Below are 1,044,724 nucleotides of genomic sequence, written 5' to 3' on the forward strand. Positions count from 1 at the left end.
TGACCACATCTTCACGCAGTATTCAAGACGTGGACATACCAATGGGTTTATATAGAGGCGATATGGTATTTTCTGTCTTATTATTTATCCTTTTCTTAATGATTCCCAACATTCTGTTAGCTTTTTGATTGCCCCTGCACATTAAGTGGATGTTTTCAAAGAACCATCAACAATGACTGCAAGATCTGTCTCGAGTGGTAACAGCTAAATTAGACCCAATCATTTCATATGTATAGTTGGGAATATGTTTTCAAATGTGCATTACTTTGCATTTATCAACACTGAATTTCATCTAACATTTTGTTGCCCAGTCACCCAGTATTGTGAGATCCCTTTGTAGTTCTTTGCAGTCTGCCTAGGACTTAAATATCTTAGTAGTTTTGTATTATCAGCAAATTTTGCAACCTCACTGTTTACTCTTTTTTCAGATCATTTATGAATATGTTGAATAGGACTGGTCCCAATACAGACCCCTGAGGAACACTACTATTTACCTCTCTCCATTCTGAAAACTGACCATTTATTCCTACCGTTTGTTTCCTATCTTTTAACCAATCCATGAGAGGACCTTCCCTCTTATCCCATGACAGCTTTAGCTCTTTGCTAAAGAGCCTTTGGTGAGGGACCTTGTGAAAGGCTTTCTGAAAATCTGAGTACACTATATCCACTGGATCCCCTTGGTCCACATGCTTGTTGACCCCCTCAATGAATTCTAGTAGATTTTTAATTATTTTTAGTGTTTTATAAATTTTTCTCCAAACAAAGCACATAACTCATAATAGCCCCTAATAGGCTAATAATTTCCTTAGCAACAGCCAATAACAATTCATTATTTTCCTTATCATCAAAGCATTTCTAGTCATAACAACAATAAAACTTGCCTGTCAGAGGCACCTAAAACCAAGGCTGTCCAAACATTTCTTCTATTTTCATGGAACCTTAACACCCTGTCCCAACCTCTCCTATTCTGATAGCAAAACTGCAAACATGCAGGTGCATGACCTTACCTCTCTATTTCTAGCTATATGATGTTTTGGTTTCAGCTGGCAGTGGTTGAACATGCAAAATGGCTGACTGTCAAATTCTGGGGTAAATGCAGGAATATTAAATTTTGGGGGGGCTACAACATAAGTCACATAGAAGTCTACTATCTTAATGAGCCCTCTTGGCAAAAGGGACAATGGATAATCCGTTGGTATTTGGGGGTGTTTTTGGAAGCAATGTTCTGTCATCCTTACTTTGCATTAGAACTGTAAGGGAACTAGAATTTCTATTTTGCAGGAAATTTTTCAATTTCAAATGTATTTTCATTCTGAATCAGAACAAAAAAATATAACATAATATAAAAAATTCTGGGGAAAAAGGTCATTTAAGGTCAATCAAATGGTTTAATTTTGATTTTGTTTTTGATAATATAAAATAAATTTCAGACTGAAAACTTTCAAATTATACTGTTCTAAAAATGTCAAAAAAAAGTTTTGACCTTATCAAAATGAATTGTCAGTGCTTTTATTTGTGAAAATATTCAAGCATTAATTTTCCTAGCATGCAACTACCTCTAACAGAAAGCAGGCAATAAACTTTCCAGGCCCACACACAGAACCTACCAACCCAGTACATAGCAACCTGTGTGATTAACTCCATTTATTTTCCTTGGAGTTAATTTTATTCTCCATTGTTGTCGATTAGACACCAGCCATGAATGTGAAATACACTTAAAAATTAGTTTCAGTTTTATTCTCCAGCTGCACATAGAACATCTTCTGTTGTTGTGAAAGTGTTAAGGGAATAAGTGTGTTCTTCAAAATAAGTGCATTTCACTGCACTTTCAGATTTCTACATTTTTCACTTGCTTTCCTTCATTCATGCAAAGTAATTACAAGTTTTCTGATGTCACCTAAATAATATGGCCAGTGTGAAAGCAAACAATGATAATTTTCTTATCTGATAATTACTGGCTCTCACATATCCTGCTGTGTACTCTTCTTAAATTGAACACCATTGACATCAGCACTAACCATTACAACGTCATCTCATTTGCACACTAAACTAAACAGAGTTTGTAAGAAAATGTTCCCAATAACTAACAGTCTATTCACTGTCAATTAACCACATACTTTCTGTCACTTAATGGGTATCTTAGCAACATCATTTACTTTAAATGTACTTCCTTCAGATTCCCTTAGGGATACATTGTCTGTAGTCAGACAAGCTGCAAGTGCACACAGTTATTGATCACTACTGTGTTGATTTTTTAACTACAAAGTATAAGAAAAACTATATTAAAATGACATCTGGAGCCTGACTTAAACTGTCTAAAACAAGATGTTTCTGATAAGGAGGATTCTGTCCTTCACTTACCTCAATGGGACTCAATACTACAGAGCCCAAACTGTATATGACTTAATAAAGATTTCAATCACTGAATGCTACAAGGTGAGTTAAGGATGGAACTGGATTCTCCACTCATGTGAAAATCTGGTGTAACTCTAATGACCAGTGGAGTGCAGAATCAAGACCCAAGCATTCACCCAATTCAGCAGAGCACATAGATTGCTTTACAGGGATGTGTTTAAAGTTAAGAACTTAAGCACATTTGAGTTCCATTGATGTCCACTGCTGTTTTGAATCAGGGCCTTAACTGTGACATTTCCTCTTTTGGTTGGGTACATCAAAGTCATAGTATATTAAAAAAAAACAACTTAGTTTCTTGTTAGTTGTAATATTAAAGCAGGAAAATACATATTTTCTGTTTTACGAAGGCACTGATATATGAGGTACACTGATATGTATCAGTGGATTCTTGAAACACAACGTGTGTACTTTCCTGCTTTAATATTACAACTAACAAGAAACTAATTTTTTTTTAAATATACTATAACTTGATGTAACCAACCAAAAGAGGAAATGTGTATATAGATATATCTATATATATTGCATGTAGATAAACACAGGACCCAAATTTAAGGGCAAATTCTGCCCTCTGAATATGTACTGCCATGGCTACTGATGGCAATGGTATTTGTGCATACATATGAAAGCAGAGTTTGACACAAACTTAAAACTTCAGGAACACTCACTTTATGAGTGATTCAAAAGCTGGGTCTCTACATTCTGAAGTAATAATTAACATATGAGTTTCACACACAGGCCTGGATCATGCAAGCAACTCCGTGTGGGAAAGCCTGATGTCCACACTGATTTCAACTGATTTCAATGGGACTCTGTCTCTGTGAGACAACTTGCAGCATCAGAGCCCAATGTGGTAGCCCAAACTGTTAAGAGCTTCACAGGAACAGGACAAGATAGAACATGAAATATCTGTAGAACCAATTATTTTACATAGTTATTTAGTACTGATACCTCTCAGCATTAAACAGTCTGTCAAGGTTAATACCGTATGCTGTTCAGTTAATTTTATTAGATGTATTGTGATAATTCTCAAAACCATGTTATTCACTTAAGGCACCCCACTGACCCAAGTTTGCCTGCTGGATCTGCTAGGAATTCCAGATTTATTGGTGCTGAAATTGAGGAGCCTCCTCATTAATCTTTTTAAATATTGCTGTAACCAACAATCAGTCAGCTAGTTGTAACCAGTCAGCCTGTGGAACTACTTGCCAGAGGATGTTGTGAAGGCCAAGACTATAACAGGGTTCAAAAAAGAACTAGATAAATTCATGGAGGATAGGTCCATCAATGGCTATTAGCCAAGATGGGCAGGGATGGTGTCCCTAGCTTCTGTTTGCCACAGGGGGGGAATGGGTGACAGGGGTTGGATAACTAGATGATTACCTGTTCTGTTCACTCCCTCTGAAGCACCTGGGCTAGATGGACTTTTGGTCTGACCCAGTATGGCCATTCTGGTGTTCTAGTTGCTTTGACACTACTTTGTTAAATATTATTTTTCCCATTAACTCCAAAAGGGGCCACTAGACAACAACAGTAGGGCAATTGAAAGATATATGGCTCAGATAACTGGCAATACTAATAATAATGTACAGGCATCTTGAGCACCAGGATGTGCCCATTTTTGAAAAATGAAAAAGTATTTCTTGAGAAATCTCTTTTATAATTACATTTATTACCTACGGGTCTGATCCTGCTTAAGAGTTTTACCATGGACTTAAGCATTAGTTCAAGCTAAAGTTAGAAAAGAAATATGAAGCAGCCTCCTGTCAGTGCCCTCCTTGCCTTTCTCATCCCCCAGGTTCTCTGTAAATAGACTAGGTCTTTGTGAAGCAACATTGGTATCACCTGGTAGGTAGTTGGCGTTAGGCTTGGGAATTGTTCTGACTACTTGATTTTCTTCTCCTAATAGTGAAAGACATCCACATGTCTATGCTGATTTTTATCAAAGGCTGCTGACAGATTTAATATCCTTAAACAGAAGGTTTCGTTGTCTAGACACAACTGCCATTGAGCTATTTCACACTCACCTTTCCAGAAGTTCCCAAAGTAGTATAAGTCACTGTTTACCTCTTCTAAGAGCCTATATTTTGTGTGAGTGGGGGGTTAAGAGATTCAAGGTTTGTGATTTTACCATAGATCCCTGGGCTTCAAATCCTAGATGGTGTTGGACCTAGTAGCTCCCTTTTACTTCTGCAGGAGGTCAGATACCAGTAGGAACCTAGTATCTTTTCCTCTGGATTGGGAACTCCCTACAGTAATCCATGCCTTTGTGATTTCTAGCTTTATTTCTGCTTAAGGCTACCCTTGAAGGACATTCAGAACATGCAGCTGGCACAGTATACAGCTCTTGAGGAGACTCTCACGAATACAAATTTCTCCAGGGGATTTTCTGTTGGAAGCAGGGCTTCCCCCTGACCTTTTTTTCTGATTCTGTCTACTTGATGGGCCTTCTGGCTAATTGCTTCAGTCAGCTCATATTTGGGCTCCTTAGCTCAGATTCTTGGGACCAAGCTTATGGTTTCTCAATTTCTTTGAGCCTACTTGCCTCTCTTTCCCCCAAGCCCTGTTTGCTCTGATGATTTATATCATTGGATGGGTTTCAATTTCTCAGTGCCTTTGGTCTGCCATTGCTGCTAGTTTACCAATTTAACCTCTTGAATTATTCTACATGTGCATGCACACTGTCTCTTCCCTTGCTCTATCTTGTCCAGGTAAACTAAGTTGGCTCAGGTAAGTCCCCAGCCCCAGCTGGTCCTTCTTATATCCCTCTGTGCAGTTCCATCAGCTTTCTTTTTATGTCAGTTAGTTCCCTTCATGCTAAAAAGAAACAGAGAAAGGATAGAATTTTGAAGTGACATCTGGAAAGGTTTTCTTGTAAAACAAAAACAAGGAGAATTATTTGGTGGGGAAGGAAGAGGAGGCGATTTTTAGAGCCAAGCTCACTTCTCTCATCTCCTGTTACACTCACTTGATATATTAGTAAGCCTGTAGTTTATGCAAACTTTTAGCATAAAATGGTATTAAATGTCTTCAGGGGAAAAAAATGACAGGCCCCAGTTGAAAGCTGCAGTGGGTTCAATTGTGATTTATTGAGCCAATGCACAATTATTTTATTTTCTATGACAACTGCTGTATTTTAGTCATGGCACCTTGATGAAGGGCTGTGATAGCATCTCAAAATCTGCTGCGCAGTAATGGACCAATTTGTATCGCAAGTGACAGTAGGAGAATCAACAAGATGTTTTGTGTAGTATTTGATAATGTTTCAGGCTTATTAATGTAAATGTTTGCCCATTTAGTCTTCATTTCAGTCATTTGTCTTCTGGTTGTTAGGAGCACAGTTAAACTTCATCCATATAAAACCAGCTGGCAAGAGAGCTTTCAAAATACGTTCTCAGGGGATAAAAATAACAAAACATTCTAAAGTTTTATGTGCTTATTTTTCTTTTTCAGTCACACAAGGAATTTTGAGGTAATTAAAATGGCTGCTCTTATGTTCTTAATGTTTGTAAGGCCCTTCACAGATGAAACATGCTATGAAAGTGCTAAGTGTTATTTTTGTGTTTCCAGTTTCTCCAGAACTAGGGTTCTTTTCAAGATTGGGGTAGCCATTTTGGAGAAAGAAAAAGGATTTTAATGTAACCCTGTACTGGAAATGATTATCTGCATTTCTGTCTAGATGTGATCAACCATTTTAATTAACCTTTTTACTGATGTGATCACTCAGGTTCCTCATGGCCTAAATACAAATAGATCTGGATAACTGAAGATTTGATTGGCTCTTTTTCTGTACAAAGGCTTTAAATTTACTTTTTTTTATTAGAAATTGTTCAGCAAACACTGGTTGCAAATATATTTCAGTCTGTAGGTTTTTTACCAGCCACTCAATCAATCTCCATCCATCTTCAAGGCCCTTTACAAATCCACTCCTGAACACTCCCACTTGTCTGACTCCTATAGTAGAGAAGCTGATGACTCTGGTTATGTTTTTATATTTCTGGCTATTTGATTCTTAGCACTTTGATGTACCCAACCATGTAACTTATGCTAAGACCTGGTAAATCAGCAGCAGTTTGACATTCTTTGTGTCCTATCTCATAGTATTATCACAGCACTTATAGTGCGTGAAATGTTCTACAGCACTTAGAAAAGAAAGGGCACTAGTCCCAGAGGGCTTGGCTTTTTTGTTTATTTCCTTTTTTTTACCTTCTCATAATGTGTTCCCTAATTCTACTATTCTTTTGCTCTTCATCCCATATTTTGTTCCACTTCTTCTCCCTCTTGCAGTGACAACTTGATGTTCCATTCTTCTATATGCTCTCATTTTTCTCTTCCTCATCTCTAGTTCTTGCCCCGCTCTCCAGTTTATTCTTCTCCTCCCAGCTCCAGTTCTCCCTCCCTCCAAATTCCTTCTCCATCCTCAGTTCTCCCCCCTTTTTTTGAGTTTGGCAGGACCTTTCCACTCTCTGCTAGGTCATGCCTCTCCCAGCGTCTTCGATTCCACCACAAGCTATCATGACATCATGCTTCACTCTCCAGGCTAATCCGTACAATAGTGACTGCATGCAGTAACAGGAGGGGAAGTGTCAGGTACTACTCCTGGGAAGGCTGAGCACACATGCAGCTGCACCACGTGGTCACTGTGGTACTTCTGAGGTTTGCCCGCACCCTCTGGATATGGCCTACAGGTTGGGAATCCCTGAAATAAGATTTAGGTTATGTTTATGATTTTTACTTTTCTGTGCACAGGAGAAGTGTCAGATTCCTCCCCCGCCCGTGTTACTCTTACAAGTTCTGTTCCTCCCATCATAGACATTAATGCTATTAATGGAAATGCCACCTGTGAAACAGGGAGCAGCCATGGAGCAGAACCAGAAAACATTTTAGTTGGAAAAAGTTAATACATAAAAAAAAAATAGAAAAACTGACTACCTCACTAAGTTGGACCTAGTTAGCTGAAATCTGAATAAAGAGGAGTGATACAAAAGTGCTTTGTCTTGTATATATTAATAGGTGGTTCTCAAGAATATGCAGAATTGTTCCTACAAAATTTGCAACCAATAATATGTCGTGCAGTTGATTACTGCAAATGGCTTCCTTCAAGAATCGGTACAAAGTCAGCTCTTAACAAGGAAGGAAAGTACAGTATGAACAGCCTACATCTTATGGAGAGATGGAAGCTGCTCCATATTTACATAGCCATATATAGGACTATTTTAGACCTTCCTATGAGTTTGTCTAGTTTTCTTCAAACATTCACTTCTCCCTTCAGTGTAACTCCTATTATTTTTAAACCAAACTCTTTTTGAGTTACAAGTCATTTAAAAATTACTCATTTGGAAATTTTGACTTCCATCCTTTGTCTTGTACTATCTCAACAATAGGTCTATACAATCAATTAATTCAGTAATCTGGAAACTCCTCTACCATAGTGATAAGGTATTTTAAAAACCTTGGGATAGATCCCTAACTGATATAAGTCTGGGTGGGTCCAGTGAAGTCAAAGTTATGATTTGTACCAGCTGAGAATCTAGCCATTTATCTTCATTTACCTATGCAAGAGAAATATTAATTTCAAAAGCTAAAAAATAAATTAAAAAAATTAAAAATTAAGGTAATTAGAAATATCCTTTCCTGTCACATGCTTGGGGATTTGTGAAAGTAAGGAAATAAGTACTGGAGCACATTGGAAATCTACACTACTTGCAATATCCCTCCCTAAAGACATAAACATTGACTTGTTATTTTGGAGCTCAATTTATGGATGCCCAATTTGAAACTTCTGAAAGAGGCCCAATTTTCAAAAATAAAAACAAAATAAAAACAAAAAAAAACCAACCCAATCATCTGGACAGCTGATGACCCATCCTCAAAGTCAGCCCTCTTTAGGGTGTTTTAAGGGCTCACAAGAAGTTCTAGAATCAATAGTTGCCATTGAAAATCTTGAAAAAAGAAAAGGAGTACTTGTGGCACCTTAGAGACTAACAAATTTATTAGAGCATAAGCTTTCGTGAGCTACAGCTCACTTCATCGGATGCATTTGGTGGGAAAAAAAAAAAAAAAAAAATTTGTTAGTCTCTAAGGTGCCACAAGTACTCCTTTTCTTTTTGCGAATACAGACTAACACGGCTGCTACTCTGAAACCTGTGATTATGCAAGGCATTGAAAATCTTGATGATTCTGCTTTGTTTTCTGATGCATTTGTTTCTCCTCTAAGGATTGTGTTGGTACTGCCCCTTTTTTGTCAGTTCCAGTTGTTTCTTTGGGGCTGAGAATTACATGCTACTTGGGGCAACCTCTGTCTATCTATACTTGGCCATTATACTCATTTTTATGACTCTGGCCTATCCCTTTTGAAGTATCTTTGGGTCTTTTGTCTAGGTATTTCTCAAGAAGAGAATGCCTTTCCAGCTAAGCGAGGAAGTCAAGTTGCATGGCTTTCTTGCTGTATGCACAGAAGTGGCTTTGTGCAATGTGCAAGTGAGGGCACAAGACAGCCTAAAGAGAACCATGAATTGTGGCCCAAAAGAGCACTTTTAAATAATTTTACCTCCTAAAAAGGGACTTGAAGATGGTGAAGGAAGGAGAAAGGAGGTAATGTGACGGATTAGAGCATTTTATGCTTTTAACAAGCAGTCGAGGGACAGTATATATTGGGCCACAAAACAATACTTTCATACTGTTTTGGAAACCTGGGGTGATGACCCATAGGTGGAGTTTGACTTCTATACTTGGGGGTGTGGGGAGGAGGGCAGCTCCAGTCAGGCCAACAGGGCTGCACGGTGGTGGTGGGTGGCACCATTTCAGATTTGGAGGTCTGGGTACAAATTTAACTGTGATTCCAGGGGCTACTTAGACAAATGAAAACACTAGTGTTTTTGCAGATAACAACATAGAAATATCTGACAGGAGCATTGTATCTAATTCCTATATCAAGAAAGAAAATTAAATAAATATTAGACCCACTCAGCTGTAATACTAACATGTTCTGACATCTTGTGACAAGTCACTTATGGGAGACTAGTTAGGTTTAAAATTGTAGTGTATTTTCTTACTCAGATATCTTACTAAGGTTAGAAGGGACCATTGTGATGATCTAGTCTGACCTCCTGCACATTGCAGGCCACAGAACCTCACCCACTCACTCCTGTAATAGATCCCTAACCTCTTGCTGAGTTACTGAAGTTCTCAAATCATGTGGTTTAAATACTTCAAGTTATTGAGAATTCCATTTACACGAGTTTAAACCTGCAAGTGCTCCCATGCTGCAGAAAAAGGTGAAAACCCCCCACAGTCTCTGCTAATCTGACCCAGGAGGAAATTCCTTCCTGACCCCAAATATGATGATAGGTTAGACTCTGAGCATGTGGGCAAGACCCACCAGGCAAATACCTGGGAAAAAATTCTCTGTCATAACTCAGAGCCCTTCCCATCTCCAGACGTTGGGGAGTTTTGCTACAGGCAGTCGCCAATGGGTCACACGCCATGGTAGGCAGTCCCATTATACCATCTCCTGCATATATGTATCAAGCTCAGACTTGAAGCCAGTTTTTTGCCCCCACTGCTCCCCTTGGGAAGCTGCTCCAGAACTTCACTCCTTCGCCTAATTCCATGCCTAAACTTGTCGATGGCCAGTTTATATGTATTTGTTCTCAGCTCCACATTGATGCTTAATTTAAATAATTCCTCTTCCTCCCTGTTATTTATCCCTCTGTTGTATTTATAGGGAGAAATCCTATTTCCCCTTAGCCTTCTATTGGTTAGACTATTCCACCACCCTTTTGCAGTTCCCTTGGGAAGCTCCCATTCCCTGTACTGTATATCCTGCTCTAGGAACCAGATCATTAATGGCTCCTGCCTTTGGAAAAAAATGTCTCTCCTGCTGCTAGACTGTCCCTCCTAGTGAATACACCATTCGCACCTGTGAAACTCTGTATCTCAAAATAGCACCCTGGAACCAACATATTCACCACTGTCATATTATTATGTACAATGCATGCTTTGTGAAATATCATTTTAAACATCTTCATCTATTGAACCTTAATATCCTGTTAAATTGTCTGTACTATCTCTGTATGAGAAGTTATGAAATATTGCTATATATATTGCTGAAATATGTTGTGAAGTGGGGAATGCTCACACCCAGCCTTTCAGTAGGGATAAAGGAGCAACTATCACAGGCCAGACAGGCATTAATGGCCCATCAAAAAGAATCCACTACCCCAGAAGCTTCTGGCACATACGCAATGAAGGCTAACTAAACCTGACATCGCTGCAAGGATCTTTCTAGCAGCTGGAAGAAAGTATAAAAGAGGGGCAGTAACATCAGCACTGAGCCTCTCTCAACAGCTAAAGACCATCTGCAAGACAAAGACTTTGAACTGGGGAGATTTGTCCCAGGCTGGAAGGAAATCCAGCTTGTGCATTGAGAACTGTGAGCTGCCTGTAACATCTATCAGGATGATTCAAATCTTGTTTAGTCTGTAGAATTAGACTGGAAGTTTATTCTTCTTTCTTATGTAACCAATTCTGATTTCTATGCCTGCTACTTATAATCACTTACAATCTCTCCTTCTGTAGTTAATAAATCTCTTATTTTTTACCTAAAACAGTGTGGTTCTGGTTGAAGTACCTGGGGAATCTCAACTCAGCTTAACAAGGGCTGTTACATGTCCACTACTCTTTTGTCAGAGTGGTGAACTAATTATCACTGTTCAAGGGATTCTTGAGCAGTGTAAGATGGAATACATCTGGGGTGCAAGGTTGGGGGCTAAGGTGACTTGCTGGTGCTTCTCTCTATATGATTTGTTAGTGGCTCAGGGAGCATTCATGCAATTTAGTTGAGTGTGGAGCTCCGCATGCTGATGGCTGAGTGAGGCTTGGAGGGGTTTTGCTGCTTGTCACTGCCATAGCATTGTGTGAAACAGCGCAGGCTGGAGAGTTAAGGGCACACTACGGTCTCACAGTTCCAGGTTGTACCCTGGGCATCCCATCACAGTGCCTCTCCCCCCCCACTCCCGAAACACTCCCTCAAAGTCAAACTGCTCCATCAACCCCAAAGAGCAGATCCTCCAGTGTCCTTCTCCATTTCCCCGTACTGTCCCTGGGCTGCTGCTCCTGGGCCCCGGGCAGAATGAATTTACTCTCCTCAGCTGAAGGTCCTACCAATTCAATTCTAAGAGCAGCATTATATATTTTTTCTTACCTTTGACAGCAGGTAAGAAATCCCCTCCCCCCCACATAACTGTGTGGAAGGCTACTATATTGATATTTTCCCAGCATTTCAGGACCGTGATCATTTCAGTATCCTTGGTTCTCAGACAACTCTTGCAGCTGCCGAGAAAGGAGCAGCTGCTGGAAATGGACCTTTTATTTCAGGGGCAAAGTTAACAGTTCTCGTTTTCTTCTTTTAAGGCTGGCCATCATTTAGAGATCATAACAGTTCTGAAAGAACCACACTAGGAGAGGGAGGCAGCTTTCCAGTCCTGTGGTGAGGAATTCAGCAGTCTATGCTAGAGAGATATTGTGCTACTTGTTACCCCTCTACATAATTGCCAAGCAGAAGGGTTTGGGGAGGTTTGAAAAAGGACCAATCACATTTGTGCTCCTGTTAAACCTTAAGAACCAGCTGGAGTTTCTGCTGCACCAGAACTTCGGTGACACATGCTTACAGGACTAGAAGGCAACCTGAATGGAAATAGAATATAGCCTAAGACAGCAGATGGAGCCTGAATGGAGCAGGGAGAAGAGAATGCCCAGTTGTGCTAAAACCAGCCCCTGCAGCACCAGGAAATCTGCCCCCTTCATCCAGCCAAGAATGGAGAAAGGAACAGGAAAAAAAATGACATTGCAACTATCCCGTGCTTCATGAACTTTCCAATTAAGACCACAAGCCATGCACTTCCCCACTGCAAAGAGACAACACATTATGTTTGTGCAGCTGCTGGAGCGGATCCCTCACCCACTCCTGGCAGCATGGCTCGGAGCAGGGAGTCACCAGACACTAGGGCATGGGAATGCTTGAACACACTTGTACTGTGACCAAGGAATGTTCCAACACCCCTCTGAGAAGCCAGGTTCCCCTTCTTCTTACCGTGCATAACTGACCATGATACTAACTGACCCCTGCCCCAGCATGGCTCCTGTTTGTAAAGTAGGGTGATACTCCAGATCCTGGAGGCATGCCAGGGGGAGCCTGTCACAATGGCATAGTCGAACAGTTCCTGACCTGTGGTTTTCCATATCCTCAGACTACTTATTATTCTGCAAGTGTTTTTTTGGATGGTGTATCAGATTAAGCATTCTAGATGGATAGCATCCATTAAGCACATTAATACTGAGATACTTTCTTAAAATGTGCTCTTCCCAGTATAAGATACGGTCAGAAGCCATCAATTGAATTTTGTTATGACTCACAAGGTTGGTGCAATTGGCTTCTCCTGCCCTGATCCTTTTTGAAATCATATTTGTAAGACTAATAAATACTGCAGTAGGAACATAGTGTCTTTAGGATACACTAATATAGAGCTCTTCGTATGTTAAAGATAATAGCTGAATCAGTCCAAGAATAGCCTGACTTTGCTACAGTCACATTACTACTATGCATTCGAACACCTCCCTAATTTGCTCCCCACTATCAGCACCCGGAATGCCCCAAACCCTAGCACCATTTTGTAAAGTTCCTGAAATGCCATTGAATTAAATGGCACAGCATGCATTTGGATGAAGGTAGAATTTGACCTTGCATTTCCAGTTACCAACTCTAGTCTGACAACTGGTGTAGGTGGCCAAGTGCCCAGTTTTTGAAGGGAAAGTCAAAAGGGGACCTGTGCAGTGTCCGGTTAGCACTGCTGACTGGACAGTAAAAGTCCAGTTACTGCAGTAACTGTGATTGGCATCTGTCACCAGGAGGGCGGGAAGAGCAGCTGCTGCTGGAGGAAGGGGATCCTGACAGTGCACTGCGCTTGAGGAGTGGGGCCAGAAGCTAGGCTCGCTGCCTGTGATGGCCCATCTAGTTTACTCAGTCTCCTGGGGCTCTGGCTCTCTCCAGCCCCTCACTCCTGGGACAGACAGCCCTCCCACCTCAATTGGGCAGGCAGGCTCCGCATCAGCTCCTCCAACCCCAGCTCTACAGGTGGCAGGTGAGTCCCGATGGGGGTGGGGGGATTAAGCAACAGGGGGTTTCAAAAAATGGAAAGTTGGCAACCCTAGACCAGAGACAAGAGGTGATGGAGACTAGGGATTAACTCCTGTGTGTAGTTGTCCAAAGGAGAAGAAAGTTGAACGAAATTAGTGCTGGGACAAGATCTGAACAGCTATTAGCTCTGTTAAACTCTTCTTTGACTGACATGGAACTGCTGCTGCATATGTACAATGGTTCAGCTACGATACTGAGCAGGTTGCACACACATTAATGAGAGTGGACTTTGCTAAGTGGTTATGTTCTCTCTACTGTGATGGCTATACAACACCAATTTCATTTGAGATACACGTGACGGTCACTTCAATTACATTTGTCAAATGTACAAAGCTCCAGTATGCCTATAGTATGCCATTGGGATGCAATTACTTTTCTGCAACCAAGTCATTAAAAAGATAAACAATAAACGGAGTGAGTATTTGGAAAAGACTAGAGATTTTGTTATTGCCTGTGGTAAGCACAGAAGTTAAATACAAGCAGAAATGGGGGGGGAGGGGAAACCACCCTAAAGGGATTATTTTCAGCAGGCAGATGGATGCACCGGCCAACAGGCACAGAATTTTTGATAGAAGATATCAAAAACTGGCATGGCAGTGAGCTCATCCTTGTTTCAATTCTCAGTCACACGGTTAAATTGGGGGCTTTTCAGCAGTTCAGGAAGCACATCTTGAAATTTGAAGGAGTGCTTTATGAGCTGATTTTTTTAAAAGATATCATTAAAAACATGAGGCGTTGGTCTTGCTGATTAGCCAAGCCCAAAGTAGCTGCTGTTCTCTTAAAATGAATGTTTTTATATGTTTAATTTAAGGCCATTTCTATGCTGGGCAGAACTCAATTTTTATATTTACAATTTTGATGGATAGTATCAGTTTAATAAAAATTGAAAACAGTTTAAAATCATTGAAATGCTGTGGGAAACTATGGGTGGGGGGATCAGACAGTTAGGTAATGACAGCAGACACAGATTCAAAAAGTTAGAGCTTGATAGCCATTAACACACCAAGTGTCAACATCGCATCAGAATATACAAAGGAAATAACCTTCAGTCAAACTGTAAGAAGTTCTCAAGCAGCATTTTTCTTTCTTTGCCTATCTAGACATTTTGATTATCTAGGGAAATATGTTTTCACCACTTTATCTGTGTGCCATGAAATTTATGAACATTTACCAATAAAATTCTAGTCCTTCCAAGTCTAATCATTTCAGTAGGGGGGAAAAAAATCAGTCCTAGCTGAAATAGCCAAGTAGGTACCAAAAGAACATTGTGTTTAGCTCAGGATTTGTTTACTTACTTGGTAAAGGTTCAATCCTACCCCCAGGAAATCAAAGACAAAATTCTTGTTAACTTAATTGGGAGCAGCATCAGGCTGCAAGTGATTCAGGATTAGAAATTAAAAGCTAACAAGCTGAGTGTTTTTCTTTGCCAAAGTGAAGAAAAAACGTTCTGCAACTGGCAAAAGTGTATGTTACTGTGACAAACGCAGTGTAGTCTGTTTTACCAGGGAAATACCAATTTTGCTACTTTTGTACTTCAGTGAATAAGTAGAGTGGTAGCCTAATATATTTTATTGGTTACCTGACCAGAACATCTAATGTATCATAAGAGTAGCATCTTGATAAAAACATCCATCATTGCTAGCAGGTGAAATAAAGCCTGTGCCACTTAGGAAATAGCAGATGAGAATCTAAGTTTACAAGATTTAATTAATGATATGGAGCTACTATGGAATCTTCAATGTTCTGGAAGCAATAGCGAGCACATTTTCACTCTGGAATTTGAGATGGAGCAATCATAGATAAACACATGGATTTTTATTCTAAAAGGTGTGTTGTCTTAGATTTCCATCAGAATTATCCCTTACCTAAATTTACAACCCAGCAGAAGTTAGCCCCCTAATTTAGTGTACTCTCTGCGCTCATGATCAGGGTTTAATACAGCTATATGTACACCTATTTGAGACATGTTATGATCTTCAAGAGAAGATATTTTTGCACCATATATGACTGAATTAGACACTCTCCCAAAGATATATTCCCTAATAACTATGCCATAGTGTTTGAAAAGCAGTTATTTTCAGACAGCATGTATATAATGTTTGTTATTAAAAGGATATTCTTTAATTCTATCGAGTAGATGTTCAAAACTAATTTATTCTCTCCTAAGAGAAGCTTTTAACGGCATCTCTTTTAAGTTTCTCTCCATTTAAAAATACCTTGTATTTACAGAGACCCTTAAGCATAAGTAGTCCAGTTTGATTTTGAATCATCAAATTGGATTGCTCATATGCTTAAAGTTAAACAGATGCTGAGAGGCCTTCTTTAATTGGGGCCAAAAAGACTCTAAAAAAGTGTGTGCGTACACACAGTGAGAAGGGACACAAGTCTTAGCAGCATGAAAAGGATTTGGTGGCATTATTTTAAAAAGCCAGGTAGGTACAATTTAGCAGGTTATTCTGCATAAATACAGGTAAAGCCTTTAACTACACCATATACCATCCTTCATTGTGTATAAGCTGCATATGCTAAGGAGCCACTGCTTTAGAGAGATTTTTAAAGTACCTGTATTAAGAATTTCCTTTATCTGGTCACTTGAAAAGCCTGTTACAAAGCTCCGATTACCAGCCCTGCAGTCATGGGCTAGAGGCCCTGTTTTCCCAGTCCAGGAAGGATTTTACATATCATATCCAGATCTCTTTCAAGCCCTTTCCTCAAGGTACAATTTATTAATTCAAACAAACAAATGTTGCAAAGTAACACAAAACAAAGCAATTTCCATAGTCAGTACAGGCTGCAGGGGCCTAGAGACCTTTCACTCTTTACCTTGCTCTGCTCCAAAACCATCACAAAAACTAGCCTCCCTTTTAGATCTCTCTTTCCAGCTGAGCTCTCAGCCCTTTATAGGCACCTCCTGATCCTCTGCTTCCCCCCTCCCCTCTGATAATTAAACAGAGATAGCTGGCCCCTTACCTTAAAGGGGTAGACCAGCCTGTTACAGGTCCTAAACAAATCACTGCTGGTCTAGGACTGAATTTTGTCTACCTTGGGCCTTTGACTATTGTGAACTTTCTGGAGGAAATTCTACATTAAAGAGTAAGGAGATGTTCCTCCAGTAGGCTGATGTATAAAATGAACAGTGTCAGTTTAAATGTGTTCTGGGATACAGAATCCTTGAAGTAGCCCTGGTAGAAATGGATTCCTGCCAAGTGTAAGACAATTCAATTTGCATGATAAATGTAATGTATCACATCGTTCTGTCCACTGATCGTATGAATGTATATACACCATGTAGGGATATCATAAAAATTACTACACTTCTGCAGTCTTTAGTTAAGACTAAATGGGACCCAGATCCAGCATAACCAAAGGACTGCACCCAGAAAATCACAATAGGCTCCACATATGTCAACCCCCCCCAAAAAAAACTGTATCTGATTTTAGTTCATAAACTTCATTAGAAAAGAACAGTCTTGTCAGTGCAAAAGTAGATGAAACAGGCAACCCTTCCTACAGAGTTTTTCACTAATCCATGCTTACTAGTCTGTACAATCTGAGCCTGGTTCACCTCTGCATTACTCCAGTTTTACCCTGACATCAGTGAAGCTACACTGAGGGAGGAGTGTTGTGATGAATTAGGCTCAGTCTCTCCTCACTTCTCAGCAAAATTTGCTAAGTCAGTGCACTAGTGCAGTCTAATTAGTAAGAATGTATCCATACAAAATACTCTACAGTACATTTAGTAATAAATTTCCAAATTCTATCAAGTAATGAACACTTAAGATTGTCAACAGACAAAATGAATAAAACAATGTTCATTTTGTGATACACTATCCTTGGTGAGGGGTTTTGTTTGTTTGTTTTTAAATTGAGTGTTCATTTGCTTTAATTCACAAACTTCAGAAATATGCAGAAGGCCTCCCAACTGTTAGTCTGACCTTTCTTTACATCATATCAGAATTTAGTATTAAATACTTAAAATAGGCATCTTCAAAAAACAGCCCTGGGAGTGCAAAACAGCACCAAATGGCTTCAGATGGTCACTGTAACTTTAAGGCAATGACTGAAAAGTGTTTGATTTATTGCATATCACTACAGGAAAGTACATCCAAACACCTAGGGGGAAAAACAACCATTAACATCCAAATGAGGAACCCATTTACCATAAAATTTTATTTGAATCAAAATATGGGCATGATAAATGGAGCATTTGAACTGCTAGGTTTCAGGAAAAAAAGAAAGAAAGTCAGAGAAACAAATACAGACATAGAAGAGGGATCAGTTATATACAATGCCTCTGTTCTCTCAATCCAGTAGGTATTGCTAGTTTGATGTGCCAAGAGACGACACCTGAACCAACATCAATTATTCCACACTGATCGCTCCATAGCTATTATGGTCGATATATTAACAGCCTTAGGTCAAAGGGTCTCAGGGATATTTCATGAAAAGGATACCAGAGAGATAAGAGGGCTCTCTCATTTAGCAGCCTTGATATCAAGGGGTGCAGAGTTGAACAGGTACAAGCTGATCAGAGGAAGATGTTCTGAGAAACTGACATTAGCCTAAAAAGGTGAGTATTTCTCTTTTCCATAACTGTAAGAATACTGGACCCTCATCTTGGCTGGGACCTCTACACACCACCACAATACAAGTTATTAGGTTAAGCAGCTATTAATTGTATAATTAGATATGGTTTATACCATTTTCCTTTGATTTTAATATAGGTGTCTCTCACTTTCTGATAAACTTTGCCTTCTTTTAAGATATCTTAGTCTGGTTTGAGGGACTTCATAACAGATCATTGTTTGGGACAAGAAACACTATGCTTCTAATCTCTGGTGAGAGACTGAAGGGCAAAGGACTGGCCGTCTTTAGAAGGTGTTGCCAAAATGTTCACATGGTCAGTAAGATTCACAGGTAAAGACTGGAGACCAATAAGAGTGATGGAATAGAAGATAAAAGGTAACAAAAATCAATAGGCTTACTTTGCTAATTCAACTGTTATACGATATCCTCCAGCTATTAGACCACACGAAAAGGCTTCCAGTCACTCTAAGAAAATAATGTGACATGCATCATGCTGGCCTAGGAAGATAGCAGTGACCAGGGTAACAAAGATGTGTTTGACTCACAAATTAGCCTTCTGGTGGGACACAAAATGAGCTCCTATGGAAATAATAAAAGTGACTGATTTCCTGCTTTATGAAGCCATAAATATGTTGCTTTATTTACTGCCAGTTCTCCTGCAGTCTCTGAATTGTTAGGACTCATTTATTTTCATGTAAAGTTTCAAATTTAAACTGACAGTAAAGTAAATGAAACAAAAAGAAAGCTAGTGTGGTAGAGCTTCACATAAACTGTGTAGCACTTTGTACAAAAATGAAAGTTATTAGTTAGAATAAAATTGATATGTAATTGTAGACTCATAGAAGATCAGTGTTGGAAGGGACCTCAGGAGGTCATCTAGTCCAACCCCCTGCTCAAAGCAGGCCCAATCCCCAACAATAGTAATAGTCCCCTGGTTCTGAATTGATGGGCCAGGCCAGGCCAGCTATCATGTATGAAGCCATACCCATTGATGTCTTCATACCCAAGACTTTCCTTAGAAAAAGGATACAGAAAATGCCTCCGCCTACCTCTGTGCTTTCCCACACAGTTATTCATTTATCATGGCAATAATTTTCTCAAAGTATCCCAGGTTATAAATATGTCCAAACCACGAAATTCATAAGATATCCTCTTAGGATAAGCTGAATATTTTCAAACTCTCTGTGCTGTAGCAATTCTAACATTGGTCAAAAGGTGTGCTTGAGGTAGTCCTGGATACCGTACAGTATATCAGCAATATTTCAGGTAGATCCAAATATGAAGCTTCTCCTCTTTTTTTTTTTTTTTTCTGACTAGGGTTGGTATAACCACTCTGAAAGTACCAGAAAAAAAGGCTGGGGGGAGACTTTGTGTATGCTCTTCTCACTTTCCCACATCACCAACCTGTTATTGTAAAATTAACTAATGAGTTCTAATTCCTTTGACTCCTTATTGTAAGGACAAGGCACCATCAGTGACAACTCCATGGGTGCTCCGGGGCTGGAGCACCCACCGGCAGCCCCCCAATCAGCTCCTCCCCCTCCTCCTTCCCCTCCTCCCAGTGCCTCCCACCCACCAGCGGCCCTACTGATCAGCTCCTCCCCCTCCCTGGAGAGTCTCTCACCCGCCAGTGACCTGCCAATCAGCACCTCCCCCTCCCTCCCGCTGAGATTAGCTGTTCCACAGCATGCAGGAGGCACGGGGGAGGTGGGGGTGGAACAGGGTGGGAAGAAGCAGGGCAGGGGTGGGGCATTGGAGGAAGAGATAGAGTGGAGATGGGGCCCGGGGCAGAGCTGTGGGTTGAGCATCCCCCAGAACACTAGAAAGTTGGCACCTATGCAAGGCATACAATTTATCTAGGCATTCATAGATTTTAAGGCCAGAACAGTGGCGGTAGTGGCAGTAAACTATTGTGATGTCTGACTAACCCTGATGTCTGTTAGCTAAATGTTAACCATCCAAAGCTTATATGTTGCTGTCTTTCCTTCCTCTGCTGTCTTCCTCACAGTCAGTAGGGGCAGCTGCAGAAGCAGCCAAAGTAGGGACTGTCACACTGGGGTGAAGAGAAAAGGGGTAAAATGGGGCCCAAACAGGGCCACCCTTCTCCCCATCACCCCCTGACCTAGAACTGTAGAGGGGAGACCCCTACACACACACTCTGGGGAAACTAAGACCCAGATGGTGCATCTCCATCACCCCATGGCCGTGGGGAAAATGCCAAATTCCAATAGAAGCAGAAGCAGCCAAAGCAGGGACCCTTGGACATTCAGAGACATTTCTGCAGTCTTGACTGGGCTTTCTCTGCCCTGTGCTGATGGGCTGCTTGCTCCTTCCCTCCCACCTAGTCTTTTCATCTCAGTTTCAGTCACACCTACCCCTTTTACCCTCTCCTCCCTGCCCTGTCCCCTTCCCTTTTTTCCCCTTCATTCCATTTAGCTTATCTCCTTCTAAGTAACATCACCCAAATAAATGAATAAGTCATGGAACTAACATGCTCTTTGCTGCCATCACATTGCTCACTCAGCTTGCCTGGTCTACCCCTTCCTCCACCTTGTATCTGCCCTGTCTATTTAGATTGTAAGATCTTCAAGGCAGGGATGGTCTCTATTGTGGTTACTGTACATGGCTCTTTTTGTACAGTGCCTAGCACAATGGGGACCCACTCTTGGTTAGCCCTTTGGAACTACCGTAATTAACATGATTACTACTACTAATAATAATAAAATGTGCTTTTAGTTAATTATGTTCCTTTGTCTGCCCATATGGTGCCAGCACACTTTCCTCCCCTTAAAAGTCTCTTCCAATAGTTTCATACAGAAGTTGATACAATGGAAGAAGATTGAGCCCTTCTGCACCTCCTTTCTTGATATCTATTTTCCACAAGAATGCTTTGTCCCTATCTAATTCTCTTACTTTCCTCCTTCCTGGCTACTGGGTGTCCCGTTAGAGTGAAACCTGGCCCCATTGAAGTCAACGACAGAACACCCAATGAATTCAACAGAGCTAGGATTTCATCTTTCATCTAGACTCTTACACTCGCTGTCTGACTAGCGCAGTGTTTCTTTCCGTTTTCAACTTTCCTTGGCAGTTGAGTTTAAACAACTCAATGTTTCAAGTATTTCAAAAACCATTATGGGGACAGGTGGATCCAGTTTGGTCATCAACCCCAATTTAGAGGCAGCAGCAATGCCCTCACTTGTAACTCATTTTGACATGCAGTAAACTCTTGGTATACATCTGTTGGACCTGGGAGATGTCCAGATATTTATAAGCACTTGGGATAGCAAAAGTTCAAGAAGGTATTTCTGCTTCATAATTACCCACACTAAAATGGTGAGCATAACAAATGGGTGATTTTTAAAATTGTTAAACAATCTTAAGTGGAGTTTATTGGCAAATGTCCCAGTGTTGTCTCACTGCAACATATCACATCAGCATGTATCAGTCACTCTGCCTCAGATCCTTTAATATGGACTAGAATAGCTATCACCAGGAACATTGCAAGTTAGGTATGCTGTAGGTTTGTAAGAGGGTTTGATATTGTGTGTATCAGCTGTTTTTGGTTTGTTTGTTTTGTTTTTGTGGTGTTAGAACCTGAAATTACCCATGAAAATTGGGGATATTTTCCATTGTTACATTCAAAACATGCAGAATTCACCTGGTTATGAGTTCCCATTAGAATGAATGGGTTTTGTCACAACTTTCTGAGCTCTGAAGCATTTGACTAACAGAGAAGGTAATAGAAATTAATAGTGAGGAGAAGCAGAACACCATATTAGACATTGAGGAAAGATTAAATCTTTGTCTCTTGTCAGCTGCTGGCTTTTTGTTCATAGTCTTGCTTCTGCTGAACTGAGGGAGAGAATGACCAGCATGGCAGCCATGTTAAAAATTGCAGGAAGGAGGAACATGACAGCTCACTGCCCTAGACAATATCGCTAGAGGAGCAGACTAGGAGGTCATCATGCCTGCTACTTTCCAGACAGATCAACGAGTGTGATTGGCCACACTGGCTCATGGTTGGAAGTAAAAAAACAAACAAACAAACCATGAAACTGCTGGAGAAAGGTGAAGAGTGGCAGTTTCCAACCAACCCTAAAACTCAAAGGAAAATTTGGCTGCATCTGGAGCATCAATCAAAATTTTGGGCCAGGGAGTAAGATGGTGTGTGTGGGGGAAGAACACGAACCTATGCAGATCAAAGCCAAAAGGAAATGAATATATTTGCATGGACCTCTGCAGAGCAAAATGGCTGCCATGCTCTAGAAGTCACACCTAAGCCTGTACCTGTTCCTCCCAATCTTGTACACCTTGTTCCTCCCAATCTAGGAGTCAGTGGTCACATGTGCTCAGAAGAGAGGCACCACAACAAGCTCTCTTTCACAGTGCAAGCTTCTCACTGAGTTTTCTATTAACAGTCTAAATTCTGAAGTGGTGTCTTAGCTCGTCCTAGGCAATTTCTTCACAGATAGCCATATCAGCAGCTAGATAAAGACAGGCAGAACATCAAGAACTGTTGTCAAAAACAAATTTCATTTTTCTGTTTGACCTGTTTTACATTGGAAATTTATGAAAATGGTAATGGCACGTATTAGCAGGTAACAAGCCTACTTCCACAGCTATTCTGACCCTGAGGAACCATAACTGGTATGCCATTAGGTTGATTACTAGTGTTTCAAAGCAGCAGACTAGATCAAAACATACTACAGAAATTTTAGTGAGTAGTACTCAGGTCCACATAAAACTTAGTGCATAGCAGGCTAGTGAAGGGTAGATTTATACCCCAGTTTGCTGAAACTGTGTTAATATAGACAAGCCCTAGAAATCATGCCTGGGATCTCTTCTAGGAAACAACAATCTGTGCACAAAAGGCTTCATCTCTCTTAAGGAGAGACAGAGGCTGGCTTCTACTGAGTTTCCTAAACTGTGCCTATCACCATAGTATCATAGTACCTTGATTCCTGATGGCCTTGTCCAATACCATCAAGGTACTTATCTTCTCTTGGTGCCACACTGGCATATGTCTGTTTTCTCCCAGCACCTTTTAGGGAAGTATTTGGGCAAAACCAGTCAACCATTATTAGTGGTAAAAGAAGAGTAATATAAAAAATCAAGAAAAAAGAAAAGGAGTACTTATTGCACCTTAGCAACTAACAAATTTATTTGAGCATAAGCTTTCGTGAGCTACAGCTCACTTCATTGGACGCATTGAGTGGAAAATACAGTGGGAAGATTTATATAGATAGAGAACGTGAAACAATGGGTGTTACCATACACACTGTAACGAGAGTGATCGCTTAAGGTGAGCTATTACCAGCAGGAGGAGGGGGGAGGGGAGAAACATTTTGTAGTGATAATCAAGGTGGGCCATTTCCAGCAGTTGACAAGAACATCTGAGGAACAGTGGGGGGTGTGGGGAGGAATAAACATGGGGAAATAGTTTTACTTTGTGTAATGACCCATCCACTCCCAGTCTCTATTCAAGCCTAAGTTAATTTGTATCCAGTTTGCAAATTAATTCCAATTCAGCAGTCTCTCCTTGTAGTCTGTTTTTGAAGTTTTTTGTTGAAGAATTGCAACTTTTAGGTCTGTAATCGAGTGACCAAAAAGATTGAAGTGTTCTCTGACTGTTTTTTTTAATGTTATAATTCTTGACATCTGATTTGTGTCCATTTATTCTTTTACGTAGAGACTGTCCAGTTTGGCCAATGTACATGGCAGAGGGGCATTGCTGGCACATGATGGCATATACCACATTGGTAGATGTGCAGGTGAACGAGCCTCCGATAGTGTGGCTGATGTGATTAGGCCCTATGATGGTGTCCCCTGAATAGATATGTGGACACAGTTGGCAACAGGCTTTGTTGCAAGGATTGGTTCTTGGGTTAGTGGTTCTGTTGTGTGGTGTGTGGTTGCTGGTGAGTATTTGCTTCAGGTTGGGGGACTGTCTGAAATGTTATACTCATTTGCATTCCATGTCAGGAATTAGATTCTAAAAACCCACAATGGCAGCTGGGATAAGTACTATTGCCCTGTAAGAAAGTGATGTGCCTACTTTCATACTATATAACATAGCTTGCAACTTCTGCCATTTTAAGGTTTGATTTGCCCATGATACTGTAAAACTAGGGCTTCTAAAGGAATCCAAACATTGTCAATCTGTAATAATAAAGTGCTCTCTGCAGTGTAGCTGACCTCATATACAACGTCTTTTCAAGGTCCATTATAAGCACCTGTGTATTGGCAGTGGACCCCGAAAAGCCAGCAGTAACAAATAAACGTACTGCATATAGAACTAATGAATAGTTCACTTGAACTGACTGCAGACCTGGCTCCTAACTGAGCAAGGTGCAGTCATAATGCAAACCTCGTGACTCAGCTCTGCCAAAGAACTTCATACTGACCTGCTGTGCCAGCGCTGGATTTCACCGAAGCAAATGGTACAATAGTATAGGGTACAGAGTGGCTTGTAGGCTTCCCTAAAGCCAAGGGGAGCTGAAGGCACTCGCTACCTCTCAGGGCTTGGTAAGTGGACTATATGGATAAGACTGACACTCATAAAACTCATTTTGCTCATTGCAAGACTGGTGTTCAGTTCTAAAATATTTCTGTGTTATGCAACCACCCAACTTAGCTTGGCCTGTTGCTTTATATTAATTGTGTAAACACTAAGGCTGCCCAGAAATTGAGTACAGCAAACCCCTACGGTGCCAGTAGCATTCCACATGTACTGCGACTTGGAGGGAAGTACTGTAGGTGCTACTGCAGCTAAGCACTCTCCTTAGTGGGCTCTAATAACTACTCAGGCACATGGCTAAGGGAAAGGGTATTTTACTGCATCAGGCAGGGAACATCTGCAAGGTAGAGACGATTAAACAGTGACCATTCAAAGTGAGTCATAGCAGTTTTGTTTGAGCCCTTAGGGCAGTCCAGCTGGGACTCTTCAGGACTAGCGTCTGGGGTGCCTCTCCAGTTCAGTCTCTATTCAAAGCAAATAGGCATTTGCATGTTTCCTAGCTAGGGTCAGTTAGTGTCTCTCATTGGGATTCCTTCTCACTGGCTTCCTGCCCAGGTGCTGCTCCTCCCCTGTAAGTCCTACACAGACGTTGCATCAGAAGAAGACAGGCAGATAGCATGGGGACAGAAATGATGGAGGAATGGAAGAAGAACGAAAATGAGTGAGGGGATCAGAAAAGAGATTGGAGGAGGGATGAAGAAAAGACTGACAATGGGGAGGAGGAGAGTATGTCAGAGTCAATGTTCAGGAACAGAAAAATAAAAGGAAGAGATGAGAACAAATAGAGAGGAAGAGGCTAAATGAAGAAGAGGTAGAAAAATGGCCAAGAAAAACAAGAAAAAATCAAGCCCACCAGAAAGGAAGCATCTACTCTGTCACTGACAAAAAGAAAAGGAGTACTTGTGGCACCTTAGAGACTAACAAATTTATTAGAGCATAAGCTTTCGTGAGCTACAGCTCACTTCATCGGATGCATTTGGTGGAAAAAAACAGAGGAGAGATTTATATACACACACACAGAGAACATGAAACAATGGGTTTATCATACACACTGTAAGGAGAGTGATCACTTAAGATAAGCCATCACCAACAGCAAGGGGGGGAAAGGAGGAAAACCTTCCATGGTGACAAGCAGGTAGGCTAATTCCAGCAGTTAACAAGAATATCAGAGGAACAGTGGGGGGTGGGGTGGGAGGGAGAAATACCATGGGGAAATAGTTTTACTTTGTGTAATGACTCATCCATTCCCAGGCTCTATTCAAGCCTAAGTTAATTGTATCCAGTTTGCAAATTAATTCCAATTCAGCAGTCTCTTGTTGGAGTCTGTTTTTGAAGCTTTTTTGTTGAAGGATAGCCACTCTTAAGTCTGTGATCGAGTGACCAAAGAGATTGAAGTGTTCTCGAACTGATTTCTGAATGTTATAATTCTTGACGTCTGATTTGTGTCCATTCATTCTTTTACGTAGAGACTGTCCAGTTTGGCCAATGTACATGTCAGAGGGGCATTGCTGGCACATGATGGCATATATCACATTGGTAGATGCGCAGGTGAACGAGCCTCTGATAGTGTGGCTGATGTGATTAGGCCCTATGATGGTATCCCCTGAATAGATATGTGGACAGAGTTGGCAACGGGCTTTGTTGCAAGGATAGGTTCCTGGGTTAGTGGTTCTGTTGTGTGGTGTGTGGTTGCTGGTGAGTATTTGCTTCAGATTGGGGGGCTGTCTGTAAGCAAGGACTGGTCTATCTCCCAAGATCTGAGAGAGCGATGACAAAGGAGGTGCTGTCGTCATCATGAATAGGTCGGAGTATGAACAAGAGGCTACTAGGCAGCTCTCCAACACCACTTTCTACAAGCCATTACCCTCTGATCCCACTGAGAGTTACCAAAAGAAACTACAGCATTTGCTCAAGAAACTCCCTGAAAAAGCACAAGAACAAATCCGCACAGACACACCCCTGGAGCCCCGACCTGGGGTATTCTATCTGATACCCAAGATCCATAAACCTGGAAATCCTGGACGCCCCATCATCTCAGGCATTGGCACCCTGACAGCAGGATTGTCTGGCTATGTAGACTCCCTCCTCAGGCCCTTCGTTACCAGCACTCCCAGCTATCTTCGAGACACCACCGATTTCCTGAGGAAACTACAGTCCATTGGTGATCTTCCTAAAAACACCATCCTAGCCACTATGGATGTAGAAGACCTCTACACCAACATTCCACACAAAGATGGACTACAAGCCGTCAGGAACAGTATCCCCGATACTGTCACGGCTAACCTGGTGGCAGAACTTTGTGACTTTGTCCTGACCCATAACTATTTCACATTTGGGGACATGTATACCTTCAAATCAGCGGCACTGCGATGGGTACCCGCATGGCCCCACAGTATGCCAACATTTTTATGGCTGACTTAGAACAACGCTTCCTCAGCTCTCGTCCCCTAATGCCCCTACTCTACTTGCGCTACATTGATGACATCTTCATCATCTGGACCCATGGAAAAGAAGCTCTTGAGGAATTCCACCATGATTTCAACAATTTCCATCCCACCATCAACCTCAGCCTGGACCAGTCCACACAAGAGATCCACTTCCTGGACACTACGGTGCTAATAAGCGATGGTCACATAAACACCACCCTATATCGGAAACCTACTGACCGCTATTCCTACCTACATGCCTCTAGCTTTCATCCAGATCATACCACTCGATCCATTGTCTACAGCCAAGCGCTACGATATAACCGCATTTGCTCCAACCCCTCAGACAGAGACAAACACCTACAAGATCTCTATCATGCATTCCTACAACTACAATACCCACCTGCTGAAGTGAAGAAAGAGATTGACAGAGCCAGAAGAGTACCCAGAAGTCACCTACTACAGGACAGGCCCAACAAAGAAAACAACAGAATGCCACTAGCCATCACCTTCAGCCCCCAACTAAAACCTCTCCAATGCATCATCAAGGATCTACAACCTATCCTGAAGGATGAGCCATCGCTCTCTCAGATCTTGGGAGATAGACCAGTCCTTGCTTACAGACAGCCCCCCAATCTGAAGCAAATACTCACCAGCAACCACACACCACACAACAGAACCACTAACCCAGGAACCTATCCTTGCAACAAAGCCCGTTGCCAACTCTGTCCACATATCTATTCAGGGGATACCATCATAGGGCCTAATCACATCAACCACACTATCAGAGGCTCGTTCACCTGCGCATCTACCAATGTGATATATGCCATCATGTGCCAGCAATGCCCCTCTGCCATGTACATTGGCCAAACTGGACAGTCTCTACGTAAAAGAATGAATGGACACAAATCAGACGTCAAGAATTATAACATTCAAAAACCAGTCAGAGAACACTTCAATCTCTCTGGTCACTCGATCACAGACCTAAGAGTGGCTATACTTCAACTAAAAAGCTTCAAAAACAGACTCCAACAAGAGACTACTGAATTGGAATTAATTTGCAAACTGGATACAATTAACTTAGGCTTGAATAGAGACTGGGAATGGATGAGTCATTACACAAAGTAAAACTATTTCCCCATGGTATTTCTCCCCCCCCACGCCACCCCCCACTGTTCCTCTGATATTCTTGTTAACTGCTGGAATTAGCCTACCTGCTTGTCACCATGGAAGGTTTTCCTCCTTTCCCCCCCCTGCTGTTGGTGATGGCTTATCTTAAGTGATCACTCTCCTTACAGTGTGTATGATAAACCCATTGTTTCATGTTCTCTGTGTGTGTGTATATAAATCTCTCCTCTGTTTTTTCCACCAAATGCATCCGATGAAGTGAGCTGTAGCTCACGAAAGCTTATGCTCTAATAAATTTGTTAGTCTCTAAGGTGCCACAAGTACTCCTTTTCTTTTTGCGAATACAGACTAACACGGCTGCTACTCTGAAATCTGTCACTGACAGGCACTGCTAATTTGGGAAAGCTGACTGAGGTGCTGGGAAAGGGCAGGATCAATAGAAGAGGCTCAGTTTTACTAATTCCAATGAAATCAGTGCTTGCGAAATATGGCAGATTAAGATTCTTTGAGTGTGAGGACCACAGCCCTCTTCTGGATAGACCACCACAAGAAAGTAGCTTTGTCTCCACATGTGTTCAGGCTGTGATCTTGCTGATGGGAATGCCAATGAAGGAGCCAGTTAGCCCAAGTGGTTGTGGTGGCTTTTGTGCTGTGGACAGCTATCCACCAGGAATTGGATCATTTAGTGGTTGTTTTTCTTATTGTAGCTAAGGGTATTAAAAAGTCTTTTCAAGAAATGCAATTGACAATCAGCTAGAGTTGCATGCTAAGTAGGTCACTTAATTTTAAACAGAAATTCTGCCAAAAATTATATACTTTTTATATGATCACAATATGCTTGCTAAATTTGCTGTACCATGATGCTTGGCAACACAGGAAGGCCTTCATCCTTTCCACCTGATGCGATTTCCTATCCCTCATTTACAATCACTTTAATTTTTCTTTCCACTTTCAGAGCAATGTAATTGGGCCTGAGTGTAAATGAGAATAGAGTCCTGAGTGTCTCCTTTTTATACACCGTAAAGCAATGCACATTTTTGGCCAAAACTCACTCACTTTTCTCAAGAGTCATCTCATTGTCACTGGATAAAGTATAAAAATAGCATAGTCAATCCAATCAGCCCCTAGAAGAAGGTAAGCATTTTTTTCATTCCCAAATGAGTTAAATAACAATAAGGCTGATCTCTCATAGCAAATGTTGAATTCCCAGGTATTTTGATGAACTGGACCCTTCAAAATTAATTCTTCTAAATGACATCTAGTGTGGAGATCTTCTCTGAGCAGCCCACCTGCCATAAAAAGCACAGGTGTAAATCCCACCTGTGCTTTCTTTTCTGTCCACCCTGGCATTGAAATTTAGGAGGCCAGGCCTTGTCTGTGTAGCTCCTGTAGGGCACAGAGCTAAGCTCAATAGAAGCTCCTAGGGACCTAGTAGACAAAAGAGGGATGGGGCTGTTGTAGCAGTGCTGGGTCAGAAGGTCTGCTAGTGTTTTTTATTTATCCTCTTGCCATCACCCCAACCCTCAGCAGAGGGAGCCTGAGGGGCCAGATATTCAGAGATGCTCAGCACTTGCAGCTACCATTGACTGTAGTTGGATTTGCTCAGCATCTCTGAAAATCAGGTCATAGGACTGCAGCAGTTGTATGGCTTGGGCAGGGAGGATTCCTTTTCCATTGCTGTACTTCTCTGGTTCAGGGGGAAGAATTTGGTCCCTGTTGATGGCTGAACAATGAAGTGTGTGATGTTGGTGGTTCTAAATGATAATCAGCCTTTAATTAGGTGGGCATAGCAGCAGGCCTCATCAAAATTTAACAGGTCATCAGTCTCCTATCAAGAATCGTGTGTGGATGAAAGTGTAGCAACAATTCCAAGTTCTTGCCATGATGAGCTTGTGCCTATAAATGCATATTGGCAGAGCATAGCCAGACACATGCCAGAACCATATGTTTCCATATGAGGTAGCTTGGGTATGTCCTCACTGCCCAGTTAGTCTGAGCTATAGCTGGACATTGTCCCTAATCACCCCTTTTATCCCCACAGAAAAACCTTAAACCCAAGGTTGGAAGCATGGTGGAGGGTGTAGGTTTAAATTCAGATTTTGCTTCAATCTGTGCTGGCAACTTGCCTAATTTGCAATGATGATGCAGGCTAATCAAGCCCAGTGCTGTTAATCTTCCATTGCTATCCCACAATGGTAATCACTTGGGCTGTATTTTCTTATCTACCACCTCCTTTCTTCTTCACTATAAGTCACCTACAAAGTTAATTCTCATACTGTTTGGACAGTGTACCGGCCAAAGAATGCACTATGTGCCTCCATGATGTTTTGTCCTCAACCAGGTATTATGAAGTAGAATGCCTGTAAGGGACAGGTATCTGTTGACACCGTCCAACCACTGTGCTTTAGGTCTTCAGGGGGCGGGGGAGGGAGTCTTTTCTATCCTGCTTTCACTGGATTGAAGTCAAAGCCAACTCTCACAGGGAAGTTGGAGGCATTCAGAGCAAAAGACCATACTGCCTTAGGGAACATTGGTGGATAACATGGGCTGCATTGAGCAAGAACTTGAAGTCCACACCCCAATAGGGCCATCAGCAATGGGGCGCTTCATCAAGAGCATCTTCCACACAAACACCTTGGTAACTAGAGAGATGAAAGTTTAGTGGTCGTATCTTGACCTATGGGACTGAAATGTGATCCCTCACTGTCAAAACTGAAAAGGAGGTGAGTGCCATTCTGATAAAGGACTTCCACATGATCATCAAATGGTTCTCATTCAAGTTGCATGAAGAAATCTGTCTAACTAAACAGGTCCTGCTGTCTCAAACAGTTGGCCACCAACACAGCCTCAGCATTTTAACTCCACATCTGCCTGCTCCATTTCTGCTATGTTCCCACAGCATTTGAATACAGATGTCATTCAAGAAAGTGTGCTATGAATCACTTTGTGGTTCGGAAACTGAATTCCTTAATCGCATTCTCATTAGAAATTCATGCTGCCAAATGCTGTCTGCTTTAATGAATTACTCCACTTGGAAGTTATTTACATAAACTATTGTTCTCATGCCACTGCCACAGACATGTTAGGGCAGAGAGGGAACCTGCAAATGAATTCATAGAGCACCGCTTAGAACCATGGAATATCCCACCTGGAATCCATCCCAGAACATGGACTAGTACAGCATCATTGTATGCCATTACATGAGTCTGGCATGGGTAGTTGAAGTGGGGATGCACCATCCATTCTAGGCTAGCCACACTAATGTTGCTACCCTGACAGCTCTCCTCCAGGCATAGAAGCCACCATTAACACACAAGATAAAGGCAGTCACTTTGATATCAAAAGAACTAGCATAACAGCTGCTTGAATATCCTTGCTCTGCAGGAACAAGAGAGGAAATGTATGTTATGTGGCCAGTGTGATTGCTGCCTAGCCAGTTGTTCCCCATTCAGTGCTTGCATATTTAATTAATCCCAAATCGTATGCATTTCTTTCCCTCATGCCTAGTAGAATTTCTGATTTTAAACATCTGCTCTGTATTGACCTGATGTTGTGCACACCTGTGCTGAATCTGTGACTCAGATAAACTATTTTAAGAGCTCTTTAAGTCACTAACCTTATGCAAAAGATTGAGAACTATGTTGTTAATTAAGGAAATTGAGATCACACCTAGGTGACATTAACTCTAAGTCTTAATCAAAACCCTTTGAAATCAATGGGACTCTTGCTATTGGCTTTAATGAGCTATGGATCCTGTCTTTTATAGAAATCATTTTGGTTCTATCCTCTAGCTGGTTAAAGTAATGATTAGTAGACATTTATTCACACTCTACTCAATAGATGACATTTTTGACAAGCCACAATGTGTGAGGAGTGCATACAAAATATGACTTTATGACAGCTGATTTTAGAACATGGATTTGTAAATTGCAGAAATAAAAGCAAAGAATATTGACAAATTCTCTGCTCTCAGAGGTGAAGTTCATGGTGTTTTATGTAACTATCCTAATAATAAAATGTCATTTACCATGGAAAACTGTGAAAAGATAGCAGCTCTTTATGTAGCATGAGTCATTCTTAGCTATATTCTATCAGAGGAAAATTACAGATTTTTGGGTACCTCAGTTTCAATTTCTAAATCCTGGGGATCTGATTCTCATTTACATTAAGACCCTTAATACAAAAAGAAAAGGAGTACTTGTGGCACCTTAGAGACTAACAAATTTATTTGAGCATAAGCTTTCGTGAGCTACAGCTCACTTCATCGGATGCTCATGAAAGCTTATGCTCAAATAAATGTGTTAGTCTCTAAGGTGCCACAAGTACTCCTTTTCTTTTTGCGAATACAGACTAACATGGCTGCTACTCTGAAACCCTTAATACAGTGTAAGAATGTTGCAAAGGTACCTTTAGTGTGTAAAGGAAAATAAGGCCCTTGATATTCAAAATAATTAAATATTTTTAAAATCACTTTCCCATTCAACAAATGCCTCTAATATTGAAACAGATGAACTATCAAAATTTGTTCTACTTGACCTTTCATTATAATTAGGCATCTGGCTTTTCAGATTGATTAATCAACATGGTAATTAAAACTACATCTTTGTGAATGTTAACTGTCATCTGCATTTGGAATTTTACATATTTGCAAGAAACAGTGATAAAGAGACATTCACCCTCACTGAGGTCATTAGGACATTATACCAATCTTTGCTCAATTAAAATGTATATTGTGGAGGCAAATGAGATGCACGGAAGTGTATTGTGTGAAGTAATATATATAAAATCCAAACAATATTATTACAAATCAAGAACACTCTGCAGGTGTAACCAGTTACATAGTATTTTGAAATTTATGCCCCGTAGAGTAAAAGGTTGCTGTTGGTGTGGTTGTTTCACTAACTATGCAATGTACACTTTGATATCTGAGCTGCATATGGGCTATTGTGGTTTTTTTTTTATTGCTAGAAAATAAGTATATATTTCTGTTTGAAGGTGGTGACGAGGAAAATTATGAAATGTTGCAATAACTTAAATGTTATAAAACTATTGTATAATAATTAATATCAGGTAAAGTCAAAAGTGCCAATTTTATGGGGATATGGGAAAATGTTTCTCAAAATTGCACTTTTTTTTGTTAACTGTTCCCAGTGGTTGCTCCTTATTTTTATAGGGTGCATATTGTATAGGGGTAATGGTCTTTCAGAAATGCCCTCTTTTTTTCTTTGATTTTATAATTAATCTTGTATTGTGAAAATGACATGGACATAAACTCATATCAAGGCCTTCCAATCTCAAAACATAATACAAGGTGATTTTTATAGCAGCCAACACGACAATGAACACCAAGCCAGTGCTGTACGCATGTATTCTACTGTCATTGAGCTGTAATCAACTTATCTTGCTTTACCATCCCAGATGCTGCAAAGGGAAGGAAAGGTGAGCCGAACAAAGCTGTGGCACACATCATATTGTATCTTCTACATGCTGTGTTTTTATTGGCATTGGATCTGCTGACTGTAAACAAAATGCTGCGCATCAAACCAGCATCAGTCTGTCCATCTCTAGGCAACAAGGGTGTTGAACAATGTGTATAGTGGGGGTGCTGAGAGCCACTGAACCAAATTGTAAACCCTGTATATGATGGAAACCACTTCAAGACATGGGGTACAGCAGCACCCCTAGTTCCAGCACCTATGCAAAGCAGACAGTTATTTCTATTTTTGTGGGGTAAATCCAATCGCCTGTAGTGGGCATGGAGTATTGTTGCTACAGCAGAACCAATTCTGGGGATCCCCCAGGTGGAGTGATCTGGCTGCCTTTCAGACCATTGGGAGGAAATCTTTCCTTATTTATCATCACACTCCCAGTCACTATAAACATTAGCAGCTGCAGCTTTGGAAACAGTGTGCCTTGAAGAAGCACTAGATATTGTTAAAGTTCTTTCTATTACACCGCCTCAAAGCTTCTTTGGAAGCTATTTTTGCAGCAAATTAAGGATTAAAGCCAAAGTTCTTTTTGTTTTGGATTCCAAAATTTGATATTCAAACTGAGCTGATTTCTCACTTGGGCCCCGATTCGGTCAACCATGTAAGCATGTGGTTAACTTTAAGTATGTGAATAATCCCATTGACCTGAGTTGGACTACTCACATGCTTAAAATTAAGCACCTGCTTATGTGCTTGGCTGAATCAGGGCTTTAGAAGGGGTATCTGATTTAGAACAATGGACACTACTATAAAAACACTTTCAGGAATCAATACAAAGCTTAGCATTATTTTACATAGAAAGATAAAAACATTTTCAAAACAAACCATTCAGAAAAGAATTGTCGATTCAAATCAATATTTTATTTAAAAATGTTTCAAATCAGAATTTGGAAATGATGTTCAAAATGTTTTCATCAAGCTGCATTTTTTTTTCTCATTTGTTTCAGTGAGGGGAAAAATCAGTTTCAGATTGGAACAAACTTTTTTTTTTTTTAGATTTTTCAATTCAGCTGCTGAACTAAACAAAAATAAATTATTTGCTTGGCCCTAGTAATCACTTTACTCAGTAGCAAGTATTTGTAGGCTTGAGCCCACAGATAAGTTAGGCATCTGTTTACAAAACTGGTTCAGTGGTGCAAAAACACACACCTGCAATGTGGATGTAAAATACAGAAAATGTCCAGAAGTGGCCTGGGAATTGGGCAGTAAACACCATTTGATGCTAGAGACTTGTCTTTATGGTGGAGTAACATGCTCTACGGGGTGTGATTTCTAAAGAACACTAACAGGTTGTGCATTAATTGGTCCACATAGACTCTGCTGGTGTATTTTAATGTAATGCTGCTTGAAGCAGTAGGGAACCTTTAGTGAACTTCAGCAGGGTCTGCATGGACCCACTGGTGTGCAACATTGCTTTAGAAATGCTTTAGAAGGTATGCTTTAGAAATCACTCTCCCCCCACATATAGATTGCATTACCCCACTATGTAGACAAGCCCTAGGATTCCCCTGAAATCAGTATGTACATATAAAATGCAGTGCCAGCAATGAGAGGAGCACCAGTCCTATTATCACCAAATGGTTAATTTATAAAAGAAAATACAGTAACCCTGAAACTAACATGGATAACCCGAAAATTGTTATGATATCATGGACAGACAAGTACAGTCAGTGTTTGCCTTTAGTACAGTGACTGCTTCACCCCTCACATTTTATTTTTGCTTGGATAGGTACTATCTGAAATGCTAGTGTGTGGAGTTAAATCTGAGCAATCAAGCTTTGTCTGTTGTGATGCCAAGGGAGAGGATGTACTGCAATGTAAGTTATTCTGCAATGTCAGGACAAAGCCATGCTATAAAAGAACATTACAAATGTTAGATTAGTCATCCAAATACATTCCCCTTTAATATTTTCTTTGCAGTGGAGTAAGTAATTCCTGGAATTTCACATTTTTAGTTTAACCATGAATAGTTCAAACTTGCAGTTCATTTTAGTGATTTGTTTCGCAATAGATTCTCTACATATCACTTTGTCTTCAGCACACCCTAACCTACATTTTCAAAAGTAAGTAGAGATATTTTGGGCCCAGTTTGAGAAGCTTGGTGCTCAGTTTTTTCTAAAAATATGGTGTCTTAAGGAAAGAACTTAAAAATTGAGGCAGCCAAAACCACTAGTCATTTTGACAGTTTAAGCCCTATACTATTGGAGAGAGTTTGAAGGCAACTGTAAGCATTGCTGTCTTTGTCCCATAAAATAAACAAGTGTAAGGGCTCTTTTTATTCTTAGACTTACTTTTCAGCTGCTTTATTTTTTCTATTAGTTTATTTTCTATGGAGATAGTTAGACACAAAACTTGTTTTTCATTTGTGGCAGGCAAGCTAATGACCCCAAAATGCTGTGCCAGTGAATGGCCTTATTAATTTTAGGCAAAACACCCATTCACTTGCAATGGGAGTTCAATTCTCTTAACAATTATTAGATGTGGCAGTAAGGGTTTAATAGATATCTACCATATATATCTAGCTGTACAGTATGTTCAAAATGAATACACTTGAAGACACATTTAACCATAAATCCTCACACTCAAAATGCTAAAATGTGCATTTCAGCAATTCTTTACAATATCCTAAATATGTGTGAAATCAGCATGATCTATACTTGAGTAGGGCCTGTCTACTCAAAAAAAAAATTTCTGGAAGAAGATTGGAGGTGGATTTAAACCAGTCTAATTATTCCTCAGTAACTCCATGTCTGAACGTACTTACTCTGGAGTAAGAGTTCCTTATTCTAAATTAGCTTAATTCAATGAATTAAACTAATTTAGAATAAGGTTTGCTCATTCTGGATTAAAAGCATCTGTACATAGAGGAATAGCTATTCTGGAAAAACTCCCTGTATGTCAAACTGATTCACAGCCTTTTGAAATCAATAGGAATCTTTTCATTGAGTTTTGGATAAGGCCCACAGAGTCTAATACTTTTAATTACAGTTTAGGTTGTGACACAAACCATTAGTTGCTCCCAGACTCAAATCGGAGGAAGATTGTCTGTTTTGAACACATACTGTTAGCTTTTCCCAGAGATCCAGGACTTGAGGACCTTGAGCCAGTCTTCATTCTGAATATCCTTCTTTTCTTTGGTTTTTATCTTCCCTGTAACTGTTATGTAGATTACTTCTATTTAAATCTACTGGAGTCCTTCAGTACTCTGTCTTCTAAACCAACTTTTACATTAATAATAAATAGTACTCCTGGAACAATCACTACATTTAAATGTTTGATTTTTTTAAAAATAACCTCTGACTTGATTAATGGAGACAGTGTACAGAATGCTGCTGTCAAGAACGGGTGTTGTCTCAGTCAGATCTCACATTCTCTTTTGCTTCCTGGGCTGGTAAAGCTACACATGAAGTGGAGGAAGATCATGCAGTCTTCAATAGGACGTGAAGATGGCTTGCACCAGACTATGACTTTGCCTTTTCTTCCCAAGCCTGGCTATGCCACAAAGTATTTCTTGAAGTTAAAGCGATGTAACTTTACACTCCTCTCATTATGCTGTAGAAAACACTTGAGGGTATGGTGGATTCTGAGTGAAGAAGCATTTATTTTGACTTTCATCTCAACTGGGGAAATCATTTTCAGCTCAACTTTTATTTTAAAAATATCTGATTAAACATCAGGGACACGTAAAATCAGAATAAACATAAATTCACCAAATAGACTTTATTTCCCACCAAGTAAAAGAGAAGTGATTAATCTTTAAGTCCTTTTTAATGATTGAGTATTCATTCATCAACATGTTCATATAGCATCTCATCATCATTCAGTTTTCACTGTTCTAGTTTTTTCCATGACTGAAATGTACCAAAAACACATAAATGTGCCCTAAGCACAAAAGACAGGGTTTTAGTTTACCTTGACAATGGGATGAAATCAACTTAAAATTAACCACCATAATAATTCTACTTCTTATTGAACCTTTGGGCTACGACACAGGATAATCCTAGTTTCCTCTATGCCTTTATTGAATGAAAGATGAGGAAATGACTGTTTAGTTACACTGTGAATTAGAAAAGGGTTAACTGGTTACGAAATACATTATGCTGGTATAACTGGGTTAGAATAATTAGTGTTAGTTTAAAATCACCTATAGTTAAATAACATTCTGGAAGACATTCACACAAGCCAGAAAATTTAAAGTTAAGACAAACACTGTTCTTAACATGTGGTGTGTGTGTGTGTGTGTGCGTGCCCATGAGGGATGAGGCTGGAGATGAGGGAAGATGAACAAAGGCACAATGGTGTCAGGATGGAGTGTTAGCCTTAATTTAGAGTTTCCTGGCTTCTATTAGATTGGCCTAAGGTTTCAAGATTTGAAATGTGTGTCCCCCGTGGAATTCAGCTAGCCTCATGCAGACAAAATCTTGTGGCACACTTAAAATGTTCATTTATATTTTAAATAGATGGAGGAATAAACTGCTCCATGGAAAAAGGGTGCACAACTTACTCTCCCCACAACCGAGTAAGGAGGAATCAGGGGAGTAAGTGAATTGTGATTCTCTGAGACCCAAATTGTTCTCTAGTCTGTTCCTGGGTTAGTATAGAAATGCACTGCCTCTGAATCACAGCAGACTGTCGGGTTATACTCTAGCTCCAAGAGCTTGATCTGACCAGCACTGATGTCAGTTAAAAGCCCATCATTGACTTCAATGGATTTCTATTGGGTCCTAAATGACTAGAAGGGTTGTTGTTAACCAATGGAAGGCCCTGCTTGCTTGCATGGAAGCAAGAGGATGTTAAAATGAGGGTCTGACCATTAACTTCAATGAGAGTTGAGGAGCTTACACCTTCCAGAGATGCCAGTTGCACATGTTCAAAAATTGTGAGTCAGGCCACCCTCAAAAGGCTTACAAATTGGCCTACACATCATGAGATTTTAAACAATACATTTGGGGTTCTTTTTATTTGCCTTCTGTATTTTGAGCCTTTAGGGGTCAAATTTTAAAGTATTTTTCCACAATCATGAGAGCTACAAACTTAGTATTGGGGTTGTTTGGTTTTTGTTTTTGTTTTTTTTAAATGAAAGTTGAGTCTTGCATGATCACATGACTCCAGGACCTGGGGGTTTTAAGAAAAAGTACAGTGACTCATGATAAACTCATGAGATTTGGCAGTACTGTGTTCAACACCTTGCATATCTGGGCCCAGAGAAGAAGGAATTTAACCCAATTATTCAGCACAGTTGCGCAGAGCACTACTTGCAAGGTTTGCTCAAAGATAGGTTTAGAGATAATTTTTCTAAAAAAAAATTATGGAAAGTTATAAATTGTTTTTTATTAATCAGAATGTTTGCATAAATATGATGTTAGGGTTTAAAATCCCTTTTTAAATGTGCACTTTTAGTTCTGAAATTGTTTAAACATTTGTAATGATGCCAGTGTTGCAAATATTCTTTTTAATTGTCAGTTTGCAAATGTATGAGTTATTAGAAAGTTCAAAATATGTCATGCTCTAGAATGCAAATTTGTATTGGGGAATTTTTAAAAACTGGATTTTTTAGCCCAGCTATAAGGGCCCTCTTTGAAGCTCTTCGACTTATGATGTTGACAAAGCTTATCTGTGTTTGAATACGACAGTAACAGGCACTCTGTCTAACCCACTGTAACCAAATATGTATGAGTACTAAGGCCCCAATTCCAGGATCTCATGTGCATGTGTCTAACTTTACTCATGTGAGTAACAACTGAGGGTTAAATTGCAGCTTTGCCACAAGCTACTTGTGTTCTCCCATACATTATTGCAAACCGATCAGCCCAAGAATCAGACTGTGACTCAGATCTTGCAGCCTGAGTTTGTATGTTGAGTTTCAGCTCAGAACAAAGTTTTACAGAAGAATTACGTACCTTGGAACAGATTAAAATGGGAATAGAGAATTTATATGGCAGCAGCATAAATATCACTTACTTGTACTTACAAACCAACTCAGATATTTTGAAAATATGGGATATTTTAGATCAAAGGCAAACTTTTTAGATTCATCTTATCTTGCTTAGTTGGCAGTTGCATATCCACATGTTTACCCTCCACTAATGCCCATCAGTAGCACTCCAAACTGGAAACAACACCTGCCAAGTTCCTATTGACATCAATAGGAATTCTGTAGGCAGAGAGCTGGCAAGACCCAGCTCTTAATGGTTTTTTCGATCTATGTCTACTACTGTATTTGGTTCTATTTATGAATGTATGTGATTAAAAAAAGTGTTTACAAAAAATATATCATTTTTTTTCTTTAGAAAGATCTAGTTCTGTTAATAGTAAATTAAGTTTACAGTTCTGAAACTGGTATATCTTTACTACTAGAACCTATTAGAGTGAAAAAGTCTGGATACTGATGAGGGAATGAAGTGGAATGAAAACAAAAGTGGCCACATCATGTTTAATGCTGAAACAAGACCTACTGTTTGCTATCATTTTATGATATGATCTGTGACTGGAACATACTAGCTGTATGAGTTTGTGTATATGCTATATGTATAAAATAAAATATGAAAATGCTATTGTTGAAATATTAGAAATGCTCTATTTGCTTAAGTCTAGATAATAAAAAGTTGTAACATCACAGAAACAAAAATATGACATAGCATGCAGTCACAATATCAAGCACAAAAAGAAAAAGTTGATAAAATATACATATATATGCATATTATGCAAATATATTTTACATTAACATACAATGTTATAAGAATGTTTGATCATGTGAATGCATGTTTAATAAAGAATATAGCTTGATGGTTTCATGTTGAATTAGCAAATAACCTGAGATGTCTTTATGCTTTCACTAGAATAATTACCTTTAAAATCTATAGCAGATGCAGAACACTGGCAGTGGTTGAATTTTTAGCTAAATTACACTAAAAAGGTGCTTGTTTTTCAGAATGACATATTAGCTGGAACCAGTCCAAGTGAAAAAAATTGCACTGTACATTTTGGTACTTACAAAAAATTCCTTTCATTGCTGATGAATATTTAAGACGGATGTTTGGAAATATTTATGAATTTCTTCAAAACATTAAAGCAACACTCGTCCTATGATTAGACTTACTGCAGAAGAGAAAGCAAGCGATCACTGAAAATTGACAGGAAAAAAATCTATTACAACATATAAAAACTAGAATTATTAGCAAGGAAAATTAATTTGGCTTGATGAAAGTAACATTGCTATGTAATAAAAATGACATTTTAAACTCACCAATGGAAAGGTGTCAGTTTATGTTCAATGTCTGTCAGCTTTTACAAGCAATGTTTATGAATACTGACTTGATATATGATTATAACTGTTTGAAAATTTCTATGACAGTCAAAGTGAGATTATACAATACTCAATTTTCTCAAGGCTTACTGTTTTGAGGACACCTGTCTTTCAATTTAAAAAAAGTTCTTTTGATGTGCATTCTATATTGAATTGTCCATAACCTCAGAATGTGTGTGTGCACATGTGTGTATATATAGAGAGTACACTTCTGTGCATGTGTCTATATATACACACACTTTCACTATATGTATACACACATACATGTGTATTTTATATATAATAAAAGTTCATATTATACATAAACTTGACAGGCAGAGCAATATCTCATGTATTATTATTGAAGTCTTTTAGAAAAGTACAGTCACTCAGTTAACATAATATAACCAATAAATTAAGTTGAAAAGAGAAAACGTGAAGGGAAACACCACCCGCGACCATCTGTCTATGGCATTCACATCTGTTAGATCAGGGATTTTTATTTTTAGCTGTGAAGACCTCCTCCGTAAATGGCTCTTCTTGCTGTGGGGCACTGTTCTGTCCATTGTACGCCTTCCAAAGCTTTCCCGATTCGTGCTTTGTTTTCTGTACTGGATTCCTGAGTTGTCAAAGGATATTGTTGAATTCCTAGCATCAGTAATGCTGGTTGTAACCTCATGGCTTGCCACTTCATTGTGAATTTCAAGAGATGTTAGCAAAATGTTTCCATGGGCATCCACCTTGTTTGTGAAAGGAAATTCACAGCGTTAGGATTCCAAACTTGTTTTCATATATCAACAAAATTGGAGAGCATGTTTTCTGGCATTAACACATGGGTAACCCTATTAAAATCACACTGAATGGTACTCTTAATATACTTAAAATTAGGCACATGCTTAAGTGTTTTGCTGGATCAGGGTCATAATAAAAAGTAGCTTATGATAGACAATTGCACACTGACCACAGCCCAACGCTTCCCCCCCACTTAGAAAAGCTCCATTTTAGAGGGTTAGGTGTAGGTCAGTAACTTATCTGCATTGCTGGGTGGGGGTGGAGAATCATGCTGACAGCTCTTGCACCATAGGGAAGTAAATAGATCTAGAATAGGCTATAGCTTTTCCACACTAGATTTACAACTATCTCTATGAGACAAAGTGCACACATAGAGTCAGATGAAAGGAACAGCTCTGCTTTGATTATTGAAGTATTTCTAAGGAAATCTTGAACGCTTTACATTTTGGAATAACAGTGGACTTCTTTACAACTTTTCTATTTACACTTTCCATTCCAAAGTCAGTTACACAGGTTTTTAATCAGGGCAATGCATAAACTCAAGGCCTTTCCAGTTGGATGAGAGACCATAAAGCAACAGTAAAAGGATGTAGGAAGGGAAACCAGTGACTGGAGTCAGAAGATGGCAGTCTTTCCTTTGAGCCTGTACTGAGCCAACGATGAGCGTGGTTTTGGTGGACAGGGTGTTGTTTGGAAGGGACTGTCTTTTTGAATGATCATGAAATAAAGTTCTGATCCTTTAAGGTCATTCAAGATCCTGGGCGATTCACTGTTCCACTTCAACGCAGTGGACACAGGGGAGCATCAAGGAGCCAACTGTGGTTCCCTATTCCCATGCCTCCCAGCTGCAGTGGAAGTTACAGTTGCTGAGAAATAGTTCTAAGTAATGCCATTGGCTTTGGGTTCCTCAGTTACCTTACATCAGTGGAGAATTGAGTACAATTTATGCCACTTTGCCACATCCCTCCATGTGTCCAATCTGTCCTTTCCCTCTTGGAATGCTGGGGAAGGGGAGCAAGGCTGGAGCAGGAGTCAGCTCCAATCCTCCATCAACTTTTTGCCAGTGGAATGCTCCTTTGTACATAATGTTCTGTGGACCATTTAAATCCATTTTGCATGGCCCTCCACATCAGTTTGTGTAAGAATATTTTATTATCCTTGGTGTCCAGGCTAATTTCCAGTTCTAGTTATTAAATTTACCCAGCTAAAATTCATCCTGCAATTTCAACTGCATACAATATTTTTTTTTACTCTCAACCCTAAACTATTGTGTGCTTCTTCTTTGTACAGCTAAACATCTCCCCTCCAGAGGTTGCTGTACTTCAGAGATGGATGAAGTGATTCCTTCACCATATTGGTGTTCTGAAGCTTGAACAGTCATCTGATAAGTAATTTGGAAGCCTTGTAATACATAATCTAAGTGTAGGTATACAAGTGTCTTAGTATAGGCATATTTAGTTTATTTCATTCTTGTTAAAAAGTCTTGTATGATAGGTTGTTGCATCTGTAACTCAAAGAATAATCCATCTTTTCCACTGAAAACAATTACGACATGGTTGCACTAATTCTTCGTGAAGTTGTATGCAAACAGGATAAGAATAAATCGGAGTGGGGGAAGAGCAAAGTGCTTTCGACACCAAATTATAGTCATGGATACCTAGAAATAAAAATAAACAAACTAAACTGAAGCAGTGGGGTTAAAAAGCCTCACTGGGGGTGAAGAAGTCCCATTTTTTCACCACAGTAACAATCTGGATCTGTTGTTTGTATGAGTATATGGAGCTGAGGTTTGCAAAAACGACGGCAAGGTAGCTAAGTCTAAGCATAGTCCATAGAATGAGGCAGTCAGCAGGAGAAGTGAAAGACACTCAGAAGAGTTGTAAAGTACAATTAACTTTTTTGCATACAATTGTCACTTATAGTTGTCTCTAAAAATAATTGATCCAAATTGATTTTTTTCAAATTGTAGAGAGGATTTGAAATGCCATTTTTGCAGAATATCTATAGGATCTGTCTTTTCTTTACCAGCCATAAAGTCAAATCTCTCATCCAGGCCCTCAACATCTTTCATGTTGATGGGTGCAAATGCCTCCTCCCTAGCCTTCACAATGAAATCTTGTCCTATTTAAAATGGTGCAGCAAAGATTATTTTCCTTGCTCACTGCTTTGATGATGTCATCCCTTTCTTTGCGTCTCTCCACTGGCTCCCACTTCTCCACCACATCAAACAAAAACTACTCATCTTTTAAGGTGGCTATCCCCACCCTAACTATGAACTCTCATAAACTAACAGGATACAATTCCTGCCTCTGCTCTGCCTTAATCATCCACTTATTAAAATGTCAAACAAGGACCTTCATGCTCTCTCCCATGCTGCTCCATAAGCACTGGAGGAGCTCCCTATAGACATCCACATACCACTTCCTTGTCTCCTGTCAAATTCCTCTATAAAACTTTCCTTTGCCATGATTCCCTCAAAAACCCTTGACACTGGACATGATAGCTGGTGGGCCGTGAACATATTGACCAGCATCTTGTGCTCCTCACGTTTCAGTTTGGTGTATCCAGCTGTGGTCTCTTGTCTTATACTTAGGTTTAAGCTCCTCAAGGTAGGACATGTCTTTTTGTGGTGTGTTTGTACAGTGTCTAGAACAATGAACTCCAAACCTAAGATTATGTCCCTAGGCTCTACCACAATACAAAATTATTATATTTTATTATTATTGTTTAATAATAATAAATAATAATACAATTAGGACTTACTGCTTATATCTCCAACCTAAAAATCAGGAAAACTAAATTGTTCACATGAAAAACAATCACTTTCTTTATTTGAAAATATAATTTGGTTACATAAAGTTGTGCCATAATATATATCTATCTGAAATGCCAGATGAAACTAATTAGAAGGTGCAAGTTTGAAAATTTATCTGAAAGCTAGTAGACTGAGGAACTCATATGACAATAGGCAAAAGAAACAAAAATGCACAAAGAGAGAAGCAGTGTGGTCTGGAAGAACTGAGTTTGGGGCTAGTAGACAGAAATTCCTGAATTCTAATCCTAGCTTTTCTATTGATTTCCTTCTGGGGCTTTGGGCAAATCACTTAAACTCTCTGCAAAACAAGAACGATACAGTAATACTTTTTGACTAAGCTGATAGGGATGGTCTGAAGAATGAATAGCTAATGGATGGAAAGTGTTGCATTTCATGTGTAAATAAGGCACCAAATAAGTTTTAAAAGACTTAAAAACTTTGGCAAATGCCCACTCGCTGCATCATCTATTCTCAAAGAATTTGAAAAACTGTATTGCTAATGCCAGGGTACTATATACTGAATGATTCATTAAGGTGTGTAATTGTACTATTTGGGCAAGATCCTCTACAGGTGCAAATCCATGTAACTCCATTGCGCTCAATGGAGCTATGCAGAGTTACACCAGCTGAGGATTTGGTCTAACTTGTTTAAAAATATATAATTGATTCATCATTTTTGATTTCTTGAGGTTATCAATACTGTGATCCCCACTTTAACCCTGACATTTCCTTTCCTGGTCTTCTCTGCTTCTCCTGGCCTCTCTGCCCTTGCTTCCCTATGCCTCCGTGCTTCCCTATACCTTTCTGCTTTCTTGCCTGTGGACCCCTTTGGTTACTGTCATTCGCCCCTCTCCTCCTCCCCTCTTTAGTCTCCTCTCTTTTTATCCCATCCTCATTTCCTTTCAGCCTCAGCACCCCTCTCTGACCCCAGTGCCGCTCCATGCAGGACCAGTTGTTTTGGGGAAGAGTCTCTTCACTCGAAACACTGCAGCACTGCAGTCGCTTCAGGGTACAGTCTCACTACAGCAGCTGGAGTGGTTCTCTCATGGTTAATCCACCTTCCTGAGGGAGGTAACTAGGTCAATGGAAGAATTCTTCCATCAGTCTAGCACTGTCTACACTGGGGGTTAGGTGGGCTTAACTATGTCGCACAGGGGGTGTGGAGTGATGTAGACCTAACCTTTGAGTGTACACCATCTGGCTTAAGAAGAAGCATCAAGTGCCCTTTCAGGTAGACAGAAGCAGCCAAGTACCAAATCATTAATTACTTCTTTGCTGAATCAGTGATGACTAAATGTGCAAATTGTTCATATCTTATTTCAGAATCAATTTTACTCAACCCCACATCTTGCCCATCTCTGAGGGATGAGAGTTCTCTGCATGCGTGTGAAGTGATGGGTTCTTACATTATTCTACTTAGAGCCTGAGATGGTTGAAAAATCAAGAAGCACCATATTTTCAAAAACAATGAGGAGTCCGGTGGCACCCTAGGGACTAACAGATTTATTTGGGCATAAGCTTTTGTGGGTAAAAAACCCACTCCATGAATCTGAAGAAGTGGGTTTTTTACCCATGAAAGCTTATGCTCAAATAAATCTGTTAGTCTTTAGGGTGCATATCTACTCAATGCAATATGCAATGTTTAAAGAATAAGTGCACATTGCCGATCTAAAACCCTGATGTAAGATGTTTACATCTGCTAAAAACCAAGATCTTTTGTTTAACACTAGACAACAAATATACGTGAAGCATATCACTGTGGAGCTCTAAGTTTTAAGGACTGTATTTTTAGAGAAGAATTGAAAGGAAAGAGTGGTCTTTAAATACCCTGCAGAAATCAAGATTCTCAGACAGTGTTTTTGTTTTGTTTTTTAAATCAGATCAGTTCAGCCTTAATGCCAGTTTGAAACACTTCATTATGGTAAGAAACTGCTATGAGGCTTGATTTATTGGTAGGTAATTTGTGCTGTCTGAATTTTATTTCAGATCCATTTAATTCTGTTTACTATGCCCCCAGTTTTGAGGGGTTCTTTAAAATTATAACTTTTCCTTACAAGTCAGTCACTGTACTCCACCAGAGGAAAAGGAGAAAATATTTTGCCTGCTCATTCATTCCGTGGTTATGTTTAATAGTTCATCAATCCCTATTTTTTAAATACAATACAGACATTTTTGTTCATTCTGAATAATATATGTGTAAACAGAAGCTTTAAGAACAGCACAAAAAGATGTCTCTTATGTTGTCATCTTGCTCTGTTTTACATTAAAGTGACTCTACTCATGTAGTTTATCACCCACATTTGACATGCACTAAATTTATTAGAAGATGGTAGAAACTGGATTCATGATTATCCCCTGCCTTGCTCCTTGTGTAGTTATTTATACCTGTGCAAAGTATAAATTAGAAAGGTATAATTTTACAGCCACTTTGCTCTTGTGTAAATAACTATCCAATATGCAAAACAGTGGACAATCTGACCATAGACATCTAGCTTGCTTTAAAAAAAGATCATTCACTATTTTGCCTTTGGGAACTTTAAGAACATTTTATAATTGTGGGTACAACAGAAGTGACACTGTCGAAGTCTCATCACTAGTCTGAAAGTTAACTTTTCTGTCAGTGCTGCTCTGACACAATTGTTCATGCTGGTGAACACACAAGAGAGTAAAAGAGAAAATCATGTTAATTTCAGTTTGATTGTCAATAAAGGAAGAACTCAGTGTTTGCAAATATAATGGAAACATGTCAAGGATTTTAAAATATTACAAACTATGGAGAGGGGAAAAGCCTATGAAACGATAATACATTGTTTTCCTTGTCCACCAAATAAAAATGAAGTTTGTTAAAATAATGATGACTATTTTGCACTGATGTTGAAAAGAAAATGAAGACTAGGAGTCACCCATTGCCCTGTACTTTTGTGTAGTCATTTTTGCCGGTGGAAAATGATACCAGATCAAAATAGTAGCATTTAACACACACATTGTACTCAGTTTACACTGATGTAAATGACTACACAAGGCGCAGGGCATTGGAGAATCAGGACCTAAGAGTTCATTTGTCCAAAGTACTGTAATATTGCATGAGTCTCCAAACACACATTGAACATCCATATCCTGTGTGCTATGACATTAGTGTTTCCTCCAACATCTTGACACGTTTTGAAAACTTGGTACACAGTCCTCATGCTTTCACTGTGTTTTTTAAAAACAATACTAAAAAGGAATCCAGGAAAAATGAATAATCTCTGTAAAATAAAACCAACCCTGTTGTTCTCAAATTTCTGAATACAAACCTGAATATTATGCTGTCACTTCTGTGTTTAGTAGCAAGATAATTTCATTTTCAGTGCAAAAATTCAGTATATGGGAATGAATGGTAAAATTGACACTCTATTTAAATATTACAGAGGCATACGTAGTACTGGCGGGGCTATCCCGGATAAGACCCAGTGTGACAGCTGTTGTCTTGGCCAACATACCAGGAACTGACCTGGGGACCTCCAGAGCTAAACGTATCACTGTCTATAGCTTGAGCTAAAGCTCTATAGCTAGGGGCTATAACAACTCATACCCTTTGAAAATCAGCACAGAGGGAGACCTGTACCCCATATTCATCCATAGGTTACAGCAGCATCCTCTCCCCCAAAAGGTGAAGCATTAGCAGAGTAGTAGTTGTAGATCACTCAAATTCCAGACTCCTAGTGCAGAAAAGCCTTATTCAAAAGAAACAAACTGCATAGCAAAACTAAAACTGAATAGAGGGGTAAAAGTTAAAGCAGGACATAGGTATCTCTCCATCATGATCAGGTGACCCCTCCCCCGCATCAAGCCACCCCAACTACATGACCCTAAGAATAGGTATAATTGTGTAATCTTGGCAATCAATTTCTAAGGGAATGTATTTTTACCATAACCAGATTGAGGTTACTTATCCTTTTGTGCATGCTTTTCTATAAATACAGGAATGCAACTTTTGTATTTGTGCCACAAATACCTCAGGCAGAGTAAATATATTATTGAAAGATACAATTTTTGTAGTTCTGTGATTACTTTATTACTTTTTGGAGCTGTCCTCAGATATGAACCAGTCTACAAAGATAAGTTTCTTTTAATCCCTAAATTAGTAGTACTGCAAAAACTAGACTATAGGGGGAAGAACTACAATGTTGTTCTCCAGTAACCGCAACTGGGTGGTGTGGCATTAACAGGTTTGAGAGACATGAGCTTATAACTAGGGTTGGCAGACTTCTATTTTATTTTATTTTTCTAATTTTGATGAATATAGATTGCTATTTAACATATTTATTCAATTTTTATCAGTTTTTTATTTTTACAGTCACTGGAAATTAAGTGTGTGGGGGGTAGGGTTGGGGTTAGGGAAGTGCTGATGTTGGGGCTACACAAGGTTCTCAGCACTGACAGTGAGGTGGCAGGGAACTCCCTGCATGGCTAAGGGGCCCAACTTACTGGGGAGCATGAGGTGCAGGGGAGGCTGCGGTCTTTTCCTGGCAGAACAGAGATCCTCCTGGCAATCCTGGCTGCAGGTAACAAGCCCCCAGTCATGAGGGAGGCCACCCAGTGCTGAACAGTTCCTGCCGGGGGATGGCTTCCATACTCCTGGCCGGTGGGTGAGTGAGTGGGGCCATGACAGTGGAGCTGCAGAGATCTCCCTTCTCAGTCACAGGGCCAGTGACACCCGATGCCTGCAGGTGCAAGGTGCACGGAAGGCTGTGGTCCTGGCACAGCAGAGCAGAGACCCCTGGCTGCAGGGGATTCTACCCTGCTGCTCAATGACTCCATCCCTGGGCAGGAGCCATTCAGCAGTGGGGTGGCCTCTCCTGTGGCTGAGGACTTGTCATCCTCCTGGTGGCCCTGGCTGGGAGGTCTCTGCCCTGCCCCGCCAGGACCACAGTCTTCCCCACATCTTGCGCCTGCAGACATCAGGTGTCACTGGTGCATGTCACTGCAGGGAACCCTGTGGAGCCGCGCTGTCATGGGAGTGAGGGAGCGGGGCCATGACAGTGGAACTGTAGAGGGCTCCCTGTGCTGCCACAAGGCCGGTGGCACCTGATCCTTGCAGGTGCAAGGAAGGGGACTGCATTTGCGTTGACTGTTACCGATTAATATTTTTCCACCTATTTCAGGGTGGCAGCCGAAATTGACATTGACCGACATGTATGGAGTTAACTAGAATCCCACTAAGTCTACTTAACAGATTCTTCTGCAAGAGATCTCATGAGGTAGGAAACTTTAAAGCTAGCGGTAAAGCAAAATAAATGACACCATTTACAAATAAGATGCAGAAGTGCTCAGCTAGCTCAATAAAACAAGTGACCAGGTGCAATGGCTTCTTTTCTACCATCTTTTAATCCATAAATAATTTGATGCTAAGAATCTCTCTGATTTCACACTTGACCTGCTCTGTATTTCTTGTCCACCCATTCCCACATAGCAACTCTTTATTGGTATGAAAATTACTCATACATGGCACACAATATAGGATATTTTTCTTTAATGGTTGATCTTATATTTTTAAATGTTGAATGTAATTTCATATAAATGTGATGCAGCATGAATTTCCTTCTCTTTAGGCTATGAAATTAATAAACTTACTTATCTTATTAAAGGAAGGCATGAAGAAGGTGTGAATAATATCAGAATGATAGTTTTTCCTTAGTGATTCTCTTATAAATATTTACTCTCTTAGGGTTTCATAGTGGCACTGATCATCGTATTATCAGCAAGCCTATGATTTCGAAGAGATAATAGACCTCATCTCCATAATTAAAACTTCTACATGGCAGGTAATTACAACAATCATAATTTGTGTGTTCACAAGATCACTTTTTGAGGTCAATATTACATTCTTTTAATAGATAAATGGACTGCAGATTTTAGGGATCTCAGAGTTGGGGACCACCTTTTACAACCGAAAGTTTAGGGTGAACTGGAAGTACAAGGAATCTAAGACTATGGCAAAGTCTTTTTTAAATTCAGCAGTACAATACAGAAATGTTGGGGAACCCTTTTGACATGTGGCAATACACCAAATGGTAAAGGAAAACAGATAACAACCACCACTTTGGCACTCCAGGCTAAGACCTTGTTTTATAGAAAACTGAAAATTCTCATTAATTTGACATCAGTGGTGTAGATACATCGGTCTGGTCTGGTCTGGTATGAATAAGATGTTTATAGCTGGTCTTGTGTACCGGAAAGACAAGGAGGAGCAGAAGGTGCGGCTGTCAGGCGGCCCCATGCCGGCAGCAACTCCAGTGAAGCTGTACCGCCCGCAACCCCACCCCCAGCCCTTTCACGCAGCTGCATCTCCTGTCTGGCGTCTGTATAGCAGCCCCACTGGAGAAAAGGGCTCTCCCGGGAACCAGCAGTTTCTCCGGTGTCGCTGTACCCCCCCCCGTCCTCTGGCGGGACAGTTGTACAGACCCCAAGCAGGAGATGCAGCTGCATGGAAGGGCAGTGGGCGGTACAGATGCACCAGAGGAGCTGCTGGCATGGAGCCTCCTGGCAGCCCCACATTCAGCTCCTTTCGCAGCTGCAATTCTGGAAAGCCCTGCAGTTCAGCAGTCTCCGGTGCAGTGGGAGAAGGACAAAGCCCCTCCCAGGTAATGTGGGACGGATCAAGAAGAAAGGACGGGGAGAGCGCGGAGGCCCCAGGCTGGGGGCGGGAAGGAGTCACGTGGGGGGTCATGTCAGGAGGTCGAGTGCCCCCTCTTTGTGTCCCTCCCATGAGTGCAGCAAACTGGTGAGAAATGAATTCTACTTGCACCACTGCATGCTATTTAATGGAGGTATCTGTGCTGTATTGAGCACTGTGTTGAATCTGTAAGCTATCACTTTAAGAGTGTGTATGAGGGGGTAGTTTTTGGGTGTTGCTTGCAGGGGTCTGCAATGAAGTGTGGATTTGGGAGCAGTCAGTCTGGAAAGAGACAGCTTAAATCACAGTGCAGTGAAGTTGTACTTTGCTGTCTTGGGGACAGACTCTCCCTCTCTGTTTTGGGGTTCCTGTGTGTAATCGTTCTGAATTCTAAGAAATAAAGTAGCATTACACTGCAACCTCAAGAGTTAGTATGTTTTTAATCTAACTTCTGTATGTGTGTGCACTGAACATAGGAGTATCATACTATTACCTAATTTATAGCTGGTCAGATCTAGGCAGATCAAAACAGGGAAATTGGTTCTTAGCCAAAAATGTGCTATATATTAATTGTTTCAACAACTGGCTTACAAATGTAAAATTATCAGAAGAAGTCTAGTTACAATCCTGGAAAACCAAAACTTCCATGGTAATTTGCCAGGCACAACAATTACAACAACATTTTTCAGGTATTGCATTTTTCTCCTTACAGTTGCAGAATGGCATGATTTCCATGATAATGTGGTCCTGACAGAATGTCAGCAGAACCATTACATTTCCTGTACTGTGCTGGATACCTTGTGAGGTATCGTGCAAGGATCTTCATGCCAAATAGGGCAAAGAGAACAAAGATGATATTTTAATTGAATATGTGCCACAACTGTGATTGGCAGGGATGCTTGAGCTGGAGATGGCTAGCACGATGGATTCCAGGATACTGGAACATGCACCCCCCCCCCCCAACTTTGATCTGAAATAGCCTGGAGTAGGTGAGCTTCTGAGTAGTCTGCAAAAGACAGCTGTTTGACAGGATTTTTGGAGAGGGATAAGGGTTTGCTTCCCACAATGACGGAGTGGAAAAGAGCTTTCTTGTAGGTGATAGGCTCGCAGAGTTCCTTACAAATGATTATTTTAATGTTTTTGTCGTAGTACTAGTTATACCGCTGTTTGGGAATTTTCCAATGAAAAATCTGTCAACAAAAATATAATTCCTACAAAACTGAAATTTTCTGCAGGAAAATTAAAATTTTCCATTTTTTAAAAAAATATTTTCAATTAGGAAAATTTAAAAGAAATATTTGGTTTCAGATTAACCTGACTTGACTCAAAAGCATTTTTGTTTATGCATCTGGATTGAAATATTTTGTTTCAGGTCAGTTTGACATTAATCTTTTTCTTCCTGAGCTGCTGTGATGCATCATAGGGGCTGTAGTTCCGGTATTTCTAGTCTTCTCTATGGGCTCCCTGCCTGAACTACAACACCCATGATACACTGTGGTCTCTCTTTCAGTTTGAACTGCTGTGGTAAATTATGGGAATCCCATGATCTCGAATCATCATGAAAGATGTAGTCCAGCTGAGGAACCCAGTGCATAGATAAGAGTGAGGTCATGAGGCACCTCAACTACAAATCCCATGAGGCACAATGGCAGCTGATATGGACACAATTCAATGCTGAACTGATCTGAAGGCAAAATATTTTGGCATTTCTGGATGAAAATTTTTTGGGTCTTTCCATTTGATATTTAGACTTTTTGTCCCAATTCTAGATGAAAACAAATGTTGAAATATCAGAATTTCTTGAAAGATGGAAATTCCAATTTTCAGCCAGTTCTAATTATGTTTTAGGTTGCCTAGAGCCTTGTATAGGTATTTTTTTATTATTATTATTATTATTTAAATATACATAAATAAATGTTAAGAGCAGTTTGACACATTTCCATTTGGGAAAGGAAAACCAATGCCAATTTCCATTTTACTGTGTCTGTGAATCATTCGTTCCTGTCACCATGTAACTTTCAGTGTTGATATGTGGGGCAAAGTAAGATAGAGTATGGAATATTCTCTTCTCCCCCATTGTTTCTCCTTGCTGCCCTTTGTTCTCTGTACCAGGAGGGAGCACTGTTCATGCTGGTCCCTGGGAACACTTTATCTGTTGATCGGAGCTATTGCTCTTCCTCTCTCTCTGCCCATCACACATTGGCAGAGTGGGAAGTGAAGCAACAACTGCTTGGAGTGGAACAGACAGGCCGTGTGGTAGCAGCATGTATAGCACTCCCAAATGCGGCATGACTTGGTGACAGCTTATCAGGAACAAGTCAGAGAAACTACCTAAAAACATGGCATTTGAGAGGCATGTCTGTGGCAGTGTGACCAACATCGAGGTAACTATGACACACAGTTTCAGCTTTTCAAATGCAAGACCTTCTGACATAGTGTCAACAAAGCCATTATGAAACATAGTTACTGAGCCTGAACTATAGCCACTTTTCAAACTTAATCATCTAGTAAAAAAAACCTCCCAAACCAATGGATTTTAATACACATAACTTTTCTATTATTGAAAATATTCATGGTTGCAGGGGTCAAATAAGACCATGAAACCATACAAAACTCTTTTGCAACATATCTAAAAGGAATATTTGCAATCAAGCCTGGCAGCTTGTATGTCAGATTTTAGTCCTATGAAATGTAAAAGCTGCTACTACTTTCAATGGCTGGAAAGCTTGCTAGTGACAGTAATGTGACATTCCTCTTCCTCCTCCTGTTCCCTTTGTCCAAGAGATAAGTACACTGCCTCAATAGCATGGCCAGCCTCTGTTACTTTAAGATCAAGGGATCAAACTCAGATCCTGACCAGGAAGTTGCTCTGCCTCTAGCCTGCAAGTTATAGCTCTCTATTTAAAAACAAATAAGATGTGCAACTGACATTAATTATTTATTATTATTATATTTTCCTTTTCCAATTGCTTGAAAATATGTAGCCTTGATTTTGAGGTCTGGTTGAGCTGTGCTCAATGCAGGTTGAGGTTGTAGGGGCCCAGGCAGCATTATGCCACCTTTATTGCCCTCATTCTGGGGCAGGCCAACTGTCGGCCTCAAGTTGTTCTGATGACCAGGGAGGAGTAGGTGCACAATGCCCATGCCCTTGTCCCCCAGACATACTCCCCCCTGTGGCAGGAGCCAAGGCATGCAGGTGACATAGGAATTACTACAGCATCAATATACCCTCTGAGGATTCTCCCAGACAGAGGAGATCCCCATGGAACAACGTCTGATGACTCTGCACAGCCATAACAGGTTCTATGTCTTTACTTTCTGTACCAATAAACAGCACTGAACGTATGCATTGCATGAGTTGTAATTTTCTTTCTTCCATTTAACGTGTCTTCTAAGCTTTCCTTCAATAATTATCTCTCTACTTCCCCCATCCAAAAGGGCCCTGATAGAAACAAACTTCCCTCTCTAGCACAGGAATGCTGGACACAGCTCCCTCAATAGCCAGTCAGTGGCAGTTTCTTGGGTTAGCTAGAGGGACTACTAGTGAAATTAACACAAGGTTCTAATTTCCAGGTAGATATACTATCTCCCACAGGTTTCAGAGTAGCAGCCGTGTTAGTCTGTATTCGCAAAAAGAAAAGGAGTACTTGCGGCACCTTAGAGACTAACAAATTTATTTGAGCATAAGCTTTCGTGAGCTACAGCTCACTTCATCAGTATTTGCTGACCCTCTTGTCTGCAGCACTGAATCAAGCTGAGGTCTTGAATTCTGACATTCACAAAACTGTTATGTCGTTCTCTCATTAGCCTTTATTCCTTTCTAGTTTGACTATAAATGGAAAATAGATTTTTTTTAAAAGGTTTCATGTAAACTAGGGCTAGATTATTAAAAAAAACCCACACAAATACAGTAGATCATTAAAACATTTAGAAAAAGCTAAAAATCTTCTTGAATTCTCAACTTGAAATATATTAATATCTATGATGGTGTAAATTAAAATGTGAATTAGACAATTCCAATACAATTTCTGTGACAATATATAATTTGATGGTCATCTAATGGCCACAGTTTTCAGCTGATGTAAACAGGTGTTGCTGCAGTGAAATCATTGGCTTTGTTGATTTCAATGAAACTATAACAACCTACACCAGCTGAGGACTGGGGACAAAATATTTAGCACATAGAATGGGAACATGCCCCATTCTTTACCCTAAGTATTTCTGAATACCAAAAAGAACATATTCAACATGCTTACATGCTGTTTCTCCAACACTACTCAGACTTCTCTTCACAAGAGGATCCCTAAGAGGGCTATGCTGAACAGTATTCTTTCTCCTCTGGAGACCTGAATTCATATCCTGACATCAGGTCACAAGTCAAAATTAGGTTTTTTGGGTCCCCATTTGTGCACATTATTTAATGACCACAAAGTTCAGAACAATTCACAATCTATGTGAAGAGGGGCAGGGGCAAAACTGTAATAGCAAGGGTAGTGTAGGTCAGGAGTGCCCTAAATTGGTGAGCTGTATGTGGGGGGGGGGGAGTTTGTACAGTGTCTATCCACACGACACCTATCTTAAATTAGCACTATTACCACCTCACTTTCATTAGTACTAGATTTCAGAGTAGCACTAGAGATTATCACACTTCTCCTAACAATACAAAGATAGACTCATTGATCTCATGGCAAAAGAACAGTGAGCCATGGGAAGGCAAATATTGGTCTCATTAAAAAAAAACTTACACTTGAAGTGACTTGAATGACTTAAATGGATTACATTTGACAGACAGTTCAGATTGGAAGAATTACCAGCTTCTAGCTAAACCTCAACTACTGCCTTCATTGTGACACTCTTCTTTTCCATTTCTGTCTTTTGAGAAGAGAAAATCCATTCTCCATGCTAGCTTAGTTCTAAACAATACTTGCCAGCTGTGATAAAGTCTTGGTTGCATAGAATGGTCAGACTACAATGAGTTTATTAATTTGAAGAATTTTACTAGGAATAAGATCATGATAATCGGGCACAAGTCTCTGACACATTTAGAATGATGTATAGTCCTGGAGTCAAAGTGTACGTTGCAATTATTTTACATTATACAGCTACTTGAGAAACAGCTAGTTAATTTGTCAGTGTGATCATTTGTAATGATACAGGGGGTAGAATATACAGTAGTACTCAGTAGACTTGGTCAGAAACGTTTAAGCATAACCATTTTTCATGGAAAATGCAGTTCCATAAAATCAAAATGATTCACAAAATTGTATCGATCTCATTGACATTCCGTTTTACAGAAAAACTGAAACACAAGTTCTGACAGTGTTGAAACTGGAAATTATGACATTTTTGGAAATAATTATTTCTATTTTTAATATAATATGAAATCAAAATGAAACTTTTTTTGTTGATGTGAAACACTTTGACTAACCAGAAATGATTTTTTCCCAAAAAACTTGAAATCCTTTTTCCAAATGGAATTTCCATCTTCCACACTGGCCTCAAACTCAGCTGACTCTGGACAATACACTATATTCACCAATAAGATCCTTTTCCTATAGACTCCTGGTATCTCTTGTCATCATGACACTCTGGCATTTAACATTGGGATGTTGTTTGTAACAACATTAACATAAAGCAAGCTTGCCTCTACTCTTTTCAGGCTAGACTGTGATCTTAGGCACAGCCCTCAGCAAAGGGTGATGTGTAAATTGCACTGCTCGAGGAGGCATTGTGCCTGAGACACCCCTCTGAGGCACAGTTCCTTTGGTGCTCCCTCTTGAACTTGAGAAACAGGAGTAATCTGCTTTACAGGGTGCAACATACTCTTCCCCTCCCCTCCCACCTGTCCCTTGGCAGGTGCATGTTCTGTCATTCATTCACAGACAAACCTTCCTCCAAAATCTTCTTTCCTTATAAGATAACCATGAGGATGATCTGCTTAGGAACACTATTACTGAATAGTAGGCTGTGCCTTTATGCACCACCCACCAACAGCCCCAGGATGCCTTGGGCTTCAGACACCCATTTGAGGTACAATTCCCTTGCTACATACCCACTTCCTCCAGGGGTGAAGAATAAAAATTTGCTGCTGACCTACAGCAGCAATAAATAATACCACCACACACACTGGCTCAGCTGTGCTGACCAATGAATTAGTGGATAGGATCAACGCTTCAGCTATTTCCTGCCACTCCCTCCCCACCTGCTCCAGGAGAAGGTAGTAAGCGGGCATGCCCAGACTAATAGTGGGAAAGGGGTTCTTACTTCTCCTTATTCCCTTGTGCAGGCACACAGCCCAAGTCACAATCATACCTTTTCAATTTATGGCCTTGGTTTTCAGGCCAATCCTAAACTTACCTCCATTTTTGAACCCATGTTTATTTGTGGGAACAATGTATGTCATTTAGATATCTAAATACCTCTTTATGGATGCAGACGTGCACTCAGATGGAAAAGGAAAAATGGTGCCCACAAACTGCTTGCATGAAAAGGGAGAGAGGGTTTTTCTTTGTGTTTCTTCATTGTTTGTTCGTTTGTAATAGAACAAGTCACTGTATTATATTTAGGAGATAAAAGAATCCTACCCGGTTGCCTTCAAATTTTGAGCGATCGGTGTTTGTCTTTGCCATCTTTTCTGCAAGTTTCTTCTGTCTTTGAGGGCCTTTTCCAAAGAAGATGTAATTGACAAAGGCGTATTCAAGTAAGGCCAAGAAAACAAATACAAAGCAGCCCATAAGATACATGTCAATGGCTTTAACATAGGGAATTTTAGGCAAAGTCTCCCGAAGATGAGTGTTGATTGTTGTCATAGTCAGCACAGTTGTAATTCCTAAACAAAGAAATAGAATAGTGGGCATCTTACAAGTTTTAGCAGATCATGTTTTAGTTTTTGCTTCCATTTTGGGAAATTTCCTTCACCAGCTTGCAATAGCTTAAAAATACCCTGGGGAAGTTAATGGCATCACACAGGTGAAAATAAGGGCAGAATTTGATTCAACGCATTAACATTGGGAATCCAAATCAGGGTGAGATCAAACTGATCCCTGTGTCAGGCATTGGCATTTATAAATTTGTTCAACATAACCTGGAACATATTAAACTGTTTACCAGCCGTCCCTCAGGATATGTCCACACTGCAATTAAACAACCACAGCTGGCCCATATCTGCTGATTTGGACATGCATGGCTCGATTTACAGGCTGCAACATTGTGATGCAGATGTTCATGCTCAGGTTGGAGCCTGAGCTCTGGGCCCTCATGATAGGGAGGATCCCAGAGCCTGGGCTCCAGCCCCAGCCCAAACATCTATACCACAGTTTTACAGCCCTGCAGCCCATGCCCTACGAACCCGAGTCAGTTAATACAGGCCAGCCGTGGGTATTTAATTGCAGTGTAGACATGCCCTTGGAGGCTTAACCAGAGGATCTTAACCTCTAGGAGAACACAGACCTCTTGCAGAAGTCAAAAAGCAAAGTTTTTTCCTAGTCAACAAGGATCTATGAGTGAATCCCTTCCCTAGCAAGCATCTAAGCTATAGGGCCTGATACTCCATAGTACTTAGTCATTTACACCAGTGCAGAGTGAGTGTGAAACACTATCACTCTGATTTGAGAGCATTTTACACCCACTTTGCACTAGTGTAAATGACTACACAAGGTACAGGGTAATAGAGGATCAGGCTCATAGTCTTGTATATTATGGAGCACAAGAGGACAGGTTACAGGTACTGGGTGGCATACTTCATAATAACTCATGCATACTGATGGTTGGCTGCTTTCTCAAAAGAACCTACCAGATTGATCTCTGGCCTCTGAAGGGCAGTCTCTCTCTCCCACTGATTGAGACTAACGGGGCTCTTGTGACTCCTTTGGGTGTAGCTGACATTGTTATTATTAGAATTTATTATCTGCATTACCGTAGCACCTAGGAGCCCCAGATGTGGACTAGGACCCCACTGTGATAGGTGCTCTGCAAACACAGGACAAAATGTTAGTTCCTGCCTCTACATTGGGGTAGAACTCATGAAAGCGGGACAATCTTTTGATACATGACTAGCCAAAACAAACAAGAAAACAATAAAACAGGCCAGCAGCCTTACTCAAGTCTCTCTCTTTCCAGGTGCCCTGAGAAGAGAATTGCATGGGCTAGTAGCAAGAGTGTGATATGGCTTGGTGACTTCTGTCTAGCTATTCCTGTTTATTCAATACCACAGTTATGATGAGAACTTAAAACAGAGATATTGGTTGGACCACTGGGAATATTCCTCCTCTCCGCTGACCTTTAAGAGGAGGTGGTGGCTGGAGCATCCTACATTCTGCAAGTTCTGAGTAGCAGAATGGTTTTTGTGGACTCTTCCTGCCATGTAAGTTAGAAGAGCCCTAAAACATGAGCCAAAGGATAGCTTGGTCCCTGGCCAGCCCCAAGATCTGGGGTATATGGAAAGGTAGCTTGGAGCCACTTTACTCTGATGAGAGGAAGATTGGGCTCTATATGAGGAACTCACTTTAGAGATTTTATGATGGTTACATTCTGCATTCGGTGGGAGAACAAAGCACTATTGACTCAATACAGAGTGACATGATTTTGGCATAAGTGAGCTTGGAATATCAATATACTGACATGTAGCAGTCTTTAACAACTTCTGAAGTTTGAATTTAGTTTGACATTTTAATGTCCCGCTCATCCATATCACATACCAAGGGCAACTCTTGCTGCTGATGCATCATAATTGATCCAGAATGACACCCACGATAAAATGGTAATCAGTATAGAGGGCATGTAGGTCTGAAGAATAAAGTATCCAATATTTCTCTTTAACTTAAAACTCAGTGAGAGTCTTGGATATGCACCTAAGAAAAAGGGGGGAAATAACACTTTTATTTATACTGAAAAAAAGATCCTGGTACACAAAATACTTTTCTTTAGTTTCCATAGAAACTAAATCATGCACCTTTGATGGGATATTATGACATTTATAGAACAGTAGGGAAAATGCCTTTAGTGTACTACTTTAGCTAAATGCATGCTATTCAAAAGGAATCTTGGATTTTTTGCAGAGAATACACTAGTTTGAATTTTACCGAGAAAAGAGATAATAACGTTAATTTTTAATTATAAAACAATGGGCTGAGCACTGGATTTTTTTTAAAAAAAGTGATGCTTAAATCTCTATGTAAAATGTTTATCTAAATGAATAATTTTCATATATCACTTTATTGAAAGGATTAGTATAATTAACAGTCAAAATGAATATAATTAAATTAATTAATTTTAATACATTATAATTAAAATGGATTTCACATAATGTATTATTTGCATAGAATAGCTGTTCCTGAACTGACACTTCTCAAATAGATGCAAACTAGGTGACATATGCTACTCAAGTATCAGAAATAAATTCTCTTGAATAACAGTAAGAAAAAGAACAGAAGAACATACCAACAGCCATACTGGGTCAGACCAATGGTCCATCTAGCCCAGTATCCTGTCTTCTGACAGTGGCCAATGCCAGGTGCCCCAGCAGGAATAAACAGAACAGGCAATCATCAAGTGTACCAACCCTTGACACCCATTCCAAGCTTCCAGCAAACAGAGGGTAGGGATACTTCAGAGCACGGGTTTGCATCCCTGCCCATCCTGGCTAATAGTCATTGATGGATCTATCCTCCATGAACCTATCTAGTCTTTTTTGAACTCTGTTATAGTCTTGGCCTTCACAACATCCTCTGGCAAAAAGTTCCACAGGTTGACAGCGCATTGTGAGAAGAAATACTTCCTCTTGTTTGTTTTAAACCTGCTGGCTATTAATTTCATTTGGTGACCCCTAGGTCTTGTGTTATGAGAAGGACTAAACAACACTTCCTTATTTACTTTCTCCACACCAGTCATGATTTTATAGACCTCTGTCATGTCACCATTTAGTCATCTCTTTTCCAAATTGAAAAGTCCCAGTGTTATTAATCTCTCTTCATATGGAAGCTGTTCCATACCCCTAATCATTTTGTTGCCCTTTTCTGAATCTTTTTCCAATTCCAATATATATATATTGAGATGGGGTGACCACATCTGCACACAGTATTCAAAATGTGGATGTACCATGGATTTATATAAAGGCAATTTGATATCTTTTGTCCTATTACCTATCCCTTTCTTAATGATTCCCAACATTCTGTTAGCTTTTTTGACTGCTACTGCACATTGAGTGGATGTTTTCAGAAAACTATCCACATTGACTCCAAGATCTCTTTCTTGAATGGTAACAGCTAATTTAGACCCCATCATTTTATATGTATCGTTGGGATGTTTTCCAATGAGCATTACTTTGCATTTTTCAACATTGAATTTCAACTGCCATTTTGTTACCCAGTCACCCAGTTTTGTGAGATCCATTTTGTAACTCTCCTCAGTCTGCTTTGGGCTTAACTATCTTGAGTAGTTTTACATGTGCACATGAAAAACTGCACATGCACCCACATGCAACAATTCCTTTAAAAAGTTTGTTTGATCAAATACAGTTGGTTAAATCTTCACTTAAAAAATATACCTTGCTACTGTGCAGAGTCTATATTTTTTGGTGAACAATCCCTGAAGCGTTAGTTTGCTTTATCACATTCATTTTCTAATGAACAATGTCTCACTTCCAAACATAAACTCTTTCTCTCCTTGAAACTAGGCCTACTTTTCTGCTAACAAAGTTGAATTCTCTCATCTGATTTTCTAATAAAATAGCCTGGAGGGCCTCCTGGGTAGCCTGTGTAAACCAAAGCACACACCCCATCTTGTAAAATAAGTTTTAAAAATAAATCAGGGACTGAACCACTCACTGCAGTGGGAAAACCAGGCAGTAGGGGGTGACAGTGGAGCAAAACTCTGCCAGGTTCCTCTCAGGTAGTTTCTCCCAAATTATTTTGCCCATGGAAGCGGTGGGGTTTGCACCTCACAGATCATTTCCATCCAGAGGCCACAGCTGGCTTTGTATCCCTGGAAACCATCCTTACTGCTCCCAGACAGCAATGGTGCCATGCTATCAGGACTGCCCTAGATGGTGCCTGACCCTGGAACTACCAGTGTCTGTATTATCCTAAGCTATAATATGTTTACACCTTTGTAGAGTTGGAGGAAGGATGGTGCATGATCAATTGGCCCAATCTCCATCCTGCTGACTCCTACTCCCTCTCATTTACTCCCACACTGCCCCAGTATGCAGACCACAGAACTCTGTGAGGGATGACAGGGAGAGAATTTTGCTATGAAGGCAGCTGACTCTGCACTTTCTGTGTGGAAGGTCTGTGCACAGGGGCCTCACTCACATGTGATCAAGGGATTATGATCAAATCCTTATATATTTAGGCAGAAATCAAATACTTTGTGCAATCATTATTTCCTAATTTGCTCAACTATTATTACTGTAACTGGCCTGATTTTGGAGGGATAATTAAGGCTCAATACATTTATCAACTAGTTACCTGGAGGTTCTAGCTCTTATATATTACATCAAAAATATATTTTAATCTTGAGATGTGTTAATGTTTAGGGGCCAGATTCTGATACCTTCCTTCACATTCAACATTAGGAGTTCCACTGATTTCAGAGGGATAATTTGAAGAGTACAGTATTGACTCACTGCAAGTAAGAGTGGCAGAATCTGGCCTTAAATATTTAGGCAGATATGACTGAGAATGCAGAGAGGAAAATACATGGTTAATCAATAATCTGAGTACAAATAACCCTAACTTCTCATTTATTCAAATGCTTGGTAAAAAGCAATTACCTGTGTCTGTTTCGATTTCATTAAAAGACAGGGAGCTGAGCTGAAATACCTAGCTCCAAGGCTAAATTAGTCTCTTGCTGTTTTATCCAAGTAAAAAACTAAGATATCAGAGATGGCCAGTTACAGAATTCATATTCAAATCTGTTCTTTGTTTGTTTCTCTTCTTTCCTACCGGGAGGAAGCACAGGCAGGAATGTCTGAGAGGGGAGGGCTCCTGCCTCATACTGGGAATGAGGGGCGATCAACAGGTTATCTCAAGTGCTTATATACAAATGCACAAAGCCTTGGAAACAAGCAGGGAGAACTGGAGGTCCTGGTGATGTCAAGGAATTATGACGTGATTGGAATAACAGAGACTTGGTGGGATAACTCACATGACTGGAGTACAGTCATGGATGGTTATAAACTGTTCAGGAAGGACAGGCAGGGCAGAAAAGGTGGGGGAGTAGCACTGTATGTAAGGGAGCAGTATGACTGCTCAGAGCTCCGGTATGAAACTGTGGAAAAACCTGAGTGTCTCTGGATTAAGTTTAGAAGTGTGTGCAACAAGAGTGATGTCATGGTGGGAGTCTGCTATAGACCACCGGACCAGGGGGATGAGGTGGATGAGGCTTTCTTCCGGCAACTCACGGAAGCTACTAGATCGCATGCCCTGATTCTCATGGGTGACTTTAATTTTCCTGATATCTGCTGGGAGAGCAATACAGCGGTGCATAGACAATCCAGGAAGTTTTTGGAAAGCGTAGGGGACAATTTCCTGGTGCAAGTGCTAGGGGAGCCAACTAGGGGGAGCGCTTTTCTTGACCTGCTGCTCACAAACCGGGTAGAATTAGTGGGGGAAGCAAAAGTGGATGGGAATCTGGGAGGCAGTGACCATGAGTTGGTTGAGTTCAGGATCCTGACGCAGGGAAGAAAGGTAAGCAGCAGGATACGGACCCTGGACTTCAGGAAAGCAGACTTTGACTCCCTCAGGGAACAGATGGCCAGGATCCCCTGGGGGACTAACATGAAAGGGAAGGGAGTCCAGGAGAGCTGGCTGTATTTCAAGGAATCCCTGTTGAGGTTACAGGGACAAACCATCCCGATGAGTCGAAAGAATAGTAAATATGGCAGGCGACCAGCTTGGCTTAATGGTGAAATCCTAGCGGATCTTAAACATAAAAAAGAAGCTTACAAGAAGTGGAAGGTTGGACATATGACCAGGGAAGAGTATAAAAATATTGCTCGGGCATGTAGGAAAGATATCAGGAGGGCCAAATCGCACCTGGAGCTGCAGCTAGCAAGAGATGTCAAGAGTAACAAGAAGGGTTTCTTCAGGTATGTTGGCAACAAGAAGAAAGCCAAGGAAAGTGTGGGCCCCTTACTGAATGAGGGAGGCAAGCTAGTGACAGAGGATGTGGAAAAAGCTAATGTACTCAATGCTTTTTTTGCCTCTGTTTTCACTAACAAGGTCAGCTCCCAGACTGCTGTGCTGGGCAACACAAAATGGGGAAGAGATGGCCAGCCCTCTGTAGAGATAGAGGTGGTTAGGGACTATTTAGAAAAGCTGGACGTGCACAAGTCCATGGGGCCGGACGAATTGCATCCGAGAGTGCTGAAGGAATTGGCGGCTGTGATTGCAGAGCCCTTGGCCATTATCTTTGAAAACTCGTGGCGAACGGGGGAAGTCCCGGATGACTGGAAAAAGGCTAATGTAGTGCCCATCTTTAAAAAAGGGAAGAAGGAGGATCCTGGGAACTACAGGCCGGTCAGCCTCACCTCAGTCCCTGGAAAAATCATGGAGCAGGTCCTCAAAGAATCAATCCTGAAGCACTTAGAGGAGAGGAAAGTGATCAGGAACAGTCAGCATGGATTCACCAAGGGAAGGTCATGCCTGACTAATCTAATCGCCTTTTATGATGAGATTACTGGTTCTGTGGATGAAGGGAAAGCAGTGGATGTATTGTTTCTTGACTTTAGCAAAGCTTTTGACACGGTCTCCCACTGCATTCTTGTCAGCAAGTTAAGGAAGTATGGGCTGGATGAATGCACTATAAGGTGGGTAGAAAGCTGGCTAGATTGTCGGGCTCAACGGGTAGTGATCAATGGCTCCATGTCTAGTTGGCAGCCGGTGTCAAGTGGAGTGCCCCAGGGGTCGGTCCTGGGGCCCGTTTTGTTCAATATCTTCATAAATGATCTGGAAGATGGTGTGGATTGCACTCTCAGCAAATTTGCGGATGATACTAAACTGGGAGGAGTGGTAGATACGCTGGAGGGGAGGGATAGGATACAGAAGGACCTAGACAAATTGGAGGATTGGGCCAAAAGAAATCTAATGAGGTTCAATAAGGATAAGTGCAGGGTCCTGCACTTAGGATGGAAGAATCCAATGCACCGCTACAGACTAGGGACCGAATGGCTCGGCAGCAGTTCTGCGGAAAAGGACCTAGGGGTGACAGTGGACGAGAAGCTGGATATGAGTCAGCAGTGTGCCCTTGTTGCCAAGAAGGCCAATGGCATTTTGGGATGTATAAGTAGGGGCATAGCGAGCAGATCGAGGGACGTGATCGTTCCCCTCTATTCGACACTGGTGAGGCCTCATCTGGAGTACTGTGTCCAGTTTTGGGCCCCACACTACAGGAAGGATGTGGATAAATTGGAAAGAGTACAACGAAGGGCAACGAAAATGATTAGGGGTCTAGAGCACATGACTTATGAGGAGAGGCTGAGGGAGCTGGGATTGTTTAGTCTGCAGAAGAGAAGAATGAGGGGGGATTTGATAGCTGCTTTCAACTACCTGAAAGGGGGTTTCAAAGAGGATGGCTCTAGACTGTTCTCAATGGTAGCAGATGACAGAACGAGGAGTAATGGTCTCAAGTTGCAATGGGGGAGGTTTAGATTGGATATTAGGAAAAACTTTTTCACTAAGAGGGTGGTGAAACACTGGAATGCGTTACCTAGGGAGGTGGTAGAATCTCCTTCCTTAGAGGTTTTTAAGGTCAGGCTTGACAAAGCCCTGGCTGGGATGATTTAACTGGGACTTGGTCCTGCTTTGAGCAGGGGGTTGGACTAGATGACCTTCTGGGGTCCCTTCCAACCCTGATATTCTATGATTCTATGATTCTATGATTCTTCCAGGATATTTCTTTTGCTAATTAGAAATGTATTTTAAAGATTGATCTTTCAGAACATGCCAAATAATTATTTGTCAAAGCCTATTAAAAGTACCTTCCTCTTTCAAAAAAGTAGCTAATTTGGCTAGAGACTATGATGGGTCTTGAAGTTTCCAGGAAAAGTGGGTTATATCTTCCCTTTTCAGGTCAGTCTCTTAGCCCTGGTCCTCGGGTATGCAGGATCGATCTAAATTATGCAACATACTTAAATCGACTTACCGTGGTGTCTTCACCGTGGTGAGTCAACTGCTGCCACTCCCCCGTAGACTCTGCCTACACCTCTCGTGGCACTGGAGTACAAGAGTCAACGGGAGAGCGCTCGGGGGTCGATTTATCATGTCTAGTTTAGACGCGATAAATCGTTCCCCGCTGGATCGATCGCTGTCCGCCAATCCAGCCGGAAGTGAAAACCTACCCTTATTTCAGTTTATCTGGACCATTTTTTCTTTTTCCTAATGCTTGTCAGATCAGCCACTGCAGGAGCCACTTCGGTGCATGGTTGGCCTTCTTAGTGTCTTGCAGTAGGGCTTTGGCTGCAGTATGGAACCTTTCCAGAAAATCATTGCTATTCTCAGTTGAAGATTGACTATTTCAATTTTTAAAATAGTTTTCATAGTTCTGATTTAAACTTTCTTTTCTATAATTTTTAAATTGGATGTTTTAAAAGTACATTCAAACAAATTATCTTAATCTAAATTGTGGGCAACCACGTTACCAAATAAGCAACAGTTTATGCATAGTTTGAAATAGGAATAGTAGGAAAGTTGAAGAGTTCAGAAGCTGGGAATTTGCTAAAATCAATGGCTCAAATTTTCAAAGCTGCCTACATTATGTGAATGCCTAATTCCCATTCATTTTAATGGGCATGCAGCTCTAGACAGCTTTGAAAGTCTTAGCCAATATGTGTGTTTTTTTCATTGCTCCTTAGTAGGGGCAGTAGTATGGACAGTGTTTCCATTCTCATTATATTTTGTACAAGAATATACAGTAATGCTATTTCGGGGCGTACAGGAGGAATAACTCATTTTATCTGAAACAATGCTTATATCAAGGCTCTTTAATACACCTGATGCATTCTGATTTTTGGCATAACCAATAGAATGATTACTACACTGAAATCTTATCTATAGCTCAATGAACCATCTAATATCTGCCTTTGAGCACCCGATAGCCTCAGAGACAAAAGGGACAGCATCAGCCTTCCTTTCCACAGAGACAGAGAAACTCAGCAGCAGCAGCCAAGTCAGTAGTTATTTTCCCCTGAGTCTTTAGAGAGAGGTAAAGGGTCTTGAGGAGTCCACCAGCCCCTCCAGATAGCATCCCTAGTTTTATTATTATGAATTATTATTAATAATAATAATTTGTGTTATGATCACAGTGTGCTGGGTGTTGGCCAGACATTCAAGAAGATGGATAAAACATACAATCAAAAAATATACGCTAATAATAATTAATATAAACTGCATTCTCTATCAAGCACTAATTAGCTGGCTAATTTATTGTGGTGTATGGCAGAGGTGGGTTTTGAGGAATGATTTGAAAGGGAAGGACTTGGCCATGTGGATCAGTTCAGGGAGGTTATTCCATGCATGGGGGCTGTTGTGGTAGAAACGTAAAGATGGTTTGGTGAAAGATTTATTCCCTTGCATAAAAACAGTGTTACCATACTAGATCAGGTCTGTGGTCCATCTAGCCCAGTATCCTGTCCCCATCACTGGCAATCATCAGATGCTTCAGAGGAAGGTACAAGAAACCTTATATAGGCATGTGGGATAATCTACCTCCCACAAAAATCTCATCCTAATCCCTAATAGTTAGGCTGTTTTAAACTCTGAAGCATGGAGTTTTAAATGTTTGTTAGCAGTAACTATTATAATGCTGAATATTCTTTTTTATCCATATAAATGTCCAATCCTGTTTATTATTGCCTCTTCAATCTCTTTTATATGGCTGTCACACAGTTCTTTAGATTTCTATTTCATCTGTGTTTAACAGGACTCTGTAAATTATTCCAGATTTCATCATAAAAAACATTTCACACTTTCTTGAACTAAAACTTAACTTATCCTGCACTAAAATCTTTTCTCAACTTCCTGTAACCAGTGCAAAAATGAGGTTCTCCATCAGTGCCATGCAACCAATATTTTAAAAAGCAGTTCTCACAAAAACTCCCACCTTCAGTGTGTGATTGTTGTCATGAGATGAGTGCATGAGATTGCAGAGAGGAGTGGTAAGGGATTAACACATCTGTTTCCTTTTCCATTTAAACAAAACCCTCTTTTCCTAACTATGACCAAAGAAATATGACAGCATTTGGCAAACAAACTCATATCAATTGCTCTTCTGCCAATGCTTATATTTTGTAATGAAATACAAGTAGTGCTGCTGTGCACTTTGAACCAGATGCTATGATCAAGGAATCGGTGAAGAGAGTCCCATAAATGTACATATGCTTAGTTTGTTAAATGCTTGGGATGAAGAGTTCAATAGGCAGCATGGTTTCATGATCTGAACAGAGGGTCGAGCGTTTGAAACTCCTGAGCAGAAATCCCAGCTCTGCCAAGGAGTCAGTGTGTGGCCACAGGCAAGTCATCCGTGCCAACATTTTCAAAGATATTAAGCACTTAAATCCATGCTGTCTTCAGTCACCTCAGTAAGTGGTCTAGTTTCAGAGACGCTGTGAGATTCTATCAATTTAAACTACGTTTCTGGCGGGGGGTGAGGCGGGGATAGAGGTGGGTCAGAAGAGGACCTCTGACCCCAGATTTAGCACTCCAAAACTGACTATAGGAGACCTTGGATGTGTAGAAACTAGGTATCTTCAATTGCCTACTACATGCAGACACATACCTTAATGCAACACAAGATATAAAATACACTGCATACACTGTTTTGAAACACAATCCAAACACACACTCGAGTTGTAGATCAATGATCATAAAGCTGTTATTTTTAACCTGGCATTCCCATACTTCTGTAAGGTCACTATGGGCTAGGGTTAACTGATAGCCCAAAGTGAAAGGCTTCATACCCAATTACAAAGATGTTTAGCCTTTCTGTTAAGTATGACACAACATAGGCTCGAATGGACTACTCATCTGTAAAAAAAAAATGGAGAAGTATTCCTGCTTCATGGATTACTGCATAATGGCTTTACCAGCAAATTGTTTATCACAAATGTGGTATCCAGCACTATCATTACGTAAAATAATAACTGACATATGTAAGGAAGTGAACAAACTGAACATACAAACAAAAGAAACACTTGCCTGTGGCGAAGACAACATTCTTTGACACCAGTCTGTATTCCACAATGGAGAACTGTGGAAGCTCGATCCTCTCTACGCCTGTGACTGCATTATCTCCACCTCTCCAGTAAAACTCTATGTCATCTGTTGTATAACCATCTTCAAACAAAGCACAAATGTAATGTTGGAAAAAACCTCTACTATATTCTACCATGAAAAATCTAGTACATAGTATCATTTCAGAAAATTACAGAGTGGATTAGGGTTTTGCAGCTATAATTGTTCACTACTTTATTCCATATGGGTGGTTTTCAAATATATTACCATTCTAATTTGCTCTCTTAAAGGGCTGTCTCCATTAAATAAAAGAGTTCACAAGTAGTTGAGGCAAGTTTTTTGTTTTGTTTTTTAGTTCTGATGAAATTCAGGCCAAAAATGAAGGCAACCAGATAGAGTACAGTCAAGACATAGATACAACCAGGAAGTGGCTCCTAATACTGACTAGGGGAGTCTGTTTACAGATTGGTGCAATTTCAGATATCAGATGCACTTAGTATTAATTAACAGGAAAAGAGAGAATGTTCTACCAATGCAAACAAAGATATTAGAGAGAGGGGCCTTCTCCCACAGAAATCAATGGTTAAACTCCCAGTAATGCCAATGGGACTGGTATTAAGTCAAGTGTAATTTAAACAAATAATTCATTAGTGTGTTCTTCACGGCAAGGCCATTCATGCATAATAAAGCACGCTGAAAGAAAATTGTATCTCAGTGTTTGCGCTCTTCAAAGTCAATCTTATTAAAACATGAACCTTTGTTCTCACGTTGTAAATAAATATCCAGTCACTACCTCTATCTAATCAGTCTGGAGTGCTGAACTGTATCATTCTTTCTATCTCCTAGCACCGATTTTTATCAACACAACATGCAAGCCTGACATTAATAATCCCTTATATTCTAAATGATGCATAAAATCAAATGAACAGTCCAAAGGGTCATTGTGTTAAAGAATTCACATGTTCGTTAGGCATCAGGATGACTGTTCTATGGCTGTATTGGGGAAAACTGCCCACACAACTGAACTGGACTTTATTTGTATCTATATATATACATACAGCTCTCTATTTCCAGAGTACAGTTTTGTTCATCTAATGGGTATCTTCTCAGATCCATCATACAAGCTGCAGTAGTTGTGATTCTGAAATACAAACAAAAAGAATTACAGTAGGCCAATCATTCATTATTTCTTTAAAAGTGAGGAATGTTTAAAGAAAGGCATTGACTACAGACCAGATTCTGCAGCTCTTACACTGAGCAGAACTTTCTCAAATGAGTAGTTCCGTTGACTTCAGTAAGATTACTCACTCTAAATGGCACTTAATTAATCCCATTGGGGCTCAGTGTGTAAGTACTATTCAAACATTTGTCACGATTAAAAAAAGTGTCTTTATATCGGAAAGTGTTTAACCATAAAAGTTTGCTACACATGTCATGATGATGCTTTTTACTATGCTACATTTGTATTCTGTCTACATTCTGTCTTTTCTTCTTTAACTTCTTTTTTAACTACCATACAAAATGGTTTTACTGTGTTTATGTTTTATCAAAGAAATAAAATCCACAGCAGCCAAAGGAAGGATAGATTCAAAATAGTTATGCTTATTTAAATGTGATAGTACAACTTGTACATTCAATCCAAATTTAGCATAATTTTACAATCAATGTACAACAAATATCGAAATGATCAATATATTCAAATGTTTTTATAAATCTCAATTTAAACGAAAAAAATGTATGTATGCATTCAAAGCAATTATATTAAGCTACATGTTGACTCAGAATTGGATCTTAATTTTAAAAATAATGTATTAATACTGACATGTAGGCCCTGATTCAGCAATGAACTTGAACATGTGTTTAAGTTTAAGCACATGCTTAAGTGTTTTGTTGAACTGAGGTCTTAGCCTTTAGCATATGCTAAGGGTACACCATCTATCTAATATTGCTTTCATGTGAAGTTCATCTTTAAACTCCTTCTATGTTTAATTAGGTCAACATTTTAAATCCAAATTAATCCATTTTCTCATGTTAATAGACACAAACTTGAAAAATGGTTCATTCCTAAACAAAAATCTGAATCTGAATCCTTCCTTCACTGTCAAAGGTCATTTAACGCATGAACAAAGCTCTGCCATCACTGTCTACCTTGGGCCACTCTTTTCCCTCTCTAAGTACTGTTCAATGGAGGGATTCTTTCAGATGGCCCCTTTTACATGTTCCTTCAGCTGCCCAATAGCATGCCTGCCCTGACAGATGTTCTGGCTTAACACGTCCCAGTGGGCTGGAATAGTTTACAAAGAGCAGCTTCCACAGTTGCTCTGTGGCTTAGGAGACGGATTTATCTCAATTGAACATCTGCCCAGTGCCCCGCTGGTTCCTCAGGCAAGGTGCTAGATTCAGGATTATTAATTATGGAAATTAGTGTCTCTGCAGTATGACTGTTAGCAACTCTGACTTACCACATAAAATTAGCACCAAATAATGCACTCAGGGGAAAAAAATTACTTAACATTTTATCTGGGATCACCGAAGAACATTCTAAATTACACAATCATAACAATTATGAACTTTACAAAGTCACACTTATTATGAAATCAAATTATTTTGCATATAATACAATATTGGTAGTTCAAAACAATAACAAAAATCAGTGATATGTAATTGTGATTATTTTGCTGTTATCTCATTCTATTTTAAATGGGAAATATTTACTACATTGAACAATAAGTCACACGGTTCCAGATCCTGCCATGGCATCTACATGAGTTAAATTCATGCAGAGGCAGTTGCTGTATCAGGGTCCCTCAAATATTAGTGTCTTTAACTATTGGCAAATGCTAAGGAGACAGAAAATGGATATTTATAAAAGATAAATTTGGAATTTTTACTAGAAATGATGGGGCTTGCAAATTTATATTTGTCTTTAACATATTAGGTTGCTTTATGACTTTTTAGATAATGTACTCTGTCCTAAGCCCCACCAATCTCTATATATTGCAAGGTTATATTGTCAGGAAGAATATGTTCCATCAAAGTTATATAGGTTATTTATGTACTATAAATACTATCAAGACACAGATGTGTAAGTCCAAAACATCAAACTACAGATTTAAAAAAAAACAGATAGGTAAATACCACATTTACTCAAATGTACAAAATCATTTGCTGCAGTAATGCTCAATTCCATTAGTGCACAATTTCTGTGAACTTTCAGGCAACCTCATTTTTCTTGCACACATGCTCACGGAAGGAAAGTTTTGTTCACTCAGGCTAGCTTATGTGCGCAAGAAGAAGAACTATTTTTTTTTATGGAAGAGATGCTGTCTGGCACAGCAGGATGACAGGATTCCCAGAACCCCTCAGCAGTGTACTGGTAGAGAAGCAATTATATGAGCCAGACAAAGATCGGATTTCACACAAACACACACACACTTTGTATGCACTCAATACAGAAAGGAAAGGTTGACAATTTTCCAAAATTTCCTAAATTAGTTTATCTCCTGACACCTCTCCCTGAACTGCAACCTTATTAATTATTATTATTATTACTACTATTATTTGTATTTATATTGCTGTGTTGCCTAAAGGCCCTGAATCTGTTGCGCTAGGCACTGTACAGAAACATAAAAAATTAGACCTTCCCCAAAGAGTTTACAGTCTAAGTAAAGTTAAGTACACTAAGAACTTCTCTCTGAGAGGTTCACAGTCCCAGTCGCTAATTCAGATATCCTTCCCTCCTGCTTATAAGAATTACATTCTTTCAATTAAAGAACAGAAGCAATGTCACTTTCTTTATCTGACCAACCATAACTAACCAATATAGCTTCAATGTTCAAATACTGAGTATTGAATACTAAAAATAACCAATTCACAGATTCAAAAGAATTGCAAAACAATTCTCTCTCTCATTTTAGGTATTTATAACATGCTCCATCACCATAGTGTCTGAGGGCAAAAAGATTTGCGTCCGGTAAGCATACAACAGGCAAGGATACTTTATTTTCTATCCCCTCTTTGTAAATGCCATTACCTTTTTTTTGTTTAAATTATTATTGAGGAAAAACCGCTGCATAGAAATGTGCATTTTACATTTTGTGCTGCAAACAGTGACATCTGTAGACAATTGGAAGGGAGTTGCATAGCCATAGATCAGGTTCTGAGAAAGTCCAACCTTGGAACTATTAATTCCATTGTTCTTCATGGATAGTGATTGTGAAGAGAACCTTGGCAGAGAAGAAACCAGAGATAACCAAGGCTCAATCCCTTGAAGACTTTGAAGATCAGGGTTCTGAATTTTCCAGTACTTAACGTGGAGCCAGTGTGGCATATAGGTCACTTTCGTCAGGCATTTTCAGGGATCTGTGTTGCTCAGAAGTTGGACCACCACCTGGAGCTTTCTCATGATATTTTCTATCATCCAGTGCATTGTAGTAACTGAGCGTTGGGAGTGTCAAATATGAAAATTGAAAAGGCCAGGTGCTCACTAAAGAGGAGGCCTCATGACCAGATGAAGATGGCAGAAGGTATTTTTGGCTACTGATGCCATTTGACTGTTCAGAAGCAGCAGAGCCTAGATGGAGCACAAGTCTGCAAACCACCTTTGCAACTAAATACTAGGTTAAGGTTTTGACCAGTCTTTTAAAACTTTTTTCCCTTTCTTTTTGCTAGGATTTAATGTCAGGAGTTTCTTGTCTCTTGTAGGCTCAGCAAAAGCTGGGCAAGAGTGATGTGTGTATGAAAGAAGTTGTGAGTTGGGTATCATATATGTGCCATTGGCACTGAAGTCCATGTCTCTTTGTCTCTTCTCATTGAGTAAATTCAAACAACAAATACATTCAAGGAAAGTGTAATCTGCTCATAGGCATTCGCTGTTTGCAGAAGAGCAGACTAAATTTATCAAATAAATGATTTTCTACCGATTAATACTGAGCTTTAATTTTATAACTAATCATCAAATTGATTTGGGAATGTGCTGTGAAAACTTTGTGACAAAGTCAGACCTGACAGTTCTGGGAGAATGGTTGAAGGCAGGTGTATCTATCTTAAAATTGTTAAAGCCCTTTTTCCTATGAACGGAAAAAAGTTACCTCAGGTTGATTAAGGACACGCTGATTCTAATTAAGGGCAGCCTGTGACCTATGAAAACCTCTTCCAGTGAGTGAGACGAGGGAAGGGAAGAAGCTGCAGAAGAGTTGTATGCAGCAAGGGGAAAAGGCTTCTCTTAGGTAAAGAGATGGGTTTTCCCTATAAGGGCAAATCTTGTGTTTATTTCTGTCTGGGGAAGGGGCCTTGGTTCCCAGCATAATTGGGCCCGGAGTGGGCTAGAGAGGCAGCTGGCAATTGGTGGCCAGCATGAGAAGCTGTACTGCAGGAAGTGAGGAAATGTAATATTTTAGTTTGTTTTGTTTAAAGGCGCCCTTAGGCCAACCCTCAGGCCTACCCTGTAAACATTGTAAATGAACCAACGTGAAGTATTAAATCTCCAAAGTGGGACTGTTTTGCCCCAAGTCCCCTCAATGCCAGAGAGAGAAATGCTGAGCCCTGATGGCATGAAAGAGGTGCATTGCCACAACATTTATACACAAAGTTGCAATGAAGTATTTGTAATTCAAAGCAATAACTATACTTTGCTAATATTCATATATTTTTATGTTGTCTGTGAGGCAGATTCTTGAAGAAGAATAAAAGAAAAGATTCAGTTCTATGTTGTTTGTTTATTTAAATTCAAAAAGGGAAGATTTCAAAAGTAAGATTTCAGATTGCTGCTGCTGCAAAACATCTCAGCATTTGCAACATGGGTACATAGCGTGCAAAAGCAAAAGCCTTCTTTCACTAAACATAGTTTATGGTGCAGCGATCACTTGCTGAACATGCATGTACCCAACTTTGTTGAACTTCCATAAAGGTGTGGGGCTGTTTTTATTTTATATAAACAGGCTCACACCTCCTACGTTAATACAGAATGAAAGCTTGGGAAATGATGAGTCAATGCCAAAGTCAAATAAAACTTCAATGCCTGATAAAAACAGAAGCTCTGGTAAATACTAAAATGGTTGTGGTGGGAATATTCTACATCCTCATTCCTTCCCAATTTGTAGAGAGTTGCACCTTTTCTATAATTTCAATTAACCTTTCCAGGCCTGATTCGCATTTCACTAAGTCCCCTTTTTACTGCTCTGGCAATGTACAGGGACTTCATATGGATATAAAGCAGCGTCCTTTAAACTCCTTTACACTTCCAGAGTAAATATAAAATCCATAAGGTATACACAATCATGTTTTAATGTTGTAGACTTCACTTTTCCAGAGTTTATTTTTTCCACTACCAAGTAGTGTTACACCAAGAGAGGAACTCAGCACTCAAATTAAACCTCACTCCCCATATTTTTTGAATGAAATATTTAGGTTTGCACTTCATGGTTTCCTTTCAGAAACCATGTAGCTCCAGAGCTTTCCCGTTATGGTGATGCTGTATAAACTGATAAAAGCTGACTGAATACACTGGTGGCAAAATTAAGAAACATTGAGGTTTATTTTTATGTTATTTATTTAGTTTATGTTATTTATTTTCTACCGACATCTTTCAGGGTTTCTGTGAAGGTTACATAATATGCTACATAGAGCGTGTAATAACCTTGTACCAGGAAACAAATATCAACAGTACGAAACAATGGCTATGAAATCTTCATCATAAAGTACAGACCTGAGACCATACAGCACTGTTCCATCTGGATGAAGGCGAATCATTCGATTTTTCACTGTAACTCCATGCACAAATGACTTCTTGTCATTTAAAAAGTAAGTGTCGGGCACCCAGAGTTGATCTGCCACTCGATTATCAAGCGTAAGGTTGAGAGGTATCCCAGCATAGGCTAGTCTCTTATCTCTCCAGTATTGTTGAAAATACATTGTTAAGGTATAATCCTGGTGGCGAAAAGGAGAAGAAAAAAACCCTGCAGTAAGTGCTTGATTAGCGAGTCAATAATTCATTACTGAGGAAACAAACTACATATTTGGTGACACCTTGTATAAAAAATAAATTCTTACTAACACTAGTTTAACATCCTCATTGTTCCCTGTTTTCAATTTTAGATACATTTTGAGTTACATTTACCTTGCAAAAAACGATTTAGACCATGAAAGCTTTAAATAATTTTAAATAATTCAGGAATGGTTTCAATTAAGTTTAAATGTGTATTTCAAAACATCTAGCAAATTAAACTTCTTTTGATATCTTTCCTTTCTCTCTCTCTTTTTTTTCCCTTCCACAAATTACCATTATAAATTGTGTGATAGCTTCATAATAAGAGAGAGATGCAGGGTGTTTCGTGGGGTGGGTAACTAAATAATAGGTAAATATTGTTACAATTCCCATTTTACAGATTGTGAAACAGACACAGATAGGACCAAATTTCCAGTCTCTGGCACCCCATGCAAAATATTTTGAACAGCAGTCAAAATTGTAACAGAAAGCAAAACTGGAAAGATACAGTGTACCTATATGTGCCTATAGAATGATAATATATGCTGGCATAGAGTAAAGATTTTACCACCATGAGTTAGGCTAGCTACAATATACATAAGCAGTAGGTAAACCCTAGCTAACATTGTTCTAGTCTGATTATACTAGTTTCTATATTTGATTTTCATGGCTTTGTGCGTAGAGTCAATTGAAGGTGCTGGGTACTTGGCATTTTTGAAAATCAGATCTCTTATTTAGGAGCCTAAACATGGATATAGAAGCCTAACTTTATTCAATCATTTTAATAAATCTTTTGCTATTTTAAGATGTTGCAAATTTTACTTGATCATGCCAATAATAAAACCACACTTAACATGCTGGGAAGAGGTTCCCAGCCTCTGTGATAAACCATAATCTATGTGGTTCATGCACTGAATGTAGGACAGTGGTTTTCAATCTCGGGTCTGCAGGCTATGTCTAAGGGATCTGCAAAAGGTTGTCATTACCATCGAACAATGGTTTTCAACCAGTGGTCCACAGACCCCCTAGGGGGTCTGCACCGCCATGTGAAATTTTTTAGGTGTCTGCAAATGAAAAAAGGTTGAAAACCAATGATGTAGGATATTATACAAAAACATAAAAATGCTGTGGATATTTTATAACACTAGGAAAATAAGTTAGTCAAAATGAATTTCATACTAAGATTTTCTGTTCAGACAAAAGGAAAACAAATCTTCAAAATATCTTCTTTTCCATCTATTTTAAAATTTGATGGTGCATTTTCTTTTTAGGATCCTTTATTTTCATAATTCTTTGTATGAAAACCAAATTGATTATTCAAGACAAAACAGAAAATTTGTATTCAGATCTTATAATATTGTTACTATATTTACAATAAAAACACAAACATTGCCTATTAAAATACTGATGTTCAATAATATACAAATGCTTTAAATAGCAAAAATATTCACCTAGCCTGAGAAGTTAATGTAATTTCCAAACAGATATTTAAACAATGAACTAGAGGTTTGCAAGTCACAAGATATCTCCATTTGCATGTGGTTTAGCAAACTGGTGGTACAAAAACCCTCAGGCTTGCTTCTCTCAGGTTGGGTGGGAATTATCATCAATGAATGTAAGTAAAACTTTTAGGGCTGGTGGCAGCCTGTATGTCCATTTTTGGGAAAGTATTTCATGCTGAGAAATCCTAGTTTCAGGCATCAATCCTACGCAGTGCTTCAATCAGACCCAAACATTCCTCCTCAGAATCAAACAAAACTACTAATTCCCTTCAACATTCAGAGTTCTTGGGATTTTTATCGAGTGAATCATTCTCTTTAATGAGGTAAGATATCTTGCTTTAAGAAACTGTTTTTAATTGCTTGGCAAATACAGTATTCTAGTCATTGGGTAAGTTGTTCCCTTTTTAGAAGCTAAGAACATTTAAAACAAAGGAACCAAATGGTAGGAGAAAAGAGGTCCTTGTGGAACTGAGTGCAGTTCATGCTTTAAAGGCCAAATCTGACACGCCTGTTGAGAATAACCTGATCCAATATTTTGTTTGAAAATCTTTTCTTAGTGGGACTAATCTTCATCACTCATCAAAGGAAAAGGTTTATGCTGCTCTCAGTGCATTTGCATAGCTCCTATTAGTGCACCAGGAAGACCATATACCTCCTGCCATTCTGATGTTGATGAATAAGAACAAATACATTCTCTACCAGTTGTGGCTTGATTAACGTTTGTTTCTATTAATTATAAAGATAGCACAATACTTTATTTTGCTTCAAATGTCCAACATCAGGAGACTGTGAATTAGTGAAATATTGGATACATACAGAGTATTGTAAAATGTATAATATATAATAAAATGTGTTTTGCATAACCTAGAAGGAGCAGAAAAAAAAGCACAAAACCACTAGGGTGATCTGTTACTGCACTGAAAGAGTAACCAGCTGTCACTCAAATGTAATTGAAACAGAGCATCTGAACAATAGGAAAGGGAATTTCAAGAAGAACCCTTTTGCATGATATAAGATGCATGCTAACAGCTACCTGATTGCCCGAATTAGCTGATGAGATAGATGAGGTGGCATGAAACCAGGTACTTTTCCAGGTATTTTTCCATCAGAAATTCATTGCAATCAAAACAATTCTACATGAAACTTGGCAAATTCTGATGGAAAAAATGTTTCCACTCAAGGTAAAAGTATGAAGTTATAGATGTAATAAAACTGCTGAAATTACTCTGATAGAAAAAGAGTAAGAAAAGGGTGAGCATTAGCGGTCACATCCTCAAGTTCTGCAAAACAGCGTAGCTACATTCACTTCAATGAAGTTACCCTGATTTGTACCAGATTAGGATCAATACCTAATGGCTAGTAGGAGGAGTGGAAAGATATCATGAACTCATGAGCCAACAATATGCAAATAACATGCTGCTCTCAAGTAACACCATTGTCTCTTTGCTGGCCTAGTGAGCGGATGAGATTAGCTCAGGGATGAAGAACAACTGTTTGAAGCTCAACCGAACTAGACAGAGGTTATGCTGGTTAGCAGAGGAAAGTATTTTGAGGGGTTTTTAGACAAAATGCAGTTTTCAGTGGCTGAAAATGCACAAGCAACTGGTCAATTCAACTTGCAGTTTAGGAGTGCTCCTGAATGCTTTGCTGATGCATGATGCGTTTCATGTAGCAACATCTGCAAGTAACATGTTCTATCATCTATGGCTGGCTAGAAGACTGCATCTCATGCTGATGAATGATAACCTAGCCTCAGTTTTTGTTACCTCTTGGTTGGACTATTTCTATAGTCCATGAATCTATTAGCCTCACAAAATTCCAGCTGGTACAAAATACAGTAGCCTGTCTCCTCACTAGCACTGACTTCCACAAGCACATCAAACCATGATGTTGGCTTCCCAAATTCAAAGGATTCAGCCATTCAAGGCACTCAATGGTTTGGGCCCAGCCTATCTAAAAGACTGCCCAAAGCTTCAAGATGAGGACTGCAGCTGGTAGCTCCTATCCTCAGGTACAGTAGAATTGTCCATTGCAAGGACAAAGCTTGTCTGTGCAGGAGACAGCACAAGACAAGTCCAAGACTGTGGGAATTCGTTCCACAGGAATTAAATACCACAACAAATCTCACTACCTTTTGTTTCCAGTGCAAGGTGCACTTCTTTGACCTTGATTTTGCGAATATAAACACATAGTACAGGTATACATTATACATTTTTTTCATTACAATTTTTTGTTGAGGAGAAGGGAGAATGAAAGAACCAAACATGGCAGATAATATTCCCATTACTTCTAGAAGTTATTCAGCTACGATGGTGATGAGGGCCATGTAAGAACCTGAATAGAATAGAATAGAATAGAATGTGCCTATGCTCTTTGAAAGTATTATCCATTAACTCCAACACGTGAATAAGTGAGCATAATACAGTCTTACAAAATATATCCTTATGTATGCTGCAGGCATTTATGGTAATTAAATAAAAATTTCCCAAATGACAGGTTTCAGAGTAGCAGCCGTGTTAGTCTGTATTCACAAAAAGAAAAGGAGTACTTGTGGCACCTTAGAGACTAAGGAGAGACTGCTGAATTGGAATTAATTTGCAAACTGGATACAATTAACTTAGGCTTGAATAGAGACTGGGAATGGATGAGTCATTACACAAAGTAAAACTATTTCCCCATGGTATTTCTCCCTCCCACCCCACCCCCCACTGTTCCTCTGATATTCTTGTTAACTGCTGGAATTAGCCTACCTTGCTTGTCACCATGAAAGGTTTTCCTCCTTTCCCCCCCCCCCTGCTGCTGGTGATGGCTTATCTTAAGTGATCACTCTCCTTACAGTGTGTATGATAAACCCATTGTTTCATGTTCTCTGTGTGTGTGTATATAAATCTCTCCTCTGTTTTTTCCACCAAATGCATCCGATGAAGTGAGCTGTAGCTCACGAAAGCTTATGCTCTAATAAATTTGTTAGTCTCTAAGGTGCCACAAGTATTCCCCAAATGGTAACTCTCTTTATAGACTGAACACATCTGTAGAAAGTACACTGTATTATTTATTCTTACATAGCTTTTCAGTCAGTCAAAACCTACTATAGTTACCGATCTACTATATAATGTACTATAATATATTAAGTATAAACAGAAAAGAACTGATTTCCTATTACAAAGTAGTTATTTTTGGCTTTGCCTTCAATGCTCCATAAAATGAAAACAAATATAAATAAATATATAATGATTTGCATGTCAAAAGTAACATTAACAATATGTACCACAGCAGTAACACCATAAAATTTGCAATTACACTTTATACTCCATTTTAGGGTACTACACATGGAGGATGTTAACAAACTGGCCATTAATTGTAGAAAATGGTGTATTTTTCCAAATTATTTTTAATAGAGTATTATAGTTAATAATCACTATAGCTTATAATATTAATATAACTATTAATGATTTTAAATGATTTGTTAAAAATATTTATTATGGTGTTCCTGAGGATTGATTTATACCTTCTTGAAATGCAAAAACTTTTCTTAGATTTATTCTTTAACATAAATACACATCAAATGCTTTCTTGATGTACAGGGAAATGGAATTATCCCCAACTGTTTTAAACAATTTATTTTTGATGGAACCATACAGCTCATTCATTCAAAGGATAAAATAAACCAGGAAAATCCATCTAGTAGTCTCCCCATAACTTAGATATGGATTCTGTAGAGTAAGGGGCATATTTTTAAAGCATCAATCAGGGACTGAACTACATGATTCCCATTAAAGCTAATGGGAGCTAAATTCCTGCATTCTGTACTTTGAAAACATGCTTCTGACTTTTCACACCCTACGAGGCACACCAGCATACACAGGAGGGATTCAAGAAGTTTACAAGTGCTTTTCAGAACTTTTTGTAATAAAGTTTCAGTTAAATAGATATATAATAAAAACACACACACTGGTCAGCACTGAAAAAGTCAGCATTCACCAACAGTTGCCTTGCACAGTGCTACATGAGATTACCTCAGTTTTTTTCCATAGGAGATATCTGTAATGACAATTCACATATTTATTTTTGTTAGTTAACAGTAAGAAGAGAGAAAAAGGGAGGGAGGCTTCTCTGCTCCTTGAAGTATTTGAACCATGATTTAAGGACTTCAATAGCTCAGACATGGGTGAGGTTTTTCATAGGAGTGGGTGGGTGAGATTCTGTGGCCTGCGCTGTGCAGGAGGTCGGACTAGATGATCAGAATGGTCCCTTCTGACCTTAGTATCTATGAATCTATGAATCTATGAAAAGGAAAATAGGACTATCAAGTGATTAAAAAAAGTAATCGTGATTAATCATGCAATTAATTGCACTGTTAATAATAGAATACCATTTATTTAAATATTTTTTCATGTTTTATACATTTCAAATATATTTCAGTTACAACACAGAATACAAAGTGTACAGTGCTTACTTTATATTTATTTTTATTACAAATTTTTCACTGTAAAAAAGAAACAAAAGAAACAGTATTTTTCAAGATACAAGAACTGTGGTGCAATCTCTTTATCATGAAAGTTGAACTTACAAATGTAGAATTATTTTTAAAAAACCTGCATTCCAGGCGACATGCGTCCATACTGATGACGGGTTCTGCTCGATAACAATCCAAAGCAGTTTTCAGAGTAGCAGCCGTGTTAGTCTGTATTCGCAAAAAGAAAAGGAGTACTTGTGGCACCTTAGAGACTAACAAATTTATTAGAGCATAAGCTTTCGTGAGCTACAGCTCACTTCATCAGATGCATTTGGTGGAAAAAACAGAGGAGAGATTTATATACACACACACAGAGAACATGAAACAATGGGTTTATCATACACACTGTAAGGAGAGTGATCACTTAAGATAAGCCATCACCAGCAGCGGGGGGGGAAAGGAGGAAAATGTTACATTGATGACATCTTCATCATCTGGACCCATGGAAAAGAAGCTCTTGAGGAATTCCACCATGATTTCAACAATTTCCATCCCACCATCAACCTCAGCCTGGACCAGTCCACACAAGAGATCCACTTCCTGGACACTACGGTGCTAATAAGCGATGGTCACATAAACACCACCCTATATCGGAAACCTACAGACCGCTATTCCTACCTACATGCCTCTAGCTTTCATCCAGATTATACCACTCGATCCATTGTCTACAGCCAAGTGCTACGATATAACCGCATTTGCTCCAACCCCTCAGACAGAGACAAACACCTACAAGATCTCTATCATGCATTCCTACAACTACAATACCCACCTGCTGAAGTGAAGAAACAGATTGACAGAGCCAGAAGAGTACCCAGAAGTCACCTACTACAGGACAGGCCCAACAAAGAATACAACAGAACGCCATTAGCCATCACCTTCAGCCCCCAACTAAAACCTCTCCAACGCATCATCAAGGATCTACAACCTATCCTGAAGGACGACCCATCACTCTCACAGATCTTGGGAGACAGACCAGTCCTTGCTTACAGACAGCCCCCCAATCTGAAGCAAATACTCACCAGCAACCACACACCACACAACAGAACCACTAACCCAGGAACCTATCCTTGCAACAAAGCCCGTTGCCAACTCTGTCCGCATATCTATTCAGGGGATACCATCATAGGGCCTAATCACATCAGCCACACTATCAGAGGCTCGTTCACCTGCGCATCTACCAATGTGATATATGCCATCATGTGCCAGCAATGCCCCTCTGCCATGTACATTGGCCAAACTGGACAGTCTCTACGTAAAAGAATGAATGGACACAAATCAGACGTCAAGAATTATAACATTCAAAAACCAGTTGGAGAACACTTCAATCTCTCTGGTCACTCGATCACAGACCTAAGAGTGGCTATACTTCAACAAAAAAGCTTCAAAAACAGACTCCAACGAGAGACTGCTGAATTGGAATTAATTTGCAAACTGGATACAATTAACTTAGGCTTGAATAGAGACTGGGAATGGATGAGTCATTACACAAAGTAAAACTATTTCCCCATGGTATTTCTCCCTCCCACCCCACCCCCCACTGTTCCTCTGATATTCTTGTTAACTGCTGGAATTAGCCTACCTTGCTTGTCACCATGAAAGGTTTTCCTCCTTCCCCCCCCCCCCGCTGCTGGTGATGGCTTATCTTAAGTGATCACTCTCCTTACAGTGTGTATGATAAACCCATTGTTTCATGTTCTCTGTGTGTGTGTATATAAATCTCTCCTCTGTTTTTTCCACCAAATGCATCCGATGAAGTGAGCTGTAGCTCACGAAAGCTTATGCTCTAATAAATTTGTTAGTCTCTAAGGTGCCACAAGTAATCCAAAGCAGTGCGGACCGACACATGTTCATTTTCATTATCTGAGTTAGATGCCACTAGCAGAAGGTTGCCTTTCTTTTTTGGTGGTGTGAATTCTGTAGTTTCCGCATTGGAGTGTTGCTCTTTTAAGACTTCTGAAAGCATGCTCCACACCTCATCCCTTTCGGATTTTTAAAGGCACTTCAGATTCTTAAACCTTGGGTCAAGTGTTGTAACTATCTTTAGAAATCTCATATTGGTACTGACAAAAATATAAAGGGAAGGGTAAACACCTTTAAAATCCCTCCTGCCCAGAGGAAAAACCCTTTCACCTGTAAAGGGTTAAGAAGCTAGGATAACCTTGCTGACACCTGACCAAAATGACCAATGAGGATACAAGATACTTTCAAAGCTGGAGGGGGGGGTGGGAACAAAGGGTCTGTCTGATGCTTTTGCCAGGGACAGAACAGGAATGGAGTCTTAGAACTTAGTAAGTAATCGAGCTAGATATGCATTAGATTCTGTTTTCTTTAAATGGCTGAGAAAATAAGCTGTGCTGAATGGAATGTAGATTCCTGTTTTTGTGTCTTTTTGTAACTTAAGGTTTTACCAAGAGGGATTCTCTATGTTTGAATCTAATTACCCTGTAAGGTATTTACCATCCTGATTTTACAGAGGTGATTCTTTTTACTTTTTCTTTTATTAAAATTCTTCTTTTAAGAAAATGATTGCTTTTTCATTGTTCTTAAGATCCAAGGGTTTGGGTCTGTGTTCACCTATGCAAATTGGTGAGGATTTTTATCAAGCCTTCCCCAGGAAAGGGGGTGTAAGGTTTGGGAGGATTTTGGGGGGAAAGACGTTTCCAAAGGGCCTCTTTCCCAGTTATATATCTATTAGACGTTTGGTGGTAGCAGCGATAAAGTACAAGGGCAAAAGGTAAAATAGTTTTTACCTTGGGGAAGTTTTAACCTAAGCTGGTAAAAGTAAGCTTAGGAGGTTTTCATGCAGGTCCCCACATCTGTACCCTAGAGTTCAGAATGGGGAAGGAACCTTGACGGGTACCTTCTTTGCATTTTGTCAAATCTGTAGTGAAAGTGTTCTTAAAATGAACAACATGCATTGGGTTATCATCCAAGACTGCTATAACATGAAATATATGGCAGAATGTGGGTAAAACAGAGCAGTGGACATACAATCCTCCCCAAAGGAGTTCAGTCACAAATTTAATTAACGCATTATTTTTTTAATGAGTGTCATCAGCATGGTAGCATGTCCTCTGGAATGGTGGCCAAAGCATGAAGGAGTATATGAATGTTTATTATATCTGGCATGTAAATACCTTGCAATACCAGCTACAAAAGTGCCATGCAAATGCCTGTTCTCACTTTCTGTTGGCACTGGAAATAAGAAGCCGGCAGCTTTATCTCCTGCAAATGTAAATAAACTTGTTTGTCTAAGCGATTGGCTGAACAAGAAGTAGGACTAGTGAATTTGTAGGCTCTGAAATTTTACATTGTTTTGAGTGCAGTTATGTAACAAAAAAAAATCTACATTTGTAAGTTGCACTTTACAACAAAGAGATTGCACTACAGTACTTGTATGAGATTAACTGAAAAATACTATTTCTTTTATTTATCATTTTTACAGTGCAAATATATGTAATCAAAAATAATATACAATTTGATTTCAATTACAATACAGAATACAATATATATTAAAATGTAGAAAAATCCAAAATATTTAATACATTTCAATTGGTAGTCTATTGTTTAACAGTGTGATTAAAACTGCGATTAATCACGATAAATTTTTAAAATCATGATTTTTTTTTTAGTTAATTGTGTGAGTTAACTGCGATTAATCAACAGCCCTAGTCTCAACATGAAGAAATTTATAGCTTAAACAGGCAAAGACAGTACAATATTCCAGGACACACACAGCATTCTGCTAACTTTTTAATGTATTCTGGCTTTGGTCTCATGACAGTGTAAGCTCCTTGAAAAAGGTACCTTATCTATTCTATTTTCTGTACAATATTGAAAAATCATTAGTTCTCAAATATTATGTGTAATTATTTATTAATATATGAATTGTGAGAATGAAAGTTAAAATTTCACACCTTTTAGTACTATGATCATGAACTAGCCCTTGGAGGTTATGCCATGGTATGGAGCCTTCCCCTAAAGGCAGAATGCCTTCCAGGGAACAGATGGCATGAACACTTTGTGAGCGGGGTGTTCATTCATGCCTTCTTTTCTGAGAATACATACACTCTGCCAATAGTCCAAATGTACTCTGGGGTTTGGCTTTAGGGTAATTCTAACAATAATAATGCTACTTAAACCTCACACTTAGCTTTCTCCCCAAGCTTTTCTGTTCATGATGGTTCCCAGCTGAGACCTCTCTCTTATAGACCCTGGTTTCCTCTGCCTTCTCATGAGTCTCTGTCCATCCCATTCCACAATATCCTGGTGGAGTTAAAAAGCCACATCTACCTCAATGAGTCAACAAAAGTTATCTAGCAGTGTTAGGGTTGTTCACCCATGTCCTTACAAGGAAAGTACTTATTTAATGTATACTGAAACTGTAGGATTACTAACAGAGAAATAATGATGGGATGGAAGCATGTCATACATTTCCCCAACAAGAGAATTATCCTTCCTGGTTAAAATATTGCTCTATTACCAAAAGAAATTCAATGCTAAAGCATCTTGATTAATATCAAAGAGTAGAATTTTCAAAGTACCTAAGTCCCATTGAAAGCTAATGAGACTTAGGTTCTCAAGTCACTTAGGCACTTTTGAAAATTTAGTCTTAAATTGCTGTCTCAGTAAGGTGTGGAAAGTTCTTTCTACACAGACTTGCCCTCCTATGCATTTCTTGCATCTCGATACTTTGGTATGGAGCAAGCTTTGCATGTTGATCTCTGGCATTGTGAAAGGCACTGGCCTTAAACACTGGTAATGGAATCATTATCCTCTGTCAATCACATCTCAGATAAACTGAAATGCTCGAGGCCTGTAAACATCAAGTTCTGACACGGAACACTGAAGCAGTGTGTGATCATGCAGTGAGACACCCTCTTCCCTGACTGCAAGACAGTGTCTGTTGTTTGGCACTCCTTGTAGCATTTGGGACTGGACACTGCTTACCCACCAGCCACGCAGAGCTCATAATACCAGACAGGAGTACTGGGGGCCTCTTAATGAAGCATGATTGGCCCCCTGTGGAGTTATTGGGCACCTGTGTGATGAAGCTGAAAGTATCAGTAGAACATATGCATGGATTTTATGGATCCCCCTGAGGTCTGGCTGCACTGAGGCTTTTGGGACACAGGTACACCAAATACCTTGAAAAAAAAAGGCTGATTCTATGGCTCTCAAGAAAGCAGCTTATTTTTGATACCTTGTTACAAGATTTACATGATTTTCTTTTTATCTTCTTTTGATTAGAGCTGTGTGAATAACTGATATTTTGGTTCACTGGCCATACCAAAACACTGAAGAAAAATAATTCAAATAAACCTGAAATATTGTGTTTGTGTGTGTGTGTATTATATATAAACTTTTTCAATAAACCAAAAAATTGGAGAAAAAAATTGTTTGAGGCCAAACAAAACATTTCATTTCATTTTTCAAGGTATTGCCTTTTTATTTTATTTTTTAAATAATACAAGTGAAGCACATTTCAAAATGAAAAGTTTCTCCACACCAAAATATAAAAAATAATTCATTTTGAAAATACCAAAACAAAACATTTGGATTTTTTCAGGGTGTTTTCACTCCACCCTCCAATCCCCTCCCCCTGCCAAACCAATTTGGTGAATTTGACATGAATTCATAAAATATTTCAGTTGACCTGAATCTGCATTTTTCACTGCAAAAAGTGTCAGTTATAAAAAAAAATTCCGCGAACTCTACTGCTGCACACAGAGGGCGGAGTATAAATATGCAGTCTCTGAGAAGCAACTTGATGCTAGAGACAGAGAAAGTTTCCAGAACATTTCATGTTCAGGAAGACTCTTTTCCATATGCAGTTGAATGTCTGGGAAGAGAGGCTTGCCATGCCCATCATATGTTTAAGGCACCCACTTGTAATGTTGGTTATCATCTTGTACATTATGGTTTCTTACGTTCATCAGTGTTCTGTGGTAACAGTCAGAGCTGGTCGTTATCCTTGATGTTTTTAAACAGTCAGGTGTGGGAGTCGGAGGCAGTAGGTTTATCTTGGCTCCCTTACCTCAAGATTTGCTCACAGCTCATGTTGAATGTCTGCACTTTTCCTCAGTGTACGGTTGTGTGAACGTGCTCTGCCCCAAGCTGCTGCCCTGTGGTATGCCAACAAGCTAAGCAACCAAAAATGCCTTCTCCAAAGTGTTTGTCACATACTCAGCATGTATAAATGTTCTGAGGGAGGCTGCTATATCAACCGCTGTTAGGCATTCCGCATGCAGAGGGAGGATGGTTGACATAGCAACCAGGCAAAGATGCCTACCATTCAGCATGTGAAAGAAAGAAGGTGGCTATAGCTGTTATGTAACGCCTCCGCTCAACTGCAATTGTAAGATCTGTAACTTGTATCATTAAGTTCTGCAACTTTTTTGAAGACTTTGTAACTTCAGTTATTGTTAGCATAGCCATTTAAGTTTTGTAACCTTTGCAAGCTTTGTAACCTTTTCAGTTACCACTTGTATGAACCTCCAAGCTTTGCAATATTCAGAGAGTGTGTGAACAAGGGAGTGTGTGTGTGTGGGGGGGGAGATAAGGGAGTGTGAACAAGGGCGTGAATGTGGCACTGGACAGAGAGGAACTGAAAGTAGAAAAGAGTCTGGAAACAGGAGCCAGGTGTATCTGATGTAATCTGCCTTAAGAAGGCAATCATGGGGTGCTGTAAAGAAAAGAAGAATCTGGTATGCATGAAAGGAACTGGTCTGGGATTGCCTCTCGGTGACGGACACAGAAGGAAAACTCCGTGTACGTGACAGGAGCCACTCAGTTCCAGCATGACAACATGCACACAAACCCTCTGCTTCTTCTTGACCTGCTCACTGGCCCGGATCCGTGACCAGAGGTGGACACACCAGATCTACCATGCTTCAGCTTCTTGGCTTCCCATGCTATCTCCAGTAACTCTCCATCTGTGTAAATGTGTGGGTGCAGGAGGGTATGAATGCAGTGAATGTGTGCATGTATAAATAAGCTCCATCCCTTTTCTGTCTGACCTAACAGCGGCATCATAATAAAACTCATACAAGTGTGACCCTGAGTTGTTTTTTAGGGGAACAGATGTAAGAATAGCAACAGAAGAGAAGCTTTCTCTGAACAGCAAGAGAGGAAATGCCTGGGCACCCAACATTAGTCCTTCACTTTGTTATGCTGGTGTCTTGAGAGAGGGTGGTTACACAAGGGTGTTAGCTCTCCTGAGGCTGGATGTTGTCTTTTCTTCCTATGTTCACAGTAATGTCATGGCAGTGTCTTCCCAGCCTCGGTGTTTCCTACCCAAAATTGGAGGATTGTCTGGCAAGAGAGCTGGTGCTTGGAGAGTATTTTGGCATATAATCACAGAGAAAGAGCCTTTGCAAATGTTTCAGCAGAGTGTCAATCAAGCCTGCAACAGAGTCACTCTAGGTTATTGTAGCCATGTCAGTCCCAGGATATTAGAGAGACAAGGTTGGTGAAGTGATATCTTTTACTGGACCAACTTCTGTTGGTGAGAGAGAGAAGGTTTCCAGCCACACAGAGCTCTTCTTCATGTCTGGGAAAGATACTAAGAATGTCACAGCTAAATACAAGATCAAACAGATAGTTTAGCATAAGCAGTTAGCACATATTCTAAGCAACCACTCAAGGTGAAGTGGCCTATCAATACTGCTGTAGTCATAGGGGAAAAAAGGGAGTTAGTGGGTTGCAGGTTGTTGCGATAAATGATAAATCCATGTCTTTACTAAAACCATGATTTTTAGTGTCTAGCAAAGTTATGAATTGTATGTTAATGGGCCACTTCACCTTAAGAATATGTGCTATTTATGCTAAACTATCTGTTTGATCTTGTATTTAGCTGTGACAGTTTTAGGCTATGTCTACACTAGATAGCTTACAGAGGCACAGCTGTACCGATGCAGCTGCGCCACTGTAACATCTTCCATGTATCCACTTTATGCCAACAGGAGAAGCTTTCCTGCTTCCTGCTGACATAGTGCTGTGCACACTACCACTTATGCCAACATAACTTATTTTGCTCAGGGCGTGTTTATTCACACCCTTGAGCAACACAAGTTTTGTCAACATAAGTGGTAGTGTATACATGGCTTTAGTACATTTCCCAGACCTGAAGAAGAGCTCTGTGTAACTCAAAAGCTTATCTCTCTCACCAACAGAAGTTGGCCCGATAAAAGATATTACCTCACCCACCTTGTCTCACTCTGGGTTATTAAATCATCTACAGCTGGGACAGGGAAATGATTTCTTTAAGATTTCCTCCCTGATCCAGAGTATCATCTGTCCCACAAGGCCTGCTGAGATCTCAGCATCCTGGAATTTCCAGTCACCATGGATAGATAAAAAACAGACTAACACGGCTGTTACTCTGAAACATGGATAGATAGCAGAACATATCCCACATCCCCTGCCCCGCACCGCTTCCCGCAGCTCCCATTGGCCTAGAGCAGCAAACCGTGGCCAGTGGGAGCTGCGATCGGCCAAACCTGTGGATGCGGCAGGTAAACAAACGGGCCCAGCCCGCCTGGGGGTTTACCCTGCTGGGCCATGTGCCAAAAGTTGCTCATCCCTGCCTTATACTTTAGAAGCGTAATACCCTCATTGATCTGGTGGCAGAGAGGTAACCCAGTGTCAGAAATATGCCAGTTTGATATACCCCTGGGAGCCCATCTACAAACTTGGTGGTAAGATGCAAATAAAATCCACTTGATGTATGGACAGCTAAGATATAAAAGTTCAAATGATGGAATCCTCCTGAAAAAAACAACAGAGGAGAAAAGAAATAGGAATATCAGCTGCCTAGATACAATAACATAGAGCACTATAGAAAACCCTACTAGAGATATAGTTAGGAACACAAATATCCTAGAAAACTACAGATCAGTTAGAAAAATAACCTTAAGCAGAGCAAGGCACTGAAGTTGCTTTGTGCAGCACAAATACACTTTGCTTTTTTTAAAAAAAGTTGACAGAATCTCAAGGAAATAGTTACATTTAATTTCATTAATTTAAATACTGATTAGAACCTAAGGAAAAATGCAGTTTTATTAGTCTTCAGCTGTTCAAGTGACTGACGCAGCAACAGTCAATGGGAGCTTCTTATCTGACTTCAGTGAAAAAAGAATAATGGTTAAATGTGCTATAACTCCTAGACAAGAGAGGAATGTGCCACTCGCAATTTGTGGAAGTTAGCTGCTACCCTATTATTCTAGAGGTATGGGAGTTCTTGCCACTTATGAGCTGGGAGCCGAAGAATTAGGATATGTACCTTTGGGAAAAGAAGGAATTTTCATGCTTCTAGTTCTTAGAATACCTCTTTGGTATTACCTGAAATACCAATATATACCAAATATACCAAATACCAAATATATTGTAAATTTGGGGGGCGGGACAGATACAACTAAATGAGTTGATGCAACTTGACTTGTTTATTCAATACTTTCCTACCTCCAAAGAAGTGTTGTATAGATAAATTTGTTAATGTTTGCAAACTACTCAGTACTACACTGACAGGGATCATATAAGAACCTTTATAGATAGCTCCACAAACTCAATTATATTTTAAATATCTTAATCATATATGCATAGTGTTGGACCTATCATTTGATAACATAAAACATCAAAACTGACCTGCACAATTTTCAATAAAAACAGTACTTAATGTTTATAAGAGCTGTGCAAACAATCCAGCCTGCTCTCACTGTGTAATTCAAAATACATATTTATAGAGGGCATTTCAGAACTCATGCAATTTTCTCTTACTCAAGATTTTACAAATAAAACAGAAGTATATTTGAATACATTGAACTAAGACAAACACGCCCTTAAGGTCAAACTGAAATATGTGTCTCTTCACCTTTACACATTCTGTTATAAAAGGAACATTTATGCACCTTTGGAAAGTAATTTTTGAGATTTAGGGCTAAAACTGGTGAGGTCTGAGCATCTCTTGCAAGTATTGAGAGCTAGGCCATGCCTACGCTACAGAGTTAAGTTGACTTAAGTTACGTTGATGATCATAAATTGCTGTAATTACATCACTTGTGCATGTTCACACAACACTCCTTGTGTAGGCCGTGCGTGTCCCCAGTTGGTGCTCTAGCACTGACAGAGAGCAGTGCACCATGAGTAGCTATTCCACTGTGCAAATTGCCACCTTCTGCCACTAAGAGTTCTCGGACTGGATCACAGTGCATCATGGGGGTGGAATCACTGTCCCAGTATTCAGTTTTCTCCATCCCATCATTCCAAGGAATTCCGACTGCGTTTTGCACCGTTTTTTGACTGCCCCTGTAAACTGTACACCTGGCATGAAAGAATGGATTCTACACTGCAGTCTTGTGTTGAGTGTTATGAACACAATGTTGCTGATTCTGCAGTATTTCATGAGCTGCAACTCTGACAAAAAGATAAGGAGTACTTGTGGCACCATAGAGACTAACAAATTTATTTGAACATAAGCTTTCATGAGCTACAGCTCACTTCATCGGATGCATCACGAAAGCTTATACTCAAATAAATGTTAGTCTCTAAGGTGCCACAAGTACTCCTTATCTTTTTGCGAATACAGACTAACATGGCTGCTACTCTGAACTCTGACAAAGAATCTGTGGTGACTGCCCTGCTGTGTGCCATGGAAAGAAACAATTCAGGATTGATGGTGGCATTCATGGAGCAGCTGCACACAGTGGATTGTAGCTGTTGGGCTTGGGAAACAAGCACTGAGTGGTGGGATTGCATTATTATACAGGTATGGGATGATGAGCAGTGGCTACAGAACTTTTGGATGTGCAAAGCCACCTTCCTGGAACTCTGTGCAGAGCTCACCCCTGCACTGCAGCACAAGGACTCCAAAATGAGAGCTGACATTACAATGGAAAAGTGCGTGGCAATCAACCACTGTGTGGAAGCTGGCAACCCCAGACTGCTACCAGTCAGTCACGAATCAGTCTTGAGTTGGGAAGTCCACTGTGGGGGTTGCAGTGATGCAAGTGTGCATGGAATAAATTGCCCTCTGCGACTATGACTCTGGGCAATGTGTGGGAAATAGTGGATGGCTTTGCGGCAATAGGACTTCCTAATTGTGGCCAGGTGACAGATGGCATGCATATCCCCATTTTGGCCCAGACCACCTTGTGATGGAGTACATAAACAAAAAGGGCTACTTCTCTATGGTATTGCAGGCACTGATGGATCAACGGGGTCGTTTCCCTGACATCAACGCGGGGTAGTCAGGGAAGGTGCATGACACATGCATCTTAAGGAACACTGGTCTGTATAGAAAGTTGCAAACAGGGACTTTCTTTCCAGACTAGAAGATACCAACAGGGGATGTGGAAATGCCCATAGTGATGCTGGGAGAACCAACCTACTCCTTACTCCCGTGGCTGATGAAGCCTTACACCAGAAACCTTGACAGCAGTAAGGAGCAATTCAACAGGCTCAGCAACTGCAGAATGACCACTTAATGTGCATTTGGCAGATTAAAGGGTTGCTGATGCTGCCTTTTTGGTAGGTTAGACCTCAATGAGAAAAATATTCCCGTGGTCATAGCAGCCTGCTGTGCACTGCATAACATTTGTGAAGCTAAGAGGGGGAAGTTTCTCCAGGAGTGGAGCATTGAGGGGGCTCACCTGGCAGCTGATTTTGAGTAGCCAAATACCAGAGCTATTAGAGGGGCTCAATGCAGGGGCTATTCGAATCAGCAGCATTTGAAGCAGCATTTTGACAGTGAGCCCCAGTAATGTATCTTTCCATAATGCATTCAGCCAGGCATTGTTTACTTGCCACCTTGAAGACCCTTGTGATGATTGCTGCCTGAATTTAGTTGTAGCTGCAAATGTGCTGATTGCCACTGTATATTAATTTATGCAGCAACCACCACGTGTAGGACACAAATAAAGAATCACTGGATTTCTAAGACTAAATTTTAAACAAACAGCAATACACAGATTTCCATTTCTTACCAGAGCAGTCATGATGGGCATTGTGGGACACCTCCTGGAGGTCATTTAGGGTGACATAAGCAAGCACAGTGTCTACACTGACACTGCATCACTCTAACTTTCCTTGCAAAAAGCTCTATGCCTCTCATCAAGGTGGCTTTATTATGTCGGCATTGCAGGAGAGTTAAATCAGTGGGAGGAACATTGCAGTGTGCAGACCTCCACTGTTTTGTCGATGAAAGCTGACTTTTGTCAACAAAACTGTGTTGTATGGACAAGGCCCTAGACTAGAGCTAAAAAAGGGACTTAGGCACCAAACTGGCACTATATTTATTTATTTATTTATATCAGGTGGAACAGTTTCAACAAGAAAAATAGACAGAGACCCGCCCTGTTATTGAGTGGTGGCTAGGGCACCCTTCTGGGAGGTTGGAGACGTGGGTTCAAGTCCCTACTCCAAATCAGGCAGAGCAGCAATTTGAAAATATCTCACATCCCATAAAAATACTCTAACCACTGGACTATAGATTATAGCAGGGTTACTCTTCCTCTCTGTCTTTGTATCAGAAAGGACTGACCTGGCATAGGTGCCTAACTCCAGAAGGGGGTTCTTGGATGAGAATCCCAAACAGAAGGAGGCATCTCCCTCCAGCCCCAACCTAGGATTTTAAGTCCCATTGTGGGGTGGGGCAAGAGTCTCCCTACTCAGCTTACTGGCTTCCAAGGATCCCATTATTAGGCACCTTTCTCTCCCCTGGGTGCTTAGCTCAGGGCTATGAAATCCAGTGGGTGGCAGGGCACCTAAAAGTTAGTTGTTACAAGACTCAATACTGAGCATTGCAACTATCAGGAACTGGGGCCTGCAGCAGAGCTAGTCTGGAAGCAGGGCCTTCACAGCCAGTCTCTGGGCACCCTAACAAATACACCTGGCCTGTATTAGGTTGTCTTATTGGCTACGCTGCCTGACTGGTTGGAAGATTCAGCAGACCGGCTCTTAAGCCCAGCAGCAGCAGCAGCAGCAGCAGCAGCAGCAGATCAGTGACCGCTCAACCCATTTGCCCATGGCTGTGATAGCTTCTTATCTGCTTGTTCCAGCCTTAGCCCCAGCCTTAACTGGCTCCAAGTAACCTGGTCCTGACCCTTGGCTCCAATTCCTGACTCTGATCCTTGGCTCTGACATCTGGCCTCTGATTCTAGCTCTGATCCCTTGGTGCTGATTTCTGACTTTTGTTACAGCACCTGGCCTCTGACCCTTGGCTCTGATTCCTGACTACTGACTCTGGCTCTAACCACTAGGTCTGATTTATGCTCCAATAGCTGGCACGACCACTCATGTCCCAATCACTGACAGCAACACCTAAATCGTTTTTGGATCTAGCCCTGAGTGCCTTCAAATCCCAGCAGCTTCCGTACCTCACAGGATCAGGCCCAATGCTTCTACTAGTTGCCTATGACTATTTAAACAATCAAAATATTAAACTAAACTCTGGTCAAGAAAGACAACAAGAAAATTTCAGGTGAAAGATATCATTTTTAAAATTCACAACTTTAAAAAAGATATATTTGAGTATATGTCACTGTTATAGCAAAGAGTTTACAGCTTTACAGCAAACATAAATAATGGATACATAACTATATTGAATGAAATTCTGGCTGCATTGAATTTAAGGTGAACTTTGCCATTGACTTCAATGGGGCCAGGATTTCACTCATTCATTTTTTTTCCCCAAGACGAATTACCTTATTTCCTTTTCTATTTTCCGTTATAATCTAAAAACAAAAAATTAGTTTCAACACAAGAGCTACTTTAATTACCAGGCCTTATGACTGTACATCATTCTTCCTTCTGTATTTAACTGAAATATTAAAACAAGTTGTATAGCCTGCTGTATCAAATGCACTACTCATGCTAACTTGAAAATGAGTCTGAATAGATGCTTTAAAAACTTCTTATTGCTGCAGGTTGGATATATTGGTCACATGACAGCTATACTTGAAAAGCTTGGCATCAAATCAAAATAATAAATAAATGAAGCCAAGCACGGTATTCAAGGGAAAATATTATATATACACACACCTAAATATACATGTTACTTGTTTCAGAGTAGCAGCTGTGTTAGTCTTTATCTGCAAAAACAACAGAGTACTTGTGGCACCTTAGAGACTAACAAATTTATTTGAGCATAAACTTTTGTGGGCTACAGCCCAATTCATCAGATGCATAGAATGGAACATATAGTAAGAAGATATATATACATACAGAGAACATGAAAAGATGGAAGTTGCCAACCAACTCTAAGAGGCTAATTAATTAAGATGAGCTATTATCAGCAGAGAAAAAAAACTTTTGTAGTGATAATCAAGTTGGCCCATTTCAGACAGTTGACAAGAAGGTGTGAGGATACTTAACATAGGGAAATAGATTCAATTTGTGTAATGACCCAGACACACCCAGTCTCTATTCAAATCCAAGCTAATGGTATCTAGTTTGCAAATTAATTCCAGTTCAGCAGTTTCTCATTGGAGTCTGTTTTTGAAGCTTTTCTGTTGCAAAATTGCCACCTTTAAATGACCAGAGAGGTTGAAGTGTTCTCCTACTGGTTTCTGAATGTTATGATTCCTGATGTCAGATTTGTGTCCATTTATTCATTTGCATAGAGACTGTCCAGTTTGGCCAATGTACATGGCAGAGGGGCATTGCTGGCACATGATGGCATATATTACATTGGATGTGTGAACGAGAGTTTTGTTGCAAAAAGCTGCAAAGAAGAACCCTCCCACACACATACCCATCTTTGCTATACTGGGCCTGAAGCATGTTTACAGGTAAAATAGATTGCTAAGGGAATGCCTTTTGTAATGTATGTAGAATTGAAAATGCTATAAAAATCTCCTTGTGGCTTTTCTTTTTAGGTTATTGATAATTACATAAATAGAATAGCTTCAACTTTGAAATGTTATCCAAGATCTGAAATGGTAATTGCTACAATGTAAATGTTTAATGTACATATGAATATAATTGAAAAAGATTATAGTATCCAGAGCACTCCTTTTAAAATGGAGTTCTCTGGTGATGGCGTACAGTCATATATTCCTTTATCTATTTTGATTATGTAAAAAAAGAATGTGTAATGGACTATAAATAGGTTGCTTTATTCCTTTTTTTAATCTACCCATAATAAAAGTACACAAATTGCCTTTATAAGTAATTTTACATTATTATGTGTATGCAATATAGAAATAAAGAAAATGCTTAATAGGGTAAGCTCTTGTGAATATATTTTACATAAAATGTTTACCTTACATATCTGAAGGTGAAATGACTAATTTTGTGTGATATGAGATTCCTCCAAAATTATTACTAATTGAAAAGACCAGGTCAAAATATTTGTATTTCATCACTATTGATAATAATAATTAATAATAATAATTGATACAAACACATTGAAAGCATGAAAGTAATTTTCCTTATCAAAATTGTTTTTCCTTCATTGCATCTACACTCTTATTGTAGAATGGGTGAACAGGGATGTTTTCACAATAAAGTTCTGATAGTGTTTGCTGGATATGTTGGTTTCATTGTGACTGACTATTCAAGTGCAAAAAGAAAAGGAGTACCCGTGGCACCTTAGAGACTAACAAATTTATTAGAGCTTATGCTCTAATAAATTTGTTAGTCTCTAAGGTGCCACGGGTACTCCTTTTCTTTTTGCGAATACAGACTAACACGGCTGCTACTCTGAAACCTATTCAAGTGCATAAATAGTTAAGCATGTGCCTTATATATGTACAGGACTGAAGCCTTAGTTAGCCCAGATTTTAGTTAGCACAGATATAGTTCACAGTTCTTGAGAAACCAGCTACATAATTTATCTATTACTGTCAAACAGCCCAAACTCTGCAAATGACACATTTTTGGTGTACCTTTTGTTTCCCATATTCTACACAGGAGGAAAAAAACCATTCTTTCTATTCCCTCCCAGGACTTCAGATGAACAATAAACAGTTGAATAAAAGTATATTCTAACATTTACACACTCTAATGTTGTTTTTATCTGTCTTTCACACAGATTAGCACTCGAAAGAGAAAATCAAATGTGACGACCAGATGGCTTCTTCATATACAAAATTCCCATCATTGATCATCCATCTCAGCAAAGTTAGCAGTGTTTTTTGGTACTAACTATGGGACTTCAGAGTGTGATTAAGTTGTTTAGAATACTGCTGAGTTGTTCATGAATTGATTTGGTTGTCCTGAGGCGTTAATAAGCATTATTATCAACTGGACAACACAAGCTACCAATTTTAGATATCATGGTTGACAAACAATTTATGTTTCTAGTGGAAAGAAAGTAGAAATTGATGTCCTTATGCAATACTTATGCAATTCAGTTTTGATTCAATTGGTTATGAAGATAATTTTGTACATGAAATTTTTGCAAATAGCATAAAAATATCAATGTAGAATATTTAACTGCCTGTTAGTGTTCAGGATCCTTATAGATTCCATTCCTTAATGATACTGAGTGATAGTTGTGTTCATTTTAATTCAACCAACATCTGCTCCTGGCAAATGTAAGCAGATGTCCCTAATTATTACCTTTCAATGCTTGTATATGCATAACATGAAAAAACAAAGTTTGCATGAAGTGATGGTAATATGCCTAGGATACAAACAAATACTGGAATGAATTGGACTATTAAATATTTATATTATACTTTGGAAATTAGTAAATAACTACTTGATTCAAAAGTGGAAATATTGTTTTAATAAGGCAGTTCTATTTGTTTAACTGGGAATTTAAATTAATTTTCTTTTAAACTTAAACACTGTGATATCAATGTATACACGCATTCTTGTCAATCCATGTTCATTTATTGATGTAATGCCCTTTAACGTTAAGTTCCCATTGCAACACAGTAGTCAGCAGAGTCTTGCTTCTGCAAGGCATTAGAGGATATATATCTTACAACTAAGGTGGAGGTAATTTTTGTTTGTGTACGGTTTACATTTTATTAAAATGTACATGGACAAAAACAAAGTGCTTTTTTATGTTAGAGTTTAAAATTGGACTAATCTCAACTAATAACCAAATACAACTTGTAGGCTAAAAAGGATAAATTCTGAAATGATCTATGAGAAGGGACACTGGAATCCTCTTAGAGCATCACTGACTGTAGTGGCGCTCTGCTCATGCAAATGCAACAGCAGGATCAGGGCTCTTCGGTCTGAATTCCAAAAATTGGTCACCAGCAAGAACTGATGACAGCCAATAAAAACAAAGCAGGGAGCTGCATTATTCACCTCAAATTAAGTGTAAGTAATGTTATCAACTCTCATAGATGAAACACAGACCTGGCAACTAAAGAAGAGATTTTCAAATATTTCATTTCTCTAAATAAATATATTTTAAGTCTATACATGTTTTCTGCTAGGGATTGTAGATCTTAAGAACTTTTTGTATTTTAAACACTTGTTTTACCTTTAAATAACCGGCAGGTTCTTGTTCGTGTGAATACTAAAGTATATTGTTCTTAATGAAGTTTAGTATTAAAATTTGTGATACCCATAGAGTAATTAAGACTGGATTCAAATATTAGTAGTGGATGAAGATATCAGAAGCCAGATCAAATTCCAGTGTAAATCAATGGGTAACAAATAATTATTGGTCCAGCCTGTCCAGTTAGACTGATTTTTGATTCTGTCTCTGTTTATGCAACCAGACAGAGATGAATGTAACCCATGATGCTAATTAATTTGCTTCCATGCTGATTAGAAATACAGTTTGTACTTTTGCTAATTAGAATTACAATTATGAGCTACCAACAGAAATAGAATTACCATTTCATTTGATTTATATAAAATGAAAAAGAGAACCATATTTAAAATTGTGAAATTAAATGTGTGTGGAATTTCTGGTGCTTGGTGTGAACTAGTCATACATCAGATCTTTTCCTTTTATCCGGTTTTATCTGACAAGCACTTCATTTTCATATGGCCAGACTTTAAAAGTTGCCCAGAACACAGCAGTTCCCATTCAGAAAGTAGAAGCTGCTGAGTACTAAGCACTTTAAAAGACTGGTTGCTTATTTAGGTGCTGTACTGGTAGCAGAACTCTTCTGAAAATCTGGTCCCATTTGGGGGTGTGATGCACATTTGAAAATCTGGCCAATTCTGGCCTTCTTTTATTACTTACTGTGATGAATGTGTTGTATACCCTCATAACATGGTAATATACCAGACCGTCTCCTTTTGGAATCAGCACCACTGAATTTTTACTTGCTAAACCTAAATTTTGTTATAATTTCTATAACCATCTGCCCAAAGGGAGTAATTTATTCTTTGTTTAGGAAAATTCTTTACTAGAATTATGGATTTATCTGTTACAAACAACTATAGAAATAGCATCACATGATGTAAATATATTCAAAATTCATTGACAATAATGTGCCAAGTTTTCAGATGCATACCCAAATATATATTTACAAGGTTTACTGCATGTGTGCGCGTGCACACACACACACACAATCTATGCTAGTTGCGTGCCTGTATATATGAGGGCAAGGTACATCCAATGGCCAAACCCTATATCAGCTTCCGCGGCCAAGAACTTGGCTATGTTAGTTATGCATTGTAAAACCTCACACTCATTACACTGTCAACATTTTTATTTTGAAAATGTAACTTGCAGATAATTTGTAAGCCATCTGCTATATTTCAATTTTGAAACATCATTGTTTGTAACTATTATAAAATGGTTTTTTTTAGTGCCAAAAATTTACAGAGTGAACATTGGTCACAAACCTAACACACATATGGAATGCTTCTTCATTGTCACCTGGAGATAATGTAATAATTTATTTACACCAATTACAACAATATTGTCCTTTTTGGATTACTAACATTTTATTTCACATCTGAAGTCTGCTCTGTGTTTTCCAAATTGGTTGATTCCAACTTGCAGGATATTTCTTCATGTAGCTATGAAATTTAGTGCCAGTTATGTAGGCTTCCAATCACAATAAATTCAGGGTGAAATCTTTTCCCTTTTGAAGTCAATAAGAGTTTAGCCACTGATATATTCAGGTAGAATACCAGTTTAGCTATTTTGCCTACATATCTTTGCACTCAAATTTAATGAAGAAATACCTTAAGATTGCTAGTGGTGGTTCTGAAGACAATCAATTCAACCATATCATTTTCCCTTTTAATGTTAACTTTCATTGGTTAGTAGCAATATGAATTCTCATTTATATCAAAGCAGGTACGAACAGAGCTGAGGGAATAATTGATTTTTTCGGTCCAGTGATTGAACAGAAATATCTGAAAAAAATTGGGTTGTTTCAAATAGAAACTGATTTTTTTTCATTTTTTTCTCACCAAAATGAAAAACCAAGATAAATTTTGTTCAGCTTGATCAATTTTGAATATTGATTGAAATTGACACTTTGGAATAAAATGTCTATTTGAATCTATATTTTGAAAATGAAATTCAAAATGGAAAATTTAAAAAATGTTGAGATGAAACATTTTAACATATCCAGAAAAAAAAATCAGATGTGTGGGGGTGGGGGGGTGTCGGTGTGGTGCAGAAATTATTTTCTAACTTTGATCCAAATTCACAAATAGTTTGCACTCCCAAAAAGCATATTTTAGGTAAATCTACTATTTGCTGAAAAAAAATCACTCTGCCCGAGGCAAGAGGTAACATATTTACAGGTCCCTAGATTCCTTGTAGGAATGGAGGTGCCTCCTTCACTTAGGTACTTTTTGAAAATTTAACCCAAGGTCTCATTTAATAACTTTAATTACAATTAGTCAAAAGAAAATAATTGGAATTCAGCAATTAAATTGTGTGAATTAAAATTAGGGGTATGCAAACTAATAGGTTAATTAAATTTCAACCAGGTAATGGGTTATTATTGCGGACTATAACTATACAAATGCTCAAGGTGTCCATGTTTGATGCCTGAATTTTAAGAAAAAGGATAGTGGGCCCAGTCCTGCAAAGTGACCTGAAGGCACTTGACACCTCCCAGAAACTAATTGGTGCCTCATGATATCAGGCCCCTCACTTCCCAAGGGTAATGTTTCATAAACACTCAGCTGGAAGGCTGATGAGAAGTCAGAGAACATTTTATTATCTGCTCAAGATGTCATCTCTGACAATCTAATTGACACTGGGCCTCCTTAGAAGCATAACATAGGTATAAGCAGTTGCCACTTTCCTACTAATATTGCATCATATTAGCTTTGTCACACCCTTACTTGGAATACAATGTCTCTCCTTACATTAAGTGCACACCAAATTTCGTGTTTAAAGAAAAACAAATTTTTGACAGAGAGGAAGCATCAAAGAAGGTCAGAGCTTTATGAAAATCCTAAAAAATAATAATAGTGTACAGTTCATCAGTGTTATGGAACCACAGTTACAAGTGTACTCTGACAATGTGATAGAGTATTTCAAATTCTATTATTATACTCCTAACAGTAACCTGTAAAACTTTCATGGTCTTCACTGCGGTGCAGCCACAAGACAGTGGTAGGACTGCACTCTTCAGCAGGTCTGACACTTCATCTGATAGACATTGTAGACAAGTGGATCATTTTATTGTGTTATATAGATTATTTCTGCAGTGATACCCTATGGTAGGAGAAGATGGAATTAAGTCTTAGCAGATTCATTTCACACACACACACACACAAGTGAAGGGGTATTACATTGTAACAACTATACACTATACACTGTTGTTAAGGCTAAGATTTTGTCATGGTTATTTTTAGTAAAAATCAGGGACATGTCACCGGCAATGAACACAAATTCACAGAAGCCGTGACATGTCCGTGTCTTTTGCTGCTACAGCTCCATGGTTTCCCCTGCCATGGTGGTGGCTGGGAGCTGTGAGGTTCCCCCTCTGCCCATGGCAGCTGGAAGCTGCAGGGGGCCCCCCTCCCCTCATGGCGGCTGGGAGCTGCAGGGTGACCATATTTCCTCAAGAGAAAACAGGACACCACCAGCCGCTCACCTGAGGCATCTCCTCTTCTCCCTCACCCTGCATGAGGCTTTCGCCCATCGCTGGAACCTTGCAGGAAGTCGCCTGTTGCTGTTGTTGCCTGTTGCTGGAACTCTGCCAGGGCCCCGCTGGCTGCCAGCTCCAGAGTCCCGCAGCCCCTGGGGCTGAAGCAGAGAATGTCATGGAGGTCTCTGGAAGTTTATATTATGCACTGCAGATGCAAGACTTTTGTATTGTAGAAATTGTCTAATAGTGGGGGCATTATACAAGGAACTTTCAAAAGAGTTACAGTTAATGTCTAAGCTGTTTCTGAAACAGGTAGTGCAACTGGCATGGCAGGGTAACCTAGTACAAATTCAAATTGTTAAAGCATGGTGCAAGATGTATCAAAGATCAGCAAATTGTGCCCATAGCTAGTTTGTGAAACCACATGTCCTGATCCATTATACCCTTACCCATTTTCTTGTACTCTGTTTATTATACCCATCTAATTTTAATTTAGGTTTTGAGCATACCAACAGTAATGTATTTCCCCAGGTTTATTTTCCCACCCTAGTGTTCCTTACACATTCTTGTCAACTGCTGGAAATGGCCCACCTTGATTATCACTACAAAAGGTTTTTTTTCCCTCTCCTGCTGGTAATAGCTCAACTTACCTTATCACTCTCATTACAATGTGTATGGTAACACCCATTGTTTCATGTTCTCTATGTATATAAATCTCCCCACTGTATTTTCCACTGAATGCATCCGATGAAGTGAGCTGTACCTCACGAAAGCTTATGCTCAAATAAATTTGTTAGTCTCTAAGGTGCCACAAGTATTCCTTTTCTTTTTGCGGATACAGACTAACACGGCTGCTACTCTGAAATTAGTGTAATTGGTAACTGAAAACTTATTGCATCTCTCAAACATAGATTTTGTACAGTTATTTGAATTTGATGTAGAGAAATTATTCAAACATCCTACTGATGAGATAAAGTATGGCGAAGTGGTAGAGATAGGTAAGGTTGCATATAAATTTTTGTATAAAGCTGAATTTTGCCCTCGTTCTAAAATCTATACAGAAAAGTTAGATAAGCCTGAAAATTGGACATGAGGGGCTGAGGTACAATTCTACATGACTATGAAGACAAACTACAGTAGGGCCTAGTTGTACCCATGCCATGTGCTTTTTTCAGGGAGCATATTTTTGTAGTTTAAATTGAAGGCTTCAAGCAACCTGAAGACTAAATGAGACGTCAGTGATCATAGTCCATTCATAAATACTCCCAAGAAACAAACACACACACACACAAACCTGGAGGCAGAAGCTCTTATTTTTGTATGCACAAACCAAGCAAAATGCTGTCATTAATATTTGTGGTCACGTACCCACCAGGAACATAAAATATAATTAATACAACTAAACAGCAAATATAACAATCTTAGTAAGAGTTCAAAATGCATCTGATCAGAAATTGAGCTGTGTCCAGATGTGATTAGAAAACCAGCCATGTAAGTAAAAGTCTTGTTCATTTAAATCATTTAAGTTAACAAGGGCTAAATTAAAGCTTGCTCATACCTCTCTCTCTCTCTCGCGCACAGAACATTAAAAATGGAATACAACGGGTATAAAGTTCAAATAATACGTTCCAAGTTCCCAGAAAAGAATATGATCCTCAGTGGCCTTTTCTCCAGTTTCATAGAAGATCCTCTATCCCAGGCCCATGGAAATGGGGTTGTGTAGTTAAGGAGGGGAAACGGCTGAAGAAATAGTTCCTCTTTGGTATCCTCCCCTTTAAACATGGGGGTGATAGATATATATCTTTACAAGTGGCTTAGTCCTACTGTAAACTGCATTAATTCCTGTTCTACATCTGCCTCCCCATGTAGGTGAGAAGGGGAAGTCAATGGCAGCCTAACAGCTGTGCTCCCAGGGGAAAGAGATGGCAACCCACAAAAAGCCTGGGTCACCGCAGGGCTCTTGAATCATTTCCCTACATTATCCACAAGGTGTGAAGGCCGTTCCTCTGCCTACCTCCATGGAACCCAAACCCTCTTATTTCCAACAGAAACACTGAAAGGTGTTAAATCTGAAACTGAAATAGACTCTCCTACAAAGAAAACACACCAGCTGCATGTCAGCAACAGAAATGCTACTTGACTGTGTTCTTTTCCAACATTGCACACAGGCTTAAGAATCATGTCTGCTGCCATCACATCAGCAGGTAAGGTAAGGTAGATTGTCAAAATGGAAATTTCATTCCATACAAAGTCACAACAAATACCAAAGATGAACCTTGCAAAAATTCCTGAGCTTACTCTCCTGCATTAGTGAGTTTTACCATAGCAGATAGAGCACAACCCTAAAAATTCAGGAGTATTCTACAATATCAAGGGATAAAATGTCATCCTACATATACAATACCATAATTTACGTTTCATAGAACAAGTGAGTACAGTTTGTTGATTTGTTTAAAATCATCTGCCATACCCTAACTTTCTCTGTAATACCATCACCAGCAAAACCAAATCATGAAGAAAATGAGACATCTGAACTGTTGTGTTGAACACTATCTTTGGCTGAAATCTGTGGGTGGAAGGTCATTTGAACCCTCTCTGCATGTTATGTAAAATTGTTGTTGAAAGAAAGCACCCAATGGAATCAAAGAAATGGTGTGAGCTGAGTTTCCATGGACTAAATTAGTTGTTTATGATGTTATTCTGAGGAGGTTACAAAGTAGTTATAGCAACAGACCAGAATATTCTTGAGATAAGAGAAGGTGTCCAACTAACATATGGACCATTGGGAATTTGTTTTCATTAAACACTTGATGGGAAACAGTTTCTGCCCCAACTGAATATTTCTGTTTTCTGTATAGCTTGGCAATTTATTCAGTTTTGGGCATCCACTGGGCCCCACACCAGTGAGCTTTCTTCTTCCTGAATCAGAAAAAAATATCTGAACCAGACCAAATAAGGAAAGAGAAATAGATGGCATCACCATCTCCAGGGTTGTGCCCTGAGCAACTGAAATGTGAGCCTACAATTTCTAGGATCCTATCCCCCCTCTTTGTTTATACCTCTTTTGTAACTCTCTCTTTGCTTTAAATGGTTTATTGTCCAGCTTAACCGGCCACATTAAATATAAAGCTGCAAAGATTTTCTTGTGACCAGTTTAGCAAGGAAAAGTCGAATCCCAGACAGCCAGAGTTTGCAAAAAGACAAGTACACAACAAACCCAACCTTTCTCTCATACAATCCAATCAAACATTTGTCAGAGTCAGGGGGGTAAGTCCAGGTCCAAGAGAGGGTAAACTGTGTCTTGCACAATGTGCAGTGCCTGGGTCTTTCAGCAATTGAACTGGAAGCACTAACACTAAAAGCTCCATTGCCCTATCATCTGCTATTCTTTCCTTACCCCTTCTTAGTGCACATTGATCTTGTTTCATTTTTACCAAGGCACAGAATCAACAATTAACAAAAATAATGAGGAGTCCGGTGGTACCTTAAAGACTAACAGATTTATTTGGGCATAAGGTTTCGTGGGTAAAAAACCCACTTCTTCAGATGCATGCAGTGAAAATTATAGATACAGGCATAGATATACTGGCAAATGAAGAGGAGGGAGTTACCAAGTTCTCCAAGTGGAGAACCAGTAATAACAAGACCAATTCAGTCAGGGTGGATGTGGTCCACTCCCAATAACTGATGATACGGTGTCAATACCAAGAGAGGGAAAATTGCTTTTGTAGTGAGCCAGCCAATCCCAGTCCCTATTCAGGCCCAAATTAATGGTGTTAAGTTTGCAAATGAATTGTAGCTCTCATCAATTATTGGGAGTGGACCACAAAGGGAGTTTGTTAAAATACTTTCTTGGCTTTTAAGTTTTAAATGAGCTGGGTTTATATTCTTAATTCTTTATGTTTATTTAATAAACAAATAAAAGAATTTCCTGATTAGTGGTGTACAATAAAACCAAAAAAAAAAAAAACCCAAAAACCCAAGTACCAGAAACAAAATCCTGAACCCAAATTGATCTTCATGTTGTGACAGTAGAAAAGGTAACAAAAGGCTAATTTTAAGAGATTAGAGAGAAATGGTAGGTGAGGTAATATCTTTTATTGGATCAACTTCTGTTGGTGAGAGAGACAAGCTTTCAAGCTTTACACAGAGCTCTGTGTCTCTTTCACCAACAGAAGGTGATTCAATAAAAGATATTACCTAACCCACTTTGTCTCACTCATACCCTGGGACCAACATGACTACAACAACACTGCATATAATATTAAAAATATGTTCATCCTAAAATCCTATACCGTTCTCACTACACAGCTGGCATGGGGTCAATTATACTTTATCATAATTTGAAACCCCACTACAGGGGCCTAATATCAGGATGTGTTATCAAAATTTGTTTTATAAAGAAGAACCAAAGCAGTTTGGATAAATGTTAATGTCTCAGTGTGTGGCACACAGCATATGGCAATCCATGATTTATATTATCAGGACTATATACAAAGATACAGAAAGGGTAACATTAACTTATGACAACTACAATATTCCAATACTGCAAATCTAAGTTTCTAAAGCCTTAAGGGTTCTACAGTATATCAAAACTTGGTTACATTCTCATGCTTATTGGCCCTTAAATGTGTATTCTGATATTGTAAATACCTACATTTTACATAAAACTCTGACATTAACTCTTCAATGAAATGGGGTGCAACTCTTGTGTACACATATGGAGAGCATAAAATGGGGTCCAGAATGTTGGCTAAGGGGCTCAGATGGGAGTGGAAAGCTTGGTATGCCTGGAGCAGAGAGATGAAATTCCAGTAATGCTTCTCATGTCTCTTTCCACCCACTTACCCAGTTCAAATGGGGCATGAACTTAATTTACATTGCCACAGATGCTAGAGTTTATTTTTGAAAATCCATCCAGCTCAGAACAAAAATAAATTAAAGACAATACATTCCGTCAACTACATGTAAATATACTCATGATGAATAGCCATTTGGAGCCTCAAAAAAGAAAAGGAGGACTTGTGGCACCTTAGAGACTAACAAATTTATCTGAGCATAAGCTTTCATGAGCTACAGCTCACTTTATCGGATGCATTCCTGTGAATCCTGCTCTCAGCAGTCATGGTTGATAAACACACAGTACATGGGATTTTGACTGCCTGCATTTATTTGGAAGGCAGTTACTATTGGTCATTATATTAGGTATCAGTGCTTCCTCTTAATGAGTGAAGGCCTGCCACAGTTTTAATCAGTCTGTATCTGAAAATCCTACACGCAGGTCAATGGCTATGTTCTTGAGAAACATAGGCAGCAGAATATGCATAAGATAATTTGTATGGGCTACAGTTGTGACTTCTTGCTCCACTCTACTGTGGGGCTTTTGCTAGAGTCCTTAGTCCCAGATCTTTTCGGAGAAGTCTGTCTCGTGAATCCAGACTGTAGAAGCACAGACCTCTGAGGCTTGATTACATGAACCATGAAACATGGGCTGTTTAAACAAAGTGACTATGCATAAATACTACTGAGAATTGTTGGAAGATCCACAGTTCAATAACATTTCTCCGTAATATTGTTTCTGCTGTCTCTTATTAATCAATATAAATTATTGATAAGATGAGAACTATGAATGAAAGTTTCTATATAAGAGCTAGGTACTATTGCTGTTATTATTAGCAGTCTCTTTTCAAAGCCTTTTTCAAACATTATCTAACATTAACCACAGAATACCCATTAGTTAGGCAAATATTCTCATTTTCCAGATGGGGAAATTGAGGCAGAACAGCTGGATAACTTCTCTTGTACCACTGAGGGAGCCTGTTTCTCCCAGTCCTGTGATCGGACCACACTTTTCTCATTACATATTACATTTTTAAAGCAACCTTTATATAGTCATAAGGTAAAATTAGCACTGAAGCACATAAAATTCTTAAAAGCAACACTCCACAATGCTAAACAGAGCAAATAACTTTCCATGTGAATTTGGATGTTAAAGTCCCAACAGTCTGAGTGTTCCAAACTTAAAATGGCAATGTGAAAAAGCCAGGGAAGCAAAGAAGCATAAAGCAATAACACAGCTGACTTCAAATAATACTTCAAATCAATTCATAAACATCCCTTTTTGTTTTTTCATACTTATATTACAATAGTGCCCAAAGATCCTAGTTATGATCAGGGCCCCATTGTGCTAGAAAGACATGAAGACAGTATCTGCCCCTAACAGTCTAAGAAGGAAAGTGACATACAAAAGGTGGTAGGAGAAGAATATATATAATTTAAATACATTTGCATTTTCTGTTATTAGAAATAATAAAGACTGAGTCAATAACCCCATCTCCCTCTGAACCTAGAGATCATTAATTTGCCTATTTCTTATAGGCCTCACAGCAGAGGTGGGTCATGAGAACAGATCTGAATGAGGAGAATGAAGACACCTCATGGACCAATTCAGTGCTAAGAGGCAGCATGGAAGAAGGTGTTTTTGTGAGAAGGTGACAGACAGATTAAGGTAGCACCCTTTGTGGAGCAAAGGAGAGTGATGTGATAAGAAGCAAGAGTGGGCAAGCAGCAAAAAATACAAATATGTCAAGGTCCCTAGAGATGAAGTCAAGGAGTTTGAACTTGATGTGGTGAAATGGGGGCCCAATGGAGAGATTCAAAGAGGGGGGTGATGTCTTCAGAGTTATTGGCAAAACGCATGGTGTGAACAGCTACATTTTGGAAAGACTGATATGAATGTCAGGAAGGCCAGAAAGGAAGGGGTTACAACAATTGAGATTTGAGCTAAGGGCCTGGAAGATAATTTTGTCTGTGTGGACAGGAAGAGGATGACAGATCTTAGAAGTGTATCTTAGAGATGCATTCTGAGTTTAAAGATGAAAGGAAGAATAAATAATGGAATAAAGCATAGCCATAAATATATGAGACATACAATGTAATAAAGGGCAGGGCCAGAGGTTGACCAAAGTCATGAGAGCAAATATATTGTTTAACAATGGAGATGGGCCTGAATCAAACCTCTGGATTCAAGTAACTACAAAAAAGGTCAAATCCAGAAGTAGGAGAAGTGGATGAAATATAGTTCTGTTCAGGACCAGGCAAGATGGCTGAAATATCACAAGAACAGCTTGGCCATCCCACCCACAATGGTGAAGGGAATTATTTGGTTCTAAGTGTGGAGATAAAGCAATTCAAACATACTAGATCCAGATTTCAATACTGAACACCTATACACAGAAGGATATTAAGTTCCATCACTTAGGTTGTGTAAACACAGATTTTGAGGATAAAACATAATTCTTTGTTTCGTTGTCCAGTTTTAGATATTATTTATTAACCAATCTATAATGATTTGCCTTTCACAGAACTCTATGGGCCAAATGTCATAGGAAAAAAGGCATGCAGACTGGTGCAACTTGGTCCCTGCTTTTCTCTGCCTATGGCACATAACAGTCTAGTCTCCTGTGGGCTGTAACACTTTAGTCTAATTTCAGTCATTGGGTTTAGTGTGTAGGTGCTAGGTGATGCCGGTGGCCTGTGATATACAGGAGGTCAGACTAGGTCAGGGTTGGCAACCTGCGGCTCTGGAGCCACATGCGGCTCTTTGACTGCCCCCTTGTGGCTGCCTGCCTGCCGTGGCCCCACACTGCTCCCGGAAGCAGCTGGCTGTTGGTGTGTCTCTGTGTGTCTCCGGCTGTGAGGAGGCAGCTCCATGCACTGCCCCTGCTCCTAGCACCGTCCTCACAGCTCCCATTGGCTGGTTCCCAGCCAATGGGAGCTGCGGAGGTGGTGCTTGCGGGCATGGACAGTGCACAGAGACCTGCTGCTCCCTAAAGGGGCATGCAGAGACATGCCAGCAACCAGCCACTTCCAGGAGTGGTGTGAGGTCATGGCAGGCAGGCAGGCAGCCTGAGCCCTGCTGTGCCACTGGCTGGGAGCTGCCTGTGATAAGCGCCTCTCGGCCAGAACCTGCACCTCGCACCCCCTCCTGCATCCCAACCCCCTGCCCAAACTCTCTCCCAGACCCCGCACCCCCTCCGGCACCCAAACTCCCTCCTGGACCGTGCACTCCCTCCTACACCCCAATCCCTTGCCCCAGCCCAGAGCCCCCTCCTGCACCAAACTCCATCCTAGAGGCCAGTTTATTCCATCACCTATTTTGTTTATTTAAGTCAGAATTTGTTTGTCATCTGCTGTATACCTGCTATCTTTGTGTATGTGTACAAATAGCTTTGCGTGTGATGCAGTTCTCAAAATGTTTTGGTCAAAGACAAAAAATGGCTCTTCTTCTTTGAAAGGTTGCCAACCCCTGGACTAGATGATCTAGTGGTCCCTTCTGTGCTTAGACTCTTTGACTGTTTGCAAATAATATGCACACAAAATTAGCTGCATTCTAATATTTGTGTAGGCTTCTATTTTGTACATTTTTTAAAAAATCAAAACAAAATAATCTTTACTGTGTATGCACAGAAGGGAGGTTTCAAGAGAATCAAGAAAGCATTCCCAAATATCAAACTATGAAAAAGACCAAAATGTTATGGTTATGTGATTAACATTTATAATAGAAATTAATTTAAACTTTGCAAGTTGGCTTAATATGCGGTGGAAAGAACATATATTTCCCAAACAAAATGCATTCTTATAAAAAGTGCAGGGGTATGCCTATATGTATAATTTGTATAATTGCATAATAGCATCAGAACAAAACATTGTAGGAATACTCTGAAAAAACACTGAGCAACCAGAACATTCCTATCAACATAACATCTTCAACACGTGAGCATCACCGTTTTGGAGATTCTAAAATGTTTTTGAAATAGTCCTCAACGATTGAATGGCTCAGAGCCTTGCCCTTGTTGGTCATTTCTACATTAGTGGCAGAAAATGTCTACCATTTCAAATGTGTTCAATGGTCTGTGCCAAATATTTGGTGGTACTAGTCAATTTCCCAAGTACATAAGGGGACACATCATAAGTAGCATTAAGATCCCAAGCAAAGTGCTTAAGCACATATTTAATATTATGCACTGACTAAAATCAATTCATATTCATCAAAGCACTTTAGCACATACTTAACTTTAAGCCTATGCAATGATCACATCAAAGTCAACTGAACCACTCACATGCTTAAACTTAAGCACATGCTTAAAGGCTTTGTTCAATCGAGGCTTAAATGACAACCTGTGTTAGGAAACTGAGCAGGGAGGACAAAAGCTTAGAGAATAAATTACCACTTTACCCATAGAGAGAACCTCTTCCAGGAATGAATAGAGTTTTACTAGCAGGGTTGTGTGGAGACGGTTGCACTCTAATAGCGCCAGTCCTAGTGGTTTGGACATTCCGTGAAGACAGATTCTATGGCAACCTCTTCCTATAGTCCCACTGGCACTGCAGGGGTCCTGGGAACTCTGCAAACAACTAGAGCCATCAGCCTGTAGTAAATATACTATTTCCTAGCGCGTGAAAACTACCCTTAGACATATCCATAAAAATGAAACTGAAAATCTAAGAATACTGTGCTGAACATGGTATTTGTATACAGTGTTTGGAGAGCAGTTTGCAGAAATTGGAGAAATGTGGGGAAAGAAAACCTGCTTCGGGTGGTGAAAGAGTATCATCTCTGTGTAAAAATTTTAGAAAACACATGCCATTCAATAACATATCTTTGGCGCAAGGGCTGGGGAGGAGAGGGCTGCTATTGAGTTGCAGGAACACAGCTAGCACTGTATGCCACCTTGTACTGCCAGATATTATGGGACAGTGGGCTTGATTTTCAGAGGGAGCATTTTGCTGGTCTTTGAAATCTAGCACCCCAAGCAGTTGCCTGCCTTGCTTATTCTTAATACTGTCACTGATTGCTGATACCCATTATTGTACCTGGTGGTTAGAGTAACAGCAGACTTCATCCCTTGGGACTATCAGTCTGGTAGTGCACCTTGCACAAGCACTAATTTTTTTAAAAAGATATATTTGTTTTTAAAGAAGTAGACTTTTTATACTCCTACACATTTGCAGAAGTAAGTAGCCAATAGGGTAACTAAGTGATATTTACATTGATTCCAGAAAATGTCATCTTTTGCTGTCTAAGATGACAATATTCATATTTTTATTATCGCTGAACACCAGCTGCAGGTACAAAGCTACCCTGAGGAGTTTTGAATTATTTTCTGCATATTGTACTACCATGGCTATACTGCATCAAAAGACAAAAGTCATTGTTTTCCTGGCATACCACAGCATGTAAGAAAAGATCAGGCATACTGTCTCAACAAGAAATTTTTTAAAATAAGTACAGTTGCTTGACAATGTGACAGACAAGGCATCTTCCCACAATATCTGTCAAACATGATCTTGCATTGAGTGTATGAATGTTTTTTGTATCATTGTGGACCAGGGATTGTATGCACTCAAGGAGGGGAGAGTTACCACAGTTCCTCCAGGAAGTGAGAACAGTAGCAGATGATTAAGGCAAATTGTTCAGGTTATAACACTTCCAGAGAGGTACCACCACCTCCTGGGAAGACTTGCATATTCTGGTTTAAACTGGATTCTCTAGCGACCAATGAACAATGAAAGGACATCAGGATAAATAGCCCAAGCTTAAATGGACTTGGGGCCTTCATTCTGATTACTCATCTAACGATTGATATGAACTCGTAACCACAGGAAAAAGCAGTTGTGGGGTTTGAAGGACTGACACTACCAGAGCCCCATGTTGAAGTTAGGGGTTATCTATGGTAAGCTTTTTCGCATGTGTTAAGGGTCTTGTTGTTTTTCTGATGTTTTCTCTGTAATGCTTGTCCCTTAAGAAAAAAATGTGCTCGCTTATAAAGAACTGTGTGGTAACGTGTAACTATTGGCAATACACTGGTTAAAGCCCTTGGAGAAAGCAAAATGCAAGTGTTAACTTTTTAGGAAGACTGGCTTGCTGGAGATATTTCAGTGTACATCAGGGAGTTGTACATCCTTAAAACCACTAATCAGAAGGGAATGAGATGCAGGTCTCCACCCAAGAGAGATAATAATGGGGATTTTGAAACCTTTAAGTGGGTGCTCTTGGGGGACCATGGAGAGGAAATTCAGGTGGGATTACCCTGAAACTATGACATAAATGTTGTTAGCATGTGTGGGATATATGACAGTTTGAATTGACATAAGTGCCAACAGCACTGAAAGCAAGTACTATAGAAGGCAAAAGCTCAGAGAAAAGTCTCCGTCATTTCGGGAAATGACTAGTGAAAAGAGAGGGGGGAAATGAGTTATGAACAGCTGAAAAAAGTCATCTATTTGAGTTATGCAGAGAAAAGCAGCTCAGCACCAAGGAGTGGATGGAGGCACAGTAAGTCAGCTTGACAAGCGTGGGAAGGGGTGAACTGACAAGGTATCTCTTCCTACCTAGCTATATGCATAGGAATGGAAATAGGGCACTGCTTTTTTTAATCTGTCTCTGCTCTTTGTAGGGGCTGAGTTGTCCTCTATTCAGTAGAGAGAGATGCGTTGAAAATGGTAAATAAGTAGTCATCTAATTTTACCTGTCTATGAATTTAACTTGAATGAGGTCCACACCACACCTTTCTGAACAGGAGAAAATGTCATCTGTCAATAGCAGTTAGTTAAAAATAAAGGGGAAAAGGGGGTGAGGAAGAAGAGGCAGAGAGAAAAAAAACCCAACATTGTTCTGACAAGTCAGAACCTTCCAAATGTGAACTCCTATGTTCCTTTGAATGCTGAGTAACCTGTTAACTTTCTACAGATGTTATATCTGCATCAGAAAGGAATGGTTCTATTTTTAGTCATGAACATTTTCCAGTTAAAGAAAGGCAAAGTAAAGCCATTGCAATTAAATGTAATAATTTTGCACAGCAATACTGTCATGTTGCCTCCCATTAGTGAATGGAAAATGCAGTGGTACTAAGAATTCTATTGCTGAAGGCAATTACACAACTGAACTGCTTTACCAGCTTGGTATTTTTAATCTGCTTTTTTAGGGGAAACATGCTATCTATTTGGGTTAATTTTCCTTGTACCATTAGAGACACAACATTTCAGTGTAATATTTTTGACATAATATGGTAGCTGAGATTTGTTATTATGAACTTGTATCATAAGCCTTTCAGAAACCATGAATACAATTAATTTAAATGATCTTTTAAACATACTGCTAGAACACAAAAGGAATAGGGGGGAGAGGGGGAGAGAGAGAGAGAGAAAGAGAGAGAGACACACACACACACACAGAGTAACCTCTTCACAGTTGCCTTTGATGTTTGCATTCCATTATAAAACTAATTTTGCCACCCACTCGACCCTTCTACCCACCTATATTGCATACATTCTTTGTCAGTGGACAATATTTTTGTCCAAACTTAAGGTGAATTAGTAAGCTAGCTTTGAGATACAAGACTCAGAAATAAATAGGTCTTAATTTCTGAAGATTCATCTAACACTTTTCCCATATTGTATCTCAAAAATTGCTTGTCCTAGAAATTTCAAATTAGGTTTATTTGAAAGATATTAGTGAGTTATAGCTCACACAACCATTAGGAGATGGAGAAAGGCATTTTTGGGACATTATTCACTGGCAATTAGGACAGTCAGAAGAGTCTGATGGGCTCTGGAAGATTTTTAAAGGATGTGAAATTTTTTACATTTTTTAATTAACTTTTTATTTTTAAGTAACTTTTATTAATGACTGATTCATTACTTGGTTACACTGATTAAGATGTGAGTATAAATCTACAGAAGACAATGGAGTTATACCCATGATACAGTGGAGTATCAGTCTGTCTTCATTTTGGAGATTAGCTTACATTATGAAGTCTACTGTCAAGGAGGGTTGCCACGTCCTCAGGCTCTGAAGGTGGTGCCCCACCAGTAGCAGTGCAGAAATAAGAGTGGCAATACCATACCATGCCTCCCTTATTTCTGTGCTGCTGCCTTCAGAGCTGGACTGCCAGAGAGTGGCGGCTGCTGACCAAGGGCCCAGATCGGAAGGCAGCAGCACAGAAGTTAGGGTGGCAATACCATACCATGTCATCATTACTTATGCACTGATGCTGGCAGCAGTTCTGCCTTCAGAGCTGTGCTGCTGGCCAGCCACCCTATGGCCGCCACCACCAGCAGCAGCACAGAAGTAAGGGTAGCAGTACTGCAAGCCCCCTACAATAACCTTGCGACCCCGCCACACAACTCCCTTCTTGGGTAGGACTTCTACAATTACAACACTGTGAACATTCAGATTTATATAACTATGACCATAAAATTGATCATGAATTTGGTAGGGCCCTACTTATGATTCTTCCACTTTTATTAGACCAGGCCCAGGGCACACTACCCTGTATGTACCAACTGCTTAACATCTGCAGGTCCAGCTTGGTTTTGGGTACCTGTATTTCTTCCCTTCATGAAACTGTAACAACTAAAACAGTAAAAACAAAGTATTTTATTTTGGACCAAAGCCCTAAAGTATTTTTATATAACAAATATCCTACTTGCCATTTTAATTTCCCCTAATATTATGCTGAAGTACAAGTTAAATTTCCTCTAACATTGCAGGAATAGAGGAGCACCAACTTACATTCTACTAATAAGACCAGATCCACCTGTGAGTCTGTATGACTTTCAGGCCTTATCTACACTACTGACAATACTGACAGTACTCCAGCTCTGGCGTGCCTGAAGCAGGAGAGGGGAGTTCTGGTAAGTACTCATTTTGCTTTGATACTGCGCAGTTACATGAGGTAGAGCTCTCCTTTATTTCATTACATGGTACAGGTGGGATAAGGGATAATAATTAACAACTCTAGGACTGTTTACATCTGCTTCTTATTCCCATGTGCAGCTATGCAGTGCGGGCCCTGTGGAAAAGTGTGTTAATGCACACTGGGATGTCCCAAGAATCCTCTATAGCGATCTCTAGCAATGTTTCTTGGAGGTACTCTGCAATCTTCTCCTAAAGATTCCTCGGCAGAGCTGCTTTGTTTCTTCCCCTCCCCCCCATAGGAAACTGTGACATGTCAATCAGCAATTACTTCTGCAGGAACCAAAGCAGGACACAGGTGAGTAGCATACAGACCCTGTATGAAGCTGCATGCATGTAGGAGATGCACCCTTGCATCCTCGATTATCTTCATGAGCCCTGGAAGTAAGGGGTTGACTGTGTCTGCCAGGATCACTATTTGCATTTCCACATACCCTGTTGGAATCTTCTGGTCTGGAAAGAAAGTCCTTGCTTGTAGCTTTCTATACAGGCCAGTGTTCCTGAAGATGCGGGCATCATGCACCTATCCACCCCACCCTGCTGTCATTGAAAAGACCTCGATGATCCACCAGCGCCTGCAATACCATAGAAAAGTAGGCTTTTCTGTTGATTTACTCCATCACATGGTGGTCTGGGGCCAAATAAGGATATGTGTGACGTCTATCACCCCACCACAGTTAGAGAATCCCATTGCTGCAAAGCCAACCACTATTTTCTGCATGTTGCCCAGAGTCGTAGTCCTTCGTAGCAGGAGGCGATTAATGGCCCTGCACACTTACATCACTGCAACCCCTACGGTGATTTCCCAACTCCAAACTGATTTGCGATTTACTGGTAGCAGTCTGGAGTTGCCAGCTTTCCTACAAAGATCACCACACACTTTTCCAGCATTAGGGCAGCTCTCATTTTGGAGTCCTTGTGCTGTAGTACAAGAGTGAGCTCTGCACACAGTTCCAGGAAAGTGGCTTTGCGCATCCAAAAGTTCTGTAGCTGCTGCTCTTCATCCCATACCTGTATAATGATGCAATCCCACCACTCAGTGCTTGTTTCCCGAGCCCAACAGCTACAGTCCACTGTGTGCAGCTGCTCTGTGAATGCCAACTTCAATCTTAAATTGCTTCTTTCCGTGGCACACAGATGCATTGTCAGAATTATAGCTCATGAAATACTGCAGGATCAGCCATGTTGTGTTCATAATGCTCACCACAATACTGGAGAGCAGTGTAGGATCCATACTTTCAGACAGAGATGGCAGATGCACAATTTACTGGGTCAATTGAAAAAAAAGGCACGAAACATAGTCGGAAGCCCATGGAATGATGAGATGGAGAAAATTGCATCAGAGGATGGTGAGCCCGCCCCCATGATGCACTGTTTTCCATTCCCAGAACTCCTCGTGGCAGAAGGTGACAAATTGCACAGTGGGATACCTACCCACAGTGCACTGCTCTCTCTGTCAGGGCTAGAGCACCAACTATGGATGCGCTCGGCTGAAACAAGGAGCATTGTGTGAACATGCAGAAGCAATGTAATTATGATCATCAACATATCTGAAGTCGACTTAACTCTGCAATGTAAACCTAGCCTCAGTCAGGGTCTCCCAGTCTGAACCACCCTGTTCAAACTGGTTTGGGTACTCCCTGTGAGGGCTGTAACTACTCAGGGTACATGTTCTATCATTATCTTTTAACAATTCTTAAGTATAAGCTATTAGGCATCCATTGGGGCTTGTCTATATGAACACTTAGTTCATGGCAAGGTGAGGTGTAAATCTACCTTGCACTAGCTTGCCAGATACTGTGTGGACCCTGCTGCCACACACCAAAAGTTCTCTAGTGCTTTTTGATCTACCCTGATTTGAAACAGGGAAATAAGACAATGTGCACTAGTAAACATTTAATGCATTGCCGCGGGGTTCACACAGACAGTTGATGGGTGGCAAGCTAGTATGAGGTAAAATTATCTCCATCTTGATGCAAACTAAGTGTTTGTATAGACAAGCTCTTAGAAAGGACTTCCTTTCTCTTTCCCTAGGTGCTTCGCAGTCAGACCTCTAGGGTGAAATATGTACCCCTATTTATGGGACGCCACAATAGTGACAGATCCAGCCCTATATTAACAATCACTAAAAAGCATCCCCACGTGTCACACCTGTATACTTTTGAAGGGCCTCAGGGAGGGAGAGCAGAAATCAATGTATGGAGACTGAGAGAGCATGAGGAAGCTGCAGAATTGGATAAAGCAGCCCACAGGTGCTGACTTCCTCTTTACCGGGGGGGGAGAAGCTCGATACCTCCCCCCCGCCTCAGGCCCACCCCAACTCCATCCCTTCCTCCAAGCCCCCAACCCTGCCCTGCCTCTTCCCACCCCTGCTTTGCCCCTGTCCCCATCCCCATTCCACCCCTTCCCAAAGGCCCCACCCCTGCTCCACCACTTCCTGCCCCCACTCCACTCCCACCCTACCTCTTCCTTGTCTCTTCCCACCCCCTCCTGAGCACACCCCATACCCACTCCTTTCCCTTCCTCCCAGCGCCTCCTGAACACTGCTGAACAGCCGTTCTGCGGTGTGCAGGAGGCACTCGGAGGGAGGGAGAGGAGTTGATTGGTGGGGCTGCCGGTGGGAAGGAGGCACTGGGGAGCGGGGGAGGGACAGCTTGGCTGCCGATGAGTGCTGAGCACCTACTAAATTTTTTCCATGCGTGCTCCAGCTCTGGAGCACCCACAGAGTCAGCACCTTTGAAGCACTTCAGGAAGTGGGTAGGGAGGCATGAGAGCATGAGCAATTCCCAGGGAAGGGGAGAAAAACTTTATTAAGCTGGAGTCAAAGTTGGGAACACAAATCAGTAACTTAAAGGTAATGATCCTGACAAAGATTGCAGTTATGAAAGAAAAACAGTCATTAGATGGAATGGAATTTCAGAGTTAATGTTAAACTTAAGAGAAACCCAAACATTTGAAAGTACTGAAATGCACAGTTATCCAAACAACTTTAACTCCACCCTACAGTTATGACCTTAGAACAGTGCACAAACTTTTCCTGTCATACCCTCCTTACCAGTAATGGAGTCTGTCCATGCTCCCCCACCACCCCCTCGTCCATTACTGCACAGTCATGGCTTCCTCAGCAGAGGAGCTTGGGCCAACAGCAGAGCTGGGGGCAGAACTGGGGATGGGGGAGGAGCTGGGGCTAGAAGTGGAGCTGGGTTGGGGGTAGAGAGGGAATGAAGGCTAAAGAGGGGGATAGAATGGATCTGTGGCTGGGACTGGAGCAGAGCTGGGGGCTGAGCAGAGCTGCATGGTGCTCCCTCCCCACCCCCTTTTTCAGGGCCATATACAGGCCATACAAAAGGATGCACTTTATAAATGTCATTTCAACTATACGCTTCGGGCATGTCTACACAGCACAGGCAAAGTGCACTAGAAGGGTGTGGTTTGTAAAACGCTCTTATGTTTTGTGCTCTAACTGCCATGTGTAGGCTGTTCTGGCACACTCTAGAAGGTACACAGAGTTAATGAGAACTCAGTACCTTTTACAGTATGCCAGCAGGATCTACACGGGACAGCTAGGGCACAGTGCATTAGTCCGCTTTACAAATCACAGTCCTCTGACTCATTATGGCACACTGTATAGACAAACCCTAAGAATCCCCTTTGCCTCCCTTCCATAATGCGGTATGAGCACAGTACAGTATATATTACATAGACATGTAGGTTAGGTGATAATGCATCCGATGAAGTGAACTGTAGCTCATGAAAGCTTATGCTCAAATAAATTTGTTAGTCTCTAAGATGCTACAAGTACTGGACTTCTACATAGAGTGCTTCCGCCAACATGCACAGGCTGAAATTGTTGAAAAGCAGCATCACTTGCCCCATAACCTAAGCCGTGCAGAACACAATGCCATCCACAGCTTCAGAAACAACTCGACATCATAATCAAAAAGGCTGACAAAGGAAGTGCTGTCGTCATCATGAATAGGTCGGAATATGAACAAGAGGCTGCTAGGCAGCTCTCCAGCACCACTTTCTACAAGCCATTACCCTCTGAGCCCACTGAGGGTTACCAAAAGAAACTACACTATTTGCTCAAGAAACTCCCTGTAAAAGCACAAGAACAAATCCGCACAGACACACCCCTGGAACCCCGACCTGGGGTAATCTATCTGCTACCCAAGATCCATAAACCTGGAAATCCTGGACGCCCCATCATCTCAGGCATTGGCACCCTGACAGCAGGATTGTCTGGCTATGTAGACTCCCTCCTCAGATCCCTACGTTACCAGCACTCTCAGCTATCTTTGCAAAACCACTGACTTCCTGAGAAAACTACAATCCATTGGTGATCTTCCTAACAACACCATCCTAGCCACTATGGATGTAGAAGCCCTCTACACCAACATTCCACACAAAGATGGACTACAAGCCGTCAGGAACACTATCCCAGATAATGTCACGGCTAACCTGGTGGCTGAACTTTGTGACTTTGTCCTCACCCATAACTATTTCACATTTGGGGACAATGTATACCTTCAAATCAGCGGCACTGCGATGGGTACCCGCATGGCCCCACAGTATGCCAACATTTTTATGGCTGACTAGAACAACGCTTCCTCAGCCCTCGTCCCCTAATGCCCCTACTCTACTTGCGCTACATTGATGACATCGTCATCATCTGGATCCATGGAAAAGAAGTCCTTGAGGAATTCCACCATGATTTCAACAATTTCCATCCCACCATCAACCTCAGCCTGGACCAGTCCACACAAGAGATCTACTTCCTGGACAGTACAGTGCTAATAAGCGATGGTCACATAAACTCCACCCTATACCAGAAACCTACTGACCGCTATACTTACCTACATGCCTCCAGCTTTCATCCAGACCACACAACACAATCCATTTTCTACAGCCAAGCTCTACGATACAACCGCATTTGCTCCAACCCCTCAGACAGAGACAAACACCTACAAGATCTCTATCAAACATTCTTACAACTACAATACCCACCTGCTGAAGTGAAGAAACAGATTGACAGAGCCAGAAGAGTACCCAGAAGTCACCTACTACAGGACAGGCCCAACAAAGAAAATAACAGAACACCACTAGCCATCACCTTCAGCCCCCAACTAAAACCTCTCCAACGCATCATCAAGGATCTACAACCTATCTTGAAGGACGACCCATCCCTCTCACAGATCTTGGGAGACAGGCCAGTCCTTGCTTACAGACAGCCTCCCAACCTGAAGCAAATACTCACCAGCAACCACACACCACACAACAGAACCACTAACCCAGGAACCGAACCTTGCAACAAAGCCCATTATCAACTGTGTCCACATATCTATTCAGGGGACACCATCATAGGGCCTAATCACATCAGCCACACTATCAGAGGCTCGTTCACCTGCACATCTACCAATGTGATATATGCCATCATGTGCCAGCAATGCCCCTCTGCCATGTACATTGTTCAAACTGGACCGTCTCTACATAAAAGAATAAATGGACACAAATCAGACGTCAAGAATTATAACATTCAAAAACCAGTCGGAGAACACTTCAATCTCTCCGGTCACTAGATTACAGACCTGAGAGTGGCTATCCTTCAACAAAAAAACTTCAAAAACAGACTCCAAGGAGAGACTGCTGAATTGGAATTAATTTGCAAACTGGATAAAATTAACTTAGGCTTGAATAAAGACTGGGAGTGAATGGGTCATTACACAAAGTAAAACTATTTCCCCATGTTATTTCCCCCCCACCCCCCATTGTTCCTCAGACATTCTTGTCAACTGCTGGAAATGGCCCATCTTGATTATCACTACAAAAAGGTTTTTTCCCCTGCCTGCTCTCCTGCTGGTAATAGCTCATCTTAAGTGATCACTCTCCTTACAGTGTGTATGGTAACACCCATTGTTTCATGTTCTCTATGTATATAAATCTCCCCACTGTATTTTCCACTGAATGCATCCGATGAAGTGAACTGTAGCTCACGAAAGCTTATGCTCAAATAAATTTTTTAGTCTCTAAGGTGCCACAAGTACTACTTTTCTTTTTGCGAATACAGACTAACATGGCTGCTACTTTGAAACCTGTCCTTTTCTTTTTGCGAATACAGACTTACATGGATGCTATTCTGAAACCTGTATCTTCACAGTAATCAAAGCTGAAACATCCTGTTCTTAAACTGTTAATTTAACAAAAACACAATTGTGCCCTTCAGCCTGAAGCCAGTGTCTGACAGAAAGTACGCTTACATAAGTACAATAGAGAAAAATGGTTTCTTTGAAACACAGCTACATAATCTATTTGAATAAGAAGCTATTTTTAGTTTTCAAGAAACAATGAATTGTTCAGATGAAAGCATCACTCTTCCACTATATTCAAGTATCATCAGACAATTTTTAAGTACAACAGGCATGGCCTATTTAGAATCTGTACATAGGTTTGATGTTGATACTTTATCTCATAATATTTCAAAGATATGCATATTATTAAAAATATATTCCCTCACTTAAGATATAATATTTTATTCCTATGTTGCTAATTTATCTAAATTAATAAATTGAGGGTTTTTTTAAAAAAATTATACTGCTATACTGGGTGAACACAAATCAATGATATTTTAACATTAAAACTAATTTTAAATGTACATGGCTGTAAATTCATTTGAACCGTAATCTTTCACAAGAACTAAAATCCCGATACAACATTATAATAAATTTACGTAAACTGTTCTAGTCTTCCTCCTCTTTTAGCCCCTTTCCTCCCCCACAATATAAAATCATTGCAATATGTTGAGAACTGCACGGCATTGATTTATCACCGCAGTATTCATAACACATTATTAATTTTCATTTTATTGATTTGTATTAAGGTAGCACCTAGGGACTGACTGATTATAGGCCCTACTGTGCTAGGTATATAGAGTAGCAGACAATTCCTGCCCCGAAGAGCTTACAATTTAAATAGAACACACAAGCAGGGTGAATAACATGATAGCAGCAAATGTCACATTAGTGTCATAATTTATTCATATATATTTTGGGGGGCAGGATTGTAGGAGAGGGCTGGCTAAACACAGTGTTGCCAACTCTTGTGATTTTATTGTGGGTCTCCTTGTGTATTCCTTAAAGCCCAGCTCCTGGAATTTTAATTAAAATGAAAGCATGTTTCTAGTCCTCATGGCTGCAGAGAAAAGCTTGAAAATGTGACATGAGTGCATCCCCAAGACTCAGAAACCAGAAGGCAAAAAAAAGAGAAAACAATATTTGCATGCAGGGTGGGGCAAGTATCACAGGCCAGGGGAGGCTGAGCCTCCCCAAATAGCCAGGCATGGCCCCAACCACACTCCTCCCTGAGGCTCCCTCCTGCTTCCTGCAGCTTCCACCTGTGGTTCCAGCAGAGACAGGCTGCTCCTTTTCCCTGAAGTAGGCTGGGGCTAGGGCTAGGACTAGGGCTAGGGCTAGGTGGGCAGGCCTGTGGCCCAGGACTCAGGGTGGCTGGGACCGATGCTGGGGCCATCCAGTGCTCTGGAGCTGGAGACCCTGGTGCTCAGGGTTCTGGGGCTCAGGCACCTTGTGCTCTGGGGCTAGGGCACACTGATTGAGGTGGCCTGGGGCTGGGGCATGGGGGAGTTGGTGGCTGCGGTGGGGTGCTCAGGGCTCCAGCGGGGAAGAGGAGGTGGAAGGAGCAGAGGAGGGATGGGACTTCAGGAAGAAGGGGTGGGATTGGGGGCTAGCCTCCCCAAACAGGCAGCTCCAGACAGCATCTGTGAAAAATCGGGACAGGGGGTGGGGGGGGGGTAATAGGCTTCTGTATAAGAAACAGTCTAAAATATATCAGGATTGTCCCCATAAAATCGGGACATCTGGTCACCCTAGGTGGCTCACATGCCATCCATGTATATTTGTTTGTTTGTAAAAAACCACTTGATTTCTAGGCCACTGTCATGATTTCTGAATGTTTGAGATTGGCAATATTGCTAAACAGAACGACAAAGGAAAGGAAATGGGATCAGTGGAGGGAGGTGCAGGGGAACAGAGTAGAGGAGGGGAGGGCAGGAGGGAACGAAAGTAGGTAAGAATAGGTGATAAGTAGAGTGAGGTTTAGGTGATTAGACTGTGAGAGACAAAGCGGGGAGGGTGGTTGGGGCAAAGAGCCAATCACAGACGGGAGAAAACATTGAACATGAAACTGTGGAAAGAAGTCTGTTCACAGCAGCAGTGTCAGAAACTGCTGAGGGTGCTTCTGGCTCTGCTCCGACTGGCTTCAGTTTCTTTTGGCTCATGGGGCTGGTACCTCCCTGTAATTTTTTCTTCCCTGAAGCCCACATGGGTTGGTAATGTAGGTGGTGATGCATGGGTCCTAATGCCTGGAGAGAGGGCACCCATGCACAGTTCTAGGACGCATGTACTGAATATTCTTATAGCCGCCTTTATTGAACAGTGTAAGTAAAGCTAGAATGAGACATGCCATCTAGCATGGATTGTATTATGATTCTTCAAATTTCAATACTTTGTTTTGCAGAATTCTTTTTTTTTTTGTCAGAATCAAGGGATGTTTCACATTAACACTGATATTCAACCGAAGGGATAAACTATTTTTCTCAGAACGTTGTCCATAACAGGATCTCATATGCCCGCATTCAGACAAGTGCCCTGGCTCAGGAAAGCAGCTAAGCATGGGTCTTTCTCAAATTTCAGCTCATTGTTTGGAACAGGGAGACTTGCTTTCTGGTTTCTCTACTCCCAGTCAGTTTTTCAAATATCAGTAAACTAATCCATAAGATTCCCCACTACTACAGTCTAAAGCAGGGGTCTCAAACACATGGCCCGTGGGAGTTATTTGCTGCGGCCCACCAAGCTCCCCGTGGCTCCTCCGTGCCCCCGCCGTAGTTCATTCCTGTGGCTGCCAAGCTCCCCTCACCTGCTGCCCCCCCGACACCTCCAGTGCACCACGTCTCCGCTCCTCTGCCTTCCTCCAGGCGCTTAGGGCTTTCCTCGAGGGAGGGGGAGGAGCGGGGAGCCACATGCTCAGGAGAGGAGGCAGGGCAGGGGTGGGTATTTGGGGAAGGGGTTGGAATGGGGTGGGGAAGGGGTGGAGTGGGGGTGGGGCCAGGAGCAGCAGGGTGGTGGTGGGGGGTGTCAGTGATGCAGCCCTCGGGCCAATGTATTAGTTCTCATGTGGCCCTCCTGGTGATTTGAGTTTGAGATCCCTGGTCTAAAGGCTTGTCTACACTGAAAAGTTTCTCAGCATAGTAGAGTATTTACTCTGGTATAGCTATAACGATACTAGTATAGCATAGATATTTAGTCTCTATGTAGACACTCTATTCTGGAATAAAAATAACTTTATTCTGGTTTAATTACTCTGCCTTCAATTTTGCCCCCTAAAAATATGGGAAAGTTGTCAACTCGAACAAGGGGGTAATCAAATAAAACTGTAATTAAACCTTGCTCTTAGAGGGTATGTGCCGTGACCATGACAAATATGCCACGTGTACACATACTAAAAAGTTTCTGTCCAATACTTGTGCACATTATAAAATAAAGGGGAATATTACCCCAGTCACCAAGTGTAATTAAAAATATATAGCTCTCATATTCCAGTACATGACAGTAGCTCCAACTATCATTGGGGTAAGTCATTTTGCAGCAGCTATCGCTAACTGAGGCCTGGTCTACACTACGAGTTTGTGTTGGATTTAGCAGCGTTACATCAAATTAATCCTGCACCCGTCCACACATCGAAGCCATTTTTTTTGACATAAAAGGCTCTTAAAACTGATTTCTGTACTCCTCCCCAATGAGAGGATTAGCGCTGAAATCCACATAGCCATTTCGAATTAGGGTTAGTGTGGATGCAATTCAAAGGTATTGGCCTCCAGGAGCTATCCCACAGTGCACCATTGTGACCGCTTTGGACAGCACTCTGAACTCAGATGCACTGGCCAGATGTAAAGGAAAAGCCCTGGGAACTTTTGAACCTCATTTCCTGTTTGGTCAGGCGAGCTCATCAGTACAGGTGACCATGCAGTCCCAGAATCGCAAAAAAACTCCAGCATGGACCGAATGGGAGGTACTGGATCTGATCACTGTATGGGGAGAGGAATCTGTGCTATCAGAACTCCGTTCCAAAAGACAAAATGCCAAAACATTTCAAAAAAATCTCTGAGGCCATGAGGGTCAGAGGCTACAACAGGGATGCAACAAGTGCCGCATGAAACTTAAGGAGCTCAGACAAGCGTACCAGAAAACCAAAGAATCAAACGGACGCTCTGGGACAGAGCCCCAGACATGCCGTTTCTACGCTGAGCTGCATGCAATTTTGTGGGGCGGGGCACCACCACTACCCCACCTCTATCCGTGGAGTCCGATGATGGGGTACTCTCCATCATGGCTGAGGATTTTGTGGATGGGGAAGATGAGGAGTAGGAGGATGAGCTTGAGGAGAGCACACAGCACACCGTTCTCCCCCACAGCCACGATCTTTTTCTCACCCTGACTGAAATACCCTCCCAACCCAATGAAGCCGGGGAAGGGACCTCTGGTGAGTGTACCTTTTTAAATATACTACACATTATAAAAGCAAGCATTCTTTAATGATTAAGTAGCCCTAAGGTCTTGGGATGCATTCGTGGCCAGTACAGCTACTGGAAAAGTCTGTTAACGTGTCTGGGGATGGAGCAGAAATCCTCCAGGAACATCTCCATGAAGCTCTCCTAGAGGTACTCTAAAAGCCTTTGCAGAAGGTTTCTGAGGAGAGCAGCCTTATTCCGTCCTCCATGGTAGGACACTTTACCACGCCATGCTAGTAGCAAGTAATCTGGTATCATTGCATGACAAAGCCTGGCATGTGTATGGTCCTGGTGTTTGCTGGCATTCAAGCAACATCCGTTCTTTATCTCTGTGTTATCCTCAGGAGAGTGATATAGTTCATGGTAACCTGGTTGAAATAGGGGAATTTAATTAAGGAGACATTCAGAGGTGCCCGTTCCTACTGGGCTGTTTGCCTATGGCTGAAAAGAAACCCTTCCTGCAGTTAGCCAGGCCGGGGGCAGGGTGGGGGGGAAATTGGCACTGAGCTGTTTGCGTTTGGCTAGCAGGGATCTTCTGTGATAACAGCCACGCGGTGGGGGAAGGGGTAAAGCAATCATCCCAGAGAATTGGAGGGGAGGGGGTTAGTTTGGTTTCTGCTGCTGCACGTTAACAGGAAAACCGCAGCACTAAATGGCCAACTCAACGTGCTTTGCTTGGTATGGGAGAGCGGGGCGCTGCTGTTATGAAGGTTGCAGAAGCTGAAAGACTATGGCTTACCATGGCCGCCTGCAAGCCGACTTCTGTTGCCCTGCCCTGCATGTGTGATCTCTAACACCAAACTGCAGGCACTCAATATTGGATGCAAATGTGACCTTGTACCAAAATCACATGTGCTATGGAATGTGAATAAAGAGTATAGCCATTGTTCTGTAAAATGTATCTTTTAAAATACTTCACTCCCTTTTTTCCTCCAGCAGCTGCAAATGTTTCACGCTTCCCTCCTCCATCCCAAAGGCTATCTCAGATAAGGTGGCAAAAAAAAACCTCACGCGCGATGAAATGTTCTCTGAGTTCATGCAGTCGTCTGGAACTGACAGAGCTCAGTAGAATGTGTGGAGGGACCAGAAGTGAAAGTAAATCGGTATGCCCCGGTACGGCGTACCAGCAAGAGCTGGTGCACCGCACTGGGGCAGCCCGGCTTCCCCAGGGGACAATTTAAAGGGCCTGGGGCTCCCATCAGTGGCTGGAGCCCAAGACCCTTTAAATTGCCTCCAGAGCCCCACTGCTGGAGCCCTGGGGTAACGGCTGCAGAGCTCCAGCAGCTATTTAAATGGCCTGGGGCTCCCCTGCTTCTACCACCCAGGCCCTTTAAATAGCCACTGGAGCCCCACTGCCGCTACTCCAAGGCTCCAGTAGCTATTTAAAGGACTGGGGCGGTAGAAGCAGGGGAGCCACAGACCCTTTAAATAGCCCCTGGAGCCCTGGGCTTCTGCTGCTACCCCGGTTGGGGGGGGGCACTTACCTTACAGGGTGGGCTGGGGCTGGCTCCAACCCCCCTGAACCCCGCCCCTTCCGCCCTAGGACTTGCCCCTTCTGGGGGCCAGAGCTGGCTCCAGAGTACCGATAAGTCACTCGTCTTACTTTCACCCCTGGGAGGGACACAATAGCAGAGTACAGGAAAGCGGCCGATGACCGTGAGGAGAGGTGGCAGCAGGAAGATCAAAGGAGGCATTAGACAACACTGGGGCTACTGCGGGATCAAACGGACATGCTCCGGCATCTCATGGAGGTTCATAAACGGCAGCAGGATCACAGACTGCCGCTGCAGTTCCTGTTCAACCACCCTCCCTCCTCCCCAAGTTCCATAGTCTCCTACCCAGATGCCCAAGGACGTGGGGGGTGGGGGGAGGCTCCGGGCACCCAACCACTCCACTCCAGTGGACAGCCCAAGCAACAGAAGGCTGTCGTTCAAGAAGTTTTAAAGTGGCCTCTTCCTTCCTTCTTAACCTCCTCCCACATCCCACCTGGGCTACCTTGTGAGTTATCTCCATATTTTTATCATCAATTAATAAAGAATACATGTTTTTTAAACTATAGTGACATTATTTCCTTTGCAAGCAAGCTGTGATCAAAGGGGGGAGGGCGGGTGGCTTACAGGGAATTTAGAGACAACCAAGGGGGCGGGTTTTCATCAAGGAGAAACAAACAGAAGTGTCACACAGTACCCTGGCCAGTCATGAAACTGGTTTTCAAAGCTTCTCTAATGTGCAGTGCTTCCTGCTGTGCTCTTCTAACCACCCTGGTGTCTGGCTGTGTGTATTCAGTGGCCAGGCGATTTGCATCAACCTCCCACCCCACCATAAACGTCTCCCCCATAGTCTCTGTGAGAGTAAGGAGCACACAGCCAGCAGCAATAACAATGGGAATATTGGTTTTGCTGAGGTCTGAGTGAGTCAGTAAACTGCACCAGTGACACCTTAAACATCCAAATGCACACTCTAGCACCATTCTACACTTGCTAAGCCTATAGTTGAACAGCTCCTTACTACTGTCCAGGGTGCCTATGTACGGCTTCATGAGCCAGGGCATTAAGGGGTAGGCTGGGTCCCCAAGGATACCTATAGGCATTTCAACATCCCCAACAGTTATTTTCTGGTCTGGGAAGTAAGTCCCTTCCTGCAGCCATTTAAACAGATCAGAGTTCCTGAAGACGCGAGCGTCATGAACCTTTCCCGGCCATCCCACGTAGATGTTGGTGAAATGTCCCTTGTGATCCACCAGTGCTTGCACCACCATTGAAAAGTACCCCTTGCGGTACTAAGAGAGTTTTCAAAATAATAAATGTAGGGTTATTTTCATTTACTTTCTGGTTTCAAAACCTTTAGAGTATTCTTATCTCACACCTTCAAGCTTTTCTCCACAAACAAGAGGGCTAAAAAATTACTTAACAAAACAAAACCTAGATTTTTCATTTACCCGCATAGGGTTTTAAGAAAAGCCCCATACATCACAAGAGTGACTAAATTCTGAGAGTTGGCAACACTGCCAAGTCCTGTTTAAACCCTCAGAGCAGTGCTTAAATGGGATTAAGTTGTACATAGGTAATGTGCTCGGGGTGAATTTCATTTATAGTTCATTATCTTCTACTTCAGCGACACATCACAAAATATTTGGAATTAGCATACCCTAATCTAACACTAGTGCTAGTTTAAGGTACAAACAGTCCAGAAATTCTGAAATCTCTGATGCATGTGAACTGTGGGTTGTAGATTCAGATACTGTGAAACAAAAGGCTCAGTAAAAGACTCAGGAGCATTAAGAATGCAGGGGGAAAATATATTACTTTTAATTGTAGGTCCTGAAGAAACTGAATAACTTAAGTAACAAAAATTTCCATAGCAACTTCCTAACAATATAACTGCCAACTAAAGAAAAATCCGCAAGAGATAGAACAGACCTTTGTGCAGGCTAAAGAAAATCTTTTCAGGTTGGTGCAGCCTGTGGCGTTCAGTGATCACTCAGGGCTTGTGCTGCTTGCAAGAGCTCTGCTTTATGCAGCATCCAATTACACATGGCTGTGCATAATATTAACACCAACAACAGCTTCACTGTGCTCTGCCCAGACTCTCTCTCTCTGAGGAAGCTCAGTTCTTAAAGGCACAGCCCCTAATACTACACAGCCCTCTGCCAGGCTTTCACGCTAACCTAAGTTTATCTAAACTAGAATAGGCCTCTGCCTAAGCCAGTTTTCCTGGCTGTCTTTAAAGGCTAGGGCAGACCTCTGTCTAAGAAGTGTTATTCTTTATATTGCTCTTTATGAAAAAAGATCTTGCATAACATTCAGCAAAGCTCTTAACCATGTGCTCAAGTCATATTGACTTCAATGGGACTTAAGAATATGTTTAAAAGCTTTGCTCAGTAGGGGCCCTATTTTGTTTCCACTGAAGTCAATAGTAACTTCCACTGACGTCAAAGGGATGAGGTTTGCCAACATTGTGCTGGGGAGTGAGCCTACCAGCCCGGGTCCACAGACTTGTGATAGTAGGACTCATGGTAGCTGTGTGGATGTTGCAGCTTAGGCTGGAGCTTGGGCTCTCAAACCTTGGATGAAAGTGGGAAGGACCCGAAATTCTGAGCTCCAGCCCAAGCCACAACATCGAAACAATGTCTACACAGTTACTTTTAGAGCACTAGTGCAAGTCCCAGTAGCATAAGTCTGTGGACCTTGCCTTGCTTGCTCCCAGATGCAGTGTTGACATTAGGGTGTCCAGGTGTCCAGTTTTTGATCAGAAAGTCCAGTCAAAAAGGAGACCTGACAGTGCACTGACTGGACATCAGAAGTCTGATTAGATAAATAACTATCCATAGTCAGCTTCCCCTCCGCTGCTGGGAAGGTGGGAAGAGTAGCTGCTGCTGGAGCTGAAGGAACATTCAGGAACTGGCCAGCTTCAGTGGACAGAGGTACCGTGAACTGCACCCAGAGGGAGGGATCCTGAAGCATGCAGTGTTTGAGGAGTGGGGCCAATGGCCTGGCTCACTTCCTGGGACCCCTTCTCAGATTCCTTTGTGCCCCATCTGCCCCCAGAGTGCTGCCCACCATCCTTCCCCAATCATCCCCTCTCCCCCCAACCTTCGGAATGCGGTTCTCCCTCCCCTGTCCTGCCCCAGTCAACCTTCACCTCTCGAGCCCTGCTCACCTGATGGGCAGACAGAGGTGGAGAGAGCAGTGAGTGGCGGGGGGGGGGAGAGGGAAGAGGAGCCAGGGACAGGGCCTAGAGCAGTGGTGGGGAACCTTTTTTCTATCGGACCATTGATCCACAGGAAAAAAAAAATCAGGCTTGGTGCTTGCCCTAGGCCACAGGGTCGGTCGCGCCAGAAAATCGGAGTTCAGGATGTGGGAGGGGGCTCTGGGCTGGGGCAGCTGTTGGGGTGCAGGATGAGGTGAGGGCTCTGGCTGGGGATGTGGGCTGTGGGTTGGGGCTGGGGATGAGGGGTTTGGGGTGCAGAAGCGGGCTATGGGTGAGGGCCAAGGGGTTTGGAGTGCGGGAGTGGGTTCAGGGCTGGTTGGGGTGCCGAAGGAGGTTTGGGGTGCAGGATCTAGGAGGGAATTTGGGTGTGGGAGGAGTTCTGACCTGGGGCAGATGGTTCAGGGTGCGGGCCCCGGGCAGGGGTGCTTACCTCAGGCAGTTCCCGGTCTGCAGCGCAGTGTAGCTAAAGCAGGCTCCCTGCCTGCCCTGGCTCTGCACTGTTCCCAGAAGCAGCCAGCATATCCGGCCCCTAGGCGGAAAGGTCAGGGGGCCCTGCATGGTGCAGGCTGCCTGCGCCCACAGGCACAGCACCCGCAGCTCCCATTGACCGCAGTTCCCGGTCAATGGGAGCTGTGGAGCCAGCACTAGGGGTGGGGGTAGTGCATGGAGCTTCCCTTATTGTCCCTGCATCTAGGGGCTGCAGGGACATGCTGGTCACTTCTGGGAGCTAGACCCAATCCTAGCTTCCCCCCGCAGCATGGTGAGCCGGCACTTGTGGCTCCAGCCCCAGAGGGCGGTGCCAAGACTTGGGGCTTCTGCCCACAGCGTGGAGACTTGCCGCGGGCCAGATTAAATTAAGCAGTGGGCCAGATCCAGCCTGCAGGCTGTAGGTTCCCCACCCCTGGCCTAGAGGGAAGAGGTAGATCAGGGGGCGGGGGAGGATCTGGCACTCAGTGTCCGGTTTTCACAAATTAGAAAGTTGGCCCTCCTAGTTGACATGCCCTGAGTCTCTGAAGATGCTACTCCAGTGCTTAACTGAAATAGGGTGTAGGTATTTTGTCCTTAATTCTTGAGAGTGTGTGTGTGTATGTATGTATGTTTTGTGCCAAATCTGTCTTACTTTACTAATACAGTCCTAGTGGCTTCAAAGGGGTTGCTTGTGTAAAGTGAGCAAGGTTTGGCTTCTACTGTAGCATTACTAAAGAAGGTTAAAAGCCACACCTATCTTAGCATATTAGGAGACATAGTTTGTAGGGTTTTCAGTCTCTTTTTGGGCAGGGGGAGTGCATGTGTGTTTTATTTTCCTTTTCAAGTTTTTATTATAAAAGAATCCTCCTTTATCAAAGATTACTAATGTACTGAAGCATTGCAAAACTGATTGTATGATATTTGAACATATTACTATAAACATATGACATTCTTTTAAAAAAAACTGTAAGAAAAACACTTAGGTCTTGTCTTACACTACCACTTCAGTTGATGTTACTTACATTGCTCCGGGGCAAGAAAAAAACCACACACACCCCAGGCGACATAAGTTACATCAACTTAAAGTAGTGTCTACACCACACTATGTTGGCGGGAGATGCTCTCCCCCTGACATAGCTTCCACCTCTCATTGAGATGGAGTAATTACATTGACAGGAGTGCATGTTTCCGTTGATGTAACACAGTAGTGAATACAAGCCCTTAGAAACAAAAGTGGAGGAAAGAGAACATTGTGCATAAAACAATACAGAAGAATAAAGCCTTTTTTAAAAATAAAAAGTAGTATTCAGAGGAATATGTAGGATACAGATAAAACGTGTAGAAAATGTGCATTGGCTCATCTGAGAGGTACTGACTCTAGGACCTCATTTTCAGTTACGAGGCCAGCACTGAAAGTCTTTGACATGGTAATGATCCCCTCTTAAAAGGATTTTTTTTTGCCAGCTCCCAATTAGTTCAAATATTTTTCAAAATGAAAAAAAAAACGCTTCAAAGCACATACACAAAATTAAATTGAGGAATGTTTCATTACTTTATGTATAAGATCTTTACATTGCTGAAGACATAGAAGTACTTTTGTTTTTAATTCTCCCACACCTAACCAAAACATACTATTTGGCAATTCAGTATTTGGCTGGGTCACATATGTGCATGGAAGCTTTCAGTAACACTGGTTCAGTAGTCAAACATGGTATTGGATCTAAAGGGTTTAGACTGAGACAACTTAGTCCTTTAATTTAATTAAATATTCTGTATTCCTCTTTCCTTTCTATTAAGTATAAATTAAACAGGGTGTATAACTTTAGCTAGATTAGTGCAGTGGTAAGGTGGCAAAGGGATTTAAAAATCTTATCAGAGGTAATTTTACAAAGTCTTATATGCTCTAGCATTAGCGAAACAATTAACTTGGGGACAGTTTTATGTTTAATAGTTTATGGAAATGTAGTGTACAGATAAGGAATTGTAAAAGTTTTTAAATATAACATGTCAATGCTGTTACTTTATATTATACCCTCTTCAACTGGCATATTCCCTAGAAAATTGCTGAAGTAGCACAATAGCTGAAACCATTATACCACTAATATATTTATGGTACTGGATTACGCAAGCTGTTTTCCATTAATAGCTTTTTGCCTTTTGGCTTCAAATAGTAACTTGCTAAGTAATTTAGTGCTGTAGAAACTTTGGGCCAAATTAATCCTTGGTGTAATTCCAGTGACGCTATCAGGGAAGATTTTGGCTCAAGCCATTTAATTAAACAATATCTGCTATATTATATTTCTTCACTAAAGTGAAAATTTCTTTTATTAATAGAAGTTTTATTTAAGAGAAATGTTGAGGCAGCACCAAATAAGCAAAAAATGCTTGCATAATAAAAAAGGGCAAGTACATGTGGTGCTTTCTGAAGTCACACATCAATTTTCTTTAACTGTGCTATGGAGATTACCATAGAATCCTAGAGTTTTCTGATATTTTTGCTCCGATTAAAACAAAAGCACTCTGATGAATATGAGCGTAAGAGTGTTTTAAAGAATCATATGTTCTGCACCATTAGCATTCTTGCTTGCCTCTACTCTGCTGCTGAACTTGTAAAATTCCCCACTTAGCTCTCAGACTAGCTCATTCTTAGTGTTTTGTCTTTGGTTCTCAAACTTTTTTACTGGTGACCCCTTTCACATAGTAAGTCTCCCCCCTTATAATTAAAAACACTTTTTAATATATTTAACACCATTATAAATGCTGAAGGCAAAGCAGGGTTTAGGGTGGAGGCTGACAGCTCACGACCCCCCCCATGTAATAACCTCATGACCCCGAGGGGTCCTGACCCCCAGTTTGAGAACCCCTGGGCTAGACTGTGCCTTTACACACAGCACTGAGAAAGGGATGGTGCATAAACTCCACCACACCAGAAACCACAGCGGATACTGTGCCTCTAAGACACTCTTCTGAGGCATAGTTCTCTTCCTGCTTCCTCTTTGGGATGGTAGCATTTTGCTGCTGGCATAACCCAACAACAAAGTACAACACCCTTTGCGCTGGCTCAGTCAGAGTTGCCAAAACTATGCACATTTCCTGCCTCTCCGCTTCAGGAGCTCAGGATGAAATAAGCAGGTAGTACACCCAGGAGTGCAAGGGGGGTCTTACTCCCCCTTATTTCTCTAGGGCCAGGCATATAGCCCAAATCACAATGTAGCCCTTTTTGTTTAAAACATATGTACTTATACTTCGCTATTAAAAATTCATTCTCCAACTTTCATAGTCAGTGGAAATGATAAATGCCATTGAACCTTTCTTAATAGATCTAATATATAATGTGCTGCACACTAAATAACCTTGAGGAAATCCAAAGGAGACACAAATTAGGACATGATATATATTAAACTGCATTAAAACATACCATGTAAATTCTGATTCTGAAAGGAAAAAAACCATAACAGTAAAAACTAATCTCCCACTATTTCCCATGCCCAGCAAAATTCTTAAGAAAGAAACAGAACTTTGATGCTATCAACTTATTTAGGATGAGGGAAATTTTTACTAAAGTGAATAGAAAAGTAATTAAACGCACTATTGTGTGTCAAAAGTTCTCTATTTTTCATTCCTTTGATTAAACGATGGCAGAAATTATTTTACATGTCCTGCCTTTTTAATAGTGATCTGTGTCTACTGCCCTGCAGGAAGTCTGAGTCTATTTAATTACATCCACTGACTAAGAATTTTAATAAATACTTCAATGAATGGGATTTTTTTGGCTCATTAGAGACTGAATACAAAAGAAAGCAATATTGTAGTGTTTAGTTACCTAGAATAAACACAGAAAAGAAACAGCTTTTTTTCCAGCAGGATTGCAGCTATGTATATCGGGAAAATTATCCCATTCAGAAAGTATTAATAAAGAATATTAATAAAGGGAGTCATGAAATTCTTGTAGCCAAAATGCAAGACAGCGAAAAGCAGGAAAGAAACCGTGCACCTTTTCATGCACCTTATCTGTTATGCAAAAGATAATCATGAAGAAGCATGAAGGTCATATAGCAAAAGCATATCAAGGCCTAGATTCTGATATTCTTACTCTGGTTTATTAGAACTTTACTTCAGAAGTCATCCAATTAACTTCAACAAGCCCACACATGGAGAAGACATGGAGCAGCATGAGTAAGGGTATCAGAATCAAGCTCTTAAAATCTCATTTTCAAAAATTCTAACATAATGCTGGTTTAGGCTAAAAAAATAGATCTGACTGGAAGAAATTCTGAATATTTAAGGCAAACAGAAAAATTCCTTTTGAAATGCACTCACACCTGCTACTTGTCATTATTTAAGTGTAAATTAATAGCATTTTGCTTTCCTTTTGTATGCAGTTTTATTATGCCATGTTCAATTGCAGTTCACAGAAGATTTGATATAGTAATATAGAAAAACATCTAGAACTATATACTTTTTAAACAAAAATTTTTTATATTAATATGACTATATAGGTAAATTAGCAGGGATGAAAACAGTACTGATTTGATTTTTCCTGACCCCTTGAACTTTACTATGTGGTTGAGGAGAGAACAATGATGATAGAAATAACACACAATAAGCACAATGTGGGACAGGAAAATAAGAGAAGGATGAGAGAGAAATTTTCTAACTAAGACAACAAGGAGTTGGAACGGTCAAAAACTGATCACACACTTGGCTACTTAAAAACAAATTGGTTCATGCGTGGGAACCGTCACCTCCACAATGTAATAAAAAGTGAGGATAAGCAAAAGAATGCTACAGTAGTTTTGCTACCTTCTGTACAAATTACTGTACGAGGTCAATGAAGAACCTGAACCATAATACATATTAAAAATCACAAACAAGCCATGTGCTGAAGTAACAAATTAAAAGCAAAAAATAGATTGCAGTGATCTTTCAGTGCCATAATAATATGCAATGCAGCTGTCACAAGTTCCAGGGTTTAGGATGGAATGAATTCATGTCAACATTCTAACATTTAAAGCTAATTTAAAAACCTATTTTTTATCTTGTACAACTGCTGTGCTCATACGATACTTGATCACTGGTTCTAAAGTTCAGTGAATAAATCACAGAGAATAATTTATTTAACAAATTTCATCTCTTCTTCTGTTTCCAGAACAGCCGTAAGCACATCACAATTTGCTCACATGTACTTGTTATTCAAAATTTACATAATATTTGCAATTTTTTGTATTGTGTGGCTTGAGTGGAAACAGTTTGTTATGAGTATTCGTTTTCCAAGCATTTGAAATCTGAGCAGCATTGGCTAATTGCAATTGGACAAAGCTGTAAGGCATGGATTCTGTTCTCTGAATGGATACGCATAATTCTTATAGTCAGAAGAATGTTTTGAACAAACCAATAGGGTATCTTGAATCTTGAATTGAAAATAGGAGTTTTAAGAAGATATAGCACATATTTTCAAAAATTTTAGACCTAAATGTGAATATGTGCAGTCCTAGCTGTGAAGGATCAAGTCAGGTTGTTGTCAAGCTCATCATGGGCCAGATTCTCCCACCTTCACTCATATCATATAGTATAGCGTTTCTCAAACTGGGATCTGTGGACCAGGGGGGTCCCCGAGGGTACTCCAGGGGGTCTTCAGGCCCTGCTGATCAACTCCTCCCCCTCCCTCTATCTCCCGGAGGCTACTGAAGCCAAACTAGGAGATTTTAGGAGCTAAAAGTCCAGCAGTGCAGTGGGGCTAAGGCAGGCTCCCTGCCTGCCCTGGCTCTGCACGGCTCCCAGAAGCAGCCGGCACATCCCTGTGGCCCCTGGGGGGGACAGGGGGTCTCTATGTGCTGCCCCAACCCGAGCGCTGACTCTGCAGCTCCCATTGACCTGGAACTGCGGCCAATGGGAGCTGCGGGTGGGCAGGAGTGGTGCGCAGAGACCGTCTCCCACTCCCCTAGGAGCTGCTGCCAGAGAGATGTGCTGGTCACTTTCGGGAGCTGCCTGAGGTAAGTGCTGCTCAGCTGGAGCCCACACCCCTCACCCCTCCTGCACCCGAACCCCCTACCTTAGCTTAGAGCCCACACCCAAACTCCCTCCCAGAGCCTGCACCCCCTCCCACACCCAAACTCCCTCCCAGAACCTGCACCCCTCACCCCCTTCTGCACCCCAACCTCCTCACCCAGCCTGGTGAAAGTGAGTGAGAGTGGGAGAGAGCGTGTGATGGAGGAAGGGGGGGATGGAGTGAGCTGGGGGCAGGGAGAGGTGGGATGAGGCCTTGGGGGAAGGGGTGGAGTGGGGTCAGGGCCTGGGGCTGAGCAGGGGTGCTTGGGGGGTCCCCAACAAAATTTAAATTAAAATGAGGGTCCTCGGGTTGCTAAAGTTTGAGAACTGCTGATATAGTACTTTACTCTGCAAATGAGTCAGAGCAAAACCCTGGCCCCATTTAAGTCAAAGGGAGTTTTACCATCAGCTTCAATGGGGCCAAGATTTTACGCACACAGATTAACAAGTGATTAAGGGTAGCAGAATTTAAGGCCTGTGAGCAAGAGAGTTTTGGGAACTCTGTGTTAATAAACAGTGCCCCATCATTATATAAAAGGCACCACTTGCAGTGTGTATATATTTCAGCTTGCAAGCTTAAACTTTTTTCAGAGCATTCCAGTGAGCAATACTCAAATTGTTGTAATATTTGTGGAAAGTATACATAACAGTGGCATTAGCTCAGTCAAGGCCAACTGTGTGACTATTCGCAGAAAATCTGTCACAGGATGCTTCCATCTCTAATAAGTTAGCTGAGATCTCCAGTTTTGATTTTCTCACCCTGGACATGGCAGTCTCGGCTGTTAGGAATATGTTGGAATCCAATTAAAATGGATCTGGTATGTCCAGACAATCTGGTCAAACACCAATTTCAGTTTAAGAAGACTGATCAGCTTCAAAAGTGATCTCAGAGTCACTTCACTTCTGTGCCCAGTATGCTTGTTTTCATCCTCTAGTCGCATCATGATGCGCCATCCATCTAAAGCTGACAGAACAAAATTGACAAATCAAGTATTGCTCAATTAGACCATTTTGGTGGCTTATATTTAAAGACTTTATTCCTGTCTCATGTAATCAGATCCTCATTCAACAGTAAACTAATGTCATTGCAAAAGGATTAGTACTTTGTTTAAACATGGCAGATTTTCTGTGGGGTTGTCTACAAGGTATACTAGTCTATACTAGAGGGGTGTAAATTCTAGTGCACACAAGCATGTCACACACTAACTGGCCCATGTGGATCCTGCTGACACATACTACAAGTTCCCTAGTAAACATTAATGTAGTCTCATATCAAACAATTCTACATTAATGTTCACTAGGGAACTTTTAGTGTGACCCAACAGGGCCCACATGGGACAGTTAGTGTGCAACATGCTAGTGCGCACTGGAATTTATACCCTTCTAGTACAGATTAACACACTGTTTAGACAAGCCCTAAGTGTAAGATTAGAAATGGAGGTGACAAATAAGTGGAGCAAGAGTACATGACTGGTGAGAATAGAAAGTAAAGAAATACCACCAGACAAATCCAAAAGGTCCTAAAGTGACATGGGATCTGTGATGAGATATACAAGAGCCCAGAGACAGTGATGAAGACCCTGGTAGGGGCATACCATGTATTGAACCTTTGTTACCTCAGAAGGAGTTCATTCATCAATTCTGACAGTGTAACTTAGCCAGAGGGCTGAGTCACTGAAGACCTGACCTGCTAAGGCAACAACCTCCAGGGGGCACCAGAACCAAGATAGAACGCAGCACCACATGTAGCTGACAGGAGGAATTCAAGAGGTGAATGTCCCCCTTCACAGGACCCAAATAATTTTATATTATCTAAGGGACCCAATTTTGGCACCCATACTCATTGAGTAGTACCTTACTCTTCCAACAGTGTATTTAACTTCAAGCTATTGCAGGTTCTGATCCTACAAATATTTAAGTGTGCATGCAACTTCACAATTGTAGCCCTTTAACTCCAATGGGACTACAGGTGTTCTTAAAGTTAAGCCTGGGCATAAATGTTACCAGAATCAGGGACTAGAACTGTATTTTTCTTAAAAACTTTTCTCTGAGTGGCAAAAAACTGTTGTCACTTCAAAACAAAATTACATCATTGTTACCAGTGAAAAGTTGTTTCAACATCCAGTACATTAACAAAGTTATTGTGAGTATGTTTTATATACACAGGACAAACTTTTCAAAAAGAGGAGCCTAAAAGTTAAACTATTAAGACCATATTTAGGTGGGATTTTCAAAAGCACCAAGAGTGACATAGGGACACAAATCCCATTGATTTCAAACTACAAGCCCTGATAAAGGAATATGATCTGGTCAAAGCATTTAATCTTTCTTGACTTGTGGAAGTTCAATATATCGGAAGGTAGTGTTGGTTGTAATTACAGCACAGGCTACTTATCAATTTTGTGTTTGAGTTTGTGTTGCTTTCATAGTAAGGTTATAAACATGGCCCTGCACTTGTCTTTTTCAGATTGATGAGTATTTTAAGTGTGAAAATTCTTAGTAGAAAAAAATCCAGTTTAAGAATCAGTATAGAATAGAATACAAATTGCCATATTTCAGTTGTGAGTGAAGAATTCCCATAAATATTTTATAACTACATGTAGTCTTTAAAGTGCTGCGGGATAAAAGTGCTAAAGGCATCATTATGTAGTAGGTGAACATAGATCTGAGAGCCAAGAACTCTTGAGTTTTAGCCCCAGCTCTGCCAATGATTCACTGGGTAACCTTGGGCAAGGCATTTAAGCCAAAATTTTCTAAACATAGGTACCTAAAGTTAGGCACTTAAATACATATGTAGGCACCTAAATAAGTGGTCCGATTTTCAGAGGTGCTTATCATTAGAATTGGTGGGGAGGGCAGAAGGAGGAGAGAACCAGATTTTCCATTTTATGGGAAACTCCACCATTTCAAATATTTTTTCTGTTCTAATTAAATAATTAAAACAAAACGTTTCAAAATTTTCTGCAAAATGAAATTCCAAAGTAAACAATAAAAATTCTGTTTTTGGTAGATCAAAACATTTTGTTCCAATTCCAACCTTTAAAAAAGTGTATATTAAAACCCAATTAATTTCATTCCAAATCAAAAAGCTCCATTGTGTTTTCTTAAGATGAAATTTTCAAAATAGATGCGTTTTCTAAACACTTTGATTTTGATAGAAATGGCATTTTTTTGTTGAAAAACTGTTCTGATGAAAAATATGGCCAACTCTACTTATCACCCACAACATACTGATGTCAGCAAAAACTGTAGGTATGATCTAAACTCTAATGAGCCAAAATAAAATGAAGACCTAATACAATAGTAAAAATCTTCTTTGAAGGAAAGGATAGATAGCACAAAATATTCAGAAGTGACACATTACAAGAATGCTGTGAATAGCACTTTCAAGTTACGTTCATCTGTGAGAATTCCAAACACAGGGTAGTTCAAGCTGAACATTTAAGAATGCGATCACTCCAAACCTAATTATATTTTATGAGGATACAAGTGACAAGACCATTAATAGAAAGATTACCAGAATGCTTATCTATTGAATCATCAATAGGTAGTAGGTAGTGATTGGGCAACAAAATGGCAAATGAAATTTAATGTGGATAACTGTAAAGTAATGCACATTGGAAAAAATAACCCCAATTATACATACAATATGATGGGGGCTAATTTAGCTACAACTAATCAGGAGAAAGATCTTGGAGTCATCGTGGATAGTTCTCTGAAGACGTCCACTGAGTGTGCCACAGCAGTCAAAAAAGCAGACGGGATGTCAGAAATCATTAAAAAAGGGTAGAAAATAAGACAGAGAATATCTTATTGCCCCTATATAAATCCATGGTACGCCTACATCTTGACTACTGCGTACAGATGTGGTCCTCTCATCTCAAAAAAGAAATACTGGCATTAGAAAAGGTTCAGAAAAGGGCAACTAAAATGATTCGGGGTTTGGAACAGGTCTCATATGAGGAGAGATTACAGAGGCTAGGACTTTTCAGCTTGGAAAAGAGAGGACTAAGGCGGGATATGATAGAGGTATATAAAATCATGAGTGGTGTGGAGAAAGTGAATATGGAAAAGTTATTTACTTGTTCCCATAATATAAGAACTAGGGGCCACCAAATGAAATTAATGGGTAGAAGGTTTAACACAATAAAACGAAGTTCTTCTTCACTCAGCACACAGTCAACCTGTGGAACTCCTTGCCCGAGAAGGTTGTGAAGGCTAGGACTGTAACAGGGTTTAAAAGAGAACTGGATAAATTCATGGAGGTTAAGTCCATTAATGGCTATTAGCCAGGATGGGTAAGGAATGGTGTCCCTAGCCTCTGTTTGTCAGAGGGTGGAGATGGATGGCAGGAGAGAGATCACTTGATCATTACCTGTTAGGCTCACTCCCTCTGGGGCACCTGGCATTGGCCATTGTCAGTAGACAGGATACTGGGCTGGATGGACCTTTGGTCTGACCCAGTATGGCCATTCTTATGTTCCATTCCATTCAAAAACATTCAATTCCTGTTAACGGTGCTCTCACGTGAAGACAAGGGGCCAATGGTAGGTATTTTCATCTTTACAAATCGGGATGTAATCCATTTGAGCCAAATTTAGTCCAGGCATAAGCAGGTGCATCCCTTATACCAGGGCTGAATTTGACTTCTCCTTTAGTTTCAATAATAAAAGCTCATTATGGTCCTAACAAGGGCTGAGGAAGAGAGGAGAAGGTGCACTAGCTGAGCAGTTGCGCATGGAGGTATTTGGTGAAATCTTGACCCCACTGAAGTCCATTCCATTATACCTGCAGAAGCAAGGAGCAGGAATGCAAGATACATGCAAGAAGTAAGCTCACCAGCAGTAGTTACTACACCTATGAGCACCTCTACATGCAGCCACTTGCCAATATGTGGACTATGGCCTACATCATTCAGACCCATCCTTTCTGGGGTCACTGTGAGTACCCTTGCACTCTCAGCATAGACAGACACCTCTGAACCTGATTCTTATCACACCAGTTACTGGAGTAATTTCACTGAAGTTCAGTGGAGTTACACTTGTGTCAAACTGGTGTAGAGGGAATGATCAAGCAACCCATTAATGACTGCATTCTGCATGCACATTATTCCTACCTCTCCCAGAACACCTGTTCTTGGGCAGTGATAATATGGCCACAAATTGGATGAGCTATTTTTTTTCTGAATATTTTTATCAGGGATGGGGGGAGAAAACACAAGGAGATACCATTATACACCCAGCAACATTTTAAATCATTTAAAGCTGTTCAGTTGCAACAATATACATTTTTTGTTGCCCTATTAATGTTATCTTGTTGCTACACCATGCTCCACTCACACAAATGCCAGACTAAAACATAGGTCCAGGTTCTGGTCTCTGCTATGGGAGCTTTACGCTGCTCCAGTGACATACTAGAGCTGTAAAGGTGGGGGGGAGCAGCCCTTTGCTGTCCCTACCTACGCCCCCTGTCACCCCCGCATAATCCCTGGATCAGGGGCATACCAGGGCAGGAGAGTGGCCGGACTGCTCTGCACTCTGGTAATTCTGGGTGGTACAACAATCTATTGGCAGTTGTAGCAAACCTCTGTAGAGGCTGAAGGAAAAAAACAGAAGTCAGTAACAGGGTCAACATCATATTTGTTATAAAACCACACACAAAGAAGCTCGTGGTAAAGTTCAAGAATGGGATATCCAGAAAAGTTTCCAAACTTTACAGGCATAATTGAAGTCTCCCCAGCTCTGTTTTTCTTAAAATCACAGATATGTGGTACATGCCACGATCAAAGAGACTTGAGTCCAAAATAAAGAGGCTAATATTTTTATCACTATTAACTGTTCTTGAGCAGTTTAGCATTAGGATGCTTTCTTGTTCTTTTTAAAATCTTTAAAACATTTACTGTAGCCAATACTCTCTATTTACAGTATATTCTTTTTCTAGTATTTCCCCTTCAAGATGCTGGAGTTATAGATCTGTTAGTCTTTAGTGATCTTGCATACCAGCAATTCATTTTGATATCACGTTAAATGGATTTTACTCATTTCAGCATGTGAAAATCTGAAATGGGATTTCTGACCCATTACCTGTAGTGTAGGGTGACACTAACAGGAGCAGTAAATGCAGAGAGGGTTTCTTCAGTCAGAAGTATCAGTAACAATTGTATCAGCATTAGAAGATTGTGGTCAGGCATTCCTGCCATAAACTACCAAAACAATCTGGGTTCTGGGTTCTGTCCATTGAGATAAAACAGCATTTGTAGATGTACTCAGTCTATTGCACAGTGCTTGATTTGGTTAAAAATTAACCCCTAATATTTCTGGTAATCTACATCTCCAGGAAGTTATCCAATATACAATTAAATAACCTTAATGATATCCCACACTCTCTCAGTTGTGAGTTTGAAATCTGAATTGTTAACACTGCATATAATTTCAGACACTCACAAACACGTAGGTCAAGATTTTCCAGTTAGTGATTCTGGATGCCTCAATTTTGGAGTGCCCAATTTGAGTTACCTTGAAAGGGCCTAATTTTTAGAAAGTGCTGATATCACCCATCCTCTGAAAATTAGGCCCATTCACGATGCCTTACATTGGGCACTCAGAAATTGAGGCACCCAAAATCACTAGCCATTTCTGGATTTTTAGGCCTGCATGCCTAACTAAGATGCTTAAATCCATAATTAGACCCCCTAAATACAAAGTATCCTGAATTTCTGAGGTGCTGCTCATCTCCAGCTTCCTGTGAGTTCAGTGAGGAACTGGGGGTTTCAGCACCTCCAACAAGCAAACCAGTTAGGCATCTAACTTTTGGCACTCAGTTTTGAGCATTTTCGACATATTTATCTGCTGAGTTAAGTCATTACTAGGTTTTAAATAGTTTTGGGGGCCAGTGATTGGCATATCAATGTCATTTACAGACTGGAAGAAAATTTATTGTAAACTTCACACATGGATCAGAAGCTGTCATTCTACCCTTTATTTCATAAAGCAATGTGGACAGCCTGTTAAGATGTTTGAAACAATTCTGTCAGAATCAGACTAATGGTGGAAGAGGCACATGGCACAGAACACATTTGTTCATTATTGCATCACCCACTTTCAGGAAGAAAGTTATTCCCAAACACACTTCTTACCCCAGATTTTAGTTATTAAACATGCCTTAACTATTATCCAAATAAATGAACAAGTACTCAGGAACATTAGAAGACAAACAGATGTATGTATTGTGACAAAACTCTGTCCTTGTCTCCATGGGTCCCGCATTTCCTGGCAGATTTCACTAGCCTCAGAGGCTCACTATGACCCTCCACATAACCCTTCTCTCTCTAGAGACAAGGGTCACAGTCTACTTAGCCATTTTTATCATAAGCCAGCAAGGGAGGTGAGGAGAAGCTATCCTCCCTTGCACAGTCTCTGTTGTCTCCCAGTCTCAGTGATTAAATAGTCAGGGGAGGGCAAAGGGGGGAGCCCAGGCCCACCCTCTACTCTGGGCTCCAGCCCAGGGACCCTAATAGTATCAGCTATGGTAGCTGACCTTTTAGAAACATGACACGTACAATTCCCTGGGCTACTTCTCCAGAGCAGCCCTCACTTCCTCAGACTCCACTTCACACTTACCTCAGGGCCTCCTTCCTTGTGCCTGATATGGTGTGTACTACTCAGCCTCTCCAACAGCACAACTTCCTCCCGCAGCTCCTAACATCCACATCCACCTGACCAACTGGGAGGCTTTTAACTAGTTTCAGCCAGTCCCTGATTGGTTTCAGGTGGCCCAATCAACCTAGCCTTCTCCCTGCCTTCTGGAAAGTTCTTAATTGGCCCCAGGTGTCTTAATTGACCTGGAGCAGCTGTTATTTCACTCATCCTGGTACCAGAGATTTGTTTAGCCTGGAGCTAATATATCTATCTCCCACTACTTTTCTATAGCCATATGGCCTTGCCCCGTCACAGTATCAATACAATTATTTTACAAAACTGGAAAGATTCTTCTCAGCTACCTATCATTTCTGGATTAATTCAAATTTGTAGATCACAAAGATGGAGAGGATTTTAACTTCCTAACATAACTTCATTGAGTATTTTCTCATCTCAAGACTTTTGAATACTTTTCAGTTAAAATGAGTAAGAACTCACAGAATATTTCAAATGCTTCAAACAGATTAATTGCACACAACATACACATATAGAATTGTTTTTTCTCCTCTGCTCTTCAAAAGTAGCTTCGTTTGTATATACAATTTTTTCTCTTGTTTCAATTTCACAAAATAATAAAATAAAGCCTTTTAACCTTAAAATATTCCACATTTAAAATTTGTATTCAGGCTGGTCTGCAGTCAATTAAAAGAAAGGTTACTTAATTCACAGTAACTGGAGTTCTTTGAGAATACCCTATGGGTATTCACTGTGGGTGTGCATGCTCTCCATGTTCCAAAGACTGGAAGATTCATCAGTAGTAGTGTCTGTTAGTCCTAGAGTTGCCAACTCTGAAGTACAAAAATCTGGGACATCCGGGATGATCATGAGACCTTAAAACTGGACAGCTGGCAGTGTGAACTGAGCACCCTTACAGATTTCCCAGGACAGCTACCTCAAAAAAGGAAGGCTCCTGGAAAAAACACGGCATATGGCGACTGTAATTAGTCTGCACTCTGTGTCTCCTTGTGCTCTGAAATGAACGTTTAAGGGACAGCATGGGCCCACCGCCTCTTTTACTCTGCCATGAATCCTCTAGGAATGATCTGAAACAGAGGGGAAGGAGGAGCAGGTAGTGGAGTGCCTATAGGTGTGAGGCAAACCCACAGCTGGACCAAGGCTTGTCACTCAGCCAGTATTTTACCAGGACCTCCTCAGGACCTGGAAGCTAGTCTCGATGACAAAGTCTGTGGCAACCTCCTCACGGAGCCCCTCACAACTCCCATCTAAGTGTGCAGGTGGCAAAGTCCCCCTTGGTGCACCGGAGGTTGGTCCTGAGTGGTACTACCAGGATCAGAGACCTCCTGGACTATGACTAGAGAGATGAGTTGGATCCCCTAGTGCTCAGCTGGTGCATTGGACGATCCACCCCTTGAGTCCTCCGGCATATACTCCAGGAGTCGAGGGCAGCCTTACCGCCTTCCTCTATCACTTTCCTTGAGCAGACCCTGTGCTTCCCTCCCACCCCTCACTCCTAGCCCTTCAGACCTCACCAGACTATTCATGGGCAAAGCCCAGTTCAGAAACCCCCAGTCACATGTATTTCACTCTTGCTGCCAGAGCCACAAGTTAGTCTGTCCAACAGTACCACTCGGCTAGGAACCCTCCTACTGCCTTGCAGTATTAGACTCCATACACTTTCAGCCTCCCTCAATCCTGTTCCTGTCCCAGCCTTGCCTGAATCTTGTTCCAGCCCTGTTAAGCCTTGTCTGTACCCTATTCCAAACTTGCTTCAGCCTTGTACCTGCCTTCTGACACCAGGCCAGACTCTTGGACTGACTCCAACTCAGCTTCAACCTTGGCTGGCATTGGGTCAGACTCCAACTCTGATCCTGACCCTGGATCTGACACACGGCCTGTCCCCAGACTCCAATTTCAGTGCTGCTCTAGGCCTGGTCCGACTCTATGTCCTGGCTCCAACTCTTGTTACTGTGCTTGACCATTGCTCCAACCACCAGGCCTGACCACCTGGAACCCAGAGTCTGACAACAGGAACCACACATCTCAAAGAACTCAGGGTACTTACCTTACAGTCACTGTCTTTTCTTCTCCAATGATGGTTCGATGGGTATTCACTGTGGGTGACTCACAAGCAGAACTCAGAAAGGAGGAGAGTGTGAGGATCTATGCTGCACCACAAACCACAGGCTACTTAACTAACTACACACTAAAACTAGCTAACTATAAGAAGAAGATAAATTATTTACAACGGAAACCTGATCAGGAAGACAGGAATGCTAGCAAAGCTGCTGACACTGAGAAGTTCCATCTCAGATCACGAGTGGAGAGATAGTTGGTACTCACTGCCGCTTATGTCCTCAGTTCAGAGCATGAGGTGGTGCAGTGCACAGGCATTCATTGACGTATATGGCTGTTAAAGAATCTTTTAGTCTGGGGTGCATGGAGCACATGCACACACTCACGGTGAATACTGAAAGAGATCATCACTGGAAGAGTTATAACTAATGTTATACTAAACCACTAATATTGTATTTTTGGTGAATAATACACCAGGAAAAAAACTCAAAAAAATCCCTCGCTACATATAAGGTAAACAGGGGTAGAAAGTTTCAGAGTAGCAGCCGTGTTAGTCTGTAGTCACAAAAAGAAAAGGATTACTTGTGGTACCTTAGAGACTAACACATTTATTTGAGCATAAGCTTTTATGAGGGGTAGAAGGCTAACTGGTTTATTTCACCAGTGTGGGAGCAGAGATTACAATTTTCTCCCCCTTTGCATATATAAGGACTCACTCCTGGGGGAGAGCAGACAGCTGTACTGCTACCACTTTCCGGCAAGTGAGAGTAGCTTTAAACTCTGAGAAGGTTCCAGAAGTGCCTAGCCAGTGAAGCCTCACTGGGAGGTGCACTGAATCACCACATCTCCCAGGTGCCTTGGGCCCAGCCTCTCCCAGGCCACCCTATCCACTTGGAGGGTTGTGAAAATTTGCCCCAGACTCCCTGTCAGATTTGTGAGTTTATTATTTATGTATTCAAATTTCAAAGAGCTAGATATTATTGAAATGCAACTATAGGTGCTTTATCTGATCAATTAAAAATTACAAAGCAAAGGACTGCCCATATATAGATCCATCTCAGTCTATCTCCTTCTCAACAACCTTAGAAAAGAAAAAAGGTGGGTGTTGAAGAGTGTCCAGAAGGTTAATAATGGGCTAGAGAGAGACTTTGCTGCCATTTATTTCACAGAATCTTCATTACTTGCTCGCTTTGGGCACTTTTCACTAAGACATTCATGCCAGTAAAGGCTTTTCAAATGACCTCACTAAGAGGACAACTGCTGGGTTATGCCCCATTGGTTAAGAATGCAAAGAAAAAAATCCATCAATATTCAGTGGTCATTAAGACCCCATGAGAGTGCCCGAAGGGGAGGTAAGGAGCAACTTGCTCTCTCACCTATTCTTCAGCTGCTCCAACCCCATTCCAGCTATTACAGCTCACACCCTAACCAAGCCCAATGCAACTCTCACTCCTCACCCCCTACCTACCGATACAGAAATCTACTTCAGGAGTAGAGAAGTATCATTCCAAGAGGACCAAAGGCAGTGGCTTGGAGAGGAGCCCTGTGCAAGACGAAACCAGCGTTGCCAATTCTGTAGTGAGTCTTGCAAAATTTGTTCTTTTTCTTAAAAAGCTTCAGCTCCTGGATTTAGATTCTTATACGAGAACTTAGACTTTATTTTAAAAAAAAGAAGTTTCTGGACCTCATGGTTAAAAATAAAAGTTAAAAAAATTAAATCGTAAATGCTCAAAAGCCGGAAGGCAAATAAAGACCCATAATTTCAGATTTTTTTAAAAAAAGGTGAGAAGCATTCCCAGCAGGAACCCTCACCTATGAATGAACTTCCAGCAGCCAGCATTAGACTCTCCACCCTGCCTAAAGCCTACATCATGCACCAGTTCCCCAATCGAGCACCATCCCTGTAGCCAGAACAATCCCTACCAGTCATACACCCAACCCCCAGCACCTACATTATATTATATTGACTTAAGTGTTTATACAGTGAACCAAAATCTGTGCTATGATCTTGAAGCATGCCTTTAGTGAGGATAAAAATCTGAACTTTAAAATTCAACCAATATCACATCTCATAAGTTTTGCAATTTTATGGCTTACAGGGATGATAACAAAATTAAATATTGAAGGCAAAAATAAAATTTATATATTTTAAATCTTTAAAGAAATACATTCCTTCCTCATGCCCAAAAAATCTTACTGGTGTTAGAAGAAATTGCTTATATCCTTTAGAGACAAGCATGCTCAAAACTACTAAATGAAGTATTTCCCTCAGAGATGCCATTGACCCAAGGTTTCTGGTCCTGACATTTGAAGAACTGCTCAGTATTGATCAGCTTATAGATCCGGATCTCTTCAGATGTTGCTTTACTTCCCAGATACCTATCATTTTTCACTTAATTGAGTTCTGTGTTTTAATTCACAAGTGAAATTTACTAATATCTCAGCCTCAACAGAAAAGTCTGCCTATAGCTGTATATTCTATAAGTCTTATTTGCATGTTTACAAGATGTATTTTTTCTCAATCTAACTGTGGCCCTGATTTTTCCATCCCTACTCAGAAAATCACTTAAACATGCTTAATTTTAGGAATTTGCTCAAATCTCATTGACATCAATAGGACTTACATACATGGCTGAGGGTATTGTTGAATCAGAGCTGATTGTTGAAGTCTGATGGCTTGATTTGTATATTTTATAATTAATGCTCTGTTCTGTTCAAGAATATGGGGGACATAAAGTTGGTATAAAGGCTATATTACATTTCCATGCCCTGCTGCAGTGGGGAATTCCCATTTAAGGAGGGGCCCATGGGAAACACTGTCAGGAAAAAGGGCAAGGTGTTTGTGACAGGGTGCTGGGCAGGGACTGCTGAGCTAGCCCTCGGTCACTCCAGCTCCAATTAAGGGGGGTAAATTGGAACTAGCTAGAGAAACCTGTGCCTGATTGGAAAACGGGAAATAGCTGCCAGCATGATTAGCCTTGGGCTGCATAAAAGCCTCAGAGGAAGGAAGTGAGGGAGGCAGACAGAAAGTGGGAAGCTAGAAAGTGGGAGTACCTCCTCTCTCTCCTGGTTGCAGAGGCTAGAAAGTTCTTCTTGAAACCCCCATACTTTATAGGGTGAGAAGATGGTGGAATTGTGTGCTGTAAATAAACTCCACTGGTGATTGCTGAGCTAGGAGGTCTGAGTGGTTTTTTTGGAGCAGAGATAGGACCAAGGGAGGCCCTGCTATGCCCTGTTACAGCGCTAAAGACCCAAAGACAGTGCAGGGTCATGGAGCCTCCATCCAGCTGGCCTTTGACTCCTCTAGGGGATCCACAGGGTCTGTTGGTTTGGCAGCCAGACCCACAGCTTAATGGGTATGTCTATGTGTCCGTTAACCTGACAACTGATGAAACGATTGCAGAGAAAGCTCTGTGAGGGGAACCTTAGGGAGACTTCCTCCCACTTAGGCCCAGTGTCCTGTAGGAGAAGGCATTCAGGTCCACTGCATTTATTAAAATGTTAAGTGGAGAGATCTGAACTAATCTTGTCTTAATTAAAATGGGTGACTTTAGGTGGAGTAAATATTTCAAGCATGTTAGCACACTAAGCTATCTCATCTCCAGCTCCATCAATAGTGGAGCTCTCTACCAAAAATTACTCTGTAAAACATTCTCCTATCCTGAGGTCCATCCTTTCATTTTCTTACACATCTTGAGAATTTCTCCTTTCCTAGGCTCTGTGGAAGGCAGTAGACCTAGCATAAAAGAAAGGATTTTGTTTTCTCCCCAGTGCAGACTTCTGGGCTTTTCCAAGCTGCAGGGAACAGAAAACAATAAACTGCAACATAAAAAACTTAACTTTTAAAAGAACTCCTGTTTCCAAATGGGCTACCCTGGGTTTGTTCAAACTATCCCAAATCAACAAAATCCACTTGAGGTAGAGCCTAAACGTGGAGAATTTTATCCTGAAATTTCCGGAAGTTCTAAGTGATGAGGATGGAAATACTTATACACTACAGAAATTATTTGACATAAATGGAACAGAAAATCTACATGGATCCTCATAGGGTCTTTGGATCTTCCCCCCCCCCCCCCCACAGCTCTGCTGCATTATAATTTGCATTGCATAAAACTATAATGTGCAGAAATGCTAACAGAGTTTTATTAGTATTATTACTATACATATCCAACAGGGCTTTAAATGTTAAATCCTAGTACAATGGGAGGAGCTTATTACTTACTTTTATCAGATGTCACTATAAAATGTTCCATTCTTTTATCTGTAATATATTAATATTCTCTAAATTAGGCAGGCTTCTCTAACTGGTTTTGAAATCTTTACGTAAGAGTGGAACTGTACTAAAGAAAAAAATGTATCTGTTTCAACACTGCTCTCCATTTTGCTTACCTTTATCTTATTTATTAGGGAAAATGAATTTTCAGCAACTGTGGGAGGAGAGGGAAAGAAGGAAAACTATATCAAAATAAGACAATTATTCACCCTAGAATAATATGGGAGAGGACTAATGGAAAAAAATTCACAACAGAAGAGTAATCTATAGCTAGATTCACTAACACTAAAGGTCTGATACAAGAAATCTCACTTAAAATCATTACATTTTAAATGTATGTAAACAAAAATAATAGTGCTGTGTGGAACAATAATGTAAAGTTGTACTTTTGCTACTTTTGTCTTATTCATTCCAATTTAGAAATACAGAACTTATCCATGGTTTATCTTTCCAAAATGTTAATTGGATCTGCAGAAGATTTAGTGCAATACAGGACTGTACCCTAGAGGCAAAAAGTCTATCACATAAGTCGAAGCAGTTCAGACATTACAAAAATGCCTATGAACTCTTCACGCAGAAACATAGTTTGAACAAAAGGCAAGATGTCATTTTGAGGAATTCACTGACAATGGTATTTACAAGAGGCCAGGAAACATTTACTTTAAACTTTCAAAGTATTTTTTTTAAACCAACAGTTTATAAAAAAACAATCAATCAAACAGGCAACAAAACCTTTCAGATGTATAGTGCTCTTTTACCCAATCAATAAGTTACATATAATTGACCTAATGTTGTGAGCTGCTGAGCACCATTATGTCCATAATTATTTAATAATTAATTTTAGGCAAATATATATACTATACTAGTATTGTAGTATAACCGAAGACTCAGTTATAAAAAATAATTTTCATTCCCTTCATCACTGTGTTTTCATTAAAAGAAAAGGAGTACTTGTGGCATCTTAGAGACTAACAAATTTATTTGAGCATAAGCTTTCGTGAGCTACAGCTCATTTCATTAGTCATTACAGAAAAATTCCTATGGGTGAGATCTTTGCCCGTAGAACTCAGTGGAACTTTTTATTGTATTCCTATGTGAATTAATCACATGATTAACTTGTTTATGTATCACTGATTCTGAGAGGTGCTAATCATCTTTAATTTTAGTCAACTTAAATAGGTTCTGGGCTACAAGTACACTACCAGTACTGCCTGAAAATTTCAGAGATTCATGCACAAAGGAAGATACAGCATCTGTCAAACAAAGCAGCCAGACCAGAAATCTTGGCTCAGTAGAGGTCAATGGCTGATGCTCTAACTCACTATACAACCAAATGCCCTATTTTTAATAATTAAGTACTTTGGCCTAAATTTTGTTTTGTTACACAGGTGTGAATCTGGAATGACAGATTTCTACCAATGTAGCATACCAGAATGTAGTCCAGTATTTTCAAAACTCTCATGTAAAGAAACAGTATACTGCTTCCTCAATGTGAAGTTCTCCAAGGAAACAGTTTCTAATACATAGCATAGGGAAATTGGGATATGAGGGCCAGATTCTGAGCTGATATAAAGCATCAGAGTATCACTGACTTCAAAGCAGAAATGCTGATTTATACCATCTGAGGATATGTCTCTGCGTGTTCTCCAGAAGATGTGGAGATGCACATTCAGGGGTTATGGGAGGATTTCACGGACCTGTGAAGTTAAAGGGCTCCAATTGTATGAAAAAGAGGGGTGTAAACTTGGAGGGATGTCCCATGAAAACCTTTTCCAGCAAAAGGGAACTTGGAAGCTGGAATGTAAAGAGGCTTGAGGTGCTCTTGCAGGAAGGTTAGAGTCTCATTATGGGGCTATTGCTTCATTTGTTAGGAATGGCGGGAGAAAATCAGCATTTGGAGGGTCAGGGTGCTTGTCTGGGTTGGGGGCTTGCAGGTGCAATTAGGATATATAGACAAGTATTTTCATCCTCACTACAATTTACTTAGTTCACGTAAAATTAATTATCTGCAGTATTTTAAGTGTAAAAAAGTGTTTAAGGAACTTTTATGACAAAAGTAATTTAACAATATAATTTAAACAGATGCTTCACTCTATATTTTAGTATAATTATTGAATCCTGCTTGCTTCTATAGTAGCAGCCGTTCTAATAAGATGCTAGCATTTTTTTTTAATTTTTCCATACATGGATATGCCTGGTACAATTTAGTACAATTGGTACTAATAGAGTTAAACCAATATATAGGTGTTTGTATTGGTTTAGCTTTTTTAGCCCCAACTTTATGGGAGTATGCTGAAATGTAAGCTGTTGTTTCTACGTATCTTCAGAGAACAATCATTATAGACAATTAATGTTTCATTCTCTAAAGTTTGCTGGTACTATAGTCCCACAGACAGATTAAAATGTTCTAGGGAAGGTCCTTGAAAACATTGGTGACAGAAATATACATGTAATAAACTGATTTCAAACAGGAATCTGCCAAAGCATTCCTACAAGGACAAAGTACTATAGGCCAGATCATGGCTAGTCCTACGTGAGCATGCAAGGGGTAAAAGAGGCCACAAGACGCCTTCCCCTGCCTTATGATCTGGCTTGGGAATAGAGTCATTGCACCCTGTTGGTAGTTTGGTGATGCGAACCTCTCCAAAAGGGGCAATGGCATGTAGGATAAAGGCAAGGCTACAGCCTTACCACCTATTAGCAGAACTGGCTGGAGCTAGCACCACCCCTTCAGAGTCTTGGTGCTGCCACTGACACATACTCTTTGATGCACGAGTCATTCATAAATTCCTCTTGTGGCACCCACTGCAACACAGCCATCCTGCTGTGTCTTGAAGGTACCAGTTTGACTTGCATGTAAATTGATAACAAGAAAAACAATTGAGGTCCAAAATGTCTGAACCAAAACAAGGGACTCACCCAAAAATAGAATGTGGATGGAGAAATTGGGCTGCTTCTACTGCAAAATGTGTCACCTGTATTTGTGAGACAAAGCTGAATGCAACCAGTCGTCCTGGTTACAAACTGAGAGAGAGCCACATGGATGCCGGTAAAGCTCCTGAGTGGGAATGGATCTGAGGCCAGCACCTACTGCACACCTGTTTCTGACTGAATGTGTTTCAGAGTAACCTCAGAGTTTTAGGTCTGCTCAGGACTATTCAGAGGCAATCAGACAGCCATTTATACATGGTCTCTGACATAGATTTACTTATCTATCTAAAGAATTTATAGGACACAAATCATTAATATCTAGATTCCAAAAATAACTGTACTAATCAAAACCAACAAGGAGTCTGGTGGCACCTTAAAGACTAACAGATTTATTTGGGCATAAGCTTTCGTGGGTAAAACACCACTTCTTCAGATGCATGTGACTTCATGCATCTGAAGAAGTGGTGTTTTACCCACGAAAGCTTATGCCCAAATACATCTGTTAGTCTTTAAGGTGCCACCAGAGCCCTTGTTGTTTTTGTGGACACAGACTAACACAGCTACCCCCTGTACTAATCAATTATACCGGACATATATAGATATGTTATCTCTATTTCTATCTGGACATATATATTACAAATCATATATTCTGTTTAAAAAAACCTAGTTAATAGATGGTTAAAGATTCACTGCTAAGCGCTTCAGTATCAGGAAATGATTATCTACCAGACTCAGCAAGGCTGTTAAGCAGGTGAGTAATTCCATTCTGATTCAGCAGAGCACTTAAATATGTACTTAAAATAAAGCACCTACTTAAATGCTTACCTGAATCAAGGCTAAAAAAATAGTCCATTACTTTATAGTAACTGTGGTTCTTTGAGATGTGTTCTCCATATGGATTCCACTGTTGATATAAGTGCAACCCATGCTCATGACATTGTATTATTTTGCCCAGCTTTGTCCTTTGGGGCTGCATCTGCACCCTAGATGTACTAGTCTCCTCACCCCATCTGAGGGTATAAAGGGTAGAGTGGGCCTACCCATCCTTCAGTTTACACAACCTGACTGGGGAAAAGAGAACCTCAGAAGGAGGAGGACTTGGTAATAGTGGGAAAGGATAACAGGCCACAGAATCCATGTGGACAACACATACAGAAAAAACACAGTAAGTAGGTAAGTAATTGCTCTTCCTGCTTCGAATGATGATCGACATCGATTCCACTCTTAGTGACTGATGAGCAGTTATCAGTTTGCTTAGTTAGCATGGGGACCACATACCCTGAGTTGAAGGTGATCTACATGGATTTTCCACTCTGAATGGAGGTAACTGTCACTGGAATATTGATAGGTAGATGTGCAGAGAAGGGGACACTGCTGAGAGCCGAGAACCAGTCTTGAGGATCTAATTGTAAGGATGGCTGGGATTAGAATCTGGGTCTGCAAAGCCTGGGATGGCTGACATTCCCACATCACCATAGGGAGGGCATGCAGAGCCACATCCAAAGAGCACTGTGGTGAAATTAAGTGTCATAGCAAGTACTGGCCAAAGGGTCTAGACTGACAGCACTTTGCAGCCTTCTGATTGGCCAAGCACACTTTTTAACCCTGGAGGGCAACCACATAGAATTCTGGCCTACTGTGACTCCAGACCGCACCTTGCTTCTGATCTCCAGTCTCCGACCCTAGCCTGACTCTGACCCTGACTCTTGCCTCCTGATCCCAGCCTGGTTCTACCTCTTATCTCCAGTCTCTGAACTCAGCCTGCCTCTGACTCTTGCTTATTTATCATGACACTAGTGATTACTCTGATCCTTGCTGCCTCCGTGTCCATGCTTGACTTGTGGACACCAATCCAGCTGTGACTGTTCGGCCAGACTGCCTACACCGTGGTCTCTTACACTAATGAGGGAATTAGGGAGGCCAGAGTGACCACTCTGAACTTGAAATGATAGATGAATTTGAGACATCAGAGGTCCAGAATGAGACATCAACCCCCTTTCTTCTTTGGGATGACAGAGCAGTGGAAATAACCCTATCCCTAACCCCCATACTGTAAGTGCATCTCCTGCAATGCTCCCAGTTGTGGAAGGGAGTCCTCTTCTTGCTTGACCAGTATCTTGTGGAAAGGATCTCTGAAATGGGAGGGGGGAAGGAGAGTGTAGGGTACAAAGGGACTGAAATTGGACAGGAGGACTGTCAGGAGACCTTCTTGTGCATGGTGATCTGAGTCCAGACTTTCCAAAAGTAAGAAGAGGTGGTTGCCAAGTGGAGGAAAGAGTCCTTGAGAGAAGACATGAGACTCTGAGGTTGACATCTGAGGCTGATAGTAAGACTAGCAGAGTCGTGCTGCCTGAAGGAGGTCTGGGGACTTGCTTGCTTTTTCTTGTGGCTGGGTAGCCCGGATGCTTTTTAATGAATTAAGGGCCTCATCATTCTTTGAATTACAAAGTTCACTGTCCTTGAAGGCAGGTCCTTGACTGTGACTTGGAACCCCCTTGGAATCCCTGATACTTGGAGCCAGGAGGCTCTCCTCATTGCCACAGAACTGTGTACCATTGTATCCACTGCATCTAGTAATGCTTATAGGGAAGTACAGGGTATCTGCTGCTCCTCATTCCTTATAGTTTTTAATTTCTCCCTATGGTAAGGAGGAATTCTGCCCACAAATTCACACAGCTTGTCCAATCAGGGACATGGGAACCTATGTAGAAGCGGGGGGCCCATCGGCCTTGCTCCTTCTCTTCCCCCCAGAGGCACCACCCCCTTATTCTTCCCTTCCCCTCAAGGGCTCACACTCTGGCCAGGCCAGAAACCAGAGATAGGCCATGGTAAGAGTTGTCCACAGCCTGGGCCACTGTAGGGAGCCCGGGAACCTCCACGTGTTCTGTTCAGGGGGCCCGAGAGCACCCACCATCTTGTGTTTCTGTTCCTCTGTATGCACCACTCATAGCAAGTGGCGGGTCCAGGGCTCCCCGCAGTGACCCAGGCTCCCTGGGTGGTCTTACTGTGGACTGGCTCTGGCTTCTGGCCTGGCCAGTGGGTGGGGCCTTGGGGGGGAAGAGAAGGAGCAGGGGATGGAACCTCATAGTGCGGGGACGTCTAATGCCTACCTCACCCCCCAACACCAGGAAGAGGTTGGCACCACTAGCGGGGCTTATCACCTTATCAGCTCCCCAGCCATGAAGCACAGCCCCTGCCACTCCACACCTGCTTGAGGTTACTACACCCATGTTAAAAAGTGGGTGTGGATGGCCCTCTCACTTTTAATAGTGGGGGGGGCATGACTCCTCTGGCCCCCCTGATTAGGGCACCCTTGTGTCCCAGTATAAATAACTATATTTTATGAAACATACTTGTTAATTAGTAAAGCTGACAGAATTTTCAAAGGGAACATTTTGTTTTCTTTCTGCAGGAGCATATTAATTTCAATGAAATTTCATTTAGAAAAAAATCAACACCGTGTTTCAATAACATTGAAGTGTTCCATTTTGGCATTTTTGGAATGAAATGTTTCAATTTTTTTTTTCAGGACTTTGCCCTAACAGTGCAGACTCAGGATGTTTTCAGAAAAGGAAAAAATACTCCAAGAGAAGTTGTTTGCAGTGTTGTAGCCAGGATGGTCCCCAAGATATTAGAGAGACAAGTTGGATGAGAGAATATATTTTATTGGACCAACTTCATTATAGATAATAAAAGGTATCCCCTCACCCACTTGGTCTCTCTAGTATCCTGGGACCAACACAACTACAACAATACGGCAAACAACAATGAAAGGTATTTAATTTTGCCATCTGAAATGGAAACTCCAGATATGTTGATCAGCTCTGCAGAAGGACTTCAGAAAAAAAGAAGAACTGTCTCCTGCACCTCTCATACTCTGGAAGGCACTACCTCAAACAAGAAATCATCACATATTCCCACACACCAGAAGGACAAAAAAAATCAGGAATTCTACCTGGAGATCATGTGAGAAACCCAAAATGATTATCAAAGAAGTTGGCCCAATAAAAGATATTACTTCACCCATCTTGTCTCTCCCAGAGAAGCTGACATTTAAATTCTGAGGCCACAACAGTTTGGACAGAAAGCCTTTGGGGCATTTTAATGACATCTAATCTCACACAACTAATTGGGCTGAGTTAGTGGGGACGTTGAGTACAAATGAATGTTATATCAAACTTTTGCATTAAAAAGGCTAATATTTGACTTACTAGTCTAAAACTTTGACGTATCCATGCCAGAAAAAACAGATTTTTCAAATGACCATTTTCACTTCTGCACATGTACGTGTGCACGCTGTATCAGTTGAGAATGCAGGTGACACTACACAGAAAGTATGCACACAAAAGTGGAAGCCTCATTAAAAGTCAGTTTCTATGGATGTTGTCCCACAGCCACACACACACACACACACACACACACACACACACACACACACTCCCCTCCTGGCAGTAACTTCTTTGAACTGTAACGTGTTTAATAATTTCTTTGGGATATACACTAACACTGAATGACACTAAAACCCTAGAGATTAGTAAATAATAAATAAAACAATTTTTTTTTCTCCCTTTGTCAGTGACTCATGTCCTAGTTTATTTATTCCTGTGATATGAAGCCAAGAAAAAATTGTGTTGGCCCTGTTGGTACAACAGAAATTGAACTAACCAATATATTTGTTAGAGTCTACGTTTCTTTTAATAATATAAAGTTTTGAAAATTTATTCACTGGATCAATCCTCAAGTGCACAGAATTTATGCTCAGCACAGCTGAGGGGGACAATGGCTCTAAGCTAATTATCAGCTCCTTTGATCCTGGGCTGACCAGGGATTGAAATGACTCTAGGAATAACTTGGAGCAGCCTATGGGCTGCCCACGAGTGGGACGCTGTGACAGGTGAGAATCAGGCAGATCACCATGCATTCTGCCTCTGTCCCAACATAGGCCTGACACATTCCTCCTTACATAGGGTATGTCTATATTTCAGATAGGAGTGAGCCTTCCAGCCCAAGTAGACAGGCTCATGCTAGAGGGGCTCAAGCTATCCCTCTATAAATAGCACTGTGGATGTTGCAGTGATGGCTAAAAGAAAAGGAGTACTCTTGGCACCTTATTGACTAACAATTTTATTTGAGCATAAGCTTTTGTGAGCTACAGCTTACTTCATCGGAAGCAGTGATGGCTGAAGCTTAGCTATCAAGCACGCCCGATCACCTACACTTTAGAGCCCGAGCTCCAGCCCAAGGCATATGGCTATTTTAGTGGCTATTTTTAGTGTTAGCTCAAGCCTATTTTAGAATTTTGCTGATGTCAGAAACCATAAGAATGGAGTCTATCAGTAGTCTTCAAATGGATAGTTTTAGTTCATTTCAGCTCAGGAAATATCTGAAAAAAACAAGAGGCTTTTTTAAAAATAAATGAGTCTCTAAAATATGTTTTCAATATTTAATCTTGTAATTAAATAATCTTGTAATAGCACTTGGGATGCTGCACAATAAATATATATATATATTGGATTGTGAGCCAAATTCTGTTCTCATAGCTTCAATGTAAGTGATAGCATGAATTTGCATACAGAGTTAATTTGCATACAGAGTTAATTTCTCTTCAGATTTTTCCCCTCCAAAAGGAAGGAAAAAATATTCCTCAAATGTAGTTTCCTTCAGTTTTTTTCAGTAAAGCATGCAAATAGTTTTTTGTGAAGGGATTTTTATTGAACACTCTTGATCTGATAGGGGCAATGGTCCCTTCTGAATAATTGCCTTCCGAACACTATGTTTTTGAAGAAGGGAGAACATGTCCAGTTAAGCAATCTTAACCAAACAAAAACCTCCACACAACTGAATCACTTTACACTGCTGTAAAAATTGCAAATCAGAAAAACTGCTTTATTTTGTAATTCAATATTAGAAAATATTCAACATTTATTGGTGCCAACCAAAAAAGAAGCTCATGGAAATATAAACTATATACAGATATCTATATATCTATATATCTATATCTATATCTATATCTATATATATAGATATAGATATAGATATAGATATAGATATTGTGCAGCACCCCAAGTGTTATAAATGTAACGTGGCTCTGGGTGGTAAAGCCTATTTGTCATAGAATCGTAGAATATCAGGGTTGGAAGGGACCTCAGGAGGTCATCTAGTCCAACCCCCTGCTCAAAGCAGGACCAATCCCCAACAATATTTATTCTTGATTGTAATTTTTAATATTTGTACAAGTGCCTGGGATTTAACCACCAAGGTGCTTTTTTACAAGTCTCAATAAATAAATCGAAAAGATGCAGCTTGACACGATTATTAAAAAATAAGTACTTTTTGCTTTATGAAAAATTAGCAAGTTAGTCATGACAGCCATGAGACATTGATATGAAAAGGAGACATAGACAATTAATAGAAGCCAAAGGCTGAGCACTGAGCCATGGAAGCCAACCATAGGGAAGTACATCTTGAAGATGATGAAAAAAAGACCAAGTGGCAATGGGTTGGTCATGTTGCAAGAAGTGATGAAAAGCAAAGTTCTCTTCAGATGAAAAGGAGAGTAGTGAACAATAGACAGAAAGGGACGCCAGAGTAAATCTTAGCAGAAGCTAGGACCAATGTTCCCTCAAATTTTTGACAGGCTGTGTGCGCAAAAGATTCTTCTGTGCAAATTTTTGACAGACTGTGTGCACAAAAAATTTCTTCTGTGCAAATTGTTGTGTTTCTGTGCAAATTTTTGTGCATGCAGTGTTTCGCTGTGTGTGCGGGGTTTAGGATCTCTGTACGCGCACACAGCTTAGAGGGAACAGTGGCTAGGACAAAATATTGTAATGATAGCTGCAATACAATGTCAGACTGAAAGTAACCCAGACACATTTCTCCTTTGATTGACTTCATCAGCATCACATCTCATCCATTGTTCACACCTATTATTTCATTATGTATAAAGATTTCACTCATCTTTGAAAGATAAACAATTTCATTTTATGTTTTCTAGAAGCAATTAGCTATATCCATCTTCTAAATTTTCAACACTGTTACTGTATTATTGCTATGTTTTAATTAATTCCCCAGATGTGATTGTCCGTTAACTATATTATTTACCATATCATTTTATTTCAGGTCTTCTTTGGTTATATTATTGCAAAGGAGGTCACAGTAACCCAACAGTGCTTGTTCAGACATATGGAATTCAGTGACACATAATACAATAGAGAAGATGCTTTTTAAATTCTCTTTGTGATCAACTAGTAGTTTCCATTAATACAGTCTTGCAAAAAAAAATTAGGACTTTCCTATTAACACTTTATGCATGAAAAAGTTGTAGATCTCAGAACAACAAGCTAATTTGGTATCCATAAACAGAAGCCTGCATTTCTGCTTAGTTTAAGTCATCAATGCTTTTTTCTGTCTTCTCCACAACTACCATCAGAAGAGTAAATTTAATTAATTTATTTCTTTTACATGGCCCTGTCACAGGGCACACTCCCTCATCCTGGACTTCTCTTTTCAAGCAGTCCTCACCCACTCTTACATGGTTCACAACAGTGTATTTTATTTATACCATATTTTGCAGTTTCATGTCCCAGCTCCATAGCTTTTCCCAAACTTCATCTTGCAACTTAGGCACAGGGGAAGGTGAGATGTTTTATCTCTCTGAGATCCTGAGTTTCTTTTACCCTTCCTTCCAACCCACTTCTTTCTTTCTTTTCTTTCATTTTGTTTTTTAGTGGTGAAGCAGATTTGAGTGAAAAGTCTATAGCTGCCACCAACTATAACTCCTAAATACTTAAGAGTTTATATTGTCTCGCTCTGCCCTGTTTCATATAATCAAACATTTCTAATAACACCTGATTTCCCTGATATTTTTACTAAGTAACAATGAAACTGTTGTTACCCTAAGACATTTGAATTCCTCAGAAAGCTTTTCCATTTCTTTATAAAAGTCCTTACATACCAATAAAAGATAATCAATTGTTTCTTACACTTTACAGAGTGCACAGTCCACCTTTGTGTCTATTTATTCTAAAAAAGATTTTTGTTTAAACCATAGTGGCCAGTTAGTACTCTAAACAAAATCACTTCCTTTATTTCCTTTTTTACGCCCTGAAGTATGTTGCTATCCCTCAACTCTAGGGCATAATTTTTTAAACAAATATTTTCCTCTTTTTTTCATTAATCCAAAGTTTTTGCCTTTCCTCTTTTAGCTTTCTGTACTAGGCTTTTAAATTCCTGTTTACTCAAGGGCGAATTTATGTGTCAATCCTTTCTTTTCTTAAAGTATTTTTAACTGCTTTGTTTACCATTTCATTCCATTATCCCAATATGTACTGAGATCCAAGCTAATGCGACATGTATCTCCATCTGTACTAATTATTAGAAATATAATTGCATTGATTAAATCACTTCCACATACTGAGATACCCTTTTTCATTGCCATAAAAGGTGAGACTGAGTCCAAAAAAACAAAATGACCTCCACTGTTGAACATACAACCAAGATCCCATTTAATGCTAGCATTATGCTACTAGTTTTGCTGTCATGACAGCTACAAAATCACATTATGTTGGATGTACTAATTCTAAGTTTTGGTATATAATATGCTGCCCCTGTTCTTCCTGATTATTTTTTTCACTCAACTGTATATATTTGACAAAACTGTCTCAATTTTTCATCTATATACTTAATTTTTAATACCAACTGTCTCTTTTTACACTTCAGTTTATAAGATAAATCTAAATCCACAGTTGGACACTGCAAACTGGACAAATTGCAGCAAGAAAGGTTTAGGTTGAAAATTAGGAAAAACTTCCTAACTGTTAGAGTGGTTAAGCACTGGAATAAACTGCCTAGGGAGGTGGAGGAATCTCCATCACTGGGGATTTTTAAGAGCAGGTTGGACAAACACCTGTCAGGGATGGTCTCAATAATACTTAGTCCTGCCTTCAGTGCAGGCAACTGGACTAGATGATCTCTCGAGGTCCCTTCCAGTTCTATGATTCTATGAGACTTTCCATCCATCACTAAATTTCCACAGCAAAGTTTTGGCTTTGTTTAGCTCTTCCTAATCTTTCAACTTCTGCATCCACACTTTAACTCAAATGGGATGTGGAGTGCTAACATCATGTGCTATATAGTTTGCTTATCAAATTCCCAAGAGTCCTCATATATTCGTCTGGTACTTTCATCATTCCAATTCCCATTACCTTAGGCCCATAAAGTTAGGTCCAATTGTTTAATTCATAATGTAACTGGCATTTCACTAAAAGTTCGCTGTAGTGCATGTAGGTGTTGTAATATATATCACACACACACACTTCATAGTGCCTGGGCTTGTATGAAATCTAATGTTTTATGATGCTGTCACAAAAGCTTGCAGCCATAGCCAGTAACTAATCTGATTAAGGTTTTGTATACCATCTGCAATGTTTTCTTATCTCCCACCCCCCGCCAGCAGTCCCAGCAAGATTTTTGTGCAGGTTAACCCTTCCCGTACATTATCTTTGCCATAGTCTATATGATCTTTCCAAAGTAATGTAACATCAAATATTTTATTCTGAAAACTGCACCTTGAGTTTCACCATAACTCATCAATCAGAAAGTTTCTACTAAAACTTCTGTTCTGTTATTATCAGACCTTCTAACTATTTTGTCAGTCCCTTTTAGACCTTGGATGTGATTACTCTTGGTCTGAATTCCAGTCATTCTTCTAATTTGCCTGTATATTTCAGATGTCTTTGTATCTTTGTTTATCCACTCACAGTTCTTCCTCCAACTCTTTGATTTTTTTAAACATTCTTTGTATTATTGCCTTATTTCTTTTGTACTTCATTAGATCTTCATTATTTATTGTATTTTTTGCTTTTGTACAGACTTTGTTCCTTTCTTTAACTGCCATTTTGCACTCCTCATTCCACCATTAAAATGTGTTTTCAGTTTTGAGATACTTCAATATCTTAGATATGGCTATAGTGGCTGATACAATTAATCCCTTTATTACATTGTCATTGGAATTATCTATGTCATCACTCACACAAGGATCATTCACAAATTCAATACATTTATTTGTAGCAGTACATATCCCAGTTAGTTTTCTTAAAATTCCATGTGGGTAATTTTCATAAGATGGCCATATTTGGTCAGACTAGAGGTCCATCTAGCTCAGTATCCTGTCTTCTGACAGTGGCCAATGCCAGGTGCCAATGAACAGAACAGGTAATCATCAATCATTTCAACTTTATTTTTCAGGGCAATGTAATAAGTATAGGAAAATGATCACTCCCCATTCCTTCTTCTTTATATATTTCCCATCTGTATCTACATACAATGTCTCCCATTATAATTCCCAGGACCACGCTAGAGAAACTACCATTTGCTGCATTAAATCTAGTTGGGATTCCATCATTTAAAACTACTAGATTTTTTTTGAATGAACTTTTCTAAGCATGCACCATTTTTATCAGTTGTCTTACTTCCCCACAATTTATTATGACTAATTAAGTCACCACATATAATATATGGTCTTTTAGCATTCTTCATTATTTCTTGTAATTCTGAGTTTTCTAATTTCCCACAGCTTATAGATATTATAAATCCTTAAAGGAATATTTCTCTTCTACACTGGGATCTCAGAAGTGTTATACTCCTGACTTACTTCTTCATTCTCTACTGCTATTTAGTTTATTTTTTCCCTAATGAAAGTACAAATGTCTCCTCCTCTTGCTAGTTTTTGGTCTTGATTAGAGGCAGTATACCCTGGGATTTTAAAATCAAGCTTTATAACCAGCCATGTTTCCTGGATACATATGATATCTGGTTTAGTTTTCATTTCCAGGATATTTTCTTTTAGCTCTTGACCATGTGCTATTAAACTGTGCACATTCCAACAAAAGATTGTGATCCCCATACTAGTTATGTTTCACTATTAGCCTCTTTCAAAAATCACATGAATGCAGTCCATTGACAGATTGATAACACACAAGTATTTTTCTGCTGCCCTTCCTATAACTTTCATTTTTTCCGATTTTTCCCTGTTTGTTATCTGTAATTTATCACTTCTATCAGAAATGCAATAAACCCTTCTTTTTTCACTACCAGTATATGATTTTCTATTCAGTCTCTGGTGTTTATCATATTCTTTCCTGTGTTCTGCAGTTCTCTTTTCCTGTGCTGATTTTCTCTTCCTTCTCTGCCTGATATTTTGAGAGTCTTCTTACAGCTATTGCATAGGATAACTTAACAATTTTGTCTTTTGTATCTCTTTAGCTTGTCTTGCCGCAATACACCCTCAATATGTTGGATTGTGATATCCACCACAGTTACTACACTTGATCACCACCCTTTCTATATAATTTTCTTAGGCATGCTCTTCCCCACATTTACTGCATCTCATTTTCCCTTTACAAACATTTGCTGCATGTGTGTACCATTGGCACTTTTAACACCTTAGGGAGGGACAGCTCTCCTTTCCCTCCCTGTCTCCCATTTAACAGAGCTCAGCTGAGGAGCTGAATCTCTTGTTAACTGGTTAATCATCCAGCCTTAATCAATTATCTCCCAATTTGGCCCATGCAGGAACACTTACAAAGTGCACAGAGTGGTGAGCCAGCCCTAGGCTACTCCGATTCTGTCACAGGCCCACTTGAGGAAAATGACTAGAGGAATAAATACAATGAGAAATTCGGTCTCCTACTTCAAAGGCCAGTAAAGGTAGATAGGAGAAAGGGAACAGAGGGTAAAATTACAACTGTCCATTTTGTTGAACACAAGAGATTCAATCCCTTTCTTGAACTATTAAAAAAAATCCATTCAGGAACTTTTGGAGAGAGACAGTTATAAATGGTTAATCATTTAGACAACTACTTTCTATCTTAAAAGAGTTCTGCTCAGCTAGCATCAATGGTCAAATTAAAAGGAACGGTTCCCTGAGTGGAGCAACAATTTTTCAGTGAAAACATTTTGAAGACAAAGCAGACTGTATGAAGCACATTACTAAAATGACATACTTTTTTTTATCTTAAATTGAAGTTAGAAGAAAACAAGGCAGGATTATAAATGAGCCTTTTAGATATGACTAATGGAAGGAAAGGGACATCATCATCAGGGTTTTGGCTAGGTTATTGATGTAGGAAGACTAAATGCAAGAGATCTCATTAGAGGTTGGAAGTGATTTTTTTTTAACGTAAAGATAAGGAAAACATCTTGCTAATGGATAAGGAGATTGCATCAAATAATCTCTTGATTTCCAATTTCAGCATGCAAATCAAAAGCAAATACTAATACCACACAAATGGGTATGCCAGGAAAAATGTTAAAGTGTTTGTTTTATAGCCAGCTCCACTGCTTGTTCTCCAGCAACTTTAACTTTTGACGCAAAGCTTTATTGTCAGGTTAATAATACATGAGGTTCCACTGTAAAGGTCAGTTGATCATCTCTCAACTGCATTTTCTAATTTATTGACCATCCCTTTATTATGATGATTTTTTCCTGTTCTTCATTTTAAATGAGCTCATAAAAATCTTGAAGATAATACTCAGCATTTTTAAGTAGCTATCCTGTATCAGGCTGGTCCAACCAGTTTTTTGACAAAGTACAAGGAATGCCATTTCTATGGTAAAGAGGATAGAACAAGTAACTGAAATATTTCCTTACAATTCATTTCCTGACCCTAACATATGTCCTTTATTTACCGATATACTTCCACAAATGCCCACCCCCACCATCTCTCCCCCCCACACACACACTTCTCTGGCATGTCCATGCATGACCTCTGAAATCCCATGCATACATCCAGCCCCTAGTGCCCAAGGACAGACACCTTCTGCTTCCATTCAGATTCAGCTACTACTCCTCCCCTCTGCAACTCATTGCTCTCTTCTGATTTCTCCAGCTCCTGGTTTTTGATTCATCTCTACTTATACTGAATTCCAAGCTACCAGTACTCTGAAAGAAGAGAAGAATGAAAGATTGCAGGTTTGGAGCATGGGAGTTATGAAGAGGAGAAAGTTAGCTCTATGGTATGATTCCCCTTCCCTCCACCATTTAGAAGGCCTCCATAAGTGAGAAAGAAGCAGGGGAAAACTATGGGTCTGAATCTCCCTCTCCACCAAGGAACAAGGTAATCTAAGTAGTGTGCAGTAAATTGCGTAGTATCCCTGTAATACTGTGAAATTCTGTATCCTGCCATCTCCATGCTGTCAAGGGGCAATATGAAAGCCAGGTGGCAGGGTAGAAGTAAGTGAGAACCAATATGGATATCCTTTGAGTCCAGAAGATGCCTCAAGACCAGCGTGGAAAAAGAATGATCCACAGATTTTGGTGCCTGAACACTCAGGCTTTTCCAACAGCAGAATGAGGCCCAATATCTATTTTGTAAGTCCTGCATACACTTTTCCCATACGAGTAGCTTATAGTCAATGGAACTACTCACACCAGCAAAGCCACTCATGTTCGTAAGTTTCTACAAGATAACATCTACCTATACAGAGCCCTAAGATAAACATCACAGTTATATTATTTATGTACTCTATATTTGTGGGGTATAAAGGAATATATATGTGGCTTTCTAGGGAATGGTGAATCCATTGCACAATGGTAGCCTAAAAAATAAATAAGATTCCTCAGCTAAGAGTTACTACATTGCTGTGGAGGAGGTGGGGGAGAAAAACAGGGGAGTTGAAAGTGCATGCCCAATTCCCATGCAACATAATTCCCTAGCCTGAGTCTAATTCTCTACTCTCATTGAGGCCTTTCCCAGGGTTCCTACAATTTCAGGGCTGAAGTATCTCCCTTGTACAAAATAAGGTGAATTATTAGGAACATCTAATCTACACCTGGAGAGAAGGTGGTGGGAGTTGGATGGGACTTTTGCTTCCCAAAGTGCATCTACAATGGTCATCCAGCACTTTTCCCATTGTTGTTCTGAACAGGACTAGACAACACAGTGGTAAAAATCTCCTATGCCTGACCCACAAGAGTGTTTCCACTACTGGAGCTAGAATTGAAAAGGCCAGAAGTGAACCTGAGCTAGCTGTATCCCAAATGTGTTACATGTAACTTGTTTAAATTCATAATGATATATGCAAAAAGTCCCATATCCCAGGCCTTACGTTCTTTTGCATCTTCAATTTATTTTCTTACAAAGTAAATGAATTAAGTAATAATGCAATAAAAAAGACAATTTAGTATTCCACTAAAGACTTTTCACATATACTAATGAAAATTCAACATTCAGATGAATATAAAGAAAAAAAAAGTCATTAACTGCTAAGGAACTGTCAATTACCCAACATAAATGCAGAGCCCCCAGCACAGCTGTTTCAGTTTTCTTCTCCCCTTCACACAATAATAAATTTGTATTGCAGGTTACATTAACAAAGCAACCTGTAACTGTTTCCTAACTGCTGAGAGAACAAATTATTTTTGCTAAAATTATTGGTTCAATCACATTTATAATAATGAGCTATACATGCTTACACTTACATTTTTTCCCTGCAATCCATGTAAGTATACAGAAGTGTGAAATTCATTTACAAATATTAAATGAACTCTCCTTTTGAATTGATTCCTCTCCTAGCTATATTTTTTTTGGACTAGCTGTCATATTTGGATAAAAAAAGGTTTGTTCTGGATAGACTAAAACACCTTCTGTTTATCAAATATTACTAAATCCTTCTCCCCCCAACACTCCAAAACACCCTTCTATTATACTAATATAAACACTAAGGGATTACATGTGTCACAGCTGAAATTTAATTTTTTTAGATAATCAAATCCTGATTCAAAATAATATTTGTTGGGAAAAGAAGTAGTCTTACTAACTGATCCCATCCTTTTGTGCTACTATTTTCCAAAATTCCTTGGACTCAGCTGTGCTATTCCTCTCAAACTACTGAGTTCTTGTATAATTAGAAACATATACTTCACTGGAACTACTTATTCAAATAAGTTCTCACCATCATGAGTAAGGATCTACATAGTACAAATATCATTCATTCCTGGATATCCCTACTCCTAACATCTAAGGATTAGGAAAAACTGCAAAGTGTAAAGAGTTTGCAACTCTTTATGAATCTTCATCATTTATAGCATTTTATGGACAATGTATCTGTCAGAGTGCTAGCACTTTCAAAGATTGTCAGCTGAAGGAGAGAAAAGTTTAGGGTCCAGCACACAGAAGTACTGCCTTCCCATATCCTAAGGGGCCAAAGTCCAATACCCACTGAAGTCAATGCAGAGACTCCCACTGACTTCAATGGGAGTTGAATCAGATCTAAGGAATGTTTCTGAACATAACTGGGCTCACATTGGCAATACTTACACACATATTGTTCCATTGAAACCAATCAATTCCTGTGAGTTTTGAACAACATGAGCAAGGGTTCCATACCTGGGTCCCTACAATTCAGATAATTGACATAATAATGGAAAACTATATTTTAACTCTTTTTGTCCTTATAGATGCAACATACAAATTTTCAGTTGCCACTTGGCTGACAGCAATGGCTCTGAGTCTACCTTGGAAAAGTCATAGCCAAATCACTTGAAAACATAGCTAGGAATACAGCCAGTCCACATGAGAAATATGGACAGCATTCTACGATCACTGCTAGGAAGCACAATATTTTTGTTGCTTAATCTACTAACCTTTCAAATTAGTGAGAAAGTTGTGAATTCCAATCATATAGATTTTCTCTCTAGCTAAAATACCTTTATTTTTGTTTATATTAAATAATATTTATCCAATTGTATCATTTACTCTAGCCAACCCAATTTTTCCAACTTAATGTGCATCTTATTACAAGATGCACATTAAGCTAGTAATAATTTAATGGTAGATATAAATTTTAAATTGTAAAGAAAGACAATATTTACAAGGAAGCTGCTTATTATGACACATAGCATGAGGAAACAGTAGTAGTACATTTAAAAATATTGTTTATTCACCACCCCGATGCAATGTAGACAATACTTCTCCTTAGAAAATAATAAAGTTAGACGAGCTTACAATAGTAACTAACTGTAGTTTATCAGGAGAATTTAAAACTGCTATGAAAGTCAGTAGGAATTCAGTGAAGTCTGTTTGCTGACTTTCAGTTTCACAATAATGATTACAGCATTAACATAGAAGAGACATCCTTTTTGGAAACAACGAAGTTTTATGGTCTGATTTTATGTAAGACTAATTTCAAGAGTACAGTAGTCTCATAAGCAGCAGAATGACTGTATAGCTAACTATGCCTACTGGATTATGTTGATTTTGGTTTAATTTTATTGAAATGAGAGCTTGTAAATAGTATCAGATCAACAGCCCAGAAGACTAAAGTCTCCTGTATCTATTCACAGGAAGGATAGAGTACAGGCAGTACTAATGCAAGGTTCCTTACACAACATCACACAATCACCACAAGCTTACTCTACAAAGACTGTTTTAAGGGGAAAAGGTTAGTTCATCTAATTCTTAGCATTTCAGCTAAGACAGACAACTTGATTCCAGATTCTGATGGTGGTTTGGTTATGTGGTCCCCTATTTATTAAGAACAAGACAGTGACTAGAATTTTATCTCACACAATTCAACAGCCATCAGATAGCAACAACTTTCATTCACCCCAGCTGGTTATACCATAACCTATTCCCTGAACCACATCTTAAAACTATACTAAAGTGAAAGTGAAGTGTCTTAATCCTCCAAATATTTTGTCTTTTTAAATTGTGTTTTGCTAATAAAAAACCCCCTGGCAAACAGTGTATTCAATATGTTAAAAATAAATAGGGTGTGCTTGAAAATTATATGTCTGGATTGAAGTTATTTTATTCAGAGGTCATTCACAGTGCAAGAACCAAGATGTAAGGTTTCACAGGTTGTTGATATTGTCAGGCCAGGATGGAGTCTGATAAAAAATGTAAGAGTTGATTAATTTTCTATGCTAGCCACACCCAAGCAAAAAAAATCACACAAATGGCAAAAAAGTAGAGTCCAGGATGCAGCAAAGCAAAATAGTGTAAAAAGAGAGATAAAAAGTTGAGCTATTCAAATCAGAGGGAAAGTATCTTTAAATCTTCTGTTCCTAAAAGGAAGAAGTCTATGTATTATCTCCAATATTGTTGGACAAAGTTTCAGTGGGCAAAGGCTCACGGGTGCACTTTTACCCATTTTTATTTGAATGTTCATTCATGGTAATTGCAAATACAACTACCACAAGCATGCACACAAATGGCTAGATATCTAAATATCCATTTGTAGGCATAACTGTGAGAAGCTGTGCACATAGTAATGGAAAAGCACGCACAAATGCAAGTGAACACAGACAAGAAAATATGAATGGAGTTCTGCACAGATTGTGAGCCTTCTTTGAAAATCTTCCCTCATCTATGCAGATTAATTGCACAAATTGCAATTACTGTACATGCATACACAAAGTATTATATTAAAAACTTGTTATGGATTATAATTTATATACCAGATACTTATTTATCAACAGGATGTGAACAGTACACCATAACTGCCCATATCATTTCTATAATACTAAATACAAAATACATTATTATTATTAATATGTTTTACTTAGAAGCTCCACTCATGGGCCAGGACATCTTTGTGCTAGATGCTGTACAAACACGGTCCCTGCCCCAAACAGTTTATAATCCAAGTATAAAACAAGACACAACTGATGGATAAAGACAGATGGGGGAATAAACAATGAGACAAATATTAATCAGTATGATAGGCAGTGGTCTCTGTACAGTAGCAGCCTAACCACAGGCAAGCTTTCTATAGGAATCATGGCAAAAAGCAGACTCTGAAGTGGTATTAGAAAGTGGATAATGAGTCAGGTTACTGGATGTTTACAAGGAACCCTCCCAAGCATTCAGGGCTGCATGGGAGAAAGAAGGAAGGTGTTTGTTTGAAAATTTAACAAGTGGGCAGTGGAAGCTAGCCTTATGGGGAAATCAAAGGGGAGCACAGATGGCTTGGTTATAAATGACAGATGATAAGTAAGGAGGGGACTGACCATGAAGAGCCTTGAAGTGAATACAAGCAGCTTATATTTGATACAACAGAGAAGGAAAAGCTGGTGAAGGAATTCAGAGAAAGGGTGTGAAATCATCAAAGCGACATGCTAGGAAAATGATCTTTGTAGCTGCATTCCAAACATATATGAGTAGGGCAAGACTGTATTTGTCAAGGCCAGAGAGAAGGGTGTTTCAGAAACTGAGACATAAAATGATGAGAGCGCTAAATGACAATTTTAGCTGCATGGATGGATCGGAAAGGCCATATTTTAGAGATGTTATGCAGAAAGGATCAGCAAGATTTAGACATAGACCTCTCTCTAAGTCCTCACATCCAGGCTAAGACAAAGATGACGATCTGATTACAGGCTTGAGTGACAGGCAAAATGGTGATGTTGGTCAGAAGGAGAACTTAACAACAGAGTGATCAGAGACCAAGTTAAGTGAATGGCCTTTTGGTGAGTGGGAGAATTAAAGTAGGGATCCAGGTCACATGAAGAGGTGAGGATGGGGAAGAATGCAGCTAAGGGGTCTGATGTATCATCTACATGCAAGCTGAAGTCACAGAGGTTGAGTATGGGAGACTGTGAGGAGAGAAAGAGCCATAAGTCAAAATCAGAGAGGAAGGCTGATGGGGAGGACTTGAGTGGATGGTAGACAACTGCTATATGGAGGGGGAGAGGAGAGAAGAGTCAGATGCAGAGCTGTTCAAAAGATCAGAAACAGTGGGAAGGGAAAGGAGGGAGGGGTTGGAAGCGGTCAGAGTGGGAGAGGTCTGAACCAGGGTGGTAGGTGTGTCAGATGGAGCAGCCTCAGGAAGAGAGAGAATAGCTGCAGAGGCAATTTCAGACAAAGAGATCCAGGTCTCTGTGAGAGCAAAGAGCTGGAGGGAATGAGATAAGAGGAGGTCATGGACTACTGAGACCTTCTTAGATAAAATAGGTGTTCCAGACGCAGCAAGAGAAGGGGAAGGAGGGGAGGAGTGGGATAGATAGATTTCAAATGGTGACATCAGAGGGACAGAGGTGGTGGTAAGGATGGGGATGCAGAGGCAGGGAGTGGAGGGAGACCAGGATTAGGGCAAATCTCACATTAAAATAGAATTAAATATAAACTGCTGTTTATTTAAATCTTTCATCAGGAAAATGTTTTGGTCCTATGGAAGCCTAAAGTCATTTTAAATGTCAGCCCCCCATATCTGTCTTTGTACATCAGCATCAAAAACAGGATGAATGTTTACCTTTTTCCATTATTAAGAAAAATGCAGATCAATTTTCAATAGTTCCATAAGTAGCTATAGCTTAAAGGTCAGCTCAAGCCAACCTTATTCATGATTAATGTCACCTTGCTCTTCAAATATTCCCATCAGTTTCAACTTCTTATTCCACTAGTAATCCCACAGAATTCAGTCTCCTGCAGAGAGCACTTATCTTCAGTTCAGGAAGAAGAGATAGAAATAATGGGGGTCCAATGCCATTTCCCTCCATTTTCTATGTTAAAAAACCAGGCAGTTAAGTCACACAGGACTAAAGGATTTTTAAGAGTTCTCAGCAGAATTGCCCTTGAAAGACGTTCCAAACCCCAATATGTTACAAAGTTGATTAAAACTTATATTTGTAATTTACAGTAACTAAAGATTTATAAAAAGAAAAGGAGTACTTGTGGCACCTTAGAGACTAACAAATTTATTTGAGCATAAGCTTTTGTGAGCTACAGCTCACTTCATCGGATGCACTGTATGAAGTGAGCTGTAGCTCACGAAAGCTTATGCTCAAATAAATTTGTTAGTCTCTAAGGTGCTACAAGTACTCCTTTTCTTTTTGAGGATACAGACTAACATGGCTGCTACTCTGAAACCTAAAGATTTACATGGGATGATTTTTATGTTGGAATCTGCAGTTTGCTGAAGATTCAGGAAAGAAAACAATACAAACTATTATTTTAGTTTCAAAGAGTTCCCATCATATCACCAAAAGCCCCATTAGTTGTTGCCTACAAGGCAGTATAATAATATCATTATAGTAATTTTTTATTTATAAGCAAAAAATCCTCTGGTTATTTTATCTTTAATGTACAGATGAATTTGAACAGGCTAACTATATAAAAGGTGATAGCAAAAGTTTAAATTAAAGAAATTCTTGTCAATGTTATCACATTTTATAAAGAGTAATGCCTGCAAGATTTTTTTAATAGTTAATGAGGTTAAATGTTAAAACTAGTAGTAGCTGTCTGGAATTAAATGAAACAGTATTTGTCAAAGATTAAAATTTGATAGCCAGCATGAAAGCTCAACAGATTGGCTCAGTTCTTCAAACTAAATGTGTCCTATATTTTTGCAAATTACTATCTCAAAGATTATAATTTAGTGAGCAAAATAACCTCTCTTTTCTGTTTCTACCCTCTCAATATAGCTAAGGGTTTATTCTAAAGTCCAGAGTCACCTGAAACAGGTAAAGAAAAAATACCTACCTCCACTGTTTGAACCTAGCTGTAAATGAAGACTCTGGTTGTCTTTTTTCCTTCAAAAATTCAAGTTGCAATAAATTATCCACCAACTAGATCTAGAAGAGTTTTCTGCCCATTTTTTCAAAAAGAAATGAATACTGTGCATGTAGCAAAATATTATATTTAGAATCACTATGTATTGCTGTTATGAGAATCTTAGCCTGTTAGTATTTTATTATGAAGTTCTGAATAAATAACACCAGTTAACCATGGATGAGTATCTAATAAGTGCTAGCTTGGAGCTTTGTCACATGCCCTATGAACAAAACAGTATTGAAATCAATTCTTTACCTGTTTCCTCTGACCTCTGGAGACTGGGGGAGAGTGGGTAGTAACTTTCTGACCATCAGAAAATTACAATATTTATCATCCCAGCTCACCTGTGTAGGCTACTTTTTCAGAAGGGGTGAGCACTCTGACCTTCAACAACCTGTCTTGAGGATTAAGGGTAGAAGTAGGTAGCTTTACCTCAACCCAAGGTCTGATTAGCCTGTGCAGTGGCATAAGGTGAGGGTGATTGGTTATTATTGTCCCTTCCAACACTGTGCAGGTGGGTAGGCTAAGTCAGAATTTAGGACCAAGCATCTTTCATGCCTAAAGAAATACATGTTGCATTCTTTATCTCTCTATGATACTTATATTTTATGTAGCATTTTACATATACAAAATGCTGTACAAATATTAATTTAATCCATAATGCAGAGTTTCCAAATCATGGAGTGCAGCCAACAGACTAGCCAGAGAGGTGCAGATAGATCTCTCAATTATTCTCACAAGATTCATCTTCCATTTTATTTAAAAAAAAACATACCAAGCCTCTAGCTGTTCTTATTGTGGAGAAAACCTTGAAAATACGGCATGTAACTGATGCAGAGCCATCTACCAGAGTTTGTAGAAAGTCTATAATAATAGCTATGTGGTATGAACTGCCCCACTCATCTCAATGGGTGCAAACTCAGATGCCAAATTACACTATAAATGTGAACATTATTAACTACTCTGAAACGTGTCATTATTAACTATAACATTGTTCATGTAAGAAGCACGAAAGAAAGGAGAGGAAGTATACTAAGAAGATCCACACTGGCTTTTCTCAAAGTGCAAGGGGATAGGGAAAGGCACACAGGATTACCCATAAAGGTGTGAAAATGTACAAATCAAGATGTGTAAACCTTTAACACCACATGGTTGGGTTTCTGAGGGTGAGTGATTGATTTCAGTTTCCTGAAAAGGGGAAGGGAAAGAGGTTCAGCTTTTAAAAGTTTGGGGAACTAAAAATGCCATAAATGTAATGAAAAGACCTGTGGAATCAGTTAATATTGCTATCCTGATTTTGTAGATGGGAGAAACTGAGATATTGGGAGGATGATTGACATGCTCAAGACTGTATTGTAAGTATCAGATTTGGAATTAGGACTCAAAGATTCCTGCCCTCTAGTCCCATGATCATCTATTAGACCATGCTGCCTTTTTAAAGGAACCATTAAATACTTTGCACATTCTTTTGCTTTAATGAATCAGATAGACTTCCCCCCTCCCCCAAAAAAATAGTTTGAGAGGCTGAAATACTGTACTTATAGTATAGTGCTGTTTTAGATATTTAAGAATAACTTATGTCATGGCACAGTTTAGCTCTTCATTCACCAAGCACAGAGTTGATTCTTCTAGAAAGAACAGAAGTTGGGGAGAGGTTTGAAAGCTTTCCCGAAAACCAAACACCAAACCAAACAAAAATGTGAGTACTCATTACTTTCTCTAATCCTGGTTTACCACCTGAGATCTGGTTAAAAACTATTATTTTTTCCTCCTGTTCAACAAAACTAAAGGTTTAAAAAGGTAAAGCATATAACAAACTCAATTATTATTTCTTCCAACTGTAAAATAGTTTTTATATGTTACTTGATCAACTGTTCCTTTAATTTCTCTATTTTTTACTACTTGTTTTGCCTGGATGTCAGATGGATTGCTCCTGAATCGCAACTGAGCAGCCTAAACCTGTGTGTTTAATAGTGGCAGGGAACATTTTTATGAGGAAAAAGGTTAATGTTATGTTAACTAGTAAAATTACTATTGGTATTTAACATTTATGAGACAGATTTAAATTTAAATAATGTTTTGTATCTTCCAAATGCTTGAATATATGTTGTCACTTCATTTGAAATATTTTAAAAGTTGCCCTTTGATAAATGTAGCATTTTTGACATATAATCAAAATATTTCAACACTATCTTTACTATAGCTAGAATTGATAACCCTGATAAACATGGGTTTTACATTTATATTTTCATCTGCAATTCCGTGTCTAATCTGCATTTTCCTTTGTTTCCAGCAGCCTCTAAAGCTTTCACATTAAGTAAAAAAAATAAAAATAAAATAAAATGCATCTTTTAAAGCAAGAGACTGATGTAGGCCCCATTAACAAAAAAAGTTTATCATGATGTTAACTGACAGATTTAAATGAAATTACAGGAAGTAAAATGCAGTTGGTTGACCAGCTATGGACTGACATTTTCAGCAAACAAATGCTATTTTTGTTCCATACTGTTTTCAGTCCATCTGAACAATTCAGAAACACTCTGCACTAGGGACAGACAACACCAGATGTATACTTTCACCTGCGCATGATTTGGCCAGCTTAAAAATCCTGTTTCAGGTACCATTTTTAGCACAGTCAGCAACAGAAGACTGTGGGAACAGAGGGTCACTTACAGCACCTAGGACAGCTCCTTAGCGTGGAGCTGTATTCATTTCAAGGAGGTTCAGTACGCAACTGTAGCTGCTACCACGAACCAAAACCAACCCCTTATATCAGAGAATGACTTGCGCTTTGGCACATTTGAGGCCAACGTGTTATAGCTTCCCAGATCAACAAGAAGCACGTTCCAGCGGCAAAGATAACTTCTTCCAGGGACATCAAGTTTCCAGCTCGATCCTGCTGTACCTAACGTTCACCTGTGACACATCACCGCCTACAAAAATGCCCCCGACAGCATCCAGCTCTTAAATGAGTCCTAGAAGCGCTAGCGAACGCCTCCGCCAGGTGGCTTGATTTAAGTGCAGCGGCTGATTACAAGTGCTCAGCTACTCATTGAGCCTTGGTCCACTGGATTGATCCCTCCAACAGGCAGAGCTAGGAGCTCCTACCACAGCACCAACGAATACACTTCGGTCCCTTCTCTCTGGGGACCAACCACACCCTACACAGCTGCAAAACCAGGAAAAACAAACACAACACAACCACCAGCCCCAAGCCGTTTGCATATAGAAGACACCAGCTGGGGACTCACCATGTTGACTTCGGAAACCATGTCGATACTGGCAATGTCTATGTTCATCCCCACGCACACAGGAGGCCCTGAGGAGGAGGAGAAGCCATTAGCCCCTACCCATCACTTCTCACCCACAGAGTTGCTGGCAACACGTTTTGCCCTAACAGGAAACACTTTCCCGTCCACACAGAAATTAGCTGAACACAGACTCACACACAGAGACACGGGAAAGAGCCAGAGACCGCAGCTCCGTCTGAACAGGGCAACTCACCTCCAAAATCCGGCCGGAGGCGAATGTCGTAGCCCTTCAACAATTTATCCACAGTTTCTTTCACGAAGGACATGTTCCCCGGATCGTTCACGCTGTGGGACAGATGGGCAGCGGGGGCGGGAGGCGAACGATGGGGGTAAAGAAGATAAAGAGAAAAAGAAGGGGGGGATAGGACAGGGGAGAGAGAGTGGGAGATTGGAGAGGGGAGATGGGGAGAGGAGGAATAGGGGGTTAGGAGAGGGGAGAGCAGAGGAGGGATGGGGGATCGGAGAGGGGAGAGCAGAGGAGGGATCAGAAAGGGGAAGAGCAGAGGATGGATGGGGGGATAGGAGAGGAGAGGGGAGAGCAGAGGAGGGATGGGGGATAGGAGAGGGGAGAGCAGAGGAGGGATGGGGATAGGATCGGAGAGGGGAGATAGGGAGAGCAGAGGAGGGATCGGAAAGGGGAAGAGCAGAGGATGGATGGGGGGTATGAGAGGAGAGGGGAGAGCAGAGGATGGATGGGGGGATAGGAGAGGAGAGGAGAGGGGAGAGCAGAGCAGGGATCGGAAAGGGGAAGAGCAGAGGATGGATGGGGGGGATAGGAGAGGAGAGGGGAGAGCAGAGGATGGATGGGGGGATAGGAGAGGAGAGGAGAGGGGAGAGCAGAGCAGGGATCGGAAAGGGGAAGAGCAGAGGATGGATGGGGGGATAGGAGAGGAGAGGGGAGAGCAGAGGATGGATGGGGGGATAGGAGAGGAGAGGAGAGGAGAGGAGAGGGGAGAGCAGAGCAGGGATCGGAAAGGGGAAGAGCAGAGGATGGATGGGGGGATAGGAGAGGAGAGGGGAGAGCAGAGGAGGGATGGGGGATAGGATCGGAGAGGGGAGATAGGGAGAGCAGAGGAGGGATCGGAAAGGGGAAGAGCAGAGGATGGATGGGGGGATAGGAGAGGAGAGGAGAGGGGAGAGCAGAGCAGGGATCGGAAAGGGGAAGAGCAGAGGAGGGATGGGGGGATAGGAGAGGAGAGGGGAGAGCAGAGGAGGGATGGGGGGATAGGAGAGGAGAGGGGAGAGCAGAGGAGCGATGGGGGATAGGATCGGAGAGGGGAGATAGGGAGAGCAGAGGAGGGGGAGCGCAGAGAGGCGAGCAGGGGGGAAGCCGAGGGGAGAGGGGCAGAAAAGAGGGGATCAGCTTTTTTCCTTCCGAAACGCAGCCCTTTACCCAGCCGCGGCCGCCGGGCGCGCTGGCTCGGAGCAGCCCCTACCTCTGGGCGCAGCAGACCACGGCCACCAGGACGGGAGCGGAGAAGAGCCCGAAGATCCTGCCTCCCCCAAAGCCCCACATCCCTCCGCTCCGGGCTCCCTCCCCGCAGCAGCCGCCGCCGCCGCCGCGACCCGAGAGCCGCCCGCTGAGGAAGAGGCGGAGGCGGAGGCGACAGTCCCCCACCCCCACCCCCACCCCGGCCACGGCAGCCGCCCGCACGCCGGGCTGCAGAGACCCCGGCGCCGGGCTGTGGCGAGCCCCGGAGGAACCCCCAACCCCCTCCCCCCTCCGCCGGAGCCCGGCTGCCTGGCCCCCTCCCCTTCCCTCCCCGCCTCCCGCCCGCCCCTTCTCCCTCCGCCCGGGGGAGGGGAGGGCTCCTCGGTCTGGGCGGGCGGGGGGAGCGGCGGCTGCCCCGGCGAGGGAGGGAAGCTCCGCGGGGCTGGCTGCGCTGCCCCGTGGGGAGCCCGCGAGCCGGCGCCCGGCTGGGACACCCCCGGCGGCCGCCGCCCCGGCCCCGCGCTCCCGGGAACCAGCCGGGGCCGCCGCCTCAGCCCGGCCGGGCCGCGGGGCAGGCGCCACAGGCGCCCGGGCGCTGCTGCCGCCGCTGCCCCGGGGGGGGCCCCGCCGGCCAGCGCGCGCTCGGGCCCCCAAGGCCGGCGGGCTGAGCCGGGGGGCGGGGGCGGGGCGAAATGCACCCGGGCCAGGCTGAGCCCGGGGCAGCCCGCGCGCCCAGCGCCCTTCGCCCGCGCAGCCGCTTCCGCGGGGGCAGCGATGCACCCACGAGCGGGGGCTGAGAAGCGAGCGCAGCTGCCCCCGCGCAGCGCCCTCCTCCGCTAGCGCACCCCGGGGCCGGGCCCCGTGAGGGCGGCTCCCGGTCACGATGCCCTGTGCCCTCCGCTAGCGCACCGCCCGGGACCCAGCTCAGCCCGTGCCTCAACTCCGCTAGTCCACCCCTGAGCCGGGCCAAGCGGGTGCTGCACTTCCCTGGGTGCCAACACACAGGCACCCACCAACGGGGCATGCAACCCCGGAGCAGGACTGGGTGTGGAATGCAGCTCCCGCCCCAGTCCCACTCCACCAGTGCCTCTGTGGGCTGGTGTGCGCAGGGACTGGCAGAGGGGGGATGAGGCAGGTAACCCAACCAAGGGGGTTAGGCGAGGTTTAGGAGTTCAGTACAAGCGCCTGAGAATGGCGCTCCCTGAGTGGGCAGAGAACTTCCACTTTGTGGAAGTGGCTACAGAACCAGTTTTCAAGAGGGTGCAGTAAATTTGAATACCCAATTTGAGGTACCTTGGGCCTCTTTTTCACAGCTTCTGAGCAACTTTAGCTCCCGCTGACTTCAGTTAAAGTTGTGAGTGCTCAGCTCCTGGGGGATGCCCTGTCTCAACAAGTCTCTAGCTGTCTCAACCCTTAAGCATATCCCCTGGGCTCAAAAAACAAAACACAGATAGAAGGATCCTCATGTTTAGCAGATGACAGAACGAGGATAGCAGATGACAGAACGAGGAGTAATGGTCTCAAGTTGCAATGGGGGAGGTTTAGATTGGATATTAGGAAAAACTTTTTCACTAAGAGGGTGGTGAAACACTGGAATGCGTTACCTAGGGAGGTGGTAGAATCTCCTTCCTTAGAGGTTTTTAAGGTCAGGCTTGACAAAGCCCTGGCTAGGATGATTTAACTGGGACTTGGTCCTGCTTTGAGCAGGGGGTTGGACTAGATGACCTTCTGGGGTCCCTTCCAACCCTGATATTCTATGATTCTATGTGTTTAAGGCCTGATGTGATTTTAGAATGCTTGGGCTTGGCCACAGTGAACCTGTGTCTGCAATGGGAACCTGCAAGTTGGGGAGAGTTACCAAGAAACCTAAAAGAAGAAAGAAAAGATTAGAGAATGCTGAAAGAATACACCTTGTGTACAATAGAATATTGCATAATACATTTAAAACATTGAGAACTTTTCTTAAATAGATTGTCTATTTTATAATTGAAATAATATTCTTTAGAGGATTCAGTACATCTGATTAATGCCCTGTTCAGGTGCATTTGAAATGCATCTGAGGTGTGACTGAATCAACACTCCTGTAGAGTCTGTCATGTTTTATTACTTAAATTAAAATACTCTTCCTCTTATCTGACCTCTCAGATTAACCATGCCCATTTATTTGTTGATAGATTAAAAGATAGTCCAACTGGGAGTCCCTAGGCCAGGGAATTGGAAATGGGATATGAAGCATTTGCCCTCCTGGACCTTGCTTTCAATCTAAGTAATAACTGAAAGTCTGTCTGGGCAAAAATCACATTGGGGAAGAAAGCTACTAGAGCCTGCTCTGGGATTGTGCTTGGGGTGTGCTACAGACTGCCAGTATCCAATCTGGATATGGATAGAGACCTCTTTAATGTTTTTAAAGAAGTAAATACTAATGGGAATTGTGTGATCATGGGAGACTTTAACTTCTGAGATATAGATTGGAGGACAAGTGCTAGTAATAATAATAGGGCTCAGATTTTCCTGGATGCAATAGCTGATGGATTCCTTCACCGAGTAGTTGCTGAACCAACAAGAGAGGATGCCGTTTTAAATTTGGTGAACAGTGAGGACCTCATAGAAGAAATGATTGTAGGGGACAACCTTGGTTCGTGTAATCATGAGCTAATTCAGTTCAAACTAAATGTAAGGATAAACAAAAATAGATCTGTGACTAGGGTTTTTGATTTCAAAAAGGCTAACTTTAAAAATTAAGGAAATTAGTTAGGGAAGTGGATTGGACTGAAAAACTTGTGGATCTAAAGGTGGAGGAGGCCTGGAATTACTTCAAGTCAAAGTTGCAGAAACTATCAGAAGCCTGCTTCCCAAGAAAGGGAAAAAAATTCATAGGCAGGAGTTGTAGACCAAGCTGGATGAGCAAGCATCTTAGAGAGGTGATTAAGAAAAAGCAGAAAGCATACAAGGAGTGGAAGATGGGAGGGATCAGCAAGAAACGCTACCTTACTGAGGTCAGAACATGTAGGGATAAAGTGAGAAAGGCCAAAAGCCATGTAGAGTTGGACCTTGCAAAGGGAATTAAAAGCAATAGTAAAAGGTTCTATAGCCATATAAATAAGAAGAAAAGAAAGAAAGAAGAAGTGGGACTGCTTAACACTGACGATGGAGTGGAGGTTAAGCATAATCTAGGCATGGCCCAATATCTAAACAAATACTTTGCCTCAGTCTTTAACAAGGCTAATGAGAAGCTTAGGGATAATGGTAGGACGACAAATGGGAATGAGGATATGGAGGTAGATATTACCACATCCGAGGTAGAAGCCAAACTCGAACAATTTAATGGGACTAAATCGGGGGGCCTGGATAATTTTCATCCAAGAATATTAAAGGAACTGGTACATGAAATTGCAAGCCTGTTAGCAAGAGTTTTTAATCAATCTGTAAACTCAGGGGTTGTACCGTATGACTGGAGAATTGCTAACATAGTTCCTATTTTTAAGAAAGGTAAAAAAAGTGATCCAGGTAACTACAGGCCTATTAGTTTGACATCTGTAGTATGCAAGGTCTTGGAAAAAATTTTGAAGGAGAAAGTAGTTAAGTACATTGAGGTCAATGGTAATTGGGACAAAAGACAACATGGCTTTACAAAAGGTAGATCATGTCAAACAAACCTGATCTCCTTCTTTGAGAAGATAACAGATTTTTTTAGACAAATGCGGTGGATCTAATTTACCTTGATTTCAGTAAGGCATTTGATATGGTTCCACATGGAGAATTATTAGCTAAATTGGAAAAGATGGGGTTCAATATGAAAATTGAAAGGTGGATAAGGAACTGGTTAAAGGGGAGACTACAGCTGGTCACAATGAAAGGTGAACTGTCAGACTGGAAGGAGGTTACTAGTGGAGTTCCCCTGGGATCCGTTTTGGACCAATCTTATTTAATCTTTTTATTACTGACTTGGTAGAAAAAGCGGGAATGTGCTAATAAAGTCTGCGGATGACACAAAGCTGGGAAGTATTGCCAATACAGAGAAGATCCGGGATATCAAAAAGGAAGATCTGGATGACCTTGTAAACTGGAGTAATAGTAATAGGATGAAATTTAATTGTGAAAAGTGCAAGGTCATGCATTTAGGGATTAATAACAAGAATTTCTGTTATAATCTGGGGACGCATTACTTGGAAGTAACCGAGGAGGAGAAGGACCTTGGAGTACTGGTTGATCACAGGATGACTATGAGCTGCCAAAGTGATATGGCTGTGAAAAAAAGCTAATGCGGTTTTGGGATGCATCAGATGAGGTATTTCCAGTAGAGATAAGGAGGTGTTACTTCCGTTATACAAGGCACTGCTGAGACCTCATTTGGAATATTGTGTGCAGTTCTGGTCTCCTGTGTTTAAGAAGGATGAATTCAAACTGGAACAGGTACAGAGAAAGGCTACTAGGATGATCCGAGGAATGGAAAACCCGTCTTATGAAAGGAGACTCAATGAACTTGGCTTGTTTAGCCTAACTAAAAGAAGGCTGAGAGGAGATATGATTGCTATCTATAAATATGTATAGAGGGATAAATACCATGGAGGGAGAAGAATTATTTAAGCTCAGTACCAATGTGGACACAAGAACATATGGATATAAACTAACCATCAGGAAGTTTAGACTTTAAATTAGATGAAGGTTTCTAACCATCAGAGGAGTGAAGTTCTGGAACAGCCTTCCAAGGGAAGCAGTTGGGGCAAAAGACATATCTGGCTTAAAGACAAAGCTTGATAAGTTTATGGAGGAGATGATATGATCGGATAGCCTAATTTTGGCAATTAATTGATCTTTGACTACTAGTGGTAGATATGCCCAATGGCATGTGATGGGATGTTAGATGGGGTGGGATATGAGTTACTACAGAGAATTCTTTCCTGCGTGTCTGGCTGATGAGTCTTGCCCACATGCTCAGGATTTAGCTGATTGCCATATTTGGGGTCGGGACGGAATTTTCCCCCAGGACAGATTGGCAGAGGAGGCCCTGGGGGTTTTTCGCCTTCCTCTGCAGCGTCAGGCATGGGTCACTTGCTGAAGGATTCTCTGCACCTTGAAGTCTTTAAACCACGATTTGAGGACTTCAATAGCTCAGACATAAGTTAGGGGTTTGTTACAGGAGATAGTGGGTGAGATTCCATAGCCTGCGTTGTGCAGGAGGTCAAACTAGATGATCATAATGGTCCCTTCTGACCTTAAAGTCTATGCTTCTATGATTATGACATGAAAGATGTTCAATGGAAAAGAGAAAGTGGTCTCCTGTTCTTAGTGGATGGTTGTCCACAATACAAAGAGGCACTATGACAACAGTCAGTAATTGGCAGACTTAGCAGAAGAACCAGAATGGAATATGTTTAGAACTGTGGTTCTCAACCAGGGGGATCGCAAGGGCAGGGCCCATGTTAAGGGGTGGCAAGTATGGCAATTGCCCCTGGCCACATGCCACGAGGGCCCTGCAAACCTAAGTTACATGCTTCAGCCCTGGGCAGTGGAACTCAAGCTTCAGACTCCTGAAAGGGTTCTAATAGTCTGGAAAGGTTGAGAACAACTGGTGTAGAGAATGAACTCCATTCTCATCCCTACCAGCAGTCCCTCATGCTCAGGATCAAGTTATATAAGTGGAACCATTTATAATGAAAATTTGTAGTGCAGCTGCTGGTTCTGATGAAACACTTTAGCTTCCTGGACTCTTGGGTCACTCTCTGTGCAGCTGATCTGCTTCTGATTAAAAAATTGTCCAGGACCAGAAAAGCTTGTATTCCTCTCTCCCAGAGGTCTGCCACAATTATTCCTAGGGAAATGGATAGGCCAAATGTGAGCAGTTGGACCTCTTATATGGAAGATATGATATGAAAAGTTAAGGTGGTATCTGTGCAGCTGATGATTAGGTGTATAGTGCCTACCAAGCCTATAGACATGAAGTAGTCCTTTGGAAGTAGTCCTCTGATACTATGGTGGAAACCATTGTCTGAAGAGAGGAGTGGGGCTTCAGATGCTAAGAATCTTTTTTGGGTGGTGGGACTTGTTGAAATAAGTGGAAGTGGGATGATGAGGCATCCAACATCTTGAGGAGAATTCCAGCTTTATTCCCTGTAGCCAAGAACATCCACCTTAACACTTCTGGAGAGACAGAAGAGGAGGCACCGACAGGAAGATCACTGTTCTAGGAGCCAAACAATGCATTAAGGGAGGTCTGCTTGCAAGCAACTCATGCATTCTCACCAAGGCTGCAGCAGAAATGCTGGCTTGAAAATCAAGGAAGAGGGACTCAACTACTCCTTGTAAGACAGCACTGGACTCTTGGGCAGACAAGTTGGATCTGGCAAAATGGATATGTCTCAGTCTCCGTATTGGGCTCAGAGCTACCTGACAGAGCATCTTGTCTTAATTTTCCCCTTCTTTGGCTTCTTGTGGCTGACATTGGTGAAGATACAATGTTCCTAAGGAGAAGAATGTAAACTCAAAGGGTTTAGAAACCCAAATTAAAGGCAGACAAGATCCAAAGGCGGAAAGGGAAAATCACTGCTAGAACTGAAGATATTAATTGTACTAAAATGGGAAATATGCTACTGCCTGTTTGCTCTGCCTTGAAGCATTTTTAATATCCTGCTGGTTTAACGTGCTGAGAAGATGTAATTAATACAGCTCATTGGAAAACTTTTTTTCCCCTCATGGAAAATCTTGACTTTGTCCAAAAGCTGAAAAAAATTGTCCAAAAAGATTTTGATTAAAATCATGAAATTGCATGCAGAAAAAAGACACTGTTCACTTCCCCCCCCCCCTTCTAAAATCCCCTAGTGTTGGCAGAGCTTTAGAGTGAAGGCAAAAGTGTGTAGAATGTGCAGCTGGAGTCAGGGCATAAGGAATGCTCTGAACTTAGTCTGACAACTATGCACACTGCCTTCACATCTATTCAAATGATGAATCATGATTGCTGGACATACTATTTTAGGAGAATAATCTCATGTGTACCTAATGTGCATATTTAGGAGCACATTGTGCCATTCTTGCACATGTTGAGTGATACCTCCCCTGCATATAGTGCTACAGATTTCAAAATAGCAAGTAGTGAATGGTGGTGCATGAATCCATTTGTTTTAGTTGCATAACTTGTTTTTTTTCTAATTTTACTAAAACAGTTATGTTGAAGGTTTTGACATACTATGGATTTTGTCATTTTAGTGGGGCTACATGCAGGTGAGGTTTTAATCAATGTGAGTAAAGGGGACATACTCTGGTCCTTAACTTGATGTTTGACCCAAACTGTTCTGAATTATTGTTTATTGTTCAGTTACAAAAACTAAGACGATTATTTCCAAAGCTTCAAGAAAACTTGACTGAAATTTGCTTTACTTGAATAGACTTAAAATAGTATTCTTGCAGCTTGACCACAATTTCTTATATGGCAAAAGTTCTGAATTATGCAGAATATGAGTCAGATCCATCAAAATAAAAATATATTGACAATTTGGCATAGGTAAAAATGGTCAGGGCTCTTTATAACCCTGATTTTTCATAATAAAGATTAATATTTATGCACTCAAGGAACATTTATACATTAGAGAAGCCTGGAGTGCCTTAGAAATAGTATTCTTAATGACTCTCTTGGGGAAAGCACAATTTAGGTCTGGAACAAACAAACAAAGTGGATTTTCTGAGTTGGCAGTTGATGAAAGATCTGCTTAACATGGAGACTGTCAAGAGTTCCCATCTAAATTCCTTCACTAATAACCCTAATATCTTTAACAAAAGATTATAAAAAATAAATTTAAACGTTAGTAGTTACATTCTGTTCCAGAATATATATCAGAACAAAGTATAAGGGTACATCAGATGTATCTGTATTTTCATATTTATCAAATAGTATTATGAATACTATTTATTCATATGATTTGTAAGTTAGTTAATCTTTATGTTATTATTTATACTGTAACAATCAGAGGTCCTGGTCAAGGCTGCAGCTCCATTGTGCTATAATACATTGTGCTATACATCTGCACAAGCCAGAGTAAAAGAGAAAAGGGCTTGTTATTTGATTGTTGATATTTAACGTTACATATACCTGAAGAAAAGGTCAAGTCGATTACCAGTAACTCTAACTTTAATACAGTAGTAGCTTCTGAATAAGGACTAGCTGAGACAAACAAACAGAGACATAAGCTTGTGCTGATTTTTTTGCCAAATGTCCTTTTCAGTTTTGTCCTGAGCAATGACAAAACAATAAGACTCAACACAAAACAAAACAACCAAAACCCTGCAATGACTTGCTAAGACTAAGAAGAGTTCTGAAGGTGGTAATGCACAATAACAGAAAAATAAAATGACAGATGGCTTTAAGCCTTTTTGCTCTCCTGTACACAGTTTCTTTCTTACGCAAAAGTATGGCTTTAACAGACAGTGGAACACGAGGAACTAGGTGGTAAGCAATACCTTCAGTGTCTGAAGAATGTAGAAAGATGTCTATGAGGAGATTGTGTCCACACTCTCACCCTGCCCAGACGCACTCACTGTTGGTGCCTGTCAAAGTGCTATTGAGCCCTTCTCTTGAGCTTCAGGAATAAAGACACACCCTCACCCCCACTCTCACCTGACCAAGATATATCCCTCTGGCAGTGCTGGACAGCTCTTCCCTTTCATACTAAGAATGCTGACAGTGTTTTTGGTGCACTCTGTGCAAGAGTGACAGGAGAAAGAACCTGGCTGCCAAATATCAGGATAGTGTGCCAAATTCTTTGTTGATGTAACAATTGAAATTAGGATATGTACACCTAGGATATATACATCCACTACATCAAGAAATATACGTAGGATGAGTTTGGCCACATAAATATATAATTATATTTTAAAAGTGAAATTATTGTTAGGTGTGTATGTGTGTATATATGAGGATCTGAAATATTTGTTACTTTAATTTAAAGATCATTATGTGGCTCAGAGTAAGTGGCTTTCTAAGTACGTGTTCATAAAGATTATTAACATTTTAAAAGGGTCAATGTTCCATTTAAAGAACATAATGTCAATTAGAAGTTATTGTTCATTACTTACCTTGTGTCATAAATTGCATACAATTTTTTGTGCTCTTCAACTGCATTCCTAGAGAAAGAGAAAGTAAATGTGATTTATTTATATATTATATATTCATAATCTAAATAAAACAGAGTTTTAGGCCTACAGGATCTTCACACCTTCATTATAGAATCTAGATATGGAAAAAAAATATATCTGTTAGTTGTCTTGTCCAATCTTTGCCATGACAAGATTGTTACAATCTGCAGGAAATAGTCTAAACATGTTTTAAATTATGTATCTATAACTCTGTTGCCAAGAAATGTAAAACAAAACAATAGTCATTGATCTTGTGGCACATTCAAAAGAAAGCCATATTCTCTAGGGTTCTTTCTGCTTGCATGACAGAAGGAACTAGCCAAGAACCAAACCTTGAAGTCAGTTACAAACTTCCATTGATTTCAAAGGGAGGAAGAGCAGGCCCAGACAGCGTTTCCAGAGCATTGTTGACATTGCTGATATTACTAGTATAAAACAGAAGTTTATGCAAGATAGTTTTTGAGAATGGTGTGATAAATGTTGGAGGTGCTCTGCAATAGTTATTGATTTGTATCCCAAAATGTGATTTATGTGCTATGTGTTTAAGTCTAACAGAAGGGATCACACAGTTTTCATACCCACAGGTAATCACGGGTGATTACATGCCATTAAGGCTTAATTGGGTCTTACTACCCAAACAATGCAGGAACTACTAGCATTCTCATAGATGGCTTGGCTGGACGCTCTGTCCCAGTGGTTCTCAACCCTGGGGGCATGCAGAGGTCTTCCAAGGGGTAGATCAACTCATTTAGATATTTGCTTAGTTTTACAACAGGCTACATAAAAAAACACTAACAAAGTCAGTACAAACTAAAATTTCATACAGACAATGACTTGTTTATACTGCTCTATATACTATACACTGAAATGTAAATACAATATTTTTATTCCAATTGATTTATTTTATAATTATAAGGTAAAAACCAGAACTTACACAATTTTTCAGTAATAGTGTGATGGGATACTTTTGTATTTTTATGTCTGATTTTGTAAGTAAGTAGTATTTTTTTAAGTGAGGTGAAACTTGGGGGTACGCAAGACAAATCAGACTCCTGAAAGGGGTACAGTGATCTGGAAAGGTTGAGAGCCACTGCTCTGGCCAACCTGGAAGAAACAGATGGGGTAGAAGAAAGATGTCACATCTGGGGGCCCAGACAAGCACAGGGAGGGTGGCAGCTCAAAAACAAAAACAAACAGTTTTCTTAGGGAAACAGGAGACAGACTCTCAGGTTACACAGGTACATGGACTGGAGCTGGAGATGTAATTTCCAGCTCAGGTAAAATACCCATGAGATCTCTGATCAAGCTAGCATGCTACCACAACCCTAGGTGAGTAAGCTTCCCAGATTTAAAAGCATCTTCAAACCCTGTTCAGAGGGTTTTATGTGTGGATTGGGAGTGGTGGCGGGCAAGTAGGGGAGGACAGTGGTAGGAGCCTAGTTTAACCGTGCAGTGCAGATATACCCTCAGAGACCAGCTGAGACCAGGCTGGGTCCCAAGAGATACCTGACTGTCTGAAAGCATGTTTGTTGGTACACAGCTTAACCTGTAACTCAAAAGGAAAGACCATCAAACTTAGCTAGTAGTGAAGCATATTTTTTGATGAGACTAAATATGCATTTGTTGTTTTAAAATCATGTTTGCTAATGCTTTGTTCCAACTGCTAAATAAAATACTTTATGAAGACTGTTAGTCAATTTCACGGGTCACAGGTTGTCAGAGGGAGGAAATGCAGGTACCTAAAATCCAGTCAAACCTGCAGTGTGATAAAAGTTGGTAACACAGGACAGTATACCCTAGTCCTGGTCTAAGAGTAGAAAAATCACAACAGTCCACCCCAATACAATTTAGGGCAAGAGGCCCAAGAACTGAGGGGGTGAACTCAGAGAGACCAGAAAGGGGACAGGTAACTGTGACAAATGGCATTTACACTTGATGGCTAATAAGTCTTGTAACTAACTATGTTTAGGACACGTAACTGACAAATAAAGGTATAGTAGTCCTAATAAATATAGCTTATGTGCCAAATTAACTACTGGTAGAAGAGGGAACAAGTGTGTTTGCTTCAAAGTGAGTATTCAAACTATAAATGGCCAAAATGTCTATTTGAAATCTACCCAATTAAATATAAAGATACTCCTCAGGCATAAATGACTTGGATATACTAATGACAGTGTCCTGTAATATCTCTACAATTAAAATTCATAAGAGAATGCAAAACAGTAAACCACATGACCACATTTCCTTTTAGCATACGTCAGCACAAAGAACTGGCTCAGGCTTTTTCTTGAGAAGAAAGGTAATAACATCAAAGGTGTATCAGAAGAACAATTTAAGCAAATGATGTCACTACGATTGCCACTGAAAAATTGAAGGAATTAAATGCAGTCTTTTAAATGTTACATTTCAGAATGGGGCTTTTATTCAGAGTAATAATACACCTTTTCTTTTTCTTTTACAAAAATGTAGATACCCCTCGATGTTGAAACTCTCCTATTCGGCACCGGAGTAAACTTGCAAAACCCTATTAGTGGCTGCAAAAAAGGATGCATCAGTGTGAATGATGAGTAAATTAACCTCATCTCCTATTGATGATTTCTACTGAGTACCAATGGAAGGTATACTTCTGAAAGGATCACATGATTTTCCCCTCACACAACATCACAGGAAAGAACTACTTACATTAAAAGCACTCTGTGGTATAGGAATATCATTATATATAAGGTATCCTTATCACAAGATTTAATAAAGGAACAAAAATGGTTTGAATACTAAGCATGCACTTGCCTACAGCCATTATTAAGCAAAGAAACACTGTATGCAGCCAAGCAGTCATTGATGGTAAATCAAATGGAGGGCATATGGTATTGCTGGTGGTGGTGGTGGTTTTGTTGCTAGAAAAGGCTAAGATTTTGCAATTTTGTGCTTATTAAACTACTGAAAATATTAACTCAACTGTTTTTCCCCATAAATCACACTTGATGGGACACAGAAAAATACACCGTGAACAACCTGTACTGGATTGCTAGCTAGGACTTGCTGTGTGAACTGCTAAATGTTAAAGTCATCATCTTCTCCAAGATGGAGAATTTCTGGGACAATATCATAAGAGACATTCAGGATATCTTTCAGAAAACAAACAGTGGCTTGGTGAGGACCAAGGCCAGGTCTGCTTGTACTTGACCTTTGTACTATGAGTTTGAACATTGGATCTGCTCTCTAAGTAAAGGACAATACCTTGCAGTATACATACAGCTTTTTTGATTATTTGTAGAAGGTGATTGTATCTGAGAGAGGGGAAGAAATATATAGTATTTTTAAGTGACTGACAGTGTTGTACACTGAAGTACTTAAATCACAGAAGTAGTACAGAATACATATGCAGAGAGCTTTTAGGATTCCAGAAAGAGGATCATCAGCATTTGCTTAGCAGGATTGTGTTCCCTGAATGTTGTCTCTGTTAAAGGGGAGTGGGCTGCAAAGGAATACAAATGTTGTCATGCTTTATGTTAGCTCCATACTCAAAGAATGCACCTACTGTGTGTTCGTGTTCTATGACCTAACATGACATAACTTACATATCTTAAATTTACATAGCTCACATAACTTGTATGACATTACAAGCTATGTTTAGCACCTTTCAATAGTGCAAGATAGTTTAAGACAAGGAATAAAGAAAAACACCATATTCACTTGGTATTTCAGGAATATTTAGGGAGGTGGAATGTAAGTACCTTTGCTGGAATATAGCCAGGACACAAAACATCACAAATGTGTCATGAGAAGACTACTAATACTATATATACATGTAATGGTGTAACTCAGCAGAAAAATACAGTTGCAAGGGATAATGTTTATAACTCAAGAGAGAATGCTTATAATAAGAAAACAAAATAAATTAACAGAAAACTCTCTGTCTTGGAGTTCAAAACAGTCATGTGACCCTAGACATGGAGCCCTATCACCCATAGTAATGATTTCCACTTTGCCTCTAAAGAAAGCAAATTTGTAGTCCTCACCCAAGTACCTGTGCAGAAGGAGAAAACTGAGATGAGGTTCTTCTCTTTTTCTGTGGGGACCAGGTAGTTCTCCTGCATCCTGATACATTATATTTAACCCCTTTAAAGGCTAGTGTGAGCAGGCGTTTTCCCCAACTTCCGAAGCACACACTCTGGGTAGAGGCCAAATTCACCCCCTTATTGGAATTTGGCTTAATTATCACTGAAATTAGCAATAAGTTAGAAAAATTCTGCTCAAAACATGTCTCCAGGCATAGCTGTTGCTAGGGTTTCTACTTCAAGACTAGTCAGTCTACACCTTAGATACTCCCATCTCTCTTACATCCAGTAGGGGGAATGAGGCACCTGGACCTGTGAAACCACTTAAGCTTTTCCTAGAAGGTTCAACACCTGATAACAGGGGAGGGTGTCTCAGGAAAACACTGCTCATTTTGTGTGTCCAGTTCTGGTGTCCACAATTCAAGATGGATGTTGATAAATAGGAGAAGTTAAGAGAAGAGTCAAAAGAATGATTAAAGGATTGAGGAGTGCAAGCAGCTCAATCTATTTAGCTTAACAATGAGAAGGTTATGAATTTGATCACAATATATAAATATCTACATGGAGAACAAAAATTGGCTAATGGGCTCTGCTGTCTAGGAGACAAAGGTAAAACAAGATCCAGTGCCTGGAAGTTGTTGACAGACAAATTCAGACTGAAAATAAGGCACAAATGTTTTACAGTGAACGTAATTAACCACCGCAACAATTTACTCAGGGCTATGGTGGATTCTCAATCTCTGGCAATTTTCAAATCAAGAATGGATTTTTTTTTCTAAAAGTTATGCTCTTGTTCAATTAAGAATTAATTCATGGAAGTCCTATGGCCTGTGTTATACAGAAGACCAAACTAGATGATCACAATGGTTCCTTCTGGCCTTATAATATATGAATTTTGAGTTGGTAATGATAGATGCTGATAAATTATTTTAAATTAATAGAAACCTATCAAGAAAAATAAGAATGCACACTCTAAATATCAAATGCAAAAACTGCAAATTGGGTGTAGGAATTCCTTGATAGTAAAGACACAATTATTGAATTAACACTGTAGTCTGTTGAAATCACAGTAGGCAGCAGACTGGAGGATTCTGCTATATATATAAAATTCACTTATCTATCCCTTGTTTTTAATGCATAAATAAAGCATGCATGAGCCAAGTTTTCATCAATAATTGCCAAAAAATGTTTATGTATGAGAAGCTTACAGTATGCGGTTCTAGCTGAAATAAATATTCCAGTGAGCATGATGATTTATTCAAATGTTATGTTAAGTAAGCATTCAATATGCTTTTATGTAATTCTGATGCCTAAGTTACATGTGACTATGATAGTTTTATTACTTCCTTGATGTTTCATTGCATCCTTGGATATTCCCTTTTTCTATCATCAAGTCCCATAAACAGTGCAGAAAGCATAGTTTCCTACAGTACAAAAATTGTCAGTACAACACATTTGAGGTCCAATTCTATGAGGTGCCAAACATACTCAATTTCCCTTGAAGTCAACAGGACCTGTGGATGTTTAGCATCACTCAGGATCATGCTCATGAATCAGAAATCTCTATATTCCTTTACATTTCAGGATCAGGTACAAAGGATATTAATGACAAAGTATAAAAGTGAGACTGTGTCAAGATATTGATTCCTACTTACTCTCAGTTTAAGCCACTAGTGGTCTCAATATATATAGGATCAAATAATGTCTGGTGTGACTTCAACAGACTTTACACTATGAACTTGACCCACAGAGTTCATTTAATGCACTTTATTTTATGTTATTATACTTTCAAAAACATATGCCCCTGAATTTACTGTGAACATGCCACTAAAGCAGTTATCAACCCTTCAGAGATCCTATAGATTTCATCAGCATGTGCTGTATATATATATATATATATAGATAGATTCTGATTCGCTTTTCTTAAGTCAGTGGGTATATCTACACTTAAAACAATACAGCGGCACAGCTGCAGCTGCACCACTGTAGCACTTCAGTGTAGACACGACCTATACCAATGGGAGGAGTCCTCCCATCAATGGAGGTACTTCAGCACCCCAAGAGGCAGTAGCTAGGTTCATGGAAGAATTCTTCTATCCACCTAACCCTGTCTATACTGGAGGTTAGATCAGCACAGCTACATCTATCAGGAGTGTATATTTTTCACACCCCTGAGAGATGTAGCTATGCAGATATAAATTCCCAGTGTAGACCAGTCCTGTGGTACTTCACCTGAGAAAGTATTCTTTTTAAATTTCTACTCCTATTCCCTGTGGCACTATCTGCACTGCTAGGCTGATCAAAAGTTTGATAATGTGTCTTTCTTAACTTTTGTGAGTTACAAAATTATTTTGCAAAGTATGTTTATTTTTAGAAATGGAGACTTTCAAATGCATTTCGGCCAAGATTTTCAAAAGCAACTAGTGATATTGGCTGTCAGTGTTTGGATGCTGAATCTGATACTTCACAGGAGCCTGTTTTTCAGAAGGCAGTGCCTAGCACTTTCTGAAAATCAGGCCCATTTAAGGTGTCTCGGGGAATCAAAACTGAGCAACCCAAAATAATTAATGACTCTTGAAAATCTTGGCCTTAGTGCTTGTGTAAACCCTAGAGAGTTTCCCATAGGATAGGAAAAATGGTGTGTATATTATTATGTGGGCCAGCAGCGAACATGATCTCCAGCTGTCTGAGGCCCTGATCCGGTACCACTGAAGTAATGGGAATTTTAACATTGAGCTGGATTGGATACTGAACTTACATTCTCAGCAGTCCAAAACCAGCACCAGGCCCTTAATGCCCTCATTTGGCAAGTAAATACACATACAAAATCCTAAACTACTTCTTAAGCCTCCTTTTAGTCTCACAAATAGTTTCCTCCACCTTAAGGAGGAAGATGAGTAATGCAGGTAAAATAAAAATACCTTTTTGATAATATCTTGTCTATCACTATAATATCTAAAGGCTTGTCTACAAAGTGGCACTCATAAAAGTTAAGGTGACTCAACTAAAAGTGTGAAATCAATGCACATAAATTAAATCATATTTAATTTAGGAGTAAAGTGATCTTAGTTTGCTGTAACATAATCCTGAGGATTAAGACAAGCCCTAAATGCTAACAGGAGCTGGTTGAGTTATTTGTTATGAACAATTTGTCAGATATAGCCCCCTTTTTTTGTTCACAAACATGATTTTTCTGAGTATGTTCACTGTTGGTAATTGTTCTTTGAGCCAACTGGGTTCTTGCAAACTGTAGTGTGTATTCATTATAATCTTCAGAATTTATTATTCAAGCTGTTTGATTGGCCACTTAAATTCACACCGAATATTTTCTGTTTCCTGGCTTTATGGCAGGGGTGGCCAACCTGTGGCTCTGGAGCCACATGTGGCTTTTCAGAAGTTAATATGTGGCTCCTTGTATAGGCATCGACTCCAAGGCTGGAGCTACAGGCACCAACTTTCCAATGTGCCGGGAGGTGCTCACTGCTCAACCCCTGGCTCTGCCACAGGCCCTGCCCCCACTCCACCCTTTCCCTCCCCCTCCCCTGAGTCTGCCGTGTCCTCGTTCCTCCCCCCGCTCCCCCCCAGAGCCTCCTGCACGTCACAAAACAGCTGATCAGGAGATGCAGGGAGAGAGGGAGAAGAGCTGATTGGCGAGGCTGCTGGTGGGTGGGAGGTGCTGGTAGCGGGGGGCGAGGAGCTGATGTGGGGCTGCTGATGTATTACTGTGGCTCTTTGGCAATGCACACTGGTAAATTCTGGCTCCTTATCAGGCTCAGATTGGCCTTCCCTGCTGTCTAGCATAACATATATATACAGGAGCTGTACTAGACAAAACATCACGGGGATGTTGAATCTCTCACAGAGTTAGAGTTGGAACACTTTAGAAAGCAGGAAATAAAAAGAGGCCTAGGATATTTAAAATCTTTTCCTGTCCTTTTTTCACAATAAAGCATTTATAATTGCCTATGTACGTGCATTTTAGATTTTAAAATATCTGTGTGAAAACAAGAAACATATAAGCTACATTTATTGGCCATCTAGAAAATTTCATATTTGGTTACAGTATCTCCTGGCAGATCCCCACCAAGTTACCAAAAACTCTTTCTTAGGTCAATGCAACCCAGCAGTATGGATCCCAGGATCCATGACATCCAAAGGTTCTGAAGTCCCCATACCAATTTGATTTTCAAGATAAGATCCTTAAATTTTAAACTCTTTAGGACAGGGATTTCTCTTTCTATGGTTGTATAATGCCTAGCACAAAGGGGCCCACAATCATGGCTGAGGCCTTTGTGTGCTATCATAGTATAAATTAAATTATAATATATAGAGGAAACAGGCAGTCATTTTAATCATGAATAATAGAGCCAGTAGACCTTTTTTTCCCAATTAAACAATTTTTTGCTTGAAATGGGTTTTCATCAAAAACAAAATTTGTCATGATTTTTTTTAAAGTGAAAATATTCAGGTTTTTTATCAACAAAACTGAAAAATGATGGACAATTGAAAAGCAAAAATGTTTTAAAGATTTAGATTATCGGTTTAAAACAAAAAAAATAGTTTTTGCTTGCCAAAAACTGAAGATTTTTTGGCTTTTCAGGAAAAAAATAAAATTTTTCACAGAAATTTTTTAACAATTTTTTTAAAAAATGTTCATTTTCATCAACATTTTCAAGGAGAAAAAATCATTTCCTGACCAGCTTTAATGAACTTGTTCATTTATACATGCATGTATTCATTTTTGCACAAATATCTATATTTTCATGAATGTAAGCTCCCACCCCACAAACATTTTCACAAACAAAATCCTGTTCCCAAAATGCATATGGAAAAGCTAATAAAAAAGTGTGCAAATATACATGACCAGATTGAATCATGAGCTGAATTAAGCAAATACATTCAAGAAAGCATTTTTTCCTGTACTTGATAATTTTAGATTCAACCAATATTATCAACCTGATAAACAACTTACACTGTTCCATTTTGTAAGCAAAGATCAAAGCAACCATTTTAAATAGTATTTAATTTTATAATTTTTGTTAAAGGTGGAGTCCTCATAAAATCAAATGAAATTGGCCCAGAATGTGTTAGGAAACTTGAATGTAAAATCACAACTCTCATCTTTACATTATTCTTCAGAATTGGGTCAAATACTTAAGAATGTGTTTCTTTTGGCACGTCTAAGAGCATTATATCATCGCCTCAAAAGGTGTTTTCTTATCTCCACAACCCTCCCTTACACATCAGAAAGTTCTCATGCGAAGGATCATTCATTCAAATTTGTGTCAATAACAAAGAGTATGTATCGTCTCATTCCCTCTACTTAACATCAAGTGGTAAAGCAAAAGAACGGTAGAGTGAAGCTAAGTGGTTCTGGCACTCTATGGAAGAGCAAGGAGACACTCTTTGTCTGGAAAAGTAACTCAGAAGAACTAACACCATTTATATTTTACAGGTTTTTATAAAACATGAATATGTCTAAATTATTTAGTAAAAAGCATTTAAATTGTTCTGAATCTAATGGGACACCCCACCCTACTCCCTACCCTACTCATTACATGAGCCTTATTTTCTAATTTAGAGTGGTTTTAATATTTGGTCAAGATCTCACTGTGTTCATTCATCCACTAGAATCAATATGCTGCATGGTTTTGTTTATAATTAACTTTAGAAAGCTGTATTATCTCTTGGAAGCACCAAAAAGGTATCATATACAGTAAGGATGTTTGCTGATTGGCCTAGAGGCTATAATAATACTAATAGAAAAATGCTGAACACTAACTATATATAGCACCTTTCATCCAAAGGCATCAAGGGCTATATAAACATTCATCAATGAAGTCTTCTAACCCTCTGTTTACACCCCATTTAAATGATGGGGAAACTAAACACAGATAGATTAAATGATTTACCAAGTTCTAAAGTGAACCAGTAGCAGAGATGGGAATAGAATCCAGATGTTTTGACAACCTGCTAGCTTTATCTTAAATCTTAAATAATCTTAAAAGTGCCTCTAGTTTCATTTTGATAATGCAGCTCTCATGTGTTTTCTAGAACATCTCCAAAGATGTTAGGGAGAAAAAAATCCCTGTTTACTCAAATAGCTGTTCTGTAGGACTCCTAAGATTCGAATACCCTTGTAGCTACATATATATCTCTTATTATAGACTGCTTAGTTTGCTAATGGGGTGTCATTTAAAAAGAGACTTGTATTATTATTAGTAGTAGATATCTTAAATCTTAATGAAGCATTTCAGTAGATATATCCACGGTGGGAATAAAATTTACTTAGCTGAACCTGATCTAGTTTACTTTTTGCCTGAGATTTAAGCTTTTAATAGAGAATTTCCCAGGCAAAGTTCTGTCTTATCATTCAGTTTCTGAGACACCATTCTTTTTTGAAGACTTAAATGCACAGTCTTTAAACCAATAGCAAGCTAAGAAAACACCCCAAACTTATTGTTTTCATCAACATTTAACTGTACTCTTCTTCTTGATAGGAGCCCTTCATTACTAAATGACATTGCTACAAGTCCACTGTAATTAATCCTGCAGAGAAGGAACCAGAGTTGACAGTTTGCATATTCCATTGTGACATATGCTGGTGCCTTTTCCAGTTTCCCTTCTAAACCATTGGCTTCCGTAACAAATCTTTTTAAAACTTACTTTTTTATCTATGCTTTTATCAATATCTTTCAAAGACCCCTGTACATATGATTCAGTTAGAACAATGCTTTAAATGATAATCTTTGAAAACATTACTGTGCTGACAAGCTATATTTTGGAGTTAGATAACATGTGGATACTACAGGCCAGACTGTGCCTGGCAGACACAAGCTTGCCTTGGAGGCTATGCAAAGCTGCACTGTCCATTGGGAATCCCAGGAAGCATTTTGCCTCCTAGAGCTGCATGGTGCAAAGAGGGCAGGCACCTGATGCAACACGTTTTCAAGGCAGCATGTGCTCCCCTCTGTGGCTGGCTACCTCTGAAGGTCAGCATGGAGAGAGGGCAAGGTCATGGTGTTAGCGGGGAGCAGGCCCAGCACTCAGCAAAGCGCAGACACTACACCTCTGGTTAGACTGTCCACTGGAAGATTGTGTGTGTGTGTGTGTGTGTGTGTGTAGGAGCATTTCTTGCACAATCTGGTCTTATTCTGGTATACATCATACTGATATATTATCCTAAAGAGAGACTGTTAGGGTGAGGAAGAAGAAGAGTCCTTGAGATTTCCTTTAACTTTGTAATGTGCTAATACAGTAACAGTGATTAGTCCTGACATCCACATTAGTATGGAGCTGTTTGTTACGTTGATGGTGATTTAATACATTGAAAGCCAAGAGGTGCCCCAGTTAAAACTGAAAAGCATTCTTAAGTTAGTCCAATTTCTCATCCAAAAAGCCCCGAAGAACATGTAAATGTGAGTGATTTCATGCTATTTAAACTGAGGGCACACTGGGCCAGATGGTCGTCTCTTATTTTGTTCTTTTAATTCCATGTTTTCCTTTTAATGAATGCTAAACACTAAGGGGCAGAGTCTCTGTAGTATCCAGCTTCTGAATTGTCAGGGAGCCCTAATTCTCTGCCCTGGCCAAATAGCAGCTTGAAGGCTGCTCAATCAAAAGCGGCTTGGAGACTGCTCTAAACTGCACTAGTTGGAGCTCTTGGCGCTCTGGCTACTCCTGCACTGGGGTGCAGTGGGGAGGAAGGTGTAGAGCTCATGACATCCCCAGCAGGGAATTTAGGGCATATTTCGGCTTTCTTTGTGCCATCTGATCAGTTCAAATTGACTAGAACAATCCAGAGAATCTGTCCCACAGGGGTTCAGGAAAGACAGGGATATGGAAGGGAGTGTTACTGGTTGGTATCTGATACAAGAGCTATTTTGCCAACACACACATCCCTCAGGTGGGCAGCTGCAATGCACTGATAAGCATACTCTGCTCCTCCTTTGAAAAGTATCACCAGGCACATGCTTCTGGATAGTGCTTATTGTTGACCATCATTGCTGACAAATTAGTCAACTGGGAATGTGGGAAACCTGGCAGAATACACCTCTTGAGATGCACCAGCTGGTGCGGTAGCCGGGCCTAGAGGCTCTCTTTAACCCTAGATAACAGGCCATCCCTGCTGCTTGTGCTGGAGGTATCACTATGCTCTTCCCCTCACCAGCATACTCACTTAGCAGAAGTCAAGATGAGCTTTTGGTTAAGGCATTCACCAGGAAGCTGGATTCTACTCCAGCCCTACCAAACTTCCTATGCAACTGTGATCATTTTCCCATGTTCAGTTTCACTATCTGTAAAATGATGAAGTATTTATCTCCAACTCACAGGGCCTTGTACAGATAAACCCAGTCATGTCTGTGACATGCTGAGGTACTACAGTGATGTGGGAGCATATATTAACCTATATATTTGTAGTTCTTTTCCAAAGTACATTACACTCCAACTTGTACCATTGTACTCATTTCATTAGCACTCACATTTTAAACAAAGCTTTACATTAAGACACATTATAGCTTACATTTTCATGAGAAATGGCTTGAATGAAAGTAGGGTAATTTCCATCAACAAGAGGAAACAACAGCCAGCAACCACTAGTCTGCTCTTCTTTGCCCTCTTGGATCAGAATGTAACCTTTTAACCAATGAGAAAATTGGTTCAGGGGGAGGATAAGGAGAAAGAAAACTTAAACAGAATTGTATACATAAAGATCTGCTCAAACTAAAGAAAAAACAAGACTAGTTATTGATGTTAGGAAGGCTTTTCAAGCAACAGAGGTAACTGATCTGTTGGTATTCCCTATCTAAGCAGCTATCTAAATGTTTAAGGGTAATCCAGTAACAGCATTGCTTTTCTTTTGTTTTTTTTACAAAGATAAATACTCTGAAGTGGTCAGATCCATTTAATCATCTAGCATATAGCTCAGGAATCCTATGCCCCCATCAGAGCATGACTTCCCAGTAGCTCTCACCCCACAATAGAGTGCTACATATAGAAACAGAGATAACACAGCTAATGTAATTCAGATCCCTGCCACTAAAAGACTTTAACTAATTTCTCATATTTAAAGGTTAAACCCTTTTAGAGTCATAACTGATTGAATCTAAAAAAGTAGCAATTGTATAGTTGCTCTTAGCCATCACAGATTGTGTTGTGTTGGGCCCACAGATCTATCTTCAGATGGTATTGGAGGTGTAGTACTTAGTAATGTAAAGTTTCTTCTAGCTGTCTAACCATCTGGGTACTATAGAGTCCACATCCTCACAGTAATTAGAGCACCCCCCACAATTTAAAAGATGACAATTCTCTCTCTTTGTATTCCCAACCACCAAGACACAGACTTAGGAGTTTCAATTTTTTTTCCAGTGACTGAGACTGAGGATGCTGCTATATGAAAGCCTGGATGAAGAGGTGAGTTTTGCACTTAGCTCCAAGTGCAGTGAAGTTTGTGCCCATTCTTATTTATTCTGGCACTGAGTTTCTGTGACAATTATGTTTCCTGGTTATGAGCCTTTCTCTATTGGCCAACAGTAGTATTGTTCCACTGGAACACAGCTCTTGTGGGAGGTCATGGTCATGGCAAGAGACTTAGAATATTAGATAGCCAACACCAATGCCATCCAGAGTTTTGAAAATAAATATGTGAATTGAACTGGACTCCTTGTTCAACAGGGACACAACTCAGAAAGCAGCATAACAGGGTGGTGTGTGCCTGGCAAACTGTTTTTTTGAGCAGCTGGGGTGCTGCGTTCAGAACAAGGTGAAGATTTCTTTACTGAAATCTCACTGATGATGATCCTTTTCATACTTTCTTTCCTGCAGAACATAGTGGACATGTACAAGCTACTTCAAAATGTTTTTTTTCAGTGTAAGGTGACAGAGGTTTAATTCACAAATTAGTATTGGTCACAGCCCCATCCATGAAAACAGTTGTGTGCCTACTGTTTGTACCCTGGACTTGATGTACACAGTCTAGAACATCAATGATTTATATTCAAAAGTGATAGATAGGGACTTGAAGACTAAGGAGACAATCTTACAAATACTTAGTAACTTTGTCATGGGAATAATTTTACACACGTGATGTCAGGCAACCAGTATGAGGGTGGTCTAGCCTAGCGGTCAGAGCAGGTATCAGGCACCAAGTGTCAGAGCCAGGGTCAGTAGCCAGAAACTGGAGCCATGGCTCAAGCCAGAAGGCAGGAAACTGGATACCAGAGCCAAGTGTTAAGCTGCAGGCAGCAGTCAGAAGCCAGAGCCACAGGTCAAGCTGAGGTCAGGAACTGGGCAAGCACGGTAGCAGGCAAGGAGGGGTTCAAGGCAGGTGCAGAACCAGGAGAGAAACAAGGTTGGGTACAAGGCAGCAGCAGTCATAGTGGTGGGCATGAGCACTGAGCTGCCAGCCAGCCAGCTGGCTGCTGCTGCTGGCTTAAGAGCCAGCCTGCTAGACCCTCCAGCCAATCAAGTGAGATAGCCAATTAGGCAGCCTGGCTCTGCTACAAGCCCTGAAACATGAGCAGTTGGACTGAACTCACATGAGTGGAGTTACTCATGGACATAATTGGTTGCAAGATTATCTCACAATAAAATAACATTTGCAGAAGTGATCCATCGTGATGGATATTACTTTGATGTTTCTAATTAAAACTAGAGAGCACAAATGCTTTGAAATAGTATGCATTAAATTCCACTTTCCATATTCCTTTTGGGCCATATTCTGCCTTGATTTACACTACTGCAACCTTATTGTCTTTAAGAACATAAGAATGGCCATACTGATTCCGAGCAAAGGTCTATCTAGCTCAATATCCTGTCTTCCGACAATGGTGAATGCCAGGTGCCCCAGAGGGAATGAACAGAACAGGCAATCATCAAGTGATCCATCCCTTGTCACCCATTCCGAGCTTCCAGCAAACAGAGGCTAGGGACATCATCCCTGCCCATCCTGGCTAATAGCCATTGATGGACCTATTCTCATGAACTTATCTAGTTCTTTTTTGAACCCTGTTATAGTCTCCACCTTCACAACATCCTCTGGCAAGGAGTTCCACAGGTTGACTGTGTGTTGTGTGAAGAAATACTTCCTTTTGTTTGTTTTAAACCTGCTGCCTTTTAGTTTAATTTGTGTTATGAGAAGGAGTAAATAACACTTCCTTATTGCATCCGATGAAGTGAGCTGTAGCTCACGAAAGCTTATGCTCAAATAAATTTGTTAGTCTCTAAGGTGCCACAAGTACTCCTTTTCTTTTTGCGAATACAGACTAACATGGCTGCTACTCTGAAACTTCCTTATTTACTTTCTCGACATCAGTCATGATTTTATAGACCTCTATTATATTCCCCCTTAGTCATCTTTTTTCCAAGCTGAAAAGTCCCAGTCTTATTAATCACTCCTCATATGGAAGCCATTATGTACTCCCAATCATTTTTGTTGCCCTTTTCTGAACATTTTCCAATTCCATTATATCTTTTTTGAGATGGGGCAACCACATCTGCATGCAGTATTCAAGATGTGGGCATATCATGAGTTTATATAGAGGTGATATCATATTTTCTGTCTTATTATCTATCCCTTTCTTAATGATTCCCAACATTCTGTTCACTTTTTTGACTGCCACTGCACATTGAGTGGATGTTTTCAGAGAACTATCCACAATGACTCCAAGATCTCTTTCCTGAGTGGTAACAGCTAATTTAGACCCCATCATTTTATATGGATAGTTGGAATTATGTTTTTCAGCATGCATTACTTTGCATTTATCAACGTTGAATTTTATCTGCCATTTTGTTGCCCAGTCACCCAATTTTGTGAGATCCTGTGGTAGTTCTTCACAGTCTGCTTGGGACTTAACTAGCTTGAGTAGGGTTCAGATACCACAGAGATGATTGTGATATGAATGCCTAGAAAGTTGTAGACATAGATAGGATAAAATGTGTTCCTTTATGAGACAACTATACCCATTCCCCCATTTTATGTGCCCATTCACATGCACTGTGCAGTGGATGATTCCTTGTTATGTCAAGAGTCCTCAGAATATCATGATCCTGATTTGGTACATAATGATTTCACATCCACTATGCACCTGGCTGTGGGAGAAACCAACAACAGATTTGCACAACTTGCATCTTGGGTAGGGCATTCATCTTCTTATACAAAGGAAAGGAACTGTGGCTTTGATTATCTTCATTCACATTCCATTATCACTGCATTGACACATCCTATATACAAATACAAAATGAGAATGACAATAAAGATCTCTAAATGGTGTAATTACAAAGAGATATTTAACAGCTTGCTTTGGGTATTGCACACACTTTTCACAGTTGTGACAGAAATGGTCTAATGAAGAATAGAACCAGAGATTAAATATGTTCAAATTATTGTAATAGAGCCTGACTAGAGTGTTAGTCTACCACTATGTAGAGTGGGCTTCCCCGTGTTACTTGCTATTTTCAGTAATTCAGGCCGCTTATGTCACTTTGACAGTTGTACTGATCTATTAATTTAGCTTTGAAATGAAGCTCATTTTTGTGAAAGTTAATTTGTGCAAAAGGAAGCATTTTGGGAGCAGGGGAGCTATTTGTACTCAGTGACAAGACTGCTATGTGATGAGAGCAAATAGGTCCTCTGCCCTGGGAGTAATCCGAGAGTTCAGAAGAGCGCAACATGAGACCAGGGAAATGATGGTGTCAACAGAATAAAGAGGGAACACCACATTTTTCCCCTCCTATTTTTAAGATAGAAATTACAGATGAGGTATAGGGCACATGCACCCTCTCAAAATGTGAATCTGGGGAGCTGAGGATTTATGGCAAGATCCCAGTTATAGACCTAATTCTATACAAACAGAGACCAAATAAAGTTATTTAGCTTTCAAAGTCAAACACTCAAAAGTTAGGAAATGCCAGAATTCAGATGGTTTGTGCAACTTTAATTTGGCTCCCTTATGTATATGCATTATGCTAGTCTAATTATGTGATCATCTACATTTTTTCCCTGCAGGACCCCATGTCAGAATCCTAACAAGGGCAGTCAGGACTAAGGGTCAGAGTGGAGTCAAATCTGAGGCTGGGAGTAGCGAAGGCATTCATAGTCAGATTCCAAGCCAGGGTCAATACCAAAGGTCAGAGTCCAAGTCAGGTTTCAGGCTCTAGATCAGGAGGTGAAGTCCAAGTCAAACCAATGTCAAAGCCACGAGTTCAGGAGCAGGAATGATCATGAGAGCTACAGAAGAGCCACACTAATGCCTGGATGCTTCCTGGACCACTCCTTGGTTCCCCATCCTACATAAACCCAATCCGGAGCCAGGAAGCTGCTGTCCCCTTGAGGTGGGACTTCTCACAGTCTGTGTCCACAGTGGGTTGTGGATAGTGGAGCATAAACGAGTTGTAGCTGCTGCTGGAGGCAGCATGGAGCTGGCTTCTGCCAGACAGCTCTACAGGCCTGAATTCTGGACCCGCTGGGCCATATTCCCTGCCTCACTCAATGCACAAGGTGGATGCTGCTCACTAATGAGCAGCTGTTCCATAACTGTATCCTCATTGTTCAGTTAATAGCCCCTGCCTTATTTACTACACACCATCCAAAGCCTGCAATGAATAAAAAATTACTAATTTCTTCATGGTCTTTTCTAAACACTCCTCACTGTAATATATGTCAGGAGTAAGGCCCTCAGCTGCATCTACTTGTTACTTCTGACATCTAGTCCAGCCAGATTGCCTGACAGACCGCCCTGCCTGATTGGCTGAGGAAGCCAGCAGACTGGTTCTTAAACCTAGCAGCAGCAGTAGCTCAATTTCCTGCTCAATACATATGCCCATGGATTCTGCCTCCCTGTGGTTGTCTCTCCAAGCCCTGTTCCTGCTCTTCTCCTCCACAGCTCCAGCCCAGACCTTGTCCTGCACCCAGCCTTGTTCCCATCCTGTTCCAGCCTCACTTCTCTCTCAGAACCAGCCCTACTCCTGACTTCCCTGGGTGCTGGTAATCCAGCTCTGACTCTGCCTGAAACTTTGGCTCTGGCATTTGGGTTCTGACTTCTGACTTGAGCCTCCACTCCGATTCTTGACTTTGACTCTGTCTCAATACTTGGCTCTGGTGTTTGGACTCTGACCTTTAGGCCTTACTCATACTCTGATCATTTGGCCTGACAGCCTATGACCCAGTCCACTGACAGTATCCCAATGATTCATGAATATTAATGAATATATCTCTACTGCAAGATCATGGAACATTATTATCCTTATTTTACAGATGAGAAAACTGAGACAGAGTCTTGCCTAAGGGCACACAGTGAATCAGTGGCAGAGTCTGCATTGTAATTCCAGAGTTCTAACACTCTATTCACTCCCGTAGACCATACTTCCTTACTTTCAGCGCTGCTGAGCATCCACAGTTCCCATTGATTTCAGTTGCTGTTCTGAGTGCTCAGCACTTCTGCAAATCACACCCTAGGTGCCTCAGGTTGGGTATCCATGAAATAAGAAACACATACTCAGTAGCCACCTGTCAGAATTTTGGCTTCAGGGACACACTCAGCATCACATGGAGAGTCTATGGCAGAGGCAGGGACACAACTGAATTTGCCTATGTGCCTGCCTTAAGTGCAAAGCCATCATTTCTCTTTCCTGCAGTCCTCTCCCTTGTTCTGGTCACATCTTCTAACTCTAACTTGACAAAGCCCTGGCTGGGATGATTTAGTTGGGGATTGGTCCTTCTTTGAGCAGGGGGTTGGACTAGATGACCTCCTGAGGTCACTTCCAACCCTGATATTCTATTATTCTATGAGTCTATGATTCCTGGAGTTGTCTTTCTGTTCTACAAACAACAGTCTCATTCACTGCAGAACCCCGATATATTCATGAAAAACCCCTGCACTTCCAGCCCTATATTACCTAGTGCACATTCCAGTTGATTCTACATGACCATCAGGAAGACATTAACATATTTTTTGCAAATAATTCACAGAAGTGTATGACAAACCTCACCAGAGAAGATTATATTTCAACAGCAAATTAAATTGTAGATGTACTCTGGAATATGTAATGATTATATCTAACTAAAACCAAGACAAATAATACTGTTGACTAAGAATGCTTCCATCAACGTAGCTACTGTCATTTGGGGAGGTGGTGAGGAAGAATGCTTCTGTTGGTATATGTTGCATCAACACTATGGGGTTACGGAGACCTAGCTATGCCAGTGTATTCTTTGTAGTGCAGACATGCCCTGAGAAAGAGCTGGTTCTTCTAGCTGTGCATGTCCTCTTTATTTTGCTTACATATGAACTGCTTGAACTGTTAATAACTTGTCCAATCATTCATCTGAACTGCCTACCATGGAATCCTGCATGTACTGAATCCCATTTATATCAATAGCCATGGGCCCTGGGTCCCACACTAGCAGGTTCTAATGTGGGTGTAGAGTCTACAATTTTTTGTTTTGTTTTGTTGCTGAACTTCTGCCAGTTTACAATAGCTTTAAGAAAATGTATCTATTAAAGGGTCTTCTCTGGGATGCATAAAGTCCAGATTTACCATGAAATATATTCCTGGAAGCACAGAGGACTACACTGACCCAACATTAAGGTGTACTTGTTTATACCTTCAGCAAGACTTCAAGTAGCACTGGGTTCTAACGCTGGGATCTCTTTCTTCTCTTACCCTATTTGATATTTGTTCCTAATTTAGTCTCTCCTGCTTTTCAAAACAAAACAGGTTTCCATTTAGGTTTCCATTCCTTACTTGTATTTAACAGTTTAAAATCGACCCATATTCAGTAAGTCACCCTTCCTTCTTTTCAGTAAAAATGGAAATCACCATTGGGTTCAAATAGAATAAAACTAACAATCATCCTAGGTTATTATTTAAAAGTAACTTTAAGTATCTGAGGCCAACTTTTCCAAATATGGCCTGATTTATGCATGTGCAACTTTGTTTTCACAGATTCTTGTGCCCAGGAGCTCTACCACATGCACATGGACAACAAAATTAGGGCTGTACCAGGGCGGGGCAAGGAACAGCCACACAGCGTGCAAAGCCAGTGGGGCAAAAAAATGGCAAAAAAACCCAACTCCTGGCAGAGGCATCCCACAGGACTGAAGGCCCAAGACCCCTCTCCCTGCTGGGCAGAAGCCAGAGGTGACATATTGGAGGAGGCACCTGGGGTCATGTGTTGCCCCAGATTTTTGTCAGAGTTTTCTGGCCCAGCTCAGTCACATGGTGCTGCTAGATCCTCTCCCTGCTGGAGTAGGCAAGCTGGGAGCTGCCACTGTTTGGAATGCCACTGCTTTTGCTGTTGCCTCTCCCCGCAGAGCTAAAGCAGCAGCCCCTCCCTGCAGCTCCCAGCTGTTTGCTGCTGCCTCTTCATGTGGAGCTAACATCTGAAAGCTGCTGAGGGCAAGGGGATGGGCATGGGGGGTATAACTCAAGCTGTTGGGGGGGAGCCTTTAAATTGTGTCTTTCCATTCTCAGCAGGCACCAGTCATCTCTGGAAGAAGCCTCTACCCCCACCATAGGGCAGAACACCCAGTGTGGTAGGCAGAGAATGGGGGACCGTGGGGGGCTCTGCAAGCCGCACTTTATCTGTAAAGGAGCCACATGATATAGAAGAGGGATCTGCTCAGAGCAGGTGGTAGAGGCCAGCAGCTTAGAAGAAGGACATTCAACTCGATACCGTATAAAAGGCAGTAATGAATATGGAGCTTAGTTGGATTAGAATAAAAATATATATTTATGACTGAGTAGTGGTGAGAAAAGCATTTCAACCTTTTCTGATGTTTTGTACTTGATAGTATTTTTAGGTCAGATCATGTATTTCTGACTCAAGCAAAATTCCCACTGTCTTCCGTGACAGTTTTATCTGAATATGACTGCTGGATCTAGCTCATTGAGCCACAGCCTCAGCTAGTGTAAATCAGCGTAAGTCCATTGGCTTCCATTTATGCCTATTTATACCAGCTGAGGCTTTGGCCCATGGATTGTAGCATATACATACACATGTTCACATGGTATTGACAAAACTATTCTGACATGTGTCTGTGGGATCTCATTCCCCTCATTAGTATGGATGTTGTATAAATGTTGGATATTATTCAGTTCTTATTTTTATTTTGTGGTATAATATGTATATCACTGTCTGTCATGATTTAAATCCCCATCAATTTCTATTTCAAAATAACTGTTATAAAAGTGTCCTACTTGGTACTTTGATTAACCTTCAGTCAAAAAAAAAACCACTTTCTAATTTGAATGCATGTAATTCTAGGCTGATCAGTTAAAAAAACTCTTTTTCCTTGAAATTACATTAATTATAGCACTTGAATCTGTAGAGCAGGCATCAGCTTCAATGGGATTAGGAACTGCAGAGTACCTTTATTTCCACATAAAGAAAAGGAGTACTTGTGGCACCTTAGAGACTAACAAATTTATTTGAGCATAAGCTTTCGTGAGCTACAGCTCACTTCATCGGATGCATTTGGTGGAAAATACAGTGGGGAGACAGATTTCCACTCTATACGGCTAAATTCAATGCCTTGCATAATGACAGGTTTCAGAAACCTACTCTGAAACCTGTTATTTCCACATAACACTTGTGACACTAAGCACCCCTGTATTCACTCCCTACATACTATTGTAATACTTGTTGCACAAAATATGCCTCATGAAACATCATTTGAAAATGAATAACTCATTGATCATTGTGAGCTATAGCTCATGAAAGGTTATGCTCAAATAAATTTGTTAGTCTCTAAGGTGCCACAAGTACTCCTTTTCTTTTTGCGAATACAGACTAAAACGGCTGCTACTCTGAAACCTCTCATTGATCATTAATATTCTTGGGTGATATATGTGTATAATGTGTATTAAGAGTTATGACATATGCTGGAATGGTTACTAAAGTGTGTTTAAACCAGGCATTCCAGGGAATTGGTAAACAGGTCTGCCCCAGAGAAAGGAATGTGTTTTCCCCACCTGCTGGGAGTTACCTCTAAAGTACTTTGAAAGATGATGAGAATGTATTTACATATTGTGTAAACAGACGGATTAAGCTAACAAGGAGTGGTGGTGGAGGCAAACCTCACACTAACAAGTTGGGAGAAGACAGCATGGCATCTACACCCAGTAGAAGAGAGAAGCTTGGTCTGGGTTTTACTTTTCAGAAGAATCCATTTCAAAGATTTATTCGTCTATAAAGACAGGGGGCTAAACCTCAAGTGATAAGTAACTGAATCAACTGATTGTATACAATATTACTGTCTTATAAAAGTGTATAGAGTGATGTCTTTTCTGAAACGTAGTGACAGACTGGTGATGATAGGTTTCAGAGTAGCAGCCGTGTTAGTCTGTATTTGCAGAAAGAAAAGGAGTACTTGTGACACCTTAGAGACTAACAAATTTATTTGAGCATAAGCTTTCGTGAGCTACAGCTCACTTCATCAAATGCATTTGTTAGTCTCTAAGGTGCCACAAGTACTCCTTTTCTTACTGGTGATGATATCATTGTGAAATGTTTGTATTAATGCCATATAAGGAATTAGGGGTACTCATCGATATTAGGTTTTACAGCTTGCCCAGGCAGGAGGAAATGACACAGATATTTATCTGTCTTCTATGTAAATTAAGCAGGGTGGAATCAGAAGTTCCATTTACACTGCAATCATATAGGGGGATGCAAAGCCCACAGGAAGGAAAGAACAGCATGAGGTCATCCTGCTCCTTGAAACAAAGTCATTGCACTTTGGAAGATATAAGCAAGGACAAAAGCCATCTTTGGCATCCATCACTAGACAGACACAAGGGAACAGAACTCTTACAAGCTGAGAAAGATGGGTCCTTCAATCAATGGGGGGAGGGGGGCTTGAAGTCTCTGGAAATTGAATGTAAGTGACAAACCATCTTGAAAAAAGCCTGTATCTTGCTAAATTAAGTTTAAGACTTTCGTTCACTTGTATTGGCTTATAACTCTTTTAACTGTATTCCTTTTATGTGGCATCACTTAACCTATCTGCTTTTGTTAATAAACTTGTTTTATTATTAATATAAACCATCTCTGCTGTGTTTAAACAGAAGGGTGTGTTTCCCCCAGTTACGTTAATAAGTTGTGATGTGTTTTTGTGTCTTTAGAACAAAGGAACCTTATTGTTTCTCTGAACTGTCCAAGAGAGGGCTGGATATTATGGAGCACACAGTTTTGGGAAAACTCAGGACCAGGAATGTGTTGGGGTCACCTTGCTGGTTGTAACTAAGGCTGGGGGAAGTCAGTGTGGGGCTGTAGACAGGCTGCTGGGCTCAGAGCGGCTGAACCAGGGCTCACTAGCACACAGACACTTCAGGGTGTGACCTGCATGCTAGGAGAGTTGTGAGCAGCCCAGGCTGGGAATGATAGTAGCAAGGCATTGTGAGGCATCCAGGGTTACAGGGCAAGTGGTGACACAGCCCCTCACTGGTCTGATTGTACCCCCAAACCCCATCACAATGCCAATTAAATCAGACTAAAAAGCAGTATATTGGAGACCCTAAAATAAATGTCTGTTGTGTCTGCTGTTATCCAAATGGTATTTGTTAATATATTTTTGTACTTGTTACCGTGAATCATTACAGGGTAAGTTTATGTAAAATTTTATAATGGTGTGAACTAATATTTGCTGACCTTTTTAATACTTATCTGTGTTTATCAGAAGCAGAAATAACATATTATTTGAATGTATCCATCACACATATAAAAACACAATAAACATAATAGAAACTACAACAGCAAGAAAAAAATAGAGTTAATCAAAGTCCTTTTACTGTAAAAAATAATGATCTAACTGTATATTAGCATCTGAACTGCATATGATTTACAGTTGCAGAGTTCTAATGCTGTCTTGTTTAATACCACTACCATATATTAGGTAAAGAAATTTTTCCTTCAACTTCAATGGACATTTCAACTTATGTCTATCAAACAATTTATTAGCATCAGTCCTTTTAGTCTGCTTCTGTACATTTCTATTATATTCCTTTTAAGGTTTGTTCCCCCATCCCATCCTGGTGCACAGGGAATTACATGTGCAAGTAGCATTAAGAGTTATGTAGATAAATCTCTGCATGCTGAGAAGAACCTCTACCTTTGAGCTTAAGTCTGGCTAATCTTTCTTTATGAATCATATTCATAAAACTCTGAATCATTTTGGTTGCTCTCCATGGGGCCCTTTCTATCTCAGTATCCTTTGTTGAGTAAGATGGCTGGAATTGCATGATTTTAAACATGAGCTTCCAAGTCCCTGAAAGTACCTGAAAAAATCTATAGAAGTATATTCCATGGTGCTCACTCTCTTGAATATATACGTATGTGTAATAAATGTGTGAGAGACAGCCCCATGGAATATACTTCAGTAGATTTTTTCACATATGAACACACACATATATGCACACAGACACTGTGTGAGAGTGTATATATGTGTGAGATACATCAATGCACTCCAAGCTCTTGTTTGCCTTTTTTCACAACACTCTAGACTCTGTCATTCTTACACTAAGTAGTACCTCATTTCTGAAACCAGTGGGACTACCCAGAAATAATAATGTCAGGGTGGCAGAATCTGAACCTGAGCAAATACTCTTGGTTTTAGCATAGTTTGAGCCATCATCTCCCACCAAGCTTTTCCTGATCTATAATCACATTATAATCTCTTGTGTAGTCTTTGTCTATCATTCTTTAAATTCTTCTCTGTTTCATTATCCAGGATGTACACTGGCTCGCTGTACATTATATCCTTTTCACAAGTAGTTTTATGCAAAGTAGCATGGTCAGCATTCACTATCCTAAGAGCAGTCCTTGTTTAGGACTATGGTGGCTTGATTGTGCAAGAACTGATTAGAATTGGGCTCCGGCTCCACTACTCTCTTCTAGAAGGTAGGCTATGAGGGTGACTAAGAGGTATTTTATAGAAGTTATGTCAGGTACAAAACTGAAGTAAGATGCGTTGCACATAGGGGTATAGTGTTGTTGAGACGCCATGCTAGAACCTGATGGCCACTTCAAGGACAATTTCAACCAATCAGTAGTGTTTGGTATCCAGCTGCTGTACAGAAATAGCACAAATATGGTACAGAAAAGTGTTCTCCAGTTACAGTCTCCATTCCTGCACTAAACCTGCATAAAATAGAGCAAATTTGATTTGCAAATAAAACTTGTCCCGTCACTTTCCAGGTATTTACAGCTCCTTTTTATTTATTTATTTACATCTCTAAACTGAGTTAAGCAATTTGTATATTTGCCTTCTAAGACATTCCAGAATATGGAGTAGACCTATTTTTTACCCCACCGCATAGCTATCAATGTGCACAGTGGAGATACTCTGTCCTTACGGCAAGAGTGCCACATTGGATCCAGATAATAAAAATCAACTGCTTGTTGCGAATCAGTGGATCACCAGATAGAAAGATTTAGTTCTTAGAAAATACAACAGAAATAATATACTGTGCTACCATAATGGATCATTATTATTTCAAGTATACATAGGACTGCACCTCCAGCTACCCAAAAATCCTGATTAACAAATTTAGCCATTTTTAAAATAAATTGGGTAACATTGCTTGATATATGATAGATCAGACAATTTAATTTCAGAAGGACTTCTAGGCTGAAGCCTGAGAGTGTGCTATTTTTTTTAAAAAAAGTTCTGAGCCTATGGATAACATTCTTAGCAATAAGTACATAGTATCATGATTTAATACAGTTTAATTTACCTGAATACATCAGTGACAAGGATTAGGGGTGGCTAGAGGTGCAGTCCTATCCATACTCTGTAACTGTAATTTGTTAACAGTATGATTTCTATTGTTACTGTCTGAAAGCAAAATTCTAAGGATCTGGGAGATTCACATGTAAATTTGCAATAGTCTGGGAATTATGCATTAGAGACAGTGTAATGTTGCATAAGAAATCAGATTAAGAAAAGAGAGAAGCACATGGCTTTTGTTAACTGTACAATTCTACTTTTTGGATGCATCTAGTTTACGCTGGATTTGTTCAGAGGCTTAAACACATCCCTTTGCATAGTTGCTCCTATGCTACCTATATGATAGGTACCTATGATATCTATACTTACAGATATGGCAATGGATATTAACCCATATCAGAGTAGAGAACAAGATGTAAAGTTCATATCTGTATCCAGAATTTCCAAAACTCCAATGGTATATGAATCTAGTACCTTAGTTTAAGTCATTACAGAGTCAGAGACAAGAGGTGTCATTTAGATTTGGATGCAGACGAGGACTTCTTCATATTTCAGAGATGCTCAGGTCTTAAGTTTTGACTGTGTCCCATCATATTTCAAATCCTCCTCTACTTGTAATGCCAGTCTCACTGGTCTGCAATCTCCTCTTACATATGTTGTGTCAGTAAAGAATGATACATAGAGCAGCTCCAAGGTTAGTTGACAGCACAAACATGTTTACTGAGACACAGAGGAGGTGATTTGCTGCATAGTTCATGGCTTCCCAGAAAGAACTGCCTGCATTCTCACAAAACAAGAGGGAGGAAAACAAGAAAGTCACAATTTATACCGCTATTGGGGACTCAGGACTCGTTAGGTGAAATTCCATGGCCTGTGTTATACAGGAGGTCAGACTAGATGGCCCCTTCTGGCCTCAAAATCTAAGAAATCTATTAACTACATGTTGTGCAACTGCCTTTGACTTCAGTGGAATGCATCTAAGGGCAGAATTTAGTCTTCTCTATGGGAAAAGGAAAGATTTTCCTGATCTGCTGTATTCAAACACATGATCAGTGTTCAGTCAATAGCTAATCTAATATCTGGAGATGGATTTAAGTGTGTGCTACTGGCATAGTACAGAAAGCCTATACTGGCAAACAGAAAATGCATGCTGTCATTTTTTTTCTAACCTGAATAAACACAGAATATCACCCTATCTGGGATGAACTTTATCAGTTGCTTATGGATTTTGGTAACAGATGACTTGGGTCACAACAGATGAGCAAAATCATTTCTTTTGTTTTCGAAAAAAGTCACATATCAAAACCAGCCCAAATATTACATAACTCCATTAAGTAATGTTTACAAACACCAACATGATAAGTCACACAAAGTAGTTCAGTTCATAGCATGCATGTCAGACAAGTGAAAAGCATGTTACACACTTGTTTTTCTGACTGTCCATGGCATTGGGTAGCAGGCATGCACAAGCTAAAAGATGGTATGTAACTAACCTTTCATTTTGCTGAGAAGCATGCCTGTGACCTAGTAACCACCTAATGCCAACTGGCACAGGGAATAGGGAGCACATACAGTTTTACAGGGATCCCCTGGGTCAAGCACATGCATAATAATTTAGCAAAGGATGGGATGTGAGGTCTCTACTGGTCGTCATAACCATTGTAAAATGTAAGTAAGGATAATAGTTAAGGAGTTCTCTACCTCTACTGGAAAATATCATCAAAATGCCTTACATGGTGACAGATTTCAGAGTGGTAGCCTTAGTCTGTATAAGCAAAAACAACGAGGAGTCCTTCTGGCACCTTAGAGACTAACAAATTTATTTGGGCCTCAGCTTTTGTGGGCTAAAACCCACTTCATCAGATGCATGGAGTGAAAAATACAGTAAGCAGTATAAATATTACAGCACATGAAAAGATGGGAGTTGCCTTACCAAGTGGGAAGTCAGTGCTAACGAGGCCAATTCAAATAAGGTTGAAGTGGCCTATTCTCAACAGTTGACAAGAAGGGGTGAATATCAAAAGAGGGAAGAATACTTTTGTAGTGCTAACGAGGCCAACACAATCAAGGTGGGCAACTGTCCCCAGGCAGGAAATATGCAGCAATGGGGTGACCTCCCCAAGGGTCAGGGGCTTGTCCGCCTCCTTGCAGCCCTGACCAGGACCCTCTGCTCCACCAGGCTAAGACCACAGCCTCTCCCACACCTTGAACATGGGTGACTTGGGTCCCTTGGAAATACTTGGAGTCCCCTGCAGCACCACTGTTAGTGCTGGACACCCTCCGCAGCCCTGCCATCAGCGTTGTCCTAACCTGAACCCGAACCTCAACCCTACCCTCCCGTAATTGCCCACAACTGTAAAAATTAAAATGGTTAAATCTTGAGAAAAATATTACAATTAAAATGTATATAAATTATCAAAAATTGCAAACAAAAAAAATTGAATTATGCCAAGACTATTGTGTATTTCACAATGGATACCTATTTGCATACTAAACCCCCAGCTAATCAAGATTAAGAAATTAACAAGATTGCAAAATGTTTATGAGGAAGGGTGTCTAGTTTATGAATAAAGATCAAAGGATTGTTTTGACATATCTAGGGTTGCAAAGAGACACCCTGGTATCTTTCATGTGGGAAGTAACCAGACAGTGGGTTTGCTTCATGAACAGAGGATCACAGCCAAATGTGGCTGTAATACACTGGATGGATTTTGGGTAAGCTTTTGCTATTGTCCTAATTACTAATACTAATGCTCTATTAGTTAAGTTTAGGCTCTAGAAGGTGTGTTATGACTTTATATCCTCCACTGTGATTTTTATCAGTGTGGCAGATAATCTAGCCCAGGGATGGGCAAACTTTTTGCCAGAGGGCCACATCTGGATGGGGAAATTGCATGCAGGGCCATAAATGTAGGACTGGGGCAAGCGGTTGGGGTATGGGAAGAACTGTGGAGTGTGGAAGGGGGTTCTGTGTGAAAGAAGGGGTTCAGGGCAGAGGATTGGGGTGCAGAAGGGTGTGTGGAGTGTGGGATGGGGCTCAGGGCAGGGGTGCAGGGAGGGGAGCGGAGTGTGGGAGCGGGCTCAAGGCAGGGGGTTGGGGGCTCAGAGAAGAGGGTTGAGGTGCAGGAAGGGTGCGGCAGGGGGCTCAGGGCAGGGGGTTGGGGTGCAGGAGTGGTGTGGCAGGGAACTCAGGGCAGGGGAGTGCAGGAGGGGTTCGGCAGGGGGCTCAGGGAAGGGGGTTGGGGTGTGGGCTCCACCCAGGCGCCGCGTATCTTGAGCGGCTCTGAGGTGGCAGCAGTATGCAGAGGGGCTAAGGCAGGCTCCCTGCCTGCCCTGGCCCTGCACTGCTCCCAGAAGCAGCCAGCTCCACGTCCCTGTAGCTCCTGTGGGAGGGGAGGCAGAGGGCTCCGTGCACTGCCCTCACCTGCGGGTGCCTCCCCCAAAGTTCCTATTGGCTGCGGTTCCCTGTTCCTGGTCAATGGGAGCTGCAGGGGGTGGTTCCTGCAGGTGAGGGCAGCACACAGAGCCCTCTGCCCCCTTCCCTAGGGGCCACAGGGACATGGTGCCAGCTGCTTCCGGGAGCGGAGCGGGGCCCACAGTGCCATGGGGATGGCAATCCTGTAGGCTGGATTCGAAGCCCTGATGGGCTGGATTCAGCTCACGTGCCGTAGTTTCCCCACCCCTGATCTAGCCCAATATATTTATCTTTGCAAATGATCCATGTTACATCTCAAAATGCAGAAAAATGGAGGTGGACAGTGTATTACTATCTCTCAAACTAATTAAAAAACCAAAACCACATGATGAAGTGGTTATTGTCATGCTGGGTTGTACATTGGCATGGAATGTGGGTTGTTAACAAAAGGAATACCTTCTTGATCATTGTAAAGATCAGTTAATTTTTTCACTTACTGAAGAGTGTCCTTTTAAATTGAACAGGAAGGCTGAGTATACAGACAGAGTGAGCATAAACCACAAAGCAACTATTTAAAAAAATCATACTGAAACTCACATACGATATATTTTTCTTTGAAGACAAAGCAAACCCCATTATCAGTAGGAATTTTAAGGTTACAATTCTCATTGGGTGAAATTCTCCCCTGTGCAGAGGCCCAACATAAAGACCTATTCACCACCTAATGTCTAACTGAATCTCTCAAAATAGGACTTTGACAAGGGTGAATGTCATTCATTATGAATAAAATATTTTGAATATACTGTGTCATGATGGATAAATTAATTGGCATAAGAGTCAATTCTATTTTACAATAGTACTGTATAGAAAATGGTATAGGGAAAATCGGCAATGCTGCTTAGAACCAAGGGACCAAATTCATCCCTGATATAATTCCACAAGTCCCTCATTTGCTCCATTATATTTTATATGTTTTCTACCAAGCCAATTTATTTTTTCTCTATCATATCTATGGTATTGCACAGAAATTGATTGATATCCAATTAAATGTACTTTGCACGCTCTCTTTGATTAATTATTTTTTGTGTTTTACTTGCAATTGCCAAAATTATGTATACATGCACATGCATACACAGGTCCTGGACTCTGCAGAGTAGACAGGGAATGTTACAGTGTAAGTGCTCCACCATCTTTTTACCATCAGACCAAGTATTCTAACCTCACATGCAGACCTCATTCTCTGAGCATGGCTCTTTTCAGGAGATATCAGTTCTGTTTAGCACTATGGTTATATGGAACTCTGATACCCTCTAATGGTCCAGTAACAAACTACACATATTTACTGAGAATACTCCACTAAATAACAAAAAATGCTGACAGAACAGATGGGATTTAGCATTGTGTGCTTATAAATTGACATTTTTCATGGAAAGCACAATTTCCTAAAAATTGATATTTATCAAATGTTCTGTTTTAAAGAGAAATGCACTTTTCCATTTTTCTTCAAGAAGTTAGGGGTGGGCTAACATTTTACCACCATCCAATTTCCAGAGGGGTTTTTTTTTTCATGATTTCTCTCTTTGATTTAGTTAAATAAATATTCATCCAAAGCATACGGCTCTGAGGAAAAGATCTAACAAGTTAAAGAAAGTAATGTTAGACTACATTAACATGAAAAGTGGAACAAGGAGCTAAAAAATGTGCAACTCTTACTAGTTAAAATGAAGAATCTAGGCCAGCACCTTTAATCATGATTTTTATTTAATTATGAGAAATTTTGCTTTATCACCTTTACATATAATTAATTCAGATTAAAAAAAATCAATCTCAAAACAAAATTAAGGGTCTGATTGAAGGCCACAAAAGCAAGGAAACTGTCTATACTTAACCCATCTTATTTTGTGTAGGTATTTTAGAACACATAGAAGAGTAGTCTGTTGTTAATATTCATTCATAACTTCACGCCAATTTAAATTATTAATGTACAACAAGGAAAATATAAGGCATTGGCTCTGCATTTAAGACCACTATGGGTGCAATGTTTAACAATCTGTAAAATGCATAAGCTGATGAGTAAAAAATAAAGTTACACCCATAAAGCCCAATCTTCAACATGAGTTTTGTTTAAGTGAGGACTACAGAATTTGGCAGTGAACTCTAAATTTGCTTGTTTTGGGGGCTTTCAGTCAGACACTAGCTATATTCATATATGCACCAACATGATCTTGATCTACAAAACCAATGAGTTTTTTGCCATTGACTCCAATGGAGGCAGGATAAATCCTATATTTTCCTCATTTAATTTCCTTGATCTTTATGGATATTTTTTTAAAAAATGTTCCATTGCTCCATTATGCTGTCTGAAGGCCACACATCTTATCACTAGAACTATAATGATGTGCTATTAGAGTCTTGGTGTATTTTTTGTAAGGTTCACTCACACTATTATATCATCACAATTCTTTTGAACTCTTAGAGATTTATTGTATGATTTTAATGCATAGTGAAGAGTACACCAAATATTCTGCCTGACAGAGGTTTATTCAGTTTTCAATGTTATCCTTAGTATGCATTCATGATAAAATATTGAAGTTATCACAGTGTCTTCTGAAATGTGTAATACAAGTAATGTATTACCAAGGAACCTTATTACAACTATTAACTATACAATGGTATTAACTATATTAACTGTACAAACTGCCACTTAACTATTTAAAAGTTTACAGCAGTACAGACCATGGATCAATCACCTACACATTTCATTTTAAAGAGGCGTGAATATAACAGAAATCTTAACAGGTCTTTAAATATAGTTATGCTACATAGTACAAGTACATCAGCACAAACTTTATCTTTACATTTCTGAACAAAGAAAAATGGCAACTGAATTAAATATCTGTAAGAAAATGTAGGCCAAAAAATAAAGCACAACTACTCTCAGTGAAGTGATTTGTACGACCTGCCTCCTGCAGTTAGCACAGGAGGTATGTTCATCATCAGTCAGTTGCCCTTAGAGAGAATGGAGAGCTTGTTGCATGCAGGACAGACCTTTTTATGTTTTTCTGTCTTAGGGGACATCATTATGGAGAGGTGTGTGTCTGTCTGTTTGAGGGGAGCTGGAAAAAGATGCCTCCCTTCTTTATTTCAGCTTACCACGAAGTGTCTAGATATATCACATACCTATTCAATACTAAATGAATATGTCATTAAAAATATACTAGAGTTTGTTGCAGGAAGGACCTGCAGGAGCAGCTCTATATATTTTATGAAGTGTTTTATAAAGTTTCAAGCCTATTGTCAACACTCAGCAAACAATAAACCACAATAGGGAAATGTATGCAGTATAGTTGTAGTGTTATGGGTCCCAGGATAAGGCATACATAGCAATAAATGGCTTCTCCTTTTCATAGAATCATAGAATCACAGGGTTAGAAGGAACAACAAGGGTCATCTAGTCTAACCTCCTGCCAAGATGCAGGATTTGTTGTGTCTAAAACATCCAAGTATGGACCCTGACTTTGGGTATTAAAATTAACAAATCTATTTGAGCATAAGCTTTCGTGAGCTACAGCTCACTTCATCGGATGCATTCAGTGGAAAATACAGTGGGGAGATTTATTGAATGCATCCGATGAAGTGAGCTGTAGCTCACGAAAGCTTATGCTCAAATAAATTTGTTAGTCTCTAAGGTGCCACAAGTACTCCTTTTCTTTTTGCGAATACAGACTAACAGGGCTGCTACTCTGAAACCTGGTATTAAAATTGTTCTTGAGCACAGCATGCAAGCCCCAAACTTTGGAAAGGCTCAAACATTTCAAACAGCAAGCAAATCCACTGCCCAGTGTGAATTCTTCTGCAACCTCCCCATGCCCGGGCTCACGCTCCCAAGACACGCACATCCCAGTCCCATCCTGCTGATTGCCTTGGGAAGAGACATGATGGTGACTACTGGCCTGCCGGCCTATTTCTGCCATGTGCCATGTGTGTGGCTGTCTCTGCTGGTGCCCAGCTGCCTCCTGAGCAGCCCACCTTTCTGCTTGGAGGACCTGTGGCCGTGCTTTGCCATTTTTCTGTGGAATAGGGCAATTTTAAAATGCCAGTTGCAGGGGTTTTTGTTTGGTTGGTTGGTCTTTTTATGAGGAGTCATGGGTTGCTATATTTTGGGCTAGTTTGCTGATAGTCTGCTACATTTTGGGCTGGGGGGTGGAAGGGGGAGGGAGCAGTGCCTGTGCTGTGTGTTTCTCTGGGGGAGGGGGCAGCACCTGTATCCTGTGTGGGGGGGGGAACTCAAGGAGGGGGCAGTAGTGCTAGTGCAGGGTGGGGGGCAGTGCCTATTCTGGGGGTCCGTCCGGGGGGTAGGTGGGCAGTTCCTGTGCTGTGTGTTTCTCTGGGGGAGGGGGCAGCACCTGTATCCTGCGTGGGGGGGGGGACTCAAGGAGGGGGCAGTAGTGCTAGTGCAGGGTGGGGGGCAGTGCCTATTCTGGGGGTCCGTCCGGGGGGTAGGTGGGCAGTTCCTGTGCTGTGTGTTTCTCTGGGGGAGGGGGCAGCACCTGTATCCTGCGTGGGGGGGGGACTCAAGGAGGGGGCAGTAGTGCTAGTGCAGGGGTGGGGGGCAGTGCCTATTCTGGGGGTCTGTCCGGGGGGTAGGTGGGCAGTGCCTGTGCTGTGTGTTTCTCTGGGGGAGGGGGCAGCACCTGTATCCTGCGTGGGGGGGGGACTCAAGGAGGGGGCAGTAGTGCTAGTGCAGGGGTGGGGGGCAGTGCCTATTCTGGGGGTCTGTCCGGGGGGGGGCAGTGCCTGTGCTGTGTGTATGTGTGTGCTGGGGGGAGAGGAGGGGACAGCACCTGTGGGGCGTGGGTGGGTGGGTGTCTCCTGGGGGGGGGACGAGGGGGGGCAGCGCCTGTGCTGTGGGTGTCCCCGGGGGAGGGGGGGGCTGTGGCCAGCTGGAAGTGGCGGGCGCCACAGGCCATTCACCTGCGCTGCCCCTGCCCCGCCATGGAGCCTCCCGTCCTGCGGCGCAGGTGGGAGCCGGGCGAGAGCTGAGGTCCGCGTGTCCCCCCGCCCCCGCCGAGCCGCCTGGGCCCGGGGGCAGGTTGGGATCGAGACAAGGCTCCGGGGCTGCTCAGGCGCGGGCGGGGGCTGCTCTCCCCGGCACTTCCCGGGTGCACTTTGCAGCAGCGCGGGGACGATGCTGCCCCCCCCCCCCGCAGCTCAGGTGAGCGGGGCAGGGCTGGCCCCCCCCCGACCCTGGCTCTGCCTCCGCAGCCTCCCCGCTCACACGGCGGCAGCGCCTGCTGCGGAGCCCGGGCTGAAGCGCTGGAGCCCGGCAGCCCCCTGCAGCCTCCGGGGCTGGGCGAGGAGGAGACCTCCGGCCTGAGAGGGAGCAGCTGCACCTAAGGCAGGGGGCAGGGGGCGGCTGCACAGGGAGGGGGCTCTGGACGGAAGGGTGTTCGTTGGGGGTGACAGGGTGATGATAGGGGGGCAGGGGGCTCTGGACCGCTGGGTGTCTGTTGGGGTGACAGGGTGATGATAGGGGGGCAGTGATTCTGGATGGCAGGGTGTCTGTTGGGGTGACAGGGTGATGATAGGGGGGCAGTGATTCTGGATGGCAGGGTGTCTGTTGGGGTGACGGGTTGGTTACTGGAGGGCAGGGGGCTCTGGACCTCTGGATGTTGTTGGGGTGACAGGGTGATTAACGAAAGGCGGGGGACCCTGGATGGCAGAGTGTAGATGAGGGTGATGGGGTTACAGGGTCATTACTCAGGGAGAGGGGGCTCTGGAGGGCAGGGTGTTTATTGGAGTGACAGGCTGATTACTGGGGGGCAGTGGGCTCTGGATGGAAGGATGTTTATTGAGGTGACAGGGGAGTCAGGGGGCTCTGGGTTGCAGGATGTTTATTTGGGAGGAGAGGGAGGGAAAGTCTGGGTGACAGCTTATATTCGGGCTCTGGGTTTTTCTAGGGTGTAGGGGATTTTGGGGGGAAGGATTTTTAGTTGGGGTCATTAGGCTGTCAGGGTTTTGGGGGGCTCTCATCCGGGCTGGGTGGGTGAATGTCTGTCTGTAAAGGGGACTTTAATATGGTTGAGGTAGGGGGCAGCTAGTGGAGTGACCTCCTGGCAAAATTCCCCTTGGGGTTTGGATTTTGAATTTGATTGTCATCTCATAGCTTTGTTGCTATTGTGCTATTGTTGCTGGGACTTGTAGCTTTTTTAAAATGTATTTAATCAAATCTGTACTAGGTATCTACCAAAATCTTTCATGTGTTGTTTATGTATAGAACAGTGTGTTAATTAAAACAAACATCAATTTGGTTTCAATAAATAGATTGGGCTACTTAGTTTGGGGCTAGTTTTTAAGTGACTTTGGGTTATTAATGCAGTAGAAATCTGGCAATCCTGGTGGGGCAGGTGAGAAATCAGGAAACCGAGTTCTGCAGGCAAGGAAAGCAAACGCAGCCCATCAGGAGGGAGCTGTCTGGGTGTCTCACCCAGCCCCAGCACCGTCCCTGGGTGCCTCTGGGAAACTTTCAGCATCTGGGGATCACCTGGCCTTGGGCTGCAGGAGCCCCAAGCGGAAAGATGACCCAAGCAGCCCCTTCCTGATCCAGAGCAGCTGGTAAGGAGGGCAGGGGGAGTAGAAAGAGGGATTATTCCTGCTTTTCAAAGCAATGACGGATACCTGAATCCTGGGGATGAAGGGGGCTGAGGTCCCACAGGGAGGGAAGGGGAGGGTCCCCATGGGGCACTTTTGCAGCCAGCACACCTGATGTTCTGTGAGTGACTGGGCCCTGTAGTGCCCTGTATGTGCCCGTGCAAACTTTACCTGGCACGATGGGTGCTCATGGTGGGACCGGGACTGGACATGCAAACTGTGGTCTTGCTGCTCGTGGTAGTGTCATGGGGCTCTTTTGGAGGCCAGGCACGCTGCCTTTGGCCTTTCCTGTGAAGTTGGCAGAGTTGGGCAGCTCGGGGGCAGCCGGGCATAGTGCCCCAAAGAGCACCAGGGGCTGTAGTGGGCAGAGGTAGAGGCTCTGGGACTGTGTTCCACTGTGGGCTGGTACTGTGCTTCTGGGGAGACTCCATGGAGCATCAAGACATGGGTGAACAAGTAACTGAGGGAGAGGCTACAGTGATTGCAGGGTTGGTGACAGGGCTGAGGCTGTGTCTGCAAGGCAGTGAGTTGGAGGGGATGATGGCTTTGTGGGTCTCTGCAATGCCCTTGCTGCAAGGGGAGAGAAAGAGAGGGAACCAGCCCACTGACCGATTCCTGCTCCAGCCAAGAGCTGGGCCACTGGGGAAGGCTTGAGAGAAGCTATTACCTGTCAGTAAGACACCAGGAGAAATGTGTCCCTGTCTCTTTATAGACAAGTTTAACCCACATTTCCCACTGATCAAAGGAGAGCTCCGTAGCCTCACTGAATGGTCTCTAGTTTTGTCAATTGAATATTTCTAGGAGTTGTGTGGGGAGGTCGGGGTCGTAGATTGTAACGGTTAAACCATTTTGGGGTTTTTGGACTGTGAAAGAGAAAGTGAGTAGGCTCTGTTCATTTACCTGAGCAGATCCAAAATCAAGAAAGAGCAAGAAGTGTGTGTGTGTGTGTGTGTGTAACACTTTAATTAGAATGCAGAGTTGAGCAATGAGAGACAGCTCTCCCAAATACTGTAATTATTAGGTAACTTAATCATTGAGGCAGGCATGCAAAAAGTGACAATCAATCCCCCGTGCAGGTATTATATTATTGTAAATCATTTCCCTAGCATGAGGTTTATGTGCATTTAAAATAAAGATAATGTTTTGTCTTCTTTTAATGCACAATGTGTTAGCAACCTGAATTCCAAGTAGGAGAGGGTTTCTAACAGGAGATTTGGGAAAGATAAATTTGTAATTGTATTGGGAAGAAGAAAAGAACATAACTAAGAAAAGCACATACAAACAACTCTTGATCATGCAGCATATAGCTGTTATTTAAAGTAGGTAAGAGTTAAAACCAGTATGTGGAAACTAGTAAACATCTCTATAATTCTACATTATTTGCTTAATGAGCAAATCAACAAGAAAATTCTTTTGTTTTGTAATTTGCTATTAGCACAAGATAAAGAGGGCCTGAATAAATTCATTTTTATAATGTACAATATGAGCTATTTATAGGTAAATATAGGTAAATAGTTTAAAACAGACACTTTTTTAGTGTCTGAATGTTGTTATCCTATCATCTCTGTATCTGTTTTTTATTTATATATTTATTTTTGTCTCTTACAGCTTAAGAACAAACGAGGGAAAGGAATACCTTTCCCAAATCAACTGCTTATATTATTAAACTCATTTGGAATGGACAATGGAATGTTCCCTACTTTTATCATGATCAAAAACTTCTTCCTTCTCTGCATTTCCATAAGTTTAGCCAATCACTTTGGGTAAGTTGTCACGTGTTTGACTTTTTTTAACTGAAGACAGCATGTTCACAGATATGACTTGAAGAACATCTAAAGCTCTGTTTCCTCTCACTGTGTGGCAGGAAGAAAAATAGACTTGCAGTTGATCCACTACTAATGTCAGGGGGAAAGAGAGCAATTATTTTTTCCCAATGAAATGTTCTGTTCCTCACCAATTTATGAACCAGTCCTATATCCCTTGTACTGCTGCTGACTGTGGTGAATACTGAAATCAAAGGGAGTTTTGTATGTACAAGAAATTCAGGATCACAACCATTGAGGTCAAGCCTGCCAGGTGCTGAATGTGCTGACCCCAGTAGCAAGGCACTAAATTATATTTTAAACTTCAAGTAGATGAAGTTCCCATGACTTCAGTGGGAAAAAGTGCTTAACTTTAAATGCTTAAAGTTAAGTGCATGCTTTAGTGTTTTGCTTAAACAAGGCCAGAATGCTCAACACATTGCAGGGATTGAGCCCCTAGTGAGTTTTGAAATAAGAATTGCTGACACCTTTCTTCTTCTGGATCATAGTACACAGGATACAGTTGGTGAAGCAAGCCATTGCAGATTGTAATAGGGCAGAGAGAATTCAGTATGAGTTCCCAGTTATTAAAATTAATTATTTAAAAGTGAGCTTGCTCCAACTCAAAATCAAAATACAGGTTTGAAAGTTGAGAAAATATTTCTACAGAATATGTTACAAACAATTCTATTTAATTAAACTTTTTTAGGTACCTATCTGAATCATTGTTTTCTGAATGTTAACTATAGCAAATATCACTGCTATATTTCACCTCTCAAAAAAACCCAAACATAGCTGTTTTCACTAACGTACCAGAAACAGCCTATGAAAGTGATTTTAAACAAAGCATTTAGCAAGGTTTATAGACATCTAAAGTGACTATATTTTGGTAAAATGTTATATATACAATTTTGTTGAAAAATAAATTTTCCTAATTGAATCCCATCCTGGGACATACATTAACAGCTCCCCACTTTGAAAAATACATAATAAAGAGATTCAAATAAACTCCCCATCTCAGCAAGATTACATTTTTGAAGAGTTTGGAACTAGCACAGGAGCCAAACTTTGTGACTGGTGACTCTTTACAATGCACAAAACTAACACCCTGGGTGTGAACTCCCACAAACCTTTGGATCTGAACTTGATGGCTCAGACCCATCTCCAATATAAGCCTATTAAGAAACTCAGAACTCTGTTTCCAGTCATTTGAGAAAAAGCAGACAGTTCTAAAAGTGCATACTACAAGGAAGCCAAACAGCTGAAAAATTCAAACACTAGTCTATGGTATACCAGCTCCTGCTATCATGCAGCCTATGGCAAAACTCCCATTGGATCTTACTGGGAGCAGAATCAGGCTCTTAGGTCTAGATTCACAAAAATACCTAGGCATAGTGATGCTCAGAGCCACCATGCCTAACTCTTAGGCCTGAGTTTGGTGTGTGGACCCCCTATGCAATGAATGGGAAGAGAGAGGTGCCTTAGAATGAGCGATTCACAAAACCCAGCACCCTAGCTTGCTCCTCCTCTAAGCTAGCCAGTGGGAGATGCTACGTTGATGGGAGTGTCCTAATCACTGCCCATCTCTCAGAGATAGACGCCTAAATCCAGACTGCCTGGGGGCACCTACCTCTACTTGGGATTCTCCGCTGCTAACCCTCTCCTGGTGTTAGGCAGAAGGAGAATGACTACCTTGTATTTTACCAAAGATGGGAAGGAGGACAAGGACAACAACCTCTCTCATAAAGAAAAGGAGTACTTGTGGCACCTTAGAGACTAACAAATTTTTTTGAGCATAAGCTTTCATGAGCTACAGCTCACTTCATCGGATGCATTCCGATGAAGTGAGCTGTAGCTCACGAAAGCTTATGCTCAAAAAAATTTGTTAGTCTCTAAGGTGCCACAGGTACTCCTTTTCTTTTTGCGAATACAGACTAACACGGCTGCTACTCTGAAACCTCTCTCATAACTTTTAGTCCACTCCTCCTGCTCCAACTGAGGGAGCTTCACATCAGAATGTACTGTAAATCAGGGGTGAGAGCACTCACCTAAAAAATGACAGAGTTCCTGTCCAAATCCCTGCTCCTCCTCAGACAAAAGGGGAAGAACTGTGGTCACCCATATCGCAAGTGACTTTCCTACCCACTGGGCTAAACGTTAGGAGGGAGGTTCCCCCTGGAGAGGTTGTGTACACTTCTTTTCTCCCTTTATCCCCAGCATTCTGTGTAAGCTTCTCTATAGGGCCTGATCCAGTAGGCAAGGTCTGAGCCTGCTAACTGGATCAGGCCCTGCAAGTGAGCAATGCCTAGCTTCCCCTGGTTTCTGCATTGATCTGAGCCTTAGGTGTCTGGATATCTAGCATAAGGGTACAGTGCACGTGCTCAGCAGCAGAAACACTGGTGCCAAGGAAACTTTTACTGCAAAAATTGAGGTGCTGAATGAGCTAGGCACCTATGGGGTTCAGAGATAGCTGAGCAGAGTGTTTGCGAATCTCAGAGGGGCCTTGTTCTGGGATTTAGGTGCCTAAAGTAATAGTTTGGTGCCTACGTCCTTTTGTGAATACATACCTTAGTTTATTACAGAAATGAAAAGGAATTAGACAGTGATAGTTTGGATCTACAAAGATGGTAGTAATTTGTTAAAATTTTACCATTTTGAGAAACGTGCTAGGATTGCAACCTTGAGGTCTCTGCCCTTTTACTTCACTGGTATAGTAAGCAGGAAAGCATGCAATAAGTTAGCATTAGCCATGTTTTCTTGGATAATATTCAGTCCTTTAACTTCTGTATGTTATTCCCTTTAACAAAGAAGTGTGGATTTGTTGGTCTTTGAAGACAGGGTCTAAGTGCAGTGGCTAAAAATAGGAAAAAAACAAATGGATAGAAATAAGCCTCAGGCAGGATTCATTGCAAAGTTTTACAAGTGCACTTCAATTGTGACCTGCAACTCACCTGAGTTGTAAGGCCTGTACCATATAAACAGAGAGAGACAGTCCTGCCAAATTGGGCCATTTGATTCCATGAGTTAATCAAATAGCTATTAATACCATTTTTTCCATTTGTGATCCAATAATTTACCCTAGGCCTGTAGAGGTAAACAGCTCTAATCCACTCTACTGTTGGTCCTACAGAATTCAAGAGCTGCCCTAAGGTCAAATTGTCACTCTGCTCATGCAGCAGCCTCGGGGCAAAAGGTGGTCCAGTGTATCTAAGTAGTTCTGCCTTAGAAGCAGCAGCAATGTCAGTGTATAATTTAAGTGCTTTGGGATGCTTCAGGATAAAAATGTACTATATTCAGATAAAATATTTGGGTGATATAGAAACCGTAGTAGCCCTTTCATTGCCACAGTTAACACTTATTATTGCCAATAGACTGTACTGTAATGATTTAGGATCATTTAGGTTTGGTATGCAGTGCTACATTTTAGTGTGTTTTATTATAAAACATTAAGGAAAAGTTGCTGTCATTTTAAACCAATGGACAAAGATTAAAAACCAAAACACAAAAAGAAGTTGTAGATGAAGGCTGTGATTTTCGAATCTTCCTAGGAGACTAAGACATATAATACCCAATGAAAGAAATGGGAATTGTGTATCTAAATCCCACAGATGGTTTTTAAAATCTCAGCAAAAGCAAAATCTCAGCTGTAATTCTGGGATATCATAAATATGGAATGACTGCTGAGAATTATATACAACATTAAGCAATGGGGGGAAAGAGAGGTGTAGAACTGTAAACATAGTTACATGGTGTTATTAAAAAAAGTCACAAAATTAAAATTCAGAGGTATAGATCAAAGAAGACCAGAATACAAAAAAACCCAACGGAGCATCGTTCATATAATAGCAATTTATGAGCCTTGTTCTGCATAAACAGTCTAAAATAAGTCAAGCAGACTTCAAGCTTGCTAGAATTAGACCTTAAGTTTTATAATACCTTACTCTACTGAGGTATTTTAAGATGCTTTACAATTTTGCTGAAACTAAAAATTAATCTGTCCCATGATGTTAGTGAATAGTAAAAAATCAATTACAGTAAAAGCAAATAGCTACAGATTAGACAAAGGATTTTTCATTCCTTGTGCACCCAAAACTTCCACTGAACTCAATAAATGTTTTGAGCATGCAAGAAATACAGGATCCATTTGTCACAGAACTAACAAAAGGTGGAATGTTTCTGGTGTCATTGGGGGGTCGAAGACAGCAGACAGATTCTCCAGAGAATCAGTGGACCATAGCTGGCATCCCATAGAACAAGGAGTCACTTATTCAGTGTCTTACCCTGTGAAGTATGTGTTGCTTCTTGGGTGCAGTTGAGCATCTTGCAGTATCACGCCCTCAAAAGATTAATTTAGCTGTTATTTGGTAAAGGCTCACTTTATGAGTAACCAAAAATATCTTTTCACTAATGAGAAACCTGACTGGGAACCAGTACTATTGGTGCAAGAGGAGAAGTGAGATGGATCTTAATCGCAGTCAGTCCAGCTTGCTGTTGACTCTTTCTGCGTTTAGAAAACTAAACTGTTAATTGGAGCTGGTCGAACATTTTCATCAAAAAGTCAACATTGTTTTTTGCATTTTTTGAACCAGTTCTCCTATTATTCAAGCAATTTGGAATGCCAGTAAGTAAGGCCCTGCTTTTCCAATAAATTTAGGCAGTAGAGAGTGATGGATGCATTGCAGTTCCCTGATCCTCAGCCGGCGTAAAAGTTAGAGCCAGCAGAGGGCCTATTCTAACCTTGTGTCAGTAGAGGATAAGTCATAGTATGATGCCCCTTCCTGATCACACTCCTCCAGATACACTCCTTCTCTTCCCTTGCTCTGGGATACAGCAGAGGATGTAGCAGAGTTGCTGCAGCCAGCTTTTCACCAGTGAAGGCCGTTTCCCTACATAAAAGGGGTAATTCTCCACCAGCTATCTCCAGCCCTAAAACTTGACAGTGATTTATCCCAGAGGCAGAAAGGCACAGTCTCTACCTCAGAAGAGAAAAGAGAAGAATTCTGAAAATCTCTCAAGTAGTAGAAGGCCGACTTCATCACTGAAGAAACTTGCCCTTCACACATAAGGCCTCAAGTCAATCAGAATGCCCCTCCACTTGAGCAAAGGGGATACCTTTGGTTTTCTGAAATGCAGCTGAGAGGAAATCTTATGAGGATGCATGTTTAAGTTGGTGTTCCTCACTATCAACTAACAGTTTTAATCAGAGTAAGTGAGAACTATATGAGCCCTACTAACTCTAGCCCCCGAGCAATGCAAGAATTTTTTCTCTACAATATATTTTTTTGGGTGTTTTGTCTGGTCTATTTTTACATATCTTAGTCAAAGGGGCTTCCTTTGTTCTCCATGAGATACTACTCCACAAACTAGTAGCTCTCATCATTCAGATGATTTTCATGAAATTCAGTCTTATTTTACCTCCCCTTCACATTATTCCTGGTTATGCTCTACAACCCTAAACAAAATCCTGGTTATGCTCTACAACCCTAAACAAAATTTCTTCCCTGGGGTCATCACGCTTCTAGCACTTATAGACAGTTCTCCCTCATGTTCTCGTAGGGCCTGATCCAAAGGCCATTGAAGAGACTCCCATGGGCTTCCATGGCCACATAGCTCTTTTTCATTCTTCCTCTGAATCAGGCATTTCATTGTTTTGGTTTCTCTTTTCCTAATTCCTTCCAGTTTGTCTCTATATAATAGCATGGTACACAGATGTCTATTCAGTCACAAGGAATGCTAATTCATTGGGGAAAAGGACCCTAATTTCCACCTGTGTCCACTCACAGCCTATTCTTTCCTTCCTTTTTTACCCCTTTACCTTTAAAGACCATCTGAAAAAAAATTGCAAAGCTTACATACCCATAGAACTACCAGTAAAAATGTTGTGCTGTGGAATGAATGCAATAGGAATTGGGGGCTTGGGCAAAAGTCTTTTGGTGAAAGAGAAGAAGCTTAACTCATCTTCATAAAAATCCGTGGTTCTTCTGTGCAGCAAGAATCTAATCCACGTTTTTGGGATCACTTCATCCAAAGGAGGCATAGAAGACTGAATTACAGGAAGATTGTCGTAATATGCATTTGATATTGATCAACATTTGCCACTGAGGTATACTGTCGCAGTTTCAGTGTTGGCTGCACCTTTATTTCTCCCCCTTAGTCCCTTAAGGGTATCCACTTAAGGTTTCACGCTCTGAGTCATTACCTCTCTTTTGTGGGGAGACCCACGTTTCCCCACCCCCGACCAAAGGTTTTAAGGCTACACATTCCCTTGGCATATACTGTACTGTGATATCCCCAGCAAACCAGTGCCTGTGCTTAGCTTGCTCTACGGGGATATGACCGGTGTGTGCCAGCAGTTACAAGTTACCACACAACTTTCTCTGCAAAGTACATTTATTCTTTGGATAAAAGCATCACAGAGAAAATATCTAAAAAAGTCCTCACATACTTACTAATGTACCAGAAAACTACCCATCTTCCTCATGGGGAGTCCGATAGGCCAGCATCCCTTCTACCCCTTCAGAAAGGGCTGAGGTCCCCTTTGGACCAAAGGTCCTGTCCATTTGCTGAAGCAAAAGGAAGATCCTGAATCTGTTTAAACTCAGTCTTTATATATCTCAAGTTCTTTCTTTGTCTCTTGGTCTCTGGAAAACGCAGTTGGAACCAGTGTATGCAAGCTATCTCATAGTGGTGGTACCTCACTGGAGCTGTTTATGGTCTGAGCGACTTGCCTTAACCAAACCCCACTGTTTTTAGTTCTTGGTGGAGCTGTGCTGGCCCCTACCCCCATCTCTATAGAGTTGGGACACTCGTACATAAAACATTCTTAAATGTAATACAATGCTCTCCAAAGATACTATATGGGGATGTACTATCTGCCACATATACAGGTAGAGAGACAAGGTGGGTGAGGTTGTATCTTTTATTGGGCCATCTTCTGTTGGTGAAAAGACAAATAAAAGATTACCCCACCCCCTTCTCTGTGAAACCCTGGGACCAACGTAGCTACAAAAACACTGCAAACATAGACATGCAAACAATTTTATATTTTGTAGAAGGGTCTAGCGTGCAGTTTAGATTTTGAGATTGAAAAAGTCATTCACTTTGGGTCAGAGTTAAGATTGTAAATTTACAATGAAATATGCATTTCTTTATATTTGATGAGAATGTGTTTCTTTATGGGTACTGTAAAAACTGCTATGTTATTAAGTACTATCTTCAGCCTTCATTTCCATACTTTTAAATGCTCAAGTTTTATAAATGATGTAATAGATAAGCATGTTATTGTCACTAAGCAACTTTAATTGTTGGTAAAGAAAGATTTTTGTTTTTTGAATGACAGTGGACCCAGGAAAGACCCCTAAGAGACAGTAAAAGAATTAAAGCAAAATAGACAAACTGCTTAAAATCAAATAAATATGAGCAAAACCAAGCAAGTATACTTCTTGTCAAACCAATTTAATATTGCAATCAGTTCAGCATAATCGAGTCCATCAAAACCAGCAGAAATGTCCAGCAATGCAAAACTTTATAACTCCCTAAAGATGCTCAGTCATCCACATTGAAAGGTAAATCATTCACAGTTTTAAGCATCACTGTCTCTGTTGCAATTTGGTCCAACGCCTGACAGTTAACACTGACAGATTGTTTGTGATAAGGCGATGATATACTGGTAGTTACTTGACAACAATCCTTTCAAGAACTTTCACAAGAAAGGGCAAATTAGACACTGAAAAATATTTTAGATTTCAAAGCTGCTTTTCTTTCTTGTGTTCTTTTTTAAGAATAGAGTTTCCAGTAGGATTGGAATTACACCAGAATGCAGAGACAAATTAATAGTTTGTGTAATAAATAGAGGGGCGTTTATTGGCACTCTGATGACCAGACAGCAAATGTGAAAAATAGGGACAAGGGATGGGGAGTAATAGGAGCCTATATAAGAAAAAGACCCCAAAATCGGGACTGTCCCTAAAAATTGGTCATCCTAATTGGCACTCTCCTGGAGAAATTCAGTTGGCCAGGTACCAAAAGAAAATTTACTTTTCTGAACTAGCATCTTGACTTCCCTTTTTTGAGATAGCTTTACAATCTAACAATTCTGATAATATATTAAACTGTTTAATTTGTAATCTAATTCCTTCACCTGAGACCAGGGTAAGGGCTGTGGATACTAGTGAGTAGGAAAATAATGAACTCTTAATGATCTTAGGACCTCCTTTTTAAAAAGGGCAATTTCATCTTTCCATCAATCAGGAGAAATAATTGAATATGTCCTTTTGCTGTTGTTGGGAAAAAGAAGCTGATTAAATGTTTTAAACAGGCTTCTGGGATTTTCCTTCTGTGTCTGCAATGCCAGCTGAATAGTTAGTACCTCTGTCACTTCTGTTACCTGCCTCCATTCACTAGGATGTTGTTTTCAACTAAACTGATGGTGCAGCTGCCATATTATTTTAGTTGATCATTTGCACTGCACTATCCACCTCAGTGAGGCACTGGCCAATGGAGCAGATGTAGTCGTAAGAGACAGAACTGGGAGTTAAATTAACCTGGAGAGCATAGAGTGGTTGGATGGTCTTGTGGCTTGGGCAAGGGGTGATATTCAGTGCAGTGCCTCAAAGAACCTAGGGGGAAGGGTGTAAAGGGGGCTTCAAGGCTTTGTACTCTCCTGATCCTGGGCTGCTCAAGGGGCTGCAGAGGCCTCTAGCATAACTTAGCCCTCAGGACCCAAGTTACAGCAGCCTCCCAGGGGTGCCCTGTGAGCTCTAGCATTTCTGGGAATCTCCATAGCACTGCCTGCTATGGTCCCCACACTGAAGTGCCCTCCCCCCCCCCTCAAATGCTCCCCTATATTATGGCTTGCAAGAAGGTTTGGCAAGTGCCTGTACTGGGGAATCATCTGACAGAGCCCTTTTTACCCAACTAGACCATTAATAAGAATATCTTTTCAGTTTTCAAAAAGAGTCTTGGGTAAAAATTCTTACTGAAAAATTTTTGAGTTCTGTTTTTTTGATTAAAGAACACAAATATTTGACCAGAAATTAAAATTTTTAGGCAAAACACTTTGGTGAACAATATTTTTTTTCAAAAAGGTGTTTCAGTGAAAATATTCCAGCCATTTCTCCTCATGACCCCATAGTTTCATTGTCTTTAGTAACGTATTCTTCATTCTATAAATACTGGAAAGAAGTTAACATAGGTTCCTTCCTTATGCCCCAGACACAAGGTTAGGTTTGCTTTGTCTGTAAACTCACATAGAGCACCCTGGGCCTGATCCCACAGTACTTGAGCAGACAGTTAAAGAAAGGGGGGAATAGGGTATTTTGCTTGCTTAAAGGGCCACCAGGCCTGACTGACACATTTAGACATGTCTACTGAAGTCTATGAGACTTTATAGTGAACAAGAAATGCATGATTTGACCTAATGGCTGTAGAATCAGGTCCACAATGTATAACTGTTGTTCGCTCAATGCAAGGGAAGACCAACTGATGAAAACAAGGAGGGGAGTAGAAGAATTGTTTATTCTGTGCTGTGCTTTTGAGAAACCAAGAAGATTTGGGGTGAAATCCTGGCTCCATTGAAGTAAATGGGAGTTTTGCCATCAGCCACTTGTTCATCTTTGATGTTCTGAGATTTCTCAAACAGAAAGATATGTCACTACCTCTCCCAGCAGCAAAGCAAAAAGCAGAAGCAGAGGAGGGGCATAAGGAATAGAGGAAAACCATGCAGTTCACATTGCAGAATTTCATCTGAATACTTCAGACTATGGGAGAGGGTGGAAAATTGGAGGGAAGCGGGATATGAGATCTAATCCCCATGGATCCCTCTGAGACTGGCACAGCTTTTAATCTGTTCCCTTTATTTATTTATTTTAAACAGCTTCTCACTAATGCCGACAGCTTCAGGGAAAGATGACACCAACGATAATATTACCATATTCACCAGGATCTTGGATGGGCTACTGGATGGCTATGATAATAGATTGCGCCCAGGACTGGGAGGTACAGTAGAATTTCTATTGCACCATTTAGTATCACTCTTGTGTAATTACTACAGTGAAGCCTACATAAAATGAATATATGTCAGTGGAACAAACCTGTTAAATGTACTTGCTCTGTCTACCTAACGAAATGGAAACAGAACAAAGCCTTTGTAAACAAATGGCTGATTGTGATAGAGAATAAGATACCATCCAGAAGTTGATGAAAGGACTCTCCTTGCTAGAAGGACGCCGGCTGCTTGCCTTGACTGTAGGGATTCACAGCGTCGCAGACTGAGCAAACTGTGGGCAATTAATTAATCCCCACTTAACAGTCTATATAAGAGGGATGTGCTCTCAGCCAAAGAGGGATGGATGGAGGGGTCAGTCAATTTCTAGAAGGCTACATTTGGGAAGAGAAACGGGGTCCTTTTCCTCTGGAACATTGCTGAAGTGAGCTATTGGGACTTCATACCTTTGTGTTGGCCTTAGCTGAAGCAAGCCACAAAGACTGTGCTTTATATCAGGCTTTGAGTGAGGGCAGCCTTGCTCAGTTATTTGCTGTCATAAATATAAAGGGAAGGGTAACCACCTTTCTGTATACAGTGCTATAAAATCTATTCTGGCCAGAGGCAAAACCCTTTCACCTGTAAAGGATTAAGAAGCTAAAGTAACCCTGCTAGCACCTGACCTAAAATGGCCAATGAGGGGACAAGATTCTTTCAAATCTGGATGGGGGGGGGGCAAAGGTTTTGGTCTGTCTGTATGATGCTTTTGCCAGAAACAGATCAGGAATGCAGCCTGTACAGTTAGTAAGTAATCTATAAGTAATCTAGCTAGAAAATGCATTAGATTTTATTTTGTTTTTTGGCTTGTAAAATTCGCTGTGCTGGAAGGAATGTGTGTTCCTTTTTTTGTGTCTTTTTGTAGCTTAAGATTTTGCCTAGAGGGATTCTCTATGTTTTGAATCTGATTACCTGTAAGGTATTTATCATCCTGATTTTACAGAGGTGATACTTTTACCTTTTCTTTAATTAAAATTCTTCTTTTAAGAACCTGATTGATTTTTCGTTGTTCTTAAGATCCAAGGGTTTGGGTCTGTGTTCACCTGCACAAACTGGTGAGGATTCTTATCAAGCCTTCCCCAGGAAAGGGGGTGTAGGGCTTGGGAGGATATTTTGGGGGAAGATGTCTCCAAGTGGGCTCTTTCCCTGTTCTTTGTTTAAAACGCTTGGTGGTGGCAGCATACTGTTCAAGGACAAGGCAAAGTTTGTATCTTGGGGAAGTTTTTAACCTAAGCTGGTAAGAATAAGCTTGGGGGGTCTTTCATGCAGGTCCCCACATTTGTACCCTAGAGTTCAGAGTGGGGAAGGAACCTTGACATTTGCATTTGGCTCTTAAAGCGGTATGGTATACTTTACGTGTATTGTTATACATTACAATAAAGCAAACCACAGAGGTGTTTCACATAAGTATTGGGGAGCAGAATCCTCTGTTGCTTGGAGTGGTCTGCCACACTGATAACATTTCCAGTGCAGTAAAATGGTTATTTGTCTCTGGTAGACTCATTGAAAAAATATGTCAAGTGAATATATACTATGTATACTGTACAAAATTATATCTATCACACAGCACAGCCTCCTTACACAATAGATTATTTTAATACTAATTTAAAATAACTCTGTTGAAAGAATTATATTTTGCAGCAATAAGGCAGTTCATTGCCGATTGTATCGGTATTTAGAAACCTTCAGCTGGGACCCAATCTTGACATAATGGGACTGATCCTCACTCAGGCAAATCTCTCTTTCAAGTCCATGAGAGTCTTACCTGAATAAGGGCTGCATGGGCAGCTCCACTGTGAGACTAGCACATTACTTCTAGTAAAATGGGAAAACCCCATGCACCAGTAACACTGTGGATCTTATCTGATGCCCTAGTCCTTAAAAAAACAAATAAATTATATTTAGTTAGCTGTGTGTGGCCTAAGACAATCCAGTCTCCTTGAACAGAGGGCCTCTCTAAAACCCATTGAAGTCTTTCCAGTCATTCTCATTGGATGCAAATCGGGTTTGGATCAGGCTGGCCCATGACACATATTCTTCTAATCACCACTAAGGGTTTCTGCAGTTGAATAGGTTTTTGTTTTTCCTTTCGATAATATTTTCTTCTAATGTGATGCCTGACTTCACCTTCCCAAATATTTTAAGTTCCACAATTGGGAAACAACATGTACAAGTCATGCAGAATAAATCAAACATATTTTATAGTGTGAGTGACAAAAATCTCTAGAAAAGGTAAAAATAAAAAATATCCTTTTCTATGATCAGCTAGATGTGTTGAAATTGTATTTGTACATCTGCTGTGTAGCACCTATATCTGCTATTTTAAAATGCCAGTATTTAAAATTACATCCATCATCCCTGCTACTCCGACCTTGTCCAGGCCCTCTATACATTTCTCCTCTGGCTTCTCCTCACCTTCTGCACAGGTTTAATCTCCCTGTTCTGCTTTCCAAGACCTTTTACAGCCTGGCTTCCACTCACTTCTCTGCTCTTCTAGCCTTTTGCTCCCAGTTACTCTGATCAAGGTGTTCTACTAGCTGCTTTCCTCTTGCTCTCACAGACATTCATCCACACAGCTCCTGTTCCTGGAATCCTCTCTCCTGGACTTGGTCCACCAACAGTCCAAGTCCCTTCTTAAAAAGCAATACTTCCAAAATGTCTTTGAACCATAATCCTCTCTGCAGAGAAGTATTAATAATCCCATGTCTGAACGTGATAAACACAAAACAAGTTAAAAAAGATAAATCCAAATGAAACTCATGGAACTAACAGACTGCGTCATGTATTTCACCATTCTTACATACCCCTTAATGTTTCCACTGTCTCTTCCCTTGTTTGTGCAGTGAGTTGTCTATGTAGATTTTACACTCTTTGGGATAAGTACTTAGGGCCTGATTCCTGGTTTAGTCAGTTACGTCAGTGTGATGAAAATATGATGTGTATATACAATGCTACCATTCTGATTTTGCATTGGTGTAATTGACTTCCAAAGGGGTATAGCAATGCCTTTCAGGAACCAGGTCTTTCATACATGTCTGTAGGGCAGAGTTACGGTCAATTAATATTTATTGATCATGTATTTTAGAAGACTTTCTAAGCCTACTCTCACTACTATGACACCATTGAAAAAAATGGGACTTGGGCTCCGAGCTCACTTAAAATCTTCTGAAAATCCCATGCTTAAAAAAATATTAAGGCTGGGATTATCAAAGGAGCCAAAGAGTTAGCCCCCCCAAAGCCCATTGAATTTCAGTGTTTTTGGCTTCTTAGAAAATCCTGGCCTAAGATAGCAAATGTAGTTATTAATAGAAAAAGGAATACATCCAGAGTGAATATTTGTTTGTTATAGCAATTACTGATTCAGGGTCTGCGTCTCTTTGTTACAGAGAGAATAACTCGGGTGAAAACAGACATCTACGTTACCAGTTTTGGTCCAGTGTCAGACACAGAAATGGTAGGTTATAGCATATGAATCCTAAATCAGTATTATTTCTGTTGTTAAAATACCTGTAAAATTATTATTTCTTTTGAGACACATTATTAACATGACTGGTTCTTTATGTCAGGAATACACCATTGATGTTTTTTTCCGACAAAGCTGGAAAGATGAAAGACTTCGATTCAAAGGACCGATGCAACGCCTCCCTCTTAACAATCTGCTTGCCAGCAAGATCTGGACCCCAGACACTTTCTTCCATAATGGTAAAAAATCTATAGCTCACAACATGACAACACCGAACAAACTTCTACGCCTTGAAGATGATGGCACCCTACTCTATACCATGAGGTAAGGATTTTTCTGATTTCTTTTTATTCTTACTCCCTAGTAGCTCTACAATTACTTGTTTGGAATGACAGATTTTTCTCAGAATAGAATCAATAAAGTAGGCTTTTTGCACATTTTTATGAGAATATCAAGAGAAAATGGAAAGCATAATTGCTGCTTATAATTACTAATTAATTTGCAGCTTCTGAACAATGCTAATGCTGAAATATTTTCTTTGGTGAAATGGAATGCATATTCTCTGTGGAGCAGATGATTTAGTCCTACTGTTATATGTAGGTCTGTACTTTCCTATTATTTTTGATTTCAACTGCTCTGCTGATGTGATGCGAGAGAGCTGTCTTAACCACCAGAAAGTTAAATCTGTCTCTGATATAGTACATCTTGAACTTTTAAAGCTTCTGTTTGTTTCTAGTTCTAATTTAGCTAAAGGACAAGCCATCACTGGAATAAAGCCTTGCAGGCAGTAGATAGGGCATTACAAAGCTATTTAACAAGTGCAATTTTAAGACAAAGCTGGTACATTTTTTAGTCTTTGAGAATCAGATCTGTGTCTGAACTTTTCAAGGCCCTGCTTCTTATCTGATCTGATGATATTATGAAGCCTCATCAATTCTTAACCTAGATATTATATCAATGATGTTAAAGCATGACCTACTTTGTTTCAAATTCTCCGAGAATAACTCCTACATTACTGGAGCCTGCTTTGTTCGTTATAAGTAATTCATCTGCGGTAATTAAGACTGCTTTGTATCTGTAGCAGGGCTTTCATTGAGAGAGTCATCAGATGGACAGCACTTAAAAAGAGATTTTAAAAAATAAAGAAAAAAGTGTTTACCCTAAGCTTATCATATATGAGTATCTGCCAAATCTAAGCAAGGCCTAAATCCCTGCCTCATAACTCTTCTTTGAAAAGAACAGAAAGATCTAGAAATGACTAGGAATTTAAAAAGGAAAAGAAAAAAGACTTTGTACTGAAATAAAGGGATTTTAAACAAAAGAGCACAACTAATAACCAATCCCATAGAGCAGTGATTCCCAAACTTGTTCCACCGCGTGTGCAGGGAAAGCCCCTGCCGGGCTGGGCTGGTTTGTTTACCTTCCGCTTCCAGCAGCTCCCATTGGCCTGGAGCAGTGAACTGCAGCCACTGGGAGCTGCGATCAGCCGAACCTGCGGACGCAGCTGGTAAACAAACCAGCCCAGCCCGGCAGGGGCTTTCCCTGCACAAGCGGCGGAACAAGTTTGGGAACCACTGCCATAGAGAGACTGTGGTTCGGTAACTCCCTTGACTTTCTCTGTTCCTCATTACTTTTCTTTTTCACATGGATTGTCATTATAATGATCTCAGTGGGAAGTCCTGAAACAAACTGGGGAGACATTAAAAACAACAAACAGCGTGTGTATGTGTGTTTACAATAGTTGGAAAAGAAACCCAAGTTCCCAAACTGTATTAAAGGGGCAGTCTGTAATTCTGATCTCACTGACACTGGGGTTACCCTGGTGGAGCTCAACTGACTGCCGTGCACTTGCTCCCAGTAGACATTGGTGTATATAAAGTCAGAGTCAAACCTACAGTCTACATGGAGCCAAGCCAGGTACCTTCTGTTGCGTGGCAGAAAATCACAAGTTTACAGCTAGCATGTGGTACTTGAGAGAGCATTTGTTTTACAACATTTAGGACATTGAGTTAACTCTTTCTGATGGCTTCAGTTCAGACAGCAAGTTAAGGCTATCTGGATTGTCAGTCATATGGTCTTCTTCCAGACTACAGAAAAGCCCATGTAGCTCAACAATGTAAAATAATTTCTGATGTTACGGGGGAAGAGGAAAGGAAGGAGCAGAAATAATTTTATCATATATATCATAATAGGGAATGAAATCCATCTCTTTTTAAACAGCCTACTTTCAACTTTATGACAATTTTAAAATTTTCAAATAAAACAGTTGTGACATCCTGTTGTACCTGTCATCCTACTGAATCCTAGGCCGGGAGAGTGTCCGTGTAATACATAATCAGATCAAGATGTCTCTAAGACGCTGTGCAACATCTTTCACAATTGGCCATTTCTGAGGTAGATTTCAGTGGTAGAAATAATATGTAGTAGCTAATCCCTAAAGAAATGACTAATAGCTGTAAAATGTCAAAGTTCAAAAGTGTGACAAGGAGAAAGCACAAGGTATGTCAATAGGTAAAGTTACACCCATCCCAGAGCTCTTAACTCATTGTGGGCATTGGCAGAGAACTCTGCCTGCAAGTGGAGTAGAAAAACTTCCATTTTTAAACAACAAAGGGTCTGAACTTCTCATGGGAAATTTGCCCATTATTGACAAAATGCTAAAGATGCAACTGTTTCCATGATATCATGGAAAGGGCCACCCAAATACCTTGGGAGAACCTGCTTCAGTACAGGAGGGGAAAAAAAACCCACTGACTGCACACTCCTAGTTGTCACTTACTACCCTACACTGGAACCCATATGAGGTAACATCAAACCATTAAAACCCACATTTGATGGGGATCACATGCTGAAAGAAATCTTTCCTGAACTCCCTCTTCTGGCCTTCAAACAACCCCCCTAGTATCACCAAGCTCATTATCAAAAGCAAGCTCTCTACAGACCAAGACACACCAACTCAAAGCACCACCAGACCCTGCCAGAACGACAGATGCAAACTCTGCAGACATATCTCCACTGCAGCAATGATCAGTACCTCCACAACATACCTTTCAAGATTTATGGGTCATACACATGCGTATCATAACAGATGGTGTACCTCATCTAGTGCATTAAATACACAATAAAAACTATGTGGGCGAAACAAGACAATCACTTCAGTCTTGAATGAACTCACACAGAAAAATGATAAATGACAAAAACACCCTATCAAATGTGGGTGAACACTTTTCACAAAGTCATCACTCTATAGCTGACCTCTCAGTCCTCATCCTCAAAGGACACCTGTAGAACATCTACAAAAGGTGACCTTATGAACTTAAATTCATAACTCTGCTAGACACCAAAAACTATGGACTCAACAGGGACACTGATTTTATGGTTCATTATAACAGTTTGTAACACACCATACTGCCTGCTACTCCTAATTACCTATTTCAAACACCTTATGCATAACAATCTAATCCTCAATTGCCCACTTTCTTTCAAGTGACCACCTACCACATGTGTTACTCCATGGCATATGCTTAACAACCTGTCCCTAGCTGAGACACTCTGATTTCCTTCCCCAGACCTGAAGAAGAGTTTTCTGTAGCTCAAAAGCTTGGATCTTCCACCAACAGAAGTTGGTCCAATAAAAAATATTACCTCACCCACCTTATCTTTATGGCTAGGTCAACACAGCAGCTAGACACCTGCAGCTGACCTCTGCCAGCTGACTCAAGCTCATGGGGCTCAGGCTGCGGAATTGTTTCATTGCTATGTAGACCTGTGGATTCGAGCTGGAGCTCGGGCTCTGGGACCCTCCCACATAACAGAGTCCCAGAGCCCGTGCTCCAGCCTGAGCCAAGATGTCTACACAGCAATGAAAGAAGCTGCACAGCCCAAGCCCCACAAGCCGGAGTCAACTGACATGGGCCAGCCACGGGTTTTTCTTTGCTGTGGCGACACAGCTATAGTCAGTTAAAACAAACTGAGGACAAATCGCACCCCAGTGTAGCTCCACCACCATTACATCAGGGCTAGATTTAGCCTATAAAGTTCAGAACCAAAGTGTAACCTGGAAAACTTCTTACCGGGGTTGGCTCCAGGCACCAGCTTTCCAAGCAGGTGCTTGGGGTGGCATTCAGAATGTGGCGGCAGTCCGTGTCCCATGGCGGCAATTCGCTGGCAGCTCCGTTGCTCTTCCTGTCATGGCGGCTTTTGGGCGGCAGCTCCGCTGCTCTTCCGGGCACGGCGGCAATTGGGCGGGAGCTCTGCCACTGTTGCAGCGGCAATTCAGCAGTGACTGCTTGGGGTAGCAAAATTGGTAGAGCTGCCCTGCTTCTTAGTGGCATAACCACATGAAAGACCTGGAGTCCATTCTAAAGGGATCAGCAAAAAGAAACCTGAAGCCAGATGCACCCTTCTGCTTCTATAGTGGAGGGAACCTGAATCTGTGGATCCAGGCTAAGCAGTGAGTTCTTGCTCTGTGGCTTCTCTTCAGGGTCCTGGGTCTGGGAATCCAGAAAGAAGGGAGGGATGCAAGGCTGAAGTGATGGCTACATCCCCCACCAAAACCTCAGGTGGGAAAGTAAAATAGAGTCAGGGTAGTGGAGGGGAAGGACACAGCTCCTTTCTCACTACTAAAAGCAGAGGGAAGCTCCTCCTCCCTACCCTGGCTTGGCTAAGCATACATCCCTTGCCTCCAGCTGGCTTGGTGAGGACTCCCCTTCCTGTTTTATAGTCTGCTGTAACCACTGCAGAACCTTTTGTGAATACCAGCACAAGATAAAAGTGAGTCAGTGTTAACTAGCATAGCTTTCCTCCTAGAAACTGTGTAAATCCCTCTCCCTACTACTCTTATGGTCTAGGGGTGTCACAGTGGCCAATCAGGGGTCCATCAGCAGTGTGGAGGCACAGGGCCTCAGCACGAGAATAGGCCTTGCTTCTTGTGGCCTCCACCAGATCTTCTTGTTTCTTGGTGGTCTGTAAATTTTTGGGCCAACCCCCTGCTAACTTGGGGGGCTTTTCCCATCCATCTCTGAGGAAGAATTGGGAAGAAATGTATGGGGTTTCCCAGCCTGCATGCAGCAATAATCTATATATGGAGAGAATCGGGACCTGTGTCATGGCTGGAGATATCTGAACTATTTTCATAGCCTTCAACTTGAGCTGTCTGAATGATTACCCAAGAGGAGGAGGAAGAGAGCAGTGTGAGTGGTGCCCCACAATCTCTTTTGAATTTCAAATGTACAGTATTTAATCAGGTTAGCAAGAGACTATGGAAAAGTCTTATTGGCTAGGATTTTCATAAAATAGTTATTTGAAAGATGGAACAAAGTAACTGATAAAGACCTACCTGTTGAGAAAAAGAGACCCACACATATTATGGACTAGCTTGTAAAAAAATCCTAATCAGAACACAACAAGGAATATCATAAATGTGAGTGAAACAGGTAAACACTGAAAGTGTGAGAACTTTAGAATGTGAATCAAAATACGAGGAGAAAAAACTCTACTAGATTATAACCTGAAGTTGTGCCACTGTACAAACAGATATGATGCTTTATTTTAATAGTCTATACACAGTAATAGGATAATATGCAAAATGGTACTCACCCAGTCACTTCCATTTAAATGGAAAGTAGTTTTATGATAATTTTAGTTTCAAACTTCCTGCTTTAGAATATTTGAAGAAATATATTTTCATTATGATGAAAATACATTTTTTGAATTTTGCATTTTATATTGCATTTTATAATGTCTAGGTCAGAAATAAAGGAACTATTTTAAGTCTTTTTGCCAGTGAAGTATTAAAAATATGCTTCTATGTATGCATGTTATCAAAATCACTCTAGAACACAATAAAACCAAAATATACCACATAGATTGATGTCACAGAACAATTACTATAGCAGTGTTCTATGCAGTAAAAACCAGAAAGTTGATTTTCATTTGGTTAGTCTTATTTGGTTTTTTTTGCTAATAAGGTTTATACTGTACAAACCCTGGTCATGTAATTAATGTTGCAAATTCTATTTCTACCCGTAGAGGGGAGTATTGTCTTTATCTGCATTTCTGAAGCATCTATTCTCTGAAATCTATTTTTAATACAAGCAGCAACGGACTTACATATGCTAACAAAGGAATCGCTTCTTCTGTTGGTCTACATAGTGATTTTGTAACTTTGTGAAGGCAGGAAAAAAGTTCACTTTTTTTTACTGGGAGTTTTAAAAAAATCTAGTACATCTCATTACACCAGACATAAAAGCACAAGGCAGTTATGTGAAAATACATTTGTGAAGCTCCCTTGTTACATAAAGCTTTTAAAAAATGAGGATAGCAGATAAGAAATCTTTGTTCCTGCTAAAGAGAATCAAAACAGCTAAGTGAACTGTTTTGTTTGTTTGTTTTGATTTTTTGCAATGGGAATGGAGTATAAAGGAAGAGGAGATTTGGTAAACTTTCAGTGTTAAACCTCTATAGTGAAATTGTGGGAGCATGAGTCTGCATTTTTAGATAAAATGTGTGTAAAAGTAGCGTGTGTGCCAAAACTGTATTTTTAACCACAATATAATTTCTGACTAGCTGTTTTTTTTGGAAATTATAATAATTTCAAAAACTGCATATCTACCCTTGTACAAATATGAAAATATACAAATATCGGTATTTTTCATGGAGGCCACATACCATTCAGTAATGTGGAACATGTATAACTTAAATATCCACTTGATGGCAGCATAACCACATTTTTTGTTACCTTTACAGAATGGATACAGTTATCAATGCTCAAAACATTTTATGTAACATTAAGATCAAATATATTGGTTGCATTTGTATAATGCCCAGGTGCATTTTAGTTTATAATCTACCCTTTCATGAAATATTTTAATCCAAAGAAAGTATTTGTATATTGTTTAGATATTAGCTATTACAATTAATTAATGGGGAGTTATGCGGTTCTTTTCAAAACTCCCTGAGTAAAGGCCAACCTTCTCTTTTGAAAAAAAAAAAAAAAAAAAAAGAGCTCTTTCAGTCAAAAATCTTGGTTATTTGCTCAAATAAATGTGTTAGTCTCTAAGGTGCCACAAGTACTCCTTTTCTTTACATAGTCATCACAGCAGGACCTATGCCAGATATTGTCAATTCACAACTGTGGATTTCAATTATATGGATCTGACTGTGGGAGTAATTAGCAGACCTGTACTTCAGAAAGACTGGGCCAGTGTTCAGTCAATAGCTGGCTAGATTGAATCCCTTTTGTTCAATCAGTTTAGTTTGTTCTCATTTCAATACAAGAGACTATATTTACATATGTGTTTATATTTATAAGAATGCCTGACCAGTGCTTTGAAAGCTTTACAGATATTAAAACAAATAAATAAGCAAACAAAACAAACTGAAAAAATTTCAGTAAGTCTCAAAATAATTTAATCACACGAATTTCCCCTCTCCCTCTCACCCCCATTGCTTCCCTTTCATTCACTCTCAAGATTCAGTCAACTGCTTCCTGACCGCAGGACAAAACTGATTTTCTCAGGGACCCAATCCTGCAGAGGGCTGAAAAACTCCTGAGATGCTAAGCACTCTCAGCTTCCACTGATCCAATTCAAGGTCTGGCAGACCAAAGGGGAACCAGAGTCAAGAGCCCTCTGTCACTAGAGTCCTCCTGTTTAAACTAGGGTGCTATCAGCTCAAGCACCTCAGTTGCTCGCTCTCCTCATGTGACACCATCACAGTCCTGGAAGAAGGTAGTGAACAAGGATCCATTAGTCAAAAATAAACAGCTTGGCTTACATTCGGAAGGAAAATCAGAGCGAAGTGTGGTATATAAAGTTTTTACTACAAGACATATCACCTAATAATCAGGCCATTGCATTCTGTATGAGCTGCAAGTGGTTTTTAGATGTAGCTCAAAATAGAGTACAGTCTATCCTGTAGATAGTAAAAGCGTGGAAGACTGTGTGGAGATTTGCATCATAAAGAAAAGGTCGTTCACAGCAACCTTCTGGCCAAGGAAAGTGATAAAAAAGCATTTCCTGGACATTCAGGAAAGCCAACAATAGCCTCAGGTTGCCAGTCTATGTAGAAAATAGCAAGCATATACCTTCAGGAAGGGCGACAGATTATATGAATCATTCCATCTGGTTGTTTCCCCCATCCTGTAAGTCTTATCTGGATTCAGTGTCTATCAGTTAGCATTCATCCATCAAATCATAGAATTGTAGGGTTGAAGGGACCTCGAGAGGTCTTCTAGTCAAGTCTCCTGCACTCAAGCAGGTCTAAGTATTACCTAGACCAGTGGTTCCCAAACTTGTTGGGAGTGGCCACTCCCAGTGGCCGCGGTTCGCTGCTCCAGGCCAATGGGAGCTGCTGGAAGTGGCGGCCAGTACATCCCTCTGCCCATGCCTCTTCCAGCAGCTCCCATTGGCCTGGAGCAGTGAAATATGGCCACTGGGAGCCCTGATTGGCCGAACCTGCGGAAGCAGCAGGAAAACAAACCGGCCCGGCCCGCCAGGAGCTTCCTCTGCACAAGCGGTGGAACAAGTTTGGGAACCACTGATCTAGACCATCTCTAACAGGTGTTTGTCTAACCTATTCCTAAAAATACCAATGACAGAGATTCCACAACCTCCGTAGGCTATTTATTCCAATGCTTAACCTTTCCTAATGTCAAACCTAAATTGCCCTTGCTTCAATTTAAGCCCATTGCTTCTTGTCCTATCCTCAAAGGTTAAAGAGAACAATTTACCTCCGTCCTTCTTGTAATAACCTTTTATGTACCTGAAAACTGTTATCATGTCCCCCATCAGTCTTCTCTTCTCGAGACTAAACAAACCCAATCTTTTCAATTGTTCCTCATAGGTCATGTTTTTTAGACCTTTAATCATTTTTGTTTCTCTTCTCTGCACTTTCTCCAATTTGTCCACATCTTTCCTGAAATGTGGTGCCCAGAACTGGACATAATACTGTACTTGAGGCCTAATCAGCACAGAGTAGAGCAGAAGAATTACTTTTCATGTCTTGCTTACAACACTCCCACAGGGGTTCTCAAACTGGAGGTCATGACCCCTCAGGGGGTCATGAGGTTATTACATGGGGGGGGGGGGTCGCGAGCTGACAGCCTCCATCCCAGACCCCGCTTCACCTCCAGCATTTGTAATAGTGTTAAATATTTTTAAAAAGTGTTTTTAATTTATAAGGGGGGTTGCACTAAGAGGCTTGCTGTGTGAAAAGCGTTGCGAATACAAAAGTTTGAGAACCACAGTGCTAATACATCCCAGAATGGTTTGCTTTTTTGCAAGTATTACATTGTTGACTCATATTTAGCTTGTGAGCCCTTTCTGCAGTACTCCTTCCTAGGTAGTCATTTCCCATTTTGTACATGTGCAACTGATTATTCCTTCCTAAGTGGAGTACTTTGCATTTGTCCTTATTGAATTTCATCCTATTTACTTCAGACCATTTCTCCAGTTTGTCCAGATCATTTTGAATTTTAATCCTATCTTTCAAAGCACTTGCAACCCCTCCCAGCATGGTATCGTCCGCAAACTTTATAAATGTACTCTCTATGCCAGGGACAGGCAAACTTTTTGGACTGAGGGCCACATTGGGTTTCCAAAATTGTATGGAAGGCTGGTTAGGGGAGGCTGTGTCTACCTGGAGCACTGGTGACAGGTGGTGCTACAGCCACGCCGCCCAGAGCACCGGGTTAGGTTGCGGCTCTGCAACTGCACTACCCAGCCACCCAGAACATTGCGTCGGTGGCGCAGCACGCTGAGGCTGTAGGGGAGGGGGAACAGCAGGGGAGGGGTTGGGGACTAGCCTCCCAGGCCAGGAGCTCAGGGGCTGAGCAGGATGGATGTGGCCTTCAGGCCGTAGCTTGCCCACCTCTGCTCTATGCCATTATCTGAATCATTGATGGAGATATTGAACAGAACTGAACCCAGAACTGATCCCTGCAGAACCCCACTTGATATGCCCTTCCAGCTTGACTGTGAATTACTGATAACTACTTTCTAGATTGTATTTCCCTAGTTTGTTTATGAGAAGGTCATGCGAGACACTATCAAAAGCCTTAGTAAAGTCAAGATATATCACACATTCTGCTTCTCCCCATCCCCAAGGCGTGTTATCCTGTCAAAGAAAGCTATTAGGTTGGTTTGGTGTGATTTGTTCTTGACTATTACTTATCACCTTATTATAGTCTATATGTTTGCAAATTAATTGCTTAATTATTTGCTCCATTATCTTTCTGGGTACAAAAGTTAAGCTGACTGGTCTGTAATTTCCTGGGTTGTCCTTATTTCCCTTGGTCTAAAAATGTGCTTGGTCTAAAAATGAGCATGTACAATTTAATCTACTAATAACTCCAACAATTGGAATTGTTTGTGATATAGAAACAGCCACTCCATAGTGATGAGTAAAGCTAGATTCCCATTCCCCAGATGTTCCCCAAAAGAGACCACTCCCTCTGAAACGTTGCATGCCACATCTAATATAGCTTTTATAGCTTGGCATTATATTTGCTCTTTTCCAGTCTTCTAGAATCTCTCCCGTCTTCCATGACTTTTCAAAGATAATCACTAATGGCTCAGATATCTCCTCAGTCATCTCCTTGAGTATTCTAGGATGTATTTCATCAAGCCCTGGTGACTTGAAGACATCTAACTTCTCTAAGTAATTTTTAATTTGTTCTTTCCCTATATTTGCCTCTGGTTCATTCTCACTGGCATTTATTAAGTTAGATGTCCAATTGCTACTAAATATTTTGGTGACAAATGCAACTATACCCAATCCATTAGACATTGGGCAAGCCAGACTGGACAAGTCAGGTGAGAAGGAGATAAAAAGGAGTGATGTGATGTGGCTAATAAAGACATCACAACCTAATTTCCCATATACAGATTGAAGAGATGGGATGGTAGAACAAAAACCCATGGGAAACAGCCCTCAGGTAGATGAGCAGTTGCCCAGTACTACCTTCTGCAATCTGAAAGAAAGAAATAGAACTATTGTAGGGGATTATATCATCCTGCCAGGGTTCACAGGCAAGGAAACAGCTTCTCGTGGGCAAGGGTACTAGAGGCAACTGACAGATCTAAAAGAATCTGCATGGCTACTTGGTTTTCTCCATTGCTGGGAGGAGACCAATCATGACAAAGGGCTCCCTAGTCATTTCGTTACCTGAAATTATAATCATGTTCCTAACTGGCAGTAACATTATCTGAAGCACATTTATTTTTGTGTTGAAAGATCAGTGAATTATCTGAAAGGTTGTTTTATGGTGGATTATCCAAAACAGTATATGCTACAAAGCTCTCATATTTATCTAGTCCAACAACATATAATGGGAAATCTGCCTTAAACTCTGGGAAATTGGGGGCAGCATCTTATTTTGGAGATGTATTCTGTGAAAGACTTGCACAGATTTTTCCCATACAGCACCGCAATGTCCTTTAAATTCTTCTAATGACAGATTATCAGAATACTTTAAAGCAGTGACATAAATATAGACCAAGAATATAGGATATCTGATCAAGCTATGTTACAGCACTAAGCCATAATGTTTAGAGAATTTTGAAGCATATTACACGTCTGAAATGAGGCACGTTACACACTTGTCTTCTTGCATCCAGCACCATGTCCTTGCAGCCCCGGGGTGGAGGTAGGGGGGGCAGAGGGCTCTGCGTGCTGCCCTCACCTGCAGTACCTACCCCTCTCCGTTCCTGGCCAATGGGAGCTGCGGGGGGCAATGCCTGCAGGCGAGGGCAGCACGTGGAGCCCTCTGTCCCCTCCTCCCCCAGGCGTCGCAGGGACGTGGTGCTGGCCACTTCTGGGAGCGGCGAGGGGCTGGCAATCCCACGGGCCGATCCAAAGCCCTGAGGGGCCGGATACAGCCCACAGGCCGTAGTTTGCCCACCCCTGGCCTTTAGATGCTGGTATGACATATAGACTGTATTGGCATGTTACAGATGAAAGGCGGGTAAGCAACATGCCTTGCACTTCACTGACATGCCCCAAAATGTTGCATTCCAATGTCAAATTGCACAAGCAGTTTCATTCCGTTCGCACATGATACTCTACAAAATTTAGCTGAAAATTGTATCCATTTTGCTTATCCTGGAAATCTCAAATTTCAAAGATGATGCTAAACTAATTCCGATATCTCAGTTAATTCATACCTAAGTGATTACCTTTTAAAATTTCAAGAGTGCTTAGGTGAAGATTTGCTTTCTAGTATGATGGGGGAAACTAGTTTCTGGAACCGAAGGGAGCGATTATCTGTAGGTGAGGAGTTCAAGATCTCAAACTGATGGGGAAGGATGCTTTTTGTACAAGGTATGAAGTCTTTAAAAATAAAGCTACTCTCCATGGGGAAAGCTTTGTTGGTTCACAGGGGAGTCCTTGTTGCCTTACGGCCGTTCTTTTTGGGAAAGAGTAGTCCCCCCAGTATCTTTCCCTCCCTGACAGTTCTTCTGATTTTGACCATGTGTGAGGAGTGCTGGTTTCCATCACCCTTCTGCATGGCTGCCTAATCTTTGTCTTTTGACAGGGGAGTTCAATCGCTAGAATGGGCTCCCTAGTCTTTTCATTACCTGAAATTATAACCATCTTCCTAACTGCCAATAACTTTATCCAAAGGACATTTATGTTTGTGCTGAAAACCAGACTCCCAGTGAATTATCTAAGAAGTTGCTATAGCAGTGTCTCTTGCTAGCACCCAATATAATAATTAGAGACGGAAAAGTCCACATGAATTGTCTAATTCATAGCCTTTTCCTGTGACCAGCTCTTTCCTTCAGTCTGTTTTCTAGTAACTTGTCTGCTCTACTCTAGCAAGGTTTCAAGTGATGGGTCTCAAAACATTTTCCTTGGAGATCTCACTTTAAGGATTTTTTTTCTTAATATTCAGCCCAACTTTCCTTTTCTTAATTTCATCCCATTACTTAAAAATTATACTCCCAACAACCAAGCAAAATAATTCACATCTCTCTTAGATGTTTATACTTCAAAAATGTCTAGTATCCCTGCTTATTCTGTGCTTCTTAAATAATAGTACTAAGGTTTGTTAGACAGAGATACAACTATGAGTTCTATTGCATTGCACTCATTAAACTCTCACATAGTCACGAGGCTCAATGTAAAACCGAGGGGGAATTTCCTGGGGGTGCTCTCTTCCTTGGTTATTCAGGTCAGGAATCTGGAGTGAATGCCCCTGGGAATATAAGAACATATGTATGGCCATACTGAGTGAGACCAGTGGTCTACCAACTCCAGTATCCTGTCTTCCAACAGTGGCCGATGTCAGATGCTTCAGAGAGAATGAACAGAACGTGGCAATTAAGGAGCAATCCATCCCCTGTTGTCCAGTCCCAGCTTCGGGTAGTCAGAGATTTAGGAACACCCAGAGCATAGGCTTTTCATCTTTGACCATCTTAAGTAATAGCCATTGATGGACCTATCCTCCATGAACTTATCTAATTCTTTTTTTGAAGCCAGTTATACTTTTGGCCTTCACAAAATCCACTGACAATGAGTTCCACAGGTGAAATGTGCATTGTGTGAAGAAGTAGTTCCTTATGTTTGTTTTAAACCTGTTGCCTATTAATTTTATCAGGTGACCCTTGGTTCTTGTGCTATGTGAAGGGGTAAATAGACTCCCTATTCACTTTCTTCATGCCATTCATGACTTTACAGGCCTCTATTGTCTTTTTAATCTCTCTTTATATGGAAGCAGTTCCAAACCCATAATAATTTTTGTTGCCCTTCTCTGTACCTTTTCCAATTCTAATATATATTTTTTGAGATCGGGTGACCAGAACAGTACAGATATTCTAGGTGTGGGCTTATCATGGATTTATATAGTGACATTATGATATTTTTCTGTCTTATTACCCATCCCTTTCCTAATGGTTCCTAACATACCATTAGCCTTTTTGACTGCCACTGCACATGGAGCAGATGTTTTCAGAGAAATACCTACCATGACTCCGAGATCTCTTCTTGTGTGGTAACTGATAATTTAGACCCCATCATTTTGTATGTAGAGTTGGGATTATTTTTTCCAATGTGTATTCCAATTTGCACTTATTAACAATGAATTTCATGTGCCATTTTCTTGTTAAGTCAACCACTTTAGTGGGACCCCTTTGTAACTCTTTGCATTCTGCTTTGGACTTAACTTGAGTAATTTTGTATCATCTGCAAATTTTGCCATCTCACTGTTCACCCTGTTTTCCAGATCATGTATTAATGTGTTGAACTGTACAGGCCCCAGTACAGATCCTTGGGGAATCCTGTTATTTATCCCTCCATTGTGAAAACTCACCATTTATTCCTACCCTTTGTTTCCTATATTTTAATCAGTTATTTGTCCATGAGAGGACTTCCCTCTTATTCCATGACTGCTTAGTTTGTTTGAGCATGGTTTAGGAATAAATGGTTTAGGAAGTCTAAAGGGAGTATGCATCCATAACTTCAGCATAAACTGGGTTAAGGATTTGGCTCAGTTATGATAAAAATCTCCTTTAATCTATACTACAGGTCTGAATTGCCTCCCCCACTCCTTTACCCCACCTCCACGGGGGGGGGGGGGGACACAACAAGGCTCAGGACAGAGGGGAGCTTGCTGGCAGCAGCTGCTGTCGCAAATTCCTGATCTACTTAAAAAGGCAGTGTACTTAGAGTGGGGTCAGCATACTTAAAGGAGCAATGCGCATCTCTCTCTCTCTCTCTCGCACAAACACAGTGTGTGTCTCTGTCTCTCTCTGCCATGCTATCTCCTCCCCATCCATTCCTGCTGCCTTGTAGAATATGAGGCTACATTAACAACGTGTTAACCCTTGAGGACTCAGCCGAATGCTAGTTCATCATTTAGCAGTAAGGCATTCCCTGGGAAATATCCCACCCTCTTCCACCCTCCGACTTCACCACCTCACCCAAGCTTCACAATCATCATTGTTGTGTACAGTATTAAATTGTTTGTTTAAAACGTACACTCTGTGTGTGTGTGTGTGTGTGTGTGTGTGTGTAGTCTTTTGTTTATTATTGTACCCCTAGAGGGATTTTCCTCCCTGTGGTTGTGAGGAAACAATTTTCCCAGCTGTCCCTTAAAAACAAAATGAAACCCAGTCCACATGCTACAGAGTCCAAACTCACAACTTTCCCAGGGTTTGGCTTCACTGGTTGGGGGGAGACAAGGAAATCAGTTCTAAGGTTAATTTAAAAAGTTTAGTTCAAACCTTTTTCCCGACTTTCCTCCTAAAGTTCATTTCGCAGACTGTTCTACTGATACCTAAAACCTGTCCCCTCAGAGAGCCTCACCCATGACTTTTTAACCTATGTGGTGTAATGAGTGAGCCAGCAAAGTCCATTTGACCTTTTCCAAGCAGGATCAATAGCTGCAAAAATGAGGTGAGATGAGTTTCAAGCAAACACCACCAGCCTAGTTTAACAAAGAATAGCAACTGGCTTTACAGAGTGGGGAGGCAGTTTTGAAACCTTGTGCCTGACACTCTCCAGTTTGGAGGCTGCTGGCTGGTATAAGAGGTTCCTGCCACCATCTACACCACCTTGGTGCAGGTGGCTGCCTTCCCATACTTGCATCTCTCATGGCTGGCAGCGGCAGGTGCCATTCTGGAAGGTGTTTTTGGAAGGGCAAGGCAGCAGGCACATACTTTCCAAGGAACCTTCAATTGCTTTTCCAACTCCTTAGCAGCAGCATTAGCTCACTGCAGAGAGGGTAGCTATTTGACAGCGTTCCTCAACTTCTGGTTGTGTTCTTTCCTCAGGAGCATACCCTGTAGCTCCTCCTCTCCCTGCTCAGTCAACCAGAGATAGGAAGTTGGGAATCTCTTGTACCCTGACTGATCCCTATGGCAGTGATGGCTCTCTCAGGACTTCCTGGGTCCCAAGCACCTCTGGGACTGCTAGGGTGGGATTCATCCCTTCTGGAGCCCACGCTGATTGTAGAATGTGAATCTATAGATCCCAAAGATCTGCCCTTAATCGCTCACTGCATCTGTGACTTGAAAATAGTTTGCTCTCAGTCCAGTGAAAACTGTACTGCTACACAAAAGATTCTGGCAAATTTTAACAAAGGACTAATGCTTAATTCTCAATGCTCGAAATGTGGATTTTTCTCTCAAGACTTTTCCTGACTTTGTGAAGTTTTGCAGTTTGAATTGCCATGTATGTATTTGTGTTGCTGTAGATTATGTTTTGCTGGAATTTAACATCAATAGCAACATTATTAAAATTTTAATGAAGTACATAATACAGTTTGGCAAAACTGTCAGATACTATTTATAGATTTCTTAATAATAAATGGTTAATAAATATTACTCCCCCCATAAACTAAGATGGGTTACACCTTCTCTTTAGTTACTTAACATTTGTGCAGCACTTTGAACAGGTAAAACACTATAAAACCACTAAGGATTACAGGCGGTAACACAACAGCAGCTATTGCTGAAGTTTCTTACACACACTGGGTGAAATCTTTCTTCCATTGATGTCATCCTTCCATTCTAAAGGGTTTGGGGTTTTTTCAGTTGCTTTCAATGTTGTCAAACTTTCACTTGTTGGACAGAAATATTCCATGTCCTGTCAATGACCAAGAGTTATTTTTATTTATTGAAAGTTTGACTAAAAATAATTCAGTGGGCTTTTGAGTACAAAGGCAGTGAAACAAAACAACCCCCCCTCCAACTCCACAGGCTTGCTCTCATAATATTTTTAGAACTTTATTTTTAATCATTCCTGTGCCTCAGCACAACCAGGGGGACGTTTGAGAGGGGGATAGTCCCTAGGTCAGACGTGTTTTGTTGGACCCATTAAAATCCAATTGAATGGACTTTGTTCTAAAGGTTGAACAAAACCCTGTTCCATTCATGCTCACAAAAGGCCTATTTTTCCTCTCCCTTACACCACTGTAAACCAGGAGTCACTCCGTTGTAGTGAACTGTGTAAAACTGGTGTGCGTAAAAGGATATTCAAGCCCTAACTTTTTAGGCTACTAGCACTGTGCATGCATGCAATGTGTATGTGAGCTGAGTGGAATTTTTGCTTACTGTAGGTGTGTGTCTGGAAGGAGACAGGACTTCAGATGCGTCCTGCTTTTTCCAGGTGATGTCTGAAGGTGAAGACAATGTATAAATTTGTCTGCCACACCTGGGTGTGGAACATTGGTGCATTCTGCACATTCCTGTCATCTTCTGTCTCTGCCCTATTTGCAACGCGTTTCCAGAAGAGTGAGTGTGAGTGTGAGTGTGTATCCCCATCAACTTCTCTACAGAATTGACAAAGATGGCTGCCATTCTGCTTTCTGTAGAAATGCATTGTTTTGAGTTACAAGTGCATTTTGTGAGCCCATCTTTTTTGGACCCTCATACTTCAGTGAAGAGTTAATATTTGAGGGCACCAGAACAATGCAAAACAATGTGGTGAAAATATGTGATATTTCAAAGCCATTGCTCATCCATATTGCCCAGCCCTATTATGCACCAATGCACATATGTTGTAATGAATGGTATAAAGTACCCAGTAAAGGATAAGGATTTTGTAACAGGTTATTATGACATCATCCAGTAAGAATTTTAAAATTTAAAATATACCAGCTATGCAATGTTATGAATAACACACCTGAGAATAAATTATTGGGATATTTCAGTTTATTGTTTAGGCACAGAACTTTTATACAAATGCACAGGAGAAGGTGCACAGCACCTAACACTGCATGTGAGGGTCAGAGATGGTTACAGACCCTGTGTACAGGAGCTTCTTCCTTCCTTGAACCCTTAGAGGTCCACATAGCCCCCAAGAGAGGAGATGAGACAATGGTGCCTTCCACCACTCAAACATTAGGGATAGCAGACTGCACCATGCACTACCCTAAAAGACAGAGCAGTTTGTGCACTGCCTGCTAGGATAAGGAAGCTTGGTGAGGGATTATGACCTCCTGAGGTCCTTCCAACCCTGATATTCTATGATTATGCCTGGCCCTGGGGCAGTGCAGCTCCACATAGCCCCAATGTAAACCAGTGCCCTAGTGACACAATCATACCCTTCGAAATTAAATTACATATAAATGTCAACTTTTCATTTAAAGAGACTTCGAAGATTTTAATTCCAGTCAACTTCATTGAGTGACTGGTGTTTTCCTCTGAAACTGAAGGAAAGTACTCATCAAGCAGCACTGATCTGACACAGAAACCATTAGCAGGAGGAACTTGAGAAGATCTATGCATCGGGCATTCAGGGCTCTACCCTGCAAGCTGCTGAGCGCTGTGGCCCTAATAGTGCTTTGCGGGCTCAGGGAGAGCGAGCTCAGCACCTTATAAGATCCAGGCCTCAAGCGGTTATTTTAAGGCCAGCACAAGAAGTCAGTTTCTAATATGAAATTCTCTTGCAGTTTCACTAAGTGGTGCCCAATACCATACATGGATCAGAATCCAATATGTCTTTCCTTAAAAATATAGACATGTAGGGGTCTTGTCTCTTTTTTTAATTGTATGTAAATGTTACTTTAGAGGAGAGGTAGCATGTGCCACTGGATATGGCATTGTGCTTGAAGTGCAGGGAGCTGAGGTCCAGTCCCAGCTCTGCCCCTGATCCCTGTTGTTTGATAATCGATGAGTCATTGGCACCCTGTGCCTCAGTTTCCCTATCTGTAGACTTGGCAGAATTTGATTTTTTTAAATAAGTTTGATGGAGATCAGTTTATTTTGAAGCATTTATTTTCCAATTTTTAATTGATTTAAAATTTCACAGTTGTGAGAAATTATGGGTGGGGTGTCACAAAACGTGTGGGAAGGTGGAAGGAAGAAAATAATGATGGTAGCTGTTGCGATTCAAAAAGTTAAAGTTTGATAACTGTTAAAAACAGAAATTGTCAACATCATATCAAAATGTACAAAGTAAATATCCTTAAATCAACCTCTAATAAGTTCTCAAGCAATATTTTTCTTACTATCTGTAAATTTCAATGGGAATATTTGTCAGTTTGTGTGTGTACAAGGAATTAACATCTACTGATAAAAATCTAATCCTTCCAAGCCTACCTAGTTCTAAAATGGAAATAATGATACCTATCATCCTTTGAGCTCTATAGATGAAAAGTGTTCTAAATAAAAAGACAGATGGGGAACTGAAATAAGTAGATCAGGTACATTACAACATTTCGAGTAAGGTGCTGTCCTGTGAACACAAAGAAATTTCATTTGTGGAAGTATTTACTTGACATAGAGAATAAAACATGTGGAAGCATGGCCACTTTGATTGTTATCCCTCCCTGTTATTTTGAATGACTTTTAAAAAGGAAGTGAGAGAGAGACGTACTGGACTGGAGCCTGGATACAGCTATTGCCAAGACTGATGTCCTAGCAGCCAACCTCGGCATACATTAATTTCTCCTTTAGAATAGCTATTTCTAGCTAATGGCTAGATCCGCTCCTTGGTGCGGCAGATTGAAGTGGTAACCCAGGAGGATTTGCCCTTGGAGAAAGGCGGGCAGTGTTTGCATCTCTCTCCCTCTCTGAGGTAGCCACTGGGCTCGGGAGAGATCTAGTTCTAGGCTGCGTGGAAGGAGAGGCAAGACAAAGGTTAAGTGAGTCAGCAAGTCTGGACTGTGCCAGACAGCTCTGGGTCCCTTTTACGTTGGGAGTATGGCAGGCAACTTTCCCACTACAGCTCCTTCCGCCTCGTAGACTTTAGGTCACTGGGACAAACACGTTTGGTTAAACGTAGGGAATTTGCCAAAACACAGGACTGACTACAGTTCACTCTCTGTAGATATTACAGTTATAATTACAGACCCAGACAGAGAGGTTTATTAGAAACAGAGTGAATATATGGCTCTGACCAATTATCAGGAGAACACATTTTATTGCCTATTGGAATGTGATATGTTCTGTTGCTGTGGGTGCATGATTCTCCTTCGAGATAATAATGGTTCTATGTGCGATGGTTATAGAATTACAATTGCAGAACAGGTGGGGAGGAAATGCTTTTGTTGAAACTCACTCAGTACAACATCTAGCTTGACCCAGAGCCTGCAGAGCTTTTAGGGCTTCTGGAGTCTGGCATAGAAGCTATCTGGGATCTAATTGTGAAGAGATGAAAGAGAAAGAGGAAGGAGAGTTACCAAGAGAAAAAAATCAATTTGTTGGAGGTTTGAGTCCAAAACTTGTGAGTATGGGAAAGCTGGGGTCCTTCTTATACAGGCCCCACTTCCACAAAGTACATACATGCTTAATGTTCAAAATGTGCTTAAACATTTTGCTGGATTGGGTTGATAGTTGTAGACATACTTTTGAAGCCATGTTTACCTTCCCCTCTATTTTATTTTCTGGGTTTTGAGGGATTTTTTAAACTTCCTTGTCTCAGGACAGGTGACTCGAACCTCACCTATTGCTCTTACTACATCTTAGAAATGGCATTTCCTGTCTGTGATTGGGAAATGGTGTATCATTTCTATCAAGCTGGATATTCTCTCTTGCTTTACTGCTGTTGTTACCTTTCCATTTATATTCTGTGTAGGGCCCTACCAAATTTATGGTCAATTTTGGTCAATTTCATGGTCATAGGATTTTAAAAATCATAAATTTCATGATTTCCGCTATTTAAATCTGAAATTTCACAGTGTTGTAATTGTAGGGGTCCTGAGCCAAAAAGGAGTTGTGGGGGGTTCACAAGGTCATTGTAGGGGGGGTTGTGGTACTGCTACCCTTGCTTCTGTGGTGATTCTGGTGGTGGCGCTGCCTTCAGAGCAGCTGGAGAGTGGTGACTGCTGACCGGGAGCCCACTTCTGAAGGCAGCGCCACTGCCAGCAGCAGTGCAGAAGTAAGGATGGCATGGTAGGGTATTGCCACTCTGACTTCTGTGCTGCTGCTGGCAGGGTGCTGCCATCAGAGCTGGGTGCCCTGCTAACAGCTGGTGCTCTCCAGCTGCCCTGATCTGAAGGCAGCACAGGAGTAAGGGTGGCAATGCCACAACTTCCCTAAAATAACCTTGTGAGCCATTGCAACTTCCATTTGGGTCAGGATCCCCAATATGAGAAACTCTAGTCTCCCCCGTGAAATCTGTATAGTATAGGGTAAAAGCACACAAAAGACCAGATTTCACGGAGGGAGACCAGATTTCATGGTCTGTGACATGTTTTTCATGACCATGAATTTGGTAGGGCCCTAATTATGAGTCCCCTCTGTTTTCCATCTTCTTTTCTTCCCCTTGCACACCTGTTCCTCTTCTCCCACACATTGCCATTCTCCTCATCCTACACTGTCTCAGTCCTCTCAGTACCAATGCAATGGATGGGTCAGAGAGTGTTAAACTTCTTTTACCCTAACCCCCTTGACCTCTCCACCTGCAAAAAGCTGTTGCAGGAACTACATCTCTAGAACTTCTAGGCAGTGGTACATGGGCTGATAATGTGATTGTTTCCCCAAAAACTACTGTCAGACAATCACATATATGGACCACCCTGGTAATGCACTAGTGTATTGTATTGAAGGGGGCTGGCTGAACAAAAGGCCATGTGTATGACTGACAGGGGATGTTGTGAAGGCTAAAACTATAACAGGGTTAAAAAAAGAACTAGATAAATTCATGGAAGATTGGCCCATCAATGGAAGTCCCCATGTAGAGTATGTTATGTCAGCACTCAGATACCACAGTGAAGGGCCTGCATAGTGCTGAGTAAAATGAAGATTTTGTTTCTTTTTTCTTCTCACAGATTGACCATTTCTGCTGAATGCCCCATGCAGCTCGAAGACTTCCCCATGGACGCACATGCTTGCCCGCTAAAATTTGGAAGCTGTAAGTTCTCGTCACAATTAAGAACTATGAATATAGTTTTGATTTGGCTTGTCATTTTCAGCCAGGACAGTTTGTGTGCATCTTTCACTAAATGTGACTGATCTGATCCTACCTATCTGCCCCCCAAGCTCTAAATCTCCAATAGATGGCAAACTCTGTGTAGCACTGCTACTTTCCAGAACATGTATCCCTCTTGGTAATCTGTGTGTCACAAGGATGACAGGTAGTGGGGATATTTTAACAGTACTTATTCAATACTAGATGCAACCAAGTAACTTTTTTAGTAATTGAGGTTTTTACATGTATGGAAGAGTGGAACTTTCCCTAGTGTCAACTGTGCTCTTACAGGGTTTACATATGTACTATTTTGTCATGTTCTACTGACTACAAATATATAGTACAGATATCTAGAGGTTAGCAAAACAGGAAAATCTGCCCATCTTGTCTTTGATAAATCTAGTCCTATATCTTGTTGCATTAAACTGCATACATACACAGACACACATTGTATATACACACACGCTACTGTTTGTATATATACACACACACACGCATTATCCTCTAAATTGTATGTTGAAGTGCTGATTTTTCTTGATACCCTGAATCTGTAATCCACCATAATGCTGTCCTGCCAGCAGCTTACTTTAAAAATAACCTTAGGGGATTGTATGGCTATATTTAAAAACAAAGCCCTTAATTAAAGTACAGACTAGGCTACTAGAGTAGACATCTTTTATTTCAGGAATCGAAACGTAGATTCCAGGTGCAATGAAAATCTCCCAAGGCTTTTGAAGTTACCAGTCAAGATTTTTAACAAATCCCTGGAACAAGTTAATGCCCCCACACAAAATTTTCCTCCTTTATTTTTTTTTTAAAACATCCTATCAATATAGATTCTCTAATCCTACCAAGATTAATCTTTGCTTTTATCTGCTGTATGTGTGCTGGTTTAATATTGGTTATGCATTGTCCTCTTGTGATCATGTTGATAACAGTAAAAGCACTATATACAGTAATGATTACCAAACTCAGTCACTTGATTTCCCTTCCCTTGAAGTGCAAAAAAGACTCAGTTTCATCTGTGTAGACCCAAATGTTTCTTACAGGGTCACTATAGGTTCAAATACATCAGTTGAGTGCAATGATGTTAACCTATGACAATATAATTTGAAGTTCTGTCACTCACTTGAATTACAAGATTCTAACTTAAAAGTTTAAGAACAGATTATAGATTTCACTCCAAACTCATAAAATGTGATACGTGCATTCACATGAAAATATGATTTGTGTGAGAGAAGCTGATTACATGCTGCAATATAAATTTAGAAAAAATTCCACCCTCTATATTATCCCCAATATCATGGTATCTGAGCACCCCATAATCTTTCATGTATTTATCCTCACAATGTCCCTGTGAGGTAGGGAAGTGTTATTATCCCCATTGTACAGATGGGGAACTGAGGCATAGAATGTTAAAGTGACTTACCCAAGATAACGGAGGAAGTTTGTGATGAAGCAGGGAATTGAACCTACACTTTTCAACTCTTAAACTAGTACCCTAAACACTGGACCATTCTTCCTCTTCCAGTGAAGGTTTCAGATGTTTGCTAATGTTCTTTGATATAGTGATAGCTATGGCTTTTAAAGTGAAACCTGGTTAGCTATTAGTTCATAATGTAGAAGTATGCCATTGGGTAGATTTAAGGGCCTTACTGAATTTAAAGTAAAGAATCCCTATGTGCACGTTGCAGAGTGAGAGAAGTACCTTTATTTAGTTTAGCAGAGGCTCCAATTCAGCAAAGCATTTAAGCATATACTTAAAGATAAGCATGTGCTTAAATGCTTTGCCAAAGCAGGTCCAATATGATTCAGTTTATTTCCCCTCTCCCCGGCCGCGACAGAGGTTCAAAAATGTCAAGAAACCCATAAGAAGGAAGGACAAAAAGTTATGCCAGTGATTTGAGTAAAGCCCACAAAACATTTAGAAATAAGTTTTAAAAAATGCACTTGGAGGTTGCACTTATCTAAATGTGAAGTTATATGTCGGATCTGCCAAGCAGTGCAGAGAGGAGAGGGCTTTTGGCACATAAATAATTTTAAGCTTGCAAAGAAAAATAAAGGTGGCATTATATATTACTTTTGTGCCAAAGCCCCTCTAATTCTTACCACTTGACACATTTAGTACATAACCCTTTAATTTGTTCTCTGCAAGTAATCTTCAACATGTCCCACTGTGTCTAGGCATTGAACCATTTGGTGTATGCCACAGCTCACTGTTTGGACACCCCTGCAATTCCTAGATATATAGGGGCAAATTATGGGAAGTCTTTTAGCATTCTGAATATCTTTATTGTAGATGAAACACCACCCAGGAGCTTGTGAAAGCTGTATTGTAAATTAATATGCAAGTGCTTGGAGAAGGTGCAGCCAACAGATCAGGCTTTACTGGGTTAGTCTAGTGTTTTCAAGAAACAAAATATTGTTACCAGTGACAATAAGACAGGCTTGTATTAAGTTACCCTCTTCAAGAATGCTTTACCCTTCCACAGGGTCCACAATGATTTCTTCTTGAGCCTGCTATAAGCAATATACACCCAGTCTGCTTTCTTCTCCATCTTTCCCCTAAAGACATTTTTAATGGCCCTCTAGGAGAAGAACCGTTGGAAATATAATGGAAGTAAATTTTAAACACCTGAACAGCAAAGTAGGTTGAGGAGCTGGGGAAAGGAAGAATGCTTACTAGTCAGTGGGCAGACAGAGTAGCAGGAAAGCAAAATGAAAGAGTGAGCATGTGGACAGATGAGCAGGAGAGTCGATTGTGAGAAGCAATCCATAGGTAATCAGGGTGAGCAGGAGGTTATTGCTTTTCCGGTTGCATGTATGTACATTGTACTGTTGAAATTCTGCAAGGAAAAGTATGAAATGTGGCATGACATTTCCTTCAATATTTAAAAACCCTCTGTTACTGACAAAAGAGAAATCTTGCTGTTTTATTTTCCATGTGGCTGGTTTATAGTTAGGTTTGAATCACAGAATGATAGAACCATAGGGTTAGAAGGGACCACAAGGTCCATCTAGTCTAAACCCCTGACATGCAGGATTTGTTTAGCTAAGACAGATGGCTAAAGTTAGATTCTACAAGACCCTAGGATCAGAAGCTAAAAAGAGGAAGGATAGTGCAGTAGTTAGTCTGTCACCTCGGGTCAAGACCCTGCTCTGCTACAGACTTCCTGTGGGACCGTGGGCAAGTCACTTAGCCTTTCTCTGCCTGAGTCCCCATCTGCAGAACAGGGATGAATGTACTTTGCTACCTGAGAGGTGTGTTGTGAGGACAACTATAGATGGTTAGGCTCTCAGAGGCTACAGTTATGGAGCTATATAAGTACCCTAAGTAGATGGAAGTTCGCTCTGTAGCAACAAGATATTTTGCAAGAGTAATTCAAAGTAAGGGATGGCTCTAGAGTATGGGGGAAAAGGTGTATAATGTTACATCATGAACACCGCAAGTGTTAGGAACCTAGTATCTTTGTGGATAAGTCCCATTTTTAGGCACTTCTGCAACCCAAAAAATTCCTGCTCAGCTGCCACCAATCCCTGTGTCTGTATCCGCAAAAAGAATAGGAGGACTTGTGGCACCTGAGAGACTAACAAATGTATTTGAGCATAAACTTTTGTGAGCTACAGCTCACTTCATCGGATGTATAGAATGCATAGAATTCTATGCATCCGATGAAGTGAGCTGTAGCTCACGAAAGCTTATGCTCAAATACATTTGTTAGTCTCTAAGGTGCCACAAGTCCTCCTGTTCTTTTTACCAATCCCTGTAGGCACCTAAACTCATTCGGCATCTAAGTTTTTGCCTCTGGGCATGTATACTGCAGCCTCACTGTAGGTGCCCAGATTGTGTGTGTGTGTGTATACTTGTAGGGCCTGACTCAGTAGGCATTTTCAGTCTGGCTACTGGACCAAACTCCTCAGGTGAGTTCACACAAAATGGCCTGGGAAGGAGACCCTCCTTGTAGCTTTAGCCCAGTGGTTAGAGCATTCACCTGGGCTGTGGGAAACTCCCACTTCAATTCCCCACCTGCCTGAGGGGGAGAAGAGATTTCAACAGGGATCAGCCACCTCTCAGATGAGTGCCCTAACCAGTGGCTGCAGAGTCACTCCCATTACCCCACTTTATATTTAATACCAAAGTTGTTCCACTTTAATTATTTGGGCCAGTGAAAGAGTTAGAATGATTCTATAGCCTAGTGGTTAGGATACTCACCTAGGAGGGGCTGATCATTGTTCCCCTCTCAGGCAGAGAAGGGATTTGAACCAAGGATCTCCCACATCTTGAGCAAGTACCCTCTCCACTAGGTTATAAGGAAGGCCCTGCTTCTCTTCCTCCCAGGTTTTATTTCAGCCCCCCCACAACTTAGACCACAGAACCACTATCTTCCCCTAGTTTGCAAATGGCATGCAGAGATAGCCACCTAACCCCAAGCTGCAGGGATGTGCCTATCTCTTTGAGAGGGGCCGGGCTTAGCATATTCCCCATCTCATTGGCCTCTCTCATTGCTTGCTTAGTTTGCTATCCAACTAGCATGCTGGCTTTTGTAGATCACCTTCTAAGGCACCTATCTATCCCCATTCGTTGTACAGGGAGTCAGAGTACCTAAATCAGGCTCTCTGGACCAGGACATTGTTCCTGTAATTTTCTAGGTGCTTTTAAATTGGGTGCTGCAATGCTCAGCATCACAGTGCTTAAGCCCCTTCATGGATGAGGGCTCACCAACTTAGTTAACTGCAAGAGAGTGAAAAATACCAATGTGAATACTCGTAGCCTCCTTGGGCCACATCTCCATATTAAAAGTAAGGATTTATGAACCACATGGTAGCAATCTCTCTTTTTTTTTTAAAAGGAGGCTGAGGATAAACCTGGAAATGCAGACTCTAGAGGCCAAGTCCTGTGCTGATGTAAACAGACTCAGCTCCATTTAAATCAGTGGAACCACACCAGTTGATACTAGCAAGGAATTTGGCCCTAACTGTTATATTATGGGAAAGAGCTAATCTCTTCCATGGGTGAGTTCAAAGTACGCCCTCTATTATATGCCTGGTACTGACCCCTCACTCCCTAAATTTGCCAAAGCAAAATTGATCCACACTGAAGTTTCACAGGCCTGATCTTAACCCAGAGTGGAAAAAAAAATGTAATGTAGGTAAATCAAGCAAGGCCCCAAAGCTGGAAACTGTATTTACACCTTGTTCACTGATTGGTCTTGGTAGTACTTTGCAAGAAGAGTTCAGTTAGGGCTCCCAACACCCATATGGAGACAGTAAATACCTAGGATAGCTGAGGCAGAGAGAAGTTAATTGACTTTCTACAAGGTCACACAGCAAAACGAGTGTCAGAATGCAGATTAGAACCCACTGCTTTGGTCAGACAGACAGATGTCTAATCCACAGACCACAGGACCCCCTGCCCGGCCAACTGACTTAACTCCTACAATCTTATTTTAATCATGGTGTTAATTATATCCTTTTAATTTTGGTCACAGGATTGCCCTGAAGATGAAGTAGTTAATGTTTGTGAGTTAACATTGGCCAGTGATTTGACAGTATGAAATGCTGCATTTGGGAGTCTAGTTAATGTTGTCTGATTATCTGGTTAAACCAGTTTTCTGTTTGTACTATCTCCATAGTTGTGCATGCAATTGCATTCCCATACCAATTAACTTCCCCCACCAAGCTACACGAGGCAACCTGAACATTTGCCTGGTGAGATTGGTCTACACACTTATGTCCAAAAACATGAGATTGTCCCTGCTCCAATAATTTTCTACACAGACAGTGGGTGGGAGAGGATAACGGAGGCAAAGAGACTTCCTAAGGGTCACATGGCATGTTAGTAGCAGAGACAGGATTAGAAACCAGATTTCTTGCCTCCTGGGCTATACTTCCTCTGCAGACTAACTTGAAACACCAACTAGCACTCAAAATAGGAAGGCAATCAAACTAGTGGACATTGCTGAACAGTAAGGCCTGAGTGACTTGTGCAAAGTCAATGAGTGAATTGTTTTCCTAGTTCTATCAGATATCCTGCCTCCCACTCCCATGCTTTAACCTTAAAACTCTGCTTGCTCTATACTTTAGTTTAACTGTGAGAATCTTCCCAAATGTGGAGTCACTGTCACTAAGGCATGATGCTGTTACATCTGATCACATCATGCAGGATGTGACAAGATGTTGCCATGTAGTGAATCATGACTGGAAAACAGCCAGGCCACTGAAACAGAATAACAAACATTTTATAAACCAGTGTTCTACCCTGTGGGTCTCCAAGTGGTAGATGTGGCAAAGCAGAGCAATAGTGTCCGGATTTCACCCTATTGTATCATAAGTGGCTGAACAACATGTTTGCAGAAGAACCCCACACAACCAGGATAAACTTATTTGCTGTAATTTCCTAATAACTTGTTAATACTCACTTAGGGCCAGATTCTGCCAGCCTTGCTGACATTCAGTGGTAATTTACTACATGAGTAGGTCTATTGAAATCAATGACTACTCGTAAAGTAAGATACTATTCACTGTGAATAAAGACAGCAGAATCAGGCCCTGAGGAAATAAGTGCTCAGTATTTGTATTTTAGAAGATTTTTACCTATTTTATAGAAAATAAATGAAACGTGACATTTTCTGCATGTATATACTGTACTCAGCTAGCACTAACAATGCAGTTAACATAGCAGCCCAATACGGTGATATCAAATTCACAGCTTGACTACAACACTCACAGCAGCCTTTGAGTCAGCAGCTCACTGAAATTACTGTGCATCTTGCTTTCACAGATACTAATCTACCTGGAAACTCCCAAGATATTTTACATTTTTAAAATGTCATCTCAAAATAGCCCTACTGTCCAGTATTTTTACCAACAACGCTTATATCGGCATTAACATGACAGGTATAGATGAACCACAGAAGCTGAAGTAATAGATTCTGGCCCCTTCCCCAGGAGAGACAATTGAAAAAAATGGTCACCATCAAGCATGGTGTAATATCAATTCTCAAATTCATTCCACATCAAATCAGCCAACACTACACCCAAAAATAAAAGTTATGCTATAAATACTAACTGTAGTGAGCAAAAAAGAGGAGACACAGAAAAGAAGAGGTGAAGGGAGGAAGGTGTTAAGATGTCGATGCTCAGGGTATCACACATTACACAGCATCAGCATGTCTGAAGGCTTTGGGAGTGATTCTCCCCTTATACACCATTGTAGTGACATACAGGAGCCATGAATGACCTGCAATTCCCTGGGGCAGAATTCCCCCAGCATAGGCATTATGTTGGGCTGCCATAAGCAATACTGTGCTGCCCCCTGCCGGAAGAGTTGGCCAAGGCTTAGAAGGAACCATGTCAGGTTAGCACTGAGCGGTAACGAGATTATGTGCAGCAGCCCAGCAGCAGCCCTTGGAGGGACCACACTGGCTCCAGAACAGCACATAATCAGAAGAGCACAAGGTGGCTTAAAGCCACCTTTGCACCGTCTGTGCTGCATTTCCTGGAGGCGCAGCAGAGATGCTCAGACTTCACATAGTCCAAGAAAGACTTCCAGGGGCCATGATATTGATCCATTTCATCTTGTGTCCTGATGACACTCACTCCTACATGGCTGCTTCTGTAAAAACTGAAAGGCTTTCCCTTCATACAGGAGGGAGTGATATTCCCTGGACCAGAGAATAATGTGATTGGCTAGCAAGAAGTTTCTTTTTCCCATTTTATTTCTCCCTTTAACTGTAGTTTGAACAGACAGATCCCGCAATACACAACTCAACAATATGCTCGGTATGCCACTTGTTTTTCTTAGCACATTGTTCCTGATGGTGTAGGTTTCACTAAAGGTCAAGACCATGACTGAGACTCAGGTTAGCCCTTATATCGGGGAGCTGAGGGTGGGGAACAAGGAGCCCCCTTCCCTTGTACGTTTCCACAAGGGCCAGACAGCATAGCGGCCCCTATGCTAGAGAGGGACTACTGTCTAATTACTCCCCCATGGACTCAGTACTGCAAGAGAGGCAGAGAGTAGGTGGAATCATTATGGTTCCACATTCCCTCCCCCTCATTACTTAGAGCTAGCCAGTAGAGGTGACTAGTTGTATGGTGGTTAGTATGCTGCACCTCAGAAGGGTGTCTCCATGTCCACACTACCTTGCTGTAGACAAACTCATTAGTGGCAGCCCCCCTCATGGCTGGGCATGACATAGCAGGGTCTTCTCATCTAATGCCCCCTGCTGAGAGACACTGCACTGCTCTGCTTCTTCTTGTAACTCAGCCCTCCAGCCAGGTCACTTGGGGGATGTCTACACAGAAACTAGACACCTGTGGTTGGCCCACGCCAGCAAACTCAGGCACATGGGGCTATTTCATTGCTCTGTAGACATCTGGGGTTGGGCTGGAGCCCAGGCTCTAGGATCCTGTGAGGTGGGAGGGTCCCAGAGCTCAGGCCCAGCCTGAGCCCAGAAGTCTACATAGCAATGAAACAATCCTGCAGCCCAAGCCCCATGAGCCTGAGTCAGCTGGCATGGGCCAGCTGCGGATTTTTCTTTGCTGTGCAGATGTACCCTTGTAGTTCCACCCTACGCCCCAGACCAACAGAGTCCAACAAACAACATCAAGACCTTGCATCAGGTCTCTGGCCCCTGACTCTGGGACCAGTGGTCCTTACCCCCTAGCTTCAGGGTACCACAGCCACTCAGGATTCACCCTTCTTTCAGGGCAGGGGCTCCCGGGGCTCCCACAGAGTCCTCCAACAAATCCCAAATTAAAAATATAAGCTTAAATCACTTCAGCCATGCACAGGCTCAAACTTTTATCCCTCTGATCTGTTCCTCACTAGAATGACTCCCTGGAGCTCTGGGTCCTGCCCTTTTGTCAAGGCTCATTGCCAGGGCTTGTTGCACCCCAGTAGCTTCCCAATCTTTCTCCTGCTCTTTTTGCCAGAGTTCTTTATTCAGGAGACAATCCCAGGGAAAATTCTGCCCTTTAGCTTCCTCTTCAACCCTGCCCATCTCGCTATTACCAAGAGAAGGACTGCAGACTTCTCTTCCTATACCCTCTTCTACTTTGAGCTTCCTCTCTTTATAGAAACCATCCAGCTCCTTCGCCATCTGGAACTCATTTTTTAATTGGGCCCCATCTAACTTTCCATATGCAACCAGGTGCCTTGGTTGAGCTCTCCCTCTGTTCCCAAACCACTGTACAGTATATACTCCATCACACTTACATACTGGTGTCCTTCAGGAGGCATGCAACCTGGTTTTGCACAGCTTTCAATGCAGAGCTGTACCTAAATGGCCCAGTCCCTTTCTGGGACAGCAGATGTTCCTGAGTACACATGTACATTAGTATCTCTACATTAGCAGTACCAATTGGCACTTGTATATTTTAGTTTACATACTAGCTCCAATTCCAATACAGTTAATTGATTGTTTTTAAGTAGTCAATGGTATAGTCAACTAAGCATTCAAAAAGCATGTTAGGCCTCAAAAATCATGAGATTTTAAAAAATAAAAAGCACCCAATATATATTATTTGCCTTCTGGTTTCTGAGCCCTTAGGATACACTCAGATCACATTTTCAAGCTTTTCTCTATGACCATGAGAGCTAGATTCCTTTTTTTTTAAACGAAAACTGAGATTCTCTCCTAACCATTTCCCTCCAGAAGCTGAAGAAGCTTCAAGAAAAACACCAAATATAGCAAGACTCACCAAAAAATCATGTGTTGGCAACACAGAATCAATGTCAAGCTCGCATATCTAAATATTTTATAATCTGAGTGCAGTAAATAGCTCCATTTCTTTTCAGAGTAAGAAAAAATTACTTCATATTCCCATTCCAACCTTGACTATGATGGCTTGCACATCACAATCTGATATATAGCCATTTCTAGCTGTCTATTTTTAGGTTTTTTTATAGTTCCAATCACTGTAGTATCTTACTGTTGCTTAGTAATGAAGCCTCATGAGGTCTGTCTGACACATTTTAAAATGTTCTGTTCAGTCTCCTGTGGAAAGGGAAGGCTAGAATCTAAGAAAATTCTTTTTAGCTGGAAAATATTGCCTTTAGTATAGAGCCATATTTTTCTTTTAATTTTGGGAAGGACAAAAATTATGATCCTTTTAGTAGGCTTGAAATTAGAAAATGCCCATTTTGTAACCATGTGTTGCCCCCATTCTTGTTTCTCATGGACAAACATGGCTAAGAATTTGCTCACAAGAGTAGTTTCAGCATCCTATACAGCTTACATCACACCATCTAGAAAAGTCTCACAATGGGCTTTTTCTACTTTTTAGTCCCTAGCCTCTCCCTTGCATGTCACTTAGCTATTCAAATCCCATGATCAATTTAAATTATTTATCCAAACCCTATATTAGTTTAAAGGTCAAATGATCAATCTGAATTTAAATAATTTCAAACCCCTTGTGAATCCATAATTCCCACTAGAGTCAATGTGAAGATCCTGTTTTGTAAATCAGCATACTGTTTAAAAATATTCATTTTAGGCTATCATTCCATAGCTATGTGGATATAATTTTTTTTCACACTAGTTAAATTACAGTTCTATTTTGAAAACTGACTGTATGAAACAATGCAGCTTCTCCACAACAGACCTGCTCTGTCTGTATTCAGTACCACATCTGCTTAGTTTTTATACAAAACTGCATTGCTACTACTTTTCTTTCTCCTTTTAGCATTTAGTGAAGTGTGAGCTGGATTGTATTCTGGTTCACATATGATCAACAAAAATTTTAAGTAAAAGTTCCAATTGCAGAGCTAAATTTTGTCCTCAGTTGCACAGGCACTACCATGTACAGATTCCTTATTTATAACCAGTGTTGATGCACAAACCAGAAACAACACAGTTTGATTCCTGGACCGTAGGCTGAGTTTTCATCAGTTAGTAACAGCATCTTTTTAGATGCAAACAAATATATCTGGTACAGAAGTTTTCAAAAGACAATAAACCTGGAGCTCAGCAATTCTATGTTAACAATCTCTTTTACATAAGTTAGGAGACATACATAAGCCACACAAAAAACAGATCAATTAACTGGAGTGTCATTACCCTTTTTAAAGCACAAATTGACAAAAAAGAGTAAGGTTCAGACACTCTGTTAAGTCTATCTCTTGGCCCTCTGATTAATAGAACCTAGATTGGCTTTAACAAAATTCCTTAACACCATGTTTAATTTATGTTTAAGTGAAATTTATTTTTGGTCTGCACAGTTCAAATTCCATATTTTAAAAACAAATGAAGCCCAATTCCATAAGGCAAATATTTCAACCTTTAAAATTATATCTCAAAATCTTACCAAAAATACATCAAAATTCAAATATTTTGGATTGCATGACTGATAAAATCCTTTATAATTAAAATAATCCCATCTGTGTAATCTGATAATTTATGCTCATCTTTACTAATTAATGGGCCTGGGATCGCTACAGAAGGGATAGGCATTAGCAGCAGTTCCAAGATTAAGAACTCTAATGGTACCATGGTGTAATCTATATACCATAGTGATAAACACAGTAAGAGAATGGTTTCAGAGTAGCAGCCGTGTTAGTCTGTATTCGCAAAAAGAAAAGGAGTACTTGTGGCACCTTAGAGACTAACAAATTTATTAGAGCATAAGCTTTCGTGAAATGCATCCGATGAAGTGAGCTGTAGCTCACGAAAGCTTATGCTCTAATAAATTCGTTAGTCTCTAAGGTGCCACAAGTACTCCTTTTCTTTTTACAGTAAGAGAATGTAGCTAGACAGACAAAACAAACAAAATAGAAGAGTGAAGGTAGCTTTCTTTGGAACATCTTTCTTTATTTCTTCAACCAGTTATTAGTGGTTTGAGAGTAATTTTTTTACTAAATTTAAGGCCAAATTTAGTCCAGATTTGTGGGATATTTTACACCACACTTTAGAATTTGGTAGCATCTAGCAATGCAGCAGCTACTGGATCCAATAGATCTTTAGCTTTCCATAAATTATGCGATATTCTTCTTAAATTATTTTATATCTTATCACCTGGGTATAAAACATAACTATCATGGGTGAGCCATACAGATAATTATTATTTTTAATTGGGTGTTGATTTAAGGTCAGATCCTGAAATCCATATACACAAAACTCCCACTGACTTGCCGGTTTGGCCTAAATCATCCTCATCTGGGTATTTTATGTGCAGGGGCCATGAAACTCTAAAAGTTTGGACTTGAGTCTGTATTTTCCAAAAAGAACAAGGAGTACTTGTGGCATGTTAGAGACTAACATTTGTTTGAGCATAAGCTTTTGTGGATTAAAACCCACTTCATCGGATGCATGCAGTAGAAAATACAGTAGGAAGATATATATATATATATAGATATATAGATATATATATAGATATATAGATACACACAGAGAATGTGAAAAAATGGGTGTTGCCATACAAACTATAACAAGAGTGATCAATTAAGGGGAGTTATTATCAGCAGGAGAAAAAAACCTTTTGTAGTGATAATCAGGATGGCCCATTTCCAACAGTTGACAAGGTGTGAGTATATGTATCTTCCTACTGTATTTTCCACTGCATGCATCCAATGAAGTCTGTTTTAGCCCACGAAAGCTGATGCTCAAATAAATGTGTTAGTCTCCAAGGTGCCACAAGTACTCCTCGTTCTTTTTGCTGATAAAGACTAACACGGCTACCACTCTGAAACCTGTATTTTCCAAGTGACTGTACTGTTGAGAATACCTAGCCATAGCCAACACACATGGGTGATTCAGCCCATTGATCTTAGGAGAGCCACTGTAGCCAAGGGATACCCTGCATCTCTGCACTGCTTCCTGTTTTCCCTTTCCCACCTTCTATAACACCATGGCTCTAGCAGGAGTCATGCTCTCATGGACTTCCTTTCCAGCAATTTCCCATCTCTCAGATGAGGTTCGAAGTAGGTGGTAGGGAGAAGTGGGTAGATAACGCTGACTAGATTAGAATATCACTCACTCATTAACAGCTGAGTCAGAGGGACAATACTGTGGCAAGTAGACAACCCCACCAGCAGATCCCAATCTTCAGAGCACATAGAGAGTGGCTCCAGGGAACATGCTGAGGAGCTGGCTTTGTAAACTGGTGGGTTGTTTCACCAGTGTGGGAGGGGAAGCAAATGCCACACCCATGTCCTTTTAAGGCCTGGCCTCAGGTCACAATGTATTTGTTTGACCATGAAAAACATAAATAAAATAAAGCATCTCCACTAACTAATACTGGCTACTGTGCCAAAGGCTTTTCCTTTGCCTGTACCAGCCAGGAAAACCAGGAAATACTCGAGCTTTAGGGCTGAGCTTCCATTTCCTTATATACATATTCCTTACCTGATAGGCAGGGATCCTTTTAGCCTTTTCAGGCTAGTGCTTTACCTTGTTACAGACACTTTCTCATACTTTCTTATAGCATTGTTCATAACCCCCCAAGGTTCAAATATCATGAGTCAGACCCCCAAAATAATGAGATTCCCCCCCGCCCCCAATCATAAGACTTTTAAAAAATATTATAGTGGGGTTTGGGGTCTGTTTGATTTTTGAACCTGCCCCTGCCCCTCCCCAGTATGTGTGTTTGTGACCATGAGTGTTGCTATCACACCCAAATGCACTAGGAAAGATGATTTTGGTCCACACTGAAGGTGCTTCCATCTCCTCATTTGTCCACCCCTTGCCCAGCAAATAATTCTCTCTCCCCCACACCTCCAAATCAATCCTGTCCCCCTAGCCCCTGCATCAGTTCTGCCCCCACATCAGTTCTTCCCATCATCCCACACCTACATCTGCCCAGCCCCTCATCAGTTCTGCCCCAGTCTCACCTCTGCTCCTCCTGTGCTCTTCAAAACCCCCCCGCACCCCCAGGATGGGGGGAGTGCTCCAGGAGGGTCCCCTCTCCCTCTTTGAGGCTGGAGGGGGGGCAGCTCTCAGTGCTCTTCACTCCTACTCCCATGCCCCAGCCCAGGCCAAGTGTTGCAGGGGAGGAGTAGAGTCACCCTAAACTGCTGGGCTTTTTAGCTCCCTCCTCCTCCATCACCTCCTGTGAAAATGGTGTGGGGCTCCTGAGGGGATGGGGAGAGAGCTCTGCCTGATTCCTGCAGCAGCCCTGATTGGCTGCTCTATCTCAGGAAGCAGGCAAGTGGGGCAGGCAGCCCATCAAAGGGTGGGGGAGGGAGGTGCTGAAATTCACAAGAGGGCTAGAGCTTCTTGTGTAATTGCTAGATGGGCTCCAGCCCCAGCCAACATCCTGTTGCACACACAAAAACTCACGAGAGTTAGAAACACTGTCCTCCCTTCACAAGGTTGTGGATGCTCCCCTCTACTCATGGAAATGAATGAGTGTGTTTGGCTTTTTATAAGACTCTTGCCATCCACATTAAGAGACAAAAAAAGAGAGAGAAGAACTCCATTGTTTTTGAATTTCTTGGAGTGTTTATTAGTTTTGAAAAACTAAGGCATGGCTCATTGGCCAGGAGTTACCAGCAGAAATTATTTCACTTCATTGTTTGGTAGATGATAAGACAGAATATTCTCGAGCCTTTTATAAAATACTCATTGGAAGCATCCATCAGTTAGCACTCACTCATTTTTTAAGCTTTTAATAGTTTCAAACACTTCTCTATTTTTATATTATTGTCCCAAACTCTACCTTCTTTCTTTTTTATTGGTAGTGTGTGCTTAGATGAGGAGCAGGGAGGATTCAAACAGGGTTTCCTCCTTTATGAAATCAGAAATATTCTGCTAAAGAATAGCAAATTAATCATCTGAGTTCTGAGAGAAAGAAAATTTCCTAAATCGAGATAAATGTTGCATATTCTCAAGTGGTTTATTGGCCTTGTATTTTGGAACATCATATGTGCCACATTTTGTCTGCAGATACACACGTACCTCCCTCAAGTTTCCTAGCCTCTCTTTCACTTCACTTCACCATCAGTGATATCCTGACAGTGTGTTAACAAAAATTGTCCACCTTACTCTACTCTGCCCCATTTTCCTGGGGGCGGAGGAGGAAGCATGGAAGAGGCTGGACCAAGATCAATCATTTATCTCTCGAATAGAAAGGCTTTCTCATAACCACACAAGATGGGTTTAAGTTCTGTGGCACTCTGGCAGAGCAGATTGGAAACCTTATGGAACCTTATTTTAAATAGAAAAACAGATTGTTGTGGAATTCATTATGATAATCAGTATGTTATCACCTGCCTTATCTTGATATTCCATTGATTTTATTCTAGGCTATCCCCACACCACCACTTTTCAATCTGACACTGCATAATTGCATTGCATACATTGTCAAGGAGGTGGTCAGAGGTTATGCCAGTTGGGTGGGGGGTAATTGGAGTTTCTGGCACCTACGCAAGAGTGGGAGGCAATCTGTGATTGTGGGACAAGCACATATTAACTGGATGTGTCTGCTAAAATGACCAGAAGTGATATCATTTCACACCTCTCAGAGCTATGTCTTATAGACTGCTCACAGATTCAAGCAGTCACTGCATCTACAAAGAACAAAAGAACAGCATACTGGGTCAGACCAAAGATTCTGGCAAACAAAGGCTAGTTTGTCCTAGCTAATAGCCATTGATGGACCGATGCTCCATGAATTTATCTAATTCTTTTTTGAACTGTGTGATAGTCTTGGCCTTCACAATATTCTCTGGCAAAGAGCTTCACAGGTTGACTGTGCATTGTGTAAAGAAACAGTTCCTTTTCTTTGTTTTAAACCTGCTGCCTATTAATTTCATTTGATGACACCTAGTTCTTGTGTTATGAGGAGTAGATAACACTTCTTTATTTACTTTCTCCACACCAGTCATGATTTTATAGACCTCGATCATATCCCCCCTTAGTCATCTCTTTTCCAAGATGAAAAATCCCAATTTTATTAATCTCTTCTCATAAGGAAGCTGTTCCGTACGCCTAATAATTTTTGTTGCCCTTTTCTATACCTTTTCCAATTCCAATATATCTTTTTTGAGATGGAGCAACCACATTTGCATACCGTATTCAAGATGTGGGGAACCATAGATTTATGTAGAAGCAATATGATATTTTCTGTCATATTATCTATCCCTTTCTTATTGATTCCCAACATTGTGTTTACTTTTTTGATGGGCACTGCACATTGAGTGGATGTTTTCAGAGAACTATCCACAATGAATCCAAGATCTCTCTTGAGTGGTAACAGCTAATTTAGACCCCATCATTTTATATGGATAGTTGGGATTATGTTTTCTATTGTCCATTACTTTGCATTTATCAACATTGAATTTCATCTGCCATTTTGTTGCCCAGTCACCCAGTTTTGTGAGATCCCTCTGTAGCTCTTCATAGTCTCCTTTTGGTTTTAACTATCTTGAGTGGTTTTGTATCATCTGCAAATATTACCACCTCACCATTTACCCCTTATTCCAGATTGTTAATGAATATGTTGAATAGTACTGGTCCCGGTACAGACCCCTGGGGGACACCACTATTTACCTCTCTCCATTCTGAAAACTGACCATTTATTCCTACCCTTTGTTTCCTAACTATTAACTAGTTACCGATCCAGGAGAGGACCTTCCCGTGACAACTTACTTTGCTTAAGAGCCTTTGGTGAGGAACCTTGTCAAAGGCCTTCTGAAAATCTAAGTACACTATATCCACTGGATCACCCTTGTCCACAGGCTTGTTGACCTCTCAAAAAATTCTAGTAGATTTGTGAGTCATGATTTCCCTTTACAAAAACCATGTTGACTCTTCCACAACAAATTATACTAATATATATGCCTGACAATTCTGTTCTTTATTATAGTTTCAACCAGTTTGCCCAGTACTGAAGTCAGGCTTATCGGCCTGTAATTGCTGGGATCACCACTATCTCTTCTTAAAACTTGGCATCCCATTAGCTATACTCCAGTCATTTGGTACAAAAGCTGATTTAAATGATAGGTTACAAACAAGTCAGTAGTTCTGCAATTTCACATTTGAGTTCCTTCAGAACTCTTGGGAGAATACCATCTGGTCCTGGTGACTTATTATTGTTTAATTTATCAATTTGTTCCAAAACCTCCTCTAATGATACTTTAATCTGAGACAGTTCCTCAGATTTGTTACCTAAAAAGAATGGCTCAGGTTTGGGAATCTCCCTCACATCCTCAGCTGTGAAGACCAATCCAAAGAATTCATTTAGTTTCTCTGCAATAGCCTTATTGTCCTTGATTGCTCCTTTAGCATCTCACTTGTCCAGTGGCTCCACTGGTTGTTTACAAGGCTTCCTACTTCTGATGTACAAAAAAAATTTTTGCTGTTACTTTTTGAGTCTTCGGCTAGCTGTTCTTCAAATTCTTTTTTGGCCTTCCTAAATATATTAAACTTATATTATATTACACTTCCTTGCCAGAGCTTATGCTCCTTTCTATTTTCCTCACTAAGATTTAACTTCCACTTTTTGTCTCTCACTGCTTCTTTTACTTTGTTGTTTAGCCATGGTGGCACTTTTTTGGTTCTCTCTGTTTTTTTAAATTAAGGCTATCCATTTACGTTGAGCCTCTTTTATGGCGTCTTTGGTGTCCATGTGGCTTGCAGGGATTTCACTTTTGGTTTGTATTTTGTTTTTCCTGAAAACTGATATTGATTGTGTTGATAGCATAGAACACAGTGGGTAAACTGAAGTGGAGGAAGGGAATAAAAATCTTGTAGAGAGGAGGTAGTGAGATAAATTACCCTAGGCCTTTTTACTAAAAAAAAAAGCAAGCCATGACACTTTGAGTAGTTTGGGACATTGCAAAGGTAAAAAAAGAAAAGGAAAGATTGATCTTCATATATTTTTTGTAAGCTTCCAGGTGAAATCATCCATAATACGGATGATTTAGCAGTATTTATAGAGGGAGTGATTTCTCTGGAGGTCAGGAAAACACCCAAATCTTTATTGGTGGCAATATCTTAACAAAGCTGTTAAGAGCCTGGAAAACTTCCAGCACATTGCAGCTTCCTCTTTGCTGCTTTGCACCGAAGAGCAGCCATCTGTATTTAAGAACACAAGACTTTTGCATACAATTTCTGCTGATCTGCTATCATAGTTCCCTGACTAACAGCACCTCTGGGCTCATCAAGTGGACCCTGTATTCCTGGAGGTTTCATCACATGACACAATCTTTAATTAAAAAGCAATGTTTATTTCCTGGAGACTCCAGGTCAATCCTGGAGGGTTGGCAACCTTGCCCCTGCCCCACTCAGGTCCCAGGCCTGGAGACATCACCTCTGTCAGGATGGAGACATATGATTCCTCCACTCTCAGAGCTGGCCCAAGCTGCAGTCTGATGTACATCCATTGTCTTTACCTCAGCAGGCCTGACAATTCTGTTCCTTCCAGGAGCAATGACAGTGGTAACCAGTGACCAGACAGCCATCTTAAAGCAAAGTATTATTTATTGAAACAAAAAGCATTTAAGAGAAAATAGATTTTAAAATAATACTAAAAGAGTCTGTAGGCCTGCCTTTCCCCAAGAGATGCCAGCTCCTTCAAACTCCTTCCATGGAGGCTCTATCTGAGTTAGGGTTGCCAACGTTCTAATCTCACAAAACCGAACACCATAGCCCTGCCCCTACCCTGAGGCCACTCCCCCGCCCCACCCCTTCCCCAAGGCCCTACCCCCCTGCTCACTACATTCTCCTTTCCTCGGTGGCTTGCTCTCCCCCACCCTCACTATCTTTCACTGGACTGGGGCAGGGGATGGGGTGTGGGAAGGGGTTCTAAATGGAGGTGTGGGCTCTGGAGTGGGGCTAGAAATGAGGGGTTCAGGGTGTGGGAAGGGGCTTTGGGCTGGGGCATGGGTGTGGGCTCCAGCTGGGCGTGCGGGCTTTGGGTGGGGCTGGGGATGAGGAGTTCAGGGTGTGGGAGGGGGCTGCAGATTGAGGCAGGGGGCTGGGGTGCAGGGGGGATGAGGGCTCATTCTGGGTGTCCAGGCTCTGAGGTCGGGCCAGGAATAAGGAGTTGGGGGGCAGATCGGGGCTCCAGGATGGGGAGTGGGGCAGAGTGGTTCAGGGCATTGGAGGGTGTGCAGATTGAGACAGGGGGTTGGGGTGCAGGGGGGGTGAGGGCTCCATCTGGAGGTGCAGGCTCTGGGGGTGGGTTTAGGGTGTAGGAGGGGGCTCTGGGTTTGTGGGGACTTAGGGCTGGGGCAGGGGGTTGGGGCTTAAGGTTTGGGCACAGACTTACCTCTGGCAACTCCCAGTCAGCAGCGCAGCAGGAGGACTAAGGCAGGCTTCCTGCCTGTCCTGGCACCGTGGTCCTCGCTGTGGCCTGGAAGTGGCCAGCAGCTGGTCCAACTCCTAGGCGGAGGTACGACAGACAGCTCTGCATGTGTCTCTACTCTTGCCTGCAGGCATCACCCTCACTGCTCTTATTGGCCGTGGTTCCCGACCAAGGAGTTGGACCTGATGGCCACTTCCAGGGCACAGCACAGAGCCAGGACAGGTAGGCATTAGCTTGTCTTAGCCCTGAAGCACTGCCAACTGGACTTTTAATAGCCCAGTCGGCGGCGCTGACTGGAGCTGCCAGGGTCTCTTTTCGACTGAGTGTTCTGATTGAAAATTGGACACCTGGTCACCCTAACCTGAGTCAGTTGAGAAGCTTTTAACAACTGACCCCCTTTCTTCTCTTGAGAATGGTTTTTTAACTCTTCAGAGTCCTTTTTGATTTCATAGTTTCATAGAGTTTAAGGCCACCACTAGATCACTTAGTATGACTTGTTTTATATCACAAGCCATTCCATTTCACTCAGATACTCTATATTAAGTTCAGAATTTAGTTAGACTAAACTGTTGTGTGCCAGATACAGAGAACAGGATGTAACCAATGTCCAAGGCCCCAGCAATGGCAGGGAATTGATTAGGTGAGATATGTCTAGATCAGTGGTTCCCAAACTTGTTCCACCGCTTGTGCAAAAGCCCCTAGCGTGCCGGGCCAGTTTGTTTACCTGCCGCGTCGACAGGTTCAGCCAATTGTGGCTCCCAGTCGCCGCGGTTCGCTGCTCCAGGCCAATGGAAGCTGCTTGAAGTGGCGCGGGCTGAGGGACATACGCCGCTTCCAGCAGCTCCCATTGGCCTGGAGCAGCGAACCACGGCCACTGGGAACCGCAATCAGCCAAACCTGCAGACTCAGCAGGTAAACAAACCGGCCCAGCCCACCAGGGGCTTTCCATGCACAAGTGGTGGAACAAATTTGGGAACCACTTGTCTAGATTATCGCAGCAGGTGAACCATGGCCCATGCTGCAGAGGAAGGCAAAACACCCCAAGGTCTTTGCCAATCTGACCTGTGAAAAAATTTCTTTCTGACCCAAATCTGATGAGTTTGATCCTGAGCATGTGAGCAAGTCGGGTGAGCCAGGCATCTAAGAAGGAGGATTATCTGTACCACCTCAGAGCACTCATCTGCCCTGTCTGGTTTCCCATCTCCAGCTGTGGCCAATCTCTGATACTTCAGAGGAAGGTGGAAAATAAAACCCAAACAAACCCAGAACTCATCTGGCCAATTGTGCACTGGGGGAAAATAATCCTTCCTGACCCTTGAAACCCTGAAACATGAGATTTGGTTATATTCATTGTCTTAGTGCAAAGCTGAAAGTGTTCTGAGCATGTTGAGGAAAATAGAGGCACTCCTATTCTCCCCATGTTCCATGAAGGAAGGGGGAATTCATAGAACCACAGCTTCCAAGGCCACCGGGGACCACCATGACACCCCAGCCTGATCTTCCCACTGCCTCCCACTGACAGAGGCTGCAGAATTTCACCCAGAAGCCAGATGAAAGTATGTGTTACGAAATATGTCATGTCTTAAAGACTCCAAGTGATGGTGAGTCCAGCCCCTCCCCTGGTAAGCTGTTTCAATATTTAATTACCCTCACCACTAGGAAATCATGTGTTATTTCAAGGTTGAATTTGTCTAACTTTAACTTCCAGACATAATCTTGTTAGGCCCTTCTCAGCAAAGTTGAAAATCCCCCACTCTCAGATCATTGTCCATGTGTGAGTACCAGTGCACAGTGATCAAAACACTTTTCAACCTTCTCTTCAATAAGTTTAGCTCCTTAAGCCTCACATTAGAAGCCTTGTTTTCTAGGCCCTTGACCATTCTTATAGCCCTTCTTTGAACTCTTTTTAGTATTTCCACAACCATAATAATAATAATAACAATAAAAATAAAACCACCTAGCTCTTATATAGCACTTTTTCCATCACTAGATCTCCAGGCACTTCACAAAGGAGGTCACTATCTTTATCCCCATTTTGCTGATGGGGAAACTGAGTGAAGTGACTTGCATAAGGTCATGCCACAGGCCAGTGACAGATCTGGAAATAGAACCCAGATCTCCTCAGTCCCAGTCCAGTGCTCTGTCTATTAGGCTACACTGCCTCCCTCTAAACAAGAGTAGGGTGCACCGTTCCTGGAGGCACTGCCATACCAGGCTGATGTGTGGAGTGGATGGAGCAAGCTGCTAGCCCGTATTCTTGAAGTGTGGACCCCAGAACGGGATATAGTATTCCAGTAGCAGTCTCATCGATGCTGTGTATGAGTCAAGATCCCTTCCCTACTTCTATTTGATATTCCCCTTTTTGCCACACTATTGCACTGAGAGCTCATGCTCAGGTGATTGTGAACAATGATCCCTAAGTCCTTCTCTGAGTCCCTGCTTTCCAAGACAGGCTACCAGCTTTAGAAAAACAAGGCTTGTGACTTGTTGAAGATGGGATACAGGATCTTGAAGCTAACACCACCCGTTTTCCCCATTATCTTTCAACTGTGTGCTTGGATGTTCTTAAATCTGAGAAGCTATTGTGCTGCAACCCTGCACAGACCCTATTCTTACATTATTACAAAGCATTTCCATGTCTGTCACACCTGCATTTTGCGCTTTCTTTGCAAGGAAATTGATGTCCTGGTCATTAGTTTTTCCAGAGGATTTGGTAAAACAGTCTCTGGGTCCTTGCAACCCCATTGCCACCGCTAAACATTCAAAAATTGTAAGACAGGCACCCCCAAAATAAAGAGATCTTCTTAAAAAACCATAGCTTTTTTAAAAAAAATTGCCGCCTGCTTTTTAAGACTATAGGGCTGTTGTTTTCAAGCCTTCCTTTACAATCACAGGGGCTTGAAACTTTTTTCTAAATGTGAAAGCTGAGGTTCTCATATAGTAACATGATCCAGGCACTGGGGCTTGAAGAAAAATAGTAAATATTGTAAAAAGAAAAGGAGTACTTGTGGCACCTTACAGACTAACAAATTTATTAGAGCATAAGCTTTTGTGAGCTACAGCTCTCGTGAGCTACAGCTCACTTCATCGGATGCATTTGGTGGAAAAATTTCCACCAAATGCATCCGATGAAGTGAGCTGTAGCTCATGAAAGCTTATGCTCTAATAAATTTGTTAGTCTGTAAGGTGCCACAAGTACTCCTTTTCTTTTAGCGAATACAGACTAACACGGCTGCTACTCTGAAACCAGTAAATATTGTGAGATTCACAATAATTTCATGTGAGTTGACAACTCTGCCACTGCCTTTGATTCCTAGGGCCTCCAGCTAAAAAATAGTAGGCAGCGAGAACTCACATCAAACACACACTTGCACACACACAATTCAACCCTCTCCACACATGCAGGCACATCAGCCTCCCCCTCCCACATGTGCACACGTTCTCACCAACCCCAGCCAGGCATATACACCAGCCAGCACACCCCCACACCACTCCATGCACATTTCACTCTTCCAGTCAAAATCTCCCAAAAATTAAATGGGCCAAAAGGATTATATTTGTAACTCCAATGTTCCAGCCTTTTACAAACCATCCCACACATCTGTTATGTCAGAAGGCTTCAACCTAATACTTTGTGAGACGGACATATGGAAACATAGTTATATTATCTCTATTTGTTTCTCTTAACCTCTGTCACTCCTCTCTTCTTCCCCTTTCCCTTCCCAACGTTATATAATTTAAGGTTTCAAAGTAGCAGCCATGTTTGTCTGTATTTGCAAAAAGAACAGGAGTACTTGTGGCGCCTTAGAGACTAACACATTTATTTGCGTATAAGCTTTCATGAGCTACAGCTCACTTCATCTTTCCACTGAATGCATCCGATGAAGTGAGCTGTAGCTCACGAAAACTTATGCGCAAATAAATTTGTTAGTCTCTAAGGTGCCACAAGTCCTCCTTTTCTTTATATAATTTAAGAGTCCACTAGGAAATTAATCTCTGTTTTAACCTGTCATCTTTATTTCCATTAACAGATGCTTACCCCAATTCTGAAGTGGTCTACGTCTGGACTAATAGCACCGCTACATCTGTAGTGGTTGCAGAAGATGGTTCACGACTTAACCAGTATCATCTGATGGGACAGACTGTAGGAACTGAAAACATCAGTACCAGTACAGGTGTGGTAGAATGCATCTTTCCACCACACAGTTGCTAACAGGAAAAAGAGGTGCAGTGGGGGGAGATGCATACAGGCTCTTGGCTCTTTGGTGCGGGCACTAGGGAGATGCATATCAAGTCTTGGCAACTGTACAGTAGCACCTCAGAGTTACAAACACCAGAGCTACAAACTGATCAGTCAGCCACACACCTCATTTGAAACCAGAAGTACACCATTAAGCAATAGAAGAGGCCAAAACCAACCAACCAACCAAACAAACAAACAAACAAAACAAATTCAGTACAGTGCTGTGTTAAACATAAACTACTAAAAATATAAAGCAAAGCAACATTTTTCTTCTGCATAGTAAAGTTTCAAAGTTGTATTAAGTCAGTGTTTAGCTGCAAACTTTTGTAAACTTTTGAAAGAACAACTATAATATTTAGTTCAGAGTTACAAACAGCACATATTTCAGAGCTATGAACAACCTCCGTTCCCGAGGTGATCGTCACTCCGAGGTCCTGCTGTATTTGCTGAAATTGCAGCACTATTTCTGGCTTATTTCCCTGCTGGAGGAACAGCGCCAGGAGGCAAACACTGCCCACCCATTAGATCTGTACCAATTCTAGGTTTATAGTGATTTGCTTGATGAAACCGGTTGGGGGAGGGGGAAGAGGGAAGGTGGCAGCTGTTGCTGAGCTTTGCAGCATGTCCTGGGTACCTCATGGCCAGAGAGGAGGTGCTAACCCCAAGAATTCCCATTTCCTCTATAACTGGAAGTGGAGGCACCAGATGTGGCAGCATTAGAGAGGCAAAGAAGCTTTAATCCCAGCCCAGCCACCCACGTGAGGCCCCCCTTCCCTCCCTCGCCTCCTGCTTAAGGCTTTCATGTCAGGGCAGCCCTGTGCTCTGATGGGGGTGGGGGTGGGGCTACCTGGGAGGGTGAAGCCAGACCAGCCCTGACAGTTACATGGGTTCCACAGCACAGAGGCTTTAACAGGTTATATAATATACTTGTCTTGAGAGAATTAATGGAGTAGAGTCTAAGGGCTCCTATGATTGGAACCAAAAATATCCTGTCTTTAAACAAAGCCATCCCCTCCCCCAGTGGCTTCATTCACAGGGGACTTTTAGAATGCAGATTTGAACAATGCTCTGGCAGAAATTAACACTAGTAAAGCACTGAGACATATTTATTGTGAGGACCTGGCACCTCCTATCACTGGCTATAAATGACAGGCTCTGAGGTCTAATTTGAGACCTGAGGAGAAGGTGTAAACCAGATTGGTAACCTGTGCTATCCTTGGAAGGGATATTTAGGGCACTTTAGCATGTGCACAACCCCTCTGCCCCCAACCTCTCTCACCCACACAATCACAAAGGATGGTAGCATTAAGGAATGAAGGTGCTTAAAGCTCTCTATTCAAAATTAAACAAACAAACAAACAAACAGACCTGTGGAAGGTCGGACCCACTCTGAGCCCAACTGGGCTTGCTGTTTACTCTCCAAACATTCCTAAAGCAAGGCAACCTTGCATAGTACAAGGCAACCACAAAGGAAAGTTATGCTCCGCTTTCCTCCAAAATTATGCTCCCATCATTCCCAACCCCTCCAATATCCATAAAACAGTTGCTAAATAAGCCAAGAGAATCAGCAGCCAGGATGTGCATGTAGAATCACAGTAGTTCCCCTAATAGCAAAGAGCCTGCTGGGGAAAGCAAGCTGCCTCCCATTAAAGAACAAAGACCTATTTCCTTACCAGTTCACCATCATAGCTGCATTGTTTTCTGCAATGAATGGCAGCTCCCCTCTTGCCTTCAAAACTACCAAGAAAAAGATCCAGAGGATGTATGGGGGCATCTCCTAGAAACTCGCCCTGATCCCAGGAAAAAGAAAACAATCCAAAGCAGGCAGTGGACACTCCAGGGTATCAGCTCTTGGCCACTTTCACGTCTCTGCTTTACCGTGAAAGCCACCTTGCACTCCTCAACCTAAGGAAACAGCAGAATCCTCGGAGGCATCAAAAAGTTTGTGCCCAGAAATCCTCTCCCCTCCCTAAGATTTAGGCTAATAAATTACGGTTTTCCAATGTCAAGAATTTTTTTAATGTCCCAGGTTGCATCTGGGCAGGCTGGATTCTGATTGCAGGGTGGATCGCAAAAAGCAGGACACAGATTGTAACCAGGGATTAGCAAAATACAAAAATCCGATTTTACACAGGGAAAGCATCAGTCAGTGATGGCTTTTCTGTACTTCATCAAGCTCGCAGTAGGCTGGTAATCAGAGTTACTTGTGATCAGATATTTAAGACGTTTCTCCTTTGAACAGAACTGTTGAATGTGGGGGGGAGGATTGTGGGGAGGGAGTGGAAGACGGAAGAATATTGCACAAATCCAACAGTTTGGATCCTTTGGATATATTTTGGACCACATGTCAAACTGCACAACCCCTCCAATTGCATGGGGGAAAATGTTTGGGTATATAAAAATTTTACACACCCTTTATGCTATCGCTTCAAGCGGATGCCTTTTAGAAAGAGGTAAAATTTGGATCTCCACCAGTCTTACTGGAGCCTACTGATTTTTGCACTCAGCTCCCCATGTTCTCCCTGAAGAAAAAGATACTCTGCTAGTTAGATTGCACCAAAAAAATTTTGGAATCTGGCACATTTTAGTACTGGCATGCTGCAAAAACCCTGATCCTCCTAATCTTGGCACTCAAGCCCCCAAATTCTACTGGCTACATAGAGAACAAGGCTGCCACAAAAAAATTCCCCATGTAACAGTATTGCAAAAAACCAGAACAAAGCCCCAGTACTTCCACTTCCTACATAAAGAACACATCCAGCCACTTGTATGTATCGAAATATTCCTGCACTGCCTACACAGAGAAGATATTCAGAACTAATAAAGAGAGAACAAGTCCAGCTACTTCTGTTGCACCAAAGATCTTGGATATTTGCACATTGCAGCACCACAGCACTACAAAAACCCAGACCCAAAACATAGATTGTGCTGGATTTTGCCAATTTTTGCACTCCTGCCCAAAATTCCAATATCTAAATACAGAACACAGCCAGCTGCTCCACCTGTACCAAAAAATTACAGACCCTGGTGTATCCTGAGGCAAGTGTGGTCTGGTGCAACAACGACATAATAACACAGATCTGACATACCTGGATTCTGCCAGAACCTGCCATTTTCTTTTCACCCCAGGCCTCAGCCTACAAGTGTAGCCACCATTCTACCACTGGTAAAATGACCCTTGATGTATCCAGACTAATAGCATATGAAAAACATGTATCTGGTGCCTGGATCACTGTTCCCTCTAAGTTGTGCGCGTGTGCATGCGCACTAAGATCCTAAAGCCCACGCACACGGCGAAACACCGTGAGCACAAACATTTGCACAGAAGAAATTTTTTATGTACACGGCCTGTCAAAAATTAGAGGGAACATTGGTCTAGATCCCACTGGAGCCTGCCAATTTTTAGCCATATTCTTTCTCCAAAATTCTATTATCTAAATGATTTTTTAAAAAATGTAGCAACTTCTAATCCATCAAAAAATCTAAGCCAATTTTTCCTAAAGGATGGGCTGCATCATGGGAAGGATGTAAATGGGTCATGGGATTGGTGTGGAGGAGAGGCCCAGGGCAGGGGAGTTGGAAAGTTAGGCTGCCCAGCACTTACACTGCACAAGTAGCTTCTGTCTCATGGGACTGGGCCCAGCAACCCATCTTTGGGTGTTGTGACCTGGTACACAGGGTCATAGTGCCACTCAAGTTTGATCTGGCTGCTCCTCTCCCATGACAGAGGAGTGGTCAGGCCATACCTGAGTGGTACTGCAAGGGATGGCATAGGTCAAACCTGAGTGGCACTGACACCAAATGGGCAGGTCGCAATGCCACTCACTCAAATATGTCCCAGCCACTCCTCCATCATGACAGAGTGATGCTGTGATCTTGTGTGCCAGGTTGCAACTCCCAGAGCAGGGAGTTAGGCCCAGCCCTGCAAAAAAGGAATCATCACTGTGGGATACTGCAGAGCAAACTCTTTAAATACCAGCCCCCACACCTTGGAGCATTCGCTCTGCACCTCTCCAGCAGTAGGGTTGTGGTGCCAGGGTAGAGGATGCTGCTGCGGATGTTCAGAAGCCCCTTAGCAGGGTGAGGAGGTGATGGTGGAGGAGGACACTGACCTATGATTTTGCCCTCCCCCATTAAATTTGGATCCTGGATGGGTCGTAAAAAAATACAAAATGCAGTTGTTTGGTTGCCTTATTAAAATGTTTGGGAACCACTAATGTAGACCATCTACAACTTGGCACAGTTGCAGCACAAAATCACATAGCCAGCACTTGGATCCAGCTATATCAGCTCAGTTTTCACTCTAAGACCAAAAATTCTACCAGCTAAGTACAGAAAAAATGCAGCAGCTCCATTTATTCTTTATTATTAATTATTTCTTATGATTACTCATGTTGAGAATGGCATCCCACTGTTATAGATGTTGAGAATGGCATCCCACTGTTATTGTACAACCATGTAACAAAAAATAATTCCTGTCCCAAAGAGCTAAGTCTTAGAGGGAAATCCTGTCCCTACTGAAGTCAACGGGAGTTTTGCCGTTGACTTCAGTGTGGCCAGAATTTCTCTCTAAGTATAATGCTAGAGCCAACAGGTGGATACAATAAATGACTGGGATGAGCACAAGGTAACAATGAGACAATACCAGTCAGCATAATAAGTAGTGGTCACAGAGCATCATCTTCTCCCCACACCCAGTTGAGTTTTTTGCAGGCATTGTGGCTGTTGAGAAAATGCAAATTTCATGGGAAGCTTCCTCCATGTGTAAGAGCAGTGTGAAAGAGTGCACTGTCCCTTTAAGGGACAGGCTGGAGCCAACAGCTGCCCCCCGCCCCAATCCCCTCAAACTGGGAAAGGGAACCTACTGCTACCCCTGTCTGGGGAAATGAAGGTGATGCATACTTGCAGTGCCACACTGGACCACAAGGGGGAATGTGGGGATAACCCACACCTTTACAGGCAGCATGGGAGAAAGTGCAGAGGTACTTATTGGAAAACTGAACAATGGGCAAAACTGGCATCTTTGGTGGAGTGGACATGGGGGGACCAATGTCTCAATACTATGTAAGAAATGACAGGTAGGGTGTGAATCAGCCATGACTGGTTTTACAAATGAAAACAAGTACTTTGGGTTTTGTAATTTGTAATTAAAAAAAATGCAGCCAGGTGTAGAGCACCAAAAAATCCTGCATACCAGGTGTGGGATTATCACAAATCAATATGTATAGGAAATTATCCAGTTATAGGGATATGCTACCTCGTTTTACAGCAGACCTTCTCCTAGCCCCTCTCCCCAGCACTCTTCCAGGATCCTTTTCACAAGAAAGCGAGAAGCCAGAAGAGAGCTCTTCCCTGGGCACAAGGATTGAGATACTCTTTCAGGTAGATGGGTCCTGAGCTTTTTATAGGTCAAAGTCAAGAGCTTAAATTTCTCTGGAAAGCCATAAGCAGCCAGTGCAGATCAGGGAGCACTTATTGTATGTGCTCAAAGAGAGCTACTCTGCTTACCAGGCAAGTCACCACATTCAGCATCAATTTCAATCACTGGGTGGTTTTAAAGGGTTGCCACGTGTAGAGTACATCACAGTAGTCTTAGAGAGAGTTTATAGGAGCAGAAAACAGCACTAGATAGGCAGCTGCAGGAAGAGGAGCCAGACAGGCTTCTTAAATTGCATCACTCTTCTCCTGCCCCAACAAGGTGAAGAGTCTTTCTACACTGGGGGCAGCAGTGTGGCAGTTTCCCCACTGCTCTTCCTCCAGACTCTGCTGGCCTCTCCCAACTACTATAACCACTTCCGCATGGTGCCCATTAGAGACAGAGGCAGCCTTTACACCTCGGAATACTATCAGCAGTCACAGGTAGCCGGAACTATTGTACCCCCACAGCCTCATACCCCACTGAGAGCTTACACAAATTGGGGTTAGATCCCAGATCTCTGATATGGCAGGTCCACGTCTCAGGCTTGGTCTACACAACACAGTTTTGCCGCATAGTTCTGTTGGTCAGGTGTGTGAAAAGGTGTGAGCCCTGAATGACATAGCTGTGCTGCAGAAGTCCCTTTGGTAGATACAGTTGCACCAGCAAAACTGTCCTTTTGCTGGTACAGCTTATTTTGCACAGAGGGGCTGGAATAATTTACACTGGTGCAAAGCACAGTTTTGCTGATATAAACTGTACCCACAGTAAGAGCATTTTGGCAGCATAACATACCAGAATAGCTCTATTAGCAAAACCATAGACAATTAACCACACTGTCTCTCACAAATAATCTACCTAATCTAACTACTCAGCTGTGCTGTCTGTAAAATATGGCCATACATGCACATGTAAGCTAGCTTCACTGTGTTATGCATCCTCCTTTAGAGCTGGTCTGCAGAGGATAACAATCATTGCTTGCTACCAAATATTATATTTGTAGTTAGTCCTTTAGCTCAAGTGGCAAAGGTCTATGCTGCACTTGTCTCTGAAGAAAATACATTTTGGGGGCATGGCCAAAAATGCCAGGATCTGGCAGAATTCAGCAGTTTTATCACATGATTAAACCAATCTATATTAGAATAAGAGTGGCTCTACTTGTTCTCTATTTGGAGGGAAAAATTGTAAGTGTGGAGCAAATATTAGCTGGATCGAATTGTAGGATGTGGTTGTTGAAATTGCGCACCAGAGTGTGTCAGGATCTTGGTTTTTCTGATGGAATAGGAGGTCAACAATAGTCTATATTTGGGTAGAGGTATTTGTACTTTGGGAGGCCAAAAAGTGCCTGGATCCAGGTGCCATATACAGGTTTTTGCAGCAGTCTTTTGCCAGGACTGGTCAGGTTCTAGATTTGTCTGGCATATTAGGAGAGGAGCTATGGACTGTCTGTTTTGGCAGTGCATTGTGGGGTCTTGAGTCCAAATATCAGCAGGATCTGGTAGGTCCCAGGGATGGCACAGGGATGGATGCAAAGAGATCTAGAATGTATTGGTGCAGTCAGAGCAGCTGTATGTGTTCTCTGTGTAGATGGTGGAATTTGGAGTCTTGTGTGCCAAAATGAGAAGGATCCAGCTTGATCTATGTCAGGATTTTCACACAGAGGCAAAATAGGCACCAGTAACAACTTAAAAATAAAATAAAAAATAATTAATTAATTTTAAAAAAAGGCTGGCTCCAACATTTAGTAGACATGCAGCTATAGTCTTCACACAGTGCCACCTAGTGACTAAACATTGTAATACAGGTTTCAGAGTAGCAGCCGTGTTAGTCTGTATTCGCAAAAAGAAAAGGAGTACTTGTGGCACCTTAGAGACTAACAAATTTATCTGAGCATAAGCTTTTGTGAGCTACAGCTCAGATTATGCTTATGCTCAAATAAATTTGTTAATCTCTAAGGTGCCAAAGTACTCCTTTTCTTATTATAATACAGTTTACACTTTCCATCATCTCTCCCTCTTTATTTTTTCTTTTCTGCATTTTAACAATTTCTAAAACTTTTTTTTTCAAACTTACTTTTCATACATCTGTCTGTTACTCATCTCCAAATCATACTTTTTTTTTCAACTATATGACCAGAATGGGTAACACTTGGTGACTAGGCTGACTTCTATTTACAAGGGTTGTCTCTGGCAAGTTTGGAATAGGGGAATCTTTTTCTCCTAATTCCGCACCTGCACTTTGTAGAGTTTACTCAGTGGCTTGTTCAGTCTCTGGAACAAACTGAGGATGTTGACGGTTTGTGTTGAACTCTCCATGTTCTGTCTCAATAGTGTATAATCGGGGCGAGGTATTCTTTTCCTTTACAACAGCTGGAGTTCTCCATCCTTCTGCTCTATCCACTTTGACACAAACAGGCAATTCTCTGAGTGCATCCTATGAAGTGATCTGTAGCTCACGAAAGCTTATGCTCAAATAAATTTGTTAGTCTCTAAGGTGCCACAAGTCCTCCTTTTCTTTTTGCAGATACTGACTAACACAGCTGCTACTCTGAAACCTGTCATCAGTTACAAAAGTGTTCATAAGCTTTTTCTGCTTGTTGATCTGATTTGGCTACTTTTTTCAGGTCTGGCCACTCTGGGGCTAGATTGTTTTCCAGGGTTGGAACAGTCCTGAGTTGCCTTCCCATCAGGAGCTGGGTAGGGCTATAGCCAGTCGCTACTAACAGTAGTGACTTGTTGCTCAGTAGAGCAAGGAATGGATCTTCCTACTTCAGTATTTTCTTGGATGTCTGTACAGCCCTCTCAGACTCTCCATTTACTTGTGGGTAATGTGGGCTGCTAGCGATCTGTTCAAAACCACATTTGGTTTGGATTGACTGAAGTTCAGTTGTGGTGAATTGTGGTGTGTTGTCTGTCACTAGTTGTTCTGATATACCAAAACTGGCGAATGTGCTTGTTATTTCTTGATAACACGACAATTTATTGTATCTTTCAAATATATTATTTCAATATATCTAGAAAAATAATCCACTACAACTAATGGTGTCCTCTAAATTCGCACATATCTGGTGTTAGCCTTTTCCAGGGTCTGTCTGGTATAGGTGTTGTTATTCGAGTCTCTTCGCACACATGTATCTGTAAAAAGTTCTCACATGCACATTCACATTCTTCTCTAAGTGTATGAGGGCAGAATGCAATTGGCTTCCATTCAGATCTACCCATGTAGATGCGATAATGCGCCACCGGGGCCATAGCTACTGATATCTGCACTGACCATTGTAGAATTTAACTACCTCAGTTCTAAAGATAATTTCTTTGCCCTTTTGAAGGCAGTCTCCTGATTTGGGCCCCAGAGTCAGGAAGTATTGGACCTTAGTTGTTCATTCAGTGGTTTTGTCACTGTAGAAAAGTCTTGCAGCTATCAACCATGATAGTTTACCACCTCCAGTATGTGTCTCAGTTCTGGTACATTTGTTGGTGCATTCAGTTCTCTAATTACTTTTACTTTCTCGGGGATAGGACTAATTCCATCTTTGTTTATTAACTGGCCCAAAAATTAACTTTGGAAAACACACTTTTCTTTATGTAGCTTGAATCAGGATTCAGTGGTTTAGGTCAGGACTTCACTGAAGATTTTGTTATGTTCTTCCACTGATGTGTTGTCTCTAAAAAGGATGACCCCATTTATGTTCTCTAATAGCTTTACCATCTTTCTTGGGAAATTTTCAGGAACACTAGTAATCCTGAAATGGAATCTTTGAAAGCAAAATGTCTCAAATGGTGTAATAAATGGAGTCAGTTTAGTTCTTTCTCTCTGGCTAAATGAAATTGCCAATTTTTGTGCATTTACAGCATTTGCCTCCTTTATTTAAACAATCACCTCTTGTATTGTGATCTTTCCCACATTTTGTGCAGCTAATCTGAAAAGTTTTTTATATTTTGCCTAGGGCTCACCTCACATTGCCTTTGAGGATTGATTACAATTGCTTTTTGCAGTCGTGCTCTATCTCCTATTGTGATTCTGTTTGTAAGTTACTTCCTCTAGGTTTCTTTCTGGTAGCCACTGGCCTTTATTTGGATTTTTAATAGTCTCCAATTATCTTGCTATTTCTACTGCTGTGTGAAGGGTTAAATCTTCCCTCATTTGTAGTTTCTCTGTCAGTCCCTTGTCTAAAATGCCAGTCAGTACTCTGTCTCTCATGTGCTCTTCCATTTTGTCTTCAATATCAGTTTTCTACCATATCATACAAGCCTCTTATAAACAATTCCACAGACTCCCCAGGTTTTTGGACATGCTGGTAGAAAGGGGCTCACTCATCAGCCACATTACATGGAGGTCATCAAGCACAGCCAGTACTACAGTGTGGCTCTCCTCTTCACTGGTGAAGGATTTAAAGATGGGTTCCACTTCCCTGCCCATAGCATAGACTAAGGAACACAACTGTACCAGGCCCTTCTCCTTCTGGAGTTTAGTTGCAATGCAAAACCTGTAAATCGATCCTTCCAGTCAGGTCAGTCTGCTCCACCAAAGCTGAAGTTCTCTGGAGCATTAAACTTAGGCACTTTGACAAAATTCTGCTCTTTCTATTGTTTTTGTTCAGAAACCAGGTCTGATTAGTCAGCTTTATTGTAAAAAAGAATGTAGACTGTCTCCAGTGCTAGCTAAAGATAGGCTGCAGTAGTCTTCATACACTGCTGCCTACTGACAAAACAGCTCAAACTTTACACCACAATCCATGTTTGAGATCTAGGATTTTGCAGTGCTCTGGTGCTAGAGCATGCCATATTGTGTGGTGCTCTAGGAGTGGTGGGAAGTATTCTGTGATAGTGGGGTGGAATGTCAGTGGGATCCATATTCTAGATCCAGGTGTTTGCAGTGCTGCATCACTGGAACATGCCATAGTTTACACATGTTCAATGTAGTAGGAGTGTCTGGTCATGTTTCCTTAGTAGAAATCTGGAGGTTTGGCTGCAAAAATTGTCAGGATCAGGTTGGATCCTAGTACCAGATCTTGTTTTTTGCAGCATTGTACTACTGGAATGTGTTGGTTCTGGACCTATTTGATGCACTAAGACTAATTGGATTTACTCTTTATTTTGGTGGTGGAATTTGGGGCCCAGGACTCAAAAATTGGCTAGATCTAACAGAATTCATGTCACCTATCCAAATTTCTGCAGCCTTGTGGCATTGGAACATGCCAGATTCTGGATCTTTTTAATACAGTAGGAGCAGTTCATTGTGTTGTATAATTATGCAGTGTCATTCTGGAGGCATGTGTACAAACATCAGCAGGATGTATGTTTTGGATCCTGGTTTTTCCAGCATTGCAGAGCTAGGCTGCATGGAAGACCAGACATTTTTGGTGCAGTGGAAATGGCTGTGTGTTCTCTCATTCGGTGACAGAATTTGAGGACTTGGGCACAGAAATCAGCAGGATCCATCAGTTTCAGGTATGGTCTGACTTTTTCCCACCACTGCATTTTTCTCCTTCTAGGTGAATACACTATTATGACTGCACATTTTCACCTGAAAAGAAAGATTGGTTATTTTGTCATCCAAACGTACCTTCCATGCATTATGACTGTGATCTTATCACAAGTGTCCTTTTGGCTAAACAGAGAGTCTGTTCCTGCTAGAACTGTCTTTGGTGAGTATTTCACTTCTTTGTGGTGGTTATGAAAGGACTGTCTTACTCAAAGGGGTGACTGTGTAAGGAAATAATAGTTTATTATGATTTATTTCTATTCCTGGTGATTTCAGGTCCCCCTACTTCTGAACCAATTTAAACCATAGGCTCTCTTCCTACCATGTTTCCAAGTCCTTTGGTTCAGTACTGATGAAAATTACACAAGAATTAAATGTGGCTTCGTGAGGGAAGAGGGAAGAAGAAATAAAATCTGTGTGTTTTTATTTTAATGGGGGAGGGGTTAATACTTCTCTAGACACAGCAATGAAAACACTGATTTCTCTTCAAAAGTTTTAGTGTTTCTGTGTTTCAAGGTGCTGATTTAGATGAATCATAAAATTAGTGCCAATTAATTTGTACTGATGATAATAGGGGTATTATTATCATCAATACAAATTAATATAATTACTCATTTACAAACTGTATCCATATTACAGAATGTATAATAGGTAAAATCCTTTTGGGATCGCTAAACAACTTGAATTATCACAGGAAGATTGCTTGTAAGCAGGAAGTAAACACCCAAGACTGATGCAATACAAAAACACAGTGGCTGGGAAAGGGAGGAATGCAAAAATCAGTTTTGTACAAAAGACAGTTTTCCCACTAGTAACTGGGAGCCAAATCTTGGTATGGATTTTTATACAGAATTCTCCACTGACATCAGTCAGGCATTCTGCTTTAAAATCAGTCGTATGAGGTGGGTCAGGACAACACAGAAACTAACTTCCATGATGCCAAAGGATTGGGGACCTAATTCCATTCTGTTACACCTTTTAAAATCCAGTGATATCAGTGGAAATTTTGGATTTACAGAGGTGTAACTGACAGTAGAATTTACTCCTTTGAGTACAAACTGGAAGGCGAAGTCTTTTCTGAGTGGAATCAGTAACAAATTTTGTTATTAATATCAGTGGCAGCAGGATCAGACACCTACAATAGCTGGAAATTAATTATTGAAAATAATGTATGTTGTTTTTTTATCTCCAAATATTGAAATCTTACCTTATTACTGCAGTTACTGCTAATTAGTTTAGTTATTACAATCCTAGTAAAGTGACTTCCAAGTTTCTTTTTATTACCTGTGATAATTGTTAGGTTGTTCTACAAAGTTCATGCTCTATATTGGCTGAAATCCAGAAGGAAAAAGATTATAGGATTTACATGGATCTTTCCACAAACATATCCATGCAAGTATTAGAAAGTCCGAAGATTACATTAATTCCTCAGTACACAGATAGCAGATTTTGTAATGTACTTCTTTATAAATGAGGGCTGCTATAAACGTACCACATATCAATATGAATGAATAAAATAAGTAAGATTCTGGTTAACACCACTATCTTTATGTATACAATTTTTGAAATGTTCTTTCAATATGTAGAAATTGAAGATGAGCTGGGTGCACCAGAAGTCTCAAATAAGATCCTCAGGGCAGGGACCTTGTTTTTCTATTGGTCACCAAAGTACCATGCACTTCTAAAATGTTATACAAACAGTTATTTCCTTACGACTGCTTAGGCATCAGGGCCTAAGTCACAAAACATTCCAAGTCTCGTGCAGAACCCTAAACTTAACTTTTTTTTCTTTTTAAAGGAGTAACTACAGTCCTTACCATGACCACCTTAAGTATCAGTGCTCGCAACTCCTTGCCAAAAGTGGCCTATGCGACTGCAATGGACTGGTTTATAGCTGTGTGTTATGCCTTTGTATTTTCTGCGCTGATTGAATTTGCAACAGTCAACTATTTTACAAAGAGAAGCTGGGCGTGGGATGGCAAAAAAGCTTTGGAAGCTGCAAAAATCAAGGTTCTTAATTTATACTTTTTGAATCACTAGAGTAAGGATCAGTTACCTTGCACAGCACAAATAACTGAATGTACAATTTGCAACTGCTCCATAAAAATGTATTTAATTCACTCATCTCACACTGTCACTGATCTTCAGATGATAACTTGCAGGGCATGCTGATTTTTTTTAATGCATATGCTGTCGGATAGCATAGGAAACTTTCATCTCTACCATGCATATGAACTGATCTGTGTTTGGAAGTATGACTCCGAGGGAGTTAAATGTAAGTTACAACTAGAGCTGGGTAAAACTTTTGGGACAAATATTTTATTCACTGAAAATGTCATTTCAAGTTGACGAAAACTGTTCACAAATTCATTCTGAATTCGGCAAATAGTTTCAGCTGAAAAAAAATCAAAACACTTTGTTTCAGTGTCTTCAAAACAAGCATGTTTTCATTTCAAAATAATGCTCCCTTTCAAAATATGCTTAATTTTTTTAAACAAAGTTAAAAAGAACCCCAAACTTTTTTCATTTAACTCATAGCATCTAATTTTTTTTTTGCATCAACCTGAAACCATTTTTTTCCTACAGTCCCAACGCCAAAACAAAAAATCAATTATAGCTTTAATAGCTCTAATTACCATGGATTTTGTTCAGTGAAATTAAGAATTTAAACAAATGTAGCATACAATTAATATAGACAGTCCATTCCTGCTGTTATTGAATCAGTGGGAAAACTCGCATTGAGTTCAGTGAATCAGGATCCCACAACAATCACCATAAATGCAATACAAACAAAAAAACATTATGAAACCATGAACATTTCAACTGCAATATATCCAGAGTTATTATAAATGTAGGCCCTGTGTGCAAATACTGAGACTATTTAATGCTTACAAGCATAACTTTATTCACAGGAGTAATCCTGTCAATTTCATTGAGACTACTCCCATGTGAAAGTTACATGTATAAGTATTTTCAGCATCAGGACTTTACTGGGAACTTTGGTGACTATTGTCAGGAATAAGGGCTATTCTAATGAGTTTTTTCAAATGATCCCATAAAGAAAAATCATATTTGCAGGCAATATACCTTACATCAATCTCCTGTGAAATAAGTAAATACCAAGACAAAAGCTACAAAGGACCCCAGGCCTCTCCACATGTTGTTTCCTTTTGTCAGTGATGTGATGTTAGTGACTTGGCAGCCATCCTGGAACCCTGGGACATCACCAGTAGCTAAATTTTTCTTTTTCACGGTTTTTAAATTCACTTGTGCAAACCCAGAGTAGTGTTTAATTTGTAATGAAAGAAGTACCTGGGTTCAAGCAATTGCATGCCAGGCTCAACCAATTTTTTTTCCACTTTCATACCTAATGCAGCAAGCACAGAGGTGCTGGGGCTCAGCCCTGGCAAGCGTGGCATATTTTAAGCACTGACCCAGGGCGAGGATCATATTGATAAAGGAAAGGAGTACTTGCGGCACCTTAGAGACTAACAAATGTATTTGAGCATAAGCTTTCATGAGCTACAGCTCGCTCATGAAAGCTTATGCTCAAATAAATGTATTAGTCTCTAAGGTGCCACAAGTACTCCTTTTCTTTTTGCAAATACAGACTAACACGGCTGCTACTCTGAAACCTGTCTTTGATAAAGGATTCTGCTAATTGACATGCTAATCTGAGACCCAGTCCTGCAGGCCTTGTTCAGAGTTCACTGATGTCAGTGGAAGTTTTGTCTGAGTAAGGCTGCAAGATCAGAACATAAATAGTTTGTTGGGATTTGAAATGAGAACAACTAGAGAACAGTTTATGTGACTGACGACTAAACTGACATTTTTGTTTAATCCTTGAGAACATGTTTTCACCTGCCTTCTACACTAAATGGTATTTCCTTATTTATATTACAGAGAAAAGAGCGTCAATTACTAGGAAACAAATCAATTAATGTTTATAGTGCTGGAAGGACAGCCCCCATACCAAACGTACCAAAGGACTCAGCCCCATCAGTCATCTCAAGCGCTGCAACTGTTGCAGTGAAATCTACAGAAGAAAAGCCTGCTGAAAGCAAAAAGACTTATAACAGCATCAGTAAGATTGACAAAATGTCCCGAATAGTTTTTCCAGTATTGTTTGGAACTTTTAATTTAGTCTATTGGGCCACGTACTTGAATAGGGAACCCGTTATTAAAGATGCTATTTCTCCAAAATAAACTGAAGGTTTCCAAAACCACATGTGAGCCATATTAATAAAGCAAACGCTACCACAGAGAATATGAACTCCAGAAATCTTTCTATACTTGAGCAATATTCTTCAGGAAGTTTTTGCATGTTTAATAATATGTACAAATAATATTGCCCTGATTGTTTCTACATGTAACATCAGATGTTTCAGAGACAGTAACATTAATAATTACAGCCACAGATCTTTTTAGAAGAACAGAAGTGAAGAGATAGAACATGGCTTCTATGCTGCACAGTATCTTACATTGATAGTTTATAAATAAAATAAGTTATATTTTTAACTGTTCAAGTGTATTACATATCTGAAGTTTTTATATGTCCAATGTACATCATACATACTTAGGCGTAACCTATATTTTACAGAAATGCTCCATTATTGTCATCTGATAGGGTACCATGAATAATGCAGGTTGTAAATGTAATAATTCTCATGTAGAGTCACATTCCACCACCCAGGCTTTCTCCAAATAGCACCTTATTCCACAAATAATCCCATCAATCCAGATTCTCAGCCAGTAGAAATTGACATAGTACCTAGTGCTGAATGGAACTATGCTAATTTACACCACCTGAGAATCTGGGTCATAGATTTTTGTGGGACTGCTTGAGGAGCAAGATGCTACTCAATGTAAATAAAGGTGGTAGAATCTTATGCTTGGGGCGGGGGGGAGTCAGTTTTTTCACACTCCAACTACATTTTTCTCTGGTAATTCTCATTGTTTATTGCAAAAATTAGACATGCATTGCACAAAAGTATCTTTAAAAATAGACTAAGAACATACTGTGCAGATAAAACATTAATGTCCTTAATATATACTTTCATTAGGGTAACATAACCAGAGTTTGGCCAACATCTTTCATTGAAGAAGATGATATTGTATGAACAAAGATGCCTCTGAAATAATGATTATTTCTTATTCCCAATAACAAGAAAACAATCACCCAACACAAAAAAGGTTGTCAGAGAAAGAAAACAACTCTTCATGACAGCCAGATCTTTCAGAGACAATATGGGCATTTTGGTCTTTGCCTGAAACTTTTCAATAACCTCTATGCTGCTGCCCATGTGTTTTGCTTCAACCATGAATAAGAAAGTGTAGTTTGAGTTTTCAGCTTTTTTTTAGAAGTCTGGCATGACTGCTCCATTGCTCCAGTAGCTTTTGTAATTTAATCTTAATGTTTAAATAAAAAAAATGCATTCAATACTTGGTTGCAAAATGTCCTCCATTTCTGGCTTATTGTTTTGGAAAAACTTTGTCATATTGAATTTTTAGCTTTAAGTCAGCTAAGAACCTAATTAAGCAAACACAGAAATAATGTTGTGGATATGAGTCCTCTCACTGATGCCAGTAGAGCTACTGAATATGTAAATACAGTTATTCATGATGTGGCAATGTTTGCAGAATCAGGTCCTGAGTCCATTCTGAATGTATGTGTTGGGGATGCTCTGCCCAACCCGTACTGCAGGCTTCTCCTTTCCTTACCAATTTTTGGCAAATCCTTTTTAAGGATTCTACTCCATAGAGAGGTAATGGACAGGCCGGGGTTGGAGAACTGTCTGGAGTTCTCTGGCTTCTTCCTCATCTCTCCCTCATTTCACCACCCTAAAACTCCTGAAGGTAAACAACAGATTATAAACAAAAGGGATAGTAATTTTGGCTGCTCTACCTTCCATGTTGTAGGATCACATCTTTAAGGAGGTTCCAGGAGGAACTACAGGAACTGTGTTCTCTCAGAACCAGCAAGAGCCAACAGAGCCAAAGAGCAGAGTGGAAGCTATCAGAAAAACAGTGGAGAGGAAGATGGTCCAGTGTTAGGGTGGTAGCCTGAAACGCAGGTGACCAGGATTCAATACCCTGCTCTGCTGTGTACTCTGCAGTGTTTTATCTGGAAAGATAGGGTGATTTTAGTGGCTGGCCCTTGGCTCCTGCAAATGTCATGCATTTAAGGGGTCCTTGACATAAGGAGTACCCTGTTTCTTTCAGCATATAGCTGCAACCACTGGGGAAGAGGAAGGTGGAATGAAAGGGACATGTGCCCTCAATTCTTACTCTTCTGTGTTCCCTACAGTGTGGTCTTGTGCATCCTCTCTCCTGGCGCCCAATATTTTGAGCACCAGGTTGCTTGACTACATCTGGGATCAAAGGGAATGGAAGAATGAGTAGGATATTCAGTGAGTGGCAACTCCAATGTTCCCTCTATCTTATGTGGGTTATTCCTGTGCAGGAGTGAGTGGGGTCCAAAGAGGTTTTTTGTTTTGGTGTGTTAATTCATATGTTATAAAAAGAGGCCCCATTTGATAGTTTGGTGAAAGATGTTTATTTTTAAATTATCCTTTCTTGGGCTCCTCACAATTACACTGAATGATCACTTACACTTTTTGGTTTTCATGCCTAAACTCAGTGCAAATACCTACCTCTCTGAGTACATTTCCTCAGATGAATAGTCGCCTTTACTTAGATGGAACTGGTCACATGCTTAAAGTTGCTCAAGTGATCAAGTGTTTGCAGGACTGAGCCCTTTGTCTGGTTTCTTTTTAGTATAAAGTTTCTAGGAATTTGGTTGATGTTTAAAATATATGGATGGATGGGTGTGAACTGTATTCTCCTACCCCCTCTATGCTTTAGAGAGGATTTACCTCTAGAGAAAGGTCAGATGTGTTTAATATTAGAATACTGGTGGGAGTGAGGGAGGAAATATCTTGGGATCTGAGAACAAAGTCTTGTGCATTAAAAAGAGAATATGTACAAGGACAAAAACAATTAATAACCACACCATAGGGGAGAGAGAAATTAACAGGGACTGCCTACAGTGGTGTTTAATCTATCAGTGACTGAAAGAAAATTAGGAAAGTTTATGGATGGTGCTTATTCACTGAGCGTTTGAAGAATTGCAAGAACCTCCAAATGGACAGATGAAATTTATACTTGGGAAACTTTAAAATAATACACCTTGGAAAAAATAGCTCAAACTTTTCATATAGGCTGATGGGCTGTGGTGTAAGGTTAGAACACTAGCCTGGGGCTCAGGAGAGCAAGGTTCTGTTACTTCATCTTCCCCAGACTTCCTCTGTGACAGAGATCCTCAAAATGAGGGGTGCACGCCCCTAAGGGAGATGTTAGGAATGTTTGGGGGGTCATGGCAGGGGTGGAGAGGGAGGACCACCCAGCCTCGCTCCTCCACCAGCTCTGCTTTGGCCCCACTCCAGTTATGGCCCCTGACCACAGCCCAACTGCAGCTCCACCTCCAGCCTGGCCCTGATCCCAGTCCTAGCCCCACCCCAAGTCCAGCCCCACCCCTTTGCTGTGGCTCCATTCCCAGATTTGTCCCCAGACTCATCCCCAGCCCAGCCTCAGCCCCTGGTCTTGGCTCCATTCCCAGCCCTGGCTCCAGACCTGCCCCCAGCTGCAGCCCCAGCCTCTTCCCCTTACCCCTGTCCACTTCCACCCCTGGGAGCCCCAGCCCTGGCTCCAGCGGGGGAACGGGTAAGGAGGGAAGTGACCCTGAAAAGTTTGGGGATCACTGCTCTATGATCTCTGGACAAGTCTCTGTGAATCTCAGGTTCCCACCTATGAAATGGGGATAATACCATGTCATTCCCTTGCAGGGGTGCTCTGAGACTAAAGACATTAAAAGACATCTGTGAGGTGCTGACATGTTACGGCAACAGGCTTTTGGGGAGGGAATGTATCAGAGTTAGACTTGGCCTCATTAGCTGGAATAAAAGATTTGGCATCTCTCTGGTAGCTCAGTAAAAGATGTCTGCGCTGTGTGAAACAGCAGTTAAAGATAAATTACAAAATAGATATAATTTATTGTATAGAACTGTCAAGATTATTCCCCACTCTGGCACTTTGAGTGCAGAAGGTGGGGGCCCACAAGGATTCTAAAAATTAATACTGCCACTCCAGGCTTGTATTACACTCCCAAGGTTACAGCTTTTCTCTGACCTTGGATGGGTAGATGCTGCCACCACCCAAGTGCAGAACCCCTTTGAGAGCCCAGGAACGTGCACTTGGGAATGCCTTCCTGTGGTGTACCTTCAAGCCCTTTCATCCCCGCCCCCTCCGGGGAAGAGCTGAGAAAGAAAAAAAAAGAAAATCAACTGTTGCCACCAAGTAATTAAACAACATGTGCACAAACCTCTTAAGACACAAATCCAATTCTGTTCTTAAAAAAGGTAAATTTTATTAATAAAAAAAAGAAAGAAAATACAATTGGGAACTCAGGCTATTGCTAGATTTTAAAAGAGTAACTACAAGAATTAAGCATCAGGAATAACTTTCTTGAGGACCAGCTTAAAGGTTACAAGCAAAACAAAAGCATCTGGGGTTAGCACAGAGGAATCCACAAGCCATAACAAAATAAAAGGAATAAACCTAATTGCATCATCCTCGACATTTCCTGATCTACTTACATATTTGCGGTTTTAAATTAGTAGTTTCTAGATATGATACTGATGGTTTTTTCATAACTGGCCCAAGCTCTTACAGAATAGCTGCTGTCCTCTTCGCCTTTCCCCAGGAGAACAACAACAGACAGACAAAAGGGGAGTCTTTTTTCAATTTTAAAAACTTCTAGCCTTCCCACTGGCTCTTTTGGCCAGGTGCACACTCACTTCCTTTTACCTATGTATCACAGTGAGACTTTTTAAATCTTTGCAGGTAGAGCAATTAGAGAACAGCTACTAAGAGGAATTTTATAGCTACTGGCTGTCTGGGTGTCCATAAAAGGAAGCTACCCTCCCTCTTCATTTATCACAAGAACATATAAATACTATGTCATTAAATAAAACAATAGTATGTCCTTTTGTTGGGGTATTGTTTTTAATAACGGTCACTTCACTTTAAGATAGCAAATCTAGAATAGGTCCAGGGAAGGCAAATGGTGTAGTTAAATGCACGAGGAAGAGGAAATCAGTACGGAAGAACAAAAGTGAGCATGAACTAAACTGAGATAGTTAATGTTATAAATGGTGGAGTAAAATGCTCATTTCCTTCTTTTGGTCCTGATCCAAAATCCACTGACAGCAATAGAGAGACTCCCTTAAACTTTGGTTGGTGTTGGTATGACAGGTTCACCCCCAGGGGTGCCACCTGGAACTGAGGTATCACTGAGCCCCCCTGGCCCACTAGCTTGGGCTCGCTTTTACACTGTCCTGCTGTGACAAGCTCAAAGCCCTTTCTAGCCTACACTTTCATCAGCATATATACTGGTAGGGACACATCCAGCTGCAGTTACATGCAGGCACTTTGACCAGCCGCTGCATGGAAGGTGACAGCTAGGGCAACAACCAGAGGCATCCGATGAAGTGAGCTGTAGCTCATGAAATCTTATGCTCAAATAAATTTGTTAGTCTCTAAGGTGTCACAAGTACTTCTGTTCTTTTTGCGGATACAGACTAACAGGGCTGCTACTCTGAAACCAGATGATGTCACTCTCCACCTTATATAGCTTTTGCATATGGCCAGGGTGGCGCGTTGTATGGGCCTGTGGTGCCTGTTCTCCACCAATATGAGAGCACAGGGGCCCGGCTGCTCCACCAAAGTTTGGGGCTGGGTCTCTCCCCCGGCCCCACCTGCCGCCCCTGCACACATCCCCCGGCGTGTCCCCCCAGGCCTCGCCTGCCACCCCCGGGCAATTTGAAAGGGCCTGGGGCCCCCGCTGCCACCACCGGTAGCGCAATGGGGCTAAGGCAGCTTCCTGCCCACCCTCTTCACTTCCAAAAGGGGCCATCACATTCCTTCAGCCCCGTGTGTGTGTGTCTCCACATGCCGCCCCCACACCGACATCGACTCTGCCAACTGCAGCCAATGGGAGCTGCAGGGGCAATGCCTGAGGGCAGCAATGTGAGGAGACCCCTCTGGCGCCCCAACTAGGAGCTGCACCAGAGGGAGGTGAGGTCATTTTCAGGAGCTGTCCAAGGTAAGCACAGCACCCCAACCCCCTGCCCCACCCCAGACCCCCACACCCCATACCCAAACTCCCTCCCAGAGCCTGCCCCCTGCACTCCCTCCCACAACCCAGCCTCCTGTCCCAGCCCAGAGCTCGCACCCAAACTCCTTCCCAGAGCCCAACCCCTCACCCCTCCGACACCCAAACTCCCTCCCAGAGCCTTAGGCAGATGTGTGTATGTGTGTTGGGGGGGGACTTGGACCTGTTCTGGGCACCACCAAAAATTATACAGACCTGCCACCCCTGCATATGGTGGGAACCCTTTGTTTCACAGCTTGGTCCCCAGACTGGGTCTGTGAAAAAACACTGACATCCCAAAATGGAGTCTAGAGAAATGCGGTCACATCATGTCTTTGTAGAATCATAGTAGTCATTACTCAGAGGCTGTCTGTAGCATTCTCAGGAAGGTTCCCCAGGTGGGAGATAAGCTTCTCCTAAGGCCTATTGCTTTCTTAAAGGGCCCGTTTCCCAACCACTGTCTAGAATAAAAGCATCTTGTCTAGTGGGTGTTCCCCTGGTGTAACTACATTGGAAATGCAGAGACAGTCAATATTCATAAGTTCAGACACAAAAATGATACATGCCTACAAATAGGATAATCATATTCAGCAAATCATAACTTTTCCAAGGACATTTCACATGATGTATCTTGCATAAAATACATCATAATTATGTCATAATCACATCATACTAATATCACTGAGAAGAATATGGGGTGCAGGATCACAGTGGGATCAGGTCTATTTTTTCTCGATTACAGAAAGAAGGGGACTCTTGCTTACAATAAATGTAGAATGAAGGATGGGTAATACAGGATTATGAAGTTATAGTTGAGTTCTGGAGTTCATTACCACAGGAGGCCATTCAGTTAAACACCACAAGAGGAGTTTTGTAAGGGCTGGCTGATTTGATGATAATTTATAACAATTGTAGCACTATATGCTCGCCTAACAACAGCAATCAGTTATCTTTCTTCAGGGTGCAAGGTAATCATTTGTGAATACCAGGAAGGGATTTTTTTTCAATATAGACCCCCACTGTACATTTGGACAGGTGTGCTAGAAGGGTTTCTGCTTTCTTTGACAGCATCTATTGAGGCTGCTGCAATGGAAGAGTAAATGATCCACATGCATGTGTATTTCAGTGCAACAGAAGAAATGTGCTAGGATTCACAGCACTGTTATTATTTGTATTACAGTAACAATGCCTAGAGGCTGCAGTCAGGACCTGGGTTCCATTGTGCTGTATGGTGAAGGCCTTGTCTGCACTAGAAGGGCTTTGCCGGTATATACCAGTAAAACACTCCTAGAGTAGACATTATACTAGCATAAAAGTGTGTTTGCCCATATAGCTTATTCTAGTTCAGGGAACAAAACAAGTTACACAGGCAAAAGTGCCTTTATGCTTTTACAGTAGGGCTTTGGCTGGCATAGCTATGTTGATAAAAATCACACCCATAACCACCATAGCTATGTCCAGAAAACTTTTAAGGGTACTTATGGCTGAAGACAGGGTCTCTGCATCAAAGAGTTTAGAATCTCATTTGGGACGACATGAGAAGTGGATAGAAGAGACAATAGGATGGGACTGGGGAGGGTGGACAAGGCCAGCTGGCTTGTACTGTGTAAAGGGTAAGGGGGGAGTAAGGGACTGATTCAACACTGCTTAACTCGTTTTAGATGACAGTACATGGTTTGATTTTGATGCAGTTACAGGAGTGAAGCAAGGCAGTAGTGAATCAGGCCCTGAATTAGTTACAGGAACAAGCTTCACCCAGAAACAGACACTGGAGCCTTTTCGATAGGTGGTATATTACACCAAAGGTGCTTCTGTTTAAGATTAAAGTTGCTGCCTCTGCTATACTGGAGAGAAAACAGAGGAGCTGGTTTCACCATTGTTTGGTGGTGATGCCCAGCTATTTAAATCCGCTTGGGATATTAGAGAGACAAGGTGCATGAGGTAATATCTTCTATTGGACCAACTTCTGCTGGTGAAAGAGAGAAGCTTCCCAGCTACAAGGAGCTCTTCTCCAGGTCTGGGAAAGGGTCACAGTGAAATACAAAGTGGAACAAATAGAAGATGTGCTAAGGACTTCCACTCAAGGTGAAGTGGGCCATTGACATACTTGTGCATTATGAACCAAGCAACCACTTTTTGTTTGATTACAGGTTTTTCTAGAGGGGACCCCGTGAGGACTAGATGATCCGTACCTCAGCTTTAAGAGCTAAGCCTCTTTCAGTCTGTGGTGGGTGGCAGGGCGGGATTCCTTACCGAACTGCCCATCAACCGCTCATTTTAAAAACCATCTCCACACACTTTTTTTCCCGGTGGGCGCTTGCCTCCTGCTATTAAACCGCAGCCTTCCAGACGGCTGCTGGAGAATCCGGCGTTACCCTGGGATCGCTTGCAAAGTGCTTCACGTGGCTTGCCCCTAGCAGAAGCTACCGGTGAGCTCAGCTGGAAAAGGAAAACAAAGCCCCTCTCCAGAAGTATTTCTCAGAGCAGCCGCAAGAGGCTCCTGCAGCCACGAAGAATCGTGCAAGTAGCAGCTCTTCCTTGTCGCCAGAAGAAGGAGAAGCCTCGGGATCTTACACTCCTGCCTGTGAACCCGAGAGAGCCATTCAGCTCTAGGACACATTTCCCTCGCACCTGGGGCAGAGGGAAATCGATCGGGGTTTCCGTACCTGCTGCTCCCAAAGACAAACTCTTCAGCACGCGTTGGAAGTGGGACCCTGGAGCTCCGTGTGACTCGCACGTAGCGATCGTCTCCTATTGCTCCGGGCATTTTTGCAGCTCTACAGTCAACCATCCGCCCTCGCGGACCGGGACAACCCTACCCGAAGGCCGCCCAGGAAAGGCCGCGCCCGCCAGCCGGCGGCGGCCCCCCGGGAGCTGTCCACGCCTCCGGTGCTGAATCTGAGGGGAGGCGCTGGGACTCGACAACCGCGAGCAGCGGCTGCTCATGCGCGTACGAAAAAACACACTTGCGAAACGCCCCAACACAAGTGGAAATCCCCGGAGAGACAGCCCCATATGATATAACACCCGCCGGTCCTAGTCCAGCTGGGACACCAGTTGAGCAAGGTCTCGCGCCAGCTTTTCCCCATTTCACCGCTGTGAACAATTGCACACAATGTTGTGTACAGCTCCGGTGCAGGCTTTTCTGAGCAGTGTGTCCGCTTGAGCAGGCGTCCTCGGACAGTCTGCCACCACGCAATTTCCTTACGCCCTTCAAGCTGGCGAAAGCGTGGCGGGTATTTGTAAAACTGTTGTTTATGTAACGCTTGCCTCTCTTCCCAAATCGCCAGGAACATTAAGATGCAGGAGTGGGTGGGTGAGATTCTGTGGCCGGCGTTGTGCAGGAGGTCGGACTGGATGATCGGAATGGTCCCTTCTCACCTTGGTATCTATGAATCTAGGTGGGAGTTTAAGATGAACTTTAACTTTAGATAATATACTTCCCAATAGGGAAGACAAATACAATGTATATTATATACTACATTGTTGAAGGAAAAGCCAACTTTCACTGAGACCTAAGATATCAATAGTTCCGTTTAGGAACAATGAGTTTGCAAAGGTACTAAATACATTCCTTCAGTAACATGCCCCTATAAATCTATCTTAGTCCGTTTTAGAGACCTGAAATATGGTCATTTATCCTAAAAATTGTTAATAATTGCAGATAACCTTTCAAATGAACATATCAAAGCATCGCAAAAGAGGACTCTTAATTTAAATAAGCATTTCAAAGCCCTACACTATGACATAAGCAGCATGGGGAATTTTAGAGCACTGAATATGAAAATGAAGCTTCCCTTTGAACTTCTGATCCGTCTTGTTTCAAAGAAGAGGAGGTTCCATCGTTAGCCTGGATTCCCCTGCTGGCGATATGAGGGAGATACAGATTTGATAACAGGTGATTAAAAATAATTTGCATTCAATGTAATTAGATAAAGTCAACACATAAGAACTAATGTATAATAGGACAAATGAAACTATAGGTTCCAGAAATGTGCACCATTAAAAGTTAAGTGCCCAGATCATGGTGAATTTCCTTTAAGCTGTTTCATTCCAATAATAAATAACTTCGGGAACAGAAATCCTTCTAGTTATCTCTTCAACTGTTTTTAGACTTCATATTACAAGTTATTCTGAGCACAAGGTAACAATTTAATATATAACTCTTTTTTTTCCATTTAACGTCGTTTATGATCACTTAGAAGCCCTCGACGGGGGGAAAGGAAGAAATTATGCCTCATTTACTTTCACAACAAAATGAATATATAATGTATTTTTATCAGGATTTCTTGTTTCTATATTTGTGTAATGTAAATCAAATCTTTTGACTACTTTTCTTTTGTTTTCAAGGTAAGGTGGGTATTATTCGTCTGATACCTGAGAGGTGCACAGACCTGAAGTAGTAAATTAAAAAATCATGTCCACGATATTTTTTAATCGCAGTGTGTTCAGGTCCAAGTTTCAGGTTCACATGCTGTTCAGGTCCAAGCTATTATGTGTGTTGGCTTGAAAACACTTTGAGTCAAACTTGCTTCCGCTTCAAACTTATTCCCTATGGTGGAGAATACATTATTTAGACGTACCCATGGCAAACATATCAGAGACTTGGGGTGTTTATTGTACGTCTGTTGTAATATGCGCCACCACCACCACCTAAATCAAGGATCTCAGTTCACAGTTCTAAATAGTAACCCAGCCCATCCCGGGCCACAGTTACCAGGTGCGGGTTGGACTGGGGTTGGGTACGCGTGTCTGCACTACTAAGCAAAGCAAAGGGTTCCTATTTTGGCCCGTTCCCCGGAATTGTCTCCCAGAGAAGGGCAGATTCAGGTTGCACCGCGCACAGACACCCGCCCCCCCTCCACGTCAAGTTGTGCCCGGGGGGGGGGGGAAGGATCTGAACCTCCCCGCCCCACGCTCCTTTCCATCCTTATAATTATCGCAACTGTCAGAGACCTCCCCGCGTGTGCAAGGAAACCCACAGCAACGGCTCGCCAGGCTGGGCTTGGATCCCTCCTCGACCGCTGTCAAAACTCGCCGCCTCCTGGCCCGGAGCGAAGCGCGTAGCATGGGCTCCGCTCGGCGGGGACGCGGCCAGCCCAGCACCAGCAGCCGCGCCGGGGCTCTGGGGCAGAGCCCAAGCCTGCGGCTGCCGGTCATTTAACTGCCCCCGGGAGGGAGTTCCCTCTATCGGTGCGGGAGCCGGGGGTGGGGGAAGGGCTCCCCTGCAGACTCTGCTGCTTTCGGGCCACGCCGGGGGTACCTGGGGGTCCGGGCCAGGGACCCGGGGCTCGGTGCTGAGCCACCTCCCGCTGCGCCCGGGCTGGAGCGCGCCTGGCTGCGGGGCAGGGCTCGGGCTGAGGGGGGTTTCCACTGGGGGGCTGGTGCGCTACTGCCCCCGCCCGCTGTCCTGGTGGTGCCTGGTCTCGCTCGCTGCTCCCCACCGCAGGTGCCTGGCTAATACACCCCTGAAAAGCAGGAGGGGCCGCTACCTTATTCCAGCCCAGGGACTGCCAGCGAGGGGAAGTGCTGGAGCTCCCCAGCACCTGCCCGCCCGTGGAGCCGGCTTTACAGTGGGAGCTGGGAGAGTCTCCTTGGGTGTTTGGCTTTGGGTTTTTGGAGCAGTGCAAAAGGGATATTCACCCCCCCACACACACACACGCGCGCACACGCACACACACACACACACTCCCTCCCCCGGGCTAGAGCTGGGAATACAACAGGAGAGCAAGAGGATCCGAGCGGTATCCCATCGCCCCCTTATTTTGCGTGTGAACGTCCGGCAACCTTTATTCCGTCCTGCTGCACCTGGTACCTGCTCGGATCATGTCAGCTAAGCTTCTGGTGCTTTTCTTCCTCCTGGCAGTGTTTCAAGCCTGGTAAGTCTGCGCTGTGCAGCCCCCTTCCCGTGTTTCCTCCCAGATGCTTCCATGTAATGTTTGTTGCTCATGCCGAAATATCATACACACAGTTGGGAAAATACTTAGTCCGAGAGACACCGGAGGTTGTTCCCCCCCTTTCTTTTGCCCCCGTTTTCCTCTGCACTATTTGTATTCTGCCTGCTATGTAGCGGAGCTAAACTAGCGAGTTGCTATCAGTCCCCACCATCCCTCCATTCGCTGTCATTAGCCGTTATCTAGGACGGGCTTTTGTATTCAGGATTGTAATTTAAGGCTCGAGAAACGGAGATCCTTAGGCTTCTGCCAGGGAGTTGGATAAAATCTCTCCGCTTCACCTGGGTCTGCGAAAAGTTTCCCCATTGCTTCGCTTGTTACGGAATTAGCCGAGCCCCGAGGGTTGCCAACTGGATTCTCTCTGCAGCTGTACCCACTTAATAGACGTGGCGCGGTTCTTTTATGTGCTATGCAGCGTGTGGCTAGGTCAGGAGTATCATTCAATTGGGGGTTTAGCCTTCAAAGTACCTGCCTCAAGGATTCAAGAAAGCCACGGAAAGCAGGAGAGGGGAGGACGGGATGCTCTGGCTGGAGGCAGGTGAGGTCTGCCTAGGAAAAGGTAACTCAGACAAGCCCACGACCAAGTCACCAAAAGGCTAGTGCAAGCTTCGCTAGTTCTGTCACTGCAACGGATGCAAACAGGTCCTCTGAATTTCTTGCGATGGTGAGTTCTTCGGCAAGATCAAAGCGGTTTTTATTGCCTAAATTTCTCCTCTGAGGTTATCCACGGGGAGGTTTTCCGTTGATAATAGTATGAAGGGGTTATGACAATACCTTAATAATCGCACAACCATCCACTGTGGAAATGTCATCCTGGCCATCTGGAGATTGTGCACTTTGTAAGTCTGCCCCTCCTTAGTCTGTTGGGAGCTGATCTCCAGCAGACCCTGCCTCATAGGAACCCCCCTTCTTCCCCTGAGTTACATTCAAATGAATTGGAGAACTGCAGGAGTAAGAGTTACGCAGGTGAGCAAGTGTTGCAGAATCGGCTCTTCAAGGAAAGTTCAGGGCACTTAGCCACTCCCAGGATCAAGCCCTTAGTGACAGAAACTCCCTCCTGATAGATTATTATTAATCTATAGTATTTAGTGCAACACTTGAAAACCTAGGTGATTGGCCAGTTCTTACAAACAGAGACCAAAGGTTGAGACCTAAGAGGAGAAAAACGGACATGATGAACTCTTCAGAAAACTCTGAAGAGGAGAGCTGGGGTCAATACCCTGTCGTTGACACGGCAGGGCTGGTGTGCAATACTCTCAGTTTAAACTCCAAAGTCCAGCCCAGCATTTATCGCTGGCTAACTTTCTGTCGGACCCTTATGTCTCCTATGAAACGGTTGCTGGGAATGCTGCCCGCATCTCCCCTGAAGACAGCACACTGAAGTGAAAAGGCGCAGACACCCTGAGAGTTAACTTGCTCGCTTTCTCTCCCACGCACACACACAATCTAGTTCACAGTCATTTTCAAACTGAAATGCTGAATTCCTAATTAGGTGGACATTCAGACTTTTTCTCTGTCAACCAAACCCTGGGGAGAGAGGGCTTCTCAAACCCCTTTTCAGCTCACCTCACTCATTCCCCGCAGACACAATTTTTCCTCCAGCCTCCCCCACCTCAGCCCATGATTACCTCATTGTTTATTACTGTCAGCTCTTCAGAGCAGATGGCAAGATCTAGAAACTGAGGCTCCAGACAACTTTTATCCGTTAAAGAAAACGCCTTCCTATAGCATTTCAAGCTTCCTTCTCTGTTGTGTTTTTCTGGGAGTGCACCACGGTTTGGTTTGGTTTGGTTTGGTTTGTTCCTCTCACAGTAAAACAAACAAACAAAAAAAGCTAGTGTTGCATAATAAGAACTAGGAGGGGCGACAGCTCTACTTTCCATTTCACAACATAGGAAGAAAACAGCCCCTCTTTTTCTGTGGCTGTTGGAAAGTCTTGGAATATGGTTGTCTCTCTTGGGAGTGGGGACTAAGCAGTTTAGCTATGACAATGCATCCTAAATGCTTAGTAGGAGCCTATTGGTTTAGGAGCACATACATAAAGGTAATAAAAGTGCCTCTAAAGATATACATAATGCACATCATTGTAGTTAGCATGAATTACTCTGAAAATTTAGGTACCTCTCCCAACCCCCAGTTGCAATCAAGCATTGAGATGAAAACACAAACCTCTAGGATGTAGCTTTCTGGGAAACAATTTATTGGAGGGAAAAGATTTAAAATATCTGGCAAGTGTTAGATTATTGTTGATTATGAGTTTTAAAGAAGCTAATATCTAAAATGTGAACCACTATACAAAATCAATGTGCTAGAATGAACATGGCCCTCATTTACACCCATGCAACCTAATTCCTTGAATGGAATTGCAAGGGTACAGCTCAGGACAGAATTAGCCCCAAAAGGCCTGGTTTTCATTCATAATTCACCCAACAATGCAGATAATTAATTGCTGGACACAAGAAATGTGTATCTAAAAATAGTGCATGTTTGAGAATCATTCTGAAAATGTTGCATTACAAACATTTGGCTTATCAGGAGTCTCAAAGGAAAAAAAATCTTAGACTGAGTGACCGCAATGAGCAAGAGGAACTGAAAGTTATAGCTCGTGCCCCAGGAAATAAAGTTTCATTATTTAAAATGCTTCCCTCCCCTACATTTAGTTCTATATCTTTCAGGCTTCATCCTACAAGTCTTCCACACATAAAGCTCCCAGTAGCTTCATTTAGAAATAATTCTATATTGGCTTCACGTGAACAGGGAAAAAACTGCTCCTCTCCCGGCCCAAAAAACCCCCCTTTACATATGATGTATTCTTTGAAGGATTCAGAGAATGGTACCCTGAATAAAATCTTTATTCACTATGGTAATTGTGGATGTTTTTCTATTTATACATGGTGCCCATCACAGACAATCTAGACATTTAAAAGCATTATAAAAATAATAATCCACACCCCTTCCAAAGTACGCCTGAACCCACCAAAGAAGAAATATAAATAAATTCTAGACCTAATTCAACTCATCCTTTCATAAAAAGCCTGAGCAAAGAGTTTAGACTTGCAATGTGCCCCAGAAGATCAAGAAATTGGTACTGAAGGAATGGGAGAAAGCAAGTTTAAGAGTCTATAGCCTTGTCTATATTTGGGGCTTGCACTGCTGCAGCTTTACAGATAGCTCTAATCTGGGCAAATCTCTAGTGTACATATGGCCTATGCATCTGATTCTCCACTGCTTTGTACCTTGCATAGTCCTTCACACTTTGCAAAATGGGGGTAAAATTACACCAAATCAGAATGGCGTATGCAATGTAGAAGGCTATGGAGAATCAGGCCCAAAGTTTCACCACTGAGATCATCCTTCTTCCACCTGCATATATGAAGATCTCATGACAGTCTGTGTCCCAGATGTTCTCAAATGTGATGGATAAAGTAGATGCGGTCTCTAAGATATTGAAACCCAAACCATAAAAGACTTTAGAGATTCAAGTCAACATTTTGCATTGCACTAAGAAAGCAACTGGTAGGACAGATGAAAATGGATTCCCATGTATGAAAACAGTACTGCATGTTCAGCCACATTCTGTGCTAGCCATGGGTGCTGGAATAATTTTTATAGTGGGGGTTCTGAGAGCCATTAAACCAAACTGTAAACTCTGTATATAATGGAAATCACGTCAAGCCAGGGGGTGCAGTTGCACCTCCCGCACTCTTAGTTCCAGCACCACTGGCACTAGCTACAGTTTCTGGACAATTATTAGTTGTCAATTTATTTTAATCCTTTATTCACATAACAAAGATAATCTACCTCTTGTAGAAAGAAGAATCTTAGCTCCTGAAATGTCCAAAGTACAGAACTATAAAAACAGAATGGCTTAGACTCTGAGATTCAAAGAGACTTATGCAACATATTTATGTACTTGTGATAATTCATCTTACATTCAAGAAGTATGTTCTTAATTCTAACCCTTGTAATGCATTAAGTTCTCAAATTCAAAAAAACATTGATAGCATAATAATTTATTAATAGAATGAAATGATCAGGATATATTAAAAGAGCTGAATTTTTAATATTCTTATTAGCCTGCTGTGCAAGAGATGAATCAGTTGTGTTGAAGGAGTCAGTATAATACTGCAGGATGTTTACCCACCTTAGAATTCTGTTACCAGTTACCCAGTCACCAGTGAGTTACCAGTTACCTATCAGTTAATCTGCTGATTTTTCAAAAAAAGTGATCTAGTTTGCATTAATCTACAGATTGAAGTTCCTGTGAGAAATCAGTGGTGTGAGATGGATTATATAATTATTTTCAGTTCATGCCCCTTACACAAACTCTTTCACTTCTGGCAATAAATACCTCCTTTAACAAAATAGTTCTAAAACTAGATAGCTGCAACAGAATAAAGAACCCAAACTTCTTGAGTGCCTGTTGAGATTTAGTCAATGTAAATTCAGATTTCATTTATGTTATGTAACATTTTATTTTTGTATTGCAGTTCCAGAAAGGTTGAAGAGGATGAATATGAAGATGTAACAGGCAGTCAGAAATGGGTATTAGCTCCAAAAACTCAAGACACAGATGCGACTCTCATATTAAACAAGTTGCTGAGGGAATATGACAAAAAGCTACGGCCAGACATTGGAAGTGAGTCCTCTGTTTCTTTCTGTAGAAAAGATACACCAATATCTAGATAGAAATATTTTGTGTTTCTATTAATGATGGGCTTGATTTGCAAAGTTAAGATCTGGATCCAAACTTTGACGAAGTTCAGGAATGTTCAGGTCCAGGCTTTTGGTTCAGGCTTGGTTCTAATGTAGGTATACAATCCTAGCATTTTATAGCAATTTACAAATACTAATTCTCACAGCACCCTTAGGAGGAAGCTTAACATGATTAGAGCTGTTTTACAGAGGGGAAGTTTGGTGGACAGAAATATTAAATGGCTTGTCCAGGATTATATGACTGGTCATTGGCAGAGTCAGAAATATATTTATTTCCATTTGAGTACACAAGACAAAAAAGCTCTCTGTGTATCCTGACAAATGATTAAAACAGCAGTCCGCAAAACCAACAAAAAACAGAAACAGAAGCCCAGCGGACTTATATCCAGCCCCCTTCCAACAGTGCTGTATAACTACATAAGTTCCCTTGCCAATCTTCCTGCAGCTCAGAAGAAGGGGGTTGGATTTGCCTCTGAGAAGATGAAGGGCAACTTGTGGGGGGTTTCCTAAATCTTCCAATTGGAAACCAGGGGAAATGTCTCCTGGGTGATCAGATGGAATGTGGGAGTCTAGTGGCAATATGGATATGTGATAGGAATTGGATTAGATAAGAACCAACAGATATCTTTCTATAATCAATTCTTTTGACTCATTTGCCTGTATACAAATTTTTCTTCCATAACAAAATAAATATATAGTTCTAGCTCCCATTTTACCATCCCTTGCGGTTATGCACACTTTGGTCATAACCTTTGAGAGAGAGAGAAAGAGTCAATTTATCTTTTTAATTTCCCTCCCCTCATGTATAGGTGAGGAACAAAAAACGGCGAGGGAATTAACCTAAAATGCTCAACTGTGCATGCTCCATTATTGATAGATTTTTACAGAGAAATCAGGGAGATAATCCCTACCCCTTAGTATGAACAGAAATGCGGTGACAGCAAGTGTATTTAATGTACCCTCTAGAAGTTCTCTGTTTTGGTCAGTTTAGAGATGAGTAGGAGCTCCCTGTGCTCAGTCCTTATTGTAATAACAAGTGTCAGCTAGCTAGGCACTAGTACAATTCTAATAAAATCTATCCTATAATACTAGAACATCTCTACATAGGGTTCTTTAACTAGTAATTACAGTGATATTTCCATCATGTTGGAAAAGAGCATAACTGATAGAAGTTTGTGCTTTTACTGTACAGCAACAGTTAATCTTTCCATCTCCCTAATTTGCTAGACTGGTTTCAGCAAATCTTTAATACCCGATGGAATCATGTTCTTCCGAGCTGCAGCCGGAACAAGTTTCCCAGCCATCAGTAACATCAAGAAATGTTGGGACTGATATTTCAGTTTGCTCTCTACAACCTGTCCTCAGATCACTAACTCTGGAGATAAATCATCTCTCCGACACAGACCCGAATGAACAGGATAAATGATGGTATGATTCTGGGGGGGGTGAGATAATAATTCAGAATCGGGGAGTGAGCCTCCATAAGATTAGTAGTGGTCATATATTTTCTCCAACATTGAAAAAGTCATGTATTGCCTAAATAATTCCCATTTTCTCTCCCCGTAAACAGTCACAAATCTTGTTTTCGATAAAGTAGTTGCATTCCACAGCACGGGATTAAACATTTACAGTTCTGGATTCTGTCAATTGAGTTTATGTATTGGGTTCTCATAATTTCAGTCCTGCAACGAAGCACTTCCCGACCATTAATTAACTTACCCTCCCAACAGCCCTGTGATGAAGGGAAGTAATATTGCTATTTTACAGATGAGGCACTTGCCCAAGGTCAAACAAGAAGCCTGAGGGAGGATCAGATATTGAACCCAAGCCTCTGCATCCCAGGCAAAATACTGCGATATCACCCCTTCCTCTCCCACAGAGCACAGGCATGGGTGGCTTTACTAAGCCAGAGCATACAAAGCTCCTAATGTCAAAGTCTGTGAACTAAGGAAAAGAGCTAAGCTAAATTTTCTCTTAAGAGCTTCCAAAGATAAACATTTTGCTTGAGATAGATAAATGTAGCATATTAATCCTCCTGCCTTAACTGTGGTATCTGTCTCATAAAGGCAGCAGGGGGTAAAATGCATGAGACATCATGGGGCATAAAAGAGAAATCACACAGTTTGGAATATTAAGAAGAAATTGGAGTTACATAAGATACTGAATATACCACTGGGTCAAATACAATGTTCAGTATCCAAACGGAAGTTAAACTGATGATAGACACAGAGTTAAATCTGTACTGGGGTACAACAGACTACTCATCAGGGGCTTTTCATTTGTTCAACATTTCCTATGTTTTATGGAGCAGTGGCTACTCACCATTTTATTCAACTTTGCTCTCTACTTGGTTATTCCAGTTCTTTACACTGAGGCCAAGATTTTTGATAATAGAGCCCTAAAATTAGGCTCTTAAATAGGTGGCCTGATTGTCAAAAGTGCTAAGCACCCAGTAGCTCCCAGGGAAGTTAATGGAAGCTGCTGGTTGTCTGGCACTTTTGACATTCAGACAATGTCTTCAGGGACCTATTTAGGTGGACTTTGGCACCTAAACTTGGGCACCCATATTTGAAATTCTCATTCCAAAAGCAGAGGGAGAAGAGGATTGTGAGTGGAAGAAGGGGTATGTGTGTGTGATTGGCACAGCATAAAGCTTATGCAGTGAAATGATCTATGGTCTTATACTCTGCCCATGGGCTCTGAGTGCCCACATGACATATTTCAAGTGTTTTAATACTCAAACAGTCACATTGCATCCCAGCCAGGAATAACGCCCTTATTAAGTGACCTGCAGGGGATCTAAATGCACAGGAGGCTAACACTGCTGGAAAATATGGCAAAGTCACTATCTTTCCAAACCCACTCTCAAGCTGGGAGACAGGACAATATGTCTGCAGGCACTGGAGCTGGGTGAGGGGAAGTGTCTGACCCAGGCATTAGGCAGAGGTGCTACAGGGCATCACATCTCTGATGCTTTTACAGGAGGTATCTAAATCAAAGGTACCTCTTGGGATTTTATAATAAAAGCAATACTGTACTAGTGGTACATCTGACCCTAGTCTCCTATGGCTGCACACTTGGGAGAGGTTTTCCCTCCCCTAAGCATCACAGCTTCCAAAGGTTTGGGTTTTAACTGTTGTATTTGGCAATTTTCCCATTATGTCAGAGCAATAATTATTTTCTGAATAGAAAAAAAGAACACATCCTAAATTAACAGTTTATAGCAGAGGACTGATAAAAATGTCTAGCATCTGGGCCACACACTCCTAGCCATAGTCATGGGACTAACAATACCTGCTCTGAGGCAAGTTATTGGTGCAAACAGTACCAAGCTTAAGGAGCAGGATGCCTTGGCTCTTACCCGGAAAGCGCCTCCACCATGCTCTGAAGCCTCTCCCACAGCTGGATACTCAAGGGCCTGCTCCAAATCCCACTGAAATCAAAGGAAAACCTCCCATTTACTGCAGTGGGCTTTGCATCAAGCCCTAATGGCTAGAATCACAAAGGGACTTAGGCACTACAATGCTTCACCCGTCAGTGTCCTGCTGCCTAGTGGAATTCCCAGTCCCAAGCTGGGTAGCCAGGTTCCCCAGGCATTTTGTGGGGAGAGCTGGGCCTCTAAAAATGGAATTCACTGAAGCCAGCAAGCTGATTTCTGCCATTAGGCACACACAAACTAAATCCTGAGGCTGCTGAGTTGCTTGACACCCCAGTTCATACCTAAACCCTGGTAGGATTGTCAAACTAGGCATTTCCCCATCTACCTTGCTTGCAGGACTTGAGTCAGTAGGCAGACTCCGAGCATACCTAATCCACACAAAGGATGATAGGGGCTGAGAAGTTTGGGGGCTGGCTGGCATGTGTCCCCCACCATTATACCCAATAGTCAGGGCACTTACCTGGGATGTGGGAGATCAAATTCAAAGCCCTAAACTTCCTCATGTGGACCCTCCATCTCCCAGGCAGGTGCCCTAACCACCAGGCTATGATATAGTTTGGGGGGCTCCCAGTCCCTCCTCTTGAAGCTGTTCCACTCTCACTGTTCATTAATGCAGGGACTTGACACTGACTCACCCCCATCCCAGTGCCCTCACCTCAGCACTATTGGTTATAATGGGTGGTGGCTCTCTTCACAAGAAAGAGCTGATTTGGCTAAGGTGCCTAACTCCAGGAGAGGGTTCACATCTGTGAATCCTGATCAGAGACAGGTACCTCCTTCTGACCTGTTGGTTAGTTCCCTAAATCCTTTGGGGAATCTGGGCCGTAAGCCCCACCCCTTCCTTAGCATTTCATTCCTGGCCAGCTTAGGTGGCTCTCTGCTCAGCTTTCTGACATCCTTTTCTTAGCATCTAACTCTCCCCAGACAATGCATAGGGAGCCTAAATGTCTAACTCAGGGCTGTCAATTCCATGCGTAGGAGTTAGGCATTGCCGGACTGAGCACTGCAACACTTAAATCCCCTTTGAGAGTCTAGCCCAAGTGCATATCTGGTTATTGAGTAAGGTCAGACCTTTCCAGAGGAACAGGATTTTCCCCAACACACAGGATTAAGCTCTGACATTTAGTTTGAGTATAAATATTGGCCCTAATATGAGCTAACTTCATATTTGTTTATCTAATGACAAGTGAAATAACTGACAAAGCAATAGGCCACTGAGTGAGATTTACAATAATGCAGCCTGAAATCCAGACAGCCTAAACCTCACTTATTCCCCATTAATTGGTCACATTTTGTCATTCCCATAGAGGTTTTTAATCAAACAATACTAACTTGCCTACTAATATAGCTAATATTTTTAAACACCAAAGAAACTCAGTAGCACATGACAAAATATATGCCCTTTGAAATTAGTTTATTTTAATGTCACTTTATTTCCCAACCATCTTATGTCCAGTTTAGTCCATGACTGGCTTTCAATTTTTAGAAGTGCCTGGAAAAATGAAGCTAGTTTTATTATATTGTTTAGATCTCATTTTTACATATAACATAGTTCATCTTGGACACACATACAGAGATCAGAGAAGACTTCATTGCTTCAGAAGTACAATTTGTGACACCTTACAGGGAGAGTCATTGTGTTCTCTGAAGTAATTTTATATCTAGAAGATAACATGCTGTCTGTTTCTTTTATGGTTGGTGAAAGTCATACAAGGGAGAAACTTCACATGTATAATAGGAGTAGCTCAGTATGCAGTGGGGCACGTAGTGCTCCTCCCCCACCACAGGAAGTCTGTGTGGGCAGGAGGAGAGAATGAGGGGCAAAGGAAGGATGAGAATAAGAGATAAGAGGGGGCATCAAAGAGAGGAAAGGGATGTGAGATGACAAAAGAGAGAGGGTAAGGACAAAAAAAAAGAGAAACTGTGGATGTTGCAAGAAAGTCAGGAGACTGAGAATGGTGTGAGGGGAACAGGGGCAGGCAGAAGAGAAGATAGCAGAGAGAGCACCTCAAAGTGAGAAAGGAGGGTAGGGGGAGGAGCATCTCATCACCTCTCCAAATTTACAACAATAAGTAAAACAAAGAGGCGTTTCATAACATTTGACAGTAACATTCCCTCAAACTGTGTATGTTTTTAACATTGGCCCACAGAAAGGTCCCCGATGCACCCAGACTTGTGGCTTAAAAAAGCAAATTGAGCCTCTTGCTATGAGATTTCTTTCCTCTCTCCAGAGCCCTTAGCCTCCCATCCATTTCTAACACTGCAGTAATGACTAGGAGTGCTACCTGCCAGGGCTATGTAGCTGGACCCTCATGAAGGCCTATGCACCTTCTATTCTTCACCCTCACCTGAGGCCACTGTACATTTATAAGAGTTGTATGTGATTCTTTTCATGTCTACTACTTCACCACTGCTGATGAGACCACAGGTTTCTCATGATTACTTTGATGTCATCTGGAGTAACGTAGTGTTTCTATAGACTGAAAATAATATTACCTCTCTTGACTCGAGCAATTAACCAATATATGGGGTCCTACAGGTTGTTTCTCTTAGGAGAAGTTGATGCTGGAGTCAGGTATTTCTTTGATACAACCCTGTTTATTTACAAAGAATGTACATTGAACAAAGCAGGAATCAAACATCAGAAGACAGTCTCTTTGCTCATAATTCCAAGCCTCTTTCAGAGCAGCACTCTACCCCAAAAGGTCTCCCTTGCAAGGGTTTTTTCTCAGGCCTACACTCCCAGTGGTTGTCCTGATGTCACCTTGGCTTTCTGCTGCTTCTCTGTCAGCTTCTCTGGTGCATCTCTTCTCACACAAAGCTCCACCAAAAACAAAACGCATTATACCCACAGTGAAACCCCTCTCCCCACATAGCTCAGATTTGGCCTGTAGTTTGGGTGGTAGTTCTTCTTGTTTCAGTTCTCTCATTCCATAAATGAGTTTAATGGTTTTGTATATTTTGCATGGATGAAGGGTTGCTGTTACATCCACCAGCTTTAAGGAGATTTCACTCAAATCCCAGGATAGCAATAACTTCGGTGGCAGTGTTAAGTGTGCTGCTACTGTGTGCAGCAAAAATCTTTGAATTCATAGATGGAACAGAAACCACGGAGGACTGATGATATCACACCCACAAATTATGAGAATGTTCAAATTTTTTGTGGTCTGAATCTTCTTTGGGGCAGAGGGGAACCCTGTCTGGGAAACAGCTTGAAGAGAGATGGGGAGAATGGTCAGTAGGAATGGAGGGAGAGGAGATCTATGATAAAAAAAACCCCAAGCATTTACACCTGTGAAAAGCAAATCTATGACACCATTCTGGGTTTCTATGACACCACACAAGTTCCCTGAACTCTTGTTTCACCATTTGTCTCAGGTCAGAAAAAAATCTTCAACAGCATTATTGGTTCTTTAATGCTCATACACTCAATTTATTCTACATATGGGCCAATGATTTCTGTCAACAAAGCTTCTTACAAATTTAAGAAGTTTATATAACTATTAGCATACAACCCTATAACTATTAACATACAACTTTCATAAAACCCTCTCTGAGTTCAGCACCTAAGTCCAGGCTGCAAAGAGGCACCTATTTCTGCTAGCAAGTCATGAATTGGGGGGAACATAAGTATTTGGTTTATTTTATTAATATTTGCGGCCCAAAACAATACAGCTGGGAGAAGATTCCCCCGTATAACCTGTTGCCTAGTGCAGGAGTTCGCAAACGTCATTGCATCATGACCCCCTTGTGACAACAAAAATTACTACACGACCCCAAGAGGGGGGACTGAAGCCTGAGCCGGTCTGAGCTGCACAGTCCCAGGTGGATGGGAGGGAAAAGCGAAAGCCCAAGGGCTTCAGCTGCAGACCTGGGCTTTGACTTCAGCCTTGGGTGGTGGGGCTCAGGCTTCGGCGCAGGAGGTGAGGCTCAGACTTTGGCCCCAGGCCCCAGCAAGTCTATCGCCAGCCCTGGCAACTCCATTAAAACGGCATTGCGACCCACTTTGAGGTCCCAATGTACAATTTGAGAACCCCTGGCCTAGTGCATAGGAAACTCACCTAAGATGTAGGAGATGTCTAGCTCAATTCCCCCCTCCTCCTGTGGGGGAGAAGGGATTTGAACAGCAATGAATCAACCAACTCTGGACTACAGAGTCATTCTAATTTCTGCCCACTAAATATTTAAATGAACAATTATTTGATTAAAAATGGAACACCTTCAACAAGAAAAATGGAGGGAGACCCATATCAGAATATTCTGTAGTCTAGTGGTAATTCCCCCTAGGCATGCCTACCAGATCAGACTCCAGCATGCAATCTTCCCCCAGTTTGTGAATAGTTCTGTGGCTTAGGCAGGAGACAGGCATCTGAGTGCCTAGAGTGAGGCCGCGGTGTGCATGCTCAGGTGGGAGATAGGCACCTGTGAACATGTCGAAAAGCAAAAACTTAGGTGCTGACTGACTTTAGGTGCCTATAGGGTTAGGCGGCAGCCAAGCAGGAGTTTTGTGAATCTCAGTGATGTCTAAAAATGGGACTTAAGTTCCTTTGTGGATTGCTCCTAAAACTGCTAGTTAGAGATTCCCATGGCTCACAGCCACCATGCATGGGGGTGGGGGTTTCATGTTTTCTAGCACTTGGCCAAGGATTTAAAAAGGATCAATTCTTGCCACGTGCAAAGGTGGCCTTGTGTATGAGATAGTTTATCACCTTGTTTTATTATCGTTTTCCTTCACAAGAGCTGGTTTTGTAAGTTGTCTGCCATTGTAATTAAAAAATGACAAGTGGGCAATTGACTTCAAGGAAATTCATTCATGAATCCATTTTAGCTGAGAAAAAACAAGAATGGATTATACTGATTTTATATAGTTCATGAGGGCTGTCTCAAACATGGGGACCATGCTTTCTTTAACTAGCAAATTTGAGTCTTGCCCCACTTATGCTAGCATTGGTATTGGTGGAGCTAGGTAGACAGTACTACAAGGGCAGGCTCTCGAGTGTTCAAGGCCTTATGTTTGTGGTGGTTTTTTTTTTTTAAAGACTCACTACCTCATTCCACCAATGTCTGGGTTCCCATCTCCTTTGCACAGGCACTAGCACCCTGGCTGCCTCCTCCATTCCCTTTGTATATTTGAGCCTTCACAGTTTCTGGTAACCATCCCTCGGGTATCCATGAGTCCAAACCAATGCTCTCCATTTAAAAGTAAAAACGTTGGCCCCACAAACTCAACCTGGATTAGTAGTCCAGTTGGGTTCTTTCCTCCCCCCTTGCCTTTTCATGACTAGTAGGAAAGGTTCTGCTGGCAGAAATAGCCCCTTAGCCAGCTGTGCAACTCCCATTTGCCTTTAGTAGGTTTGCACAAGTGTAGCTAATGGAAATTGGTAAGTTATTCTGTTGATGATGTGCAAGGAGGAATCAGATCCATCTCTGTCACTATTTGCTGTGCTGGCTTCACGAGGATTTACAGGGAAAATAGCATTTCAATACGCCTGATTGTAACTAAAGTAAGCAGTTTCTGAAGACACAAAGAGACCAGATCTGTTAACGGAGAAGACAGCACTTTTACTAAGTCACTCTTTAGACTAGAAATGCATTTTAAGCACTATACAAATTATAATCTTTACTGCTCAAACTATATTGGAGTCTTTCCTCAGCCCATTCAGCCTTCCTGGAGTGCCAAACAAAAATGTACCCTGAAGTGCACTACAGGCTACTGCTTCTGTATGGTTTGCCTCGATTTCTGTCAGCTGCTGATTGCCAGACCTGATTCTTTAAATCAGCTCCAGCTCTGCCATTATACCAGACATAATGGTAGGGAGCTGCTGACTGCATCACAGATCAAAATATTTTCTAGATCATATTGGAGAGACAGCTTTGTCATGTCTCTGTCAGAGCAGATAAAATTATTACTAATCAGTTCTAGGATTCTTGGCCCTCCTATGACAAAGACAGATGGCATTGAAGCATCCCCTACCAGGAAGCAAGGAGACGTGAGTTGTCAATCCAGGATCACATATACACCCCCGTTCTCCCAATTCCTCTGTTCTCCCAATTCCATCCATTCATCCAATGAAGTGAGCTGTAGCTCACAAAAGCTTATGCTCAAATAAATTTGTTAGTCTCTAAGGTGCCACAAGTCCTCCTGTTCTTTTTGAAATTCCTTCTAGTTACACTTCTAGAGCAAGCAAGTGTGTAAATACTAGAGATGCTATTGTCACGCTATCTGGACTGACTCAGGAGTAAGAGTGCCAACCCCAGGGCAGACTCTTAAGAAGCAGGGCAACAACCTTAAACCAGTGGTATGTTCTATAATTAGAGTTCCCCAACCCAGTCATAAGTGTGAGCTTCCAAAGCACTATAACAGTCTTACCATGGAGCCACAGACAGTCTCCTTGGGCATTCCTGTCTATCTTGCCACACGGGCAAACTTGTCTATGTAATATGGTCCCTTACACCAAAAATCACAACAATATTCAGGTTACTCCCAGTCCCAAAGGACCAGTCACTTACCCCTGGTCGATTGTATCTGAGATCTCAAACCAAAGACAACACCTGTAGCTAGTCCTATAATAAATTAAAGATTTTATTAACTAAGAAAAGAAATGTTATTTACAAGATTAAAGAAGGTAACACACACACACAAATAAGTATCACTCCTAACTTTCAACAGATAATAGAAACTTCTATCATAAATAGACTCTATATGTCCTTTGGGGCTAACCCAGACAAAACAGCCGAGGGGTCTTTTGCTTATGCTTGGAGATTTTTGCCCCTTTACAATCCAAGCAGCAAAGAGAACCGAGTTTCTCATTGTCAGGGATTTTTATTCCCTTCACCTCAGAGCCCAAACTGATGGAATGAGTTCATATGCAGATCTCCCCTTCTTAGAGTGAGTGAGGAATGCAATCAACAAGGTCTCTGTCCTTTGATGCTACACAATGGCTCCTTTGTTTTCAATGGGCCTTTTTTTGTGCAGGATGAGTACTTTAGTTTAATTAATGCTTTTTTCCTGTTTGGTGAGTTACACAATTAGAGGTTTACAATGCAAATGTTTGCTATCCCTCTATAACATGGTATACAGATAAGTGAGACTAATGCATGAAGCATCCTGCAAGCCATTCATAAGGTCTAAACAGTAAACACATTCTTATCAACTTCACATCTATTTTAACACAGGTGAGCCAGACTGGTTTCCAGCTATGCATCTGTCAGTGTTCAGTGAGGCCTGGGGCCTTGGCATGAGCTGGCACCTGGTCTGCCAGCATCACAGATATCAAGAGGAATCTTCATGTGGGAAGAAGAGAGGGATTTAAGATGCATTTTTTAATATAACTATTACAGTAGCACTTAGGACCCCTAGCCCCCATTGTGTTAGGCACTGCACAAACACAGAGCAAGATGCTTTCTTTCCCAAAGAGCTCGCAGTCTATGCAAAGTAGTGGAGAAAGAGAGGACTATGCCTAAAACAGGCATAATTACCTCTTGACAGACTAATCCTTTGAACAGGGTGGGGGAAGGAAAAGGAATAAAAACTGTCTTCTCTCCTGCAATGAGTTGGAAACATAGCATGTGGCAGCCATTTAGGGTGCAGGAGTGAGTGAATGGAAAGAACACAAATGCCATTTGTGCTCCATGGATAATTCACATTCACAGGCACTCCTGGAAAGGTTGCTAGAGCGTGGGATAGAACCAGATTTAAAGAGGAACAACCTGAGAATCTTGGAGGGAAGAACAATGGATTTCCCTGCCATCCCTTGCAAAAGCTTTGCTGCCTGGGATCTCTAACCAACAATGGTAAAAACACCCCCAACATGCATAACAGCAGCAGCAGCTATATTTTGAAAGGGCTGAACTGGGAAATAAACAATTACCTGGGCAAAGCACTCGCGTGTTCCTCATGTTTGAAGTAGCACGCAAATTATGTTGGTAAAATCAGTATAATCTATTCTTGATTTGTCTCAGCTACAATGGATTCATGAATATGTTGCTTCAAAACCAATTTGATATAAGAAAGTCTAATTTTGTAAATCTAAAGACAATACATTGAGCCCAATAAACTGAGCATTGCATAAATAACTGCCGATGGTACTGGTATTGTTTAGAGAAGTTATTGAAACATGGAAAAGGTTCCTGTGAATCAGGAAAATGTGCTGACATCATCATTTTGTATAAATGTGTTTGACCTGACAAAACTAGATTAACACAAAACACATTGTGTAAAATCTTAATCTGCTGTAAATCAATGTAGCTTCATTAGAGTCCACAAAATAAACAAACAGCTTTAGTCCTTTAGTAGAAATGAAGGGTATGTGAAAGGTAAAACTCATGCAGTTGATGGAGCTATGCCCATTTACACCAGAGGAGGACCTGGTTCTCAATGGTACAGCATATTACAGCATGTGCCAGCCCTTCCCTTTTAAGAGTGTGCCTGAGGCATCGTGTGTTACCAGTTAGGACAAAATGCTAGAATGCAGCTGTTTGGTGAAGGAATGATATGTTTCCAGGCATGAAGTGCTTGCTGTACAAAAGAATGAATAAGAATGTTGGGTTCATATGTAATTCACCTGGTTGATGCGGTTTTATTAGTTTGTAAGGTACGGAGGAGCTTGGTGACCTGTGCTCCTAATCAGAGGTGATTCCTACTACCAGAGCTTCTTAAAACAAAAACAAACAAAAGAAAAATCAGAGAAAGTCTTGCTATGTGAACATGAATGTAAATAATACTTACTCCTACATCAGATTGGGTTACTCGGTGCTCTCTGCTAGGTGATGACTATCTTGGGAAAAGTGCTGTATAAGTTCAAAGTTTAAATATTCATTATCCTTATTTTCTTAAGTACCATTCTGGCTATGGAAGTATGGCAGGCACTTAACATCAGCCAAACTCATAGACTCAGTAGTTGTAGCTATTCTGTGGTTAAGGCTGAACATAATAGCTTCCCATTATATACCTGATTTTTACTGCCCTTCCATTGCTTCCTGAAAAGAAATCAACCCCCTAAAAGCTTACATGCTACATCTTCATCTCAGTGTAGAGTGTTTCATGGGAAGTTTGGTTAATATCAGACAATGTGTGATATGGTGGTGGCATGCACCACACAGAAGTAAGCTTTTTCCCCAAAAGCATTTTCCTTTGTGACTGCCTGGTCCCTGCTAATTCTTCCTAGTGCAAAGATGAAGCCCTACACTAGCAATTTGGCCTGAGAAAGGTGGGATACTTTATATTAATTTTAAACAGTGAGAATTACCTAGATATAATATTTTAAAAGCTTGAAAATGTTTCTATTGGTTGGCTTCCTTTCCCCCACTTTCATTCCTGCCCACTGTATGTTGTCCTCATATTCCACCAGGTATAACTCCTCCCACACCACATGACCTCCTGTGGACTTGCTAAAGTCCACAGGAGGGAATCCCCATCTTGTTGGACCTCATATGAATTCAGAGCCATTCTTATGGATATATATTCCCCAATACAGGTAAATCTCAGGCCCACCCACAAATAATTCATTAAAAATATTGTTAAGGCTGAAAGTGGATTTCAATGGATTCCTGTTTTTTTCCTGAAAAACAAAACCAAACACTTTCTGTACAAAAATTCTTCAACTCTAAAAATCTCAAAGGTTAGGAAGTCTAGAAGAAACTCAACCCACCTAGTTCTTCATTCCCATTTAATCATTCACCATTATCTCACTTGATTTACATTGCACAGCCCATTTTGCACCCTACTATCAAAAAAATGCAAGTAATGGTCAAAGTAACAAATTACTTTTTTGGGCCAAGCATCCTTTGGCAGTGTTACAAAACTGCACACATAGGGTACTCACTACAAGAACCGGTTTCAGAGTAGCAGCCGTGTTAGTCTGTATTCGCAAAAAGAAAAGGAGTACTTGTGGCATGCTACTGCAGCACTTAATGATTCAATAACCCCCATTTATCTAGCTATGTTTGCTAGGCTAGGATAATAATGACCACCTAAAGTATATAATATCTATGTCCCTCATCCACAAAGGTACTTAGGTGCCTAAACCCAGATTTAGGCACCTAAATCCCAGTTTAGACTTCATTGTAATCCATGAAACTCCTGCAGATTCTGGCAGACATCTATACTCACTTGGTGCCTACAGTGGTGAATTAGCCACTGGACCAATGGGGCCTGTGCCAAAGGGCCCTGACCAATTGGGGGCCCCTGGAAAAATGGTCACCCTGACCTTGCTCCCTGGCAGGAGCACCGGGCAGGTGGAGGAAGCCCCCACACCCCAACTCCACTCCCCAGTAGGAGTGCCAGGTGGGGATTGCAGGCAGAAAGTGTGGGGAGGGGCCCCCACTTGCTCTGGCCCAGGGCCCCACAAACCCATAATCCACCTATGGGTGCCTACATTTTTAGGGTAAAAGTTCCCTCACTACCTAAGGTCTTGTCTACATGGTGCAGCAATGTGGACTAGAAGGATGTAAATTATAACGTGCACCAATGTGAAAAGCCCTATCAAGCCTGAGTAGACCCTGCTGGTGTACACTAAAAGTTCCCTAAATTGTGTTAACATCAACACATTGGTGTGCATTAGAATTCACACCCCTCTCATACACCATGTAGATAAGTCCCAAGTTTCTGCTCCTGTGCCTGACCATCCCCAGGAACTCAATAAATTAATGCTGTGGTGTTTGGATGCCTATATCCTTCCAAAATCCCCAGAGCAATCAGCGAACCGGGGAATGAATGCATTTGAGGCCCAATCTGTTAGGCTTGCTCAGAGGCTGCTGATCAGATCAGGTCCCATTCAAAATATAGCTGGAGGGGGAGCTGCTGCTACTGCCCATCTTATAACTTTTAGCTCAGTGATTAAAGCATTTACCTGGGATGTGGGAGACACAGGTTGAATCCCCCCCATCTTTACAAGAGTGGGAGAAAGGATTTGAGCAGAGAATCTCTATGAGAGGGTGTTCACCCCACACCAATCCTGAAAGGATTAATGAAGTGCAGAGAGGACCAATTAGTGTGATAGGTCCCACATGAGAGGATTAGGCAGGAAGAGCAACCCCTGACTGGAGGATGAAGCTTACCTGAGCAGGTATGGGCTGGGCTAGTATAAAGCCAGGAAGCTGCTACAAGAAAGACCTATAGTGAGCATGTATATAGCCCTTTTCTCTGTGCATTGAGAGGGAAGGTAGGAACACAGGAAAAGATTATGACCCTCAGAGCCTGGCCCTGAGGGAGTGGTGTACCTTGAAGCAAGAAGGCTGGAGAAGAGAGCCTGTGAGAGGTGAGTAGGCAGCAGGCTGGGGAATGAACACAGAGAGAGAATGTAGGTGTATGCTTTAACATTGGGTTAAAAGTTATAAGGTGGGTGGTACTACCTCCTCCACTGAGCATTTTGTGTGAAGTGACCTGGGCACCTAACTCTTTCCTGCAAGAAACTACCTAGGTGCCTAAGATGCTTGATTCTAGGAGACAAGTTCCCACTTGTTGCTTGCTAAGTAGAGATAGGTACCTCCCTGCAGCTGGGACTTAAATGCTGACCTCTGAGGGAGAGGTGGGGAGGGGTGAGCACACATTCCCCCTTCCCCCCCACTGGGGTTGAGTATCTCCTATGAGCTAGTTTAGGCAGCTCAACTAAGATGCCTATTTCTCCTTATCCATTGCATAGGGACCCAAGGTGCCTAAGTCAGCCTGTGTGGATTGCAGTGTTATGTCTGTGACACTTCTAGGTTCCCAAAGGTTAGTCTCTGATACCCTGTTGCAATGCCTTAGTCTTTTTTGTGGGTGTGGGCTACAGCTGTAATGTTAATGACCATTCCCCCCCCAAAAAAGTCCTCTCATCAAAAAGACTGCAACACTTCAATTACTGAGTGGAAAAAGTAAATTACTTTCATGTTGATAATAGGGAAAAATCATAAGCACCATGAGACAAGGATTGTCTCTCCAGATCATGGGAGCTGGGCTGTAAGGCATCATTCAGTCGGCATGATGACTTTGCAAGAAATATTAGCACCTGAGTTTGCTATTAAATGCACTCATGCAGAATGATCTGCACTCAGCTAGTTCTCATCCAAATGACAACCCTGGCTAATTTTTCTCTGCCAATCTGAACCCATTCTTCTATTTCTCTTTATTTTTCATTACTGCTCCCTTTTCTCATGGGCATTAACTGTTCCACTCAGAACCCACCAGGTCTCCCTGCATCATTGCTGTAGATTTTACTGTGATAAAAACTGCAGCAACATATCTCCAGCAAGCAGTAATTTAGGAGTGACCAAGAAGGGGGCTACCACTAAACAACAATGTTTCAGAGTCCTTCGGATTGAGGTCTTCAATCCATGAAGACAGAGGCTCCATCCTTGAGCTTTAGGTAATGAAAGGCTATGTCCCCTGTTCCTTGTCTGAAAACACTAACTCCTCCTACGAAAGAAAAGCAAGTCAAGAATTCTGAGTTAAAATCAGTTTTTCTCACTAGCATTCCCCACTGATATCGTCAAGCTGTCTAGAATGGCTCACAGCTATAAGTGCCAATTTCAGGTGAGACTGTTAAAAATCGGGACACAGACTCCAAACTGGCTGTGAGTTCTGTACTTAATTTTTCAATCAAGTAACAAGTGTGATCTCCTCAGGCACTACTACAGCCTTAACATGGAGTCACAGACAGTCCAGTGTATCTTGCCACCAAGATGGTTCCTTGCATCAAAAATCATAAGCATTGTCAGGTTACTCCCAGTCCCAAAGGACCAGGCAATTGCATCCTAGATATCTCCCCAAAGACAGTACTTGTAGTTAATCCTGTAATAAACTAACTATAGATTTATTTCAGAGTAGCAGCCGTGTTAGTCTGTATTCGCAAAAAGAAAAGGAGTACTTGTTAGTCTCTAAGGTGCCACAAGTACTCCTTTTCTTTTTATAGATTTATTAACTCAGGAAAGAAATGTTATTTGCAAGGTTAAGGCAGGTGAGCATATACACACAACGAGTCAGTCTTAGGTTTCAAAGATGATAGAAGCTGCTGTAATATGCAAGCTTAATGTATTCTGTAGGGCTAACCCAAGCTACAAAGCTGGAGATCTCTTGCTTACGCTTAAAGTCTGACCCTCTCCCTGACATCCAAGGAATATAGGCCTAATTTTTTCTTGTCAAGGATTTTTATTCCTTTCACCCAGAGTTCAAGCTGTGATGCAACAAGTGTTGATTACTTTTTTTTTTCTTCTTTGGGAAGGTGCGGGGGAAGCAATCAGCCAAGTCTTTTGTCCACTGATGTTTTACAACAGTTAGTCTGGTGTTTATGGGCTTCTTTTTGTTGGGCAGGAGATGACCCCTCTTGTGGTAAGCTAGTATTTCACACTTGGTGTAATGCTTCTTGCCTGACTCTGAGGGTTTAGAGTTTGATCAAATATTTTTATAGTTACAGAACAAACACTTAGAACAGTGGTTCTCAAACTAGGGCCGCTGCTTGTTCAGGGAAAGCCCCTGGAGGGCAGGGCCGGTTTTACCTGCCATGTCCACAAGTTTGGCCAATTGCGGCTCCCACTGGCCGCAGTCTGCTGCTTCAGGCCAATGGGGGCTGCAGGAAGGGCGGCCAGCACATCCCTCAGCCCGCCCTGCTTCCTGCAGCCTCCATTGCCATGGAGCGGCAAACTGCGGTTCCCACCGGCCATGATCGGCCGAACTTGCAGACGCGGCAAGTAAACAAATTGGCCTGGCCAGCCAGGAGCTTTCCCTGAACAAGCGACAACCCTAGTTTGAGAACCACTGCCTTAGAACATGTGACACGGATATTGTAAGTAAGATTAATGCATGCAGCAATTTAGAAGCATTTCATAAAATCTAAATACTAAACACACTTTTATAAGCCTAATACCTATTTTAACAATACTAACGCTCAGGCAAGCCAAACTGGTTTCCAAAACTGGTTTCCAGCTTTGCATTTGTCCAGTGAGGCCTAGAGACCTTGGCATGAGCTGGCACCAGGTCTGCCAGCATCACAGATGTGTTTGCTGGAATGGGATAAGTTAGTGCAAAAATATAGAGGTGAAGTCTTGAACTGTATGAGTGAATAGGTATCCCACATTGCCCAACACCATTTAAAAATTAGTTATACTTACTAGACATTCTTATAAAGACATTTTAGTAGGGGTAGCAACTTATTTTAAAGGAACAAACATGTAACTATATGAGAATACAGTACTACTAGAACCAGACAACATTTTTCAGATTAATAATTTATTTGCCAAAACCTGAAGTTTTGGATTGACTGAAACAATCCACTGATTTGACTCAAATCTGCTGAATTGGGGGGGGGGGGTTGGAATATTTTCAGGCTAGAGTCACAAAAGGACTTGCACACCATTCACAAACCTTGAGGATGGGGTAGGTGAATTGCCAAAAATAAAAAATGAAAACAGGTTGAATTGTTTTGAGAATTGCCAGTGAACCAAAAGTCAGTCTTCCAGCTCTAATCATTACTCAGTCATAGGGTAATTAAACTGCAACCTTACCACAGTCTAAAAGTGGCAATGTATGTGGTAATTAGTTACTCTTTGAATGATCAGATAATTTGGCATATTATTACAGAATAATTTCCAAGGGCTTTTAATTATGTGGGTCTAATCCTGCTAGCATTTTGTATGCGGAACTCCTGTGGAAGTTTGACACCTTGGAATCCAGATTGTGTTGGGGTTTTTTTGTTTTTTTTGGAACTGGGATCATGTTTATACATTGGTTACATGACTATATGCACTTTTAGGAATAAAAACATAGCATTTTATTTTAAAATAAAATGATTTAATTACTGATCCATAATATTTGCATCAATGTTCTGAAGAAAGTATAGGATAATTTAAGATTTAGACTGTTTGACTAATAGCAAAAAATAAAAGGTGGAAATTTAATAACATTAAAATTCCCATGAAAAATAAAGCTTTTAAAATTTTGAAATATTTCACCTAGTTCTATTCATGTTAAACTTCCAGTGAGGGAGATTTTTACATATTCATGAGCTCTGTGCAGCAGCATACATTTTGTCTCCATAGGTTTCAAATATTGAGATTTTTTTGATCTTTCTGCAGCTTTCTGTAGAAAATACCCAACTATGGTCTCATGTTCATGGAATTGCTGACATGGGCACAATGGCTGTGTGGCAGCTACAAAAGAGTCTTGAGCAACATCCTTTAAAATACTAACTTAGAAAAATAAGTGATCGGAATCTTGTACTCCTCAGTTTTCCTGTGAAGTGTGAAGATACTTGTAGAAAAGAACCAGCTGTTAAATAGAAATTTAAATTTGCCATCTAATTAGCCATCATGACATAGGGCATCTGTCAACAGTACAACATAAGCCCAGGTTAGTGGAATTTGAGTTAGCAGACCCTGGGTTTGTGCACCTACAAACTTGTTACCCGAGATTAGGAATTGTTGAACCCTGGGTCCCAGCCTAGGGCTCCAGCATCTACCCTCCATTACGTGGGCCCCAGTCCAACCTCCCATATCCCAGACTTCATGTTCATGTTGCAGTGTAGGAAAACTTGACTGTCCACTAAACTTTACTGTCCGGAGAACAAAACATTGGTCCATGGGATTGGGGGAATACTTCTAGGCAGATTTCCAGAGCACAAGTCCAATGCATCTGCATCTGCATCTACATCTACACTGCAAAGGACTATGGCTTAAATCCTGGGTCCTGGCTTGGGTCCTCCACCCCTGTGGGGTCCTGAGACCCTATGTCCTAACCCTGGGTTAGCATGATTTGTGTGTAAAGAGAAGGTGGGGTTAGTCTTGAGTCTGAGTTCAAACCCTGGTCTTTCACTGCAGTGTAGACATACCCAGGGACTGATCCAGAGCCCAGTGAAGTGAGTAGGAAGCCTTTCCATTGACTTCAATGGGCAATCAGGTCCACACAGTATAGATGTGTCAAATCCTGCTGGGTTTATACCAGTGTAATTCTGAAGTACAACTTCACAGAAACCAGTGGATATATGACTCTTACACTGGTGTGAATGAGAGCACAATTTCTCTGCAGTGATATTTGAAGGGAATTGTATGATATACATTTGGTGCATTCCTGACATAACCTTAATTTTGCATATATTTTGAGCAGCTTTATAAATTCCCTTTAATGCCAAGATTTTAGAAAAGTAAAAATATATACGGTAAGCCATTAAATAACCCTAAATACTATAGTATGGCAGTACTTTGTCAGTATTACACTGCTGTAATTTGGACTCATTTGTGTTGTCTTAGCAAAAAATAACTGCTAGAATAAACAATGTGTCAAACTTCATTTGAGAATGCTGATGTATCTCTTGACCACTTTTAATCACACGTCTGCATATGATATACTTGTGGTTCTGTGGGGAATTTCCCTAGATTTTTTTTTGAAAGCTCTTTAGAACTATTCCGGTCTGATTCCTCTGACAAAACTGTTCTAAAGAAGTGGGGTATCCATCTGTAATCTTACTGTCTGTTTTTAGTGTGGTATGAAAATTTTGGTTGCTTGCTCAAGGTCTGTGAAGTCTGATTATTTTTTAATATAAGAAAGAAGGCTCCATCAGCAGCTCAACAGCTCTAGACAAGGCAAAATCAATCCATTAAGATGTGCATTTGTGAACATTTGGTCCAGCCAGAATGGAATAGGTTTACTGAAATAATTGCTAATGTAACTATTTCCTTTCCATTAAACTCAGTTTAGTTTTGAAAATGAGCCTTGGGAGAATTTAAGTATGCATTGTGTATTGAAACAGTTGAGACCCAGCTGGCTTTTTCCTAACACAAACTTTTTTCAGTGCAATAATCCTAGAACCTTCAATTTCAGAAGGCATTGGGTATCCCTGAGTTAAACTCCTACCATAACAAATCTAAAAATCTGCACCTGTGAGGTTTTTTAATGAACATTTCTAACCATGAGGCATCCAGGCTCTACAGAAGCTATGCTTTTTAACAGAAGAACCAATTACATTTCTCAACATTTATAGAAACATGTGGCACTTTTATCTTCTACCACTACCAAGCAAAACAATCTTCCAGGGAGCATCTTATCTTTTCCTAAACTAGGAGATGTAATTTAGCAGGCTCCTCCTAATTTGGAATTAGGGGGTTTTATGGGGAAATCTGAGTCTGGACCCTGACTGTCACTGATATGACATCAGCAGTTTTCTTAATTCTCTTCTGTTCATAAACCCTCTGGAGCATTCATGAAACATAGAAGGCCACATTCTCCACTGGTTTAAATGGGCCTTTTATACGAGCAGATTATTTGACTCAATTTATTCAGTAAATTATAGCATATTTATATAAATACAGTTTAACTAAAAAGTGGATTCAAAACAATGCATGATCATTTAGTCCCCAATCCTACAGAGACTTGCATGCACTTTGGCTGGTTCCATTGACTTCAGTGGAACTACTCAGTGTGTAATGTTGAGTGTGTACATTCGTCTTTGCAGTGTCAGGGTCTTGTTGCCCACATGTAATATCTAAATAAAACTGCTTGTGCTTCCCTGCTACTTCCAATCCTTACCTAAATTATGTCAATTGTAGCTCTCTACAGTTCTACCTATTGCAATTTGAAACCAGCTAGGATCAGTTAGACTCCTATTTTGTTATCAGCTAGGTACAATTAGAGTTGCATTAATTGGTTTGTGTTCAACCGAGTTCAGATTTCCTTCTGATTGCTCTAGGCAGGATTTAAGTTTTGCCTAAAGAATTGACCTATGGTGATAAAATTCATGACCTTAAATTACCCAAACTGCCTCATACCACACTTTTCTAACAGTATAGAACCACTTTATGGATTTTAGACAGGGATTATTGTCTTTTGGGTTTCTATTTCTGATCATTTTAATGTTACTTTTGTATTTTCATAGAAACTTCTGTTTTTTACAAGTTTATTGTAATGGTGATTGACCGAACAGGAATTGGCTGTTTAAGTACTGAAATAAGCACAACTTAAAAAAATAGCTAAGCACTTTTAAAGCCTCATTTATTCTTTGCATTCTACATGCAAGATAATACTACATATTATCTACATTCTAGACAATACTTAGTCCTGCCTTGAGTGCAGGGGACTGGACTAGATGACTTCTCAAGGTCCCTTCCAGTCCTACGCTTTTTTTATTTTATGCCTACAATGGGCTAAATTCAGAAATGTGGTCTAAGGTAGGATCCCTAAGACAGTAATTATCCTACAACTGGTGTCTGAATTGGTGTAACTTGCATGCTGAGGAGAAAGAAGGTGTAAGTTAAAGTAGGATGGGAACAACCCACTTAAAGTAGCCCTTCCTTAAAGTTTGGCTTCTAGCCATGTAACCTATATCAGCACTGATGCTCTTAGTCATCAGTAGAGCGAGGTAAGTAGTAGCTTTACGGTGGCCTGTTAATGAACCAAATCACATCTCAGTTAGGCTCCCTTAGACTCTGGGGGCTAAAGTCCTTGTTTACATGAGAGTGGCACCAGCCTACCTAAATGTGATTTTTAAACCAATGTAAAAGGCTATTTGGACAATCTTATTTGGGTTTAAATCAGGCTTATTTTGAGTCAATTATGAATCAGTCAAATCTAAACAAAAGGGGCAGGATTGCTCTGGCTGAACAAAATCAGTTTAAATTGATTTTTTTAAGTTAAACTAGTGCAACTTTCTTGTGTAGAAAATACGCAAGTCTAGAAGGAGTTTCTTGGGGTAGCCAAGCACATGGGGGAAGATGGTATAGTTTATATGAGGAGGGGACTAGAAGAAATTGTAAGTTGAATCAGTTTGGATGGCTTGTAGCCTAGTTTCTGAATCTGGGCCACTGTGTAACCACAGTCTGTTTTCCATGCTGGTACTGAGATAAACGGAGATCATAAAGAGAGAGTGATCGAGGCTATAATTTACAGCAAGGAGTACATATGCACCAAGCATAATGGAAAGGAATCTTGCCAGCTCTTCAAAATGTATGAGCTGTTTGTTTTTTGGTTTTAACCAAAGACTGGTATCTGTAATTATGAAAAAGTTTAACATGATGAGCTGTGTCCTCCACAGGGTAGTATTAAATGCTGCCTTTTGTTTTCTTCCACAGTAAAACCAACAGTTATTGATGTTGACATTTATGTTAACAGCATTGGCCCAGTGTCATCAATAAATATGGTAAGTGTCTTGTTAACAATGATTTTATCTAGACTGCTTGTCTTGGCATCAATACTTGGTTTTGAAGGAGCAGAGGGAAAGAAATGTCACTAGGTTAAGATGTGTTGATTGAGAGCAGTGAGAAATGTATCAGCAAATATAGTGCTATTTTTCAGACAATTTTTTTCTCATTCCTGGGAGAAATAAACCAACTTGGCAATATCATGCTGAGTGCTGCCTGTCATAAAATGCTGTTATATATTGAATGATAAAATTATGATCAGAAAGACACATATGGAACAAGACATTTTCAGGAAAATGTTGCAAGTGGTGCTTAAATAATATTTAGAAATACAGCAAATTAAAATCAAATTGATTTTGACATAGAAAAATGTCTATGCTCATCTTAAAAATAAGCCAGGTATTGACAATATATGTCCCTGTATAGAAATATATATATGTAAGATTTGGCTTTATAAGTGTTGGATTAACTCTGGATCAAAATCAATATTTACTATATCAGTGCATTTACATTAATTTATCAGATCTCCAGTGTTGTACTATAAATCAATGAGAGAATAGTGTCCTTAGCTTTTCCCCTTGAGCTTTAGGGGGAAAAGGTCATCTTTAGTTGTACCGTGTGCATGAGCCAAGGGACACAGAACTGTCAGAAGGCATGTGAGACACTGATCTGTCACCACTGGTTTATGCTGGACCTAATCATAGAAGTAAAACTCTCTTCTAGCTCACTGTTAACAAGTGGTTTAACATACAGGAAAGGGCTCAGTTTTTTGCAGTGACAAATACATGTTATAAATTGTTTCTTTATCTTGATGTTGACATAGTTATGTAGGCTTGGATTGCTTTTGTGTGCACAACTTTCGGCTTTAATTCATGGGTTCCAAACACTCTCCTTTGTGTGGCAGGATGAATTTTGTCCTAATGTGGTTCAGAAATGGGGGGCAGGTTTTGGAGGGGAAGGGGATTTGCTAATATTTTGATCTGCTCAAATTAATCTACTTCAGGGCAGACAATTGGAATGCCATCATGTATGTTCAAAACCTAGCCAATGACCCACATTTGATTGCACTCTGGGGGGTGCAACTGTAATAAACATTAAACAATAAGTGTAATTGTTCTAACTTACTGGGGGAGAAGGGGACTGAGTTTTGAAACCATTGTTCTGAGTTTGAATGCCAATGCCTTTTTTTCAATGACTTGTTAATGTATATTTTAAAAATCCAAACACGGAACACTCGGTGCAAATGGGAGATCTGGCAAGTGAAGATGGAACAAATCAGTACTGGGAACATCTCAGTGTCACATTTTGTGAGTGTGAAACATTTAGTTATATTTCTTCAGTTGAAGCACAGAAGGTGAAACAATAGAGGCATCTGTGTTCTTAAATGGGTAATTATCTTTCCTCTGAACTGTAGTTGGAGGGTATGTATCTACAGGAGATCTCTTCTGCATGCATTCCTCTGGCTCGCATTACTACAGTATGCACCGTGTGTGCGTGCGCATGTGCCCTGCACAAGAAGAATGAGAAGTGAACTACAGACCTATTAGGTTAGGAAGGCTTATCTAGTTCCTATTGTTCCTTGAACTGGCTTGTAAATCCTGATCTGAGCTGCTGAAGATGCAGATGGATTAACTATATTTTATAAGAACTGTCCAAGCTAAAGGGATGAAAAAACCCTCTTCAAGTGAGCCAGCAGTACTTTTAAGTCAATTTATGCTATGGTATAACCACACCTGGCTTACTTATGCTTTAAACTAGAGTTCAGGATACCTCATGAAATTCTGGTGAGGAAATGTATTAAGTCAGTTTAAAAACATCACCAAACATGGCTGTGTAATATTTGAAGGGTGGCTAGCATGTTATTTGTAAAATGGGTTGTTTTCATGGCACTATAGTGTTAGACAACATAGCCTTGCTACATGTGGTAAGTATTCCATCTACAGAAAATACAGTAGAGCAATAAGTAAAAACACTGAAAGCTATGTTCAGTAGAGCAATAGTAGTCGTGGGATAAGTAGATAAGGTTTGAAGAGGGATTTCAAAAAGGGAGGATGTAAAGAAATGTATAGGATTGATCCTAAAACTTTTAAATTTTTAAAAAGTATGCATCTAAATAAAGATGGCCTCATAGAATAAACATTATTGTTTAGATACTTATTATATGAGGCTACATGTCTGTTAAATGTGGAAGGAAAAATATTTCCTAAAATATCATCAGTAATAAGCAAAGTGGCAGAAGATCTAGAGCAAAGTGGTAACTAAAGTTTTTCATCTCAAAGCAAAGGTATTGAAATATTCAGAAGGGATATTTCTCAGTTATCAATAGAAAATTTTACTGTGGTCAGTGAGTGAGATGAAAGCCAAAAATATAAAACTTGGGTGCCTAAAGTTAGTGTTCTAAAGCCATAGGTAGGCACTTAGCCATTTTTATGTTTTTATATTCTATACTGGGTCACATCAATGGTCCATCTAGCCCAGTATCCTAGATTCTGTCTGCTTCAGAATCTCAAGCATGAGCTCTCCAACAGATGGTGGAAAGGAGTTAACTGGCTTTTTTTTCTTCCAACCATAGATCTTAGTTGCTTTTTATTTAACCTGCACCACTATGAGGTTAAATTGTATATTGCTCTCTTAGAGCTCAACCACCACTCATGTATATTAAGGTTCAGCTGTGATTTAATCCTGTAGATAAAATCTAGGGGGTAAAACCCTCTTCCTTGAATTAGAAAGCAATCTGAGCAATGAGTGTTCAATTGAGAATTTGAGCAAATTCTGTAGATCAAGTTGTTAGAAGTACATACCTTTCTCCTGGTTATGATCAAACATTAATATAAATGCTAATTCCTTTTTCCTTCTCATGGAGAAATGAGGAAACCACTGATAAAATATGACAACTACAGACAGTATGAAATGAATCTAACGTGGATACCTGCATCCATGATAGGAAAGTGAATCTACTGAACTCAGGGCTGGAGTCCTATTAAATATTTGAAAAGGAGGAAATCTCACCAGGGATCCCCTTAAGGAATCTTTCCTGGGGGCAGAGTTTGGCCTCTATCTCTGGAAGATACCCAGAGACACCTGGATGTGTCAGGGGGTCAGGGCAATCTGCATGGAGGCTTTGTGCCCCCAGCAGCCCAACCCTTCATTCACTGCACTATCAATGCTTCCCCAGCTGGCCCCAGGATCTCCATTAAAGTATCTGAGGATACCCACAATGGAAGGGGCCATGGTGAAAAGGTAAGACAGCTCCAGGCTGTGCTCCTTTATTAAATCTTCATGAGGGGTGATCATCCCTCTGGCTCTACCATTAAAATGAGGCTGGTCCTCCTCTGCCCAGAGAGCATGGATTAGAGTTTGGGAACTAAACAAAAGCATTCTATCTAAATTTCCTGCCCATAACAGGAACTAATAAAGTTGAAGCTTTAGAACATTTCTAACTGCAATCCTGCATTTTTGTCACTACTTTCTCAGTGCAAGCATGAAAAACCAACCAGCAAGATCCATTTGTATATTACCCCTTTGTGAGTTATAAACCATCTAGGTAGGCTTGGAATGGGTAGGGGTTAACTATGTAATTAGTGGTCTGATGGATGCCCCCAAACTCCTGGGTAGCAGGTTACTCAAGTTCCATTAGAGAGACACTCTCTCAATCCTATCCAGTCCTAAAAATGTCCAAGGACTTTCTTCTGCAGGAAGTCTAACTAGAGTGACCAGATGTGTCAATTTTATAGGGACAGTCCCAATTATGGGGGCTTTTTCTTATATAGGCACCTATTACCCCCCCCCCCCCCGATTTTCCACACTTGCCCTCTGGTCACCCTAAGTCTAACTAGTATGGTATGAAACTGGGTTAGTAGCTAACCTTCCATTTTGGGCTGCAGTTTGAGTAGCCTACTGTATTTATTGCATCTGCATGCAAGACAGCCAAAAAGCAACTCCCATGATAGTCATTTAAATAGTCAGCAAGACTGATGCATTTTGGTTGAAAACAGGCATAGTTAGGAGCCAGATAGCGATTAGCCCTGTCTGAGAGTGCAGTGTTGGGAAGGTAGCCTTCCCTTTCTTTGTAAGGTTGCTCCAGACTAGTGCCAAGAGCAGCAGTAGCCTCTCAAGTTTTTGTGGGTCAGCTATAGGCCAAGTCCTTCTGTTTGTCTACTAATCCCCAGCTATTCTCCCATGGGTCTGTCAACATGGCTTCTATTTTATAGATGTCTGTGTAATATATAAAATATGGACCAATGACAAGTGCCTCTGTCGGCACCTGGTCTTGGACCTCTGTCTCCTGCTCTTAAAACTACAAAGGAAGAGGTTCCACTCAGGGGTTACTACAATGTCAAGCTGTAGTGAGTGGAGCCCTCATTTGTGAGGGGATCATGACCACCTTTCCACTTGCAGATCATTGGCCCTACAGAGGGTCCTATCAGATCCAGGTCAGTGCCATAGAGGTGTTTTTCCCCCATTCTATGAAGGCAGTGGGATCTGTGTCCAGGGGCCCTCAGCAAGAGGGATCCTTGAGATGCAATCTGGACAGAGCTAATATTAAATAGCAGAGGAATTACTGAGCACAGTCAAAACAGAAAGGAGTTGAGGATAGATGGAAAAGCAGTCTAATGGAGTGATGCAGGAAGTTTGTCCAGGTGGCTTTAAAAGAGAATTTTTCCAGCAGTAGAATGGTTATGTAAAGTGACAGTGCTACACAAAAGCACTTTGAAATATAGAATCTCCACACCCATCTAAAATCTTTAGGGCAGTATTTTTTTTAAAAAGTCAACTTTATAAATAAGTCATACTGGGGAAAAAATGGAACATGAACTGTGATCATTTAAAATAAGTATCAGCTGGCTGCCTAAGGAACTGCCACAAGGCATTTAATGTAAAATCACATTAGAACTTTCCAAGTGATTATTATATCCCTTTAACTTTATCCTGTCTTTTTATACAGATAAGTTACAGAAACCTATCACTGGCCACTTCACAATGAAATGTCATTAGAGATTCTGACTTGTGAGATGTGGTATTGATGTCTCACAGGAACTTATTCAACTCTTACTGTTTAAGAGCATTGCTATGTCTTAATAAAAATGAGTTTAGAAGACCCCCTCCTAGTGAAGCAAGCTAACTTTCATTAACGTTCAAGAGTTGGACCATTCCTGTTTTTTAATTTTTTTCTTTTTTTTGATGTTTCAAAGTATAGTTTTCAAATTCCACATCACTGTTTTAATACCTTAAAATACTTGATCCATTTTAGTGCTACATTTTCAAAATGATGCTCAGGAAATCAGTGCATCTGCATAAAGTCCCATTCTTTTCAGTAACAGCATAGGGCAGGTATAGTCAATAGGCAGATCATAGGGCAAAATCCAGACTGCCAGATGCTTCTGAATGGACCCTGAAATCTCTTTATTTACATATCATTTTATAGTCTTTGGAGTCTGGACCTTGACTGTAGCTTGAGCAAGAAATTTGGACCATGACACAATAGCCTACCCCTAGTATAGGGTCATAAGCTGCTTTATACATGTTAAAGCTTAACATGGCACCATACAGTGTAGTTTCTTCAGATATGGCCTAGACTTGTGCCTGAATTAGAAATGGAGAAAGTTGAAGTTGAGACATAATTCAGGAAACATACTTGAATGTATTAGTTGTTCCCCATCTTCCTTGTCAAGAAGCTCAGTAAGGCAGAAAGAAACACAATACTATCCTATAGGCAATTCAGTCCCTATAAAACCAAATCAGGTCTGTATACATAGAGTGGACATGCCTAATTTTGGTTAGCATCTGAGACTGGATGAGCCCGACATGAGAAAAGGCTGTAGCTCTACCTCTGTGGTCATAGTATCCAAAATCTTATTTCAGTGCAGCTGCATGTAAAAAAGGGTGTTTGTGAATATGAGGAACCTATACTCATCTATTCATAGTTATCACATATCCATTGGATAAATGCTTACACATTTGTTCTCATACAATTTGAAAATGTGTGTAGTGTTCTTTTGGACTTTTTATCACCACCTTTTGTCCACTGTCTAGTCTGCTTCCTCACATGTTTATGTATACTCATTTCCTCTTTGTTCACAGTTCAGTGTTATAGAATAAAGCCAATCCTTTACACACAAATGCCCTTTAATGTATTGATAGACTTTTTTTTTGAACTGCAATTTCAAAGTCCCTACATGCTCACTTTTCTCCAGACACCCTAGGTATTTTTTAAAGATGTCTGAAAATACACCTGCCTCTCAAATACTATCTGTGGCTTGTAATGAAGTCTGAACTTCTAATTGCATGTTTAGTCTCTACACCTGTTTACTCAAAGTAAATATACCATTGAAGCATTTGCAACTATGGAAACATCATCTGCCCAACATAATGTACTAAGGCAAACCTCTTTTCAAATAAAATTGCAATTACAGCTGTATTCCACCTCAAACCTCTGCTGAGGCTTTTTAAATATATAACAATTTCTTTATCATCTATCATAGTCCAGAGCAACTGCACCTGTATTTTCCCCTCAGTGGTCCAGCCAGGGCAACTGTTCTTAGGCTTCCAGCTGCTGCCTTTCTGGATGGAGACCTGTCTCTCCCCTTTCAGACTGGTGTAATTACAGACTTCACAGTTCCCTGCCTTCACTGTTATTCCCAGCACAAACAGGTTACCCATGGACACCTGCTTGCTTTCTCTTCAGAAATGATTAACAGGTCTAAATCAGAGAACGCATTAAAAGAACCTAAATCTATATACCTTACAATATGTACCATTCTATGCATCCAATGAAGTGAGCTGTAGCTCATGAAAGCTTATGCTCTAATAAATTTTAGTCTCTAAGGTGCCACAAGTACTCCTGTTCTTTTTGCAGATACAGACTAACACAGCTGCTACTCTGAAACTTAAACATGTTAATAAGTTTAACGGAATTCACCTCGACCCTAACATGGATTCTGGCAGGCCCAGTTTTTTCCAAAACTGCTCTAAGAAATGGGGCCTTCCAGGGATTACAGGTACTGTCCATTTGCTGGATCAGGAAGAAGGTACTGGTCCAGTTTAAAACCAGGCTATTTATCCAAAAATCCTTTGTCTCTTGGTCTCTGGAGAATCCTCTTGGAAATAGTACCTGCAAACCTCACTAGGGGGATGACTTCAAAGTACATAAGCATTCCCCTCCTCCTCGAGAGTTCATGCAGTGACACAAGCATAATGTTTTTAATGCAATGTACCCCAAAGGTATTAATCTTAATTCACTAATTCATCTTAATTGCATAAGGTTGGTTCAGAATGTTACAGGAATCTGTCTATCGCGGCTTCTTTTAGATACAACTTCTACCTCAGAACTGCACTGTCAGTCATTGTCCTGTAGCTTGGAGTATCATTTCCTCTGCAGATGTTTCCCTCCATTTCCTCCCTGCACAATAACGGGGTTGGGGGGGGGATCAACTGGTGGTTGGTTCATTTTACATAATGAATTCAGAACATGAAAAATGCTGGAGGGCTTGTTCTTAAACTTGATGGATAGTTCATCAAATTTTCAAGCTTCTGTTCTGGACCTCAGTCCAGCAAAACATTGTAAGTCTGTGTTTAATTTTAAATGAGTAGTCCCACTGAGTTTAATGGGATGAAGATGCTTGGTATATCCCAAAGCATTTTGCTGGATCATGGTCTAGTCCACATGTTCTAGGGTTTGATCCTGAGCTCATGGACTGAACCCACCTTCTATCTGTCAAACCTTCTTTATCTTTTGTTAAATGCAGAAAGTCAAATATCTATCTGTGGTATTTAGATGTTGCTTGTAATTATTAGAATTGGGAGCACTGGCTGTTGGGAGTCTGACAGGACAGGAAACAGGAATGGGGGGGAGGAGTTGAAGAGGCTGAGGGAGAGCTACTGAGGGTGCAACAGCAGCTTGGAAAAGAAGTGTCCACTTTAAAAAATTCAGTTGAAGTTTGTTAGTACCTAGCCTGGCTACTACAACACTATCAAGCATTCTTAAAACTAACAACCCACCTGCTGAAGTGAAAAAACAAATTGACAGAGCCAGAAGAGTACCCAGAAGTTGCCTACTACAGGACAGGCCCAACAAAGAAAATAACACCACTAGCTGTCACCTTTAGCCCCCAATTAAAACTTCTCCAATGCATCATCAGATTTCCAACCTATCTTGAAAAATGATCCCTCACTCTCAGATCTTGGGAGACAGACCAGTCCTCACTTACAGACAGCTCCCCAGCTTGAAGCAAATACTCAGCAGCAACCACACCAAACAAAAAACTAAACACTAACCCAGGAACCTATCCTTGCAGCAAAGCCTGATGCCAACTCTGTTCACATATTTACTCAAGTGCCACCATGATGGGACCTACTCACATTAGCCATGCCATCAGAGGCTTGTTCATCTGCACATCTACTAATGTGATATATGCCATCCTGTCCTAATAATGCCCCTCTGCCATGTACATTGGCCAAACCAGACAATCTCTATGCAAAAGAATAAATAGACACAAATCTGACATCAGGAATCATAACATTCAAAAACTAGTAGGAGAACACTTCAACCTCTCTGGTTCCTCAGTAACAGACTTAAAGGTGGCAATTTTGCAACAGAAAAGCTTCAAAAAACAGACTCCAACGAGAAACTGCTGAGCTTGAATTAATATGCAAACCTAGATACCATTATCTTGGGTTTGAATAGAGACTGGGAGTGGCTGGATCATTACACATATTGAATCTATTTCCCCTGTTAGGTATCCTCACACCTTCTTGTCAACTGTCTAAATGGGCCATCTTGATTATCACTACAAACCGTTTTTTTTCCACCTGCTAATAGCTCAATTTTTAATTAGCCTCTTACAGTTTGTATGGCAACTTCCACTTTCTCTCTGTGTGGATGTGTATATAATCTTTTATGTTCCATTCTAGCCATTCGATGATGTGAGCTGTAGCTCACAAAAGCTTATGCTCTAATAAATTTGTTGGACTTTAAGGTACCACAAGTACTCCTGTTTTGGGGGAAAAAAGTCAAATGTGTATTCAATTTCTTAGTTTTGTATAACTTTTAATGACACAATTAAAAAACCCCAGACTGCACAAGCTCAACAGACATGCACTACAGAAATAGCTGAGGTAGAATCGGGATGAAATGTTAGTTTCTTCATACTTCAGCAATGCCTGTGTAAGAACAATGTTTTTTCCATTGGGTAAATTGAGTCTCCTTGCCTAGATCACTTTGATTCCTGGCGGTCCACAAACTCCTCAAAATTGTTTTACATCTTGCATCAAGCTTTCCCAGTATGTTCAAAAAAAAAAAAAAAAGAACCTTGATTATTGGATGCACTGCACATTTTAGGTGTTCCTATTCAAGCTTTTTGAGTATAAGACCATTCAGTAGTGGACTTCCATTCCATTATAATGGAGGCTAGTAGTTTGGTAACAATCCTCCTTAACAATATTTGGCTATTAAACTATTAACAACATTGTCTAGTGTTGGTCATGCCAACTTACTTTAGATTTAACTCTAATGGAGTCAGAGTCCCTCTGGCTTTACAACAGTGCAATTGATAGAGCACTTGATTAGAATATGGTCCCAAACAGTCATGAATAACAGAATATTCTGTTTTTTATAGTATGTTCTGTTGCTAGGGGAGTCAGTTCCATTTACCAGCTACTCAAAAAAATCAAAACAATACTCTTCATATTTCTTATCGACCTCAAATGAAATCAAACCCAGAGGATCTGGGTGCCCTTTGTACTTTCTGTATGACAGAATGTCACCCACCTAATCAGGTAACTTTTCATTTAGTCTCTCATAGCTCCATATCAAAACTGGAGGAACTATATTTCATTCACATTTCAAACTTTTAGTTAAGTGTCCCTTGAGTCACAAGTGCTCAGTCAGTGTTACTCTGGTACAAATCAACTAATTCTCCTGGGTGATTCTATTGAATTAAGGAATATAATGAATGCTTTGTCCCTGCAAGCTTAAAAATCTACAGAATATCAGGGATTTCTATTTCTGCAAAGGCATTGACATACATAGACTCCACCATGCTTTTGCTAAAAGTCAGACGTGTATCATTACAAATGAGCATTCCAGTTATTTATTACTTCCTCAGATTTGGAGAGGAGCCTCCCAGACTATGAAAGTTGCTGAACCTGGAAATTGTATGCTTTCAAAGGGCAATTTTCCTCTTGCTGCTGCCAATTCTGGAGCAGCTAGACCTGCCTATCCCCATCTATTTGAGTGGCTTCTTTCTTCTGACTAGAGTTTGAAAGCAGAAGCAGTTCTGCTGCATATAATACTAGTATATCCTGGATCTACTGGCCTCCCCACGAAACCTAGGTCTCTGCTGGATCCCTCTTTCTCCTTTCCTTTGATATAACCTTTCAAACCCTTTCTATTTGACTTGAGACTAGAGGGTAGCTGGTTAGGGTAGACCTTTGTGGAGTTTCCATTAGATTTCCATGGTATTTCTGTGGGAATGGGCAATTTCCCCCAGGAGGCTTGGCATGAATCTAAATGATTTTGGATAAACCACCCTCGCATTATAATGGAGCCAGAATTTAGAGGCTTCCTCCAATAAAATAAAATCTCTTGCAAACTATAAGCATTTATGGTGAAATGTTCACATCTCTGAAAAAGCAAAATCTAACATGTAAAGAAAGGACTCCTGATATGAACTGTTTGATGGACAACCTGCTGGAAATCTTAGTGACCTGCCCTTCCTCTGATGGAGAGGAGACTACCCCCATGGCAGCCTGAAAAAGTAGCCTTGACGGATATTTTTTTTCCCCCTGCTCCCTGTGACCAAGGCACAGCATGCTTCTAATAGGCTAAGCTAAAAGTACAGTCATTCTAAGATACTTCAGTTCAGCTGCTTCCCAACATTGAAACTATTTACCTTTGACTCTTGATCTGAAAAGGGGGAAGACTTCACTCAATTGTTGCTAAGTATTGAGCCTATTAACTTTTCTCCGCCTATACAACTGCTACATGCCTTTGAGCTACACCTCCTCGTCCCTTCCCTTATCATGAAATGCTCTTAAAATTCAACTGGGGTGGCTGTTTAGTTTTCAGAGCTTTACTTCTTCTCTCTTTAGAGAAGAGCAGGGATCTTTGTAACCTTATAATCCCATTTTTATAAGTTAAAATCATTAGATACTTATAATGATGCAAAGTCATACTGCTGTTAATCATTCTCACATTTCTATTTGGACAGTCACATAGCTGACATGCTGGGCTGGGCAAGGTCTATATGAAGTATTAAACTGCTGTCTCTACCTTCAATCTCTGTCAGTAACTGTGATCTAGTGAATCTTAGGTGTGATCACCACTTCCGATCTACCTGGGCTATTTCACAGACACTCAGGGTTTACCTTTCCCATTGTGTAGCTGTTAAACGTTTGCTACTGGATGTTGGTCTCCAAATAGTGGCCATACCCTCACTCATGTAATCAACTAGTGGCAGGATTCACATTATGCCTCTGAGACCTTCCTCGTTTTCATGTTCTTAAACTCAGACCTCAGACTAAGGCCCTCATTGTCTGAAAGAAGCCCGTTTAGTCAGGCAAGTCTCCCTCAGGCGAATGCCGTGAGGTTGCATCTTCTGAATCACTCTGCATATTTTGCAAAGAGGGTGGGATTTTTCACTAGTGTTGAAAGGACTAGGCAGCCAACTCCCTTAAAGTAGCTCTTTTTTTTATCTAGAAAACCTTATGTCTCCAACTGTGGTTTGCAGTGTAGCTCTTTTACAGATGGATTGAGGCACAAGACGACTAAGTGACTTTTCCCCCTTTAGTTAGGTAGTAAGTAACTGGGATTACAAACAAAGGAGGAACTTCCAGGGTTCCAGACTTCACTGGCTCTGATGGTTACATCAGAAATTCACTCTTAAATTTAATCCATCATTCCAGTAACAGTAGCTATTAGTCAATGGATACTGACCTCTGTCATGTAATAGTGTTAATATTTTGCAATCCCAGTCTATGGAGGGTGACTGAGGCCAATAAATTTTCTAGCTTGCTTCTTATCCAGCAAACTCCAAAGAGTAATCAAACATATCTAACAATAAGAAAAGGAGTACTTGTGGCACCTTAGAGATTAACAAATTTATTAGAGCATAAGCTTTTGTGAGCTATAGCTCACTTCATCGGATGCATTTGGTGGAAAAAACAGAGGGGAGATTGATTGATATATATACATACACACACACACACAGAGAACATGAAACAATGGGTTTATCATACACACTGTAAGGAGAGTGATCACTTAAGATAAGCCATCACCAGCAGCGGGGGGGGGGGGGGGGGGGGAAGGAGGAAAACCTTTCATGGTGACAAGCAAGGTAGGCTATTTCCAGCAGTTAACAAGAATATCTGAGGAACAGTGGGGGGGTGGGGGGGAGAAACAACATGGGGAAATGGAATTAATTTGCAAACTGGATACAATTAAACTTAGGCTTGAATAGAGACTGGGAATGGATGAGTCATTACACAAAGTAAAACTATTTCCCCATGGTATTTCTCCCCCCCCCCACCTCCCACTGTTCCTCAGATATTCTTGTTAACTGCTGGAAGTAGCCTACCTTGCTTGGCACCATGAAAGGTTTTCCTCCTTCCCCCCCCCCCCCGCTGCTGGTGATGGCTTATCTTAAGTGATCACTCTCCTTACAGTGTGTATGATAAACCCATTGTTTCATGTTGTGTGTGTGTGTGTGTGTGTGTGTGTGTGTGTGTGATATATACAATCTCCCCTCTGTTTTTTCCACCAAATGCATCCAATGAAGTGAGCTGTAGCTCACGAAAGCTTATGCTCAAATAAATTTGTTAGTCTCTAAGGTGCCACAAGTACTCCTTTTCTTTTTGCGAATACAGACTAACACGGCTACTACTCTGAAACCTGTCTAACAATGTCAGTCATTTAATTTTATTGCTTTGGAAGCCTTGAACAGAGAGCACTGAGCTATCAGCAGGTCTTCTGAACTGCAAATGGAAATGAAAGTTTTCCTCCTGCATTACTAATTGGCTTCAGTCTTGGTCTTCATTTCTCTGGATGAAATTGTCATTTGATCACATGCTTGCTAAACATCTGGCCATCTTTAAGGCAAAGTAGTTTCAATTTTCCTAAATTGGGCTTCATGCATTATGCAAACACTAGTTCATTAGAAACTGAGATAAGCCATCAAGCTATATTGTTTGGTCAGAATACTGTAGCTTATGTCTTTCCTTCAGTGTTAGTTTGAAATCAGGCCCAACAATGTAGAATAAATTCAGTCCACTCAATCATTTTTTATTTGTGACTCAGCTAGGGTGCAGTACCAAAGTAGGGTACAGTAGGTGCTTTTGGCTTTGCTCAGAACTTATGCATATACCTAATGCAATGTTTAAAACAGAGTATTATCCATAAAAGGCCACATGAATTTCCAAGGAAGTTAATAGAATTATGCCATGGATACATTTGAGACATTTTCCTAAAACATTCCATACTGAAAGATAATCAATTAAAAACAAAAACTAAAAATCAGTCATTTAGGGTGACCAAATGTGAAATTGGAATAGGGGGTAATAGGAGCTTTATAAGAGCGACCCAAAAATACTCCTTTTCTTTTTTCCAAAAATCAAGGCTGTCCCTATAAAATCGGGACATCTGGTCACTCTAGTCATATTCCCCATTGTCTTCACCTTGTGTGTTCATTTATACCACTGCCAGGAGAGGGGAGGAGATATAAATTGCTACTAAACTGGAAAGGAATGATCAGCATTCATGCTAGTGTAAATGACTGTATGAGGTGCAGGGCAACAATGAGTCTGACCACTGTGTGAGATACTTACAGTATCGACTGTACTCGTATTACTGTTCATTCCACTGTGAAGGTAAACTTTGGACCCAGATGTTTAGCAGGTAAAAATTGACATCAATGGAACCATGCTGATTTACACCAGCTGAGAATCTGGCTCTTTCCTAAAGAGTTGTCGTAATTGTTCCTAAATTGAAGTGTCATCACTTGTCTTCTCTTTCATACCATGTTAATGACTTTTTTGGTCGACCTCTATACATAGTAAAGGAATGGATAAGAACTTTCTGGTTGAGCAAACCTGAAAGTTGCTAAGTCTATCTTCATTATTTTCTTTGCAATATGTTCCCTAATCCTCTGGTGTATGACACTGTATTTATGTAAATATGGCTAATTTCTTTGCCATCAGGACATTTTTCTTAGAATGATAAGAAGAGAGGGAATGCCAAAACCAAATGTAGAAACTCTGAGGTCTCGTTAAAGAAACTAGACATATGTTTGGGTAACCAAAACAAAAGTTAAACAATAAACATTTGACGCCTGTAGCAAGACTAAACTGGTGAGATAATGAAACATTTCAGGAAAATAATCTTCAGAATTTTCACTCCTCACATGATCTGTTTTGTTTTTTTCTTAGACTTTTTAGAAATCAATCTATTTTGTGATTAAACAGGACTATCATGCACTGGATAAATAGTCAAATTAAGGAGACGGTTCTTCAATTTAGGCCAGGTCTACATTACTTAGGCAGTGCTTGGTGTTTTGTTTTTGCAAAAGCCCTAATACAGAGGCAGCTATAGTGGGAAAACTCTACTTTCTGCAGGTTTAGCTTATTTTGCTCAGGGCCCCTGAATAAGCTACACCACTCAAAAGTTCAGTTTTGCTGGAATAAACTGAGTCCATGCTAGGAGCACCGTGCCAGTATAAATATAACATCAAAACTTTACAAGTGTAGACCTGGCCTCAAGGAAACTATATTGGCGATATAGTAGGAAGAGAGCCTGAGACTTAAGCCCTTCTATTAGCAGCCTGGTATGAAGCCTGAGGTCTGGGCTAAAGTAATAGTTAAAGCTTTACAGATGTAAAGCAAAGACAAGCTGTGAGGACTCGCTTATAGAATCTGGCAAGAACAGGGCTAATATTGCAGAAATATGCATTCCTAAGAAGGGCTAGGCACAGAGTACTCATGCAAACACATCCCGATATCGAGCAGTACCAAAACATTTTGATATTAAGGATGGTACAAAAACATTCCCCAAGGATAGCAGGAACACACTGACCCCTCCTAAAAGATAAGGTCAGGATGACAGTAAATAATAAAGATGTTTTCATTGAATCAACATGTACAAGGTGATGGGTAATAATGAGCTACTTCAGGGGGCAGTAACTAACTATGTCAGAGAGTCAGTACGTAACTTGTTTGTATTGGGGTATAAAGATGTATTTTAGAGCGAGTGTCTTTCCATAGCCTAGGAAGGAATGGAAAGTCCTGCCATTCACTGAGCTGGTCCGTTGTTAGGGGCATACATGTATTTGTGGTCCAGTAAAGTCTGCAGGATCCTAGTACTGTGCTTTGTTGATAATAAACCTTATTAGAATTTATGGGTGCACCATGTTTCCATTTATTTTTAGCTTATTGGACACTTTGGATAATTTTTAATTTTAAGAGACTTGGTTTTTTGTATTTGCCCTCCAGCTTGAGGGTGGTAGGGGATGTGTAACAGTAGGGGAATCCCAGCCCAGTACCCATACTTTGGTACACTTGTTCAGCGAAAGCTGGCTTATTAGAATTAATGCTGTGTGGTAAACCCCATTTAGGAAAGGGCTTATGCCTCAGGCTCTCTTCCTACTACAAGCAATGCTGCAAAATAGCTCTTTTGCTCTTAAGTTGCGTCCACACCAGAAGTGTGTTGTCAGTAAAGCTGTATCTACAAACCTAGTATAGATCTGGCATTAGTGTTGTTGAAAAATACTCCTATCTTACTTGTTAGATAATATGAGCACCTGTGTGGTTAACAGTGGGAGAACAAATATTTAAAGAAAGAAAAGGAGTACTTTTGGCACCTTAGAAACTAACATTTAGGTGCCACAAGTACTCCTTTTCTTTTTGTGAATACAAACTAACATGGCTGCTACTCTGAAATATTTTAAAGATCACTGACAATACAACTTTGGGACAAGGATGAACTTTTTGTTCTGTTTGTACAGTGCCTAACACAATAGGGTCCATGACTCAGGCACTGACACACCATGATAATACAAATACAATTATTTTTAATATGTAGCTCTACACATGTATATTGAAGAATATTTTAGCACCTCTTACTGAGACTCCATAGTGCTAGAACTTTAGCAATCCATTTGGAATCCTACATTACACAGCTCTTCTTTATTTCTCCCCACTCCCTCCTCCCCAAAAAAACAAACAAACAAAATGCTCATTCAGGTCTTTTATTCAACATAATAAGCAATATTTCAAAATCTGGTAACACCAATGTAAAAAGTGGCCTGATGCTGTATGTTCAAAATCAGAATGCTGCCATGGGCTTCATTGTGATCTGACAGTGCTCATTTCCTCTGAAAACCTGGTTCCTTTTATTGGCGTATTCTAAAATAAGAATTCAGGACCTAATAGTAGGTGTTGCCAATTTTGTTCACTGCTTCTGTCCTTGAAGCTGCAGTCTTTATACAAGGTAAACTCCAAGTTGTATGAATAGGAAATTTTTCAGTAGTCAGACTGAAGGATTTGCATTTTATATAGAAAGCTCGGCATACAAAGCATAGGTACTAATGGCATTACCTAATAAACATTTGATTTAATGGAAATGTTCCTGGATTATAAATTCCTAGAGAAGGACGTAAAACAATATTTATACAGTAGCTTTTCTTTTGCCAGACGAGCATACTACGCCTTTTTAATCCATTAGCCATGATACATCATGGCTATTAATAAAACATCATTTTTTTTTTGTAAGGTTCATCTATACATATCTAGATCTTAACAAAATTTAAGAGCAAAGCACTAAAGGAAACAATGAGTCTTCTGGATAAGAAGCAAGCTAGGGAGTTAATGCAGTGAATCCACATCAGACTACTGCATGGCCTTTAGCAAGGCACTTAACTTCTCTGGGCATCAGCTACCTCGTCTGTAAAGGGAGAGTAATGCTTAGTTAACCACATTTGTAAGGTGGACTAAGAGCCACAAATAAAAATGTACTATCTAATAAATAGAGTGCTGAGCATACTCCCTATGTAACAGATGAGTAATAATAGTAAAGGGTTAAACAATGGGTTCTAGTCTATTCCTTTTCAAATGTCACTTGTTCTGGTATTCTGACATATGAGGTCTGAAAGAAGACAGTGGAGTTATGCTCATTTTACACTAGCTGAGGATCTGGCTCTGCACTACTAACATCATGATCTCCATTCTACTAATGGACCTGATGCTGAAACCCACGCTCACCCAAGACATCTCAATGAAGTCTATTAGAGAGGTCTTTGGTGAACTGACAGATCTTGGCTGTGGTGAAGGGGACTGCGTTTCTGCACCATTTCAAACCCTAAGAAAGAGTTAGTTTGGCTTTAGTAGGTGTTCCGACCATCCGCATTTAATGGTGCTCTCACTACTCAAATGTAGCCCAACTTCTTTCCAGCACTTCTCATTCATGAGATCACATGAAACGTCTACAGAATCTATCCATTGCATAACATTTTTTTACTGTATTGGAAAAAATGCAATAATACTACTTGTCTCAAAATACACAGATCCCTTCATACCCAAACTAGCAAGATACGAATTTAAAAAAAAACAAACTATATTTGTCTCACTGCTGATATTCAAAAATTCACTGGGGAATTCCCTCCCATCAGTTTTGACTATTACAATGCATCCTGATTAGAATACTATACTTTATATGTCCTTTTGTGGAAAAGCTATAAACCTTCTCTCTTTATACCTGTGGCCCTAAAAACCCCTCAGTGCCAACTGGCAAAGGGTTCAATGTTCTATAACAGCAACTCCTCTGAGGACTGACAAACTCACCACATCTAGCACACTGCTTTCATATTCTTTATCTACAGAGTATCATATGATATCTTAAATGAAAGCCAGACCATTAATAGCATTGTGAAATGTATGTAATAACACTATGTAAGGAGTTTATTTATATATTGGGAAATAGGTTTTAAAGTCCTGAATCAAAGCAGGGCTGACAGATGGTTTCTGCCAGACAAAGAATGTATATTCCCCTGTCTGCCTCAGTTCACATATAAACGTAAGTTAGCATAAAGGAAGCTTTAATTGTAGGAAAAGTTAATATAAGCTTGTGAAGGCAACATGGAGTCAGCACACAGGGAATATCCTGACTCTGGAGACAAAGTGGATTTTGGCAGTGTGGGTTGTGATAAGGTGTACTTTGACTTTGTGGCTTCCTGCAGGAGGCTCTGCAGTCCTACTACACTGTGCCCCCAGGAACCAGTGAAGTGACAGGAGAGAAGCAGTGAAGGTGGGAGTGGTTTCTTCCATGAGGCCTGTCAAAGCCCAGCAGGCTCTGATAAAAGGAGCAGTAGAGGCTTGGCTTAGATCGGTTCGTGGTTGGAACCAGAGGGGAAAGGCAGGGAGCTCCTCTCTGGCCACAGGTGGTTGAGGCACAGCCAGAGTTTGGTCCTGGCTGCATTTGGTTATGCTGGCGGGGGGTGGGGGGGAAGAGAGCCTAAGAAACTCCACCCTGAGGTGAGGTAAGGGTGGAACTAAAAGGGCTCCATTAGGAAGGGGTGCAGGGAAGCAGCAGCAATGAACTGAAATTGAGCAGTGTGTAGCTGCTGTTTATAGGATCTCTGGGTCGGATCAGAGTAGTGGGTGGCCAGGTTCCCCCACCAGCCACTGTGGCAAAACCCCAAGAAGGAGACAGCTTATTTGAAAGCCTGAACAAAGGGCTGAATTTAAGGGCCTAGAGGTGGTGCTGAAGACCCTAGCAAGAGCAACGGGTTGTTGCTCTGTTAATTTAGAGTTTGACTTGGCCAGAGGACCAAGTCATGGAAGACCCACCAGGGTCATTTCTGTTTCCATCATTGTCCTTACTCACATCTCTTAAAACTTACTTTTGATAAGAACCTTGTGCTTGGTTTCATTCTAACTGTATCTTAGTGGTGTGGTATGGTATGGTATTCAGGACCTGAACATGAGCTGTAGCATTCAAGCTGTGCATAGTGGTCCCTTGGCCAGCAAACCTGGTAATTTCAGTGTGCAGTGGTTAAGAGCTGGGCACTTCAGGGAGCACTTTGAAGACTTGAGGGATGGTGTGTGCCTATCACTAATGTGCACAGAGAAAGCGAGGTCCATGGAGGCTTGACGAGCTTGTGATGCTGGAGGCAGTTGATTTCAGGGAGCTGAGCTACAATAGACACAGACAAGACTGCTTCACACTAAGGGCAGGTGGCGGTGAGTTGCTTCACAACCCTGGGTACCCCGGGGGGGGGGCATCACAGTAGCCTCCTCCCAAAAAACCCACATTGGACATCATGTCAGCTCTTTCTACTGCTTAGAATCCTCAGAGGGATATTTTTTTCTTGACAACTACAAAACAATTTGGACTATTGTTTTCATGCAGAAAATCTTGGTTACTTTAAAGGTGTTGGCATTTACAGTGTGGAGGGAGTTCCCCTGTCAGGGGAAAATTCTGTATATCTAAAGGAAAACTGAAAAAATCACTTTCACCTAATTTCCTAGCCCTGTAAAAATGTAGTTTAGTGTGATTAGATTTTCATGAAACTGCCTGTCACAGGCAAACAAATAGCTGGATGATTCTGTTGGTCTACTTGGCATACTCCTTTTGCATGGTTTGAAAAATAATTGGTTGGAAAAGCCCTTTAGTTTATATTCATGACATTCTGGGCTTTTCCTCATTTTCCTTTTTACTGTATCTTTATGTGCACATCTTCTTACAAGCAAATTGGCATTAGTGAGCAACTCTCATTGTGCTCTCCAGGGATAGAAAATAGAGGCTTCCAGTTGGCACAGCATACGCTTGCAAACCCATACAGCTGAAGACTGTCTGTCCTCATTTCAGCACCTTCCACCTCCCACAGCTGAAAAGACTAAGCTCGTCCTCCATGAAGCTCAATTTAGATAAGGGTTAGAATCCTGTCTTTGCTGAGATGAAATCCTCTGCTTTCAATAATGCAATTATTCATCCCCAGGCTGGCCAATGAAGTGTTGCTTTACATTAATATCTTTCAAAGAAAAAAAAATGACATTTTAGTGCACATTGTTACTGTGATGGTGGGAGTCACCAGGTGGCACTGTGAGACATAACCTTACAGGCTCTTTCTTCATGTGTAAGCAGTGTTCAGTCTTTCAGAAATGCTTGTGCTCATCTTAGTTTTGTGATGTTTCTTCTTTGGGGAGTCTATGGCTGATTCTCACTAGCGGTGTTCTCTAGTGGTTAGAGAGACCTAGTAGGTCTCTACTCACCCAAACGTCTCTCACTGGCCATTGGCAGAGCACCACAGGATGTGACTTTTTGTGGGTGTCAACCTGACCCTCTGGTCATGTCGATTAGCCATATTCCTCTCTGGGGTAAGAGTCCCAAAGGGGGGCTGGGGGGGGGGAAGGACCATCAGTGTGTTTGACTCCTGTGGGCGTTCAGTGCCAGCTGTGGAGCTTGTAGGTTCTTTACAAGGTTTCCCCACAGGGTAGTCTGGAGGAGGGCTTTTGTGCTCACCATAAGAGGGTGGTTGGTAGGGGAGGCTGGGCCCAAGACCCCACCGTAAGATCGAATGTCTACAATTTTAGCCCAGCAGCCCAAGTCCACAAGCCTGAGTCAGATCTCTTATTGCAATTTACACCTCCAAATAAAATCTCAGTATCCATCTCCACCAGCAGGAGATCTAGGGCCCTAAACTAGGTCACACTTGGTTACTGGAGAGTTAGTGGATCTCTAACAAGTCGTTTTTTCTGGTTTGTTGGCAGATCATGGAGAACAGAACACTTTCTTGATTTGGTGGCTATAAGTGTACAAATTCAGTTTATTCTAAAAGCAGGAAATAGTCTTCAGAGATGGCAAACTTTGAATTAATTTCACAGAAAACAATAACAAGAGCCAAGCTCTTACTGCTTCTGGGCAAAGATATTTGCTGACACTAAAATATCAACCTGCACCCTTACCGGCTCAAACCTGCTCATTTTATATTCTATAATTTTCATGTCACTTCTGTGACTAATCAAAATCTGTCAATCTCAAGAGGCAGTTTAATGTATCTTATTCCAATGGCAGCTATCCTGCAGTGGTTGATTGCTTACTAAAACACAAAAGCTACAAGTTTAAAAACCAAAACCCTCTGTGACGTTGCACCCCTAATACTTTATAGAAATATGCTTATTAATGTAACTATGACATATGTTTTATGCTAGATATGCCATGTTACATATATCTTTGCAAAGGTTATGTTGTATCATTTTTATATCAAGTTATGAGTCTTGGCTCTATACTTGTATTTAAAGTGTTTGATGTAGAAAGCACCTAAGGCAAACTTAATTAACATAATGTGAGGGGGTTATTCAAGTAAATGAAAGTACTTGGCAAACAATGGACCTTGATAGACACCAATCCACATCTGAACATTCCTGTATAGAACTAAGTCCATGCATGGACATGTGACTTGCCCATGTGACTCCAAAACCCCATCTTGTAGAGGGGGAGTCTTCTACACAGGGGAGGGAGGGTGTTTTAGACCCACAAGGAGAAACTGTATAAAGCCTTGGGAGACCCCTCCATTTTGTCTTTAGCTGGCTCAAGAGAGAGCCTCTCCACTCGCAAAGGATACCTGAAAGAAACTGGAACAAAGGACAGTAACCACAGGGGTGTGAGTGATTTCTGGTCCCAGACTAGAAGGAGACTAGTCTGTAAAAGAAGCTTACTGGAACATCTGTAATCTTTTTACTGTATTAGGTTTAGACTTGCATGTTTTATTTTGCTTGGTAATTCACTTTGTTCTGTCTGTTATCACTTGGAACCACTTACATTCTATTTTTTTTTTAAATTTATATTTAATATCACTTTTTACTTAACCCAGAGTATATATTAATACCTGGGGGGGGGGCAAACAGCTGTGCATATCTGTGTTATAGAGGGTGAACAATTTACAAGTTCATCCTGTATAAGCTTTATACAGGGTAAAACTGATTTATTTGGGAGTTGGACCCCACTGGGAGCTGGGCATCTGAGTGTTAGAGACAGGAACGCTTCTTAAGCTGTCTTTAGTTAAGCCTGACGCTATTGGGAGACATTGTTCAAACCTGGGTCTGTTTGTAGCAGGCTAGTGTGTCTGGCACAACCAGGCAGGGTTCTGAAGTCCCAAGCTGCCAAGGAAAACTGACTCGGAGGTAGTCTCTGCACATCAGGTGGCATTTCCGAAGGGGGTTTCTGTGATCCAACCTGTCACAGCCTTCATCTGCCAGAGGCTGCTTTAGCTGAAGGCTTTGCATGGGTTAACCATAAATGACAGGCCTCCTTCAGCTTGGAGGTAGGGTGCATCTTGTTTGTAGTTGTGTGACAAAGGGCTGATGGCTCAGGCTGAATTCCAGCAGGTGTGTTCTATTTTTTTTTTTCCCCCCTACCTAATATTTGTTTCCTCTCCAAAAGAAGTTGTGCTTTTAGGTCATCTTTGATTTTGTTTGAAAGGTTGTGTTGGTATTTCTGAGGGCAAGTTTGCGGTGGCAGTGCAATCTTTGGTTAATGGGTGTTTTGGTTTCATAGTGAGTTTATAAGAACATAGTCTGACCCACAATGGTCATTTTTATCAAGTGGTCCAGCTAGTCCAGTATCCCATCTTCCAACAATGGCCAATGCCAGCTGCTTCAGAGGGAATGAACAGAACAGGGCAATTGAGTGATCCATCCTGTTATCCATTTGCAGCAATTGGCAGTCTGAGGCTTAAGGACATCCAGATCATGGGGTTACATCCCTGATCATCTTGGCTAATAATCATTGATGGACCTATCCTCCATGAACTTACCCAGTTCATTCTTGAACCTGTTATACTTTTGGCCTTTCCAATATCTCCTGGAAACAAGTTCCACAGGCTGACTTCCCTTTGTTTGTTTTTAAACCTGCTGCCTACTAATTTCATTGGGTGACCCCTGGTTCTTGTTTATATGAAAGTGTAAATAATACTTCCCTATTCACTTTTTCCACCCCATTCATGATTTTATAGATCTATCATCACCCCTTAGTCCTCTTTTCCCATCTGAACAGTCCCAGTCTTTTTAATCTCTCCTCATACAGAAGTGGTTCCATTCCCTAATAACTTGTTACCCTTCTCTGTACATTTCCCAGTTCTAATATCTTTTTTGAATGGGGGTGACCAAAACTGCACAGAGTATTCAAGTGTGGGCATACTATGGATTCATATCATGGCACTGTTATATTTACTGCTTTGTTTGTTTATCCCTTTCCTAATGGTTCCTAGCATTGTTAGCTTTTTTTCTTTTCGACTGCTGCTGCATATTTAGCAGATATTTTCAGAGAACTATTCACTACGACTCCAAGATCTTTCTTGAGTCGTAACAGCTAATTTAAATCCCATCGTGTGTGTGGATGGACGGATGGGTTTGTTTTCCAATGTGCATTACTTTGCATTTCTTCTCAGTCATGTGTTAGTACAGGAAAAGTGATTTTCTGAGTGTGGGCATTGGTGAGCATTTCCCTCTTCCTCTCTGGGTTACGCTTTTGAGTGCGTGCAATTGGTTACACATGAATGCAGACATATGTTTCCACTGACAGCTTTTGTTACTTGTTGTTGTTGTTGGTTTGGAAGAAAAATGGCTTCAAATGAGGAACTTGTGGAACAGATGAATTATTAGGATGAGAGCACTGAACTCTCACAAAATTTCCCAAACTTATCAATAATGACTACTTTACCTAAAAACCTCTAACTGAACTATCTTCTGAAATTTTGGTAGATACCAGGTATATAAAAAAAGGTAGGTTTGTTTTATATACATATATGTAGAGAAAAAGTCAACTGTACTACATTTTAACTATACTTACAATTTAATATGATGAATCCATCTTGCTGTCCAGGGATGGAGTTTGAAACAAGGAGGAAAACTTGAAAGTTTTCTCTTTATACTAGGAGGAACCAGTTTCCATGTTGAAAACATTCATATTCTATCCTTGAGAGAAGAGTTCAGCTCCTTCAGGTGTCCAAAGTTCTCTGCATGGTAGGTTAAACATGCCACTCAAGACTAATTATTGAAAGCAGTAGCAAGGGAAGGCTGCTGATCTTTCAGGAAAACCTGCAGTTTTGCTCTTTCTTCAGAATTGAGACAGTTTCTGGTGTTCACAAGCCACCTTAATCCCCTTCAGTGTATTTTCTGGCCTGGGTAGATTGCATTTGTGTCAGTGAGTTTGTTTGTAATGGATTAAAGGTAACAGAACCATGCTAAATCTGTTAATCTAACAGCCTCTAATATTGTTTTTGTTGACTTGCCTGTAGATCCTAACAAGGATTATCTAGGTCACTTCTGAGTGACTTAAGTTTTTCCCTTTCTGTATCCAAGGACATTCTTGAGTAGCTGATTATGAAGGGATAATATGTCATCTAGTTTGTTAGTAAATATTAACGTTTGACTTTTGTATGTTAAACTCTCAATTCTATTATATGCCTTTTTATTTTGTGTATATATTTAAGCTAAAAAGTTCTTTGATCTTCTGTTGAACCTAATGGGTAAAGGGAAAATGAACTCAGTAATGAAATGTATGTAGTCTCTTAACCCTGATTCTCACTCTGACTTTACTAATATAGTCCAGGTGTTCAGGGATGAGATCCCCCTCCCCTTTCAAATTAAGCGTCTCCAGAAGTATAAACAAAACTGGATGATTCCCACGTTCTGGGGTGCGATGCAGACAGTGAGGGGCTGTCACCACCTGCCCTGAAAACTTGGGTGCCTCACAATGCTTTGCTGATGTAGCTTCCAACCTGACCCACTCACAAACAGTCAAACTACATGCAGATCACACCCTGAGTGTCTGTGTTTAGCTGCAGCCCTCGTCCAGCAACTCTGACCCCAGCAGCCGGTCAGCAACACACCAAGCAGGCTCTGGCTTCCAGCAGCCTCAGTTACTACTTGAAGGGAGACCCCAACACACCCCCAGTCCCAAATTTGCCCCAAAGTGTGTTCTGCACCTTCCAGCCCTCTCCTGGACAGTTCAGCTATTCAAGATCTGTTGCCCCTGTAAGCAGTCAATATCTAACAGTTTGCTTTTTCATTGGAGTTACCAAACCATTCAGTTTAAACCCAGCACTGGATTACTTTTAATTAAAGAAAACAAGTTTATTTAACTACAGATAAAGTAAGTGAGTAAAAGTATAAGGCATTAAAGTTAATCTTTAAGAGAAATAAAGATAAAATGCTTTCTAGTAGTGAAAACTGATTCAAGGACTTACCACATGTTCCCAGCAACGGGGCTGATCAAATTCTCAGATCAGAACCTCCCACAAAGTCCAAAGGCTGGTTCCTTTCTCTTAGGTGAAAGAGAGGGAGAGAAAGATCCTGGGTTTTTGCCTCTCCCTCTTATAGTCAGTCACCCTTTGGAATGCATTTTACTGAAGATTACCCCTAGATAAAGTAACTTCCTGCTATGAGGATGGAGTCTCATGGTGAAAGAGGGTCCATGTTTGCTAAAATGCAGATTGATCAGTTCCTGCCCCGCCCCCCTTCATTGCCAAAGCATAACAGGTGATTGACACCTGGCTAGAGGTATCAGCCTATCTTCTTGTCTTTGAGAAAACTCCCAAGACTTGTCTGGTAAACACATTTCAGTCACAATTTCAGCTTATGTTCATAACTTTACATATAATATTGTTACACATGTTTTGCCATATTACTGACCACTGAACTATTAGTTTTTAAAACGTATCTCAAGACGTACTTTCTCTAAAGATTGAGTAGTGTGTAAGGGGTGCATTCAGTCATAGTGATAACAATGCTTGTTATGGCTGATGTTTTCTGTAATAGACTATGTGGTCAATAAGGGAACATTGTAGTATAGATGGGTTCTGTAAGGGATGAAACACTAACAGTGACTGATTAGAATTCTCTTTAGCTTATTGATCATGTAACTTAAAGATGCCATAAAAGAAACTCCATAAATGAATAGAGAAAATGTCAAAAGAGGACACAGTGAAATTAATTGTGGGAAAGAGTTTTTCCTTCCAAAAAGGGGATTCTTTGTCTCCAATTTTTTTTTAAATAGAGTAGAAGTTTGAGGAATTAGGTGGGCAATGCAAACTGCTGGCATCCCACCAGTTAGACCAGCTCAATACCTTACCCCAAGAATGGTAATGTGTCTAGCCTTTCTGTGTTCTTCATAGTGCTGTACTAATCTTGGATTAAATAATTCCATCTGAGCCTACTATTTCACAATCTTGAATCGTTATTGAATTAAAACAGAACCGGTTCCACAAGATTTTGTCAGCCCGCCTGCATAACATGGAAACGAGAATACAGTGAGGCAGCTTGGGCTGCACTGCTAACAGGCATTTTGATATTGTTTTATGGGACACAGTAATACCAGGGTACAAAACCTATCGGAAGGACAGAACAGGTCGTGCTGGTGAGGGAGTGGCACTATATGTGAACGAAAGTGTAGAATCAAAAGTAGAAAAAATCTTAAATGAACCAAACTGTGTACAGTAGAATCTCTATGGATAGTAATTCCATGCTCTAAGAAGAATAATATAGCAGTAGGGATATACTACTGATCACCTGACCAGGATGGTGATAGTGACTGTGAAATGCTCAGGGAGATTAGACAGGCTACAAAAATAAAAATCTCAATACTAAAGGGGCATTTTAACTATCCTCAAATTGACTGGGTACATGCCATCTCAGGACAGGATGCAGATAAAATTTCGTGACACCTTAAATGACTGCTTCTTAGAGCAGCTAGTCCTGGAATGCACAAGAGGAGAGACACTTCTTGATTTGATCCTAAGTGGAACATAGGATCTAGTCCAAGAGGTGACTATAGCTGGACCACTTGCTAATAGTGACCGTAATTAAAATTAACATCCCTGTGGCAGGGAAAACACCACAGCAGCCCAACACTAGCATTTAATTTCAGAAAGGGGAACAAAAACAAAACTGAGGAAGTTAATTAAACCGAAATTTAAAAGGTACAGCGCCAAAAGTGAAATCCCTGCAAGCTGCATGGAAACTTTTTAAAGGCACCATAATAGAGGCTCAACTTGCTACGTTTTTTTAATTTGGGTTATACATTTAAGAGAACCAAAAAAGTGCCACCATGGCTAAACAACAAAGTAGAAGCAGTGAGAGACAAAGGCATCCTTTAAAAAGTGGAAGTTAAATCCTAGTGAGGAAATGGAAAGGAGCATATACTTCATGTGTTAGAGTTGAAAAATATAATCAGGAAGGCCAAAAAAGTATTTGAAGAACAGCTAGCCAAAGATTCAAAGTAATAGCAAAAAAAAAAATTAATTACATCAGAAGCAGGAAGCCTGCTAAACAGCCAGTGGGGCCACTGGATGATCAAGGTACTAAAGGAACACTCAAGGATGATAAGGCTATTGCAGAGAAACTAAATGAATTCTTTGCATGAGTCTTCACGGCTGAGGATGTGAGGGAGATTTCCAAACCTGAGCCATTCTTTTTAGGTGACACATCTCAATCTGGGACAGTTCCTCAGGTGTCATTAGAGGTGGCTTTGGAACAAATTGATAAATTAAACAGTAATAAGTCATGAGCACCAGATCATGCTCACCAAAGAGTTTTGAAGGAACTAAAATGTGAAATTTCAGAACTGCTAACTGTAGTTTGTAACCTATCATTTAAATCAGCTTCTGTACCAAAGGACTGGAGGATAGCTAATGTGATGGCATTTTTTTAAAATGGGCTCCAGAGGCAATTACAGGCTGGTAAGCCTGATTTCAGTACTGGACAAACTGGTTGAAACTATAGTAAAGAACAAAATTGTCAGATGCACAGATGAACATACTTTGTTGTGGAAGAGCCAACATGGTTTTTTGTAAAGGGAAATCATACCTCATGAACCTACTAGAATTCTTTGAGGGGGGTCAACAAGCATATGGACAAGGGGATCCAGTGGATATAGTGTACTTAGATTTTTCAGAAAGCCTTTGACAAGGTATCTCACCAAAGGCTCTTAAGCAAAGTAAGCTGTCATAGGATAAGAGGGAAGGTCTCTCATGGATTGGTAACAAAGGGTAGGAATACATGGTCAGTTTGTGCAGCAGCAGTCAAAGCGAGCAGAATGTTGGGAATCATTTTAAAAAAGGGATAGATAATAAGATGGACAATATCATATTGCCTCTCTATAAATCCATGGTATGCCCACAACTTGAATACCACATGCAGATGTGGTTACCCCATCTCAAAAAAGATATATTGGAAAAGTTTCAGAAAAGAGCAACAAAAATAATTAGGAGTATGGAACGGCTTCCGTACGAGGAGAGATTAGTAAGACTGGGACTTTTCAGCTTGGAAAGAGACAACTAAGGGGGGAGAGAGGGATATGATAGAGGTCTATAAAATCATGATTGGTGCAGAGAAAGTAAATAAGGATGTGCTATTTACTCCTTCTCATAATATAAGAACTAGGGGTCACCAAATGAAATTAATAGGCAGCAGGTTAAAACCAACAAAAGGAAGTGTTTTCTCACAATGCAGTCAACCTGTGGAACTCCTTGCCAGAAGATTTGTGAAGGCCAAAACTCTATCAGGGCTCAAAAAAGAGTTAGATAAGCTCAGGGAGGATAGGTCCATCAATGGTTATTAGCTAGGATGGGCAGGGATGGTGTCACTAGCCTGTTTGCCAGAAGCTGGGAATGGGCAACAAGGGATGGATCACTTGATTGCCTTTTCTGTTCATTCCCTCTGGGGCACCTGGTATTGGCCACTGTTGGAAGACGGGATACTGGGCTAGATAGACTTTTGGTCTGACCCAGTATGGCTGCTATTATGTTCATGTCCTTGTATATCTGATCCAGATGGGGACATGTCCTTGATTCTTGGTGCCTGGTTGAGCTAGAACTTGGGTGCTGAACTGTCTGATGCCTAATACAGGTAAAGTGGAGGTAATTCTTGTTTGAGGGAATAAGTTCCACAGGGTAGCAAGGATAGTTTGTCCCCATTATGTTGGAGTGTTTAATGGGATTTGCCATTCAGGGTACTTCTGGTCATCAGTCGCCTGAGACTTAAAGAGCATTTAAGGGTCTAGAAGTCAATTTTTCATCTGTGCTTGGTGTAAGGATTACAAACTTTTCTCTCAAATTCACATTTTGCTATATTTGTCCATAACTTTGATCTCCAGATTGCATTATTGTCATACACCACAGAAACCTGATAGCTTTTTTTCATGGCCCCATTGACTTGTTACATTGTGACAGGGTAAACAGGCCCTACATCTTCAATAGCAAAGACATTGCTTTCCTGTTTGGATCCGATGCATCTGTTGCCTGAAAGGAACACTTCTAAGGGAAGACGCCTATCTCCTTGTCCGGCCATTTCTGTATTGTATGCCTCATGCGGTAGGCTTACAATTTGCATACTGAGCCAGGCACAAAATGAGAGATGAGGAAACTTATAGGGTGAAACAGAGTGCTGCCCTGTTTAGGGATAAAGACAAAGGGTTGTTCTGGGATATTGTGAAGTGCAGAGACACGCACTGATCTGAGGCAAACTGACACATGAAAGAAGGATCACTGCCAGCCTGGCCATAAACAAGACATTTTCCCATCTAATAAAGTCTTAATTCATGTTATGATTTTATTTTGTGTGTAACTGTTTCCAATACTTGTATCTGTGCTTTTAAATCAGCTTGATTTCACAGTAAACCATTTAAGTCCTGTGAGTTAAGTGGAGCAGTGATCTGAGGTGTAACTATTAAGATGGGATGTACCATTTCTTTGAAAGCAGCAAATCCGTAAACACTGAGTGTCTAGTGGACCGCTCCAGAGAGATGCTCTGAAGGCATGGGGCAGAGTGACAACAGAGCCTGGGAGGCCTTGAGGAGAGTAGTTCTGTTGCCTGGGGCTGCTGGAGTTCAGGAGCTGACCCATGTAGGTACAGACAAGGCTTCCTCACACTAAGGGTAGATGGTAGTGAGGTGCCTCGGAACTCTGCATACCCCCAGGAAGTGTCCCAGGAAAGCACTTGATTCCAGGTAAAAGTCAACATCTTAAGTTACATATTTAAAGCCTTATGTAGATTAGGTCCTAGCTAACAAAGTCCACCTCTTCACTCATGCCTAGCTATAGCAGGTCAGATTAATTGAATGCTCTTGTTTTCAGTCCCTAGATCTGTATCTTTGGGTCTAGAGACAGGTTTCAGAGTAGCAGCTGTGTTAGTCTGTATTCGCAAAAAGAAAAGGAGTACTTGTGGCACCTTAGAGACTAACAAATTTATTAGAGCATAAGCTTTCGTGAGCTACTGCTCACTTCATCGGATGCATTTGGTGGAAAATACAGAGGGGAGATTTATATATACACACACAGAGAACATGAAAAAATGGGTTTATCGTACACACTGTAAGGAGAGTGATCACTTAAGGTAAGCCATCACCAGCAGCAGGGGGGGAAAGGAGGAAAACCTTTCATGGTGACAAGCAAGGTAGGCTAATTCCAGCAGTTAACAAGAATATCAGAGGAACAGTAGGGGGTGGGGTGGGAGGGAGAAATACCATGGGGAAATAGTTTTGCTTTGTGTAATGACTCCTCCATTCCCAGTCTCTATTCAAGCCTAAGTTAATTGTATCCAGTTTGCAAATTAATTCCAATTCAGCAGTCTCTCGTTGGAGTCTGTTTTTGAAGCTTTTTTGTTGAAGGATAGCCACTCTTATGTCTGTGATCGAGTGACCAGAGAGATTGAAGTGTTCTCCGACTGGTTTTTGAATGTTATAATGCTTGACGTCTGATTTGTGTCCATTCATTCTTTTACGTAGAGACTGTCCAGTTTGGCCAATGTACATGGCAGAGGGGCATTGCTGGCACATGATGGCATATATCACATTGGTAGATGCGCAGGTGAACGAGCCTCTGATAGTGTGGCTGATGTGATTAGGCCCTATGATGGTATCCCCCTTTGTTGCAAGAATAGGTTCCTGGGTTGGTGGTTCTGTTGTGTGGTGTGTGGTTGCTGGTGAGTATTTGCTTCAGATTGGGGGGCTGTCTGTAAGCAAGGACTGGTCTGTCTCCCAAGATCTGTGAGAGTGATGGGTCGTCGTTCAGGATAGGTTGTAGATCCTTGATGATGCGTTGGAGAAATCAGACGTCAAGAACTATAACATTCAAAAACCAGTTGGAGAACACTTCAATCTCTCTGGTCACTCGATCACAGACCTAAGAGTGGCTATCCTTCAACAAAAAAGCTTCAAAAACAGACTCCAACGAGAGACTGCTGAATTGGAATTAATTTGCAAACTGGATACAATTAATTTAGGCTTGAATAGAGACTGGGAATGGATGAGTCATTACACAAAGTAAAACTATTTCCCTATGGTATTTCTCCCTCCCACCCCACCCCCCACTGTTCCTCTGATATTCTTGTTAACTGCTGGAATTAGCTACCTTGCTTGTCACCATGAAAGGTTTTCCTCCTTCCCCTCCTCCCCCCTCCCGCTGCTGGTGATGGCTTATCTTAAGTGATCACTCTCCTTACAGTGTATGATAAACCCATTGTTTCATGTTCTCTGTGTGTGCGTATATAAATCTCTCCTCTGTTTTTTCCACCAAATGCATCCGATGAAGTGAGCTGTAGCTCACGAAAGCTTATGCTCTAATAAATTTGTTAGTCTCTAAGGTGCCACAAGTACTCCTTTTCTTTTTGGGTCTAGAGGCAGACTTTTCTGGGTGAAGCGGTCTCAAATTAGAACTCACTTCTCCTGTAGGTCCAACGAAGTCTAATTTTAATGGTCAGGCTAAGGAGCAAAACCTAATTGATCATTGAGGCTCTTGTCTGAAGCAAATTAGCTATAACTGGTTTTGGTTTTTAGGATTGCTCAGATAATTGGTTGTTAATTACCCAAATCTTTATTACAATAGGGGGATAGTTGAAAATTCAGCACTATTCTTCTTGCAGCCAGCTGTTGGCAGCAAGGTGTTAAATTTTATTTAACTTGTATACGTCATGTACTGAGGCTAGGCAGAAGGGGGCCGTATTTATAAATCCCAGTTCTAACGAAAACGAAACGGGGAAAAAAAGACTCTCTCTGGTTTGAAACAAATCACCAGTAGTTGCAACATTTTTGACAGGCAATCTCTTGCTTTCTGTAATGGTGGAAGAAGCAGGTGAGGCAGGAAATTGATAGATTTTAATAACGCAATCGATTTCAGTAACAAGTGCAGCTGCTGTCATCAATGATTAGGTCTCCCTTTAGAGTCAAAGGCTCCATCATAATTTTTCAAACTAACAAATGCAATAGTAATTGACATTCATCCTTCAGTTACAAAGAGGCTTATAGTCATGGTAATATAATTCACTAATCTAGTCAGAAAAACTGAGATATACAAGTGACTGAACTAGTACATACTCCACAGGGAAACTCCTAAGGTGTCTTAAGATGATATAGTTTTAATTAAATGTATCAAGTTGCATGTTCTGTCTGTTTGATTCAAGTGGTTGATAAGGATACATTTTGATAAGTCATCTAACATAAGCTTTGTGATCCAGTAAATCCCTTGCTCTCAATGGAAAGAGTCTCCTGCCAGAAAGTCTGAGTTATATGAAATAGTTTTATTTTATTTAGTAATGTTTAATGGAGTAACTTCATGATATTAATTGATTTGGTATCCACCCTCGTTGTACTTGCTTACCTTGCTAAGATTAGTCAAGAGGAGCATTCAGTGTGTGTGTGTGTGTGTGTGTGTGTAATGCCAAATTTAATAGCTTAAGGACCTGATGCATTAAGACAGTTAGGCATTTGTGTAAGACCATCCTTATTCAGCAAAACACTTAAGCATATGCTTCTGTTTTGCTGATCTGTGTCCCAGGTTCACAACAGCATGCAACTGCTAGAGAAGAAAGATGGCTAACTGGTAAGGGCACAAGCTTGTTGCTCAAATACTACAGTGTTGGGGAGCATATAATTATGAAATGGTGTGAAATACTTGTTTTATCTTCAATTTGCTGTTAGTCTCTTCTAAAAGAAGACATCTAAACATTTTTGCTCAATATGTAACCTGTTTGAAAGTAAAAATAAGTCAGTGATACTCTTATAAATGTTAGCTCATAAAGGCCTAACATTTAAGGTGGGAAATGACCGTATATACATAAAGTTTTTTTTGTTCGCATGGGAGAAACTCCTTTATAAATACTGATGGATAAATCTTAGTTTAAATAAATCAAGTTGTTAGGTTATGGATCCAAAAATGCAGATGCTTACACAAAGCTTTTCTAAACTAACACTTTTCTCTGCACAAGTAGACTGGAAATCTAGTAGGGTCATGCTAAAGCAAAACAGACAGAAGCATTCAAAGCTAATTTAAAAAACAAAACAAAAGTCCAACAAAATTTTGCCCTCTAAGCATTGGTTTGGGTATGTGGTTGAAGGTTCTGCTCAGGCTTACTTTATCTGAACTAGTTTCTCCACCCCTAATTGTCACAATTTTACTAGCAAAAAAGACTCCCAAGTCCTATTTATGAAGCAGCCTTTCACTGCTTGTGAAAAAGCCACGTGAATGGAAAGGAGGATGATTTGAGCTAATAACTTTGTAAGTTACTCAATTTCCTTGCTAAAATAGATGCCTTTAGACTGTGATTACAACAGCAGTGAGGGTTCCTTTCACTTTGTATTTTTAATTATTTAGTCCTCAGGATATTTTAAAGGGACAATTCCAGTCTAAAGACCATATTTAAAATCAATGTCTTTATCTCAGTTACTAATAATAGTTTAGATCTTAATACTGACATAATTCTAATTTAAGACCTTCTTACTGCAATTAGATCCATGTAGGTAGTCTGGCACATGTGGCACCCCATATGAATCCACAGGGCTCCTCAACACAGGAGCATGTGGTAAATCTGCCATGTGGTATTCAAGTTGTGGGCATACCATGGATTTATAGAGAGGCAATATGATATTGTCCATCTTATTATCTATCCCTTTTTTAAATGATTCCCAACATTCTGTTCGCTTTGACTGCTGCTGCACAAACTGACCATGTATTCCTACCCTTTGTTACCAATCCATGAGAGACCTTCCCTCTTATCCTATGACAGCTTACTTTGCTTAAGAGCCTTTGGTGAGATACCTTGTCAAAGGCTTTCTGAAAAATCTAAGTACACTATATCCACTGGATCCCCTTGTCCACATGCTTGTTGACCCCCCTCAAAGAATTCTAGTAGGTTCATGAGGTATGATTTCCCTCATGTTGGTCCAGCTTTAGGATCAAGGCCTTATTTACTCTTGGTTATCGTTTGTTTGTTTGTTCACTCTGCCTGGACAATGCAAACTAACTGATCAGTTTTGTTAGTCTCTTTACATTCAAGTATGAGAATCAGACAGTCATGTGTTAAGCTTTCCCTTCCTGCATTCCAGGGAATCCTACTAAAAGCAGAATTCACTTGTGAAAGTTCAGTGACGTGTTTTTTTTTTTAAAACCCTCAACCTTAGCATGCACAAAACAGCTGTTTGATGGAAAGAATGTAATTCTACTGTATGTTCAAATGAGACTCTATGTTGAAACTTTGGAAAATGCAAACTTTAAAACAAAATGGATTAAATGCATATTGTAGAAGTGAGAGCATGTCCATAATGGCCTGATCCTGACTTCAGTGGAAACTGTGGATGCTCGGTATCTTTCAGGATCAGACCGGCCTTTAATAAATTCCACAGCATAGAATGAGATTAGCAACTTGTCACTAACCCTAAGTGTACTACTTACGCAGGCTCACTCTGGGACATGTGGAGGTATCTTTACCACTATGCAATTTGTTGGCATCAATGGCTGGTTGCAGGTGTATGGGGGGAATGAAAGTGCATCACTATCTCAATCTATAGCCCCAGTGGCAGCTGTTGAGGCATTGCACTACAGGACTGACTATTGACCCAGCAGTGATCATTCAACTATTTATTTTTGTAAAGGGTGCATGATGGATTTTCATGTTGTGGTTTTAGAAAGCTTCACTGTTAGAACAGTGATGTGACATCACTTGCCTGTTAGAGAAATACCGTAGCTTCTCACAGATGCAAGCTTGCCTCATTCTGATTGATTCAATTTGTCAGCAGCCCAGAGCTATGAAGGAGCTCCTACCCAGCTCTCATATTTAGATTTACCTTCATTTTAGCTAATTTGGAAGATGCTGCCTCAAATCCGGCATGCAGCCTTTGCTCTATTTTTAAATGTCTGGGTCACTGTGTCCTACCAACCATCTGAAGCTGAGGATATCCTAAGTCTCTCAGAACCCATGCATGTGGGAGCCCAACTGCAACATATTATCTCTGGGGGTCTGCCAATTTATCCCCAGAAATGTATAGCAATATGGATATCCTCAATTTGTCCCAGTGGGACTAAAGCTGGCAACAGCTGCTGGATGTTTTAATAGCACTGCATAACATTTAAACATAAAGGGAGAGCTGTTCTTTCACGTCCTTTTCACATTTCCTTTAGAACAGATTTTTCCCCCCTCCCCACGAGCTGAGTTTTTCTTGCTGTATGATTATACATATTAATCATGCAGTTGTTGAAGCTTTCACAAGGCCACATCTTTGTCTTTATAATTGAGGAAACTAATAACATGTATGCATGTTTTCCCTAATGAGGCAATTCAATTTTTCATTCCTGATGCCATCTGCAGTTGGACAAACATCAAGATGAGTTGTCAGCCTAGCATCCCAAAGGCTGATTTCATATAATAAGCTAAGGCACTCCGCAGTATGGGAATTCCGGGGCAAACTCGTTAAAAACGTATTGTCTGTGGCTGCCTTAATAGGAGATGTAAAATCTCACATCGCTAAGTGATGAGCCAATAGACCGCAGGCAAAAAGGTAGGCTGGTCTGAATACTGCCTCACAAGAAATCAGTTGTGCAAATGTGGGAAAAGAGCGGTGACAAGATATTTTGCACTTTATCAAAGTTTCAAAGCTACTGATGAATTAAGGCTCACAATACCCCTGCCAGGTACCAATTACTTTCATTTTACAGCTGTGTAAATGGAAGCATAGAGAAATTAAAAAATATATTGTTTGCGATAATGCAAGTTATCAGGACCATTCCCATGTTGAACAAATGCAAATTGTAAGTCAAGGGGAAAGTCTCCAGCAATCCTTGCCATATTCACATTGCATTTAAGGCAGCTGATAACATGCTAAAATGCTTTCACATCTATTCCCTACACGTACCAGAAAAAATATCTACCCTGACTTCATTTAAGTCATTCTATTGCATAAAACCTTGAGGTCACAGTCCTGTATCAACAGATTGACACATCTGACTGTCACATGGTCCATTTATCTGGAAAATTATTCTGCTTTAACATTGCTGAGGTCCCACTGTTAGTGGGTTTCACACACTCACCTTGGCCAGGGATCCTTCTCCCAAGCAGAAATGGTAGTTACAAGTTGACTATGGGTGGCTACTTATAACAATGCCCCTTATTGGGCTGTCTGCACTGATGGAAGCCAGGGCATCTGTACCTAAAAACATAAACCTCTCCTACTTGAACTAAAGGGGCAGTTTCCTAGCTCAAAAAAGCAGTAGCAGACTCTAAAACACATTTCAAATGGGATGGCCATTATAATGTAACAGACACACTGTTTTAGCATGGGTTGCATGCTTCCTTCTGCTGAGGATGCTTAGCCCAATTTTCATACAACCGTAGGAGTTCTAATTCCCCCCACTTCTGTGGGGATTGAATTTGGGTCCTCTGGATCTAAAAGCGGAAGCCTTTAGTGCCAGTTCAAAAGCAGGAGCAGACTCCAACCATTATTTGTGGGCCAGCCACTACACCAAGTCAGAGCCCCTTAGTTCTAGAGTGGGTTACAGCTCTTCTGAAGTCCTATCTTGTAATCGTAATCTGTCAGTCGGATACAATGACTGAAGGATTAGGGTGATGCATTGAATACAAGATATAATGATAGCATTGGGTGACATAGATTCATAAACTTTAAGCTCATTACATCATCTAGTCTGACATCATGTAATCATGGCTCGCTATATTTCACCCACTTACCCTTTACTGAGCCCAATAACTTGTTTGGACACCTCTCAGGAAGATATGCTTTAGCCAATCTCAATCTGAAGCCATCAAGAGATAAAGAATCTATAGCCTCCCTTGGTAATTTGATCCTATGGCTGATCTCCCTCACTGTTAAATTTGTGCCTGGTTTCTAATTTGAATTTGCCTGGCTTACAGCCATTGGTTCCTGTTATGCCATTCTCTGCTAGATACAGGAGACCTTTAGTGCTTGTTATATCCTTTCCATGAAGGAATTGATATGCTGTAATCAACTTCTCTATCTTTTTTTATAAGAGACTGAGTTCCTAAGCCTCCGTGATGGGTTGGATCACAGAAACCACCTTGGGGCAGCCAACAGATGTGCCAAGACTACTTCTGCCCCTGCTTTCCTGCCTTGGCAGCTTGGGACTTCTGTGCCCTGCCTGGTTTGAGCCAGACCTGCTAGCCTGCTGCAAACCCAGATCCAGGTCTGAACCAGGTCCCCTAACAGCTGTAAGCTTAATTGAAAGCAGCTTAAGAAGTATTCCTGTCTTTAATACTCAGATGCTCAACTTCCAATGGGGTTTGACCCCCAAATAAATCTGTTTTACCCTGCATAAAGCTTATACAGGGTAAACTCATAAATTTGCTCTCTATAACACTGATAGAGAGGTATGCACAGCTGTTTGCCCCCCCTCCCGGTATTAATACATACTCTGGGTTAATTAATAAGTAAAAAGTGGTTTTATTAAATATAGAAAGAAGGATTTAAGTGGTTCCAAGTAGTAACAGAGAGAACAAAGTGAATTACCAAGTTAATAAATAAAACCCACAAGTCTATGCCTAATGCAGTAAGAAAACTGAATACAGAAAAAATCTAACTCTCAGAGGTGTTCCAATAAGCTTCCTCTTAAAGAGTAGTCTCTTTCTAGTCTGGGTCCAGCATTCACTCACACCCCCCATGGTTACTGTCCTTTGTTCCAGTTTCTTTCAGGTATCCTTTGGGGGTGGAGAGGCTATCTCTTGAGCCACCAAAGACAAAATGGAGGGGTCTTCCAGGGGCTTAAATAGACTTTCTCTTGTGGGTGGAGACGACCACCTCTCTCCTATGCAAAGTCCAGCTCCAAGATGGAGTTTTGGATCAGATGGGCAAGTCACATGTTCATGCATGACTCAGTTTTTACCAGCAGCAGCCATTGCCCACATGGTATCTTGAATGTGTCTAGGAAGACTTCTTATGTGGATTGGAGTCTTCCAACATCCATTGTTCATTAAATGTTTCTTGATTGGGCACTTAATTTGCACATTCCTTTCTCAAGAAGCTGACCAAATGCTTTACTAAGGCCACTTAAAAATCAAGCAAGTACGCAGCCAATATTCGTAACTTTTGAATACAAAAATGATACATGCATACAAATACCATAAATAGATTCAGTAGATCATAACCTTTACAGAGATGTTACATGGCATATATACATAAACATATTTCCATAAAGACTTTGGGGTGCACCGTCAGTCTCACTGTCGAACATTTTTCCAGCCCCCAGATCATGTGTGCAGAAATGAGCCACAAACGCCCCCATTTTTCAACCTCCTTTTCAAAAAGTGGGCAATTAACTGCATGCAATATTCCTGTATCAGTCTCACCAGGCCCCCACAGATGGGTAAAATCACCTCCTACTACTCACAACTTCCCTATTTATGGATCCAAGGGTTGCACTGGCACTTTTCTATAGCATCCCACTGGGAGCTCACATGGAGTTGCTTGTCCACTAACACTGTCAAATATAATTAAGACTCACCCAGGGTCACACAGCAACACAGTAGCTCTTCTACTTCTATTCTTCTAGGCTTTGTGTTTACTATTTCTCAGTCAGTTGATTTTTACCATTTTAAAACTCCAGTCCCAATGATATTCTGGGTCCCAAGGAAACTTAGAACACTCAATTGTCCCCCAATTTCTGTTTACTTGGTGATTTTTTTGTGTTTATAAGTAGCTGTTCTTTTCTCATCACATTAGTTTACTCTCAGACACGCGTGATAATTACATTGCATTAAGAATACCTGTCTGGAAGGCTGAAAAATAGTCTTCAAGCTATACCGGATCCATAGTGCAAAGCTCACTTCTTGGTATTTGCTCAATGTTACCAATGTTTTTATTCATACGGTTTTATTTGTATGGACTAATGCTGTTGAATATGTATTGTAAATAATGCACCATGAAAGATTCTCTCCCAGTAGGATTTTTTTTCCTATTCATAGAGCAGTGCAAATTAATTTAGTGGGTAGGACATTATACTAAATTTAAACATTGAAAATGGCTTTAAAAAAGCTGTTTCCTCTGAGATCTCTGAATCGGATCCTCAAGTAGTATAAATGGGCATATTTAAGTCAATGGACATGTACCTACTTACATCAGCTAAGGATCTGACTCATATGCTTTAAGATCAGAAGGGACCACTGTGATCATCTGGTCTGCCCTCTTGCACATTGCAGACCACAGAACCTCACTCACCCACTCCTGTAATAGCCCCCTAACCTCTAGCTGAGTTACTGAAGTCCTTAAATCCTAGTTTAAGACTTCAAGTTGCAGAGAATCTACCTTTTTCACTAGTTTAAACTTGCAAGTGATCTATGCCCCATGCTACAGAGGAAGGTGAAACCCCCACAGGGTCTCTGTCAATCTCACCTGGGGGGAAAAATCCTTCCTGACATCACATATGACAGTCAGACTCTGAGCATGTGGGCAAGACCCACCAGGCAGATACCTGGGAAAGAATTCTCTGTAGTAACTCCGTCCTCCCCATCTAGTGTCCAGTTTCCAGCCACAGGGATTTTAGCTACTGGCAGTCACCAATGGGCCACATGACATCATAGGCAGTCCATCAAACCATCCTCTCCATAAACTTATCAAGCTCAGTCTCGAAGTCAGTTAGTGGGGTGTTTTTTGCCTTCCCGTGGATGGCAGTTCCAGAACTTCACTCCATTGATGGTTAGAAACCTTTGTCTAATTTCGAGTCTAAACTTGTTGATAAACAGTTTATATCCATTTGTTCATGAGTCCACATTGGCACTTAACTTAAATAACTCATCTCCCTCCCGGTATTTATCTCATGTATTTGTAGAGAGCAATCTTATCTCCTCTCAGCCTTCTTTAACTTGTTTAGCCTAACCAAAGCTCTTTGAGTCTCCTCTCATAAGATAGGTTTTTCCATTCCTCAGATCATCCTAGTAGTCCTTCTCTGCACCTGTTCCAGTTTGAATTAATCTTTCTTAAACATGGAAGATCAGAATTGCACACAGTATTCCAGATGAGATCTCACCAGTGCCTTGTATAATGGTACTTTCCTGACTCTACTGGAAATATCTTGCCTGATGCATCCTAGACTGCATTAGCCTTTTTCATGGCTGCATCACATTGAAGGCTCAGTCATCCCGTTATCAGCCAGGTCTTTCTCCTCCTCTTTCTTCCAACTCATAAATCCCCAGTTTATGGGATTAAAATTTTTTTGTTAGTCTCTACATGCATGACCTTGCACTTTGCACTATTAAATTTCATCCCATTTCTATTTCTCCAGTTTATAAGGTCACCCAATCATCGTGTATAATATTCTGGTCCTCCTCCATATTGGCAATACCTCCCATCTTTGTGTCATCTTCATATTTTATTAGTGCACTCCCACTTTTTGTGCCAAGGTCGGTTGTAAAAATGTTAAATAAGATTGGTCCCAAATCCAATCCCTGAGGGACTTTACTAGTAACCTCCTCACAGTTCACATCTCAGTATCATCCATTGTAGTCTCCCCTTTAACCAGTTCTTCAACCACCTTTCAATTCTCATCTTAATCCCTATCTTTTCCAATTTAAGTAAATTTCCATGTGGAACTTGTATCAAATGCCTTACTGAAATCCAGGTAGATTAGATCTCCTGAATTTCTTTTAACTGATCTTTTTTTTTTTTTTTTTTTTTTTTTTTAAAGACATCTTCTCAAAGGAGATCAGGTTAGTCTGGCACAGGCTACCTTTTATAAAACCATGTTGTATTTTATCCCAATTACCATTTACCTTATGTCCTTAATTACTTTCTCTTTCAAAATTTGTTAAAAGACCTTGCACACGATTGAGGTCAAACTAACAGGCCTGTAGTTTCCCGGATCACTTTTCCCCTTCCTTTAAAAAGAGGAACTATATTTGTAATTTTCCATTCTTATGGTATGACCCCCGAGTTGACAGATTCATAAAAATCCTTGCTATTGGGCTTACAATTGCAAGTGCCAATTCCTTTAATATTTTTGGATGGAGATTATCCAGGCCTCCTGATTGTCCCATTAAACTGTTTGAGTTTGACTTTCACCTCAGATGTGGTAATTTCTACCTCCATATCTTAATTATCATTAGCCACCCTGCCACTAACCCCAAGCTTTTCGTTAGCTTCATTTAAAAAATGAGGCAAAGTATTTATTTGTTTAGGTGTTGGGCCATGCCTAGATAATTCTTAATCTCCACTCCCTTCTCAGTGCTTAGCAGTCCCACTTCTTTGTGCCTTGTTTTCTTATTGATATGGCTATAGAACCTTTTACTATTGGTTTTAATTCCCTTTTCAAGGTCCAACTCTGGCTTTTGGCAGTTCTCAATTTATCCCTACACTTTCTGACCTCCAACAGGTAGCTTTCCTTGCTGATCCCTCCAATCTTCCATTCATTGTAGACTTTCTGCTTTCTCGTAATCACCTGTTTGATGTTTGCTCATCCAGCTTGATCTTCAGCCCTTCCCTATAAATTCTTCCCACCCCACCCCCTGCCCCCTTGCTTGGGATGCAGGCTTCAGGTAGCTTCTGCAACTTTGATTTAAAATAATTATTCTTTGGTCTAGTCCACTTCCCTAAATAATTCTCTTAATTTCTTAGCTCTTTTGAAATCAAGAACCCTTTTGCAGATCTATTTTTGTTTATCCTTCCATTTAATTTTAAAATGAATTAGCTCATGATCACTGAAACCAAGGTTGTCCTCTGCAATCAGCTCTTTTATGAGGTCGTCACTACTCATCAATACCAAATCTAAAATGGCATCACCTCTTGTTGGTTTAGTAGCTATTTGGTGATTAAATCTGTCATATCACATCCAGGAAAATCTGGGTCCTACTATTATTAGCACTTGTCCTCTAATTTGTATCTGGGAAGTGAGTCTCCCATTATCACACAATTACCAGTAGTATTTATTTCATTAAAAATATTAAAGATATCTCTATCCATATCCAGATCAGATACTGGCAGTCTAACGCATCCCAAGCACTATATCAGGAGAACCTTTAGTAGATTTCTTCCCCAAAGTGATTTTTGGCCCAAACAGACTCTTATCCATTCAATCACTTCTAATTTCTTTACAGTCTACTTCATTATTAATAATACACTGCTAGTCCACCAACTGTGCCTTTTTTATTTCTTTCCTGAACAGCACATACCCTTCAATACCTGTACTCCAGTCATGACTACAATTTCACCATGTTTGTTATCCCTATAACATCTGATTACATTTCCTGTATCAGTAGTAGTTCTAGTTCCTTCATTTTGCTACTCTGGCTCCTTGCATTGGTGTACAAACATCTTAACTGTTGCTGCTTGGCTTTGCTCACATTCCTTACCCAATCTGGACAGTCATTCTACTGCTAGTATCGCCTGTCTGACTGGTATCAGCACTATCCTTCCTCCTAATGGCCATTCTCCTACTCTTCTTGTGGAAACAGCCAAAAATCCATCTGCAGAGATAGACTTACCTTAGTAAATAATGAAAAACACTACAGTATAGGAAAAATACTGCAATATATTTTGTGTATATATTAGTATATTTTGAATTCTTGATGTACTCCTAAGAGTATATTGAGCTTGATGCTCCTCTGCCCTGCATCATATATGGTCACTTACACCTGTACAAAACTTGTGGGGAAACTCAAGTATTCTGTTTGGTACTCTGGCTACACTCATTTGGTGCATTTCCTTTGTACAACTGTACATAGGCTACAAGATAACACAAGCTAAGATTTTTCAGAAATGCATGCCTAAAACGTTGGCTCCCAAATAAATGGTCAGAATTTCAAAATTGCTGATTAGGCAGCAGTCTTGCAAATCTAGTCCAATGGATTTAGGAGCTCTGTTTGGGGTAGTGTAGGGGATAGCGCACCTGACTTTCAGCCCTTTGCTTCCCTGACAGAGGTGCCTGGTTTCTCACCTTAGGCTGGGTACCCTCTGACCTCCACTTGCATCTGGACCTCAACCTTTAAAAGGTGTGGTAGGGTACCCTGGCTCCCTTTCTTTCACCATGTCCAAAGCCAGGGCCCTATGTGAAGCAATGCCAGCCGGGTCCTAGCAAAGAGTTTAAGTCCACTGCCCTGTGAGACTTCCTACCTCTGTCTCTTCAGATTGGGTCTTGGTCCCCTATAGTGCAAACAGTTCATAGTGGCTCATCTGGAGTAGCTCCCCTTTGTGGACTTTTTGCAGTGTCCTGCCACAGCCTCAGTCCCTTTGGTCAGGGTGGATGTAAGATTGGAGGGGCTTAGCTACTCGTGTCTTTATAATCAAATTAGTACCAATCACTCACTGCTGGGTGCTTCCCAGTCTCCTCACTGTCTGTCTCAGTCACGGATGCAGCGCTTCTCCCACAGTAGCTGTCCCAGCTGTCAGGCCTGTACCCATTCTCCCCTCATTTAGAGAGGCAATGCTACCTCATGCATTTTCACCAGTTGGCCCTGAACTGAGCCAGGTTCTTTTTCTTCCCCCTCCAGGACTGGCATTCACGGCAGGTACAGTGGGACAAGTTATCTGGGTCCATAGGCTCTCTTTTTAACCCTTTTTATATTGGTGTGTGTTTGCTGCTTCAACAAAGCATTCTTAACCAATTGAAAGAAAAATCTTGGCCTACCCCTTTAAGGATCTTAATATTCACATTATCATTCATCTCTTACAACTACCATGAATTACCTAATTGCATGTAGTCTTGGCTAGTTGATATCCTCCTTGTCTGTGTGATCTGCAGGTTTTTCTGTTGCTTTCCCAAAGAACTGGCAGTAATTTTGCCAAAACAGAATGATTAGAGGAGAAGTTTCAAGCATGTTCATGTTTCTCAGTCAAATTTTTCATGGGAACTCTGTTGCTGAATTTCAGGTGGTATTGCCTTTCCCACAAGTTGGGGAGAAAATACCTCATTTTGAGTACTTGATGACAGACTCCAGAGGACGTATCCAGCCCTCCATGACTGGAAAGGCAAGTTGGCCTGACATGGGGCCTAAGGAGAGTGTAAGGTTGGCAAATTCTACCTTTTCCACCTCCCCACCCTTCCCCCAAATACCTTAGCTATTACCTCTTTGGAAAGCTCTGTAGCATTTAAGCACTAACAATGTGACTCGCACAATACTATCCCTGCCTAGAGAGAAGATTGCAGGCTACAATGGTGTTTTTTGCCTTGTGTGTCTGACAGATCCAGAGGAGTTATTGATTTAGAAAGTGGAATATTAGAACTCATTGCTGCATGCTACTGTAATAGACCTAGTCACTTTTAATACTATATGAACAATATAATTTGGCAGCTAGAGGGATTAATCGACTTCTGAACCAGCAATCTAAAGGAGAAAGGCTTTGATCAGTCAGTATTTACAGTATCTAAATGTCCAGTTGTCTACGTGAAATAAGTTGGGATGTCAGTCCAGTCCCTACTGGACTGACAGTAATCCACATCAAAATTGGCATTACTTGGCACTCACGTTGGTAAGTTTCACTGCACAAAGGAGTCCTATACCCTTTCACCACTAGAGGTAGTCTCTCCAGAACATAACCTGAGGCATATTGGCAGAAGACAATTTGGGGACATTTGCCCAATGCTACTTCCATTCTCAGAACCCCAGATATGACCCTGCTTCTCTCCCAATCCTCACAGCTTTATACCTCTATTACGGATAAGATTTTGTCATAGTAAAATTAAGCAAAATTCACAAAACAGTCATGGTCAAACTTTATAAAATCAAGGTATGGTCATGCAGGGGAAATGTACAAAATCAGGGACTGAAGCCATAGTCCAAGGGGGAGTGGGGGCTGATGGCTGGAGTCAAAAGTCACAGAGATCTACTAAAGTCACAGAATTTAACCTCCATGACCAAATCTTATCCTTAACCATGATCTCTCTCTCTCTCTCTCTCCAGAACCTATCCATGTCACTCCTGCATCAGCCAGAAGGTTGTACTGCAGAGTGGCAGAACTCTACTTGCTCTCCAATACAAAAGAATACCACCTTTGAAATGTATTCAGCTCCCATCAGTCAGAGGAATGGGGGGAGCTAGGTAGAGTCCTTCATTAAGCAACCTACTAGACTACTGAACTGGCCTTCAGGAGGGCTCTTAAAAAAAGGCTCTTGCATATGATGCCAGAATACAGACTGATTATTTTTAATCATAGAAATGTAAAATAAGTGTGTGTGTGTGTGTGTGGGGGGGGGGGGGGGTTCTGCAATGCTTGCAGTAATTGATTGAAACCCTGTTCTGTGCTCCAAACCTTTCCTATGCAGCTCCATAGACTTTCAGATTTACACCACAATAGTCATGTTGCGAAGGATGCAAAAATACCTTTTGACTTCCACTTCAGTTAGTTGCTGGATCAGATATGTGACATTTATTCATAGACACTGAGCCTGCTTTAATTAGTTTACTGAAGTGGACCTGCATTCATCCGCCCATTGAAGTGATGTCACTATAATCTGTTTCCAGGAAAACCTAATCCTTATTAGATACTTGACAAATCCATTATAATAGTACCCATAGACTTTCAATAAAAGGCTTTAACTTCATGTACCCATATATTCCTTTATATCCAAGGCTACTCCTTTAATACTTAATTCTGGGTTTTGACCAGATCATGATTTCAATTTTATGTTATAGGGATTTTAAAATGAATATATTACAATTTAGTGTCAAAATAAAATGCAAGCATATGTAAATCCAGGTTTTAGTTTCAAACTTGACAGATTTTTTCAGTGCTCAGCAGCAAGGGTAGCTCCTTTTGACCTCAAATGACAGTTACTCAGTGAGCAGAATTTTGAATTTCTTTTTTAGTTTTAAATATCTTGTATTACTAATGAGAACTAATACATGCATACAGATATACTAAGCTGGGGCACATCCACTACTTTTAGGGTCTTGTTGCAGTGGGGCAGGATGTATCACGTGCAAAGGAGTTACTGGTTATATAGAGTCAATACAGGGGGTTTCCATACCTCCTGTTTGTCATGGAGCATTGTTTAGCAGCACCGCATGTCATACAGTTTGGGTCTGGGTACATGAATCTTGTCTGGGGCTAAGCTATCTATACGCCCAAAATATCAATACAGGAGGGAGTACATAGAAATTCACCAAGTGCTAAACCAAGTGCATCAACTAAAAGACTACTACTAAATCTACTACTATGACAACCACAGTTACTCCAAGGTTGAACTTCAGACCAATGGATTTTCATAAATGTTCCTAGAATTTTAAGGCCAGAAGGGACCCTTGTGATTATTTAGTGACGACCTGCATAATACAGGGCAGACAGCCTCACCCAGTAACTTCTGCATCGAGTCAAAAACATCTGTTTGCGCTATCTCATATCTTCTAGAAAGATTTCCAATCTTGATTTAAAGAGTTCAAGTGATAAAGAATATATCACATCCCAAGGCAAGTGGTTTTTTTGTAATGGCTAATTACCCTCACTGTTAAAATTGTGTGCTCAGTTTCTTATTTGCACTTACTACATACTGGCCCAACGTTAGCTTTATTTCTAGTCATCTGCATTTTCCGTGGAGTTTCTAGAATTATTAAAAATCAATATTAATGGTTCACAGAGTTCCTCGGCCATTTCCTGTAACACTCTTTGGTGCACATTTAGTCCTGAACTAAAAATGTGTAACTTTAATAGTTACGGTTTAACATCCCCCTGCCTCTAGTTATGGATGGAATAGAAAGGATTCCCCTTTTCACTATAAAATGAATAAATCATCCTGCAAATATTTGAATATTTATTGAATACTTCTTCTTTTTCTGTAACGCAATCAACAATTTTACCCTCCTGCTCTAGTATCATTAAGATTTCATTTATTCATTTTACATTTTGGCTTATGAAATCTTCTCCAATAAGAAAAGGCCAAGCTATCTGCTATAATACAAACATGAGCAACTTTGCTACAAAGATGTGCTCTTGTCTATCTTTTTTTAAATAGCTTTTAGAACTTGAGTTATTTAGTCCTTAATGAGGCAAAAGTAATGAATGGCCTCAAAGTCTGGTAATTCTTTCTGTTCTCTTCTGAATGATGAAATGACTTCCTGTGGAAACTCAATGTTAAAAACATCAGGCCATGATGAGCTAAGACTGTAATCATTACAGTGTTCTCTTTACAATATTTCATATTTTGGGCATTGTACCCTCACCCTGCATCAATTAAAAAAGGAGTATTGTGTCCAACTGTAGGTTTGAACCACACAACATCACTATTGTCTTTAAAGCCTCTAATATTGCAGTAGTGGTAGTGCTAGTTTGCATCTATTGTGGTAATGGGTTATCTGCATTTTGTTGCACTTTGACCTTTTGAGAAGACTACATAAAACACAATGAATTATGATGGTGCTGGATTATCCATCTCATTGAATTCCTCAAGGGGGAAAAAAGTGCAACATGTAGTAGCGCTACAATGATATTCTTGAAGTCCACTTGAAGTGGAAAGTTTACTAGGCACAATGAAAGAGGATTTGTATATACAGATACAACCTGACTGTTTTTAGTTGGGATTATTCAAAAGTACTCGGTATTGGCTCTTTCTGCTCCCGCTGAAGTCCATCACATGACAGAAGCTGGCTGAATATCATGGAAAATGTCCTGATGCTCCACTGTTTTACACCTTCTGCGATCATTTACAACTGTGCAAAATGGTGTAAAATGCTACCAACTCAGAATGGTAGTACTGTACACTTTTTGCACAGATGTAAATGATTTTACAGGGAGCAAGGCAATAGACAATTGGGCACAGAGAATCTAAAGCAAAAAGGTCAAGTGATTAGACCAAAGCCTAAGGAGGAATCACTGTTTCAGTCCCTGACACGAGAGTCCCTTGTTCTCTGTTCAGTACTTCCTAGATTCCTTAGCCAGAAGGGCCCACTGTGATCATTGGTCTGACCTCCTGTATGACACAGACCATATAACTGAACTGATGTTTTTTCTTAAACCACTGGCCCTTGCTGTCCTATATTGTCGTATTCATGAGCTGCCTCTTTGTGGCCAAGGATTGTATTAACTGTTCAGAAAAGAAACTGGTTTAGCTGCAGGAGCCTGCTGCGAGGGAATTTCAACCAGTAAAAGCTTGAGTGGCACTACCCTCCCAGTTGTGAAGTGATAGATAGAAGCCTGTGGCCATAAGTTACACAGACCCCAAAGGCTGGCCTGGAATCACTGTAGAAGAGGTGAGACCATAAATAACCCACAACACTTAAGGGTTTTCTAGTCTACAGCTAGAAAACTGAGGTCAGCCCTGATATTCCCAACCCCCAAATTAAGGGCCTCTAGCCAAGAGCCAGTTCTAAGAGTCCGAACTTAGAAAATCCCATATTACATTCTGTAGGTGACAAATCTGAGTCACCACTCGAAGACCAAACAGAGGAAATTGCATTCCATTTTAATCTCTTTAGAAAGGAAAGAGTAGAACAACTTAACTTATCATGCATCACCCAGTGCTTAAGATTGACAATTATGTTTTTAAGTTTCATGCCACTCTGTTCCACTTGTAGCATTATATGGTCTTAGTAGAACAGTTAGGAATTACTCTAATTATACAAGTTTCAGAGTAGTAGCCATATTAGTCTGTATTCGCAAAAAGAAAAGGAGTACTTGTGGCACTTTAGAGACTAACAAATTTGAGCATAAGCTTACGATGAAGTGAGCTGTAGCTCACGAAAGCTTATGCTCAAATTCGTTAGTCTCTAAGGTGCCACAAGTACTCTAATTATACAACTGTCTTCAGGAGGCATTATGGATTTCATAACGTCTTTTTAGAGCCCAAATTAGAGCCTCTGGTTAGCCAGCAGATCTAGCTCAAAACCAGCTGGGAGGAAACAAGTTACAAGTACACTCCCAGTTTATTCAGATTTTAATGAGTAGGAGTCTTTGACCTTTGCTAATACAAGTAAGATTGGAAGAGAATACTGTTTTGCTAGGGATATATTCTTTTCTCCATGCTGAAATTTGCAGGCTACACATAAGAATGATGTATTACAGATAAAGTCCTATCCTGTCACACTCTTATGTAGTATTCTGTTTAAAGTTACAATATGACAATAATAATAATAGTATTCATAGACATGGGAAATCCCCATTGTTTACAATATTACCACTGACAGAGCAGAACATTAATATTTAAAAAAAATCAATGAAAAGTAGTAACCTCCCTGCTCAATAGCTTTTTTTCAGACATAAACATCTAATCTGTTTCTAAATCTTTCTCCCCAAATACCCAAAGGGATAGCTTTTAAAATAAGCTAACTTCCTACAGTGTGGGGGCCTGCAAAATATCATTTAAAGTCTTTTTCTGATGACAAAAGCATCAAAAGCTACTTAAAAGCATTTACTTTGTTATATAAATAGAAGTAGTCTGAGCAAGTAATACTTTTTTTTTAAACATGCATCTGAATGGCAGCCTACATAATATGCAATTCAGCCTGACTGTTGAAAATAATATCAAAATATTGAATTAGAAAAATAAGGGTTGGAATAGAAATATGCTTGTTTTAATGACGGGGATTTTTTTCCACACAGCTCTAGGTCTCGGGCTATATTCAGAAAGGAGCTTGGGATAAGAACTGGAGTCCAGTTTTCACACTATTGGATGAACTGGAGCTCTTTGGTCTATGCTTATTCAGAGTACCTTTTTTGAGTAAGTCATTTCACGCAGGAGGCAGTGTGGCTTATTTATAGAGCAGTGGACTGACACTGATGACATGGGTTCCATTTCTGGCTTTGCTTTGTGAGACACTTCCCCTTTCTGTGCCTCAGTTTGCCCATCTGTGAAATGGGATAATGATGCTGACCTTGGTTGGAAAGCTCTTTGAGATCTACTGATTGAAAAGTGCTAAATAAAAGCTATGTGGTGGTGGTGGTGTTATTATTATTATTTACTACTACTACTACCTAGCAGTGTTTCTTCTTGTGCCATGACTCTGCCGAGCTTTTCATCAGAAAGTATTTTAAGGCCATCCCAAATTACATGTGTGGTCTCAAGCTATCTTCTATTTTAATTCTTAAACTTGCTCATCTCCCTGAAAGTGCAGGTATGAATAAGGCATGTGTCACAGGGAGAGTGGCCTGTGAGATGAGTGCAATTTGTGGGAGACATGGTGACCCAGGTCAGATCATGGTGGATATGCAAGGTGAAGTGGGTGTATGTGCTATGGATAATGAGAGGTCAGAAGCAACTGGAAGGTAGGTTGGATTGGGTAGATATCTTTCTTTCTAGGTTCTTGTATAGACACCCATGACCACAGTATATAAGTGCCTCCCACACGTTTTTAAAAAAAAAATTCAGCAAAGATATTTCTTCCATGCCAGCATGAAGCTTAGATTTTTTTTTAAATCTGTATAAAGTGTGATAGTTTTACAATATCTACCTAAGCGTACTACTGTGGAAAGGCTGCAGCACCTGGGAAATGGGTTGATTTATCTGGCATGGGAGGGCATAATGGGACCAATATCCCAATTCAGGCTGGATAGGGGGAACATTGAATCACAGTTTGTAGGACTCAAGGAATAGAAGGGGTTTCAACCTCGGAACATGGCCAATGGGACATTTTCTTAGTTGTATATGAGTACAGCAGCAGGGTAGGAGACCTCCTACTCAATTAAAGCTAATGGTGATAGGCTTAGTTCTGCCACTGGAGTTAAATTTTAGGTTAGATTCTATTTCTTGTGATTCTGTAAGTTTAACTGAAGCCATTGCAGAAAATCCAATGTTGGCTTTATTTATTTTTTCCATTGAAGACAAATAGCATGCTGTACTGAGGTCACAGGAAAGGAAACCTCCATTTCCATTTGTAACTGTGTAGAGAATAAACAAGACCTAATGAAATGTAATGGCTAGGGGAAAGCTAAGCAATAAGATGATTCTCATATCAAGGCTTCCTCGGAGCCACCTCTAGTGATTTACTCCATCTCAGCACATTGGCTCCAGTAACTTCATTTCTTTCTTTATTTTGCATCTTTGCTATGGAATTCATTGAATCAAATGTTTCATCAAGCTAGTTTCTATATTCAGTCAAAATTGTAATCAAAACTGGACCCTGTATGGAATCAAATTTTGTCATCAAAACTGGGACAGGGCTGCTGTGAGGAGGGGCTCCTCTGAATCAGGAAGAATGGGTGAATGCTACAAAGAAGGGTTTGAGTTGGTGCAATGTCATGTTTGGCTCAAGTAGCAGAGCACGTTCTCCTGTAGACTTAGAGGTCAAGTTCCAATCTGGACTTTTTGTTCTAAATAATATTACGGCCAAGATTTCAAAAGTGATTAGTGATTTTTTTTTGGGGGGGAAGGGGTGCCTCAGTTTCGATGCCCAACCTGACACCCTTTTAAAAGGGCTGGGTTTTTCAGATGGTGGGTATTCAGCACTCTGAAAACCAATGCCATTTCAGGTGTCTCACATTAGTACCTACAATAATTAATTGCTTTGGAAAACCATGGCCTACATTCCCAAGGCTTCCATTTGTTCAACAGTCCAAGATTTGGTTGTAAGAAAGGCTATTGGAGACATCTTATCCCAACAGATTGATGTTAAAGATCTGAATGGCTGAGAATAAAATGTCTTAGATTAAAAGGTTTTTCTTTTGGTGGTTAATATCTTCTTGGTCTCTTTCTTTATTTCTTTGTGGGGGAAAAAAACCTGTTTTTTCTCTCATTCCCTTTTGTACATATTGACAAAGTGGATCCAAGGTGTATATCAACTGGAGAATAATTTCTCATTATTGTTCACCACTGGGTTGTTGCCTGTGCCACTGAGTTGACATCAAGTAAGTTACCCTTTTTATTCAAGAATTTGAATTTTCTGCCTTTCCTTCATCACCTCCTCTTCTGAAAGAGATTTATCTAAACCAAACACTTCTAAATTCTTTTGTCTGAACACCTGGTGGCATACCGAGGTCACTGCCCACAGATGCTAGCTGATTTTACAGATCACTCCAGGAAAGGGGGTCATTTTACAAGCCATGGAATCCAGATTGTTTGGCCAATTTGCAGAAACATAGAAGTTTGGAAGTTATTTTCTATTACGGTAACTAGGATCCTGCTAGTTATGCTAAAGGGTGCAGAATTCAGATACATGCCTGCTGCCTCAGACACCATGACTCAGCATGTCAACCGGCTCTTGTGGGTTAGGAAGAAAACTTCCACTCTGGCAAGATATTTGATAATTGTCCAGTTTGGGGTAACGTACCTTTCTCTGGAGCATCTTGTACTGGCAATTGTAGGAGATACTGGCCACACCATTCCACTGGCTTGGTCCAGTATGACATTTATCTTCCTAACAAATATGAGGGACTGACCTGGGAACCTGTCTAAGAATATAGGTTGTATTTAGCTAGTAGGGTAAGTTTTGGATGCCTGCTTATTCTGTCTTTCCCCCACTGTCATTAATATTGTCAAGATCACCATGAGATTTTAGCAATACAGTAAGTTTGGTGTAACTTTATATTGGATAAAAGGTCTGCTAAAACCTGATAAACTGGATATTTCTTTTCAATGATCCCTGTAATTTACTGCTCTCATTTTCTGTCTTCTAGCACGTTATATACACTGAAATACTTTAAAATACACTACAATTTGAGTTCTTATCTACAGAATCACAGTCAGTTTGAATTCTATTCCAGGAGCTCCCAGTCTGATCTCAAGTTTCCTCCATCCATCACCTGTCTTTGGGCAAGCCCTGTTCCATTCCCTTCTGACTGAGGCTTTTAAGGATGCACAGCTCCATGCCTTATGCTGTGATATTCCCAGTAAGCCAGTCTGCCAAAGTACTATCACCTCTCTGAGGGCTGTGAACAGTGTGTTGCCAGAAGGTATAAGATACCACACAGCTCTTTCTAAGCAAGCACATTTATTCTTAAGGTAAAAGCATTACAGAGAACATATAAAAACATAAAACAGATTTACACAGACACTAAACATACTAGAAATCACCATAGAAGTGGGCAGAAACTTGGGCAGAAGTGACCATGAGATGGTGAAGGACAGGATCCTGAAGAAAGGAGAGCAGCAGAATAAGGACCCTGGACTTCAGAAAAGCAGACTTTGACTCATCAGGGAACTGATGGGCAGGAGCCCTTGGGAGGCTAACTTGAGGGGGAAAGGAGTCCAGGAGAGCTGGCTATGTTTTAGAGAAGCCTTATTGAGGGTGCAGGAACAAACCATCCTGATGTGCAGAAAGAATAGCCTATATGGCCACCGACCAGCTTGGCTTAAGAGAGAAATCTTTGAGCTTAAACACAAAAAGAAAGCTTACAGGAAGTGGAAACTTGTACAGATGACTAGGGAGGAGTATAAAAAGTTGCTTGAGCATACAGAGATATAATCAGGAAAGCAAAAGCGCAATTGGAGTTGCAGCTAGCAAGCGATGTGGAGGGTAACGAAGGGATTCTACAGGTACGTTAGCAACAAGTAGAAGGTCAGGGAAAGTGTGGGACCCTTACTGAATGGGGGAAGCAACCTAGTGACAGTTGTGGAAAAAGTTGAAGTACTCGATGCCTTTTTTTGCCTTGGTCTTCACAGACAAGGTCAGCTCCCACACTGTTGCACTGGACAGCACAGTATGGGGAGGAGGTAAGCAGCCCTCAGTGGTAAAAATAGGTTAAGGACTATTTAGAAAAGCTGGACATGCACAAGTCCATGGGGCCAGAAGCAATGCATCTGAGGGTGCAGAGGGAGTTGGCTGCTGTGATTGCAGAGCCATTGGCCATTATCTTTGAAAACTTGTGGCCATCTGGGGAGGTCCCGGACAATTGGAAAAAGGCACATACAGTGCCCATCCTTTTTTTAAAAAAAGGAAGGAGAATCTGGGGAACCACAGACTGGTCAACCTCACATCACTCCCCAGCAAAATCATGGAGCAGGTCCTCAAGGAATCTGTTTTGAAGCACTTGGGAGAGAGGAAGGTGATCAGGAACAGTCAACATGGATTCACCAAGAGCAAGGATGGAGCTTGGCTGTTCTCAGTGGTAACGGATGACAGAACAAGGAGCGATGGTCTCAAGTTGCAGTGTGGGTGGTCTAGGTTGGACATTAGGAAAACTGTTTCACTTGGAGGGTGGTGAAGTTCTGGAATGGGTTACCTATGGAGGTTGTGGAATCTCCATCCTTAGAAGTTTTTAAGGCCTGGCTTGACAAAGCCCTGGCTGGGATGAGCAGGGGGTTGGACTAGATGACCTCCTGTGGTCTCTTCCAGCCCTAATCTTTTATGAATCTATGATCAGTCTTAGGGGGCCCTAGTAGGCCAAAGTCTTTCCAGACTTTCGACAAGGACTGGGGCCCCCCTCATTGAAAAGAAGTTCCCGTCTATTTGTTGGATTAGAAAGAAGGAATTGTGTCAGTTCAAGCCCTTTGTCTCCTAGCCCCTGGAAAACCCAGCTTGAATTGATATATTCAAACCACTCAAGGGTTTAGTCTCTAGAGTTGTTTAGTCTCAGAGTCTCTCCTTAATCACCCTACCAGTGTTTTTAGTTCTTGTAGGAGCTGTGGTAAACTGTTCTCTACTCCATGAGCAAAATCATAGATAAACCATTCATAGATTTAATACAGTATGGTCCCTAAAGATACTGCAAGTGCTTACAACATCTGTCACTCAAAATTTTTACAATAAACCTCACTGTCCATAAGGATCATATGTTACTGATGCCTGCCAAATCCCACAGAATTGCTATGTCGTCGGAAAACTTTTGATTAACTCAGTAAAAAGTCCCATTGAGCTAAATGAGTGGCTTCCCTTAACTGACTAGAGATATCCAGATTTGGATAATAAGAGAGGATGGCCACAAAATAGTCTGAGAGTTTCCAAATACAGAGTCATAAATGACATAATTGAAGGAATAATGAAATAAAACTATTTTAGCTTTTTGACTAAAATCAATCTTTGGTCACCAGGGAGCAATGCTTTGGGAGGGGGAAAAAGATGTTGTAGGCATGTATCTGCCACACGTGGACAAACTCTGTGTGTGTGTGTGTGTGTTTATATATAATTTTTAAAAATGACATTTGGAATGCAGCTTTCTTTCATAAAGACACGTAGATTGGGTTGACATGAGCACTTCAAATACCTTCTGTGTTTTCAAAGGTTAGTAATTTTGTGGGATTCAGTTAGTCAATGGGGCGTCGGGACAAACTGTACTTGGTATGCTTATCATTGCAGTAGATGCATCATATCTACAAGTAGGGAGGCACTGCTGCCCAATGGATAGAGCACAGTGCTCTGTTCCCAGCACTGGAGCTGACCTGCTTTGTCATCTTGGAGTGAGTCACTTAATGTCTGTATGCTCCTTCCTCCCTATCTATTAACTAGGAAGCCTGGTACTAATACTCCTTTGCAAAGTGCTTTGAGATCCAGGATGGAGGTAGTTATGATTTAGTGGCCTCTGGAATGCTCAGCGACAGTTAAGTAGTCGGTAACATCTTTGTCTGGCTCTAAGGACCACTCAGGTCCTTTTAAGTGAATAATGAATGGAAGCATGAGATGGCAATAGGGTGACCAGATGTCCCAAATTTTGGGGTCTTTTTCTTATATAGGCTCCTATTACCTCCTACCCCCATCCCGATTTTTCACATTTGCTGTCTGGTTACCCTAGATGGCAAAGGGAGGGAGTAAATCTGTATTGGTTCCAAGTCAGCTGTAATCACTTGTGGGTTCACTGCTAACCAAATTTATTTTAAAAGCAACTGGTACCATGCATCTGATTTGCTGGTGATGTGAAGCAGTGCAAAATAGCCAAGCATCAATCTTTAATATTCTCTGCTTCCTCTTTTTTCCTCCCATAATTATTTTCTTGACTAAATCTACCCTTTCCAGAGACATTAGCCTTTAGTTTGGCCTTCTTTTTTTTCTAAATAAGCTATCGCCCATCTCACTGGTCCCTTAGCTACAGAGCCATCTGTATACTGTAGTTTATCCTAGTGAATTTCACTTGAGTTGCTGAAGAATTCCTTATCTGGCTGTGTATGTAATTACTATCTGAAGGAGCAGTAGATCACTCTAGAGCTCGACCTAAAGCCCTTCCTCTCTTACTACTGACAGATTCCTATCTACTGTGTCTGTGCGGTGGGAGTGGCAATGCTGTTCTAACAGACCATTTAAAAACCCCACACAGCCAAAGCCCCTTTCCTTCCCTGACCTTCTTCTTATCACAGTAATAGCATCAATATACCAAAGGCTACTGCTCTGGAGATGTACATCCAACAGTAGAAAGTCTGTTGCATCAGCCTATGCTGCAGATCAAATATGCTTCCAGGAATAATTTTAAGACACCTGGGGTTAAGATAACAACTTAGCCTTGTACCCACCAACTTGAAGGAGTAATGAGTCTAAAAGACTGAGTGCAACTCCTCGATGGTTGGCACTGCTACTGCTCCTGGTTGGGCATCTCTCTAATGCAGGATTTTAACAGCTAGCACTTCGCAAGCTTCTTGGACCAACAGCTGTATCAGACTGATCTATGGGATAATAAGGCTAGTAAGGTTTAGAAGGTAAGGTGTGCAGTACATACAGGGCCAGCTAATTCCAAGATAAAGGTAACGGGTTAGGCATCCATGTGCCATTATTAATTAACATCTATTCTGCCACATGAGATGGGAGAGAACAGGCTAATTTCCTCACAATGTTGTGCAAAAACAGTTTGTTCAGTGTTTTGGACATCAAGGACTCAACTGAAGACAAGCTAAAAGTTGTCACTTCTGCGTGCTATGTGTATTCTTAATTATTTCAGTGCCATGGGCTGCAAGGTACTTTACTTGCAAACAAGAGAGACAAGTCTCTTCCTGCCCCAATTTACTAGAATATTACGGTGGGATGACAATGAGAGAGTAGGACAGCTCGAAAATCTGGGAGATAAACTTGTGATTTATAAAAGCCTCCTTTTACTTTTTTTAAGCAACTTTAAAGAAATAGAATCTTATTATAGTCAAATTTTGAGACAGTGTTGGGATGCCAGGACAGTTGCTTCCTGCTCTTTGACTGTAGCTCAGGATGGTTGTTCAGTGGAAATGCAATTAATTCTAAGATGACTGTTAGTTCATGTTCAGGTCCATCTGAATCAGTTTCCTTGAAATATTCACCTCCTGTGATCTTTAGCACTGGAAATAGCCCTCCACTGCATACTCCCATTACTGCAAACCTGAGTGTTTATAGGGGCTACTAGAGTAAGGAGTGCTCATGTAGATGAGTGTTGTTGCACCAAGCTGCCACCTACCACCTTACATGTATAAAGCACCTCTTTGATCCTGAAGAGATTTCCCAAGTGCTTTAAAGTGTAAAACATTAACTGCTTTGGTATCTCTTTGAGCTGAAAGATGCTTTATAGTTGCTTGATATTAAATAAATGTCCACCTCTAAAAACCCTTGGCTGCTGAATATTTTAAAAAAGCTTTAACTCATGTAGATTTGCTGGTATGGCTTAGAAGCAATTGTGCTAGAATTTGAATTGAGCAATAATGTAGTGAAGTTAGAATTAAAGGGTAATTATGGGACAATAAAATTGTTTAGTTTGGATCACAACCATTCTGAGGTACAATGAAAAGGAGTATCAAGAAACAATTCACAAAGCTACTTTCTGCCTATCTCAGAGGAATCTAAAATAGCCACCAACAGAGGCATAATACAGGAAAACTACAAATGTTAAAGGGGGTTACGCATAGCAAGAAATGTCCCTAAAATTGAAGGATAACTACATCACAGTTCAAAAGACAAATGTCAGTTACACACATAGTATCTTTCTCTTTAAAACATCATGGAATTCCTGACTTTGCAAAGATCACCATCTTGCATCATGGAAAGCCAGAGCAATAATACTACTTTTCATAAAATATCCTAGGAATAAACGCTTAATATGATGCTTTCAAATTAAGAAATGCTTGTGGCTTCGCAACCAGGTGTATAATTTCTTTTATGACCTTTAGAAAGGCTACCATGAGTTTGAGAGGTGTGTATTTCCAGCCTGTGTTGCCACAGAGTTTCTTTTCGCTGTGATGCTCCTGATGTATTTTCTGCACTTCTTACCTGGGAACCCAGACAACAAACATTATGAATAATAAATAAAGCTTTGCAGACTAGTGTCTGCATTGTTTTCTTTCAAATAAGCATACAAGTATGCGTTGTAATACAGCAGACTCCTATTGAAACCTATATTTAAGGACTTAATTTTGTAAAACTATGTAATATTTATATTCAGATGAATGTAAATATGGACTTGTGTATAAATACACAGCTGTCTGGGTCTCTCCGTGTATATCTACCCTGTGATGAAAAACCCATGGTGCTGTTAATCTTTCATCACTGTGTAGACGTACCCAATGGTAAAGTTACCGTAATGGATTGATGGGTATTAAGAACCCCCAGTTTAAGTGTCCAGTTTTCCCTCTCCACAGGTAAAAACTAAGGGTCCCATTTCCATCTACTCTGATCTCCCACAATATGGTACTTGAATTTATGGGACTCAGCTCTAATAGGCTCCGACATACTTCCAGTGCTGCCCATCACTTTAAGGGGATGTTGTATATAATACTGTTTCTCAAATGTCAACTAAACTGTCAAGTACTTTTTTTCACATTGGTCTTTTCCATTGTTTTTATCAGGATACTTGTGTATATCTAATTTCTCCTTTAGAGGTACCACTCATTTCCTTCAGGGGTACCACAAGCCAAAATTACATTAAGTTAAAAAAAACCCACTTTTGTTACTAGTCCTTGGGTCCATGTTACTGTGTTACCATCCAATGTGTGCCCCGGGCCTCAGCTGAACCCCAGAATTCTATGTTAAGACTCCTTCCACACAGTTCAAAGCTCCAGATAGGTAGTGTACCCCATCACAGGGTATTTTGTTAAATAAGGACTGAAAGTTTGATCATCAGCAATTCTATGAAATACGTGATGTGGGCATAGATCTTGCTGGGCATGAGCAAACTTGTGTATAGCCTGATTTGAATGCCAGGTTAAACTCTCAAGGGTGTGACAGGCTGTGTGCTGGAGATGGGTCCTTGAGCTGGTTAAGAAGTGGGAACATCCTGAACTGATGAACTTGAAATGTAGATAAGGTGAGGACGTGAAGTTTTGGTCCTTACACACTTTGCAAAATGATTGGCTCTTATGTGATCCTTACATGTCCAGACCAATTAGATTCAAGAAATATAGGTGTTAGCAGCTAGGAATAATGTATATAAACCATGTAGTGTGCAAAATCATTTGGTATTGTTTCATCCTGCACCTGGGCCTGGCCAGTGTGGGCACAGCGCTGTTACATGCCTAGCAAAGTAACTTGAGTGACGAGCTGAAGTCTAACTGAATTTTTGGATCCCTGAGAACTGAATGCAATGTTCTCTCAAAACTGGACAAGGTATTCTGGATAAGCCAAGTAGAAAACGTCTCAGAGGAATCCCAACACGAGACACTTAATTCCATTTTTAAAAGTGCATGTTTGTGTTAGGGCAGGAGGGAGGCTGTTTAAAAGGTACATACAGTAGGGGCCCAATACACTTTTCCTTTGTCCCCTATGTAGTCACAGACACTTGTGCAAGGAGGGTACAGAACATTACCAGATCAGAAAGATAGCCTTTGGTATACACTTTGCCCCGGTGTATGTGCCTTCATAAGCTGCTGGGAAATGAGGAACTGGGATCTAGATGTGATCATTTGTTCCAGGCTCAGCAAGGGGGCACATGGAGCAATCTAGCTGGCACCTTTGAGGCTTTTTTAAATGAAACAACATAGGACCAGCCAGTTGGAGGTAATCAGTGGAATAAAGCTGTAGGAAGGTTGAGCATGCAAGCTGGAGGACATTATGGCAGCTATGGCTTGTTTTTAACAAAAAAAAAAAAACCTGTTGCAGCTTTTATACTCCCAGTAGATGAGCTTGTGAGAACTGTATCCTATATGAGGACAAGCCCTAGGCCCTGCATTTCTTCAGCCTCAGTCAAAACTAAGTGATGATAATCTCTGGCCTAGATTATCCCTCCCCTCCCACCATGTGTTCCACTCAACAAGTGGATCTGCTGCTTTCCTTATGGAAGGGGGCTCAGCAGCTTCCAAACACAATCACTCTACCCTGGACCTGGCAGAGCCTACTCTGAGCATCCAGAGTCTGTGTAGCATCAGGGCAAAAACCTGGGTAGACCAGATGGGAAAGATTATGGAGGAAGAGGATAGTCAAGGGGACATGCATGGTCTCCAACTTGAGACCCTGCAGAACATGCTGTGAAAATGCAATAGATCTCCAGGCTGTTACTTTTTTCCATGTCATTCACTGACGGTCCTGCCAGGAAACTTTGGGAGAGGCCTTACTAAGGGCCAGAGCCAGTGTGGGAACACAGGTCCTCTCCTGGATGCCTCTGGTCTTCCACAAAAGTTCTCCATGATACAGAAGGTTTGGAGATCTCCTTCCCTTCCCTAATTCCAGACAAAGCTGGCATTCCCCAGTAATAGAATGTGTGGTAATTCTCTGCAATGGATTCCTTGCATAGATTTCATCCCCAGCAGCCCCTACTTATAACATGAGAGAGGATGATCAGACCCATTTTCTGGTATCAGTACATCAGTTTAATTAAAAAAATCAGTTGGATGTCTGTACATAAACCTAGACACCCAATAAAGGGAATGGGAACCAAGTGATTTGGGGGGCGAAAGGGAAGAGGAGGCGTGTTTGGGGTTTGGAACTGAGTCTATAATTATAGAAAAATAAAAGCATAAGAATCGCCATACTTCTGTCATACCTCCAATCATGACGGTGCTATCATGGAAGGAGTGGTGGCTGGGGTGGGGACAGAATTTTTTCCAGATCCTAGATGAGGATCAGATTATGCTATGAACCAGGAAAACTGAACACCCTCAATTTTTTTCCTATTTTACTACAACTACAGGTACTATTCTAATAAAAATCATCAATAACAGAATAATAGAAATCAATGGTTTTTAAAATTTAAAATGTTATCCTTTTTAAAAGCTACTAAGTAACATCTGGAAGATTGATCTGGAATTCATTGATTCATTATGCAGATTCCTTTAGGGGGTGGTGGTAATGAATTTGATATTGAACTTGAAAATGGTGGTTGTGCTATGTGTGGAAATCATGTCTAAGAGTTTTGTAACAGAATGAGTTTCATTGAAAATGCCCACTTAGTGCTATTAATTCTGCTGAATTGCACTCTTACTGCGCTTTTTTGGACCAATGCTTTTTCAGTTGAATCATGTGATAAAGTGCTGATTATTAGCTTAGGAGGAAGATTTTTGCAGCATGACTTCTGAAATCATTTTGTTTCTCCCATACATGCTTTATTCTAGAACCCCTCTGCTGCTTTGGCAGAGCAAAAATGGTAGAATTAATGCATTTAAACATCAAAAGATGGCATCATATAAATGTTTCTAATACAAGCCCTCATTCCTTTGGTTTTATAATTTAACATATTAATGAATCACCAAAACCCAAGGTTCAAAGCCAGCTGCAGATAAATAAATGCTGCTATATTATGGCCACTTGAAACTACTGGAATTTAGACCCATCCAGTATAACAATATAGGTACAAATGAGAAGCAATAATATTATATTGCACTGTATCATCAAAACGTTGTGAGAATTAAGGTTGTACATAGGGTTGCCAACTTTCTAATTGCACAAAACCCAATACCCCTGCCCCATCTCTGAAGGCCCATCTCCACTCACTCCAGTCCTCTCCCTTCATCACTCGCTCTCCCCCACCCTCACTCACTTTCACTGGGCCGGGACTGGGGGTTGGGATGCAGGATGGGATGAGGGCTCTAAATGGGGGTGCAGGCTCTGGGGTGGGCCAGAAATGAGGGGTTCAGGGTCCAGGAGGGGGCCCCTCCAGGCCAGGGGAGGGGGTTGGGGTGTGGAATCTGGGATGGTGTGTGGTTGCAGGAGGGGGTTCCGACCTGGGGCACGGGGTTGGGGTGCGAATGCAGGGTCTGGAAGGGAGTTAGGGTGTGGGAGGTGGTTTCCACTTAGGTCTGGGGCTTTAGGGTGCAGGCTCCAGCTGGGTGGCACTCACCACAGGCAGCTCCTGGTCAGCAGTGTAGCAGGGCTAAGGCATGCTCCCTGCCTGCCCTGGCTCCACGCTGCTCCTGGATGTGACTGCCATGTCTGGCCCATAGGTGGAGGTGTGGCCTGGTGGCTCTGAAGAGCATGCTGGCGACCATGGCCCATGGGTGCTGTGGAGCCGGCGTTTGGGGCGGGGAGTTTCCCTGATTGCACCTGCACCTAGTGGCTGCAGGGACATATTGGCCACTTCCGGGAGCTGCGTGGAACCTGCCTTAGCCCCGCTGCGCCACTGACCAGACTTTTTTAATGGCCTGGTCAGTTGTGTTGACTGGAGCCACCAGGGTCCCTTTCCGACCGGGCATTCTGGTCAAAAACCAGACACCTGGCTACCCTATTTGTATATCACCCCAGTGAGGCATTAGCTAGTATTCTAATAATTAAACAGATGGGGAAGCTGAAAGACTAATTAAATCGCTTAGTAGGCCACAAAATGAGTGAGAGAGAGAGTCCAAGAGCTCATGAGTTCCTTGGCTTCCAGCCTTGGGCCATTGCAATGGTTGAGATTTGATATACATGGCTGCCAACTTCCACAGTAGTAACTGTGGGACTGCCCTTTCACCAGCAGTGCAGAAGTAAGGCTGTCATGGTATGATATTGCCACCTTTATTTCTGTGTTGTTGCCTGCAGAGCTGGGCCCTCAGTCAGCAGCCACCATGCTCCGGCTGCCCAGCTCTGAAGGCAGTGCAGAAGTAAGGGTGGCAATATCAAAACCCCCTTAAAATAACCTTGCAACCCATTGCAACTCCTTTTTGGCTCCAGACTCACAATTTGAGAAACACTCGTCTCCCCAATGAAATCTGTATAGTATAAGGTAAAAGCACACACAAAACCAGATTTCATGGTCCATGACAAGTTTTTCATGGCTGTGAATTTGGTAGGGCCCTAGTAATGAACAGTTAAAGCTGATAGCAGGTCTTCTGTCCTCTCAGTGCATGGGGAGTTTTAGACCATATGTTCTGAAGTGAGAGAGGGAATGCATGTTTGCATGCCTTGTTTGGGATGTGCAATATATGATGTGAGCAGGTCAGAGATGAATGTGTACATACACAATATGTATGCACTTTCCAAACTGCGGGCTCTGTTAATATCCTCATACCATCAATAGTAATAATCTCCAACAGAACAGATATAGGGGCTAATCCAAAATCCTTTGGAAATAATTCCACTGACTTCACTAGGCTTGGAATTGGGTCCATACTGAATGCTGAACAAGTAACAACAATGCAATTTATTTACATAGTATATCAAGTCAATGTTACATGCCTTCTCTCTAGGCACTGTAATAAGAAATGTCAATTACAGTGAAAATCAATTAAGCCTAGTTTAGATTTGATATCAAGAATATGTTGCTTTCTTTTGTTCTTTAATTACCTGAGCTACCACACTTTCACAGTGTTCACATTAAATCGCATCCTTAGTTTTCCTTCCAGACAGGATAAATCTTGTTAAACACAGGGCCATTAGGACTGAAGACCCTATTTATTTGATGCTCTTCTTTCACTGATAACACTCTATCCAGAAAATCATTTAAAATTACAACCCAAAGGTTTTTCTATTGATTTCCAGGGTAAATTAGATTGTTCTGCTCTTGTTTTGACAAGTGTTTTTTCATTTTTCATTCTTTTCTATTTAATCTTCATTCTTCCCACTTTCTGTTTTCTCCAGCTTTAAATCTTCATTAATGAAGCACTCCTGAAGTTTTACTTTCACCTGTTGGACACTCATGTTGTCTTAAATTATATAATTTCGTTTCCTTAAACTCCCAGAAACATAGGTAGGTGTCCGTCATTCTTATCATTATCTGGTTACTTATCATTCCAAGTAGTCATTCCACCTCTTCCTAATCTGCTGGGACAATGAGGCCTTGGAGAAAATGGCAGTAGAAAAAGTGGTTGGCACAAGTGTTTTTGGAATACTGATAGGCTCCTTGTGCTGCATAGTAAACACTTTGTCAATTGTCTGCACGATTTAAATTCATTTTATGCACAGGTGGCCTAATTCTGTTAGCTGCTGGACCCCTCAACTTTGGCAGAAGTTGGTGAGAATGGAGGATACTCAACACCTTGGAAGATCAGGGAAGGAATTACTGTTTGACCTATACACTTTTCCTAGCAAGATGTAATATAAATGTAAATATTCTGTCTCCCAATTAAAAAAAAAAATTCATAGGATGTCATCAATGAGTTCATTAATTGCTTTCACTTAAACTTAGGTATTAGACAGCATTCATGATTATACTTTAACTTCAGAAGGGTTCTCTTGCTGAAAAACACTAGAAATTCAGTGTGGCTGTGCAGCCTATAGTATATAGGCTCAAGATCAAAGAATTTTAACTCTACTGGTAGAGCCTGAGGAGTTTAGAAGCGCTCTAAGGCTAGTAGCTCTTGATTTCTTTCCTTTCAGTGCCTCCTCCTTGCCACTGATTTATTGTCAATAAACGAATATTCATACACTGTTTATATTTAACTACCTAGCGGTCTAAATGAGGATATTCCAAAAGGTTGCACCAGAAATATTAAATTGGATGTATTGCATATGTATAATGTATTTTCTTGTTAAATGTAATATCTAGAGCTGACTGAGAATTTTCAAAATGTTAACTTTTTTTTCCATGAAAAAAGGTGGTTGTGATTAAAATTTATGGCAATTCCTAAATTTGATTGTTTATCAATGATTTTTTTCACCCTTTTGGACAGGCTCTAGAAGGGTTATTTAAAACGCGCTATTCCAGCAAATGTAAAAGATTTGTAATGTAGCTAAATGAATGTCATGGGAACAAGTTCGATTTTTTTGGAATTCCATTAGCTTTGTGCTTGATATTTCAACATAAGCTCTGCATTAACTCCAGCCTTTCATGCTGAATTATCAAGGGCCATCTTCACCTAAGATTAGGCACCCACATAAGGAAGTAAGAGTGAGAACCCAACCTTATGTCCCTACATTATCTACCTGGCTCCTCCAAGCTGCATGCCTATCAGCAGCCAGAGCAGAAATAAAACTATCAAAAGCAGAAAAAATACTACAGTTAGACAATAGAAGTGTGACCTAGGTGGCATATTCATACAGTCTTGTAAACAATGTTCATTCAACCTTGTGTGTGTGTGTGACACACACACACACACACACACACACACACACACACACACACACACACACACACAGGTGGGTTTTTTCTAGTTCTTTCTGTTTTTATGCCTTGAAAACTATATGTAGGCATCTGTGATGCACTTCTTTCTGGAAGCCAAGTATATCAGCACCACAAAAAAAAGAGTACTTGTGGCACCTTAGACTAACAAATTTATTTGAGCATAAGCTTTCATGAGCTACAGCTCACTTCATCGGATGCGTTCAGTGGAAAGTACAGTGGGGAGATTTATATACACAGAGAACATGAAACAATGGGTGTTACCATACACACAGTAAGGAGAGTGATCACTTAAGATAAGCCATCACCAGCAGCGGGAGGGGGGAGGGGAACGAGCCTCTGATAGTGTGGCTGATGTGATTAGGCCCTATGGTAGTGTCCCCTGAATAGATGTGTGGACAGAGTTGGCAACGGGCTTTGTTGCCAGGATAGGTTCCTGGGTGAGTGGTTCTGGTGTGTGGTTGCTGGTGAATATTTGCTTCAGGTTGGGGGCTGTCTGTAAGCAAGGACTGGACTGTCTCCCAAGATCTGTGAGAGTGATGGGTTGTCCTTCAGGATAGATTGTAAATCCTTGATGATGCGTTGGAGAGGTTTTAGTTGGGGGCTGAAGGTGATGGCTAGTGGCCTTTGTTTTCTTTGTCCTCACCCATAACTATTTCACATTTGGGGACAATGTATACCTTAAATCAGCGGCACTGCTGAATTGGAATTAATTTGCAAAGTGGATACAATTAACTTGGGCTTGAATAGAGACTGGGAGTGGATGGGTCATTGCACAAAGTAAAACTATTTAACCCCGCACCGTTCCTCAGACATTCTTGTCAACTGCTGGAAATGGCCCACTTTGATTATCACTGCTAATGGTTTTCTTCCTCCCCCCACCCTCTTCCTGCTGGTAATAGCTTATCTTAGGTGATCACTCTCCTTACAGTGTGTATGGTAACACCCATTGTTTCATGTTCTGTGTATAAAAATCTCCCCACTGTACTTTCCACTGAATGCATCCGATGAAGTGAGCTGTAGCTCACGAAAGCTTATGCTCAAATAAACTTGTTAATCTCTACGGTGCCACAAGTACTCCCTTTTTCTTTTTGCGAATACAGACAAACACGGTTGTTACTCTGAAACCAGCACCAAAAAAGCTACTGTACATGAGTGTGTCTCCCTGACTGTTTTATTTCTTTGGGGGTAGCTGCTGCCTACAGTTTATCTATATTAGCAAACAAACAAAACTACATAGTGTAAAAATATAACAAGGGGGGGAAATGCAGACTCAGATATGGAGTGAAATTAGGAACAAGGAAATATTGCTGAAAAACTCATTTTACAATTTGCCCTTGGGAATCTAGGAATGTTTGATTTGCTTTTCCCCCCTCTAAAGCTGATCTTGGTGTCACAATACTGTCCATCAGAAAAAAACACGTTTAAAAGTGAACCCAATTTGGGCAAATGTCTATATTCATTAGAAATAACTATATAAAATGTGTATTTTTCATAGTGGAAAAACCACCAAAGAATGAACAGTTTCTCATAGGTACCAGGATACAGTTAAAGCAGTGGTTCTCAAACTATAGTACTGGTGACCCCTTTCACACAGCAAGCCTCTGAGTGCCACCACCCTAATTAAAAACACTTTTTTTATATATTTAACAGCATTATAAATGCTGGAGGCAAAGCGGAGTTTGAGGTGGGAGGCTGACAGCTCATGACCCCCCCCAAGTAATAACCTCCTGACCCCTAGTTTGAGAACCCCTGAGTTAAAGGCTTGCTATAAAAGATTAAAGGCTAGCTATAAAAAAAATTGTTTTAGAGGGGGTTAATTCAGACTTAAAAATTGATTATCCTCCTCTTTTCTATGGACCCAATACTGCCTAGGATGGTTTATGGCCACATGTATTGGCTGGTAAATAGCAAATACATAAATAGCATGGGAGGACAAACAGTCTGTCACCAGGTAATATCCTTTGTAGAAGCCTTACAAAGGAAATTATTATCCTGTTTGCACAAAGTAACTAGGGTTGGGGCAGGGCATGAAATAGATTTGGGGAGGGCAGATTTTATTCCTAGTCTGCAGGCTGCTTGTGGGATGTCTGTGCAGCCGCACTGTAGCTGTCACACCAGCTCCTATCCCAGATAAATCCTGAGCTCTGCTTTACGCTCATGATGGGGGTGTGAAGGTCACTGGATCCAATAGCCCCAGCATGAGTTTTTGGGTGACTCTCCATTTTGCTACCTTGCCCTTCCAAGTCGTCCTATGTATTTTGCCCATCTGATACACCCTGCCTGACACCTAGATTGTAAAATCCCTGTGTCAGGGATTGCCTCCTCTTCTCTGTATAGTGCCTAACACAATGGGCTCCTGATCCTTGAATGACATTTTTAGACATTGCCATAATAGAGAGAATACTAATAAACATCCACTAGCACTGACTTGTTTGACTCTAGCCTGCCCCCTTCCAGGAGGCACAGGGCATGTATAGTGTCTCCTCTCTTTTTAACCCCCACACATTTGGCTTGTCTCTGTCATGCCTGGCACACTCCCCTGGCATTGACTTTGTTAGTAAATATTCACCACTTTTTTTTTTTGTTCTCTTCTCCTTGTATGTTAAATTCATTTGCAGATTAACTGTTTTCCCAGCATCTTTGTGATATTAGCAAAGAGTGTGTTTGAGTTTTAAGGCCTAAAGTGTTTGATTCTTGACCTGTATTCAAGAACTTCATGTGATCAACTATTGAGCTATACATCATTATTGCTGGTGACTCCATGTTTGTGGCAATATAGATGTCTAGGGAAAACTAATATTAAAAAAAAGTGTCTACAGAAATATGGTATAAATAAGAGTGGGTGATAAGAGGTGCCTCTGATCTAATTATGTTCTGTGATTGATATGAGGAATTTGTTATTGCAGATGTTATCTGTAATGGATGAAATAAGGATCCATTGAAAAAATGACTTAACTAATTAAGAACTGCCAGTTTCACATCTGTCCATGATAATGACTGGATTAGAATTCCCTTTACCTTATTGACCAGGTAATCTAAAGATACCATAAAAGAAATTCCATATTAATTAGGTAAAATGAAAATGTCAAAAATAGAACACAGTAAAATTAATCATGGGAAAGCAATTTTCCCTTAAAGAGTTGTTTTTTTTCTCACACTCTAGGAAAGACAGAGGGCTAGACAGTTTGGGGACAGGATTTCCAACTTTCTAATCACACAAAATCAAACATCTATGCTTCTCCCCCTACCCCGCCTCTTCCCTGAGGCCCTGCCCCTTCCCTGCTCCTTCTCCAAGGCCCTGCCCCTCCTCGCTCCATTCCCCTTTCCCTCCATCACTCACTTTTACCGGGCTGGGGTGCAGAAGGGGGAATGAGGGCTCCAGATGGGGGTGTGGGCTCTGGAGTGGGGCCGGAGATGAAGGGTTTGGCGTGCGGGAGACTGCTTTGGTCTGGGGAAGGAGATTGGGGTGCAGGGTAGGGGTATGGGCTCTGGGCTGGGGATATGTTCTGGGTGGGGCTACAAATGAGGTGTTTGGGGTGCAGGAGGGGCTCAGGGCAGGGTGTTAGGGAGGTGTGGGCTCCAGGATGGAGTTTGGGTGCAGGAGGGGACTCCTGACTGGGGTAGGGTGTTGGTGTGTGGGAGGGAGCGCAGGGTCCAGCCGGTGCTTACCATGGTCACCATGTCCCTGCAGCCCTAGGTGCATAGGTGGCCAGGGAGGCTCTGTGTGCTACCCTTGCATCCACAGGCATGCCCCCACCCTGCCTCCGCAGTTCCCATTGGTCATGCTCCCTAGCCAATGGGAGCTGCAGAGCTGGCACTCAGGGCAGAGGCAGCACACAGAGCCTCCCTGGCTGCCCATGTGCCTAGGAGCCATAAAGACCTGGAGGCCACTTCTAGGAGCTGCACGGAGCCTGCCTTAGCCCCAGGCCCCGCTGCGCTGCCAACTAGACTTTTAATGGCCTGGTTGAAAACTGGACGCCTGGCAACACTAGTTGGGGAGTGCAGACTGACAGAATCCCACTAGTTACAGAGGAGAGAGAGAGAGAGGCCAGCTCTATTCCTTACTGCAGGGGTGGTAATGTATCTGTTCTTTCTGTATTCTGTATAGTGTTGTGTTTAAACTCTGATCATCTCTGATTAAATAATTCCATTTGAACATGTTGTTTGACAATCTTGAATTGTTATTAAATTCAGACATGCAACAATTTACCCATCTTGCCTGTCTTCCCTGTGGCATATGTGCAAAGGCAGGGTGGGTGGGGGGAGAATTTGTGGGTTAGCAGATGGTGTGGGGGACACTGTTCATTCTCGGGCAAAGTCTGACTTCCATCTCCCAAGAAGGCCACTCATGGGTACCAGAGCAGAAATGGCGGCAGTCATGTTTGATTACTGATACACATTGGTTCACCAAGTCCCTTCAGTTCACTCAGACTTTGAGAAGTGTATATATCAGCATTAAGGCTTTGTAAAAGCCTTGGAAAGCATTGCTTCAATAATTAAATAGTTTGACAAGCATCATCTATGGGAAAGGTTGGCACTCTGTTGCCTATGCCACTCTAGTTCTATATTTTGCAATAGAGTGTGTTGGTCTAATCAAATACATCCTATTTATGTTAATGGGAATTGCATGATGAAAACTCCAAAGTGCTGCTTCAGAAATCCCTCAGTTCATGAGCCTTACTCCTTCCCCGCCCCCCACCCAACCCCAACCCACTATCCTTTGTACTTGGACACTTGTTATGGTTAAACTTCTAGGCATATTTTAAAGTCTATCCTCATCCTCTCATAATGTCTAGAGTACAAAGTGACATTTTTGCATATCTGTATCTGCCCAATGCAATAAAAGTACTTGAATAATGTCCCAGCAGGCTCAATGTATTTGTAATCTCCTAAAATTTCTGTGTACAATCTAGTAGGCTGTTCTCCAGAAACATTTCTGGTTTTGTTTTGTTTTTTTAACACCAGTTTGAGAATGAATTGCTATTTCGTGCCTGATAATTTGTACAGCTGCATGATGGTAATCAAGCATTAGGCTAAGACTTTCAAATCCAAAGCTTGAGCTTGTGAAGAGGTTGCTATAAAATTTCACCTTCTGATGCTGTGAGTAAGAGAGGAAAGGAGAAAGGAAATGCTAGGGAATAAATTAATGTTACCATAGTAATAACTGAATTCTGGAGCCTTCCTGAAGAAAACTAAAGGCACTTTCTGGCATCTCTCTTTTATCATTTCATCCTGCAATAATTATGGGTCATTGAGATGAATAACCTCTAGAGTAAGTTAGGAGTAACAGAATAATATCCCACTTAGGAAACCATCCAGCAATGTTAAAGATGACCTGCAAAATCAAAAATAAATATGGGGCCAGTGTCTTTTTATTTTTTCTTCTTTATGATTTATAAAGAAGGCCTGGTGTGGGGTGGCTTTGTTTTTCACATTAGAAATTCAGGTTTTATCTGCTCTGAAAGACTCTATGGTAACTGAAAAACTAATGGAAAAATTGCATCAAAAGAACCAGGAGTTTGAAAGTTTAAGTAAATGGGTGAGGAGGGGATTTCTAGTCAACTATTCAAAATTCTCTGGATCAGATCTTCAGCTGGTTTAAACTGGCATATATCCGTGAAAGATGGTGAGTGATGCTACATTGATTTATACCTGCTGAGGAGCTGGGCCATTGTTTTTGTTTTGTTCTGTTCACACTTACTTAATGTTAATAGCTAGCTAACATTATGGGTGAAGGACATTTTTGCTAAAGATTCAAGCAGCCGTGCTTCTTCAGTTAAGGTTTTGTAGTAAATGTGCATGGAAGCCCTCACGTTTTTTCCACCAAACTTAGGGAAACCAAGCTTAACATTACTGATAAAGGTAACAGAGGAAGCAAGTAGAATTTAATTAAAAAGAAAACAACAAACCTTAATTATACCTCAGAGAGAAACAAAAACAAACAAGCCCATTTAAAAAAAGAAATCCCTTGCTGATCACCCAGTCTAATTAATATATAAATATAAATTGGCCTCTGCAATTGGGGAGAAGGGAGAAACTGGAGAAAAGTCAGGCTTGTGCAACAGTCCTGCAAACAATCATGCACATATTTGACTTTAAGCAAATGAGTGGGCCTAATGGCTTCATGCATTTATAAGCATTTGCAGGACTGAGGCCTTAGCAATACAGATATTCTGTTAGTTTGGTTTAAGGCCCATGTGACTGACATTTTGTATTCCTTGTTTCTGTCATGTGGTATTGCTGAATGTTACCAATAATTTGGGCAGGGAGGTTGGGTATATTGCTAAATATTAGTCAAGCATGACCCCAAAAAAATAAATAAATCTGAAACAAGGCTGTAGTTACAGATGAAAAGGTTTGTTTACATTGGAAAATGTAATCCGTGTTTTGGTTTTTTTTCAATGGATAGCATGTCCCAGTGCATTGGAAAACAAGATTTATTCAGGTTTCAGAGTAGCAGCCATGTTGGTCTGTATTCGCAAAAAGAAAAGGAGGACTTGTGGCATCTTAGACTAACAAATTTATTTGAGCATAAGCTTTTGTGAGCTACAGCTCACTTCATCGGATGCACTGAGCTGTAGCTCAAAAGCTTATGTTCAAATGTTGTTAGTCTCTAAGGTGCCACAAGATTTATTCAGGTAATGCTAAACTGAAGGCTGTTAAGACGTGTGTACAGTAATACTGCCAACTATTCAAGTTGAACTATACAGACCTGGGAAACCTCTTAATCCTGTGGATCTTAAAGTTACTTCTGGTTTAAAATATTTATGAACCTATCTCAGGGTTGACAGTTTTTAAATTAACAATAATAAAATATTTTGCCCTTCTTTAGTATTTTCTACCTGAGAATCTCCATGCTTTTCAAACTTTAATAGTTAGCCCTGTCTCACCAGGAGCCATAGCAAATACTGTTATCCATGTCATTATACAGATAGGGAAACAGATTCTGCTAAATGACTAGAAATGATCAAAAATTTCTGTCAACATGCTTTTTCAATGGGAAATGGCTATTTGCTTAAATGATTTTTTTTTTTTTGGATTTTTTTTTATCAACTGAAAAGCGGAACCTGAAAACTTTGTTTCTTGCCAGCATTTTGCTCAGCCTACTAGAGATTTAAACCTCAAACACTTACATTTCAGTTGCCAAATCCCAAATAAAATTCTAAGGAAAACTTTGAAAATTATATACACAAATTTCCATCCAGCTCCATAAATTACTTTACTCAGGATAACACAGAAAATCTATGGCTGCACCCTAATCGCCAAATCAACATGCCCCTCTGTTTACAAATACTATTGTCCACTTATCTATCTAACAATAGAATTTCACTCTAATTTTTAACAGATAAAAACAGATTTTAAAATGTTGTTAAAGCTGCATAGGTTGGGAAAAGTATCTGTACATCTGGGTATAGTGCTTAGATTATCTACAAATATAAAATTAGTTTTTAAAAATTATGACAAAGTACATAATCAACAATAATCCAAATTTAGGTGAATAGATTTAACAATACAGTTTAGATATTCGAATCCGAATACTCGGGTACATCACTCATGAAAAGTTTATAAGGAGATTTGGTTGTGGAAAGCAAAATATATCCATGAGTGGAGATTGTCCCTCAGTAATTGAGAATTAGGTTTGTTGTCCATTTAGAAAATACAATTCATGAGGAAAGTATTTGTTACTTTCCTGACTGCGCTTCTCATTGGCACTCTAGCTCATCCCTCCAGGTATTGCCGATGTCCAATGATGTGTTCTGTGGAGATGTCCCTCAACCACCTGAATGGCGTCCGACACCATGAGTTGCCACATCAGCCAAGCATAGCGTTGATCGATTCCGCATTCTCTCAGCACTCGCTCTTTGCTGGGGTCCCATGTGCATAAGGCTCAGACAATCAGTGCGTGTGTCTGGACCTGGTAACTCTTAGCTGTCAAGGTTTCAACCAGAGAGGCATATTTCTCTACCTTTCGAGCTCGGGCATCGTGGAAGGCCAGGGTCCTGTTCTGAAACAGCACTGTGACATCCACCGTGATGATCTTTTTCTGGTCCTCATTGGTGATGACTGTCTGGTCACAGTTGGCTGTCTGTTCCGGGGATGGCGGAGTTTACAGCAACCTTCCCCCTGGGTGGCGGATGGCTCTGGCCAAGGTGATCTTGGATGGCGTTGTGTTGCAGCTGCCAAGGTCTCGAATGGGGCTTGCAGCTACAGAGGACGTGGGGGAGTGTCTCATTGACATAGCCACGCTTCCTGCATCACTTGTCCTGATTCCTGTGGTGGACAGCTCTGTTCAGTGGGATGCAGTTGAGCCAGGCCCTGTGGATGAACATCCAGTCAGCAAATTGGGTGAAGCTGTCCCCAGGGAGGAAGTGGTTGCTGGCGTCCCACTTGCACGTCACCTCGAACACCTTGCCCTGGTCCGGCTTCCGTTTCAGGTTTTCCATGTATTGGCAGCAGATGGCATCCTTCAGGGTCCTCTCCAGCATGGTTCTAACACTTTAGAGTGATGATAGTGTGATCTGTATTCTTCACCTGTGGCACCAGGACTCCCAGCTCCTGGTGTACCTCGCATCACATGCAGGGGCAGCCGATACCCTTTTCCAGTCATTGCATAGCATTGCAGGCACAAGTCCAGAGCGAAGCAGTCTCCTGTCTCTTCCAAATTCACCTTCCAGTGAGCCGCTCGGGTACGTGGCGACATCTTGGTGATTTGCTTCTTGCCTGCATCCTGCGGAGCACTCTCTCTGTGATGTTCCTTACTGTGGCATCTGGGCATGTCAAAGCTGTGAGTTATCACGGCAACGTCGCACAGATCGCCCATTCGAGGGATGTTTGCGCTGCCCTGCCTGTGCAAGACATACACCACTTCATTACTGGCCCTCTGGGGAAGAAGCATCCACTTCTTCACCAGCTATTGGATGGTGGTGTCTGCCTTGTTCAGAGGTACCTTTGCCACAGCAGATCCCCTCAGGAAGAATGAGGTATGGGGAATCGGGAAGGTGTTCTTCTCCATAGGATCTCTGTCATTTCCTTTCTAGCTGAGGAATCTGCCTAGGATTTCTGGTAAATGTGCCTAACTAAAACAAAAGTAAAGTTCTTTGCCTTTGTTTATCTCCAGACCATATTTTCATGAGCGCCAGGTTTGTATAATTTTTGGTGGTGCCCAGAACAGGTCCAGGAAGAGCCATCCCAGACCAGGGCAACTGCCCCAGGCCACGCGCTTTGGTGGGCCCAGCGTTTCAGGGGGATGCAGGGTCCAGGGCAGTCTGGGAGGTTAGCAGGGGGTCTGGCACCAGCAGCAGTGAGTGACCCAGACCCAGCCCACCCCACTCAGCTCCATCCCACCCCCACTGACTCCTGGCATCACTTGGGGGAGGGGCAGAAGCTGGAAAGAGGCAGGGTGGAGACTTGGGGGAAGGGGTAGAATGGGGGCAGGGATGGAGCAGAGGTGGGGAGGGATTTAAGTGAGGGGATGGAGTGGGGGCAGGGCAGAGCAGGGATGGGAGGAGATGGGGGGCTTGGGGGAAGAGGTGAAGTGGGCTTGGGCCAGGTTGCTCGCTGCTACTAGTGCCAGGCCCCCTGCTAACCACCCAGGCCACCCTGGACCCAAGGTCCCCACTGAAGTGTGTGGTCCCCCAAAGCTCAGAGCCTGGGGAGGTTGCCCCAGTCCCTCCTATGGATGGGATGGCTCTGAAAATGTAAGCCCAAACGTTGGTGGAGCTGGTCCCACCTTCCTGAATACTGGTGAAGCATGGGCCCCACGGGCCCATATAACTCGCCACCTGTGCATATTTTCATCATGCACTCCAGAAAAAGGGATTTGAAAGAAAGTGAGTGTTTCTGTTTTTCACCTACAGTAAAGGGCTGCAGCCAGACTCCTGCTTTCTCCCCCCCCCCTTCTAGGAAATATATCTCATATAAATCTTTAAAGGTCAGTCTTCCATTGCTACTTCAAAGCTGCCTGCACTGCCTCCAGTAGTTTCAAGTCCTGTTGCTTTATCAAAAGATTAAGCTAAAGCTCTCTGTGACAAATGCCAGGAGCAGCAACAACCGCACTGCCAGATATGAACTTATAACAAGCAGGAAGATATGAGATTTGAGAACTAGAGATGGGTCTGTGGCACAAAATTCAGATGTAGAATTCAAACACATCAAAGTATGAGGGCTTTCAGATTTGCAGTTTTTGCTCAGCTTATTATAGAGAAAAGCCAACTCCAGTAGTCAGCTCTGGATCCCAGTTCAGTTTTGGAACACGTCTCCCCACTACATTTTGTTATGTTTGTATCAGGATTTCGGTTAAGGTCCGTTTCTAATTCCATGTTTAGAAAAGATTGCTGATTGCCCCCCCAAATGTGCATGTCTAGTAAGGTGGGGTTAGGGCAGTTCACAATAGGTGGGAAACTCTTCCCCTGTCCTGTCTTGTGATCCTTGCTGGGGAGTATAGCAGTAGTGAGGGACCAGAGTATAATCCATTTCTCATTTAGGAGACAAAAGGGGACTTGGGAGGTTTTTATAGGCTGTAGTTGAAGCTAGCAGTCAAGGCAGGTGGGCAAATTACCTTTTGGGTGGAGATTAGATCTGAAATGGTTCAGCCCAAAAGGAATTTTTCGGAAAGCTATGAACTTGTGAAAACAAGGTGTTTCAAAATTATTTAGTGTTTGCTATTGGCATATATGAATTATATAGGAGTATACTGATCAGCTGAACCCTGGTTATCTGAAATTTGGAAATTTCTTCTGAAATGAGAATTCCATGTCCTTTACTTTTGGGTGTGTCCTCTGGGGTTTACTGTATATATGTGTGCGCATAAGAATAACTCCTCCATTTTCAGGGTAGGCCTCACATTTTCCATCCATCCTTTACCCATATGTTTCTCCTCTTTCATCCCATCTCTTAGCTCCTCCTTCGTCTCCCTGCCCCCCTTCTCGGATCAGTGGCTAAGTAGTTGCTACTTTTCTTCCTCCCCTTACCAGAAGGTACAAGACTTCAGGAACAGGAGGTTGCACATGTGGCTGTGTCACCAAGTGGATGTATTTGCACATGTGGATGTGGGTGCTCAAATGCCTGAGGAATGGAAGGGGTGGGGGGAGAGAGCGAAAGGAGTGGTTGGGTCTCATTCAGTTGTTTTGGTTCTGTCATTGGAGTGGCTAAACACTACAACAGTTTACCAAATCCAAGGCGTGGCTGGTGCAGCCCATCTCTGATATGTGTGTGTGTGTGTGTGTGTGTATATATAGATATAATTATATAATCTGAAGATATGCAAGGCTCAATTCTAATGGACAAAGCACTGGCAAAAGTATGTGCTATCTATTTGTGTCTGCATACTTCAGTGCAGTCATGAGATTTTAACTTTCAAGTAATTCAGTGTTGCCAACCCCACTGTCTCATAAATCAAAAGATGAAACTCTAAAAAATCAAGAGATTTGGTATATAAATCATGAGTTGCTATTTTTTTCAACTATAAACCAATCTAGATATATTGACGGTTGGTTTATAAACTTCATTAGTGGTGTATTTAATTTCTAACAGGCCAGAGCTCTTTATAAAAATATTACTACATCTGAAAATGCTTTACAAAAACTTTTTAAAAACCCTACCTCTTCTCACCACATAGCTATCTCATTTTAAGCTTACAATGACAGATTTTCTTTTATCAATGGTGCTACATTTTAATTTGTCAGAGCCCAAGCTCTGGTTGGCATGGGGCACCTTAACTAAAGGCAATATAGTGAAATTTTGTGTAAGCAAACCTTCGTTTCATAGTGTGTGTGCGGGAGGAATAGGCTGGAGGAGAGGGGGTTAGGCCCTGGGGTACGAAGTGGGGTTAGGCCCCTAAATGTGTGTGTGGAGGGGTAGGCCTTGCCCTGGGGAGGTTAGCCCCCAACATGGGGTGGGTAGGATCGAGGTGGAGGAGGTAAGCCCTGGGGAGGGGGACATAGGAGGCAGGCCTGATCTGGATTGGGGGGGTAGGAGCTAGGGCTCAGGATGGGGTGGGTGGGGCCAGGCCCAGTCTGGGGTGTGGTCAGAGGAAGGCCCAGCATGCACAGGGGTCAGGGGGACATGGCCAAGCTGACTAAGCACAGCAGAGCCTCCTGCCCAGCAGGGGCAGTGGTGGTGGTGGGGCCTGGAGTCTGCTCCGTAGGCCGGACCAAGGGAGGAGGCACAGACCCACCCACAGCCAAGTGGCTGTGGTGGGCAGGATGCTGGTGCTGTTCACCAAGCTGCTGTACTGGTTCCCAGTGCTGCTGTTGAAGGAGGAGATTAAGCACACCCTGACAGGACTGCAGTACTTGGGCAAAATGAGAAGCTTCATGAGAATCATGCCAATAGAAAAAAAATCCTGTGATTTGAGAGTTCTATCACGAGATCATGAGTGAGGCTTAATTTCACTTAAAAATGGCATCTCTCATGATAAATTTGTGAGAGTTGTGAGTAATTAGACCTGTATGCAGTGCACCTGCAGAAGTGTAGCAGCACCATGGCACAAATATACTTGAGTCTCAATATGTCCTTTTTATAGGTTCACTGATACATATTAGGATATATGAAAAGTCTCTAGAAAATTTGAACAATTTTCACTCTGCATTCCTGGATTATTTTTTTTAAGTTTAATTTAGCAGCAGTGGGGAAGTGGTAATTGGCTAGCAAACTACCATAACTGCTAAGACCAATGCAACATTTTTTGAAAGGCTGCATGCCTCAAGTCAAGTTCTGTGGTTTATAAATTGTCGGAGAGGAGGAATGAGGGATGGTTGTGTTCATACTGTGAATCACACTTTAGGTAGTGCTGCTGCTTAAGATGATATGGGCAATTGCCCTACATGACCCAAGAGCAAGTCTTTCAGTGTGCAAGGTGCAGAAAGGCCTCAGAATGCACAGTATGGTACATAAGGAACTGCTGTGATTTGCAGTGGGAGCTGAGAGATGAAAATACAAGTGGAGGACTCTCCTTTTCTTCACCTGAAACCCACAAATGTTCAGAATGCATCTAGCTGATGAATTCCTACTGATGCCAGTTGCAGTGACTGTCAACAAGATATTCAGATCACATTTCAAGGAGCAGTAAAAGATTTATAAGAGAACTGGAATTTTTCAATTTGCTCTGCTCTCTCAAATGCTCTACCAGTTTAGTTGTGAGCTGTATTATGTTGTTGATTTGCCAATACAGAGAGTCAAATACAGTCTTGTGCCTCCTTAAGAACTGAAAGTCTCATCATCTTCAAGTTCATTATTTTTATTGCAATTTTCAACAATACAAATAGTAGAGGACAAAGTGACAGTAACACAGTAAGGAAGTAGTAAAATCTGTCATTAAAGAAATAAGAAAAATTTATGAAATTGTTACAGATAAAGTAAAAATTGGGATTGCACATGAGGGACACAAATAAAAATACATCCTAGACTACTGCATCTTTAAATACAATAGATATGGAAAAATATTACAAGAAATTCAGTATTCTTTCTATTTTTATACTGTTCTGATAAGACTTTTATTTTATTCATAAATCTTTTATCTTGCCCTAGCAAATTCTTCAGAGATCCATAGTGAAAGTTCTGCTTTTCTTTTGTAAGTGGTAGATGTGTGTACAACATCCTCAGGTATTAATTCTTACCATTCTAATCATCCAGACAAAATCAAGAGTGAATTACAACAGAGTGATCACAATATTGTTACAATCGGGCTTTTAATTTCAATCATTAAGGTTTGTCTACAATCACTTGTAAGAGAGGCTGATAGCATGGTCAATTAAATTCACACTTCTGTAAATTATTTTTATGGTTCATCATTCATGCAATAACATCTTGATGTACACAGGCAATATCCTGCTAGTCTCTGTTGGTGCATTTCATGACTACAACTCGCTGAGAAATTGAAAGACCTTGTGACCAGTTTATTCACTTTAATGGGAATTGTAGGATAATAAATTAACATGAGTACAATAGTCTGATTTATTTTACTAATAATCATAACAAGGCTACATCCCCTTATATCACCTCAAACCTTTTGCAGTGTCTGTTTTTGTTTTTCTTCTAAGCTCTTTGGAGCAGGACTCTGTCTTCTCTGTGTTAGTGCAGAACTATTTCTTGGACAATTTGGGTTTTACCACAGTATAAATAGTAGTGATTAGAGTAGGTAACTTGAAAACAGATCAGATGGATTTTATTTTCAACTCTTTCACTAATCAGCTGTTAGACTTTTGACAAGTCACTCTGCCTTATTTTAGTCATCACTACTAGAGTAGAAGCAAGCTGTGAGATCTAATTGTTTGTATAGCATTTTGAGATCATCATAAAAATGTACTATATAAATGCAACATATTAATATCATGAATCACTATTTTACTTGTATGCAGTGTAATTGTAGCCATGTTGGTCCCATAATATTAGAAAGACAAGGTGTACGAGGTAATATCTCTTATTGGACCAACTTCTGCGGGTGAGAAGTTTTTGAGCTCTTCCTTCAGGTCTGGGAAATATACTCAATGTCACAGCTAAATACAAGGCAGAACAAATTGTTTAGAATAAGTAGTTAACAACTATTTCAAGGGATCATTCTAGGTGAAGTGGCCTGTTAACACCTCTCCAGTCATAGTGGGGAAAAGAGGGTGGGAGAGTCTGGGGATGGATGTAGTGGTTTATAGATTTTTGTAATAAACCATAAATCCAGTGTCTCTATTTAGTCCATGATTTTTAGAATCTAGCAAAGTTATGAATTTAAGGTCCCATGTTCACCTTTTGAAGGCGTTGTGCAGATTTTGTTTGAGAATGAGGACTGAGAGGTCAGGTATAGAGTGATCACTCTGTGAAAAGTGTTCACAGATGAGTAATATGGTATTTTTATCATTTATTATTTTCTGTGTGAGTTCATTTGAGAGTATAGTGATTGCCTTGTTTCACCCAAAATGTGGTTGTTGGAGCATTTAGTGCATTGGATGAGGAACACCATATGCTGTGGTATGCATGTGTAGGATCCCTGGATCTTGAAAGGTGTGTTGTGAGGGTTGTTGATCATTTAGCAGTGGAAACATGTCTACAGGTTTTGCATCTGGTGTTCTGGCAGGGTCTGGTGCCACTTTGAGTTGGTGTATCCTGGTCTGTGGGGAACTTTCTTCTGATAATGAAGTTGGGGAGGTTAGGGGGTTGTTTGAAGATCCAGAAGAGGGGGTTCAGGAACAATTTCTTTCAGAGTGTGGTCCCCATCGAATATGAGTTGTAAATATTTAGTGGTACCCCATATGGGTTCCAGTGAGGGATGCTAGGTGACAACTAGTGGTGTGTAGTTGGAAGGGGTTTTTATTTATGTATCAAAGCAGGTTATCTTGGGGTATTTGGGTGACCCCTACCATGATGCAATCTACTTCTCTGGTGGAGTATCCTTGTTTGGTGAAGGCAGTTTTAAGTGTTTTAATGCGTATATCCCAGATTTTCTCCTCCGAGCATATTCTGTGGTATCTGAGTGCCTGGCTGTAGATAACAGATTTCTTGGTGTGTTTGGGGTGGTCACTGTATCTGTGAAGGTAAATATGGCGATCTGTGGGTTTCTTGTATATAGCTGTCTGAGGGTTCCATTGCTGAAACTAATCAAGGTGTTCAAGAAGGTAATGCTAGTGTGGGAGTGTTCTAGAAAGAGGTTAATGGATGGGTGGTGATTATTAAAGTTGTGGGGGAAATCTATGAGGGAGTTTAGGTCATCAGTTCAGAGATGAAAATATTGGTTTACTTATTATATACATTTGTTTTAACTCTGTGAAGTTTTAGTAAAACAGACTGCTTAAATGTTTCGAAAGCACTTCAGTGATTAAGGAGCCTAGGTCACATACAGAGTAACTTCACAATTACTAACCTTTTTTTAATATTGGGTCATAAATAAGTACAAGAGAGAGAGCCTGTAGTGTACTTAGTTTTATGGAATTATTCACGATCAAACATTTTTTTCACCTGTTATTGCCTCCAGCAAATCTCTGAAGCCTGGGTCTTTAGTGATGATTGATGGATATTGACTTCCAATTACATCTGATTTAAATAGCTGGGGGATTGTAGGATTCTAGTCCCAGAATCAGGCACAACAGCATCAAGGTTATGAACTTCAATATCTAGCTTGGAATCCTGGTGTCCACAATGGAGATACTCTCACTGAGGGCAAAGCAAAGCTTTAACCACTTTTATTTGCACAATTAGTCAAGACAGAAAAGCTCCAAACCATATAAATAGATAGCAAAAATAGAGTTAGGCTGATACCTTGCATCATTCCTCATACATATGGTCAAGTACTCGCACTCTTTCTAGGGGATCTGGTATTAACAGACAAAGATCCAGCTCTTTCCCTGGCATGCCAAACGAGTCTGATGGTCCAGATCAGTTGATGGCAACCCATCTATGGTGGTCTGACATATTAGAGGGCTTATGGCTTGTCATGAATATTCATTCAAATGCCAAGCCTATCTTGTCCATATCTAACTTCCTCACCCTAATAATATTGGACTGCCTTTTATCCTATAGGTTAGTATATTAATGAATTTAACCTATTAACATATACTTTGATTCATTGCCAAGACATGTTTGTGGTTAAGCATCTCCCAATGGTTTATCCTAAAATATCCAAGCTTAGTTTCAGTTCAGTATTCTTGCAGTTGCCTGGTATTATTATGTAAATACTCCCCTCTTAAGCAAGTGTTTTCAGTTCCCCAAAACTCTGGGTAACTTTTGAGCCATTTATTTCTACTAAAGGTTATAGGACTCGAAGCCTTATGCTAACTTACTTATGTCATACCCTAACTGCTTAAGCTAATATCTTACAGGATAAAGGCTTGTAGGTTCCTTGCATTACTGCTCAGTGAAATAAAATGCTAAGCTAGTTCTCTGGGGTACATCTCAGAATAGAGTTCCTTGGCTTGGCTAAGTGAGCTGTTTCTTCTCTGTAGGTTTTAGCAAAGGACTTTTACCAATTTACAAGTCTGTTTACTGCTCTGTAAATAATACTTATCCATCTCATAAGGGTAGCAATTTGAGGTCACTGCCCAGATGCCACAGACTTGTGATAGGAGCAGGCCCTAACAGTTGTAAAACATCTTGTTGGGATCCTCAGATGAAATGTGCTGTAAGTGCAAATGACTAATACTGATATAGGCTCTTACAACAGGGGGACAGAGAGAAATTCTTTTCTATATTACTTAAGTGAATAGTAGTAGTGATCCTGTTCCCACTGAAGACAATAGCAACATTCCAAGTCACTTCTGTAGGATTAAAATGGGGGATTAATAGGGCCAGCATTATTATGATTAGAATATTTGCAAATAGCAAAAAAAAAAAAAAAAAAAAAACTAAACAAAACAATCCCCACCCCCCATTCCGTAACATTATCGTGCCTGGCTAATTGTTCCTTGAACTGACCTGTTCCCACCCCTTTTTTATTAGCTTTGTGTAAATGAGCATTTGTTTGCATGAATTCTGGCAAATGACTCTTCTTCATGTGAATTACCATACTAACATGCAAACGTAAGTATTCACTGTTCATGCTCATGTTGATAATAGTCTCTCATCCAGTCATGAAAAAGAAACAATACCATGTGACGTAAGTGGTATGTTCCCACCCCATGAATATTGAAAGGCAGGTAAGGCAATCCAAGAAACCACAGGCTGAAATGTATTTGCATAAAGTGTTCATTGAATTCTATTAACAATTAGCAAATGTATTTACAAAAATCAGTCTGTGCATGCATAATTCAGAACAGGAAAAGGTGTAAAATTCATTCAACTGTTTGCTGTGCATAGTTTTCCAGCTCTGATTATGTCTGAACACTTTTTTTTGAAAGGGGGAGAGGAGCCATTGATAGAAGACTCTCTGAAATAAATTGACATTTAATAACAGTATCAGCTGAAGCCATCCAAAGCAGCTGATGTGGTAATGTGCTTTGCATAAACTCACAAACATAGTTTTTAATTTGTTTGTACAGTCAACTGAGACAATGATCACCCCATTCCATAATGTATATTAGAAAAGAACTCCAATCAATCTTGGAGCAAACCTTCCTGCCATGAGTTTAGAAGTCCATAAGGCTCTATTAGTTTTCTTATTAATTGGAAATGAACAGGGGAGAAGAAATACAACTGTAGTCAGCAATGAGTTTCCTTCAAATGTTTTCACTGCTGGGAGAAACATGATAGAGAACTTATAGTGGGATAACTTAGAAAATCAATTCTTAGACATTATGATACACACACAGTCTTTCTCTTTTTATTTCTAATTATATTTGCATTCAAACACTAGCTATCACATAGGTCATCTGTTTTTTATTCTTTATCCATTTTCTAATCCTTTGTTTGTTCCATCACAGTTAATGGATTATTGTGATATCACAAAACGGATTATTATTTCAGGTGAGGGATAAGCAACAGGAAGATGAGCTGCTCAGTAATACATCTGCTTTTATGAAATCCTCTTAATTCTAAACAAGAGAGCAAAACTCTTGAGAAATGCAGGGCATATATGTGTAGATTTGTTTTGAAATACTAAGTGTTCTTTAAAACAGTATTTATCCTGACTGTAGTTCCTACTTATACTCCTTTACGCAGAGTAATGGCCACTTAAGCACTTAAAGTTTAGGATTGAAAGATGATAATGCATAGCTTTTACCATTTTATTTATTTAAAAATCATCCGATTCCTTTGAAGTCCTCAAATATAGATATGTTTGAATGCACATGAAAATGGAGCAATAAAGTGCAATAAAGAGTTGAAGCTAAGGGTGTTGTCCAGTGATTTAGCCTTAGATTTGGAATTGGAGTTCTTGACCTCTATTCCTAGCTCTGACGCTGGCTCCCTGTCCTTGGGCAAGTCATTTCCTCAGTTTTCCAATATGTACAATCATGATAATACTTACTATCACATTTTGTGGTGTAATCCAGACCAGTAAGGAGTTCTTACCACCTGCCCAGTAACTCTAGGTGCCTTGTATGTTCTGCTGTTGTGGCTTACTGCCTGGACACCAAAAGCCAGCAGACAAGCGTGCAGTATCCTGAATATCTCTGTGTTGTGCAGCCCTGGTTCAGCGCTTCTGATCCCAGCAGGCTGCCACAACCACCCCACGCTGGTTTCCACCACCTTTGGTTACACCTGACAAGAGGACCCCAACACACTTTCCATCCTGAATTTCCCCAGAACTGTCTCTTTCCAAAGTGTCCAGCCCTCTCCTGGACTACTCAGAGAAATAAAAAGGTTCATTTGCTCCTTTAAAGAGACAGTACCCAGCAGCTTGCCACATTAACTGGAGTTAACAATTACTTCAGTTCAAACACAGCACTGGGTTGGTTTAGATTAAAATTGTCACGCTGCCTAGAGTGGCTCATGGCCATGAGTGCCTACCTCAGGGCAGACAATCAAAAACAGGGCAAACACCCCAAACTAATGGTGTGTTCTATAATGAGATTTTACCAAGCCAGTAACAAATGTGAACTCCTGGACCACTATACCAGTCATACTATGGAGTCACAGACAGTCCCCTTAGACCAGTGGTTCTCAAACTAGGGTGCTGCTTTTTCAGGGAAAGCCTTTGGTGGGCCGGGCCGGTTTGTTTATCCGCTGCGTCCACAGGTTTGTCCGATCGCTGCTCCCGCTGGCCACGGTTCACCGTTCCAGGCCAATGGGAGCTGCAGAAAGTGACATGGGATCAAAGGACATGCTGGCCACCCTTCCCACAGCCCCATTGGCCTGAATTGACAAACCACTCCCAGTGGGAGCAGTGATCGGCCGAACCTGTGGACGCAGCAGGTAAAAAAACCGGCCCAGCCTGCCAAGGGCTTTCGCTGAACAAGCAGCTCCCCTAGTTTGAGAACCACTGCCTTAGACCATCCAGGTTCTCTTGCCACCCAGACAAACTGGACTTAGTGATAAATGGTCACTTACAGCAAAAATCACACCACATTCAGCTTGCTTTCAGTCCTGAGAGACCAGTCACTTACCCAAGATAGGTACCCTAGATCCTACACCAAAGACTACGCCCATAGCCAGTCCTGGAATAAACTATCTAAAGGTTTATTAACTAAGAAAAATAAATAGTTATTTGCAGGTTATGGCAAGCATCACAAAAATAACAGGACATAGTTTCAGTGATGCCAGATTACAAAGAAATAAAAGCAGAGAGGGTTACAATCAAATAAAAGAGAAAACATGCATCTGAAAGTCTAAAACTTAATCTAGCAAAGCACAGTCTTTGTGTAAATTGGTTTTGTTCTAACACTGTCCCAGGTGCAAAGCTGAGAGATCTGTTCCGGAGGTAGCTTCTGTCTCTAGATAGATCACTTCATCAGCGTGGATGCAAGAAATCTGACAGAAAAGGAGAATATCCTTCTTCGAAGCCCAAAAGGCATATATAGGGTGGGGAGACTCCTGATCTGGAAGCATTGAGTGGGGCTGGTCTTCATGAATATGCCTGGACAATGTGGGGCTGTAGGGGGCAGGGAGAAGGGTGTGTGAAGCCAAGAAAGATCTCTGCTAGGGACTACGGATCTCCTCATAAGTGCACCCACATCTGTATTGCCCAGGAAGGGTCCCTTAGTCAAGTGGCTTGACAAGCCACCATCATCAACATTTGCCCATGCAGCTTATGTTAAAGAAGGCCTTAAGAGAAACCAGCAGACAGTTATACAGAGATGTGCCTGTCCATTACAACCACCTGCTCATTCTTTCTTTCCACATTGTAGGACACTGTCCTTGACCACACTTTCCCTTTCTCCATTAAGAAAACCAACCACACTGGAAGCTCAGACCCAAATAAATAAAATAAATTTCTACTTCAAAAGAAAACCAAGCACGCAGGAAAGTTGTACCAAAAACAAGCAAGCAAACAAAAAAATCACTTCCTCAGGGAATGCCTGCTAATTATAAAGAAAGGCACAACACATTAATGCCACTTGCACACTAACTTGGTGTATTTCTAATCTATTCACATTGTTATAGAACACCTATCACCATGTCATCTGAGAACCTTCCAGCAACACATTAAATAACATAAAGAGGGGCTATCGTGTGGTTCATTCTCTCTCTCTCAATCTCACTTTTTTTCTTTTCCCAAGAAGAAGTTTGTATCTGGATTTAAAACAATTGTGTATGATGTGCTTGGTGGAAGTACTGTTTGTATTAGTGCCATGAACCAGCCATTTAATCATCCGATCCTCTAACTCTTCTCAGAGTAAGTCTAGACAAATGAGCAGAAAAATGTCAACCCCTACTTTACGTTAATGCCTTCCTTAGACCATCATCAGGATTTGAATCCGGAGCCTTCAGAGCTAATACCAGGAGTCTCCACTGCTTGACCTAAGGGACTAAATTTGCTAGTTGGAAGCAGCAACTATATGGACCAGCCACTCTCATGGCAAATCCTAAAGGTATTCCTTGAAGATTGAGTGTCACCTGAATTGATCACTGGCTAGATCCTTAAATTGAATGTCAAACCAGATCACCTTATGTCAATCTTATCATGCCACTGAAGCTTCTCATGCCCCTGGCCATGTGGTGGTAGTCCATGGAAAACAGGGTTTGGAAGCTGTAGGTCTTCCATTCTAATAATATGTCCACACCAAAAAAGCAGCAAAAACTGAACCACTACTGATGGAGGTGGTTGCTGAGTTTGGCTTCAAATATCCTCATTTCTGATCTTGTCCTGTCCCTTAATAATGAACAGTTGGCAAAGATGACACAAATAAAAAATCAGTCCAGCATTGTTCCTTAGCACCCACATTTCACTTACATACAATAATATCGGTATAATAAATCTGCAGCCGGTGGCAAGCTTGAGGTCGTGATATCCCCACAGAAGCTGCTGAAGGGCCTGAAATATAGCAGCAGCTGCTGCTTGGACCAGTCACTAGAGATGAACAAACACCTACACTAATGCCAGCTCTTCTAGAGGTAGTGAAATAGTGCAAAATTTCTGAGTAGTTGCCTACATGGAGAAGGCCCTAGTCTGCCTATATCTATCCATTCTCAGTGGCAACCGATGATTTGAGGTGCAACAGCACTTGCTTCAAAAGGGTAGCCCTTAATTTCCAAGATTGAAATTTCTTTTAGCTGTACTATATCTGTCTTCTGCAGTTATGTAAGCTGTTCAGTTGATCTGTCAACATATTTCTTTTGTTGTATTTTTAATGACCTATTTATGCAAAATTTTCACTGTGGGCTGCTGTAAAATGATGCAGCGAAGTCATGCATGCGATTTATGTCCCATTAACAGTTCTCAAGAGACAATCTGCATTTTTAATAGCACTGCCTGATAAACCAATTAAGCCAAATCTAGCAAATAGAGGTAGAACAAATATTTCTGTCTGGTGCTTTTGTCATCAGTTTTTACCCATGCTCACTTTTGTGCCCTTTCATTTCCTGGGAGATGCAGTAAACCATAAACTAGCAATGACAAGTTTGAAATTCTCAGCAGACGCACCTACTTTTTAAAAGATAGGTGTAAACTAGCGAGGAAAACACAAGATTGGGAGTTCTTGTGAAGTGATGAGTCATTCCTGAAGTAGAGCCTGATTAAGCCACATGCCATAATGACAACGAGGAGTCCATGTGGCACCTTAGAGACTAACAAATTTATTTGGGCATAAGCTTTCGCGGGCTAAAACCCACTTCATCAGATGCATGTAGTTTTCACTCCATGCATCTGATGAAGTGGGTTTTAGCCTGCAAAAGCTTATGCCCACATAAATTTGTTAGTCTCTAAGGTACCACAAGGACTCGTTGTTTTTGCTGATACAGACTAACACAGTTACCACTCTGAAACATATAATGGCTTGGAACTCTCCAAGTGGTGACAGGCTTGGGCTCCAACCCAGGTGTTGCTCTAGCCCAGCTCCCAGCAGCCCTATGCTTGCCTTGATGCAAGCCCACTTTTGACTTCTGATTCCAGCTCTGACTTCTGGCTCCACTTCCCAAACTGATAGGTACTGCTCCAGCCACTAAGCATGCCCACCGACATGTTGGTTTCTGACACTTTGAGCCTTTGCTCTGCCACAGATTTCCTATGTATCTTTAGTCAAGTTATGTAATTCCCTCTTGGCTCCCTTTTCCCACTTATATAATGGAATAATATGTTTCTTACAGTAGGTGTGAAGAGCAATTCACCAGTGTTCATGAACCACTCTAGGATTTTTGGATGGAAGGTTCTGTAAAAGTGTGAAGTCCCTGAAGGACGCAGCAGACTGAGGAGTAGGAATTGTTGTTGTTTTCACCATAGTTCAGAAGTGAAACTATATGCAGTATATGCAAGACTTGTTGGTTATTAATAAATATTTTGTAATTAAATTTATTGCTAGAATATCCTGGAACACTGTCCATGACCTGTGCTGTTGGAATTCTAAGGCTAAGTGAATATGGCTTTCCTGTTCATTAGTACAGCGTGAGGTGTTGTGCTTTCTAATATGACAATTTGGCTTGATAGCCAATGATTAACAAATTGTCTCTTCCATTACAGTCAGGGCTGGTCTACACTACTGGGGGTGGGGGGCATTGATCTAAGTTGCACAACTTCAGCTACGTAAATAACATAGCTGAAGTCGACGTACTTAGATCTACTTACCGCAGTGTCTTCATCTATGCTCCCAGTCGATTCCCCTTGCGCTTCTCATTCAGGTGGAGTACCGGAGTCAACGCTACAGCGATCGGTGATTGATTTATCGTGGCTATACAAGACATGATAAATTGACCCCTGCTGGATCATTGCTGCCCCGTCGATCAGGCTGGTAGTGTAGACAAGCCCTATACTGTGTGCTAAATTGGCGTAGCTGTCATTGATGCAGCGGCGGCAATTTAGCGAGTCAGGTGAAGACACTATGGGTGCATGGGAGAGCGTCTCCTGTCAACTTCAATACTCCACCTCGCTGAGAAGTGGAAAGTAAGTCAGCGGGAGAGCGTCTCCAATCGACATAGCTTGGTGTAGATACCGCGTAAGCGAGATGTAAACTATGTTGCTAAGTTGGGTGATATTTTCACTGCCCTGAGCAATGTAACTTGCGTTGACTTAAGCGGCAGCGTAGATCAGTCATCAACTGAAATGTGCACTAGTCCCATAAGAAAACAAAATGCAGAAAATCACCTCCACCCATTGTCTGCAGAGACCATTTAGAATTTCTCAAATGCTACCTGCTATTTGGTTTTACAGTATCTTTTTTTTTTCTTAATCAGTATATTTCTAGTTGTGTGCAAAATGTCAAGTTTGACTGTTTCCTTCCTGTTTTTGTCTTTATAAGTACATTTATAGGCATGCAACTGCTTTTGACCCTGTAATTATAAGAAGAAAATACAATTGTTTTGTTTCTCAAGCTTTTAAATTACCTAATTTATTATGAGTCAGTGGAAAACACTTCTTAAAAGTTCTCCAGTTTGCAGCCCTATTAATTAGTATAGTAGAGAGAGAAACCTAATAGTATTTTTAGCTGCCTGAGACTGTAAACTAATAGAAGACTGATGGAATGCTCTAATTCCTATGATTTTGCCTAATGGCTACAATGTAAACGGTCACTGAGGACCTGTCTACTTTAGAAAATCGCATAGGTAGAATGTGAATCGGTTTTAATCAGGTATAGTTAAACCAGGGCAACTGGCTGTGTGGACACTTTTGTTTCAGTAGACAAATGGATTATTTTAGTTTATCCCAAAACTCCTAATGAATTGAAGCCATTCCTAAACCAAAATAAGTATCCACACAGTCACTCTAATTTACAACAAACTTAACCAAATTGCCCTTGGGCTGCTTCTGTGTCAAGGGAATTCTCCACTGGTCAGTTACAGAGCCCCTATAAACCCTAAAGACAACTGGATCAGTGTATAGGAGTTGGGGTCAGAATAAGCCCTTTTATTTGGGCAGTAGGAGATTAATATCTGTAGCTGGGTTAAAGGTAGCGGGGGATAACTTGCATTATATTAATAAAATAAAACCTATACAATGAGCTAGAACAGTCAAGCTGTGCACATACCTAGTCCTCCCTTCCTACTGTTTGTTATATTCACTTGTTGCATCTTGTCTGAAACTAGATTGTCTGTGGCAGGGACCATGTCTCCCTCTGTTTGAACAATGATGCTGACTTTGCCCTTTGGACCGGTCTATGGTACAAGTAAGTAATAATCCAGGTACACTGCTCTCCAATAATGTAATGCAGAGTCAAGATGTTGACAGTGGATCCTTTCTTTAAAACTCAAAATCTGGCTTTGGAACTTTGTGCATCCAGAGGAAGCCATCATGGTCTTTTTCTAACCAGGGAAAGGGATCGTAGCTGAACAAAACTATTGCATTGTGAGGCAAAAGATGTACAAATACTTTCAACTCTAACTGTAGCTGATTATTCTTGCGCTCAACTGTTATGGTTCCAGCTTAAACTGCTGCTTCTCCTGTGTAAAGGCTTGCTGCTAGGTCACAAAGAATCCATGCACACTAAGGGTATGTCTACACTACGAAATTAGGTTGAATTTATAGAAGTCAGCTTTGTAGAAAGCATTTTTATACAGTCGAGTGTGTGTCCCCACACAAATGCTCTAAGTGCATGTAGTTGGCGGAGTGTGTTCACAGTACCAAGGCAACGGTCGACTTCCAGAGCTTTGCACTGTGGGTAGCTATCTCACAGTTCCCGCAGTCTCCACCGCCCATTTGAATTCTGGGTAGAAATCCCAGTGCCTGATGGGGCTAAAACATTGTCGCGGGTGGTTCTGGGTACATATCGTCAGGCCCCCGTTCTCTCCCTCCCTCCGTAAAAGCAAGGGCAGACAATCGTTTTGTGCCTTTTTTCTTCAGTTACGTGTGCAGATGCCATACCATGGCAAGCATGGAGCCCTCTCAGCTAACCATCACCGTATGTCTCCTGTGTGCTGGCAGACGTGGTACTGCATTGCTACACAGCAGCAGTTTATTGCCTTTTGGCAGCAGACAGTGCAGTATGACTGGTAGCCGTCGTCGATGTAGTCCTGGGTGCTCTTTTAACTGGGAGTGACTCAACCAGGTCACTTCCCTTGTTTCGTCTCATGGCGATTGAGTCCTACCGGAGTCTTTTAATCTGCAGCCAGCAGAAGATGATGGCCAGCAGTCATACTGCACCGTCTTCTGCCGAGCACCGAGGAGGTGACGATGGCTAGCAATCGTACTGCACAGTCTGCTGCCAGCAAGATGTATAAAGATAGATGAAGTGGCTCAAAACAAGAAATAGACCAGATTTGTTTTGTATTCATTTTTTCCTCCCTCCCTCCCTCCCTCCCTCCCTCTGAAATCAATGGCCTGCTAAACCTAGTTTTAAGTTCTATCCTTGAGGTTTTGAGTTCTATCCTTGAGGCAGCCATTCAGTTTCTTGCAAAACCACGCCCTTTGTTGATTTTAATTCCCTGTAAGCCAACCCTGTAAGCCATGTGGTCAGTTGCCCTCCCTCCTACAGGGCAACAGCAGGCAATTGTTCCACACCTTTTTTCTGTTCAGACGCCATACTACGGCAAGCATGGAGCCCGCTCAGATCACTTTGGCAATTTGGAGCACATTAAGCACCACACGCATTATCCAGCAGTATATGCAGCACCAGAACCTGGCAAAGCAAAACCGGGTCAGTAGGCAACATCTACATGGTGACGAGAGTGATGAGGACATGGACACAGACTTCTCTCAAAGCACGTGCCCTGGCAATGTGGGCATCATGGTGCTAATGGGGCAGGCTTATGCGGTGGAATGCCGATTCTGGGCCCGAGAAACAACCACAGACTGGTGGGACCACATAGTGTTGCAGGTCTGGGACGATTCCCAGTGGCTGCGAAACATTCGCATGCGTAAAGGCACTTTCATGGAACTTTGTGACTTGCTTTCCCCTGCCCTGAGGTGCAAGAATACCAAGATGAGAGCAGCCCGCACAGTTGAGAAGCGAGTGGCAATAGCTCTGTGGAAGCTTGCAACACCAGACAGCTACCGGTCAGTCGGGAATCAATTTGGAGTGGGCAAATCTACTGTGGGGGCTGCTGTGATGCAAGTAGCCAATGCAATAAAAAATCTGCTGATATCAAGGGTAGTGACCCTGGGAAATGTGCAGGTCATAGTGGATGGCTTTGCTGCAATGGGATTCTCTAACTGTGGTGGGGCCACAGACGGAACCCATATCCCTAACTTGGCAACAGAGCACCAAGCCAGCGAGTACATAAACTGCAAGGGATACTTTTTAATAGTGCTGCAAGCACTGGTGGATCACAAGGGACATTTCACCAACATCAATGTGGGATGGCCGGGAAAGGTACATGATGCTCGCATCTTCAGGAACTCTGGTCTGTTTCAAAAGCTGCAGGAAGGGACTTTCTTCCCAGACCAGAAAATAACTGTTGGGGATGTTGAAATGCTATAGTTATCCTTGGGGACCCAGCCTACCCCTTAATGCCATGCTTCATGAAGCCATACATAGGCAGTCTAGAGAGTAGTAAGGAGCTGTTCAACTTCAGGCTGAGCAAGTGCAGAATGGTGGTAGAATGTGCATTTGGATGTTTAAAAGCATGCTGGTGTAGTTTACTGACTCAGTTAGACCTCAGTGAAACCAATATTCCCACGTTATTACTGCTTGCTATGCGCTCCAAAATATCTGTGAGAGTAAGGGGAGACATTTATGGCGGGGTGGGAGGTTGCAGCAAATCGCCTGGCTGCTGGTTATGCACAGCCAGACACCAGGGCGGTTAGAAGAGCACAGGAGGGTGCAGTGCGCATCAGAGAAGCTTTGAAAACCAGTTTCATGACTGGCCAGGCTATGGTGTGAAAGTTCTGTTTGTTTCTCCTTGATGAAACCCCTCACCCCTTGGTTCACTCTACTTCCCTGTAAATAAACCCTCCCCACCTCCCTTCGATCACCGCTTGCAGAGGCAATAAAGTCATTGTTGCTTCACATTCATGCATTCTTTATTAATTCATCACACAAATAGGGGGATAATTACGAAGGTAATTACGATAATTACGAGAGGTGGTGGAGGAGGGAAGGACAAGGCCACACAGCACTTTAAAACTTATTGAATGCCAATCTTCTGTTACTTGGACAATCCTTTGGGGTGGAGTGGCTGGGTGGCCAGAGGTTCCCCCACCGCGTTCTTGGACATCTGGGTGAGGAGGCTATGGAACCTGGGGAGGAGGACAGTTGGTTACACAGGGCCTGTAGCAGCGGTCTGTGCTCCTGCTGCCTTTCCTGCAGCTCAACCATACACTGGAGCATATTAGTTTGATTCTCCAGCAGCCTCAGCATTGAATCCTGCCTCCCCTCATTACGCTGCCGCCACCTTTCAGCTTCAGCCCTCTCTTCTGCCCGCCACCTCTCCTCCCGGTCATTTTGTGCTTTCCTGACTCTGACATTGTCTGCCTCCACGCATTCGTCTGTGCTCTGTCAGTGTGGGAGGACAGCACGAGCTCAGAGAACATTTCATCGCGAGTGCATTTTTTTTGCCTTCTAATCTTTGCTAGCCTCTGGGAAGGAGAAGATCCTGTGATCCTTGAAACACATGCAGCTGGTGGAGGAAAAAAAAAGGGACAGTGGTATTTAAAAAGATGCATTTTATAGAACAATGGATACACTCTTTCACGGTAAACCTTGCTGTTAACATTACATACATAGCACATGTGCTTTCGTTACAAGGTCGCATTTTGCCTTCCCCCACTGCGTGGCTAACAGTGGGGAACATTTCTGTTCAGCCATAGGCAAACAGCCCAGCAGGAACGGGCACCTCTGAATGTCCCCTTAAGAAAAGCACCCTATTTCAACCAGGTGACCATGAATATCACTCTCCTGAGGATAACACAGACAAAGAGTGGATGTTGTTTGAATGCCAGCAAACATACACTGTAATGCTTTGTTCTACAATCATTCCCGAGTACATGCTACTGGCCTGGAGTGGTAAAGTGTCCTACTATGATGGATGGAATAAGGCTGCCCTCCCCAGAAACCTTTTGCAAAGGCTTTGGGAGTATGTCCAGGAGAGCCACGAATGCCAGGGCAAATTAATCATTAAACATGCTGGCTTTTAAACCTTGTATAGTATTTTAAAAGGTACACTCACCAGAGGTCCCTTCTCCGCCTGGTGGATCCGGGAGGCAGCCTTGGGTGGGTTCAGGGGGTACTGGCTCCAGGTCCAGGGTGAGAAACAGTTCCTGGCTGTCGGGAAAACCGGTTTCTCCGCTTGCTTGCTGTGAGCTATCTACAACTTCATCATCATCGTCTTCCTCGTCCCCAAAACCTGCTTCCGTGTTGCCTCCATCTCCATTGAAGGAGTCAAACAACACAGCTCGGGTAGTGGTGGCTGAACCCCCTAAAATGGCATGCAGCTCATCATAGAAGCAGCATGTTTGGGGCTCTGACCTGGAGCAGCCATTCACCTCTCTGGTTTTCTGGTAGGCTTGCCTCAGCTCCTTAAGTTTCATGCGGCACTGCTTCAGGTCCCTGTTATGGCCTCTGTCCTTTATGCCTTCAGAGATTTTTCACAAATGTTTTGGCATTTCGAAAACTGGAATGTAGTTCTGATAGCCCATATTCCTCTCCCCATACAGCGATCAGATCCCGTACCTCCCGTTCGGTCCATGCTGGAGCTCTTTTGCAATTCTGGGACTCCATCATGGTCACCTCTGCTGATTCAACTCTGCATGGTCACCTCTGCTGATGAGCTCTGCATGGTCACCTGCAGCTTGCCACATTGGCCAAACAGGAAATTGAAATTCAAAAGTTCGTAGGCCTTTTCCTGTCTACCTGGTCAATGCATCTGAGTTGAGAGCTCTGTCCAGAGCAGTCACAATGGAGCCCTCTGGGATAGCTCCTCGAGGCCAATACAGTCTAATTGCATCCACAGTACCCAAATTTGACCCAGCAAAACCGATTTCAGTGGTAATCCCCTTGTCGGGGTGGAGTAAGGAAATCTATTTTAAGAGCCCTTTAAGTCAAAAAAAAGGGCTTTGTCATGTGGACGGGTGCAGGGTTAAATCGATTTAACGCTGTTAAATTCGACCTCAATGCCTAGTGTAGACCAGGGCTAACAGGAGTTAAATGTGAATGCTGAAAGAAATGGGTCACAAATTAGTGGCAACAAGTAGGGTCTCTATAACCATAATAAAAGCAGTTCAAAGATTTGAAGATTGAAGATTTGAAGCACAGAAATGGCTGTTGAGGCTGTTCTAGCTTCTGGGGCTCTGGGTGGGAGGGTTGAGTATCCTGTTTTTCTGACTGACAGTTTTTCAGAGGAATGGATTGTAAATGACTTCTGTAGGCAGAACAATCTGAATTAACTGGCCAAATAAATCGATATAATGATGGCGACAGAATGAGCTGCCTAATTTTATTACTGAAAAGCCAGGCAAGAGATGTACAGTAGTTTACCACATGAGAAGAAACTAAGCTATGACAAATTCCAGGCTGAGTTAAAGTAACAATTAAAACTTGGAAGTACATGTATACTAGAAATGGGCTGCATTCTTGGAGTAGGAATGTAAACCTGTGGGAAGTACAAAGGACTCACAAGGGCTCTGGATAGTGACCAGCCTGAGACAAAAGCAACTGAAAAACCAAAGGACAGTTACCTCCTACAGCACGAACCTGCGGAGAATGTCAGGAAGAATATGAAAATTTCCTAGAATGCTGCACCTCAAATCTTTTTTATAAACTCTCTCCTTTAGGAAATGGAAGTGCTCCTAGAGAAAAGCTTCAAGAATCCCATCTGTGCAGAAGATGTCTTGATTATGTTGTTTGACAATTGCTGTCAATTCCAGTGGGAATGAGATTCACCTGTTCTGTAAAAGTAAAATATTTTTGAGACCGATATTACAAGACTTGCTTTATGGAAGCCACTATGGTCTACTCTTTTGCATTCTAATCCTGGCTCTGACATAGTATGCTGAGCAAGTGATTTAACCACTGCAAGCCTGTTTTCCATTCTAGAATATGGGTGATATGTATGTTCTGATATAATGACATAAATTCATAGTACAGGAAGTGGTAGAAAAAAGAGTTAAGAGTTTCTGGCTCCCAGACCAGTCTTCAGTTCACTCGCCTATTTTGCCTCTGAAGAATGGACACACATTCACACTCTATTTCGGCAAATGTACAAAAATCAAAGTTCTTTGAAAGACTGAAAATGGTTAAATTTTGTCAACAGTTCTTTGTAATCGATATTCCACCAGTTTTATTTTTTAATCCCATATTGGGGGACTGCAAAAAGTGGTAAACATGGTGCCTGAGTACACTGCTTGTGGCTTCTACTGTTGTACAGACTGAGGGTCCCCATTAGTCCTTGGACTAAATCCGTGCAATGGTGCTTGCAAACAGAATCAGGCAGCTTGGTTCATAAAGAATTGGTGCAAACTGACTCCTTCATATTCACTTGGACCTTCAAGTTGCAAAACTCAACCCCATTGGATTATTCTTTCAGCTATCAAATTTTGAGTTTAAAAAGGTTGTAGTCCCTGGGTGGACGTTGGTTTTTAACAAACCTAGGATACATGTATGTGCTTCCAGAAATGGCTGCTGCTATGGTTTGTGTGTTTGTAAATGCTGATGTTAAGTTAAATCCAAACCTAGCAGAAATGAGTTATACTTTGGTCTTCTCACAGACTTTTAAAAAGAAAATCTTGCGCTTTTGGTTGACTTTTTTAAAAAAGCCCTTTTGCATTTTAATGACACTTTTGGTCCCTGTAAAGATTAGGAACACTGCCATGTCAACAAGAGCAAGTGAGGCATTCTCTGAGTCTGTTGGTGAAATGGAAGTGGGAGAGAATATCAGAGCAGTTTTAAGGCAACAGCTCATGGCAGCATAAGCAACTGGCCCCACATCTATGACACAGGATAAGCTCCAGCTAAGTATTAGTTACTCTTAAAGGAACATTTTGGACGACATCTTAGCATAAAAATTGTTGTCATAGTCTTTTAGAAACTCAGTTTTTTCTCTTTTCCTTCCAGTGGAAATATTCATACATGCTTGTGATACGGTGTATATACTCCATGATAGAGACCAAGGGATTAAGCAGCAGTTCTTGGCCCAAGCAGCCCTGTCTGCAAAGCCTGCACAAGCTGGGGGTGGGTTTAAAAGGGGAAGCAGAGCTGCTCAGAAGAGGGAAGGCAGTGGAAGGGAGCAGACCTTTGCTCTGGGGAAGTACTGCTCAGGAGCTGTAGTGGCCTGAGACTAGGAAACACAGAACTGATAGGATCTACAAAGGGAAGGTCAGAGACTTTATTTGTGATTATGTATTTTACTCTGTGGGAAGAAGGGAAACTTGGGTAGGAAGTGGTCTGGGGAGCCGCTGTGTAGTGTCCCAGGGTACAGAACATAGCTGCCCACCATCAGGCTCAGGACGGGAGACTGGTGGAGGGAATGGGCCTTGGCTCCCCTACCCACTCCCAACAGATAGGACATCAACAGAAGCCTTTACCTTGGTAAAGAGTTCAGCTGGGGAAAACCCTGATTGTTTAAGGGCCCAGACTTGCAAAGTCCCCATGCTGTAGTGAAGCCCTGATGCCCTGAGGGAAGCTGAAGGACAGGACTATTAGCCGAAAAGGGGTGACTATCTGCTGCCCCCCTGCCTGACCTATAGGCAGCATTGGTAGTGAGTGGTTCCCTTTTGAAATACTCCTTTGCAATGTAGCGTTTTCTACTGCGTAGCCGCTGAATGAGCAATCACTGGCTTCCATATGCCACTGTTTTCCTGAGAACAAATAAGTGAGCCCAGTACAAAGCAAAAACAATTTAGTGTTTACACCAACTACAGATGTAGGGTCACATCTCCACCAGGGGGAAGAGCAGAATCAAGAGGCAATTTATCAGAACTAAAGAGCAAGATCACTAATTGAGGCGCACCCCCGAACCCGAGGCCAGTTCACACTAGATCTTTTGCTGGTATAATAATGGCAGGTAGGATGTGATTTATATACTGGTGAAAAGATAGTTATATTGGCAAGAAATAATGCTTCAACCTGTATAGTTCATTTCGTTGTGGGGAACTGGTATAAGCTACAGCAGCAAAATCACTTTTGCTGGTGTAAGCTGCATCTCCATTAGCAGGTTTTGCAGGCATAGCTACACTGGCAAACCTTTTCTAAAGTACTTTAGGCTTTAGTTTGTAATAACTGTGTGGCCCATGTGACAAAACAACTTTAGGATCCAAAAGGATCCTAATTTTTTAATTAAAGATGAGCAATCATATTTGGCTGAAATAAATTACTCAAATATTCAAACCCCCCAATTCAAATCAAAATCAAACCATTTTTAGATCCTAAAGAGTTTTGCCATAGCTCTAACTGGTGGAGGGGGTGGTGGGGTAGAAAGAGATAAGAGCTCTCCTGTGCTGCTTGGTTTCAACCCAATACAGAAATGCTGTAACAAACACCAAAAAACCAGAAAGTAGTGGAGACTTCATAACAAAGCGTGAGATTTCTAGTGCAATTTCCAAACCAAAATGATGATTTTTAATAAGCTATTGGATAAACAATAAAGCTTCATGTGTATAAGTCAAATGAGACTCAGATTTGCAGAGTGTCTCCATTAACAGGTTCTAACCAAGATTGTGACTCACTGGTTTGGTGCTGGCATGGCAAATCACTGGACTTCCATGTGCCTTAGTCAGCAGAAAAATTAGAAGAAAAGCAGTATTTTGAACTTTCTTGAGTAATGACTTTTTTTGCATGTTGCTATCCTGTGGTGTTAAATACCTTCTTTTGGAGATATAAGCAAACACCAAAGGTCAAGGTAAAAATCAGACTTACTTTCCCTGTATCTGGCTGGAAAATGCAGCTTGTGTGTTAATACCCATATATAGTTTCAGGGAGGTGTGAGCTGCAGACTTAAGTATCTAGGAGGATCTATGTTTCTTATGAGTCAGGATTTGCTAATGAAGATTTCTAATAGTTTTTGCACCAAAGTAATCCGGTGAAAGATAACCGGCCAGGTGGAATTAGGGGTATTTTTTTTCACTCTTAAACGAAGCTACTTTGTCTAAAACAACTTATTATATTCATGATCAGAATGTGTGTTCACTAAAATTTCTCTCAATAAGATCTAGATAAATAAACATTTTTCCAAAATTTTCAATAGGGCCTGAAGTCAATGGAAAACTTCAATTGACTTCAGTAAATTCTGAATCAGCCTGTTAAAGAGGATTAAAACTGGCAAAACATGACTGAGCATTCTACACCAACTTTTAGACTTTCAACTTTCTTTAGTGGCTTTACTGTGTACTTAAGTTAGGGTTAAGTACCTTGTTGAATTGAGCGCTAAAGAAACTAGTCCACTGTGCAAGTAAACATGCCTGTTTTAAATAATTTCATTCCTTTTTTTTAAATGCCTTCCAGGCAGCTCTATACAAGTATCTGCCCCCATTATCTTGGAGAGTGAAAGCCACAGAAAGCATTTTTTTAAAGAGCTGATGTAAATTACGGTACATATTTATAATGCACTCATCACTGTAGAATTTATGCTGATTAGAAATGTATAGTACTACTCTGACTAGGTTAATCTAGAAATGTTCCTGAGCTAAATTCATCTTGAACTAAGCAGGTACTACCTGGTTAGTGTTGGCATTGTCACTCATCCATAGTTCAGATGGGGCAAACATGGGGAGTTCAGATCCAGATAAGAAATTGCTCATACTTTGACAGTGGTGAGATCTAGGAAGAGGAGGGGAAGCTGTTGTGGGGACCTATATATTCCATATGTCTATTGTATGCAGCACTAGTGAATATGAGAGGCATATATGCTGATCATCTAGTGTACTAGTCATGCACACAGGAGGAGATGGAATAAGACTCACAGGCCAGGCTTGCAGCTGTGTATGGGAGGTGGCTGTCTGCAGAGTTCACTGAATTATGAAAATTTGATGCTGTTAGTAGTTTTGGCCTGTTGTGTTGGGAAAGGAATCATTATACCCTGATGGGTTTTATCATCTGATTCCTAAATTATGTCATAGTTTGGAAAATATTCAAGCCAATCAATTGTAAATCAAGCAACTTGCCATAAGAGCACTAAATCTTGTGGTTACTTGTCATGTTAACAGTTAACCCAAGGCATCAAAGGCAATCGTGCAATAACAAAATATTGGAGCAGCATATACCACCAGTTAGCAAAGGAAGGTAAGCACAAAATGCATCTATGTTTGCAATATGTTGAATTACTCTAAACATGATTCAATATAATAGGCAAATTTTATAGAGGTTCCTGTATTTGTATTTCAACTCACACTCAATATTTTACATTAAAGCAGAAATTATCTGATGTGTGGTATCCACACACTATTCCAAAACCATGTACGTTTCAGACTAGATGATCAGAATAGCCCCTCTGGCTTTAAGGTCTATGAAAGTATTAGTTTGTTAGGGTGTACTCTACTCTAGCTTGAGTTTGGAGAGGTAGATGATTGGAATAGGACCCACATTGCAAAACCTCCTCTCCCACACCACTTTTCTCCTTTACAGGTTTCACCTTGCTGTTTGCTTTGAATTTATTGTAAGTATTTCCTTCTTCTCTGCTCTCTTGCAAAAAGAGAGTCTGATTCTGGGATTGGTGAGGGCAATGATTCATTCACAACACTCTTATTGCATTTAAATAACTGCAATGCAAATACACCAAAACCAGGAAAACTGAATTTCCCCTCAGTGGTCCAGCAAGAGCACCTGCTCTCAGACTTCCAGTTCTCCAGCCTGTTGCCTGTCTTGGGTGATGAACCACATCTCTCCCTCCTGACCAGGATGCTTCCAGGCTGAACAGTTCCTTCCCTTCACTACGTTGGTTCCAGCAGAGACAGGCTGCCCAAGAAGGCCTGCTTGCTTTCTCTTCGGAGGAGTTTCCTTGTGGTTTCAAGTTCATCACCACTTCAAGAACCCAGAACAAGAACCCAGTATTACGCAGCCTCAGTAGGCAAGTCCTTTTAACCCTTCCTTAAAGATTGGGCCCTCCAAGGACTGGAGGTCCTGTCCATTTGCTGGATCAGGAAGAAGGCCCTGAGCCTCATTTTAAAACCAGGCTATTTATCCAAAAATCCTTTTTGTCTGTCTGGTCACTGGAGAATCCAGTTTGAACTGGTATATGTGAACCTCTCCAGGGGATGGCTTCAAATGGGTTGATAACTGGAGGAATTATATTAGCATCCCTCTCCCCTAGGGGAATTACATACAATTCCACAATAACACATATACAGCTGCTTTATTATTACAACAGACACCAAAGTTATTAAACCTAATCCGATGAAGTGAGCTCTAGCTTATGCTCAAATAATTTTTTTAGTCTCTAAGGTGCCACAAGTCCTCGTTTTCTTTTTGTGGATACAGATTAACACAGCTGCTACTCTGAAACCTAATTCAACAAGGTTTAACTTAATTCATTAAAACTTATCATAATTCCAGAAGGTTTGTCCTGGATGTTGCAGGATATCATCAGTCTGTCACAGCTATGTGTTTACCTGGGTCTGTAGTATGGCACACAGCTCCACACAGTGAAAGTAAAGCCATGGCTTATGGATTTATTGCAGGGGCCATCACCTGCAATAAGTAGATAATGTCAGCTATATCAAAGTTATTACCCAACAGTGCTGCTTGTTTCAAATCTAACAGGTTTTTGAGCCATAACCTACTGAAGGTGAGATCAACCCATCTGGGAGACTTTGGGGCATCTTGATTATACACAAAGGCACATCCATTTTCCTTCTCAACAAGAAGTTAGCATCCAACATCTCATAGAGCTAATCCTAGACTTCAGCTATGAATTTTAACAGTGGATATCAGTTGCAGCCTTATAGGAAGCAGTACTGTCAGCACATTTGAACATTCACAGAGTCTTCTGAATGAAATTGCAGTGGTAGTCCATTCCCTCCAGTCACTGTCGGTTATTCTAACTTTTATTACATGTCAAAGAAAGCCAGTGGGTGATGGGAAGCCTGTGTTCCCAGTTGTGAATATATGTAAAGGGAAAACTTTTTTGTTTGTAAACTCTTTGACATTTTTCAATATTATTTTGCCTGATCAGATTTGAAACACATGCTGACTTTGATTACTGCCTCCAGCATGCATTTCAGATGCTCAGTGGTGCTGCTTCTGCCCTTACTCTGATTTTCAGTAGGATTATATAAAAATACTCAGACTGTCTAATAAAGCAGAATACATGGTGATTGCCCTCCATAGCAAAAATCAGATTGATCTGCAGTATGTGTAATTAGAAGAGCTTTCCTATTGGTCTAATTATCAGGGAAATAGATGCTCAGGCGAAAATTACTCACAAATCATCATGGAAGGGTTGTTTACATGTCTTGCCCAGCGAGCAGTTCAATGTAACGAGCACCACAGGCAGAACCAACTATGCAAATCACACATCATCTTGTATACCTTTGAAAATATATGTGTGCCCCCTCTAACCAGTACACCAGAATTTATTTGTTAGGAACCAGAATGTTCATGAGGGTCTGGCAATGCGCCAGGACTTGGCTTACAGTGTTTCCAGTTTGCAGTTAAAAAACAAAGTGTAGAATCTGCTTTCCACCACATCAAGTACTTTGATATAAAAACAATCTGTCTTTCACCTTTTTATGAACTTTAAGGACACCTGATTGGTTCCCACCACCAGAGGTGCTGTTGTGAACCTTTTTGCACAGGTCCATGCATTGACATTCCCACTAGCCACTAGTGCTCCTGTCTCTGCAAACATTTACTGAGAACTTCAGAAAGAAGCATATTTCTTCAGGTATAAAGTTCTAATGAAGATGAATAATTCTTCAAACTACAACAACACTAAGCTCTGCAAATGGGGTTTCGTATAACCTAAGTTTTAATTCTGTGTTTTTAAATGTAATAGAAGTGATAATTAAAATCACGGACAGTTTTACTGGGAATTAATCTCCCTTTGTTTTTGTGGATTTAGAGAACTGCTGTTACCATGCCAGCACAAGGATTTAATGAGGTCTTTATTTAGAGGCAATCAATAAACTAAGGAGAGCATGGAATAGAGTTGCAGCCTCTATCCCCATATAATCAACATCTTTGCTGTACAGAGGGTATTTGTAGCTTTCTCCATTACAATTTTGAAAATTGTGGTTTTAAGTGGTCCATTTTTATATGGCCTTGTGATATGGAGACAGTCTCCCTTCGGTTAGACTAGTTCCTTTCATTGAAATGCAGCTATACAGGAGAATTTGGCCCAAGGAATCAAATTATTAGTTTAAAAGACATTGCTCTATTTCAGATGTAGAACAGTAGGTTAACAAATATGCTTGAAAGTAAGCCTTTCCAAGTATGTGTTGTAGCATACAAGACAGGGCTGAGGGAATACTTGCAAATACCACAAAGAAGAATTTGGGAACCAGGCTCGGCCCTGGACAAAATGGTGCCCCAGACAAAGAACGTCTTTGGTGCCCCCCACCCCCCATTTGTTAAACTTTTTAATACCTTATTTTATTGCATTTCTAGCCCATTTTATGACTTTCATGCACAATTTGCATGCAAGATTTATCCCAGTCATACAAGATGATAAATTTTGCACATTAGCATCTGTAAATCTATACTTATTCATGCCATATATAACCAAATAAAAAAATCATTTCTTCTAAGCTTATAGAAACTTTTAATTTTAAGAATAACTAAAATGTACTAACATCAAGAAAGTGAACTGTGTACCAACATTGGGTGGACCAGTATTAAATAGTGTTACAGTAGGTGACAGCCTTAGAATATTAAGCCTAGTTCTTTAGTTCAAAAGGTCGCTTTTCTTGCCTCTGCCCTTGTGAACTGAAGCACAGCGTGAGAGATCCAAAAACTGGACAATGGCCTTTTCAAGCAATAAAATAGCAAGTAATGTCCATCTCTCATTAACCATCGTCGAGCGAAGATAAGTTTTAATGAGCCTGAGCTTCTAGCAGCTGCACCCACCATTTGTGACTCTGAACGGCAGCGTGAGCAGAATCCTCAAAGCAATCCACACATTAGGAAGTGTCCTTCAGCTCTGCATCATGAATGAATTGGAAAACTTGGAATGGAGAGTGCTTCCTGTGTTGCAAAATGTGATGGTTGTTGTCCAGTTCGACATAGAGGTCTTTATCATTGATATCCAAACATTCCCTATATGTCAGAATTCGATGAAGGTCCATACAATTGTTCAAAAGTGTTTTCCTGTCTGCTAGCAGCTTAGTAAGATCATAGAAAAACACCCAAGTCTTTTTGTGGTGATTCATTTGTCCAAACTTTTCTTTGATGGACACTCAGTGTCAATGAGCGAGGGGAGGGAGGGACCCTCCCTCTTGAGGTGATGGGAAGCTCGGAAGAAAAAATAGTTTGTGCCCTTGTAACCAAACTGTCTCTTCATCCTATGAATACAAGTCTCCTTGAAGACAGTCTAAACTCCTAAGTTTTCTGCCATTTCTTTGGCAGCATCTTCGAATGGGTTGTCTTTGTGGGCCACAAGGAAATCAAGGCAGCTTCTCATCAAAGTAGCAACAGTCACAATGTCCATCGACTGAGTTTGTAATGCCTTGCTTACAACATTTATGTGGAACAGAATATTGTGCCAGATCACAATTGAGATCAGAAATTTGAAGTCAGTGATCTGGTTTGCCAGGCTTTGCACCTCATGTCAGATTCAAGCCTCAGCTTTACTTGACTGCACCAAGTCCATCACAGTGTCAGAAACCTCAGTCACTTGGTACCTCACTGCGCTTATGCTGTCAATGCAGCTCTCCCAGCGAGTGTCACTTAATGGCTTCACAGTCAGATTTATAACCTTGTCTGTGAGGATGTTCCACCTGATAGTTGATGCTGAAAACAGGATGTATAGCCTTTGCAGAAGGGAGACTGAATCTAAAGATGATGATGCTGGATGTGACACAACCAGGTTGAGGGAATGGCATCCATAAAGAATGAAGAAAGCTCTTGGATTCAGCACAAGGATCCTTATCTGGACTCCACTGTTTCTTCCCTTCATGTTTGCACCATTGTTATAAGCCTTGGCCACAGCAGTCCTGAAGCTTTATTTTATTCTCATTCAAAATGTTCATAAACTGTTCTGTTAGGCCTTTTCCAGTATTCATCCACAGACCAGAAACAGATAGTGTTGTTTTACTTGGATACAGCCATCCTCCTCATTAACAAATCTTACTGTAAATAACATCTTTTTCACTGACTGTCAGGAATATAGTCCATTATTACGGCATAGCATTTCACTTTGCCAAGCCACATTAATATATTATGAAGCACCTTCCTTGCCATAAGGTCAATCAATTCATTTTGAATTGGTTTTGCTGCAGTAATGGGCCATAGCTTCTTTACGAACTACTCAACGTAAGTGCTTGTGCACGATATTGTATTTCCCAAGGAGCTCTACCAAACAGAGGACGTTACAGTTATGTTCACTGAACAATTTATCTGACAAGCCCCTGAAAGCCAAATTATTCTCTGCAAGGAAGAGGGTAATTGAGATCAGATGCTCAAGTATGTTTCTCCAGTGCTGGGTTTCTACATTAGTAATGGGCTGATTTCCTGGGTCTATGCATTTATTCAGCTTGAGCCTGGACTTGACCTCCATCCATTTGGAGTAGGCTATAAAATGGCTGGGTGACTTTTTCATGTTGCTTCAGCGCATCTGCTAAGTTATGCCAGAAACTGTACCCAGAAAGTGCAAGCAATGATTTGGCATTCTTGTCAAATATTTTCCAACAAAAACAGAACACTTTGTCAGTTGATTTCAAGTAAACTAACAAATACCGATTCAGTTTCTCACCATTCTCGAGCACTCTTTTGCAGTGGTGACTTCTGCTCATTTACTGGAAACATGATATCCTCAAGTTCTGCCAGGCCCATTCAAAGCCGTACAATCAATATCGGCAGTTTAGGATCGCTGGACATAAAGCAAGATCTGATGTATCGAATGTAGTGTGCAATTTTTCACTGCTGTTTCTGTCATCATGCGAGGCTGATTCTTCTTTTCATGTGAGCCACATTTTTCTTTATCATCACTATCCTTTTCGCCACCAGGAAAACTGGACGACTTTTCCATCACTTTCCTCACATTTCCATTCCTTATCTTCAGGTAAATTTGCTAATTCCTTAGTAATAGGATTCCATCATTTATGCTTCGCTCCACAATTTCTTCTGCACTGGAATGGTCACTACAGCCTAAAGCCTGGTCTATGTTGTTCTGGTTCAGATATTTTCCCATCAAATTTGCCTCTTGCTGCAAACTAGTTTGCAAGTGAGCTTTTCACTTTTTGTTTCCTATGCTGAGCTTCTGAAGGCTTCTTTGGGGCCATCTTTTATTTTCTACAAGGTAAATAGACAGTATTGGGGAGAACAAAAGTCTGTTCTGCAGTCTTAGAAAGTCATCAAACATTAACAGTATTTCTTTTATACTGCTGTATAGATAGGGGTTCGATAGATGTCTCCAGTGTCTCATTAAAAATGTTGTTTATTAGTCACTGTTTAAACTCTTCAAGTCTTAAAACATAAGTACACTCACAATTAAACAATTAAAATAAGGTTCACAGTATTACAGCTGGGCTCTCATTTCACTTTGTTCATATATCTCACTGACTGATCGGTGACACCCTGCTCCTTATATATCCACGAGGGCCTGGCTGACACATTCTAGGACGTTCAAGGAAAATGTAGTTCTCAAAGTTTGGAAGGTTCCATGAGATTCTACAAAGGTCCTGAAGATTCTGGGATATTCGTGAAAAATGAATCCACATACAGAATACCTGAAACATTTTACTTCAAACATTCTATTTTCTCATTTGTTGCTAACAACAAAAACAGCACTCCGAGCCCGACACCTCAGGCGGACACCTGGGTCACCTGTCCCTAAATCTGGCCCTGTTGGGAACATTCCTTTAAATAAAACCCCTGGTTTTGCATTGATGCTATTCACAATCCCTTTGTGAATAGGAATGATATTCGTTTGTAAGAATGTTTATTGAAAGTGAAATTCTCATGAATATGTTAATCTGTTCATGTAAAGGCTAACTCTGGAAGTGTTTGTACAACCAGCTCCATAAACCTTTTTGGTTTTCCTCCTTTTTTATAAAAGTTAATCTGTCCAATTAGGAAGCAAAAATAATACTATCTGACTTAGCTTATTATGCCCTGCAAATAGCCAAAGGGTATGATCCTGTTCCCATTAAAACTAAGTAATAAAACTCCTATTGACCTATATGGGAGCAGAACCATGCCTAAAGTAAATATTTTATGAACCACGTATGCTGAAAGATGTTTGCACAAAATGCCTGTCAAAGAAATTTAAGCAATGAACAAATCTGTATAAATCAAAATCTGTTCTCGGAAAATTCACAAAGAAAAGAGCTAAATTAATTGGCGACATTACAATTGTACATAGCTAATGCAGTAGGGGAAAGGTAGTTTTCTAATCCGACATAAATTTGGTAATTACTAATGGAGTCTGTCTGGAAAGGATACATAAATAGTCAGAGTTTTAAGGCCATCTAGCATGACTTCTTGTGTATTACACGTCACCCACACCACTCTGACAGTAAACTCAACTCACCAAAATTAGACCAAAGTAGTACAGCTCACAGGAGACTAAACTATTCTGTGTCACACACGTACAATAGGTGGGACCAAGACGCAACAGTGTATGAGGCCCCCACAATGGCAGGGAAATAATTGAGTCAGATAATTCTGGCAAGTGACTTGTACCAACATGCTGCAGAGGAAGGTGAATCTAGGAGTCCTCTCATTCTATACAAAGACGCTTGAAATCGAGGAATACAATTAAATTTCATAGGAAGAATGGCACTGGAGTCAAAGAACTGGACTGTGCAAGAAAGGATACTTTAGAAAAGGTCATAAACAATTCAAAATATTTTTTTCATATCTAAGGCAAATTATTAAAATCAAGTACTTTAAATTAGCTTTTGTTCTCTAGCTAATCAGATAATCTACTCCAGTTTTACGAGGACAGTGTTTTTCACAGGACATCCTAGCATCCTGAGACTATCATTTGGGACACATGAAAAGTCCCAGTTTTTCATTTCATCAGCCAAAAAATGTGAGGGTTTTATTGCCACCATTTGTTTGTTTAAGCTGCATTGTCTGGCAGACAGAGGTCTTTTTTTTAGTTTCAATTGGAATGCAAACTCTTAATGTCAGGTATAACCTTTCTGTTTGCATCAGTGTAACTGATGATGTCAACATGTACGTGCACAGTTCTGGGAAATTATAATAGTGTGTGTTTATCTGGCGCTGCAGAAACAGGAAAGGGCACAAAGCAGCACCAAAGGTGGTTTTGTTCAGCTGTTACCAAATACATTTTCCTTTCAGTATCTTGAAGGCAAGAATCTGGATTAACGTAAAGGTCCCTTGGATTCCTTGGACGTTCTAATCGGATATCATTCCACTGATTTCACAAGAGATGGAGCAGACCATTTGCCATTGAATTTATTTTACTCTCCAAGTACACTTTTTATGTTCGTTAATGACAGAACTGCTACACTTAAATATTTGTACAGTGATTTGAGGATGTAAAGCACTATAGAAGTGCTTATTTTCATTACTCGAATGTTTAAGCATTTAGATCTCATCAGGGCTGATATCAAGAAACTAGAATGATAAGAGGGAAAGGATGAGTAGTGTTCTTTTATATAGTAATGGAGTAAGTATGACCTTTCTAAACTGCTAGAATCAAGTTATTTTGGCAACACCGGCCACAATCCTCTACACCTAAAGTACCTCCTCTGACCAGGGGTCCTGGAACAATTTCTATATTGGAGGGAGGTTGTGCTGATGACGGAAACTATGTATTTGGTGCTTGTTACTTCAAGCAAGGGAGTCCAGCAGCACCCTTAGGCCTGGTCTACACTACAAGTTTGTTGGATTTAGCAGCGTTAAATCGAATTAACCCTGCACCCGTCCACACAAAAAAGCCATTTTTTTTCAACCTGAAGGGCTCTTAAAACTGATTCTGTTCTCCTCCCCAATGAGGGGATTAGTGCTGAAATGGACATCGCCGTTTTGAACTAGGGTTAGTATGGACGCAATTCAAAGGTATTGCCTCTGGAAGCTATCCCACAGTGCACCGTTGTGACTGCTCTGGATAGCACTCTGAATTCGGATGCACTGGCCAGGTATACAGGAAAAGCCCCGGGAACTTTTGAATCTCATTTCATGTTTGACCATGCAATGCTCATCATCACAGGTGACCATGCAGTACTAGAATCGAAAAAGAGCTCCAACATGGACCGAAAGGGAGGTCCTGGATCTGATTGCTGTATGGGGAGAGGAATCCATGCTATCAGAACTACGTTCCAAAAGACGAAATGCCAAAACATTTCAGAAAATCTCAGAGGCCATGAGGGACAGAGGCTACAGCAGGGATGCAACACAGTGCTGCTTGAAACTTAAGGAGCTCAGACAAGCATACCAGAAAACCAAAGAATCAAACGGATGCTCCGGGACACAGCCCCAGACATGCCACTTCTATGCTGAGCTGCATGCAATTCTGGGGGAGAGGGGTGCACCACCGCTACCCCACCCCTGTCTGTGGACTCCAATGATGGGGTACTCTCTGCCATGCCTGAGAATTTTGTGGATGGGAAAGCTGATGAGGAGGACAAGTTTTTGAGGAGAGCACACAGCACAGTGTTCTCCCCAACAGCCAGGATTTTTTTCTCACCCTGACTGAAATACCCTCCCCCAACCCAACAAAGCCAGAGAAGGGACCTCTGGTGAGTGTACCTTTTTAAGTATAATACATGTTATAAAAGCAAGCATTTTTTAACGATTAAGTAGCCCTGAGGACTTGGGATGCATTCATGGCCAGTACAGCTACTGGAAAAGTGTAATGTGTCTGGGGATAGAGCCGAAATCCTCCAGGGACCTCTCCATGGAACTCTCCTGGAGGTGCTCTAAAAGCCTTTGCAGAAGGTTTCTGGGGACAGCAGCCTTATTCCGTCCTCCCATGGTAGGACACTTTACCACGCCATGCTATTAGCAAGTAATCTGGTATTGTTGCATGACAAAGCCGGCAGTGTATGGTCCCACTGTTTGCTGGCATTCAAGCAACATCAGTTCTTTATCTCTGTGTTATCCTCAGGAGAGAGATATTGCTCATGGTAACCTGGTTGAAATAGGGAAGTTTAATTAAGGGGACATTCAGAGGTGGCTGTTCCTATTGGGCTGTTTGCCTGCGGCTGAAAAGAAATCCTCCCCGCAGTTAGCCACGCAGTTGGGGGGGGAAGCATTGACGCTGAGCTGTTTTGCATTTGGCTAGCAGGAATCTTCCCTGATACCAGCCATGCAGTGGGGTGAGGGGTAAAACAATCATCCCAGAGAATTGGATTGGGGGGGGGTTACTTTGGTTTCTGCTGCTGCACATTAACAGGAAAACCGCAGCACTAAATGGCCAACTCAACGTGCTTTGCTTGGTATGGGAGAGGAAGGCGCCAAAAGCCTATGGCTTACCATGGCTGCCTGCAAGCCGAATTCTGTTGCCCGGCACTGCATGTGTGATCTCTAACACCAAAGCCACAGGCACTCAATATTAGATGCAAAATGCGACCTTGTACCAAAATCACATGTGCTATGTCATGTGAATAGTGTGTTCACCGTGGAAGAGTATAGCCGTTGTTCTGTAAAATGTATCTTTTTAAATACTTCACTCCCTTTTTTTTCCTCCAGCAGCTGCAAATGTTTCAAGCTTCCCTCCTCTGTCCCAAAGGCTATTTTAGATAAGGTGGCGAAAAAAAGTGCGCGATGAAATGTTCTCTGAGCTCATGCAGTCATCCGGCACTGACAGAGCTCAGCGGAATGTGTGGAGGGACACAATAGCAGAGTACAGGAAAGTGGCCAATGAACATGAGGAGAGGTGGTGGCAGGAAGATCAGAGGAGGCATGATGCAACGCTGGGTCTACTGCGGGATCAAACAGACATGCTCCAGTGTCTCTTGGAGGTTCATGAATGGCAGCAGCATCACAGACTGCCGCTGCAGCCCCTGTTTAACCACCCTCCCTCCTCTCCAAGTTCCGTAGCCTCCTCACCCAGATGCCCAAGAACACAGGGTGGGGAGGCTCCGGGAACACAACCACTCCATCCCAGCGGACAGCCCAAGCAACAGAAGACTGTCATTAACAAGTTTTAAAGTGGCCTTTTCCTTCCCTCCTACCCTCCTCTCACACTCCACCTGGGCTACCTTGTGAGTTATCTCCCTATTTTTATAATAATTTAATAAAGAATACACACTTTTTAAATGATAGTGACTTTATTTCCTTTGCAAGCAAGCTGTGATCGAAGGGGGAAGGGCGGGTGGCTTACGGAGAATTTAGAGGCAAACAAGCGGGCAGGTTTTCATCAAGGAGAAACAAACAGAAGTGTCACACAGTACTCTGGCCAGTCATGAAACTGGTTTTCAAAGCTTCTCTAATGTGCAGTGCTTCCTGCTGTGCTCTTCTAATCACCCTGGTGTCTGGCTGCGCATATTCAGCAGCCAGGTAATTTGCCTCAACCTTCCGCCCCACCGTAAATGTCTCCCCCTTACTCTCACAAAGACTGTGGAGCACACAGCAAGCGGCGCTAACAATGGGAATATTGGTTTTGCTGAGGTCTGAGCGAGTCATAAATTGTGTCAGCGACCCTTTAAAAATCCAAATGCACACACTAGCACTATTCTGCACTTGGTCAGCCTATAGTTGAACAGCTCCTGACTACTGTCTAGGGTGCTTGTGTACAGCTTCATGAGCCAGGGCATTAACCAGTAGGCTGGGTCTCCAAGGATAACTATAGGCATTTAAACATCCCCAACAGTTATTTTCTGGTCTGGGAAGTAAATCCCTTCCTGCAGTCATTTAAACAGACCAGAATTCCTGAAGACACGAGTGTCATGAATCTTTCCCGGCCATCACATGTTGATGTTGGTGAAACATCCCTTGTGATCCACCAGTGCTTGCAGCACCATTGAAAAGTACCCCTTGAGGTTTATGTACTCGCTGCCCTGGTGGTCCGGTCCCAAGATAGGGATATGTATTCTGTCTATCGCCCCACCACAGTTAGGGAATCCCATTGCAGCAAAGCCATCTACTATGACCTGCACATTTCCCAGAGTCACTACCTTTGATAGCAGCAGCTCAATGGTTGCGGTAGCTGCTTGCAACACAGCAACCCCCACAGTAGATTTGCCCATTCCAAATTGATTACCGACTGACCGGTAGCTGTCTGGCATTGCAGGCTTCCACAGGGCTATTGCCACTTGCTTGTGAACTGTGAGGGCTGCTCTCATCTTGGTATTCTTGCATTTCAGGACAGGGGAAAACAAGTCACAAAGTTCCATGAGAGTGCCCTTATGCATGCGAAAGTTTCAGAGCCACTTGGAATCATCCCAAACCTGCAACACTATGTGATCCCACCAGTCTGTGCTTGTTTCCCGGGCCCAGAATCAGCATTCCATGGCATGAGCCTGCCCCAGTAACACCATGATCTCCAAATTGCTGGGGACCGCAGTTTTAGAGAAATCTGTGTTCATGTCCTCATCACCATGGTGCCGTCGCCTTCTCGCCTGGTTTTTTAGGTGCTGGTTCTGTATAAACTGCATGATAATGCGTGAGGTATTTTCAATGGTCATAACTGCTGCGGTGAGCTGAACGGGCTCCATGCTTGCTGTGCTATGGCATCTGCTTGGGCAATCCAGGGAAAAGGGTGCGAAAAAATTGTCTGCCGTTGCTTTCACGGAGGGAGGGAGGGTTGACTGATGACATTTACCCATAACCACCCATGACAAATTTTTGGCCCCATCAGGCATTGGGAGCTCAGCCCAGAATTCCAATGGGCAGTGGGGACTGTGGGATAGCTACCCACAGTGCACCGCTTGGAATGTCGATGTTTGCCATGGTACTGTGGATGCACACCGCTGAATTAATGTGCTTAGTGTGGACGCATGCACTCGACTTTATAAAATCTGTTCCCAAAAATCGACTTCTGTAAAATCAGATTACTTTCATAGTGTAGACATGGCCTTCGTTCCAGGACCACTGCCTCTGACACAACATAGCATAGGCCAGTCACAAGTTCAGCTGCTGAACAGTACAGCCCAGTATATGTCATGGCAGGATTTCATAAACAATGCAGCAAGTTTAAAAAAAAATTACTTAAAAAAATCATTGAAAAGTGGCATTGATGAAATCTAAATGTTTCCTAAAAGTATTTTTGTCAAAATGTACAGGCTTTTGATAAAAATTCAAAAAAGAATTTTGGTTTAACACTTTTTTTCATTTGTTTTTGTCAAAACAAAGGGTGTAGTCCTGGCATTATTAAAATCAATGGTAAAACTTCCACTGTTGTCAGTGGGGCCAGGATTTCACCAAGAATTATTGTGAACATTTTCTAATAAATAGGGCTGTCAAGTGATTAAAAAAATTAACCACGATTAATTGTGTGATTAAAAAAAGATTAATTGCACTGATAATAATAGAATACCATTTATGTAAATATTTTTGGATGTTTTCTAAATTTCAAAATATATTTATTTCAATTACAACACAGAATACAAAGTGTACAATGCTCACTTTATATTTATTTTGATTACAAATATTTGCACTATAAAAACAGGTGTTGTTTTTCAATTCACCTAATACAAGTACTGTAGTGCAATCTCTTTACAATGAAAATTGAACTTACAAATGTAGAATTGTGTACAAAAATGCATTGGAAAAGTAAAACAATCTAAAACTTTAGAGCCTACAAGTCCTCTCAGTCCTACTTCTTGTTCAGCCAATCGCTCAGACAAACAAGTTTGTTTACATTTGCAGGAGGTAATGCTGCCCGCTTGTTGTTTACAGTGTCACCAGACAGTGAGAACAGGCATTCTCATGGCACTTTTGTAGCCGGTGTCACAAGATATTTGCATGCCAGCTGCACTAACAATTCATATGCCCCTTCATGCTTCAACCACATTTCAGAGAACATGCATCCATGCTGATGATGGGTTCTGCTCAATAATAATCCAAAGCAGTGTGGACCAATGCATGTTCATTTTCATCATCTGAGTCAGATGCCACCAGCAGTAGGTTGATTTTTTTTTGGTGGTTTGAGTTCTGTTGTTTCTGCATAAGAGTGTTGCTCCTTTAAGACTTCTGAAAGCATGTTCCACACCTCATCCCTCTCAGATTCTGAAAGGCACTTCAGATTCTCAAACCTTGGGTCAAGTGCTGAAGATATCTTTAGAAATCTCACGTTGGTACATTATTTGTGTTTTGTCAAATCTGCAGTGAAAATGTTCTTAAAATGAACAACGTACTGAGTCATCATCAGAGACTGAAATCTATGGCAGAATGTGCCGTGGGTTAAAATAGAGTCCAATGCAAATGCCTGTTCTCACTTTCATGTAACACTGTAAATGAGAAGTTGGCAGCATTATCTCCTGTACATGTAAACAAATCTGTTTGTCTTAGTGATTGGTTGAATGAGAAGTGGGACTGAATGGACATGTAGGCTCTAAAGTTTTTTGCATTGTTTTGTTTTTGAGTGCAGTTATGTAAAAAAAAAATGTACATCTGTAAGTTGCACTTTTGCGATAAAGAGATTGCACTCCAGTACTTTTCTGAGGTGAACTGAAAAATACTGTCTTTTGTTTATCATTTTTACAGTGCAAATATTTGTAATAAAAATAATATAAAGTGAGCAGTGTAAGTTTTGTATTCTGTGTTGTAATTGAAATCAGTATATTTGAAAATGTAGAAAACATCCAAAAATATTAAATAATTTTCAATTGGTATTCTATTGTTTAATAATGCATTTAAAACTGCAATTAATCACGATTAATTTTTTTAGTTAATCGCGCGAGTTAACTGTGATTAATCAACAGCCGTACTAATAAAACAAAAGTTTCATTTCTTTCACATCTTTTTCAAAATATTTTCCTTTTCAATGAACGCTGAATAACAACAAAATCCAGGATTTGACAGCTCTAGACAATACTAGAATTGTTAATGTCAAAGATGTCTCCAAGACTGAATATGTGAAAAACATTGGTGCATCCTTGCTTGGAGCTGGGCTGCTAGATAAAATAACTTGGCTTATACTCAATGATAAGACTGTTTCTTAAACTGGAGGTACCAAGTCTAGTTTGATTTATCTGGAGCAGACAAATAATATCCATGAATTCAGATGAAGTTTCAAAAGTGGGTGAGGGGGAGAATCAGGAGAATATTAACAGAGTATGTTTGCCACTTAAGTATACTGGTATCTCAGAATTTTTAGGGAGGACTGGACTTCTGTTCAAATGAACAACATTCAGGTGTCACATTTTGCAGAAGTGTCCATTTTCACACACATCCTGTTTGCATAAATTTGTACATTTGCATGTATAAATATGGTAATTTGCATCTAAGTACTCCATTTGAACATACAAATATAGACTTCTGGAGCACCCATGCAAACTTATGGGACTTACTAAGGAGACCGTTTTTGAAAATGTGGTCTCTAAACTGCAGATTCCTTAAGTTTATTTATATACTACAGTGCTGTGTCTAGAAATCAATTTACCAAAAAGTCTGAGATGGTATTTCAGTTCCTACAGAACATTGATATTGCAGGACGATTCAAACAAAAGCCTTCAAAATACTCTGCTAGAGAAAAGAAATCCTTGAAAGTTGATTTGACGTCAAACATACTTTTGTCTATGTTTTCTAAAGTGCTAGAATGGTGTGTGCAGTATGAGAATCTAAACCTGTTGCAGACAATATAAAATGCATTGATGTGGAAAGCTGAAAAGGCAGAAAATTGAATATGTCATAGAATGTAACAGAGTGACGTTCAAATGGTCACTTTGGATAATGGGCTTCAATAAGTATACCTAAGAAAGTATACCTGCTGTAGTTACAGATAATTTTCTTATTTTGAGAAATGTACATTCAAAAGATCATTTCTGGTCTAATGCTTTCTATACCGGACATTCACAGGTGGTTAGTTCAGGGTATATTTACAGTTTCATAGTAACTTTGATATGGAACACTTAATGTGGAATACTCGGATGCTTTTGTCTCCACTCTTCCTCCATCTTTTTTTTTTTTTGGCTCTGAATTAGAGGTGGGCAAACGCCCCAGTATACACTTACATCTGGATATTCAACATCCTTAAATGTTGAGACATTTAGAATGGGGGTGGGGATTAGTTTAGGATTATCTTAATTATGTTGTTTGATCTCTCTCTCACTCTTTTACTTACACACACACACACACACACACACACACACACACACACACACACACACACACACACACAAAATGGGTCTGATCCAAAGTCAATGAAAAGACTCCCATTGACTTGAATGGATTTGGGATCAATTGCTAGCTACATCCATAACAAATAATCCTTGCAGTAATGAGGTGAATCAAAATAAAACTATGAAATTGAATACTGCAAGATATCTGTAATATAAGGCCAGAAAGGACCATTGGATCATGTAGTCTGACTTCCTATATATCACTAGTGCTGGTCAGGCAGCCCAACGGGCTTGGGGATCTGGAATCCTGGGTTCCCTAGTCCAGGGCAGTCCACATGGCAAGGCTGCAGATCCCGGGAACCCTGGCATCTTCTGAGTGCAACTGATATTCTTGTCAGTTTTGCCACTGCTAATAGTAATGCACAGGTGCTAGCAGATTTTTTTTTTTAACAGAATGTCTGGTTCAAGAAAAATTTTGAAGTAATGAACCAGAAATTTCTATATTTTGGCCAACTGTGTGTATCATAGAATTTCACCAAATTACCCCTGCTGAGCCCAATAACTTTTTTATCTAAAAAGCATCTTCAAGAATGGTATCCTGACTTTAAAACATCATGAAATGTAGAATCCACTACTTCCCTTGGAAGTATGTTGTCATGATTAACTACTGACTGTTAAAAATGTGCCGCCTTTCTAATTTGAATTTGTCTGGCTTTAACTTCCAGCCATTGGTTCTTGTTATGCCTTTCTCTGCTAGATTCAAGAGCCATTTGGCACTCCATATTTTCTTCTCTAATGGACTTATAAAGTGTAATCAAGTCATCTCAATCTTTTGATGAACAGATTGAGCTCTTTAAGTCTCTCACTATGAGGCACTTTCTCCAGTCCTCAAATCACTTTTGTAGCTCTTTTCTGGGCCCTCTCTAATTTTTCCACATCCTTCTTAAAATGGGGACACCAGAACTGTGTGCAGTCTTCCAATATCAGTCTCAATAATGTTGTACACAGGAGGTAAAATCACCTCTCACTTCTATTCCCTACTTTCATGTTTATATATCTAATGATCACATTAGCCACAGCAGCATGCTGGCAACTCTAGTTGAGTTGCTTGTACACTATGGTCTCTACATTCTTTTCAATCACTGCTTTCCAGGATACGGTCCCCCATTCTTTAAGTATTGCCTGAGTTTTGTTCCTAGACACACAACATTGCATTTGGTTGTATTAAAACACATTTTACATTTGAAGGAGGACTTGGGGCACCTTAGAGACTAAAATTTGTTAATCTCTAAGGTATCACAAGTCCTCCTTTTCTTTTTGCAGATACAGACTAACACGGCTGCTACTCTGAAACCTGTCATTTTACATTTGAGTTATCTTTCATTCTTGCAGTCATAACTCATCCATTTTAACCTGATCTCCCAATGAAAAGAAGTTTGGTGGATCACTGTCATTCACAGGGTCTGATGGGAGAATATAACTAACTGGCTGGCCTGGTAATTTAATCAACCATTTCATTTGGCACCACGGTAGTATTTTATTTTTAACATGTTGACCTGTTCCATCCGAGTAATAAGATCAGAAGGGAAATAGTGTGCTGCTGTAACTGGCTGTATTATATTGTTAGGGGGCTTATTCCTTCACCCGCTCACTTCCCTGGTCCTTCTCGCGTGAACAGAGAATAACAATACCCGAAGTCCAAAGGTGCAAACAATTCAGTGTTTATTAGGGTGAACTTCCAGCAAGCATGATTCCAGTTTCTTTCCTTAGTGTCCCCCTTCCCAGCTCTGACACCACAGAGCCTTACCTGTGTCCCTATTCCCATTCCTGCCCTTAGCTAAATATGATTCCAGTTTCCCATTTCCCCACCCACCCCCCACACACTTCCTGATTGACTGCAGACTAACTAGTAAAACTTGAATTCTGCTTAGCTATACCTTAACCAATCATTTTACTGAAATTTAACTAACCAATCCTAACATATTGTAACATGATTATTTAACCAATTATATCCCACCACCTTAATTAGTTTACACCCAGCAAAATTAATTATACAGCAGACAGAAACAATCCCAGAACCAGGCAGAGATTATACAGACAAACAATAGGGAAATGGGGTCTACGGTGATAGAACAAACACAGGAATGAGGATTTCACATCCCAGCTATTGATAGGTGAGTTCTTGCCAGACAGGATGCTAGCAAACTAAGTTTCCTTTTACATCTTCTAGGCTCTTCCCTTTCTCTGGAGGCGATAGACATTATCAGGACAGGATTGTGTTCCTAACAGCCCAATAGCACCTTATTTCAATGCGACTAGGTTGCAATGTGAGGAGGTGACCGGTCACTTCCCAGCTTATGGCTGCCTCTGCTGCTTAGCCAAAGGCCTTAGCCTAAGAACAGGGCCTCAGACTGTCACAGTAAGAAAAGGCCCTTACACCAGCAGACAGTGATTTTGATTCTTTCTTTTATACCTCTAGAACTAGCCAAGTGATAAGAATACACCTAAATTCTTAGAATATAGGCCTTTACAGACAGGCCTGAATATCTATATCCTAACATATGACGCCATTTTCAGCCACAATGAAGTTCACATTCAGTGTGCTCCATTTACATAAAATGTGTCATGTACAGCCTCTCAAAAGAAATACTTTTGTTTTCTAGTGGTAAAAGTCATTGCAAATACAATTGATTGCTATGTTATTCATTTATTTCCATTTCATCCTATATGTTTACAGTGACAGCTATTAAATTAGCTGTTTGCTCCTTTAGGTCATGCATTTTCTTTTATTTTAAACTGAATTTGCCTCTTTAGTACAATGAAATCAATTTTTCCAAGACAGATTTCAATGCTAAGATTAATTTGATTCCTAGTCTAATTGTGCCTGGGGGAAGTACAATACTTTACTTTGTTCATCATTACTGTTTCAGAGATAGAATGATAGATCATCTTCATGAACTTTTTGCACCAAGTTACTCCTATTTCACCAACATATTCCTCAGAGTTCCCAAACAATAAAGGAATGAAAGCACTTAAGCTCCATCTCTGATGTTCTACTGTCTCATAGCCACTACTGTCTTTCCATGTTCATTTAGTTCTGCAGAGTCACCTCTTCAGTTTAGGCTATTGCAAATTAAGGAGATTGATGTGAACAGCAACTTATTTCACATACGGTACCACTTGGCCATCAAACGGTAATGAGTTTGTCACTAATGAGTTACAGATAATAACTTCCATTTATATCTTTCATCCATAGGGATCCCAAAGTGCTTTACAAACTGATTTACAGATTATATAGCAATTGCTTCATCCATCACTGAAGTGCAGCCACCTTTTGGATGGAATATGTCCACTGTGAATAATTCTCAACAGTTGAGAACGGAAATTGAAGAATATTTTTGTAGGGTGAAAGGAGCACTATCTGGATCTTGGTAAACAAGAAGTTAGCTACAGGTTGGCTTGTCCTTATTCTACACAGGTGTTTAAGGAAAGGCCTTTAAGTGTGGCTTATTGGGATGTTGAGGTAGAAGACTGCCTTTGGGAAAGTGGGTCTCACTGGACTAGGGGAAACCACAAGCAGGAGAGGTTCATGTTGGCTTTCTGATACCAAGTAAGAAAAATAAGTTAGCTAAACTGTTCTAAACACTAAATCTTGAAGAAAAGACTTTGCTGACTTCACCTGGTTTCTCTGAGGTCATTCAGCCTGCTGACACCTCTAATGAAAACTATAGAGGAAACTTTAATATGGACAGATTTCAGCTACCCAAATTAGAATTTGGCCAGGACACCAGAGCACCTGAGGTGAAGTTGTTTAAAAACCTCAAGGTGTTTTTTTTTTTTTTTTTGGTTTTGTTTTTTTTAAAAGACTGCTACTATTTGGGATCTCTGGTTTAGGTCTCTCCTGAAATAGCATAGATTCAGAAGCACCATGTTCCATAACACAATGTCGCACTCAGCGAGAATGGTAATCTCAGAGCTGTGTAGAATAGTTTCAAATCTTTTGTGGGCCTTAAAACAGTTTTTTGTTTACTGCCTATCCATCAGCTCTCTTCTATTTCCACTGCCCTTGTTACATTCCCTTCACCTAACCTTCTTGCCTAACTGCTTTTTCTATCATACCCCTAAATGTGCTGAGATTCTTCTCCTTCACCCGCTTTCTAAAGCCTTCAGACCCTCTTTAGAATGCATTGCTCCAAACTCGCCAGTAAATGTAAGCTAACCCCTACTTATCAGAAAGGTAACTTAAATTATTGAAAAGGGTGTATGTTTTAAAAAAAAATAGTCCTATGGTAGTGTATAGGAATTGGGTACTATCCCTTTAAATAATTTGTGAGCCCTCTAGTGTAAGCCCTCATACCCCTTCTATGTTTGGAAATCTTCCAGTGCAGTAATATATCTGGCCTTGCATGTTGCATATGGTTAATAGACATCCCGTTATTTAGAGTCCGTTGTACCTATGTGATTCCTTTATATTGTTTTGTAAAGAGCAGAAGACACAAGACATTTTAAAAAAAATTAACCTCATTTATTCAAATAAGCTGCATTTTTTTTCCTTTTGCTCCCTTCCTATGTCCTTTGTTCTCTACGTTGCTGTGACAGAGTGCTGGGCAACAGCAGCAGGACTCTGAGCACTGGATTACCAATTAAATCACTCTGGAGTGAACCTGAGAGGCAAAATTGTGCTTATGTGACAGATTAGAATGGGGTTGGGGAGAGTTAAAGCATTAATTAGTCCACTAGCTGAGGGAGTAGAAAATGACAGAGGTAGGAAGTGAAAAGGGAGGAGAGACAGACAGGGAGGGAGAGGCAAGCTTTGAGAGCTAGAGGCAGGAGAGATCTCCTCCCTCTCCTAATTTTGGTTGAAGAGGCTGAGGAACTGTGTTGTAGCTAAGGCACTGAACAGTGCTGTAAAGGCGATGGAAGAACACGGTAAATAAACCACACGTATTTACAAGCAGAGACTCTCCATGTGGTCTGTGTGCGCAGAGGAAGAAAGGAGTGGAGGGGGTGCCCTGTTACACATGGAGGCTTGCCCAGCATCTATCCAGATGAAGAACCTCTCAGGGTTGGCAGCTTGAATAATGGAGGAGACCTTGAAGTGGCTGGAAATGTAGAGGACTCTGCAAAGCTTCCAGCAGTGTCACAAGCTGCAGAGGCGGATTTTCCTTGTCCGGGAGGCGGAGCAGCAAAAGAGTCTGCAGGACTTTAGACGAGAGCAAGTGAATGTTCAGTAGCAGTACCTACAAAAGATGGCAGACTTGTGGTGGGGATTGGCGACTGGGCCTCTGTAAGACAGGCCCCACAGGTGACCCCAGTATATGCCTGGGCAACTTTGAGAGGGTGGCTAAGGGTGCAGACTGGGACAGGGGAACCTGGTCTCTGCAGCTGGCTACTATTTGACTGGGGAAACCCATGCAGCTGACATGGTTCTAAAAGACCAGCATGCCCAAGACTCTGAGGTGGTTAAGGTGTCCATCCTAGATTGGGTGGGCCTGTTCCCTGAAAAGTACTGACAATTTCCAAGCTGGAAAATGGACTTGGGTCTGTGGCCTGGGCATTCACCCAACAGTTAATGGATGGGGCCACCCATTGGCTGAGACTGGACACCAGAACTGTGGGGGAGATTTTGGATGCTCTGTTTTTGGAACAGTTCCTCCAGAGTCTCCCTGAGAACATACGGGTATGGGTCAGGGAGCATCAGCAAGGTACCATGGATGCAAGAGTTAAACTGATGCAGGAATTTGTGGAGGCAGAACTCCCTAGGAAAGAGGGCTGATAATCTGGGGGGGATCAGGACAAGGAAGAATTCCAGGGAACCCTCCACCAGGAAGGACATGGAGAAGAAGGGGCTTGTTAGGCAGACTCTGTTTGCTCTCTGGTCTGGCAGGAGTTGTTAATATCCCACTGGATGATTCTCAAATTAAGTGTGAAATTAGAGTGTGTCCCTAGGGATAAAAAGCACTGTGCTATGGCAGAAGTACCCCTAGAGCTCTGGGGGGGGAGGTTCACCTCGAAACAGGAGGTGTAGAGGATAGTTTACCCTGTCCTGTTACGTTGGGCACCAACTGGAGGCCCTTCCCATTGGGAAGACAAGTAGATGTTAAGGGGACCAAGTAAAGAAGAAAAAACCCATTAGAAGGCATCGATACCCATGGGGAAAGGAAGGAAGGAAGGGAGAACTCAGAGCTAGATGTCTCTCGACAGGGAGATGAAAGCCAAGATGAAAGAGAAGAAAAGAGTTCCCCAAGAGATTGAGGAGTAGATGAAGGAAAATAAGATAACCCAAGCTTATTAATGGAGCTTGGGTGGTCCTTGGAAATCTTCTCTCCACACTACACACCAGTATGCCAAAGGGAGAAAGCTCAGGTGCAGTTCAGAGGGTTAGGAGAATCAGGAACCCTGAGTAACCAGAAGTATGGGGGAAACCACCAGCCCCACCACTAGATGGAAGGTGTGAGAGTAGGGAAAAGTGGACTCCTAGGGTGCCCACGTTGTGAGGACCTGTGATCCGATACAATTGTGGGCGTAACATCCACCCACTAAGTGTGATTTCAGCAGGTAGAGAATGGGGGGACCTGGATGATCAGCCTAGAGACATAGGGAGAATCTTACAAGGAAGCACAGGGAGGGAGAGAACAGGGTAAGAATAATCATTTGTCACGTAAGTGGGGGAGGTGTATTTCAGAGTGCTGGGCAACAGCTGAACCAGGACTCTGATCACCATGTCACCAATTAAATCACTCTGTGTAAACCCGAGGGGCAAAGCTGTGCCTAATTGACAAATAAGAATGGGCTGGAGAGAGTAAAGTGCAAATTAGCCCATTAGCTCAGGGTTAGAAAATTCCACAGGAATGAAGTGGAAGGGTGAGGTGGAGGAAAGAAGCCATGGGCGTGCATGTGCATGTGGAGGTGGCAGGTAGGCAGGGCTGAGGCAGACTTTGAGAGCCATAGCCAAGAGAAATCTCAGCAGAGAGATCTCCTGCCCTTGGTCAAAGGGCTGAGGAATTATATGTTGTAGTGATGGTCCTGCACAGTGTTGTAAAGGTGATTGGGTGGGGGGACACTGTAAATAAACCACAAATAGTGTTTACACTCAGAGAGTCTGCAAGCAGTCTGTGAGTGCAGAGGAAGACCAGAGTGGAGGGGGTAACCTGTTACAGTTGTTGATCTAGATTATGGGGGCAGGGCCCTTGTCCTTTGTACTCCTTTAGTACACTGTGCCCTACACACTAGGTGTATGCGTTTTAATACAACCCAATGCAAGGTCATACGTCTAGGATCCACAAATGTATGTCATACCTAAAAGAGAGACAGAATCATGGGATGCACGGACATTGAAGAAGACTTGGAGGTAATGGTAGACAACCAACTGAACATGAGCTCCTTATGTGATGCTGTAGCTAAATAGAGCAATGTGATTTTTTGGATGCATAATCATAAATAGGAGTAGAGAGATGGTACTACCTCTATATTTGTCATTACTAAGACCATTACTGGAATATTGTGCCTAGTTGTGGTGCCTATTTCAAAAAAAGATGTTGACAAAATGGAGGGGGTTCAGAAAAGAACTAGAATAATTCATGGCTTGGAAAACATAGCTTATAGTAAAAAGAAAAGGAGTACTTGTGGCACCTTAGAGATTAACAAATTTATTTGAGCATGAGCTTTCGTGAGCTACAGCCCACTTCATCGGATGCATTTGGTGGAAAAAACAGAGGGGAGATTGATATACACACACAGAGAACATGAAACAATGGGTTTATCATACACACTGTAAGGAGAGTGATCGCTTAAGATAAGCCATCACCAGCAGCAGGGGGGGAAGGAGGAAAACCTTTCATGGTGACAAGCAAGGTAGGCTATTTCCAGCAGTTAACAAGAATATCTGAGGAACAGTGGGGGGTGGAGTGGGGGGGGGGAAGAAATAACATGGGGAAATAGTTTTACTTTGTGTAATGACCCATCCCACTCCCAGTCTCTATTCAAGCCTAAGTTAATTGTATCCAGTTTGCAAATGAATTCCAATTCAGCAGTCTCTCATTGGAGTCTGTTTTTGAAGTTTTTTTGTTGAAGGATAGCCACTCTCAGGTCTGTAATCGAGTGACCGGAGAGATTGAAGTGTTCTCTGACTGGTTTTGAATGTTATAATTCTTGACATCTGATTTGTGTCCATTTATTCTTTTATGTAGAGACTGTCCAGTTTGACCAATGTACATGGCAGAGGGGCATTGCTGGCACATGATGGTATATATCACATTGGTAGATGCGCAGGTGAACGAGCCTCTGATAGTGTGGCTGATGTGATTAGGCCCTATGATGGTGTCCCCTGAATAAATATGTGGACAGAGTTGGCAACGGGCTTTGTTGCCAGGATAGGTTCCTGGGTTAGTGGTTCTGTTGTGTGGTGTGTGGTTGCTGGTGAGTATTTGCTTCAGGTTGGGGGGCTGTCTGTAAGTAAGGACTGGCCTGTCTCCCAAGATCTGTGAGAGTGATGGGTTGTCCTTTAGGATAGGTTGTAGATCCTGATGATGCGTTGGAGAGGTTTTAGTTGGGGGCTGAAGGTGATGACTAGTGGCGTTCTGTTATTTTCTTTGTTGGGCCTGTCCTGTAGTAGGTGACTTCTGGGTACTCTTCTGGCTCTGTCAATCTGTTTCTTCACTTCAGCAGGTGGGTATTGTAGGTGTTTGTCTCTGTCTGAGGGGTTGGAGCAAATGCAGTTGTATCATAGAGCTTGGCTGTAGACAATGGATCGTGTGGCGTGATCTGGATGAAAGCTAGAGGCTGGTTCAGCTACTGAACCACTGGTGCATCCAAGTTCTTTTAAAGAGGACACTTTAAATAAAGTTGACTATGATAGAGAAGGTGGAGTCTTTTTGTTTAAAAAAAATATCCCCCTCTCTCCATGTGGTTCCCCAGTTCTCATGGATTTTTCATGTTGTCTGGACAATGGGAAATACCTTGGTATTTGGATCACATAAAATATCAGTGGCATGACTGAGAACTGATTCTTTGCTAATAAAACCTTTACAAAGTGATTTTGAAAGATGGCAGCTTTCCATTATTAGCTTCTTCCATTATGGGGAAAGTCAATTCTATTAAAAGGGTTTTTACTCCAAACTCTAATGATTTCTCTGTCCATGGAACTAGAAATTAGAACAAACATTCCAAACCATTCTGAGGGGTGGGTTGAAAGCTAGAATGTCAATAAAAATTCATTATAAATGAACCCCACAACTTACAGCGTTATAGAATATAATTGTAGGTGATCCTGTGATATGCTGAGTGGACAAGATGGAATGATGAAAGGGGTGTTTTAATTGTGTCCAGGAAGGGAAAGAATTCTTGAATAGAGACATTGTTCCAGCTCTCTTCTCAATTTGGTTATAGCAAAAATGACAGAAGGGGCTCTATGAGCTCTGGAGAATCCTATCCTTTGGAAAGTCCTGGGAGGTATTTTTGCCACTGAGATCAACACTTTAAAAAAAAAAAAAAAAAAAAAAAAAAAAAACTTAAGGGTGTAACTTTAGACACCCATTATTGAAAATATTGGACATAAAGACCAATATGCATTCTATATTTCAGTTTGTATTCTAGTATGATGATATTTCCATAACTTATTCCCTCTGCAGGGCCAGATGCGTATGCCAGTGAAGTCAATAGAAAAACTCCAACGGACTTCAATGGGTCCCCGATTTAGCCCTCTGATTAACCAAATGTATATGTGGACATAATACATACAACATAAAAACACATATTACTTGGGGCAAGGAGTGAGACAGAGAAGAAATAGCACATAATGGATCTGTCAAGGAACCTGAATGCATTGAGAATTTAGGTTATCAGAATACTTCAGCTTTCTTGTCCTGTGTGATTAGGTCAAAAGTTTTAAACTTGGTTGCCAGTGGTTAGGCCTATTTATAGAAAATGTGCCTTTTTTTAAAAAAAATAGGCTTTTGAGCCCCAAATTATCCCCTAAATGCTTTGTTTCCTCTTCAGCATCATCAGTTCTGTAAACCATTTCTAGATCTTTTAATGCCACACATTTACATAAGGCCACAGACTGATGGGTTTTAGTTTTTATATGGTCTTTCAAGGCATGAAGTAGAAGATGAATTTACTTTTTTTTTTTTTCCATTGAGTCTAGACGGTGGTAATTTGTCAGATTATTTTCTGAAGATTTATTATTTTCTCTGTGGTTGAATTCCTTTAAAAATTGCTTTAAAGAAAACTTGGCATTTCAAACATGCTTCATGTTTAAACAAAAGAGCCAATTTTAAAGGCTTTACGATATTGCTCTGATATAAACAAACATTTCTGAAATGCTGACTAGTCTGTAAAAAAAATCAGCTGAGCCATGGTAACTTGAAAGCTCGGCACAGAGTCAGTGTAGCTGACTCTAAAGTAGATAATGTTTTATGCTGATTTGTTTTATTATCATATTGCATAGGGGTTAAAATCTTAGAATCATAGAACCATAGGGCTCAAAGGGACCGCGAGGATCATCTAGTCTAACCCCCTGCCAAGATGCAGAATTTGTTGTGCCTAAATTATCCAAGACTGATGGCCATCCAGTCTTTTTGAAAAACTCCAGTGAAGCAGGTTCGACAACCTGTGGGGTTTTTTTTCATTAAAATGAAATGAAAAAAAAATTACATAGTTTTACAAAATAGACTGAAAACGCTTTTTTGTTTGTATTTAGAATTGCACGTCTTACTACCTTTTTTCTTTGATTAAGGAAACGCACCGCAGTCTAGACTGTTGTATAATGTAAAAGCCGCATGGCTTAGAAAACCAATTGGATTACACTTTTCTAGCATTTTATGGTGACACTTAAAAATGAGCTCTTTGATGTTCTTGATTGCATCAGTTGGGAACTCAAACTGTATCTTCTAGTACATTTATTTTAATAGCTCTGTGAAGTTTTTAAATTATATATTCAGTTCACTCTGCTTTTAAGAGACCGACTAGCTGTTTTTCCCTGTGCTCGAAGGAAGCTGTTAGTCTGATGGGTATTTAATCAGGAGTTAATAGAAGAAATATTACACACCCAACAGGAGGAAAATAAGGTTTCTAAATAGCTGTAAGAAGGACCCTTCCAGATCTCAGTTGCCTTCATATTAATCACTGTCAAAGTATATTTCTTAAAGCTGAAAATCAGTATAATCTAACCCATTCTACTGCATGTCAGTGAAATCTGGGGTCCAGTTTAATAATCCAGCCAGCGTAATAGGATAACCCCCCACAAAATAACCCTACGTCTGCAGTTCCAAAACAATCACCTCTCCCCCCACCCCAGAACAACTCCATATGCAAAGAATCTCCAACATCAGTGGCTGCAGAATAGAACTGGGCCGATTCCCATGTGGGGATGAAAAGGGTGGGTTTTTCTCAAAGCATTGGGTGCCAGTTAATTATTAAAATTTAAATAACCAAAAATGGTCGAATTTGACAACTGGGAGAAATAATAATTGAGAAGATAAAACTATTAGTTACTCATATGACTATTTCAGGGAAAATTAAAATCAGCAGAGTAACTGATAATTGTTGTGGTTTGAGACTTCCAGGAATGTGATTTCCCATTATGTTCCCATGAGTTCTTTTTCCATGGGCATGCCAACCAAGCAAAGAAATTATACTTTGAAATAAAACTTTTTTGTTTAAAAAAAAATCTAAAATTAACTAAGAAACAAAGCCTATGCAAAGTGGTTACACAATATATAAGGTAAGTAATTCTATTTTGTATAGGTTCTTGTCCATACTAATCACCGTAGGATTTGAGCATTTTCCCATAGTGCATCAAGCAATATGACTTACATCCGTCATGTATGTGTTCTCTTTCTTTCCCGAGGCGGAGAATTGTGTGCAGTAGATTGTTTTGTTTTGGAATTTATTAAATAATGTATGTATTTATATACACTTGTTGCAGCATACTTATGTTAGAGGAAGCAAGGTCAAGGTAATGTGCCTTTGGTGTGGCGTGGAGGGTGGTGACGTTCGTGATGGTCCTTAGTTTTTGTGGGAGTTCATTCCATTGATTTCTGCTAGTCTCCAAGAAAGCTCTATCTCCAGAACAAACTAACTTTAGCCTTATGGTAGAAAGTTCGAATGAATGATCCAAAGTAATTATGTGTAAAGAAAAAAGATTATAACCTTCAGTTAAACAACTGATAGTCAAGTATTACTAACAATATTCAACAACCAGGATTAAAAATCAATATCACATAAAGGAATACAAATTCAATTAAGGAGTACTTAAAACTAAACCCTAATAGAATCATAGAATTGGAAGGGAACTCGAGAGGTCATCTAGTCCAGTCCCCTGCACTCATGGCAGAACTAATCATCTAAAACATTCCTGACAGATGTTTGTCTAACCTGCTCTTAAAAATCTCCAATGATGGAGATTCCACAACCTCCCTCAGCAATTTATTCCAGTGCTTAACCACCCTGAAGTTTTTCCTAATGTCCAACCTAAACCTCCCTTGTTGAAATTTAAGCCCATTGCTTCTTTTCCTATCCTCAGAGGTTTAAAAAAAAACAATTTTCTTCCTCCTCCTTGTAACCTTTTATATACTTGAAAACAGTTTTCATGTCCAACCTGTCTTCTCTTTTCCAGACTAAACAAATACAATTTTTTCAATCTTCCCTCATAGGTCATGTTTTCTAGCCCTTTAATGATTTTTGTTGCTCTTCTCTGGACTCTCTCCAATTTGTCCACATCCTTCCTGAAATATGTCGCCCTGAACTGGCCACAGTACTCCAGTTGAGGCCTAATCAGCGTGGAGTAGAGCAGAAGAATTACTTCTCGTGTCTTGCTTACAACACTCCTGCTAAAACATCACAGAATGATGTTCGCTTTTTTTGCAACAGCATTACATGGTTGACTCATATTTAGCTTGTGGTCCACTATGACCCCCAGATCCGTTTCTGCAGTACTCCTTTCTTGGCAGTCATTTCCCATTTTGTATGTGTGCAACTGATTGTTCCTTCCTAAATTGAGTACTTTGCATTTGTCCTTCTTGAATGTCATCCTATTTACGTCAGACCATTCCTTGAGTTTGTCCAGATCATTTTGAATTTTCATCCTATCCTCTAAAGCACCTGCAACCCCTCCCAGCTTGGTATCGGCCGCAAACTTTATATGTGTACTGTACGCCATTATCTAAATCATTGATGAAGATATTAAACAGAACCAGATTCTGCGGGACCCCACTCATTATGTCCTTCCAGCACGACTATGAACCACTGATAATTACTCTCTGGGATTGGTTTTCCAACCAGTTATGCACCCACCTTATAGTAGTTCCATCTAGGTTGCATTTTCCTAGTTTGAGTTTTTAACAAATAGTTTTTAACAAATCCATGCTGACTATTACTTATCTTATTATCTTCTAGATGTTTGCAAATTGATTGCTTAATTATTTGCTCCATTATCTTTCAAGGTACAGAAGTTAAGTTGACTGGTAAAATGACCAAAACAGACTTAATACCACAAATTATTAAATTATAAAAAGGCTTCAGTATAATAACTAACAGTTCTTTCAATAACATTTAAAAGGGTTTTTTAAGCTGAACAAGTATTCAGAAGAAACAACTTTAAATCCTGTTACAATCATAGTTCAATGCTAATGTTCAGTACATACATGCCTAATTAAAAACAATTACAAACCCAATACTAGTTTTCAGAGTAGCAGCCGTGTTAGTCTATATTCGCAAAACAGAAAAGGAGTACTTGTGGCACCTTAGAGACTAACTTATTTGAGCATAAGCTTTCGTGAGCTACAGCTCACTTCATCTGATGCATCCGATGAAGTGAGCTGTAGCTCATGAAAGCTTAGGCTCAAATAAATTTGTTAGTCTCTAAGGTGCCACAAGTACTCCTCTTTTTTTTAAACCCAATACTAGCAAATTTGGTTACAAAACAAAATTGATACCAATAACTTTTAGGATATATTGTATTAATAAGATGCATTTTAAAGGGTAAACATCTTAATATTCAACTATATCAGTATATTAAAATCTAACGCCTGCCAAAGGGCTTGGCCTAAAAACTTAAGAGAAATACCTAGGTCAAATTATACAGTGCAAGTAAATTCACATAAAAAAGAAAAGTATTTCCATGAATAAACTCCAACAGAACGTCAGAGTTACAAACATCAAAGTTACAAACTGACCAGTCAACCACATACCTCATTTTGAACTATAAGTATGCAATCAGGCAGTAGCAGAGAAAAAAAAATTAAAAAAACCAAATACAGTACAGTGTTAAATGTAAACTACTAAAAATAAAGGGAACTTTTTTAAAAAAAAAAAGATTTGACAAGATAAGGAAACTGTTTCTGTGCTTGTTTCATTCAAATTAAGATGGTTAAAAGCAGCATTTTTCTTCTGCATAGTAAAGTTTCAAAGCTGTATTAAGTCAATGTTCAGTTGTAAACTTTTCAAAGAACAACCATAATGTTTTGTTCAGAGTTAAGAAAACCTCCATTCCTGAGGTTTTCATAACTCTGAAGTTCTACTGTATTGGTGAAGATTCCAGACATGCCATACCCGTGGAAAAAAAATGCAGAAATTGGGGTGTTTTTTGGCTTAATTAGCTTGTGAGTTACTTGTTGGCTAGTTTTGTGGCTTGTAATTTGTTGCTTCTTTTTTTTTTTTTTAAATCAGCTCCCAGCAAGCAGGGGCAAAGGAGGGATTAGCTTGATTTTGGGTTTATTGTGAAAGTAGACATCTTTATTTACTGCGTGAAAGTTGGCAACTGTGGAAGATTAATGTAAAAAAATGGTGTAAACACTAAGAATTGGATTTGCAAAAGGAAATAGTACAGCAACACTATATCTCTCAAGATCACATTAAACAATTGTAAGGCGAATCAGAAATATCTTAACACATATAAGCAAAATGAAAATCTCTGAAAACTTGTAAAAGATATTTACACATGCCAAGTTAAGAAATATTGTGTCAGTGTTGGTAACCTATATACACACCATCAAGATTGTAAGGTTTGAGATTAAAAGGAGTTTCAATCTCATCAAACAGCTCACTGCACAGGAGGCTGGGGGTGAGGGAGAAGAGAAAAGATGAAAGTATTTTTATCTTTCATACAGGCATGCAATCAAACTGCTGGTCAGCGGTTGAGAGAGAGAGAACTGAATAGGCTGAATAGCAGATAGAGCAGTATTAGTCTGTGATAACACTCTCACTGCAGTTTCAAACTGATCTAAATTAAAATATACCAAAAGCCAATATCACTGAACAACAAAGCTGGCTCTTACCAAAATATAACACCTCAAGTCACAACTTAAAAGTATGTTGCTTTTGTGTAGTGTCCATCGTGTTGTTTAGAATAGAATATTCTGGCATTATCTATGGAAGTTGTTTAGCTTATTACATCTGTTTTTCTAGAATCCAGATCTTACCAGAGCAAGTATCTAGTTTTAGGGAACAAAGATTCTAACTCCAGTTGTCCTGATTATTTAGGAAAGTAGTACTTTGCTCTCTCTCAGGTCAAAATCCTGCCCTCCCTTCACAGTACATAGGCTTACCTATGAAACATGAGTGACAAATATGGCTTTGCTCAACCTCTCTACATTTAAACAAGATAAGACAACATCACCCTCAGCGTTGCAGTTTTCTGGAGTTTCTTGCATAGAGGTTTGTGATTTTCTTGGTTTCCTCACTCTCCAGGAAAGTTTCTCATTCCCACAGAAACTTTGGTTAGGATTTGGGTCCAGTACTCAAATCTTCCAAAGATTTTTGTCCATGAAGGACTCAGTTAAAGAAATTCTTCTCTCTTGGGGAGATGAAGATCCATTTTTAGGATTACTTTTACAGAAAGAGGGAAGGTGCTTTCTGACTCAGAATTAAGATGTTAAGTCTATCACTTAGGCAAGTCAGATGTCATGGAGTTCATTCCACCCATCCAGTACGTGTCATCCAAAGCTCTCAAAGATTTGTCTTTCAGTGCATTCATTCTTAGTTCTTTCTAGAGTCTTATAACTCTGTGTTATTTAAAAACATAATGCCAAAAGCTTTATTCCAAGACCTTTCAGTTCTGCTGTTAATTCTTTCTGTAACTTTCAATAACAGCCATAAGTTTCTTTGTATTCTGTTGTACATGTACAGTACTCTTAACATTTCCTTTAAGCTCGAAGCTTAAAGTTCATTCATTAAAGTTCATCCTTAGTCCCTGGAAAAATCATGGAGCAGGTACTCAAGGAATCAATTTTAAAGTACTTAGAGGAGAGGAAAGTGATCAGGAACAGTCAGCATGGATTCACCAAGGGCAAATCATGCTTGATTAATCTAATTGCCTTCTATGATGAGATAACTGGCTCTGTGGATGAGGGGAAAGCAGTGGACGTGTTATTCCTTGACATTAGCAAAGCTTCAGGTGCTGACGTGATCGTTCCCCTCTATTCGGCATTGGTGAGGCCTCATCTGGAGTACTGTGTCCCACAATACAAGAAGGATGTGGAAAAATTGAAGAGAGTCCAGCGGAGGGCAACAAAAATGATTAGGGGGCTGGAACACATTACTTATGAGGAGAAGCTGAGGGGACTGGGATTGTTTAGTCTGCAGAAGAGAAGAATGAGGGGCTGCTTTCAACTACCTGAAAGGGGATTCCAAACAGGATGCCTCTACACTGTTCTCAGCAGCAGCAGATGACAGAACAAGGAGTAATGGTCTCTAGTTTCAGTGGGGGAGGTTTAGGTTGGATATTAGGAAAAAAACTTTCACTAGGAGGGTAGTCAAGCACTGGAATGGGTTACCTAGGGAGGTGGTGGAATCTCCTTCCTTAGAGGTTTTTAAGGTCAGGCTTGACGAAGCCCTGGCTGGGATAATTTAGTTGGGGATTGGTCCTGCTTTGAGCAGGGGGTTGGACTAAATGACCTCCTGAGGTCCCTTCCAACCCTGATATTCTATGATTTACAGCTAACTTTAAAATTAAGTCCTGACTGTGAGGAAAGTCAGACATGTCTGGAAAGGAGAAAGATTGAGAAGAAATCCACCTCGAATAAATGCTGTATTTTATTAGATTACGTTTTAGACTTTTAGATGTGTTTTCCATTCTTGCTTGCTTGTAACCATCTCTATTTTTCTTTCTTACTTGGACTCACTTAAAACATCTTTTTGATTAAATAAATGTGTTTGGCCTTTAATCTAAACCAAGCCAGGGCTGTGTTGAATTTAAGTGATTGTTAATTCCAGTTAAAGTAATAAGCTATGCTTTTTTATCTCTTTCTAAAGAAGCAATGAATCTTGTGACGACTCAGTGGTCCAAGAAAGGGTTGGACACATCAGGGCAGACGGCTTTGGGGAAATTCAGGACTGGGAGTGTGTTGGGGTCTATGGGGCTGTTGTATTGTGGCAGGCGGTTAGGGTCAGAGCACTGAACCAGTGCTGCACAGCACACAGACAATCAGAGAACGGCGTGCTTTTCGGCTGGCTGTTTGGTGGCTGGGCTATGAGCCACAGGAGCAGAGCATTTAAGGCTCCCAAGGGATAGAGTGCAGACAGTGACACATCTCCTTATCTGTCTGGTTTGAGCCCCCAAAATATTACAAGATATTCCTGGTGAAGAACAAATGAAAAAAGCAACACAGTAGACTCTTTTCAGAGTAGCAGCCATGTTAGTCTGTATTCGCAAAAAGAAAAGGAGTACTTGTGGTACCTTAGAGACTAACAAATTTTATCCTTGCACAGAACTGTCACATTAACAAATCATCTCACCACAGTGAAATGTACAAAGGTCAAGCAGACTCTCACCAAATACAGAATCAGTGACCATGAACTAGAGGTAGAAACTGGGAGGCACAAAGCATAGCCGGAACCCATAGGAGTGATTATTCCACCCAAGTGAAAGAGGACAGATTGAAAGACACAGAAGCACTTTCTACTGAAATGTCAAAAATCTGAGAAAGTGCAAGAAATATTTCCTCAGACTATCAGGAATCATAAAATGCTTCTCATCCAAAAGAGATGAGGAACAGCTATGCTTAACCCTGAGTGAAAGGAGAGAGAGAGAGAGAGAGATGTCATCACACTGTATCGCAACCTGCAACAGGCTCAATGAGCATAATGACAAATGGATACAGGGGATCAAACCCCAAATGTCTGGTGTAACCTAATCCCTCAAGGGTCTTTTCCTCCTCTAGAGGAGACCTGCGGGCTCTGTCTCTTTCTTACACTTTGTTGGCATGATGAACAAGTACAAGTGTTCCAAAGTCACACTGAACTGAAATTGAAAGGCAACTCTTGGTCCTCTGCTCCAAGGACAGGTTCTGTAACTCCCATAGTGGGAGAGTGGCATAGAGACTGCTAAAATTCCACCATTTATTTGATGAGTAACCTGCCAGTTGATCAGCAACATTGATTGCATCAGTGACAGGCACTCGCACACCTCAGTGCATGTAGTGATCCATTGTGTTTGCTGAGTTCAGTTCTCTGAGAAATGAAGAGAATTTTAAACGCTTACTTAACCATGACTTCTGGTCTCATGAAAAGCTCAGTCTCATTTGATGGTCTCTGGAAACTATCCAGTATATGAAAAAAAAAACCATCTATAAATAAAATTCTTAACAAAAGAAAGGGAAAGGGAGGTTAGGTCAAGTTCACAGTCAGTTTTCAGCAATACCTGAGTTTGATGTTCCTACTGGTTGTCTTCACTGCTACACTGCTGGTGGTGGGGATGGCAGAAAAGAGTGAGGAATGCTTTTGAACTAAAACTGTGCAAAGTAAAGACCCAATCCAAAACCCACTGAGGTCAATAAGAGCTTTTCCATTTACTTCAATGGTCAGTCTCTCTCTGAGCAAACAGTGCTTGAACATATGTCAATTAGAAATAAATACAGACTGTTCTAATTATATTATGTTTTTGTCTAAGAATAATATATCACAGATATTTAAGGACTATATATTCTCAGTCATAAGTGTTAAATGTTGAAACTCTCATTTTGGGTTCCAGTACTGACCTTACTCCTTCCCTCATACCTTCACCCACCCTCATCCTACAGGCATGGTGACACAAACATAGAAATATATGGTTGGAAGGGATCTTAAGAGGTCATCTAGTTCATCCCCCTGCCATGAGGCAGGACTAAATACACCTAGACCAACCCTGACAGCTGTTTGTCTAAACTGTTCTTTAAAGCTTATAATGACGGGGAGCCCACAACCTTCCTTGAAAGTCTGTTCCAATATCTAACTATCCTTACATTTAGACAATTTTCCTTTTATCGAACCTAAATTTCACATGTTGCAGATCAAGCTGTTTACTTTTTATGCTACCCTTGATGGACATGGAAAACAATTGATCCCAATCTTCATAACAACCTTTTACATGTTTGAAGACTATCAGACCCTCTCCCCCAGACTTCTCTTCTTTCAATTAAATATGCCCAATTCTTTCAACCTTTCCTCATGGGTCATGTTTTCTAAACCTCTATCACTTTTGTCCTCCTTTGGACTCTCCAGTTTGTTCGCATTGTAAAGTGTGGCACCCAAAACTGGACACACTATTCCAATTGAGGCATCACCAGTGCCAAGTAGAGCAGAAAAATTAACTTGTCTTTCATACAACACTCCTGTTAATACAGCCCAGAATAACATTTACCTTTTTCACCACACCAATAGCCCCCTGTTGGCTCATATTCAATTTGTAATCCACTATAATCCCCAGATCCTTTTCTGCAATATTGCTGCCTAGGCAGTTATTCCCCGTTTTGTATTTGTGCATTTGATTTTTTTCCTTCCCAAGTGTAGTACTTTGCATTTGTCTTTATCGAGTCTCTGACTTTAGTGAAAGCGTGTCCGGGTAAATTAAGTACACGTTCTTATATCTTTGGGATCTGGACTCCTACATTTGTCAGCAGACAGTCCATTGTCAATACACATCAGGACTGCTGGAAAGGAGATGCTTTTTGTTCAGCTTGGCTGTTTGCCCTGGTCATGTTCCCACTCCTTGATTACTGGCTTCTAGACAGAAAGTTCTGCTCAAGTTTAACTATGGAACTCACTCCTTGTCAGAGACTGGGACACAGGTTATCATGTCTAGTGGTTAGAGCAGGAGTCAGTAGCCACGAATAGGAGCCCATAGTCATGGACCAGATGATAGAGCCAAGGATCAGAGCAGAGGTCCAAACCAGGTTACCTGGAGCAATGCAAGCACAGCGCTGGGAACAAGTAGGCACAGCAGCTATCACAGCCATGGAGAAATGCTTTGAGGAGCCATCAGACTGATGCTGCTGGACTTAATAGCTGGTGTGCAGAATTTTCCCACCAATTGGGTGGAACTGGTAATCAGGCAGCTTCCTACAGGCCCGCTGCGCTCATTAGTTTTCCCATAGATTGGCTCTGCCGCTTCAGGCCCTGATTCCTGGCACTCCTGCTCCTCCAAAAATTCATATTGCTTAGTGATTGTGTGGAAAAGAGGGTGGCATGTAGTATCTGACCACCCTGTGCTGCTTGAGGTGAAAGGAGATAGAAAAGCAGGGCTAACAGGACACACACAGCAGCTCATCTGTCCAATCTATGAGGAAAAGGGCAGAAATATAAACTCCATTTGGTGGTTTGATATACTCTGGTGTCAGAGGCCAATGTGTATAAAGTGGACAGGGAGGAGTTGTGCACAATCTCTGGATTGTATCTGAAAGTGGGATCTTAGGCCCATATCAGAAAGAATCAAAATTGAAGTATGTCAGTTGTCTACCCCCTTGTACCCTGTGTAATTTACACCTGCACAAAATGCATGTAATTTTTGACCAAATCAGAGTGGTAGTATTTTACACCTCTTTGCACAAGTATAGATGACTACGCAAGATGCAAGAGAGTAGAGAATTGGGCCCACTGTCGTTACCGGTCTGTGTAAGGGTGAGGTCAACTAAAATCATAACTAGCCAAGTTTCAAACCCTGCTATGGTAAAATTCCTCACTGAGTTGAAATATCAATATTATAGGGCTGCTTTAATGGGAATGAAGTTCAATGGATCTTCATGAATATTTAAGCCAGCCCTGAAATTGTCCCAAAGTTACAAAATATTGGTTAAGTAAGAAGACAAATCCTACAACTTTGTCTTTGTGCTAAATTCAACTTCATAACCTCAGTGCAATGCCATTTGCTTCAATGGGATTCAATAGGGACTAGAGGGCAGAACTGGCTCCATCTTATCCTCTCCCAAGATTATGCAGAGTCCACACCAGTAATTGAAACACTATATATCTCCAGGAAAATGTCAGATCTCAGCAAAATGTCTTGTCTTAAGTAAGCTCCCTTTGGTAACTAGAAATCTCCTTCTTTTATAGTCCTTATGGTCTCTGTTCAGGGTACGTCTGCATTGCAATAAAAGACCCATGGCATGGTCATGGCTGGTGCAGATCAGCTGGCGTGGGTTTACAGGACTTGGGCTACAGGGATAAAAATTGCAATTTTAGAGGTTCAGGCTTGGGTTGGAGCCCAGACTGTGAAACCCCACTAGGCGGGTGGGTCTCGGAGCCCAGCCTCCAGCCTGAGCCTGCTATTTTTAGCCCCACAGCCTGAATAATTTGACCTGGGCTCTAAGACTCAGTGCCATGACTATTTTTATTGTAATGTAGACATACCCTACATGTCCAGGTGTCCTGTCTTTGTTTGCTTTGTGTACATTATCTCCCCCTTTATTGCAGACATCAATACACAACTCAGCTGCAACTGTATTTCAAAGTTTCAACCTATTACTTATAACTAATAATTAATTATGCCTTTTTCTCCAAATACAAAACCTGTTTCATTTCCTCTTTCATTTGCCTGGTTACATATATGCCTACTTCAAAGAATATTTCCCCCCTTTCAAAGGACACTTTTGAACCTGCATAAAGGGCGAGCTTTTGAATTTGAATACATAGACCTTGCACATAAAAACCTACATAAAGAGTCTGTAATATTTACCTGTTATTACTATGACAACTTTCAGATGTTCTTCACCCATCATGTTTGTGATATGAACAAACACACTCTGTGGAAGCAGTGTCTCAGTATGTTAATAACCTCCTCTCCACAGGGTTTTCTATGATTCTTAGCTGATTGTGACAGAGTGTTGTGTCTAGAAAACAGTATGAAACTCCCAACATTGTATGTAAAAATACACTAAATGTTACAGAAAAGCAACCCTAGTTAACCTGCAAAACATAACATGGCATTAGGCCTTTCTTCAGGAAGGAAAGACCTAATGACTTAACTGCAAATGTAGATGAGATGAAGCTTGTAAAGGTCACTGTCTTATGGATAAAATTTCCATGGGAGACCTCTCAGTGCTCCTAACACTTAGGAATTTTACACTGAATAATGGTTTTAATGCAATATTAATAACTGCAAGTGGTTTTCATCAAAACCTATCTAATTGAGACTAATCTGAAATGTATAGAACATTGTTTTTGTATTAGCAATGGACAAAATGGCAAGGGAAGCTTGAGTAGTGAACAAAAAACAACCCTGTTTTTCCCCAAGTTCTACAATCAGTAATGCTTTGATTTACTTCAACCTTTCTTAAAAAACAAAAACAAAAAAGCTCAAGCAAATGAAACAAACTCATCTGCCATCAGACCAACTACTGGACATGTCAAACTAAATGGAAGTTATGTGTCGGGGTACACAAAAAACCAAAATCAGGCTCATAGGAGGGCCTGGGAGCAAGGGCCAGATAGCAGAGAGTAAATGGCTGCCCTCCCGGGAGGGGAAGTGGCGGAGCTCCCAGCTCAGTGTGCCATGGAAAGGATGGTCCCCAACACCCTAGCTGCTCTTTTTGTGCATGGCAGCCACTTGGTCCCTGCTCCACTCTCTGGTCCCCCTACGTTCCCTGGGGCTGCGTGTGCAGAGGCACCTAGGTAGCGTGAACTGTGAGGGTGGTAGGTGGGAGCCAGCCCCAAAATTTCCCCACGGCTTCCTGGGGATCCCTTAGTCCTGCCTTTCAGGGTGCAATGGAGGCAGAGATAAGGGGTCCCTGGGGAGTGCTGGAGCACACTGCACCCTAAGTCATGGGGATGCACTTCACTGCCCAGCAGAAGCCGGGGAAAGGGGATGTTTTTCCTCTGAAACCTTCATTTTATGTCATACTTCAAATCGGACAACAATAAATAAAAAAAAAAACAAAAAAACTCCTTCATTGAACAGCCCAGTTTAAAAATTAAGAATCACAAAGTTTCATATTAATAGTTTGACATATTAATAGTCTCACCTGGAGACTGACATCCTAATTATCCTCAGAACAGGGGCACATGAGCATTTCCCTGCCAGCATGACTCAACCTAGAGGTGGAGAGTCAATTCTCATATTAGATGACAGATCAGTATAAAGCCTTCTCAGAGACAGCCCCCAGAGGAGCTAATTGTGCAGTTTATGTACTCGGGTGCTCCTTAATCTAGGGTCAACATGCAGTGTAGATGCTCACGTCCAGTGTTCCCTGACACGGTTGCTAACTCGAATCCCACTATCCCTAGGGTTACATTTCTGTGTAAACCTTCTCTATGTCAGTCCAAATCTTGCCATCGAATCTGTATGCATTGGAAGTATCCAAACATTCACTTGGAAGAAGCAGACCAACATGTTGGCTGTTCTCTTAAAGTGTGTCCACACTCATGCAGACATACTAATGCTAGTGCTCATCGAGCTAACATGCTAAGACAATAGTGTACCTGGGGTAACATAGGCAGTGGTGAGCACAAGGAAGCACCAGAGAGTTGGGAAGTACAACCCTAGCTCCCAGTGTAGACCTAGCCTCTGGGTAGTCCTGCTGAAGTCAATAGCGCTACTTGGAGAATGCTGTAAGGGTCTACACTACCTCAATAATTCCATCCCAATTACCCCACTTCTTTCACATGTGTTTGAGCGCATACACAAAATCCCAAATTACCCATATTAAGGGTATACAATATTCCAGGAAATGCAAAAATTAAGATTCCTACAATAACGTTAATGCAATTTTACTGTTATGTGTTTGTCATTCAGTAAACATAAACAATATATGAAGCTATATATATATATATATATATATATATATATATATATATTCAACAATGAAAAGACAAATAGAAATTACTATGTGCATATACCATGGCAAAATTTACATAGATTTAAACAACCAATAAACCCTTACTTTATCATTGTTCTACACGGTGCTGCCTAGGTGTTAATAGAAATTCATTCAGAACCCTTTTTATTCTCTCTACCTCAGCGTTACACTGGCAGGCAAGGTGTGCCTGGGGGAGAGGGGCTGGGTGTATTTTATAAAATCACAGAAATCCATTACTTATTAAAAAAAGAATTATCAGAAATGTAAAGGAAGAAGTGAATTTAAAGAGTTATCCCTGAAAATGGTACTCCGTTGGAATGAAAATTTAATGATGGATGAACACCATTTGCACATAAAGGCCTTTATAAATAGATCAGTGATACAGGAGGGAAAGAAAGGGAATGATGATAACACGGGGGAATAAATAATGTGTTTTGCCATTTAGCTCAGCAAGTTAGGGAGTCATAAATAAGTTGGCCAGATTTATGCTTTACAGCCTATAGCAGGCATTTTAACCCAGGAGTAATACATTGTATTCCTTTTGAAAGGTGCAGTAGCATAGAGGCTGCAGATTGAGACAATGACAACTGGGGAAGAGAGATGCCACGAACAAGCTTGTGAGAAGAATAACCCAGCTGTAAACTTTACTGTAATCTCCTGCCACCAATTTTTTTAACCCATTTTTTTCCTCTCAGTTTAGGGTTTCTGCTAGGGCACATATGTTTAGTAATAAATGATAATGTTCTCAAGAAATGCCATGCCTTAGATTTGAAATGTAATAACTGGGAAAAAGTTTGAAGTAAAAACAATCAGTTTAAAGTTAGAGTCCCAAATCAAGCCTTAAACATGCAATGCGACCTGTATAGGCTGACACCTATACCTTCAGGGAGCCCTAAAGATGTCAACATGCCTTTATGTAGGTAAAAGGATCTTCCCACTCAGGTGGTGGCGGGCTCAGAGCCTACGTTATTTGTCTTAGTCAATAACTATTTTATTTTAGTCATCAACGCAAATCAGAATGGGGGGGGGAAATTAATAGTATGGTGTAAAATAATAAAACATCATACCTTTATTTTTAAAGAGGTGAGAAGTCTCATGTAACTGTGACAAAGAACTCCACCCATTATAAAATACTTTGTTAGCAATTTCTGACCCCTCAACAATTATATGCTGCTATTTCTTTATTTATTCTGGGCAGCAGACAGAGAGGAAACTGGCACACAGGGAAAGAAATGTTAAATCGCTTTAAGAAAGTCCAGCTTTTATCATAAAAATCACAAATCATTTTATACTAAATAGGAAGAAAATTAATTGAACCAAATGCTCCCAGCCATAGAAATTACTGTTACTTCACATCAGTTAAGAAACTATCTTTACAAAGATTTTGGAAAGGAAGGTATTTTTATAGTAGGTACAGTGTGAAATAAATAAATCAGACTCGCTAGAGCTTTTCACTTTTATCATACTTATTCTAGAAATCCATGAGTCATAATGATGCAAAATTATCTGAAATTGTTCTTAGAAGTAGGCTGAATTTTAAGAGAACAAAGCTGCCAAATTTTCTGATATTTTTACTATGAAATATTTACTCCAGATGTCTACTTATGTTCAAAGGTATCCTTAAGATCTTCTAAAAGAGCATGGGCAGGGGGGAAAGAAATACATGACCTACCTTAATTAATGCAATATAAACCACTAAAAAACCAGTAGATGGGGATGACTTGAGACCTGATCCTCCATGGATTGACTATGCACATGCTTAATTTAACTACATGAGTAGTTCTTTGACTTCAGTTTAAAGTTAAGCATGTGCTTATGTGCTTTGATTAATCAAATAACTTGTTTCCCAATTTCATGCTTCTAAAATAGGTACTGTAACATAGGCATTAAGGGAGATCATTCATCTCTATCAGAATTGTAGGACTGGAAGGGATCTCGAGAGGTCATCTAGTCCAGTCCCCTGTAACTCTAGGCAGGACTAAAAGTATTAGCTAGACAGCTGTTAGTCTAACTTGCTCTTAAAAATCTCCAATGACAGAGATTCCACAATCTCCCTTGACAATTTATTCCAGTGCCTAACTACCCTGAAAGTTAGGAATATTTTTTTTTAATGTCCAACCTAAACTACCCTTGCTGCAATTTAAGCTCATTGCTTCTTGTTCTATCCTCAGAGGTTAAGGAGAACAACTTACATCCCTCCTCCTTTTAACAACTTTTTACGTATTTAAAAACGGTTATCATGTCCCCCCTCAGTCTTCTCTTCTCCAGACTAAACAAACCAATTTTTTCAATCTTCCCTCATAGATCATGTTTTCTAGACCTTTAATGATTTTTGTTGTTCTTCACTTGACTTTCTCCAATTTGTCCACATTTTCCTGAAATGTGGTATCCAGAGCTGGACACAATACTTCTGTTGAATAATCACTGCGGAGTAGAGAGGAAGAATTACTTCTTGGGCCTTGCTTACAACACTCCTGCTAAAAAACCCCAGAATGATGTTTGCTGCTTTTGCCAAAGTGTTACACTGTTGACTCATATTTAGCTTGACCCCCAGATCCCTTTCCACAGTATTCCTTCCTAGGCAGTCATTTCCCATTTTGTATGATTGTTCCTTCCTCAGTGGAATGTTTTGCATTTGATGGCATATATCACATTGGTAGATGTGCAGGTGAACACCATAAGAGGCTTGTTCACCTGCACACAGAGGTGAAAGTAAGTTAGAGGACTTACCGGTACGCCAGAGTCCTGAGCAGGGGGCATGGCCTCAACTAGAAGAAGCTTGGCCTTAATCTTGATTTAAAGGACTAGGGCTCCAACTGCGGTAGTGGCACCTGGAGCCCAGGGCCCTTTAAATCACCCCCGAGCTACCAGCTGCAGAGGCGGTTGGGAACCCTGGGACTCGGGGGGCAATTTAAAGGGCCCAGGGCTCCAGCTGCCACTACCGCAGTGGAGCCCCAGGCCCTTTAAATCACTGAGGAGCCCTGGGGGCTCCCAGCTGCCACTGCTACCCCGGGGCTCTGGCAGAGCTTTAAAGGGCCTGCGGCTCCGCTGTGGTAGCGGCTGCTGGAGCCCTGAGCCCTGCTGCCCGAGCCCTGGGGTAGCGGCAGCTGGGCTCAGTCGGGGATTTAAAGGGCACCAGGGCTCCAGCCACCGCTACCGCCCCGGCCCTTTAAATCCACTCCGGAGCCCTGCCGCCGCTACCCCAAGGCTCGGGCAGCAGGGCTCTAGCTGGGATTTAAAGGGCCCTGGGGCAGTTGTGGTAGCTGGAGCTCCGGGGCCCTTTAAATCCCCACCAGAGCCCCCCCACCCCTACCCCAGGGCTTGGGCAGCAGAGGTCAGGCAGGGATTTAAAGGGCCCTGGGGCTGTAGTGGGGGTTGGAGCTCCGGGGCCCTTTAAGTCCCCGCCAGAGCCACCCCACCCCTACCCCAGGGCTTCGGCAGCAGGGCTCAGGTGGAAATTTTAAGGACCAGGGCTCCAGCAGCTGCTACTGCCCCAGCACTTTAAATCCCCTCTGGAGCCCCGCCACCGCTACCCCAGGGCTTCGGCAGCAGGGCTCAGGTGGGATTTAAAGGGCCAGGGCTCCGACAGCTGCTACTGCCCTGGCCCTTTAAATCCCCTCTGGAGCCCTGCCGCCGCCGCTACCCCAGGGCTTCGGCAGCAGGGCTTAGGCGGGAATTTAAAGGTCCAGGGCGGTAGTGGCAGCTGAAGCGCCGGGGCCCTTTAAATCCCCGACTGAGCCCCACCGCGGCCACTACCCCAGGGCTTGGGCAGCAAGGCTCAGGTGGGGATTTAAGGGGCCCCAGGGCAGTAGCAGCTCTGCATTCTCTGTGGTATTTAAGTCTTTTGGCAGTCCTCTAATGACCAACCAGGTTTACTCTTCTCCTTTGTCCCTTTAAGTAGCAGAGGAAAATAAATAACCAACTCTTGTTCTGAAGAATGCCCTCCAGAAAACTTGGCTTTTATCCTTTATGGTTCTTATTTAATTTTTTCCTTTCCTTTTTTTTTCATAGACATCAAAGCTGCAGTTCTCCAAAAACCATCCTTAAAAATAAACTCTACAAATTATAGGCCTTAGTTTACCACAATGTCCCAATGTGTCATTAACAGCAGTCTTCAAAAGCCATTCTCTCTGCAAGTCAGGAGGCAACCGAAGTCCAGGGAACTTTAACATTCTGTTCAAGTGCTCCTAATCCCAGTACATTTTGACTAACTGTTACTTAACACACTGCTAAAGGCAGGGAGGTATTTTAGAAAGTCTCTGGGCCACGTTCACTGATGGCACAAACTCCATTGATTTCAATACTTATGCGAAGAGTGAACTTGGCCTCTGTCTTTTGCCATCATTTTCCATTAGATGACAGCACAAAGATCTGTGATCTAGTGAATGAATATATTGAGGATGAATGAAGAGTTTTATGAGACATGGATAAACCTCATGGATCAGATCCTCGGCTGGTTAAATTGTCCTAGCTCCTTTGATTTCACAGGAGCTATGACTTACAGTGAGGATCTAGTCCCAGGGCTTTATATATTGAGATATAAGGGAGTTATCTGGGAGTTGTGAATCTCTTGCTCTGTGAGTGCCTCCTTGCCCAGAATTGTGAAAGTCAGGAGGGAGCAGGGCTTAGGCAGGCAGGGAACAGAAATGGGAGATCTACAGTGGTCTGGGTCCCAATTCTGTGGGTAATCCATGTAAAAACTGCTTATAGGTTTACTTGTCATAACTTTTGTATAAGGCTGTTCCGTTCATCTGATGCTGCGGATGTACAATAAGTTCTGGGTGTATTTGGAAAACTATTACAAGAAACCTAGGCTAAATAGACCATTGGGCTAAAAAACCTCTGCAATGTGATTCTGCAGCCTAAGAGCCTGTATCTGTCCAACGCACAGTCTGACAAATTGGGCTAGAGGCTTGGGATAGGATTTTGCTTTAATGAGTACAGTTTGAATGGCAAGATTTGGTCCAGCATCAAAAATATAAACTATGGGACCATTGTTCATAAATGTAATAAATCTTTTATCTTTACTAGCTAACATCTTAGTACATAATTTATGTATACCTTTATCTTTTAAATTGGGGCTTATTGTCCTTTCACTTAAGATGTATGTTGGTACAATTCCACTGATTTCAGTGGAGTTTTACCTGATTTACATTGATGCAAGTGAGAGAAGCATTGGACTCTTAAACACAAAATAATCTCCGGTAAAGGTTCCATGTAATCTAAACCTTTAATTTACCAGAGGCTATGTTAGATTAAATGCAAATACTGATAAAATATAGATGTGGAAAAATCAAATGCAGATTTACCTAGTTAATGTTTAGAAACATGTTTTTTATTAAAATGCAACATGATTATGTAACAAACATCCATTCAGACACATTTAAAGAGTTCCTATAAAAATCTGATGTAGCCAAAATGCTAAATAAACATATTATCCCCCACCCCCCAACACATCTCACAAAAATAAAGCAGGGTAGTATAAAAATGTTCATTTATAACATATGTGCATTGTCACACGGGATTCTCTAACATAACACTTATTGAGCCCATATATAATACTAAAACCTGGGGAGAACCAATGAACCCAGTGGAAATTCCACTTGAATTGTCTAGAGATTTTGTCCCATATCTAAAGAGATGTATGTACTTTACACATGTAAATGCTCCCATTGAACTCAGTGAAGCATCTAACAGTGCATAAAGTTAAACATGGCATAAGTCGTTGCAGGATCAAGGCATAATTGTAAAACTCACACTAGTCTGAAAAGAAATATAATGTCAGCATTTGGAGGTTTGGTTTGGTTTTTTTAAAGTTGCCACCTCTGAGTATGCCAAAATAAACACAAAATTATATTAGTACTAGAATTTTAATAGGATATGCCCTTCCAATTAATGAAGATGATGTGATTCAATTAGCTAATTTCTAATAGGGTTATCAAGAAGAGGCTGATCATATAACACAAACCCTCTCATTTTATCCACTTGCACACCAAGATATTTAGGATAAAATATGAATTCTGGTGTAGGATGAGGCTGAAGTTGTATTCAAATGTCCTAAATGATATGACATTTTTACTTCAATTAACCAATAAACTGGAATGCTCAGTAAATTTTTTCATAATATCCATAATTTTTTGTAAAATAAATAAAAATTGGGACCTATCAGAACAGATTTTCTGCAAAAAGTGTAAAAATTATTAGAAAAAGTCAAAAGCTACATTGTAATGGGAAGGCTGCGGGGGCCAGTAAAAGGGTATTACTGATTTGATTCAATAGATATCTGAATGCTGATAATTTAGTTTTATAGTGACTGTGATTATGAACAAAGTAATTTGACCTATCTAATATATTAAGGGCCACTTACAGTCTTCAAAATTAAAAGTTAAAATAAGCAAGGCCACTAAAAGGAATCAATAAGCATAAAAAGTTAATTACCAGAATCGATTAACCGTAATACAATTTGGAGAATGTATAAAGTATTAAAACAGATGCCTTAATAGCTATTTACTGAATGGCTTGGAACAAACCAGTAATCTGCTTTTAATTCTGTATAAAACAAAGAGTTTCAATGGCCTTCTTGTGCAATGCTTATGGTCCCATTGAAGTCAATGGAAGTTTGTCTGAGTCAGGATTTCAGGATAAGATACTAGAGGCCTGGATTCTGCTGACACTTATGTATGTGCTTACAATAACTGCATGATCAGTCCCTGAGTTCCAGGGTATTAGTCACATGTAGGAAAATAAGTACATGATCAGTCCCTAAAATTGGAATGGTAAGACCCTTAGATCAGAATATCTGGAATTGTCTTTGGTATGGCACAAGTCCATAATTTGGGGTCTCAATGTCCCCAAAAGCACTCGGCAACATATTTGATTTGAAAATTAAATTTCTGAAATTTGACCCTAACTGAATTTGCAGGGTATTCATGAAATTGAAATATTGCCTTCAAAACTTTCCTGTCTGGGAAACATTATTTGGAACTGGGCACATGATTTCCCTCACTATCAGCATATGTATGAGTTTACAATGCAACTGGTGCTCCAATTCTTCAACTGGATTAGCACAGATGAACTCTTGTATTCATGTAGAGCTCCATTTATCCCAAACACTGCAGGAATTAAAACAAGACAACAAAATATGGTTTAAATAGACCACAGCTTTATTAAGTAACACAGCTGGGAACTATCCAGTGGTAACTGGTCCAGTGCAAGTCACCATTCCTTTGTAATCCATACCACCTGCTAGAGGGTTGCCATCAGGTCCCCACCCCTCCATTCTATCTGGTCCCAACACCACGGTGGAAACCCACTGGCTTCCCCACATAGGAAGGTGAAGGGGGTGGGGATAAAGAGGTTGTTTCATCACTATACCAGAAATTAGGATCCCCAATTGGATTTTTCACCTTCTTTATGAGATGCTTTCTCCTAATCCACTTCCAGTTCTGCTTTATCAAGGAACTGGACCCCAATTCATAGATTCCAAGAGAGGAGGTTTTGGAACAAATTGATAAATCAAACAGCAATAAGTCACCAGGCCCAGATGGTATTAACCCAAAAGTTCTGAAAGAACTCAGATATGAAATTGCAGAGCTACTAACTGTGGTCTGTAACCTATCACTTAAATCAGATTCTGTAATAGATGACTGGTGGATAGCTAATGTAATGCCAATTGTTAAAAAAGGCTCCAGAGGCGATCCTGACAATTACAGGCCAGTAAGCTTAACTTCAGTATCAGGCAAACTAGTTGAAACTGTAGTGAAGTACAGAATTATCAGACACAGAGCTGAGCACAATATGTTGGGGAGAGAGTCAACATGGCTTTTGTAAAGGGAAATCATGCTATTAGAATTCTTTGAGGGGGTAAATAGCAGGATCCCCCAAGGATCTGTATTGGTACCAGTGCTATTCAGCATAGTCATAAATGATCTGGAAAAAGGAGTGAAGAGTGAGGTGGCAAAGTTTGCAGACCACACAATTACTCAAGAAAGTTAAGTTCAAAGCTCACTGCAAAAGTTGCAAAGGGATCTCAGAAAACTGGGTAACTGGGCAAGAAAATGGCAGATGAAAATGTAGATAAGTGCAGATAATGGCACTGTTAATAAGTACAAAGTAATGCATATTGGAATAAATCATTCCAACTACACATACAAAATGATGGGGTCTAAATTAGCTGTTACCACTCAAGAAAGAGATTTTGGAGTCATTGTGAATAGTTCTCTGAAAACATCTCTGCTCAATGTGCAGTAGCAGTCAAAAAAGCTAACAATGTTAGGAACCATTGGGAAAGGGATAGATAATAAGACAGAAACTATCATAATGCCAGTATATAAATCCATGGCACACCTTTACCTTGAATACTGCCTGCAGCTCTGGTAGCCCCATCTCAAAAAAGATATATTGGCCTTGGAAAAAGTACAGAATGATGAGGGGTAGGCACAGCTTCCATATGAGGAGAGATTAAAAAGACTGAGACTGTTCATTTTAGGAAAGTGACAACTAAGGGGGGGTTATGACAGAGGTCGATACAATCATGACTGGGATGGAGAAAGTGAATAGGGACGTGTTATTTACCCCTTCACATAACACAAGAACTAGGGGTCACCCATTAAAAATTAATAGGCAGCAAGTTTAAAACTAACATAAGGAAACACTTCTTCACACAATGCTCAGTCAATCTGTGGAACTCTTTGCCAGGGGATGTTGTAAAGGCCAAAAATATAACTGGGTTCAAAACCAAAATTAGATAATTAGATGCTTCCATGCTGATGATGCTTGTTAAAAAAGTAATGTGTTAATTAAATTTGTGACTGAACCAGTTGAGGGAGAATTGTATGTCTCCTGCTCCATGGTTTTACCTGCATTCTACCATATATTTCATGTTATGGCAGTCTCGGATAATGACCCACATGTTGTTCATGTTAAGAACACTTTCACTGCAGATTCGACCAAATGCAAAGAGAGTACCAATGTGAAATTTCGAAGATAGCTACAGCATTTGACCCAAGGTTTAAGAGTCTGAAGTGCCTTGCAAAATCTGAGAGGGACAAGGTGTGGAAAATGCTGTCAGAAGTCTTAAAAGAACAATGTGATACAGAAATTACAGAATCCGAACCATCAGAAAAGAAAATCAATCTTTCTGTTGATGGCATCTGACTCAGATGGTGAAAATGAATGTGCGTTGGTCTGCACTGCTTTGGGTCATTATCAAACAGAACCCGTCATCAGCATGGACACGTCCTCTGGAATGGTGGTCGAAGAATGAAGGGGCATACTAATATTTAGCATATCTGGCACATAAATACCTTGCAATGCCAGCTTCATCAGTGCTATGCAAACGCCTATTCTCACTTTCAGATGACATTGTAAATAAGAAGTGGGCAGCATTATAGCCCATAAGTGTAAACAAACTTGTTTGTCTTAGCGATTAGCTGAACAAGAAGTAGGACTGAGTGGACTTGTAGGCTCTAAAGTTTTACATTGTTATGGTTTTGAGTGCAGTTATGTTAAAAATAATTCTACATTTGCAAATTGCATTTTCACAATAAAGAGATTTCACTACAGTAATTGTATAAGGTGAATTGACAAATACTATTTCTTTTCTTTATCTTTTTTTACAGTGAAAATATTTGTAATCAAAAATATATAGTGAGCACCGTTCACTTTGTTTTCTGTGTTGTCATTAAAATCAATATATTTTAAAATGTAGAAAACATCCAAAAATATTTAAATATAGGGTATTCTATTACTGTTTAACAGTGTGATTATAACTGCAATTAATTGTGATTATTTTTTAATCTCATGATTAATCACAATTATTTTTTTTAATCCTTGGCAGACCTAATTTTGAAACCTAAGTCAGTTTTTAATCCATTTCATATATGCCATGTTAACTGTATATCGTTCTAGTTTTTAAATCAAAATGCCATGCAGTGCCAAGTCAAATATCTTACAGAAGTTTGTTTCTTTGTGTCACTATTACCTTTATTAACCAAATACATAATCTTATAAAAAATATATCAAGTTAGTGTGACAGGATCTATTTTCCATAATCCCATGCCAAATGAGTTCCTGCACTGGACACCTGCCAAGTTATGACAGAAATAAATTTTACAACTAACCTAACCCACTGTTCCCTGGTGCTGAATGGAAGGTGGAAAACCCCACCCAATCCAGGCCAATCTGGTAGCAAGTGAAAAATTTCTTCCCCATCCCCAAAAAGTAGTTAGCATCATGCCCACCACAAAGCCTGTAAACCTCATCTTTCCCTAATCCCAAAAGGCTTGGGGGCAGTTTATAAGGCCTCCCTTTGGGTGCATGAAAGCCAATAGACTTGCATTGTGCCTTTCTGTCCAACCAGTCATCCAGAGTGCCCCACCTCCTCAAATCCAATGGGGACGGGGATGTAATCCTTAAAGGGGCCAAGGATTTTCTTTCCCCTGTGGGCCTAGACGAAGGCTCTTCACCTTGGTTGGTTTGGCATGTGGTTGAAGATACATGGTAGAGGGTCTGTTTCTTTCCTTTGCTAAGCCATCTACCTGTGCTCTTCTGCATTGTGGAAATCATTTTGAGTGTTTCTGTGAGTGAGGTGGTGATGTGTGAACTAATCCAGAATAAACACGTCTGTGCTAGTTTCTAGTTTTTATATTTAAAACAGTAATCCTACAGCCTGTGAACTCCTGTGACTCTACTTGGACACTGAATTATTTTTTCAGTTTTTAAGGCTCTTCAAGCTTCAAGCTATATATGCATTGCAAATACACAGGTAGATTAATGTTTAGGGATACAAGCTCTCTGAGAGATGTATTTGAAAAGCCTGTAGTCATAGAATACTGAATATCAGGGTTGGAAGGGACCTCAGGAGGTCATCTAGTTCAACCCCCTGCTCAAAGCAGGACCAATCCCCAATTTTTTGCCCCAGATCTCTAAATGCCCCCCTCAACAATTGAACTCACAACCCTGGGTCTAGCAGGCCAATGCTCAAACCACTGTGTTATCCCTCCCTCCTGCTGACTACTGCATTGCTTTTTTTTTCTCCCCCATTCAGCCAGGAAACAGTGGCATTTCTCTTTATTTAACATTGTCTCCTCACATTACCAGGATGCTGTTTTTCCAGGACAGCTGCCTTCCAAGAATCTGTTCTATTGTGCCTAGTGTCTTTATTGTTTAATTGTGTGCTCCCCTATCTTATTATCATTGATTTATGCACCTAGACTACTGATACCATTTTCATGCACTGTGTTTGACTTTCTAACTAAGCCTTACGTTTAATACACCATTTTATAAAAGGAACATAGAGGCTATGAAACGAGAGTTCTGGTCAATTGTGACCTCTGATGCATTCTTCACAAAAGGAAATGATCAAGGATAAACTGCAGCAGCGTCTACATGCAGAAAAGAGAGGCATTTCTCCTACAGAGGAACTATCCTCAAGGGACCACAGCAAATGTCAAGAGCTGGGCCTGGTGGTCATTTAAAAGTTTTCTTAGTCTTGCCAAGAGACCTCAGAGTCTTGCTGCCAAAACATGTGTGTCTTACTTACTGAACTTAAGTCTGAGGTCAAGTAAAAGTGAGGGCAGGGAAGTACAGCCAAAAGCAAGGGTGCCTGGAGTCCACCTGTGGAACTCTGTTCCTGTTGCTCAGGGCAAATCTGAAGAGGAAGATTCTTCTGCTCTGGGAGAATCTGGGATAGATGAGCATGTAAGCAAGGTATTCCCTGTGTGGTAATGCTGGGAAGGAGGACCAGGAGGGTACTGATGTTCAGGAGAAGCCACCAAAAGTTAGTGGCCAAGAGGACACAGGTAGCAATCGGAATCAGCAGCATTGATTATGTGTGGATAACTTCTCTGAGGCTCGAGGACTACAAGATGGATGTGATGCTTTTTTCAGATGATCCCAGGGATGCACCATATGGATGTAACTCTAGCGCCCTCCTGGCCAAGATGGAACCTGCTCTGCAAGCAGCCCCAGCCAAGAAAAGGTGTACACAGGAATGCAGCAGGGAAAGTCCCTTCCTTCCCAGGGGCACCTGTTCCAACTCCTGCCTTCCCCTCTCTCCCCTCAAGTAAACACACACACACACACACACCAGAATAGCACAACAAATATAGGAAAGAGAAACATTTATTTACAGAGGGATGAAAAACAACAGGGGAAGAAGATAGGGAGAGCAGTAAAACCAGATTACTTCCAACATGAGGCCCCACAGCCCCAGTGGTACCACAATATAAAAGGATAGGCTCAGAGTTCAGAAAACCTGGGCAGAGTTCTAGTCTGACAGTGAGTCTTTGGTGCTCCTGGTCATCTTCAGTGCCTTTCTCCAGCAAACCCCGCCAGTGCTCACTTCTGCCACTCTCAGCAGACCCATGCTGAACTAGCTACAACCTCCATCCTTAATTCCAATGCAAAGTCACAAGCCCCAATACTCATAGCCAAGTACAGTTCTGGGTGACTGTGATACCAGATCCAGCTCTGGTTTGTCCTGGCAAGGTGCTCCTTCTGGCTCCTGTCCTGTAATATCCCTGTCACTTTCTTTGTCCCTCCCAGTCTTCGAGCTCATTCTCGGCTGCTTTGCTATGGGAAGGCCTGCTTACTATAGGCTCTTTCTTGTTTCTTAGGCTACCTCAAAGATGCCTGAGGTACAGAGAGGCGTGAATGATGTAGCTGCAAGATTTACATTTTTGCAGCATAGGCAGTTAGAGTTTGTAATTAACCACGACAGAGATGGGGTTAAATACTAAAAACTGCCCAAAAGGTGGGAAAAACAAGAAAAGTTTATGTACTAAATCCCCAGTTTTTCTTATAAAAATTGATCTGTCATTAATTTACCAAGTCGGTAATCCTCCTTCCTTTATACTGAGTCGTACAAATCCCCTCTTGTTACAAAGAGAACTGAATGATTTTCTACATGACTAGTATTTACAATTGTTTTTTTACTGTCTATTTTCAATAGTTAGTCTTAAGCATATAATTGAGCCTCATTGGAGACAAGATATACTCTTATCCTTTATTTTCACTTCTGAAGGGAAGCTAGCTGCAAAGAAAGTAGGACAGAAAGATGAACTGATCTTCAACGAATCCTAATTGTCTTGTGCTGTAGATTCTGGTTCTCTCTCTAGAAAAAGAAATGGCTGTGAGATCAGTAAACATGGTAGGCAGTTTGAGGATATCAACAGTGGTATCTAGAAATGCCTGCTTAAAAATAATGTATAACACCACAATATTAGAAGTGTCTTACTTTTAAGCCAAAGCAGTGGAATGCATACAGATAGCATTGCATTATAAATATCATTCACCTTGAACAGCTCTCTCTCAGGAAACTTTAAATGTTACATATACAATAGTTGAAAAAAGAGAGAATTATTACTATATAGGTCTGAGAGGGCTAACAGATTGTCATTGATAAATCTATTTTAGCCACTGCAGTAACCAGCCTTTTGCTAAGCTGAACAGAAAACCTTTTTAATAAAACCATGAATATTAGATAGCAACATTAATGACTTCAGAAAAATTGCAGAAGTTTTGTGCTGAATGTGATAGCATTCATGGTTAGCACTCTGTGAAAAGAAAAACGTTTCATTTTATTCCGGCGAAACTTCAGTTTTCTATATAATTATGACTGTGCAGATACCTTCACCTACTGAAAGAAGGAGTGGTGAAGAGAACCTCTAGAAATGTGGAATAAGAGGTGGTGGTGGTGGTAAGTGTGAGAGAGAAATATGGACTATATTTCAGAAACACATCATTGCCATTGATTTATGTACCTAGGCTAAATTCATTGCACACTTCATTTGTATACACAATCACCTAATTAGTTGGGCATTTTTATGTGCACATCAAAAATTGTAAATTAGATACATTTGTATGTGCAAATGGCCAAATAGGCATTTAGGCCTGAACCAAAGCCCTTTGAAGTCAATGGAAATATTGCAATTGATTTCAAAGAGGTTTGGATCAGACCCTGAACTGGCCATTTGCATAGACAAATATCTGGCTTGTACTTGTACAGCTTTGAAAAGCTGACACTGTATGTGAAAAGAAAGGTGTTATGATAGAAGATGAAAGGAGGTGCAGGAAAAAGAAGAAGGTTAACAGGAGGAGGATAGAGTTACTGATGGAAGAGAGAGAGAGGCAGAGCACACTGCTGTAGGGCTTGGGTGCATTTTGAAATGGCATGGAGTGGGCAACCATCTTCTGAAAAGGCACGTAAGAAGTAATCAGACACTAATGTACATGCTGTGGTTTGCCTGCTGTTCCAAGTGTCCATAATGAAGTGGACCATCCCCACTTTCATAGATTAGAGAAGTTAGCTCAGCTTCTGGTGGTACTGCTTTGAAAAATGAGAGGACAACCAAATTTAAAAAGAAAAAAAAAATTAGTGCAAGCTTCCATAAAGCTGCAACTGCCTTTTAATCGTGGAAATTCTGTGCATGAGAAATGCAAACAAGAAATTTGTCGATCTGTGTCACCATGTCATTAATGGTAAATTCGTTTTTGTTTACTAGATTACATGATCAGGAAACTACACAAATACACTCAGCAGGTGTTTAAATGCTGTAATTTACAGTACTTTGCTGAAAAATCAAGGATTATGGCCTGTAATATTGTGTGGTAGGAAAACAACTTTTGGCCTTTCATTTCATGGGGATGGATCACTTATTAGCTGTTCCGTTCATTCCCTCTGAAGCACCTGGCAACTGTCTGAAAATGGTACTGGGCTAGATGGCCTTTGGTCTGACCCATTATGGCCGTCCTTATGTTCATGGAGTTTCAAAACATACATATACAGTGGGCTCACTAAAAGTTAATTCTGGATTTATAGAGATTACAGCATTTGGAGATATTCCCTCTACTTAAAACTGAGCATACAGAGGGTTTTCACCCTAAGAATACCAAAAAGGGGGGGCTAGAAAAGAGAATGTTGTGCTTGCGGCCAAAGCAGATAAATGGTAGACTTATTGTGGAGATATTGTAGAGGAAAAATTGTCAGGACTATTAGCAACAGCACCAGTGTGTGCAGAGAAGTGAGAGGAGTGAAAGATGACACAGAAGTGATGACTTTATGGGGACAGAGAGAATAGTGGAGTTGTCACCGGTAACAGCGAAAGATTTGGGAGGGAATCTGAGGAGGTCAGATGTAACATGTTGAAAACTGAACTCATTGGGGCATACTTCCAATGATGTAAATATAAGGGAAAGGAAATCGTGCAGAAAGCACGTGTCTCAATTGGGATTAAGTAGTTCCCTGTTATCCTGAAAAACTACTTTTTCAAAGCAAAACCAAACATTCTCATGCAGGGCTGTCCTTTTGGTTGCACGTCGCTACGTACATTTCTTTGCATACTGTGCTGAACGATTATAGTGATATCAGCAAACTTTCTGACTCAGGAATTATGGACTACAAAGAAGATATGATATAATGTATGTGTTGTAGCTCATAACAACCATCAGTCTGTTCATTTATGCTTTATCTGAAAGACAAACGTCAAAAAACCTGTATGAACAGCTCAGCACTTTGTATCAGCACTCATTATCCAATCAGCTTGACTGTGTCACAAGTTGTTTCTCACAGGAGCTTGTTTGATTGAAAGCTATAAACGTTATAGCAGATGATTCCCTCACCATTCCAGTGTATATTGTATGGAGTACACATGTCAGTGTTCTGTTCAGGAGAAGTAAATTTCCAAGTGTATTTGAAACCAGTTAGTCATTGGCTACTGTTCATATGTTCCTTCAATTCAACAGGTGCAGTTTGGATGGTAATTTCCAACTGAGAGAATAACACTTTTTCTTATGGGTAAATGGGTGTTGTTTTGTGATTCTTGCAGCACTGGTTCCATAGCTTTCTGAGTCAACACTTGTATCATCTTTCAGCAACTGAATTTACTTAAGAGTGCTGTGTTGATAGTGTAAGCGGGGGAATAGTCCCGCTATTGTGGGGAACTTTCCTGGCTTCTGCACTACCCCAGTGAAGTGGGCTAGCGAAAGGATCTGAGTCTTCGCTCCCACTTCCTTTACCCAGTGCCCTCCCTGCCCTTGAGGACTTTCCTTCCACTCTCCCGTCTGGTAGAATCCTCGTAACCCGGACAAGGCTGGGCCCAGGATTCCTGGGGGGGCTCGACCCCCAACCCTGCTGTGGTCACCTAGGACAGGGGCTGGGGTGTCCCCACTCCGGGGTACTCTCTCTGCACTGGGCACCCACTGACCATTACATACAATTTAAAGCAAATACACATTATTTAATCAACAATTAATTTTAAAAGGAATAAGGAAAAATGGGAAAGGTTAAAGGAAACACATCAACCTGCTCTGTGGCAGGGAACATCACAAACAGCGTCTCTGGAATGTCAGGGCAGTTCACAGTCTGTTCCTTGCGAGTCCCAGGCCTTCTCAGGCCCTGGCTGTTTGCAGGGATGCTGTGGGTTGGACACTTGCTCTGGTGGTGGCCACAGGCTCTAAGTGATAGGACCCTTCTTCCCAGTGTTGCCCCCGCCCTGTCGGGGTTACGATCCAAGCCTGGCCTGCAGAGCCTCTTGGCTGAGGTGTCTCCCTGTGCTGGGCCTGCTGCCCAGGGTCCCCCTCGGTCTCTCCAGCTGCTCACCGCACCCAGCTCCAGACTGCTCCAGCCCCAACTCCACCACTCTGTCTCTGCTGCTCTGCCTCCAGCTCCCTGGGCTGCTTCTTTGGCCCCTCTGCCTCTGGTTGCTGCAGCTCTGCTCCCAGGGCAAGTCTGCTCTCTCTGGGCTGTGCCTCTGGCTTTGGGGCTGCAGCTCTGCTCCCAGGACAGGGTCTGCTCTCTCTGGGCTGCTTTTCTGGTTCCTCAGGATCTGGCACAGCTCTGCTCCCCTGCTTAGCTTGGCCCCACTCTGTGTGACCCAGGCAAATCCAGCTCACACAGAGGACGGGACCTCCCTGGCCTCCTGACTCCAATTAGCCTGCCTGCCCTGTCATTCAGGCTGACCTGGAGTATTGGACTCTCCCCATTGTTCCTGGGGGCTGTCAGTCTCAGGGTCTTGATTCCCCATCGACCCTTCCCCCTTTTTCGTACTGGGAGCTAGCAACTAAAACACCCCCACTGAATGTTAGTAAGGGGGCAATAGTCCCCTTACAATAGCAATCAGGTACTTCTGTTACCACACAGTAAATGTCTTATAGTCTGAGTTACTGTGCAGATTGTCTATTTAATTAAAAAAAAAAGTTAACTCTGATCAATTTAGGTGGCTTCTCTTCCTTCAGGGATTCTTCTGACTATGCCATTTAGTTGTTATGTAATTTTTTACCTTACTAGCCAAATTACAACCTCCGGGGTTCACCTAACCCCCCAACCTTTCCTTTGAAAATTTCATCAAGAACATTGCTGAAATGCTACATTACCATCTCAACCTAATTATCCGCAATGAAAGCATCCTGAATGTCTCAGCATTATGCTGATCTCTACACTATGATAATGGATGGGTTTCTGATGCTCAGGTTTTAATGGTTTGTCATTCAGATCAATCTTGTTGTAAACTTCTGTTTATAGCGATTTTGTGATTTTTACACTATCGGAGCATTCTTCGATAGTAAGCCAGTATTTTCACTGTTACTGCCACTTCTTATCAAGCGCTAAACTGTTTTAAAACAACTGTGTTGTGTTATAACACTTAATGTACTAGAGCTTGGCTACTAGTGATAATTATTTGTTGCAAACACTTCATGAATTTTGAATTGTCCTTCAGTTTGATATGTTCATGTACCTTTTATTTCACTTTTCTTCACACATTCATGTGAGCAATGTTTTTTTTTCCATACACATCAATAGAAAATGGTATTTTGGCTCATAGACAAGATTTGTTTCCTGTCAACAGTAAATGAATATCAACCTAAAGCAAAATGGTGGCCATTTTAAGAATGTTCTGTAGGGTTTTTGAGTGGAGAAGGGGGCTTAGTAGGCAAAAGAGAGAGAACGGATAAGGAAAGACAGATGGACACGGGGGGGATGAAACAGAGGAAGAGGGAAACGTAAGATAGGAGAAGGAAGGGAGGAGACAGGGCTATGGGGTACCCACTCCACAGGCCGCTGTAAACAAGACACCTGCCACCTGCAACATCTATCAGAGGCAGGTGAGCAGAGGTGTCGATGGGGATAAGGTATGTACTCCAGCATTGTGGGCTTATTTTCAATCCCACCACAGGTTCCAGATCCAAGCTCTGGTAGAGGAAGCTGTTCTTCCTCCTAAGCAATGATAGACATGATAGTGTACAGCCAGAGAAAGCAGCGTCCACTGAAGGAGGAGCTGCTGCATGAGGGAGAGCAGTCAGCAGTGTTCCACCCACAAGGTTTAGTGTATAAAACATAATCAGCAGCCCTCCTTTCCTCGGGGCTTCCAAGACCACTCCTCTATCCACAGGTTGGTGAAGGAGTGCTTTGAGGAGAGCAAGAGGCCTGTAGAACAGGAGTTTCTGGTCGAGGAAACTTCTAGGGAGAGAGATGGACTTGATCATTGGATGGGGAAAGTGAAAATCACCTCTCACCAGGCTCTGTCAGAATGCCTCCCTGCCACCTGCAACAGTCACCACCAGCAATCCCAGGAAAAATCTCCTCCCCCCCACCCCATCAAGGCAATCTCTTCCCTCTCTACTGTTGACAGATGCATCTAGGTGACAGACATTTTCAGAGAGACACAGACGTTTAACGTTAATGATGACTAGCCTCTCAGTCTTGTCTGTTGGCAGGCAGGAAAGCCTGTCAGATCAACGTTAGCCAAATATGCATGTGGAGGAACCCTCCACTGTGTACAAGATGGGTGAGGAGGGTCACGTTTTGGGATTGTCTCTTCATGTGTGGTGAGGGATAGAGGAGGAGGATAGATGGAGGTAGGTCTGTGGGATGAGGGGAACAGGGAACAAATCATTCCTTTTCACCCCCATCTAGTTTGCCCAGAAAGATTAATTCAGTCCAGCTCCATTAACTTTTCTGTAAAGCATCCTTGAGTATTCTCAAAAGCCAGGGCTGCTGAAGGGATTTCTGATCAAATGGCTTAAATCAAACTCTGTTATAAGGGAACTGGGGGGAAGCATTAGGAGGCACAGAAAGAGCAGGGGCACAGGGTCTGCATGCAGATGGATCTGAATCTCTCTTCCACCCCACCCCCACCCCACCCCAGCAGATCCTGCTGTGATCTGCCTGGCTTATGCGTAGCTTTTCTGTAGGGGGCAATCGTCTGATGGAAAGACATGGGATAGTCTCCACAAGGAAATCTCTCTGGTGATTTCTTTGTTTAACAAACAAAGATATACCAACAAAGTGCACCTACCTCGGTCCTGAGGCCTTTAACATGGAAAGGGAAAAACTGGCCCAGTAGGTATTGAATTTGCCATACTAAAAGCCACTCTGAGTTGAGACTTAAAGGACAGCTACTTTAAAAGAAGGCCACTCGCAGATCTCCATTCACACCAATGGAATCCTGCAGATATCTATGAACATCTGGGTGGTCCTAGTTTCAGTAACTCCTTCTGTATCTGGGGATGTCAAACCCAATATCCGCTAGCCTATCCTCTAGGGACAACTCCCTCCCTGAACTGACACCTTCATCCTGCTGTCCTTCTCTCCAAGCAGAGAGCTGCTGCCTAGCACTTGGATTAGGGTCCTGTTCCATGCACTCAACCACTATGTCAACTCCCCTTTGCTTCCAGTGGGAGTGCCCTTGCCTCTCTCTCACACATGCATGCACATGCACACACACACCATGGCCCAGAGCATTTGGATATTCAGAAGTCATGTACGAAGTCAAATATAGTGCTCCTTGTGTGAAAGAGGACAGGAAAATATTAAAAATGTCCTCTGTCTGTTTATCTTCTGCTATGTTGCTCTCCCGGAAGTGCTTGTAGAATTAACACCAGCTCAAGTTTTAACACTCTTTACCCCAGGGGTACCTCCACTCTTGGAATTTTGTTCTGTTTGGGGATACAAGTGACCCCACTCCTGGTGCTCCATCCCCTTAACCTGCTCAATAAACCATCCTCAATGGAACTTCTTGGCCTTCCATGTTGGGAACAGTGAAGAACATAGACATGGTTCTGCCCTGCCTCTTCTGGGGCATGCCCGTCCTCCCAGCTATCTCACCTGTCTATGTCTATTGTCATCTACATTCTTTCCAAGTCTTACACACTGCTCCGTTTGAAATGAGCCAAAATAATGTGTGATATTATGGCTCTGTCTGACGAGTTACTGTAGGATGAATCTTCTTCCTCAAATACGGGCAAAACCAAATTATTGACTTTTACCTTCAGTGGACGTTGAAGATATTTAGCAACTTGCTGTATCAAGACTGACTATACAGGGGAAACAGTGAAATGAAATGTACACCAAACACTGTCAAATGTGCTAAGTAAACTCACTGAAAAAAAGAATACCTTTCCCCCACCAACTTGTTTTAATAAATGCAAGTATTGTTTGTAACAATAGTAATTGCACAATTTTCAGACTGAAGTGTAAATAAAATTTAAATTTCATGGTATCCCTTTAAATATTGTGTTTAGTACTCTACTGCATGTGAAAATGATAACATATTGGAAAATCAAAGCTTATCCAGAAGGACAAGACTGGAGATGTGGAAAGCTTTCTGGAGAAAATATACAGTATCTAGTATAAAAAACGAGCCATTCCTTTGAAAGGAAAACACCTAACTTGATTAAGAGATGATATAGCAAAATGTTCCAAAAGTTATGAAGAAATTTGTTCATCAGGAGCATGTGGGACCAATATGATGACTTTGAGCTGCTGAAAAGTGTAGGCTTCTTCAGGGGAAACACAAAAGCGAATCTCTGGTCACAAATTTCAGTAGAGTTAAGAAATATGTCAGCATATTGCCCACTGATAAAACTTTCTGAGAAGGCTTTATGGAACACATCAGTATGTGGGTTATGAAACACAAAAGCAGCTATTTGTACAAACAGACTTTACCATAAAAAATGGATAACATTACAGTACAGAGAACTGCAGACAAGCAGGCAACTAGTTACAAGGCATGCTGTCCAGAAACACTCAAAGTTTCTGGGATGAAATTCTGGCCCCATTAAAGTCAATGATAGTTGTGTCACTGATATCAATAGAGTGAAGACTTCACCCCTCCTTTTTTAATGACCGGCACCTTGCAACATGTGATATCTTTTTAGCTTGATATCTCTTTCTTAAAGTGAAGAATTATAGCTGATAAGTTTTACAGGAAGAGAATTAGCTGAAATAAGCTATGGAATTCCATACATGTGGAATGGTTTTCTATTTCAGTTTCAGCCATAGTTTCTGAATGTTAGGTTTTGTGATGCTAATGGACACTTATTTATTCTGCTTTGTTCAAAATCATTATCCTCAGAAGAGTGGATATTTTGGACACATCTCTCTTTCCTGCCAAATGATATGCCTTTATTTTCTATGCAATAGGGTGGGGTTTGTTTGTTTTTTTAAATTTTCGGGGAGGGAGGTTGTTTGCATGTCCAGATAACGTGTCTTGTCTCCTGACATCTGCATAATTTTGCACCTTTCAGCTACTTGAATTGAATGGCTTTCTTTGTCACATCCCAGGGATGGAGTCTGCACCACTGAATTCAATTGCAAAACTACCACTGATTTCAATGGGACACTAATTCATCCTAGGGGTAGCAGTAAAATGAGGATCTCAGAGGGTCACATTTACCATTGTACATAATGCAGGGGACAGGACTGGTATTGTTGGCAGAAGTTGGCTTTCTTTCCACTTATTAAACTGGAAGAAGATTAAAACTGCGTGTGTATATACAGAATGTCTTCTAAAGCTACTGTCCATATATCAAGTATATGGCTGCAGAGGGCAGGGGTGTAACAATATTTGGATAGACTCAAAACACAAATTCAAAGTGGATCCCTCTGTATAACACTGTAGTGCCTCCTAATGATGCCCTGTTAACTTGCCACCCACTTAAAAATATCTGTCCTAAAACATGCTGCTCTCTTCTTACTCTTCTCTCTTCCCAAAATCTGTCAATCTATCCCTCTCCTCACCTCTCCAAGTCTTTGAAACGTCTTCTCTCATTATTTTCACTAACCCTAGTTTCTCTGTCCTTTTCCTTCCCCTCCCTACCTTCTTCACATATTTCTAGCAACAGAACCCATCCTCTGGGGGCTAGGGAAAAAAAAAAAAGATCACAACTGCAGCCTTCTACTGCCCAGGGTAGACAAGTGGCTACTTCCTGAAGTGTTGTTCTCATGGCTCGCTGCCCCAGTGGCTACTGCAGGAACTGGAGGGCAGAAGGCAAACACATAAGAAGGCAGGTGCATCTCAGCCCTGCCTCTGTAAATTACGAAGGGATCTATTCAACACTATCATCTATGGAAGGTTTTTTTTAGAAGCCCCTTCACCCAAAAGGTAAAACTGCTATAACTGTTCTTTGGCCCTGTATGTTTTCCTGAAATATACCCTGATAGCTAAAACAACTGAATTAGGCAATCATCAACTAATGTTATCTGAGAGCGGTTTGGCATGCCAAGCAGATTTCAAATCACTAAAAACAGGTTTTAATACATGGGAATGTAGTAGAATACCATGATCCTGATAAACCACTAATTCTTGTGGCTAAGGCTTCTCTTTCTGGGCTGGGATCTCTCTCTCTCCTGGCCAATTTGGGCAATATTCCATCGCTTATTCACAGAGGTACTTAACCCAGTGAGCATGCTTACCCAGTGATTGAAGCTTTTAACTGTCATTTCCAGAGTGAAATAATTTCTCAGCTACTTGTGAAGCCAAAAATGTGCATTAATCACCAATCACAAAACCCTGACTTCAATTTTTAGAATTGAAAAGACAGAAATGATCCTTTTATTGAATCACATCTCTGGAGAGATAGGACACAACTAGATTGCCCATCAGTGTGGCATCAAATATGCTGCTTCCTCACATAATGCTGTGCTGAGGGGAATTACAGGTTGCCTTTGGAATGCACAAAGACCTTGAAGAGGCACTCCTGAGTATGGTGTATGAGGTGTCACCCACACATATCATTCTTCTGGATAGTACCAAATCAACCAATTAGCTGCATTAGTCATAGATGGTAGAGATGGCAAGGAGTTTTTGGGTCATCCAACTAATCTCCCTGCCAATGCAGAATGATTACCAGATGTACCTGTCTGTGTGTTTTTTTGTCCAGCCATGTTCTAAAAGACCCAAGGGATGGGGCTTCTGTCACTTCTGTCTGGAGATTTTTCCAAATACATCTCACTATAACAAAGTTTTTCCTGATATTCAGTCTCAGAAATTTCCTGATTTCATCCCATTATTCCTTGTTGCACACAGTAAATAATTCCTCTCCCTCCTTGGTCTTCATATCTTTTAAAATATTTGCAGATTATTGTGTCTGTCTTCAGTTATCACGGACACCCTTGATTCTTTCTGTACTTCCACCAATGTGTCAATGTCTTTCTCATACTATGGTATCCAGAACATCATTCCACTTGTGAGTGCACCAGACCTGTATAGAGAGGGACTGTTATCTTCTTGTCTTGTGATATGTTGTTTTTTGTATGTCTATGTATCCCAAGACCTACTAGGTCATAGGGATTTAATTTTCATGATGTTTCAATGGGCGAGTTTTCTTATGCCAGTGGCATCCATCTCCTCTGCATGCTGTTTTTGTATCTGTAGCTCAAAATCATGATGGCGCCAAATGGCAAATGTTGCTCTACGTCACCTCCACTTTTCTTTCAACAATTGAGGATGTGTGTTTCTGATTATTTTTAGCAGCTCTGATCTGTTCAGGCCCCATGAACAGAGAAGTTGTCTAAAGTTCTATATATTATGTGTATGACTAAATATGAAATTACTTAGTAGTTTATATATTGTAACAAAGCTCTGTCCTTGCCTCCTTGGGTCCCGCGTTTCCTGGTGGATTTTGCCAACCTCAGAGGCTCACTGTGACCCTGCACGTAACCCTTCTCTCTCTAGAGACAAGGGTCACAGTCTACTGAGCCTCTGAGGTTGGCGAAATCTGCCAGGAAACGCAGGACCCACGGAGGCAAGGACAGAGCTTTGTCATAATATATAAAGTACTAAGTAATTTCATATTTAGTCATCCACATAATATATAGAACTTTAGACAACTTTTCTGTCTGACATGTGTCAGACAAGGTTTTTTGGAACAATAGGTGTGAAATATCTAGGGGAGGGTGAATGCAAATTCCCCACCTCTGGTTATACAAAAAAACAGCCTTTTGGAGCTGTGCCTTGAGAACTGATCTTTGTCTGCTGATCCCATTACACAAAGCCAAGATCAAAGGGCCAAGCTGTATAGAGGAAAGACTGAACTAGTCATTGGTTGTTCTGATTCTGAGCTACGGCTATTATGAATTTGTAACCACAGAAAAGCCCCTTTGTGGGTTTAAAGGACTGACTTCTATCAGATTCCTTATTGGAGTTGGGAGGGGTGTGATCTCTGATTAGGTTATTAGTATGTGTGTAGGTTCTTTCATTGTTTTTAATGCTTTCCCCTTTTACCTTAAGAATAACAGTGCTTGTTTATAAACAGCTGTGTGGTAACATCACTGCTGGCAACTACTTTGTTTATAAGCTTTCAGAGAGTGAGCAAAGTACAGGCGCTGGCCTGTTTAGTCAGTCTGGCTTGCTGGGAATATAATAGTGCAGGCAGGGAACTGTGCAGCCTGGAAAAACCCCAGGAGGGATAGAGATCTGGGTCTCTATCCAAGGGAGGTGATGTCTGGGGTGCTGGGAGTAGAGAAGGGGTGTCCTCGAGGAACCACGGTTGGGGAATACAGGCACAGTTGCTGTGAACTGTGACATACAGGCCTACTCACTGAATTATCTCCTTCATCAGATATCCAAATATCACATTTGGATGCTCAATTTGGCATTTACAGTGTAGGTGGCTAAAGCAATTAAGGCACCCACATATGAAAATTGGTCTCTTTGTTTGGGATGACTAAAACCTTCTGCTACTGAACAAACAATATGTACATATTTGTGATTCGCCACAATCTCTTCAGTCTCCTTTTCAGTCGGGCCTAATAAAAATATGAACTTTTTGCATGACTAACTGTCCATGTGGACTCTACTGACATGCACTGTTCGTCAATGCGTCTTATTAGTCCTCTTTGAAAGGTGACTAAACAAAGCACATTAAGGAACTGTTAATGTATGTCAGCAGGGTCTACATGGATAGTTACTCCACAGGAGGCTAGTGTGGGGTAGAGTTATACCCCAGCTTGCCCTGAACAAATTATTGCTGTAGATAAACCGTGTGTGTGTGTGTACACACTTTATTTACACACACACACACACACACACACACACAGGCTAGCAGCTGTGTGACATTTTTCAGACATCTGAAACAAAATCAGCTTGATGTGTGTTTTATACACTATTATATAGATTTTAATGAAAACCTTCACACAAATAGTAAATTTGACAGATAATGGAATAGGGGGCTCTAACAAGGCAGGGCTTCTCCACAGCTTGCCACATCCACCATCTCCTTTAGGAAGCATTATTTTCTAAACTTAAAACAAACAAAAACAGCTTCTCAGCTCACCCTGGGCTACAAACTCCAAGCTTAAAATTTCAGGCTCTCTCTGTCTCTCCTCCCAGTGGACCTGGAAAATTCTGCTGCTCCTGCTTCCTAACTGAGTCACTAAATCTCTCACAGGGTTTTTAATTGTCTTTCCTTTCCTCTCCCTGGCCCAGATGCCCATTTTTTAAAAATAATCTAATCTGGGTCAGTTGATGTAGCACAGGTACATTGGCCCAGCTCCCTCTTAAAGGCCAGTGTCAGCAGGCTTTCTTCCTAAGTCTGTAGTCCTATTCTGTTGTAATTCAGAAGTGAACAGGACTCGCATCCATCTAATGCATGATCAGTGGCCTGAAGAAAGCTGGGTCTCAGTTCAGTTCTGGGAGTCCACATCACAAAAAGAACCCACACAACTGGCAGATTCAGTAGAGAAGCCACATTTGAATAGAGCATCCAGTTTCATTACCCTTTCACCAAGAACACTGCTCCCTCTGGAAAAAGAGTGGAGAAGTTTGCACCACTTCTGCCTTACTAAAATCTGTATTTACTTTCATGCAAAACAAGGTAATAGGTAGCAATGGGGATTGGTTGTCTTTAGTAGAGGTGGGTGGGAAATACATTTCCTTTCCAGGGAAACATTTTGAGATTTCAAACATTTCTCCAGTCCTGAATCAGGCCAAAAAGGAAAACGTTTTGAAACATTTCATGGAAACAAAATCCTACAATATTTGTTTCAGAACCACCAAATATGGTGTGTCCTAAATGAAATATGCTCTCCCAGATCTCCCATCAGGGCTGTAATGGCGCCAGGGATGATGGAAGCCCAGGAAGCTGCTGACTGAAACCAACAATTTTTGTCAGTTTCAAGGCTGCCAACCACTCAATAGCAGCAGGGAAAATGACCAGACTTTTGTTGTCAAGTTAACTGCCTGGGGTTCATCCAGATTGAAAAGTTCCACAGCAATGGTTTGATTTTGACCAATCAGCAAATTCTAATGAAAAATTGTTTTGTCAGAATTTTTCCAACCACCTCTAGTCTTTAGTGTCTGTGGATTATAGAATAACACTGAATGATTTGTATATATTTTATATAAAGTATAGAATATGAAAATACATTGAGAGAGATTGTGCATTTTGATAGTCCTATGAATAACAACTTACATCAAGAAAAGATCAAAAAATGGGTTACTTTGCTATTTTGAAACACTTGAAATTTGGTCTAATCTCTGCAGCAAAAAAGTCTTAACCTTAAGAACTGAAACTCTGTTTTTATACTTTAAATAGACTCACAAGTTTAAAGATCTGCTGGAATCTAGATAACATTGTATATGCCAGACATGCCTTTATTTGTATTTATAACTACAATATTCAGGTCTCAGATATTTCATATTCACCATAAAATTCATTGTATGGAATACAATTTAATGAAAATCTTTACAGGTAAGGATTGAATTGCCAGCTGTTGAAATGTGTTGTCTTATACGGAGTACTGAAAATTGTTGTCCTTTTATGGCCTGATTATGTATTTCTTGCACACTCAGAGCTCCCTTTAACTTTAGTGAGAGATTTGGGTACACAAGGACTGTTGGATTAGGAGCTTCACACATTTCTCTTGTCCACATTGTCTTTCAAATAAAGAGTTAGGTAGTCAGCAGATGTTACTTGTGAATTGTAGTTACAAAAGAATTTACAATGCTGAAAAAAACCCAAACTCAGCAGGAATTCAGGCTTTCTTAGCATCTGAAAGTAAGACTAATTTATATGCATGACTTTTCAGCTAATTGTGTTGTGATAAATTACCATGTATTTAATATAATAATAGTGATTTGGTTGTACAGTAACTGTTAAATGCAAATCACCCAGTGCTAATGTTTTGAAACCCTGTTACATCACAAGTTTTAATAAGTTAGAGCTATCAACCAAGTCATAATAGTTAATGAAGTTTAATGTTAGAGGGAACATGTTCAAAGACATAAACGTTCTTGTGTGACCTTATGCGAGTTATTTCACCTTTCTGTGCCTCAGTTTTTCCTCCTGTACAAGGCAGATGATGATACTGATTTTCCTTTGTAAAGTACCTTAAGATTGATGAGTCAAAAGTGCTGCATAATGGCCAAGTAGTAAATTTTTTAAAAGGTTCCATGAATATTGTATTTTGTCTAACCCGGTCTATTTTCTATTTATTGCTTGTTTTCATTATATGCTTTTGTTTTGTTTTTAGTCCCTGCTTATTTTCATTTTTCAATACAAATATTTATACTCTTGCCTATTTATAACCATTTCTAGTTTATTTTAACTCTTAACCCCCTCTGCCCCCATCATCCTACTGCCACTACTTCTGATCTAGATAATCATTTTAAGTATTATTTTTGTGCCATATTTGGACATTTTCATTCTGATATTTAATGTTGCGTGCACAGATCTTAAGGCGAAAAGGGCCTTTAGATCATCCAGTCTGACCTCCTGTATAACACAGGCCAGTTAGCATGCATGTGTGCATGCACACACACACACTTAGTTTCTATTTCAACACCCTAATTCAGGACATTAGAGACAGGTTTGTGTAAAGCCTGTTAGTTTCAGTTTGTATGAGACTGCATAAATAAGGGACTCAAAGCACAGATCATCCTTCCATTACTAGATTCTCAAGCCAACCCACCTTGAATATTGTTGGTATGGAAAGGCACAGCTGAATCCCCAAAGAGTGAGTGGGATTTGGTAAGAAAAGTAGAAGTTCATAAATTATTAAACCAGAACATGAAAAAATGCATAAAATATTAGTGCCCAGGGTACTGTCACTGCATCATCTTACTACATCTCAATCTGTATATACTGTACATTCATTTTCAGAACAGCTAGTTGCTAGAAACCATTCCGAGTCATTTGCTGTACTAAAAGCACTCAGATAACATGAGAGACTGCTCACTCAAAATACACACTGTTCACTTATAAATATTAATGATTTGACACTACAAGTTGCCAAAAATTCTCAGCCACCACTAATTGTTCCCTGAACAACAACACTGGTTCTATTTCTTTTCCATTGGAGCATTACACACATAAAATGGAGGATAATAACACATTTTACATACATATTTATATTGACTTACATTTGTAGTAATGTTTTGACATTTGGATGAACCTTTGCTAAATTTAATTTCAACTTTTCTAAACAGCAGGGCAATTACATGATTATTTTTAATAAGACTGTATTAGCTTTTTACCTTCAAAACACTACATAAATATGATTGAATCCCCCACATTGTACATAAGGTAGGTATATATTAACCCTATTTTATTTGTGGGGAAATTCTGGCAAAAAATGTACGTGATTGACTCCTGCTCCAGAGGCATTCAGTGTCGGAGAAAGGTTGACAATTCTGCCTGAAGCTATTCTGGGATATTTTTTTTTTCAACATGATGTAACCCCATTTTCTTAAAATAGCCTATTAAAATCTCCTGGATTGCTTTCAATAGTCACCAGGAGGTCGATGCCGATTCCAGGAGACTCCGGAATCAAGAGCCAGGCTGAGAACTGAATTCCTGCGTTGTAGTTCTGTGTTCAAACCTGCCTCTTGCGAATGCCCAGTCTTAAGAGTTGCAGGATTCTAATAATTTACAAATGGTGATTCTGAGGGAGCTTTTTGTCTTAACTATTGATAATCAGCATAACAGCTGCATCACTTCAGCGATTCCCAGCTATATATTAGGCCCTAGAATTTTGTTGCCCATTGGCAAAGGTTGGAAGAGCATCTAGCTATTTCCAAGATTGGGGCAATGTAAAAGTGGCTTTAAGCCACTTTTGCATCCCACCATTCCCCTCGGGTCCTGCACTTGGGTCCAACTGAACTGGACCCAAGAATGTGGGTAATGGATTTCATTATATCTCAAATTTAATCCAGTCTCCTTGATAGTCTCTGTTGGAAAACATAGGCCCAAATATCATAAGCCATTTAAAAAATTGCCCAAGATAAATGCATAGAAAAGAGATGCTCTTTTTCTTTGCAAGATCTTATTAATTCCCATTGCTCTTCAGGATCTAAAGTATTTCTAAAATCTAACTAGCTGTGTATGTGGCTTATAGAGTAAACCTTCGATCTTATGGTGCCTCTTCTGCTCAAACACCTTTTTGTTTGGTTTGTGGCTTACATTTGTTGTGTAATTCTGATTTTGGATTCCAAGCTCTTCCCAGGAGGTATTGTATCTTTTTACTTATTTATTCGAAGCACCTACAGCTCCTCAGGTTGCTGCAAAAGTAATGAGTAAGGCACAGGGATTTACAAAAGCCCATTGGTGACCAAAATCCATCTTGACTACTGTACTTCATAAGAAGCTTCCATCTGGAGTTAAGGGATCAGGCAGAAAAAGGGAAGGGAAATTACTGTCCACACCCACTCTCTATCTTGGTAGAAGAAAATATTTCTCTAAGCTTAAAAACCTACTGACTCTTGGCATTTTACTGATGTTCATGGATAGAAACATATGGTTAGTAGCTGTGAATAAATAAATAATATATATATATATATATATATATATATATATATATATATATATATATATAAATAAAATACACACAACCACACACACTAAACCAAGAAACAGATTTTCATTGTGCTGCACAGCAAATTGATATAAATGAAAATTAACTGATTGTAAGAGATAATTAAACATGATTGTATCAGATACTTAAAAACTATGGAGAAAACATTAATTCCCACTGTATTGTAGTCGAGCACTTCCCCAGTGATATTACAATGGCTCACTTTCTTTTTAAAGTTTTATTAGATTGGCCATTAGGATACCTATGCATTGTGCAGTGCTCTCTGTTTTAAATCTGATCTTTTTCCTCTTGTTTGTTCTGAATATTATGCTAGATTTAATGAATGTTAACTTTATGGATTGGTCAAAAAGCTTGAGAAAATGCAGCCATCTCTAAATCCTTAAGTGGGTCAAGATGAGCAGTGTCTGGGTAGTCTGAGCATGGGTAGTGATGGGTGAACCCTAAAAGTTTGTGAGGTGGGATTGAGGTTAAACCACTGCAAAAATCCACTGACCTTAAGACCTCTATCCTTTGGGAAAGGGGGCATGCAAATCTCTCAGTTGTTACTGCAGTGTATTGGCTGCACTACACAGAGCAGCTGTGCAGCTGTTCTACACCAAACCAGATAGTGAGGGAGGTCAGACTATTCACAATAAACCAATTACTGAATGAATGTATTCTGTTTGTGAATTGTTTGCTTTTTTCTGACCTGTTGGTTATTTGAAATTATTCAATAAAGAGGTTTATGTAAACATATTTCAGCCTCCAGATGACTCGCAAACTATTTGCTGTGACTATTTGTAATTCATTATTCATGCTATGGGATTATTCATGCTGTGTGATTGTTCAGCTAAGTCAGATGGTAATATTTTGTATTTCCTAACTGGATGACTCCCAAATCCACTAAGAGTTTGTAAATTGGCAGGACATATACTTCTGAATTTTGCACAAATGTTCACAACACTTACTCTTTCCAAGACATTCTTTGCTCATCTGAATGTTCACAGACAACAAGTAAAAGTGGTTGCAAATCACATTGAAGTGAAGAGGTTTTTATGTAAAGGAATGATTAAGGATACTTATTTATGATTATTTCCCCCACTTCTAGGGAGGATTCATTCTCCCTTATCATCCCTGAAATCCCTAAGACCTGAGTTGTTAACTCAGGTATGGGGCAGGGCGGGGGAGGGAGAAGAGGAGTTACAATATCAGTCCATAATAATTACATCATTTTTTTCATAATTCTATCTATGTTCCCATATGGCTTCAGTAGATTGAAGTAACTTTCTGGTCATCTTCTTTTACTACATCTTCATCTGTCATATTAGCTTTTTCTACAGTACCCATCACTATAATATGCAAATTCTACTGATACTGTATTATAATTTACAGGCAGTGTTACTGAAGTAGACAAGGGAAATATATTTAGTAAAATCAACTTTTGCTTCAGGTGAATTATCTACATCAACCAATATCCTCTTCTTGAAGACCATAAAAACCCATGTGTTAATAAGGCTCATCATCTTGGCTGCATATGAACTTTGTCTCTCCTTCAGATATGAAACCATCCTCTCACTGTCTGAACCAATTTAAATCACTTTGCAAATATATCCAGTTACAGCTAGTAGACTGAAATATTCTTCACTGTTAACACATAATTGCCTGTTCATAAAAGTAGAAACCTTTAAAACAAAATGTATGCTTGCTTCAAAAATCAGCTAAGGTAAGCAGACTATCTGACAAGTCCTTTGTCTATTTCTCTCTCTTGAATTATTTAAATTTGCGGTAAGTAAAACTGAATTTTGGCAACTGTTATAATTCTGAAATCATTCCGGCTCACAAAACTATAAGGCAAAAAGAAATGATTACTTGCTGTAACTGTGGTTCTTCAAGATGCCAGTACTTAAAACATCTTCAGAGTTTCTAAATATTATACATGACAATTTCCTAATGCCAAAAGTGCTGCATCCAACATGGGGGAATTCTATATTAGCTCTCATCTTGACACATAAACAGAAAATGATCATTGAACTAAAAATTTGTGGTATCTTAGGTACAAGTTATCGTGACTTGATCACATTTATTATTTGCAATCAGAATAAAGTACTAACCAGTATATATATTATATAAAATCCAGCACAAGCCTTGGCAACTTTTTGCAGTAGCTAATCACTCTCACCTTTTATACTGGTTTGTACTTTGTTCTATATATAGGTATACACACTTAGTGCTTAAAAAGGGCCAATTTCACAAAACTGAAAACAATTATGGGCCAAATCTGCTGGGAGAAAAAATTAAACAGCCAAGTGTGAATGATCATTGGGAATTGTTTAAGATCATTTTACTAGATGCCCAAAAAGCTACAGTTGGAAAAGAAGGCCGCTCTGCTTAAAAGCCAGCCTGGCTTAGACAGGAAATGAAAGCTGCTATAAATATCTAGATCTACATATAAAAAGTAAATGGACAAAGGGGAAGCTGGGAGCAATGGATATAAATCAGAAATTGGGAATTGTACAAAATTGACAAGGGAAGCAAAAAGATTCAATGTGAAATCTATGGCCATCAGAGTTAAGGACAATAAAGAGTTTAAGTATATTAGGAACAAAAAGAATCTTAATGGTATTAGTCTATTACGTGATGGCAATGGTAGAATTATCCATAATAATGCAGAAAAAGCAGAAGTGTTAAATAAATGTTTCTGTTCTGTATCTGGGAACAGGTCAGATGATGACGACTGATGATTAAACACTTTTCTATTTCAACAGTAACTAAGGAGAATATTAAGCAGCAGCAACTAGAGTTAGACAGTGTTAAATCAGCAAGTCTAGATAACTTGCATCCAGGAGTTTTAAGAGCTGTCTGAGGAGCTCTTTGGATACTTAATGCTGATTTTCAATAACTCTGGATGAAAACTAATGTATCAATATTTGAAAAGGTTAACAGCTGAACAGAACTTGATTAATAAAGAATTAAGGGAAAGTAATATAATTAATACCAATCAAGAGGGCTTTATGAAAAATAGATCCTGTCAAACTAACTTGATATCTTTTTGATAAGATTACAGATTTTGTTGATAAATGTAATAGTATTGATATAATATACTTTGACTTCTGTAAGGCATTTAACTTACCACAAGACATTTTGGAACCAGAATAATAAAAAAATCAACATGGAACACGTTAAATGGATTAAAACTGACTAAATGACAAGTCTCAATGTAATTATAAACTGAGATTCATCATCAAACAGGGACATTTCTGTTGAGGGGGAGAGGGGTCCAGAAAGATTAGTTCATGGAAAGGTGCTATTTAACATTTGCATCAATGCTGTGAAAGAAAACAGAAAACAATCACTGACAAAGTGAGCTGTAGCTCACGAAAGCTTATGCTCTAATAAATTTGTTAGTCTCTAAGGTGCCACAAGTACTCCTTGACAAAGTTTGTGAATGATGCAGAAATTGAAAGCATTTTAAATAATGTTGAGGCCAGGACAGGCATGCAGAGCAATCAGGATCACTTCATATGGTGAGCCCTTTTAAACAGTAAACATTTTAATATGGCCAAATATAACATATATATCTAGGAACAAGTAGTGCAGGCTGTACTTACAAATGGTCAGGGGGAGACCCTATCCTGGGAAACAGTGAATCTGAAAAGTACTTGGGGAGCATGGTGTATAATCAGCTGAACATGAGTTCCCAGTGTGCTGCTGTTGCCAAAAGGGCGAATGTGATCCTGGGATATATAAACAGGAATACTGATTAGGAGGAGGAAGGTTATATTACTTCTGAATTTGGCACAGGTGTGGCCACTGCTGGAATACTATCTCCAGTTCTGCTGTCCATAGTTCAAGACTGATGTTAATAAATTGGGGAAGGTACAGAGAAAAGCCATAAGAATGATTAAAGTATTGGAAAACATGCCATATAGTGAAAGACTCCAGAAGCTCAATCTGTTTAGTTTAACAAAGAGAAGGGATAGAGGTGACTTGATTGCAGTCTATAAGTATCTACCTGGGGAACCAATATTCAATGTAACAGACAAAGCTATGTCGATCCAATAGCTAGAAGTTTAACCAAAATCACACTAGAAATAAGACACAACTGTTTAAAAAGTTAGAGTAATTAGCCATTGGAAAAAGTTACCAAGGGTTGTGCTGGATTTTCCATCACTGGCAATTGTTAAATCAAGATCGGCTGTTTTGCTAAGAGATCTGTTCCAGTTCATGTAGGAATTAATTCATGGAAGCCTTCTGGCTTGTGATATACAGGGCTATATCTACACTGCAGTTTGGAGGTGTGATTCCCAATGCAAGCAGACAGATTCACGCTAGCTCTGTTCCAGCTAGTGCACTAAAAATAGCAGTGGGTGTTGCAGCATGGGTGGGGATTCAGGTTAACTACCTGTGTTTGGACCCAGGGGCCATGTGGGCTTGGATTTGGGTCTCTAGCCCGAGCAGCTGCCCGTGCCTCAATGCTCACAATGCTATTTTTAGCATGCTAGATCAAGTGGAGCTAGCACGAGACTGTCTCCCTGTGATGGGACTCTCACCCCCCTGCTGCAGTGTAGCCATGCCCTCTCCTAGGAGGTCAGACTAGATATTCAGAATGGCCTTTCTGGCTCCAAATGGTGAATGTGTTCATCAGAAGTTGACAAATGTGTTCTTTCAGCAAATTGACCAAGCAGTCTCAGCCTGTATTCCCTTTGCTTTGTACAGAAAAAGCCTGATTCAGTCCTTCTCCCTGCAGCTAATATAGTATACTGCTATCTCTGACTTCTTTTGTTACAGCTCATCACCGTGTACACTCCAGCAAATGGTCAAATCCGGTTTTGCCCCCACCTTCTCCTGTGGTACATTTATATTTGTCTTACAATGTTTGTTTGTTTTTTCTTATTTCTCCTTGACTATTTCTGTGTGGTGATAAAAGCAGTGCTCTCTGCATTGTATTGTGGTTCATTTTCATCTCTAGATAAAAGCATACAAAGGCACTTACCAAAAGGCAAAGTTAGTATAAACATAATGATGCCTACAGTGGTAAAACAAAGAGGCTTTGAAAAGCTTAAAACTTCAGCAGCTTTGAAGAGACACATAATGATAACCAGGAAAAAAAAGTCAGTTTCTCCAGTCCAGGTTACCTATGTGGTCCAGGACTAAAAGTCTGGACTTCTGGCTTTTAATTTTGGCTCTGCTACAGACTCTCTGGGATTTGGATCAGTTACTTATTCTCTTTGTGCCTCAGTTTACTTATCCAGTAACAGGGAAAGTAATGTTGTATTAACTAATATTCTAAGAGTTTTGAATTTCTTGGATGATTATTGTAGTAGTAGTAATAATCACAATGTACAACAGATCTTCAGTAAAAGGTCATATGTCCAACAGGCCTACTTAGTACCGTTGCTGTGCACCAGGTGTCTACTGGAGCAACCAGATAAGCTAGGGAGAGACTGAATATCAGCCATAGCAAGTCATCTTGCCCTGATACTTTTATTTTAGCTTTTTTATTTTAATGCTTCCTCCCCACTGCTTTGGACTATTTGGGTCTTTTGAACCTTGGGGGGAAAAGTGGGAGTCGGTTTGGGATTGTGTGAGAAGCATATTAGCTGAGTTTTCTTGCTTAAGTGGTAGTTGGTTAAATAGTAAACTTTGAAACTGAATGATGAAAATTGTTAACACCTAGTGTGTTAAACTGGGCAGTTCACATTGAATTTGTTTTAGGCTGCCTGCAGGCTCAGGCAGACAGCATTTTATCAGCTGATTGGATTCAGTGCACACTTGGACGATTTTTCTTTATAACCATAAAAACCAGACACTTAATTTTTTAAAAATAATGAAAGTATAGATTCAGGAGCACATTCCTACTACAACTCATTGAGCTGGTGGCAATTTCCCTAGCTGTGGAATGAAAGTACTTGTACTCTGCACATGAATCAGCGGCAGAATCAGGCTGTGTGTTTCAATATGTGGCTATCTTTTGAAAAGAGAAGAGAGCAGAGCTGAGCTAATAATTGACTTTTTGATTCTGTGGCTGAACCAAATTTTTTAAAAAATGGTTCATTTCAAACTATAATGGATTTTTATTTTCTTACCAAAACACACCAAAAAATGAAAAAAATAATTTTGGGTGATTGAAACATTTTGATTGTTGTTTTCAAAATAATATGTCATTTCAAATAGACATTTGAGAAACATGATTTTCCCCTTGATGTGAACAAGGACAGTTCTGTTTAAAAAGTTCGTTAGCTGGCCACGGTTAAACCTACCTGGAAGATCCAGGTTTAGTGAGACTGTCTAACATGTCTAAACCCAAAGGTCCTTGCCACATTAAGGGAAAAATGTTATTCAATAATCTGTTGGTTAAATAGTGTTAGGTATCAAAATGCATTTGCACAGTATAGACAAGCCCTAAGTCAGTATCCCTTCCCTCCTATTGGTGTATTGTTTATTCACATTATCATTTAATTGTATAGGGTATTGGATGACGCTACCCAAAATCCATAAATGAAAATAGGGAATGGCTGTCTTGGAAAAAGGAGAAAACAAAGCATATTGAGTTGTAAGCAGCAAATCTCTAGGTCTCTGTCTTTTCTTAAACAACAAATAATAAACCCAAAACGAGTACCATATATCACAGTTGGCTGGGTTTTGTTTATTTGTTTGTATCCTGTTTTCAGTGAAGCAGCAACGTTTCTACCAAGCTAATTAGAAAGGGACTGCTGCTGCTGAAGCAAAATGTACCTGTTTATCAGTGGCAAATGACAGAGACTACAGACCTGTCACCTGTCTTGTGTTTTGAAAGAAAGTTTTGGACTCTGTTCTGCTCTTTGGATTTGGGTCATTATTTGGAACTGAGAAAGTCAGCACAGGGTCAGGCTTTAAAAACCAAGTTATATGCAGAATACATTATCCTTAAATTGAACCATAATATTCCATTTTACCTCTTTGACTAATTTGAGTTGCTTAACTCTACTAGCCACCTGCATAAATAACTCTCCAAATGATAGGCTTGTAAGGTAGATTTTTTTACTTTTTTCAAAAAAGTAGTTGTTTCTGGAAGGTACTAGTCTGACAGCCCTGGAAACCAAAGTCCTCTATTACGGAGCAGATACAATTGCCTTACTAAAGTGTCTCAACTCAGTTTTGGAGACAGCTCTTCTAGCCATAGGAGAATTTCAGTTTGTTAGATATGTGTACAGTGCAGAGATCTCAATGCATTAATGTGTTAACAGAAGGACTGATTGACTCAGGCTAAACTGTGTTCCTATTTGCTATTTGTTCCTGGTGACCTGATAAAAGATGATGTATTGTTGAAACTAAAAAGTCTGCATTTCTTTAATTAGTCAGAAGATAAAGCTGCGTAGAAGAGCAGCTTGAGAGTTGCTGCTAAGCTGACAAGAGAACTGTCTGGAAGTTGGTTAGTTTGCTTTGTTTATCTAACGCTTCGGAGGATCTTTCCCATGCTTAATGAAAAATCAAGGCTCTTGCTAAAAGAATGGCAAGTGTGTGCTTTTTCAGTTCATATTCAATTCTTAACATGCCTGATGGAACTGGCAACAAGAATATTGATCGGTGGTAAATACAGTAGTGGTACTGGGGCGGGCTGTTTGTTTTTGACAATAAGAACTACTGTCTTCTAGGAGTAGGAGTGAAATCATCAAGCCATTGCACATGGACCACAGAACAGTCTTTAGGTGTAAATAACTTGGTTGCTTGCCTTGCATTTGATTCAGAGGCATAGGGTCCAATTTCCAAATTCTCAGCCCTCACAACAGCTGACAGATTTTTGAAGTGTTCAGCACTCAGAAGCTGTCATTGTGATACCTTTGGACAGATTTTCAAGTGTTCCACACCCATTCTGCTGAGTGCTTTTGAAAATGTGGTTCAAAGGTAGAATTATAGGACTGGAAGGGACCTTGAGAGGTCATTTAGTCCAGTCCCCTGCACTCAAGGCAGGACTAAGTATTATCTAGATATCTCTGACAGATGTTTGTCTAACCAGCTCTTTAAAATCTCCAATGATGAAGACTCTACAACAGTGGTTCCCAGACTTGTTTCGCTGCTTGTGCAGGGAAAGCCCCTGGCGGGCCGGGCCAGTTTGTTTACCTGCTGTGTCCGCAGGTTCAGCCAATCGCAGCTCCCAGTGGCCGCGGTTCGGGCCGAGGAATGTACTGGCTGCCGCTTCCAGCAGCTCCCATTGGCCTGGAGCAGTGAACCGCAGCCACTGGGAGCCACAATCGGCCGAACTTGCAGATGTGGCAGGTAAACAAACTGGCCCGGCCCGCCAGGGGCTTTCCCTGCACAAGTGGCAGAACAAATTTGGAAACCACTGTTCTACAACCTCCCTAGGCAATTTATTCCAGTCCTTAACCATCCTGACAGTTAGGAAGTTTTTCCTAATCTCCAACCTAAACCACCCTTGCTGCAATTTAAGCCCATTATGCTTCTTGTCCTATTCTCAGAGAATAAGGAGAACAATTTTTCTCCCTCCTCTTTGCAACAATCTTTCATGTACTTGAAAACTGTTATCATGTCCCCCCTCAGTCATCTCTTTTTCAGACTAAACAAACCCAATTTTTTCAAAAAAAGAAAAGGAGTACTTGTGGCACCTTAGAGACTAACAAATTTATTAGAGCATAAGCTTTCGTGAGCTACAGCTCACTTCATCGGATGCATTTGGTGGAAAAAACAGAGGAGAGATTTATATACACACACACAGAGAACATGAAACAATGGGTTTATCATACACACTGTAAGGAGAGTGATCACTTAAGATAAGCCATCACCAACAGCAGGGGGGGGAAGGAGGAAAACCTTTCATGGTGACAAGCAAGGTAGGCTAATTCCAGCAGTTAACAAGAATATCAGAGGAACAGTGGGGGGTGGGGTGGGAGGGAGAAATACCATGGGGAAATAGTTTTACTTTGTGTAATGACTCATCCATTCCCAGTCTCTATTCAAGCCTAAGTTAATTGTATCCAGTTTGCAAATTAATTCCAATTCAGCAGTCTCTCGTTGGAGTCTGTTTTTGAAGCTTTTTTGTTGAAGTATAGCCACTCTTAGGTCTGTGATCGAGTGACCAGAGAGATTGAAGTGTTCTCCAACTGGTTTTTGAATGTTATAATTCTTGACGTCTGATTTATGTCCATTCATTCTTTTACGTAGAGACTGTCCAGTTTGGCCAATGTACATGGCAGAGGGGCATTGCTGGCTCATGATGGCATATATCACATTGGTAGATGCGCAGGTGAACGAGCCTCTGATAGTGTGGCTGATGTGATTAGGCCCTATGATGGTATCCCCTGAATAGATATGTGGACAGAGTTGGCAACGGGCTTTGTTGCAAGGATAGGTTCCTGGGTTAGTGGTTCTGTTGTGTGGTGTGAGGTTGCTGGTGAGTATTTGCTTCAGATTGGGGGGCTGTCTGTAAGCAAGGACTGGTCTGTCTCCCAAGATCTGTGAGAGTGATGGGTCGTCCTTCAGGATAGATTGTAGATCCTTGATGATACGTTGGAGAGGTTTTAGTTGGGGGCTGAAGGTGATGGCTAATGGCGTTCTGTTGTTTTCTTTGTTGGGCCTGTCCTGTAGTAGGTGACTTCTGGGTGCTCTTCTGGCTCTGTCAATCTGTTTCTTCACTTCAGCAGGTGGGTATTGTAGTTGTAGGAATGCATGATAGAGATCTTGTAGGTGTTTGTCTCTGTCTGAGGGGTTGGAGCAAATGCGGTTATATCGTAGCGCTTGGCTGTACACAATGGATCGAGTGGTATGATCTGGATGAAAGCTAGAGGCATGTAGGTAGGAATAGCGGTCTGTAGGTTTCCGATATAGGGTGGTGTTTATGTCATGCATGTTATATCTATCATGCATGCATATCATGCATGTTATATCTATCATGCATTCATCCAGTCCTTGCTTACAGACAGCCACCCAATCTGAAGCAAATACTCACCAGCAACCTCACACCACACAACAGAACCACTAACCCAGGAACCTATCCTTGCAACAAAGCCCGTTGCCAACTCTGTCCACATATCTATTCAGGGGATACCATCATAGGGCCTAATCACATCAGCCACACTATCAGAGGCTCGTTCACCTGCGCATCTACCAATGTGATATATGCCATCATGTGCCAGCAATGCCCCTCTGCCATGTACATTGGCCAAACTGGACAGTCTCTACGTAAAAGAATGAATGGACACAAATCAGACGTCAAGAATTATAACATTCAAAAACCAGTTGGAGAACACTTCAATCTCTCTGGTCACTCGATCACAGACCTAAGAGTGGCTATACTTCAACAAAAAAGCTTCAAAAACAGACTCCAACGAGAGACTGCTGAATTGGAATTAATTTGCAAACTGGATACAATTAACTTAGGCTTGAATAGAGACTGGGAATGGATGAGTCATTACACAAAGTAAAACTATTTCCCCATGGTATTTCTCCCTCCCACCCCACCCCCCACTGTTCCTCTGATATTCTTGTTAACTGCTGGAATTAGCCTACCTTGCTTGTCACCATGAAAGGTTTTCCTCCTTTCCCCCCCCTGCTGCTGGTGATGGCTTATTTTAAGTGATCACTCTCCTTACAGTGTGTATGATAAACCCATTGTTTCATGTTCTCTGTGTGTGTGTATATAAATCTCTCCTCTGTTTTTTCCACCAAATGCATCCGATGAAGTGAGCTGTAGCTCACGAAAGCTTATGCTCTAATAAATTTGTTAGTCTCTAAGGTGCCACAAGTACTCCTTTTCTTTTTGCGAATACAGACTAACACGGCTGCTACTCTGAAACCAATTTTTTCAATCTTCCTCCACAGATCATGTTTTCTAGCCCTTTAATGATTTCTGTTGCTCTTCTCTGGACTTTCTCCAATTTGTCTACATCTTCCATTAAATGTGGTACCCAGAACTGGCCACAATACTCCAGTTGAGGCCTAATCTACACGGAGTAGAATGGAAGAATTACTTGTTGTTTCTTGCTTACCACACTCCTGTTAATGTATCCCACAATTATATATGATTTTTTTTTGCAACACTGTTCACTCATATTTAGGTTTCAGAGTAGCAGCCGTGTTAGTCTGTATTCGCAAAAAGAAAAGGAGTATTTGTGGCACCTTAGAGACTAACAAATTTATTAGAGCATAAGCTTTCGTGAGCTACAGCTCACTTCATCGGATCTACTATTACCTCCAGATCCTTTTCTGCAGTATTCCTTTCTAGGCAGTCATTTCCCATTTTGTACGATTGTTCCTTCCAGGGTAGAATTCTTTGCATTTGTCCTTATTGAATTTCATCCTATTTACTTCAGATCTTTTCTCCAGTTTGTCCAGATCATTTTGAATTTTAATCCTATCTTCCAAAGCACTTGCAACCCCTCCCAGTTTGCTATCCTCCACAAACTTTATAAAAAGTTTACTATCTATGCCATTATCTTCACTGATGAAGCTATTGAACAGAACTGGACCCAAAACTGATCCCTGTGGGATTTCGCTTGATATACCCTTCCAGCTGACTGTGAACCACTGATAACTATTCTCTGGGAATGGTTTTCCAGACAGTTATGCCCCCACTTTACAGTAACTCCATCTAGTTTGTTTTTCCCTAATTTGTTTATGAGAATGTCATGTGAGACAGTATCAAAAGACATACTAAACTCAAGATATATCACATCTGCCGCTTCCCCCAATTCACAAGCTTGTTACTCTGTCAAAGAAAGCTATTAGGTTGGTTTAACATGATTTGTTATTGACAAATCCATGATCACTGGTACTATGTCTTCATCTATCAGTGTCATCTTGAACATAATTTTTTGCGGACGAGTCAACATGGTTTTTGGAAAGGGAAATTATGTGTCATCAATCTATTAGAATTCTTTGAGGGGGGTCAACTAGCATGTGAACAAGGGCGATCTAGTGGATATAGTGTACTTACATTTTCAGAAAGCCTTTGACAAGGTCCCTCACCAAAGGATCTTAAGCAAAGTAAGCTGTCATGTGATAAAAGGGAAGGTCCTCTCATGGATTGGTAACTGGTGAAAAGATAGGTTTCAGAGTAGCAGCCATGTTAGTCTGTATCCGCAAAAAGAAAAGGAGTACTCGAGGTACTTTAGAGACTAACAAATTTCTTTGACTATAAGCTTTCGTGAGCTATAGCTCACTTCACTGGATTATGCAACAGAAAATATAGTGGACACAGTTGGCAACGGGCTTTGTTGCAAGGATAGGTTCCTGGGTTACACCAACATTCCACACAAAGATGGACTACAAGCCGTCAGGAACAGTATCCCCGATAATGTCACGGCAAACCTGGTTGCTGAACTTTGTGACTTTATCCTCACCCATAACTATTTCACATTTGGGGACAATGTATACCTTCAAATCAGCGGCACTGCTATGGGTACCCACATGGCCCCACAGTATGCCAACATTTTTATGGCTGACTTAGAACAACGTTTCCTCAGCTCTTGTCCCCTAATGCTCCTACTCTACTTACGCTACACTGATGACATCTTCGTCATCCGGACCCATGGAAAAGAAGCCCTGGAGGAATTCCACCATGATGTCAACAATTTCCAATGTTGGTGTAAGAGTACCAAGAAGTTACCTACTACAGGACAGGTCCAACAAAGAAAATAACAGAACACCACTAGCCATCACCTTCAACCCCCAACTAAAACCTTTCCAGCGCATCATCAAGGATCTACAACCTATCCTGAAGGACAACCCATCACTCTCAGAGATCTTGGGAGACAGGCCAGTCCTTGCTTACAGACAGCCCCACAACCTTAAGCAAATACTCACCAGCAACCACACGCCACACAACAAAAACACTAACCCAGGAACCTATCCTTGCAACAAAGCCCGTTGCCAAGTGTGTCCACATATCTATTCAGGGGACACCATCATAGGGCCTAATCACATCAGCCACACTATCAGAGGCTCGTTTCCCTGCACGTTTACCAATGTGATATATGCCATCATGTGCCAGCAATGCCCCTCTGCCATGTACATTGGCCAAACCAGACAATCTCTACGTAAAAGAATAAATGGACACAAATCAGATGTCAGGAATTATAACATTCAAAAACCAGTTGGACAACACTTCAATCTCTCTGGTCACTCGATTACAGACCTAAAAGTTGCAACAAAAAAACTTCAAAAATAGACTCCAGTGAGAGACTGCTGAATTGGAATTAATTTGCAAACTGGACACCATTACATTAGGCTTGAATAAAGACTGGGAGTGGATGTGTCATTACACAAAGTAAAACTATTTCCCCATGTTTATTCCCCCCTCTCCTCACCACTGTTCCTCACACATTCTTCTCAACTGCTGGAAATGGCCCACCTTGATTATCACTACAAAAGGGTTTTTTTTTTCCTCTCCTGCTGGTAATAGTTCACCTTACCTGATCACTCTCCTTACAATGTGTATGGTAACACCCACTGTTACATGTTCTCTGTGTATATAAAATCTCCCCACTGTATTTTCCACTGCATGCATCCAATGAAGTGAGCTATAGCTCAGGAAAGTTTATGGTCAAAGAAATTTGTTAGTCTCTAAAGTGCCACAAGTACTCCTTTTCTTTTTGTGGTTAAAAGGTAGGAAACAGAGTAGGAATAAAGTGTCAGTTTTCAGAATGGGGAGAGGTAAATAGGAGTGTCCCCCAGCAGTCTGTACTGGGCCCAGTCCTATTCAACATATTCATAAATGATTTGGAAAAAGGGGCAAACAGTGAGGTGGCAAAATTTGAAGATATATGACAAATTTGCAGATGATATATTTGCAGTTGACATGACAAAATTGCTCACGATAGTTAAGTCCCAGGCAGATTGCGAAGAGCTACAAAAGGATCTCTCAAAACCGGGTGACTGGGCAACAAAATGGCAGAAGAAATTCAATGTTGATAAATGTAAAGTAATGCACATTGAAAAACATTATCCCAATTATGCATATAAAATGATGGGGTCTCAATTAGCTGTAACCACTCAGGAAAGAGATCTTGGAATCATTGTGGATAGTTCTCTGAAAACATTCACTCAATGTGCAGTGGCAGTCAAAAAAGGGAACAGAATGTTGGGAATCATTAAGAAAGGGATAGATAATAAGACAGAAAATATTATATTGCCTCTATATAAATCCAGGGTACACCCACATCTTGAAACTGCTTGCAGATATGGTTGCCCCATCTCAAAAAAGATATATTGGAATTGGAAAAGGTACAGAAAAGGGCAACAAAAATGATTAGGAGTATGGAACAGCTGCCATATGATGAGAGATTAATAAGACTGGGACTTTTCATCTTAGAAAAGACACAACAAGGGGAGGGATATGATAGAGGTCTGTAAAATCATGACTGGTGTGAAGAAAATAAGGAAGTGTTCCACTCCACCAGAACTAGGGGTGACCAAATGAAATTAATTGGCAGCAGGTTTAAAACAAACAAAAAGTAGTATTTTTTCACACAGCACACAGTCAAACTGTGGAACTCCTTGCAAGAGGATGTTGTGAAGGCCAAGACTATAACAGGGTTCAAAAAAGAACTAGATAAGTTCATGGAGGATAGGTCCATCAATGGCTATTAGCTAAGATGGACAGGGATGATGTCCCTACCCTCTGTTGCCAGAAGCTGGGAATGGGCAATGGGATGGATCACTTTATGATTACCTGTTCTGTTCATTCCCTCTGGGCACCTGGCACTGGCCACTGTCAGAAGACTGGGCTAGATGGACCTTTGATCTGACCCTGTTTGACCTTTCTTGTGTTCTTATGTCCTATTATGTATGTTTCTCATGTATACTTTAATTACAAAGACTGTATAAAAGTCTGTCTTCCTCTCTACATATGTGTGTATGAGAATCTACTAATCTATCTTCTCTGGGACTCATTCCTAACTCCTGAACTTCTTCAAACAGCACCATTTTGTTTCAGAGGTTTCCTCCTCCCTTCTGCAGTTTGGAATTCCCTGTCCTTCCACCCACCAGCAAATTGCCACTTACCTAGGCTTAGGATGGGCAAGGTTCAGCCCTACATCAGTGACAGCTTTATCACACATAAAACTGTCATGATTTTAAAGTCTGTCTTATGGTTCTAGAGGGCTAGAACGGAAACTTTACCTCAGAGGAAGGAATGTCCTAGTTTCACAATGGGATGCACTGCTCTCACTCCTCATCCCATAGATCCTAAAGTATGGAGTTGATAATCCATTACAGAGTTTGGAAAGGATATTTTAGAACATTTTTGATGCTTTTATGGCTCCATCTGAGATCTGTGAAGTTGGACTCCAGATATCTAAGGATACCTGGATTTACAGGCAAAGGAATAATTTAAAAAAAAAAAAAAACTAAGTCCTTGAACATATTCTTTTAAATAAAGAATTTCTTAAATAGTTTGACTTGCAAGAACTTTGTTCTCCCTTTGCTCAGTCAAGCTCAAACATCTCTAATTTTAGAACCTTCAGTACTGTTGGAATATGTCTGACTTACATCCACAGTTAATAGCCATGGTTAAGTTGACGTCAGGATGTACTAATTTTGTGTGGATAGACCAGTGTAATCAATAAATATCCTAGATTCACCTGTTATACTATTTATCAATGGGGAGGTTAAACTCTTTTAAACTCACATTCCGTTACTCAATTAGGGTTTATCTTGTTGTTCTTAGGCATCCATAAATGGTCTTTAGGGTTCTGTGATCTGTAATAATTACAAAAGGGGTAGCATAGAAATAGAAATGAAAATGTTCAAAGACCCAAACTACATCTCAATGCTTCTCTCACCAGCTATGAGTTTTTATTCTGTCAATTGTCTGTCAAATTCCTGATGGCTGGTAAGATAGAAAGCTGCAGGTTAGAGGTTGCAGGGGACTGATGATTTGTTTGCCATGGGGCTTTGTAAGAGAGTGGCACAAAAAAGAGCACATTTTTCATTCTGATAAAAAAGAGGGAGCAAGGAAAAGAACTATTCACCAGAAGCTAAGCAGCTGATTATATTTATATCTGAAAAGCTTTGCATGAGAACACAACATAGGGAGATTAAATTTGCCACCCTTGTTCAAATGTGAGAACAACAATAAAATAATCACTGACAAAGTTATCACCCACAATCCATAGGAAGCTGTTTAAAACACTTACGAAGAGGGCAAATAGAACCCTTGAAGGTGTATGCTCTTTAAAGAAAACCAAACAGGTCAGTCCGAATTTCTGCAGCCACTTTGACATAATCAAAGTATTTGGAAATTTTTATTATGAGTTCAGTATGTATTTTAATAAAATGGAGCAAAATAAATAAGAGAGACTGTGCTGTCAAGAAAGTGGAGAGCAAGAAAAGGAAGCAATTAGTAAAGAGGAGAGGTTAATTGAAAATACTGTATGTAGCCAATTGCAGACTTAGAAGGATTAACTGATGAGGAGGAAAGTCAAGGGAAAAGGCAATGTACCAGTGAAGAGTTAGCATTCGGTAAAAGAAACATAGCAAGCCAAAAGGGCAGTGACTGGGAGACTGCAAGGACATGTTCATAAACCTCTTTCTTTTTTACAGGATTGATTAAGTACATTTTTAATATCCATGGAGGTTACTGTAGGTAACTGACACCAGAACAGCTATCCTTCAGGTCAACCAGGTGATGTGCACATTTAGTAAGATTACAGTCTGGTATCCATTGCTGTCCTCCTCCTACAAGGGTCGTCCCTGCAGCCCTGATTTCCTACTCTTTCATTAACATTCCCTACACGTTTCCTTCCCTAATAATCCTGCACCCTTCCCACCTCAGTGAAATTCTCTGAATGCTCCAGATTGCCTATGCCGGAGTAATAAGGTGGAAAGGATTTGTCCTACCACATAATTGTTGCTAAGTAGGGTGAAGATTCCAGCATTATGGAGTTAGAGATTAATTCAGAGAATGGAGACATACACTGTTGCGATAACTGGGCCTTCAAATTTACCCTAATTGTGAGTGAAAGCTAATAAAATGGCATAAGAACCTCTAACAATAAATGTTGATGTTGGGAAAAGTGAAAAAAAGAATCAAAGTCTGAATTAATCCAGAGGCCTACCGGTATAATTCAATGACAGTGTAAAGATCACATTTGGTATACAAGAGAAGTGTGGGACTGAAAATCAGTGAACCAAAGTTGGTGTGTTAGAAATTATGCCTAACTGTGGATGAAATAATGAGGGTATAAACTATAGCACCCATCACTCCCTTTTGGGGTCCTTAGAAAGAGTCTTTAGGGGGAAAAGCTTGCTACCATAACACTAGCTGACTGAAAAACCAGAGCAGAGGAAGGAACAAACTCCACCATGTACCCTACTGTCTCCTGGGAGACCAGAGCTTCTTCATCTTAATCCTGAGAGATGTCCAGAGAGAGGGAGCCAGATGACACCTGTGTCAGCTAAAACCTAAACAACAGCGGGGATGTGAGTCTATCACCTTGTCCTTTTCCTTCCGTATCTCATTCCTTTGCTTTCCTATATCTCTCCTTTTACCTTTGGTTTAATAATAGCCTGGCTTAGCCTTTAAGTGGTCCTGGGGGAGACAGAGGATAGAGAAGTGAACGTGAAGAGAGATGTCTGCCTAGAAAAAAGACTGGGATTTTCTGCTCAGCAGGTTTGGAGTGTGCAAGATAATATTTAATTATAGGCAGTATACTATAAAAATTCTTATATAGACTCATAACTCACATATCATATGCAGAGTGCATTGTATTTTTATATTATGGCAAAAGAAAAATCTAAACAATTCATTGTTTTGTAAAGAAAATTATATCAGAATAAACATTTGTAAGTATATTTTATATATAGTCTGGATAAACTTTGTATTTCCCTAACAAAATTAATCATTTTTTTCATTTATTCATAAGAAAAGAAGGAGAATTTTCCTTATTTATTGTGTAAAAAAAATTATATATCCTCTCTTCTTTTCCTGTGAGAACATAGACAAAATAGCACTAACTTTCACAGAAATATCCTGGTAAAATAACACAGGTTTTGAGCATGTATATATTAATACAAATATTATTTGTTGTTGTATACATATATAAATCTCAATATTTATAATATAAAATTAATTTTTACTGGTTTCAATAAAAATTTTCTGCTACTATTTTTAGTACCAATATTAGATAATTCAGCATAACCTTCTATAAAAACAAAACAAATCAAAAAAATACAACCAACATAAAATTTTCTCATGGTCTGCTTATTACCTGGGTGTAATTCATATCACTATAACTAATAGTTGAGCTTTAAACTTGTGGGTTATCCGCATCCTATATTCTCTATTGCCTCTGCTGAAAATGAAGGTTATTATTCTGTTTTTTACAACTTCACCTTTGTTTATATGCAGTGGTGCAAGTACAGCTGTCTGGTCCACCGTACCAGTAAGATATTTATAGCCGGTACAGTGTACTGGAAAGACACAGGAGGAGCAAAACGTGGGGCCACTGCGCGGCGCCATGCTGGCAGCTCCTCCGGCTCAGCTGTACCGCCCACAGCCCCATCTTCAGCCCTTCCATTCAGTTGCGTCTCCTATCTGAGGTCTGTACCGCAGCCTAGCCTGGGACAGGGCTGGGGGCGGAGGTGAAGGCTGTACAGCCTTGCCAGAGGAGGCTAGCGGCCCCACGTTCTGCTCCTTTTATTGCTGCAGTCCCAGAGAACCCTGCGATTCAGAAGTCTCTGGCACACCAAAAGGAGGACAGAGCCCGCCTCCCAGGTAACGTGGGATGTATCATGGGGAGCGGACGGGGAAAGCGTGGGGGCCCCGGCTAGGGGTGGGGCAGGGAGGAGTCTGGGGGAGGTCACATGCCCCTCCTTTAGCTGATGTCCCCCCTTTATGTCCCTCCTTTATGAGTGCAGTGTACCGGTAAGAAATGAATTCTTGAACCACTGGGTATATATGCAAATATACAACTTTTGTGTTTATATATTCAATGTCCTTTCTGTGAAAATAATAAATAATTTCTTTTATGGTATGGGGCCTTTTACACTTGACATAATTTAGGGCCTCAGAATGTCATAATCTGGTCCTGCTGATGAGGGGGGTCCTTCTTAAAAATTCTCTCCAGCTAAAGGGAAAGAGAAGATTTATGGTTAAAATGAAAGCCTTAGTTACATTTCAAATGTTTTAACTGTCTTAACCTTTTATTTAAGATACAGAAAAGAAGAAAGAAATGGATTTTGACTCATATGTTTGCCAGGGTACTAAACAGACTCTGTATACCATACCAAAACTTTTGAGGTTTTGGGCCCATGTATTCCATCTAAATTAATACAAAACCCACCTCAGGAAAATGAAAACAATGTTAGAGAAGTATTATAAAAGGTTCAATGAAGTGCCTTATTGGCAGCTGTCCTGTGAAAGTATCCTGGTAGTAATTAGTAAAATCATGTTTTCTGGGATGAAACAAGTAGCTGCTAAAAGTAATGCTTTCAGAAACACAGCCTTGAAGACCAGAATGGGTTAGTAAATAATTGGGAAACTGGTGCAGTGTTTGTTGTTTTTAGTCACCTGGGATATTTTGGCAGGAAGGAGAAAGCCTGGTGATATAAGAGTAATTGACTGAATCTCACTTGCATTGGAGCAAATGGATTGCCTGGCAGCTAATTAGGGAAATTATCTTGTCATTTTCTGTTAAGTAACTAATGTTCAGGGAAGAAAAGACATTAATGGGGAATATTTGGAACCCAGAGTACTATAATATTACTGGTTAGCTGCCTGGGACCAGCTGTTTTTGTGTATTATTGCCAATAATAGGATTTTGTACTAGAAAAACCATCTAGAAGTGCAAAATAATTGTTAGTGAAGAACACTGAGGAATTGAAGCAGAGAGAGAAGTTTCAAAACAAATACCAGAAGTACAAGACAGATGAAAAGGAGTTACATTTTTTTAAGAAGGATGTTTTCTGAATCACAGAGCCATGACTGAATTAATAGAAATATCTGGGGATTTATTTTACTAGTGTATATCATTTATTGAAGACATCAGCCAAATAAAGCAAAGACCATATTGGAGAAAGGTGAAACTATGCATCTGGAGAGGAATGATATGTCTTTGTTACATGGTAGAAAGAGGGGGTAAAAATTGTTGGGTGATTTGGGAGGGGAGGGGATATTGTTATTGACCTTCAGGTCAGTGTAGTTAGATTCAGTTTTGTTGATCAACTCTTGTTTTTCTAAATGAGAGGTTTGAAAGAGAGTGTGCACTTTGATGAGAGGGTTGAGTTAATTAGATGCTAAAGATATTGCTAACATTTCTTCCTACGCCGGTGTTCTAGTGGTGTTGCCCACTCTGCAGAGTGGTAACAGATATATCCAGGCCTTTGCACGTTGGCTTTTCAGTGGAGAAGTCAGTGATGCTGTGTCTGCACATATTCAAAGTGTAACTTGTTTTATGGCCACAGACACACCAGCCTTGAAATTAGATGGTCAAACAGTATGCAGGGCAATTCCTTTTTCCTTACTCTTCCCTTTGTTGCCAATTGTATTTTTAGAGACTAGTTGAGATATGCTTTCATGAACGTAGAATGACAACTTTCATTTTAAAAAATGAGAATACAAACCCTATACAACTATACACAAGCTACCATTCCTCTGTGGAGCCTTGCTTCTGCGCAAGCTCTCTTCTTTCTCACAGTATTTTTCCCATTGCCTTTTTTATGTTGTTGTTTGTCTGCATTTTTTAATGCAGTGCCACCACTGAACATATCAGTTGCTGTCCCTTTGCAATGATGCCAACAATGTAGCCCAAACAAAGCATCTGGCCAATTATCTGTGGTGGTAAGTTATCCTCGCATGACTGAAACTAGCCTTCTTTTGAGGGCATTTTAACTACCAAAAGTGGGTAATTGCCTTAGATATTACATTGCACATAAGGAGATTTTGTATGTGATCCTGCATATTGTAGGCATTGTGTCTTGTTACATTGCTTCATTATGGCCTAGGGATATAAAATGATTTGATGAACTAAGTCATGATGACACTGAAATGAGGTCAGTTTTATAAGCCACATCCTGCTCTTTGTTCCTGATTCCTAAAAAAGACTGGCGATGGGATATGTATTCCAAACTAACCTCCATTTAGCAGAGATAATTGCTTGTCAGCTATATCAATCATTTTTGGCCAGGATAGTACACCTTTCATTTTATTGAGAGACACAATCCACTTGTCCTTCAGTTATAGGCAACTTGGTTCTTGTGCCAGTCTTTTTCAAGCTGCTAACTCACTATATTCTTTCATCTATATATCAGGTATTTGCCTGCTAACCAGTCTAAATCTTCCTTTTCTTTATTGTATTCCCATTAATATTAGTTTATACCACGGTTTCACCTTAAGTTATTGCTTTACATTAAACATAGCTAGGACTCCTCTCATTGAAACCAGCAGGCAGGGCCTCATTCTCAGGGGACTGTCTCCCATCCAGGGCAGCAGGCATTATGGGTATATCTACGCTGCAATGAAACACTTGCAGGGTCCCAAAGCCCAGACTCCAGCCCAATCCCAAACATCTGCACTGCAACTTTATAGCTCCACAGCTTGAGCTCCGCAAGCCCCTAGTCAGCTAACACAAGCCAGCTGTGCATGTTTTATTGCAGTGTAGACATGACCTGGGGGAGGGTGAAACCAGCCCTAGGAGCAGTGGCTGTCTCTCGAGCAGGAGCTAGGTGGTTGCAGAAGCATGCTATCAGAACCTTCTGCTACATATCTGCCTGATTACTTTGCTTGTATGTTGCATATCACTCCCCCACCCCTTGTCAGCTTTGGGCCAGAGACCTACTTTCTTATGTGTTTGTAAAGTGCCTCGCACACAGGCCCCTTGCTTTTGATTTTGGCTTCTGGGCACTGCAGCAATATAAATGTTAAATCCATAATCACAATTTGGAGGCTGTTATTGTTTAACCAAGCTGTTGCTTCATCAAAAAGCACAAAACTAATTTCTAATTTTTCCCCATAAACTACCTGATGATTTTACTGCTGTTCTCTGATCTCCCTTCAATCACTATTTATTTCTGATAATCTGATCTTTCTGATCAGAACTGAAAGCAATATTCCAGGTGTTGTTACACTTGGGATGCAGTAATCTGGATGATGTCATTGAAAAATCAGCGTGGGAGTCTGAGACAGCTCATACTGCATCTGATTTATTGATAAAAGGTAGCAATTTTGGTTGCTTTTAAGTCTTTCCCTATTGCAAGTAGACATAGTCACTCAACAGGGAAAAATCAATTCTAATTGAAAAAATACTTTGCAAAGGATACAAGGTTTAATCTGTTTAGAGACCAAGTTAAAGAAAACTGAAAGTGTGTTTAGATTGTGATAACTTGCTTTGCTTTGCTTCGCTTCACTCATAATAAATAATTACAAGTAGCTTCAGATGCTTCCTTGCCATGATAGAACCTGGTGACTTCTTTTGTTTTAAGTCAATTTATTTAAAGGACACAATTCTACATTCCTGTTATGGAAATGCTTTATAAATATGTTATATTTGGTCTTACTCTAAATCATTATTAATACCTTTTGTTTACATTCAGGCTTTTATCACCATGTCCAAGGACTTTTCAAAGGTGACATCTATCCTGATTCAAGCCATATCAGTCCTTACTGCAGCTAGTAGTTGGTAAAGTCCAGTCAGCAGTGGCGTATTAACTCCTAGGCCGACAAATTTGCAGGGGTGGCAAAATCATTAATCTGCCACTGCCAGTCAGTAGAAAGAACCACACTTCTGCTATACTGTCCAGAGCTTACTTTTGAACAAAGAGAGGAGAATACCGATCTCCATTCAGTAGTCCGGGTGGGATATTTGATACACAGTTTGAGTGAGTTCTTTAGTTACACAATGTCCAAGTTATCTCAGAAATGTGGCTTGCCCATCAGGTTGGCAAGTTCTTTAGATACTTAAGAATACGTCTTCCTTGAAATAGCTATTTTCATGTGGACATTATTGCTTCTGAACTTCTGGACTGGCACTACTAGTAAAAAGAGATCTAAAGGGATCTAAAAAAAAAGGATCTCAGATTGGAGACTTCCCTATTGGACAGGATCCATCTATCCTTAAAATGGTGGCAGAGCCCTACACTCGTTCACCAAGATTTTCCACTCTTGGACCCACAGGAGAAAATAATTGCCATAAATATCAGCCAGAGACACTGGGTTGTCAACATACGTGTTTGGACTTAGACCAAGCAGGGCAGGAAATGACATATCAATATCCTGGAGTTCGGGAGAATCTGGAGGGCACTTTTCAATTTCAAAAGCCAAAGTTCCACTGCCCGTGTCCTCATCCAGATGGATGATATGGATAGTAGTCATTTGTATCAACAAAAAATACTCAAAGCAGGAATCTTGCTAGGGAGGCATATGTGATCATGCTATAGGTAGACCCACCTTCATCCCATGAAGACAGCTCAGCCTGGCTGGAAAGTGAAATGAACAAGCTCAGGCAGCAAGACCCTGTAACTTGGAAAGGGACCTTCAGCATATGAGTGTTCTATCCTATCTGGGTGGCCAGCTAAGGTTCCTAAATGCAAACATTGCCATAAGCCAGCACCATACTCAATTGAAAATGTTCTACAGCAGATTTAAGACTGACATTTTGATGACCTCTCTTGCAAAGATCAAAGTTAGAACTGTATATTCTGTAAAGAATGGGGGGGGGAGAAGACACAAAATACAAGATTCTATCTCGAAGACAGCATGGAGATTAATTGTATCAATCAGACAGGCCTGCAATAAGAATTTCTGTTACATTAGAAACACACACACACGTGTGTGTATGTATATATATGTATATATATATATATATAGTTGCATCTCTGACTCCCGCCAGGTGTGAGGACTCTTGCCCTTCCTGTCTCTGAATGAAATCTCATGGTTTCATGAGATTGGGTACACTATCCCGTGTGTGCCAATCACTTAGCATCCTGCAGGTCTAGCTGGGGTTCAGACACCTGCAATCCCTCCCTATGGGGACAAAAATGACTAATGATTGCTGTCAATAATATGGCTGTCTGTGGGAATATTCAGACAGGTATATTTATTTAAACGTAGGCACACAATGCAAAGTACACACAGCTTTTTAAAGCTTAAAACCACAGACAAATTACACATACTTTCTTCTTAATTACCTTATTTAGAATATAGTAAAACAAGATTTTTCTGTTATTGACAGGTTGTTCTTTTGCGGTTAATGTTTTTTAAGCTGTGCTGCTGCAATTGCCTTGCAATGGAATTTTCCTCACTTTTTGTTTTTTATGCTTTATATACACAGTTAGCTTGACCAAAGTTTTAGGCCTACTTGGGAAGTTTAGGCCTACCTGGGTCCACTGAATCTTTCCTCCACATTTCCCCCTCCCCCTCCTTTTTTTGGGGGGGGGGAGGTTGGGCCTAAACTTTCATAGCCATGAGCTCGTTAATTATTTTTGTTTTTGTTTTTTTGTTCTTCTGCCCAAACTGTGTTACACATTTTATTTACAATCATTACAGCAGTGCCACCTGCTTCCTTGTGTTGAGGATGGCAGGTCTAGGGCTGGATAGGCAATGATAAATACATGTATTACAGCAAAAATAACATAGCCCAATGCTAAACAGCAGTAAAAGCAATATTTCCATGGTGATAATGTGAGGTGGTTGGGATTGTTGTATAGCTTTAGTTACAAAACACAATACAGTAGTCAGGGTACACAAAGTAGACATTTTATAGGCATTATAAAAGGCTTTTTTTTTGGCTTGATATACATTTTGGAGCATGGGAATTTGTCCCTGTAATTCAGAAATTTTTTGAACCTTTGGTAGGATTGAGAGCAAATTTCGGAATCAGTTAGGCACTAAGGTAGTTCGGTTAAAAGGTATTTGGAACCTAAGGGCTAATTGTAGATTTTTATCTGCAGGCCAATAAATGATATGATTGCTTGCGGCTGTGCTAAAATTAAAATGTACATCATTTAAAGTAGTGGTTTTAACATGCACACAGCTATTATTAGCTTAGAAAAGTAGATGTTCTGTCAGGGTAGTTCCGTGTTCCATACCCTTCCAACAAACGCCATCTTGAACTGTAACAACTTTTTTTGGCTTCAGTTTATGTACACGCTGAAGCTGTGGGGTTCTAGCAGCCAGAGTGTCCATTGATTTCCTATTCAGATATCGGGTGTTATTTCAGGAGCACTGACTATAAATCTGTTGGGCATACCAGGTGAATTAATTTCCCAAATGTCTTGGTGAATTTCCCAATTTCACATGCATCCTTTCCACGGACCCAGCAGGATTTGGTATATGGAAGCCCACATCCCTCCGACTGGCCTGTATATTTGGAAGGAACACTGCGAACGTCTGCATTTTTACCCAGAGAATCTTTAAGTACGTCTTCCTGGCCACAGATCAGATGGTACTCCCAAGGTGGCTGTAAGGGCAGAGGGCCACACCTGATGTTCAAGATCCCTCTGAATGGCCGTGAGCTGGTCATTCAGAAAATTCTGAACCTCTGAACAAGCCTGATCCCACTGCAATGCCTTTCCAGCCCCAGCGATTCTAAGCACCATATCTGTTACAAGCTTCTGGGTTATTGCACTGAGGGTGGAAATAATACATTATTTACCTACTCCCGCTTGTGTCTGGGTCAATTGTGCTCCAGTAATAAGTCCTGTGGCTTTTTCTAGGTGTCCCAATTTTTTTTTCTTATATTCTTGACTCTTATGGATATCCCAGATTGCCGCTACGCTATTTGCACAATTCCACAGGTGTCCAGCCAAGTCCCTTTTCTTTCTAGGGGAAACGTAGGCCCTTTGCTGTGCTAACCTGATGGCAGCCCATTTAGAGCAATTTGGATATGTAGAGGTAATTTAAAAACTAGATATGGGTAGTGTAAATTTTACAGTTTCTAGTGTAGCATTAATTACATAGAGTCCATTGAAACTTTAACCTGTCTCTTCTTGATGAAGTATTATACCACATGTGATGGCTAAACACCTTCACAAAATGGCTGAGAAGCATTAGCGTCAATGGCATAAGAAGGGGCATATTACAATATGGGATAGGTTAAATCATCAGTTACTGGGATAATTTCAGTACAGGCAAAATTTCTGGTGGCAGAACAAACTTTTTGGGTATACATTTGATTATTTACTAGTGAGGCTACTGATTGGTCAAGATCTAGAAAAATATTACTTTTCCATCCCCACCCTAAGTTTGTTAAGAAGAAAAGGCTGAGGAATATGAAAAGTTTTATTTTCAGGTAGTTTTGGCTAGCTTTTGCAAGCTCTTTTTTAAGATTTTGTAGTCTTAATTCACTTAGGTGTCTGGCAATGAGGCAGCAAGGGAGAGGTTACTAGCACAATCACCTTGCTTGGTTGGAGGCTTTATTATGTCCTCAGGTGGAGAGGTTATGCCTTTAAAGGCACAGTGGGTCTGTCAGCGGACAAAGGAGAGGTTATCAGCTTTTTATCTTGTCCTTCACTCCTGTCAAAGTTCCTTCCCCACTCTGAACTCTACGGTACAGATGTGGGAAGCTGCATGAAAGACCCCCTAAGCTTATTCTTACCAGCTTAGGTTAAAACTTCCCCAAGGTAAAAACTTTTACCTTTTGTCCTTGGACCTTATGCTGCTACCACCAAGCGTGTTAAACAAAGAACAGGGAAAGAGCCCACTTGGAGACGTCTTCCCCCCAAAATATCCCCCCAAGCCCTATACCCCCTTTCTTGGGGAAGGCTTGATAAAAATCCTCACCAATTTGCATAGGTGAACATAGACCCAAACCCTTGGATCTTAAGAACAATGAAAAAGCAATCAGGTTCTTAAAAGAGAATTTTAATTAAAGAAAGAGAAAAACCTCTGTAAAATCAGGAAGGGAAATACCTTACAGAGTAGTTACATTCAAAACATAGAGACTCCCTCTAGGCAAAACCTTAAGTTACAAAAAGACACAAAAACAGGAATATACATCCCATTCAGCACAACTTATTTTATCAGCCATTTAAAACAAAACAGAATCTAATGCATATCTAACTAGATTGCTTACTAACTCTTTACAGGTTTCAGAGTAGCAGCCGTGTTAGTCTGTATTCGCAAAAAGAAAAGGAGCTCACAAAAGCTTATGCTCTAATAAATTTGTTAGTCTCTAAGGTGCCACAAGTACTCTTTTTTTTTTTTTAACTCTTTACAGGAGTTCTGACCTGCATTCCTTCTCTGTTCCCGGCAAAAGCATCACACAGACACAGACAGGACCCTTTGTTTCCCTCCCCCTCCAGCTTTTAAAGTATCTTATCTCCTCATTGGTCATTTTGGTCAGGTGCCAGCGAGGTTGTCTTAGCTTCTTAATCCTTTACAGGTGAAAGGACAGTATTATTGCAAGCAAAATAAAGAAGTATGGTCTGGATGAATGGACTATAAGGTGGATAGAAAGTTGGTTAGATTGTCGGGCTCAACGGGTAGTGATCAATGGCTCCATGTCTAGTTGGCAGCCGGTATCAAGTGGAGTGCCCCAAGGGTCGGTCCTCGGGCCGGTTTTGTTCAATATCTTCATAAATGATCTGGAGGATGGTATGGATTGCACTCTCAGCAAGTTTGCAGATGACACTAAACTGGGAGGAATGGTAGATACGCTGGAGGGTAGGTATAGGATACAAAGGGACCTAGACAAATTAGAGGATTGGGCCAAAAGAAATGTGATGAGGTTCAACAAGGACAAGTGCAGAGTCCTGCACTTAGGACAGAAGAATCCCATGCACCGCTACAGACTAGGGACCGAATGGCTCGGCAGCAGTTCTGCATAAAGGACCTAGGGGTTACAGTGGACGAGAAGCTGGATATGAGTCAACAGTGTGCCCTTGTTGCCAAGAAGGCAATGGCATTTTGGGATTTATAAGTAGGGGCATTGCCAGCAGATCGAGGGACATGATCATTCCCCTCTATTTGACATTGGTGAGGTATCATCTGGAATACTGTGTCCAGTTTTGGGCCCCACACTACAAGAAGGATGTAGAAAAATTGGAAAGGGTCCAGCGGAGGGTAACAAAAATGATTAGGGGGCGGGAGCACATGACTTATGAGGAGAGGCTGAGGGAACTGGGATTTTTTAGTCTGCGGAAGAGAAGAATGAGGGGGGATTTGATAGCTGCTTTCAGCTACCTGAAAGGGGGTTCCAAAGAGGATGGATCTAGACTGTTCTCAGTGGTAGCAGATGACAGAATGAGAAGTAATGGTCTCAAGTTGCAGTGGGGGAGGTTTAGGTTGGATATTAGGAAAAACTTTTTCACTGGGAGAGTGGTGAAACACTGGAATGCGTTACCTAGGGAAGTGGTAGAATCTCCTTCCTTCAAAGTTTTTAAGGACAGGCTTGACAAAGCCCTGGCTGGGATGATTTAGTTGGGGATTGGTTCTGCTTTGAGCAGGGGGTTGGACTAGATGACCTCCTGAGGTCCCTTCCAACCCTGATATTCTATGATTCTATGACTTTGCCTCTGGTCAGGAGGGATTTTATAGCACTGTATGCAGAAAGGTGGTTACCCTTCCCTTTATATTTATGACAGCTCCTGCTGTCCAGAAGGAAAGATAGACCGATCATCAGCTGAAGAGCCATTACAGTGAGAAACATGGGCAGGTAGTCAATTCTCGGCACTTCACAGTGGTGTTGAAAATTAACAAGACTTGATAAGGGTCTTTCAGCATGGGGCCAGGGTGGTTCCTCGCTGATGGACCTTTATGTCGATCCAGTCTTCTGGTTTCAGCAAGTGGCAGGGCTGCTTTATATAAAAAAGACCTAACACACTTTGTTAGTGCCTGACCATAATTAAGCATTGTGTCATCCATTAAATGACTGTCCATTTGAGCCAGGGCCAGTGGGATGCAGCTGGAAGTCACATTGGCCGCCCTGTTAGAATTCCATGAGGACTGAGTCCAGTCTTTCGATTGGGAGTGGCCCTCATATTCATTAATGCTAATGGGAGGGCATTTGGCCACTTTACATTTGTTTTAGCTCAGATCTTGGCCAGTTTTATTTTTCAAAATCCCATTTTGATGTTTTACTGTTCTGGCAGACAGTGGGTGGTGGGGGCAGTGGAGATTGTGCTGGATCTGTAAAGCTGCACATAACTTTTTATAATTTGTCCAAAAACATTAGGTCCACTATTACTGTTGTTACTCACAGGTATGCCAAAAATTGTGGTACAAAATCCTTAAACAAAGTTTTACAACAGTTTTGGCATCTGCCTTTTTACAGGGAAAGGCCTTAACCCAGTTGGAAAATACATTAAATAAAACTAACACACTTATAATTTAGACGTTTAAATAAAATTAATTTGAATATTTACAAAAGGTCCCCAGGAAGGGGGATGTGCTGCCTGCCTAACTTTGACAGCTTCACCAACACTATGTTGCTGGCAGATTACACACTGCTGGCAGTATTGCTTAAATATATATATATTTAAACCCAATACCCTAGCTGATTGCAGACAAAACTGAGGAATTACTCCCCATATTTTCCTGTATTTATTTTATAGGCAAGTCAGGTTTTAATAGCTTCTATCTTTATTATTTAGGTGATTTACATTAACACAGACATTCTTGGCTTGCTTTTGGATTCAGTGTTATCAGCCGCTTAGAGACTTTGTCTCAAAAGGATACAATTAACTTTTAACTTTTGCTTTTAAACACACATTGATTTGAAAAGGAAAACACAAATCATTTTGGCTTCCCTTTGACAAAGTGACCGTTGATTACACAGAGCCACTTTAAGACTTAGTGTGGGGCACTGACTACAGCCTTTATCTGCTATTTGTTACCAAAACAGATTTAAAATCTTTTTCCATTTTTCTGGCTTTGACTGCCCTACTGCAGCCACAACTTTGGTCTTTATTTAAAAACAATTTTAAATTTTGTAAAGCATTAAGTCACCTTAAGGATTAAATGCTAATACCAAATTTAAACAACACTAGTTTCTTTTGTCTGGCAAAAATATTTTTTTGGTTTTACAATTTTAAAACAACACCAATTTATTTTAAACTTATAAAACAAATATTGTACACACCAGGAGTGTTTTTTAGCTAATTTGCCTAACTTGTTTATAGTTAAATGATTTTACTTAAATAATCTTTTTCCTGGATTATTTACAGAAATTCTTCCAGAGAAATGCGCCCTTTCTCCAAAGGAATGGCTGCAAAGAAACCAAGAATTTTCTTTTCATAACACTTTTTTTTAAAACATTTGTACAAAGTTTCACTGCTTAATTTCCTTCAGTAACTACAGAGTTAACCTTTCACTTTATTTTCTTTTAAGTTTTTCAAACTGCAGTTGCCTGTTTGTCTGGGCCCGATCTTTTTTTGTTGTTGCATTATTTTTTCTCATGGGCACAGGCATTGTTTTACTACCAATTTAGCAAGGAGGGTGGGCTTTTTGATTAACCCCCCTTTTATTTATTTATACACACCTATTTACATACACACACATTTATCCCTCATACCTAGATGCATCTTATTTAACAATAACCTTAATTCTTTTATGTTTGGATTTAATACAAACTTTTCCTTATTTGAGGCGGTAACAACCCCTCAGCACCGGTGCTTTGTAGGAAAGGATAGTACCAGGGCTAGGAACAACGGGAAAGGTAGGGAGTACAGCAGCATTAACAGCACTGTAAAATGGGGGAGTTATACTTACTGACCGTAGGAATAATGACTCCTTGCTGAATGCAGGAGGTAAGAACAGGTTGGATTTTTTTCTTGGCCTGTTTTGATAGAGGGTACTTCTGCACCTCGGGAAGGGGTCTTGCTGGGTTTAGGCGAATCTTAATGGGTTGGGCAGACCCAATGCACCCAACCTGGTTAGCATGATCGGCTTACAAGGAGGGAGAGACCTTAGCCAGCAGTTTCTGTTGCAACTAGGAAGGGCTGGGGTCAGTTTTCTCCTGTTAAACTGCCAGGACTTCATTGTGAGTGGGATCAGGCATGTCCAGATACACACCATTTGCGGTACAGTAGATTATACAATTTAATTTACATAGCAAGTCTTTTCCCTAAAGGTTAACCGGTAAACAAGGACTGAGGAGGAAAACATGACAGTTAGACAGAGGACCAACAGAAACGGGCAGAGGTGAAGAGACGGGGTGGGGCACAAGAATGTTGTCCACCCTTACCACTTTTGGATCGACCAGGGTGCTAGGGACATTTACTGTATTCAATGGCCCATTTGCTTGCAATAGTAACACGCGCCATCACTGGGTCCCTAGGGGAGGTGGACAGTGGGGACCTTGGTTTGGCCTTCCCCTTCTCCCCCTGCAATGAGCGGCTATTACGGGGTCCCTCTATGTTCTGGAGCTGGAAGGTCATTAATATAGTTTTAATGTGGCAGTGAGAGTATTTGGGTTTTATTTAAATTTTTATTTTTACTTTGTTTACAGGTGCTAATTTTTGCTTAAATCAGCTTTCTTTGGGTAGGCTGTGAGAATTTTATTTAACAGCTTTTTTCTGATTTTATTTAACTTTTTCTGATTATGGCCTGGATTTTGCTTGGGCCACTGAGCTTCTTTACAAAGGCGACTCAGTGTTTCCCGAGGCATGACTCCTCGTAGAAGCTGGATTAAATCCGTCCATGTAGGGTTATAACAATTTATAATAATTTGCAATTTCTTTTTGAATTTAACAGGGTCTTCTCTTATTTTTGGAAAATTTTTAAGTAAATTATACAATTGTGTAGGAGACCAAGGTGCATATGCAGACACCGAGGTCTTATGACCCGAAGGACCAATGCCCGGGAATTGGTGCAAGGGAAAAATTTCCTCAGTACGGAGAGACACTGTCTGAGGGGTGAACGTAAGGGACTTCTGTTGCTTAACATTTCTTGCCGGCTTAGTTGGATTTAAATTCTTTGCCAATTTTTCTTTTTATCTTTTTTAATTGTGTTGTAAGTTTCTTCTGAGAGTCCTTGAGGATCCTCATTTGAAATTCATGGTGCCTTTTTTTTTCTTTCTTCTGTTTCTTTATGCCAGTAGAAACATGCCTTACACTGACATTGGCCAGAAGCGCACTTCTGAGGTGCACAGTCTTGTCAAGTCTTCCCTCTAAGGGAAACTATAACTGTAAATTATCCCTATCCCTGGTATAACAATTCCATTTTTTCCAGAAAATGGAAGTGAATTAGTGTGTGCCTTTTGGCGGGACTGTGATCCTTCTTGACTCACCGGCCCCCATCTTTTGCTGGCGAATGCGGGAATCCCTTTTGGACCCCCTGGGTCTCTGAATCCCTACATATCTTTTACTCATCACACTCACACAGGGAAGGTTTTTGTTTAGGGCCTCCATGACTGTCTTACAGCCCCCTTCAGCAAAGAGAGTCAGCTGGCATCGCATACTGTCGCTTCAGGCTGGGTGATTAGACCAGTCAGTGGCTTGTCAAACCACCTTCAGGTGGGAACCAGAGACAGGGGAGGAAAGAGGGTATGGAAACAGACCGTCCGAGGACGGAAAGGATGGGATCACACACTCCTAAATTCAGACAAGCCCCTCGCCGGTCATGCCATGCGGAGGGAAACTGCTGAGGTCAGGGCCTGGAGAGGCGGGGATCCCCTTGGACCCAATTCAATTCACACCGGTCTATCGACCTTCACTTTCACACTGGCACATGGAACCAGGTCTATCCATAACCTGCCCAGCCACACTCAGTGGCTCTTCCCGGGGAAACCAAACCTGGATGGGACTCTAACCCACCACAAGGGCATCAAGCAAGTCTGGCAGCAAGAGTCCGGATACAGCATACAACTCACCCAAGCTCAGAGCCTACGGGCGGTTCTCCACCAGAAACGCAATATAGAGATTTCAAAAGGTCTCTTACCTTTCAGATGGGCCTGGAGTCTGGTGGGGAACAGCTTGCGGTCCTCCGGCTCTTGGGGGTCGCCATCTATCCGAGTCAAACCACGCATTGTTTGGATCAGAACCAAGCCTGAGGCTTCTTTATTGATTACAAGCACAGGGGGGTAACAGCTCTAAGTAGCTACCCCCCGATGCAAAGCACACACAGCTTTTTAAAGCTTAAAACCACAGACAAATTACACATACTTTCGTCTTAACTATCTTATTTGAAATATAGTAAAACAAGCTTTTTCTGTTATTGACAGGTGTTTTCTTTGGTTAACAAGATTTTTCCTGTTTTTGACAGGTTGTTCTTTTGTGGTTAACGTTTTTTAAGCTGTGCTGCTACAATTGCCTTACAATGGAATTTTCCTCAATTTTTTTTTAATGCTTTATATACACAGTTAGCTTGACCAAAGTTTTAGGCCTACTTGGGAAGTTTAGGCCTACCTGGGTCCACTGAATTTTTCCTCCACATGGGGAAGTGAGGCTAGTGGCCCTACAATGGAAATATTGTAGGTCTTGGATTCTACATGAACTCACTTACGCTGGGGGAAGGGAGGGCAGAAGCAAGGGCGGGACCCAAAGGGGCTGGAGTGACCACGGTGGTGCCTGGGATTGGGTTGGGGAGCAGAGAATGAGACCCAGAGGGGTAGGAATGGGCCTGAAGCAGGTAACACACTATGGCCCCTCCTTCCCAGCCTGGAGCTGGTTGCCTTCCCCCTGCTGAGTCTCAGTAGCTCCCCTCCACTTGCAGGCAGCTTCCCTTCCTTCCACTCCCACTGCCCACCATGGACAAGTAATCTGTTAAACCGACATGATGACTCAGTGGGTTATATTGGTTCTGAAACATCTTTCCTGTTAATCTTGGGATTTTCTAGAATGTTCTGACTCTCTTTCGGGAGGCGGATGTTCCTGTGACACATATGCAAATATTTGTTTGTGTGGAGAAACTGACATGAATGCATTCACTGTTTCTTGTGTGCTTAAGTCTTCAGAAACTCATGTACAGGGCAGGCATCTGTCTTTTAATGAAAGGGACATTTAGTTCCATATTTATAAAACATTTTTCCTAGGCTTCTACAAGAGACAAAAAATACATTAATTCAAAACTCTCTGATGACTCACTTATCTACTCTCCCATTTCTTCCTCCCACCACTCCACTACCTTGAATGATCTTGTATATTGTGGAAAAATGCACTGGCACAACCAGGACCTGGAGAAAACTCATCTATATACATAATAATTCTGAATGCTTAGAACCTCTGACTTATTTGTACAGTGCATAAAAAGAAAGAAAGAGACTGAATTTTAAGCCAGTCATTTACAAGTATAGACCTTTTCCCCCCCACTGCAAACTACTCTAGTTTAATAACAAAGCAGAGGAATTTATAGTGAAGAGGACAGACTTTTTTCTATCTTTCTATAAGATCTTTAGCATATATTATTTAAAAATAACTAGTGAATTTGGGTGTCTCAGATGTTGGGTGCTCAAACCAGACACACCTTATAAGGGCCCGAGTTTCAAAGGATGGGTGTTCTAAGCACTTCTTAATAATCAGGCCTCATTAATGGACCCCAAACTGGAAACCACAAAACAGAGGTACTCCAAATCACTAGTCACTTTGGAAAACCATTGCCTTTCAGTAAAAGTGCTTGGACTCCCTAATGAATATATTATAATCCCAACATTTAAGTAAGTGGGTAGCAGAAGTAATTGGAAATATGCAAACTTCATGCCAAATAGGAGAGTTGTTTGGAGAAACTTCGACAAAACCATATTTTATCAGAATGTGTGATTCCATTGAAATCAAAATGTTTCTGGAATTTGCTTTTGGAAGAAAATGGGGGGAAAAGTCTTTTTGTTTTGAAGTTTCTTATTTTTAATTTTGTTATATATGCTTAAACAAAATTTGAAAAGGTCAAAAGTGAAACAAAACATTTTGATTGACCAAAACAAAGTTTTTGTGAGGGCTGTCATTGATTTCAATGGGCTTTGGACAGGCCATTTTCTTTTCTACACATCTCTGAAAAAGATTTCTTTATGTAGTTTGTTAGAATATGGAAAACCAAGTAATGAATGAAGGAAAAACCTTCAACTTTTTTGAACAGAGGGTTCCCATCTATGTTTTGGAAAGAATGCTAATAAATTGATACTGTTCAGTTACATGTGTTTTGTTGCAAAAAGATTAAGTTAAAATACCTTATTGTTAATTGTAATAATTTTTTAAAATCCTGAACATCTGTACTATAAATGTACCTAAAAATCTTCAGTCTTTAAAATAAAAAAAAGTTTGCTAACAGGAAACAATCCTGAATTGCAAGTTATTTTAAGGTTGTTTACATTTTATCAAAATGATGAGTGAACTCAAATGTTAGTTTTAAATATTAGTTATCATCATCTCAGGTCTGATCCAGATAGGTTTTGTGCAATTGCAGCTCTAGCTGAAGTTTACAAGCCAAATCCTGAGACAATAGAAGATGTTACTGGCACTCATGACCTCTCAGGATTGGGTCCTTACTTCTTAGAAATGACTCTGCTTTTCAGGTCTTAATTTAATAGCCTTTCTTATCTCTGTGAAAAGAAAAGGAGTACTTGTGGCACCTTAGAGACTAGCAAATTTATTAGAGCATAAGCTTTCGTGAGCTACAGCTCACTTCATCCGATGCATTACTTCATCGTGATGCATTGTAGCTCACGAAAGCTTATGCTCTAATAAATTTGCTAGTCTCTAAGGTGCCACAAGTACTCCTTTTCTTTTTGCAAATACAGACTAACACGGCTGCTACTCTGAAACCTGTCTTATCTCTGTGTAATCTCTGGCAGTAAACTGCGCATCATTTTCCTTTCCAGATGGTTTATGATCACTCTAATTCTGCCCTCATACTGCTGCACCACAGTTTGCTTTGGTAATCCTGGATTACGATGGAAGTGAGTTTCCAGATACGTCACTAGCATTCCTCTTGCAGGTGAATTCGGTGTCCTCTTTGATGAGGTGGAGAGCCCACTTCCTGACAATTCTATTGTCTTCCTTCAGAGAACTCAACCTGTTAATGTCCTGCTTGCCAAAGGCATAAGTGCAGCTTTCCCTGTGAAAAGCCCACTTTTGATGAACTCCTTGGTATTTTTGCAGTTCTATTTAGATTTTGTATTATAGTTTTTAAATTCCTACTTTGGTCTCCCTTGAAACAGCTTTCAAAAAGGATGATACAAAGAGGTCACTGGAAATAGCACTAATAAAAAATGGAAAAAATTGTCTCAAATAATTTTACAGTTGAATTGCTTGCCTTTTGTTTAAAAACTCAGCATTGATTATTTTATCAATTATTTTGAACGTAGATCACTGTTAATCATTATAAAGGATAATTTATTCTTGATGCATGTCTGATGATAGTTAACATATCCACTCATGTAGTAACAAATGACCTGTGTAGGCTTTTTGATTCATGCAGTCAAGGGCTCCCAGATGGCTATAAGTTTACTTTAAGTATGTAGATTTCATCAAAGTATTAATGCTCCTTATTACCATGTTGCACAAACACTTTTTCCATTATTCACATTTCCTGTTGATAGTAAATATAGCTTTCCGGGAGAGAAAGTTAACACACACAATGTTCAGCATTCTAAAAATTTAAGTAGATTTTATTCTTAATCACTACAACAAAAGTCTGAATCCCAGCCAGCTGTAAACAAAGACTCTGGGTATAGTTTGCCTGTATTCATTGCCCTCCATCTTGCAGAGTCATTTACATCAGTGCAAATCAAAATGCTAGCATTGACTGCCCATTCTGCACTCATTTTGCACAGGTATAAATAACTGCACAATGTGCAGGACGTCTGTAAATTGAGCTCAATGGGACATTTGTCTTAACTTCAGTGGGAGAGGCATTGGCGAGAAGGTGCTGAGATTTTACCATTGTTCTGAAATAATTTCAACAACACTATATCTTAAGATTTCTTTAACAGATGCCTTACTACAATGAGTAATAAATAGAGCAGCAGTAGAATATTTAACTACCCACTAATCCACAAAAATCTTCATTGTGAAGCATTTACATTTACTGTACATAGAACATACCTGACACATATTCTTGACATCTGATTTGTGTCCATTCATTCTTTTACGTAGAGACTGTCCAGTTTGACCAATGTACATGGCAGAGGGGCATTGCTGGCACATGATGGCATATATCACATTGGTAGATGCGCAGGTGAACCCAAAAGTCACCTACTACAGGACAGGCCCAACAAAGAAAATAACAGAACGCCACTAGCCATCACCTTCAGCCCCCAACTAAAACCTCTCCAACGCATCATCAAGGATCTACAACCTATCCAGAAGGACGACCCATCACTCTCACAGATCTTGGGAAACAGGCCAGTCCTTGCTTACAGACAGCCCCCCAATCTGAAGCAAATACTCACCAGCAACCACACACCACAAAACAGAACCACCAACCCAGGAACCTATCCTTGCAACAAAGCCCGTTGCCAACTCTGTCCACATATCTATTCAGGGGATACCATCATAGGGCCTAATCACATCAGCCACACTATCAGAGGCTCGTTCACCTGCGCATCTACCAATGTGATATATGCCATCGTGTGCCAGCAATGCCCCTCTGCCATGTACATTGGTCAAACTGGACAGTCTCTACGTAAAAGAATGAATGGACACAAATCAGACATCAAGAATTATAACATTCAAAAACCAGTTGGAGAACACTTCAGTCTCTCTGGTCACTCGATTACAGACCTAAGGGTGGCTATCCTTCAACAAAAAAGCTTCAAAAACAGACTCCAAGGAGAGACTGCTGAATTGGAATTAATTTGCAAACTGGATACAATTAGGCTTGAATAGAGACTGGGAATGGATGAGTCATTACACAAAGTAAAACTATTTCCCCATGTTATTTCTCCCCCCCCCCCACCCCACCTCCCACTGTTCCTCAGATATTCTTGTTAACTGCTGGAAATAGCCTACCTTGCTTGTCACCATGAAAGGTTTTCCCCCTTCCCCGCCCCCCTGCTGCTGGTGATGGCTTATCTTAAGTGATCACTCTCCTTACAGTGTGTATGATAAACCCATTGTTTCATGTTCTCTGTGTGTGTATATCAATCTCCCCTCTGTTTTTTCCACCAAATGCATCCGATGAAGTGAGCTGTAGCTCACGAAAGCTTATGCTCTAATAAATTTGTTAGTCTCTAAGGTGCCACAAGTACTCCTTTTCTTTTTACGAATATTCCAACAGTTGTCACAGCTGTGCCAAATACATAGATAAAATAACCCCTACTCTGACTCAAGATTTCCTTGTTTATTCATCCCAGGATCACATTAGCCCTTTTGACCACAGTGTAGCCTTGGAACTCCTTCTTCAGCTGATTACCCATCACAACCCCCAAATCTTTTTCAGAGTCACTGCTTCTAAGAATAGAGCCCCCCCATCCTGTAAGTATGACCTATATTATTTGATCATAAATGTATACATTTACATTAGCCATACTAAAATGCATACTGTTTGGTAGCAACAAGCTTACTAAGTGATCCAGACCACTCTGAATCAGCGACCTGTCCTCTTCATTATATATCACTCCTCCAATTTTTGAGTAATGTTCAAACTTTATCAGTGATGATTTTATGTTTTCTTCCAGGTCATTGATAAAAATGTTAAATAGTCCCGGCCAGGGTCAAGAACTGACCACAGTGGGACCCCACTAAAAATATAATCAATCGATGATGATTCCCCATTTAAAATGACATTTTGTGACTGTTAACCAGTTTTTAATCAATTTAATTTAATGTGTGCCATGTCAGTTTTATATTCTAGTTTTTTTAAATCAAAATGTTGTGCTGTACTAAAGTATAAGCATATTACATCAACACCATTAACAGCAAAACTCATAATCTCATAAAAAAAGATATCAAGTCAGTTTGGTAGGATCTATTTTCCATAAACCCACATTGACTGGCATTAATTTTATTACCCTTCTTTAGTTTCCCTTTTTTTCTCTCTTTCAATTCATTTACAGTTTTGTTCTTTGGGGTTTTTTTCCTCCACTTATTTTTTTGGAAGGGAAAATCAAAATAGAAATTAAAAAAGCAGAGCTTTTTAAAACCTTTTCAGTAAAAATGGACAAGCCTTAAATCCCAGGTTTTTGAAGGGTAACCTGCCCCACTGCACTTTTAACCTTTATATTTGGGACCTAATTTAGTACGAAGCAAAATGCCCACTGAAAAGGAAAGAGAAGAAACCCCACTACAAACCCAATTCCATGTCCTGTGGAACCTTGTCCTCCTGAAATTCTTGTTGCAGATAGTACCACTTTTCATCTCTCACCCAACACAAACCTTTTCTTTTGTGGGAGAAGGAGATGTTATCAATGGATCCACTGATTTTCTCCTGTTCATTCCTAACTCAAAAGAATATTTATAGATCTGGGAAGTAGTTACTAACATAACTTAGCAATTGCTAACATAACTGTGTCTCTAGTTCTCATGCAAGCTTTCTCAGAGTCCCAAATATGTTTTTTTTTTTCAATGCAGTACTATGGCAATGGAGATACCATGCAGCAGAAAAGGCAGGCATGAGTTTCAGCAAGTCCTTTAATACCTGGTACAGCACAGAAACACCCAAAGAAGGCAAACTTGATTCTGGGGAGGGTAGTATATGACATTGTTTTGTGTAGCCAATTAGTTGGTCCTATAGGAAAAGGAGATGGAAGTGTAAAAAGTAGCATAAAAATCACAAAATGCAATGCTTTTAGGTATTTTAAATCCTGGAGATGGGAGACAAGCTTTCCAGAACATTAGTTTTTAACCGATAATGTTTGAATGATTAACTGTCCCATACAGTTCAATGAAACCATTAAGAGGTAAACGCTCAGGCCCATGGACAGTGTGAGGCCGGTAGCGGCCCCTGGCACACCAGACCAAGTCTTTTTGGAGTCAGGTTGCTTGAGAATGCAGCCCAAAGCTGGTGGTAAACTCCATCTAAGGCTAAATACTGGCAAGAGACCAATAGTCAACAAGTACCGTAAGGGAAAGTTGAAAAGAACTTTGAAGAGAGAGTTCAAGAGGGCGTGAAGCCATTAAGAGGTAAATGGGTGGGGTCCACGCAGGCCTGTGGATGGTGTGAGGCTGGTAACGGCCCCCAGTGTGCCGGGACTGGGTCTCCTTGGAGTCAGATTGCTTGGGAATGCAGCCCAAAGCTGTTGGTAATGTTCCATGGGACCCTGACCTATAGCAAACTATTAGAAGTGTCTTTACAATGCTGCAATGCAGGGCACTTTAGGGAACTGATGGACTGATATTGGTCTAATTTTATTGACCTAAGTATTTTAGAAATGAGTCAATCTGATTAAATCAGTCTGTGGCATTAACTAAGATGAGTCTGAACTATCTTGTTAATACCACAGCAATGGCCTGTTGGAAGGAGGTGAGCACTTTTCTTGTTGCTCATCAATCCTATCTTATTGGCTTGGATATCAAATAATGCTCAAGGTTTTATATTTGTTGAATTTCTTACTCTTGCAGCATTTAACAGTAGTAAAAGAGGAGTGTATGTTGATTATGAAAAGTCAATGTAGCTTGAATTATTGAAATTGAACTCACTTTCAATCAGCCCCCATTCTCTCACAAAAGTCTCCTGAGGAAGATTAATGCACCACGTCTCTGGGTATCTGGATGTCACTCTTAAAATAAAATCCAGCATGCTTCATATTTTGCCCCAATATTAATCAAACCAGTCATATTAGAACCATAAATTCTCTTACACGTTCCAATCTGGGCCAGGTGAGCACAGATCAGCCACAACATAATTTCTCCTTGTTGAGCATTTTACCAAAAATGCCTAGCAAACCTGGAAAAATGATAGTTTGCATTATTGTCTTATGGTCAAATTCACACAGTTCTGAATACACCTGATTACTATTCAGATTTAATCTGCAAAGTCTTTTTCTAAAAGTTAGCTGTCTGCTGCCTTTGGTCTTGCATTCCCACAGTGACCTACCACACTGTTCAGTTTATTTTAAAATATACACAAAGAAACATTGTAAAAATAAACTTTAATGTGGACATCAATCTGTTACCATAATAGTACTTACAGTATAGCCTATGGGCTATTTTTCTCCTCCGATCCACTGAGCAGATATATTCAAAACTATTTTGCTCTATCTGCACATGATCAAAAGCTCATTTAAGTGAATGGGAGTCTCACCATTGATTTCAAAGAGATTTCAGTCAAGCCATCTATGAATTCATTTATGACTGCCCCATGCATAAGTGCGTAAACTGTGCATACAACAAGCCCTCCACATCGCTGCCCCTGCAAAAGGATTAGTGAAAATTACGGTCCCTGGTGAGGCTTGACGCACAAGAACTGCTCTTTTATAGTGCCCCAATGGATCCTATGGATCCCCACAGATGAGATGAAGGAGATAATGAGGCCAATCAGCAGAACTTCCAGGCTGGTGGTAGACAGTAAAGCAAGCGGTGTGATATAGTGCATAAGCATTGGACCAAGCTTATTCTGGGCTCTGCCACAAGGCACTTCATGCCTCAGTTTCCCTTACCACCTATTTATTTAAAGAATAAGTTCTCAAGGGCAAAGATTGTCTATTCATATTTGTATGTAAAGTGCCTACTACAATAGGGCCCTGAGTTTGGTTGGAAGCTCTGGCTACTATAATACAAATAATAAATAATAATACTTCCCTAAGGCATGGTTTCTTATTCATCCTCACATGTGAGTGCATTAGCTATTGTGTATGATGGAGAATGTGATTACTAAACATTGAGAAAAGATGTTAACTGAGAGACAGCAGAGCAGTGCTGGGGATCTACAATCCTGTTTTAAATAAAAAACAAACGAATAACCCCCCCCGGATGCACACACACACCCCTTTCTGCATTCATAATTCCCTTCCCACGCAACTGCAGGGTATTGTACATGGGCTGTGTTGGCTGTACTGTGCGTGAGACAACTTCACCTTGAAAGTCCTTTCCCACTATAAAAGGGGCTGCAGTCTTTGGTCCTTGGTAAAAATAGAATTGACACATGCCCTGGTACCACGCTTGTATTTTGAAGTATTTTTTTTAAATGAAGTCATTGGGCAGCCTTCTGTTTTATTTACGAAAACAGTGCTTCTTTCTTAATTTTATTTCACCTGTTCCAAAAAGATCGCCAAGTATTGGTCTTCTGAGACCTGTCCTACCTATCTGTTGAAATCCAGTACAGCCTCAGATCAGCCATCCACAAACTGTAAGCCTAGTCACCCCATTGTCAACTGGCTCATGATGCCTACGGAGTTGTGTGGGGTCAGTGTCAGGTGGAATGCAACTTACAAAATTCTCATGACAAGGTCAAATGCTCTCATAAGTTCACTTGCCATAACCTCCAAACTGTCATGAAGTTTGATTGTTTAGATTCAAACTCCACATGTTACAAAATCTGTGACATCCATTTGCTCCTCTGCTTACATTTGTTATCTTTTAATTTAAGATTTTGCCAGAAGTGATACTGGGGCAGTTTCTCTTGAGTTTCTGAGTTTCTCTTGTGGTTCGAAGAGTTTCCTGTTACTTTTGGTCAATGTAATTATGTTTGAAACATGTTGAACTTGAAAACATATAACTGGCTCTACATGGTATGATAGTAGCATATTATAAACTGAAAGGTTAAAAAATCGGATAAAAATAAGCCAGACTTTTTTTCCTTGCCTTGCTCCATTATCGTGTACTTTACAGTATGGTATCCTGCAGTTTATTACATCTGTGGATTATCTGTGGAGTTCATTTGACCTGTCACAGGGCAGTATTCCCCAATCTGGATTCCTCTCTGCAAACAGTCCTCATGCATAACGGTAGCAAGTTCAACACTAAGTGCTTTATTTACAATTTACTATAAAAGTGCTTGGGCCCCCAAAACATAAGGCTTTTATCTTTGCCTCAGATCCACTGGGAAAGTTCTCACCTTCCTGAGATCCTGGACTTCTCTGGCCCTTTCTTCTTGTCTTCCCCACTCTCCTCAGTCTCTCTTTTTAACAGTTCTCTGCTGACAAACTGAATAAATTTGTTAGTCTCTGAGGTGCCACAAGGACTCCTCTTTGTTTTTTCTTGTTAATTAGTTAACCTTCCAGTCCTTAACCAGTTATCTCCGCAATTTGTCCCTCATGGAGACACTTGCCCACTTCAGAGTGGCAAGTCAGCCTTAGGCTACTCACACACTATCACATGGCCCAACAGCTTTTCCTTTAACATAATAGGTTTTATTCCTCTGTTTGATTAGTTGTAGGGCCAGTATTGACTGTAGAGTTAAAACTCTTATTATCATGCCTAAATGAATATATATGGCTAAAAGATGCATATAGGATTAGTTTGTGATTACCTTGCTGTTGAAATTAATCAAGAAGATTTGGCTTTTTATGATCCACGTAATCTAACATATTTGCTCAAATTGCAAATTATCCTAATTTGATAATAGGCCCAGACCACTCAAGTTGGTTTATAAAGTCATAGCTATATTATAGTTATATTAAGTTATATTAACTTTTCTAAGTGTCACTAACTAGATCATCTAAGTGCAGCCGTTTGTTCCTGCTTTCTATACCTGGTATGTCAGTATTGTGTTCTATAGAATATGGAGGTGCATTTTGATTTTGTAATTTTGAATAACTGAACAGTCAGCAAAAGCCTAGGTATAGGAATTTTATTGTTAAAATTAAAAATAAAATGTATACTGAACTGTGTTTTTGTAATTAAGACTTAGTCTGTAATTATGGCATGTGAAGTAGACCATGACCCTGTGGAGTCTTTGAAAGAGGGTAACCATACATGATCATGGGGTAGGTGGGCAGAGTCTAGATATCGATGCACAAACTCTTACTCTATCAAAAAAAAGAGGGCCTGAATCTCATTCATACATATCAAGGCCATTTTGCAAGGCACTAGCAGAGAGAGCTTTGAATTGGTTTTCAATATCATTTACAGCCAGTGTAAGGCTCCTTTACACTACTAGAGAAGTGTACAGGGGTCTTGGTGTAAATGGAAGCTTGGATCTGAGAGTTTGAATCTTCACTGCCTTGCTACACATCTGCAATGGGAGTGTGAAGCACAATCATTCTGATCTCTAAATGAGTACATAAGATGCATAGCTGTGGAATATCCGACCATTTGGCACAAAGAGTATGCATAACTGTCACTGTGTGAGGATGGTATCTGCCAAAAATAGGTGAAATGGTTAATGTTGGTTTTACAATGTGTATGTGTATGATGTAATGCAGCAATTTAGCATGTTTTAGAGCCGGGGGAGTTAAATTCTGGGTATTGTGGGAAAAGGCTTTACCTTAACTCCCATATAAATGATATTTTTATCTATGTCTCTCTACATAGATACTATATGTGTACAGTTTAAGGCTTTGGTCCTAATTAATGGATAAAGCCTCAGCTACAACAAGGACTGAATGACAATCTATGAACAGCTATGACAGCTATGCTCTTCTGGGACAATGCAGATCACAAAGCCAAGAATGAAGTATTTGAGAGCTGGGTACAAAACATTCTCTGTTCCTGGCATCTACAGAACTATCCTTCAGAGGCGATCAGATGAATCCAGAGTCTGACTATCTTTAGGAAATGTAGCAAAACCTTCCTCCTTGAGAAAGCCTTTCCACCAGGAGCAAAGCTCACAATACAAAAACCCACTTCTATTTCAAAACCTCTACCATGCCCCATAGCCCTTGCAAACCACCCAAAAAAAGAACAAACATTCTACCCCAGCAGTTTTCACCCCAAAAATGAAAAAGTGACTCCATGCAGTCCACTTGGGACTTCACAATTGCTATTGATTTTATGTGGAAGGTGCTCTGATATTATGGTGATGGGTGTCAATATAAAATACTAAAACAGATAGATATTTGAATATTATACCCCTGGAGCTATGGTATGTTAAATTGCTTCATTGTGTTACACACACACTATGCAAAACCAGCATTAATATACACCTGCCTTCTGGTAGATACCAGCTCCACCCATTGACCCTTTATGGACTATGTTCATGTTAACAGGAGAAATAAAAAGCCTGATTTCGCGATTGGCTTGCACCTCTGCAGCAGTGCAAAGTAGGTGAAAAATGCTACCAGACCAGAATTTTATAAGTAGTGCCCATTCAAGGGGCGAGATAAATCCACTTTTCCCACAGTACCTGGAATCTAACTCCTAGTGCAGTGGTCTCCAAACTGTGGGGTGCGCTCCCATAGGGGGGCATGTAGGAATGTTCAGAGGCATATGACAGGGCTTGGGCCAGCCTCCATAGGAGTGGGGAGGGAGCACCATATTTTCAGCCCAGCTTCACTCCCAGACCTGCTTAGCCCCCAATCCTGCTCCACCTGCAGCCCAGCTCTGCTCTCATTCTCTCTCCATCCCCAACCCTGCTCTACCACCAGCCCTAGGTCTACTCTGTCTCCAGCCCAACTCTGCCCTCATTCCTCCTCTGCTCCCAGATCAGCTCCTCCCTCATCCCCAGTTCTGCCCCCAGCTTTGCCTTCAGCCCAAGCTCCACTGTAGAGGAAGACTTGACTGTGCAGTAATGGGGGAGGGTGTGGACAGATTCCATTAATGGTAAGGAGATGTGTGTGTGAAAGAGAGAGAGACAGAAAAAGTTTGTGCATCACTGTCCTAATGCTTCAGATCTGGTATGCCGAATTACTGCATCATATTTTGCTATATCAAAAATGTGTGAAGTCATTTGTATCTATTAGTTCCTCATCAAAATGACTTTCTAGCTGAAATGGTATGTCAGACCATTGCCAAGCACAGCACCCACAAAATCTAGACTCCTGAAAAACCAAACATCCCGTTTCCAGTAGATACTTTTTATAAACATGGTGTTGATTCTACTATGGAACTCATGCTGAGAACATACTATGTATAGTGTCCATGGTAATACATACATTGTAGCCACCATGAACTGCAAATGAGTTTAAAGTAATAGAAATGGTAGCTAGTTGCTATATATGTATCAATATTATTCAAGGTATTCTGATGTACCTATTGTTTGTAAAACCTGTCTTAAAGGATGGTTTCTCAATGTGAGAATTAATTAAACCAGATTTCTTAAAAGAAAACTGGAAAAACAGAAATTCTATTCTGTTCGACCATAAGGACTCCTCATATGGGTTGTCATAAGCAGCTTTTGAACCCTGGCTTTTCAGTACCACAGCAGAAACCTCTACCATCCTAGCAAAAGAAGTAACTTATCCTCATGTGGATCCAAGAGGGATGAGAAACATATTAGAAAGAGGCTACTAAGGGAGGATATGATAGAAGTCTATAAAATCATGAATGGTGTATAGAAAGTGAATAGGGAAGTGCTATTACACAAGAACTAGAGGTCACCTGAAGAAATTAATAGGCAGCAGGTTTAAAACAAACATAAGGAAGTACTTCTTCACACAATGCAACCTATGGAATCTATTGCCCGGGGATGTTGTGAAGGCCAAAAGTATAACTTGGTTCATAAAGAATTATCACGGAGGATAAGTCTGTCATTGCCAATAGCCAAGATGGTCAGAGACGCATCCCTATGCTCCAGGTCAGTGGGGGGGGGGGGGGTGAGGGAGTTTAAAGGGACTCCCTAAACCTCTGTCTGCCACAAGCTGGGACTAGCCAATAGGAGATACCCTGTTCTGTTCATTCCCTCTCAGGCATCTGGTACTGGCCAATAGGAGATACCCTGTTCTGTTCATTCCCTCTCAGGCATCTGGTACTGGCCACCGTCAGACAGTATACTATACTAGATTGACCATTAGTTTGACCCAGTATGTCCATTCTTATATTCTTATGAAAAAACTATTTATTGAACAGCACTAAAATGCTGGTCATCAGAATTTCTGGGCTATCTTCCAGGGTCTAGGTTGGGAGTATGGTTTAGTGGCTAGTGGTTGCAGCCAGCCTATACAAACCCATGGATCTGGCACATTAAGTGTAATTACATTACATTAAGTGTAAGGCAATGTGGATGAGGCTTAGGTCTGCCATTTTCCACTAAAACTAGGCAGTTTGTATTCCTGTGACTGAGGTCTCGGCGGGAGAATCATAGGGTAACCCTCTAACACAAAGGTTCTCTGGTGGATTAAATTAGAGTTGCATCCTTTACTGATGCAGAAGAACTGTAATGAGGCAGCAAAGATTGGAGGAGGATCTCCTGTAGCCAGAGAACTAAAAAGAGAAGTCTCTGAAAGGTTTTCACTGCATGACATGCAAACTTACCACCTCATAATCCTCCACATGCTTAACCTGTACAAATGTCATTGTTGAATATTTGCTACAGTTGTTGAGGCTGTAATTAAAGTTTGATGTTATACAATGAGGGTGAGTAATCTGTTGTATGTAGTATGCTTCCAGAAGGAAGGTCCTGGTGAGGATGTGGAAATATGTTGCACAGGCATTAGTGTAAGGTTAATAGTTATCCCATAATTTGGCTCTCTTATTTTTTATTTATTTATTTGCTTTTAAGGGGTTATATTGGTGGGTGGTTGCACTTAACTAAATTAATTCCTTTAAATCAATTATGGTGATATCCATGGAATAGAAAAAAAAGTCATTTTATTTCTCTCTAAGTGAAATTCACCATTGCCCTCAGTTTCTCTTCCCTCCCCCCACAATGGGGAATACAACCATACAACTGCACATACCAACTTAGGTGCAAAAAGCATGCTATTTTTTTCAGTACTTTTATCTATGCTGGTCTCTTGTGACTGAAGAGTTCAGTAGCCTCCTCCATCAATAAAATCTCCCACCGAGAGACTAAATGTTACTGACCACGAGGATAAGATTCACAAACATTTATCACAGCAAGCAGAATTTCTCCTTTTGAACTGCCACAGCACTGGAGGGACCCTCTCCTCTTTTCTGTGTTGCTCTGTTGTTGTTTTTTTACTATTTGTGTGACTGGCAAACATCACCAGTTTATCATCTAAAACTTTTCATGCAATGTTATATTATCTATACTATTAAGATCTACATGGTATGTTTCTATACTATAGACTCAATAGGGTCGCTAATACAAATAATGAATTTTGTTTGTTTTTCATTTTTTTAAAAAAATTTTTCTTCATGTCCATAATCCAAAGGTAATAATCAATTTGAAGGAAAATTATAAAAGAAATACTCCCTGTATAAAGCGAAATAAAAGGAATGTAAGGGATTCAGGATCTTATGACACACAGGACAAAATGTACAAACTTGAGTGCATGAAGTTTGGCCCATGAAACTATATTTAGACATCTAAATAAGTTTCCTGATTTTCAAGAACGATGAGCATCTCTGAGGTCTCACCAACTCCAATGTGAGTTTTGGATGCCCCATACCTCTGAAAATCAGCCTACTTATTTTAGTGCCTAACTATGGAGTAATGTTTCCATTCCGGCATACTTACCATGCCATCATATAGCTCTCTATATTTGTATAGGATAACGTCTCTTTTCTAAGAAATGTTAATAAGTTAGTCAGCAGATATCTATTATAAAATTCTTTTTCCATTCAGTTCAGACTTCTTTAGGTGGAATGTGGGGGATGAGACAATAAATCATGAATCTAATTTAGCTGCTTATGCATGCAAAGTATCTGTTACAGAATTTAGTGAAGGGTGCAGGTTATTCAAAGCTACAGTAAATTAGCTGCAAAGTTAGGTGGCCAATTTAGGCTTGTAAATTTTCATTATTGCTTTATTGTTACTGTTAATCTATAGTATATTTTGAACAAGTGTGGCTTCATGGATTCCGACTGATCTACACAGAGCAGGAGCATAAAATGCTACAACTATATCTAAGATCATAAAAACAAAACAGAACAAAACTCAATGTCTGAGAAATCTTGACCGTGTCTATACTGAAATCCAAGCGCAATCAAAAGCATGCTCACAGTTTATGCAGGCATAACTGTAGCATTACCCTTCATCTTAAATAGCATAACTAACAAGGCAATGAAGATGCAGTGGCACATGCTTGAGCACAGACTAACAATGTGAATATGTAGCCAGCCCCCCTAGGAGGTCTTAATCTGCATATGCCAATACATCTTCACTGCTATTTTTAACCACAATAGCTAGATTAGATTAGCAACCTGAGCTGCAGTCACATCTTCGACTGCAATGTAAACATGCCTAGTATGTGATCATTTAATTAAAGACTGTATTGAAATGCATGTGAACAAAGGGGAAGAGTTAAGATTTTGTTTTCAAGATTGTAGTTTTTATGTTTATTTTTTTAAAAAAAACCCAACAATGAAATTCCATGATCAGGTATTCTAAGATGCATCATGAACAGAGCTATGTTCTCAGCGTAACTGTACCTCATGAAGTGGACAAACTACAATATTCAGGTACTCCTGTACAATGCAGCTTTTCTTAGCTACAAATCTTATAAGGTTAGAGCTACTGTTTAAAATTTCCTCTGTGTCTGCAGGGTAATTTTCAACAGTTTATAACTCAGGGAAAAGAGAACTAATTTTTACCAGATCTCTCAAATACATCAGAGTTGCCTGAATTGTTGCTTGATAGAATGCTAATGTACTGTACTAACTGGTCATCACTTCAACCTCTCTGGCCACTCAGTAACAGACTTAAAGGTGGCAATTATGCAACAGAAAAGCTTCAAAAACAGACTCCAACGAGAAACTGCTGAGCTTGAATTAATATGCAAACTAGATACTATTAACTTGGGTTTGAATAGAGACTGGGAGTGGCTGGGTCATTACACATATTGAATCTATTTCCCCATGTTAAGTAGCCTCACACCTTCTTGTCAACTGTCTAAATGGGCCATCTTGATTAATCACTACAAAAGTTTTTTTCCTCCTGCTGATAATAGTTCACCTTAATAAATTAAAAGGGAGTACTTGTGGCACTTTAGAGACTAACAAATGTATTTGAGCATAAGCTTTTGTGAATTGCAAAGCCATTGACTGTTACCGCTCAATTACTTTTTCATGTTTCGGCTATGTTTTCTCTTGATTATTGCTACCTGATATTTGATGGGTTTTCTCAGAAAAATCATCTAAAACAAAGAGAGTTATAATAAATTTGTTAGTCTCTAAGGTACCACAAGTACTCCTTTTGCGAATACAGACTAACACGGCTGCTACTCTGAAAACTTAATAAATTAGTCTCTTATACTTGGTATGGCTACTTCCACCTTTTCATGTTCTTCGTAGGTATATCTTCTTCTATTTGTTGCATTCCATGCATCCAATGAAGTGGGCTGTAGCCCACGAAAGCTTATGCTCAAATAAATTTGTTAGTCTCTAAGGTGCCACAAGTACTCCTGTTCTTTTTTCAGTAAAGTCTGTTATCAAAAGGTCTACTCACCCTTTAATCACAGGTTTCAGAGTAGCAGCCGTGTTAGTCTGTATTCGCAAAAAGAAAAGGAGTACCGGTGGCACCTTAGAGACTAACAAATTTATTAGAGCATAAGCTTTTGTGAGCTACAGCTCACTTCACCGGATGCATTTGGTGGAAAAAACAGAGGAGAGATTTATATACACACACAGAGAACATGTTCTCTGTGTGTGTGTGTATATAAATCTCTCCTCTGCTTTTTCCACCAAATGCATCCGATGAAGTGAGCTGTAGCTCACAAAAGCTTATGCTCTAATAAATTTGTTAGTCTCTAAGGTGCCACCGGTACTCCTTTTCACTCTTTAATGCAAATCATTGTAGCATCAATAGTTTTTTCTTTTCAAGTGCATACTAAAGAATATGGGCATGAGTGAGAAAGCCTTTTGCATAATTAACTGATGAATCTGATAACTATCTTATCAACACCAGGATCTTTCAGAAATTCATGTTTTGCAGTGAGATAGTGTAGTCACTTTGTAAAGAACAATAGCAACCCAGGCAGAGAAAGTGATATGATCAGACAATTTTGTCTGCATTGGCACTTTTGGAGCTGAACTGATTATAACTTTTTGTTTAGATGATTTTTCTGAGAAAACCCATAAAATATCAGGAAGTAATCATCAAGAGAAAACATACCCGAAACATGAAAAAGTAATTGAGCGGTAACAGTCAATGCCTTTGCAATTCCAGAGACAGGCACCATTACAAGTATATATGGAATTGTTTATTGAATGAATGAATCTGTTGATCAAATCTGAGCTCAGGATCAAAGAAGAAGTTGACTTCTTTTTGGAGCTATTGTGTGTTCTAAGAGGCTGCTTAATGGCTAGTGACCAAATGACTCAAATACATCAATATGTAATTGAGATTTAATTTCAGAGACACTTCTACATCACCAACTGTTTTAACATTCTTAAAGGAATAACTAGTTGTTTAAAAAAATATATGTGCATATTGCCAAGTTAAAAAACCCACACCTTTACTATTCTGGGCTGGTGCTGGTGTCTCAATGAGGTTTTGCTCAAGTAAAGACTTCATGATTGGGGCCTATTATTTTGAATCTGTTTTTATACATGACATGAGCAGTGATATAAAGGGTTGCACCTGATTGGAATGGCCATGTTACCCATCAGTGGTGAAGTAAACATAGGATGAGGTTAATGCTCCCTATAGAGCTCAAGTCTAGATGAAGTCTGAACTGTTTAGGATTTCCTGCAGAATTCCATCTACCAATCAATTAAGTGACTGTTTAAATATATTTCATAGGATCTCTTAACTTTCCAGTCTCTTACCCTGTTCTTCTAAATATAAATCAGTAGTTGCTCATGGAATACTTGGTTGCTGATTTAAAGAAATGAAACCATTTTCAGAGATTGAAAAATCCCTACTATGTATCAATGTGGACAGAATCAGAGTTAGAGCTGTAGCTCACGAAAGCTTATGCTCTAATAAATTTGTTAGTCTCTAAGGTGCCACAAGTACTCCTTTTCTTTTTGCGAATACAGACTAACACGGCTGCTACTCTGAAACAGATACAGAGATAACATAACTCAAGATGGTGTTAATTGACTAGAGAAATTGAAATGAAAATTGTCCTTTCAGTCCTCACATTCAGTGTGTGGGAGAAATACCAATTGTGATGTGCTCTGTGATCCTCAGGGGGTCTAAGACACTAATAAATGAAAGATGTGAGTGATGATGAAATCCATGTTGTGGCTCTAAACACTTATGTTAACTGATTAACCATGGGAGTCAACAGTGATGGAAAAACACATGATCAGAAAGCCAAATGAAGGGATAAATATAGAAGTGTAACTGTGAATTGGGAAGCAGTGAACAGAGGGTAGCTGACTACACTGTCTTCTTACACACTATGAGTGCTTTTCAGCTTTAAACAAACACCAAAAAACTTATCACCAAGCCTAAGGCAACTGCCACATTTTAGGGCCGATCCTGTGTGACATTGTACGTCGATATGAAGCACTACCACATGTCATGTTTGCTGCGTGGAATTTTTAATGTTTTCTCTTAAGAGTAACTGAACATAGAGCTCATGAAATTGAAGCATTGACGCTAATGAGAGACAGGCATAGTACAGGAAGTTACACAGTATCTGCCTATTACAGCTTTGTCAATGCACTTCCTCTCCTTTTGCAATATAAAGGACAGGACTAGAAGGAACCTCCTGGGTCATCAATTTCCAGTCCCCTGTAATTACAGGCAACCCTGTCATATAAATTCCATGAATACATTTATCAAGCTCCATCTTAAAACTAGTTAGGTTGTCTCTCCTGTCCCATAACTTCTATGGAAGGCTGATTTAGAACATCACTCGTCTAGTTTGTTCTAATTTGTTCATGGCCAATTTATACACATTTGTTTGTGTCAATATTGTCTTTTGTCTTAAATAACTCTTCTCCCTCCCCGGGGTTTACTTCTGGATGTATTTAGAGAGAGCAATTGTAACACCAACAGACCCCGGACGTCAGCATGACGGATCAAACCTGGGGCCTCTGGAGCATAGTGCATTAGCCTCTACTGCATGAGCTAAAAGCCATATTGCTGTTAGCTAAGGTTGTACAGCAGACTTGTTCATCTCTTTCTAAGTAGTCTTGGTGTCACTAGATGGGACAGAACACCACACCCAGGAGGTGTGTGGTTTACACAATCATTTCTCCTCTCAGCCTTTGTTTTGTGAGGTTAAACAAGTGAAGCTCCTTTAGTCTCCTCTCCTAAGATAGGCCCTCCATTGCCCTGATCATCCTAATAGTCCTAGTCTGCACATGTTCCAGTTTGAATTCAAGTTTCTTAAACATGGGTGACCAGAATTACACAGAGTAGTCCAGATGAGGCCTTGCCAATGACATCAAGGCTTCCCTATCGCTACAGGAAATACTTTGCCTGATACTCCCTAGGACTGCATTTGCTTTTTTCATGACTGTATCACATTGGTGGCTCATAGTCATCTTGTGATCAGCTAATACACCCAGGTCATCCTCCTCCTTTGTTTCCAACTGATAAGCCCCACTTTGTAGCAGAAATTCTTATTAGTTCAGTGCATGACCTTGCACTTTCTACAACTTGACTCAGTTGATGATGCCTCCCAGCTTTGTGTCATCAGCACACTCCTACTTGTGCCAAGGTCATTAATGAAAAATGATCAGTCCCAAAACCTTATCCTTGCAGAACTCCATTAGTAACCACCCTCCAGCCCGACAGTTCTCTTGTGCACAACTCATTGTAGATTCCCCTTAAGCCAACCCTACCCCATCTTACAATTCTTGTACTAATCCCCATATTCTTCTGTTCAACAGATAATTTCCTATATGGGATGATGTCAAATGCTTTACTGAACTCTAGATATAAAAGATCTACCACATTTCTCTTTTTCTAAAATATTGGTTATTTTAGCAACAAAAGGTATCAAATTAATCTGGCATAAGATACCTTTGATAAATCTATTGCGTTTTATCCCATTTTACATTTGCCTCCTGTCTTCAGTTATTATTTCCTTCAAAACTTCCATACTACTGAGGTCAAACTAAGTAGTTTGTAGTTGTCCAGATCACTTTTCCCCCCTTTCTTAAATATAGGTACTGTACTACGTTTGCTGTTTTCCAGTCATACGGTTTTACCCCTGATTTGATAAATTATAAATCCTGGCTAGCACACTTGCAATTTCATGTGCCAGTTCTTTCACTGTTCTGGGATGGAAATTATCCAGTCCCCTTAACATTAAACTCTGAGTTTTGCTTCTACCTCAGATGTGGTAATTTCCATTCTTCTTTGAATATCCTCTAGATATTTCCACTTCTGAGACTCAAACCAATGCTGCTGGGATGATGGAACCTTCTGGTTGCAATGAGCGTTAGGGTGCTCACTCAACCTCCCACGCTCCTCCCCCCCACCCCACCAGCATTTGAGCATGTTTTTAGGGCATGGCTATAGAAGGGAGTGCGATACCTATTGCAACTTCAATTCCTTCCAAACATAGCAGTGAAAGGACATGAACCTCTCTGGACTTCTCAGATCCATAGCTAGATAAGTGCCTTTTTACCTTTTAGTTTTTATAGTTAGTTTTAGGATCATTTAGATTAAGACTTTACCTTTAAGAAGAATACTCATCAGTTCCAGCATGGCGTATCTCAGTGCTAAGAAGTATGGGGGGTTTAAAGAGGTGCACATCATGCCCAGCTGTCTTCCCAGTGTCTGACACACACGTTTGGTGTCTGTAATGCATAGGTGAGACTCACCCTCAGCACACTGGGCTATCTGTAGCCTGTTTGCTCCTCAAGCCCAGAGGAAGAGACAGAATAGACTTCAAGCCCTTCCAGAACAAAGGGCCCTGTCAATCAAGACACTGGGATCCGATGATTCTAAGGGATCTAAAAGCAAGGGTAGGAAACCTAAATTGGCTCTGAGCATATCCCAATTCAAGAAAGCATGAATAATGAAATCTTCTGCCTCAGCACCACCCTCTAGTTCCAAATCAACTGATTTTCGAGTGATCCAGCTTCAAAACTGTTAGTCTCCATTATAAGCAATACTGGAGAGAGACCCTGAGGATCCAGACAACTTACCGGAACCAAGTATGTTGGTTCAAAACAAAAGAAAGGCTAAATTAAAACATACCTGAGGTAGTTTTTTTCAAACCATTTGCACCATGCAGATGCAAGACCTAAAGACATAAGACTCTGGATCATTCCAAAGTATGGACCTGAGGAAAAGGCCATTGGATCCAAGCATGACAGGTCATCTGCATATTATAATGGTTCCAGCACAGGTTTATTCAGACCCACATCTCATATCAGATCTAGCCACATCCCTTTGCTCTCATAAGAGATCGGAGATTGAATGGGAAAGATCTCCAGAGTCCATATCCATACCACCTCAGACTCCAACTAGTTCAGTAAGAAAGGCCAAATCATCTCTCTCCATGTTTCAGATTCCTACTTCGGTTATCTTTCCTACGGCTTCAGTATCTGATCCAGAATTGGATCCACAATCAGATGTTGAGCCAATTACAATGTTTATATCTAAGATCCAATCATTTTCTAAATGGAGTCTTCCTCCTCGAATGAACACTCCTGGACATCCTATGTATCAAACATGTGATATGATGCCAGATTGGAGTAACTGGAAAGACTGGTCCAATATGGCCAGGGATGCCCTGACTCCCAAGTGCTGAAACATCTCCCACTGGAACCTATGGATCCAAGGCATCTGGATCTGAGTCATCTGGATCAGATAGCCAAGGAACATTTCCCTGCCTTAGTGCAAGACACACACTCTGATGAAGAGTATCAGGAAAGATCTCCTCTGGATGACTTCCAACAGTAAGTCATGGAACTAGAATTTGGCTCATCTCCAGATGAGAATGAGGGTGTAGCTGCAGCATCATCTTCTTCTGAGGACGTGATTCAGTTTCATGAGCTAGTGGATAGGTTGCCATCAACTTTAAAATTAGCATCAATAGTTTGGAAGAAGCCATACATCCATTTTTTCACATTGTGGGTTCGACTGCAAAGAGTAAAGACTTGTGGCCTAGGTTAGAAAGCTTCTGGCAACCAGCAAAATCTCTCTGTCCAGTGCTTTGTCATGTAACCAATTATTTTTAAAAAGGCTGACAAGTTGTATCAGATCTCATGTGCAGGATGTACACCCTTAGCCTAACTCCCTTGTTGTTGCAGCAGCAACATTTCAAAGATCAGGATCAGGTCTTCGACATTTTGCCCTAACATTCAATGACAAAAGGGAAAAAGATGACTCTCTAGGGAGGAAATTATTTCTTTGGATTTCTTAAATATGCATGTGGCCAATTATCAAGTGATCATAGCTAGGTATCATTTTCACTTGTGGGAGAAGATTTCAGTCTTCATCAAGAATCTTTCAGAGGATCAGTGAAAGTTAACAGGCCTCATCAAAGAGGGCCAAAATAAGAGTAAGCATGCCTCAGGGCATCATTTGATGTCTCCAATGCCACCTCAGAATCTGTGGCATCCAAAATAGTATCTGTAGGCATGCATGGCTATGAGTATCTTCTCTTCCAATGGACACAAAATCTAAAATAGAGAATCTATCCTCCGAAAGAGATGGACTACTTAGTACAAAAACTGATGGGGTATTAGAAAAGATGAAGGAGACACTCTCCCCCTTCAAGATCTCCGGAGCTACTGCCTCTTTATTGAAGGAAAGCACCTATGTCTATGTTCAGGTATCACAGGCGATACTTTTCACCTTCTTCCTTCAACTTATTATACTCAAAGGATTGGTTTCAGAGTAGCAGCCGTGTTAGTCTGTATTCGCAAAAAGAAAAGGAGTACTTGTGGCACCTTAGAGACTAACAAATTTATTAGAGCATAAGCTTTCGTGAGCTACAGCTCACTTCATCGGATGCATTTGGTGGAAAAAACAGAGGAGAGATTTATATACACACACACAGAGAACATGAAACAATGGGTTTATCATACACACTGTAAGGAGAGTGATCACTTAAGATAAGTCATCACCAACAGCGGGGGGGGGGGAAGGAGGAAAACCTTTCATGGTGACAAGCAGGTAGGCTAATTCCAGCAGTTAACAAGAATATCAGAGGAACAGTGGGGGGTGGGGTGGGAGGGAGAAATACCATGGGGAAATAGTTTTACTTTGTGTAATGACTCATCCATTCCCAGTCTCTATTCAAGCCTAAGTTAATTGTATCCAGTTTGCAAATTAATTCCAATTCAGCAGTCTCTCAATGGAGTCTGTTTTTGAAGCTTTTTTGTTGAAGTATAGCCACTCTTAGGTCTGTGATCGAGTGACCAGAGAGATTGAAGTGTTCTCCAACTGGTTTTTGAATGTTATAATTCTTGACGTCTGATTTGTGTCCATTCATTCTTTTACGTAGAGACTGTCCAGTTTGGCCAATGTACATGGCAGAGGGGCATTGCTGGCACATGATGGCATATATCACATTGGTAGATGCGCAGGTGAACGAGCCTCTGATAGTGTGGCTGATGTGATTAGGCCCTATGATGGTATCCCCTGAATAGATGTGTGGACAGAGTTGGCAACGGGCTTTGTTGCAAGGATAGGTTCCTGGGTTAGTGGTTCTGTTGTGTGGTGTGTGGTTGCTGGTGAGTATTTGCTTCAGATTGGGGGGCTGTCTGTAAGCAAGGACTGGTCTGTCTCCCAAGATCTGAGAGAGCGATGGCTCGTCCTTCAGGATAGGTTGTAGATCCTTGATGATGCGTTGGAGAGGTTTTAGTTGGGGGCTGAAGGTGATGGCTAGTGGCGTTCTGTTGTTTTCTTTGTTGGGCCTGTCCTGTAGTAGGTGCTGTTCCTCTGATATTCTTGTTAACTGCTGGAATTAGCCTACCTGCTTGTCACCATGAAAGGTTTTCCTCCTTCCCCCCCCCGCTGTTGGTGATGACTTATCTTAAGTGATCACTCTCCTTACAGTGTGTATGATAAACCCATTGTTTCATGTTCTCTGTGTGTGTGTATATAAATCTCTCCTCTGTTTTTTACACCAAATGCATCCGATGAAGTGAGCTGTAGCTCACGAAAGCTTATGCTCTAATAAATTTGTTAGTCTCTAAGGTGCCACAAGTACTCCTTTTCTTTTTACTCAAAGGATTGTTTGCAGTGTTGTTGGTCTCAGGATGAGAGAGGCAAGGCAGGTGAGGTAATATTTTCCATTGGACCAACTTCTGTTGGTGGTAGATACAAACTTTCAAGCTACATAGAGCTTTTCTTCATGTCTGAGAAAAAAAGTTGAGTGTCTGTTTACTCAAAAGACAAATCTGCACTATCAGCAGCAACACCAACAACAAATGTCCTCTCAACCACAGGAGAGGAAGAAATCCTACAATACCTGGATCTGGACAAAGAACTTCTGATGCTCAGCCCACAAATTCTCTGCCTAATGTCAGGATTTAGGTTTGACATGAAGACAGAGCTTCAAACTAACTGTAGAAAATACCACCCACATTTTTGTAGACCATCAGTCCCATTTTTATGATGCATGGATAACTGTTGCCTCTGACAGATGGGTTTTAGACACAGTAAAGGAAGGTTATACTATCCAGTTCAAATTTCTTCCTCCATGCACCATCCCTCCTTTTTCAGGGATCCTTCCCTCATGAAGACATTAAGGACAGAAGTCCAAGCTCTATTGCAAGCAGGAGCTATAGAAGTACTGTAAACTTCTAGAAACAAAGGGTTCTACTCCCAATCCTTTCTAATGCTAAAAATGAATGCTGGTCTTAGAGCTTTAAACAGATGCATCAGGAAGTTTCAGATTGGAATGCTAACTCTGCTCTGATTATTCTCTCCCTGTCTACTCTGGATTTGTTCGCTGATCTCAATCTCAAAGATGCATACTTCCATATTTCTATAAGACCCTCATATCACAAATATCTGTTTTACCCTTGGCTCAGATAATTTCCAGTACATAATTCTTCCCTTTGGCCTCTCCATCATGCCCAGAGCTTTGACCAAATGCCTAGCTCCAGAAGCAGTGTATCTGAGGCGGCAAGGGATTTTTGTCTTAACTTACTTAGATGATTGGCTCCTAAATGTACTACTTAAAGAAGAATAAGGGAAAGCCATTCAGGTCACTTGTTCTCTGGTCAGAACCTAATGTCTTATATAAACAAAGGAAAGTTTCTTCTGTCTCCATCATAGAGGAGATCCTTCACTGGGCAACCCTCTACTCCACCGAAGAACGAGTTTTTGAAACTAAGCACCACCATACAAAGACTGCTTCAACAATCCTCTCAGAGGGTAATATATATTTTTTTACTTTATTAGGCCTTTTAGCATCCACAACATAGGTGACTCCTTATTCCAGGCTAAGAATGAAGCCATTTCAAAGCTGGCTATTAAAGAACTTCAAACCCAGTATAGTCAGTATGCTAAAAAACACTCACTGTTTGGGGGGGGGGGACCCTCTGATGTGGTGGATGAAACCACAGAATGTCCTCAAAAGAGTTTTGTTCAACCCAGCTCTTCCTATATTAATAGTAATCACAGATACATCCAAGACAGGATGGGGAGCACAACTCCTCAACTTTTCCATTCAAAGTTTTTGGAACTACACGGAATCTCTGCTATACATAAATGTGTTAGAATTTGAGGATGATCTGGCTCTCAAAGCATTTTTTCCCCAGGGGCACAATGCAGTAATTCAAGTGGCCACAGACATGTCTGCAATGTATTATTTGAACAAGCCAGGAGGAGCTTGATCATCTCAGCTGTGCAATAAGGTGATAAAACTTTGGGACTGATGTATCCTACACAACATTTACCCAACTGCCTTATATATAATGGAAAAACAAACATGATTGCAGATTGTCTGATCAGAGATTCCTTGCATTAGCACGAGTGGTCTCTAAAAGACTCTGATTCCGACCATTTTTAACCTTTGGGAGTTTCTGGACAGATCTACTTGCCACCAGATTCAATATGAAATGTCCCTATTTTTGCTCAAGAGTGGGCTCAGTCAGTCATTTACACGTGCGTTCCTCCTCGACCGGGGAAAAGGTCTTCTGTAAGCATTTTCCCCCTTCTCTCTGATGCTCAAAGTCCTAAAGAAAACAAGATATGATTCAGCCAGGGTAATTCTAGTTGCTCCAGCATGACCAAGGTGACAGTGGTACACTGAGTTACTCCACTTGTCCAACTGTAAATACAAGATGTCAACAGACTCACTATCCCAGCAGGAGGGGAAGGTCTTCCACCTAGACCTCCAATCATTATATCTGACAGCTAGGGCAAAGGCCTTTGACAGATTTAGAGAAATCAATGCTCTGTTGAGGTGCAGCAACTTCTAATTAATGTTAGGAAACTATAGACTAGAAAAAGTTATTTTAAATGGAAAAGATTTGTTATATGGTGACCAATAAGAATGTTGACCGAGTTTCAGCTCCGATGCAACTTATTTTAGAATATTTGTTACAACTAAAAGCAATGGGTTTTTCTCTCTCCTTCATTAAGGTCCATTTAGCAGCAATAGCAGCATTTCATACTCATGCTAATGGAAAATCCATTTTTTCCCCGCATACATTGGTGAGAAATTTCGTAAATGCATATTGAGTCAGTATCCTCCAGTATGGGACCCTGCCTCTCCATAGAATTTTAGTTTAGTTTTAATGCAAGTTATGTCTTCTGCCCTTTGAACCTCTAATGAGCTATACTTTATTTAATCTTTCTTTGAAGACAGCTTTTATATCATCATTTCTGCTAGAAGAGTGAGTGAGCTACATGCCTTGATGGGGGAATCCCTCTTTTACTACTTTTTAGCCACACCCTAAATTCCTTCCTAAAGTGATTTTGGAGTGTCATGTAAATTAAGCTAGTAATTTAGCACTATTCTTTCAAAAACCTCATTCATGTCCAGGGGAATCTAGGTTACATTCCTTAGTTGTGAAGAGTTCACTCTCAAAATTACCTGTACAGAATTAAAAACTTCAGGGACTCGCCTAAGTTATTCATCTTCTGTGTGGGTAACTCTAAAGATCAGGCCATTTCAGTCCCTGTCTAGATGGGCTAAACTGTATATTGAAGAGTATTGCAGAGGAGCTTCACTCTCTCCTCCTGTTCCTCTTAGAGCCCGGTCTAGTAGAGAGGTTGCCACACGTGTAGCATGAGCTAAACATATTCCCCTTACTGCAAAATGAAGAGCTGTTATGTGCAGTTTGATTCACACTTTTACAAAACAGTATGGATCTACCAACCTGGTCTCATGCACAGTTTGGCAGAGCAATGCTCCAGTCATTATTTAATTAGGACTCCTCCTCCGTCCATTTTATTGTACTGCTTGCCAAACTATCCCCAAATTGGGAATATGCAGAGGACACTCAAGAAATGAAAATTATTTACTTGCAATGTGAGTTCTTTGACATGGACTCTGCATATTCACACTCCCCCGCCACCCCAACTTCCCTGCTCCTGCGGAGTTGTAATTTCAGTACAGTGTATTACTTTGTATTCTGTGTTAGCAGGGGATAGAACTGAGGCGGCAATGAATGCTTTCTGTAGCCACACCCTCAGATTGTGCTCGAACCCTGGGGGCAGGGATGGGAGGGGTGTATGAGTGCCCAGGGCAGGCACAGCGGTCAGAAGGTTCTACCATCCCAGCTGCATTGGTCAGCACATCCCAAGAGTGTGATTATGCAGAGTCCATCTTGAAAAATCCTGGTTACCATTAAATAACCTTCCCTTTACATATACTCATTCCCATTAGCCATCCTGCCTTTGCCCCCTAATTCTACACCATCATCTTTATTGAAAAGAGAGGCAAATTATTTGTTTTGGAGCCACACAAATTATCCTTAATCTCTATGTCATCCTCTCTGCATAGCAGCCCATTTCTTTTCTGTTCTCTTTTTAATTATATGTCTAAAGAACCTTTAACAGCCCTGCCTGTACCTCATTCCTGAGCTGGTTATCTCTGCCCTTCCACTCATGGATCTCTTTTGCAGGGAGTGCTAATCACACTGTCTTGGTTTTGTAATAGCATCAAGGGTCTGATTTTTGCACAGACCTCGGTGACTTATGAGAAGTGCTGAACTCCTCCAATCCCTTGGAATTAAATGGGATTTGTGGGAGAAAACACATTTTATAAGATCAGGCCTCAAAATGTTAAATGTATTCTCATTTGATTCAGAATTTCTTCCTAGGCCTCCAGAAGACAGAGGCCAGTGCATTACCCTATTAAACCGACTCATCCTTTAAGCACTACCAACTCTATAAACTCCCACTTTGTGTTGAACTACATAACCATCTTTTTGTGCTCAACTAAACTGGGGTTCTCTCTCTCCCCTGGGTGCCCCATGTACCCAGAACTGTACAGGGGAGAAACACCCACCCGAGGGAACTAGGAGCCATACAGTGGCGCCCCTCCCACTATCTGTGTGGGCTTTGATAAAGAAACTGCAGAAGAAGCCAGACAGAAGCTGACACAAGAGCTGCAGAAAGCAGTTCAAGCAGAGACCAAAAGACACGGATGTCAGACTGTTTTATGCAGTTTTCATTCTGAACTTTCTATCCATGTACTGACTGGGGGCTTGTTTCAATATCTTCCTGGCTTTGTCTTTCCGTCCAGCTAATCCATAACCCTACTGAATGATTTTAACAAAACAAAAAACTGAAGAACTAACATGACATTTGCCATCATTGAATTGTTCTCTTGTCTTGTATAAACTATCCCATCCCCTTCCATTTGTCTCTCATATCTACTTAGATTGTAAACTCTTTGGGGCAGACACTGTCTCTTGTTCTATGTCTGTATACTGCCTAGCACAGGCCTGTGCCATGGCACTAACCAAGCAAACAACAAAATCAGCACTGCATTTAGTGCCATGAAGAACTGCAGAGCCCCTGGATCTGATGGCATTCTGCAGAAATATTTTAGTATAGAGGCAAGACCTTTCTGAGGCAATGACATTGACTCTCCTTCTCCATATATGGAGTACTGAAGCTATACTGCAAGACTTCAAAGATCTCACCATTGTCACCATATACAAAATGAAAGGTGAAAAGTCATACTGTGACAACTATACCATCTCTCATTACTGTCCATTACTGGAAAGGTTCTGGCCAGAGTACTCTTTTATTGTCTGCTATTCAACATCACTAATCACTTGCTATCAGAGTCACAATGCAGTTTCAGGCTCACACAAGGAATGGCAGATATTTATAGCTAGTCACATGCAGGAGAAATGCAGAGAACAGTAACAGGATATACATTGGCTTCATCAATCCGACTAAAGCACTTACCACCACAAGCAGACCTGGACTTTGGCAGCTATTATGAAATGTTGGTTACCCAGAAAAATTCACCAACATTCTGAGGCTATTTCATGATGGAATGCTTGGACGAGTCTTCACAGATGGTGTTGTGTCTCACCCATTTCCTATCATTCATGGTATTAAGCATAGCTACAGAATTGGTTCAATCCTGTTCAATCTCTTCTATGCAGCAATACTCGATGATGCTACAAAAGATCTACATGCCAGTATCAGGATATGTTTCCAGTCCTCTGGAAAATTATTCAGTTCAAACAGGTTGTGATCTTCCATAAAGGTCTTTGAGGCAATTATTCACAAGCTGCTGATGACGATGACTGTGTTCCAGGGGCATATGCTCAACAAGAGATACAATTGATTTTGGACAGTTTCACAGAGTCTACAAAAACTATGGGCTCACAATCAATATGAAAAAGACAGAAGTCATATCAACCTGAGCAAGGGTGACTTTTGATTTTGTGTATGGTCTCCATCAGCAACACACAGCTGAATGCTGTTCAGACTTCTGCTATCCTGGCAGCACGTTGCTGAATGATGCTACTGTAGACAAGGAGATGACAAGTCGCATCAACAAAGCCAGTTCATCATTTGGCAGACTACCAGGTAGAGTCTAGCAGTAACATGGTATTAAGCATCAAACCAAGCTAAAAGTTTATAAAGCGGTTGTGCTGTCCAATTTGTTGTATGGATGCAAGACCTGACCCTGCTTCAGGCACCAAATCAAGCTCCTAGAAAAGTACCATTTATGACATCTGTATGCCACAATCCACATCAGATGTCAGAGTAAAATTACCAGTAATGAGGTTCTGGAACACAGCCATTCCACAGGGATTGAAGCCATGCTTACTGTATCATTGTTACACTGGGCTGGTCGTGTGTTGGGGATGGATGACACCAGAATGCCAAAGCAGTTGCCATATGGCGAATTGCAAGTGGATAACCACACATATAGCGGCCAGAAGAAATGCTTTGAGGACACACTGAAGCATAATTTGAAGCAGTGCAGACACTGATGCCAACAACTGGGAGTCGTCAGCAACAGGTAGATAGTGCTGGCAAGCAGTAGTCAACGATGGGGTTACTTAGTTTGAAATTGATCGCTGTATGGATCTTGAGGCACAGAGGCTGAGTCATAAATAGTGGCAGATTCAGAGGGCACAGAATGTAATTCCTTCCTTGATATTGAGCTACATATGCACTCAATGTGGAAAGGACTGCCACTCGCACATCTGCCTTTTAACCCATAATTGTACTCATAAGATATAATCCCATTGTCAGCATCATCTTCAGTCACGAAGGACAACAATACTGCCTAGCACAACAGTACTTTGTCATCACCCAAGAGTGTAAATAGTTAAGATTTTTTTTTGTTTTTGTTTTCGTTTTTTTTTTATGGCCTACATGTTTCTAAAATCAAGTTCACATCTGAAGTAGGAAAGAGATAGGGAAAAATATTTCTTTATCAGTCCTTATCACAGAACTGATTGCCATTGCATGGGGACATTAGAGAAGGTATAAGCAATAGACAGACTGTGGCTGCCTGAAACACCCCCACCACTGCGTGTGTGTGGAGCCCACTGCACGATATAATATGGTTTATGCTGACTCACTGATGCCGGTGGCTAATTACTAAAGTTCATTGTTTTATTCAAATGCAAAATAAAACAAAACAACGTATAAAGTGAAATAAAACAAAACAAAAAACCCCTTACCTTCAGAGGTGGCTTGTGCAGTTTTTTTCCCATGGGGTTGGGCCCAGCTCTCATCTTCAGGCATTATGACCTGGCACATGGGGTCACATTACCACTGAGGTTTGGTCCATCCATCCCTCCATTAAGCATTTTTGAATGAGTGGCATTGTGACCCTGTGTACCAGGTTGCAATGCAATTCACTTAAATTTGGCCTGTCTGCCTTCCCATCATGAAAGAGGGCTGGAGGGGCCTGTGACAAAGCCTGGAGTCAAGCCCAGTCCTATAGGACAAGAACTGTCACTTGGGGCAAGTGCATGGTGGGCTTGCTCTGTAACCCCACTGGGGACGTACCCAACCCTCCCTGAGTTCCTCAATGCTCAGGATTTCCCACAGTCGAACAAAATAAAATTCCTGATAAAAATAAAATGGAAAAATATAACAAATACATTTTTTTCATGGGGCTCCACTCGTTGCCACACATAGGTATAAAGGAAGTGGGAGTGGTTCTCTGTGGGAAAGAGGATCTAAGATGTGGGCTGAGAAGCTTAGAAGGAGGAACTCTAGGAGCAACAAGCCTGAGATGAAGGTTTGAGTTAAACTTTGTAATTTTATTATTGTTATCTGTATTTAAAACTAAACTGTTGGGAACATGGTGAGTTTGGACTCTACATAATGTGTGGACTGTATTTCCCTGTATTTCCCAGCAGGTTGGGGGAGAGGGAGAGAGAGAGAGAGAGCAAGTGAGTGCGGAGGTCGGCTCATTATCCAGAAGCCAATAAGAAATATAAATAAAGGGGTTTGGAGATTCATGCTATGAGGGCTTAAGAAAATCACTAGGATTATATGAGAAAAAAGAAAACTAAAATGTTACATGGCAAACTTGTGTATAGTTCCGAGGGCAAACAATAGGTGAGTGCAATGAATAGGCTGAAAAAAATCCAAACACACAATAAAGAATAAAAATATAAAAGGATCAGTGATGAAGAGTACCAACCCCACACTGGCTAGACGGGGTTAATGAGAGCTTGTGGGCTCAATCAGCCTTGCCTTGCTACACCTGCACTAGGTACTGAGCCTAGAGGGAATGGTTAAAAGGGCTGAACCCAACTCAGCTTGGAGGTTATCAGGAAGGGCAGCAGATTACTGACTCTCACTCACTGAAGGAAAATTGGCTGGAGCCAGAGAGCTGACTTGGACTTCTAACAGACAGCTTTCCTGATGGAAGATAAGCCTGTGTTATGCTTATAAGAAGCACACAAGATCTTTTATAGTGGAAAAGGCAAAATGCCTCATTTATTGAGAATACAGCAGTCAGTATATGCTTTTCAGTCACACACACACACACACGCGCACAGTCCTGCCAGTTGATGTTTATAGTTACCAGTCTGTTGTAGCTCGAGTCAATCTAATGTCTGGTTAGATGGAGTATGAGTGAGGAGATGGGCTCTGTCGGTCACGATCTGATGCTCCTGGAGTGTGGCAAGATGAAACCAAAGTCCCATGGCAAAGCACCCTGTTCATACAGTCTTTTTTCTTAACTGAAATATTTAATCAATTGTCTTTAGGGGTGCCAGCCTCCACCTCAGGGTTGTCAATCTGCCCTTCATTAAGGATGCATGTTGATGGTTCTCTGATGTCCTTAAGTCTCTTCACTCCTTCTTCCTTGATCTGGCTATAACAATGGCCTTCACACCTTATCTTTTCCTGATGCATGCATTCCTCATTCACACAAATAGTCTTTTACAGAGACCCTCAACGGTATACAGCAGTTTTTATGTTGTAAGTTAAATGTTATTAAATCTTGTAATCAAAACAATTCACATTGTGGCCTGGGCCTTCAACATTCCTCTAATTTCATTAACATAGACACAATACAAGATCCTGTCTCTTACATACTAAACCTTAAAACAAAGAAATGTATATTTAACTAGAGTGCCTAATTTATAATACATATAGGAAACCATAGTAGACATTATAACTTGTCCTAAAACAAAAGGGTGACCATAATCAGTCATAAGGATTGTTCTGGTCTGTCTCTGCCTTAACATCGGGACAGATACTGGCAGTCTGTCAGATGCATTTTTACCAATGTCCCTGAGGGTCATTCCTTTCTGCTATTCAAAAAGGGTGGCTGGCAGGATGATCAAATCCTACATTAATACATACTACATTATTATAACCACAAATTATAACTTCTAATACAAACATAAAAACGTACTCCTACACCTGCAGCAGGGAGTCCAGGGAAGCGGTGAAGGTAAACTGGGGAAGAGGAGTCCACACAGGATTCTCTGCATGGGCAGAGAGGCCTGCAGGAAGATTTTTGCAGGGTCAGAGGGAAGCGGACAAAAAACTCTTCTGAAGAAAAAGCAGCTGGATGTCTGAAACTGCTAAGAAGCTCTGCAGTAAGGCTGGAAAAGAGATCTAGAGAGTGTGATGCTAATACAGTCAGCCTGGGAAGAGGCTGTGGGAAAAGCCCAAGATGGATTGCAGCTGGCAGCAGCCCAGAGAGGCAGCAAAGGATCTAGATATACAGGCCTTGACTGTTCATTAGAGTGTCCCCGGAATGGAACCCAGAGGAAAGGGAGGGTCAGGATTCTCCTTCTAGCTCACCAAGGAAGGTGGTGTGGAAACCTCTGGACACAATGGATAAGGAGGACTACTGAACTCCCTGGACACCAGAGATAAGAACTAGTGAGTCTGGAGTCAGACTGAAGGCCCAACAGGAGATTGATGGACTATTTGGACTACTGGGTTACCTGAAAGGGGTGGACTGTGTGTGACATGGCTGGAGGACCAAGTCATAAGAAGGTGACCAGTCAAGAGAGGCAGCGGCAGATTCATTTGGCTATGATGCAACTGTGGTGGTGTGTAGAATGGATTTCCATCTTTAACAGTCCCTTGCAAGTCTTCTTAAGCAAGAGTCAGAATGGGAGGATTTAGATTGCTTAAATGCCTCAAAATGACATCTTCCAGCCTCATTTGTGGTTGGCCTTGTGCTCCGTTTCCTTCAACTTCAGCTCTATAAGCCTTCTGTAAAAGCATACCTTCTTTTGTATGTTGGAAATGACCCTATCATTGCAGTCATCTTATTCTCAACTGGTGCGTGACTGGGATTATCTAACTACCTTTTCATTTGTGACAAAATCAAACCAGTAGATTTTAGAAATACACTAATTTTTGACACTGAAAACTGTTTAGTTTCCTCTTCTCAGCTGTATTTAACAGACATGTTTAAGCTCCATCTAACAAACTTGTCATCACTACTGCATTGAACACTTGTATCTTAGTTGTCGCACAGACATCTCATCACCTAAACAGGGGCTTTCAAAGATGCCAGAATGCCACTGCCGCAAGACCAATCCGATGCATGACTTCTTTGAATCTAGCACCTCCGGCTATCAACTGACTACCCAGACAAATACAACTATTCACCCATTCAATGTCATTGCAATCTGCATACAGCATTGGCAGGCTGTTCATTTTTATTTTATAGCAGGCATGCATATCTTTGATTTTTATCACCATTGATGTTAAGTCCCATAGAGTCTGCAGTTTTTTGCATCTTTATCCCCATTAGTTATAGTTGGTCAGTAGTATCTCCAAATAAGTCAATATCATCCTCATTCCCGAGATCCTCTAAAGATGAATCTTTAAATTTCACACCTCCTACACTGACCTCAATCAGCTTTGTCATCACATAGTTTATTAGAACATTAAATAATGTAGGTGAGAGATTGCATCTCTGGAGTACTCCTGGTTCTACTGAATACCAATTCTGTAATGCAAACATTTACTCTCACACAGTTAAACGTTCTGCGATACAGTTGCTCCACTAGGCACACTGAGTCCTCAGGCACCGCATGCTGGCCTAGCGGTATCCACAAGGCTGATCGATGCACTGAGTCAAAAAAGTCTGCAAAGTCTATAAACATGATGTTAATTTCCTTTTGTCATTCTAGTCTTTTCAACAACATCCTGCAGAGCATATATAGCATGGATTGTAGATTGACCTATGTGGAAACCACATTGGTTGTCTCATTTTTGGGCTGTAGTGTGATTTAAACACCTTCTCTGGGACTGACTGTGGTATTATTCCCCTACAACTTTAGCAAGCTGATTGCTCTCCTTTTCGGAAAAAAGGGACGGTGCTGCTCCTTTTCCAATCTTCTGGAATGTGATCCATTTCCAAACTTTTGAGACAACTCTATGAAGCCAGTGAACTAATCGGGGCCTCTACTCTTTAGCAGTTATGATGATATCAAGACCAGGTGCTTTATCATTTCATAATTGTTTGACCACAAGCATCACTTCCTCTAATGTCATTGGCCTGTTTTCTGCTGCGTTCATTTTTGGATTAAGTTGTAATTTACATCTTGGTGGGAATCACTAATTCAGAAAAATACTTATGCCAATGCTTATGTTGTGCATCAATATCCTGGTAGTATTCTTTTTTTATCCTTATCTGGCAGAAGCTGCAAAAATGGATGCCCAACTGGGGACTTCAAAGTGTCAAATACACATTTCTGGTCATAGGTTTCAGAGGCTTCTCAAGGCACTGTGACATACTATTCCACCATTGATTACAATCCTCTCTTTGGTGACTTGAGTGACCTTTCAGTGCATCCCTTCTACACTGCACCTCTTTTTTCTTTCCTGTAATTTGATGGTATCATCTGTAATTTAACAATGATTAGTCCCAGTTGCTTTCCAGCAATCTGTGACAGAATCCCAAACTAAAGTCCACTCCTCCTTCATGGAGGACAATCCAGATTATTTGTTGGAAATCGCTACTGCATAACTATTAGTGATTGCTTCATCATGAAGCTTATCAACATTGAAGTGTTTCAGAAATAAAAGAAGGAATGTCTGCCATGCCTACCAACAAGGGGAGACATTGGCCACTGAGTCATACTTGTACAGAATCTGAGATGTTTCTTTCTGTATTGAATGAAGATTGTGTGATATGGTCAACAAAGGGAGCAATACAAACTGAAACTTTGAGTGTATTTAAAAAGCTAAATAGCTATCTTAAGGAATGCAAATTACTGCGTGTGAACACCAGCTAGGGAAGTGACAAATACTTGTCTCTATTCAAGCAGAAAGGAACAATGGATTGTATCTGGAGACAGACCATCAAGCTGGGAAAAGGTCTGTAATGACTAGCTGCGTAAGGATAGTGAAAAATACTGTATCTGAGGCTTTTAGATATTCAGCCTACAAAGAAAGGGGAAAGAAATTGATTCACATTAGTTGAAGAGGTTTGAGATCCATTAAAAAGCATTTCTGCCAAAATTTGCACTTAACATGAAAACAGGTCAGAAGATGTGAAGTCAATATAGCTTTTGAAAAAAGGATCTACTTGCAAAAACAAGGAAAACAGACTACACTCTGCAGACATGTTAAATAAAAAGTCTGTACTAGTTCTGCTATTATGGATAATGCTATTATGGATAATGATACTACTCAGCCAGCTCATCCTTCAGCAAGTGTGAAGACTTCCAAAGGTACCTGCAGAGAAAAGGCAATGTGCAAGTATCCTGAACTACTGTTGACATGTTGGACATCTTGAACACTTTAATCTCACTGATTCTGCAGGAAATGATTTAGTCTAATTTTAAAAAACACAAAACTAAAATTACTTCTACTTTTTTTCACAAAGCACCTCCTGTTTTATGATTTCCCCTACACCATAATTTTCCTGCAATTGTAGGACTTTAACCTGTCAAACACACATTTATCAAGTGTATTAATATATACTATATTAAAAAAACTAAAAAACCCCAAAACCAACTTTACAAAGTTATTGCCATTATAAGTCAAAATTTACTAGTTACCACATTGTAGTATTTGAGGTATCACATATATTTCTGTATACACAGAATAGGAAATAACAGTTGCATCTCACATCCCACCATGGGTAAAATATGAGTTCTAATGTCAATCTGTGTAAATATAGTATGTGAATTTCATTTTTTCCCCCAATGAAAAATGTTAATATCTTAGCCATTCTGTTAGTTTTGCACATTAAAGGAACTTCCTTTATTCTAGTTCTCTATCTCATTCTCTGTTTTATGCAGGTGAGAAAGTTACCCTGGAATCTCACTTCAGTCAGCTGAGAGTGGCCAGATTTATTTCCCTAGAAAGATTTACCAGTCTACTTTACTCCTAATTCTTTTCTAGGTACTTGGATCTCTTTTTCCTCGAATCCTGGTGTCTGTAGCAGAATATTTTTTGCCTCTTGAATGCTCTTGTACAAACTTTTTTTTTTAAACTGGATTTTACCAGTAAAAGACAAAATCCTGCCCTCAGTTACAAACACGCAGAGCTGGTGTTAGGCATAAAAAGACTAAGCAATTGCTTAGGGGCCCAAACAGCTCAAGGGGCCCCCTATTAATTATTAGTATATGTTATGGAGGGGGCAAAAATATTCCTACTTAAGGCCTCCAAAGGCTAGTACCGGCACTACAAACATGCAACCTGACTCTGTCAAAGGGTAAGTGAAAGCAGAATATTGGCTCAATATGTATTAGAGATTGGGGAGTGCTCTCTTTCCCCTAACTCTGCCCCATCCCTGTCATCGCTACCCAAGCTACTTGCATAATTGGGGTGAGAATATAAAACACTGCAGATGAAATATGTGAGATAGAATAAGTAAGAAGACCTGTATCAAATAAGAGTTAACAGGACAGATGGAAAAAAATACTATATGGATGAAACAAACCATTCTAAAAGGAAATCATTGTAACTTAGAGGTGGGTGAATAATGGATTTTTCAGTTTGCTGGCAATTCCAAAATATCAAAGAAAGTTTCATTTCAAGTCTAACCAAAAAACACAATTATCAGCAAATCACAAAATCTAAAAATTTTCAAGTTGGGTCAAAATGAATCGTTACATTTTGACCTGACTTGAATTTTTCAGTTACAGGATTTTGACAAAAGCAAAGAAGGACTAGATTCACAAAACACCAGGGATGACCTGGCCCAATGACTATACATTGTTGTTATGAATCATTGGGCCAAGGAAAGAAAATTAGAATGATTCTGTAGCCTGGCAGCGTGAGTATGCACCTAGAATATTAGAGACCAAGTACAAATCCCTGCTCCAATGATTAATCATTTATAGAGTGGATAGCTTCAAGAGGACAGACAGAGACAGGCACATAACAGAAAAGCTCATAGCTCAGTAGTTAGGGCAGTCTCCTGCAATGTAGGAAACCCAAGTGCAAATCCCTTCTTCATATTAGGGAAAGGGACTTGAACTGGAGTCTCCCACATCCCTAATCACTGGGCTGAAGGTTATAAGGGAGTCCTCCTATTCACCCCCAGGTATTCTGTGAATTTAGCTTAATCTTTGGAGTGCTCAGGATTGCGATCTTAATAATGCTCTTTTCCTGTAGATTTATTGTGTATAATTTCCGAGGTATTTACAAGAGCGTGATAAAACAGAAATTCAGTCATGTGGCCAAATATAGACAGATTTAGACAAATATAGACAGGGTCAGCAAAAGGCACATCCCTGGCAAAAAGGCCATCCATATGCCAAACTGCAAGTCCCTGCTCAAACAAACGCATAGAATCATAAAATAGTAGGATTGGAAGGGACCTCAAGAGGTCATCTAGTCCAGTCCCCTGAACTCAAGGCAGGACTGAGTATTATCTAGACCATCCCTGACAGGTGTTTATCTAACCTGATCTTAATCTCCAATGATGGAGATTCCACAGCCTCCCTAGACAATTTATCCCAGTCCTTAACCACACAGAAAGTTAGGAAGTTTTTCCTAATGTCCAAACTAAACCACCCTTGCTGCAATTTAAGCCCATTGCTTCTTGTCCTATCCTCAGAGATAAAGGAGAAATTTTTCCCTCCTCTTGTAAGAACCTTTTAAGTATTTCAAAACTGTTATCATGTCCCCTCTCAGTCTTCTCTTCTGAAGACTAAACAAATCCATTTCCCCCCCCCCCCCAATCTTACCTCATAAGTCATGTTTTCTATACCTTTAATGATTTTTGTTGCTCTTCTCTGGACTTTCTCCAATTTGTCCACATCTTTCCTGATATGTGGTGCCCAGAATTGGACACAATACTCCAGTTGAGGCCTAATCAGCACAGAGTAGAGTGGAATAATTACTTCTTGTGTCTTGCTTACAACACTCCTGCTAATACATCCCAGAATGATGTTTGCTTTTTTTGCAACAATGTTACACTTTTGACACATATTTAGCTTGTGATCCACTGTGGCCCCCAAATCTCTTTCCACAGTACTCCTTTCTAAGCAGTCATTTCCCATTTTGGATGTGTGCAACTGATTTGTCTTTCCTCTGTGAAGTACTTTGCATTTGTCCTTATTGAATTTCATCCTATTTACTTCAGACTATTTCTCCAGTTTGTCCAGATCGTTTTAATCCTACCCTCCAAAGCACTTGCAACCCCTCCCAGCTTGGTATCATCCGCAAACTTTATAAGTGTACTCTCTCTATGCCATTATCTAAAGCATTGATGAAGACATTGAACAGAACTTGATCCAGAACTGATCCCTGCGGGATCCACTTGATATGCCCTTCCAGCTTGACTGTGAACCACTGATAACTACTCTCTGGGAACAGTTTTCCAACCAGTTATGCACCCACCTTATAGTTAAGACTGTGAGTCTGTTATGGAGGTCATGGAAGTCATGGATTCTGTGACCTTCCGGGACCTCTGTAAATTCCACTTCTGCAGCGGCTGGTGCAGCTGACCCAGAGCCACCTGAGCAGCTGGGGCAGCCCTAGGGCCAGGTGCACCAGCAGATGCTGGAGCTGCTTGGGGGGTCTGGGGCAAGCTGCACTGGCAGCCGCTGCAGCAGCCCCAGGGCCAGCCTCACTGGCCACTGCTGGAGTGGCCCCAGGCAGCTGACCCTGTGGCCACCCAAGCAGCAGCCGGTGTGGCTGGCCCTAGCAGCTTCCAAAGCAGTAGTGGCACTGCAGGCTACCCCCCCGCCAAAGCACCAGCACTGCCCTACCCTGGCCCCTTCCCCCCCCTCCAGAGCAGCAGTGGCGCCCTGGGCCACCTCCCCCCCCCCAGAGCAGCAGCATTGCTCTGGGCCATCCTCCCGCCCTGAGCAGTGGTACCCCAGGTTGCCTCCATAGAGCAGCAGAGGTGCCCCGTGCTGACCCCCAAGAGCAAAAGCAGCACCCTAGGGCTCCCCAGATCAGCTGTGTCCTGAGGTCCCAGGACTAACTAAGATGTCATAGGTACTTATAGTAAAATTCATGGACAGGTCATGGGCCATGAATTTTGGTTTATTGCCCATGACCTGTCCATGACTTTTACTAAAAAAACCCCATGACTAAATCTTAGCCTTATAGTAGCTCCAGCTAGGTTGTATTTCCCTAATTTGTTTATGAGACGGTCATGTAAGACGTATCATAATCCTTATTAACTTCAAAATATACCACATCCACTCCTTCCTCCTATTCACAAGGCTTATTACCCTGTCAAAGAAAACTATTAGGTTTGATTGACACAATTTGTTCTTGACAAATCCATCCTGTCTGTTAGTTATCACTTTATTATCTTCTAGGGCTTTGCAAGTTGAGTGCTTAATTATTTGCCCCATTATCTTTCTGGGGACTGAAGTTAAGATGACTGGTCTGTAATTCCCCATGTTGTCCTTATTCCCCTCTTTATAGATTGGCACTATATTTGCCCTTTTCCAATCTTCTGAAATGTCTCCCATCTTCCATGACTTCTCAAAGATAATCGCTAATGGCTCACATATCTCCTCAGTCAGCTCCTTGAGTATTCTAGGATCTATTTCATCATGCCCTGGTGACTTGAAGACATCTAACTTTTCTTAGTCATTTTTAACTTGTTCTTTCCCTGTTTATGCCTCTGATCCTACCTCATTTTCACTGGCATTCACCATGTTAGATGCCGAATTGCTGCTAACCTTTTTGGTGAAAACCGAAACAAAAGAATCATTTAGCACTTTTGCCATTGCCACATTTTCTATTATTGTTCCCTCCACCAACCCCACTGAGTAATGGGCCTACCCTGTCCTTGGTCTTCCTCTTGCTTCTAATGTATTTGTAGAATGTTTTCTTGTCATCCTTTGTTTCTAGCTAGCTTAATCTCGCTTTGTGCCTTGGCCTTTCTAATTTTTTCCCTACATACTTGTGTTGTTTGTTTATTGTTTATATATACAGATCCTTTGTAATCTGACCTAGTTTCCCCCCTTTTTAGGGCTCTTTTCAAGAATGGGGGCAGTAGAAGTTTTTAAAAAAAAATCACCAGAATATTTTAATGTGGGCAAAACAACTTATTTTCCCTAGCCTCATTCTCAGAAATGGCTGAACCATTATGCTTGAAATTTTCAAAAATAATTCAGCCTGATGCAGATCTCTGACATGGAAAATTTCAATGCAAGTGGTTAAAGTTTGGCAAAGATAATCCAACTGAAAACAGGGTTTTATAATGGGAAGCATTGAACATTCTGAATAGGTAGTGCTACCAGCCTAGCCTATAATGAAAAGTTGAGGATTCTGAGGCAGAGCTGTTTTAATCTTGTCTATATTTTTAATAAATTGATCTAAACTGAATTTGGATCTTGTTTATCCAGCATTTGTAGGCTTTGTTAATTTCACAATTCTAGGAATAGAGTTTAGTCACACCGTACCCTCTGTTTTTATGAGATTCTGATTGGTCTCTTTTAGCCTTCCTTCTCAGCTGGTGCACAGATTACAAACACCTGTACATATTTGTTAAAAGGCTACTGGCAGGAAGGGGAGCTTGTTTGTGATTAGTTACTTTAATATTCACATACCTGGTAGGAGTGGAGTTGCTGTTCCAGGACATTAACATATTTCCAGCATATATGTCATTTGTGACAGCAGGTGTTACATTTTGATCATTTTGTGCGTTATTCATCTGGATCATTTCAGTCTGTTTGCCATTTACCTAAGTGATCTTTTGATCTGCTTAGTAGTTTTTAAACACATACATATATTTCAGTTCCTCAGCTTGTTATCCTGTTTTCAGTTTCATTACTTGTGTATATCAGGATTAGTTCCAGATTTAACTGTATTAAATTTCAGGTCTTACTAATTTGTTGTGAATGTCTTTTTGTTCTTGTTTTTATTATTCTAGGTAATTGATTTAAGATTTTTTTAATACTAGGCTAGGAAAAAATTACTAAGGTGATTCAGTGATCCATCAACCATTGTGAGACTTGCCCTCTTTTTACTAAACTTTCTGACTTATTTTCAATTCTTTTGTTGATTTGTTGAAACAAAAGTTCTCACAATGTGGAAAAACCTGCCCTTACCTACTTCAGCTGCCATGCTACTGCAGTTCTACGTTTCGTGTTCGTTTATTAAAATACAACCATTCAGCAAACTATCTTCAATTTTAGATGCATTCAGCAGTATTCCACTCACTCCTATCCAAATTCTATCTCCTAGAAGCCTTTTGAAGGATATGAAATCTCTTTCAGTGAGTAAGAATAATTAATGTTGGCTTACTGTCAAAGACTACAAAAATCATAATAAAAACCAGCTCCCCATCTTTGTCAATATTTTCTCCCAAATGATTCATCAGTCCAATGCCCCTCCGAAGTATTCTGAAGCTATATGTTGTTAGAGGAACAAGGGGAAATGAAGCTCAAACAAAAAATTAAGTTTCAGAGTAGCAGTCGTGTTAGTCTGTATCCACAAAAAGAACAGGAGTACTTGTGGCACCTTAGAGACTAACACATTTATTAGAGCATAAGCTTTCGTGAGCTACAGCTCACTTCATCGGATGCATAGAATGGAACATATATAGATATATATACATACACACATACAGATAAGTTGAAGTTACCATACCAACTGTGAGAGGCTAATTAGTTAAGTGTAAGACATTCTCTTGCTTTAGTGTCTTTTCATTGGTTTTTCCACAGTCTGGTAATGTAACTTTTCATTATGAAAGTCACCTCTGAAGACTGTTCTCCTTCTGTGAAGACACAGAGGAACTTTATTAAAACAACTATTCAAGCAGCTGACCTTCCTCATTCTAATTGCAACTGGCTTATATGTATTTATCAGGTAGGGAAGAGCTTCTCTTACCAAGATAGAGAATTAAAACCTCAGTTGTTCAATGGCCTATGTCAGATACTACTGCAAACCTAACTTCTTTTTTCAGGGAAAGATCAAGTCCAAAAAGTCTAAGAGCAACTCACAAGCCCAGCTTCAACCATCATTTTTTTGGATTTCTAGCCATTTTGGGGGTGAGGGTGACAGATATTGCAACCATATACAGTATCTTTATGGACCACATTGTATTTTATGTTTAAAACATGAAAACATTTATATTGATAAATATAAGAGCAAATATATTGATATGGGCCAGACAGGACAACCTGTAATGCCTTCATAGCCCTTTTAATCAATACAGGTGATGTGTATTTGTCTGTTCCTAGGTATGCATGGTAGATGAGGGGCACAATCTGGAATCACTCGGGCAGATTAAGGAAAAAATCCCAAAGCTGGCTGTGTAGTAAATCCCCACCCTTAGAAGCTTGAACTCCTGGGGAACAGGAGGGGTACAAAGCAAGACTTTACATATAAAAGGTTGAGTTTAAACAGACTAAGAGCCTTTCTTTCAATTCAGCAAATGGATGGGACATTTGGTTCTAGGGCAGCCCCTACCCTTGTGGAAAGGCTTTTGAGCTACAAGACTCCCCATATGGAAGATGGGCTATTCCTGATATGTTTAGTGAGCATTTAAATCCTTTTATTGCTTTGTATATGTTTTCTCTGGGATGCTTTTGCCTTAATGTCCTTTGCTTTGGAAGAAAGCAGTCACTGGTAAAAACACTTGTCTTTGTCCTCATAGAGAAAGCATTATATGATTGCTGGCCATTAGGCAGACTGGCTTGCTGGGGAAAAGCACAATGAGGTGCACAGGGACTGCAAGGTTAAGCACCTGATCTGGAGGGAGAGAAACGTGGGTCTCCACCTGAGAGGGGTGATGCCTACAAAGCCTGAAACCTTAAGTGGGTTCCCTTGAGGCACCACAATGGGGGGGGACACAGGTGCAGTCACACTGAAATGGTGACAGTGGTGATTGTGAGGAAAGGCATGTGTCATTCACAATAAGCTAATTGATAATGAAACTGTGATGGTATTTTTTCTGCTTTTGTTGATAGCTGAGTTGTATGTTATGAACTGGTTCATGCCCCACTTTTGAAGCAAACATTCACCATGGTGTGTTATGAAATATATTTTAGGGACATTGGTGAGATAAAACATTATTATAGAACAAAGATCTCCTGTTATTGTATTGAAATATGGACTAGAGCAACAAAAATAGGGCCAAACTTTATTTTTATCCAACTGGCATAAATCCGGGTTGTGCCAGTGAGGAAAATGGAGTGAATGTGCAAAATTTAGTACTTAGATTTCAATTTGTCTTCACTTATGCTTACAGAGGTCAGCAATCAATCAGATTAACCATGATGTCTCTAGTTTAAGTCAGTTGAAGATGGCTCCATCAAGGCTAGCCATGTTGAAAACAATCCTTTTAAAAAGACACTGGGGTTGGGACCCTGTGGACTCTATATACATTGCAGTGGAGAGCATTTAGCATTCAACCCTGGGTGGAAAGGCCAGCATAGGCCTATGCATCACTGATATCATCAAATGGGGTTTAAGTTGTGCATATGCGTTATTTTGGCCCTCTGCTTATGGGTGAATTTCACCTGTAGTATATTCCCATATAAATATGTCATAATTAAAAAATAATATCTCTGTGTCACATATAATGGGTGCTCTTGGCTTTCTTCCCTGAGCTGTTTTCAGCAGTACTGAGATACATGTTGCTGAGAACAGCCTAAGAACCTGGGTAGTAGGTTCTATGTAAGGGGACTGTTGCCCCTTACTAACATTCAGTAGGGGTGTTTCAGTTGCTAGCTCCTAGTACTAAAAGGGGGAAGGGTCGATGGGGAATCAGGGCCCTGAGACTGACAGTCCCCAGGAACAATGGGGAGAGGCCAGTGCTCCAGGTCAGCCTGAATGACAGGGCAGGCAGGCTAATCAGGGAGTCAGGAGGCCAGGGAGGTCCCATCCTCTGTGTGAGCTGGATTTGTCTGGGTCAGACAGAGTGGGGTTGAGCTAAGGAGAAAGCAGGGGCCCAAGGTGAGCTGGGGAATAGAGCTGTGCCAGATCCAGAGGGACCAGAAAAGCAGCCCAGAGAGAGCAAACCCTGTCCTTGGGGCTGCAGCTCTGCTCCCAAGCTAGAGGCACAGCCCAGAGAGAGCAGTCTTGCCCTGGGAGGAGAGCTGCAGTAACCAGAGCCAGAGGGGCCAGAAAAGCAGTGCATGAAACAGGTCAGTGCTGGGAGCAGAGTCACAGAAGCAGCCTGCAGAGCAGACCTGTCCTGGGAGCAGAGCTGCAGCAACCGGAGCCAGAGGGGCCAGAGAAGCAGCCCAGGGAGCGGGAGGCAGAGCAGCAGCCATGCTGAGGTAGAGTGGAGCTGGGGCTGGAGCAGTCCGGAGCCGGGTGTCGTGAGCAGCTGGGGAAAGCGAGGGGGGACCCTGGGCAGTGGGCCCAGCACAGGGAGACGCCTCAGCCAGGAGGCTCTGCAGGCCAGACTCGGAGGGGGATTGGTAACGCTGACAGGGTGGGGGCAATGCTGGGAAGAAGGGCCCTGCCACCTAGAACCTGTGGCCATCACCAGAGCGAGTGTCCAATCCACAGCATCCCTGCAGCACAGCCAGGGCCTGAAACTTACAAGAAACAGATTGTGAACTGCCGTGACGTTCCAGAGACGCTGTTTGTGATGTTCCCTGCCACAGAGTGGGTTGATGCGTTTCCTTTAACCTTTTCCATTTTCCTTATTCTTTTTAAAATTAATTGTTGATTAAATAACTTACATTTGCTTTAACTTGTATGTAATGGTCAGTGGGTCAGAGAAGTGCCCAGCGCAGAGAGAGTACCCCAGAGTGGGGACACCCTAGTCCCTATCCTAGGTGATCACAGCAGGGTTGGGGGTCGAGCCCCCCAGGAATCCTGGGCCGAGCCTTGTTGGGGTTATGAGGTTATGCCAGACAGGAGAGTGGAAGGGGAGTTCTCAAGGGCAGGGAGGCCACTGGGTAAAGGAAGTGGGAGTGAAGACTCAGATCCTTTCACTAGCCCACTTCACTGGGGTAGTGCAGAAGCCAGGAAAGTTCCCCACAGTAGCGGGTCTATTCCCCTGCTTACATCTAGTTAGACAACTCTGCTGGATTCCAGCATAATAATGGCAATTGACAGCTGTGAGGACCAAAGCTGCAATGCAGAGAGGAATAGCAGCTGTGGTGTGAAGAGGAACCTGTTGCAATCTGTTACTATAGCAACTGGGAGGGGAACTATTGCTTCAATATAGAGGAATAGAGGAGGGATGGGAGTGTTTCCATAGCAACAAACAGAGCTTCCCAGTTCTGAGTAAATTGAAAAAAAAACCCTGCAACAATTACTTCTAATGTGAGGCAGGTAATTAGTAAGGTAGGTAGGTGTAACAGGAGTACTTGTGTAATCACCTACATATATTACCTATTACATTTCTAGTAATAAAGGAAAATTGCATTAAAGTTGCAGGGTTCCCCTCTCTCCACACAGAAGCTGCATTTGTTTTAATCCCTTCCTCTGATTTTATATTTATATCAAGGTAATCAGTTCACAGGAGTAACTGCAGAACTTTTTTTTTCTTTGGCATATACGCTCCAAAATTTAGCTCATAGCATTGTACCTGTGGAATCATGTAATACTAGAATAGATACTTCTGAAGCTGAAATGAACAGTGAATAATTTTATCTAAATATCACTATCTTTGAATTACAGTTGAGATCAAACGTTCCACATTCATTATTGTAAAGTTCATGTTTTATTATCTGTGTATTGTACAGGAATTACATTTCTTTTGATTTTAAATAACATGATAATTTTGGACTGTAACTTAGGAAATGTGTTTTGGGTATTTAATTGCTATACGTGCGCGTGCGTAAAATGACTTTCTGAAAATTGTCTAAAGGAAACAGAGGTCTTGAGAAAGAGACTTTGATTGAACCCCTGACACTTTGAGCTATATCTTCAAAATGTGGCCTTTATTTGTGGGTGTGCATGGGAAATTAGTTTCACACCATCTGTTTGTGCAATCAGATGAAAAAAATTCTGTACACAAATCCTCCTTCAATGTATACATTTGTGCATAAAAGTGGTTTGCATGTATAGATTCTAACAGGTGAATGCACAAGATTATAATTTTGCCTAAGCAAATTTTGTGCATATGCACAGTTGAAGGGCAGACTAAAAACTTTTTGGAAAACTGGCCTTTTGTCTGTCTCACTCAAAACAGCAGGGATCCTTAAAAACTTGTCTTAGATAGCCAATATTACCTCAGTCTTTCCTAAGTATACCCTACAGTACATATAGAAAATACTACAAATGCCGAGTTAAGTGTTTATCTAAGGCAAAATGTACATATCTGAAAGGGAAGCAATTGTAAATATGCTTTTCTGTTACCTTGAATGAAGAGCCTTATTTGGAATGTATCAAAACGTAATATTTTCTCTGTTAGAAATACAGCATTGTAGTAATTGATATGGTTAACAGCGTATTTTCAGTTATGACATTGGGGTATTTTGGTTTATTAGACATTTTTAGTGTTTTGCCTAAAACCGTAACACTCTTTTTCTATGTGTTTGGCAAGTTAGATCTCATATTGTCTTTCTAGATGCTTTCATGCAATTTATGGGTGAAACCAAGCATTGCAAATGGAAGCTTGGTGGTCTTGAATTTACCCAAGTGAGGAGCATTCAATAATGTCCAGTATTTTTAAGAGTTCTTCTCCATGTCTCCTTGGAGAATGAGAAAACAAAGAGATGTTGGGTCTGATTTTTAAACAAGTTAAACATATGCAATTCCCTCAAACACAAGTCTAGAAAGTGCACTTACAGTTGACCAATTTTAGCAATTTTTCCAGGAAGTTGTCTGAATCATGTATATTGTCTTACAGTCAGAAGCCTAACTTGGTTAAAAACAAAATCAAGACCCATGGTGGGGGGGGGGATTTTAAATCACAGTAAAAACTTTGATAAGTGTAGACCTCACAAGTAACTATTATTTTCACCTATGAATTTGCTTTTCCTAACCCCCTTACCTGCATGTTTATTTATGGGTCTGATTTGTGTCATATTACATTTAGATTGCATGCCCTTTGAGCAGAGACTGTATCTTTGCTTCTTGTAGGGGATATCTAAATGTTTTTGGACATTCAGTAATTTTGTTTACTTGAAAGTGGCCGCTGAAGCACTGCAGATGCAAGATTGTCCAGTAGTTAAAGGTACTACACTAGGAACTAGGAGACCTGGATTAAATTCCTTGCTCTACTATAGATTTCCTGTGTGACCTTGGGGAAAAAAATCACTTAACTTCTCTGTGTCTCAGTTCCAGTTTGTAAAAGGGGGATGTAAGCATAAGATTCACAAGCAAGTGCACCCCCAGGTAGCTGCGCATAGCACAGCAGGCTCTCCTCCTTTAGAGCTTCCTGCTGACTGCTGTTCTAGCCCTGTGGTAGTCAGCTACTTTTTGGAACTCGGCCTTCTGGCCGGGTCACACAGACTCCCACCACTCCTGGGGGTACCAATAGTCCAACAAATAAGTGTCCATCAACTTCATACAGGACCCTCGGCACTTACCGTTGTATCGGAGATTCAGTAGTCTTTACCATTTGTTGCAGGAGGGGCATTCCACTCCACCTTTCTTGGTGGGGCATCCTAGGCTCTCTCTCTCTCTAATGGGTTCCAGTTCTTAAACAGATAATCAAGGCCTGACTACACAGACCTCTGGTTACCTCCCTGGACCACGTCCTATCTAGCCTTTCTTGGGCTTTTGCCTCAGCCTCTTCCTGCACTCCTAGTGTATCAGCCCCATTCTTTCTCAACCTCTTCCACTGGCTCACTGCATAGCTGCAGTTCCTGTTAGCCAGTTGGTTCCGCCTGGGGAGAGATTTCTCCACTCCCCTTGCAGGGCAGATCCTGACTCAACAGGCGATTCCTTGCTCCCTGCAGGCCCCTCCTCACAGAGTCCTGGTCAGACTCACTTCTTGCTGCTCCTTTCCAACTGCTTTGGGCTCCCTGTTGTAGACCTACCTTCCTTCAGGGAAAGACTACTTGCCAATAGCTCACTCCGCTCCCTGACTCCTGGCAGGCTCCTCTCACTGAGTGAGTGCTAGAGATCTGCTCTCCTTCCTAGTTAGGTGTGGAATGCTATGTTCAGTCCTTTTAACTCCTCCCACCAGGTTTGAAGCCTAGTGCACGTGTAGCAGTGCAATGCTGATTTTGCCCACTAGCTCTCTTTAAGCCCTTCAGGCCCGTTCACATAGCACTTCCTAACCTCACAGTACAGTTAGTATAAATACACTAAAGCTTGTGAAGTGCTCAGATACTACAATGATGGGGGCCATATAAGTACCTCAGACAGACAGCTGCTGCACTGGATACTCAAAAAGGGACCCTCAGGAATGACTAGCTGTAACAGCTGTCTTGTTGGACATTTTTAGTGTTTTGCCAAAAATGGTTACACTTTTTTTCCTATGTGTTTGGCAAGATAGATCTCATATTGTCTTTCTAGATGCTTCCATGCAATTTATGAGTGAAACCAAACATTACAAATGGAAGATTGGTGGTCTTAGATTTGCCTAAGTGAGGAGCAAGGGCATTCAATAATGTGCAGTATTTTTAAGAGTTCCTCTCCATTTCTCCTTGAAGAATGAGAAAACAAACAGATGTTTGGTCTGATTTCTAAATAATTTAAACATGTGAGTTCCTTTTTACAGTCCACCTACCCACAAAATACTTTACAATAATTCCCTGTCTCACACATTAGAGCATCTAATACACTAAGGTGTCAATTCCTCTCTCCCCCTCTCCCTCCCCCAGACATATATCTACACCTTCTACAATCACCATATCTCCCCTCCCTTTATCATCACGCTCCTATTGCGACTAGGTGGAAAGGCACATTAATCAATCCACTACAATGATATTTATGCTGATTCTCAAAGATATTTAGGCTTCTAACTTCCCTTGATTTCAATGTAAGTTAGAAGCATAAATACCATTGAGGATCTGGGCCTGCTTCTCTACCCTACCAGTGCCAGAGAGAAGAATTCAAGACCCTTCTCCCATTCTCTAACCCTACGGGCCTCTCACACCCAGGGGTACAAACTACTTCTGTAATTCATAAATAAATAATCAAGAGCAGGCCTGCTGTACATAATTTCTAAGTTTATTTATATCTGTGAACAGGCAAGAAGGTTTTTTGTGGTTTTTTTTTTTTTTTTTTGCATAGGTAACATCTCAGAAATGTGCTTGGAAAATTGATGCGTCTCCAGCCATAATTGGTGAGATTGGTTTCTCTGCTTTCTAATTCTTCATTCATTCAAGTATTCCTTGGTGTTAGCAAAGAAACCTGTTCCCATTAAGATTTTCTAGGCAGAAGATTTTACATAGAATTTAAGATAAAGATTATTTCTTGCCAAAATACCAAAAATGCTAGTATTACTTCTATAAAACAATTGACCTATGCATTCCTCTAAAAGGTAAAAACAGTGAATTGAAAGTGATCCTTGTCTTTTCATACATTATGGCCCAAATACTTACTCCTACGTGGGGCTAGCATGGAGCCCCTTACTGTGGCATGGAATGGATAGGCAAGTATCACCTGTGAGTGCATGCTCAGCAGATTCCATGCACAGTCCTTATGTGGGGTTTAAATGGTTCAGAGGCCATTGCACCCTTCCTCCACGCTGCAACACATGTTGTCTATTGACTGCTGGGAGAGACAAACGCTGCAGCTATGAAAATCAAACCACTTATGTGTAAGTACCTATAAATTAAAATTTAGGGCTAGATTGTCAAAGGCACTTAGGTGCCTGACTCCCATTGAAATCTATGAGAATTAGGTAAGTAAATACCTTTTGAGGATCTGGGCAAAGGAGCCTAATTTTATATACCCAGCTTTCAAAATTGACCTCTCTGTCTCTTGCTCAAAAATGGAATACCTAAATAGCAAACCCCATTCACCAATTGGATGAAGGCTGAGGTAATTACAATGATTAATGTAAAAGTTGTACTGATCTAGTATCCTTTTTTAAAGGGATTAATGGATGAAGAAAAAGGGGAAGATTACAGTTCAGATATCAAATGTAAATATCTGTTTACCCCTTATTATTGAATATAGTACATTGCATCTGTAATGAGTTACTTTTAAACAAAACTAAATTGTTACGAAAGATGTTTGGGAGGAAAATGCTGTTTACTGAGTTGTTGTGTGATACTGCTTAAATAAATCATTTCAAGCTGAGCATAGGACAGAGAGACACATTTAAAACAATAGGCCATGTTTTATTATTAGAGGATGCAATGCAGTTATATATGCACACAGGCTTAAATTCAGCCCTGGTTTAAACAACCCATTCAAGTAAATGGAGTTGAATCTGCGCACCCCAGGCCTGCACTTTACCAGTCGTATTTTGAATAACTTCTAAGGGCAGTTCTAAATTTAGTACTTAACAGGAAACGCCAACCGGACTACCTTATCTCCTAGACTACTTAAAAAGAAGGAATGTGTGTGTTGTGGAAGAAAAGTATGGTGGACATTAATTAAACAGTTCAGGGCTATCTTTCTTTTTGAATAAGCAAAATCCTAAATGTGTATAATATACCAAAAGAGAATTACAGCTTCTCCTAAATTTAGAAATAATTTGGCAATCAAAATAAGCATTCTTTTCATATAAAATAACTTCAGATATGAACATCTTGCATCAATCCATTGTTGTGTATAAATACATCACGCTCATTAGCCAGCTGTATATATGCGGCATCATAGCCTTTGGCTCCATAAATACTGGTCTCTGCTTGCAAGCTAAAGGAACAGTTCCACTAGCTCAGCAGTTAGAGAAAGCTGCTATACATTTGGCCATGTCTAGCATATTCTGTTCTGTATCAGGTGAATATACACAAGCCTCTCTTCTCCAGGTTATTGCAATGAGTAGCTGGCAGAGATGGGGCAAATAGTAGAATATAATCTGAATAATCCATTTTCTGAAATAATGGCAAAGTGAGGAAATAATAATTTTTGAACATTTTTATATATATATATATATATATATATATATATATATATACAGAGAGAGAGAGAGAGAGAGAGAGAGAGGTCATTTTATGACTATTTCCCTCATCCCTGTAATTTCTGAGCACTTCCTATGTATTTAAAAATAGAAATAACAATCAGTGTGAGCTAGATACTTTGATATAATTCCTTGTCTCATTGTGCAGAGATGCACAATTCCCTGCCCACCAAGATGAAAATAAGTCCCCTTCAGCATCAAATCTCTTGTCCTACCTGTGAAAATAAAGCTAATCAAAAAGAAAAATCACAGCTAGAAGGGCTAAAGGGAAAGGTTCTAGGGACTGTTAGTAGTTATGCTGCAAGTCATAAGGTGATATATTACCTGCTATTCCTATACATGCTAAGAATTCTTACATATCCGTCGATCATTCATCATGGAAAGGTGAGAGTCCCCAAGTGTATTTCTCAGCTAATAGTGTCAATGAATAAGGTTTTTTGGTGTTATAACATCAATTCTGGAAGGATGGCCTGCAAAAGATGGTAATTACAGGAATAATGCAGGGTAACCAGATGGCTTTCAGAACACAATTAGAATACTAGGATAAATTCATGGCACAAACTCTGCTAATAATACATGATAAGTTGTTACAGTTGTGCATAATAGGATTTGTTTGTATCTTTTTCCTTTAAAAAAAATTCACCAAGGAACCTTCATGCAAAAAAGCTACATTAAATGAAAATTAATTAATGTACAAAGTCCCAAGCAAGGAATTGCCATATTGACCAGGAACCCTTAATTCTGCCCCTTTATGCTTATGCATTTTGATAAAGTCTTTAATTATATAATCACATTTTTCCCAGAAGATCCTCCCATCATTCAGTGCATAGGTTGGATGCACCAGGATGCAGAATGAATTTGCAGTTGCACAGGCAGATGTGGAACTGTTATTTTAAGTACTGGATTTTGAAACTTAAATATCTATCAGTTAAAGTTTTTTGTATGTAGTAATATATACACATGCTCACGTGTGTGTGCACATGTTTAACTTCTATTTTATCACCCTTATCATGACTACTTAGTAACAGAAACATGGCAATATAGAAAAGACAAGATTGTAACATCTGGATTAGCATATTAATGTTAGTTTAAGAGAGTTCTGGTGCTTGGCATTTGAAATACATGAGGTATCTGTGGGGGGAAAAAAGAGTATCTATGATCCTGGTATCTTTCTCCTGTAACAATTAGTGTGTGTGTGTGTGTGTGTGTGTGTATGGCTGCCATGTTCCACACAATTTGTCATTCTTCAGATGACTTATTTAATCACTAGCCATATTTATCTAATGCTACTGGAATCTCAAACACCTGTTTCATCATACAGCAGTTCCTTAAAGTCTCTGTTTTCACATAGAGCCAGGGAAGCCACTGCAGATATATTGTCCAGTTGTGACTTCCCCGACTTCACACAGAGAAGGATGGTCAGGACTGTGTGGTGGGGCAGAGCATGCTAAGCCAAAAGGTCAATGCAGGAGATCATGTTGTTCTATTTTTTCCCTAAAGTAAACTAATTCTGAGAATGAAAACAAACAAATGAAAAAAAACTTTATAAGACCAGATCCTTAGCTGGTGTAAATCAACATAGATCCATTGATTTTAATAGAGCTGTCATAAATATAAAGGGAAGGTTAACCACTTTTAAATCCCTCCTGGCCAGAGGGAAAAAACCCTTTCACCTGTAAAGGGTTAAGAAGCTAAAGATAACCTCGCTGGCACCTGACCAAAATGACCAATGAGGAGACAAGATACTTTCAAAACTGGGGGGGGGGGAAGAAAGGGGTGTGTGTGTGTGTGTGTGTGTGTGTGTGTGTTTTTTTTGCCCAGACCAGAGCAGGAATGCAGGTTAGAACTCCTGTAAAGGGCTAATCAGCAATCTAGTTAGATATGCATTAGATTCTGTTTTGCTTCAATGACTGATAAAATAAGTTGTGCTGAATGGAATGTATATTTTTTAACTTAAGGTTTTGCCTAGAGGGATTCTCTATGTTTTGAATCTGATTAAGCTGTAAGGTATTTACCATCCTGATTTTACAGAAGTGATTCTTTTACTTTTTCTTCAATTAAAATTCTTCTTTTAAGAACCTGATTGCTTTTTCATTGTTCTTAAGATCCAAGGGTTTGGGTCTGTGTTCACCTATACAAATTGGTGAGGATTTTTATCAAGCCTTCCCCAGGAAAGGGGGTGTAGGGTTTGGGAAGATTTTGGGTGGGGAAAGATGTTTCCAAGTGGGCTCTTTCCCTATTATATATTTGTTAGACGCTTGGTGGTGGCAGCAATAAAGTCCAAGGGCAAAAGGTAAAATAGTTTGTACCTTGGGGAAGTTTTAACCTAAGCTGGTAAAAATAAGCTTAGGAGGTTTTTCCTTCAGGTCCCAACATCTGTACCCTGAAGTTCAGAGTGGGGAAGGAATCTTGACAAGAGCTATGTTGAGTTACACTGATTGAGGCTACAGCCCTTTAACTATAACCTATCAAAGACCAAATATAAATGGAATACATGGAACCAACTTCAGTTTTTATGTTGTGCTTTTATTACAGGAATACCAAATTGATATATTTTTTGCTCAGACATGGACAGACAGCCGCCTTCGATTCAACAGCACCATGAAAATACTGACTCTAAACAGCAATATGGTTGGATTGATATGGATACCAGACACTATCTTCAGAAATTCTAAAACAGCAGAAGCTCATTGGATCACTACACCCAATCAGCTTCTGAGAATATGGAATGATGGGAAAATCTTGTATACTTTAAGGTAGGAAGTAGGAGTGTGTGGCTGAAAGTATTTGGTCTCTTTTTCTGCAGAGTATTTTTAGATGTTTTGTTTTGTTTTTTTAATTGTTTCCTAATTTATATTCGAATATGTTTTAGGGACAGGCAAATTGATGCAGTTTAAAAGAAATGACATGAATATTTGTCCAAAATTCAAACTTAGCCCCAGACTAAACCATTTTTTTAGGTAAAAAAAGCTTGCTTATTCTTTTTAAAACTTTATTTTGTGCCTTTCTTCACTTCCATATTGAGGAACTGAAAGGAGAAGTGCCAAAATTCTACAAGAAAGGTTCTTCTCTCAGTGTTGTAATCCAGCCAGAAGTATGTAGTCGCAGAAATCTTACAAGAGAAGTAGTTCCTATAAAACTTCCTGACTTGGCTTACTGTAGAGCTGGGGAAAAAAATCAAAATATTTTTGATGAAAAATGGCTTTTTGACAGAACAGAAGTTTGCATGAAACATCTTTTTTTTTTTTTTGGTCAATTTTTTGTCTTTTCATAAAAACACACACATCTTTTGGGTTGCTGTTCCAAGTAAAACAAACACTTTCAGTTTTAGATTTTTACATTCACTACCACATTTAAAAAAAAACAAAGAAAGAAGAACTGCTGCAAATAAGAAGAAAAAAATAATGTTGAAATTTTTCAGAGGAAAGGGAAAAAAACATTTCCCAGCCAGTTCTACTTTGGAGGGCAGATTAGCTCAGATTAGATTCAGGTGTACACCTGAGTGTATATTTGAACCAAACAGAGCCTCTGGGGATAGATTTGATCCACAGTTTAGAGCACTGAATTGGACATCAGAAGACCTGGATTTTATTCCTGTCTGTGGCATTTTCTTACTATGTGACCTTGGGCAAGTCAATTAAGTACTCTGTGCCTCATTCTACAAGTCTATGAAAATGCTTTGAGTTCTGCAGAGGAAAAATGATGCAAAATATATATTTAGAGATTCTTCCTCTGTTAGTATGCTCATGTTTAGGTGCATACTAGCATCAATGACAGTTTGTATATATAAGTCACACTGGAAGATAGCACATCATGTTTTGTCAAAAAGGGGAACTACTGGAAGAAATATGTTCGAATTTTTCTAAGCAAGACAATACTATAAAGTATACATTTGCATTAAAAGGGTGCATTCAAATAGAGAAAAATTGCTTTTATTCAGTGGAGGAGCTAAACTGTTCAAAAGTAGAATTCCACAATAAACAAGATTCCCTATACAGCAAGCAATCTATCTGTAAAATATATCTTCCATGCTACACCGTTGCTGCACTGAATATATTCAACCTCCTCAGTGCATTGTCACACTGATGATACTTGCATATGGAAGCTGAGCTTCAATGACAAGTGTCCCTATTTACAGATGGTCAAACAATTCTCGGTGGACTCCTCCTGAAGGTTGAAACAGACTGGACTTCTACATAGAGTGCTTTCGCCAATGTGCATGGGCTGAAATTGTGGAAAAGCTGCATCACTTGCCCCATAACCTCAGCCGTGCAGAACACAATGCCATCCACAGCCTCAGAAACAACTCTGACATCATAATCAAAACGGTTGACAAAGGAGGTGCTGTCGTCATCATGAATAGGTCGGAATATGAACAAGAGGCTACTAGGCTGCTCTCCAACACCACTTTCTACAAGCCATTACCCTCTGATCCCACTGAGGGTTACCAAAAGAAACTACAGCATTTGCTCAAGAAACTCCCTGAAAAAGCACAAGAACAAATCCGCACAGACACACCCTTGGAACCCCGACCTGGGGTATTCTATCTGCTACCCAAGATCCATAAACCTGGAAATCCTGGATGCCCCATCATCTCAGGCATTGGCACCCTGACAGCAGGATTGTCTGGCTATGTAGACTCCCTCCTCAGGCCCTACGTTACCAGCATTCCCAGCTATCTTTGAGACACCACTGACTTCCTGAGGAAACTATAATCCATTGGTGATCTTCCTAAAAACACCATCCTAGCCACTATGGATGTAGAAGCCCTCTACACCAACATTCCACACAAAGATGGACTACAAGCCGTCAGGAACACTATCCCTGATTAATGTCACGGCTAACCTGGTGGCTGAACTTTGTGACTTTGTCCTCACCCATAACTATTTCACATTTGGGGACAATGTATACCTTCAAATCAGCAGCACTGCAATGGGTACCCGCATGGCCCCACAGTATGTCAACATTTTTATGGCTGACTTAGAACATCGCTTCCTCAGCTCTCGTCCCCTAATGCCCCTACTCTACTTGCGCTACATTGATGACATCTTCATCATCTGGACCCATGAAAAAGAAGCCCTTGAGGAATTCCACCATGATTTCAACAATTTCCATCCCACCATCAACCTCAGCCTGGACCACTCCATACAAGAGATCCACTTCCTGGATACTACGGTGCTAATAAGCGATGGTCACATAAACACCACCCTATATCAGAAACCTACTGACCGCTATTCCTACCTACATGCCTCTAGCTTTCATCCAGATCACACCACACGATCCATTGTCTACAGCCAAACTCTACGATATAACCGCATTTGCTCCAACCCCTCAGACAGAGACAAACACCTACAAGCTCTTATCATGCATTCTTACAAGTACAATACCCACCTGCTGAAGTGAAGAAACAGACTGACAGAGCCAGAAGAGTACCCAGAAGTCACCTACTACAGGACAAGCCCAACAAAGAAAATAACAGAATGCCACTAGCCATCACCTTCAGCCCCCAACTAAAACCTCTCCAACGCATCATCAAGGATCTACAACCTATCCTGAAGGATGACACATCACTCTCGCAGAACTTAGGAGACAGGCCAGTTCTTGCTTACAGATAGCCCCCCAACTTGAAGCAAATACTCACCAGCAACCACACAACAGAACCACTAACCCAGGAACCTATTCTTGCAACAAAGCCTGTTGCCAAGTGTGTCCACATATCTATTCAGGGGACACAATCATAGGGCCTAATCACATCAACCACACTATCAGAGGCTTGTTCACCTGCGCATCTACCAATGTGATATATGCCATCGTGTGCCAGCAATGCCCCTCTGCCATGTACATTGGTCAAATTGGAAAATCTCTACGTAAAAGAATAAATGGACACAAATCAGACGTCAAGAATTATAACAATCAAAAACCAGTTGGAGAACACTTCAATCTCTCCGGTCACTCGATTACAGACCTGAGAGTGGTTATTCTTCAACAAAAAAACTTCAAAAACAGACTCCAATGAGGAACTGCTGAATTGGAATTAATTTGCAAACTAGATACAATTAACTTAGGCTTGAATAGAGACTGGGAGTGGATGGGTCATTACACAAAGTAAAACTATTTCCCCATGTTATTTCTCCCCCCCTCCACCCCAACCCCCACTGTTCCTCAGACGTTCTTGTTAACTGCTGGAAATGGCCCACCTTGATTATCACCACAAAAGGTTTTTCTCCTTCCCTGCCCCCTTCCTGCTGGTAATAGCTCATCTTAAGTGATCACTCTCCTTACCGTGTATATGGTAAAACCCATTGTTACATGTTCTCTGTGTAAATAAATCTCCCCACTGTATTTTCCACTCAATGCATCTGATGAAGTGAGCTGTAGTTCATGAAAGCTTACGCTCAAATAAATTTGTTAGTCTCTAAGGTGCCACAAGTATTCCTTTTCTTCAAACAAGAACAGAATACAACAGCTGGAAATTGCTGCTGAGGGTATGTCTACACTGGAATAAAGTACCTGTGGTACTGCCGTGGCTGGCCTGGGTCCGCTGACTTGGGATCTGGCTGCGGAGCTAAAAATTGCTATTTAGACGTTTGGGCTCGGCCTAGACCCCAGGCTCTGGGACCCTCCCCCCCTCACGGTATCCCAGACGTCAGGCTCCAGCCCAAGCCTGAATATCTACACAGCAGTTTTACAGCTTGAGCCCCACAAGTTTGAGCCAGCTGACCCAGGGCAACTTCAGGTGTTTAATTGCTGGGTAGATGTAGCCTACATGTTCTTTCAGTATCCTCCTCTTTTGAAGCTTTATCCAAAGCCCACTGAAGTACATGGAAAGTCTCTCAGTCACTTCAGTGGGCTTTCAAACAGGACCTTGATGAATGTGAAAAGATGATCATTTGGTTAGTTTTTGTATGCACATCCCTTTTATCTACCAATTTTTTGTGCCATATGTTATACCAAATTGTGCACTGTTACTTACACCTGTGAAACCTTACTGATGTAATGGAGTTTTATAGGTGTTACTGAGAACAGAATCTGCCCCATGGATTGCAAAAATATCTTATCATATACTGTTCATGAGAAAAATGTTTGGCCCTTGTCAAAGGGTGGACTGGGCTCTTTAAGAGGGAACTGGTCCAGTCCACCTGAGTCTCATTAGCTGCATTTCAATGAGGCCTGATAGAGGGAGCTGTTGTCTATAAAGAGACAGAGGAGAGCAGAGAACAGGAAGAGGAATCTATGGCAGAGAAGAGTTGCAGTAAGCAGAAGAGTCCTGTAGGAGAACCTGACTGAGAGATGTGTTAGGGCCTAGAAGGCAGAGCCAGAAGGCTGAGCTCCAGCTGGGGGAGATGACAGAGTAGCAGGAACTGCAGAGAAGGAAGGAACTTCAGGGATTGCCAGAGACAGGAGAAGATATCCCTGAGAGCAGAGACGAAGGATAGCAGGGTAATTCCCTAATTTTATTATAATTTTGATTCACTGTTTTTGGCAAATAAATAAATCCCTACCAGAATGGACTGTGAGACAGATCTGCATGGAGTTTAACTGGGGAGCCCTGAAGACAGGGAAGACTGATGGGAGGATGCTGCAGAGCCACCCCAAGCCACGGGGTGCTCAGGATCCAGCTGACCCTGTTACAGCCCTCCTTTGGTTAACTGAGCATTTTAAATGTATGCAAGGAGTTCTGATTCCAGTTTTACCACTCAACCTTTCCTCTGTGTGGGAGGAACTCTATAAACCCTAATGTTCACCAGCTAGGACATAAAACTCAGCAACAAGTACGCAGTCTTTATTGTCACAGACTATTGACTCTACAGAACTGTAGGTAAGAGACAGCTGTAGTATCTCCAATTTCTTCACTGTGGATGCCTCAGAAAGAACAGCCTTGAACTGACTAAATTTCTAAATTCAAGAATCAGTGCACAAGTTTGTGCCAGGTCTATTGTCTCTTCCTCCTCTTCTCTGGCCACTTTTGTGCATGCAACCTTGGAATCCTGTCCTGTTGTACAATTAAAACTCCTGGGCAGAGAGAACTAATTTACTTACAACTGAGCTTAAACAAGATAGACATTTCTCTGGCTGTCAGCCCAAATTTAAGGCATCTAGACCATCTCAAATCTAGTTTGTTTACCTTTTAATTAGTTTTCTTAAAATTTGTCATTTTCTGGGCAAACTCATCAGTGAAGTTAATATAGTGTCAATTACTTGAAAATAGCTTTCAAATAAAACTAATATATGATATGATCTAGTCAAATATATAGACTGACTTTGTAGTTTCATGGATGGAAACCCATGTCTTAATGTAATTTAAGAACTGAACTTATTTGTAGTGTGCCTGTGTTAGCAAACCATTTTGAACATTGCTTTAAAATGTGGTCGAGATTTTTTGCAAACATTTGTGTGACCTATGTTAATTGAGCATATCTTTGTTAAATGTATTTTAAAAGTTCTTTGATAAGAACTGTAGATAGTAACTAGTTTAAAAATGATCGCCTAACATGGGAGGGAGAATATCACAGATCAGGCTATTAAGTTTACAGTGTAATACCAAGCAAAACCCATACAACACTGCATAAAGTTCTGTTTCCATGTTTGAACACACACAACCATCTCACCCATTTCCTAGCATTTAATTCTGTGGTCACACTTCAAAATTTCTCAATTGTGTCTTGGACAATTACCAACAATTACCCTACCATATTCCTTTAACTTTTCGTTGTGCTGATATATAGTGACAATTACCTGTATTTTCCACAGGCTCACCATCAATGCAGAATGCCAGCTGCAGCTACATAATTTCCCAATGGATGAACATTCTTGCCCATTGATATTCTCTAGTTGTAAGTACTGCTTCAGTGCATAACTATTCTACTTGAACCATGTGGCGAGACACCAGTTTGTCTCTAATTTCTGTCAGGTTGTTCAGGATTTACTGAACAGGTACTGGAAGCTGAGGTTTGCTTTTGATATTATCATACATGTGTTTTCTCTTCAGCATTCAGGGCAGAAGTTTTTGTCATGAAATGCCCCATGTAGAGTTATATTGCTAGAGCTGTAAGCACCATCATCTCGGTCTGCAGTCATAATTACAGTTTAACAAGGAGCAGATACTCACATCAGTCTGTGCTATGATGAGATATAATAATGTAACATATATGTGAGAAGAAAACTAACTGTATTATGAAATGTGCAGTTCAGATATAGGCCCAATCATTTCTGATATCTGAGTTTATGAGAAATAGCATGGTAGCAACTTTGCCTCATAATTCAGAAATAGACTGCATCGTTAGGCTAAGACTATTTTTTCTTGTATTATTCAGCTGCATGGTAGTTCCAACTGGATTGTATTGTGTATAATTTTGTCTATAAATGCTGTCATCATTGTGGGAGGTTGGCAGGAATCCTGTTAACATGAACACCCCAGAAATGGGAGATGGCACATCTCAATTAACATTATGCTGCTGCAGAAATGTAATTACAAACATGGTCCAAATGTGGTAAGTGATGTTTAAAAGGACAAGTATGGCATTTAGTTGTTTACTGTATCTGACTCTCATCACAGGCTTTTCTCCTTAATATGGCAAAAGTCAAGTTTTAGTGAGACTTTTTAGAAAAGAAAGTCAGGAATGTGAAAGCTAACCCATAATATCATCATGCTAGGTATTGTGTGTGTATGTAAACACTGCAAATACCACAGATCCCTACAAACATGGTTTATGACTTTCTAAATTGTTTTTAAAATTTGCTAAAGGCACATTCCTGATTGCCTCTGTACCCAAAAATAAAAGTTGAATAACAAAAAAAAAAACCCCAGTTGTTTATCCCCTGAGGTGGGATTTGCTTCTAAAGGAAGGGAATGTTTAGCACATTGAACATTTTGACTGCGTGAATCATAGATGCTTACTAATGAATCCAGTTTCAGTTCTACTATAACTGGTGTTCCCTTCCAAAAGGACAATTGTCTTCTGGCCAGGCTCACATAGTTACTTAATTTCTGTCTTTTTAAAAAAAATGTACTCGGAAGTAAGGAGCGTGTTTATTCTCTCCTATTATTTTCCCCCATTCATATCATGAAAAATATTAGGGAAAAGTTTCTTTTTAGGATGATTGGGTGGAAAAGGCATTAAAAATGTATTTTTCACAAAGTACTCCCTCTTCCTGAAACAGATCATTCATCAGCAGTAATGTGCTGCCAATATTTTTTTAAAGGGCTCTATCAAAAAGTGATACTTTGATAAATCCTGTGTCTCAGAGAATGTACTCTGTAAATAGGAGTGAAGGACTGGGAAAGCTATCATTTTCTTTTTCCTTTTAAATAATATCATTTTCCCATCGTATCTATAAAATAAGTAGAGAGGTAACACCATTTGGCAAACACATTTGTGATACACACTACTTTTTTTCCTGGGAAGTATATTGGTAGTGTAGAAGAGTATTCATCTTCTCCAGTTTGAAACAGGATTTGGAACCCAGTATGGTGGGCATAGAGCTATTTTCATCCCACAAGGCAAATGTTTTAGGGGAGGGGGAAATATAGTGCAATCTATTCCATTCTGTTTTTAAAAAAAGGAACTTTGGAGTATTTTTATGAGCTCCATGGATATGTAAAGCCTGGTCAAAAATGCTTTAGGATATATAGCTTGTGAGCCAGATCCAGCCCCTATAATGTATTCAGACTGTGTAGAATCTAACTTGTTGTTAAAAATAAAAAGTAACCTTCCAAATGTAACTAGTGCTGAAATGTCTTTGAGTCTGTAGACAGCCTGAAACAATTACTTAGATTTAACTCTCCTGTCTATATTAATCTCACTGGAGGGTCAACTTTAAAGTCCAATGATAATGCTATACTGTCAGCATGAACTGCTTTATTGATGATCATTTTAGTGAATGGAATGGGAGAGGAGGTGAGAGTCAAGCCCACAGAGAGGTGGGAATAGGAAGAGAAACAGAAAAATAGGAGGGGAAAGAAAGAGAAATAGTGGACAAAACTGTAGCAGTTCTACAAGGGAGCAGATTTTCCTAGTGAAATTGGATGTGACAATAAATTACTCGGCAAACAACAATAGACCATATTCTAGTCTGGATCTTTGTGGAAACCTCCCATTGCTATCTTGCTGTAGACTTAAGAAGTGTGTAGTTTTAAATGTATACCCCTGCCCATAATTAAAAATGGAGTTTGGCTCTCTTTTCCAAAATGAGTTCAACATCCCAGCTTTATCAATATCCAGAGAATATGGCCAACTCTTGACAGGCAGAGAAATCATTCCAGTCCTTTCTTCAATTTGGAGGCATAATAACTGTTGGGGCAGCTCCAGAAAGTGATTAAGCTGTGTTCTCTGCCATTATCTTATTTAGAGGAACAACTCTTCACTTTGCACTGAATAGGATTTGAACTTCAGAAGTTTCAGGTCCATAGCTAAATTTCAAACTTGATCTTCGCCTGACTTGTTTTATCATCATTTAATATTTTAGGCAAAAAAAATTGTTCTAACTTTGGGTGCATGCATGCAACATCATCTGAGGAAATGGGAGTTATATGAGTATAATCGAGTTCCATTCATCTGTTTTACAGTTTTCTTGAGGTATGAAAATAACACATGAAAAACTAGAACAAAATGATTCTGTAACCTTCTCACCTGCTCTACTAATGCCATTCACTGGAGGTTATTTTTAAGTTATCAAGTGACATTCCTTTCCTTGAAGGCTATTTTAGTGCTACCTTTAGCACTAGCTTAGCACTGCTTTTGTAAATTTTCATGTAGAACATCTTCTCAGTGATGTATTTGTGTTCTAGCTTCATTATATTTTTAGTGTATTGTACACACATTACAATTTGAAGATACAAGATGCTCCACAGGACTTGTGAGGTGAACATCTGAATGATTTATTACTGTCAGCTATGCCAAATTTCCAAGGGGAGGAGTTTAGTACAAATTTAGATTCCACAATTTGTTGTCTTGTGAATAAAACAAAAACCTAAATGGTTGTAGAATCTACAGCAGAATGCCTATGTGCGCATACACAGTTGAAAGTTACATTGCAGGCAACCACAAAAAAACCACTCAGACTTCATATACTATAGCCTATCCTGCTGCACAGACACTTGAACATTAACTATGTTAATATCTAAAACTTAGCACCTTTCCTAGAAATTTCCTTTAACTTTTACCAAATAAATTTTAGACTGAGCTAGGTCCTTGCAAGACCTCCTGACTCCTATCCTTTCTCTTTGCACTTTGTGAGTTGGAGTCAAATGGTCTAGTTGCCAGGAAGAGTCATAAGAATATAGTGGGCTGAATGGAGCCGTTTTACTGTGCTAATTTAACTGATTTTGATTACTAGCTCCTAATCATCACCTATTGTTGGAAAACCCATGGGAGGAGGAAACATTAGTTAGAAATGCTGCATAGTTCACTTCTTGGTATTCCCTTCTCTCTCACCTCTGAAGTGGTTTCTGAACTCATTTGTGGTTAGTGATGCAGCAAAACCTAGAGCACTGCAGGAAAGCGGGCTATAGCCCTGTGAGCTGGAAGGATAGTAGTTCAGGGAGCCAATTCCCTGGGTACAAGCCTGTGGCGTTTCCAAGGCAACTCTTTGTCCCTGGGAATCATGCTGCCTTCCTTTAATGTATAGGAATTGGGCAGTATTCCTTTGGGAGTGGATGGGTCATTACACAAATTAAAAACTATTTCCCCATACTAATTTTCCCCCCGACTGTTACTCACACCTTCTTGTCAACTGTTTGAAATGGGCCATCCTGATTATCACTACAAAAGGTTTTTTTCTCCTGCTGATAATTTGTTTTTTCTCCTGCTTAATTGATTTGTCTCGTTAGAGTTGGTATGGCAACTCCCATCTTTTCATGTTCTCTGTGTGTGTGTATTTATATATACACACACTCATCTTCCTACTGTATTTTCCACTCCATGCATCTGATGAAATGGGTTTTAGCCCACGAAAGTTTATGCCCAAATACATTGGTTAGTCTCTAAGGTGCCACAAGTACTCCTCATTCTTCTTGGGACCCTCACTGTCTTCTGTGTTTCAGAAGCCACCAGAACCTTGCCTGAGAAGCCAGTGTATGTATGTAGCTAGACCTTGCATGTTGTATATAATTAGTAAATATGGTTATTTGGAGCCCAGTGTGCCTGTGTGGCTCTTTCATAATAAGGTTTCGTGTGTGCGTGTAAAAAGCAAAAGGCACCTACATAAAACTCTATATGCATCTCTACTTCCTGGGATGGGGCTAATGGTATTGAAGGGGAGTTAAAACTGTTTGGAAAAGCATTAACTTCTGTGTGGATTTCCTTTTTGAAATCTACCTGGTTAGAAGAGGAACAACCTTTAACCCATCAACATCTTCCTGCCCTACCTGAATAAGATGCCTGTGATGCGTTCCACAGGCTCTGGAGAAATTATAAACATGTACTGGAGCCATATATCTCCTCTCCTCTTCCATCCTCCACTTGCTAAAGTCTGAGCTTTTGCTCTTCTCGGCCGGTGTAAGCAGAAGGAGCATTCAGCCTCTTGCACTTTTTTTAAACAGTAACAAATACAATAGTAGCCAAAAAAAATGGCATAGGTTATTATAGGGAGCAGTCCAAGGATCATCTCTGGCTACTCCCTGTTCCTCAGGACCTACCTGGGGCCATGTATCAAGGAGGCTTCTTGAGCCTACCTCTCATCCATATGCTCAGCATGAGCTTGCACTTGCTCCATCCTGTCAGGCAGAAGCACATGACTGCCAGCAGCCATACCATATGGCAGCTGAGTGTTCAAGAACCAACTGTGGTGTATAGAGTGTCAGGATCTGCAGGACAGTGCATTTACTGCATCATTAATGTCTGGAACAATCTGTGTGGCAGAGTTTGAAGATTTACCCCTTTTAGAGATATCTGAGCTGGAGACTGAGCCAAGAATAATGCAAGATGATACAAATAAAGAGCTATCTCACTGGGCTGATCTGATTACTTTGTGTGTTTTAATTTATTGTTTCCTGTTGTTTTTGATCTACATAAAGCCAACGTAGTTAATTAAAAAAGGAATATTGGATTTTGTGGAACAAAAAAAACAACCAAATTGCCTGTTGCCGGTTATCGACCTTTCTGCAGGTGAGCAGGTGTGGGCTTTTCTCTAGCTACCCTCTGCTTAAAGTGGCATTCCCATCATCCAGTATGAGGAGGACTGTCAGCAGGAAGTAAGGGATGGGTGTCTGTAACTACTCAAGACTCCAGATGTGAGCTGTGCAGCTCCTCCCTTTCCCAGACCCTTATCCAATCACTGCACAGGGAAGAATTCAATATGGTGTTTGCCATCCTGCTGACCTGTCCAGTGAGGTCTCAGCAGAACAATTAGATTTTTTTTTCTTTAAATTAACCTTTTACTGTTGACTTACAAAGATTTAACTCTAAAAATACAGGTCACTCACTGGATATATCTGTAATTTACTAGGATTTTGCTTTTTTTCCCAATGGTACCACCTAATCTCCAAAGTCAGTTTACACTTAATTTACTAATTTTGGTTGATATATTTAGCAGCTCCTGTTATTTTTAAGGTAAAAATACACGGCCAAGGTATTTAGATGAATTACATGTGCTTTATCAAACTCCAAATCAATTTAGAGAATTAGAAGTGTACTTTTAACAGAACAAAGTTCAAAGTGTCAAACTACTGTTGTGCGATTCAGCCAGCCCTTAGGTGAGATGGGAATGGAACTCAGATGTTGGATCTCAGCCCTTTGCTCATTTCAATCACAGTAAATATACAGCCAACAGGCCACACATATATATGCATGAGCAAACTAGAGTGCTTTCATGTCAGGTTAACCATATGCGAATATGAAGTTTCAACCAAAAGTGGCTTAATTTACTCAATTTTAGGCACACTTCAATGTGAAAAACTACCAGTCTCCTGAAATTTCAAGAACAATTTTTAAAAAATAGGTATGCAAAATCATGAAACACAGAATGGTTAAAAAACTGCAAGAAATGTGAAAGTTTTCACCAATTTTGTCCAAATCTATTATTGTCCTAGTGTGTAGGAAGAACAGATCCTCTCTTTCTACATAAAAATTCGATTTCACCAAATGTATTCCTTGGAATAGAGAAACTCCTTCTATAAATATATAGTTTAGTTATTTGATATTAAGACTTATCAATTTAGTTTTCTGACAAAAATAATGATTTCAACTATTTTATTTTATTTTTCCTCCCATTAGCCTGGAAAAAAACAAATTCTGGTACAGCAGATAGAGTTGTATTCTTTTCTGTCTCATGTATCATCAACAGAATTATTAATGAAGTTCTGATTGCAGAATCTTATTACTGGTGAGACACAAGCCAGAAAGAACCCAGCTTGATTTTATATCCCATGCTGAGTTTTCATTATTGACGTTTTGGTAGGCGAGAGCAGACTTCTTGTAAACTGAATGCCACAGATGTGCATACAGGAAGAATCTGAACTCTTTAGCTGAGAAGCTCTCTTCAGTGAGTTGAACCATATTGCTTATTCTGGATACCACACAATTGAATTTCTTGATTCAGTCTTTGTGACTGGGGGCCTAGTTATTTCATCTCTTTCTTCCAACAGGAAAATAGGAATTACTATACTGCGGGTCATAGATGACATGTCACAGAATCATAGAAGATTAGGGTTGAAAGAGACCTCATGAGGTCATCTAGTCCAATCCCCTGCTCAAAGCAGGACCAACTTCAACTAAGTCATCCCATCCAAAGGTTTGTCAAGCTGGGCCTTAGAAACCTCTAAGGATGGAGAATCTACCACCTCCCTAGGTAACCCATTCCAATGCTTCATCATCTTCCTAGTGAAATAGTTTTTCCTAATATCCAACCTAGACCTCCCCCACTGCAACTTGAGACCACTGCTCCTTGTTCTGTCATCTGCCCCCACTGAGAACAGCCTAGCTCCATCCTCTTTGGAACCCCATTTCAGGTAATTGAAGGTTGCTATCAAATCCCCCCTCACTTTTCTCTTCTGCAGACTAAATAATACCAGTCCCCTCAACCTCCCCTCATAAATCACATGCCCCATCCCCCTAATCATTTTCAAGACTGGTTTCCTATATCTGAGAGCAGCCAGTATGGGTGCTTCAGAAAGAGAAGAAAAATGGAAAAAAATTAATTGAAAAATGCAAAATCCCTTTCCATTAGAGAAGTTTCTTCATATCCCCCCAGTAGTTAGCAAATGGCTTATGAATTGAACCATGATGGTTTACATTTTTATATACTGTCTGATGTAACTGAAGATGATGATCTTAGTCATATCAATGTTAAATCTGTTTTTATTATTTGACTAAGCTCCTTGGCCTCAATATCTCATGGCAATGAGTTCCATGGATTCATTTTGTATTTTGTGTAAAAGTTTTTTTTTCTTTTATCAGTTTTAAATTTGTTGTTTTTAAAGTACAGTTGTATTTTTTTCTTGTATGTAGAAAAGCATAAATAGTGGAGCCATTATGTCATCCATCAGATTTTAAACTTCTGCCATGTCTTTGTTTTCTCTCAAAATGAAATGAGTCTCCTCTAATCTTTTGCATATGGAAGTTTCTATACCTCATTATTTTTATTGCCCTTTTCTGGACTTTTATATTTCTTCCATACACTTTTTCAAACAGGTTGACCAACACTCAATACTGTATTCATGGTGATGACTTAAACACTAATTTGTGGTATTATATTTTCATTATTATCCTTTTTTAATGCAGCTAATCTTCCTTGTTTTTTGAATGTGCACTAAGAAGATGTTTTCCTGAGATATCTCCAGTGAGACCTCGATCTTTCCCTGAATAAATATAGTAAATTTAGAAAATATTAACATGTGTGAGTAGTTTAAGATCAGAGTCACACTCTGGTCATTGTTTTGAATTTGACTACAGGCATGTGGATATTCCCTTTCAAAGCTCTGTTTCTGACAGCCGGCATGCTTATCTGCTCTGGGACAAAGCAAACCATTACTGGGAGGGGAGGGAGAGAGAGAGAGAGAGAGAGAGTGAGTGTGCACGTGTGTGTATGCGTGCGCTTGGGGCGCGGAGACTGATGTCTGGTTTCCCCCTTCTCCCTGCTGCTGTCTGAACTTACAAGATAGCATGCTGACACATTCTGCCCCCAAAAACATACTGTCTCTTCCCCCACATACACACAACACCCTGCCCCCTCATTTGAAAAGCAGTTGGCAATCTAGTAGGATGCCCATGGAACAATGGGATTGGGAAAACTGCATCATGTGATGCTGTGCCTGCCCCATTAGGCATTGCAAACCCTTTTCAAAGCACGTGGCAGCCACTTGCACACTGGGATAGGTACCACAGTGCACTGCTCTCTGTGGCGTTGCAAGAGCTATGAATGTGGAAATGCTCCACAATCACAAGGAGCACAGTGTGAACACACAGCAGCACTTTCCCTGCTGCTGTCTCCAAGGGCTGGTTTAACCCCTGGCGATCTACATCTGCAAGTGTAGACGTAGCCTCAGTCTCCATTGACCCAAAGTAGAATGATCCAAGCATACTTTACCAGTGCACCAAGTCAACCCACTTCTAACTGTACATTTTTAAAATGCAGCCTTTGGGAATTTGCATCTAAAAATCAAATACTTTACTGTGGATAAAGGGATGACCCACAACTATAGTAGCATCAAGGTGTTTCAGACCACAACTGAGTACTTTTTATATGGGGAATTTAAAACAAAAAGTCAAAACAAACAAAAAACCTGGGCAAAGTTCAAGGACAGTGGGGTTGGATATCTCAGGGGATTTGGAGTGGGACATGAATTAGAAATTTAGGAAGAAAAACTAATTGGTACTGTGCATCAAACTGAAACATGCATTTTGCTCCATACATGGAAATAATCTCTGCAGTCAAATATTTAAAGAATACTCTCTTGTTTCTTACAAGGAGGTGTTATGCAATTCCACATCATATGGAGGAATCTGGAACTATAACTTTTTTTATATAAAAGCTAAAACTGAATTTGATACCCACATTGGGCAGGTTATTTGATAATAAAAGACAAAAGTACAGTATTTTCTGATTTGGCAGAGATATGGTGCCTAACATAAAAAGGAGAAGGAGATAAGATTTATTAACTGCCATACAGTATGCCATTTCTTCCAAATAAATTATCTTGTAAGGAGGCAAAACTGCCTTTCGTATGCTGGGATACAGGCAGCATGCTCAAGAAGCCCAGACCTTGATAGCACTGACTTAATAGCAAGGGATACAGATGAAACTTCTCTGATATTGTTTTAGCTTTGTTAATGGTACAGCTGGCAGAAGTGCTGCTTATTGCATTTTCTCCCTATTTCCATGTTTGTTCTTAGCATCTTTTACACTTCTGTGGGGAAATTCTATATTATTTGACTGACTTGGTCAATGTTTACCTCTCCCTATTCCTTCCCTCTCCACACCCAAAATTCTTTCTCTTTATTTGTTCTGCTTCTGACCTTCTACGTGGCATTTAACACTGAATAAAATGCACAAATGGCTTCTTTCTCCAGCTTGACAGTTCAGCAAGCATGACAGTTTCCACAAATTGCTTAAGAATTAAACTGCATAATTTCCATTAAGTGGAGCTGCATCATTTGAATACTAGGTATTCCACTGAAGTATACGAATAAAAGGAGTATTTCTTTTTTTAAAATCCACCATTAACATTATTATAGCCCCTAGAGAATAATGTTTTGTTGCTATGAAAACATTTTACATTTTCTATATAATGTGTGCTACACATTTGCTCCCTGTATGATCCAAAATAGCCTGAACCTTCCTGGTATGCTACAAAGCTCATCAATTTTCCACAGGCATTTGAAAATGAGGGGAAGGGAATTCTTGAAGGAGAAGGTAATTTGAGCTTTAAATTGCCTGGCTTTTTGATGGTGCATTATATACTGAATTGTATTGCTGTAATTTTGGGGTATTGTGTGTGATGTACCTTAAAGTTATATCAATGGTGCCTAGAGGGTATGAAGAGATGCATTTTTTTAGCATATGTAAAAATCTAAAGAACTTTAAGAAGCAAAATGCAATTAAGCTGGGGATATACCTTTTTGCACATTAGATAGCCCAGGGAGGAGTTTCTTGTGGTGGTTTCAAGAACAAAAAAAAGGTAGTTCTTCCGACAACTTAATCACAAAACAACTAAAGCAGCACAGAACCCAAACTGGAGTAAATCATAGTAAATACTGGATGATGGTTTAGGCAGACGTGGTTATTGGAATGGACACCTGTGGCACAGTGAGTCACATTCCGAAAGCACAGACATTTAAATGTTGTAGCACTAATAGTTTCATTTTTCTAATAAAAAGAATGGACTGCTGTCAATAGAGAAGCGTTTTCATTTTAATCATAATTGATCCTTTATACATGATAGAGTTGTTTGCCTTGACTCCATAGCAAAGGCAATGATTTTCATAGCTAAGGCTAATAGATTTCTATTCCAAAACTTGTTTTCAGTAATCCTGCCCTGCAACTTTTGTTTGGAGTAACTCTTTTCTTTGTAAAATAGTATTTGAGAAGAACGGCTTTTCTGAGAAGTGTGAAAGTTCAGGATCAAAAGTGTTCATATGCTACTTAATCCAAAAACACGTTGCAGAAATGTTGCCAATGTTTTCTCTGAACTAATACTTATCACTATGCATGAATGGATGACTCCATCCTGTAATACAAGCATGACACACAGAAGTAGTAGTTCTGTGTGTCATGCTTATATTACAGGATGGAGTAATTACAGGAGGTAGTGATCAATAGCTCCATGTCTAGTTGGCAGCTGGTATCAAGTGGAGTGCCCCAAGGGTCGGTCCTCGGGCTGGTTTTGTTCAGTATCTTCATTAATAATCTGGAGGATGGTGTGGATTGCACCCTCAGCAAGTTTGCAGATGACACTAAACTGGGAGGAGAGGTAGATACGCTGGAGGGTAGGGCTAGGATACAGAGGGCCCTAGACAAATTAGAGGTTTGGGCCAAAAGAAATCTGATGAGGTTCAACAAGGACAAGTGCAGAGTCAGGCACTTAGGACGGAAGAATCCCATGCACCACTACAGACTAGGGACTGAATGGCTAGGCAGCAGTTCTGCAGAAAAGGACCTAGATGCTACAGTGAATGAGAAGCTGGATATGAGTCAACGGTGTGCCGTTGTTGCCAAGAAGGCCAATGGCATTTTGGGATGTATAAGTAGGGGCATTGCCAGCAGATCAAAGGACGTGATCGTTCCCCTCTATTCGACATTGGTGAGGCCTCATCTGGAGTACTGTGTCCAGTTTTGGGCCCCACACTACAAGAAGGATGTGGAAAAATTGGAAAGAGTCCAGCAGAGGGCAACAAAAATGATTAGGGGACTAAAACGCATGACTTATGAGGAGAGGCTGAGGGAACTGGGATTGTTTAGACTGTGGAAGAGAAGAATGAGGGGGGATTTGATAGCTGCTTTCAACTACTTGAAAGGGGGTTCCAAAGAGGATGGATCTAGACTGTTCTCAGTGGTAGCAGATGACAGAACAAGGAGTAATGGTCTCAAGTTGCAGTGGGGGAGGTTTATGTTGGATATTAGGAAAATCTTTTTCACTAGGAGGGTGGTGAAACACTGGAATGCATTACCTAGGGAAGTGGTGGAATCTCCTTCCTTAGAGGTTTTTAATGTCAGGCTTGACTAAGCCCTGGCTGGGATGATTTAGTTGGGGATTGGTCCTGCTTTGAGCAGGAGGTTGGACTAGATGACCTCCTGAGGTCCCTTCCAACCCTGAGATTCTATGATTCTAAGTGCTAGGAAGAAACCACTCTTATTCCTCCGTCCCCGCCCCAGTGACATAACTCAGTGTTGCCAATTCCAACCATCTAGAAGTCATGAGTCAGGATCTCCCAAATCACCCCACTGACTAAAAAACTGATATTTAAAATAAGTGAATTTGCAATGGAAGAGGAGGGGGTGAGTGTTTGCATTCTGATTTTATGTCTTTGGGGTGCTCTTGGGCCATATTTGCAGGCTTTTCTCTGTAATTGTGTATCTTAGAAACATACTTTTAAAAAAAAGCTGAAATTCTTGTGATCACATCCCTGAAGGAACTTGGGCTTTAAGTAAAAAACACCAAATATTGCGAGACTCATGATAAAAATCACAGGAGTTGGCAATAATCCTGTCACATGGCAGGGATCAATACCTAATGCATGCAATTACATTCGTTGGCCTAGCCTACCTAGAGTGAGGATTTTTATTCCCATTCCCTCCTCCTTGCACCATGCAAGCAAACTGTCCTAGGTCGTTTCTTGCTTTGCTGGAAGGAAAGCTGTTTGAAATTTTTCAGATTTCAAGTTCTTTATTAAAGTTTTAATCAAAAATTCAATTTTTGACAACAAATAATAAGATCACCCTAAATTTTGGGGAAGGTTTGACCAGTTTTAGTTGGAAGTAGCTACAGCTGCTAAAGCACTTTCCATGTTATTCAGAAAACTTTAGGTTGTCATACTGAAGGCACAGAAATATTCTGAGTCTCACATAACAAATACCTTAAAAATCTCCTGGTGGAAGAGAAATCATGGAAAGGACAAAGGGGGGGAAGGGAGGGGATACTTAAACTAGCCTATGTTAATCAGCTCTCAAGCCTTTCCGAATGTTCAAATTTGGGCCCAAGCAGCAGGCTAATTACATTGTCCTTCATCGCTAAACAGAAATTGTGTGTGCTCATATGCATCTGGCTTTTATGTCTATTCCTCTTTTACTGTATCAATCACATTATATTTAGGGCCCTACCAAATTCACAACCATTAAAAACATGTCACAGACCGTGAAATCTGGTCTTCCCCCATTAAATCTGGTCTTTTGTGTGCTTTTACCCTAAAATGTAAGGATTTCATGGGGGAGACCAGTGTTTCTCAGATTGGGGGGGCTGATCCAAAAGGAGTTGCAGGGAGGTTGTAAGATTATTTTAAGGGAGTCGTGGTATTGCCATCCTTACTTCTGCACTGCCTTCAGAGCTGGGCGACCAGAAGGTAATGGCTGTTGGCTGGGCACTGAGCTCTGAAGGCAGCGCCCCTCCAGCAGCAGTGCAGAAGGGTGGCAATACCACACCATGCGACCCCCATTTCTGCACTACTGTTCTCAAAGCTGGGCGACCAGAGAGTGGTGGCTTCTGACTGAGCGCCTACCTCTGCAGGCAGCAGCGCAGAAGTAAGGGTGGTAATACCATGTCATGTCATTCTTACTCTGCACTGCTGCTGGCAGCAGCTCTGCCTTCAGAGCTGGGTTCCCAGCCAGCAGCCGCTGCTGCCCAGCTCTGAAGGCAGCGCCGCCACCAGCAGCAGCGCATAAGTAAGGGTAGCAGTACTGCAATCCGTCCTACAATAACCTTGCGGCCATTCCATAACTCCTTTTTGGGTCAGGCAGGGCCATTCCTAGGGTACGGAGAATCAGGGTGACTATCATGGGCCCTGCACTTTGGGGGGCCCCCGGGGGGGGAGGTGAGGTGGGACATGAGTCAGCAAGTGGGGCGAGGAGACAAATGGGGAGGTGAGCAGCAGGTGGAGGGGCTGAGGAGTAGCCCTCCTACCAGAACCTCCCCCTCCCACCTGTGCCTCCTGCCTGCCGGCGGGCCCCACCAATCAGTGCCTCCCCCTCCCTCCCAGTGCCTACCACCTGCCATGAATCAGATCAATTTCACGGTGTCAGGAGGCACTGGTTGGAGAGGGGGAGGAGCAAGGGTGCAGCGTGCTCAAGGGAGGGGCGGAACTGGGTGGGGAAGAGGTGGGGCAGGGGTGGGGTGGAGCCTTGGAGGAAGGGGTGGAGTGGGGGCGGGGCCTGGGCAGAAGCAGGGGGAACATCCCCCAGCAGATAGAGGTTGAGTTTCTAATGTCCCAGGCCTCCCACCCTCTAGGGATGGCCCTGGCATCAGGACCCGTACAATTACAACACCAGAAAATTCAGATTTAAATATCTGAAAGCATTGAATTTACAATTTTAAAAATCCTATGACCATTAAATTGACCAAAATGCACTGTGGATTTGGTAGGGCCCTAATTATATTGTATAAGAATCTCACAATCAGTGTACAGAGCTACACAGTAATAAATGTTGAGAGAGGCAGCTGTCTCTATTTTCACATACAGTAACTTCCTCCAGAGGACTAGGGGGATGTTAGTATCAATATGATATTTACAACTGCATACACAACTCTGACATGAATTTCCCATAAATTATAATAATTCTCTATTACTATTACAATTATATTTAAAAATAAAGATACAAATCCATTCACACTCTTATTTGACTAATGTGAATTTGTGTACACCAGACCGGGGATAAATTTGGCCAATTTATAGCTATAGTATATGCTGTTGGAGTGTTTGGACAAAGTTAGAAGAAACTTTTGGATGCAAAGATTCTGAATGAATCGTTTTATGAGCCTAGGCTATAAAAGTGAAGGAGCATAAATATTTTAGAGACACTTAATGTAGCCATGTATTGAGTCATATTAAAGAGGATGGATAAACCAGAAAGCAAACAGAATAAATGTTTGGCTAAACAGACTTTGAGGACTAACCTTGATAATTTATTTAAGAACAGAAAGAATTGTGGGGAACTTCAGAAAGACTTAAATAAGGTTGGCATCTGGGCAACATGATGGTAGATGAAATATATTGTTACAAGTGCAAGGTAATGCCCATTTAAAGCTCCTGGTACTCCACCTCCACGAGAAGCATAGAGCTTGCTGCACCCTGGCTGAAACACCCAGGTGTCAGTGTGGATGACGTGTTGCATTACTGCGCTGTGATAGGCCTCTGGAAATGTCCCATAATCCCCTGAAGTCAAGTGGGCACTCTGATCTTAAACTACTCACACATGTTAATACTGTTAATATTGTTAACACATGTGACTCATGTGCCCCAGCCCCCTAATCATTTTCGTTGCCCTCTGCTGGACTCTCTCCAATTTGTCCATATCCCTTCTGTAGTGGGGGGATCAAAACTGGATGCAGTGCTCCAGGTATGGCCTTACCAGTGCCAAATAGAGGAGAATAATCACTTCCCTTGATCTGCTGGCAATGCTCCTACTAATACAGCCCAATATGCCATTAATAATTACTTAGATTATCACTTTCTAAAGCATTTTAGCATGCATTAGCACATGATATATATTTTAATCTTGCATAACAACCTTCTACAAGTTCATTATGGGCCACAATGTAGTTGTTGGAGACTAGCGTCTGCACTACTTCCCTTTCATTTTTCGTCTGTTCTTTTGTTTTCATGTCACTGTGGTGCTGTGTGAGAGTATAAATTAACAGTACTCCTAGGCCCACTCAAATGAATCAAGGACTTGATCCAACAAAGTACATAAGCACATGTTTAAGCATGTACATAAGCTATTCTCCTGCCATGATGCTGGGTGTGGGCAGTGGTTGGAGTGGGAGCCATGCCTAGGGGTCAGAGCAGGAGTCAGGAACCAAAGCCAGGTATCAGAGCCAGAGTCAGGCAGCCAATAGGGAGTGAGGCTGGGAACAAGACAGGCAAGAAGCAACTGTAGCTATGGACATAAGCCTTGAGCAGCTATAGATCAGTTGCTGCTGTTGAGCTTCAGAGTGATTTGCTGACTTCCTTGGCCAATCCGGTAGCCCTGCTGTGGCTCAACTGTGCTCGTAGGTCACCCGGTCACTAGCAGGTGCAATCTCATTCCTAACGTGCCTATTTGAAAGAATTAAGATTATTTCAGTGATCTCATCTATGTATTTCTATATTTTTCTAAAAGTATTTGGTTTTTTTTGAAAAATGGCAACATTTTCCTGGGATTTTTCCCATGAAAACAGTGGCACAGTGATGAGTTTAGATGTATTCAGCTGTAGCTCTTGTTTAAGCAATTTTTTTTTGCGCAGAAATTTCCATAAGATTTTGAATGCTGTTTCTGAGAATGTCTGTGACACCTTGGCTGTGTTTCTAAATTGATGTGTGTATTGGTTTGGGCATGTAGGCAGTATTGATGTGACACTAACCATTTGAATCAAGAGACCACACAGATCATGGCTTCCTTTGGAGGAAATGTATTGTAGACTTTGTTTGGACATGCTGCAGACATCCCAGGGTAATGTGGCAAGGCTGCCTAGATGCCACTCTAAATAAGCCTGGAGCTATGGACATCTTAGCTGACTGATCTAGGATCTTGGCAGGTGTCATAAATATAAAGGGAAGGGTAAACACCTTTAAAATCCCTCCTGGCCAGAGGAAAAACCCTTTCACCTGTAAAGGGTTAAGAAGCTAGGATAACCTCGCTGGCACCTGATCAAAATGACCAGTGAGGAGACAAGATACTTTCAAAAGCTGGGGGGGAGGGAGAAACAAAGCATCTCTCTCGGTCTGTGTGATGTTTTTGTCGGGGACAGAACAGGAATGGAGTCTAAGAATTTAGTAAGTAATCTATCTAGATATGCATTAGATTCTGATTTCTTGAAATGGCTGAGAGAATAAGCTATGCTGATTCCTGTTTTTGTGTCTTTTTGTAACTTAAGATTTTGCCTAGAGGGATTCTCTATGTTTTGAATCTAATTACCCTGTAAGGTATTTATGATCCTGTTTTTACAGGGGTGATTCTTTTTTACTTCTATTAAAATTCTTCTTTTAAGAAACTGAATGTTTTTTTCATTGTTCTTAAGATCCAAGGGTTTGGGTCTGTGGTCACCTATGCAAATTGCTGAGGATTTTTATCAAGCCTTCCCCAGGAAAGGAGGGGGTAACGTTTGGGAGGATTTTGGGGGGGAAAGACATTTCCAAACAGATTTTTCCTAATAATAATACTGGTTAGACATTTGGTGGTGGCAGCAAAAGTCCAAGGGAAAAAGGTAAAGTAGTTTGTACCTTGGGGAAGTTTTAACCTAAGCTGGTAATAATAAGCTTAGGAGGTTTTCATGCAGGTCCCCACATCTGTACCCTAGAGTTCAGAGTGGGGAAGGAACCTTGACATCAGGTCACTTGGAGGTTATTTTGATATTACAATCAACACCTGGTTCCATGCCTCTTGCTGTTGCATGTAATGGCTGACCAAGTTGTTGCAAAATTGCCAGCACCAAACTTTCAAAAACCATAAGTCAGCTCTCTGCCCTGCGCAAATCATCAGATTGTCTTAAAAGTCATGAGTATTTTTGTTATATATTTTGGATTCCATTCATTTGCTTTCTGGTTTTCGAGCCTTGAGGATGCACCTGAGACACATTTTCAAACTTTTCTCTGCAATCATAAGGGCTAGAAACTCAGTCTAAAAATATACGAAAGCTGAGATTCTGACGTGATCACTTGTCTCCATGAGTTCGACCTTTAAGTAAAATAGACAAATGTGATAAGAGTTGGTGACGGTGCGTAGCTGTGCTTGTGGGAGTAGGCAGGTGGTCAAGGAAAAGCATAGTACTTAGTCCTCCCCTGGCCAAGCTACCTTTTCTTCTGTTGGGTGTATCAGCTATATTGGTCATTAACAGGGGATACCTGATAGTTACATGGAGAACTGGTATCTCACATAACCATCTTTTCCCCTCTACACTGTTCCCACCAATTTTGCTCCTGTCCACACCACATGTGGTAGATCAATAATAAGGTTTTGGGATCATTTAATTTATATATAGGCTATCTTAAATAAATACCAACAAAAATAACTGAAGGTATAAACGTAGCACCAGTGCTGCTAGAATCCAACCTGGCTCAATTTGCCATCTCGGTGTTTGCAAATGGTTCCTGCCTCTTTGTGTGAGGGTCAAGATCAAATTGGTTAATTTATACATAGTGTCCTGTAGGATGCATAGCAATGTCAAACTTCCTGCTGACGTGCAATCCTTTGTAACTCCCACATAAGTGGGATCATGGGGACTAAAATACTTTTTTGAAATGCAGCACTGCTAATACCAGCTGATGAATTTATTGTTCTGAAAGTTAAAAAAAAATAAAACATTTATTGACACTGTAAAATCAAACACAATAACCTGACTGTTAACATGTGAATGAAGGATTTTGTGAGTGATCATGATAAGATAGAGGATGGGCAATGGGATGCTATTAGAAAGATAGCAAAAATAAAGTGTGTGGGGGGATCTGGTGTATAGCTGTACCTTCATTTGCAAATAAAATGCTCTCCATGCAGCCACATTGTGTTCAAGAGAGGGTTTGAAAATTGAAAATAGCTTTTTATTTTCTTCCCTGATAGCTTGAATAACCCATCTCAATTTTACATCAAGTATTTTTTATGGACTGTATAGAGATTAGATTCTCCATAGCTGTTCTGCAGATTCATTCAGCTGTTTTATCTCCATAAGTAGTGTAATCCTCTGCCTCATTAATCAAGCAAGAAAGTCAAAGAATCAGGAAAGAAAGTTTTTAAAATTCATTTTTAAAAGCAACAACCCCCCCCAAACGTTCAATTCCCACAACTTCAATAATGATGCTATTGAAGATGGCACTGAAAGAAATACTTAATGGGGGCAAATCAAATAGAGAACATCAAAATTTGCAAAAGTCCTTGTTTCAAATGTGAAGTGATTCGACCTGATAAAATACTTTCTCATTTCTGGCGTGGTGGTGGTGGGCCGAATATTCCAGATACAATCTAGATAAGTGTTGAAAAAGAAAGATGACAGAAGCTTCAGGCATGAGAAACCATTTTACACATTTTATTTGTGTAATGTTATTGCTTGCAGAAATTCATGGTTATAGTGAAAGGAAAAACTAAGTTGCTTTATTGCAGCTGAAATTCCTATTCATTAGACATTGTTTTGGTACCTTTTTCAAAACATCAGATTTCTAAAGGAATTTACAGTGTTGACTTTATCCTTTGTTGCCACAGTGATGGATGGCCACAGGGTAAGATCTTGAAATAGCAAAATAGAATTTGAACTAGAAACATAGGAATTACCATACTGAATCAGACCAGTAGTCTTTCTAGAGCAGCACCGATCTCCAATAGGAATTTTGGAGGAAGAGGTAAGAAACCTGTAATTACAGGTTATGGAATAATCTCTTCATATGGGAGATTTCCTCTTAACCCACTCAATTAGTGGTCTAGTTTGTGCCCTGAATCATGAAGGATTGTATCATTATTTTTATTCTGTCTCATTCAACTGTGGTGTATTCCAAAATTTCTGTCTGATGATCTACCTAAAACATGTAGAACAAAGAGGGGAGGTAAAAACTGCTGCCTTGTTTTCCATATGTCGTTTGTCATTGGCACTATTTCAACATATCTGAATATCCTAATTTGGCTTCCTTTTAGTTGATTTGCTTTTCAGTGGGAGACCTGTCTGATCTTTCTTTGCACTTCATCAATTGGTTGCCCCTGCAGCCAGGATTTTTGCCACAAAAAAGTAGAAGTACCATATTATAATAAGGGTGGCACGTATGCACATAGTGATTATAAGGACACACAAATGATCACAAGTTACCCTATTATAAAGATGACACATATTCTAAATTGTGCAGAAGGAGATGCACCTGTGCAGCTCGGGAGCTCCTCAGGGCAGCTAGCTCTTCTGTGTGTGAAGCTCCTAAGCCACATCTTCTCTCTTATGGGGTTTGGAACTCTGCATGACAGCCATCTTTTGTTCCTAAACAACTTTGCAGGAGGGGACCTCCTGCTTCAGCACAGTTCAGGACCTGTCCAGGAGGGGGAATGCTGCTGCCATGCAGAGTGACATAGTGTGGTCTAATTACAAGATGTGTAGGGATCAAGAGACAGCTGAGACTACCTGGATCTTTGTTTTTTCACTGACAATTGTTGACTTTTAAACAGAGAATTTGATGAGTCCTTACTTGGTGTTTGTGATCCCATCAGTGTTACTTTTGTTAGGACCTACAAAAATCAGAGAGGGTAAAGGAAAGACCACAATCTAAATCAATGGTCTACACACCAAGAAGGAGATGGGCAGGCAGTACAGAATAGTCAGGTACCATATTGCCAGATGTGCACATGTGGTATCATACTCATCCTTGGATTCCCCATATCTAACGGTTCAATACATGATTTTTGTATTTATTTGTGGCTCATCTTTTACTTGGGGACAGAAGCAGAACTGGTGGCAGGTACTCAGCTTGATGTGCTGAATCTATCCCAAACTTTTGTAATGCAATATGGTATTTACTATTGGGATTTATTTACAGGTATGTCTATAATATTCATCATCATCATAGCATCTGGCTTCTGAACACCTAATAGGGCTAAAATCCTCTCTCCAACCCACAGAAGAAACAGGGTGTGCTTTGCAGACGTGTATGAAGGTTTAGAGAGAGGGGATCCTTCCCTGTCCCCAGGCTACAGACTGGCAGAAGGATCACTTAGCAGGCAATATCTCAGCCTGAATCCCCACTCTCTTCCATCCAGGGGAGGAGTCTGACCATAGGAGCCACAGTCACAGATCCACCAACCACATTCCTCCTCTAAATCACTCTTGCCCTGCTTTTAAAATATTGCTCTGTGTTAAGCTGCCAGCAGCCCCAAAGGATCTGTATTCCACATTGCATAGGGGAATGAGATACCTACTTGGACTCCAGGTATCATACACATAGCACACTTATTCCACTACATTCACAGCCTACCATCTGTCTTACCTGATCTGCAGAATTTGGCCTATAAGAACAACTGACACCTCCTCATTACAGTTCCATATTCGCCTTCCCATGTGTTTGGGTTTTTTGCACCTATGCTATTATTTAGCCTCTTTCACAGATTACTCAGAATATTGTAAAGAATCACTATCTGACTAAATGTTATAGTCTGTCTTCTGTTCCTCAGCCTGACTGAGCCCACAGTGGGCCAATGGCATAATTCAGGGCTGCTCTAAATTGTGCTGATTAGATTGCTTTCCTAGGGGCCATTGGCTGTAGAACTATGCCCTCTCCACTATAACACGGACCAAATCTGGCCCCAGATATGTTTTAGAAAACAGAGTTCCTCTCATGATTTTTCTATTGTCATATCAACTTCTGAGTTTGCTTCAATGTTTTCAATCTGTACGTTTCCAATAATTATAAACCAGGAGTCCCTAATATCTACTCTCCTTTTCTCAATAGGGTAATGACATTTTTTGTCCTAGTGGTTTTCAGCCTAGGGTCCGTAGACTATGTCTAAGCTTTCCAAAGGGGTCTTCTCCGCCATTCAAAATTTTTAGGGGTCCACAAATGAAAAAAGATTGAAAACCACAGGTCTGTCCAATACAAATGGCATAAAAATAGTCCTGCTGACTTGTACTATTTTTATCAGTCTTAATAAAAGTCCCTAAGGTGACTAAAGCTGGCAAATTTAATGTACTCTTCACCATTAATGCTGATTGTCTATTTTTTGTATTTCCATCTCTTTGGACAAAGAAAATAGCCAAGTTGTTTTTCAGTTTTGTTTATAATCAGTTTCTCTTTTCATCTGTCGTGCACTGTCACAATGTTGCTACATTTGACAAACACTGTAGGGGATGTCTAGATCCAGAAAATAAAGTAAGTGTGTGTGTGTGTATGTGTGTGTGTGTGTGTGTGTGTGTGTGTTTTTATTGGGATTTTTAAAAGATCTTGGCTCACTGATATTGATCTTAAGTTCTAGTAAATCTTGATTTTTATATAACCCACACTTTGGACATAAATTGACCTGACAGTTTCCTTTTCAACACAGGATATGGCTGTTTTTTTGCTAAATATTGTTGGATAGAATATTTCAGTGCTCAAATAATTCTTTCTGCATATTGATTGTTTGGTGTCTACCATATGCCATGGATTAGTTTAGCCTTTAGAAATACTGTGTTCTGTTTCGATGCGAAGGAAGAGAACAGATGTGTTGCTATCAGAAGTGGCTTTTTTTCCCCCCAGAGGGAGGCATAAAGGGAGAAGCTGTAATTCTTTGGGGAGGTATGAGTAGGAGTAGAAAACAGTAGTAGCAGTTGTAGGTTGCCTGTAGCTGTATGCTGTCCTCCACTGTGACAGGTATGTACGACCACCTTGGACAAGCTATGTGTTACAAAAATGAGTTTGAAGTGGATTTACAAACTAAAGTAGAGCAGTTTTTGATCAAACCATGTGAATGACAGGAAACCTGAATCTGTCAGTATAGCATTTTTTGGTTAAATTTACCATCCCCTATATATCTCTTACATTTTTCCTGCCATTTAGGATTCGTTGGAAGTATTCTACCAGAAGGCTGAATGTAAATTAAATTACATTATACGTCTTCAGGCAGGTTTGTTGTTTTTAATCAGATTCATACTTTTGGAAACCTTCACAATGACTCTACTATCACTATTAATAATTAGGTACTCAGAGCCTTACATTCTATTATTGCAGCTGGATTTATAGAGTGATTACCTCAGGACTGAAGTATAAGCATATCGTATTCATTAAAACAGATTCTACAGAGGAAGGATATACTTGCTATATGTTATGGTACGAAGAGGAATTTCCAAAAGCCAAAGTGTTCTCTCCATTGAGACCTGTTGGAACTTCAAGATTAAAAAAAAAAAGAGCTGCAAATCTGTCTGTAGACTTTTATATTTCTTTTTTAAATTAAATTAGTCTGGATTTTAGACAGGAAGAATGACTTTAATGATCAAGTTTCAGAGTAGCAGCCGTGTTAGTCTGTATTCGCAAAAAGAAAAGGAGTACTTGTGGCACCTTAGAGACTAACAAATTTATTAGAGCATAAGCTTTCGTGCATCCGATGAAGTGAGCTGTAGCTCACGAAAGCTTATGCTCTAATAAATTTGTTAGTCTCTAAGGTGCCACAAGTACTCCTTTTCTTTTTAATGATCAAGACCATGTTTATTGCAACTTGTGTGATTTATCTGCAATGACGTATACGTTAGGGCATTTTAGGGTTGAAAAATGGATTTCTTAATTTTAAAAAGTAATTCTTATGAATTTAAACTACACCAAAATTATTAAATTTATTGACAATAGCTTTCTGGTATGAAATATCATCCACAGTATGGAAATATAAAAGAAACTAATGTAGTCACCAACATTTTATCCTGTTAACTCCACATTTTTGAACTCTTAACACTTTATAAAATGTAGTGATTAAATGATAGGTTAAAATAACCCTAAAAACTTGTTTTTGGTCTCTGGCTGCAAACTCTTACCTTCCCATCATCCAGGCAGCAGATTTCTATAACCCTTATTCACAGGGAGCATGGAAGAATGGAAGACCTTCTTGAGCATGAGTCAGGAAGTCCAGAAGAGAGAGCAGGTCTGTTAAACTCCCTTTCTGGTTGTTTGACCGCTGAATTTTATATGTATTTGTTTTCCTTCTTTTCATCAGTGCCTGCAGGTGGGTGTTCCAAAACAGACACTTCACTTCTTGCTTTAGAGTTCTACACAAATTTAAACTTTTAGCTAAGTCTTAAATGACATAGCATGTGTTTGTTACTTTATTCAGGTTTAAAATGCATGTAGATTCTTGAGATAAATGAATTCAAAAGGGTTTGAAGCTATGTTCTGTCTTTCACATCTCTGCCATCTGGGATTTTGTGTCAGGCTAGTAAGACTACTGTGAATAAGGTCAAATACTTCAGACCACTTAGTGTCCATTTTTTTCCTTTAAAAGTCTATGTCAATACATCTTTGTGCTTATTTAGGTTTTTATTTAGGTTTTTAGTAACTAGTGTGTACTAGGGAGAAGTTTCCAGTCAACTTTTTACCAGTGTTTGCCTGCCAGTAGCTTTCAATAGGACTTTATCTGTGGATGGTTCACTGTTAACTTGCTCTTTCTTAAATAAAGCAGTTAAACTTGAGGATGAAATCTATCCTGATTTAGGATTTTAGAGTAAAAAGCCCAAGTTTAAGGGGGATCCAGTAGCAAGTGAAACGCTATTGAAAGCCACATGAGTCAACACTTTGATTTGAAACCTGCAATTCTTTTCTCTAACTGCTGCTTTCGTTTTTCATACTCTCATGATTAGAGCATTTTTAACTTCTTCACTGGAAAAAGTATTTTACTATTCCGTTTTAGAATTTATTATAAAATAAAAGTTGAAAGCCGGCATGGGGAAAACATGAGTGTTGTGTTAGCCAGCAATTGCTGTCTTTAAGTTACTTTTTTTTTCTTGTAGTATACATCTGACCAAATCATTTAAATAGTTCTTCTCCCATGGCTGATCATCTTTTTACTTCACTTTATTGAAAAATTAATCAGGATGGTTGTATGCATCTGATTTAAATGTTATGAGTTAAGATGTAAACTTTACAATGACATTGCATCACTAACTCACTCCATTTTGCTTAGTTATAATTCTGATATGGTTAGATTAAGATCTGTAACTCTAGGACAGATAAAAAAAGATAGTAATACTGTGAGTAGGTTATGTAGTAAAGAATCTCTTCCGTCACTACCCTGTATATTTTGTTGAACTCTGCCAAATTATCTCCGTTTTAACTATCCTTAGCTACCTTTATCTACATGTTTCTAAAATGGTTAAATTACTAGTTTGGCCATAATGATAATATCTACATGTCAAATTCTGCGTGGTGTTTTTGTGAAACTACATTCCAATGTACCATGAGGAGAATTGGGTCCAACTCATATATAGGACCTTACACATAATTTGTACTCTGGAATGAAAGATAAATGCTCCGCTAAGATAGAAAGCCCCCTAATTTCATTTTATTTCAAAATAACTTATTGTTGAAAAAAAATCATAAAGATAATTTGTTTTAGAAGTTGAAGGACTTGGATACATCATAGAATGAAAAATGATCTGATGCTAATTCAATTCCCAGTCAACAGATGGCTCCATCGCAAAACTTCCGCCGCCGGCACCATTGATCTGACACCGTTTTTGGTAGCCTCATCAGAGAGGCCAAGGGTTGTATGGGCCTGTGGAAGTGGCCCTGCTAGAGGTAGATGGGGGGAGGTGTGTACAGGAACTGCCCATGATATGTCTGTTCTCTAGACAGAGGACTGTAGCTCCGTTAGCTCTAGCAAATTTCAAGGAACCAAGTTAACTTTCTATATTTAATTTTAAAAAATGACAAAATGGGAAAGCTGTAAAGTGCCACCATATATTGCTACAAGTATTGGCTCTTATCAAACCTATCTACTGAAGCTGTTTTCAGATCACTGATACAACTAGGCCACAATTCAGTATTAAGAATTGGTCAGGTCACCTGAGAGTGAACTTGTGTTAAATGACATACCTCTTTGCAGGATTTAATGGTGTTAATTCGTTATGCAGTCAGAAGTTGGTGCTCAGTGAGGGCAGACAGATAATTAAATTGTATTTTCTTTTTATTTTTCTCATTTAAGGAACCTGGACTGGCCATAACTCCAGGCACAATACTCAATTAAACTTAATTCCTTATGGTGAAAATTCTGAAAATGTACTTCCATGAGGGATTTCTGTATTAGAAAGTAATATAAATTATATACAGCTGGATTTTAACTTTACCAGATTGGTTGGTAAAGAAAGCATTTCACAACGTTTGCAATAATCCTTAAGGTATGAAATTTCAAAGGATTACCTACATTTACCAATATTTTGCTAATCTGGGGCCAAATTTTCCAAAGCTGAGAACCAAAGTCTGTGAGATGAAATGTGTGAGCTTTTGCATATGTTATTGTGCAAATTGTCCTTCACATGCACAAATGGGCACTTCAAGAACTTTACACATTTTTGCAAGTGCTGCTAAATCCTCTTTCTCAAAAGTTGACCATTAGGTGATCATTTTTATTAAATATGATTGATTTTGTTTTTCTGGCAGTGGCCTTTATTTGATCTTCTGTGACCAACCTAGGTGGTGATGGTTTTTCTGTTCTTTCTAAAAACAGACTGCAAGCATTTTTAGTTTCACATTCGTTTCACCCATTAAAATCTAGGAAAGCTCTGTTGTCAAAAAAATTAAGAAGAAGAATATTTTTAAACCTAATTGTGTAGGGAGGCAGACAGAAGACTCTCATTCTAAAGTTGGATATATTGGGTTTGGATTAACAGGTTCCTATTTATACACATGCAATGTGAGCATACACATGCATATTTCAGTTGTGTCTGGTCTGTGCTTGTGACCAGGCGGGATATTCAAATATTTGAGAATCCTGCTATCACAGGGTAACATTCCACCATTGGCAGAGGACTCACTCAAGGCCATCCGTGTTGCAAGAATCCTGTAAATACCGCATTGATGAAGCAAGGCAGGGGGGATCAGCTGTATAAGTAGTCCTCTGTGCCCTTAAAAATAAACTTTAGAACAGCTCAGCCTGGCATGGAGAGAAATTTGAGGATGGGATGGGAGAAGGGCTACTGGATTTATATTTCTGAAGAGAGAAGCTAGAGTAGTGTCTATACAGCACCTTCGTGGTCAGCCCCTAATTTGGTTTGTATATTCATTTCCCTAATTCCTGCTTGCATCCCAGCACGAAGCCTGGCCAGTGTCACCTGGAGAGAGCATTCAATATCTAGTGCCCTTAATTTGTTGGTGAGAAACTAAGCTTTTAATCATTACAAGAAGCAATTACTGATATTTTTCCCTTCAGGACCGGTGGGGAAAAAAATGCTATTTTTAGAGTAATTTTAATTGTGGGCCTGTCTTTTAAGACTTAGTAAGTAATGCTGCAGTCCTGCATGATGATCACTCTTACACTTACCTTTATACTCATTTTAAAATTGGCTATAATAATATGTGTATCTTATTAATAACTCTTCTTTTAGATAGTCTATCCACAGTTTGTCTGCTGATGGCCTAATTGTTTCAGAATACAGGTTTGAGGAGACAATTTTCTGATTATAAAAATTCTCTATAATGTTCCCATAACCAAATTATATTTATCCTCCCTATGCTTTGGCACTACCAGAATATTTTAATATTATCTGTACTTGCAGGGTGTTGCTGGGGTATTTCTATGTATTTTAATTTTATAGCTAATTATATTTTTTCTGTGCATACCTAACATGACATATTGATGTTTTCAGAGTAACCCAATGAGTGTTAAATCAGAGTTGCAGCAAACTTTGCTATGATTTTTTTTTAAATGGTGCAGGATTAAATAAATCAGTAGAGAACTTGGCTTTTTATGTTTCTAGTAAACATAAATCAATACAGAATACAATTGGTTGCTATTTATTGTTAATTATATAATTTTGGGGAAAACATATGGATCGATTCCATTTGTTGAAGAATGAAGAAAATCCCAACTGAGTACACATTACAGCCTTTTAGTATCCCCCAAATTAGGTATGCTATTGGTAATGGAAGGGCTGTGTGTACCTGAGGAACAATCACCTAAATTCAGTAGTGTGCTGAGCATAATCTTGTTAGCATTTACATCAACAGTATTAAATCACCAACAAAAAGTGTTCTGCCACCACCCCTCCACTGAATCGCTAGTAAATATGCATCTCTAAGCAATTACTACATGAACTTATTTTTGCAACCCATATTCTCCCATTCATCCACAATACCCACTAATATGTTCATTGTTACCAGTTATTTTATGTCTACATTCAGGGATTAATCATGTGTACTATAAACCTGGGCAGCAGGTGTACTGGCTACGTGGTAATAGCAGGGGCAATACCTCCTGTGTGGACCATGCTGGAAAGTGCACCTTGCTGTAATCGACGCTTCAACAACACTGCGGCTCTGCTCTCTTTTGCCCAGACGTGGTCACCTGGGATCACTGGTGCTGCCAGCAGCTTTAGCGTGACTCCTCTTTTGTGCTTTTGATTACCTACCTGTTGCCATAATGAGTTCTTTCCATAAATGCACTAAGCTGTAGATATCCCTGCACCCTCTTTCTACCCCATGCAGTAGGAGACATGTATTAGTCCTTAGACTGTAAAGTTTTTTGTAAAGCACCTAGCACAATTATGTAGCTATACAAACAATAAAAATAGCAGTTATCAAATGCTGTTGAACAAAGAGGAGATAGATGCTTTCTACTAGCCTCTCCTCCTAGTTTATCTGGTGTCTAACCATTCTCATGCACTATTCAAATGAATCAAAACACTGTTCATATCTAGCATACATGCTCAGCTTGTATTTCGTAGCTGTGTGGGTGCTTGTAGCAAGAGATTGTGATTCTGTTGGCAGAAAATGAGAGCAAAAATAAATTAATTGTGAACATATTTCGTCAACTTGTTTGGTTTCCTGGACAACCTCATCCTCTAGGTTAGAAGAGCAGATATATAATGGAGTCAGTTTTCTAGATTCCGAAAGGAGACGCATTTCACACTGGCTGAAAAAGCCAGCAAGTAGCAATAAAGATGTGCTTTCAATGCATGCTTTGAATGGAGGACAAGTCTCATAGAAAACAAAAAATTAGATAGCGTGAGTCTCTATACTGTAAACACTTGGGGAGACACCTTGACTCCTTAGAAGTTATTGACAGAACTCCCAATGACTCTAATGGGGCCAGGATATCACCCTGGAGTCCTTCTTATGGAAATGTATATAACTGATTTGGATGTAGAACAAGCATTTTTTCTTTATTTTTTCTTTAGTCTTGACTTGATCTGGAGTGACTGTGAAAATGTAGCGTATCCGTGTGCATATTGTATTCAGAAAAGGTATTTTCAAGTACACTGACAGTTCTTAAATAATTTTGAAAAGATAAAATAGTTACAGTATTTCTTTATATAGCATTAAGGAGATAGTTTTACTGTTATGCAATCTTCTCCTGAATTCAAATTCATGCAGTATAGGAGCTGGTCCCTCACAGGTATTTACTACATACAGAGATTATCTTTAGAGATAAAGAAAAACTTCTTTAACCTAAGTCAACACGGTCATTTCATAAACCTATACACATCTGCCTGCAGTGAAGTGAATACTCACCGACACAGTGCCTCCTGCTGGTCATCTGGGAATTAGCTCTTTTCCAGCATACGGAGTGCCCTCTGGAGGCCGGTGTCTCACCCGCCTCAGGTCCTGTGTCCCTCCCGGACCCCTTTACCTCAGGGTTCTGCCCCAGCAGTACCTCCACTCTCTGGGTCTCCCCTCCCAGGGGGAACCCCCAACCCTCTAACCCCACCTTGCCTCAGTGGCTACTTGCCTCTCACTGGGGAAGACTGCAGTCTATAAACCACTCATCATCATCAAGGGGTTGGATCAGCTGCTTCTGCCTAATCCAGGCTGTATCTCTGCAGCCCCAGTATCTCTGTAGGCCTTCAACAAGGCCTGCAGCCTGGGGTTTTACCAGGCTGCAGCTACCCAGCTCTCTTGCCCTATTCTCCAGTACTGCTCCAGTTCAGGTACCCTGTGTTCCTTCAGGCAGATAGATCCTTCTCTCTCCAGAGAGAGAGAGACACTCCTCCAGCTTTTGGCCCACAGCCCTCTTATCAGGGTCCGCTGGGCCCCAATTGAGCTGGCCACAGCTGTGGCTACTTCCCTAATCAGCCTAGCTTGGGTGCTTTTAACCTCTCTTCTTCAGGAGTGGGGCAGCTGCCCCACTATGTGCATCACTATGTCACACTCCAGCCTTTGAATAACTGATTAATCTTACTGATGTTACCCCATCTTTCCTCTATCCTCTCCTCACTGTGTTGTTACCACATACTTTGTAATGTTTGAAATAAGATTGCAAGTCCGGAAGATAAAAACCAGGCACCTTGGTGTGTTGAGTTGCAAATAAGCACAATTTGGGATGTTGTAAAATTACTAAAAATGCTTGAGTGTGGAAGCTTCCTATCCAAGCATTGATTCTCCCTTTTTGTGCCAGATCCTAGCCAAAAGCAGGTCCAAGGCGTATGTGAATTTCCTCCAACAATCTTCCCAGGCAGTTTTATACAGCATACGTTAGGAAATCATTGATCACAACTGTGGATAAATGAGTATCCCGTACAATACACCACATATGAATGGACTTTTGAGACAATGTGTGTGAAGTGGATTCTGAAGTTCACTAAAGTAGGCCTATCTTTATTTAAATAAATTTAAAAAATGCAAGAGATATTATTCTGAAAAATAGGAAATGTCTAATGATTAGTTACACAGCAAGAACTAACTGGAACTGCCTTACATACAACACAGAACTATGAACCTTTCTTCCTTCCTGGCTATTTTCACAGTGGTGTTGTTGGTTGATGTTTTTTGAATTGCTGTTTCATTTGAACACTTGCATTCAAAGGGTTTCCGTCAAATATGTGAAGATACGACAGTGTGCATTTTACATCACTGACTTGTGTTCTATCAGTAAAATGAAGCCATTACATATTTCCAAAGTGTTTGAGATGCTACTTGTCAGCCACAATCGGAGGTGCTTTCATTTAACGTAGCAATCTAAACGTTAGGTTTTGGTTTCTAGGTTTGTAAAGAATAAAGCTTTTTGAAATGTTAAAAACTGAAAGAGAGAAAATATGTGCATTCAAATGAGATGAGGAAGCTACCCGGTAGTCAGGAAGCCTTATTCAGGCTTTCTTAGGTGGGCGCCTTTGGCAGTTCCTGATGAGGGTGGAAGGAACAGCTGAAATGATACTTGCTAAAGAAAAAATTGAGGACACAGACAATTTAATTTTCAGATTTGTAGTATAAAACTCTTTTCCTTGATGACAAGAACTGCTTGTAGATACCTCTCTCCAGTACCACTATTTTGAAACCAATCCCATCCTCCTGACTCTCAGCGGGAGGAACTACTTGCCTGAGCAAAGTGAGCAGGCTTTGGCCCATTATCTGTAGTTTTCTTAGAAGTTATCAGTGACACCATTTCTCTCCCCTCCCTCCAAATATGGAAAAATTTTACGAAAACTTTCTTCTAACTTCCATTTATTTTTTTAAGATAGTGGTGTCACATTTCAGGGCAACTGCACCTGTATTCCCCCCTGTGTGGTTCACCAAGGGCACCCACTCCAGGCTCCTGTCTCCTCAGCTGTCATCTCTTTTGGGCAGAGACCCATATCTCTCTCCCTCATGAGTCGAGATTTTCTAGGTTGCACCGTTCCCTGCCTACGTTGTGATAGTCCCAGCAAGCCAGGCTGCCTAAATAGGCCCGCATCTGCAGTTTGCTTTCTCTTCAAAGACTACGAACAATGTAATAATCAGCAGTTATGAGATGCCACACAGCTCTTGATGAGCAAGCACATTTATTCTTAAGGTGAAAGCTTTACAGAAAAAAACATTCAAAACAATAAAAGAACCTACACACATGCCAAAACACTTACTAGCCTCAGGATCTGATAGGTGTCAGTTCTTCAGAACCCACAACTGGGTTTTCCCCATGATTACAAGTTCATGACTGTCTCCGATTCAGAACCAGAACAACCAATGAATAATTCAGTCTTTCGTTTATACTGCTTGGGCCTTTGATCTTGTCCTCGTGTAACAGGGGATCAGCTGACAAAGGCCCACTCCTCAGAGTGTAGCTTGAAAAGGTTGGGTTTTTGCATAATAAGGGCTTAATTTATGCAGGGGCTTGTCAGGGCTCAGCCCCAGCACCTCTTTTGTCAGTGCTGTGCAAGGCATAACATCTCACATATGGTGCGTGAAAATTCATACTGTGCAGAGGATACAATTTTGTAGAACAAAATGGCATCCTCCATGCAATGTGACCTCTCATGTATTGTGCGTGCAATGTAATGCTATATGGAAGATGCCATTGTTATTGCTTTAGGCCTGGAACCTCTTTGTTGCTAATTTGAGAACTGTGCAAAACTGGGGTTGGGGGGTGAGTTTGTATTCACCTCCTCCTAGATATTTCCCAGAAAATCCACTTCACACATATTGTCTCAAAATTCCATTCATATGTGGTGTATTGTTCAATACAGTCCTTTGCTCACCCAAGCCTTCCATCACATCTCCTCCTAGGGTCACATCCAGTTCCAGCCCACAATAATACATTAACTTAAACATAAGTCAGTAAGGTTTTTCAAGGATATTGCAGAAAATTGCCATATCTGTCACAAGTGGGTGCTGCGGATCCCTCTCCTAGTCACCCTGATTTTGTGCTGGCTCATAAGATGCAATCTGAAACCATCAGGGATACCAGACTATACCTTATATATTGGCTTGTTTTGGCTCAGCTTTATTTAAACCAGTGGTTCCATTCTGTGTCTAAGCATTATTCTGTTCAAGGCCAGGCAGATATCATATCAGAGATATGTTGTTTTCATTACAACACAGACAGGAGGCATTTAGATCCAGAAATGGTAAGATGGTTTTACCAGACCTAAGTAGTAAGTAAAATAAAATTAAAATACAATATTTCAACTATTTTATATTGCCAAATGTCAGTAATAGTTTATACTGTTATTGACATGTTGTGACATAATGTAAAAACAATACAAAATATATAAAAATAGTGTTCTAAATTAAATTTTTAAATTCCAAAATGAAATTCTGAAGATTTCTAGAACATTCTTTTTAAATTTTGGAATATCTTGTATATCTTTTTTCACAAGAATTTTTGTTTAAATTGACATATATTTTGAGACATTTCAATTATTATTTTTCAAATAAACTTTTGAAGATGAATTTCTGACAAGCTCTAGTTATAGATATATGGATATGTAATATACACAATTTAGTGTAATATAGGCCTGGCAAAATTTTTAAAATTAAATCAATTTTTAAAAATATAATTTTGGGGTTTGAGCATTTTGTTTGATTTTCATAAATTAAATGTTTACATGTTTACAAGAAATTCTGGGAGGATCAGACAATGGTGGGGAGGACAAACAGTAATTATTTAATGACAGTAGACACTGAAGTTCGAAGAGTTACCTTTATTACCTTTAAAACACAAACTGTCAGTGTCACATTTCAAAATACTCAAAGTAAATATTCTTAAATCATACTATAAGTTCTCAGGAAGCATTTTTCTTTCCCTGCCCATCTGTACATTTTGCTCATTATTGATGGAAATTTTTTTGGTCGCTTTGGGTGTGTATGGTGAAATCGAAGTTTATTGACATTTATCACTAAAAAAATCTAATATAGTGTGTGTCCCGAGATAAATAAACAGAAAAAAGTCCCCTTGAAATTGAGAATTAACATTGCTGTACTAGGGCTCTCCTATTGACATGACAATAGAATATATACAGTCTCAGGATGAAAGCCTGGTTGACTGAATTAATGGTAAAAATCCTATCAACTTCACTGGAGCCAGGATTTAACCTTTAAGTAGGAGCATATATGACACTAATGCTACATCAGCCAAATCCTTATTTACTAAAGGCCCAATCCTGCACAGACATATAGTATGTACTTAACTTTTCACAGTGCTGTTTTTGGATCAGTGCTTTAAGCTGCACTTACTCGTACAAAAAATCTTACTGGCTTGAATAGCAGTTTGAGCTGAATGAAGACTAGAATTGAACGAAGAATTCGTTGTGATTATGACGGTAGCTACCCTACATGTCACTGTGCTATGAGGTGGGAATGTTATTCATGGCATTCAATAAATATTGACAGATCTATGCAGATGCATGTGTCTATTTGTTAAATAGACTTATAATGAAAAATTATGAAAAGTGAATCCTATAGTGTATCATTGACAATAGAATGGTTCCTTCTGTAAAATAATGCCATGGAGCAAATAATGTAAGTATTGTGTTCCATGGGGCAGTATTTTACTCAGATAGGCATGGGATTAGTTGCTGGGAGAGTGGGGGGACAGATGGCACAACACATATAATATAATTCTAGAGACTCAAATACTATCCAGATGGCCATATATATTTGGCTTGTTTGAACAAAAGCCTGAAGTCAAAGTTTGGATTCTCAGCATTTTTTGTTTTTATTTCAGTCTAGATTGGAAAATCTGAAGCCACTGTTTCTCTGACTGTTTGGATATTCACTACATGGTTTGACAATCTATTTCTGCAGCTCTGTTCCGTAGCGTAATGGAAGTGTGTGAGACACTCCATTACGTTGTTACAGATTTTAGTGTAACCGTATGAGAATTTTGGACATGCTACAATTCTTCCATTGAGAAATCTCAGTGGAGTATTTTGTATGTGATCTCAAGAATGACACACTTCATTATGTGACATTATGAGTTTCTTTCAAACTATAGCATAACTAGAATCCCTTTCATATAAAGGAATTTCAGTGGAACTTTATTCCTGATATGCTGCAACATTTTGAAAAATATTTATTGCAAATTTGCGATAGCCACTTTTCAATACTTATATGTCATATTATTTTCAAAATAACAAAGTGAAGCCATCCGCCATCCTCTTGACAAGTACTGTTCATGCATAATTTGTAATTTCAAAAGTCGGTGGTGCTGTGCTGCATTTTTAAATCTTGGAATGAAAAGAAAATCAAATGTAGGTGAAAGATTGCTTGGTAACTGACAAACTTGCATGTCCTATTTTAGCTGGAAAGTATTTTTCTTTGAGATACCATCTCTTTGAAAGTAAGGGTTTATAACAAACTCTGACAGCTCTTTAGCTATAGTATTACAAATGCAATGATATAAAATACTGTAAATAGTAAGGAATGTCTCTGTCTCAGAATCCTTGTCACTGTGAAAGTGTAAAATAGTCGCATGTCAAAACACAAGATGGAAAAATGTTAGTAAGAAGTCCTTATCATTCCTTTGGTAGACTGACACACAAATTATGGTTTTGATGTTGCAAGATACTTAGAGCTAGATTGTTCAATGCTTACTCTTGTTGGTCGGCACTTATTCACATGAGAAGTGCTAATGACTTCAGTGAGATTACTTGTGAGTAAATAAGCACCAGGAGTTACACAGTCTATGTCTCAGTGCCTCCAAAAAGGTACTGAAAACCTTCAACTTCCATTGACTTGAATGAAAGATAAGGTGCTCAGCCTCTCTCAAGTGATGCTCTGCATGTCACAACATCTGATCTTGTATGAACAAACTCAGTAGTGTCTACTGGAATTTACAGTGCTAAATCAATCAAATTGTGAGGTGCTTGTAAGACAATCCATTTGTATCTGGACATGAGATCTAATGAATCATTCGGTATCTTTGTTTCTGTCACTACCACATTGCCACCTTTACATGAAGAAGGGCACAAAGAATTCTACTGTAGCACAAAAGCAAAATACATTTCAGAGGAGTTATGCCAGTGTAAAAGTGGAGTAGCATAGTGGTGAATCAGAAAAAAAAAACCCCTCATTCTAATTTACTACAAGGCTCTCAGTTTTACCACACAACTCTCTGGGCCCTATTCCCAGACCCTTTATGGCTGCTTTGCATGGGTTCAGTAGTGCAGAGTAGCCATAAAGCTGAAGGATGAAATGTTCTGTGTTATTCGTACTCTCATAGGGAGTAACAAGGTTTTGTAGCACCAGCATACGACTCCACCTTCATTTTAGACTCCTGGTTCAGGGGTTGCTCCTGAAGCAAAGGGCATGGCCAAGGTGTCCCTAAACCCCAGCAATCTCCAGCTACCAGGCCAGCTGGGCTTAAGTTAGAATAACCTATTATTATAAACCTTACTACAATTACACTCTACAAAAATTATATATTTTTACAGCACTCAAAAGTGTTCTACTTGATTCACACTGTGGATTAGAAGGCAAAGTTGCTGCCTTGAGGAGTTTACAAACTAATTTCCGAGAGGAGTCAATGAGGGGGTTGATAGACAGCTAGGAGACAGAGAGAGGCAATATCAATAAGATTGTATGGTAAATGAATGAAGGCTACTGCACAGCATTATCTAGTAAAGAAAGGATATGGATGTGTGTGTATATTATAAATAATAAATAAAAATGCTCCCTTTTAATACTCAAGAAATAAAAAAAGTAATTCCAACAACCCTGTAAAATGTAGGCTACTGGGTAGTTTAAATATTTCTTTTCCCATCTAATAATTTTATGAAAAAATGATATTTTCAGTTAAAATATTATTTTCATGTAAGACCAGCCCTTTTTGATTTACATTTTTATAAAGACCTAAAAGAATGATTATAAAATGCAATTAATCCATTTTTATTTGCACTTTATCATCGACAGGAAGTTGATGGGATAATGATATTATATAGTTAATACTGGTAGCTGAAAACCCGAGATCTCATATGGGTATCATTCAGACAGTCATATGTGTAAAATAGTCTAAAATGACTCAGAACTTTAAAACCTGGATGGTAACAGACCACAAATTCTTAAGTCTGGTGATGATCCAAAGATGCTTGTAGCAGTCTCCATCTCTTCACAATCATGTAATGCACTCTAGGCTTCAAAGTTATGTTTGGAGTTATTGTATGTGCTGGTTGCATTAATTTGTTTGTGGGTAGTGTTGTGCAGGGACAGTTGAGTGGATTTGCACAGGTGACGAAAGAGGGCTGTGTGCTGCTGTGCGGGACTGTAGTTTAGGGTTATTGTATGTGCTATTGCAAGGGTGTGTCATCAGGGCCATACAACCAATGAGCCATTGCATGCAAACTAACTGTAGAGTTAGAGTGGTGATTGGTTGAGTTACCTCTGAGATCACAATGGTCTAAGATTCTTGGCATGGCATAGATACATGCCTTACTGTAGCTCTACACCACACAAGTGCAGTTTGTAAAGTCAAAATGGCTGAGAATGTTAAAATTGGGTGGTAACAGACCACAAAACCCAGGGATAATTCAATCTGGTGACATTTATGAATAAAAAGAGCTCTCGACTATGCTTGTAGTTTCCATCGTTTCACACTGACTCAAACGTTTTAGGCATCAGAGTGATATTCCTGGAATTGTATAATATAGATATGCATTAGCAAACTCCCAAACATAAATCAGTAATCTAAACGAGTAAGGAAAATACCATACCTGATTCAATTAATTTAGCCTTACCATTTCCACTAAGAAGTTTCTTTTGGCACAGTCAAAAATAGTACAACTATATCTGAAGAATGAGATAATTCTAACTTTAAGTACATTGCTCTGATAGTACCTCTAATGTGTTCCCCACTAATTGCTTTTTTCTATATCCTTTTTCTTTCTTTGTTTTCCAAATAATTTAACATATTTTCCTCAGAAGCTAATTTTTTTCTGCATCATAAATCAACAGTGCTGTACTTTACGATGTATTCTGACAGACATTATATGGAAATCTCACATTTTAGTTTGATTTAATGTTGTGTTACTTAGTACTTAACTCTTGGCATCATAAGAACAAGTGTTTTTTCTCTCAATAAAATTAAAAGTGAAAACCAGGGGCAAATACTCTTTGTGTTACCCTAAATAATATTGGTGCCAGTGAAGTCAATGGTGCTTATTTGTAATATATTTATTTATTTTCCTGTCTTTTCATTATATTCCTAGATTTTTATTTTATGTTATTTTATCCTTCTGGAGTAGGAAGAGATTTAAATGTTGTTTATATTCCTTGACAGATAACACCCTTTTTTTTACCTATTGGAGCATAAGCTTTCGTGAGTTAATACCCACTTCATCGGATGCATGTAGTGGAAATTTCCAGAGGCAGGTATAAATATGCAAGCAAGAATCAGGCTAGAGATAACGAGGTTAGTTCAGTCAGGGGGGATGAGGCCCTCTTCTAGCAGTTGAGGTGTAAACACCAAGGGAGGAGAAACTGCTTTTGTAGTTGGCTAGCCATTCACAGTCTTTATTTAATCCTGAGCTGATGGTGTCAAATTTGCAAATGAACTGAAAAAAGAAAAGGAGTACTTGTGGCACCTTAAAGACTAACAAATTTATTAGAGCATAAGTTTTCGTGAGCTACAGCTCACTTCATCGGATGCATTTGGTGGAAAAAACCAAATGCATCCGATGAAGTGAGCTGTAGCTCACGAAAGCTTATGCTCTAATAAATTTGTTAGTCTCTAAGGTGCCACAAGTACTCCTTTTCTTTTTGCGAATACAGACTAACACGGCTGCTACTCTGAAACCTGTCAAATCAACTGAAGCTCAGCAGTTTCTCTTTGAAGTCTGGTCCTGACTTTTTTTTTTTTTTTTTTTTTGCTGCAGCATGGCTACTGCTCTTGTGTGTCCAGGGAGGTTGAAGCATTCTCCTACAGGTTTTTGTATATTTCCATTCCTAATATGTGATTTGTGTCCATTTATCCTTTTACGTAGGGGCTGTCCAGTGGCCGATGTACATAGCAGGGGGTCATTGCTGGCATATGATGGTATATATTACATTGGTGGACATTGATGACATCTTCATCAAGTGATGACACGCTACATTGATGACATCTTCATCATCTGGACCCAGGGGAAGAAAACCCTAGAAGAATTCTACCACGATTTCAATAGCTTCCACCTCACCATCAACCTCAGCCTGGACCAATCTACATGGGAGGTCCACTTCCTAGACACCATGGTGCAAATAAGTGATGGTCACATTAACACCACCCTATACCGAAAACCCACCGACCACTATGCCTACCTTCATGCCTCCAGCTTCCATCCCGGACACTCCACACGATTCATTGTCTACAGCCAAGAGCTGAGGTACAACCCATTTGCTCCAACCCCTCAGACAGAGACCAACACCTACAAGATCTTCACCAAGCATTCTCAAAACTACCCACACGAGGAAATAAGGAAACAGATCAACGGAGCCAGATATGTACCCAGAAGCCTCCTGCTGCAAGACAAGCCCAAGAAAGAAACCAACAGAACTCCACTGGCCATCACATACAGTCCTCAGCTAAAACCTCTCCAGTGCATCATCAGTGATCTACAACCCATCCTGGACAACGATCGCTCACTTTCACAGGCCTTGGGAGGCAGGCCAGTCCTCACCCACAGACAACCCGCCTATCTGAAGCATATTCTCACCAGCAACTACACACCGCATCATAGTAACTCTAACTCAGGAACCAATCCATGCAACAAACCTCGATGCCAACTCTGCCCACATATCTACACCAGCGACACCATCACAGGACCTAACAGATCAGCCACACCATCATCGGTTCATTTATCTGCGTGTTCACCAATGTAATATATGCCATCATGTGCCAGCAATGCCCCTCTGCTATGTACATCGGCCAAACTGGACAGTCCCCACATAAAAGGATAAATGGACACAAATCACATATTAGGAATGGCAATATACAAAAACCTGTAGGAGAACACTTCAACCTCCCTGGACACACAAGAGCAGTAGCCATGCTGCAGCAAAAAAAAATAAACAAAAACGTCAGTACCAGACTTCAAAGAGAAACTGCTGAGCTTCAGTTCATTTGCAAATTTGACACCATCAGCTCAGGATTAAATAAAGACTGTGAATGGCTAGCCAACTACAAAAGCAGTTTCTCCTCCCTTGGTGTTTACACCTCAACTGCTAGAAGAGGACCTCATCCCCCCCTGACTGAACTAACCTCGTTATCCCTAGCCTGATTCTTGTTTGCATATTTATACCTGCCTCTGGAAATTTCCACTACCTGCATCCGATGAAGTGGGTATTCACCCACGAAAGCTTATGCCCCAATACGTGTGTTAGTCTATAGGGTGCTACAGGTCTCTTTGCCACTTTTACAGATCCAGACTAACATGGCTACCCTTCTGATACTTGACACCCTTTTCTTAATCGCCTTTTCTGGTAATTTATTCCATGATTGAAATCCTGATCATTGGTTCTGTAATCTAGTCCATCTGAGTGGAACATGGGCAGCTACAGCTGTTGTGTAGGTGCAGCCATTCCACTTGTGTTTCCCCCACAAACTCCTTATGTGGGGCTTAAGTGATATAGATGACTATGCACTGGCCTAATTTCTACTGTTAATACTCAGTATACTTTAGTTTCCTGATTTCTAGATTACATTCCCTAGTGTCCAGTCACCTACTATTTTGTAAAATTTATCAGCTTTTCTCAATTTTTAATAATTTTGGATATTCAGTAAAGTACCTAATTTGTTTTCTTCATGAGTATAAATCATTTCATTAAAAAAAGAAAAGGAGTACTTGTGGCACCTTAGACACTAACAAATTTATTTGAGCATAAGCTTTCGTGAGCTACAGCTTACTTTATCAGAGCTGTAGCTCACGAAAGCTTATGCTCAAATAAATTTGTTAGTCTTTAAGGTGCCACAAGTACTCCTTTTCTTTTTGCAAATACAGACTAACACGGCTGCTACTCTGAAACCAATCATTTCATTGTATTTTATTAAGAATTAATGAAATTTGGAAATTACGGTGTTGTCACACACAAACGTAAAAATAATTTTAACATTAAGCATGGAATCATGTGAAGAGGTTCTGTTGTAAAGTATATGATTGTAATAACATAATTACTCTTAATTTGACATTTGAATCAGAATTTTCTGTATGCATTTTTGTCTTAAGATTGGGTATGAAATCTTTAGAAAACAATACTGAGAGAAAGAAAATTAGCTAATAATCTTTATACAGTAAATCATAAAGTTAAATATGAGAAGTCTACTCACAAAACAGATTTCAGGGGATTAAAAATTCTATTGGGCTGTATCAAATAATATTCAGGATGTACAAGTCAAATGGCATTACAAGTTCACAAGCATTTATGAGTCTGAGCAGATAATAAGAAAAAGGAAGACCATTCCCATTATTATCTTCAGTTCTTTCTTCAGTTGAATGAGTATCATATGAAGTAATTTTTGCGATGTGTGACAAACATTTTTTTCAGTTTCTGTGTCTCTCCAGATTTTTCAGCATCTTGGAATCAGACAGTTTGCCTATTCGTATACATTGATGAGATTTTTGTGTGGTTAGTTGCATACATAAAATACAGTATTTTTAATTATGTTTTATCATCTATGATGAAGACCTGGCATCCATTTTGAAACAATTTACAGAAAATATGGCTATTAATGAGAAAATAAAAATATCTTTCTGGAAAAAGGTTTTCATAGTTCAAATAGGAGTTTCCCAATGATTGTTAGATATATATTTTAGTGAAATATATGCTAACTCCTAAAAGAACATTGTAAAGTATAGAGGAAGGCCTATGAACTGTCCTGCAGGATACTGAACAACAAAGAATAAAACTAATTGGCTTACAAGTTCCACAAGTACAGTATATGGAAGACTACAATTTACATAACTTTGAGCTGTATATATGTGTGTGTGTCTGTGTGTGTATTAGACTTATGTAAAATCTGTTACCTTTGTTAACCATCTTGGATGCTCCTTAAAAAGGAAAAAACATGGTCCTAATCCAGGTACGAAATACAAATGACAACTAACTAATGAGAAGTAGCCAACTGAGCAATCCAAAACTATTTGCCAATGTAATCATTAAGCTTAACATAACAAATATGTAGAAAGATAGAACAACTAACTGCAGTTCCTATGCAGAAGGATAAACTTGTACAACTGAAATTTGATCCCTATTTGGCAAAGACCAAAATTTGCAAAATCAGGAGCTTCAAGAAATTAAAACTCAGTTAAAGAGTTCTGGTTGAACTTATACCAGCAACCTAATTTGTGCACTGTAATTGACCAATGATGAGCCTGTACTTTGTTACATAGAGATGGCAAGGATCCGTAGCAAGTTTTTTTTTTCTCTTCTGCTGCCTGGCTTTTATCATCTATCATAAAACTTTAATATTTCCCATGTTACAGATGGGGAAGAAATTCATGGATGCAATAATTATTTCAATATGTATTTTTTTATGCATTGGTGTTGTGGCAGGTTGGACATCCTTGTCTGGGATGCCACCTGATTTGCTGGGATCCCACTGGTTCTACCTGGCCCACCAGCTTGGGCTTCCTTACCCTGTCTGTGTTGTGCCAGGCCCTCAAGCCTTCTCTAGCACTCACACACACAGAGATAAGTCCACACCCAGCTGCAGACACAGACTGAAATCAGCTCAGTGTGGGAAGAATCAGCTCAGGGACTTATTCAGCACTCACGTGCACACCCCCTTTGGGAGTAAATCCAAAATAATATTGCCTTGCACTAGGTAGAAAAATCTGTAAAGTGCAAGCTCATAAAAATCTCTCTCCCTCTCAGTGTGGAGAAAGATGTGCAGAGTTCTCTCCCCCCCCCCGGCCCCACCCAGATATGAATTGCACAAACTGGGTTATGTTATAAGCAAGATATAAATGTATTAACTACAAAAGGTAAATTTTAAGTATTTATATGGGATAGCAAACAGAGCAAAGCAAATTACTGAGCAAATAAAACAAAACACATAAACTAGGCTTAATACACTCAAGAAACAGGTTACAAAATGAAAAGGAGTACTTGTGGCACCTTAGAGACTAACAAATATATTTGAGCATAAGCTTTCGTGAACTACAGCTCACTTCATCGGATGCATTTGGTGGAAAATACAGTGGGGAGATTTATATACACACACAATGTTTTATGTTCTCTGTGTGTGTATATAAATCTCCCTACTGTATTTTCCACCAAATGCATCCGATGAAGTGAGCTGTAGCTCACGAAAGCTTATGCTCAAATAAATTTGTTAGTCTCTAAGGTGCCACAAGTACTCCTTTTCTTTTTGCGAATACAGACTAACATGGCTGCTACTCTGAAACCTGTCATCAGGTTACAAAATGTAATTTCTCATCCTCAATGTTGTTTTAGGCAAGTTGCAAAGTTTCTGTAGCTTAGAATTCCAGTTAGTTCTCTTTACAGACTGGACCTTGTCTCAGCCTCAACTCAACCCTGCCTTTCCCTCCAGGTGTTTTTATCAGTCTTCCTTCCAGGGCAGGCAATGGAGGAGAGTCAAGATTAACCCTCTCCCCAGCCTTAAAAAGGATTTACATAAGGAGGTTTCAGAGTAGCAGCCGTGTTAGTCTGTATTCGCAAAAAGAAAAGGAGTACTTGTGGCACCTTAGAGACTAACAAATTTACAAAAGGAGGGAATCCTTTGCTTGATCCCCATCTCCCTACAGGGGAAAAGTACCAGCAAGTTAAGACATTATCCGGTACCCTATGACACGGTCACCTGACCCTGCTATGTCAATGCAGCATCCCAGTAAACTTCTCAGGAAGGAGCGAGATTACCATTTTCAAAGTTCTATTGTTCTCTTTAATGATTCATCCAGGCTCTTTGCCTACTGACTGGTGGGCGTTTCCCAGGTGAAAACACAGTTGTAATTGTTACAGAGTTAATATTCCTAACTCCAGCTACAGAATTTAGACTTGCATACAAATTGGATAAACACATTCAGCAAATCATAACCTTTCCGAAGATATCTCACATGACCCATCTTGCATAAAACATATCTTAGTTATGCCATATTCATAACTAATCCCTGGAATCTTTAATAATTTAGTCCCTGTTGTATCTAAGCCCTATAGCAGTAGTGTGTGGTACTTTACCAGGGTGCCTTAGAATACTGGCCATTACATTTACTCTGTTTTTAAATGTTCAAATATAACCCAACTAAATAATGATTGAGCAACTATAACCCAGAATTCCATTGGTTTTTTTATTTGATGTATAAAATCAAGATTTGTTGACTGTTTACATGAACATAGTCATTACATACAGGACCAAAATACTGTACATGCCAAACTGAACAAAACTCAGAAGGAACTCTGGGGAAAGAGGGGGAAACAAAGAACTAGCAAAAGAATATTTTGTGTGTGTGTGTGTGTGTGTGTGTGTAAGAAAAACATAGCAATCAGAGAATCAAATATTATGGAATAACTCCATTGTGTCTGTCAGTTTTTGACTAACTGTAATTCAGCCACAGCTGCTAATAGTTCATGAGTGAACACGAGACCTTAGAATGGGATTGCATATAATGCATTTTGGAGATTACATTAAATGAAAAATTTCTGGATTCAGCTGTCAAAACACCTTCCTACTAGTTAAGGAAGAGTGAAAGGTGGCATCTCAGGAGAAGGGGTTCCTAATCCCTTGAAGATAAGTAAGATGCATACAAATGACTTTCACCTTAACCCTCTAGCCACCATACATGTGACTCTAGATTTTCTCCTGCTTTATTCATTTAGATGGCAAGGCAGGTAAGATGTTTAACTGGTAATGCTCTTTTGATTACATCCTCCCCCGCAATAATCTGTAGAATGAAACATTCTTATAATGCTTGATAAATGGAGAGGAATTGTTTGGTAAGGACAGAAAACATTCTCAGAGGAAAAGTTACAAAAAAGGTTGAATTAAACCTCAAACCAAACTGTCAGCTACTGAAAAATACAAGACTGATTTAGTTGGGGATTGGTCCTGCTTTGAGCAGGGGGTTGGACTAGATGACCTGCTGAGGTCCCTTCCAACCCTGAGATTCTATGACTGAATTCATTAAAAATATACTGCAAAATTACAGTAGTTACCCACAGGGACCTGAATATTTTGGTCCTGTGCTTTTAAACATCGTGCTGTTTTAGAGCTGTTGCACTAAACTGTGTAATATTTTTCTGGTTTGTTTAGGGTTTGTGATACCATTTCTGATCTCTTTCCCCAGGAATGTAAAGTCTTAAATGACAAATTCTACCCTCAGATTCTTGTAAGGCTGAGCCATGTGTTCATCTAATGGCAGAACTGAGCCCTAAGAATTCAAGGGGCAAGTCATCCCTTTTGCCCCACAAGCCAGAGTGAGTGCAAATCCTATGAAGCATCAGCCTAAAGGCTTAAATCCAGATCAGTGTGAGGGCAGGGGCTCATAATTAGTATTATTTTTATTGCAGTAATGACAAAGAACTCTAAAGGATCAGGGCTCTCTTGTTTTAGGCACTGTATGGACGTGTAACAAAAAAGACACCCCTTGCTCTAGAGAGCTCACAATCTATGATAAGATGACAGATAAGAGACAACAAGTGGACAAAGCACAACATCAAGGCAGTGGATTAGGAGAAGCAGGAGAACCATAAAACAATGTTTATCAGGAAAAGATGATCCACCACCACAGGGCATTTACAGCTAAGTTAATAATATTAACTTTTGTGGAGACATCCTACCATCCAAATCTAAGGGGATTCTGGGAAAAATATAAATGGGGGAATTTGAGAGAGTCCAGTGGAGTATCACTGCTAGAAAGAGGTGCCTCTAAAGCTCATGCTGAGACATACATTTCTCAGGGTATATGTGCCTGGAGTCAAACACTGAAATTTGTAGATGTGTAGTTAAAGCATCTGTTTCTTCTGGGGTTACTATGTAATAAACTCTCAGAGGGAAACCTCAGAGATCTAATCCACTCTGTGTGTGGTTCTCTGCCTCCTACTCCACATATCCCTTGCAGAAGGCTACCAGGTTCCAAATTATGAAATACAGAACAGGTCTGAATTTGATAGTTTGGAATTTTAGGAATTGCAAAAGAAATATTAATAGCAATAGCATCTTTTTCCCCTTTAAATGTTTTGTACATAAATAAACAAGAACATAAGAAGGCCATACTGGGTTAGACCAAAGATCCATCTATCCAGTATCCTGTCTTCTGACAGTGGCCAATGCCAGGTGCCTCAGAGGGAATGAACAGAACAGGTAATCATCAAGTGATCCATCCCATTGCCCATTCCCAGCTTCTGGCAAACAGAGGCTGGAGACACCATCCTTGCCCATTCTAGCTAATAGCCATTGATGGACCTATCCTCCATGAACTTATCTAGTTCTTTTTTGAACCCTGATAGAGTCTTGGCCTCTGGTAAAGAGTTCCACAGGTTGACTGTGTGTTGTATGAAAATATACTTCCTTTTGTTTGTGTTAAACCTGCTGCCTATTAATTTCATTGGGGGACCCCTAGTTCTTGTGTTATGAGAAGGAGTAAAGAATACTTCCTTATTTACTTTCTCCACACCAGTCATGATTTTGTAGACCTTTATCATATCCCACCTTATTCGTCTCTTTCCAAGCTGAAAAGTCCAAGTCTTATTAATAACTCCTCATATGGAAGACATTCCATACCCCTAATCATTTTTGTTGCCCGCTTCTGAAACTTTTCCAAGTCCAATATATCTTTTTGGACATGGGGCGACCACATCTGCACACAGTATTCATGATGTGGGCATACCATGGATTTACATGGAGGCCATATGATATTTTCTGTCTTGTTATCTATCCCTTTCTTAATGATTCCCAACAATCTGTTTGCTTTTTTGACTGCCACTGCACATTGAGTGGATGTTTTCAGAGAACTATCCACAATGACTCCAAGATCTCGTTATTGAGTGGTAACAGCCAATTTAGAGCCCATCATTTTATATGTATAGTTGGGATTATGTGTTCCAATGTGCATTACTTTGCATTCATCAGCATTCAAATTTCATCTGCCATTTTGTTACCCAGTCACCCAGTTTTGAGAGATCCTTTTGTAGCTCTTCACAGTCTGCCTGGGACTTAACTATCTTGAGTACTTTTGTATCATCTGCAAATTTTTCCACCTCACTGTCTACCCCTTTTTCAAGATTGTTTATGAATATGTTGAATAGTACTGGGCCCAGTACAGACCCCTGGGGTCACCACTCTTTACCTCTCCCTATTCTGAAAACTAACCATTGATTCCTACCCTTTGTTTCCTATCTTTTAACCAGTTACCAGTCCGTAAGAGGACCTTCCCTGTTACCCCATGACAGCTTACCTTGCTTAAAATAATTTGGTGAGGGACCTTGTCAAAGGCTTTCTGAAAATCTAAGTACACTGTATCCCCCTTGTCCACATGCTTGTTGACTCCCTCAAAGAATTCTAGTAGATTGGTGAGGCATGATTTCCCTTTATAAAAACCATGTTAACTCTTCTCCAACAAATTAAGTTCATCTATATGTCTGACAATTTTGTTCTTTATTATAGTTTCAACCAGTTTGCCTGGTACTGAAATCAGGTTTACTGGCCTGTAATTGGTGTGTCACCTCTGGAGTCCTTTTTAAAATTTGTGTCACATTAGCTATTCTCCAGTCATTTGGTACAGAAGCTGATTTAAATGATAGGTTACAGACTACAGTTAGTAGTTCCGCAATTTCACATTTGAGTTCCTTCAGAACTCTCGGGTGAATACCATCTGGTCCTGGAGACTTATTACTGTTTAGTTTATCAATTTGTTCCAAAAACTCCTCTAATGACACCTCAATTTGGGACAGTTCCTCAGATCTGTCACCCAAAAAGAATGGCTTAGGTTTGGGAATCTCCCTCACGTCCTCTGACGTGAAGACTGATGCAAAGAATTCAATTAGTATCTCCGCAATGGCCTTATCATCCTAGAGTGCTCCTTTAGCATCTCAATCATCCAGTGGCCCCACTGCCTTTTTAACAGGCTTTCTGCTTCTGATGTACATAAACACATTTTTGCTATTACTTTTGAGTCTTTGGCTAGCTGTTCTTCAAATTCTTTTTTGGCCTTCCTAATTATATTTTTACACTTCATTTGCCAGAGTTTATGCTCCTTTCTATTTTCCTCACTAGAATTTTTAACTTCCACTTTTTAAAGGATGATTTTATAGACCTTTGTTATACACACTTCGGTCATCTCTTTTCCGAGCTGAACAATCCTCGTCTTTTTACTGTCTCAGTCTTAGTAATCTCTCCTCATACGCAATCTGTTCCATACCCTTAATCATTTTGTTGCCCTTCTCTGTATCTTTTCCAATTCTAATATACCTTTTCTGAGATGATGAGTCCAGAATGGCATGCAAATACTCAAGCTGTGGGTGTACCAGGGATTTATATCATTACATTATAATATTTTCTGTTGCATTAGCTGTCCCTTTCTTAATGGTTCCTAACATTGTTAGCTTTTTTTTTTTGACTGCTGCTGCACATGGAACAGATGTTTTCTGAGAACTATGCGCAATGACTCAAAGATTTCGTTCTTGAATGATAACACCTAATTTAGATCCCATCATTTTGATGTATAGTTGGGATTATATATACCAATATGCATTACTTTGCATTTATTGACATTGAAAGCATGGGATTTGCTATTCTCTATGGCTGATATATTCCTTTTCTGAACAAAAGCATGTGGTGGGGAACAAACTGACCAAAAAAACAAATTCATAATACTGACAGGGTGTTGGAAAATTGTTCTATAGTTCAGTAATTAGAACAGGCTGGGATTTGAGTCTCCCATCTTACATATGGAAAAAAATATGGAACCCCAGTTCTGAATCTCCTAGCTGTAAGGAAGACCTCTCTCTTTGGCTAATTTCCAGTCCTTTCTTTCCTCATTATCTCTAGCTGCAAAGTTGAGCCACTAACCATACTACCATTGACTGCCAGGTCCCTGCTGTGCTTTTTGACCTCTTTTATGGGGGAATTATAGGGCATGAAATGGAGGGTAAAGCTGTTTTAAAACAGCATTAATTTTCTGTGTGATTGTGGGTTTTTTTTGTGGGGGGGAGTGTTTAACTGCTCTGGGGCATGCCAGAGTGTTTTTTAAGTGTATCTCCTCCCCAGCCACTGCCTAGTGATCCAAACTCTTCCACTTTTTTGACCCCTCTGTCAGACAGCTGTTGTGTGGAGAGAGAAAAGATGACTGCATTTGAAAGGGAATAGCATCCCACATAACAGCTTTTCCTCTGCTGAGTAACCTCACTATCATTCTCTGTGGTTTTTCTTCACTCTGCAAGACACAATAAAGGGAATTAGAAACCCTAAGTTCCTTCTGCTACTCTAACAATATAAACCTCAGCAATTCAACTTTGTGGAGCAGGATATTATTTTAGTTTTGATGGTGCAGCATACCACTTTGCTGACGCATTGCTGCCATTACACTAATAGCACTACACCATTGACAAACATGGTGTACTGGACACGACTAGCTACCACCATGCTTAGATGTACTTTTAGTAAGTAATACTATGAAGTAAATGGAAAGGACAAGTCATGGTAATACCATGTATTGATGCAGAAGAGAGGCACATGGGACCTGATCTAAAGCTGATTGAATGGGAGTCTTTCCATGGCCGCTAGATGATAACCCAGTATGTGTATATATATGTATTTGAAGAGAAACACCAAGACCACTGGAAGGTAGTGTTTGTCTAACGCTGTAGTGCACTTGGTTCATTTTCTCAAAACGTTGTAACTAATAGTCAATATCAGGGTAATTCAATTTAATGGAACCAGCTGTAACAAGGATGAACCATAAGATATGATGCAGTAGAGACTAAAATCCAAGCCATCACTTGAACTGTAATTCTATTAAATTCCAATACTTGCTTCCTGCCTCTGCTTTATCTGTCTTGAAGGAGAGCAGCTGGCTCTGAGGCAGTTTTGTACTTGACCTGTTATATTGTGACAGTGGACAGTGTAAAGCTCCAGGAAATATACTCAAATAAACAGTGATACAGGAGGTGGCAAAATAAAGATGTGGACCAGGTAGAAAAACCAGTAAATCCCAGTGTAACTCATTCTTATCTAACATGATATACTTGATCAAAAGCAGTTCACATCTACAAGAATCTCAAATTACAAGAAGAACGATTCAGCCATACAGTGATTTGATGTGTTCAAAAGAGGGGAAAAAGTGGGAAAGAGTTATTTAAATAGTCCAGTTAAATGAGGCACCATTAGAGGTAGCTGGCTATTACACTTAGCTGGAAAAGTTTTGTTGAAAGTTTTCAATCGTAAAAAGTTGCTTAGCCAAAACTGAATTTTTCCACAAAATTATATTGATTTTGATAACACTTACTGTGAATACTATTTTTTATAAATTAAAACAATGGTTTTAGAAAACATTGTTTTCAAAAATCTTGCAACTTTAATTTCATAATGAAATTTTTCATTTTTTCATTTTATATTACTTATTTTATAGTATTTCATTACATGTCGCTAGAAGTGTATATTATGTCATGTTGACATGCATAATGATATGTCATATATGACAGTATTACTATAATAGTCAAAATATTCTATTTTATTTTATTTTATTTTTGCTTAAAAATGTTAAGAGCAGCTGCTGATTACTACCGATTGAAAATTCTTCACTTTTTTTTTTTTTTACTGTTGAAAGTGTCTCGTTTGTGTTGGAATGAAACAGTTTGACACTCTGACATTTTCCACAAGGAAAGGAGGTAAGAAGTAGAGTAGTAAGTGTTTTCAACATGCTAGAAAAATAATTCCAGGATAACACAAGGATGTTTAATGCGTAATTCTGAAAAGAAAAAAAATCATTCCAATGAGGAGAAAAAGAATTTTAGAAATATCTTGCAAAACAAAAATTCCAACTTTTTACCAGTTCTGTTGGCGATGTTCTTGTACGTAGTTTTAACAGAATATTATCCATATTACTAGCTGTGCCTACACATGTTGATTTTTTCCCTAGGGAAATCATAAAGCAAGAGGGCTGTGCAGTGGTGAAAAGAGATAGTGTCTTGGAGAAAAAAATCACTATCCATGGGCAACATTTACTTACGGTGTTTAAAACACTATAATATCAAATTGCAGAGCATGTTTCCTACCTGTAGGTTTCATGGAAGAACTGTTTTCTGCAGCTCTTTTAGCATATATAACACAGGGGTTCTATGGGCTAGAGACATGGTATTCTTAGGGTGTCTATCGAAATATATCCAGATTGTTGCATTTACATCCCCTGGCTAATTTTTTGCAGGACATCATTGTATTAGAGTACTAAAAAATGAAACTACTTTTAAACTTTTTTCTTCCAACTTTTCTTTTAAATTAAAATCCATCCTAAAAATTGTAGTTAGAGAATGTTAGGTTCATGAGATTAAACACTCAAAGTTGAATGCAGTTCCCTTCCAAATTCTGCACATTTGGGCATACACATTTCAATGTAGCTTCAGTTACATTATCAGAGACTATTCCTTAAGTGATCTAATTACACATTTTTCTACAAGAGTGGTGGGCAATCTGCAGCCTGTTGGCCGCACACGATCCGTCAGGATAATCTGCTGGCAGGCTGTGAGACAGTTAGCCCACAGTGGCCACGGTTTGCTGTTCCCGGCCAATGGGAGCCACGGGCAGCAGGAATGTGCTGGCTGCCACTTCTTGCAGCTCCCGTTGGCCAGGAACAGCAAACGGTGGCCACTGGGAGCTATGGGCGCTTGTGCAAATGTAAACAAACTGTCTCACAGCCCGCACTCAGGTTACCCTGACGGGCCGTGTGCGGACCACAGACCACAAGTTACCCACCATATGACCTATATGTACAGTGAAGGCATGTGTCATAAGGAGCTTTTAATTCTCTATCCCTTGTATAGCCAGCTGAAGAGCGGGGCAGAATTGGAGTCTATGCACTCAGGAGAATGCTGGGACTGTTCCATCGCTACTCCTCTGAAGCAGCAGTTGTTGTAAGCAGCAACCTACCAACAATTGTACCAGCAGGGGTACAGCACTGGCATATACAGGAGGTCCAGGAGGCTTTCTGTCCTTAGGGTAGAAATGGCACAGCACAGCTGAGCTCTGTTAGTTACATAGATACTGATCCAAAGTCCATTGCAGTAAATGAGAGCATTTTCATTGTCTTCAGTGTAGATCTGTTGGAAAAACTTTGACAGAACCATTTTCTGCCTGAAAATACAGTTTCAGAAACGTTGAAATCTTCACAAAATCATGTTGATTTCAGAGACAGTTTAGATGTGGAAAAATGGGAAAAAAGTTAAACATTTTCAGAACTAAATGTTTCAGTTTCTCATTTTTAAATGACTTTTTGTTTAGATTTTCAAAATTTTTATTAAAGTATATAATATAATTCTTTTAAAATAGGTGAAATCAAACAATATTTTTTTTCAGACTGGGAGAGAATTTTGAAATGTGAAGCTTTCACTCCTAACTGGAACAATGACAAATATCGAAATCTCACAATCCTTTGCAAGATGGTATTCCATCTTCCACACAGGTCTCCTTCAATGGGCTTTGGATAAAGCCTAAATGTAATGGCCTCATTTCATGAATGGCACCTAAGAAAGTTTGTGCTGCTTTTTGAAAAGCAAATGTGTAGTATATGGATAACTACAGATTTATTCAAATAATCTCTCAGAGTGAGTAGATCTTGTCATTTAAAAAGTCTTAACAATAAAGATATGGGATCATTATGGCTTGAAATTAGGGTAAGTAAAAATGAATGGAAAACATATTTAAAATGTTACACGTGCAGAACTAAGATGAGATAAAAAGTATGATTTTATTATTTCAGAAATAATATGTCAGCCTGTTGTTCAAGATCATGTCATAATGCTTATATGCAAGGACAGAGTTAAGTTTCTTATGCAATCTTATGTTTGGCATTCTCTATGTTTCGCCAGGAAACCTTAGTGTTCTCTTCATTACATATAGTACTTATGTGAGCTGAGCAATGGAAACTGTATGATGAGTATGTTAAGGAAATTTTCTTTTAAATATATCACCTCATATGATTGCACAATCCATCTATGAAATACTCCATACACAAGAGAGTGAGAAGCAGTTAAACCAGAATGTATTTGGCCATTCCAAATGTACTGGACTACTTTACTGAAAGATGCATGTGCTAAAGCATTTATACCTTTGACCACAGCCTCTTGGTTTCATAACAACAATAAACAATAACTTAATTTAAGGTAATTTAGGTCACTTTACAAATTAAGTTAGCATGGAAAAGAGTTTAATCTTTACCTTTTACTGTAAATATTGTCATGAGTATACAAAAAAAGTAAAACATTGTACACTCCAGCCTGTTTTTAACGTGGCATGTAGCAATCCATTTCTACTTCAATAGTCTGAAAGTAATGTTCAGTCCTCTTCTGAATGGAATATTAGTCCAAAAGTGATGTTAACACCATTGCATCACTGATGTGTGGACACTTCTGTATCCCGAAAAGATTGATAAAAAAGTGCTATGTCCATACTGCAAGTGTACTTTTCACCATTACAGAGGAGTTTGTCCTATTTCGGGCTGTCTGGTATACAGAAAAGTTGAGACTACTGATACTATGGAATTAACATTGCAATTCAAAAGCATAGTCTGTTGTACAATGAAAGGTCCAATCTTGCAGTTATCGTGACAGGGTTCCAGTGTGAGCTCTAAGTAAGAATAAGCCCACACACTGGCTCTATAGTGGAAGAGATCATCTGTTTCTAAACACAATTTATAAATGGGACACAATGCCATTTGGAAAGAAATAATTGCATTCTGGAGGCTTCACAACACAGTAGAGTGAAAGCTGCAGATTCATTTTTCTATTACTCTGTTTTAAACTTCCACCTATTAAGAAGGAAATATGAAGCGTGATCCAACTGATTTTTTACTCCTTTTTACTTATTTTTTATTTTTTTAAACAACTTTGGGTTTTGTTCAAAAATTTTAACTGCTTCTTTCTTAAATTTTTATGAAATTTCTTTCCTGGAGGTGGATGAAATTCAACAATATTTAAGAAGGAATTGAATCCAGATCTCTTGAGTACCCGTGCAGAACCTTAACTTCAAGATCTTCATGCCTCCCTTGTGTGTTAAATCCACAACTAATTGAAAAACTAGAGTTAGAAGCTTAGGCTCCAATTCTGCAAACTGCCCTGAATGAGCAGAACTAACCTCACTTGGATCCCCACTGAAGTCAATAGGGTACCCCCTGCGCCGACCAGATTGTAGAATAGCAGCTTTAAGGGTGTAAGGCTGTGTCTACACCAGAGACCATAAAGTGGCATAGCTGTATCAATACAGCTGCACCGCTGTAAGATCTCTCGTATAGCTGCTCTATGCCAATGGGAGAGAGCTCTCCAGTCGACATAATTAAACCACCCTCAATGGGTGACAGTAGCTATGTTGGCGGGAGAAGCTCTCTCACCAGCATAGCACTGTGCACTTCACCACTTATGCTGGCAAAACTTGCGTTGCTCAGAGGGTGTTTTTTCACACCCTTGAGTGACATAAGTTTTGCCGACACAAGTGGTAATGTTAACATGGCCTAAATGACCAAGTCAGCTCATATTTCCTGTTCTTTAAGCAAATAGTTTCACATCAGTGTGGCGTTTTGTTTGTTATTCACCACAGCAACTTCATTTAAAAAAAGAAAAAAAAAACTTGGATGGGTCAAACCAGTTAATCTTGACAAGGACTGATGGTTGCAAAGGATTTTGTAAATAAAAATGGATCAGACATTTAAATAAAATAAAAAGTTATTTTGCAAAACAGTTTGAAGATGAAAAGTGCTGTGTTTAGTTCTAAATAAAATAAAACATTGCATTGATTTGTTCTGTAGATGATAAAATGCACAAACTACAACTCAAAGTAATATTGTGATTAAGCTGCTTTCCATGTCATTAGATATTTTGAATCTATTACATCATTCTGCCAGCCCATTAGCTTTATTTGGACATGAATGAATTTTTCAAAATTTCAGCTCAGATATGCATAACTCATGGTGGTCAATAAATTGCATAATATTGTAGTACTTGGGTTGTTTGTGTGGCCTGAAGTGAGTGATACTATTGGTGCTTTTCCCCCCTACTACTTATGCTTTTCTCTTGGGTTCTTTAGAATCCTGATGGAGGATCTAATTGCTTCTACTTTTCTTGCCCAGATGAGGATGATGACAACCAAGATCTTGTTTCAGAATTGCCATCCTACTTACCAAAGAGGATGAGATATTATAGAGAACCTTTCCAGTTTTGTCAGTGTCCCTTCTTTACTGGCTTGTGGAATTGTTGCTGAATAACGTGAGACTTGAGTTGCTTCCAGCCCCTGTTGGCCTGCAGAGCATTAGACAAAAAGTGAGAAATCAGCCTAATTATCTTGTATGTCCAGAGAAGCCTCAGAGATGTTCAAGCTGGAGCTTCCTTGGTTTATAGGAGACTGGGGGTGGCTGACAGGTTATATTACCCTTGATTTTGGAATGCACTCCTCTGCCTTTGTATGAAGTAGCCCAAATCTGTTGACCTTAAGAGTATATAAAGCCTATCTATCTGCAAGGAGCCTGAGGAGGGTTAAGGCACGTGGTATGCTGGAGAGAGGAGGGGTTGTGGGAGTTGAACCGTTGAGAGTATTTTGGTTTGTGTCCCTTTGCTGATTTGCTATTATTTTTGCTGGTTGGAACCTGTCATTGTTTTGCTATTGCTTTGTTGTTCTATTGCTCAGGATTATATTCCTAATAATTAGCAAGGCATGGCAGTTTTCGTGTGTCTACATGAACAATCTCGTTTTTGGAATATGTTAAGGGACTGTAGAAAGTGGTGGCACATCTTCCTGAAGGATGGATGAAATACAGTAATTATAAGAGATTAGTTATGAACAGGTCTCCTAAATGGTAAAGTTCTGGTTTAGTTTTCTGTGTAAGGTGGGAAATACCATTAGGGGTATTTGACAATATTTGTGATCATCTCTCTCTCTCTCTCTCTCTAGCAGAGGAGAGAGGTCTGCTTGGTTAGTATAGGAGAAATATGGTGGGAGGGATGATTTAGAGTTAGAGAGTCAATTGAGCTATAAAGGAAGAATAATACTTTCCACCTTTTGCTCCTATCCTGCTTATGGAATATATATTTTAATGGATTATGGCTCTTCCACTCTTCCCTGGAGAGACGCTTTACTCACCTGTGAGAGCTGTGTCACTTCATTCACCCCTTCCCTACTAGTTTACAAAGATGGGTGTGTAACTCTGTCAGGAGCTGGGAATCTGGAGGTTTAGATGGATGGGAGAGACATATTGCTTTCACAGTTGCAAACTATGGTGCCTTTAGTGATAAAAACACCTTTTTCAATTGTGTCCGGTTAGACTGTTATAGTCATTCTTTATTTGTGTTATATTAGTGTCTTGGGGGGTGAGTCACGGATCAGGGCCCCATTGTGCTAGGCCCAATAAAAACTGAACAAAACTGTTCCTTTGGGATGTGGACCTTGAGGCATGTTGCCCAGATCCTCAAAGGTATTTCAGTTCCTAACTTCCAACAATTTCAATTTACACCATTGGAAGTTAGGAGCCTAAGGAAGTTAGGAGCCTAAATACCTTTGAGAATCTTGTCCTCTGTATCCACAGGAGAATACTCCCTGATTGTCAGTTGTAGGTACCAGGAATATATTACACAAATACTGCAACTTCTGGCTATTCCTAGTGTTAATGGTAATATTGATGTTTAAAGCCCTACATGGTTTCTGTCCTGTTTACCTACCTGAGAGATGATCTCTTGGATTATAATTTCATCACCGGTCAGAGCAGCATCCCTACTAACAGTCCCTAACCTTCAAGGTCTGGACACATTCTCCTTGCAGGTACCTTAATTTTTAATCTTGCTTCTCTCACTTGTTTGACATAGCCTTTGGTTTACAGCATGCTTTACAACCCATCTTTTTATGTTAGCTTTTGCTTATGAGGACTATGTAGTTTAGATTATTTCAAGGCATCTTTGTCTTCTTACATTGAACTTAGCCACTGTTGTTGTTCCGATTTATACAAATATTAAAGAGTACCTATTCATATAATCTAGGCACCCTTGGCATAAATTAAAATACATACACAGAAACACACTTTAAGATAACCCAGAAAGCAACTTAAAATCTCAAATCCCATTCCCGCTCAAATAGTTCACCACCTTTACAATTACAACAATTGTTTCCCACTTTCAGATGATTGAGGCGGATGCGGGGGGAGAACTACTCTTGTAACATATCCTGAAAGTCATCAAAATGATAACAAGGAATATGGTGATATATTCTTTAAATGCTACATATGCACTGATGCACAATTGTGAATAAACACATTTTTGCAAGTTTTAAAATGAATAAATCTATATTTTACTCACTTTTCTTGCCAATTTCAAGTATAAATCCACATGTGAATCATGAATGCTTTGGCTAATGGACTGTAAGAAGCAAATATCAGCTCTCTGTTACTGAAAACAAAGGTTGTGTTGAATGGGGAGCACTAACATAAGTGTTTTTAAATAACTTTCTGCAGATATTGGTATAAAGTATTATCTGGTATTTCACAAAAACTAAAAGAGAGGTTCTTTTGGAGAAGTTTGACAGGTAGCTAACAGCTGAATGAAAAATTAGTTGAGTGTCTGAAGACAGCAGTTGTTACTTGATTATGTTCTTTAGTGCTTTGTCCTCCATAAGTTATGTTAGTCAACCATTTGACCATAAAGTTTAAGATAGATCCAAACATTAGAAGTAATGTGGAGAAACTGAATGATTAAAATTTGAATACCAGGCCTCTCAAAATCTCCCTAGGAAATTGGTTGCTTTGACTAGACTGGATGTAAATAATGCTAAAAAAAGACTCTCTGGGTCATTTGTTCTGTGCTCCTAAAATTAGCCTGTAACTTATTTGTTGTTATAATTACACACACTTTTCACTTGCAAGTCTACAGTCATCATTTCACTTTACAGTATCATTATAATTTACAGTATTTATTTCTGAGAATAAAAGTGTCCGTTTAAAACTACTTTCCATACTGTTTGCTCAAGGAAATAAAATGAACAATTCTGGTGGTGGTGTTATAATATCTCTTAGCTTCTGGGTGCTGCTCTGCTTCCCAAACGAAAGCAAAGACATCTCCCTGAAAGCAGTTTGCATGGATGCAAATGGATGTGAAGAACATATAACGGGAGCCAAATTAGAACAAGAATATTATTATATGCACCCTGACTTGATGGAAAGTTTGGAGTATTGCCCTGACAATAACCAGCATTGGCAATTTATTCTTTGTGTTTTAACAGTCAATCTAACACCGCATTCAAAAAACCTTTAAATGGATACCCTGTTGGTAGAGAAGAGTGTAGTTAAAACATAAGATCAATGTTCACCTGCTCACATTTTTACTGAAGAAAAAGCACACCACCCAGGAATCTAATAAACATAAAAAGTTGCGCAAACACTAATTTTGGTGTGACTCATCCTTTGCATTCCATTTTTTTTAAAAGTCGACCACTACCATCACTTATCCCACCACAGTATCAGAGATATAATCACAGTTATTTACTCTTCTGATTAGAGAGGGGTCATTGTAATGGCTTCCCGTAGCACAATCATCAGCTTTGGGATTTTTAACTGGGTACGAAAAAGGATCTGTTTTGGGCTAGAACCACTCACATAGCTTCTGCCCTTTCTGGAACTAACTTCAGGTTTTCAGCAAGGAGCTCTGGTTACCCACTGAGTAGTACAAATACTTAACAGTCAACTCCAAAAGAAAGGCATAAGAAACTATTTTTTAAGGTTAAAGTGGTGCACAGGTTGTATGGTGGCTCTCTGCATAGGGGTGAATTTTCTTCTGTATTTTTACCTTCCACTGTCCTTAGGACTCAGAGATGCACCTTCTTTTCACAGTTAACTAATTTTTTTACTACATTTTTTAAAAAAAGAGAGATCCTTTATAACTGAGAGTTGGAGCAAAAGCTAAAGCTCAATTGTCCCAACAGTGAAGTCAAGGAGAGTTTTGCTGCTCGAAGTCAAGTAGCTCCCTGTAAGCCAGTGAGCTAACTCACTAGCTCATGCACTAGAGCTCACTCTCAAGGCACAGACTTTCAGTCTCTTTTCTTCAGGGACTCAGTTTTGTTTTGAAGAAATAGGACTGTTGAACAAAAGTTAACATATCAATCATACCCTTTCCCTTGATCTCCCCAGAGCTTCTCCCCTACATGGTTGTAATGATCTTGGGGTTCATTAAATAGCAAACCAGTGAATGAGAAAGGAATACAACTTTAATAAAACAAGCTGGAGAGTGTCTCTCTGGTGAACTGCTGCACACCACCATTCAGTGTTTCCCACCCTGCCTTCAGGGCACATATCCAAATTCTTATGTTCATTACACTGGCCCTTATGAGAGAGCATCTCTAAATTATAATCTTCTACAAACATGTCTACAATGGTTACACTCCACAGCCCATCAGTCGGGCAGTCAAGGCAAGCATTCTTGCTCCCTGCTGGATTACACTCTGCAGGCCACCTGAGAAGACCCAACTCCCTTAAAGTGTCAGCCACTCTATGACACTTCCTTAGGCCCATTTGAAAATCCCACCTGACAACATCAATGGGAGTCTGATCTGTAGTCTTCATGTGGAAGATTTGTTACTGGCCAGCACAGTTACTTAAATTAAAAGAAAAATGAGTATAGTTGGTACTGCGATTTGACTCCATGTGTTCACCCTTACTATAGCAGATTGAGAATTCCTCAATTGCTTGCTTGTTTGTTTTTCCCAGCCTGTTCTCTGTCACTTTTACACCAATTAAGAATAATAGTTTAATTTTGCTTTAACAAGAAATGTTCTGGTTTCATCTGTTTTCTCTTGCCTACTGAAAGTCTGTTCTCTTTGAATATTTAGTTTTCATCTGGAGATGCTTCTTACTGTCCTTGTAACATTTATTAGCTACAGATGGTTTTTGCTGACTTGATAAGGAGTTTGCCTGGAAAAATAATACACCATCCTTCCTAGGACATGAAGGATTTGGAGTTGCCTTTCACAGTGAGAGAGAAGGGAGAGAGTTTTTTCCCCACAGTTTAAAATCAAGATTAAGGATCACTGAAAGTCGCCTGTAAAAGAAAGCAACATCTCTTAAGGAAAGAACCTAGGTAGGAAGACTACTGGAATAGGTTTGCAGTTCTGATTCTAAAATTGGAGGGATAAAGTGTAATCTTATCTATCTTGATGTAGGTGTTACCTGAAATTATCTCCACGGATCTCCCAACAAACATTTTAGCTGTTAGTATTCCCTTCTTTTGAGCCATAGAGAGGTATTTATTTTATGTGGGAAGTCTAACTAATAAGTAATTATCTCTTCTAGGTGTAATTAAACATGTCAGTCCAGTATATAGGTTACTGATCATGTGTTAATAAATTATTGTATTATGTAGCCTAAGGAATATAATGCTATTTTATTTACAATGTAATAGCTACCGACATTTTTACCTGTTTTACAAGGTATTTTTTCTAGAGCTGAGGTATATTATATTGTCACACAGCAAAGTAATTTGTGTAGCTGTGTCACAGGGCTGAGATAACTGAACCTCTGACCTCTTCATGGTCTCTGTGAGGGCACATCACACAGGTTTCAGCCCTCTAGCTGTCACCTTTCTCAGGGTGACAACTCTTGTTCCTCTTCCTCCAGACTGGGGACTTATTTTGTGTTTAGTTCAGCACCTGCCAACCTCTTGCCTTTCAGGGGATGATAATAATAGAGATAACCATTGACCTGCCAGTCTTTATAAAGCAAAATATTTATGTAGAGCAAAAGAAATACAGAAAAAAATATATCTTGAAAACAGCAAGCAGCTTAATTGTATGCCTATCTTATCTGTTATCACCCATCTTCAACATGGAAACCCTGATAGGTTTCATAGTACTTCAAACCCTTTCTGCCAGATGTGTCCGGCTTGGTCACAGTGCCATATCAGTTTGTGGACTGAGTGCGAGTGACCTCTGCTGTATATCTGACTGGTCACTGAATACAACCCTTAGTTCTTTGTTTGCTGGTCCTCTTGAACCCATTCAAAACCAATACATGCAGTTTCCCCCTCTCCCAGGAGATGGTACTTCTGCGGACTTGTTTAAGTGCCTAGAGATTGGCATTAATTACCTTCCAGTGATTTTAGTTCCTCTTACTCATTCATGTTTTTGGTGCCTTTTCCCCGCAGCCACTGTATTGCTTGTCATATTCTAAGAAAGAGATTAACACCTTCATGCCTGGTGAGTAACAATATAAGATGAGGAGGAAACTGACTTATATACATTATTTCATTTAAAAAAAATCAGACGTTTCCCAGTTCTCCACAAGCTAACAAACGCTTGCAGGAATGCTAGCATAAGTTTAAACAGTGTGTTTTTCACTATATTATGAAGGTATGTTGGGGATTCCCTTGTCTTTCCACAGCACTATTTTTATTGTTCTCAGACAGCTCTTTATTCAAAACCTTGGAGCATGCTCTGCCTCATAGATGCAAACTGAGAGAACCACATCCCACTCCTCCGCTATTTCCCTCCAAAAATCAGTATGAATGATTCAGTCTATACTCATGATTTGGATTTGGTTTGAGTAAGCAATACAGAATACATCTCTCATAATGAACAGGACCTGACTTAGAGTATCAGGACAGCCCTGGGTTAGCACGATTTGTTTGTAGATGGAAGGGGCTTAGGCTTGAGCCTCAGTTTGAACCCTGGGCTTACACTGAAGTATAGACATACTCTTTGAGAACACCCTTAAATGTGAACTTCAAGTAAGCACTTTCTGCTGACTGCCCCAACTAGCCAGGCAGCCAGGGAATTCAGCATATAATTACCCCATACCTGACATTTTTCTTTAACATTCTATGATATCTGTCACTCCCAAATGGAACTAGGAGATGGCCTATCTTGTTGCTGCTTTAAAAAAGGAAGAAAAAAACAGACTATCAGGAAATATGGTTCTCTGCTCACCCAACTAGAGCCTCCCCACTGCTGGAGCCCTTTCTTGGTGTAGGGAAAGACTCCTCAATGGGGAAAGGCGCTGGTGGCCAGGGGCGGCTTCCCTGTGGCCTCCTTGCTGTCAGAATCTTTCCTCCCCACAGTGACAGGCTCTGGCGCTGGGGAGCTGCTGAAGCCTACCACCGTTGCCAGAGTCTTTTGCTGACATGTGTAGTTACATGCCACAGTGTGGATGCACCTTGCTTCTCATTGTGGTGTGTAGCCATCACTGGTGTATAGTGTAGGTGTCACCTAAGATTTGCATCCCATGTCCATTGCACATCTTTTGCATGGTAGTGCTCTCAGACTGCTGGTTTGCGCAGCTAAATTAGGCACATATTTTCCTGCATAGTTCACAATTTCATTGAATCTTTGTACCCCTTTCCTTGTCTCTTGGGGTAGGCATGCTGATGATGACATCAACCTTACTGTCATCTACCTGTAGACCTTGCTATGTTAACTTTTCTCCCACGTATGTTACTCCATTACATGGAATTTACATTTTGGTTTGGGTATTCATTTTTCAGCTCAAGATTACTTTTACTGTCCTTGTATTGTTTATTAGTTTAAGATGCTTCTTGCTGACTCAGCAAGGCATTTGCCATGGGAAACTAATATGTCATTCTTCCTAGAACATTAAGGATTTAGAGTTGCTTTTAATGGTGGTGGTAGGGAGAACCTTATATATAAATTAAACAAAGGCAACTGTCAAAGATCTTTCACTTTGATTTATTTTATATAAAATAAATCAAAGTGAAAGATCTTTGACAGTTGCCTAACTTTTTTTAATTAACAAAAAAAACGTTGATAGTCACTTATCACTTATAATTTTTTTTTTATTTAGCTTTAGCACAGCACAACTTCAGTTCTTTACAGAGCTTCTTGGAGCCTCTGATTATGCTCTTCATCTATCTTTCCGAAGATCAACATGTCACCCATGTGAGCCATAGTATCCTCTGTGCCCTCAAAAATGTCATGAACTTTCTGGTGAAACACCTCAGGAAGCAAACACAACCCAACTGACAATCTATGGAAGCAGCGTCTCCCAAAGTGGCAGTTCAATGTGCACAAACACGTGCTCTGTTTTTATAAGGACACTTGCCAGAATCATCCTGATGCATCAAAGGTAGAAAAATATTTGGCATCATTCATCTCTCCCAAAATGTCTCCCCTTGTAGACAGTGAAAAAATGTTCCCTTTTTATTCCTGATACCATATGGTGCCCAAGGATCACTCAGTGCTCAAGGGACTTGCAAGAGCTCTGTTTTTACTGGCTTACAGTGGGAAAATCTGGTTAGAAGACAATATGAAGTGAAGGGTTAATAGGTGGAAAGTTTGAAATCACATTAAATGGGTTTACCCTCCAGTAAATGACAACTTTGATCTGACAACAAAATCTAACAAAATAAATACCCTCCAAAAGGGGAAAATTGAAAGAAATTCCTAATTGAAAGTAATAAATACAAAATTTATTGTAAATATAATTTGACGAAAATAATTAGCAAAAGATAATACTTTGTTATTCTTAATGGGGTCTCTGACAAGTCACATTACTTATTTCCCCCCTTAGATTTCTGTTTAGTGCATAAATCAAGGAACGTGTGGGATTCCAAAATAACTAGGTTCTCTTTCTTACATACTCTGGGGTTCCCAACCAATTGTGGATTTTCTTGTATCCTGTAGATTTCTCTAGATGATCATATAATGGATAACAGCTATTAGAAAGTCAGGTTTGTAGAATTGCTATAAAATGCAGTAGCTTTTCTAAATTCCCTTAACACACTTGTTATGGATTCTCTCTTGGGCTAATGAATGTGTGAGGTCAAAGACATGGCATCTGCAGTAAATGTCAGAACGTTTAAATTGAGAGAAGAGGTTAGAAAGGATTTTATTACTCCTATACACCAAAAACTAAGGCCCTTAACAGTTTTAGTGGGACCGAGATATGCAGCTTCAGACTTTGACAATGATGGAAACCACAATACCATGTAAATAGAGAAGAACTTTTTATTCTAAAAAACTGTAGGAGATAAATTGAGTCTCACAACCAGATGATTACCTAATGAAAGAGTAATATGTCCTTATTAATTGATGTACAAAATAAGGTAATTTGGTGGGCACATAGTTATTTTGATTTTCAAAATGCTTTTGCTAAGGTGCAAAAAAGTTTATTAAGGAAAATAAGCATAGGGTAAGGGACAATGTTTCACTGTAGATTAAAAACAGATTAAGTGATGGGAATCAAAGTGTCCTGATGAATAGCTGCACCGAGTGGAGAGAGATTAGTAAAGGCTAATGGAACCAAAGATCAGTAGTGAGGCCAGTGTTTAATATATGATTGTTTGGATGGGGAGGAGTTGGCAGTGAACTGATGTAGTTTGCAGATAAATAACTTAAAATTAACTTAAATGGTTTGAGATGCTCATCAACACAATGGCACATGAAATTTCAGGTGTGAGGTAATGAGCACTGGCAAAACATGTCTATATTTGTACTCCAATATGCTTTGAACTTATGGGCTCTTCTCTGGAAGAAAAACTAAAGCCATGTTAGAAAGCTGCCTGCAGCAGTGTAAAAAGCAAATAAGAACTAAGTATTATAGTGGCAGTACAACAAAAATGGTGAGTCTTATAAGATATACTCAGATCAGTTTTGGTCATCACCTTTAAGAAATATAAGCTGTAGCTGTGATATGCTGCTAGAGAACAGAAGGGCAATAAAGAATGTTAAAGGAAGCTGGTATTTACAGAGGAAGAGAAATAATAAAATACCATGATTACATAATCTGGAAAAGAGACGTTAGAGGGGCTTCACTGGAATTAGTCATAATTATGAGGAGTAAGTAGTGACCTTCCTTTATTCACTATCTTATACTAAGAGAACGATGGATCATTTAATGAAAGGGCCTGTAAATTTAGAAGAAATGAAGGAAATTCTAGATCACACAATCAGTGTATGGTATTCATATTTATAGGAGAATGTCAAGTCAAATACTATTGAGGCTGAATTTTAAAAGGATGAAAGCAGACTTTGACTCCCTCAGAGAACTGATGGGCAGGATCCCCTGGGAGGCTAATATGAGGGGGAAAGGAGTCTAGGAGAGTTGGCAGTATTTTAAAGAAGCCTTATTGAGGGTGCAGGAACAAACCATCGTGGTGTACAGAAAGAATAGCAAATATGGCAGGCGACCAGCTTGGTTTAACAGAGAAATCTTCGGTGAGCATAAACATAAAAAGGAAGCTTACAAGAAGTGGAAACTTGGACTGATGACTAGGGAGGAGTATAAAAATATTCCTCGAGCATGCAGAGGTGTCATCAGGAAGGCAAAAGCACAATTGGAGTTTCAGCTAGCAAGAGATGTTAAGAGTAACAAGAAGGGTTTCTTCAGATATATTATCAACAAGAAGAAAGTCAAGGAAAGTGTGGGACCCTTTATGAATGGGGGAGGCAACCTAGTGACAGATGATGTGGAAAAAGCTGAAATACTCAATGCTTTTTTTGCCTCGGTCTTCACAGACAAGGTCAGCTCCCAGACTGATGCACTGGGCAGCACAATATGTGGAACAGGTGAGCAGCCCTCCGTGGTGAAAGAACGGGTTAAGGACTATTTAGAAAAGCTGGACGAGCACAAGTCCATGGGGCTGGATTTGCTGCATCCAAGGTGCTAAAGGAGTTGGTGGACATGAATGCAGAGCCATTGGCCATTATCTTTGAAAACTCAAGGCAATTGGGAGAGGTCCCAGATGACTGGAAAAAGGCTAATGTAGTGCCCATCTTTAAAAAAGGGAAGAAGGAGGATTTGGGGAACTACAGGCCTTTCAGCCTCACCTCAGTCTCTGAAAAAATCATGGAGCCGGTCCTCAAGGGATCCATTCTGAAGCATTTGAAGGCGAGGAATGTGATCAGGAACAGTCAACATGGATTCACGAAGGGCAAGTCAAGCCTGACCAACCTGATTGCCCTCTGTGTTGATATAACTGGCTCTGTGGATATGGGGAAAGCAGTGGATGTGATATATCTTGATTTTAGCAAGGTTTTATATGGTCTCCCACAGTATTCTTGCCAGCAAGTTAAAAAGGTATGGATTGGATGAATGGACTATAAGGTGTATAGAGTGTTGGCTAGATCATCATTCTCAATGGGTAGTGATCAACGGCTCAGTGTCTAGTTGGCAAATGGTATCAAGCAGAGTGCCCCAGGGGTCTGTCCTGGGGCCAGTTTTGTTCAACATCTTCATTAATGATCTGGATGATGGGATGGATTGTATCCTCAGCAGGTTCGCAGATGACACTAAGCTGGGGGGAGAGGTAGATACGCTGGAGGGTAGGGTAGGGTCCAGAGTGAACTAGACAAATTGGAGGATTGGGCTAAAAGAAATTTGATGATGTTCAACAAGGACAAGTGCAAGACAAGACAAGTCCTGCTCTGAAGACGGAAGAATCCCTTGCACTGCTACATGCTGCGGACCGACTGGCTAAGTGGCAGTTCCGCAGAAATGGACCTCAGAAAAGGATTACAATGGATGAGAAGTTGGATATGAGTCAACAGTGTGCCCTTGTTGCCAAGAAGGCTAATGGCATATTGGGCTGCATTAGTAGGAACATTGCCAGCAGAGCGGGGGAAGTGATTATTCCCCTCTATTCAGCACTGGTGAGGCCACATCGGGAATATTGCATTCAGTTTTGGGCTCCGCACTACAGAAAGGATGTGGACAAATTGGAGACAGTCCAGCAAAGGGCAATGAAAATGATTAGGGGGCTGGGGCACATGGCTTATGAGGAGAGGCTGAGGGAACTGGTCTCATTTAGTCTGCAGAAGAGAAGAGTGAGCGGGGATTTGATAGCAGCCTTCAACTACCTGAATGGGGTTCCAAAGAGGATGGAGCTAGGCTGTTCTCCATGGTGGCAGATGATAGAACAAGGAACACTGTAGGGCCCAAAGAGGGAAGAGCAACTTACATTGTGGTGTTGGAGTGGTGGAGGCTTTAAATGCCTAGAGGGAAGGCTGACATTTACTATTTATGCCTGAGAGTAAGGCCTGAGATTAAGTTGCAGTGGGGGAGGTCTAGGTTGGATATTAGGAAACACTATTTCACTAGGAGGGTGGTGAAGCACTGGAATGGGTTACCTAGGGAGGTGGTGGAATCTCCTTCCTTGGAGGTTTTTAAGGTCCGGCTTGACAAAGCCCTGGATGGGATGATTTAGTTGGTGTTGGTCCTGCTTTGAGCACGGGTTTGAACTAGATGACCTCCTGACGTCTCTTCCAACCCTAATCTTCTATGATTCTATGAATCCAGGAAAAAATTGGAGAATCATTTTTTTATCAGCAAATTAGTTTCGGAAAATGGTGATCTGCTCAAAGAATTTGTGAATAGAATGTAAAGGTGAAATTCATATAAGCATTTGTTATTAATTATTCATCCAGCTCTCATGTCCACTTAATGGGAAATCTCACTAAACCTAGTGACTTTTAGAACAAGATCATTCGTGCGTAAATGCTTTTTGAAACTGTTTTTAATATGAATTAGTGAAGTAATACTCTGTTTTACCTCTTAAAGAGCTTTACTTATGTCTTAACAAGAGTTTCAGATCTTTCAGAGATAGGTGAACTGCAAACAGTATTTTCTAAAGGAATGTGTGCAATAAACATTCTGTACACTTGTGTTGCTGTAATGGTGCTATTTGGTTTCAGAGTGCATTACAATTTCTTCCTTTACAGAAGGTTTCAGAGTAGCAGCCATGTTAGTCTGTATTCGCAAAAAGAAAAAGAGTACTTGTGGCACCTTAGAGACTAACAAATTTATTAGAGCATAAGCTTTCGTGAGCTACAGCTCACTTCATCGGATGCATCCGATGAAGTGAGCTGTAGCTCACGAAAGCTTATGCTCTAATAAATTTGTTAGTCTCTAAGGTGCCACAAGTACTCCTTTTCTTTTTCCTTTACAGAAGTATCACTTATGCCTTCTGTTAGGAAAGGCCAAATGCATGGACTCAGACTCAATATTCTGTATAAATCAGGCTACATCTGTACTTGGAGCTAGGGCTGTGATTCCCAGCTTGCATAGACATACTAGTGCTAGCTTCTATCAATCTTGCATGGTAAAAAGAGTAGTGTAGCCGCAGTGGTCGCATGGACTAGGCACCCCAAGTACAAACCTGCCTGGACCCATGCATACATACATGGAGTGGGCTAGTCCCTGCCGCTGTTCTGTGCTGCCCATGTTACCATGACTATACTACTATTTTTAGTGATCTAGATCCATGTGAGCTAGCACTAGTATGGCCGTGCGAACTGGGAATCATACCCCTAACTCCAAGTGTAGACGTAGCCTTAGAGAGCTCTTCCTCTTTGTAGACACACTTCTGGTATTATGGTGCTACTGACATCAAGGTACCAGAACTGCCCTGAAAAGTCATATTGTTGTGGGGGTGCATGAGAGGTTTCATGCAAGGGTGGCATCATCACCCTGTGCTGTATGAGGGAGTACAACTGCCATCTGCCTTAGTTCCTTCCCCACTGCCACAGAAAGATAAAGGAACTCATGTTTGTGTCCTCAGGCTAGATCTTCCTTTAGTCTTGTGAATATTTTCTTGTAGCTAGTTAGTGTAGAGTAACCTAGGCAATTTATTCCAGTGCTTAACCACCCTGATAGTTAGGACATTTTTCCTAATGTCCAACCTAAACTCCCTATGCTACAATTTAAACCCACTACTTCTTTTCCTATCCTCAGAGGCTAAGGAGAACAATTTTTCTCCCTTCTCCTTGTAACAACCTTTTATGTACGTGAAAACTGTTATCATGTCCCCTCTCAATCTTCTCTTCTCCAGACTAAACAAACCCAATTATTTCAATCTTCCTTCATAGGACATGGTTTCAAGACCTTTAATCATTTTTGTGCTCTTCTCTGGAATTTTTCCAATTTGTCCACATCTTTCCTGAAATGTGACACCCAGCACTGGACACAATACTCCAGTTCTGACCTAATCAGTGTGGAGTAGAGCGGAAAAATTACTTCTTGTGTCTTGCTTACAACACTCCTGCTAATACATCCCAGAATTATGTTTGCTTTTTTTTTTGCAACCGTGTTACACTCTTGACTCATATTTAGCTTGTGGTCCACTATGACCTCCAGATCTCTTTCCATAGTCTTAGGTGGTCTTTCCCATTTTGTATGTGTGCAACTAATTGTTCCTTCCTAAGAGGAGTACTTTGCATTTGTCCTTATTGAAATTCATCCTATTTACTTCAGACCATTTCTCCAGTTTGTCCAGATCATTTTGAATTTTAATTCTATCCTCCAAAGCACTTGCAATCCCTCCCAGTTTGGTATCTTGCACAAACTTTATAAGTGTACTCTCTATGCCATTATCTAAATCATTGATGAAGATATTGAACATAACCAGACCCAGGACAGATTCCTGCAGGACCTTATTCAATATGCCCTTCCAGTGAACCACTGATAACTACTTTCTGGGAATGGTTTTCAAACAGTTGTGCACCCACCTTGTAGTAGCTCCATCTTGATTGTATTTCCCTAGTTTACTTATGATGAGGTCATGCAACAGTATCAAAAGCCTTGCTAGAGTCAAGATATACCACATCTACTGCTTCCCCCCCCATCCACAAGGCTTGTTACTCTGTCAAAGAAAACAATTAAGATGTGTTGACACAATTTGTTCTTGACAAATCCATGCTGACTGTTACTTATCACCTTTATTATCTTCTATCACCTTCTTCCTTTTCCTCAGATCCAGACAATGTGGAAAGATCTCATGCAGAACATTCTTGAATTCCTCACGTGGCCCTACATGCAGGACTCTACAAAAACCCTGTTGGAGGCAGAGAGACCTTAGCATAGACCTTAGCATCAGCCCCTTCTGCTTTGTGCCATCCCTCAGCAACAATTCCTTCACAAGCAACCATTCCTCACCCAACAGAGAAGTAACTTTCCTTTCCAGAACTGATACTACAACCAGACCGCTCAAATCTGAGACTCCTTGGGAGGAACCACACAATTTCCATCTGCAGGGGCATGCAGATAGCACCTCATCAAATCAGATTGTCTCTATTCATCAGGCGGGGAAATGAATTAAATCTCAGTTTCAGGGGCTACTGAGGGAAAAGGGTGAATACTCTCTAGCTGCAAACAGGGTTTATGGTACTGGAGATATCCAGTCCCCTCATTGACATATTATGGATACAGACTAGGGAAAAGCTGGCTCTGCCTAGCAGTTCCAACTTTCTTAGCCTAGCCAAAGATATCTTGTCTGTCTCCATTCTCTTCCCCACTTGTATCCAAGAGAACAGGGATGTTAAACCAGTAGTCCTAATCTAAAGGCCCACTCTACCACTTTATCAGTGTCATGCATTAGGCAGGTTCCCCTGGTGGAAATATGCAACATAGCAACTTGGAGGTCAGTGCATACTGTCACCAGACACTACTTCTTGGGAAAGCCATGCTATACTCCATATTTAATTAAGAACTGCTCTCCCAACATCTCCTGGTGGATCACTTCTTTCTAATCTCCCATGAGAGGGAATGCATAGAGGCCCCCAACAAGAAAGGTTACTTACTAGCTAATGTTGTTCTTTAAGAGTATCCTTGCTGCATTCACACTTCCCACCCACCTTCCCCTATGCTTCAGAGTTCTATATAACATCAGGTTTATTGGTTTGGGAAAAAAGGCTGAGGCAGTTGGTGGTGCACTGATTTGTACGCAGAACAAGCTGATGATGTCACTACTGTACAAGATCTCATTTACAACTCCCTCATCACATCAGACACTTGCTTTTTCAAGGCAGTTCCACCTTTGCTGCCAGGGGTGCCATATCCCACAAATGTGAACTTGCAGAGGCATTTCTCAGACATCACTTACTAGAAAGTAAACTCTCTATTTTTTGTAAATGCTATTCAAAGATGAATCTTTTCATTTTTGTATATCTGCCTGTTCAAAACCCACTTCAAGCAGTAAAATAGTTGAAAAACACATTACCTTTAATATTTTATATACACTAGCTAGCTACAAATCAATGCAGTCACTCCAGCTAGTTTTCCCATAAGCATAATATTATAAGGTTCCATTATTAAACCTTATAGTGAGTCTTCAAAAGCTTTACTTCTATCATTCACCTTTCACTGGGTGTATAATTCCTTTCAAAGAAAACACGGTTTTCCTCTAGCATGTTTGCCTGTTTAAGGACTCAAGGTACTTACTGAGCTCCTTAATCCCTCTTCATTTTTTTAGTAACATACATTTACATTAGTATTCTGAATCTTAAAAATAAACAAGTTTCATGTATATTATTTATCCAGCACCATCAGTGTGTATGTTACTTTTTAACAAGCCTAGAAAGGTCCTATTTCGTAGAATTTGCAACCTAAACTGGAACAATACCAAACAAAGAATTAGAGGATGAAGTGTGAGAGTGGACGCCAATAGACATAGTTGATAAGCAATGGAGCAATAGGTGAAAGGAAGTGAGCTGGTTATTGTTGGTGTTTCAAGAAGAAATGTAGAGATAATAAGTGTTGCAAAGGAAGAGAAAGCGGGCAGGATGGAGAAAAGAGACATGGACCCAAGAATAGGCAAAGGGGACTTTGAAGGACTATGTACTTTGTAGGACCAGAGGATTGGTGTAGACTAGAGAGCTGAGAGGAAGGCAGGGGAGGTGGATTTCAAGGAAGGATGTTATGGTGAGAGTGCTAAGAAAGGAAGATGTTTTTACAGACAGGTTGGATAGGCATGTGCTATTGACAAATCTTGAAGCAGATGTTCAAATAATTTTACATATTGCGGAATCTCTTGCATCTACTACTTTCCCAATTTGTGATCAGGTAGATTATGTCTCTTACCATTTGTGATCACGTGTAGCAACTACAGCAATTGCTTACATGGAGAAGTAATAACAAAATAGTCATGAATTTTCTGCTGTCTTCAAAATGGGTCAGTAGCTGGAAAAAAGGGAGAGCCAGCACCATGTTACTAGCCCATACACCACCAGCAAGTACTGTGGGGAACACAAATGACCATGGACCATCGTTTAGGTATCTCTAGGCTACATTATTCTTTTTCAATTCTAGCAACAATATTGTCACCTATTTCTTCCAGGTTTAGGACTTCGTAGTAGTAGCCCATATACATCTCTTATTAAGAAAAGTATAAGCCTATCAAGAAAGTTGAAGTTACTTTATCAAAGAACAGTTGATCCTTTCCTATAAATCACCAAGAATCTCCTCTCCCCCAAAACCCTACCGACAACCTAGTGGGCATTTTTATAGTTATCTTGATGGATTAAAGAAAAACAACCCATAGGCAAGATATATATGCAAATAGAACTGTATGTAAATGTCTTGATATTAGTAATAACACACAAACGGCCTTTTATACAGCACCTTTTAAACTCTATGACAGAAAAAACCCCACAAGAATCTAAGAAAAAGAGGAGTACTTGTGGCACCTTAGAGACTAACAAATTTATTTGAGCATAAGCTTTCATGAGCTACAGCTCACTTCATCAGATGCATGCAGTGGAAAATACAGTGGGGAGATTTTATATACATAGAGAACATGAAACAATGGGTGTTACCATACACACTGTAATGAGAGTGATCAGGTAAGGTGAGCTATGACCAGAAAGAGATGGGGGGCGGGAACCTTTTGTAGTGAGCTGTAGCTCATGAAAACTTATGTTCAAATAAATTTGTTAGTCTCTAAGGTGCCACAAGTCCTCCTTTTCTTTCTGTGGATACAGACTAACATGGCTGCTACTCTGAAACCAAGAATCTAAAGCTCTTCAACTTGGATGCAGCAACAGAATTGTTACTTTTAAATCTGGGTTTAATAAAAAAATAGAAGACGCCACAAAAGTAAATTGTTCTAGCCACTTAAAGTTTCAACATTTCAGGGAGGAAAATTGAATCCGGATTTGTGGTGACTGGAATTATGGTAATTTTCAGTACATTTTGCTGGGGTGGTGGGGAAAGAATAACTTCATTTAGCATGATTATGATTTGTTAAGCTAGTTACTAATGGTCTTACACAGAGGGTCATGAAAAGTATTGGCACTAAAAAGATGTTATAGGTAATGCAAGCGCCTTTTCTAGTAGTTTGCATTTGACCTGTACAAGTGTAGTACAACCAGATGTATTAGAAAAATATCAAACATCTATATAAATTGGAGAAAATAATTACGGTGAAGGTTTTTATTATTACATATATGCAGCATCCATTTATTCCCTCCTCTCACAAATATTAATAACGGTCACCACAAACCAATAATATGATCCCCAGCACATTGTTAATGAGCAAACAAATGTAACAGTAAACTTTATACTTAATGGGATCTTCTCCCATGCCACAACTCTGATCAACACAGGAGAGGGGTAGGAGCAGGTTAGGTGTCAGGGAGCTGGTGATGACTCCAATTCTTAAGGCTGATCCCAGACCCGTGTACAATTTAGACCAGCTGCCTGGCTGCTCTAAATTCAACAACTGTCATAGCGGAACTCTACTCTGCCCTGTAGCCTTTCCATACCTGGCATGTCCCCCACTCCATCACTGACAAACACGTTATGCTGCATGAGTAGCTGTAGGCCTAGGAACCAGCCGCAGCACAGTTACGCGGGCCGGGAATTCCCTTCCAACAGGGGAATTCATTACTAGCAGGGCATTTGTGGCCAGATTACAGTGGCACCAAGGGGCTGCAATGCAGTCTTCGAGATGCTGTAAAATTACACAACTGCATACATCTGCGATGTTGTCTATGTCTCCTGCAGGCACCCTCACTGATGCCTGTTTTGACGTTCCCTTGGTTTCCTAATCCCACTTCTTATATAAATGCTTTCTTTCATTCCATCCTGAACTCCCAATCCCAGTCTGCCAATCCCTTTTCCTCAGCTCATTCAAGTTGCTGCTAAAAACTCACTACTTCTTCAAGGCCACAAGTAGTTTCCAGAGGAATGAGAGGACAAAGGACAAAAATTACAAATATTTATTTGATAAAGTGGATCCATCAAGACACATACATCAATAACAAAGCTAAGAAAGCCCATATTTTACTGTGCCCTTCCCCCTGCCCTCCATGTCAGCTGATCACTTGCAGCACGATGTCTGTAATTAGACTTCAGAGTAGCAACCGTGTTAGTCTGTATTCGCAAAAAGAAAAGGAGTACTTGTGGCACCTTAGAGACTAAATTTGTTAGTCTCTAAGGTGCCACAAGTACTCCTTTTCTTTTTGTAATTAGACTGGAAGCGCCACAGGGCTGGCTGGACGTTTCTCTTTTGCTTTATAAAGTACTTAGTATGGTTTAGGCATGGAATGATTAATATATACTAATGACTGAATGGACATGGATTTCAGACTACTAGCTCAGCCCTAGGAGGGGCCACCCCAGGTCAGAGCTAGGAACGTCTGGTCAAAAAGGGACTCTGATAGCTCTGGACAGCACTGCTGACCGGGCCATTAAAAGTCTGGTCAGCAGCGCAGCGGGACTAAGGCAGGCTCCCTACCTGCCTTGGCTCCGTGCAGCTTCTGGAACCAGCAGCATGTCCTCCCTTTGGCTCCTACACCAAGGCATGGCCAGGGGGCTCTGCACTCTGCCCCTGCCCCAAGCACCAGCTCTGCGGCTCCCATTGGCTGGGAACCATGGCCAATGGGAGCTGCGGGGGCGGCACCTGCAGATGGGGCAGCATGCAGAGCCACATGGCCGCACCTCAGTGTAGGAACAGGAGGGAAGACATGCTGCTGCTTCCACGAGCTTCCTGAGGTAAGTGCCACCTGGAGCTTGAACCCATTCCCATGCCCCAATCCCCTGCCCCAGCTTTGATCTCCCTCCCACCCTCCAAATCCCTAGATCTGAGCCCGGAGCACCCTCCTGCACCCCAAACCTCTCATCCCCAGCCCCACCCCAGAGCTCACACCCCAAGCTGGAGCTTTCACCCCCCCATACCCCAACTCCCTGCTCCAGCCCTGATCCTTCTTCCACCCTCCAAACCCCTTCGTCCCAGCCCTACCCCACAGTCCACACCCCCAAATGGAACCCTCACCCCCCTGCATCCCAACCCCCTGCCCTAGCATGGAGCCCCCTCCTACACTCCAAACCCCTCATCTCGGAGCCCACACCTTCCCAGCTGGAGCCCTCACCCACTCCCACGCCCCAGCCTCCTGAGTCAGCCCCGTGAAAATGAGCGAGTGGGGGAGGGAAGAGTGAGCAACAGAGGGTGGGGGAAGGAGTAAGCGGGATGGGGCCTCGGATAAGGGGTGGAGCCTTGGAGGAGGGGCAGGGCAGAGGTCGGAGCAAGGGTGTTCAATTTTGTGTGAGTATAAAGTATAAATCCTAGTCAGAGCTGAGATGCACTGACAGAAAGCTGTGAGGCAAGACTGCACTGTTGCTCTTCATGCTATATCATTTGGGCTGATCAACAGACAACTTTAAGCTCACTCTCTCTAGGTTTTCGGGACCATGGTATCTAGTCTGAAACTTGCTGTCAACTTGCTGTCACACTAAAAGTTGCCCTGATCATACACACGAACACTGTAAAAAGTGTTTAAAACAATGTTTATTTTAAATAACAACATAGGATGCATGACCCATTGGGTATTCCATACCTAATAAACCTCTGTTTAATAAAGTCAGTCAATGACAGTTATCAACACGGTGTATTGTAAGTTGAGAGTATGTTGCCTAGAAAACAAACCCTCAGACAAAAATACAAACTGTCGGCTGCTTGTATGACTTAAAGTGTCATATGAACTTGAAACCTGAAAATTACTCATGGAAAACTACAGTTCATTCATGCTAGGAATCATACATGATGTAACAGTACAAATGCAAACAGTAGGAGAGAATTTAAAATAGTTTTCTTGATCAAGGGAAACTGATTAAAATGATCTCTGATAGGACTCTATTTATAGGTTCATAGATATTAAGGTCAGAAGGGACCATTATGATCATCTAGTCTGACCTCCTGCACAACGCAGGCCACAGAATCTCACCCATCCACTCTTGCGAAAAACCTCTCACCTATGTCTGAGCTATTGAAGTCCTCAAACTGTGGTTTAAAGACTTCAAGGAGCAGAGAATCCTCCAGCAAGTGACCCATGCCTCATGCTACAGAGGAAGGCGAAAAACCTCCAGGGCCTCTTCCAATCTGCCCTGGAGGAAAATTCCTTCCCGACCCCAAATATGGCAAACATCCCAAGAGAGACTGTATTTTCCTTTACAACCAAGAAACTATTTACAAGGGTAGGACTCATTTAAATTACATAATATAAATTTGTTCCTTGAACATGTGAGGTGAGAAATAATCTTGCGAACCTGTGATGGCCTATTAAACCATCTGTTAAATGCATCTAGGGCCAAAACCTTAGGAAGGTCACTGGCATAGAGAGTGTGTTGTGTGTGGTTGCAGAGAGGGCACTACTGTACTACAGCAATCCTCAGCAGTAGGGGGACTTTCCCAGCTACGTAAATTAGAGCAGCCCTGAGACATCTCTAATTTCCATTAGGCACTGAAGCAGCCTCCATCTGACTGCAGCTCTTGGTCGATACAAACACATTGAAAAGTGCAATGTCTGAAAATGAAGAAAATAAATTCTTTGCCTATTCAATAATTAATTAGTATTTAATTTAGACAACAATTATTGTTACTGACATCTCTATAGAGCAGAGGTGGCCAACCTGTGGCTCCGGAGCCACATGCGGCTCTTCAGAAGTTAATATGCAGCTCCTTGTATAGGCGCTGACTCCGAGGCTGAAGCTACAGATGCTAACTTTCCAATGTGCTATGAGATGCCTACTGCTCAACCCCCTGCTCTGCCCCAGGTCGTGCCACCACTCTACCCCTTCCACCAAGGCCCCTGCCCCGTCCCCTGAGCCTGCCATGCCCTCACTCCTCCCCCCACCTCACCAGAGCCTCCTGTGCACTGCAAAACAACTGATTGTGGCAGGCGGGAGGTGGGGGAAAGGAGGGGAAGGCACTGATTGGCGGGGCTGCCAGTGGGCGGGAGGTGCTGGAGGCTGGAGCGGGGTAGTGGATGGGGGGCTGCTGATGTATTACTGAGGCTCTTTGGCAATGTTCATTGGTAAATTCTGGCTCCTCCTCAGGCTCAGGTTGGCCACCCCGCTATAGAGAGACTAGGGAAAGATTCTCAGTTCGGATAAGTCAGTGTAACTCCATTGACTTCAATCAAAATTCAATTAACTTCAGTGGAGTTTCCTTGATTTACACTGGCTGAGCATCTGGCTCTTAGACAGATATTACATAGTTGTTGAACCTCAACAAGTGCATTCTTAATGCTGAGATGGATCTCATTTAATATACAATAATTGTGTTATAAGTAGGGCTGTCAAGCGATTAAAAAATTAATCGCGTGATAAAAAATTTATCATGATCAATCGTGCGGTTAATTGCACTGTTAAACAATAGAATACCATTTATTTAAATATTTTTGGATGTTTTCTACATTTTCAAATATTGATTTCAATTATAACACAAAATGGAACGTGTACTGTGCTCACTTTATATTTATTTTTGATTACAAGTATTTGTACTGTATAAAAACAAAAGAAATAGATTTTTCAATTCACCTAATACAAGAATTGTAGCGCAATCTCTTTATCATGAAAGTTGAACTTACAAATGTAGAATTATGTGAAAAAAATCCTGCATTCAAAAATAAAACAATGTAAAATTTTAGAGCCTGCAAGTCCACTCAGTCCTACTTCTTCTTCAGCTAATTGCTCAGACAAACAAATTTGTTTACATTTGCAAGAGATAATGCTGCCCACTTCTTGTTTACAATGTCACCTCTAACTGAAAACAGGCATTCTCATGGCACTATTGTAGCCAGTGTCACAAAATATTTACATGCCAGATGCGCTAAAGTTTCATATGTCCCTTCATGCTTCAACTACCATTCCAAAGGACGTACATTCATGCTGATGACAAGTTCTGCTCGATAATGATCCAAAGCAGTGCACAACGATGCATGTTCATTTTCATTATCTGAGTCAGATGCCGACGTCGGAAGGCTGATTTTCTTTTTTGGTGGATCAGGTTCTATAGGTTCCACATTGGAGTGTTGCTCATTTTAAGACTTCTGAAAGCGTGCTCCCCACATCATCCCTCTCAGATTTTGGAAGGCACTTCAGATTCTTAAACCTTGGGTTGAGTGCTGTAGCTATCTTTAGAAATCTCACATTGGTACCTTCTGTGCGTTTTGTCAAATCTGGAGTGAAAGTGTTCTTAAAATGAACAACATTTTCTGGGTCATCATCCGAGACTGCTATAACATGAAATATATGGCAGAGTGCAGGTAAAACAGAGTAAGGGACATACAATTCTCCCCAAGGACAAATTTAATTAGCACAAATTTAATTAACATATTATTTTTTTAACAAGCGTCATCAGCGTGGAAGCATGTCCTCTGGAATGGTGACCAAAGCATGAAGGGACATACAAATGTTTAGCATATCTGGCATGTAAATACCTTGCAATGCCAGCTACAAAAGTCCTATGCAAATGCCTGTTCTCACTTTCTGGTGACATAGTAAATAAGAAGTGGGCAGCATTATCTTTCGTAAAAGTAAACAAACTTTTTTGTCTTAGTGATTGGCTGAACAAGGAGTAGAACTGAGTGGACTTGTAGGCTCTGAAGTTTTACATTGTTTTGTTTTTGAGCACAGTTTATGCAACAAAAAACCTTAATTTGTAAGTTGCACTTTCTCAACAAAGAGATTGCACTACTGTACTTGTATGAGGTGAATTGAAAAATACCATTTCTTTTATTTATCCTTTTTACAATGCAAATATTTGTAATAAAAAATAATATACACATTGATTTCAATTAAAACAAAGAATACAATATATATGAAAATGTAGAAAAACATCCAAAATATTTAATAAATGTTGATTGTAGTCTATTGTTTAACAGTGCGATTAAAACTACGATGAATTGTGATTAATTTTTTTGAGTTAATCACGTGAGTTAACTGCGATTAATTGACAGCCCTAGTTATAAGGCTTAAATTAGATCCTGTGTTTGAAGCATATGATTTATAATGGAACCCTCAAGGTTCTACTTCCAAGTTTATTCCATAGTCCAAGCTGTGAAAGATACCTTCCCCCAATCCTCCCAACAGCACCAACTGGCTCTTGATTAAACTAGCTGAAAAGTACTGTCTTCTTTTTGTTCTGTCATCCTTTAGTTCACCTTCTTAGATGCTGAAAAGGGCTAAAGGTAGTTGTGCTCTCAGAGAAGGAGGATTATACGAAGAGCTTGAAAGATTTTTCATGGAAATACTTCAAATTACCTACAACAAATGAAGTAAAGTTATACATTCTCTATTAGACACAGTAGCACAGCATTTACTGTTTCACTATGAAGTTAAGGATAATCGTTTCTGAAAAATGCCTGAGCCAGATTCTGAGAGGATGATGAGACAGGACAGAGCTAAGCACTTTGTGGGAGACTCTTATTGCTGCCTCTTAAGATAAAGCCATTTAAGTACAAGGGAAAAGGAGTCTCTTATTTCTTAACACAGCAAAAATGCCAGTAATATATACTGATCCTATAACCGCAAACCCATTCCTTAACTTATTATCTGTGAGGATAGTCTGATCCTAATATATTCTAATGTAAATGGGTAAAAACAAATATGCTTTTGAAATTTTTGCCCAAATGCCCATTTTCAAAAGTAACTTAGGCCTGTATGCACAAAAGGAGTTAGGCACCTAACTCCTTGTTTTAGCCACCTAAGTCCTAGGCTTTAATGTGAGGCACAAAACACTCGCTGAATGCCATGGGTACCTAAAGTCACTCAGCACCTGACTTTTGGCCATAAAAGATTCCTAAATGGCTATGTTTCTGCCTCTGAACATGTGCATGGCTACCTCATTCTCCTTCACTCAGCCAGAGTGACTCACAAACCAGGGGAAGATAATCCTTTGGACACCCAAGAGTTGGCTGTGGGGCCCAATCTAGTAGGCAGCCTTTAAATTTGAGGTGTGGGGGTCGGGCGGGAGAGACTCTTTGAGAGAGACAGAGCAAGTGCACAAGCCTGAACCTGACTCTAGCCTGGTGGTTAGAGCACTCACCCAAGATGTGAGAGTCCCACAGTCCAGCCCCCCTGCTCAACAGTTTCAACAGGAAAGATTGAAGGAACCCCACATCAGAATATCCCATAGCCCAGTGACTTCAGCACTCACCTGAGAGGTGGCAGATTGCTGTTCAAATCGCTTCTCCTCCTCAGGTGGAGGGTGGACTTGAATTGGGGATCTCCCACATCTCATCTAAGTACCCTAACCACTGGCTAAAAGTCATGAGGGAGGTGTCATATTCCTTCTCCTCCCTGGCTTTGTGCAAAAAACACATCAGGTGCCTAACTCCAAAGAGGGTCCTCAGTTGTTGTGGATGGCTAACAAAGATAGGTGCTTCCACGAAGAATGGATTTAGACACCTCTTTCCTTGAGAGGGGTGGGGCTTAACACATACCCATCTCTTCAGCATCTCCCATTAACTGGCTTAGGCTGCTCCCTGCCTAACATACTGGCCTTTGTGAATCACAGTCTAAGGTGCCTCTGTTTCCCCATTCATCATATAGGATCTTTGGCACCTAACTAAGTGATTTTCCAGACACCTAAAAATCAAGTGCAGTGATGCTCAGCATCACAATGCCTAATTCCTTTTGTATGTCCAGACCTTAGTCTATATTAATTTGTAGAAAATTGAGCTACACAGTCACGAGAGCAATGTTAAGTTAGACTGATACGAATTTTGGATTTTCTTACAGTTAAGATATTATTTACAAAATCCAGGAATTAAAGATATCTTAAATTAGATCCCCAGTAGGGGACTTGCAAGCTAATCAGATATGATAAAAAACAAAACAAAAAAAATGTGTGTTGTATGCACTTTATTATAGAACTACAGGGCAATATTGACAATGTGAGTTGAGATGTTTAGCATTTTGGAGGAGGCTTGCAGCTGTGTTGGGAAAAGGAAATGAACCAACAGATCTCTCCAGGGGACTGGAAAGATAAAATGTACTGCTCATAATGGCCAGTAAGTTCCCCCTCAATGATATAATACTAGAAGAAAACTATGAATAGATATTCTCATTAGCCTTGCAAAATAAAATAGATACAACATACATTACAATATATTGGAGGGGATTCTGTAAGGATTCTTCTTCTTATCTTCTGGGTTTGTCCAAATTGAAAGACTTCTGGTCTGATGTCAGAAAATTGATTCAAGCATTATTTCAGAGGTGTGCCCTCCCCATTTGTATTACTGTGCTATTATGAAAGCATCCAGCTTTTCTGAATTTAAACAAAGATGTATAGCTGTTCAGAGTCTTTGAGTGCAACCAGGGTGCATTCAGCAAAATCTCTTCAACATCAGTGAGTATATATCTATTTATTTTAAAGGGCTTTGGAGTGGACCTCATGCATGTAAAACCAATTAGTAGCTATAAAAATGTGGTTGACAAGAATAAAAAAAAATATGAGAAATGGAACGACTTTCTTCCTATATTATATTAACAACTTAACTACTGAGGAAAGATGGACAAACATGATGAATTAAATAATAATTCATTGATATCACTTTTATGATAATAGGTATACTGACGGCAACTCTGTTTTATCTTATTTTTTTATATTTGCCACCTTTTCCATAATGCTTATGGAGTAAAATAACCTGTATTGTCAACTGTTCTACCTGCCTTAGAGAAAGTGTAAGTAAATAAAAACACAATATCTCAATAATATTTTGTAACATATTTCATCAAGCAGTGTTTTGGTGTTAGCTATAGAAGCTTGTTTGAGTCCAATTTAAGCAAAGCTAACAATTGTTTAGTAAAAGGGCTTTACGTAACCTCTTTGTGATAGTTCTGATTGTTTAGAATAGGTCTTCAGTATCTTCTTAGCATTCAGACTATTATGGATTAATAATCTTTGTTAATAACAGTCAAATTCTTCCACATTACCACTACAAGCAAGTCATTTGATATGTTTTTCACCTTGTCTTTGGACTAGCCTTTTCAGTCTGATGAATCACTATAAGAAAAAATGATTGATCAGGAATCACATTAAATAACCTTTAAATATAGACATTGTAATAAAGATCTTTTCATCTGAACAATACTGTTGTACTCTAAACTTGGATTCTACAAGATAAAGAACCACAACTGTAAAAGAGGGGCTGATGGGAAGTCAGAGAAACTGAAACACCTAAATCCCACAAATACTTTTCAAATACCTAGTTTACGCATGAACAGCAGCAAGCTAAGCTGAAATAGCACTTAGATCCAAGCCCCCTACCACAGCACATCTGTAATAAGATGGTAGAATCTATGACACCACCTAGGAAGGGAAAGAAAAAGATTTTCTGCTAATCCACCCTGTTGGCTGGCGTTAGAATGCCGCCTAAAGCTGCTGAGTAAATTTTGTTGGCTCTTTATGATAGGTATGGGTTGTTAGGATATAAGGTAAAGGTGTGTGACCTTCTTATGAAACTAAAGGCAAAGACATGTAGATATTTCAGGAATCCCTAAGAATAGGAAGGCTTAAGGGGAAAGTTTAGGTTGAAGTTTCTGTTCTGTTATTATTTGTGTTCCCAGTAAAGCCAGAGCCCAAAAAGGAGGTGGGTTTTGTCATATAACAGCATATGTACATTTCATTTGGAGTAGTGGGGAAATGCCATCTGATCAAAGCCTTCTCAGAACCTAAAGCTTAATGACGATAAATCAAAGTGTTCTTGGCACTCCTGACTTGGTGTTCTGCCAGTCTTTCCTCCTCCACTGGTACAGTCCAACCTTTTCTGGCAGTTTCTCCCCCCCCCCATTGATTCTTGGTTCCAAATTTTGTGCATCCAGAGGCTCTGTCCAGCCCAAGTCTCAGATCCAGGGATTCTGTGTTAGGGACCGAGTTACTTTTGCATTTATTCTGGCTTTTATGCTGGTATGACTCCATTAAAACCAACGGAGCTAAACTGCTATAAAACTAGATTTCAGAGTAGCAGCCGTGTTAGTGTGTATTCGCAAAAAGAAAAGGAGTACTTGTGGCAAATTTGTTAGTCTCTAAGGTGCCACAAGTACTCCTTTTCTTTTTATAAAACTAGAGTAACACAATGGTGAAACAGACCCCTAGTCTGCCTACTGCGGGAGCAGTAGGTGAGATTCTTGAGGTTACATATATACTACAAGAAAAAGACTCCAGCAGCAAATCTCAGAGCCTGGGTGACTTGGGCTCATGCTACAGGGGTAAAAAATAACAGTGTAAATGTGCAGGTTTGGTTTGGAGGCTGGGATCTGAGACTCACCCCCCCCTTGCCAGGTTTCAGAGCCTGAGCTCCATCCCAACCCCAAACACTGCTATTTTTAGCTCCTAGTGTGAGCCCCAGGAGCCCAAGTCAGTTGACCCGGGCTCTGAGTCTTTCTGCCAGGGAAGGGGGGGGGTCTTTTTTTGTAGTATCGACATATGGAGAGTGGCATATTATATAAACTTCTCCTGCAAGTGGTGCACAAGTCACATCAGTAGAACAGCGATTCTGACCAGGGACACTGTTACTTAGCCAGAGAGTCAAGAAAAACTGAACCTGAAAATTATTAACAAGTTCATAGGATCTGAAGCGCTTCAAAAATGGGGATTGCAAAGTGGCCCTGGAAATAGAAGATAAGAAAGGGAAAGCATTACCTAATTATTTTAATAGCTTTTCTTTATGTGTCTAAAAATCTCAACATCACCTTTTTTCTGTTGCCATAGTAACACTTCAAACCCAGCTGCGAGAGCCATATAATGCATTTTTCGGAGTAGCAGCCATGTTAGTCTGTATTCACAAAAAGAAAAGGAGTACTTGTGGCACTTTAGCGACTAACAAATTTATTTGACCATAAGCTTTTGTGAGCTACAGCTCACTTCATCGGATGCAATAATGCATTGTTACTCAGTCCCATCTGATGCTGATCTGCACATGGATTGGAATGCAATGGGTACTCAGTGAATAGCATAGTCCGAGCAGCCATCTAGAGATCACAATTAATGCTTTTATTATCAGGAAAGGTCACTGTGAAATTTACTTTGTTTCCTCCTTTACATTTCAGAAACCTTTGAAAGCCGTGCACAGCACATGAGATGCAGCACGTTAGTGAAAAGACATTAGACACAGCATCAGTGTGGAACAAATGTTGTTTCTTCACTGAACACACTCAGGTGGCATGGTTTAAGCTGCAGGATGTACTTACAGTGAAATTTGCACCACCACTACACAGCAAGGAATTCATAATGACACTGAACTCCACAGTGTCTTCTGAAGGAATTCGACACCTCCAAGCACAGCAGTTGCTGACATAAAGGAAATGTGGAGATTGCCACTGAAGGTGAAATCCTGGCCTCATGCAGCACCTAAACAAAGGGGCTTTGCTCTGTGGACAAACACTGGAATTGGAAGGATGAAATTGTCCCAGCCTTCCCCCAGTCAAAAAGCAATTGAACATAGGGAGTCCATGCTGTTTGTGGACTCACTGACCAAAGCCTCACTTTTATCCTTGCCCTTCCACAAAGCCACTCCCATCATGTGCTCTACTGCAGGGCATGGCTCTGTGAGGTACAGGTGGCCATGACCTCTCTATGATATGACCTCTATGGCCTGGCTCTCTTTGTGCAGCAGTTACAGTGGCAGCTTCACTGCATTTGGTGCCCTCTGCCTCAGAAGGATTTCACCTGAAAACTCCTCTCAAAACAAGCTACAAATTATCAGAGCACATGCATTATTTTACAGATTCAGAAATAAGGAACTAGTGCTTTTTGGCAGGTGATGAAAAATCCTCTTTTCTGAATTTACTGTCATAAGAAGGATCAGATTATATAAGAAATCCCTAAATTGCATTTAATCGAGGCATCCCGTTGTCACAGAAGGGGTGCAGAGAGCCGTTAAATTCCAGTCGATGTGCAAAGCTCAAAAGTGCTTTGTTTGGCTGTTGTTGAATCCTTTGAATTGATATTGTTAATCCTGTATAGCTTGGGTATTGTAGATCATTGATCTAATGATTTTGTGTTTGTCTGAAAAGATTTTTTTTATTTTCCACAAGTATGTGTGAAGACTAAAGAAATGCAGTCACTCTACACAGTGTATTCTCATATATTTAGCTATGCCGATGGAATGGTTCGGTGGGCATATAGCCTGGTGGGCAGGGCCCTGATGTGGGAGACCCAGGTTTAAGTCCCAACTCTGAACTAGGCACAGTAGGGACTTGAGTCTAGGTCTCCCACATCCCATGTGAGTGCCCTTAGCACTGCACTATTGGCTATTCAGGATGCTCTCTTTGTTTTTACATGGAAAAACTTCACAGGGCTCAGTTTCCTCCTGCAGTGGAAAAGGAAACATTTTGAAATCCAAAGTTTGGTTGGACAGGACAAGTTTCTCATCCAGTTTTAGACTCTGATAATAGATGCATGAGTAGATGAGGTATCAGCGGCTAGATATTCAATAAAGGTTGTATTAATACTATAGCAAACCTTCTGAAAGACATGTGATGGGATAAACAGCAATAAGAAGAAAAGAAGCAAAACAAAGAGAGCCTGAAGCAGTGCTACCTGTGTAGAATTCAAAGATACGGTCACTGGGGAACATTATTTACCCACTGATATGCAACTGGAGCATAAAAGCTTTGTTAGAGCCATAAAATAAGATTGGTTTGAAGTGAAAGGTTAAGTAAGACAATGGGAAATTTAGCTTGTGTCTCCTTGTAGTGGGGTGGCCGCCCCACTCCTATACTAGAGGGGGCTCCAGCAGGCCAGAGGGGCTGTGCGGGTGGGTGGCCAATCAGAAAAGGCCTGCTAGGGAGCCAATCAGACGCTGAGTAAGAGCCAATCAGGGCCAGGCTCAGCCCTATATAAAGGCAGCCCAGGAAGGGAGTAGGTAGTCTCTCCCAGGCCTTCAGAGGGTGAAGGTCTGTCTCCTGTACGAGGGGACTAGCACCAGGGACAGCATGGGGGCAGGCGAGGGGAGTAGAAGGAACTCCAGGCCCGGTATCTGCCAGGCTGCAAGCCCCGAGGGAAGGGCTGGGCTGGTGCAAAGGGGAAGTGACCCAGGGAGAGAGGCGGACAAGGCGAGAGACAGAGGGCAGGAAGGCTGCCACCAAAGGGTCCCTGGGTCAGGACCCAGAGTAGAGGGCGAGCCTGGGTCCCCCCCTTCCTCCTTGTACATACACCCAGCCGTTGGATGTGGTGATAGTGGACTGGCAAAAGGGGTTAGACTTTGGGGTGTGGTTGGCTGCTGTGGCTGGGTGAAGTGAAAGACTGCTGATAACTGCCTCCCACCCACAAGGGGGTGAACCAGGACTAGGGGACACTGCTGGAGGGCAGTGTCTTGAAGAGGACGCCACAAGAAGGGAGCAACAAGGGTCCAGGCACCAAGAGAGGGTGAGAGATGGATGGGACACCACCAGTGGAGGGTGCTCCACACTGGACTGAGCTAATTCCCTGACAAGTCAGCAGGAGGTGCTGCTGTGGTGAGTCCTAACCCCATCACACTCCTTAAGTGTAATTCGAACAACAATTGCCATATCAGATTGCAAGCACTAAGCTGGTTCATGCTTGCAAAGATTCTTCACTAAAGCCTTGCTGTCTCGCAAAGGGAATTGATTCATTGGTACCAGTTGGGTGTTGGCTTTGTTTTATAATTTTGTTATAATGAACATTTTTTATGTCAACAATGCTCTTAAAAATCATTTCCACTCAAAGCTAGAACAGGTATACAGTGTAATCCGAGATGAACATGGAAATACAAGTGACTAGAATGGCAAAATCCATTTACTCAAGGACCTTGCTGAAGAATAGGGTTGCTACAGGAGGAACCCTTGGCAGGTGTGTTATGGCTGAAGAAGCTAAAGATCTGTGTTCATACTGACACAGCTCCATAGGATTTGTTACTTAATCTGTGAAGAGTCTTGAATTTCATGTATCTTTTGGCCATAAGTCTTTTACAGTTTTGGGAGTATTCTTCCAAATTGTTTGAGATCTAGAAATTTGGCATTCCTATTCCCATACTATTTTCAGTGCTGTATTGTAGTCAGCAGTTCATATTTGTAGGATCTATATATGAAGTGTTAGCAAACTGAACTAGAAGTCATCACTTGGGCTGTTCTCGGAGGGTGTTTTGAATTTCTGATATTATACTGATATTTGCTGATCAGGCCAGTTGAGACTCACTGCTCAGTATCAGGTATCACTAGCTCTTTGGCCTTGGGGTGCTTATGGGGTCAGAGTGTCACATAAGTCTTTGAATATAGGAGACAAAACCAAAATATTGTCCTTTCCATTCCAAATTCAAATTAGATAGTTGTGGTTTGTACACATGAGTGTTTCCAAAAATATTGAGTAGACTAGGACAGTTTGACAGAATACTGTGCTTTCAATGTCATTAGTCATAAAGGATATGAAGTATGGTTCTATTCTGAAAAATGTCTGTGCAAAAACAGCGTCATGGAGTTCCAGGTCTATTGTAGCTCAGTGATCCCATATAAAAGACACTTAATGTCACAAGAAATACGTATTTTTATTTGAATGTAAAACCTGGATAATTCAACTTAGGACATGGTTCAGCTTCTGGATCCCTTCTGACTTTCACATTATCACCAGTAATAATAATAGAGGTTCCGTCCTCAGATGTAACTGATAGGAAGAATCAGCTCCTTCTTTCATATATGTGTTGGGTCTACAGAGCAATCAGGAATATAAATTAATAAAAATATTTGTTTGGTAAAGTCAGCAGATAAGACTGAATGCACATGAGGAGCAGATCTGATAACAGTAAAGAGCTGTCTTTATCCATTCTGTTTCCAGTGTAGCATCACACTTCAATACTAATGCAGAGTGATATTCTCTCTTCTGTAAAGTACAGTTGTCTTGTCTGCCAGAGAAGACTATGTACTTCATGCAAGCAAAGTCTCTGATTCACCCACTGCTGAAGATAATTTGTGAATAGGGTTTTGGAAACCCTAACACATCAACCTTGGATACTTCAAAAGAGTCTTGCTTTTAGATTTCGGTGGACGGACATACTACCAAACCTCAGCAGTCATTGAGCTGTTCATGGTTCCATTTGCTCTTTGAATTCACCTCCTTCCTGGAGAAGTTGAGTACATACAAAACAGCAAGCATTCCTTTGAATTCACATGTTTAACTTTCAAAAAACAGCTGTAGAGGCACAAGTTTTGCCAATTGTCAATTGTGGAAACCCTGTCATAATGTCGTTCCACCTCTAAAACACACCTGCATTTCAGTGGATATTTGAATGAAGGGTGGTCTTAGAGGTTGGCATCATTTGCCTGAAACTCCCTATTCTGTTAGCAGATGTTGATCCTGCTAGGAAATATGAAGTGGATTCTGGTGAGTCACTGATGCAGGTGGCTTGTTACCCAACTGGATCTAAAGGAGAGTGACTGCCTAGAGAAGAAGCATTTAGGTTAATATGTGGGGCAATTTTAAGGCCAAAAGGAGGTGCCATAGGACTAGCATTGTCGCAGGAGATTGGTGCTATATTTAAGCTATAATTCAAAGACATCTATTCATAAGACACATATTATTTTTATCTTATTTATTTTTAGCTTTAGAGAATGGAATTGGAGATAATGAAAATGCTAGATGTAGGCAAAGGTACTAAGATTCAATTTGGTTAATATTCCATAAATTGGTTTATTTAATTTTTTACAAATTCTTTTAACCAATGCATGTTTTTAAAAGCTATATACATTTTAAACAATTCACTGTGTTTTTGCTTGCACTCTGTGAGAGTTGTGGGGAGGGGGCATCAATATCTTTCGTACTGTGCTGTATAATGTAGTGATTTGCAGATGTATTAAAAACTTCAGTTTGGATTACCATATATATCATTAATTGCCAAATGATAAACAAAGCAATTCTGAGAATAAATTCAATTTGAGCTTCAACTTCAATTCTGCTTTTCTTGACTTGCTTAATTTGTCATTGTGAACACGGCATTAACAGTTTTTCTTTCTGCCATGAATTCCCTTGGGTTTTGTCTGTGTTTATTATTTTTCTTTTTTTTTTAAAAAAAAAAAAAAAAGAAAAGAAAGTGCCTATGAAGTTTGTACATTTCATGTTCCGGAATTACTTTGCTTGATGCTTCCTCAACCCTAACACCGTTTGCGCAGAGACTGAGTAGCCATACATACAAAAAATAACCCTTGATCTTTCTTTGGCAACTTGTGTACCAAAAAAACGGACCGTAGAATTTTACACCTGACTACTTGGCACTAGTTAAACACATTTCCAGTAAGCAAAACTTATGCTTATATTCCCATCAAACAGCAATCATTGCTGTTGAGTATATGGCTCAATTCCCATCTTGGAAGAGGTCCATTCTGTATGTCTCTATAATACACCCAAAAAATTTTATCTTTATATATCTTTGCATCCTGAGTGCAGTTTAAAATGAAATTTATCTACACATAGCATTACTAAGCTACTCTTGCCACCTGGCCCACAGCATCAACAGTGCAGAGAGGGAAAACTCTGGCACAATGTCTAACTCTTATAAACTGGTTCATAGGCTCTTTAATGTCCACAAAGAGCAGACAGAGCTTAAGGTTTTAAAGTCTTGTTGGAAATCATCTGCAGTTAACAGCAAGGAATGCAATATATCTACAAAAAGAAAAGGAGTACTGGTGGCACCTTAGAGACTAACAAATTTATTAGAGCATAAGGTTTCGTGAGCTACAGCTCAATGCTCTAATAAATTTGTTAGTCTCTAAGGTGCCACCAGTACTCCTTTTCTTTTTGCGAATACAGACTAACACGACTGCTACTCTGAAACCTGTGAATATATCTACAGTGAGAATAAAGGGCTAGAGGCGCCAATGATCCAGTGGCTACAAGGAAGCTCAATATTAACGTTCAACCATTAAGATATCCCCTACATCAAAGTGGTGCCCGTGGTTACCATGTGTACATTTTACTTATTTAAAATCTGCATCTCTTTAAGCAGAAAAAGCTTCTTCCAAACATTCTTCATTCCCCAACCCTTCCTGTTCTGTCTCCTTTTGTGTAGCTTGAGAATCTCACATCGCTCTTTGGGGAAGTAATTGAAGCTAAAATACATGGGGAGTAGGGGGGATGGTTACTCTCCATTTTGCAGTGCTGCATTCTGTTCCTCCTGGCTGGAGTGGGCTATTTAATTACATTTTTAAAACCACAGTTCAAACATTGGTTAATTAGCTATGGGAGAAGTTACTACAGACACATAGAAACACATAGAAAAAGTCTGGTTTGGAACATACGCAGAACTCAAAATTGAAACTTAAAGGAAAAAAAAAATCTCTGATGCAAATCCAAGCTCAAAAGGAATTCATTGCTTCCGCTTCCAATCATAGAATCACAGAAGATTAAGGTTGAAAGAGACCTCAGGAGGTCATCTAGTCCAACCCTCTGGTCAAAGCAGGACCAATCCCCAAATAAATCATCACAGCCAGGGCTTTGTGCAGCTGGGCCTTAAAAACCTCTAAGGATGGAGAGTCTACCACCTCCCTAGGTAACCCATTCCAGTGCTTCTCCGCCCTCCTAGTGAAATAGTTTTTCCTAATATCCAACCTAAACCTCCCCCACTGCAACTTGAGACCGTTGCTCCTTGTTCTGTCATCTGCCACCGCTGAGAACAGCCTAGTTCCGTCCTCTTTGGAACCTCCCTTCAGGTAATTGAAGGCTGCTATTAAATCCCTCACTCTTTTTTCTTTTTTGCAGACTAAATAAGCCCAGTTCCCTTAGCCTCTTCTCATAAGTCATGTGCCCCAGCCCCCTAATCATTTTTGCTGGACTCCCTCCAATTTGTCCACATTCTTTCTGTAGTGTGTGGGGGGGGGAAAACTGGACCCAATACTCCAGATGTGGCCTCACCAGTGCTGAATAGAAGGGAATAATCACTTCCCTTGACCTGCTGGCAATACTCCTACTAATGCAATGAAAGTGGCATTTCAGCCTTAGCTATTGTACTAAACACTACTGTTCCCACTGTAACCATATATATCCACAAAGACAAATAGCTTTGAGCAGTTTAGAGCCAGCAATCTGGCTTTCTCCTGCTTGGTTTTCTGTCAAAGCTGACCAGGGCAATACAAAAACTATATAGGGCCCTACCCAATAGAGGATAGTCCTGAGCATGGAAGTGGACTAGTTCTGTGCATGACTTATCCTCTGTTATGGATATTTCTATCAAAATTGGACACAGCACTGCAAGAAAGCAGCCAGGGGCAGATACATGTTAAACAAAATAAATAGAAACAAGGGGAAAGAGAGACAACAGTAAAAATATGGCAGAAGGTGTGGCAGAATGTGCATCCTCTCTACATTCTGTTCTTTCTAAGTAAGAGGGGGAAACAGGAGCACCACAACAAAGAAATGAAAAGTTACAAAGTCTCTCTTACTTCCATGTAACAAAAAAACCAAACAACATATGGATAGGTGGCATTTCGATGGGCTATTCCTGGATTCCATTGGCATTCCTGGAATTCCATTGTTATCAACAATTAGGCCTTCGTGAATTCCATTGTTACTAACTCTTGTTGTTTTATCATGCGCCTCATGTTCAGTGTTTTTTTCTTAAAGCCCCAGCTCCCAGAGTCTAGTGATTACATGAGAATCTTAGATTTCATTTTAACAAGTTTCTATCCCTCATAGTTATTGAGAAAAGCTGGAACATGTGAACTGTAGAGGCTAAAAAATGGAAAGCAAATTAGAACCACCCCAACATTTATTATTTTTAAAATTTCATGATTTTTAAGCCATGATTATTGAATGTTTATAGTTGACAATACTGGACTAAATGTTCAAAATTAAAGCCCTGCGTCTACTTCTAAGGCTTGTGAGAAATGTACAGGAGCTTCATATGAATTATATTTGAAAGACTTAATCCCCACTGCTAGAGAGCAGCAGTGGAGTTAGAAATTGGCTATTTAGAGCAATATTATATTGGGAGACTCTAGATGCCATTCTTTTTTAGCCCGATTCTTTTTCTCAACCTGGCAGAAAAGTTTGGTTGAACATGTGTTGGTTCCTTTCAGCAGAGCACATTCTGAAAGCAGATATGTGGATGAATATTAGTCTTGCTGTGTCGTATTTGTAATGTATACATGAATAATGAATATGAAATGAAGAAAGTCAAAGTGATCTGTGGTCGATTTGCATTATGTTTTGTACAACTTTAGTACCTACCTAGGTCAATTGGGCATGTTACTGTAAAGCTGAGTTTATAGGGAAGGGTAATCAACTGCAAAATTTATGTGCCCACTGGTTTTATAATATTATATGTACTATAGGTAGGGAAGCAATTTTCCAGGGATTTATTTTTTTTCTACAACTTCAGTGAAATAGTACAACCATTTGTGTTCCCCAAGTAAATTTTTTTGTTTTAATTTTAGAGTTAAATTTGGGAGCCTTATAAAAAGTTGATCACTTTACATAATTTCTCCACAAAATTACAAAAAAAAGAAAACAAAAGAAATTCTTGTTCTAGCAGGTTACTATGAAGGGTACTATTTTGCGTAACACTCTGTGAATTGAACTGGGGACCCCCAAAGCTAAAAGAATGAGCTACTTCAGTTTGAGTTAAAGAACGCAAGTCTATCTTTCAGGATTTGTAACAGACTAATATTCTCAGTGGACTGGGACCAAAGGAGGATCTGTAAAATGCACACTTACCAGTGGGTTATTTTAACATGCATCATTAGAGTTCCCATGGGAAGCAAGTCTAAGGGGAAAAACAATTTGAAGACAGTTGTCAGTTTTTCAAAGAGACATTATTAAGGGCACAGGAGCAAGTTATCCCACTGTGTAGGAAAGATGGGAAGTATGGCAAGAGACTACCCTGGTTTAATCAGGAGATCTTCAATGATCTAAAAATAGAGTCCTAAAAAAAGTGGAAACTCAGTAAAATTACAAAGGATGACTATAAACAAATAACACAAGTATGTAGGGACAATTTGTAAAGCCAAGGCAAAAAATGAGATCAAATTATCTAAGGACATAAAAGGAAACAAGAAAACATTCTACAAATACATTACAAGCAAGAAGAAGACCAAAGACAGAGTAGAATCATAGAATATCAGGGTTGGAAGGGACCTCAGGAGGTCATCTAGTCCAACCCCCTGCTCAAAGCAGGACCAATCCCCAACTAAATCGTCCCAGCCGGGGCTTTGTCAAGCCTGACCTTAAACTTCTAAGGAAGGAGATTCCACCACCTCCCTAGGTAACCCATTCTAGTGCTTCACCACCCTCCTAGTGAAAGTTTTTCCTCATATTTAACCTAAACCTCCCCCACTGCAACTTGAGACCATTACTTGTTCTGTCATCTGCTGCCACTGAGAACAGTGTAGAGGCATCCTGTTTGGAATCCCCTTTCAGGTAGTTGAAAGCAGCTATCAAATCCCCCCTCATTCTTCTCTTCTGCAGACTAAACAATCCCAGTTCCCTCAGCCTCTCCTCATAAGTCATGTGTTCCAGTCCCCTAATCATTTTTGTTGCCCTCCGCTGAACGCTTTCCAATTTTTCCACATCCTTCTTGTAGTATGGGGCCCAAAACTGGACACAATACTCCGGATGAGGCCTCCTCAATGTCAAATAGAGGGGAACGATCACATCCCTCGATCTTCTGGCAATGCCCCTACTTATACAGCCCAAATGCCATTGGCCTTCTTGGCAACAAGGGCTCACTGACTCATATCCAACTTCTCGTCCACTGTAATCCCGAGGTCCTTTTCTGCAGAATTGCTGCCTAGCTATTTGGTCCCTAGTCTGTAGCGGTGCATGGGATTCCTCCATCCTAAGTGCAGTATTCTGCACTTGTGTAGTTGAATCTCATCAGATTTATTTTGGGCCAACCCTCTAATTTGTCTAGGTCCCTCTATATCCTATCCCTACCCTCCAGTATATCTACTACTCCTCCCAGTTTAGTGTCATCTGCAAACTTGCTGAGGGTGCAATCCACACCATCCTCCAGATCATTAATGAAGATATTGAACAAAACCAGCCCCAGGACCAACCCTTGGGGCACTCCGCTTGATACCGGCTGCCAACTAGACGTGGAGCCATTGATCGCTACCTGTTGAGCCCAACGATCTAGCCAGCTTTCTATCCACCTTATAGTCCATTCATTCAGCCCATACTATAACGTGCTGGCAAGAATACTGTGGGAGACCATATCAAAAGCTTTGCTAAAGTCAAAGAATAACACCATGTCCACTGCTTTCCCTTCATCCACAGAGCCAGTTATTTTGTCATAGAATGCAATTAGATTAGTCAGGCATGACTTGCCCTTGGTGAATCTATGCTGACTGTTCCTGATCACTTTCCTCTCCTCTAAGTGCTTCAGAATTGATTCCTTGAGGTCCTGCTCCATGATTTTTCCAGGGACTGAGGTGAGGCTGACTGGCCTGTAGTTCCCTGGATCCTCCTCCTTCCCTTTTTTTAAAGATGGGCACTACATTAGCCATTTTCTAGTCATCTGGGACCTCCCCTGATTGCCATGAGTTTTCAAAGATAATGGCCAATGGCTCTGCAATCATATCCATCAACTCCTTTAGCACCCTCGGACGCAGCGCATCCAGCCCCATGGACTTGTGCTTGTCCAGCTTTTCTAAATTAGTCCCGAACCACTTCTTTCCCCACAGAGGGCTGGTCACCTCCTCCCCATGCTGTGCTGCCCAGTGCAGTAGTCTGGGAGCTGACCTTGTTCGTGAAGACAGAGGCAAAAAAAGCACTGAGTAGATTAGCTTTTCTCACATCCTCTGTCACTAAGTTGCCTCCCTCATTCAGTAAGGGGCCCACACTTTCCTTGACTTTCTTCTCGTTGCTAACATACCTGAAGAAACCCTTCTTGTTACTCTTATCTCTTCCTAGCTGCAACTCCAAGTGTGATTTGGCCTTCCTGTTTTCACTCCTGCATGCCTGAGCAATATTTTATACTCCTCCCTGATCACTTGTCCATCTTCCACTTCCTGTAAGCTTCTTTTTTGTGTTTAAGATCAGCAAGGATTTCACTGTTAAGCCAAGCTGGTCGCCTGCCATATTTACTATTTTTTTCTACGCATCGGGATGGTTTGTTCCAGTAATCTCAATAAGGACCCGTTAATCAATGATGGGGGCAGGGGAGACAATAATAGAAAATGTGGAAATGGCAGAGGTGCTTAAAGACTTCTTTGTTTTGGTTTTCACTGAGAAGGTTGGTGGCGATTGGATGTCCAACATAGTGAATGCAAGTGAAAATGAGGTAGGATCAGAGTCTAAAATAGGGAAAGAACAAGTCAAAAATTACTTAGACAAATTAGATGTCTTTAAATCACCAGACCTGATGAAATGCATCCTAGAATACTCAAGGAGCTGACTAAGGAGATATTTGAGCCATTAGCAATGATCTTCGAAAAGTCATGGAAGACGGGAGAGATTCCAGAAGACTGGAAAAAGGGCAAATATAGTTTCAATCTATAAAAAGAGAAATAAACACAACCTGGGGAATTACAGACCAGTCAGCTTAACTTCAGTACCCAGAAAGATAATGAAGCAAATAATTAAGCAATCAATTTGCAAACATCTAGAAAATAATAAGGTGATAAGTAATAATCAGCATAGATTTGTCAAAACAAATAGTGTCAAACCAACCTGATAGCTTTCTTTGACAGGGTAACAAGTCTTGTGGATGGGGGGAAGCAGTACATGTGGTATATCTTGACTTTAGTAAGGCTTTTGATACTGTCTCACATGACTTTCTCATAAATTAGGGAAATACAACCTAGATGGAGCTACTGTAAGGTGGGTGAATAACTGGTTGGAAAATCGTTCCCAGAGAGTAGTTATTAGTGGTTCACAGTCATGCTGGAAGGGCATAATGAGTGGGGTCCCACAGGGATCTGTTTGGGGTCTGGTTCTCCTCAATATCTTCATCAATGATTTAGATAATGGCATACAGAGTACATTTATAAAGTTTGTGGATGATACCAAACTGGGAGGGGATACAACTCTTTTGGAGGATAGGATTAAAATTCAAAATGATCTGGACAAAATGGAGAAACAGTCTGAAGTAAATAGGATGAAATTCAGTAAGGACAAATGCAAAGTTCTCCAATTAGGAAGGAACAATCAGTTGCACATGTACAAAATGGGAAATGACTGCCAAGGAAGGAGTACTGCAGAAAGAGATCTGCGGGTCATTGTGGATCACAAGGTAAATATGAGTCAACAGTGTAACACTGTTACAAAAAAAAGCAAACATAATTCTGGGATGTATTAGCAGGAGTATTGTAAACAAGACACAAAGTAATTCTTCCACTCTACTCTGCACTGATTAGGCCTCAACTGAAGTATTGTGTCCAGTTCTGGGCGCCACATTTCGGGGAAGATGTGTACAAATTGGAGAGTCCAGAGAACAACAAAAATGATTAAAGGTCTAGAAAACGTGACCTATCAGGGTCATGAGGCCCCGGCCCCACTCCCAGCCTCTGCCCCACCCACTGCTGCAGCCCCAGCCTAGGCCCCCTTACCCTGTCCATGTCCCCCCCCACCCCACCCAGAGCTATGGCCCTGCTCCTGGCCATAGCTCTGGGAGAGCTAGGGGGTGCGGCCCTCAAAAGTTTTGGGAACACTGATCTACACTGTTGTAAAAAACCCTCAGCACAGAGCCTCAGAGCCTGAGTCTCCTGACTTGGGCTTGCGGGGCTCGAGATGTGGGGCTACACCGGGGTAGGCAACCTATGGCAAACATGCCAAAGGCAGCATGCAAGCTGGTTTTCAGTGGCACTCACACTGCCTGGGTCCTGGCCCCCAGTCTGGGGGTGCTCTGCATTTTAATTTAATTTTAAATGAAGCTTCTTAAACATTTTTAAAACCTTATTTACTTTACATACAACAATAGTTTAGTTATATATTATAGACTTATAGAAAGAGACCTTCTAAAGACGTTAAAATGTATTACTGGCACGCGAAACCTTAAATTAGAGTGAATAAATGAAGACTCAGCCCCACTTCTAAAAGGTTGCCGTCCTCTAAGCTACACAATTGCATGGTAATCTGAGACCTTATGTCTACACTTCAGTTTTATAGCCCAACAGCCCAGACCCCATGAGCCCAAGTCAGCTGACCTGGGCTCTGAGACTCAATGCTGCAGGTTTCTTATTGCAGTGTAAACGCCTTAGTTTCCCAATCACTGAAATGGAGATGAAATATTCCTGCAGTGTTGGTAAGCGTTGGTTGTGGTGACTAAATACCTAATGTTAGTAAAATACTCAGAACGTGCTGCATTTTGTACATATGTATTAAAAAAAACAATTGTGGATTAAAAGATATTTTTGAAACGTGCAGCAAGGCACAGACCCAAGCACATACAGCTGGCCTCAATTTCTACAGCAGGAAGCTGAGGGACACAGTCTTCCCCCATTTTAAAGCTAAGTCTGTCCGTTTAGTTGTCCAGGAAGACCTTGAAGAATCATCTCATTGATCTCCCTCAAAATCCTCATGCCATCTTTGTGCATAGTGATGTGATTGCAGTAGAAAGGGAAAGATAAAGGTTAAAAAAAAATCACAGGCTCACCCAACAGTACTAAGACCGGTTCTGGTGGTGGCAGGAAGAACTCACATAATTCCTTTGTTACCAAATTTTGGCCAACTGCTGCAACCTGTGTGAACAGAACCAAAGGGTGGTGGTATATATTATCTCTGTGGTTCTATTCGTGTGCATGGTAATTTACATACCTGTAACAGAGCCTAGCTAATATTGTTAAACTTGGTTATTTTGCATGTAGACAGGGCCTAAGCAAGATACAACTGTGATCTAAAACAGGGGTTAAACATCATTCTGCCAGCACTAGCCATATCTGTGATATCAGGGCAAATTAAGTTTCACATTCCTGCATTTTGCCTTAACCTTTGCTGAAGCCCAGGCTAGCACTTTGTCATCTTCAGTCTCTTCAGAAAGCATTACACAGAGATAAATCCTTGGTTGAATTTTAAATTTTATTAATAGCTCCCAGTCACCTTCAAGGAGAGGATGGCACACAATTGCATAGTACACAGATATTGAAAACAAGTAAGTATCTTAAGCAGCCATTAATGTACTCCTAAACTTTTAAACAAAAGCTATTGGAGTAAGACAAATGGCATATAGTTAGTAACTCAGGGTATGTCTACACTTTGAACTAGAAGGTATAATTTCTAGCTTGAAGAGACATACCTATGCTAGCTCTGAGTCTGTAGCTGCAGTGACGTAAGGGTCTTGCTGCCCTGAATACATATCTATCATCTTGGATAGGTTAATACACAGGATGGCTAGTTCCTCATGCCACTGCAGTTACCCACTTATTTTATCTCAATAGCTTGATCAGAGCTAATGCAGATATGTCTCCTTGAGGTGGAATTGAGAATTCCTCCAGCTCAAAGTGTAGACATACCCTAAAACTAGGGTGACCAGATGTCCCAATTGTATAGGGACAGTCCCAATATTCAGGGCTTTTTCTTATATAGTTGCCTGTTACCCTGTCCCTCATTCTGATTTTTCACATTTGCTTTCTTAGGTCACCCTACCTAAGACTATTAGTGTATCCATACTTTAAAGAATCTTCTTGATGCCTATACATAGAGAGACGTACTCTTTTTATCCTCTTATGATTTTATGCTATTTCTTAGTTTGTGTGTCCTAAAATGTACCATGTTGCCTGATATCTTCAGATGTCTAAGCCAAATTAGAATAACTACAATGTCTACCTGTCTAGTCCACAAAGAAAATTCTCTTCTGTGAATCCTTCTAGCTGGCAGCACTCAATTCTCTAAGGGGGTAATGTGTTCTCCTTGGTTTTTATGGTCAGACAGGAAATCTTGCAGTAGTCTAGTGATTTATGACACATTCCTTCCTCCCCACTGCTGCTCTCCATTTTTTCTCGACTTAAAAGCCAACACTGTAGTGTTAGAAGAGGATTAGAATGTGACTAGTACCTTGTGCTCCCACTGTGAAGTCCAAAGACTCCTCCTTTTTTTCCATCTGTCCCTGGGTTAAAAGATAATATACTATAAGGGTCAAATGTTGAGATTTGTATTCAGTTTTCACTCACGTCAATTCCAGTTGGAACTTGTTGGAGTTGGCCTGATTACGGACATGGGAGAAACAGAAGGCCACATTCTGCCTTGCCTTTATGTAGGTGCAAGAAGTCCACAGTTGAGCAATACCTGGCTATTATGTGGGATTCTCTACATAGACCCTTACTACAGCTTCTGTGTTTAAAGCATATTTGAGCTCTGAATGAAAACTGTGGTTAAAACCCTCAGGATTTGGCCTTTCAGTTTTACAGACTTTAAACATCTCCATATGGAGCATGTTACTCCATTTCATGACAAAGAACATTTGCTCTGACTTTCTAACTGTTCCTCCAAACTGCTAGTAAAAATAAGTCTTTTTATCCAAATGCCAATTATCGAGAAGATCTTGGCATCTAACATTGTGTCAGTCTCCCAAGATCAAGGATCAGTTTAGGTCAAGTAAATGAACCATTTTCAGATTGGCTATGGCCATTATAAAAAAAAAAAAGTCACTGCTGTTTGACAGACTGTGTGTCCACACTGAGACCTAAAAGATGAGGATCATGCTAAGTGTACTTGGAAACCTCAGATTGTTAAATCAGTCAAGAAAAATATTGTGCTGGCTTTGCAGCTTCGAAGTCAATAATGACCAAATGCTGTGAATTAAAATATTTGGGAGGGGGGGGGGGGAGAGAGAGAGAGATGGTTTTAGCTCATCAAGACACAATCTCTGCACTTTCCAGGAAACACTATATAATGTTGACTGCATTAATTACAAAATTCAAAAAACACCGAAAAAGAAAAGTTGTATGCTATGTTGGTAGAAAAGAAGGGAACATGACCTCCAGTAGAACCACTGTTATCCACAAACTCTGGGACAGATGCAAACAGTTGGTCATTCTAGAATGACCATGTTAAAAAAATAAACATGCGTACAACTGCCGCCAACCCTGGTTTAAAAGTGCTGTGCAAAGGGGATGATACATGAAGGAATTTGAGGTGTTTCATTTTGTACACCTGACCCTTTGGTCTGACAATGTGCAGTGAGACTACTTCTGTTTTCTTTTGGAGTTCTATTTTCATTAAGCTCTTTGGAATGTTCTTGTGCATCAGAGATATTAATGGAACACTTCCCCACAACTGTTTGGTACTGTAAAATATTTTATAACCTTTACAATAGTTATGCTACAAAATAAAGACCAGTGGTACAGTGGATGATGCAGTGGATTTTCCCCTTTGCAGTTTAGGTTCAAACCCAGTTTAGGGCAGAAGTGAAAAGAGATTTTCACTGGGCTCCAGCCTATCCCTATGGACAATCCTTCTATCAAAACCACTGAACAGTTGGCAGTCCCAAAAATCTTGCAGGAATATTGGGAATAGAGACTGAAGTGTATTTTCAGATCAGTGTACTAGAAGTTTACATAAATCCTGCCAGCATTAAACTTGCCTCTATTAATTGTTCTCAGAACTTCTTTCATGTTCACTGTTCACTCATTAGTACTTTTGAGGGGAGAAGGAAAACAATATCCATCAATAAGCTCTGTATTTGTTGTTTGGCAGTCATTCTCCAACATCTGAGTCTACTGACTATGGCCAGTTCATGTCAAGCACATAAACAAAAATGTCTTCTACACAAGATCTCTTCTAGTCAAGATAGCAGAGAGGATTTCAAACATAAATTAGATCATACTCTCTCTAATACAGAAGGAGGTAGAGTAGTTGGAAGGGCTGTAAATAGATTATAACCTTCAAATCTACTTCCTAGGCCATTGTTATCCAAGTCATGTAAAGCTTGAAGGAATAAATTATTGAATCTGATATAGTAATTCCCACTTTCTAGTTATGCCGGTCAAACATTGGCCCCTGTTTTCATGGAAAATCATCTTATGGTGTAGCACTCCTTTCAGTGCTAAAAGGAGCACTGAAAAAATGTTTTTGTGATGTACAATCCATCTTGATTTGTTTTTCCTGTGTGAAAATTCTCTGTATTTCATTTTCCCATGCTGCCTAAAATTAACCCAATAAGGACTCCAGAATGTAAATTTGTAAATTGTACAGAAAAGTTTTCTAGTTTTTCCCTAATAATTCACAATTGCCCAAATTTTCTCCTGTAACAGGTATCGTCTTTAAAAAGTCTCTGCAGCAGTATGTGAAAGAGTGGAATATTCTGGGAGTTGTAGTCTTTCAAACAGAGCTCTGCAAGTATATACCTGTATTGGAACACTACAGCTCCCCGAACTTCCTAGTGTCACTGCCTATGAAACGTCCTGCAACATGACTAGCATAGGGGGGAATTCAAGTATTTCCAGCACTGCAAATCATGTACCTTATTTCATCAGTGTATTGAGGTAATTGAGAACTGGAATGCAAGTCTATGAGCCAAGTGTGTGTGGAATTGGGGAAAGAATGAGGCAGGAAAGCTTGGTATTATCACCTGGAGTCTGTCTTCATCACTTGGAATCTTTAAATCTAGAAAGATGTTCAGTCTAAAAGTTATGGTATAGTTCTATCACAAGTCATTGGACTCATTAATGTCTCCTTATATAATAGTTGAGAATAATTCTTTCCACTGGGTGATATGGCTGGTGTTATGCTGAAGGCCCAGCTAAATTATGATCACTGTTCCTTCTGGCCTTAAATATATGGAATTTCTGATTGTAGTGATAAATCAACTCAATTTGTATATTTTTACAAGCTCATCTGTATTATCTTGACTGGCAAAATAGAACCAGAAATTTCACAGGCACAGGCTTGCTGGTGAGCGTTGTTACTTCTGCAGCTGGTCTGTCAGAAATGGCACTAGAATTGCCTTTTTCATTGTATTTTAATACTTCTGCTTCTGGGCCAAATTGGAATCCAAAAGCGTTGTGGGGAGCAAAAATGAAAAATTATGAGAAAGTTAATGACAGTTTCTAGATCCTCAAAGATTTAAGTTGAATACAACTTGTGGGTGAGATTTAGGGAGGTTCCTCATTTTATCTGAATGAGTTGGTGTTTCCTGTCAGCTGCGGCACTGAGTATCTGTGCTGACATGCAAACCCTTTGTGGCCCAACTCTAGAAAGAAGCTGGACATTTGAGCTGCCAGCTAATTGTAGTATAAGGTGAATTACAAGTGATAGTACTAATACACTGTATATCTATAATTTAGATTTAATGGAATAATTCACATGCATACATTTATTCATGCACATAAGTGTTTCACAGAACTGAGGCCTTAATATACAATATAAGGACATCGGTCTGGGGAATAGTGAGTGGGATGGTGGAGAAAGGAGGGAAATAGACAGCTGAGCACTAAACTCCCACTGAAATCATTCATATCACAGAAGGGAGCTCTAATTGATTGTGCCTTTCTGGCACATCTTCTAATATTTTCAATCTATTTGAGGTAATGACTAGCTTTGTGTTTTACAGACTGTGTCCTACATACACAAATAAGTTCCATAAACACCCAGTACATAGATCTGTGAAAAGCTGTATGTATAATTAATGTTCTCATGGACTGGGAGATGTCTATTTATAGGTTGTGGCAAATTGCTGGTATGATTATGATGGGTCCCGCACTTCCTCTTCTTGTGGGGGGGGTTTCAGGGCGCAGTTTCCTGCCCCAGAACTAGGGTATCTCCTGTCTCACCACTAACCCAGAGAAGGGTAGTGGAGAGGGAGGAACCCAGGCCCACCCTCTACTCTGGGTCCCAGCCCAGGGGCCCTAAGGATAGTGATAAATCACTTGAACTAGTGCTTCCTTCCCCTGGGCTACTTCCCTCTCCTGCTTTTCAGTTTGTGGGGCTTCCTGCTTGCGCACACGCTCTCTCTCTCTGCACAAGCCAGGTGTCTCTTTACCTAGGGTCTTGGTCTTCTAGTTAGCCACGGCACTTCTCCAAACTCTCCTCTGCTCCAACTCCTTCAAACTGCTCTCTGCTCCAACTGCTCCTGGTCTGATTGAAGCAGGGGGGGTTTATCATGTGACTAGGTTCAGGTGCTTTAATTAGTCTACAGCAAACTTTCTTCCCTCTACAGGGAATAAGGCTCCCTTGTAGTGCTCTCCTGCTGCCCCCTGCCCATGCTATATCACAAGGTTTATCCCCCCCTCCCTACTCAACACCATAGGGTTGGGCTACTTGGGACAAGAGGCAGTGCTGTCGTGATAGGCCATCAGTGTTGCCATGTTGCCTTCTGGTCCTATGCTGTACCCAGAAATGGAAGGGCTGCAGGGATAGGAAACACCTAGTCACTCTTGCGTTCTTCTCCTTGTTTCTGTGCATCCACTGGAGTGGGTGTGGTCTGTCACAAGGGTAAACCGCCACCCCAGTAGGTAGTAGCGGAGAGTCTCCATAGCCCATTTTTCCGCCAGACATTCCTTTTCAATGGGGAGGAGTTTCCGACTGAGGTACAAGATCAGGAGTTCCTCCTCCCCTACCATCTGAGAAAGGACAGCTCCTAGCTCTACCTCCGAGGCATCTATTTGTAGGATGAATTCCTTCTCGAAGTCTGGGGCTATGAGTACTGGATGGCAGCAAACGGCTGTCCTTAAATCTGCAAATGCTCCTTCTGCCGCATCAGTCCACTATACTGTCTCGGGGCCCCAAGCCTTTATCAAATTAGTCAATAGCCCTGCTCTTGTGGCGAAATGAGGGATGAATCTCTGATAGTATCCTACTTTCTCTAAAAATACTCTGATCTGCTTTTTGCGGACTAGTCGAGGCCAACCTTGTATTGCCTCCACTTTATTCTATTGGGGTTTCACCAAACCTCTCCCTACTACTCCCAGATACTCCCCAGGTATCTGGCCTCAGCTAGTCCTATCACGCATTTGAGAGGGTTGGCAGTGAGGCCGCCCTTCTGCATAGTGTCTAGCACTGCTTCTACTTTTCCTAGGTGCGTTTCCCAGTCAGGGCTATGGATTACTATGCCTTCTAGATAGGCGGTGGCATACCTGGCATGGGGTCACAGCAATTTGTCCATAAGTCGTTAGAATGTTGCAGGGTCCCCATGTAGTCTGAAAGGGAGGACAATGTATTGGAACAGGCCATTAGGTGTAGAAAAGGCAGTCTTTTCCTTGGCATTCTCGGCCAGGGGAATTTATCAATATCCTTTTGGTCAGTTCCAGAGTGGTTAGGTATCAGGCTTTGCCTAACTGATCAGCTAGCTCGTCAATGCGTGGTATCGGATAGGCATTGAATTGGGATAATTCATTCAACTTCCGGAAGTTGTTGCAAAACCACAGGGTGCTGTCAGGCTTGGGGACTAGGATGATAGGGCTGGACCAAAGCTGTGGAATTCTTCAATAACCCCCAAGTTCCAGCATCTTCTTTACTTCTGTCGTATTTCTTCCCTTTTAGCTTCCGGTATTCGGTACGATCTTATCGTCACCCTTACTCCGGGACTGGTGACAATATGATGTTGCACCAGTGTCGTATGGCCGGCTGTGTACAGAACACGTCATGGTTCCGTTGGATCATATCAATGACCTCTGTTCATTGTTCTGGAGTTAACTCAGATATCTTCACCTGCCCCTGTGGGTCATCTATCTGGGGTGGAGCTCCCCAAATGGCCAGGCACGACTCTCTGTCATGCCAGGGCTTCAGTAAGTTGATGTGGTAGATTTGCTCTGGCCTTCAGCGGTCTGGTTGTCTGATCTTATAGTCCTCCCCAATGGCTTCCACTCTCTCATGGTCCATGCCAGCTGGCTAGAGTTTGCTTTCTGCTGTTGGCACTAGCACCATCACCCGTTCCCCCAGCTGAAATCTCTGTACTTTTACCCTATGGTTGTAATATGTCCGCTGGGCCTCTTATGCTTTTTCCCAATGTTCTCATACTATAGGGGTTACTCGAGTTATTCGCTCTCTGATCTGTCACATGTTCAATGACATTCTTTCCTGGGTTGGGTTGTTCTTCCCAATCTTCCTTGGCAATATTTAATATTCCACGTGGGTGGCGTCCATATAGTAGTTCAAAGGGAGAGAAACCAGTGGATGCCTGGGGGACTTCCCGTATAGCAAACATCAGATACGGTAGAAGGGTATCCAAGTCTTTTCCGTCCTGTGCTACCACCTTTCAGTCTTTTCTGTCCTGTGCTACCACCTTCCAGATCATACTTTTAAGGGTACAGTTAAACCGCTCGACCAATCCATCTGTTTGTGGATGATAGACTGAGGTCCGTATGGCCTGGATGCGGAGTAGGGTACATAAGTCTTTCATTAATTTTGACATAAAAGGGGTTCCTTGGTCTGTCAGGATCTCCTTAGGGATGCCCACTCTGGCAAAAACCTGGAGTAGTTCTTTTGCTATTGCCTTGGATGTGGGGTTTCTTAAAGTAATGGCTTCTGGATACTGCGTGGCAAAGTCAAGGATGACTAGTACATTTCAGTGGCCCTGTGCCGATCTTTCCAGTGGGCCCACTATGTCCATGGCTATCCTCTCGAAAGGGACTTCAGTAACAGGCAAAGGTACTAATGGGGCCCACAAGTGAGGTTGGGGGCTATGCAACTAGCATTCAGGGCAAGAGGTACAATAGCACTCGACCTCTGCGCGTATTCCTGGCCAATAAAACCTTCTTAGGACTCTATCCAGTGTCTTGTCTACTCCTAGATGACTCCCAAATAGATGATTGTGAGCTAACTGTAGTACTGCCCTCATGTTTCCGTGGGATTAAGAGTTGCTCTATTTCTTCCCCTCGTATTTGCTCTGTGCTGTACAACAGATTGTATTTGAGCACATAATATGGCCTTGGGATCTTCAGTCTTTCCTTCCACAGATATGCCATTTACTTCCACTATCTCCTCCCTCACATTCGCAGATAGTGGGTCATTGGCTTGGTCCTGCCTGAAATTCTCACGAGCGGTATCAATCTGGCCTAATTCCAGGGGGCCTGTTTCTACTCCGCCTCATGGGTTGCCCTTACTTGGGCTAGGAATTGCCTCCGAGTCCTCACTGGCCTGAATTATCTCCTGGCCTCCTGAACGGGTTCGCCTACCAACAAGGGAGGCTTTCTGGTTTTCTGCTAGAATCCTGGTCCCTAATCTTTTATCTGCCCTCCTTTTCCACCTAGACTTTTGGGGTTTTCTTGGGGGATGAGAATAACTCTGGGGCAAATTTGGCAAACATTGGGGTGAGGCTATTTGTAGTTGCCTCCGTCTCAGCCTGGGGGTTGCTACCCTTCCCTGGCTCCACTGTGGGGAGTAAGGTGTCAAACCCAGGGAAGTCCCTACCAATTAAGACAGGGTAGGGAAGCCCGGGTACCACCCCTGTAGTCACCCTGATAGTATTCCCTGGATCTCAATCTGTACTGGCATTGTGGGGTAGAAATTTATGGTGCCATGAATGCACGTCACCCGTGTGTTTTTGGCCTGGGTTAGCTGGTCTTGCCCCACCAACTTCCCTGAGAGACAGCACTCCCGGAATCTACTAATGCTGTGGTCTCAATACCATTAATTTTTACTGATCTTTGTATACCCATGCAAGGTCATTGCGACCCCCTACCAGGCCCATTAGGCCACATTGCTCCACATGATCCCCCAGATTACATTGCATAGGCTCTTTCCTGTTGGGGTATTGGGCTGCTATATGCCCCAATTCCCCAAACTCATAACACTGCCCCCTTATTCCAATTGCTGCCCCCCCCCCAACCCTCTCTTCCCAAACCCCCAGATCCTTTCCTGGCCTCAGGCCATTCCTCGGTGTCTTTCCTTCCAGTTATGGTTCTTCTGGAGTTCTCGACAGTCTGGGGCCCTGGGTTTGGGACTGGCTTCCTATTTTGCTGTGTCTCACCCCCTCAAGTCTGGAACTGTTCACTGTCTGCCAGCTGTCTTTCCATAAGGGCGACCAACTCTTCATTCTGGCCAACCCAAGCCTGGAGGCCTGGTGGTAGCCCCCTCATATACCGGTCCAGTACCAGGAGCGCCATGATCTTCTCAGAGCTGAGGGCCCCAGGGCGCAGCCATTTCCGGGTCAGGTGGATCAGGTCAAACAATTGCAATCGGGGTGTCTTGTCTTCTGTATACTGCCACTCATGGAACCTTTGGGCTCGCAACACCTTGGTTACTCCAGGTCTGGCCAAAATCTCTGCCTTCAGCTGAGAGTAATCTGCCGCAGTCTCTACGGCCATATCTAGTAGACCTTCTGGGCCTCCCCACACAGGAATGGGGACAGGATACCAGACCACTGATCTTGGGGCCAAGCCTCCCACAGGGCTGATCTTTCAAAAGCCAGGAGATATGCCTCCACATCATCCTCCTGTGTCATTTTCTGTAGGCAGTGGTTGGCCCATATTGTCCAGGTCCCATTGCAGTTGCGGTTCATCTCCATAAGGGCCTTCATCTGGTTCACCAGCTCTTGCAGCAGAGCTCGGTCCTGGGCAGCCTGACTCGTCAACAGATTAGTCTCCTGCTGCATCCAAGTCGCCTTCTGTTGGGCAGTTGCTTGGACCTGGGTAGCATCCTGCTGGGCAGCGGTGTCTTGTATTAGAGCCTTGACCACATCACCCATCTTATGGATGGGAGGGTTTTGGCTAACCCTGGCTTAAGTCCCCAGCGCATATTTTCCCACTTCTAAAATCACGTGTGGCAAATTGCCAGTACAATTATGATGGGTCCCACGCTTCCTCTTCTTGGGGGGCAGTTCAGGGTACAGTTTCCTGCCCCAGAACTAGGGTATCTACTGTCCCACCACTAACCCAGAGAAGGATAGTGGAGAGGGAGGGACCCGGGCCCGCCCTCTACTCTGGGTCCCAGCCCAGGGGCCCTAAGGATAGTGGTAAACCACTTGAACTAGTACTTCCTTCCCCTGAGCTACTTCCCTCTCCTGCTCTTCAGCTTGTGGGGCTTCCTGCCCTCTCTCTGCACAAGCCAGGTGTCTCTTTACCTAGGGTCTTGGTCTTCTAGCCAGCCACAGCACTTCTCCAAACGGCTCTCTGCTCCAACTGCTCCTGGTCTGATTGAAGCAGGGGGTTTTTATCATGTGACTAGGTTCAGGCGCTTTAATTATTCTATAGCAAACTTTCTTCCCTCTTCTTCCCTTTCGCTCCCTTCTAGTACTCTTCTGCTGCCGTCTCGCCATGCTGTATCACAAGGTTTATCTAATAAATAGCACAGTTACGACAAAAATAGAGAGTGCCAAGAATTTCATGGAAATTATAAATTTAATTGTGTCCTAAGCACACTTAGGTTGTTAAGGGCTGCTCGAAATATGAAGCGATATTGGAGATACCTGCCTTCCTTTGTAAATAGGCTGCCTGCTTTGGAAGATATATTGCTGCTTTCTCAACCAGCCCCTAATGTTGGAGAAAAAAGCACGTCTTCTGAGATGCAGTACAACAAGGAAAATAGGGAAAGGGAAAGGGAAAGGATCGTGGTAAGAGGATGTGTTTTGTTTTTTTTAATAGCTGACAAATCTCTGCAAGAAACGCTGAAGTTCTATTATTTTTATTTTTAAATAATTTTCTGATGCAATGTGGAGAAAGCCTGATAGTTGTCCAGTCTTTTACAAGAAAACAGTAGATTGATTTTAGCTTTAGTAAGATCTTTTTCTTTTTTCTTTTTCTTCTTTTCTAAAGATCATGCGATCAGCAAGCATATGTATGCTTATGAGTACTGGTGCTTTTGAAGATGAACATGCATATTCAATACTATAGTGATTTCATTAATTTTATTTAGTACTCAGGATATTGCTTTCATCAAGTCCAACAGAACAAAATGATTAGTCATATACAGGTTAAAAAAAAACACACCAGAAAATCAACTTCTGTTTATCCCTGGTAGGGTAATAGTTATTGGAAGGTAAAGGAAAATAAATATTGGCATTGTACAATGTATTTATTAAGCTAACTTGTAATGGTGATGAGCTCCTCCATTGTAAGAAAAGAGTGAAACATTTGTTTCCTTTATCACAAATGATCTGTCAAACAAATCCCACTTGTGAATCAAGTGGAACATTATAGGTCAGAGCTTGTCACCCTCACTCATTGAAACCAGTAGAAGTACTTGCAAGGTGAAGTACTACTCAACATGAGCTGGGTGAGAGAATCTGGCACTGCATTTTTGAAGTATTAGTGTTCTCACAAGTTTAAGGCCAAAATTGCCTTCACCTACATCCCATGGAACTCCATTGATTCAGGAATGGAAATAGAATTGCGTAAGGTCTAGATCAGGATAGAATATGGACATCTAAGTATATTGAATGAATATATTTGGCCCCCAGAATGTGATATTATCCCATAAAAAGACAATAGATTGTTAATCAGTCTTTTTCCTATCATTAGGGATGGGTCATATTCAGATCCCAATTATGACAGTGTAAGTCATATAACTCTGTTTGTCAGTTTCTCTGCATTTATGCCAATGTAACAGATCTCTCTATGACAGAGCAACTGTTGATACTCATGTATATTGTAGGAATCGTACATTAAGAAAGCCACCCATCTGCAAACACTATTAGTTGATGATGTTCCCTAACCAAATTCATTTAAAATATTTGTCAGAAAATGGAAAGTCAAGAACATAAATCCATATTTTTGGTCCCTTGAGCTCTGTAAGAGGATAGTTTGTGTTTTATAGTGTATTACTGTCGTATAACATGAAGAGAGGTGGTCAAACTATGACTCATGTATAATTTATTCAGTACATTTAGGCCTTTTCTCCAGTCACAAATGATTCATGAATATATTTTTATTTTCATAAATGTGTTTGTATGAAATAGTGTGAACTCTTTAGCCTATTAATTATTCAGGAACTACTGACTTTGCATATTGTCAACTATCCACAGTCACTTAAGTTATTTGGCATTGCTTCTGCATTCCCAGTTGGATATATGAAACTTTTTATAAAAAGGAGGGAAACTGGAAGTTTCAAGTTAGCTGAACAAACCCTTCCTGCACTAGACTTTTGTTTCCCATGCACATTCTTTTAACTGGAAATCACTCAGATATTTATGGCTGCAGATAAGAACTGGGTTTGGAACACCACTAAAGCAAATTCATTGAGGCAAATATTTTTTTTTGGCAGTATTCAGTGCAGTTCCAAAAATTGAGGCCTTTTGTTACGATAAACTTTTTGGTTTTGTTTTGTTTTGTTTTGTTTTTTTTAAATGCGCATTGAATGTAGCTGATCATAGATATTGAGCTTAAATTTGGTTGACTTATTGGGATTAAATAGATTATTCTTCACATATATCAATGTGAGAAGAATTAGCATTATCTTAAGTAGATCTGTAAGTTGACTTATTAATCATTAATTAATGTATGTCTTTTTACAACTGATTATATGAAGGAAAATTTGCTAGAGTGATCATGTTTTCCAATAACCACACTGTAATAGTACAGCCATCCCATTGCATTGTGTGTGGTGGAAAGGAAGAACCAAGTCCCTTCCAAACTTGTCTTTATATTTTTAAAGAAAGGATCCTGCTTCACTTGCTGAATGTGATGAGCTCTCTCCACTTTGCATTTTTCATTGCAACTCCAAGCCAATGTGTCCCAAAAATCTTTGACCTCAGTTTAGCCAGAGACTATTCCATGGACCTGCAAAAAGTGATGCATATATTTAACTTTTAATCTCAATGGTACTATTCAAAGTTAAGTGTGTATATAACTATGTACAGGACTGGGCTTTGTATTTTTTTAAAAAATCTGGGATATAGAGTTACAGTTAGAGCTGGTCAAAATTGTTAAGTTGAAAAGTAGCTTTGATTACAAATGGTTTTTTATCTAAAGCAATTTTTGTTAATTTTCAATTAAATTTTCCATATTTCAAGGGAAAACTAAACCTTTATATAGATCTTTTTTCAATTTTTGTTTTTCAATGAAACACAAAGTTTTGCACAGGAAATATTGATATCAACTATTTTTTAAAAGAAATCTATAAAAAAAGGCATTTTTCTACCAGCTCCAGTTGGAATCCATACATTCACCATTGATTGAGACCTTTTTCCTGAACTGACCCAGACACGTGGTGACCTAATTAATATGATGTTACTGACCGCTGTTAAGAATTATTACAATACCAAACCAAAGAAGGCTTCATATTGTGAGGAAGGAAACACCTGCAACTTCCCTCAACTTCCTTCTGAAATTTTTGCATTGAGCAGAGTGGAAGTTTTATACTTGAGTCCAGCAGAAAACTTAACACAGTATAATCTTGCTTCCTTCTGGATTCCTTGTGCTGATGGAGATCTGATTCTAATACTGTTTTAACGTACTTGATGAATTTGATAAAGGGAGCAGCACAAGCAGATTGAAGATGTTGTTGGTATGGGAGTAAGGGAGGCCTCCTGCAAAGTGCTGATTAAATTAGTAGTATTGACAACAGGGAACTAGGTCATACTAGTCTAATTTCAATTTCATTTTGTTCTGTTGCAATGCCACAGAAAAATAGGGCCCAGTTATCTCAGAAGTATCATAGTGGAAATATGCAAGATGAGGAAGGTATCCCATACCAAGGTGGTTTCATGTCTTTTATTCATGCAAATCCAGTGGGACAGATCCACAGGTGGCAGGCACTGTACAATAGCATATTCAGATTTCAGTTAATAGAGTTTAAAGCCAAAAGGACTGCTAGATCATCTAGTTTGATCTCCATTATATCACACGCCATTAAATTGCACCCAGTTACTCCTGTATTGAGCCTGATGACATGGAAGACTGGGTGAAAAGAGGAAGCTTAATATCACTAGCCAAAGTGGAAGATGATGGGAAAGGCAGAAAGAAACAATCTCAATCTGTCACATTTATAAAATACATATGTTGACTATTCAAAGGTTTTAATCATATTGTTGCCTTCCTCTTAATGATGATTCATCTTGCCCAGGGATCCTCACTTCTATATCTATTTTGGCCTTTGTTGTTGTTCTGTGTCATTACATAAGGAGATTTCCAAGAAACAAACCAAGAGAGTCCTGGAAGAAACAGATAAGGAATAATTGATTTGTTGTATCTTTTAAATATCATATTTTCATTCTGAAGTTCTATACGCAAACATGAGTCTTCTGTGAAGCCATCAGTGAAGCGGGCTTTTTTTCCTGCTTCAGAAAATGTAATGTGTATAATTACTTCCCTTCTGCAGTTATTAGTCTGAATTGCTGTTCAACCAATGCATCCACACAGCTCTGCTGAACATATCACCCCCATCTGTCAATCACTATGAGGAAGCACTGCATGAACCTGAAATAGTGATTCTGTTCTGAGCAAAGCTTCTTCAGCATGCACGTTAGCAGGAGGATCAGGTGGATTAATAGCTTCTGAAGAAGAGCTGACAGAAGGCTTAATTCAAATTCTGGCAAGTGTAGGTAGGTATTCAGTGTCTCCTGATTTTTCCATCACACACCCCATATATATCAGCAGCACCAAGTAACTTTTATTTTTCAATGCCCTGTACAAAGAATAGACTTATTTTTTCCTTCCCCATGCCAAACATTGCACATCTCGTCAATGTTGACCATTAGAGAGATAATAAGTATCCAGTTCTTTACTGGAGGGACTCATAGTGACTCAAAAGAGCGACTATGTTTTGCTGTGACTATAAAACATTGCTTGGTTTTGGGGGAGGTTGTTTGGTTGTTTTTTTTTTAAGTTAAATGTTAGTGTGACGAAGTGGGAATGTTCTTAATGTTTCTTCTGAATACTGTAGGGGTGCCTCAGTTTCCGCTATGCATTTCTTAAGTGTCTAGGTGGTGGGATAAGGGGGTGTAATTGTTGCAGAGCAAAGGGCCAGGGTACATAAATGGTTGACACTCTGTCTCCTGGCAACTGATGGCCTGGGCCCTTCGCCCCTGCAAGGTGATAGCTAAAGGTGTTGGAGAACAAAGGAATCAGGTGACCTCCTGGCCTGGGAAAGGGACAAAGCCCAGAGGAGGAGGGGCTGGAGGGTGAATCAGTTTGGGCTGCCTAGGGACGAGGAGGGAAGTGCAGACGTGGTTGTCTGGCTCACTGCCCCCCAAAATGGACCTGGCTGAGGGGTCCTGTTCTCTGTACCTACAAGCTCTGTTTTAGACCATGTTCCTGTCATCTAATAAACCTGTTTTACTCGCTGGCTGAGAGTCCCGTCTGACCGTGGAATTGGAGTGCAGGACCCTCTAGCTTCCCCAGGAGCCCGCCTGGGTGGACTCTCCATGGGAAGCTCACAGTGTGGAAGGGGATGCTGAATGCTCCGAGGTCAGACCCAGTAAGGTGGAAGCTGTGTGAACTGCTTGCCCTGTAGACAGACAGTCTGCTCACAGAGAAGAGGCTCCCCCAGAGTCCTGACTGGCTTCAGAGGGAGTAGTTCCAGAGCATCGCCCGGTGACTCCGTGACAGTTAGTTCTCATGAAAGCTGCAGGCCTGACAGCCCTGAAAAAGAAGTCCTCTGTTAACCATGTAACAATTGCAGCACAGGCATCAACAGTGCAAGCTTCCTTCTGCTGCCTCAGCCATCTACCTCAGACCTGTTCCGGGTGTAACCATTAACAGTCACAAGGTGTCCCATTTCCATCCCCATTTAGTTCTTGTCCTTTCTCTTGAGTGCCAGCATCAGCACAAAAGTGATTTGCAATAGAAGAGCACTGGTTAGTGCCAAGTGTAACGATGGCCTTGTGATGTGGACACCTGACAAGGTACTAATGGGTGATTTCGCTCATTTCAGAGAGCACCAGATGGCCATCAGATGGTAACAACATTCAGTCACAATCTGACCTTGAAATAATGCCCTGGATGTGAAAGGCTCTGTATACCATTATTCATTCCTGGAGTGTCAAACACCTTCCCCCCCCCCAAAAAAAAATGCTGCACAGTCTGCTCAGTATGGCCTTTCTAAATCCTACTCAACTATCTTGCACCCAGAGAATGGGGAGGGGACAAGAGACTGCTTGCAGGCTTGTCTTTATATTTATCAGCTGGAGCCTGAAAGTGCACATTTATCACTAGGGTCTGCCGCTAGAGTTCTAAAGGAATAGTGGAATCAAATATTGTTTCCCAGCTGCTGTTTTTCTATTTATGAAATATTTTATTGAAAATTATTTAATATATTTGTAATGTCCATGTTTCTCAAGCAAGTTCTCTCACTCCAGAGTCCCCGCTGCATTCGGTAAATTCTGAATTTATTACATACTGAATACTATCAATACTCCTACATTTTTAGAGTATCCATTTGCCCAGAAGTTATGATAGGGAGCAGCATTTGATGGAAGTGGCACATCATCCTTTTTATTGTCCTACATTTTCAAAAGGCTCAGGGGTGATAGCTGTTGCAACATTCTATGGCAGCTTCATACCTTCTGTGGTTAGAATTCTTAAACTGGGGGATTTAAAATGTGTAAAGCAGGTGCAGAGTTTTTTCAGTATAACAAGAAAGCTGCAGGATGTCTATTCTCAGAGTAGAAACTATAAGGTGTATTCCATAAAGAAAGTAATGATGATTTGAAGTCTCTATCACCATAGCAAGTCAAAGCACACTATAAACAACATCTGCCAACATGCTACATAATCATACCAGGTTGCAGTATTTGAAATCCATAAGAACTTCATCTTTTATAATGGGCTCTGCCCTGAAGTTTTTAGTCATTCTGGGCTAGACTGTGGCATTTAGTCATAATCCTGATATAGGGAGTGGTGCATAATTGCATCACCCCAGAAGGAGCACTGGGGGAGATTTTGGCTGCCTAAGTCTCAAACACCCTGGCACTGCTGCCAGGACATGAGGCATGTATATTTTGCACCAGTAATTATGGAGAATGCTCTCCTTCATGCAACAGCCCACACTTCGGTCTGGTATGGAGAAAGGGAGCATGACCACACCCTTTTTTGGCTGCCCTGATTCCCATAGGGTTGGGGGATGAGGAACAGGAGGGAGCAATCTCTGTGCTCTTCAGAGGGTATTTCGTGCTGTCCTTGAGCATCTGCCAAGGGTAGGCAGGAGGTTCCTTTTGTGCCCCTCTGCTACTGTAAACCTGAACTCACAAACAGATCCTCTATGCTTATACAAAACTTCCACTTACCTCTCTGGGAGTTTTTCCTGAACACAGAGGGGCTTCATCCTGCAAGGTTCCAAGCACTCTGACCCTGATCCATCAAAGCACTTAAGCACAAGCTTATCTTTCAGTACAAGAGTAATCCCATTCAAGTCAGTGGGGCTACTCACGTGCAAAGTGCTCTATTTGATCAGGGCCAGATTGCTCAGCACCCAGCAGGTTAGAGCCCAGAGCAAGCAAAAACATAAGGATTACTCCCTTGGTGAAATATTTATAAAACATGATGAAAAATTGGCTCGTATTATTTTAATAATGTTTTACCTTAAGGCAGAAAAGATACAGGATCAGGAAATGAAGAGTTTGGAAGATGTTAACATAAGCATTCAGCTCAAACAGAAATATTAGATTTGCTATGTTTTGTGAGAAGAGATGGATAATAACATCACTTAAATTTTTATTACTTTGTACAGAGTATGTGATACGCTTACTTTTCATTTTTTATGAGTGAAATTTAACTATATTACCACCATAGAAATAGCTCATAATTAATATTCATGATGGAAGTCAAATACTGTAGGTGAATTTCCCCAATTGAAATACCCATTATATCTGGAGACATACTAGGCACCCAAAGTGCTGTTCTGTCAACAGAAGAGAAAAGCTATCAAGTAGATACCTTCATAGATTCCAAGGCCAGAATTTATTAATCCTGCAGTAACAATTGCAACCTGGATATTACAAACCGTTATGTAGTAAGCAAAGGGTCAAGTTTATGCAAGCAGAGTTTTAGAACATGAGAATATCAGTGGATGCCATAAAATTTGTCCTTCTCCATCACCACCTTTTCCCAACCCACTCCCTAGCCATGCTCCATCTGCATTTCCAGAAACCACTCTGCATGTAATAGGATTTACTGTGTTTGAAATGTCTCTTCAGCCCAGGTTTGGTGGGTCTGATATTTTTTTCCTCTCATTACAACTCACTTCTTGGTTATCCTCACTTTTACAAGTTTTGATTTTTTATTATTTAGACATTGTCATAACCATTTAATAGCTTCCATTCCAAGGAATATTGGGATTCTATCAGCAAGATTTTCAAAGGCACATGTTGGATTCAGCAGCCCATCTTCCATTGACTTTCATGAGATGAGCACCCAACTGCCCTTTGTAAATCTCTCTTCTACATCTGTTATATGATAGTGTGAGTTCAATGGGAGATTAAGGTGATAATTTAAGCTTGTGTCCAGTGAGTTGGCTCACAGGGCATGGACAAAGAAAATTGTCAGGTAATAATAACCTGGTTCCCCGAAGCCAAAGTTTTGACATCTGTGAGTTTGAATGGTCACTCAGAATGGGCATTTTTATAGGCCCCTGTCATGTTTACCCAAGGAAAATATGTTAAGACATTTTAACATGCCAAGCACCACTTGTATCGAGTGTATGTGGGCAATTTATGTTTAAAAATGAATTAACTGATTGGAGAGACAAAGTAATGCATAGAGCTGGGTGAAGAACTGATTTTCAGTTTGGTGGCCGAACCAAAAAACGAAACTTACACATTTTTCACATTTCTTGGCAAAAAGAAATATTTGATTTTGTTTTTGTTTTGAGTCAAATTAAACAATTTGTTCAAAGTGAAATGTTTTGTTTTTATTTTGATGGTTTAAAAAAAACCCTAAAATTTAGGGAAGTACCTAAATGAAACATCTGTCCTAAACTTGAAATCAAAATGTTTGGTTTCAGAAATGCAGAAATAAACAGTTTTGACATTCCCAAATTGGGGTGTGTGTGGGGGGGGAGGGGAATAGAGTTGTTTGGTTGGGGGTTTTTTGTGTGTGTGTTTTTTAACTGAAACATTAGCCAAAGTTGATCCAAATTCACTAACAGTTTTAGTCACCAAAATCTGCATTTTTTCGGTGAAAACTATTCACACACACACACATTCTCCCAGTTCTGATAGACTAGTTGTTCAGACTTTGGATTAGGACTTCAAAACCCTGGGTTCTACTCCTTGCTTTGTCACTGAGCTGCTGTATGCCCTTGGGCATGTCTCTTCTTCTCTGAACCTGTTTTGCCTCCCAGCCTTTGTCTGTTTTTGTCTATTTAGATTTGTAAGCATTTCAGAGCAGGAGCTGCCTCTTACTATGTGTATGTACAGGGCCTATCACAGTGGGGCTCTGACCTCAGCTGAGCCCCCATGTGCTACTTTCATATTAACCACTTACATATTATTAGTATTCTACCTTTAGCTTCCTCTATAGAGTGAATAATGACCAGCTAATACATTTTTAAACATGACTCTCCTTGTCCATACTAAGGGCTATAGCTCACGAAAGCTTATGCTCAAATAAATTTGTTAGTCTCTAAGGTGCCACAAGTACTCCTTTTCTTTTTTAGTTAAAGTTGAAGAATTTAGAACTTGGCTCCAACTAGAGAACTAGTAAGAAAATGTGTATTAAGAGGATACTGGTTTAAATGACTTGAGAAGAGTCCATTGCAATTCAGGATCAGCCATAAGCTAGTGAATGTTTCTGGAGTTTAAGGAGTTCATGATAAACAAACCTTTTTTCATTTAATATTAATATAATTGGTGACCTTGTTGGACAGTTGTTCTCAACCTTTTCCTGTTATCGTCCATACTACATAGTGGGAAGTGCCTATTACTCTACTTAGGTAGACTTTTCTCTGGTGCAGACAATGGGATAGTACCCACAACATAAACTCAGCACACAAGGACTTTGTTGTTGTCAGCCACTTGTTGTATAGGAGCTTTGCAATAATCATTGTTTTCAATAGCAATTGACCTTGCAAATTTAAGGAGATGGGTTACAGGACTAGATGAATCCTCGTCTGGTCTGATCTGATAAAACTATTATTTATGCAGTGGATAAATTTACAGTGTAGCAGTCTGGGTATCATGAAAGATGGGGAGCTCAGCAGAAATATAGCAAGATGACATCCTGATGGAAAAGATATGTTTGTTTCTCCAGACAAAAACAAGAAATGCATTGCCAGCAAAGTTTGAAGAATGCTGAAAGAATTCTGTCTCCAAGTTATTTTGGAAAAGGACATAGGGCTGAATGCTCAAAAGGAGCTCAGCTCCTCGCTTCTATTTCAAGTGCTAACTCCATTGAGTTCACTCAGCCCTCTAGCTCTACTTATTAAACTAAGGAAGGAAATTAGTCTGGCTCATTCCTAATGATAGGACAAAGTATAGGACTCAAATAAAACAAATTCTATGCAGGAAAAGAACATGGTAATAGCCAGACCAGATCAGATGATGATTCATCTAGTCCAGTATCCCATCTCCAGCAGCAGGCATTATCAGATGCTTCAGAGGCACATGCAAGGAAATCTGCAATAGATAATGAAGGAGTAACCGACCCATAGGGAAATTTTCTCCCTAAATGCCATCAGTGAGAGCTCAGGCTATACATTGAAGCATGATGGTTTCTCCCTCTTCCATAAATTTTGTTTAATTCCTACAATGTATCTCTGGATGTCCCTGTTACCCATATACATGTCAAATCCTCTTTTGAATCCCACTATGCTTCTGGCTTTCATAATTATGGCAATGAGTTCCACAGACTGTGTGTTGCACAAAAAATATTTTTTTATTTTAAAATTTGCTGCTTTTGATTGTCATCAGATGACCCCTGATTCTTATATTTAGAGAGAAGGTGAATAGAAGTACCCATTCTACCTTCTTTATATCATTTATTATTTCATGTGCCTTTATCAGGTGCATTTTATTCATCTCCTCTCTAAAGTAAACACTCCCAAACCTTTCAATTTCTCTTCATATAGAGGACTTCTGTGCATCCAATCATCCTTGTCATTCATCTCTGGACTCCCATTTCTAATTTTTTGGTAGGATGATCAGATATGAATATAGTATTCCAGCTAAAGGTTTACCATTGATTTATATAATAGCATTATAAGACTTTCAGTGTAATTCTCATTCTTTTAAATGTTTTGTTCAATTTTGTTTGACTGCTGCTGCACATTGAACAGAGATCTGAGCTATCCACAGCTTTCACCAGATCTTTTTCTGATGGTGTAAAGGTTAACTTAGAACCTGATAAATTGTATGAGTAGTTCAAATTGTTCCATCCAATATCCATTACATTGTATTGATCAGCATTGAAGATGGGAAAGGAATCTTTCAGCAAATATGGTGGAGGATCACAGATGTCAAATAAGCTGATGGGAAATAAGACATTTAATCAACTATCGCCTTTGACTATGAGGTTTGATGTGAAATGGAAAATAAAATCAGGATGCTTGATGACAAATTTCAAATGTCTTCCCTTTCTATTGCACCTCTAAAGCTATCGGAGGCAAAAGAGTAAACCATCCACGTAATTCTCTATGGCAAAATAGCTAAACAGAGAACAAGGAAACCTTCTTTAGGGAAGGGATTTAAACATAAAAGCCTTTATGGCATTTACAAGTAGACTGGAGTTGAATAAGACTCAATCAGAATGCTATGTGTTCTCCATACAAGGACAGACCTTTTCACCTGAGAAAGTCTTTGCTGAATTTAACCTTTATTTAAACTTTCTTGTATTTAGGTGATCAGAGGGTTCTCTCTAATTTATAGTTTGGGGTCTAATAATCACAGTGTAGTGTTTTGTTTAATGGTGTGAGAGATTCTCCAAGCATTGACAGGGAGTTCCTTAATGTGAGTCCTGTTAGAGCTTCTGAAAACAAGAGTTGAACATATGATTTGCATGATTATCTTTACTAGGCACATTCTAAGCTACCAAACCTAAATTTTTACAAAAGTTCATGTTCTGTGGCCCCTTACTGCCCTGTGTGAACTGCCTGTATTGCAGGTATCTGCCTGTGGAAGAGAGCAATTGTGTGGTCACTGTTTGGTTCTGTGCATATCGGTGGGGATCGGATTAAGTCTTCCCTCCGCCTCCCAACATGCCAGCAGCATAGTTGAGCCAACATTCCACAGAGAGTAATCTATGACAGGTATCTGGCTGGTGTAGATTACTCCCCAACACCAATACCCCCCCTCCCCCTGAAACCAGGAGTGGAACTAAGAACGAGAGTGTAACACATCTCTGCATTTCCCCTGGTTCTAAAGCCACAGATAGAGCTGAGTGAATTTTTTTTGGACCAATGGTATATTCAGCAAAAATGCAGTTTTTGATCTACTGAAACTTGTTCTCAGTTTGGACTGAATCTTGCAAATAGTTTTAGCCAAAAAATTTGGGAGGAAATTAAAAAAAAAAAGTCTTGTTTCCACCTTTTCAAAACAACATTTCAACTTTTTTGTTTCAAAACAGTGTCTTGTTTAGAAGTGTAGCTAGATTGAATTTTTAAAGGGGTACAAAATACTGCAAAACATTTCATGTTTCAGGTCAAACAAAATATTTCCTTTGACATGAAATGGGGTTTTTGGTGTTTCGTAGCAGTGAGAAAACCAAAACATTTCCATTTTGGACTGCCCCCAAATGATATGTTTTTTTCCTCATTTTTCAGCTTCGCCACCAAATTGAAACATTTACGATTCACTCGGCTCTAGCCACAACTGTACTCTTAGAAATCTGATGGGGAAGTGGTTGCTTCATCACTGCCAGACTCTTAGCTCTGCCATTAGAAACATCACAAAATATTGTGATGTGGTCTCTTTGAAGCACCCATAATTATCAATACTTTTAAAAAAATCTCTAGTCCATTTATTAGTCTTGTGAGCAAATAAGGAAGGAGAAATGTAGACCCAAAATCATTCCCAGAAGATCATTTTGAAAACATTTTTTAAAGGAAGTGCAACAAAGAAGAAATCTCGTCTCAAGGGACAGTAAAAAAGTTCTGGGCCACTATGAAAAGAATAGCTAATTTGTCAGTGTTAACTTTTACGTGGTGTAGTTCTATAGAGGAATTTTAATTTGGTGTCCTCTGTTAAATGTGGAAATGATTTCCTGAGGTAAAACTGATTGGCATGCTAATTAAGGCACAGCTTGTCCACCACTAGAAAAGTAATATTGCTAAAGGTTGCGTTCACAAGTAGCCAGGAGCTTTATAAGAGGTGAAATCCCTCTAAACTGCCCCAAGATATAAATATAATGGAATGTCTGTCGTAAGATAACAGGAAACAAAGGAACTGAGGTTTTGTATGCTGAACAAATGAAGGACAAAAGCGGCAAATAAACCAAAGCAAGTGCTCAGCTAGAGAGATAAACATCTAGAGTGAATATTAATGTCTGCATAGCAATAGTGGATGGCCCTATGCCTAAGAGGTTTTTCTGGGCACAGCTTTACATTTCTCTTAGGGGCTTTCGCTGAGGCATATCTTAATTATTGTTAGAGTATCAAAATGATTCTTGGTATTTTACAGATATGTGAAAGGAGCCTCTTCCCCCTAACAGTAACTCAGGAGTTCTCAACTTGGGGGTCATGACCCCTGGAGAAGCTGTGACCAGGTTCATGTCGGTTAACCCCACCCTTCCACTGTTTGTGGCTAGATGGGAGGAGGGTCTTTTATGTTTTTGTTATAAAATGGGGTCTCAGCGTGGAAAGGATTGAGAACGACTGATCTAAAAAGACCAAAAAATATTGGTGGATGCGTGGGAGAGACGCAGTATGAAACCAAAGGAATGAGCAGTTAAGTCATTCTGACTATGTCACTTTGTCCCTCCACCTCTTATTTTAGTCTTTTTACCCCAGCCCCTTCTCACTGGCAATTGTGCCAAAATGTATGGTATTTTTATGTTGTGGCTAAATGCTCACTAAAGGACTAGTGCATACCAACAATTTCATTTCTACCTGTGACTTAAACAAGGACAGTTGCCCAAGAATAAAGCGCACTGCCAATCTTAAAATATCTAAATCTTAAAATAGCTTAAAGTTGAAAGCACTCGTTAATCAGTTCTCCGTTTTCTCACAGCATCCCATTTGCTGACAAGTTTGGCTTCAATGTATAATTTAAAAAAAAAAGAACTTTTCTTCCAGATTAATGAGCACATGCTGTACAGACAAGAGACAGACATGCTGATATGCCCTAAAGGATTTATTGCCACTTTTTTCAGATGACATGTACTACTCCTAGAGGGAAAAGCTAACATGTAGCATGAGATAAAATGGGCTCTGGATCCAGCCCTGTAATGGGGTGATCACCCCCACACAAGCCCTGAGCAGATTAATGTTGGCCAGGAAGAGCCAATTAACCTTATATGCTGCACTTGGGGAAAGACAGGGATTGATAGGCCCTAACTGCAGATGAAGCCCAGGCTGGGGGGAAGGGGATCTGAAATAAGATTATAAAACAGGATGTGAGAGCAGGAAGAAGCTGCAGGAAAGGGGCCTGCAGTCACTCTCTAGAAAGAAAGAATTGGGCAGGGATAAATAGGAAGTCCAAGGAGAGGGTAGCCCTGGCATTCTGTCCTGGACTAGGGTGTCTGGCAAGAGGCCAAGAAGGGTGAAGTAGCGACAGAGCAAAGGAATCTTGGGTTGTAAACCCAGAGATGGCAAGGAGATAGAGAGGTGGGGTGGGAAGGAGCTCAGGGAAACAATAACAGTCTGGAACTCAGTAGACCTAGACTGCTGGCTCATAGGGTCCCTGGCATGGAACCTGGAGTAGCAGGCAGGCCCAGTTCCCCTGTCAGCCACTGGGAAAGAGGGACTAAACTTGTAACAGAAGACTGTCAGAGACTGTGTCGAGACAGCTTGTCTAGTGGCACTTTGTTACCCCAGAAGGAGGGACACTATGTAGTGACCTGGCCAGAGGGCTGAGTCATGAAGAGCGAGCACCCCGAGGCACACAGAGAGAGAGAGAGGGCAACCAACAAAACAGGGCACCAGATGGAGCAAGAGCTAATTCCCAGACCCAGCCACAAAGTGGTGCACCTGCAATCAGTAGAATGTTTTCCAGACCCTTATTGACCTCACTGGGAGCCTTTCAATTAACTTAAATGGGTCAGGTCCTGAAAGCATCACTATTAAAGGCAGTTTCAGGCACAAGCCATACTCTCCATGTATTCCATACTCTTTTTCTTCTGTTTCAGTTTTGTGAGCAAGTGTCCTATTTTAAAAGGTTTAAAATGCTATTTTGTGTCTGAAACTCAAGTCTCTGTTCTTCCAATGTTTTGGAAGGGGTAAAAAAACAAATTTTTTTAAAGTCCTATTTTGATCTCAGTTCATAATCTTGTGTGTGTTTCTCTTTTAGTGCTAAACTAACCAATCAAAATGGCCACCATCAGAGTTACTGAGTTCTAATGTGACTTTGCTGGAGTTACTCCAGTCTTACACTGGTGTAAGTGAGGTCAAATTTGGCTCTATCTCTCCGCTGCAGTATCCAATCGGTTCAGAATTTAAGAGGTGCAGGACTCCCGACATTAAGATTGAAGGGTTGCCTGTTCAGATATAGTCACAATCAGAAATGCCTGAACTACAAAAATGCATGAAAATAAGGGGGAAAGCACAATTGTACATCAAAATCATTTAATTAAATGTGATGATAACCCTGAGATTTGGGACATGCCATTTTCCATAGCTCTTCTGAAGTCTGAACCAGACTTCTGACCCTTCAGATGTGTGCATTATACTAAACTTTATATATAAACACACTAAAATATCTCAATTAGAAAAAAGAGGAGGCAAATGGAGTAAGATTAGAAACCGCACTGGGATTAGTGAATATCTGACTAGGAAAAATCCTATTAATTGGTCATCTATGATAAGCAAAAATCCCAGTCTGGACAAGTGAAGTGTGTGTGTGTGTGTGTGTGTGTGTGTGTGTGTGTGTGTGTGTGTAATATATATGCTGTATAGTCGATAGGATGCTGCCCTGCACTTCAAACAAACAAAAACTCTGACTGCTGTGATGTCCAATATGTTTTCCTTGAAGGAAAAAATTATCGTGAATCCAACCTCACTTACCACTGAGCAACAGAAGATATCCACCTCGCCCTCTACATTAAATTACTTCTCTGGCTCCTTTTCAGTCAGTTGTGTGCATTACTGAACTGCAGGGATAGTCAATATGATAAGTTATATATTGCTGCAAAAAAAATTGTGACAAATGAGTCTGAGATGCCAGTTGTCCTAGAAGCCACTAAATGTTTGCCTGGCCTGACCAGGAAAAAAAGCTTAGACTTGGACTTGATTTTCACTCCTTATGTAATACACACATGTCCAAGGAATTACTTTTAGCTTTTTTCATCATTATTTTGAGTGACAGGGTGTTCAATCTGGTAACAAAGTGATTGTTTCAGTGTTTATACTACTGACTAGTATGTTATATTTACTATTACTCATTTACTTTAGGAGTTTCTTTATATGAGACAGACAAGCCAGTAGACTTACTCCCTGCATGTACTTATTCAACTGTGACCATTATTATTATTCAACACATTATCCCATCATACCATCTCCTCCATAAACTTATCGAGTAGAATCTTAAAGACAGATAGATCTTTTGCCCCCACTGCTTCCCTTGGAAGGCTATTCACTAAAATTTCACTCTGATAGTTAGAAACCTTCGACAATTTCAAGTCTAAACTTCCCGGTGGCCAGTTTATACCCATTTGTTCTTGTGTCCACATTGGTGCTGAGCTTAAATAATTCCTCTCCCTCTACTCTACTTATCCCTCTGATATATTGATAGAGAGCAATCATATCTCCCCTCAACCTTCTTTTAGTTAGGCTAAGCAAGCCAAGCTCCTTAAGTCTCCTTTCATAAGACAAGGTTTCCATTCCTTGGATCATCCTATTAGCCCTTCTCTGTATCTGCTCCAGTTTGAATTCATCCTTTTTAAACATGGGAGACCAGAACTGCACACAGTATTCTAGGTGAGGTCTCACCAGTGCCTTGTATAATGGTACTAAAACCTCCTTATCCCTACTGGAAATACCTCTCCTGATGCATCCCAAAACCACATTAGCTTTTTTCACAGCCATATCACATTGGCAGCTCATAGTCATCCTATGATCAACCAATACTCCAAGGTCCTTCTCCTCTTCCGTTACTTCTAATTGATGCGTCCCCAACTTATAACTAAAATTCTTGTTGTTAATCCCTAAATGCATAACCTTACACTTCTCACTATTAAATTTCATCCTATTACTACTACTCCAGTTTACGAGGTCATCCAGATCCTCCTGTATAATATCCCGATCCTTCTCTGAATTGGCAATACCTCCCAGCTTTGTATCATCTGCAAACTTTATTAGCACACTTCCACTTTTTGTGCCAAGGTCAGTAATAAAGAGATTAAATAAGATTGGTCCCAAAATTGATCACTGAGGAACTCCACTGGTAACCTCCCTCCAGCTTGACAGTTCACCTTTTCAGTAGGACCCGTTGCAGTCTCCCCTTTAACCAGTTCCTTATCCACCTTTTGATGTTCATATTGATCCCCTTCTTTTCCAATTTAATTAATATTTCCCTATGTGGCACAGTATCAAATGCCTTACTGAAATCTAGGTAAATTAGATCCATCGCATTTCCTTTGTCTAAAAAAGCTTTCTCAAAGAAGGAGATCAGGTTGGTTTGGCACGATCTACCTTTTGTAAAACCATATTGTATTTTGTCCCATTTACCATTGGCTTCAATGTCCTTAACTAATTTCTCCTTCAAAATTTTTTCCAGGACCTTGCATACTACAGATGTCAAACTAACTGGCCTATAGTTACCTGGATCACTTTTTTTTCCTTTCTTAAATATAGGAACTATATTAGCAATTCTCCAATCATTCAGTACAACTCCTGAGTTTACAGATTCATTAAAAATTCTTGCTAATGGGCTTGCAATTTCAGGTGCCAATTCCTTTAATATTCTTGGATGAAGATTATCTGGGCTCCCTGATTTAATCCCATTAAGCTGTTAGAGTTTTGCTTCTACCTCAGATATGGTAATATCTACCTTCATATCCTCATTCCCATTTGTCATGCTATCTTTATCCCTAAGATCCTCTTTAGCCTTATTAAAGACTGAGGCAAAGTGTTTAGATATTGGGCCACGCCTAGATTATCCATAACCTCCACTCTATCCTCAGTGTTTAGCAGTCCCACTTCTTCTTTCTTAGTTTTCTTCTTATTTACATGGCTTTAGAACCTATTTACTGTTGGTTTTAATTCCCTTAGCAAGGTCCAACTCTACTCAACTTTTAGCCTGTTTCACTTTATCCCTACATGTTCTGACCTCAGTAAGGTAGGTTTCCTTGCTGATCCCTCCCATCTTCCACTCCCTGTATGCTTTCTGCTTCTTCTTAATCACCTCTCTAAGATGCTTGCTCATCCAGCTTGGTCTACAACTCCTGCCTATGAATTTTTCCCCTTTCTTGGGATACAGGCTTCTGATAGCTTCTGCAGCTTTGATTTAAAGTAATCCCAGGCCTCCTCTACCTTTAGATCCATAAATTCTTCAGTCCAATCCACTTCCCTAACTAATTTTCCTTAATTTTTGAAATTCAGCCCTTTTGAAATCAAAAACCCTAGTTGCAGATTTATTTTTGTTAATCCTTCCGTTCAGTTTGAATTGAATTAGCGCATGATCACTTAGACCAAGATTATCCCCTACAACCATTTCTTCTGAGATCCTCACTACTCACCAAAACCAAATCTAAAATGTCATCCCCTCTAGTCGGTTCAGCAACTACTTGATGAAGGAATCCATCAGCTATCGCATCTAGGAAAGTCTGAGCCCTATTATTATTACTAGCACTGGTCCTCCAATCTATATCTGGGAAGCTAAAGCTCCCATGATCATGCAGTTTCCATTAGTATTTACTTCATTAAAAAGGGCTCTATCCATAGCCAAATTAGATCCCGGCAGTCTAGAGCACACCCCAAGCACTATTGTAGGAGAGGCTCTACTAGTTATCTTCCCCAATGTAATTTTTGTAATTTCTGTTTTATCTATTGCATCGCTTCTTATTTCTTTACATTCTACCTCATCATTGATATACAATGCTACTCCACCACCTTTACTTTTATTTCTGTCTTTCCTAAACAGCACATACCCTTCAATACCTGTAGTCCAGTCATGACTACTATTCCACCATGTTTCTGTTATCCCTATAATATCTGGTTTCACTCCTGCACCAGTAGCTCTAGTTCCTCCATTTTGTTACCTAGGCTCCTCGCATTGGTGTACAAACATCTTAATTTTTGCTGTTTTGGCCTCACTCACATTTTGTACCCTATTACGAACAGTCATTCTACAGCCAGTATAACCTATTTGACTGGTATCCACACTGCCCTCGCTCCTTATATACATTCTTCTACCTACAGCTGTATCCTTTCTTACTTCATCTTCTTCCCTCTCAATGCTAAAATCTGGCGTGGAGATTACCTGGACATCTCCCCCATATTCCTAGTTTAAAGCTCTCTTTATCAGTTGTGCCAGCCTCCATCCTAGAAGTCTATTTCCTTCCCTACTCAGATGAAGTCCATCCCGAGAGGCCTGTCCTCTGTCCATGAATGCCTCCCAGTGGCCATATATCCCAAAGCCCTCCTTATAGCACCGCTGCCTAAGCCATCTGTTCACAGTCATAATCTTGTCACACCTTTGTTGCCCTTCTCTAGGAAAGGCAAGTTTAAGAATAGAAACTAAATTTTTGACCCACTTTTAACTTTCTTTATCAAAAACAAAATTTTCAGGGCAGGGAGGAATCTATTTAGTGTCAGGCCAAAGGGAAATTTTGGGGATAGTTTAATATTTATTATACAAGTTGGTTTTTTGAGAGAGAGAATTTGGAAAAAAGGTGCAGTTATAATCAGTTTTGTACAAACTTTGTCATTATCCACTTGTACTGTACATCAAAAATGGTTTGCCTACTGATCTTGTGCATCTTCAGTTGAACTTATGAAAGTTGCTATATCCTCCATTAGTACTAGTTCAGCTGAGTATGGCACACTTTAGAAGGAATTCTGTGAGCCCGTCAGGCTACTCTGAAGGAGCTTCTGTGGAGTTTGAAATGTATTCACAATGATTTGAAGATATGTTATAGATTTCTACTTTCTTCTGGGCCTGAAAAGTAGGGGTCATGCTGGTTATGAGCTCTCTGAGCTATGTCAGTTGAACTTGTAACTTCATTTGAAATTGGGACATCACTTTAGATGCAATATCCACTATAACCCAGTATTGGAAAACTATTGTAAAGGGGAAAGATGGGCAGGTTTTAAGAGGATATCTGGCCTATAGGTGGAGAGTAGGCAGGGATACAGGGGCAATCTTAAGACTAAAGTTAAAAGGTTCACTGCAAATTTCCTGATTTTTTTTAAAGATTTTCTTTCAAACCTGTTAATATTTGTTCTTTACAGTATAATATGATATTGAATTGTGCCTTAATCAAAATTTTGTATGAGAATATGGAATCCATTTGTTTGTATTTAGACTCATCACTGACATTTTTGGATACACTTCATAACACAGATACAGAAGTTACTGTGTATTTACATTATGATTGCAGTATGGTCCTATTTTTTTATATCTGTAATTACGACTATTTCATATAACCACAAGAGTAACTTAATGCTTAAAGTTTTATTCCCCCTTTAGTCTTGCTTATTTAACACACACACACACACACACACACACACACACACACACACACACACACACACACACACACACACACAAACACACACACGCATATATATAAAATATATATATTATATTCTGTTGTCTTTATGTACTGGCCACAAAATAAGTATTTAAAAATCCCTGGAACTAAGATCACTCATATGGGGAGGATGAACTACCTCCTTTGCAGATGTACTATCCATTTGCCAGCATGGAGTAAGGGGACTTCCCAGGAAGATTTGCCTCATTTCCCAAACTATTTCCTTTTTAGTTATGTTTCTGAAACTCTTAGTTTCCACCAAAATCTTTTCCTATTGATTGTGTGACTTCAGGCAAGCAAGAACGCATTTCCTCTACCTTATGTATAACTGAATAATGGATCGATTGAGCAGTGTTGTCTGTGCCTGTCTGTGTCTTTGGGATTTTTGTCTGAGGGACATAGATTGAAGATACAATTAAGTTCTTACCATTAAAGTGGCTAAAAATAGAATTATATTGTTTCTTAGCAAAAAAATATTTCCATTGCATTTGAAAGCATGTTAAATTTTAGGGATTTTTTTTTATTATGTACAGAATATGACCAAGCCAAAGAACTGTAAGTCTGAAATTTGTTCCTATAATAGGTTCTGGTTTTTGTGTCCTGCTTTGACTTTTTTTGTAGCTTTTTTCTAGTTTACCTAAAACTACTTTGTCTAACACCAGTTATGTTCTAATTCATCCAAGATTTCATTTAGTCTGTTCTGGTTTTATTATATTTGCAGTGTTGCTGTACTGGTGTTGGTCCCAGGACATGAGGGAGACAAGGTAGGTGAGGCAATATCTTTTAGTGGACCAACTTCTATTAGTAGAAGGTCAAATCTTTCAAACTACTCAGAGCTCTTCTTCAGGTCTGGGAAGGAAATCAGTGTCTGAGCTAAACACAAGTTGGGACATATTGTTAAACATAAGGGGTAATGCAAGTTTTAGGAGGCCACTTGAAATGGAATGGACGATAAGGGTTAGATTAATTTAGGCTTGAATAGAGACTGGGAATGGATGAGTCATTACACAAAGTAAAACTATTTCCCCATGGTATTTCTCCCTCCCACCCCACCCCCCACTGTTCCTCTGATATTCTTGTTAACTGCTGGAATTAGCCTACCTGCTTGTCACCATGAAAGGTTTTCCTCCTTTCCCCCCCCTGCTGTTGGTGATGGCTTATCTTAAGTGATCACTCTCCTTACAGTGTGTATGATAAACCCATTGTTTCATGTTCTCTGTGTGTGTGTATATAAATCTCTCCTCTGTTTTTTCCACCAAATGCATCCGATGAAGTGAGCTGTAGCTCACGAAAGCTTATGCTCTAATAAATTTGTTAGTCTCTAAGGTGCCACAAGTACTCCTTTTCTTTTTGCAAATACAGACTAACACGGCTGCTACTCTGAAACCAAGGGTTAGATTGTTATACATACGTGGGCTACCAAGGCTGAGATGGCAGGTGTGTGTTACAAATTGTTCTAATGAGCCCTGAATGAGCTCTTGAATGAACTCACCCAGAAAAATGATAAAAGACCAAAAACACCATATCACCTCGGGAGAACACTTTTTACAAAGTGATCACTCCTTATTTGATCTTTCAGTACTCCTCCTCAAAGGAAACCTCACAACACCTTCAAAAGGTGAGCCTGAGAACTTAAATTCATGGACTGAACAGGGACACTAGTTTCATGTAACACACACTTTCCTGTTAACTATTAATTGCCCATTTCAAACTCCACTTGCATAAGTGTGTGGCCTCATAAAACATGTATTACCCCTTATGCTTAACAATCTGTCCCAACTTCTATTTAGCTCAGAGTATGTCTACATTAGACATATCACAGTGGCACAGCTAATGTAGACATACCCTGACTACAGCATCAGGAATATGTACTAAACTAAACATGTACTTACAGGGGAAGGCAATCTTCCATCACTGTAGTAATTCTGACTTTTTGAGAATCGGTAGCTAAGATGATGGAAATAGTTTTCTGCTGACTCAGCGCTCTCTAAATTCAGGTTTAGATCAGCTTAACTACATTTCTTGGGCGGGGGGGGTATAAATTTTTCACAACCCTAAGTGCTGTAGCTAGGTTGAAATAACTTTTAGGTGTCGGCCAGCCCTCAGACATTTTGATTTCCTTCCCTGGGCCTGAAGATGAGCTCTGTGTAGCTTGAAAAGTTGTACTTTCCTCCAACAGAAGTTGGTCCAATAAGATATTCTCTCACCTACCTTGTCTCTCCGGTTTTACAGTAAAAGCTGTTTCATCCAGCATGTTAGGTGAATGGGGGGGGGTGCAGTAAGTGAAACATTCCAGCTAACTAAGAGGGAGGGAGTTTGGGTGTGGGAGGGGGCTTGGGGCTCAGGGTTGGAGCACTGGAGGGGGTTCAGGGTTCCGGACCCAGGAGGCACTCACCTGCGGCAGCTCCCCAGAAGCAGCGACTTGTCCCTGCTGCTTCTAGGTGGAGGCACGGCTAGGCAGCTCTGCGCGCAGCTCTCATTGGACATAGTTCCCTCCTGCGCCCCAATCCCACAGCCCCTCTTGACCGTTCTTCAACCTAAGAGCTGCAGGGACATGTCCCTGCTTTTGGGGAGCCATGCGGAGCCAGGTAAGGAGCCTGTTGGCCCTGCACCAATCAGATTCTTAACCAGACTTTCAATGAAGATGAGAAATGTTGGTTTATAGAGCTTTCTGGTTGGTAAAGTGCCAGATAACAAAGGTTTTACTGTATTATGTTAGCTTCCAGTCTCTCTCGCAGAATTGATTTAAGATCCGTCATTTATGCAGAAATTGTTCAGATTGGCATCAGCTACATCTGCCTGGGATGCTCAGTTATGCAGCTGCTCAGAGACTGTAGATCTCAGGTAAAATCTTGTGATGTGGCTAAAGATCCATCCTGGAACCTTGTGGAAAGCAAAGCTGATACAGAATTCATCTCTTAAAAAAAACATGGGACAATCCATAATTTAGAACAATGTGCTCTGATAACCAACAGCAAATTGAAGACATAGTCTATTTTCTCTTTCAATTTTAGTTAATGCAACTGATAAAACACACTTTAATTTGCTAAAAAGACAGTTTTTCATTTAAAGAAGCATTGAATTTATATTTTAACAATCAAATACTTAGACTTTTTTTCTGACCTGTAGTGCTTCAGTTTTCAGCATGAGCCATGTTAGATATACCAGGCGTAAATCTGCTCCAGAATAAGTTTTTATCCAACTGCAGGAAACGGGGAGGAGAATGTTAGCTGTGGAGCTGGGCAAACAATTGATTTTTTTTTCCCAGTTCATTGGCAGTTCTAAGGGGGAAAATGCCTTGAATGAAACCAAAATTAATTTTAAAAAAATTGCAGTTGGATAAGTCAGAAAATGACATTTCATTTAAGTCACTTTTATAAAAAGGAAAGGAAATGAAGGGCTACATTCATAAAACCAGAAGTGTCTCCCCTGTTACTCACTAGCCCAGTGGTTGGATCACTCATCTGGGATGGGAGAGACCTTGGTTTAAATCAACACTCTCTCTGGAGCAAGGACTTGAGCCCAGGTCTCTTCCCAGGCAGATGAGTAACTTCACCATCAGGCTGTGGAGTTACTGGTCGCTCTCGGGTGCAATAACTATTCAGGTATTTGATACAAAATGGAACAGTTTCACCAGGAAAGATTGAAAGCATTCCCTCACCCCACAGGAAATAATCAATAGCCTGGTGGCTCAGACAGTCACCTGGTACAAGAGCGACCTTGTATCAAGTCACTGCTGTAGCCTGGGGATTCAGACCCACATTCCAGAAGCGTGCTTAAGAGCTGGGTTAATGGGTATAAGAGGGGGCACCTTGTCCAGTGGTTTTGTGAATGGTGTCTGATTCTAACCTGGAAAATTGAAGTGTTTTGGGTACATGAAAATGAACCATTTCAACATTTCCAAATGTTTGATTTGTTTTGTTTTTTGTTGTCGTTTTTGTAAGACTGAAACAAGGCACCAAAATCTACACAAAGTTGTGAAATGTTTTGGTTGGGGGCAGCACGCCTTCAACTGAGTCTTCCCCATGCCTCCAGTGACACAGGGCTAGAACCTCACTGATCACAAGCCGGGGTGGTCCTTAAGACCTCTACTCCCCCCTGGGCAGAAGGACAGAGCAGCAATGAGAGTGTGCCACAGGGCCCCAAAGTCCTGCTTCATACCGCATGTCCTCCTTCCACAACACTTCCATCCACAGCCTCATAGCCAATGAGACCCCCACCTTGGCCTGTATGATTGAAACATGGGACGATAACTCTATGGGCATGTCTATAGTACATGTAGGAGTGAGCCTCCCAGTCTGGGTCCATAGACTTGTGCTAGCAAGCCTCATGCTAGCACTCTAAAAACAGCTGTGTTCCAGATGGAGCTTGGGCTCTGAAGCCAGGGGGGTTGATAGCCAAAGCTCCAGCCCAAGTCACAACATCAACACAGCTATTTTTAGAGTGCTAGCATGATTCTGTTGGCCCAGGCTGGGAGGGTTTACTCCCAGATGCAGTGTACAAATGCCCCATAAAATCACTGCTGGCCTGTTCATCCTATTAGGCTACTCTGTATGCCACACCTCCCAGAATGTGCAGAAATAAGGTTGAGTAGCCATGATATTCCCACACAGCAGACAATGCTTTAACAGTAATTTTTGGGGTTAGAGGATACTGACCTTTGTTATGAGACGGGGTGAATTATGTTTGTTTGTATTTTAGTTGCACCGAACAAAGATGGGGAGCACAAGATAATTATGAAATAATTATGTTTAGTATAACAAGTAAACATGATTTGGGCCAGGGAATAAAATTCAGCATCTTATCTTGCTGATAAAAGGAAAAAGTAAATATCTGATAAAATGGAGGGGGGAAATGCCTGAATACACCAGTCTGGAAAGAAACCTGAACTGGAAGAAGTAGTTGCAACACTTCCACATTTGTTTTCTGAAGTGAGATTTCACAGAAACTGGACAGGGTAAAAGCTTCTCGCTGCTACGTGTGTGGCAGAACCAGAGGCTTTAATCTACAATACATGCCAGTGAGAGCATGAAGGGGACTAACATCTGCTAGATATGTCATTCAAATGTCATAAGTACTGTGATCCAAATAAGATTGCCATTTGGGAAAAGCACATTTGATTTACAAAAAGCCAGCTGCAAGGTGATACCATATATCATTATGTTAAAGACTTAAGAAAGAAATCTAAGTCATGGGACTTTGAACAGTTAACAGAGAAACTAAAGGAGAGAGAATTATTTGTGGTATTTCTGGTAACCTGCAAGCTTATGGGCAAAAACAGTTGGTGTATACAGGGCTACTAAAAATTGCTTCCCAAACAAAACTGTTAAGAGCTGTTAAAAAAAATACCCAAAAAACCCACAAACCAAAACCCCTTTAATTAAAAATGTATATCAAATCAAAGGCAGAATACAGAATAAATAAATGAGACTAGATTTGTTTTTAATATGTGGAAACATTTACAAACCAATACAAAAGTGTCTAACATAATAGGTATAATTCCAAGTTTGGAAAAATCAAGCATTTAGCAAAAATGTGTCACACTAAAGTAATTCAAAAGCAAAATAGTTTTGTGAACATAAAGCTAGAGGACAAAGCTGTGATGGTGAAGCAGGAACAGCTCTCTGTTGGGTCTCTTATGAAATTTATAGTACATGGTTCCACAAAAAGATTGGTTTATAATATTGGAAATAGTGACTTTACAAAATAGAAATGGAGTTGTGTAACTATCAGTGCAAGCATCTACAATAAGAGTAGTGACTGCCTGATGTCAAACTGAACACTCAACTTCTTTCATCAAGTGGACACAAATGAGCCAAATTCCAGAGCATCCCTAATGGAAAACTTACTAAAGGCTTACTAAAGAATGGGCAATTTGGCTACCACCTTCAGCCTGATTGTTTAAATGCACCCTTCATCTCTTTACCATTGCTAATTTCCATAGTCCTCTGATCTCTTTGGGCAAAGCAGGAAGGAAGGAACACAACGTGTATGTAGCTGGTAGAGAACACGGTTGGATATAAATAAACTCCAACAGAAAGATTTCATTATCCTATAGCACAGCCATGGTAGTCTAAAAGAACCATCTTCTCTGCTTCCTGAGCTATCACAGCAGCCAAATCTGCTGAAGACGGCAGAAAAAGGAGGAGGAAAACAAGATGAGAACAAGAAGAGAAAAGAGTGAGTGTAGAAAAGAAATAGGAGTAGGGGGAGGAGAAAGAGGAAATAATTAAAAACAACTAAACATTCCCAACTTCCTTGAGGGAAGAAGTGTGGAAACTTCATACTCTCCACTTGTTTGGGGGGAGGGGGAATTTACTATAGTGATGGGCTCCATTAGAAGAAGAACCTAATTAAACAGCTGGATAAATAAGAAAGACAGAGCATCAGTGCAGAGCTCAATCTCAAAGCCTCAAGTCCAGATTCTCAAAGGGGTCGATTTCAATGGGAGTTAGGTCCCTAAATACCTTTTGAGGATCTGTGTCTCAGCGATTGCTCAAAGCCCTCTATCCTCAGCAGAATCACCTTCAGTGAGCTGTTAATGGGACTGAGAGCTCTTTGGAGGGTTGTGGTGAGTTGTATCTGGTAAGAAAACTGAAGCTATGAGGGTGGCAAATTGCAGAGAGGTGATAAGACCTTCTACTGTGGAATGACAGGAAAGGGAACAAATGGCCCGGTCTTGCATGTATATACTTCAAATATGACATCGGGTGAACAAAAACTAGGTAAGGTGGCTAAACAAAGTGGAAAAAGAGGAAGGATGGGAAAATGTGTTCTTTTCCTTTCTCTGTTCCTTATCTCCTTTAGATTGGATTGACAACTCTCTAGGGCAAGGCACTGTATTTAAAATATAATTGTGATGTGACTAGCATATTTTGAGCATCATTAAATAATTGTATAATAATACTATCAACTTCAGTGGGAAGTGCTCCTACAGTACAGGGCTGTACTTGATCCTCTCTCCTTTACACTGAGTTTGTTTTGTTTCTCCATTCTTTTCAGTGTTGCTAATGTGCTGTTTAATTATCAATTGCCAGTGCAAACTAAAAGGAGCAACTGGCATCCTTCCTGTAGTTATTATTTAAGTACAGTTGTCTCCAACTGCTGACAGAAATCATTTCAAGTTTTTAAAAATGTCCTTACATTTTCCATATCTGTGTATTTAATTGTAGATGCCTTATAAAATGCCTCACAGTTAAACATTTTAAAAATAGTGAATGGGTGAATAGGGACTAACCATCCTCTTTATTTGTAGATATGGATACCACCAATCTAATTTATTTGTAATTTAATTCAGTTTTCTGCCTAGGTTTCTAGTTATTCACTAAAACACAGTGACACCATTTTTTTTCATCACTCAGAACTGGACTATTCTGATTTCTTTTAACGAATTACTTGTATTCAAACCTTTCTGGTTATGCATCTGTTGGTAGAATTGCAACATCACCTGAAATTTTTACTTCAAACAATTGAAAGGGGATCTAATCTATCTGTCATCTAACTGATTTTTTCTCAAAGAGCTTATGATCATGGTATCAAAGATACCATAATTTTGAGCATGCTAACTAGAAACCGCCATGTCCTGCATACCTAAGACATGTAACTTTTCTAAGAACAGACCCTGAAAAGATTTGGAAATGGATGCTCCTCCCTGCAAGATGTGTAGTAATTTGGATAAAGAAATGTTTGTTTTGCAGCTGCTGCTGCAGGCAAGGAAAGAAGCATTTATAAACCACCCATCTCCTCCCCCTAACAAGAAAAAGACAATGCAAACAACCTGCTTGATTGCCAGTAGCATGGCCGTATCAGAGTGGTCTATTTCTGGATTTCATCAGCCTCTCTATCTAATGCCTGTGACAGCAGTGACAGACATAACCACTGTCTGGGCTTGGAGGTGGGGGTTTTCTGTCACTGAGTGACATCAGAGCCAAGTTGAATGCCAGAAGAAAGAGTGTTTTGAAAGACAAACAGCATGTTACTGCCACAATTAGTCAGCCATGAGTAAGGCTTGTTCATTACCCTTCTGAAAAGTAAGCTTCTGCTTGCATGACACGGGTATCCTCCCTGAGCAAAACACACACACACACACACACACACACACACACACACACACACACACACACACACACAGAGAGAGCAGCAAGCATTTCTGGAACACCCCAGAGCAAATCTCGAATATTTACCATGTAAAGTTTGACTGATTGTGACACTGACATGCTGCTTGTCTTTTGGAAAGTTTCTTCTGCTGACATTTAACGTGGCTCTCCTGTCACTCAGTGATAGAATTCCCCGACCCCACCCTGTCTCCTACACAGTTACCACTGTCACAGGCTTTAGCTCTCCTACTTATATTTAGGAAGGTCTTTAGGGCAGACCTGAGCATGACATCACCAAATATACCTGGGCTGACTCTTCTTCCCTTTCCTCTCTTGGGAGACAGCAGACAGGCATGTGAACAGTTTCAGCTTTGCTGCTGCTGTTACTAAGAAACACTCTTTTTCATGGGTTGGAGAACGTGCAAGTGAGTTATCCCCAGAGGACGGCTGAGGAATGGCTTGTGAGCTTCCCTGTTTGCAGTACATGTGCATGATGTTATCCTGTCTTATACAAGAGTGTAAAGTATAACTGGCCATCAGTAATAAAGAAATAAAAGAAACTAATTACACACACAATTCTGTCAGAATCACAAAGTTAAATTCCCAAAAAAGGGATTCTCCCCCACTCTTTCAGTTAAGATTTTTTTGGTGTTATTTACAACAATTTTTCGAGCAAAATATTCAGCTTGTAATATTTTCAAGTTGACTGTGTCCTTTAGCATGACCCTTGTCACATTTATTATCTTCCTTTCATCTCTAATAACTTCACTCAACAGGCCCATATGCGCAGCAAAGAGGGATAGGAAAATGAAGAGTGCTGACTTGAGAGGCTGAGACAAATAGTAATAGTTTGGGGAAATCAAGGTGGGAGCAGGTATGAAATTTGATTCAAACTTGGAGCCCAATTCTCCCAACAGTTATATGGTGATTGTCAGCAGAAGAAACATTCTGAAAGGCAAGCAGCATGTCAGTGCCACAATCAGCCAAACTGTACATGGTAAACACTCTAGATTTCTCCTGGCGTGTTCCAGAAATGATTGCTACCGGTGTATCTGTCCTGATGAAGTTAACGGAGTTGTGCCCATGTAAGTGATGAGCAAATTGTGCACTAATAAATCTGAACACGCATGAGGAAGTGTGTAAACCTGTGCTGTGAAATGAGTATCTAATCTGAATTTAATCACCCCTGCATGATGTCCATTCTTAATACTTTCCGTGTCACAATGCATCTAGCCCTTCACTATCAAAGGTAAAATGCACTGCATTTATACTAAATATATATTACTTTTCCCCCCGATAACTTTACAGAAGGGTAAAACTACTGCAGAGTGAGGCATTCACATGTTGCAAAACATTGTGCCCAACACATTAAAGGCCATATTCCTTCCTCACACTTTTCACATAATTCCTATTGACTTCAGATCAGTGGCAGTATTTGGCTTGAAGTGGAGAATACACCACGTTTTCCACAGGAAGGTAGGCCTTTTAATCGGTATTAATCTTCACCAGGGAATCCAGACAGGAAAAAAGATTAATCTCTGTTTGGAGACATTTGTAATAACCATTGAACTTTTCACCCATTGTTTGCTGATTTTTCTGTTTTCTGCAGTACAAAATCAAGGCAGGTGAAGCAAGTCGACTACTGTTTCTCATAGTTATTTTCAAAGCTAGACCTCTGCTTCTGCACAAATGATCTGGTTTCCATAGAAAGCATTGCAGTGTAAATACAAAGAATAACTATAAAACATTCTAAATACTTTGATTAAAAATACAGTGGAAGCAATTTAGGAAGATAGGGTGAGAATATGACTTTAAATTTTACAATAATAAAAGAGAAGTACAGTTTAAAAAAAAATAAACCCTTGTATCTTCCTTTGGAAAACTTTCCTCCTTTCAGTTGTTTCATCTCCAAATCTGGCAAAGGTGTATTCAATACTTAGTAATGTTTACTTTACTATTAGAATTAAAGATGACTGTACATTCTCTACAATATTTTTGGAATCACATACACAAAATAAAGCATTTACAAGGCATTTATATGAATTAGATTAGCAGACAGTTGTGTGTTTGGAAAAAAATAATCATGAAGGCATCAGGGACAAACATGTTATTGGGCTCTTAAATAAATATCTGAATTTTCCATTAAAACATGACCGGACTTCGTAGAAAACTTTATCAACTGCACATAATTCTGAACTTATATGAAACCTGGCAATCAAGATGTCATAAAATGACTTGAAGGCATTTAAATCTCATTCCTTCTGGGGCAAGGATTTATCACAGAATAGTAAACCATCCCAAATAAAAAAGCAAGATTCTAAATACACATGCCAGTGGTTGCTCAGCATGGATGGCTGATAGGCTAATTCATTGCCATCTGTTGCACTAGAGAAGTGGAAGGAGTTGTCAGGTCACAAGACAATGAGACTGATCTTTCTTATATCCTTTGCCCAGATAATTCTAGGAAGTCATGGGTGGTGCCACAGCCAAAGAACAGGTGGAATTTCAATTCCAGTGCTCCATTAAGTGAAAGAGCATATAGGCCAAATCATTAGATGGAGTGCTATTGAAATTAGAGTCCAATTTCTGGTGTGTACTTCTGATTCCAATGCTTAATCAAATTGGAAAATTCTGCCTATTTGATGACCTGAATCTCAATGAAAGATTAGGCTAGAGAGAAATTTGTCCTATCCCACACTGGATGACATCTTCCAAAGTAGGTGCCCCCAAGTATTTACTCTTTTAGATGCCACAGGTGTTTTGGGGCAAATTCCACTACAGCCAAAAAGTGTCAAGTTAATCACAATGTTAACTCCATTAGTCTCCAGTAGTCTCACCACAGACCTTTTTCTGGCATTACTAGTGCATCTGAGATCTTTCACAGGAAGATGGCAAAGCTACTGAAGCACCTGGAAAGGCTAGATATGTATACAGATAAACTAATACTTTGTTGTACATCACTGTACTGAAGAGGAACATGATTAAAAAAAACCTGTGTAGTGTCTTTTGAAAACATAAAAGTCTACAAGTCTGATGCTGTACAAAGTGAAAGAGCTTGTTGGGCTGGAAACAACTAGGTATTTTTGGTACCTCATATAATGGATAATGTAAAGTCCCAGATGCTGAGAAAGTAAGAAACCATTAAGTATTTGCAACTTCCTGACTCTTTTCTGAAATTGAAAGAAATCCTAAGTATGATTCACTATCTAGGTAGTTGTGTGGTCAAGCTGTCATAAAATGATACCCTCTGAATGAAGTGAAAGCACCTAGCATTGGTGCAGAACACCAAGAGCAGTCATTCAATAGAGTGAAACAACTTCTGTCTAAGGCATAAGTGTTTATCTTTGATGTAAGTAAGCCAACCATTCTAAGAGCAGATGCCTGCGACTCTGGATTAAGGTAAGTATGGCATGGGCATGATGGTCAACTGAAGTCTGGTGCATCTGGTTCCAGGACAATGACTGATGCTGAGACTTGTTATGTTCAGATTGACTTTCTTTCACTGCAGTAAAAGCATTTGGAAATTCACAAAATACTGGAGGACTAGATCCTCTTAAACTTCTGACTGACCATATATTGCTCAGGACACTGTCAAATAACGATGATGAGGATCATGTTTTAACTAGTCATTTTTTAAATTTGGTTGAAGGAATAATGAAGAATTCTTCCATGACTTCTCAGAAATCATACATGACCTATTTTCAGATTCTGTAATCTGAGTAATTTATGTGAAGCTTGTTTTGGGGTAACACTTTGCCCTCAGTAGTTGTGCTGACTGGTGCTGAACTATGGATGTAGCAAGGATTCTGATGGGGTGAGTGATATTCTCATTTCCCCCACATCTCCACTCCTAAAGGGCAATGTCAGGACCAAGAAGGGGTGGCAGATTTCAGTAAGGTATTGCTCTTACTTTCAAGTAAAGCAGTGATCCTATCATTGCAAATCAGTCAGAGAGCACATCAGCCCTTAGAGTATCTAGTATGCTATTTGATACTTCCTTTATGGATTATGAGGACATGAGGAAGAGTCCCCACAAATAATGCCAGTCTGAGAAGCTATTTAAGATAAAGAGAGGAGCAAGTTTATTTCAATTAGAAGCATACACAGAGCAAATTCCAGACATGCACAGTCATTAAGGAGGGGGTATTTAAAGCTTCATAGGATCTCTACTGCTCAAATATGTAACATGGATCCAATGCCATAATTTGCCTGGCAACAAATTACCCTCTAAATCCCCCACAAATCATTGCAGTATGAATTATCTTTTTGGCATTAGAATTCTTCTGCTAAAATTGAATGGGGACTTCAGTTGTGCAAACATTGATAGAGAATATATGAACATTGCATTCTAAACTAACGTAGTCATTTAGGAAAGATGAGAAGTGAAGGACTTTGGTATTTCTTTGCTGTATTGGGATGGGGGATAAATAAGGGAGTCTTTATAATAATGGATTAAATTTTAAGGAATATCAAGAGAGGGATTATGCGGGAGCATGTTCTTTTCAACACAAATATCAGGATGTAACAATGTTCAGCATAGAAAAGGAAAAATATATTGAAAAAAACAAGTGGATTGTATTTAAATAGGTGGGTTTTACTTTTCATTTTTTCCCATTGTAAAACTTTATCTTTTGATGTACATCTACTTTAATAATTACCAGATGACTAATGGTTTATTAGGATATATATTAGAAAGCACAATATCCTGCAGTCATAGATTTCAGGGCCAGAACAGACCATTTTGATAATCATGATAGGAGTTAGACACTAGAAAATCACTGGGATCCACAAAGTCCAGGTAAGGCACCTAGGCTCCCATACAATGAATGGGGAGAGATAAGGACCTTAGCCTGCAATTCACAAAAAACCAGTATGCTAGGCAGGCAACTGGAGTGTGTGCTTAACCCCCTCTTGGTTAGGTGCTTATGCTGTTTCATCAGGAGGTCGAGAGGAAGACAGCAACCTCCCTCATAATTTTAGCTCCGTGGTTAGGGTACTCACCTGGGATATGGAGGACTGCCAGTTCAACTCCCACCTCCACTTGAAGGGGACAAAGGATTTGAACCTGGCTCTGCCACTGCTCAGCTGAGTGCCCTAGCCGCTGGGCTTTGGGGTATTCTGATATGAAGGCTCCTTCAGTCTCTCTTATTGAAGCTGTTACACTCTCTGGATAAATAATTAAAGAGCAACTGGAGCAGGTAGACTGAGCCCTGGGTCTCCAAAATCCCGGATTGGTTCCCTAACTACCAACCTATAGAGTAATTTTCATGCTTGAGCTCGCTCGCTGTGCTCACTCGCTCATTCTCCAGTCCAAATGATGCTTCAGGTAGTTATCCAGAGTGCAACAACTTCAACCGAAGAGATTACAAAGGACCCCATACCAGAATATCTCAGAGCCCTATGGTGAGGACACTCACCTGAGAAATGACAGATACTAATTCAAATCTCCTCTTTCCCCTCAAGTGGAGGTGGGACTTGAACTGGGGGTCTTCCCACATCCCATTTGAGTACCCTAACCCATGGTCTGAAAGTTATGAGGTCCTCCCCCACTCCAAACTCTTCTGTTTTACTTTACTTCTTTTATTTAAACATAGAGGCCGAGTGAGCTTAGCTTCCTACAGGGCAGTGATCCCAAAACTGAAAGTTTGATGCCTAAAATAGGAATTAGGATGCCTAACCCCTTTTGTGTACCCAGGCCTATAGACTTAACTAATGAGGGCATATTGTTCTTTTCTAGACATTCTTATTGTTATGGTTTATATGAATGAATTTCTGGAAGGTCTCTGCTCATTCAAATATAGAATTAAATATTCTGTAAATAAAGAAAGAAATGTAAATATTGGGCCACCGAATTAATAATTTAGTGGTAAAAGAAGGCTTAAGCCCTTTCAGTTGTATGGATCATGTGGTGATTACTACATTTCCTGGCCTTTAAAACTAATCTGATTGAAATCACATTCTGACAAAAGCTTTGCTTTGTTGCATTGTGCTTAATTCATTTTTGAAATATCATGGTATACACTGTTAATTTAAAAAAAATAATCAGTCTTGTTCAATGATTTATTTTCCTTTTTGTTAAACTTCTCGCATTCTGAAAGGTTATTTGTAAAATAAACCGCTACAGACACTCTTCCACACTAAACTATCATAACTCACAAACATTTTTTGGCCAGAAACCTGAAAAATGTTTGGCCAAATAATACCATTTCTTAGTTTTCAGGCAAAAAATTTCAGTCTTGGTGTTTTTCAATTAAAAATAACTTTAAAAAAATCTAGGAAAGCAGATATTTACCACAAAAATATTTTTTAGAAAACCCAATTTTCATTTAAAAAATTTCAGCAGAAAGTTTTTGACCAGCCTTAATTTGTCCTTTCCCCACAACTTCCTCTGAACTTTTATCTCTATAGAAATATATAACTGGGTACGTGAATGAATTAATAAAGTAATTTTTTTCAATAAGCTTATTCTTGCCAGGGCTATTGGTTCTTCTTGTCTATGCCATAATCGTATCTGCTGAATCGTATCAATAAAGTAACTGGAACAGACCCTCCAAGAGTTTTAACGTTCTCAAAAATCATAAGTATATTTTTCCAGCATCTCTTTAAGAAAGGTAACACTTTTTAAAAAAATTTACAGATGGCTATCCTAAAGAAGAAATGGTTTACAGATGGAGGAAAAACTCAGTAGAAGCTGCAGACCAGAAATCTTGGAGACTCTATCAGTTTGACTTCATGGGTCTCAGAAATACTTCAGAAATTGTGAAAACCTCTGCAGGTAGGAATTGAATGAATGCTCACTTCTCAAGGTTAACTAGTTCAATATATAGTTTTCTACGCTCTGTGTATGACATGATCTCATCTGTGCCTTGAATCTGACAGCTTTCAGCAGTTAATCTACTACACTGCAATTTACTGTACATGTTTTACTTTAATTGTGTTTACGTTTTAACCAGTCAGGTTATTCTCTTGGCAAACTAAGGGCAAATGCTTTCCATAAATATTAATTTCAGTGGAAACTTCAGATATTCAGGATTCTAACTCTGTAGGTGTCTAACTTTAGGGACCCTACTTTGAATATGGTGCCCTTAAACTGCTGAAAAATATTGATTTTTAAAATGATCAACTTTTTCAATCACAATTGATATTTATGAACTCAGAATAAAATGATGAAAAATATACAGGGTACTATGTGTAGTGAGGAGTATTTGTTGAAAGTTTGTTTTCATTGAAGTACACTTTGAATTCAGGGAATTACAGTCTTTACAAGTGTTCATTTGAAAAGTGCCAAAATCCAAACTTCAATATAATTGACTATCTGTTTGGATTTCTAACAAAACCCTTCTCTCTTCCTCTCCTCTCTTCATAGTATTACCAACCTAGGAATAATATTAACTTGCAGCTGCTGATTACACCACATTTTAAGTTTCCACAATATGCTCATTCTGCAATTAGGTGTTATTAAATTATCCCTGCATTGAGACATATGTTCTGATCATTGATTTTTTTTTAAATAGCAAGCATGAAGAACATTGACTGTTATCTTAGCCCAGAGCATAGCGGTCGAGCTAATAAAATTAAACGTTTTCATGATTAGTTAATCTTTCATCTACTGTTTGAGTATTTTTCTTAATGTTTCAAAGGCATGGTACACCTCCAGCTGATGAATGTCTTTTTCCATTGACCTTATCAATTGATTTTAATTAAAACTTAATGGCCATTTTATTTCCACAGGAACCTTTTTCTGTCTAATAATGATAATTAATAATAAATGAACTATGCATTAAATGGCATAAATTGCTAAAATTGTAAAGTTAAACGTAACACAATATAAACAATAGATGCTTGGTAGATTAAAAACTCATAAGTCAACCACCATCTAAAGGTTATAAATGACACTGAAGTAAGCTACACATCAATAAATGTGGCAAGTGGTATTAGTAGCAGTCTGCTGCTTTAATATTAACCAATTATGAATTTTTAAAAAGCAGAATTTAGGTGCATCTATATTATTTATTGTGGAACACTGTGGATAAAGAGTAAAACGCACTGATCTATGGGCTTAACGTGGAAAATTTATGGATCATCCTCTTGCATCAGTAATGCATTCTCATGGCTGACAGACAGTTTTGTCATTGAAATGCAATTAACGTATTAGTAAATCCTTTGGGTATATGGCCTGGCTAAGGAGAGTGTTAACAAATTAAGCAAATGTAAAAGTTTGTTCTGCTATCTGAATAATGAATATGGATGGGTAAGTTCTTCAGGCAAGTTAACTGTGATCTGGGTGTTGATAGATCAAGGTCAAGCCCAGGATATGTTATGGTTCCAATATCTGTGACAGGAGGCATGAAACTAATTAGGAGAGATGGTGAGAAAGCTAGAGATAGTGTGAGTGACCTGCCGCTTCTATTCTGTGCTCACCAGGAGTCATGACAGCCTGACAGTTTTCATCAAGAAATCTTGTTAAATGCACAGAACAGTCCCATCTGAACTATGAAGCTGCTGGAAGCATCCTAATAAATACATGCTCCATTTAAACAAGTCAGAAGCCAGCTCCACGTAGTCATTTAAGATCACAAATAATAAATGAGGTAACAGGGCAAATTCCTTTTTAATACTCCTCTTCATAGACTCCAAGTTATAATTTACAGAAGCAGGCGAGATGTCATTACCTTTTTTATCCCCATTACCCTTGCTACTTCTCAGTCATGCTTCTGAGCAAAAACCAACCACATAGCATGTCTTCTGGAGTCCATTTCTTTTCTGCCATTAGATATGTACTGTAGACCAAATTTTCATGTACCAGCACTGTCATAGGATACACTGATCTAACATTTGGATGTTCAGATGGGCACTTAAAATGAGCACTGATGCACTAAATACTGATTTGAGCTTTCAAATGTGGGATTTGCATACCATGGTGAGGTACTAATGTTTGAAAATTGTGCTGATCAACCCTGTCTATCCAGATTCTTGTATGACCTTTGTCAGCATGATAGCTGAAAACCTGGTGTTTATGTGAAATTTTTAAAATGCCAATCTGGAAGTAGAGGGAATTCCTTATAAAACAGTGAGGGGTGCCTCAAAGAGAGGTTTTCTCTATCCAGATATTTATTGAGTGGATCAGTATTACTGGCTTTTCAGTATTTGAACATAAGAATATAAGAATGGCCATATGGAGTCAGAGCGATGGTCCATCTAATTCAGTATCCTGTCTTCCAACAGTGGCCAAAGCCAGGTGCTTCAAACAGAATGAACAGAACAGGGCAATTATCAAGTGATCCATCCCCCATCGTCCAGTCCCAGCATCTGGCAGTCGGGGACTAGGGACACCCAGAGCATGGGGTTGCATCCCTGACTATCTTGGCTAATAGCCATTGATGGACCTATCCTCCATGAACTTACCTAATTCTTTGCTGAACACATTTATAGTTTTGGCCTTCAAAGCATCCCTTAGCAATGAGTTATTTGGGTTATTGAGTGACTTGTATCACAAGATGATTTAATCTTTCAGTATGATGTATTCCACAAATTAGTCAAAATTTCCTACAAATTCCCAAAGGCCCTAATGTTCTGCAAGTTATCGTTGTCGTCAAAATTAAACAAATAACTGTTTAGGCTGTAGATGGACCCAAAGGAAATAAACATAACTGCCAACTAAATAATAAAATATAAAGCAAATTATTAAATTAAGATACAGAAAAGTTACAATATGCTAGAGATTTTGGGAAATCATATCAGGGAAGAGGGAGATGATGATAATTCCTCAACTGTAAGCTCTCTGGGGCAGCTCTTTTTCTTCTGTGTTTGTATAGTACCTAGCACAATGGGGCACTGGCCCATGCCTTGGGCTTCTAGGTGCTATAGTAAATATACATAAACAATAATAATGACTTTGGGCCATCATGATAGCAGAAACTATTGCCAAACTGGAGGTACTGGTATTTAAAAAAAAAAAAAAGCACCAAAAATTGTAAGGGGGCTATAGAAATTAATTTACAAGTAACAAAATGAAATGTATATAGGCCAGCGATTCAGCTGGTGTCATTAGGCGGAGAAACAAGCTGAAGATCTCACTCATTTATTTTGGCTCACAGATGAGTGTGGGAGCTGCTGGCAGTCTACAGATATATGAAGGATGTGAAAACCAAATCTTTGAACTTGCATGAGGTGAACTCTCTCTGTGGAGGCCTAATGAAGTTTGCTGGACACTGTAAGGGTCCCACCAGCCCTGATCTTTTTGCAGCATCAGGACCCATGGAAAACAGAATTATTTAGGGTGCTACACAGAGTACAATTAAGAGCAATGGGATGAAATTCAGAAAATAATATTCTGTTCCTCCCCGGGAAAACTGAAAACCTCCAACGCATGGAACATTTAAAACTAAACTAGACAAAGTATTAGAAAATATACTGTAGGAAACGGTCTTGCATTCCCAAGAGATGGACTCACTAGCCTAATGTCTTTTTCACTTCTAATGTATATGTTTCTGACATTTTATGACACAGTTACTTCCTTCCAGAATTGTTTGCATAATGTGAGACCTTTGTCAGTATCACCGGTATACCTGTCTGTGTCTCTCTATATTCTCTTCAGCAACCTTGCAGCATGAGTGCTGATAGCCTGTACAGGAACATACTGCTATTGTGGCCAGTATGTGTATAACCCATTCCCTGTAATATAATTTAGCCCATCAAGTGACCACTTCATGAGCTTAGCAAAGACCAGAGACAACATTCCATTAAAACTTTCTCTTTTAGAGATGTACATACATTTTGTGTAATTGAAGACATGGTCAGGGTTTTACAAGTAACAAGATGGTTGCTATGAGGACTTCACAATTACTGGCATCTAAACAAGATAACAAAAAAAAAAAAATCAATGCCCAAAATCATCAGAGGCTTAAAGCACAGCCAAAGTGGTATGCACTCAGGGGGAAGAGTAATCTGGGGTTTAATGACTTTTGCAGGCCAAAGAAGACTTGTATCTCTATAAACAGAGATGGTCCTAGGCTTTTTGTCTGCCAAATGGAAAAACATTTTCAGTACCTCCCACTTCATCCCACCCCTGCACCAGCTGAGGGAAAAAAAACAAATCTGAACCCCGGACAATCAGCAGAGCAAAAAAAGGGCAGCCAATCAGAAGGGAGCAAAAAAACAACCCCCAAACCATGAAAAGTACGGTGCTTTCTGGAAGTTGGCATGTAGGGCAATCATTCCACCCAGCCGCCCCTAGAGAACTGGCCCTGAGTATAAGGCCATCGGGAGAAATATTAGGCTAGTTGAAAACAGCACGAATACTATTTAGCCCTCTGGGACTGGGCTGTGGGAAAGGGAGACTACACATGAGAAAAAATCTTCTGTTCTTTCATATCAGGGTAACCTTGTTGCAGTGCAGTTTTTGTAATCCTTAAACCTAGGCTGTGTGCTGGCTGTTAATCACTTAAGTGTTAGCTTTTAGAGCATCATCATTTAAAAGCACAATGAGGCAAAAGGAAAGCAGGGGTCTGAAGGGGAAGAGGAATGTGGGGGAGCAGTTGCTGAGGGATCATGGGTGCCGCTGTAGTGTTGCTCTTCATTGCTCTCTAGTCTCCTTTCCTCCACTTTAAGCATGTACTTCCTTTTTCCCCACTCGAGTTTTTTATAACATTAAATCAACCCAAATATAGAGAGAGACTGGCTTCTTGACATCACATAACTCATATTTGCACTCACTTAAGGCCCTTTTAATCTGCCAAACTTGTGCAGTGTGATGGGGCCTTAGTGTAAATGAGAACTGGCCTCATTAACTAACAATACAAAGAGCATAGTAACTCTCCGAACAAAAGCTTTTGTTAACTAATCATTAAAACTGAGAGGTACTGCTCAAAGCAACATGTACTTTTGCACACATTATAAAAAATCCCCAAACATTACAAAATATGGCAATCACCAGCTAAGGTTATAAGTACACAAATTCATGTCTTTTAAAATAATGTGTGGTATTTGTATGTATTTGGGGGAGCAACTCATAACCTTAGCTGTTAACTAATGATTTTTATTTGGGGAATATGGATACACACATACATAAAGAAACTTTTTGAGTTTTGTGCTAATCGCTGACAGGAAAATGTTGTTCTGTTTTAGGAAACAAATATATTAACTATGAAAAGGCACATTTCCTGAAAGTCCTGAAATGCATTTGTGCTTATTTACGACTGTTTTATTCAAATATTTGAATGGCGGAGAAATTGGCATTATAAATATTAAAATAGCTTAAATTATACAAGCATGGAAATTCAATAAGTAAAACTATTCTGTTAAATTTCTACATTCTCTTAGCTGCCTTATTCAAGCTGCATTACAGGGTATGCTGTCTCTTTAGAACACCAGTGAAGGGAAATTTTTGTGTTAAGAAGATTGTCTGCCTGGGATTTGGAAACAACATAGCCCTAGATGTTGTCTGCAAACAGATTGCCAGTCCAGACCTGGGGAGTGGGCCATTGTGATAGTGTGCAAAAAGAAAAGCAGTACTTGTGGCACCTTAGAGACTAACAAATTTATTAGAGCATAAGCTTTCGTGAGCTACAGCTCACTTCATCGGATGCATCCGATGAAGTGAGCTGTAGCTCACGAAAGCTTATGCTCTAATAAATTTTAGTCTCTAAGGTGCCACAAGTACTGCTTTTCTTTTTGCGAATACAGACTAACACGGCTGCTACTCTGAAACCTGTGATAGTGTGGAATTTGTAGCAAGCTTACTCCACAGAACTGAAGGCATTTTAGAGCCAGTTAAATCACATGTGTAAGTATGACTGTGTTCAGGTTTGCATGCGGTATTGTAGCAGTGTTGCTCCCAGGATTTTCAGATCTGTGGCGCCTGTATGCTAGGCACTTCCCATCCACAACTACAAAGTCTTGCATTGAAGAAAAGATCTTGTATTATTTGAAAAGAAAAGAAAACCATGTGAAAGGAAAACATGGTCCAAGATCCTACAGTTTGTCACTATAGTATAGCCATTTTTAATTTTTTTTTGCCACGTCCATTCCAAAGCTAGGTGCCAGCTCTAAAGACATTTATTTAATGACTATTCATGAAGCTCAATTGTTTGTTAAATATCAGTGACATTTTCAAAGCACTGGTGGTTCCCAGCTGTGTCCTGATGGCACATCAAAGAGTGCTTGTCACATGAGTGCTCTTTACAGGACAAGCACTGTGAGATGTGTTCTCTCTTTTAAATGCCTGACTCGAAAAGATCCAGCACAGGGGTACATCAGCAAGACATTCCATGGAGTTAACCTCTAATGATGTGATCATTTGAGGCAGAAAAATGGGGTCTCAAAAATGTTTCAGATCATCCAAAAACCGCACTTGTTTCTAATAGCTTTACACTCTGCAGGAGCCCAGTCTATTTCAGCCAGGGCATATCGAAACCCAAAGCCCTTTAGCATTAAAATGAAATTGCTGGGGAAACTTGGATTTCAGGACATCAGAGCCAGATTCTGGTCCATGGGACTGCATACATAGAGTGTGTCTTCCCCTCAAAGATCTCATGTTTCTACATGGAAGGTATTCTGTGACCTCGTACGCCTAAATACCTGGACTCTGCAGAGGGCCCTCCAATTGCTCAGGGATCCATTGGAGGGGAAGGGCAGTCAGTGGGAGTTGAAGGGTACAACAGCATTATACAGGCTTCCTTATATCCAAGTGTGGCATCCAATGAGCTGTATCTCCCCCAGTGAGTCTAGAGTAATTGACCTTCAGCTTCCTCTGGTGTCTAGCACCTGCTAATAGGATGGGGTGCACCAGGAGAATCTAGCCCTCCTATTAAACCCACTAAGAGTGATTTTGATTATAGAGAAACTTTACTTATTTCACTCTAAGCGGGTCGCTATGATTTTAATCCTGACAGTGTTTCTTTACTGAGTTTGTATATCGGTTTAGGTGGGAAAATATGCTATTTAAGTCTCCATAAATGTAAGGGAGATGCTTATTTATTATGTATTTTCTCCTCTCCTCATATAGGACCAGATTATGCCCAACCCCTAACTTGGGGTCACAGTGTGGTTGAAAGGGGCAAAGAACTTCTCATACCATGACTTATGTAAGGCCTGGGCAAAATTAAACCCCCAACAAAGAGACTGTTCCCTCCCAATGTCTGTGGGAACCATGGCTGCACCTCCTCACATTCTGGCCTGAACACAGGAGGACTAAGTGTCACACATCCCCCAAAGGGATGTCACAGGGTCAACTTTCTGAGGCAAAAAGTTTCCAGCTGCGCACCTCTGTGGCAGCACAGCTCCCCTGCCCCTTTTATGCCCCTTCCTTCAGATTCAGCGAATTCTCAGAGCTGTGAGGCTGAAGATAACATTTGGAAGCAGAGGTCTGCTTTTGGGTTATTGGAATTAGGGACTGAATTTTAGGCTTGGCAAACCTATAAACTGTTTTTTTAGGTTTGCAGGATTAATGTGATCCATTTAAATTTACACACTTCTATTCCGGTCATTGAAACTCATAGCTTTGTTTTGTTTTCCTCCCAAGAGAAATTCAATTTTAGACTGGAATTGGCCCTCTAGACTCTTAGACTTTAAGGTCAGAAGGGATCATCGGGATCATGACAGCTGCAGCGGCACAGGAGCTAGCAAAAACAGCTGTAAACAGGGGAGTTTGAGTGGGAGTTTGTAAAGGGAGTTTGTATTGTGATGCTTGTTTGGGGTTTGTTTTTGCTGTGGGGGGTGGTCTTTTTGGTGTGCCTTGTGTTTCCCAGATTAACAGGATTTAGGTGGGAAGGCGATGACAGATACGGAGGCAGCTGTGGGAGTGACTCCTGTAGTGGAAAACACAATGAGGATGACTGGATGTGGAAGCTGTGGTATGTACATGATCCTGGAGGGGGGACCTGGTAAGAGTTTTTTCTGCATGAAATGCTGTCTGATAGAGCTGATGGAGGAAAAGATGAGAGGTCTGGAAATGCAGGTGGAAAGTCTGGTTGAATTTAGGAAGAGGTTTGAGCAGATGATGGAGCAAAGACATGAGGTATGTGAAGGGAAAAACTCAGACTTACAGATGGAAGCAGGGCTGGGGAATTTTGAGGGGAGACTGGGTGAGGAAAGTGGTCAGTGGAAGCATGTGACTAAAAGAACCAGGCAGAGAAAAAGACGGGGTAGTGAAGGAGACATAGAGCTTAGGAACAGGTTTGCAGAGTTTGAAAATGAAGAAGGGGCTCAGCGGGTAGTGGTGGAAGGTGGAAGGGCAAGGAAGAAGAGAAGAGAGGCTAGTCCTATAGGAAAAGGGGAAGAGTCAAGGGAGACTACACCAAATATGAGCCCCAGGAGGATACAGGATGGGTTGAAGAGGATTATAAGGGAAAATAGGAATGGAAAGAACTTGCAGCCAGAGGGAATAGGGGAGAGACTGGAGAATAGCACTGTCATCAGGAAAAGGCAGGTCTATGTAATCGGGGACTCTTTATTGAGAAGAATAGACAGGCCTATAACTAGAGCTGATCCAGAGAATAGAAGGGTGTGCTGTCTTCCAGGTGCTAAGATACGGGATGTAGACCTGAGGTTGAAAAGGATCCTAAAAGGAGCGGGAAAGAATCCCCTAATTATCCTTCATGTGGGAACAAATGATATGGCTAGATTCTCGCTGGAAAGTATTAAGGGAGACTATGCTAGGCTGGGGAAGACGCTTAAGGAAATTGAGGCTCAGGTGATCTTTAGTGGGATCCTGCCTGTTCCTAGAGAAGGGCAATAAAGGTGTGACAAGATTATGACTGTCAACAGATGGCTTAGGAGGTGGTGCTATAAGGAGGGCTTTGGGATGTATGGCCACTGGGAGGCATTCATGGACGGAGGACAGTTCTCTCGGGATGGACTTCATCTGAATAGGGAAGGAACTAGACTTCTAGGATGGAGGCTGGCACAACTGATTAAGAGAGCTTTAAACTAGGAATTTGGGGGAGATGGTTGGGAGATGTCCAGGTAATCTCCGCGCCAGATTTTTAGCATTGAGAGAGAAGAAGATGAAGTAAGAAAGCATACAGCCGTGGGTAGGAGAATGTATATAAGGAGCGAGGGCAGTGTGGATACCAGTCTAATAGGTTATACTGGCTGTAGAATGACTGTGCCTAATAGGGTACAAAATGTGAGTGAGGCCAAACCCTCAGGGTTTCTGCCAATCTACCATGGAGGAATGTTCCTTCCTGACCCCAAATATGGTCATCAGTTAGATCCTGAGCCTATGGGCAAAACCCACCATGCAGATACCTGGGAAAGTATTTTCCGTAGTACCTCAGAAACCTCCCCATCTAGTGTCCCATCTCCAGCAGTTCAGGATTTTTGCTACTGGCGGTTGCTGATGGGCCACATGCCATTGTAGACAGTCCTGTCATACCATCCCCTCCATGAACTTATCAACCTCAGTCTTGAAGCCAGTTAAGTTTTTTGCCCTCACTGCTCCCCTTGGAAGGCTGTTCCAGAACTTCACTCCTCTACACTGGCGCTTAACTTAAATAATTCTTCACCTTCCCTGGTAGTCATCCCTCTGATGTATTTATAGAGAGCAATCGTATCTCCCTTCTTTAGGTTAGGTTAAACAAGCCAAGCTCTTTGAGTCTCCTCTCATAAGGCAAGTTTTCCATTCCTTGAATCCTCCTAGTAGCCCTTCACTGCACCTGTTCCAGTTTGAATTCATCTTAAACACGGAAGACCAGAATTGCACACAGTATGAGGTTTTACCAGTGCCTTGTATGATGGTACTAACACTTCCCCGTCTGTACTGGAAATATCTCATCTGATGAATCCTAGGATTGCCTTAGCCTTTTTCACAGCCACATCACACTGATGGCTCATTGTCATCCTGAAATCAACCAATACACTCAGTCTTTTTCCTCCTCTGTCTCTTCCAACTGATAAGTTCCCAGTTTGTAGCAAAAATTCTTGTTAGTCCCTAAATGCATGACTTTGCACTATTGAATTTTATCTCATTACTATTATTCCAGTTTACAAGGTCATCCAGATCTTCTTGTATGAAATTCTGATCCTACTCTGTATTGGCAATGCCTCCCAACTTTGTGTCATCCACAAATTTTATTAGCGCACTCCCACTTTTTGTGCCAATGTCAGTAATAAAAATGTTAAATAAGATTGGTCCCAAGACAGATCCCTGAGGAACTCCACTAGTAACCTCCCTCCAGCCTCACAGTCCACCTTTCAGTATGACGCTTTGTAGTCATCCCTTTAACCAGTTTCTTATCTGCCTTTCAATTCTCACATTAATCCCCAACTTCTCCTGTTTAACTAATAAATTCCAATTTCGAACTGTATTGAATGCCTGACTGAAATCCAGGTAGATTAGATCTACTGCATTTCCTTAGTCTAGAAAATCAGTTATCTTCTCAAAGAAGGAGATCAAGTTGGTCTGGCATGATCTACCTTTTGTAAAACCATGTTGTATTTTATCCCAATTATTGTTCACTGGTATGTCCTCAACTACTTTCTTTTTAAATTTTTTCCAAGATCTCGCATACAATTGAAGTCAAACTAATAGCCCTGAAGTTTCTGGATCACTTTTTTCCCTTTCTTACAAATAGGAACTATATTAGCAATTCTCCAGTCACAGAGCATGACCCCCAGAGTTTACAGATTCATTAAAATCCTTGCTATTGGGCTTTCAATTTCATATGAAAGTTTGTTTAATATTCTTGGATGGGGATTACCCAAGCCCTTCCGATTTAATCCCATTAAGCTCTATCTCCATATCCTCATTCCCATAGTCACTCTGCCACTACCTCTAAGATCTTCATTAGTCTCATTAAAACCTGAGGCAAAGTATTTGTTTGTTGTTGGGCCATACCTAGATTATCTTTAACCTCCACCCCATCCTCTGCTTAGCGATCACCCATCTTCTTGCCTTGTTTTCCTCTTATATATATATGACTATAGGACCTTTTCCTTTTGGTTTTAATTCCCTTTGCAAGGTTCAACTCTGCTTGGCTTTTGGCAGTTCTCACTTTAACCCTATACTTTCTGACCTCCAAGAGGTAGCATTTCTTGTTTATCCCTCCCATTTTCTATTCCTTGTAGGCTTTCTGCTTTCTCTTAATCACCTGTTTGAGATGCTTGCTCATCCAGTTTAATCTTCAACCCTTCTGTATGATTCCCCCCCCCCCCTTGCTTGGGATGCAGGCTTCAGATAGCTTCTGCAACTTTGATTTAAAGTAATTCCAAGCCTCTTCCACATTCAGATCCTTGAGTTCTTTGGTCCAGTCCACTTCCCTAACTAATTCCTTTAATTTCTTAAAGTTAGCTCTTTTGAAATCAAGGATCCTAGTTGCAGATCTATTTGTGTTTATCATTCCATTTAGTTTAAACTGAATTAACTCATGATCACTTGAACCAAGGTTATTCTCCACAATCAATTCTCTGTAAGTTCCTCACTACTCACCAATACCAAATCTAAAATGGCATCACCTCTTGTTGGTCCAGTGACTATTTGGTGAATAAATCTGTCAGCTATCCCATCCAGGAAAATCTGGGTTCTACTATTATTAGTAGCACTTGTCCTCCAATCTATATCTGGGAAGTTAAAGTCTCCCATAATCACACATTTACAGTAGTATTTATTAATTAAAACATTAAAGGGGTCTCTATCCATATTGAAACTAGATTCTGGTGGTCTGTAACACACCCCAAGCACTATAACAGAGGAAACCTCTAATACCTCTAATTTGTTCGTCAATTTGATTGGCCCCAACAGACTTTGTCTTATCAATTCTATCACTTCTAATTTCTTTATAGTCTAATTCAGCATTAATATAAAATGCTACTCCGCCACATTTGCCTTGATTTCTGTCTTTTCTGAGCAGCATATACCTTTCAATACCTGTTCTCCAGTTATGAGTACTGTTCCACCACATTTCTGTTATCCCTATAATATCTGGTTTCACTTCCTGCATCAGTAGTTCTAGTTCCTCCATTTTGTCACCCAGGGTCCTTGCATTGGTGTACAAGCATCTTAACTGTTGCTGCTTGGCTTTGCTCACATTCCTCGCCTGATTGGTTGCAGTCATTCTACTGCCAGTGTCACCTATCTGACTGTTATCAGCACTGTCCTTCCTCTTAATGTCCATTCTCCTACCCACTGCTGTTCCTTTCTCCATTGCTGTATCCTTCCTTACTTGATTTTCCTCCCTCTCAGTGTTTAAAATCAGGCATGGAGATTACATGAGCATCTCCAACAGTTTCCCTAAGTTCCTAGTTTAAAGCTATTTTAATGAGTTGTGCCAACCTCCATCCCAGAATTCTGTTTCCCTCCCTATTCACATGTAGTCCATCCCATGAGAACTGTCCTCTGTCCATGAATGCCTCCCAGTGGTCAAACATCCCAAAGCCCTCCTTATAGCACCACTGCCGGAGCCTTCTGTTGATCATCATAATCTTGTCTCGCTTTTATTCTCCTCCTCTAGAGATAGGCAGAACCCCACTGAAGATCACCTGAGCCTCCATTTTCTTAAGCATCTTCCCCCGCCTGGCATAGTCTCACCTGATACATTCCAGCAAGAATCTAGCTGTGTCATTTGTTCCCATATGAAGGGTCCTCTTCAGCCTCAGGTTCACATCCCATATCTTAGCTCCCGACAGACAGCACACCCTTCTGTTCTCCGGATCAGCTCTGATGATAGGCCTGTCTGTTCTTCTTAATAGGGAGTCCCCAATCACATAGACCTGCCTTTTCCTGGTGATGGTGTGATTCTCCAGCCTTCCTTCTGTTCTTTCTATCTGTGAGTCCTCTTGTCTTTTATTCCCCCTTGCAATCTTCTGAAAGTCACCATGTATCCTGCTGGGGCTCTGAACTCTGGGTATCTCCATTGGCTCTTCTCTTCTTCTTACAGGACTAGTCACTCTTCTCTTTTTTCCTTGCTCCACCTCCTTCACTTACTGCCTGCTGTGCCACTTCTTCACTCTCCAACTCGGCAAACCTGTTCCTGAGCTCTGTTTCTCCTTCACTAGCTGGTCTTTTCCTCTGCCTGGTTCTTGTAGTTACATGCTTTCACTGACCACTTTCCTCACACAGCAGTGTCTCCTCTGAGTTCTTCAGTCCAGCTTGCATCTGCAAATCTTGACTTTTCCTTTCAGCTTCTTCTTGCCTTCGCAAAAAGAAAAGGAGGACTTGTGGCACCTTAGAGACTAACAAATTTATTTGAGCGTAAGCTTTCATGAGCTACAGCTCACTTCATTGGATGCATCCGATGAAGTGAGCTGTAGCTCACGAAAGCTTATGATCAAATAAATTTGTTAGTCTCTAAGGTGCCACAAGTACTCCTTTTCATTTTGCGAATACAGACTAACACAGCTGCTACTCTGAAACCTGTCTTCTTTCCTTTGCTCCATCACCTGCTTGAACCCCCTTTGAAACTCAGCCATCGTTTCCACCTGCATCTCCAAGCCTCAGATCTTCTCTTCCCTCAGCTCTATCAAGCAGCACTTCATTGAAACGAAGCTCTTTTCATGTACCCACTCCAGGATCATGTACATACCACAGCTTCCACATCTGGTCATCTTCATGGTCTCTTCCGTGGCTTCGGTCACTACCACTGCTGCCTCTGTACCTGTCATAATCTTCCCACCTAAAGTCCTGTTAAGGGGGGAAAAAAGACTCAAACACTAAAACAAAATCACAACACTGCATTCCCACCCCAAATTTCTCCAACAGAACTCCCACTAAAACTCCCCTGTTTACAGCTCTGTTAGCTGCACCTGTGCCACTGCTCCTGTAAAATAAGATGTCTTCACCTCCTCACACAAATACACAAGTAAAGCTGGCATAAATTGGTACCTAGATGGTATTTTACTTTTTTCAATAAATTTCTCCATCCTCTCTGCTACTTTTATCAGTTTTTCTGTTTATGAAATTCACCCTTGCATGCAGGTCCAGCATAAGAACTTTGCATCACTTCAAGTACCATTTAACACCTTAAAATATGTCTTAAATAGTACTTAAGTAGGACATAGGCCTTCTGCTGGCCCACTGCATAAGGGTAAACATTATCCTCTCATTGTTTTTCACTGGGCCCACTTCTCTGCTCCATTTATCATTGAGTCATTTCTTAAACCCAGAATCTTTGCATAGCTTCAAAATTAGTTTTTGTGAGGTTCATATGTAGGGCTCAATTCTGCCCCCATGAATGTGTTCCTACTGTGGGACTTTCCCCCGGCATATGTGCTGGAACTAGGGGTGCTGGGGGCATTGCCACACCCCCTGGTTTGAAGTGGTTTCCATTATATACAGGATTTACAGTTTGGTTCAATGGCTCTCAGCACCCCCACTATACACATTGCCCCACTGACTGCAGTATGAACAGAATAAGGCCCATGAACAATTGACTGCAAATCCTTTCCCTTGTAATCAACAAATATAACTCTTTAATAATCATCTCTGGAGTAAGGGGATATTCTGAGCTTTCTTTCTTGGTGGTAAACAGTAATTTATCCTATCAGTGGAGAAATAGCCTGGTGTTTATGAGGTCTGACAATCTTTTGCTGTCAGAATATTACTCTACAGTACAATATTTGCAATAAATCAAGACCCTATTTAACGGTCATAATCAATAAATCAGTGTCTCTGTCTCCTTTTAAAAGAAATCCACACATCAATTGATAATCAGTCTGGTATAATATCTGCAATAAGTCATGACTCTCCTGGAGGAACATCGATTTCTCTTTTAACAACCTCCCAATTTTGTGATCCTCTTGTGTCCTTCTCATGCAAGATTTTGAGATTTCTGCTCTTTATTCATTTAATTTGTGAATTTACGTTTTGATTAAACAGGAAATTATGGATCATATCTTCTCTATTTTAGTGGTGTGGGCCGAGGGACATACTGGCCGCCGCTTCCAGCAGCTCCCATTGGCCTGGAGCAGCGAACCGCGGCCAGCGGGAGCCGCGATTGGCCCAACCTGCGGATGTGGCAGGTAAACAAACCGGCCCGGCCCACCAGGGGCTTTCCCTGCACAAGTGGTGGAACAAGTTTGGGAACCACTGAAGTAGACACTAGGAGGAACGAGTGTAGCACTTACCCTTGAGGGTGCACATATACTATATTTGTCTCCTCTAAAGCAGAGAATCAAGTGGATGAGCTATGAACCTTCTGAAAGCACATATATTATAGTGCAGTATGTGTCAAAGCTATACTTGCAGATGACCACTTGTTAATGAAACTTGTTGAAATTCTCACCTCTCCTCTTTTTCACTATGACCCGGACAGCTCTATTAAAAGTTGCATGCCAAGATTTAGGCACAAAGTTCCTATTTTCACACCCAAATAAGGAACCTAGATACCTAAAACAGTTGCAGTACCCAAGTAGTTGAGTGAGTATCCAGAGAAGGACATGGCACTCAGTTTAAGTGACCTAGTTTGAAAATGTGTGCTAAAATGTTCTGCTGAACTAAAACAAGTGAAAATGGCCTGAAATATAGAAGAATGCCATCGATGAATAGTGGCCACTTTGTACCTTTTTGATGAAAACTAGGGAAAACTTAAATCTCATTGATTTCACTTTATGTTCAGAATGGCTTTTATAGCTTGACTTGACAGTTTTGTAAAGAAAACAATAACCAGTTGATAGGCCAACATTTGATACAACGCCAACTGCAAATGATTGTATTCTAGTGTGTAGATTTTATATTGCTCAGCAAATGTACTTCAGGAAAAGTTATTTTGTCTCACTATAAAAAGACAAGCAAAGGTCATAGAAAGCTAACTTCTAAATACAGCAACTTAAGACCTGATAAAAAGCCAGTTGAAGCTAATGGAAGCTTTCCAAAGACCTGGGCCTTGGATCAGGTGGTTAGTTCTAGAATACTGCAACACCCTACAATTGATTACTTAAATTATCAAGTAAATAATTGTCCAGTAGATGGCAACTAGGAAAATGGTTCATCTTAAGAGGGTGCCATCAAATTAAAATCACACTTCTGTCTGAAAATGTTTTACCTTCTGTTCTTGCAAATAACACAGATTGCTATAACTGGAAGAGAGTCTCCATGAACAACCATCTTAAAAAAAAGAGTTTGGCACGTTCATGTTTTGAAAGACGCATATGTATCTAGCTTAATTAAGGTCATTAATTCATTTATTAATTCACTGCACCAGTTAGAATTCAGGTAACTATTGTTGCTTCTCTTTGTATTGGCCCTCCAGTGCTCTGTTCATTTAAAATAGACTGTTGTATAGATTCATTCATAGGGGCAACATCACTGTTGAAGTCTGATCATTGAAAAGTATAAAATAGCTCTGCGTAGAAAATAGCTGTTTCTACATGAAAAGTATGCCTTGCATTTTTCATGAATGCACAATGTGGTTTGCAAATCTTGATTCAGTGTCCTTCCAAATTAATAAATATTTACTATTTGTGTGGGAATACTGTCTAAGCTACTTAAAGTCAGTTCTTCAGTGAAGTTATTACTCTGGTATAAATATTGTAGCATTGACTACTTTAGCATTTTGGAGACATTCGTCACATTATTGTAATTTATTTACATTTTATTGCAGGCTGCTTGACTTAAGCCAAACATTTGAACAAGTGGTAGGCCAACTTCCTCTTGCATATATACAAAACTTCATGTTCTAAAACTTTCTGTTGGGTGAACAATTAAGTAGCCAAACAAAATTTCTCTCTAATTTATGTGATTCTGTTTGTTTAACTGAAGAAGAATCTTGAGGTTACTTTTGAAGTTCTAACTTTTTAGTATTAGCCTGACACTTGCTAAGTGTATGTGTGGACCCTGCTGCCATACACTAACGATTCTCTAAGCAGCTAGGATACAGTTACGTATTTAAGGCTTAATGGTGCCCTAGTCTTAATTAGGTGAGCAGGTGTGTAAGACCCATCCAGTTTTGCATCTAGTGTGTTGCACAAGAACCCCTGCTCTCTGGATACTTCACCTAATAAGCAAAGTGGATGGCAAGGGGGTCACTGACTGGCTGGAGCCTTGGATCTGCCCCGGTGCTCAATGGGCAGTGAAAGGACACATTCATAGATATTAAGGTCAGAAGGGACCATTATGATCATCTAGTCTGACCTCCTGCACAACGCAGGCCACAGAATCTCACCCACCCACTCCTGCAATAAACCTCTCCCCTATGTCTGAGATATTGAAGTCCTCAAATCATGGTTTAAAGACTTCAAGGAGCAGAGAATCCTCCAGCAAGTGACCCGTGCCCCATGCTACAGAGGAAGGCGAAAAACCTCCAGGGCCTCTTCCAATCTGCCCTGGAGGAAAATTCCTTCCCGACCCCAAATATGGCAATCAGCTGAACCCTGAGCATATGGGCCAGATTCACCAGCCAGATACCCAGGAAAGAAATCTCTGTAGTAACTCAGATCCCCCCTCATCTAACATCCCATCCCAGGCCATTGGGCCTATTTACCATGAATATTTAAAGATCAATTAATTGCCAAAATCATGTTATCCCATCATACCATCTCCTCCATAAACTTATTGAGTTTAATCTTAAAGCCAGATAGGTTTTTTGCCCCCACTGCTTCCCTTGGAAGGCTATTCCAAAACTTAACTCCTCTGATGGTTAGAAACCTTCATCTAATTTCAAGTCTAAACTTCCCAATGACCAGTTTATATCCATTTGTTCTTGTGTCCACAATTGTACTAAGCTTAAATGATTCCTCTCCCTCTGCGGTATTTATCCCTCTGATATATTTATAGAGAGCAATCATATCTCCCCTCAACCTTCTTTTGGTTAGGCTAAACAAGCCAAGCTCCTTGAGTCTCCTTTCATAAGACAGGTTTTCCATTCCTCGGATCATCCTAGTAGCTCTTCTCTGTACCTGTTCCAGTTTGAATTCATCCTTCTTAAACATGGGAGACCAGAACTGCACACAGTATTCCAGGTGAGGTCTCACCAGTGCCTTGTATAATGGTACTAAAACCTCCTTATCCCTACTGGAAATGCCTCTCCTGATAAAAGGAAAAGGAGTACTTGTGGCACCTTAGAGACTAAAGTCTCTAAGGTGCCACAAGTACTCCTTTTCTTTTTGCGAATACAGACTAACACGGCTGCTACTCTGAAACCTCACCTGATGCACCCCAAGACCGCATTAGCTTTTTTCACGGCCATATCACATTGGCAGCTCATAGTCATCCTGTGATCAACCAATACTCCAAGGTCCTTCTCTTCCTCTGTTACTTCTAATTGATACATCTCCAGCTTATAACTAAAATTCGTGTCATTAATCCCTAAATGCATGATCTTACACTTCTCACTATTAAATTTCATCCTATTACCATTACTCCAGTTTACAAGGTCATCCAGACCTTCCTGTATGATATCCCGGGCTTTTTCTAAATTGGCAATACCTCCGAACTTTGTATCATCCGCAAACTTTATTAGCACACTCCCACTTTTTGTGCCAAGGTCATTAATAAAAAGATTGGTCCCAAAACTGATCCCTGAGCAACTCCACTGGTAACTCCCTCCAGCCTGACAGTTCACCTTTCAGTATGACCCGCTGTAGTCTCCCTGTTAACCAATTCCTTATCCACCTTTCAATTTTCATATTGATCTCCATCTTTTCCAATTTAACTAATAATTCCCCATGTGTAAACGCCTTACTGAAATCTAGGTAAATTGGATCCACTGTGTTTCCTTTGTCTAAAAAATCTATTACTTTCTCAAAGGAGGAGATCAGGTTGGTTTGGCACAATCTATCTTTTGTAAAACCATGTTGTATTTTGTCCCAATTACCATGGACCTCAATGTCTTTAATTACTTTCTCCTTCAAAAAGACCTTGCATACTACAGATGTCAAACTAACAGGCCTGTAGTTACCCACATCACTTTTTTTCCCTTTCTTAAAAATAGAAATTCTCCAATCATATGGTACAATCCCCGAGTTTACAAATTCATTAAAAATTCTTGCTAATGGGCTTGCAATTTTATGTGCCAATTCCTTTAATATTCTTGGATGAAGATTATCTGGGCCCCCCGATTTAGTCCCATTAAACTGTTCGTGTTTTGCTTCTACCTCAGATATGCTAATATCTACCTCCATATCCTCATTCCCATTTGTCATGCTACCATTATCCCTAAGATCCTCTTTAGCCTTATTAAAGACTGAGGCAAAGTGTTTAGATATTGGGCCACGCCTAGATTATCCATAACCTCCACTCTATCCTCAGTGTTTAGCAGTCCCACTTCTTCTTTCTTAGTTTTCTTCTTATTTATATGGCTATAGAACCTTTTACTGTTGGTTTTAATTCCCTTAGCAAGGTCCAACTCTACTCAACTTTTAGCCTGTTTCACTTTATCCCTACATGGTCTGACCTCAGTAAGGTAGCTTTCCTTGCTGATCCCTCCCATCTTCCACTCCCTGTATGCTTTCTGCTTTTTCTTAATCACCTCTCTGAGATGCTTGCTCATCCAACTTGGTCTACAACTCCTTCCTATGAATTTTTTCCATTTTCTTGGGATACAGGCTTCTGATAGCTTCCGCAGCTTTGATTTAAAGTAATCCCAGGCCTCCTCTACCTTTAGATCCATAAATTCTTCAGTCCAATCCACTTCCCTAACTAATTTCCTTAATTTTTGAAAGTCAGCCCTTTTGAAATGAAAAACCCTAGTCTCAGATTTATGTTTGATTATCCTTCCATTCAGTTTGAACTGAATTAGCTCATGTTCACTTGAACCAAGATTGTCCCTACAACCATTTCTTCTATGAGCTCCTCACTACTCACCAAAACCAAATCTAAAATGGCATCCCCTCTAGTCGGTTCATCAACTACTTCATGAAGGAATCCATCAGCTATCGCATCTAGGAAAATCTGAGCCCTATTATTATTACTAGCACTCCTCCTCCAGTATATATCTGGGAAGCTAAAGTCTCCCATGATCATGCAGTTTCCATTAGTATTTACTTCATTAAAAACATTAAAGAGGGCTCTATCTATACCCAAATTAGATCCTGGTGGTCTATAGCACGCCCCAGGCACTATCACAGGGGAGGCTCTAATATCTTTCTTTTCCAATGTGATTTTTGCCCAGACAGACTGTCTTATCCATTCCATCGCTTTTTATTTCTTTACATTTTACCTCATCATTGATATACAATGCTACTCCACCACCTTTACCTTTATTTCTGTCTTTCCTAAACAGCACATACCTGTAGTTCAGTCATGACTACTATTCCACCATGTTTCTGTTATCCCTGTGCTATCTGGTTTCACTTTCTACACCAGTAGCTCTAGTTCCTCCATTTTGTTACCTAGGTTCCTCGCATTGGTGTACAAACATCTTAATTTTTGTTGTTTGGCCTCGCTCACAATCTGTACCCGATTAGGCACAGACATTCTACAGCCAGGATAACCTATTAGACTGGTATCCACACTGCCCTTCCTCCTTATATCCATTCTCCTACCCACAGCTGTATCCTTTCTTACTTTGTTTTCTTCCCTCTCAATGCTAAAATCCTGTATTTTAGCACCTGGAAGCCCGCACACCCTTCTATTCTCTGGATCAACTCTGGTTACAGGCCTGTCTATCCTTCTCAATATAGAGTCCCTGATCACGTAGACCTGTTTTTTCCTGTTGACTGTCCTATTCTCCAGTCTATCCCCGGTTCCCTCTATACTGCAGTCCAAGGCTCAAGACTAACCTCCCTTCTATCTAACCACACATCACAATAACCCAGGGCTCAGACCCAGGGTTCCAGGATCCCATGGGTGGGAGGGGGGTCTAAACCTGAGACAAATAGGCACCCAGGGTTCAAGTCCTATTGCTTTGCATTGTAGACAGCCCCATTAGACTCATGCTCAAGGTCTCTGCAAAAGTATCCCACAATCCCACGGTCTGATTTTCTTTGTCTTCTGGCTAGTCAAGTTTGGTGAACAGGCAAGTTTTCCCACACTGCACCCCAAACCAAGAGCACTAGGAAGTCTGAGATAGGTGTGGTTGGACTTGAGCCCACATAATGCAATGTAGACACTGGAGCCCCGGGTTGGCACCCAGGGTTCAACAATTCCTAACACGGTATTGCAACTGAGTGTAGATACTCAAGCCCTACCTTAACAAACCCAGGGTCTGCTAATTGGGGTTCTACTAACCCTGGACATACCCTAAGTGGACAAGCACGAAGGTGGGAAGTAAGCTGCACTGTTTCAAAGGCTGAAGTAACTTTTTCTCCCCTTCCCCCACACCTTGAACAAAATGGGATCCAGAAAGGAATTGTATCTCAGAAGGGTACCTCTGAGGCATAATGCCTCTCTGGGCATCTCCTGGGATCATGGAGCTTACACACCACCCCTTGCTCAGCCTTATGCCCAAAGGGACTTTGTAGTTCTTGGAGTTCAATTCTGCCACCCTGTCAAATAATACTTTACTCTGCAAGTCATCATGCTGAAATGAGCATGATGGAGTAAAGATGGAAAATCAGGCCCTTTAATAGTGAACTTTGCAAAGATTTTTAAAAACAGGTGTCCAAAGTTAGACTCCTAATTCCATATTTAGGCTCCTAAACTAATGGTATGACTTGGAGTAGTGGTGAGCACCCAGCTACTGCCATTGTTAACAGTGGGAGCTGCTGGATGCTCAATACTCTTAAAAATGTGGCCGCTTGTTTAGGACCCTAAACATGGGTTTAAGAGCTTAACATTAGTGTGGAAGAAAACACAGTCTTCACTCTTAGGTTGTTTGCAACAAGTCAGAGACAGTTTATTCTCAAGCAATTGCAAGGGGGAGAGTGCGCACGGACAGGGATTCCCTCTTCCTAGGCAGGTCTCCTCCAGATAAACAGTTAGGGCAAGCATTTATACCTTTTGTTGCATACAATAATGATCAGCAGCCACGTATTGTTTATACATATTCCTTCCTGATATCTTACTTTTCTCAGCAGGTCCTCCTACAGTCTGTGTTCCGTTCTTATCTAACCCCAGGTCAAAACAGCATCTTATACAGTATTCCCACTCACTTCTCACTCACCCAGGCCCTGCCTTAAAGTCTCACGTTATTAGAGTTACAGTTAGCCTGACTCTTGCTCTATTCCTAAGAAAACTAAGATGTCTGCATTCAAATTCCCTTTATCCCTTTTTCCTCTTCCACATTAGGCTCCAATTTTTCTTTTTAAATATTGACTATAGTTATAAAGGTCAGAATGTGCCTGGCCTTTATGCAGGAGCCCAGGGGTAAGATGAAACTTTTTTTTCCCATAAAAGGGAGATCCATAACTGCAATCAGAATGGTAGAGTTTTACACCTGTGTTGCACTCACATTGCATAGCTGTAAATGACTGCACAAGATGTGAGCAGAATGGGGCCCATTAGTTGTATTCATCTCTAAGAGAGTGCCCAAGAGATATGAACCCTTTCATCAGTCATCTAGAGGTTTTTTTGTATATGTTAAAATATGGATTGACAATACTATTCATGGTCCTGCTATTAATACCACTGTAACCAGGAACTGAGATTGTAAGCCAGCACAAAAGCTTGTGGAACTGCTTTAATTTAATCAGTTGGGAGCTATTTTCTATTCGGTTGCTGCTCAATCTGTTTATGATTTTGTACTAAATGCTTTACCATCCAGCTATTCTACTGATAATTTATGGTCAGCTCTATCAAAAGTCTTTGTTATATTAATAAATAAAGCTCTGTAGGCTTGGCTTTGACCCAAGGTTGTTATAATGTCATCTGCAGCCCTTTCAGTAACAGTAATTATGCTAAATTTAGAGCTGAAACTATTTCTAAGGATAATTTATATTTTCATTCAGTAGTGAATCTACAATTTTAACGAGACTTTAAAGATTCAAACATGGGTGATTATTCATATGTGGCAGAATGGTCTTGAATACCTTGTAGTTAATTTGCAATAACATGAAAAAGAAAAATGCAGGTTAAAGGAAAGTATGGGTGGCCAAGATTATTCTAAATTTAGGGCCAAATCCACAAGGGGCACTTAGGCTCAGTGTTGTAATGCCTAGTGTTCAGGCACCTTGCTGCCTTGTGGAATCTGCAGCCCCTAATTAGGTGCCCAGGCTCTCCACATATGGAGAGAGGTAGCACCTAAAAACAGGATACCCAAAAGCCAGCATGCTGAGCAGGGAGCCACCTAAGCTAACCAGTAAGAAATTCTGAGGAGAGGGGAGCTAGGCACCTAACTACACTACACAGCTGGGAAGCCACTCCTTGAATTAGGCACCTAAGTCAGGTCAGCCCTTTCTCTCAACAACAAAAAAAAGGTAGAAGGAGGCAGCCCTAATCCTCTTGAACCCAATAGCCAGTGGTTTGAGCATACACATCAGATATGGGACATGCAGGTACAAATACCAACTTTGCCTGAGAGGAGTCATTGTCATCATCAGCATCATCATGTTCCTATTACACCTCTGGCATCTAGGGCAGTGACTGAAGTTCCTCCACTCCTCTCTATAGGGAGTAAGGACTTGAAACTAGATCTCAAAAGTGAGTGCCCTAGCCACAGGCTATAAGGTATTCTGATGTGGGTCCACCTTGTATAAATGATTCAATATTCACTGGAACAGGTACCTGAACCTCACACTTCAGGTGAGTGCCTTAACCATTGACTATAGAGTCATTCTCACTCTCTTTGGCCCAGTGACTATTCAAGTATTTTATACAAAGGGGAACAGCTTCAGCAGGATAAACTGAGAAAATCCCACCCAAGAATACCCTGTAGCCCAGGGGTTAGGGCATTCACCAATGACGTAGACTATCTAGGTTCAAGTTCCTGCTTGTCTTGGGCAGAGTAAGGATTTGAACCCAGGGCTTCTGTGTCTTTGCGTGAGCTTTCTAATTCCTGGGATACAGGGCAAACAGGGGATATCTCCTCCTCCTGGGTTTTGTGCAGAGTCTGATCCAGTAGGTGTGCTCTAAGGTAGCTTCTGAACATGCCTAACAGATCAGGGCCAATAGGAAAGAGTGGTGGGAAGTGCCTCGTTTGTGAATTCTGCTGGGACTTACCCATGAGCTAGGTTCCAGGCATCAGGATTTAGGTGGCAATGTGCATGCCTGCTGGCAAAATTTTAGAGGACTTTATTATCAGAGACTTAGGCACCTGTTGAATTTAGGTAACTCCTGGGTGAGACAGCAGCTGAGCAGGGGTTTTGAGGATCTACATTTTGGATTTAGGTGACTAACTGCCACTTTAGCCACCTAAATCCCTTTATAGATATAACACTTAGTGTTTCCTGCTGTCCTCAAATTCAGCCTTTGATCTGGAGGGAGCTTGAAGAGCTGCAGAGACAGTGTTGCTGTGCTGATGGAGGGCCCATTTCTGCAGTCTTTATTGACAACATGTAGCTTTTATTCATAAATAATTCCACTGCAATCAATCCTCTTGCTTTCTGGTTACAGTGGTATTAATATCTGAATTGAGTGATACTACTTGCATGATTAAGGGCTTGATCCAAAGCCAATTGAAATAAGTAGGAGTCTTTCCATTGACTTCATTGGGCTTTGTATCAGGCCTCGAGTGTTGTGATGGGCTATGATATCAGAGGCAGGAGAACCCTGTAAGCAGTAAGCAAGTATGTAGTAAGTTTCTAACTCCTCACAAGCGAGCCCCATATAAACTCCATGAGGTGGAAGGAAGTATGCCGTGACATGGAATCCTATGAGGGAAAAGTACACTGTGATAAAATTGAGGCATACTCAGGGCACAATTAGGCATGCACTAGATTTCTGTTGCTTCAGAAAAGGAAAATTTATAACATCAGAAGCACTAAGAGCAAGTTTTTTCAAAAACATTCAAGTGACCTAGGAGCACTAGCTCTATTGATATTCAGTGGGACTTGTGTTCCTAAGTCACTTTGGTGCTTTTGAAAATCCCACCCTCCTGCTTGCAGGAGGGTGAGCAATATCTTTGCTTGGTCTGTGTAAGATTAAGCCCAGATATTAGTCAAACTCTAGTACAAGTAAGCTATAAATAATAATATATAATACATTCCCAGATGTACTGTCAAGTGCATGGCATACACACAGAGAAGTAAATGAAAAATGTAAATATTCTTTCTGGAAAGCTGCACGATAAAACTCCAACAACAAAAGCAGACACACACAAAGCAGGCTGCTACCAAAGGCAGAGAAGTACAACTCAACCTACCTTGCTGCAGGCTGGCTCTTTTCAAACTATCCAAGATGTCCCATATCACACAGCTTCCCTGAGCACACTCTAACCTGCAAGCAGGGCCAGGAAACCCTTTTAAGACTGATCACTTGTATTTTTAATGCAGTTTTCAGTACACCACATCTATGTATATAGCATGGCTTTGAGTTAGAAGATAGATATGGACAAGCTGACCATTTTGTTAACCCCTCTCGTTCAGAGGCTTTATACCTATTGCAGAACACCACCATTGGAGTGATATCTTTTGACATTTGGTCTGTGTACAGAAGGAAATTAAAATTGCCATCCCCTAACATAATCCCTGAATGTGGGCAGCAGCAAAAATACTGCCTGCTTGGTCAGTGGCTGAGTCCCCCCATAGTGCAAAGACCCTCTCTGAAACAAAGAGGTGCTATCCCATCATCTATCTTATTTTTCTTCAGCAGAATGGTCAAAAATAATCCACAAATAGCTCTGTGTTATGGTTGTTTATGAGTCTGCAGCTATAGTAAAATCACCTACAAATGTTTTAAGTTAAATACTGCAAATCTTCCCTGGATGCGATTCCTGGAAAAAAAACCCCTACATTTGTACATAAGCATAATGGCATCCATTGAGTAAAATAAAATATAGATTAAATATTTTCTTATAATAACTGCCAAAACATCACTCCACATTTAAATTCATGATAAGATAATGGCAGAATTCCCTTGGTAAGAACGCTTGGAGTTTATTTTTCTGTTTTACAGACCATATAACTTAAGGCATATCTTTCTGAGCAGTGGGCCATATTCTGCCGTTGTTAGATTCTAGTAATACTATTGGTTGAGGGTAGAATTTGGCTAAGAGTAATGAAATACAGAAGGTAATGCATGGCCTAGAGCCTGAACAGGAAAAAAAGGCTTATAGATACTACCCAGAGTTCTCTATATAAGGAAATAGTATGAGGAGCATAAAGGGTTTACAAATATCTTTTGAAACTGCTATACGTCTTCTTGCTGTAGGCATACACATTTGTCAAGAGAGTGTAAAACCATAGATGAACCTTAATCCCAACTTGTGGCTAACGGCTTGAGTCTAATTATAGAGCAGCTACATTTTGAGGGTTTTTTTTTCCAACGTAGCTAACGTCTTTCCCCAATCTAGCCACCTCCCAGGAGATAAACACATCATTGACAATTTTTTAAAATATATTAACACAACGGGTTGATTCAAATTTCCAGCTTCAAAAATACCTCTTTATAGATTCTCATAAAAGAAAAACTAAAGACTTTCCAACAAATAATCAGAGCGTTCTTTATTCTCCAGACCCTCCACACACACATAAGCTTGGAAGGATTGGAATTTTAGAGGTAAACGTTAATAAAAGTTACTTTGACCGCACACACACAAACTGAGGAAGAAATATTTCCAGCTATAATAATTGAAATTTTCAGATAGGCAAAGTAAGAAAAATGCTTCATGAGACCTTATTAGAGTTAGATTGGAGGATATTGATTTTCGATATTTTGACATGTCAGGCTGACACCGTGTGTTTTACGAGTTATAAAGTGTTAAATTTTTGAATCCCAACATCTGTTATTAAATAATTGTCTGACCCCCTTTGTTGCCTGACCCCACCGTAATTTAACACATCTGTGAAAATTTCAATCAAAAGAAACTGAAAACAAATGCTTAAACATTATTTGTCCAAATGACAAAATAATAATAATAATAATAATCAAATTCTGTCCACCTTATACATAGACCATCCAACTTTCCTAAATACTTCCTAGAAAAGATCGTCATTTGTAGCATGCCTACCACGTTAACATCTGGCAGACCACAGAGGGAAGTGAATTCCAAAGTTGAGAAAACTTTGCTTGTAGCTCCCACTCATTTCTATGAAGAGAACTCTCCTAAGGGGTAGTTTGTGCCTTTTGGGCACTGTTCTGACCAAGGGCTGGTGTGTAAGCAGCACCACCCCTGAAGAGTCATTGTGCTTTGTGTTTCATTGTGTGCTCTGGGGCACAACTCTCTCCCTGCTTCTCTTTGCTCAATGGTAGGGTAGTAACTTGTTTCAGTGCTATGCCACCAGCAATGATATCCTCCATGCCAGCTGAGCAGGTAGAGCCATTTCCCCACCTCTCCTATACCATGTACACCCTGCAGAGGTTTGTACTCCAGCTTGGAAACTAGCCCTAAACATGTGGACCTCCACATTCTGCGGTAGCCAAGATTTCTGAATAGCCCCATTGTACAGCCCCACACAGAATGCATTGCAAGAGAGTAGTCTTAAGGTGACAAAGGCATGGATGATGATGATAGCCACGTCCACATCAGAAAGGGCACACTCCTCTAGTTAGACGTACAAGGTGAGTCGCATCATATGCACATTTAACTTATGCGAATTCAACTATACGCGTTTGGCAAAAATAAGAAAGAAAAAGAACAAGATACCTGTAAATAGTGTGGGTGATTCTGCCCACCATTCCACTCAATGAGCATATGCCCCGAGTGAGCATGAGATGGCAGACGTAAATCTGCTGTTCTTTCTGTCTGTCTCAGTTCCCACGTGCCTCTCATAGTGAGAGCATCTCGCCACACTGAGTGTGATTCTAGTTTTTAAATACGTACAGTTTAAAGATACTGTACGTATTTTTCGTACAACCTAGCCCATAAACACAAGCCAACTACTTCATCTGGTGCTCAACCAAAGAAACAGCGATCTGTTCCAACGCTGGAGGAAAAACTGGCTGTGTTGGACTTATTGAGAGAAGCTATGTCGATCTCCAACGTGGCACATAAATATGGCCGCAACAAATCTAGCATCCTTGCCATCAAGATGCGAGAGAGAGAGAAATTCGTCAAGCCATGGCATCTGGTGCTCCAATGACTGCTAAGGTGATGACCCAGGTGAGTGATAAGCCTTTAGTGAAGACTGAAAAGGCATTAAACTTATGGCTGGAAGACATGAACCATAAACATGTGCCTATCGATGGCAACACATTGCGAGAAAAGACTCTTAGCCTCTATGCGTTGTTCAAACCGCCCACTGAAGAGGGACAGCCTTCTGATGAGAAGGAATTCAAAGCCAGCCAAGGTTCGCTTAACAGTTTTAGGAACCACTTCAACCTCAAAAACGTGCAGATTACTGGTGAAGCTGCATCTGCCAATGAAGAGGCAGGAAAAGCCTACCCCGAACAATTAAAGAAAATCATAGAAGAAAAGGGCTATTTTCCGGAACAAGTTTTTAATGCTGACGAGACTGGGATCTTCTGGAAAAAAATGCCCAACCACACTTACACTTCAAAATCAGAAAGACAATCCCCTGGCTTCAAAGCAGCTAAAGGCCGTGTGACTGTGTTGTTTTGTGGCAATGTGGCTGGGCATTTAATAAAGCCGGGCTTGCTCTACAGGGCTGCAAATCCCCATGCCCTAACAGGCAAGAACAAAAATCTCCTGCCTGTGTTCTGGCAATCAAAGAAAAAGGCTTGGGTGATGGCAGAATTATTTCTGGATTGGTTCCACAGGTGTTTCATTCCGGATGTCAAGCGGTACCTCGAAGAGAAAGGACTTGACTTTTAAGTGTTGCTGATGGTAGACAATGGTCTTGGCCACCCTGCAGCACTCCAGTTTGTGCATAACAATGTTGAAATCGTCTTTCTCCCCCCCCAATATCACCTCCATCCTCCAACCTCTTGACCAAGGCATGATTCGCTGTTTCAAGGCCACGTAAATGAGTCTTACGTTCTCACAAATACGTAGTGCTATGGATGCTGATCCCAATCTTAATGTGATGGAGTGTTGGATGTCCTTCAACATTGCCGATTGCATCATTTATATTAAACAGGCAATGGATGCAATCAAGCCTGAAACAGTCAGTGCATGTTGGCGAAACCTATGGAAAGAATGTGTGAATGATTCTAAGGGTTTCCCAGCCATTGACAAGGAAGTGAAATGCATTGTTCAGGTGGCCAGGCAAGTAGGTGGTGATGGTTTTGTCAACATCCTTGAGGAAGAAATTGAAGAATTAATTGAGGGCCACAGAGAAATATTAACTAACGAAGAGTTAGAGGAACTGATAAAATCATCTGCAGAAGACAAAGATTATGACGACAAACAGGAAGAATCAGCAAATTGGAATCTTCATAAATTTGCTGAAGTGTTCCAAGCAGAGAAACACTTGAATGATTTAATTTCTGAATACGATCCCTCTATGGAACAAAGCCTCAAAATCACACGTAGTATTACGGACGATTTGAGACCATATCAAGAAATGTTTGAGCAGCTCAAGAGACAACAGCAACAGTTGCCAATCACCATGTTTTTCAAGGAAAAACAACCAGCAGCAGATGAGCTTATGCAATCAACTTCTCGAGCTGAACCAGAGCCAACCACTTTGTCTACAACTCATTCTCTGTCACCCAGGCTCTCTGTCACCTCCGTCTCCTGGATTGACATCAAGCCACGATGACCCCCTGTAATTATCCCCCACGTAATTAAAAGTACATTACTGTAAAATTATATTTTGCATATGTACTCTTTATTATATACTGTACATTACTGTATACATTATACATTTATATATAGTACTGTACAGGGTTGTATACACAAAACCATGTACAGTATACTGTACTTTATGGGCAATTTAAGGGATTTCCAAGGGTAATTTTGACTATACATGATTTTTGCCTTACGCGCTGACTTTAGAACCTAACCCCCGCGTAAGATGCTACTCCACTGTAGCTAGTTTTAAAATGCCTTTTTGGCCTACTGTTGCTAGTTGATATTCTAAAGTTGTCCCTTTTCTGTGCACATACACTTTCTGCTTTTTTGATTCTACTGCTGCTAGTGTTTGTTATAAAATGATGCAGAGTCTGCCTACCCCAGCCTCCCTCCCTAATTTATCTAATGCCAGACTGACAGAACTGTTGGCACTCAATTCACTGGCATCCCCTCTGCCTCAAGGGTGTCTAGGAAACACAGCAGGTCACCTCGCAATAAATATGTGGATCAAGTAGTTTTATTGCAGTAGTGTCGAGCAGCACCAATCAAGGAACAGGGCCCTATTGTCCTAGGCACTGCACTGATATTTAACATACATTCCAAACTCTAAGAGCTCAAAATCTAGGACAAGACACAAAAGGTGGGCAAGACAAAGAAACAGGAGGAGAAGGAGGGGACAGGAAGGGTGGGGGAGGGCAAAGTGAGCCGTTTTATATAATAAGCAGGAGATGTTAACTCACCAGCTGCCTAGTGTAGGCCAGGTGCCATATATGGAATTAGATCACTTTTGGGTGAGGATAGTTGAATAATATTACAGCAGCAATCAGCAGGATGCCACACGGCAGTTTAAAAAAATCATATACTGCATGTACTTTTGTGTACAAGCTGCGGGGATCAGTAGGTAAGTGATTGACTATCTAATCTCTCCTTAAGCATCATAGCTTCTGAAAATAGGGCAACTGTGAAATGTGTACAATGCACGATGACATAGGCTTCTCCACAGCCTCTGCTCTGCACACTTCGTTCAATGTAATTGTGCAGGAATTCCTTAAAGAAAATCAGAATAAGAGATGTTGCAAGCTTAAACAGTCCTGGCTTTTTACGTTTGAATCCCTCCATGCAAAAAAAACCCCAATTTTGTGGAAAAGCAGACTTTTGGGACATGCAAACCACCTCCCCACCCCAAACCCACCAAAACATCAATGTTTTTACAATCATTTCTCATTATTTTTGATCATCTCTAATAGGCTACATATATAGGCCATATATATAATCCCTCTCCCCCATTCCTTAATGCTTCTAAAAGGTGAGCATTGGTAGTCACTGCATTCAGTGCTCAGTCCGTCAAAAGAAATAAAAAATTATCTCTCATCATTTTAGTCTAACAGCTTGAATGGGACAGCAGATCCAAACGCTTCCAGGCATGCTAATGCCCTTTTAAATGATGTCTTGTAAGTACAGCTGTGCTGAAGAAAAGCTGACAGCTGAGCACTGGTATCCATGTTATATAGTAGCTAATTGCTGGTCCCCATATTCATGGCTAAATGCGTAGTATCCCCTAGTGCTTACCCAAGTATCTGACTGATTAATAAAAAACATGTTGGGATTCAGATACTGTTGCTTAAGAAGAATAAACTTCTAGATGAATACAGTATTATGACATTACATAGTTAAGGAGAGTCTAGAAACCAAAACGTTTCCAGTGCTTTTGGAACTATTATTATTTATGCAGGGTTTTACCACTACAGCAATTTAACCATAAATTCCTTTATTAAATCCAGAGGCTGAGTGGGATTTATGCAATTGCTCTAAACAGGCCTAAATAACAATGAAAATAACAACAACTCAATAATAAGCAACTTACTACCTCAACAAAACATTTATTAGCATTTGATCAGGATATTTACAAATGGGCTAAACTCAGGGGTGCTTAGACTCATGTTGGTCAGCTCCAATGTGATCAAGCAGGTATTAGCAATGAACCCTTTGAGAGCTTAATTTTGTATGCCCTTTAAGAAACAAGTGATGTCATTGCCAATTATTGGACATTAGCTGATGCTAGAGTAAGCAGTTTCTTATATAGCCAATTATTTACTGCAGCTGGTACCCAATTAACTGTTTTATTTCTGTTATTCAGCCCAAACCTTAAATATTGTAACACTGATATTTTGAAGGGTCACTACAAGTTTAAAACAACAGCTCTTCTCATTCGTGAGCTACAGCTCGCTTCATCGGATGCATTCAGTGGGGAGCTCATTTTCCACTGAATGCATCCGATGAAGTGAGCTGTAGCTCACAAAAGCTTATGCTCAAATAAATTTGTTAGTCACTAAGGTGCCACAAGTACTCCTTTTCTTTTTGCGGATACAGACTAACACGGCTGCTACTCTGAAACTCTTCTCATGATTTTATTCTGTTTTGGTCAAATGCGTTGGGGCTATTGCTCATTCTAATAACCCCCACTCAATTTAAAACTATAATTCAATCAAACCTAATAGGTGCTTATATTTCTACAAATGCTGAAAAAATAATGTTTATAATACCATATTCTACCTTTATTCCATAAGGAGAACTCCAAAAAGAGTTCAATAGGAGGTTTGCATAACATGTTTCCTAGTAGGGATGATAGCTCAGAAATAAAGTGAGCCAGATTAATTTGGTCTTTCTGGTATTTATTTATGTATTTTTGGCTTCTTTCTAGACAATCAACTGGTTTGAAGTTGACCCCTTTATATGTGTGTTAGAATGTTGCTATTGCTTTTAGTATCTGCTCCAGAAGCTATAGTTGTACTCAAAAGTGGCAGGCAGGTGACTGTGGCGTAAGAATTTCAGAAATGTGTTGATCATAGAATCGTAGGACTAGAAGGGACCTTGAGAGGTCATATATAATTTCATTTGAATTTCTATCTGTATAAAAAATGATAGGCCATCCAGAGAGGAACTGGTTCAAGTTAAAAAAAAAACCCCAAGACTTATGAATATTTTTAGCAATAAAAGCACTATGTTAACTTTGCTGTGATTCATGGGATCATCAAAGTTCATTAATTTTAATATCAGAATTTATTTGTCCAGAAATTTTTGCTGGATGTTCACTGGTCATTCATTATTCTTCTGCTTAAAAGGCCTGTCATCCAGTCAAGGAGCAGAAACAGCACCATGTGAATTAGATAACCAATTCTACAATGCAAATAATGAAACCATATATTTCAATTACCAGTTCAAAAACATTACAGAGGTTGAAAAATATTAATAGAAGCTATTCAGCAAATGCTAGCCTTACAAATAACAAATTAATTGGCAGCATTCAGGATGAGTTTGTGTATGATTCACTAAATGAAAAAGTGGCCAATACCTTTATCCGTCACAGCACTTAAGCATGCTTAATTTTAACCCTGGAAGTATTCCCATCTAAATGATTTAGGAATAGGGCTGGCTGCTGGCCAGAACACAAGAAATTAGTTTTGCAAAACATTTTAAGGTTTTTGTTTCTGTTCTACTCTGGAATAAAATCAAGCCCTTTTGAATTTTTTGTGAAGAAAGCAGAACCATTATCCCAGTGCTTAAGATACTCACCTAGAATGCGGGAGATTCACATCCAAGTCCTTAGTCTGTCTGACCCAGCCCAGGGACATGAATCTGGTTCTCCCAGGAGCATGCCTGAACCACCAGGTTATTGGCTATTCTGCATGGGCCTGTCTCATATTTTGACCAGAAATTTAATCATGATGAAGGCATTGGTATTTTAATCATGATGGAGGCATTGGTATTTTAAAAATACAACTGTTGACCCCACTCTACTTAGTAGCTTATGAAAATTCCACCCTTAATTTATACTGAATACTATTCTAAACAAATAGCTCAGTGAGCTTTACTGTGGAGGCAATGCTGAATTACAAGATTCTGAATGCATTAAAAGGACTAATGTGCCTGAATAAGCTTGTGATTAAGCGGCACTTGTTCCTCCTACTTTTGGGAAAGAGTCTGCTCTTAAAGCCGCACTCCCAATATAAGCCTTCTAGGGAAAACAAAATATCAGAGTTTAGATCTGCTGAAGTTAATAGAGAGCAGAATCTGGCCTGGTTTGGAGTTTCTCAACTCTTATTTATATTATGATAGTTCCTTAGAGTCACTGACAGAGAACAATCGGAGTCGCATTGTTCTCAGTACTGTACACGTAAAACACACTGTTTGTCCCAAAGAGTTTATAATCTAAATAGACAAAACATTAAAGGCAGGAGAAAGTAAATATCAATAACCTAATTCTAACAATTATGGAACCAAGGCCTAGAGATTAAGTGACTTGCCCAAATTCATATAGATGTCTGTGATAGAATCAGGGACAGACACCAGATCTAAGCCCCTGCAATGTGTTTTAGACACTTACTATTATTGTTATTAATTTGTATTGTGGTAGCACCTAGCAATCCCAATCAGGGATCAGGGCCACATAATGCTAGGCACTGTACACACACATAATGAAGAGGTATGCCCCAATCTAGTAACCATAAGACCATCTCTGATGGCTTTTGCTCCCCCGCCCTAACCCCAATTTTCTTCATCAGCTAGCTGTACAGTTCTAATTATGGAGGTTCCAAAAACTATTTCTCTCTTGAATCAGACTTGATTCAAGTAATGCACCAATTTAAGAACAAAATATATTGACCTGATTGGCCTTTCTCAGAGTAAACCCTGCTAGTAGGTTCTCTCTTCATTTTATTTAACACTTCCAGATCTCAGTGTTTGATTATTTAAATCACTTCTCGTCCCAGAGTGCAGTGGAAAGCAGTTTTTGAGGAGTTTGCATTAATTTTTTTAGAGTCTCATTCTTTTTCCATTAGCACCATTTTTGTACTGACAGTGTGTTACTCAGTGTGACTGTATACAATAAAGTGCATTGGACATGGATTATCTTTTATGTTTGTCTTTGTCTTTTTAGCCTGCTTTAAAAGCTTATGCCCAAATAAATCTATTCATCTTTAAGGTGCAACCGGACTCCTCATTGTTTAGACCAGCCTCTGACTCCAGGGAAATAAACCCTGAAAAAAGGAATACATTTTTATAACAGTGCCTGGGGAGTTTGATGTGCATCAATACCATTAATGACGGAGTGCATTCACACTGAGCACCTCAGTGTGAATGCAGCCTCAAGCATTAGTATTTCCTGGGTCTTTGCTGATTTCCAGCTTTGATTTGCCATCTCAACATTTTTAGCAGGTTCACATGCTTAGTACTAATAACGAATAGCAGCAGTTTTATAATCAAACACTTTTAGTCATCCAAACCTCAGTAAAAGCTATTACAGTTTTGTTAAAGATACTAGTGCTTGGGTAAGTTGCTGGAAAAAGCAATCATTTGTGATTTATTGATAAGTGAGATTTACATAGAAGACATCCTGCTCCCCCAGAAACATAGCAGCCAATTAGATAAGACATAACATGCTACACACCAGCATTTTTAAGGGCATAGCTCACACTTATGTCTGTCCACTTGTATAGCTAAATGGCCATTTTTCCAAAGGAGGTAGTACATGAAAAATAAACGGCAGAAAAAGATTTCACGCCATGAAGGAAACTAGAAGAAGCTGAATTAACAGCATAAAACATGTACAAATGTAAATCAGTATTTTTTTAAAGTAGTGTCTAAATTTCAACTCCATTGTTTTATCCAATCACCTAGCTCGCTTTGGTTCCTCTAAAGTTCCTCATAGTCTTTTTTAATATTGAAGAACTTAAATTTTTTTGTCTGATCTGGTAATTTTGCCACCACTCTAAATCTCTTTTCCCAGATCATTAATAAATGTGTTAAACAGCACCAGTCCTATTATGGTACCTCAAGGATTATATTTCTGCCTCTGCTACAGAGTTCTTATGTGACGCTAGGGAAGTCACTCAAACCTACCTTTTCACAGGTAGTCACTACTTGCGTGTTCCTCATTTCTGGGTGCCTGACTTGATATCCTGTTGAAAGAGCTGGTCAAAAATTTTCAAACAGAACAGTTCTCTCAGAACATGCTGATTTGCGGAAATCAAAATATTCCATGGGAAGATGTTGATTCAGTTGAAAGGGAAATCAGACCGGCTGTCAGAAATTTTTCAGCCACCTTTACTTTTGTCAATCATTACTATCTGGGGGCAATTGCAATAAAGCTGAAATTCCCTGCAGGGAGGGCTTGAAACTTTTGTGAAACTTGATAGGCTCCAGGAGGGAAATACAGATTGCCTTGATTTAACTATACATTGTTCCATGCAGAAGACGACCTCACAAAATGAACAGAATATTAAAGAATGAAAGGAAGCGTCTGAGAAATCAGCACTGTACCCTTGTGGGGAGAATTTGAGGAACCTCATTTAGCTGGTCAGTCTACAGTAAGAGAAAGGCTAAGGAGGGAAAGATTGCAGGAGAGAAAATGTTACACAACTGGCAAAATGAAACGGCATATGTGTGCGGGGGGTAGAGAGTGTTTTTTAAGCACTTAAAAAATGAATAAAGCTCAAGAGGGAGTTAGTCTGTATCCTGTCATTACATAGTTCCCCCTCAAATGTCTTTGTAAACTCCACAGAGGCTTTTCTTCTGCATCAACCACTCTTTATCGGGGCGCAAGTTTCTTCACATTAAGAAAGCTCAAAGTCCCCAAACAAATTCTATTGATTTTACTCTCTTGTCAGGTCATTCCCAAGGTTTTCCTGCCTATAGACTCAATAGGGAAGCCCTATGTCCCCGGTGTTTCTGCTGGGGCCTGCTCACCTCTATCAGTCTCCAATTCACCCTAGTCCTAGGCCTTCCTGCCTGGAGCTTTTCCTGCTTTGACAGGCCACTCTGGATATGTCTACACAGCAATTAGACACCTGCAGCTGGCCTGTGCCAGCTGATTCCGGCTCGTGGGGCTCAAGCTAAGGGGCTATTTAATTGCAGTGTAGACTGGAGCCTGGGCTCTAGGACCCTGCGAGGTGGGAGCGTCCCAGAGCTCAGGCCATAGCCCAAGCCTGGAATTCTACACGGCAATGCAACAGCCCCACAGCCCAGCCTCAGGAGCCCAAGTCAGCTGGCAGGTCAGCCATAGGTTTTTATTTGCAAATATAGACATATCCTCCTATGCCCTACCTGGCTGTGTAGCCCAGTGGGCTAGCTTGCCTTTAGTATATTCACTGTTTTGCAGTATATTCAGCAATAATGCAAGGAACCCACAGGCCTGTATCCCATAAGACATTAGCTTCAGCAACTTAGCATAAGCCTTGAGGCATATGACGTTTGAACAGATATACTTTGAACAGATAACAGCCAATAGAAACCCGAAATATTGGGGAGCTGAAAATAGAGTGTTTAAAGGGAAGTTCTGACCACAGGTACATGATCCAGCCACAAAAGTATCATGGCAATGAATTGACATATATAACAGGTGTATGAGCTACATTTGCAGACACCTAACCACAAAAGGGCCATGGTAACGAAAGGACATATATGATAATAAGTTGATATCATTATATACTAACCTATATAGAAAGATACTCCAACAGTAGTAAGGTGAAGAAATACAATACAAATAAGGAAAAGGGGCAAATCCTCTACTGAACATGTATCAAACATAGTGGCGTCAGCGTAACATATTATAAAAGTTGCATCCCAGCCTAGGGGAGGTGGGAGAAGGAGATGTAGTCTTTGGGAGGTGCCAGAATGATGGCCACTGGTGATGAGGAAGAAGGTGATAGTGATGAAAAAGATGATGGCTAACATGTCAGGTTGTTCTACAAGGGATGGTGAGAGTATATGAATGTTCAGATGTACATTCTGTAATATCTTTATCTACCTTACTGAGTTGAGGTGTTTGTGACTGTGTAAAATGCATTAATAAACTATTTGTAAATGTAGAAGAGTTCTTGTAGTGTGAATGTTGCAGCTGTGCACATTGGGTTCCCAACTGTATAATAATTTAAATAATACTGGGCCTGATCTTGGGACAAGAACCTGTCAACTCTCAAAGTGATAACTGGGGATTCTTAAGTCATCTTGATCGATCGGTCCTTCAGCCCTCATATAGATTGTGCCAATCACAACACATCTTCCATTCTTCTCTGATCCTGCCCTTCCTTCTCCATGTGCAGCCGTGCCATTTCACAATAAAATCTTCCCATCTCTTTGGAGGTCGGCCGAGTGGTCGCTTCAGTTCCTGTGGATAGCACTCAGCGACAGCTGTAGGCCATCAATTGTCAATGAGTCTAGCTATATGCCTGGCCCATCACATTTTACTGTACCTGCTTTCAACAATGCCCTGCACTCCAGTCAGTTTGATCATTTCACTGGGGACTTAGTCATGGATTGAAATCCCCAGAATTCTTCTTTCCATTGCCCTCTCCATGATAGACAGTTGTTGCTTCTTTATCTTTGTCAGCACCCATGTTTCGCTGCCGTACAACATTGTTGGCAGTACTGTTGATTTGAAGAGGTTGGCGCATGTTTCCTTGTTGATTTTTCCTGGGAGGACATCCTTGATAGAAATCATTGTATGCCAACCAGCTTTCTTTCTTCGCAAGAGTTCACCTTCCTGATCGTGGCACAAGTTAATTTCTTAGCCCAAATAGATGTATTATTCAACTTTTTCTATTTGTTCTCCCTCAACTATTATTTGGGCTTTTGGCAAGGCATCACACCTCATACATTTTGTTTTAGAGTGGTTCAATTTCAGTCCAACTTGGCTGCTTTCTGTGTCGAGTTCTCACAGCATTTTCTGTAATTTTGGCAATTAACACGATATCATCTGTGAATCTGAGGTGATTTAACTGCTCTCCATTGGCGCTGGTTCCACCCTTCCAGTTCATCTGCCTCATTACCATTTCAAGGCAGTCTGTGAAGAGTTTGTGGAGAAACCATGTCTCTCTTCACTTCATACCCTTTTTGACTGGGATGCAAAGGGGAGTATTGAACAGAGTTCTAGCTGTAGTATAGTCAGAGTTTGCTTCCTTTAGTAGTTTGATGTAGTTTGTGTCTATGCCCTTCTCTGCTAGATCTTTCAGCACTGCAACGATCTCTACACTGTTGAACACTTTTTCATATTCTATGAAGGCAATGCATAAAGGGAATTTGTATTCACTTGTGTGCTTCAGTAGCTGGTTTATAGTGAAGATACAGTCCAATGTATTGAAATTCCTTTGAAAACCTGCCTGCTCTCTCGGCTGCTGCTCGTCCAGATTGTGTGAGAGTCAGTTTGTTATTATTTTGGTAAATAGCTTGTAGACATGAGAGAGCAGGCGTATTGGATGATAGTTCTTTAGATCTTCATGATCACTTTTCTTGCACAGCAAAATGGTGTTGGACTCCTTCCAGCTGGATTGTATCTTCTGGATTTTCAAGTAAGGGCTAAACCCCTGAGCAAGGGTTTTCCAGAGGTCATGGGCTCTAGCTCTTATCATTTTGGTTATCAGTCTGTCTTTTCCTTCCTTCATTTGGTAAATTGCATGTTGAACTGATGAGGTGTTGGTGATGAGGACCAGGAATATGCGCTCACTGGTCTGTTGAGGTGTTGGTAGTGGGACATTTATTTGAGACGTGAACAGTTCAGTGTAGACATCTTGGCAGACCACTTCCATCCCTGTTCTGTCAATCACTGCTTTTCCATCCTTCTCCTTCAGTACCATTATTTGACCTGTACAGTGTCAATTCCCATTTGCATTTTTGAGGCTTCTGCGATCTTCAGCAGCCTTTAAGAGCCTTTCATTTCGGTACTTTTCAAAGTCCTTCTTTAGTCTTCTTATCAGCTTGCAGAGGAGGGAGTACTCAAATTTGTCACCATCATTTTGTTTCATATTCCTCCACTTCTCTAGAAAATTCCTCATTTACTATGAGATTCTTCCCTTCACTCTTTTCAGTCTTTCTTTCTTAGTTAATTTCACGCATTGTCTCAACTTATCTGCAAAGATTTTATAGTCCTCCTCACAGTTTATTCATGAGACTCCAGTCTTCCTTGGAAATGTTTGATTTCAGGATTGCTCGTCAAATATTTTTGGCCGCTGTCTCTGATTTGCCATCTGTACTGTTTTCTTCTCCACCTTTATGTTGACATTAAGCCTCACTCTGAGCAAGTGATGGTCACTACCAGTGTTGAATGATGGCACTATTGAGATGTCTTGTATGATGTGCTGCTTATCGATCAGCATATAGTCGATCTCATTCTTGTTCTTCACATTGGGTGAGATCCATGTCTACCTTCTCTTGGCCCTTTTCTTAAACCAGGTGTTACCAATGAACATTTCTTTTGTCTCTGCCAGAATTACCAGTCACTCTCCTCGTGAATTCCGTTCGCCGATGCCATACCTTTCAATGAACTTTTCACCTTCTTTCCCTCTTCTGACCTTGGTGTTGAAATCTCCCATCACAATCATATATGTGGATTTTTGAGCAAAGGTTTCCTCAAGCTCTTAATAGAATTCTTCCAGATCATCATCTTCACTTGTGCTTATGGAAGCATAGATCTGGATAATCTTGAGGGTGTTATTCTGGTTCAGTTGGAGTTACAGCACCCCAATGCATGATGACTTGAACTTGCAGGAGATGATTTTTAAAGTAATTGATATATATAATCTATAGATCTGGCTACAGCCTCAGGGTTCTGGTTCTGGCTTCCAAACCCCTGGTATCAATGTTTCCCCTGGTGAAGCTTTTCTAGTGTCCTACAGTTTACTGAGCTTCCCCCTTCATTGCAGCTATGCTGTCTTTATAGGGAATTCTCTGATCCAACCCAGGTGTGCCTCTTTAGTAATCAGGATTGGCTAGTCCCAGGCCTTGCAGCCTTTGAAGGGAAAGCCACCCTGTTACACTGCCCTTGTGGAGGAATACATCCAGCAGAAAGAGCCCTTACATCATATTTTTGAAACATCTGATTATTTATTAATATTCATTATAATGATTGATTATTTGTATTATGCTAGCTAGTTGACCCCAATCAATTATCCAGCTCCCATTATGCTAAGCATCATAAATATATGTAATAAAGAAACCAGTTACTTGGAGAGCTCACAATCTCCATGACAGACAGGATTTAGTAGATGGACAAAACAAACTGGGTCAGTGGGTTTGAGAGGACGAGAGAACCATAAAATGGAATTTAGCAGAATTCATTGTGTCTTGAACTACCAATCTCAAATGTCACCCTACCCCTAAGAGTAATCTCTTATGTTCAATTTTTTTACACAACTATCTATATGAAATCCAATGGGAATGTTTTTGTATAACTACCATATTTTCTATGTAGACTCCTCCAGACTTTGATTAACTCATCCACTCTCTTGTAAGATGTTATAGTGCCACCCATGAAAAACAGTAGGGACAAATGTCTGCGTATTAACTAAACTTCCACTTATTATCAATGGGAGACTCATATGTTTGCTTGAATGAGTGCAGATTTTCCTGTAGGTCATTTGAATTTATTATTCATTACATTATTCATATATTCAGTTACATTTATCAAAGGGCTAATGAGGTTTTAGAATATTATTTTAATCAATTAAAATCCAAAAATCAATACAGAATAAACAGTTCAAGTGATGATTCCTAATGCAGGATGGTGTGTACCCAGTTCTGCTAAACAAATAACTAGTGTAGAAACTCTTGTGTCCAGCTCAGATGTAGCTAGCTCTTGCATATCTCTTTAAAGGTATTTGTATGGGGGTAGGGAGTAGAGAATAGAAGAGGGAGTTACATGGGCCCGGTTAGCTTCAGATGAGGTTAGCCAGGTGGGGAATGCAGGAATTTGGGAGCAGTGAGTGGAAAGGGAATCAGAGTGGTTAAGGAAATTTCTTAGTCAGACTGATCCCAAACTCTAGATTCAAGAAAAGCAGCTACTGCAGACATAGACATTTTTTGAGGATAAATAGTTTGGCCACTTACATGTGTCATAGTAGATTCTGCTTAATAGAAATCTTGACATTAGCAACTTCCAGATTAATGGCAACATTTTGCCAGGAACCAATCCCATCCCATTAGCACGAGTGTTATTGGGATTTGGATATTGGCAATGGAATGCCACTTATTAGCTACCTGTTTTTTAAAGAAAGGCCCCAGCAGAAGGCAGATTTCTAAGGCTGCAGCCAGGGAAGGAAGTTCTGGGACTTCCTGGCTGCAGCCACACAAACCTGCCAGAGGTACTGAGCTGAGCCCATCCTAGCACTTCTTTCTGGGGCTGCAGCCCAGCAAACTTGACTGAATACAGGAGCCACGCAGGATGTAAGGGGCTGTGGGCTGGGATAAGAGGCTGTGGACAGAGCAGTAATGCGGACGGTGCTGCAGCCTGAATGCTGGAGCTGCATAGTATCTGTCAGGGCACACAGGGAAGAAGCACTGGTACATGCTGAGCCCCAAACCCTGGAGAACACAGGGAGAGGTAAGGTGCAGCCCCCTAGAATACCAGTGCCTCTGCTCCCAAAAGAAAGCTCTGGCATCCACGCTGCAGCCCTGCTCTGTTGTGGCCCTGCTTGCAGCCAGGTTTGCAGGAAAGGCATGTCCCAGAGTTTCCTTCCCAGGCTGCTGCCTCACAAACCTACCTTCTGTTTTTGAGCAACTGCCAGATGATAGCAACCTTTTGCTTGCAACTGAGAATGTAACATAAGAATGGCCATACTGGGTCAGACCAATGGTCCATCTAGCCCAGTATCCTGTCTTCCAGCAGTGGCCAGTGCCAAGTGCTTCAGAAGGAATGAACAGAACGGGTAATCATCAAGTGATCCATTCTCTCTCCACTCCCAGCTTCTGGCAAACGGAGGCTAGGGACACTCAGAGCATGGGGTTGCATCCCTGCCCATCTTGGCTAATAGCCATTGATGGACTTATGCTCCAGGAACCTATCTAGTTCTTTTTTTAACCCAGTTATAGTTTTGGCCTGCACAATATTCCCTGGCAAAGAATTACACAGGTTGACTGTGCATTGTGTGAAGAAATGCTTCCTTTTGTTTGTTTTAAACCTGTTCCCTATTAATTTCATTGAGGAACCCCTAATTCTTGTGTTATGTGATAGGGTAAATAACACTTTCTTATTCACTTTCTCCATGTCAGTCATGGTTTTATAGACCTCCATCATATTTCCTGTTACTCATTTCTTTTCCAAGCTGAAAAATCCCAGTCATTTTAAACTCTTCTCATACGGAAGCTGTTCCATACCCCTAATCAGTTTTTTTGCCCTTCTCTGTACCTTTTCCAATTCCAATATATCTTTTTTTCAGATGGGGTGACCAGATTTTCACTCAGCATTCAAAATGTGGGCGTACCATGGATTTAAATAGAGGCATTATGATATTTTCTGCCTTATTCACTATTCCTTTTCTAATGACTCCTAACAGAACGTTATCTTTTTTGACTGTCGCTGCACATTGAGCGGATGTTTTCAGAGGGGTTGCTAATAAAGCAAATCTTTGTTCCTTGACTTTAGCAAAGCTTTTGACATGGTCTCCCACAGTATTCTTGCCAGCAAGTTAAAGAAGTATGGGCTGGATGAATGGACTATAAGGTGGATAGAAAGTTGGCTAGATTGTCGGGCTCAATGGGTAGTAATCAATGGCGCCATGTCTGGTTGGCAGCCGGTATCAAGTGGAGTGCCCCAAGGGTCGGTCCTCGGGCCAGTTTTGTTCAATATCTTCATAAATGATCTGGAGGATGGTGTGGATTGCACCCTCAGCAAGTTTGCAGATGACACTAAACTGGGAGGTGAGGTAGATACGCTGGAGGGTAGGGCTAGGATACAGAGGGCCCTAGACAAATTAGAGGATTGGGCCAAAAGAAATGTGATGAGATTCAACAAGGACAAGTGCAGAGTCCTGCACTTAGGATGGAAGAATCCCATGCACTGCTACAGACTAGGGACCGAATGGCTCGGCAGCAGTTCTGCAGAAAAGGACCTAGGGGTTACAGTGGACGAGAAGCTGGATATGAGTCAACAGTGTGCCCTTGTTGCCAAGAAGGCCAATGGCATTTTGGGATGTATAAGTAGGGGCATTGCCAGCAGATCGAAGGACGTGATCGTTCCCCTCTATTCAACATTGGTGAGGCCTCATCTGGAGTACCCGTTTTGGGCCCCACTCTACAAGAAGGATGTGGAAAAATTGGAAAGAGTCCAGCAGAGGGCAACAAAAATGATTAGGGGACTGAAACACATGACTTATGAGGAGAGGCTGAGGGAACTGGGATTGTTTAGTCCGTGGAAGAGAAGAATGAGGGGCAATTTGATAGCTGCTTTCAACTACCTGAAAGGGGGTTCCAAAGAGGATGGATCTAGACTGTTCTCAGTGGTAGCAGATGACAGAACAAGGAGTAATGGTCTCAAGTTGCAGTGGGGGAGGTTTAGGTTGGATATTAGGAAAAGCTTTTTCACTCGAAGTGTGGTGAAACACTGGAATGCGTTACCTAGGGAGGTGGTGGAATCTCCTTCCTTAGAAGTTTAAGGTCAGGCTTGACAAAGCCCTGGCTGGGATGCTTTAGTTGGAGATTGGTCCTGCTTTGAGCAGGGGGTTGGGCTAGATGACCTCCTGAGATCGCTTCCAACCCTGATATTCTATGATTGTATTTGTATTTCCAAAATACCAAAGCAATTAGATCATGTCACTGATTAATTATTGTACATGCTCAATGTAATATTTAAATCAAAGCCCTTTTTAAGCTGCACTAAAAATAGCCTCTTACACGAATTAAACTATTTCCTTAGCACTTGTAAGTCAGAAATGGCGAGGACAATTTTTCTGAAAGTTCATAGGAAAAATCTCCGATGCTTGTGCCTTGTTTGGCAAATTTCAGCTCAGAATGAATTTACACAGCTGACTGGTACACTCTTGAAAAATACGGAAATGCTGACATACTGAACTTTAGAGGCACTATAAAATATATATCAAAATAATAAACATGGTTACAAATAAAAAAATGAGGCAGGGTTTATATGAAAGCTGTCACTTTGCATTTGGAATGCCTCAATATTGTCTTAAAAATATGCTTAAATATTGATGGGAAAGAAACTTATTTGCATCACAAATGATTCTTCATGCTCTGAGTCTGGCTCTCCATTTTCTATTAGGTTTAAGGGTTTGGCTCTAACATTAGACTTCATGAATGTATACAATGCAGGGCCAAGTGTGAGGGTATGCCTACACTACAAAATTAGGTCAAATTTATAGAAGTCGATTTTTAGGAAGCGATTTTATACAGTCAATTGTGTGTGGAGGACGCAATAAGGCTGCCCTCCCCAGAAACCTTTTGCAAAGGCTTTCAGAGTACCTCCAGGAGAGCTTCATTGAGATGTCCCTGGAGGATTTCTGCTCCATCCCCAGACACGTTAACAGACTTTTCCAGTAGCTGTACTGGCCGTGAATGCATCCAAAGTCTTCAGGGCAAATTAATCATTAAACACGCCTCCTTTTAAACAGTGTATTATATTTACAAAGGTACACTCACCAGAGGTGCCTTCTCCACCTTCAAGGTCCGGGAGCCTGGGTTGGGAGGGTATTGGCTCCAGGGTGATAAACAGTTCCTGGCTGTCGGGAATAATGGTTTCTCCGCTTGCCTGGTGTGCTCTATCTTCCTCGTCCCCAAAATCCTCATCCCTGTTGCATGAGATTCCCTTGCAGGAGTCCATGTACAGGTGTGGGATAGTTGTAGGGGCCCCCCCTAGAAATGCATGCAGTTCATCATAGAAGCGGCATATCTGGGGCTCTGACCCCGAGCGAGCATTTGCCTCTGTGGTTTTTTGGTAGGCTTGCCTGAGCTCCTTAAGTTTCACGTGGCATTGCTGCAGATCCCTGTGATAGTTTCTGTCCTTCATGCCGTTGGACATTTTTTTCAAATATTTTGGCATTTCATCTTTTGAAACGGAGTTCTGATAGCACGGTTTCATCTCCCCATACAGCGATCAGATCCAGTACCTCCCGTTCGGTCCATGCTGGAGCTCTTTTGCAATTCTGGGACTCCATGGTCACCTCTGCTGATGAGATCTGCATGGTGACCTGTGCTGATCAGCTTGCCACCATGGCCAAACAGGAAATGAAATTCAAAAGTTTGTGGGGCTTTTCCTGTCTACCTGGCCAGTGCATTCGAGTTGAGAGTGTTGTCCAGAGCAGTCACAGTGGAGTATTCTGGGATAGCTCCCAGAGGCCAATACCATCAAATTGCGACCACACTACCCCAAATTCGACCTGGCAATATCGACTTCAGTGCTAATCCCCTCGTCAGAGAGGAGCACAGAAATCAATTTTAAGAGCCCATTAAGTTGACAAAAATGGCTTCATTGTGTGGGCGGGTGCAGGGTTAAATCGATCTAATGCTGCTAAATTCGACCTAAATTTGTAGTGTAGACCAGGGCTTAGAAACCTAGTTCCAGGGCTAAGTGGTGCAGTGGATTAGCTCAAGAGCCTTTAACCTGGAGTCAATATGTTTCATTAAGCCACAAGTGTGTTTGTTCGCACTTAACCACATCACAAAACTACTGCACAATATGGTACCAATGGGAGTCTCTGTTCCATGAAGGTCCAGGAGTGCTAGTCAGGAATAAGGTGCATTGTCAAAGGGTGGGAGCATGTGCAGGAAAAAACAATCAAATCCCCAAATGTTTAACTTATTATTTAAGAAAAGGTTAAGCATAATATCGATGCTTTTGAGGTAGCCAAGCCCACAAATAAATACATGAGAGTAAGATATCAAAAATAACTTCGTTCCACAGAACACATGTGGTATTAAAAAAGAACTCTATCCACAAAGAGAATATACTTTCATTATCAAGAACAATCACAAAAGGAAAAAGAAGAAAGGGGAGGTCATGCTTTGGTCCCTTCTGTACCTTTTACAGGATATTTTTTTACTAGAACAGACATGCTCTGGTGACCTGGATTCTTGTTGATAGAAGCACCTGCCTATACTATGCCTGGCTCAGTCCCTGGCTATTAGAACTTAACATTCAGAAAGACTAAATTCACTCGTAAATTAAAAAAAAAAAGATCAAGTAGTATGAGTTTGGTACTCGGTAGACGTCGTCAAACCAGCCATCACACTTGATTATGTCTTTTTATCAATCTCAACAGAGAAGACAAGGATTGGACATGGGGACTGAACTGCACTCTCAGGTCAGGTTTCAGAGTAGCAGCCTTGTTAGTCTGTATTCACAAAAAGAAAAGGAGTACTTGTGGCACCTTAGAGACTAACACATTTATTTGAGCATAAGCTTTCGTGATGCTCAAATAATTTTGTTAGTCTCTAAGGTGCCACAAGTACTCCTTTTCTTTTTCAGGACAGGTTGTGGCACATCATAAGGCAGTGTAGGGAAAATTGCATTGCTGTGACTTACCTGTTCATTTGCTAAATAAGGTACTTCGTTCTCCAGTTTGGCAGATTTTATTGGGGAAGAGATTATGAAAAATTTACTTGCATTCCTTTCCCAAAATTGATGGTTATTCAGAGAGCTCTTGAATGAACAAATTGGCTGTACTTAGTGAAGGAACAAAATATGGACACCATGTAGAATCAAGCACGTGGGTTTATTACACACTGCACTGGCGGAGTGTCACCTTGCTTATTAGGCTCATAGACACTGCCAAACAATTGATTACAATAGATTATATGGATTTTCCATGGGCGGAGGGAAATGACGGGGTAGGCAGTCCCAGACCCCTGGATAGGTCCAACAGCAAGACAAGATAAGCACAGTAGCCAATAGTCAAAGATTACATAATGTTTCCGCCCATGGTTTCAGGTTAACACGACCTTAATTAGTACACAGGTGTTTTTCTTTAAACAATATATAGAGTGTATTAGTATAAAATATATATGTTGAATTATGATTTGGGATCCATAGGAATGAAGTAGCTCCCCTGATTGTCCGACAGGTCCACACCTAGGAGTTAAAGCAAAAGGACAAATGAAAAGTATATAGCAATAAAGATTGTCTTTTAGTTGTTCATTTGTGTTTCTAAGGCAGCCACTGGCAATGGCTTGGAGGAGAGGTGCACATCTGGGAGAGGGAGGATATCATATCTCATACTGACATGTTTGAACCTTTTCCATAAACTCAAGGCTGGAGTGTAGGAAGGCATCTCTTCTACAGAAGAAACAGGGCCCCTTTCATTCCTTAGGTCTGTTTGCAACTTTGAGATAAAGCCCCCAATTATAATTTTCACCTGGCTTCTTGCTGACCAAGCTTATCTTAGCAAAAAGCAAGGTTGTCCTTTGTTTATTCTGCTTCTTAGCTAATATTTTTCACTATTTGCTAGGCCTCTGTCTTCTTGACCAAACTCTGGATTTTGGGCCTGTAAAAAGAGCTGACACAGTCTGTATATCAGGTTGTAACATAAACGGCATATGGATTTTAGCCCTTCACTTAGTATTTAGGTTATAAATGTCCAGATTGCTTTTAAACTGAACCTTAATTACCTGAGTTTGTAACTTTTACATTGTCATAATTATTTTTCCCTTGGAGCAAAACACATTTCTTAATCAGCTCTAATCATTCTGATGGTCTAGCTTTTTACACCTATCTGGTGGAAGTGTGATTCAGGGCAAAGGAAAATTCAGGGCAAGCCCTTTGCATCTATAAAAATAATTAGAGGATCAAAATAGGGTTTACAATGAAACTCTGATTTCAGTTTTGGCACTCATATTATTTGTTTTATCTCCAAACCCTTTGCAAATGGGTGTAAGCATTATTATCCTTAGTTTACAGAGGGGATAACTGAAGCATAAAGTAAGGATATATAGCAAATATTTTTGAGGGCCAGACCAGGTATTCAGAAACCCAGACCTGCACTCCTTCCCCTAGGCTACAGGTACCTACAGATTAAGTCTTACAGTTCATAAAATAGAGATATTTGGGATAAATGATTTAGCAATCTATGTCCCATTGTCTTCTAATGGGACTTAAGTGTTTTTGAAAATTTTACCCTTTATATTTAAGGATGACATCCTGGTCTGTTTGAAGTCAATGGTAAAACCTCCATTGACTTCAGTAGGTCCAGAATTTCACGCCCAGTTCTTCACTGTGAATAGGATACAGTAATAGTAACTGATATCAGGCTGTAATGGTCAATTAGGATAGCTGTTCTTGCTGAAAACCATGTTGGTGTTAAAGCTGCTGCTACACTGGAATAGTCGCTGCAATCCTTTCCTTAGCTATTTTATTCCATCAGGAGCAGCATTTTTCTTCTTAACTGAGCCCTTCCACATGAATGAAACAGGCATGGCAGTTGCTGCTTCCGTAAAAGAAAGATATGTTAACGGTTAATGTTCCACAAACCTTCAGTTAGAAATAACTTTAAATCCATTTAAATCACACTCCATTGTATACTGGTTTTTTGTTCCACTGGAGATTCAGTTATCATGGCAATATAATAGCAACACACTCATTTAAATAAAAATCATACTAAACATAGATACTAAGGTCAGAAGGGAACATTCTGATCATCTAGTCCGACCTCCTGCACAACGCAGGCCACAGATTCTCACCCACCCACTCCTATGAAAAACTTCACCTATGTCTGAGCTATTGAAGTCCTCAAATTGTGGTTTAAAGACTTCAAGGAGCAGAGAATCCTCCAGCAAGTGACCCGTGCCCCATGCTACAGAGGAAGGCGAAAAACCTCCAGGGCCTCTTCCAATCTGCCCTGGAGGAAAATTCCTTCCCGACCCCAAATATGGCGATCAGCTAAACCCTGAGCATATGGGCAAGATTCACTAGCCAGATACTACAGAAAATTCTTTCCTGGGTAACTCAGATCCCATCCATCTAATATCCCATCTCAGGGCATTAGGCCTATTTACCCTGAATATTTAAAGATCAATTAATTACCAAAATCACATTATCCCATCATACCATCCCCTCCATAAACTTATCGAGTAGAATCTTAAAGCCAGATAGATCTTTTGCCCCCACTGCTTCCCTTGGAAGGCTATTCCAAAACTTCATTCCTCTGATGGTTAGAAACCTTCGTTAATTTCAAGTCTAAACTTCCTGGTGGCCAGTTTATACCCATTTGTTCTTGTGTCCACATTGGTGCTGAGCTTAAATAATTCCTCTCCCTCTCCTGTATTTATCCCTCTGATATATTTATAGAGAGCAATCATATCTCCCCTAAACCTTTTTTTTAGTTAGGCTAAACAAGCCAAGCTCCTTGAGTCTCCTTTCATAAGACAAGTTTTCCATTCCTCGGATCATCCTAGTAGCCCTTCTCTATATCTGCTCCAGTTTTGAATTCATCCTTTTTAAACAAGGGAGACCAGAACTGCACACAGTATTCCAGGTGAGGTCTCACCAGTGCCTTGTATAATGGTACTAAAACCTCCTTATCCCTACTGGAAATGCCTCTCCTGATGCATCCCAAAACCACATTAGCTTTTTTCACAGCCATATCACATTGGCAGCTCATAGTCATCCTATGATCAACCAATACTCCAAGGTCCTTTTCCTCTTCCGTTACTACTAATTGATGCGTCCCCAGCTTATAACTAAAATTCTTGTTATTAATCCCTAAATGCATAACCTTACACTTCTCACTGTTAAATTTCATCCTATTACTATTACTCCAGTTTACAAGGTCATCCGGATCCTCCTGTATAATATCCCGATCCTTCTATGAATTGGCAATACCTCCCAGCTTTGTATCATCTGCAAACTTTATTAGCACACTCCCACTTTTTGTGCCAAGGTCAGTAATAAAGAGATTAAATAAGATTGGTCCCAAAATTGATCCCTGAGGAACTCCACTGGTAACCTCCCTCCAGCCTGACAGTTCGCCTTTCAGTAGGACCCATTGCAGTCTCCCCTTTAACCAATTCCTTATCCACCTTTTGATGTTCATATTGATCCCCATCTTCTCCAATTTAACTAATAATTCCCCATGTGTCATGGTATCAAACACCTTACTGAAATCTAGGTAAATTAGATCCATTGCGTTTCCTTTATCTAAAAAATCTGTTACTTTTTCAAAAAAGGAGATCAGGTTGGTTTGGCACGATCTACCTTTTGTAAAACCATGTTGAATTTTGTCCCATTTACCATTGACTTCAATGTCCTTAACTAATTTCTCCTTCAAAATTTTTTCCAGGACCTTGCATACTACAGATGTCAAACTAACTGGCCTGTAGTTACCCGGATCACTTTTTTTTCCTTTCTTAAAAATAGGAACTATATTAGCAATTCTCCAATCATTAATAATCATCAATAATTCCCCATGTGTCATGGTATCAAACACCTTACTGAAATCTAGGTAAATTAGATCCATTCCGTTTCCTTTATCTAAAAAATCTGTTACTTTTTCAAAAAAGGAGATCAGGTTGGTTTGGCACGATCTACCTTTTGTAAAACCATGTTAAATTTTGTCCCATTTACCATTGACTTCAATGTCCTTAACTAATTTCTCCTTCAAAATTTTTTCCAGGACCTTGCATACTACAGATGTCAAACTAACTGGCCTGTAGTTACCCGGATCACTTTTTTTTCCTTTCTTAAAAATAGGAACTATATTAGCAATTCTCCAATCATTCAGTACAACTCCTGAGTTTACAGATTCATTAAAAATTCTTGCTAATGGGCTTGCAATTTCAGGTGCCAATTCCTTTAATATTCTTGGATGAAGATTATCTGGGCCCCCCGATTTAGTCCCATTCAGCTGTTTGAGTTTTGCTTCTACCTAGGATATGGTAATATCTACCTCCATATCCTCATTCCCATTTCTTATGCTACCATTATCCCTAAGATTCTCTTTAGCCTTATTAAAGACTGAGGCAAAGTATTTGTTTAGATATTGGGCCATGCCTAGATTATCTTTAACCTCCACTCCATCCTCAGTGTTTAGTGGCCCCACTTCTTCTTTCTTAGTTTTCTTCTTATTTATATGGCTATAGAACCTTTTACTATGGCTTTTAATTCCCTTTGCAAGGTCCAACTCTACTCAACTTTTAGCCTGTCTCACTTTATCCCTACATGTTCTGACCTCAATAAGGTAGCTTTCCTTGCTGATCCCTCCCATCTTCCACTCCCTGTATTCTTTCTGCTTCTTCTTAATCACCTCTCCAAGATGCTTGCTCATCCAACTTGGTCTACAACTCCTGCCTATGAATTTTTCCCCTTTCTTGGGATACAGGCTTCCGATAGCTTCTGCAGCTTTGATTGAAAGTAATCCCAGGCCTCCTCTACCTTTAGATCCATAAATTCTTCAGTCCAATCCACTTCCCTAACTAATTTTCTTAATTTTTGAAAGTCAACTCTTTTGAAATCAAAAACTTTAGTTGCAGATTTATTTTTGTTAATCCTTCCATTCATTTTGAACTGAATTAGCTCATGATCATTTGAACCAAGATTATCCCCTACAAACATTTCTTCTATGAGGTCCTCACTACTCACCAAAATTAAATCTAAAATGTCATCCCCTCTAGTCGGTTCAGCAACTACTTGATGAAGGAATCCATCAGCTATCCCATCTAGGAAAATCTGAGCCCTATTATTATTACTAGCTCTGGTCCTCCAGTCTATATCTGGGAAGTTAAATTCTCCCATGATCACGCAGTTTCCATTAGTATTTACTTTATTAAAAACATTAAAAAGGACTCTATCCATATCAAAATTAGATCCCGGCAGTCTATAGCACACCCCAAGCACTATCGTAGGAGAGGCTTTACTAGTTATCTTCCCCAATGTAATTTTTGCCCAGACGGACTCTGTCTTATCCATGGCATCGCTTATTTCTTTACATTCTACCTCATCATTGATATACAATGCTACTCCACCACCTTTACCTTTATTTCTGTCTTTCCTAAACAGCACATACCCTTCAATACCTGTAGTCCAGTCATGACTACTATTCCTCCATGTTTCTGTTATCCCTATAATATCTGTTTTCACTTCCTGCACCAGTAGCTCTAGTTCCTCTATTTTGTTACCTAGGCTCCTCGCATTGGTGTACAAATATCTTAATTTTTGCTGTTTGGCCTCGCTCACATTTTGTACCCTATTAGGCACAGTCATTCTACAGCCAGTATAACCTATTAGAATGGAATCCACACTGCCCTCTCTCCTTATATACATTCTCCTACCCACGGCTGTATCCTTTCTTACTTCATCTTCTTCCCTCTCAATGCTAAAATCTGGCGCGGAGATTACCTGGACATCTCCCAACCATCTCCCCCAGATTCCTAGTTTAAAGCTCTCTTAATCAGTTGTGCCAGCCTCCATCCTAGAAGTCTATTTCCTTCCCTACTCAGATGAAGTCCCGAGAGAACTGTCCTCTGTCCATGAATGCCTCCCAGTGGCCATACATCCCAAAGCCCTCCTTATAGCACAACTGCCTAAGCCATCTGTTGACAATCATAATCTTGTCACACCTTTGTTGCCCTTCTCTAGGAACAGGCAGGATCCCACTAAAGATCACCTGAGCTTCAATTTCCTTAAGTGTCTTCCCCAGCCTAGCATAGTCTCCCATAATACTTTCCAGCGAGAATCTAGCCATATCATTTGTTCCCACATGAAGGATAATTAGGGGATTCTTTCCTGCTCCCTTTAGGATCCTTTTCAACCCCAGGTCTACATCCCGTATCTTAGCACCTGGAAGACAGCACACCCTTCTATTCTCTGGATCAGCTCTAGTTATAGGCCTGTCTATTCTTCTCAATAAAGAGTCCCCGATTACATAGACCTGCCTTTTCCTGATGACAGTGCTATTCTCCAGTCTCTCCCCTATTCCCTCTGGCTGCAAGTTCTTTCCATTCCTATTTTCCCTTATAATCCTCTTCAACCCATCCTGTATCCTCCTGGGGCTCATATTTGGTGTAGTCTCCCTTGACTCTTCCCCTTTTCCTATAGGACTAGCCTCTCTTCTCTTCTTCCTTGCCCTTCCACCTTTCACCACTAACCGCTGAGCCCCTTCTTCATTTTCAAACTCTGCAAACCTGTTCCTAAGCTCTATTTCTCCTTCACTAGCCCGTCTTTTCCTCTGCCTGGTTCTTTTAGTCACATGCTTCCACTGACCACTTTCCTCACCCAGTCTCTCCTCAAAATTCCCCAGCCCTGCTTCCATCTGTAAGTCTGAGCTTTTCCCTTCACATACCTCATGTCTTTGCTCCATCATCTGCTCAAACCTCTTCCTAAATTCAACCAGACTTTCCACCTGCATTTCCAGACCTCTCATCTTTTCCTCCATCAGCTCTATCAGATGGCATTTCATGCAGAAAAAACTCTTACCAGGTCCCCCCTCCAGGATCATGTACATACCACAGCTTCCACATCCAGTCATCCTCATTGTGTCTTCCACTACAGGAGTCACTCCCACAGCTGCTTCCGTATCTGTCATCGCCTTCCCACCTAAATCCTGTTAATCTGGGAAACACAAGGCATATCAAGAAGACCACCCCCCACAGCAAAAACAAACCCCAAACAAGCACCACAATACAAACTCCCTTTACAAACTCCCACTCAAACTCCCCTGTTTACAGCTCTGTTTGCTAGCTCCTGTGCCACTGCAGCTCTCTGTATACATAATCGTATACAATTTCCAGTCAGCTTATTTTGGTGGCATATACTGATTCCTCAACCCTGAATGCTAAGCCCAAAATGTACTGAATTTGTGAAAATATTGTGGTTTTGCCATTGAGAATTCAGACCCCTTTTTTGACCCCCATCCTCCCTCAAGATTTTCACAGAGTCCCCCTGGAATAGATCAGAAGTGTGGATTACAGCAATAAAGAATATAAGGCCGAGATTTACAAACTTCTTCCACAATAAGACCTAATTTTGGTAATTACATAGATATTTATGCTTTATCAATTAAATGAGGAAAACTGAAATGTTCAAAGTAATTACCAAAAATAATACCACCACATGCTCTTTAGAAGGATACAATATACAAAATGTATCATATTTTTCATATCTCGATTAAAGAGTGTGGGGGCTCTGCAAATTACAGAAATTGGGACCTCTTCCTTCCCACCATGTGTAAACATGACAGAGGAGTGGCCAGGCCAAATCTGAGTAAGCAGATCAAATTTGAGCAAGGGGCTTTCCAATTTGGTACACAGGGTCACAACACCTTACAGTTTTTTTGGGAATCATTTTGGTTTTGTTTTTTTCCCTAGTGATTGCGGGTCGGGGGAGGTTCCTGAGATGCTGGCTCTGTGCAAATGCACAGTGTGCACATTAGTTAAGGCAGGCATATTTGCATCCTGGTTGATTATTAGCAGTTTGCATTTTTGTTTGTGAAACGTCAAATTCCTCTGGTGTAACTGGGTGCAAATCTGTCGACTTCACTCATGTGACACCTTTTCATAATCAGCTGTGAATTTGGTATGAATGGTCATATTCTATTGGAGCATTCTCCCTTGTTTTTTCCCACAAACTCTGATAGGGATTCCTCATCCTCTTCTTCTGTAAAGTCTATAATGGTCCCTCTTCCAACTTGGGGAGAAGGTGATAACTTTGAGGGACCACAGAGAAGAAGAGAAGAGTGGACGTTTGGATGGTGTGGTTGAGAGATCTTTGGAAAAGATGCCTGTACTTTTTTTCTTCCACTAGCGCTAGCTCTGATGGTTATTTTGGAGTGACATGACAATTGATCTGAGAAATTTAATGGAAACACAATTCATGTTTCTTTTTTTGTGTTTTAGATAGTTTATAATGCTACATGTCATAAGACTTAGAAAGAAAAAGAGTACTTGTGGCACCTTAGAGACTAACAAATTTATTTGAGCATAAGCTTTCATGAGCTACAGCTCACTTCATTGGAATGCATACGATGAAGTGAGCTGTAGCTCACGAAAGCTTATGCTCAAATAAATTTGTTAGTCTCTAAGGTGCCACAAGTACTCCTTTTCTTTTTGCGAATACAGACTAACACGGCTGCTACTCTGAAATAAGACTTAGAGAGTCCATCAGTAAACAAAGGAAAGCCCTGGAGACAAAGAGGAGACAAATATTGACAAACTCAACCTAAATTTGTTACTTTGTTTCTGTAACAGTTTTAGGCCAACATTACTGTTCTGCAGATAAAATCAATGGAGTCTACAGTCTAAACTGTACAGACAATACAAATCATCTGGCTATACTGAATGGTCAGCGACTGCAAAGTCAATTATTTGAAGGAGAGGAGAGTTTGTTGGTGTTTGAATAACTGGTGTATTATTGTTGAAAGACTTCTCAGAATTGTATCTTGACAAAGGATTTGAGGATGATTCTTTGGCCGAGTAAAGGAAACTATTTTAAGGATAGTGAGGAGTTATGCATGTGAATTCAGGGCATTTATGCAGATATTGTACATGATTAAAGCAATCACAGGTCAAAGAAGAGTGAATTGTTACTGTGAACCAGATAAGACAATATTTATACTTGTGATTTAAAAAAATGTTAAGAAAGGTACGTGGTCTGAAAATTCAGAAGTACAAATACAACTTTAAAGAAGAGAAGAGCAGAACAGGCAGTATTTGGATTTGGATCAGGTTTAGGCTGTGCTGGAAGGAATGTGTGTTCCTGTTTTTGTGTCTTTTTGTAACTTAAGGTTTTGCCTAGAGGGATTCTCTATTGTTTTGAATCTGATTACGCTGTAAGGTATTTACCATCCTGATTTTACAGAGGTGATTCTTTTACCTTTTCTTTAATTAAAAGTCTTCTTTTAAGAACCTGATTGATTTTTCATTGTTCTTAAGAGCCAAGGATTTGGGTCTGTGTTCACCTGTACCAATTGGTGAAGATATTATTACTAAGCCTTCCTTAGGAAAGGGGGTGTAGGGCTTGGGGGGCTTTGGGGGCAGACGTCTCCAAGTGGTCTCTTTCCCTGTTCTTTGTTTAAAACGCTTAGTGTTAGCAGCATACTATTCAAGGACAAGGCAAAGTTTGTACCTTGGGGAAGTTTTTAACCTCAGCTGGTAAGAATAAGCTTAGGGGGTCTTTCATGCAGGTCCCCACATCTGTATCCTAGAGTTCAGAGTGAGGAAGGAACCCTGACAAACAACAACAGCAGCAGCGAGGACATCTCCAGCCCACCTCAACTAACTTCTTTTTCCCCACAAAAGAACAGTTGTTGCCCTCTTAGGTACCCTCTAAAAGACTGTCAAAGAACAGGGAGTTTTTCCTCCTGAAAACTGTCTACAGCTAAAGGAAACAAGGGATGTTGTTAAAATGAAAATCTTGTTTAATACTTTGCATTTTAAACACTTCAGCTGTTTTTCCCTTCTTTTCTATGTCCTTAATAAAAAGGTTAAAGGGATTTCTAATGGTGTATTTGCCATGGTCCTAAGCAGGCTGAGGTCTTTGTATACCAAAGCCCAGACCTCGTTTAACACTGTTTATTGATGGTCAGTGACTGAATTATGTTAACACCTTTGGCCCATGTATTCCCTCTAAAGTAAAACAACAGTTCCCAGTACAACGCTGTGACTGAAAGGGCTAATGTGATCCTTGGATGTATAAACAGGGAAATATTGAGTAGGAGTAGGTTACTTTACCGCTGTATTTGGCACTCATACAACTGCTGCTGGAATATTGTGTCCAGTTCTGGTGGCCACAATTCAATAAAGATGTTGATAAATTGGAGAGGGCTCAGAGGAGAGCTGGGGAATGTTTAAAGGATTAAAAAAAACATGTCTTACAGCGGCAGATTCAAGGCAATCTGTTTATTCTAACAAACAGGAGGTGAAGAGGTGTCTTGATCACCAACTGCAAGAACCTACCTGGGGAACAGACATTTGATAATAGAGGTGAAACAGGGCAGTCTGCCTTTTTAAGGGCTGGGATGGTGGTGGAGGAGGGAGCCACCAGCCTTGTTTTAGAGAGAAGCCCAGCAGCTGAGAATCATCAAACCCAGTTGGACAGCATCAAGTGACAGCATCAAGTCCACTTTGTCTAGCTGTATGGTGGCTGCAACTTTAAAGTGAAAAGCAGGATTTGTCTCATGGTCAAGTCTCTTATCTAGCTTTATGATTCCAGTGTCTTGGTCTATGATGAAAATCCCTTCCTTGTTATTTTCAGCTAATTCACCATTAACAATGCTATACACAGCACCCTGGCTTGAAAAACATGCAAAATGTCAAGGGTGCTTCCTATGAGAGTGTCTCAAGTGACTGGTTCAGATGATTCCCAACTAAGGGATATAAGTAAAGACCCCAAGTTCCTGAGAGTACCTGGGACCAGGAGAGGGCTGGGAGCACATTCTCCTGTGGCTGCAGAAGTTGGCTGTGAGAAGGCAAGTAGGCCTTGTAGACTCCGTTAGATTGGAAAAGATCTACACCATTAAGCTGAAGGAGTACAGAGACCCCCAAAAACTAGGCTGGGAACAGGGCTGTTATTTAGTGGTGATGTTCCACATTTCATGTGTGTGTTGTGGTGAATAAACAGGGCTCTGAGATAAGAGTTACAAACTGAACTGGGTGTGGCCAATTGTTTTTCCCAAACTGGTCATCATGTTCACCAGACTACAAGAGGGCCCTTTGATTTAATAGACAAAGGTAGAACAAGATCCAGTTGCTGGAAATTAAGCTAGACAAATTCAGATGTGAAATAAGATGCAATTTTTTTTAATAGTGAAGGTAATTAACCAATGGAACAATTTACCAAGGGTTGTGGTGGATTCTCTATAACTGAAATTCTTTAAGTCAAGATTTGATGTTTTGCTAAAAGATATGCTCTAGTTCAACCACATCTATTTTACCTGAAGCAGTGATTAATTCAGAGAAGTCCTAAGGCCTGTGTTATGCTGATCAGACTCAATTATCACAATGGTCCTGTCTGGTCTTAAAATCAATGAAAGCTTCTTTAGGGCTTGAGGTTGTGATCCAGATTTGACAGCACCAGAACCTTGTAATATGTTCTCGTGAGATTTCTGCCACAGATGGTAGTAGGATTGTGAGGTCAACTGATTTTTGTAAAATCCACAGTAATCTCACAAGAACGGCTATTCTCATGAAGTTTCTGCCATTTGGGGGAAGACATTTTGCACAAACAACAGAGATTTCACCTGCAGCGGAACCTTGAAATAATAGAGCCAGCTGGGAAACTATTTTCCTGTCCCATGAAAGTTTTCAAGATTTCAAAAAGTTTTCCTGCCCAGATCAGGACAAAAAATCCAAATCTCAAAACATTTTGTTAACTGAAAATCTGGGGAGGCAGGGGGAGTGGTGATGGGAATGCTTTGGATCGATTAAAACATTTCATTTAGATTTTGACCTCTTTTTTATTATTTAACTTAATTTTTTAAATGAAAAGTCATTTTGAACTGGGAAAACATAACATTTCATATAGAAAATGTCAAAATGGCATGTTCTGACAATTTTGAAACTTTTTTCAATTTTTTTCTAAATGGGAAAATTTGTTGAAAGTGACCCTTTCCTATGAAAAATTACAGTTTCAATTACTTATTATTTTGTAAAAAAAAATTCAATTTCTGAAACAGTTCTAGAAAATAGTGTCCTGGCTTTGAGTCAGACCCAACACTAGCAAGGCAGGTTTAGGTCCAATTATTGAAACCTGAACTGCTCTAAAATTCAAAGTAATTTAGATTCCAGTTCCAGTTTTAATTGTATCAGTCTAAATGAAATTCTGAATAATAAAAGTGTTGACATTAAAACATGTGAGACTTTATGCCAAACATTATTAAAAACAAGGAGGCCAGGCCCCTACCCCAAGCAATATTGTCAATGGATTGTGTCATTAAAAGTCTTAGCACTATATATAAGTAGGATGTGATCAGCACTGCCTAACAGGTGACATTAAACTGTGGCTCTCCAGGCATGTTTGGACAATTATTAACAGCAAAATGAGTTTGAGAAGCATTACCTTAGTGTCTGCTCATTACTCCTGCTGCATTCTGTACTTCACAGAGTGTGGAGAATGTTTTGTTCTAAAAGCATTACTGTGGTCACAGCCAATAACCCTTGCAATGCTATATAACCCTATAAAAATAATTCATATTTTAGAATCTTCTAGTCCCATCTTCACAGATGCAGCAGTGGCATATGGTAATTTATTATTATTCAAACTATATTGGATATTGTTAATCTTTTCTTAGGAACAAAAGAGGAGCCTAATTGTGATACTTAGTGATATTTTCCCTGTGAATAAAGAGTAATAGATCATTCATGATCTACAATATTTGGACATTGATTTACTTTCTGCTTGATGCACTAAATGCATTCTAGGTGGTAGAGATTATATGTGTAACTTTTCTATTGTTCAGTCAGAAATTGAACTAGACTTGTAATCATGGACTGAATTTCTGCTTGTGGTGTTATATGTTTTTATTTGTATTGCTTGGCTTGATGGACCTGCATTTTTGTGAGGACTGCTCAATATTATTTGTATCTTGCAATAGTAAAATGACCAATCAGTCATTTTCATTAGTTCCATATTTGAAAGAGCATACAAAATGCTATTTTCTGCTCTGAAATGAAAATGTCATTATGGCTAGACGTGATCTAAAAGCAATTCTGATGTTGACAGCAGTGGTTGGATGAGCAGGATGCTGTAACTTCACATGATCTGTTTTGAGGGGAAGCATTATGCTCTATAGTAGTGCTGCAAACAAAGAGCACTTAGGTTTTCAGAATAAAGCTATCATTATAACAATCAAACTCTTTTTAATCGCTCAAACAAATCACCGTAGTAACTCAGGCTTTATTGTTTGGGAGTTTATATCTTTGGGGTTGCTTTCTTGCATGTAGCTGTATACACAGATGTTGGTCTATCTCCCCTGTACTCTCAAAGAGCTAAAGGGGACTTAACAGAAGTTGTGTAGTGTAACTGAAGACTGTAGAATATGTGCAACCAAATTTCAAATCAACTCCTTTAAAATGTAGGGGGTTCAGTACATAATGAGTTCTTTTGGACACAATAATTACCAGCTTTTCGGTTTCACACAGTTATTTAAACTTTTGAAAAAGGTTCATTTTTAAACATTTGATTTCATACACGTATGTCAATAATTCTAAAAATTTCCCAATATGAATAATTTAGACCTCTAACACATTTCATAAATGTTTCGAAGCTTAACGCTACCATTCAAAATCATAGTATGAAATAAATTTAAATATGTACTAGTTATCAGATTTTCAAAACAGACACAATGTCATTCAACAAAACTTTGACAATTTATTGGGCTCTTGAAAATGCTAGTTCCATCAAAGAAACTGAAAGGTTATTCGCTACGGAAGAACAAATAACATCAAATGTAAATTACCTGATGCTGACTCAGTAAATAAACAACAGATAGCTTCAGTGAAAATATGTTCCCAAATGTTATACTTCCTAATGTTGTTACACAAAGAAAAAATATCTTTACAATGGCAAACATTTAAATAAGAGACAGTTCAGTTATGAGTTATAATTTAGGGCCAACTCCTGGTCCTACTTGAGTCAAAGACAATCTTCCATTGTCATCAATGAGACCAGGAGTTGGTACTTAATATTAATCCCCTTACATTAATCCCTTTTATTTACGCATGTGTCTTTTTTTATTATATTCTTTAAAACAACCCTCAACGTTCATATTATGAAAACTGATGCTTTTGGAATTTGCTTGTCTCCCCCACCCCCATATTATATATGGCTCTGTGTGATAAAAAAAAGATCTAGAACTTATGTAATAACAACACAATCACCTACTAACCTACTACTGCTAGCCATTTGCAATTAATGGGCTTACTGTATTTCATAAGGAAAAATGCATACTCAATATTACTTAAGACAGCAGTCTCTGGCCTGTGCGCAATACATACACACATACATACATTGTCCATGCCTAGAACAATTATTAATCTAGATTGTATGTTCCTAAGGGCTGGCACCATCTTTTTGTTGTGTTTGCATAACGCCTGCCACAATGGAATCCTAGTCCAAGATTGAGGCTCTTAGGCTACAATACTATGATAATACAAATGATACTAAAAGCCACCCCTGGAGACCCATAGAGATGATTATTTAACATATCATGCACACAAGTTACCTGTAATATAACACTTCAGAATTAGTACATTTACATGTTGGAATGTGTGCAAATGTGCCTGTCTGCTCTTGTGTGTGTGCACCTGCGTGAACATGCACATCATTACTCACACTGGAGAAACCCTGTCATCAGAGCAATGTGTAGCCATCTGAGAAAAAAACCTAAGTAGTAGGGTGACCTCAGTCATTTTATTTTTTTCTAGGCCTGGGAGCATTCATCCTAGAGTGCTTGAGATGAAAGATTGTTCCATGGCGATGAGCACTAGTAATACACACGGAAAAACATGTTCTGGAAGGGTCAGAATAAAAGACCGCATAAGCCCTAGTACATTTTCTTTGGTTATCAAGATTTTAAGGGAGACAGGGACATTTATTCCCCTGCCTTTCATCTTCTCTGCATCTCCAAGAAGCATTTACAGTGTCCTATTTTTATCATTGTTTTTATTTTAAATAAGAGAACCTCTTTCTAGAGTCACTGCTGCCAGGCTGTCTCATCCAAAATTGTGCTCAATTGTTTGATCTTCCAAAGGTAGGTCTTTTTCTCCCTGAGGAAGTACGAGGGCAGCATCTGGCAAAATCATTTCAGCACAACATAGCAATTGGATAGACAAGTCAACTGCGGAAGTGGCATCAATAACAGGCAAACGATACTTAAAGAAATCCTAACTTGGTTAGTGTCCTGTGAACTGGGCTGGTTGTTTTCAGATCAGAGATGTGCATTGCAATCTAAGGTGCTTCTGACTCAGGGGTGCTCCAGACTATGGAAGGTAGAGAGTACCCAGCCCAGTAAGAGTTGTTCAACTTACTAGGACAGCACAGCAGACTTGATCAGAGATCCATAAAGGAATAACAGGGGAGGGCTTTGGGAGCAAAAGGTGTCAGACAAGGTTGGGTGGAAGGGAAAAAAGAGGAGTGGGGTTGGAGAGGATGATGTGTTCAGAAATGGAGAAGAGATTGAAACTTGGAGGATGGGGAAATTAACCCATTTGGTATTAAGTAGATTTTGTGAAATATTATAAAAAACAAACATGTTAAATGGAGTTACCCCTGTGAGTTCTCTTTGAGTCCCACAGGTCTATAGTAATATATTCATAGCATGCTGCTAGTCATCTTTCTATTTTATTCTCACAATCACACTCGCTAATGTTACAGGTGAACTCTGACACGCTTTATTATTCTACATTTCAGGTGGAGAAGAACAAGAGTCTTGTCTTCTTTCACATACTAAAAATACAGTAAACCAGAATATTGTCAAGTTGGTACATGGTTGTTTCATATTACACATCGCTAAAATCAGTCTTCATTTAACTTTTAGTAAGACTTCATCCATTTTAGCCGTAGAGTATAACAGTAGAATTAGTGGAGATGAGGAGTAAAATGGTGAAATAAATGTAGTAGAGCGAACATAGAAAATCATTATTTTTCCACCCAGGATCCTATTTTCAAATTATAAAATAAAATTAATAGGGGTATTTTAGGTCACAGACAACAGTCATCCGGGTTTCATGAGAAATGTTGCCTCTCTATTTTGATTACTTTAAAAGATTTGTTGCCTTAAGATACATTTTTTTCTTGTTACATAAAACCTGTAGTGGATTATTTTGCCTCCAGGAAATTTTCATTATTTCAATGAACTTGGCTGATTGTTTAGTTAAAATTTTAAGTAAGTTTCCTGAGAAATTATTTAAGTTGTTGATAACTAAAACTATTTTCTTAGTTCCAAATTGGAGATTTCTTTGGTTTCCATGTGGCCTCCATTTTTGCAATTAGATTACTTATGTTTTTTAAACCCATTATATCTGTTATTTTTATCTTAAAGCAGGGTTTTCCTCTGAAATCTGCTTTGCAGATCTATGTTGCATGTTCTGTATTTGTTCCTCATCTGGAAATTGCATTGATGTCAGTGAGATGTCTACAGAACTAATGTACCATATACAACTATGTCCCACAATGCAGAATGAAGAGAATACTTTAATTTTATATTTTGGATTGTTAATGCCTGTAAGACTCATACCTCTTCCTTTGACATTTCTGTAATCCTTTAGAAAAGAAGCAGCGTGATTTTGATTATTGATGGTGGTCCACGTACTTTAAATAAGTAGCAACACGGCATGTGCATGGTACTGCTGTACACCCTAACAAAAACCACCAGCAAGAAATTTTAGATAACTAGGGACTGATGCAGCTATTCAGCAGGCTGAGGGACAAATTGAGGTCACTCAAAAGGAGTTGGTCTGACCAAGGTTAAAAGAAAATCTAAAATGCAATTTAGATGCATACTGCAATCTACAGTAGTTTTTAAAAGCCTTGGGCCAGCACAGAGCTTTTACTTACCACGATAGTGCCAACATGAGGGACATAAGTGCTTCCAGCTTTTTTAATGCGAAGATGATTTCCTCCCCACACCAGCGGCTTTAATAGTGTCCAAACAGTGCACTGCCTAGCCTTACTTTAGAATCTCAGGGGCTAGGTCTCTTCTCACATGAGTTTCACACACTTTTGTAACTCCATGGACTTTGGCAAAGCTAAGATACTCCTGATTCTCACTTGTGTGAGGGGAGATTTAGAGGGGAGATCCTCGGTGCGCCACTTGTTAGTCAAATGTTTCAATAATTAAACAAATGGGGGAGAATGTGTCCTGGACACACATTTACATACAGTGAAGGCTCCAGAGCCTCCCCACTGCAATTGCCTGCATGGCTTGTTCGCCATTCCTCATTGTGAGAAATGTTGTGTGGTATGAGGAAGATATGAAAGTTGACACGCTGCTAATGTTGTGGTAATAAATCTGGTACCTAGATTTGGGTTTTCTTTTACTATGACTATAGCATCATATTCTGACATTTTCCAGAGTACAATATGGACTGTTGAACAGCTGTGTCCCCTGAACTCTCTAGCCTGGGGTGCCTTTTACACGGCTTTGCTGCCAAAGCAGCCATACCTGGCCTGCCCACATACAGCCATTAGCATGTAAAATCACTCCCAGCTATGTTACATGAATGCTCTCCCAGCCATTCATGAATTTCATACCGGGCAACACTCAAATATTCTTTAGGTCTGGCTGCTGTTCTGCAAAATGCAATTACGATACTTACCATCCTTTAGAAGAGATCTATGAATTAAAATGGGTATATGAGAGCTAAGAAAATCATAGAATATCAGAGTTACTATGTTACTATGTAGCAGTATCTGAAATCACGATAGTTTTTTTTTCTCTGTATCTAGAAGACATAATTGTACGATCACTCTATGGAATTAATTGGCAAGGGGTAACTACTTAATGGCAATCACTGTTGACTATAAGCCTTCTTCTCTCCTGCATGGTTCTGTGCAGCACTCAGAACGCTGACGGCACCCAACCAATAATGATCCATTTTAAAGAGGAACTGCAGCTTTCCATGTACTTTTTTCTGTGTGTGACAGGGATTTTGTGAGCAATTTTGGGGGAGCCCTTAAAAATGGAAGCTATTTAGATGCTTGGAGATTCTTCTAACCCTAAAGTAGAAATACAGTTCTTTCTGCTGGAAAATCAGGGTGCTGATTAGTGTACATATTGTCTGCCATGTGATTGGGGAAGGGGTCCAAGCAAGTTTATGCCCTGTCTGTCATTGTAACCCACACACCTCCTGGGTGTGGGGTTCTGTCCCATCTAGTGGCACCAAGATGACCTAGAAAGAGAGATTAATGAGTCTGCTCTACAGCATTAGCTAAGAACCATATGGCTTGAGGCTCATGCATTTAGTCCAAGTTTCTGTACCACCTGCCGACGACCGGGGTCTGTCAGTGTTACATCGTGACCTCATCAAACCGCATCTGTAGCAATAATAATCACAAAAGGATTTTTAAAGCTACTTAAAGAACACAGAAATAAAAGCTGAGGTGCTGTATACTAAACCAGTAAACATAGACATAGGGTTATACTCTTCCCAGTGTCAATTATTGAGAGTTATGCGCATGTATCAATAAACTCAGTAGTGTGCTTACATCATATTCTGTTCTCATACCTCACAGAACCCCAGTTCAATAACAAATAAAATCACACAATCATTATTGCTTTCATGTAGAACTCCTTAGGGCCTGATAATCACAGAGAATTGTATCTTCTATAGGTTGGGAGCAGAAGAGCTCTCCACAGGCTAGGGTAGTTTACATACATAAATCATAAAACCCACACAGTTTTATACCTTCTCAAAGACAGGACACATACCTACGCACTGTAGGCACAGCACTCTGCAAAATACTATGGTATGCTAATTTTTGTTTTTTTACTTCTTGCTTACAGAGCTGTATTTCTGATATAATCTGGACACCACTGAGCTGAGAGGTACAACATAAAACCCTAGATAGAAAATGAAATTTACAAATGGTGGTGTTATGTACTTTACTGACACAAGGGAACATTTTATGCCAACAGCTCAATAATACATTTGGTACTAAGGAATACTGAAATGTTACCAATCACAAAGAACATAGAAAATATTGTTAAGGGGCCTCGAGAGAGGATGCTATACTTTGTCTTGTTACTGTGTGGTAGAAAACCTGATTTGAGGCTAATTAAGGCTTTCCCACATTGAGCTTTCAATGTCTATGAACAAGTTCTCAGTTTATGGAGAAAGTTTGTGTGCTTCATCTTGCATAAGGACCCCTAGCAGCTGGTGTAGAGCAGCAATATTGTCCTAGGGGGAAGCGGTGAAGCCGATCAAATCCAGAATCAGGTGTTTAGAAGGGTAAGTGCATCCATAGGAGGGAAGGTGAAATGGCCACTGCAAGTTTGTTGGAAGATGGTAGCCTAGTGATACTTTCCATTGAATCATTCTGAAGTTCCAGCCTCAAGAAGCAGAGAGGCCTTGGGAAAACCCATTAGTCAAGATCAGGTGAGAGGAAGAACCTTGTCTCCACTCCCCGCCTCACACCAGCTGTCCAGAAACATTGAAATTTCTATTAAAGGGATAAAACATAGGAAATTCTGAATAAAAAAGCTTTAATTCAGATGCATTGTGCTTGGGCTTTTTTGCACAGATGGTCTCAGAACACAAGGAAATATTTCATACACTGCATATTTGAAACAATACTTGCTCTAAAGTTTACCAGTGAGGCGAATGAGTAACGGAAGTTCATCACAATATCCTTTTTGGCTTCTTTCCTGTTGTTGCAGGTGATTACATAGTCATGACTATATACTTTGATTTAAGTAGAAGAATGGGATACTTCACTATTCAAACATACATACCCTGCATCTTAACAGTGGTGTTATCCTGGGTATCGTTCTGGATTAAAAAAGATGCCACACCAGCAAGAACAGCACTAGGTAAGGTCTTAATTCTTTCTGTTCTATGTCTGTGTTGAATATTAACAAATATCCTATTTTACCATTTGAAAATTTCATCTCCTTTCCGATTAGAAAACCAATGTCTCTGGGCACTAGATATATACTGTACATCGTCACAGCAAGCTCCTACAGGCCCAAAAGCCAGTTGTGACAAGGGAATTTGGCATTTGAGTTTTAAAGGGACAATTAAAAATAAATGACTCTGCCACCTGTTTTGTTTGCATAATAGCTCAAAATAAATGATTGCCTCCCTAATCCTTCTGTGGTTTCTCTAGTAGGATTTTTGAATGATAGGCACAGTAGACTGCTTCCTTCCTTCCGTCCTTAAGCTGCTGTTCCTTATGTTATATTTATAGACAGACAAATGTTGATGGAATAAGAAGAAAATTGTCCAAAATGATGATGCTTGAGTTCCTAGAGCTAGGTACATAAATAAGAATCCTGTTTTTCAGAGGTGCTGGAAGCTCTCTAGCACCTCTGAAAATCAGGTCACTTATATAAGTGCCAAAGTGTGGATTTAGGTGCTTAACTTTAGGCTCTGTTACAAATAATTGGGCAGAATTTTCAAAATCTAACACAAAAACTGCAGGCTGTGCAAGTATCAGGAACACAGGGGCGGGGTTGTAACAGGATTCATAGATTCATAGATACTAAGGTCAGAAGGGACCATTCTGATCATCTAGTCCGACCTCTTGCACAGCGCAGGCCACAGAATCTCACCCACCCACTCCTATGAAAAACCTCACCCATGTCTGAGCTATTGAAGTCCTTAAATCATGGTTCAAAGACTTCAAGGAGCAGAGAAGCCTCCCTCAAGTCAACCATGCCCCATGCTACAGAGGAAGGCGAAAAACCTCCAGGGCCTCTCCAATCTGCCCTGGAGGAAAATTCCTTCCCGACCCCAAATATGGCAATCAGCTAAACCCTGAGCATATGGGCAAGATTCACCAGCCAGATACCCAGGAAAGAATTTTCTATAGTAACTCAGATCCCATGCATCTAATATCCCATCTCAGGGGATTTGGCCTATTTACCCTGAATATTTAAAGATCAATTACTTACCAAAATCCCATTAGTGAATCTTAAAGCCAGATAGATCTTTTGCCCCCACTGCTTCCCTTGGAAGGTTATTCCAAAACTTCACTCCTCTGATGGTTAAAAATTAACTACGTACAAATTAAAACAGAAGGGAAAACACTTGGGGCTCCATTGTGGCTGGTATGCCAGAGCCTTGGTCAGTGTGCCCATCCCAGGAATAGCACATGGGAGATTTTGCCTCAAGGAAGCATAATCTTTCCAAGAGCTGCTCTGCACCCAATGGGGTACTCACTTTGCACAACTCTTATGCTGACACAAATAACCTCTCCCTTTAGAGAAAATTCTGGAGGTGGGGGGTGGCAGATGGAGGGGGATCAGGGCTGTGGTCTCATTACCCCCTTTTGGCTGAGTAGTTCCCTAGGAATGAACAGGGACTTCTGTTGTGGGGGCAGGGGGACTCCTATAACAGGGGGAGGCCTTTTTCACAAAGCTTTCTGACCCTCCTAGCAGCTATGCATGGGTTATCACCATCTGCTCCTTTTCTATATAGAAAAAATTATTTAAAAATGACTTCTTAAACCGAAAATGATCACGAGTCCTTATCCAAACCTGTTTCTGCAAGCTATCTTACTAAGATCACACTGGAGAGCTAGACTCTTTGAGGAATTCCTCATACCCACCAGTTTGTTCTCTCCCAAAGTCACAAGAGGAAGCCATTTAGTTCAAGACTGCAATGTTTATTGGCTGTTCAGAATTCCTCAGTCCAGGATTATCATTTCTTCCAGCACACGAGTGAACCAGGGCAGCGACCCACCTCCTGAGCGATGTAGCTTCCAGCTCAGAACACAGGGCTCTTTAGGCAATAAAGATGAAAATTTCAAATGTGCTTAAGGGATTTAGGAGCTTACATCTTACCAGTAGGTATTGGGCTACTAAATCCCTTAAGCATATTTGAAAATTTTAGCAAAGTCCGTAACTCAATGAGGCATCGGCTGTATGCCTATGTTGCTGTGCAGCCATTTATTAAGGTTTGTCAGCACCTGGCTTGAACCATTCTGCATCACATAAATAAGCAAAACTGACATCTTAAAATGATGGTCCAGCTCATCACGATGAATGACAGCAGAAATACGTTACTAAAAATATGTTTTAAGTATAGGCTTTCCACTAGCTACCACTTTGTTTCAGCAATGAATCCAAAAGTCAGCTGTTCCTGCTGTAAGTACACAGTCCATCTTGCTACACGGTTAAATGAGCCTTTATTCTTCGTGAATGACAGGGAACATCTCTTCATCTCATAGGTGGTTCATTATGATGGAGATATGCAACAGGAGCAGTAACGGGAAGAGACTTGGGAGAACTTGCAATAAGACTGCTGAGAGCATACATTAGTTAATTAAAAACAAATAATACAACACTAAAAAATCACTTCCCATTAGCTCAAAACAAAATCATAAATGTCCCAACTCCACTCCAGAAATTCACAAACCTTAGCAAACCTTTTGACAAATGTGCTCTGATTTTCTGCTTGCATGTAATGCTCTGAATCCTGCTGAGTGTTGCATTGGTAAGCTTTGAATTGAACAGCTATATACTATAAATGTCCTTCAGAATTCCAGATATGCATCATTTTAACTCCATTTTCCAGAAACAAAAGACTGGAGGCCTGATTCTTATTTACAGTATTGTGCCTCTACATTGTTACTCTAGCAGTAGAAAGGGGCTTTAAAATCTACACGCATTTTAAGACCATTTTCAACTGCCAATGGGGTATAAGAATGCCTTAGTTTAAGTGAGAATCAGGCCTTACAGTACTAATGCAATTCTCTTAAATTAGTGTATTAATAGAGACAAGGAAAGATTAACCACAGTGTGTCAATAAACGTGTGAGATAATATTGTGTACTGAAAAATCCCAAATCACCCATCTGGATTATGTTTCACAATGCCTGATGTTCATTAAAAACAACAAAACAGGAGAAAAAAAGTGTCAAGTGCTTTCTCTTATTAGAAACAGCCTGCTTTGCACTATCTCTCAGAAAGCTTCCTCTACTTATACTGCACAGGTCCATTTCCAAACTAATTAGACAAGAGTGAAGGTTAGAATTTTAGTCACACCAATGTATTGTCTTTGAATGTTCCTGAAAACCACTATCCAACAGGAACAAGACATTCTGATAGCAATGGGTGGGTGTCAAATTAGAAACTAAGCTAAAGTTTTCCAAGCAGTCTAGATGTATTAGGTGCCCAACTCCTTTTGGTTAGATAGACTCCAGAGAAATCCATTTAGATACACTCTGAGAAATAATTAAACCTTTAGTTACTGGTCTAAAAATATAAACTACATAAAGCAACTAGAAAGTAATGCATAGGTGGGACATACGTCTTTGTGCACCATCAGAACCCAAATGTCTCCCAATGGTCAGTTTACTGTAAATCTTCAGAATAGCCACATTAGTGCTCTTTATTTGCTTTAGTGCACTTACATAATTTGAACAAGAAATCTGTCTGAATTGAAAAGTAGCATACATTGTACCCGCTTCTAAAAATAGTTGTGTGCATTTGTGTGTAACACAGCTAACGGCTACTCACTGAAATCATCCTGGGTTTTCTCGATCATTAGTGCTAATCAGTCAAAATGATATATAGACTCGGGGAAGGGGGCAAATTTGCCCCTAATATAACTTCATTGACTTAAATGGGATTACATCAGGGAAAAAATTTCATTCCCTGAAATTAATGAGTAATGAGCTGAGCTATTGGCAACTGCTCTGAGTTGTATGAAATAAAGACTTTACCCCCCTTCTGCACAGTTATCAGTAATAAGCTACTTATATACTAAAATAATGAAATAAGGGATATTTGGTTCTGAGAGGACAATAGAACTGTAGTAATAATCCCTATTATGGCACATACACAAACACTAGCACCTGAATATGAAGATCTCAAAGTGTTGGCGGTTTATTTTTTTTTGGAAAGATGGGTATCATTTTCCCTGCTTTGCAAACCAACGAATGAGGAACAGAGAGATGAAGTTACCCTCAGATCACACTGAGTCGGTGTCAGAGATGGGCAGATAATGCACAAGTCCTGACTTCCAGTTATGTGTTCTAACCACTAGACTATGCTCCCTCCTTTTGTAAATGCCTCCATTTACAGAGCTGGAATTGCTTTCTAGTATTTCTACTTCTCATTAACTATGAAAATTACCTTCTTCCAAAGCTACCAATCTAGATATGTTGGCAGGCATCTGAAGAGAAGAAAAATTATACTGGGTAAACTATGGGGGTGTTTTTCTTGAAATTCAGAGGGTTTAATTTAACTGAAGTTTTCAGCAAACTGCCTTCTTTATATATATATATATATATATATATATATATATATATATATATGTGGTATGTTAGCACATACCCATTATCTGATATTATTATGGTTATGTTACCATATAGCATCTGAAATTGCAAGTGTCAAAAAGACAGCAGTCGTCAAGCCCGACGATGGCACTTAAGAAAAACTCACATCACTTTCCTTTCAATTCCATCCTTCAGTCACTTACATTTTGAAAATGAAGTTAGTGCTTATGAAAGGTGCTGAGATTGGAAGACGGAGAAAATGAAATCCTTATCCACAAACTAGCTACAGCTTGGGCATCAGTAGTATGTCCTCATGCTGCCCCCTCAACATGCCATTACTCCTGCCTGGCAGAAGGTACCCTTAGATGTCAGAGGGTAATCTGACTATGTAATACAGGAGTCCTCTAAGACTGCCAGATTCAGACCACTGATTTTCTTTGCATAGTGAAGTCCTGTAAGCAGCTATCAGATGGTAAAATATTAATATAAGTATTGATCATGATTCAGTCATACCAGTGACCTAAAGGTAAAACATTTTTCACCCATTATGAATCCCCTGAGATATCTTAGTTTGCTGGAAAGTTTTATTTGATTTATAAAATAGTAAATTTAGTATTGATGTCATTGACAGCAAATAAATTTTAACACACACACTTCTCTGAGGGCATTAACGCCAGTTGTGACATGAAGCTGTTGAAATGAGATCAGGATGACTCTGATAGTAAATTCAGATCTTTGGTAGGTTTTATAAGTCTGCTGAAATATGACAGACAGTTTTGGAGCATTGCAAATTTTAGAACAGGGTGGAAGGAAGGATAAGAGATCTATCACAGGGCCTCATGGACATCATCTACCAAAATGATCTCACACAGAACAGCAGTGAGGCGAGGGTAAAGAATCTAGATACTATTTTGGGGAAAAATAGGTGTTGGTTCTTACTGATGTATATGGCATCTAGATATACGCTGTTGATGTATAGTGTTTTATGCCTTTTTTTCCATTCCTGCTTTAAACAGACTTTCATGTTTAAAAACAGTGTTTCTATAGCTTATACACAATTAAAGACTGGACTAAATGTGTATTACTTCAGAAATAGCTCTCAGTGCTTGTTTATTGTATTTGTTCTCAGGGTAGCCCTTCCCACCATACACATCACTCTGGTTACACTCTATTTTTAGTGTGATAGCTCAATCAGAGCTCTCTCAGGTATGTCTCTGAAAGCTGGAATTAGACCTACCAGCTCCAGTGCAGACATACCCTAAGCAATGGCATCTTAATTGCATAAAGTCTGAATATTTGAACTCTGTGAAGGTGGAGATGAAATCCAGCCCCAAGCCAGGGTGAAAAGATGTGACACACTTTCCCCTGTGGCTGCCCTTTCAAGTGCCACTGCATCGGCAACTCTGACCCAGCTCCTGCCCATTCCTACTGTGGTCTTCTATCTAACTAAGTTCTGATCCTAGCACCCATCAGTATGGTATCCAAGTGTGATACTGCATGGAGTTGCAACATCTATCTTTGGGGTCCATAGTTTTAAATGAATGGTTTATGTATGATTGTGTTCGACTCCATGGGGGAGGGGTACCATGACTCCTCCAGAAACTAAAAACAGTGAGCAGTAATTAAGGCAAATCAGCCAGCTTATAAACCTCCCTCCCAGAGAAGTCCCCCTTCCGGGGGGAGGGAGGGCGAGGGCTCACATATACTGGTTCAAACTGGATTCTCCAGAGAACAACAGTCAAAGGAAGGACTTTTGGATAAATATCCTGAGTTTAAACTGACTCCGAGACTTCTTTCTGTTCCAGCAAATGGACAGGAATTCCTGTCCAAGGGTGGAGTGGGGGCATTCCTTGCAGAAGGGGTGGAAGTACTTGACCTACTAGAGTCCCATAAGACTGATGGGTGACCTCTGGGAAGCTTTCATCATGCATATAGAAAAGTTTATTGTTTTTATATGTTTTTTCTGTAATGCTTTTACCTTAAGAATAAATGTGCTCGCTTAGAAGAAGTTGTGGTAATTTGTATCTGCTGGCAATACACTAGTCATAGCCTGTTGAGAGAAAGCAAAGGCAGACTTGCTTGCTAGAGATTTTGCAGTATAGTTCAGGGAGCAGTGCAGCCTTAAAATATGGTGTCAGGAGGAAATGAGAAACAAGTCTCCGCCCTGGAGAGGTAATGTCTGGGAGCCCTTGAGAGACCATGGACAGGGAATACAGGTGCCCTGAAACTATGACAAAGTACCCTCCAAGACTAAGAACAAAAATCTCTGTCTTCTTTTTCAGGAAGTGTAGTTTAGGGGTTTGGTTTTTTAATATAAAATAAAAGATTGAGTGAGCAGTGGGAGTATAAAAGTGTTGCCAGAACGCTCAGTCAAAGAGATGCGTTTTGCATGGAGGCTGTGATTGTGGCCAGGTTCTTAGTAACTTTCCGTTCATTTAGATGAGGAGTTCCATTGTCTGGGTGAAGCTCCCATGGTCCCAAATTGCCCCTTTTGTCTGTAATTTCATTGTGCCTGTAGAACATACTGATCATTGGAGGCCATGGTGAGAGAGAGAGAGAGAGTCTCCCTGTTAGCGAAGAACAACTCTGTGAATCAAGACAGAGACTATGAACTGGCTGTGGGTTCATGGGGGAATCAGTGCAAAGCTCTGCTATGATGTGTTGCTGAGCAGGGATGTGGTTGTGTTGTGAAGGAGCAAAAGCCTTTTCAGGATATTGGACTTCCTACCTTGATACAGAGAATCATAGTAGTTGATCGTGGAGTTACGGGTGCATAGATTACTGGGGCCACATCTGTCTCTGATAGGATCAGGCATGACATTCTAGAAGTGGAATTTTTTGCCTCCATGATTATTTGGGTATCTAGGTATCTCCAAGGCCTGAGAGCCATTGCCTTCAGTGGCTCTTATAGAAGAGAAAAATTATTCATAGCACTCCCTTCTTTCCATCAGCATCACCTCAGGCTTGTCTGGTTCAGCTTCAGCAAAATGCTCTTTATCCTGATGCTGATGTCAGAGGCACATTTTAGACCCCTGACAGATAACATTATTTACCCTTTGACATAAATGAGATGTAGAGCTGCATGGTGTAAACATTCTGCTAGCATTTCAGCTTCTAGCTCTCCCCGTGGTTTTATAGCTATTAAATATGATGTGGGAGAGGACTGGATCCTTGTGAATCACTTTAGTCCATAACAAACACTACAAATCAAGTGCCGACAGTTTTTTATGAAGAAAAGAGTAAAGTTTGGTAAACGTAATCCATAGACATTGCTATATCGGTATCAAAAATAGTGCTATATGTGGGCAGTAATTTTACTGTGAAGCATAGTTTTTGTCACCCCACTGATATTTCAAACGCTGCATGCTGCTGCAAAACATTCTTCTTCTTTTTGTTGTTAACATTGTTTATATGTATACTGTTTTAAAGTATGTCTTTTGGGGTGTATTTCAAAGGGTGCTTTAAATTCTTCCAAGCCATCCAGGAGTTCTTTTTTTTAATTTTTCTGTAAAAGCCTTGAGATTCCCCAACAAAAGCATTGCCAGTACTAGTCCAAAAATCGAAACATTGTCTTTATTTCTCAGGCAGAGTGACTTCCAGATTTGAACAATGCACACAAAGAGGTTTCACTTCCAGTACACACCAGATTGTGTGGTTTCAACATATTTTACATCAAGATAATTCATATTAGATTAAATATTAGTCTGTCCATCCAAGATACTATATTTGAAAGAATGGATTCTAAACTGTCCACTTTCTTCAAATTACAGTAGCAGTTCATATAAGCCACAATTTTCATCCGGGCTACATACATGGGGTCAGAGAGAGAATTTTAATGCTTAAGGCCTCAATCCTGTACATTGATAACATCTGGACAGACTGCTGCTGCTGTTGATTGATATTGACCTCAGCTAGTGAGGCTGTGCATGGAAGCAACAGTCGGCAGCAAGCTGCTAATTGCAGGACTCGGGCCTAAATCCTTATTGACAATTACAGCTGGTCAAAAAAAAAATAAAAAAATCAAATTTTCCTTTGACAAACAATGGCTTTTTGACTTTGTGTGTGAAATTTTGTTTTCATCAACATTTTTCAGTTTTTAATTGAAAAATCCAAACCCCAATTTTTCCAGGTTTATGTATTCCCCCACTTTTCTGTCTCCCTTCACCCCGCACCTGCCACTGAAACAGAAGAAAGAAAAGGGGAAAGGCAGGAATAGGGAGGGGCACTGAAAAAAGAAAAATGTAGCAATTTCAGGAGAGGGGTATTAAAAATACCAAAGGCAAATGTTTCATTGGTTTTGAAATGTTTTGTGCAAAATATTTACCATTTGTCTACCTGCTCTACTGAGGATTTAATTTTTCACTCAATGTTTTATGTTAACCACTATTCAGTGATTCATTGATATCATATGGGAATGATCAGTTTCCTGTAACTGCTTCGTTGGTTGTTAGTCCCCTATCTTGTGTGTGTTTCCAAAGTTTCCGCTTTGCTATTAAGAAACGATATGTATACATTTAAATGCAATTTCTGTGTGCAGGTATTACCACTGTATTGACCATGACAACATTGAGTACCATTGCAAGAAAATCTTTACCCCGTGTCTCCTACGTCACTGCCATGGATCTGTTTGTGACTGTATGCTTTTTATTTGTCTTTGCTGCTCTGATGGAGTATGCAACCCTCAACTACTACTCAAGCTGCAGGAAGCCAAACTGTACCAAGAAGAAAAAGTCGGTAAGATGTGGTCACCTAAGATTACTAATGAAGGGCATAGAGCATAATACAGAGAGGGAATCTTTCACACAGCCAGTCATGGCAATGGTCCATCCATATGCTTTTGCAAAGTAACACCCCACTCCACCTTGCCCAGACCCTCCCCAATTCTTGATCAATTCCAGCAAGCAGGTGGAAAGTAGTTCCTGTAGACATCAAGCATGCTGCTGCCAAATGCAATACCTTCCACAACAGCAGTCCTTCCTTCTATTCTTTTCCCTGCCTTTCAGCTGTGCAGGTGAGTAGAAAGGAAAGTGGCTCCCCCACTGAAAAAAATCTAGATACTTAAGCTACAGATTCCTTGCCCAGCCCCAGTTGCAAGGATTTTTCAATAAGGCCTTAAGGAGTGAAAGTGGGGGAAGAGGGAGACAGCTCCCTGAGCTGAGGGAATGAGGAATTGAGGGGGTGCAGCAGAGGTGTATACAACTAGAAGGTGAGGGATGAATGTGGGGGTTGGGACACATCACAGGAAGAGCGGAGAATGACAAGTTTCAGTAGGGATGAAGGGTGGGTGAGTTTATATATATGGGAGTGCAGAAAGTGAAGAGTGGGGCTTCAGAAAATGAATAGGATATGTGTATGAATGTACAGAGGGTGGAGAGAGTGAAAGGTGGATGTGTACCTGGGTGGGGGTGTGACAGAGAGAGTAAGTGGTGGGTGTGAAGAGTGTGAGCATCAGTGCTGCATGGAGATGGTGCTGAAGTTAACATGAGTGGAGGCAGAAGTGATATCCTGTGTATGAATTGCTGAATCTATTAACAAACAAATTTATCATGCACTTTTAATTGCATCACCTGCCCCTCAAAATAATTCTTTTATTAAAAAAAAATTTGTTCAATATCTTCATAAATGATCTGGAGGATGGTGTGGATTGCACTCTCAGCAAATTTGCGGATGATACTAAACTGGGAGGAGTGGTAGATACGCTGGAGGGGAGGGATAGGATACAGAAGGACCTAGACAAATTGGAGGATTGGGCCAAAAGAAATCTAATGAGGTTCAATAAGGATAAGTGCAGGGTCCTGCACTTAGGATGGAAGAATCCAATGCACCGCTACAGACTAGGGACCGAATGGCTCGGCAGCAGTTCTGCGGAAAAGGACCTAGGGGTGACAGTGGACGAGAAGCTGGATATGAGTCAGCAGTGTGCCCTTGTTGCCAAGAAGGCCAATGGCATTTTGGGATGTATAAGTAGGGGCATAGCGAGCAGATCGAGGGACGTGATCGTTCCCCTCTATTCGACACTGGTGAGGCCTCATCTGGAGTACTGTGTCCAGTTTTGGGCCCCACACTACAGGAAGGATGTGGATAAATTGGAAAGAGTACAACGAAGGGCAACGAAAATGATTAGGGGTCTAGAGCACATGACTTATGAGGAGAGGCTGAGGGAGCTGGGATTGTTTAGTCTGCAGAAGAGAAGAATGAGGGGGGATTTGATAGCTGCTTTCAACTACCTGAAAGGGGGTTTCAAAGAGGATGGCTCTAGACTGTTCTCAATGGTAGCAGATGACAGAACGAGGAGTAATGGTCTCAAGTTGCAATGGAGGAGGTTTAGATTGGATATTAGGAAAAACTTTTTCACTAAGAGGGTGGTGAAACACTGGAATGCGTTACCTAGGGAGGTGGTAGAATCTCCTTCCTTAGAGGTTTTTAAGGTCAGGCTTGACAAAGCCCTGGCTGGGATGATTTAACTGGGACTTGGTCCTGCTTTGAGCAGGGGGTTGGACTAGATGACCTTCTGGGGTCCCTTCCAACCCTGATATTCTATGATTCTATGATTCTATGAAAATAAATTATCTCCCCAGGATTTATTTAACCCCAATCTACCACCAAAATGATTCCTTCTTCCTCTTCTGTCTCCCCAGTCTGAAATTCCCACCAAGAAATTATACCTGTACATGGCACAGGTCAGACAAAGTTCAGTCCTGCATCTTTAACAGCTTTTACATATACATAAACCCACCAGCTATTAAGTCTGTTATCTGATGGCTCTTCATCTCTAGAAACATTAGCTTTATACTAGTCAGAAGCATTGTTTCCCAGGTCCCTACCACTCCAATGGGAACCCACACTTGTTCCTAACTCTATAAGCAAATGATATAGTAAACTTTAAAACGGTCATTTTTAGGTTTAGAAAACAGCTTTAGGTCATTTTTAGAGTGTTGTTTCCCTCTGAGTGCAGTACAATTGGACTCATGGCAGCAAAGGCACCTGCCAGAGGGTCATAAAAGTAGTCCCCTCCAAAAACTCTAAAATAAACTGTTCTTAAATATTTTCCCAGGAGAACGTTGTTGTTCACTTTATGAGACATTACAGTGGAGTGAAGTGCAAATTCAGAAGGCAAGAGATCAAAGAGAGAACTAGTGAAGAGGAAACTGAGGGAGTAGAAGTAGCTCACTCACTCAAAATGTTTAATGGAAAATAGGAGTCAAAGAGGTTGAGGGAAGTTTTGTTTTTTCAGGCTGGAGAAACGAAACGTTCATTTGAAATCAAAGAGATGAAACATGAGAGAAGAGAGGTTGAGAAGAAGGGGATTAAAGAGAGCTCAAGGGAAAAGAGGAAGAAGGAAGGAGAAGACAAGATTCAGGAAATAAGTCATGAAGTGGAAAGAGAATGAAAGAAAGGAATAATGGGGGAAAGATGAGTACAAGCTAGAATAATAGATAGCCAAGAGCCAATTCAGTGAAAATTCCATTAAACTTCTAAAACAGTCCTTATAAATGTATGTTGTATATGAAAGGCAACATGAGAAGGGTGCTACTGAACGGAATTCTATAGCGTGCTAGAAGTGAGCTGGCTTTGAGAAAATGGAAAAGATAATGGTGTCGAAAGGCTGAATGCAGAAAATATGGCAGTTATTAGGAGGACACGTTTAAGGGGTATATGTCAAGATGAGGAAATAATGCTAACACTAGGGAAGTGTCTTGACTGAAAATATGGCAGTTTGCTAAGTGACATGAGAATGAAGGCTGGCTTTGCTATTATTTACTAAATAAATGAAGTCAATGGGTGAAGAGGAATTCTGGGTGGATGAAAGGTATTAAAGGTTCTGTGGGAGTTTCATGCCTTTGTTGAGGGATATTTTAAGAAACGTTATTAAAACTAGATGAATATAAAGCAGTAAACATTTGTTTTCTTCTGAATGATTCTCTTATTTTTATTTGAGCTACCTGATGTCAGTTTTGGTCACATGATGGTGAGTACACTATTTTATTCAATAGCAACAAATGGATGCATTCACATATTGTTGATATCAGTTTGAAATTATTCATGAAATATGCTGTAATGTAATGTCATGCTTGAGCCTGACTGTGAATGCTCTTCTTCTTTTTTGGTAAAAGGTCAGCTTATTTTCTGGCTTTGGGAGAGGAACATAAATGCTTCAGGCTATAAGCTCTTTCCAAACAATCTAGGATGGCCAAATGTGCCATCTCTTGCTGCCCTATTCTTACCCATGCAACTTTGCATGTCTGCTTTATAAAGTAATATATGGAAACTGTGAATACAAATTATATCATGAAGTTAAACTAACAAAAATGAAGAACTATCATGGGACATATCCTAATAACTATCAAACTGTTAATAGAGTTTGCATTCAAATTTTCCCCTTTTTTTTTGTTTTTGTTTTTGTTCTTTTTTTGGAAAGTTACTCTTCCTCCTAGAGAACTTTGTACATCCTATGTCTGAAATTATTTTCTTCAGCCATTTTTGAATTATTGAGTTTGAATAATTAAGGAGTGCTTGGAGCAAGAGACTGGACCCTAGGTCTCTCACTGGAATAGAGTCATTCTTGCTATTGTGCATGCTTTCACTCTCTCTGTCTGGTCCAACGATGCTAAGTATTTATCCACATTAGAACAGCGTCAGCAGGAGAATTTGTGGAACCCCCCCCATCAGCATATTTCATAGCTCAGTGGTTTGGCATATTCCTGAGAAGAAGGTTCAAATCTGTTCCCCCCCGCCCGGCAGAGGAGGGAATTGAATGTGGGTCTCCAGATGTGTGGTTTAGTCACTGGGCTAAGAGAAGAGTTATAAGGTGGGCATCACCTCTCATCCTTCCTTTGCCGTGTTTTGTGTACAATGAGGTAAACACCTACCTCATTCTCACAAGAAATGACTTAAGTGCCTAAGTTGCCTGATTCCAGGAGAGGGGTTGCTGCTTATGGATCCCTAGCAGAGATAGGTGCCTCCCTATGGGCCTGGACTTAAGCATCTATCACCATGAGAGAGGTAGGGTTTAGAACACACCCCTTTCATCCACATCTCTCATTGGCTAGCTCCGGGAGCTCGCCACCTCATGTGCTGGCATTTGTGGATCACATTGTTAGGTGCATAGCTCTCCCTTTTCATTGTATACGGAGCCTGAGCACTTAACTCAGTCTTCGTGGATCACAGTTTGTTTGTGTTATTTTCTAGGCACCTACAAGCTAGGCGTTGTGATACTGGGTGTTGTAATGTGTAAGTTCCTATGTGGATCCAGGCCAAAGTGATAGTTTGCAAGCTGATAAAGCTGCAGTCAAATGTTATGATAGTGTTTTAGTAGCAAGTATTTAATGCAGAGCTAAAATGGATTTTCTGTGATACTATCCTGTATCATATTATTATTGTTATAGACACTGCTATGCATGGTGATCTGAAGACAACAAGGTCCTATGTCAAGGAGCTTGCATTCTTAATTAGATGGGTTAATATTAAAGATTAATAAATCCAAAGAGGTTATGGGGAGGGAAATAAGAGAGATGAAAGAAAAAGGAAGGAGAAACTGTACAATTTACTTATTTCATGTGTACCTTGGGAATTTTGGCATGTGCTTTTGGGGCCTGATCCAAAGATCAAAAAGGTCAATGAGAGTCTTTCCACTGATTTTATTAGAAGAGTTGAGATTGGCAGAGATTTGATGCTTTGAAAAAAGGAGGTTATTACAGGAGAGGGCTGCATGAAAAGAAAATGGTCTGACAGTGTAGAAGTCAAAGTGTTAAGGAGAAAATGGATAGAAGAAAGATGAGCCCTACCATATAGGCAGAGGTAGAAAGATAGAGCCTTGAAGATTTCTGAGTATTATTATAAAGAGAGTTAAAATATGTTTGCATCCTGTGATGTTAATTTGAAAGTCTGTGCTTTCTTTTTAGTCACTCTCACTTTTTTCATTTTTTGTGATTATTCTCACTCATGCTAAGCTTAGGTGGCATTAATGTAGCTTTATTTGCTGATAGGGATGAGATTGCTCCATAAAATAACTGATGTGCCCATATGTCTGCTGTAATTATAGTTTTGACACCATTCTTAATTGTAACTTTAGAAAGAGGTGATTTTGATGATCATGTTGTGATATACTGGTAGTGTAAACACACACTTTAAATATGAAAATTGGGTACCTAATGGATAATATGCCTTGAAAAATCTGTGGAGAATACACACCCAGAATTAATTTAACTGATGACTATATATCAAAATTACTCTATGGAAACCTATTTGCAAAGTAAGTGACATTGATCCTAAATCCAAAAGTGTCAGTTGCACATGCTCAATAAATCTCTAGAATCTATGGGCTTGTTCCTCAGCTGTTTACAGATTGCTATGTCCACAGTCCAAGACATCTTTTCAAATGTTTTCTCTTTTTTTCCCCCTTCTCCCCAGAACTATTCTGTACTTGATATAAGACCACCACCTACAGTCATCACATTGAACAATGCCATGTACTGGCAAGAATTTGAAGACACTTGTGTCTATGAGTGTCTGGATGGAAAAGACTGCCAGAGCTTTTTCTGCTGTTATGAAGAATGTAAATCTGGCTCATGGAGGAGAGGACGGATTCACATAGACATCTTAGAACTGGACTCCTATTCCAGGGTCTTTTTTCCAACATCGTTCCTGCTGTTTAACCTTGTCTACTGGGTTGGATACCTCTATCTTTAAGTGTTGCCGGTAGTGGTGAAGACTACAGTGTTTTCACACTTCTTGGGATAGTGAACATGAAAAAGTGAAGGAGGACATGGTTGGTTTCATCTCAAATTATAGAGGCCATCTTACCTTTTATCATCACCAAAATCAGTGAAGGATTTTAATATGTAGTTGCCTGAAAAAGAAAACCTTGAAGAATTCTCCTGACTGCTATTCATTTTAAATACAAGATTCTTACTAAATTCAACTAAATTTATAGTGTAAGCAATGTTTATTAATAATTCTAATATAATTGAACCTTTACTGTTCTCCCGTGGCATTGAAAGCTAGACAGCATTCAAGCAAGAAACAGAGGTCAAACATTTGATATGGGTTCTTCATTCTTATGTCTCTTTCAAAGTTTCCCCCACTCCCTGGGGCTCACTGGTGCTGGTTAGCCATGATGCAACTAGAGATGTCTAAGTCCAGACCAACCCAAGCCACCTTCTTTTATTGAGACCTGTTGCTGGGAGATCTTGTCTTAGTTGTCTCTTTGCATGGGAGAAATTACTATAAAATAAAGACAGTTTCTCCAGTCCCATCAAACCATGTAAGGTCTCTTCTGCTGCAAAGCTATGGGATTTATAAGCTTAGCCCCCTTCCTGCACACGTTAATTTTAATTTGAGGCAAAAAAGCTGATTTACAAGAATGCTCAGAGTTTGATAATGTCAAAGACCTTGCCTATATCTGAAGTAGCTGCAAGTATTACTTTTAGAGCATTTCAGAGCTTTTTTTAAAAAAATAACTGATCAAACATAGCAGGATGGTACGTGATTTCTGGAATAGTTTACTTGCAACTGGACAAGACTTCTGCTTGTTTGTGATATTGTAGCAGACTATAGTTGATAGGACATATGTAAGATTCACTACTTAATAGCACTAGGGGTATGTGATTTTCTGCAGATTACAATTTAATGCAAAGTTCACCCATGCATTTTTCTTCCCCTCCTTTCCCCCTTTAAGTGTTTTCATAGAGTGGAGAAAAAAATAAAAGTATTCTGTTGCTATAGAGCTAAATCTTGAAGTCCTTAATTACAGAAGATTCCCACTGAAGTCAATGGGAGTCTTGTCTGACTTAAGGACTGAAAAATTTTGACCTATATAGTTCAGTATAGGAGTTTGCGTGTGTCAACATTGGATTTAAATCAAAACAGATATTGGATACAGAAAAGACTAGGGGATTTTTTTTTAACAACCAAATAGATTTTAACTTGGAAAACCATTTTGTATTTTTGGAACATGTTTCACAAATTAAATTATTGAGAATTGTCCATTTTGCAACATTTTAAATATTTCTACAGTGTTAAGAAACTCTTACTTTTTCAGCAAACCCTTGGTAAATATTACTAAGCCAACGGAACTCACATTCTCTACCAAAACCAAATAGCAATGCGTTTTCAGTGCTCTTTGGTTGAAAAATAGCCACATAAAGTAATGAGTGTATTAGACTGTTAGATTAAAATGTGAGTCTCGCCCATATGTATTTGAAAATAATGTACAGTACATATAATTCCTGTCCTCAAATGGAAACAAAGGTAAAATCCCAGAAACATACATTGTAATACCATGGTAACTACAAGGAACAGTAATTTAGTCATGTTCTTCGAAACACCAATGAATCTCAGTGCTGCTTCTCTCTGTTTTCAGAGTGTTTTTAATTAAACAAATAGCTCACAAGGTACCTAAAAGTAGCTTTTCAAAATATTATTTCTGGTATCATAAAAATACAGCCAAGTCAAATGATAACAGAAAAAGGAAGCTGGATCTAGAAAAACTCTTGCATGTTTGGTTCCTGTGAAGCAGAAGTACTGAACAAGAATTCCTCTCCTTTGGAGAGAAAACAAAATATTTTTAGCCAGATCAGGACCTCATTTTAGTGAAGTCTATCCTACCCATCTTCTGCAATAAACTAAAACAAATACTCATCTGACCCAAAATATCAACACATATTTGTAATGATACCACATTTCCTTTGTAGCTCACTATTACTCTGTAAACCTTCTGTGTGTTTATGTTTAATTGTGGGTTCCCTGCATTGGGTCGGAGTTGTTGTCTAAGCAATATGGGTGGTAGACTTACGAAGCAAGGTAAAGCTAAATATTCAGGACTAAAAACAAGTGAGTTGATGCTCTGATAAGAACCACCCATTATAAACCTAAATAAGAGAACAGATCCATTTATCTTCTTGGGCGCTGATCCTGGAAACCCTCTGCACACAGAACACCAATTGGCTTCAGTGGGAGTGTTCTAGACAAAGAGGGCTGCTTGCATCATTAGACCTTTGATTGATAAAGTGTTGTTTATTAAGTAATTATGTATGTAGATGAGCTCCCTTAGAGTGTCTGTGGAAATGGAATATTCCATTTTTAGACTATGTGCAGGTTGTGTGGTTGAGCTTCTACTCATTATCTCAATAATACTTAGTCCTGCCTTGAGTGCAGGGGACTGAACTAGAAGACCTCTCGAGGTCCCTTCCTGTCCCATGCTTCTATGATTACTCTGCAACTCAGCAAAAAAGCACACAGTACCCTCAGGTTCTTCCTTGGAAGATGAATTCTACTAGAAGTCTGATTATATTACCTCTGTTTTATGAGTATTGACACAAACAGACGTTGAGAACATTAAAAACCCTGCTCTTCCCCATCCTGTGCAACAGCAAAGCACCAAACCAAAACTCAGCCTCTGTATAACTAAAGGTGCACGTCTGTTCCTGTTCTTGAACAAGTGCAAACCCCACCCCACATATGTACCCACACACCCATCTCTCTCCCAGTTCAGTGTGACTGTGGCAAAATAACCCCTGCTACAATTTTATGTTTATCTTCCTTAGCCTCATAGAACTTCAATTTCACATCAACAGCTCCAGTACTGATGAACTGAGACAAGTCATAATTTCAATGTACACTGATATAATATACACAATATACACCTTCACTTGCTACTGCTCTTATCTATTGACAGCTGTGTGAAATATGTTCCTCTTTAACTGGGCTATGCTGCTGTCTCTAATTTTGGTCATTTGAGCTTCAGTGCAGTAAACTGTAGATAAGGTAGGCAGCTGTGAGACACTAGGTTCTGGAGTGTGTTTTTATAGCCATTGCCCTAGAACTGTTGCTAGCTTCCATGGCTTACTCTGTCTGCTTCAGTGCTTAATATTCTGGTGGCAGTTAAGCCACTGTTGGACTGCGGCAAGGTCGGTCTACTGGGCTCGGCATAATTCAAAATACAATTATTTGCATCATCTCTTTGTCCTACCTACCATATCCCCAGAGAAAATGGTACTGCATATGAAATCTGTGTGCTAAATCCTTTTGTTGTACTAAGGAATTTCCATACCCATGTTAAGTGATATGAAAATGATATATCACCCATGGTTTGTTTGGCTCCTTTTTGAGCAAAAAGGTAGCTCAACACTTTTCTGGGGTGTCACAACCCAAATTTAACAATCTACTTTATAATACTTGAGAACATTCTATCCCTAATAAGCTTTGTTGCAGGCATTAAGACAAAAAGATTTATCCATGTCTTGGTTGTGCAAAAATCTGAAAAGCAAGAGAGTTAATGATATTAATTCACACTTACCCAGTTTCAGTCTTAGTGATAACATTTATGATACCGTACTGAATAAAAAGGTTTTAAATATGACTGGCCAGTAAAAGCAATTCAGATACATTTCTATGGAAAAATCAATAGACAACCTTTATTGTTTTAACTTGATATAGCTGTTTGAAATAACAGCCAAGGTCCCTAGTCCTTTTGCTTCATTACCCAGTGAGATAATACATTTAACACACCAAGAAGAAGAATGTGCAAAAATAAAACCTTTCATTTACTGTAGATTTACTTCAATTGGGAGTTGAGAAGTGTTTTATTGCATTAAGGAGAGCGCTTCTAGTGCACTTGGAATTTTATAAAAACACTGAGCTTAATACAGAAGCTATCACTTCTCAGTTATTCCGACCTTGAATCCTAATGTACAGCAAGCTCCTTGGTTTTGGTTTCCTCTAAAAAAGAGATAAGTTCTATACATTCATCCAGACAAGTTTATTTTACCCTAGGAGCAGTAGTGTGCAGCTAATGCCTTTGATTACAAAACTACACTAATGCATCAATATAAATATGGCATACATTAAAGGGTTCCCCCAACAACTAGCATTACAGAAATATTTTTCTTCTGCCAACAAAGTTTGCCTGGGGTCTGCTGGACAATCCTGTCTTAGTAAGAAAAGGCTTCAGGATTCATAATGTTATATTACTTTCAGAAATGGTGCAAGCACAAAATCAGTTATTTTTCATTTAATTTATTGCTTATGGCAAAGTCTACATGTCTGTTACAGTGCCTTTTGCGTTTCTTGGTATTTCAAGATATATGGATATCCTTGCAGCTGGGAAGAATGACAATAACATGGCCTTCAGCACTCCATCCATGAGAAATATTCCGTGAGCATTATAGTATATGTTGTGTATTTTATCATGCTTTGACATGTGTCTCGAGCAGTTTTGCTAACTTGTCATCTTTCGTTTTCAAGCATTACACAGATTCTTGAATCTGTAAACAATGTAGAAACTTCAGAAGTGTTTCAACTAATCAAACAACCTCCTTTCTTCATAATTTCAGATTCATTTAGCACTCTTTCCTGCTCTAGAAGGTGCAGTTATGAGATAAGAGCTACACCACCTCAGAACTCATGTTTATCTCAGCACTGCTGACTTCCCAAGTGGCCAGTTCAAATGGGCAGAGGATGAACAATAATTTAGAAATACATTCCCAAATGAGGAAGGGATCTCTTCCCTTTATGGTTTTGTTTGTTTCCTGCAACTATTATTCCACAAAACTCTCCCTTGGGTGTTCTGACAGAGAGGGACAACTGTAAATCACAGTCTGGGTTGCAAAGGCACCCTGCCAATTGAGGCTGCACAAAAGTTATTATGAATTAGCTGTCATGGGTGTGGAATCATGGCAAAGTAGGTCTGGAAGGGACCTTGAAAGGTAATCTAATCCAGCTCCCTGCACTGAGGCAGGACGAAGTATACCTAGACTATACCTGACATATGTTTTTCTAGCCACTTCTTAAAAACCTCCAAAGACAGAGATTCCACAACCTCTCCTAGGTGCTTTTTCCAGTGCCTAACTATCCGTATAGTTGGAAAATTTTCCTAATATCTAACCTAAACCTCCCTAACTCCAGACTACTTCTTGGTGGACATGGCAAACAATTGATCTCCATCGTCTTTATACCACCCCTTAACATATTTGAAGAATTATCAAGTCCCACCTCAAGATTGAACGTGCCCAGTTCTTTTAAACCTGTCCTTATAGCTCAGTTTTCTAAACCTTTTATTGTTTTTGTTGATTTCCTCTGGACTCTCCTAAGTTTGTCCACATCTTTCTGAAAGTGTGAAACCCAGAACTGGACACAGTACTCCAGCTGAGGCCTCACCAGTGCCAAGTACAGTGAGACAATTACCTCCTGTCTTTCATAGATGATATTCCTATTAATACACCCCCGATTGATATTAGACTTTTTCAAAACTGCATCATATTGATGACTCATAGTCAATCTGTGATCCACTATAAACCCCAGATCCTTTTCAGCAGTACTACAAACTCACCACTTATTCCCAATTTTGTACTTATGGCATTTGATTTTTCCTTCCTGAGTGTAGTACTTTGCACTTGTCTTTATTGAATTTCCTCTTGTTGATGTCAGACCAATTCTCCAGTTTGTCAAGGTTGTTTTGAATGCTAATCCTGGCCTCCAAAGTGCTAACAATACTTCCCAGCTTGGTGTCATCCATACATTTTATAAGCATACTCTCCCCTCTAGTATTCAAGTCATTAATGGAAATATTGAATAGTACCAGACCCAAGACAGACCTCTGTGTGACCCCCACTAGATACATCCCACCAGTTTGGTGGTGAACCATTGATAACTACTCTTTGACTATGATCTTTTAACCTGTTTTGCCCCACCTTACAGTAATTACATCTAGACAACATTTCCCTAATTTGCTTATGAGAATGTCATGTGGGACTGTGTCAAAAGCCTTCCTAAAATTAAGATATATCATATCCACTGTTTCCCCACATCCACTAAGCCAAAAACTCTGTCAAAACTCTGGAGCAACTTTCCATGGCTTGCTTCAGCTCACACATTACAGTTCTGCCAGTTTTTATTCTAAAGAAATAAAGAACACAAGAGAAAGAACATGGTAATTGAGCAGCTGTCATTAATTTTATAAATGGCTTGCTGGAAACCATGTTAAATAGCAACGTCAGTCCAAGAACAGTATCTGACATCTGCTATATTCTTAGTTCACGCCTATTCAGATGGACATTTTGACTTACGCTTGCTTATTACAGACAAAGTATCACTAGCCTGGGCCTATATCCACTTGCATACAGGCTGCTAAAGATTTAAAATATTTTTCTCTTTTAAGCGTACCAGTACTTCTGTGGGTAAAAAATGGAGATCATCTTCCAGGACTCAATCAGCATAGCCCTGTTCCCACAGAAGTGCCTGTTCCCACAGAAGTGACCCCTTCTCTTTTTTAACTATTGCCTTCATTTCTTAGACACTCTAGCTTCTTGGTTTTTTTACTCTTGGCGTCTGAAGTGTTTCCTCTCTCACAGAGATGTTTTAACACTGAGATTACATACTCTCTCTTGAGCTACACTAATGTGACAAGTGAAACAACTCCCTCCCCTACACAGTATGTTTGGTGGGAAAAAGCATACTAGTCCACCCCCATCTTTGGCATTGTGCCCAGGGGTTGGCTACCAGTATAGTTATATCATCTGAAAATAATTTAGATTTAACTGTTCTAACTGTGTTTTTAATTACTTTAGAACATGACTACTCCCTAGTATCATTTGCCTTTCAGATCTGGCTACTAACCCCTGACATTTCTCAGCATAGATATCCCAGATCTGAAATTATGTCTTCCCTTCTGCTACTAACTTTATTTTCTTTTTCAACTTTCACTGTGAGCCTCAGTTGGGATGTGTTTTTGTACACAAAGGATATCTGTAATTAGACATGGACATTCATTATAATGTTAAGTGCCTCAGTATTTGACACCCAGGAGTTCTTTAATGATACCTAAACAGTGCATCTTGGTCTTCTAATAATTTGCTTAGCTACAGAGGATGAAAGAAAATGGAGAGCCGATGGCCTTTGTGTTGGTCATTAGTTTGACTTGTGGGCTCTCTCAAGTTTAGACCCAGCCACTAATATAGTCAATTCTTTGTGAAGTATTCTTTTGTCTGGGTAATAACCAGAGACATTTGACAGAGGAGCAACAGCAACAAATTAGGTGAATAACTGGAGGATTTTTTGGTTCATTGACAGTGCCAAAAAATTGGAGAAAAAAATCATTTTGAGTTGAACAAAATGTTTTCGTCTATCAGAAACAAAAAGTTTCATTGAGCTTTTTTAAATGTTTTGTTAAAATTTACATAAAGTTGAAGGAAATTTCAAAACAAAAAGTAATTTTAAGTAGAAAACATCAAAATGTTTAATTTGGAAAAATGCCCAAACTAAATGTTTTGTTTTGAATTTTTAAAAGTTTTCTTTCTTTCTTTTTTTATTTCTTTAGGTAAAGCATTCTGGCAAAATCAACACAAATTCACGAAATTGTTTGGTCATGCCAAATCTGAAGTTTTCACCCAGCTCTAATGGTAGCATGTCACAATAACTCAGGATTAGCTGAAGGACCAAACTAATGTGCAGAGCCTATTACAGGGGAACCTATGGGAGTGACAGGGACCATCTCTCTTTTGTGATTAATCCTTTTCTTTCATTATGTTTAACATTTGTGCCAGTGGACCATCATACAAACTACTAGCCTATGGCAATGGTCTGGAGAGAGGATCTTCCCTGACATATACACTATAGAACACCAAGAAGGAACCAGTAACACTGAAAGCACGCTATTCTGCTGACTGGTTACTGAGCCTGTGCCATGGTTAAAAGCTCTGAGGAGAAGTCTTTTAGGTCTCTGTGACTGAGTTAAAACCATTGGAATCGTGATCATAAAGTCTCTCTCTTTTTCTTTCAATATAATTATAATTATGTTCAATATAATATAATTATAGATATGTTTTACATATCTAAAAATGTATGTAAAACATCAAACACAATTGCAAAAGAATAAGGAAAAATCAGCCTTGCTACCAGAGAGAAAAATCTGCTGCTCTCTTTTTATCTGAATTTGCTGCAGTGTATGAAAACCTTAACCTTTTGAATTTGTCCTATAAAAATACAAAAAAGAGCACGATATATCTCTTAATGATATATTAAAAGAAAATAACAGATGAAGATGCCCTCCACTCAGTGTCCTGATAAAAGCACATTTGGGACCAACTAATGATAAAGCATCTCAAACTGAACATGCTATAGAATTCATGGGACCCTATTGCAGGATTTAAATATTAAATGCCACTGAGTTCAGGGAGCTTTGGTTACTGTGGTGGAAATTAAGAGTGTACATAACATGTCTGATGGGAACTTTCTGCAGGAAAAATCAAATTTCACCATAGCCTCAAGTATACAACACTCCTATTGACTTTAGGGGTAGAGAGCTTGCAGGATCAATCCCTCATTTTCTTATTTACTTGCATTAGAGAGATACGTGGCTTCATTGTTATTCAGTGGACCATGTGATACTAGCCAGACATTACTATCCAACATGTAATGGTCATAGGTCTCTTTAAAAAAAAATAGTCCAACATCAGCAAATGCATTTTTTTTTTTTTAGTTTAGTCAATGCAGTTTGGGAGGTAAGTCAAATCCACACAAACGGTGCCAAAATAGACCTTTCTTACCCAAGAACAAACATAATTTCTTACTGTCCTTACTTTCTAGGTTTTTCTTATGGACGTGTGATTTCTTTGCTAGCAGTGCAGCTTGTGATGTCATAGTGAAATGAAAGTAAACTTCTGTGCCCAATGTGCCTTGGATAATACAGGTAGCACTAGTACAAGTATGTCATTCTAGTCTAAATAGCCACCCTAGGAAACCCCACAGGCCAAACCATCCAGAAAAGCCAAACGTCTCTGTGCTTCATACCCTCAAGTTCTCAAACAACTTTCCCCTAAAGACACACACATTCCACTGTACTTTGTGTTAAGGCATAGGGTTGTGCGTCTAGAACAATATTTATATTTGTATTTTGATTGCAACGTTTGTATTTCTGAATACAAATAAATGCACATATTGCCAGAAAATGCCAAGGATTGAGTGGGTATATTGGTGACTGTACTTTCTTCTCAAAGTAAACAACTTTTAAAAAAACAAACCCTGAAATACTGTCTGAAGCAAAGATGATGATGGAGGTACCATGACAGCTGTGTTGTTGTGATAGGATGTTTTATGAGGAATTTACAGAGATTCCAAACATTTCTTCCGTATTTCCAACATTAAGATTTAACAACCCCTGATTTGTAGGCTGAAAAGAAATGGAGATCAGTTTGTCATGGATCCAACATGGATCCTGTTGCTGTTACATCCTTTACAAACAGCAGCAGGGTATTGTGGCACCAGATATGAAGCAATCTCTTTGATGTATAAACAGAATTGAATATAATGGTACAATAATTTTTAAAAAATGGTATATAGTGTTGCTTTTATAGAGACGTCCAAATCCAAAACTCCAAAGCATTTGTTTTCTTAATTTAATCTAACTCGTTGAGCTTTGTGTACATGGGGAAATTTACCAGCATAAATATATCAGTAGTTACTTATTGTTATGCTGGTACAGTTATACTGGTACAAGTCTCCATTCAGGTTTCAGAGTAGCAGCCGTGTTAGTCTGTATTCGCAAAAAGAAAAGGAGTACTTGTGGCACCTTAGAGACTAACAAATTTATTTGAGCATAAGCTTTCGTGAGCTACAGCTCACTTCATCAGATGCATTTGGTTCCAAATGCATCCGATGAAGTGAGCTGTAGCTCACGAAAGCTTATGCTCAAATAAATTTGTTAGTCGCTAAGGTGCCACAAGTACTCCTTTTCTTTTTACGAAGTCTCCATTCAGACACTCTTAGTCCAGATTATCCAACTATACTGGTATAATTATACCATTATAATTATGCTAGTAAATTTCCCTAAAGCTCTAAATAGGGTTACTAAATTTCCTGGGAAAAATTAGATCCTGTTCTGGTACCTAAAACTTAGTTTCAGACTCCCTCTGTCTCTACATCAACAGCCACAGAATCCACAGATATCAACCAATTGCTGCTCTAAAATCCCTGCTTCATTTCAAGCCTCCATTTCAACAGTAATGCTTTGGGCTTACAACTGGTCAGGAGCAAGTGGAGAAAGCCTCCAGAATTGCTCTTGGTCCCTTAGTATGAGAAAGACATTCTCTTTTTTGGTTTGTCAAATTATTTATTGCTTTTTCCTTTATTCTCCTGCCTTTAATCCCATTATTTTAGAAGAGATTTTCCTCTTCTTCTTTTTTAACTTCCAGCTCTGGTTTAGTCTTTCATCACTAGTTCATGCAATGCTGTCCGTCTCCCCTTCAAAAACTGTTCTGCTTTCACATATTCAATTTCAAATGCAGGGTTTTTTTTACTTCAGGTGGGACATCTGTTGACCTGTCTACTCAGAATAAACAGTTATGCTCAACCTGCATGTTTAGAGTGAGTCCGGCTGACTCAATTTATAACACAATTGGACCCTGAACAGTTGCCAGAAAATGTTGTCATACCCCAGTTCGGCCAGACCTATGGTTAAGCATTGTTAAACATAGTCATTTGTCCTGTCTAAATGGGTTGTTTGTCTGTCTCGTCATAGTGTAAACAATACAGTGGCTATCTCTCTAGCTACCAGAATGTAAACTGGAATGCTCCTTCTACTCCTGTCAACATTCTGGAGGACTGAAACTCTGCTGACTGATCAAGACACTCTTTCCCACCATTTAAAAGTAGGGATGTAATTCTTCTTCTGATATGCTAGCATTCTTTGCCCACTTTGCGTAGGTGTAAACCACTGCACAAGGTGTTGGAGAATCAGGCCCATGCGATCTTCCTTTCCCTTTCGCCGTTCCTCATCACTCCAATTCTTATTTGTGACTGAATTCCCCCTACACAGTGACAAACAAATATGTAATTAAAGTAAAATCACTCTGAAATGGAAAGTGGATAATGCTGCAAGCAAGGAGAATATTCAGAAGGTATTAAAACACACACGCACACACACACACACACACAAACTCACTGCCACTGACAGCTATTAAAATAAAAATTAGTGAGGGTTAATAACCATACTTAAGTAAATTAATACTTCATAGTTAAAAAGATCTGTTAGAAATTGGCATACACCTCTACCTCTGTGTCTTTCTCCTCCTACATTGGCTGAAGTTTCCTGTGTGTTTTTATTTTAATTTTTATTCCCATTTCTAATAAGTATTTTAAGAGCCTCTCACAGGCATCTTTAACAGAACTTAAAAATGCAGCCACATATAGGATGGCCCAGGTGCCCAGTTTTTTACCAGAAATCTGGAAGGGGAAGGGGCAGGGCAGGGGCAGTCCTCAGAGGGAAGGGGCAGGGAAGGGGGGTATTCCGGCACTCCTGCTAGAGTGTCCGGTTTATAAATATTAAAAAGTTGGCAATCCTAGTCATATAAGCCAGCAGCTTCCTCTTCCTCTAAAACCAAAACTGAATCAACCAGAAATAAATTCAAATATTGATAATGCTCTGCCTCCCTCCATAATCTCAACTCTCTCCTCAAAGCCTGGGCAAATGCATAGACCTTGCAGCATGGCCTGAAGATCAACTGATTCAGGATACTTTCAACCAAGGTGCAGAGTAATTCCCAGATTCTCAAGTCCCACAGGGAGAAACCCATTCCAACAGATCCCTGTCTTTTTAATGAAGAGGCCCCAGCTGATGGTGCCTCCAGAGTTGTGGCACTATGGCTCAGTGACAGAAACATCTCTCAAGTAAATAGGACTCATGCCACTTAGAGTTTGATTGGTCATAGGTGACCAGATAGCAAGTGAGGAAAAATGGGACAGGAGTTGGAAGGTAATAGGCACCTTTATAAGACAAAGCCCTGAATATCGGGACTGTCCCTGTAAAATTGGGACATCTGGTCACCCTAATTGGTCAAAACTAACACTGTGAACTCCACCATGAAACCATTAAGCAGACAGTGCAGATCACACAGTGCCAGTGTCCTGTGCTTATGAAGATATACACCACTTAATAAAGAGGAAGCCAAATTCTCCACCAGCTGCAGTTTCCAGGTTGATTGCAGGTGTACCTTTATGCAATGTACAATACACTAATCTAGTGACGAAGGCATGGATTATGGTAGCATCTGAAACAAACTATTGCATTTGCTTTGCCAAAAATGAAAATCGTTTCCTGGACACTATATGATCATCTAGTAGCAGCTAAGGATGCAATGATATCTTCAAGGTGAACCCTGGTTAGAAAAGATGCACATACATGCTCAAGATACCATCCCCACCAAAATGTGTGATTACTCACCCCAGTTTAACAGCACTTCTTCAGTCTTATTCAGATTGATCTTTAACCAGCTGGCTCTCAATCAGATGCTGACATTCAACAGTGCTGGGTGGGTCAGATAAAACAAAGGTATATAGCTAGGTATCTTCCGAATAGTGAAGGCCCCATAGCCCATACCTCCCTGCAAGTCCTTCAAGCAGTCCTGAATACACATTGCATGGAAAGGGAAATGAGATGGAACTTTGCAGAGTCCTGTGCGTTCATTGGCAACTGTTCAGCACCAGCTTCCATGAATCTCAGCAAGCTAGCCACTGGTAGAAAGAGACAGATGCAAAGACTGAGGTAACAGTAAGGCAATTTCTAATAGAGCTTTTGAACTAGGAAGCATTAATTTACCTATGTATGCAATTAACCCTCAGTAAAATCCTCAATTTACCCTCCCAAAAGCTGCCCCATGCTCTCTTGCTACAGTCTGTCATGCCAAATTATTTAATCCTCAAACCAATTTAAGTTGGTTTGTTTTTTAAAAAACCTGACTTTTATTTTCTGAGTAGTTATCAGATCACTACAAAACCTAGACTTGATAGTAAGAATGGACCAAAGCCACAAAGAGCAGATTGAAAAGGAGTACTTGTGGCACCTTAGAGACTAACAAATTTATTTGAGCATAAGCTTTCGTGAGCTACAGCTCACTTCATCGGATGCATTTGGTGGAAAATACAGTGGGAAGATTTGGGTTCAGAGCCAAACTTTCCCAAAGTTTTGAAGGTGTTTGGATCTGGGGACTAGCTTCAAGCTTGTCTGGCTAAGACATAGAGTTGCATAAAGGAGATGCCTGGATTTTCTACTAGCGGCGCTTGATAAAGTTGAAGTTAAATAGAATTTTGTCCAAAATGCTTAGACAGGACTTTCCAACCAAAATAATAAACTAACAAAATCAATTGCAAAATACCCATTGTTTTCAATGGGACCATAGTATTCTTACTAATGAAAGTCTGAATGACTCCAGTGGTGCAATATTTTCCCCATACATTGTGCTGGGGCTCTGGGCCAAAATCTTGAAAGGATCACTAAGTATTCTTTTGATACTACAATAGAGATTAACCTGAATTTACAACACTGGATCTGAACCCTCTCCATCTTTATAGCCAAACATGCTGTTTATCACTAATCATCCTCATCTACTTTGGGAAAGTTTAGTTCCAGTTCAGAACCCACTTCAGAGGAGAATTTGCAGGAAACCCCCATCCTGTAACTCATGGCATTCCCTTCTTCCATGACCTACCTTTGCATAGTTGAAATTCAAGAAAAGGTAAGTAATAAAAACACTAAACAAAAGTTTTTTAACACCAGAGCTGGCACTAGGCTTAAGCAAATTAAGCAGTTGCTTAAGGCCCCAAGCAGCTCAAGGGGGCCCCCTATTAATTATTAGTATATGTGTGTGGGGGTGGGAGATATTCCTGCTTAGGGCCCTCAGTGGGCTAGTACCATCACTGTTTAACACCAATTATTCCTTCCATGTGTTCAATAAATTCATTAGTAAAATAATAATCATACACAATATACAAAATGTATTCCTTGACACTACTGTTCAAATCATTCCCAGGATAGTAGCCCTTACTAAACATGAGATAGGGCATAGCATTAATCACACTAAGAAGGACCTTTCAGCACCGAATTAAGGGATGTAAACTTTTATGACTTACCAAAAGTCCCAGTTCTAATGTCTAATTTATTTCAATAACATTTTGTTTAATGAACAAATAAATTGTTCCAAATAAAATATTTATTCTTAAGGCTACTTTAAAAAAAATCTCTGCTTCTCTGACAGTTTTGTTATTTACTGCCACTAGCTGATATGTTACTAAATTCATGCATTTTATTATATGAACAAAATAAAACACCTAAATGTGTGTTCAGTTGGTAACTTATATGCCAAGTTTCCAGACAGATGCTGTCTGAAATGGCAAAGTATTAAGCCCCCCCAAAATGAGATTGGTGGTGGATATTTTAATAGCTGCTTATCTACAAAAGAGCTATTGTGCGTTGCTATTGTGTGTGTACATGGGCATAGAGAAAGATATTTTGGCTACACCTGGGAAAACTACACCTACACCTAAACTACACTACAACTAAAACTACACCTACACCTACACCTGGGCTACACCTGGGAAAACTTAGGTACTTCCAAAATAGAGATACCAACCAGAGGGCAAGGATGAGGCCCTTCTATTCACTGTAATATCAATTATAAATCATTGTGGATAATAATAAAATTTATCCTAGATATCTCAAATATAGGTAACCCCTAAAACTGTATGTTTTCCAAATGGTATGGAGTGAGCAGATTCCTACTACAGGGGACAAAGCTACAGAACTCTTTTTGAATATATGTTTCTCTCACCTGTAGCCATGTATACTGCCTACAATTCACAGTTGGTCACTACAATAAGCAGGTGAAGAGTCAAAACATGATTGTCAGGGGTTTGGTGACAGTGTATAATACATTTGCCCCAAGATTCACAGCTCTATCTGTTATATGTGTAGGTACTTATTTATTTTACTAGAAGTTTTACTGGTACGTTAGTAAATGAACACCTGAACCTGTATAAGGAAAAAAACACAGAAGGAAGCTGATGGCAATACAGGGGTCAATTCAATCCTTCAGTGGAGAGAAAGGAGTAGCTCTGCTATGTGCAGTGAAGTTTAAGGCGTACTACACATTCACTACCAAGAGGCTCATTTATGCAGCCTGTAGCTCATCTTGGAGGAGGAGGAATTTGGGATATCAGAGTGAGGTGACCTTGCTGGTGAGCATGGCCAATTCCCCTGGACATGACACTAAGATGACCAATCAAAAGTGATACTGCAAAGGATGGCATCTAGCCAAACAAGCTCTGAAATAACCCCGTCCCTAGGAAAGCTGGATGAATAGTGTGTGCTAAGATGTATCAGCACAGGTAGCTATATCAAATATGGAGCCAAATATTGACAGGCATGAGACTAACTAAGAGCCAAAGAACAGACCTTATGCACTGTAAACATGCAGCTACCTCCCCCATATGTACTGAAGGGTGAACAGCCGACTGCAAGAGCTAAGAAGAGTGTGAACTGCTTCTCCACAGCAGGGCAAGCAGGAGACCTGGAGGCACTGTGTGAGCTGCTATCAGTGTTCACTGACAAAAGTCATCATGTAGAATATCATAGTGTTATAGTGCCACATAAACTGCAGGGAGCACTGAGTGGCATGCTAGCACCAACATGTGGCAGGCAAGGAAGGATAGTGACTCAAAGACAGGCTAGGTGGTTGCACCTGCAGATCCTGCAATGGGTAGAATGTTGTAGACATGTGAGCAAACCCAGTTAACAACCTACTGATCATTGCTGTGCTGTGAACAGCTGCAGGCACTGCTACCCATTACACACACACACACATCCCTGGGCAGCATTTGCCCCATAAGGAGCTGTACTGACAGAAGTATAGCCACTGCCTCTGGGATGAGCCCCTGATATGCCCCTCGTGGTGCAAAGTGGAAGGTGCATATGGGAAGAAACTACCCTCCTGATCTCCCCACCACTGGGCCCCGTGCAAGAAGGCATAGCTGTAGGACCAGGAAAACTAGAGTATGTATTGCAACCTTCACCCAAGGGCCTGGCCAGCTGAAATCACCACAGTAGGTATTAAACAATATCAGCAGGGAAAGCTACTATATGCACCAGTCTCATCCACAGAGCAAAAGAAGAGGCTGACTCTGCTACATTCAGGAGTCCAGAACAAAAGAGCACTGCAGGAAAGGCTTGTATTAACATTGGGGGGAAGAGGAGAAAGGGGATTTTACAATTTGCTGTAGGACTGAGGGAAAGTGTTGAAAGAGCACATTAATGTGATATGGAAATTAACAGAAACAGCGTACAGCCTGACCATCTCAGACATGTATGGCCAGCTCTCTGCCACATAGTCATCAGGTGTCATGACTATCCCTCCAGCTGTGCCTGGACAGTTCTCACGGGCATTGTCATCGGGTGATGCTGATTGGCTTGTAGAGTCACAAGATGTTGCACCTGGTCCCGTTGTGGCCTGGTGAGACAAGCTGCACAGCCTGTTGCTACCAATGGTGGTGACTCTATTGGGTTTGGAAAGGCCTCTTTCACCCTCCCAAGTGCTCAGCCTGAGAGAGGAGCTAAATGTCATTCAGCAGATTCAGATGGATGTGAACACCAGCTGGACTGTGTCCACTTGGTTTCCCACAGTTTGCTCACATGTTATCCAAAGGCCTTTGGTCAGAGATTGTGCTCCATCTGCAGCTTGCCTCTGGAGTTCAGTGCTAACATCAGCATAATGGGAATGGTGCCTGCAGTTCTCTATGGAAAGCTCTCTATGTACCTTCTATCCAGGTGCTGCTCTCTTACACACCACAGGCAATGGCCTTTGTTTCTAGGGCATTGGTTTAGTCTGGCTAATCGCTGTCTGGCTGCTCTTTTATCCCCTCCCCTCCAGCGTGACCATGTTGTGCCTGGTATTCCAGCTTGTGGCTTTGCTGCCACTGCAGCATGTGCCAGAACCCTGACCTTTGGTCTTTGTTATGCCTAATTTGCACTTTGGGACCTCTCACTTTTCATCATGTGCTGATACCAAAGTGCTTGTCAGCACACAGGATCTGGATGAGTGGGTTCAGAGCCCTTTTGTGGAAGCACAGTTACTTCACTTTTTGTTGGAAAGCAGTACCAATAGCAATGCATTTTTCAATTCCCGCAGGCCTTACCCAGACACTTTGCCTGCATATGTCTGCACTCAATGGAAGCCCATCTGTCCCCCATTTCACGTGCTGCCACCTATATGCAATCAGACAGACCAGGAGGTGGGGACTTTTTCCAGCTAGTAGTAGTAGACCAGTTTCCATCACTCAAAAAACAAAACAGTCACTACAGGCATCCTTATTAGCAATTTCAGTAGAGACACTGAAGATTTAGTAATCAAGGAGACTGAACTTAGGAGTGAGCTCCCCAAGTCAAGGGTGAGGCACTTGGATGGGGCAATGTGGGGCAATTCCATTGTAATTGTGTATTCTGCACCTGCTCTGTAGGTAAGTAGAAGACCTCAGATTTCCTGTCACTACAGCTCTTTTCATGATCTCTAACCATTCATTTTAAAAGAAGTCCCCAAAAATGCAGTTGGAAACCAGCATAGAAAAGAATGCTCATCACAAATACCATAAAAGTTTCAAGTTTTGCAAGTCTTGAAGTCTTTTTAAAAGGTGGAAAGCCTCTTTGTGCCACAGACACACATTTTCATGTGCGGATTTTCCTGAATGTTAAGTTCAGAAAGCAAATTGAACTGCTCCGTCAGTGATCACCTCTTCCATGTGTCTAATGGCTTCCCACTGCTCCAGTCCATCTCTAGTTTTATTTTAGAATGTGAAATGTTATAACTAATTTGTTTGTAAAGTGTTGTGTTGAAACATATTTCTCACTCTCAGTTTAGCACTTTGTTCTTGATAATAAGGGGCTTTTAAATCAGTGCATTAAGAATAGAGAGGTTACTCTGAACCCTGCCTTTAACAATTTAAGTTTTTAGAATGATTGAAGTATTTTGTACATTGGTAGCTTTTAAAGTTGTTTCTTTGTGCCATGTACATAATTATAGTTTTATTCATGTATTTTATAATCATTTCAATTTAATGTATTTAGAGTAAATAAACACTATTTTATGAGTAATTCAGACTCCAATTGTGCATCACAGCTAGTTTTATATAAATTAATACTGGGCAAACAATTTGCTGCGATGGACCAAACAGGCTTTGTACGTGTTAGAAATTTTTGATGATTCTGACAACAGAACCGGATTTATAAACATGCGTATGTGACAAGATTTAAAAACTTTCTCACAGGAAGCACTTGCAGAATGGAGTATAAGAATGGGATATTCAGATATGTTCGTTGTTGGCCTAACTCAGCTCCCATGGAAGCCACTGCTAAAATTCCCATTTATTGCAGTTGAGCTCTTTGGAAAAGCCCATCCTTAGGGCATGGCTGATGCTCCCAACTTCACCCATGCTTTCTGAAGAGGTAGAATGGACAGACAAATGGAATCTCATTCTCAAAAGGGCTCAGAAAAATTCTCAGAAAAATAATTGCATGTTACAAGAGACATAAATTAGGAAAATGTCAACCATATGATCCAGATGTTAGCTCATTTCAGCATTTTGATATATTCCAGTTTTTGATCCAAAACTCAAACTCACTTACAATATGAAATATGTTTCGATCTACTGTACATTTAGGTTGCATTGTGCACACCTAGCTTAAACTCAAGGTATAATCCAATGTCTTTTGAGGCCGATGTGATATGGGAAAGATATAACAAAACTATGTGTATATTTCAAAGTATTTTATTCTTCCACATTAAATGAGAGGGCACTGTATTATGAGGTTTTACCAAGAAATATTTGTCTGTATCCATGCTTTTTTCCTGTGAGGTGTCATATTAGCAGCAAGTTAATAACATTCTGTCAGCACATTACATTGACTATTATAAGAAAGTGAGAGACTACATCAAGGTAGGTACAAAGGTCTTGAAAACCCTCACAAAGGATCAGAATGCAATTTCCTTAGTGTCACCTTGCTATATTGTTGTTGAAATTCAGACATCATGGAATTGATGAAGGCTCAAGTCATGGTGCTATGTTCATGCTATGTCTCTTCTTTCTTATTCTCAGATTTACTGGATGATCTAAGAAAGATAGGAAATATGATGCTATCCTTTTAGTCAATGAGCTGTGGATAAAGTCTTCTTGTCCTGATTAACTAAACCAGAAGCCCCGCTGCTATCCATGAGCCACACTGAGGAGAATGAGTAGCAGCCGTGTTAGTCTGTATTCGCAAAAAAAAAAAAAAATTTGCATCCATTCCCAGTCTCTATTCAAGCCTAAGTTAATTGTATCCAGTTTGCAAATTAATTCCAATTCAGCAGTCTCTCTCTCAGAGAGCAATGCCCCTCTGCCATGTACATTGGCCAAACTGGAAAGTCTCTACGTAAAAGAATGAATGGACACAAATCAGACGTCAAGAATTATAACATTCAAAAACCAGTTGGAGAACACTTCAATCTCTCTGGTCACTCGATTACAGACCTAAGAGTGGCTATCCTTCAACAAAAAAGCTTCAAAAACAGACTCCAACGAGAGACTGCTGAATTGGAATTAATTTGCAAACTGGATACAATTAACTTAGGCTTGAATAGAGACTGGGAATGGATGAGTCATTACACAAAGTAAAACTATTTCCCCATGTTATTTCACCCCCCCACCCCACCCCCCACTGTTCCTCTGATATTCTTGTTAACTGCTGGAATTAGCCTACCTTGCTTGTCACCATGAAAGGTTTTCCTCCTTTCCCCCCCCCTCCTGCTGGTGATGGCTTATCTTAAGTGATCACTCTCCTTACAGTTTCAGAGTAGCAGCCGTGTTAGTCTGTATTCGCAAAAAGAAAAGGAGTACTTGTGGCACCTTAGAGACTAACAAATTTATTAGAGCATAAGCTTTCGTGAGCTACAGCTCACTTCATCGGATGCATTTGGTGGAAAAAACAGAGGAGAGATTTATATACACACACACAGAGAACATGAAACAATGGGTTTATCATACACACTGTAAGGAGAGTGATCACTTAAGATAAGCCATCACCAACAGCAGGGGGGGGAAGGAGGAAAACCTTTCATGGTGACAAGCAGGTAGGCTAATTCCAGCAGTTAACAAGAATATCAGAGGAACAGTGGGGGGTGGGGTGGGAGGGAGAAATACCATGGGGAAATAGTTTTACTTTGTGTAATGACTCATCCATTCCCAGTCTCTATTCAAGCCTAAGTTAATTGTATCCAGTTTGCAAATTAATTCCAATTCAGCAGTCTCTCGTTGGAGTCTGTTTTTGAAGCTTTTTTGTTGAAGTATAGCCACTCTTAGGTCTGTGATCGAGTGACCAGAGAGATTGAAGTGTTCTCCAACTGGTTTTTGAATGTTATAATTCTTGACATCTGATTTGTGTCCATTCATTCTTTTACGTAGAGACTGTCCAGTTTGGCCAATGTACATGGCAGAGGGGCATTGCTGGCACATGATGGCATATATCACATTGGTAGATGCACAGGTGAACGAGCCTCTGATGGTGTGGCTGATGTGATTAGGCCCTATGATGGTATCCCCTGAATAGATATGTGGACAGAGTTGGCAACGGGCTTTGTTGCAAGGATAGGTTCCTGGGTTAGTGGTTCTGTTGTGTGGTGTGTGGTTGCTGGTGAGTATTTGCTTCAGATTGGGGGGCTGTCTGTAAGCAAGGACTGGTCTGTCTCCCAAGATCTGAGAGAGCGATGGCTCGTCCTTCAGGATAGGTTGTAGATCCTTGATGATGCGTTGGAGGGGTTTTAGTTGGGGGCTGAAGGTGATGGCTAGTGGCGTTCTGTTGTTTTCTTTGTTGGGCCTGTCCTGTAGTAGGTGACTTCTGGGTACTCTTCTGGCTCTGTCAATCTGTTTCTTCACTTCAGCAGGTGGGTACTGTAGTTGTAGGAATGCATGATAGAGATCTTGTAGGTGTTTGTCTCTGTCTGAGGGGTTGGAGCAAATGCGGTTATATCGTAGCGCTTGGCTGTAGACAATGGATCGAGTGGTATGATCTGGATGAAAGCTAGAGGCATGTAGGTAGGAATAGCGGTCAGTAGGTTTCCGATATAGGGTGGTGTTTATGTGACCATCACTTATTAGCACCGTAGTGTCCAGGAAGTGGATCTCTTGTGTGGACTGGTCCAGGCTGAGGTTGATGGTGGGATGGAAATTGTTGAAATCATGGTGGAATTCCTCAAGAGCTTCTTTTCCATGGGTCCAGATGATGAAGATGTCATCAATGTAGCGCAAGTAGAGTAGGGGCATTAGGGAACGAGAGCTGAGGAAGCGTTGTTCTAAGTCAGCCATAAAAATGTTGGCATACTGTGGGGCCATGCGGGTACCCATCGCAGTGCCGCTGATTTGAAGGTATACATTGTCACCAAATGTGAAATAGTTATGGGTCAGGACAAAGTCACAAAGTTCTGCCACCAGGTTAGCCGTGACAGTATCGGGGATACTGTTCCTGACGGCTTGTAGTCCATCTTTGTGTGGAATGTTGGTGTAGAGGGCTTCTACATCCATAGTGGCTAGGATGGTGTTTTTAGGAAGATCACCAATGGACTGTAGTTTCCTCAGGAAATCAGTGGTGTCTCGAAGATAGCTGGGAGTGCTGGTAACGAAGGGCCTGAGGAGGGAGTCTACATAGCCAGACAATCCTGCTGTCAGGGTGCCAATGCCTGAGATGATGGGGCGTCCAGGATTTCCAGGTTTATGGATCTTGGGTAGCAGATAGAATACCCCAGGTCCTGGCTCCAGGGGTGTGTCTGTGCGGATTTGTTCTTGTGCTTTTTCAGGGAGTTTCTTGAGCAAATGCTGTAGTTTCTTTTGGTAACTCTCAGTGGGATCAGAGGGTAATGGCTTGTAGAAAAAAAGCACAAGAACAAATCCGCACAGACACACCCCTGGAGCCAGGACCTGGGGTATTCTATCTGCTACCCAAGATCCATAAACCTGGAAATCCTGGACGCCCCATCATCTCAGGCATTGGCACCCTGACAGCAGGATTGTCTGGCTATGTAGACTCCCTCCTCAGGCCCTTCGTTACCAGCACTCCCAGCTATCTTCGAGACACCACTGATTTCCTGAGGAAACTACAGTCCATTGGTGATCTTCCTAAAAACACCATCCTAGCCACTATGGATGTAGAAGCCCTCTACACCAACATTCCACACAAAGATGGACTACAAGCCGTCAGGAACAGTATCCCCGATACTGTCACGGCTAACCTGGTGGCAGAACTTTGTGACTTTGTCCTGACCCATAACTATTTCACATTTGGTGACAATGTATACCTTCAAATCAGCGGCACTGCGATGGGTACCCGCATGGCCCCACAGTATGCCAACATTTTTATGGCTGACTTAGAACAACGCTTCCTCAGCTCTCGTTCCCTAATGCCCCTACTCTACTTGCGCTACATTGATGACATCTTCATCATCTGGACCCATGGAAAAGAAGCTCTTGAGGAATTCCACCATGATTTCAACAATTTCCATCCCACCATCAACCTCAGCCTGGACCAGTCCACACAAGAGATCCACTTCCTGGACACTACGGTGCTAATAAGTGATGGTCACATAAACACCACCCTATATCGGAAACCTACTGACCGCTATTCCTACCTACATGCCTCTAGCTTTCATCCAGATCATACCACTCGATCCATTGTCTACAGCCAAGCGCTACGATATAACCGCATTTGCTCCAACCCCTCAGACAGAGACAAACACCTACAAGATCTCTATCATGCATTCCTACAACTACAGTACCCACCTGCTGAAGTGAAGAAACAGATTGACAGAGCCAGAAGAGTACCCAGAAGTCACCTACTACAGGACAGGCCCAACAAAGAAAACAACAGAACGCCACTAGCCATCACCTTCAGCCCCCAACTAAAACCCCTCCAACGCATCATCAAGGATCTACAACCTATCCTGAAGGACGAGCCATCGCTCTCTCAGATCTTGGGAGACAGACCAGTCCTTGCTTACAGACAGCCCCCCAATCTGAAGCAAATACTCACCAGCAACCACACACCACACAACAGAACCACTAACCCAGGAACCTATCCTTGCAACAAAGCCCGTTGCCAACTCTGTCCACATATCTATTCAGGGGATACCATCATAGGGCCTAATCACATCAGCCACACCATCAGAGGCTCGTTCACCTGTGCATCTACCAATGTGATATATGCCATCATGTGCCAGCAATGCCCCTCTGCCATGTACATTGGCCAAACTGGACAGTCTCTACGTAAAAGAATGAATGGACACAAATCAGACGTCAAGAATTATAACATTCAAAAACCAGTTGGAGAACACTTCAATCTCTCTGGTCACTCGATCACAGACCTAAGAGTGGCTATACTTCAACAAAAAAGCTTCAAAAACAGACTCCAACGAGAGACTGCTGAATTGGAATTAATTTGCAAACTGGATACAATTAACTTAGGCTTGAATAGAGACTGGGAATGGATGAGTCATTACACAAAGTAAAACTATTTCCCCATGGTATTTCTCCCTCCCACCCCACCCCCCACTGTTCCTCTGATATTCTTGTTAACTGCTGGAATTAGCCTACCTGCTTGTCACCATGAAAGGTTTTCCTCCTTCCCCCCCCTGCTGTTGGTGATGGCTTATCTTAAGTGATCACTCTCCTTACAGTGTGTATGATAAACCCATTGTTTCATGTTCTCTGTGTGTGTGTATATAAATCTCTCCTCTGTTTTTTCCACCAAATGCATCCGATGAAGTGAGCTGTAGCTCACGAAAGCTTATGCTCTAATAAATTTGTTAGTCTCTAAGGTGCCACAAGTACTCCTTTTCTTTCTCCTTACAGTGTGTATGATAAACCCATTGTTTCATGTTCTCTGTGTGTGTGTATATATAAATCTCTCCTCTGTTTTTTCCACCAAATGCATCCGATGAAGTGAGCTGTAGCTCACGAAAGCTTATGCTCTAATAAATTTGTTAGTCTCTAAGGTGCCACAAGTACTCCTTTTCTTACTGAGGAGAATGGAACACTTGTAAAGTACTTAGGCAGTAATTCCTCTCAGAAGACCCAAAAGACACAGCTAGAGCTGCACTGGCAGTTATACCCTTTCCACCTGGATCCCTGGAAGCAATAATTGATTTCCTTGCTTTCCCTGGTACCCTGAAAACATCACTGCAATGATTACAGGACAAATGACTTGTGAAAGGAAGCCTGGTGAAGGGAAGGTTTCTCCAATGATTGGAGCACTAGCTTGGGGTTTGGTTCAATTCCCTGTTCTGACATAGACTTCCTGGATAAGCTTGGGGAAGTCAGTTGGGTTTCTCTGCTTCTGTTCCACATCTGTAGCACTTCCCCCCTCACAGGGGTATTGTGAAAATAAATAAATTAAGACTGTGAGACACTCAGGTACCATGGTAACAGGGATCATATAAGTACCATAGATGGTGTTAGGTTTTACCCTTCTTGAGTCCTGAAGGGTCTGTACACTATGACAGTGCATTTGTGTCATCATATCAATCACTGATTGCAAAAAAGAACCAGGGCACCTTAAATAAGAAATTATATGGCATGGTTTCCAAGCAAGGGCTCTTCTCAGCAGCTTTATGTTATCTTTACATTTAATATGGTTTAATTTACAAAATCTCTTTGCACCGAGAAATGGTAGAAAGTTATTTGAAGGCAAACGATACTCAGATTGAAACTGTACAACTCTTCTCCATCATTAATTTAAACACAAGATATTCTGTGCTGAATAGTGTGGAAAGGAATAAATGCACTGTAAGTAGCTTGGGCCACACATCAAATGATGCTACAGCACAAACAATTCCACCTCTGAAGTGCTTATATACCATGGAAATGAATGCCACAGAAATACCGATAAATAAATCAGTCCAGTTTCTTAAACAAGATGACCCCTGAACCCTCCTTATGATGCACATTTGAAGAAAATGGTGAGTGGTTAAGCAAAAAAATGTCAGCCCTAGTCTAAAAGCTGTGAATTAATGAGCCTATAATAGTTTGTGTGTCCCCTTTTTTATATGGTTTTTCAAATTGTAGTGAGTGCTGGTGCAAGGTCCCCAACTGACAGGGGACTGAAGTCATCTAGTTATCTACAGAAGAGGTACAGCACAAGTAGAGGTAGTGCAACTTACACAGATCTTCAATCCCAGCCCTGGAGATTTAGCTGTGACTGGGACAAGCATAGGCAGAGTTGGGGGGGGACGCAAGAGAAGGCATTGCCGCCCCCCTCCCCCCAGAAAAAAACAACCTGCAAGCCTCAAGGGCAGGCAGCCTGAGTGTGCAATGCAATGAGTTCTGCAAAGGAGACAGGAGACTTGTTGTTTTCAGTTTGCGCATTTAGGCAGGGAGTCAGAATTTTGTTTATAAAGAGAGTGATTAAGTAAGAAGGGGCTCTTAGGATATTTCCTAAAGTTAAATGATCTGTTCCAAGCTTGGTGATCTGCAAAAGTAAGTAGCCTAAATGATAGAAAGTAATTGCAGATTTTGCTACAATTGTTTCAATTGTTCTATTCAAGGAGTGGTAACAAAGTTACTAATATCTTTCTTTGAGAAGATAAATGATGTTTTAGACAAAGAAAATGCAGATGATCTAATCTACCTGGATGTCAGTAAGGCATTTAATACAGTTCCACATGGGAAATTATTAGTTATCTTGGAGAAGATGGGGATTAGTATGAGCCTGAATGGTGGGGATCTATTATCGACCACCTGACCAGGACAGTGATAGTGATGATGAAATGCTAAGGGAGATTAGAGAGGCTATCAAAATAAAGAATTCATTAATAGTGGGGGATTTCAATTATCCCCATATTGACTGGGTACATGTCACCTCAGGACGAAATGCAGAGAAAAAATTTCTCGATACTTTAAATGACTGCTTCTTGGAGCAGCTGATAAGGAACCCACAAGGAGAGGGGCAATTCTCGATCTAGTCCTGAATGGAACACAGGATCTGCTCCAAGAGGTAACCGCTTGGAAATACTGACCATAATATAATAACATTTAACATTCCTGTGCTGGGAAGAACACCTCAACAGCCCAACACTGTGGCATTTAATTTCAGAAAAGGGAATTAAGCAAAAATGAGGAGGTTAGTTAACAGAAATTAAAAGGTACAGTGACTAGAGTGAAATCGCTGCAAGCTGCATGGACACTTTTCAAAGACACCATAATAGAGCTCAACTTAAATGTATGCCCCAAATTTAAAAACACAGTAAAAGAACTAAAAAAGAGCCACCGTAGCTTAACAACCATGTAAAAGAAGCTGTGAGAGATAAAAAGGCATCTTATAAAAAGTGGAAGTCAAATCCTAGTGAGGTAAATAGAAAGGAGCATAAACACTGCCAAATTAAATGAAAAATGTAATAAGAGAAGCCAAAAAGGAGTTTGAAGAATGGCTAGCCAAAAACTCAAAAGGTAATAACAAAATGTTTTTTAAGTACATCAGAAGCAGGAAGCCTGCTAAACAAACAGTGGGGACCCTGGACGATTGAGATACAAAAGGACCACTTAAAGACAATAAAGTCATTGCAGAGAAACTAAATGAATTGTTTGCTTCAGTCTTCATGGCAGAAGATGTTAGGGAGATTCCCAAACCTGAGCCGTCTTCTGTAGGTGACAAATCTGAGGAATTGTCACAGATTGAAGTATCACTAGAGGAGGTTTTGGAATTAACTGAGAAACTTAACAGTAACAAGTCACAGGGACCAGATGGCATTCACCCAAGAGTTCTGAAGGAACTCAAATGTGAAATTGGGGCACTATTAACTATGGACAGTAACCTGTCCTTTAAACCAGCTTCTGTACCCAATGACTGGAAGATAGCTAACGTAACGCCAATATTTAAGAAGGGCTCTAGAGGTGATCCTGGCAGTTACAGACCAGTAATGTCAGTACCGGGCAAATTAGTTGAAACAGAATAAAATTGTCAGACACATAGAACAACATGGCATAAAGTCAACATGGTTTCTGTAAAGGGAGATCATGTCTTACTAATCTATTAGAGTTCTTTGAGGGGGTCAACAAACGTGAACAAGGGGGATACAGTGTACTTAGATTTCCAGAAAGCCTTTGACAAGGTCCCTCACCAAAGACTCTTAGGTAAATTAAGTTGTCATGGGATAAGAGGGAAGATCCTTTCATGGACTGAGAACTGGTTAAAAGACAGGGAACAAAGGGTAGGAATATATGGTAAATTTTCAAAATAGAGAAAGGTAACTAGTGGTGTTCCCCAAGGGCCAGTCCTGGGACCAATCCTATTCAACTTATTCATAAATGATCTGGAGAAAGGGGTAAACAGTGAGGGGGCAAAGTTTGAAGATGATACTAAACTGTTCAAGTAGTTAAGACCAAAGCAGACTGTGAAGAACTTCAAAAAGATCTCAGTGATTGGGCAAAAAAATGGCAAATGAAATTTAATGTGGATAAATGTAAAGTAATGCACATTGGAAAAAATAACCCCAACTATACATACAATATGATGGGGGCTAATTTAGCTACAACTAATCAGGAGAAAGATCTTGGAGTCATCATGGATAGTTCTCTAAAGATGTCCACACAGTGTGCAGCGGCAGTCAAAAAAGCAAATGGGATGTTAGGAATCATTTAAAAAGGGATAGAGAAAAAGAAGGAGAATATTGTATTGCCCTTTTATAAATCCATGGTACGCCCATATCTTGAATACTGCATACAGATGTGGTTCCCTCATCTCAAAAAAGATATACTGGCATTATAAAGGGTTCAGAAAAGGGCAACTAAAATGATTTGGGGTTTGGAACGGGTCCCATATGAAGAGAGATTAAAGAGGCTAGGACTTTTCAGCTTGGAAAAGAGGAGACTAAGGGGGGATATGATAGAGGTATATAAAATCATGAGTGGTGTGGAGAAAGTGAATAAGGAAAAGTTATTTACTTGTTCCCATAATATAAGAACTAGGGGCCACCAAATGAAATTAATGGGTAGAAGATTTAAAACAAATAAAAGGAACTTCTTCTTCACTCAGCACACAGTCAACCTGTTGACCGCCTTGCCTCAGGAGGGTGTGAAGGCTAGGACTATAACAGGGTTTAAAAGAGAACTGGATAAATTCATGGAGGTTAAGTCCATTAATGGCTATTAGCCAGGATGGGTAAGGAATGGTGTCCCTAGCCTCTGTTTGTCAGAAGGTGGAGATGGATGGCAGGAGAGAGATCACTTGATCATTACCTGTTAGGTTCACTGCCTCTGGGGCACCTGGCATTGGCCACTGTTGGCAGACAGGATACTGGGCTGGATGGACCTTTGGTCTGATCGAGCATGGCCATTCTTATGTTCTTATGTGGATAAGGAACTGGTTAAAGGGGAGACAACAACAAGTCATACCGAAAGATGAACTCTCAGGCTAGAGGGAGGTTACTAGTGGAATTCCTCAGGGATCAGTCTTGGGACCAACTTTATTTAACATTTTTATTTTACTGACTGTGGCACAAAAAGTGAGAGTATGCTAATAAAATTTGCAGATGACACAAAGTTGGGAGGTATTGCCAATATGGCAGAGGACTGGAATACCATACAAGAAGATCTGGATGACCTTGTAAACTGGAGTAATAGAAATGAGATGATATTTAATAGTGCAAATTCAAAGTCATGCATTTAGGCACTAACAACAAGATTTTTTTGCTATAAACTGGGGATTTATCAATTGGAAGTGAGAGTTGAGGAGCAAGAGCTGGGGTTATTGGCTGATCACAGGACGATTATAAGCCATCAGTCTGATGTGGCTGTGAAAAGGCTAATGTGGTCCTGGGGTGCATCAGGCAAGGTACTTCCAGTAGAGATAGGGAAGTGTTAGTGCCATTGTACAAGGCACTGGTGAGACCTCATCTAGAATACTGTGCCCTATTCTGGTCTCCCATGTTTAAGAAAGATGAATTCAAACGGGATCAGGTGCAGAGAAGAGACTCAAGGAGCTTAGCTTATTTAGTCTAACCAATAGAAGGCTGAGGGGAGATACGATTACTTGGTATAAATGCATCGGAGGGATAAATACCAGAGGGGGAGAGGAGTTATTTAAGTTAAGCATCAATGTGGACATGAAAACAAATACATATAAACTGCCATCAACAGTTTAGGCTTGAAATTAGGCAAAAGTTTCTAACCATCAGAGGAGTGAGGTTCTGGAGCAGCCTCCCAAAGGGAGCAGTGGGAGAAAAAAACCTAACTGGCTTCAAGACTGAGGTTGATAAGTTTATGGAGGGGTTGGTATGACAGGACTGTCTACAATGGTGCGTGGCCCATCGGCACCTGCCTGTAGCAACAATCCCCAATGGCTCGAGATGGGACACTAGATGGGGAGGGCTCTGAGTTACTACAGAGAATTATTTCCCAGGTGTCTGGCTGCTGGGTCTTGCCCCATGCTCAGAGTCTAACTGATTGCTATATTTGGGATCAGGAAGGATTTTTCCCCAGGTCAGACTGTGGGGGTTTTTCGCCTTCTTCTGCAGCATCAGGCATGGGGTCATTTAAACTAGTGTAAATGGTGAATTCTTAGTAACTTGAAGTCTTTAAACCATGATTTGAGAAATTCAGTAACTCAGCCAGATGTTAGGGATCTATAACAGGAGTGGATGGGTAAGGTTCTGTGGCCTGCAATGTGCAGGAGGTCAGACTAGATCATCACGCTGGTCCCTGCTGACTTTAGTAAGAGTATCTGAGTAAGAATATACATTACAATTGTAAACCTAATCAATGTCCCATAAGTTACTTGCCACAAGATGTCAGAACATGTTAGTATTAGAGCTGAGTGGGCCTAATATTTATTTCTTTTCTTTTTTGATACAGGAATTAGATACAATGCTCCTATCAGATATTTCTAATTTATTATCTGCAAAAATACTAGAGTTTTCAGTTGCCTAAATAGCACCTGCAATCAGTTAAAGTTGCACACACACCCCCCCACACACAAATCTGAAAAGGCACATTATGTGTGGGCAGGCACATAATTTGTCCCCCCTCTCCCCCCGCCCCGACACACACACAGGCAACCCAGTTGGCCTGACTGGAGCTGCCTCTCCCCCAGCTCCCCAGAATATAGAAGTCAAACTACGCCTATGGGCACCAGCCACATATTATTGTGATCTGATTATATAAACATAATTCAGTTATCACAAGGAGTGAGAGCCATTTAGGGAAAGGTAAGAGGTGGGGAATTTTAAACCTCTTTTCCAAAGGCCAAGCAGGTTTTGACTTATTCCTAGAAAAAAACATCAGCTGCTGTCAGATATTATGGCTGGGTACAGTGTTAATGTAATTTTCTCCCCACTACTCTCACAATGGTCCATAGCAGGGATTGGCAACCTTTGGCACAAGGCCCGTCAGGGAAAGCCGCTGGCAGGCTGGGACGGTTTGTTTACCTGATGTGTCCTCAGGTTTGGCCAATTGTAGCTCCCACTGGCCACAGTTTGCCGTCCCAGACCAAAGGGGGCTGCGGGAAGCGGCACAGGCCGAGGGATGTGCTGGCCACCACTTCCTGCAGCCCCATTGGCCTGGAATGGTGAAGCGGAACCAGTGGGAGCTGTGATCAGCTGAACCTGCGGATACTGCAAGTAAACAAACTGTCCTGGCTCATTGGTGACTTTCCCTGATGTGCCGTGTGCCAAAGTTTGCTGATCCCTGGTCTGTAGCATGTTCACAAGCAGTTTCTTTTCAGTATTTGATATTATAAATCTGAAATTAGAGCTATTTTGATGTGATATATATGTAGCATTTTACATTTTGGTTCCCTGCTTGGTGACCATACCAAATAGATTCACATATCTGGTATAAATTATTGAAATTATGAATTTGAAGTTTGCTTTTTGTCAGTGTTCACTGTTTGCAGCTAGCTTTCATGTTGGCAAACTTATTTTTCTAGAAAATTTGCAGAAAAGAAGAATGTGAACTTAGCAAAAGCTTATGCATTTAAATATCCAAACCAATTCTATCAAGAAGTATTGATAGTATTCACCTGCTTCTCCTACTGATTGAGAAGGAAGAGCACCATATAGTAAATCACTTCTGCTTACAGTAACACAGATTTCCTGTGCACTCTGCCATAAAAATATGCTTCCAATACAATACACTTTCATTTGTTCGCTAGTGACCAAGTCAGAACTTGATGTGACATATATGAAAGACATATAAATAGCCTATGTCCATACAGTATCTTCAAGGAGGAGTTATACAACAAATGAGAGAAAATAAGAGCTCAATCATCAGGAACATTATCTTTTCAGTCAGCTCAGTCTTAGTGTCATATCTGCAGTATCATAGAATATCAGGGTTGGAAGGGACCTCAGGAGGTCATCTAGACCAACCCTCTGCTCAAAGGGGGTTGGACTAGATAATCAGTAGATTATTAGAAAACAAAAAATCCTTACTGAAAGCTCAGAGCCCAGTTTAGACCAGCTCCTGAGTGACCTTAACCTGGTCACCCTCATTACTGAAACATCAGATTGCTTTAACATAGCTATAGTTTATTCATTTTAACAGGCTCTTGTTCTTGTTATTTTTGGGAGTCAGCTCCTAGTTAGAACACCTTTGGGGAACAGTGAAGTGTGAAGCAGTTGATCCTGCAGAAGGCAAAGGTTGATTAACTTGTAATGTATATTTCTCTTCAGTAGAGCAGGTAGAAAAACTTTTTGTGAAAAAATACCAGTTTGTTGAACCCAAAAAGTGTTTGGCAAAACAGTCTGATTTTGATGAATTGTCATCAAATCACAGAAAGGATTGCATCAGAAATCAACCTGGTTCCCCCTGCCAGCCTGGGCTTCCAGGGTCTGCAGCTCCAGGGCAATTTTGAACTGTTCTGGGGTTGGGAAACCTTGTTTTCCAGGGTCCACTGCTTTCTGGTAGCCCACTATGAAAATTGCCCTGGTCCTTGGATGCCAGGGCATCCAGGGTCTGTGGCAGCAGGGCAGCCCTACCATGCAGATTCCTGAGCCAGCAACCTTGGCCAAGGAGTCAGGAAGGCCTGGGGTCCCTGCCCTGGGGAAGTCCACACCAGGGAGCTGCCCCAGAATCACAGACCTTGGGAGCCCCACCTGAGGAACTGCTGAATGAAATTGACATTCTTGTCACTTTTCATTGCTGCTATTAGCAGGGATGAAAGTAACAAGAATGTCAGTTTCAATCAGCAGCAGCCAATCCTGAGAGCATATTTCATTCTGAAAACACCATGTGTCAGTGTGTCTGAAACAAAATATTTGAGGGATTTCTTGTTCACAACAGTATTTGAAATATCAAAATTTTGCAGGAATCAGAAATCCCAAATTTCAGCGAGCTCTATCCTTTTTTTTCCAAAGGCTTCCTTTCCTCTGACCAGCACCTGCCCACCACAATGAAAGCCAAATAAAGAGTGGATTATTCACTTTTTGCCTCAGACACTAGGTTTGCTCAGTGGTCTGTGTGAAATACAACTAAGATTCTAGGGTAGCATTTTCTAAAGCATTTAAGTGAGTTAGGTACCAAGGAATATTTGAAAACCCTACTATGTACCCATTTACATATTTAGGCACCTAAAATCTAGCCCTTCTGCACTTTTTGAAAATTCCCCCACAGTTCGAACTTAAATGATGGCAAGAACTAGTGCTGGTATTCTGCATAAAGGTGCAATGAGTACTTATGAAACTTATCCACAACACTGAACAGTGCATTGTGGTTTTCTGAACAGACTTTCAGTAAAAATATTTACTTTTCTGATACACAGAAAAAGCCACCTTTTGAAGTTTCAAAAAGCTTTCAAAATATTAAAATAATAAATTGTCAGCTGTCTTTTCTAATACTACAGTCATTTAGAACTGCAGCAAAAAACAAAAGAGATCCAGTGAGCCGGAAAAGCTGTATTCGGATTAACTGGTTTTTAATTACAGGCACAATGGTGGAACATAACAAACTGCTTGCTTTCTTAGGGATCTTATTCTATTGACATTTGTTAAGTGCATTCTTCATCAGCACAAATTCTCTGGGAAAGCCATCTTTAATCGGAGAAGAATGGTTTTATGAGCAGGACACCTAAGTGGGACTTGGGACAGCTGGACTCAATTCCTGGCTCAGCCACAGACTTCCTGTGTGACCTGGGACAAGACATTACACTTCTCTGCAGCTCATTTCTCACTCAGTAAAATGAAGATAAAGATACTGCCCTTTCCTGTCTTGTCTTGTTAGATAGCAAGCACTTTACTCTGTGCATATACTGTGCCTAGCACAATTGAAGCTGGATCTCATTTGGGTCTCTAGGTGCTTCTGTAATAATAATTAAATAAAAATAGACTCAAAGAAAGTTACGGTTGCAAACTCAAGCCCTCAAAAGTTAAGAAATGCCAGAAATAAGGTTGCCATGGCAACTCCCGAAACCATCAGAGCAGCCTTTCTTTTCCTGCAGTCCCCTGAGTCTTTCACTGGACGTCTTCCAACTTCTGCAATAAATAAACCCGGGTTCCTACATCCAACAGCCTCATTCACCCTGTAACCTGATTCATCCTATGCACTGTATGAGGCAGGGATTGAGTTGCATGTGATCAATTAGTTAAAGACTGTGTCCCAGTGTACGCATACAAGGGGTCCAAATTAACATTGCATAGACAACCTTAATTCTGGTCTTTCCTAATTTTTGAGTGTTTGACTTCTGAGTTCTTCTAATGTAATTTTTATATAATTTGCTAGCTTTTTAAAATACCAAACCGGGGGGAGGAAGGCTGAAATTCCATCATGTGGACTCTCATGGATTCCCACATGGTTCATCAGTATGGTTAGAATCTTACAATCTATAGTACAGATCTCAGCCACCTAAGCTAACGATAGCAGTAGTAGGTTGTTATACCCGATGTGGCCTAGCCACTAGAGGGAGATGAGGAACACATTTTGCTAGTGGGCTTTGCAGCTTTTTGACAGCAGAAGAGTGTGGAGACTGAGGAATATTGGGTCCTATTGCATGTTCTGAGAGGAGTGTTCGCTAGTGGTCATACAGAGGGGTGCTGGACCAATTTTTATAGTAAGAGTGCTGAAAACAGTCGTGGAGCACCAGGAGGGTGGCTGAAAGTGTCAGATAACCTTACCCAGGAATAATAGGTTGATTAAAATGTCAGTGTTCATTTGAGGCAGGGGGAAATAGATTGGGGAGTGACTCAATTCTTTTCATTTCAGGGTTATTACAGATCAAATTATTCCCCTATTAAACTTTTCAATCTTTAACAATGTGCTAAGAAAACACAAGCAGAGTCACGTACATAAAATCCGACCAGGTGGGAAAGGAGGTGTTGATGAAATTTTAATGAAAAGACATTTTTTTCTTTCTTCCTCGGAATAGTAGAGGATTGATCAACTTTCTTTAGCCACAGAAACCTATAGTGGAAGAATGATGGAGAACTATTGCTGAGACCTTTATCGAGGCATGACACTTTTGGAGATTACCTGAGGTGAATCGCTACCACCTGCTTACAGCATGCGAGACCCTTGTCTGGGTCCACCAGAGGAAAATCTTCTCAACTCTTCTTGCCCCTGATAGCACAAGCACTCCACTCTGGGCTTCCCAAGCCCTATCTTCCCCCCTGTCTGAAGGCTAGCAATTTATACACTCACTTTGTTACACTTGAGTGCCCAGTCCCATGTCTTCTGGACACCTGCAATAATCACTGATCCACTGCCTTCCTGGAAGCAATGTGCCCCATTTTACTAACTTTATCTCAGTTCAACAGTCTCCTCAGAGCAAAGCAAGTAGACATATCTATAGTAAAACCAAACTGCAGTTTATGTAACAAAGTTTGAGTTAGAGATTCAACTCAGAACAAGTAAAAGAATTTGAAAACATAATGTTACAGGTAAAAAAAACCCCTCACAATCTATAGCTTACACTTATTAACAAGTTACTTTCCTGTCTAATAAGGCATTTCTCCCCTCATGGTCATTCTTTACAGCATTGTACATTCCAGAGAGCTGGGGCCCACTTTTCATGAGACACTGCTGATGGAAGAATGTCACCTCTGTAATGGATGACATTTGAACCTCTTTCTTGCTCATATACAGTGTGAGACTCTTGTCTTTGTCAGTGCTCAAGCCTGTATGTTCCCCAGACTGTAAATACAGCACTGGGTCAGGCTGACAGATGTTGATTGGTCTTAGTGTTGAGTCAGCTTTGTGACCCACCTCAGGTGAAAAGTTTTGTCTCCACCAGTTTTGGGGACCAATATTTTACATATTACATAACTCTAAAATTGTTTCCTGTACACATCACCACACATACCCCCCTTTGGTGAAATATCAGGAAGGTGATCGGACAGATGTAATATCTACTATGGCACGCTCACATCACAACAAGCACTAATGACATGAAACTAAATGACTCTACGTCAAGTAAGCTGAGAAGTGAAAATAGCTAAAATGATTGTTCATTTGATGGGTTTTTTGCTTTTGACCTTTCACAGTTCAGGCCAGGTCATTCTGATACTCTCTCCCCCCAGAAAGGAAGGGTAAAAAGGAGACGGATCAGGGTAGAGAAACATAAACATCCGGAAGCGATATACTCCCTGTAACTGTAGCTCAGTAAGTAGAAAAATGGTAGTGATGATGAGGATGGTCTTATGTAAGTGCTAAACATTACAACTATAGTTAGGCCAATATTTTCAGATTGACTCATGACTGTGGAGGTCTCAAGTTTTGGGTGCCCAGCTTGAGACACATTTACAGAGGCTGCTTTTCAGAGGGAGGGTGTTTGGCACTTTCTAGATAATCCGCTTTATGATGGGCACCCAAAATCTGAGATAACCATGTTCACTAGTCACCTTTATAAATCTTGGCCACACAGCTGGGTTATCAAGCTGATATAATGGGTGGAATGTAGGTGGGGGTCAGGTGAGGTGATGTAATAAGAAAAAGCATGAGATTCTAGCCTTTTCAACAACCTGTTTATACCATTCCAGTGACATATAATGGCCAACAGGGAGCCAAAGAGATCCCTGGGGAATTCCTCCAGTGCAGGAGCATGTAACAGAACAGCTGTGGCCAGATCACTTTCCACTCCAGCAATTCTGGGCCGCAAGGCACACAGAGAGCAGGTCAGACTGCCAGGAGTCAGAGCAGCTCCAGAGCACAGATCTCTATGAAATAACTTACACCAAAGGTGGGCTAAAGCCATTCTCCCACCTCCACACCAGTCCCACTTCGGGTATTATGCTTTCTGTGGTGCCCCTCAGTACAGAAACTTGCCCTACATCCAATAAAGAGGAAGGTATGGCGTGATGCAGGATATTCATTAGCAGTTTTCCACTGATCCAGTCCTGAGCTCTTCTTAAGCAGAGACTGGATAGTGACTGGTGAGTTCATAAGATCTATGTAAAGGGAAGGAGGATGAGGTTAAAGTGTATTTTCATTTTTGAACATGGGTTTGAATCAGCTCAACAAATGTGAAAACTAGGACTGTCATTTAATCACAGTTACCCTCACAAGATTAACTAAAAAAATTAATCGTGATTAATCGCATTGTTAAACAATAGAGTATCAATTTAAATGTATTAAATATTTTTGGATGTTTTTCTACATTTTCAAATATATCAATTTCAATTACAACACAGAATATGAAGTGTACAGTGCTCACTTTATATTATTTGTATTACCTATATTTGCACTGTAAAAATGATAAACAAAAGAAATAGAATTTTTCAAATTCACCTCATACAAGTACTGTAGTGCAATCTCTATCATGAAAGTGAAACTTACAAATGTAGATATTTTTGTTACATAACTGCACTCCAAAACAAAACAATGTACAATTTTAGCATCTACAGGTCCACTCAGTCCTATTTCTTGTTCAGCCAATCACTAAGAGAATCAAGTTTGTTTACATTTACGGGCGATAATGCTGCTCACTTCTTATTTACAATGTCACCTGAAAGTGAGACCAGGCATTTGCATGGCACTGTTGTAGCCAGTGTTGCAAGATATTTACATGCCAGATGTGCTAAAGATTCATATGCCTCTTCATGCTTCAGACATCTTTCTAGAGGGCATGCTTCCATGATGATGATGCTCATTAAAAAAAAGTGTTAATTAAATTTTTGACTGAACTGGAGGAAAATTGTATGTCTCCTGCTCTGTTTTACCTGCATTCTGCCATATAGTTCATGTTATAGCAGTCTTGGATGATGACCCAGCACATGTTGTTTGTTTTAAGAACTCTTTAACTGCAGATTTGAGAAAATACAAAGAAGGTAGTAATGTGAGATTTCTAAAGAAAGCTACAGCACTTGACCCAAGGTTTAAGAATCTGAAGTGCCTTCCAAAATCTGAGAGGGATGAGGTGTGGAGCATGCTTTCAGAAGTCTTAAAAGAGCAACACACTGATGCGGAAACTACAGAACCAAAACCACCAAAAAAAAAAATCAGCCTTCTTCTGGTGGTATCTGACTCAGATGATGAAAACGAACATGCATCGGTCCACACTGCTTTGGATTGTTATCGATCAGAACCCATCATCAGCATGAACGCATTTCCTCTGGAATGGTGGTTGAGGCATCAAGTAACATATGATTCTTTAGCGCATCTGGCATGTAAATATCTTGCAGCACCGGCTACAACAGTGCCAGGAGAAAGCCTGTTCTCACTTTCAGGTGACATTGTAAAGAAGAAGCAGGCAGCATTATATCCTGGAGCTATAGGGAAAAGCAAGTATTTGAGAAAATTAGGTAGGAGAGAAGCTAAGAGCAAGAACTTAAAAACAAAAAACAATACAACATTTACATAATGTATGGCAGTCACTTTTTCTTTATTAAAAAATGCCTTCCAGCTAAATAATGGGCACTCAAGGCAGCCATTATTTTCCTCTGTAATCATCCTATCATGTAATCTATACAAGTATTCTTACAGGAATAATTACAAAGTATTCTGATGACTACTATTAACAATCAGCTGAATGGCTTTTTAGAATAGCTCCTCTCAGATTGTGACCATTTTAAAAGTACTGTTGACACATCCCCAGAGGTCTAGAGAGAGAATAAACCAAGTCTGAGAGGGAGGCAGAGAAAAGGAAAACTGAGTCAGATGATTAAAGACACAGATGCAGAAGCTACATGTATGAAAGGAGGAGGTACATAATTACAGCATTCAGGTTCATGAGAATGAAATTCATTTTCTATAAATCACAACTAACTACTCCATATGTTATCTTCCTGGTTAAAAGCATGTAGTCTTCTTTGTGTTACTTAACATGATTGAGATTCAAAGGAAACCAGTGCCTTGACAAAGTCCTGCTGCCAAGAAAATTACCCCAATTCCCATTTACTTATTGGCCAATATATAGATCTCCTATTCAGTTTGAACGGGTAGCTAATTCTCAGTGTGTCACAAAATAAATGTATATGGGGTGAAAAGTTCCTGGTTCGGAAAAGTTTTCTTGTATGTGGTTGGTTTACCCTAAGTGATCATAAAATTTATGGCTACTATGATCCTCTAGTCTGACCTCCTGCATAACACGGGACATAGTATAGGTTTATAAACAATGTAAAAAGGTAGAGTGTATTTGGTGAATAGCTATTCATCATGTAGGAATGACAGATAGGAATTATTGTGACTGTGTCCAGACTGAGGGACAGGAAACTCCACAACATTCCTCTTGTAGAATTTTCTACATGTTCTTTCATGGGTGATTTGGTACACAAAATTAGTGGACCCCACAAACTCTATGCAGATCTAATATTGCCAAGACCAAGTGTTAAAAAATCATGTTATCTTCCCTCTCCTCCCAGCAGATCATGAGGGTGGTTTTTTTTTACATAAACTTTAGGATCTTTTTATATGCTGTCTGGGTTTTGAGCCTTTGGAGCTTTCCTCCACAAACTTGACAGCTAAAAACTTCTTTTAAAAAAAGGACACAACGCTGAGATTCTCATGTAATCACATGACTCCAGAAGCTGAGACTTTAACAAGAGTGTCAAATATCATGAGACTTGCAATGAAATTATGACAGCTGGCAACACAGCAGATCTCAGGGGCTGTCGCCATCTATGAGGAAGTCCTATGCCTCTGCAATGGCTCTAAACAATGCTCTGCCCCTCTGTCAGGATCCAAGCTAAATGGGGCTGCCCCATTGGCCACAGGATCAACATCCTTTTTACTGGATTGTCCTGGACCATGGAGAGAAAGAAGGATAAGTTAATACTGATCCAGCCTGTATTAACTTACCCACCAAATACAACAGAGCTGAGGAGTGGCCGGACAATATTCATGATGCCCCATGACATTCTGAAAGCTAGTTGCAGCACTTCTGTAACTAGTTCTCTAAACAAAGAGCCAGTTTAAGTTTTATAGGCAAGCAGTCTCCCATGTTATTATCCAGCATATGGTATATTCTCCTAGTCTATACCCTAGGCTTTTTCTACTCAAGCTAAGGTAGAATTTTCAGTGGGGGTCAGGACTCTCTAGCAGCACAGTGTACGTATTCCTTTTGGGCTCATCAGCAGATTGCAATTATGAAACAGATCTGGCTACATCTGTCCATAGCTCTGCACAGGTGGTGGCACAAAGCTACCCCACCGCAGGTACAGCATTATGGAGATTGTGCCTTGTGCAGACACAGTCATTCTTGGGGGCCCATCCAGCTCTGCAGGTCAGAATAGAGGGAGGGAAGGACACAACTCCCCTTTTCAGCATCTTTTTCCCCAGTGGTAATGGTGGGGCAAGGAACACTTCACCGGAGGCCCTTGCACAGCCACACAAGAGGAAAGGAAGGATTTTTGTGAACCCTCCTGCTCCATGCAACCAAGCAAATAGTCTGGAATTTCAGACCTGGTCAGGACCAACCAACACAGTGCAGAAATATTTACACTCAATCGCCCCCTGGGGCAACAATACACAAACACATCCGCAAGCCCACAGTATATTATTTGGAGAGTCAGTGTGTTTGTTTACCAAGAAGCACGACTTTCGGTTGTTTGCAGAGGCAGTCACTTATGACGAAGAAGATGGTTTTACCCTGGGGATCTTGTGAACAAGCAAACAGAGCTCAGAGGCACTGGGTAAGAGCTATTTTGCTCATTTTAATTTCATTACATTTATTTCTCATTTCTCTTCACTGCTCAGTCTCAATGCTAATAACCAAGTAGGTCACACTGGCTTTTAGATTACAGTCCAAAGATCCAGAACAAGGCACACAGGTCAAAACAGAGGTGTAAGTTTGAAATTATTCAGTTTTTCAGCATTTATAATTTTTTCTATAACTGCAGTTTAATGATTTGACATTTCAGATGCAGATAGTTTAATATAATGAATAGTGAAAACAGTAAGAAGGAGATAAATTTGCCCATAAAATAATTGTATTTAGTTATAGGTGTGTAACAGTTCTGTCAGGTTGTTGCCAACCCCCCGAGGGCTGAGTGCAATATCCAGGAGTTCCTCTTAAGAAACAGAATCAATTTGAGCCCCCACCCAGTAATTGGGAAAACTGACCACCACCCGTGGCTGCCTCTCTGAGGCCATACTTCCCCCATCACAAGTATTGAGTCTGTATATAACAAAAGAAAAGAAAAGAAACTTATCAAAAAGGGAAACCGAATCTAGCATTAATTTGGGAAAACACCACAATCACAATTCGAAAGCATATAACCATAAGCAAACACCAACCCCATAATACATTGGGAAGTTTCCTTTACCTCAGTTTCCCACCTTGCAGTGTGAAAGTCCAACAAACGAACGTACCTTTACCACTCCTCTGTCCCTCTGCTGCACTCCACTCACAGTTGGTAGTCTTAGGTCAGTGAGGACCCAGAGTTCAGAAGTGCATTCATGTGGTTTCACCTCCCACCCCTGCTTCTGCCTCTGTGACTGGCTCATTGTTATCTCGGCCATCTCTGGCCACTTGCTGCAACTGTTGTCTCTAAAATAAAACTGTTGTCTCACTGCCACTTCTGCAATACTGCATTCGGAGGGTCCAATCACTGGATTGTGGGCCACCTCTTAGTTGCTGCCTTTGTCATCTTTCACTGCAATACTGTCTCCACACCAGAACTAAGGCTTAGCCCTAGACCTGCTCATGAGTGATTTCAGTTCTGGTAACCACTGAACAGAAGCAAGGATTCTCAACTGAGTACAAACAGCTCTGTTTTTAAACTCTGGAGAGCGGAAGGTGAAATGATGTCTAGAACTTTTTAGGCCGAGTTCACGCCATCAGGTAAGAACTGTTTCAACCCCCTCTCCTTTGCACTGGGATTTGGCATCCCTACCCCATACTTATGTTGCACCAACAGACCCGGTTGTCGGTGGACGGGATTGAACCTTGGACCTTTGGAGCTAAATGCATGAGCTAAAAGGCTGTAGAGCAGACTCATGAATCTCCCTCTAAGTGGTCTCGGTGCCACAAGATGGGACAGAGCACCACACCCAGGTGGTGTGTGGGTTACACTTAGCAAGTGAGGTTCAGTTTAGGGCAGACAAAGTTCAGTTCTTTTGCCCTTTACACATACAATAAGCATAACAACATTTCATTACCCTGCATTCAACACTGAAGTGAAGTGTAGCCCAGTGTTGATTCATTGTGCAACCTGAGCTATGAACACTTATCTCAGCTAGCCTGTATCTTGAAAATTGGCTATAAGAAGAATTCATGAGATCTCTGATAATTCCTTCTTCTTCTCAGTCCAAAGATACCCCATGCAACAGCCTTTTCCCAGATACTTCAGCTCTTCCAATCCCATCCAGAATCATGAAGTGAAGATGCCCAAGAAATTGAAAAATAAAGGGGGAAACTTCTGATTTATTTTAAGCCTCAAACAAATTCACCAAAGTTATGGGTGAAGACTTAGGCCAGTCTTTATTTTATTTCAATCAATTCATCAAATCTACTTGTAGTAAGAAAAGATGTGCAAAGCAAAACCCCAGTTCTGATCATCACTTTTACAGTCTGGGAGGCTTAAGATCTGAATCCAAATTTTGCATCTCAGGTCCCTTCTACATGAAATCAAGTAGATTCAAGCAAGATACAATGCTGGTCAATGTCAATCTCTGCAGTGAAGACTAGGCAATATCAAATCAAGTGACAGTGTGTACAGTAGTGTTCTCACAACCTGTGATACCCCCTTTGGGTGCAATGCTGCAAAGGGGCTCTTACCTCCAGCAATTCCTGTAGGCCATCTGCCTCTCCCCAGGTCTGACATGGCTCAGTCCTCAGGCCATGTCACACCAAATTTAATCTCTTTCTGGAGAATAACAAAATAATCCATTTAGAAAGTCCACAAAATATCCCAACACCAAAGAGTCTTCTACCCACCTCTTAGGTTATTCCTCATTTTATAGGGATTCTGCATTAAGGAGATATGACTGCTTCCTCAGACATACTGCTATTTCCCTGGCCCGCTTACTCCCTCCAAGCCCCCTAATGCTGCTTCCCTACTTAACACAACCACCCTTTGGTTCACAGGCCTCTAATTTCTTCTTAGGTCCTCCCAGCTTCTTTTTTCACTGAACTGACTCCTCTCGGTTTGAGCTATTCTCTTTAAATTTCCTTCCCCTATGTCCCTGAGCTTCCTTATAAGGCCCGGGTGCCTAATGATACTTACCTAACTCTGCCCCTCGAAGCCCGGAGACAATCAATCAGTCATAGATGCACCAACTGGCTCTTAACCCCTTATCTAAGGGGGATGGAGTAAACCCCATCACATAGTGACTGTGTCATTTGCATATGATTTTGAGGAGGGTTTGTAATCCAGGTAGTTTGTGAACAGGGGTGAGCAGGTGAAGAAAGGATACAGGCAACAGGAGCAAGGAGTTTGTCTGAAGGTGAGGGATGTGAGCTGCTAGGAAATGCCAGAGATAGATCAACATAGCAGTCTAGCAAACTAAGAGAGATGAACAAACAATAAATGAGATTTAAAACAGATACATGTAAAGTAACGTATCTAGGGAGAAAAAATAACAGGCAGAGATTCAAAACTGGAGATTATTAGAAAGCAATAATGCAGAAAACAAAATCTGGAGTTATATTTGATAGTATACTGGAGAAGAACTCACAATGAAGCAATATAGATAAATGCCATCCTAGGTAGAGCTGAGAAAAACATTTTGACTGCAGCCTTTCCAGTGAAAATGCAGATATAGCAACACTAACACATTTGACAAAGTAATGTATTTTGCAAAATTGCCATTTAAAAAAATCCATAAAATTGAAACATTTAATTTCAAAATTTTCTAAATTATATATTTTGATTTTTTTAAACAACTTTTTGTTTTGCAATTTCCTTTCATTTTATTTTTAAAATGTCACAACCATTGAAAAATGGTGATAATGCTTAAAAATGCACAGGATTTAAATGAAATGTTTTGTGAACCCCAAAATGTATTTTTTTCAACTTTTTGATTTGCCAAAAATATTTTTAAAAAATTGCTTTCAATCTGACCTGAAACAATTTTCAAAATTGCTAGTGAACTGAAAATCCATTTGCCCAGCAATAATTCTGGGGTGTCTATTAATCAAAGGATCTGTGGAAAGATCAAAAGGGATCATATTAATTCTGCCTTTTACAGCCTTGGTAAGACACCCACCCTCACCCCCACTTAAAATACGCTCTCATTGGGACTTCTCCTTTGTCTACCTGGCACTGAAAAGGTGTATAAAATAAAGCAATTAAAATGACACAGTCTACAGATATAATAAAATGAAGGAAGATAAAGGGATTGGTGAAAGTATAACAATGTGTTCTTCATCTCCCAGAGGTAGAAATTACAGATGTATTTGGCAAATGCTGCATGTGGTGTAGAGTAGCCTTTTTGGCTTCACAAAGCCATTTGCCAACCAGTGTTCTAAAATATTTGATTTATTTCCAAACAAATAATTGATAACCTAAGCAGCATTCATAGAAATACCTGATGTTGGCATTTGAGCTTTGAAGCGAGTCACCACATCACGTAGTTTTGTTTCAGTTCCTTTGTTAGATTAAATTTTTCACCCCTGTCATCTGTTAAAACCACTGGTGCTAGGATAGTGAACTTCAAACTAATGGTCCCTGTGCCCATATCTGTGGAGGAAACTGTATTGTTTTTAATACTCCCCTTAGGTTTGTTGTTGTTGGGAAAGCTACCTATAACAACTGAAAACCATTAAATCCTGGTTTGCTCCTTGGTTTATCTTCAATACTTGGGGATTTGAAAGCCAGTAGTCAAATTCTGAAACATGAGTACAGGGCATTGGGACCATGTCTGGCATGATATTTTAAAACCCACTTTGACTTATACAAAGAAATGTTTATTTGTGGCAACAGCTCCTTATTCTCTGTTAATTTCTCATGAGAGGGAGAGGCAAGCTGCTTCGTTCAGGGTTACGGATAAAATCTTAAATTCTTGTAGAAAGCAATATTTTTGGAAAGATTCCCCAAACTATTGCATTGAATTTCAACCTTCTTTTCAGTCACAAATAGAGAAATATTACACATAAGATTATTACTTTGGAACAGGGACCATTTTTTTCTTCTGTGTTTGCACAGCACCAAGCATAGTGGAGTCCTGGTCATGGATAGGGGCTATGATAATACAAATGAATAATAAGATTCTCTACTAGTTGGCAGCTGGTATCAAGTGGAGTGCCCCAAGGGCCGGTCCTCGGGCCGGTTTTGATCAATATCTTCATAAATGATCTGGAGGATGGTATAGATTGCACCCTAAGCAAGTTTGCAGATGACACTAAACTGGGAGGAGAGGTAGATACGCTGGAAGGTAGGGATTGGATACAGAGGGCCCTAGACAAATTAGAGGATTGGGCCAAAAGAAATCTAATGAGGTTCAACAAGGACAAGTGCAGAGTCCTGCACTTAGGACGGAAGAATCCCATGCACTGCTACAGACTAGAGACCGAATGGCTCGGCAGCAGTTCTGCAGAAAAGGACCTAGGGGTTACAGTGGACGAGAAGCTGGATATGAGTCAACAGTGTGCCCTTTGTTGCCAAGAAGGCCAATGGCATTTTGGGATGTATAAGTAGGGGCATTGCCAGCAAATCAAGGGACGTGATCGTTCCCCTCTATTCGACATTGGTGAGGCCTCATCTGGAGTACTGTGTCCAGTTTTGGGCCCCACACTACAAGAAGGATGTGGAAAAATTGGAAAGAGTCCAGCGGAGGGCAACAAAAATGATTAGGGGACTGGAACACATGATTTATGAGGAGAGGCTGAGGGAACTGGGATTGTTTAGTCCGTGGAAGAGAAGAATGAGGGGGGATTTGATAGCTGCTTTCAACTATCTGAAAGGGGGTTCCAAAGAGGATGGATCTAGACTGTTCTCAGTGGTAGTAGATGATAGAACAAGGAGTAATGGTCACAAGTTGCAGTGGGGGAGGGTTAGGTTGGATATTAGGAAAAACTTTTTCACTAGGAGGGTGGTGAAACACTGGAATGTGTTACCTAGGAAGGTGGTGGAATATCCTTCATTAGAAGTTTTTAAGGTCAGGCTTGACAAAGCCCTGGCTGGGATGCTTTAGTTGGGGATTGGTCCTGCTTTGAGCAGGGGATTGGACTAGATGACCTCCTGAGGTCCCTTCCAACCCTGATATTCTATGATTCTACGATTCTACTACTTAATCTCAGAAATCTTGTTCAGACCTGTCTGGTTTGAAAACATCCCTTTAAAGATTGGGAAAAATATATTATTTGCCTTTTCTTTCTTTGTGACTTCTGTGGTGTTTTTGACACCAGGTAACATTCTTGTTTGTTGTGTGCATGGCTATAATCTGTAAACTGCAGCTCAGTATCTAAAAAATGTATCCAGCCAGAGATCCAGTCAGGAAACAAGCTATACTTGTGAATGCCACAGCTTGTAAAAGACTGCAGCACAATCAAGAATTTTCCAAAGTCTAACTGCTTATACATTTAGTTCAACCTAACTTGAAAATGGTTTAAAATAATACCATCTGGTGACTATCAATAATATTCATAAACTGTAATGTTTTACGTTTCCACATGGATTTTATATTTTACCTGGGACAGTATGCACCAGCTTCATTCTTTTTAAAAGAGCCTGATTTTTCAAAAGGTACTCAAGCTTGTTCCCCTTTTCCTGCAGCCACACTTTTCAAGCACTAACACTTATGCACACAAGTGATAGATTTTGCACGTATAAAGTCTATTAGGTCAAATTATTTGTGTGGGTGTGTTTGCAGATTCTAAGGCCTGTGCACATGGGCAGTTCTGGGTTATCTAAATTATATCACCTACTTGCAGAGGCATTAAAATCTTTCCACTGCACATATAATTATTAGTGCTCAAAAATGTATGGCACGTGTGTGACAGGTTCTCCCTGGAGTACTGCCTGGAACTGAGGTCCACTGAACCCTCTGATCCACCAGCCTGGGCTCCCTTTCATACTGTGCTGCTGTGACAAGCTGCAGAGACGCTCCCGGTCTTACACTTCCACCAGCATACACACAGGTAGGGACACACCCAGCTGCAGCTACATGCAGGCTCTCTGCCTAGCCACTGCATGAACCAACCAACAGTAGAAAGGCTAAAGCCAAGGTAACTCTCAACTCCCCAGCTACGCACCCCTTCTGGAGCATAAACCCAAAATTATACTATCTTGCGCTGCACAGGGAACTGTACAGTGTAAGATCATAGAGTCCCCCTCCCCCGCAATGTGGAGAGGAACTGCAACAACCTCTCTGAAGTAAGATTTCCAAGCACTTCACTCCAACTCACTGGTTTAGATAAAGCAAAAACAAGTTTATTAATTATAAAACCATAGATAAGTGATGGCAAACAGATCAAAGCAAATTATCTAGTAAATAAACAAAAATGCAAACTGAGTCAAAGATACTAGAAAGATAGGTTATGAATTAGCAAATTCTCACTCTGGCTGATGGTAGAAGCAGGCTGAAGATTCTTAAGGGGCAAGCTGCACTTGCTTTACAGCTTGGAATCCCCAGGTCTTTCATACACAGGCTAGAAATCCCTTTAGCCTGGGTCCAGCACTTCCCCCAGTTCAGTGTTTGTTCCTCCAGTGTTTCCAAGAGTCTTCTTGAGTGGAGAGTGAAGAACAACAGATGTTGTCACTCCCTGCCTTATATAGCTTTAGCATAGGGCAGGAATCCTTTGTTTCAAAACTTGGTTCACAGACTGGTTTGTAGAAAAATATTGATATCCCAAGATAGAGTCCAGAATAATGTGACCTGGTCACATGTCCTTGTACAGTCATAGCAGCTATTACTTACAGGCTGTTTGGAGTTCTCTCAGGAAGGCTCACCGGGGTGGGGGGGTGGAGGTGGAGATAAGCTTCTCCTAAGGCCTATTGTTTTCCCTAATTGTTCATTTCCCTAAATAGGCCCTTTTCAACCAGCTATCTAGACTGAAAGCACCTTGTCTAGTGGGCGTTACCCAGGTGTAACCACATTTGAAGTACAATAGTCAGTATTTATAACTTCAGATACAAAAATGATACATGCATACAAATAGGATAATAATATCCAGCAAATCTCATAACTTTTCCAGTGACACCTTACATGACCTGTCTTGCCTAAAATGCATCATAATTATGCTATAATCATAACATAATAATATCACTATGAAGAATATGGGGGTACAGTGTCACAACGTGTTTCAGAAGGTGTTTCATTTTGTGCTCATGCAAAATTACATCTTCTGATAATCAGGCTTGATATATCTTTGGAGCACCAACTACAGTTAGACATTGTAGTTTTGTCAATATTTTCAGTATTTCTGGAATTTAATTTCCTTCTTCCAAATTCTCATCTATTCCCATAGAGTAGTTATCAGTGGTCCACAGTCATGCTGGAAGGGCATAACGAGTGGGGTCCCACAGGGATCAATTCTAGGTCCAGTTCTGTTCAATATCTTCATCATTTATTTAGATAATGGTATAGAGAGTACACTTATAAAGTTTGTGGATGATACCAAGCTAGGAGGGGTTGCAATTGCTTTGGAGAACAGGATTAAAATTCAAAATGATCTGGACAGACTGGAGAAATGGTCTGAAGTAAATAGGATGAAATTCAATAAGGACAAATGCAAAGTACTCCATTTAGGAAGGAAGAATCAGTTGCACACATACAAATGGGCAATGACTGCCTAGGAAGGAGTACTGCGGAAAGGGATCTGGGGGTCATAGTGGACCACAAGCTAAATATGAGTCAACAGTGTAACATTGTTACAAAAAAAAGGGAACATCATTCTGGGATGTATTAGCAGGAGTGTTGTAAGCAAGACACGAGAAGTAATTCTTCTGCTCTTCTCCGCACTGATTAGGCCTCAGCTGGAGTATTGTGTCCAGTTCAGGGTGCAACATGGCAGGAAAGATGTGGACAAATTGGAGAAAGTCCACAGAAGAGCAACAAAAATGATTAAAGGTCTAGAAAATATGACCTTTGAAGGAAGATTGAAAAAATTGGGTTTGTTTACTCTGGAAAACAGAAGACTCAGAGGGGACATGATAACAGTTTGCAAGTACGTAAAAGGTTGTTACAAGGAGGAGAGAGAAAAATTGTTGGTCTTAATCTCTGAGGATAGGACAAGAAGCTGTGGGCTTAAATTGCAGCAAGGGAGCTTTAGGTTAGACATTAGGAAAAAACTTCGTAACTGTCAGAGTGGTTAAGCACTGGAATAAATTGCCTAAGGAGGTTGTGGAATCTCCATCACTGGAGTTGTTTTTTAGAGCAGGTTAGATAAACACCTGTGAGAAATAGTCTAGAAGATAATACTTAGTCCTTCCATGAGTGCAGGGACTGGACTAGATGACCTCTCGAGACCCCTTCCAATCCTATGATTCTATAGCCTGGTGATTAGGGCACTCACCTGGGAAGTAGCAGATGTAGATTCAAGCTGTGCCTGTGAATCAGTCAGAGAAAAGAACAGCTTGGCAAAGCTAGATTGACAGCCACCCACTCCAGAAAAGCCGGTAGCATGCTGGTTTGGCTGGTCACTGAGGAGGGCAGAAAAATCTGAGTTCAAGTTCTTGCTCCTTTCTCCCAGGAAAGTGCCCTAGCCATGGGGCAAAAATTATAACAGGAGACCCAGCACACATTTTGTGAAGCTGACTGGAACTTCTTCGATTTGCTAACCAATTTCGAACATTTTCAGAACCAGACCAAATCTTTTTCTGATTTGTCGTTTTTCTGTTCAAACAAATAAAAACCTCATAATTTCCAGTTTCTTCTGATTGTCCTCTAGTCATCACCACAATGTATATGTTAAATCATCACCATCATCACCATAGGATCAATCACTGTTCTGTAACTTTAGCCTGTGTGACCTCGGGCCCTAGCCCCAAATGAGTTCCGTGAAGGCAGACCCTTGTTGTTAAACGGAGTCTCACTGACTTCAGTGGAGCTCTGTACAGGCAGTGGAGCTTCACTGAAGCTTGTTGCCAGAGCAGGGTGTTGAGCTGATGATACCCTAAAAGCAAAACAAACCTAGTGAGCATTTTTGATCTGATAATATGTCACCTCCTAGGTTCCTTACTATGACCCAGGATATGGCCCAAGATGATGTAGATTCCTCCACAAGTGCACCTTTTCAATACTTTGGTTCTCTTCTATACAGAGGTGTATAGGTGTAAATGTATAGGTGGTGGGTATGCATTAAATGGCTTACCTTAAACAACAGGCTCAATCTGTTGTGAGTCTGAATTTCAGAATTCCTTCCAATATCTTTTACTTAAAAACCCCCTCTAAATTTGAACAGAGTTCTTCTATCTAGCCCTGAAATTATTATTTCAGATAAATCAATTCCAAATATTTCTGATGTGCTTCTGTGCAGGATCAACACTGTTGACACTAATGTTTAATTTGCTGTAATATTTGTGGTCCATTTGCTGCTTCAGAGAGGCCTGGAAAGCTTGAACATTTTATCTCACCTCCTAAAGAGATTCCAGACTGCAATCTCTTGGCAGACAGATTATCTGTAAATGAACAACAACACAAGCTGTCCAAATCTCTGCCTGGGTTTTCTCAGTCTCTTGTAGTGGAAGGTCTGGATCTTCGGCAGTAGCATGCTGAGTACTATCTATCAGTCCCTTAGCTCTCATTTTGTCAAGTGGGTATATTTCTACTGGGGTCTTCCAGAGACTGGTTGTCAGCTCCACACTACTTAACATTTTAATCAATGATCTGGAAGAAAGCACACAAAACTGATTAAGTCTGCAGATGACACAAAGATTGGGGGGGTGGATATCATAGGTGACTAGTGTATCCCCATACTGAAGAGGGGCATAATCTAAAGAGGAGGACATCTGACCACCCTACATGTCTCCTCCCCTCCTCTGCCCCCAGACCAGGGCTGCCACACTCTCCCCGCCTCCTCCTCATCTCAGGTTGCCTGCAGGGAGGTGGGGCTCTGTCCTTCTCCCACTACGTCAGCTCTCCCTGGCAGCCATGCCCAGGTGTGGGGGAGTTGCTCTTGGTCACCACTCTGTGCAGCGTAGCAGCTGCATGTGAGAGAGCCTGGCTGGGGAGTGGTGGTGACAGCCTGCTTCCTGCCTGGGCTCGGCTTCCAAGGACAGGGGCTGAGCATGCCGGGAGGAAGGACTTTGGTTCATTCAGCTTCTGTCCCCAGAAGCTGAACCTGTGTGGGGGGCAGCCCACCACAGCTAGGCTGTCTTGCAGGCAGCTGCTGCACTGCAGCGGCTCCATTGAGCAGCGTCCCAGAGGCCGGAGTAAGAAGAGGCTCTGGTCCCGCCCCTTGTGCTCCCCACCCGGGCCGGCTGCTGGGGCAGGACTTGACCTTGCATTGCCCCCCCTCCCCACTCGTCACCTATGACTGATATAGAGCTGAGCACAAACAGACAATATGTGTTTTGGTGTTAAAAACTACCAAATGGAAAGTCTAGGAACAAAAATATAGACCGCAATTTCAGGAAGGGGGGCTTCTAGTCTGGGAATCAGTGACTCTGAAAAGGACTTGGGGATCCTGGAGAATAATCACCTGAACATGAGCTCCAAGTGCAATGCTGTGGCCAAAAGGGATAATACAATCTTTGGATGTATGACCAGGGGAATATCAATTAGCAGTAGATGGTAATATACTGCCTTTGTATTTGTCACTGGTGTGACCATTACTGGAATACTGTGTCCAGTTCAGGTGTCCACAGTTCAAGATGGATGTTGATAAACTGGACAGGGTTCAGAGAAGAGCCACAGGAATGATTAAAGAATTGGAAAATCATGCCTTATAAAAATAGACTCGAGGAGCTCAATTTGTTTGGCTTACTGCAGGTATTAAGTATAGAATTAAAATTAGCTTATTGGTTAAGGAAATATATATGTGTTACAAAGAGAGGCCTTGACTAGCAAGTCAAGAGGGAAGGCCTTGAAAATAATGAGTTATAAGGCCAAAAGGAACACAGTAGGGAGGATGTCTGCCACAAAGAATACCTAATGAAAGGAGCAGTTTCTAAGAAGGCCTCTGACTGATAGGAGTGACGGTAGATGGTTTTCAATAAGACAAAAATAATCTCTCTTAAAAGGAGCCAACATGGACCTTCCCATCCCACAGACTCCGATGTGAATCCAGGTGCAACAAAAAGGCTGTTGGTCAGTAGGAAGGAGGGGAAGAGATAAGGAGGAAAGGGCTTGAGAAGAAAGGAGATTGTAAATCTTATATGGATTAAGACTGGAAAAAAGGGTGAATAGTTTCAAATGGGTCTGTAGCTGAAATCAGCAACTGGCAATAACATCACTTGTTTGTTAAAGGGTGTAAAAAGTCACCTCTTAAAGGTTTCATTGGTATTACCTGCTTGACCACATTGGAATCGACCAATATGGGTCTAAGCACCCCTGGGTTTAGCCCATTTATAAGTATCTACCAAGGGTTGTGGTAGTTTCTCCATCCATGAAAACTTTTAAGTAAAGATTAGGTATGTTCCTAAATGAAATTTTCTAGTTCAAATAGGAATGAATTCAGGGAAGGCCTACTGCCTGTGTAATGCAGGAGATCAGACTAGATAATCACAGTTGTCCGTATGGCCATAATAATCCTTCTTTCACCTCTCCTCTATGTCTGGGAACTAGCTGTATTAATTTAGCACAGCTAGAACACAGTGATTGTTTCTGTCTCTCTGTGCTTTGGTGCGGTATGCAAGCAGAGTCTATTTCTGAAATAATTTGTGCAAAAGCCTCTGGCAGGGCCAAAAGTGTATGCTGTATTCAGCCCTCCAAGTCACAGAATCAGCTACATTCCTCCTCACACTTTCATACCAGTAGGTCTCCAGTTAAAGTCTGAATCACAGTTTAGTTATTTGCAATTTGATTCCCTCTAACACAGGATGGGCAGTTGGGTGGGACAAAGTTCGGATCCTGAATTAAGAAGCACTTATACTTTTTGGTTATTTACATATTCCTTAACTATAATTAAACTTACCTCATTTATTATGCTGGACCAATGTGATGATGGCTGGCAGCTGAGACTAGCCCTGCCTAACTTTTCCAGATTGTCATTCTCCAATCTTCAGAGCCCCTGTTGTATCATATGCCCTGCAAATATCTGTGGATTAGGGGACACATTGCTGTTTGCAGCCCCTTCAACTCACTTGCCACGCTGCTTTCCTTGGACTGGCTACATCTGTACATCATCAAATTGGTTAGCATCCACTTTTAATATTTAACACTTCCAAACTCATTCTGGACAGTGAATCTGGCTATTTTTTTCTGCTCTCCCATTATCTGGCTTTGCTTCGGTAGTTGCAACAAGTGACACTCTCTGCTGAAGCGGTTTGGACATGACCTCATCATCTTTCATTAAAATACCTTGTGTTTCTGGCAACAGACCATCTAAAAACCAGCTAAGAAGAAGACCGTCCCTCACAGCAGCCTACAGTTCATCATTTCTGGTTTGCTGTACATCACTGTTTGTATTTAGGTGCATAACTACCAGTTGCTGGTCTTTGCCGCGGAAAGTCTGTCACCTAAAAAACCCCTTAGTGCCAACTGGCAATGGGGTTACAAGAAAGTCCTGATTCTGGTATGTACCAAAGAATTGTCGGTATGGTTCATCAAAGAATGTCATATAAGGTCTTCAGTGAAAGCTGGGGTCACACTCGTCATGAATATCAGTGTGAAATGTATGTACAGATACAGTACTATATTAGGAGTTATGTGTATACAATGAACATATGTTAGCATCTGGATTCAGATATGAGTCAGAAGCCAAGGTGAAAAGAACAGGTTTTCTGTCAGAAAGTTGTTTATTCGCTTTTCTCTCTGTCAGATGTAAATTAAGCACTGTAAGCTAGCGCAATGGATACCCATTTACATACCAAGTCGACAAAGAGATGTGAAGTCAGCAGGGAAGCAGCACAAAGGAAAAACAAGCCATGGGTGGTTATACTGTCTCTGAGTGCAGACAATGAACTTTGGGGACTATTTCAGTACAAGGCAAAGAAGAACATCCCTTTTTTCTGTGCCTACAAATTAAATGGGATCTCAGCTAACTTTGAATGAAAATGCCGCAAAGAACTTGTCCGGGGGGAGGGAGAGAAACTTCTTTAAACAGGCACTTAACCTGGAAGCTTAGTCTCTAGAGAGCATATTATGATTTTGTTTTACATGTAACCATTTATTTCTAATATTCTTACGATCACTTGACTCTCTGATAAAGGTATTATTGTTTTCAATGTATGTAAGTGACGTGCTATTCAGTCAAATGCTAATCCTGAATTGAATCATACAAGCTAATGTGAACATTGTTCCCTTGGGGGGCAGTCCTGGCATTTCTGTAATAGTTTAGTGGATATGGGGCTGAACACAACACGGGAATGCTACAAAAGGACTCCAGGACTGAGGTGCACCTATTGTTAATCTGCAAGGCAAAGTAAGAACTGGCGTAGCCCAGTGACAAGTGCTTGGGTGGCTAATAGGCTGACGGTGTCAGGGAGCTGATCCCCAGTGAAGCACAAGCAAGACATTCTCATACTGGAGGCAGGGGGGTAACAAGGTTACTCACAGTCCAGGGCACCCCGAGAACTGTCTCAGAGGACTCTTAATGGGGATTGTAGTGCTGAGAACTCTAACACAAGCATCTGTCAAAAACCTGGTAAATTTATGATCTTGAAGAATGCTCTCAGGCATTACTGCCTCCAGCTGTAATCCAAAGCCAGGAGTATGTTGCAAGGTTATTTTATGAATATGGAGAAGGCTTTGCAACAAATTAGCTCATGTTTAGCATTGTGTAGCACAAGTACAGAAAATGAACCTGTTAATTTATGCACTCAGCTTAAAGGGAGAGTTGCATAATTTTAATTCCTTTATTTAAAAACAAAACAAAACCCCTTTGTCCCCCATTACATTGCTAGCTCCAGACCTCCCTCTAATTTACCCTTTTTGTCAAATGTACATTTCAGTTCTAGCTTAGAAAGAATGTGTGCTGATAAAACCAGGTTTAGAACCCACTATGGAAGTGGTTTTGATCAGAGGCTGCAGGTGTCTTTTCAGTGCCAATGACTGCCATCTGTCATGCTGTTTTTTTAAAAAAGCCAGTCCATCATTCACTGTGACAAGAGGAAGCTTTTACAATGGCTTTATTGGGAGTTGAATCCAGTCCTTAGACTTCTGATATTATAGAATGGAAAATTACAGTGGGAATCACATTACAGTGAGAAGCCAAACTGTTCTTTGAGTTGTTTAAATCTTGCTATTATGGCCCTATTCAATTTATATCTTTTGGAGACAAGATGTCTGACAGAACAGAAACCAGCACAGATGTTCCTCCAGGGCAATTAGAATGCACATGCTTGTTTATGTTGATTTTTTCCCCCTAAGGTTTATCACGTCACTATGAATTAGCCCAGTGAAATCTACATTTTCTTTTCTCTGTAGTACACTTGCAATGACAGAGAATCTGATGTGGTGTCTTTTGATTGTTATTATGAAGAACACTTCAAAGTTGAATGGAATAAATCTCCTGGAGCCCATACTATTATCACATTTTGTACCTTCTTACCCTAACTTTTGATGACTATGGCAATATTACGCCTATCCCCAAGATAGGAATTTAAATACATTATTACACTATGGGCTAAGTATGCAGGAATTTATTAAGGATCTCTCTAAATGTTCCATTTACCATCTCAGGGATGTTGTTAAACTGCACCCTCTTCTATGTAAGTTTCATTTGGTGCTTCTGATTCACATGTTCATAACATTTACGTTTCATTATTATAACTCCCTGTTTATTGGATTTTCTACTAACTCACTCTGTGGATTACAGTTTATTTATGAATGAGCAGCTAGACTTCTTGCTAGTCCACACTAAAGGAAAAAAATTATTCCTATGGGGGGACAGAGCTTTTGCTTGAGAAAATCAGTGCTACTTGTTATAAGTAACTATGACTCTCTTACAGCTTTTAAGACCAAACTGGAGACTTTTACAAGGGGTGGCGTGTGGGGGGGAGTGGGGAGTATTTTAGTACAGATTATAACAAGATCCTTGCAAACACATATTTGATAAATGGAGAAACAGGTTAAATTAAATTAGCTTTATTACGTAAATTACAGAAGTGAGATTATTAAATCCACAAAATGATATTAGATATGAAATGGAGAATACACCTAATTTTTTACAGCTGGCAGGGACATCAATGTTCATGCCATAAGTCAGTGGAGTTACTTCCAGTTTATATTGGTGTAACCAGTAGTAGACTATGGCCCCCTTGCATTATTCTGTCTAGTTTATATGACCTGGGGAATATACCATTAGTATTCTGAGGTCTCAGATGCTCACAGGCAACACAAGGCTGTATTCCTCCATGACTGTGCACACAAACTGGGGAACTGCATGCATAACATACAGTAATACTCTAAACGACCATTTGTATGCACGGTATAATTACCTACTCATTTTTGCATGCACTTAATTTTTAAAATGATATTGTATGTTAATCCAATTATTCCAAAACCTACTTAAAACTGTAACATTCATTACTTCCTAGCTCACTCACCACTAGAGCACCCCCTCATGCCAGGACACAGTGCTTGAAGGGTTCTTCCAGTCCCGTGGATCCCTGCCCATCCTCCTGGTTCCAGAATAGTCTGCTGCTTCTATGGCCTAGCCCTCTGGCCAGGTCACCTCTCAGTCCAGTCCCCTTCTGGAGTCATCAAAAAAGTCCAAAATAGGAAAACTCAAAGTCTAGTGGCCTCTATGCCAGGTCCTCAGTTCCTATATGTGACTCATCACTTTTGACCTTTGAAGCCTGTAATCTGTCTCTTGCTCAGGGAGAGGTAGGGGAACCCAGGCCCACCCTCTCCTCTGGGTTCCAGCCCAGGAACCTAGGTTAGGACGCTAAAGACTGTTCCTGCAATTCCACACCACTTCCCTGAGCTGCCTCTACCTTTCCCTGCTTCAGGACCTTAGCCAGTTTCTTCTTCAGCTGGTCCCTTTTTCCCAATTAGTCCTCAAATTTAGTGGGTTCAGCAAGCAAGCCTTTTACTGTTGGTGTCTCCCTTTTCATGAGGAAGAAGAGAGCATATAGGTTGGTCTGCTTCCTAAAGCTCATTGCATTTGGCGGGTGAGGGGACCCTTGTCCTGCACACTCCACAAGGCTCTTGAGGTGGGAGCCACAAAGGTATTTAGGCATCTAAATCCCATTGTCAGGCCCCACTGTGATCCACAAAAATCCCACTCAGTTGTTGCCTAACCCTGTAGGTGGCTAAAGTCACAAGGCACCTATGTTTTGCAGTAAAATTTCCCTAGGTACCTATATTTTTGCCTATAAGCATGTACACTGCTGCCTCACTCTAGATGGCTGGGTCCTGATCTCCCATCTAAGCCCCAGACCAATTTGCAAACCAGGGAAGACAGACATTTGGCCACCTAAGTCGCACGTGGAGCTCAATCTCATAGGCACGATCAGATGCCACCTACCGAGCAGGCTGCTCCAGTGAGACACACAACCAGCTGGGGGAATGGGAAGGGCTGCCTTTAACCTAGTGGTTATGGTACTCACCCAAGATGGAGAGAGCCCCGGTTCAAGTTTAAGTTTATCTTCTAGTTCCCCCATGCCTGATGCAAAGTGATTTGAGGAGGGATCTGCTACCTCTCTGGTGTGTGTCCTAACCACTAAGCTATGGAATGTGGGTCTTCCTTAATCTCTCCTATTGAAGTTCTAACACTTAAATTGAATAATTAAATATTAATTGGGCCAGTGAAAGTGTTAGAAAGGCTCTATATCCCCATGCTTAGGGTACTCACTTGCTAGATGGCAGATCCCTGTTTGGATCCTTTCTCTTCATCAGGCAGAGAGCAGAACTTGAACTAGGGATCTCACACATCCTGGGTGAGGACCCTAACCACTGGGCTAAAGCTTATGAGGAAGCACCACCTCCTCTCCCCACTTCAACTGCTTTGGGTGAACTCACCTCAGGGGTCGATTCAGTAGGTGGCCTCTTAACACCCCTAGTGGATTGGGCCCAGCATGTGACTTAAGCAGCCGAACAACTAACTGCCCCTGGTTCATGAATCACAAAAGAGGTAGGTGTCAAACTCTGAGAGCGGGGTGGGACTTGAGACATATGCCTCTGGTCGGTATCTCTGTGATGCTTCTGAAGGGCTAAAATACATATGCTGTTTATGTTACAACCTGATATATAGACTGTGTCACCTCTTTTACAGGCCCAAAATCCAGAGTTTAGTCAAGAAGACAGAGGCCTACCAAATAGTGAACATTAGCTAAGAAGCAGAACAAACAAAGGACAACCTTGCTTTTCGCTAAGATAAACTTGGTCAGCAAGAAGTCAGGTGGAAATTATAATTGGGGGCTTTATCTCAAAGTTGCAAACAGGCCTAAGGAATGAAAGGGGCCCTGTTTCTTCTGTAGAAGAGGTGCCTTCCTACATACCAGCCTTGAGTTTATGGAAGAGGTTCAAACATGTCAGTATGAGATATGATATCCTCCCTCTCACAGATGCTCACCTCTCCTCAAAGCCATTGCCAGTGGCTGCCTTAGAAACACAAATGAACAACTAAAAGACAATCTTTATTGCTATATACTTTTCATTTGTCCTTTTGTTTTAACTCCTAGGTGTGGACCTGTCGGACCATCAGAGGAGCTACTTCATTCCTATGGATCCCAAATAAGATTTCAACATATATATTTTATACTAACACACTCTATATATTGTTTAAAGAAAACCACCTGTGTACTAATTAAGTGTCATGTATTAACCTGAAACCATGGGCGGAGACATTATGTAACCTTTTGACCATTGGCTACTGTGCTTATCTTGTCTTGCTGCTAGACCTATCCAGGGATTTGGGACTGTCAATGTTCCTTCCCCACTCTGAACTCTAGGGTACAGATCTGGGGACCTGCATGAAAACCTTCTAAGCTTACTTTTACCAGCTTAGGTTAAAACTTCCCCAAGGTACAAACTATTTTACCCTTTGCCCTTGGACTTCCACTGCCACCACCAAACGTTTGACTGGGTTTACTGGGAAAACGTTGTTTGGGAATGTCTTTCCCCTCAAAATCCTCACCAAAACCTTGCAACTGCTGCCTGGGGAAGGGTTGAAAAAATCCTCACCAAATTTGCATAGGTGACCACAGACCCAAACCCTTGGATCTTAAGAACAATGAAAAAAGCATTCAATTTCTTACAAGAAGAATTTTAATATAAGAAAAGGTAAAAAGAATCACCTCTGTAAAATCAGGATGGTAAATACCTTACAGAGTAATTAGATTCAAAACATAGAGAATCCCTCTAGGCAAAACCTTAAGTTACAAGAAAGACACAAAGACAAGAATATTCATTCTATTCAGCACAGTCTAATTTCTCATCCATTTAAAAAAATCATAATTAACACATATCTAGCTAGATTACTTACTAAGACTCTATTCCTGTTCTGTCCCTGGCAAAAGCATCACACAGACAGACCCTTTGTTTCTCCCTCCCTCCAGCTTTGAAAGTATGTTGTCTCTTCATTGGTCATTGTGGTCAGGTGCCAGTGAGGTTATCCTAGCTTCTTAACCCTTTACAGGTGAAAGGATTTTTCCTCTGGCCAGGAGGGATTTTAAAGGTGTTTACCCTTCCCTTTATATTTATGACACACACCCCAAATCACAGCTAGGGTGAAACGCTGGCTGGAATTTCTTCCTAGAGCCCTAGGAAAAAACAGAGTTAATAAGACACATGAACCTCTAAATATACTACCAAGTATATAAAGACTAACAATATTTTCCACATCTCAAGGACGATTTTAACCAGTTGATTCTGGGAAACTTTCAAGGGAGAGTGCATCAGCCACTTTGTTAGAAGTTCCTGAGATGTGTTGGATGTCGAAATCAAAATCTTGGAGAGCTAAACTCCACTGAATACGTTTTTTTGTTATTTTCCGTGGTGGTATGAAGCCACTGTAGTGCAACATGGTCGGTTTGCAGGTGGAAAAGCCATCCCCAAACATATGGACGTAGCTTTTCCAGAGCATAGACAATGGCGTAACATTCTTTTTCACTGACTGTCCAGTTGCTTTCCCTCTCAGACAGTTTTTTGCTGAGAAACACTACAGGGTGGAATTCTTGATCCGGTCCTTCCTGCAGTAAAACTGCTCCCACACCATGCTCAGACGCATCTATGGTTACTAGGAATGGTTTGTCAAAGTCTGGGGCCCTTAGTACAGGGTCAGACATGAGTGTCACTTTAAGTTGGTTAAAGGCCTTCTGACACTCTTCGGTCCACTGAATGGCATTTGGTTGTTTCTTTTTGGTTAGGTCTGTCAGTGGGGCAGCGATTTGGCTGTATTGTGGTACAAATCGTCTGTAATAACCGGCCAAGGCTAAGAAGGATTGAACCTGTTTCTTTGACTTTGGGACAGGCCACTTTTGGATAGCATCCACTTTGGCCTGTAGAGGGTTAATAGTTCCTTGACCCACCTGGTGTCCAAGGCAAGTCACTCTGTTTAGGCCTATTTGACACTTCTTAGCCTTAACAGTTAGTCCTGCCTCCCTTATGTGCTCAAAGACTTTTTGTAGATGTTCCAGGTGTTTTGCCCAGGAATCCGAAAATATGGCCACATCGTCAAGGTAGGCGACTGCATATTCTCCTAATCCTGCTAGGAGACCTTTTACAAGTCTTTGGAAGTGGTGGGTGCATTCCGCAGCCTGAAAGGGAGTACATTAAATTCATACAGCCTGACGTGTGGTGAAGGCTGATCTTTCCTTGGCGGATTCATCTAGCGGTACCTGCCAGTACCCCTTGGTTAAGTCCAAGGTAGAGATGAACTGGGCTCATCCCAGTTTCTCTACTAGTTCATCTGTGCATGGCATTGGATAGTTGTCTGGGCAAGTTACAGCACTTAGCTTATGGTAGTCCACTCAAAAACAGATCTCCGCATCTGGTTTGAGAACTAGAACCACTGGAGATGCCCTTGCACTGTGGGAGGGACGGATTACACCATCTGTAACATATTCTGGATCTCCTGTTCTATAGCAGTTTTAGCTTGAGCAGACACCCGGTAAGGTTGGACTTTAATTGGGTGACCATTACCTGTGTCAGTGGAGTGGTATTCCCGTTCAGTCAGCCCCTGGGGTGGCTGAGAACATCGGCGCATAGCTAGTGCACAGCTCCTGGATCTGCTGTCGCTGCATACACCCAAGGGTCATGGAGAGGTTCATCTCTTCCATGCCACCAGCACTTTTCCCTTCATAGTAGACACCTTCAGGCCACTCAGCGTCATCTCCTCCATGGACTGTAAACTGACAAACTTTTAATTCTCTGGAATAAAAGAGCTTTAGAGAATTAATATGGTATACTTAGGCTTTCAGTTGGAGGTGGGGAATGCTATGAGGTAATTAACAGCTCCCAGGCACTCCTGGACCATGAATGGCCCTTCCCACGACACTTCCATTTTATGGGCCTGAAGTGCCTTTAAGACCATAACCTGGTCTCCTACTTTGAAGGAACACTCTCTGGCATGTTTATCATACCAGGCTTTTTGCTTTTTTTGAGCATCCTGTAGGTTTTCTTTAGCAAGGGCTAGAGAGGTTCGGATGGTGTTTTGTAGGTTGGTTACAAAGTCCAGAATGTTAGTTCCTGGAGAAGGTGTAAATCCCTCCCATTGCTGCTTCACCAACTGTAATGGCCCCTTAACCTCACGGCCATATACAAGTTCAAATGGTGAAAACCCTAAACTGGGATGTGGTACAGCTCTGTAGGCAAAGAGCAACTGCTGCAACACTAGGTCCCAATCATTAGAGTGCTCATTTACGAATTTACATACCATGGCCCCCTAAGTTCCATTAAACTTCTCCACCATGCCATTTGTTTGATGGTGGTAAAGAGTGGCAACCAAGTGATTTACCCCATGAGCTTCCCAAAGGCTTTCCATAGTTCATGCCAGGAAATTAGTTCCTACATCTGTGAGGATGTCAGAGGGCCAACCTACCCTGGCAAAAATGTCTGCTAGTGCCTGGCACACATTTTTAGCCCTGGTGTTGCTTAGAGCTACTGCTTTCCGGCCATCGGGTGGCAAAATCCATAAAAGTCAGTATGTACTGCTTTCCTCTGGGTGTCTTTTTTGGAAAAGGACCCAGAATATCCACAGCTACTCGCTGAAATGGAACTTCAATGATGGGGAGTGGCTGGAGAGGGGCTTTGACCTGGTCTGGGGTTTTCCCACTTTTTGGCATACTTCACAAGACCAGACCTAGGTAGAAACATCCTTGCCCATTCCCTCCCAGTGGAATGACCTCCCCAACCAGTCTTTGGTCCTGTTCACCCCAGCATGGCCACTAGGATAATCGTGGGCTAAGCTCAAGAGCTTGACCCGGTACTTAGTTGGAACTACCAACTGTCTCTGAGGATGCCAATCTTCCTGGTGTCCACCAGAAAGAGTTTCCTTGTATAAAAGTCCTCTTTCTACAACAAACCTGGATTGATTAGAAGAGCTGAGAGAGCTGGGTTGCTCCGTGCCACCGTCCAAGCTCTCTGGAGGCTTTCATCTACTTCCTGTTCAGCCTGGAACTGTTCCCTTGATGCTGGAGACATCAGTTTCTCATTGGATTGTGGACCTATGCTTGGTCCCTCTGGAAGCGATGTAGGGAATGGGGCTGTTTCCGTTGACTGTGAACCACTCTCCACTGGTGCACTGTGTTGGGGTTCAGGCTCCGGCTGAGCCTCTTGTGTAGGGTTATCAGTTGCTGTTGGTTCAGGTTCGGTGGGGCCCTCTGGGGTTGGGGTTGCAAGTACTGGATTCAGTGCTGGCAATGAGTCTGGTGCTGGTTGTTCCGCCGGTTCTGGTTCTGGGACTGGCTCTGTCTGGGTCTCTGGGACTGGATCCACTACTGCTGTTGCTGGGCCCTGGTAGAAGTTTCCAGAACAGCACTAGGAATGATGGCTGGTTTAGTCTGGCTGCGGGTGACCATTCCCACCCTCTTGGCTGACTTCACATGATTGGCCAAGTCTTCCCCCACCAGCATGGGGATGGGATAATCATCATAGACTGCAAAAGTCCATGTTCCTGACCAGCCCTTGTACTGGACAGGCAACTTGGCTATAGGCAAATTGAAAGGGTTGGACTTGAAGGGTTGAATCGTCACTTGGATCTCTGGGTTGATTAAATTGCGGTCCACTAAGGAAGCATGGATAGCTGACACCATGCTTGGTGTCACCACGCATGGTCCATGTGGTGACCTTCTTCCCGCCCACACTCACAATTTCCCTCCGCTCCAAGGGTATCTGGGCCTGAGGACCTCTGGTGTGATTCCGGTGGAATGAACTCTAATCTGTTGGGGTTCTTGGGGCAGTTTGCCTTCACATGCCCCAGCTCATTATATTTAAAACATCGTCCAGCTGACGGGTCACTGGGGCAAGGTGGGTTGCTGGAGAACGGTGTGGGGGGACGATAAGGTGGCTGGAGGGTTCCTTGGTGGGTAGATGGGACCTTGGGCAGCCCCTGGTAGTAGGGTGTGGTCTGAGGTTGTCCCTTCTGGTATCCGCTCCAACTGCGACCAGTTTTTTTCTTCTCTGCCACCTCCACCCATTTGGCTCCAATCTCCCCCACCTTAATTACAGTTTTCGGCTTCCCATCTAGGATGTATCTTTCTATTTCCTCAGGAACACCCTCTAAGAACTGCTCCATTTGCATTAGGAAGTGCAAATCTTCTGGAGATTTAACACTTGCTCCTAATATCCAGGCATCCCACTGTTTCACAATGTGGTAGGCATGTCGGGTAAATGACATGTCTGGTTTCCACCTTAGGGCTCTGAACCACCGATGAGAATGCTCGGGGGTTAGCCCCATTCTGACTCTCGCCTTGGTTTTAAACATTTCATACTGGTTCATGCGTTCCTTAGGCATTTCAGCCGCCACCTCAGCTAAGGGTCCACTGACCTGTGGCCTCAGCTCTACCATGTATTGGTCTGTAGAGATGCTGTACCCAAGGCAGGCCCTTTTGAAGTTTTCTAAGAAGGCCTCAGTATCATCACCTGCCTTGTAGGTGGGGAACTTTTTGGGATGGGAAGTGGTACGTGGAAAAGGATTGCGAGGGTTTGTTGGTATATTGTGCTGAGCCTTTGCCTTCTCTATCTCTAGTGCATGCTTCCTCTCTTTTTCTTTCTCCTCCTCCACATGGTTCCTCTCTTTTTCCTTCTCCTCCAGTTCTTTGGCCCTTGCCTCCATTTCTTTGTCCTTGGCCTCCATTGCTCTCCTGTGGGCAGCTGCTTGGTGTTGTTCTGCCTCTTTTGCTGCCTCCCTGTCTTTGTCCTTTGCCTCCATTTCTCTCCACATGAGTTTTATCTGTCTTTCATGTTCCTTTTGTTTTTCCTCAGCCTCAAATCTGGCTAATTCCAGCTTTTGTTGAACCATGGAGTCTGTCATCCTAACCTCTCTGTTTTTAACTAACTTTATACCCGAGAGTTAGACAGAAAACCAAAACAAAAAAAAAACTTGGCTTGTAAAATTTTTCTGTGCTAAATATGATATCTATATTCTCTGATAGTGATTGTCAACCTACGCGGAAATCTTAAAAAAAACAAAAAAACAAAAAAAAATAACACCTTTGGCTCCAGGCAAATAGGCAGAAAACCCCTCCAGTTGCTCTTAGGGAAAAAAAAAAAACTTCAGGTCTGTGAAGACTGGTGAATTTCCCTGCAGGAGGTTAACTATCCTGCCTTTAGGTAGAGAAAACTCCAGCTCACAAAAGACAATTCCCTTTTGTCTCTGCTCTGGCCCCAAAGCAGAGAGACAGACTCCAACTACTTCCAGTTGGAAACCTGCTTTCCAGCAGCCCAAAGGAAAAAAAAATTCTTTTAAAATCTGTTCTCTTTGTTCAAAGGATCAAAATCCTAAAAAAAAACCCCCAAACTAACACCTTTGTCTCCAGGCAAATAGGCAAAAAACCCCTCTAGTTGCTCTTAGGTAAAAAAAAAAAACAAAACTTCAGGTCTGTGAAGACTTGTGAATTTCCCTGCAGGAGGTTAACTATCATACCTTTAGGTAGAGAAAACTCCAGCTCACAAAAGGCAATTCCCTTTTGTCTCTGCTCTGGCCCCAAACTAGAGAAAAAAAAATCTCTAACTGTTTTCAGTTTAACCTGCTTTGCAGCAGCCCAAAGGAAAAAAATATTTCCTTTTTGAAATCTGTGCTTCTGGTTCAAAAAAGTCTCAAAATGATTTCAAATTGATCCACCACTCTGCCACCATGTCAAGGTTCCTTCCCCCTCTGAACTCTAGGGTACAGATGTGGGGATCTGCATGAAAACCTTCTAAGCTTACTTTTACCAGCTTAGGTTAAAACTTCCCCAAGGTACAAACTATTTTACCCTTTGCCCTTGGACTTCCACTGCCACCACCAAACGTTTGACTGGGTTTACTGGGAAAACGTTGTTTGGGAACATCTTTCCCCTCAAAATCCTCACCAAAACCTTGCACCTCCCTGCCTGGGGAAGGCTTGATAAAAATCCTCACCAATTTGCATAGATGACCACAGACCCAAACCCTTGGATCTTAAGAACAATGAAAAAAGCATTCAGATTCTTACCAGAAGAAATTTAATAGAAGAAACAGTAAAAAGAATCACCTCTGTAAAATCAGGATGGTAAATACCTTACAGGGTAATTAGATTCAAAACATAGAGAATCCCTCTAGGCAAAACCTTAAGTTACAAGAAAGACACAAAGACAAGAATATTCATTCTATTCAGCACAGTCTAATTTCTCATCCATTTAAAAAAAATCATAATTAACACATATCTAGCTAGATTACTTACTAAGACTCCATTCCTGTTCTGTCCCTGGCAAAAGCATCACACAGACAGACCCTTTGTTTCTCCCTCCCTCCAGCTTTGAAAGTATGTTGTCTCTTCATTGGTCATTGTGGTCAGGTGCCAGTGAGGTTATCCTAGCTTCTTAACCCTTTACAGGTGAAAGGATTTTTCCTCTGGCCAGGAGGGATTTTAAAGGTGTTTACCCTTCCCTTTATACTTATGACAGGGACTGCCTACCCTGCCATTTCCCTCCGCCCATGGAAAATTCATATAATCCATTGTAATCAATTGTTTGGCAGTGTCTCTGAGCCTAATAAGCAAGGTGACACTCTGCCAGCGCTGTGCATATCTCACGTGCTTGATTCTACACGGTGTCCATATTTTGTTCCTTCACTTCCCCGGGCTACCAGGGGTGAGAGGCACCTCGACAACACCTGCTCTTAGCGTGAAGAAGCCTTGTGTGTACCTGTCAGGGGTCGACTCCCTGACTTTCCCAGCAACAGGGAAGACAAAACGCTCCCCTCTCAGCCCATGTGGGCTCCACTGTGCCTCATGCAGGCTACAGATAGGCATACTCCAACTCCCAAGTCCTTCGAGCAACCCCCTGCAGCATCCAGCCCCATAGCCACTGGACACCCACGGACGTACCAGGCCCTGTTCCGAAAGGAACAGTACACCACAGCTTACTAGTTACACCTTTGACCCCATTTCTGTGTAACACATAGCACCTAGATTTATTTATAGAGAAAACAAATGTAAGTTTATTTAACAAAGAACAGAGATTCAAATAATGGCGAGCAGAAATATGGGAAACAAAGGTTTACATATCAAATAAAATCATAACACGACTTCTGGAGCCTAAACTCATCTAAAAGGATTCCCTCTTGTCTAATAAGGTCCTGCTTACTTCAAAGTCCTTCTCTCAATATTTTTCCAGCCAGGATCATTGCAACCTTCCTTTCATGAGGTCAAACCCACTAGCAACTTATGTCCTCAGATGAAGGATGCCTTGGTGTCTCTGCACCTCTACATATATTAGACCAGCCCTTTGTCTTCACTAGTAAAACAGAACCCTGCATCCCCCATTTTCCTCTACCTATTAATTTTTCCATCTGAAGTTCCTACACTCTCTCTTCATTATTATTTGACTCATAGTTTATCTGCACATACATTTTGCAATGATTATAATGTATGGTGTGGAGTGGATTTTTAGTAGAAACATTCTGACACACTTTGGTGTACTAGACTGTAACTACCACTCCCAGGGGATCTCTGTATCCCTTATGCACCCCGAGCCTTCCGCCATTTGGCATGAAGAGGTCCTTGGGTCACAATCTCTCATTGACTTGCTTAGGCAGCTCCATGCCAAGCATGCTGGCTTTGTGGAGCACACTCTAAGGTGCCTGTCTCTCCCCATGCATTGCATAGGGAGCCTGGGTGCCTTAACTCAGGCTTTGAGGATCACAAGGTTGTTCCTGTGAGTTTCTAGGTACCTCAAAATCATGGGATCTAAGTCCCTTTTTTGGATCTGGGCCCCAGTTCCAAGTGCTTAAAGAAACAGTAATGTTGGGATTTCCTCCCAAATGCTACCTATTCCTGGGAGCATTTCCTCTCTGCCGATATTTCCTGTGCCATTGTTTATATATCAGATTGCCCAAAAAACTTAAAGGGCCACAGCATGTGGTGGGGTGGGCTGACCGTTAGGCACCGCAATCCATAAAGTGACAGACTCCCTCATTTATTAAAAGCTTTTGGATGTTCCCAAAAATCCTTCAAAGAAATAGATATTAACTGGGTTAGCAGTAATATGGATTATCTCCAACTAACAGTGTACTATGATTAACTTATATGACTGCCGTACTATATGATCATCCCCTGCTGTAGCATATGACCATTCATTTTGCACGCTAATCCAAACAGTCTACTTGATGACATACTGTGTGACTGATAATATCTTTGGGTGCCCTTGAAAATACTGACTGAGCTCTTAACCACTTATATCAACACGGAGGAAAGAAGAATTTCTGACTCCGTGAATTTATATAATTGATGAATGCTAGGACAGTATGTTGCACATGAATTGAAGTTACTATGTAAAGTTTAACTCTGCCAACTGTTTGAGATTGTTCATTGGGAAACAAAGCTGTTTTTGTTTTTAAGGTAAATCCAGATGGTTTCAAAAAAAGCAAAGCTTTTTGGTTTTGTATATGCTTTCATCTCAGACTTTGGTTTTATTTATTTATTAAAGTGCATTTATTTATTTTATTGGACAAATATATAACTAAAGGCAGAATTTAAAGATGATGGAATTATAATAATGCAGCCCAGGGTAAATTTTTTTAAAGGTTTTTGAACAAAATGCAATGAAGGGGGCTTGCTTGGAATCAGATTTTCTAAGATGAAAAAACCCACCTCTGTTCTCCTTTTCTGGACGTGAGCAAACTTTCGTTGCAAACCTTTGCTGGTGACATTTTGGTCTGCACCAGTTAGCAAAATAGTAATTGAACAATTTCAGAATTGCTCAAATTTGCAATGACTTCAGACAATCTTACTGAGCTGTGCCATGTTCCATAGCCCCTAAACATTAATCAAAGCCTGGTCTGTGGCTGCAACGCTGCTTCACAGACATTCAGCCCCATTCCAAGAGGCAGGGTCTATAGCTCTGCCTCTTTAACCAGCAAACACTGAGGGAGGAGGAGGGTCAACAAGAAAGGAAGCAGTTGTTGACATCTCTCCTATTGACTGAAGGCTATAGGTGCCAAGCAGTCCCCACTTTCAGCTCCTGCCCCAAAGCCTTCTGATCACTCTGAATTTTCAGTCACTACATAATATTCAAAAGATGAAATAAAGGAGCCTTCCCAAGCTCCTACCCAGAAACCCTGGTTTGGAGGTCCACAGTGAATTCCCAGATATTTGGCCAGTCTCCATTCCATCCCAGCCTCCCTCATGCAGGTGGATCCAGAAGGGCTAGTTGTAGCCCACGGCACTAATAGCTTCCAGGCCCCTGCACAATGAGAAGAGGGAGTGGTCAGAATCCAAGAGCTCGGTGAAATGGGCAGGAAACTGTACAAGCATGCACTGTTTTAGATTAGAAATAAGGCATATATTTTTAACAGTGAAGGTGATTAACCATTAGCACAAACAAAAGGAAGTGGTGCATTCTCCACCTATTGATGTCTTTAAATCAAGAGTAGATGCCTTTCTGGGAGATAGGCTTTAGTTAAGCACCAGTTATCAGGCTCAAAAGAGGGGTAGCTGAGTGAAATTTAAGGGTTTGTGTTCTACAGCAGATCAGACTGGATGATCTGATGGTTCCCTAGCTTTAAAAATCTATGAATCAGAGTTCTAGCTAGTTTAGGACCATAATTCCTATCAGTGACCCAAGGGTCTTTTAAACTATAAAGAATATCACCCACTTCCCCCTCTTATTCCTCCTCTTCCACATACAGGAGAAAATGTTCCGACACAGATTTCTTGGCAGTTTTTAAAAGAAAATGTTGCTTAGAGCAATGGGACTGACCAAAGTCAAGAATAACAATGCGAAGATGTTGCCTGTCTTTTATTACCCAGTCTCTGTCATAACAAATGAGCAGTGGTGTAGCAACTGTGTCATTTAAAGCTGTTGCATATCAGTACATCCCCCACTGTCTAGCTGCTAATTCCTAAAATGGAAGTGTTGAAAGAGGTTACAATGCATTGAAAATTCAGCTTCCCTATTCAGTGGTGGAGAGAAAGATAGAGTTTTTTATTGTAAACAGTTTTCAATATTCACCAAAAAAGCCCCCTTTCCAAGTTGGCTTATAATATATGCTTCCCTTAGCTAGAACATACATCAGAACTATGCTACTTGCTAGCATTTTCTACTCAAGTATGTAACCCTGAGATGGTGCAAAAGATTAATGAATGCCTTATGCTCAGCTTCTAAAATTTTCCATAATCAGAAGAGCAATTCAGCACATTTGCAACACAGTCATCTTCAGTGATAACACTCTAGTCTTTGCCCAAACTCTTACAGAGCACAATCAAGCGTTCACAGCAGCCTTTGTCTGGCAGGTGATAATTTAACACTGAATCCAGTCAAACCTGCATTCTGCACAGCAGTGCTTGAATTCTATGGACAATTTATTTATTATTTTGTTCCAGAAAGGGGATGAAGCCAGGTCTTCCAAAAAAAGAGGTAATAAAAAATGCCACAGTAGCCAGAGATGATAAATTAATAATGCTACAGTGCATGCTACAATGTCCAACTATTCCATTGTGAGTATGTACCACCACAAGAATTCAACATGAAATCAAGAACTTGATAAGCTCAGGCATAACAATAGTGATTTGGGATTCCACCGAACAAGAATTGAGATGCCAGTTCACTGAGGGACTTACAACAATATTGGTGTTCTAGTACACTCAGGACAGGAATTCAAGTTGCAAAGTTTCTTGGGAAAAGCCTACAAGCTGCAATGTTGGTTACAATGCTATATGCTTCTGCAGTTAAAATAGACCCTGAGGCCCAGGTACAGTCCTTCTCTTAATTATTTAATATAATTACGTAATTGGAGGGCCTGTGAAGGGATATGTTTTTCTTTGACTTTTTCATGTCCTTGGAGATGGTAAACTCCATGTGAACTTGCTCTCAGAGAAGGTTCTGCAAGATGAATGGGGGGGGGGGCAATGAAAGATGGCTGGGTTATTCCAGAGATGGATCTTGTATAAGAGGGGTGAAAAACTTTTTTTTCATAGCTGGAAATAATACCTTGGCAGCAAAGAACTAACGGATTCACTAAGGTTCAAGCATTGGCAAGTTTTCTTCTCTTCCATTTAAGTTCATATTACACCCCATCCCAACCGTATGTGAGCAGCCGCTGGGATTCAAGGTGAAACAAAGGAGAAGAGGGCTCGGATCTAGTTTCTTTAGCACATTATTATTATTCCCCATTAAAAACAATCATAAACAATCACAGAAAGTCACTTTCTTCTAATACTGAGCAATGAAAATTATTAGAATAAGGAAAATCATCATCCCTAAACCTACCCCTTACACTCTGTCTGCTTCACTTTACAGCCTCTGCCTAGAACCTTCCCATTTCCTCATTGCCTAGCATCCAACTACTGTTTTAAAGAAACAGTACACATTTCCTTCCTTTCCCCCTCCCCCCCGGCATGAATAATCTTTAACAAACACTAACATTTAACAACCAATTATAGACTGAGACAAGTCACCAGCATCAATATTCATGAAGAGTGGCAGAAGAGTTTATCCAGTTGATTCACTTGGATTATTAAATCCCCAAATGTGGAAAGTGACATTCAATAGATGTATGACTCTTCTCTACAGGATTATCTTTCTTCACGAAGGTTGTGATGTGAGTAGCATTGCTACTGGAGTCACATTAACATAACCCCTGCATTAGTAAACACTTGTGGACACTAAGAGGAGACTAATTCAAAGATCCAGGGCTCTCCCGGGAATTAGAAGGAACTCGATGAGGAAAACCACAGGCAGAGAAGTTAAAAATAGCATAGCCAGGATTGATATTATTTTCAGGAAGTTTCTGAAGGCAAATAACTCTTATATTAGAGTAATATAATTTTGCTATTTTGACAGCATATTGCTTGAAGCTAGTAAAACCATTTGAGTGGATGTCACTCGTGTAAGAATTTCTCTTCCCCCCCCCACACACACTTTTTTGTTTTTTGTTCAACAACAGAATTCACAGGGATTTTTGCGATTGCTTTTAGTAAAGGAAGAAAGAAACATTTTTAAGACTGCTCAATATTGTCCAGCCTGGCTTACTTAAGACACAAAGAGGCATATTATCTGAAGTGTCACTGACATTATCTTAGAAGGGACAAGATTATCATAAATAGCATAGGTTTCAGAGTAGCAGCCATATTAGTCTGTATTTGCAAAAAGAAAAAGAGTACTTGTGGCACCTTAGAGACTAACAAATTTATTTGAGCATAAGCTTTCGTGAGCTACAGCTGAATGCATCCGATGAAGTGAGCTGTAGCTCACGAAAGCTTATGCCTTATGCCTTACTTTCTATATTTACAACAGTAGTACCACAATCACTATGATGAGGCAAAGCCTGAGTTTTTAAATAGTGCTAACCTTAGTGCTACACATCTGACTTGCCAAAACTTTCCAAGATGTAGAAGTTTTTCCGCCATTTGAGCTAAATATCATTAGAAGCACAGAAAAGGTTAGAGTCCAAGACAGCTGGCAATGAATCTGAAAGGCAATCTAATAGATAACAGTAACAGCATGCATCATTATAATGGTATAATTCTGTATCAAAATGACAGCAGTAATGCATCCGATGAAGTGAGCTGTAGCTCACGAAAGCTTATGCTCTAATAAATTTGTTAGTCTCTAAGGTGCCACAAGTACTCCTTTTCTTTTTGCGAATACAGACTAACACGGCTGCTACTCTGAAACCAGCAGTAATACTGTTGAGTTTCAGGCATACACAAGATTAACGTTTTTCATTTAATAGTACTACCTCTGTAAACCTCCAAGAAACATTTTCTCATTGGCTGCTTCGAGGATACTAAAAGAAAGAATCAAGGTAAAAATCAAAATCGGTGTTAACTTGAAAGTTACCAGTAGTCTGTATGACTGTGTATCCCTCCTGGCATATTCATCACACTTCAAGCATATTGTATTGGCATAAAATGATTTATGTGAATAGAGCCAGGGGAAAAGGCATTCAAATTAGTTTTTTACAAAATTCAGTCCAGAGCACTGAGGAACTGATGGCTAAACAGATTGGTGCTTTGTCTTGTGCTGTCACCAAGATGCATGCAATCAATTTACTCGCAAACTGTCCATATTTCATTAACATTTTAAGTGCAACAGGAAAATAATTAGCTTCTAATACAGTGAATAACTAAATCGCTGGAACATAAAAAAATCAATAAAACTGTCATTAGCAAACTATTCACTCCCACTTTATTATTGCTGCTTGACTAAACTGGGCTAAATTCAAGCACATTCTGTCCTGTGGTTCAAATGTCCACGAAGGTTGGCTGGCAAAAGTCACTTGCTATCTTCTAAACCATTAGGAATTAGGAAGTTTGTATGCACTTGTAGATCTCAAATCTAGTTGTAATGTACTGGAATCTCTGGAACAGTAACAGACCTGGCCAGGCAGAAGTGGAAAAAATTAAAGCCAGGTACCAGAGGACCTATCAGGAACAACAAAATAAATGGCATATCTTAAAATGAATATGAGATGTGAAGGCTATGAAATCAGCTGCCTTGCTGCATCTGGAATTACTACCTTCACATTTCATATCCAGTAGCACCACAGAGGTCAGATGAGATAGCTACCCTTTTTTCTAAATGATTAATGATCCTATGTTCACAGTTTTGAGCAAGAGAATCGCATTGACTGGATTGTCTGGCTATGTAGATTCCCTCCTCAGGCCCTACGTTACCAGCACTCCCAGCTATCTTCGAGACACCACTGACTTCCTGAGGAAACTACAGTCCATTGGTGATCTTCCTAAAAACACCATCCTAGCCACTATGGATGTAGAAGCCCTCTACACCAACATTCCACACAAAGATGTACTACAAGCCGTCAGAAACAGTATCCCCGATAATGTCACGGCTAACCTGGTGGCTGAACTTTGTGACTTTGTCCTCACCCATAACTATTTCACATTTGGGGACAATGTATACCTTCAAATAAGCGGCACAGCGATGGGTACCCGCATGGCCCCGCAGTAGGCCAACATTTTTATGGCTGACTTAGAACAACGCTTCCTCAGCTCTCGTCTCCTAATGCCCCACTCTACTTGCACTACATTGATGACATCTTCATCATCTGGACCCATGGAAAAGAAGCTCTTGAGGAATTCCACCATGATTTCAACAATTTCCATCCCACCATGAACCTCAGCCTGGACCAATCCACACAAGAGATCCACTTCCTGGACACTATGGTGCTAATAAGCGATGGTCACATAAACACCACCCTGTATCGGAAACCTACTGACCGCTATTCCTACCTACATGCCTCTAGCTTTCATCCAGATCATACCACTCGATCCATTGTCTACAGCCAAGCGCTACGATATAACCGCATTTGCTCCAACCCCTCAGACAGACACAAACACCTACAAGATTTCTATCATGCATTCCTGCAACTACAATACCCACCTGCTGAAGTGAAGAAACAGATTGACAGAGCCAGAAGAGTACCCAGAAGTCACCTACTACAGGACAGGCCCAACAAATAAAATAACAGAACGCCACTAGCCATCACTTTCAGCCCCCAACTAAAACCTCTCCAAAACATCATCAAGGATCTACAACCTATCTTGAAGGACGACCCATCACTCTCACAGATCTTGGGAGACAGGCCAGTCTTTGCTTACAGACAGCCCCCCAATCTGAAGCAAATACTCACCAGCAACCACACACCACACAACAGAACCACTAACCCAGGAACCTATCCTTGCAACAAAGCCCGTTGCCAACTCTGTCCACATATCTATTCAGGGGATACCATCATAGGGCCTAATCACATCAGCCACACTATCAGAGGTTCGTTCACTTGCGCATCTACCAATGTGATATATGCCATCAGGTGCCAGCAATGCCCCTCTGCCATGTACATTGGCCAAACTGGACAGTCTCTACGTAAAAGAATGAATGGACACAAATCAGACGTCAAGAATTATAACATTCAAAAACCAGTTGGAGAACACTTCAATCTCTCTGGTCACTCGATTACAGACCTAAGAGTGGCTATCCTTCAACAAAAAAGCTTCAAAAACAGACTCCAACAAGAGACTGCTGAATTGGAATTAATTTGCAAACTGGATACAATTAACTTAGGCTTGAATAGAGACTGGGAATGGATGAGTCATTACACAAAGTAAAACTATTTCCCTATGTTATTTCTCCCCCCCACCCCACCCCCCACTGTTCCTCAGATATTCTTGTTAACTGCTGGAAATAGCCTACCTTGCTTGTCACCATGAAAAGTTTTCCTCCTTTCCCCCCCCTGCTGCTGGTGATGGCTTATCTTAAGTGATCACTCTCCTTACTAAAATTTGTTAGTCTCTAAGGTGCAACAAGTACTCCTTTTCTTTCTCCTTACAGTGTGTATGATAAACCCATTGTTTCATGTTCTCTGTGTGTGTATATCAATCTCCCCTCTGTTTTTTCCACCAAATGCATCCGATTAAGTGAGCTGTAGCTCACGAAAGCTTATGCTCTAATAAATTTGTTAGTCTCCAAGGTGCCACAAGCACTCCTTTTCTTTTTGCGAATACAGACTAACACGGCTGCTACTCTGAAAATTGACTGGAGGTACATCTAAAAGGTTTGAATGTGACCTTTTCCACACAACCAAAGACTGAATAAAAAAGCTCAGATTCCTCTATTAAGTTTGCATTTGGGGAGACCACACCCATATTGTTCATTTCACACTGCAGCTGACATGCCTTCAAAGTCTAGATAAAGTGGTTAAACATTGGTCATTCAGTGTCCTCAGTCCTCACAACAAACCTTTTTACATCTTTTAAAAGACTAAGGTGCTGATTAGTAGGCCAACAGAGTTCTACTAAATTTGATGTCTCATACTTAGTTTCCTTCTTGTTCAACTGTCATTCCGTTTTAAGGTTAGTTCTATTAGTTGATTCCCAGAGAAAGCACAGATTTAGGAAGAAAGGTTTTTAAAAGCTAAAATATTGCTTGGCCAAAAAGATGATAGGTGAACAAGGGGGAGGGCGTGTATAATAAACATGAACCGCTATTTGCAGATGGTTCAAAGAGGTAGAGGAATGGAGGACACAGGAATGTACCATCTCTTCAGCAATAAGAAAGGGAAAGTTGGGGGAACAAATAAGTTGGAAGATAGGCAGCTACCCCAGCAGAAGACAGCTTCAAAATGGCCACTGTCGGGTTGCAGTTGCTTGACTCTGACAAATGTAAAGTGCCAGGCCCAGAAGAGTATGCTGGGAAAAGATTATTTTTGCAGAGATGAGTGTTAGCCGGGCCAGGCAGCCAGAAAAAGAGTGTGCTACGGCTTTTACACCACTGCTCTGCCACAAGGACATAGCAACAGGAGGAATGGAAAGAATCAACGGAACATTCACTCTGACTCAGGGGTCGGCAACCTTCCGCCCATGGCCCATCAGAGTATTCCGTTGGCAAGCCGGGAGACATTTTGTTTACCTTGGCCATCCGCAGGCACGGGCCCCCCGCAGCTCCCAGTGGCAAACCGCTGGTGGGCCATGTATCAAAGGCTATTGACCCCCATTATAGAACTATCAGGTGACATGGAACCCAACCAGATATGTTGAACTTCCTATTGAATCAAATTAAAGGTTCAACACAATGCAAACACATCAAGATTTGATGAAACAATATAACGTTTTTCAACTTTGACATTGTCTGGTTATAGTAGCATGGACTGTGGTCACCCATTTGGATTTAGTACTTTTCAGTCAGATCTACTAAGGTCTCTCAAATTAACCATTTAGAGGATAACCATGTAGAGGATAGTGTTAAAACATAGAAATATAGCGACAATAGTTTTGGAAATGTAATAAACCTAATATGACTGTCAAGTGAATTACCTTGTTGTAATGGGGTCTCACAACATGGTAAATTTCATACTTTTTGTAATAAACACAAAACCCCAGAAATGCCCACAAACTTCCAGCATCTTGCCAGGTTAGTTTGTCCTTGGAAAGTTAGATTTGTAGCACTGAGGTCAGTGAAATAAAGTGGGCATTATTAAAAACTTCATCTTTGCCTCCCCATAGTAATTGTGATATCTATAATTCTAAGTATAGCAAGGTAACATGGATTACTGCAGCTACATGAAGTAGTGAATATTTATGCCCAGATCCTCAGATAATGCAAATCAGTGTAGCTCTGTTGGCTACTTTCAGCCTCCACTTCCTGGTCTTGGCTTCAACAGAGCTAAACTGACATATATCAGCTCAGGATCTGACCCTAGGTTTTAAATACTACCCCCTGTAATACAAAGGTAACTGCCAGTACAATTGTCATTTGTCTAGTGCTCCAGCACCAATTCAGGAATTTGCAGCATAGCTTTGGCCTATCACTAAAAGAAACTTGCATGAAGACCAATTAAGGTCCATATTATGTTAGTTACACCAATATAACAGAGGGACTACAGTCTTTAAAAGGTCACTGGGTTAAAAAGACTGGGCAATATTAAATGAACTTCCCTCCACTGAACCATTCTGTAGGAAACTGACTATATGGCATTAGAATTTTAATAAAGTTCTGTTATTAGCTTGCAGGGGCTGTCAATTAATTTGAATGATAACATCTTGTCTTGTTGCAGTAACACATTTGCAACCATCTCAACTGCAGCCCTTTTTGCTGTTCCTGCTGCTTAATAATTATGGTTCCTCTTCTTTACAGCCAATCAAGCCCCTTCCAGTAATAATGTTGCTCCTGTATTTAGTTTTATTTATACTTCTAAATATAATGACTCAGTATGGCACAGCACACGACTCTCAGCAATTATACTGTTTACAGGCATCAGTCATAATAACCAGGCAATTAGTATATATTGCTACTAATTGAGTTCCTTAATTAATAACATTTTAGATCCTATGCCAAATCTGTTCATTGAACATTTCTATAAAATTATTCATAATTTCTCCTCTGTGGTCAGATTATTTCTAGAGTTATTGCCACTGCTAATAGCTAGCACCGTCCACAAAATGACATCTGGCAAACATAAGATGCTTTGGTATACAGGATACTAGGGCAACTTATGGTGTTTAACACAATAATAAGAGTTCAGATATTGAATCTAAAGGTATACAACAACATGTAATTGTTTCTCTTGTAGCTGGATCACTAATTAACTTCTCTATTCGACAAGTGAGAAGAATAGGAGGTTACATCAGGACTGAACTCCGGTTCTTTTCCATTACTCCAGTCATCAAAAGCCACCATAAATTGGGTTTACCAGAGTTTCATATTACCAGAACAACAAAGCAGCTAGAACGCACTTCTCGTTGTGGCCCAGTACCCAGAAGATCTAAGAATATTGAACAGGAACTGGTTATAAGCTTCATTTGGTGGGATCTGATAAGTGGATAGTGGTAATTCTGTGGGCTAATACTTTACTTTATTGACAGACCACAAAATTCTGAACAAGTTGAAAGAGACCAGCCATGCTTTCTCCATTAGTCTAGCTCAGGGGTTGACAACCTTTGGCACGTGGCCCATCAGGTTAATCTGCTGATGGGCTGTAAGACATTTTGTTTACATTGACCGTCCACAGGCATGCCCCACCCCCACCCCCCGCAGCTCCCAGTGGCAGCGGTTCACCGTTCCCAGCCACTGGGAGCTGCAGAGGGCTGTGCCTGTGGAAGGTCAATGTAAACAAAATGTCTCGCGGTCCATCAGCGGATTAACCTGATGGGCCACATGCTGAAGGTTGCCAACCCCTGGTCTACCTAGAATCTGAATGAGTGGTAGCAGCAGCTACAATTTGGGTTTGTGATAGAAATAAGTATAGCAGCATTTCAGCAAACAAACCAAGGGCCAGATTCTGCTCTCAACACTTTATAGTGCTTCAAGTACTGAAACTCTCTGGCATTGTTTAATGGGTTGCTAGTAGTACGGTAGTCATTGTAGAAGGGGTGGAAATTATAAAAATAAAGCCTGAAATAAAAGTCCAACTTGATTTTTAAGGCCAGAAGGGGTCATTACAACAATCTATTCTGACCTCCTGCATAGCAAGAGCCACCGAACCACACCCACTAATTTCCGCATTAAGCCAATAACATCTGTTTGAGTGACAGAATATATTTTAGAAAAACATCCAGTCTTGATTTTAAGACTTCAAGTGATAGAGAATCTACTATGTTCCTCTGTAAGTTTTTCTCATGGTTAATTACCTTCAGTATTAAAAACTTGCATCTGATTTCCAATATGAATTTATCAAACTTCAGCTTCCAACCATTGGCTCTCATTATGGGGGTTTTTTTCAGCTAGGCTGAAAAGTCATCTACTATCAGAAATCTCTTCCTCATGTAGGTACTTGTAGACTATGATCAAGTCGCTTCAACTTTTTGTATAAGTGATGCATGTTATTTCCTTTGTGCTGTAATTTCAAGATTCTTTTTTCAAGATTCAAACACACACAAAGAAATGCATTTAAATGAATATCTGGACAATGAATACTTGGTTGATATGACAGGAGTCAGTTGTTCCTGTTTATCCATATAAGTGTGAATGGAGTGGAGCCAGGTGACACAGCACCATCATTATTTTGGATTGAAAACATTGATCAGTCATCATAAAATGAACAAACAAGCTAATCCTAATCATTCACTCTTGATTTAGGTAATTTCCGCTGTGTAATGTATGACCTGACAATGTCAGATGGAATCTGTATTGGGGGAAAATATCATTCAATTACCATTGGTAGAAAAATTTACCTTTTGATTCTGGTTTGGTTTTGAAATTTCTGTTAACCTACAATCTACGATCACAGAAAGAAACAAATCAAAAGGAATTGTCTCTCTTGCCTTCTAGACTCAATAGTGTGGTAGCTTTGATGAGCCTTCACTGCAACCCGGTCACCGCACCGTGGCTATATTGAGATTGCAGTGTATTTTCAGGGAAAATATTGTAGATAAGCCCAGAGAAGATGTGGAACTGTAGCAGTAGCACTCAGAATCCTCAATCATCATCAGGCCCCATTCTGCTAAATGCAAGAGGAACAGATATAGCATATACCAAAAGGTGCAAGAAAAATAGCCTATATTAATGCAGACCTCTTAGAAAATTTAATGATTGGTTCAGCGGGAGATTTGTAGATCACATTGGAGCTGAAACTGGGACTTAGGCACCTAAGACCCTTTGTGGATGTGGGTCCAGGTGCCTGCCATGAGATACTGAGTCTCCTCAGTTCCCCCTAAAATCATGTGAGTTCACAGCTCTTCCGATCAGACTAATGGAGGATAATAATTTTTTAAAAGTCATCAGTATGAATTTGTCATGTAAAATTAGTTGGGAGTTAGGTTCCTAATCTACTTAGGTGCTTTTGCAAATCCGAATAAGTACCTATTTGCATCGTTTGGTGCCTATATTTCTTTGAAAATCTGGTCCCTTGTCCCCAAAGCTGCAGACATTTGAAAAGAATAAACAAGAGACAAAAAGACATGATCCATCTTCACTTAAATCATTTGAGCTGAAGATGCTTATACTTACCACAAAATGTCAATACTGAGGTTAGTTTAATGTGAAATCTAACAGTAAAGTGTCGCTATTCAACGTACTGTGCAAGTTATACAATTCAGAAGTTCTGCAACACCATCTACATAATTTAAAATATCCTATTGCTTTCCCTTGTGAAAATATGCCCCTTTGATGCTACCATGAACACTGATTTTTAGAAAGTAAAGAAGTTCATCACTGGCTGAAGAGACTTCATGTTGTCCCCTGAAAAAGGAGAGAATTGAAGTTCTCAGCAAAACTGCAATATTTGAGATATGGCAATAATTATCAAATTTCACCATCAGGATAATAACTTGTATCTCAATTCTGATGTAAGTATATAAACTCTGAGCAATTCTGAGATGCAAATAGGTGGCTGGCTGCTAATTGAATGCTGAAGCCTTTCACGGTCGCACTGACACTACTATTTTTAGTATTTTATTAGAAGAAATCACAAAAGACAGAAGGGATTTTTGTTTTTTGTATGCTTAACTTCAGTACCAAGCAAACTAACAATTTTGTTCTTTACTATAGTTTCAACCAGACAAATAGATTAACATAATTTGTTGGAGAAGAAATCAACATGGTTTTTGTAAAGGGAAATCATGTTTCACCAATCTACTAGAATTATTTGTAGAGGTCAACAAATATGTGGATAAGGGGAACCCAGTGGCTATAGCGTACTTAGATTTTCAGAAAGCCTTTGACAAGGTTCCTCATCAAAGTCTCTTAAGCTGTCATGCGATAAGAGAGAAGGTCCTTTCATGGATTGGTAACTGGTAAAAGACAAGAAAGTGGTAAAAGATAAGAAACAAAGGGTACGAATAAATGGTCAGTTTTCAGAATGGAGAGTGGTGTCCCCCAGGGGTCTGTACTAAGCCTACTCCTATTCAACATATTCATAAATGATCTGGGAAAAGGGGTAAACAGTGAGGTAGCAAAATTTGCAGATGATACAAAACTACTCAAGATAGTTAAGTCCAAAGCAGACTATGAAGAGCTACAGAGGGATCTCACAAAACTGCGTGACTGAGCAACAAAATGGCAGACGGCATTCAATGTTGATAAATGCAAAGTAATGTACATTGGAAAACATAAACCCAACTATACATATAAAATGATGGCGTCTAAATTAGCTGTTACCACTCAAGAAAGAAATCTTGGAGTCATCGTGGATAGTTCTCTGAAAACACCCACTCAATGTGCAGCGGCAGTCAAAAAGCGAACAGAATGCTGGGAATCATTAAGAAAGGGATAGATAATAGGACAGAAAATATCAAGTTGCCTCGATATAAATCCATGTTACACCTACATCTTGAATACTGTGTGCAGATGTGGTCACCCCATCTCAAAAAAAGATATATTGGACTTGGAAAAGGTTCAGAAAAGGGCAACAAAAATGATTAAAGGTATGGAACAGCTTCTATATGAGGAGTGATTAATAAGACTTGGACTTTTCAGCTTGGAAAAGAGACAACTAAGGGGAGATATAATAGCGGTCTATAAAATCATGACTGGTGTGGAAAAAGTAAATAAGGAAGTGTCATTTACTCCTTTTCACAACACAAGAACTAGGGGTCACCAAATGAAATTAATAGGCAGCAGGTTTAAAACAAACAAAAGGAAGTATTTTTTCATACAACGCACAGTCAACCTGTGGAACTCCTTGCCAGAGGCTGTTGTAAAGGCCAAGACTCTATCAGGGTTCAAAAAGAAACTAGATAAGTTCATGGAGGACAAAAAGAAACTAGATAAGTTCATGGAGGATAGGTCCATCAATGGCTATTCGCCAGGGTGGGCAAGGATGGCGTCTCCAGCTTCTGTTTGACAGGAGCTGGGAATGGGCAATGGGATGGATCACTTGACGATTACCTGATCTGTTCATTCCCTCTGTGGCACCTGGCATTGGCCACTGTCAGAAAACAGGATACTGGGTAGATGGACCTTTGGTCTGTCCCAGCATGGCCTTCTTATGTTCTTGGTTTTTTATGTACAAAACATTTAAAGGGGAAAATGTTGTGATTGCTATTAATATTTCATTATAATTATTTTAGGGGTTCTGGGAACACACATTTGACAAAAGCAACTATTAATTCTCCGAGACAGTGCAGTCAGGGACATAGCATTTGACTGACAAGAGATGTAACTTGTCCCTACCTCTGCCAGTGACCTGCTGGGAGACCTTGAGAAAGTCACTTCACCTGTCTGTGCAACAGAATCCCCCCATCTGGAGACAGTGATACTTGTCTTCCATTCTAAAATACTTTGAGATCTATAGACAAATGGTGCTATGTGGGCTCAGTCCTGTGAGGTGCAGAACAGAACTGTGCAAATAATCAATTTTTGTATTCAGTTTCCATTCTGAAAAAAAAAAGTAATTCCGGGTCAACTGAAATGTGGCCTTCAGCCTGAAATGCAATGCTGAAAAAGTTTTTTTTTAATGAAACTGAAGTAAGCTTATAAAGAAAAAGTCATTACAGATTAAAAAAAAAAACATTGTGTTTTGTTTCAGATTCAGAATTTGTTTGGTTTTGACAAAAGTAATTTGGTGAATGTGACACAAATTCGAGAGGTGTTTAAGTCAACTCAAAGCCAGATTTTTTCAGCAAAAAAATTTTGGAGGAAAAATGTTGCCCAGGTCTGGTGCTGAATGCCTTCAACTCCCACTGACATCAATGGGAGGTGAGGGTGCTCAGCACTTCATAGGAGCAAGCACCTTTCAGAATCAAACCCTTTTCACACATGTATTCTCCCCCCGCACCAGCCTCACCAAAAATACAGTTCAACAGACTTTTAAGTTATATTTTCCCACATTGAAGTGTGAGCTTCTTTCACACTATTTTAGCATTTTCCTCATGCGAACCTGATTTGTGTTTGTCTGGATTGCTAGACAGGATGTCACTCCTTTATTAGTCATAACTTCATTCCTAGTACATTTCCATATAATTATAGGTTAACAAATATGATTCATCTGGGATGCTACTTAGTCTATCACAAAAAACTACCCACCCATTACTTTAGAACGGTGTGAAACTTTGGAGGCCCCTATGTTAGAAATTCCATATTAAAAAAAAAAACAGGAAAGAAACCATATAAGGGCTTTGAAGCTATAAACTATGGTTAAAAAAAAAGAACAAAAAAGGTACCACATAATATATTTTCCTAATGTTAGCACAAGACACAGAAAAAAAATGTATCAGGGGAGGACATATTTTCTCTGACTCAGAAGTTAGATGAGGCGATAAAGATACAATAGCATCAGTAACAATACAAAGAGAGTGGACATTAAGATCCCAATCCTGCAATTGGATCCATATGGGTGGGCCTTTGTACCCATATAAAGCCCCATTGACTTCAATAAGACTCTAAGCTTATGTCAGGGTCTACCCTTAGTGATCTGTTTCCAGGACTGGAGGCCTATGTTCCTCCAATGTTGCTAACACAGCTTCATATTGTTAACAGAGTTTCAGCAGCAAATTGTGAGGGGAACTCAGTTCCGTTTGGGCAGGTTCCTAACTAAACTTCATGCTGCCCATGTGCACCCTATAGTAAAGCCAAAAGGTTCTCTTTAAAAATGGACCATACATGATAGCTGTAGTTACACCCAGACCATTACTAGTGCTATTAACTGCTGTGTACTTGTGACAACTTAAAATTTAAAAACATGCAAAATAATTGAGGCCATTCTAAAGATCTGATTAAGGTATTTTTCATTGGTTCTGCTCATGTCTAGCTGAGATCAAATGAAGGAATGAATGATGGCTTACCCATTTGATAAAGTTTTTCCTGACTGCTTTACAAAATGATGTGCTCGGCAGGTTACTTTTTCTAAAAGTCCTGATTTTAGAGTCATATCAGCCATAATAATGTGACAAGTTAGCCTGAACTATAAACAGCAATGCTTCTCTAATATGCTTTCTTTGTATGTACTGAACTGTAACACTTCATTATTAGTTATATTGTAATAGGGCGTAGGTTCCTGATCCCTGAGGGGGGCCTCTATTCTCTTAGGCTCTGTACATGCACATAACAAAGAGATGGTCCCTGCACTGAAAAACTTAGATTTTAAGACAAGAGATGGATGCAACAAACAGACAGGAGGGGTATGAGGAAACAATTAAACAATACATGTGTCATCACAGATGATTGAAATCTGCTAATATGGCATTTTGATGGGGAGCGCACTAATAAAATGTGCCCCAGGGATCGGTAACCTTTGCAGGCCCGACCAGTTTGTTTACCTGCAGTGTCCACAGGTTCGGCTGATCGCACCTCCCCCTGGCTGCGGTTCGCTGCTCCAGGTCAATGGAGACTGCGGGAAACGGCGGCCAGCACATCCCTCAGCCCGCGCCGCTTCCTGCATCCCCTATTGGCCTGGACCGGCGAACCGTGGCCAGGGGGAGCTGCGATCAGCCGAACCTGCGGATGCGACAGGTAAACAAACCAGGGGGCTTACCCTGGCGGGCTGCAGGCCAAAGGTTGCTGATCCCTGATGTGCCCTTTTACATTCTAATACAACATGATTTACTTCATGGATTCACCTGCAGGGTTTAGGTTTCAGTCTCCTTCCTCACAGGAACTGATAAAAATTATATTGCTCCTTCTCAAGATATTCCAGCTAAACTTTTGTGGTTTCTTATGCCCATGTAGCAACTTCCCTTAAACAAACAGGCAAACAGATGGACTGAGAGCTCCCATTATGATGCCTCTTCTTGTATCTTTGTTTTCACATTCATTATTGCCACATAATAGTTGCCAAGTTAAACAATTGTTGCTTCCATTTATTCCTTTGTGCATAAAAACACAATTCTGTAGCCTCTTACAGCTATTTAATTATTTTGTACAAGCACAATCAGACTGAAAATAACTGCAAAAAATGGATTACAGCATATCATTTTCAAACTCTTCATTATATAATTAATATTGGATTGAAGTAGCTTCATGCACATCTTGATCTCATAGACATCCTCCCCACCAGTCTTGTTTTAGGCATGGGATTGGCACACAAACAGGGGGTTTTTTTATCTGCAATTATCTGGTGATGGACACAGATATATCCACAGCTGATTACAGAGTGGAATAACAGTTTGCCGATGAACTCCAAGCAACAACTTGAAATGGGTTTTCCAACTTTCCAACTCCACAATTTATCTTCTCTCTAGTGCTTGTTTGGACAGCACCACTACCACAATAGCCATTCTCCCTCTGCCCTACCCCAGTAATGCTCACACCAGCACAACTGTGCACATCTGTGAAAAGACACCTGCTAAGAAGCTCCTCAGTGCATTCTGACCCACTGACAACTGCACATACACAGATTCTACACAGTTGTCATACAGTCATCACACACATACCTGTACTCACATATGACAGGCTCGCACCAGCCAGAGTTTAGTGATCTATGGGGCATGGTGTAAGATTAATTTCTCAGGATGGTCTTTAAATCACCTTCTTAATACCAGGAAATAGGGAAATACACCCCCCCCACACACACACACACACACAATCAGTGAGCTCTGCTGTACACCAGTGATGTTATGCATGATCCTGCAAGGTTCTGTGAGCATTGTCAGCTCCCAGGCGTGCATAGGATCCTGTGTTGGCCCTCTGTATGCAGTGAATTTCATCTACAATTCTCATTACTGTTTTGGGTAGGGGTGGTTATTAAACAGCAAAGCATGTAACTTACTGAACTCCTGAAAGTCTCCGTGTTCAAACATCCCAACAGCTAATTCTCGTCCCAAAATGTGTCCCATAGGCCACATGACTGTCTCAGCTGCTCAAGTATGTGCCAGAGATGACCTAGCCCTCAATTCAAATCAAACTGAGACAGTGGGGACTACAGCTGAAACTATATTTGTGTCAGGAAAGGAAATCTATTTGACTTCAAAAATCCTCCTCCTTAATTAGAAAGGCTGTAGCACACAATAGATCCATTTATTTAATGGCTTGGATCAAGTTTCTTTCTTTATGGACTGATGGCTTTGTAGGAGAACTTGTTTAGCATGCTGTTTGGCTGTTACCCTTTACTTAAACCTGAAGAAAAGGGAGTTCTTTTAAAAAGGAATTTTTTTTATGGTATCTGAAAAGGAACCCATGGGGATTTTGGACTGAGTGAGAATCATTTTTTGATTCAGTGGAAGAAAATGTTGATGAGAAGGAGCTCTAAAACAAAAAGCATATTATAAACTAACTTGTTTTTTTTCATTCTCTTAGTTTAGGTAAACTTTTCTTTCAAAAATAAAAGTATAAGTGTACAATTTTCAAAAGTGACTTGTGATTTTGGTTGCCCACCTTGAGACACCTTAAAGGGGCCTGATTTTTAGAACGTGCTTCATTCCCACACTCTGTCAAATTGAGTCCCTTTAAGATAGCTCAAGTCAGACACCTGAAAAAAATATTTATTTCCATGAAGAGAAGAGTAAATTCCAGAGTCCAGGGAAAGGCATGAGGTTCTCATCTTGCAAACACTTATACACATGTTTAGTTTTAAGCACAACTTTTCCCTCTCTAATATAGTAGTAATATTACTGTGGAATATGCCATAGTATAGAGGGTAGTGACTCATCTGGAACTTTCAGAACTCATGCCTCGGCACTTGACTTACACAGAGTCATATAATTCAAACGAGCCATATTCAAGTCAAGTTCAATCATAATTTTCCTGAGTATTTGATTTGAAAATGCCTGTCAATTGGAGAGTGACTCATCCCACAGAAAGAATTACAGCAGAAATATTGATAATTAACTATGACATGTTTTACCTGGGAGCGTAGGCTGCCCAGTTGTACAAGGGAGAGTTGTAGAAAAGCAGCAAGCCATTGGCTCAATGTAGCATATTAATTCCAAGGGTTAGATTTTTGAATTTGTCTAGGTGGGATCAGCCCTGTGGTGATGAGAGCCAGGAAAGAACCATTGATAGGATGGATAGGCTTGCTGGGGTGGAGGGAGTTCTGAGCTCTGCGGGATCAGGGCCTAATGTAGGGTCTTATAATTTGTTCTATTCATTTAACAAATGTTCTTCTAAACTTGATAGCTTTACAAGATACATTTTTTGTACAGCATCTGCCACAAAATGTCCCAGGAGTATTTGCAATATATATATATATATATATATATATATATATATATATATATATATATAAACCATAATCCTGAAAAGATCTATGCACATGCTTAATATTCACACTGGGACTAATCCCATTGAATTTCTGAAGTGCAGTTTTCATTCAATGAACTAGATATAGTATGATTTATTTTAGTAGAGACTAGTACATTAACAACAATGGGACCGTGTGAAGGGATTCACTCGCTACAGGAGCACCTCCTCATGGCCAGGCAAGGCATAATGACAGTGTCCCTGTATGGTGCCCCCTGTTGACGATTGGTCTATTGATGCAATGATCTTTCTTCCTGTAACTAAGCCTCTGGCCAAGTCACAATTTAGTTCACCATTTCCAGGGTTCTCTCTCACCCTGGCAGTCCAAATCCTCCCCTTCTTCCAGGGGGCATCATCAGAGCCTGCTCCAGCCCAGTTGACTGCTTTAGGTCTCCCCGCTACCTAAAATACAAGGCCAGCCAGGCATGCTACTGAAGGCTAGAGTCCAGTTCCTCTTTCTATAGGTTGGCAGTGCTAGGAGATCTAGCATATTTTGACAGAGCCATACTTCCATGGGGTTAGGAACCCTTGTTGTGGAAACACCAGAATCCACAGAGTTAGAAGCACAATTCCCCACAGATCCCCAGACTCCACAGATATAGATTTCTATGATCCATGCCTCTGTCAGCTCTCCCCTGAACTCCCAAATGAAGCACTAGAACTAGACTCAGCAATGTGACTCTTGTGGAGTTTCCTGGAACCTTCAATCTACCTACTATAGGGAGTTCCACCAGAGGAGACAGGATGGTCTATGTGGGGGGGAAATTTGAACAAATCTTGGAATAACCATGAGGGATTATGTACTTTGTCATTTGGCTACACTAGCTTTATCTTCACATTTCCCATTGTTTCACTAACAGTGTTATAGATAGCACCAGTAGAAGCACCAGCCACTGTTTTTTTAATATCTATATTATCTCAGAGATCGTCTAGATGGCACAAGGGCTAAAATGTTGGTAGCTGGTATATACTGGTGCTAACATCATTGCTATAATTCCTGGAGCTGCCCTTCTGGTAGTACAACAGTGGGAAATCTGAAGAAAACTGCAAGACCACAAGGCCTGTCGGAAGCAAAAGTTTTAATTAAGTCAACTTCTGTTATTGTGAAAGAAATTGATTATACATCTCTCTGTTCTATGAAGGACAAGGATTTAAACTACAAATACACAAGTTGCTTTTTCTGTAGCAAGCTTTTTATTAATCTTGGGAAGTTGTATTTTTCACTGCCGCTATTGGCAGGAAACTTTATTGCAGTCATTACTTGAGTTTCCACTGTATTTGTGATCCGTCCATCATTGGCTGTTAGCTGTTTATAAATGTGTGACACTGAGCATTTTACAAAGAACACTTGTCTTTGTTGCAAAGTAAATAATGAAGTGTGATAATGAATCCTATTTGAAATGCAAAGAAGATGCTATCAGAGTAAATCAGTTCTAGAGAGTTCCACAGGATTAAAGTGTAACCTTGTGCTGCAGGTACAGGAACACATGAAACTTTCCCATCCTAGAGAGCAGAAAAACAAAACTAATGAAAAGATGGATGAGTAGGGGATATTCCAAAGTAAGCTGGAAACAAAGTTTGTCAAATAAATAGCAACAAAATAGCAGCTGGTTACAGAGTAAAGAAAGAGGTAAAAAAGCAAAGACAAACAGAATTCTCTCTTATAGTCTATTTCCCAAGTAGAGTTTTTTATAGAAGTTTCTTGGAGAGTGAAATGTCCACTGCCAACATTAAAATTGTAGTTTGAAACTAGTGGACACATTGGGGCAGATTCTTAGACTTACTCAATTTTCTTTGTGTTGACCTAGTGGAATCCAGGGTCCAGGTTAGATCTTTCCAGCTGGGATTTCCCTTGTCATGGAGGAATTTCCAGCAGGCATAGAGCCATCACCTGTTCCTACATTGCCTTCTCAGATGCTTCCGGTGAAGGGAGTATTTTAGGAGCATGATTCTGGCTGGAGCATGCTCCACTCTGGCTATCGCTGTATGGATGATCACTTATCACAATAGCCAGCTAATATAAATTAGAATAGCCCCTGGGGTTGCTTTAATCTTCTGGGGTAATGGGAAATTAATGGTTTTAACTGCGCTGCCACAAAATTTGTCAAGCCATATTCTGCAAACCACACCTATGACCAAGTTTTGCAGACTTCAGTACAGTTTTGATGCTGTTGTCATGAAATGTATATGCAATTTCAAACATCACTGGCTTTTAAATGGAAGTTATAAAATGAGGAAAGGAATGCAAATTATGAATAATTTTATAGGCGTCTCCCATGAGCATTTAAAAATTATCAATTTGACAGGGCTCCATGAGCATCTCAAGATTTTCATGTCATGTTTTTGTATTCCTCTCTCATCACAGACGTGTTGGTCAGAGAAACACATTAGCATGAAAATTCTCTGTGCACTTTTTGTAGTGCTTTTCATCTAAGGATCTCAAAGCACTTCCAATATTAACAAATTAACATTCAGCATCCATGAGAGGAAGGTAAGTGCATATAGGGTTCATCTTCACTTCCACTGAAATGCAGCAGAACATGAAAGGAAGAAATCTGTTTCAGTTTGAAGTTGGTAGGCAGATTGTAATTATTTGGGGCTTGTATCTGCTACCAGTGAAAGTGATGAAAAAATTCTAGTTGACTTCAGTGAGGTAAGATTGGGTGTCTGATCTGAAATATCCCCGGAACATTAGTGTTAACACTCTTGGCATACCACAATATTCTTACACTGATATGCAGAATATCAAGCTTCATAAATGATCTTCTCATAAAAAATGGGTAATGCTAAGAACATATCAACAACGTGAACTTGTGCACCTTCACCAGTATTATATGGATTTGTCCATTTCTTTTCTTTGTCTTTTTGAACCTGATCCTTTTTTCTACAAGCTTTTTCTTGGCATCTAAACTGAAAATATATTATCAGTTCTTCCAATGTTCGTTGCAATGAGAGAATACCCATGTTTATCCAGCAACATCTATCACAAAAGGCCATGAAACAAATATCCCAAGAGAAGTGGTGGAAGCTCCGATACTTGATACATTGAATACTAGCCTGGAAAAATCCCTAGTAGATGTGCACAGAGAACAATGTTGCCCTAGCAGTGAGATGAAATAGATAACAGAACAGACATTTTCCATCTCTAGGTTTTAAGAGTCTCTGTTCAGAAAACTAATCACAACTGACTTACTGTTCAATTAAAAATAAAATAAAATCACATCAACTTGACTGATAGCTTGTTGAGATCTAAAATTCTTCGAGAGAAACTTCTAATATGCAGTGTTGCAAAGACTGTAAGCACAAAAATCATGAGCTTTTTATAAACTAATAATTATAAATTGTGTTATATTTAGTTTGTTCTCCTGCTTTTACTTTTTTTAATCTTTAGAGTGAAGTCCTCACTCTAGTGCTGCCAACATTCATGCAAAGTCCCAGGACACAAATTCATGATATCAGGTTGATTTTGAAAGCTACTTGTGCAGATGAGTGCTTGAATCACTAAAAGTTGTGGGGCCGGCAGCACCTCCACCACTTCCACTTCTAGCCAGATTTTGAATGGGCTTCTGAGCACATTTAATGGATTGGGCCCCACCCACGAGTTAGGAACCTCTACCTTCCCCCAGTTCATTGATCACTCTGGGACTTAGGCAGGAGATAGAGGTCTGGGTGCCTAGATGGAGGCAGCAGTGTGTATGCCCAGAGACAGAAACTTAGGTGCTATGGAACTCTTACTTGAATAGTTAGATGCTGAATGACCTGGGGCACCTACAGCACTGATGGGAGTTTTGTGGATTGCAGTGGAGCCTAAAACTTTGATTTAGGAATTTAACACCCAGATTTAGGCATCTAAGTTTGGGGTTTGCACACTGAAGTACCTTTGTAAATCTCAGCCTGCCTAATATAGCTTGGTTTAATAGATATATATCATACATTCCTAAAGTATATGGTTTGAAAACTATTTAAAAATCCAGGTCACTCTCCCATACTTCACTACACAGGGCATATGCAGAGCCAAATTTATAAAAACTAATGAAGCTCTGCTCAGATGCTCGCTAGACTGGTGGCAAATATCATAACATTGTATGGAAAAAAATCCTCAGAGTAAATTTTTTGTCATGGACCTCGGGTCTGTGACAAATGTATGGACAAAGCACCTGATTCTGTGAAGACTTATGCCCATGAGTAACTTTCCTCATATGAATAACCCCGTAGTTCCAAATTCTGCTTTACGGGACTGACCCAACAATCATTACAAGAGCACATACTAATTTTCAAATAATCCAATATGTTATGATTGTCATGGTTATGGGACTAGCTACACTCAGTCCCCTTCCTGGTCTCTCTGAGTACAGCCCCTCAGGTATCAGGTGGTGTGCCTTTACCTCTCCAAGGGGGGAATCCTACAGTTCTCTTATTCTGAGACTGGACGCTGGGTTACAGTACTCTGTTTACTTGTGGCACCTTAGAGACTAACAAATTTATTAGAGCATAAGCTTTCGTGAGCTACAGCTCACTTCATCTGTAGCTCACGAAAGCTTATGCTCTAATAAATTTGTTAGTCTCTAAGGTGCCACAAGTACTCCTTTTCTTTTTGCGAATACAGACTAACACGGCTGCTACTCTGAAACCAGTACTCTGTTTATTAACTGTGCTTAACCAGCAGATCCAACAGGGTTTGGCACACATGGTTCTTCCCTTCAGGAACCTGCAACAGTAGTAAATACAGTGACCAGACAGCCTTCTTAAACCAAAAGTATTGATTAATCTTAACAGAAGAACCAAAGCATAGTATAAGAGATTTAGGACATGGCTTTACAGCAATGAACAGTCTATATGTAGGTTTACCTTACCTAAAGTCTTGGCAGTACCCTAAGAAGGACTCCGTTTAATACATTTTCCAATAAAGTACCCCCTCTGAACAGAAAGTGTTCTCTTAGAGTCACTATAACAATTAACAAACTATAACAAAAATAGTCTTTTTAATCTGTTGGTTTCTGGTGTGACAGGTTCCCTCCCCCCTAGGGGTGCCACCTGAAACTGGGGTAGCACTGAGCCTTCTGACTCACCAGCCGGGACTCCCTCTCACACTGTGCTGCTGTGACAAGCTGCAAAGCCCCCCAAGCTTGCACTTTCACCAGCAGTCACACAGTTACATGCAGGCTTTTTAACCACCAGCCTCCCAGTCTAGGACCCCAGAGCAGTACCATCCTGCCCTGGTCAAATCTGGCCAGTATATGGGTTTAACACTTGGTCTGCATCTCCCTGAATATGAAGAGGACCATGTACATTTGTGGTAGTCAAACAGAGATTTTCCACAAGCACTCCAGTAAAAGCTCACTGGTTTAGATAAAAACAAAACCAAGTTTATTAACTACCAAAGATAGATTTTAAGTGATTATAAGTGATGGCAAACAGATCAAAGCAGCTTATCTAGCAAATAAACAAAAAAGACAAACTAAGCTTATTATACTAGATAGACTGGCTATGAATCAGCAGATTCTCACCCTAAGAGATGATATAAGCAGGCTGCAGATTCTTAAGGGGAAAGCTGCACTTGCTTTATAGTTTGGAATCCCCAAGTGTTTCATACACAGTCTAGAAATCTCTTTAGCCGGGATCCAGCACTTCCCTCGGTTCAGTATTCATTCCTCAGGTGCTTTTAGGAGTCTTCTTGTGTGGGGAGTGAAGAGCCCCAGATGATGTCACTCCCCGTCTTATATAGCTTTAGCATATGGTGGGAATACTTTGTTCCAAAGCTTGGCTCCCAGACCAGTCTGTGGAAAAATACTGACATCCCAAGATGTAGTCCAGTAGCATGTGACCTGGTCACATGTCCTTGTAGAGTCATAGCAGCCATCACTCACAGGCTCTCTGGAGTGTTCTCAAGAAGGCTCACCCAGTGGGGTATAAGTTTCTCCTAAGGCCTATTGTTTTCCCTATTGACTCATTGCTCTGAATAGGCCCTTCCCAGCCAGCTATCTAGACTGAAAGCATCTTGTCTAGTGTATGTTACCTAGGTGTAACTATATTTGAAATACAGATACACAGTCAATATTCATAACTTCAGATACAAAAATGATACATGCATACAAATAGGATAATCATATTCAGCAAATCACTACTTTTCCTATGACAGCTCACATGACTTATCTTATACAAAATGCATCATAATTTATGCCATAATCATATCGTAGTAATATCACTGTGAAGAATATGGGGTGTAGTGTCATACCTGGCATTGACAAAACAATCTGTGTGACTTTCCTGGAGTCTAAAAGGTAAGCTCTTCATAGTTACTAGCACAGGCATTGATTGTTAGCCACCCCAGGAAGTACCTAATCTTGAGTTACTGTTCTGCCTTCCTGTTTGTTTCCCAACAGCCTTGGTGATCTAATCCAGTATAAGGATATGGTAAACCTCCCAATATTTAACCTAATTTAGTCATACAGTAACTATCCCAATAACCATTGCACATATAGTATTCATAAATTATTACAAGCATCCCATATCTTTCATAAACGTGCATTTTTTTCAAATGAGCCCTTGACTCAATCATTTGCTCATTTTGTATTACCTACCGTGAATTAAGCAGGGCGATTGTCATTGTGCATCATGTCACGTACTCTTATTGTCTCATAGACACAATACAACAAGATGGTGCATGTATATAGGACTAGAGAATAAAAGTTATTATGCTGTATTTAAATGCTCATGCAACATGAAATGTTGATCTGTTTAAAAAATGTGTAAAAAGTAATATGCTCTCTGCAACTGTTGTGGTGTTGTAATCACATATGCCTATTTTAAAAGTGTTCTTGTGTTCCTTTTATTATGTGGAAAACATAGTCAACACAGAGAAATTGATTAAGGTCCCATTCTTGCAAACACAAAAGGAAAACTTATACTAAATGTTACCAAATTTAGAAAAACATATAAAAATATGTTTTCTTCTGATCTCTTTCAATTATAGTAAACCTGGTGTTACTTGTTACAATAATAGGTTAAAAAAATCAGAAAGCAGCATAATTTTTAAATTGATGATGTGCCTTTAAGAAATACTATGTTAGAGGCAATTAAACATTATATATTAATGCAAATGTACAAGGGGACAAGTTAAGCTTCCACATGCAAATTTAATTTCAGCACATCCACACTTATGAGTACTTACCCTGCAACCCTAATGTTCTTTTCAGATATGGGTTTTTGTTTGGTTGGTTTTTGTGTCTATAAATTTGTATCAGTTTAGTTACTTTAAAGATGCACATAGCAAGAAGTGTTGTCAAATTCTTCAGAGTGGGTATCCTTTATCCACACTTTGTTTCACAGTTTTATTATCCTTCATTTGTTAACAAACCAGTAGATTGAAAGGACAAGAGTTCTAATTTGTTTTTCACCGTGTTGAAAGCTAAGGGACCTAGGGTTTGTTCTGGTTTCTGTTATCTTTCCACTTTGATTTTTAACCATATTAGTTTTAATTGCTAAGACATAAACTAGGAAGATGGAGTTAGCTTGCAGGAAATGCATTATTTATAATACAAATGGAACTGAATTGAAATATTGATAGGGCTGTCTCTGCTCTTCGGCTACATCTACACTTGGAGCAAAGGGAGTGATCCCCAGTTTGCGTAGACATACTCAAGCTAGCTTTCATTGAGCTAATGTGCTAAAAATATCAGTGTAGCTGGGATAGCCCAGGCAGCAGTGAGAGGCAGTATGTGCTCACCTCTCTGAATACAAACCTTCCTGGACCCCAGGGATAGTACTCAGGTGGCTATCCCATGCCTCTCTCACCACTGCCCATGCTACTGTGGCTACACTACTATTTTTAGTGTACTCTCTTGATGAGAGCTAGTGTGATTATGTCCATGCGAACTGTGAATCACACCCCTCCTCCAAGCACAGATGTAGCCCTAATTTCTTAGTCAAAAACAAGGTTTTCTGTTTACTTGAGGGAAGCTATGAAATAGTGTTATCTCTTGATGATTACAAATCCTAATGCACATACCCTAAAAATTAAAATCTTGAAAAAAATCAGTCACAAATTTCCATTATTTTACGTAATTCTTCTTCAATGTGTAATGTGCCTAATAAATAAAATACTTCCAGGCTCATAAAAATATTTTAAAAATTCTTAAAATTGCATCATCTTAGATTTAGCTTTAATTTAAAAAATCCCCAAATCAAAAAGTCTCAATTTCTACCATCTCAAACACAATTTTCTGCCTGATTAATTGAGGTACGAGACTCACATTGACATGACTGGCACAGGATTAAGCCTTGAAAGCCTAGTGAAGAGACAGGTGTTGCAACTTATCCCAAAGGTCAGTTAATTTGGGTTGTTGAACTGAAAGAGGAAGTAAATTCCAGAGACTTGGGTTATCCACCTACAACAAATACCCTGGTGTCAACTCCCAGACATACAAACAAAAATGGACTGTCATCCTATATGCCTCATCTGTTCTCAATGGTGGTAGTATAACACAGGAAGAGGCAGTATTCTAGATTCACAGGACACTGAAAAGATGTATAGTTTAAAACTAACAACTCGGATTGCACTTAAGAAGAAAATGGAGGTTAGTGCACTTTATGGAGCATTCAAATCTGGAGATATCCTACAGTCCTCCTAAGGTAAGTTATCTCCTCACACACAAAAATTAGATTTCTTAATGCTTCTTCTTCTTATTCAACCATAATCCCTTCACTTCCTATATCAGGCACAAAAATACTTTAGGCTTCTTCCAAAGAGGCTTCTCTTGATCTCTCTCCATTAAGCAGTGCACCCCAACAGACTTTCCTTCAAACTTTTTCCATTCTCTGCATCCCTTATTCAAGGTATAAAGTCTTCCCTGTTGTAAATTACTTTGTGGTTGCTCCCTTATGCATCACTCTGGGGCCAGGGGAGCTGCAGCCAAACTGCCAGGCACACCAGGGCCACTGCGGCTATGCCACCCGGCTGCCCGGTGCTAGGGCCAGGGGCCGTGGCTGGGTACTCTGGGATCCTGCGGAAGGAGGGGGCAGAAGGTGAGGAGAAAGAGAGGGGCCTTGGGAAGAAGGGGAGGGGCCAGGAGCTAGCCTCCCCCAACAGCTGGTTCACCAGCTGCCCATATCCCTACCTCTTCTTCACAAGGGTTAGGTGAGTCTTTTTTTTTTCTCACTCATATCATGATTTCAGCTTATGCTCATAACTTTACCCATAATGTTGCTACAGGCACTTTATCATATTACTGATCAGCAAGTTGTGAGTTTTCAAATGATACCTCAGAAGACATATTGTGTACAAAGATTATTACAATAGTGTGTAGGGTGTGAACACAGGTGTGCAGTCCATTACACATTTTAAAAAAAAATATGTCTTTCAAATTGGCTCGTGAAATTTTTCATTTAAAAAAAAAGTCTTCATTTTTTGTGTGCAAAATAAAAAAAACCTTAAAATGAATATTTTGGTCAGTCTAGTCACTTGGTAAGATTTTTAAAGTATTTTTCAAATATTTCATATTTTTTATTTTGGAAATGAATAAACCAGAAATGAAAAAGGATGAAAAAATTCTAAAACGAACATTTTTGAAAAAAAACCTATTATATATAAAGATCACAGCAACAAGCTTGATGTGTCCTGAAATAAAGAGAACTAGGGATTTAAGGGGAAAAGTAAAAAGTATAGATGAACAAAAAAAGTTAGCTGGAGATGACAGCTGTGGTGTAGGGAGATAGCAGGGATCAGAGTAACCCAGGGATAGTGAGCAGGAGGTTTCATGGTATTAGTTACCCTTTAAAAAGTCACCTTTGTAAATACCATTTTTCAACAGATAACACAGCCATTTTCATACAGCAGGAAAACTATGGTACATCCGATACCTCTGTATGGTAAATACTGAATTTTTAATGGTGACCACTGTAGAAGGTTCTGGTATACAGTTCCGATTTACTAGCAACACCAAGCAGAACATACAAGACAAAATACAGAACACTGCTTGCAGACTGTTACTACAGAACCTTTTAAGGACTCAGCCCCCATAAAGGATCCTGGCATGCTGCTGTATGCTAATGGAATGATATCATTGCCTCTTGTTGTGATATTCTTAAATCCACAATTTGGTGTGAATGCGGAAAGAAGATCAAAGACATCTTAGCCCTATCTTTTCTTGCTCCCTCTTGGAATTTCACCTCAGCTTTGCTTTGCAGAAGAGCAAAGGCAGCTTCAGTAGTTAATTTTAGTGTAGCAATTTTATTTTTAAGAAGAATGTCAAACCTGCTTTTTGAATGCTTGTGGAATTAGTGATAAAAGACCAGGAAAAACATGAGTACACTCTGGGACTAGCTTTCTGAATAAGCAAATAGTTACCAGGGAGACTGTGTCCTAGGAGACTTTTTTTCAGGTAGAACAATGGGTCATTTAAGTGCACCACAGTAATTAAGGCCCTTTACTTTCCAGCTTCTGTGATATGGGGATTTGTCTAACGGCAGTTTTGATTCCTCTTATCCATCAGCACAGGTACCAGTCAGCATGTGCAGCAGTGTTTGAAAGTGTCCACAACTTGCAGTTATGCTGCACAATGATTATTCCCCTTGAGGTGGGGTTGACACTGCTAAAACACTCATCATTCACTCATGTGGAACAGGCTTTGTAAATTAGATCACAAACATGACAGTCTTGGAAGGAGGAGCTCAAAACCCCCACTGCCAAATCCCAGAGATGGATGGTGTCACTCAGACCTTCAGTACCACTGATCTTTTCTCTATTGCTAAGAAAGGTCTTGAGCATTATGGGATAAACTGGTCAAAAGACAATGGAAAGATTTTTTAAAAAATAACAAACCAATGGGTTACCTAGTCTTATAAATCTCGTTTCCAATTAAAGTGAATAGTTCTTAGAATTACCAAATTTCTCTGTGCACATATAGTAGAGCATAGACATGATCACACCACATGTTATCTTTACTAAATACCTATTTTCTGTTGAAACAATAATATAATTATCACTAGAAAAAAGGAATATGAATAACATTCATTAATTACCATTTACCCCACCTCTCAGCTGTACATATATATCTACCCCTTTCTCTATTCCTCCAGACATTGCTGCAGATTTTGGCAGAATCAAGGATGTTGGAATTACTTCCACAAAGAATAACCATGGAAAAATGCTACCTGTTTAAGTGCTCCTCACACTTAAGTGCCTGTAAGGCAAACCCTTGAATTGGGGTGGTGCAGAGACACATCTTCTGTAGCTCCAGAGGAGTATAGTCATTGCATCAATCCATAACAGGATGCAGCCTGGGCTTCCCTTCCCTTCCCCAGCACCCAGCCAGTTCCATTCATTGGTTCAGAATTGGGGAGGGAAGCAATCTTCCTACTCCACTGTGACAGCCTTCACTCAATGCAAGAACTTTAACCGTGCTTCACCCCTGCATGGGAGTGCCGGGAGTGAAGAAATTTGCTTGTGTCCTCTAATCCCCACTACCCTTTCATACTCATGAAGCACTTGACACAGTGTGTCCTTAGCTACAAGGCCGAATCGTTCCTCTGAGATCGATCAGAGCGGATATGAGTGATTAGGCTATAGCCATCTTACTCAAAGATGGACACAGCATTCCTCCCAAGTCAGAGAGAAAGTATTGGGGAACCACTTAAAAAGGAGAATGAGGGGTAGGAAACTCAAAGCCTTTACTGAAAAACTATAGTATAAAATACTCACAAATTTAAACATGTGAACAGGGCCGCCTGTTAATTGTTCCTTCCTGCTGAGTCTTTACAAAACTGGGTCCAGCACACTTAGAGCCATTTCTTCCGTATTCAGGAGTGGATTTGCTAATACCCCTCCCCTCAGTCTTCTCCCACAAGCACCAAGTAATTCAAAGGGGGATCAACAGCCCTTCCCTGTCGCCATTTGTCTTTGAGTAACTGGCCAAAAAAGCCGAAAAAACAACTATACCTTCAGAGCTGCAGCTTACAATCTTTCTTCTGAAATTACAGTTATGATTGTGCCTACTGCAAGATCAACACAACGTTTATCAGTACTAGAAATTCCAGAGATTTATTTTCCATCAAGAATAATAATTCCCTAATCCAGTTTCTCAAGAATTCATCTATTTTGCAGTTGTGTTTTACAGAAACTTATTAATAAAGCTGCCTCTTTTCTATTTCAGTTTCTCCTAGAAGAGCCTTTCACACTAGTATCCAGATCATGAGAAAAGTCTCATTTTTCTTTCAGACCATAAAAAGGTCAAAAAGATTGTAGCCATAAATTGTCAAAGGTCTCTTTACTTCCAAAGCATATGAGTACAGTCATTCCAGTACTTATATTTTATAGAGATATAAAATAAGTGAAACAATCTTGTCAATCATAAATTTCCAAGTTTAGTATCTACAATACATCCATATTTGAATAATACTGAAAACACACCATGAGAAAGAATTTCTGTAACCTTTTGTATCAGATAGACATTTCTAATACTTTGTGTGTTAGAGCACAGACATGATCAATAAAGTTCATAGTTAAATATCTCACTTTTCAGCTTTAGTGCTTTGAATTAAGGAAGTCTGAGTAACCTGAGACATAAAATCATGTATCCTCAGGGCCCATGAGAATTTTTCAGTATGGGAAAATTCTATGGAACATGAGCCAATCCATAGAGCAATCCGTATAAGTGATCCTACTTTGGACATGATTTGAATGTCCACATAGGACACAAGAGGTTAAAAAAATCCATATGCATTTTTTCCTCTGGGAAAAGAAAAGGAGAAAGAACCACATTTGACAGATGTGAATCACAGCACTTAATGAGTGTGGTTTATAAGAACCCAATTAGAATAATGTAGAAATGGGTCTATTTAGTCTGTGTTGATGTAGTTACATCCTCTAAAACTGGACAATCTCACCCTTTTCCTTCCTTCATATTTTTAAACCATCTCATTTATGTCTGTGTTTTTCAGTTTTTGAATTTAATTTCTGAAGCAGCTGGACAGTATATTTTCAGTCTAAATGGAAGCACTGTGTGTATCTCTCAGATAAGCCAGTGTAATCACAAAGACAATACTTTATTCTGGTATTTTGTAATTCGCTCCATGGATTGAAAGAGAAGCACAACACACTGACAATATTTTACATGTCTTGCTTTCAGACAGATCCTAAAAGAAATTATAATTCTATTGCTTTTATCACTCCCTTTCACCATGCTCCACAATTTCATTTGTGTCTGTCTCTCTCATAGAAACTGTCAAGTCCAGCTATGATCAGGTGCCAGAATTTTGATTTCATCGGTCAGAATTTCAAAGTGACCTCAATCCAGCCTCCATCATTTGCACACACAACTAATGGAATTCATAACTACCAAATCCATTACTTGTACACACAGCTGTTTGCACTTGGGAAGTTGTATGTGGCACACTTTGAGCCCTTGGGTGAAATCCTGCCTTCATTGTAATCAATGGCAAACATCGGCTTCCCAAGACATCACCCCCCATGTTTATTATGTGCACGCACAATTGTTTTGTGCAAAGGTCACAAGAAAAAATTAAATTTAAACCAATAAATCCACATTAGCCTATTTTTTGTCGATGTGGTGCCTTAGATGAGGCCCGGAAAGGAAAAAAGGTTTCAATTCCCCAAATTCCTAAACTGCCACATCTCCCGGACAGATTCTATCCTTACCCCAATGGCTTCTTAAAGCAACTCTTCTCCCATCTGCCAATCATAATAGCTACAGTACACTCACTCAATCAGGAAGAAGTGAGATCATGTGACTAGGCACAACTGACCACTGTAGCTCAGATTTCAAACATTAAGTTTTGAATACTTGCAGGGAACTGCTCACAGTTACGGACTGAACAAAATATTTAGAACATTATTCTAAATTCAAGAAAGTTACCACCTACGTGCTGATTTTGCATGAGCATAATGGGCAAAAATGCTGATTTTGCCATTGGCTTACTGGAAGCAGGATTGGGACCAGAAGGAGTACATAAACTATTAGCTCTGGTTTACTGGGTTGGCTGTGGACATGAGGTACTTCTATGTAGAAATGGAACTTATATGTTTTCAAGCAAAGTAGAAAATGAGTTTTTTCCTAAGCCACTGTTACTTAGGCAGTAAATTAACAAAGTCCTAGCATTTTAAAGCTGAGGCTTCTGCTGCAATATGGCTCTACATAACTGATGTCAGCTACCTAAAGTTGATCAAATTTATATGCTGGTAGTTTGAGATATGGAAGGTTTCTGCACACTAATCACTTGAGCTGTCAGTTGGAGATAGCGTGTTTAATTTTCCGTGTACTAGGTCTCCTGCAGCCCTGTGTTTGTCTCCACACATAAGAGATTTAAAAGCTCATTCTGACAGCAGACTTCCGATTTGTTTGAGGTTTTTTTCCCCTCCTCTTGGCACTTTGTAACTATTGTCACTTTCTCTGAAACTTAATTCCTTTACAACTTTAAAGAAGTTGGAGAAACTGTTTTCAAAATGAATAAATACAAATGTGAAGATGGAGCAGCTAACGGTTGCTGATCCTCCTGTGAGCAGAAGCAGGGATTTTAGATTACCATGCAATAGGGAGGATTAAGGTGCACAATTTCAATACAGTTACCTGATGTGTCTTTTATTCAGCAACACCAGACCTTGAAAAAGGCGTCACCTTCTGAATATAAAATGGGGGAAAGGGAGATGAATATCTCTGCCTGGCTCATGCTATTATATTAAAAAAAATTATGTGATTTGGAATAGCTAGATGGAAATGTGCCTGAAACCCTCTCAGCCATTTAAGATTATTCAGAAACGAACAGACCAGTCTGAGCCATAGGCAGTCACTTAAGCACTTCTGGGTTTCCCCCCAAAGCACTTTACACACACACCACCTGAAAAGGGAAGCTAACTTAAATACTAGTAAATTTCTCTTTGCTGCCCAGACATCTGTGTGAGAGACTGATGGAAAAGGAAACTGAGCAATCCTAGTCACTTTCCTTCTGCTGTGAGGGAAGAAACCATGATACATTGCAGGTACAGAAGAGACACACTAAGCAGAGCCCAAGTCATTTTCCCTTTGTAGGGACATGGAAGGGCTGCAGCCTGGAAAACACAAGGTACAAAAATGAAGATGAAGGAAGGGGCAACATGGAAGCAGAGATATAGATTGCCTCTTCTCATTGTGGGGCGAGTGTTTAATTGGATTGATACAGAATGGCCACCCTTTGTGGTCCTGGTTGGATTGAGAGGAGATAGCGGTTGCTCTGGCTCCAGGGCTGTTTTCCTTTGCTCTCCCCAAAAGAGATGTGGGGTTCATGTGGCGACTGAGCTTGGGAAGAGTGGAGCAGAGCTGGTCAATCTGAGGGGAGGAGGGAGAGAGCAGACTGGCTCCAGAACATCTGTCCTCTGCAAGGGGTTCAGCATTCTTGCTGCTGAAAGCTGCCCTGTCCATTCTGCTCTCCATGTGGGGTAGCTGTCAGGTATGAGTTTTCTGCCTTGTGGGGAGATCTAATCCCTTTGGAGTGAGCAAAAAAAATTTTCCCTCTGGGCAAGACTGGCAAAGTGTTCAGTGTTGTTCATCTTCTTCACAACATCCAGGAGGTCTTGCAGATGGGATAATAATGATAAGAGAGAAAATAACTTTTTTTAAAAAGGGAGGGGAAGTAATAAATTATCGATAAATATCGTCACAACTTGCAGCCAGAGCAGGTCAGAGGGCTCAAGGGGCCAGCTCCCAGGGTGAACCCGAACACCAGACCCATGTGGGAATGGTGAACTCTATTCTCCTGTGGGAGAAGCCGAGGTTTTTAGCTTTCACAGATTGAACTCTCCTTCACCGGTACCTTCATTCCCTCTCGTCAGGGAACAGTGGTACAATTCAGCATTTGGCTAAATCAAGAAGTGAGTAGCTGGGGGTTGGTAACAGAGCCAGCCCTCATAGCTGGTTTGCATTATGTGCGGCCTTCCATCTCACTTTGGACCTAATTAATTCCTGGTAGTTTTCTGGAGGAGAGGTTAGCCCCCCTCCCCTGCTCCCTTTAATATTAAAGTTCATAGAGTTGTGCCGGATACTTATAATCCATTCATGGGCCTATGGCTTCATTTACTTGAGTGTCCTGATCGAACAAGGACTGTGGAAGATTACTGGAATCATTTCCTCTGGCTGCCACAGCACCTCTTTTTGAATCACCAATGCAGCTAGAGTTTTTAGTAACCATGGTGGGGAACCAAACTTCATCTGCACCTAGGGCATCAGTACATCCCAAGGCCAATCCAAAGCCTATTGCAGTCAGTGGAAAGACTCCTCTGGAATTCAGTGGGCCTGGGGTTAGCCTAGCCAGTGGGCTTGCTGGCCTTGGATAGATAATGAGTGACTATCTTTGGCAGATTTCATCACCAAGCAGCGCAACTGCCATGTGAAGCAGAAAAGAATGGGGGAAGGGAGCAATGGACTTGAGAAAGGGGAAAACTAGAAAGTGAAACAGCAGAACGAAAAACTTAACTGAAGTTGTTTGATGAAACAAGAACAAAACATAAATATAGTAAAAGCTGTGTTATCTGGCACTTTATCAACCGGAAAGCTCTATTAACCAGCATTTCTGATATCTCCCAATACAAATCTTCAGTCTAGTAACTGGGACTAGTATACTGTCCAGATGGTTATGCAATTGCACATTCTGCACTCTACTTTTATGCAAAAGAGGCAGAAGTCAAATAAGCAAGCTGTTATCAGGAATTTGTTCAAAAAAGCAGTTTCCAGGTTGTGTCATAGGGTCATTACAGATTCAGCCCAATCTCCCAAACCTTCTACATCTACAATGATAATTGATGTTGATAATGATGACCCTGAAGCACTGCAAGATCCTTCTGAATCATGAAAGAAAGATTAAATTATGGCCAGTGTAGTTTTAGTGTTAAGTGTATTTTTAATGATCTGGGTGTATGCCAGGTGTTGCCCATAGTGATATGTAGTCTCATAAGATATTTATATTTTATTCATTTTATTGTATTCTAATTCTTTGAACATTGGTATGCCATTGGTAACTATAATCCTGAGTTAACTGGAATTTTTGAGTAACCGGCACCCCCCAGTCCCCGAACATGCCAGATGATAAAGCTTTAACTGTATTTTCTTCTTTTCTACTAATACCCAAAGCCATCACCATCTGAGATGCTCCTAACTCTAAACAATTGCTGGAATCCATCCCAGGCTCCTCAAGACAGTCAGACAGCTTCACAAAGCCTAGCAAAACACTGACAGAAACAGGAAAAAAAAACAGACACACACAATAAGGAAATGATCATTAGAAGTCTAATCCAAGCCCATTGAAGTCAATAGGAGTTTTTCCATTTGCTTAGTGGAATCTGAGATCAGGCACTTATTTGGAAAAAAATCAGAAAAATATATTATTCTTATTAGAGCTAGTTGAAATGTTTGATTTTTTTCAATTTTTGCAAAAGATTTTTTTTTCAATTTTCTGTTTTTTTCCCTGATGAAAATTGAAAAATTTGGTAGGGAAGTTGTTTCTTAGATTTTCAGTTTCTTTTCCCCTTCTTTCATCTCTTTCTCCCCCTTTCATCTCCCTTTATTTCAGTCACAGAATGGAAAAAAAAGACTTGTGTAAAAAAATTCACATTTTCAAAAATCACATTTCCAAATGAACACATGGACAATTTTTAAAAATTTTTCATGATTTATTTTTCATTTTTTCCACCAGCTCTAGTTCTTATCTATTAATTGGATCTTGTGATCCTATCATTTATTCTTCTCACTCCCCTACACATATTTATTCTCAGAAATGTATGTTGAACAGCTCACTATTCATACACAGGTTGTTTTCTGCACCTAGAAGCCACTCTGACATGAAGGAGATGAAGGACAGATTGGAGAGAAGATGGCTGGAGAGTTTCATGGAGTTCTGCTATACGCCAATATAGACATCACAAGATGCAATGTACCTGAACATTCTTGGGAGGTGCAGAGTTTAATTAACTCAGAATGATTCACTCTGCTAGCAGTCCCTTCAACTGAAGACTGACTAGTAGGGATGAGTGAACTCAGACGATGTAAGGTTTTGTACAAACTATTGAAGACATCTGGCAAACTCATGATTTTGTGAATCCTTCCCTCCCTCCGCAATAAGTGAATCCCACATTTTCAGGTGAGTTCGTTTAGAAAAAGAATGTAAGGAGGAGTCACAGGAGGACAGTTCAATTGTACAATTATCTAATTTGCTGGAAGTTTTTTTGTATTCCCTGTAATATTTTTCCCACTTTTAATTTCTCAATTAACTTCAATTAAGCTCTCTTTAGGCCTAAGAGCTTAAAGGGCCCTTTGAAGAAAAACAGCTTGTCAAGTGGGTTTTCCTGAGTTATCACAAAGCTTATTACATTATTTCATAATCCTTATGTTACAGTGCTTTAGAAGAAAAAAAGGTGACCTTTTACTGCATATGGCTGTCTTAAGTCAAACTTGCTGTGGACACAACTATTTAGACACTGAAAATAGCAGCTAAGAAGCAATATTGTTCCATTTTTTTCTGTGTCATGCCCGATATTATTTTCATCAAGGGTTCTTTCTAATATAAAAGAGAGCGTCTAATTTATGGCATATTTTCTATCATGTAACACTCTTTTATCTGTGAACAGAACATTTAACTTTGTAATAATGCTGAAAGTTTCCTTCAATCACCCAGAAAAAGGAATGAGCATCATATTAGATTTACCACAGATTTGATTTACAAGGTCAAAAATAGACATTTTTACAGCGGTAGTTCAGAGATAATGTTCCATATCACCGCACTAGAATACAAAACTAAGGGAAAACAATGAGAAACAAAAATACCAACACTGGCATAATCCATTATCCGTTATATATATAAAGGACTGGACAGGATATTTGTGTTTGTTCACTATTGGTAACATATATATCGTACAGTTTGTAGCACTAAAGACATTAAAAAACCCAGAAGGTCACAAAACTTCTGTTCTGCCTGCAGTTGATGCTCGATTGTTCTCTCAGGGCTAGTCTACACTAGAAGTCCTACATTGGTGGAGCTACACCGATGCAGCTGTGTGCGCTGCAGCACATCTGATGAAGACACTCTATGCTGATGGGAGAGAGCTCTCCTGTCGGCATAATTACTTCACCTCTGCAAGAGGCGGTAGCTGTGTTGGGGGAATAGCGTCTCCCCCTGACATAGCACTGTCCACACCACCACTTAGGTCGGTGTAACTTGGGGGGGGTTCACACCCCTGAGTGCTGTAAGTTATATCGATATAAGCAGTAGTGTAGACCTACCCTCGGAGAGGAATGTATTACTCCTTTCTGAGTGAAAGAACAGCAGTTGTTTTCACATGGAAGTCTAGCAATGTCCAAGTTACTCCCCTGCTGGAGTTTAGAAGGTGTTAATAATCTAAAGAATATGCACAGGTGTTATCTTTACAGTAATTACCATAACATTTCTTGATTGACTACACTATGCATTTTTTAAAAATTGAAACTGCAATCAAAGCAATATATTTATTCATTTTCTTGGATTGTTTCCAATTTATGGACTGGAAAAGTGCATCAAATGAATGCACAAATCATAAAACAGGCATAATGATTCATGGGGTTTCATTCTCTTTCCTAACTTTCTGTTTATTAGTTTTAATACTTACAAAACATGAACATTACAATATACAATCCTAATGAAGGATTTTGCACATATTATCACTAATAGAAGTTATTCATAATAGTTTCTATTGTAAGAGTTTTTCCAATTTAAATGGACACAGTTGAAATTCTTTTGCTGATTTTCAATTATTTGTTCTTTGTCACATCTATGCCAATGTCTTATAACTTCATACATTAATCTTATAGCATTAGTAAAAAGGACAAATAATTGAAATGCATAAAAGTAAAAAAAAATATGCGGAAATAACCTTTATTTTGATGGTTCATGTGCTGCTAGCCAATACACATGAATTATACTGTCTCAAAGGAGATTTTAGTGTTTTCATTTTTAGACTGAAAAAATCTAAAAGAATAAAGAGTTAACAAGTTTAATTGTCTTTAATTATCACCGTTCCTTAAATTTTGTTACTTTGAAGTACTGTAGCAGCAATTCTTTTGGAATGAAGTTATGCTACATTAAGGAGTGGTCTCTGTTTAACTACCGATTAAAAGTTGGAAAGCCAAACTAGATCGCTATTTCCTTTTACCAGTTCAAAATTTGATTGCTTATTTTACCATCTTATGACTATAAATAAAAAGACAGTTTTTAACACAAGAAAAGGACTAATTCTCAATCCTTCCTGATGCTGAGGAATACTTACTTTTTCAGAGAGTAGTCCTATTGGAACAAATGGGACTACTTGAATAAATAAGAGATACAAATTTGGGCCCCAAGAACAAATTTTCTCTGATTTATATAACTTCTAAATTCAAGGGGGCAATCCACTGACAAACTGCAATCAGTGGTTGCTGAGATCATATTACACTGCTTCTTTTGTCCTCCACCTATCCCTTCCCCCTTTCAGAATTAAATGTCAGGACACTTACAGCAAAAAGCTGGGAGACAGAAAACGGTATTTACCCCATTGTGATACCCTTCTGTTCTTTTCTAGCTCCAAGGGCTCTTGTTGCTATCTAGCTGTTACTCTACCATCCCTCCTCCTGCCAGCAATTCACCCACAACCTCACTCCCAATTAACTCCATTCCACTGTGCATTAAATCCTAACCCTTGGGCACTTGACAAAACCCTTGAGAAGAACCCTTTACAAGCCAGTGGTCTGATCCAAAGCCCATTGAAGTTAATGGAAAGATTCCCATTAATGTAACTGGATTTTGGAAATGAGCAGATGCCTTCAAGACAGGCGATGGGGCCTAGTAAATAGCACCTTGGGCTGGGACTCAGAAGAGCTGTCCTAGTTTGGCCAGTGACCTTAGGTAAGGCACTTCTCTGGGCCTCAGTTTCCATGTCCATAAAATGGGGATAATGATAATGATAATGACCTCCTTTGTGAAGTATGTGGAACAGAAACTTTTGAAGATGAGTGGATTTCAATCATCTAAAATATTCCTAACAGTGCCAAATCTAGTGTAGCTATGAGAGAAAACATGTGCTCTCCAGGAAGTGACTTTATTACTATCCTATAGGGTCATTTTTGTTGAGCCTGTCCTGTATATATATATATATATATTGAACCTGTCCTGCACAGTTAATTACAACCTTAGAAAATATCCACGTTTAAACTTAGTCCTGAACTGTATAGTCATTGTACAAATTCCCAGTTCAAGGTTTCTCATTCACACAACCATAAAACAGCCATAGAGGATGTCTTCAATCTCAAAGTATAGTTAACTGTGGGCTTAGCAGCATAACTATAATCCATTTCAAGTGGGCATAAAAATCTAGGCTGCTCCTTTCACAAGTGAAAAACATACATTACAAAAGAGGATTCCCTTCATCTGTTAACTCACTTGCTAGTCCTAGTTTTCTGGATTTCTGTGTGTACCTGAAATAGAGAGTGAATCAAGCAGATGTGGTGATCCTGCCTCTGACAAGCAGTTCTCCCCAGTCACCAAAAGAAAATATTAGCAATTTTTCCAGTACCACCGTGCATAAAGCATTTTTTTGTCTGGGCCAGGGATGTGTCTGTGTATCTCTCACTTTGGCAGTTATCAGTATATTAGTCTGATATTTTAAATGAGATCAACAATATGAGAGAGAAGCAGGGTAACATACTAGAAAGAGAGAAATCTTTTCTGAGACAGGACACCAAAGCTAATCAGCCTGATGGTGGTGTTTGTGGTACTGGGGAACTGTGCCTTTAAGGGCTGAACTTCCCAGACAAAGAGTCTGGATGAGATGCTGTGAAGCTCTTGTTATGCACAGCTAGTTGGAACTAGATACAGAATAAAAAGGTCTCGTGGAAGCATCATAAGCAAGGAGCGATCACCAAACTGCACAGATTTCATTTTATTTCATTCAAATGAGCTCAGAAAAAGTGTTTGCATTTGCTTTATTAAAGTAAAATACAACTGGATTAAGTCATCCAAGAGTCAGACATTTATTCAATGAGCCAGATCACCAGCAGCAAGGGGCTAGAAGAGCAGGGCATTTTCATGAGTTTCCCCTTGCAGTGTTTCCTGCCAAGTATCATTCTAGTGGGACTGAACCACTGTAGAGTTAAGAGGGAAAACTCTCCCAGCACTGTGAATTATAGATAGATTTGAAAGGATTACATCGTTATTGATAAATGTCAGTAAAAATCAATTTCACTGTACACACAAAAATTGAAGAAAAAAATTCGGTGGATGATAATCAAAATTTACAAAAAGAAAAGGAGTACCCATGGCACCTTAGAGACTAACAAATTTATTAGAGCATAAGCTTTCGTGAGCTACAGCTCACTTCATCGGATGCATTTGGTGGAAAAAGCAGAGGAGAGATTTATATACACACACACAGAGAACATGAAACAATGGGTTTATCATACACACTGTAAGGAGAGTGATCACTTAAGATAAGCCATCACCAGCAGCAGGGGGGGGAAAGGAGGAAAACCTTTCATGGTGACAAGCAAGGTAGGCTAATTCCAGCAGTTAACAAGAATATCAGAGGAACAGTGGGGGGGGGGTGGGAATCAGCGGCACTGCGATGGGTACCCGCATGGCCCCACAGTATGCCAACATTTTTATGGCTGACTTAGAACAATGCTTCCTCAGCTCTCGTCCCCTAATGCCCCTACTCTATTTGCGCTACATTGATGACATCTTCATCATCTGGACCCATGGAAAAGAAGCTCTTGAGGAATTCCACCATGATTTCAACAATTTCCATCCCACCATGAACCTCAGCCTGGACCAGTCCACACAAGAGATCCACTTCCTGGACACTACGGTGCTAATAAGCGATGGTCACATAAACACCACCCTATATCGGAAACTTACTGACCGCTATTCCTACCTACATGCCTCTAGCTTTCATCCAGATCATACCACTCGATCCATTGTCTACAGCCAAGCGCTACGATATAACCGCATTTGCTCCAACCCCTCAGACAGAGACAAACACCTACAAGATCTCTATCATGCATTCCTACAACTACAATACCCACCTGCTGAAGTGAAGAAACAGATTGACAGAGCCAGAAGAGTACCCAGAAGTCACCTACTACAGGACAGGCCCAACAAAGAAAACAACAGAACGCCACTAGCCATCACCTTCAGCCCCCAACTAAAACCTCTCCAACGCATCATCAAGGATCTACAACCTATCCTGAAGGACGAGCCATTGCTCTCTCAGATCTTGGGAGACAGACCAGTCCTTGCTTACAGACAGCCCCCCAATCTGAAGCAAATACTCACCAGCAACCACACACCACACAACAGAACCACTAACCCAGGAACCTATCCTTGCAACAAAGCCCGTTGCCAACTCTGTCCACATATCTATTCAGGGGACACCATCATAGGGCCTAATCACATCAGCCACACTATCAGAGGCTCGTTCACCTGCGCATCTACCAATGTGATATATGCCATCATGTGCCAGCAATGCCCCTCTGCCATGTACATTGGCCAAACTGGACAGTCTCTACGTAAAAGAATGAATGGACACAAATCAGATGTCAAGAATTATAACATTCAAAAACCAGTTGGAGAACACTTCAATCTCTCTGGTCACTCGATCACAGACCTAAGAGTGGCTATACTTCAACAAAAAAGCTTCAAAAACAGACTCCAACGAGAGACTGCTGAATTGGAATTAATTTGCAAACTGGATACAATTAACTTAGGCTTGAATAGAGACTGGGAATGGATGAGTCATTACACAAAGTAAAACTATTTCCCCATGGTATTTTTCCTTCCCCCCCCCCACTGTTCCTCTGATATTCTTGTTAACTGCTGGAATTAGCCTACCTTGCTTGTCACCATGAAAGGTTTTCCTCCTTTCCCCCCCCTGCTGCTGGTGATGGCTTATCTTAAGTGATCACTCTCCTTACAGTGTGTATGATAAACCCATTGTTTCATGTTCTCTGTGTGTGTGTATATAAATCTCTCCTCTGCTTTTTCCACCAAATGCATCCAATGAAGTGAGCTGTAGCTCACGAAAGCTTATGCTCTAATAAATTTGTTAGTCTCTAAGGTGCCACGGGTACTCCTTTTCTTTTTGCGAATACAGACTAACACGGCTGCTACTCTGAAACCTGTCAAAATTTACAGTAGGCAAAGTAAGACAAATGTTGCTTGAGAAGTAACTAGAGCTTGATTTAAGACTATTTTCTTTGTATATTTTGACATGTGACGTTGACAATTTGTGCTTTAATAGTTATAAAGCTTTTAGTTTTTGAATCTCAACATGTACCATCATTAAATAATTATTATCTGAACACGCACACCCATCGTCCAACTGCAACTGTGAAAATTTAAATCAATACAAACAAAAAATGCTTAAAAATAAATATTGATATTCTCCATTGAAATGATACGAAACTAGAAATTGATTCTGCCTCACCTGATCACTGAGGACAGACCCCCAGATCCCTGGAGGCAGAGCTATTCATGCTGTTCTACTCTGCTAACAGCTCTCTTTAGGCTGCAAGGCTCTGTAGCAGAGGACCTGAACCTCGGGAACCGGGCAGTTCAGTATTGGCCATGAAGCTGAGCCAGTGGTATTATATTCTTCTTTAAACAGCCTCTTATTTGTAGGGTTATCAGCAGTGGTGAGCTGGAGCCAGTTCCCACTGGTTTGCTAGAATCGGTTGTTAAATTTAGAAGCCCTTTTAGAACTGGTTGTTCCATGAGGGACAACTGGTTCTAAAAGGGCTTCTACATTCAACCGGCCAAAAATGGCGCCTTAGGTGCCGATTCCATGGGTGCTTCAGCCCTGGAGAGCACCCACCGTCAGCTCCCTGCCCCGCCCCCAGCCCCAGCTCACCTCTGCTCCGCCTCCTTCCCTGAACGCTCCACCCCACCCTGCTTCTCCGCCCCCGCTACCCTTGGCTTCCCGTGAATCAGCTGTTCGTGCGGGAAGCTGGGGCAGGCTGAGAAGCAAGTGGCGGCTTCCTGCTCAGGCCCAAGGAGGTGGAGTGGAGGCGAGCTGGGGCAGGGGAGTGCAAGGAGAGCTGTCCACACCGAAGCAGGTAACCCGGGGATGGGGTGGCGCGCAGGGGAACCGCTCCCTGCCCCAGCTCACCTCCGCCACCCTGAGCCTGAGCGGGAAGCTGCTGCCTGCTTCTCAGCCCTCCCAGCCTTCCCAATGAACAGCTGATTCGTGGGAAGCTGGGGGAGGGTGCGGAGAAGCAGAGCGGGGCAGTGCGTTCAGGGGAGGAGGCGGAGTGGAGGTGAGCTGAGGCCAGGCATGGAGCAGGGAGCTGCCAGTGGGTGCTCTGCACCCACCAAATTCTCCCCGTGGGTGCTCCAGCCCCGGAGCACCCAGGGAGTCGGCGCCTAAAGCGCCACTTTTGTTGTGATCAGTGGGGGAGCGGCTGCTCCCCCTGCTCCCCCGCAGCTACACTGCCCCGCCCTTAGGAGCCAGAGGGACCTGGGAGCTGCCCCAGGTAAGCGCCTCCAGGACTCCCCACCTCGCCCCCCAGCAGGTGCCTCTGGCTCTTAGGGGTGGGATGCGCACCCACTATGGTGGCCCACAAGACCCTTCTCTCTGGTTCTGGGGACAGTGGGGAGTGGATGGGCCTGGGGGAGGGGCGTCAAGGAACGTGCGGGAGTTGGATGAGGCAGGAGTCCCATGGGGTGAGGAGGAAACCCGTTGTTAAGATTTTGGCAGCTCATCATTGGTTATCAGGGAATGATGCAATGGGGAACAGGCTGTCTTCTCCCACCCCAACCTCACCAATTCCACACAGAGTGGTACCCAGAGGAATTCAGGCAGGGGGAGAATGCTGTGAAAGCAGAACTTCTCCCTTTTTAATGAAGGCAGGAGAGAGCCACATATGGGAGGCCCCCTTCATGTAAGGCAGCCAACTTGATGATCCAGGCTGGTATTTCAGTTATTTATTAGAGTCTCATTATTAAAAAGCATCACCACAATTTATTCATCTCCTTTCATATTTTAATTATTCTAATTATAATGATCAGATTTCCATATTCTTTTAAAAAGTATTACTGTGTGTATTTTACACATCAGATTGTACTGTAGCACATCTGGTTATTTTTTGAATATGAAAATGTGATCAAACTACCCATCAGTGCATGGATGGCTTTCCACATGTGAGTAGTTCTTCTGAAGTCAAAGGGACTACATGGGTACTTAGCATTCTGCATGTGCATAAAGTGGGGCCTATGATTACAGAAAATTGTTAAATATTAAAGTAGATTCAACAGGAGATAAATTAAATTTATTCATTCCAATTGGAAAAATGGGCAAAGGTGATCCAACAAGTGATACACATTCTCCATCTCCATGCTGAAATGTTTTGTTTAAATGTACCTTTATGGAAAATAAATATATTTTCAAGACTCATGTTCCCTTTTAGAACACTGAAACAAATGCAAAAGGCCTGATTCTCCTCTCACTCATATTGTTTTTTTCCCCCACTGGTAAAATCCATTTTACTTCAGTAGAGATAATCCTGAATTAAACCAGTGTAAGAGAGAGAAAAATCATTCCCATAATCTTGTAACCTAGTCTCCCTACTAATTCCCTTTTGTCTTGTCTTCACTTCTCATGGCAATGATATCATTTAGACTGTATGTAGTTTGCAACCCTTCTCTTTTTCATCTCTGTAAAGCATTTAATACACTTTGGCTATTATGACTGGGAGTTTCAAAGGATCCTGTGGGAGACAGGTGCCCAATTTTTACTGAATTTCAGTGGGAGTTGGGCACCTTTGAAAGTTCCAGCCTATAAAAATAATAATAATGTGCTAACTGCGTGTCTTATTTTGCCTCTACTGACTGTCGATGTGTAGAAGTTCCCTTTGTAACATGTCCTTCCTGTGCAGAAAGGGAGGGATTAATATTTCCCCCCTCCTCCAAAGTTACACTTTCCCCAGAATCTGTGTGTGTGTGTGTGAAGGAGGCAACTAAACCTCATTTTATTACAGTAACTGTCATATTGGAGTTGATAGTGTAATACAGAAATAAAATGCATAAGGAAAATGCACTGAGTTAGTGTATTTTCTGCTCTACTTATTTCAATGAATCAACAGTCAGCGATATATTATTACAGATAATCTGCTGAATAAAAGAATACAATGGCATGATCTCTGCTCCTTCCCCGCAAAGATTTCATGTTCTGTGATCCTTAATCTAAATATCAGACTTCAGACGATAATGTACAATTTTAAGTTTCTTTTGTTTTCCCTTACCTTATTCCCTTTTAGAACTTTAGGCTCTGACTGAGTAAAACCACTTAAACACATTAACTTTAAGCAAACGATTAGTTCCATTGACTCTGATTCCTATTCAGCCTCACACATTTAAGCATATGCTTAATTTAAAATATATGACTAGTCTCAATTGGAGGGTTCTTCTGCTTAAAGTTGAGCTTGTGCCTAAATGCTTTGAGGAATTGGAGCCTTAATTTCTAACAGGTTTCAGAGTAGCAGCCGTGTTAGTCTGTATTTGCAAAAAGAAAAGGAGGACTTGTGGCATCTTAGACACTAACAAATTTATTTGAGCATAAGCTTTCGTGAGCTACAGCTCACTTCATCAGATGTTAATTTCTAACAGTAAGCTTTGACCACCCTTTCTAGTATTCCCACACCACTTCTCTCTTTTAATTCCCCAAACTAAGTTTTTCTCTTACCCTCCTGCAGGTCACTGTCCCTCCTGCTTCCAGTTCTTGATACCTGATCATGACTCATTTTAAGAAACACAATAAATCTGACCCTGTCAAGGTTCCTTCCCCACTCTGAACTCTAGGGTACAGATGTGGGGACCTGCATGAAAACCTCCTAAGCTTACTTTTACCAGCTTAGGTTAAAACTTCCCCAAGGTACAAACTATTTTACCCTTTGCCCTTGGACTTCCACTGCCACCACCAAACATCCGGGTTTACTGGGAAAACGTTGTTTGGAAATGTCTTCCCCCCAAAATCCTCCCCAAACCCTACACCCCCTTTCCTGGGGAAGGCTTGATAAAAATCCTCACCAATTTGCATAGGTGACCACAGACCCAAACCCTTGGATCTTAAGAACAATGAAAAAAGCATTCAATTTCTTACAAGAAGAATTTTAATATAAGAAAAGGTAAAAAGAATCACCTCTGTAAAATCAGGATGGTAAATACCTTACAGGGTAATTAGATTCAAAACATAGAGAATCCCTCTAGGCAAAACCTTAAGTTACAAAAAGACACAAAGACAGGAATATCCATTCCATTCAGCACAGCTTAATTTTCTCAGCCATTTAAAGAAATCATGATCTAAGGCATATCTAGCTAGATTACTTACTAAATTCTAAGACTCCATTCCTGTTCTGTCCACGGCAAAAGCATCACACAGAAAGACAGAGACTCTTTGTTTCTCCCTCCCTCCAGCTTTGAAAGTACCTTGTCTCCTCATTGGTCATTTTGGTCAGGTGCCAGCAAGGTTATCCTAGCTTCTTAGTCCTTTACAGGTGAAAGGATTTTTCCTCTGGCCAAGATGGATTTTAAAGGTGTTTACCCTTCCTTTTATATTTATGACAGACCCTATTCTTAGTTCTCCCATTTGGCCTGTCACACTTTGCACCAGTTTCACTGGATGTGTTCAGCTCGCAGGAGTTAGAATGATTATTACTTTGGTGACATTTCTGAGCTGCAGATCACTGGGACTGACAGCAGAACTCAGCACTTGGAAGTAGTCAGGCTCAAAAGCAACAAGAGAAAAAGTGGAGATGTATTCCATTTCCCAGATTCACTCCTCTTATAACACCTGATTCAGCCCCCATTGAAGTCAATTGGAGTCTTTTCACTGACTTCATTAGGACTTGTATCAGTCCCAGAGCAGAGAGAATAACTAGAGTGCCTTCCATTTCCTCAGCAATAATCCTCCATCCCTTGTAGGGATAAACTACTCAGCTTTCAGTCTCATTAGGGTGACCAGATAGCAAGTGTGAAAAATTGGGATGGGGGAGGAGGGCAATAGGTTCCTATATAAGACAAAACCCCTATTACTGAGATGGTCCCAATAATATTAGGACACATAGTCACCCTAAGTCTCCTAGCAGATCTTTACAGGAACTGGAGTACTTACTTACAGAAAAAGCACCTAATCTTCCTTAAATGTTGCACATAGGCCAAGAGCCATTTTATTTTTATATGCCCAGTAATATCAATAATATAATGATCTTTTTAAAATAATTCAATAGGTACTTGCATGCAATCTAAGCAGGGAAAAGAACACTGATGCAGTACAGTTGGAAACTGATTGTAGCCTCAATAAAATGTATTGAATTAAAGACTGGTGCCTTTACCTCTTTGGAATCAGTTTAAAAAATGAATACATTAAAGTCCTAACTGCTCAGGCTATATTTTAGTAAAGTCATATGTCTCACCTAATCGGATCATATATTCTACATTAAATATTAAATCTAATCCTAGAATTAAATTTACAATGGTGTGTGCTTTAGTGCTTTATGACTTCTTTGAGAATCAGATATTTAGCTCAGTACTAACATATATGCTTCTATTGTAGCTTTCGGATATAAATGCATGACAGGAAGTGCATTATCAAATCAGGTTTATTAATAACAGGATTAGTATCTATGAGCTCATTTCTCTGAACTGACTGTACAATGCTTGACAATTCAAGGAAAGACAAGGATAGAATTTTCAGAACACAAATTGCCATACTCCTTTGACCAACCCTAATGAAAAGATGTGCAAATCCACATTAAAAGAGAGCATTAGCTGTTCTTCAGAGAATAAGTCATCTGGCAGAAAAATGGCACAAAATTAAACTAATGTTTCCAACAACAAAAATTATTTTCTTCCTTTAATTATAAGTAATTTTAACATCTCAGCTGAACATGAGAGTTACATTACAGGAAAAACATGAGATAATTGGTTCTTTTAGATAACTGGTTCATCGTATTCTCTTTGACTTCATACCTAGCATCCTGTTTTACCTTCCGGCCATCTATGAATCAAAAAAGGGACTAAATGATTGATTTTAACAAATACAGCCACCTGATAGGTGAAATACATTGGCATCAATTCAACCTATATGGTCTTCCAATCATATGGAAAAAGGCCTATAGCAAATTAGAAAGAGCACCACGTTTGTGATCTTCTTCATTAACAAAGACAATTGGCAATGGAATATCAGAAACCTTGCTGAGGTGATGTTTAAACATGAGTATAATGTTAGCATGATTTTTTTTAAAAACCCACCAAGTATAGGTTAATGAGGAAAACCTTGTAGAAAAAGGAATACAAAGAGGGCATTGAAAAAATATCAGTAACAACTTCTTTTGAATGATAGAATCATTAGAGTAAATGAGTCATACATTTAAGCCCAAGTACACACAAAAATCCACACTCATTTCAGTAAAAGATTGCCATTAAATGTCCTTTCCATTTTAAGGAACTCTTGTATGTGTGTTATCACATAATTCTGACTAGAGAATTTTCCATGCTAACACTATGTCAATCCAAACAAACTACAGGAAGGCTACATTTTCAGACTATATCACCCATGGATTATTAATTAATTAAATCCAAAGACATCCTGATTTAGCAAAGCACTTAAGCATGTGTTTAACTTTATGCATGGGAGTAGTCTGATTCCAGATTTCCATCGCTTGTCCAAATGAAGGATTTTCAAGCAAATCCATGTTTTCCCAATGACCCCTCAGCTCCAAAAAGCACTTGGGCTCAGATCCAAAAAAGATACTTAGGCAACTAATCCATAGGGTACATAAGTCCCAATATTAGGCACCACTGAGATCCACAAAATTCCTGTTCAGCAATTGCCTAACCTTGTAAGCCCCTAAATTTTCTCAGTGCATAAGTTTTTGCTGTAAAAATGCCCTTAGCAGCTATCTTTGTACCACTGAGCTATGGGATATTCTGATGTGTGGCTGCCTCTACCTCTCCAATTGAAGTTATTACACTTTAAATAATTAAACATCAACTAGGTCACAAAACGACTCTATAGCCCAGGGGCTAGGGGACTTACCTGAGAAGTGTCTGATGTTTATTCAAGTTCTTTCTTCCTCTCAGGAAGAAGCAGGTCTTGAGCCAATGGTCTCCCAAATCCCAGATGAGCATGCTAAACAATGGACTAAAGGTTATAACAGAACAACTCCTCTTCTGTGCAGAGTGAGATGGCCTCTCAGCACACCTCTCAGATTAGCCCGCATGTACAAGTTAGTCTATACTGTCTATACTGCAAAGTTATGTCAACTCAAGTTACATCAGCATACAGCCACTGCCATTAGTACATTGCTTGTGCACGTCAATACTTGGCTCTTTGTGTCAGCACAGCACATACTCACCAGGAGTGCTTGTATCGATACAAAGTGTGGTACACCCATGTGCAACTCACCACTGTCCAGTGCACTGTCTTCTGGGAAGATTTGGCAATGCACGTTGGGGCCAAAACAAGTTGCACAGGGATGACTGGGAGCATAGAGTCAACTTCCCAAAATGCAACTGTTTCCATCCCATAATGTTATCTGTATCCCATACTTTCTCATCCTTTTTTCAATATCCCACAAACCTGCACAGCCCTCCTTGCTGTCCACCATCTCTGACAGAAGCATGGAGCCTGTACAGCTGTGCACTATTGGCATGAACATTGCAAGCACAGAGAACATGATCCTGGAGTATTTGCAGAGCCACTAAAAAGAACCCAGTGAATGGGGAACAGGACAGTTCCAGGTTGCTGTGGGACATAGCAAGAACCAGTTCAAGGTTAGTGGTAGCATTCACAAAGCAGATGCTTCTGGGCCCAAGAAACAAGTGGTGACCGGTGGGATCATATCAGAATGCAGGTTTGGGCTGACGAGCAGTGGTTGCAGAACTTTCGGATGTGCAAGGCCACATTCCTGAATCTGTGTGCTGAGCTCGCCCAAGTCCTCCAGCGCAGGGACACTAAAATGGGAGCTGCACTGATAGCAGAGAAATGAGTAGTGATCGCACTGTGGAAACTTGCAACGTCAGATTGCTGCTGGTCACTCAGGAATCACGTTGAGGTCAGGAAATCCACCCTCAGGCCAATGTGATGCTAGTGTGCAGGGCCATTAATGGCATCCTGCTATGCAGGACTGTGACAATTGGCAATGTGCAGGACATAGTCAATGGGTTTGTAGCAATGGCATCCTGAAGCAGCCCAGGCCCCCCATATGCTGCTAGCCTGTGGACTGCAATGGTGCCTGCTGAAATTATCACTGAGTGGTGTGGGAAAGTGTCCTACTGCAGCAGAAGAAATAAGGCAGCCCTCCCCAGAAACCTTCAGCAGAGCATTGCAGAGAATCCAGGAAAGTTTCATCAAGATCTCTCAGGAAGATTCAAGGAACATCCCTGTGTGTAAAAACAAACTGCTCCACATCTCCTCCTCCCCTCCATCTAACTCTAGAGGGGAATGAAAAGCAGATACAACTGTACCTCTCTTGGTCATGCCACTACCTCTTCGAGCCTGAGTAAATTAATGAAAAGTCAAAAGATGTGTCCTGCTATTTAGGGGGGAGGAGGGAAATCCCTGTAATTGAATATTTATCTACACACTTGTCCCACATCAGGCTCCAGTACCTTCCCCCACATCAGGGTCCGGTCAACTGGCTGGACTGCTGTAGAGTCAAAAACAGATCTTGGTTCATTGTGCAGCTGATTCCTACGGTCTCCTATCCCCCATACTTCTCCTTTTCTTCTCATCCACCACCTCTTCCTCCTCCCTATTCATGGCTGGGGCCTGTGACTTGGGCTCCTTGGACATATTCATGGGCGATGGAGGTGGGGTCCGTGCCGAATATGGCATGCAGATCTTTGTAAACGCAGCCAGTCAGTATCTCGGTGCTGGATCGATTGTTGGCATTCCTGGGCTTCTGGTAAGCCTGCCACAGCTCCCTGGCTTTCACATGGAACTGCTGCTGGTCCCACTCTGAAACCTTCTCCTGCAGCCCCTGAGCAACCTGCTCAGAGATATCAACATTTCTACTGCTGTGCCTGCACAGCCTTTTCTCCCCACAGGTCCATGAGATACAATATACATCCTTTGTACTCCAGAAAGGAGCGTGTCTGGAGCGTAGATGTCAGGGAAGTTGCACTCAACAATGGAGAGGTGTTAGGTGTGCTCACCAAACCAGGCAATCAGGAAAAGGAATTTTAAAAAAATCACAGGGCTTTAAAGCCAGGTGCTTCCATTCTCTGTATCCCTTGGGCAATGGAGTTCACAATGGTGACCACAGCAGGCAGTGTGGGGCATCATGGAACAGCAGCTGGAGGACAGTTTGGGTCAACATAAATAACGCAGTGGCTACACATGCATTGTGTTGACCTAAATATATCAACTGTAGCTCTACACCACTTGGGGAGGTGGTCTTACTATGTCGGAGTAATGGGGCACTTACAGTGGTGAGAGACCAATTTAAGTGTAGACATATGCACAACTAGGTTGACATAAGCTGCCTTGCATCAATCTAATTGTGTAGTGTAGAAGAGGCCTTAGATGGAGGAATGCATATCTTCCCTCAGTTCTTAGATCATTAGCAGATATATTCTCCTAAATCCAGGCTGCAAGAAGGTGCCTAGCTCCTTGAGAGGATCCAGGCTTTGGACACACATCTCTTGTTGGCATCTACCATTGGTTAGCTTAGACATTGCACTGACTAGCATGCTGGCTTTGTGGATCTCATTCTAAGTCACCTCTCTCTGCTCATTCACTTTATAGGAAGCCTAAGCACCTAACTCAGGATTGGTGAGTTTCAGTATTATTCCTGTGATTTTCTAGGGGCCTGAAAGTTAGGTATTGCGATGCTCAGCATCACTCCACTGTGACACTCTGTACCTCCAAGTAGCACCCAGACACCCCCTATTCACTACTGTGATATTATTATGAAATGTTTTATACAAAGTATGCCTTGAGAGATATCATTTTGTAAGTCTTGATCTGTTGAACAATAATAACCTGTTGGATTGTATGTGCTATCATTGTATGGGAAGTCATGAAGTATTCCTGTATGTGTTACTGAAATAGGGAACACCCACAACCAGCCTTTCAGTTAAAACAAAGGAGTAGCCATCAATAGCCAGAAGGCATTAATGGCTCATCAACACGCAATCCACTATGCTAGAGACTTCTCAGAGGAGGCACCTATGCCATGGGTGGTGTCACAGCAAAGCTGGAAGAAAGTATAAAAGAGAGACAGTGGCATCATTACTTGGCCACTCTTCCCCCTGCATGCCCTCCCCCTCCACTCCCTACCATCTCAACACCTAGAAGAATGTCTGGAAGACAAACACTTTGGACTGGCTTTGGACTGGGAAAGGATGGTCCCAGACTGGAAGGTAGTCCCAGTCTGTGTATTGAGGAATTATAAACCTATTAATAACATCTGTCAGGATGAGAAAATCTCTATGATTCAATTCTTGCTTAGATAAAGGTTTAAGATTTAGAATGCATCTTTACTTTTTATTTTCTTAAGGTAACTATCTCTGATCTTTATACCTACCACTTATAATCACTTAAACCCTAGCTCTCTGTAGTTAATACATTTATATTTTACCTAAAATAGTGTGCTTTGGCTGAAGTGCTTGGGAAATCTCAGCTCAGGTTAACAGGGGCTGTTGCACGGCCACTGCCCTTTTGTTGGAGTGGCAAACTAAGTAATGAACTTACACTGGTCAGGCTTCTGACCAATGGAAGACAATATAGTTCTAGGGTACAAGACTGGGGGGAATTACCTGGAGTCTCTCTATTGCTGATTCATGAGTGACTTGGAAATTATTCATGTAACTCAACTGGGTGTGTCCCTGTCTGTGGATGTCTATGCAAGTGCAGTGCCGGTCAGAGGTTTGCAGCTTGACATCAGCATCACAGTGTGAGGGATAACACAAGTTGGTGGGACAGAGGGCTTAGCAGTCTCACAGTTCAGGTTGTACCCCAGGGACCCTGTCATCACCACCCAAGTCCTTAAGGGCTTAGGTCTGTATACATGAGGAAGGTGGAGCAGAAGAAGAAAGCAGAGATTTCTGCCACTCTTGGCATTGCTAACTGTCATGATTTTATCAGGAACATGGCAATATTTGGTGTCTTTCTTGAAACCTCTCAACTGTCATTTATTTTAAAAGTTCATCTGTCACTAGCCCTCATGATTGCAGGGTAAAGGTTGAAAACATGATGCAAGTGCACCCTAAAGGGTTAAAACCAGAAGGCAAATAAAAAGCACCAAATATTTATCATTTAACACTGTGTGATTTGTAAATCAATCTCATGATTTTGGTTCGGGTGGGGGGGAAGAGGGATGGTTTGTGATTTTGAAATGCTCGGGATTAGCAATATTGCACACTCAAGTGGAGATCCATAGATGCCTGGATCCCATCACTTAGACAGAACTTCATCCAGTTCAGAGGGCCAGCACAAGCTCCAGGAATAATTTACATGCCACTTAACCCCTATTTTAAAGGGTTAAGTGGGACTTAAGTAGTACAAAGACCTTGGGTGAATTAGGGAAGAATTTAACTCAGAACACATTGATGCATGAAAATTTTTGCGTAATTCTGTATATCTGAAAAATTGGACCTATGCATACAGCCAAATCATATATATCTATCACTCGTATTTTCCATTATATTTTCAGGATAATAATAATAAAAATATATTGCTACTTGGCAAATACTGATTAGAGCTGAATTTTTGCTAAGAGTGGCTCTACTTCATGGAAAGGGGAGAGTTATTGGCTAAAGAAACAAAATATTGCAAGTGATGCCTACAATGGTAAATGAGTCTTATTTATATTCATATTGTTAACCCTCAGCAGAGGGAGAATATAATGAAGTAGAAACATAGAGGCTATAGCTAAGAGAAGTCATGACATTTGTCAAAAATATAAAGAGAAGGGTAACCACCTTTCTGTCCACAGTGCTATAAAATCCTTCCTAGGCAGAGGCAAAACCCTTTCACCTGTAAAGGGTTATGAAGCTAATATAACCTTGTTGGCACCTGACCAACATGACCAATGAGGAGAGAAGATACTTTCAAAGCTGGAGGGGGGGAACAAAGGGTCTGTCTGTCAGTTGGTGTGATGCCTTTGCTGGGAACAGATCAGAAATGCAGCTCAGATCTCCTGTAAAAAGTTAGTAAGTAATCTATCTAGAAATGAGTTAGATTTCTTTTGTTTAATGGCTGGTAAAATAGCTGTGCTGAATGGAATGTTTTTGTGTCTTTTTGTAACTTAAGGTTTTCCCTAGAGAGATTCTCTATTGTTTTGAATCTGATTACCCTGTAAGGTATTTACCATCCTGATTTTACAGAGGTGATTATTTTACCTTTTCTTTAATTAAAAGTCTTCTTTTAAGAACCTGATTGCTTTTTTCACTGTTCTTAAGATCCAAGGGTTTGGGTCTGTGTTCACCTGTACAAATTGGTGAGGATTTTTATCAAGCCTTCCCCAGGAAAGTGGGTATAGGAATTGGGGGGATATTTGGGGGGGGGGAAGACGTCTCCAAGTGGGCTCTTTCTCTGTTTTTTTAACATGCTTGGTGGTGGCAGAATTGGGTTCAAGGACAAGGCAAAGTTTGTACCTTGAGGAAGTTTTTAACCTAAGCTGGTAAGAATAAGCTTAGGGGGTCTTTCATGCAGGTCCCCACATCTGTACCCTTGAGTTCAGAGTGGGGAAGGAACCTTGACATGGTGGCAGCAGTGGACATTTATTTTATTTAGGAGCTGATTAGAGGTTAAAAGATTCATTCTCAGCAGCACAGAAGAAAATGAATTAGGGTTCTTTAGGACTGTTTAAAAATTGAGTAATAGAAACAGATAAGGAGACCAGACAAAATCCGTGTCTTTTTGTTCTGTGTTTGTACAGTGCCTAGCACAATGGGGTCCTAGTCCATGACTAGGGATCCTAGCTCCTGTGGTAATAGCAATAGCTAATTAAGAACAACAGCAATGGCTCAATTTTGATCTCTGTGAGATAAATGCCAATAATAGGGGGAAAACTGGTCTCTTTTTTCATGTAGTTAGGGCAACAAGCTTACACTGTGTGACACTTTTTTTTGGCAGGTCTCTGAGTGGAACAATGAGTGAGTCTGGGGGGAAGATTTCCATTAGAGCTGAGTAAACTATTCATGCTGGGGAGAAAATTGAAACCTGGTTCTTTAGTCTGAACATTTTGTTCATGACTTTGGAGCAATCCTACAAAATTAAGGGGATAGCTCAGTGGTTTGAGCACTGGCCTGCTAAACCCAAGGTTGTGAGTTCAATCCTTGAGGGGGCCATTTAGGGGTCTGGGGCAAAAATTGGGGATTGGTCCTGCTTTGAGGGGGATTGGACTAGATGACCTCCTGAAGTCCCTTCCAACCCTGGGATTCTATGAAATCAGAAAACCTTTCCTGTGCAGAGTTGGTTTGTTAAAAGGGATGACTTGTGAATTTCAAAATGGAGAAACCAGCAGTAGCCTTAAAAACTCCCTTGGCCTGAAGTGAATTAATCACAGAGAAGTTTCTGGGATCTGTTCTCACCTCTAATCGGCCTTCTTAACACTCTGCACTTTACACACATCACTTAGGCCCCATGACATGGACAAATTTCATTATTTTATCATTTTTCAGATGAGTAAACTGGGGATCTGATAACTGAAGTGATATACCCATGTTAAATTCAATACCATTGTGAACCACGATTTTAAACTCAGATCCTTGTTTTCTAGAACTATGCCCAATCCATTAGATCTGAAGGGTTGCTCAGACAAGCCACTTACCCTTTCTTAGCCTCCATCTCTTAGGATGAAATCCAGGCCCCACTGAAGTCAATGGCAAAACTCCCATTGACTTTCTTGGGGCCAGCATTTCACTCAATCTGCAAAATGGGGATAATAGTATCTAATTATCTATATATTTATATGCCCCTCAATACCAAAGTATTTGACAGCCTCACCATCATTAGCTTTATCCTTAAAACACCCAAGTGAGGTAGTGAAGTGTTATCCTCATTTTACAGGAAAGGAACTGAGGAACAGTGAAGATTAAATGACTTTCCCAAGGTAACACAAGTTTGTCACTAAGAATTAAATCCAAGTCACTGGAGTCTAATCAGGAGAAAGATCTTGGAGTCATTGTGAATAGTTCTCTGAAGACATCCACGCAGTGTTCAGCGGCAGTCAAAAAAGCAAACTGGATGTTAGGAATCGTTAAAAAAGGGATAGGAATAAGATGGAGAATATCGTATTGCCCTTATATAAATCCACGGTATGCCCACATCTTGAATACTGCGTACAGATGTGGTTGCCTCATCTAAAAAGCATTAGAAAAGGTTCAGAAAAGGGCAACTAAAATGATTAGGGGTGTGGAACAGGTTTCATATGAGGAGAGATTAAAGAGGCTAGGACTTTTCAGCTTGGAAAAGAGGAGACTAAGGGGGGATATGATAGAGGTATATAAAATCATGAGAGGTGTGGAGAAAGTGAACAAGGAAAAGTTATTTACTTATTCCCATAATATAAGAACTAGGGGCCACCAAATGAAATTAATGGGCAGCAGGTATAAAACAAATAAAAGGAAGCTCTTCTTCACTTCACTGTCAACCTGTTGAATGCCTTGCCTGAGGAGGTTGTGAAGGCTAGGACTATAACAGGGTTTAAAAGAGACCTGGATAAATTCATGGAGGTTAAGTCCATTACGCCTATTAGCCAGGATGGGTAAGGAATGGTGTCCCTAGCCTCTGTTTGCCAGAGGGTGGAGATGGATGGCAGGAGAGAGATCACTTGATCATTACCTGTTAGGTTCTTTCCCTCTGGGGCACCTGCCATTGGCCACTGTTGGAAGACAGGATACGGGGCTGGATGAACCTTTGGTCTGACCCAGTATGGCCATTCTTATGTTCTTATGAGTTCTAGACCAGAGGCCTCTCTACTAGACCAGACTTTCACACATGCCTCTAAATATCTTAAATGCTGCAATTTTTCTTATCGCTCTGCTTTTTCTATTAATGAGGTATAACAGTAATTTGACAACCCAGCATGACTTTGATACTTTGGTGCGGAGAGTGGACCAGATGATATGTCTGGGGGGAGAAAGCAGAAGGAGACTCCGCTGGTTGGGAGGCATGAGATGCGATGTCCTGAGGTTGGGGGTTCCACGACCACCACTCCCAAGAGGAGAAGGCGGGTGGTGGTGGTCGGGGACTCTCTCCTCCGGGGGACTGAGTCATCTATCTGCCGCCCTGACCGGGAAAACCGAGAAGTCTGCTGCTTGCCAGGAGCTAAGATTCGTGATGTGACGGAGAGACTGCCGAGACTCATCAAGCCCTCGGATCGCTACCCCTTCCTGCTTCTCCACGTGGGCACCAATGATACTGCCAAGAATGACCTTGAGCGGATCACTGCGGACTACGTGGCTCTGGGAAGAAGGATAAAGGAGTTGGAGGCGCAAGTGGTGTTCTCGTCCATCCTCCCCGTGGAAGGAAAAGGCCTGGGTAGGGACCGTCGAATCGTGGAGGTCAACGAATGGCTACGCAGGTGGTGTCGGAGAGAAGGCTTTGGATTCTTTGACCATGGGATGGTGTTCCATGAAGGAGGAGTGCTGGGCAGAGACGGGCTCCATCTTACGAAGAGAGGGAAGAACATCTTTGCCAGCAGGCTGGCTAACCTAGTGAGGAGGGCTTTAAACTAGGTTCACCGGGGGAAGGAGACCAAAGCCCTGAGGTAAGTGGGAAAGCGGGATACCGGGAGGAAGCACAGGCAGGAATGTCTGTGAGGGGAGGGCTCCTGCCTCATACTGGGAATGAGGGGCGATCAACAGGTTATCTCAAGTGCTTATATACAAATGCACAAAGCCTTGGAAACAAGCAGGGAGAACTGGAGGTCCTGGTGATGTCAAGGAATTATGACGTGATTGGAATAACAGAGACTTGGTGGGATAACTCACATGACTGGAGTACAGTCATGGATGGTTATAAACTGTTCAGGAAGGACAGGCAGGGCAGAAAAGGTGGGGGAGTAGCACTGTATGTAAGGGAGCAGTATGACTGCTCAGAGCTCCGGTACGAAACTGTGGAAAAACCTGAGGGTCTCTGGATTAAGTTTAGAAGTGTGTGCAACAAGAGTGATGTCATGGTGGGAGTCTGCTATAGACCACCGGACCAGGGGGATGAGGTGGATGAGGCTTTCTTCCGGCAACTCACGGAAGCTACTAGATCGCATGCCCTGATTCTCATGGGTGACTTTAATTTTCCTGATATCTGCTGAGAGAGCAATACAGCGGTGCATAGACAATCCAGGAAGTTTTTGGAAAGCGTAGGGGACAATTTCCTGGTGCAAGTGCTAGGGGAGCCAACTAGGGGGAGCGCTTTTCTTGACCTGCTGCTCACAAACCGGGTAGAATTAGTGGGGGAAGCAAAAGTGGATGGGAATCTGGGAGGCAGTGACCATGAGTTGGTTGAGTTCAGGATCCTGACGCAGGGAAGAAAGGTAAGCAGCAGGATACGGACCCTGGACTTCAGGAAAGCAGACTTTGACTCCCTCAGGGAACAGATGGCCAGGATCCCCTGGGGGACTAACATGAAAGGGAAGGGAGTCCAGGAGAGCTGGCTGTATTTCAAGGAATCCCTGTTGAGGTTACAGGGACAAACCATCCCGATGAGTCGAAAGAATAGTAAATATGGCAGGCGACCAGCTTGGCTTAATGGTGAAATCCTAGCGGATCTTAAACATAAAAAAGAAGCTTACAAGAAGTGGAAGGTTGGACATATGACCAGGGAAGAGTATAAAAATATTGCTCGGGCATGTAGGAAAGATATCAGGAGGGCCAAATCGCACCTGGAGCTGCAGCTAGCAAGAGATGTCAAGAGTAACAAGAAGGGTTTCTTCAGGTATGTTGGCAACAAGAAGAAAGCCAAGGAAAGTGTGGGCCCCTTACTGAATGAGAGAGGCAAGCTAGTGACAGAGGATGTGGAAAAAGCTAATGTACTCAATGCTTTTTTTGCCTCTGTTTTCACTAACAAGGTCAGCTCCCAGACTGCTGTGCTGGGCATCACAAAATGGGGAAGAGATGGCCAGCCCTCTGTAGAGATAGAGGTGGTTAGGGACTATTTAGAAAAGCTGGACGTGCACAAGTCCATGGGGCCGGACGAATTGCATCCGAGAGTGCTGAGGGAATTGGCGGCTGTGATTGCAGAGCCCTTGACCATTATCTTTGAAAACTCGTGGCGAACGGGGGAAGTCCCGGATGACTGGAAAAGGCTAATGTAGTGCCCATCTTTAAAAAAGGGAAGAAGGAGGATCCTGGGAACTACAGGCCGGTCAGCCTCACCTCAGTCCCTGGAAAAATCATGGAGCAGGTCCTCAAAGAATCAATCCTGAAGCACTTAGAGGAGAGGAAAGTGATCAGGAACAGTCAGCATGGATTCACCAAGGGAAGGTCATGCCTGACTAATCTAATCGCCTTTTATGATGAGATTACTGGTTCTGTGGATGAAGGGAAAGCAGTGGATGTATTGTTTCTTGACTTTAGCAAAGCTTTTGACACGGTCTCCCACAGCATTCTTGTCAGCAAGTTAAGGAAGTATGGGCTGGATGAATGCACTATAAGGTGGGTAGAAAGCTGGCTAGATTGTCGGGCTCAACGGGTAGTGATCAATGGCTCCATGTCTAGTTGGCAGCCGGTGTCAAGTGGAATGCCCCAGGGGTCGGTCCTGGGGCCCGTTTTGTTCAATATCTTCATAAATGATCTGGAGGATGGTGTGGATTGCACTCTCAGCAAATTTGCGGATGATACTAAACTGGGAGGAGTGGTAGATACGCTGGAGGGGAGGGATAGGATACAGAAGGACCTAGACAAATTGGAAGATTGGGCCAAAAGAAATCTAATGAGGTTCAATAAGGATAAGTGCAGGGTCCTGCACTTAGGATGGAAGAATCCAATGCACCGCTACAGACTAGGGACCGAATGGCTCGGCAGCAGTTCTGCGGAAAAGGACCTAGGGGTGACAGTGGACGAGAAGCTGGATATGAGTCAGCAGTGTGCTCTTGTTGCCAAGAAGGCCAATGGCATTTTGGGATGTATAAGTAGGGGCATAGCGAGCAGATCGAGGGACGTGATCGTTCCCCTCTATTCGACACTGGTGAGGCCTCATCTGGAGTACTGTGTCCAGTTTTGGGCCCCACACTACAAGAAGGATGTGGATAAATTGGAAAGAGTACAGCGAAGGGCAACAAAAATGATTAGGGGTCTAGAGCACATGACTTATGAGGAGAGGCTGAGGGAGCTGGGATTGTTTAGTCTGCAGAAGAGAAGAATGAGGGGGGATTTGATAGCTGCTTTCAACTACCTGAAAGGGGGTTTCAAAGAGGATGGCTCTAGACTGTTCTCAATGGTAGCAGATGACAGAACGAGGAGTAATGGTCTCAAGTTGCAATGGGGGAGGTTTAGATTGGATATTAGGAAAAACTTTTTCACTAAGAGGGTGGTGAAACACTGGAATGCGTTACCTAGGGAGGTGGTAGAATCTCCTTCCTTAGAGGTTTTTAAGGTCAGGCTTGACAAAGCCCTGGCTAGGATGATTTAACTGGGACTTGGTCCTGCTTTGAGCAGGGGGTTGGACTAGATGACCTTCTGGGGTCCCTTCCAACCCTGATATTCTATGATTCTATGATTCTATGATGTCCTCTATAGCAGCCCAATTAACTGTGTTCATTTATATTTATCCTTTTGCTTTCTTTTTTGAGTGAAGAAGAGGTGTTGGTCTCACTTGGGCAGTAATGTGCTTGTCTTTTCCTTTTTGAAAAAGTTATAAAAAAATAAAGTTGTGCTATTAAATTCAGTATTTCCCTCTAGCTAGATCCAAGCCAATCTCCTAGTTTTGGAGCAGAAAAAGCAGTGATCCAAAGCCTCAACTGAACTCCATTGAAGTAAATGAAACTGGGCTGATTTAGGGATCTGGTTCTATAACTGCAGTAGGAACTTGCTCCTGAGTTTGGACATTTGGGGGTTTGATATAAACAAATTTATTCTTCTGTGATGGAGGCATGATTAGGTGGTATGCACATTCATTCCGCATGGTCTAGTGACCGAAAATGATGCTAGAATCGAAGAAACTTGAGCTTTCATCTCAGCACTCCCATTGATTTGTTCTATGGACTTAGGCAATTTTTATGACCTCTCTATATCTGTTTCTTCTACTGCAAAACTGGTATAATAATTCTGACTTACCTATGTCACAGGCGTGTTGGAAAATCTAATTAGTGAGTAAAGCAGTAAAGAAGTGCGAAGAATGATTATTAGTCTCTGGTATAGAGTTTATGAATGGCCTCCCAATTGTGTATGAAATGGTTAAAACCTAAATTTATCTGTAGCAGAAATGCTTTTCTATTTGCCTATTTGTTCATAAAGATAGCTTTAATTACTACTTCCATAGGAACAATGTTCTTGTATATGAACTAAAAATTGTAATCAGTGTGAAGAGAAGCTGATGAATAATTCCAAAAATAGAGCTCAACATTGAAGTCCCTTTCACAGAGAAAAGATCATTCTTAATCTTCTATGTGGCAACTACAAAAGTGTTGCCGTGTCAATAGGAAATAACTACTTCTATGTCCAATTGACAAGGCAGCATGAGAAGTGGTCACTACATGTTCAGGAGGTATTTTCAAGATGTTCACAGTGCACTCAGGGTTAGGTACATTTCACAGTGGTAAAAGTAGTTTTAATTGTAAATTTCTGAAATGCTGTATTTTCCTCCAAGCAAACATGTCTGCTAATGAGCAGTTACAGTTATTCAAGTGCTTATACAACATTGCCAGCACTCACAATTGCATGGCAAATCTCACTGTATTTTTTTTCTTAAAGCTCCAGTTCCTAGAGTTCTGTGATTACATGAGGTCTCATCTTTTTTTTTTAAAATGTTTCTTCCCGTCATAGTTAGAGGAAAAAAAATTCAAACCCAGAAGGCAAATAAAAAGGAAGTAAAACTTATTATTAGTTATTAATTATTATTATTATTAAATCTCAATCTCATAATTAAAAAACAACCTAGGACTGTCAAGTGATTAAAAAAATGAATCATGATTAATCATCCGATTAAAAAAAGTAATTGTGATGAATCACGCGATTAATCGCGCTGTTAAAAAATAGACCATGTATTTAAACATTTTGGGATGTTTTCTACATTTTCAAATATATTGATTTCAATCAAAACATGGAATACAAAGTGTACAATACTCACTCTATATTTATTTTGATTACAAATATTTGCACTGTAAAAAACCAAAGAAATAGTATTTTTCAATTCACTTAATACAAGTACTGTAGTGTAATCTCTTTATCATGAAAGATGAACTTACAAATATAGAATTATGTACAAAAAAAACCCCTGCATTCAAAAATAAAACGATGTAAAGCTTTAGATACTACAAGTCCACCCAGTTCTACTTCTTGTTCAGACAATCACTCAGACAAACAATATTCAAAGAACCTGGCTAAAGATTCTGGCTTGGGGCCTGGCTCATGATTTTTGAATGGCTGGGGTTCGCAATACAATTTAGACTTCCAACACAAAGCTAGAAATATCAGGAGATCATTAGTTAAGGCATCACCTAAGCCTGATACCCTAAAATCATGATTTAATCAGCTCTGCATTATTTCATTCACCTCCAGCAGCAGTGGGACAGAGAAGAGAGGATAAATGGGAGAGGAAGATGGGAGATAACTGAGATATAGGGGAGCAGATGGATTGAGCAAGAATAGGAAGGCAGGAAGACTGAGAGCTTCTATGGAGAAGGGAGGGAGCCCAGAGGAAGCTAAAAAATAGTAGGTTGGCTATGGGTCATCCTCTTAGGAGATGGGGGGAGAGTATTTTCAATAGAAGGCCTTCTGGTGTTCCTATCATGAGAGGGAAGGTGGTTGTGTTCACATCTCACAATGCATGTTGCACATCTTCGAAAAGTCCAACCCAATAAGCACACAGGCTACTCATTCCCCCATCCCCCCCCAAAAAAAAAACAATAGCTTATGCATTACGTAAGATTTTCTTCCACTTGTGGAATGAGTGGTTATTGGTCTCTTTGTGCACAACCCAGAAGTAATTCTTTGTAATTATTGCATCAGGTGCCTATATACTACAGTGATTAGACACTATCACAGTTTAGTTAGATTATATTTTTAAAAAAACACAGCAGGAAAACAAATCTGAGAGATCTGAGAGAGGTAATTGGAACTGATTTTAAATGGAAGCTTAGTGCTGATGCTAAAAATTGTTATGGGGGAGTCACCAGGTGGCAATTTTACATGGTCTTTCTGTTAGTATGCAAGCACTGTTCAGACTTTGAAAAAAATATCTGCATTGTTGGTTAGTTTTGTGATGTTTCTTTTAAGGGCAGTGTGACACTTCCTGGGGGTACTCAGGATTGTGAGGCACCTCACTACAACCTGCCCTTAATGTGAGGAAGCCTTGCCTCTGCCTGCCATGGGTCAGCTCCTGAACCCCACCCCACCATGGGTGACACAAGCACTCCCCTACAGCCCCACTGTTACTCCACAGATTTGTGATAGGCATGCTCCAGCTCTGAAGTCCTCCAAGCATCTCCCTGGAGTGTCCACTGGTCCACTGGGCATTTTCACTAGTCACTGTTTAATAGTACATCTCAGCTTACCAGTTCCACCTCAGATCACTACGCTGCTTCACACACAACACTTATATATGTTTATAATGAAATCAAATATAAGTTTATTTTAACAAGCCACAGAGATTAAAGTAGTGGCAAGTAGAAGTATTAGAAACAAATGGTTACATTTAAAACAAAATCAGAACATTCATTCTAGAGCCTCGCCTTAACTAACAAGATACTCTCATGTCTTGTAGAATATTGCTCACCCAAAATCCTTGCAGCATTTTGCAGCCAAGTTGGCTGTGACCCTCCTCTCATGAGACAAGTACACAATCAGATTGCCATCCAGGCAAAGGATTAAGTGTTTTCTTTACCCCCTAAGATGTACAAGTAGGGCTGCCAATTGTGGTTTGACATATTCCTGGAGGTTTGAGCACATGATATAATCTTTAATTAAAGATTAATATTTAATTCCTGGAGACTCCAGGTCAATCCTGAAGGGTTGGCAGTCCTATATACCAGTCCCATTATTTGTCTCTATTCATAAACAAGACACTCCCTGCTGTTTGTTTCATCCTGCTGATTTAGTTTCTTGTAGATTTTCAGTCTTTCATTTCACAATTTACTTATGCAAATAGGCCTCCAATACACAATACCCAAATGACTAGACAGGGAGATAGGTGTCCGTTACCTCTTGCCTGACAGGAACATATCGGAGTTAAGTCACCTCCTGGTGACCTGCCTTAACTCCAAGCCCTTAAGAACATGCTATTTCAGTATAGATACATAACTCCTTAAATATTATCCATACATATATTCCACAATGATTATGGCAACCAATGGGCTACTGGCTGTTGGTAGAGATCTCACATGCCACCCTTTGGTGAACTATTATGCATATATCTGACCCAGGGGATCCCTGTAAACCTCTATGTACCCCCTATACACCACACAGTCCCTGAGTAACAGAGAGCAGTGGCGTGAAGCAAAGAAATTTTCTCTCTGCCTTAATTTATCTCACTAGAGTCATTCTGGGGGGCAAAATTGATCCCCAGGAACTAGGCATTGATATGCTGGCTGAATGAGAGAATTGCCTGCATGATGTTCTTCATCTCTATTTCACAACTGGAGTATATAGTGTCATATAAATAAGTTGAACTAAGAAAACATCCAAACTCCATGTCACTGATTTCTTCTGAAATGGAAAAGACAGCTGCAAGGCCCTGAAATCTGCTATCACAACATAATTTAATTTATCACTATCTATTATCCAAAATTTGTCATGTGCTGGCAAAAATCCAATCAACTGAGGGAATTTTTCTTTTTATGTCAAGCATAATGGACATCTTCTAATTGATTCCAGTGCAGAACAGTGTAGGATATACAATATCCACAGGGAATATACCAGTAACTATCATAACCAGCCACAACTGACTCACCCACACACATGCAGTGGAGGGATTATTTATTTGAAAGCAAAACACTTTACAAAAATAAGTTGAGCTATGCATACAGAGTCAATTCAACTGTGACTTCAACATCAGTGTAAGTTACATATGGGATGTAACTGGGTAGACAACAGGCATAAGCGCTAATATAGTGTAACTTACACTAGTATGACATTTAACTGCGTAAACATGTGTAATTTACATGTCCAAGCGACAGGAAAGCAACTGACAGGGAGTTATAAGCTTGGGACCACAGACTGTTGATTGAGTTGCAGCTGCTTACACCAAGTCAGATTTTGGCCCAGCACTTTTCCACTTTTGCCAGAGAATCAAGACATGGTGAAAAATACAAGTGAGATTATATGCTCAGTGAGATTAGATAGACATGTTGGAAACATCAAAATTGCACATATTTTGCTTGTTGTTTTTTTTTCCTTGTTTGGCTGCTTTATAATTCCAGTGAATGGGTTTTTTTGAGTGGAGTAGTAACAGAATATACCCAGGTTCATAACCTACACACTATTGCAATAATGTTTGTGTGAGGTATGTCTTGTAAGGTATCATTTGAAAACTCATAATTTGCTGGTCAGTATTGTCCTGAATATGTGTGGCAACATTGTATGTGAACTTATTAGAGTCCCCTGTATGGTGTTATTAACACACGTTCCAAACCCCACAGCTCTGTCATACAGAAGTTGGCAAATAGATCTGGCCTAGAGAAAGCAATGTGCGCTCTGCTTAATTTGCATTTAAGCAATAAATAGAGACATCAAGCAGAAAGGGAAGACAAAGGACGTTCAAACATGAAAAAAAAACCCAGCAGGGAATATCCTTCCACATAGACTTTTTGGTCCTGGTTCTCATCTAGAAATGTTTTGCAAGTGGGGGACTGAAACTCAAAAAGGAGAGACAAACACTGCAACGACCCCCCCCCCCGCCCATCACGTTCACTGCACCTGAAGAGACGAAGGAAGCAGTGGTTGGACTCTGGAGGAGAGGTCCTGACCTGAATGTTTGGTCAGTAATCTGCTGGAACAAGTAATGAGAAAGTTTGCTTTGTAACAAAGATAGTTTCTTAAGTAGATACTAGTAAGCATTTTATCTTTATTTTTCTTGTAACCCTTTCTAACTTGTATGCCTCATTACTTGTACCCACTTAAAACCTACCTCTCTGTAGTGAATAAACTTGTTTTATTGTTTTATCTAATCCAGTGTGTTCAAGTTGAAGTGTCTGGGTAACAAGTTGTGTGCATATTGTTCCCTTAAAGGAATAACAGAGAATATATTTGTGACAGGTTTCAGAGTAGCAGCCGTGTTAGTCTGTATTCGCAAAAAGAAAAGGAGTACTTGTGGCACCTTAGAGACTAACAAATTTATTAGAGCATAAGCTTTCGTGAAGTGAGCTGTAGCTCACGAAAGCTTATGCTCTAATAAATTTGTTAGTCTCTAAGGTGCCACAAGTACTCCTTTTCTTTTTGCAAATATATTTGTGCTGTCAGGAGAGAGCTGGGCAGTACAGAACATACATTTCTGGGGGAAAATATGAGGATTGGGAGTGTATTGGGTTTCTCTTTGTGGTAATTTTTAAGGCTGGTAAGAGTCAAGGTGTGGCTGGCTGGCTGGCTGCAGCTCACACACAGACAGAGCTGGGAGTGATCTACATGCTAGAAGCTTTGTGGGCAGCACAGCAGTGTAAAGGGCACCCCAGATTAGAGGACAGGGGTGACACAGCTACTCATTAGTCTGGATGGCCTCCTGGGTATGTCACAGGTGTGAAACTTCCATTTTCAACAGATATTGTGAACCAGACCCTCAGCTGTAGAAGATTGGGGGTAATTCTGTTAACTGACTTAAACTAGCTGAGCATCTCATCCTATGAATATAGAGCTGTCATGAAATGCTTGTGGTAGTGGGACTTTGAATAGGAGTTGGGCACCTAATTTCCATTAACATTTTGAAAAGTTAACACTGAAATTCCTACTTCTCTTGATCTAAACTGTCCTTTTTTTACAAGCATTTGAAGTAGATCAGATACTAAACTTTGAATCGTATAGTGCAGGGGTTCTCAACCTTTTTATAATTGTGACCCATATTAGTATTTACTTGGGCAGCCCCTCCCCACCAAAAACACACACAATAGCCAGAAGATATCAAACACTACTATAAAGACACCCCTTACCGGTTTAGATGGTCGAACCTGGATCAGTCCCAGAAGGACTGAAGAAGTTGGAGGGGTCCAAGCACCAAGTTGCAATGCCACTCACTCAAATTTGGCCCAGCCACCTGTGTGTCATGACCCCGTGCACCAGGTATGGCATATACTCCTAGAAAGTTTGATGCACATGCTGCCCAGTGGAGTGTGTGGCCCTGCCCCAGCTGAAAGCCTCTGTGACAGTATAAACTGAACTGACTCTACTTTTTCATTTTATCTCATTATAGAAGATCAAGGTGTCACTTGAGATTAATGATTGCTAACTCTAGAACACAAAGATATGTTATCTCACCAAATGCGTTGTTAACCTGTGGAACTCACTGCAAGAGGAGACCCTTGAGTCAACCAGTGGCTGTATTTTTAAAAAGGGGTTGTCAGTCTCAATTAATATTTATAAATATTCAAGCTATATTTCATACTAGATCATGAGTCAAGATTGAAAGTGATCAGGAGCCCAGTTCAAAAAAAGTGTTCTACCAGCTACAGCATTAAACAATTGGAATGTAGGGGAAGATTCATGTCCTACCAAGCATCAGGTAATGGGCATTCCCACACCTGATGATCCCTAGACCTGATGGGCCAGTTGTCCAATCTGATATGGCAAAATTTTATGGGCCAAAGTCTCTGCTGGCATAACTACAATTACTTCAATGGAGTTGCTCCTGCAGAAAATATGACCACAAGTCTCTATCTAAAAGTAGCCACTGGGAATCATTATGAAGTAGCAGGAACTTATGGGAAATTGTGTGAATTTCATGGTTCCCACAAGTGTCCCACTGGTAAAGTCACAAGTCCCTTTAAACTATTCCATAAATTCTCTCTAATTGCAATTGGAACTCACCTTGCAGTTGATTTTCATTGGTGGTGCATAACAATTTTAAAACAGACGTTACATTTCAGTAAAATGATTTAACATTCAGCTCTGGAAATGAGTTGGAACCAGACCTCCAAATCCAAACAGATCCAAATTTGGGGAAACTTTGGGCCCAGAACCCAAGCTTTGGGTTCACAGCTTGGGCTCATCTCCATTTAGCATAGTGCCTCGCTGGCACCTGACCACAATGACCAATAAGGAGACAAGATACTTTCAAAGCTGGAGGGGGGGAGAAACAAAGGGTCTGTCTGTCTGTTTTGTGCTTTTGCCAGGGACAGAACAGGAGTGGAGTCTTAGAATTTAGTAAGTAATCTAGCTAGATATGCGTTAGATTCTGTTTTGTTTAAATGGCTGGTAAATAATCTGTGCTGAATGGAATGTATATTCCTGTTTTTGAGTCTTTTTGAAACTTAAGGTTTTGACTAGAGGGATTCTCTGTTTTGTATCTAATTACCCTGTAAGGTATTTACCATCCTGATTTTACAGAGGTGATTCTTTTACTTTTTCTTCTATTAAAATTCTTCTTTTAATAACCTGATTGTTTTTTCATTGTTCTTAAGATACAAGGGGTTGGGTTTGTGTTCACCTATGCAAATTGGTGAGGATTTTTATCAAGCCTTTCCCAGGAAAGGGGTGTAGGGTTTGGGGAGGATTTGGGGGGGAAAGACGTTTTCAAGCAGGCTCTTTCCCGGTTATATATCTGTTAGACGTTTGATGGTGGCAGTAATAAAGTCCAAGGGAAAAAGGAAAATAGTTTGTACCTTGGGAAAGTTTTAACCTAAGCTGGTAAAAATAAGCTTAGGGGGTTTTCATGCAGGTCCCCACATCTGTACCCTAGAGTTCAAAGTGGGGAAGGAACCTTGACAGATCATATAAAATTATTTCCAGTATCACTCAGTGACTAGGTTTCAAGTGAAAGTGTCTGACAGACGATATGAGTATCACCTGGACAAAAAAGCCAAAGACAAAACACATGGGTAGAAAGAACAAATCCTTTGGTCAAAGGATTTTTGCAATAAGCTCTAAAATTGTATACTGACTCAAAATGTTATTTAATCCTGTTTGAAATGTTCTGCTTCTCAGTCCCTGAAGCTTATGAAAGAAGGCCCTCAAGGGCAGAGCTTTTGTAATCGGCACATGTCAGGGACAGGGCTTTTGCAAACACCTCAGAATAGAACAACCATCAGTTACTCAAGAGTTCCCATTAACAGACTCCAGCATTCTGGAGTTATTTCAGCCTTCTCCATGTTCACCCTTCTTTCACTAAACCATCCAAGATGTTTCTCTTTTATTTTACTTTAGTTCCCTCTCCAATTCCTAATTCTGGTACAGGTTTCTTCAAGTTCTGACTCCACATCTCTCGTCACTTTCTCCACTTGTCTCTTTAAATCATTCTCCATTCTCTTCCTCCCCTTGGGCAGAAGAAAGTGTGACCTTTTAGTTGGGACCCCCAAACTTCTAAATTCTAAGCTGGGCTCTGCTGTTGGTGCTCTTTGTGAGTTTTGCTGCATCACTTCTGCCTCTATTTCTCTGAGGGTGAAGTAGGGATACTACTACTTACCTATTGTACTTTTAGGGTTGCCAACTTTCTAATCGCACAAAACCAAACACCCCTGCCCTACCCTTCCCCAAGGCCCCGCCCCTGCTTGTTCTATCCTTCCTCCCTCTGACACTTGCTCTCCCCGACCCGCACTCACTTTCACTGGGCTGGGGAAGGGGTTGGGGTGCAGGAGGGAGTAAGGGTTCTAGCTGGGGGTGCAGGCTCTGGGGTGGGGCTGGGGATGAGGGGTGCAGGGTGTGGGAGAGGGCTCCAGGCTAGGGCAGGGGGTTGGGGTGAGGGCTTCGGCTGTGGGTGTGGGCTGTGGGATGGGAATGAGGGGTTTGAGGTGCAGGAGGGGGCTGGGGCAGGGGGCTAGGTTGTTGCAGGGGATGCAGGCTCCAGGAGGGAGTTTGGGTGTGGGAGGGGAGTCCAGGCTGGGGCAGGGGGTTAGGGTGCAGGAGAGGGTTTGGGGTGCTGGGTCTCAGTGGCACTTGCTGTGGTTCCCAGGAAGTGGCTGCCAAGTCCCTGCAGCCCCTAGACACATTGGCAGCCAGAGAGGCTCCATGTGCTGCCCTTGTGCCTGCAGGTGCCACCCCCACAGCTCCCACTGGTTGTGGTTCCCGGCCAATTGGAGCTGCGGAGCCGGCACTAGGGGAGGGGGCAGCATGTGAAGCCTCCCTGGCCACCCATGCACCTAAGGGCTGCAAGGACCTGGCGGCCTCTTCTGGGAGCCGCATGGAGCTAGGGCAGGCAGGGAGCCTACCTTAGCCCCAGGCCCCCACTGCACCACTGACCAGAGCCACCAGGGTCCCTTTTCGACCAGAAGCCTGGCAACCCTATGTACTTCAGAGGGGTGTATGAGGCCTAATTAGATGTTTTTCAATAGCATTAACTTCAATAATACTAGGCATTATTGTCATTTGAGTTTTGGTTATGCTTTCCACTTCCCTTAATTTCTTTTCTTTATTTCCTACATTTCTTTCTTGTCTCATCTTTTTTTTTCCTTTCTTTCTTTCGTCTTCCTTTTTTCCAAATGCCAGGTTCCTGCATTTTTCCTCATTACTTCTGCTCTCTATCTCTTTCATTCACATTAACTCTTTTATCTTTAGTAGCTGGTAACTTCCTCAACACAAGCTCCGTTTCCCCTCTCAAGCTTATTCCAGCAAGTCATGCTGATTGTGATGCTGTGATTTATTCATAGGAGGGAAGCCTGGGAAATTCCTTCCTCCTCCTAAAATATCTATTCCATGACTTTAAATAGTCAGTGACTTCCCCTCTGTATATTTATCTGTCATTTGAAATATAATTTTCTAAATATATTACCACTTATTCTTTATTTTGATCAGCTCCTTGAGCACCTTTGTTTGGCTTCCCACTTCTTAGCATTTCACAAACAAGACACCTTTACAGCACAGTAGATGGGGTCTCTCTGCTCTCAGCATGCAGAGTCTTGACTAACAGACTGCAAAATCTGCTATACTGCTTACCTCTGCAGCTCTAGTTAGGGAGCTGCTGGCTCGCCAGGGAGCCTAATTTTGCTACAGGGTTACACATATGACACCAAATGAGAAGAAAAAGCCTTTAAAAAGGCTGTGAGGTTTTTTCTAAGGCTAATGTCTACACTACAGCAGCTGCAGTGGCACAGCTGCACCGCTATAGCACGTCTGGTGAAAATGCACTAGCTGACAGGAGAGAGTTCCCCCACCAGCTTAATAACTCCTGCCTCTGTGAGAGCTTCTCCTGCCAACATAGTGCTGTCCACACTGGGGGGTATGTTGGTGTAATTTATGTTGCTCCACAGCCCTGAGCTACATAATTTATACCGAAGTAATTTGTAGCGTAGACACAGCCTAAATAAAAACAACTGCAAACCAGAAAAAATCCCTGAGTGTAAGATGAAGAGTTAGGAAATACAGTCAGAACAGCCTAGAGAACTTGGAAGAAGCAATAGAAGACAAATGAACTTTATTGTGTGTTCTTCTGTGAGATTAATCACCACGAATTATGAAGAATATCTAGGTACTCACTGTGAAGACAATGTGTTTGTTGACAATCAATAATGTACTGTACTTATGTTCATAATTTACAACTTCATTCACTAGCAAGAGCCTGTTGTTTTTCATTCTTCAGATGCTTCATCAAGCAGATGACAATACAAAGGGTTTCCAGAATTTGTTATTAAACTGACATTTGCAAATGTCGGCATTTGTAATGCATATGAGCACCTGAATGCTGGGTTCAGCCATGAAAACAAGTCCAGAGAGAGACTGCAGATAAATAAAACACCAACGGGGTCTATTCTCTCCAGGATGTTTGGAAAAAAAAGCATTAATTAAGACTGAGGGTCCCATTATGATTCATAGCACTAATGTATTGAAGTTGTGCATCCCACAAACCAGATTCAGAGGTGAGTCTAAAGGAGTCTTAAGGGAGTTTATGTGGGTATGTCTTATGTTTTCGTCTACCCCGCTTTCCTGTAATGTGTATGTTATACCAATTTAGACTTTGGACTCTTAAATTTACTCAGGGCTTGTCTACACAGCGAATTACTGCACAGCAAGGCAGGATGTGAATCTACAGTGCACCAGTAACTCCCTATGTGGATACTGCTGCAGCACAGTTGACCATTGGCCTCTGACATGATCTCAGAGGATATATAGTTTTGGGTAAAATATAATCTGTTGACTAAGTATGCCTTCAGAAATAATAATGGATGTTATTGAAGTTGTAGCAGCAAGTAAAAGGGCTGGAGCATCCATGGGAAAAATTTACGGGTGCTTAGCATCCAAGCTTTCCTCCCTTCCCCCTCCCCCCCCCAGGGCCTCTTCCCTGCTGGCCTTCCTGCTGATCAACTTCTCCTTCTCCCTTCTAGAGCCCCCAGCCCTCCGCAATCAGTTCTTCCGGGGCATGCAGGAGGCACTGGGAGGGAGGGGAAGGAGCGGGGATAGTGCACATTTGGGGGAGAGGGGTGGAAAAAGGCAAGGCAGAGTGGGACCTGGGGGGAAAAGGTGGAGTGGGGGCAGGGGAGGAGCAGGGAAGGAAGAGGCGGGGTGGGGTGGGGATTTGGGGGAAGGGATGGAGTGGAGCAGGGCCTGGGGCAGAGTGGGAGCACGAAGGGGTGGGACGGGGGTTGGAGGAAGGGGTGGTGTGGGGGCCGGGCCTGGGGTGGAGAGTGGGGTCAAGCACCCCCTGGGTAGAAAGGAAGTTGGTGCCTATGATATAGGTAAACCACAAACAAACATATAATAGCATCTTAGGGTATTTTTGAAACAAGGTAACTATGGAACTAATTGAATTGATGTATCAAAACTATTATGATATCAACTGATGTAAGTGAGACATTAATGCTCAGAAGTTTAACTATGGTGAGCCAGAATATAGTACATGGTTAGCTGGACTACCACACATGGGCAAGGACCAAATCTTTATCAGATATGTGCTGGACATGTGTAAGTAGAATGGAAAATGGTATATAAAATATATAGTTATCCAGTCTGTTGACAAGATGGGACAACCAGGTAGGAAGCCTGGCACACCATCTCCCTCTTGAGGTGATCTCCACTTACTTTTCCTTCCATCTTTGTTTCTAATGGTCTCCATAAAGTTGTGAGTATGTACAACTTAAGACTGTAATTATGAATAATGCAAGAAACCACTTTACTATACTTATCCTTATAATTATTGTCAAGGTTCCTTCCCCACTCTGAACTCTAGGGTACAGATATGGGGACCTGCATGAAAACCTCCTAAGCTTACTTTTACCAGCATAGGTTAAAACTTCCCCAAGGTACAAACTATTATACCCTTTGCCCTTGGACTTCCACTGCCACCACCAAACGTCCGGGTTTACTGTGAAAAAATTGTTTGGAAACGTCTTTCCCCCCAAAATCCTCCCCAAACCCTACACCCCCTTTCCTGGGGAAGGCTTGATAAAAATCCTCACCAATTTGCATAGGTGACCACAGACCCAAACCCTTGGATCTTAAGAATAATGAAAAAAGCATTCCATTTCTTACAAGAAGAATTTTAATATAAGAAAAGATAAAAAGAATCACCTCTGTAAAATCAGGATGGTAAATACCTTACAGGGTAATTAGATTCAAAACATAGAGAATCCCTCTAGGCAAAACCTTAAGTTACAAGAAAGACACAAAGACAAGAATATTCATTCTATTCAGCACAGTCTAATTTCTCAGCCATTTAAAGAAATCTTAATCTAACGCAGATCTAGCTAGATTACTTACTAAGTTCTAAGACTCCATTTCTGTTCTGTCCCAGGCAAAAGCATCAGAGGACAGACCCTTTGTTTCTCCCTCCCTCCAGCTTTGAAAATATCTTGTCTCTCATTGGTCATTTTGGTCAGGTGCCAGCAAGGTTATCCTAGCTTCTTAACCCTTTATATGTGAAAGGAGAAAACTCCAGCTCACAAAAGATAATTCCCTTTTGTCTCTGCTCTGTCCCCAAAGCAGAGAGATGGACTCCAACTACTTCCAGTTGGAAACCTGCTTTCCAGCAGCCCAAAGGAAAAAAATTTCCTTTTAAACTCTGTTCTCCTTGTTCAAAAGATCAAAATCCACCCCCCCCCCCAAAAAAAAAACTAACACCTTTGTCTCTAGGCAAAAAAACCCTCTAGTTGCTCTGAGGTAAAAAAAAAAAAAAAAAAAAAAAAAACTTCAGGTCTGTGAAGACTTGTGAATTCCCCTGCAGGAGGTTAGCTATCCTGCCTTTAGGTAGAGGAAACTCCACCTCACAGAAGACAATTCCCTTTTGTGTTTACCCTTCCCTTTATATTTATGACACTTATGTATATTGATTTTTCCTATATTTCAATTATATTTCTCTGCATTAACTAAAGCTCATAAAGCTTCACCCATTTCATCTTCTTAATTCACCCCAAGTAGCCATCTGAAAAAGAACCTGTTATTTCTGACAGGTGCACTGTGCACCCTCGATGAATTCCAGGCTGCAAGTGTCATCACGGACAGGATTGGTGTAGCCCATCACAGACACCCGGTGGTTTCAAAAGTCAAAAGGGTTGAGTTTTTTAGGCTTTCCAAACATAGAAGCTATTTCTCTGTTTTCCTGACTGTGTTCTTTACGAGGCAGTCTCTTTGCACTGTGGTTACTTCTCTTATCTTGCCTGGTGGAAAGACCGCCACTTACTTTTTATCTTTATTTATTTATTAGCCTCGCTAAGGTGAAGAGGTGAGAAGTAACAGTCAGTAGGGATACTCACATGCGAAAGGTAACAATCATTTTGAACACTCTCCCCTTTCTGACCAATGCCCCCCACTATATTTTCCACTGTATGCATCCGATGAAGTGAGCTGTAGCTCACGAAAGCTTATGCTTTAATAAATTTGTTAGTCTCTAAGGTGCCACAAGTACTCCTTTTCTTTTTGCGGATACAGACTAACACGGCTGCTACTCTGAAACCAATCATTTCAGACTCTCCGATATGTGTCTTATAGAATTCCTATCATGAATGACCAAAGACCTGGATATAAAGAGATTGATGTATTCATATGTTGTATGAATTAAGAAGGGACAACTCCTACTAACTATTATGAGTAACAAAATTTAAAGCGCTTAAAGGCTCTGCACACAATTCAAAGGCTATATGAAATTTGAGTTGGGGTGGTAATAAGGTAGGATTCTTTGAGTTGGATAGTAATCATACATATTATTATATATCTCAATAATAATTATTATTAATTAAGTATATTAAATATTAACCATTAAGAACAATGCTAATTATTAATTATATAAAAGAAGGAAGCTCTATTCATCAAAAGATAATGACAATTTACACATTCCCAAATCTTAGGGGCTTTGTAGCCATAAATTTTGTAATCCATGTGAGAGGGCTGCCAGGTGTAATGGAGGCAGAAAGGTTTGTGTAAAACATAAATTACATGGCTTCTAAAATATTCCACTATAAATCTGTTTATCTTTAATAATTAAAAGTTAAATAATTGCAAAAGTATTTTGTAAGTCATTTATCAAGGAAGTTTAAAATTAAAGATATTAATTGTTGCTGTGCCTTTAATTTGTAATTCCTGTGAGCTGGCTGAGAACAGTGAAATGTTTCTTAAAACTCTTGGGGCAGCAGCCAGCATGTTTCTGTAGACAAAAGGGAAGAGCCTTTCTATGGAAAAAGAGAAGTGACTTCCCTGGCAATTCTGTCTGTCTCTGTAGAAAAGGGAAACAAACTGCTTTTAAGCTAAATTTGGCTTCATAAATTTAAAAAATTGAGCCCACAAACCCTAATTTATAAAGTTCAGCATCTCTTTAAACAAGGCTATGCCTAATGTAAATGCAAAGGTAAATCAGCACATAAAGGTAGGGTAAAAGCAAACCCCACTCACTCTTCCTCGGACCTGCAAAATATGGCAGGGGAAGGAAATAGGAAAAGAAGCGAAAGTAAAATTGTAGTATTAAGTATATATATTGTTCTGCTGCTCACATGTCAGTACTGGCCAGATTGCCAGCCACCCAACTAGTTGTGTTCAAATTTCTTACTAGTCATGGAGGTATTTTTAATTTGACTAATCACTTGTTTTCTGTTATTATTGCACCAGTTTTCCACACAGTAATTTGTCATGTGACCACCGCTGAAGCACAGAGAAAGCCCAGTGGCTTTGTGTAGTACTGCTTGGAAGTGGCAACCTCGTGCGCTGTAGACTCCCACCCTGGCTTGCTGCACAGTAACTTGCTGTGCAGACAAATCTGAAGACTCCCATTCTTAAAGATTCACTTTGACTTTCTGGAGCCAAATTCAAAAGTCATTACAAAGGTGGTGCTACTGATTTTCACCCTATTTTACATCTTTATTTGCTGAAAATTGGATTCCTAATGCAAAAACCTAAGAACGGTTCTGCCTCGGGAACAGATTTTTCCATTAGAAATCAGTCAAGAGTAATGGTTAAAGATCTTCTCTGGTTACTCAGAAATCCTCTAAAGAGATTTTTCTTTTATTATTTTGTAGAATTAATGATTACAATATTATTTACATTATCTATTACAGTAGTTCTCAACATTTTCCATACCAAGACTGCTCTCCCATTAACTTTTGCATGTCAGGCCCCTCCTTGTAACCGGGATCCCCTCTTCCTTAGCAATACGGGGAGACAGAGTAACTGTGATCCTCTGACTCCTGTTCACAATCCGTGTGGTTCACAGGAACCCCTGATCTAACATAGTTTGAAATGTTTTAAATGACTATGACAAGGTTCATTTGCTCCAACCCCTCATACAAAGACAAACACCTACAAGATCTCTATCATGCATTCCTACAACTACAATACCCACCTGCTGAAGTGAAGAAACAGATTGACAGAGCCAGAAGAGTACCCAGAAGTCACCTACTACAGGACAGGCCGAAAAAAGAAAATAACAGAACGCCACTAGCCATTACCTTCAGCCCCCAACTAAAACCTCTCCAACGCATCATCAAGGATCTACAACCTATCCTGAAGGATGACCCATCGCTCTCACAGATCTTGGGAGACAGGCCAGTCCTTGCTTACAGACAGCCCCCCATTCTGAAGCAAATACTCTACAGCAACCACACACCACACAACAGAACCACTAACCCAGGAACCTATCCTTGCAACAAAGCCCGTTGCCAACTCTGTTTACATATCTATTAGGGGACACCATCATAGGGCCTAATCACATCAGCCACACTATCAGAGGAGTACTTGTGGCACCTTAGAGACTAACAAATTTATTAGAGGATAAGCTTTCGTGAGCTACAGCTCACTTCATCGGATGCATCCGATGAAGTGAGCTATAGCTCACGAAAGCTTATCCTCTAATAAATTTGTTAGTCTCTAAGGTGCCTCAAGTACTCCTTTTCTTTTGCGAATACAGACTAACACGGCTGCTACTATCAGAGGCTCGTTCACCTGCGCATCTACCAATGTGATATATGCCATCATGTGCCAGCAATGCCCCTCTGCCATGTACATTGGTCAAACTGGACAGTCTCTACGTAAAAGAATGAATGGACACAAATCAGACGTCAAGAATTATAACATTCAAAAACCAGTTGGAGAACAATTCAATCTCTCTGGTCACTCGATTACAGACCTAAGAGTGGCTATCCTTCAACAAAAAAGCTTCAAAAACAGGTTTCAGAGTAGCAGCCGTGTTAGTCTGTATTTGCAAAAAGAAAAGGAGTACTTGTGGCACCTTAGAGACTAACAAATTTATTAGAGCATAAGCTTTCATGAGCTACTGTAGCTCACGAAAGCTTATGCTCTAATAAATTTGTTAGTCTCTAAGGTGCCACAAGTACTCCTTCAAAAACAGACTCCAATGAGAGACTGCTGAATTGGAATTAATTTGCAAACTGGATACAATTAATTTAGGCTTGAATAGAGACTGGGAATGGATGAGTCATTACACAAAGTAAAACTATTTCCCCATGTTATTTCTCCCCCCCCCCACCCCACCCCCCACTGTTCCTCAGATATTCTTGTTAACTGCTGGAAATAGCCTACCTTGCTTGTCACCATGAAAGGTTTTCCTCCTTCCCCCCCCCCCCCCCCCGTTGCTGGTGATGGCTTATCTTAAGTGATCACTCTCCTTACAGTGTGTATGATAAAACCCATTGTTTCATGTTCTCTGTGTGTGTATATCAATCTCCCCTCTGTATTTTCCACCAAATGCATCTGATGAAGTGAGCTGTAGCTCACAAAAGCTTATGCTCTAATAAATTTGTTAGTCTCTAAGGTGCCACAAGTATTCCTTTTCTTTTTATAGAAAAGTAGGGTTCCATACCCATGTGCTCAGGTCTGGGTATCCCCTGGCAGGGGAATCTTTTTGTCATTGTTGTATTTATAGTGACTGGTTTTGATTTATGCTCATAAAGATTTGTTGCTACTGAAGAATGCTACTGAGCATTGCTGGATGTTATTCAGCTAAGTGACACCCTCCCCTCCCCCAGTTTACAATGACATGATAATTATTTTGAGGTAGGAAATATATGAAGTAAAGTATAATGCTCCAACTCAGGCAATGTGAAGGTGGAGCATGGGAGTATCATACTCAGTTATCAATATACTTGACATCTGTTAAGTAAATGGATGACACTTTCAGTAATTTACACCTCATTAGTAAGGTCTTGTAAAGAAATGCAGCATATTTAGACTCCAGCACTGGGAATGATTTTAGATTAATGGAGTCAGTAATAATTTTCACCTTTATCAAGAGTGCACGCAATACTGTGGGTCAAGGGTCAAAAGATGATATGTACTGTCAGCATAAGAAATTACACTCTTTTTGGTTATAAGGATTTATCAGCTTACTTTGTATGCCTCTTTGAGTATGGGGTATAGGTCAATACAATATAGGTTACTTTTCTTTGGACATGAAAATGATAGGTGACACTTAAAATGTTATCTTTTAAATATTTGTTATTCTGTTTATTAAAGTAAACTGATCCAATTATTTGCTTTTCTTTTTTTTTAAAAAACTACATAGTAATTTGGGCCATACCTTACATGAGTGTAAATGAGGGCAGAATTTTTCCCATCATCATCATTAAGTTCTGTCCTCATTTTAACCAAGTGCATATAGATTAATGACTTACAGTAGAACCTTAGAGTTATGGACTGACCAGTCAACCACACACCTTCTTCAGAACTGGAAGTATGCCATTAGGCAGCAGCCCAGACACACACACACACACACACACACACACCAAATACAGCACAGTACTGTGTTAAATGTAAACCACTAAAAAATATAGGGGAAGTTTAAAAGATTTGAAAGGTAAGGGAATTGTTTCTGTGCTTGTTTCAATTAAATTAACAGGGTTAAAAGCAGCATTTTTCCTCTGCATAGTCAAGTTTCAAAGCTGTATTCAGTCAATGTTCAGTTGTAAATTTGTGGAAGAACAACCATAACGTTTTGTTCAAAGGTACGAACATATCAGAGTTACCCGAAAGCAAAGGCATACGCCCCAAAGACAAGATAAAGAGTGGAGCCAGAGGGACGAGATAAGAAACAGCTGTGGATACTCCCAGTAACAACCCAAAATAATGCTGATTGGGAGCAACCTTGACTACCTCGTGATCAACAGCTCCAGTGTGATACAGCAAGGTCTATAGCCTTGTATGGGAACTTATTACTATAAAAGAAGTGTGTATTGCCATGGATTTTGATTTCATTCTGCATCAGCATGGGAGCTTTGGACATATCCAAGAGAGACCCAGCTTCAGCTCCTCTCCCCACCCCCCACCCCCGTGTGCAGTTTCAGCTGGGCACTGAAAGTGACCAAGCAACACTAAGGAATGGTAACTATAAGATCCAGCTGCGGAACCTTTTGGTGGGGTGAGAAAGAGAGAGAGTGTGTGTGTGTGTGAGAGAGAGAGAATGGAAGCATATGCTGATTTTAATGCTTAAATTGTACCCTCAATAAATGCGGTGTATTGCCTTATCCCCTTGAAAAAGATTCAGTGTGCTTCTTATAAGCATAACATTTTAAACCTGCATGAGCTCATCCTGGTGGCCACTCACCAGCTTGTTATACTTGGATTCAACCACTGGATCCCATGTGATATTAGATTGGCAGGGACTCAATACAGTCTAGGCCCTGTCTCTGACGCTGAGCCTTTAAACACACCCTCAGGTCCCGGCACACCTTCCTGAGAGATGGGGACTTTGCAGTCCAACTGCCTACACCCCAAAACTAGTGCCATCTCTCCCAAGCCTCCCCAGTAGTTATTGCACATTCCCAGAGTTCCACCAATGCTGGGGAACCTCTGAGTTACTGTTTCCTCTTTCAGGATTATGGGACACAAACAGACTTTGCAAAGGAATTTCTAAACCAAATACATTTTACTAACCAAAAAAGCACAAGAGCTATATAGCTCTATGGAAAAATTTAAAAATGCATGCAACCTCCCACAGCCCCTCCACAGTGGTCTGCCCACTCCAAGTCCCCTTCTGAATTTTTTCAGTCTTTTCAGTTCCCAGGACCCTACTCTCCACCTGGTTTTGGTCTACTCACACTGAGAAGCATGCTCCCAGCTGCAGTGCACAGATACCTTTAGAATCCCAGTCTAAGATGGAGGTAAAAAAGCATCAGTGAAACCACAGAGGAGTTTGCAATCAAGATGGCGTTCACAAAACAAAATGGGAATTTGTAGTTTGATATGACTGTATCCAGGCAGAGCAATCCACCACTCATCTCTAGTATAGTAGATGCTCAGACACCACAATGATGGACAAGAAGCTGCAAGCTACAGAACAGGAATATCAGTGACGTGTTCAATCACACAGAGAATGACTGACTCAGCAAATTCTCTTGGTTCCCCAGCTCTCTTTCTTGCACTAACTAGGCTATACTTTCTCCACAACTTTTAATGGTGTCATGTTCCTCAGTGACTGCTAATTTTCATTTTCATTTTAAGTATGTGAGGTAGTGTTGCTTGGCAACACCAGTTATGAGTTGGTAGCTGTTTGGCCTAGAGCACGCCTCTTCAGAGACACTTTGTATAGAAATATCCTTTCATTATTGTGGAGTGCTATTCAGATTTTCTCCCTAGCCATTTAATTTTATAAGTGTTCTTTTAAAAGAAACACAATTAAAAGGGATCTGTTTAATTTTAGGCAGTGGGGCTTCCTTACGTAACACAGAGGAAAAAGGTCCTAATAACTCCCCAAAGCATTCCTATTAGCAGAAAGATCAAAGCATATGAAACACCCTCAATTGAGAACCACTTGTGCCTGATTTCTACTATTGCTATAATTTATCTTTCAGCTTCACTACTAATGCTATAATTTCCATAAAGAATGGAGGATTCTCTAAGGGCTTGTCTATACACACACTCAGTGTGTGGCAAGATGGAGTGTAAATCCACCATGCACTAGCCTGCTGCGCACTAAGTGGCCGTGTGGTCTCTGCTGCTGCTCATTGAAAGTTGCCCAATGAGCTTTGATTTGCCTCACTTAGAAACCAGAGAAGAATGGTGGTAAACTCCTTCTAAGGCTAAATACTGGCACAAGACTGATAGTTCACTAGGCAATTTTTACTGCATGACATCAGGGTCCATACAGACACTTAGTGAGCAGCAGTAGTGCGGCATAGATTTCATACCACAGCTCGCTGCAAACTAAGTGCCCTTTTAGACAAACCCTGAGTCTTCTATCAGCTGATGACAATACGACCCACTCACTGACTATTTCTCAACTTGTTGGAAATATCTTTCTGATATTTATGGTTTCAAATGTCAATTCAGTACCTTTTCCCCTTCCTCTTTAAGGCATTGCCATAAGTGCATATGAATTCTAGTTATTTTGTCAGGTGGAGATGTCCTAATTAGTAGAATTGACTAATTGGAAAATGACTCATGTTGAAAGTGACACTAAAGGAAGGTTGCTCTTGAGGCTTAAGGATCAGTCTTGAAGCCCTGGATCCTATCCTCAGTTCTGCCACCAATATCCTGTGTGACTTTGGACAAGTCACTTGGAAAGCAATTTCAAATGCTATAGCATCCAGGCTTTAGGAAGGCAAGGAAAGTATGGAGTATAGAGAAGGATGAAGGTGGAACTGGGACATATGAACCTCTGAATTAATTATTAAGCTAATACCCAGTGCCTGCTGATAGTGCAAGGTCACAACCCTGGAATATCTCAAGTCACACACCCCCAAGCAGCCATTCCCTCCTAGAAAACCGTGGCCCCCCTGCAGCTCCTGGCTATCCCTCCTGTCTCTGCCACTTCCTGCCCAGTGCAGCTCACCAGCTCAGCTGTCCTGCAGGCAGGGGGCCCACCCACACCATGTGACTGAGCAATGTGGGGGGAGAGCATGTGACCCCACATGCCGCCTCACACATGCTGTCCCCCTCTGCTAAGACCTTCTGCTGTCTGCAGGGGATGCCATGTCTGTGTGTCTCTATCAGAGTAACATTGACAGAAAGCTGGAGAGAGTCTCAGAGGAACTAGGGTTGCCAGGTGTCAGTTTTTGACCGGAATGCCTGGTCGAAAAGGGACTCTGGCAGCTCCGGTCAGCACCACTGACAGGGCCATTAAAAGTCCAGCTGGCGGCACAGGCAGGTTCCCTAACTGGCTCCACATGACTCCTGGGAAGCTGCCAACATCTCCCTCTGGATCCTAGGTGGAGGGACGGCCACGGGGGTTCTGCGCTCTCCTCCTGACTCCAGTGCCAGCTCAGAAGCTTCCATTGGCCAGGAACTGTGGCCAATGGGAGCTGAGGGGGTGGTGCCTGCAGGCACAGGCAGTGTGAAGAGCCACATAGTCACGCCTGCACCTAGGAGCTGGAGAGAGATGTCGCTGCTTCCCGGGAGTCTCCTGTGGTAAGCACTCCCCAGAGCCAGCACCCCCTCCCATGCTCCAACCATATACCCCAGCCCTAAGCCACCTCCTGCACCCCAACCCCACCCCGAGCCCACATCCCCAGATGGAGCCCTCTCCCCCAACCCCAGCCCAGATCCCCCTTCTGCACCCTGCACACCTCATTATTGGCCCTACCCCTGAGCTTGCACCCCCAGCCCTGAGCCCTCACCCCCATCCCACACTCCAACCCCCTACCCCAGCCTGGAGCCCATTCCTGCATGCCAAACCTCTTATCTCCAGCCCCACTCCAGAGCCTGACTCCCAGCTGGAGCTCTCACTCCCTCCTGCACCCCAACCCTCTGCCCCAGCCAGGAGCCCTCTCCTGCACCCCATGCCCCACCCCAGAGCCCACACCCCCAGCCCAGAGCCCTTACCCCCTCATCTCCAGCCCCACCCAGAGCCCGCAGCTCCAGCCAGAGTCCTCACCCCCTCTCATGCCTCCATTCCCTGCCCCAGCCCAGTGAAAATGAGCGAGTGAGTGAGGGTGGGGAAGAACAGATGACAGAGGGAGGGGGAATGGAGTGAGTGGGGGAGGGGCCTCAGAGAAGGGGCAGGGCAGGGCAAGCGTGTTCAGTTTTCTGCAACTAGAAAGTTGGCAACGCTAAGAGGACCAGCAGTCAGCACAGAGCCTGAACATGGGATCCTTTGCATGGATCTCGTAACACATGAAGGCTTTATTGGCTTAAACCCCTGCTTCGTCCTTGTTCAGGGAGAAAAGAGTATACCCAACCCTTACAAACTAATGCAATGGGGGGTCTATAAGGGACCTTCTCCCCAGTTCACTCCCATGGTTTATCCAACAGGAAGGATGGCCTGGGTCTAGGATAACTTTAAACCATGTCATCTCCTCTTCCTTCTCAATAAAGCTTTACTAAAACTATTCACTTAAGACAAAACAAAAAGGAGAAAGAAAAATTGATAGTTCCCAATTTAAAGTTTTATATAACAGATTCATAGTTTTCAAGAGACATGATTTTCATTGGGCCTTGATCATTGTTTACTGAATATTTAGAGTATTTTTAAATTAATTTACATATCCCCTTTTTACTGCATATGCCTGAAAACTATTCTTTCATTTCCTGAACTATGAGTAATTCACAGTAACATTGTAAGGACATCGATTTGAATGTCATACTTGCACAACCATCTTTTAAATATTCTTAGTGTCAGCTGCAACACCACAAGTCAGAGAGACTAAGACTATTAGTAATATTACTTTCCTTGGATGAAGGAACTGGATTATGACCATTCATTTGGGGAAAAAATGGGACAAAAATCCTCTATAAAGCAAGATTTCTTACTAATTAGCACAGAGACAAATAGCTATGCAGCAAAACCTACTAAAATTAGCAATCAAAGGGATTTCTGGTCTTCTTAGCATTATATGACACAATACATTGTGATTAATGCATGGAAACATATATACAATTAGTCAATTAGCTAGTACAAGTAATCAAAATTAACAAATTACCATTATACCATTTTCACTGCATTCTATTTTCTTCCTTCCCCTTCTGTCCCCCACTATCCCTGCCACTTATTCTTCAAAGTGTAAGTTTTTGGAAACTATTAGAATTATTTGTTCTATTATAGATTAATACTTCTCCTCTAGACGCATAGATGCCAAGATCATTTTCAAATCATATGTCTCCTTCACTGTCTATCCCCTCCTAATTAGTCAATAAAAAATAAATAGAAACTTTTACGGCACTTTCACTTCCTCATCTTTTATGAACCTCTCTCTTGTGCAGGCAGCACTGTTCATATTCTGATGTTGATTCTGAAGCCACATTCCCTGATAAAGTACTTAACTATCTGGACTGAAGTGGTTCAAAGGCCTCATGCTGAGTTTCTGTATGAAGGGGTAAATTGAGACAGCTGGTTTTCAGTGATCAAAGAAGAAAACAGGACTTCAAGCTCAGCATTCCATCAGGGAAGAAAAGAAAAAAGAAAAGATGGTAAATCAGAAGCGTCTTTTCACGGACATCACCGGGAATGGGAAAATAGAGTTATTTAATACACTAACATCTCTAGAAGTGCTACTGCTGTTTAGCCCACCTCAGTTGGAGGGTAAATCAGGCATTAAGAATGAAAAAGTTATCTTCAGTATAACTTTAAAAGGCTTTTTAAAATGATACATTAAAAAGATGAAATATGTACTAAAAATTGAATGTCCTAATAGTTAATACTATAGACTGTTGTCACTGATTCTGCTTTCAGGGGCCTAGTGCTTTCAAAAACCATTCAAAATACTGATTTCATGGTTTGTGTCATTAGATAAATGGCGACCTTGTATTATCCGTGGGTCTCTAGCTAATCCTGTACATTATATATTTCATTTAAATCAACTCTGGGTACAACTCTCATCTGGATACAGGTACTTTGGGTATGACCTACTTTTAAATCCTTGTAGAGTCTAAACAAATCTGAACTATTCATCCTTAGTTCACTGTATTATATTTTATATGCCTGGATGAGTTTAATCTGTCTCTTCTTGATGACAAATGAATGACTCTCCTTAGCCAGTGCAAATGGGAGAGGTTTGATTCATCTGAAGGAAACTCTTACTGAACACCCAAAAGGAATGCATATTTTCCTGAGAGGTGTCAGGAATAAATAAGGTCCTTTCTTAGGAGAATACTACAGAGAAAGAGATTAAAAATTTAAGTAGGCATAATATTTGCACTGAATGGGTAAATTAAAATATGCATTCAGTCTTAGCCACCATTATTATTCTTACCTCTGAACCTCAGACTTCCACTCAAATTCTGTAATCAAAGGAACTAAACTTCTTTGGTCATATACAAAATCACTGGACAGCCAACATGAACAGACAACAGTAAACTTTCATCTTTAGTCCTTAGACAAAGTGACATTCTCCCATGGCAAAACATCCCATGAAGAAAGCCAGCACAAGGCCCTTGCATCACTTAAGATCCTCCAAAATAGGTCTTAAGTTTGACTTAAATGGTACATGGGCCTCATGGTGGACTCTGGGCTGCGATGAATCTCACCCCCAGGTAGTGTGGTACCTCACGGTGAAGAAAGTTATTTCAGTAAGCTTCATTAATAATTATTAACAGTCTTCTGTTTTGTAGGTTTAATCTTCTTCTGCCTCCCTACAGACTGATTTGAGCAGTAGAGGAGTTGAAATATTTCTTTTGTGATTTTTATAGTGTCATTCTGCTCTGGAAAGTGACTGTAAAAATGGCATCAAGGGGTTCTCTGTTTCACAGAGACTCCATGTTGAAGTTGCTGACTTTGCAACTTAAAAAAAAATAGTTACTTTAGCTGCCATCTATGGGTTCAGAAAAAAAAAGCTGTGTTATTTGTCAGGATTGTGAAGCATCCCTGCTCTAGTCTATTCCCATAAAGAAAATTTCATTTCATTCTAGATGCAGTCACATACCAGTGGTTTGAGTGCATGTTACCTTTCAAGAACAACAGATGTAAAACAAAACAAATTAGAAAGAAATCCAGGGAGTGCAGTTAAGGTGGCACTCTTCAAACAAGGCCCTAGAGTACCTTAACTCTGCCCCATAAAGAAGCCACTCTTCCATCTTCCTTTGTGCTGCTCTGGCAACACAAAACAGCTATAAAGACAGTTAAGCCAGTTTGTTCCTATTTTGCATCATCAGAGGCACACAAAGAACCAAGAGCAAACTAGTGAATTTAGTCCATTAAGTTTGTAGGTGGAGACCTACATATATCACTTGGATAATTCTCTACCACATGGAATTATAGTACTCAACCCTGTAAGGTACTCAGCATCTCATATGAGGAGATGAGTGTCCTCAGCATCCAGCAGGTCTAAACCATCAATAAGGAGTAGGAAGATGACTACTTTAAAATGCTATTTCTCTAGTCAGGAACGTATGAAATATATTATCATGCTGAAGCAGCACAGCCATTGTGTGATTGAGATTAAAACACTGGGGTTTGTGGTTACTGATAAAAAATAAACTATGTGCAATGATGGAAAAGTTTCAGATTTTCTTCAGGCATCTATATGGGATAGAGTTAAGGTAGGTTGGGAGAAGGAGAAATTTTATTTGAGAAGTGCATGATTAGATCTGTATTTCCTGAGTTTCTAACTGTTTTTTTAACTCTAACTTTCTTGAAAGATCCTGTGGATGCAAACTGCCATCACTGCCACCAGCTGAATTAGCATGACTGAGCTTCATTATGAACTTCATGCACTGTGTCAATGTGTAATTTTCACTTTATGACATCCAAAACAGTGCATCATCAAAAACAGTATCCAAAGAACTACTGAACATTCCCTGCTCTCCCAAGCAAGCTGTCATAGTACATTTAATCCTACCAGGGATTAGAACATACTAAAGACATTGTGATATTAATGTGATACTCCACGATTTGACCAGCACGTTAGTTCCAAGGTTGACAGCACCAGTATCCTCACCCCAAAATGCAGCATGTTCATACCGTGATTTATCTGATTACCACCAGCCCAACAGTCTCCACTGGTTCCCAAAGTAAATCTCACTCAATAAATAGCAAGGGGAAAATATTTTTCTTGCCAAAACTACTACATGACTACGCAGAAACAGACTCCTGATGAAAGTTTTACATACTGTTATTGGGTCTATGGGTCCAGGCCCCAGAAATCTTCAAATACAATCCACATAAAATATCATTTGAAAGTGTTGAAAGTAGAGCTGGCTGAAATGTTTTGATGGAACAGAAGGCCAGCTAGCCAGGGATCTGGGCAACCTGGGAAACTGCTGGGGATTCCTGGGAGCTATGTAGCCCAAAGAGCCTGGCAGCTCAAACAGGCAGGCTGCTGGGTAGCCAGGCAACCCAGGGATCACAATCACCCACCAGGTGTCCAGCTTCCTGTCTAGACATTTTTGAAGATTCTATTTCTGTTCTTTCAGAACTATTGTTTGAAAATCCATTCTGTGGGAAATTTTTCATTTCTGAGTTTTTGTTCTGATGCAGAATGGAAACATTTAAGAAACATGCAATTTTCTATTTTGATTTCTTTAGCATTTGTAAAATACTAAATATAAATTTAATATATTTAATAACACGCTGTAATATAAAATATAACATTTTCGTATAAATTAAAAGCTGGAATGAAACATACAAATCAAACATTATCAACATGAAAAGTTTTGAGGATTTCAAATAAAAAAAATTGTTCTCAGGGAATTTTTCGGCTTTTCCGATTTGGAATTATTTTTATCTATTTTTTGATCTTAGTTATATTTTTGAAATTTCAGAATTTCCTGGGGAACAGAAATTCTGGCTTCCAGCCAGCTCTCATTAAAAGCTCTTTCAGTGCACTCCCTACCTTTGTGGCAAGCCACTCAGCTGGAAACCAGGGGCACTATCATTGCCCACCTTCCATCAAACCATGTACACTAAAATCCAACATGGAGTTTGTACTGCTGAGTAAGCTTCAAAGTTATTATACTGTGCACAGCTGGGAGGGAGATGGGCAGCACTCATTCTGGTAAACTGGTATATTTGCTGAGTAGCTTTAAAAAAACCCTTCTTTACCCCAAAGAGAAGCAAAAATGATGCAATTTCTTTCTTGCGCCCCCACCCCCAACCCCTTTGGAGGTCACCTTTAAGTACCTAGAACTCATCAAGAAAGATGCCTGAAATTTCTACCAGATAAAACAGTGGTTCCAAGCCTTCTTTTTCTGCTCGTTTTTATCTTAGAAATGCATCAATTCATAGATTCCAAGGACAGAAGGGATCACTGTTATCATCTACGCTGACCTCCTGTATAACATGGGTCATAGAACTTCCCCAGAATAATTCCTTTTGAAATTGAGCATATTTTTTAAAAAGCCAATCTTTATTTTAAAATTGCCAATGATGGAGAATCCACCACAATCCTTGGTAAATTGTTCAAATGGTGAATTACCCTCACTGTTAAAAATATGCACCTTATTTCCAGTCTGAATGTGTCTAGTTTCAGCTTCCATTATCAGGAGCATCAAGTCTGAACTTTGCTGGGAGACTTATTGGAGATCTCAGCAACATGGATTGTGAATTTCTTAGACCTTAATCGAAGGGCCAGGTATATTGACTCTTTAAGACATCTTTTCTCCCAAATGTTTCTTGCTCATGTAAATTACTGCATTAACAAAAAGCAAAGATTTAAGCAGTCTAAATAAAAGAACACTTTGCTTCTCATTTATTCTAGTTTCACTTTCTTGTTACTTGTGATGTCATAATCCTACTAGTTCTTAAATCACCAGTGTAGACAAGACCAGAATTTCTAAAACAAGCAAACACCACTACCACCACCACCACCACCACCAATAAAAAGGAAAAAGGAAAAAAAACCACAAAATAAAACTTTAAAAATACTTTTTAAAAAACACAAACTTTCTGGCTTTTCAACCCCTTTTTCAAAATGGAGCTTAGAGCTTTCTCCCAAATAGTGTCCCCATAAACTAACTAGATGACCAAATTAGTAGTGAAGGAAGGATGAGTCTATACTAGCCTCCCATGTCCAAACCTGATCCAGAGTAGGGACTTAAATTAGCTTAGGTCTTCTGCATCCCAAGTGAGTACTCTAACAACTGAGCTATAGAATCTCTCCTGCCTGTGCTCTCCATCTCCAGTTGGAGCTGTTCCCCTTCAGATAAATAATTAAATATTCAGTAGGCCTGAAAGAGAGAAGCACATATCAGGGTGCCCCCTGAAAATGTTTGCGACAAACTAAACATCATCTCACAATTATTAATGGTTTCTGTGACATCCTTTTGCACAAGATAAACTAGGGAAATCCTGCAGTCTCTCTCCTAATTGTTCAATTCATAAGAACAAGATTCCATGACTACAGCCTGTCTCTACAGATGTTTAGAAAATCTTGATGCATCACAGAACTCCCCCCCACATACACTTTCTGTCATTCCTATGGAATAATAACACAATGAAAATGTGTCAAGATGATGCATTGTGGCTTCCACAACTGCATGAGACAAATAGATCAGCTCAATAATGCCCCTTCTATCTGCCACATCATCCTCTGAAATGATCTAGTATCAAGCAAAAATAACCTTGTTGTATGGATAAAGCATGACTTTGCTCAACTGTAGTTTATGGTTCCCCTTGTGAATTCTTCACATACAGCTGTCTTCTCTAAATGATGGGATTGAATGATTTTTCATCTCTAATGCCCAAAATATCACGGGCCTGATTCTCCACTGCCTGGCATCTTGTGTAGTCATTTACATCTGTACAAAATGAACTCAAAACACTGCATTCTGATTGGGTAGCATTTTTCACTCACTTTGCACACGTGTAAACCACTACAAAAAGCAGTGAGGAATCAGGATTTGCAATGCATTATGTAGCAATGCCCTATGCTTCCTTTCTTCCCACTCTGAAAAGAAACAGGCTGAACAAGAATTAACCCAGGCTTGCTTTGTTTAAGTACTAGAAACTGTCCTCATGCCTGAGCCAAGAGTTCATTTAACAGTCCCTAGCAGCACCCGAACTCCCCACCTTCCAGAAACATCACTGCATCCCACTCCACTCTATAGGCACTCTATGGCCTGGTCTACACTGCAAAGTTTGGGCAGGGAAAGGCAAGGCAGTTAACATCAACCTATGTTTGTGCATGGGTTTGTGCAAACCATCATTGTGCATGTCTCTACACTTAAACCTGTCTCCTATCGATGTAAGTGCCCCGTTACAACAACATAGTAAGAAGACCTCCCTGAAGGGCGTAGAGCTACGGTCGATGTACTTAGGACAACGCAATGTGAGTGCAGATACTGCTATACTTAAGTCAACTCTAACAATCTTCCAGCAGCTGTCCCACAATGCCCCACACTGACTTTTCTAGTCACCATGGTGAACTCCACTGCCCAGAAGTAAAGGAGACCAAAAGCTCCCCCTCCGCTTTAAAGCCCTGTGAATTTTTGAAATTCCTTTTCCTGAATTGGAAAAGGTTGCCTGGAGTATACAAGAGATATTGGATCTTCTGGGCCTGTGGGGAGAAGCAGCTGTGAAGGAACAGCTTCAAACTAGCCATAGAAACATAGATATCTATGAGCAGATTGCTCAGGCTGCAGGAGAAGGGATACAACAGGGACCAGCAACAGTGCCACTTGAAAGCCAAGGAGCATACCAGGCATACCAGTAAACCAGAGACGCCCACAATCAATCCAGTGCAGAGCTGCACACCTTCTTCTTTTACAAAGGGCTACATGCCATACTTGGCAGAGACCACCTGCCCTCCGCCCCACAGCACTGTGGATACCTGAGAGGATCCTGAGTCACAGGCCCCTGCCATAAACAGTGAGGAGGAGGTGGTGGAGGAGGAGCAAGAGGAGGAGGAAGAGTATGGGGGAAAGGTGACCGGGGTATCTCTCCATTTGTTTCTCTACGTAGGAATGTCCCTTGAATCCTCCTGAGAGATCTTAATGAAACTTTCCTGGAGGTTCTCTGCAATCCTCTGCTGAAGGTTTCTAAGAAAGGCTGCCTTATTTCTTCCTCCAGGGTAGAACATTTCCCATGACATTCAGCAGGCATCATTGCAGTACACAGGTTAACAGCATACAGGCCCAGGAAGCTTTGGGATAGCAGCAGCAGCTGTCCTCTCTCTGGCTGTGTTACCCTCTGGAGTGAGATATTAGCTAAAATCACCACTGCCTGTGGAAAACGGTGCCAGTATTCAGTGACACTGACCCATCCTATACTACTAGTAATTCGCTCCTCGTTTCCCCAGTCCTCAGCAGGCTATATTCACCATGGTTGGTGCTGTGGGTGGCACCATGTACAGGAAATCCTAAGCAGAAGTGACAAAATAGTCCTTAAAACTTTAGGGGAGGACGTTCAGCATACTAAATTTCACTTTCTATAGTGAATATGCTGACAATGGTACCTCTGTGTTTTATCTTCAGCTGCTGCCATTGCAGTCTTCAAGGTCTTCCCTCCACACCCATGGAATGCCTGAACCAGATGAGGAGGAGAAAGATGATGATTTGGGATGACATATTCAGTGAGACCAGGCAAGCCAGTGTTGTATCAGACTGTGAGCACAGGGTCTGGAGGATCAACACTGCAGACAGCCTGTAGAAGAAAAGATTGGAGAGGAGAAAGGCCCAGGAGTCCCAGCAGGAAAAGAAGAGGGAGATGCACCAGGACACAATGGTGGTTTTCCAGTAGCAAATATAGATGCTCAGACTCTGGTGAACCTGAAGGTTCAACAATCTCAGGATCACCTCCCTCACCAGCCCATTGAGACCTCCATATTGGGATGCCCCCAACATTCCATGTGATATCAAAGGTTACTGCACTATCCCTACCACTCTAACCCAGGGACATTGAAGACAATCACTGCTTCACATACACATACACTGACCTATGAAAGCCTATGAAAGCCACAGTTGGTGTATGTGTAGCTGAAATGGACAGGAAAGTTTCTTTCCATTCATGAGTTCTTTTTTCTTAATTTATTAAGTTTTATTAAGTTTTAATGTCTTTTTTAAAATGGATTTTTGCACTGATTTTGTTACAGAATAAAATATTATTTTGAACGTAATTCATCTTTATTAGTTCACAACACACGCTGCCACTTTGTTTCACATATATTATGCAGGACACAGCAGGAAGCTATAACAATTGGAATATTTTCACACAGAGGTCCAATCTTGTGAGTAAACAACAGCAACATCCCTTCAACTGACCAAAGCACATTCAACTATCATTCTGCACTTGCTGAACTAGTAGTTAAATCTTTCCTTGGTGCTGTCAAGGTGGCTGGTGTACAGCTTCATGGGCCAAGGGAGCTAGGAGTAGGCTGGGGCACCCAGGATCACTACTGGCATTTCAATATTCCCAATGGTAACCTGCGAGTCAGGAAAGAAAGTCCCTGCTTGCAGCTTTCTGAAGAGTCCTGTTCTTTAAGATGCAAGCATGATGCACCTTCCCTGATCAGCCACACTGATGTTTGTGAAGCATCCCCAGTGATCCACCAATGCTTGTGAAACCATAGAAAAGTAGCCCTTTGTGTTGATGGAGGTCAAACTAGATGATCATAATGGTCCCTTCTGACCTTAAAGTCTATGATTCTATGAAGTCTATGATGTACTCAATGGCAATTTACTCTGGTACCAAAATAGGGATATGCATGCTGTCTATTGCTCCACTGCAGTTCTAGACCCCCAAAGCTGCAAATCCATCAAGTATGTCCTGCATGTTGCCAAGAGTCACAGTCCTGTGTAGCAGGAACTGATTAATAGCCCTGCACACTTGCATCACACAATGGCCCCTGTAGTGGATTTCCTGACTCCAAATTGATTCCCGACTTACCAGCATTGCAAGTTTCCATAGTGCAATTACAACTCACTTTCTCCACTGTCAGTGCAGCTCCCATTTTAGTGTCCCTGCGCTGGAGGCTTGGGCAAGCTCAGCGCACAAATCTAGGAATGTGGCCTTGAGCATCCGAAAGTTCTGCAGCCTCTGCTCGTCAGCCCAAACCTGCATTATGATCTGATCCCACCGGTCAGCGCTTGTTTCTCAAGCCCAGAAGTGGTGCTCCACCATCTTCTCTGACTACTACCAACAACCTTGAACTGGTTCCTGCTGTGTCCCTGCAACTTGTACTCAAATTGTCATGTTCCCCACTCATTTGGTTCTACTTGTGGCTCCGCAGGAACTCCAGGATTGTGTGCTCTGTGCTTGCAATGCTCATGCCAATAGCACAGAGCTGCATAGGCTCCATGATTCTCTCATAGATGGCAGACAGCAAGGAGAGATTTTGAAAAAATGGTGTGATATTATTGGAAACAAAAAACATTGCAGACTGGGAAGTTGACCCCATGCTCCCAGTCACTCCTTGTTTTGGCCCCATCATGCTTTGCCACCCAGAAGACAGTGTGCTGAACCTTGGTGAGTTGCACATAGGATGCCTATAGTGTACTGCACTCTGCATCAATACAAGCACTCTTGGTGAGTACATGCACTGCTGTGACAAGGAGCTAAGTATACACATGCACAACCAATGCTCTAACTGCAGCAGCTGTATTCTGAACTAATTTAAGTCGACGTAAGTTTGTGGTGTAGACATGGCCTATGGCTTTCCAAAGACTAGACTCCATGAGCTTAAATCAGTTTTGCACACTCCACCAGAACCAAGGCCATATTGGTTTTGTTCCCAGTTTTAATACCTGGGAACTGCTCATATACTATGATGATGAGGGTCATATAAATAGATAGATGGTCTAAGTGCTATGCTACCAGGCTTAAACATATATGGCAATATTTAATTGTTTAATTGTTCAGCATTTCACATGAACTGGTTTCAGACATTTTCTGTGTTCAGCTGAATATCTCTGGTAAAGATTATTAGATTCCTCTCTTTCTCTTCTGTCTTCTTTCCCCAACAGGGAGAAAACTGAAAAACATAGCTCAGCAGTGACAGGAAAACTGAAGCAACAAGATGTGCTTTCTAGAGCATGCAAAGCCAGGGTTCAGAAACAGCCAGTAAACACCTAGACACTATATTGATACTTCTCTGAGCCTACAGTCTTGATCTGCAGCTTTCATTTTCATTTTTTTCCCAAAAGTCAATTTCTAGCTATTATGTTTGTGAAGAAAAACTCAGAAATGTGAACCAAGCATAACGTATGTGTGTGTGAGAGTCTCCAAAGAGCCTGGAACCATAGCGATGTGTAATGCAAACTGCCTCATCCATCATCAGACGCCCAATGATAATCTGAATGTCAATATTGATTACTGTTTCATTCCTCATACGAGAAAGGAGCAGGAGGGTCATGGAGCTGCACAGATTACTGAGCGTGACATCTCATTTTGGTGTCACCAGTGGGTGCTCTGTGGGAGATGCCACCATTTATTTTCCCCCACTAAGGAAGGCGCCAAGCCAAAGAAGCCTAGCAGAGCCCATGGGCATGTTCAAGCCCTGCCAAGGCCCAAGAAGCCCCACGAACTGCACACTCATATTTTTTTACATCTGTACAACCTATTGTGAGCAGCATCTGCTTTTGCCAATCACATGGGCGGACCTTATTTTGTGGGTGGAGTTTGGAAGAGCATCCAACCTTTTTTCCCACCGATCTGACCTCCTGTGCAAAACCATTTTGCTGTTATAAACCTGAAAGTAAGTAGTCTTATGTACAGTACTCTATTGTTCTCTATCTTGATATAGCTCAAATATGTTAGTTCCTTAAAACACCACTCCATGCTCATAAAAATTGTTTGACAGCCTGAGAAAATAAGCGTTTCCTTATTTTGTCCACACAAAAAGTAAAAAACAAACAAAAAAAAACCTTCCCAAAAAAACCCTAAGAAGGGGTAATACAACCCCACAGCCAGCCAATCAAAGTCTATTTTATTACTTATTTTACAGCATTCAAAGTGTACAAATCACTTCACAGGAAACACAGAGAGAATAGGTATATTCTAAATGATAGGCTTGGCAGACTGCTAAAGATAAAACACACATCAGCAAGAAGATGAATGATGAAAGATGGTCTAGCAATCAACTTCCATGGTTACTAGACTTAGCCACACCTCTAATTTCAAATGTTTCTGTTGCGGTTTCTGTTTTTAAGTGTAAATGCACTTGTTTATTTATGATGCCAGAGTGTTGGTTTAGGAGTGAACTGGATGAACCAAGAGATTTTGAAGAGGCTTTCCAAACATAAGCGACAGCATGGAAGAAGACACAGTGGCACTAGTGAGAGGAGAATGTGAAGAGGATGTTGAAAGTAGCAGTAGAGTGGAGGAGGCAAGGGGAAGACAGAAAAGAAGATCAGAGATGTAGCCAGAAGTTAAGTGATGCAGGGCCTTGAAAGCAAGAACAAAAAGTTGAAACTTGATGTGTGCAAAGTCGGGAGTCAGAAGTCAAAGAAGGGAGTGCTGTGATAAAAACATGATATTGGTTGAGAAAGATTAATCTGGCATCAGAATTTTGGATGGACTAGAGGGGAGAGATATTAGTAGTAAAAAGACAAGAAAGGAGGAAATTACAGTATTCAAGAAAGGATGAGATTAGATTTCCAGTGACTGAACTGGCCATCTGGACAGAACAAAAGGTAAGGACTTTTGAACTGAAGTGAGGAAAAAGCTAAAAAATTTGACCACGGCATGGATATAGGATGTGGAATAAGCAAGGGTTGAAGATGAGCTGCAGTTTGTGACCTAACATTTTTGCTCCTTTCAATAGAGACTTTGCAAAACAAACACCCACCTTTATAAATATGCTATTAAAGACCTGATTTTCAGAAGATGGATGGTTGGCACTTTCTGAAAAATCAAGCCCCTTTAAAATGGATACTCAAAATCAGCAGTCATTTGAAAATCTTGACCTCAATCTATCAAAATCAAGGGCCAATATATCAACATATGCAACATGTCAACATTAGTCAGAATTCTACCAGGGACAAAGGCGACAACTTTTGAAAGAAGAAATATTTGGTAGCTCAGATCTATCAATGAGCTATCATTAGTCAAATCACTCTCCTTAATGATATTTACAGTTAACCTTTAAGCTGTCAAGCTGTCAGCTTTGAGGAATGTAGCGGAATGATGTCACTAGTAGCCTACAGAAACCTGAGGGTTAAAACAGTCACTTGCAATAAGCTGAAAAATGTGATTTATTGGAGTACCACAAATATACCCAAAAGGAAGAGCAATCTGAATGAAAAGAATAGAAGGTAGCCAGCTAGTCTGTGGTTACACAGATCATGAACAGGAGCTCACAGCAATTCCAGAGAGGACAACTCATTCCTTAATCAGCATTTGACATGCTAAAGGCCAACTCACTCACTGGTTCAAAAAAATTGAATACCAAGTTCTTTGAAGCATGCAGTAAATAACATTTCTGCTCTCAAATACTAGAAGACAACAATATTCAAACACTGTAATATAATTATAGAGATTAACTAGGTCCTATTTTATTTTGGATCGTAATAGAAAAAAGTGATATGCTATGTTAATTTCATCAGTATGACTATTGCCACAACTTTACATGCTTGTCTGGAATGGCCTTTATGTCTACATATTTCCGTTAGATAGCCTGATTATTTTTTTAGGGGATTTATACTTGCACTTAGATATTCCCACCCGACTAAGAGCCTGATTGTCTTCTTTTTACTTTGGATCAGGCCCTAAAATTGCACTTACGTGGTCTCCACTTGTAAGCAAAGTTTTGTTTATTTTTGTTTTAAAATATGTCTCAGACACATTTGCCGTGGGCTGAGCCTTAAGGGCACGGGATAAAATTTTCAAAAGCTCCCAAAGGCTAGATCTAACCTCCAGTGTAGAAGGCGCTTGGTCGATGGAAGAATTCTTCCATCACCCTAGCCACTGCTTCTCAAGGAAGTGGATTGAGTGCATGTTCCATCACTTGCCATGAGCATCTACACTGAAGCACCACAGTGGTGCAGCTGCAGCGCTCTGCTGCTGTAGCATTTCAAGCATAGACCAAGCCCCAAGTTCTGTTAGCAGCCTAAATCTCATTGGACATTAAGTGCTTCCATTACTTTTGAAAATGGATTAATTAGTAAATCACTTAAGCACTTTTGAAAAGTTTACCTCTGATCTAGCTCTTCATGCTTGCACAGCCTTTTCAGATGCTTCTCTTGCCGTTTGCTTACCACTATCATTCTCTAGACTGGAGTGGCACTGACCCTCCTTCCTCTCTCTCAGCAACTCAGTAGCTTATCCCCTCATTCTCCATAACTGCCTCCAGATGGGAAGAGATGTCAGTATGTAATACAGCCTTCCAGCCTGGCACGAGCAGTATTTTCCCCAGTTGGAGAGTCAGATTCAATCCAGATGCAATGGAACCAAAGAGGAAGAGCACTATGTCTGTTTTGGTTAAAACAGCATTAGGTAAACTGCAGGAAAACATTCCAGGTTTTAATAATTTTCTGCCGTAAGTGAAACAGCAACATATTAGTCATCCTAAAGCTCAAAAGGGTCACGAAAACAAATTATCCCAACTGGGGAGGTCAAAAATATCTCCCCATATGTCGTATTAATATGCGGGCATAGAAAATGGAAATAACACATCCTGGAAAGAAAGAGTTATGTGTCTCCCGGTGACATACAGGAGGAGATATTCAGGGGATTTAGCTGAGGCATTCACATTAATGCTAATGGAGGCACATGGATGAATCCCCACTCATTGAACTGAACATTTTCCCCCTTGTGTCAAATGTTCTACTAAAAACAAGGAGCTTGGTTCTGAACATACTGGAAGTGGGGACAAAAACTGTTAATTGCAGAATTAGGTTCTGGTTGACACAAGGACACAAATTAAGCATTGAGGTAAAAAATCTCCCTTTAAGATACTGGGAGTCTGGATGATGTGGGCCTACTTTACTTCACGGAAGCTCCCTCTGCTAATGTCTAACGTGAACCTAGTTTAAAATCAACCTGTAACTTCATTACCCATGCAAATGAGACCCCTTCAGGGCACAAACATGTGTGATAAACATTTCTGTCAGAAAATAAATACTCCTGTCTGTAGAGATTTTAAACAAACTACCAGCCAACCTTAATATAAAGCATAAACTAAGCCATTGTACTGTAAAGACCTTGTAGTTTTTTGCTACTCTTGAAGATTTTTTTGTTCTAATATGTTAAATGAAATGTAAAGTAACAAATGTCCCAGCCTCCCCACACCCATTCATTCAGCTGGAGTTTGTCTTTATCTAGTTGAGTGTAGGAATACTAGATTAAATCCTGGCCCCACTGAAGTTAAGAGGCCAGGGTGTCACCCAACTGGCATAGCTCAATAGAAGTCAATGGATCTATGCTGATTTATATCATCTAGGGACCTGGCCCAATACCTGATCCAGTGATAATGTTAATACACTGTTTAAAATAATTGTTGGATGCTACAAGCCTGATTCTTTCACCTCTTTTTCCTGCTGAGTAGTGCCTTACCCATAAGTAATCCCACTGATATCAGTCCAGTCAGGGTGGCAGAAACGAGCCCTAAATATGTAGCTCTGATTATTGCCCATGTTCTCAGGCAAGACTGTAAACCGAGACACATTCCCTAATTTGTATATAATAGGATTTTTCCCGATAAATTGTAACTCTAACTTTGGTTGCTACATCATTACATAGAATTGCTGAGATAAATACTAGATAGTTTACAAGATCCCAATGGAAAAACTACTTAGTTTTTAAAGAGGGGCAAAAGACTAAGCTTGATAAGTTTATGGAGGGGATGGTATGATGGGATAGCCTAATTTTGGCAATTAATTGATCTTCAACTATTAGCAGTAAAAATGCCCAAAGGCCTATGATGGGATGTTAGATGGGGTGGAATCCAAGTTACTACAGAGAATTCTTTCCTAGGTGTCTGGCTGGTGAGTCTTGCCCACATGCTCAGGGTTTAGCTGATTACCGTATTTGGGGTCGGGAAGAAATTTTCCCCCAGGACAGATTGGCAGAGGCCCTGGGGGGTTTTTGCCTTCCTCTGCAGCATGGGGCACGGGTCACTTTCTGGAGGATTCTCTGCACCTTGACATCTTTAAACCATGATTTGAGGACTTCAATAGCTCAGACATAGGTTAGGGTTTATTAAAGGAGTGGGTGGATGAGATTCTGTGACCTGTGTTGTGCAGGAGGTCAGACTGGATGATCATAATGGTCCCTTCTGACCTTAAAGTGTATGAGTAAGTAGATCATTGAATATTTTGTCAAAAGGATATTCAAGCATACAGCCTTGGCACCATAAAATCCTCTCCAAAGCAATTATCAGCAGAGTTTATTTTGTGGATTAACTCCACAGAAGGACATAAGAACTTGGATCACAGTCCCCACAGTTAATGCCTCAATGTCTTTCGCTTCTACCAAGCAAAAAACTGTTTAAGACCATTTGTTCTCCAAAAGAGATATCAGCATACATGTGTAGTCCTACCTTGTCCAGCTATCCTGTATCATCCGGTTCACAGAGAGTTCCATTTCAATGAGAAACAGCAGTAGAACGTTTGAAAGTGGTTGCCCAGTTTCTGGCTAGCTGCAACCATCTCTCAAACAGAGGTTTGGTTTAGGGCTAGTAGTTGGAACAGTAATATAAATAAATAATTATTTTTAAAAATCATTAATATTAGAGCTTGCTAGAAAAATGGTATTTCTCACACAAAAATCTCTGTGTGAAAAATCTATAGGGAAAATTCTGCTTTTCCCGCAAATGTGAAAATGTAGGAAAGCATTCTCCCCCATAAAGGGGCTTCCATTCACCACAAGTGCACCTCTTTGTGGTAGGGTCTGGGAATTAGCTCTTGCCCTGTCTGGTGCCCTCTTCTGTCAGTTGCTCACTCTGTGCCCCCCCTCCACAAATCAGGGTGTTCCCTCTTCATGACTCAGCCTCAGGTCGTTATGTAGTCCCTCCTTTCTGAGGTTATATTCCCACAGGCAAACTGTCCATATGTCATCTCAGGCAGTCTTCTGTTCCAACTCTAGGTCCAGTGACACTTTCTCAGTGGCTAGGGAAACACAGGCCCGCCCCTATTCTGGGCTCCAGCCCAGGGACCCTGTGTCAAGCAATCCAGGTCTGCTCATTCTCACACCCTGTTGCTGTTTCCCTGGACTCCTTCCTACCTCAGCTCTCTATCTCCTTTCCTATCTCTGATTTGCCACTGGATATTACTCTGCTCCCCCCCAGCTACTTCACCCTTCTTGGCTTCTTGCCGAATCACCTAGTTCAGGACAGGATCCCAGGGCCTACCCTCTCCCTGGACTTCCTCCTTGTCCCTATCCAATTTTCTTTCCCTCCAGAGAGTGACTGTAGGCCTGCTTCCTGCTCTCACTTCCTGGCCTTTATACTCTGATCTCACTTCTCCCACTGTAGGCTTTCTTTTCTTTCTTTTTCTGTCATTTTATGACCAGCAGCTTCAGCATGTGAGGCTATGACTGCTACCTACCGCAGTTTTCACATAGGCAAAAATCTACATCCTCTCACTCAGTTCTGTATCCTTAAAAAAAGCTAAGTAATGCTTTTTTATTGCTACCACATTTTCATGGTACTCCCTTTAATCCTTTCAGACTATATTCTTTCACCTTGAAGCATCTCAGGTCTTTATAAAAAATCTTTCTATGTAATTATTCCTGCATTGCCATAACACAGTGGGTTTTCAGACTTTTTGGGCTAAGTCCATCCCTTTCCAAATAATGTAATCTACTGTGCACCCCCATCTGAGATAGGGTCATAATATAATTATGAAAACAGGGGGGGAAAGGTACTGCTTCCACCATTAGAGGATTTTTCTCATGTACCTCCTGACAAGAGCTTATGTACCCCTAGGGGAACGCATACCTGAGTTTGAAGACCACTGTCATAGCAGATGCTCAACTATTTCTTGGACTTTGTATGTGTCACACAGCCTGTACTTGTTTAGTGAAGATAAATTACCATTCAGGTCACAGTGAGCTGTTAGTACTCTAAATATACTTACTTCACTTCTTCTGTCATAGCTATTAAGTATACCATTATCCTCAAGTTTAGGACATATTTCATAGAACCTTCATCCCTTTTTATCTTTGGGCCTTAGTAATTGTCATTCCTTGTTAAGTGCCTTTGTAACCCACACACCTTCTCAGTCTGGTTTTCTGTCCCCTCTAGTGGCACAGAGACCACTTAGAGATTAGTGATTCTGCTATGGCCTTAGCTAAGGGCCCTGTGGCTATTAGCTCATGCAGTAGCTGCTCATGCATTGAGGTCCCAGGTTCAATCCTGCCCAACAACCGGGGTGTTTGTTGGTATTACACCTTCTTAACTAAACTTTTGAAGTCATGTTTACTCAGAGGGATTTTTATATAAACCTCCTAATTTAAAGGCATTTTTCACTGCTTTACCTGACATTTCATTGCCTGGTATCCTGACAGTACAATTAGGTAAAGATATAGTAGTGTATCTCCATGGTTAAGAACAATATTTCATTGATTAAGTTATTCCTGTTTTCCAAAGCTCCCTTTCTAATTGTCATTATACTAGATAAAGAGTCAGATAGGATAGCAGTCATAGTCAAGAGTACATCCCTTATCCAGGTCACTGCCAACAGTATGCCCATCAATTCAGCTGTCACAATGGCCACAAAATGGGATAGTCTCATAGATCTCTTAAGTCCAACTTCAGGGATACAAAAGGCCGTTCTCACTTTATCTGTGTTGTCACCTCTAGAGCCATCAGTATAAATTTGGTAATGCTGACCCCATTTGCCATATATAAACTCATAAATCTTAGTCATCATCTTGGTAGTCCTACGCTTCCCTTTGTTTTATTATATAATTCCAAAACCACAAGGGAAGAGAGAACCATCCAGCTATGGTTTGCTTTCACATGACTAAAGATTTTAATTTCTTCAGACGTTCCTTTTCACACAGGTCTTTTACCGACCTTTTGACCTTTTTAGCATGTGGGAGTTTGTGGCGCCAAGTTACTTCTTGTCTACTTAATTCCCAACAATACCTGTGTATTCATTTAATACTCTTATCTTCACTATTTACATTAGCCTAAGCCCAAAAGGTTAAATGTAACAATTTTATCCTTAAATTTATAGGCATTTCTATGATATCAGGCATTTCTAAGATATGAGGTATCTGAAGGGAAAAGCTCAGACTCACAGATGGAAGCAGGGCTGGGGAATTTTGAGGAGAGACTGGATGAGGAAAGTGGTCAGTGGAAACATGTGACTCAAAGAACCAGGCAGAGAAAAAGACGGGCTAGTGAAGGAGAAATAGAGCTTAGGAACAGGTTTGCAGAGTTGGAAAATGAAGAAGGGGCTCAGCAGGTACTTGTTGAAGGTGGAAGGGTAAGGAAGAAGAGAAGAGAGGCTAGTCCTATAGAAAAAGGGGAAGAGTCAAGGGAGACTACACCAAATATGAGCCCCAGGAGGATACAGGATGGGTTGAAGAAGATTGTAAGGGAAAATAGGAATGGAAAGAACTTGCAGCCAGAGGGAACAGGGGAGAGACTGGAGAATAGCACAGTCACCAGGAAAAGGCAGGTCTATATGATCGGGGACTCTTTATTGAGAAGAATAGACAGGCCTGTAACTAGAGCTGATCCTGAGAATAGAAGGGTGTGCTGTCTTCCAGGTGCTAAGATACGGGATGTAGACCTGAGGTTGAAAAGGATCCTAAAGGGAGCGGGAAAGAATCCCCTAATTATCCTTCATGTGGGAACAAATGATACAGCTAGATTCTCGCTGGAAAGTATTAAGGGAGACTATGCTAGGCTGGGGAAGACGCTTAAGGAAATTGAGGCTCAGGTGATCTTTAGCGGGATCCTTCCTGTTCCTAGAGAAGGGCAACAAAGGTCTGACAAGATTATGATTATCAACAGATGGCTTAGGCAGTGGTGCTATAAGGAGGGCTTTGGGATGTATGGCCACTAGGAGGCATTCACGGACAGAGGTCAGTTCTCTCGGGATGGACTTCATCTGAGTAGGGAAGGAAATAGACTTCTAGGATCGAGGCTGGCACAACTGATAAAGAGAGCTTTAAACTAGGAATTGGGGGGAGATGGATGGGAGATGTCCAGAAAATCTCCATGCCAGATTTTAGCATTGAGAGGGAAGAAGATGAAGTAAGAAAGGATACAGCCGTGGGTAGGAGAATGTATATAAGGAGCGAGGGCGGTGTGGATACTAGTCCCAGGTTATACTGGCTATATAGGTTATACTGGCTGTAGAATGACTGTGCCTAATAGGGTACAAAATGTGAGCGAGTCCAAACAGCAAAAATTAAGATGTTTGTACACCAATGCGAGGAGTCTAGGTAACAAAATGGAGGAACTAGAGCTACTGGTGCAGGAAGTGAAACCAGATATTATAGGGATAACAGAAACATGGTGGAATAGTAGTCATGACTGGACTACAGGTATTGAAGGGTATGTGCTCTTTAGGAAAGACAGAAACAAAGGTAAAGGGGGTGGAGTAGCATTGTATATCAATGATGAGGTAGAATGTAAAGAAATAAGCGATGAAATGGATAAGACAGAGTCCGTCTGGGCAAAAATTACATTGGGGAAGAAAACTAGTAAAGCCTCTCCTACGATAGTGCTTGGGGTGTGCTATAGACCTCCGGGATCTAATTTGGATATGGATAGAGCCCTTTTAATGTCTTTAATAAAGTAAATACTAATGGAAACTGCATGATCATGGGAGACTTTAACTTCCCAGATATAGACTGGAGGACCAGTGCTAGTAATAATAATAGGGCTCAGATTTTCCTAGATGCGATAGTTGATGGATTCCTTCATCAAGTAGTTGCTGAACCAACTAGAGGGGATGCCATTTTAGATTTAATTTTGGTGAGTAGCGAGGACCTCATAGAAGAAATGGTTGTAGGGGACAATCTTGGCTCAAGTGATCATGAGCTAATTCAGTTCAAACTAAATGGAAGGATTAACAAAAATAAATCTGCAACTAGGGTTTTTGATTTCAAAAGGGCTGACTTTCAAAAATTAAGGAAATTAGTTAGGGAAGTGGATTGGACTGAAGAATTTATGGATCTAAAGGTAGAGGACGCCTGGGATTACTTTAAATCAAAACTGCAGAAGCTATCGGAAGCTTGTATCCCAAGAAAGGGGAAAAAATTCATAGGAAGGAGTTGTAGACCAAGCTGGATGAGCAAGCATCTTAGAGAGGTGATTAAGAAGAAGCAGAAAGCATACAGGGAGTGGAAGATGGGAGGGATCAGCAAGGAAAGCTACCTAATTGAAGTCAGAACATGTAGGGATAAAGTGAGACAGGCTAAAAGTCGAGTAGAGTTGGACCTTGCAAAGGGAATTAAAACCAATAGTAAAAGATTCTATAGCCATATAAATAAGAAGAAAACTAAGAAGGAAGAAGTGGGGCCGCTTAACACTGAGGATGGAGTGGAGGTTAAAGATAATCTAGGCATGGCCCAATATCTAAACAAATACTTTGCCTCAGTCTTTAATAAGGCTAAAGAGGATCTTGGGGATAATGGTAGCATGACAAATGGGAAGGAGGATATAGAGGTAGATATTACCATATCAGAGGTAGAAGCGAAACTGAAACAGCTTAATGGCACTAAATCGGGGGGCCCAGATAATCTTCATCCAAGAATATTAAAGGAATTGGCACCTGAAATTGCAAGCCCATTAGCAAGAATTTTTAATGAATCTGTAAACTCAGGAATAGTACCGAATGATTGGAGAATTGCTAATATAGTTCCTATTTTTAAGAAAGGAAAAAAAAGTGATCCGGGTAACTACAGGCCAATTAGTTTGACATCTGTAGTATGCAAGGTCCTGGAAAAAATTTTGAAGGAGAAATTAGTTAAGGACATTGAAGTCAATGGTAAATGGGACAAAATACAACATCGTTTTACAAAAGGTAGATCATGCCAAACCAACCTAATCTCCTTTTTTGAAAAAGTAACAGACTTTTTAGATAAAGGAAATGCAGTGGATCTAATTTACCTAGATTTCAGTAAGGCATTTGATACCGTGCCACATGGGGAATTATTAGTTAAATTGGAGAAGATGGGGATCAATATGAACATCAAAAGGTGGATAAGGAATTGGTTAAAGGGGAGACTGCAACAGGTCCTACTAAAAGGTGAACTGTCAGGTTGGAGGGAGGTTACCAGTGGAGTTCCTCAGGGATGGGTTTGGGGACCAATCTTATTTAATCTTTTTATTACTGACCTTGGCACAAAAAGTGGGAGTGTGCTAATAAAGTTTGCAGATGATACAAAGCTGGGAGGTATTGCCAATTCGGAGAAGGATTGGGATATTATACAGGAGGATCTGGATTACCTTGTAAACTGGAGTAATAGTAATAGGATGAAATTTAATAGTGAGAAGTGTAAGGTTATGCATTTAGGGATTAATAAGAATTTTAGTTATAAGTTGGGGACGCATCAATTAGAAGTAACTGAAGAGGAGAAGGACCTTGGAGTATTGGTTGATCATAGGATGACTATGAGCCGCCAATGTGATATGGCTGTGAAAAAAGCTAATGAGGTTTTGGGATGCATCAGGAGAGGCATTTCCAGTAGGGATAAGGAGGTTTTAGTACCGTTATACAAGGCACTGGTGAGACCTCACCTAGAATACTGTGTGCAGTTCTGGTCTCCCATGTTTAAAAAGGATGAATTCAAACTGGAGCAGGTACAGAGAAGGGCTACTAGGATGATCCGAGGAATGAAAAACTTGTTTTATGAAAGGAGACTTGAGGAGCTTGGCTTGTTTAGCCTAACTAAAAGAAGGTTGAGGGGAGATATGATTGCTCTCTATAAATATATCAGAGGGATAAAATATAGGAGAGGGAGAGGAATTATTTAAGCTCAGCACCAATGTGGACACAAGAACAAATGGGTATAAACTGGCCACCATGAAGTTTAGACTTGAAATCAGACGAAGGTTTTTAACCATCAGAGAGTGAAGTTTTGGAATAACCTTCCAAGGGAAGCAGTGGGGGCAAAAGATCTATCTGGTTTTAAGATGCTACTCGATAAGTTTATGGAGGAGATGGTATGATGGGATAATGGGATTCTGGTAAGTAATTGATCTTTAAATATTCAGGGTAAATAGGCCAAATCCCCTGAGATGGGATATTAGATGGATGGGATCTGAGTTACTATAGAAAATTCTTTCCTGGTTATCTGGCTGGTGAATCTTGCCCATATGCTCAGGGTTTAGCTGATTGCTATATTTGGGGTCGGGAAGGAATTTTCCTCCAGGGCAGATTGGAGAGGCCCTGGAGGTTTTTCGCCTTCCTCTGTAGCATGGGGCATGGTTGACTTGAGGGAGGCTCTTCTGCTCCTTGAAGTCTTTGAACCATGATTTAAGGACTTCAATAGCTCAGACATGGGTGAGGTTTTTCATAGGAGTGGGTGGGTGAGATTCTGTGGCCTGCGCTGTGCAGGAGGTAGGACTAGATGATCAGAATGGTCCCTTCTGACCTTAGTATCTATGAATCTATGAACCTATTTCTCTGGTTGCTACTTGCAGCACATACAATGGAGTTGTAATACCCACATCACATGAAAATCGCAGGGTTTTGGCTTGGATTGGCTTTAATTTTTTAGTGTTGATTTAGAAGGTGAATTAAAGGCTTCCATAATCTATAACCGGTCTTATTAATATCCTATACAGCATCAACAACGTGTTCTTATCTGCACCCTAATTGGTCCCACAATACTTTAAAGCACATTCATCCTATCTCTACATTTAGTCTTGATATTATCTATATGACCTTTTCAAATTAGTTTGTTCTCAAACACAACTCCTAAAAATGTAAAATTTTGAACTACCTGATTTTTTTCCTATAGAGAGATATATGGTCCATTCTTCCCCAATATCCCTTTTTGTGAAGATCATTCCCTTTGTTTTAGCAAGTGAGAACCTAAAACCACAAGTATCTCCCCATTCTGAAATACCCGTGAATAACTCATTGGTTCTCTCCACAGCTATCTTAAGTCTTCTATGTTTGGCCCATATAGCACAATCATCTGCAAATGGACTAATTACCTATCCCTGCCCATCTGCCGTCCAGGATATCATTAATCATGTTAAACAGGGTTGGTCTGATGCCACTGCCCTCTGGAGTGCCATTAGTAAGTTTATACAGTAAAAGCAGCATTTTAACCAGCATGCTGGAGGTATGGGGGGTGCCGGTAAATTAAAAATGCCAGTTAACTCAGAGGGAGGGGTTTGGAGTGCAGGGCCATGGGGGGTGTAGGGCACAGGCTCTGGGAGGGAGTTTGAATCTAGGAGGGGGCTTGGGGCAGGGGCATGGGAGGAGGCTCGGGGTATGGGATGTGGAGGTGCTTATCTCTCGTGGCTCCACGCAAGCAGCTCCCTGTCCCTGCTGCTGCTGGCAGAGGAACAGCCAGGCAGCTCTGCAACCTGGCATGCAGCCTCCATCTGCAGGCACTGCCCCCCACAGCTCTCGTTGGTTACAGTTCCCAGCCAATGGGCTGGGAGCCAGGGAGTCAGTGCTTGGAGAGGGAGCAGGGAGGCAGCGGGCCTGCAGAGAGCCACCTGGGCACGTCTCAGCCAGCAACTGCAGGGACAGGGAGTTGCTTTGCAGGAGTCGCCAGAGGTGAGAGCCCCCCAACCACATCCCACACCCCAAGCCCCTCCCACCCCCCAATCCTCTGCCCCAAGCCCGCTCCTGGACCCAAACTTCCTCCCAGAGCACATCCCACAGCCCCTCCCATGCCCCAGGCCTCTGTCGGTCCTCACCAACCGCACTATAAACCGGACTTTGAAAGCTTATGCTCAAATAAATTTGCTAGTCTCTAAGGTGCCACAAGCACTCCTGTTCTTTTTGCAAATACAGACTAACATTGCTGCTACTCTGAAACCTGTCATTTCAGTGCAACTCAGAAATGCTTGTTTATAGAGCTTGTCGGTTGGTGAAGTGCTGGATAAAAGAACCTTTACTGTAAATATTCAACAAAGCCACCCCCACACTGATTTGTATGGTTCTATCACTTAAATCTCTTATCCACCAGAACATTCTTCCTCTTATTCCAATTGTGGCTAGTTTATAGAGCAAGTCTTTTTTCCATAGCATGACATATGCTTTCTCCCTGTCCAAAAATACAGACATCAAAAACTCCCTGTTTCTCATGGGTTTTTTGTATGTTGGTTTCTCTTTATCTTACAATATGATCAAGTGTGCATTTTCCTTCCTGAAACCAATTTGTGCACAGTTTATAATTTCATTTTTCCAGATATGTTACTAATCTCTCATTTATCATTCTTTCCATAATTTTGCCCTCACACAATGGGATGGCAATAGGTCTATACGCATCAGGTCTTGTGCACAACTTGCCACATTTTCCCTATCAGTATAACCACCGCTTTCTTCCATTCTGCCAGCAATATTCCTTTCCCCCCAAATATTATTATATAATTTCAATAAAACTCTCAAACTCCCTTCCGGCAGGTGCTTAAGCATTGCTTTGCAGATGCTATCTTTACCTGGGGCTGTATTTTTATTTTTGTCTATAGCTTTATTGAGTTCCTGTCTGCAGAAATTTTCATTCAGTATGTCATTTTTGTATTCTACCAGCCATGTAAGAGCTCACAATTTTTTTCAGCAAACTTTTTTCTTTTTTGTTCACAAAACTGTTTACTTTGATTTGTATCACTGCTAACCTTTATTCTTTTTATGCTTTTTTTAATGCTTTTTTTTTAACTTTTGAGCTTATGCTCAAATAAATTTGTTAGTCTCTAAGGTGCCACAAGTAGTCCTGTTCTTTTTGCAGATACAGACTAACACAGCTGCTACTCTGAAACCTGCTAACATTTTGGAATTCTTTTGCTAAAATATCTGCTTTTCCTAAGTAAAACTTTCAACTGTGTCATTTACTATAAGACCAAGTATAAATTTGTTTTTACCCCATATCTGATTCATTATTTTCACTTGTTTATATATCTCTGAAACCTTGGGATCTTTGTTCATTTTCCCTCAATACTTTCTTCAACTCTCTTTCTCTGTTTTTTTAATAATTCTTTGTACCACTGACCACTGCTTTACATCTTTTATAGTTCATTAAGTCCTTGCTATTGATTATACTTTTTGCTTGTTTGAATGCCTTATTTCTTTCTTTACTTGCTGCTTTACAATCTTCATTCCACAGGGCATTGGATTTTTGAGTTTGTTGCAATTCAATGTCTTACATATAGCTAGACTGGCTACTACTACAACTCCCTTTATAATATTATCATGAAATTCCTCTAGATTATGACTTATACAGTTGGTACTTAGAAACTCTCTACACTTATTAAAAAAATCCTCAGTTTGCTTTTCCAAGGCTCCAGGTAGGAATTCCTTCAGTGTTTTTAACATTACCTTGGCTTTGATATATATTTAGCATATGGAAGTGATAACTTCCCATTCCATCTTCTTTATAGATTTCCTAGCTGCATGTACTTGCTATATTGGTTGTTGCAATTCCCAGATCTAAACATGAAAAGGTTCCATCCATCAAATTAGACCTAGTCGGTATTCCAGTATTGAGCAATACCAGGTTGTGCATATTAGTGAACTGTTGCACGCATTTGCCATTATAATCAGTTTTCCTGCTTCCCTCTAATTCATTATGGCGATTAAGGTCTCCAAAATTATATACGAGCCTTTGACACCCTTAACTAATACTTCCAATTTCTGATTGTCTGGGTTTTTTTTATATAAGTTGTAAACATTATAGATTCGTATAAAGATATTATTCTGCAGATGAATTGCAACAGTATTTTACTCAAACCTTAAGTTCTGTACATCTCTGTCAATGTAACTTCGACCTTCCTTTATAAATATATAGACCACTCCCCTTCTTATTACTTTTTATGTCATGTCTGATTATGTCGTATCCTGGAGGTCTAAACATAAGTTCTCTTACTAAGCACATTTCTTGTATACATGTCAGGTTCCTTTTCCATTTCAAAACCAGTGTTCTTTAATTCCTGACTAGGTCTTATTAAACTATGTGCATTCCAGCAAAAATATCATTAGAACCATGTTGTTTAAACTATATCTCTTCATTTAAAATTGCATGACTGCGGTCTATCAAGAGATTGCTTATATGCAAATATTTTTCTGCCATCTTTATTATAATTTTTATTCTTTCAGTCTTCTTTCTTGTCTCTAAAGTGCAAATGATCATGTCTATCATAAATGCAATACATTTATCTTTGCTTACAAGCCATACTCTGTTCCCCTTTGTGACCATGGTTGCTGGAGGGGCCACACTGAGATTGTTCAATCAGGACAAACTGCAAAGAATGGGGCAGATGATCCCCCAGATTTAGGGTGACCAGATAGCAACTCTGAAAAAATGGACAGGAGGTGGGGGGTAATAGGTGCCTATATAAGAAAAAGGCCCAAAAAATAGGACTGTCTCTTTAAAAACAGGACATCTGGTCACCCTACCCAAACTGGTGATTAAGTTTGGTGAATCTAATAATTAGATTCACCAAACCAGCAACAAAATAGTTTCTACAATACCAAAACCACAGCTCCCTTAAAGCTCTCCAGCCTTGGGCTCCCACCCAGACAGCCAAGTCAAATATGATGAGGATTATTTAACATCTTATTCACCATATATAAAGTTCTACCAAGTTCCAAGAATTTGGACACATTACCCACCAGGTCAATTAATATTTCAGATCTTACCCAAATACACCTTTACAGCCAATTCTTATGAGCTAAACCAGGATTTATTTTAAAAAGGAGAGAGAAAATTGGTTAAAAGCTCATTATCCATAAAGAGATGAAGTTTTTAGGTCAGTTTTAGAGTAGAGATGGTGAGTTGTTGAGTTCTAAAAAGTTTTTTCAGAATCAATTCCAGAGATTATAATTCAATAGGCCATCCATGTGCAGGGTCTGTATAAATTCTTCCATGAGAAATAACAGGGTAATCCAGACTGCTGCTGGAGACCTCAGTCTTGCGACTCAAGCTTCCCCTGACCAATTTTAAGCAGATCTGAGTTAACAGGATTGGGGCCCTAGAGTTCTTTTTATAGATCTCTGGCAGGCTGTGTTAGCCTCTTTACAGTAATCAACACAGCAGGCATTCATTGGATGAAGACTAGGTAATATATATATATTGTGGCTTTAAAGTCAATTCTATTTTCTGTGTATATGCAGGTAATCAGTTGCATTGCTTAGCATAACACAATTATTCATTTGAGCAGTCCATAGGTAGTTTACTACAAACTTCAAAGAGAAATAAATACAATGATATTATTATGCCACATATTTCATGTAAATGTTAATATTGCCTTTTGATCTCTGAATCAATAGAATATAGTAACAGACAGGAACAAAAGTTTAGCATCTCCAAGCTAATCTGGTTAACATCTAACAAGATATAGGTAAACATAGAGAAATATGATCAGTATCTTCTTCCAATTCTCTAACGATACAAGTTTACATTTGAAAGCTCTAGTCCAGTGGTTCTCAAACTTTTTTTTCTGCAGACCACTTGAAAATTGCTGAGGGTCACTTAATGATCTTTCCAAATGTTGTTTGTACCATTAGCTAACTATTGTAAAGCGCTTTGGAAAAAAGCGCTATATAAAAAAAACCCTTAATAATTAATGTTTTTTTTGTTCTACAAATAAAAGCACACAACTTGTATTTTAATATCAGTAGTCTTTCCTTTCTAATGTGATGGATGTGCCCTCTCTCCCCTGCCGCGGCAACCCCCCAAGCTGGGGCTCGGAAGGAGGGGGGTCCCTCCCTCTCTCATCTGCCATGGCAGCTCCCGAGCTCGGGCTGGGAGGGAGGATGGTCTCTCCCTGGCAGTCGCAGCCTTGGAAGTGGGGAAAGTCACATCTTTCTCTGGTCGCTGCAGCCCTGAATGTCCCAAATTCCCCCCACAATCTCTTCTCACCCCACTGCCCCCTCCCACCTACCTCCTATTCCCCCAAGGCCACCACTTCATCTTACATGTGCATCTTCTCAGGGGCCAGGCACCTAATTAGTGGAGCCATGCTTGCGTGGCTCCACTAATTAGGTGGGAGGCCCTTCATTCTCGCATGTGCGGCTGCCTAGGTGCGCACAATAGAGGGAATTATCCACAGGCCACCTGAATGGAGCTTATGGACCACTGGTGGTCCACAGACCAAAGTTTGAGAACCTCTGCTCTAGTCTATTTAACATGGTTTTGTTAGCTATTTATAGGGAATGGCACTAATTACTATTTATATACTTTTCTAATATGTCTTTAAAGTTTGAATTTGGGTCATTTAGCCTGATAGTTGCTTTATCCTCCCTGGCTCAGTGTCACACCCTGCATGTTGTTGTACCAGTCACTCTATTCCCTCACTGGCATTTTCCTCCTTTTCTACATTCAGCTGTGAATATCTTTTGGTAGCTTCTGCATTGGAAAATTAACAGTTTCAATTTTCTATATCTCTCTAGCTCATTCTGCTGCACTCTGCTTATCCCTACAATTGCTGCATTTTAATTCTGTTCTTTACATACAGTTCTCAAAGAAGTGTTCTTCTTCACTTTTACCACACCTCATTTCCCCTTCAGACAGCTGCCACATGCACAAAACTTTGATATGTATAATGTCCCAAAGGAACCGGGATATACGGCTTAACCCAAAAGAGTTGATAATCTATGAATCCTATCAGGCAACGCTGCATTTTTAAATGTTACTCGGATGGCAGTGGATGACTTGTGTTCTCCCCATCTCCCGCTAATCAGTCGCTTAACAAACAGCAGATGGTCCTAACCTATACCCCTTTTAGTTTCATCCTCAGTCATGCCTAGTGGTACCTTATTCCTTACCCCTCTTGTTCCAGTCATAAATATAAGTAGCTGGCAAATTATTTTTTTTCCCTAAAATTGTAGTTTTAAGAAGTTTCTCAGACTGTTCCTTATGTGTACATTCTACTAACAAATCTCCAGCCTGCCTTCTTTTAGCTCTTAATACGTCTCCAATACTTCATCTAATTGTTGAAATCAACTGTTTTCAACATCTCTTATCTTTACATCTTCAGTTAGTGATTTGATAATTATAAGATGTCAATCCTTTTCCTCATGCTTTTTTCCATCCCTGTCTGCTCCCTTTTCTTCAGTTCCAGACACTTCCATTCTTTTTTTCTTCTTCCTAATCTGAAGCCATTCCTCATTCCTTGCTTTTTCTCCCTCATTTTCCAACATAGCTGCCAGCTTTTCCCTCTTAGCCTGTATTTACAGCTCCAATCAGCCAGCCACCAGCCCTAGCTGCTCAAGAGTTCCAAGCCCCAGCTCTCAGCCTCTCCCAGACTACACAGCCAGCCAGCATCTGCTTTAGGCCTTACACAGCCCAGCCTTGCCCCCCAGCTGGGCTTCATCTGCAATTAATGCTTATAAACCCTGGCTTCCCTTCAGGCGCACCTTATAAGTTTAATTGGTCCCTTCTGGCCCACATTAACCCACTCAGTGATTGTCTGGATTGACACCCCATCACACCTCCATACATTCTTACTGATCCCTAACTTTTTCTAAAGGGAAAATGAAAGTGGGAGGAACCCCAAGCTTTTCACTTTTAAAAGTAGCATTTTCATTTTAATTGAAATCGTATTTTCGTATGGGAAAAACTTTCATCGTGATTTTTTTGACCAGCTTTTATTAATACAAATCCATGAAGGCTGTGGGCAAAGCACTGTGGAATGTTCACATTGAGGGCTGTCAACATGTTTGTGGTATTGTTAAAGGGAACCACATGGCTACTATGTCTGGGAATTTGGCAGTTAACAGACATTCCCAGAAAGCATCAGATCCTGGGGCTCATAAGGCAGAACCACTGAACTACTTTTTTTTAAACTGTGAGCAAGCTGACCATAAAACCAAGAGGAAGAGGGGTGGTTTTATGCTGGAGGCACATGACTCTTGTGCATGAGTAGCTGATTTCAAGAAGCTTACAAGAAGTGGAAGGTTGGACATATGACCAGGGAAGAGTATAAAAATATTGCTCGGGCATGTAGGAAAGATATCAGGAGGGCCAAATCGCACCTGGAGCTGCAGCTAGCAAGAGATGTCAAGAGTAACAAGAAGGGTTTCTTCAGGTATGTTGGCAACAAGAAGAAAGCCAAGGAAAGTGTGGGCCCCTTACTGAATGAGGGAGGCAAGCTAGTGACAGAGGATGTGGAAAAAGCTAATGTACTCAATGCTTTTTTTGCCTCTGTTTTCACTAACAAGGTCAGCTCCCAGACTGCTGTGCTGGGCATCACAAAATGGGGAAGAGATGGCCAGCCCTCTGTAGAGATAGAGGTGGTTAGGGACTATTTAGAAAAGCTGGACGTGCACAAGTCCATGGGGCCGGACGAATTGCATCCGAGAGTGCTGAAGGAATTGGCGGCTGTGATTGCAGAGCCCTTGGCCATTATCTTTGAAAACTCGTGGCGAACGGGGGAAGTCCCGGATGACTGGAAAAAGGCTAATGTAGTGCCCATCTTTAAAAAAGGGAAGAAGGAGGATCCTGGGAACTACAGGCCAGTCAGCCTCACCTCAGTCCCTGGAAAAATCATGGAGCAGGTCCTCAAAGAATCAATCCTGAAGCACTTAGAGGAGAGGAAAGTGATCAGGAACAGTCAGCATGGATTCACCAAGGGAAGGTCATGCCTGACTAATCTAATCGCCTTTTATGATGAGATTACTGGTTCTGTGGATGAAGGGAAAGCAGTGGATGTATTGTTTCTTGACTTTAGCAAAGCTTTTGACACGGTCTCCCACAGCATTCTTGTCAGCAAGTTAAGGAAGTATGGGCCGGATGAATGCACTATAAGGTGGGTAGAAAGCTGGCTAGATTGTCGGGCTCAACGGGTAGTGATCAATGGCTCCATGTCTAGTTGGCAGCCGGTGTCAAGTGGAGTGCCCCAGGGGTCGGTCCTGGGGCCCGTTTTGTTCAATATCTTCATAAATGATCTGGAGGTTGGTGTGGATTGCACTCTCAGCAAATTTGCGGATGATACTAAACTGGGAGGAGTCGTAGATACGCTGGAGGGGAGGGATAGGATACAGAAGGACCTAGACAAATTGGAGGATTGGGCCAAAAGAAATCTAATGAGGTTCAATAAGGATAAGTGCAGGGTCCTGCACTTAGGATGGAAGAATCCAATGCACCGCTACAGACTAGGGACCGAATGGCTCGGCAGCAGTTCTGCGGAAAAGGACCTAGGGGTGACAGTGGACGAGAAGCTGGATATGAGTCAGCAGTGTGCCCTTGTTGCCAAGAAGGCCAATGGCATTTTGGGATGTATAAGTAGGGGCATAGCGAGCAGATCGAGGGACGTGATCGTTCCCCTCTATTCGACACTGGTGAGGCCTCATCTGGAGTACTGTGTCCAGTTTTGGGCCCCACACTACAAGAAGGATGTGGATAAATTGGAAAGAGTACAGCGAAGGGCAACAAAAATGATTAGGGGTCTAGAGCACATGACTTATGAGGAGAGGCTGAGGGAGCTGGGATTGTTTAGTCTGCAGAAGAGAAGAATGAGGGGGGATTTGATAGCTGCTTTCAACTACCTGAAAGGGGGTTTCAAAGAGGATGGCTCTAGACTGTTCTCAATGGTAGCAGATGACAGAACGAGGAGTAATGGTCTCAAGTTGCAATGGGGGAGGTTTAGATTGGATATTAGGAAAAACTTTTTCACTAAGAGGGTGGTGAAACACTGGAATGCGTTATCTAGGGAGGTGGTAGAATCTCCTTCCTTAGAGGTTTTTAAGGTCAGGCTTGACAAAGCCCTGGCTAGGATGATTTAACTGGGACTTGGTCCTGCTTTGAGCAGGGGGTTGGACTAGATGACCTTCTGGGGTCCCTTCCAACCCTGATATTCTATGATTCTATGATTCTATGATTTCTGTCTCTAACATCATCAGTTTAGGCATATTTGTCCAGACCCTGTATACAGTATCAGGGATCCCAGCATTTGAAAATACTCTCAGGAGGGGAAACGGTACCAAGGTCTCACCTGTTACATTAGTCATGCAAAGATGAAATTTTACCCAATAGAAATTGACTGATTATAATAATAATCCATGTAGCTGTGAGGGCAACATCAGCCTCCAGAGAATCTACTCTCCTTAGCCTACCCTGGGCTCCAATTCCTCCATAATTCCCTGTTTCTTAATGGACCAACACTGTAAACAGAATGTTCTTTGTTAACCCTTTAAATTGCATGTAAGTAAGCTTTTTGATGCTTTTGCACTGTTGATGTAAAGCAACTAGACATAGCGTTCCTTTGAGACATCTCCACTTTGCAAAACTCAGTCAGGTTAAATAGGGTTAGTCTGACTCACTGAGAAACTCACAGCAATGTTTCCCTTCTTCCTCCCTCTGCCCCAGAGATTCAAAATGGAGGCCTTAAATTGGCTGAAATTGGTTACTTTTAAACATTGACTGACCCTTTGGGGCACACAGCTAGCAGAGGCAGATTGCTTTGTTTGTCAACAGATGATTGTCAGGTGATCATCCTAGATTCAGGAATCACTGAAAATCTCAGTATTATCATAAAAAGAAAAGGAGTATCTGTGGCACCTTAGAGACTAACAAATTTATTTGAGCATAAGCTTTCGTGAGCTACAGCTCACTTCATCAGATGCATTCAGTGGAAAATACCCATTTTTTCCACTGAATGCATCCGATGAAGTGAGCTGTAGCTCACGAAAGCTTATGCTCAAATAAATTTGTTAGTCTGTAAGGTGCCACAGATACTCCTTTTCTTTTTGTGAATACAGACTAATACGGCTGCTACTCTGAAACCAGTATTATAGTGTTTCTGAGCAGGACCACAGAGGATGGATTTCCACATATAACAATGCCAGCTTTGGTAGGTGTCATAGCCCTAGTATTTTCCCACCTGTGTCCATACAAAGTATTCTAAGGTAGAATCTATCACATGTAGAGTATCTAACTAAGCCTAAACACTTGAGGTGAAAACTGGCTCTACTGAATGAAATCCTGGCTCTATTGAAATTCTGGCTCAATTGAAGCCAATGGCAGAACTCCAGATAATTTCACTCTTGATCTGGTAGCACTGAGGAGATAAAGAACTAGCTTCAGGGAGTCTATGAAATCCCCTTAATAGGGGCGTAGCTATGGATGGGCCTGGGTGCCTGTGGCCCATTCTCTTACCATCCAGGCCCATCCCACACAGCCACGACTCTGCTCCAGCCCCAGGCCTAGCCCCGTCCAGACCTGGAGGGTGCTGCACACCGGGTGCACACACACACATCCCAACCAGAGGACAAGGGACAGCAGCAGCAGCATAGCATTAGAGCGCCTGACGAACATGCCATACACGCATGCCCCAGGAGGAGGAGGGCAGCCGGCTGGCCCACCCAGCAGCAGCCATCATAAAAAAGTAGGCCGGCTGCCTTGGGGAGCCAGCCCAGTGTGGGACGGTGTGATGGGGACAGGTTGTGGGAGCTGTGTGCAATGGAGATTGGCCTCTCCTTCCGGAGCTGGGTGCATGCACAGGGCCTTCAGGGGGACCCCGGCCAAAGCATCCATTGCCTCCCCCCAAGGCTGGCTGGACTGGAGGGGGTGGACAGAGGCAAGTCCCCAATCCCTCCTGCCCCCTTGTGCCTGCCCCTCCAGTCGTTGCCTGCCCACCCGAAGTCGGGTCCCACCCAAATGTCCCGTGCTAGCTACGCCATCGCCTCATAAATGACTGAACATTCAGTTTCTTTCCCTACTGATCTTGTCTTTTTCTGTTTGGGAAACAATGACACCCCTCCCACACTCCTAATGTTTCCAGTGGATCACAAGCCAACTTGGCTCTGTTTCTTTTATTTGATTGTTCACATAGCAGCCTCTTTAAGGGTATCAGCACAAATTTGGGAAAAGGGGTTTGTAGTTAACATATTCTCTTTCTATGCACTGACAGAAGAACACACACACAAATTGTCTAGGCCCTATCTAAACTACGGCTATTATTATTTGGAAACAGAGAATTGCATTTGTTTTTGTATAATCTCTTTGGTACCCCAAGGACACTTCCTCGACAGATAATTTATGATAGGTCAAATGTAGGATCAAAGATGGTTGCCTGTGGTCCTTTAAGTAATGTTCAAAAGCCAGGTATCAGAGTAAATACCGTGGGTGTGGACCAACACAGCATTGCAACCCACAATCAGAGCACAGTTGTAACAGCAGCTCTAATCGACTGCACTGAAGGGAAGCCTCCTGCTGGCCAAATCTGCAAGTGCCACGCCAAGCATTTCAGAGCTGGAAATCGCCTTTTATTCCCACATCTCTGGAGGAAAAGCTTTAATATTTCAGCTTTCAGACCTACTTATAAAAATAAAAAAGGAGCACATTCCATCACAACAGAAAGAGAGAGACCTGGAGGCAGAAAGGGAAACCAGGTTAACTGTAAATTACTTCTTTTCATTATAAAATGCTCGCTTCATTAGATAGATCAGGCTAGCAGTATTTTAAGTGACTTGAAGCTGTTGCTAATGGGCTAAAGAACAAAGCCCCCAAAATTAAAAAAGTAGAAGTTAAAAATATAAATAGGTTTTTTTTTTTCAGACCAAGTACACCAGTGTTCGTGATGCCAAATAATTTCTTTTCAAAAAAGGAAGCCAGCCTGTCATTTGTCATTGCAAAGATCAGGCTAGGTCAAAAAATGATAAATCCCTATTCTTTGAAACTCTCTCTCATCAGCCTATTTAAAAAAAACCTTTAGAGGCTTTATTCCCTGTTGCCTTGCACCATGTGTAATTATGCACACCTGGGCAAAATGGTCCAGATTCTCTGGGCTGATGTAACCACTTTTCATCATACTGCTGACATAATCAGGTCCTCGAGTCCTCTTAGCTGGCCCAAGGAGCATCATCCTCTGTAAAGATAATCCTTTGGTGGTATAGCGCCTACATAAGGGCTTTTATGTGTCTTGATTTTGTGCTGCTAGCATAACAGGGAAAGGAGGCATGGATGGAGGACAGGAGGTCTGGCTTGAACACCCTGCATCTTTCCAGTCCTCTTTAATGTGTTCAACCCACTGAGGCTGTTTAATTTAGCATAAGTTAGAGCAGTCCTCTAGTGTAAGCAGGCTTTGCAGGAGTTGCTGTGGCATCTATTGAAGCTTGAAGTCCTGCTGCGGCTGCTGAATGGGAATGGGAAGTCTGTCAGGCAGCCTGATTCATAGGTGCTAGAACTAAGGGTAATGGAGGTACTACTGCACGCCCCGGCTTGAAGTGGTTTCCATCATATACAGGGTTTACAGTTTGGTTCAATGCAGTTTGGTTCTCAGCACCCCCACTATACAAATTGTTCCAGCATCCGTGGCCTGATTCCCTGAAAATCTCTTCTAGCTAGGAGGGAAAAAACTCCTCTCTCCATTAAAGATGGAAGAGGCGGGGACTAGGCCAATTTACTGCCTCTGGAAGGTCTACCTAAAAGTTAGTGGAGGGAAAGAGATTACAGGTCACTGCTCTCCCTTACACATTCTTCCTACCCAAGAAGATGATACCAGGCCCTTTGGAGGAAAAGGGGAGCCCAAGGGCTGAAAGAGATAACCTGAATCTGAAATTTGGAGTTAAGCTTACTGAAAGGTTTGCAAACCTCAGTGAGCTTTCTTTTTAGCGAAGGATGGTCTTGTGATTAAGGATAGCCTCTTAAAGATCTGGGTTGAGTGCCTGACTGCCACAGCCTCACTGTGTGACCTTGGCAAAGTCACGTAATCTATGTCACTCTGTTCCCCATCTGTAAAATAGAGATAATAATACTTTGTTTCTCTCCCCCTCCCCTTTATACATCTTCCGTGTATTTGCATTGTAAATTCTTTGGAGCAGGATCTGCCTCCTGATATATAAATGGACAGTGTTCAGCACAAGGAGCCCCATATCGCCTACAAATACTCAAAATGAATAATAAAAAATAACAGCAACAATCTTCTGGAAACCTGGGGAGGGGATTATTCAGGTTGATAAGGAAACCCCAATTTAATCTGTTTCTGCTATAATTATGAAAGGTTACCATTCCATAAGCAGACATGTCAATTCTCTCTACTGTCTAGGAAGGACATAACCCAAAATTATCCTCCAAGAAGTTCATTTAGATGAAGGATTTCAGCGTGCTTTAAAATCTTCTAAATGTCTCTATTAATAGCAGCTTTGTTATGCTGGCACATATGCCTCTGGCCACCAAGAATATGCATCTGCCACAAGAAAATATGTGTCTTCCTACTGCATGTGAATTCTCAGCCAGTACTAAATATTATATTACCTATTGATTTATAGAGCAACTCAAATGCTTTACAGAATTATACTCTCCAAATATAACTGACACATAGATGTTCAAAGGGCCTTAACTCAGCTTCCACTGATGTTCATGAAAAGTTGTGTGTACCTATGCGCCTTAGAGCACTAACATCTATTCTGTGCACACAGTTATGAATGTCAATTAGCAGAGATGTTCAAATCTATGAGCTGTGTTCACATAAAGGTGACAGTGCTTGCTATTTGGCTTACAGCATTTGTGTGCATAAATGGATGCCACTTAATGCCATCACCTTTGATGTGAAATAGCAAACCCCTGCTTATTGAGGCACTAACGAAAAAAGGTCGGACCATTTCTACTGAGGGAAGTGCTTAATTGGAGCCAGGGCTTGCCAGGGCTGAGCTCCGGCACCTCTAGGCTTGGCCATTCATAGCCCCAGAACCTCTGGGCTTGCTGCATCAGTTATGAATGTAAAAAAATTGCTTGAGCCCTGGCACCTCTTTCATTACAAATTAAGCTGATAGTATGTCTACACAGCAACTGGACACCCATGGCTGGCCTGTGCCAGCCAACTCAGACTAACAGGGCCCAGGCTGTGGGGCTGTTTCATTGCTGTGTAGACTTCCAGAATCGGACTGGAGCTCTAGCCCAGAAGTCTATTCAGCAATGGAGGAGCCCAGCAGTCCGAGCCGCCTGAGTCGGCCGGCACAGGCCAGAAGTGGGTTTTTCTTTTCAGTGTAGATATTTCTTAAGGTTACATCTACACCATGAGCTGTGGGGTGTGATTCCCAGCTCCTACACATGCTCTTGCTAACCTGATGAGAGTTAGCACAAGTATAAATAGCACAAGTAGCCACAGAAGCACAAGCAGCAACAGAACAGCTTAGCCATGCCAAGTACTAACCCTCCCAAACATTATGGATACGTACTTGGTACGGCTAAGTTGCTATTTATACTTCCACTAGCTGTCGCTGAGCTAGTACAAGTATTTGTATGTGAGTTGGGACTCATACTCTTAGCTTGTAGTATAGACACAGCCCAAGGTCACTTGACTCCACTCCAGAATTGTAAAGGGACCTTAATGTGGGTGTAAACTGCGGTGTAAATGGGCCTTGATGTAAATGTGACTCAAGCCCCTTGTATGTTCATTTAGCAGGTAATCTGTAAAATTGTTGACAGTTCTCAAGATCTTTGTCTAACTGAAGTTGCAAAGTAGCTTCCTACTCATGTTGGCCCGACCCAATATGTTCGAGCACATGCTGCGGCTCAGACAACAGGCTGAGTTGGAAAATCTGAGGGTTTATTATATGAAACCCATACAGAACATAATCCATCTTGGCAGACAAAATCCAGCCACCTTTTGAAATATGGCTTTATGTCAACATGAGATGCATGTTTAGAAAAGCTCCATGCAGTATACAGTGAAAAACCTTTGATAGAACTGGATCACTTTTCGTTGCCAAAGCAATGTCTTTTCCAGTTATATGAGGAACTTGCCATCTAACACAACCTGCTAATGTTTTCCAGCAGATTAGAGTTTCATAAGGGCTGAGCACCTGTGCCAATTGAAGAAGGATAACAGCAAGCTATCTGTGTGTTTTCCCAACAAAAAACATATGAATGAAATGTTTGTACCTTGAATCCTTTTTGCTCTTTACCTCAGCTGACTCTGGCAATCTAGACAATGCTTCTACCTTTGCAATTCTCCTGTAATTTAGTCTTCTGGATCATATGAGCCAGTACATAGTATCAACCTCTTTGCATTATCGTGTCTCCTACAAAGAGAAGACAGCTGGTTATAAAGAAGCCTCTCACACAGTAAGAGCGTGTATCCACCAATTATAGAGCACCTTGCTGCAGAAGTGTCCACCTCCCCCAGCAAAACTTTGTGAGATAGTTTCTGTGAGATGTTTAAAGAAGGAAATCATTTTTCTGGTGCCTAAATATTTACCCAGTTTTTAGCACTCTGCAGCAGAAGGGGAGTCAACAAACCCTTCTGTCTTGTCAGCCTCCTTTTCTGTATGAGAATTTAATTTTTTTTTGGCACTGGTGGTCTGTGTAACAAGCACAAGCTTGTTTAGGCAAGTGAGCTAGCAATTAGGGGGCTAGCTTCAGATTCCTTACACCTGAGTTCCATTCCCTTCTCTCCCACAGACTTTCTGTAAGACCTACGGCAAGTCACTGCATTTCTTTGTGCCTCACCTGTCAAATGGAGATACTAGCACTTACCTACCTCAAAGGCTTATTATGAAGATAAATACAGTAAAAATTGTGCTATTATATTATGGGGGAGCATAGAATCATAGAACCATAGGGTTAGAAGGGACAACAAGGGTCATCTAGTCTAACCCCCTGCCAAGAGGTGGGATTTGTTGTGTTTAAACCATCCAAGACAGATGGCCATCCAGCCTCCTTTTGAAAACCTCCAGTGAAGGAGCTTCCATAACTTGTCTAGGAAGTCTGTTCCATTGTCCTACTGTTCTTACAGTTAGGAAGTTTTTTTTCCTCAGATTTAATCAAAATCTGCTATGCTGTAGTTTGAACCCATTGCCTCTTGTCCTACCCTCTGTGGCAAGAAAGAACAACTTTTCTCCATCTTTTTATGGCAGCCTTTTAAAGTATTTGAAGACCTCTTACATGTCCCCCCTCAATATCCTCCTTTCCAAACAAAACATACCCAGTTCCTTCAGCCTTTGCTTGCATGCCTTGCATTCCATCTCTTTGATCATCTTTGTCACTCACCTCTTGAGCCTTTCTAGTTTTTCCACATCCTTTCTATACATTGGTGACTATAACTGGACACAGTACTCCAGCTGAGGCCTAACCAGCACTGAGTAGAGCAGTACTATCACCTCCTGTGACTATCCCTCTGTTAATGCAACCTAAAACTGCATGGCATTGCTTACTCATATTGAGGTTGTGATCCACCACAACTCCCAGATCCTTCTCAGCAGTGCTGCTGCCAAGCCAGTTATCCCCATTCTGTATGAGCATTTGGTTTTTCTTCACTACATGTGGTGCCTTATATTTGTCTTTGTTGAATTTCATTTTGTTGTCTATAGCCCAGTTCTCCAATTTCTCAAGATCCCTCTGACTCTTAGCTCTATCCTCCAAAGTGTTGGCAACCGCTCCGAGCTTCATGTCATCTGCAAATGTGATCACTATGCTCTCTGTTCCTACATCCAGGTCATTAATAAAGATGTTAAACAATACTGGACCCCAAAGAGATCCCTGTGAAACCCCACTTGAGACCTCCCTCCAATCTGACATCATTCCATAAATAGTTACTCTTCGTTTGTGGTTGTTTAAGCAATTATGTATCCACTTAATGGTAGTTCCGCCGAGCCTGCATTTCTCCAGCTTACTTATCAGAATGTCATGTGGCACTGTGTTAAAAGCCTTGCTGAAGTCCAGGTATATTATGTCCACCGCATTCCCCCTATCCACCAAACCAGTTACCCTCTCAAAGAAGGAAATCAAACTGGTTTGGCATGATTTGTTCTTGGTAAATCCATGCTGGCTGCAAGTGATCACCCCTTCATCCTGCAGGTATTTGCAATTGAATGTTTTATGCATTGCTCCAGTAGCTTCCCAGGCATCGAAATCAGACTGACAGGTCTATAGTCCCCTGGCTCCTCCTTTCCCCCCCCTTTTTAAAGGTGGGCACTATGTTAACCCTTCTCCAGTCTCCCAGGCCCTCTTCTGTTATCCATGAATTTTCAAATATTATTGCCAATGGCTCCAAGATTTCTTCAGCTAATTCCTTCAGTACCCTCAGGTGACGAGCATCCACCCTGTTTATCTGAATTCAATCAAATTGATCAGATGATCTCTGACATGTTCTTTAATTATCCCGCTCTGCATTCCTTCCCCTTTATTGTCTGTGGTAACTTTGGTAGTCATCTGGTAACATGTTATTTTTGTGAGAAGACTGAAGCAAAGTAGGCTTTGAGCAGCTCTGCCCTCCTATCATCTTCCGTTACCAGCTCACCTTCTCCATTGAGCAGATGACCTAGACTGTCCTTGATCTTTCTTTTTTGTCTAATGTTTGAAGAATCTCTTCTTGTTGTCTCTAACATTCCTTGCCAGCTGTGGCTTTCCTGATTTTCTTCCTACATGCTTGCGCTATTCCCAAGTATACTTCCTTGGTGACATGCCCCTCCTCCCATTTGCTGTATGTATCTCTTTTTGTTTTTAAATAGCTAAAAAGCTCCTTGTGCAGCACATTGGCCTCCTCTTTCCTCTGCGTCGGAATAGCTTGATGTTGAGCCTCTAGTTTTACATCTTTTAGGAACTGCAAGCCCCCTTCAATGCCTTTTCTTCCTAATTGGTCTTTTCACAGAACCTTGCCTACAATTTCTCTGAGTTGGTTGAATTCCGCCTGTCTGAGGTCCAATGTCCTTGTTTTGCTGTTCTCATGTCCTCCATTCCATAGGATTTTGAATTCTATCAAATCGTGATCACTTCCTCCCATATAAGTACCTAAGATAGATATGTGGGGAACAGTCCTGCAGAATAAAACATTTCTGACCCAATAATCTACAATGATTCTATGATTCAAATGTCCAATATATAAAATACTGATTGTATTTTGTTGAACCAAATACAGTGGCTAACACATTTTTCATATATACTACAGTATTATACTCAGCTTGAGAGTCTCAACCAAGACCATACAATTCTGTATACCTGTTGAGCCCTAGTCACAGCTTGCACATGGTGTGGAGCAGCACTGAAGTTGCTCTAAACTGTGCTAGAGGCAAAAATATCCCCTGGCCACCACCACAGTCATTCTCCTCTACTTCTGCTGCACCATGCAGAGGCTGAGTAGCAAAGGACTGAGCCCACAGTATTTAGAACACAAACATTCCCATGGAATATTGCCTGCACTAACATTCCCACCGGGGCTATTACTGCCCAAACTGAAACAGCAGCAGTAAATCACAATGGGCTTGAAAGGCCTGTAGCAGAATATGGTCCACTCCTGCCTTCTTGAACTACAGAAACCTGCTCAGACTCCTCTGGTTAGATTCCCACACTGTGCTGTTTATTTATGTTCTCTCCACCACCACCTTTACAGTTGTACGCAGCAATGGTATTTACAGCATCTCTTGTAGCCTCAGGGCTTCTTTTCCCAGGGCCCAAGAGAAGACAAGGTCTCCCTTCCTGAAGAGTACTCTAACTCTGGGCTCATCTAGTCCAGCTCTTCTCCCCCTTGCTCCCTTCGTGTACTCTTCTTATCAGTCTTGAGCTGATGGGCTGATTAATCCTTTAGCTCACCCAGCCTGCTATCGTGATTAGCTCATTCCATTTCATGCCCCTATCAGATCTCTTTGGGGGAGTCAAAATTACTGCCAGAGTGCTCAGAGTGCAGGTTCACCTGTTAATTCCCTGAACTCTGTCACAATGCTACATATGGTAGCTGTTCCCAATTGTTTCTTCCTCCTCTCTGGGAGGACCCTTAGCTTTACATAACTTATTTTCCCTTCTGCATCTTGCCTACTCCAACTGCTTCATGAGCTTTGGGGCTCATGGCCATTTCCGTAAAAGTTGGGCAATGTAAACGCTATTTGTCGGCACTTTTGCGAACAAAATACTTCAACCCCCGCCTGAGCGGGTTTTGCACTGTCAACAGGAGAGCGCTCCTGCTGACAATGAGACATTTACACTGCCTCTTGCCACGACAAAACTTTTGTCTTTTGGTGGGGGGGGGGGTTAAGCACCTGTGCATGACAAAAGTTTTGTCGTTCAATTGGCAGTGTAGACAAAGCCAAATACTCAAGCAAAAAAAATCTTCAGAAATGGTTTACACCCAGTGATAGTAATTATCCTCAGAAAATCAAGAGATTGAGAAATGTGTCCTATAAACAAAAAGTGTACTATGCAGCTTCTCATACCAACTAAAGAAGAGAAATATTATAGGGAGTCTGTTTTTATTTGCAGAATGGAAAGGAGTTGTATGTCATCTTATTATAGTGATAAAGCAAATTATGGTGAGCACCTGCAGAAAGTGCTTCGAAAGTGTGTATCCTGTTTGCAGCTAATTTCCATTAATATGGGAAATTTACAGTAATCTTAATTATGAGGACTAATTTTAAAGCATACATAAATTAATCAATCAAAAACAAAAGCATGGGGCTAAGCAGCAGAAATTATTAGTTGTTTCTAATCAATTTCTCTACTCTGTGGTACCAATTATGAAGTATTAGCTGAAATCTGCCACTGACAGATATATTCATATTTGGAAGCTGTTACTTAACCTACAGGCAGTGACAACGTTTGGATAATTCTGATGTTATCCTGAGAGGATTAGAAGATAAACAAAAATTTAAACCCTCTTCTCCAATGCATATTTGAAGTTGATGTACATGTGTCAGGGACAAGCTGTCACAAAACTAATTTGGCCTATGTTTTTGTTTGAACGTATGTGGTTTCTCAAAGGAAGTGGCTTGTCTGCAGAGATGAAAGCAATTCAGTGCCTTTGTGATCTGAAGAAGTGAGGTTTTTACCCGAAAGGTTTTTACGAAAGCTTATGGTCAAATAAATCTGTTAGTCTTTAAGGTGCCACTGGACTCCTTGTTATTTCCAAAAAACATCACCTTTACACCAATCTCTTATTTTTTAGCAGCACCTCAAACACCGATCTCAAGCACACACTGTTTTATTTTTGTAGCCTTATAAAGATAAGGCTTGGTATTCATTCATTTCTATTTCTACAGCATATAATGTATGCCATAGAAACAACCTGGTGCCTTGTTAATTTCCTGAGAGCTGGAATAAACAATATTCTTTGAATGAGAGACACAATGCAATGATGATACTACTAAGAAGACTATTCTGTTTCCTTCCTTCTTCAAGAATGAGAAATTATAGAGAAAGCTTGAGAATTGGACAAGAACTATCTTCACTGCCCCCATTGAAAAGCAACAATGCTAGAAAATACAGGACACTGGACATTAGATAGTAGCAACACCACTTTTCAGAGGCCAAATTCAAAAGCCAGATTATGTTGCCATACATAGAATATTCATTTATATTTTTTACTGGGGGTGATGGGAAATAGCATGAATGAAATCTTCCGCTCAAAATCAGGACATTCTAAAAACCTGATGTTGTTCCCATTAAAATCAATGGTAATATTGCCATTTTATTTCGGCCACATTCAACATCTTTTATATTCTGTGGCGTATGTTAATAAGTAACAATAACACATCAAGATTGCCAGTTAACAAGGTAAACCAAAATAGAAAATATTATATGTGTGTGCAACATGAATGATTTAGTATAACCTTAATTTTTGAGTGCTTGATTTCTTAAACCTACAATTGTATTAGGACTGGAGTTTTTTGCAGCTAATCTCTCTGGTTCTTTAAAGGAAAAAAATAAGTATTTTAAAGTGGGAGAACATAAAAAAAGTATTTTAAAGTGGGAGAACATTATTAAGCTTCAACTGAAGAACTTTTACATTTCTTAAATCCTTAGCCAGTTGGCTTGCAAAAATAACAAGCAGTGCTTGTCATCTTTCTCTTAACACATTTTCACTGGTTCTCTCTGTGATAGCTGCCCACCCAACTATCTTTCCAAACTCCCAGGCTCACAACTTCAGTGTCATCTTAAAATAGTCACATTCCTGTTCCCAAGGCCCATCCACAAGATCCTCAGATGGTCCAAATCATCAGACCCCCATTGACTTCCCATGTTTTTCTTTTCTTCTTTTTTCTCTTGTTTTCTAAAGTTTTTCTTACTGTCATTCCTGTAGATTTATTTTTTTCTGGATCTTTGGACACCTCATCTTAATTAACCAATTTTATTAAACTTTCAAACTGCTTGCTGAGATGTAAGTACTGTGATAGACTCAGGCCAGTAGGGTACAGCAGAGTAGCAGAAGGCAGATATACTGGCCACTGGAGTAACAGTTTTCTGTTCCCTGACTGACCAGGCTAATGAGAACACCGACTCCAATTAACCTGCAAAGAGTCAGGTGAGGCCATTAAGCTAATGTGACCACCTGACTCTAATTAAGGCCCCTCTGATAATATAAAAGGGCTCACTCCGGTGAGGCAGAGAGGAGCCAGAGGAGAGGAAGTATGGCTGAAGGGTTGGTTAATGAAGACATCCTCAAGTCATTGGTAAGGGTGAAGAAGGGAGAAGCAGGAGAGCTGTGGGGAAGTGGCACAGGGAAATGTAGCAACTCTGGCAGTAAAAGGTTGGCTGCCAACAGCTGCTACTATTAGGTCCCTGAGCCAGAACCTGGAGTAGAGGGTGGGCCCAGGTTCCCCCCAACCCACCACTTCAGAAACACCTCCTGGGAGTGGAAAACAGGCCCCGTCAGGACAGAAGGCTAAACTGTTTGGCATGAGGCCGTAGGAGCAACAGAAACTGTGGGAATTCTCTCACCAACCTCCATTGCTGGCTTATGATGAAAAGGGCTCAGTAGACTGTATCCCTGGCCCTAGAGAGAGAAGGGCTATGTGGAGGGTTGCAATGAGCCTCTGAAGCTATCATAAACAGCCTGGAAGCGTGGGACCCATTGGGACAAGGTCAGAGCTCTGTCACAGTACCTTCTATCTAGACATTTTCTATTGCTTGTTTTTTCTTGAAGAGGGATGGGCTGATAAAGTGACAACTACAGCCCTGGCATAATGGGCACAATGCCAGCAAATGAGCATTGTCTGTTTGCACAGGTGCAGTATTAGGTCCAATTAATTTTTGTGAATTTTGTTCCTTAGGATAGCATATATGTGCAACCAAGTGGTCCCGTCTAGCCTTAATATCTATGAATCAAAGGAATCCACATTTACTTTAAATGGAGCATTTAAATAATGACCTACCAGGCCATTCTGTGGTAGGCTTATGAGGCAAAGTACTACAAGAAATCATGTCATCACACTCTGTGAACTCAGTAGAGGAACTTCCATCAAATAAATGTTAAAATAATAGATTTTGTTCAACAAAAGGTCTTTTGGATGAATTAAATATTGCAAATAATTCAGTAATTTACCCATTTATAACCAGAATAACAGCAAACTGGTGTGGTAGAGCAGTAGAGCTTAAAAATAAAAGATGACTGTCAATCAGAATGACTAAGCCAAACTACATTCCCCAAATAAATCTATAGCCATTGAATCAAAATATTATTAGTCACAACAGCTAAGATGTTAATGCCAATATTTCTTGGTCTTTATCTGCAAATGAGCTGTTGTAATTTCATCTCCCACCTATAACAATACAATGAATATACATTTCTTGTGACAGTGCATTTTTCTGGCATCACTGATTTTAATGAATTAAATTTAGGCAGTAATACAAAATATAATAATTATTCTTAATGAAAAGAAGGTAGGTTGCTCTTGCAACACCGCACTGGAACCAGGAGATATGGGATCAAATCCCAGCTCTGTCACAAGCCTTGGGTGAAATTGTGGCCCCAATTGAAGTCAATGACAAAATTCCCATTTACTTAAATGGGGCCAGGATTTCACCGTTCCTGAGACCTTGAGTAAGTTATTTAATCTCTCTGTGCCTCCAAACCCACAACTCCTTTCTTTTCCCAGTCTATTTAGGTTGCAAGCTCTTCAGGGCAAGGACTGATTCTTTATTATGTCTGTGTACAGCACTCACCACAATGGTTATGTCTATACAGCAATAAAAAGATTCATAACAGTGAGCCTCAGAGCTTGGATTAATTAAGTCAGGCTTGCGGGGCTTGCACTGAAAGGCTAAAAATAGCAGTGTAGATGTTTGGGCTCAGGCTGGAGCCCGGACTCTGAGACCCTGTGAGGGGGATGGTCTCAGAGTCCAGGCTCCAGCCCAAGCCCATATGTCTACTTGAGCCCAGCCGTTGACCCTGGCTCTGAAATTCACTGCTGCCGGGGGGACGGAGGGTGTTGCTGTGTAGATGTACTCAGTGGGGCCCCAGTCAGAGTAGGAATATCTGGGCACTGCTGTGACACAAATAATAAATAACAATTCATTATTATTACTCCTCCCAGAGCTCCCTCTGGAATGGTGAGACTCTGCCCTGTTCATCCTGCAAGGTCTGTGCGTCATTTGGGGCTGGTAGAACTTCGTAGTACAGAAGGCAGAGGACAGCTCTGTGACCTACAATGTGGCATGTGACAGCATTTTTGATTCTCATGGGTTAATACTGGCAAACTCCAGGAATGAAGTGAATTTTTAAGGTGAAACTTGAATAGAGAGTAAGTAGTCACCTTATTCAGGAAAGGGCTGAAACTGAAAGTAGCCAAGCACTGAAAACCCTCATTCAAGTCAACAGCAGTTGTGTGAATGCAGAAACTCTCAAGCTCAGGCCCCAAGGAGAGGAGGGAGTTGCAGGAATAGGTGGCAGAAGGGAAGAAAGCATGCAGATGAGCATGGCAGAAGGAATCAAAGGGAGCAAGGAGGTGGAAGGTTTTGGTCAAAAGATGGTGAGCAGAAGCCAATGGAACCCAGACTGGGAGTCCTGCATTTTTAAAGAGACAGTAACCTAGCACAAACACAAGAGTGTATCACATTGCCATTCTGAAATATAGTCCATTCTGTATGTGAGTGCATGTAGGAGTGCATGTTTGCAAGCAAAGGGTATTCAATAAATTTGTAATATGGTTCCCTCTGTAATACTTTGCACATGAGGAAAGCTTAAAGGAAACTCCTCCTTGTTCAGCTGCATGTCTTCATCTACTGTGTTAGAGCTAGGTTTCAGAGTAGCAGCCGTGTTAGTCTGTATTCGCAAAAAGAAAAGGAGTACTTGTGGCACCTTAGAGACTAAGAAATTTATTAGAGCATAAGCTTTCGTGAGCTACAGCTCACTTCATCGGATGCATTTGGTGGAAAAAACAGAGGAGAGATTTATATACACACACACAGAGAACATGAAACAATGGGTTTATCATACACACTGTAAGGAGAGTGATCACTTAAGATAAGCCATCATCAAAAAGGCTGACAAAGGAGGTGCTGTCGTCATCATGAATAGGTCGGAGTATGAACAAGAGGCTACTAGGCAGCTCTCCAACACAACTTTCTACAAGCCATTACCCTCTGATCCCACTGAGAGTTACCAAAAGAAACTACAGCATTTGCTCAAGAAACTCCCTGAAAAAGCACAAGAACAAATCCGCATAGACACACCCCTGGAGCCCCGACCTGGGGTATTCTATCTGCTACCCAAGATCCATAAACCTGGAAATCCTGGACGCCCCATCATCTCAGGCATTGGCACCCTGACAGCAGGATTGTCTGGCTATGTAGACTTCCTCCTCAGGCCCTTCGTTACCAGCACTCCCAGCTATCTTCGAGATACCACTGACTTCCTGAGGAAACTACAGTCCATTGGTGATCTTCCTAAAAACACCATCCTAGCCACTATGGATGTAGAAGCCCTCTACACCAACATTCCACACAAAGATGGGCTACAAGCCATCAGGAACAGTATCCCCGATAATGTCACGGCTAACCTGGTGGCTGAACTTTGTGACTTTGTCCTGACCCATAACTATTTCACATTTGGTGACAATGTATACCTTGAAATCAGCGGCACTGCGATGGGTACCCGCATGGCCCCACAGTATGCCAACATTTTTATGGCTGACTTAGAACAACGCTTCCTCAGCTCTCGTCCCCTAATGCCCCTACTCTACTTGCGCTACATTGATGACATCTTCATCATCTGGACCCATGGAAAAGAAGCTCTTGAGGAATTCCACCATGATTTCAACAATTTCCATCCCACCATCAACCTCAGCCTGGATCAGTCCACACAAGAGATCCACTTCCTGGACACTACGGTGCTAATAAGCGATGGTCACATAAACACCACCCTATATCGGAAACCTACTGACCGCTATTCCTACCTACATGCCTCTAGCTTTCATCCAGATCATACCACTCGATCCATTGTCTACAGCCAAGCGCTACGATATAACCGCATTTGCTCCAACCCCTCAGACAGAGACAAACACCTACAAGATCTCTATCATGCATTCCTACAACTACAATACCCACCTGCTGAAGTGAAGAAACAGATTGACAGAGCCAGAAGAGTACCCAGAAGTCACCTACTACAGGACAGGCCCAACAAAGAAAACAACAGAACGCCATTAGCCATCACCTTCAGCCCCCAACTAAAACCTCTCCAACGCATCATCAAGGATCTACAACCTATCCTGAAGGACGACCCATCACTCTCACAGATCTTGGGAGACAGACCAGTCCTTGCTTACAGACAGCCCCCCAATCTGAAGCAAATACTCACCAGCAACCACACACCACACAACAGAACCACTAACCCAGGAACCTATCCTTGCAACAAAGCCCGTTGCCAACTCTGTCCACATATCTATTCAGGGGATACCATCATAGGGCCTAATCACATCAGCCACACTATCAGAGGCTCGTTCACCTGCGCATCTACCAATGTGATATATGCCATCATGTGCCAGCAATGCCCCTCTGCCATGTACATTGGCCAAACTGGACAGTCTCTACGTAAAAGAATGAATGGACACAAATCAGACGTCAAGAATTATAACATTCAAAAACCAGTTGGAGAACACTTCAATCTCTCTGGTCACTCGATCACAGACCTAAGAGTGGCTATCCTTCAACAAAAAAGCTTCAAAAACAGACTCCAACAAGAGACTGCTGAATTGGAATTAATTTGCAAACTGGATACAATTAACTTAGGCTTGAATAGAGACTGGGAATGGATGAGTCATTACACAAAGTAAAACTATTTCCCCATGGTATTTCTCCCTCCCACCTCACCCCCCACTGTTCCTCTGATATTCTTGTTAACTGCTGGAATTAGCCTACCTTGCTTGTCACCATGAAAGGTTTTCCTCCTTTCCCCCCCCTGCTGCTGGTGATGGCTTATCTTAAGTGATCACTCTCCTTACAGTGTGTATGATAAACCCATTGTTTCATGTTCTGTGTGTGTGTGTATATAAATCTCTCCTCTGTTTTTTCCACCAAATGCATCCAATGAAGTGAGCTGTAGCTCACGAAAGCTTATGCTCTAATAAATTTGTTAGTCTCTAAGGTGCCACAAGTACTCCTTTTCTTTTTGTGTTAGAGCTACTATATTATGGGCCTGATTTTGTCCACTTCCATGCATGCTGAATAGTTCTTATTCATTTGAGTAGTCCCATTGAGTTCTCTCCCACTACCTAACAGCTGGGATTTTCAAAACTACCGGAGGGATTTGGATGCCCAATTCCCATCAGAATTAATGGGAACTGTGTATCCAAATCCCGTAGGCTATTTAAATAAAATCTCAGTCCAGATACATGGCAGAGCCTCAGAACTAGGTCCATAATTTTTTGCATGCCTTTGGGATGTCAGAATGCAGTACTCAACATCCACCTATATTATCATAGTTCCTTCTCTTCAGGGTACCTGTTCTACAGCTCAACTTGTCACTGAATGTTTTCAGTCAAGTGCAAAGCTAATATTAAATTGCCAAAAGAGCAACATTTATGTTGCTAGGAGACAGACTTTTAGGCATAGTACATTAGACATCTACAGTACAGCTCTGCATTTCTTTACCTCAATGCTTCTTACAACACCGTTAGAGAATAAAAAGTTTAGCCTTGCCATCAGAATTGGGTGGGAAATGTTTTTTCTGTCCCATGAGAATTTTTGAGACTCTGAAAAATGTTCCAGTCTGAATTGGGATGTAAAACTGAAATCTCAATTTTTTCCCAAACCAAAACTCTGGAGAAAAAATGGAGCAGGTCAATCAATATGTTTTATTTGGATAATTTCAGAAAATTTTGTTTGAGTTTCAACCATTTTTATTTTTATGTTTACCATACATTTACTTACATTTATAAACAGTCATTTTGACCCAAAAAGCAGAACTTTTACATTTAAAAAAGTAAAAACATGCCATTTTGACAGCTTCAATTTTTTTTTTCAGAAAAAATTTGAAATGGGAAATTTGTCAAAACCAACCCTTTCCTGCAAAGACTTTTGATGTTGAACTGGCATTTTCTGATGGAAAAACAGTGCATTGAAAAATTCCCGACCAGCTCTGCTAGACCTACTGTACTTATCCTATCAGGTATACTTAATGCTGTGCTCACAGACCATGTATTGTATTTAATGTTAGTGTACTGCTTTGTTAATTTTTCAGAATAAAAGCAAAAAGAAAAGGTCAGGAGCAAACAATCTATGCATCAAAGACACTTGCTTTACAAAACACAGATTTAGTAGGCTGCAAACATAGTTCCTTTGCAGACAGAAAGTGTCTAAATTATATACTTTTCATTGTGACTGGCGAGTTATCGGGATTTACCATGTCAGTAAAGGCTAAATGAGGTTCCTGAAGGTTCACTGTGTCACACAGAGCAACAGGACCCATAAAATAAAATATCCTGAGTCACAGATCAGGGCACCTGCACCTGCATTCCCCTCTGTACCTACATTCCTCCATTGTCCAGCAAGGGCACTCGCTCCCAGGCTTCTGGCTCCACAGCAGTCACCTCTCTTGGGTGGAAACCCACATCTCTTACTTCTGACTGGGGGTTTTCCCAGCTGCACAGTTCCCTACCTACATTGTGAATTCTCCTGCCTGACAGACAGTCTAAGCAGGCCCGTGTTGCCCTCACCTGTGAGGCTATAAATCATGTAATTGCCTATAGGTATAGATTACCACACCACTTTTTCTAAGCAAGCACACTTATTCTTAAGATAAATGCATTACAGAGAGAGGATATTAAAAACAACAAAAGAGCATAAATGCATGCTAATAAATTTATCTGAGCTCACCACAACTCCAACCAGGGCCCTGGCAGGTGAACAGTCCTTCAAACCCCATACAGAAGTTCATAACACCTTTTGATTAGAAAACGAATCACCATGAATCTGTGAGCTACTCTTGTATAAAGTCTGGATCTTTGATCTGCAGACTGTGAATAGGCAATGAGCCAGGCAATGGATTTCTCCTTTAGACTTAGCTTCAAGAGGTTGGGTCTGGAGGTGGGGAAAAACTGTTACCTACCTTTCTGTAACTGTTGTTCTTTGAGATGTGTTGCACATGTCCACTGCACTGTAGGTATGTACATGCCCCATGCATAGTTGTCAGAAATACTTTTCTGGAGTGGTACCTATCAGGGTGACTTGCGTGCCCAATGTCTCCATGCACTGCTGCATGCTGGTGTGAGAGGATGGGGCCATCCTTCACCCACTTCAGTTCCTTCACACCAGATAGACTTTGAAAGAGAGGGGAAGGTGGGGGGTCATGGAATGGACATGTGCATCACATTTCAAAGAACAATAGCTACAGAAAGGTAGGTTATTTCATCTTCTTGCACATGTCCATTCCACTGTACATGACTCAAAAACACACACAGAGGTGGGCCAGGAGTCTACCTGAAAAGTGATTGTAAGACATCCCATCTGAAACTGATATTGTCTCTGTACTGATGGGAAATGGCATTAGAGGCAAAAGTGTGGACTGGTGACCAAGTTGCCACTTTACTAATGTCTGCAATAGGTACTTGTGTCAAGAAAGCCACCAAAATGGCCTATGCTCTAGTAGAATGCACCAGTACTCTAGCTGGTGTGAGTATATTAGCCAGCTGGTAGCATAAATGAATGGAAGAAGAGATCCAAGATGTAACTGTGACTAGCTCAGGGAAGGAGTGCTGGCCACTCCTTACTTAAGGAAGATAGAGACACTGGACTGGGTTTGGGACCTGGAGGGCCAGTGTCTACTCAGAGGACTGAATAAAATGGCCCTTCAGAAGGGGAGTGTTTAAAAATTACCTTTGGACTGGGGTATGAAGTTTGTTTGAGAAACCCCGGAAGTAGGGAAAACAGAGGCAGGGTGCCATAGCATGACCTCTGGCCACGAGGCATTTGGTTTGCAGCCGAATCTGTTACAGGGAACAATCGTTCTTGTTTTGGGAGTTCTAGTATTGGGACTTTAGACTGAAAGGCTTATATTTTGAATTTGTGTCAGTGATACATTTTATGACAATATGCTGCCCAATGCCTGATGATGGGAACAAATATACATTTCTAAATGTATAAGCTAAGACTGATGGGAGCTCTGCATTTGTCCTTGTACAGTGCATATCTCTTAAAGTGCTGACTTAACGCAACACAGGGTAAAACTTTGACTTTACTTTTAAATGTGGTCACTACTGCAGTGGGAAACTGTATTATATAACATATAAAACTACATTGCTGCAAATTCAACACTGAGACATTAACTGCACAATCTTAACACAAATCTAGTGTGAATGTAGACTACTCTAGGCTCTTTCATTACATGATCTCACAACATACATGCATTAAAGCAAATACTACATTTGGTCTTACAACTTTATAAAAAATACTTTGCTGTTTCAGTATGTGCACTTAAAAAGTTCCACTCAGCACCTACTATCATTAGAAGTTTTTTAACAGATAGAACAGTTAAGGAGTCCCTCTAAACAGCAACTTCCTTCTGAGGCTCTCAAAGAGCTTTACAGACATTAATATATTTAGCCTCAACATCCCTCTGGGGTAGATATTATTTCTCCTTTTTACAGCATATCTAGGTTATCCTTTGTTTACAATAGGGCTACACACATAGTGAGTCCAAGGATGTAGTGTTTTTGAGAGACACACCATCCAAGTGACAACCAAGCATATTTTCATAAAAGGGGATTGTCACTTCAGTGCTCTGTCAGTGAATTTCAGACCCACGGGTTTTGCACAGAAAGCAGAGACAGGTTTGTGTACTGGAGAAGTCTGGTTAGAACTTGCAGACAAAGTTCCTTCTGCAGCTATTGCTTTTGTGTCAGTTTTGCTGCTGCTTTGCCTGTTTCATCCATCCTTGATTAAAGAACTATCGTTATGCACATATTGTTAGTGAACACCGATTAGGAAAGATTAGCCTGAGTTTATCTCCACTCATCTTTCTCCCAAGGAAAGAACAATCCACTCTGCAATGTAACACTATTGTTGACCAATCTGCAGCCAGGGCAGTATATGAGAAATTATTGCAGCAGAGGAGTGACTTCAGGATTGTCTCCATGGGAAGATTTACAAGCATAGCTGTGATCAAGGAATCTCTTAGTGCCAACTGGAAAGGGGCATGAAGGGGATGCATAAGGGTTACAGGAATCTCCTGAGTTTTGTATTCTAACTCAGCAAAAGAGCGTCATGTGAGGTCTCTAATAAAAGCCTGTGTCACTCCAGTCATCAATAGCATTGTGAAATGTATGTACAGATACTATGAAAAGAGTTATATGTGTGTGTGTGTGTGTGTGTGTGTGTATATATATATATATATATATATATAATCTCCTGAAAATGTGTTCTTGAAGTCTGTGGCTATGGACTGGGCACCAGCAAAAATGAAAGCAGGCTTTTCTATCAGCCAAGAAATGTTTATCTGTGTGACTGTTTAAATGTGAATTAAGAATTGTAAAGTCACAATAGGGCGCCACTCACCAGGCTGAACCAAACACAAATGAAGTATTGTGAGAATTTCAAAGACAGAAACTAATAGGAAGTGAAAAAGAAGTCTGGGGGTGAGGGGGAAGTGCACATCAAAGGTTTGAGTATATTTGCGGGAGGAGGGGGAGAACGACAAAGGAGACACCCAGGCTTCACTCACCCAGGAACTAAATGGACAGTGAATTTGCTTCATGAAAGTGGAATCTCAATCAGGCTTGGCTGAAAATGGTAGAGAGAATTTTGGCTGAGATACACTTCTTTAGACAGGAGGGTAAGCTGTTAGTTAAGCTCAGTCTCTAGAAAGCACGTTATGATTTTGATTTATATGCAACCATTTGTTTCCAGTGTTCTTACTCATTGTTACTTGAATCTCTATTCTTGGATGATAAATTTATTCTTGTTTTCACGATAAATATATGTAAGTGCTGTGGTGTTAAGCAAAGTGATGATCCTGAGTTGAATCTTAAAAGCTGGTGTGTACTGTTCCTTTGGAAACAGCGGGTCTAGTAATTCTGTGTATGTTCAGTGGGTCAGGAGCTGGACACTGCAGGGAACACCCCAAGGATTTGGGGGTTGGTGTATGCCTGTTACCTGCACAGAGACAGTGATGTCTGGGAGGGGGGATATTGATGACCTGGAAGATAGGGCTTGCGCTGCCAGAGGCTGGTGGTTTCAGGGAGCTGATCCAGAGGAGACACAGAAAAGACTTCCTCTCACTAAGAGCAGGTATTGGTGAGGTGCTTCACAACCCTGGGTATTGTCACAATAACTACATTGCACCACTAGAGTTATACTGGTATAACTCCCTATGTTGGTGCTCTTATTCTGGAGGAATATTGCCTTTTTTGGTTTAGCTTCTGTCGCTGTGAAAGTCATTTAAGTTAAACCTCAGTATGTCGACCTGAGCTGCAATCCTTCCTCTGATTACCCTCAGCCACCAAAATGAAGTGGGCAGATTTCCAAATGGTCTGTGCACCCAGTAGCTGCCACTGGAAATCATGGGAACTCATGGGTGACCAGTCACCTACTGAGGTATCTACATGGGAACTGTTGACTGCTGAGCTCTTTTGAACATATAGCCATAAATGAACTGTATGAGTTAAACACTCATTTGTTTGAATGGAGCTTTGCAGAGAAGCTAGTTCCAGTGGATGAAAGTTACAGCTTAATCTGTCTGAGGCATTCCTTTTGTTGCATAATCTACCCTTGGTCAGGATGCTAACAGCCAGGCCCAGCTGGACAAGCCTAAGTTCAGTATAGAGAATGTTAGTACCTATTAGTAAATATTATTCCTTTTAGTCCTTTACTTCCTGTACATTTCATTTATACATTTACTGTTCTTTAGAATATTAACAGAGTATGTTGATTTCTAAGGCCCAGAACACTGGTCCTTCACAGATAAGTAACCCTATTGAGGAATTTTATGTGTTGGACTGTTTTTAACAATTTTGGGGGCCTCTGTGTCCATAAAACTCCAGATAGATATATCTCAAGGGAATGGTTTCCCAGACTATCTATCTATCTATTTATCTATCTATTGTTTACATAAGCATATGTAAACCTGGGGAACAGATACAGGGTAACTGTCACAGCAGATGAGAAAATATATTTCAGTGGGTCCTTCCCCCATAAATATTCTATCTTGTAAATATAAATTATCTTTGCTGTAAATAATCATGCCTTCACATATAAATGGGGAACTACGGTTATTTATTCAGAAGATAAGAGTGAGGGGGGATTTGATAGCAGCCTTCAATTACCTGAAGGGGGTTCCAAAGAAGATGGAGCTAAGCTGTTCTCACTGGTGGCAGATGACAGAACAAGAAGCGATGGTTTCAAGTTGCAGTGGGGGAGGTTTAGGTTGTATATTAGGAAACACTATTTCACTGGGAGGGTGGTGAAGCACTGAAATGGGTTACCTAAGGAGGTGGTGGACTTTCCATCCTTAGAGGTTTTTAAGGCCTGGCTTGACAAAGCCCTCCTGCTTTGAGCAGGGGATTGGATTAGATGACCTCCTGAGGTCTCTTCCAACGCTAATAGTCTATGATTCCATGAAATCAGGTAAACTAAGAATGTACAGAAATGACATCAAAACATGTTTGTTTTGTCAAAAGAGGCTTTCTTTGTTTATCTCTATAATGGCACTGGTCTGGGAACTTAGTTGCGGAATGAAATCTGTCATATCCCTCCAGCTACAGTGGAGGAGAGACACAGATCCAGCTCTTAGGCTGACAATAAAGGGTGGTAATGTATCTATTCTTTCTGGTAATGCTGTACAAATCTCTGATTTATAATCTTTGATGAAATCATTCCAAATGAGCCTATTATTCGACAATCATGAGTCATAATTAACTGAGACACGTGACAAAAAAACATCTGAAGAAGTGGGTTTTTTACCCACAAAAGCTTATGCCCAAATAAATCTGTTAGTCTTTAAGGTTCCACTGGACTCCTCATTGTTTTTGACAAAAATGATGACAGCTGTATGACTTTGAGCTGAGTGGGGTTTCCATGTGAGGGTACAGGAAAGGCAGCCACAACAGAGGCAGCATGCTAAGTGCAGAACAGAGAACAAGGATCTTAGCGGGAGTTTCTTTTTACAGAGTGGAACACAGTGCTGGCTCTGCTGGTGTATCTGGAACTGAGATACCCTGTGTACAGTTTTGCTGCTTTTGCTATCTCTGTGCAAGGTAAACATGGTGCATTGTGTGCATTTTGTGAATAAACGTAAAGTACCCGGAGTCTTTGAGATCAATTTTTTTTCCTACTGCAAACTTCTACCATTCAAAGGGACAACACCATGGAAAGAAATAAAAATTAAAGCAAAATCTACACATATTAATAATCATAATTAATTGCACAAAGTCTAGGACTTGTTTACTATGCACAGTGTTATTTTTAATTTAATTCAGACTGAAAATAGATTTACTGGTTACATTTTTGGTTTCAGTATTTTAAATCTTCAGCAGTAGTTTGTGTATTTTGATACTTCTGAATGGAAATAAACACACTTAATAATGAAGGGGTTTCACCACAGTGCCTTTGAAGAACATTTGCTGGTAATATACACTAGGCTATATGCCAAGGTATGGAAAAGACAGCAAGGAAAGAATAAAAGTCCCAATTTAGTGCATAATTAAATTAACCTTCTAAATATAATCATTTCACTTCTGAGAATTTAAAATCCAAGATCTTTTAATAATGATAATCAAATGGCATTTCTGTATGATCCTGGCAAACGACATGTTCTCTTGTACTACTTAGGAAAGATCTTGAGTTTCAAGAAGAATGCAAAAGACCTTTCTATCAACAACCACTGTTCACTCTATGCACAGTCAATACGTGTCATATTTAAACTCAGTCTGAATTCTCGCTCAGATCATGGTTGTTATTTTCTGTGTTACACAGTCAATGATGCAGTGGGTGTAAATCAAACCAAACTCATTTCTCTTCTAGAACGTCCATCCTTGAAATGAAAGATATGCAGAGCACTAATTATCTAGTGAGCTGAGCCACCTGATCTGGAAAAGAATTTCCATTTTAAAATGACAGCATCAGCTTAAAAGGATTCACTGCTCAATACCCTGAGTCAGGCACTCAAGCTCCCTATACAAGGAATGGGGAGAGTTTGGCACGTAGGAATGGGATTCATAAAAGCCAGCATGCCAAGCAAGGAGCCACTTAGGCTAGCCAATAGGAAATGCTGAGCAGAGGGGTAAAACTTAAGCCCCTCAAAGGGAATTAGGTACCTAAATCCCAGCTGGAGGGAGGTGCATGACTCCACTTGGAATTCACAGCTGTGAATCTTCTCCAGGAGTTGGGTACTTAAGACAGTGTAGTGCTTTTTTGGAGGAGAAAAATGTAGTGCTCCCATTTATAACCTTAGCCCATTGGTTAAAATAGTCACCCAGGACATGGGAGACCCAGGTTTGAATCCCCATTCTTACCTGTCAGTTCCCCAGTATGGACTGCCATGGATATAGCCCCCCACCTGCACCAGAAGCTCAAGGAACACTTTCAAGAAGCTTATAAACACCATGTGAACCAAAACCAGCGGGATGTCCCCAGCCTGGCTATAAGGACAAGGTGTGGCTCTCTTCCCAGAACTTTAAATTGAGCCACCCATCTGCCAACTAGGTGACCAATACCTGGGGTGTTTTAATAGGTAAATCCAGCACCTTTCTGGTTACAGCTACCCAAGTCATTGAAGATGCTCCCTGTCTTTCACATCATACTTTGAAAACCCTGCACTGAGAACCTATATCCAAATTGCTCCCACCAGCCACTCATAGTCTATGGACAAGAGGAGTACTTAGTCCACTAAATCCTTGAGTCTTAGCAAGTTTTGGGAAGACTACTGGGCATGGTGGACTGGGAAGGCTACAGTCCAGAACAGCAGTCTTGGGAACTGGTAGAGAACATCCATGTCCCAGACTCATTGCAAGAATTCCATTGGAAGGACCCTGAGAAACCAGGCCTCGAGGACCATGTGAGGAGCCCTCAAGGAGGTAAGGTACTCTCAGGAATCAGAGCCTGTAGAGAGCCAGTCTCCGGGCAACCTAATGAGGGGAGCTGGCCTGTGTTAGGCTGCCTGATTGATTATACTACCTGATTAGTTGGAAGAGTCAGCAGACTAGCTCTTAAGTCCAGAAGCAGCAGTTCAGTATCTGCTCAAAGCGTTCACCCACAACAGGGATAGTTCCTGTGCCTGTTTGTTCCTAGCCATGCTCCTGCTCTGCACCCAACCTTGCCTCACTCCAAGTAGCCCAATCCTAACCCTCAATTCCAATTCCTGACTTCAACTCTGACTCTTTGCTCTGGATCCTGGCTTCTGACTCCAGCTCTGGCCTTATTGGGGTCCAATTAGAACCATAGAACCCTAGAATATCAGGGTTGGAAGGGACCTCAGGAGGTCATCTAGTCCACCCCCCTGCTCAAAGCAGGACCAATCTCCAACTAAGTCATCCCAGCCAGGGTTTTGTCAAGCCTGACCTTAAAAACCTCTAAGGAAAGAGATTCCACCTCCTCCCTAGGTAATGCATTCCAGTGCTTCATCACCCTCCTAGTGAAAATGTTTTTTCCTAATATCCAACCTAAACTCCCCCACTGCAACTTGAGACCATTACTCCTTTTTCTGTCATCTGCTACCACTGAGAACAGTCTAGATCCATCCTCTTTGGGACCCCCTTTCAGGTAGTTGAAAGCAGCTATCAAATCCCCCCTCATTCTTCTCTTCTGCAGACTAAACAATCCCAGTTCCCTCAGCCTCTCCTCATAAGTCATGTGCTCCTGCCCCCTAATCATTTTTGTTACCCTCCGCTGGACTCTTTCCAATTTTTCTACATCCTTCTTGTAGTGTGGGGCCCAAAACTGGACACAGTATTCCAGATGAGACCTCACCAATGTCAAATAGAGGGGAACGATCACATCCCTCAATCTGCTGGCCATGCCCCTACTTATACAGCCCAAAATGCCGTTAGCCTTCTTGGCCACAAGGGCACACTGTTGATTCATATCCAGCTTCTTGTCCACTGTAACCCCTCGGTCCTTTTATGCAGAATTGCTGCCTAGCCATTCGGTCCCAAGTTTGTAGCAATGCATGGGATTCTTCTGTCCTAAGTACAGGACTCTGCCCTTGTCCTTGTTGAACCTCATCAGATGTATTTTGGCCCAATCCTCTAATTTGTCTAGGGCCCTCTGTATCCAATCCCTACCCTCCAGCATATCTACCACTCCTCCCAGTTTAGTGTCATCTGCAAACTTGCTGACGGTGCAGTCTACGCCATCCTCCAGATCATTAATGAAGATACTGCACAAAACCAGCCCCAGAACCGACCCTTGGGCACTCCACTTGGTACCGGCTGCCAACTAGACAGGAGCCATTGATCACTACCCATGGAGCCTGACGATCTAGCCAGCTTTCTATCCACCTTATAGTCCATTCATCAGTCCACACTTCTTTAACTTGCTGGCAAGAATACTGTGGGACACTGTATCAAAAGCTTTGCTAAAGTCAAGGAATACCACATCCACTGCTTTCCTCTCATCCACAGAGCCAGTTATATTGTCATAGAAGGCAATTAGGTTAGTCAGGCATGATTTGCCCTTGGTGAATCCACACTGACTGTTCCTGATCACTTTCCTCTCCTCCAAGCGCTTCAGAATTGATTCCCTGAGGACCTGCTCCATGATTTTTCCAGGG

At 40.9% G+C, this 1,044,724-nt stretch overlaps 3 protein-coding genes and 1 long non-coding RNA gene across 16 annotated transcripts; 2 read left to right on the top strand and 2 right to left on the bottom strand.

The window, feature by feature from the left end:
• Nucleotides 1–19,385: 19,385 nt before the first annotated feature.
• Nucleotides 19,386–181,588, bottom strand: GABRB3 (gamma-aminobutyric acid type A receptor subunit beta3). Of its 3 annotated transcripts, none has more exons than XM_043492362.1 (9): nt 181,316–181,446; nt 180,073–180,164; nt 179,820–179,887; nt 76,240–76,460; nt 70,592–70,674; nt 69,498–69,635; nt 60,003–60,155; nt 57,891–58,135; nt 19,386–19,600 (listed from the first exon to the last, which is right to left on the bottom strand). In XM_043492362.1, exons 1-9 carry the CDS (start codon nt 181,393–181,395, stop codon nt 19,580–19,582), a joined length of 1,101 nt encoding a protein of 366 aa, XP_043348297.1. In that variant the 5' UTR covers nt 181,396–181,446; the 3' UTR covers nt 19,386–19,579. The 3 variants fall into 3 exon arrangements, with proteins under 3 accessions (XP_043348297.1, XP_038243004.1, XP_043348260.1); XM_038387076.2 differs by lacking the exon at nt 19,386–19,600 and adding an exon at nt 38,837–41,781 and having other exon boundaries at nt 181,316–181,588; XM_043492325.1 differs by lacking the exons at nt 19,386–19,600; nt 179,820–179,887; nt 180,073–180,164; nt 181,316–181,446 and adding exons at nt 38,837–41,781; nt 77,505–77,523.
• A 44,082-nt stretch (nt 181,589–225,670) lies between these two features.
• Nucleotides 225,671–303,277, top strand: GABRA5 (gamma-aminobutyric acid type A receptor subunit alpha5). 3 transcript variants are annotated; one of them, XM_043492484.1, is made up of 10 exons: nt 225,671–226,253; nt 227,898–228,052; nt 237,966–238,087; nt 241,517–241,584; nt 241,697–241,917; nt 263,309–263,391; nt 286,728–286,871; nt 297,850–298,002; nt 299,638–299,849; nt 301,743–303,224. In XM_043492484.1, exons 2-10 carry the CDS (start codon nt 227,967–227,969, stop codon nt 302,043–302,045), a joined length of 1,392 nt encoding a protein of 463 aa, XP_043348419.1. In that variant the 5' UTR covers nt 225,671–226,253; nt 227,898–227,966; the 3' UTR covers nt 302,046–303,224. The 3 variants fall into 3 exon arrangements, with proteins under 3 accessions (XP_043348419.1, XP_043348360.1, XP_038263123.1); XM_043492425.1 differs by lacking the exon at nt 225,671–226,253 and adding an exon at nt 227,287–227,612 and having other exon boundaries at nt 301,743–303,277; XM_038407195.2 differs by lacking the exon at nt 225,671–226,253 and adding an exon at nt 227,287–227,608.
• A 9,750-nt stretch (nt 303,278–313,027) lies between these two features.
• Nucleotides 313,028–837,334, top strand: GABRG3 (gamma-aminobutyric acid type A receptor subunit gamma3). 9 transcript variants are annotated; one of them, XM_038386893.2, is made up of 10 exons: nt 313,028–313,928; nt 318,494–318,642; nt 341,191–341,258; nt 600,428–600,648; nt 606,644–606,726; nt 749,262–749,399; nt 816,300–816,452; nt 825,401–825,597; nt 828,803–828,832; nt 831,274–837,334. In XM_038386893.2, the coding sequence occupies exons 1-10, from the start codon at nt 313,876–313,878 to the stop codon at nt 831,550–831,552; spliced, it is 1,371 nt and encodes a 456-aa protein (XP_038242821.1). In that variant the 5' UTR covers nt 313,028–313,875; the 3' UTR covers nt 831,553–837,334. The 9 variants fall into 9 exon arrangements, 5 of the variants coding, with proteins under 5 accessions (XP_038242821.1, XP_043348512.1, XP_038242822.1 ...); XM_038386894.2 differs by lacking the exon at nt 313,028–313,928 and adding an exon at nt 319,947–320,147 and having other exon boundaries at nt 318,529–318,642; XM_038386898.2 differs by lacking the exons at nt 313,028–313,928; nt 318,494–318,642 and adding exons at nt 333,253–333,416; nt 333,801–333,871.
• Nucleotides 323,659–333,060, bottom strand: LOC122455912. The gene is made up of 3 exons (XR_006274429.1): nt 333,009–333,060; nt 330,887–330,948; nt 323,659–325,369 (listed from the first exon to the last, which is right to left on the bottom strand). It is a non-coding gene; the product is annotated as an uncharacterized LOC122455912 (long non-coding RNA).
• Nucleotides 837,335–1,044,724: the final 207,390 nt, after the last annotated feature.

The sequence above is a fragment of the Dermochelys coriacea genome, chromosome 1, assembly GCF_009764565.3.
Source record: "Dermochelys coriacea isolate rDerCor1 chromosome 1, rDerCor1.pri.v4, whole genome shotgun sequence".
Taxonomy (NCBI): domain Eukaryota; kingdom Metazoa; phylum Chordata; order Testudines; family Dermochelyidae; genus Dermochelys; species Dermochelys coriacea.

Bases quoted from the DNA above. Each gene is read 5' to 3' on its own strand.
- GABRA5 (XM_043492484.1), top strand. From the start codon at position 227,967: ATGGACAATGGAATGTTCCCTACTTTTATCATGATCAAAAACTTCTTC. The intron at 241,585-241,696 runs GTAGGTTATAGC...TCTTTATGTCAG, and splicing joins CAGTGTCAGACACAGAAATG to GAATACACCATTGATGTTTT. The intron at 299,850-301,742 runs GTTCTTAATTTA...TTTATATTACAG, and splicing joins TGGAAGCTGCAAAAATCAAG to AGAAAAGAGCGTCAATTACT.
- GABRB3 (XM_038387076.2), bottom strand. From the start codon at position 181,395: ATGTGGGGCTTTGGGGGAGGCAGGATCTTCGGGCTCTTCTCCGCTCCC. The intron at 60,156-69,497 runs GCAAGTGTTTCT...CCTTTTTCTTAG, and splicing joins GAATGTTGTCTTCGCCACAG to GTGCATATCCAAGACTCTCA. The intron at 41,782-57,890 runs GTAGGATTCTTT...TTCACAAACAAG, and splicing joins CAAAATTTGAAGGCAACCGG to GTGGATGCCCATGGAAACAT.
- GABRG3 (XM_038386893.2), top strand. From the start codon at position 313,876: ATGTCAGCTAAGCTTCTGGTGCTTTTCTTCCTCCTGGCAGTGTTTCAA. The intron at 313,929-318,493 runs GTAAGTCTGCGC...TTTGTATTGCAG, and splicing joins CTGGCAGTGTTTCAAGCCTG to TTCCAGAAAGGTTGAAGAGG. The intron at 749,400-816,299 runs GTAGGAATTGAA...CTGTTGTTGCAG, and splicing joins AATTGTGAAAACCTCTGCAG to GTGATTACATAGTCATGACT.